Below are 1,083,305 nucleotides of genomic sequence, written 5' to 3' on the forward strand. Positions count from 1 at the left end.
CCCCGGCCCAGCATGTCTGTGCCCAGCCTAAAGGGAACAAGGCCCTTCCGGCTCTGATGGATTCACCCTCTCCCCTGGGGGCCACAGCTGGGTCAGCCCCATTGTGGACAGCAATGGATTCCCAGGCTGAGCTGTCCAGACTTGAGGGCTCACACAGCAGAGCCAGGGACTGAACCCACATTCCTGGAGCCCCGCTCTGGTACCATAACCCTGCAGCGACCATCTCCCCCCCCCCACCCCCTTCGGTGCATGGCACAGACCCCTCTGCCGCCAGGCGCTGGCACAGAAATACCCACAGTAAACACAGACCTGCGCAGCCCCCAGGGCGTGTGTGGAGCCCTGGCTGGAACACAGACCCCCGTGGTTCCTAGTGGGTTTGGTCAGTGCCGGGTCCAACACCCCTCTCCCCCCAGAAGGGGCAGCTCCCCCCTCCCAGCCCGCTCCTCCGGCTGGCACCAAGCCCAGCACACGGCACCCACCTCACTCTACATCTGGCTTGGCCACAGGCTTCTCCCAGTCTCAGGCTGAGTCACTTGGACTAATGGGTCTTGTGACCAGCCCAGTGCGGGGAGGGGCCGATGGCTGCCCAGCCTGCCACACTGAGGAGATACTTGGGTCAGACAGGGCAGCGCCTCCTGCCCAGGGGCTGTGACCAAGGCCAGTCTCCGCAACTGGCCCATGAAGGGCCAGATGAGGCACCTGGGTCCCAGCCTCAGCGCCCGCCTTCTGATGCCTACGCCCACGCTTGGCCCCCAGGGATCATGCTGCATGGGCAGGAGGAAATCAGCACCTCCGGGTGCTCCAGCGCCAGCATGAGCCCTGCCAGGCATACGGACCCACGGCCGAGCTGCTCCTGGTCGGGAAACGGCCCCTCTGTTCAGACACCAACTCCCGGAGCCCGGGGACGCACTCGCTGCCTGCAGCGGAAGAACAAAGCTGCTCGGACCGAGCCGTGAAAGTGGGCATGGGGCAGGGGCAGGGGCTGGGAGTCAGGACTCCTAGGTTTTATCTCTAGCTCTGGGAGGGCAGTGGGGTCTAGTGGGCTAGAGCCAGTGGGGACCCACGCTCCTGAGGTTCTATTCCTGGCTGTAGGAGAGGAAGGGAGTCTAGTGGGATAGAGCAGGAGAACAGAAGTCCTGACTTTGCCCATCACTGAGTGACCTGTATCAGGGCTCAAGGCATGCCTCAGTTTCCCCTTTGCATCCTGCAGCCGCCCCTGTGAGAGAAGGATCAATATTGCACAGCCCCGGACATGGGGGACAGGCCCCTGTCATGCGCTGCTTGGCTAGAACCACCCCGATCACCCGGCGTGCTCCCCGCCCATGCTAGAAGGTTGTCTCCGCTGGCTGCTTTCCTGTTCCACGAGCAGGAACAGAGCACGACTGCTGCGGCCCCAAGACGGGGCTGCCTGGGAGCACAAGCGGGGCCTTGTGTCTGCTCCTCATGCAGGCAGAGAGACGCACACGGCTCCTGGGCCTGCCCGCAGCAGCTGCCCTACCACCCCCAGGAGAGGGACTGGACAAATACAGGCCAGGCCCTGGGAACCTGAGAAGGGAGACCCAGCACGTCACCTCCCCTCCCTCCACCAACTGGACTGTGACAGTGCACAGGAGAATCCAGGCTCTAGGGAAGGGGGTGTCTGCCCACGCTCAGAGGGAGCCCATTTCCCTGGGGGCTAAAGGCAAGGGGGGCCCCCATCCTCTCGAGGTGGAGTCATCAGCCTGTCACTAGGACAGCTGGGCAAATGGGGCAGCTCAGCACTCGCCAGAGGGCAGGGCTCCAGGGCAGCTGTTCTGCCCCCTGCTTCGAGTCCCAGCCCCCGAGCGTCTCCTCCTCCCCCGCAGGATCCAGACACGATGTTTTCAGCTCCGAATACTGAGCTTGCAGAGGGAATACAAACCTGGGAGGGATTTGGTGGCTGCAGACTCACTAGAGCATTTCACAAGCGTGCAGTGCAGCAAAGCCCAGAGAGATTTTGTACAGGCCAGAGTCCAGGTCCCCTAGTCTGACCCCCCCCCCCGTATAGCACGGCCCCAAAACAACTCCCAGAGCCCATCTGTAGGAAAACATCCAACCTCTTCTCTGACCCCCTCTCCAATTTATCCACATCCTTCTTGAAGCCCCAGCACAGGACACAGGATCCCAGCAGCCATTGCACCGGGCCAATAACCTCACAGCTCCTATGCGAGGAGTCCCCTGGTCATGCCCCCTCCCCTTGGGAGAGCAGCTTTGGTTTGGGCCGGAGCGTCACAGCCCTTGAGAGGCTGGGCACTGGCCAATGCCGAGCAGAGAACTGGCCGTGCTGCCCATGGCTCCCAGCGTGGGGCAGAGCTGAGGAAACAGGTGGGCTTTGCCGGGGGTCCCGTTCCCCTGCCAACCCCGCCCATGCCACCCTCGCCAGTGCATCACCCACTCTCGAGGACAGCACCTATCCTGTGCTGCTAGGGAACAGCAGGGCAGCAAGAAAAATCCAGGTCAAGCACATTCCCGCTGGAGGCTGCTCAGCAATGGCAGGAGCGTGGAGCGCATCAGCTGAAGAAAGGCTGCCTCAGAGGCCAGGGGCTAGAGCTGGTGCCAGGTCAGCACCAAGGAGCAGGGCGAGAAGGAAGGAGAACAATCTTCCCAGAGCTCCCAGCGAGGTGGCAGAGGGCAGACCAGTGTCACACGGGCAAGGAGCAGTGAGACCGGGAGCTGGAGTACGAGCTAATCCTGAGAAGCCCTAGGTGAAACAGGCATTTCCAAGGAGTTACTAGGAGCTGGAGGGGGCAGGTGGGGCTGGGAATTTGCCCACGACCCGAACTCTCCCACTCACTGAACACCCAGGCTCTTTCCTCCCTGCAAGCTTTGGCATAGGTAGCTGGGAGTGTTGGCTGCCAACATGCCTGCCTGCATCCCAGCAGTAATGCAATGCACTGCTCCCCATGCATGTCCTATTCCTTCTCCTCTGTGCTTTGGCAGGTCTCAGTATTTCCATGGCTGGGGGGTGGGAGAAGAGCCGTCATGTCTCTCTCTGGGGCACAGTGCCCTCCTACAGCTGCCCTGCAAGATGTTGCAGCCTTCTGGCTCCTAGAGATCCTCTAGGTCAGTGGTTTTCAAACCATGGTTTGCAACCCGGGTTACGGAATGGAAGGCACTGGGTTGTGGCGGCTCTGGTCAGCACCGCTGACCAAGCTGTTAAAAGACCCCTCGGTGGTGCTGCCCGGCTAAGGCAGGCTAGTCCCTACCTGTTCTGACACCATGCTGCAACCCAGAAGCGGCCAGCAGCAGGTCCGGCTCCTAGGCAAGAGGCCACAGGGCTCCACACGCTGCCCCCACCCTTACCACCAGCTCCTAACTCCCATTGGCTGGGAACTGGCCAATGGGAGCTGGGGGGGGTGCCTTAAGGTGAGAGCCGCACAGAGCCACTCAAGTACATCTGCCTAAGAGCCGGACCTGCTACTAACCACTTCTGGGGCACAGCGTGGTCCGCGGTGCCAGGAGAGGCAGGAAGCCTGCCTTAGCACCGCTGCTGTCCCACTGACCGGGGACCACTCGAGCTAAGCCCACAGCGCAATTCCCTGCCCCCGTCCTGAGCCCCGCCCAAACCCAGAGCCCCTTCCTGCACCCCAAACCCCTCATCTGTGGCCCCACCCCAGAGCCATGACCACCTCCTGCACCCCAACCCCTTGCCCGAGCCCAGAGCCCCTTCCCACACCCTGAACGCCCCACCCTGCAACCCTCTGCCCCAGCCCTGAGCCCCTCCAACACCCCAAACCCCTCTGCTCCACTGGGTCACAGGCATCAACAATTTTCTTCAGCTGGGTTGCCAGAAAAAAAGTGAAAACCACTGGTCTGGGAGGAGCCCTCGCTCTGCCCTCAGGGAAAGGGAGAGGATTGGCCCCAGCCGAACACGCTCCAGGGAAAAGGAAGTGACCCACCACTCCTGCCGTGGCTGTTCCGCTTTAGAGCCCTGCTGGGAAGGAGACAGACAAGAGACTGGAGCACCACCGTGACTTGGCCTCCCGGCCAGTCCCCTTAAACACCAGCGGTTCTGAATCATTTACATCTGTGACCAAGGCGGAGACATTTATAAAAAGCAAAGAGGAGATTTCCCACCCCAGAGCCCTCTGACTGCACAAGCCTGTCATCTCCGCCATAGGCCACTGCCCTGCATTAGGGTACTGACCATCCCTCCAGCCTCTGCAGGACCCACTCTCCAGGCGGAGTGTGGCACAAACACAGCTCCCCGACACAGGCTCTGGGACCGGCGGAATCCTGCCCCTGCCTTTGCACAGGGCCGGGGCGTGCAGCCAGTCCAGCAAGCCCGAGACAGCTTAGTTAGTGGTCTTCGGACAGAAAACTCCAGATCAAGGCAGACCTGCTGCCAGGCCCCTTGGCTTTGTTGGAAGCAGAGAAACGTTCAGCTGCTTCGCGGCTCTCGAGGTCCTGATCTCTCTCCTCAGTGCCATTCAGATCTCCGCAGCTCAGTAAGTATCCGAGCGCGTGCGTGTGTGTTTGCTGGGAGGGCAGTGTGAGAGCCTGAGCGAGTGTCTGATTGGCTGGTAGCCTGCAGGGGGCGGGCCTTGGGGCTGTCTGCTTGTTTGTTTCAGGGAAGCCTGGCTGTTTAAAAATAGCCAGAGCTTCGCGAACCAGCTGAGCGGCGGCGAACCAGCAGAGCAGCACACAGCAGGAGTTTGCCTGGGAGTTCGCCCAGTGAGGCTTACATCTTGTCAACTTCTCTGAGGAAGCTCATAGTAGGAAAGTGATATCGAAGGGGGGGGTTCAGCTGTTGTGACCTGCACTGGATGTGCCATGTTTGTCTTTCTTCCACAGGACAGAAGCGACTTTGTCTGTACAAAGTGCAAGCTGGTCTCCATATTGGAAGAGAAGGTTCAAGGTCTGGAGAAACAGATAACGACCCTGCGTTGCATACGAGAATCTGAGGATTTTCTGGACAAACGTCAGGATATGCTTCTACGGGCACAAAGCTCTAAAGATTTAGAGCAGGTTGCACAGCGGAGCCAAGAGGCCAGTGAAGAAGCTTGGCAACATGTGACCTCCAGAAGAAGAAGGGGGAATGTCCAGGTTCCAGCAACGCAGACACAGGTAACTAACCGCTTTCATGTTCTCTCCACAGGTACCATTGCGGAGAGTGGACCAGACGATACGTCTGGGGGGAGAAAGCAGAAGGAGACTCCGCTGGTTGGAAGGCATGAGATGCGATGTCCTGAGGTTGGGGGTTCCACAACCACCACTCCCAAGAGAAGGAGGCGGGTGGTGGTGGTCGGGGACTCTCTCCTCCGGGGGACTGAGTCATCTATCTGCCGCCCTGACCGGGAAAACCGAGAAGTCTGCTGCTTGCCAGGGGCTAAGATTCGCGATGTGACGGAGAGACTGCCGAGACTCATCAAGCCCTCGGATCGCTACCCCTTCCTGCTTCTCCACGTGGGCACCAATGATACTGCCAAGAATGACCTTGAGCGGATCACTGCGGACTACGTGGCTCTGGGAAGAAGGATAAAGGAGTTGGAGGCGCAAGTGGTGTTCTCGTCCATCCTCCCCATGGAAGGAAAAGGCCAGGGCAGGGACCGTCGAATCGTGGAAGTCAACAAATGGCTACGCAGGTGGTGTCGGAGAGAAGGCTTTGGATTCTTTGACCATGGGATGGTGTTCCATGAAGGAGGAGTGCTGGGCAGAGACGGGCTCCATCTTACGAAGAGAGGGCAGAGCATCTTTGCGAGCAGGCTGGCTAACCTAGTAAGGAGGGCTTTAAACTAGGTTCACCGGGGGAAGGAGACCAAAGCCCTGAGGTAAGTGGGAAAACGGGATACCGGGAGGAAGCACAGGCAGGAACGTCTGTGAGGGGAGGGCTCCTGCCTCATACTGAGAACAAGGGGTGATCAGCAGGTTCTCTCAAGTGCTTATATACGAATGCACAAAGCCTTGGAAACAAGCAGGGAGAACTGGAGGTCCTGGTGATGTCAGGGAATTATGACGTGATTGGAATAACAGAGACTTGGTGGGATAACTCACATGACTGGAGTACTGTCATGGATGGTTATAAACTGTTCAGGAAGGACAGGCAGGGCAGAAAAGGTGGGGGAGTAGCACTGTATGTAAGGGAGCAGTATGACTGCTCAGAGCTCCGGTACGAAACTGCAGAAAAACCTGAAAGTCTCTGGATTAAGTTTAGAAGTGTGAGCAACAAGGGTGATGTCGTGGTGGGAGTCTGCTATAGACCACCGGAGCAGGGGGATGAGGTGGACGAGGCTTTCTTCCAGCAACTAACATAAGTTACTAGATCACAGGCCCTGATTCTCATGGAGACTTCAATCACCCCGATATCTGCTGGGAGAGCAATACAGCGGTGCATAGACAATCCAGGAAGTTTTTGGAAAGCGTAGGGGACAATTTCCTGGTGCAAGTGCTAGATGAGCCAACTAGGGGGGGAGCTTTTCTTGACCTCCTGCTCACAAACAGGGAAGAATTAGTGGGGGAAGCAAAAGTGGATGGGAATCTGGGAGGCAGTGACCATGAGATGGTCGAGTTCAGGATCCTGACACAGGGAAGAAAGGTAAACAGCAGGATACGGACCCTGGACTTCAGGAAAGCAGACTTTGACTCCCTCAGGGAGCAGATGGGTAAGATCCCCTGGGGGACTAACATGAAGGGGAAAGGAGTCCAGGAGAGCTGGCTGTATTTCAAGGAATCCCTGTTGAGGTTACAGGGACAAACCATCCCGATGAGTCGAAAGAATAGTAAATATGGCAGGCAACCAGCTCGGCTTAATGGTGAAATCCTAGCGGATCTTAAACATAAAAAAGAAGCTTACAAGAAGTGGAAGGTTGGACATATGACCAGGGAAGAGTATAAAAATATTGCTCGGGCATGTAGGAATGAAATCAGGAGGGCCAAATCGCACCTGGAGCTGCAGCTAGCAAGAGATGTCAAGAGTAACAAGAAGGGTTTCTTCAGGTATGTTGGCAACAAGAAGAAAGCCAAGGAAAGTGTGGGCCCCTTACTGAATGAGAGAGGCAACCTAGTGACAGAGAATGTGGAAAAAGCTAATGTACTCAATGCTTTTTTTGCCTCTGTCTTCACTAACAAGGACAGCTCCCAGACTGCTGCGCTGGGCATCGCAACATGGGGAGTAGATGGCCAGCCCTCTGTGGACAAAGAGGTGGTTAGGGACTATTTAGAAAAGCTGGACGTGCACAAGTCCATGGGGCCGGACGAGTTGCATCCGAGAGTGCTAAAGGAATTGGCGGATGTGATTGCAGAGCCATTGGCCATTATCTTTGAAAACTCGTGGCGAACGGGGGAAGTCCCGGATGACTGGAAAAAGGCTAATGTAGTGCCAATCTTTAAAAAAGGGAAGGAGGATGATCCTGGGAACTACAGGCCGGTCAGCCTCACCTCAGTCCCCGGAAAAATCATGGAGCAGGTCCTCAAGGAATCAATCCTGAAGCACTTAGACGAGAGTAAAGTGATCAGGAACAGTCAGCATGGATTCACCAAGGGTAGGTCATGCCTGACTAATCTAATCGCCTTCTATGATGAGATAACTGGCTCTGTGGATGAAGGGAAAGCAGTGGATGTATTGTTTCTTGACTTTAGCAAAGCTTTTGACACTGTCTCCCACAGTATTCTTGTCAGCAAGTTAAAGTAGTATGGGCTGGATGAATGTACTATAAGGTGGGTAGAAAGTTGGCTAGATTGTCGGGCTCAACGGGTAGTGATCAATGGCTCCATGTCTAGTTGGCAGCCGGTGTCAAGTGGAGTGCCCCAGGGGTCGGTCCTGGGGCCGGTTTTGTTCAATATCTTCATAAATGATCTGGAGGATGGTGTGGATTGCGCTCTTAGCAAATTTGCGGATGATACTAAACTGGGAGGAGTGGTAGATACGTTGGAGGGCAGAGATAGGATACAGAGGGACCTGGACAAATTGGAGGATTGGGCCAAAAGAAACCTGATGAGGTTCAATAAGGATAAGTGCAGGGTCCTGCACTTAGGACGGAAGAACCCAATGCACAGCTACAGACTAGGGACCGAATGGCTAGGCAGCAGTTCTGCGGAAAAGGACCTAGGGGTTACAGTGGACGAGAAGCTGGATATGAGTCAGCAGTGTGCCCTTGTTGCCAAGAAGGCCAATGGCATTTTGGGATGTATAAGTAGGGGCATAGCGAGCAGATCGAGGGACGTGATCGTTCCCCTCTATTCGACATTGGTGAGGCCTCATCTGGAGTACTGTGTCCAGTTTTGGGCCCCACACTACAAGAAGGATGTGGATAAATTGGAGAGAGTCCAGCGAAGGGCAACAAAAATGATTAGGGGTCTGGAACACATGACTTATGAGGAGAGGCTGAGGGAACTGGGATTGTTTAGTCTGCGGAAGAGAAGAATGAGGGGGGATTTGATAGCTGCTTTCAACTACCTGAGAGGTGGTTCCAGAGAGGATGGTTCTAGACTATTCTCAGTGGTAGAAGAGGACAGGAGAAGGAGTAATGGTCTCAAGTTGCAGTGGGGGAGGTTTAGGTTGGATATTAGGAAAAACTTTTTCACTAGGAGGGTGGTGAAACACTGGAATGCGTTACCTAGGGAGGTGGTGGAATCTCCTTCCTTAGAAGTTTTTAAGGTCAGGCTTGACAAAGCCCTGGCTGGGATGATTTAATTGGGGATTGGTCCTGCTTTGAGCAGGGGGTTGGACTAGATGACCTCCTGAGGTCCCTTCCAACCCTGATATTCTATGATTCTATGATTCAGGTGCGACACAGCTCCACTCCCCCACTCTCTAACCAGAAGCAAATTGAGCTAAGGACCAACGTGGTCAGCAGCCTTCTTCCTGCCAGCCCCAGGCAGCACTGGGCTGCCACAGGCCAGATACACAGCGCAATGGTGGACAGTTAAGCCTTTCTGGTCCCACCTTCTCTTTGCAGATTCACTGGTTCTCCCTAGCTCAGAGCTGCTAGAGATGGATAGCAAAACACTGTAGTCATGCCCATCACCACAGCATCTACACACTTCGCCACAGCATCCAAGACAGGCTGCAGGAGTCCCGCCTGCTCCGGCTCAAGGCAGGTGTTTGAACAGCAGTTTGGCCAAGTTGCAGCGCAGTGGCTACAAACGACACGTCCAGCTATTCCACGGCCCTCACCCCTGAAAGGAAGTTGCTGAGGAACCAAGCGAGACAGGAGCAGTGAAGTGACTGATCCTGCTGGAGGAATAAATGTTGCAAAAAGAGCCAGTTTGAAAGTAAACCATTAATGACAGGGCCAATCGGCTAGCGGAGCGGCAAGGTTGAAGACAGAACCAGGCGATTCAAAGACTATGCAAGAGACAGACATTTGTAAGTCCAGAAAGCTCAGTGAAGATCAAACCCCTGTAAGTCTGTCCCTCAGGACCCTGCACACCTGGTGTGAAGCTACAGCCAGCTAAGGGAGTTAGCATGGAACTATGCCCCAGCACGAGCTAGAAAGTCAAATAAGTAGACTTCTTTACATTCTGAAGCTGTTCGCAGATGCGGCCCGTGAAGAAGGGGGCAAATGTTTAATCTCTCCACACTGGAATAGCCTGGCAGTTAAGGTGTCATGAAACTCATGGGGATTTGCCCAGTACCAGAGAGGGAGAACCAAGCATTAAGTTCGCAGATGTGGCAAAGGTTGGTGCATCTGGACTGCAGCTTTCTAAGGCTCATTTCACCCTGGTGTAAATATTGTACCTGCGTGTACACAGCAGATCACACAATGCATCCACCATTACTGAACAACCAACCAGAGAGACTTGACAAGGTGTTAAAGTTCTCTACCTTGCGGCAGCACCAGTCTTCTGTGGGGAGGACTTGAACCCCAGCATGATCTGTGGCACCGCAGGAGTTTGCCTTTCCCTGGTGCATGGAGGTAGAAGCAGTGTAGGCCATTCTGAATTTTGGGTGGTGTGCAGGCAAAGGCTGAGGACAAAATTGTGTCTCGGAGTGACTCTGGTGAGGCGTTTCCCTACTTTTGTTTCTCTTGGTGATCAGTTAGTAAGAAACAATGAGATTTTTTGACACCCGTGCCCCTGTGAGGTGGCACTCCATATGAGTTTATGAAAATATGCTACAGAGCGTGAATATAATGTAACTGGAATATGCTTCATGCAAAAGGTCTCTTGTAAGATATCATTACAAAGCTTATAATCTACTGAGTGTGGTCATCCTATTTGTATGAATGTACCTGAAACTAGAAATATGAAATACAACTCTGAGGGCCTATTTTAGTTATGCAAAGTGTGGACCATTAATGGTGGTTTGGAATCTTGATGGCTCCCATCAACTAGGACAATTGGCTGTAAATGGCTGCTTACTTGCAAGCCTTCCTGTGAGTCAGGCCAGGAAGAATGAAGGCTTGGGATCCATCTTAAACCTGGTGCTTTTCCATTTAGAAGGAGGGATGGGGACCCAGAGAGACAAAAGATTCCCACCTTGTGCCAAAGCTATATAAGGGGGTGGAACAGAACAAAGGAGGTTTCAGTCATGAGAAATCCCCTAGCTACCACCTGAGCTGGAGCTAACAAGAACTGTACTGGAGAAAGGATTGGGCCCAGACTAGGAAGGAGTCCAGTCTGTGAAAGAAGCTTATTGGAACTTCTCTGAGGGTGAGATTTTATCTGTAATCAGTTTCTTAATGTATTAGGCTTAGACTTGCATGTTTTGTTTTATTTTGCTTGGTAATTTACTTTGTTCTGTCTGTCATTACTTGGAACCATTTAAATCCTACTATTTATATTTAATAAAATCTCTTTTGCTTATTAATTAACCCAGGGTAATTAATACATACCTGGGGGAGCAAACAGCTGTGCATATCTCTCTATCAGTGTTATTGAGGGCAGACAATTTATGAGTTTACCCTGTATAATGAGTTTACTTCATACAGAGTAAAACAGATTTATTTGGGGTTTGCATCCCATTGGGAGTTGGGTGTCTGGAATTCACAGGAGCTCATATTGACTCAGTAGTAGCGAGAGCCTCCCTCCCAATGCACAGATTTATGTCCCTATCCAACTTGGTCAGTATGATTTAGATCAGCCCTCAAACCCCAGGCAGGGACTGTCTTCAGCTACTAGGGTGCAAGGTGGCAGGCACTTTTGTTCTAGATCACACACGACTGTAAAAGTGATGCCTTTAAGAGTGGCTCAGGATGGTTTATTCACCAAGCAGACACAGTTTAAACACACAGTGCTTTCCACATCCACTTCTGTAAAGGAATCTCTCAATTGGTGGAAAGAGCCTCACAACGTGTGCGCCAGGGTCCCCTTCACTCTCCCTCCCGCAACAGTTGTCATAACGACAGATGCTTCTGGTTAGGAAGGGGAGTGCATCTAGACAGCCACACAGCTCAGGACAGGTGGATGCCCCAAGAAACCACTCTGCACATCAGCTTCCTGGAACTCAGACCAGTCACATGTGTCTGTCTCCAGTTTCTGCCACTAATCAGAGGCAAACAAGTAAAGGTTACGATGGACAATACATCATGAATGTTTTATATAAACCAGCAAGGGGGAGCAAGATCCCTCTCCCTCTGAGCCGAGGCTATAAAGCTTTGGAATTGGAGTATGCACAGATGGTTATCACAACAGCTTACCTTCCAGGAGTTCAGAACATGACCACAAACATACTCAGCAGGCATGTCTCTCGAGACCCGGTGTGGGAGGTAGATTCCACCATACTTCACCACATATTCCTTTTTAGATAGGCCTCTTTTCCATGACGATAAACAGGAAATGCACCCAGTTTTGCTCAAGAACCAGGACGGGGCACCGATCCTTGGGGGATGCCTTTCACCACCAGGTCTTGTGTATATGTCCCTCCAACTCCTCTGATACCTAAAGTTCTACTCAAAATAAGAAAGGACAGGGCCAGAGTTATTCTGATTGTTCTGACGTGGCCCAGATAAACATGGTTTCCTTACCAGATACAACTGGCTGTGTTCTCTCTGATCACTCTCCACACTGCTTTTCCTCTCATCTCCCAGGAGAGCAGAAAGATCCTTCACTCCAATCTCAGAATCCTTTGCCTCAAAGCATGGCTGGTCGATGGCTCATGGGCATAGAAACGGCCTGTTCACAGCAAGTAAAAAGAGTGCTTCTACACAGCAGAAAACAGTCCACATGCAGAACACACTCACAAAAATGGACAAGATGTGCCAACTGGTGTGATCTCGAACTTGTTACACCAACAACCTCATCAGTGCAAGACACACTGGACTACATTCTAGAACTAAGGAGCTTGGGTTTATTAGCTGAGCTCCATTCAAGTTCATCTGACAGCCATCAGGGCCTTCCATTCTCCACTAGAGGGTTACTGTATTTGCCTGCCCAATGACAATGAGGGTCTCTATGCTTACCAGAGCTCTCGCTACCTGAGGAACCAGCAACCTTCTGGTTACCATATTGGAGACTAATGGGATCCAGGGGAGCTAACAACTTGGACTTCTTCAAGGTAGATTCCCTACCTGAAAAACTCAGGGCAAGGACTTTGGAAGATTTATGAGAGGAATCTTGGGGCTTCCTCTGAGATGCCCTTGATGAGTGTGGCTCAGAGAGAGGAGAGGCAGCTGACTTACTCAGAGACCAACGTACCAGGGGCACTCCTGGCTTGGGACAGAGGCTGGATACAGCAAGCTCTCCACCATAAGGCGTCAAAGTTTTATCTCCCGGTTCTTTCTGGCTCTAGATTTTAGACTCCAGACAGAAGTTGCACTTTTGGAAAATACGAGATTCCCCAAGGCAAAAGATGCAGCAGGACCATCCATCACTAAAGTTTACCTCCAAGCACAACAGACAATGCTCGAATCCAGGAGAACCAGGCATACCCTTTGGGATGTGGGGAAGTACCATCTAAAAGTTATATTATATATAAAAACGAATACAGCTAACTATAACTACTAGAATATACAAACTACAAAAGCTAAGAGAACACAGTTGAGGCAAAATTCAATTTGGAAAACTAGCTAAGGTCCATCTCAAGCCAGTGCAATTGAGAAGGAACTGAGGATGGTTGGCTCACACAGTTCAGTGTAGCAACGGCATGGGGCTGAGCAACACACATGCATGGGCTGAACGGACACTGCTCTGAGAAATCTCCGATCAAAGGTGCCGTGGAGCACCCGTAGGGACACTACTCGAAGTAGAACTGGTGACATTTTCGGTGGTCTTTGTTGCAAACAGGTCCACTTGGGGAGTCCCCCACAGCTGGAAGATGGACCTGATCACGTCCAGCTGCGGCAACCACTTGTGGTGAGTGGAGAAAGACATGCTTAGGTGATCTGCCAGCATGTTCTGCACTCCTGGGAGGTAAGCAGCTTTGAGGTGGAGTTGGCTCTGCAAAACTCCCAGAGGAGAATTGCCTTCTGGCACAGTGGGGACAAACACACCCCTCCCTCTCTGTTTACATAAAACATTGTAGCTGTGTTGTCTGTTAACACTAGGGCTTGGCTACACTTGCAAGTTAGAGTGCATTAACTCAACCCCAGGCGCCCCAACTCCAGAGCCGTCCACACCGGCAAGGCACGTAGAGCACCTGGACTCTGCAGGAGGAGCGCTCCTGGTAATCCCCCTCCACGAGACGCACAACGCTTGCTGCGTCCCGGCTGGCATGCCCGGGTGTCATGTGGATGACGTGTTGCATTACTGCACTGCGATTGGCCTCCGGAAACCTCCCATAATCCCCTGAAGTCAAGTGGCCACGAATGTTACTGTTTTGAACTTGGCTGCAGGCATGCAGATATTCCCTTTCAAAGCTCCGTTTCTGACAGTCGGCTGCTTCTCTGCTCCAGGACAAAGCAACCACCACTGTGGAATGCTGCTGCCGCCAAGACAGGCATTTGTGCGTGTGAGAGAGAGGCGGGGGTGGGGGCTGATGTCGGGGTTTCCCCCTTCCCTCTGCTGCTGTCTGAACTTACAAGACAGCATGCTGACACCCTCTCACCCCCCACATACACACAACACACTCCCTGTCACACTCCACCCTCACATTTGAAAAGCACGCTGCAGCCACTTGCACACTGGGATAGCTACCACAATGCACTGCTCTTTGTGGCATTGCAAGAGCGGCTAATGTGGGCATGCCCCTGCACTTGCAGCTGACAGTGTGAACACACGACAGCACTTAACCAGCTCTCAGAGGCAGCAGCAGGGAAACTCCCGGCACGCTACATCTGCAAGTGTAGCCATAGCCTAGCAGGCTCCCCCCCAGAATACTTGGACGGAAGGCTGAATAGGCTAGATGGATATCATGTAGTTCCCCGAGTCCTCATATCCTGCAAGGACCACAACCCGTGAGTCTGCAGCGTTCTGAAGTATGCCTCCCCATCCCAGGGACAAGGCATCCGTGACCAACACGAGCATTGGCTGCGGCAAAATGAAGGGAACTCCTGCACAAACGTTCTGAAGGTCTGTCCACCTGTCCAGGGAGGACAAAATTACCTCAGTCTACACCATGTTGACAAGAGGGATACACCAAGGTAGCCACCCCTAAAGCCTCCTGAAATGTAGTTTGGCATGTTGTACCATGTAGGTACATGCTGCCATGTGCACCAGAAGTCTGAGGGAAGTGAGCAGTGTAGTAAGGGAATATGCTTTTAGATCCAGTACAAGTCTCAGAGCATTTGGAATCTTGACTGGGGCAGAAACGCTCTGGTTTGTGTAGCATCCAGGAGTGCTCTGAAACTATTCTTCGCTCAGGATTCAGAATTGATTTTCCACATTGAATAAAAGCCCCAGTGCGTTGATAGTGGATTGAATGACAGCCATACAGGACAGCACTTGAGACGGGGATGGACCTTTCACCAACTAGTCATCCAGGTAGGGGAACACATTTGTCAAGGTTCCTCCCCCCACTCTGAACTCTAGGGTACAGATGTGGGGACCTGCATGAAAACCTCCTAAGCTTACTTTCAGCAGCTTAGGTTAAAACTTCTCCAAGGTACAAATTAATTTTATCCTTTGTCCCTGGATCTCCACTGCCACCAAACTAACTGGGTTTACTGGGAAACCCAGTTTGAACACGTCTTTCCCCCCAAAATCCTCCCAACCCTTGCACCCCACTTCCTGGGAAAGGTTTGGTAAAAATCCTCACCAATTTGCATAGGTGACCACAGGCCCAAACCCTTGGATCTGAGAACAATGAAAAAGCATTCAGTTTTCTTACAAGACGACTTTTAATAGAAGTAAATAAATCCCCTCTGTAAAATCAGGATGGTAGATACCTTACAGGGTAATTAGATTCAAAACATAGAGAACCCTTCTAGGCAAAACCTTAAGTTACAAAAAAAGACACACAGACAGGAATAGTCATTCTATTCAGCACAGTTCCTTTCTCAGCCATTTAAAGGAATCATAATCTAACACATACCTAGCTAGATTACTTACTAAAAGTTCTAAGACTCCATTCCTGTTCTATCCCTGGCAAAAGCAGCATACAGACACAGACCCTTTGTTTCTCTCCCTCCTCCCAGCTTTTGAAAGTATCTTGTCCCCCCATTGGTCATTTTGGTCAGGTGCCAGCGAGGTTACCTTTAGCTTCTTAACCCTTTACAGGTGAGAGGATTTTTTCCTCTGACCAGGAGGGATTTTAAAGGGGTTTACCCTTCCCTTTATATTTATGACAACATTGATTTTCAGTTCCCTCAGATATAGAGTCATCAAGGCCATGTACTTTGCTGATAAAGCAAATGGAAATACTGTGAATTGGTAAGGAATTCCATTCACTATGAACCTGAGAAACCTGCAGTGGAGTCTGGATGGATCACTACATGGACGTAACTATCCTTTACAATTATGATTCTAAATCCTATCTATAAATCTATCCTTTATGATTCTAAATCATAGAATCATATTCTATGATTCTATGATTTAAGTCAAGGGCAGCAAACCAGACACCCTGTTCCAGAGAAGGAATGAAGAAAGTTAGGATAACCATGTGGAATTGTGTTTACTTCAGATATTTAATTCTTAGATCCAAAAATAGGTCTGAAACTGCCTTTTGCTTTCATAGAATATCAGGGTTGGAAGGGACCTCAGGAGGTCATCTAGTCCAACCCCCTGCTCAAAGCAGGACCAATCCCCAACTAAATCATCCCAGCCAGGGCTTTGTCAAGCCTGACCTTAAAAACTTCTAGGGAAGGAGATTCCACCACCTCCCTAGGTAATGCATTCCAGTGTTTCACCACCCTCCTAGTGAAAAAGTTTTTCCTAATATCCAACCTAAATCTCCCCCACTGCAACTTGAGACCATTACTCCTTGTTCTGTCATCTGCTACCACTGAGAACAGTCTAGATCCATCCTCTTTGGAACTCCCTTTCAGGTAGTTGAATCAGCTATCAAATCCCCCCTCATTCTTCTCTTCTGAAGACTAAACATCCCCAGTTCCCTCAGCCTCTCCTCATAAGTCATGTGTTCCAGTCCCCTAATCATTTTTGTTGCCCTCCGCTGGACTCTTTCCAATTTTTCCACATCCTTCTTGTAGTGTGGGGCCAAAACTGGACACAGTACTCCAGATGAGGCCTCACCAGTGTCGACTAGAGGGGAACGATCACGTCCCTCGATCTGCTGGCAATGCCCCTACTTATACATCCCAAAATTTGGGAATAAGGAAATAGCAGGAATAAAAGCCTTTCCCCCCCGAGGTAGAGGAATTTCCTCTATGGCTCCTGCCAGGAGAGACTGGATCTCCTGCTGAAGAATGGGGAAGAGGGTGAGAAGGGGGGATAGAAACAAATGAAAGGGAATGTCCCATATCCACCATGCTTTGGACCCAGGGATCTGATGTGATGCAAATCCAAGCACAGGGGAGGCGGGACAATCAGTTGGCAAAAATACGGGTAGGAACAAGGTGTTCTGCAAGTATGGGCATACTGCCCTTGACAAACCTGTCAAAATGCAAGTTTTTAGACCGGGACGCTGGGTGAAAGGAACCTGCTGTCGCAGATGAGTGGTCCCCTCATGTAATTCCTGCCCCTTCTTTGCAGGTCTTGGGACAGAAAAATAAAGCTCCGATATTTGTGAGCCTGCTAAGGCCAAAATTGCTTCCTCTGTCACCAATGTGTAAATTCCAAGCAAATTCAGTACTACCTTTCAGGCTATGTAGCCTGACATCCGTCTTTTCTGAAAAGGACAGTCCCTGAAATGGCAAGCCCTGAAATGGATGTCTGCTGTACTTCAGGAAGGAGATTGGAAGATTGCAGCCACGAACACCTCATCATAGATATGGTGGATGCCATGGATCGAGCTGCTGAGTCAGCCACAGCCAAACTATCCTGAAGAGCTGTCCTTGCCACCAGCTTGCCCTCCTCTACCATGAAAGCTTATTCCTTCCTGAAGTCCTCCGGTAGCCTTTCAACTTCACGATGTTTTCTCAGAGTACTAAGTTTTAGCAACTTAGGAGAGCTTGTTAGCAATTCTTAGCTGTAGGCCTCCTGTCAAATAGTTTATGGCCAAACAAGTCCAGTCTCTGATTCGTTACTCTTTGGTGTCAATGCTTGGTGTCCATGCCTCTCCCACTCATTTGCTATCACCAACAAAGAGCATGGAGGTGGGGGAGTAGAAGTGTTCAAAGCCTTTAGAAGGGACATAGTATGCCCTCTGCCCATTTAGCCATGGGTGAGAAGGAAGAAGGGGCTTACCAGCGTTTTAACCGACTCCAGAAATTCTTTGTTATTTGGAAGTGCCTCTCGGGAGGGTCCTACAAATGCTAAAATGTCCACTAGGTCGTGGCATTTCCTACAGACCTCTTCCACTTTAACATCTAAAACTGAGGCCACCCTCTTAAGCAATTCTTGGTGAGTCTTGTAATCCTCTGGTGGTGGTGAAGAATCACTCATCAATTCTACAGCCTTGTCCGGTGAGGAGGAAGATGATGCACCAGGATGCTGAGGCAATGGCTGGTCTGCCTCTTGCCATGGAGGAGCTGTCTGAGCAACTTCCAGTGACTAGGTCCTGGTACTGGATGTTAGAGAACATGGTGCGTGGTGCTGATCTCAGTGCACCTTTAAGGAAGTCATCTCAGACAGGTAAGATGTCCTCGCAGGGGACGGGACACCCCACAGGACCCAGAAAGGCCACTGGTGTGGTGGTGCGGGGTCCCCTGGTTGCACAGGCCATTGCCTTTTGTGATGTGCCAACTGCTGTGACATCCATGGACCCCCCCCCCCCCCCGGCTCAGATGGAGGAGAAGCTTCCCATCTGCTACAAGACACAAATCCTCTGACACATCCAATGAAGTGGATCAGTCTCCTGGCGGAGCAGAACTAGTGTGGACAGGAGATAGGTTAGCTGAACCCGGAGATGGTGGTACTGGGGATGTTAATGGTGGCTTGCGCCTGGAACGTACTGGCCTCCTAGGTCCAGGAACCGGCATCGGTGCTGCATGCTCTTGCAGAGCTGGCGTGGGGACCACAGTTGCCAGTACCAAGAGCAACCCTTCCTACGCTGCCAGGGAAACGTGCCCGTGTCTGTCAGGGGTATCGACTTGCCTGTGGAGGGAGCTACCCCGGTCTCCAAGCAGTTGTCTGTGACCAGCCCTGTGTGCTGGGACCAGGGGAATGAGATCCCAAGCTGTGTGTCCGGGAAAGGAGAAAGTGTCTCCGGCTCTTTGTCTGTGGAGCAGACGGAAGGGGCCTTTCAGCCTGTGATGGTCGAGGGTCGTGCAGGTGTCTCAGAGTTGGTTCTGGATTCAGCTAAAGCCCAGGAAGGGAAGGGTCCTAAGTTTGTGTCTGCTCGGGAGAATGGCGCTGTAACTAGGTCGCATCCAGTTCGTGTCTATGTAAAATCCCAGAGCCCAGACAATTCTGGTGCTTGTATTTTGCCTGTTGCTAGTGTGTGGTTGGGAAAGGGTGTCGCAACTCTGTCTAATCAGAGTGAGATCCTAGCCAGGGCACAAGGAGAGCATGAAGGTGATTTGATTGTGTTGCCTACTGAGGGTGTGGAAGCCTGTAGCAAGAAGGAAAAGATTTCTGAACTTGTGTGTGGCGAAGGGAAGGAGAATGCTTCTGACCTTTTATCTAGGAAGTCTGTAAGTTTGCCTGAAAGGAGATTGTGTAGGAATCCGCCAGATGGGCCAGAGGTAATTCTGGATGTAAATGAGACCCAGAAAGTCTGTTGTTGCTCAGGAAAGTGTTTCTCTAGAGCAAGCCCTAGGTAAAAAGGATAAGAGCAGAATTTCTGTGAGGGGTGATTTGTTGCATAGAAAAGCCCCTAGGGAAAGGAATCCTCATGGAGTCTTTGCAAGCAGTTTACTGCAGCTGAAAGGTGTGAAAGTGATTTAAGCAAGAAAGCTTCAGTTCCTAACAGCCAGAAATTTTCAGTTGTGAATGGATCCACTGACTCTCCTGTTGAAAGATCCAGTGTGGGTAGCTTTGAGAAGGTCTCAGATGGAGTGAAAGCTGTTAAGAAAGTTGAACAGTCCTATAACCAAGTGGCTGTGTTTGGCCAGCTTGTTGGGGAGACAAGGTTGCTGAGAAAGGGATGTCTCCATGCTAGTTCTGTAAGTGAACAGTATGTGGCCCAGGTCAAGAGGGGGCTCTTAACCAAGAGAGCCCGAATTGCAGCCCTCCAGACTGGAGCGCTGGGAGAAGACCCGATCCCAGTTTGACCCCCGGGGGTTTTGGGGTGGCAAAAGGGCACGGGCCGCATAAACCTTCCAACATACGGCATGCGAGTGCTATCGACCACCCCGACCTAAGGGAGGGCATGAAACTGGAAGGGCCTGGTGTAACTCCCACCAAGGAATGGGAGAGATGCTGGGGCATCCATGGGAATGTTGGTGGCTTCGAACTTCCCCAGGCCACCGACTAAAGTGACCCCCTCAGTTCGGTCTCAACAGGGTGAGAGATGTGACGAAACTGTTCTTAATGTTTCCTCTGAATAGTGTGGGGGTGCCTCAGTTTCCCTATGCAGTTCTTAAGTCTCTAGGTGGTGGGATAAGGGTGTATGATCATTGCAGAGCCCTAGAGGGCAGGTGTGTGCAGGGGTCTGGACACAGAGAATGGCCAACACCTTATTTCCTGGCAACTGACGGCCTGGGCCCTTCCCCGCTGCAAGGTGAGAGCTAAAGGGTTGGAGAACAAAGGAATCCGGTGCCCTCCTGGCCCAGGAAAGGGACAAAGCCCAGAGGAAGAGAGGCTGGAGGGGGAGTCAGTTTGGGGTTGGCTGGGGACATTGAGTGAAGGGCAGATGTGGTTGTCTGGCTCACTGCCCCCCAAAATGGACCCGGCTGAAGGGTCCTGTTCTCTTCACCGACAAGCTCTGTGTTAGACCATGTTCCTGTTGTCTAATAAACCTTCTGTTTTACTGGCTGTCTGAGAGTCACGTCTGACTGCGGAGTTGGGGTGCAGGACCCTCTGGCTTCCCCAGGAGCCCGCCTGGGCGGACTCGCTGGGGGAAGCGCATGGAGGGGCAGAGGAGGCTGAATGCTCCGAGGTCAGACCCAGGAAGGTGGAAGCTGGGTGAGCTGTGTGTCCTGCAGACAGGCTGCTCACAGAGAGGAGACTTCCCCAGAGTCCTGACTGGCTTCGTAGGGAGCAGTTCCAGAGCATCGCCCGGGGACGCCAGGACACAGTGCCAGAGACGTCTCAGGAGGCATACTCTGTACTCATGATGCCTTGCTTGGAGCCCACTCTGAGCCCAACAGCACTGATGGAGAGCAAGGAAATACAAGTCTCCTTGCTCCATCTTTTTTAGAGCAAGGCTTAAACCAGAGGTGGACAAACTATCACCCTGATATCTGCTGGGAGAGCAATACAGCAGTGCACAGACAATCCAGGAAGTTTTTGGAAAGGGTAGGGGACAATTTCCTGGTGCAAGTGCTGGAGGAACCAACTAGGGGCAGAGCTCTTCTTGACCTGCTGCTCACAAACAGGGAAGAATTAGTAGGGGAAGCTAAAGTGGATGGGAACCTGGGAGGCAGTGACCATGAGATGGTCGAGTTCAGGATCCTGACACAGGGAAGAAAGGAGAGCAGCAGAATACGGACCCTGGACTTCAGAAAAGCAGACTTCGACTCCCTCAGGGAACTGATGGGCAGGATCCCCTGGGAGACCAACATGAGGGGGAAAGGAGTCCAGGAGAGCTGGCTGTATTTTAAAGAATCCTTATTGAGGTTACAGGGACAAACCATCCCAATGTGTAGAAAGAATAGTAAATATGGCAGGCGACCAGCTTGGCTTACCAGTGAAGTCCTTGCTGATCTTAAACACAAAAAGGAAGCTTACAAGAAGTGGAAGATTGGACAAATGACCAGGGAAGAGTATAAAAATATTGCACAGGCATGCAGGAGTGAAATCAGGAAGGCCAAATCACACCTGGAGTTGCAGCTAGCAAGCGATGTTAAGAGTAACAAGAAGGGTTTCTTCTGGTATGTTAGCAAGAAGAAGAAAGTCAAGGAAAGTTGTGGGACCCTTATTGAATGAGGGAGGCAACCTAGTGACAGAGGATGTGGAAGAAGCTAATGTGCTCAATGCTTTTTTTGCCTCTGTCTTCACGAACAAGCTCAGCTCCCAGACTACTGCGCTGGGCAGCACAGCATGGGGAGGAGGTGACCAGCCCTCTGTGGAGAAAGAGGTGGTTCAGGACTATTTAGAAAAGCTGAACGAGCACAAGTCCATGGGGCCGGACGCGTTGCATCTGAGAGTGGTAAAGGAGTTGGCGGATGTGATTGCAGAGCCATTGGCCATTATCTTTGAAAACTCATGGCGATCAGGGGAAGTCCCGGACGACTGGAAAAAGGCTAATGTAGTGCCCATCTTTAAAAAAGGGAAGAAGGAGGATCCGGGGAACTACAGGCCAGTCAGCCTCACCTCAGTCCCTGGAAAACTCATGGAGCAGGTCCTCAAGGAATCAATTCTGAAGCACTTGAGGAGAGGAAAGTGATCAGGAACAGTTAGCATGGATTCACCAAGGGCAAGTCAAGCCTGACTAATCTAATTGCCTTCTATGATGAGATAACTGGCTCTGTGAATGAGGGGAAAGCAGTAGATGTGTTATCCCTTGACTTTAGCAAAGCTTTTGACACAGTCTTCCACAGTATTCTTGCCAGCAAGTTAAAGAAGTATGGGCTGGATGAATGGATGATAAGATGGATAGAAAGCTGGCTAGATTGTCAGGCTCAACAGGTAGTGATCAATGGCTCCATGTCTAGTTGGCAGCCGGTATCAAGTGGAGTGCCCCAAGGGTCGGTCCTCGGGCCGGTTTTGATCAATATCTTCATTAATGATCTGGAGGATGGCGTGGATTGCACCCTCAGCAAGTTTGCAGACGACACTAAACTGGGAGGAGAGGTAGATACACTGGAGAGTAGGGATAGGATACAGAGGGACCTAGACAAATTAGAGGATTGGGCCAAAAGTGTAGAGTCCTGCACTTAGGACGGAAGAATCCCATGCACCGCTACACACTAGGGACCAAATGGCTAGGCAGCAGTTCTGCAGAAAAGGACCTAGGGGTTACAGTGGACAAGAAGCTGGATATGAGTCAACAGTGTGCCCTTGTTGCCAAGAAGGCCAATGGCATTTTGGGATGTATAAGTAGGAGCATTGCCAGCAGATCGAGGAAGGTGATCATTCCCCTCTAGTCGACATTGGTGAGGCCTCATCTGGAGTACTGTGTCTAGTTTTGGGCCCCACACTACAAGAAGGATGTGGAGAAATTGGAGAGAGTCCAGCGGAGGGCAACAAAAATGATTAGGGGACTGGAACACGACTTATGAGGAGAGGCTGAGGGAACTGGGATTGTTTAGTCTGCGGAAGAGAAGAACGAGGAGCGATTTGATAGCTGCTTTCAGCTACCTGAAAGGGGGTTCCAAAGAGGATGGATCTAGACTGTTCTCAGTGGTAGCAGATGACAGAATGAGGAGTAATGGTCTCAAGTTGCAGTGGGGGAGGTTTAGGTTGATATTAGGAAAAACTTTTTCACTAGGAGTGTGGTGAAACACTGGAATGCGTTACCTAGGGAGGTGGTGGAATCTCCTTCCTTTGAGGTTTTCAAGGTCAGGCCTGACAAAGCCCTGGCTGGGATGATTTAGTTGGGGATTGGTCCTGCTTTGAGCAGGGGGTTGGACTAGATGACCTCCTGAGGTCCCTTCCAACCCTGATAGTCTATGATTCTATGACAAGGAGCAGGGGGGTTTGGATGGGTGGGGAGTTCTGAAGGGGGCAGGTGCCAGGCTGTTTGGGGAGGCAGAGCCTTCCCTACCCAGACCTCCGTACAGTTTTGCAACCCCAGTGTGGCCCTCGGGTCAAAAAGTTTGCCCACCCCTGGCTTAAACCGTCTACAAACATGATACTTGTCCTGGATGTGGGCTCTTCCAAACATTTTAGGCAGCTGGGGTGTAGGTCACTGACCAATATCGGTCTGGCACACAACTGACAGGATTTGATCCCAGGAGATCAAGGCATGACTCCAGTCCTGAGAATTAAATTTGGTCCAAATAGGATGTAAAAACTAGAACTAAAACCTAGAGATGCACTCTATCTAACAATGAAAAAAGAACCTGATTGTACACTGAACGAGGACCACTAGCTTGCGATAACAAGACTGGAAGTACTTCAACAACCGTCACTGTTGTTAAGAAGGAACTAAGAGGGGGTTGGGGCACCTCCACCCTCATACTAGCATGTCGGGGTATGTGGTGACAGAGCACTCGAGCCACCCCAATAGGTACCACGCAGGGGGAGTTCTCTAACAACTGTGCATGAGGTGTGCACACATCGCCAGTGGAAGAGACATGGACAATCACTCAAAGAACTGGGTTGTTCGTTCCAGCATTCGGAGGGCCTTTCCTGCTGGCTGCCCAGCACGGTGCTTAGGCACACAGCAGTCTCCTTCCTCAGGAGCAGAACAGCTTGGGCTGAGTGACTGGTTCCCTTTTGCTGAGGGGTGGAAATGGCAGGTAAGAAAAGAGGCTTTGGAGACCACAATAAATTACTCATATGTTAAATAAAACTAAGCATTTTACCAGCATATTGGATTCTGAACTGGTTACAACTGCGGCAGAATGAATCTCGTCTCATTGTATTATTCTTCCAGGAAAAACAAAAAAAACCCAACCGGACAATGGTGAACTGTTAAGGGTACACAGCTTTTGTCCCTACCTTTAGCTTCTTTGATCATAGTGCAGTTTGAATGAACCCTGGAATGGCAGCAACCACCACCCATTCTTACTGAAGGTTCCCAAGTTGTCATGTGACCACTGGACAGACATGCAAGGAGAGGGTGTAATGGAGGATTAGGAGGAGGTTAATAGGTAGTAAGACTAGACAAATTAAAAGCCTTGTGAGAATTTCCAAGTAAAATTGTTAAAGATTTAAAATCAGTCCAGAGATTGTCTGTTTTGAAGTTAATTATGTTTATTACTAGATCAAATTAAAAATACAGAGGCTGCTGGAGTCTTATTTCTCCCCATGTTCGCATTAAAAAAAAACAAAGCACAGCTGTAGATAGGTCAGACAACAGGAGCCCAAGTGGCGCATGGGAACTGTAGGTACATATGGAAGCCTCAGGCTGGGTGGCCAGAGAAGGGTGAGACCCCTCTCATCCCAGGCATCCCTGATCACGCCAATACAGAACTCATTTAACCCCAGATCGGAGCTCTGTCTCATTCAGAAATTGGGACGGATGATCTTAGAAAATGGGTGTAACCATTGAAACTACTTTCCCTGCCTGTCAGAAGGCCCTGCTTGTGGATCAGGAGTTCTCCTAGAAGTCTGGAGACAAAGAGGGATCTACAATAAGTAGTTCGCAAAACAGGACACTTGCTTCCCAGTTCTGAAAAGGAAAACTGATTTGCCCGTCTTGCCCAGGATTACATGCAGATAGCTCCATTCTACAGTTTGCAAAGACTCCAACCTGAACCAAAAATCAGACTTAGCATGAGGGGAGGCAGCCCATGATCTGCAATGCCACACCAAATGGAGCGAATGAATAGCTCTCACCCAGAGCTTCCCTGCGGGGTGGGTTAGCATCACCATTTGTGTTTTGAACACTTTTCTAGAAGTAACATCCTATTTTAAATATATTCCAAAAGCATCTGCCCAACTGACATCCTAATGGCACTTGTCCTGAGATTGGAAGGACTCCAGAGGAAGGGAATTTTCTGCCCCTTATATTTTAAGCACATTAATGGATGTGCCTACAGAATCGGTCTAAAAATTTTAAGATTTTACTTGGAGTCAAAAAATTATATGGACTCCCTGAAATGAGATTTACATCTATATATGTTTATTTAACTACATTTAACAATGTAGTTTATGAGAAATGGGACAATCTTCCTTTAACCAATGATGAAGGAAACTCAGCAAGGATGGCAGTGGTTTCCAAGACAGTGCAGACAGCCGACAAGACCCTCAGTCTGAAGTCTGTTTACAGAGAACACTTTGGGTCACATCAAGTCAGAGCTCCCTGACCAGAACTAACACCAAGCATGGAAACTCTCCTGAAAGTCACTCAGTCCTGGGAGCGGCAGGTGACAAAGCATGGCGTAACTGAACTGGAACACTTGCAGGGCACAAGCCCAGCTGCCTTGCACTACGTTGTCATTTTAGGGTGGGAGCCTTCTTTGTAGATAGGCATTTATACCAGACATGTAGTATCACCCCCTAGAATGGAAACTCAGTCCATGCAGGTAATATAGCAGATTGGGTAGGAAGCCTGTACATCATCCAGACAGCTAAACTGGTACCTAAAGGGGGTGGGGAAGCAGAACAGAGAATAGATTTTCCAATGATGAACAGGACAGCATTCAGTCTAGAGGGAATTAAAGTGAACCCCAGGTACATTAGAAGACTAGAGGGCAGATTCAGAGAGATGCTGGCAGTTTCCCCTCCTTTCGTTAGCCACAAGAAATGGCATCAAAAGGAGTTGCCTACTTGCAGCTCTAACAGATTTTCGTTTCATAACCCTGCACGCTTGCAGATACTATGACAATTTCACAACGTCCCAGTTCTACATGTTAGCAATTCCAATGCTCACCAGAATGATTCATCATTTGAAACCGACCATAATGAATTAAGTTACTGGGTAGTGAAGGCCCTGTTCCTTTCAGGAATCTGTCCAAATGCTGATTAACAAGGGCTTCTCCCACACATTGTAAGAGAAGGACACAAGAGCAAGCCTGAGCACTAGAAATTTGTATTGTCACTAGTCACATCAGCATCCTTATCCCAGACGAGTTTTGGTATAAACAGAGGATCACTTTTCAAAAAAGCTTGTTGTTTGACTCTTAATCAGCAAAGTAATAAAAAGTCACTGCACAACACTACATTTTATTGCTAATCACAAATTGATGCACCAGATTTCAAAATAATTTGGTTTATAGTGTTCTTTTTTAAACAAAGAGGAAACTGCTATAAATCAGGGTCTTGTGTATACAAGGTCCCTTTACTACAGCAATGGGTCTATGTCAGTGAAGAGGATTAAAAGAAAATAACTGAGTACATTTGTACGATGTTTTTCTCAACAAAGGGAAACTACCCAAGTCACTCCATTCAGCTGGAAGGCAGCCAGTCTGCCCACAATCTAAAATCCCTTTCCCAGGGGGTGGGAAAGCCCCACATCCTTATACAATTGCTGCTTTAACTTGTTAATGCTTTACTAGGAGCATGTCAGAACATCTTCAGGATACACGCAATGCATGGCTCCTGAACTGACAGCTTTCCATTGTTGGGATAGTCAAGTCTCTCCGATACAACTAAGAGTGTGGCCAATTAATGCTCTACACAGGATTTAAAAACAGATGCTCTACCAGCTGTGGCCAGACAGAACAATGTGGCAGCACTTCAGCTTCTGAGTGGCACTACACAACCATTCATTAACAAGTACAGTTCAGTGCATCTTGTAACTGGATCCTATGCTCAGATCTAATTATCCTAGGTAAGAGCCTGTGGCAGCATGGCCACAGACAAGCTGCTGGATTGCTACAAATACTGCTGCCCTGTCGTCTCCAATACTGTGGTGTTTGGCTCTCCAGGAGGACCCTTTGGACTTTATTGCCTTAGTGAAGTGTACGCTCAAGTACTCTTTGGGGGCTGAATGAACATTCTTGTTAGAGGGCTGCACTGCAGGAGGCTCCAGACAGATTCCTATTTATACATAGGCACAGACCATTACAGTTAAACACGAGTAAGTCTCAAAATATCAAAATCAGAACAAAAAACTAAATAGAGAGTTAAATAGCTCATCCAATAGGATTTGATTTTCACATTTCATCTCTTCACACAAACGCCTCCAATCCACTTGGCTCTGCATAGCCTGAGGCTCCACCCTCAGAGGGGAGATGCTGAGAAAGAAGAAACTGAAGCTGCTCCAGACAAGACACACAGATATAAATATAAAAAGAGGTTCAATGTCAAGCACCAGTAATACTGCCTGCTCGGTGCAGGTGTGGCCATTGGGGAGAGACTCCCAGAATCAGGAACATTATTCAACAAAAACGACACACTTTGTATCCTCCTGCAGCTGCCAAGATTCCTGGGTGAAGTTCCCAGAAGAGTTTGCCACCTGTCAATTTTGGCTCAGACAAGAAGAAACAAAAAGACTGTTTGAGGAGATAAGCTGCGGAAGGCAGAACTCCCAAGCTGGCCTGCTGGATCTTTGTTCGGTGCAGACAACTTCAGGTGAGGCGCCTGCAGGCAGGCATCCACTGTTGCAACACCGAACGGTTCCACCATCCAACCATCTCCTTTCAGCTACTGCAGGGTACAGTATTATAGCTTCCTTTTTTTAAAAAAACCCATGGATTTGAAATGTCCAAGTTTGGCCTCTGTTGTACTGGAGTGTTAGAATCCACTGGGAGGCTGGCACCTCTCCTTCTCTACCATAGGCAGTGCTTACTCCATGATGGCCCGGTACAGTGCAGGTTCAATGTAATCCTCCCGATAGCGTGAGTTGATCACTCTTTGTCTCTTCCGCTCTTGTTTGACCTCCTTCTCTGTGAAGATTTCTGTGAAGCGCATATCTGAAGCTACTGACTGCAAGAGTAAAGCAGGGTTAGACACCCACAGCGCCATTCAGATTAACTCATTACCCCTCACCTACAAGCGGTCCCACATGGCAGAGAAATCACTTGGGGCATGGGGCGCTGGGACTGTTATGTACAAGCCCAAGTGACACTGCAGCATGGAGAGAGAAACAGCTTAACAAACCTGCAGTCACTAGACCCACTGAAATTATTAATGGGCAAACATTGAGGGCCAAAGGATTCTAGCTCAATGCCAAGCGTGAAGGAGACTTAAAGGGGTCAGTTCAATGATCAAACTAAACACCCGATACGTCTGCAGCACGCTCTGCTCTGTTGAGACAGGCAGATTTACACACCCACTCTGCATGAATGCCCCACCCCTACCCTTCCTGGACTCAGACACACTGCGTGCTTATTAACGAGTGTTGCAACTGAGCTAGGTCAGATGGGTGCACAGGACCTGCCTCTCAGATCAGCAATGCACCTGGGTTGTGAATGGTCGTGGAGCTAATGCCTTACTATGCGAGGCCTACTGGAGCGATACAGGCCAAGGACACCAAGGCACTTCCCGGTGTACCTCACTATTTCAGAGAGGCAGGATTTCACTATTTAAGTCCCATAAATTGTCAGTTAGCAAGCAATGAAGGGCTACAGACCTCAGCTAGAGGTGAGCTGAAGTAATGTATCTACAGAAAGAGAGAGATCAGCCAAGGAACAGACAGCAAACAAACTCCCAGAGCAAGTAGTGTTATGTAGTGGACATTTAGTACGTATGCACATCCCCACTACTTACCAGCCTTGATTTGACTCTCTTTGGAAGCTCCTCATCAAGGGTGTACACATCATCTCTCTTCGCCATCAGCTGGGATCCATCTTCAAATTCCACCTAACACACAAATCATACTGTACTGCCTGAAGTCACAAGAGCCAGACCCCCACACTACTACAGAGTCTCCCTGTTCAGTTCCCGGCTAAGTGAGCTTCCATAATGAAAGCTTTCAATATACATGTACTTTCTGGCATAGCATGGGGTCATGTGTAAATGAGGGGGGGGATCGCAGCAGCTAGTTTATATCTAGTACTGGGAACAGACTTTATACAAGCAATAATCCTGAGAGGAGCAGGAAGTTGCATGGCCCAATCTGCCTAGGGTCAAGGGAATGACCATTTTTAGGAATATTCTCAGAACACTTTGCAATAAGCCAGCCCCTCACTGGGGATTTTTACTCATCAGGCAAACTGGGTCCTTCAGTGCCACTCCGGATATTACCTGAGCAGCAGGGTTGGGAGACGAGGACAAGGTGTACACAAGTACTCTAAAATTCAACGGTTTTTTGGTAAATAAAACTTTGCTTCAGCCAGATTCAGTTACAGGAGCTTAAATATTGGGGCCCATTTTCAAATACGGGCGCCTACCACGGTTCTAAGCTGTGCACGCACACACACGGATCTTAAACCCCGCGAAACATCGTGTGCGCTCCGGCTTTTTTTTTGGGGGGGGGGGGGGGCGCGCTTTGGCAGTGGCACAGAAGAAAGAGTTTGCGCGCACGGCCTGTTAAAAATTAGAGGGAACATTGGTGCCTACAGCTAGGCAGCCAGATAGAAGCAGCCTGAGTTTCAGAGGCGATGAGCCACCCCTAATGCTGCTGATTTCAGTGGGCGCTGCTGGTGCTCCCCACCTCCGAAAACGAGGCTCTTTTCACACCCGAGTCTGAACCTGCCCATATTGTGCAGGCTCAGCATGACCCCCAGGACGTCTGGAAGCTCAGTCGCACTCACAGGACTCACTGCTGAGGGGGGTGGCAGAAGGGCTTAGCTCACGGTGCAGACACTGACTAGATGCCACTGTTTCCTACAACCTGCTGCATGGAATCACTTCTCTGCATATCCTATGGATCTGTATTTCTAGTGCAGAAGGGAAGGGATGAATAGCCCACACCTCTGTACCTGGCTATAAAACGGTGGGTCACCAAGGACATCTAGGCTAGAGCAGGGTCCTCAGCACCCAGTTATTCAGCATTTATGCTCCATCCAGACTAAAGGCTTAGATTTTTACTGCCATAAAAATATAATCTCTTCTCTATGCAGCTTTCCTTCCAATATACCAGGAACAAACCCCATAACCGCCCCCAACCCTTCCAGAGTGGATTTAATTGCAGGAGTTAAAGAGGGTCCTAGGACTTGGTTTGCCAGTAGTACCACAGTTCTACAAAAGGTCTTCTAAAATAGACAGTGGGGAGTTGTCTAGAGACTACTGTGATGAGCATTTTATCTAAATAGTGAGAGGTGGAGGGCAGCGGTAAGGAATAGGAGCTCGGTACCTGGTACATCTGGATGGCATGTGATGCTACAAATTTGGCTCCATAGACTTGCCCATCTGTCCATCTGACTTGCACGACCTCTCCTTCAGCAGGAGGACCCAGCTGAAGACAGTCTCGACTCTGATGGGACAAGAAAGAAAGTCGGGAGATGTGGAGAAGTGAGCAGTAACAACTTCTTTATATTTGCATAAAGATTCAGCAGGCCCAGAGAGATCCATCCAATTTTTAGAGGGCTTTCCATCAGAGTACCAAAGCACCTTATAAACAGCCCTTGAGATAGGTGGATATTACCACCTAGAGACAGGAAAATTGAGCCACAGGGTTCCACAGCTAAACCATTAGTTCACAAACACAGGGTGTTTCCTGCTCCCAGCTATTTCAAATGGTCTGCAATTTCAAAGTCAAGCTTCTTGGATCCTTTCCTTCTCCTGGCTCATCTCGTTACAGAGACCCTGAACACAATCTGCACCCTTAGTGACAACTGTGCAAATGCATTGCCTTGTCAATTGCCCTTCACTACCCCACCACCCAGCCCTGCGTATTAGCCACATGGCTTGAATTAATATGCAACTAGATACCATTAACTTGGGTTTGAATGCATCCAATGAAGTGAGCTGTAGCTCACGAAAGCTTATGCTCTAATAAATTTGTTAGTCTCTAAGGTGCCACAAGTCCTCCTGTTCTTTTTTGGGGTTTGAATAGAGACTGGAGCGTCTGGGTCACGACACATATTGAATCTATTTCCCCATGTTAAGTACCCTCACACCTTCTTGTCAACTGTCTAAATGGGCCATCTTGATTATCACTACAAAAGTTTTTTTCTCCTGCTGATAATAACTCATCTTAACCAATTAGCCTCTCACAGTTTGTATGGCAACTTCCAACTTATCTGTATGTATATATATTTCTTCTTATTATATGTTCCATTCTATGCATCCGATGAAGTTGGCTGTAGCCCACAAAAGCTAATGCTCTAATAAATTTGTTAGTCTCTAAGGTGCCACAAGTACTCCTGTTCTTTTTAATGAATACAACTGTTCATAAGTCAGAAAGAAGATCAATACAGGCACTTTGCATCCAAAGCATTAAATTAGACAATAACAGGTTTTTAAGTGGGAAGAAATCTAAAAAGCTGTAAAATTCTCCGCTCAGATGAGAGTACCTCCCTCCTTATGAGCTGTCATTAACCCCCTAGAGATGTTAGCAGACAGACACAGACACATTTGCTCCCACAATGGTGATGCAATTTCCTTGTACCACATGCCCTCTAGTGGAGTAGCTCCCTTATTTCACAACATACCACAATGTCCTCTGGGTAGAGGTTGTCGCTGAAGGAGCCATCATCAAAGTTGACTTCATAGAAGGTTTCCTTTGTAAGACTGACCACTTCGCACTGATAGAAACGACCATTCTTGTGCTTGCTGATTACCATTTGCCCAGCTGAGAGATCTTGAAGAGCAGCTTTAGCTCGCTGAGACGAGAAGAACTCTTGTTAGACAGCTAAAATGAAGGTCAGTATACTGGTACTGAGCATGGGCCTTGGCAGATAAGAAGAGACAACTACATTGCTGCCAAGAGTTCGTAATTGAACGTAGGATCCACCAGTGATCTGAAGTCAATCTTTAAAAGAGTTTTCCCCCAGAGTGCTTTAAATGCTTGAAAACCAAACCAGTCAGTGGCAGCAACCAAGACAGTGCAGTGCATAGCTCAGGCCACCTAGGGATTTACAAGCGTTCCGTCTTTAGAGTAGGTTCCTCAAGACAATTTGAGGACTTTGCAGCAAGCCCTCTACAGGCCCATCTCGAGCAGAATGCTGCAGTTCATTTGGCAGAAGGGCTACATGGGAACATTACCCACTGGTTGGTCAACAGAACAGGACATTCCACTGGGATCCCAGTACTAACTCTGCACATTAGTATCACTTACTTCACACACACGTTAGCTATTCCTTCTCACAACAGCTCCAGGGGAGAGGTGGTTCTCAGTCACTTTACAGACAAAACTGAAACTAGGGAAAAGTGACTGGCTGAAGGTCATATGAAGTCAGCAGCAGGACTAAGATCAGGGCTCAGTTCTTGGCATGGGATGGGAGCCAAGGTCATTAGACTATGCTGGCCAAAATGCACAGGGAATTCTTTTATTGGTATTAATCTGTCCAAGACATTAACTCATCCACCTTATCTCTCTAGCACAGCCAAAAGCTTTTCCAGTTTCCCTTGATACTCTGGCCTATTCCAGAACAAATCCTAGTTGTGTTCCAAATACTCACCTCTGCCTGGGATGGAATCTTATGCCTAAAGCAGGTAATGAAGACAACGAATGGCCAGTCATCAGGCTGCATCATGACTCCAGCTGCTTGAGCACAGCTGACATGAAAGGACGTAGGACAGCGACCATGAGAGCACTGCACACAGCAACCTGCAATTCTCTTCCTCCGCTTCTTACAGAAGATGCATTTCTGCAGACAGGAAACTACAGATTACTGCTCAGCACTGGCTTTCCCCAAGTACAGAAGACTGACAGGCTCCCCAGGTGTTACTAGAAATACCTTTTTTTATTACTACATTATTCCAATTACTCTTTATCCCAGAAAGGCACCATGCTTTATCAAAGTCTAGAGAGAGAAGGGCACTTGTTTTATTTCATAACTGGGCAGGAATCTCAGGAGTTACAAACAGGGACACAGGCAAAAAAAAGTAAGTGTTCATAATATACCAATCCAACAAGCTTAACAGCAAAACATGTGAACTGAAATGTCTGCAAGGGAAGGTGACCTGGACACGCATTCTACCACATTCTACCACATTTCAGCAATGACAAAAGTCAATGGCCCACTGCAACTCCTGGCTGTAGTTATACAAGGACAGAAACAGGCCAGAGGGCTAGAGTAACATTATACCCCAAAGGGTTTCATAGAACCAGAGACAGAACTTCAGAAGGGAGGAGAACTGAGTAGAATTTGTACAGATGCAGATTCCATAACCTTACCCTAAAGGCAGAAAGCTAGATTTGGGCCAGCAGATTTGGCGTAACTGATGGATGTCACAAACACTGGTTTATATCCTTAGAGCAGGACTGAGCAAACGGAGGAAAAGGCTCTAAAATGTAAGTATTTCTAAAAATTAGTCGTGCCAGCCAGGAAGTCCCATATCGTACAGCTAAAGTCAACATACAGCTTTTTATTTAATAGTTCTCACCTTGTTCGCCCCGAAATACTGAAGGTTTTTTTTAACAACAAAGTGGTTCAGTCCATTGTCATATTTTTAGGTACAGAGGTTTTGAGAATAAATTAAATGATTGTGAAGCACTTTGAGATCAGCTGATGAAAATATATAAGGAATAGGCATTAAGTATTTACACCTTCTCCTACTTCCATCAGTCTGAGACTCATGGAGTGGCTAGACTGTAGAAATCCTTAAAAGGAGAGAACACTAAAAATGATAAAGCCGCCCAGGACTCAGGCCAGTTAGCAAGGACTCGTGCAGAATAGGCTTCCTCAGATAGGACAGATCTACCTTTCATACCCGTGCAGAGGAGCTTTAGGGGCTACGTTCATGATCCAATCTCATCGCTGTCACCTCAGACTCTTCAATGACTGAGAATGCTCTTGGCAGTGGTCTCCCCTCTATTATGCTGCTTTTCCAGAGGCTCCAAGTCCACTGGTCAAATCCCACCCCACTTCTGCTAGTGCTGCACTGGACTGCAGGCTTGACTAGTTAATAGCAAGGTATGATGCGATATAACCATACAAAGCTCAGTTCTCTCCTTCTGGATTGCGGGAAACTCACTCCTTTAGATAGAGGAGGAAGGGGGAGTCTAACATTCTTTAAACTGAGTTTGTAGACAAGCTAAACAGACCCAGCTTTTATTTTATTTAAAGTGCCTAGAGATTCCTGCATAAGATACCAACGTACTACTGTATTATGCAATTCAAATCACTAGCTAAACTATAACAAGACTCCATACTGACCCCTTTGTTAATTCTAACTTCAAGTAATTATCGTGCTCTGTGTTAATACCCAAGAACAAAGCTAGGCTTCGGAGAGTAGGGAGTACTCTAACTGGATTTATTTAACAAACCACCTCCCAACCAGAGTTCAGATTTTCTCAGACCTCTATTTAATAGAGGGAAGTTGTCTCCTTCAGGAGGAGCTAGAAGACCCCACAGATAGGACTTCAATGAAACCAATAAGCCTAACAGTGAATCCCAGATGTCTCTTACCAGTCTGAAGCGCTGCAGAGGGATTTTGCCAACATCCACTGGACTGCGCTCTGCAATATTCACAAATTTTGCCTCCAGTACAGCTACAGCACACATCACATGGACCCACCTGCCAGAATTGGAGAGGAGAAAAAAAAAAAAGTCAGTACACACTGGAGAAAAAGACAGTTGAGAATTTAAGTCAGTTTAGTGCTAACGAAGCGTAGCAGGTTGGCAATCCCTCCAGCCCTAAGAATGAAGTCCTTTGTTGAACCATACAGCAGACTGGAGCTCAAGTAGTGCAAGCCTCCCTCACACTAGCCCTGATAATGGAGACATCTAGGAGCAAAACTAGACTTCATCCCATTTAGTTCTTGGCCTTTCCCCTGAAGTGAACAAGGGAGCGATTGAGTGAGACTTGTGCTGCTGGTATTTATGCTGCAGGCACATGTGCCCTACAAGCTTGTTTCACTCAGGCCACAGACCTGTCAGATAATAACTATTTACAGTCACTACTGACCTGGTTTTGAAACAGTGACCTAGAGGTTAAAGGCCACTCCCAGAGTCTTCAGGCCAAGTTCCCACAGTTTATGCCTTGGCATTGCAAGTTAAGGTTTGGATACTAAATACCAATGTATTTTGCATCCAAGAACTTTAGACATACCAGCCAAGTTAATCTGTGTCCTTTTCCATTAACAGTCGCACATGCTACAGCTGCCCAAGTCAGCCTTGAGCCAGAACATGCTGCACTGCAGGAGGGCCCCATCTCCCCAAGTCAGTGAAGTGTTGTTTGGGAAAAGTAAAGGAAGCTTTGTGGCTGTCCTGTGATGCAGACGCCTCCAGCTAAGCCCCAAGCTGAAGACACTAGCAGTGTAGATTTAGACAGTCTACTGGCAGAGATGAGATATGTGGAGCCTTTGGTTGCTGTATGGGGCATGATCTCTCTGTACCCTGGTATTCAGAGTTCCTGACCCCCCACGTGGCTCTGGGAACCAAAGACAATTTTACTTAATAAGAAACTTCGCAGTTAATAGCTATCACCACCTTGGAAGTCAGTGACTGGCTGTGGGTTTCTGTGATACTGCACCACTCACCCAAGTCCTGGTGCATGAGGCACCATGTGGTCACATCCTGAACTAAGTTATATATGTTTACAACCCTCTGCATCCATCCTGTCAATCCATCTGGCAGATGCCCTTGGTCACGACATCATCCCTGCAGCACGCTCACACTAAGCAATGCACTTTTAACAACCTTACAAGTGCTCATGTGCTAAGCTGCTCCACAGAGAATGAAAAAGCTGGAATACTCACTTGTCATCATTGGCTCTCTGCAGTGCGCCTCCTCGTAATGAACACAAGCAGCAGTCCTGCCACAAAGAAGAAAATGAGGAACCATGTTATCTGTCAATGAACCAGTAAGCTTGCGCCAGAGAGCCTCACTGTGACAACACATATTCAGAGGAATAGCTCTTTGTTGCCAATTAGCCCCACGGATACAATCACTTTGCAGAGGACAGCCTAATTAAGAGTTATCAACCGGCTTCTGCTTTTGAGAAATGGACCCACCTCATAGTTCTCTAGATACTCACAGAGGTGGAGTAAACTAAGGACAGCTACTCTGAAGACGGGTGGGAAAAATACTGAGAGCCAATGTTGTGAGCTCAGACCAGAGAAACAAAATCCTTTCCCAACTCGGCATAGCTGAAGCTGTGAACAAACCAGCTGGTGGACGCAATTCAAGGGGCTGGCCCCTGGAAGAGATGTAGTGGTCCATTCTATTGGTGGAGAGCCCATGACACTTTCTGAAAGAACCCCTCTACTCTGGGCCACCTTCCTCCTCAATGAGTTAGATTTCAGTATCCTCTCCCACTGCAGCCACAGCTAAGCAACAAGTTAGCTGCATTTTGTAGAGCAGAAGGCGTCATATACAAGGAGAGACCACCACATTCCTGCAGAACTTCCCTTCTCCATTTCTGACCGCCACAACAGCCCGAATCACTGCACTGGGCAGCTGGTTCTTTAAGCCAGAAGACATTAAATCAAAAGCCCAAATGGAAGAGAATTACACTCTGGAGGTGTTCTCTAAATTACAGCCTTATCACAAAACGGGAGCAGACATGGCACAACGCAAGGTTTCAGGAAGAGCTCTGTAACTAGCCTTCATCTCACCTTTCCCCCCACCCTCCCATGGGCTCCCCACAGCTTGGATACCTGACTAACAGGATCCTCCTGAGTCCTTAAAGTGAAGTGAGAGGCTTGTACAAGCAATTTTCTTACCTCTTCTAAAGCATTGGCTGTACACCTGGAGCACATCCAGTCTTCAGTGACCTTGTCAGGGGACACACCATAACAACCTATAACGGAAACAGCACTGGCCTAATCTTACAGATCTCTCACCTTGGAGGTCAAAGAGGGAATATGAAAATTACAGCCCTTGGCTCCACTTCACAATCCCCATGTGAGGGTTCCGTACACCACCCTCGCCCCACCATTCACAAGGCTGTCTCCATGATCCAGTTGAGGAATGGACTCAGTTCTTTATTACAGCTAATAGGGGTTGGTAGGTGGAATTGTTACAATGTACAAGATCAGACTGCAGGACAAGTTAGTGCCTAGGAGTGGGGTCTGGCTGTACTCACTAGCATGAACACAGACACTGCAGTTTTTGCAGGTGATCAGGACACTAGTTCCATCTTCCTCCAGGTAAGGGGTTGAGAGATTGAGGTCAGTGCTGCAGCCAGTTGCAGTGAAGCACATCTCAGGAATCAGAGGTTTGGTTCGTACCTTCCTGGTGGCAGTACTTGGAGCAACTCCAGAGCTCTGACCATGGCCTCCACATTCTACCTATGAAAGGGAGATGGGGAGCATAGGTATATTTTACTGGGAATATTGAAAACCTCAGATTTCCCCTCTCACATTATTATTCTTACCACCAGCTTCATCAGGCAAGGATAACTACTACACAACAGCAAGCTAATGACCAGATAAACTTTAGTTCCTGCGTCATTCAGAACATGATCCCATCTTTAAAGAGAAGTACAAGCCATAAGAACGGCCATACTGGGTCAGACCAATGGTCCATCTAGCCCAGAATCCTGTCTTCCAACAGCAGCCAATGCCAGGTACTTCAGAGGGAATGAACAGAACAGGAAATCATCAAGTGATCCATCCCCTGTCGTCCAGGCCCAGTTTCTGGCGAACAGAGGCTAGGGACACTCAGAACATAGTGTTGGATCCCTGACCATCCTGGCTAATAGCCACTGATGGACCTATCCTCCATGAACTTATCTAGTTCTGTTTTGAACTCTGTCAGCGTCTTGGCCTTCACAACATCCCTGGCAAAGAGTTCCACAGGTCGACTGTGCCTTGTGTGAAGTAGAACTTCCTTTTGTTTGTTTTAAACCTGCTGCCTGTTAATCTCATTTGTGGCCCCATGTTCTTGTGTTATGAGAAGGAGTAAATGACATTTCCTTATTCACTTTCTCCCCACCAGACAAGATTTTATAGACCGCTACCATACCCGCCAATTAGTCGTCTCTTTTTCAAGCTGAAAAGTCCCAGTCTTTTTAATCTCTCCTCATATGGAAGCTGTTCCGTACGCCTAAGTATTTTAGTTGCCCTTCTCTGTACTTTTCCCATATATCTTTTCTGAGATGGGGTGACCAGATTTGCACACAGTATTCAAGGTGTGAGCAGGTCATGGATTTATATAGTGGCATTATGATTTTTTCTGTCTTATCTATCCTTCCCTGATAGTTCCTAACATTCTGTTAACTTTGACTGCTGCTACACATTGAGCAGATGTGTTCAGAGAACTATCCACGACTCCAAGATCTTTCTTGATTTTAAGACACCATCAGTTTGTATGCATAGTTGGGATGTTGTTTTCCAATGTGCATTACTTTGCATTTTTCAATACTGAATTTCATTTGCCATTTTGTTGCCCAATCACCCAGTTTTGTGAGATCCTTTTGTAACTCTTCGCAGTCTGCTTTGGAATGACCTATCTTGAGTAGTTTTGTATTATCTGCAAATTTTGCCACCTCACTCTTGACTCCTTTTTCCAGATCATATATGAATATGTTGAATGAATATATCTCTCTCCATTCTGAAAACTAACCATTTATTCCTACTCTTTGTTTCCTATCTTTTAGCCAGTTACCAACCCATGAGAGGACCTTCCCTCTTAACCCATGACCACTTACTTCACTTAAGAGCCTTTGGTGAGGGACCTTGTCAAAGGCTTTCTGAAAGTCTAAGTACACTATATCCAGTGGATCACTCTTGCCCACGTTTGATGACCCCCTTAAAGAATTCTAATAGATTGGTGAGGCATGATTTCCCTTTACAAAAACCACGTTGACTCTTCCCCACCAAATCGTGTTCATCCATGCGTCTGATAATTCTGTTCTTTACTATAGTTTCAACCTATTTGCCTGGTACTGAAGTTAGGCTTACCGGCCTGTAATTAATGAGATCACCCTGGAGCCTTTTTTTAAAAATTGGTGTCAGCTGGGACTTCATGCTTCTGAAAAACCAAGTCACATTTGTGTGAAGAAACAAAATTCACTAAACTCTCTACTAGTGTTCCATACTCTCCCAGGGCCCACAGAATTCTCAGCGAGAGCAGCTTCAAATCCAGAGGTATTTCCATTCTATCTAGAGTAAGAGTGAAGGTGTTTGAAACACATTGTTCTGTGACAAGCAGCAAGAGACCTCATCTGGAATACTGTGTGCAGTTCCAGTCTCCCATGTTTAAGAGGGATGAATTCAAACTTGAACAGGTACAGAGAAGGGCTACTAGGATGATTCGAGGAATGGAAAACCTGTCTTATGAAAGGAGACTCAAGGAGCTTGGTTTGTTTAGCCTAACCAAAAGAAGGTTGAGGGGAGATATGATTGCTCTATAAATATATCAGAGGGATAAATACCGGAGAGGGAGAGGAAATATTTAAGCTCAGTAGCAATGTGGACACAAGAACAAATGGATATAAATTGGCCATCGGGAAGTTTAGACTTGAAATTAGACGAAGGTTTCTAACCATCTGAGGAGTGAAGTTCTGGAATAGCCTTCCAAGGGAAGCAGTGGGGACAAAAGACGTATCTGGCTTCAAGATTAAACTTGATTAAGTTTATGGAGGAGATGGTATAACATGATTTTGGCAATTATTGATCTTTAACTATTCATGGTAAATAGGCCCAATGGCCTGTGATGGGATGGGATCCGAGTTACTACAGAGAATTCTTTCCTGGGTATCTGGCTGGTGAATCTTGCCCACGTGCTCAGGGTTCAGCTGATCGCCATATCTGGGGTTGGGAAGGAATTTTCCTCCAGGGCAGATTGGGGCACAGGTCACTTGCTGGAGGATTCTCTGCACCTCGAAGTCTTTAAACCACGATTTGAGGACATCAATAGCTCAGACATAGGTGAGAGGTTTTTCGCAGGAGTGGGTGGGTGAGATTCTGTGGCCTGCATTGTGCAGGAGGTCAGACTAGATGATCATAATGGTCCCTTCTGACCTTAATATCTATGAGTCTATGAGATATATTTGTCTGTATGTGCCCCCTGGAATCACAAGGCCTGTCCCTTCCCCAAGAAGGGTATCTGTGGCACACCTTTACAGTGCTTAGACTTTTACAGATGCAGAGTCACAGACGACTGCAGTGCTACTATATGAGTACTGTTCATTTAGTTATATCCTCCGATCTCTTAGGCTATGTCTACACTGGCAATTGAACAACAAAAATTTTGTCATTCAGAGGTGTTAACTTCCTGCCATCCCCCCGAAAGACAAAAGTTTTGCCACAAGTACCAGTGTGAACAGCGCACTGTTGGCAGAAGTGCTCTCCTGCTGACAACGCAAATGCCACTCGTTGCGGGTAGAAGTCTTTTGTCAGCAGGAGAGCTGGCAAACAGTGGCTACACTGCATTACTTTTACCAGCATGGCTGTGGTGACACAGCCATGTCGCTAAAAGCTGTGTAGTGTAGACATAGCCTATGATTCTAAAGACTTATACAAACATGTTTAAACATCCCCATAGCTGTTTCATACTCTAGGGCCTTGTCTACACTCGCAACAGTGTGTAGGGTACATGCAGTGATATGCTGCAGTGAAAACTAGGCTGTGTCCACACAGCAGCGTGTAGCTACACAGCAGTGACAGGCTCTGGCAGTGGAGGAAGCAGGGGAAGGCTGCTAGAACCCTTCCCTTCTACCTCCCCCCCGCCGGAGCTTTTCATGGTGGCTGGGAAAGGCTGCGGCAGCAGGGTGGCAGCGAGACACTACACTGCTAAAAAGAGCACTGTAGACATGGGAGGCACTGCTTGGACATATACAGAGCTGCGCAGGGTACATATCTTAAGGTTCTGGTGTGTCCGCATTCTATTCGCCGAAGCAGTGTCTCATCATTTACACGGCTATTTATACCCATGCTAGCTAGATGTGCAGCGTCTGTATTCGACAAGCCATTTAGCCTAGTTGTGAACAAGACTACTGTCTCAAACAGATATTTGTTGTTAGGCAGGTAGACCTGGAAATGCATCTCTCCATTGAAAAACCAAGAGACTTTATAAACTCAATGTCAAATTAGACTCCAATTAAAATTTAAAGGGACAAGATGGGTGAGGTAATCTCTTTTATTGGACCAAGTTCTGTTGGTGAAAGGCAAGATTCCAAGCTACATAGAGCTCTTCTTCAGGCTGCAACATTACAAATTAAAATTTAATGCAGTTCTAATGGACTATGACTCCAATTTCTGGAGGACTAGGTAACTGAAGTCAAGCACTGATAACTCAGGCATTCGCAACTCCCACTGTCAGGTTCAGTCCTCTGGAAAAACTTCGCTGCCTAGGGTAAACAGACACCTCTAGCTGCTCCTTTGCTCAACTATTTTTGCCCAAGTATCTGTTTATGCCATTTACAAATCAAGATGAGATGACAATAACTGGCGTTATCTGCGCAAATGGGTGACTGTATGTGTTGCATGAGTTAAAATCCCTGTGCATTTTGTTGTCCACAGTTTTCAAAACGAGTACAAGAGCCAAACATGAACAGTCTCCTCGCACCCGACCTGGGGCAACCAACTTCTTCAAGGCCGAATTTAGAGATGCCTGTTTGAGATTGTTTATTTTTTCCTTTACATTTTAACCCTCTGAATGCACTGCTCTATATGCTTCTCAAAAAAAACTCAGAGTGATCATCCTAGGATGCATAACCTCAATAAGTACCTGCCCAAAACATCTAATTTTCTTTTCCAATACAGAAGTGAACATATTAGTTTCTAGATCTAACACAATCATGGTGGTCCCAAAAACCATTATAGGTTTAGCCCATCAGTCCTCCTTCACCGTAGATGCCTGAGAGAAGAAAGCTTCTGCTTTTGCACGTACTTAGACAGCCATCGGGTTATATCCAGTCCTCTCCTTTTATTTTAAACTATGGGAATGTTCTTTCCCGATCCCTGCCATCAGGAAGCAGATTAAGGTGGGTCTCTAAAATTTAGTTTTCAGGAAAGAATTAATCTGAAAGCGAGGTGCTATGCACATAACTTTGATAGGAATTTAACAAGTTTGAGCTCAGCCAGAGCTAAGGAGGGAAGTTTCAAAATATATGCAGCTGTGAAACAAATAAGGAAGTTTGATGCAACCTGAGGTGGTAAAGGGAAGAGCAATACTATTTACTGGATCACACAGGTCTGCAGGCTTATTTAGCAACAGACTGAAACAACATTATTCTAAAATAAATTTACAACCTACTAGTTTACAAAATCCTGAGGAATGTGGCAGCTACCTTCTCTCTCAGCTTCTGCCATACAAAGAACAGCTCTGGGAGAAGTCCAGGATGCTTACCTGGTATGTCTGGAAGAGCATGCATACAGCACAGTGAGGGGGCTGTTGAGCCATGGTCTGATTATATTCTTTTTCTGCCTCAAAATTCTGAGGACGATTTTGCCACAGCTGGCTAAGTGGTTTGGCCCAAGCCTCTGTCTCCTCAGCCTCTTCTTCAGGAGTTAGTTGCTCTGACATCTCTGCAACAAGAAATGGTTTCATTAGTGTTAGCGATATGTCCTGCTGCTGCCACTGTGTTGCAAGGAGAGCTTATGATAATCACCAAGATGAAGAATGGTAAGGAGAGGGGCTTCAATCTCTGACAGTGGGAAGTATGCACATGCCAGGAATGGTGAGAAATTGTTTATTTCCTTCTGAAGAAACAAGGGAATTTAGCAGAAACATGAGCTGAGTACACCATAAAGAAATTCATACAAATGAAAAGTATAGGCATGCATGATCCTGTTCCTGCTTACAATGGGGTGACCAGCTCACACAAGCTCTGAACAGGGGCTGGAAGGGGCCAATTAACCTTATATGCTGCATCTGGAGGGTAACCAAGGACTGGTTGGAATGGCAAATGAAATTCATATGGGGAAGGAGCTGGGACAGGATTATAAGCCAGGAAGTGAGAGCAGGAAGGGACTGCAGGGAAGAGGTCTGCAGTCACTCCCTGGAGGGAAAGGAAGTTAGCTAGGGGCAAAAAGGGATCCAGGGGGATAGTAAACCTGGGTTCCTGCCCTAGGGTGGGGAGTCCAACAAGAGGCAGAGAATGGAGAAGTAGCAACAGGGAGCAGAGGAATCTCTAGTGGCAAGCCAGAGATCAGCAAGGAGATAGAGGTGGGATAGGAAGAAGCCCAGGGAAACAGCAGCAAGGAGTGGGACTGCAGAGACCTGGGCTGCTGGTTACAGGGTCCCTGTGGTGGAACCCAGTGTAGAGGGAGGGCCTGGGTTCCCCTACTAGCCATCTGAAAGTGGTACAGGACCTGCAGACTTGGAAAGGAAGACTGTCTGTGATAGTGTCTGGACAGCTTGTCTAGTGGGACTCTTATCCCAGAAGGTAGGACGGACTATACAGTGACTTAGCTGGAGGGCCAAGTCACAAAGAGGGACCACATTGAGTCTGGGGGGGGGGGGGGGGGGGGGGGGGAGCTCACAGTGCAAGCAACCGATGAAGTGAAAGCTAATTCTCAGACCCAAATTACAAGGAGCACTTGTAGCGAGGTGAACCCCTTCATACTGCTTCAAGGAGCCTACAATTTAATCAGATCCAAAGCATATACAGGCTAAATGGTCAGGCAAGAATGTGCATATTTTAAAAAATATGGATATTTAGTGGATTATTGGAAAGCGCCAAGGAAACATCAACTGTGGAATACAGAAATGAAGTTCAGCTACATTTAGAATTTGACTGGTATGCACAGTTGTGACTTTCTGTGACTGGAAAAAATATTCAGATTCCAAAGAAAGTAGTGGGAAAGGGTAAACACCTGGGGATGAAACAATTCCACTGCCAAGGCCGTGCACTGGAGAATGAAGCAAGAATTCCAAGCAGAACTAAGAACCTCTCCTAGGCTGGAGAGAAGTCACGTGCCTAGATGCCTCCCATATATCTTCAGTTACCTCATGGAACGTACCATATTGCCCTCATACATCTGGAGCACCCTCCACCTTCCCATCCAAGGCCTCCCCAGATAGCTGAATCCCACCCGACTAAAGTATGTAGAACTTACCATCATCACTGATGCAGTCTTTAACCACAAGAGGATGATGACGAGGAAGTTTGCTCAAGGGCTGGCGACGACCCTTTGACTTTTTACTCTCTTTCATTGATCTCAGGTACTCCGCCGCCACCTGGACAAGGCAAAGCAGCAACTCAGCAATCATGTTACAGCCAGTCAGATCCATTTTGGCCCAAAACAAGTTTAAAAAGAGGGCATTTTTACAAGACACTAAAACAAAGAAATATTTCCGTAAGGTATATTAAACTTTGGATTTATGCTTCTGAAAGTATTGGAAACCCAAGTATTTTAGCATTGTACTGCTATAGGATAGCCAGACAGCAAAAGTGACCGTTTTCATTGTTCAAGCTGAGTGAAATGCACAAAGTTAAACAGTCACCAGTTAATGGTGAAAAGTAAGTTAGATCTGTTGTGTAATCTACGCTGGACAAGTCCTAACTCAGCCCATTATATAAGTTTGTTTACATAAGGCAAGCTAAAGCTGAAGACACACTTGCAAACTGGATTGTTTAAGTTAAAAACAGTGATAAGGGGTCTTCAGGGTTCCAGGTAAAGTCCTGGGTTGATATGAAGACATGCTGAAAGATTCTAGAAATGGGAGAAAACATTTACAGTTGAAGTCACTTAAGTGTGTTTTGATGAGGTAAAGGCTGAGGCTGCCACGATCTTCTGGATATTGCTTATCTGGGGGGATAAGTGCATGACACTGAAAAAGTCAGCAGGATGCATGGACTGGAAGGAATGAGCGTTGCTATTAGAACTGGTGCTGCCCCCGCACTGCTGCCATATTGATCCTAAAAGACGTCCTGATTAGATCAAACCAGAGAGAAGTAACCAGATGACCTCACTACATCACTTCTAGCTTTGGCTAAAATCCTGAACTTCTGAAGTATAACCCCAATGTTCCTACTGTCATCCACCTTCTTCCGTCTTTCTTCTTGCCCACCTTATTGCTCCTTTTCCCCTCCTGACAAGAATTTGGCTTAGCTTGCTCAGATAAGTCCAACTTTTGCAACATTACTACGAGCCTGGGATCAGAAAGGGAGCTAAAAGCAATGCCTTAAACAACCTGACACTGGTGAAAGTTTGCCAAATCTCTATGTGGCTGATAAGCCCACATGCGAGGTCTGTAATTTCTCTGCAGCTAGGATGCAAACAGAAGATTTTTCTCCCCTTTCCGAAGTTTCATGGATTATAAAGCCAGAAGATCCACTGTAATCCTCCAGTTTGACTTCCTGTATAACAGACAGTAGTACTTTCCTGAATTAATTCCTGTTTGAACTAGAGAATCTGTTTTAGAAAAAAACATTAAATCTTGATTTAAAGATTTCCAGTAATGGAGGATCCACCACAACCCTTGGAAAATGGTTCCAATTGTTAATTGCCTCAACTGTTAAAAATATGAGCCTTATTTCTGTCTGAATTTGGCTAGCTTCAACTTCCAGTCATTGGATCTTCTTGTAACTTTCTCTGTGAGACTGAAGAGCCCTCTATCATCAAATTTCTGTTCCCCACATAGGTACTTATATACTGATCAAATCACACCTTAACCTTCTCTTGGTTAAACTGAAGAGACTGAGCTCCTTGACTCTCTCATTATAAAGCATATTTCCAATCCTTTAATCATTCTCATGGCTCTTCTGTGAACCCTCTCTGATTTATCATCATCCTTGAATTGTGGCCACCAGAACAGGACACAGTATTCCAGTAGTAGTCACACCAGGTCCAAACACAAATATAACTATTCCTATTCAAGATTCCACTTTATACATCCAAGGGTTGAACTAGCCCTTCAGGCCACAGCATCATACAGGGTTGAACATATGTTTAACCAACTATCAACCATAACCCACGTTCTTTTCAGAGTCATTGCTTCCCAGAATAGAGTCCGCCATCCTCTAAGTATGACCTTACATTAGCTGTACTGAATCACATATTATTTGCCTGCACCCAGTTTAAGAGAAATCTAGACAGCTCTGTATCAGTGCCCTGTCCTATTATTTATCACTCTCCCAATCTTTACAAATTACAAATAAAGTTTTGCATATGAATGCATATTTTCTTCCAGACCACTGATAAATGTATTAAATAGTATAGGGCCAAGAATTGATCTCTGCAGAACCCCACTAGAAATACAACTGCTTAATGATTCCCCATTTACAATTACATTTTGAGACCTGTCAATTAACCAGTTCTCAATCTACATAATTTGTGTCATGTTGATTTTGTACTGTTCTAGTTTTATTCAAACTGTCATGTGGTACTAAATCAAATGCCTTACCAAAGCCTATGTATATTACATCCACACTATTATCTTTACCAAATGTACTCTCCTTAAAAAAAAAAAGTTTGACAATTTATTTTCCATAAACCCTTGTTAACTGGCATTACTCTCCTTTAATTCTTCATTAATCAAGTCCTGTATCAGAAGTTACATTTTTGTGACCAGGGTCAATATCAGACCGATAGACCTATAATTATCACGGTCATCCCATTTACCTAGTTTTCCTCCAGTCCTCCGGCACTTCCCAAGTATTCCAAGGGTTACTGACCAATCAACATTAATGGTCCAGAACGCTCCTTGGCCAGCTCTTTTAATAAACTCAGAAGCAAGTTATCTGGAACTGCTGATTTAAAGAGGTCTACCTTTAGTAGCTGCTGTTTAACATCCTCCTGAGTTATTACTGGAATGAGAAGTATTTCATTGTGATGTACGCACACATCTGACTCCCCTGCTCCACCCCAAATACAGAACAGAAATATTTAAATGAACACTTCAGCACTACTGACAATTCCACCATTTCCATCTAGTAATGGACCAATTTCATTTATACAGTTCCTGCCTGGATTCATAACTTTTTAGTTTTGTAAATCTGGCCCTTTAAAGACAGCAAAGTATATGTATTACCCGTTTGGATTTTATATTTTTTGGGTTCACACAGACTGAGCAAGTCATGCTCTCTTGATCAATCTGTGATATTTTGTTTTAAAGGGAGATTGAGCCTGTTTCAGCACCACCACCTCAAAGCTACCTGAGCTAAAAATCTCCCCCCTAAAATACAACCAGTAAAACCATTTAGGAAGACTAAAGAAAGGGTTTCTTACTATAAAAGACTATCCAACAAAAGGGAAGTGGAACAAGAGAAGCTGAACGGCTTTCATTTTAATTTCAATTTTTTATAGAACGTAAGAACAGCCATACTGGGTCAGACCAAAGGTCCATCTAGCCCAGTCTTCTGACGCTAGCCAATGCCAGGTGCCCCGGAGGGAATGAACAGAACAGGTAATCAAGTGATCCATCTCCTGTCACCCATTCCCAGCTTCTGACAAACAGAGCCTAGGGACACCAATCCTGCCCATCCTGGCTAACAGCCATTGATGGACCTATCCTCCATGAATTTATCTAGTTCTTTTTTGAACCCTGTTATAGTCTTGGCCTTCACAACATCCTGTGGCAAAGAGTTTCACAGACTGACTGTATTATGTGAAGAAATACTTCCTTTTGTTTTAAATCTGCTGCCTATTAATTTTATTTGGTGACCCCCTACTTCTTGTGTTAGAAGGAGTAAACGCTTCCTTATTTACTTTCTCCACACCAGTCATGATTTTATAGACCTCCATCGTATCCCCCCTTAGTTTATTTTCCAAGCTAAAAAGTTGCAGTCTTATTAATCTCTCTTCATACAAAAGCTGTTCCATACCCCTAATCATTTATGTTGCCCTTTTCTGAACCTTTTCCGATTCCAATATATCACTTTTGAGATGGGGTGACCACATCTGGACGAAGTATTCAAGATGTGGGTGTACCATGGATTGATATGGAGGCAATGTGATATTTTCTATGCTATTATCTATCCCTTTCTTAATGATTCCCAACATTGTTAGCTTTTTTGACTGCCGGTGCACACCGAGTGGATGTTTTCAGAGATCTATCCACAAACACTCAAAGATCTTTCTTGAGTGGTAACAGCTAATTTAGACCTTATTGTTATATTTATTTATATATATTCTGTGAGTTTAGTAAAAATGTAACAAGTTTTAATGTAAGCCAGCAATAACTTGACATGAATAAAACAAGGTTTTAACTAATATCTTGTATGTTGTTGGTCCCAAGACACCTTTTATCAACCTGACAAATTTTTGAAATGTTTACTTTTAGAGATTTGAGGTGATAAAGAAATTTGTTTTTCAAAATGTGTGACTTTTTGACTTGTGTCCCTGGTAGTATTATACTTCCAAACGAAAAAGGTTTCTCTCGATCCAGTTTGTGAGGTGACAGTACCGAAACATTGATGGTCTGAATGATAATTTAAATTAAAATTACAGTCAGGTCCCATTGTAAAGATTAAATGACAGAGAAATTACCAAGTAAGGAGATCTGTTGTACTGACACCAGTAGAATCGAAAGCATGAGTGCAATAGATGACGGACACTTACAATTAACAAACCCACCAAATTCACCACAGCATAATGCAGTTCTGAACTTTCCCCATCAACAGCTGCCATTCATACCTCTGCAAGTTCCTGTTCATTCACACTGGCTGTAATGCTGGCTTTCTTCCCTGAGGCATGTTCACTGTCAGCCCCATTGGCATCTCCTTTAGCATAGCTATGGACAGTAAGAACCCCAGCTTGGCCAAGAGTTCTTCTGGGCAAGAGTTCAGCTGACTCAGAGTCTGAAGTAGAAGAATATGCTGGAGAGCTGGACTGAAGGCTGAAAGCTGAACTCGGCTTAGAAGCAGTGAGGGCTGAGGTGGAACTGACTGAATGAGGAATGGAAAGATCCAGTGCAGCTGCCTCTTGCTCTTCCTCGTCCTCCTCCTCCTCTTCCAGTTTCACATTTTTCAGTTCTTCAAATTTGACTTCTGAAGAATCCACATAATCTGAAACAAAGACAGATTGTTGATGAAGTCAGGGCAGCTTGGAGACTGCCTTGAATTAGGCACCATGAAATGATGGAGAAGACAACCACTAGATAGGAGGCTCCTGGCTGTGCAGAAGAAACGGAATGCACAATCAGGAAACAGTAGCTGATTTGTTCAAACATCCTGTCAGGTAGTTCACACACTGCTTAGCAGGAAGGATCCTACGGTAAGATATGCACGTGCTTTACTGAGCGACTGACCCTTGCCCTTTTCCTCTCTGTCTAGTCACTTGTCTAATGTCATAGAAGCTCTCTGGCCAGGACTGTTGAAGCATCCAATATGTTTCTAGACAGAGGGAAATGATGAAGTGGAAAGACTAGAAAATTCTAGAAGCTGGAAGGGCCAGCCTTTACACAGAAATCTTAAACACTTCCTCTTTCCTTTGAGGCTCCTTGGAAATAAGAAGCTCCAAGGACATTTTCAATCATCCAAGCAGCCACAAGACAGTTGTCTGCACCCTTGTTCTTCCCCTCCCTTCACCCTGCTCATATTGGTCTCCTCCTCCTCCTGTTCTTAACTAGAAGTGCCACCTACATGTTGGGTGCTAACAAAGTCATTTAGGCAAGCAGTGGTCTCCATATGAACCAGCAGTGGAGTCAAAAATGCCACACACCCAGGAGCAGAGGGCAATAAATTGAAAGCCTCCTAAAGAGGGACTCTGGAGAAGGAAACCCCAAGGCACATGAATATTCCAAACACTCTGCTTGTCAAGGTTCAAACAGGCCTTTGTGACACGCTGTCAAACTCAAATGGCCTCTTATTTAAGAGGGGATGACCTGGATTCAGCACTAGTGCCTCTGGTCTGACCTTTAAAACACAAAACTTATCATACTATACAGTAAGATAGAACTTGAGAAGCAATTACCTGAAACTGGGAGTCCATCTTCAGCCTGCTGCACAAGCTCACTAGTGGGTCTGACAGGAGGCTCTGCCAATTCCACCTCATACTGCACAGAGCTCAGCTCCTCCTTAGGAAAGGCTTCACTCTGACTCACCTCTTGGGGCACCTCGAGGCAGACCCTGTGCCTCTTGGTTCCTATGCGATGCTTGGGCAGACTGCAAAAAACAAACCCACAAGTGGTTGATCACACAGAATTACTTAGGTGAAATGTCAGGTCAGTACCCTCAAGAAATGCCTGGTTTGGGTCATATGCCAGATGCCAGGAATTTTAGAAACCAGCACTGGGCAAGCCATTCGCTCTTGGCTATTTCAAAATAGCCTCGTGTAGTACCACTCATCCTTAGGTTCCCTCAGCCCCACAATGTATGATTAAAAGATGCCAGAGTACATTGCCTCCCCTTATGTAAAATTCAAGACCACCAGCTTAGACATCACTGTTAAACTATTCCTTAAGCAACAATGAATAGGAATTGTGTACTATCAGGGCAACTCCAGCATTGATGCTGCTGGAATTTGGCCATGGAGAATGTTTCCACAATCCCAACAAAATGCTTCTTTGTTCTGGTCTCCAACACACAGCACTCCTCCCCAACTTCAGGCTTTGGACAGCAATGACCTAAGTAGGCAAACCATGGTGGACCAAGCTAGTGCTGTTGTATGGCTCCCTGCCATTTCTCCCCTGACAGATACACATCAGCTTGGACCTAACCACTTTAGTGAAGAGCAAATCCTCTTCCTGAGACAGGAACCAGCCCAATCCCAGCTGCTTATGTTCCACTGGAATGTAAAGCATTCCAATGCAGCACGTTACACTGGCTTGTCATTGAACAGGGAAGCATTCACCACTATGTGACATACCTCTTCTTCTCGTCCATGTCTACATCCTCTTTACATGCCTCCCCAGTTTCTATTTCCTCACTGCACTGCTTCCCATTCTTGACTTTCTGGAAGAGCTCCCCCTTGAAGAACTCTGCTGCCTCTGGTGTGGGAAGGGTGTGGTCAATGGCAGTCACATCTTTCCCAGCTTTCCAGAGCTTGTAGCGATCTGGCTGGTATTTCCTCACAAAAACATCCATGGAGATCTTCACCATATCCTTCCGACATGAGCACTGCAGTTACACAGAAGACACTAGGCCAATTACATAAGCATTTTATTTTCCAACCCAATACCACTTTGTTCTTTTGTATCTCAACTGATCCAAAATACCTCCAAGTGGTGAGACTCATACATCTAAAATCTCCCTTGTCAGGATTATCCACCTATTATAACTGGGGAATCAGTGAGGACAAAGATCAAATGGCTTGTACAAGATCACGTAAGGAAGTCAGCATAAATGACAGAACAGAAACAAGGAGAGCGAGCAGGTTGCTAGCCAAAAAGAAAAGCCACACCAGAGTGCATCGACCTATTGGCGGAGTTATCCACATAGTTAAGAGCACCAACCCATTTGCACGTTGTTTGAACTCCTCCCCATTTACAGAAATTTCTGATCTGGGCCCTCTGATCTTTACATTGCAGAAATGAAGCTTAAATAATATCTGCAGCTTAGATGACAATGCAGTTGGGTCCAGGGACAGGTCTTTAGCTTCTAAAGTTCTCTGCTTACTGGCAGCAAGTTGACTCCTCTTGCCCAGAGTTACGCTTCCAGGCCTAGCAAATCTTAATGTGTGTGTCCAGGGTGGGAAAGTAAGGATGGCCTTGCACGGTGGTGAGAGGGAGCGATCATTTGGACTGAACAGGCTCTAGCACTTCATAAATAGACTTTTAGTTGAGTTCTCTGGCAAACAGCAGTCTGTTGCTTGTGGGCTTGTCTACACACAAAAGTTGTATCGCTTTAACTATCCTAGCAGAGGTAGGGCTGTACCACCAGTTATATCGGTATAAAGGTGTTATACCAGTGTAGCCTATTCCCTTAAGGAAAGCAGAATAAGTTATACTAGTATAAGGCACCTTTGTAATGAGATAACTATGTCCCACTAGGGGTTGTGCCAATTTAATTACCTCAGGACAAAAACATCTCTAAGCGAAACAGCTACAGTTGGTACAAAACCTGTTTAGACTTGGCCTAAGACCCTGCCATAACGTGCAACCTTCCAGTACCTGCTCAGTCTTACCCAGCAGTTACAGTCTAATCTCTTATGCTCTAAACCCTTAACATGATCCCATCTGAGATATCCAGAGGAAGAGATCGGTGTTCCATCATTTGCTGCCCAGAGTCTAAATGGGCACCAAACCCCTAGATAAGAGGCTCATTTGACTCTGCTGCCTGTAGTTATAGGAGATAGGAACAATGGTTTGTTCTAGAGGATCAGTCAAAGAACCAGACGTCAAAAATACACCAAAGCAGATTTTTTTTCATATGCAATAAAAAAAGGACAGTAGACCACTTACTAACACAGACTGCTTTCCATATTCAATCCACCGAAGCGTAGCAAAGTTGGTAGATTCAGCACAATTAAACCCATGATTAAAGCCAGCATGATAACCATAAGGGAATGTTATCATGAATTCTCCAGCTTCCTGTGTCACCTAAAAGAAAGGAAGTCCACAAAGACTGTTAACTGGTTCATAAAACAGTTCTCATTCTCCTGGATTTGACATATAAGCTGCCTTTGCTCTCCTCTTATGCAAGAATTTTCACTGTTTCCTTACCATGCTGGAGACACTCACTCAGCAGTAGCTGGTAAATTGCAGTGAAGACAAAATGACTTAGAATGTTTATTTCAAGCTATGCTGGCCAGGCAAGCAAATAGATTCATGCCCTACTCAGGTCCCCTACTGCAGTGCAATGAACTACAGTCCAAAACTCAAGATAGTGCAGTATTAAATATACAGCAGAAAACTGTTGGCAAAACTCAGGTCCTCAGCAATTCACCTGCATAAACAGACGTGGTCAGACACTCCAAGACCACAGAAGATACAGGTTAGAGTGCATGCTTCTAGAAGAATTTACATTTTAAACATTTTCTTTTGCTGATTAGCTTAAAAAAAATCCCTTCCCATCTGCCCTCCTCAGAAATCCCCACCGTCTCTCCAAGCGGACATTCTGGGAACCCTTTGACTGGACTTGCTATACTTAAAAGTATCCCAGGCCTTTTCCCTTCACCTTATCAAATGGGATGCCATATTTCTTCAATATCAATGGAGAGATGAGGGTCATCTTGTGACGGAGAAAAGCTTCACAACTCTGGGCACTTCCTGGAAAGAAGCCTGTTTAAAGAAGGGTATGGAGAGATGTTGAATGCTCTGCTGCTGAAACCAGGAAAGAATAAGTTAATTAATCAGTACTCTACTAGGAAAGTTACTGCCCACACAAAGTAACTCCCCTCTGGCCTAGAATAGGTGTATTCCATTCTGGACTGTACAAACCTGTACTATGTAAGGAAAACATGGTCAGAAATCAGACTGGTGACCTAAGCAGATATAGCTGCAGGCCTTAAAGAGGCCTTCTCTACAATATAGGGGATGGGGTGCAGTTACCTTCCCCAAGTCAACAGAAACCTTTATCAAAAGAGCAAAGACCATCTGCATATTCTTTTCTTGCCTTTTAAGCAAATTCAAGTGACAGCAACAGATGGGTAACTTCTTATTTTGGAAAATTAAGTTTTTAATACATGGCAACCAAGTAGTTTATGTTCAAAATGCAGCCTTTTAAAGAAGTTCTACAAAACCACTACGAACAGAACAGGTGTTGTAATTTTAGTAAGAGTCAAAGAAGACAGCTCATGGGGCTTTAATGATAATCTTGTATTATTAAAACCCATAAGCAACAGCACAGTTGTGCATCAGGCAGAATACAAGATTAACAAGTCTAATTCCATAGTCCAAGCTAAACTAAGGGCAAAAACTTGAAGAATAGTGGAGTGAGTAGTTTTTATAGCCTTAGTTTTAATTTATAAAACATTTTTGTCTTGAGTGTTCCCCTTATAGCAAGAAACACAAAAATAACCTCATATTATCAAGTGACAAGTTATGAAAACAATTGTACCACCACATACAGAACTATGGTCCACACCCACGTGAACACGTAAGCATGTTACAGTCTGACAGAGACCTGAAGCCTATCATAATTATCCCCCTACCCCATGTAAGAGGCAGAATAGAGGATCAGGACAGAGAAGGGTTGAATGATTACCTTTGGCAAGTCGTTCCAGTCGCTTCCCATGCTCTGGAGGGATGGAATACCTGCAGTCACAAGAGCAAACCAGTAAAAAAAAAGGGGACAAGAAAGTTTGGTTCTTTTAAAAAAAATCCATTTACAACTTCAAATATAGAACAGTCAGCAAGATGTAGATTGCCTATTTATCCCACTAACATATATTAGCTCACTCAATTTTCTCTTTTCTCCAAGGATGGACAAGAGAACTACTGGTGAAATGATTGGTTAGGCCAGCGATACAGTATTGATTTGACCCTGTTACATACAGGAAAATTCCATCTATTTCTCTCTCTTCAACAGCCTGGAAGCTCAAACAACTGCTTTCCAGCATGAACAAGTTGGGAAATGCACCTGTTAGTTCAAACTGGCATTTGAGCCTCCTGTTAGTTGCAGACAGATTGCTGGGAGAACATTGTTTGAAACACTGGTCATACAAGGGAGCCCATGAGTCTCCCAGAGGACCTCCCCGTATAGACTATTCTCCCCATTGGAAAAGCCAGTTTCCCACCTGGATTCACACTAAGCAGAGAAAAAGAGCAATGTTTAATTTCACCTCTGCTATAGGTGCCCTTCCTGGCAGATATCTATCACTGAAAAGTATCCAACTTCAATGCTGTCTCTGCACTGCAGAAAATGCCATGCTTGACAAGGGTACCAAACTGCAACCCTAAGGACTCCATTATTTCTAAGGCATTCGGAACCATTCACTCTAAGCACTCTTATCAAGAAGTACTACCCATCTCTCCCGTAGCCTTGTACCGGAAACGCACAGTTCCTCCAGTGTGAGAGGGCTCCCCATTGCGAGGCACTGGAAACTTCCAAATGCAGAAGAAAAGCATTTAGGTCAGGATGACCCGCCACCCTTCTAAATTACAATAATTTAAAATCCCCCTCACTGTTGAGGATTATAATACGCTGACCAGTTTAACTGTCTGTCCATCACGCTTCGCTTTATTTAAATCTTCTCACTACACATTTGCTTAGTTTGATAAAATACTCTTACTACAATTTTTATCAAGCAAGTGTTGCTATTGCATTCTACCTAAAATAATCTAATAATTGGTCATCACTTCCACTAAAATATTAAATCTCTTGTTTGCTTAGGCAAGAGTCTGGGGAGCAGTCTCTGAAGTACTCGAAATCACGGCACGTTTGTGCAGCCAAAGGCATAACAAAAAGGGAGAAGTCTGAACTACATTAGCGAACATAGTACTAGTGTGGAAGGGGTTAAGAAGATAAAAGCACTCCTACAAGCTTTGCACTTTAAGGATTGGGGGTGTCTCTACATATTCCTTTCATGTACTCTACACTTTCTATTTCCCCCCCCCAAAAACCGTTTCCAACCCTTCTAACCACAGTAATTAATTGCCCCAGACTGAAACAATAGCACTAAGCAGCTAGAATTTCCACCATTCATTGGTTCACCTAACAGCCAATTGCAATCAAGTTCTAAGGTGCAACACAATTAACTCCTTCCATTGATGACCTTAAAAATACCTAGGTGAGAGGCTTTTCTCATAGGACTAGTATAATTTAGCTCAACAGTTCTCATCCTTTTGTTCCCACACTACTGGTGCTACGTGTCTCTCCACACTAGGTGCACCGAGATACAAGCAAGAGGGACAGAGTCTCACACGCATGCCCAGCTCTGGCCCCCGATCCAGGTGTGGGGTGGGCAGGCTCCTCCTGGCAGGATCCAAGTGCAGAGGGGCTTACTGGGGGGGGGGGGGGGGGGGGAGGGAGGAGATCCGGTGTGGGGTAAGAGGATTCTGTTGGGGCAATCTGGATGCACAGGGGCTCGGTGAGCAGTCTCGGGAATCTGGATGCACAGGGGCTCATGTTGGGGGGGGGGGGGGTGCAGGGGAATGGGACTCTGTAGGGGGGTCCAGGTGAAGGTGGTTGGGACTTGGCTGGGTGAGTCTGGGTGGTGGGGGAGTGGGGCTCGGTGGGATAGGAGTCTGGGTGCAGCTGGGTTGGGGTTCAGTAGGATGGGGAGTTCAAGCACAGGGGGCTTAGCAGGGGTCTGGATGCAAGGGAGGGGTGGGGCTCCATGGGGAGTCTGGGTGCAGGAGGGCTCCAGATGCAAGGGGTGAGGCTCAGTGAGGGGGGTCTGGGGATGGGTCGTCTGGATGCATGGGGGTTGGGCAGCCAGGGGAGTTCCCTGTATAGTGACCCCTCCCTCCGTGACTGAGGAGGGATAGCAGCAGGAAGCGGGAGGATACAAAGCTTCTTGCAGCTGTGGGAAGTTTCTGGGGGTGGGTGTGGCCCAGCCCTGGCTACTCCTTGCAGCTCATCCTCCCCTGTCCCCACCCAAGCCGGAATTAGAGCTGAGCCTGGCGCAGGGTACGAGCCACTGAATCACAGAATCATAGAATATCAGGGTTGGAAGGGACCTCAGGAGGTCATCTAGTCCAAACCCCCTGCTCAAAGCAGGACCAATCCCCAATTTTTGCCCTGATCCCTAAATGGCCCCCTCAAGGATTGAACTCACAACCCTGGGTTTAGCAGGCCAATGCTCAAACTACTGAGCTGGCCAGGGTGTCCGAAGCCCTGTACCCCCTGGGGGTGATTTACCGCTCCACCTGTGCTACCGGGGAGGGATACATGATCACTCTTGCAGCTTCCCTTGGCTTCCCTGCCAGAAGTAATCTTTCTGCGGGGAAGCAAAAATAAATAAATCTGTGGGGGATATGAATTATGCGCACATGCAGTGGCACAGAACTCCCGGGGAGCAAAGGAGCAGTAGCCTGAGGAGATGGAGTTAAAAAAAAACAACACACTATTTTCCTAGTAATCGCTATCCCTTGTTTGCCCATCTGTCCCTCCCCATTTATCGAGGGACTCCAATAGTTTATGGTATTCTCTCTCTAGTGAATCTTGGAGGCTACTCCAGCAAACCTTACCATGACTTGGGTTCTCCAAAGTGCAAGTAATTAATACTATAGAGGTCCATGTCCTCAGTATGCCAGGCAAAGGAGGTTTTCCACATGCCGAAGTAGAGGTAAGGAGTATTCACTCCCTCGATGGTTATGCCACTTTCATTCTCCACTACGTCCAGGATTGTGTTCAACTTGCCAATATTCCACTCATGTACATGCTGCAAAACACGGAGCTCAGATTAAGCAAGAAAAGCAACATGTTAGCAAGACATCAGTTATATAACACTCACCCCTACATCACTCTGTACTTTGGGTCACAGAGATTTGTTTTTCAATTTTGCTGAGCAATCTGAAGTCTTCATCTGCTCATGACTCCCCTCCCCCCACCTTTTAAATACAAGTCTCATTTTCTATTAGCCTGTATTTAACTGCTACTAATCACACCCCTCATTAACATCTCAGCATAAAGGCCGAAATCAGAGAGGGACGTCCGTGACATGAGTCTGAAATCCCCTAGCCTCTAGAGCAGGGGTGGGCAAACTTTTTGGCCCAAGGGCCACATCTGGGTGGGGAAACTGCATGCAGGGCCATGAATGTAGGGCTGAGGCAGGTGGTTGGGGTGCAGGCTCCAGCAGCTCCGGGGTGGCAGTGGAGCGCAGTGGGGCTCAGGCAGGCTGCCTGCCTGCCTGCCCTGGCCCTGTGCCGCTCCCAGAAGCTGCTGGCACCACATCCCTGTGGCCCCCCCCCGGGGGGAGGAGAGGGAAGCAGCAGCAGAGGGGAGAGGCAGGGGGCTGCGCGTGCTGCCCTCACCTGCAGTTACCTCCCCCGAAGCTTCCATTGGCAGCGGTTCCCCGTTCCCGGCCAATGGGAGCTTCGGGGGAGGTAGCCGCAGAGGAGAGCGGCGCACTGAGCCCTCTGCCCCTGCCACCCTCTCCCCAAGGGCCTTAGGGACGTGGTGCCGGCCGCTTCCGGGAGCAGCACGGGGCCCACGGTGCCGGCAATCCCGCTGGCCGGATCCAAAGCCCTGATGGGCCAGATCCGGCCCACGGTCCATAGTTTGCTCACCCCTGCTCTAGAGACAAACACTTCAGGGTGAGCCACACAGATGGGCAGCACAGGCGTAGAAAGCATGCACCACCACCCACTACACTGGTCCTGTCCAATGGGAAGAGGACTTCAGCATCCAGAACTGTCATGTTTTTCTTCCTACCACTGTGTTTCCTTCCAAACCTCCTGTTAAAAGATTGGAATAGACCCCTACAAATTTTTGAATGGAGGTGCGCACCTCTTTGGAAATCTCAGACAGAGGTCCACAGACCACAGTTTGAAAACTACTGTTCTAGTCTAACAAACTCTTACCGGCAAAACGTTGCCGCATGATTATGCGCTCAGTTCTGATGGTTATCAGCATGTCACAGCTATCAGGGTGAGTCACACCACAATTAAGTTATCAAACTACAAAGTCCCCCACGGAATTGTGTACAGCAGCAGGATACACAGGCGATACGTGTTCCCTGCTAGTCTTCATTTCAGGCTCCTTTGTATTCGTAAGTACATTAGCACCATTAAGTCAGCTTTGTGCCTTACCTATATTTATATTTTTAATTAATTTTGGCTCCCAGGAGTTTCCAACTGTATTACAATAAAGCACTAATGAATGGATACACATAAATACTCTCAGTGTCTTCTAGTCAGCCTCAATAATTTTGATTTAGTTACAAATATGTTAGAGGTACAACTGATGCATCTCCCACGTAATATATTTCAGAAGACAGAAGTCTGCTATGAACTCCATTAAACACTTCTGAAACTTTGCAAAGCTGAATTCCAGGGCAGAGAGTTTACATGATAAACCCTATCAAGATTCACAAGGATGATTATGCCACTAGAAGACAAAGTATTTTCCTTCACCTTCTCATAGAGCGTGCCATTAACATCAGCACCATAGATGGGGGCATTGAAAGTGAGGTTCTTCCAGTATTTCCGCTCAAGGTCCTCAAAGTCGGTATATCGGGGTGTGCAGTACCTTAAAAAAAAAAAAGAGCTGTTTCATCAACTCATTTAAGCAATAAAAATTTTGCAATTCAATACACTAGAGTTTAGAGCAACAGCCCAGAATTAAGAAAGCAGCCAGAAGGTTATATTCAAAAAGTTAATGAAAGAATAAAGAGGCACATTTAGCGTATCTGAGTAGCTAGGGCACTGGACTGGGAGCCAGGGGACCCAGGCTCTATTTTCCGCTCTGCCATAACCTGTTGTGTGACAGTGGGCAGGTCACTTCACTTCTCACCCGCTTTTTGTACAGTGTCTGGCAAAATGAGACCCCTACCTTAGTTGGGATCCGTAGGTACTACTGAAATACTAATCCCCAGCATAACTCCCCCAGCAAGTTACAAGTTTGCAAAGCATACAGTTTATCCTTTACTGTTTAAACGAACAACCCACACTGAACAAAATGGAATAATGAGCATTTAATTAGTTTCTTCTTTAATCCTCAAGCCACATCTTGTCGAGGAAATAATATCTTTTTAAGAAGTTAATTTACTAACAATTACATTTATTTCATAAAGTAGCATGTAAGTCTAGTTTACATTTCAATTTCTCTCAGCTAGAACAATGGAAACTAATGAAAATTTCACTTTCTGGATCTCAGAAACTAGCGTAGTAATGCAACTTTTGGGGTTTCAAACACAGCAATAAAATAGCTAAAACTCAGTTTTATGAGTGACTATAAAAATAACATTGTTGGGTTCCAAATTTGTGGTCTTTCAATACCTCAAGGTCAAGGGTGCTCAGTTAATCATGAAAAACCATTTGTTTCTAATTTCCAGCCCTGTAAACTACTTGTAATTTCAGTTGTTAGGTTCGGTGAGCAAGTGCTGGGTGATGTTGGTATCGTATTAGATGATCTGGTGCTCTCTTCTGGTCTTAAACTATGTAGCGCCTGCGGGTCAATTTCCATCCTTTCCTTCTTGTACAACAGTTTAAAAAAAAAAAACAAAAACAAACAAAAAAACCCCCAGAACACCAAAAAATGCCACCACAGCTAAACAGAGTAAAACAGGCAGTTATAGGCAAAAAAGCATCCTTTAAAAACTGGAAATCAAATCCTACTGAAGAAAAGTAGAAAGGAGCATAAGCTATGGAATAGAATTGGGCAGGTCAAAAAAGAATTTGACGAGCAACTAGCAAAAAAGGGTTAAAAAAAACTATACATTCATGGAGGATAGTTCCATCAATGGCTATTAGCTAGGATGGGCAGGGTTGGTGTCCCTAGCCTCTGTCTGCCAGAAGTTGAGAATGGGCGACACGGAAATGGATCACACATGGGAATGGATCACCTGATGATGACCTGTTCTGTTCATTCCCTCTGAAGCACCTGGCATTGGCCACTGTCAGAAGACAGGATACTGGGCTAGATGGACCTTTGGGCTGATCCAGTATGGCCGTTCTTATGTTAAAAGACACAACAACTAACAGCAAAACACAAAAAGTATTAAGTGCATCAGAAGCAGGAAGCCTGCCAAACCATCACTGAGGCCATTGGACAATCAAGGTGCTACAGCAGCACTCAAGACAGACAAGGCAGTTGAAGAGAAACTACATGAATTCTCTGCATTAATTTCACGGCACAGGATGTGAAGGAGATGCCCACACCTGAGCCATTCTTTTTAGGTGTCAACTCTGAGGAACTGTCCTAGATTGAGATGTCAGCAGAGAAGGTTTTGGAACAAACTGATAAATTAAACAGTAATAGGTCACCAGGACCAGATGACATTCACCAAAGAGTTCTGAAGGAACTCATATGAAATTGCAGAACTATTTACTGTGGTATGTAACCTATTACTTAAATCAGCTTCTGTACCAGATGACTGGCAGAGACCTAATGTAATGTCAATTTTTTTAAAAGGGTCCAGAGGAGATCCTGGCAGTTACAGGCTACTAAATCTAACTTCAGTACCAGGCAAATTGGTAGAAATTATAACAAAGAACAGAATTATCAGACACATAGATGAACGCAATATGTCAGGGAAGAGTCAACACAAATTTTGTAGAGGCAAATCATGCCTCACCAGTCTATTAGAATTATCTGGGGGGGGGGGGGGAGGGAAGCAACAAACATGTGGACAAGGGTGATCTAGTAGGTATAATACAGTTGGACTTTCAGAAAGCCTTTGACAAGGTCTCACTTCAAAGGTTCATAAGCAAACTCAACAATCATGGGATAAGAGGGAAGGCCCTTTCATGGATCAGTAACTGGATAAAAGACAGGAAACAAAGGGCAGGAATAAATGGTCAGTTTTCAGAATGGAGAGGTAAATAGCAGGGTCCCCCAAGGATCTGTACTGGGACCAGTGCTGTTCAACATATTCATAAATGACCTGGAAAAGGGAGCAAACAAACAATCAGGTGGCAAAGTTTGCAGCCAACACAGAAATCAGTCAGGATAGTTAAGTTGAAAGCAGACTGCAGAGTGTTACCAAGGGATTTCACAAATCTGGGCAACAAGATGGCAGATGAAATTCAAAGTTGATAAAGGCAAAGTAATGCACATGGGAAAACATAATCCTAACTATACATACAGGACTAACAGAAGTAAAGTGTAGCAGAACAGATCTGTTAATTAATATACCATTTTTGCATTGTCATTTTAAAGAAAATTTTGTTATCGCTAAAATGTTCTTTAACAGTTAACCAGCTAAATACCTCTACCCAAGAGAATCCATTTAACTATACACTAAATAGAGAAAAAGCTTGTGTGATGGTAACTGATGCATAAGCCCCACAGATGTTAAACTGCAGGCACAAACACTCTTACTTGTCACTATTTGCAATTCTTCTAAATTCCCGGACAGTCATAGCCTTCTTCTGGATGTTGTACTGTGTGAAGAGGCCAGACTGTCCAGTCACCACCTGCTGAATTGGAGCTGGGATGACCAGTTCATCAATATCATCGTAGCATGTTCGCGGTTTCCATTCCTTTGGGGGAATTACCTGATGGTTCACAGAATAAAAGGCAAAGATCAGAAAACATAGCAATTCAACCTATGAGCTAAGTTCCCTTTAAGCTGCATGGCCCCACAGCTGCCTATTAAGCCCTGTGCAAGGGCTCAGGGTTGCAGCAGGGAGAGGCATCCCTCCCCACCGTGGACCTGCCCCAGATTTGCCGTGGCCAGCCAGGGAGGAGCCCCTCCCTCAGCCCGGCCCAGCCCAGCCCAGCTGGAGCCGCCACAGCCAGGGAAAGGCACCTCTCCCCCAGCCCTGAGCTGCTGTGGCTAGAGAGGGCTGGGGTGAGTCCTCTCTCCCCACTGCAGCCCTGGGGCAGCCTGCACCCCAAACCCCTCATCCCCCGGCCCCACCCCAGAGCCCACACTCCCCAACCCTCTGCCCTAGCCCTGAGCCCCCTCTTGTACCCTTCATCCCCAGCCCCACCCAGAAGCCTTGACTTTTAGCTGGGGACCTCACCCCCTGCACCCAACCCTCTGCCCCAGCCCTAAGTCCCCTCCCACACCCCAAACCTCTCATCCCTGGCCCCACCCCAGAGACCACACCCCCATCCAAAGCCCTCATCCCCCCACACCCCAAGCCTCTGCCCCAGCCCCGAGTCCCCCACAAACTCCAAACCCCTCGGCCCCCCCCACCGCATTAATTCGGTTATCTGCACCAGTATGAAGGTGATGTGTCACACATCACTTCCACAGCGGTGCACATACCAAAATTCGTTCTGCACATGGATGTAACGAATTAGAGGGAACACCGCCTAGGAGAGAAGCTTTATCTGGAGGACAAGGACTATCCAGTCAGCCACGTTCAGTAAGGAACGAAGGCAGCAGGAGCAGAACGATGTCAAACTTCTTAGGATTGCTTTTAATCGTGGTTTGTGAGCAAGAACGAGAAGGTCAGTTCGTCAAACGCCACGACCCTCCGGCAATCAGCGCGGATGCCGGCGTGCCCACCCCAGGACCCTAGAGAGACGAGGTGGGGGAGGCCGCATCTCCTACCGGACCCGCTTCTGCGGGCGAGAGGCGGGCTGGGGACGCCCCCGGCGCGAGGGAGAGCAGCGGGAGCGCCCTGCGCCAGCGCGGGGGCTCGTCTCTCGCCCGCAGAAGCGGGTCCAGCGGAAGCTGCGGCCCCCCCGCCCCGCCGCTGGCCGCGGCCGCTCCCCCAGCGCCGGTCGGCAGCGCAGCCCGCGGCCCCCGCAACGCGGCCGGCGGGTTTCGGGGCCGGCGGGAGCCGCGCGCGGGCCTGGCCGGTCTCGCGGCTCCTTGACCCGCCCGCAGCCGGCGGGGGAGGCCGGGGCGCGACCCCCCCCGCCCCCAGGGTTAGCGGGGCCGCTTTACACCCCCGCGAGGGGGCAGCGTCCCCGCACCCGGCCCCGGGCCCCGCACCCACCTTGGCGAGCCCGGCCCGGTGGGCGCCGCGGGCCTCGATGTAGGCGACGTAGCGGCCGAAGTCGCGGAACTGCGCGGCGGTGGGGCGGAAGGTCAGGATGCGGGCGCCGGGGTTCAGGCTCTCCAGCTCGGCGGCCATGGTCCGGCCCGCGCGGGCCCCGCGCCCCCTGGGCGGAGAGCTGAAGCCAGTGAGCCCGCGACGGCAGCCGAGCCCCGCGAGCCCGCCCCGCGCCCCGCCCCGCCCGCGGCTTCGCTTCCGGGGCCCGGCGCCTCAGGGGCGAGACGGGCCGGGCGGAGCCGGAGGAGACCGGGACCGGCGGCCCCCGCGCGCGCCCCGCGGCCTCACCTCAGTCGGCGCTCGCGGCTGCCTCCGCCAGGGGCCCGCCACGATACGCCTCGGAAGAAGGAAAGAGAAAACAGCCCGCCCCCCGCGTACCAACCTCCGCTCCCATTGGTGAGGCAGCACCGCGGCGAGCCAATCGTCACAGGGTCCGCATCAGCCGCGCCTTCTCATTGGCTGAGCGCACCTGCCACTCACTTTCCTCTTCTTCCCCCAGTGTCGCCCCCACCGCAAACGAATCTCTCCTGCATCCCGAAATCAGTTCCGGCGCGGATGGATATACGGCTGCGCGCGACGATGTTACGTCAAGTGAAGTGACAGCGACGTGAGCTGTATCCCTCCCTCGGCGTGCCGACTAAAGAATCCACCAGAGGGCTTCCACTGGACAAGCTCCTCCCACCCTCTCAATCGGGCTAAGCCAATCACAGCGCTGCCTGGGATTCCAACCAATAAGAATTAGCGTCTCTCCCAGCCGGGGCGGTGGGAGTTGGCCAATCAGAAAGGAGAATATGTTGTTGCCAGGCAGATGACAGAGTCCCCTGCTGGGGGCGGTGCAGTTGCTAGGGCACTGCCGGCCCGAAGAGACTCCCCCCTGCGGAAGGTCCCATGCGAGAAGGGGCGTGCTGGGGGGGGCCCTGGGGACGGGGAGCCCCGCCCCCTAGTGCTGGGGGGGGCCCTGCGGAGCTCCGCCCCCCTCGTGCTGGGGGGGGCCCTGGGGAGGGGGAGCCCCGCCCCCTAGTGCTGGGGGGGCCCTGCGGAGCTCCGCCCCCCTCGTGCTGGGGGGGGGCTCTGGGGAGGGGGAGCCCCGCCCCCTAGTGCTGGGGGGACCCTGGGGAGGGGGATGGGGAGCCCTGCCCCCCTGGTGCTGGGGGGGAGGCCCAGGGGAGGAGGAGCTCTGCCCCCCTAGTGCTGGGGGGACCCTGGGGAAGGGGATGGGGAGCCCTGCCCCCCTGGTGCTGGGGGGGAGGCCCAGGGGAGGAGGAGCTCTGCCCCCCTAGTGCTGGGGGGACCCTGGGGAAGGGGATGGGGAGCCCTGTCCCCCTGGTGCTGGGGGGGAGGCCCAGGGGAGGAGGAGCTCTGCCCCCCTGGTGCTGGAGGGACCCTGGGGAGGGGGAGGGGGAGCCCTGCCCCCCTGGTGCTGGGGGGGAGGCCCAGGGGAGGAGGAGCTCTGCCCCCCTGGTGCTGGAGGGACCCTGGGGAGGGGGATGGGGAGCCCTGCCCCCCTGGTGCTGGGGGGGAGGCCCAGGGGAGGAGGAGCTCTGCCCCCCTGGTGCTGGAGGGACCCTGGGGAGGGGGATGGGGAGCCCTGCCCCCCTGGTGCTAGGGGGGAGGCCCAGGGGAGGAGGAGCCCTGCCCCCCTAGTGCTGGAGGGACCCTGGGGAGGGGGATGGGGAGCCCTGCCCCCCTGGTGCTGGGGGGGGAGGCCCAGGGGAGGAGGAGCCCTGCCCCCCTGGTGCTGGGGGGACCCTGGGGAGGGGGATGGGGAGCCCTGCCCCCCTGGTGCTGGGGGGAGGCCCAGGGGAGGAGGAGCCCTGCCCCCTAGTGCTGGGGGGACCCTGGGGAGGGGGAGGGGGAGCCTTGCCCCCCTAGTGCTGGGGGGACCCTGGGGAGGGGGATGGGGAGCCCTGCCCCTCAGGTGCTGGGGGGATCCAGGGAGCACATGAGATGGATAAAAATGAGGCCAACAGGGGACCCAAAATCTTCCACAGATATGGTTTGAAAAACTTTTCTTATATTGTGGGAGGGTGCAAGATAGCAGAAAAGTAGAACTGTGTGTTCCAGTGTGTGTGTCATTTGGGCAGGGACACTCTGTTTCATTTCTAGAATCCTGGAAAAACTTGTCAATATTAGGAGGATGCAAGCCATTTTTCCATGGTAAATGGTATGGAGTCACCATGAGCCTAAATGTGAAGGTAGAGAAATCTGAGGACACATTTATTGTTCCCAGGGCTGATACTTGGGTGGAGATTGCTTATTAAAACTAGCAAGAGGGCAGTAGGCAGCTTTAGTTGAAGGGACCAGAATGTTTCCTGCTCCCAAAGGTGAGCTGGATCAGAACAGGCAAAAGAAAGTTCCTATCAGGGGAACGTTTACAAATGAAAATGTTTATGCAAGCAGCTGAGCACAAGAAAAACCCTGGGATTGGGCGGGAAGGAGCTGCCAAACGTCCACCTGGACCAAACAGAGAGATTACTTGCTAAATGTTGCAACCATTTCTTTTCTTATTAAACAAATTTACCAGTAAAAACAACCTTTAAATCAAATGAATCCCAAAGGACCAGCGTTTGGGCAGCATGTGCTTACTGTTGCTGGGAGACATATAAAGTGAGGACAGGGCCCTCACAAGCCATTGTCCTCCAGAGGGCAAAATGTGACAAAAAATTGGTACAGGACCTATGCTCACTCCTCACAAGTCATACAGTCATAGAATATGAGGGTTGGAAGGGACCTCAGGCGGTCATCTAGTCCAACCCCCTGCTCAAAGCAGGACCAATCCCCAACTAAATCATCCCAGCCAGGCCTTTGTCAACCCTGACCTTAAAAATATCTAAGGAAGGAGATTCCACCACCTGCCTAGGTATTGCATTCCAGTGTTTCACCACCCTCCTAGTGAAAAAGTTTTTCCTAATATCCAACCTAAACCTCCCCCACTGCAACTTGAGACCATTACTCCTTGTTCTGTCATCAGCTACCACTGAGAACAGTCTATATCCATCCTCTTTGGAACCGTTGAAAGCAGCTATCAAATCCCCGCTCATTCTTCTCTTCCGCAGACTAAACAATCCCAGTTCCCTCAGCCTCTCCTCATAAGTCATGTGTTCCAGACCCCTAATCATTTTTGTTGCCCTCCACTGGACATTTTCCAATTTTTCCACATCCTTCTTGTAGTGTGGGGCCAAAACTGGACACAGTACTCCAGATGAGGCCTCACCACTGTCAAATAGAGGGGAATGATCACGTCCCTCGATCTGCTGGCAATGCCCCTATGTATACATCCTAAAATGCCATTGGCCTTCTTGGCAACAAGGGCACACTGTTGACTCGTATCCAGCTTCTCGTCCACTGTCACCCCTAGGTCCTTTTCTGCAGAACTGCTGCCTAGCCATTCGGTCCCTAGTCTGTAGCGGTGCATTGGATTCTTCCGTCCTAAGTGCAGGACTCTGCACTTGTCCTTGTTGAACCTCATCAGATTTCTTTTGGCCCAATCCTCTAATTTGTCTAGGTCCCTCTGTATCCTATCCCTACCCTCCGGCGTATCTACCTCTCCTCCCAGTTTAGTGTCATCTGCAAATTTACTGAGGGTGCAATCCACACCATCCTCCAGATTATTTATGAAGATATTGAACAAAACCGGCCCCAGGACCGACCCTTGGGGCACTCCACTTGATACCGGCTGCCAACTAGACATCTCCACCTTTGTTGGCACCTCATCTGCTCGCCTCCCTCCTGTTTGGTGGCTACTGAACCCGTCTCAAACCTCTTCTGATAAGTGAGATCCCTTTCTCCTTTTCCTGGTGGCTCACCTAGAATCTTGGATTAGGAGTATTGAGATGAAATTAAGATGTTTTGTTTTTTAAACAGGCGAAACTTTGGAGTGAGTTGCACTGGAGTGCGGACTAGACTACAAAGGGCAGTACCCCAGTGCTTCACTGTGTGGAAGTGAAATATTTAAAAATAGACTGGAAGATCCCATCAGAGAACAGGGTTATGGGTTGGTGGCTCTTAATGCTCTGCTCAGCTGTGGTGCTGAATAAACCATCGTCTGATTATCCAGCCCCCTCAGATGAACACATTCGCTAAGCATTGCTCTTAACAATCATAAATGAATAACCTTTGCCTTGTCATGATCAGACTTTGGCATTAACACCCCATTGCAAGGGATGGGGTAGCGCACGTCTCTGCTGAGAACTATCATTTCAGAGTCTCTCTTCCCGCCCATGGGGCAGGGAATGCATATAGAATGCAAACCATGACATCCTGTTCCGTAGGACCAGTTGCAGATAGGCTCTGTGATGGGCATTACATGCTGAGGATCTAAAAAAGAAGGTCAAGCAAGCAGGGAGTAATTTGGGGAATGACATTATAGTGGGGCAGGGTCACCACCACATGCACATTCAGATTGTCTTGTAATCTGCTGCAGTTTGTGAGGGATGGGGGTAGAGATCCAAATTTGGGGTTGTTTGAACAAGTGGGTCCCACAATACAGCCCCCCCAATGAGCTTTTTATACAATTTACCAGGACTTTTTGTCTCTCCTGGCAGTTCACATGGCTCAGTTCTCCATCTGGGTCAGTGTCAGTGTCCAGTCTCATTTCAGGGTTACCCAGATCCAAAGAAACAGAAAGGCTCCTCTTCCGCCTGCCCTCCAGGCAGCGTTCCCAGTCCCTTCTGGGCTACCGTCATCTCTGGCTCTGGGATAGAGCGTTGACTCCCAGACTGCTTCCCTCTCACACTCAGCCCCTCTGGGCTACCGTTAAGTCTCTCTGTGCTGGAATAGAGCTCTGGCCCCCAGGCTCCTCCCCTGGAGTTAGGCCCTTCTGCAGAAGCCCAGGTTGCTCCCTGTCATCTCTCTTCCAAACGGAGTTTTATGAGGCCCAGGTGTTTCAGGGTGCCCCCTTAGGCTAGGAGGCAGCGAATTATGGCACAGGCAGGCCTGATTGAACAGGGAGGGCTAGCTGCAGCCACCTGGTCCGTAAGGCTATGCATACACAGCCCATGGCAGGGAGCCTCCCAGCCCAGGTCCATGGCTCTGCGTTCATGTTAGTGCTCTAAAAATACCTGCATAGACAGCACTTTTGAGTTGTGGCTTGGTTCCTGAGGCCCAGGAACAGGGGTGGGCCTCAGACCCCAAGCCAAAGTCCAATTTCAAAGTGCTGGTTACGCAGCTGTTTTTAGAGTGATAATGTGAGTGCAGCTAGTGAGAGTCCCTCAAGCTGGGGAAGCCAGGCATACCCTGTTACAGTAGGACTGTGAGCAGGGTATGAAGCCCGGTCCGGTGGTGTTGGGCTAGGCTAAAATGTGAGGGATTGGCTACCACACTGACAATGACATCAGAGAGGCTGGTGCAAGATTCCCAGTCAGTTCTGGGCCAGGAGTGTATGAGGACATAAAGAAAAGGAGGACTTGTGGCACCCTAGAGACTAACCACTTTATTTGAGCATGAGCTTTCATGAGCTACAGCTCACTTCATCGGATGCATTCCTACACTGGGATATGAGTGCTTAGACCCCTTTCCAGCCAGGAATACGCTATACCAGCATAAACTCTTTTACAGCAGTACATTTCCATCCACACTAGGTGGCTGTACCATGTTAACGAGGCTGGTAAAGCAGTACATCTTCTGTGTGTGGACAAGCAGGGATAGGGGGACGAGAACGTCTGTTGGGCTGAATGGAGCAAGTCACAGGTCTCAAGCTATTGTTTCAGGCCATGTCTACACTAGCAGTTTTGCCCGTCTCCTGTGTGCTGCTCAGCATAGGTGCTGGAACTAGAGGTGCTCAGGGACGCATTCCCGCCGCTCGTTGGGGGTAGTTTAATTATGTCTCTCCCGCCAGCACAGAGCAGCTACAAGAGCGATGTTACCGCGGCACAGCTGCATGGGTACAGCTGTGAGCTCGCTAGTGTAAATGTGGCCTCAGGTTTCACTCATCCCCGTTCATCTGTGAAAGTCCCATTACGATGAACGGGCCACTTCACATCTCTGCCAGCCTCCTGTGCTGCTGATGGTGTGCAGCGCCCTGTCCCCTCCATTACACCCAGACGTGGGGGAGGGACTCAAGCGTTATCCACGCTCCTCCCGCCAGCTGATGGATATGCAGTCCTCACCGCTCCACGCCGCCCCCCGCCCCCCATTTTTAAGCAGTGCCCCCGCCTGCTTCTGACAGACATCGTAGTGCGTTCCCCTTCCAGCTAAGACAGAGTGCTGCAGCGTGTGGGGACAGCAGGACGCACGGCCAGATAGTGGCCTCACAAGTTGCAATTAAGACACTTGAGGATGTTCTACACGTGGCCGTAGCCCATAACAGCCAAGGCGCACTAGCTTCCCTGGTGGACGCTCTTATTCCACCACGGGTGCCTTTATGCTGTTTAGCTTAATCCAGTTTGCTCAATTAATTAATGTTTCTACCCAAATTTCCATGTGTGTCTGCCTAAGCTAGAATTAGGTACAGTCCCCATCTCTGTAGTTCCTATACCTTCTCAAGTAACTTAGGTATGCATGGGGATTTGCTGGACTTCATGGGCCAGTCACCTCTTACACCAGTTTTACTTGAGCATGATGACTTCAGATAAATTATCCCAGATTTATATCAGTGCACGTGGGCTCAGAATTGTGCTCCTTCCTGTGGCGAGACGGTGGTCTGCTTGGCATATCCTATACCTGGGTGGTTTTATTTTTCCCTGCTCCCCCATTGATTTGGCTGTGGTGAGCTAGCTTTGTCAAAAAGAGGGTCTTGCAGCAGTTCCCTGCGAAGATAAAATGCAGCCCAAAGACAGAGGCACCCTCTGGTGCTCAGAGCAGGAACGTTGGCTCGCTGCAGCCTTTGCACCGCTCAGTTCAGAAGAGGTGACTGGGCGGGGAGCTCGGCAATGTGAGGGAGCGCAGCACAGAGGATACACTCTTGCCTTACACTGCCATGTCCTGCACAGCAGCCCCTTCTACAGCAGTTGAGGGAATGTGATTGGGGGAGGGAGTGGGGGTGGGAGGGACAGATGAGGTGGAGGGGGGAGGTTAAGACTCTAATAAGTGCTACTTATAGTGGGGGGTTTTTTGCAGTTGGGATATCCGTCCATCAGCTGGTCTGAGACTCCTCAGTCCCAATTAATTTCACAAAGGCCACCAAACAGCCCTCAAAAGCTGACAGCATTTGGTCCCTACCATCCTGGACTTGGTTTGAACTGGTGACCTAGAAGTAAAAGGCTCCATAACTCATTCCCAAAACCCTGCGCTAACCAGTCCTGAGAATGGTACATCAGCTCTGGTGCTGCAAGTGATCTTGGGGCAGGGACTGGGCCTTTATTTCCTCCACAAAGCACTCTGCTCATTGATGGCATCCCACACACATGTTAAATGGTAATGAGCTAGCCCTGGGAAGCAAATGAGTGCAGAAGACCATTATCCCCAGCAGAAGGAGTGGTGGGTTGGCTGAGCATCCTTAGCCCCTGAAATCAGCTGCAGATACCGGGATAAAATGCCAGCTCCTAGACTGGGAGCCTCCCCTGCCCCCAGGGGCTCGGGCTGTTCTTTGCTGCTGAGGCAGGCATGTGCCCTGCACACACCATCGGCACTGAAAAGCAGCGGGGAGCTTTGTATTGCCAGGCTTTGAAAGCCAATGGGTTTTTTCCTCTCCCGGAAAGGGATGCAGGAGCATCGCAAACTACAAGTCCCTTCCAACAGCCTTCACTGATGTTCACTGCCCAAAATCGTGGCTGACGCCGCATTAAGGTTGACCAGCTGTGTCTTGCACCCTTCCAGACTGTAAAATGTGCCTTACCTAAACCTCTGAAACGCAGCAAATACAGAATTACAGTACCCAGCAGCCCTGCCCCCTTAACTCTGCCCCAGGAAGCCGGAGAATGAACTGAGAGTCTATCCAGAGCTGCCCTGGTATGAGTGATAGGAGGAGTTAACCAGTAAATGGGCCGTTTTATGTGGTGTGGTGTGTCCTGCACAAATACATTCTCTCATTCATCGGCCTGCACCCGACGGCCTGGCCCTGTGTTTGGGACAGCCACCCGGACTGGGGTGGGTAGTGCATGCAGCGGGTCACCCCTGCTCACATGGATACGAGGAGTGCGGGACATGGCCCTTTGCTTCTGTTCGGAGCTGTGCCGGCAGATGCGGGCAACAGGCTGCTCTTGGCATGAGGAAGTGCAGCAGTCCGGCCTCCTACGTGGCGGAGCACTGCAGAGCAGAGATGAGCGCAGGGGATGTTCACAAGGAATCCGTAGGGCTGGGGTCCAGGGGCAGGGACAGCTCCCATTTCCGAACAGGTGAGATGGTAAGCTTAGGCCAGATGTGGCCAGCTGGTGTTCGCTATACACCTGTCTATACAGGGAAACTATTGAAAAAGCATCTAAGATGCGAATTGAAAGCCCAGTAGCTATTCCTCACAAGCTCCCTGGGTGGAGGCTGAAAACTTACTTTGGTAGGGCTCCGGCTCTTGGGCAAGCCCCACCGCCTGAGACACAGAGCTATGCTGACCGAACCCCGAGCTCGCCAGCGCCGCTCAGGGAGGTGGTTTAACTACAGTGCTGGGAGAACCCCTCCCAAGGCTGCAGGGAGTAGCTGTGCTGGAACGCTACAGTGGCATAGCCGCAGTCTTCTCTGAGCATGCCTTCCTATGTGGTTAGCTTAACCCACTTCCAGGAAACGCATGGAGACATAAGAAGTTAAGAGAATCAGGGGGGAAAATATCACATCTGGGCAACGTGAAAGGGAAAATCACCCTGGACATGTTACAGGAAAATTCTTCTGAAAGAAACAGACTGAAAACAAGGTGGAGCCGGAGAGGGTTGTAAAAGTGAAATGAAGGCAGTAGCTACACCCAGAGGCCCCCAGCTGACAGCAGGGCCCCTGTTACGCTAGGTGCTGCACAGACCCATGGTGAGATAGGCCTAAGCTCTCCAGGGCAGGGACTGAGCTACACTTAAAAGTTAGGTTGTCATAGCTTCGTAAGTCACGGGTGTGAAGAATACACACCATCGCTGTGGCCTCCCCCCCCAACCCCCCCAGCATGGATGTCGGTGGGAGGACGCTTTCATTGATGGAGCTGCCATTGTCCAGGGCGGTGACGTTCCTACCACGATGGAACAACCCCTTTCTTGGTGGAGGCTGCATCTCCACGCTGGGCTTACTCTGGCACGGCTCTGCCCGTGGGGCTCTGGAGCGTAGCCCTCTCTTCGGCCATGGCTACACTACGAACTTCAGGCGACGCAAACATATGGAACCGTACAGCCGCTGAAGTTCGTAGGTCACTGGGGCACGTGCATGTCGTCTGATTTATTGGCGCTGGGTGTAATCCCCCGGAGTGGGTGCGCTGAAGTAAGGAGCGGTGCGCTACAGGTAGGTGCCCCAGCGTAGCACGCTCCGCCGTCTGCCGCAATGCCTCTTTGGACATCTTTGCAGCGCTTTGTGGGCTAGTAACAATTCACCCCGGATTTCTGGGCGCTAGGGGGTCAAGTACCCTGCATACAACTTTCTCCATCCCTGAATACATTCCAGAGCCCATAATTCTCACACTGTTCGAAAATCCCCTAAACCCACACAGCGCTTTTCAGTCTCGGCCATCACCCCCAGAGCTCAGCACTATCCTCACGAACTTCGCAAATGCAGGACATACCCTCCTCCTGTGCTTGCCGACCTCCAGGGCGCACTGCAGCAACAGGGATCACAACGAGGATGATGAGGATCTCTCCAAGGGGACTTAGCTGATGGACATAGCAAAGAAAACGTGCAGCTTCCTGGTGGCTTTCATGGAGCAGCTGCAGAAGGTGGAGCACTGCTTCTGGGCCCAAGAAGTGAGCACTGACTGGTGGATCCCATTGTAATGCAGGTGTGGGCTGGTGAGCAGGGGCTGCAGACCTTTCCGATCCGAAAGGCCACATTCCTGGATCTGTGCGCCAAGCTTGCCCCAACCCCCCAGCACAGGGACACCAGAATGAGAAACGTCTGGACGGGGAGAAGTGAGTGGTGATCACGCTGGAAACTTGTGACATTAGATTGCTGCTGGTCAGTGGGAAATTATCTTGGAGTTGGGAAATTCCAAAGTGGGGCCGTTGTCATGCAAGTTTGTAGTGCCATGAATTGTCTCCGACTATGCAGAACGATGATTCTCGGCAACGTGCAAGAAATAGTGGCTGGATTTGTGGCAATGGGGTTCCTGACCGGTGGTGGGGCAACAGATGGAACAAATATCCCTATTTTGGCATTAGCCCACCTGGTACCGCAAGAGAAAGGGCAAGCACGGGCGGATCACTGGGGACCCTTTGCTGCTCTCGGTGTGGGCTGGTCAGGGAATGTGCATGACATTCCCATCTTTAAGATTATACCAGAGCCCCTAGCAGCTCAATCATGCCCTAGTGGTGCCAGTGCAGCTCCGTCTCTGGTCTCACGGCTCCGTGCGGCGCAGCGTCCCGCAATCCCTGGGGGGAGGCAGCAGGGGCAGAAAGAGGCAGTGAGAGATGCATTATATCAAAAAGGGGTTCCTGGCCTGCAATGCCCCCCATCCACATCCCACTGGCCTGGAGCATCTGTACTGAGGGGAGGGGGGTGGTGGGGAACAGGAACCTGCCAGGGGATGCACAGTGGGGAGCCCAGCTGGGACCCACCACTGGTGCCAGGGGCTGTGTTCTGCAGGGAGGTGGGGCACCCCCTCCCTGCCAGGTACCAGCTGCCGCTGGCAGTGCCCATCCCCCGTACTTTGCTCCACAGAGGAAGGGGAGCTGAGCCCCACCAAGCCCAGGAGAGGGAGCTCCCCCTCCATGGTTAGCAGAGCTGCCCCCTTTCCCCATCGCCCCTGGAAGGAGCGTCTGTTACAGTCAGTCAGCCCCGCAGAGCCCAGCGAGCTGGGTTGAGCTTCTCCTTTCTCCAGGAGAGGAAGCTGAGCAGTGTCAGCCCCAGAGAGCTGTGGCACTGGGACAAGAGTGGCGCTGCGGCTCTTCACACCTTTCTGCTGACTGCAGCGGGCAAGGTCTGTCCCCTGCGACAGGGTCAGAGCATGAGCAATGCAGGTGCTCAGCTGCCAAGCCTCTGGCAGGGCCTGTGCCCCCTTCTCCCTGTGCTGCACGTGGCCATGGCAGAAGATGGGGAGGGGTCATTCTGAAGAGGCCACAGCCCCATTTCCCCTGCTCATCTGTTCTCAGCCAGGCTGGGCTCCACGACTTCCGCTGTAGGCCCAGCCAGCTGCCGGGAATGCTGCAAGGGAGAGGCCCTGAGGGCTCCGTCCCTGCAAGCAGCACCCCAGCCCTGGTCCCTTGCAGCCCGGGGAGCTTGCCTGCTCCGTAAGGGTGGGAGCTGACGAGGGCCCACTGTAGAAAGGCCCCTGGCTTCTGTTTATTGCTGAACAAAGAAGGCAGCAAGACCAGCTTGTATGAAACCTGATTATTCAAATTTATTAACATCAAGAATTATGCAATGATGCTGTAGATTTGTTTTTTTATTAACAAATAGAAAACAGACTGTATACACCAGTGACCCCTACGGCACTATGCACCCACACCGTAAAAATGAACGTGTCCTCCAATATCCCCACCCTGGGTTGCTGATTTCACCATCGCTCAGATTCTTAGCATTCAGAATACATTTGATAATACAATTAGCTACCCTTCCACCACCTTTATTGAGAACTCTGTGCACTCGAGAGAGGGCGGCTCTCCCCATCTTTAGTGCAAGCGTGACAGAATAAGGAGTAGTAAGATATAGTACCATTAAATTAAGTCCAGTAGACTTGCCACATTGGTTCATTAGAACGTCCTGAAGTAGCAGAAAGTACAATATTCTAATGACTTTAAACATTTGCAGGATAGCAGAAATTATAGATACATCCAACCTCTGAAAACGTCCCCCCTCCCCCGCTGCCCCTTCCCTGAAGTACCCCATTTTCCAAAAATAGCCCACGCAGCCCCCTTGCGGGAGCGGCTAGAAATTGTGCTCCTTCCCTTGGGAAGTGCGGCGATGCATTCATTGGTGAGAGTTCCCTGCACACGCACAACCGCATCACGAGACGCGTTGCGCGGTCGGCTTCTGCTGTGGCCCCGCCCCCTCCCCAGTGAGACACCCCCCAGCCAGGAGTCCGGGATGTCGGGTCTCTCACAACCGCAGCAGTGCCGACAAGTCACGTCAGGTCGGGATCTGCCAACGCACATGGGCACCGAACAGGTTAACGCGCACTTTAATAGGACTGACCAGTTTCGAGCTTGCGCTGGAGTCGTCTCTCCCGCGACCCAAAGTCCCTTCCCCCCCACAGGAAACAAGGGGAAAACAGATACAAAAAGACTCAGTAGCTTAGCTCCAGTTCGGTGAAGTTTTCTAGTCTACAGAGGATGAAAAGCAGCCTATGGGGAATGGAGAGGGTCTGGAACTGTGAGCCAGTTACTGCTGGGGGTCTCCAAGGGGGCTGCACTAAAATGGGCAGCACCAAAGGCAGGGGCGGATCCGAACACGGGAGAAGGGAAGAAAGAAAAGCCAAAGGAAAGGAACCCCCAGAAGGCCTGACGGACCCAGCTCTGCCCCAGCCAGATGGTCAGACTAGCAAACAAAGAAAGGGTCATAAAAACACGAGTAACTATTTTACAGATAAAAAAAGATCCCGTTCCATCCACCTAAAGCCTGGCTGTGAAATGCAGTCGCACAAGGGGGGCGAGAGGGAGACGAGTGAGCAGAAATTGGACGGGACACTGGAAATGCTGTTGGAGTCGGACGCCTGTGCTCAGCAGGGGGCGATGCTCCCGAATGCAGGGGTCAGATTTGGTTGGTCGTGAGAGGTCTGCTGCCTCAGCAGCAGCAGGATCTGTACAGGACTGAAGAATGGCAGCTGTGGCTCAGAAGGACCCTCTCCGCTCCCAGACATTCCCACTGCGACGAGGGGAAGCGCTAGTTACGTTGCATAGTGGTCAAAGCTGCCGAGATACTCCAGCGCCGCTCTGTAGCACAGCTGGTACTGGTCCTGCAAGGAGAGAGGGCAGGCGTGTGAAGGGAGGTGCCCTGTGCAGAAGGCAGGGGCGCTGCGCGGCACAGGGGACTCACCACGGGGACAGCTTGAGCAAATAGAAGGTGCCGTCCCCAGCCCAGGTCTCTGCACACGGCCAAGCTCTAGGAGGCAGGGCGGCCCAGTGGTTAGAGCACTACCCTGGGACTCGGGAGACCTGCTCTGCCCCAGACGCCCTGTGCCATCTTGGCCCCTGCGTCTCTCTGGCCCCGTCGCCCTCTGCGCAGTGAGAACAGCCTGCAAGGCGGGGGCCAGGTGGGGCCCTTGGATGGGGTCTGGGGTGCTGCCCGAAGCGGTTCTGCCCAGCCCAGCTCAGGCTGGTACGTTAGCATGGAGGCTGCACTTCACCCAAGCCCCAGGGAGAGTGGCATGCGCTGGGCTGTCCTGCAGGATCTGGCCGGGAGCCATCCCTCCCTGGGGGGTTGAAGGGTCAGAGGTTAAGGTGCCCCCCGGGGCCCTGGCCACCCCGCTTGACACAGTCGGGGCCTGCTGCTGGTTCCCCGCTCTGGTTGTCCCTAGAGCAGCGCCAGGCCCGGCCCTGGAGAGGGGCTCTCCATGCAGCTGGCAGCCCTCCTGCCGCAGACAGGCTGTTCCCAGCTCAGAGCGAGATCTCCAAGCACAGCCAGGGTCACGACAGGCCGGTGGCTCAGAACTAACCCCAGTGAGGCTGCAGCTGCTGCCTCCCTGCCCAGGCCCAAGCAGCAAGACGCCAGACATTAACCAGTGGCCTGGCCGTGACCTGCAGAGCTGGACAGACACACCTGTGCCTGCAAACCCGCCTGGCTGCTCCAGGTGGGGGCAGGTTGGGGGTAGAGTGTGGGGCACAGCATAGAGCAGAGAGCGGGATTCCAGTTCCCACCCCCCGCCCCAGCCCAGCCCAAGAACCCTCCTCCCACCGGGGCTGTGAACTATGCGCAGACGGGGCTTCCTGATCCAGCCTGGAGCCCAGGGCTGGCCAGAGATTGGGACCTGCTGCCAGATTCAGCTCTGTTGAAACGAGACCATTCAAACAGATGTAGGGCAGCACCGGGCCCCTGGCTGTCTCCCTTTTCCGGGCACACCCCAGCAAGGGCTGGAGGGGAGCCAGCTCCCATCCTGGGGGAGCTCCTGCCCTCAGTCAGCGGGCACCTACCTCTGTCTGCACCATGGCTGGTCGCTGCGTTCGCAAGGTCTTCACCGTCTGGAACATGTCAACCACCCCTTCATAGCGCATGCGCTCCAGGACTATGCTGAGCGTGATGAACACTCCCGTGCGCCCGACCCCGGCACTGTGCAGCACAAGGAGCAGAGGGACTGTCAGCAGAGATCCCTGGCCCCAGGGACGCAGGTCCCCAGGATGGTGGCTTTGGGGCCCCGCCCCCCCACAGCCCTGCCCCGTCACTGAGCCACCTGGGCCCCCGAGGCCCATTCTGCCCAGTGCAGGACATGTTGGATGGGAAGGGGCTTGCAGAGACTCTCGGGGGCCTCTGCTTCCTGTTGCCCGGCCCTGTGGGCACCACCCGGCCTCCCTGCAGCTCCCCATGCGCCTTCCCCAGCACACTGGCTCTGCTGGAGGTGCTGAGCCTGCAGAGCCATGGGGCCTGCTGAGGGTCCAGGCTCCACGCAGTGTCCTGTGTGGCAGCCTGCAGTTCCCCCTGCCGGTCCCAGCTCTGCCCCACGGAGGGCGCCAGGGAGCACTGCTGAGCAGGACCCCTCATGGCTCTGTGGAGGACAGCGTCTCCGGGGGGTGCTCTGCTCTCCAGGAATCCTCCTGCACCAGCCCGGCCAGCACTCACCTGCAGTGCACCGTGATGGGCCCGTCCTGGCCAAACTGCTCCTTGGTTTTGTGCACCTGCCCTATGAAGTCAATGAAGCCCTCACCAGTCTTCGGCACTCCCTGCTCGGGCCAGTCTGTGAACTGGAACTGGCGGATGGTCCGTGATTGCCCATCCTGCAGGGAAGGAGGCATCTGTCTAGGCCCTGCTCACGTGCCAGCCCACAGAGCCCCAGGGGTGGGTTCCTGGGCCGGCGACTGGCTGTGCCTCGGGGGGGCCGGGCTCCGCAGAGCCCCAGGGGTGGGCTCCTGGGCCGGGGACTGACTGTGCCTCGGTGGGGCCCGGCTCCGCAGAGCCCCAGGGGTGGGCTCCTGGGCCGGGGACTGGCTGTGCCTCACAGGGGCCGGGCTCAGCAGAGCCCCAGGGGTGGGCTCCTGGGCCGGGGACTGGCTGTGCCTCGGGGGGGCTGGGCTCCGCAGAGCCCCAGGGGTGGGCTCCTGGGCCAGGAACTGGCTGTGCCTCGGGGGGGCCGGGCTCCGCAGAGCCCCAGGGTGGGCTCCTGGGCCGGGGACTGGCTGTGCCTCGCAGGGGCCGGGCTCCGCAGAGCCCCAGGGGTGGGCTCCTGGGCCGGGGACGGGCTGTGCCTCGGGGGGGCCGGGCTCTCACTGTGCCTTCAGGGGCCGGGCTCCGCAGAGCTGGAGAGGCGACCTGGGCAGGTTTCGTTCCCCTCTGCTGTTCTGGGCCTGACTCTCCTCTCGCACTGGGTGCGCCTGACTGACCCCAATGTAACCGAGCGCTGCCCAGTGGGCACACCAGGGCGAAGGGGGCAAGGCAGGTCTCCACTGGCTCTGCCCAGCCACGCCTGACTCAGATGAAGGCGCAGCCCCAGCCCAGGAGCCTGGCAGCCTCTGTCACTGCTGGGGTGCTGGGATGGGGCTAGGGCCAGCACAGACACGCAGCCAGGCCGCCGGCTCCTGCCCCTAGAGACGAGAACCGCTCCAGGAGTGACAGCCTGCTGGGCCCTCGAGGCGATCCCGGCCCCGACGAGTGGCTCCCATGGGAGGGACATGCCCGAGAGCACCGCCGGCCCCACTCACCCTGGCATCAGTGACCTTGAACTCGCGGAGGATGTACTGGGGCATGTTGTACTCTGCCATGGGGTCCACCACAAAATACTGGTAGCGGGCGGAGCGCTCCGCTGGCCAGTACTGGTGGCACTTTTCCTGCAAGCAAGAGGAGACGCGTGAGCAGCAAAGCCCGGTCCTCGCCCCGGGGGTCTGCGTATCCCCAGCCCTGCCCCCTCCCCAATCCCCCGCACAAGACGCTCTCCAGGGCAGGGTCCCCTCCTGGTCACCGCCGGTTATGGGGAGGTAATTCTGAACACTGCGGGATCCGGGCCTGGAATTGGGCCAAGTTCCCAAGACCAGCGAGGGCAGCTGGCCTGGCTAGGGGCTGGGCCATCACCCTGTGCAGTGGGGAGTGTACCCGGGATGCCATTGCTAACCCGCTGTCTGCCAGCCCCCGTGCAGCCTCGGCCAGCTGGCTCCACCTGGGACAGCCCTGGCCCTGAAGCAGTCGCGGCCAGCCAGGGCTGGGAGCCTTCGCTGACGTAGGGCTGCAGCAGCAGTCGGGGACAGAGAACCATGTCCCCATAGGGCATCTCCACCCCTCGGGCAGCGACCCAACGGATTGCTCCCAAGCTGCTGGGCCCAGGCTAGCCTTGCCCTCCGGGACCCTAGCGCGGGGCCAGCCGGGCTGGGACGCTCTGCTGCTGAGTGCACAGGCCCCGCAGCAACAGCTCAGGGGACAGGGGAAGGAAAGAGCCAGCAGCGGCAGGAAACGGCCCAGGTCATTGGCAGCACGGCTCTTCCGTGGGCCTTCACCCGGCCCCCTTCCCCGGCCCGCCCCCCAGCCTCACCCCCCCGCCCTTACGTACCCGGCCCATTTCGCGCAGCTTGGTCAGCATCACCACGATGGTGGAATTATGCTCCCACAGCATGCGCCAGAAATCCTCCGTGGTCTCCGCCAGGGGCCCCTGCGTGGCAATGTAGGCTTTCTGCTGCCTGCAACACGAACAAGCCACCCTCAGAACAGCCGGCGAGGGGTCCCCAGGCAGCCCACCCCCCCGAGGGGCTCAGGCATCCGTCCCACATGGGGCAGAGCACTGGGCCCTGAGCATTCACCGAGCTGGGCACGGGGCTCTGCGCCAGCTGGGAGGAGGGACTGGCAGCCAGATCAGTGACCAGTGTGGGGGGCAAGAGAGCCGGTGGGAGGGTGTCCCGGTGGGAGGGTGTCCCCGTGGGCAGTGCCCACGGGGTGGAGGGGGGGCATGCCGGATGCAGCTCTGTGTGCTGGACTCTCTGGGGGTTGGGGAGGGAGAGGAGTCCCTGAGCCACCAAGAACCTGTTGTCCCCTTGACAACCACCCTTTGCACACTGCTCCCCAGCATCCCCAGGGCGTCGCACGGCCACGCCTGGGCTCGGCTGCTGATTCTGCCACCAACAGCATTGGCATCCAGCCTTCCTAGCCCTGCAGCTGGGCACTGGCCCCCGAGATGCCTCTTGATCACCCCAGACGTCGCCACAAGGGAAGCAGCTGGGCAGGCCCAGGCGCTGCTCTCCGGTGGCACTACACGGGCGAGCTGTTGTGCCAGGATAACCCCAGTGGCCGCCATGCCCCGCGCTCAGTGAGTGCAGGGGAAATCCACAGCAATCAGCAAGACCGAGGAGACTCCTGAGCCCTGGGCGTCGGTAACCAGGAGCGGTTCATGTTTCCACCACTAAGGGGCACTGGAGAGCTCAGAATAGGGGCCTGTGGCACTTCCCATCATCGAATCTCTCTATCATTTAGTCTCTCCACTGGGGCTACAAACCAGTGACCGTTCGGCTGCTGCTTCCGGCGGGTTTAGACAACACCAGAAGCATGAAGAGTAAGGGGGCAGGAAGAAACAGAGGAGCTAATAAAGACGCAGCTTTCGCGATGCCTGCAGGAGCTGGGGCCCATTGATCGTGTTAGATCAACCTTGGAAAGATCGCTCCGTTCCGAGGAATGGGCAGGGGAGAACAGAGCCCTTCAGGGAGGCGACAGGTCGGCCCTGAAACGGTGCCACCTGCTGCCCTGGCACTCGTACCTCCATGCAACAAACAGCCTCGCTCGCTGGGGGGGGGCAGGGCACCGGGGCGCCGCACACCGAGGCCTGGCGCTGGAAGGCAGCCCGGGGCAGAGCCCTCCCCAGGCGCCCACCCCACAAGTGGCCCGGTTTGCAGCTGGCGTTTGCACTGGTGCCAGGGCACGAGAGAGGGAGGCGGCCAGCTCTGCCCGCTGCCACCTGGCTCCATGCAGCTCTAAGCGGCCTGTCCTCTCCCTCAGAGCACTCCAGGACTGACTGTATTCACTGCCCTGGGCCCAGGTTGTTCTCGGGCCAGCAGCCAGCCAAGAGGCTGCAGTGCTGGGAGCACGCTGACCCCGCCTGCCCATTCCCTGAGAGCAGTGCCTGGGCCGGGCTGGGGGGACCCCCTGGTCCCTGGCATCCTACGTGGCAGGGTTTCACTCATTCCCACTCCTGCAGTCTCTGGCTCGGGTGTCGAGCAGCCGGGACCCAAGGCAGGAACCTGCTGGCCCAGTTTCTGGTGGGTAAGTGGCACGTTAGTTTGTGCTGAATGCCAAGGGAAAGGGTTGGGGGAGGTTTTGTGCCTGGGCCGGTGGCTGGGTGAGGCTGTTGCTCGGTGCAGCTGGCACAGCCGCTGCCCTGCCTTGCCTTCACCGGTGCCCAGGAGCCGGGAAGACGCTGTATGGAACCACAGGGACGTGTCACGCAGGACACCGATTGCCTGCTCATGCTACGTACAGAGCGTCCCCAAGAGCTGGCTGCTGCGAGGCTCTCACTGGTGCCTGGCTCCAGCCCTGCCTGTCCCGAGCTTTCGCCTGCATCCTCCCAGAGCTCCGCTGGCAGACCGGCCGCTGCTGACTGCCAAGCGGCCCCTTCTCGCAGAGGCTGCTCTGGCTACTGCCGAGCTTAAACTGGGCTTCCCGGGAGGCCAGATACCGAGCGGGGGCTCTCAGCAGAGGGGCCCGTGCTGAGCTTTTATAGAGGGTGGGAACAGTTACCCCAGGAAGTGCCTGTCAGCACGGGGCAAAGAGTGCACACGTTGGGAGCTAGAAAGGGGGGCGCTCTGGCTAACGCTTGTTTGTCATGCAGTACCTGACCCCAGCCCGGATCCCGACGCAATGAAGAGAAACAGGATCGGACTCAAATCCAACCCACTCCATTCCCATCCAGCACCAGAAGGCAACGTCTGGCAGACGGGAGAGCCCATCGCCCACAATGGGCAGTCCCAGCTGCTCCTAGGCACGAGGGGATGGGCCCATGCGTCCTGGTGACTCTTACCTGTAGCCATCTATGAAGCTGGCGTTGACGTAATCGGAGCCCTCGACCCCACGGATGGGCTGCAGGCAGACTCTGGTCAGCTCGTACGGCATGATGTTCACCAGGCGGTTCTTAAATTTGTTGCATGGAAGGTTGGCACTGATGAACCGCGAGGTATGTGCTTTGGAATTGGCCAAGAGCTGGAAGGAGAGGAGGAGGGTCAGGAGTATGCGGGAGCCTGGGGGTTTAGTCACGCCTGCATGAGCAGCTCCATGTGCAGAGCAGCCAGGGGGTGGGGGACGGAGAGAATCCTAGAACATCAGGGTTGGAAGGGACCTCAGGAGGTCATCTAGTCCAACCCCCTGCTCAAAGCAGGACCAATCCCCGACTAAATCATCCCAGCCAGGGCTTTGTCAAGCCGGGCCTTAAAAACCTCTAAGGATGGAGATTCCACCACCTCCCTAGGTAACCCATTCCAGTGCTTCACCACCCTCCTAGTGAAATAGTGTTTCCTAATATCCAACCTAAACCTCCCCCACTGCAACGTGAGACCATTACTCCTCGTTCTGTCATCTGCCACCACTGAGAACAGCTGAGCTCCATCCTCTTTGGAACCCCCCTTCAGGTAGTTGAAGGCTGCTGTCAAATCCCCCCTCACTCTTCTCTTCTGCGGACTAAATAGCCCCAGTTCCCTCAGCCTCCCCTCCTAAGTCATGTGCCCCACCCCCTAATCATTTTCGTTGCCCTCCGCTGGACTCTCTCCAATTTGTTCACATCCTTTCTGTAGTGGGGGGCCCAAAACCGGACACAGTACTCCAGATGTGGCCTCACCAGTGCCAAATAGAGGGGAATAATCACTTCACTTGATCTGCTGGCAATGCTCCTACTAATGCAGCCCAACATGCCGTTAGCCTTCTTGGCAACAAGGGCACACTGCTGACTCATATCCAGCTTCTCATCCACTGTAACCCCAGGTACTTTTCTGCAGAACTGCTGCCGAGCCATTCGGTCCCTAGTCTGTAGCGGTGCATGGGATTCTTCCGTCCCAAGTGCAGGACTCTGCAATTGTCCTTGTTGAACCTCATCAGATTTCTTTTGGCCCAATCCTCCAATTTGTCTAGGTCCCTCTGTATCCTATCCCTGCCCTCCAGCGTATCTACCTCTCCCCCCAGCTTAGTGTCATCCGCGAACTTGCTGAGGGTGCAATCCACACCATCCTCCAGACCATTAATGCAAACGTTGAACACAGCCCCACACACGCAGAGCAGCTGGGCCGGGGGGTGGCACATAGCTGCCATCTAAAGGCTTTTGCTGCCTGCGCCCTGGCACCGGGAACTGGGACATTGGTTCAAAAAATCAACCTCTCCCAATTCCCAGCCCGTGGCCGGTCCTGCCCTCAGATGCTGTCCCCTGAGAGGGGGATCCCTGGGGCTGGCTGCCCTCCCTGGAGACAGGGAACGTTTCCATTCAAGAACCGAGTACTGCCCTGCAGCATGGGCCAAGCTGGCCCTACTCATTCCCCGTGTCTAATGCCAGCTCCATCCCATTGGAGCACCAGTGGCTATCGCTGAGCCATGTGAAACGCTGGCTGCAGAGAATGCTCCTCCAGACTGCGCTAGCTGCTCTGTGCAGACTGCCAAGCACCCCGCCTCCACAGCGCCTGCTTCCCTCGAGCTCGGGGGCTTTGCCTTGTACTCAGCCCAAGGCGGCTGCAAACTAGAGCCCAGCGGAGCTGTTACTCTGCAGCCACAATACCTGGCGCGTGTGCACTGTTTCCCTGCATCGGGGGAGGAGGGATCTTCCTTGGTCGTTAATGGCCTTGCCTGCCCTCCGCCCACTCACCCCCTCCCTGTTCTCATGTTCACACCCTGGGAGCATGACGATGGAATGTAAAATCGGTGACATTTTCAGGTCACGTCTTGGGGCTGCCTTCACACCCAGCAGTGGCTGTGGTCAGTGCGGTACCTGGGTTTACAGGCAAGGACCACAAACCACTCTCTCTCTGGCCCCAGTAACAAATGGCTCAGGGGCCAGCAAGGGGGACCTGGGAGTAACACAGTCCCCCCACCCATGCTGATGAACACTCTCTTGCACCCACATGGACACAGGAAGGGTGTCGACGAGACCACCCTTAGCAGGCAGCTCTCTCCTGGTGCTGCCCTAAGGCTTCCTTCCAAAGGGAGTCCGATTTTGGGCCACCTTTCTTAGAAGAGCTCCTCTGTTCAGAAACCAGTTTGTGTGGGTCCCCGAGTGGTCTCTTTGGCAGGGCTCACTGTGCACAAATACGGGGCATCTGGCCGCAGCACTGGTTGTCTACACTGTGAGTGGAGGTGTGACCCCCAGCTGGAAGAGCTGCACCAGCGAGCACCAACAAAGCCTCGGGCAGACTAGCCCGCCTGAGAGCCTAGGCACATCCTCGGGGCAGCTAGCCCCTCCCGCAGCTCTCCCCACCACGGCTACACTGTCGTTTTAGTGCCCTAGCTCCCTGGCAGTGCAAGTACATCCCCTGGGGCAGGGAGTCGCCCCCGTGCCAGTGTAGACGCACCCGTGAACAGGGATGGAGGGTTAAAATCTCTCTCAGATACAAAATCCTCCCAGAAGGGAGAGGTTTTCTAAAGAGCCTCACTTCACAATCCAGAGCGAGGGAATCTCCTTCTAAACATGTGAGACCTGGCAGATGTGCAAATACCCCCTCTCTTCCTCCCCACGTGCCCCAGCCCTGAACGGATGGACTTAGTTGGACAGAAACTCCTGCTTATTGGCTCAGTGGAGACTGAGCTAATGCCCAAGGCATTGTCAGTTGCTTTGGTGACCGCAGGATGAAGCTGCTTTGCCTTTCCCTGTGTTCACAGAAGTCAATGTCTGGCCTCTCCAGCCCTGTCTGCACTTGGAGGAGATTCCCAGGGCGAAGCAGAACTCCAGCAGCTCGTTTCACAGCCTGCATGGTCTGCTGCTTCCCTGCATGAGCTGTATTCCCCTGCATGCGTCTGCTGGACTAATGCCCATCATAGGAGTACATGGGCACTTATCAGAGCTGGTTTCCATCACCACGGCTGTAGTAAATATCTGTGCTAGGCAGTCACACACACACACTCTCAGCAGCAGGTGGGCTGTTTTTAAAAACCCTACTCCTGTGTTCCTTCGGATGCTGCTGTCACCACGGCCTGACGCCCTAACTGGAGGTTAAATGATAACCGAGCTCAGCAGCACGAAGACGGGACTATAAATGTCTCTGATAGTTACACTGGAGCTGTTTCCAGACAAGTTGTTCACAGTCACATCAATTATCCTGAACACACAATCTCCATCTGGTTTCAGATGCAGCTCCAGCCGCACTGTGAACCAAGAGCAGAATGTGCTGCTGAGACTCTTGCATCTGCCTTCTAGATCCTCCCTGCCAAGCCGGGGAGGAAGTGTGGGCAGCCCCAAACGCCACAATTCAAATGGATTTTAACAGCTGCTACCTGGTTTGGAAATGAACAAAAGAACCATTATACCCAGCACAATCAGATTCCCTCCCTCCATGCCCAGAGCTAGCTGCTGGCTGCTCTCAGGGGTGCGGGACAGACGGACAGCCTGGCACCAACAGGGCGCAAGCCAGGGGATTTCGGGGGGGGGGGGCACGGATGTTTGCTCGCTTACCTTGAATTCCAGCTCCATTGCAGTGACGCTCTCGCCCAGGGGCACCTGGCTCAGCTTCTGGAGGTGAGCAAAGAGGTTGCGTGCGGGTACCTCGGTGTTGCCGCAGGTGGCTGCCTCCAGCAAGGCCTCGTGGATGAAGATGTATTGGTCCTCGGTCTGCACCATGTAGTTACGCTGAGATCTCATGCACGTCACGTGGCCATAGATGTCGACCGTCTTCTCATGCTTCATCCTCTCCAGCATGGCATCGATGACAATGAAGCAGCCCGTCCTGCCCACGCCAGCGCTGCAGGAGCACCGCACAGTGCAGGAGTTAGCACTGCCCTGCCAGAGAGCTCTCCCACCTCAGCCCTGCTCCCTGGGCTCCCTTTCCCTCCAGGGAGCAGCCAGCAGAGACACCACGAGGGTTTAAACGCCAGGCAGGGGAGTCAGGAGACCTGGATTCTAATCCCGGCCATGACCCGAAGTCACTGCATGGCCCCGGGCAAGCCCTTTCCCTCATTTGTGTCTACACTTCTCCCTCCGCACAATGAGAGCCCGACCAGGGCAGAGAAGGGGGTTGTGCACTTTTGTGTTTAATACTCTGCACCTGGGCTCAGAACACACCTGGCTGGCGCTTTGGGAAATGGAAACCCAGACCGAAAATCTCTATGTCTGGCCGCTGCATGCGGGAGGGCGTTAGCCAGGGGTGATCTCTGCTGGGCTCACCCTGACAGGCTGCAGCCATGGGCCCTGACACAGGAACGCAAGGCAGAGATACGGAGCCAGGGCACTTCCTCGCTATTGTCCAGTCAGATCTGTAACTGGGTTTTATGTGGCATGTATGGGTTTTAACTATACCCCACTCTGAAACTGGGCACGAAGGAAGAGCTTTAAATCCTGTCTCCAAGGCATCTGCAAGTGCAGTGGTGATGGAGTGGTTTGGGAGTAACACAGCCCCCCCCTCGCTGATCGTCCCCACTCTGCTGGGGGAGATAAATCTCAGGCCAGATAAGATGCGGATTCTTAGTGGACTAATAGTTCCAGCAAATACAGCCCTTCTCACCCCTCGTGGAGACCTACAATAAGTGCTCTGTGCGGGGGCATGCGCATCGGTGTGTGGAATCCCCTTGGCTGGGCAGCTCTGGGCATGCTGCAATTCTAAACTGGGTTTGCTGTTTCTCATGGAGAATTGTGGCTTCTGCACCTCTGATCAGAACTGCAAAGCTGTTTCATTTGACCGTGGAGCCACAAGGCAAACTCCACCAGTAGCGAAGACACTGGCCCTGGGGTCCCCAGGGGATGCATCCCATCACCACAGCCCAGTCTGCAGCGAAAGCACGTTACCATTAAGCAGGAAAAAGCCAAATCGGTTTTATTACAGCAGCTCAAGGATCTCGCAGCTAAAACACGCACCCCCCTGCAGCCTTTAGAACACAGCAGCTCCTCCCGCAATGACTCTTACCTGCAATGGACAACCATGGGCCCAGCGTCAGGGGGGTTACAGGCTTTCACCCGGCGCAGGAAGGCGAGGATGGGGGTGGGGTACTCCGGCACGCCATGATCCGGCCACGCCATGAACTGGAACTGGCGTAACTCTCGCTTCTCGCTGGAGCCATTCTGCCAAGAAACCCAAAGAGACATGCCGGGGCTGGGAACGAGCTGGTCTCTGCGGGGACTCAGCCATGGAACAATGCGCTATGTGTCACTGTGGGCGTTCAACACCCGCACAAATGCCAAAGGGCCAAATGCCCCCTCAGCACAGTGACCCCAGCCATGCCCCTGAGTCCAGGGGATGGAGGCCCCCGAGCACAGACAGCTGATCTGGGGAAAGGGCCGTGTGCGCTGTATGGATCTGGATCACACTGAAGAGAAGGGGAACAGCTCTCGGCACCGCACAAGGATGGGCCAGTGTCCATACCCCAGGTGGGTAAACTGAGACACAAAGGAACGAGAAGGCAGGACTTTCCCTGCTCTAATCGCTCCACTGATGTGTGGTTGGTTAAGCATGGGGACAGTGGGAGCTGGAGCCTCGCAGATGGGGTAATCTGGCCTGCGATGGACCAGGCACACACGCAGTTCCCTGGGGAGCCAGCTGGGCAGCCAAAGGTGGCCATCTCCTGGAGAGCAACCCCCCACAGCCTCCTGCCTGGGGGAGTGAGTGAGCCCCCTGTGTAGCAGTGCCGTCAGCCTCTGCATGGGGACCCTCAACCTGCTGGGTGCAGGGCCCTGCAGAGCCAGACTCAGCCGGCTGCAAAGCCTGCCTCTTCGGGGGGTTTCCACTGGCATGGCTAAGGAATGCAGCAGGCTGGAGAGGAGCAGTTGGCGGGGCGGGCAGCTCCAGCTTCACGCTCTGCCAGGTGGAGAGAAGCTCAGGGCTAGCACACCCCATCGTCCTGCACCAGGGAGCGAACATGCACAGCCCAGGGGCAGGTGTTCTGGCCAAAATCCTGCATAGGCTGGGTGTGAGCTCTGTGGGTGCGAGCCAGTCTCTGCCCAAACAGCCCAGCTGTGTGATCAGCCAGGGACCTGGTAATGGGCCTCTGTGGGGCTGGCTAACCCCAGGGCCAGGCGTGCCGGGCACAGCCACATCCAGGCCAGAGGCAGAGCAGCCACAGCCCCCCATTACCTTGTAGAGTGCAAACGTCCGGACGGTGTAGGTAGCCAGCTCGACTGTGTCCAGCAGCGTCACCTGAATCAGCCCGTAGGTCTCTGTGCCCCGGCCTGGCCAGTACTGGTCACACTTCACCTGCAGCATGACAGAAACAGATGGGTCACGACTTGGCCAGGGCTCAGGACTGGGAGCAGGCTCTTGCAGGAGGCTTCTCCAGGACGCGGGACCTCCCGTTAGTGCCTTGCCCTGGGTCAGGGCTGAACAGCCTCCCTGAATGTAACATGCAGTTTGCGGTGTAGGGAACTCAAAGCGCCCTGAGGCGCACTGTCCTGGGTCCCCCCACTGCAGCTCTGAGTCCTGGCGGTGCCAGCATGCGCTCCCCTGGGCCCACATTCAAAGGGGGGTTTACTTTGGGAAGAGCTCGCTGGTGCAGGAATGATCAGGGTGGCCAGGTGCCTGGTGCACAGAATGCAGGGACAGCAGCAAGGATGCTAATGAGTGCAGAGGAGAGGCACTGATGCAAAAGCAATTTCTCTCCCCTATAATTTCCTGTTCTCTACCTGCTCTTTGGGAAGACTGGGGTCTGCAGAGGAGCGCACTTGCGGCCTCCCCATCTGCAGGCACCTACCCAGAGCCTATAATCGTCTGCTCCAGACCCTGCTGTGGCATGGCATGATCGGGGGCCACCAGCCCTGCCCCACAGGGACGCTGCAGGCGTGGAGCTGGGCCCCGCAGGGCACCACTCTTCTGGGCTTGGAAGCCATTTTCTTTGCTAACCAGCGAAGTGTCAGGAGGCGAGGAGAGAGGCCGGAGAGTACGCCCTTGAAAGGGCAGCGGGAGTGAGAGACAGACACAGCCAGTGACCCAGCAATCTGCAACCAGCCCAGAGGCCTTCTCCCCCACGCTGGGAGAGAAGAAACAGGAGTCTCCTGCAGCTCTGAGGCTGGAGTTGGGGTGAGCGCACAGCCCTCCAGCAGCTCCGCAGCCTGCTCCCTCAAGTGCCCCCATGCCAGCGTCACTGTACCCACCTTTGGTAGGTGGCGAGGCCCTGTGGGAGTGACAGGTCCCAGCACGCACCGCTCCACGCCCGGCTGCTCTGCGTGCTAGGCCCGGTACTCTCTGCACTGCAAGGAAGGCTGCCACGGGCACCTGCTCCCCTCCCTCATCTCACCAGCCCGGGGCACCAGCTTCACTCCCCCTACTCAGCTATTCAGACTGTTTGGTTTTTACAAGCTGCCTCTTGTTCTTGATTGTCTCCAAACCTTGGCTCCTATTAATTCTGCACATGAGTCCAACACCCAGCTGAGCCAGCAGCTGCCTGGCTGACAACAGGAACTTCATTCCCACTCCTGTGAGCCGCACGGGACCCGGGTGCCTGCCCTAGGAGAGGGGAATGAATGGAAGCTCACTGGGGCTTGTCAAACGTAATTATTAGCTGTGTGTTTACAAGGGCCGTGTGGGAAGGGGAACAGGATGTATTAGAATCAGTGGAATGGCACTGTAAGCCCAGTGAGCTTTGGGACAGGCGAAAGGACAGAGGGATGGCACTGGGGATGCTGGCATCCTGCCTCTTTCAGTTCAACTGAGCCACTTCTGTCTCTGGCGAGGTCCTGGCACGCAGGGTTTGTTCCTGCCCCATCTCCCTCCAAGCCTGCACTGCCCCTAAAAGAAGATGTGGAGGGGGCTGCATGCCTAGAGAGTGGGTGCTGAGATTCCAGCCTCTCTCAGGATGCCCCAGTGGAGAGTGTGTGGAGAGACCCAGGCTGCGTGTACAGCTGAGCGCGCGGATCTCTCCCCCTCGCCGGGCATGGAGTAGAACGTTGTTTTATGGTGACTGGCTGTAGAACGAACGCTGAGGTCATGACTAAACTAATCCTATCCTCACGGGTCAGTGGCAGCTGCAGCCAGCACAGAGCCACTCAGCTTGGCTCCAGGAGGAAGTGAACCCTGGCTAATCTGAGCCAGGTTCTCAGCGTCTCTAGAGTGTAAACTTCAGGGCCAGAGATCTGCTGCCCGCCCTCCCCACCAGCCAGCGGTCTCTCTCACAGCGACAGACTGGAAAGCCTCGTGAGACAGCTTCTCTTCCCGACACGTGGAAACCACGGAGCTGGGATTGCACAAACACAAACCCAACTTTTGAAGCACCCTGTGTCTGGCTCATAGCAGCGCTGGGGCTGGTAATTGAAAATTATTTATTCATGACCAGATAAGAGTCAGTCACATTTTCTGCCAAATTTACCCATAATGTTTATGCCCCATTTTCAAGCTCTGTAAATTTTATGCAGAAGCCGATACACTGTGGCACTAAAGCCGATAAGAGACGGTTTCTTCTGGCAGCGCTCGCTTCTCATTAAGACAAGGAACATGCAAATATCCTGAACAGACATTTACTGCCAGCTTTGCTGAGTGGCCCCTCCTGCCTCAGTGAGCCCAACAGCCACGGAAGGCAACCCGGCCCCGTCTGCCCACAGAGCAGGTGACAAGCCTGTGCCCGCGCAGCAAGGGTCGCTGGTGAGGAGCGCATCAGGCCCCATCTTCCCTCCCTGCTCCGGTGCTACTGTCGGCAAAGTGGGAGGGGGAGCCCCACAGCAGCCGCCGGGGTGTGCTCTCAGGGTATTTGACGGGCATGCAGGAGCCAGTGGTAACATCTCTCGGCAGCTGGTGGGAAGTGCCAGGGCTCAGCACCCTGGGAAAGCTAAACGACGGCATGTGTTTCTGAACCACCACCACCACCAAACGATTCAGAAACTGACTGTAAAGCTTTGAAGGCAGTTAAATTGCCCGAGCCAGACGCTTCGGTCCTTTATGTGGCTCTTGCTTTGTGCGAACATGAAAAGGGAGGATGATTTGGACCATCAAGCTGGCTCAGATTGCTGACATAAAAGCTGATGGTCTTTAAAGATTTTTTTCTGCAGCTCATGCCCCCCTTTCCAGAGCCCATGAGCCCTTTAAAGCACTCTCACCCCGCAGGGCTGCGAAGCGGCGGCTGGCCTCAGGTCAGCTTATCTCCACATGGCATTACTGGCGGGATGTGCGCTCTCGGCTCAGAAATCAGGCAAAGCCCGCTCCGCATCGTGCGCCCGGCTCCACAGCCCCAGCGCCTGGCCCACAGGCTACACAGCTGGAGCCGCGGTCTTGTGCTGAGCCTCCAGTCTCTAGCGGTGCCTAGCAAAGGGAACCAGCCGGCTGAGGCTGTCCAGACTCCCAGCGGAGTCCAAGAAGAGCTCCAGGCAAGCTGTTTCCGAAGGCAATGGGGCAGGACGGGGAAAGCGAGAAGGAGAAGACGACAAGGGAAGAGGCTGAATGGGAGTGACTGAATCCCAAATCGAGGGGGTCGGGAGATCTCTCACCAGGGAACACTGGGAAAGGAAATACAATCCAGAGAATCTTCATGGGAAAGCGATTCCTTGACCCCCATCCTTCCGCCAGTCTCCCCATCCCCTCCCACTCCCTCCCGCATGCCCTGTTTCCTTCTCTCTCAGCCCCCCGGGTCAGCAGGGAAGTACCACTCCTCCTGTCCAGCACAGGGCTGCTGTAGGGTAGTCACAGTACTGTTGTGGGTAACCGGTTTCAGGTGTACCCCAATACCTTCCCCACTTCCTGCCCCTGGATTCTGTCTCGCTGGGGATGATGGGAAAGGCGGTCTCTGGCTGGCAGGACGGTCTCTCTCGTGGTGTGAGGGGCAGTGCTGCATGGACTTGGCAGAGTGGCAGCCAGCGCCCAGGGCTCCCCACGGCATTTCGTCCTGGCTCTGGTGGTGGAGGTTTCACAGGCCCAGCGCAGGGCCTGCCCCGTGCCCTGCATCCAGGACGGGAGGCAAGGCCAGTGTGTGTGTTAGGGGGCGATAAGGCACGTCTCAGTAGCAGGGAAGCAGGGGGCAGACAGGTGCTGGCAGGGTCCAAAGACACCTGTTATAGAGAAGCATGCACCCTGCAGTGCCTTTTGATAAGCAGCCAGCCTAAAAGTGAAATGACAGTGATTTAGTCAGCCACCAAACAGGGCTTTTCTCACACCTCAAATGTACCTTAAAAAAAAAAAAAATTTAAAGGGCCACTCAGGTGTTTTTAGCCACTGGCCCTGCTCAGAGGTGCCCTTAGCAGCTGCGGCTCCTTCTCCTCTCAGGATGCGCCTCTGCCCACACAGCAACCGCTGGATGGAGCTGGAGCAGAAATCCCAGGGCTCCAGTCTGTTTGCTTCCCTCGGTGTGCACAGTCCTGGGGGGCTCAGCCCAGAGTCCGGCAGAGCGTTGGGGCAGGTGCCGTAGGGCCCGCAGGGGGCACAAAGCTGCACCTGTGTGCACGTCTGTCTCTAGCGAGGGACTGGCAATTGCCCAGCGAGGAGCTGGCCTGGTCTCAGCAGCCGGGGGAAGCCTGAAGCCAGGCCCGCTTGGGCCCCGGGGGAAAGCAGTTTGTTTGCCAGCCTCTGGGCCCCTCCCAGCCCAGCCGTGCGCAGGGGCTCTGGACGGGGAGAGCGCCGCAGAGCTTGGCTTTTAGCTGAACCCAACCCCCCCGCTCTCCCCTCCTGCAGCCCCAGCTCACAGCCTGAGCACCGGCCCGCTGCCTGCGGTTGGCATGGCAACGCAAAGGCTCAGGTTTCGCCGCTGGGAGAAAACGGGGTCAGGAGAGAGACGGGCAGGGAGGTGCCATTCGCAGGGCAGGGCAGCCACACGCCCATCTCCAAAGGAGGCCCTGTTCCTTCCTTTCTGGCTCCGCAGGGGGCTCTGCATTGCAGCCCCAGGAGCCGAGCCCAGTGAGATGGGACCATCCCTGCAGCTCTCTTGCGTTGGCCATCAGCCTGGTCGTTGCAAGGAGATTCCACCAGCAGCTCCGCAGCATGGGGATGCCGCGGCCCTAGCAGTCTGCCCAATGCTTACAATGCTCCTTACCAGCCTCACCACCCTGCTTCTGCGGGGACATGGCGCCCAGGGGTAGGGGGCCTAGGGACCAGCCCCAACACTCCTATTGCAAAGCTTCGCATTCTTCTCCTGGCAGGCGGGGGTGGGGGTGGCACCTGAGTGTGGAGAGGGAGGGCGGAGGCTAGTGCGTGCATGTGAGTGGGATGGGGAGACAGGGGAGGCCAGCGGGGGTGAGGGGTGGGGTGGGGGGCTATTACTCAGAGCAGTTTGGATCCAGGCCTGCTGCTCCCTCCCATGCAGTCTCTCACTGAAAACCTGAGGTCACCCCCAGCCCCGAGAGAAGCTTGTTCCTACTCTGCGCCTGCAACAGTGACCCGTGTTTCACTGGGGTCAGAAACGTCCCACCCCAAGCTCCCTGTACCCTGGATTTCTCCTCCAGCCGGGTCATCATGACTATGGTCGCTGTCCTCTGCTCCCACACCATCCTCCAGAAGTCGCTGAGCGTCTCTGGCAGGGGCCCCTGAGTAGCAATGTAAGCATTCTGCTTCCGGTACCCATCGATGTAGTTAGCATTGATGTAGTCACTTCCGGGCACCCCTGTGGAGACAAGGGGAGCCGGGTTACTGCTGCTGGGCCAGCGCGACTGCAATGCTCCTGACAAACCTGGGAGACGCTGAGCCAGGCCTCCCCAGAGGTCCGGGGAGGGCTGCGCGCGAATGGAGAGCGGGTTCCTGGAACAATCGAACTAACGTTACCAGAGCAATCAGGCAACACGGAAGCAGAGGCAGCTGCCACCTCACACACGAAGGGAAGTCACGGGCAGCACGGGCAGCCCCAGGCAACAGATTGAAATAATCGTCTCACATTGGCCTGCTGTTCGCTAGGCCTTTCAGCACCTCGGGACCGGCTTTGCTGCTCTGGTACTTTCACGCTCTCTCGTGTCTGTTTGCAAAGGAGAACATGCAAAAAGCTCCCCGTCCCCTGGCCTCCGCACGCAGCCCCCCGCATGCAGCCCCCCACGACGCTCCCCCTCCTCTGGCCTCCGCACGCTGCCCCCCGCGACGCTCCCCGTCCCCTGGCCTCCGCACGCAGCCCCCCGCACGCAGCCCCCCGCGACGCTCCCCTGCAGCCCACCCTCCTCTGGCCTCCGCACGCTGCCCCCCCCCGCACGCTGCCCCCCCCCCACATGCAGCCCCCCGCGATGCTCCCCTGCAGCCCCCCTCCTCTGGCCTCCGCACGCAGCCCCCCGCATGCAGCCCCCCGCGACGCTCCCCCTCCTCTGGCCTCCGCACGCTGCCCCCCGCATGCAGCCCTCCGCGACGCTCCCCTGCAGCCACCCTCCTCTGGCCTCCGCACGCTGCCCCCCGCGACGCTCCCCCTCCTCTGGCCTCCGCACGCTGCCCCCCGCATGCAGCCCCCCGCAACGCTCCCCTGCAGCCACCCTCCTCTGGCCTCCGCACGCTGCCCCCCGCATGCAGCCCCCCGCGACGCTCCCCCTCCTCTGGCCTCCGCACGCTGCCCCCCGCATGCAGCCCTCCGCGACGCTCCCCTGCAGCCACCCTCCTCTGGCCTCCGCACGCTGCCCCCCGCGACGCTCCCCCTCCTCTGGCCTCCGCACGCTGCCCCCCGCGACGCTCCCCCTCCTCTGGCCTCCGCACGCTCCCCCTCCTCTGGCCTCCGCACGCTGCCCCCCGCATGCAGCCCCCCGCGACGCTCCCCTGCAGCCACCCTCCTCTGGCCTCCGCACGCTGTCCCCCGCATGCAGCCCCCCGCGACGCTCCCCCTCCTCTGGCCTCCGCACGCTGCCCCCCGCATGCAGCCCCCCGCAACGCTCCCCTGCAGCCCACCCTCCTCTGGCCTCCGCACGCTGCCCCCCCCCGCACGCTGCCCCCCCCCACATGCAGCCCCCCGCGATGCTCCCCTGCAGCCCCCCTCCTCTGGCCTCCGCACGCAGCCCCCCGCATGCAGCCCCCCGCGACGCTCCCCCTCCTCTGGCCTCCGCACGCTGCCCCCCGCATGCAGCCTCCCCACCATGCACGTAAAGCTCACCCTCCTCTGGCCTCCGAAGGCTGCCACCAGCATATAGCGCCCCCTGCAAGCGGTGTCCCCCATGTGTAAAGCTCGCCCTCCTCTGGCCGCAGTGTGCTGGCCCCCGCCTGTACCACACCCCCCACAAGCTTGCCCTCCTCTATGTTCTGCCAGCTGCCCCCAGCACAGTGCCCCCCCCTGCAGCACCCACCGTATGCCCCCCCCGCACATGCCCCTCCAGTGGAAAGCTCTTGCCTGGAAAGGCCCTTAAAACACAAACCCCCAGTTACTAAGTCAAATGTAATACAGTTCTGCCCCGGAGTTCCATGTGAGCACCTGGCTTGGCGGGGGCTGCGGCAGCCCCTCAGCACCAGGTCTAGGACCCAGCAGGGATCCCCAAGTTCCCACGGAGGGCGTGCTCACATTTTCCTTTAAAGGAGGCTTAGGATTAGTTCCACCTGGCACAGGGCTCTGCAGAATCTCGTGCAGATTCCCAGCAGCCTTAAGCAGAATCAGTGGAAGAGAAGCGGGGATGGGGGGAGGAGAAGCACCCTGGCAATCTGGAGCCTGGAGACCAGATCAGCCGGAGTTCTGTGCTGGCTCCCCCTTGGCCCAGCCGCGCTAACACATGGGGGACTCTTCTTCCTGGCTGCCGCGTCCTGCAGTGAAGGAGAGGGAGCTGGCAGGGCACTTTGGGAATGGCTTGGTCACAGGACCAGCTTACAGGACCAGGGTCACTCCAAGAAAGCGGGTTCCCAGTGCAGAGCTCAGCCCCTTGGTATAGGGGAGCCCCACACTGCTACGGGGAAGAGGATGAATCTCCTGCAAAGGAAGAGCAGCCCAGTGGCATTAGAGAGATGTTCCTTCTTGGGATGAAGAGAGACCAGGCTGCATGGCCACCTGCATCCCAAGTGAGCTCCAGCCTCACCACCACATGGGCCCGCATATAATTAGCTGGGATCCCCTCACGCGTTCAGCCAGCAGGCTGTGCCACGTGCTCGGGTGCTGGAGTGTTTCTGTGTGTGCGACAGACAAGAGTGAGTGGGTGTTGTAATGCAACGCGCGCTGTGCATCCAGGACCTGCAAAGCAAACATTAGCGCAGGTCAGAGAGCTCAGCAGCCTCCTATGCACAGAGCGGGAGGCGGATGGGTCAGCGTTTGGTCTCGCTGCGCAATACACACATCAGCACTCAGGTGCTTGCCTCTCACACCAGAGCTCTTGGGCTTCGCTGGGCCTTGCAGCAGGGGCTGGAAATGCAGCACTCCCATGCCTGGTTAGCTGAAGCCACCGCTTGGGCACCCAAACCTAGATGGGACAAAACCTTGAGGAAGGTCCAGCAGGGAGGAGTCCTGCCCTGGCACCTGGACCGGGATGGACTAGATGGGGCCTAGGAGGACTTTCTAACCTCTGTGATTTGCCACCCTGAGCTGACCTGTTTTTCCTGGTCCCTAGACACCGGGCACAGAGCCAGCATACCTGGCCAGCTGGGTGCGTGGCTGAAAGAGGCACATGGGTGCGCTGCCCGTTCTGGGAGGGGCCAGCCAGGGGAACAGTCCAGCAGGCAGCACAAAGGGACGGCTCGCTCTGAGGCTCCTGGGGGCGCAGGGGGAGGGCAGGGCAGGCCACGGGCTGCCTGCTCCACTCCCCCATAGGGGCAGGCGCAGCCCCTTGGCAGCAGGTGTGGGCTCACTATGGGCGGAGCTGTGACAACAAGCTCCTGTGGCCAGCATCCTTCTGTCTCCAGGGCTGACAAGCCAGCTCCTCTCACCCCCAACACAACGAGCAGAGTCACCGTCCGGCCACGTGGCTTTGAGCTCATGCAGTTGGGGCTCCAGAGGTCCCAGGTATGATCCCGCCCGAGGATGACTGGGGTCTGCTGCCGTTACACCACGGCTGGGAGAGCTGGGCCTGGGCGTGGCAGGGCAGGGCCTGGGCGAGGAGGGCAGCTGTAGCACCGCTGGGGAAGGGGCCAGCAGAATTCTGCTGCTGTTTCTTATCCTTCGGCCTGAAAGATACATTTGCAGGGTCTGGAGCCAAAGTGCACCTCTGGGCTGTCTGCAGCCCCTGCCTGGCTACGAGACCCTCCTCAGGCAGCCTGGGGCGCAGCATGGACACGCCCCCCCCTCCCCTGGCTGTTTGCCCTGCTACACTCAGGGAGTAACCTACTCCACTGCCTGTTACAATGATCCCCAACAGGGGGCTTTCCATGCCACTCCCTCAGACACCGCTTGGAACCGGCCCCGAGCCCCATGCTTACCATCGACAGAGGTCAGGATGACACGTGAGTGGTCATAGGCGATCACGTTTGCATAGCGGTTTTTTGGTTTATTCACTTCCAGGTTGGAGTTCTCCCAGGTGAACTGCTGCCCTGGATCGATGGACTGCAGGAGAGAGGACAGGCGGTTACAGCACGCTGGGCCGTCTGGAGGAGACGCACCTTTCCTGGGAGTTGCGGGATTGCCACGCCACAGCCTGCCACCCAGCCACACCCGGCTGCGACTCCGCTAGGTTGGGGCAGCAAGGCATTCTCTGGGCTGGTGCTCAGTCGATGCCAATCCCAATGCCCTGCTAGGAAATCAAACCTGCCCTGGAGCAATCTGACAGTCACTGAAACAGCCTCTCTGCTGCAGCGCATGCAGGCTGGCTGGTGTGATGGGGCGGGGGGGGGGGCTCCTCTTCCCAGCCAATGCTCCCTAGTCCAAGCTTTCCCCCCCAAGCAGAAACTCCTCTACCTCAATTACTGCATCAGGGACTGGCTCCTGCTGGGCCGTGCACACACTTACTGACCCCAGAGGTTTTATCAGTCAGCAAACTGCAAGCCCTGGAAACCGAGCAGCCTCTGGAGCCTTGTGCAGCCCAGGGGATTTGGATATTAAAGAACAAAAGCGAACAAGGCTCCTGCTGGGAGACGTCATGAAACTGGATGGGTCACTAGCTGCTGCATCAGCAGCTTCCGCAGTGGGAGCATCTCTCCTTTCAGTTCATGGCGTGACAAGAAACTGCAGACCTGGGGACAGGGCCATAAACATGTGTAGGGCCCAGATGCTAGGGACTGGCTGGGAATCAAACGTGCGACTCGTCTGCGTCCCTGACGAAGGATTCCCCCCACGTACTCAACACTCTGCTGTGGGGCCAGCTGGGCCCGTGACACACCTGACATGGCTGATGGGACCCGCCCCACATACTGAACGCAGCCTGTCTGCTGTGGGGCTGAAACCTCCTGCCCGGCATAACCGCCACAGCCCCTCCGGGATCATTCCCCTGCGTCCCTGCCTTGGCTCATCCAGGACCCCCGCATGTACCCACCACAGCCTCCGGAACCCTTCCCCCGCATACCTGCCGTGACCCATCCGAAATCCTGGGCCACCCTGCACTCAACACAGCCCATCCAGAACACACACACGCTGTGTACCTGACATGGCCCGTCCATCACAGGGCTGCCTGGCCACTGTATTCCCAAAATCATCATCCTCGTAGTCACATTTCTCACGTGCAGAAGAGAAGAAAATGTGAAGGCCTGTCCCAAACATGTCTCTCTGAGCTGGGAGGGACCCTCCTCATCAAAGCCTCCCTCATTCCCACACCTGGTCTGGGTGCGCACGCAAAAAGGCAGCTATAATCATGCCATGAAACGCTGGGAGCTGCATTACCAGCCTTGTCAGCGCCTTCTCAAAACCACACGCTAGCTCAACCACAAGATATGGGCTGGCTGCAGGACCCACTATGGCCTGTGTGATGCATGAGGCAGGCAGATGAACGTAATGGTCCTTCACCACTATGAAAGCCCGGAAGGGCGTCAGGCTAGAGACCAGCAGTTTCTGTTGATCACCCAGGGAAACACAAAGTGCAAACACCAGCCCATGTGATTACTCCCTGTACCGCCCCCTCTGGTGTTTGCTGCAGCTGCCCTTCGATCAATAGCACGGTTAAGGGCACCACGTGCCTGCTCTGATATCGGCACCTAAGTAAAGGATAGCCCGTGTCTCATGTGGGGTATTGGCATCCTGAAGAGGGGCTGCCCTGAGGCCGTCACCCAGCACAGGCCCTTCCGCAGCTCTCCGAACGAACACGATCCTGCGCCATGCCCACCATTGGCACAGCACACATCACTCCCACCCAGGGGCCCTGGCGGCAGCGCGCTCCCCCCGCAGGGCCTGGCAGGGAGACGTGGCATCACAGTGGAGCTAATAGGGGGTTTGGGCAATGCAGAATGTAATCAGATGTTTCTGACAGAAACCCTGTAATCTTCTATCATCAGAGTAATAAGCAGCCCCAGCGGCGGCAAGCAGGGGCGCTGTGGCTGGGGGAGCAGAGGACGCCAGCACCTGGCTCCTGGCTGAACGTTTAGCCGGGTATTCCACTGGGTGTCCACACATCTCTGTGCTAACGCTGGCCACTGGCTTGTTCCACAGCTCCCGACTGGGGCTGCTCGTGTCTCACATCATCGGATTTCACGTTGCACAATGGAGAATTTCATCACGTTTCCTTTTGAAATGTTCTTTGCCCTCTGCTGTGGCATGCGGGTCGAGGCTGCTCGCTGCGGGTCGAGGCTGCTCGCTGCAGCTCAGGTCTGGCAATCTGAGAGCCAAGCCAGGCTCCGAAGCCCCGAGAGCCAAACTGAAGGCCATGTTACTGAAAGGGCCCCATAGGGCAGAGGACAAGGAGATCATAGAATCATAGAATATCAGGGTTGGAAGGGACCTCAGGAGGTCATCTAGTCCAACCCCCTGCTCAAAGAAGGACCAATCCCCAATTAAATCATCCCAGCCAGGGCTTTGTCAAGCCTGACCTTAAAAACCTCTAAGGAAGGAGATTCTACCACCTCCCTAGGTAACGCATTCCAGTGTTTCACCACCCTCTTAGTGAAAAAGTTTTTCCTAATATCCAATCTAAACCTCCCCCACTGCAACTTGAGACCATTACTCCTTGTCTGTCATCCGCTACCACTGAGAACAGTCTAGATCCATCCTCTTTGGAACCACCTCTCAGGTAGTTGAAAGCAGCTATCAAATCCCCCCTCATTCTTCTCTTCTGCAGACTAAACAATCCCAGTTCCCTCAGCCTCTCCTCATAAGTCATGTGTTCCAGACCCCTAATCATTTTTGTTGCCCTTCGCTGGACTCTCTCCAATTTATCCACATCCTTCTTGTAGTGTGGGGCCCAAAACTCGACACAGTACTCCAGATGAGGCCTCACCAGTGTCGAATAGAGGGGAACGATCACGTCCCTCGATCTGCTCGCTATGCCCCTACTTATACATCCCAAAATGCCATTGGCCTTCTTGGCAACAAGGGCACACTGCTGACTCATATCCAGCTTCTCGTCCACTGTAACCCCTAGGTCCTTTTCCGCAGAACTGCTGCCTAGCCATTTGGTCCCTAGTCTGTAGCTGTGCATTGGGTTCTTCTGTCCTAAGTGCAGGACCCTGCATTTATCCTTATTGAACCTCATCAGGTTTCTTTTGGCCCAATCCTCCAATTTGTCCAGGTCCCTCTGTATCCTATCTCTGCCCTCCAACGTATCTACCACTCCTCCCAGTTTAGTATCATCCGCAAATTTGCTAAGAGCGCAATCCACACCATCCTCCAGATCATTTATGAAGATATTGAACAAAACCGGCCCCAGGACCGACCCCTGGGGCACTCCACTTGACACCGGCTGCCAACTAGACATGGAGCCATTGATCACTACCCGTTGAGCCCGACAATCTAGCCAACTTTCTACCCACCTTATAGTACATTCATCCAGCCCATACTTCTTTAACTTGCTGACAAGAATACTGTGGGAGACAGTGTCAAAAGCTTTGCTAAAGTCAAGCAAAAGCAGGGCAGGGCAGGAGAGGGCCTGGGGCGGGGCAAGGCAGGGGGTGGGACAGGACATGTACTGTTGTGATAATTGGGACTACAGATTTACCCTAATTACAAGTTTAACGCTAAGAAGTGAGCAAAAATTCATAGAAGGGTCATGATAACCAGCAAAAGCAAACGTTGATGGGAAAAGATGGGAAAGGGAGACAACGGCTGAATTAGACTAAACAAAACAGCCTCCTGACAGAACTCAAGCACTGTGTTAAGATCATGCTGGGTAGCAAGACCAGCATGAAAGGAGAATCAGTGAACCAAAATTGGTGCGTCAGAAACTAGGCCTAATTGGTGGAAAAAATACAGACAGGATGAGCCGGTGCACCCACCCCTGCTTTCTGTGGTCCTTCGCGAAGAAAAACTGGCTACTAGAATGAGGTTCACCATCACAGCTGTCACCCCACCATCTGCTGGGACCCTGGGCCTCCTTCACCCTAATCCTGAGTGATGTCCTGGCCAGCCCAGGCCAGAGAGAAGGAGCCAGACGATACAGTTACCTCCACTGGCTCCAGCCACATCCCGAATACTACCTGGGACTGTGTCACCACCCCTCTCTCCCACATGTGCCTTTTCCGGGTTCCTTCTGTCGAACACGAGTCTGGCTTAGCCGTCCAAGGCTGTGCATTGTGCACCACGGCTATGAGCCCGCAGCCAGCCAGAGGCAGCTAGAAGCAGTGCCCTGAACAGCCCAGAGCTGGTACGAGTCTGCCAGGTCTTGGAGTGGCTGGGCCTGTGTTTCTCCACCTTGGGGTGGGGGTGGGGGTGGGCGCAAGTGAGGGACAGATGCTGCAGCCTCTCTCTCTGCTGCTCTTTTCTCTCCCCCCTTGGGTGTGTTCGCCTGGTTCTGCCGGCGAGGAAACGGGATCCAACTTCAGCCGCAGCAGCAGCAGCAGCTTCTGCCCGTGCCTTTGCTCCAAAGGCCCGTGACTCCCGCAGAGACTGTCCAGCCGTCTCTAAAACCTCTCTCCAGCGAAACTGCCAGGGACCAAGGGACGCTGTTACAAGGCCAGCCTCACTTAGCACTGTCCCAGGGTGAGGATGCCCAGCAGGGTGGGGCAGGGCGGGGTGAGGATGCCGGGCGGAGGGGAGGGCCCAGCAGGAGGGGGGCAGGGCGGGGCGAGGATGCCGGGCGGAGGGGAGGGCGGGGCAAGGATGCCGGGCGGAGGGGAGGGCCCAGCAGGAGGGGGGCAGGGCGGGGCAAGTGGGGCGAGGATGCCGGGCGGAGGGGCCAGCAGGGTGGGGCAGCACACCCCTCATAGGACCGTGGCCTATCCTCCAGGTGAAGAAGCCCCGCATCCATCGGGGCTGACACAGGCACTGGCCAGGTGTAGTCCAGCTACGGCCTGCTCTGCAGGGCCCGGAGAGGGGCGGAGCGGGGCGGGCTGTCCCCTCCCTGCCCAACCCCAGGCGCCAGCTGCGTCCTGGAGGGCACTTCCAGATCAGCTGGACCGTTCTGGCTCTGCAGGGTCCCAGCCAAGCTTGCTGCTGAGGGCTGATCGCTAGCCCAAGCCACGAGCCCCGCTGTAGGAAGGGAGGGGGCACGTGTCAGGATGCAGAGAGAGCAGACCAGCGTTCCAGTCCGCGGGGAAAGGGGTACAGGTGCCACGGGGCCTGCACAGGCCAGTTGGGAGTTTACAGCCCTAGGTCACCAGCCTCCTGGCTAGAGGCTAGAGCAGTGCTACTCGAAGTGGTAGTCCGTGGACCGGTGCCGGTCCGTGAGCCATCGGCTGCCAGTCTGCGCGCACATTGGAAAATAAAATGGCCGGTCCCCCACATCAGATAGCTTGAGAAGCGCTGGGCTAAAGGATTCACGGGCAGCTCAGCTGCCACGAGGAGGGTGTGGGAGAAGGAAGGAGGGAGGCCAGGCAGATGGTAAATAGATCTGTCAGTAAGGGGGCCTGATCTCAGCACTGACCCTGCCCCCCCGCCCCCCGGGTCAGCCAACCAATGTTACATACACATCATTAGCAGAAAGTCAGCCAGCGTTTCTAGCCATGAGGGCGATCAGCCACTGGAACAAACTCCCTCCCGACAGCTTCAGATCCAGACTGGCCGCCTTTGGCCAACGGCAAGTTACCTGGATCAGGGGTCACTGGGTAACGTTTAATGACCCATGTCTACAGGTCAGACTGGGTGATCTGGTCCCTTTGGGCCTGGCACCCTATGGGCTATGAATGCCCGGGCACTGCCCTTACCACACAGCCAAGAGGGCTGGCGCCGGCCCCTGCCATGTGGGCAGCAGGGTGGGAGAACTGCAGGACAGACAGGCCCAGGCCTGGTGTGATGGCACCACAGGAGGGCCCTTTTCAGCCTTGGTGTCTCCCTCACGCGTGTCCCCAGATCGATCCCTTGCTCAGCACAAGCAGCACCTCAGTGTCCAGACTGCAGGGGTCCCACTGGCAGCTGCTAGCCACCGAGCCGTACAGCTAGCCGTGGAAGGGCTAACGGCATTGCTCGGGGCACTAGCCAGCGAATCCTGGTGTGCAACGGTGTTACAGCTTCACCGCAGCTAACTGAATGTCTTCATCTTGGGGCAGTCCAGCAGACACACACATCTCCCGGCTTCCTGTGCTCACACCAACACAGCTCTGTCCTTCCCCTCCGGCAGCTGGGCCCGGCCTTCCCGTGCTCATGGCAGAGGAGACAGCATTCCCTGTCCTGAACTTTAGCCTCCCTCCTGGCTCTGCACAGCCACTTTCTCCTTGCAGAGCTGGTAACTGTCTGGGCAGGCGAGGCCGGCCACGCAGGTGCCCCGACGGCAGAGCACAGAGCTGGCAACGCAGCGCTTTCCACCAGGGAGAAGCATCCCAAACCTTCACCCCTCCCAGCTGCAGGCGAGCGCTTGCCTCATGGCAGGGGCTGGGGGTCACAAACCCCTCCCAGCGCAGGAGAGTGCTTGCCCCACAGCAGGGGCAGGGCCCCACAAACCTGCATCCCTCCCAGCCCCGGGCGAGCATGCACCCCACAGCGGGGGTTGCGGGTCACAGGCTCCTGCTGGAGTTGCGCTCTCAGGAAGGAAGATGATCCACGGCTGCCCGGCTCCACGGTGGGATGGGAGCAGTTCGCAGGCCGAGTCTGAATGCAGCGAGGGGAAGGATCATTTCTCCAGATGGACTTGGCTGCAAAGCGCCCCAGTTGTGAAGAGCGGCTCTGAGGCACTCCCATTAGGGTAATTGTTTTGCTGTGCAGCGAGAATGTGCAAAAACAGTCTAATCACCAGCAGCCCCTCGGTGGGCGAACAGGTGAGAAGGCAGGAGTAATGGAGCACCTGGGTGTGAAGAGGCTCTAATTAAATACTCCTGCAAATGAGTGACTCATTTAGAAGTAAAATGATTTAATTTGAGCTCTGGTGATGAATTAATGTGCACCTGGCCCCCCTGGAAGGCAAGCAAAGGAGTAAACAAACGGGCAGTTGCTGGGAACACAGCTGAAGCCCATTCCACAGAGCTCTGGGCTGGCCAGCCCCACCCGGGAGGGGCCACACAGGTCCAGTATGCGGTAGTAATACGGCTTCATTCCTGCCTGGCGGCCTGCTCCTAGTCCTGGGGAGGGGACCCCCCTCTTCACGCAGCAGCTCAATGAAGCCAGTGGGTCCCCACCACCATACAAACTCCACAACGCTTCTCTTCCCTCTGCTCCTTCACCAAGTAAAGCCGAGTGGTGTCAAGCGATGGGAGGGTCCAAAACTTAACGACTCCAGGAAAAGCTTGAAACTGTCCCAGGTTTTTAAACTACCAGTGAACGAGCCTCTAGTCGCTCCCAGCCCGAAGTAAGCAGCAGCACATCAGACAAGCTCCTCGTTATGAGCATATGGGTTATTACAGCCTCAGGACTCGGCACATGGGAAGGAGGGCGGGAGCCTGCAGAGATAATGTGCAGACGCAGAGGCTGTTCCAGGCAGCAGAAGCTCCAGTGGGAAACGTGTCTTCCTCAGCAGAACCAAAAGCACTTCACAAATGTGGCTAATGCGCCCAAGTTTTCTTTACAGTGCGGGGAACTGGAAAGCCGGGAGCAGAACATCCTGCCGCAGGTCCCTGAAGGAATCAATGGTAGGTGCCTGGACCACAGTCTACACGTCTTAGCCAGGGAGATCAGTCGCTGCCTGTCCCCTCTGCTCATACACGAGTTGAGGAGCTGAGCCCATTCCCCTGAGGGCTGTAGGAGCAATGATCACAAAGCTCCTTAGCAGATGATTACGGTCCTCCCTGCTCATCAGCAGCCATGTACAAAATCAGGGGAAAGCAGACCTGCCCTGACGAGAACCTGGGTGCTGCACGGCACCTGGGCGCACACACAAGAACCAGCAGAGTCACCTACCAGCTCTTTAAGCCTTGCAGGTTCATACCAGAGAAGCCACTTGGGAGCTTGCTTTGTTAGAGACAGGCCTGGCCCCGGGGATCTCATGGACCTGCCCAGCCCTGCCACCAGCCATCAGCACTTCCAAGCCTCCTGTGACAGCAGCCAGATTAGCGCAGCCATTGACCGCTGTCAATCTACACGATGTCTTAAATGGGGAGATAACGTGCTCCTGAATCAATCGCTGGCAAAGCTTTCACCTTATTAGTCACATTCCTGGAATGCACGCGCCGAATGCCTGCCAGCAACTGCACATTAGTACAAGCAAATTAAACCCAGGACAAGGTTTACCCTGCACCGCTCTGGGACCCAAGGGTCACAGCTCATTACTTACCCTGCTGGGGCAGCCCCTAGCCATACTGCCAGAGGAGTGATGCGGAGCGAGGCCTGGGGCCCGGGTGCAGACAAGCGGCCAGGGCTGCCTGTACTGGGATGGGGGATCAGGGTGCAGAGCCTGTTGTGCTGAAGGTCTCCCTCAACCCTACTTCTCCCTCCAGCTCTTGGTGCCTGCCCTCCCCTTTCCCCCTCGGGGGGGGGTGGAGGGGGCAGGACCCCGCAGTTCACAGGACAGCGTGTTAACACTCCTGTTGAGGGGGGAATTAGAAGGAGCCGGGGGTCTGGGGCCCAATGACACAGCTCCCAGGCTTCAGCACTCTCCGGGCACTCCGCGGCACAGCTGTTGGATAACATTTCACAGGGCAGGGCCGGCCTGAGAGCCAGGATTCCTGGGCCTGGTCCCAGCTCTGCTACTGGCCTGCTGGGTGACCTGGGATGGGCCTGGCACCTCCTCAAGGCGGATGAACGCTCGAGAAGTCGGCTGCTCGGCTGGAAATGGCATCTGAAGGAGCTTTACTTCGGGGTGCACGAGATGCTGACCCCTCCACTCACCCGTAGAGCTCAGCTGGGGAGAACATGCCCAGTCTCCAGCCCAGTCTAGCAGCCCTCGTGCACTGCCGTCAGCCCGACTTCGGAGGTGGCCATGGCTGCTATGACTCCAGTGCGTCCCCGCGGCAGCGCTCGCTGTCCCTCCCGCGAGCACAGGGCTGGCACCTCCGGGGAACCCGCGCGTCTCTTGCCTGGGCAGTTGGGCCTTCCAGGAGAAGAGGTGGTTGAGTAGAGGCCCTACAGACGGAGCTGCCTGGACATACTAACGGAGCCAACCTACCAGCGTAGAGCCGACTGGCCGGGGAGACTCGAGAGCATCCCCAGCAGGACACTCCAGAGCCCTGGGAACCTAACACTACCCCTGCCCGCAAGAAGCCTCCCGCCAGCACGGGCTACAGAAACACCCTCAACAGCCCCAAGGGCTGCAAGTGACAGGGGACAGCCACAGCAGAAACCACCGCTCCCTTGCGCTAGGCCACGAAGGGCCCGTCATGTACGGACCCACTCACTTTCCAAGGCTGTTTCCTCTCAGTAACTGGCCCTTCCGCCATATTCCTGCAGCTCTCCTGCCCCTCAGCCCCAGCTCTCCAGCACAGGCAGAGTCACACGGACAGCGGGGACCGGGCCAGGGGTGGGACCGGGCCAGGGCGCAGCTCCCTAGCCAGAGGGCGGGGCGGGACCGGGCCAGCGCCGGGCTCCCTAGCCAGAGGGGCGGGGCGGGACCGGGCCAGCGCCGGGCACTCTAGCCAGAGGGGCGGGGCGGGACCGGGCCAGCGCCGGGCTCCCTCGCCAGAGGGGCGGGGCGGGACCGGGCTCCCTAGCCAGAGGGGCGGGGCGGGACCGGGCCAGCGCCGGGCTCCCTCGCCAGAGGGGCGGGGCGGGACCGGGCTCCCTAGCCAGAGGGGCAGGGCGGGACTGGGCCAGCGCCGGGCTCTCTAGCCAGAAGGGCAGGGCAGGGCGGGACCGGGCCAGCGCCGGGCTCCCAAGCTAGAGGGGTCAGGCGGGGCGGGACCTGACTAAGGCTGTTCTCTAGAATGGGGAAGGTGGCCTCTGCCTGCTCTCCTGTCACCTTGGTACATGGTGCAGCCGTGGTGCCAGGCCCCTGCCCATCTTAAGATCTCCGTGTGACACAGCCCAGAACTGGGGAGAACAAAAGGCCCGAGTGGCTCCATCTGGGCAGGCCTCGTGCCCGTCAGTGAGGGGGGCAGCAATGCCCAACGCCCCGGTGTCTGAGCAGTGTGTGCCACACAGCACCAGGGGCGGGAACCACGCGACACAATGATCCCCATCGGGGCTGGAGCCGGCCCGGAGTAACACACTGACGGGCACCTCGTGGCTGCAGTGCAGACAGGTGTCCAACAGGGGGAGCTCTAACACAGCCTCAGCACAAACCCATCCAGCCTGAGATAAATAATTAACCGGCTGAGCCTCCCTTGCCCTTGTTTAATTCCATTAACCCCAGGCCGTAAATCACTCGGACTCTCACTGGACGCTGCCAATGACACGCTGGGGAGAGCTGCTGCCAGGCCCTGAGTGCTCTGCTTGCCCCACCGGCCCCGGCCGCAGGCTGCTCCGGCTCCGGCTGTACATTAACCCTGCCCGCTCCGGTTCCAGGGTGAACCCTTCTGGCTCCGACCTGGCTGCAGCCTCTGGGAGCGAGCTCCTCCCCCGCGCCCAGGGCAGGCGCTGGGGTTCCCGGATTTGTCCTGGAGCCCCATGCCCAGGCCCCGAGCACGCCCAGGTTACTGCCCCCTCCAACACAGCTCACTCCGGGCAGTTCTGCTCAGGGGCTGACGGGCTGTGAAAGATCTGCTCTGCGTCTGGGCTGCTTGTTGTGCCTGGAATACGCTCCCTTTACGAGAGCCCCGCACGCCACACAGAGACGTGAGGCTGTTGGCTTTCTATGGGAAAACACAAACTATGGCTCTTCCTAAAACAGACAGTAGAAGGGCCTCCGGTTCACCCCGCTGCACTGCTCCCCAGGCCGGGCCAGTGGCACTGGCCTGCACCCAGCCCCGGGCGCAGAGATTAAGCGCTTGAGTCTGCTCTCTCACTGAGCTGAGTCCCCAGGAAAAGGGGCGGCTGGCGGAGCTGGACGAAGTCGGGGCAGCGGGCACTGGAGGCCAGTGCTTACGACTCTACAGAGAGCAGCATTGTGCACAAGCTCATCCAGGCTGCAGCACACTGCCCCAGCGCTCCCTGTACTATTTCCACACCCACTGGGCAGTTCCCTTCCGAGCGCCCCAGGACGACCAGCCCGGAGCGCCAGGCTCCCTGGCTAATTCCACTCCTAGATCCCGACCCAGGAGTGTGTGACCATCAGCCAAACCCCATTTTCACTAGTGACCCTGGGCACCTGGTGCACACCTACTCCAGCCCACCCTAGCATCGTTGCCTTATGAGCGTGCTGCGGTCAGTCATTCCACCCGAATCTGGAGTCCAATGTGGCGGAGTCCATGGGAAGGCATTACACGCAACAATCAGCTATTTAATAGCTATTCAGCATGGAAAAAGAAAAGGAGGACTTGTGGCACCTTAGAGACTAACCAATTTATTTGAGCATAAGCTTTCGTGAGCTACAGCTCACTTCATTGGATGCTCACGAAAGCTTATGCTCAAATAAATGTGTTAGTCTCTAAGGTGCCACAAGTCCTCCTGTTCTTTTTGCGAATACAGACTAACACGGCTGCTACTCTGAAACCTGTCAGCGTGGAAAGTACAACTGATTGGTGCTCTCAACCAGCCATGATATTCTACAAAGGGAGAATGAGAAGAGAGCAGCACAGGGAAATGGTTAAGGGAATGTACTTAATGCTAATTTTCTGAACCAGTTCAAGAGCTTGCTATTGTGTGGCAGGCTCTGAATGGCAAAGACAACTCTCACAGGCAGCTACCCAGAGCACTCACAGGCCTCTCCTGGGATACAGAAAAGATAGAATCAGGTTACAGCAGATCCGAGAGTTTTGCTTTAAATTTCAATTGGATTCATACAAAAGAATGAGGCAGGCAGGTTGGAGCGTGCACAGGGTCGCCGTGCTCACGGCACACACAGACGCACAAAATGGGGGTATGGCATTTCAGCGCACGCTCACTGCACTGCAAGCTAGCGGCATTAACAAGGCCTCTCCCTGGATCAGGAGAGCTGTGCGTGGAGTGGCAGCTACTCGGCCGATATGCCCAGTCTCCTCAGAGTCCTCCATCACACAACCCTCTCCAGCGGGCTGCCACTTGTCCCTCACCTTGCTCACTTCCTTTCCAGCATGTATCATCGTATCTTGTGGGGAAACGTCCTGATCCCATCGCATAAGTCCATGGAGATAGACTCCAGCAGGGGGAGGCCCCAGGCAGAGGCAGATAACAATTCCAACAGCAGCAATCACACATGCACAGGACTCGTTCCCAATCTAGCCCCACTTAAAACTGGGAGGGAGGATAATTTATGAGTTATGCCTCACACAGCGGAAGTTGCTCCTCTAGGGATGCATGCAAGCCGAGGAAAACATTTCGACTGCCACTGCGGCTCTAATGGCTGCGTGGGAACTTCTCCCCAAATGAGAACTTTTCAGACTGATCGGCCAGTCTGGCCAATGGCTTCAGCGGGAGCAGGGCTGGAGCATGCCAGGGACAGACGCAGCAACTCGAGTGCTCACTAACCCCCCGACACCCGGCTTGGCAGGCTCCTCAGGAAACAGGGGAGAGGTGGCAGGGGAGCCCAACCACGAGTGAGAACAGTTTGGGTTCTGGAGCAGCAGCAGCGGTCTGGGATGTGGTGCGGGAAGGACTGCAGGAATTAAACAGTGGGGAGAAGGTTGCAGGTCGGGACCAAGGGGTATCCGCAGAGTGGGGATTGGGGGGGGGCCCAGGGCGAGACCTAAGAGTATCTGCAGAGCAGTGGATGGGGACCCAGGGCAGGACCGAGGGGTATCCACAGAGCAGGAAGGGTGGGGGGCCCAGGGAGGGTATCAGCAGAGCGGGGGGTGGGGCGGGGCAGGACCGAAGTGAATCAGAAGAGTGGGGGGGACTGAGGGGGGGTAACAGCACAGTGGGGGGCCAGAGCGGTATCCACAGAGTGGGGGGATGGGGGCAGTGGTGAGCTGGAGCCGGTTCGCACCGGTTTGCTAGAATCGCTTGTTAAATTTAGAAGCCCTTTTGTGGGACAACCGGTTCTAACAGGGCTTCTAAATTTAACAACCGGCCTAAAGTGGCGCCTTAGGCGCCGACTCTGTGGGGGCTCCGGGACTGGAGCACCCATGAGGAAAATTTGATGGGTGCAGAGCACCCACCGGCAGCTCCCTGCCCTGCCCTGGCCCCGGCCCCAGCTCATCTCCACTCCGCCTCCACCCCTGAATGCACCGCCCTGCTCTGCTTCTCCGCCCCCTGCCCCGGCTTCCCGCAAATCAGCTGTTTGCGCGGGAAGCCGGGGAGGGCTGAGCAGCAGGGGGCGGCTTCGCACTCAGGCCGAGGGAGGTGGAGGCGGAGCGGAGGGGAGCTGGGGGGCGCGAGGAGGGCCGCCCGCGCCGCAGCAGGTAACCCGGGCGGGGACGGGGGGACGCCTGCTTCTCAGCCCTCCCCGGCTTCCCGCCTGAACAGCTGATGCCTGGGAAGCCGGGGGAGGGGGCGGAGAAGCAGAGTGCTGGGTGGGTGTGTGCGGGGGGAGAAGCAGAGCGGGGCAGCACGTTCAGGGGAGGAGGCGGAGCGGAGGTGAGCTGGGGCCGGGTGCGGGGTGGGGAGCTGCTGTTGGGGGCTCTGCACCCACCAAATTTTCCCCGTGGGTGCTCCAGCCCTGGAGCACCCCCGGAGTTGGAGCCTGAGGTGCCACTTTTGATGTGATCAGTGGGGGGACCAGCTGCTCCTCCTGCTCCCCCCCCCAGCTACGCTCCCCCGCCCCTAGGAGCCGGACAGACCTGCCAGATGCTTCCTGGGAGCTGTCCCAGGTAAGCACCACCGGGACTCCGCACCTCGCCCCCCAGCAGGTCCCTCTGGCTCTTAGGGGCGGGGTGGGCACCCACTATGGTGGCCCACGAGACCCTCCTGCCCGGTTCTGGGGGCAGTCAGGGGACAGGGGAGGGGGGTGGATGGGGCGGGGGGGCGGGCGTCAAGGAATGCAGGGGGTTGGATGGGGCAGGAGTCCCTGGGGGGGCGGGGGTGGGCCACGACCCCCTCATGGGGTGAGGAGGGAACCGGTTGTTAAGATTTTGGCAGCTCATCACTGGGTGGGGGGGCATGGAGACTTAGGGAGGGACCAAGGGGTATCAGCAGAGCAGGGTGTTTAGTGTCGTGACAGATGTGGGACACCGGGGTGCTGCAGATCAGGCCTGGGCGCTTCGGGACAGCTACGCCGTGTGACGAGGGAAGCAGCCGGGGAGCTGAAGATGAGGTGCGTGGCGGGGGGAGGGGGGGGACCTAGTCTGGAAAGGGGGTGCACAGGGAAGCTGTGAGCGTGGAGGGAGCCGGAGGTTTGGCCTGACGTGCCTTGGCAGAGCTGCAGGGCGCAGCTTGCAGAGCGAGTGCCCAGGATAGGCCTGGATCAAACAGAACAAACAAGCTCAGCGCAAGCCCAGCACCGGGCGAGGTGCTGAGAGCCAGGAACCGCTCTGCTCTCGCACTCCCTGTGTACGTAACTGGGCTGAGCCAGATTACGCTCCTGGCACCACCAGGGCCAGCAAGCGCTCTGCTGCCCAAGGCCACCTCCCCAGGGGTAGGGCCCCATCATTACAGCCCAGTCACCCATGGGAGCAGCATAGAGAGCCGCCAAGCTCAATGCTGCCTCCTCTGGGGGATGCTGCCCACGGACCGGCCCCTCCCTGCTGCGCACGGCTCTCGGGTCGGTCTCCCAGGAACACATGCACGCCTGTCTCCCTCTCTGCAGCTCACCTCGTACTCCTGGGAGAACCTCAGCCCGTCGTTGGCCTTCAGCCTGTCGATGTTGTCAGCGAGATCCGTCACCGGGATCGGCGGGTGGTCTCGCATACCTGGCAGGCCGAAGAGAGGGGGAGGGCAGAGTTACTGCTCCGCGCCAGGCAGGAGCGCGCGACGGCAGCACACCGGAGGCGGGCAGTGACTATGGGACGCGCTGGGCGGGATGGATGGCCCGCGGCATGCTGTGCGGGGGACAGAACAGACGGGATGTGCAGGATGGTCATGGCCAGGTGAGCATGCTCAGACGTGGGCACAGGGCCTGGCCGTGCAGAGGGGAAGCCCCGCTCCGCTCACAGGCCGAGGAGGGTGGTAATGCTCTGCCGGGGCTCCCGCACAGGCTGAGGTTGAACACACTGATTCTCAAGAGCGCTAGCTTCCCCTGGGGGAGGGGTGGTCTCAGGACTTACCCCTAACGATTGAGCCCCTGCTTTGGCTAGTCTTCGTGGCAGCCGAAGGGGCATGCACACCAGTTGCTATTTACCCACCGATGCTCCCAGGGGCCCGAGCAGGGCAGCACGATTCCCGGCCCCAGGCCTGCGCCCTCACATTTCAAACCAGCAGCTGTGAGTGAGAGCTCTGGGTGTATCGCAGGCACCTCCTCTGCATAGCTGGGTGCCAGGCCTGGGCCCCTACGGACCTCAGGGCTCCCACTCACTGGCCTGACTGCCTCCACCGCGTTGCGGCTGTGCCAGGCAGGCTGGCAGGAGCTGGAGGCCCTGTAGGGAGCTGGCCTGTGTCTCTCAAGTCCCCATGGCCAGTGTGTTTGAGCGTTGATGGCACATGGCCCTGCTGGGAGGTCCGGCTGGCTGGCGCCTGTCCCTGGTGAGGAGCGCAGAGCCCCAGGAGGGATGGGCTGTATCACACGGGGTCAGGACAGAGATCAGAGGAGAGAGCCTTATTACAGCATTTGGGGTTTACCGCCCAGGCCCCGAAGGACCCTTTGCCCTGATCCTGAACTGACAAACTGGCAGGAACGTGGCTGGAAAACAGCTCAGCCAAGTTCTCAGGGCTTGTGGCACCGCGGGCTGCTCTGTGGGTTTCCCAGAAACCCCACGTGGTTAACGATGATTAATGGGCGATGCTGTTGGTACGCAAGCAGGGAGGCGGGCTGGAGCCCAGCCAGGAGCCTTCCGACGGAGCTCGGCAGCCTCGGGGCACCCTGGCTGGCAGCGACGGGCTACTGCAGCAGCCCAGCAGGAGCATCCGTCCAGCAGCGCCAAGCCACCAGGTGACAACGCGCAAGCGTCACTGCACATTGCAACGCAGCCACTGGGGAAACCACCAACTCTCCCAGCCACGAGGGCCTGTCACCACCGTAGAAAGGGAATTGCACAGTGCTCGGAGTCCACCCCACACGTGCGCCCTCCCTCCACCGAGTGCCGCGAGCACCACCCCCGCCATGGCACAGAGCACTGCCCGACAACCGACCTGGGGCAAGGTAGGTCCCTCTGCCGTGGCATTAGGGTCATCTCACCAGTGACTTGCTGTTGGTCTCCACACTGAGGCCACTGCCCCACCCGGCAGAGGGCACAGATCAGTGCTCCGTAGCCCCGAGCCGTCCATGCGCTGCGCCAGGGCACCAGGGAGCAGCTGTGCGAGTAATGGGCATGTAGGAGAGCTGGCAGGGAGGGGGACACAGGCTGGAAGATGTGTGCTGTGTGTCAATCCAGTGCAGTACCTGCCTCAGCATGGCAGAGCCATGGGACCACAGCTCACACCACAGCTGCAGCTGCTCCCTGCCGTGTGGGATTCCCCGTTAGCTGGTCAGGGCCATGCTGCAGCAGGCTGGGAGCACTTGAGCTCCAGGAGCAGCCCTGGGGGAGGGGCGCAACACCTTCCCCAGCACAGTGGCTCCCGAACAGCACCCACATATGCCAGGGGGAGGGGTCTGGAGAGCTCTGCTCTGCACAGCTCCTTGACTTCAACATGCGTTTCCAGGAAGGCCTCTGTAGAGGCAGAGTGGAGACCAGAGAAGTGCTGAGAACGCTCCGGCAGGCCCTTGATGGGGGAGGCCAGAGATCCCCACTAATCCCGACAGGACCGCAGGCTGCAAAGCCCTTAGTACTGGCCAGGGGGTGCCATTCCCAGCTCTTGCTCACGTACTTGGCTCCCCAGCACCAGTGAGACAGACCTTTACAGTTATTTGGGGGTGAACTCAGTCTGAGGCTCACAAGAGACAGAGACTCCTAGCTACTCACACAGCTCTGCTCCTACACTGCTCTGCGCTTGCTTCTTGGCCAGGCCCTGTGGTCTGGGCCAGCTGTGTGGTGATTTGAAGGCTGAGGGCTGTGTACGCACCCAAGTTATTCTGGATTAATGCAGGGTGTGGATTTAAAGTGGAGCAACTATTCCGGAATAACTCCATGTGTAGACAAGCCCTGACAACAGTCCCTCAGCATGCAGAGAACCTGTCCCCTCTGCTGTATTTCACCGGTGGCCAGAGGCACACTGGAAGCTGGTCCATCCAAGGCGAAAGGAGAGTGTGTTCAACCCCTGGGCCACAGAAGGCCCTTCAATTTGTCCTTTTAGGGGGTTTAACTGGCCGCCTCTAAGGAAATGTCTGTTGTCCTGCCCACACCTGAGACTGAACTTCACAGCTGCAGAGCGCCCCATGCCCAGCTGTGCCCAGCAATCTGCCAAGGGACACAGCAGATTGGGCTGCATGAGCTGGACTGGAATGCAGCTCTGAAGAGAAACAGTTGTTTGCTAATCAGCTGGGATTATTTTAGTGAGATCCTCAAGGCCAAAAGCCTTGTAGCCCCCAGACTGCTTTTGTGCTGTGCTGAACTGCTGGAGTATGACGCAAATAGCACCAGAACCTGGCCTGTGTGGGAGGTCTTGGCCCATTAATCATGTTAGAAAGTGAAATTACTGCCACTCTAATCTGCTGTGAGTGAGGGTGACCTTCAATGACATCATAACAAAAATTACAGAGATGAGAGAAAGGGGAAGAGAAAGAAAAGCAAAGTGTCAAGATAAATACAGGAGGGTGAAAACTAACTTGAGATATTCGGGCAACTGGGGACACTGGAACCTGCAAAGAAAAAAAACGGGGCAAGAACAGAAATCCCATTAGCCGTCAGACAATCATCGCAGAGGTTCGGAGAGGGAAAGGCAGAGAGATGAGGATGCAAAGGAAAGAGCAGAGTTTGCTGCAGAAAAGCAAGGACAAGCTGGAGGCTCCCTCCTGCACTAAGCCAAGCCACACGGGCGCGCTGCCTGGCTGGGGAGCTGTGATAACCTAGCAGTGGAAGAGTCAGTTTTTAACCCCAACCAGCACACTTTACTGCCGCTGGGGTACAAATGAATGTGCTGCTCTGAGTATGTGAAAAGAACACACATCCCACCCTGACCCTCCATCATCCAGCTGCAAACCCTACGACTGCCCATGCCTCCGGGGGAGGCAGGCGTGAGGTTAAGGAGCGGACGTGCACTGGGGAGGGGGATAGAATCACATTCTTCCTGGTGGACAGAGAACACGGCACCGCCCAACCTAGCTGCCGCTGCAGGGTCAGGCCTTCGGAATTCCAGCTGGCCGCTGTCCTCTCCAGCAGCTGGGCTCAGCCAGAGGCCCCACTGCAACACATTCTATCGCTTAGCAGAGACACAGCCTGGCCAAATGGCACATTAGTACAAAGAGGCTGACAATTCGTGAAATAACCTGGGTCTAGAGCAAGAACCATTAAAGCGATAAGGCTTAATATTTAATAATGGAAGGTGGATTAATTATGCATTAAACAAGGTTTTCCCAGCCTCTGTGGTCTCCAGAAGGGACTATCAGCCACCAGCCCGTGCAGGTCTGATTCCAACATGTCTCGTTTGTATCATGCCCATACAGCGCTGGGGATGCATCTCGGATGGTGGACAGCAAAGGTGCCGTTTGTGCCCCCTGGGCTCAGAGCCCGTCAACGCCCCTTCATTCATCAGCACAGTCCCCTCATTTCTAGCCATGAGACCCCCCTTCCCACCTGCCGAGACTCAGCAGAAGCATTAGAGGGACAGGAAGTGAGAGAGAAACTTTGCTTGGGAGGGAAGCGCCAGATCGCCGGAGACGTGGGCTCAGCAGCCAAGGGAACAGAGCCATCTCTGGGGAACTGGGCTTTCCTTCCCTTTCGCCTACCATCTGTGCTCCATTTGTCCTGATGCATGGGGGATGGGAGGCAGGGGGTGGCCTGCACCCCTCTGCCCACCAAATGTGTTTCTCGTGCAGATCTGTGTAGGGTCTTGCCCCTTTGTGCAGCATGTGACAGAAGCACATCTGACATCCTCTGCCCAAGGGTAGGGCCTATGAATGCATCCAGGGCCCCTGCGGGGACAGGATCCTACACAAAATCCCAACCAGCCCCAGTGCTCCAAATAATTGCAAGCAACCATGGCTGCTTCTCGCTGGGGAGTGTGGCCGGTGCATGGAAACCAGATTTGGAAAGCACGTGCCCGGCACACAAGCAGTCTGAGCAAACCCCCAGGTACTGTCACCCTAAGGCCCTGTTGCTGCACCTCACCCGTCCCCAGCTCCAGCCTCAGCCCTGCACTCTGTGCACTGGCAAAGCCCTGGTTGTGAGCTCTCAGCTCCTCCTTTAGCTGACTGCTCCTCCCTCTCCCAAGACAGTAACAAACAATCTTCTCCAAAGTTGCTGCATAATATTTGCTTTATTTCATACCCTGATGAGACCCACAGCCCGCTATTTATGGCAGAGTTGTCACTGCATCCTTCCCCTCCATGTGGAACACGAGCCTGGCATGAGTACTGCCTAGCAGCTACATAAGCCTGAACCTCCTGCAGCCCCCCAGCCCTGGCCCTGTCCAACCTCCCCTCTCGGCAGAGGAAGGGGAGAGCTGGGAAGTGGGGCTGACTCAAAGAGCTGTGAGCCAGCGGTAAGAAGAAAGCTCTCGCTCACCCTCCCTGCCCAGACCTAGCAGGGTTCCCTCAGGACACACTCCCTTCAAAAGCCTCCCATTAGACAAAAGCTTGTAGCCAGAGGAGCAGCAGGAAGAAAGGGGAAGTAGGTTCCGTCCTAGGAAAAGTCACAGGCTGGAAGGCAGCAGGGACCGGGGCGTGCCCTCATTTACTGCTAACTGCCCCCACCACTCAGACAACCCAGTGGCCCTTCTGCTGCATCGAGGACTTGGGCTATTCTGAAAGGGGCTCAATTAGCTTGGGCGTGCCGGTCTCTGATCACGCTAATGACAGACCTGGTGCTTTCAGAGCCTTCAGAGACACACGGGCTACGAAGCAGCAGCATGAGACGTCTCTGCACGGGAAAGTGCAGCTGCCTCCAGTGGCTGGTAGACTGTCTACGGATGCCAGGCACCTCAGGACAGCGCAGGCACGTGGTGACGCTCCACAGCAAACGCCTGCACGCAAAGCTCCCTGGGTGTGACCGAACCCTCGTCCTCTGGGCTGCCAGCACGGCGCCCAGCAGCATCCCCCTCTGTGCTGGGGAGGAGCTGTGCTCACAGCTCCCTCGCTTCCCCACCCAGGAGCAGAGCAGGAGTAACCTCCTCTGGAGCCATTTTTCAGATCTCAGTGTGGGAAGGGGCCTGCCCTGCCCAGACGCAGCTGCTGTCTGACAGCACAGCATCTTCGGCAGGCCAGCATCCTCCCTTGTTTTGCTTGTTAGCAAGGCTGAGACTCCTCGGACATGGTCAGCGCCCGCACAAACCAACATCCCTCGGGCAGGTCAGAATGGAAAATCCTCAGAGCTTCCCTGAGCCCTGAAGTCTCCCTGCCAGAGCCTCAGCATGGACACTGCAGCAATTCCCCCGATCAGCCGCCGTGCAGCCTCGTCCTGCAGTGTACAAGCCTCGCTAACCAGCAGGGCGTGGGAGGGCCTGACACACACCAGGCTTCTGCCTCCCGGGCCCCTCCAGGCCCTGTGCGGCCGGGGGAGCAGCATGTCAACTCACGGAGCAGAGATGTGGGAACTCTGCACAAAGACCACTGGCCTTATCCCTATGGCTGGGAAGGGGCAGAACATTTCAGAGAGTGTCGGGAGCGAAATCCCCTCAGCCCAGTGTCTGGAGGCGGGAGGGAGCTCCGGAACACCCCAGCGAGGGCAGGCACTGCCAGCAGCATCCTACCTGGGGTCTGGTAATTGAGGCGTCTCATCTCGACAGGGTCAGAGGAGTGAGCCAGCAGGGAGTCCTTGAGGCCGATGGAGTGCTCGTCCTTTGACGAGGGGGAATTGGCTCTTTTCCTAGGGAAGGAAAACACACAATTGAGGGGCACAGTGAGGAAGTGCAAGTCCCACAGAGCAGCATGGCGACCATGCACACAGCTGGTGCTCAGGCAGCTGCCTGCCAGCAGGGCAGACACGGGGGGCTGAATATACTGATGGGTGCCTCTGCCCATGAGCTCGGCTGCTGCACTCCCGGGGCAGGGAGCGCCACTCCCTGAGCAGCTAAATCAGCTGCCCAGTCACTGTCACAAGGGAAAGCAAAACCACTTAAGAGCCTTCCCTGCCTGGCCCAGGGCTGCAGCCGGGGGCCATGCTGGATGTGTGTGTGGGGGGACGGAGCGAGGGCTGCGCAAAAGAGTGGCAGTCAGGACTCCTGGGCTCTCTCCAGTTCTGGGAGGGACTGGCAGGAAGTGCTCAGAGCAGGGGGCCAGGAGGAGTCAGGACTCCTGCATCTGAGACCCAGCTGTGCCACCACCTCTCTGTGGGACCATGTCGCTGGCCTAAGGTTCTCCACCTACAGAGCGCGGATGAGCACTCTGACGTCACACTGCAGGACGACAGGGGCTTACCCAGCAAGTGTGTGGGAAGCCCTTAGGAGATGCCATATTCCGTACAATGTATTTATCAGAAGCAAAGAAGAGGAAGCAAAACCCCATTACCTCTTACTCTCCCTAGGAACTATTTCCTGAAGCGGAAGGATATAGTCAATTTTTTTTCCCAAGTATTAAAAGAAATGAAATGTCAAGAACCATAGTGTAATGGCATAAAGACTCTTCAGGGTATGTTTTATTGGGCCATTAATACATGTCTGGAATGGCTGAAGGCACCCAAGGCGCGTATTAACGGGACAATAAAACACACTGTTGTCTCTTAATGCTGTATTTATGTCACTACCTTGGGCGCTGATCTTGGTGTAATTCACTAGCTATGGAAGGACAGACCAGATTGGTAATTGGATGGGAGACCTTTAAGGCAAACTTGGCACTGCAAGAAGTGCTATGGATGTTTCAGATGGCACCGCTCTTCCCCTTGGGTTACAACTAAAGGGAATGCCCCCGTGGGGTGCTGGGGGGCACTGTGCTGTGTGGAGGGGGGACATTTCTCTGGGTCAGTGCTGACCCAAATGCCTCAGCGTAGAACTAGAGGGTGCTGCTGGGATACTGGAAGCTTTGTCTTTTGGACAAAACATAAACCCAGGGGGCTGCCCCACTGGTGAATGTCAAAGGCCCCACAGCTTTCTGTAGGAGACGAGCATATTGTCACCAATATCCCAGGCCAATTTTAGCTTGTGTCCCCATCTAAATTCACCAGCTTTCCTCCCCTTTCTAATCTGTTCTGAGGAGTTGCTGGGCATTTTTAACAGCTGCCATGTTCCGCCCAGCAGTAGCTGCATTTCGGACGGGTGGGTGGCCGGAGTCTCTCGTACCTGACAGGAAAGGTGCTGTTCCAGGGCAGGGTATTGCTACGTACACACTGAGCCAGGGCTGTGCACATGGGTTTCCGCATCAGTGCCGGCTGGGGGAGCGGCAGGACGTCACTCACTGTTTGCTGATTCTAGGCAGCAGAATTTCCCTTCACTCGGGGGCACCCAGCCATGACTGAAGTTCAGTCTGCAGCCACAGCGTGTGGTTACTGGGACTACAAGACACTGGGGGCGATCGGCAGGGGAGGAGCAGTGTGTGATCCTCACACCATGTGGAGTCATCCAAGCATCTACCAAGTCCTCTGACTCTTTGAGAGCCAGACAGGAGAGTTCCCGGACTTAACAGCATCCATGGAAGGAGAGGGACAAGTGCACACGAAAGCACTGTCTCTCCCGCTCTCAGACACCATGGTGAGACACGGCATATGCTATCGTACTTTGGTCCCCAAGTCCTTGGACAATGTGACTTGGGTCTCTGTGGGGAAGGAGGCAAAAGAGGTGTTTGATATTAGTCAGTTTCAAAAGCCCACACAGGGCTTCTGTGAAACCAACAAATCCAGGCTGTCCAGACTTTCATACAAAGTACCAATAGTTGGATTCAAACCATTTGCATTTGAGATTTAGAACTCCAGGGAGAAAACCCCTCAGAAAAGAAGCTAGAGAGCGAAACCAGCCGGACTCAGCACCTGGAGGAGAGCTGAGAGGCACTGTGTGCCGGGTGCTGCAGTCTCACAATGCCAAGTGAAGAGCACAATGGAACCAAGTAATTTAATTTCTGAAGAGTCCATCTCACAATAGGGCTGGGGAGCACAAATAAAACAAAACAAAACTAAGCCAAGCTGGGCCCAGTACCCAAAGGGACCTACAGACAGACAGAGGGAAACCCAGATGAGGGAATATCTGCCCTGGGCTTCCACAAAACATTCCTTGCGTGGCTCAGGAACCATCTGTGTGTGTCAACTTCCTTAAAAAAACCCTTCCTGGCAACAGGTGAATTGCCACACAGGGCCATCTGGGCATGGGCTAATGCGTCAAGGCAGGGGTTGAATTATGGAGCCCAGCTCAGATGACACTTTCCCAAGCAGCACAAGTCCCTTGTCAAAGCAATGGCCACAAGCTGGCATCGCACCCGTGGCAAGGTCAGGGTAAACTTTACCAGCTGCAGGAGACACCATGTTACAGACACCTAAGTCCTCAGCTGAAAGACCAGCTATTCTGGGAGTGCAAAGAAACCCCTATAATCACTTACAATCTACTCTGAAACATTTCTAGATTTGTAACCCATTTGCAAAAGATTCTGGCACAAATCTTGTGACCCGTGATTGTCGGCCACGTGAATCGCTAAAGGCTGAGGGGTAGGATGTGGCCACTGCCTTCAACCCTTGGCTTTCACCACGCCTGCACACAGGGAAGCAGGGACACACCAGACAGTAGGTTCTTAAAGGGGGAAGTAGATTTTAAACTTTGAACGAAGACGGAAGAGAAAACGAATTCCTACCTTTCTTGTTTACTAGATCCAGAGAAGAGCAGAAACAGAAGAAAGGAGGTGATCACTGACTGCACATGCACAGAGCTCCATTTAATCAGAGAACAAAGCCAGCTCCCTTCCCCCAGCACAAAATACACATAGAAAGAGAGAATCCAGGAGGTGAGCTGATAGACTCTAACCGATTACAATTGAGTGGGCTATAGAAACTCATGTAAATGAACCAACAGCTCATCACAGAGACTTACAATACAGGGTCACACTACAGAGCTTACGGCCCAGGTATGGGGACTAACCCAGGGAGCTTGGAGGGCTGGTCCTTCAGCAGGGAGCCCGCAGCGCCAGTGGGGCGCTCAGCCAGAGCTGTGAGGGGCATCAGGAGGAGCAGCAGCATTTCTGTCTGGGTTTAGCCCCGAGTGTCCTTGGCCTGCAGAGGAGCGGAGTGAAGCAGGCAGGCTCCTCAGGAGGGGCACCTGAGAGGGGCCGATCAGGCGCCCACATCTTCAACTTCACCAGGACACTCAGGCTCTGGAAACCAACCTGGGGCAGCTAACCCGAGAGTAGGGGGACTCCTCCTGGCATGCCACCAAGGACAGATAGCTTCCCCTTCCCCCGGGGCCCTGGACCTCCAGCCTCCCTCTTCTTTCTGTACCTGGGGATTCACATTCATGCCCCCAGCCAGCCTTCTACTGCCTTTACAAACCAGCCCTATATGCAGCTTCGCACGCCCTCCACCATGCCTGTAGGCCCTGAACTGGGAGGGGCAGCGTCAGATGGGGAACGTGGGTCTGATGGAGGGAGGGAGGGAGGTCACTGGGTGCTGACATGCTGTGTGGGGAGCAGGCCTGGCTCTCACCTTTTGAAGAGCAGGATAGCAATGACGATGATGATGATTAATATAACGGCCAGCACCGGTCCCATCACCCACAGCATCTCGGGCTCGTCCTGCTGCTTTGCTGAAGACACTTCCATCACGATCTCATCCGAGTAGGGGCTGGCTGCGTACCTCTTCTGCAGAGCACGGTGCGGGGGGGAGGAATGCAAACATCTGTTAGGCTGAAGGAAACGACCACCTTCCATCCTATTGTATGGCCCCCTGCCTCTGCCCAGTGTGGGGGGGTCTGGCTCCCACACCCAGGGCTCCCTGTGCGCCCGGGCATCATGCCAGCAAGCCAGGACACAGCACACATGGATATCCGCCTTGTCCCCCTCCTGCTCCTGGGAAATGGCACAATCCAACTTAGAGCAATTGTCCAGCCAGCCAGCCAGCCGAGCTCCCTAGGTGCCGAAATGGAACAGCCCAGCTAAGAGCAACTCCCCACACTAGCAGCCCTGTTAGTCTGTATCTGCAAAAAGAACAGGAGGACTTGTGGCACCTTAGAGACTCACTTCATCGGATGCATGCAGTGGAAAATACAGCGGGGAGATTTATATACACAGAGAACATGAAGCAATGGGTGTGACCATACACACTGTAACCAGAGTGATCAGGTAAGGTGAGCTATTACCAGCAGGAGAGAGAAAAAACCTTTTAGCAAATTACAGGCTTTGAAATCCCAGGCACCGGCCGGCTGATGAGCGCTAAGTGGTTTATAACACCTATTATGCTGATATAAACGCATCTCCCCAGGATGGGGCTCTAGTAGGAGAACCCCTGCCAGGCTAGACACTTCTCTTGAGGGAACAAAAGGACAAGAGACGTCTCTGTGTCTCAGCTCTGTGAGCAGAAATCTTGGTGCAGGGGTCTCTCGCTAGCAGGGTCCTTCCAAAGAACTAGTGTGGTGGCACAGTGACCTACGGCCTCGAAGAGGCTGCTTCTTAGAGCGAGTACAGCAGGGCAGGATTAACAGACCCAACGCCCAGCTGCAGGCTTGTTATGCTGCCGTTGCTAAGGCTTATGTCGCCGTGGCATCGCTTCACAGCTCAGCCTTACTGGGTCAGAGGGGTTAAATACTGCAAAAAGCAATCCCTTCCGCCTGGAGAGAAAGCTGGAGCTGCTCAGAGTAGCACCTGCTGCCCTATGCTCAGGAACTAGAAACTGTCCAGCCTTGCCACAGACAGAAAGTTCTGGTGACAGAAAAGGTGCCCGTGGATCTATACATTGCCTGCTTTATGGTCAAGTTCAGACACACACTTCACCTGGGTGCAGGTGCGAAGGGGCGGGTGGGAAAAGCAAGCGAGCCTCACATAAATGCACACCTTGATCTCCTCTCCTGGGCATCCCGGATACAAACAGGAGTAGCATACAGACAGGCCTGCTATCTACGACCCCATTCCGGCAATGCACAGGTTCAACCCTCGGGTGCATCTAGTCAGATTTATCAGCAGCCTGCAGCGGCCCTGGCAGCAGGTTCTGCTGGGGCAATGCGCCCTTGCACGCCCCACATAGGCTTCTGCAGACTTCAGGCTCTTCTCCTTTCCTGGCCAATGTCTGCGTGTGGCCATTAGGGGCACTAGGGAGATAGCTCGGGCCCCCCAGGTGTCTGGCGCTCTCCCGGACCCTGACACAGGGGTGAGGAGGGGGACGAGCTAACTCCATCTCCGTCTCTGCCAGACGAGGCTGGGGAGGGGAGTGGGCAGCGGGAGGGAGGGGCTCATTGCTGAGGAAGGCGCACAGGTCCCACAGAAGACAGGGCTAAACGCCACTATCACCTGGAGCCTCCTTCCCAGCTCCAGCCAGCAGCGCTTCAGAGCGTTTGCCCTGCTTGGCTTGCAAAGGGGCCTGGGACTCCAGCGTCCCCTGGACTCCCCCAAAGCAAGGAAGGAGCCCCAGCGAGGATGAGGTTTCCAAGGGCACCCACTAGTGCCTGGCCCTTTCCAGATGGAGCAGGTGCCCCCGATGAGCCATGCTCCCAGCGCCTGACTGGTGACGAGCCACGCTCGCCCCGACTCTTGGGACACAGCATGCAATGCAGGAGTGGTGTGGGGACAGACTGCCTTGTGCTTTGCGGGTGAATGGGCCCCATGTACCAGGGTGACGCAGTACAGAGTCCTGGGGCAGTAAAGCTACTAGCCGGCTGCCTTGCAGGAGGGCTGCACCAGGTCTGCATTATGCTTGGAATCCATCCCCATCCCCGCCGAGGTGGAAGCTGGCAGTGACCCCTCAGGGCTGCGCCTCCCAGCGCACAGGCCTCAGTTAGCTACCCGAGTGGGGCGTTTCTCGTAGGGCACGGTGCCTGGCCAGTGTGATCTGAGACCTCTGCATTGTGAGCCGGGACTCTTCCCCTCCTCCCTGGGTCTGCACCTTGCCACACGCACCGTGAGTAACAGAGAGTTTGACCAGTGCTAATGAGCCATTACAAGTAAATGAGGCTGAAGAAGTGAGCCCCAGTGTGGGAGCTGAGTGGAGGGTCCGGAGCATCTTTATTATCTCCCGTTATTTACACACTGCCGCTGCCACCTCTCTCCTACCCTCCCCCACAAGCAATTTACAGGAGGGTCTCACTGCACAGGTCTTGCTCTGCTATTTCATGCTTACTGAGGCAGCCATCCTCTTCCTCCCGTAGACCCCTGCGTGCTGGGCCAGCTGATCCAGGTATGCGCCCTTTCCCCTTCGCAAGGAGAGGCACCAGGGCTGGGAACACTCACGCTTTCACGGCTTCGCCCAGCAGAGACCCTGTTACTGTGGGAACAGGTGAATGTAGTCCCTTACACGCCCCTTTCAAGGGAGATTCTGATCAGGGAAGTGAATCTCCAAGCTCCCCTCCAAGTCTCTTCTGAGTCAGCCCTGTTCAGCCAGGCAGAGTCCAGGGCAGCTGGAGTGCGCAGGACTCCGCCCCGCCTCCTGCATCAGGGCTGACTCCAGAATCGACAGGGTCACAAAGCGGAGTGCAAAATTGCTCTGCAGATCCCAGTGGCATCTCAGCACTCCTGGAGCTCCGACTTGTCCCGGGGCAGATAGGGTTGGAGCGTTACTGCCAGGAGACTGGAGAAAAAGGTGGGGGTACTCAGACAATGCTGATGTCTAACCTATTGTTACAGGGCACCGGAGCTACCCTGCACCAGGGTGCACGGAGCAGCCCTCCTCCACCCACCCAGTGCTGGCGGGCTCCTCTCCGCATGCCAGTTTAGAGGTTTCTCCGCAGCCACCAGCTGAGAGTCTGGTGAGCACAGCAGCAGTTTAGGAAGGGTGGGTGAGGCTGCTGGATGCCTACGGGCTGTCTCCGAGCCCTGGTCCCTGTGAGTGCAAAGGCCTGGATTCACGAGGCTGCTCCACAGTCACTTTTGTGAGCAAAAATGTGTCTCAGAGCCAGCCCCCATCACAGCGGAGTCTGGAGTTCTGCAGTGGCCCGGCTCAACTCCCATTGCTGCCCTCAGCTGTCATCTGGCATGTCAAAGACACCTGCTCTTTCCCTCTGAAAACACCATTCATCAAGTCAGTTCCAATGGACGCCTCCTCTCCCTGACACCAGCTACCTGCCTGGCTCGCCTCACTTTGCAGGGAACTCCACTGAACAGGCTGCCAGCTCCCTGCACTGAGCCCCTCGGGTGCCCCTTGGCTGGGGGCGAGGGGGATGCCCCTTCTAGCAAGAAGCCCTTACCGTCTCGCCATCCTCCAGCGACGCCAGCACGAAGCAGCGATAGCTCAGATCCTCGGAGAGCGGCTTGTTGTAGAAGCCCTTGTAGGTCTTCTCGTCTCCCAAGGTGAAGGTCTCCGGCAACACGTCCACTTGAGCAGCAATATAGGGCTTCAGCCTGTCTGCTTGACGGCGCTGGCGCCTGCCCTGGCTGATGGCCTCCAGTAACTGAGAACAAAGAACTTGGGTCATTACCTCCCTCTCCCCAGCGTTGGAGAGGTGCACGCTGCCCTGACCGACAGCAGGGGACCTGCACGTGGATTGGGCCACGCCTAGCCAGGAACAGGAGTTTCAGAACTATCCTCCCCACTTATTTCACTAAAAGAAAAGGAGGACTTGTGGCACCTTAGAGACTAACCAACTTATTTGAGCATGAGCTTTCGTAAGCTACAGCTCACTTCATCGGATGCATTAGTCTCTAAGGTGCCACAAGTCCTCCTTTTCTTTTTGCAAATACAGACTAACACGGCTGCTACTCTGAAACTTATTTCACTAACTCCCATTTCATTGACCCCCGGCAGCCCCTCCCACTCCTCAAGTCAGAGGGCTGGACTGGCAACCTCATGCTCATTTCCATAACAACAGGCTGAGGTCAACGGATGAGGCTGGGCTGGGGAAGGGGAGGAAAGGCTCCTGGCTGAGTACAGTTAACATGCAGCAAAGCAACTGGGGGGCTGGAGGGTGTGACTGAAGCTCCAGCCGTTGAAGGCATTGCTGGGGCCCCCATCACCGTGGGATCTGCTGCAAGCGCCTTCGCACCTAGGCTGGTGTCAGCAAGAGGTCTGGGCCTGGGGACTCGGCCGCTGTGACTCTCACGCTGTTACTTCACGGGAGGGGCATTGTTTGGACCCCAGGAGCACTGGGTTAATGGATTCCAGCTGGCTGCAAGGGAAGCAGGCCATGGTCTGTGCTCTCTGTTGGCATGGAGAGCCGCTTGGCTCTGCACAGACAGTGGGTGTGAACTGCAGTCGCAGCTGCTGTAGAGAAAAAGAAGTGACATTTGTGCATCTCTCCCCTGTCTGAGCTCCGCTATTTCCCCGTGCTGGGCTGCGGCAGGGCTGCGTGTGGCCACAGCAGATTTCATGGGATGCTCAGAACAAAAATGGCAAATTTCATAGTTGGCCACAAATTCCTGAAAAAGGCATAAACACCCCAACATTCAATTACGCCGCTAAGGACGACTCTCCGGTGTCTGAAGAAGCTTTTCTAGTGAATAAAAATGAATGCCAGGCTCCGAACAGACATTTTAATTTCAAATGGAGGAGGAGGCATGAAATACATTTCACAGCCCAACGTGTCACTGCTGCATTGTCAGAGCAGACAGGGCCCGAGAGTGACCTGGGGCTGGAAACACGGGTACTTACGCAGAGGTGCTGGCAGGCCGTCAAAGCGCCCCAGCCTCTCCCCCCTGGCAGCTGGGCCCCTGTTGCAGTGAGCCAGGGAGGCTCACTAATACCCTGGGAACCATGAGGAGCAGGAGAACGCCAATGGACTGTGATGTTTGCACAAGGCAGGGACGAATGAGAGCTGCAGGGGTGGGGAATTACAGCCAGCACGTCTGCACCGCAGCCATTTGCTGCCCATTGTCACCCGTCAGTCCCTTTCAGCCGAGGGTGACACCAGGCCGCGCCTGCTCTGTGCTTGTTTGGCACCACCGCAGGACCTCGCTGCCCGTTCACCATGCAGCAGTGCAGACTTGGGCTCGTGCACAAGGGGCTGGCATTAGTGAAAGCCCCTTCTAGTGTCTACTGAAAAAACCAAACCTCTGCGTGCTTCAGAACCACCCTGTTACGGTCACCACGAGCCCCCGTGCTGCACTGCCTCCTCTTCGGCTGTATTAGCCCACACTGCTGGAAGTCCGAGTATGGAGGATACAGACTGGCCTGTGTCTAACTCTGGGCTGCAGCGAGAGCGTGCGGCTCTGTGAGCGAAGTCAAGCACTCTAATGCAGGAAAGGCCAGAATGCACGTTGCCCCACAGCTTTCAGTCGGCCCCCTGGTGTCTATGCATTATGAGAGAGTTTTGAATCACACGATCACACACTATGCTGTCCACAGGACCCTGCCTCATTCAGCGCACCGGAAGCAATGATCAGCTGTTCAATATTTTGTTTTCTCCTCGTTCAATGTGTGGCCCCTGGGCCATATTTACTGCGCATCATTCAAATCCTACTCCGAAGACAGACAGGGAGCTGTGACGGTTAAACCATGAAAAGCATTCTGACAGTGCAACGTGGAAGGGGCTAGGGCACTGGATGGGGGGTTGAGAGTTTTGGGTGCTGAGTTTTAGCTCTGTACCTGACATTCGGAGACACCCTGGGTAAATGATCTGGCTTCTCAGCTTCCCCACTTGTAAAATGGGGACAGTACTACTCTCCTGCCTAATGCTGGGGTCTGACTCAATGTTTGCCAAGGGCTGAGGGAGTCTCCCAGGGAAGAATCTAGAAGGCGAAGGATCATCGTTAGGAATCAAACCCTTGGGCAGGCTGTGGGAGCGCCAAGCATGAGGATTGTTATCAGACCCTGCACAGGCAGGAAGGAAAAGGTGAGCTCTGGGGGCTTCTCTGCAATCCTGTCCCCTGGCAGGCCTGGCTGTGCCCCTTACCTCACACAAGCCGGAGCACTAAGCCACCTTTCCCAGGGCCCAGGCAGCGTGGGCGAAGCACAAAAGGAAGCCTTAGAAGATCATACTTAAACCAGGTCTCATTGACTCCTACCTGGTCCAGCTCCATCTCATCAGGCGTCCGCCACCGGGCCGTGCGGCTGCTGGTGGTTTGATCTACTGGCACAACCACAATATAGTACCACCTGGGGAGGAAAGAGGGGTCAGGGGAGGTGGCTGGTGCTAGCAGGAGATATCAGGACATTTCTTTAGCAGGCGATTGACTAGAAACAGGTTCAAGATGCCTCCCATCAAAACCCCTTCCCCAAATCTCCTCTTTCTCCCCTTCTGTAATGGGCAAAAAGCTTCACTGAGTCAGAGGCCAGTTTTCCTGCTGTGCTGAGGATCGGAACACTCCCTGCTAGCGATCATTAGGTTAATGAAGATACACAGACCACGCGCTAGAGGATGGTAGAAGGAGCTGGGGTAAGGACATTTAGATAAACTGGCTGTAGCAGGAGCCCTGGGGGAATTGGGTTTCAGCACGAGGCTATCACAGTTACAAATGAGACTTCTATGAACTGGCGTGTTTTAATCTCCTGGAGGCTTTAAAGATACAATTTATTCAAAAGCTGTTGCACAGTGACAGAGAAAGCACCTCCGGCCCCTCAGCTGGCTTTACCGGGAGGGTCTCAGTCCCGCCTCTAGAAGGGATGGGGAGCTGTGTTGCCCTATCTCACAAAAACATCAGCTCAGAACATGCCAGCAATACACTGTTATGTGGTGAAGGGAAAACCTGGCTCCAGCATTTGCGGGCTGCTCTGGCATTCATCCCACAATGTTACCGAATCAATGGGTTAGAATGGGTTACACTCAGTGGGTACATAAAGAGAACAATCCAGCCTCCTACCTCCCCTTGCCCTCTGGTCCATTAGCAGGGAGCACCTACCTAACTGGCGCTGAGGTCTGGACTTTGGGAAGGGTGAGGGTGAACTTTCCTTCCTGCATGTATTTGTTTGTGGAGATGGGTTTGTTCTGCAAGACATCAGGAGCCGTGTGGATAGATACCCGGTGCTGGAGCCCACCAGCGCTGCTGCCGCGGTTCATTAGCACAAAGGAATACTCTGTATCCGGCTGAAGGTCACTTATGAGCTTCTTCATCGAATGGCCGTCCACCTCCACACTCTGGCTGTTGTACAGGATCTGAAACAGGAAAGGACACATCATGCAGCAGGGCAGCTGCTGACAAAACATGCTCAGAACAGAAGGCAGCATTAGAGCTGATAATCTGGCTCTGGGCCCTACCTCAGGCGGTTCCCATCCTGTGCATTCCATAAAGAGCCAGACAGCTTGAGGTCCGGCAGAGTAACCCACAGCCGCCGGCAGAGCAGCACTCACCGCTCCTTACAGCCACAGTGCGGCATCTCGAAAACCAGCTGGGTGGTTAGAATCCTAAACTGCAAAGACTCCACCAGACGCGTCCCTGGCGATGCCCCCCCCTTCAGCGCATAGGTAGGACGACCATACAGATGGGTTTATATTAATGGGTCTTTGTTTCCTTGTGGGGACATGACATACAATGGACTTTTGGCATAAAACCCCATTTGCTCTAAAGTGGTTTCATCCCTAATCTAACAGTAAATGCAGGCTCAAAGGTTAACGCAGAACTGCCCCTTCCCAGAAAGGGAACTACAGGGATCATTTGTTTCCTAGAATAATGCCTCTGACCAATCAGTAATGCATCTCACACATCCACAAGCACGACCTCACTGGTGTGACACCAGGGCACCAGCACAATGGCTGCTGGCGCGCTGCAATCCAAGCACAGCGCTTGGGGCTCAAACCTTACCTCTGCCTGGGGTGGGCTTCCAAAGAACTGCACCCAGCATCACTGCTGGAGAGAATGGGGAACTGACATTAGCATAGAGCACTCTCCTGTTGGCATGGAGCAGGGCATTGCCACGTGGTATCACGAGGAAACAAGAGGGAAACAGGCCCCTGTGGCTGCCTTCTCAACCCACCCTAGTTGGCTGACCGAGAGCTGCTCTCCTGGACGCGTGGTGCTGTGGGCTCTCCTTGGTGGTTGCTGCTGCCCCACGTGCTCAGTATGAATTTGCTCCAGCTGCTGTTCTGCATCAGCAGAGCGGCACCTGCTGGGCTCCGTTGGTTTCAGGCTGAAAATCTGGATCTGAGCCCTGGTTCAAACTCTCAGTGGAAGAGCCAGCGGCACGGGGACACCTCCCCACCCCAGCTGTAACAGCAACGCGTGGCAGAGTCAGAAACACAAGCAACCCCCCCACACAGGCGGTGCTGGTGAGAGGACTGGAGGGCCTGAAGCGACCTTCGGCTGCAGCAGAAGGCTGGCTCCTTTCTGCTAGGCAATCCCCAGCACTCTGTGGGGTGTTCCTGAATCTAGCGGAGGCTGCTTGAGCAATTAACGCGCATAAAGCGCTCTGAAGATACCATATACTGAGAGCTGCTGTCAAGAACCAGGGAGGGGGTGAGCCTAGAGCACCCAGGTGGAGACAGCTGGCTCACGCCAACAAACATGCTCTGCCTTTGGGCTCTCCAGAGAAGGGACCCAGCAATCTTTCTCCCCTCTGGGTGCAGCTGAGCCTGGCGAAGCAGCACAAGAGGGAGGTGGGACACTTCTGCCAGCCCACACTGCAAGCAGCCAGCAGAGCCCTGAAGAAGCTGCTGTCTCATTGGGGCAGGTGCCGCTCACTAACTCCTCAGGGGAGCTGGCCTCTCCAGAGAGAAGTGGAGCAGCAGGCCCTGCAGAACCCCAAGGGGCAGCCAGGCACAGGGAGTAGAGTGAGGCGTACAGTGCTGCTCTGGGTTATCCAAGTAGCCACGTGCCAGAAGGCTTTGGCCACTGCACTCTGCTGAGGTTGGTCCATTCACATACAGACTCTTCTCCAGCATCCCAGAGGAGATGGTCAGCTGGGAACCAAGCACAAGGGGAGGGCTCAGTAGGAGAGGGACACGATCAACGTTCTCATTGACTTGTAATAGGCAAAAAGATTTAGGGATGGGCCTCTGCTGCTAAATTAACAAGGATGCCTGCAGCGATGAGAGCCCTGCTGGCTCCCCAGTCCAGAGGCGATGCAGAGGGAGTGTTCTCTGCTGTGACTCCTGCGAGACTATTTCTTCCGAGGCTTTAATCCCCGTCTCTGCAGAGAGACACATCAGACAGGCGCTAGAGTGAGTGCAAAGAATCCAGACCCAGAAATGCCTCTTAAAGCCTCTGGAATCTCAGATGTGTAATTGGCAGGTTTCCTCCTGCTCAGTCACACCAGACTCAGCCAAGCGAGAAGAAACAGCTGGTTATTTTACAGCTCTGCAGTCTGTCCTTGCATCAACTCCTTCAAACACTAACAGAACATTGCAGCAGTGGGCAACATATTCCAGACAAGAACAGGGCTGGGCTGCAGGCAGATTCCTACCTGACTCCCTGCCTCAGCTCAGGAAACCTGCTCAGACTCAAACAAGAACAAAGTTGAAACATGAAGGTCACACAAACCCAGCTCTAACTCTGCTCCCCATCCCAGACTCTGCAGGTGGGATCTCCCATCACACAGTCTCCCACAACTAAGTGATTCCAAAGGGCTTCCACATGTGCTTTAGGAAGGTATATTGTCTATAAAATGCACATGTGTGAAGGTTATAGGCCTTGCTGGAGCCCTAGGCATGGTTAAAAGTATGAGCCAAGGTCAGCTGTGAACCAAAGTGGGCATTGTTAGAGTAGTAACACTAGGAATCAGCTGACCAAGCAAACACAAGACGCAGACCTCTCAAGTAACCACCTAATGCTCTCCTCAGAGGGTGGGGTGGGACCCCGTGTAAGATCCGGAGGGGAGGTCAGGATAACGGATGAGGAGGTTTTATCTGAACTATTAGGTGTGAGGCACAAGGACGGTAACTAGTAACATCTGGAGAGTATTTCAGAGTAACAGCCGTGTTAGTCTGTATTCGCAAAAAGAAAAGGAGGACTTGTGGCACCTTAGAGACTAACCAATTTATTTGAGCATAAGCTTTCGTGAGCTACAGCTCACTTCATCGGATGCATACTGTGGAAAATACAGTGGGGAGATTTATATACACAGAGAACATGAAACAATACCTCCTCCCACCCCACTCTCCTGCTGGTAATAGCTTATCTAAAGTGATCATCAAGATGGGCCATTTCCAGCGGGTTGGGGGGTGAGAAAACCTGTATTTGTGCTGGAAATGGCCCACCTTGATTTTCATGCACGTTGTAAGGAGAGTTTGTGTGTGTGGTTTTTGGAGGGGGGTGAGAGAACCTGGATTCCTGCAGGAAATGGCCCACCTTGATTATCATACACATTGTGAAGAGAGTGCTCACTTTGGATGGGCCATTACCAGCAAGAGAGTGAGTTTGTCTGTGGGGGGGCGGAGGGTGAGAAAACCTGGATTTGTGCTGGAAATGGCCCATCTTGATGATCACTTTAGATAAGCTATTACCAGCAGGAGAGTGGGGTGGGAGGAGGTATTGTTTCATGCTGTCTGTGTATATAATAATGTATTCTGCAGTTTCCACAGTATGCATCCGATGAAGTGAGCTGTAGCTCACGAAAGCTCATGCGCAAATAAATTGGTTAGTCTCTAAGGTGCCACAAGTCCTCCTTTTCTATCTGGAGAGTAGCACGTAATTTGTTTGTATCGCTGTATAAGAGGAGGGGCAGCTTTGTATTGGCCTACGGGACACCTCATCACAGGCGTACACACGTTAGTGTGCCGATACCCAGCGAGCTGGGCACTGACACCGAGCTTTGCTGACAATGAACCTGGCCGCGCTTTCGCCACCAAGTCAAGCCTGCGTCCGTCCTCTCTGAGCGACATCGCGGTCTGCTGAGTCAGCAACCAGCCATCTCTGCTGGTGCAGAAACGCGGCAGCTCCAGGAACAGGAACAAGGGTGCGGTGTTTCCCTGGGGGTGGGGGCAGGAAGGCCCACGAGTGCTGCAGACTGGATGGACAGTCTGGGGCTTTCAGCCAGAGTCTCCTTGCTTGCTCTGGGTTTGGTTGAAAAGCTACAAAAACTTGCATTGCATGGTCTCCTGCTGACATCCGAAGATGACGTTCATTGCCTTGCCCAGACACGTGTGCCCAAGGACAGCGGAACAGCGCTCCCAGCCCCTCTCCCCACAACGGCTCCGTGCTGCTTTACCTGCCAATCTGCATTACCTTCTCCAACGCTCTGCACCACCAGTCAGTGCCTCTCCATGAGCCGTACGATGGTGTAAGGGCACAGGGATAAAGTCACTGCTGCGTGGGAGCCCAGGGGCCTGAAGCAGAACGGCTCAGTGACGCCGACTTTAGTCAGCAGTGAAATGTGGCCACAGGGCTTTAAACTGCTGAACGCTGGGCTGACCCACGCCTGGCCTGCTATAAAATCCCTGTTAGAGCTGCTCTAGCTCACGGAGACCGGCTTGCAAAGCTAGGTGGGCCCGAATGCCCCTGCTGAAGGCTGGAGTCTTGGCTAGCGCAGCCGAGGCTAGCTGCCACCCAGGCGGCTGTTTCTAAGCTCACCTGAAATGTGCCGAACTGACTCATGCAACGACTGAAACAGAGCAGCTTGAGAGGGAATCTCAGGAAAACCTTCCCGACTGTCCAAGCAGTAGGACAATGGAACAGACGCCTCGGCGTCCTGGAAGCTCCTTCAAATAGAGGCTGGATAGCATCCGTCTTGGATGGCGCAGACACAGAAAATCCTGCACTTTGGCAGGGAGTTAGAATCTTTTTCTCCCCTGTAAAATACCTAACAATACTGCCCACAACCCACACAGCCTCTGTCCTAGGCAAGGCCAGGGAGGTGTGTCAAGGAAACGAAAAAACCACCACCAAGGCTGGCCTTACACTTGACGTGAAAGCACCGGAAGTGCCCAAACCAGCTCCTAGCTCAAAATGGTGAGAATCCAGCAATTGTCAAATTTCACCTTTACTTGGAAAATATGCAAGGAGGAAAATCCCTGGGACCTAAGAACAGTGTCCAAGGCGTATGGCCAGGAGGGCTGGAATGTAACATCTCCTGTAAAATACCCCACCAAAGCCAGGCAGCGCTTTTCAGGGAGTTTATCCCGGGCCCAGATGAAGCTGTGAAGTTCCCTGAAGAGAACTGACACCTGCTTTACTTATTTGAGAGGAGTGAAAATTCCAGAGGTCTCCAATTCACCCCTCCACCCAAAAAAAAAAAAAACCCCCCACAAGGTTGTGCCAGTACTCACAATCAGAACAAAATCCCTATTAATTAAATCGGTTAACATGGAATGTGACACCCTTTGGGATGTAGATTTAGTGTGAGACTGTTTATCAAGTGCAGATAATACTAATTGTTCCCAGGGAGATTTATCTGCTGTGGTTATTAGGCTCTGTCCTCTGCCTCTCATGTGCCCGCATTAAGCAGAGAGTAAAGAGGTGAACCTTGTTTGTAAAACAAACTCCTGAAGGTTGAGACTTCTATCAGTGCAGTCAAAGCCCAGGGGCTGTTCCTCTAAGCCCACATGCACCTGCATTTCTGGGAGTATTAACAGAAGAAAGATACTACTGGAGAAATATCTTTAACCACCCTCCCATGTGCATGGTTGCTCTCAGCTGACAGGTAACTAACACCACCTGCTCCTGGGTCACAGCAGGGGCAGACACGGAATGAATCACTGCTCGTGTTTGGCTACAAGGCAGAGACAAGGCATCAGCACTATTCCTTCTGGCACCTGACCTGCTCTACCCACCCCCAAAAGTTGCAGCACCCCACCCAGAGCACTAGGAGGGGAAACCACTGTGGCTAGGATAAGGAAACCAAACTGGCCATTTAACGCACTGCACAAACTGGGAGCTGGGCTATTCCCTCCGTCCCAATGAGACTCCTGTCTGTCCAAACATGGCCGGCCCCTGGGAAGCTGTGAGTGCCATGCCCTCTCTGATTCCCTGTCTCTTTCCAGCTAAACTCTGCAAATTCAAAGTGATTCCGACTCAGCGTTCTAACTGAGAGGCAGGATTGAAATGGGGCGTGATTAGCAGCAAGCAGGGGAGAGACAGGCAGCCATTCCAGACGCTTCTCCCACTTGCTGTGGAGAGACTGCCCTGTGGTGTGGTCATATCCCTTGGCATTCAACTCATCCATTCCATGCGCTTCCTACACATGCAGCATGGATGGGCAATGCACCTTGCACCGCACCCCCTGCCCACACACAGGTGAGCACAGAACTCCCCTTGGAGACATGTTCACTCTCACCACAGGAAACTGGTGACCTTGATTTCACTGCTAGGCAGGGAGATGTTCAGGTTGTGGAGAAGGAAGCTCTGCACTCAGACTCAAGAGACTGGGGTTTCGTCTCTGGCTCTACTCAGGCTCCCTGTGTGTCTCTGGGCCTAGTGCCCATCTGTGAAATGGGGGTAATGTTTTCCTGCCTCTTGGGGGTGGGTGGGCGTAAATTCATCAGTGCTTGTGAGCTGCTCCAGCACTACAGCGATGGGGGGGCACAGAGAACTCACGTTTCAGAATTCAAGGTGGCGCAATGCCCAGAAGTCTTAGTGATCACCTCTGTACGGGTTCAGCGAGTCAGCCTGCATGCCCATCAGCGCCCTTCGGCACAGCAAACTCTGAGCAGAGATACAGTGCTTCTGTCTGCAAGATTCTCCCCCCACAGTCCGGACCACCTCTGCAGAAATCCGCCACCCTGTGTGCCTCGGCTGCGCCCTACACCCGGCTGGGGCTGTTGAAGGGACACAGGCAGCTTGGGCCCATGTGAATAAGCCATTGTGGGCCCGGAGGCTGATATAACACCCAGCGCTGGGCCGGACAAGTGAGAGCAGCAGCCATTTGTGCAGGGTCTGCCCAGGTAGCTGTCAGAGAGGGGACTATGTACTGCTAAAATGGAACCACCGCTCGGGATTGTGCCCCTGCTCTGATAGCTCTGTGGTGAGCAGGCGATCTGGTTAGCCAGGGCCGGGGCAAAGGGAGCCACTCTAAGGTCGAGTTGCTGCCTGGTTTTCAGGCTGTTCTGCCTTGTTCAGGTCCTGTGATGAGATCACATTTCCAGCTGTCTCATGGATGCTCTGCAGCCTTGGGATTTCCCCTTATGTCCAGAGAGCATCTCCCACTCCCCCTCTCTGAGGGCACAAAGCTGTCAGACATCACCAGCTCTGCTGTGCCGCAGGGCCAGCCTGGATTACAAACAAATGCAGAGCCTGCTAGGACACTGAGAACAGGAGCGCCTCACGCAGGCATTGCCAGGGGGCTGTCCTGGCCAGCTGGAAGTGGGATCTTTGTCCAGCCAGATTCCAGACACCTAGTGGGGCTGGCACTGGCAGACTGTATAAGCCCCTACCAAAGCTGAGCAGGGGAAAGGTATTAACAACAGCCTTGGGAGGACTGCACAAGTCTCCCTCTTCCCCAGGTGGTAAGAGCAGAGCAGGGGGATGCTTTGGAGAATATACCGTGGAAAGGAACCAGTGGGCCCACACCAGGAAGGGTGGAGGCTTAGCACCTGGAGTAAATGTTCCTCTGCTCAGGTCTATAGCTGGATGGTGAGCTCGCTCAGTGTCTGCAACCTGGGCCTGTCACTATTAGCAACCCTCTAGGGCCACCTAATGACCTACCTAGAAGGAACCTCCCAGCACTTACGCACATTCTAAAGAACATGACCTAACATGGCACACGCCCCCTTGACTTAGCACATGACACAGGCCTGTCCCATTTGGCTTTTCCTGCTGGCCTCAGAGCAATCATTTTCACTGTTTGACTCAACACTGCTGACCCCCTTCACTGGCATGGCTCTGGCTTGCAACCTTGCCAGAGACCAGGAAGGCAGGAGTAAACCAAGCAGCTGCAGGATGCCAGGAAGGAGGGTGAGAAACCAGCAGCACCTCTGGCTTAGTATCTTTGCTTTCCAAAGCATCAGCAGTTCCTTATTTCTGTGCTCGGAGGCCTCCACAGAACCACCCCCGAGATGATGAGCAATGGGACCTTGCTCAGCCAACCGTTTGCCTGGCAGCCTGGCGCTGCCATGTGACAGGCCGTCAGTAGAGGTGCTGCTGCCCTCCCATGGGGGCATCCCGTGCAGTTGGTCCTTACCTTGAAAGGCACCACCGACTTGTAGGAATCAGGCACTTCCCAGCTCAGCAACACTGACGTTTTCATCACGGCGTTGACGCGGAAGTTTTTAGCAAACACTGAAATTAAAAACAACACCTGTGAGCTGCCTGCACGGCCCAGCAGGAACTCAGCAGCACGGGGTACTGAACTCAGCGGCAGCAGGAAAGGAGACAAGCAGAGGAGCGCAGCAGCCTTTCCCCCAGCCGAGTTTCTGATGGTGACTACATTCTCCAACATCAGAGAACGGCAGCTCTAGACTGAACTGTAGCTTTCCTCTCCCCCCAACAACTCTCTTGGCCCTTTGCCAGGATCAAAAGCCAGCAGCTCTCAGGAGCTGGACCTTGCAGTCTATACCAGAGCCAGCAGAGACCCTTTCATGTACAGATGCAATGGGAGTGTGCGTGTGAAGTGAGAGAGGCAATTATGTTCCCACCAAAAATCCTCCTCCTAGTAACAGGCAATGTGAGGGAAGCCTTCAGCGAGGCTCCCTGTGCTGAGCCAGTTTTACTAGAGGAAACCAGACAACGTACAGCCTCGTTAGCCAGAGCCAAGGGGAATCCAGCCTGCCACACCAAAGGGAGGGTCACCGGCTGGAGATGAGGCTGGACTGTAAGGCTTGTTACCTTGCTCAACAGGCATGGTCCGGGACTGGATGCTAGGGCTGAGCGGCCCCACCCCCTTGCTGGTGCTGGCCCTCACTTTGATGTCATAGGTGGTGTCAGGTCTGAGGTTGGTCAGCATGATGCTCGTGTCCTTGGTGACGTTGGTCAGCTCCTGCTGGCTGTTGATGTCTCTGTACATAACCGTGTAGTTGGTAATTCGCCCATTTCGCTCTGCCAGCACTGGGGGGTCCCAGGCCACCTCTGTGGTGGAGGTGGTGAGCCCAACCACACGCAGGTTCTGCGGGAAGCCACTGGGCAAGTCCTCTGTCGTGGTGATCTCCTTCTCGAACTCCTCCCCTGGACCGGCTCTGTTCTTGGCAGACAGCTTGAAGACGTAGGTGGCACCTTTGTGCAGCCTGGTCACAGTGTAGTGATGGTCGTTTTTCCCGAAGTCCATGATGTTCATCTTCTCCTCGTCGGTGCGTTTGTACTGCAGCCGGTACCCCAGCAGCTCCCCGACCATCTCCTTGGGGGGGTGCCACTGGATGAGAGCGGTGTTCATGGCTGTTGTGCTAATCATCATGGTGGGCTTGCCCGGGACTGGAACAGAAAGACACTGTGACCACCCACAAACCCATCCTGCTGCCGGAAAGAGAGGAGAGAAAACTCAGGTCTACCGGGTCCAGGATTGGTGTAACTTTGTGCTCAGATAACACAGTGGTGAGTGCAGCATACAACCTAGATGGATAGACACAGATGGACCCAAATCCAAGTGCTGATAAAAGCTGGATCCAGCAAATTCTGGGTTTAGATTCCCCAAATTTTACTGTCTAAATGGGCAATGAATGCAGCAGCTGACATTAGAACATAAAAATCCAGACCCAGACGTACAATGGCTTAATTGCACCTCAAAACCCGTATCTGTCTCACAGATCATTCTGGATTATGTGGACCTCTCCAAACGATACCCTCTCTGCAGACGAGTGCCACAGCACCAGGAAAACCTGGACCCTGAGGTACTGTGTTGCCACAGATGCCCAAAACCCCATACCCAGCATCCTGATCTATCTGGATGCGGAAAAATGTCACCCCCAAACCTTGTAATTTTACCATCTGCAGAGGCTGTAAGTGGTGCGGAGTGGGCTGTTAGCAATCAGAATATATTTTGCTTTAGCTGATGAACCAAATCATGATGTGAATGTCGATGTGACTGGGGAGCAGCAACAGTCAAGCCACTGAAATTCTGCTCATGCTGCACAAGTGAAGGGCTGCTGCCTTCACAGGTTAAGAACCGTTAGTTTGGAATTGAGGATTTAATACCTGGATTCCTCACTCCTTACACAAAGGGCGTCACCATTCCGAAGCAGATCAGATTTGTATACAATCCAACTGATATGGAAAACACTCCTAATCAGTGGGATAATGTCCTGGTAGTAATAAACCAGACACTGTATTTGATGGTGTTCTGGCCCATTCTGCCCTCAGAAGCCCATAACACTGTTCCCTTCTGAGGTCCCTAGGAGCTGGACAAATCTGTAGGAGGGGACTCTGTTACTATTTAAGTACATCTAATTCAATATGCATTGCTAATGTTGCTCTCTCCATTACTCGAACTCACAACACAATTGCTAACAGCAGCCAGGAGTTAGGGACAGATGATTTTTCAAAGTTGATTCAACATATCGTTATCTTTAAATGTGCATCACGAGGTGGGACAATCTGCTGCAGTTTACTGTGTAGCACTGGGATGTTTAGGAAGCTTCTCCTGTTTGCAGGACAGCTGTGTTAACTCAACAGAATGTACGTCCTGGTGAGGCCTGCGGGATAGAGCAGCTGAGATGCTGACAATGGAAATGACCTCTGGAGTTATCCTGGTGCCATCTGGAGCAGCATGGAGAGTGAGCTGTTCCTGGGTTAAATGCTCCAGGAACTCAGATTTCCAGTTCATGCAAAATGCATTCCCATTATAATGAGCAATAAACACTATGCCTGGGGTTAGTCTGCCGATCAGCAGGACTACCACGTGTAGGTCAGGGCTAGTGATCCAAAAATGAATGACTAGGCAATGCTGGCTAGCTGGTCCTCTCTCCCAACAACCACCCAAATCTGCTCCCATCATGTTTCCAGAGAAAAGCCAAATGCCTGATGTGTTCTTGTGATGTCCCTGAACCAGGGCCTGGGCTCCTCTGGGCACTAGCACTGGATACACTTGTCTGTTTAGACAGTAGAACCTTGGAAACAAACTATGGCTGGATTCAGCAGGATCCGGAGACTGCATATGGCATTTTGCTGCACTTCTGCAGCAGCAGGTGTTGGTTTAAGCTGGGCTTGTCTAGTGACATGTAGAGGCTGGATCCACTTCTAACTGCCTCTCAAAAACCCTTCAGTGCAATGAAGGCTGTTGCAGGAGGCTCTACAGCCACCGTGGCTAATCCCTCCAACCGCCCCAAACCAGGTGTCAGGGCACCAGAAAGCTGTGTGAGGAGGACTTCATTTCAGAGTCGGGTGAGATCTGGTGTCTAGGACCTGGCTTTCCCTTCCCTACTCCCAGCACTGAGTGGGTACGTTAAGGCTGAAAGGTTTTCATAGATCTCTTCTAAAGGGCAGCTGCTTTTTCTCCCCTTTTGCCCACTCAGTGTCTATCCATTTCCTACCTGCACCCCTGCTGTGTGTGAACCCTGCACAACTGATCCACATGAAAAGCCTGTGCGTAAGGGATGCAGATTGCACTCTTATCCTTTGCCCCCACTGCAGAAGTACAAATCCCCATGACATTCCCCATCCTGCCCACTCCTTTCAAAGGTGCGCCCTCAGCAGTATCAGGTGTGCCAGGTCCCAAGGAATTTCATAAACCCACCCAGCAGCACCACACACTCACCTGCCCCTGTCGTAGTGACGACTTTGGGTTTGCTGCGTGCCCCATCTCCCTTGGTGGTATAGGCTGCGACAGTGACGGAATAGGTGGTTTCAGGTAGAAGGCCTCCTATGATGGTTTCCTGCGGGACCGTTCATAAGGTGAGCAGAAAATAAGCAACAAGAAACAAATCTGGTTACTGCTTGGGATACAGGAAGGAGGCCCGGCATCTGAAGGGTTTCAGTCAGAGACGCACTGATGATGGCTGGTTTCGTTGCGTGCATCAGACCCCCTGCAGGTCTCTAACCTCACGCCCGTGCGGCGTTAACGGCACAATGACGACATTTATTCCAGTGGCTCCATTTCTAACATCTCACTCGCCCTCTCTCACAAAGATGTCACCTCTCCGACACTCAGGGTTTTGTGCCTGTATCCAAAGCTGTCACCAGACCTGTGCAAACTTGCCTAGAAACAGAGGCTGAGAGGGCACGAGGGCCATCCCTAACCGGCTCTGAGTAACTCCTCTGAGCCTCGTCCCCACTCTTGCCTCCACAGCTGCTGTTTCCAGGAAGTTTTGGTTGGAAAATGCATTCTAGGCAAAGCCCTCAGGGACAGCCAGGACCCAGCAAGTGGATCATAACAAATCAAAGCCACCAACAAAAGCAGAAGGGAAGCTCAGGGTACATCAGTGCAACCCTCACTGGGGCTGATTTTGGAATTTGAAGGTGCCTGGAATCCTGCTGGGAACTCCTGGGAGACAACCTAGGGTGGGGGAGCCGCTGCGCTCCAAGAGACGGGCTTGTCAGGGCATTGCTGCTCAGGCCCCCCCAGGCTGAAACTCCGCTGCAGCATCGCTGCCAGGGAGGGTCCATGTATACACAAGGTGGGGCAAGTTCTCAGAGGTGGGCTTGGCCAGGGGGCAGTAACTTGGGATCACTCCAGCTCAGCCCAACAGCTGCCCCAAGGCACAGCCGCGGAAGCACTATGCTGCTGGCGGTGGAGGAAAGGCCCTGCTAGCAGTGAAGTAACTGAGGCTTGGAGAGGACGACGTGCTCAGAACGTGTCGGCTCCTGCTGAGAGTGCCTCGCGGCCGTGCAGCACCACCCCCAGCTTCCCCCTTCCCGGGGCACCAGGAGGGCATGAGCCCCCTCGGCACATTGAAATCAAAGAACCGAGCATGACCACCTGCCATTTTCTATCGGAGGTGACTCCGTGTGAGCTGAGGGGCTCCACCTGCGAAGGGCCCTGGGACTGGCAGCCAAGCGGTTCACAGACTCTGCGGACAGGCTGAGGAAAACGACCCCTAGGACTTCTCTGTCACTGATGTTACGAATGGGATCTGCCTTGGTAAGCATAGCCCCCAGAAGACAGGGAAAGCTGCCTAGGCCAGGGCAAGGCTGTAACACCCCGCTGAGCTCCCCCCAAGCTGTCCTGGCTAACCGGCGAGCAGTGACATTGGGCAGGGGACGGGACTGGACACCCCAGTGCACACTAATTATCTCTGTAGGACAGAACCTGGCCTCTGGTGCGTTCCCTCTGCATCCCCGCTCCACAGGGGCCACTGATTTACCTCCACCAAAGCCTATCAAACCTTCCACTGTGGAGCCCCCCACAGCCTCTCCCACTTTTCATCCATATTGCCTAATGGACAACATAGGGACGTTCTTGGAAAGGCAAAATCCCACTTGACTCCCCAGCTGAGCAGGGCCATGCAGGACAGACCCCACTCTCTGCCATGCCACAGGCTCAGCTGTTCAGACTCAACCACGGTAAAGCTACTGGCCAGGGTATGAAAGATGCACTACTACCAGATGAAAACAAACACAAGGAATAACATGGGACAGGGTGACAAGAGAGGGTGAATCATGTGTGAAGGGGCCAGGGGAGGACTGGTGCTGCGGGGGTGGGGAGATGGGATGCCTCCTGGGACTTGTGTCTACTTTCCAGGGATTCCTTAAAGGCCTTTCAAAGGATCTTTTGTTTGTTCGTTCTGGAATCATTGCTGCTCTCCCATTAATTGGTCTCCCAAACACCAGCAGCATCAGGCCCCCGATTCCATCCAGACCCACCTGCGAGGTGCCTGCCCAGCCTTACTTCGCCCAAGCCACCGGATTGTCATTGTGGAACCAGCAAAGCCAGAGATACAAATCAACAAGCACCAATAAGAACGACATCAAAATCAGAGCATGAGCGAAATTCCACCTCTCCACTCCACACCCGGCGTCTGTGAGAGCGAGCAAGTGTGCAGGACAACTGGTACCCACAGAGCCACCCCACAAAGAACCTGCAGACTCGGAACCTCCCAAAAGGATTAACTTCTCCCAAATCCATGCAAAGAGAAATTCTCATGCAAGAGCATACCATGGGGAGCAGACGAGGGGGAAGTAAGATGAGGATGGATCAAGGAAGAGATGATTGCACAATGGAAACATAGGGCTGTCATCACAAAACCACTCCTAGCAAAACTCCTCAGTTTAAACAGCGGGAGAAATGGACTGGGCCTGGAAAGCCCACAGTGGGGTGTGTAATTGAATTGCTGACTCTAAAAAGGTCATTTTCTAGTTTGTTCCTCCAAATTTATATTTCAAAATTATTTGGGAAAAACTGGATTTAACTATTTAAATGTGATTGTTTTCCTATTACAGTCTCTGTTTCAGCCAAAGGTCACGGTTGAGCGTGCAGATTATTTTTCATGACTCGGATCAATGAGGTTTAAAGATTATATATCTGATTTTACCATACAACTAGCTGAGCCAACTACTGCAGAGAGGAGGATGCACCTCCTGAGTCGATCACTTGAGTCTGCCTAAAATTGCATTGCAACAAGCTGGAAACACAGATTATAGAAAATGTCAATTGCTTTTCTGCATTTAGCAGCAATCTAAATGCCAATTTTCTCTGGATTTGCTGCTTGTGGAAGTCTTCACAGTGCAACTCTCCAACCTCATTAAGGGAGTGAAAGGGATGTTTTGACAGCACTATGTCTACAAAATTCATACATCGATTTGCCAGACCCCTCTGATCCAAACTAGAACACACACGAGTGGTACTTACATGGTCGATGGAGTCCTCAGCCCTCCACTGATGGGGGAGAAAGGAAGGAGGAGAGAAAAATGAAGACAGAATTTTAAGGGAGGACTTCTAGGAAGGGGTGAGAATGACAACAGCCTGGGTTAGCAGGACAGGGTGTGGGTTATAACACGTACACACAAGAGGATCACTCAGTGCAGGCTGTACCCAAGGCCAGACATGGGATACAGTGCAATCCCCGACATGCAGCCAGCCTGTGCAGCGGGGCTGAGAAAACAGACAAAGCAGGGCCAAGCAGCTTCCCTCTCACAAAGATGGAGAGGTGACCACTTGCTAACTCTGCAGACAGGGTCTCTGGGTCCCTCCCTCTCTTCAGCCTTGCCTACAGCTTGTCTTTTCTGCTAGCTCCACTGGTGCTAGCAATCAGGGGAGCACTGGCATAGACAAGGTCTGAACGTTACACTCCCTGGGTCACCTAGCTCTGCTCCGGACAATGATGGCTGCCTAGAGAGCTATCTTCACTAGGGCTTCCCCTATTGCCACCACCCAGGGGACTAAGAGAGATTATTGGCCCAGAAGCCAATCACAGATTTGCTCTCTGCTCCAGAGTGTTGTATATGGTGACTTTCCAGCCATTGTCTCTCATTGGAAACCAGTGCTATTAACACAGTATATAATGGAGGGGTTCACTGTAGAGGAAGTGCTGATGCAACGTTCAAAAGGCTTTTGATACTATATCATCTGCAAGAAGGTGGATCTGGAGAAGGGGGTGAACAATGAGGTGGCAAAACTTGCAGACGATACAAAATTACTCAAGATAGTTAAGTCCAAAGCAGATTGCGAAGAGTTACAAAGAGTTCTCACTAAACTACTGGACAACAAAATGGCTGATGAAATTCAATGCTGATAAATGCAAAGTAATGCACACTGGAAAACATAATCCCATCTATGCATACAAACTGATGGGATCTAAATTAGCTGTTACCACTCAAGAAAGATCTCGGAGTCATTGTGAATAGTTCTTTGTAAACATCTGCTCAATGTGCAGCGGCCGTCAAAAAAGCGAACAGAATGTTGGGAATCATTAAGAAAGGGAGAGATAATAAGACAAAAAAAATCATATTGCTTCTATATAAATCCATGGTTCGCCCACACCTTGAATACTGCGTGCAGATGTGGTCGCCACATCTCAAAAAAGATCTGTTGGAATTGGAAAACGTTCAGAAACGGGCAACAAAAATGAGGAGAGGTCTGGAACAGCTTCCGTATGAGGAGAGATTAATAAGATTGGGACTGTTCAGCTTGGAAAAGGAACGACTAAGGGGGGATACGATACAGATCTATAAAATCTTGACTGGTGGGGAGAAAATGAATAAGGAAATGTCATTTACTCCTCCATATAGCACAAGGAGTAGGGGTCACCCAATGAAATTAATGGGCATCAGGTTTAAAACAAGAGGAAGTGTTTCTTCACATAACACACAGTCAGTCTGTGGAACTCTTTGCCAGAGGATGTTGTGAAGGCCATGACTATAACGGGGTTCAAAAAAGAACTAGAGAAATTCATGGAGGACAGGTCCATCGATGGCTGTTAGCCAGGATGGGCAGGGATGGTGTCCCTAGCCTCTGTTTGCCAGGAGCTGGGAATGGGCGACAGGGGATGGATCCCTGGGCGATGCCCTGTTCTGTTCGTTCCCTCTGGGGCACCTGGCACTGGCTGCTGTCGGTAGACAGGGGACTGGGCTAGCTGGACCATTGGTCTGACCCAGTCTGGCCGTTCTGATGTTGTTGAGGCACTCTGGGGCGGGCCCATACAAAGCTGAGCTGCGGCCCCACCTCACGTACACACAGTACAAAGGAGGCCTCCAGCTCATACAAAATCGCAGGCTGAGCAAGCCTGGAAACGAGAGCATCAAACCTGCTGAACATTTAGATGAGAAATCCCGATGTTATCAACGCCCCCTACTGTGTAACAAACGAATGGCAAGTGGTAAAAGCACATGTGGCAGGAAGAAGAGCTCCCCGCAGGCACGGCTACAAAACTTTTCCTGGAGAGAGTGCTTCTCTGCCATCCTAGGGAGGCAGCACACAGATTTCTGATAACCGCTACAAACGGACTCGAGCTTGCAAGGCATCCAATGGCATCTCGGTCACTAAACCTCACGCAGGGCTAGGCTACCACTGTACATGCTGGCAGCTAGGTTCTTGTAGGCTGCACACAGAGGGAATGGCCACCGAGATCATGGCAAGGTTCCTTTGGCTAAGGCAGTGCATTAAGTTACGTGAGCTATGGCGTCTGCCCAGAGGAAGCATTGTCTAGTGGTTAATGCACAGGAACTAGAGTCAGGAATCAGAGTTCTGCTCTTAGCTCTGCTGCTGATTTGTGGTGAGGTCCTGGGAAAGTCACTTCCCCGTTCTGTGCCGCACCCCCAGCCCTCAGTGATAGGTAGGGTTCACACCCCAAAGCCCCATGCATGTTTGCAAAGGGCCTGGAGAGCCGCAGAGGCTCTAGAAGAGCTAATGTTAGCAGAGCCACGAGGTGCTCTCACAGACCGGGCCATGTCTGAATGACGGGGGCTCTTGTAAACTCGCAGAGTATTAAAATGCATGGCACGTCTTCAACGTTTTACTGTTTTAATCTCTAAATTCAGTGGGAACCAGCTATTGGCTAAACTGCTCTTCTGAATTTCTATTACACTGCACCTACAGAATGGCATTATATGGCAACTAAAATTGTGCCCGTAAACCATCTTAAAAGTCTCTTTCAAGGAAGAGGTCAGGTCATCCCCAGAGATGTCATATAAAACCAAGGTCCTGACCAAATGCCATCATTAAAGATCCTCTTTCACAAGGTCTGGGTGTTATCGCCAGTGTTCTGTCTTCAGTCCAACTCGAGTAATTACATTCTGCCTGGCTCAAGTTCTACCTGTACTAACCACCCTAAGCTGGGTGAAGTGCGCTGTGTGCAGGTGAACAGCCTTTGTCGGTCACTCCACTGGCCTACAGCTTGACTAAAGTCTTGCTAGAGAAAGGATCAAAGGACCGGCAGCTTTTCCTTTCAGGAATCCATTCCTGCTCCAAGCACTGCGCCTCTGGCAGGAGGGGAGAACACGCATGTTATGACGCTTGATTAAAGCACTATCCCAAAGACTACCTGGGAGTTTGTCCAGACTCCGAATGAGAACACCTGCAGCAGCACCACTGAGCCGCCAACCCCATGCCTATGTGCTGAACAATGGAGGAGATGCAGGTTCTGAAGGCTGGTGCCCCCACTAACCTCCTCACGCCACATGGAGGGGGGTGTAATAAGCCAACAATGTACGTGCAATAGCTGTATACAGGAGATTTGAGGATGAATTTTTAAAATAATGGAGCCATTTAAATTTACATCTTCTGCATATTGTAATTTTCTTTCAGATGAGAGTGGGGCTAGATCCTGTAGGAACATGTTTGAGATGCCATGCCTGGCCACAGACTCAGTTATAAATTCAGTTTCATTACGAAAATATCACCTGCAGATAAAAACATTTCCCTCCTAAACCAGCTCAATTACCTCATAAGTGTTTAAGGGTGCTGAGTAAGACAAATTGATCTTGAGAACGCAGAAGCCTTGATAAACGGGATTCAGACGGTGCTGCATGCAGGAGGCAAGATGGCACAGAGAAGTGCTAAAGCTAACAGCCTGTATTTATGGCCGCTGCAATGCATTTACGACATTTCATTTTGCACTTCAGTACAGTGCGCCGCAGTTATGTCCCTCTCCAAGGAAACGGATGCCTCCCCTGACCATGGCTCTGGCAAAAGCACGGATTTAGGGCCCTTCTCAACTAGCTTGCCTGTGCAAGGCAGATTTTTGACCCTCTTTGTCCACTGAACACAGTGGCGACAGTGAGATCTCTGTTACGTGCAGCGCTTGCTCAGAATTCGGGCTGAAGAGAGGCCCCAGTGGTCTACCTCATCATATTACCTCCTGCTCCAGAGTTCTCTGCAAATCGCCCTCCGGGCAGAGCAGGAGGGGCTCGGTACAAGCCTTCTTGTTGATGCTTGTGCAGGGTGGCCGGAGAGGAGGGCACAGGGAAATGGGGCTCGCTAATTTCCCAGGCACGCTACTCAGAGAGAACTTGTTTTCACTCCGCTGCTATTTTTGAGACGCTTGGCAGGACATGAGACGGTCTGTGAATGCCGGACAGATGGACAGAGCATGGCTGTTCGTGCCACCCCCGCTCAGCCTCACCATGAACATCTCCCTTGGGACTGTACGTGCTCCACGGCTGAAGCACAGAACGGAGCAGCTGAAGCAGCAGCCACGATGCTCTGCCATACAGCCAGTTCTCTTCACTCCCAGCGTGGCCAGCTGGTTCCCAGAACCAGAAGCTCTCTGGGGAAGCCCTCCCCGATTAGCAGAGGGTCAACACAAGGTGAGATTAATGCATTGCTTCCAAAGCTGCCAGAGGAGCATGTCTGGCGAGGGCTCACGGAAAGCGGAGGGCCAGAGACATTGGAAGCGCCCCAGTGACGGAGATGGCCCATCTCCACGGCTGGGCGAGCACCAAAGGAAACACAGCAGCCGACCATACAGGCCCACAAGGACACATGACTTTTCCAGAGCTGAGCGCGAGTCCCACGGAAAGCTGTCTGGGGGAAGGGTCACTTTCCAAGACACCCAGCTCCCCATCTTCCACAGGTTTTCTGCTGCATGTCTGTAAGAAGCAGGTATCAGAGCTCAGTCTGATCTGAATGTCCACCCAGTCCCCTGGACTGGCAGCTTACGTCCTCCATGCCAGATGTTCCAAAATCACCGGTCACTTACCTGGCATTGGAATCTAGGGCATGTACGTTCACAGCTGCTCCCTCTCTCTGTGCTGAATCTGAGCCCATAGATGGGGGCAGAGGACAAAACAACAAGCTGATGTCCAGTCACCTTCTGGGAGTGACCTGCTTGGTCCCACCTTGGCTCACTATGTGGATTTGCAGCATAACGGGTCGGTTACTGGCAACTGGGGAGGTGAGGAAGGGTCACAGATCCTGCTCCTCTCTCCTGGAGACACCCACAAGTCCAGGATTGCCCAGGAGGAAGGGAAGAACGGGGTTACTGCTCACGGAGCACATAACATGCTGCCTGGGGGCAGGGTACCCCATGAATGTGGGTGGGGCTCCCCATTTGCTCTGGAAGCTAGAGTCACCGATCTCCAGCAGCCACAGGACTCCGAACTCCATGGGGGAAGGATCACACTCTCTCACACTGTGCGTGGAACCCACGAAGACTCAGGAGCCACAGACCCAGCACAAGTGAAAGGAACGGTTCTGCTTCAAGTCACTTGCTCTCCTTCCATGCTCTCGTGGGTTCTCCCAAAGCCAGCCCAGAGACAGGGAGCCTCCATTCACAAGAACAGAACGGGAGATGAGAGCAGCCCCACACAAACTAGAACCCTGCCAGCATCCGGCCTTGGCTTTATCTCCTGCACCACCAGCAGAGCCCATGTGGGAGATGCAGCCCCGCCATGTGGTTGTGCTCAGGCCAAAGTCTGCAATACCGCAGCACCTGCTGCTGTCTTCGAGGTCTTCCCCACGGCCAGACGTGGACGCTGCCTGCTGTCTGTCCGCCGGATGTGAGGGCACAGACTAAACATTTACTTAAATATAAAGAACTTCGATGGGAAAATCAGTCCTAGCATAGCCATGGCAGAAGAGAGGCCTCGACTTCACCACAGGACCTTTCGAACAACCGATTACAGTCCCTACGAAGGCGGCTGGCAAAGGAAAACAATCACTCTGTGGCACCAAGATTGCTGCCTCACTGCTGGCTTCCTGCCCAGCTCCAATGGTTCTGGATCACTGGGGCTCTCTATTGTCTGAACAACTAACATCTCCATCCCCCTGTATTCTGCCTTTTGTCTCCAGTTACTCTCTCTGTGTTTCTCTGCTTCAAACAGGGACCAATTTGGAGTCAGCTTTAGCAGCAATGACTTATACCACTGCAGGACCTCGACTGGGTAGGCTATTCCCACTCACAATCAGCAGATCATCCAGGAAGGGCCCTGCCCAGATGCCCGGAAGAAAATTTCCTCTCTGACCCCAGATATGCAATCAGTTTAATTCTCTTCTTGTGCTCAGGAATAAATCTTCTATGTGTGCTGAACAGCACCAATGTGATGGATTCCAACTGCCTTTGTGTCTTGGCCTTCCTAATAGGGGTCCCAGTGAATTGTTTTGATTGCACTTATAAAAACGTTACTTTCCCCAAACTCCACATGCTCAAGTTTGAGTGGGCGGCCTCTGCTTAGCAAAGGCTTCATCCCTGTCCTGTCCACCTGGAAGAGCCTAACATTTCTGCAGTAACTCAGTAACTCCTCCTTGCTGGCACCTCACGCTGTGCTGGGAAAGTTCTCTCCTAATCACTCACGGAAGACCTCTCCTTGCAAGGTTATCAGCTCATTTCTGCAGCCACTTGGTTCCTGGAGAGCAATACTCCTCCTGACAATTACCAGCTTGCCATTAGCTTCCCTTCTAATTTCACTCCATGGGACTTCCCTGAAATGGAGGGGACTGGCATGATCTGTAGCTCGGAGAAGTACCTGGGAGAATCCACAGCTAGCAATGAACTTTCCACATAATGCCAAAGACTGACAAGCGCTCCACAGGGCCAAAAAACCCCAAGCAACTTGCTGGCTTGACCACAACTTCTGTGTGAAAAACAAACAAACCAAAAACCTGGGACAAACCAACACCGTCCCAGTGTGTCCAAGGCCTAGGATGGGAAAGTCTTTCAGCAAGACAAGATGACAGTTAATTAACAAGGACTGCCTACCCCCTTTGTACATCTTTGGCTACGGAACAGCTGCTCAGGTGCTGTGAAATACCAACATGGTCTCAGACACACACACAGCAGGGCTTACCCCTCCTATAGGGACACGGACACATCCCTGCAAAAGGGAGCTTAGGGAACCTTTGACAGGAGTTGGATACTCATGGGAAAGTTTCTATAGCCTTGGAATCTACCCTCATTGCAGTGAGCTAGCAGGGGGCTCCAGAGACCAGAACCGCTCTCTCTAAAACTCCCCATTGTCTAGGAAATGAGGAAGAAATGAAAACGAGATTGACTGGCTGAAGAGGAAAGGTTCTGAAGGCGACTACAAGCGCAATAGTGCTCGCTTTGACCTAAAACTGGGATTAACCCATTAGCCCCAAACTAAACAGGAAGGCGATAAACTGTTCAAGCTACAGCAGAAAGATGATGCTTTCGTGGGAAAAGAAAAGGCCATTAGGCAGCTTTTCTACGTATTCAAATAAAGAAGCATGTGAAACCCCAGCAATGTGCTCCATCCAGCCCTTTAGTGAGCTCTCAGACCATTTCCTCTCCTTTACATTGTCCTTTTCCACACTGCTACTGGGTTTAATCCTTCAGAATCTGAATGGGAAAAACCCTGCTCTGAGCACTGTGCTCCCTGCTGAGAAATGTGTAAATGATTCATAGCTGCATTTAGGAGATGGATCAATTAATAGCTGCAGCTCTCCAGTGTTTATATTGGGTATGATTCAAGCAGGCCAGGTCTGAATCGGCCACTTGTCACTTGCAGCAGCGGATTTGTACAATTCTCTTTGTAGAGAATGGCTCAAGTCCATCCTGTGTCGGGCTTGGAGCTCTCCAGAGGAATTTTATTCTATCTGCGGCTATGACATAAGCGAGGCTCTGAAGACTTCCCTGGCCCCCGGAAAGTTACTCCCAGAGAGCAGCCATTGCTTTTTCTTGTGCTGGAAGTCTAGACTGACCAGGGTGAGGGCCCGCACATGGAATACACTGCAGGAGTCGAGGCAGACCACAGAGCCTGCTGGCAGCCCAAAGCATGGAGTGAGTGTGAACACAGGGAGGGAAATCCATTCCCAAGCTCCGTCTCACCTCTTCACTCCTGCCCAGCCCTCTCAGACCTGCCTGCTCTGTTTACCTTTGTGTTTCAAAAGGTAAATCGAGGTTGAGTCTCACCTTACAAAAGCAGAGCTGTAAATGGGCATGGCTGGCTGGAGTCCTCTGGGCAGAGCCTGGCAATGGGGAATTTCATGGCTCTCAGTGCAATGTGCCAATAGGCGGGGCTGAGTTTGATGATGGGCAAATATGAAGAAAGTCCTGCCTAGGGAGCTGTACCTTAAAGTGGCTCTGCCCCTTGCTGAACACTGGCAATGCAAAAGGAAGCAGACAGGAAAGACTTATTTAAACCTCTCTGAAGGATTACTCCCTGCTTGGCAAGATGCAGCCACTACGTGCCAGCTCCCCACGTCCCTCTCACAGGCAGGGATGGAGCTATAAGGAAATAAATCCCTGCCAGTTGAGCTCTCCCCTCTCACCCAGAATCCACAGGACAGTGCAATCATCATCTCATTAACTGTGTCACCAGCTCATGAGCTCTGTAAACACCGGTTCCAAGGGGGCAAGCCACACGTCTCCTCTGGGAATCAGCTTTGTCTGTCCCTGGGTCTAGCCAGTGACTTAGTGGCCTCTGGCTGCATCCCGTGTCCTGCACATCGCAGTGTACATCTGTCCCTGGAACCTCAGTGTCGCTGCAAACGGGAGGCTTTTGTGCAGAGCTTTACTCAAGACACCGTCTGTGTGACACAGCAATAGTGACTGTCCCATGCCCACCAGCCCCATGCTGTACCTGGGCCTCTGCTAACATGACATCTTTGATAACAGGCTGCCCTCGCGGTTCATTGTTCTCCAGCTTCACGTAAGTGACCTGGTATCCCCGGATCTGTCCATGCTGCTTGTTGGAGAGCGGCAGTTTCCAGCTGACCCGGATGGCTGTTGAATTCACAGACTCCACCTCCACCTTTCGCGGTGGGGCGCTGGGCACTAGAACGCACATGGGACAGGCAGCGTTAATGGCACAGGTCACACTATTCCCACCGCCACGGAGCGTTCCTTCCCCCACCTCCTCCCACACCCATGGCCACACACACCTCCCTGCACAGCTACAGTCCCATCACCCGGATCCCCCCTGGTGGCCAGACAGAGCCCTCTGGCCCCAGTGGGAATGGCTCGGGCTGTGAGCTACAGGAGCACACCTTGCCTAGGGCTCCAGGATGCCACCTGCAGTCTGCTGTTTACTCTCCCCAGGGCAGACGCCCCGCTCAAATACAGACACACAGCTCTAGGCAGATGTAACATGGGCCCTGAAACTGACACATGTCCCCACATGCCCCATCACCGCCCAGATCCTGCATGGCACTGCCAGAATGACAACAAAAGGTTAATGGGAAGAGGAAAAACAGCAGAGAGCGCGGTCACTGAGCCCACCCAGAGAGAGGGGCCGGCACTTCATGCCTGGCTCGCTGAACGCTTTTGGAGAATAAAGTGAAAATGTATGGTGCCCTGAAAATATCAATTTCCTTGCCAGGTGAGGCACATTTAAAGATATATTTACACCCTGTCCACCCTTTGGAAACATGACGTCCTTCTGCCTTTTTGGTCCCGTGCTGAGTGAACACTGTCAGTGCTGAAAAAGCCACTTCTCCCTTGCTCTTGGAAAGCTCCCTTGGACTGAACCAGCTGGGAGCAGAGTCACATTCCCTTCGGAGGGTGTCGCTGCCATGCGAGCACTGAGGAGCTAGTTGCAGGACACAGCTCAAGTCCTTTGTCCCACTGCTGAGAGGCCCCTACCCACTCTTCCTTCCCCGGAAGGATCCAGGGCCTGTAAAAGGCCCATATGCCCCAACTCCCAGCACAGCAAGAAATCATCCCAATTAGGTAATTAGGGATGGACAGCTGACATGCAGAAATAATGAATGTTGCTATTCCAACCAACTAGATGGGAAGAAACAGCTACCGAGCAGGAAAGCATGACTTTGAAGCCTCAGGGCAATTCATTCTTTTCCCCAGATGTCTCTCTTAATTGTAGATAATTAAATAAATCGGAGAAGGGAAGCAGTGAGTATTTCAGCACTGCTAGGCCAGCAAAGGTGACAGAGTGGAGGGGGCTGTGGTCAAGTGGTTACCACAAGCCTGGTGCACCCTGTGTTGTCATCCAACCCACTCAGTGACCTTGGGTGAGTCTTACGGCTTCCTTCCCTGGGCGAATGAGCCGAACCCCGCCCGCCCACTCCTCTCAGCTGGGAACTGGGGCGAAAAGCAAGATGCTCCTGAGCTGAGCTCGTTGGGTAACAGATCATCAGCCCTGGCAGCGGCAGGAACAGCTCCTGGGGCGGGAGGACAGTGTTTGCTAGGAATCCGGTCCTGGGGGACCAGGTGGGTTCCCCCATTCGGGGTGTCTGCTGCGCTGCCTGTACCAGTGATGTGAGCAAGGGATGGGTCTGAGATCGGAGAGGGAAAGTTCAATTTGTTCTCATCTCACTCAGAGTTCTGTATTTCACATTCCTTCCTTGGGGACATCTCCTGAGCATCAGCATGTTGGAGAAATCTGAAATCATTTCTGACAGCTGAACTGGGATGTCCAACCACGGTGCCCTAAAACTAACTAGGAGAGCTTGTTGTGACATTTCTAGGGTAGCAGCTTCCCTTGGGCTGTGACTCGGCTGGATGAGAACTGAAGCAAACAATACAGGCAGCAGTACACACAGACGTATTCGTCGAGCCGGGCAAACAGTCCGTGAACATTTCCATACACCACATCCCACAGCTGAAGAGGCATAAGGGACAGTGGCAGCACATTTAGTGAAACTGCAAAATGTCTGGTCTCAATTTGTGAAGCTGGCTGGGCAATGGAGAGATACTCCTCCGCTCGCCTCTCTGCCGCTTCCCTCCCGCTGCCACGCACAGCCTCTGAGGTCAGCATAAACCACGGAAGTTCCTCCCGTCACTCCGAGCATCGGCACTTTCAAAGGGAATGGCTTAAGCCCTGGTGACATAACTGACAGACTTGCTAATGCAATGCAATTTCTGTTTAAGGCCGTCCCAGCCAGGAATGCATTCTGGACATGGGATATTCTGGTGCTGGAGAGGAAGAACAGATTTATGTAAGCTGTGGCCCGCCTGGGAGCAGCTTTCCAACAATAGCCACGAGCTTCAAATGGACTTTGTTTCCTCTCTCTGATTTTCTGCATTTCTAGCCAACAAGCTAACTTTAAATCCTGATCCGACAATGCAGGAGGGAACAGCCGCTGCCGGGGGGGACCCACCCCACAGCCTTTGCCTAGGGGGGTGGCACCCTACAGCCTTTCCCTGGGGGGCCCTCCCTACAGTGCTTCCATTACAGGGGAGCTTTGCTCTCACACAAGCCTGGAAGGCCAGGGCAGGGGAGCTGCGCTCTGAGTGCAGGCAAGTGGCTGCCTCATTCTCCCAGCAGGCCCAGGGTTGTGTGGTGGGGATCAAATGGGGGAAGTGCAATGGACCAGCTCACCACTGGCATCCAGGACTCTGCCTCTCCAGTCACTTGGTGCCTGCCGTGAGCTCCCCACGCAAGGCACACAAAGGCCAGCGAAGAGACCAGCAGCAGGAGAGGGGCACGTGGCAGAGGCTGCAAGGCTGGAGCGTGGTGTGAGAGAAGGAAACGCTCCCCAAGAGAATGCAGCCATCTGTCCCCGCTATGGCCGGCCGGCAGTGAGCACGTTCCGGGCACTGGCAACAGACTGAGGAGCGCCTGGCTGAACAGCAAGGAGCCATCCTGGATACCTGCAGGGAAGTGGCTAAAGGAGCAGCTCAGTAACACCTACCGTCCTCATCAGTGCGCACATGCACCGGGGAGCTCTCCGGTCCAGGCCCCACATCTGTGTGGGCCCGCACCCACACCTTGTATTCTGTCCATTTCTCCAGGTCCTTGATCTCCCAGCTGGAGCGTTCCCGTCCAATTCCATCCACTACGTGCTTGGCGCTGTCCTCTGCGTCCACCGCCTGGTATGCAATGGAGTACTGCGTGATGACCCCATTGCGGCTCTGAGCAGGCGGTGGCACCCAACTTACCCGGATGGTAGTGGAGCTGGTGCTTACACACTCGACTTCTTGGGGTGGGGCGGAAGGGGCTAGGGATAGTGGGGAGATGAAGGGAAATGAGCGGAAGGAAAAACAAAATGTAGAGGGAACTCTTACCCAGCCAACGGAGCACTGCGTAGCAGCAAAGAAATGCAGCCGAGAGCTTTGCAGACTCTCCCACTCCTCCTTTACAGGTAATCTGAGAAGTCGTTGGGGGCAAGCTGTATCTGAATATCTGACAGGCAGCGCTGCAACACCAGACTGCCTCCCCAGCTGTCTGGGGTTTAATGCAGTGACAGCGTGGAGAGGGGGAGAGAGACATGGGGCCAGGGAGAAGAGAGACGTTTTCAGCCGAGATGTGAAACAAACAGAGCTGAAGAGGCGGCAAAATCCCAGAAGGCTGGAGCGACAGAGGAGACGGCTCCTGCACCAGACGTGGGGAGATGGCGTGAAGGGCAGAGAGGAGCCTGGGGCTAGCTGAGGGCAGATGCAGCAGGAGAACAGAGAGAAGACACTTGGAAGACTGGCTAGAGCAAAATCCAGACAGGGAACTGGGCACTGTATCCTGAAATGGGGCGGGAGCCTGCGGATCTTTCGAGGCTGGCAGGGAAGGTGGCTGTGCTTGTGCATGTGAGAAGGGATGCCTGGAAATGGGTCCAGCTTGTTCATTACCTGTCAACGGGCTTCAGACCCCACCCCAGCCTCAGCCCCAGCCCAGGGGGGGATGGGACAGGCAAAGTTTTGCTTCAAAGCAGACGTGAAAATCATCTGCCTCTAACACCAAGTTCTGAGCCACGCCAGCAGGAACCATAGCTCTGGGCTGGGGACAGAAGATGGTGTCCTGTTGGGTGGGCTGTTATGAAGGTGACCAATACACGGATGCTACCCAGCCCACCACTCCTGGCCCTGCTGGGAACGAGGAAGAGAATATGGGGCAGGAGGGGAATTAGCAAAGGACAACGACCTGCAGGAGGTGCTGACCGGTTACCCGCAGCCTGCAGTGAGGACAGGCCCCCTCTGTAGTGCTCAGGAACGGAGGAAACGGGCAGGGAGAGAGCAAAGGCACAGATACAGCACACACACCTGAGCATCAGCAGCCCAGACGACAGTCAGAGGGAGGACAGAGAAGGCGGACTGGAGAGAATGGAGTCTTGGGGGACACCTAAGAGGAGGCGCCTGCGAAGTGAGGAGCCATGAGACTCCGGGAAGCCCTTCCCTTCCACTACCAGCTGCAAAGGCCAAGCAGGCAGGCCAGCGTTCGCTCGGCCATTTGCTCTGCACCGCGTCTCCCGGGACCTAACGCGAGGAGCTGCTGTCATAAGGGCCCTCTCTGCAGGGCAGCACAGGTAGGCGTCTCGCTGGCCCTTTCCATCCTGCCTGTTGGCTGGGTAAGAGTCACACAGACAATGCGCAAAACACACAAGCAGTCGCTTAACACTTAAGGGAAATAAAATAAAAGGCAGTAACATAAGCAGGGTCAACTTAAACCACCCCCGGCATGGAAATGTCCATCCCCCGCCCCGGGCAGGCAGCAGGGCCAGCGTGCGCATCCATGCACACACACACGCACGCACACACACCCCGCCCCCGGCAGACATGCTGCTGTCTCCACGTCACAGCAGGCCGAGGGCCAGGAGAGTGTGTACTGCTGCCCGGCTTTGGGCATGAGCGGGCCTGCGCCCCTACCCAGCTCAGAGGCTCCTTACCGGGGGAAAATCTGCCTCGAGCACCCTGGTAAATCTCGAGGGCGAGCAGCATTTGAATTGGGGAGGGACCTGCGGGATAGGAGATCTGAAGGTCCTTACACCCTCCACCTCCCACACCTGCTTGGGGGACCATCAGCCCCTTTTCACTTCCAGATCCCTTTGCAGAACCCCAGCAGGTGAATTTAAACTAGTTTCCTAACTAGCTTCTCACCAAGCATAGGGTGGGCCGCGCCCCTGCTTCTGCAGACACTGTGTGTCCCCCTGCCTGGGCAGCCTCAGGTTGGCAGGCGACTCGTTACTATTCAGCGGCACACAGACTACTTCCAAAACAGGTCCCCCTTCAGCATCCAACATCCCGCTCACCCCTGCCCTCCGCCCCTGGTGCCCCTGCCAGGCACAGCTCAGGGGCTCCTCTGCTAAATTACGCACCTTGTATGGTGCTGCTGTGGACTCCTGCATTGATTGCTGCGCCTCTGGGACCCTCAGGAGAATGAGGTGTCCAAGGAAAACTCAACTCAGCCAAGCCCTTAGGAACGGGAACCTCTTTGCCCAGACCCCTCAGGAGCCGAGGGCCCTCTCTGTGCTGCCGGAGGCTAAGTCAAGAGGCCCTCCTCTGCTTCCTGCGCAGACAGTGCAGCTGCGGAAGGCGACCCCGGCCCCAGCCCCTGGTCTATCAACGAATGCCAGACCAACTTGGTTCCGGCAGGGCAAAGCCCAGCTAACAACCCAGAACGGTCTCATTAAGGGCATGCCTCTTGCTTGTCCGTGCCAGGAATATCACCTGAAACAGGCTCTTCGGATCGTGCAAGCCTGACTGCTGCTGCTTGCCATTCTCTGTGATCTAAACGCCTTTTCCAGGGCACCCAGATGGGATGGCACAGGGGACAATCACTTGAAGTGTGGACAAATGATACCCATCTTAAGGTCAGAGGGAACCCATCTGACCTGCACAGCAGGCCTGAGCATTTCACCCAGTGATTCCAGCACCAAGCCCATAACTTCAGGCTGAGCTAAAGCAGGCCTCTTTGACGGAAGTCCAAGGCTGCCTTAAAGACTCCAGGTGACAGAGAGCCCACTACACCCTTACGTTTCTAGGCATCAGCAGCCCTTGGGGCTTTTTTCTGAGCCCTTTCCAATTTGTCAGCACCCCTTGTGTGGTGTGGACACCCGAACTGGGTAACTTTGTTATGTTACTGCTGTGGTCTTTGCTGAGAAAGCCAAATCTCTAACAGGGTGACTTTGGAAGTGCTGGTGAGGGGACAGTGTGTGCAGAGTAGGCTAGGAGCCCAGTGAGCAGGTAGGGCTATCTCCAAAGAGTGGCTTCTCCTAGTCTGACTATGGCAGGGCTCCTCAGGGCTTGTCTACACTTGGAGTGCTCTTGATGAATGGACTGTGTGGGGACAGAATGCCTTGCTCCTGGTTAGCTAAATCCCATTGACACAGCACTTGGTGCCTGCATCCGTTGCCTGTCTGGCTTTGTTATTTGAGTGGTGGAAGAGGTGCCCAACCCTTTGTCTATCAATGACAAAGTGGCATCAAAACCAGCAAAAAAATAAAATGACAAATCCCCATATTCAGAGCATGTTCTCCAGCGCTCAAATATTTATAATGGCTTGAGCAGAGACTCCCTCCATATTTTATGTCCAATCTATTGCACAGGCACTGAGATTCCATTAGCCAAAGTACCAGTTTAACTGGGCTGCTGGGACCCTGGTGATTGATATGCTAATGGGGGGAAGGAAAAAACAAGGCTGCAGCCTTTTCCTTGAAGGGAAGGTCATTGTAATCATGAGTGGCGCTGCTGCTCTCCTTCTCTGAGGGCCACCTCAGCCTAGCCAACGCAGCAGGAACAGCAGACTCTCTCCCTGCAGAGAAAGCCGGCTGCCTTCACCAACTGCTCACCCCACATGGTCACCAAATCCTGGACAGACGCTCCTTCCGCCCCTTTTAATGCTCTTTGCATGATAGCAAGCCCAGAACTGGTTAGTGAAAACGAGCTTATCGAGAGAGCCCTTTGATAGCCCTAATCTGTTTACGAGCAGCACTTTGAGCTGCCAATCACAGCCAAGGGAACTCTGCTCTGCGATCACATGGGGCAGAGAGTGGATGAAAGTGATATCGCCAGGGTTACCTCAGAATCTGGCCTCTTTATTAATTCCCTGCTGCTTGTGGTTGTTTCCCTCATGCCTGCAGTTCCTGAAGCAGCAGCCTCATTCACTCACACACAGCACCACGTTCCTCCGTCTGGTCTCCCAGCCGCCAGTCAGCACAGGGGAGCCCCACCTTGCAAATGTGTCCAATGCAGTCCTGCGACTGGCACCCTCAGCAGACAGGCAGCTGGGCAGGGGGTTGGGAAGGGGAGGGGGAGGAATGAGAGTGTCCCATGGCCTGGGAGACAGGCGCTCTCAAGCTGCCGGAGTCTAGCAATCTGAGCCTGGCCTGCCCATCTGAATGGCATGACGGCGTGTAAGTAAACTCACAGAGACGCATTTCCCTGCCCAGCAGCCTCTCCCAGGCACTTTGCCAGCCCACCTTCCTCCCTCCTCAGTGTCTCTGTGAATCTACCTGCGGGGAAGGACGGCATGGCTGAACAATACAGACAGGACTTACCATATCACCTTCTGCCAATCAGGCCGAGACGGGAGTGCAGGCTGGCCTTCCCTAACCCCACACCGGGTTGCTATTTGTCAGTGGCTGGTCTGACAATACAAGGGCAGGAGCACTGAGGCCTGATGCTCCCCGTGCCTAGGGGGAAGCCAGGCTGCCTTTGCTCTGTCCTCACCAACAGCCCTGTGGACACTTACTGGATTGGGCAGTTCTGGCTTCTATGACTGGGGTGTACACCCCCAGCCCCAGCTCCGAACGGGCTCCCAGCTGGAACTTGTACAGCGTGTCAGGCTTGAGACTTTCCACTGCGTACGACGAGCTTGGGTCAAAGTCCACCTTGTGCTGGAGAACAGATGGGAGACGCCAGTTATTTTACAAAGTTAGAGAAGAGCAGATAAACATTTCTCCCCGGGGATCAGCTCCCAAGGCCAGGGGAGCCAGTGACCACGCTCCCAGAACTGCCCTGAGCTCCTGAGCCACGGAGCCCAGACACAGCGTCCCCCCTGCTGCCCAACACACTCGCGATAGACACTCCTCCGGTGTCTCGGGTTACTGAGCGTCTTGAATTCAACGGCCGCGACTCCACCATGGAGCAGCTTAGCTCTACAGTGCTGCCCACGCTGCATGGCTGTACAGACACCGCTAATTCCCTGCGCCAGGTTTGGGGGCAAGCATGACCTAGTCATTAAATATGCACCTGAGCCACAGAGCAGCTGGGGTCTGTTCCTTGCCCTGTCTCAGACTTGCACTGAGCCCTGGGGAGTCCCTGCCCAGCTGCGACGTGGGGAGAAAGTCCCACCTCGTGGACTCGTTCGTGTTTGTAGCAGGCCTGCAGATGCCCATGCAGAAGGCAGGGCCCCTGGAACGCTCTATCAACACCTGTCCTGCAGGAAGGGCGAGTGGCTTGCTTATAGGAACTCACTGTTGTTCAGTGGAGTTCAACCTGCAAAGTGACTGGTATTGTTTCTGGCACCAACGTACAGGGAATTGGACCATGCACCCCCACAGCAATGGGACACTAGGGCTTTGGGTCTGTATTATCGCTACGATGCTGCACTGCACCAGGGATAAATCTGAGATGGCTGCTTTGGGTTGGTCTTGATTGTTCCAGGCACCCAACATGGATTCTGGAGGGACTCTCCCCACATCCTTCTCCTGGGCTGCGTGGCCATTCCTGAAGATCCAGCTCCCAAGGCCGCCCGGCCTCCAAAGCAGTTCTGGTCTTGGAGCTGTGCAGCCACATTTTGTAGTCAAGCTTTATTTTCATTACCCTGCACACGTCCCCTGCCAGCCCAGCACTAGGAATGCCTTGCTGAAACCCAGAGATCATTGCACTGTGCTTTCTCGAGGAACTAGAGCTTCCGATCACAGGCCCCAGACTAACTCGATGGGAATCAACTCACGGGTTGGAGCAGCAGTGTAGTTGAGAGACAGGTGGAGATTAGGTTTCACACCACCATAGGCTAAAGACCCAAGAGTCCACTGATTTAGGGAGAAAACACCTCTGTTACCGTCCTGCGATGCTGCAGCCCCAGATACTGCAGCTAAGGTTGTGGTGGCCTTTTCCCAGCTGCGGGATCATGATACTCTGACCTTATTAGTCACTGGCTGAAGCCAAGGTAGACTCCTCACCTGACTCCCATCCTCTCCTTCCCAGTACAGCAGCTCGTATTTTGTAATGCGTTCCTGTGAGGCCGGGAGCCACGTCAGCAGGATCCGGGTATCAGACTCTGCCTCTGCCTGGAAATCAGCTGGCTGGGCTGGAACTGGGGACCAATAAAATACAGTTAGTGATGGCCTGGGTGCTACGAAGGTGGCAGAAACTCTGCTACAATAGGCTGAACCTGGTCCTGGAAAGGATCTTCTGTATTTAACCTTGGCCCTCTCTTCCTACTCCCCAGCTTCAGGCCAGGCAACAAGTCCTTGCGGCCAGGCCGGTGACAGAGGGTGTGTGGGCGGTGGAGCTGTAAAATCCAACTTGAGCAGACAGACCTACCTGCTTGAGCTCTCACTGAGCTAGCACACTAAAAATAGTCGTGTAGCCACTGCGACGGGAGGGGCTAGCAACCCCAGTACGATCCCGTCCACCCAGGTATAGGCTCAGGTGGCCAGCCCCTCCCGGGGCTCCTGCCACTGCAGCTGCACGGCTATTTTTAGCGCACTAGCTCGATCAGAGCTCGTGTGGGTCTCTCTGTCTGAGCTGGGAATCACTTCATCCAGCTCCAGCACAGACCCACCAGAGCCTACTCAGGCATTGCTCGTTTCTAGTCACAGATTCAATCAGCAGCCTAGGCCTCTTCCATTGCACACAGAGTCATACCCCTCCCAGAGAAAGCCCAGCACTGCTGCAGGGGTGAGTTACTCAGCCTCCACGGGCTCCAGCCAGAGTCCAACACAAGTCGTTATGGTTATTTTTGCTGAAATTGACACAGATTCCACCCAACACGCACTAACGGTGTGAAGCTGCTGTCTCTGGCACCAAGCTGTCACTCTGGCATGTGACCGGTAAAGCACCCAGCCTGGCTCGGAAGCCCGGTAAACAGAAGGTGCCCTGCACAACAGCATGCAGGGGGCAGAGGGAAAGGGACACACAGCACCGGGAGCAGGATGACAGCACTAAGAAAAAAGGTTTCACACATACCCCCCTGCTGCGTTTTGACCTGGATGATGTCTGAGGGAGGCCCATCTCCCACGGAGGTGAAGGCCAAGACACGGATGCTGTAGGTGGTCCCTGTGATCAGGCTGCCCACAGTGGTGAGGTGACTGTCGTCTGTGTTGTGTTTCTGCCACATGCTCAGAGGCAGATGCGGGTCCGTAGTGTAGTAAACCCGGTATCCTCGGATCTGTCCGTTGGGCTCCTCTGGCTGCTCCCACTGAACAAGCATGGTGCTGGCACTCAGCATCCGTGCCTGGACCTTCAGGGGTGGGCTGGAAGGAGCCTGCTCTCCGGTCCGTGCCTCCACCGGTTCGCTCGGAGGCCCCCTTCCGATATTATTGACAGCAACGATGCGGAACTCGTACTCCGAGAAGGGGCTGAGGCCACCAATGCTATAGCGGGTTGTCGCTACGCCGTCCACCTCCTGAAACTGGCCCTCCCAGGACTTGGGCTTGTACTGGATGACATAGTAAGAGATGGGGTCTGAGTTGCCAGAGTCCCAGGTGAGGGTCACGCTGGTGGCTGTTGTCTCAGTCACCAGTGGCTCCGTCGGTGGCTTCGGCAGCGCTGGGATTGGAAGGAGAGAGAAGCATGTTAAATAATTCAGTCAGCTCAACTCCTGCAATGTGCAGAGGGATAAAAATGGAGCTGCCACCTCCCATTAACACTCTTCTTTAAAAGGCAGAAATCATCTCATGCTCTGGAACATGCATTTTTATCTCATCATATAGGGCACGAAGCGGTTCTTAATGGAAGGATAAACAGAGCAATCGTATTTTTAGACGTGCTTGAAGCACTTGCCAGCAGCAGGCTAAATAAAGGTGATTTAACAGGGATGCTTGTTGTCGGGGTGTTGAGCTGGTAGTTGAAAGGTGCTCACCTGGGCTAGGCTACACCTCTGGGAGCAAGCTTCACAAAGGGACACAGGAAAACAGCCTCAGCACCACACACTATCTGGGGCCACGCCACCAGCTCCACAGAGACAACATCCTAGGCTGCGGGGAGCTCATGGCAAGTGCAGTTAGATGCGCTGAGGCTAAGAATGCCTTGTAAGTATCACAGGACATGCAGACAGGATGCAGCCAGAGAAATTACCAGCTTTTACAGCCATTATTTCACAGGGTGGCGTGTCAAACCGTAACCAGACAATATATTGGTCCACAGGAATTCTGACACTGAGATCGCTGAAGTGTTTACATAAAAATGGCCAAACTGGGTCAGACAAAGGTCCATCTAGCCCAGCATCCTGTCTTTTGACAGTGGCCAATACCAGGTGTCCCAGAGGGAATGAACAGAACAGGCAATCCTCAAATGATCCATCCCATCACCCATTCCCAGCTTCTGGCAAACAGAGCCTAGGGACACCAACCCTGCCCATCCTGGCTAACAGCCATCAATGGACCTATCCTCCATGAATTTATCTAGTTCTTTTTTGAACCCTGTTATAGTCTTGGCCTTCACAACATCCTCTGGCAAAGGTTAATGAGGTCTGCAGTTGCTGCAGCAAAAAATGTCCAGATTTGCCATTTTACCAGAAGAACAAAGTGAGGGAAATCTGCAGAGCATCAAGCTAATAAGTGAATTAAAGTGTCCAGTAATGAAGTCTCCTATGTACTGGCCCAGGTAACTGGTTATTAATTATTCGTGCTGCAGTAATGCCCAACTCTGAGTTAAAAGGAACTGATACTCTGTCCCAAAATGAGTGCCCAACTATCTTGATTTGAAGAAAAGCAATCCAGTTCTAAGTCAGACATCTGGATGTTCGATCAGGCTTTCCTCCCACACACTATAGAAAGCCCTCCTGGAATGTACAGCTGAATAATGTCTGCTCTTCAGGACAGAACCATGTCTTTGTGGGTTTGTACACCACTGAGCACCCTGGGAACTGGAGTCTGACTGTGGCCTTAGGGTGCTACTGCAACGTAATGTTAAATCACTGTTGATGCTGACTCGATCCTGGGCATGCTGGTAGCAGGGACAGGCTCTCCCGCAACGAGTCACAGAACATGGGAGTATTTTGAGAGGGTAAAGCATTCCTCCAGGGGGACAGGTGAGTACTGATTTCCAGAGGCAGAGACGGGACACGTGATATATACTTTAGATGGCCCCAAGAGCAAATCTAGTTAATGCATTAGCATGCAGGCCAGTGTTTGGGAGCACTGAAGTTTAGGACACACTGTATGGAACCACATAGTCTGCTAATTTATAATGGCTTTTCACCAGCACTGACCATGTGCGTCTTCTCCTCTGCCCAGTGACAGACCTGCTCTTCTGCAGGCACCAGATGCAATGACCCTGTGGCGCCTAGAACACACAGCCCAAGAGGGGGGTGGAGAAACAGAGTGGAAGAGGCTTAAAGATCTTTGCTCCTAATGAGAACTGAGCAGAAAGCCTTAGGCCCCTTCAGAGTGCATGTGAGGGCTTGAGTTTCTGTTCCAGATGCAGCCCTGTGTTAAACAGCAGGTGTCACCTTCTACCACCCAGATGTGGGGAGAGCGGACAGGGACTAAGGAGTTAATACAAAGAGCAGTCAGTGCTGTGGGGCTGTGCCTCCCACCCCCTCTATGCTCTCCTTTTCCATCTGACTCTCAGCGGTGGACATTGTATAGGCAAGGAGAAACGGTCAAACCCAGGGATGGGACAGGAACCAAGTGACGGGTAATGCAAGTAAAAGCTGAGGGTTAAAAGGCTTTTGCAAACAGTATCTGGAGAAGAAGAATTTGTGTTGAACTCCCAGGCCAAAGGGGACCAAGTCTCAATTCTGGGGCACTGTCTGAGCAAGGCCTTGGTGCTAAAAGGGGACCGTGAGACAGTAGGGGCTTGTGAGGACAGACCGATTTAAAAGAACGATGCGCCTGTGGAAATGAGAGTTACAGCCTGCCTGCTGGGGGAGGAGGGCTGAGCTGTTCTGGGCCTGCCTGGGCTCTAGCTGGAGATGCAGAGCCAGAATCTCAGGCCGAACGCAGGCGTAGGGCTCTGCATCCACAGGAATCGATAGTGATGTGAAGCCCATGCTGGGGCCAAGTAAACAAAATGCCTGTCAGTGTCACAGCAGGAACCACACCTTAGAGACAGTGCAGGATGGGAGGAGGGAGGCAGAGAGGGGGTGGAGGCTGAGGGTATAGCAGGCAGTTGAAAGAGTCCATTTAAGACCCTCCATGTCGTGGGTGGGGACAGGGAGCTCACCATTAAGTCCCTATGCACACAGCCCAAGGGCATAGCACCGGGTTTATCCCTGTTTAAAATGGGTCTCTTGACAAGGAGGGGGGTTGGGTCACGGGGCCTCAGGGTACCTGTGCTAAGGTGCAGCTGCAACCTGCCAGGGGCTGAGCCAGGACTCACTGGCTGGAGACTTGGGTCAGAATTCCTCAGGAGAAACAGACCCTGTAGCCCCAGTGATGCCTCTTGGCACATCAGGGCCTGCCCACAGGCAAGCAGCCTCCCACGCTCTCCCTTGCCAAGGGCGGCGTGGGCTCCACGCACAGGGGGAGGAGACAGGCTGCTGGCGTGAACAGTCAAATCTAAGCTGGAAAACAAATGGGAAAATCAGGTGGCGGGCTGTGAACTTCCTTCCCGAGACAGCAGGGCCATGAGGCTGCTATGGCCTGCAGTGCACAGAGTGCACCCAACAGGAGCCCATGGAAGGGCCCTTCAGGTCCAGACCCCACTGAGAAGCAGCAGAGCTTGCTCACGAAGGGGTGCGGGGGCTGTGCTGTGTTTTACCTTTGACAGTGATCTGGGCCGTGGCTTCGATCATGCCGAGAGAGGAGATGGCCACGCAGGTGTAGTTGGCAGACTGCACAATGTTGTTCAACTCCAGGACATTCCTGCCGACAGGCATCTCATCTTCTTTGGTCAGTTCCTCCACACCAGCCATCCACTTCACGTAGGGCATTGGTGCACCCACAGCCACACATGTGAGGTTCACGCTCCCCCCAGGCATCACCTCGTGGTTGCTCGGAGGGATCGAGAATCGAGGTGCGACACGCCGCACTGTAACAAGGAGGAGACCGTTAGTAGTGTCACTGGATCTGCACGTGGCACTCAGCTACATCAAGGGGGTTTGACACTTTCACGGACAGGGCGTATATCTATCCATAGAGATAGATATAACGAAGCACAAAAGCTGTTTGCTGCTTTGTCAAATTGCACACACACTGCTCTCCTTCCTTAGCTCCTGGCATCTTATTAGAACCACTCATTAGGGGCTGGCACATCCACTCCCCCCAAACGGAGGCTATTACTAACATGAACCATTCCCCCATTTAAATTACATCCCTCTAATTGGAAAGCATACACAAATGCCACTCACACTCTTTCTTCGTACAGGGCCCACTGAAGCTCTGCAAAATGGAATTACCTGATCAATTTATTAGCTTAGAGCAAAGCCACTCGCTCCCTACACCTCACAGGGTATGGGCAGGGGGTGCGGGAGGTTTTTTTTCCTGAATTAGCACTGGGTTACTGCTAGATAAAATACAATTGCCTTGAAAATGGACCTCGGGATCAGGTTCAGAAAAAGAAACCGTTGCCAGAGCTGCATGACAACGTCACAGCCTGATCTGATCACCTTGCTGGGCAGGAGACACTAATCCTGACAGCCGTGAGATCCCACCCACTTCGACAGGAGAGTGCTGGGCTGCCAGAACCCGACCCACCTTTGTGGCAGCACTTTGGGAGACCTATTTCTCCTTATTTCATCACAAAGCATCTCTCCGCAGCCATCTCTCGCAGGGCATTTCATTCAAGACTTATTTGTAAGCAACTCTCAGCTACAATAAAGCTCTAAAGCTGCCAGCCGTATGCATTCCAGTCAGAGAAATGACACTGAGAAACGAGGCCCCTTCTGCGGGGTTAGTGTTATGGGCCTATTTAAGAAGGGGTAGAGAAACACAACTGTGTTCCGTAAATCTTTGTCTGCTCTGGGCTAATGCAGTTTGGTCTGTAGTTAAAAAGGGAAACTGCCTGAACGTGTCTTGCCTGGAACTCTCGCTCTCCCCTGCCTTCTCCACTGGAAAGGAAATGTCAAAGCCCAGGGAAGGTTCACGACTGACTCACTCACACGGAGCTGTCCATTCCCAACGACTCTCGCTCAGCGCAATCACGGCTGGCAGAGCAGCGAACAGTCACAGAGCGGGATCTGAAAGGGAATCCCAGTGGCTCCAGGTCCCAGAACTTTGCCCGTGGAGTTGGAAGGACTCTCTGATGCAGGGCCTGTGGGCAGCACGGTGGCACTGGGCATCCTCCCACATCAGCCCTGGTACTGCCTCAGCAGTGTCAGCTCAGTCTGACGGGCTGATTCTGCCTAACCACATTTCACTAGCACGGCTCTTTGATGATTCACTCCCAAATCCACAGACTTGCAGACACAGACTGAACACAGAAGCCCCCACGCTAGCTGTTCAACAGAGCTATGACTTGGTGATAAATTAGACAATGCTGTCAACAATGTGTGTGTACTACACATCTTCTTGGAGACAAAACAGGGCTCATTAGCTCCTTCCCAGCCAGGGGGAAGGATAACGTGTGCTTTTTAAGATGTCTAAATCCAAAGTCTTGCTGGATGTTTCTTTTAATCAATTATTAAATCCCAAATCAATAGCTACATGTGTGATCGCCAGGAGGCGTTACCTGCCTGACAGGGGAGTGCTCCCCAAACCAGACAGAAATGAAACTCGCCTCGAGCGCTACACAGTCATGAGAATACCGCGCGGACTCAATGGACATGGCGATGGGTTTAACATGATGGTGTGTATTTTCAGTCAAAGCACCCCAGCACCGTCCCTTAGGAGGCAGCTTTCATTTTCCAATAAACATGGCGCTGAATTCTTTCAGACAGCCGCTGTTTGGACTGGGTCCCAGTCCAGGGACAGCAACCTCCCCGCACCTCCCACATTTTCAAAAGGAAGAAAAATTAGAGAGAAAAACTGTAGGTCTGCACAGAGCATTTGTTCATGCACTTGACATGCACCAGGCAGGCAAGAGAGGCTGGGATGGTGTCACAAAGCAAAGGGAACGAGTTAAGGGAGATGCACACTGACTCAGGTATGCAGACACTGGACAATGGAAAACATCGAGTGTGACTTCTCCCCAAGAGGCCATGCAGGAGGATTGGAGTCTCAGAAAAACCAGCATGCAGAAACAGCCCTCAAAGCCCAACCCTGTGAGAACAGGGCTAGAATGGCCTCTGTTGCCCCCCATAGACAGGGCTCCTGTTGCAGACACAGCTGCTCCCCAACCTATCCCATGCCATTCACTTCAGGCTCAGAGACCCTTGGGCCCAACTGACACGTATCCCTCGGTCTTGAGTCCCTGGGTCTCCTTTGTGAGAGCACGGAATGCTGTAACCCCTTGCTCGGAAGGAACACAGCTTGTGAATCTGCCGATAAACGCCTCCGTTCATTCTGCAGCGCGCTACTGAGAGAACCTCTGGTCCCTTTTCAAAGCTGCTGTTTACTATGCTGTTGGCAGGGGAAGAGAAAAGGCTGCTAGACAATATACTGAGCTGGGGGTCTGCGTGCCTAGGGATGGGATGAATGGCAAAGAAAATACTCTCTCCTCCCCTCTCCAAAGCGGATCAATACAAGGAAAAGGTTTCTAGGCAAACCCTTGTCCTTGAGTGACAGTCGCATAGGCTGGTGGGGCAGGGAGATCATCCCAGGAGGCCTCTTGGTTAAATCTTAGCACAATTTCTCCTTTTCTTAAAGGACTGTTCCCCCCATGTGTGCATTGCTTGAATGTTCCTCTATCCTAGGTGGGAACAGCTCCGCACCCCTCCTGAGGGCTCTGCAGCTGACTGCAGATGCCCTGTTACTCTGGGTCAGCCCAATCACCAAGCTGAGTGTTGCCAGGCCATTCCCACCAACGCTAGACATGGTTCTAGCTGCTGACAGAGCACCAGCCACTACTCGACAGCCGGGAAGATGGGTGGAAAAACAGCATTGCCTTTGTTCTTCCACACTCAGCTTCCCTTGAGGCAGGGGCCCTAAGGACCCTCTCTGCCTGTGGCCTCACTCCACAGAGGGATTGTGCTGGTCTCACCACGACAAAGAGGCCAAAATGGCATGGGCCCCCTACCTGTGCAGAATTTGCACCAGGTTAAAACTACTGCAAAGAGAAGCAACAGGAATTGACAGAACATCCTGGGGCACTAGGGAAACTGGCCACCGAACCAGGGAAAGGCCGGGCCCACGAAGGCCCTGCAGTGTGCCCTGGAGGTGAACAAGCCAGGGCTCTGCAGACCAGTGGGCAAACGAGGGCCTCTGTTCCCCCCAACCCCCTACTGCACCCTCCGCCAGGCCTCAGTGTCCAGGCACGTCTAGCTGGAGCTCCCAGGGAAAGCTGAGCCGTTCACACCTCATGGTGGTACCGAGAGCAGCCAGAGGCCACTGCTGGCAAGGAGGCTCCATTGTGCCTCACACAGCCTCGGCTCTGACACCTAGAACGTGAGGAAATTAACCTGCCTTCCTAAGGTTACTCGCGAGAGACTGCTTCAGACTTGCTGGTGATGCGCTGCGCAAATGCCACAAAGCTGGCCCCCTCCCTCACCAGAGCGGGACTGGGAAATCAACGGTGGGCTCAGACAGGCTCCCTGCTAAGTGGAGCGAGGGGCCGCGTCCCTTCAGTTACACCTTCTCCGCTAGTAACAATGGATACCACAGCCAGGGCTGAGCTTTTACTTACGGGCGGTGGGAGAAGAGAGAGGGGCAGGCTCAGAGATGCCTTTAGTTACAAATCTGGCCATGATTATAATCTCGCCAGACCGTCGGTAAGGGAAATACAGGAGGTGAACTCTCACACAAACCAGCACATCATCTGGGGATAATTGGCAGCTGTTTTTAGTGCCTGGTCCGGTGGGACAAGCAGAGCTGCTATCAGGTAGCATTAGAGAGAGTAGGTAGAGCTCTCACAGAAGCTTACATAGCACCCACATATACTGTTCTGGTTCAAGCCAGCTCTGTAAATCTCTTGCTTCCCCTAGCATAAGAACCCACTAATAATTTAAACCAGCATAACTCCCTCAAAGAGCAGTTCTCCAGAAACGTTCTCCAATTTACAAGTCAAATTACAACAGCTAGTGCAGCCCGTGATGTCACCTAAACGCACTGGAAATTTTTGTTACTCTCCATGTCTTGCAGTAATTTCCTCCCTTTTTTATTACAATTTTCTTGACAAGAATTTGCAATTTTTTTTTTAAATCTTCTTTTCGGATCAAGATCAAAGAAGGTGGTTTGGAGGTTTTGCAAGAACAGCACGGGGGAAACTGCTGTGCATATTAAAATGATTTCAACGGACAATAGTATAATTCAGAGGTTCATTTAAACCAGCAGACGGTCGAAAATGAGATTCATTGCCATTCATCCCAGGCCTGGCCACCATGAAAGGCTGTGTAATGCAGCACAATTCAGCAAGCTTCCCCCCTTGGAGCACCCTGCCTGGGAGGGAAAGTGAAACCCCAAAGTGGTAAGCCACCCAATGCAACCTGAGCCATTGCTCTGGATCACACAGGGAAGGGTGAAAGGAAAGTGCAGCACAGTCTCTGAGGAGCTGTGGGAGAAACAAGCAACATCACAGCGCAGATGGAAGAGACTGAGGAGTGTTAATAATTTAGCATGCATTAGCGTGCACATTCCCTGCATTTGGCGCAAAGAGCATGGGTCAATTGCCCTGCTCCTTTCACACTGGAGCGGCTGTTCCATCAGAGAGTGACCTCACCCCACGAAGAGCCCGCAGGTCTACCCTCCTCTCTGCTCTCCATTCAGCCTGGGAGACTCTGGGCATGAACCAAGGGCTTCACACACTCATGGGTTAATCAAGAGCTTTAGAGCCATCACATCTCTCATGTGCTGGAGCAGAGCAGGAAGTGTGTGTGTGTGTGTGTGTGTGTGTGTGTGTGTGTGTGTGTGTGTGTGTGTGTGTGTGTGTGTGTGTGTGTGTGTGTGTGTGTGTGTGTGTGTGTGTGTGTGTGTGTGTGTGTGTGTGTGTGTGTGTGTGTGTGTGTTGGGGGGGAAGGACTGGGTAAAGACTTCCAAAGTGAAACAAGAGCAGCAGCACTGGGGAGGGGGAAGCGAAGCTGTCTTTTCCCATGCGCTATCTTGGCGACAGCAGCCCCCAAAATACAGAGTCCCTCTCTCTAGCTCCCACAGCCCCTCCACCCCAAAACTCAGTGCTCCTCCCCCCACTAACCTGTACTCCATGCACCCGTTCCCTGGTCTCCCTCCCTACCGATTCCTGCTCTCACTGCTCCGGCCATGCTGGCACCTGTCCGACCCCCAGCTCCCACCCCCCTGGCCAATCACACGCAGTGGCAGGTGAGGGATGGGCAGGCAGATTCCCCCCAAGCCAATCAGTGCTGCCTCCCCATATATGTTCACAGGAGCCTCTGTTGGTCTCTGGGCATGAAGGGACCGCCCAATCTCCCAGCTACTCCTCCTGCACCCAAACCCTCTGCTCCTGGCTTCCCCTCCACCTGGGAAAAGAGCAGCTGCTCCGCACCCACCCTCCCCAGAGAAGGAGCAGTGCTAGGAATGTCCTGGGTTTGGGGAGGTGACCAGATGTCTCTGGGGCGACAGACTCCCCCTTTCATTACATTTGAGCGGGAGAGCAAGAGAATCCCAGGGAAGCGGAAATGTCTTGGCACCCCAACTCCAAGCCTACTGCCTGCAAGTCCCTCTCTTTCTCCAAGCCCCTTGCTTGAGGTTGGGAAGGAGTGAACTTAGGAAACAACCATCTAGAAACAGGATCATTGGGCTGCACGGTTTACGCAGCTGCAGACACCTTTCATCTCTCTCTTTTAAGCCAGGTCTCCAAATGGAAAGGTAGTTACCGGAGCCTCACAATCTATTGTCAGAATCAACAGCAGGAGAGGAAAAATTGGAACCAGAAAAATGCATTTACAGTCTAATCTTGTGCTCAAACAATGCTGTACTATTTATGTTCCCAATGCATCCTTGAATGCTGACATTTTATAGACAATTTCCAAAACAGGGCCTTGCCATTTTTGGATTATATTTCAGCTATAACTTTTAGGTGTAATTATTTGCGCTGACAACCACATATAAAAGAGGATAGATCATTACAGTGCTGCAGCACTGGAGACATCAGCATTCAGCATAGTGACATACTAATAGCAAAGTATGGGAGCCGGAGATTGTGGAGCTATGCAATTTGCATTCACTCTCTGAAATTTCTCTGATGAAAATAACACAACATTAAGGAGGGGAATAAGAGAAAAGATCCACTGTATCAAGATAAAATAACTCTTTAATAAATAACCTTGTAGCAGTCGCAGAGCAGTAATTAAATGCATGGGTGAGCAGTACATAGGTTTAAGTAAAGCTAGAAAAACGTAAGATGTAATTATCAGTGCCAAACAAATTATAAGCACTGCAAATCCCATTGGAATATTTAGAAACTATTTTCTGCCATCACATTAAATATTTGTGTACGTGTGGATTTTTGGTAGGGTGAGAGGGAGAGGCCAATGGAGAGCGGAGAAAAGGAGAAATTATCTGCTCCTCTTGGCTGATAGCCATTTTCTCACTTGTTCAGTTCCCGGCCATTAAAGTGTGTGACTGAAATGCAGAAGCACCGAGACAGAGCCCGAGATTCACTGTTCCTGTGATCTCTGAGCCTTCTCCGCAGCCTTCCAATTCAGTGACATCCTGCAGGCTCTGGGGCTCGGCTTTGGGTCTTTCTTTCTTTTCATTGTTCTCATTTTCCATTGTTGTCTTAGGTTCAGGTCATTCTGAACTCCAAGAATTCTTTTTTTAGAGGGAAAACAAGAGCCTCTGCCTCAGTACAACTGAAACGAGAGCATGCTGCAGGGAGGGAAATGGGAAGTAAGTAAATACTGCACTGGAACAACTGCTAGGAGGACTCGTTCAACACGTTCTCCTTCTTGTTAAAATCAAATTAACTCAGATGGCTGCTTGGTGGCTTGTGTGAAACAAGCTGGGGTCCCACCAGCTCCTGGGGGCAGGGCTGCACATCACAATACCAGCAACCTAACTGGATCTAGGGCTGAATGGGTCACAGAGAATGACCCCGCATTAGAGGTGGTGACTCCAGTTCAGAGGGTGCAGGGAGAACCTGCAAAGCGCCTGCCCATGAGGGATCTGTTCTGGGAATTAAACCAGTCACCAGGGCTGTCAAAGCCAGCACTTTCATCAGTGCTAAATGTGTCACAGATCTCAAAGGCCTCGCATCAGCCTAGACCTGGCATTCCGTGTACAGATTTGACCTGCCTATGCCCTTTCCCTGTGCGATTGTTCTTTGGTCCCACTCTGCTCTCAGGGCAATGGAGCTGCATCAGGACAGAGAGGAGGGTAAAGCAACGTTCCCTCGTGACCCAGAGCTCCTGGTAGGACAGCAGCTGGGCTTGTCAAGGGGTCACCAGAGCAAGGCTGAGGTCACTGGGGCTCTTCAAATTCTGCTGCTAGCAAGGCAAAGACCCAGCGCAAGTGAGGAAGGCGAAGGCAAACCCTGCCACCCGGACATGCAAGGGGGTTCAGAGGCCTGGAGATCCCAGCACGCCAAGGGAGTGAGAACCACAGAAGAGCAGGAAGCTGCATGTAACACAAAGGCACCAGAGCACTGGGCCAGTGTCCTCAGCTCCTCTTTCTATACAGGTGCAGGGGAGAGGAGCACTCGAGCCTTTGCCTACAGCCGTGATCAAAAGGGAGTTTAGCAATCTAAAATAACTGAAACAATGAAGCAAAAGGAGAAAGTGCAGCTCCTGCTCTCCACCAGCAGCTCACAGAGCGAGAGGGGGAGATCAGTCACATCAAAGCTTCCAACTAGTGCTCCTGATCTCCTACCAGGAAAGAGAAGCAGTTCAGATGTATTAGCGCAGAGCCTGGTACAGGTAATGGGTGAAGGCAAAACCCCGCATGCACTTCTTTCCCCTTAAACACAGAACCCTTAGCTTGTGTTTTGCATGCAAATATATTCTGTGCATTTTAACTCTCAAGCAACAAAGGCATGCAAGCAGTGTATCAATGCCATCACCAAAGTCATAGCAAACAGTAAGCAGATTTCATCAGGCGCACTGTGGCCGTGCCTGGCAGGGAGCCAAGGTCTGTAGGGGCCCGCCCCTTTCAGGGCCGGCTCTCCTTTCCCTACTGGAAAAGTCCCATCTGACGTGGCGTACTGTAGATGGATAAGAAGTGAAAAGGACCAACCTTCTCGCTGATCTGAGAGATGAAAGTTTGTTTTGTTTGATGGCAGAGTGCGATGAAGATGAGGAGGGAATAAAAAAAAGACAAGGAAAAACACAGAGAGTAAAAACAGGCCAAGCTTCATCTGTCCGCACACCACTGAAACAACAAGACAAGACTGCAGAAGTCAGTCAGGATTCCCCACAACGCACGCACACAGCTTCACACTCGCAAAAGACACAGAGCCTTCCACATGCATTGCTCTGACCAGGGACAAGCACCCACTGACCAACTCGAGACACATGGAGACATGGCAGACAGGAGTGCACATCACACCCAACAGCTGCAGTGCATTTCAGTGGGCAGCCCCTCTCCTGGCCAGTATTCGAAGCACAGACATGTAAATACATGCAACACACACACACGCACGCCTTTAGTCACCGCATGGATTTGCTTCAAACACGCGCGTGCTCCCATTCCAAGCATAGAGATGATGGTAAAGGCACTTTGAACCCACTGACCACACACTGGGAAGAGCATAGACATGTAGATCATAACGTTAAAATATGGAGGAAATGTTCCTGGTGGTAAATGGAAAGTCTTCTACCATGAAGAGCTGCTCCCCCTCTCCAACCAAAGAGCTAATTGTGGCAGAAAGGTATTAGACAATTGACAGGCATGTGCAGTCTCAGCTGAGCTCAGTGTCGGGAGGGCCTTACTGGTGCATTGTGCTGGCGTGAAAGACAGACAAGAAATCAAAGCAACAAGAACACCCAGAATGAATGTGGAGGTCCCAGTTTTTGTTCCTGCAGGAGAGACAGTAAAAGGTTAGTTACATTTTCCTTACGGATAAAGGACATCTTATTTCTTTAGCCAGAACGACATCACTCCAGCTAGAGATCTGTGGCATAGCGGCTGTCACTGAACCCTCGCTGAGAGAACACAAAGACGAGGGTTGATGGTTAAAGACTGCTTACGAATCACATTCTTTTGTGGCGAGGGAGGCTGTGGGGGGAGAAACCTGCTTTTCAGAAGAAACATTGCAAATTAAAACCCAGCATGTGGTACAGTGTGTACAGCAGTCAGTCAGCCATTTCCAGTGATCAAAGAGGAGAGGATTTTAACGCACACTGACATGATGTAGAACAGGCAATGAACTGCTAATATGGGCTACAGCAGAGGCCTAAAAAGTGCAGTGGAGCTTGGAGGAGAACAGCACAAGCCTTGCTTTTATTTCTTTGAGTACCTGACACTAGGGGACTAGAGCCAGAAGGCTGGGAACTCAGGAGCAAGACCAGAGATCACACCTCTTGAATGTCTGTTATCAACACAGCCCTGATTCCAGGGCCAGATTTCCTTCAGTCCCTTTCAAAGCTGGTATTCTCCCTCTGCCAATTATTCGTATCAGAACTGCTTCACCCTGTACAGACACAGAGCACAAACCCACATATGGTAGCAGGAGGGAAACAAGCTGGAGGGACGCTCTCATCCCCTGAAGAAACACATCCCACCTTTTGCTGGGGGCTCAGCAGGTCGAGAGGGTTTGAGATTCAGCTTAGCTCATCTCAAGAAAGAGGTCACGCTTCCTAGCAGCCCTTGCATTGAGAGGCAAGGCGGCGCCCCAGGCCAGTCCACTGTGCGAGGCAATACAGGGAAACAATCCTGCAGCCCATATGTTAGCACACTGTGTACTAACGCTGGCGGCAGCATCGTGAGACGGGGGTACCAGGGAGCTGTGATAAAGGTGAGGAAACAAGTAGGTTTAATTGAACCCTGTGACTGAACAGGGCAGGACAGCCCAGGGCAGTAAGAAGAGGGTACAAAGGCCACAATCCTAGTTTAATGGCTAGGTCCAGTAACACAGCAGCTGTGGCAGCCGTAGTCCGTCAGTGGGTCATGGCATGCCTTAGCGGTGGGTGCATTAGATATCTACAGTCCCCAAGGAATCACAGTTGTATATGACCTGGCCTTTAGGATGGGCAGGCAGACTGAAGCCTGCTGGTTCTACCGGAGGATCAACAGGTTTCCCCTTTGAAATCTCAGGTCGGCACAATGTTTGCTGCACTCGTGTAGCTGGAGGGGATCGGGAGCTTGTCAGCATGTCTGGAGGGCTGGCTGCTCTGGCAATGGCTTTCCGAAAAGTATTTACACTTCAGATTACAGTTACAGAGGTGAAGGGACACATGTGATACAAGTTCAAACAGATTATTTTCTAGCGTGCCAGACAAGATCAAGTTTCGAGGCTGTTGCTCATCACTAATTGCTGGATTATCTCTTAATCTCTTACTATATTAATGGACTATAGGAAATAAACAGCAGGCTGCTTCCCAAAGACTAGCAAAAGAGAAAGCCCCAGACAGAAAGCTCTCTCTTCTTTCTTTGGCTAATATTTAAATTTCTGCTGTTGTTACTTTGTCTGTAAAAAGGCTGAGACACACTGAATTGAAAGTTTATTCTCCTTCCAGCTCCCATTCCGATTCTCCCTTATCTGCAGGTCTCTATCCCTCTCACTCCTAGGCTGCGGCAGTATGTTTTACCAACAGGCCTGTCACCTTTCTCCAGTGCACTGGACACCGAACAGTGACAGTGAAAACCGCAGGGGAATTTGTGCCATGAGGGCACAGAGGATTTAGAGATGTGGTGCATGTCACGTGTCCACAGTGTCTCATGATCAGGGCCGGCTCTAGGCACCAGCAAAACAAGCAGGTGCTTGGGCAGCACATTTCGAGGGGCGGCATTCCAGCGCCGGCCATGCTGCCCCTAGAAATGTGCCCCCGCCACCCCGCCTCCGCCTGCTCCCCTGAGCATGCCGTCGCTGCGCCACTTCTCCCCCCTCCCTCCCAGGCTTGCCGCACGCGAAACAGCTGTTTGGCGTGGCAAGCCTGGGAGGGAGAAGCCCGTTGGCGGAGCGCTCGGGGGAGGCGGCAGTGGTGGAGCGCAGGTGAGCTGGGGCGGGGAGCGGTTCCTCTAACCCCCCCCCCCCGGTTACTTCCTGCGCTCCCCCCACCCTCGCTCCCCTCCGCTCCGCCCGCTCCCCTGAACACGCTGCCTCTCCCTCGCCTGAGAGGGAGGGGGGAGAAGTGGAGCAGCGGCGTGTTCAGGGGAGCAGGCGGAGCGGAGGTGAGCGAGGGCAGGTGGTTGCGGGGGGGAGCTGCAGAAAGCAATGGGGGGGGGGGATATGCGACACGCCCGGGAGAGGAGGCGGGGCCAGGGATTTGGGGAAGGGGTGGAGCCGGGGGTGGGCACGAAAAAAAGCAGGGGCGGCCAAAAATTTTGTTTTGCTTGGGGCGGCAAAAATCCTAGAGCTGGCCCTGCTCATGAACCCTGAGTATCCTGACAAGATTCAAACTCATCTGCCTTTCTGGGAACTCTGATGTAAATAAAATCACAATGGGAATGACAAGGGGGCAGCCAATCACACACAGACGGAAAAAAATCCCAACCCAGGGAAAGACAGCGAGGAAGCCTAAAGATCAAGGCCACGTCAGAGACATGCCTGCCAGCACAGACCATCAGGTGGCTCCAGCATGCCGAACCCTGAAATTCCCATGCTGACTGAATCTGGTGCAGACTCTTCCAAGACAGGATCATTTTATGCAGCAGCCGCAATATTCTTACTGCAGCAGCTTGCTGCAGACAGAGGGACTGTAGGGCTGTAAGAATCTTTGCTTTTGGATATTTTAGCCGAGAGCGTAGGCTCTTGCAGTAGGGATGGGGCCTGTGCCTAGGATATGTCCATACAGGGCTGAGAACAACGATCACAAGCTTAACAAAATACCGGTAGGTTTCCAAGGCTCCGCAGAGTGGGCAGCAAACAGTTTCTAACCCCCATGAGAGCTCAAGTCCAACTGGCACTGCCATTCCTCAGGGAATTCTCTGCTTTTGCTGAGCACCCATAGTGCATTCAGTGCTGTACACGATAAAATACAGAACAATAATACCTAGCTCTTACCGAGCACTTCCCATCAGCAGATCTCAAAGCGCTTTACGTCAACAGGCCCTGCCTAAAGACCTTACAGTCTAAAGACAGAAACCACCAAGACTAGGAAAGCCCAGAGGGAATTAACCTGTTCCTGCTCATTCACATAACTGTATTTTGAGCCCCAGGGACGCCACGATTTGTACTCTGACTTTCATTTTTCACACTTCTCAGCAGTGGAGAACTACACAAGGAGAAATTGGCTGTTTTATCCCAGATAAACTGAGAATAAGACCCTCCTCCCCCCACAAATACAGGATGTCCAGAAGCCACAATGCTGGGTGCATTAGAGACAGCTGAGAGATACAAATAGGATTCTCAAGACACCAAACTGTACCTTCCCACTTGTAGTGAACACACACTCACGCACACAATCAGTGGCACAAGCTCAGGGATCCATTGCGTGTGGCATGGGAAACAAGAGGATCCCTTTGTGCATGGGAAATGAGAGGATCTGGGATGTTTAGCGAGTACAGTGATATGATACTTTATACCAAATATTGTATGAGGGAGGGAAAATAACTAACAAGTCCTACCCAAGCAGTTGTATCACATCCTTGGACATCAACCAATTCGATTCCCTGTTTCATAAAGCACATTTTATAAATAATCAGACATGGTCCCTATATTGCACTGTTCACCTGCAAAGGGCTTCGCAAGGAAACATCAGTTGTGAAGTTTATTTATTTAACATCTGTACAGTGCTTTGAGAAAAGGGCGGAGAATGACTGTTTATTGAACAACAATTATTATTAGGGACACAGAAAAACTCTCATATGAGGAGAGACTGAAAAGATGGTTTGCCTTAAAGACGAGATGAATAAGAGGGGGCATGATAAAAATATTCAAAATAATGAATAGGACAGAGAAAGTACATCAGAAACGGCTGTTCTCCCTGTCTCACCACAAGAGCCAGGGGACATTTGAGGACAATGATATTGAAAGGTGGCAAATTTCAAACTGATCAAAGGGAAAGCTGTAAATACTTTTCCCCATGAAGCCCAGCTGGCCTATGGAACTTATTGCCACACTATTGTTGGGACCATAAGCTTAGCAGGCTGGAAGGAGAGACTGGCTGTTTATATGGTTAACAAGAATATCCGGAGTTGTTGTAGTGCATTCAAAAACCAAAAAGCCACCAAGAGTTTTGAAAGGCAGTGGTTTTCAGACTGTGGGTCGTGACCCAGTAAAGGAACTGGGTCGCGGTGGCTCTGGTCAGCACCATGGACCGGGTCGTTAAAAGTCCCATCAGTGGTGCTGCCTGGCTAAGGCAGGCTAGTCCCTACCTATTCCGACACCATGCTGCGCCCTGGAAGCAACCAGCAGCAGGTCTGGCTCCTAGTCCCGGGGGGCCATAGGGCTCCGCATGCTGCCCCTGCCCTGAGAACCGGCTCCGCACTCCCGTTGGCCAGGAACCGGCCAATAGGAGCTGGGGGGGGGCGGTGCTAGCTCACCTCCGCCTAGGAGCATGACCTGCTCCGGGGCGCAGCGCGGTCCGCGGTGCCAGGACAGGTGGGAAGCCTGCCTCTGCACCCCCGCTGCACCGCTGACCAGGAGCTGCCTGAGGTAAGCCCACACCCCAACCCCCAGCTCCAGCCCTGAGCCCCCCAAAACCAGGGCCCCTTCCTGCAGCCCAACCCCCTCATCCCCAGCCCCACCCCATATCCTTCACACTCAGCCCAGAGCCCTGACCCCTCTCACACCCCAATCCTCTGCTACAGCCCTGAGCCCCCCCCACCCCTCATCCCCAGCCCCACCCCAGAGCCTGCACCCTCAGCCCAGAGCCCTGACCCCGCCCGCACCCCAACCCCCTGCCCCAGCCCAGAGCCCCTTCCCACACCCCGGTACCCTTCATCCCCAGCTCCGTTGGGTCGCAGGCACCAACAATTTTCTTCAACTGGGTCCCCAGAAGCAAAGTTTGAAAACCACCATTCAAAGGGATGTAACCAGCTCTTCTGTCTCATGGTTCAGGCAACACTCCAACTACCTGGGGGGAGCAAGGAATTTTCCCTGCAGACAGGTCATTCCATAGCTGCTACTGCAGGGCTTCCTGCTCCTTCCTCTGAACATCTGGGGCTGGACACTGCCACAGACCACCAGTCCGGTCCAACATGGCAATTCACAGATTTCTATCAGTAATACATTCTCTCCTGGCCAAGCTAACCAGGCCTCACCTTTGCAACATCTCTTTGTATGTGACCACTGCCAGGGCCCTTCTCTGGATTTGTACAGTTCCGCCGGATCAGATAGGCACTGACACGGCACACGTGCTGTAGGTGTGGGGGTAGTATTTTATCACCCTTTCTCAAGAACCCTCTTCTTTGATCACTGATCATTTGATCAATGCCCTCAGCTTTGACTGTCCCATCAGCAATGCCCTCAGCTTTGATTGTTGTTGCTACTTCAGCTGGTTTTAATTTTAGATAAGCAAAACATTTCCATTTGAAATACTTCAAATCCTGCTGCCATTGCTGCAGGCCAGCCTTTGTCATCCAGCATCATTATTGTGATGTGCACAGCGCCCGTGATGTGCTCAGCACTTCACAGACACGCAAATCATGGGCTCAGGCTGGCAGCCAGTTGGGTTGGTTAGGTGACTTGGCCCCAGGGAGGGCTCCAAAGACCCCCGTCACGTGCCTGGAGACGCTAGCTGCGCTCTCATTGGAGTACTGTTGCCAGGACCAGAGCAATTTGCAATCCTAATTTTATTTTGGTTTAATTTGGTTCCGGGGTGAAACTCGGCAGATCAAATCTCAGCCCCCAAGCAAATTCTACCCCCTCCAAATTAAATACCAGCCTGGCCTTTTAAAAGACAAAGCAGGAAAATATAGAGGTATCATCATAATACTATTTATACTGACTGTGATCTTGTTTAATTTACTGATGTATAATTCTGCAGCAGGGCCCTTATTTATAGCTGTCTTTTTGAAAGCCAGTTTTGCGGGTTCCTGCTCTGTAATGTACAGTATGTGTCAGACTCTCTTTGTAGTAGAGAATTTTCTGTGTCTGCCTCACCTACCCAGTCACCAACAACTTGCTCTAGCCATACCCTGAAGGTCCAAAAAGTGGCATCTATAACAAAGGCCATTTGCTGGACAATGGGTATTTTTGTTTTACCCAGAACACGATGTCTGAATATGGAATCTCCTAATCAAACATGAGGGTACCCTACAGTTACACTATCGCGAGCAGCAGCACGGGGTCAAGTCTAGAGAATACTGTCGCGCTCTAAGAGGACATTATCCCATGCAGCCTCCCCATCCAGTGGCTTTGTATAAATTAGGCTAAAGCCAATTTCATCTGCAGGACAGACCGAGGCTGAGGCCAGAGGGAAGGGCCTATTCATGCAGAATCAGATGTTTAGACTGTATCCCAAAGCTAGGAGAGCCATGGGGAGCCTGCCCAATGCTGCCGGCATGGCAGTGCAAAGCCCTTTGCTGACTCACAAGCCTCTGTGTGCAGCTGAAGGCAACCGGAGGCCAAGTGGAGGATGGAAGAAATTTATTTCTTCTGGGAACTGGAGCCATTATGCTGGACACACAGCTCACTGATGTACTAACATGGTCATACTACTGGTATGCCCATCTTTGCTCCTGCTGTTACACTGATGTACTGTGTCTTGTCTAAAATTAGACTGTAAGAAACATGACTTCGTATGTGTTTGCACAGCTCTCAGCACCATGGGGTGCCCTGACCCTGGAGAGGACTCCGGGGCCTTACTGTAATAACAGCACACAAACCACAGCCATTGGACTCCCGAGCTGTTCTGACAGACTAGGCAAGGGATCGAATCAGAGGGTCGGAAAGTGCACCTGGACCGAAGGATGTGCAGTTCTAAAATGGCCAGGTGAGGCTGTCCTCCACTGAGAGCACTATAAATTCTCCCTCTCTGACCTGCAATCCCCCTCTCTTTGGCATGGTCTTCAATGCTTTTGCTTCTCCCGAGAGTGCAAAACATCTCCTGCCAACCATTCTGGGTCAAAGCCAGCCATTCAGAGTGAAGCGCTCTGTCAGGCTTACAGCACAGGGCTGCGCTGTGTGGCGTTGTCAGAGCGCACTCTTTACAGACAGATAGACCTGTCAGTTTAGAAGCAAAACACTTTTGAGGGCTGCTTTTCAGCACACTTATTACAATGAAAATAATAGCTTGAAGGAAAATGCATCCACTTTCCTTTACAAATCCCTTGTGTGGAAATGTTTTAACTTTTAATGAAGTCCATCTGTGCTGAAGTGCTGGCTCTGAAGGATTCAGAGGCAAGACACTGCGGAGTAGCCAGCTCCATCCTCCTCCTGTTCTTTTAGTGATATGGGAAGCCCTGAGCAGTGCCTGGATACTCACTCTCAGCACCCAGGAACTTCCTCTGTTAGTGTGAGGGTCAGGATGTAACAAAGATGCTAATGAGCTTGTGCTTTGTAACCCAGGGTTCCCACAAAGGATTTCCTGGGGGGCTGTGAAAGGGGAGGAAATGATCAAAAACTAGAAACCCCAGGAGTCAAGTGACAAACAAACATTTGAACTATTAAAAAAACAATAGGCTGTAAATGAAAGCAGACACAAGCACTCCTGAGAATTACCACTGGATGGAAATTAATACCTCTGCTCACAAAGCTACAACAGAAGCAATACTCAGCCACTTTCCAGTGAGTAGCTAATTCCTTGGGTATTCATTGTAATAAGGTCAATCATTATGAAACCATCATGTGGCAGTGGTGTAGCTAGAACACTTAATTCCACTGTAATTTAGCATTAATTAATGTCTTCTCTAGCAAATATGTAGGCACTTTCCAAGGACCCCATTGAAAGTTACCAATTCTTCTAACTAACCACAACATAGCACAATAACCACATGGGCAGAAACAAGGGATTCTTTTTATTCTGCAATGCAGACATGAGAGACAAGGGGGAAAAAAATTTCAGTTTGATAAAGGTATAAACTATGGTTCTTGGTTTGGCTGACTTGTCGAAGCCACTAACTGACGTATTCATGATGAACATTTTGTTTTTTAAAACAGTAGATATCAGATACCTCATGCATAAATATTATCTAGGAACCAGGATATATGGGGAATTTCATCTGTGGACGATTTATGGAGTAACCGGTCTTCTCTATACTGCAGGGCTTTATCAGGATCATGCAGGCTGGAGATTCACATTGTAAAGATGATGTGCAATAAAAGGAGGCTTGGTCCAAAATGCACACAAAAGGAAAGCACTGGTAAACAGACAATGAACTGAGCACAGATCTGGAGCACTCTCTTCATGGAGCATCTGGATCCTCCCATCCACGTGTAAACCCATTCTCAACCCCAAGCACATGCAGGCCAGGCAACCCCTTCTGTGTGACAAGCCAAGTGCTGTAGCTTCCTGTATTTCTTAAAGTCTTAAGGGATTCTCTTGGTAAATAAAGAATGAACATCCATGAATGGGAAACCAGGAAGATTTAAGCCAAGGTTTCTCCGTCCCTAAAAGCTGCCGCATTCAGCTGAAATACTAGCCTCCTAGCAATATTTTCCGTAGCATTTCTATGATCGATGGGGTACGTTTCATGGATTGATCCTATGTACAGGAAGGAAAACACTCAGCTATTGTGGCACGAAGGCTAAATACCCCCAAAGTCAGTGCAACAACATCCAGTGTGATACACTCAAATGAACACACTCTCCTTCAGGGTGTGAAGGGACAACCTGGGGATGAATTTTACTAAAGCTGGCCTGAAAAATGAATGTACAAGAATACAGGGAGTTTAAAATCACCCATAATTATACTGCACGAGTCAAACGAGTGGGTCCACTGCACAGAGAAAGCTCTAATCTTCTGAGCATGTTTAATCTGATACTTTAGTTTGCCAAAGATTTTTACAATCCAAATGATGCTGCAAAATGAGCCCCCTGGCAAATAAGTGAAGAATCCAATGCAAGACGCGGCACCTAGAAGCAAACAAAAAAAGCACAAGGCACGAAGCGGAACCTAGAAGCAAACGCATAGCATGTGACGTTTTATCATCATCCTCTCCTCTCTCCACACTGACCGAAGCATTTGTAGCTTCCAAGGGTGGCTTTGGGGGTTGTGCTCAAAGGAGAGAGAGAGAGGAAGAAATGAAGATGAGATTTCATTTACCAACAGTTGTCAGTGTCTTGAGTTACTATGTGGAAATAAAGTTGGGTTCGAAACACCTTCCGAAAAAGCATTAGGTAGCATCACACCCCTTGGGCAAATCCCAAACCAGTTTTCAAGGGTTTCTGACCTGGTTGCTCTGGCGATACCAGATCCCAACCAGGGAAGAATTTTTTTTTTCCCTTGATGAACAGAACAGAGTTAATCAACGATTTAAAGACGCCCCTCTCTCCTTCCAAACTTGTAATTCAGATTTATTTAATGTAGAAAAATAAATTAGGCCAGAGGTCCATCAGCCATAAAGTCTGGTCATTTTTGTATTCTGAAAACAACAATTTAGAAAAGGCAAGACAATAACTATTAGAAAGTGGCTTCTTCGCATGAATAGCAACTGATTTTCAGCATGGTTCTTAGTGTGTATCTTTAATACCCATAGGATCTACCTTCAATGCAGATACAAGATGGACCGAGAAAACTTCTAAAAGCTGTTCTGGTCTCTAGTTTTTAAGGCTCAACACCCCAAAGCAGGTGGCTAAAGACCTGCTCATCCACAATTGACAAGCTTTGGCTTAGCGGGTAAATGGGACTTTATTTTAGACTTCTCCACTGAAGCTTTGTCTTTAAACAAGAGAGATTGAAACACCTCTCCTCCCCTTAAGTAATTGTGCCACAAAGTGAAGAAATTCAAAGGAATTAAAATTCTGGCCTTAGCTCAGCTCTTTTGACAACAGAAGCATCCCACAAGCTTGGTGAAGATGGATTTCCAGATCTTGCTAATTTGAGTCAAGCCTGGTGTTATTCAAACATGCGTTTGGATTTAATTTGTCAAATCTTGAGCAAATGGCCACTCAAGTCACACAATCCACAAAGCGTTATCGATGCACAAAGACAGGACCACATACTTGTTCATTGCAAAGCCACACAGTTCATTAAACAGGGAGAGAGTGACCCTGGGAGAGAAGCTGCTCTTACCTCGAACGTAAAGGTTAGCTGGAGCAGAGTAGCGGGTTCCTGCACTGTTGGTTGCAACACATTCATATTTGCCTTGGTCAGACTCCTCACTGTTCTCTATTTGCAGAGCTCCTGTGCACAAACAAGAAGACACAGACAACCCAGGTTATGGCAAGTCCAGACATGGCAACGGAACAGTTTCACCACATGAGGAACACAGGCTCTACTTGAAAAGTAACTTTCCTGGGTAAGTGTACCACAAACTGCGGCCCTCAGACTCTCAGTGGTACCTATCTGTAGCCCCAGGGTGTCCATGCTGTTGTGGGTGAGTTGTTTTTAATTGCATGCGAAAACCAGTTATTGATGCCTTTCCAATGGACACAGGTACTTAAATGCACTGCTTAAATAAAGAAAACACACAGCTCCATGTTAATTACAGTGTTAGATGGAAAGGATTCCTGTCTAATAAAACGACCTTTACCAGACTTTAAAATTAGATTTTTCTAATCAAAGCAGCTGAACAAAAAGTAGCCTAACCATGGCTGTTTGGTTCCTACTCCTCCACAGTCATGGCCTCTGCTGAACAGAACCAGGGCTCTGCCGCCTGCTCAGCCTCCCTCCTCTCCACCAAATCCCTCCTCAAAAGCCACATCTTTAGACTTGCCGTTAATCAGCTCTCTCCAGGCCAGTCCTTTCCTCACTCTCTCACCTGATTACAGACAGTATCAAATAGCAAAAACAAACAATCTGCGGAACAAAGAACATCACAGAGTTCCCCTTGCCTTTGTTCCCACTCCCCACCCGGGGAATATCTCACTCAGGCTGTACGCGTCTCAGGGTCCAGAAGTTATCTCGTCACATGTCTAGCGTGCCAGGCGCACCAAGGGTACAAATGATAACAGCCCCCAGAACATAGCGAGAGTCGCGCTAAGCACATGAGACCAAGGCTATGGCTACTCTGCGCCTGAACACTTCGTATGTAATTTCCAACCATCTCAGGTGAACTGTGGTCAACCCACATCCGCGCTGGCTGTCCCACCCACGTTCAGCACCCGGTTGGCTGGATGCCATTTAACATTTCAAAGCCTGCTCTCCACCTTGTATGGATGGGACCTAAATCTGGCTGAACCTGAACTCTGCTAACTGAGCTGCAGGTGGAACCTAGAAGGAAAGAGGTGAGAAAATGACAGAGACCCAGAATACACCTGGTGACAAGAATAAAAAGTAACCCCCCACTGTTACGGGCAAATGCCCAGACCTGGCTCTCTCGGCTGCTCTGCCTGCTTTCCCACGGCAACAAGGAAATCATTTTTAAAGCACCTCCAAGAGCTCAGATTTTTCTGGCTCCAGCAGCTTGTCGGCGGGGAACTCTGCTCACGAACCACACACTTGAACTAGAAGAAAACATTAACCCCTTTGCTTGTTAGAATTTGAACCCATTTCCATCTGCCACGGTTCAGAATAACTGTGAAGAGCAGCACTGTGAATAGCTGCAGAAATTGCCATCTCCCTTCTTCTCAGTTCAAGTGGAGGAGGTCAAACTCGGGTTTTCATATCATTAGAAGAGAAGAGAAAGTGATGTGAATCAACCACCACCCACCTGCATTATTTAGAAGGATAAACTGAGACTGTAGCAGAAGTCTGTGTGTCATGGAGAAAAAAATGAACTTCCTGGAGTTCTGCCACATAATACAAATGATGCACAAAGCCCTTGCTGTTGTTGCATTAGGGCTGAAAATGAGGCTTCAGCAAGACAGAGAAAACACGCTACTGCATTCACTCAATATGCTCGTTTCCCCAAACCACAGAGAATTCTGGACCCCTTCGAAATGCCGGGCCAGCCCAACATCTCTCGTGCATTATTGCTGAATTCAGGGGAAATGTTGGATTTCCACATGCTCTCAGTGAAAAACATCTTCAAACAGACAGCAGCATGACAGGCAGCAGGGAAGGAAGCTTCCCGGCCCTGACAAGCTGGAGAGAAGAATAAAATCTAGAGATGGAGAACACCTATTAGGTTATCTAGTGCATGCCCAGGGGCCCGTGCAGGATGGCTCCCGATTGTAATGTATTAGTGTTCTGTCCAATTCAGTTGTAAATGTGCCAAATTATAGGGCTTCCACCACTTCCCCAGGGACTGTGTGCCACAACCTAGCAGCCTCACTGGCGGGACAATCTCTCTGATATTTAGCCTATTTTACCCCCCCTCTTAATTTCCTCCTATTACTCGCTAGGGTGTCTTCACTGCGGAGTTAACTCAGGTGCTGAGCACCCAGGTTAGCTTACCCCAGGCGAGAGCCCCACACTGCAAAGCTGTAGCTAGAATGCTGTGTCGTGGCTGGAACAGCACTCTCCTACGTGCGTCACTAGGACTTCAAGGAGCGTATCCCATGGTTCTCTGCGCTGCAGGAAGCGGAGCTGCTCTAGGATTCCTTCCCAGTGAATTACAGGAGAATGGTTCTGTCCTTCTGGGCGCATGGAGTGGGGGGGAGGGGAGGAGGGATCGTGGGAAGGCCCTGGGGGACTATCAGCAGCCATTTATCCTGCATCCTCACCGCAAAGTGGGCAGGTTAAAAGAATAGGAGAACGGCCAGACTGGATCAGACCAAAGGTCCACCCAGCCCAGTCTCCTGTCTGCCGACAGGGGCCACCACCAGAGGCCCCAGGGGGACCGAACCGAACAGGGCAGTGTATCAAGTGATTTATTTTTTCAAGGGGTCAGTGTGTGTGTGGGAGGTCCTCTATTTTTTTTTAAATTGGGGTTGCATTTAATTTCAGCCTCTTTATGGGGTTTTTAAAAAGTTTTCCTGCAGCTTGAAGGCAGTTCATTCGTTCTTGTGACTGTTCCTTTTAATTTCCATTTAACTAGCTTCCTTATTTTTGTGTAGTTCCTCCTTCTGAAGTTAAACAATACAGTGGCGGGTTTCTTTAGTATTTTTCCCCCTATAAGGATGTTAAATTTAATTATATTGTGGTCGCTATTACTGAGCAATTCCATTATAGTCACCTCGAGGACCAAATCCTTTGCTCAACTTATAACTAAATCAAGAATTGCCTCTCCCCTTGAGGTTCCAGGACTAAGGTTAGCAAGTCCAGCTGAAAGTCTCTCACTCTCTTTTTAGGGTTCAGAGGAGCAGCCGTGTTAGTCTGTATTCGCAAAAAGACAAGGAGGACTTGTGGCACCTTAGAGGCTAACCAATTTATTTGAGCATAAGCTTTCGTGAGCTCCAGCTCAGTTCATCGGATGCATGCAGTGGAAAATACACCTCTCTTTTCAGACTACACCCAGAGAAGCCAGCTGGCTTGGGTTGAAAGACCAGTAAACACGGGTGAGAGGGTTTTGTGTGTGGACAGGAGGGGGGTTAGGGGCAACACAAGACGACATCCTCTTTGTTATTTAGCCTGGTAAGTAAACTTCACTGGGGCTTACATGCAAATGCAGACTTATGACCTTCCCACTTTCCTTAACCATTACTTAGCCAATCTATAGGTGCTTAATCTCAAGACACTCAAATGTCATAGCTCTGGTGGGGGAAGGAGAGAAAAGCAAAGGAGGGATGAAGGAAGTGACTTGCAAAGAGGACTGTTGCAGATGAAACTCTATCGCAGTGTGGCCAGTGGCGTGGTTCTGAGAACACCACTTTCAGCGTGTGCTTCAGCACAAATCTACAGACTCCTCCGGCCACTGTACAACCAACTCGAGATGTGTCCAGTATAGCTACGGGCATGCGGAGCCAACAGTGACCAGGGCCACAGAGCACTGCATGGAGAATGCTTGAGAGGTCCCAGGAGACAAAGGAGGTAAAAGGAAACCTCCAGTCTGTGCCAGAGAAGAGTTTCTGACCGCTACAAAAACAAAATCGCCACTAAACAAATGTAAAAAGTCTGCAATATAATTAACAATAACAGGAATCTGCCCCATCGTGATACTGTGATGGCAACCAGCAGGGCTGCCAGCGTTGTTTTTCTAGTGGGAAAACAAATGGTGAAGTGATAGACACAGGGAGATGTACATGTTTCCAAATATCTGCAGGGTGTGCATGCCACAGAGGAGTTAGTTATCTGAAGAGGGGGCCAGGCCATAGCTGGGGAAAGGGGAACAATGTAGGCTGAGGAGGAAGAAAATCCCCAGGCAGTGGGAGCTTCATCACTTGAGAAATTCACATTTAGTTTGCATCAGGCACTAGAAAACCTACGACAGGGAACAATCCGGGCGGGGCTGAAGGACTGAATGGGTCCTGACCAGCCCTCATCTGCAGAGCTGATGGAAGTTGCTGAGATGAGGGAGTTTCCAAGCACTGATAAATTCTATCCATTCTTTGCAACTACTCTGATTGACAGTTGTCAAATCAACAATTAACCATTTACTCACCTGCTGGGGCTTTCCGTCTGTCGTTTCCTCTATGCTCTGCTACCCTATAGCAAGGGCACAGGGCTGGGAATCTGGAGACCTTTGCCATTGACGCTCTGAGTGACCTTGGACAAGTCTCTTCCCCTTTCTCCACCTCAACAGCTCTCTCTGTACACCTGGAAAAATGACACCGACCTTGACCCGCCTTCAGAGCATGTTTTGAAATCTAGGGGGCTAACAGCTGCCCAATAAGCGTTAATCATTACCATCACTGTCACCCATTGGTGCTCCGGCTAGGCAGGTTTTAGAGGGCAGACGCCCGGCCCCACCTCCCAGTGAGATGACAGCCACACTGCTGATTAGACAAAGAAAATGTGACCGGATTTAAAAAAAATGCTTATTAAAAAAATGATGCTGAAACACGTCTCAGGGCCCAATCCTGCAAACACTCCCTCCTGGGCAGCACTTGCTACATGGAGGACTCTGGCTGAGATCACTGACATACATGGGGCTACCTGCCCTAGCAAGCACCACACCTGGAGGTAAGCCCTAAAACACGAACAACAAACACGGCATCACTGAAGGAATGAGGGAGCACATTGCTACGCCTTCCAGCTTTTCCACTGGCAAGAGAGACTCCCAGCCAGAGGGTCTGAGCTGAGTAGGGAGGAGTGGCAAGCAGCTTACACTAGAAATGGGTGTCAGGCTATGCTGCTCTACACTGACATGGAAGCAAAGCCTCTTCCCGCAGGCACTGCCCCTCTCAGCCTGCCTCCCAAGCAGGGCTCTGTCTCCAGCCCCTCTCCACCATGGGCAGGAGGAGCACAGGTTGCTAGGAGAGGCACTGGTTGTGATAAGCTGATCTTGATCACAGCTCAGGCCCATTACAGCACAGCAGAGAGCTGTAAGCTCTGAGAAGAGCCCCTGGCTGCTCTCCGGGGCCAGGGATGAGGCTAGACTTTCTGGAGCTGAGGGAAGAAATGGCTGCTGCTGATTGACAAGCAGCTCTTTCTTCTGCACTTAGGCCCCCGTGCCAATCACGTCTTCATTTTGGAGTTTTCTTTTTTTCTCCTTCAACATGGGCGCAGACGACAGCCCCGCAGCCGCTCTCCGAGATTCCTATCTATTCAAATACAGTCGTGCTGCTTAGGGAACATCATTAGCTGGAATGATAGTGCTTAAAAGTGGCATTTAAAAAGCGCATTGTGAGAACATGGGGAAGGAAGATCCTGATAAGGCCATCAGGCTGGCAGATACAAGGGGGCAGGCTGGGCTCCACTCCCTCCACCGTCGGTACCGCTCTGTAAAAAGCTCTCTAGCTCCAAGACAAGTTTAACTCTCTGAAACCCTAACGCTGAAACAGACAGGAGGAGAGGCTGTGCTGCTCCACCGGGACCCCTGCGCAGCTTCTCTAGGGGCTACTTTTCTGCAGACGTTGAACATGGAGCTCTCCCAGGCACACGTGCACCCCAGTTTTAGTAGCAGGGGAACTCCTGGACTCAGCCACGAGGGCTCAAAGACAAGAAGAATTTTATCTTTTCCCTGGACTACGAGGATGAACACAAGTGAAATGCCCAGGAGTCAGAGAACTCACCGCTGAATGTATGTAAGAAAGAGCGTCACAATGCTGGTGCTAATCGATCCCAGCTACTGACACAGACACTGTCCTTTCTCAGCCAGCGGCTCTAGAGGAGATGGAATTTCACCCACCTGGCATCCCTGGGCACCTAGTTACCCCACTCCTCCCCATCCACGTCCTCCATAAGAGACAAATCCAATGTGTGGCTTCCTCCGCAGTTGCTTTCCATGTCAGCCATTTGGTGAGCAGAACAATCCATAGTGCTGAGGCCTGATGCCCTACATTTCCCCTCACTACAAGGAACCACATAGAGAGAGGAATTCCTGGGAAACAAGCAGGGAGAACTGGAAGTCCTGGCACAGTCAAGGAATTAAGATGTGACTGGAATAACAGAGACTTGGTGGGATAACTCACATGACTGGAGTACTGTCATGGATGGATATAAACTGTTCAGGAAGGACAGGCAGGGCAGAAAAGGTGGGGGAGTTGCATTGTGTGTAAGGGAGCAGTATGACCGCTCAGAGCTCTGGTATGAAACTGCAGAAAAACCTGAGAGTCTCTGGATTAAGTTTAGAAGTGTGAGCAACAAGGGTGATGTTGTGGTGGGAGTCTGCTATAGACCACCGGACCAGGGGGATGAGGTGGACGAGGCTTTCTTCCGGAAACTAACGGAAGTTACTAGATCGCAGGCCCTGGTTCTCCTGGGAGACTTCAATCACCCTGGTATCTGCTGGGAGAGCAATACAGTGGTGCACAGACAATCCAGGAAGTTTTTGGAAAGGGTAGGGGACAACTTCCTGGTGCAAGTGCTGAAGGAACCACCTAGGGGCAGAGCTCTTCTTGACCTGCTGCTCACAAACAGGGAAGAATTAGTAGGGGAAGCAAAAGTGGATAGGAACCTGGGAGGCAGTGACCATGAGATGGTGGAGTTCAGGATCCTGACACAAGGAGGAAAGGAAAGCAGCAGAATACGGACCCTGGACTTCAGAAAAGCAGACTTTGACTCCCTCAGGGAACTGATGGGCAAGATCCCCTGGGAGAATAACATGAGGGGGAAAGGAGTCCAGGAGAGCTGGCTGTATTTTAAAGAATCCTTATTGAGGTTACAGGGACAAACCATCCCGATGTGTAGAAAGAATAGTAAATATGGCGGCGACCAGCTTGGCTTAACAGTGAAATCCTTGCTGATCTTAAACACAAAAAAGAAGCTTACAAGAAGTGGAAGATTGGACAAATGACCAGGGAAGAGTATAAAAATATTGCTCGGGCATGCAAGAGTGAAATCAGGAAGGCCAAATCACACCTGGAGTTGCAGCTAGCAAGCGATGTTAAGAGTAACAAGAAGGGTTTCTTCTGGTATGTTAGCAAGAAGAAGAAAGTCAAGGAAAGTGTGGGCCCCTTACTGAATGAGGGAGGCAACCTAGTGACAGAGGATGTGGAAAAAGCTAATGTACTCAATGCTTTTTTTGCCTGTGACTTCACGAACAAGATTAGCTCCCAGACTGCTGCACTGGACAGCACAGCATGGGGAGGAGGTGACCAGCCCTCTGTGGAGAAAGAAGTGATTCTGGACTATTTAGAAAAGCTGGATGAGTACAAGTCCATGGGGCCGGATGCGCTGCATCCGAGAGTGCTAAAGGAGTTGGCGGATGTGATTGCAGAGCCATTGGCCATTATCTTTGAAAACTCATGGCGATCCGGGGAAGTCCCGGATGACTGGAAAAAGGCTAATGTAGTGCCCATCTTTAAAAAAGGGAAGAAGGAGGATCCTGGGAACTACAGACCAGTCAGCCTCACCTCAGTCCCTGGAAAAATCATGGAGCAGGTCCTCAAGGAATCAATTCTGAAGCACTTAGAGGGGAGGAAAGTGATCAGGAATAGTCAGCATGGATTCACCAAGGGCAAGTCATGCCTGACTAATCTAATTGCCTTCTATGACGAGATAACTGGCTCTGTGGATGAGGGGAAAGCAGTGGACGTGTTGTTCCTTGACTTTAGCAAAGCTTTTGACACGGTCTCCCACCAGTATTCTTGCCAGTAAATTAAAGAAGTATGGGCTGGATGAATGGACGAAAAGGTGGATAGAAAGCTGGCTAGACTGTCAGGCTCAATGGGTAGTGCTCAATGGCTCCATGTCTAGTTGGCAGCCGGTATCAAGTGGAGTGCCCCAAGGGTTAGTCCTGGGGCCGGTTTTGTTCAATATCTTCATTTATGATCTGGAGGACGGTGTGGATTGCACCCTCAGCAAGTTTGCAGATGACACTAAACTGGGAGGAGAGGTAGATATGCTGGAGGGTAGGGATAGGATACAGAGGGACCTAGACAAATTAGAGGATTGAGCCAAAAGAAATTTGATGAAGTTCAACAAGGACAAGTGCAGAGTCCTGCACTTAGGACGGAAGAATCCCATGCACCGCTACAGGGACCGAATGGCTAGGCAGCAGTTCTGCAGAAAAGGACCTAGGGGTTACAGTGGACGAGAAGCTGGAGAGGAGTCAACAGTGTGCCCTTGTTGCCAAGAAGGCCAATGGCATTTTGGGATGTATAGGTAGGGGCATTGCCAGCAGATCGAGGGACGTGATCGTTCCCCTCTAGTCGACATTGGTGAGGCCTCATCTGGAGTACTGTGTCCCGTTTTGGGTCCCACACTACAAGAAGGATGTGGAAAAATTGTAAAGTGTCCAGCAGAGGGCAACAAAAATGATTAGGGGACTGGAACACATGACTTATGAGGAGAGGCTGAGGGAACTGGGATTGTTTAGTCTGCGGAAGAGAAGAATGAGGGGGGATTTGATAGCTGCTTTCAACTAGCTGAAAGGGGGTTCCAAAGAGGATGGATCTAGACTGTTCTCAGTGGTAGCAGATGACAGAACAAGGAGTAATGGTCTCAAGTTGTAGTGGGGGAGGTTTAGGTTGGATATTAGGAAAAACTTTTTCACTAGGAGGGTGGTGAAACACTGGACTTTGGTAAATCCAGGACTTTGTCTAAAGTAATTTAAAGACCCTGTTTCTGTGGATCACTTCTTGCTGACAACCGGCGCTTTGGCTGGAGCATCTCCAATGGAAATCAGTGAAATGGAGCCACGCTGGCTTCTGCTCCATTCAAACAGAAACCCTCTTGCTGGCAGCAAATGAAAAATAGCTGCCCCCTGTGCTTTATACACAGCAATACAAAGAGAGGAGAGAACAAATTCTAACTCTGGGCTAAGGGTCAACTGCAGAAACGGCTCCAGGATGTGAAAGAGAGATGTGACATAAACCCACCCACTCCATTATGGCTCTAAAACTTGCCTTAGACACTGACACTTACTATGTTTTGGCCTTGACAGACCTGGTAGTCTGATCATGTCAATAATGCTAATGAAAACGGAATGAAGTAACAGAGTAAAAAGCTATGTATAAAACAAGTATGGGAAAAAATCTGATCAGTGTCTGGACTGTGGTCTCCAGTTCGCTTCAGTCACTTTTTGGATGTGGGAAAACAGTTCTCATCAAGTGAAAGCTGCACGGGGAGTTTTACAGCGCAGCTATCAGGGGATCCTACTGGGCTTGTGATAATCCTTACCGATCCATCAGAGTGCACCTTTCCAAAGGACAGAAGGCATTGCAGATATGCCAGCCCCATGCGGAGCGCTGTCTCTGGGGCTGGGGAGAGCACTCCACCCACGACCCTCCAGAAGCACTAGAGACGGATTTTTAAGGGCTGGCCTGGAGGAGTGGGGACAGCAGGATGTGGACTGAGAATCTGACCTGAGGAGATGGCAAGAGTTTGATGCTGTGGTAAATTCCCCTAAAGAATCTGTGCTCACAAAGGAACATTGGGATGGACTCAGACTCCAAACACTTTTTAAAAAGTCTCTGACAAGCGAATAATTAAAAGCAACATTTCTAGTATTCTTTGGCTCATGCAGTACTACGGACTTTGTACTTTATAATGCAGTCAAATTCCAGCTATTGTAGACAAATACACCCAGCCCATCAGTGGCGCCAATTATGCAAACACGATAACTACAAACATAATTTCCTTGTCCGTGCTCGTTATGTTCATTCCATCCCAGACCCTGATGACTGGCTTGTTAGGGACCTGTTTTGGATGCCTGTGTGCTCTGATATACACCGAAGAGACAGCTGGCGATGTCACTGGACCTGAATGTGGGCAAACAGGAGAAAAGGGAGGTATGGAGTACACGCAGTGGCTCTTTTGGGCTCCTGGTACATTAGCGGGTCTTGGATGGCTCTGAGCTCTCCGGGCCAGCTATTGGAAAGGATCCCACAAATCTTCAGTATCAGCTGTGAACTACAATACTAACCAGGAGGAATACTGATTTGTGTAGTTCTGAAGGGACAGAGTCCACCTGAAGTCCAGTCAGTCTACTCGTGCGCAATGAGTGACAAACTATTCCAATAGTTACCCACCTGTGTCTCCCTGCCAACGTCTGGGGTTTTACAATCACATCCTACATTTTAAAAAATATTTGTTTCCCCCCTTTTTGAGAGTGAAAACCCCAGAGAACCAACAAGGAAAACAGCAAAGAAGACCATACACAAAGCACCGTCAAAAGCACAAACACACACCAAAAGAACGAAGGAAAATACTTCCCTTCCCTGTACTCTCCCTCACGTATAGGAATCTTAGGTGTTACCTGTGACAGTAGTGTGGTAACAAAGACAGGTTAATGAAGGGGAATGCTAAAGCTGATCGTGTCTCTTTATCATTTCTGGTGCTACCCATGGCCCTGGTACATCACCTATGAAGTGCTAATGTCCCCATGAAACTCTGCATGTCCTGCTCCACACATCTACCATGGCAGGAGAGAACAGCCAAAAGACTCTCTGAGAGATTGATTAAGCTCGACTCCAGAGCAATACAGAAAACTAACATCATGTTTTATACTTTGAAAACAGAGGGCAAGGCATCATTTCCTCAGACTTAGAGTGGTTGTCATTCCTTGTCCACCTGTTGTCTAAGATGCCAATCACTCGCTGGTTCCATGTCTCTCTGAACAGTGTAACAGAACTCTGGGACTGGCCCATCAGCCAGGGCTTCTCCTGAAGGGCGGAGAGATAACATCTGGAGCTAAGAATACTGGAGAACTAATAGAATCGTCTCTCTGTGGCTGAGTAATTACGGCAGGCATGGACAGAAAGGACAAGTTTTGTAGTAGCAGGACCAAAAGAAAAGGTTAGTCACAGAAATAAATCGCATCCAGGCTCAGTGAGGACTGATTAGGAGTTTCTTATCTTAATCTCCTGTTGATCATGCACTGATTCCTACAATTGGGTCTTCCAGTGGTCTAGGCCTGTCCTCATAAGGTATTGGGCTAATGCTTGAAATTCCCAAGCTACTTCACACACCAAAAACCTCTCAACAGAGAATCATACAGATAGTTAGATCAGCGGTCACCCAAACTGATTGTTCTAACTGAGTCAATTTTCCTTTCGGACCAGGCTCATGGATTCTAGAGAAGCTCAAGCAGCGAACTTACCGTAACGAGGAACAAGAGCGCCGCTGGGTACAGAACATGGCAGAACAGTCACATCTAAGTGGACATAACCTCTCCTTTAGAAAAGTGGTTTCATCTAATCAGTTGTTATCTTTAGAAATTCAACGACCTCTGCTTTAAACAAAAGGCGTTAGGCTAGCAGAAATCCTCCAGAGAAAGGCAGAAAGGGGCACATGGCTTCGGTTTGCACTCACAAAAATGTTGTCTTTGACATTCAAACAGGACACATACATTTTAAATAATGTCAAGCACATTCTTAAAATACCTTGTCAGGATTCGAATGGGAGGGATTTATGTTTTATGAGATGGATGATTCTTATTACAGAGATATGTTCAGTTCCCAAGCAGGAGGTATGGAACATCCACACGGTTCTGATGCTGAGTCACTAATGTCATCAGACAGCTGTGCAAGGAAAGGCCCAAGAAATGCAATGTGTTGTGTATGCAACGCTGGAAGCTTGGTGCACTCAGCTAGTTAGTATTCAATCTGTCCCTTCGTTTTAGGATTTGTAATAGGAATAGAGATGAAGAAATAGTTTAAGTAGCTTGTAACATCACAGCTGTCTATCTTGAAGCATTCCAAAGGTAGGAATGACACATACATAAACCCATTCATTTTTTATAAATAAATAAAATAGTTTCAATCTTTTCCCCTGACCCAGATTTGCTACACAGGCAACTTGATGCAAATACACATGGAACAGCAATCCTCATTGGCTCTAAAATCACTTTACAGGAGCTGAAAACATTAATCCACAGCAACAGAACCAGTTCCAAAGAGTCAAATTATTAACTTCCAGCAGTGATTCAGTGGCGGGTGGGGAGGAGAGAAGGAGCAGCATTGGACAAATGAGATTGTATCGATTTGGAGGGGTAATAATTCTATCCAGAAATGTAGGGGTCAGTCAACAGTGGTAACAGAAATCACAAGAGAACTCAAAGGGTCTTACCATGTAACACAGATTAACATATTAAAGTTAATATAAAAGGACAACTGTGAGTATTAGGCTAGAAAAACAACACTCCAATTGGTAAGTCATTACTGGTGCATACAGGCTGTGAAAAACTAGCCAAAGTCTGTGCATGCTGGGCTGTCAAACTGTAGGTGGGTTTAAGTAATGAAGGCTTAAAGCAGCCAGATCTGTTTCAGATTCATTTGCTCAGAACAAATCTCTATGCTACAATTCAGTGCCAACTGGCTCCAGTGGGATGGGGCAGGCTTTTGGGTCTCCTCAGGAGTGGCTGATTCCTCACTCTCAGGACAGTACTTGAAAGGCAAACACATAGCTCTCAAACCAAGGGGCTGCTTATCTCACAGCCAGATTTGCCTGAACTCTCTAGAATTTACCTTCATCTGATTAGATTTTCATGCCTGACAGCAGCAGAGTGACAAAAGGTTTGATTGTTCTCTTGTGAAAATGTTACAGTCTTAAACCTACACCACAGCGACTGATCAAAACTCCCTGTGCATCGACACCCAGCAGGTGACTGCTGTCCCATGCTGTACGGAAGTTCAGAGAGTTCGTGAAGCTGCAGGAGGAGCCGGCCCCTCTGGGGCACATGGGAGAAGCGTTTCCAGTTTTCAAACTTTCCGTTGAATAACCCCCTTTCAACAGTGCAACACTGCAATGGATGACTCTGCAAGGAGTCACACTAAAAATAAACCAAAATCAACACGCTAGTGGGAGAGTGCAGATGAGCAAGAGCACTGGCAGAGTCAGGGCTGAGAGAAAAAGCTGGAGATGAGAAACACTGGTGGAGAAGGAGCAGGGCAGACAGGAAATGAAGTGATGTGACACATTTCAGCATTCTTACCTCTGATTGGTGTACCACCTGGTGAGGTAATTTGAATGCAAATAAGATTAGAGAGAAGCGTTAGTACAAAGAGGAAAGGAAGAAAATTATAACTAAAAAGCAGAAAGTTTTTAAAGCTAGAATTTGTATTAGCGCGACAGGAATAAATAAAAAGAAACTGAAAGTCAGAGTGACACTCTTAGGTTAGTAAAGCTCATTGCTCCCAGGAGTGCAGCATCCACCTGGTGTTTGCCATTCCGCTCCTAGCTGCCCACTACGCTGCAGAGGAGGTGCTGGTGACTGGCCTACTCACTTGCATTCATTATTATTCAAGCAGTTGAGATGGAAGAGACATTGGAAAAATGGTGCGGTGCCCTTTGTTCGGTAGCAAGGGGTGAGGTAGTGGAGACTGAGTGGTGTGTGAGCCTGAGTGTGCTGGGAGGGTCGCGGTGTTAAGCACATGGTCGCTGGCATGGGGCACATTCTGGCTTTCAGGTTAGAATGACCAGTGGGACAAAATCTGCTGATTTAAAGAAATGAAATTAAGGGGAGAGGAGAGCAAAGCCAGCCTCCATGAGAGCCCATTTGTACAAACCCAGTCTTAGTTTCCTCTGGCATGGAGATTAGTGTCATGTAGAACTAAATTTATATAGAAAATACTTTCAAACAAAACTACAAAGAATTTCTACTAATCCCAGTGATGAAACAATGGCACACCAGCCACACCTCCCTCATTTCTGCCTAATTTGGACAGTAGCTAGAGGAAAGAATCCTTACCCTCTTTATAAGGGAGCTGAAGATCATTTTTACATGCTGTAATGCAGTGCATCTTATAAGGAGGGCTTTTTGGTAATGAGGTCCAGTTGACTTGATGCAACAGTCAGCAAAAATTTGTATTATCATTGGGTTTAAGATTAGCATGTGGAGCATCAACTATGAGTTTACTATGTGGTTAATAAACAATACATAGTTTCAAGTGTGTGGAAATCCAGGTAGGCAAATTGACAGTGAACCCCTCTAATCCCCAGTTTTGTCCCCTTGGTCTTATTTTGCACATATGAAGGCTGTTAGTACAAGGGAGAGATTCATGCATATCTAATCTGTAGGCAGTTCATGGTAGGTGTTGGTTTTACGCAGATTTGTAAGATCTGAATACCAAGCACTTACCAAAGAAAACTGAGGAATTTAAACAGACAGAAAAACAGGGTTAAACAGGACACAGAGTGTCAAATCATGTTCAGTGTATTGATTAATAAATACCAGTATGCATACACGAGTGCTGTGTATCTCAGATTTACAGCTCCCCATTCCATTATCCACAACAATGCTCACCCAATGGGAAACAAAGAAAGACACTCAAAGAGTTTCTGTAAATACAAAGAAGGCAGATTTTAAGCATGTTTAACTTGCCTCTTAAAAAGTAATTAAAATATTTACACTTATTATCTCTCTCTCCTAACTACTGTTCATTTAGGCAGAAGCCTTGTTCAAATCAGAAATAGCAATTCTGACCGCTCCTTTTAGCATTCTCCTCAGCCAAGATGACATTACTCCATTTTATTTAACTTTATGGCTGGTTATATTCTTTGATGTTTTTGTCCACAGATGAGTGAAGCATCAGGGAAGATCTTGCTGTCGCTGAAGTTGTGGGTAATCTCTCCTTTGCCATAGTGAATCTGCTGCCTATTTATCTATCTTGGTAACTATGGCTTGACAGAACAGTGACAGCCAGAGATACGTGCACAGCACTGATGCTGCACAGACAGGGAGCAGAGGGTTATTTTTCGTTGCCCAGGTGGAAAGTTTGGTAAGTGCTCAGCTTTCTCTGAAGCCGCTGGTTTTCTCTGCCTATTCCACCCCATGTAAAAAGCCTCAGCACAGAAGGTCACTCCCCCACACAGGCATGGAAACGACACAGAGAAAACATCCCTGGAGCAGAATCCAGGAATTCCTTCCATGCTCTTGGCCGGCTGAAGTGGGGTTTATAGTTTTACGCTAACACCATGGTGATTTGAAGCCAGTCGTTAAATCTACCCACCACAGTAGTTAGGCCCTTTTCTCTAATACGCAATTGTCTACACAGAGCTCCAGGAGCAAGTGCGCACTTGAAACAGATTCCCTCAAGCTAAGTGTGATGGGCTCATCTTCTCCCCGCACTACAGCTCAATCCCTCTGGCCTAGTAGCCTAAGCCAGCTCTTGCAGGAGGCTCACGGTGCAGAAGAACAATATTCATTCAGGGGCCTAGTCACCCTGCCAGGCTTGGGACATTTTCATTCTCCACTCAGAGGAACACTGATGTGGGGATGTTTGTGGAAAACATGGCATTCGAGGAGCTCCTATAACACTTTCCTGTGGGATGCTCAGCGTGACAGAAAGAACACAGGCAACGATTCCTCAAAAATCACAGGACAAGACCGATTCCCCCTCATACCCCAAAATGCTTAATTACAGAACAGACCATGAAGCTGGCAGCATGACAAACACTTGGACAGATTAATAACTGAGCCCAGCTTGTGTCCTGTGATGGCTAGGCAAGCTTATGACAAAGGGCATCCCAAGCTTTCAGCCTAGTCCTTTGTTTGCACTGAAGGGCTGAAGTGCTCATCGTAAGTGAGAGAACTTAACAGTTCACAACCTCAGTAACTGGCATTAAATTAGCCTGGGCCCTCTCCCTCACTGGAGGTGCAGGTTGATGCACATTGGCAGGAGAGTATATAGGGGAAGCTGGCACTGCCACTGTCTGTGATGGACCCATTCTCTAGATAAGTGTAGACTTCAGTCTCTGTGGCCTTGCCTGACCCATAATTCCCACTGGTGCAGCTGCAGCCACCATAGTGATGATGGAAGCATTAGTACGGACAGGGCTTGAGTATTTTTACTGGTGGGACTGATAGCTCCACCCAGAGCAGGTCTAGAAACACCAGCGGCTGCGTGGCCCTAGCCCTTTCCACTGGTGGAGAGTGAGGGGCTGATTTCTGCTGGACACAGACTCGCCTTAAGGCTGTCAATCCAGTACCTCTTCACAGACACATAGTTCACCCCCCTAATCCCAGTTTCCGAGTATCTCACACTGAACATAGCAGGAAGCTGGGTTTAGTAATACCCCCATCCCAGAAAGCTCAGTTCAGCTGGTATCAGCTAGTTTCAAATGAAGCCCTATTTAAGGCAAGCCATTGTTAGGGAATGTGACAACAAGAGAGAAGGTTACTTACCTTGCACAGTAACTGTGGTCCTTCAGAGCTTTACCGGTGTGGACCCCCTTATTGGTGTGTGCATACATCTCATGCACTGACAGCCACATGGACAAACATTCAAAGAATGACAAATTCTTACTCTGTAGTTCATCTCTCTAAACGTTTTGTCTGGGCCATCTGTCTGCTCAGCCCACTCCTGAGAGAGCTCACACCCTTCACATGGGGAACTGTATCCTTTTGGACCATGCTATTATGCAGTTCTTCTTTTCAGCCAGATGCCCATATGCTTTCTGGATTTACAACCTGATCTTGACAGGAGGCAAGAGCCTCCTACCAGACTCTGAGCACCTTCCACACTCGATGAAATAAACAATTTTAATGTTCTTGGATTCGGTAAGCTGTTTGGGACAGGGACTATCTCCTCCTGTGCGTCCATGCAGTGCCCAACGCAAAAGAGCCCCAAGCCTGACTGGGGCTTTTGGGCACAACTGTAATGGAAGCGGGAGAAGCAGAAGGTGCTCAGCTTCTTGCAGGATCACTTTCTCAGATGGCTGAGCACCCCAGTGATCTGACAACAGCGATAGCCTCTAGGCTGTCAACCACAAGTAACAGATCTGAAGAGCAGGCATCTAAGTGAAGCAGCATAACTGGAGAGAACATGTTTGCTAACAACTCAGAGTGCGCAACTACCCAGGGATAATCTAGGTAGGCAGCCGCGCACACGGCCACCATGGAATGAGGCATCACACTTGCACTGAGAACGATTGGGGGTCTTCTGCAGAGCCATGTTTCGTGACTTGAATATCAAATGAGCTGCCTGTTAGCAATCGCCAGGTCCAGGACACAGTTCTAGTCGCTATGAATTAAAATACATCATGAACAGGATGACTCTTGTTAAACAAAGCTGTTTAACAGATGCAGAATTTTTGGCCTCACAAAACAGTGTTAGTGAAACATTTCCTCTTCTAACCTCAGTGGGGGTGGGGGCAGAAAGACTTTGTTTGTCTAACCTGTTTTAAACACCTGTCAGGGATGTTCTAGATAATACTTAGTCCTGCCTCAGTGCCGGGGACTGGACTAGAGGACGTACTCAGTTCCCTTCCAGTCCGACACATATGAGTCTTTGTTAGCATTCAGGATAAATGGAACATCTGGTTCCAACATTACTTTCTTACAATTTTTTTTTTAAAAATTTTATCAAACAATTTTCTCATGAGCAAGGCAGAAACGCTTCCTTGAATATGAATCCTGAACCCATGTGTTGGAAGTGACCAACAGGTTGAAAGGTCTGAATACCATAAACTTTGCAAGAGGGTCCTTCAGAGAGCTGTACTGAATTAAAGGTTCTCTGCTCAAGACCCTAAAATTCAAAGTGAGCTCCTGAGCATCAACAGAAACGCTTAGACCTGGTCTACACTGGGAAAATTGTCTCCAGATCACTAACTAGTTTGAAAACAAATTCCCCTAAATCTATTTTAAAACCAGTTGGAGCCATAATGTAAACTAGACTCCTGGTTGCCAGAACCCGTTTTAAAATCACTTAGTATACTACATCTCCAGCTGTTTTAAAATCGGTTTAGCAGAGCCAGTTTTAAAATGGTTAGCAGTCAGGGTAAATTTCTCCAATGCAGACTAGGCCTTACATCCTGTGACCTTTGTTGATGATTATGAGGCACTGACAGGAAGTTGTACTTCCAGGACAGAATCACTTGGGTCTTTCCGAGTAATTGGTTTGTGGCAAAGCCTACTTACCACAAGAGGAAGGAGATACTGGTAAGTTTAGTACCGGAAATGTTTAATACAGCCAGGTAGGATCGGATCCTGGATTGTCTATCTGACAAGCTAGAGAAGATCTTGTACCTACTGCTGTGTTGAACTCTGTAGAAGAACTGTGTGTATGTGGAATAGCCCCACCCCAATTTGCAATAATACACAAGACTTGACATTAAGGAACAGAAAGATTTTGTTCCTGGGTGGGGATACATTCCTTTTATAAAAAGAAACTAAGGAGCCAGCTAACTATAAGAAAGTTTACTAAAAAATGCATATACGCATGTATATAAATAACAGACAAGTGGCAGGAATGACACCCAGGACATACATGAATAGGAGTTTTCTTTCTGACAAAGACTCCAGCTGGTAGTGTTATGGAACTAAACCTGCCTAAGGCTAAGTTGCGGGACCTCCTGGTCAACCTCCTCTTGGCCCTGGCTAAAGTGGCCATCTATAAAACCAGGGTGAGGAGGTTGGCCGATGGAGTCTCCTGCGACTGTGGGGCCTATTTCCGATCCTCTGTCCGTTCACACCTCCGGGCAGAGTTCCTCTGGGCGGCGTCCACTGACTCCCTTGACACCTTTGAGGAGCAGTGGGTGCTGTCCGAGGTTCTCTGCTCGGTGTCCCCGTCAGGTTCCCTTCGTTTGACCCTTTGACTGCACTCCTGTCCCTGTTGTTCATTAGTTGTCCCCCGTAATTATTTGGTTTCCCAGGTCCTGTGGAAACCCCCCTTAGGCTGGGGGGGGATCCTTTAGCAGTGGGCGGGCTTTGCCCGCCCACTTCCTGGATCCCAATAAGGCTACAACTGGTCTTCCTCGCAATGCACATGCTCTCCAGGACCCCTGTCAGAGGAAGACTAGACCTCTAGAAAGTTCTGGGCAGAGCCCATCTTGAGTATACATGGTCTGACTGCACATTATTTCAAAGCTTCTGTCTGAAGCCCCCTAGAGCCAGCCCATGTAAATCGGGGTGTCAAAGGAGAGCACCTTTTCTAACTATCTGACTTATTATCTATCTAGCTGTTCATACTGCACCAGGAGCCTGAAGAAATAAAGGGGAAAAAACTCTCTCTCACAAGGGAGAATGTAGATTTCCAAAGCGGCTTTGGCATTTTCAGACTGACATTCAATATGTCTGAGGTAGAACTCTGGCCCTTTTGGAAAATAATATATAGCAAACGACTGTGTGCTGGGTGAAGACTTTGTTAGGAAATCACGTATATGAAATGGCTAGACGTTACTCTTTATATGCAACTATTTTAACTACATTCCATCGGTCTGGGTCTTATTAGTTTTAATTAAATTAAATGAAATGAGTTTGTGCTCAGACCGCGACAGTCTGAGCTGAAACCAGGCTGGCTGGGAGATACTGTTGTATCAGATGATTTTGCTCTAAATGGAGCAGAGACCCCTTTTTTGTGGGAAGATGAATACTTCATAATGAAATGCTTGTTTACATTTATTTTCTTCTGAAAAACAACTTTCCTTCATTATCAAATTCTGCTGGAGTCTCTAATAGCAGCTGGTGGATTGGATCAGGGACTGCCTGATCTATTACACTGGTACAAACAGGACAACTGCAGAGGGGAAGGAAGGATCCATATTCCACACCCAGTTCTAGCTCAAATTGTACTTACAGGAATGACCATAAGCTGGCAGCTGCTAAATTCTAACCCAGGAGAAGCCAGAGTCTCATGGTGTAAATTACTTGATTCCCACTTTTGTTAGGAGGTGGGAGAATCTTCATCCTAACATTGGCTTTGCATCCTCCTTCCCCACCCCTAAAAACAAAACCCTCACCCACACTTGGAAGTCTGCTGTGCTGAAACTACACTAAAGTCTAATCAATTTCCGTCACAGGACTGAGGATGTGTGTTGCTCATTGATTTCTAAAAGGTTCCCTTGATACCTCCCTTGGTAATTACAGTCTCTTCAACAAGCAGTCAAATTCTAGAGTTTGAATCCCCAGTGAAATTCAATTGACACGTGTCTTGAGAACAGGAAAAAGGAAACAAAACTTGGACACTATGGCAGGGCTTATTGTTTTTACACTCTAGCTGTCTCTCCAAGCTCGCCCAGCAGACAGGAGATGGACAAGTGCCCATAAAGAGGATGCAGAGAGCAAGTGCATCAGAGCTGGCTCTCTTATTTACAGTTTTACCTGCGGATGCTGATTTAGTCAGTTATGAAAAACAAAATATCCATAGCACTTTCCTACTGCTGCTTACCTAATGCCTCCAGGAATAATTAATGAGTGTGATATTTTCTTTCAGGACAAACATACCAAGATTAAACCAGGTTTGTTGGGGAGAAAAGCTAAAGGTCACTGTGAAATTTCCTAAGCTGGAAATGTATTAGTGTAATTAGTGCTCACTAGCATATCTAGGTGAAACCAGAATGCCAGGCTAAGTTCTAATGTAGGTGACAGAGGTTGCTAATTACCCACTCTCCCCGTTAAAGGCTGTTCCATGCTAGGACAAGAGACAGAGCACCACAGTCAGGTTGCACAAGAAGGGCACACATTAAATGTCCATGTTATAAGGAGAGAATATAGGAATGCCCTGGCAGCTCTGGACAAGGCAAATTATGCCTTTTGGGTGCCAGTAGATACCGCAGCCAGGCAACACAGGCTGCATTATCTTATTTCTAGTCAGGAGGCACCATATCAACTCCCTTCTGCGCTTTCAACTGACTACCACAGGATTCCTTACTTCCAGCCCTGTGGGGTAGTGCTGCTATGCATTGTTAAACAGCTGCTGTGTTTCACCCCAGATGTGGCTGTATCTGAGCAATACATTAAGCAATCCTTTTATGTAGTTTAATTTTGTAAAGGGCTTTGAGATCCTGCAGGATGGAAAGACATGACAGAAATGCAAGAGAGCATTATTAAGAGGCCCAAGTGCATTTCCATCCATTGGAGCAGACTAGTTTGTGCCAGAGTGTTAGAGAGAAGTCTGCAGCATGTATTGCACATTCTTGTATTTAACTCGTTAAATAAGAAATAAGAAAGTGCAGCCTGGTAACCACGTTTCTGTTCTTGAAATCTACAGACCAGTCATTTATTTGCTACTCGACTTCTTGGTTTTTCTTTATCCTTGTTCTGCCAAATGTGGAGACTGGTGAAGACTTCAAGAGAAAAAAGGGTGTTGTCTTGACGGCTCTGGGCCATAACGTAGCAGCCTCTGGTCCTTGACATCCTGTGTGCTGTATTCTCTATTCTGTTCTAGAGAGGTTCTTACACTGCGCTCATCACCGTAGGATCTGAGCGCCTGCTGAGCTGTGGTGAAGTGTCTGACCTTGCCCTGAATCTGAGGCAGTCTCATTATGAGCTAGCCTCCTCAGCCAACACCCCGACTGACAGAGGAATCTGTGTGATGTTCCCAAAGGCATGTCCGTGCTAATCTCTCTCTCTAGCAGGCCATGATATCCTGCCAGAGGAAACTGGCCCCCAAAGGTTGGTTTTCATATCACAATGGGGACAAAGTTAACGTCTGGGTTTAGGTGCATAGCTGCACCTCAGAATAATATGCAAAAAGCTATAATGGCAACAGGTTGGGAGGGAAGAGCGAAGGAGAAGGGAAGCCTTACTTGCTTTGCGGCCTTACCTGAACGGAGCTGCTTGATGCGCCCATTGCTAGTTCCTGTATCCACAGGAAGGAAGTCCTTGAACCAAGAGATTTCAGGATCGGGGTTGCCACTGGCAGCGCAGAGCATTGTGGCTGTGCGGGCCTTTTCTACCACCTTCAGCTGCGGGCCCATGTCAATGGTTGGAAAGCCAGATGGGAGGTGATCTTCTGCAATAGGAAACAACACACACCAGACTGATGAGTTACAGGTTGCACAGTAATGGGATCCAGTGCCATGCTGCAGCATCTGTGCCTCTGCTGGAGAGCATCAGCCCAACTCCCCCACTGTGGTTATGTCCACACTACGGCCGACGGCAGCTCAGGGGTGTGAGTATTCCACCCCCTGAGCACCAGGTGTTACACCGACATAAGCGCTCGTGTGCACAGCGCTATGTTGGCGGGGGAGCTTCTCCCGCTCGTGGAGGTGGGTTTTTTATGCTGACAGGAGAGCTCTTTACGTATAGACATGGCCTGAGAAGCTTGCAAACCCCCAAAGCGCTCTAGCCTCTATAATGAGCACTCACTGCAGCAACAGGGGCCGCTGCTAAATTGAACTCTGTTTGAATCAGCTGCCGTGGGACATGCCCACGATTTTCACCGATGCATAAGCTCTATCTATTGTTGTTAATAAACTCTCAGAGCAGGTGTCTGTCTTTATGCAAGAAGAGAGAGGTGTTCTGGATGCTACACAGACATGCAGCCAACCATCAGGTCAAATAAGCCAAGGCACCTTGCAAACAAACAAACAAACAAACATACTAAACAATACAAATTGTCAAGAGAGCATGAGTCTTCCCAACGGAAAGATCCATTACAAATCTCTCCCTGCCCCAAAAACTGGTGTTAAAGAGGTTATTAGAAACAAACGAATGTAAACTTTACATCTAACCACGAAGAGCAATGCCAGGCTGTGCATTAGGAAGCTCCCGATGGACTTCCTAGGCAGCTGAAAGCATCGGAGGTGTGCAAGAGATGACTAATGCACACGCTGGTGTGGCTTACTGCTATATTATAAATGAAAGCATCCCCATGCTGAACTGTGAAAAGCACAGATAGAACGGCTTGGAAAGGAAAGGCCAATTCCGTGTGCTGCTGCTGTACGTGCACAGGTAGGCTTGGCTGAATGTGTTAAGTAGCCTGTGCTGAAAAACGGAGGAAGCTTCAGAACAGCCATTCAGCAAAGAAGGGCAGGACAGAGCTCATTTACTCACTTCTGTGGCAAGATGTACTGTACTCTACTAAGCCTGAATGGCAATGAAAAAGGACACACTTCCACGCAAAGAGAGAGCCAGGAGAACATTAAGGATCCTGAAAAGCACTAAAAATTCAATTATTTTCAGCAGGCTCCTGTTTTCTCTAGTTTGAGAGCAGAACTTAAGCAACCCCTCTCCTTGCCTGCTAATCTGCCCCTTCCGCTCACTGGAACATTTCAAACCTACCAGGCCCGACGGTTCCCCCAAAGTCCAACAAGATTGTGACCCCACCATACCTCGATTTTTACATTCCTTTCCCTGGGATCCTACCGTCCCCATATTTTACCCACCCTCAGAGAAGCACGAACAAGAAGATACTTTGGTTGTGTCTTTTATTTTAAAGTTCCACATTTGCAGCACAAACTAGGAACATTTGGTGACTAATCTTAAACATCCTTTCCTAAGATCTCGGGAGAATCCCCAAGACACTTCCCACTTGTTTGTGCATCAGGATTCTACAGCACAAGGCAACATCTGCTGTAAACAAAACAATGCACTAGAATGTTGCTTCTGTGTTTGGATGTGAGGGGCAGCCAGGGTTTTCTAAAGGGAAAAAGCTACTGAGGCTTATTAAGAGCATAAGCCATATTTTGTCTCCCAGTCTGGCCTCCCTAGAAACCTCCCCCATACCAGCAAACACAGGAGGTTTTTTTGAAAGGTACCACTGAAAACTAGTTCCTTTTTTTATTTGCACTCCACTGATTTTCAAAGACAAAAGGCACACAGCGCTTAAACAGAAAGACACCAGAGCCAGCATTCAGTAACCAGCAACAACAGCACTGACACAACCACAACACATATTGCGCCTTAGTTCACAGGAGAGACACCACAGTATAGAGTGGCATAGACTAAACTGTGAAGGGAGATACACAAACAGTGGTAAACAATTAATTTCCTTCGGCGCACAGCCAGGTGTCCTTGAAGCCCAGCACCTTGCTATCTGCGATGTGAAAGCAGATGTTCAGTCTGGGGAGGCTGAAACCCCAAAGTGCTTTTTAATTTAATACCACGCTGAATATTTACACAGTCTTTTCTGGCTTGCTTAAGAGTTTACACAGAACACGTGAAGCAAAGTATCAAGTAATTAACTTGATCCAAATCATGCATGGAGATTTAGCATTAAACTATCACTAAGGCTGCAAGTTTGTCACGGAAGTCACAGATTCCGTGACTTTCTGTGACCGCTGTGACTTCTGCAGTGGCCAGTGCGCCTGGCCTGGGGACAGCTCAGGCAGCCCCTGGGCCAGTCGCACCGGCAGCTGCTGGGGCAGTCTCGGGCCACGCCTCCGCCTAGGAGCTGAGCGAGGGGGATATCGCCACTTCCGGGGAGCCCCCCAGGTAAGCGCCACCCAGAGCCCACCTCTCCCCATCCCGTGCCCCAACCCACAGCCAAACTCTGCTGCTGCTGGGGTGGAAGAGATGCAGAGCCAGGTAGGGAGCCTGCCGGCTCCACCAACCCTCCCTCCCCCCGCAGCATCAACTGCTGTGCACCGCTGCCCACCCGCCCCATCTCCAGCACCAACGGGGGGTCCTGGGCCGTTGCCGTCCCCGTCCAGCACCAGCGGGGGTCCTGGGCCATGCCCCCCACCAGCACCTGGGCTGTCCCCCCATGCACCCATGGCACCCCAGGGCAACTGCTCCCTGCCCCCAAAGATTTAGTCAGGGGTATATAGTAGAAGTTATGGACAGGTCATGGGCCGTGAATTTTTGTTTACTGCCCCTGACCTGCCTGTGACTTTTACTTTTACACCCATGACTAAAACGTAGCCTTAACTATCACCAAATCAAAACCAAGCATTTGTGCAAGAGATTCCCTTGTTATCTACAAAGATCCTGGCCCATAGGCACTTCAGACAAAGGAATCTTCCACACAAGTTCAATATTGATTCCAGTTGCCGGAGTCAGACCTCCACGTGGGGCACTGACCTGTGTATCTTTCGTGCATGACTAAATCAAAGACGAGGAAAGAATTTTGTGATGAAGCACAGACAGATGTTAGGCTCCACCCTTAACTTCATAGGGTACAAGAGAGCAATCTAGGACCATGCTATAGGAGTGGGAGACGGTGATCTGGGGGAGAGCCCCACAGCATCGCGCTCTTAGCATCCACCACACAACAATACAGGATCCAGGGATCGCGCTTTCTGCCCGCTGGAGGGAATGCTGGACACTCCAATGCCCAATGTGCAGGAAGGCACAAAAGGCACGCCCCTCACCACCACAAGCTTTTCCAGGGCTGGGACGGGAGGGTACTGGAAAAGTCCCCAGGGCTGGGAGTTCCACACAGGGTGCGCTTGCGCTCTCAATGCCATGTACACCACTGGAGAGAGACAAGGCTTCCAGGACACTCACAGTAACGGTCAGTATCAACAAGGTGATGAGTCCAAACCCACACGGGATTAGCCTGGTCCTTGTCAATCAGACGCAGAGATGGTGTAAGTGTATATATGCGCAGGAGCATGTCTTCAGGGAGCCAAAATCCCATATCCGAGCTGAGTGGTAAAATGCCCAGGGACATCTAAGGATAGGCCCCTTGGGCCCCTCCAGGAGAACGCAGTACCTCCTGCACACCTCCATGTATCGGTGGGATTGTGGTAGCCCCCAAAGGGCCACACTGTATGGGGCTTGAATACAAGGGGCAGCTTCTGCAGCGGTGGCGGATGGTCTTAGGGCTTCAGCAGCACATATCAACCTCCCAGAGGGTGAGGGAGGTATTCTCGCCTCTCTCATAGCCTCAGAGCCTGTCAGATGCTCTGCTGGGTCCGTTTTCTAGCCGCATGCTATCCCCTCCCTTACCCGTCGAGAGGAGCTGCTGCTGGGTGAATCTGGGTGGCACAGCAGGGCAGAGCACTAGCACTGACTCAAGCTTACCCACTAAACAACACACAGCGAAAGCTGGGCTCATTCCTCCCTGCTGACTGTACCACAATAGTGAGGGGGATTTTGAAATACCCCCTGCTCAAAGCTCTATAAACAGAGATAGTAGCTCACAGCTGCTCCCGCCTTGGGGGACCATCTAACCTAGGTTTAATTACTAAACCCAGCCATAGCTGGGCTCCTTTTAACTCTCACTATCTGCACTGACCACTCTGAGGGCTTGTCTACATATGCAGTTACTCCGGAATAGCTGTTGCTCTTTAAATTCACACCTTACTTTAATCTGAATTAATCTTCAAGTGTGGACAAGCCCTAAATCGCTCTCCTTTCCTTGGGATTCAGATGTTTTAAAACAGAGAAGGTGGGAGCTATAGGGCAAGTTGCCACCAGGCTGGGAGCCCGTGTCAGGGCCACAGCAAGCCTAGCCCTGGCACCACTGCCCTTTTTAACACACACTTGGCAGCTAAAGCACGACTTAACTTTCACCTCCCATTCCACAAGGAACAGCAGGAAGAAGGGAGGGAGAATCAAAGCCAGGTGGTTTCCCAGTTAAGAGGCAAAACTTCAACCAGCATTGAAGCAGGCCAAGCTCTTGCTGACAGCAGGAATTCCAGCCCCTAGGAGAGAACTGGGAGTGCCATGCTTGCATGCAGAGGGCCAGAGAGTATGCCCTGGGGATGGCTGCAGGCTCACTTTTGGCAGCTCCCCTTTCTGAGGTTCAGCCAGTGAAACGTCGCCCCCCTTCTGGAACCCTCTTTCCCTACATATTGTACTTCCTCTTTCGGGGGGAAAGGCTTCCCCTTTTCCCCAAGCAGGAGGAACGAAGCAGGCTCTTGCCCCTTGCTCCTACCCTTTGTCCAAAGCAGCTGTTCTGCCCTTTCTTCTCAGCACCTGCCATCACTGTTCTCGTTCACCAGCTTGGGTGACAATGACTTTTCTAGAGGACACTGGCACCGGACACATGCCCCCTTCTCCCATCTGCCGCACTGCTCCAAGCACCAGCTGGAGTGAAGGCATGGGACATGTAGTCAATCCCAAACTTCAGTCTTACACGACCACAGGGATCAGCTCCAAAGTGCAGCTGTAAACACATGGATAACAGCCACTTCCATGGAAGGACAGCAGGAGTCCCTGGTGAATACAGCAGTTGGCAGGAGAATCCTGAGGAGTCGGCCTGGTGAGCTCTCCAGGGTCAACGCTATCTATCACAGAGAACAGACACTTTGAGGCCTGCTCTCTTGTTGGATGAGATTTATATGCCTAAGACCCAATGATATTACTGGCCGTCCTTAGCTGCATGCATATCTGTTAGGGAGAAGAAATACCCTATGGTGTGGTGAGAGCCGTTTATTTGCTACGAGCCTGGTCACGGTACATGCAGGTTGTAAAGCCACGAGTCTGCTTTGCAGGTCATCACAAACAGGCACCAATAAAACCTTTACTCCACAACAGTTGGGAGTTAGTTTGTGTCAACGTATTTCTCAGAAAGACTAGTTTAGACGAAATGATAGCGAAAACTGTAAACATTTTTACGGGCACTATTCTTCATATACCTCAGCCTGTAAAGTCAGGCCCCCTTAGTACCATAAGTCCAATTGCTCAGACTGCAGAGGGAGAGCAAAAATGATGCCCAATATATTTTGAAAATAACAAAAAATTGTCTAAAGTACCTTTTCTATATGTTCCATTATAACTGTAATGTTAAATCTCACACAATCCATCAAAAGCTTTATACCACTGGAAAGGCACGTTCTCAGCTCATTCCCAGTGAGATACTGGGCCATAAACCTGTCACTGAGCTAGAAATATCCTATCTAGCCACTGGTTTGCTAGAGTGCCCCTCATCTCGGTCTCTCTCAGTCCAGTGTAACTCTTAGGGGCTCAGTAAGAACAAGTAACATCCAAAGCTGCTTTGTGCTTTCACATCTGGCAGCTGTTTGAAGTTGCTCAGAGGTCTGGAGAGCTAGACACAGGCTTGGTGGAAATGGAATTACGGGCAGAATGCAGGTGGAGTGAGGGCTGTGGTGCATTTTTGACCCCCTGGGTATCAGCACGGCACAGAGAGGGCGGTACATATGCAGAATGTGACCATTCAGTGAATGGGCCAGAGCTCTCTCCAAGCTGAAATCATTTATTCTTAAAGGGATCCTGAGGTGAGGCCTGTGCTATCCTGGGTACGTCACTCTGTTCTCTCGTGGCATCTCAGAGACATACAGAAGGGTATGTTAGGAGTGAGCACGCTCTACTGATGAACCTTTACGATAGTTCTATACTTGATAGATGATCAGGATTACTTTATACATTTCACAAGCCTCCTAACCGCCCTCAGAGGCATTGAAATGCAGTCGCAAATGAAAAATATCAGTGACAGTGAGCTGGTCATTTACAAAGCCGTGAGTGGCAGGCAATATTAACGAATGGAAGCAGCAGAGTAACAAGGGCCCAATGCACAATCCACTCTGGTGCCGCTGCTTGCTGAACAAACAGCCCCCACTCTTCTGGCACAGGCTACCCAGAGCTGCTGCTCAATTAACGCAAGACAATCAAAAGCAACCAAGCAATTTCGGGGCCCAGCAGAGGGGCATCATTTTCTGTGACAAGAAGCAGCACTGAGGTGGGTGTGTTCAGCCTGAACAAATCTACACCAAAAGCTTGTTATTAATAGCTCTGAGAAGAGAGTCTTCCTTTATGGGCTTGTATTTTCACAGACGTCCATGTCAGCGCACAGCAGAGAAGTGCAATTTAAAGCCAAACTCTCTGAAAGCTCCCATTGCCCGCGTTAAAGCCTGTGTGGGGAGTGGCTGGGAGGAAGGAAAGTGACCAGTGCCAAGTCTCGTGCAGCTTTAGGAACGTCCCAAAACACTGGCACAATCTCGCTACCTGCCCAAGGAAAAGGTGGTGCAGTGAAAGTAACGTACTTTAAAGACAACAAAGTATTAATGACTGGGATGGCAAAGTATAAACAGCTTCACGCAGCTTATGCAATTACAAAAAAATCTAGTCATCGATGGGTTTCAATGACAAACCCACCAACGTCCTGTGGTGTCACTCCGAAAATGACATGCTGAGACGGCTCTTTAAAAACTTCATTTTAACCGAAAAAACCCAAACCCAAACCAAGCCCTTGAGAGATCTTCTCCGAGCGAAGCCCATGAACTACCACGCAACAGCTGAAAGTAAACAAAGCAGTTGGTACCTCTTCAAAAGACCACACAGCAGCAGCGAAATGTTCATAAAAGAAAGAGTCTGAGTCATGCGAAGCAAAGGAGGAGGAAATTTAAGGGAAATCTAAGGGAATACTAGACTGGCCACATGATAGAAGAAAATAATCTCTTAGGAAGAGCCCAGCCTTAGATGTGCTGTGGGTGGGATCTCACATGGTTCTCTCACTCGGCTAGAGATGATGATTCAATGAAACAGCAAATAAAAGAGCAGTCCTTAAAGTGCCAGGAAAGGAAGCTGCTATTAACCTTGCCCTTTAATTACTGCGTGTCAATTATCTCAATTTACAAGCCATCAATATTTTCTCACCAACACAGCTCGACATTCCTGCCAGGGTCTGTTTACCACAGGGGTGAGCAAACTTTTTGGCCCAAGGGCCACATCTGGGTATAGAAATTGTATGGCGGGCCATGAACGCCCACGAAATTGGGGTTGGCGAGCGGGAGGAGGTGAGGGCTCTGGGATGGGGCCAGAAATGCAGGGTGCGGGCTGGGGCAGTGGGGTGTGGGCTCTGGCTGGCGGTGCGGGCTCTGGAGTGGGGCTGGGGATGAGGGGTTTGGGGTGTAGGAGGGCACTCTGGGCTGGGACCGAGCGGTTGGGAGGGTGGAAGGGCGATCAGGGCTGGGGCAGGGGTTTGGGGCACGGGGGGGAGGGTGCAGGCTCTGGGGTGGGGCTGGGGATGAGGGATTTGGGGTGCAGAAGGGTGCTCTGGGCTGGGACCAAGGGGTTCGGAGAGCGAGAGGAGGATCAGGGCTGGGGCAGGGTGGCTGGGGTGCCAGGGGGGTGGCTCAGGGGTGCAGGCTCCAGGCAGCACTTACCTCAAGCAGCTCCCGGAAGCAACAGCACGTTCCCTACTCCAGCTCCTACGCGGAGGTGCGGCCAGGTGGCTCTGCTGTTCGCTGTCCCTAAGCATAGGAGTTGAAGGGGAGACATGTCGCTGCTTCTGGGAACCGTGCGGAGCAGCCCCCCGACCCTGCTCCCTGGCTGGAGCTCTGGAGTGGGGCAAGCCTCAGACCTGCTCCCCAGCAGGAGCTTGAGGGCCAGATTAAAACAGCTGGTGGGCTGGATCCGGCCCACAGGCCGTAGTTTGCCCACCCCTGGTTTATCATAAAAGGAAGCAACACCTGCCCTACAGCGAAGCAGGAGCTCTAGTGGATGAACATAGTAGGTAGGAACACCTCCATTCTAACCCCAGCTCTGTCACAGTTTCAATGTGTGACCTTCAGCAAGTGAAATCATCATTTTGTGCCTCAGTTTCCCCAACTGCATAATGGCTGCCTAGAAAACAGGGGTGCTGTAAGGGTTAATGTTGGCATAGCACTCTCCAAAGGTAACACACTACATAAATGCTATGAAATATTACTAAGCCAAAGAGGAAGTTCCCCTATCCAAACAAACTGGGATAGACCAGAGTACGCTAGCCTTGACAACTGACAACGTGGCCCCCATGCAGTTCCTCTTTCCCCACTGCCCATGGAAATCTCCTTGCGTTTCTAACACCCTGCACCAGATGAAGAGAGAGGGCCAGAAACTCACGCACTGATGGCAGAAAACAAAGGCTGAAACAGACAGGTTGAAGTATAAAGAATTGCTCCAAGACTATGCTGAGGCTGTATTACAAGCCAGGAGAACTTTCCTATCAGCCTCAGCTGAAGTTGCCAAATCTCACCCCAAGGAGACATCCAAGGTAGTAAACTACTTAATCAATGCTGGAAAGACCACATGCATTCAGGAAGCCTCTCAAACAGCTGAGATCTGCTCTGCCTATACACACCAGCATTCCCATAGTTCACCGCATTCACTTGTCAAAAGGAGTCTTTATGCAAGACTTGTGAATCCAACCCAGGCCCTTCCTGACTTGTGAAAGAATCATGCAATTGGTGCCATTCCTGACTGAAATAGCCAGAGCAAGAATCTTCCCTTCCTCCTTCAAACATACTATCGTACAACTGACACTAAAGAAACCCACCATCGATACATCTGTTCTAGCCATCTATTGCCCAGCGTCAAACCCCCATTCCTGAGCAAGTCCCCAGAGAACTAGACTCAGCACAAACTGGATTCAGCCCAGGACACGAGGTAGAATCAGTTTTAGTGCTACTGATGGAAGATCTCCTTTGGTCAAGGACAGAGAACCATTCTCAACCTCCTGGACTACCTCCAAGATGGACCAGTACTTGGATGAGATCTGCTCGTGGATGAAGAACAGCTGACACTGACCGTGAGCAAAACAGAGATGGTGCTTGTGGGTAGAGGAAAGTATTTTGAAGAATTTGCAACCATGGTGAAGTTTCCTTTCGTTGAAAGTTCACATCCACAGTTGTTCAACTCAGACCACAGTATAGGTGCACTCTTGAATTCCTCACTGACACTGAGCTCTCACATAGCAGTATCTGTGAGTAATGCTTCTGTCATCTCCAGTTGGCCAGGAGACTCCATTCCATCCTGACAGATAATGACCTGGACTCATTTATTCATGCCTTCGTCACCTCTCAGTTGGACTACAGCAACACAATACACTTTGGAATGAAGTCTTCAGCACTTAGAACACTCCAACTATTACAGAATACTGCTGCACATTTCCTCAGCAACATGGGCTCCTACAATGACACCTAACCTATTTTCCACTCTCTGCACTGGCTTCTCATAGACTATCAAATCAAGTTCAAGGTCTCAGGCCTTATCTTCAAGGTACTCAGCAGCCTGGGACCAGAGTATTAAAAGAGAGAAATTCCAGGATGAAGAGAGTGGTCGGCAGCTCTGCTCCCCGGGCACAATAAGACTTTCTATCACAGGGGTAAAGCTCGTCTGTGCAGGAAACAGAGCTTTCTTGGGGGCCAATTTGAGAGTGTAGAGCAAATTCTTCCAGGAACTAAGGATGACCTCAAACCTCCCCACCATCTGCCCAAGTGCCAGGTGCACCTCTCTGACCTCCCTTCTCTAAAACAAGCAAAGAGCAGTGTTTACATTTGAAAAAAAAAAAACAACTCAAAAGCAAGGCCCTACAAAAACAAACCACTGCACTGCACACACACCTCCTCCTCTGGGAAATGGAGAAGAGAAAGAATACACCACACGTTTTAGATGCTAGGTGTGTCATTTAATGCAGTTCTGGAAAGTACTCTGATATGGTGATGAGGGTAGCATAAGAATTAGTGTCAACACTGGATAAGCTATAAAACAGTGAAAAATTGTAAGAGTGGATGAGGAGAGGCTCAAACAAAAGTAAAACAGAAATGCTTTAAAATTCCCTGCAATGGCTACCGAACAGGATTGAGAAAGACTCCTCCCTCCTCATTCAGGGGGAAGCAGCCAGGGAGTGGAGATCTTTTTTCTGCTAAAAGAAAAGGAGTACTTGTGGCACCTTAGAGACTAACCAATTTATTTGAGCATAAGCTTTCGTGAGCTACAGCTCACTTCATCGGATGCATACTGTGGAAAATACAGAAGATGTTTGTTTTTATACACACAAAGCATGAAAAAATGGGTGTTTACCACTACAAAAGGTTTTCTCTCCTCCCACCCCACTCTCCCGCTGGTAATAGCTCATCTAAAGTGATGACTCTCCTTACAATGTGTATGATAATCAAGGTGGGCACCTGCACATCCATCAATGTGATATATGCCATCATGTGCCAGCAATGCCCCTCTGCCATGTACATTGGTCAAACTGGACAGTCTTTATGTAAAAGAATAAATGGACACAAATCAGATGTCAAGAATTATAACATTTATAAACCAGTCGGAGAACACTTCAGTCTCTCTGGTCACGCAATTACAGACATGAAAGTTGCGATATTACAACAGAAAAACTTCAAATCCAGACTCCAGTGAGAGACTGTTGAATTGGAATTCATTTGCAAATTGGATACAATTAACTTAGGCTTGAATAGAGACTGGGAGTGGCTAAGTCATTATGCAAGGTAACCTATTTCCCCTTGTTTTTTCCTACCGCGCCCCCCCCTCCCCCCCAGACGTTCTTGTTAAACCCTGGATTTGTGCTGGAAATGGCCCAACTTGATTATCATACACATTGTAAGGAGAGTGATCACCTTAGATAAGCTATTACCAGCAGGAGAGTGAGGTGGGGGGATAGAAAACCTTTTGTAGTGGTAAACACCCATTTTTTCATGCTTTGTGTGTATACAAAGATCTTCTATACTTTCCACAGTATGCATCTGATGAAGTGAGCTGTAGCTCACGAAAGTTTATGCTCAAATAAATTGGTTAGTCTCTAAGGCGTCACAAGTCCTCCTTTTCTTTTTGCGAATACAGACTAACACGGCTGTTACTCTGAAACCTTTTTTCTGCTGAAATCCTTACAACTCATAACCAGGTAGAGATACAGTTTTCCTGACCACAACCAGCAGCTGATTAAAAATATTACTTAGAAAAGGCTTGTGACCACCGGGAGTTATTTGCATTTTTAAACATAATACACCCCTCCCTTGGTAGGGGGTTTTCAATGGGTAAGGGAACAATGAAGGAACCCAAAGTTGCTCTTTCAGGCAGGTCCACTGGGCTCCAGTAAATTTGTTGGTACCAACAGAATTCTCCCTGGAATTATTCTCAATCCATGGTTTTTTTTAAATGTTTTGTATCGAGAACCTCAATACAAGTATTGTCATGTCCTTCATTTCCCTGTATTATTGTAATAACGCGACAAAGCACATACACCACACGCCCATGTAGGGGAAAAAACCTCCATGCTTTTCAAAGAAAATACTATACCTGGCCCTTACTCCTGTTTTCAGCAATCCATTAACCCGTTACATTTTCCATACTTCTTCGCATGCACTGATGGGATATGCTATTAGCGCAGAGATTTTTATTTTTAGCTACATAATCAATAAAGCATTTCCATATATCATTAAGTGCAACCTAATGTTAAAATTAATGGGGCATTTGACTTGTGATCCATTTGAGTATGGTTGCAGCTCAATGCAGAAGAAAATGCACAGGAACTGAGTTAATGGGACAGAGTAACTCTCCCATGCTTACTAACGTTCAGACTCAGATTAATGTGAAGGATTCCGGCTGTCACTCAGCTGAAATACAAAGTTCATTCGCTTCCATTTCACACCCCAGGATGCAAGATTTTGGATTACCTGAAAGGTCAGACTTTACTAAAATCTGGTTTCCGTTTGGCTTCTGCAGCCCATCTGCATCATTGTTAACCCACTGGCATCTCTTCCTCTGGTGGAAAGTCATGCCCATCAGAGAGAACAGTCAAGAAACCAAGAATAGAATTTTCAGACAAAATCTTTGTTAAGATGGAACACGTTTGTAAATATCAACAGTAGTCACCTTTAAAAAGTCATATCAGCAAATGTGACATTATGGCATCTTAGATAGCACCACCTTATGTCTAAACTAGCTAATAATGGGGGCGTCTCCAGATACCATAGTGTACTAATTACCGGGAAATGTTGATTTTTAAATGGCACTCACTGCAGCAATTACTTAAGGGAAAAAACCTTGAGAATATTATAGTTTTCCTCCCAAAACACCAAGACTTGCAAGACCTTTGAGGCAGTTAGGCTGGTTCTGTATTTTACTGGTGGGAAAGGGACTTGCACAAAGAGGTGGGAACACAGTGAGTTTGTGGCAGAGCCAGGGATAGAAATATACCTCCCTACTATCCATCCTATGCCTTTACTATTAGACTATTCCGATGAAGTGAGCTGTAGCTCACGAAAGCTTATGCTCAAATAAATTGGTTAGTCTCTCAGGTGCCACAAGTCCTCCTTTTGTTTTTGCGAATACAGACTAACACGGCTGCTTCTCTGAAACCTACTATTAGACTGTGGTTTTGAGAAGAAACATTAATTGCCCTGACAGCAATTGGGTGCAGGATTCTGGCTACATGAACCGTCTTTCAGAGATCATACACAGCAGAAGCAGAGAGGCTCTGAGTCTCAGGCCAGCAGCAAGTCAATGATCTGGATACAAACAAATAAAATATTGGCTTTTGACAAGAGATGTTTTTTAATGTTGGGCTGATGTAGTTGATCGGAGTTTAATGGGAGGACATCAAATTTTTTACATAGGCACCAAGTGTTATAGAAGCTCAACCCTCTATTTACTGCTCTTAAACAATACCCATCTTTTCAGGAACATGTACAGCAAAAGCGGTGGCTCCCAATTTCAACCAGGGCTTTAAACAAATCCCCTGTGTAGGCCCTCATGAATTAAAGAGCACATTAGAAACAAATGGCAAGTTGGCTGTGGAACAAGATCAGGGCCATATGGATAAAAACGGTGCCTTTCACACTTTCATTTTAATACAAACCAATTCAGCAGATCAATTAAAATTCCTCTTGATTACGTGGTAAAATGTATTTCTGAACATTATACTCATTTGCACATGCTCCAGTGTCTCAATTTGTCAAATGACTGATAAGAAAAGTGGCTGGGGTTCGCTCTCATTTTCACAGGCACACAAGGAGCGCGATTGTTTTCGCCCTGGGAAAGTGTTCAGCTCAGCAGCAAGCTTGTGGCAGAGGGGCATTTCCCACCTTTGCATGCAGGAAGGGTACACTGCCCTTGAATCCTGTCCTCTCCACTCTCCAAGTACATTATATATGATGGCTGAAGAGTGAGAATAAGAAACCGCCCCCTGACTTCATTCACTAAGTGTTTTAATGCAGCATGCAGGCTTCAGAGTTCCTAGACTTAGAGTTTAATTCAAGCTAGACATTTAAGATGATCCTTTTCCCTTGAAAGGAGACAATACTTTACCCCAAACTTTTAAAGACAGCTTGCTGCTTTGCCACCCCACTACAGTTGCTGTGTTCATGAAGAAGGGCTCCGTCTCTGTATGGACCGCACCTAGATATGTCTACATGAGAGGAGAAACCCCAGAGCTTCCTTCATTTCTTGAAGGATTTCTTTTCCATTTTTTTAAATCAGAGAAAAGGGAAAACATGGCAGGCTGTGTACAGTTCCCTTATCTCAGTTATGCAACACATCTTAACATCAAAGTGAGAGATACACGAGTAACTGTCCTTAGATCTGTTTAACTTCTTCATTCAACTACTGCAGATAAGTTCATTTCTATCTCTTACTGAACTGCAATCAGCATGCACCAGACCAGGATTAAAACACAGCAATTATGGTGTCTCTCTGAGGAAACTATTGCAAGGATATAGATTGCATGAAATGGTTTGTTACTTGTTCCTGGATGGCAGCAGGGGACAGAGAGAGGCACTGACAGAGAGAGGCACACACAGACAGACAGATTTTCTTACACCACCATTCTGGCACCTCTACACACAGCACATCTTACAACAATGGTTGTATCAATACACACTGGGACTTCTGAATCAACATATCCCAGATCTTCCGCATTCCGCATCAAGACATGCTGCACTGGGGGGGTGGAGTCAGGAGGACTGGGTGAGCCAGGTCATCTGCAGTGAATGTGACTTCCAATGTACACTGAGGAGAAACCAGCGGAGTGGGTACCAGGTCAGATGGAGCTCAGCTAAACCCAGGCCCGCTTAATGGGATCTACAGGTACAGCCAGTGCTCGAAAGCCGTGGGGACAGGTGTGTGGATATGAGACATTGCACTGGTGCTGCAAGCTCAAAGTGGCCCAACCAGTGTATTGTGAGGTTTTTTACTTCGTGTATTTGGATAGAACAGGAGAAGAAAAAAGGTGAGTTTCCCAAAATGGGAGATGCCCACATGGCCCTCCCTTCTCCTAGAAGACTTAAGTGTTTATGCTGCCAGCTTCAAACAAGGGACGATGTTACTCCTATCTCTGTTTTCCATTTCCTGGTGCTTATTAACTAGCCAGCAGAGCTGCTAGACCGGAAACCACTGCCCATCACTCTGTCTATATGTGCAAGAAATGTTGAAAGGGCATTGTAATGCATTCCACATTCTTTCCCACATTGCAATCACTGGGTTGCTCTACTTTGTAAGCCATAAGGACGTCGCTACCATTGTCAGAATACAAAAGGCACAATGCCTTCTTTATTCTATCAGGTCCAGCTTAGACGAGGCTTTCTGGGAAAGAGCTGCCGTAACTGCAAGGTTACATTTCAAATGGCTGAAGAAAACCTGCATAGAAAGGGACTCTTCCTCTTCTGGAGTAGATGAACTGCATGTAAAGGCAACAGCAGCCACCACCACCTGACCTGGCCAGCCACTCTGTTTTCATGGACTGTCTCACAAGGTCAGGTGTGTGGAGCTGCTCATTACAGGACGCCAGTGACAATGAACTGTAACCAAGTGATGACGGAACGTGATTTACCATCAGCTAAGCTGCCATCTGATAGTGACCATACAAGAGGTCAGACAGCACTATCCTTTATTAACACACCAACAATCAGTGGCATAAACCATGCTCCCAGATTAGACTCCTGAAGCTGGACGTGAGCACATTCTTTCTAATTAGAAAATGGCCCTGAATTTCTAATAAGCAAAGTTAGAATTTTTGGGATTTATGCCAAATTAAAGACAATTAATTTTCCTATCTTGAGTATTACATACCTTAATAGCTCTGTCCTTGAGTCAGTCTCACCCTTCATGAGCACAGCTATTTAGCTCAGTCTCTAAAATTTGATGTGCGTGAAGAACAGCTAATAAGAAAGTTCTGAAACAAACCTGAGTTACCACATCAAAATTTCTCATGTTTTACAACACTGCAAAAGCAACTGGATTCCAAGACTATCTCAGATCCTAGATTAGAGGCATTTACTGCAAAGCCTCTGCTCTCTGGTCTTTAGAGGCATTAAACAATTCCATGTTTCCCTTTAAGATGCTCTTTTAATATACAGCGTGACAATACATACAGATAATCAGAGTAGTTTTCATCAAGTGATCTGAGTGAAGCTCATTGGCTTTATTTGATATTACAAAAGACTATTTAACCTGCTCCCAAGTTACTTCACCGATGTAATTAGGAGCCAGGGACTAGGGAAGGCTCTCCAGAGCTGTAACTATCAGCATGGGAGAGAACTTTCTACTGTGCAGCACTGTTGTAGCTGTGTTGGACCCTGGATATTAGAGAGAAAAGAAATTGGGCCAATAAAAGATATTACATCACTCACCTTGTCCCTCTAACTTTCTACTAAGCAGACACTGATTAAAGTCTGTCTGTTTCTGTAGGCAGTGCTGTGGAGGGGGCAACCTGTAACTGTTTAGCTCTGGAAGATTAGACCATGGTGGTTAAATTTTTATATTCTCATCCCAGTAAACGTGTGTTGCTGTTCGGGGTCCAACACAACTGAATGAGAGAGACACACTCTAGCAGCTAACCCAAGCTTCCCAGGTGTCTTCCAGTGAACGGAGTGTGGCAGCAGTCTCCCTCCTGAGCTCTCTCAGCAAACACTGCAGGGTCACCCCTCGCTATTACCAGCAGGAGAGTGGGGTGGGGGGAGGTATTTTTTCATGCTTTATGTGTATAAAAAGATCTTCTACACTTTCCACAGTATGCATCCGATGAAGTGAGCTGTAGCTCACGAAAGCTTATGCTCAAATAAATTGGTTAGTCTCTAAGGTGCCACAAGTCCTCCTTTTCTTTTTGCAAATACAGACTAACACGGCTGTTACTCTGAAACCCTCGCTAACCAGCACTCTCCTCTGCGGCAGCACTGAACACGCCGGTTGTGAGTTTCAAAGGTGGGGAGGGGGTAGGATTCAGTACACAGGAGATGTGTAGCTAACTCTCCTAGCCAGCTTGAGAATCTCAGCCATTCGCTTTACTGAACCAGGGATTGATACAAATGCCAGAGAGAAAAAAACCTGCCTAATGAGTCTTCACGATTTAGACTGACCACAGCAGCCTTGAACAGAATTGCCCCCACACAAAAAGGTGCGCCCACACAAACTAAGGAGAAGGCCTAAGAGCAGATGAATCAGCGATCTGCTTGAGGGGACCAAGTGCAGGTCCAGACGAGTTCTGTAATCAATGGATCTCTTATATCCTCAACACAGACACAGCCCTGATGGTCTCCAGGCAATGGCCAGACCCCACTGCGACCGGTTGTCTCTCATCTAAGAAGTGAGAGGGAGCTCTTGTGAATTTCTTTAGACAAGGAGATGACTCTGGAAAGATCTTTGTTACTAATAAACCCATCTGATCCGTCAGTCCTATTTCTAAGGATTACCAGCAATGTGCAAAGGCCCTTGAGCCAACAAAAGATTAAGCGCTCTGACTGTCACCCCACCACACATGGGCTGGCACAGCCATACATCCCACATCACCTCATCTCCTTCAGATCCAGGACACTCACGGATCTTTTCAGTACATGTGCAATGAAAACCATTCCCCCTGGATTGTAGGGAAGGGTGGAGGACTACCTACATAATGCCTGGAAAGTTTCCCCACAAGAGGGGGAAGGCTGAGAGTTGGAAATTGCTTAATTTGATACTATCTTAAATGAAATCATGAATCTCTGACACAGGGCTGGGGAATCGGGCTCTTTGGGGCTCTGCGTTTTTCCTTTGCCTTCTTCCCTTCTCCTCCTCTTTCTCCCACACTCTTGCCATTTTCAGCTGTGCTGCCTTCTCCTCCTACTGTCCTATCTTCCAAACCCAGGAGCAACTGCCTGGAGCTTGGTGAACCGCCAGGATGGAGAGCACTGGGAAAAGATAAATGCAGGGGAATGCATCTGGGAAAGGGAAAGCTTCTGGGAGAGACTTGAGAAGGAGGCAGGGTGGTCTTGTGGGGAGGACACTGGCCTGAGACTCGGGAGGCCAGGGTTCTTAACCCAACTCTGCCACTGATATGCTGTGTAACTCTGAGTGTGTCACTTCACCTTCTAGGCCTGTTTCGCCTCCCTCTCTGTAAGGAGGAAGGACAGTCTAGTGGCTAAGTCACAGGAGTGGGGCTCTGGATTCCTGGGTTGAATTCCTGGCTCTGCCACTCAGTTTCTGGGTGACCTTGGTCTAGTTGTTTAATCCATCCTGTGCCTCAGCTCCCCACCTATACAATGGGGATAGCTCTTCTCCACCTGGCAGGGGTGTTGCGAGGCACTCATGCCATGGTAATGGATGGCTGTGAGGCTGGACCGCAGCTTTGGGGTCAGACCCTGTCACACTTACTCTGGGAACAAAGCAAAAGACTGATTCACTAGATAATGGAGAAAAGCAACATCTTAAATTTACATTGAGAAGAGAAATTAAATTAGCAAGTGCATTTTGATCATGATGTGACCTTTAGAAATGATTGAGAGAGGAAAACATTAGCCACCATTATGTTCTCCTGCACAGATCACTCCCAAATGCGGCTCACTGTTCAAAATATTATTGCTAAATTTATTCCCTGTTTTCAGGGTGAATTTAAGAATTTCAGATGACTTTGTTATTTCCTCATTTCTTCAGAGACAGCCTTTGCTTCTCTCTTTATGTGCTGGCAAATTGGGACAAATACTGTGGCTGGACTTAAAAGGACTGGACAATTTTATGACATTTAATAACATTTGTACCTATAAAAGCTGAGAACAATAGGGGTAATGAAATCTCATGCTGCACGGCACAAGGAATTTTTTTTCTCCTGTCCCAAATACAGAATTTATGCAACTGGCCAATGATATTATGGGAATAAGGAAGTTTATCCTCCTCTTAGGCATCATCATGTGTTGGCCACTTCTGGAGGCCAGGAACCTGACTAGAAAGACCAATGATTGGATAGATCTCAAAAAATGAAAGCTCCCATATCCCTCCCTATGCTGCTCCATTTCCGACCTCCGTCGGCTCATTAGCAACGACAGAGTTTGGTGCACAAATCTTCCCACTAAAACAGGCCTTTGCTTTCTCCCCAGCTTGGCCAGTCTCACGGAAAAGATGCCAACTGTTTTGACTAATATTATGGTTTCAAGGTGCATTCAAGGTCTTCTCCTGTGCTTGTACAAGACACGCTAGGAATTATAGACCAGTCAGCCTAACTTCAATACCTGCAAAGATACTGGAACAAATTATTAAACAATCAATTTGTCAGCACCTAGAAGATAATAGGATTATAAGGCATAGCCAGCATAGATTTGTCAAGAACAAATCCTGCCAGACCAACCTAATTTATCCTTCTCTGACAGTATTACTAGCTTATCAGATGGGAGGAAGCTGTAGATGTGACATACTTTGGTTTTATTAAGACTTTTAACACACTCCCACATGACATTCTCATAAGCAAACTAGGGAAATGTGGTCTACATTAAATTATTATGAAGTGGGTGCAAAACTGATTGAAAGACCATACTCAGAGTAGTTATTAGTGGTTTGCAGTCCAACTGGGGGGACATCTCTAATGGTGTCCTGCAGAGATCTGTCTTAGGTCTGGTACTATTCAATATTTTCATTAATGACTTGGAAGGATAATGGAGTGGAGTGTGTGTTTATAAAATCTGTGGATGACCCCAAGCTGAGAGGATCTGTGATTACTTTGGAGGACAGGATTAGAATTCAAAACGACCCTGACATATTGGAGAACTGGTCTGAAATCAACAAGATGAAATTCAGTAAAGACAAGTGCAAAGTACTACAGTTAGGAAAGAAAAATCAAATGCACAACAACAAAATGGGGACTAACTTGCTAGGCCCGGGTGGGCAAACTTTCTGGGCTGAGGGCCACATCTGGGCGGGGAAATTGTATGCAGGGCTGGGGTGGGGGGTTGGGGTGCAGGAGGGAGTGCAGCGGCAGGCACCAGGGCCAGGGCAGGCTCCCTACATGCCTGCCCTGGCCCCACGCTGCACCGGGAAGTGGCCGGCACCATGTCCCTGCGCGGCCCCTTGGGGAAAGGGGGGTACAGGGCTCCGCGCATTGCCCTTGCCACACCTCCAGGTACCTCCCCTGAAGCTCCCATTGGCCACAGTTCCCCATTCCTGGCCAATGGGAGCTGCGGGGGGCGGTGCCTGGAGACAAGGGCAACGCACAGAGCCCTCTGCCCTGCCCCGCCCCCCCCCCAGGGCCGCAGGGCTGCGGTGCCGGCTGCTTCTGAGAGCGGTGCGGGGCCTGCGGCACCAGAGGGGGCAATCCCGCGGGCCGTAGTTTGCCCACCCCTGTGCTAGGCTGTAGTACAGCAGGAAAGGATCTAGGGGTTAGAGTGAATCACAAACTGAATATGAGTTAACAATGGGATGCAATTGCAAAACAGGCTGATCTCATTCTGGGATGTATTAACAACTGTATGTAAGACATGGAAGGTCATTGTCCCACTCTACTTGGCACTGGTGAAGCCTCAGCTGGAGTCCTGTGTCCAATTCTGGGCACTGCACTTTAGGAAAAAGTTGGACAAATTGAAGAGAGTCCAGAGCAGAGTGACAGAAACGATAAAAGGTTTAGAAACCCTGACCTATGAGGGCAGGTTGAAAAAACCTGGGCATGTTACTCTTCAGAGAAGACGACTGAGGGGAGACCTGATAACAGTCTTCAAATATGTTAACAGCTGTTATAAAGAGAACAGCAATCAATTGTTCTCCATGTTCACTGATGAATGGGCTTTATCTGACGCAAGGGTGATTTAGATATTAGGAAAAACTTTCTAACTCTATGAGTAAAGTTCTGGGACAGGCTTCCAAGGGAGGTTGGGGAATCCCCATCATTGGAGGTTTTTAAGAACATGTTGGATGACCACCTGTTTGGGATGGTCTTAGCCAGAGGTGGGCAAACTACTGCCCACGGGCAACATCCGGCCAGCGGGACCCTCCTGCCTGGCCCCTGAGCTCCTGGCCTTGGAGGCTTGCCCCCGGCCCCTCCCTTGCAGCCTCAGCTCACTACGCTGCCGGCGCCATGCTCTGGGCGGGGGGCTGGGAGCTCCTGGGGCCTGACCCGGTGCTCTGGGCTGCATGGTGCGTGGCTGGCTCCAGCAGGGCGGGGCGGCTGCCTGTCCTGGGGCTCTGGGCAGCACAGCTGTAGCGCTGCCAGCCACCGGTGCTCCAGGCAGCGCGGTAAGGGGGCAGGGAGCAGGGGGGTTTGGATAGAGGGCAGGGGAGTTCAGGATGGTGGTCAGGGGGTGGGGGTGTGAATAGGGGTGAGGGCGGTCAGAGGGCAGGGGGGTTGAATGGGGGCAGGGATCCCAGGGGGGTAGTCAGGAAAGAGAGGGGGGGTTGAATGGGGCGGCAGGGGACAGTCAGGGGACAGGGAGGGATGGATGGGGCAAGGGTTCCAGGGGGGCTGTCTGATAGGGGGCAGGTGCCGGGCCACGCCTGACTGTTTGGGAAGGCACAGCCTCCCCTAACTGGCCCTCCATGCAATTTCAGAAACACAATGTGGCCCTCAGGCCAAAAAGTTTGCCCGCCCCGGTCTTAGGCATACTTGGTCTTGCCTCAGCATAGGGGGCTGGACTGGATGACTTCTTGAGATTCCTTCCAGCCCTACATTTCTGTGTGTTTATCATGCTCCTTCCATCTGCTGTCCAAAACTGAGAAGATGCAGAATGAGCGTTTGAGCCAAGACAGGCTTTTCTGAGGGTCAGCTCCGTTTATAACCCTTTTCGACCTTTCACTGCAACAGAAACGATACCACATAGAATTCCATCCTGCAAATAAGTTCCCCTGTTAATTCCTGTCTTCTGCACTATGTATGACAAAGGTTTGCTTTGTCTAATGCCCTCCCTGTCTCAGACCAGATTTGCTTTACATCCAAATCAGAGGGGACCATATCTTCCAAAATCTGCTTGCCCAATAAATTTCTATAATTGCCATAATTTTTTAAAGGTTGAAGCCCTGGAGGTGGACTGCTCCCTGGAGCTCGGCAGTGAATGTTCCAGGGCTACAGGGGTCATGCCGTACGCTTCAGCTGGGAACATGGACAGGAAGCATCACAGCAGCAGTGAGGAAGAAAAGAAGGTCCTATCGCACAACAGAGCGTAAGTTCTTCACAGTTTCCCCACACTTCACATGTAGCAAATTCCAGCTCCTCATCGGTACTTACTGCTCTGCAAAACTTAACCCCACCCGCACTTCTTTCCACCACTCTTCTACCCACTCACTGCAGCTTTCCCTCCTCCATCCACTCCCTACTTTGAACTCTCTCCCAAGCCACTCCCCATGCTTGGAACAGCTTTCCCATTACCACTCACCAACCCAGACCCACTTGTTTTGTGAAGCTTTTCCGCTATAAAGCACACCCAGCACCTTGCCCTGCATTGCCCCTTCCAGGCCTTTTACTCCAAGCACATTCTACCCACTTGTACCGTGCTCTATGCATCTTTGTTCCTTGACTACATAAACAGCAGCAGCAGCATTGGATGTAAAATGATATCCTGCATCAACAATCTGTTTCTGTAAATGAATAACCCTACAATTAGCTGCCTATTTGAATCCCATTAAAATACAGACCCTAGCCAACAGGTTGGAATTGCATTTATACTGAAACCTGTCATTTATACTTTGTCATTCACTCCCCCTGGCAAGAAAGGTAAAGCTAACACAGGCTGTGCACAGAGGAAGAGGCGGTAGGCAGGGCTACTTCAAGGAGATCTGGGGCTTCCTACAGAGCCATTCAGTTGGGCTTGCTGGCTGCAAGGGCGAGGGGTATGTCTGAATTGGAATTAAAAGCCTGTGTCTGGCCCGTGCCAGCTGATTCAGGCTCATGACGCTGAAGCTAAGGGGCTGTTTAACTGTGCTGCAAACATTTGGGCTCAGGCTGTAGCCTGGGCTCTAGGTCCCTGCAAGGTGGGAGGGTCCCAGAGCTCAGGCTGCAACCTGAGCCCAAACCTCTACACCGCAATCAAACAGCTTCACAGCCCAAGCCCATACGGGTTTTTAATTGCAGTGTAGATGTACCCTAAGAGTCCCTGTGCAATCTTGTTTCCCAGCCTGCCTCAATCTCAGGCCAGGCCAACTTTGGGTAGGGATGGAGATGGAAGCCAGTTTTATGAAGGGCAGGGGGAGAATCAGCAGAACTGGTGTGAGAGTGTAGGTGGAGAGCGCTAGGGATGCAGCAGATAGAGATTTTCTGTCAAGCAAGAGAAGGACTTTCTCATGCCTCATGACTAATCTTAAGCTTGTTGTAAGTGGAATGACACTACAGAGATATAATATTGACAGGGGTCCACTGCTTATTAGTTTTGAACTCGCCAGGGGGCAAGTAGGTAAACATAAGTGGGTTATAAGTCTTGCTAAGATTAAGGCCTGTTGTATTAGTGTGAGGCCTTGTGGGAGTAGTTATGCTAAAGGCTGGGTTTTAGCTGAAATGTTACAGGCCTAAGGAAATAACCTCACGTCATAAATTCTGTGCACGCAAGTCTGAGAGATCAATGAATAACCATTAAGGATACAGTACAGCCCAGTTTAGCAAGAAAGGAAGGGGGGGAGGGGTTTAGCAATCTGGTTACTAGGTAGTAATTAGGCAGATGGACCTCATTTACATATAGGAATTATTCAGAAATGTGATGTACTTTATTAATATTAATAATTAAAGGGGTAGTTGTAGAGACCTGGAAGGCCACATATGGATAGTAGGTAGGTATTAATCTTGTTATGGTCACAGACTTTAGTCATGAAGTTACATAAAACTGGGGTATAAAGGACCCAACCTACTTCCTCATTTTCTGGGTTCTCTTGAACTAGCCTTAACTAGATCCATGGTCTTCTGAGGGACTTCACTAACTTTGTATTCCTCTATTTCTTCCTCGTGTGCGTAAGTATGCTCTGATACCTTTTGGCTTGGAGGTATTTATTTGATATATCACCTGGTAGAGTTCAATGATAAATATCCTTGTTTGGTATTTAAATAAAGCAAGCATTCAAGGCGCATCTCATTATCGCAAACTGCCTCAATCCCTTAAAGAAAGGAAAATTTGTAAGATAAACTTCTGTGTAGCCTACTTTGGGAAAGAGCCTTTGCTGAACAAAACAATAATACGAGTGTCTGAGTGTTTGATTATTAATAAACATCGTAAGTGTGGAAAATTTATAGTCTTGTTTGACTAGGCTACAAGACCAAAGGGTCCCATCTTGATTTCCCATGGGACTCCAGGTATTGTCCCCATGGAGCTCTCAGTCAGATTGAAGCTACTTGTGCTCTGCAGCACATGGTGCAGGCATGGCAAACACCATGGTATTGTGAGCAGGTCATGATAAGGTGGGGCCCCTGAGGCCACAGGTTTGGCAGCACTCTCAGAACTGGCTTGGGTAGCTGGCTACCCCCATATTGAACTCCCAAAGGGTTTCATTCCAAAATCAAATCAATTCACAGAGGAAGCCACTAATGCCTGGGCAAAAGGGCAGTCTTCCCACATGCACGTGGCAGTGCCAGTGCCAGTGCAGCAGAGGCAGAAAATATCCGAGTGAAGCCAAGAAGCCTCAGCACACAGAGTCCTGGGAGAGCTCTGAGACTTTGTCTTACTCAGGTTGGTATTAAAAATGGACTAGCCAAGATGGCAGATTAGGAGAACTATCTGTCAAGCTGCCCTGCTAAGCATGCCCCTGTTCCCCCCTCTTGGTATCATGTGAACATGTCAGAACCTTTCTTTGCAAGGAACTAGCCGTCAGCCTCGCCTGCTGTCAGTTTGCGAAGAGCCTCTAATAAACTTGCCCACTTGCGAGCCCCATGCAGCACAAGGCATCACTGCAAACTCATAATTAAATTCATTACTCCATACAATTTTAAGCCATTCTTCAAATAATTACAGTAATTTGATAAGCAGAAATCACATAAACCTGCTGCAGCTTTATCACTCCCATTTGCTGTCTGAAGGAAAATGTGTGAGTAATTAGTCAGATGATAACAGTCCAGGTTATGCAAGCAAAACAAAATTAAAATGATCCTTACTCCAAAAAATAAAATAAAATGGAATAAATGACACCTCAGGCAGCAGTGGAGAGGGAGCAAGGGAAGCAGCGGCAGCTGGATGGAAAGAAAGGAAGGTGAAGCCCCTCGCTGAGTGGCATTTGCCGGCGCAATCAGGAGGAGGCAGGTGCGCTAGACCAACCAACCTGCAGCTACGTCTCTCAGGAAAGTCATGTCAGGTAACCTTGGTAACTCGGAGGCCCAGGAAGGCAGGAGAAGAATGCTTCTTGAAATATTCACAGGACCATGACAGAACATTCATTAGGGCTCTAATGCCAAAAAGAATCAGCTGCCTGAACTGCTACTCTGCATTTCCCCACTCCTCAGCTCCCCTTGCTTATGAGGTTCCTGACCTTTCCTGCTATGAGGCGGTGAAAGTCAGCAAAACGGCAGCTTACGGTGCAATGAGGAATGGTGAAGAAATGGCAATGAAAAATTCACACCTGCTGGCTTCTCCAGTGGGCTTGAACAGATGGGGTCAGAGCTCAGGGACTACAGAGCACACACACAGCCCTTCCTACAAGCTCTAGCTCAGTGGTGACGGGTGACCAGACAGCAAATGTGAAAAATCAGGATGGGGGGTGGGGGGTAATAAGAGTCTATATAAGAAAAAGATCCAAAAATCGGGACTGTCCCTATAAAATCGGGAGATCTGGTCACCCTAGGGTGACCCCTTTCACACAACAAGCTTCTGAGTGTGACCCCCCTCTAAATTAAAAACACTTTTTTTTTTATGTTTAACACTATGATAAATGCTGGCAAAGCGAGATTTGGGGGTGGAAGCTGACAGCTCGCGACCCCCACGTAATAACCACGCGACCTCCTGTCTGAAGCTGTTCTGGTTCCTCACCTCCTCCTTGGATTGTCTGGTTCCAGGCTTTTCAGCAAACACAAACCAATAATAAATAGTACACTGGAAGCACTCAGAGCACTTTTCCGGCAGTCAGTCTCAAAGCACTTGCCACTGTATTGTTAGCCCCCTTTCGCAGATGCGGAAAAGGAGGGAAGAAGAGGTGAAAGCCAAGGTCCACGTCACTCAGTGAGTCGCTGTCAGTGTGGAGTAGAACCCAAGTCTCCTGACTCACAGCAGCATGCTCACTCCACTAGATCACAGCTGGCCTTTCAATTACACACTTTAAAGCAGAGTTGGTGAGAGTGGCCACCTCCAATCCTTTGAGTGTGTTTTATATCTGCCTGGGAAAGTCTCCAATTCCACCCAGAAAACACTGCACCAGTAAAGAAGCTAATAGAACAAAGGGTCCTTGGCTGCCTTTTGTCAGAAAACACTGAGTGTGATGGGCTGCAATAAAAACCTGGCCCAGAAACAAGATGAGTAAAGAGGAGAAGGCCAGAATGGTGGTTTATGTGGTGCCCAGATTAAGAGCCTCATCAGGTTTCTGCAATCAGATCTGATAGTGCCACAGAAGGAACAAAGAAAAGGCTCCAGACCCTCGTTTCACAGAAAAGTGAGCAGTCCTCAGTTTCCTCAAAGTGACATCATACCTCATTAAAACTCATCTAAATTCCATACAAGATGACTTGAAAGAAACAGAAAGAATGAAACCGCAGATAGCCCTTTTCCTACTTGAAGACACATCTTCAACCAGCCTGACCCCCAAACACTAGTTTTAGGGAGAGAAATTCCCTTTGCTACAAAGACACACGTAAAAAAAACCTGAACATTTCATTTCAACTCAACTGCACCTTTCCTCCCCTAGAGCAGTGGTCTCCAAAGATTTTGGATCGCGTACCCCCACGGTGCCACCGAAGAAAGAAGGAGGGAAGACCTGCCGCAGGCGTGCAGAGCTGCCGCCAAAGAAAAAAAACGGCAGAGTGCAGTCCGGTGGCGCTCCTCCTGGGGTGCGCGCACCCCACTTTGGAGACCACTGCCCTAGAGTATGGCGCTCTGGCCATTAGAAGCAATCCATGTCCTAAGCACCACACAAATTCAGTCAACTTTAACTTTAAATGCGACACTTTCCAGAGGAATCAACCTCTGTGCTGCAGCTCTTTAGCTATTCTGTTTTTTAAGATCCTAAAGTGAAGAAAATTTCACATCCTTAATCCAGAAACAAAACAGAAGCTGCAGAGTAAGCAAGCGCAACACAACATAGAAACAGGAGGGTCAGCAGTACTAGATACGCTAGAAAAGATGGTTTTTCAAGCTTATATTTTACCAGCCATTAAAATCTGAGTTAATTACATGCCCAGGAAAGTGAGAGATTGATCACATTGGCTATACCCCATTACATTATACACTGCTAGACACAAACTCCTGTGTCCAATCAATGGTCTCAGAATCATAGAAATGTCGGGCTGGAAGGGACCCCCAGAGATCATCAAGTCCTGCACTCTATGCTGAGGCAGGACCAAATAAACCTAGACCTTCCCTGACAGGTGTTTGTCCAACCTGTTCTTAACCTTTAATGACAGGGATTTCACAACCTCCCTTGGAAGCCTATTCCAGACCTTGATTACCCTTAGAGTTCGAATGTTTTTCCTAATCTCTAACCTGAATCTCCCTTGCTGCAGATTACGCCCATTAATTCTTTAGTGGCCATGGAGAACAGTTGATCATTGTCCTCTTTCTGACAGCCCGCAGCATATTTGAAGACGGATGTCAGGCTCCCCCTCAGTCTTCTTTTCTCAAACCTACACATGCCCCATTATTTTTTTTAACCTTTCCTCATAGGTCAGGTTTTCTAAACCTTTTAGCATTCTGGTTGCTGTGCTCTGGACTCTCTCCAGTTTGTGTGTGTGGTGCCCAGATCTGGACAATGTGCTCCGGCTGAGGTCTCACCAGGGCCAAGTAGAGCAGGACAACTGCCTCCCGTATTTTACCTACACCACTCCTTTAATAACGCATAGAATGAGATTGGCCTTTTTTGCAACAGCATCGTACTGTTGACTCATATGCAATTTGTGATCAACTATAAACCCGAGATTCTTTTCAGCAGTACTATGGCCTATCAGGCTAGTCCCCATTTTGTAGTTGTACATTTGGTGTTTTTCTTCTTAAAGTGTAGTACTATGCACTTGTCTTTACTGAATTTCACCTAATTGATTTCAGACCAGTTCTCCAATTTGTCAAGGTTGTTTTGAATTCTAATCCTGTCCTCCAGAGTGCTAGCAACCCCTCCCAGCTTGGTCCATCCATATGTTCTCTTGGCATATTCTCCACTCCATTATCCAAGCCACCAATGAAAATATCGTATAAAATCAGACCCATGACAGACTCCTGTGGGACTCCATTAGAGATGTCCCCCTGGTTTGACAGCAAATGATTAATAACTACTTTGAGTTCAGGTTTCAGAGTAACAGCTGTGTTAGTCTGTATTCGCAAAAAGAAAAGGAGTACTTGTGGCACCTTAGAGACTAACCAATTTATTTGAGCATGAGCTTTCGTGAGCTACAGCTCATGCTCAAATAAATTGGTTAGTCTCTAAGGTGCCACAAGTACTCCTTTTCTTTTTACTTTGAGTTCAGTCTTTCAAACACTTTTGCATCCACCGCGTAGCCATTTAATTTAGACCAATTTCCCTAGCTTCCTTACGAGAACCTCATGTAGGACTGTGTCAAAAGCCTTACTAAAATTAAGATGCATCACATCTACAGCTTCCCCCTTACCTACTAGGCCAGTAACCCTGTCAGAGAAGAAAATTAGGTTAATTTGGCATGATTTGTTCTTGACAAATCCATGTTGGCTATTATTTATAACCCTATAATCCTCTAGGATGGTGTTCACAAAGTGACTGTTTAATGATTTGTTCCAGTATCTTTCCAGGTGTCTAAGTTAAGCTGTAACTGGTCTATAATTCCTTGGCTCCTCTTTCTTCTTCTACCATTACCTAGAGCTCATCCCCCTTCTTCCTACAATTGTTTTCTCACACGGCTCTGACAATGGCCCTCAATTTCAACCTGCAGCTCCCCTGCTATTCTAGCCTAATCTTCCCTCACAGAGCTCTGCCGATGCTGCTGAAAACCTCACCTGCAGCAAACACTATGATTTCCACTGTGGCTTTTCCCAGTACAGAAATTGCCATTGCTGCAGCTGTTTAATCATGTGAACACATCAGGGAGTAGGATGTGACCACCAAACTCATGTCAGCTGCTTCAGCTAGATCTGAGCCCAGATTCCAGCTGGAAAGAGTTAAAGCCTGAACTTGCATGGATCACCTCGCCTTTTTGAACGCAGCATCTCTCAGCCTAACACACAGAAAATAATCCCTTCCGAAATGGACACATGCACAAAGTGTGATATGGCAGCTGTGGTAGCTGCCAGGCTGGCGTGGCAGCTGGCACAGCACTGGCCCGTGACACTGAGTGTTTGTTACAATTATTGGGGATTTATGAAGATAGGGAGCCTGTCAGTTATCACTGATTTCACTCTGGGAGGCACTCTCTGAATCAAACCCTCTTGGAGGGAGAGGAGCAGCATTCTTCTCAGGGAGGGGGGAGTGTTTTTAACTCGAACAACCCTTTGACAGATAGTCTGTTTAACCAAGCTCAGCTGCACAACTCCCCTGGGGTCTGCCAACGGCCTTTGATTAAAAGTTAGTGTCTTCTACAACGGACCCAGCAGGAAATGATGCTGCCGCCCTGCTGGCCGGAGATAAAGAAAACAGAGCCAAGTTTAGCCCAAGCTAAACCCACTAGGGTCTCTTCTACGCTCTGGATATACACTGGTGTAAAGGAACTGAGAGAAGCTGGAAGGATGCAGCACATCCACACAAGCTGACCTCAGGCCATGGCTGGTGGCTGCAGCTAGCAGAAACGTACAAATCTCACTGCCAGAAAAAGTGACTCCCCAGAAACATACAAGATAGGGCAATGGTGAAGTGAAGGGGAAGGGAAACCAAGAATAACGGCCACATGTGATTGAAATACAGGCAGCAGCCCTCCCAGATGTACACATTCAAACGCGTGCTGCCCGGATTAAGTGTGAAGGTTTCTAATACCAGCTCCATATTATAGAAACCCAACAGGCACTTTGCTCCCTTTTCTGATTGCGAAGACTTCAGCGCTACGGAATCTGATCTGTGCTAACACAACTGCACATCTTTCCTGTCTCTAAAACCCTGCAGGAGGGGTGAACAGAAGACGGGGACTACATAATGCAGAGGAAGGTATGCTGGGCTTCTTTCTATAAAGCTATAATCGTAAGACTTCATAGCTCCATTTATTCCACTATTCAGGAACTTCATGTACTAGCAGATACACTGTGCAATGTGCTTTGCAATTATCAAAAGTCTCTAAAAAGTTTTTAACAGTTGCACTAGATTTTCTGTTGTACACATTACACATGGTAATTCTTTCTGCAGATTTATGTACTGAAAAACAAAATAGTGCGACTGTGGCAGCTCTTTGGGCCATCAATCTTTTATACCTCAGAACAGCAATTTCCTGCTAATGTGTGTTTAATTTCACTCACATAGATATAAGGTCGTTCTCAGTCCTAAATGTCAAAAGGACAAACTTCACTACAACTAATTATAGGATAATCCTTTTGGGGGAATGTTTATCTCGATGCTTCCAGTGGTACAAAAGACAACAGGAAATATTTCAAAGTCCAGTTAGGTGTATATCCAGACTAAGGCATCTTGGCAGTGCCTGTACAGTTATGATTGTAATTAGGTTCCCAGTTTTCAAGAGCAGGAAGTCTCATGTACAGACTGCTGGCAAGGGAGGAATTTTGAGGGAAGTCTTCAGTTAATTGAACAAGGTGTTTGAGAGACAGTCTGGGAGGGCTTGAAAAAACAAATCCCGTCCTCCCTCTTTGTGAAAACTCTTCAAATGTTTTTGGAATGTCATATCTCAAAGAGCCTAAAGCAGACACTCCTCAATTTGGTTTATTAACCTGCCTTGGACTACCTCTGGAAGGTAGCTGGTTATGTCTGGGGATACTCACGGCACGGTTTTGAAGCTGCAAGAACGCGGGTGTGGCTAGCGGGGTCCTGCAGGGCTCAGTAGTACGCCTGATGCTATTTAGTATTTTTATCCATGATCTGGAAGTAAATATAAACTGACTGCTGATCAGCTCTGTGAATGGCACAAAGACTGGAGTGCGAAATAACAATGAGGACGGGCTGGGCAGTCAGACAGCTATCCGGATCACTTGATAAGCTTGGCCCATTCAAACAGAATGCAGTTTAATACAGCCAAGTGCAATGTCATACAGCTCAAAAGGAGGAGTGTAGGCCACACCTACAGAACGAGGGACTGAGCAGTGACTCTGAAAGTGAGTTAGCGTCCTGGGTACATCTACACAGCAAAACCAAAACAAAACCCCCGCTGTGGTGAGCCTGGGTCTACAGACTTGGGCTTCTGATGCTTGCAGTCCACTAAAAATAAGGTGTAGACATTTGGGCTTGGGCTCTGACACCCACCTCCTGTCCAAGCTCCAGTCTGAGCCCAAATGTCTGTACAGCTATTTTTAGCACCATCGTGTGAGCCCAAGTCTGTTGACCCAGGATCGGAGGATTTTTTCTGGTATGTAGGCATATCCCTAGTGGACAAGCAACTCCATGTGAGCTCCCAGTGGGATGTGAGTTGGAGAAGAAACGTGATTCTACCTCTGTGTAAGCCATTAGTAAGAGCCATACTGGAATAATGTGTCCAGTTCTGGTGTCCTTATTTTTAAAAAGTACAGCAGAACCTCAGAATTACAAACTCCAGAGTTATGAACTGACCAGTCAACGACACACCTCGTTTGGAGCCGGAAGTACGCAATCAGGCAGCAGCAGAGACCAAAAAAAAAAAGCTAGCAAATACAGTACAGTCCTGTGTTAAATGTACACTACTAAAAAAATAAAGGGAAAGTTTAAAAAAACGATTTGACAAGGGAAGGAAACTGTTCCTGTGCTTGTTTCATTTAAACTAAGACGGGTAAAAGCAGCATTTTTCTTCAGCATAATAAAGTTTCAAAGCTGTATTAAGTCAACAGTCAGTTGTAAACTATTGAAAGAACAACCCATATGTTCTGTTCAGACTTATGAACAACCTCCATTCCTGAGGTGTGTGTAACTGGGGGTCTACTGTACGCTGAAACGCTGGAGAGGCCGACACACATTATTGGGGAGCTGGAGAAAAATGCCATAGAGTGAGAGGCCTAGGTCATGTCTTCACTAGCAGCGTTTGCGGTAGCACTTTAAAGCGGCTGTGTAGTCGCGGAACCTGTGTAGTCACAGCACCGTTTTTATCCAAAAGAAGATGGAGAGGTGACTTGCTTAGGGTGTATACGTATCTTTTACATCGGTTCTGGGGCTTATGGGAATGGGATGACTTCACCATCTGGGCACATCTTAAAAACAGATCTCTGGAGTGGAAGAGTCTGACTAGGAACCAGAAAGAAGTGATACACAAGCTATATCAACTCAATGATTATATGCACATGAGGTACTGGCAAGCAGTGATGTAAGGAATTTGGGAAGAGGTTTCAATACAAAAGCTTGATAAAAACAATCATGGCTATTAAGTGGGAAGACAGGAAAGGGAAACAAGGAGACAAAGGCATTAAGTAACAGGAATCTCCACCAGCTGACAGGGTCATTTCATCAGTATGGAAAGGCAGCAGCTCACAACAAAGCAAAATAGCTAGAGGGAATTTGGTCTGCTTCATCAAACAGGCTCTCTGGGAATGGCTGGCAGGAGATGGAAGTGAAGAATAGGCTGGAAGATGAAGTTAGACAAATTCAGACTGGAAACAAGGTGTACATTTACAACGGTGAGAGTAATTAACCACTGGAACAATTTACCAGGGGCCTTGGTGGATTCTCCATCACTGGCAATTTTTCCACTCAAGATTCGACGTTTCTCTAGCAGATCTGCCCTAGGAATTATTTTGGGGCAGTTCTCTGCCATGTGCTGTACAGGGGGTCAGCCTAGATGATCACAATGGTCCCTTCTGGCCTTGGAATTTAGGAATCTATGGATGTGCCCCATGCCGCACCAGAAGAGACACCGATGCTGATGACAGGAGGATGAATATTTGTGCTTCCCATCTTTGAGTGCTCCATTTATTCTGAACTAATCATCCCCTGCTTCACTGTGGCCATTATGGCTCCTGCCTAGAGCAGAGCTTGCCCCAAACCGTAGTTTGTTCTGAGTCTTGGTGCCTGTGAGTGTGAAGTGCTGCTCACATGAACTTTTGGCCATATCTTCTTTCTGCAGGAATAGTTTTCCAGCTGCAACTAGCACAGACACTTAGATACCTTATTGTGCCAAGGCATCTCAAAATACTCTATAAAGCCTAGCACACCAGCATCAGGGGACCTGAGAATGGCCTTGGTGATGTAGACATAGCTAGCCCAGAACAAGACTCCTAAAGGCTTTACAGTGCAAATGAAAAGCCCTTTCATTAAGGGAATTTGACTTGCAGTGGCAACCAATATAACTAAGTTACATGCTCACACCATCTGTTACATGTTGCCCGTTCTATGAAGTTTGTTCTTGGCTAATGGGTAACTGGCCAGTCTGGAGGACAGCTGCTCACCTTTAATTTATGCCAGATGTGCTAGCAGTTCTGTACTAGATTTTCTTCTCGTCCTAACTGACAATTGTAGAAATGTGACAGCACTTTCTGTCAGCTGGCGTGTTCAGCCACGTCCTTTCCTGCTTTTGGGCTTGCCAATTTCTCTCTGACAACCTTAGAAAGATTTCTATTTTGGAAGTCTGACGACATGAGAGCCAACGACTACATACAATGCCCATCCTTATTCTGGTTTTTTGTGAGACTTCCATTTTCTGTTCCACACCGTGTGTAAATGGGCTGAGCATTGGTGGTTATCATTAATGCTCTGCCACCAACAGACGACATGGTCCCAGAGTCAACGTCCAAAACTCACCCCTTCCCTTGTTGTCTGACTTGTTAAGTCAGAAACAAGAACACAACATAAACCTCAGCGTGAGCATCTTCTGAGTTGGGCTGTTCCTACAGCTTCCTCACAGGACTTCACTGCACTAGCTCTGTAGTTCCCTTTGGCCAAAGAGAGACTACCACCACTTCTATGTCCTGGTGCTAACGGCTCACCAGCCACCTTGATTCAGCAGTAATTACCCTGAACCTCAAAGCATCTAGAGCCTTCAAGTGACCCATCAGAACAGTGCTGCTTTTCCCTGTGCAGGGGCTCAGTCTGCCATCCTGTTCACAGAAGCAAAACAGGAATTTACGATCCAGTTAGTTAATTTTTGGAAACTATCTACAAAGGTTGAGATGATGATTTGCTATTAATGTATGTAAATGACTCTGGTTTGCGCCACAGTCACCGATCAGGCATTACTCGCCTACAGGATGCAGACTGAGGTTCAACGGTGTGCAGTAGTTTCACTTGTCCATATTTCAGAATAAACAAGCTGCAAACTAAGTATCCGCAAGGCAACACTAAGGGGCTTAATTAAGCTATGAACAGTAGATTGCCATCTTGTGAGAGTAGCTTTGGTGGCACGTGACAGAAGGGTCCAAGGCACCCGTTATCTCTCAAACAATCCGCATCCACATGGAGAATGGCAGACCCATCTTCTCTTTAACAGCCACCCCAGTTCTCTAGCACCAGAGGAGTTTTTGGGAGTGTCGTCTCCTATGGTCCATATATAGTGCTCAGACACTTACCTCACATATACGCAAAGCTAGTTTGAAGAACAGGGTGGAGAGCAGCGTGTGTAGGAAAAATTAATTATAAATCTGAGAGTCTGTTTTAGTCTTTTAAAGAAAATGTTTAATGAGGCCATTTTTATTAAATGTAACAATGTAATTCTTACTACAGCCATTTTCAGATGTATATTCTCGCTATTGGCAAGGTTTCTGAAGGAGGTAACCATAGCCTGGGGTGCCAGCTTTTTGTCCTTGAGGTAAGAAATAGCTTGTTCTCACTTTGCATTTTAAGAGCATTGTGTAAAATCTGCACAGGTAGCCTGAGAGGAGATCAGTGTTGATCATTAGTGCCCATTAGATCGCTATTGCTCCTGCACACAGACGGAATCAATCTTGGGGCAGAGCTTCGGTGAATCGGGTGAGAGAACAGCCTGCCTGTCTCCATGTCGGTAATGCTGTGCGGGCTGGGAAGGAACAAAGTGCACGAGAGCAGAATCCTGAATGGAGGAGAGAGATAAGCAGTAAAATTCTTCAAAGGTCACCCTCACTGAGAGGGGGAGGAGATGGACCAAGAGAAATGAAAGGCAGTCCTGACAGTAACAGGAGGCATGGAGAGTCACACTGCTATTGAGAACATGGGTTTTCCTGTTCAGAGGGGAGTTTCATGCACACACAGTTTGTTTGAAATGTCTCTTCATTCTCACCAGTTTACATGACCAGAAACCAACTGCAGTGTCTGAAGAGGATATTAGATTATTATTAACATTGTCCTCAATGCTGTACAAAAACACAGAGACAGGCTCCCAGCCCTGAGGAGTATCCCAAGTAAAACATGCTGATGACACAGCATGCTGGCAGACCCGGAGAATGGTGCCAACTTAGAGGGGTTTTAACTGACACATGTTGGCACTTGTGGACCTCAGAGAGAACTTTTAATGAAGAATTGCTGGATGCCTGGAGCACTGCAATAAGGAGGGAGCTCCATGCACAGGGACAGCATGCAAGCAGACAAAGGGAGAAGAAAATACAGGGAATAGTGAGGCTGGCATTACTGGCCAAGCTAAAGGATGACCAAAAAAAACAAGAGCGGAGATCTTGGTGAGGAAAAGTTGTGCAAGAGCGTTGAAGGCAAGAACAAGAACCTTGATGTGGAAGGTGAGAGGGAACCAGCAGAGGGATCTGATGTGGTCCAAACAGCAGGTAAGGAAGATTATACTCCATGGATACCTTGATTACAATGATAATCTTGCTGTGACTCAAGGAGACCCTCTCACTCATGTTTAGTATTTCAGGGAAACAGTGATTGCAGAAAGACTGAATTTTTTAAAAAAATATGTTCTATTGCAACAAACCCACGGACATCAAAGAACTCCCCAGCAATCACCGTGCCAGTACAGTGCTTGAGACACCGCGTGTGCTTGTGACATTGGGAAAGAAGGAAGGAAGAATGTGAGAACTAATCCAGTAATCAGGATTATCATGATAATTCCAGCTAGTAATTAGTAAATGAAAAGTTAATTATCACGCCTTCCTCTCCCCTCCCCCACAATGTCTCACCCAGCTGTTCACAAGCGGATAACCATAGAAACAAGTGTGAGCGGAGCTTGGGTGGTTTTGTATTCATGCAGTATCAAAAGAACGCATTTGCATTCTTTGCCACAAGACTCAATTTACCTTGACTGATGATTGAATTTCAATAAGTTCTTTAATATTTTGGTCATTAACCATGATGCCATAACTGTATCACTGGAGTGCTATTGTATTTCATACGCTGGCTCTTAGTAGCTGCATTCTGTAATGTTTGAACTTCTAATTGAACCTGTTTAAAGACTGATGACCAACATATTTTAAACATGATTCATTGAAATGAGGAGACATGCCTCAAGGTTTACACACACAGCACCGTGCTGTTCACTAGGATTGGGAAGTCCCAAAAATCCAGTCATGTGGCATAGTAAGTTCCTGAAAATCTCCTTTTCTAGATCTGTCCTTGGTTCCCTCTTTCCTCCCCAACAATGTTTAGACATTGTTTACAACTCCAACCACCGATCAGGACTTCAAAATATCTGGGGGTAACTTCACTTTTATTGCTAGCAACAATCTCAATTAGTTCACTAGCAACACTTCTCCTCATACAGTTATGTTCCTAGAAATAAATGAAGATAGAGCCAAGACAAACTTCCCCACCACAGATATAATGTTAAGGTTCAAGTGCCATGGAGACTTATAGTGCTATAAAAAGAAATAATATATTTTAAAACAACATTGTTACTATGTTGCAGCTTAAGAAAATGGAAAGTCAGGAAACAATAGGCATACCTCCGTGCTCATCTTCCACTTAATGGTGGAAGAACTCTATGATTTACTTGCCAGATGAGAACTTTAAAGTTGCCCCTTGTTGCATATATGAATTACAATGACGTGGTCCCTGCTACGGGGAGTACCAATGAGAAGTGCGTTTGGGAAAGTAACTGAAATACTTCCCTGATGGATTTTATTTTCTAAATGGACAACCTACCCTAAGTGCTCAATTACTGAGGGACAATCTACAGGTTAATATATTTGCTTTCTACCTCCAACACTCTGTATAACTTCTCATCAGTGATGTACCCGAGTATTCGGATTCTAATATCTAAACCAGGGGTGGGCAAACTTCTTGGCCTGAGGGCCACATCTGGGTATGGAAATTGTATGGCGGGCCATGAATGCTCACGGAATTGGGGTTGGGGTGCAGGAGGGGGTGAGGGCTCTGGCTGGGGCTCTGGGGTGGGGCAAGAAATGAGGAGTTCAGGGTGTGGGAGAGGGCTACGGGCTGGTGCAGGAAGGGTGAGGTGCAGGGAGGGGTGAGGGGCTCTGGGGTGGGGCTGGAATGAGAGGTTTGGGGTGCAGGAGGGTGCTCCGGGCTGGGACCGAGGGCTTCAGAGGGCAGGAGGGGTAGGGCTCTGCTGCATGCCGCCCCGTCTGCAGGTGCCGCCCCTAAAGGACCCATTGGCCACGATTCCTGGCCAATGGGAGCTGTGGGGAGGCACTTGCGGTGGGGGCACATGTCGCTCCTTTTGGGAGTCATGCGGCGTTGCCCCCAACCCTGCTCCCTGTCTGGAGCGCCAGTGTGAGGCAAGCCCCAGACCCAGCTCCCCAGCGGGAGCTTGAGAGCTGGATTAAAACGGCTGGTGGGCCGGACGCGACTCACGGGCCATAGTTTGCCCACCCCAATCTAAACTGTATTCTTAAATTTATTCACCTTAATTTGGGTTATTGCTGATTATGCATTATATGTATCTTCTGACTTTTAAAACAAACTTTGTATTTGTGGCTAATCTAAGCACTATACCCAGACGTACAGACTCTATTTTCTTAACCTGTGTATTATATAATTTTTTTAACATTAGCTTTAATAACATTTTTAAATTTATTATTTATATTGCAGAAGCACTCAGATTCCAATCGAAATCAGGGCCCATTTTACACAACAGAATAAGAGAAAGTCCCTGGTCTAAAGAGCTCACAGTTAGTTGTGCGACGATAGAACCTGAACCAGCCCTCCTCTGCAGCGGCACCTGGCCATGGTAAGAATATGAAACAGCCCGTAAGAGGCTGATAACATTTTAATACTGTGTTTAGAGGTGAGGCAATTAATGAAACTGTGATAGCAGTGAATCTATTAAACCAAGGGGACAGTGGAAATCTGCACTCTGCTCCTGTCGCACTGCCTGCCGCCGAGTGGCTGGCAAGAATTAAAATTGTGCTGTCAACAGTGTATGTTTCGCATGATTACACACCTTTAAAGTTGATCAGGAAGAAAATAAATTCAGACGCGTATGTCAGGAGCTGAATAGGAAAGATTCTGTAACAAATCTCAGACACCTCAGAAGAGCTGCTCAGACACGAACAACTAGAAAATGTCTTGGGGAAGCCACTTGTAGGGTTCACTTTTCCATCACTGTTGGATTGTAAATGGCACGCTGGAACCAGAGGGCTGTTCTGTCTAGGAGGGGTCGTACTGTAGAAGGGTTGTTTTCCTCATCCCCCAGCAGTATGATAGGAGAGACTTCACGGTCTTTGGCTTGAATAACTCTAGTGCGTATGGATCTGCAACCTCCCTTTGCAACAGGTCTCATCACCCAGACTGTTCGCACAGGGCTTTTGCTAATGTAATACTTAATCTGAATTTTCCCCAATGCTGTTTATGCCCATTCTTGCCCTTCTGTCTGCACAGCCTGCAGAGAATAGTTGTTCCCTGTCCCCATTTCTGAAGTAGCAGGCGCTTTGCCTGCCTCCCCCAACTCATCTTTTCTCCCTACTGAAAGGCCTAGCTCTCTTTTTATCCAAAGGTCCCAGCAAGTGTCCCACCCCCACCAATTTGTTATTTGTCTTTGATACCCAGAGGAGAAAGAGCAAATGCAAAGGAATTCTTTTGTCTGCATCTCTTTGTTCTCACATCTCTGCATAGTAACAGAATATTCAATGAAGTCATTTAACATTTCTCAGTGATCTACAAATAATCCTTTGTGTTTTTAAAGAGCGACTATGGACAGAAAAAGGACTGTAAAAAAATGGCATATTTTACTTGGCAGATCTGATCCTTGTGTGTACTCAGCCACATCTGCCCACTTTATTAACAAAAATACACCTGAACAAGTCTTTCTTCTGTTAGTTTGCAAATCAATGTAGTTCTGGGAGAGAGAGCTGCAACATTCAGAATTTTGCATATAATTATGTTAATTACTATTCTGCTGACTTAACACCCCATAGGTCTCTGCTCGCTCCTCCACAGAGTATAGGATTCAAATCTATGGGAGAAATGATGCAGACACACCCTTGTAAACAAAAACTCTCCTTTTGGTGTCGAATGACATTCTTCTTTACTGTCTGGAGGCAATCAGGCCAGGACCAACAAGGAACATACAACAACTTCAAAGTAAGGTGAGCATTATAAAAAACAAGGCATAAAAAAGCACGCATTTCCAACTGATGAAATACCTCTTGTGAACACGTTAAAGGGTTTACCTAACATCCATCAAGAGCCTGTTAGTGGATTTGGGAGATTAAATCCTGGATCCAGTGCACTCTTCTCTGAGCATGGTTGACACGACAGTTTCTCTAACGCAACCGCCTACCAAACGGGCACATTTTGAGGGTGCTCTAAGGGGTAAACACAGAGCCCAGACATAATTTACTGTAGAAGGCACTCGGGGCTCATCCAAAGTACTTTCTTCTAGGTGTTGCTTGTTTAGTTGTATTAGGAATCTATCACTGAAGTTAAATGTAGAGACTCAGCTCTGAAAGAGAGCCAACTGATCATACTGGGTTAGACCAGTGGTCCATCTAGCCCAGAATCCTGTCTTCCTACAGTGGCTAGTGCCAGATCCTGCAGAGGGATGGAACAGAAAAGGGCAATTACTGAGTGATCCATTCCCTGTCATCCAGTCCAAGCTTCTGGCAGTTAGAGATTTAGGGACACTCAAAGCATGGGATTGTATTGATAGCCATTGATGGACCTATCCTCCATGAACTTATCTATTTCTTTTTTGAACCCAGTTATACTTTTGGCCTCCACAACAGTCTCTGGAAAGAAGTTCTATGGGTTGAGTGCACGTTGTGTGAAGAAATATCTCCTTACGTTTGTTTTAAACCTGCTGCCGAATAACTCCATAGGGTGACCCCTGGTTTGTGTTATGTGAAGGGATAAATAATACTTCCTTATTTACTTTCTCAACACCATGACTTTATAAACCTCTATCACATCCACCCCCACCCTCTCTTTTCCAAGTTTAACAGTCCCAGTCGTTTTAATCTCTCCTCATACGGAAGCTGTTCCATACCTCCATTCATTTTTGTTGCCCTTCTCTGTACTTTTCCCAATTCTAATATATATTTTGTGAAATGGGGAGACCAGAACTGCTTGCAGTATTCTAGGTGTGGGCATACCATGGATTTATATAGTGGCACTGTGATATTTTCTCTTATTAACTATCCCTTTCCTAACGGTTCCTTACATCATTAGCTTTTTTGACTGCTGCTAAATATTGAGTAAATGTTTTCAGAGAACTATCTCTGATGACTCCATGATCTCTTTCTTGAGTGCTAACAGCTAATTTAGACCCCATCATTTTGTATGTACAGCTGGTATTATGCTTTCCATTGTGCATTACTTTGCATTTATCTACATTGAATTTCATCTGCCATTTTGAGCCCAGTCACCCAGTTTTGTGAGATCCCTATGTAGCTCTTCGCAGTCTGCTCTGGACTTAAATATGCAGAGTAATTTAGTATCATCTGCAAACTTTACCATGTCTCAGTTCACCCCTTTTCCAGATCATTTATGAATACATTGAACTTCACCGGTCCTAGTACAAATCTTTGGTGGACCCTTCTATTTATCTCTCTCTGCTGTGAAAACTAACCATTTACTCCTAGACTTTGTTTCCTATCTTTTAACCACCCTAACACAACTAAGATTTTTTGTATATGTTTCACTTTTTAACCACCAAAGAAAGAAGTGCTCCTATGCATCTACTATTAAGGTATCTGCGGTTTCCTATAACCGTTTCACCCCTGGTCATCCAAATCAGCTGGTGTCTCCCTGCTAGTTCTGTACCTGTCCATTGAGATTGTACAGTGTATTTGGTGTGATATAGGGCCCATGCTTCCACTGTCTGAACACTAGCCCTGCCAGATTTGCCTCCTAACACTTCAATTTATTACCCCACAACCTCTCTCGAGCTCTAAGATACATTCCACCCTCTAGGCACATTCCTTTCTGTGTTGTTTAATGCTCTCCTAAGCAGCCCTGGGAGCCTGCCTACCACGGGTGTATTAGTATTTCAGTGTTGGCAGGATGCAGCATTGACCAGGGTCACACATACAAACAGTGCTAGAGATTGGTCTCACCCCATATTACAGTAGTCCCCAAACATTTTACCTCGCACTCCACCTTACCCTTCTCCACCCCCCACACTGGCCAGGGCTGGGAGCGTGGGGACATGGACAGGAATAAGGGGACCGAGGCTGGGGCCACAGCTGGAGGCGGGAGTGGAGCGGAGGCCAGCAGCTGGGGTCCTGGGGCCAGGAGTGGAGCTGGGCGGCGCTGGTTGGGGCTCCAGCTGTGCCTCCCCGAATGTTCCTCCGCATCCTCCTAGGGAGCTGAGCCCCAGTTTGAGGACCTCTGCCATAGTAGCTTAAACTAACTCTACAGACAGAACAGATCAGATGCACAGAGTGGCTCAGGATTGCTCCTAGCGCCCTACAAGATTTTCTGTTTCTAATGACTGAGGTGTGACAGCATGTCCTACTTGAGGAGATACACAGAGACATGCCTGGAAGAAGCTCCAAGTTGTCAGGAGGCATCGCAATGACTCGAAGGAATCCATCCCAACACAGAACCACAGTTTACCTGCCAGGTCTGAAGCAATATTCTGCTTTTGGCCAAGGGAGCTCAGACCTCTGTACAGGTTTTACTTGAGGATACTAGGAGAAAACCTTTCCCTGGAAAACAAGCTGGTTGAGACAGACTGTGGAGGAATGAATTTCTATGCCCGTATGTGGCAAAGAGAGAGGGAGGGAGGGAGTTAGTCTCACACTGAAGCTTTTATCTTTGATTTCTTCAGCTGGAAACTGCCACAACCACTTATTCTCTACTTTGATTACATCAAACTCGGCATTTTAAAAGCTTGTTTTGTTTTTTTAATTCAGGTGCTGTTTTGAATTTGTTTTAAGATGAATGCTGCTTTTGCTTCCATCACTGGTTTCCAGCCTGCACTGTAGAGCTTCTGCTGCATTTTCACCATATATAGCACTTCTTAGACCATTATCACTGAGTCAGGAAGAATGGTGGCATTTTTGCAGTTCAAGTACACTGCTCTGTATTTGCAGTAGCTGATTTTTAAACTCGTTAAAATGTAAATAGCATCACCTATTTGCACAGATCAGAATGTCATCAGCTAATTCTTCTGCTTTCAAACCGATTTGTTTGTCAGCTGTTCTGTCACCTTATGTATCAATAACAGGATATATTTTTGATCACCATTATGAATGTAATGTCAGAACTCCTTTTGTTCTCATTCCCAGGTGTTCGTGTCTTGGCTGTTTCAAATCTCATCAGGGTGCCATGTCTTGCACAAGCTGAATCCGAATGTACGTGTGTTGCATCACAGGGCGAGCTAACTTTGCTGCAATCCCTCGTTTTTAAAATGACCAGTGCAGGATTATTAGAGCTCTCAGGGGAAAGTGACTTCCAGGCGAGTGCACTTCCCTCCTGTATTTCAACACAAAACATTTCAGAACCTCCACAATATCTATGCATGTTTGATCATGGCAATGTGTGTGGAACAGGGATTTAATAAATGGAATGCCCAAATTTTCCTTGTAATTCTTTGAAATGAAATTCACCCCTTAAAAATCACCTTACTATTTTTCAATACAACCCTAACTCCATTACACTAGCATTATTGTGGAAGAAACTATTTCCACAGAAGCGTCTGAAGAGGACCTTAGACATCCAAATATGCTGCTGTAACATGAAGTGATGAGGGGAAATTATTCCCAAAGACATCCATTATTATCCATTATGACACCCAAATAAAAGAGCAAATGCCATTGACATTACGGAGAAGAAAAGGGAAATTAAAGTTCGTTCCATTACTGTGCAGATTCTGACACAGATACCTCAAGAATGGGATTCAGGCTCAGGCTGCCTCCATCTCAGAATCCTGCTTGCTTTGTTGCCATTTATCATTATTAAGTTTGTGATATGTCCCTGCTCTATGTGGCAGGAGGCCTGCCGCCGCTCCTCTAGCCAGCCAGTCTTGTGAGAATGGGGACAGTTATTTCTTTCCCCCATACTTCTGCTGACCACTAATCTTCTTTCTTTGCTCTGTTTACCCCAGCCCCTTCCCCTTTAGCTCTCAGGATTCCTCTGAGAGAGAGAATATCCCCTCTTCCCCCCAACTGTAATGCATTTTCTAAAGCTCCAAGCCTTTTATAAGGAGTTCAAAGCTCAATGTCAAGTGCAGGGCTGTGACCCAGGACATAATTTAACAGAACACAGATTGAACGTGGGGTCAGCAGGAAAAGGCTGTTAAGATTTCCCAGAAGGCCTGTTTAGGAATTAGGACCCCTAGGAATATGGCACTATGAAAAAAGTCTGAGGAATCTCAAGATACAATGTTTAGCTCTCACACCACTCTCCTGTGCCGAGGTACAACACTGGGAGTCTGTGGCTGCTGGGAGCGAGGAGTGGGTTAGGACACTGCTACTCAAAGTGGTGGTCCGCGGACCAGCACCGGTCCGCGAGCCATTGGCTGCTGGTCTGCGCGCACATTGGAAAATAAAATGGCCGGTCCCCCATATCAGATAGCTTGAGAAGCACTGGGTTAGGACACTTTGGCAGAGTGAGTCCTCATGCACGCCGCACCTTCTGTCCCATCCTCTCCACACATGAAAACAACAGGAGGAAGGCAGGTCAGTAGCAGCTCCCTTAAAATGGATGGGGAGAATGAGGCTTGCTGCCAGCCAAGAATGGGTGCCCACTCCTGGCACTTCTTGCCAGACCCTCTGCCACATGAGATATAGGAAAGCCCTTGTTCCAGGGAGTGGAGGACGGGTCTGCTGGCAAAGTGGAGAAGAGAAGAGAAGAGAAGAGAGTAGTTGAGTTTTCCTGTCTTTGCCCTTTGCCTAAGAGTTCTAAGAATGAATAGATTGCCCTAAAGATGAGGATGCAAACAAATCAGTTATGCTGGAAAGGAAGAATACAAGGGGAGGCCAGCACAGCTTTTTAAGAAGCTGGGGGTTAAAATAAAAAATCCAGCCTAGAAATGTAGACAGGGAATGATACAAAGCAAAAAAAAAAAAGAAAGATCCAGAGCCAATCAAGGAGCACAGGAGAGAGAAAGACAGCGGAAAAGCAGAATGAATTAATGTGCCAAAGGGGTTAACAGGGAAGAAGAGGAGATTTTAGAGCTAAAGCAGGGGAAATAAGGCAGAGGGGGGATGAGATTGAGGATTCTGAAGAGTCTGAGGCAATGAACGATTTTTAAAAGAAAAATAAGGGGAAAAGTGATGCTGAATAGTTTAATCCCAGGCTGTTAAAGAATTAGCTAACGAATTTACTAAGCCAACAGCAATTATTTTTGAAAGGCCCTAGAGGGGCCTGAGGCATCAGAAGATTGGAAAAGGCAGGCAAACCTTTATGCAAAAAAGACAAAAGGAGTGATCCTGGCAATTATTGCATGCTAAGCCTAACGCCATCACAAAACAAATGTGAACACAAAAATCCATACATACTTCAATGTTAGCAGAAACTCTAAAATAAGCAGCTTCATTGGGGATGTGCAAAGAACAAAAGATGTCAAACAAACCTGAGTGTTTTTGATAGAATTGATAGAAAGCGAATGGGCAAATGGAAGAGTCAATGTGATATATCTGGTCTGGAGGAAAGCATGTACTATAGCCTTTCACAGAAATGGAATGCGCTGATGTTAGAACACTGTTGGGGGACTGAATGCTTACTGAATGTCCGTAGCTAAAGGGAAGGATAAATGACAGCGTGTCACCACTGGGGACTGGCGTCAGGACAGTTTTTATTTAACAGTTTAATTAATCTAGAAGAAGGGGGTAAAGGTGCACATTAATGCAATCTGCAGGTGATACGAAACTGGGCTACTAATATCAGCAAGGACAGACATAACATGAAGGGACTGAGACACACTAGAAGTACTGTCCCCAAGGAGACTCAAGCTTAGTAAAAATCAGTGAGGGAGCAGTTACACTATGGAAGACCTGACAGTCCCAGCTGGAGGCACATTGGGTATTGGTGAAATGGGACAAAGACACCAAAGTATGTGATGTGGAGACTTCACACCAAAGATCCTGAAGGTAAACTGTAGCCCCTTTCTACAGTTACCAGTGAGATTCACTGAGGACCAAGCATTCTGCTCTCAGCACCGGAAAGGTATCAGTGACTTATCAAAGGAGTTCAGAGAAAAGAAAAGGAGTACTTGTGGCACCTTAGAGACTAAGAAATTTATTTGAGCATAAGCTTTCGTGAGCTACAGCTCACTTCATCGGATGCATGCAGTGGAAAATACAGTGGGGAGATTTTATATACACAGAGAACATGAAACAATGGGTGTGACCATACACACTGTAATGAGAGTGATCAGGAAAGGTGAGCTATTACCAGCAGGAGAGAAAAAAACCTTTTGTAGTAATAATTAAGGTGGGCCATTCCCAGCAGTTGAGAATTCAGAGTCCAGGAGTTCAGAGAGGAGACAACACGAGTGATTAAGGGGAAGAATTTTTCAAAGACACAAATGGCACCTAGGTACATAATTCCTGTTGACTTTCAGTGGGAATTAGTCACCTAACTTGAAAATTTCCCCTATGGATTATAGAGACTGACAAATAAGAAAAGGTTAACAGAATTAAAAACAATTATGTTTGGCACAGCAATGCCATAATGAGGTACAATATCTTACATGTACTAAGTGCCTTTCATCTAAATAGAGCTCAAAGTCTTCAGAAGCTCCACCCAGAAATCACAGCCACATCTGGGTTGAAATGAAGCAGCTGTTGAGGACATGAGCAAAATATACTCTACTTAATTCCTCCCTGATTTTTTTTTATTTTATATATATATTACACACACACACCTATCTATAGATATATACACATTTAATTTCAAAATATTCCAGCTACAAAAGTCATAATATCCTAGACTGTCCCATTGGTCTCTCAGATGAGACTGACTGTGGCATACAGTATAGCATTATGGCATCAGTGTGTAACTATGCAGAAGGAAATGAGAGGTGAGATAACTGCACTTCTGGTCTGAAGAACCCATTGTTTTAGTTCATGCAATGTGAGAAGATGAATGTGTCTGTCTGTGTGCTGGACTCAGTAAAATAATCTCATCTAGAAAAAATCCAAAGCAAGTCTTGACTGATGCTATTGAGGACGTGAATACAGTTTCAAAAACTTACACAGCAATAGTGAAGGGTGGAAAGACCGACGAGATCTATTAGAAAAGGGGATCTGTGTTTCGGACAATGTTCCTCTTCTCCCTCTGCCATCTCACTCATCACCATCTTGTTCACAGTCCCAACTGAGCCCATTCTTGCTACTGAGGCAAATGCTTCTTCATTGTCCTAAAGCCTTCAAGAGCTTTTTGTCACCCATTCTTTGGTCCAGAAGATGTTCCTTATCAGAACATTTTTATTAAAGTGAATCTAGTCCTGAACCAACAACCTTGCAGACTGAACACATGAAAGAGGTTGAGAATCTCCAGCAAACTAACTCCACACTGCACTGCCCTGCCTTGCCTTGGAAGGACTCTCACTAGATAGGAGAGAGGAGGTCAGTGTTTATGCCACAGTTAGTCCCTGTGCCTCTCTGCTGAGGCTGCAACAAATAGGACAATTGTGACAGTGGCTCTTTTGTCGCAAACAGCTGTCTGATAGAAATAATACGGAGGTAACATTCACGTCAAGTAGTTCACTGAATAACTAGTAGATGGTAACTTTCAATCACTAGCAAGTTAAGACAAATTGGAACCCATGAGCTAGACGACAGGCTCTGCAAATCCCATTGCCAATCTTCTGAGCCACGCCACTCCCTCAGTACACAGGCTTGACAAACGTGTCGTTTTACTAGGTGTCTCTGCATAATCTGTTTTCTTCCTTTACATTAACCACTGCTGCAGGGGTCTCTTTCCTAGAGAAGCTCTTTAAGTTAGGTCCAAAACTTTGTCTTGTTTTCAAGCACAAGCTGACAGTGAAAGCCTGAAGTCTAAGAGTTCTAGTCTTCCGAGGCTTTTTCTGTGGAAAGTATTGTGAATTATTCCTTAGCTTTTGCCCCCATTGCCTGTTACGATGCCTCCTCCCTAAAGCACAATTCTGAATTCTCTCAATACTTTTCTTCCGTTCACAGTGAAACGGGCACACAAATGATGAGTTAGTTTAAGTTACACACTGATCCTTCTTCTGAGTTAACATTTATGGCCTGACCAGACAGGCTAAACCCCAAGTAATCTATTCACTTTCCACCATGCCATGGAAGAAGCAAAGGAATAACTCCCAGCACTTTTACTGAAAAGGGCCCAAGATGTAAAGAACCCAAGATGTAAAGTCTGAATCTGCCCTCTAACAGGAACATCTGTTCTTCTAGCCTTACCAAACGGGATTTGTGTAATCAATGAGCACTGTCAGAGGTGTTTGTGCAGATGCTAGCCTGCGCCCACATATGCTTTCCAATACCACTATTAATATAGTTGCATCATCTTGTTGCGTCTAGACTTGCAATGTTTTTCTTTGATTGTGAATTTCCTTGATTTTGGCAGCGTGTCTCTTAACTCTGAAGGCCTTTCCTAAATGTAGTTTTCAAATGTTTATATTTCCTTTGCCCCCCCTTCACCCCCCACAGTAATTTTCGGTGCTTTGAACATTTCAGGAATTTAACTACATAAATAGCTACCCTAATCTTGTAACAGCATACTAAATTACATAATTGCCATTAGGATGGGTAATTACACAGTGAACATATGAAACAGACAGCTTTCTGCATTCCATATCACAGCCATGTCAAAATATTTTATTTACAGAACACAAGTAGTAATAATTCCACAGACCGTATACAATTTTATTTTAAAACATAAAATTGTTTTTGAGATACAGCTGTATAAAAATAGCATTGGAAAAAACCCTTCCTATGTTTGTATGTCCTTATTTATTTTGCAAAGAAATAATACAATTCCAGGCTCTGGCCTTTGGGAGACGGTTTCAGCACATAGCTAATGTTTACAGCCCTGAAAATGGCTGTGCTGTCTTACAGCAGATATATTATTGGGCTTCACTAAAATGTTTTCCTGAAGTAGAGCTCACAGACTAAGTCAAAAACTTAGTCATGATTGAGATTTTTGCTCTGTTAATGACCTGTTAATTGCAGAACTACAAGTGTTCTCATTGAGTGAATCTTAACTATCTCATAAAGCCATAGCTTATTCATCACAGTTATGAAAATAGCTCTGAATATAATGAAAGTTTTATTTTTGTTTTCAGCCAGAACCTCAGATTTATAACCTTTAATGTCAGAAAACAGTTCAGTGCGCTGAAAAACACAGGGAGCCTAGCAGTCAATTACTGAAAAAAGGATAGATACTTCTCTAGAATTTGGGGGGAAATGGATAAAGTTTTTATTAGCTGTTGGTTACACAGCCAGCTTGAAATGGAAAGAGACAGTAAGCTGAAATAAAAGTTTAAGCACCACTGTACAGATTTGCATAAATATCACCTGAGGTTACTCCAATGCTGAGACGTGGACTTAAACTCGGGTTCAGTGCTTGCTGACCCAAATCTGGTAATGACCCAGAACTGGAGACTGATTGGCACAAGCCTAATTACATGTTTACAGCACAAGCAAAATTGCGCAGATGAATTTCTTCAGCGTGGCTAAAATGAGACTCTGTTAAACAAGGGTGGAGCTGAATCAATCCAGATACAACAGTAACTGAAACACTGTCGAACACTAATGTATCAAATAAGTGTTGAAAATCATTAAAAATGTAATTTAGTGGCTCTAGTACAACTGAACTGCTGTTTCTATTAAAAAAAACAGTTTTGCAGAGGTTTTACACAGTTTAATTTGCAGCAGGATTAAACCTGACATAAGCGCTGGCATTTGATTCAATACTATTCACTGCTCTATACTAATGCATCTGCAAAGTGTAATATACTTGCAGGATTATACACACCATGTCTCAACAGATGAGCTCATGAACAGCTGATAATGTGCGTACACACACACACACACACACACACACACACACACACAGTCTCTCGATACCATCATCTCAAAGACAGGATGCTACACTTGAAACCACCACATTTTAGATGAAGCAAAAACAATGCCCAATCACACTTACAAGAGAGTACTATAGATTTCAACCATTTTCATCTAGGAAATTCTGGCCCTTCTCAGAAGCAAAATGGCTTTTCAGATTTGAATGGAATCACTACAGAATCATTCCTCCTCTTTGATACAATCCTACACTAGCCTGGCCCTGCATTACTGGCAGGGAGAGGGCTGTCTGTTTAGAAGATTCCTGTGGGAGCAGCACTGGAACAAGCCAGGAGACAGGCTGTGATTCCAGGTTTTCCCTAAGCCCACCTCCACAAGCAACTTACCTTTTCTTATCATCATCATCTGTATTGTGGTCCCACAACAGGATTCAGGCCACACTGTGCTGAGCACTGGGCAACAAAAGATAACAACAGGATCCCTACCCCAAAGGGCTTACAAGCGAAAAATAGAGGGTAGCTATTAGCGAGCTGCCAGCAGAGTAAAATGGAGCCTGCACCAGCCACAGTATTGAAGCAAGAGAGGAGGACATGAATTGGAGGAAGCCAGTATGGTGGCAAATTTAAACAGAGGCTGCTCTAAGTTGGCAGCCACCAGGAAAGGCTGCAGTTGAGGGGAAGGAGAAGGTTGTAAGCACAGTGGACAAAACTCACTCTTCCCCTCATTCTAGCTAATTTTACGTTTTTTCCAACTGGAACAAAGCACTCCTTAAATTGTGGCAGCAATGACTGGAGCAGTTAGAAAGGAGTCAAAGTGCCACCATCTTGGAAAACAGCAGCACCCTCCTCCAAGTTCTTCTTCAGCACTCGTCTCTCTCCAGGCAGCCTACACCCCTACGCTTCCCCTTTAAGAAATGGTACCAGACACACACACAAAAATTTTCAGAACCACCATGACATGTCCGGCACCAGCAAGAGAAGCTGCAGTCATCTCTTGTCCTCCTCCTTGTAAGCATCACTACCCAGGTCACCTCTTCACCTAGACTGTGGATGGAAGTGCCCTATTAGGTCTGATCCTGCAGTACGAAAGAGTTTAATGGAAGGTTTTCACTGCCAGATCATCAATACCAAAGAGATCAGCAGGTGGGAGAATTGCAGGTTTTTTCAAGTAACTTGCTAAGATTACGCAAAAAGAAAAGGACGACTTGTGGCACCTTAGAGACTAACAAATTTATTTGAGCATAAGCTTTCGTGAGCTACAGCTCACTTATCGGATGCAAGATTGTGGGTCTTTTGCTCTTTAGTTTACATTTTTAACTGGGTCTTTCTTTGTTCTCCACCCCACCAGATCCCAAGAGGGCAGCTCAGAATCTCCACCAGGCAGCGGGAGGAAGTGTCACAGCCCTGTAGAGTCCTAATCAGGAGTTACTGGTTACAAGAGAGACAAGAGGGCACAGAGCACAAGTACAGTGAAGTAGATAATGCAATGCAATGTGCAAAGTAGATAATGCAATGTGGATATTTGGCTTCTGCATTTCAGAGCATAGACAGATTGCTCTGGGAGAAACTGCCTTTCTTATTGTCTTGTTTTCACCTGTATGGGTTCAGTCCTGCTCCCAGACCTATCTAGCATCTTTCCATCCAACCCTAGTCAGAACAAACCTCAATATCTCATTTCTTGACCTTTTAGGCAATGGGGACTTCTCCAGTAGGCTCAGGGCAGGGAATCATTTTAAACGGTTATTCCATGATTGATGAGAACTTGAGTTAACATTTGAGAAAAATATTTTTAAAAGCTGAATTCTTACATAACACTTCAAAGTGTGGTTGACGGGCCAGAAATGCCTCCACTCCATTTATTTTCTGAGCCACCACTAAGCCTCCCGACAAAGCTAATTAAATCGTAAGGAAAGGCACCTGACAAGGTCCAGCAGACTCAAACGCAGTCTTAATCGTGGCCTCTGGCAGAAAGTTCACATTCTACTGGGGAGCAACTTTATGTTAAATCTCCTTGAAATCTCGTGCCCTTGACTGACTCCTTTCCAACAGCTCCAGTTACCCTTGCCTAGACTGAAAGAGTGCTTTGTTCCAGCTGGCAGAAAGTTTAAAGTTAGCTGAAATGGAAGAAGGAGTAAATCTCCATGCTCCAACTAAACAAGATGACATCCATTCCATCCTCCACTTTAAATAGAGGCCAGAAAAAGGGCATCTTCTCAGCAGCATCAGAATCAACCATTCTACTGGAAAACCACTATTAGCTGGGATTATACCACCTTGCACTTGTCAAGGGTTGACCCATTGCAATGTATTATTGTGTGAGTAGAGACTGCTGAAGTCCACAGCTCAATAGTCTCATGTACTATAGTGCAACCCTGACAGCAAAATGAGCTAGCTTTATGGCCAGAGATGAAGGTGGAAATTCCACCAAAGGCCATGAAGGGTAAAATCCATACAAAAATATCAAGATAAAAACGTAACTGTTCTTGAGAGCTGGATTCACAGGCACAAGGCTGGCTTGCAGGTCTCTAAAGGAAGAAGACTGGAAGAAGTCCAACATATATACAAAGGCAACGCCATGTAAAGATCCAAAGCACAACACTGATATAAAGTACAGGATAAGATAACAGGGGATAAGGCATAGATTGTAAAGGCGTAGAATAAATATTTTGTGATAGCTAGCACTGGGTTTGATCCATAACGTCCCAAGGCTGCTTGTCATTATTATTACCAGATTATTATGTGCCTTGATCTAAAGGAAACTGATGAAAGATTACTGTTAAAACTATTTCCAATAACTAATTACACAGCCTGTATTTACAGTGCTAGTTCAGTCTCAATTTTGATCAGCTTTTGTTGATTTATAGCACTGTCACCCACTTTAAAAGCCTGCAGTCAACTGTATCATACGGTAGGTAATGAATGGACTCACTATTTCAAATCAAAGGATGAAGCTCCATTAGACAACAATTGCATGAAGTGGCGCTTAAAAAAATATAGTTATTAATCCTCTGTCTCCCTGAGAGCTGTTGACTGGGATTCCTACTTTCTTAGCTACTGGCAGAGTAAAGTTTGCTGTAAGCCAGTCTGAATAAACACGTAAAACCCAACACATTATCTCACACAAGTTTCAAGGAGGAAAGGGTTCTGCTCCACTCAGAGAGCCACATTCTGTTCCACAGCTGGACTGAAAGAGAAAAGACGACTCTAGTCGGGCAGCCTAAGAGAGTTATTACTACATGAATAAACCAGTGGCTGCGCTAAATGCCAGTGAACCAGTGGGGGCTACAGAACAGGGGTGTGCACAACAGGGGGTTAAGTAGGGGCTCGGGTCCCCCCAATAATCATCAGGTGCACAGAACTCCTCCAGCCCCAGGGCTGTGGCTGGGGGGAGGGTGAGCTCCTCCTGGCTCCAGGGTTATGACCGGGGATGGGGGGGGGGAACTCCTCTGGCACTGGGCCTCAGTGAGGGCACAGAACCGTGCCTCTCCAAAAGAGGTCAAATTTAAATTTCTGCACACATCCCTGCTGCAGAACCATAGCAAGGTCGCTATCCCACTGTGGTCTACCTACAGTACAGGATGTAAACCAAACAAAGTAATTGGGCAGACAAACAAGAACGTGTGTCTTTAGTGTTCACTCTTCTTCCGTAACATCCATGGGAAGAGAGTCAACAGTAATATAAATAAAAGATGTCCATGTTATTCCCTCCTCTGGGGTTTCCCTGGGCATCTCTAATCCAGTAAATTATAAATTTTCCCAGAAGAAATGCTCCCCTTTTGTGCCATATACAAGGCCAAGCATATTGTTGGTGCTTAATGAACAGTAATAATTGATGATTACATATGGACATAGCACCAGCTGAGAATAAAAGTCAAGTTAAAATGATATTTGAATTTTAGAAAGAACTTTATTTCATGACAGCTGAGGAATAAAAATGGTGGGGAAGAGCAGTTACAGCAAAAGATTCTGGAAGGAATGGAGTGTGTACCCTTAAGGCGGCGGCGGGGGGGGGGGGGAACAGGGAAAGAAGGGTTAATCACAAATGGGTATGAGCAAGCCCAGCATGTTCTGATAATCATGATGGCTGGTTGGTGTGTGCCAGTTAAGAGGGTTCTACTGTAATGTGTAGCCTCAAACTGTTTTTCAGAGCAAAACCATTACCACTGAAATGCTGTTCAGGTTTTAAACGAAGCACTGACCAGCAGCTGTGGGATTCACTTTGCTCTTTGTACTTTTGCTTTTTGTATAAAAAAAATGCCTGGTGCTGCATGCAGATCAGGTACAATGTGTGCAGCGAAGTCTTCTCAGAATAGACAAGGAAATGAGAACATATGGCAATTTAGCTCAAGCTCTTGCAATCAGCCCCCCTCATTGTCAGGGACAAAAGACACTAACGTTGTTTTAAAGAAAGAAATTATCTCTTTTGATCAAGGGTTTTTGTGGCTCTCAACGAGGCAATATTTGACTTTCCATGCCAGCAAGCCTTCCTCTGTTAATTCCAGCTGGTGCTGAATCATGTGTTCTAAAGGTGGTGCTTCTGCCCCACTGGGAATCCTGGAGGCAGACGTAGGCTGAACACCTTTGTTCATATTAACTTTAGATTAATGTATGGGTTTCTTTCAACGTGTGTTATGGTAGAGCCCGGGGCTCCAATCAGGATCGGAGCTCCACTATGCCGAGCACTGTACAAACCTAGTAAAGGACAGTCCCAGCCCTAAAGAGCTTACGTTACTGTATCTGTATGTATTTCCCACCCCACCCCCCTTATTTCCCACAGCACTCACACAAGCAGTGCTGTGTAAGTCATGGCAGCTTTATAATAAAGTGTTACAGGTTTCACGATGTCATTTATGGACTGAACTTGTTATATCCAACTTCAGTTAGATGTGAAATGAATCAACAGACAGATTATTGCTCTTCGCCTAGCTCACCTTTCCCTTTTGGATTCAGGATTTACCTATCAGTCTGTCACTTGACTGGAGTGGTAGCCAAGGTTACTGGCATAGCATTCTTTTCATCACTAGCCCTTTTGTTTCCCATAACTGTGGTGTAAACAGATTACTATAGCTTGAGACCCTTACTGACGGAGAACCACCTACTGGTGCATAATTTTGCATCATATTTAATATGCTGTAGTACCAGCTGCAGGCCTACAGTCAGGATCTGGGCTCACTGGGTTAGGTGCTCTGCGTACACAGAAGAAGAGCTGAAGCGCTTACAGTCTGAACTCATGAGAAATGTACCTAGCACGTACAGTAGGTGAGTCCCTACTCCCTACTTCTATTCACCACTCCCTGTTCACACATCCATGGATAATATTAGACCTTTGGGCCACAGCATCACACCGGGAGCTCAGGTCAAGGTGTTTATCCACCATGACCACAAAATCCTTTTCAGAGTCACTGCTTTCCACGATATAGTCCCCCATCATGTAGATGCGACCTCCCACTCCTTGTTTCAAACTGTGGGTTGGGACTCCAAAGTGAGTTGTGACCCCATTTCAGTGGGGTCACCAGGGCTGGTGCTAGACTTGCTGAGGCTTGGGACCAAAGCCCAAAGCTTCAGCTCTGGGTGGTGGGGCTCAGGTTACAGGCCCCCCCTCCTAGGGCTGAAGCCCTTGGGCTTTGGCTTTGCCTCCTTCCATTCTGGGGCGATGGGGCTGTGGCTTTGGCCGCCCCGCCCCCAGGCCAGGGCGGTGGGACTCAGGTGTGCTCAGGCTTTGGTCCCCCCTCCTGGGATCGTGTAGTAATTTTTGTTGTCAGAAGAGGGTTGTAATGCAATGAAGCGTGAGAACCCCTGCTCTAGCTGTATCACTTTGCATTTGGCTGTGTTAAAATGCATTTTGTTTGGAAATGCACAGCTTACCACGTGATCTAGACTGCCCTGTATGACTGTCCCGTCCTCACGGCTATTTACCACTCCATTGATATTTGCATCATCTGTAAATCTGATCAGCAGTGATTTTCTATTTACTTCCAGGTCACTGATAAAGTTACTGTTGAATAGGATCAGGCCCATAACTGATCCCTATGGAAACACCTCCATTTTGGGATGAATCCCCACTGACAGCTACTTTTTGAGATCTGCCAATTTCTTAACGTATCTAACATGTCTTATTGATATTTTATAGTGCAGCTTTTTAAAATCAAACTTTTGTAAGGCATTTGAATTATACCACGACCTTCCATAAGAATAGCCATGTTAGGTCAGACCAATAGTTCACTTAGCCCAGTATCCTGCCTTCTGACAGTGGCTGGCGCCAGATGCCTCAGAGGGAATATACTGAACAGGGCAATTTTGCGTACTCGATCCCCTATTGTCCAGTCCCAGCTTCTGGCAGTCAGAGGTGTAGAGACACCCAGAGCATGGGGTTGCTTCTGTGACCATCCTGGCTAATAGTTACAGTAACTCCTCACATAAAGTCGTCCCAGTTAACATTGTTTCGTTATTAGGACGCTGATCTATTAGAGAACATACTCGTTTAAAGTCAAGCAATATTTCATTATAACGTTGTTTGGCTCGTCCTGCTCCGCCCGCCTGGCGCTCCTGACAGGGAGCGGGGTCGGGACGCGAGGGCTTGCCCCATTCTGCCCGGCACTCCTGCCAGGGAGTGGGGTTGGAGCGTGGGGGTTTGCCCCAATTCCACCTGTCCGGCATTTCAGCTGGGGAGCGGGCAAGGACCCGACCCCGCTCCCTGGCAGGAGCACCAGGAGGGAAGAACATGGCAACCCCCCATGCCTGACCCCACTCCCCGGCTGGAACGTCGGGTATGCAGAGTGGGGCAAGTCCCCAACCCCGGTACGCCCCTGTCTCAACCAAGCTTCACAATCATCATTGGTGAGTACAGTATTAAATTGTTTGTTTTAAACTATTTAAAAACTTATACTGTGTATGTGTATAATGTCTTTTGTCTGGTGAAAAATAATTCCCACTTACATTAATTCTTATGGGGAAATCGGATTCGCTTAACATCATTTTGCTTAAAGTAGCATTTTTCAGGAACATAACGACAACATTAAGTGAGGAGTTACTGTATTGATGGACCTATCTTCCATAAACTTATCTAATTCTTTTTTGAACTAAGTTATAGTTTTGGCCTTCACCACATTCCACGGCAAGCAGTTCCACCATGGGTTAACTGTGCACTGTGTGAAGAGGTATTTCCTTTTGTTTGTTTTAAACCTGCTGCCTATTAATTTCTAAGCACATTATATCTACACAGTTACCTTAATCAACCAAATTTGTATTCTTACATCAAAAAAAGGTTTCAGGTTTGTTTGACATACCTATTTTCCATAAACCTAACTGGTCTGTAATACCCAGGTACACAACTTCTCCTTTTAAAATATTGGCACAATATTACCACTCTTCCAGTCTCATGCAATTTTCCCAGGATTCCAAGATTCATTAAAAGTTAACAGCAGACCAGAGATCTCAGCCAGCTCTTTTAGGACATCTGGACACGTTATCCAGCCTGCTGATATAAAAATGTTTCTCCCTTGTGGATACTGTTTAACATCCTCTTTAGTCATTAATGGACTGGAAAGCTTTATCATCCTCATGTGAAATGAGTACATCATCCTACTTCTTTCCAAATGCAGAACAGAAATAGCTACTGAGCATTTCTGCCTTTTCTGCATCATTAACAATTTTACCACCTTCATATATACCATTCCTGGGGTTTCAATGATACCATAAGGCAGATTATTCCTGGCAGTGTAGTGAGTGATATAGAAAAGGTATAGTCATGGGTAGAAGAGGACAACAAAGGCAGCTTTAGGGAAAGAGAACTTGCTGGGGATGGGATCTGAAGGTAGTGAAGAGATCCAAGTGGACGGTGAGGTGACAACTGGTCAGTGAGATGGGAGAGGATGTGTTTATTAATATATTGTGCAGGATTTAACAAACATTCTGTCTCAATCTATTTGTCCTGTGCTGCTGCTCCTTGTGCTTTGCACTCCCCTCTCCTTCCTTTATTTCTGCTCTTCCCAGAAGTAAACCATGATGCCAAGCCAATGAACTGCACACAGGCCACTCCTGGATCTGTGGTTTGCATGTTAAACCTGTTTGGAACAGAGGCTGCTCCAGCCTTCCACAGCACTTTCTCCAAAGCCCAGCCACCTGCAAGCTTCATTTTTATGCCTATTTGTGCAACAAGTGCCTCACTTTATTGGCTATTTTTGGTGATGCCATCAGAAAGCTACTGTGCCAAGCCACCTCACTCGCCTCAGAGTTTCTCCCTCAGGCGGGGGGGGGGGGGGGGGGGGAGAGCCCAGAGTAAATCAACCCTACTCTGTCGGGTTTTATTTTTCACGCTGGTTGATTGTTCAATATATTTACAAGGTGGCCTCAGGGTAGGCCGAGTCATTCTCCTAAGCAAAACAACAAACCCCCCAAACTCAGCACAAAAAGGAATACCTTTCCCTGCCTCCTTCCGGGGTTTTGTCTTATTATGCTGGCTTCTGGTGGCCAGTCCTTTACCAACTAACAGTTAACTTCCTATAAGGAGAACAGACAGCCTTCCACCAAGGAGTAGCCGTCTCTCCCTGCTGCAGCTTGCCTCTCCTCCCTTCTCTTTCTCTCACCAGAAGAGGGGTTTTAAAGATCACTAGCAGCCCTTAATTAGCCTCAGGTGTCTCTAATTAATTTGAGGTGGCCTCTTTTCAGTTTATAGGGAAAAGGGTCTTCCCCATTCTGGGGCTGATGTATCTGCCTTCTCCCACTCTCTTAGATCTGTCACACACCTCTGGAGACCACAGGTAATGGCTTCTAATTTTCCCCAAGGGTACTCAACCCCTACTCAGCCCCAAGCCCCGCCCCTACTCCACCCCTTCCCCCAAGGCCCCACCACTTCCCATCCCTCTCCCGAGCACGCCCTATCCCCACTCCTCCCCCTCCCTCACAGTGCCTCCTGCACACCATGGAACAGCTGTTCCAAGACGTGCAGGAGGCACTGGGAGGGAGAGGGAGGAGTTGATCGGCAGGGGGGAGCTGGCTGCAAGTGGGTGCCAAGCAACCGCTAATTTGGAGCACCCACGGAGGTGACGCCTATGCTAGAAATTGATCTGAATCACCATATTCCAGGCGGTTTTCTCTCCAGTAATAAACATTTGGACCAGCATCCATATTAACCTGACTGGCAACAGCTGCAAATCTAACACAGACCCACAAAATGTGACCCCAGCAATCCAGATGTCTTCTGTTCACGGGGCAGTCCACCTACAAAAGAAACCAAATGGGGACTAGGAGGCCAAGTGCAGCCGGGCTCCAAAGGAGTCAGACGTGTTTCTCTCCCTCCCTGGTTATGGAAGAAGTTTCTCTTTAGCTCCCTATCCTCATGTTCACATCAGACTGCGTTGGATCACTCTTAATTGCCAGTCCGGAGATCAGACTTTAAAAGCAGAAAGACGCCTCAATGCAGCAATGGCAGGGTGCAGGCACCACACCTCTCCCTACCCTACACAGGCTCTGACTCTCTCAGTCACCACACACCTGAATGGACTCTTAAAACTCTTCCTCCCACCCCGCCCCCCGAAATTACAAGCAAATCTGCTGCTATTCCACTTTAACCAGGCAATTCCTATATTTCCCTCCTGGCTTTGGGAATATGCTGAGTCACAAGAGACAGTAATGGAAAAGCTGCTCTGAGGGGCAAAGCCACTAGGTTGCGATCGCTTTGCTTTTGCAGGATGATTTTATTCTCGCTGCTGCCCTCAGTGTACGGGGGAGGGGAATGTCTGAGTTCTGTGTTTGAAAGGAAGGGATCAGTGAACTGGGACCATTCCCTTGATGTATCAGAAAGTCTATTAGGTTTCTGTCACTTCTGAAGCTACTTCTATGTGATGAGGTGTTCACCCAACACCAGCCTAGAAGGGATTAATGAGGCTGGGAGGGGCCAATTAACCAAATGGGCCACATCTGAGGGGAATCAGGTGGCCCACAACTCATGAGTGATGATGGAGCCCAGCAGAGAAGGAGCAGGCGGGGCTGGATGAAGCCAGGAAGCTGGCAGAAGAAAGGGGCTGCAATGAGGGAGCCTGTAGCCATTTTCTGGACATTAGAGAAGGAAGGAAACATGGGGGAGAGGGTGTAGGAAAAAGCTAGGAGAAATGGCAGCAAGGTTTAGGATGGTGCAAACTTTGGCTGCTAATTACAGGATCCCTGAGCTGGAACCTGGAGTAGAGGGCAGGTCTGGGTTCCCCTACCAGCCACTGAGGAAAGTGGCTCAGTCTGGGCAGTGAATGGAAAGACTGCCGGAGACAGTATGTACGGTGAGACTGAGACATCCGGGAAGGGGAGGACTACAGTGACCTGGCCAGAGGGCCAAGCCGAGAAGAGAAGCACCCCAAGTTGCGCAGAGAGAGGCGCTGAGGCATGTAAATAAGTGGCAGAAGAGGGCGCTGCACCTGGAAGGAGCTAATCCCCAGAGCAGCCAGAAGGAGGCATCTTAGCAGTAAGTGGACCCTGTTGCAGTCTATGCTGCAAGCTAAGGGTGTGGGTCTCCTGCTCGCATAAACCTGCTGGCGCTCGCACAAATATCAATAGTAGCGTAGCCGAGGTAGCACGGGCAGCAGCAGCAGCAAACGCATGGCTGAGCCCACACCTGCCTGGAACAGTAGGTAGGTATTTGGCATGGCTAAGCCAGACCTCCCTGCCGCTACCCAGTCTACCATGGCTACACTGCTATTTACAGCCACACCGCAAATGCTTGGGGCGGCGCTATGTCCTCCAGGACACGGGTGCAAGCAGATTAGATCAAGAACTCACCAAGGAGGACACAGCTGCTGCTATGCTGTTTCTGGTGAGAGGTAACCCTAAGCGGATCACCCCGCAGGTGAGAAGGGAAAACCACGATGAAGTCCTTCATCTCCCCAGACGTACACCCTGAGATATTCAGCTAAGTGCAGGCTCATGTGGATGTGGTGGTCTCTGAAGCGGGTGGACGCAGAATACTGAACTAGATGGACCTATAGCCTGATCTGACATGGCAGCTGGGAATAAAGAGTAACAAAAACAGTATGAACCCACCGGGAGAAAAGCACTTGCTGTGAATGTTTGGGAAGGAAGACGAGTAGAAGTCCACGCAAATCACGTAATCCTGGTTTTCAAGGACATGTTTTGCTGAATTGTGATATGAAGACAGGGCTAAAATGATCCCATGCAAAATTTTGAACTCCATAACATACAGATACCTTAGTTACCAAGCACAGAAAGAGCACAAGGTCCTCACCATCAGCTTATCCCTCTCTCAGTATATTTTTGCTTCATCATTGCTGAAATTTTTTTTTTAGTAATTGTTATACAGTCAGCATGAAGGAATCACACTGAGTGCACATGCATTCACAAAGTAACCATCAGAACACAAAAAGAACAGGAGTACTTGTGGCACCTTAGAGACTAACAAATTTGTTAGAGCATAAGCTTTCGGGGGCTACAGCCCACTTCACTGGATGCATAGAATGGAACATATAGTAAGATGTATACATACACACACACACACACACACACACAGATAAGTTGGAAGTTACCATACAAACTGTGAGAGGCTAATTAGTTAAGATGAGCTATTAACTAATTAGCCTCTCACAGTTTGTATGGTAACTTCCAATTTACCTGTATGTGTATCTATATCTATCTAACTATATGTTCCATTCAATGCATCCAATAAAGTGGGCTGTAGCCCATGAAAGCTTATGCTCTAATAAATTTGTTAGTCTCTAAGGTGCCACAAGTACTCCTGTTCTTTTTGCGGATACAGATTAACACGGCTGCTACTCTGAAACCTGTCATAAGAACACAAGAATATCCAAACTGGGTCAGACCAATGGTCCACCTAGCCCAGTATCCTGTCTTCTGAAAGTGCCTGGTGCCACATGCATCAGAGGGAGTGAACAGAACAGGGCAATTTATCAAGTAAACCATCCCCAGTCATCCAGTCCTAAGTTCTGGCAGTCCGAGGCTTAGGGACACTCAGAGCATGGGGTTGCGTCTCTGACCATCTTGGCTAATAGCCATTGATGGACCTATCCTCCATGAATTTATCTGCTTCTTTTTTGAGTCCTGTTATACTTTTGGCCTCCACAACATCCTCTGGCAACAAGTTCCACAGACTGACTGGGCCTTGTGTGAAGTAGAACTTCATGTTTGTTTTAAACCTGCTGCCTAGTAATTTCATTGGGTTCACACAGTATGTGAAGGGGTAAATATTCCAGGCGTGGCGTTATCTTATTATCTATCCCTTTCCTAATAGTTTCTAACATGCTGTTAGCTTTTTTTTTTTTTGGACTGTCGCCGCACATTGAGCCTATGTTTTCAGAGAACTATCCATGACGACACCAAGATCGTTCTTGAGTGGTAACAGCTAATTTAGACCCCATAATTTTGTATGCATAGTTGGGATGATGTTTTCCAATGTGCATTACTTTGCATTTATCAACATTGAATTTCATCTGCTATTTTGTTGCCCAGTCATCCAGTCTGCAGGTCCCCTTTCACTGAGGTTCTCTCTTGTATCAAATGAAGAGAATACCCTATTTTACCTTCAGCATATCCAAACATTGCTGAAAAAGCTATTACAAACACTCTGATTCTGTATATAATCTGAAGGAGGGACTCGAAATTGCACACTCTTATTGATTATGCTGGTACTAGTTGCACTGTCACACATCCATTAATTTACCAAATTTAATTCCCATAGATGCCAAAGGTCTAAGAATTATTACAACAGTGCTGCGTGCACATCCACTGCAGCACTAGGACAGTGTCAGGACTATACAGAGGAACACAAATGTTGTTCTAAAAGAGAGACACTACTTTCAGCCACATTTTCCAATAAAAACCAATTTAATCTCCAAATATAACACAACAGCACCAGCAAGGAATCAGACCTGACCTTTGGGGACTTTGTAGCTCATTGCCAACTTCTCTACATTGTGGCCTGGAGATGTCAGAGATCAACTCAAGTTTCATTTTTTAAGTTCCTACCACTTTGCTTTGTGAGAATGTAACTGATATAAGCCAGTAACGGGGGTCAGAAGTTTGGCCCTGATTTGTGGTTAAGAGAATACATAATTCACAGCTTCACTGCAGCTGCTCAGGTCTGACCTTTGGGGTTTAGAAACGAGCTCACTGGCCTCCTGCGTTTTGAAAGGACCCCTGACCAATTTGTGGCTATGAAGACAGCACGCTCAAAAGCTCCCTTCCCACTCCCAGCCGGCTGAGCTGGATCCTTTGTCGAATAGTCAGCAGGACCTGTGGCCAGTAGAAAGGGCAGCTCACACAAATCCCAAGCCCTCCAAAATCATGAGATTTTTTTAAAATATAAATGTGGGGGTATCAGTATTTGACTTCTGGATTTTGAATCTCTAGGGACACTTGGGTCACCTTTTCAAGCTTTTCTCTGTAACCAGTATGGTTAGAAATTTCCTTTTATTTTAAATGGGAGCTGAGATGCTCACGTAGTCACTTGACTCTAGGAACTGGGGCTTTAAATGAGGTCCTAGATATTGCGAGACTCACAATAAAATCATGAGAGATGGCAACACTGAGCTCCACAGCAGGAGAGAAGTGTGGTTCGGTGTACTGAGCAGATTGTCGTCACCAAGGGACTCCTGCTTTCCAACCCTCGCTCTAGCAATGCAATGAAAAGAACAGAAAAGAAAGCTGAAAGACCAGACTAGAGCAAGGATGGGTGACTGTTATGGCTCAATTCAATCAGAACATTTAAAACTCAACGAGCAAAAAAAGAAGTGGGGAATCACCTGTTTTGGAGGGCATATCTTCAGTAGAAAAGATTCCTGGGTCCAAACCAAGCAGAAATGTTGTTCATATCTTAGCTGCATATAACTTCCAGCAGATGGAAAACAGCGGAACTGGAAAGCACCTGCTATAAGCAGCAACTTGGCCATTCACGTTTCCGTTCACACAAAAGCTTTGTCTACACAGTTTTTCCTCGGTGCGTGCCTACACTGCAGCCTGTGTCGGCATAACCTAAGTCGCTCACAGGTGTGGGCCCTCCCAGCGACGTAAGTTACACCAGCACAGCGCTATGTCATTGGGGGAGCGTCTCCCGCTGACACAGCTTCTGCCGCTCGTGGAGGTGGGCTTTTATGCCTCCCGTCAGCACAGAATGTCCTCACCAGACACGCTGCCGTGGAGCAGCTGTATCGGTCCAGCCGCACCACTGCAGCGCTGTACGTACAGACATGGCCTTAGATGTTGTTGCCTCTTTATTTGCTTGTGTTCACAAGCTTAACTCCTATAAGGAAGAGAAACAAGATGAACTAAAGAGGAGCTACAATGCAGGAAAATAACAGCTATTTACCTTTACAAAAAGAGCTTCAACTGATTATTTTGTTTACAGTAGCACAGGAGTTTTACTTCTTACAGCCCATTAAACCTGTTTCCACACTCCCATCCCCTGCTCCAGGCCCCTAACAAACCACATGAATACAGACTGGAAAACACAAAACCTCTTTGCTGATGAACTGCTGAGAAAAGGTTTCAAAAGGGCTGGTATTAACAGTGCAAATTTCCAACCTTCTTCTATTTATATCAGGGATAATTGGTGACTAGAAATATTTGCATTGCTAATTTTCCTCCATTTAGAACAAACACCAGGTCCCAGTAATATGGTTTAATAGCTGCAGTTAAGTTGCTGCCCCCTCTCTTGTCTTCTTAAGGAGTTTTCTCTCTCCATTTATTAATAAGTTCCAAAACAAAGAGCCCATTGTATCATAGCTCCACTATTACAAAGTTTGCTGCACTAACAACAACATAAACGTGACATTCGCCAACCTAACCAGGAGCCAAAACAGAAAATGCAGAGCGGGGCTAGGAAGAACGGTAATTAAAAACCTGTTACTCTGTGTGTGACTGTCACCTTATTATGAATTAATGGAAAAATGTGTGACCATTTCCACTGCGGACAATGCTGTGCAGATCTTAATTAGTGTGTAAGGCACTTCCATTGTTCAGCAATAGGTGCCCTAGAAATACCTCAGGAAGATCTGAACTGGATGGCTAAACTATGCTTTCATTGCCATTAACAAGGGACATTACACCCCTTTAATTGGAGTTCCCTGAAGGTAAACATTCTGTTATAGATTCCCATTCTTCATCTGTCTTAGGTCACCCATGAGGCTTTGGGAACTGATTAGCAGGCTCATAGAGTAGAGTTTAGAGCCCTCCAAAGAGGCAATCATTGTACGTGCCTCAAGGGAACAAAAAAATACATAGAGTGCATTTGACTTCAACCAGCAGATCCTTTTCACATAACAAACGAGACACTGTCAAGTCCCTTCAGAATCACTTTAAAATAGATGAGGCAGATTTGGGGCCTAAAAAGAAAGCTTGCTTTTCTGGTCCACTGGATTTGCATGCAGTGCCCATTGAAAGCATTTGTGTTGCATACCAAATTAATTGTGTCTTTGCCAAGATAGTAGCTGATAATATTTAATCACCGTCACCTCATGAAGTCACTCAACCCATAAGCAAAATCCTTTAACTGGCATTTAAACAGGAAGTTCCCAGCAAGTATTCACAACATGTACCTAATTAATCCCATCACATATCAAAGTCAGCAAGGAACGTCACGGCCACATAATAGAGAAACGTGCTCTGTTATAGGGTTGTGTCATTCAGCTGAGCTGTCACCTGACATCACAGTGCCAGAAGTGAATTTGCCTAGGGGAAAGGAAGTTGCATAGCTTCTGGGTACTGTGGTGATTCACTAAATAAGAACGTTGCTGATTTACTTCAGCTTATACTGTCTAATGGCCAACTGTGTCACGTCTGAAATGAAGGACGCTACTCCCTGAAGCAGCACAGAACAGGAAGAGCACAACAATTCAAAGCAGCAGCAACGGACTTGCAAAGGACGCAGCCTGAGGCTGCATTACTACCTATAATTATCACCCTACAAAAGTGACTTTTTCAGTGACTTTGGCCTGGTCTACACTATGCAGTGCTGTTGAAGCATCTTCGTTAAAAATCTGGCTCCCACCAATGTAAGTGCCTCTCAACACCAATTTAGTACCACTACCTCCGTGAGTGGTGTAGAGTTGATGTAATTTGGTCGACACAGTGTCAGTGTAGACATTGCACTGCTCCATCCCACAATGCTCCACATTGACAATACAATCCCTCCTGGTGAGGTCACACACTGCCAACACAAGGAGCCACGTGCGCACACACACAAGCAATTTAATAACTGCAGTGGCTGTATGCTGATGTAGGTAAACATAATTTTGTAGTGTAGACGTGGCCTGGGAAAAAGATTTGGGGATCATGGAGGATAATGAGCTGAACATGAGCTCCCAGTGTGATGCTGTGGCCAAAAGAGCTAATGCGATCCTGGGATGTATAAACAGGGGACTCTCGAGTAGGAGTAGAGAGTTTATTTTACCTGTGTATTTGGCACAGGTGTGACCGCTGTTTTAAGATTGTGTCTAGTTTTGGTGCCCACAATTCAAGAAGGATGTTGATAAATTGGAGAGATTTCAGAGAAGAGCCACGAGACTGATTAAAGGATTAGAAAACATGGGGGGCTTACTGATAGACTCAAAGAGCTCAATCTATTTAGTTTAACAAAGAGAAGGTTAAGGGGTGACTTGATTACAGTCTGTAAATACCCACATGGGGAACAAATATTTAACAGTGGCTTCTTAAATTTAGCACAGAAAAGTCTACCGCGATCCAACAGCTGGAAGCTGAAGCTAGACCAATACAGACTGGAAATAAGGTGTAAAGTTTTAGTCGTGAGAGTAATTAACCATTGGAACAATTTACCATGGGTTCTGGTGCAGTTTCCATCACTGGCAATTTTTAACTCTAGATTGGATGTTCTTCTAGAAGCTCTGCTCTAGGAATTATTTGGGGCCAGTTCTCTGGCCTGTGCTATGCAGGAGGTCAGACTGGATGATCGTAACAGTCCCTAATGGCCTTGCAATCTATGAAAACGGTGAACACAGCCTGGTAATGTAGTAAGCCAAGTGCATAATCATTCTCTCTGACAGGTGGGTGTGACGTATCTAATACTAATCCCCAAAGCTAGAAGCCCAGGAATCCTTTGAGTAAAACTTCCTTTTTTATGATAACTGAATCCACATGGGTAGCTCCAACAGAGTTAGAGATTGCAGGAGGACAGATACCTAAAAGGATATCACCAAGCTAAAGCCATGGAGGCTCTAAAAAGAGACAAATGGTTGTTTTTCTGTCCTTTGCCCCAACACCATATTTCCCGCCACACTTATAGAAATATCATAATCTCCTGAAGAAATCTGTTATTTTAACAGATTTTATTAATCCCTGAAATTATATCCTTACTCTGATATAGTCAGCAATATGATTCAGGTAACTTAAAAGAAAGATATAGACATTTTTCTCAGCACAGTAACTAAAACTTCTTGAGATTGTTCAAGATAAAAAATTAATCTGAGATAAAGTTTATTATTCAAATTCTATGTCTCCTGTTCTCAGAAACCATTGCATCTTGCTAAAGAGCAGATTCTGTGATCTCACAGCTCAGTGTCAGTTTCCATATTATCCTAATCAGAAAAATAACCTCATGAATTTAAAAAAAATATATTCCAAAACAAGATGGTCCAGTAAGTTCATCCCCTCCAGCAGGAAAGGATGGATTTCATTATTTAGGTACAACTTTCATAATTTGCTTCCAAGGAGATATAACAGAAAACAGTCTTCCAGCACTGTGTCTGCAGAACTAGTTTTAGAAAGGAGTAGTAGGATCTCTTCTACTATGTACAAAACAGTCACTCATAACCTCAACTCTGACTTATTAAATTTGTTATTTCATCACAAAACATATTTTGGCTACACACAATACAACCCAGGTCTACATCTCATTAACATCTGTATATGGTTTAATTTAGTAATGGGTACTGGATAGCTGACCTAATTTTTTGAAAGATATAACGTGTGTATGTAAAAGTTGGTGTCCTGATAAGGTCAGACGTTTTGAGTATGTAATAAACAGTGTGTACTCCCTGTGTGTAGTGGTATATGTCACATGAGAATGCAAAGATTGCAATTGTCTTTAAATCATCAAATAATGCTGTGTTGGAAGCCTGGAGTTAAAGCTGTGCATTGCAGTGTGATTGTCATTTTTTGATGTGTGCCTGTATTGAAATTAGAGAGGGTATTAAGGTGATGGTGTGTGTCATGCCAGCAGTACTGATTCTTAAGAGACTGATGCTGTGAATGTAGCCTTAATTTATGCTTGCCTTGCTTTTCCAGTGTTGTGCTGAGAGGAAATACACTTGATCAACCTAAATTCTAAGGGCATGGTTACGCTGGGGAAATCTTCCAACCCATCAACCAATTTTAAAACTGGTTACAGCTATAGCATACACCCATTTTCAGCTGGTCTTTAAACCTGTTTGGTAAACACAGGCAGGATACCTTAAACCACCTACTACAAGGTGTATACTTTTGTTTTTAACTGATTTAAAGTTGATTTAACTGGGTCAGTTTTTAAACTGTGTTAGAAAATTTCCCAAGTACAGACATGTCCTAAGCTATCAACAGTTTTTGTGTGGGAACAGAGAAAGCGGTTTGATGCATTCTTTTCCAGTACATGTTGCAGCAACTCCAGCACTTATTCAGTGGAGTTTACAAGAGGTACGATTTATAGCATGTGCACATTCCAGCCAAGAGGATGTGGGATGGTGACTTCAAAAAATTCAGGAATCATTGTGATAGGGTGTGTATGTGTCTAGGGGGAGAGTGCGCTAGGGGAAAATTCCCTTGTCTATTAACTCATTTTTCTGTCCTCTGAAGGTAAAGGGCATTGTAGGAAGAAGTCTCATTTAAACATGCTCCATCCACAATCTCAAGGACTTCTGGGCACCCTGTTCCTTCTACTGGAGGACAGACTCTGGTTGACTAATATGACTTCTCAGCAAGGAATATCAGTCTGCACGAGAGCTTTCTAAATGACGACAGGATGTTTGGTCAGTGGAAGTGAGCTGTAGCTCACGAAAGCTCATGCTCAAATAAATTGGTCCGTCTCTAAGGTGCCACAAGTCCTCCTTTTCTTTTTGCGAATACAGACTAACACAGCTGTTACTCTGAAACAGTATTTCAGAACAGCTATTGAGACAGCAATGCACTGAAGGAGAATTTGTCAATTTTGTAGAGCTATTGTAACTGGTCTTTTCTCTCTGGAGTTGAAGTAATTTGAATTGAATTAAACTGGGTGTTTGTATTCTAACCACAAGGAGAGGGAAGTGCTGCAGCTCTATGCACAGCCTCTCCTGGCATGCTCCCCTCTGGATGCTGGCTTTTTAACTCAGAGGCAGCTCTCAAATGGCCACTTTACTTGCATTCTTGCATGTTGTCACTCCCTTCCACCCTCCCGGCCTGCAAGATTTGGGCTTGTTTCCCCTACTCATCTCTCACGTGTTTACTGAATACTTTAATTGCATCACCAAGACTGGCTCGTAACCAGTAAGGCCCATATGTATACAAGTCTTTAGGTGTTGCTGTGCTCATTGTTACAATGCCTAACTGATTTAGGACTCTACATCTCACAGACACCTAGGAGCCAAACTCCCATGGACTGTTGATGAGGTTTAGATTCCTAAGGGCCTACATCACTTTTGAAAATGAGACCTCAGCTCCTCAATCAGTTCAGCACCGCAACACTGAGTGCTGCAGCGCCAACGTGCCTTGACAAATCGGGACCTACCTGCACAGGCTCTCCTGGCACCTTCACCACGCGGGTGGAAGAAAACACAGACTAGCATTTTGGGGGGGCTTAGAAGAAAATGAAAGAAGAGTCTCTTCGTTTGCTTCAGTAAGAATCTCCCAGCACTTCACTGTCAAGGGGCTATACCGAGCTCAGCCAAGACGGGTTATTTGCTTCCCGGGGGGAAGAGGTTGAAGGAAAGCAGTCTGAGCATGCTTCTCACCTTCTGGAGGAGCAAGACCACCTCAGGTAATGCAGGATGATTTATAACATAATTCCAAAGCATACTGCATGTTTGTGTAAGTAAAACAGTCCAGCCCTGAAATAAAGGAAAAACTGGGTGAAAGGTAAAAAGCAGAGGCAAGAAGAAAAGATGGTAGGGAGCAATCAAGGCCCTGGAAGCAGAGAAACCTTTTCCTAGGCACAAGCATATATAGATGACACCTCCCAGCAGGTTCAAGAGAAAAGGAACAGACTATTCGAGGCATGTAATGCCCTCAGTGGACCAGTTTATCACAGCTGGTTCTAAACCTTACCTGATAAGGCTATTAGCTTCTGAAGTTAAGTCAGGGAAGGAAACCCAGGAGTAGGAACCTAGAGAGCATACTCCATTTCAAGAGCAGTACCGATTTCTCTCTTGATTACCAAAAGGTCATCTGACAAACAGCAGTGAGCTCTTTCATACTGCATCTAGTCAACCTTTTCTCCAGCAGAAGCTGCTGTATTAGATTATTTAAAAATATTTATGTTTCTCGAGGACAACCTCTGCTCAGCAGTGCCTGCCAACTTCTCCAGTTTATTATATTGATGGCAAATGTTTTAGTGTTGACATCTTCTGAAATTTCAGTGAAGATAAATTGCATTAAACACTAAAACATTACTTACAGGTGGAAAATAGACTAACTTCATAGACACCAGCAAGCAGGGCATCTCCAGTTCCAGAGTGGCAGGGACTGCAGCAGAGAGCTCTGTTTAATAAGGAAAAATCAACTGGCATTAACAGAAAAAGCCACCTTTACTTTCATTCTCTGTTACAGAAGTGCTGTTAGACATGCTACACCGAGACACGGTACTAGACAGAATCCGCACTTCTTGCACAGGCAAATGAGCTCTGCTTCGAGCCACTCCATGTAGAACTAGAGCGCCTGTTAATATCCTCTGCAGGGCCCTGACCTAGGCAAACAAATCCTGCTCGTTTCTCACTTTGTTAGCAAACGTGCATAAGACAAATACTGCCAACTCCTTCTACTCCCCTCACAAATTTGCATCCAACTATGCAGCTTGGAACCATGAGCAGGAACTCTCTGTCCTGTTCCTCTCACTTTACTCCCTGGCCCTCTTTCCTGCTCCCTTAGATACAGAGGTTCATGATACGTATGTAATTGCTCTAATTCACATCCCTTAGGGAGAGAGAATATTTCTCCTTTTAAAGGATATTAGTAACCCTCTGGCAATTCCATTTATCTCGTCAGCACAGTGAGTCTGAAAGTATTAGCGCTTGCTCGCTCGCTCTCACACACACACACTCACAACCCTCCCCCCAAGCACCTGCAGAGACAATGGGAGCTGCGAGTGTATATTATACACAAACACTGTTACAGCAATTGAGACAAGGCCAGCACAAACCAACAGACGACAATTTCATAACTACTACAGAGCAGATACTCCGTCATATTGCAAGATTAACACCGTGCATATTTTACTTATTGAACAGACAGTGGAGATATGCTGATTGATTTGCCAGAGCTAAAAGGTTTCAAGATGCTACGGGTGCAGCAGAGCAAGAAATGGGTTAAAGCTACATTTTAAACTGAAATCAATCCCATATAAACCCTTTCTCTGTTTGCGTATGTCTGTCTGTCTCTCTCTCTCTCTTCCTCCCTCTCAACACAGAGAGAAGATAAATGAATGGTAAGAGCACTATCATTCTAACAACTACGTATTCATTTCAAAATTAGCAACCATAGAATCATTGAATATCAGGATTGGAAGAGACCCCAGGAGATCATCTAGTCCAACCCCTTGCTCAAAGCAGGACCAACCCCAGCTAAATCATCCCAGCCAGGCCTTTGTCAAGCCGGGCCTTAAAAACCTCTAAGGAAGGAGATTCCACCACCTCCCTAGGTAACCCATTCCAGTGTTTCACCACCCTCCTAGTGAAAAAGTTTTTCCTAATATCCAACCTAGACCTCCCCACTGCAACTTGAGACCATTACTCCTTGTTCTGTCATCAGCTACCACTGAGAACAGTCTAGATCCATCCTCTTTGGAACACCCCTTTCAGGTAGTTGGGGTTTTCCAAGAGTAAATGGAAAAAATAATCTCCCTCCCACTCTCTACCCCCACCCCCATATCACGGTTTAACTTTCTTAGGGTACGTCTACACTAGAAATTTAAGTTGACTGCAGTGGTGCATGTCCACGCTACCCTCCTCGGGTCGGTGGTGCACATCCTCATCAGAAGTGTGTCCATCGACCTATGAGGGGCAGTGTGGAGAGCTGAAAGCTGGTCTCTCCGCTCTGCTGGCAGCTCCCTGCCAGAAGCCCGGCTGCACCACAGGCTCCCGAGGTCCCAGTGGGCTGCCCCTCCCTCTCAGCACCCTGTTTCCCACTTGGAGTCGGGGGGAAGCCACCCGGGGTTTCTCGCCTCCCCGTTCCCCGCTGGGAGCTATGGGAAGCCCCCCGGGGTTTTGTGTGTCCTCGTTCCATGCTGGGAGCAGGAGGAACCTGCCGCCCAGGGCTTCTTGCCTCCCTGTTCTCCACCAGGAGCAGGGGGAAGCTTCTCATAGCATCTTGCCCCCAGGAAGCGGGGTTCAGATGCCCCAGCTTCTCGGACCCGCCCCCCACCTCCTCCCTGCAGGGAGCTGGGCAGCCTTGTCAATGCTGGAGCCATGAAATTGAAAAGACAGACAGCATTCCCAGCCAGGAGCAGGGTCCAGCTGCCTGGGCTTCTTGCCACCACTCCCAGCTGGAAGCAGGGTCCAGCCGCCCAGCTCTCCGGGAGAGTGGGAGAGGAGAGGGGGCTGGGCTCTAGCTGCCTGGCTGTCTTGTCAATTTCATTGCCCCTCTGCGAAACTGACAAGATGGCCAACAGATGTAAGTAACACAGTGTCTACACAGACACTGTGTCGCCATAACTACACCAACATATGCCCTATGCCTCTGGTGAAGGTGGAGCTATGTCGGTGTAGTAGGGCACCTACATCAGGGGGAGCAAGGCTGTAGTGTAGACACTGACAGAACTGGGTCAACGTAAGTTGCCTTACATTGACCTAACTCTGCAGTGTTGACCCGGCCTTAGATTATGAACAAAATAACCCCCATGAAACAACCAGGATGAGTGCTGCTTTATTACAATATACAGTCTTCCCTAGACTGAATATTTGTCTTAGAATTATTCTCCTTTTGTTCCTGCCCCTCACATTCAGACACATTCTCATAATACCTTACACAGTCCTCCTGCCTGCTTCTGTAGCCAGAGACGCTGCAATCATTCTTCTGGGTTGGGAAAGCAAGGCAAACCCTCCTTTACTCCAGGCACTAGAACATGGGTTGGGACTCCCACCTCTGTCGAGCTTCACATGGACACAAAATTCATAGCTTATGGGGACAGGAAACAGCATCACCAATCCCAAGCATTCAAAAGTCACATGTCAGGCCCTGCAAAACCCACAAGACTGGCTTAAAAATAATTCAACTTTTAAAATAATAAATTCTGGGTCTTTTTCTTTGCCATCTGGTTTTTGACTTCAAGCTTTTCTCCACAACCATGAGGCCAGAAGGTGAGATTCTCAGGTACTCGCATGGTTTGAGGAAGTGGGGCTGTTAAGAAAACACCAAATACTGCAAGACTTGAGATAAAATAATGAGAGTCGGTAGCACAGAGGAAAGTGCCTGGTTTTTCCTCTCTTTAGAGGTGGGTGGGGATCGTCAGCTTTGGACCCTGTTTCCTCCAGCTTTCATTACACCTAGTTTCCAGCTGCAAGGACAATTTTATTTTCTCCTGCCTAATCTCAGAAGCTAGTCTCAACCGGGAAGCTATTCTCAGCACTGCTTCCTCCCACTTATTTCTAGTGTCCTAACCAAACTCCCCCCACCATAGATATGAACCCTTCACAGAGTAGGAGAAAGAGTATCTTAAGGTGGTCCAACGCTGGCTGAAGCTGCTGGGTGTGCTAACCAGATGCCAGTGGCTCCATGTATCCCCATTTCCTCCTTCCAGTTTTCCGAATTTCACCAAAATCAGTAGGGTCCTGCCTACTGATTCCTAGAATATTCCCTGGAATTTTGGAATTGATCTCAGGTGGTGTTCAAAAGTTATCACATTATGGCAAAACAGAGAAATGCCATCAAATTGAAGAAAAGGCCTCACAAGTTCAGCCAATTATCTATTTCAAAACCTTAATTTGATTCCCAAATTTCAATTTACATTGGTCTTTCCACTGTATAGTCCACTCAGAGGCAGATGGAAAAGGTTAAAGAGCTAGTGGTTCTACATAAAGGTCAAATACCCTGATTCTAATGGTTTTACAATCCTTGAATAACAGGCCACCCAGTTCATCTTTCAGAGGGGGTTAGCAGGTACCACTTCCATACTGACACTTCCCCATACGTGTATGATTTTATATGAGCTCAATTTTATTTACACAAGTTCTGTTCCACCAATGACATTTTTAAAGAGTGTAGGTGATTTAAAGAGGACTCAAGCTGATGAGAACTAAAATTAAGCTTTCCAGCTGTAGGGCAGGTGCACAATGTGCATGCATCACCTGTTGCCTCTTCCTCTCCAGCCTGCATTCTTGTGAGCAGCTGGGTCTCAGCAGGGTTCTTGTATATTTAAATATCCTGCCCTCATTAGAATTGAGTGGACAGGACAAGTGATGGGCGCCCATATAGCAACCTGGACAGCTACAGATAGATGCTAGTACCCTGGGCTTGCAGGACTCAGACATACTTTGTTTACAGGCCCTGTTTGAGAAATGGATTTCATAGCACTAGCAGGACAGGGTGAATACAAAGTAATATGATGGTTTTTAAGGTAAGGTAAATGGGTCTCAAAACCCTGCTCCTCCCTCCTCTTCCTCTACAGAGAGCCAATGTTACATTCATTTAGCATAAAGATTGCAACTGATAAAAAAAAATGCTTGAAATTAGTCCAAGTTCTTTCCTGAAAGCCCTATTTTCTCAACTGACACCTGCCCCTGGCGTATCCCGAATGGCAGAGAAAGGCACAGTGCTGTCTGGAAAGGAGGAAGACTCTTCAGGTTCTCAGATACTACGTTCTTATTCCCCCCTCCCTTCCCCCCAAAATGCTTACTGTCCACTAGCCCGTGGCTCTTAATCCCAGCTATCCTAAATGGAAACTGACACCTAAAGCCAGCAGGGGAAACGCTGCAGCAGCCATGAAACCCCTAGATACAAAGCTAGGTACTGGGCTGTCCAGCGAACCACGTTCTGAGCATCATCTCCAGTGTTTGGCTTGGAACCTTAGGGGCCTCCATGTTGAATCATCTCTTTGCCTGCCTGATTGGGTCAAGGATGCTTGTTTGCGATGCTCTTTCCCATGCAGGAATGACTTCCTGTAGATCTCATATGCCACTCCCAGCAGGTGCTGACCCCAAACATTTGCTCCTGAGAGTATGTATTTTACATCACAATACACACTATGGCATGGCTTGGCCACAGTCTAGAGGACAAGACGACGAAGCGATATCTAGTGGGAACAGCTTCCCTGTCACTATGTCTCCTGTGGAGCACAATGGGCTCTGAGAAAAAGGGTGACTGAATGACCAAAAAGCATCTGCCTTGTGTAATGATCACAGAGAGCAGAGCTGCAGAAGCGCTGCATGGTGTCTAATCAGACAGGAAATCATCTTCTTCAGCAGGTGAGAGAGACACCTATGGTACCAGACACAGATCCACAACTTCCCCCTTCGGCCTCCCTATTCCTCTTTGGCCTGCAGCATCCTACCAAAGAAAAGTTAATTCCTGGAGATGCTTTCACCTATGTATAAATTTACTGAGCTCTGAGACTCGGCAGGGAGAGGAGGGGAGGGGAGGGCTCAGGTCCCAAAAGCAATTCGCGGAATAGAACACAGGAAGGCAGGGCTGGTCTGAATCATATTTGTGTATACAATATGCACAAAATGAAAAAAGGGACCAGCTTGAAACCATTCTTGGCTAATACACCTTGCAAGCCATTCTGAGAGGGTACCAGAATCAGAATTAAAATGCCTCAATAAGGACTTGCTTTCAGAAAGGATGGATCAATAAGGCTGTAAAGGTTTTAATTCCTTTTTACCAAAGCTCTCTGCAGACTAAGAATCGGGCTCTCTTATTTACAGCAGTTTGGGATTTTGTCTGCTACAAGCTGCTGCCCTGCTGTCTGATGAACCCACCTTCAGGTCACCCAGGGCTTTGAGAGTCTGAGCTGGTGCCTACCATTTGTCTGTGTAGATTGTAAGCTGCTTGGGCAAGGCCTTTGTCTGTCTCTTCCATGTTCCTTCTGTGGTCAAGCACCCTACAGGCACTCAAACAACAACATGCTTCTCTCCAACACCAGACAACACCCGTCTCGAAGTACCCTCATTGGGGCAGCAAGCCGGAGACATCCCAAAGTGGGCTCTGCACCACAATGTCAATTCCAGACAGCCAGTGCCAACAGAGCCACCTTCTGCTCATGGTAATGACTCAGGATGTTTTGCCCGTTAAGTCATTGCAATATCCAGCGAGGAACCCAGCCAGCCAATTGTCAGTACTTCTGGTTCAGATACAACCCACATGGGAAGCTGAACTCAGCAGCTGCTATACAGTGGTGGATTAGCCAGTGGGCCAATGGGGCCCGTGCCCAGGGGCCCCAGCCAATTGGGGGACCCCAGAAAAATGGGCACCCCCATGCCCCGACCCACTGTGCCTGCCTGGTGCTCCTGCCGGGGAGCAGGGGAAATCCCCATGCCTCAACCCTGCTCCCCGGCAGGAGCTCTGAGCCGGCAGAACGGGGCAAGCCCCCGTGCCCTGACCCCACTCCCTAGCAGTAGCAAGAGGCAGGTGGGGGAAGCCCCCATGCCCCAACCCCGCACCCGGCAGGAGAGGGGAGATGCGGAAGGGTTGGGGAGGGGCCTCCACTTGCTGTGGCCCAGGGACCCACAAAAGCTTAATCCGCCTCTGCTGCTATGAGCGTACCCTGTCTCCAGGTAAACATCACTGTTTGACAAGTACGCTTTTCCTCCCCTGCTGATGGTCTCCACTTGGGAAGCACTGGAAACACTCTGCTTTCCCCGCCTCCTTTGTTTTCAAACACAGCTGAAACGAAGATGGTGTTTTGTTTATTTTCTTGTTTGCGTCCCTACACCATACCCAGCTTTGAAAACAGCGTTAGACAACGGCTGCAGCACGAGCCTGGAGAGTTCATAGTCTGCGTTCATGACTCTCTGAGAGCAGCGGCTCTTGAAATGTATTTCCATTAGAAGAAACACCAATCTGTGACAACGGGATGATTTCAATATCCCGCCTCCTGCCACAGGTGCGCTCACAGTCCCAGATGCATGATTTTACAGCTGGCAGGTCACCTCAGGGCAGTAAAGCTTGTAACTGATGGTAATTTCTTCTTGTGGAGCAAACCTTAGGCTCCATGCTCCAATCGCAGGCTGTGGCAGGTGTCTAACCACAGGTTCAGCTAGTCAATGGACGGCACTGTTCGTTACAACCAGGGCCACTGTGAACTGTGACAAACCCCTTTCATCCAAGGCCCTCAACACACACACAAGCAGTCCCTACAGAATAGGGAAAGTCATGATTCTTCTCTAATATGAGGCAGATCCTCCATTGATCTAAATTGTCATAGCTCTATTTATTACTTCATCCATCCCTGTGCACAGACAAACTGTCCCTCTGGGCAGCTCCTCGTGCCCAATGTAATTTCATGTGATAATGTAAGTTAATGTGTTAACCATTCATCCTCATCCTCACACCCTCTTCCCACTTAGGTACTGCTTGTTGATCATCCTCAGTGGAATACAGTAGGGATCATCTCTTGAAGAAGAAGTAGAAGAAGCAGTAGAGGAGGGAGTAGGAGGAGGTTACTCACCTGTAACTGGAAGTTCTTCGAGATGCGTGGTCCCTATTTCTATTACACTGAGGGTTTACCCATGCACACCATGTGCCCGGAGGCAAAGATTTTGAAAACAGTAGTGTCCGTTGGTCCATCCATGCACTCGATTCACCTCATGGTTTCATCCACGGAGATAAAGGGCAGGACGGAGTGACTGCGTCTCCAGTGCCTTCTCCACAGTAAATACAAGAGATCTGCAGGAGAGGGGGAAGAGGGAGGGCAGTGCAATACAGATAGGGACCACACATTTCCAAGACCCTCCAGTTACAGGAAAGTAACCTCCTCCTCTTCTTCAAGAGATGGTCCCTACTGTATTCCACTGAGGGTGATTAACAAGCTGTACCTAAGTCGGAGGATTTTGCGAGAAGAGGATGGAACAGTTGAGCAGAGGACAGCCACACCAAATGAGGCATCCATCATACAGTCCTGCATCAAGGCATAATGCATAGCAAAAGTATGTACTAAACTCCACGTGGCCACTAGGCATAAGTCCCGAAGTGGCACATCATGGAGGGTGGCTGGGGTCGAAGCCTGGGCTCTCATGGAATAGGCCCTTATGCCAGGGGGTGGAGGCAGTCCCGCCAACTGATAGCATAGTGTAATGCACCCTGAAATCCACTTGGTGGTTCTCTGTGTGGAGATCACCTGTCCCATGACTCTCTCAGCTATTGCAATAACCAATCTAGGGGATTTCCTGATTGGGCTCGTCCTCCGTAGTAGAAGCCCAAGGCCCAGCAGATGTCAAGGGAGTGAAGTCATCATTCCACTTCCGAGACATGAGGATTCAGGAAGAAAGCAGGTAAGTGGATAGGTTGGTTGAGGTGTAACTGGGATATAACCTTTGGCAGCAACTTGGGACGTAGACACAGGGAGACTTTATCCTTACGGAAAGTGCTGAATGGAGGGCCTGCCATCATGGCCCCAAGTTCACCTACCCTTCCCGTTGAAGTGAAAGACACAAGGAAGGCAACTTTCATGGAAAGGAGGGTCATAGAACACTAAGCCAGAGGTTCAAAGGGGTGTTTCATTATTGCTGATAGAACTAGGTTGAGTTCTCGCTGCGGAGTGATAGGTTGTACGGGTGGGAAGGTTCTGAAGAGGCCCTTCCAAAACCTAGCAATCAACGGGTGTGTACATACCGACTGTCCTTATATGGGTTGGTGGAAGGTGCTAATTGCTGCAAGTTGGACCTTGAAAGAGTTGAGGGCGAGACCAGATGCTTTCAAGGATAGGAGGTAATCCAAAGAAGAGGAACCTCCACCTCTTCTGGGGAAAGCCCTTTCTGTTGGGCCCAGGATGTGAAGTGCTTCCACTTGGCCTGGTAAGAGCACCTGGTGGACTCTTCCATGCTGCTTGAGAGGATGTTTTGCACTTTGGATGAACACGCCCATTCTAGAGAAGATTCCCATCCAAATACCATGCTTTGAGGTGACGTGTTTGCAGATTAGGATGTCTGATCCTGCCATTGTGTTGCATTTGTATCCGGGGGAAGGTGGAAATGAGAAGTGGGGGACTGGCTGACATGTGGAGAAGGTTGGGAAACCAGAACTGTCTGGGCCAGAATGGGGCAATCAGGATGACCATTGCTCTTTCCTGCCTGACTTGTGAAGTACTCGTGGCAGAAGGGGGAAGGTGTAGTTTATCTGGTCCAACTTGCGGAGCATGAGAGCATAGCCCTGAGAGTGGAGACCAATACACCCCCTGAAGCAGTACCTGCTGCATTTGTTGTTGGCAGGGGAGGTGAAGTCGTCTCTGGTCAGAGTCCCCCATTCATGATCAGTGATGATTCTGCTGCTGAGGGAGTCCGCAATCATGTTCCGAGTCTTCGGAAGATAGGCTGCAGACACAGGGTCTTGTGGGAGATGCATCAGTTCCATAGACTGACTGCCTCTGCACATAGAGCCGTTGACTTCATGCTTCCTTGTTCGTTGATGTAATAAACAGTGGTGGTGTTGTCTGACATGATAAGAACACGACGGGAGCAGATGGATGGAAGAAATGCTTGGCATGCCTTCCATACAGCCCGGAGTTCCAGCAAGTTGACATGCACCCTGGATTCCCGAGGGGTCCATGTTCCCCGTGTCATGTTGCGCCCCATGTGTGCTCCCCATCTACCCACGATTAGCGATAATCATCCTTGCCGAGGAGGACAGGAGAAAGGGGACCCCCATGCATACCTGTCGCGGGTCCATCTATCACTGGAGACAGGAGAGTACCTCAGGGGACACTCAGCATAAGGTCCATGGCATGGCGCATAGGTGAGGAAACTCTCTGGAGCCACATTTGGAGGCAGTGAAGGTAGAGACAAGCAAAGGTGGTGACGTATGTGCACGAGGCCATGTGGCCAAGGAGGGACAGGCAAGTCCTGGCTGGGACAGAGGGACTGTTGACTACACTGGCTATGAGTTCCTGCAGAGTCTGGAATCTGTCTCTTGGTAAGGACGCTCGTGCTGTGACTGGAATTGTTGGTGGTCCCTATGAAGCCTAGGCACTGTGTGGGATATTAAGTTGATATTTCAACACTGATGATGACTTTGAGGGAGGAAAGGAGTCTGAGCAACATGGAGGTTGAGATCCAGACTGTGTCTCTGGACCGCGCTGCTATGAGCCAGTCAACAAGATAGGGGAATACAGGGACCCCATAATGCCTGAGATAGGCCACCATGACAGGGAAAATTTTGGTGAAGCCCTGGGGAGTAGTGATGAATCTGAATGGCAGGATGCTGTACAGAAAATGCTAAGGGCCTACCGTGAACCTCAGGATCTGTCTGTGGGCCAGATGTATGTCTATATGAAAATAAACATCCTGCATATTGAGAGCTATACTCCATTCACCTTCTTCTAATGATAGGATGATGGCTGCTAAGGTGACCATACGAAACTTGGGTTTGGGGATTTAACCATTGAGACAGCAGAGATCCAGGATCGGTCTCCATCTGCCCTTCTTTTTGGGTATCTGGAAGTAGGCTGAATAGAACCCCTTGATAGTCCGGAGGGACCTGCTTTATGACCCCTCTTAGTAGTAAGGAGTTCACCTCTAGAGAGAGAACGCTGTGGTAAGAGTGGTATCTGAGGAGGGATCAGGAAGGGAGATGTGGGTGAGGTAGTGAGATGAACTTGATCGTATAGCCATGGTGGATGACATTTAACACCCACTTGTCCATCGTTAGAGTGCTAAACAACTCCCAAAGGGGATTGGGTTGGCAGCTGGCAAGGAGGTTGGCGGCTCTCTAAAGTTTCTCAGAAATACCTCTTCTGTGGGGGGTTGCATCTGGAAGGAGGAAAACTGTGAGGATGGTCCTTGAGAACGAGATCTTTGAGTCTTTTGATGCTTCCTTGGTGGTTTTTAAGGAATCTGGTGGCAAAATTCGGAGGTTCTGTAACATGCGGACTGCGGGCGATAGAACTTAAATTTTGGTGCAGGTGTGTAAATACCCAAGGAATGGAGTGTAGCTCTCAAATCCTTGCACGTATGGAGGGAATCGTCAGTTTTTTGGTTAAAAAGATGTGATTCATCGAAAGGGAAGTCTTCTCTGGTATTTTGTGCCTCCCTGGAAAAACCGGAGGAGTGGAGCCACAACTCCCTCCTCATTACGATTCCTGTGGCCATTGAACATGATGCGATACCTGCTGCATCTACCACTGATTGGAAAGAGGTCCTCGCTACTAGCTTCCGCTTATCAATTATTACCTGAAATCAGGCCTGGTCTTGCAGTGGTAGATTGTCGGCAAAGTCCTCCAATTTGCTGTAATTCAGGAAATCATATATGGCAAGCAATGCCTGGTAATTCAAAATCCGAAATTAAAGGCTGGCGGAAGAGAAGATATTGCAGCTCAAAGGCCCTGTCACTTGCCCTCCCCCTTGGATGGGCTTAAGTGTGGATGCTGTTGTCTAGTCCATTCTGTCACGGCCTGTACTACAAGTGAGTCGGGAGGTGGGTGTGAGAACAGAAACTCAAATCTCTTGTCTGGTACACAGTATCTTTTTTCTGCCCCTTTTGTGGTAAGCATACACATACATGTGGCCGGCATATGCCAGACTGTCTTAGCTGGCTCAAGGATAACATCACTGATGGATAGAGTGATGCTGCTTGGCCACTGCTCAGTGAAATATATCCAACAGCTCAACTTCCATTACTGGTTCAGAGCGTCAACTCAAAAGCACCCAAGACAGTGAAACAGGCGACTCCTCCCTGACGGAACAGACAAGTTCTGAAGGTGGGTATTGGGGCCAAGATCCTCCATAGAGCCAGCATGATGGATCTGGAGGCTGTTGTGGAGGGCCCCCGGGGCAAAGGGAACCAGTGATTCTGTGTTGGCTGGAGCGGAGATTACTGCCATGATGTAGAAGGCCACTGTTGGTACTTGTAGTGGCGGGAAGGGGATGGACAGTCCCTGACCCCCAACTGATTCCTCTGAAGATGAAAACTCAGAGACCAGTTCCATCGGCACTACTGTCGGAGCCCGTGGAATGTGAACACCATCAGAGTGGGGGGTGAGGAGTGCCTCACATGCACATCTCACGCTAGAGAGAGTGTCTCCTTTGAAGTTGAGGGCCCCAGAAGGCATAGGGATCTTGGCTCTCCCTGGGCAAGCACTTGCTGGGGCTTTTCCCAACTTTCACGGAGTGACAGGCACTTTTTCAGTCCCCGTAACTGGTACGAAGCAATCGTCTTCCACCAAGAGGATGGCGCTTTAGCTCTGAGGGGCACTGATGTTAATTCTGTGTGTCTGGGCCTCATTCAGTACTGACGGATCCGTCACTTTACGTGGCTTCTTCTTGCGCCTGTGTGCTTTACAGCGTGTTCCGGCCCCATGACTGGAACTCATGGAATGAGTCTCTCCCTTCTTAGGTTAGGGGAAGATTTACTGCTATGTCTATGTGCATGTTTCCTACTCCTGACTAGGCCCCGGTGCGGGGTCTATTCTGGTGGTACCCCTGCAACTGTCCTCTGACTCTGTAGTTGGAGGCACTCTCCTGGCAGCCGATATACAGGGGGGTTGCCCGACCAGTATCTGAATGAGATCTCATGGTCCTTCCAAAGGCCTTCTCAGGTACGGCTTGAGAAGGACGGCAGATACTGCATCTGGATGAAACGTGGGCTTCCTCCAAGCAGTAGGAGCAGTGTTGATGTTAGTTGTGGACTGAGAAGGAATGCAGGTAGGGGGAGCAGATTTTAAAGTCAGGGGCTTTCGGCATAGTTCAGTTCCCGCATGTGGGCGCGGGGGTTCATAAGGAATCAAAATCCCCCAAAAAGGACGCCCAAACTTCTTCCTAAAACTGGAAACTACTAAAAACGACTATATAAAGCACTTAGAGGAGAGGAAAGTGATCAGGAACAGTCAGCATGGATTCACCAAGGGCAAGTCATGCCTGACTAATCTAATTGCCTTCTATGACAAGATAACTGGCTCTGTGGATGAAGGGAAAGCAGTGGACGTGTCGTTCCTTGACTTTAGCAAAGCTTTTGACACAGTCTCCCACAGTATTCTTGCCAGCAAGTTAAAGAAGTATGGGCTGGATGAATGGACGATGAGGTGGACAGAAAGCCGGCTAGACTGTCAGGCTCAACGGGTAGTGATCAATGGCTCAATGTCTAGTTGGCAGCCGGTATCAAGTGGAGTGCCCCAAGGGTCAGTCCTGGGGCCGGTTTTGTTCAATATCTTCATTCATGATCTGGAGGATGGTGTGGATTGCACCCTCAGCAAGTTTGCAGATGACACTAAATTGGGAGGAGAGGTAGATACGGTGGAGGGTAGACAAATTAGAGGATTGGGCCAAAAGAAATCTGATGAGGTTCAACAAGGACAAGTGCAGAGTCCTGCACTTTGGACGGAAGAACCCCATGCACCGCTATAGACTAGGGACCGAATGGCTCGGCAGCAGTTCTGCAGAAAAGGACCTGGGGGTTACAGTGGATGAGAAGCTGGATAGGAGTCAACAGTGTGCCCTTGTTGCCAAGAAGGCCAATGGCATTTTGGGATGTATAAGTAGGGGCATTGCCAGCAGATCGAGGGACGTGATCGTTCCCCTCTATTCGACATTGGTGAGGCCTTATCTCGAGTACTGTGTCCAGTTTTGGGCCCCACACTACAAGAAGGATGCGAAAAAATTGGAAAGAGTCCAGCGGAGGGCAACAAAAACGATTAGGGGACTGGAACACATGACTTATGAGGAGAGGCTGAGGGAACTGGGATTGTTTGGTCTGCGGAAGAGAAGAATGAGGGGGGATTTGATAGCTGCTTTCAACTACCCGAAAGGGGGTTCCAAAGAGGATGGATCTAGAGTGTTCTCAGTGGTAGCAGATGACAGAACGAGGAGTAATGGTCTCAAGTTGCAGCGGGGGAGGTTTAGGTTGGATATTAGGAAAAACTTTTTCACTAGGAGGGTCGTGAAGCACTGGAATGCGTTACCTAGGGAGGTGGTGGAATCTCCTTCTTTAGAAGTTTTTAAGGTCAGGCTTGACAAAGCCCTGGCTGGCATGATTTAGTTGGGGATTGGTCCTGCTTTGAGCAGGGGGTTGGACTAGATGACCTCCTGAGGTCCCTTGCAACTCTGATATTCTATGTTTCTAAAATCTAACTGCATAACTGTAAATTTTTTCAAGTGCGACACACGCAAGAGGACATAATAGTTCTGACCCAGACTATGCAGCAGTGAGAAGGAACTGAGATGCAGTTTATGAAATCTGTGACCCTTCCAACAAATGTTATTTCTCACTGTTTGGTAAAAATATATATAAATAAGAGACACTGTTAACCTCTGCACCACTGAAATGGTGTTTTAAATACCCTCCTTCAGATAAACACTGCCAAAACCATTAGTAAGCTTATTTTCCCACTTAAAACCCTTAATAACCTCAGGTTTCAGAGTAACAGCCATGTTAGTCTGTATTCGCAAAAAGAAAAGGAGTACTTGTGGCACCTTAGAGACTAACCAATTTATTTGAGCATGAGCTTTCGTGAGCTACAGCTCGCTTCATCAGATGCATCGGTTGCATCCAATGAAGTGAGCTGTAGCTCACGAAAGCTTATGCTCAAATAAATTGGTTAGTCTCTAAGGTGCCACAAGTACTCCTTTTCTTTTTGCTTAATAACCTCAATACTTACAAGATGCACGAAGCTGAAGTTACTTATTTCATTACCTACTAACCTCCAGATTAATTTCCATTCTGTGCTGCACAATGGCAGGGTCACAGTGGGGTTTCTATGCTACGGGAGCTGCACAGGTAAAGGTGTGGCCTGTAAACAACAAAATGGGTGAAGTCTTTATTCCATCGCTTCCTAAAGCAATGGGTTTAATTACCTTTCCTTTGAAATATTAAAGACCCACCCATTTTCTCAGATCTAATTAATGCCAAATTTAACACAGGAAAGTTTTTTACTGTATTTCAAAATGTCTAGCACTAGCAGTTCCAGCTTTTCGACTTATGCTCCATGGTAGATGGGCCAGGGAAGGGCCATGACGACTACTGCAGTAGTCCAGGTCTCCTCCTTATGGGCTGCCTCCCTTTTGCACTATTAGAAGAAAGAAAAGGAGGACTTGTGGCACCTTAGAGTAACAAATTTATTTGAGCATAAGCTTTCGTGAGCTACAGCTCACTTCATGCTCAAATAAATTTCGTAGTCTCTAAGGTGCCACAAGTCCTCCTTTTCTTTTTGCGAATACAGACTAACACGGCTGCTACTCTGAACGCTGTCACTATTAGAAGAGTTTACTTTCTCTTAAACTCTGTTGCAGGTCGTCCAGCTTCTCCCCTTTCCCCACACAGACTCACTGGTAAGCAGGCAAGCTGTCCACTTACAAATCTTCATGAGATAGGAGGAAATAATGAAGGGAAGAGCAAGAGTAGTCAGTAGAGGCAGATAGCACCAAAGAAAGATGTGTTGGTTTGAATACATAACACACATCTGCCCTGGCACTCTTCCCTTTCCCCAGGGGTTTATAATGAACACCCTGTCTCACCTTCTCTGACCACCATGGAGAAAAAATCAAGAGCCTTCAAGAGAAAAAGTCAGAGATCTTTCAAATCCACATCAGCAGTGAAAATAGTCTTCTGACCTGGCCCAAGTAAAATATTCCATCTGCTCAGTCTCTCGCTCATTAGAGAGAGAAGTCACGGATGTTTTCACTTTAATATGTCTACATTTATCAGCATCAGGAAAAAAATCAACACCGATGGAAGTGTGAAGCATCCCTGTTTTGATTTCCAGGGCAGCAGCGAAAGGGCTTGAACAGGCACATCTCCACAGGCAATCAGTGACCTGCTGACCACCGCATCTTTTGTATACATTGTGGCATTTACAGTTTTGTACAGAGGTTAAAATCAGAAATTGCCAATCATTCTAGACCACAAAGTTGGTAATATAAAGCATTTCCACGGGCTTCCTTCTGGAAACAGAACAAAATTCTCATTACTGAGTCCCCCTTTTTTGTTTTACAATTTGAATAAACCCATGTGACACTTCAGACTGCACCCCGGATCCTAGCCAGAGTGTGGAGGGGAGCTCCCGCACCAATCTACAAATTCCTCCATGTGATCTCTGGTTTTCAAGCACTAAAGGCAACAAACCAGAATCCTAATATGAGAATTCTCCGCCTGTTTGCTCCTGCACTAAAAGCCAGTATTAAACAAACTAGTTCATTACCTTTTTCCTACAGTATATAAATATTCAACACCCCCTGACAGGGTTCAAAAACGTGAAAACTAGTTACATTTTCAATGCAGCATTTGTTCTTTCCTAAACTAAATCTACATATTCACATTATTTACACATTTTCAAAGCCAATATTGATGTTCCCAAAGAAAGTGTACGAGGGCATGCTAGCCTACACCTGTTTCTGAAGAGCGAATCACCGTGACTATGATAAAGAGTCTCTCTTTGTTTATTTACTTACAGGGGAACAATGTTCTGGGCAATTCAAAAATTCATGTTACCGTATAGACAAGTTAAGGTTAGAATCTCAGGGGGGCTTTGGAGTCTAACTTTTCATTTATCCATCCAAGAAGCCCAATCTTCCAGAAGGTGGTTTCTGTAATTGACGTTTCTGAGATATTTTTGCAGCCTGCCTTCCCTTCTGCAGATTTCCAAAGGCCTCCGTGAAATCATGAAGAGAATTCATAGCAGAATGCCTTGTATTCATGGAAACCAAAGGACAACAAAGGCAACTGAGGGAGGGAGATCTTTCCTCAGTTCACAGACACCAGGACATACCCTTAAACGCAATTAACAGCCATTTACAATATCCCAGGGAATCTTAAGGGAATGGGTGCAGGATGATGCTCTTATTAAGACAGAAATTCCCACACACCCATTATCACCGATATTCTATTTCCTCCTTCATTAATATCTGCAAAGCAGTCAGAAAATAGCCACAGGAGATCACAAAAAACTAACCAAGAGGTAAAAGAACTTTTCTGTGTGGTTGTTCTATGCATATTAGTTCCCATTTTAAAAGGAGACTTTTAGGCTATTTTGCCAGCAAGTTGGGTAAAAGCTGGCTCAGCACTTCCCAAGGCAAGGAGCATGGAAATCTTGCTGAAGAAGGAATATTATGATCTGCTAAGCTTAATGGGAACTTGGTGAGAGGAGTCTTACCATTAGACTATCAATACAGCTCAGTAAAATCTACAGAGAGGGAGAGGAAGGGATAGAGTCAGTCCAAAGTACTTATGCCAGAGAGCTACAATTCCACAAAAAAAGTGTGCGCTTCTCTGGATTATAACCAAAGGAACGAAAAAGAAAGGAGAAACCAAAGAGGTCATCAACTCTGAAGGTAACAGGCTGCGGGATATCATGCTCTGGAGGGATTCTGACTATCCAGATACTGGTTGGGGAAAAAATACAAACAGAGCAAACATGTATCAAACATTACTGAGTAAGATTTATGGTCAAACAAGAGAAGAAACTGCAGCCCAAAGAGATCAACTTCTCATGAACAGAGAAGAACCAACTCAGAGTTTGAACACAAAAGGGCAGCTTGAAACTAGGGAGCACAAGCTACCTGGGTAACAGAATAGCGAGGGCTGGAGGGAGCTCTACAAATGCAGCACCATCAGGGTGTTAGATTTCAGGAAAGCAAGTTTTGGGGGGAATTCAGGCTGAAGCCTGTGCATGTAGCCCTACCATCATTGAGAGGAGTCTTGGCGAAATCCTGCTTGTCTCATTCATGCAACTACTGAATAATGTGCAATCAAAGCCACAAAAGTATGGCATAAAGCAAGGGGACCCTAAAAGACACCAAAATTAAGGTACAGTAGACTATGATTCCTTTGACAAAAGGAATGTGAGGAACAAGCAGCAGTCAATGAGGCTTCACAAGGGGCTATTGAAGCAGCACCAGCAGTAACTGGAGGAGGAGACATCTGATGGAAGCTATTTATGCATGAAATGTCACCTGACAGAGCTCATGGCAGAGACGTTCCAAGGATGAAAAATGCAGCTGGAGATAAGGATGAAATTCAGATGAGGATATGAAGATATAATGAAGGAGGAGGAGACAGGAGATAGAACACACAACTCAAGATTTGTGCACACCTACTGAACAAAAAGACTTGGAGGGTGGACTGCCAGAAGAGGAGAGTGATCCATGGAAGAACGTGACCACGAGGACAAGGCAGAGGAAGAGATCAGACAGTGGTGGTGAAATTGAGTTGAGTAACAGGTTTGCTGCACTGGGGAATGAAGAGAAAAAGGCAGAAGACGGAGTGGCGAGGAAAAAAAGAAGAGAAGCCAGTCCCTGTAGATGAGAGAAAGAGATGCTGGACATAGCCAGGGCATGGAGCCTAAGGAAAAGTGAGTAAGATGTACAAGGATCTGCAAGAGAGATCGTAAGACAGATTCAGACCAACATTAGGAACAGATAGGTCTATGTGACTGGGAACTCCATACTCAGAAGAATCAACAGACTTGTCACCAGACCAGACCCAGAGAACAGAAGAGTGCACAGTTTGCCAGGAGCAAGTATAGGACAGATGGACATTAGGCTGAAAAGGATCTTGATGGGATCAGGAAAAAATCCACTGATTGTCCTGCATGTTAGGATGAATGATGTTGCTAGATTCTCCATGGAATGGATCCAGGACAATGGCGCTCAACTGAGTAAGATGCTGAAAGAAGTGGAAGATCATATGATGTTCAGGGAATACTTACAGCCCCTAAAGAAGAAGGGCAAAAGCATGAAAAGATTAAGATCAAATGATGGCTCAAGGATTGGTGCTATGACAAAGGTTTTGAGATGACTGACCATAGGGAGGCATTCACAGAAAGAAGACCCTTCTCGACTGATGGACTCCACTTGAGCACCTGTGGTATTAACCTTCTGGGATCAAGGGTGGCATGACAGAGAAGGGCGGCTTTAAACTAGGAAGAGATGTGGGGAGAAGGTTGGGAGAGACTCATGAAACCTCCACTCCTGGCTGCAACAGACAGGATGACGAAAATCAGCTAAAGGAAGACATAGTAAGGACTAATGGAACACCACAAGTTAAGAGTATAGACAGCAAAGAAAAAAAGTATAAAACATTGATTGGAGTAGTCATCAGATATTATAGTTAGTAAGAGGACTGGATACTATCTGGCTAGAAAGCTGGGCCAGGTCTGAGGGAAACAACTGAAATGCTTGTACATGAATACAAGGAGTCTGGGCAATGAACTGGAACCACTGGTGCAGGAAGTCAAACTGGTTATTATAGTGATTACAAAAACATGGTGGTATAGCACTCAGGAGGGCATGTGCTGTTTAGGAGCAATAGGAATAAAGGTAAAGGTGGTGAGGTAGCATTGCACATCAACAAATCAGTCAACTGTAAAGAAATAAGAAGTGATAGTGTGCACAAACAGGAATCTGTCTGGGTCAAAATCACTTTGGGGAAGGATTGTAAGAGAGGTTGCCTTAGAATAGTATTAGAGATCTGATACAGAATCAGACTCAGCTATGGACAGGGATCTCATTATTATTATTACTATGAGAGAGATAAATGCTTCTGGAATTGTGTCATAATGGGAGACTATCTTCCTGGATACAGGTTTCAGAGTAACAGCCGTGTTAGTCTGTAATTGCACAAAGAAAAGGAGTACTTGTGGCACCTTAGAGACTAACCAATTTATTTGAGCATAAGCTTTTGTGCGCTACAGCTCACTTCATCGGATGCATACTGTGGAAAGTGTAGAAGATCTTATTATATACACACAAAGCATGAAAAAATACCTCCTCCCACCCCATTCTCCTGCTGGTAATAGCTTATCTAAAGCGATCACTCTCCTTACAATGTGTATGATAATCAAGTTGGGCCATTTCCAGCACAAATCCAGGTTCCCCTCCCCCCCCCACACACACACACTCACTCCTGCTGGTAATAGCTTATCTAAAGTGACCACTCTCCTTACATTGTGTATGATAATCAAGGTGGGCCATTTCCAACACAAATCCAGGTTTTCTGACCCTCCCCCCACACAAACTCACTCTCCTGCTGGTAATAGCTTATCCAAAGTGACCACTCTCCTTACATTGTGTATGATAATCAAGGTGGGCCATTTCCAGCACAAATCCAGGGTTTAACAAGAACGTCTGAGTGTGTGTGTGTGGGGGGGGGGGGTAGGAAAAAACAAGGGGAAATAGGCTACCTTGCATAATGACTAAGCCACTCCCAGTGTGTGGGGGGGGGTGAGAAAACCTGGATTTGTGCTGGAAATGGCCCAACTTGATTATCATACACATTGTAAGGAGAGTGATCGCTTTAGATAAGCTATTACCAGCAGGAGAGTGGGGTGGGAGGAGGTATTTTTTCATGCTTTGTGTGTATATAATAAGATCTTCTACACTTTCCACAATATGCATCCGATGAAGCGAGCTGTAGCGCACGAAAGCTTATGCTCAAATAAATTGGTTAGTCTCTAAGGTGCCACAAGTCCTCCTTTTCTTTGTCCTGGATACAGATTGGAAGATAAATGCTACTGATACTGGTATGGCCCAGTTATTCCTGGATATGACAGATGAGTTTTCTTCATCAAATTGTTACTGAACCAACAAGAGGTGATGCAATTTAGACTTGATTTTGGTAAGTAGCAAGGACATCACAGAAGAGCTGGCTGTAGGAGATAAGCTTGGATTGAGTGATCACGAGCTGATTCAGCTTAAATTAAAGGGAAGGATAATCAAAATCAGGTAATCAACTTTTTTTTATTTCAAAAGAGCAGACTTTGGGAAATTAAGGGAGTTAGTTAACGAAATCAACTCGACTGAAGAACTCAAGGATTTAAATGTGGAGAAGGCTTGGAATTTCTTCAGATCAGCTCTACAAAAGCTACCTGAAAGTTGCACCCCAAGTAAGAGGGGGGAAAATTTGTAGGGAAAGTCTCCAGACCAAGCTGGATGAATAACTACCTCAAAAAGTTAATTACGAATACGCAGAAAGTCTACAGGGAATGGAAAATGGGGTTAATCAGCAAAGAAAGATACATTGTAGAGGTCAAAAAATATCAAAATAAAGTGAGAACTGCTAAAAGACAAACTGAATTACCTTTGCCAGGGAGATTAAAATATAACAGGCTTTTTAGTTATATAATTAAAAATAGAACATGAAAATTTAAGACTGGGCCACTATGCAATGTGGATGGGAAGGAGATTAAAGATAATCTAGGTATGGCCCAATAACTAAATGAATATTTTGCCTCAGTTTTCAATATTGATGACATTATGGAACATGGGCATGACGGTGGGACAGCTGATGGAAATGACTTTTTACAAATGGAAATTACCACATCTGAGCAGACATGCCAAACCTGTGGGCAAAAAACACAGATATTGGGCTTATTTTTGGCAAATTGGTTTATGAATTGTTTGTTCGCTAGTTTTTGGCTTGTAGATTGTTGCTTCTTTTTTTTTTTGATTGGCTCCCAGCAAGCAGGGGCAAGCAGAGGCAAGGGAGGGGGGAGGGAGAAGAGAGAGAGTCAGAGGTGCAGAGCGGGCCCACCACAGTCCCAGACTGCACGCCAGGGGGATCTAGTCACATAGAGTGTTGGGGTTCTTAGGGATTGGCTTGTTTTGGCCTTGTTTTGAAATGGGATTAGCTTGATTTTTGGCTTATTGTGAAAGTCGGGGTGCTTATTTACCATGTGAAAGTTGGCAACTGTGCATCTGAGGTGAAAGAAAAACTTAAAGATCTTAATGTGCTCCAATCCGAGAGAATAGATAATTTCCATTGCAGAATACTGAAAGACCTGGAACATGAGATTGCTAGTCCAGTACCAAGAATTTTTAATAATTCTGTGTAAACAGAGATTGTACCCATATGACTAGAGAATAGCTAACATCATACCTATATTTAAGAAAAGGGAAAAAATTGATATGGATAATAACAGACCTGTTAGTCTGACCTCAATAGTATGCAAGGCTTTAGAACAAATTGTGAGGGAAAGACTAATTAAATTAATAGAGGTAAACTGTGAACAGGATGTAATACGACATGGGTTTATCAAACGTAGATCATGCCAGACTATCCTAGAATCACAGAACTGTAGGTTCTGAAGGGACCGCAAGGCCCATCTAGTCTAACCCTCTGCCAAGATGCAGGATTTGTTGTATCTAAGCTACCCAAGACAGATGGCTATCCAGCCTCCTTTTGAAAACCTCCAGTGAAGAAGCTTCCACAGCCTCCCGTGGCAGACTGTTCCACTGTCCTACTGTTCTTACAGTTAGGAAGTTTTTCCTGAGGTTTAATCTGAATTGGCTATGCTGTAGTTTGAACCCTTTGCCTCTTGTCCTGCCTGCTGTGGCAAGACACAAGAAGTACTGCTCTGGGCTGATTAGGCCTCAGCTGGAGCACTGGGTCCAGTTCTGGGTGCCACATTTCAGAAAAAATGTGGACAAAATGGAAAAAGTCCAGAGAAGAGCAACAAAAATGATTAAAGGTCTAGAAAACACAACCTATGAGGGAAGACTGAAAAAAACTGGGTTTGTTTAGTCTGGAGAAGAGAAGACTGAGAGGGGCCATCATAACAGTTTTCAAGTACATAAAAGGTTGTTACAAGGAGGAGGGAGAAGCATTGTTCTTCTTAACCTCTGAGGATAGGACAAAAAGCAACGGATGTACAGTAAGGGACGTTTAGCTTGGACATTAGGAAATAATTCCTAACTGTCAAAGCAGTTAAGCACTGGAATAAATTGCCTAAAGAGGTTGCGGAATCTCCATCATTGGAGATTTTTAAGAGCAGGTTAGACAAACACCTGTCATGGATGGTCTAGATAATACTTAGTCCTGCCATGAGTGCAGGGGATTGGACTAGATGACCTGTTGAGGTCCCTTCCACTCCTATGATTCTATGATGGGCTGTTTGTGATGCCAGAGGCAGGGCTCAGCAGTCCTGGGACTCACTTCCAGTTTATGTCTTACATTCCTAAAAGCTTATGCTTCGGATCTTCAGCCAGCCACCTACAGGGATCAGGAAGGATACTCCAAGTGTATTCTGTGCAGGGAGGGTTGGCGTCCTTCCTCTGAAGCATCAGAGATGGCCACAGTTAGAGAGATGGGACACTGCTCTGAGATGACACCAAGCATTCTCTGTCTCAGGTGCTTGGCTGGCTGATTCTTGCTCACATGCTCAGGGTCTAACTGATGGAGTCAGGAAGGAATTTTCCCCATGTCAGATTGACAGTGACCTTGTGGGGTTTTTGCCTTCCTCTACAGAGTGTGAATGTGGGTCACTTGCCATGATTATCAGGAATATTTCTCTTAATCATTCGCTTGCCATTGCAGGGGCCTTGGGCACTGGTGCACCTCAGTCCCTTCAGTCCTCTGTATGTAGTACATAATAGTCCAGTCTACTGCAAGCTCTAATACTTCGGTCTAATTTTGGTTGTTGGGTTGAGTGGTCAAGTGCTGGATGGGGTTGGTGGCCTGTGATATACAGGAGGTCAGACTAGATTGTCTGGTGGCACCTTCTGGCCTTAAACTCTATGACTCTATCTTGTAATGTTTCTTAATTTTACACCAGATGTCTGGCAGCCACATTTCCCTCAAACCCTTCTGTATTATCCACCTGCTCTGAAAATAACTGTGGCTTTTTCAATTATCTTGAACTTGATTTGTTGCTTTAAAAACAACACCTGCCCCTCTAAGCCTTTCCTTTTCATTGTGCTGCAAGCGTACGCAATATGTTTATGATAGGAAACAGCAGGAGTGTTGAGGAGTTTCACCATCTCTAATTAAGGCAAGGTTCATCCTACAATTTTATCCATGTAGAACACTGCTCGTTTATTTGTTTAAGTGTATGGGCTTAGCTTGCAACTGCCAAAATACAGGTGTCAGTATATGACAACCATAAGCTGCTGAGGTGGGAGCTTTCTGCTAATCCTTTTAGGCAGATGTGATGCTGTAGATCAAAGAACACAAGCTCCCATAGCCTGGATTAGAACACATACTAGAAAACTGGTAGGGAAATGCTCAACTGGTGTGTTTCCTTGTAACAGGGACAAACACACACAGTTGTGCTGAATGCACCATATCACAGTAACATGGATCCTGTCTACATCAGCCAGTGAAACCATGATGATAACCTATGCATAATTCACTACGAGGTTGCCAACACAGAGCCAGACCCTGAGGGCTCACAGATTACTATGACTGCAATGAAAAGACACTACTGTGGGAAGCGAAGCAAAGGGAGGGAGGGAGAGGCGATTAAACAGCAAACCAATATCCTCTCCTGCTTTGCCCCTATGTTTGATGGGCTCTAGAACAGCAGCAATGGTCACCTCTGTTCAGGTGAACCACACGGTCACACAATGCAGTGCTAGAAGTTCACTAGTTCAGTCTTCTGTCTGGCCTTTGGTATGCAGACTACTTTACAGAAACACTGTGTGGTCACTACAAACTTATTCTCCAAGGCAGGCCACCTAGCCAGCAAGATCCCAAGAGTGAATCATTAGAGTCAAATACTTCCCCGCTTCCAGCAACACCTAGCACAAACTTCCAGCAACACTACTCCCCATCCCACCAAATGTGCTTCTGAGAAGGTAGATTCTTCTGAAATGCACAGTCAAAGACAGAAAGCTTTAAAAAAATGGACCACACACAGACAGATACACATCCACCCACATGTCCTGCTTTGAGCAGGGGCTGGACTACAACCTCCTGAGGTCCCTTCCAATCTGGATATCCTAGGATTCTGCGTGTGTCAAAAACTACCAATAAGCAGCAGCAGCCAAAGCCTCAACACAGCCCTTCCTATGTTAATCAAGGACTCCCTGCTCAGTTCCTTCCACAGATGAGCCTTCCTTTCAGTATTGCTGATGAACAAGGTGTTCCAGACAGGCCAATTCCTCCTCATGTTAACACACTGGTTTAGCCTAGGGCAAGACTTCTATATAGAGTTCCTTGAAGACTCAGCAGCCAGCAGTTGGGGAAGGGATTTCTGGAGAGATGGCCAGCTGTCCTAAAGTATTGTCTTAAATCATACAGTGTATGACATATTCCAAATATCATGTGGCGGAGTGTCTGGGCATTCTGGCTGCAGGTCTCTCTCTAAAGGAAACAGGATACAAGTTCGTAGTGCATTATCCTCTCATTCTAGACTAAGTAAGAGTCAGATGATTTGTCCTGCACATGATTACTAGGTTTGTTCTGAAGAATAATGAAAAGGACTGATTGACACGTTTGTTTATTCCAGTTCTACAGTATCAAGTGCATTAGTAGTTCAGCAACTCAAGAGACTGCTCAGACTAGCCAAGTATATTTGATGCATTTCCCCTCACCAGCCAATTCTGCTCCTGCTATTTAAGGTCTTCCATACCTGTCCCAAGCAACCAGTTTCTCTCAGCAGGTTGCTAATCTTTAACTTCTTCTCTGCAGGACAGAAGGTCTAGACCCCAATAACCCTCCTTTTATTGTCTTGTATATTCCCTACAGCAGAGCTCTGCTGAGGTATAGTGAGAGCGTCAGACAAAGACTGCAGCCACTGAAATGATAACTGAATGACACTCTGAAAGAGATGACAGTTATCTAGAGTTGTGGGTGTAAACATCAGTGCTGTCACCTGGTGATCACAGGCAACATAACTGGTCTTGCAGCATCATTAGATAAGACAGACTAAGTTAGCCAGGGCGGCCAACTGCTGAAGTCTAACACACATTCAACAAGGTGGCAAAGCCGGCAGCAACTGAGCGGAACAGAGAAGACTGGGCATTCTTAGCCATGAGACTAACACAGCATGGTTGATATGCTAGACAAGGAGAGTCCCTGTTTGGTAGAAAGAGGCCAGCACTGGGAATTAACCCTCTCCTGTGGGCGCTGACTCTGCAATCTGGGGATCTTCTGTCTTTTATTCTGCCCTCAGAATGTCACTTCCTGCATGAAGTGGCAGAGTAAGATTTGTAACTGCCCTTGGGGGGTCTGTCTATTTAGTACGTCTTGTGGCTATGGATTTTTCTTTATGAATACTATGAACATCAGCCATAACTATACAAACCCTTCCTAAGTCAAATATTGACAAAAGAGTTGTGATCTATAACATCATTAGAATTTATGTCCAGTCCAGAGACTTCCCTTGTTTTATAGACACAAGGCTAACAGATTGGTTAGAGGCCAAAAATGAAGAAACAATATTCATCATTCTTGATTAACTTTGAGGGATTCCGAAGCAGATGGAAGTCGCTCAACCATTCAGCAGCTTGTGTTACAAACATTTCACTTTGAAAAGGCTCTGGCATCCTGAACGGACTGGGATTCAAACCAGTGTATTTCTTTCCATTTAAACCTCCTTTATTAAAAAATTTGACAAGCCAATGTCAGTCAACAGCGGAGAGTTCTTTGTGAAAACAAAAACACAAAAGCAGCCCTATAAAGTTGAAAGGGACCTTGTTTTACACACCAGAATGGAAAGCCTCCGAGATGTCTCACTTTTTAATGCAGAATTAAGCCTGCTGGATGTTTGTGTATCACTGACTAAAAGAATTCCTTTTCAACCAGCCCCATTCACTCCTGGCCTTGGCTGGGTGCAATGAAAGCTCATTACATCTATTTGCCCCCAAATCAATGACCAGCTTCAGTGCAGAGGCAGTTTACAACAAGTTCCATCTCTCAAGTCAGAACTACAACAGATCCTCAGCCTAGCTGGTTTGCAAAGACGCTTACCCAGGGCAACCAGCTCACATCACAACAGACCTTCAGTAGCAAATGGAAGCCTTACCCTATTCAGAAAGGCATAGTCAAGCCTTTCTAAATTTATCTAATCAAGTAACCTAGCAACAGTCAAGATTTGAAGTTTTTAAAGTTCACTGTTTCAAGGGAGAAAAAGGTTTCATCAATTAGTCTTTCCCCCCAAACCACAGAAATAACCACAGTTGCACAGAGGGGATCAGGAATAGAGTGCAGCAGAGGTGACGTTGCACAGGCTTCCCAAGAAAAGGTGACATCTCTTTCTGCCGGTCACTCCATCCCCTGGCTCTGGCAGACACACACGTGCATGGGCATGCACTGCAGCTTTACCGAGGGGGAGAAACTGCTGCTGGCAAAAACAAAAATCAAATTTCAAAGGAAAAGTTAATTTTGTACAGCATTAACTATGAGGTCCTAGTCCAAACCTTCTCATTAGTTGCGGCACACAAAATAGTCACTGTTTTGTTTTGACCTTAGGCTAGTGCAGAATACAAATCTCCTTGCTGACATGACTGCATGTTTCTTCTGCAAGCTCAGTGCAAGAGACAGTACACCCAAAGACGGGCAATGGAAATTCTTCAGGTCATTTCAACCCAACATAAATACAAGTCTACAGAATCTGAGCAGCAATCACACTGAATTCTGTTACAACCAGCTAACTCTTCCTCTCCCCTCACACACACACACAGAATAGCTAGCTGGTATAGTCTCTGCTCTGGCTTATGCAGATCACACTGCAGAACACAGGAGTGCTCAGAATATTAAAACACCGGAGTCTAATTTTTTTTAAATCAATGGACGTTGTAAAGGATAAGGGGTTTGGTGGTTGTTATTCTGCTGTTTTATTCCAGGCTCCCTGGCATGTGCGTGCATGTGTACCCCCAAAGTATGGAGAGAATGAGGCAGCTGCATCCTAGACTGCTCCTTCCTGGCCCACAGAGTAGTTACATATTCAGAGCTCATGCATTCCAATTACCTGCCCCCAGGAACAAAACTACAAAGGATTTCAGGCCCTTGAGGTGGCGCACAGAACCCAACTTTCTCAAACACAGCTCTGAAACACTGGGAATTTGTTACAGATTTTAAAACACTCTTCCCTTGGATTTCACACAGATGGACCCTCTCCTGCTCCTCTTCAGTTTGATCTCCGTAAGCCTGGAAGTTATGTCTTTATCTGCTGTGAAAATATTTTATCAGTGTAATCTGGTTACGAATATTTACACAATTTGCCCAAAATTCCCTCATTACAGCTGTCATTCTCAATTATTCACAGGTAGTGGTACATGCAGTTTCCGTGGAAACCAGCAGCTCACAGCCAACAGATGCGCAGTCAATTGCAGGCAATGGCCACTCAAGCAGAACTGGTCGACCTGATAATTATGTTGATGTTTGACCATCTCAAATCTACAGATAACAAAAGTCTGGTTTACATTTCAGCCTCTTATTTGCAAATCTTTCCTATGCTGCGAGGCAACCAAGTCCCAGTTTCATTCCATTTGCTGGGTACCTCAGAAACATATAATAAATGTAATGAGGAGGCCGTATCTTTTATGACACATCACATTTTCCACATCTCACTACCACTTTCTGTATTTACAACTGAATATAAATGTCAGATGACACCAACTGTAAAGCCAGTCATAAGTGATTCACTCCACAACATTTCAAGAGTTTGCCTACTATTAACTAGTGAAAATGACTGTGCTAATGGCTTCAATCATTGCTCAAGAAAAGAATTTAGAGCTGCCACTTGTTTCCCTGGTATCTGGTGTCTTATTCAGCTGAAAAAGTTAGTATTCAAATGATCATACTTCCCTATTCCTCTAAGCTTTATTCACTATTTAATGCTGTGTGTGTCTCGGGCACATAGAGCAGAATCCAGAGAAAGGGATGAATAGCCCCATGGAAATGCTCTTTAGCTGGCCTTGATGCACAGAAAAATTAGAGTATGTGGGGGCAAACTGGGGTCACAAACCTATGTGATGTAAATTAATTACTGTAGCCAGACCATGTAAGTAGAACTGTATGGCTATCACCTGTGTACTTGAAGGGTTAGCATCCTTGTGGGACTGTCAGTGCCAGGGAGCCTGAGTTTCTGTGCAGATACCTGGTAAGCAGAACTTTAGAAGGAAATCTAGATTAGACAGGACATTTTCCCCAACGGTCCTTGGAGCTGCTCAGCCTTCATTAAAGTTTGAGGTAACACACTTTGTCCGTTCCCCATGCTTACAGAACGTGATAAAACGGAACATTCACTAGCATCCCCCGCCATTTGACAATTGGCATCATCTTGCCAAGGAGTTTGTCCGGGGGAGAGTATCTTGCCAGCTAACCACACAGAGTCTAGAATGTAGAGATATCGGCCTGCATTACAAATAAATGACATTTCAATTTGTGTTCAGTTAAAATGGACTAATACATCATGAGGAATGAACAGAGGATGTGGAAAAAGCTAATGTGCTCAATGCTTTTTTTGCCTCTGTCTTCACTAACAAGGACAGCTCCCAGACTGCTGCTCTGGGCATCGCAACATGGGGAGTAGATGGCCAGCCCTCTGTGGAGAAAGAGGTGGTTAGGGACTATTTAGAAAAGCTGGACGTGCACAAGTCCATGGGGCCGGACGAGTTGCATCCGAGAGTGCTAAAGGAATTGGCGGATGTGATTGCAGAGCCATTGGCCATTATCTTTGAAAACTCGTGGCGAACGGGGGAAGTCCCAGATGACTGGAAAAAGGCTAATGTAGTGCCAATCTTTAAAAAAGGGAAGAAGGAGGATCCTGGGAACTACAGGCCAGTCAGCCTCACCTCAGTCCCCGGAAAAATCATGGAGCAGGTCCTCAAGGAATCAATTCTGAAGCACTTAGAGGAGAGGAAAGTGATCAGGAACAGTTAGCATGGATTCACCAAGGGCAAGTCAAGCCTGACTAATCTAATCGCCTTCTATGATGAGATTACTGATTCTGTGGATGAAGGGAAAGCAGTGGATGTATTGTTTCTTGACTTTAGCAAAGTTTTTGACACGGTCTCCCACAGTATTCTTGTCAGCAAGTTAAAGAAGTATGGGCTGGATGAATGTACTATAAGGTGGGTAGAAAGTTGGCTAGATTGTCGGGCTCAACGGGTAGTGATCAATGGCTCCATGTCTAGTTGGCAGCCGGTGTCAAGTGGAGTGCCCCAAGGGTCGGTCCTGGGGCTGGTTTTGTTCAATATCTTCATAAATGATCTGGAGGATGGTGTGGATTGCACTCTCAGCAAATTTGCGGATGATACTAAACTGGGAGGAGTGGTAGATACGTTGGAGGGCAGAGATAGGATACAGAGGGACCTAGACAAATTGGAGGATTGGGCCAAAAGAAACCTGATGAGGTTCAATAAGGATAAGTGCAGGGTCCTGCACTTAGGACGGAAGAACCCCATGCACAGCTACAGACTAGGGACCGAATGGCTAGGCAGCAGTTCTGCGGAAAAGGACCTAGGGGTGACAGTGGACGAGAAGCTGGATATGAGTCAGCAGTGTGCCCTTGTTGCCAAGAAGGCCAATGGCATTTTGGGATGTATAAGTAGGGGCATAGCGAGCAGATCGAGGGACGTGATCGTTCCCCTCTATTCGACATTGGTGAGGCCTCATCTGGAGTACTGTGTCCAGTTTTGGGCCCCACACTACAAGAAGGATGTGGATAAATTGGAGAGAGTCCAGCGAAGGGCAACAAAAATGATTAGGGGTCTGGAACACATGACTTATGAGGAGAGGCTGAGGGAACTGGGATTGTTTAGTCTGCAGAAGAGAAGAATGAGGGGGGATTTGATAGCTGCTTTCAACTACCTGAGAGGTGGTTCCAAAGAGGATGGTTCTAGACTATTCTCAGTGGTAGAAGATGACAGGACAAGGAGTAATGGTCTCAAGTTGCAGTGGGGGAGGTTTAGGTTGGATATTAGGAAAAACTTTTTCACTAGGAGGGTGGTGAAACACTTGAATGCGTTACCTAGGGAGGTGGTAGAATCTCCTTCCTTAGAAGTTTTTAAGGTCAGGCTTGACAAAGCCCTGGCTGGGATGATTTAATTGGGGATTGGTCCTGCTTTGAGCAGGGGGTTGGACTAGATGACCTCCTGAGGTCCCTTCCAACCCTGATATTCTATGAACACCAAGCTGTCTTGCCAATCCAAGTCAATCATACTATGCAGCAGAGACTTCAGCAGTGTGACCCACTGGACTCCAGGAGAAAGGCCTCATTTGTTCTCATCTCACAAGTCATCGACAGTAAAATGGCCAATAGCTCTCCTTCCTGCGGAGACGGACTTGTCACTTGACAGATTGAACAAAACCGGTTACCGACCTCTCGTAACTGTTGTTCTTCGAGAGGTGTTGCTCATGACCACTCCAATTAGGTGTGCGTGCACCACGGGTACAATTGTCGGAGAGTTTTTCCTCTAGTGGTACTCATCGGGTCAGCTGTGGAGCCCCCTGGACTGGCTCCTTTATGGTGATGTATATAGGTCCTTGCCAACCTGCTGCCTGCTCAGTTCCTTGCTGACTACTCCGACAGAGGGGAGGCAGGCGAGATTTGAAATGGACATGAGCAAGACATCTCAAACAACAACAGTTACAAGAGGTAGATAACCATTTTTCTTCTTCGAGTGCTTACTCATGTCCATTCCAATTAGGTGACTCCCAAGCCGTACTCTTGGTGGAGTGGTCCAAGTTCATCTGGTTGCAGATTGCAGCACTGCCCTGCCAAACGCTGTTTCATCTCTGGACTGTTGCGAAATTGCGTAATGTGAGGTGAAGGTGTGGCTAGAGGACCATGTGGCTGCCCTGCATATATCCTGAATGGGCACTTGAACTAGGAAAGCAGCAGATCGAGCTCTTGTAAAGTGTGCTGTCAATGTTGGGGCTGGAGTCGTGGCCAAGACGTGATCCAGAATGATATGCGTTGGGAGGAGATGGGACGCCCTTTCATCCTCTCTGTGACAGCGATGAAGAGCTGTGGGGACTTCTGAAACAGCTTTGTGCACTCGATACAGAAAGCCAGGGCGCATCTCACATCCAAGGAATGCAATCTCTGTTATTGGCACGTGGCTTGGGAAAAAACACAAGTAGGAAAATGTCCTGATTTATATGGAATTGAAAGTCTACCTAAGGAAGAAATGCAGGGTGTGGGCATAGTCGCACCTTGTCTTTATAAAAGACAGTGTAAGGGGGCTCAGATGTCAGCGCCTTTAGTTCGGAGACCCTTCTGGTTTAGGTGATGGCCACAAGGAAAACTACCTTCCAAGATAGGAAGAGCAAGGAACATGTCGCTATGGGCTCAAAGGGGAGGGCCAAAGCCTGGGAGGACTATATTGAGGTCCCAAGGAAGAAGAGGCTGCCTAACCTGAGGATACAGTCTATACAGCCTCTTGAGAAAGCTGCCTGCCATTGAGTTTCCAAAGACCGACCTACCCTCCACCCCTGGGTGAAAGGCAGAGATGGCGGCCAAGTGAACCCTGATCGAAGAGGTTGCCAACTCCTGTCGTTTCAAGTCGAACAGGTAGTCCAAAATGAACAGGATCGAGGCTCGTGGTGCAGGAGTACCCTTATGCATAGACCAAATCGAGAACCGTTTCCACTTGGCAAGGTAAGTGGCGGAGTAGAGGGCTTCCTGCTTCCGAGAAGTACCTCCTGAACTGAGTCGGAGCATTGAAATTCAGACTGGTTTAACATGGAGCTTCCTGTGAGGTGAAGGGACTATCGTAACCTGCTGTGGTCTTCTGTGATGAGGTCCGGGAACAGGGGAAGGGCTACGGGCCTGTCCACTGATAGGTTTAATAGCGTGGTGAACCAGTGTTGGCGGGGCCATGCTGGTGCTATGAGGATCAACAGGTGGACTTTGAGGAGGCCCCTGTGTATGAGAGAGAAGGGCGGAAACCCGCAGAGCAGGTGATTTGCCCTTGACAGGTGAAATGTGTCCGCGATGGAACCTGGGCTGTGATTCAGGAAGGAGCAGAAGCGCTGACACTTCCTGTTGCTCTGTGTCGCGAATAGGTCCAGGAGGGGAAAGCCCTACCTCTGGAAGATGTCCAGGGCGATATTCGCTCTGAGGGACCATTCGTGCCTGTCAAATGAGCAGCTGAGCCGGTCTGCTAGCTCGTTCTGATCTCCTGGCAGATATGATGCCTCCAGGTGGATGGAATGGGCGACGCAGAAGTCCCACAGGTTGAGGGCTTCCCAGCACAGGGGAGAGGAGTGAGCATCACCCTGTTTGCTCATATAGAACATCCCTGTGGTGTTGTCCATCAGTACCAACACACAGTTGCCTTGAAGATGAGCTGAAACGCATGGCATGCCAGACGGACCGCCCTCAACTCTCTGACATTGATATGCAGCGATAGTTCTGCCTGGGAGCACATGCCCTGTGTCCTGATACTGCCTAAGTGTGTTCCCCATCTGAGCGCCGAGGCGTCCATGACTAACTGTAGCGAGGACTGCGGTTTGGCAAAGGGTAGTCCCCCGCAGATCACCTGAGCCTGCAACCACCAACCAAGGGACTCTAGAACCTGATGCGGGAGCATGACTATTCTTTCCAGAGAGCCCTGACTGAGCTTGTATACCTGCGCCAGCGATATTTGTAGGGGATGGAGACGCAACCTGGCATGCTGGACCACATAAGTGCAGGACGCCATACGCCCCAGCAGTTTCATGCAGTTTCTGGCAGTGGTTGTGAGGAATTGGCAGAGGTTCTCAATAATGTCCCTGACAGATTGGAAGAGGGCCTCAGGCAGGGATGCCCTGGCTTGCGTGGAGTCCAGAAGAGCCCCAATGAATTATATCTTCTGCACTGGGGTCAGTGTGGACTTGGGCACGTTCAACATGAGGCCCAACCTGAGAACTGTGGCATGGAGGTGCTCCTCCACTTGTGCTTGTGACCTGGCCTTGATGAGCCAGTCGTCCAGGTACGCGAAGACTTGGACTCGATGTTTGTGGAGGAAGGCCACCACGACAGTCATGCACTTTGTGAATACCTGAGAGGCCGCCAAGAGCCTGAATGGGAGCACCCTGAACTAGTAGTGCTGGGCATTAACCACAAACCGGAGAAATCATCTGTTGGCCGGGATGATGGAGATGTGGAAGTAAGAGTCCTTCAACTTGAGGGCAGCGTACCAGTCCCGCGGATCCAGGGAAGGAATGATGGAGGCCAGGGAGACCATGAGAAACTTCACTTTCTTTATGAATATGTTGAGGTCTTGCAGATCTAGGATAGGTCTGAGCCTTGGCCTTCGGGTTGAAGACGTATCAGGGGTAGAACCCTTTCCCCATGAACTCCTGAGGAACCTCCTCTATCGCCCCGGGAGCGAGGAGCGATTGCACCTCCTGTAAAAGGAGTTGCTCGTGAGAGGGGTCCCTGAAGAGGGACAGGGAAGGGGGATGGGAGTGCAGGAGGGAACAGAATTGGATAGAATATCCCACCTCTACCGTGCTCAGTACTGAGCAGCTGAGGTAATCTGGGCCCAGGAAAGGCAGAAGTGGGACAGACGGTTCACAAAGGGGGGAGAAAAATCCAGGAGATGGACTGGTGCTCCGTCCTCAGGCACACCTTCAAAAATGAGGCTTCAGGAGAGGAGGCTGTTTGGACAAACCATGGCCCTGGTTGGAGGAGGATCTCGATGGCCTCCTCCAGTTGTTCCTACCCCTCCTTCTACTGAAACCCTGCCTTGTGCTCCCTGAGTAGCAGCATCGGGGAGGCTGAGGCTTGAAGGGCTTCCTCTGCCGAGCAGGGGGGTGGATTCCCAGGGACTTACAGGTTGCCCTAGAATCCTTCAGATTGTGCAGCCGTGAGTCTGTCTGCACTCCAAAAAGACCAGCACAGTCAAAGGGGAGGTCCTGGATGGCTATTCTGGACCTCCGCTGGAAGGCCCGACAACTGAAGCCATGAGCTTCTGCACATAGTAATTGCAGTGGCCATAGTCTGCATAGCAGAGTCCGCAGAGTCCAGGACTGCTTGAAGGAAGGTCCAGACCACCACTTTACCCTCCTCGAGTATCCTGGTGAACTCCAAACGGGAGTCCACGGGCAACAACTCCTGGAACTTGGACAGGAGGGCCCAGGAGTTGTAAGCGTACCGGCTAAGCACTGCATGCTGATTGGTGATGTGAAGCTGGAGCCCCCCGGTTGAATATACCTTGCGATCGATGAGGTCCAGCTTCTTGGCCTCCTTGGCCTTTGGAGTCGGACCTGGCTGTCTTTGCCGCTCCTTGTGATTGGTGGCGTCCACCACCAATGTGCCCAGCTGGGGATGGGTGAAGAGGTGCTCATACCCCTTCTGTGGAACAGAATATCGGCATTCTACCCCTCTAGTTGCTGGTAGGATAGAGGCCAGAGTCTGCCAGAGCACCTTAGTTGTATTTAAAATAGTTTTAATAAGAGGAAGGACCACCCTAGAGGGCTCCTCAGGAGCCAGGATATCAACCACTGGGTCTAAGTGCTCTGTGACCTCCTCAGCCTGTAGGTTCAAGTTTTGCCACACCCGGCGAAGGAGGTCCTGATGGGCCTGGTGTCCATTGCTGGCAGAGAGGTAGTCGTCCCTGCTACTGCCTCATCAGGTGGAGGAGGAGGAAGATAACTGGGGAGGGATTGGGTCCTATTCCCCTTCCAGGCAGTTTCAGTTGCATCCACTACAGGTGCCCTTCCTTGCACTGAGGATGGAGCGATAACAGCTCCCGTCTAAGGGTCGGATTGCCCCAGGCCTTCCTCTCGGGATGCAGCCCACATTCCTGGATCCCTTGAGACCGATGCGGCTGATAGGGTCTCGCAGTGTCCCAAGGCCACTGAAGTCACCCTCAAGCCTGGCCCCTGGGCCTAATGGTAGGCCCACAGGGTCCAGAAGGGCCACTGCACTGGCCCCTGCATCTGGGGAGGCCATGACACTGTTGGTGCCAGTTGCGGTGCATTGCTTCTCAAGCTGTGATAGCAGTGGTGCCGGGATCTAGAGTGGTACCAGCTCCGCCTGGAGGTGTAGGATTCCACCTCTGACTCAGAGGAGTACTCAGATGCGGACCAAGACGGAATGGTGCCGATGCTCCTTACCAGAGTCTTTTCTTGGTGCCAAGGGTTCCTGCACTGATGCCGGCGCGCTGCGCACCAAGGCTGCCGGAGCCGGCTCTGGCGCAGGCTGTGTGTGAAGTGCAGATTCCATTAGGAGGAGCTTCAGAGGAGAGTCTCTCTCCTTCTTTGTTCTGGGCTTAAAGCCCCTGCAAATCTTGCACCTATCCGCCTGATGATTGTACCCAAGGCACTTGAGGCAGGAGTTGTGTAGATCGCCATGTGGCCTAGGCTTCAGACACTTCTCACAGGGCCTAAAGCCCTGGGACCGAGGCATGCCCCAGTCTGGGGGAAAGGGAATCAGGGAAGACCCCCCAGCTAAGTATTATTCAACTGATTAACACTAATGGGTAACTATTTACAACAAGAAAAGAAGTACTTGTGGCACCTTAGAGACTAACAAATTTATTTGAGCATAAGCTTTCGTGAGCTACAGCTCACTCAAATAAATTTGTTAGTCTCTAAGGTGCCACAAGTACTCCTTTTCTTTTTGAAAATACAGACTAACATGGCTGCTACTCTGAAACCTATTTACAAGAACTATTTGAAGAAAGACCGCTAAATAGGCACTTGCAATATGCAAGACCGAGCTGCTCCAACAACTGTCACTTGCGGTAAGAACTGAGCAGGCAGCGGGTCGGCAAGGACTTATATACACTGCCATAAAGGCGCCACTCCCAGGGGCTCCACAGCCAACCTGATGGGTACCTCTAGAGGAAAAGCCTTCCGACAATCATGCACGCGGCATGCGCACACCTTATTGGAATGGGCATGAGCAAGTACCCAAAGAAGAACTGGAAGCTACCCAAATAAACATCCCTAAAACTTGATGCCAAAATCATAAGATTGGCCATACTGGCTCAGTCCAATGGTTCATCTACACCAGTATCCTGTCTTCCAACGGCAGCCAATGCCAGAGAGGGAATGAACATAACAGAGCAACCATCAAGGGCCCCGTTGCCCATTCTATGCTTCTGGCAAACAGAGGCTAGGGACACCATCCCTGCCCATCCTTGCTAATAACCATTGATGGACGTATCCTCCATGAACTTATCTAGATCTTTTTTGAACCCTGTTATAGTCTTGAAATGAGTCCAGTGCTCTAACTAAATTGTATAAAGAGGGGTGAAACAATGCTTAGGAACCATATGTCGGCTAAAATAAATGCCTTTCATTTGCTAATGATTTAGATATCAACAGAGGCATTTATACTGGTGTCAATAACCATAGTATCCAAGTACCTCCTTCCACTCAAACTAAAATCTCAGCCTCTCTTTCTGACATCTCCTTGTGGACGTCCAGTCATCAGTTTAAACTCAACAAAAGAGCTCCTAAACCCCACCGCCAATCCTCATAGCTTCCTTTCACGATCACAAGGGAGAACACCATTCCGCTTATTACTCAGGCCTGTAACCTGGGCATCATCTTCAACTGAGACCTCTCTCTAGGTGCTTATATCCAGACTATATATAAATCTTGCAAATTCTGCCTGAACAACAGCTCTAAAATATGGCCTTTCCTCTGTACACTCAGCCAAAACTCTCTTTACATATAACTATACATATACAATGATGGAGTCTAAATTAGCTGTTACCATTCAAGAAAGAGATCTTGGAGTCACTGTGGATAGTTCTCTGAAATCATCCACTCAATGTGCAGTGGCAGTCAAAAAAGCAAACAATGTTGGGAATCATTTAGAAAGGGATAGATAATAAGACAGAAAATATCATATTGCTTCTATATAAATCCATGGTACGCCCACATCTTGAATACTGCGTGCAGATGTGGTCGCCCCATCTCAAAAAAGATATATTGGAATTGGAAAAGGTTCAGAAAAGGGCAACAAAAATGCTTAGGGGTATAGAACAGCTTCCATATGAGGAGAGATTAATAAGACTGGGACTTTTCAACTTGGAAAAGGGGTGACTAAGTGGGGATATGATAGAGATCTATAAAATCATGAGTGGTATAGAGAAAGTAAATAAGGAAGTGTTATTTACTCCTTCTCATAATACAAGAACAAGGGGCCACCAAATGAAATTAATAGGTAGCAGGTTTAAAACAAACACAAGAAAGTATTTTTTCACACAACACATCTGTCAACCTCTGGAACTCCTTGCCAGAGGGTGTTGTGAAGGCCAATACTATAAGGAGGTTCAAAAGGAGCTAGATAGATTCATGGAAGATAGGTCCATTAATTGCTATTAGCCAGGATGAGCAGGAATGGTGTCCCTAGCCTCTGTTTGCCAGAAGCTGGGATTGGGTGACAGGGAGTGGATCACTTGATGATAACCTGTCTGTTCATTCCCTTTGGGGCACCTGCCATTGGCCACTGTCAGAGGACAAGATACTGGGCTTGATGGACCTTTGGTCTGACCCAGTCTGGCCGTTATGTGTTTACGTTCTTTCAGGCCTTCACCATTTCACATCCCAACTACTGCACCCACCTCCTCTCCAATCTTGACCAATTCCATCTTGCCCCAATTATACCCATTCAAACCACTGCTGCAAAGATCATTTTCCTGAATGGTCACTTCATCTCCACCACCCCTCTCTCTGCATCCCTCCACTGCATCAAACAAACTATTTGTCTTCCCTTTTAGGACCCTTCCTGGCCTAACATCTGTCACAAACCATGGAGACACTGAGGGCTTGTCTACACTGGCAATTTAATGAGCTGCAACTTTCTCGCTCAGGGGTGTGAAAAAACACCCCCCCTGAGCGCAGCAAGTTGCAGCGCTATAAAGCGCCAATGTAGAGTGTGCACCAGCACTGGGAGCTATGCCCCTCGTGGAGGTGGGTTTTTTAGGCACTTTTTCATTACTTTATATATCAAAAGAAATAAAACACTCATAAAGCATCCTTAGCATATAAACAGTTCTTTCACACACAAAAAGGCTGCACATTGGCTCTCTTGTTCTACTTCACAAAAGAGGTGATAAGACCAAACATACTGAAACAAATGAAATTGTCAGACAAATGAAACCTTCCCTCCTTGAAAAACATCAGCTTCAAAACATTAGGGACAGCTTTCCTTTAAAAAGATAGTATGGATTTCTAAAAACCTAAATAATACGTTATATGGCCTCTGCTTTTGCTCTTTTAGTACAGAGGGAAGTCAGCTACGACAGTTGGTCTGTGGACTGAAAATAAAAACTGTGAATGGACAAAACTTAGTGTTTGATTTTAAACAAACACTAAATTATCTTCAAATTTGCTAACTTAGATAGTACTCAGAGAAAAGATAGGAACAGCTGCTAGACTGGAAGCCACATTCATTATTGTTCTCCTCCCTTGTGTTTCCCATGTTTAAAACTAACCCAGAGGTTAAAACCCAAGACTTTGTTTTGTTTAATTCAGCCATAACGCAATTCAAGCCTGCAGTTAACCATTCAGTCTCGTCTCCAAAGATCAGTCTTTCAGATACATCTGTCACCTACAACTTTAAGATAAAAAAGTTAACTACAATAAATGTCAAAATAACCTTTAAAAAGCTGAAAGCCTCATATTGGCAGGTAGCACTATGGAGACGTTCTTACTAGCACATCTATGAAGCTTTGGGTAGCTCCTGCTGGTGGATCAGACACACGGATATTTGGGTAGGCCAGACTACCACCTTTTCCCCAATAGTTTTAAGTCTTAGACTCTAAGATCAGCAGTTAATGTGACAAGAGGACAACTTTATTTTATTTGGCACTGAGGTCCAGTTTCCATGCAACCTGGTGCTTCATGTCTGGATAAACAACAGGCACAAGATAATGAATCACATGTGTTGTTCAGCTTTTGCAGATTCATTTTTCAGCTACAGAAAAACATCACTTGTCAGTCTTAGAATAGCAGCGTAGATCTAATGTACATTGCTGCTTGCAATTTTTTAAAAACATATACCAAAAAAGAAAAGGTTAAGTGATAAGAGAAGGTATTTTGATTCCATGCTTCAGTGAGTATTAGTGACACAGTTGTTAGGAAAGTGGGGAGGATGAGTTGTCAAGTTTTGTGACTTATGTTCCAGAGAGATTTGTTAAAAACTTAGTGCTTTTCTTTTTAGCGCCCCATCTTTTTAATATTTTTTTAATAGTAATTGAATATACAACTCTGCACATAACAAGGAGGAGGACACATGTACAAGTAGTAATTCGAGATGGGCAAAAGAACCAGCTTTCCCTGCGAAATATTGACTCGGCTCCAGTTCCTTCTTGCACCAACACGGATGTTACTTATAGTATGGCAGCATGTGTAATTTCAAGGGGCAAGTTAATGACTGATTAATAAAAATCTACAGAATCATAAATGCAGTGGTGTCACCCTCTGCCCCTGGCGGAGGGCTCCCTATCCCCTAGGCTCCCAACTCCAGGTCCTGCAGCTCAAGGAAATGTTGTTAATACATTGTCATTGGAAATGGGTCAAGTTGGGTATCATTCGAAAGCCCTTTCTTTCACAAACACAATGGTACCAAACATGACAAGCCTGGGACAATTATACAGATATCTATTTAAGAAAATGTTAAAAATCAGTGTTAACACAGATGTCAAACATGCAAACCTCACAAAGTTAAATAGTGGCCCTCGACTGACAATACTGTGTGATCAGTTACTGCTCAGAACAGAACACCGGATTTTTTTAATGTTACAGATTACTGTAAATGAAAGGAGTGCTGCACGTTGATCTGCCAACATAAGCAAAAACTAAGCCATTCAGTGGCACTGATTATCGGCTTTGTTTATTACGCCAAAAGATTTCTAAAGAGGCACTGGTTCAGATAGCAGAATCCAGCCAGAAATCACTGCAATCCATCCGCAAATGGCACGCCCATTGTTATACAATGGGCATCAAATAACATAATTAACTACAATCCAAAAAGAACAAGGAGTACTTGTGGCACCTTAGAGACTAACAAATTTATTTGAGCATGAAAGCTCATGCTCAAATAAATTTGTTAGTCTCTAAGGTGCCACAAGTACTCCTTGTTCTTTTTGCTGATACAGACTAACACGGCTACCCCTCTGATACAATCCAAAAGTAATTTATTACAAAATCCTTGTTTTTACTTTGGTCTTGATAATGTTTAGGCATCTGTGGCAGGGTGTATCAGGCCCTCTGAGGCCTCACATCCCATAAAGGAGCAGTGGCAGGGAGGCTTCCAAGTGGCCTCAAGAGGCTGCATGGGACACAGCCAGCCAGCTACGGGCTGCAGGGAGCAGCAGGGAGCAGCCAGGAGCCTCAGTGCAGAGCAGAGAGTAGCTGTTGCCTGGAGCCAGAGGAGTGAAGATGAGATATCAAAGGAGCGGAAGGCTGCAGACCTACTTCACAACCTGATAGCAGATGCCTCAATAGTGCAAGATGTTACAGAGATGGTGCATACTTCAAAGCACCTCCCTTCATCCTACTAGGATCATTTCCATCTTATCTGGGTTCAGCATTAGCCGGCTGGCAGCTGAAGCTGGGGAATGATGCTGTTACTGTTTGATGTAAATGAGATGTAGAACTATGTACTACTGGCATTTCAACCCATGTTGTCTCATCAGCTCTCCCAGAGGCATCATCAGATGTGACCAACACAGGGGAGAGGATGGAGTTCGTGGATTTGATCAATGAGGGTTCTGGATGGAAGATGATTTGCCCATAAAACCCCAGGTCTGAGAAGGACCTGAACCATATTAGGGTATTTCTGCTCAACCCTGCTGCATCTTTGAGACAAGAGAGGATAATTACTTGTACCACAGATCACTAAAGGGTCTCAATGAGGGCTGATGGTCCTATAGTGCTAGGTGTTGTCCAAACACATACGAAAACATTGGCCTTAACTTCCAAAGAATTTGCCATATCAATGTACAGGACAGACACTAACAGAGTGAAATGTCAATGGCACACATCTTGCTCTATTTTTATTATTTTGCTATTTGCTGATCAACTGTATCAAACCCCATAGAGAGGTACTGCAGAAGGAGCATGGATGTACAGCCACATATGGACAGGAAGTGGCAATTCACCAGAGAAACTTTCTGTACGGTGCCCTGACAGGTGGCATTGGAGACCTGTTTTTACTGGAGTCTTGATTACCTTGCTTCGAAAAGGAAGATGACACACTTGGTTTGTGTCTAGCAATGATCACCATTCCTTTAGGCTGTTGCATGTTTGAAAGTGAGTGGCAGATTCCACTCATTATGAAGTGTCGACAACCTCAGTTAGCAGGGCCCAAGCATTCTCTGCTCTCTTTTAGCAGACAAAGGGCCAAAATTCACAGTATGCAACCCTGAGGGCCATCAGTGCTTCCATGACTGCTTGTGCGAAAGATAAGATGTATGTTAGCTCTAGCTCCTGGATAACTCATCAAACTGAGGTCCTGTCTGTTTGTGATCACTAAAGATCTGTTTCAGAGTAACAGCTGTGTAGTCTGTATTCGCAAAAAGAAAAGGAGTACTTGTGGCACCTTAGAGACTAACCAATTTATTTGAGCATAAGCTTTCGTGAGCTACAGCTCACTTCATCGGATGTATACCGTGGAAAATACAGAAGATGTTTTTATACACACAGACCATGAAAAAATGGGTGTTTATTTTTAACAGAAGAGTGGGGTTGGGGAGGGGCGGGGGGGGGGGGGGAAGAAAACCTGGATTTGTGCTGGAAATGGCCCACCTTGATTATCATACACATTTGTAAGGAGAGTGATCACTTTAGATAAGCTATTACCAGCAGGAGAGTGGGGTGGGGGGAGAGAAAACCTTTTGTAGTGATAAACACCCATTTTTTCATGGTCTGTGTGTATAAAAACATCTTCTGTATTTTCCACGGTATGCATCCGATGAAGTGAGCTGTAGCTCACGAAAGCTTATGCTCAAATAAATTGGTTAGTCTCTAAGGTGCCACAAGTACTCCTTTTCTTTTTACTAAAGATCTGGTGCACTTTCCCCAAAGGGCAGGATGTTAACTCCAAATATTTGGCCATATTACAATTTGAGTTATTACTGTACTGCCTCCTGAAAAGCTCCCTACAATTTCAACAGGCAGCTGTTAAGCACTGAAAACGTATTTGGTACGTTACAAAACACGGAAAGAGGCTCCCTGCCCCAAGGTACTTGAAATATGAAAGACAAGACACAAAGACAGCAAGCCACAGTAGGTGGTACTCATTTAAACTGTCATACTATGCACTCCCCTTTGGGTTTCAGAGTAGCAGCTGTGTTAGTCTGTATCCGCAAAAAGAAAAGGAGTACTTGTGGCACCTTAGAGACTAACACATTTATTTGAGCATAAGCTTTTGTGAGCTACAGCTCACTCCATCGGATGCATAAAAAGCTTATGCTCAAATAAATTGGTTAGTCTCTAAGGTGCCACAAGTCCTCCTTTTCTTTTTCCCCTTTTAGTGTGTGCAGGACATGAGGGAGAGAGGGAGTCTGTAAGGGCTTGTCCTCACTAGAAAGTTACACTGAACTAGAACATGATCATGAAGAGCTGTGTTGACTAACGCAATACTGACCACGACTTAGTAGTCGTATGACCAGCATTTACCCATGACCATCTGGCACATTGCTGGACTTGACTTGTTCCTGTCTATGTTGTCTGAAAAGTCGTGCTCAGCATGGTGTTAGCAGATGCAACTCTTCAGGGTAGAATTCTAACTCAATGCAGTTTTCTAGAGAAGACTAGCCCAAAGAGAGATCTGAAGTAAGAAAGGGCGGAGTGTGCACTGTTTAACTATCAAACTATGGAGCAATGTTGCTGGATTCTGTAAGAATCTTAAATGAACCAAATTGTACCACAGAATCTTTATGGATAGTAATTCCATGCTTGAATAATAAGAATATAGCAGTAGGGATATCTTACTGACCATCTGATCAGGATGGTAATAGCAACTGTGAAATCTTCAGGGAGATCAGAGAAGCTATAAAAATAAAAAACACAATAATAATGGGGAATTTCAACTATCCCCATATTGAAATGTCACCTCAGGACAGGATGCAGAGATAAAGTTTCTTGACACCTTAAATGACTGCTTCTTGGAGCAGCTAGCCCTGGAACCCACAAGAGGAGAGGCAATTCTTGATTTAGTCCCAAGTGGAGCACAGGATCATGGTCCAAGAGGTGAATATATGAACCAGTTGGTAACAGTGACCATAACATTATAAAATTTAACATCCGCGGGGAGGGCGCAGTGAGAGAAGACACCACAGCAGGCCACCACAGTAGCATTTAATTTCAGAAAGGGGTACTACATAAAAGGGAGGAAATTAGCTAAACAGAAACCAAAGGGTACAGAGCCAAAAGTGAAATCCCTGCAAGCTGCTTGGAAATTTTTTAAAGACACAATAATAGAGGCTCAACTTAAATGTATACCCCAAATTAAAAAACATAGTAAGAGAACCAGAAAAGTGCCACTGAGGCTAAACAACAAAGTAAAAGAAGCAGTGAGAGGCAAAAAGGCATCCTCTAAAAAGTGGAAGTTAAATCCTATTTAGGAAAATAGAAAGGAGCAAAAAACTCTGGCAAGTCAAGTGTAAAAATATAATTAGGAAGGCCAAAGAAGAATCTGAAGAATACCTAGCTAAAGACTCAAAAAGTAACAGCAAAAAAATTAAATACATCAGAAGCAGGAAGCCTGTTAAACAACCAGTGGGGCCACTGGACGATCGAGATGCTAAAGCAGCACTCAAGGACAATTAAGGCCATTGCAGGGAAACAAAATGAATTCTTTGCATCAGTCTTCATGGCTGAGGTCGTGAGGGGAGATTCCCAAACCCGAGCCACTCTTTTAAGATGACAAATCTGAGGAACTATCCCAGTTTGAGTTGGTTTTGGAAAATTGATAAACAGTAATAAGTCACCAGGACCAGGTGGTATTCACCCAAGAGTTCTGAAGGAACTCAAATGTGAAATTGCAGAACTACTAATTCTGGTACGCAACCTATCACTTAGATCAGCTTCTGTACCAGATGACTGAAGGATAAATAATGTGATGCCAATTTTTAAAAAAGGCTCCAGAGGCAGTGCTGCCAATTACAGACCAGGCAAATGGGTTGAAACTATAGTAAAGAACAGAATTATCAGACACCAAGATAAACTTGATTTGTAGGGGAAGAGTCAACATGGTTTTTGTAAAGGGAAATCGTGCCTCACCAATCCACTAGAATTTGATGAGGGGGTCAACAAGTATGTGGACAAGGGTGATCCAGTGGATACAGTGTACAGCAGAACCTCAGAGTTACGAACACCGCAGGAAAGGAGGTTGTTTGTAACTTTGAAAAAACTTTAGGGCTGTTCTTTCAAAAGTTTACAACTGCACAGTGACTTAATACAGCATTGAAACTTTACTATGCAGAAGCTAACCATTTTAATTTAAATGAAACAAGCACAGAAATAGTTTCATTTCCTTGTCAAATCTTTTTTTTTTAGTAGTTTACATTTAACACAGTACTGTGCTGTATAGTATTTGCTTTCTTTTTTGGGGTGGGTGGGAGTGGAGGGGGGTCTCTGCTGCCTGACTGTGTACTTCCAGTTCCAGATGAGGTGTGTAGCTGACCAGTCAGTTCATAACGCTGGGGTTCATAACTCTGAAGTTCTACTGTACTTAGATTTTTATATTGTACTTTGACAAGGTCCCTCGCCAAAGGCTCTTAAGCAAAGTAAGCTAACATGGAATAAGAAGGAAGGTCCTCTTAGTAACTGGCTAAAAGACAGGAAACAAAGGGTAGGAATAAACTGTCAGTTTTCAGAATGGAGAGGGGTAAATAGTGGGGTCCCCAGGGGTCTGTACTGGGCCCAGTCCTATTTAACATATTCATAAATGATCTGGAAAAAAGGGTGAGCAGTGAGGTGGCAAAATTTGCAGAAGACTACTCAAAACTACTCAAGACAGTTAAAAAAAAGCAGACTGTGAAGAGCTACAAAACGATCTCACAAAACTGGGTGACTGGGCAACAAAATGGCAGATGAAATTCAGTGTTGATAAATGCAAAGTAATGCACATTGGAAAACATAATTCCAACTATACCTATAAAATGATGGGATCTAAATTAGCTGTTACCACTCACGAAAGGTGGATAGTTCTCTGAAAACATCCACTCAATGTGCAGTAGCAGTCAAAAAAGCAAACAGAATTTTGGGAATCATTAAGAAAGGGATAGATAATAAGACAGAAAATATCATATTGCCTCTACATAAATCCATGGTACGCCCACATCTTGAATACTGCGTGCAGATGTGGTCGCCCCATCTCAAAGAAGATATATTGGAATTGGAAAAGTTACAGAAAAGGACGACAAAAAATGATATGGGGTATGGAATGGCTGCAATATGATGAGAGATTAATAAGACTGGGACTTTTTAGCTTGGAAAAGAGACAACTAAGGGGGGATATGATAGAGGTCTATAAAATCATGACTGGTGGGGAGAAAGTGAATAAGGAAATGTTATTTACTCCTCCTCATAACACAAGAACTAGGGATCACCTAATGAAATTAACGGGCAGCAGGTTTAAAACAAACAAAAGGAAGTACTACTTCACACAATGCACAGTCAACCTGTGGAACTCGTTGCCGGGGATGTTGTGAGGGCCAAGACTATAACAGTGTTCAAAAAGCACTAGATAAGTTCATGGAGGATAGGTCCCTCAATGGCTATTAGCCAGGATGCGCAGGGATGGTGTCCCTAGCCTCTGTTTGCCAGAAGCTGGGAATGGATGACAGGGGATGGATCACTTGATAATTCCCTGTTCTGTTCATTCCCTCTGGGCACGTGGCATTAGCCATTGTCGGCAGACAGAAGACTGGGCTCGATGGACCACTGTTCTGACCCAATATGGCCATTTGTACGTGAACGGCTGCTTTGACAGTTTGTAAAGTGTTCTGGAATTCTTTGAGACAAAAAGTGCTGCATAATGTGAGTTATCATCATTATGTTATTACCTAAAGCTATGACAATCATTTAAATCTTAATACCCAAGAGTCCAGAAGGTCACCCCTACGAACCTATCACACTTTACATGACTCAGTGCAGGAAAGAAGCCTCTCTCCCCCTACAGGCAAAGACACAGAAGATACGCTGCAGATGAAAATTCAGGTAGCATAGGAAAGGAGTTACAAGCCCCATCATTTTCCTTCCTGCAAGGATAAAGGCTGCACTGACAACCAAATCCCACTGTTTAAAATGTGGAAAAAAGAGACCAAGTAGTATCACAGGAATAAAAAGGCCAGGTCTCTGCCATCTCAGCAAATTACTCGATAATATGAAATGGCACTTGGAATGCACTGAACGGCCAGCTGCAGAGTATTTTTTAAATAATTAACACATTGGGATCACCCAGATGTGCAGTTCAGATTCATCTGCTCATTGTAATTGCTACAGTAGTCACAACTTAATGAATCATCGATTGTGACAGGATCAATGAGCCAAACTGAACAACAAACTAAAGTTCGTAAAATTCATGCCTGGGGCACTCTCTCTCTCTCTCTTTACACTTCCATCACTTTTAGGGTCTGATTGGTAAAGACAAGACTCTTTCTGCACCCTTCTCCTCTCTTGTTTTTGTGAAAGACACACTCTGAAGGTGAAAGTTCAGGCTTACTGCACCGGAGCCTGGGCACTAGTCCTCTGATCAGCTACAAAGCCTTCAACAAGCACACGAAGGAGGGAAGCTGCAATGTAACAATTACGTTGCGTGCTAGAGAATTTTCCATGCGATGTCATTGCTCCTGCAGATAAATTTAAACCAATCGAGTCACTAGGCCCTCTAGTGTGCTACTTTACTGGACACAGTCAGTATAGGAAGACCAGGGTACCCAAGAGCTTTCCTGTGAAGGACAGGATGCAGGAAGTGGCAAATGCACTGTGGATCCTCCCCATAGCCTGTATCCACACAGCCAGCTTGAGAGGGATTTTCCCCTCATTAGCATCTGATGAGTGTTGACAACAAGCTGAGTTGTGAATCTAACTGCCCCTGTAATGCCAGTGAAGACATTCACTTCACATTCACAGGAAGACTCTGCCTGGTGCTACTTTGCCTTGCCCATTGGGAAGAAAGAGACCAATGTATCTTTGAATATGGGTGTGTGAATTAAGAAAGCATCTCCCTTATCTTCTCACTGTCAAAGATGAAGAAACATCTGGTTGAGGCTAACATGAAATCTTCTCAATGTACATGGCATGCTCCAGAGATTCTGGATGGTTACCATGCATTAGCTACAGACAGACTGTGCCACCCTCTTCCTGCACTCCTGGAACAGAGAGCAATCTCTTGGCATTGCCTGGAGTGTTTTCTGGGTGGAGCACTATGTGGTAGGTAAATCCTGTTTGAGATGGTGCAGGCAGAAGATGCTGTGCTGTGCATGTCCAGGCCACGAGAAGTTGTGAATCAGGAAGTGGGAGGATATGAGGCCTGTTTCTTCTCTCTCGCTCTTCAACAGACTCAGCCTTTTCCTCCTTTGCTCTTGTTCTCCATATTGAATATTCTCTGATCCTGGGCTGTGCATCCTCCAGACATATACCTTTCCCCACAACACTATTTAACATCACCAGCTGAAAAGTTGTACCTCAATTTATCATCAACACTTTCACTACCCTTCTCTCCTCTCCAAGGTGGCCAGTGAGATGACAAAGGTACTACTAAAATCAGAGACATGGAAAGATGAATTTTAACCTTGCTTGGCTGGTAAGGGTGATATACAAACTGTGGATTGTGAAGCAAAAAGCAAGGCTTTGGATTCTAAGTTGGAGGGAGTACTCCACAGGTTAAATGCTTCCAGTCATCACCACCGAGCAAGAAAAGTGGTTGAAAGATCATTAGTGTGGGAATATAACTGCATTAAGTTACAACTCTAAATCAGCATTTGCATGTCTCCATTGAACTCTCAGATCTAGCATTTGGAGAGATTTCATTTGGGCTGGATCCATGTGATAAAGGGACTGAAGCAACAGAGCAAAGGATTAGCATGACAGATGAACACACTGCAGTTTTTCCCCCTGGCATCATCCATCCTGGATCAAGGATCTTGAAAAGAGGGCTCTTATAATGCCTCACGCCCACTGGTTTTCTTTGGGAGAAAGGATTTTTAAAGAGCTCTAAGCAGAAGGAAACTGAGCAGGTCAGAGGTACCAATAAGAATGACTGCTGTATTATTAGACTTTGAAATTTCTGAGAAGACAATCAAGAGTTTGCAACTGCTATGGGGAAGAAGCTGCCTGAGTACCATAAGATTAATGTTAGATTAACATTCAGGTGAGCTTCTTAAAGAGCCTATGGAGGGCAAATATTTTAACCCTCAGTGCACCAATTGTGCTAGGTGCAGAAACAGAGTACAATTAATGAATCAACAACAACATGACGACTTTTTGAGGCAATGCTATTTATCCGTAATCTCTAGCACCAACTTCCTGGGAGACAGGGCTCAATGGTTTTTCCCGATCAGTAACTGGTACTGTATTTTAACAGGTGCCTTAACCATAGACTCTCCCCTACTCCAAACAGTATTTACAAAAAAAAAAAGACAAAAGACACAAGATAAAGTAGGAGCTGAGTCTTGTGTCTGAGCTCAATGGATTGAAACCAACTGTTAAAATAATCACGACTGGCAGGTCTTTGTTACAAGCCAACTTCATTTTGCACTGTCAACGCCTCAGGCTTAGATCAAGAGGTGGTCAATCGATAATAATGGTTTGATTATACTTCTTCAAGAGGGGAAGGAAAGGGAAAAGTATAAATGAAATTTTCTCCTCTGCACGTATTGTAGGTGATATATGAACGACAAATTCCTTTATCATACTTCTCCCAGCATGGAGGTCTGGCTTTTGAAGCACTGTGGTTGCTTCAGCTATTTGAGTTCATTAGCACACTGTGTCGTTTCAAACTTACCGTTTGCTGGGTGTCTCATTAGGATTCAGGTTCCCATCTTGAGGACGGTTTATTTGGTGCTGTGATTTTTAGTGGGAATGTAGAGAAGAAAAGGTGGATCTCTAACCAGAGAGGGTTATGTAAGAAGCTTCTCATAAGCGTAAGATTTAATGATGTTTTGTAGGTATTTGCACTGAATTCTCTGCAACTGGATGGGTACTATAATGTTTTGTTCTCTCAATTTTTACTGACTGGAAGTGTGCTTCCCTCATTTCTGTATAGGGAGTTACTGAAGATCACTGTGATCCATGTATATATGGAAGATCCATATATATATGGAAACACTTAGCACCACAGTGATCTTCAGTATATATATATGAGAGACAGCGTGTGTGTACACAAGTTACCTTGTAATAAATGACAATATACATGCCACAATAAATTTAAGCACAAACGAGTTTGTGCTATTACGAGTTAATTCAAAAGTTAATTTCTGCCATAGAAGTTAAGGAATGGAAAAGACCTGTCAGGCCATCTTGTCTGTCCCCATTCTCCTTTCCCTAGGGTCCATTGACATTTTCAGGAGAATTTTCCAGTTTCGTTTCCAAAGATCCATGTGATGCGTTCTTCAAACTCTCTTGGAGGACTATTCTACAGCCTAGCAGACTTCAAAAGCTCTGAACACACAATATGACTAACTTTAGCAGTCAGCAGAAGATATCAGGCAGGGTTGACATATGTACTACAGAGAACACAGCTGTCAGTAATAGGTTGCTACGCTTCTCCATATAAGCTCTCAGAACGGGATATCTTGAAGGAGATCCAGCAGTAAGAAAGAAAGATCCAGTATGTTTGAGCTTGAAACATACGGTAAGTAAGGAGCTGTTATTCTTTAACTTCTGAGGGACACTAGTAGAGCTGAAATGTATGTGATGTTTGTCTTCTTTTCATATGAGTAGCGTGTATGGATGCAACTACTCACGTCTTCCAAAGTTACAAATTAATTAGATCTCTGTGTCTCTCTTCTACTAGAATTAACTCAGTCTCCATCCAAGTGCATCTTATGCTTAGAAACAACAGGGAGTCCGGTGGCACCTTAAAGACTAACAGGTTTGTTTGGGCATAAGCTTTCGTGGATCTGAAGAAGTGGGTTTTTTACCCACGAAAGCTTATGCCCAAATAAATCTGTTCTTTAAGGTGCCACTGGACTCCCTGTTGTTTTTGTGGATACAGACTTCGTTTTTACCCATGAAAAACCCTCTTCTTCAGATCTGAAGAAGTAGGTTTTTTACCCACAAAAGCTTATGCCCAAATAAATCTGTTCAATAAAATAGCAGCTAAAGGAGAACTGGTCAACATAATTTATTTGGACTTTGTCAAAAACCTTCATAAGAGACTATTCATGGGGTGAGGATCATAGGACTAGAAAGGACATTGAGAGGTCATCTAATCCAGTACCCTGCACTCATGGCAGGACTAAGTATTATCTAGACCAGGGGTGGGCAAACTACAGCCAGCGGGCCGAGATGTTTTAAGCCAGCCCGCAAGTTCCTACTGGGGAGCGGGGTCTGGGGCTTGCCCCGCTCCAGTGCTCCAGGCGGGGCGCTGAGTCGGGGGCCGCACCACATGGCTCGGCCCTGCTCCAGCCAGGGTGCTGGTTCGGGGGCCGCTCTGGAACTCCAGCTGGGATGCAAGGTTGGAAGCTGCACCACGTGGCTCCCGGAAGCCGTGGCATGGCCCCGTTCTAGAGCTCCAGCTGGGAAGCAGCGTCGGGGGACACACCATGAGACTCCTGGAAGCCGCAGCATGGCCCCATTCCAGCACTGTAGCCAGGGCGCAGGGTTACGGGCCACTCTGGCTCCTACGTGCTCCAATGGCCCCCTCTGTCACTCCAGTGGGAGCTGCATGGGTGGTGCCTGTGGACGGGGCAGCGTGCAGAGCCGCCTGATTGTGCTTCTGCGAAGGAGCTAGAGAAGGGACATGCCACTGCTTCTGGGAGCTGCTTGAGGTAAGCACCGCTCAGCTCCTGCACCCCTGAGCCTCTCCCCACACTCCAACCCCCTGCCCCAGCCCTGATCCCCCTCCTGCCCTCGGAACCCTTTGGTCGCAGCCCAGAGCTCCCTCCTACACCCCAAACCTCTCATCCCCAGTCCCACCCCAGAGCCCGCCATACAATTTCTATTCCCAGATGTGGCTCTCAGGCCAAAAAGTTTGCCCACCCCTGATCTAGACCATCCCTGACAGGTATTTGTCTAACCTGATCTTAAAAATCTCCAATGATGGAGATTCCACAACCTCCCTAGGCAATTTATTCCCATGCTTAACCACCCTGACAGTTAGGAAGATTTTCCTAATGTTCAGCTTAAATCTCCCTTGCTTCAATTTAAGCCCATTGTTTCTTGTCCTATCCCCAGAGGTTAAGGAGAACAATTCTTCTCCTTCTTCCTTGTAATAACCTTTTATGTACTTGAAAACTGTTATGTCCCCTCTCAGTCTTCTCTTTTCCAGATGAAATAAACCCAATTTTTTCAATCTTCCCACATAGGTCACGTGTTCTAGACCTTTAACCATTTTTGTTGCTGTTCTCTGGACTTTCTCCAATTTGTCCACATCTTTCCTGAAATGTGGCATCCAGAATTGGACATAATACTCCAGCTGAGGCCTAATCAGCGCAGAGTAGAGTGGAAGAATTACTTCTCGTGTCTTACTTACAACACTCCTGCTAATAATCCAAGAATGATGTTTGCTTTTTTTGTGACAGTGTTACACTGTTGACTCATATTTAGCTTGTGGTCCACCATGACCCCCAGATCCCTTTCCGCAGTACTCCTTCCTACGCAGTCATTTCCCAGTTTGTGTATGTGCAACTGATTGTTCTTTCCTAAATGGAGTACTTTGCATTTATCCTTATTTAATTTCATCCTGTTTACTTCAGATCATTTCTCCAGTTTGTCCAGATCATTTTGAATTATAATTCTATCCTCCAAAGCACTTGCAGCCCCTCCCAGCTTGGTATCATCCACAAACTTTATAAGTGTACTCTCTGCCATTATCTAAAGCATTGATGAAAATATTGAACAGAACCAGACCCAGAACTGATCCCTGTGGGACTGCACTCGTTATGCCCTTCCAGCATGACTGTGAACCACTTATAACTACTCTCTGGGAATGGTTTTCCAACCAGTTATGCACCCACCTTATAGTAGGTCCATCTAGGTTGCATTTCCCTAGTTTGTTTATGAGAAGGTCATGTGAGACAGTATCAAAAGCTTTACTAAAGTCAAGATATACCACGTCTATTACTTCCCCCCATCCACAAGGCTTGTTATCCTGTCAAAGAAAGCTATCCGGTTGGTTTGACACGATTTGTTCTTGACAAGAAGTCACAAGAACGCCAGGCAGGATATGACAACTCTCTGGACCAATCCTGACCCAATCTCAGGAGATCTGATTTGGGAAACAAGAAAGAGAACAGTTGTTTCTGAATCAGAAATATACTCAAGTTTAAGAAGTCAGTGTCTTCTCAGACTCCAGGTTTTGACCTCAGGGTACAATTCCCAAGGGTTCCACTGTGTATTGGTTTCAGAGTAGCAGCTGTGTTAGTCTGTATTCACAAAAAGAAAAGGAGTACTTGTGGCACCTTAGAGACTAACCAATTTATTTGAGCATAAGCTTTTGTGAGCTACAGCTCACTTCATCGGATGCATTGTGTATTGGTTATGTGAGATTCCATTCAAAACTTTTCAAAGGATGTATTTCTTGCTTCATAAACTAAGTGGAATGAACCTGACTGATAATGTCAGTACATGGCAGTCTTCTGATGGAGTTGGTCATTGTGGATACATTATATGGTCATGTACCATTAGTTAAACATTTAAACAGAGATGAGAGATGGAAATGATGGTATTTGGGTCAAATGAGTTCTACAGATCTGCTGACTCTCCTGTTTGGAGAAGAGATTGACAACACTAAGCTTTCTAAACTAAACTAACAGCAAAAAATAAATTTAAGTACATTAGAAGCAGGAAGCCTGCCAAAGAATTAATGGGGACACTGAATGATCGAGGTGCTAAAGGAGCACTCAAGAAAGACAAGGCCATTGTAGTGAGGCTAAATGAATTCTTTGCATCGGTCTTCACTGCAGAGTTTGTGAGGAAGATTACCACACCTGTGCCATTCTTTTTAGATGACAAACCTGAGGAACTGTCCCAGATTGCATTGTCAATAGAGGAGGTTTTAGAAGAAATTGATAAACTAAAAAGTAATAATTCAACAGGACTAGATGGCATTCACCCAAGAGTTCTGAAGGAATCAAATACAAAATTGTAGAACTACTAACTGTGGTATGTAACCCATTGTTTATATCAACTTCTGTACCAGATGACTGGAGGATAGCTAATGTAACATTGATTTTTTTTTTACAAAGGCTCCAGAGGCGAGGATCACAATTACAGGCCAGTAAGCCTAACTTCACTACCAGGCAAATTGGTTGAAACTATATTAAAGAACAGAATTATCGGACACATGGATGAACATGATTTGTTGGGGAAGAGTCAACATGGCTTTTGTAAAGGGAAATCATACCTCACCAATTTATCACAATGCTTTAAGGTTGTCAACAAACATGTGGACAAGGGTGATCCAGGGATACAGTGTACACGGACATTCAGAAAGCCTTTTACAAGGTCCCTCACCAAAAGCTCTTAAGCTAAATAAGGAGCCATGGGATAAGGGGAAGGTCCACTCATGGATCAGTAACTGGTTATAAGATAAAAGAAAAGGAGGACTTGTGGCACCTTAAAGACTAACCAATTTATTTGAGCATGAGCTTTCGTGAGCTACAGCTCACTTCATCGGATGCATACTGTGGAAACTGTGGTTATAAGATAGGAAACAAAGGGTAAGAATAAATGGCCAGTTTTCACAATGGAGAGAGGTAGGATCTGCTCTGGGACCAGTGCTGTTCAACATATACATAAATGATCTGGAAAAGGGGGTAAACAGAGAGGTGGCAAAATTTGCAGATGATACAAAATTACTCAAGATAGTTACATCCAAAGCTGACTGCAAAGAATTACCGACATTTCACTAAACGGTGACTGGGCAACAAAATGGCAGATGAAATTCAATGTTGATAAACGCAAAGTAATGCACACTGGAAAACATAATCCTGATTATATATAATATACATAATATACAAATATATAGGGGTCAAAATTAACTGTTACCACTCAAGAAAGAGATCTTGAATAGTGGATAGTTTTCCAAAAACACCTGCTCAATGTGCAGTCAAAAAACGAGAATGTTCGGAATCATTACGAAAGGTACAGGAAAATAAGACCGAAAATATCATATTACTAATATAAATCCACAATACCGCCACACCTTGAATACTGGTCACCTCATCTCAAAAAAGATATTAGAATTGAAAAAAGTACAGAAAATGGCAACAAAAATTATTAGGGCTTTCGAACAGCTTCCATACGAGGAGAGATTTCTAAACTGAAGAGTCCCAGGGTTTTTAAAGAGACAGTTAACGGGGGAATATGACAGAGGTCTATAAAATGTGAATGCTGTGGAGAAAGTGAATATGGAAGTGTTGCATCCCTTCACATAACATGCACGCCCAATAAATTATTAGGCAGCAGCTTAAAAAAGAATTAGGTAAGTTCCTGGAGGACAGATCCATCTATGGCTATTAGCCAGGATGGTCAGAGATGCAACCCCATGCTCTGGGTGTCCCTAGCCTCTGAATGCTAGAAGCTGGGAGTGGATGACTGGGGAGGATCACTCAATAATTGCCCTGCTTGGTTCATTCCCTCTGAAGCACCTGGCATTGGCTGCTGTCGGAAGACCAGATTCTGGGCTAGATGGACCGTTGGTCTGACCGAGTATGGTCATTCCTGTATTCTTTGGCTGACAAAATTACTTCTCAATTGTCTCGTTTGCAGCCAGGAAAGCCACTTTCTTTAACTAAATTAAAAAACATTAAAGTAATGCTACATTTCTCGTTTAATCTGACATAAATAAGGAAATTTAGAAATCTAGACTCTGAGGTGATGGGTGATTTGTAGGTATCAAAGATAGAACAGCTGCACCACAGTCATTTAGGATACCGTGGCATGTCTAGGTATTAGGAGCACACAGGATACAATGCATGTAACAACTGTTATTACTCAGGCAATACAAGGTGAGTTAAACAGTGATTGTGAATGCTCTTGGCCCTAGTTAAAGTTAAGTCCTTAATGCTCACCTCTATCCCTATGATTCCTGGGGTGTCAGAACCTCAAGAAACCTCCTATTTCCCCCCTATCCTCAAGGTCTCATTTTGCAGTCACCACCTTAGCAGCTGAGAAACGAACAAAACTTTGAGCCAGTCAACACGGCTGCCAGAGCAATATAAGGGCACCTGCTGTTGCGCAGTGCAAGGCATTCTTTCCTTACGAGTAGAACGCGCACCTTGCCATCATGGGGCTTGAGTCTGAACAGTGAACGAGGCTCTCCAGCAGGGCAGGGCAGGGCATCACACATAGGTCATCCACAAATGATTGGCTTAATTTTAATTTTGTTAAAAACGTGGTACACCACCAGCTAAGGGGAAAAAAACAGCCTTCTAGGCAGCTCTGTTTCTATGCATGTCACAGTGCTATTTGGAAGTTTCCCAATGCAGGACAACATGCAGAGACTCTCTGTACTGCAGCACTCAGGAATGCAATGTTTACAGAGGGCATTTAACCCAGTATCACACCAGTCTCTTCTATACCGTTAGACCAACTTCAGTGGAAAAGAACAGTGGGATTCGAATTTGTGGCACAGTCTCCCAAGGGAGACTATAGAAGACCTATTACTTAGGCCATATAAAACTAGACTCCTTGAGCATATACAAGGGAGAACAGCCATGTATTGGCCAGGAGAATGGACAAGACATTTCTAATATCTTCTTCTACAGAAAGGGAACATTTCATCACTCTTAAGATGAGCTACAGTGCACATTTGGGGTTGCAGCATTCAACTTTGCATACAGACATACTGCATCTAAACCGAATCAAGCTCTCCTCCCTCATCACTCTAATTTTATAACAGTTACTGAAAGTTTTTTCCTGGCAAGAAGATGTGAAAGAAAACGAGAGACACATTAGCCAAAAGGGGATGTTCCTACTGATCCTTTTGTAACTAACCAAGCATAAATAAGGATTAAACGCAGCTAACTTTTGTTTACCATAGCTATGCTGAAACCGCTGTTAGACGAGTGTTTACAACAGGACATATTGTTTCAGGCCTTTGGAGATCCAGCTCTCTGCAGAAATCATTTGTAACTGTCAAGTGTTTATCATTTGCAGTGTTTCAAACTGGGTAACTCCAGGAACTGGGATGGAGCCAGCAGATGGTGAGAGAAATTAAGCTCATGACATGGTTCAGTAATCAGTGAGCCACAATCTGATGGAGGTGCTTCCCACCCCGATACAATGTACTCTGGAGTTTTACTAGATTCTGGGGCTCCATTAAAATGCACCAGAACTTCCCTGACTTCTGGCAGGGAAAGTCCATCAAGTAAAACTCACCTGGTGGGTTACCTTGAAACTAAAGCGTACAGTGTAAGTAGTCCCTCTGCTGCTATTTTGCTTCTCCTCAACAGGAGTTACTTCATGGCAGGGTCTGGCAGCACACTCAAGATGAATGCACTGGGGCTCAAAACAAGCTCAGTTATGCAGCAGATAATAAGTCTAGGATACAAGGCATGAGGGATTTGTGTAAACGAATGCTGGAAATGGAAATTAGAGATAATATTTTAGCATTCATTAAACTTAAAACCAAGGAGAATTAAGCTCTAAATGTGTTTCTTCAGTGTTGCCTTGATATGACACAACATGCTCTGGGCAGCAGAGGGCTGAAAAGTCTGTTCACAGAGCATCAAGGTTCACCAAGGTTGAGATCATTTCTCACCACTGTTTATTAAGGCTACAAACTGAAGATAACAATGCCTATGTTCCAAACTGTTGGGAGAAAGCACAGTACTTCACAGCTAAGCAAGCTCACTACACTGGCCAGGGCGAAGGTAAACCCTGGTGAAAGATCCTGCACTACTTTTTCCCTATGCCTGCCAATTGGAATTTGCAAATCAATGCTGACAGAATGCAGATTACAAGAGACCAGTGGAGAACATAATTACCTCTGCCTTTCTTAATATAGTGACGAAGCTGAAGACGCAAGGCATTTTGTTAAAGAGCAGTACGTGGAGACTCTTGTAATCAGGTTTGTTCAGGGTAGGAAATATTGCCAAATTCTTGCCACACTGCTCATCCTTCTCTATTTACATTTCATATAATCACCCTACTTAAAAAGCTCTATAATGCTAGACGTAATCCTGCACACTGCAACTGAATAATATATTTATTAATTTGTTACATGGACTGTCCACTAACTGTCCCTGAAGGTTTCCTTGGGAATGTATGTCAATTTATTGATTCTAACCCTCCCCTGTTTGCTTTGCTTTCACCCTGCTGCTAGGCATGCAAGAGTGTACTTGTATGCTGCTTCAGGTCATAATTGAAAAAGACAGAAATGTTCAATATGACTCATACATAATTCAGCTTATCAGCTGCCCAGGAGAAAAAGAGAAGAGGGGGTGTTCACATGTCTACCTCACCCGCTATCAACAGGAGAAATAATTTTCAATTATGTTAAGTATATGCAGCTCTGCTCCCAAACAGGATTTGAAGTTAGACAGAAAAAAACAGGGAGATGCAAGCAGCTGATTAAGGATGTGGCAGGGAATCAAACTCTTAACAGAACATTCACATGTGTTTGAGCTCCTGGCTCCTACAGGAAGAAATGAGACTCCAGCTTGTCTCTTAATATACTGAATAGAGTAAGTTAGCAATCAGAAAAGACAATGTGCCACTGATGCACAAAACACAGCAGAAATCTAAATCAAATAAAGCTCCAGATTAATCTGCAACGAGGACAACAGAGAAGTCAGCTAAACCCTGAGTGTTTGTGAACTTCTGGCTTCAGTGCTAAAGTCTGTGCTCTAAAGATCAAATTGTGAAGAATTCAAAGGGTTGTACTGTAAAATCAATATGTGCTGTGTCTTTAGCAGCATGTACCCCTGAGAATGTCTGTGATGAGCAGAGCTCTGCCGCGCACCTGGGATCTTTGCACTGGTCAGGCTCTTGAAAGACAGCAGGTTTGCACCATTTCAATTTCCACCTGACAGCAATTACAAAAACTATAGGTTTCAGAGTAGCAGCCGCGTTAGTCTGTAATCGCAAAAAGAAAAGGAGGACTTGTGGCACCTTAGAGACTAACAAATTTATTTGAGCATAAGCTTTCGTGAGCTACAGCTCACTTCAATCCGATGAAGTGAGCTGTAGCTCACGAAAGCTTATGCTCAAATAAATTTGTTAGTCTCTAAGGTGCCACAAGTCCTCCTTTTCTTTTTACAAAAATTATGTTAACCACACGATCAGCAAGAAAAGCCAAACCCCACTAAGATCCCTGAGGATTTCACCCTCCTATTTAATTTTCTCATTTGCAAAACATGCCGTTTCCAGACAGCTTGGTGGAATTCTTGTTGGGGAAGAAAATCAAGAGGAAGAGGAGCCTGGGCTAAAATGTATTCCCTGAGTGCCAGAGAGCGCCCTGCAGGATCAGCTGGCCAGGCCTAGTATCCATGCTGGTGTTACCTGAGCAAAGAGAGAAGTGGTTTCAGGTATAGCCACAATGCAGGAGAAGCGTCACAAACCCCCATGCTCATGCATAGCAGACATCAGGTGCAATATGGAAATGGGCACAATAAAGAGGGGCATTGAGAAGAGAAGGCAAAGATTTGGCTAAAAAAATAAGAACTTATCTGTAAAAATCCTCAAAGGAAAAAAAAGGATAAAACATTGCGCTCAAGTCTAATTAGCTCTACACCGTATTTTAACGAATGGAGCTCATCTTCTCCCTCAGCCCCAGGAAATGCGAGTGGGAGATTCCCTGATTCCCGCGCCAGAACAAGTAAGCTCACAACTGCGTGTGTGTGCATGCACCCAACAAACTCACACATATCAGACACCTTCCATTTTAAACCACATTTCCACTCCCTCAGAACTTTCAAAAACATTTTCCTTTTGGGGTGAAATTCCCTGCTTAATCTCAGCCATAGCACACATTTATTATTTTGACACTGTGGTAATGCCCACCATGGACTTGGTGCACCTCTAAAGCAGAGGTAGGGCAGTGCCACTACCCCCACATTACAGATAGGGAACGGAGGCTCTGAGACTGTGAGAGTTACAAAGAGTCCTGTGGCACCTTATAGACTAACGGACATACTGGAGCAGGAGCTTTCGTGGGTGAACACCCACTTCGTCAGATGCATGTAGTGGAAATTTCCAGAGGCAGGTATAAATATGCAAGCAAGAATCAGGCTAGGGATAATGAGGTCAGTCCAATCAGGGAGGATGAGGCCCTCTTCCAGCAGCTGAGGTGTGAACCCCAAGGGAGGAGAAACTGCTTTTGTAGTTGGCGAGCCATTCCCGGTCTTTGCTTAATCCTGAGCTGATGGTATCAAATCTGCAAATGAACTGAAGCTCATCAGTTTCTCTTTGAAGTCTGGTCCTGAAGTTTTTTTGCTGTAGGATGGCTACCTTTAAATCTGCTATTGTGCGTCCAGGGAGGTTGAAGTGTTCTCCTACAGGTTTTTGTATATTGCCATTCCTAATGTGTGATTCGTGTCCATTTATCCTTTTATGTAGGGACCAACCTAAGTCGTGCAGAACGCAATGCCATCCACAGCCTCAGAAACAATCCTGACATTATAATCAAAGAGGCTGATAAAGGAGTTGCTGTTGTCATCATGAAGAGGTCTGACTACCAAAAGGAGGCTGCCAGACAACTCTCCAATATCGAATTCTACAGGCCACTTTCCTCATATCCCACTGAGGAATACACCAAGAAACTGCACCATCTACTCAGGACACTCCCTACACTAACATAGGAACAAATCAACATACCCTGAGCCCCGACCGGGGCTACTCTATCTACTACGCAAGATCCACAAACCCTGAAATCCTGGACGCCCCATCATCTCGGGCATTGGCACTCTCACTGAAGGACTGTCCAGATATGTGGACTCTCTACTCAGACCCTACGCCACCAGCACTCCCAGCTATCTCCGTGACACCACTGATTTCCTGAGAAAACGACAATGCATTGGTGATCTTCCAGAAAACACCATCCTGGCCACCATGGATGTAGAGGCTCTCTACACAAACATCCCACACACAAATGGAATACAAGTGGTCAGGAACAGTATCCCTGATGATGCCACAGCACAACTGGTTGCTGAGCTCTGTGACTTTATCCTCACGCACAATTATTTCAAATTTGGTCACAATATATACCTCCAGACCAGGGGCACCGGTCTGTGCACCCGCTATGCGCATGGCCCCACAGTATGCCGACATTTTTATGGCTGACCTGGAACAACGCTTCCTCAGCTCTCGTCCACTCACGCCTTCTCTACCTATGCTACATTGATGACATCTTCATCATCTGGACCCATGGGAAGGAAACCCTGGAAGAATTCCACCACGATTTCAACAGCTTCCACCCCACCATCAACCATAGCCTGGACCAATATACACGGGAGGTCCACTTCCTAGACACCACGGTGCAAATAAGTGATGGTCACGTTAACACCACCCTATACCGAAAACCCACCAACCACTATACCTACCTTCATACCTCCAGCTTCCATCCCAGATACACCACACAATCCACTGTCTACAGCCAAGTGCTGAGGTACAACCGCATTTGCTCCAACCCCTCAGACACAGACCAACACCTACAAGATCTTCATCAAGCATTCTCAAAACTATGATACCCGCACGAGGAAATAAGGAAACATATCAACAGAGCCAGACATGTACCCAGAAGCCACCTGCTGTGAGACAAGCCCAAGAAAGAAACCAACAGAACTCCACTGGCCATCACATACAGTCCTCAGCTAAAACCTCTCCAACACATCATCAGTGATCTACAACCCATCCTGGACAACGATCACTCACTTTCACAGGCCTTGGGAGGCAGGCCAGTCCTCGCCCACAGACAACCCGCCAACCTGAAGCATATTCTCACCAGCAACTACACACCGCACCACAGTAACTCTAACTCAGGAACCAATCCATGCAACAAACCTCGATGCCAACTCTGCCCACATATCTACACCAGTGACACCATCACAGGACCTAACCAGATCAGCCACACCATCACCGGTTCATTCACGTCCACCAATGTAATATATGCCATGTGCCAGCAATGCCCCTCTGCTATGTACATCGGCCAAACTGGACAGTCCCTACGTAAAAGGATAAATGGACACAAATCAGATATTAGGAATGGCAATATACAAAAACCTGTAGGAGAACACTTCAACCTCCCTGGACGCACAATAGCAGATTTAAAGGTAGCCATCCTACAGCAAAAAAAACTTCAGGACCAGACTTCAAAGAGAAACTGATGAGCTTCAGTTCATTTGCAAATTTGACACCATCAGCTCAGGATTAAGCAAAGACCGGGAATGGCTCGCCAACTACAAAAGCAGTTTCTCCTCCCTTGGGGTTCACACCTCAGCTGCTGGAAGAGGGCCTCATCCTCCCTGATTGGACTAACCTCGTTATCCCTAGCCTGATTCTTGCTTGCATATTTATACCTGCCTCTGGAAATTTCCACTACATGCATCTGACGAAGTCAGCGTTCACTCACGAAAGCTCCTGCTCCAATATGTCTGTTAGTCTATAAGGTGCACTCTTTGCCGCTTTTATATAAACAAATACTCTCATCTCCATGTATATTAAAATAAGTACCTTTATCTTAGTCAAAAGTGGAAAATAATTATTATAATCTATAAAACAATTACATGAAAAAAAGCAATGGTCTCTAAAGACACTATCCCTTTATACAAAATACATACTAAAGCCATTTAGAAGCAGGACCAGCACAAGAACTAAAATAAAGTCATATTATACCGTAGGCAAGTATGAAGATCTTTATATCAAACATAGTGCTTTATGTAGCCACTACAGTCCTCCGTAAAGAGAGGAAACAGAATGGAAAGTTGTTACTATAACAAAAAGTAAATACAGCTAAATTCCACACCAGCTGCAAAAGCTGAAGAGCGACTTGCAAACCCATACACAACAAACTGTAGCAATTTAGTCCAGATGGGGTAGAAATATAGCTTAAGTTTTTCACATTTCAAAGTGCAGGTTCTTAGATACCATGGAGAGGGCCACTGTAGGATGACCGTGACAGACAAGAAAGACCATAAACGTGTATCTCTGGCTAGATCCCAAAAGCTGGTAATGGGCATGGCACACCTCAGTTCCATAATTCATCTGATTCACTTCAAAGCAAAGCTCACAATCTACAACTCCTTCCTGCTCACAAACATTAACGGACAAAGACTTCTGTCATTGAAGGAAACAACGGCAAATAGTACTGGAGGCCTACAGCCTTCCAGAACTAATTCAGAATACCTCAGTATTATCTGGAGTCACTAAGAAAACCTGCAGATATCGAAGCCAAAAAACATACCACCAGCCACTCTGCCAACATGAGAAATTCCCACCTACCTTCTAACACTGTTAATTTGGCACTGGTGTTTATCTCCCCAACACTGTTGGTTGCTGTGCACTCATAGATTGCTTCATCTCGATGAACACGCAGGGGTTGAATCCGGAGAACTGATCCTGACCCATCATCGAACTCAATAACCTTGACAAGAAAAAGAAAAGGGTTTTTTATTGGCTCCTACTGAAATGGAGACTGAAAGTGAGATTGAATTCAGGAACAGAATCCATAAACACAAATATACCACCTGACAAAAGAGATGTTCCTTATCCAGTGAAGCAAGAAAATTCAGGGTTAGGAATATATTTGCCCTTTGTGGAGCCCCAGAACAAAAGGAGATCCAATGCTGTTCTTTATGAAACAATTAAAATTTGAAAAAATATCAACCTGCTAATACAGATGTGGATCCTCTGACTTAAAACATCTGAACCATATCTACACTGGTGATTTTACTGATCACACTGATGGATTTTCGTGTCAACTTTAACCTCGATTCAATATAAAAGAACAGAGCTCTAAGATCCTGTGGGCTATAAGAGAAATATCGTTAAGTGTGGGACAATATGCTGAGCCACTTCAGCAATCGCTAACTTCAATAGGAGCTGAGGATGCTTAGCACCTTCCAGGATCAGGCCCTTCACAACAGTGGCACGATCAACAGTGACGTAATTACAGTTCCTTTCCTAGTATAACAGCCACTCATCGTTCCATCATGCTAAGGTGGGAGAAGTATTACTCGAACTCTTCTACATGGCAGAGAAGAGGGGAATGTGTTACACTACAGGACCATTATAAACGACTCTTTAATGGCAGATTGCAAAGCCACAGCCTCAGGCCACAGCTAACTTTAAACTCATCCTGTTTCATTTCCTGAAAGAAGCAAAACAATGCAAACATGAGAAACTGAACTATGTTAGCGGTACTACAGGAAGCAGGGCTACGCCCTGGGGCACAGACCTCACCTCATCATTTTATCACTCAGGTCATATATGAAGCGGCTCAGCAATACTGAGCACTAGGACGGCCTGCTTCAAGTCCAGACCCTGTGCTACCTCCTCTCCTGCACGTAGTGCCATGTCCCGTGAAACACTGTTAATGCTGCACAGCCAAAGGATAAAGAAGAAATAACTGACAAGAGTGGTCAGCAGAAACCACTGAAGATGAAAGAAGTGGCAGGAAACAAGAGAAACAGGCAGAAGGTGAAAGATAAGTAGGGGCACTGAAACGCCTCTGGTGAGAAGTCTCCTGTGCCCAAGGTAGAAAACTGACACAAGAAAACACACTTCAGGTGCCAGGGTGGGGCAGATGGGTCGGGGAGGCTGCGCCAATAAAAAAAGCAAAAATATCCAAGAGATGGAAACACAGAGGAAGGGTTACATTCCCAAGGGTGGAGCGGAAGAAAAGGGCATAACCCAAACGGAAGATAGGAGGAGAGGTGGGGAGAGGAACTCAAATTGCTTTTCCCATTAAAAATCTTAGAACAATGTAGGTTGGGAAGCCCTGTTTCCCCATCCCTGTTACTCTAAAGAAAAATCAGATTCTCCCTTTGGCATCTCCTCCCTATTCCTATTCTGAATCTCAAATCAGACCGAGAGATGGCAGCAGTTCTGCCTGGAAAGCTTCCTGCTAGAGCTTGAGCACCCCATTTCGGTCTGCTTGGGGCTGGGAGGCTAAGCAGGCTTCCATGCCCACTCCCCTCCCCCACTCTAATACACACAAAACCTACATAAATCGACCGTTTATGACCCAGCTCTGACATCTCAGTTAGTGCTTCTACCGGTTCTGGGGTGACCAAGGCTAGACCAGATTCCTATCAGAACAAGCATTCAGTATATTTAGTCAAATTCTGGCTCACCATTGCAATGTCTGACCTAAGGCAGGGCTCACCGAAGGAAGGAAAAATTTCCCTTGCAGCAGTTCTCAGCCTTTTCTCCTGTAGCAACTGACAGAAATTCAGGCTCTGACCCTGGTTACTGTGCAGCTAAGATTGGCAAGTGACAGATTTGGTTCCAGATCTCTGCAGTTACCTCAAACCGCTGGGAGCTGACCTTCTTCCCTTTCTTCATCCATGTGATGCGAGGCTTGGGCTCTCCTGTCGCCTGGCACACAAACGAGGCCACTCCTCCAGAAATCCCAATCTGATCTTCGGGAGCTTTCATAAAGCTTGGCTTGCCTGGAAGACAACCACACGATCAGTGGTGAGCCACCTCAGGTAAACAAGGGATAGATCAGGATAGACCCTGGGTACCCTGTTATCCCAAGTGAAAGGACCCCCAGCGTCACTACTTTAAAACCCAATGGTAATGACTGTCCTCACACCAGCTCAGTGTAGGCTGCAGCATAACAAGCATGGTTTCAGCTCAGAAACATTTTTTTCTTCTATAAAACAGTTCACCTGATTGCGTGGAAATAACGACAATGCAGACTCCCGCTCACACTGACTCCGGCCAATGACACCGGGACAGGGTTTTTCTGCTCTAATTTAAAACCTCTTCATTTTGTAAACATAAAATTTTGCAGGTGAATAATGCAATCACGTCACTGGAAATTACAGAACAGCTGAGACGTTGAGGTGTATTGAGTGCATGCTGCACGTGGGCACTAATTACCTTTCCTGAGAGCTTTCAGAATCTAGTCCGAACCAATGGGTATTATTATTAATGCACAATTGAGTCTAATTCAAACTTAGGCTCCGATCTACCTAAAGATCCAAGGATCCCTACATCTGTCCAGCCTGGCATGTGACCGGTAAAAGACTATTAACTAAAACTGGGAGTGAGCAGAAAAACTGGAGAGACATTCAGGCCTGAGTGACTCAGCAAAAAAGGAAATTTAGTGACCAATTTAGTGATCAATAGAAGACATTTCATGAAATATGGCCTTGTTTCCTGAACGTATATGACTCTGTTCCAGCTCAATACAATTATTCGGTTTGAATACAGTGTTCATATTTTTCTTAGGCAGAGTCAGTCCCACAGAATACTGCAGCTCTTGGTCAAGTAGGTATTTTTGCAAGATTTATACTGCTTTGCCTGGTTAGGAGCGTGAGGCACACATGCTGTCATTTCTATAAAACAATAAAGCCTCTCTCTCTCCCATCACCCACTCTCAGACACACACAGTTAAAACCAGCTCATGATGACGCCAATCACCTATCACCACTTGTGAGTTAAAAATCACAGGTGGTTAGGGAGGGAGCCATTCTCCTGCAGAGCTCAGGAGCAGCTCTGGGGGATGAGGAAGAAGAGGGAGCCTTCCTCCTGTGAAGCTCAGTAGCTGTGCAAAAAGAAGGGAATAACCATCTCCTTCCCTGCTAACAAACAACATAAAAATCCGGGTGGAGCTCTTCTGGCATTGTAGGAGAAGTCTTCCGTGGAGTGACCTACCGAACAACTTGTGAAGGGCTGGCTAAAACAGTCACAGCACGTCTATCCTGAGTACTGCACTGGCCTCCATATACTTATCGTTAAGAATGAGTCAAATTTTAATACATAAACCCATTTTTCCCCCACATGCCAGAACATCTGAAGAGAAATTTTTCATTGGCTGGGTTGAAAGCTGTGAGACGCTAGCCCCACCTAAAATCAAAATTCTCTTTCTACTTTACCATGTGCTAACTGGTCACATTAAATCCTAGTCTCTCCCCAGACTTAAGCTCAACGAGTTAGCACATGGAAACAACCTGCCCCGGCCTGAGCAGAGTTCTAGTCAGCTCAAACCACCTAGCACCATTTAACAACACAACTTTTAATGCTAGTCTAGACAAAGTCAAAGAGGACCAAACCCTGTTCTCTGCCTCTCCCACCAAGTGCCTAGAGAAGCAGCAGCAGGTTAAGGGCAATGCCACCCACATTCTATTTGCCACACAATGTGCTACTCCCCTTTATTTTGCTTGGGATCAACACAACTTGCTTGTCAGTAACTACAGTGGACTCAGGCAATGCCTGAATACCATGGGTGGGGGAATTGCCCTGGATCTAGAAGGAAAGGATATACAATATTTTCTATAGGCCAATGCCATTAACGAGGACAATGGCAAATAGGAGCATCTGCAATTCAACAAGCATCTGAAAAGCCTTTGCGAGCATGAGACAAGGCCATATTCCAGCCTGATTCAGAAACATGCAATCATCACCTCACCAGACACCTGGATTACCCAGGTACCTGATTCAACAATCTTGTAAAGAATCTGTAAAAGGGATAAGCAGAGGCCTGAGGAATCAAATGGAGTAAAACAAGGGTCAGAGGAGAGGTGACTCATCTTGCCATGCAGTCGGTGGAACCATCAATGCCGAGGGGAGAGAGATGCCCAATCTCGGTAACTAGAGACACAAGGTGGGTGAGGTCAGATCTTTTATTGGACCAATTTCTGTTGGTGAGAGATGTCTCTCTCACCAACAGAAGCTGGTCTTATAAAAGATCTGACCTCACCCACCTTGTGTCTCTAACAGCCTGGAACCGACATGGTTACAACACCACTGCATGTACCAATGGAAGACACTGAATTTTGCTGTCTGAAATGGAAACTCCACAGCAGGCTCTTCCGCCTTGTATTTAGTGGCGACACTCCAGTTAAGTGTCCCAGACGTGAAGAAGAGTTCTGTGTAAACTAAAAACCTGTCTCTCTCACCAACAGAAGTTGGTCCAATAAAAGATATAACCTCACCCACCTTTTCCCTCTAATAGCCTGGGACTGATATCACAACAACACTGTATACAACAGTGGTAACTAGAGACAGTCTTACAACATACGAAGCTGCTGAAACGTGACTATGAAGTTCTGTAGATGACAGAGAACAACAGAGCCTAGTGAGGTGGGGAAGCCTTTCAAGACTGGCAACATCATACGCTCATATGCAGAAAAGGACCTGGGGATTACAGTGGATGAGAAGCTGGATATGAGTCAGCAGTGTGCCCTCACTGCGAAGAAGGCCAACAGCATATTGGTTTGTATTAGTAGGAGCACTGCCAGCAGATCGAGGGACGTGATCGTTCCCCTCTATTCGGCACTGGTGAGGCCACATCTGGAGTACTGTGTCCAGTTTTGGGCCCCCCCACTACAGAAGGGATGTGGACAAATTGGAGAGAGTCCAGCGGAGGGCAACGAAAATGATCAGGGGGCTGGGGCACATGACTTATGACGAGAGGCTTATTTACTCTGCAAAAGAGAAGAACAAGGGGGGGATTTGATAGCAGCCTTCAACTACCTGAAGGGGGAGGTCCCAAAGAGGATGGATCTAGACTATTCTCAGTGGTGGCAGATGACAGAACAAGGAGCAATGGTCTCAAGTTGCAGTGGGGGAGGTCTAGGTTGGATATTAGGAAACACTATTTCACGAGGAGGGTGGTGAAGCACTGGAATGGGTTCCCTAGGGAGGTGGTGGAATCTCCATCCTTAGAGGTTTTTAAGGCCTGGCTTGACAAAGCCCTGGCTGGGATGATTTAGTTGGGGTTGGTCCTGCTTTGAGCAAGGGGTTGGACTAGAGGACCTCCTGAGGTCTCTTCCAACCCTAATATTTTATGATTCTATGACTCAATGAAGCCTGGAAACTTGTGCTATTCAACCCAGTGGCAGAGAGCTGATTGGCCCAACCATACAGGAAACAAGCTGTTACATATTCATGGATCAGTAAGGCACCTCACAAAAGATGAGAGCTTACTAACTGACTAAGGACCAAGTGTGGACCACCATTATTGTTTGCTTGTTCTGCAGCAGCATCCAAAAGGCACAAAGAGAAACAGGTATACGTGGTATACGTGGTCCTTTCCCCATAAAGCATGTGAACCGTAAAAAGCAAGACAAACCTGACCCAACCATAGAAATGAGACAGGGGTAGTCTTCCAGAGAATGGTTTCTAAGGGTTATGTCAGTATAACTTTCGTGGCGCACCCCCTGAGCGATACAAGTGACACTGACCGGTGCGGATAGTGCTATGTTGGCGAGAGAAGCGGTGGTTTTATTATGCCAGCAGGAGAGCTCTCTCCCGTTGGCACAGAGCTTCTTCACCAGCTGCTGCATCAATGCAGCTGCGCCACTGTAGCGCTTCTCGTGTAGACACCTAACACACTGACAGGTTTCAGAGTAACAGCCGTGTTAGTCTGTATTCGCAAAAAGAAAATGATGCTTTGTGTGTATATAATAAGATCTTCTACACTTTCCACAGTATGCATCCGATGAAGTGAGCTGTAGCTCACGAAAGCTTATGCTCAAATAAATTGGTTAGTCTCTAAGGTGCCACAAGTCCTCCTTTTCTTTTTACCTAACACACTGGAACTTGATGGCTCCCTGTCGTGCAGAGTCCTGACACTAAAGACCAGTAATTATTAGTTGTGGTTGCCTGATTTACATTGATTTCACACATTTACTTTTCTGTAATCACATCTCTGTAGAAATAGTTTATATTCACAAATATTTGTATTTATTCCCCTCTACCATTGCTCCCAGTGAAATACTGATTTACTGTTCATGTTGATTGTGGTGTGATTGACTGGTTTGAAACGCAGCGTGTTGAGCTGATATGTCTTGTATTGAATTTCTGCAGTTGATTTTTTCTTTTGATTTTGTTATTTACTTTGTGATGCTAGTAAACTAGTGTAAATTTATTAAATGACAAATACTACAGAATCCAAACCGTCTGTCCTTGAAGAACACAGGTCAAATATAGATCGCGTTATACACCTGTTCCCCAGACTGCGCATGCTGAGAACTTACTGGTTTTTTTTTTTTAAAACACACAAAAATAAAACTTTTTTTAAAAAGGAACAAAGGGAAATTGGGCTTAAACAGGAATAAAACCTGGGAAACTCATAGCCGTGTTCAGCTTACAGTTACACCATTGGAATGAATCTCTTACTCCCTACACATTTCATTAAGCAACACCAATTTCTGGCAACCATCTAAATATACAGGGAGTGTATTAGTTACAAAGGTATATCTGTATATAAAAAAATTCTCAGACAACATGTTTTGAGACAGTAAAAAACATAATTAATTAATTTTGAGTGTCCCAAAGAAGAAGAAAAACCCTGAAGTTTTGAAAGCCAGGAAACTCCGAGTTAAGATTATACAAACAACAAAGACTCAGATTTCATGTCCTGGCCCCCCGACCACATATTGGGATAGGGATATGTGTGACCCACTGTACCTTCAAACAACACCCTGTACCCCCATATTCGCCACTTGCATATGGGTACGATATGTTTTATACAAAGTATGCCTTTACCATTTGAAAAGTTATAATCTGTTGAACATCACTATCCTGTCAAAATGTGTGCATCATCATTGTATGTGAAGTTAAGAAATTTTGCTATGTTTGTTACTGAACCATGTTGATAGTCTGGGTAACGCCCACAGACTAGCTCTTCAGTGTCAACAAAGGAGTGACCAACACCCAGCCAGGTGTTAAGCAACCATCTGGACCATTCACCAGCAGGAAAAATGTAAACAAGAGCGTTACCATTCACATGAGAGAGTGCTGCTTGAGTACCTACACCATGTGCCTGCCTAACCCCCACCACACAACATGGGTCTTTCCAGCTCCTGGAGGCGAGTATCCAATAAGGGACAGTGACAACATCAGACCACCTCTCCTCCCCCCCACAGTGAAGGCAACAAGATCATTTGGAAGACAAAGAAACATTTAAATGGGGAGCGGGGACTAACTGACAAAGCTTTCCAGTTAGCACAGATTGCTGTAGGGTTTTGGTTAAGAGAAAGCTTATTGCTTCAAACTTGACTTAGCCTGACAAAGTTTATTAAATAGCTTGCAGTTTTTATCTTTTATTTCCTTTTGTAACCAATTTTGAACTGCTATGCTTATATCACTTAAAAATATATATCTTTCTGTAGTTAATAAACTTACTTCTATGTTTTATCTAAGCCAGTGTGTTTTTGATTGAAGTTTGGAGAATCTACTCAGGTTACAAAGGCTGGTGCATATTTGTACCCTTTGATGGTCTGACGAACTAATTAATGAGTTTACTCTGATCAAGGGTGTCTTGAGCAGTGTAAGATGCACATTTCCGAGGCTCGGGCCGGGGAAATTTGCAGGTGTCTCCCTGTATACAGTTCATACATGGCTGCGAGAGCCTTCATATAACTTTGGGAGTGCCTCCACCTGCTAATGGCTATGTGAGAGCAAAGCCCAAAGGGGCTACTTCTCACTAGCAGAGCAGTAAGAGAGAGACCCTGAGCTAGCAATTTAAGGGGGCACAGCAATTTCACAGTCCAGGTTGTACCCCAAGGCATGTCACCGTACAAACAACCAAGACTCAGTTCTTATGTCCTGGCCTTCTGGCCACATACAGGGATTAGGGGTATGTCAACAACTCTTGAAACTTATGTTAGTGACGATTAAGGCTAAGATTTTGTCATGGATATTTTTAGTAAAAGTCACGGACAGGTCATGGGCAATAAAGAAAAATTCACAGAAGCCTGTGACCTGTCCCTGACTTTAACTAAAAATATCCGTGATAAAATGGGGAACTCACCTGCAGGGGTCCCCACACCGCTCACAGCGGCTAGGCAGCTGCGGGGGCCCGCTCGGAGGTCCAGGCCGCTGCAGGCTGAAGTCACAGAGGTCGCTGGAAGTCTCAGATTCCATGACATCCGCGAAAAAAATCATAGCCTTAGTGACGATTAATGAACAGGTCATAGTCCACACAGTCCTCAGTCAGGGTATCACGGAATGTGGGACTCTAAGCCACTGTGTAGAATGTGTGTCACATGGACTGCGTAAAAGGTGCCTAGCTGACTTCTTTCCAGAGTAAACAGATTAGAGTTCAACCACTAAAATATGTTATGGGGAGAGGGACAAGAAGCAGGGATGGGCCAGGGAAAGGCCCGAGCAATCCATTTAACCTGTTTCTTAATCCTGTTTTGAATGCTTCTCTCTCCAGTTAGCCACTGGAGACACAGCAAGAAAATTGTATACTGCAAATATTCAACATTCAATTTTTTAAATCACACACAATTCTTCCCTCCCCCACTTTAAATTGGGCAAAGTGACTAGTCCCTATGGAGACGGACGTACATGTCAGCTCAGAAATTCTAAATTCAAGTCACCTGTTTTTTGAACAAATTGCAAATGTAAAAAAATAAAACATTTTTTCAAGGGAACAACATGCACTTTCATGCTCAGGGTCCAGAAATAGTTTTTACAAAATCAAAGCAGATTTTACTCAGAAAGCACATTTCTCAGAAAGATTTAGCTTTGGAATGAGACCAAGCTTGCAAAATTTCAGTCCGAGAGAGAAACTTCTGGGAAAGTTCTCAGTGACTGAAGGGAGTGGTACAGGATGGCTGAATGCCCATCACAGCCTGACCTCACCTGCCACCAGTGCAACACTCTTCAGATCTCTTCAGACCTCTGTTTCCCTCTATGGGCTCATTCTTCAAAGTGGCAGATCCCCAGAATGTGCTCGATCCACACCCTTAAAGAAACTCTTATTCCACTCTTCACCCAAATAATGTTTTCTTGTCTATAGTGGGAGTGGCAGCAACTGCTACAGTTAAAGCTACTTAAATATTTCTATTTACTTACAACTTTATTAAATTTTCCATGCTAGGTCTTTGCCTAAAGGTGAATTATTCCAGAAAACTGAAGGGAAAACAGTTCAGCATGTGAGTACAAAGAGAGTGAAAATGACACTCTTCTCACACAAAAAAACATTGCAACATAAAAAACAAACAAACCAACAAGACTGTGCTCCAGGTGAGGTTGAAGGGTGACACTCTGCAAGGTGACAGCCCTCACTGAACGCAGTGCTCTCTTCTGTTCCAAAGGGATTTTTATTTCACAGTTAATAGTGACTGATAGTTACCCACTGAGCATACTCAGATTTTTGGCTAAGTTTATAAAGTACACAGCCAAGGAAGGATTTGCTGTCAAAGAGGGCTAATTTAGTTTCATTGTCACAGAAGAGTCTACGCCAATATACTGGTACAAATCAGTAGGGACACCCAGAAGCAGTCAGATGGGATCTGGCAGACTTTAAGGGGCTTGGGAAGGGTGCTAAGGTGCCCAGGAGAAGGGATTCCTTCCTCACACTTGATGAGATCTAGAAGAATGACGCTGTCCATAAGTAGTTAACACATATTTCTATGGACCATTCAAGGTGAAGGGGCCCATTAACACTCCTCCAGTCATAGGGAGGAAAGGAAGGGGGAGGGGGATATTTGTGGGTTACAGATTGTTGTAATAAGCCATTAAACCAGTGCCTCTATTCATGCCATAATTTTTAGTGACTAACAAAGTTATGAATTTAAGCTCCCAGGCCCATCTTCTGAATGTGTTGTGCCCGTTTCCTTTCAGAATGAGGACTGATTATAGAGTGATAGCTTTGTGAAAAGTGTTCACCCACAGGTGATATGGAAATGACAAAAGACAAAAACACTCTATCACCTATTACCTGTGTAAACTCGAAAGCTTGTCTCTCTCACCAACAGAAGTTAGTCCAATAAAAGATATTACCTCACCCACCTTGGCTCTCTACAACAGTTCAATGTCACCTGAACTCAACGCATCTTCTGTAGACTCGACAGTTCCTGTCTGAAACCTAGAACATGCTCTGGGGCCTTTCCTACAGCCTCCCTGTGTGAAGGATTCAACCCCTGCTCTCTGAGGGGATCTCCTACCCAACCTTCCCCTGACTTGTGCACAGAGCCCCTCTCACAGGTCCTTTCCCTGACCCCTGGCATCTCCCATTTGACTGAGCAGGATCTCTCTTACAGGAAACACTACCATTGAGCTGTTACTTGTTACCCTTGTCACGAAAGCTTATGCTCAAATAAATTGGTTAGTCTCTAAGGTGCCACAAGTCCTCCTTTTCTTTTTGCGAATACAGACTAACACAGCTGCTACTCTGAAACTTGTTACCCTTGGTCACCTGACTCATCTGGTCAATCAGCCTTCACATTGGGTCTGAGGCATGTGCATACCCCCCCAGGTGCAGACTCCGGTTACAAGTTTACTCTGCACTGGTTATATAAGGAACACTCTCTTCCTATTAACTTTGTAATGTCCAGGGTATGAGAAGGAGCTCTAACTTGACACATGCCTATACAAACAGATCTACAGACTTGCTGGTACAGGCTAATATTTATCCTATGGATTTATGTCAAATCAGACATGGCTAGAAGGTTCCTTTTTATACCTTTTTAGATGAAAATCAAATCCTGATGCTTTTCAACATTTTGTATCTGAATCAAAGTTCAAAGTTGATGTATTCTGAGACTCATACCATTACTTCCATTCTCAGGGATTGTTTTAAGTAGGGGAGACAACCAAGGTCTGTGAAAAAAATTAATTATTAAACACAGCTCTGTAATTAGACAGATGAATATTCATTCACCTGTTAAAAAGAAAAAAATCATTCTATCATAACTCTACAGGTTATGGGGACTGGCCATGTTTCTGAACAAAACAGAAGAGCAGACAATCAACAGACTTCACACAGAGGGAGCTGGCACTTTATATGATGGTTGTCACTGTGACGGAGTAGGGAGTGGGGAGGGGAGTTTTAGTGGGACTGTCTGCATTGGTGATGGGATACCAGGGTGTGACTTCACTTGAGGGACAGTACCTGAGCATGTAACCTGAACCCAGGAGGAGGGTTGGGGCCAGGTGACACCTTTTGCCCAGGAAACTGGACAAAGGCTGGAAGAGGAGCTGGGGGAGGCTGGGTGAGACTGCTAGGGAGAGTTTCAGCTTGGAGCTGGCTGGGGAAATGGAGGGAGGCCCAGATGGGGCTCTGGCTCCCTGCCCCCCAAGACGGACCTGACTGAGGGGTCCTGTTGCCTGTACCTACAAGCTCTGTTTTGGACTGTGTTTCTGTCATCTAATAAACGTTCTGTTTTACTGGCTGGCTGAGAGTCACGGTGAATCGCAGGAAGTGGGGAGTGCAGGGCCCTGACTCCCCCACGCTCCGTGACAGTCACCACTTGGATTAAACAGAGATTCTAATTTACATTCTTTTTGAGAAAAAAAAATGTACTGGATGAGATTAACTAACCCCCTCCAATCTGCAAATATGTATGCACTGGGTAGCATTACTAATGTGAATAGCCTGCCTGAAGTCAATGGGTGCCTGAATGAGACAGGAAGGATGGTTGAGTAGTTAGCTCTCTAGCCTGGGATTTAGAAGACCCCTGTTCAATTCCCTGCTCTACCACAGACTCCAAGTCACTGTGCTGCAGGTCCCTATCTGTAACTCATACTTCCCTTCCTCGCGGGAGTGCTGTGAAGACAAATACCTTAAAGGATGGGGAGGTGCTCAGATACCACAGGAAGGGGGACCATGCAAGTACCTTAGGTAGACAACAGCTTTACTCTGTGCATGGCTGGTCCTAGAACAGCAATGTCCAGAACAGAGGCGCTGTGGTTACTGCACAAAAAGGAAGAATACCACAATTTCTCTTCATCCCTTATCACCTTTGACATAAATATGTATGAAGGATTGGTGTTTTTTCTTCCTCCCCGATTTATTCCACTGTTGAACCATGATTCCTCAATTAGCACATTATCCGCCTTTGTGAGCATTAGCGTAAGTTGGATATTTTGAGTCACCATACTAGGAATACTATCTGACTGAATGTCTTTTGATTCAAAGGTTGTGGTCTCGATTAATTTTAAAGTATGAATGATCCTGTTTAGTCCTTTTAATATAACGGGATGGTGTCCCTAGCCCAGGGGTGGGCAAACTACGGCCCGCGGGCCAGTTCCGGGGCCGCACCATGCAGTCCCCAGAAGCCACGGCATGGCCCCGCTCCAAGGTTCGGGGGCCGCTCCAGGCCTAGGAGCCAGAGAAGGGACATGCCACTGCTTCCAGGAGCCTGCACCCCTGAGCCTCTCCCCACTCCCCGCCCTGATCCCCCTCCTGCTCTCCAGACCCCTCGATCCCAGCACAGAGCACCCTCCTGCACCCCAAACCTCTCATCCCCATCCCAGAGCCTGCACCCCCTTTCCTGCACCCCTGCCCCAGCCCTGATCCCCCTCTGAACCCATAGGTCCTAGCCCAGAGCACCCTCCTACACCCCAACTCCTCATCCTCAGCCCCACTCGAGAACCTGCACCCCCGACCAGAGCTCTCCCACCCCAATTTTGTGAGCCATACAATATCTATTCCCCAATGTGGCCCTCAGGCCAAAAGGTTTGCCCACCCCGCTCTACCCTCAGTTTGTCAGAAGCTGGGAATGGGTGACAGGATGGATCACTTGAGGATTCCCTGTTCTGTTCATTCCCTCTGGGACACCTGGCTCAGGCCACTGTCAGCAGACAGGACACTGGGCTAGAGGGACCTTTGGTCTGACCCAGTATGGCTGTTCTTATGATAATGGGTTACTGATATCAGCTGGTATCAGTGATCGTGCTGTTAGTTCATTTTCTATGTTCTCTGCAGAAAGTTTCTTCGGCTCTGATGAAGACACTTGTGGTGTGTGTGTTCATTCCTTTTTTAATTGAAGGGTCATAGCCCATTCTTTTGTAATGTACACACGCCCCATTTTCACAACATGGTACCCAAAGTGTGCTACAGTCCTCAGCTTGTATTTAAGCATAAAAGGTTACCTAAAGCTACCTCTGGATTACACTATCCTAATTGTAGTCTTAATGTTGCTTAGGCTTTCATGTCTACAACATGCCCAATAGCTAGTATAAACTGTTATGGTATTTCAATTCAATTTTAATGGCAGTGTTTTTTCCAGTTTGAAGTGTACTTGTCCATGGCAATCAATATCTCAAAACAAGATGCATTTCTCTTTACCTGCCATTTCTACTGCTTTTTCTAAAGTTCCCAAGTGTAAATATTTACACAAATTCACATAAAGTGAAGTGAGTAATTGATAAAGAATTCATTTCAGTACCAGACCCTTTAACATGCTCAGGCAAATCTTCAATGATTTTTCAAATGTTCAGAATCATATAATCCTTCACCTGTCTATTTAACAAACAAAAAAAATCAACATTCTGTTCAATGAAAACTGATAAAACTTGGTCAACTTGGTCAGACAGAGGAGGCTGCTGTTTTGTCTATGTACTGACAGGAAACACGATGAACTAAGAACCAGCTCAGTGTGGCTCGAAAGCTTGTCTCTCATCAACAGAATCTGGTCCAATAAAAGATATTACCTCACCCACCTTGTCTCCCTACTGTCCTGGGACCGACACAGCCACAACTACCCTGCATATAAGATCCAAAGTGTTGATGTCAATGGGAAGAGTGCTGTACTGTGTTCATGTATGTTAGAACACACTTAAGTCAGAGAGTGGGGGCATACCCATTATTAGCGTAGATGTCATTTTACAGGTACACAAATACCTCAAAAGACCCACACTCTTCTGTAATCATTGTCTCCACTCCCACCAAAATGATACGGCTACTTTCTGCCAGTTCTCCTTCCACAGTTCCACTTATCCAATACTGGACCCTTTCACGGGGGCATGGCTGCCTCTAAGAGCTCACAGGCACCCAGTGGCAGAGAAACGGTGAAACTTTCACTGGCATTCCTTGAAGTGGTTTGATTTTTTACTGATTTTATATATGATTTAAAGGTTCGTAGTTTCAAAAGCCAGAAGGGAACACTGTGATCATCTAGTCTGACCTCCTGTATAACAGAGGCCATAGAACGTCCCAAAATAATTCTGAGCATATATTTTCAAAAAACATCCAATCTTGATTTAAAAATTGTGAGTGATGGAGAATCCACTACGATATAAAGTCTGAAAGCACCTAAGATTACTATTTTTAAAATTCCCTCTTTTATTAAAGCATCAATATAATACTGCTGGTATAAATCCATTTCTGATTAGCCACCTGTCTTTGTTTATTTCTATGAAAACCATCACCGTACATTGATGACACTGAGTAAGTAAGAAAAAATAGGTATTTATGTTAAGTACTGATCATGAGAGAAATTCCCTTTTGTTCCATCGAAGTGTAATGTGAATGAGGTTAATGCTTTTAAATGTTAAGGCCATGATTGCTGGGTATTAATAAACGATAGCAATAGCCAGCCATAGTATTTTAGCACTTCAGCAGACTTCTAATACTGTCTCGCTGAATCACAGACATTGCTCACAAGAGATTAAATGCCGAACATTAACTAGCATCATACTGAAATGGAATGGTTTCAACCAATCAGATTGCAGTGATGCTGTACTGTTCGGGTATGTCTACACTAGAGCCCTGCACAGGACTATCTTTTTATCCCTGCTCCTGCCCTGCCCCGCAATACCTGCTCCAGCATCGTTTCTTGCGTTTTTATCCCACTCCCACCCTCAAAAACCTTAGATCCTGCAAACCCCACAAGAGAGAGAGAGACCCCCCCAGGCTGCTAAAACAAAACAAAAACCACCATAGTCGGTTAATATATTTTCATGCCTATAAACGGAATTCAGACACAATTTTTATGTAGTTAACTGAGGAGAGGTTAAGTGGTTTCCCACAAATTCCCAGAGTCTGTTTTTTTTGCCCACCCAATCCCACTCACAACATTTGCCCACTCCTGCTATTATGGCAGCAGGTCCTGCAAGACCCCGGGACGCCAGTCCCGCCGTAGGGCTGTAGTCTACACTACAGTGACACAGCTACAGCGATGGAACGGGTTTTTCTCTTGCTGTAGTAGAGACATGGTAGGTAGGTTGACAGAAGAATTCTTCGTTGACCTAGTGGTGTGTATACCAGGGCTTAGGTCGGCTTAACTATGTGTAACCCCTTTGGGGTTTAGAGAGCATGGCCCCTTTAAATCTTTTTCCTGAGCGGGGAAGTGTTGGCTGTTCCTGGAGGAAGTAATGTGGGGGGAGGAGGAGCAGAGAGAGGGGGGACAGGAGAGCAACAGGGTGTGTGTGTCTGGAGCTCCAGACACAAGGGCTACAGAAAGCAGGCCCACACACAGTGAAGGAGCCAAGAACCTGCCTGAAGCCTGGGAGGAACAGATCGGGGACATCCCAGGACAGGAGTCAGGAGGGGCACTGTGCCAGACAGGAATCACCCAAGAAGGACAAACGAGGGCTGGACCAAGTATCACTGCTGCCCAGAGCTGTATGTGGCTGTGAGTACTGGGGCTTGTGACTTTGCATTGGGAATAAGGAGGGAGGCTGTTAGCGAGTTAAGTGGGGAGGTTGTTCCTCTGTGTGGCTTTGCAAAGACCGGCAGAAGAGGGCATCAGAGGGGTTTGTTAGGAAAGGTTTACTGGCACCAAAGATGACCAGGAGCACCCAAGACTCACCACTGGTCTGGAACTCTGCCCAGGACTCCTGAACTCTGTGTGCAGACACATTCATAATGGCATGGAGAGCGCACTTACAAATGGCATAGAGAGTACACTTATAAAGTTTGTGGACGATACCAAGCTGGGAGGGGTTCAAGTGCTTTGGAGGATAGGATTAAAATTCAAAATGATCTGGACAAACTGGAGAAATGGTTTGAAGTAATGCAAATCCGTTCAGGATCCTGACGCAGGGAAGAAAGGTAAGCAGCAGGATACGGACCCTGGACTTCAGGAAAGCAGACTTCGACTCCCTCAGGGAACAGATGGCCAGGATCCCCTGGGGGACTAACATGAAGGGGAAAGGAGTCCAGGAGAGCTGGCTGTATTTCAAGGAATCCCTGTTGAGGTTACAGGGACAAACCATCCCGATGAGTCGAAAGAATAGTAAATATGGCAGGCGACCAGCTTGGCTTAATGGTGAAATCCTAGCGGATCTTAAACATAAAAAAGAAGCTTACAAGAAGTGGAAGGTTGGACATATGACCAGGGAAGAGTATAAAAATATTGCTCGGGCATGTAGGAAAGATATCAGGAGGGCCAAATCGCACCTGGAGCTGCAGCTAGCAAGAGATGTCAAGAGTAACAAGAAGGGTTTCTTCAGGTATGTTGGCAACAAGAAGAAAGCCAAGGAAAGTGTGGGCCCCTTACTGAATGAGGGAGGCAACCTAGTGACAGAGGATGTGGAAAAAGCTAATGTACTCAATGCTTTTTTTGCCTCTGTTTTCACTAACAAGGTCAGCTCCCAGACTGCTGCGCTGGGCATCACAAAATGGGGAAGAGATGGCCAGCCCTCTGTGGAGATAGAGTTGGTTAGGGACTATTTAGAAAAGCTGGACGTGCACAAGTCCATGGGGCCGGACGAGTTGCATCCGAGAGTGCTGAAGGAATTGGCGGCTGTGATTGCAGAGCCCTTGGCCATTATCTTTGAAAACTCGTGGCGAACGGGGGAAGTCCCGGATGACTGGAAAAAGGCTAATGTAGTGCCAATCTTTAAAAAAGGGAAGAAGGAGGATCCTGGGAACTACAGGCCAGTCAGCCTCACCTCAGTCCCTGGAAAAATCATGGAGCAGGTCCTCAAAGAATCAATCCTGAAGCACTTACATGAGAGGAAAGTGATCAGGAACAGTCAGCATGGATTCACCAAGGGAAGGTCATGCCTGACTAATCTAATCGCCTTTTATGATGAGATTACTGGTTCTGTGGATGAAGGGAAAGCAGTGGATGTATTGTTTCTTGACTTTAGCAAAGCTTTTGACACGGTCTCCCACAGTATTCTTGTCAGCAAGTTAAGGAAGTATGGGCTGGATGAATGCACTATAAGGTGGGTAGAAAGCTGGCTAGATTGTCGGGCTCAACGGGTAGTGATCAATGGCTCCATGTCTAGTTGGCAGCCGGTGTCAAGTGGAGTGCCCCAGGGGTCGGTCCTGGGGCCGGTTTTGTTCAATAGCTTCATAAATGATCTGGAGGATGGTGTGGATTGCACTCTCAGCAAATTTGCGGATGATACTAAACTGGGAGGAGTGGTAGATACGCTGGAGGGGAGGGATAGGATACAGAAGGACCTAGACAAATTGGAGGATTGGGCCAAAAAGAAATCTGATGAGGTTCAATAAGGATAAGTGCAGGGTCCTGCACTTAGGATGGAAGAATCCAATGCACCGCTACAGACTAGGGACCGAATGGCTAGGCAGCAGTTCTGCGGAAAAGGACCTAGGGGTGACAGTGGACGAGAAGCTGGATATGAGTCAGCAGTGTGCCCTTGTTGCCAAGAAGGCCAATGGCATTTTGGGATGTATAAGTAGGGGCATAGCGAGCAGATCGAGGGACGTGATCGTTCCCCTCTATTCAACACTGGTGAGGCCTCATCTGGAGTACTGTGTCCAGTTTTGGGCCCCACACTACAAGAAGGATGTGGATAAATTGGAGAGAGTCCAGCGAAGGGCAACAAAAATGATTAGGGGTCTAGAGCACATGACTTATGAGGAGAGGCTGAGGGAGCTGGGATTGTTTAGTCTGCAGAAGAGAAGAATGAGGGGGGATTTGATAGCTGCTTTCAACTACCTGAAAGGGGGTTCCAAAGAGGATGGCTCTAGACTGTTCTCAATGGTAGCAGATGACAGAACGAGGAGTAATGGTCTCAAGTTGCAATGGGGGAGGTTTAGATTGGATATTAGGAAAAACTTTTTCACTAAGAGGGTGGTGAAACACTGGAATGCGTTACCTAGGGAGGTGGTAGAATCTCCTTCCTTAGAGGTTTTTAAGGTCAGGCTTGACAAAGCCCTGGCTGGGATGATTTAACTGGGAATTGGTCCTGCTTCGAGCAGGGGGTTGGACTAGATGACCTTCTGGGGTCCCTTCCAACCCTGATATTCTATGATTCTATGATTCTATGAAAGTACTCCACTTAGGAAGGAACAATCAGTTGCACACATACAAAATGGGAAATGACTGCCTAGGAAGGAGTACTGAGGAAAGGGATCTGGGGGTCATGGTGGACCAGAAGCTAAATATGAGTCAACAGTGTAATGCTGTTGCAAAAAAAGCAAACATCATTCTGGGATGTATTAGTAGGAGTATTGTAAGCAAGACACAAGAAATAATTCTTCCACTCTACTCCGTGCTGATTAGGCCTCAACTGGAGTATTGTGTCCAGTTCTGGGCGCCACATTTCAGGAAAGATGTGGACAAACTGGAGAAAGTCCAGAGAAGAGCAACAAACAGGATTAAAGGTCTAGAAAACATGACCTATGAGGGAAGACTGAAAAAACTGGGCTTGTTTAGTCTGAAGAAGAGAAGACTGGGAGGGGACATGATACCAGTTTTCAAGTACATAAAAGGTTGTTATACGGAGGAGGGAGAAAAATTGTTCTCCTTAACATCTGAGGACAGGACAAGAAGCAATGGGCTTAAATTGAAGCAAGGGAGGTTTACGTTGGACATTAGTAAAAACTTCCTGTCAGGGTGGTTAAGCACTGGAATAAATTGCCGAGGGAGGCTGTGGAATCTCCATCATTGGGGATTTTTAAGAGCAGGTTGGACAAACACCTGTCAGGGATGGTCTAGATCAGGGGTGGCCAACCTGTGGCTCTAGAGCCACATGCGGCTCTTCAGAAGTTAATATGCGGCTCCTTGTCTAGGCATCGACTCCGGGGCTGGAGCTACAGGCGCAAATTTTCCAATGTGCTGGGGGGTGCTCACTGCTCAACCCCTGGCTCTGCACCCACTCCACGCCTTCCCACCCCCTCCCCTGAGCCTGCAGTGCCCTCACTCCTTCCCCTTCCCCCCCGCCCCTGCCCAGAGCCTCCTGCACGCCACAAAACAGCTGATTGGGAGGTGCGGGGATGGAGGGGGAGCCGCTGACTGGTGGGGCTGCTGGTGGGTGGGAGACACTGGGAGCGGGTACGGGGAGCTGCTGACGTATTACTGGTTTCAGAGTAGCAGCCGTGTTAGTTTGTATTCGCAAAAAGAAAAGGAGTACTTGTGGCACCTTAGAGACTAGCAAATTTATTTGAGCATAAGCTTTCGTGAGCTATAGCTCCCTTCATTGGATGCATCTGATGAAGTGAGCTGTAGTTCACGAAAGCTTATGCTCAGATAAATTTGTTAGTCTCTAAGGTGCCACAAGTACTCCTTTTCTTTTGACGTATTACTGTGGCTCTTTGGCAATGTACATTGGTAAATTCTGACTCCTTCTCAGGTTCAGATTGGCCACCCCTGATCTAGATAATACTTAGACCTGCCTTGAGCGCAGGGGACTGGACTAGATGACCTCTCGAGGTCCCTTCCAGTCCTGTGATTGCTCAGTGTCTGCCCTTTCAGTCTATGGTACCACTGGGCCTGTGGGACCTTGAATTGAATGCAACCCTGCGTTACTGATCCCTCTATTTTTTACCCTGTTGCTTTTCTCCTTTTATCCCTCTGTGAATAAATATTTCTCTTTCCTTTATTCATTGTATTCTTCCCGTGTGTGGGGGCGTGTTTTCACTCTGGGGAGTTCTGAAGAGGTGCCCCCGGGGTTAAAGGGACTTTCCCTGCTGCATTCCTGCGCACACCTTCTCTTGGCTGGAGCTGCCTGCAGAGCAGACTCCATCTTGGCCATGAGGGCACTAAAGTTATCTCTCTCTCAGGAGGGTTGAATTTTTCACACTCCTGAGCAACTTAGCTTGGTCACATCACAACCAAGGGCTTAGTCAGCAACCTTGAAAATTTCCACTTGCCCATTCCCCTGGGGCTAGTGATGATTTTGATAGGCAGCTAAAATTTCAGGGGGGTGGGGTTCAGTCTGATCCTCCTCAGCCTGAGGAGAGTGGATGAGCAGATTTAATGGGAAGGGTGCTAACCTGTCATCACAATTTCGCAAGGCTGATGAAATTGCAGCTTGTCTCCTATGCAATTCCATGCACGCTGGTTGGCTGTGGGTGCAGAGGTGCATATTCACTGTGTGGATACTCCTCAACATCTACTGTGAACATGGCATTCTCTCTATTCCGAAAACATGTCAAAAGGTAAGAAAATGGGGCTCAAGCTGCTCAATGGGGACATTTTTAAAAAGAAAGACTTATAGAAACTGAAAAAAATTCTTCACTCCCACCCAACTTCCATTTGCGCTCCTTCAACCCCAGCAAGGCTCTTGCACCCAGGAAACAACTGTGATCTTTGTGTTCCCATTGCTGGCTACACTGCAAGAGTCCAGGACTGCCAACTGGAGTCAGTCCTGAAGCACAATTGAATACGAGCTGTACTGCACTTATTCTGGGGAGACATGAAAGGGTGTGCATGTGCACAAAGCAAGAGGTAAGGGGAGGAAGAAAAGGAGAAGGTGGCAGAAAGAAGCAACAGTTTGCTGTTTCCAAACCATGCACCTCTCAGCACCTTACCGCAACCCAGGCTGCAGCTTTCCAGTTTTAGTTTAGCTTAAAATTTGAAAATTGACCCAAAACTTCCATGTATTTATAGCTTAGGGGCACTTCCTGTTATCTTAGTAATATATATCCCCTTGGCTAATAAACTCTTATTTATTAAACTCTGTGTTTATAAGCCCATTTAGACCCGGACTTTATTCATCTCAGGATAGGATTAGGAGGTTGCTTCCTATTTATTATCATGTAAACAACATTCTTTTGAGAGCTTTCAGCTGTTTACCTAAATAACTTTACCTTAATGTCTAAATATGGCCTTTTTCATCTTCATAGATTACATACAATGGGCTGGAGATTAGCAGTGCTGGTTGCTGGGCATTAAACAACTCAGTAATTATAGCACTGCCTCAAACAGTCTGCACAGCTGTGGCTGCTCCTAGTCACATTTGTGATTTTTCTCCTAATCTACAGTTTATTATTTGCAACTTTCTCCAAAACTTCAAAGTTTTACTTTGTACTGGAAAGTGCAAAGGGCCCCTAGCACATGCAGAGGTAGGAAACAAAGGCAGAGCAAGAACAAGCAGGACTGGAATCTCGTGCTTGAAAATTAATTTAGTGAGCATGCCTGCCACATTAAACACAATATTCTTTTGCACAAAGGGATTAAAAGGTTTTAATCCCTTTTTGCAAGCAGCTAATTCTTGAATTGGTAGTTCAAAGGGCCTTGCCAGGCTCAGGTTTTTCCTGGTTTTAAGGCTTAAAAGTGAATGTTGCCTTATTTTGTAAATATAGGACCTTTACTCTGACTCCCAGCTCCATTAAAATCCATTGTAAGCAATCATAGAATAGCGAACAAATTCCTTAGCTCCTAAAAAGGCCTTTTGCTAGGGAAACTGCATTTCATTTTAATTATACTGTATATTGTTCTGTCCTTCCCCTAGCAGTGAATTGGACCTTTGCCTCATCTACCTGGTGAGGAAGAAAGCATCCTGCTTAATGATGAATTCACTCTGGCATTCCCATTATACAAGCCATTTCTCCCCATTTGTAGAAACTACTTTCACATTCATTCAGAGTCCACAAACAGTGCGTGCAGGCAAACAAAAATTCATGTATACGTTTAAATGGTTACTACAATATAAAGTTTCAGAATGTGACTAGGCACCTCACAAAAATTCTCTAACACTCTCTCACACACAGAGACTCTTGGATTTGCCTCAAGAAAGGGGGGTTTCAAAGAACTTTAAGAACTTTCCTCCAGCTCAGGTTCTGAAAGAGAATCTATGAGACGGAGAGATTCCTCAGTGTTCTCAGAGATACTGAAGAATGGCCATTCCCCCAACTGTATGTTTCGTGGATTTATAGGTTTTTAAGAGCAAAGGGAACATGGAGGAGCCCAGTAAATTATCCTCACATGCTTCTGACTGGTGAATCCTAATCTTCATAGGCAATCTTGGTCTTTGATATACTCAAAATGTGCATCAAAGGGAAGGGAGCGGAACGTGTCTGGATGAACAGGCTCAAGAGCTGTAAGGAATCACCAGCACAGATGTTATGGGTAGTAGTGATGCTGGCACTGAGGAGAGTAATGACGCCATGCACCCACTGCATGCGTTAGTGTCACACTCCATGACAAAGCCTCCCTGAAGACAGGGGTGCTGGAACAATTTGTATAGTGGGGGTGCTGAGAGCCTCTGAACCAAACTGTAAACACTATATGTGATGGAAACCACTTCAAGCCTGGGGGTGCAGCAGCACGACCAGCATCCCTCGTTCCAACACCTATGCCTGAAGGGACTGAGCCTGTCCAAGAGAGGCCCTTCTTCAATGTCAAGGGTTATTTTTTTTCCAACTCCTCTAACAATATCTGTATCACTACGTGAGACTATCCAGGCATGGTAACAACTGAAGCAGACATCACGGAGGTGGTAAGGCCAAAAGACTGCACTTAAGCGCTACCAAGTAGGAGGTGTTTGAGCTAATGCTTTCTAACCTAGCGCAAGAACTGAACGAGGAGTAGAGCCTATTAGCCAAGGAATAAGCATCCCAGTCCCAAACACAGAAGGCCCAAATCAGTCTAGGTCTGGGAGGGTGGGAGAAGGGTTCCCATACAATTTACATCCTGATGTTAAGTCAGTATCATCCACTTCAGCAAACATTTCAGAAGTCTGTAGAGGATGAAATTAAAACAGCCTTTACATCAACATGGAAAACCTCAGTTGAAAGAAAAGCTTGCTGTGGTACATGGGGAGGCGTAAGCAGCTCTAGGTTCAACAGCCAGTGGAAAAAAATAAGTCATCTCCCCTTTCACAGAAACCATCTCAGCCCCCTAGACCAGGGGTCAGCAACCTTTCAGAAGTGGTGTGCTGAGTCTTCATTTAGTCATTTTAATTTAAGGTTTCGCGTGCCAGCCATACATTTTAATGTTTTTTAGAAGGTCTCTTTCTATAAGTCTATATATTATATAACTAAACTATTGTCATATGTAAAGCAAACAAGGTTTTCAAAATGTTTAAGAAGCTTCATTTAAAATTAAATTAAAATGCTGATCTGACACCGCCGGCCCACTCAGCCCGCTGCCAGCCTGGGGTTCGTTCACCTAGGGCGGCAGCAGGCTGAGCGGGGCCTGCGGCCGGGACCCCGGCTGGCAAGGGGCCGGCAGCCAGAACCCAAGACCGGCAGTGGGCTGAGCGGCTCAGCCCGCTGCCGGTCCGGGGTTCCATCCGCTGGCTCCTGCCAGCCAGGGTCCCGGCTGCCGGCCCCTCTCAGCCCGCTGCCAGTCTGGGATCCCAGCCCTGCCCACACAGAGTGGGTACCTACCTTCTCCCCGGTTCTAGCCCATTCTCTGCCTCTCTCTCTGCACTGAGCTGAGGGTGGGAGTGCACTGAGCACAGGGCTGGGGGTGAAGGTGCAGGGTCTGGCCAGGAGCTAGAATGAGGGAGGGGGCTCAGGGTTGGGGCAGGAGGTTTGGGTGTGGAGTGCTTACCTGGGCAGCTCCCATTTGGTGCAAGAGGTGCAGGTGGGAATGTGTGTGTGGGGGGGGATGCAGGAGCTCCCGTTTGGAGCTCAGGGTGGGGGTGGGAATGTGGGTGGTGCAAGAGTCAGGGCATGGGGTGTGGGGGGTGCAGGAGTCAGGGCAGGGGGCTGCGGGTGTGTGAGGAGGGTGCAGGAGTCAGGGCAGAGGGCTGGGGGCATGTGAGGAGGGTGCAGGAGTCAGGGCAGAGGGCTGGGGGCATGTGAGGGGGGTGCAGGAGTCAGGCATGGGGTGTGGGGGGGCTGGGTATTTGTAGGGGGTGCTGGAGTCAGGGCTGGAGTGGGGGGGTGCAGGAGTCAGGGCAGAGGGCTGGGAGTGTGTGTGGGGGGGGTGCAGGGGTCAGCGCAAGGGGCTGGGGTGTGTGTGGGGGAGTGTAGGGGTCAGGGCAGAGGGCTGGGGATGTGGGCTAGGGTTGTGGGGGTACTCCCAGCCCCCTCTGAGCAGGGGGCTGGAGGGGATATGCCCTGATTCCAGCCCCCTTCCCCAAGACCCCGTCCCCACCTCTTCTCCGCCTCCTCCCTGGAGCAGTCAGCCTGCTGTGGCTCCGCTTCTTCCCCTCCCTCGCAAGGGCCATCAGCTGATCGGGGGCAGGGAGGGAGAGGAGGGGCAGGAACCCCGCATGCTGGGGGAAGAGGAGGGGGAGGGGGAGTTCGCCTGCCCTGCAGCAGCAGCCCTTAACCCTGCCCCCGGGGCGGGGGGGGGGGGAGGGGGGGAGAAGAGCAGGCCAGGGCAGGCAGGATTTTTAATGGCACGCAGCTGCCTGCCGGGGTCCCGGCCTGGGTTCGGCAGTGGGCTGAGTGGGACCGGCGGCTGGGGCCTGGCAGGCAGCACACCCCTGAGGGCTGCAAGTTTCAGCGCTGTAAAGTGCGAGTGTAGACAGTGCACCAGTGCTGGGAGCCGCGCTCACAGCCCAGTACACTTCATTAAGGACCTAAACTAGAATTTTGAATCTGATTTTCCATGTGGTGAAAAGCTGAGATTTAACAGTGGGAACCTTCCTGATCTAATTCAAGTCAATACACATACACACTGGCTGTGTAAACCATCACATAATCTGGCATAAGGAGGAGAAAGCGGCAAGACACCTTGCTCAATTAAGCCTGACTCAAGCAAATGTTAGTCCCTCAATTCACTCATATTAGTAACTTGGCAACTGGGTCTTGTTTGAGAATGATCAATGCAAGAACTCCCTGTCTACCAGAAAGCCTGGCTATTTAAACTGGCTGAGAAGTAGATGGCTGCCAACTGCAGTTACACCCCCCAGGAACAAACACCTACCAAAAGAAACTCTTTGTCCTTTGCTGAGCAGGAACTGATTACATAAGCATGATGCTGATTGGATTGTTGAGTCTAGGTTTTCTGTACCAAGCAGCAGTGGGGGCAGCAGTATTTCTAAAAGCAGAAATTTTGCATAGTAATAACTGAACACCAGGAGAACCCTGGAGTTTGTCAAAGAGAAAAGAGATGGGGCACTCGAAACAGTTTAAAAAAACTTTCACTTGTGCTTTATAACAAGTCTCCATTTTCACTGAGACTGTGGAGCATGTCTGTTGACCAGCCAGAGGTCTCAGAAGGGACATGCATTTTGTGACCGTGTCAGGATGATGTACAGTTAATGGACAAACATGCACACTTCAGCTGGCATAATAGTATTTCAACATGCATTTTCTCAGTCTTTTAAAAAATGATCATAACGTAACAAAACACAAATTTAAACTGGGGAAACAAGCCTTATTTACAGCAAAGAAACGGCTTCCTAAGCTCCCAATACTTCCAGTTTAAAATGATGGCCCACAAAATGATTTGTCATGTGCTGGCATTCACTCACTGGACCACTCATCATTTTAGATACAAATTTATTTCAGCCAGGCATTCTCCTGCTATTTATTATTGATCACACAGGCTGGTGCATGATTTTAAGGTTAGAGAAAATACGTTACAGACTTCAGTCCCACATTATTTCAAAGGTCCCACCTCTTTCCTTTTTGTGTTATGCATGTCTCATTATGAGACCATCCAACTTTTACGTATTGGAGGATGAAGAGACTCTAAGCCATTAACTAGTGAAATGCAGCCTCTGCACAAGTGACAGAGTTTTAAAAATTCTTGTATTCACATAGTAGCATCAACCCATATTTAAGGAGACAGTATTTAAGATTCTAGCTGAGAGACATCCTCATCCAGTGTACTATGAATTCAAAGGCCACCCTGCAGCAGCAGGCAGGGATTTATCTTTCAGACTGCTGCAATCATTAACAACAACATTACCAGCCACTTCGGTTTTGCTGATTTGGTGCTTCACCTGTGAGTAAGTGAACTTCACAAAATAAATTACATACAGCACTATTAGTGATACCTGTACTATATTTACAGGCATCCATGTAGGTTATTTGCCCACTGCGGTTTCTGAGTATATCTACATTGCACATAATTCCATTAGACATTGATGGGTTGGCTTGCAACCAAGCACACTGTTAATGGACTCCTCCTGGGCAGGAGGGTAGTGGAGCTCACTCAGACACTTAGTGCATAAAGACTGCTGTTCTCAAATACAGACCCAAGAACGCTACAGCATGGCAACTATAAGGCATAATGCTTTTGATAATCTCATGTCTTTTTTTGTGTTTGGGTCAAAAATCTTTAACAGGAGAGCTGGAAAATTAATTACTAAAATATTAAAGTTAAAATCATATCTTCTTTAACTTGAATTCCGGACTCTGTGGTTCCCCTTAAACGGGTCATAATGTCAAGCACCCTAAAGAGAGCAGAGTGTGTCTTCTTCTTAGTTTCAGAGTAGCAGCCGTGTTAGTCTGTATCCGCAAAAAGAAAAGGAGGACTTGTGGCACCTTAGAGACTAACACATTTATCTGAGCATAAGCTTTCGCGAGCTACAGCTCACTAAAGCTTATGCTCAAATAAATTTGTTAGTCTGTAAGGTGCCACAAGTCCTCCTGTTCTTCTTCTTAGCGTATGTGCAAGTGCCTCAAGTGGCATGTGACCAGGATTCATCACTGAATTTGGTCTTCTGGTTAGATGAGTAACTTCCCCAGCCCAGGCTGGGCCCTGATGGGGAGTGCGACATGAACGTTGATCCATGTCCCACAGAAGAGTGTGCAGAAAAATGCTTCCTGCCCTATTTGAGTTTGAGTGAGTTTATTTGCTGTGGCTGGAGGAAAAAAACCTGAACTCTGGCGTTGGAGTGTAGGAGGAGCGAGAACTTATTTTTTAATTTCATTCTGCAAATACTGTGCTCATGATTTCACTGGGAGTTGGTGGGTACGTATGTTTGTGTGAGAATTTCTTTTACAGAACCTTGAACTTAGCTTTAAAATCCAAAACTACTGCCACCTTGGCAGAATTTAAATAGTATCCAAGCGACTCAGCAGCACCATTCACATTTAGTTGTGCAAGACCTTATAGCTTTTGGCATCAAGAAACCCATCATGTTTATCAGGTGAATAAGGAAAAAACTGCATTATGAAGTTTTAAAAGGATCGTTACCTGTAGGAAGTCATATCAAAGTAGTAAAGTAAAATAAAGTAAAGTAAAGTAGCAATAATTGCTCCCTAAAACCTGTTCTCCTCCTCTTATTAACCTTAAATAAATCTTAAATCAGAGAAAAGTATCACTAACTTCTCAGCCAGTGAACTCCAAGTAAGGATCTTGTTTGTACATTTACTGTTAGCTCTAAAAAGTCTTAACTCTTTGAATCTTCTTCGGAATTTAAGAGGAGGAAACACTGATTTCTGTGTGTTTTGGTTTTTAAGTCTCCTGTTAATTACTGGAGACTTGAGTCAGCCACATCCATTCAGCTGAGAGACTAGTTCTCTGATGCCTGGTCTACATGGGGGTGGTGGTGGGGATCAACCTGAGATATGACAATAACATAGCTGAAGTCAACATATCTTAGGTCGATTTACCTCATGTCCTCATGGCGCAGAGTCGACGGCCATCGCTCCCCCGTCGACTCCGCTTCTGCCTCTCGTTGCGGTGGAGTACAGGCATCGACGGCAGAGCGATCGGGGATCGATTTATCACATCTACACTAGACGCGATAAATCAATCCCTGATAGATCGATCACTACCCGCCATACCCTGAAGCATACGTTAAGATGTCCACTGCTCCAAAGGCCATATAAACTTGCCTTTCACACACTGAATGACCATAATGTGTTCACCTTGCCATCTGGAGATACTGAAATCTGATCTCCAGTGGTACAGGCCAAACTGAAAAGTACAACAGACACTAGCAACAAGTTAGATCAGATCTCTTCTAATCTTGCCACACTAAACAGTCAGTTCTCTAAAGTACCCTTACCCTGAGGATTTAAGGAAAACAAAGAATTTTCAGAAGATTTCTGACTAAAGCATGCAAAAACAAGGGATACCATTAGAACCTTATACTGGTGTTACAGAAGTGTCATCATGGGCCCAAGCGTTACATCTGCTATATAGTACATCAGAAAAGAGGGAGGAAACTATGTTCCTTTCAATTTTATGAAAAGGATTTCACTTGATAGTGCTGGAGCTCAGTGAGGCCATCCCATTTCTGCCTTCTAATACCTCCAGAAAACCCACATCTACCGTGACGTATACGAGAAAGTGGATAACTAATGATGGCAGAGTCTACACACATTTTATATACGCATATAACACACACACCGTGTGTGTATGTTACAGAAAAGCAACTATTTTCAAGACATGGCCAATCATGACATCGACCAACTAATAAATGACAAGTTAAAGGGAAGTTGAATATAGAAGATATTTCTATTTTTTTAAAATCAACAATTTACATAAAGAGGCATTAAATGGCTATGAAAATTGTACATATTCAGACTGTATCCTTCTCCTTCAGCATTTTCAAGTTGTTCGTCCTCTTTGAGCCCAAGTTCTTCTGGGCAGGGATCATCTTAACAGGTGTTTGTGTCGCATCCAATGTGCCTGGGCCCTGGTTCTAATTGAGAGCTCTTGGCATTAGCCAAACAGAAACAATAGTCACTGTCCACTTCATTGTGCACCATATTCCTCTTCTCTGCCCTTTAGATGCAACTTGATTTTTCATACTGAGCTCTTCAGGGCAGGGAGCATGTCTCCCTGTATATTTGTACAGTGCCTAGCACATGGTAGACTCTACCAGAAACAATATAAAATAAAAATATCTTGTTGTATTAAGTAGATCTAGATTCTGTGTTACGTTCACTTTTCCCTCTAAGTCCATCCTGAGCTAGCATCCCAACATGGCGGTGCACTATGCTATGAGAGATGCACTCTTTCTATCTTCGGCGGGCACATGTTAAAAGTTCATTCTAGTTTTAGAAGCATTTCTAGTTCAAATGATATTCCTTATACTTAAGGTGGAGAATGCTGCTGGAAGAGGTAATACCTCTACAGCTGTAACCACCTTTTTAAGCACACTCAACCATAGGTGCCTATAGACCCCAATCACTGCAGCATCTGGGCGTCTTACACTCTTTAATTCATACATTCCAAGGCCAGAACAGATCATTGTGAACATCTAGTCTGATCTCTGGAATAACACAGGTCAGAAAACTGCCCCAAAATAATTCCTAGAGCAGAGCTTTCAGAAAAATATCCAATCTTGAGTAAAAATTTTCAGTTATGGAGAATCCACCATGACCCTTGGTAAATTGTTCCAATGGTTAATTACACTCACTCAAAAAATTATGCCTTATTTTCAATCTGAATTTGTCTATCTTCAACTTAGAATCATAGAGTTGGAAGGGACCTCTGGAGGTCATCTAGTCCAACCCCCTGACCAGAGCAGGACCAATCCCAACTAAATCATCCCAGCCAGGGCTTTGTCAAGCCTGACCTTAAAAACTTCTAAGGAAGGGGATTCCACCACCTCCCTAGGTAACGCATTCCAGTGTTTCATCACCCTCCTAGTGAAAAAGTTTTTCCTAATATCCAACCGAAATCTCCCCCACTGCAACTTGAGACCATTACTCCTTGTCCTATCATCTGCTATCACTGAGAATAGTCTAGATCCATCCTCTTTGGATCCACCTTTCAGGTAGTTAAAAGCAGCTATCAAATCCCCCCTCATTCTTCTCTTCCGTAGACTAAACAATCCCAGTTCCCTCAGCCTCTCCTCATAAGTCATGTGTTCCAGACCCCTAATCATTTTTGTTGCCCTTCGCTGGACCCTCTCCAATTTCTCCACATCCTTCTTGTAGTGTGGGGCCCAAAACTGGACACAGTACTCCAGATGAGGCCTCACCAGTGTCGAATAGAGGGGAACGATCACGTCCCTCGATCTGCTGGCAATGCCCCTACTTATACATCCCAAAATGCCATTGGCCTTCTTGGCAACAAGGGCACATTGTTGACTCATATCCAGCTTTTCGTCCACTGTCACCCATAGGTCCTTCTCTGCAGAACTGCTGCCTAGCCATTCGGTCCCTAGTCTGTAGCGGTGCATTGGATTCTTCCGTCCTAAGTGCAGGACTCTCCACTTGTCCTTGTTGAACCTCATCAGATTTCTTTTGGCCCAATCCTCCAATTTGTCTAGGTCCCTCTGTATCCTATCCCTACCCTCCAGCGTATCTACCACTCCTCCCAGTTTAGTGTCATCCGCAAACTTGCCGAGGGTGCAATCCACACCATCCTCCAGATCATTAATGATCTTCCGCCCATTGGATTGTACTGAACCTTTCTCTGCTACATTAAAGAGCCCACTATTAAACATTTGTTCCCTGTGTAGATACTTCTACACTGTAAACAAGTGACCCCTTAACCTCTTTGTTAAGCTAAACAGATAGACTCAGAGCTCAATCAATATACGGCAGGTTTTCTAATCCTTTCATCATTCTCATGGCTCTACTCTGAACCCTCTCCACTTTATCAACCTCCTTCTTGAATTGTGGGCACCAGCCCTGGACACGGGATTCCAGCTGCGGTCGCACCAGTCTCCGGTAAGGAGGTAAAATAGCCTCTCTGCTCCTACTCCGGATTTTCCTGTTCATGCCTCCCAGGATCCCATTAGTTCTTTCTGGCCACAGCCTCACCCTGGGAGCTCATGTTCAGCTGATTATCCACCCTGACTCCCAAAGCTTTTTCAGAGTCACTGCTTCCCAGGATAAAGACCCCCATTCTGTAGGTATGGCCTACGTTCCTAGATGTAAACATTTACATTTAGCCATATTAAAATGCATATTGTCTTCCTGAGCCCAATTTACCATGAGATCCAGATTGCTCTGAATCAGTGACCTGTTCTCTTCATCAGTTATGTATTAATGCATTTCTCCTGACACATCCTGGTGAGACAGGGCAGAGCTGCTGTCCACACTTTACAGAGAGGAAACTGAGGCAGAGAGACTGACTTGCCTATGTTCACACAGGAAATCTGCAGCAAAGCAAGAACTGAAACCAGATCTCTCCTGAGCCCCCGGCCAGTGCCTTTACCACAAGACCATCTTTCCTTTTGGAAGATCTAAACCCAAATCCTGACCAATTGTGGTGATTTTTAGTAAGTGAATAGAAAGAAGTGTAAAATCTCATGTCCTGGCCACATCCCAGCATATGACCCTGCACTCTGTTCCCTATATACCTGGATGCATTGTTCTTCACTTCCTGCCCTGAGCTGCCGTGCAGAGTTGTTTTTAAACAGCTGTTGTGACCCATCTCAGTGGTAGCTGCATTTCAGCTGTCAGGAGAGAGATCTCTGTATAGCTCCCTTAACTACTTCACGAGTGTGTTTGTAAGGCACTTTGAGATCTTCGCTGAAAGTGCAAAATGTTATTACTGTTAAAAGCTGCTTCTTACACTATATCCCTTTGAGACCACATGAGCTGCGCAGGAAATTATCCTACAAATTTTTGATGTCTTTTGCAGCAATGTCACTTGACTGGCACCCACATCTCATTCACATTAACATCCTTGTTATGAAATTTCATATTCTGTGACACTCACATCTGGGATGGCAGGGGGCCCTTAATGCCAATATTTAAGGTTACTTGGTGTTTGTTACCTGCCCTACTGGTTAGTCCAACCAAGTCAGACCACTTCATGCCAACATGAAATGGCCCCTGCTCCTACTAAGTGCATCTTCACGAGATTTCTACTTTAATTTTCTCAGGAAAAAACAAGCAACTCCTCTTCTACACTAACGTCCCCTTTCTGGACCACATTATGAAACCAGGACACACCAGTATTATCCAAGAATCCTAACACAGATTAGGAAAAGCTCCTGCTACACAGGCCCATTGCTTACATAAAAACAGCTTAAGAGAATGATTTCTGACACGTCTTTCAACAGGCTGTCTCCATTTAAGTTTATCTCCTATACAAGTCTACGTACCAAACTGATATTCCAGTTGAAAGCTGTAGCTAAATTACAAAGCCACTGATCACTGCAGAGCCACACACAAAGAATTTTGCCTTTTCTGGCTGTCCTAGAAGCTCTGCAGTTGCCCTTTCCACTCTAGAAAGAGACAGTCTTGACACATGTGAGATGTGAAATGCTCAGAAGAAGGTTGCTTCAAGTTTACCAAAAGACAGTGATGATCACAAGGCAAAAGCAAGTGTCAAGTGTCATCAGTTCTGATATGGCACAATCAGGTGGAGACCATCACCTACCTACAGAATCAACACTTTGTGAACTCCTTCTAGTCTTAACCCTTTCCCATCTGGTTTTCGGTTGCCTTCAGGCTGCTGACAGCGATAAAGCTGTACAGGGAAAATAGGCAGAGTCCCCTGGCTGTAACCCACTGCAGAGAAATCAAAGCTATTAACGACCCCAGAGTCAACCTAAAGGGCTGCAGAATTAGGGGGAACAGATTCCCCTGCCAGTGACCATAAAAAAAGTGATAAGATGCTCTTCTCTTTAGAATTATAGCAATCCTGTCTGTAAGAAATGAAATACCGTTGCTATTTAGTCACAAAAAGAAAAGGAGTACTTGTGGCACCTTAGAGACTAACCAATTTAGTCACAGGCAGCATTGCAAGAACTTTCCCACATCAGCGCGAAGGAGGCAAACAGCATTCCAAAAACGGATCTCTTGGCTAGTCTCCTCGTAGCATGCGGTTCTATGGATGTTCCTGTTTCACATTCATGTGTGCGCTCACGAATGCATGGACACACTGGGCTGATCAATTGCTGAGGCCCTCGTTGCTGCCAGATCATTTGGCATCAACACAGGAGACCAGAATTGAGAATCAGCTTCTGGTTGCTCACTCAATATATATTATGTGTGTGATTTGCTTGCATCCCTATGGGTTGGTCCATGGAGTAGCGCTGTCCTTGGCCTCAGCAGGACGGGGCTCTTGGTCAAGGGGTTAGGAGAGAGAAACTATGTTCTCACGGAGGCACCATGAAAGTAGTAACAACCTCCTACAATACTCAGATAAGAAACCAAAACGCATCAGACATACTGATCAGAAACTTGCACCATTGCAATTCTTCCCTTTTGCAATTCACCCCTCAATCAAAGAAATTGCATGTAACGTTTAATGCCATACATCTAGGTATTAATGCTAGCTCTCTCCCGTCTAGTTACAAACAAGCTGTGTCACACATGGCAACCCTAAAAAAACCAAAATCATCTTTAACCTCACCTGCCTCACCAACTACTACCCATCCCCCCTTCCTCCTTACACCTTTAGGTTGATTGACTGTGTTGTTTATAACTTATGCTCCAGCTCAGCCAGAAGTTACAGCCTTGACGCAGGAATCATTGGGTGAAGTTCTCTGGCCTCTGGTATGCAGGAAGTCAGACAGGATGATCTTAATGGTTCTTTCTGGTCTCAACATCCATCAGTCTATGAACATCACTTCAAGTGCCTTTTCTCCAATTCCATCCTTGAATTCCTCCAATACAGCCTCCATCCCTTGTGCTCTGCTGGATCTGCTTTCACCAAAATCTCCAACCACCTCTTCCTAGCAAAATCTTGAGGTCTCTACTCTATCCTTATCCTTGCCCCATCTTTCCTTTTGACACTGGGTAAAATTGCCTAAGTGACTTAGAACCCTAAATCCCCCCCCCTTTTTTTTTTGTAAGTAACCTTCTCCATCGGCCACTCGCCCATGGCTCTCACCACACCCCTCCTCTACATCATAGCTTCCATCCTCCTTCCTTTGCCCTTCCCCACACTGGGTCCCCATCTTGTTACAATCACCCCTTTACAGTTCCCACCAGCACTACCAGTTCCTCTTCCCATCTCCATTCCAATCTCCGCCTCCCCTCCCCAACACAAATCCAGATCCCACAGGCACACCATTCTCTTCCACCTCCTCCTCCTCCTCAACTCTAGTAATATTTGCCCCAACCCTCCCACTCCACCAAAACTCTCCCCACCTCCCAGACCCATCCCTGCCATCACCTTCACCCCTCTCTCTCTCTCTTCCACCAGCTCCTGGTTCTCCCAGAGACCTTTGTCTGACACGGCCTCTGAAGCTGCCCTCTCTTATTGAGGCCTCTCCTTCTATCACACCCTCCACCCTCGATCAGACCATGGTGGCAGAGCTGGACTTTCTCCCATTCTGCCACTTCCAATCCCTCCCACTTCCCCTTCTTTTGAACAGCACTGCATCCTCCATCCACTCAACTCCTCCACATCAGGGGCCAGGGGAAGTAGTGGGTGTGTTAAATGCAGGGTGAATAAGCAAGAGAGCTAGGGGGTGTTGGATGGGTAACATGGGGATGGGCAGGGGGGCAAAAAGGCGGGCAGGGGTGTAAAGGGTCGTGGCAGGCAGAAGGGATGCTGTGGTGAGCATACGGGGAAGGAGGCAGGGTGTAATGGTGAGGGGAGGAGGGGGCACATGGGGTGGGAGAGGAGGTAGGGCAGAAAGTGGGAATAATGAGCAGTTAAGGGTGGGGGAGGAGGCAAAGGAAAAGATGCAGCGGGGTTAGGGCAGAGGGAACTAGGCAGTCTGCTGCAACATGGCTCAGCAGCACTGTGGATGCCAGCACAGGAGCTGGCCAAGGGGTACTCTGTCACCTTGCTACATGCCGACTCTAGGGCCATCTGCATTCATTAAGGGCCCCCACTATTTTCTTTGCTTATAATCCAAGCACTAAGATACCTCCCCTCTGTGTTCCGCAGTGGAGGAAGAAAATGAGCACTCCTCCTTTAAAGGTGGGGCTACCCCTCTATGGAGTGTCAAGGCGGAGTGTCCCTCACTGCTGCAGCTGAAGAGCCAACAGATACTGCAGCAGTGCTGGTAATCAGTACCAAGGTAAAGGGTACTCTCCTAGCTGAGGACAATAATGGTGACTCAGGCTGTACAATCACCACAAGATCACTTGGTGCTGAGAATAATGTCAGTGCTGAGAAAGTTGTGCTGGAAGCATCTGTACCACAGCGGCCATCCCCAGCGTCATGGCGCCAGGCTCGCTGCCACGACGTGTGCTGATGTCAGCACAGAGAGGTGGTCACCGGATGAAGTGCAGCCTGCTCTCTCAGACGACACCATGTGTATTCGGAGACTGGATTTTGTCAAGGTGTCAGAGGGACCCAGTTTGGGCTCTGAACGGTCTTTTGCAGAACAATCTGAGCTGACCTAGGTCTGCACTCACGGTGGGAATGACATTCCTTCTCACCTCTTTCTAACTGCTGGGTAGAGAAGGACTTAGCTGCTCTGCTGGTCTCAGTTGATGAAGGTTTTGGTTCTTCTTGGATTAGAGCCCCAGCTCAGAGGAGCACTATGGAAGAAGCCTGTTCACACCGGTAGCCCCGTTTGTCTACAGTTCTGGGGTGGCTCTCATTAAGAGCTCCAGTAAAAAGTTTAAGATTAGCATCTCTCTCACCTTCTGCATCCTCTTAAGACACTGTTGGCCAAAAGAATCCAATCACACATGCATGAGGAACATGTAGGAAGAAGTGGAATCCATGTGGACAACTGCTTGAAAAATAATCATCTTTTTTCCCCGCACAGGCAAGCTTCCCTATCAGGTTATGCTCTGAGATCTACATCAAGGAGAGGGCACTAGATCTCAGATAGTAGATAACAATGGTTTTACTTCTCTTTTTTCCTCCACAAAGTGGCAGAAAAACATCAGCAGACTTTTGGAACAGCATTCAAGACCTCTCTCTAGATCACCATTCAAGAACTCCTGGACGGTTCACTTCAAAATTGCAGAAACATTTGACCACGGCCTCAGTTGTAACTGCTGTGCTCCATAATGAATCCAAAATCTTGTGGGGAAAAAAGAAAAAACAAGGATCTCAGGGTTCCTGCATTGTAACCTTCTCAGGAAGCCTCATATTCTGTGCGCTGTATGTATATGAAAGTACCAAAGACTAAGATCCATCCTATTGCAAAATTTTCTTTTAACGTATACACCTTCGGTATCTGCTCTGAGAATTTTTGAAGGATAACAGTCCACAAGAGAGTGAGAGCATGAAGACAGCTGCAGAAAGCACACAAAGCTGACCGGTGCATGCATGCCACCGCATGTTGCAAGCCCTTGTTTATTGAACTGCAAAGAATGCTGTGCCCCTCCTTGCAGAATCTACCTGCTGACATGGACACAATATTGCATATTTAAGGAGCTATGCCAATTATTCAGTGTGCTCAACAGCTGCAGCGTCACACAACAAAACTATAGGAACAGTGTATGAATTCACAGCATCACACTGCTAAAACCTGTAAGCTATGCAGGTAAAAATTCTGATGTACAGAAGAGATTATTTTGCTAGAGGAAAAAATTAATCTTTAATACAAGAAATCATGTTATGGCTTCCTGGTATTTACAATACAGTTTTAAATCCACATATTTAAATGTTCAGTACTAACTCAATTCTTTACCTGGGATCTTAATTCTAAAGCATTTATCATCCTTTCTTAAAACAGCATTAGCTTAACCCTTCCATATCTGGAGTGCGGAATTTCCTCAAGATTACCACTACTATTTTGTGATTACTCCTCATATACTGAGCAGAGTACAAACAAAGAAGGACACAATCCCTGATTTCAAGAAGTTTACAATCTAATTCAGGCAAAGGCAGGGTGGTTCAGGTGCCAATTACGTATATTGAGGTACTCTTACTGGTACAGGTATTTGAGGTTTTTTGTTTGTTTGTTAAATACTATCTGGATTAGATATCAAACCAGCAGACCAAGGGGATGCCATCATAGCGCTCAACTATGATGATTACATTAATGAGGCCAACTGACAACTCTCTGTCACCATCTACTATAAAGAACTCAAAGAAAACCCCACACCACAATTTACCTGGGAGTTTAAACAGCTCCGAGAGAAACTCTATCACCTCATCCCCCATGCCAGGGACCTTCTACATGCTTCCCAAAACATATAAACAAGGGAACTCAGGCAGACCCATCATATCTGGCCACATGCTGAAGGAATATCGGGACCCACAGAAACCATCCTCAAATCACTCAGCACCCAAACAATACTACTGACTTCAGGATACTACTGACTTCCTCGAGAAACTCTGCATCACCAACAACTTCCCTCAAAACACCGTCCTTGCCACCACTGATGTCAACTCCCAGTACACCATTGTCCCTCACAATGACGGCATTGCTGCCTATTCCAATATTTATAAGATAACGGACAGCTCTCAGATATCCACCCCAAACACATCGCCAAACTCATCCATTTCACCCTTAACCACAACAAATTACATTCAACAACAAACACTTTCTCCAAACCATGCGAACAGCCATGGGTACTAAGATAGTTCCCCAATATACCAACCTCTTATTGGGACATTTTGAAGAACAATTCCTAGACAAATGTACCACAAAACCAATGATATACCTGAGATACACCGATGATATTTTCATCCTCCAGACAGACCACCTAAACGCCCTCATAGAGAGCCACCACAACTTCCACCAGCATCACCTATCCATCAAACTCTCTCTAGAACACACTCATACTAGCATCGATTTCCTGAACACCTCCATCAGCTTCAACAATGGAACCCTAAAGACAACTATATAAAAAAAAAAAAAAAACCCAGATCACCACGTTTACTGTCAAAGATCATGAAGCTACCCCAAACACACCAAGAAATCTGTTATCTACAGCCGGGCATTCAGATATCACAGAGTATGCTCCAAGGAGACAGTCCATGATATACACCTTAACACACTTAAAACCGCCTTCACTGAACAAGGACACTCCCCCAGAGAAGTAGATTGCATCATAGAATAGGCCACCCAAATATCCCAAGATAACCTGCTTCAATACAGAAATAAACCCCTCTCCAACAACACTCGCCTAACCGTCATTTACCACCACGCACTGGAACACATACAGGGTTACAACCTATAATATTTGGGGGCCATGTCCTGAAAGAAATATTTCCCCTCTTCCAGCCTTCAAATAATCCCCCAACCTCACCAAGCGCATTATAGGAAGCAAGCTCCTCACAGACCAGGACACATCAACTCAAAGTAGCACCAGACCTGCCAGAACACAGATGAAAAACCTGTAGACATCTCTCCACTGCTACAATGATCAACACCCCCCACAACACACTTTTCAAGATCCATGCCTATCACAACATGTGGTATACTTCATTTCAATGTTCCAATAACAACTATGTGAATGAAATGAGACAATCACTACACACTCTACACTCTGAACTCACGCAGAAAAATGGTAACAAATAAAAACACCATAACATTGTGGGTGAACACTTTTCACAAAGCAATTTCTCCATATCTGACCTCTCAGTCCTCTTCCTCAAAGGGAACCTGCACAAAACCTTCCTAAAATGAGCTTGGGAGCTTAAATTCATAACTTTGTTAGACCTAAAAATCATGGACTGAATAGATACACTAGATTTATGACTTATTACGAAGGCTGTGAATCTGTCACAGATTCCGTGACTTTCCATGACCTCTGTGACTTCTGCAGCAGCTGGTACAGGTTCAGGGGCTGCCCGAGCCGGGCAGCCCCTAGGCCAGCAGCAGCAGTTTGGGTGTGTGGGAGGGGGCTCAGGGCTGGAGGATGTAGGGGGCTCCCTGGCTCCCATGGGCATGGCCCTGCAGCTCCTAGGCAGCAGAGGGGCCGGGAGGGGGTCTCCACGCAGTACGCTGCCTGCAGACCCCATCCCCACATCTCCCATTGGCTGCGGTTCCCAGCCAATGAGGGCTGTGGCAGCTGGCACTTCTAGTGGAGCCCCTGCCCTGGCCCCTCCGCCGCCCAGGAGCTGCTAGTTCCTGCCTTTCTCTGCTAGATTAAAGGGATTTTTAGTACCCAGTATATTCTCCTTATCTCATCCATGTCGTCTCTCTAAGATCCTGGGACTGACACAGCTACAGAAACACTACATATGAGCAGTTACATTGGGCAAGAATGAGTGTAGGGAGTCAGAGACCACCCTTACTCACAAGCTTCTATTTTTCACTACAATGAAAAACGCAGAATTAAATTAAATTACAAGAAAAGGCAGTAAAGAAGATTCTGGGCCTCAGTGAAACCCAGAAAAAGCAAGAAACCATTTGCTCTCCCAACCACCTTCTGTGCCTGCTGAGGATTGTGGTGCTTTCTAAGCAGTGTCAGTGAAAACCTGGGTGTGTTTTCCACCAATCACCTGAATCTCAGATTTTCCCCAAGGGGTTCTGATGAGCTGGTTTGGTACAAGACTTGTAATGAGAGATCTGAGGACTGTTATGTGGATGCATGAGTCTCCTTTTAAGGATTCATTCATCTCCGACACGTCCCCCAAAGTGGAGTGCATGTTCTGCATATGGCTGCACGTTTATTTCACAATTCCAGTTATTTTACCATTTAGTTTTCACAGGAACTCCATGGTGCAGGTGCACTAATGTTTGTTCCATTATCTCTCAGTATTGGCACCTTTAGCACGTCACTACTGTATAGCTGTCACTCTTGGACCTGGTGGTCTGATCTGTGCGTTTCTGAACTTCTGTGGATTTGGGTCAGATTTTTTGTGTTGGTTATAAACCTGTTTCCAGTGATGATCTTATGCTCCTGTGCTGGCTACATATGCAGCAGCCCTTCCCTGAGAAACCTGTTTAATGACCTGGAGAGGTAGTTCAGAAAAAATGGTGTGTGTGTTGGAAAGGCGTTTTCTCTGTGCTCCTTCCCTGCACCCTAATCAACTGCATCCAGTGACTAAAGGTTGCCATCGGTTAGAGAGCTTGCATGTGATTTTTTCCAGGCAGGCTGCTGTGGGATTGCAATTTATCTATACTTTCTGTGAAATTTAGCCTTTTAATTCCCAGGATTATTGCTTAGGGTAACAGATGCTCGGAGTGCAGAAATACCATAGCCTGTTCAGTTCCATAGACTAGTCATTAAGTAGTTTTACTGGACTCGTGTCCTCCTGCCTGTATAAAACAGGTATTCTCTTAGGCGGAGAGAATGGCAGCTAAGCCTATAGATCTGGTGCCAGATGGAAGCTAACATTTCAACCACCATACCATTTTTCTTTTGACATTTACCTGTCAACTGCATAGTTATTATCTAAGGACAAAGGTTTTGCTGCCTTAGCTATAATTCTGTTCCAGGCAGGGACTGCATTTTATCTATGCACGTGGGAGATGCTACCAGTTCTGGGTAAAAGTGCTAGATTTCCATATAGACATTTACAGCCCCTCATTCTCTTTTGTGCTGTGCATGAGGGTAAAGGTGAATATGCAGAGCCAAGACTTTCCACAACATATCACATCTTGATACAAAGAGTATTCACACTCTCTCCTGAGTATATAGGAAAGTTCTTAGATTGAACTGAGTTAGGATTTCTTGAACAGTGCCGCGCATATAGGGATCAATTTAGATGGAGAGCTTTAATTTAAATTGCACACTGTTCAGGGCAGGGATCATAGATTTCTGTTTGTTTCTGTAAAGCACTTTGTGTGCTGTAAGAATAGTAATAAAGTAGCAAAATATGCACTGTTTCAGCCCCTGATCTTACAAAAGGGTCCTCTGGTGTGGCACTTACTGCCTGCACGAAGCCCCTTTCAAGTCATTCCATGCAGGTTTATGGCCATATTTCTTAAAAGATGAAGTTCTCAGCTTCTTCCTGAAAGGTCATGGAGGAATAGGAGCAGCTGTGTGTGTCTTTATGTTGCTTTGGCAAGGGGGGTGTGTGTGTGTGTGTGTGTAAAAAAATAAGCTGGGATTAAACAGAAATGCCTTTATTAAATTTTTTATCAGGATGTGTAAAACCAGACTTTAGTTTTAACATACATACCCCATTCCAATAGCAACCCTAAGCACAGAACAGTGTTTGGTAAAGAAATGGACTGGACATGTTAGTGTCTCTGCCGTACAAAAAGTGGTCAGCTGGAAATGAATGTATTTATAGTGCCTGATATGGGGGGGGGGGGGGGGGGAGAGATGATCTTGTCATTAAAGAACAGGACTGGGAATCCGGAGATCTGGCTTCATCCCCTTCTGCGGCTTTCTTTCATCATCTGTAACATGTACATATTACTGACCTACATCACAAGGAGTTATGAGGCTTAGTTCATGTGTAGCTTTTTGAAATTGCTTTTAGATCCTCAAATGGGTGGTCTAGAGAAGGCACAATACAAAGTATAGGACTGAGAAATATCCTCTTTGACCCACTTTTTCTCTTTTTTTTTTTTTGATTCTTTGACAATCTTTCAGTATATTTTATTGCCAACTCTAGTATCCCAATTTATATGATGCATCCGATGAAGTGGGTTTTAGCCCACGAAAGCTTATGCCCAAATAAATTTCTTAGTCTCTAAGAAAAGGAGTACTTGTGGCACCTTAGAGATTAACCAATTTATCTGAGCATAAGCTTTCGTGAGCTACAGCTCACTTCAATCCGTTGAAGTGAGCTGTAGCTCACGAAACCTTATGCTCAAATAAATTGGTTAGTCTCTAAGGTGCCACAAGTACTCCTTTTCTTTTTGCGAATACAGACTAACACGGCTGCTACTCTGAAACCTGTCATTAGTCTCTAAGGTGCCACAAGGACTCCTCGTTGTTTTTGCCAATTTATACGGTTATCCCCAATTCATGGTAATAAAACATTTACACCATCATATTCCCTATATTATGGTGTATAAAGATCTTCACAATATCTTTTATTAGACCAGCTTCTGTAGGTGAGAGAGAGAAACTTTCCAGCTACATAGAGGTCTTCCTCTGGTCTGGGGAAGGTGCTAAGAGCATCACAGCTAAACACAAGATGGAACAGATAGCTTAGAACTTTAGCATAAGCAATTAGCACATGTTCTAAGGGACCATTCAAGGTGAAGTGGCCCATTAACCCCCCTGCAGTCATTGAGACCATGATTTTAAATGTTTAGCAAAGTGTGATAAGCATATGTAGAATCCATGAATCTGGTGGTCTGACAGGGTCCAGTGCCGCAAAACCTCCAGACACATCTCCACTGCTACAATGATCTACACCCCCACGACACACCTTTCAAGATCCACAGGTCCTGCCCATGCCTATCACAACATGTGGTGTACCGCATCCAGTGCACTAAGTGCCCCGATAACAAGGATGTGGGTGAAACCAGACAATCACTGTGCTCTCAAATGAACTCATACAGAAAAATGATAAAAGACAAAAACACCTTATCACTTGTGGGTGAACACTTTTCATAAAGCAATCACTCTATATCTGACCTCTCAGTCCTCATCCTTCAAGGAAATCTGCACAGCACTTTCAAAAGACGAACCTGGGAGCTTAAGTTCATAACTCTGCTAGACACTAAGGCTGTGTCTACACTGCCACTTTCAGCACTAAAACTTTTGTTATTCACGGGGAGTGGAAAAAACACACCCCTGAGCGACAAAAGTTTTAGTGCTGAAAAGCGCCAGTATAGACACTGCTTTATCGCCGGGAGCCACGTGCCAGCGATAAAGCTATCACCACTCGTTCGGGGTGGGGTTTTTTTTTTTAATCACCGGGAGAGGTCTCCCCCGGCCATAAAGCGTGACTACACTGCCCATGTCACAGCGCTGCTGCGACTGCGCTGTAATGTGGGTAGTGTAGACATACCCTAAAAATCATGCTCTCAATAGAGACACTGGATTCATGGTTTATTACAACAATCTGTAACCCACTAACCTCTCTTTTTTTCTATGACTACAGAGGTGTTAATGGGCCACTTCACCTTGAATGGTCCTTTAGAATAGGTGCTAACTACTTATGCTAAACTATCTTGTACTTAGCTGTGACAGGATGAGTCCCTTTCCCAGACCTGAGGAAGAGCCCTGTGTACCTCGAAAGAGCCTCTCCCTCGCCAACAGAAATTGGTCCACCCAAAGATATCGTCTCACCCGCCTTGTCTCTCGTCTCTCTCTCTCTCTAATAACTTCTCCTCTATGCAAACACCAAGGGAACTGGCATCTTCTCAGCTGAGACAGGGATGGAGAAAAATTGTTCTTGTTAACCACTGAGGATAGGACAAGAAGCAATGGGCTTAAATTGCAGCAAGGGAGGTTTAGATTGGACATTAGGAAAAAAATTCCTAACTATGAGGGTGGTTAAGCACTGGAATAAATTGCCTAGGGACATTGTGGAATCTCCATCATTGGAGGTTTTCAAGAGTAGGTAAGAATTAGACAAATATCTGTCAGGGATGGTCTACTCCCTAGATAATATGTTGTCCTTCCTTGAGTGCAAGGACTAGACTAGAAGACCTCTAGAGGTCCCTTCCAGACCTATGCCTCTAAGATTAGGTGTGGCTCCCTCATCAACATTGCTTCTGAATGGGGTGCTACAAAGCAAGAGAAGACATGAGCTACCCCCAAAGGGTTGTTAATGCTGCCTTGGTGCAAGCGCTGCTCCCAAAGGATACAGTATGAGTCTGAAACTTGGTTCTGCACAGGAGTCCAGCTAAACACCACACAAGCACAGGAATCCCTCCTTCGGGTGGACGACATGTTTTAGATTCTGCCTATTGAACTACTGCAGCTATATTGTAAAATGAAGCTCTGCTGACACTGAATAATCCCCAGTGGGTGCTAACGTTTTAGGGTTCTAGCTGCAAATTTAGATATGTGAACCCACACTTCTACTGTGATGAATACATCTAAAGAACTCTAAGGCACCATTGAAATGAAGGGCCTATTTGAACACTTAGAATCAACGTGAGATTGGCAGCATTTTAGCCAGATAAGAAGGGGCGGGAAGCTTGTTTCCACAGCCTACGGGAGGAAAATACCCATGGTTTATGTGAATCAGAGTCAGAGTTCAAGGTAAGAAGGGACCACCAGGTGATCTAGTGTGACCTGTATATCACAGGCCATCAACACCACCCAGCCCCCACACACTAAACCCAACAACCGAAATGACACTAAAGTATTACACCTTACATGAGACTAAACTAGGATATGCCACAGGCAGAGAATTGGCGGGGGGGGGGGCGGCGCGCGCGGAGAGGTGCACCAGTGTCCGAGGTCCCCGCAATGGCAGGGAAATGATTAAAAGGCAGGTCGTGTGCAGTAGCCACTTTTCTACACCCCAACAGCCCACTTTCTTTATGTTACCCATGTATTTCTAACATACATCTCTACCCCGATATAACGCAACCGGATAAAACACGAATTCAGATATAACGCGGTAAAGCAGCGCTCCGGGGGGGCAGGGCTGCGCGCTCCGGTGGATCAAAGCAAGTTCGATATAACGCGGTTTCACCTACAACACAGTAAGATTTTTTGGCTCCCAAGAACCATGTTATATCGGGGTAGAGGTATACTTAGCACTGTGCTAGATACACAGAGCATTTACAAAAGGCAGGCAGGACACAAGTAAGGGCCATCAAACGTAGGAAACAATAGGCTGCCTCCTTCGTTCTTGCAATGGTTCAGTGCTTCTCACATACGACAGCATTTTCTGGGAGTGCCCAGTGTGGCAAGTCTCATGAGATGGTTGCACCATGGCATTGAGGGACTCCTTAGACAGTATGACGACATGCTGAACCCTTGCATCTGCAATTCGTGCAAGCTGGCATCCACAGAGGGGAGAAACCGCTGCAGAACTGACTGACTGAGCCAGACCATCAATAAAACACTCACCCCAAGCAGTACTACCAATACTTCAATAGCTAGTGGTTTATTGGACAGAGCTTTGTGTACGGTTGTTGGAACTTTCGAAAACTGTGTATATTCAACTGTTGCAGCCCTAGATCTCCTGTAATAATGTTTCACCTAGTATAGATGCGATGGACACTTGCCTACATTAAAATTAATAGCATGGAATATTTTAGTTTAAAAAATCCAAATATCTTTAAGTAACATATATCTAGAAAATACATTTACAAACATTAATCACATTGTGTTCTTAAACACTTTAAAGTTAAAAATCCTGCCAAACTGACTTTCATAAGTTACTAAATAATTTGACCCCAGGCTTAGGTATTTTATGCCAAGTTGAAACCCAGAGGAGAATTTTTACAGGCAAGTTATAAACTCTCTGAAGTCAGACTTATACAGGAAAACACCAACAGTCTTATTTTCCTACGCTTTCCAAACTTTCTCCCTCACCCTCAAACTTACTCTCCTTTCACCTTGTCTCCATGACTAATGATCTATAGGCTCTATGTCGGGGTAGGCAAACTTTTTGGCCCAAGGGCCACATCTGGGTGGGGAAATTGCATGCAGGGCCATGAATGTAGGGCTGGGGTGCAGGAGGGAGTGGGGGTGTGTGGGAGGGGGTGTGATGCACAGGAAGGGGCTCAGGGCAAGGGGTTGGGGCGCAAGAGGGGTGCAGGGTGTACGAGGGGGCTCAGGGCAGGGGGTTGGGGTGCAGAGAGGGGTGCAGCATGGGCTGGGGTGCAGCAGAGGCTCAAGGCAAGGGGTTGGGGTGTAGGAGGTGTGTGGCAGGGGGCTCAGGGCAGGGGGTTGGGGTGCAGGCTTTGGCCTGGCGCTGCTTACCTTGAGTGGCTCCAGCGTGACAGTGGCGCACAGCGGGGCTAAGGCAGGCTCCCTGTCTGCCTTGGCCCTGTGCTGCTCCCGGAAGCGGCCAGCACACGTCCCTGCGGCCCTTGGGCAGGGGTGGGGTGGGGGGCGCAGAGGGTTCCACGCACTGCCCTCGCCTGCGGGTACCTCCCCTGAAGTTTCCATTGGCCGCGGTTCCCCAAGGGGCAGCAGGGACATGGTGCCGGCTGCTTCCGGGAGCGGCACGTGACCAGGGCAGGCAGGGAGCCTGCCTTAGCACTGCGGCACCACGGGGGTGGCAATCCCGTGGGCTGGATCCAAAGCCCTGACAGGCTGGAGCCAGCCCACGGGCCGTAGTTTGCCTACCCCTGCTCTATATGCCTCCGCTCTCACGCCTCCTCCTCTGGATGTATGTATCTGGTGTCTATACAATTTGTATGGCAAGAATCATAAGCACAATACTTGTGTTCTGAAAAGGAAAGAGCGTACCTTTGATGCTATAAAAGTAACTAAATCCATTCTAGTGGGCACTACCATAATTTCTCTATGACAAAGGATGGTGGCAGTGCTGTAACCTACATGATCAACTCCTGAACCACCCACAGTTTCACAATTAAACAACAGTGACTTGGGTTGAAGAAAAGATAGTGCAAGGATTTAAAAAGTGGAGGTAACTCCTCTAGAGAAACATGTAATAGAGACCATGATATGAACTGTAATTCCTTTTAACTGACATTAACTTATCCTCAAGCTTTTCACGGATTCAGGTAGGACATATAAAAGTCATAGTAGAAAGTTGCAATGACTAGGTTACAACTCTGAATTTAGCCTATGACTCGGGATTCCCCTGAGGCAACAGTGGCCATTTCTCAGTGATCTCACTAACATCCCACGTTTTAGCAATGATAAAGACTAGAAAAGCCCACGCCCCCTGGACTCAGAGGGGAATCCAATCTTTAGCAAGATAATGCTATCTTCTAATCTGATTAGCCCCAGAGACTGCAGATAAACATAACAAAGAACAGCCGGACACCAGCTGTAAAACCAATCCAGTCAAGTAAATAATGCAGCTGGCCCAGAGAAGCTCAGCATCTGGGACCTGTCGCTTGCAATGCTTTTAGGGAAATGACAGACTCAGTTCTCACGTCAGACATGGGAAAACGTGTTAATCTGTTTACTTTAAATGGATTTACCTCAATCTCAGTTAGAGAGGATTGATATAGAAAAGCACAGCCAAGACGACCAGGCAGACAAAGCACCACTCATGGAAGACAGCATTTCATGACACCAATCACATAGGCTCCAAGGATCAGACATGGCACAGGTCAAATAGGAAACATTACGAGATTAAACAAATGCATTTACAATTAGGTGCAATGTGCATCAGCCTGAGCGTCAGCTGCTAGACTCCACAGTGACTATGGCTAACACCTCTCCAGCAGAGGGAAAAAACAGTTACTTACTGTCATGGAGTCACTGGGCCAATGCTCTGGAACTACTCCATACAAAGCCAGCTAGGACTCTGGGGAGCCTCCTCTCTCTGAGCATATTGTCACCAGGGCAAGAAGTTTACACAGCTTCGACCTTCCTGGGTCTGACCTTGGAGCATTCAGCATCCCTTTCCTCCCCGTATGCTTCCCGCAGCGGGTCTGCCCAGGCGGGAAGCCAGAGGGCCCTGTACCCCAACTCTGCAGTCAGACATGACTCTCAGCCAGCCAGAAGGTTTATTAGTTGACAGGTACACAGCATAGAACAGAGCTTGCTATTACAGAAATCAATGACTTTCAGCCAAGTCCACCTTGGGAAGTCCTGGGCCAGACGGCCTGGACTCCCCCCTCTTCCAGTCCGCCAAACAGACTGCCCAGCCTCCAGCAACCAGACCTCCAACACCCACCATTGCTCCTCCTCTTCCTCCTCCTCTTTGTCCTGCTTCCTGGGCAAAAGGTGTCACCTGGTCACATCCCCCTCCTGGGTCTCAGGTTACATAGGTGCAGATAGCTGGGCAGCCTCCCCTGCCCCGAGGGCCTCAGCAAAAATCACACACCCAATTCCCACCACCAAAATATTGGTGCAGCACACAGGGAAACGGAGGTACACACAGTATTAGTACAGGACAGCAAGACATAAGAATCGGGGGCGGGAGGGTAACGAGTCTGTCCCGAGGGTCCCGGCTGGGTCCGTATACCTTCACCAACCAAGCCTGGAGGGGACAAAGGCGCAATCTGGCGTGTTTTACTACATACATGCAGGCCGCCATGTACCCCAGACGCTTCATGAAGTTTCTGGCCGTAGTTGTAGGAAACCGGCGGAGGCGCTTGATGATGCCCTGATGCTTTGGAACCGGGACTTGGGCAGGGAAGCTCTGGCTCAAGTGGAGTCCAGGAGAGCCCCAATACATTTTTGGGTTGGGCTTGGGCCCATTCAGAATGAGCCCCAGCCTGCAAGTGGCACGTGCCAACGCCACATGCTCTTGCACTTGTACTCGAGAATCGCCCTTGATGAGCCAGTCGTCCAAGTACAGGAAAACCTGTACCCTGCTTTTATGGAGGAAGGCTGCCATAACTGCCATGCACGTTGTGAACATATGATGGGCCGCTGAAAGCCCAAACGGGAGTACAGTGAACTGGTAGTGTCAGCTGCTAACCATGAATCTCAGGAATCATCTGTGCGCCAGAATATTCAATATATAGAAGTATGCTTCCTTCAAGTCGAAGGTGGCGTACCAGTCCCCCGGATCCAGGGAAGGAACAATACTGGCCAGAAAGACCATACGAAACTTTAGTTTTCTTATAAGCGTGTTGAGGTTTCGCAAATCCAGAATAGGCCTGAGCCCCCCTTTGGCCTTGGAGATGAGGAAATATTGGGAGTAAAATCCCCTGCCCCTGAACTCCTGAGGAACCTTCTCTATTGTCCCTAGAGCGAGGAGTGATTGCACCTCCTGTAGAAGGAGTTGCTCGTGAGGGGGGTCCCTGAAGAGGGACGGGGAAGGTGGGTGGGAGGGCACAGAACTGGATAGAATATCCCACCCCCACCATGCTCAGGACTCAACGATCTGAAGTAATCTGGCACAGGCACGGTAGAAGTTGGACAGATGATTCAAAAAGGGAGGAAAAGGATCTGAGACTTGGGCTGGTGCTCCATCCTCGGGCGCTGTCAAGGTTCCTCCCCACTCTGAACTCTAGGGTACAGATGTGGGGACCTGCATGAAAACCTCCTAAGCTTACTTTTACCAGCTTAGGTTAAAACTTCCCCAAGATACAAATTAATTTTATCCTTTGTCCTTGGAATAACCACTGACACCACCAAACTCTAACTGGGTTTACTGGGAAATGCAGTTTGGACACTTCTTTCCCCCCAAAATCCTCCCAACCCTTGCACCCCACTTCCTGGGAAAGGTTTGGTACAAATCCTCACCAATTTGCATAGGTGACCACAGACCCAAACCCTTGGATCTGAGAACAATGAAAAAGCATTCAGTTTTCTTACAAGAAGACTTTTAATAGAAACAGAAGTAGATAGAAGTAAAGGAATCACCCCTGTAAAATCAGGATGGTAGATACCTTACAGGGTAATTAGATTCAAAACATAGAGAATCCCTCTAGGCAAAACCTTAAGTTACAAAAAAGACACACAGACAGAAATAGTCATTCTATTCAGCACAATTCTTTTCTCAGCCATTTAAAGAAATCATAATCTAACGCATACCTAGCTAGATTACTTACGAAAACTTCTAAGACTCCATTCCTGTTCTATCCCCGGCAAAAGCAGCATACCGACAGAGAGACACAGACCCTTTGTTTCTCTCCCTCCTCCCAGGGAAAGTATCTCGTCTCCTCATTGGTCATTTTGGTCAGGTGCCAGCGAAGTTACCTTTAGCTTCTTAACCCTTTACAGGTGAGAGGATTTTTCCTCTGGCCAGGAGGGATTTTAAAGGGGTTTACCCTTCCCTTTATATTTATGACAGGCGCACTTTCAAAAGTTCGGCTTCGAGCTGGGAGACTGCTTGGAAGAGCCCTGCCCCTGGCCAGAGGACGGCGGAGGACGCCTCCTGTTGTTTCTGTTCCTCTGTCGACTATAGTCGTGCCTAGGGGGCCCTGGATAGAAGCGTGAGGGGGGCTGGGGCATGAAGGGCTTTCTCTGGGTGCTGGCGTGTGCATTCCCTGAGATTTGAGGATTGCTTTAGAGTCCTTGAGACCATGCAGTCTCGAGTCCATCTTGTCAGCGAACAGCCCTGCAGCGTCAAGTAGAAGGTCCTGTATTGTATTCTGGACCTCCGCCAGGAGTCCCGAGACTTGTAGCCATGAGCTACACCTCATTGTAATGGCGTAGCCATAGTCCGCACTGCCGAGTCAGCAGAGTCCAAAGCAGGTTGGAGGGAGGTTCTAGCCACCACTCTGCCCTCCTCTAGGACTGCAGCAAATTCCTGTCATGACTCCAATGGGAGCAGTTGCTGAAACTTGGAGAGGGCATTCCAAGAACTGTATGTGTAGTGGCTAAGTACCACCTGCTGGTTGGAAATTTGAAGCTGGAGACCCTCCGGTCAAGTATACCTTTTGATCGAAGAGGTCCAGCTTCTTGGCGTCCTTGTTTTTTGGGGTAGGCCCCGGTTGCCCCTGCTGCTTCCCCATGGTTTGCTGCATCTACCACCAGGGTCTCCAGTGGGGGATGGGTGAAGAGATGCTCATACCCCTTTTGTGGGATGAAGTAACTCCTCTCTACAACCCCTAGCTGTAGGTGGTATAGAGGCCGGGATCTGCCAGAGCACCTTTGTGGTGTTTTGTATAATTTTTATAAGTGGCAGTGCCACCCTGGACGGACCCTCCGGGGAGAGTATGTCGACCATCAGGTCCGAGTCCTCCACAATCACCTCAGTTTGCACATTGAGGTTCTGGGCCACCCTCTTAAGGAGGTCCTGGTGGGCTTTCGTGTCCATCACTGGAAGGGACATGGTTGTGACCGCTACTGCCTCGTCCAGCAAGGAAGAAGAGGAGGCTCAAGGTGGGACAGGGTCTTCCTGCCCCTCTGGTTCTCTGGTGATGTGCTCATGGACATCCACCGCCGCTACGACTGGTGGTGTGGGAGCCACGGATATTGATGGCTCTGACAACGCACCCGATCTGGGAGGCCCAGGATCTGAACCCCGTTGTGGGTCCTCGGGAGCCCCGGACACGTCGGTGGTGACCGACGTTGCATAGGGCAGGGCACGGGCAGCGGAAACTACTGATGCTGCCCTGGAACTATGCCCTTGGGCCTGATGATAGGCCCAAGACATCAAAAAGGGCAATTGTGCTGGGCCCTGATACTGGGGTGGCCAGGATACCATTGGTACCGAGGAGTTCTCCATTCTACAGTGCTGAGAACGATGCTGGGATGTTGAGGGGTACTGGCTGTGTTGGGACACGAACAACTCCACCTCTGACGCAGAGGAATAGTCCAAGCCTGATCAGGGTTCCAGGGAGTGCTGCATCATGGTGGGATTGCCCCGGTGCTAGATAGCTGGTGCAGCAGACGGTGCCTGAAGTGGTGTCTGCACCCGAACCGGTGCCTGGGAATGTGAGGTGCGGGACTTGCCGTCATGGCAATCAAGTCCCACATGGCCAAGAAAGATTCTAGCGTGGAGGGAAGGTCAAAGTCCTCCTTCAACACCTCCCGGACCAGGGAGTCCACCGACACCGGGCTCCACAGACCTCCTCTCGAGGCCGGAGTCAACAGTGTCAGGACCAATGGATCTGCCTTCAGGTGTCCCGGCATGGGAAGCACCACACTGGTGTTCTGTGTGCTCTTCTTGACGGGGGAAGAGCCCTTCTCCGCCTTTTTCTTCTTATGTGGCACCGGGGACTATGATTGGTGTCACACTGATGAGCCGGCCTTCCACGCCGGAGAGTGGTGCTGATGCTCCGTATGCGAGTCCTTCCTCAGTGCCGAGGTGTCCTGCACCAGGGCCGGTGCGCTGTGCACTGAGGGGGCTGGTGCCACCTCGTGTGTCAGTTGAGGCTGGAGAGTGGACTCCATTAAAAGGAGTTTCAGCCGACAGTCTCCCTCTCTTTTGGTTCTGGGCTTGAAGCCTCTGCAAATACTTCACTTGTCCTGAAAATGTCCCTCTCCCAAGCCCCTTAGACAAGCAGCGTGCGGATCCCCTCTGGGTGTAGGCTTACTACACCTATCACACAGCTTGAACCTCTGGGGCCACGGCATGCCCTGGCAACAGGAAAAACTTAGTGGGGGGGGGGACCCCAACTTAAACTTACTCATTAACTAACTAAGAAACTCACTAACTACTTATGATAACAATTAACAACTATGTGCGGGGGAAAAAAACACTAGGAAAGTACTTGCTAAAGCAAGAGACAAGTTGCTCCAACAACCGTCACTGGCGGTAAGAAAGAACTGAGCAGGCGGCGGGTCTATATACACCGCGATGAAGGCGCCACTCTAAGGGGTTCCACAGCCAACCCAATGGGTACTGCTAGGGTAAAACCTTCTGACTATCGTGCACGTGGCGCACGCACATCTATTGGAATGGACATGAGTAAGCACTCGAAGAAAAACACATAGTTTTGTTTCAGAGTAGCAGCCGTGTTAATCTGTATCCACAAAAAGAAAAGGAGTACTTCTGGCACCTTAGAGACTAACAAATAAATTTGTTAGTCTCTAAGGTGCCACAAGTACACTCTTTCTTTTTACATAGTTTTGTGTTGGGGATATTTGGCTGGGGGGAAATTTAAAAAATCTAAATGAAGATAGCTGCCCTGCCATTTCTATTTCACAGGAATTGGGATGCTAAAATGCAAGTAAGATGAATTACACCAGAACCATAGTAACCAGAAACAGGTTGTTACTTTTGCCTGAATTTACCAGAAAGTAATAGATATGAGTGATAAATACCTTCTTTATTTTATAAATTTAGAGGGTGACGTGGGGAGTACTTTTGTTGGTTACAAAAATAAAAAGCGGTGCCTATCCAAAACTCTAGGCATCCCTGCCATTAACTTCAAAAACAATAAAATTAAACACAAAATCCCTCTCCATGCCAAGTCTGATTGCCCTCAAAAGCCCACCTCTGCAGCAGCCCTCACAAACAGAGCTGTCTTGAAGCATGCCCTGAAAGTCAACAGATTTCATAAACACCTAAGACAGATATACCTTTTATTGGACCAACTTCTGTTGGTGAGAAAGAAAAGCTTTTGAGCTACACAGAGCTCTGTCCAATAAAACATATGACCTCACCCACCACGTCTCTCCAATATCCTGGGACCGACATGGCTACAACATTGCATAAGACAGATATATATACACAGACTGGTCCGGTTTACAAAAAAGTACTCCGTTTTTCCTACCAACAAAGTACAATATTGCACCCCAACAGCACAACCACCACCTCCACTGGTACTTTCTCAGTTGCATAAGCGTATGACAAATATGTCACAAAATAACTTCTTTTAAAAATTCCCCTCTAAGACTTTCTAACTTGAAGGTGCGTGTATATCATGCCTACACTAAACCGTGGTGAGGAGCTCCTTTGTCTCTGCTGGCTGATTAAGAATGAACTTATGAAGCCTTTACATTAGGGTGACCCCAGGATAGCACAGCAATAGTTGAGCCAAGCAATTCCATGGGTAGCCACTCTAAAATTAAACATATGAAGAGTCCAATCAGTGTTATATACCACCTGTCCCCTGGCATTCCTATAGGAATGCCTATGGTATGTGTATATGAGGCCCTCAGGAACGCAAATGAATGAGCCTCCCAGGCACAATGAGAATATGAAGTGATTAGGAGAACCCAAAGCGTTATACAAGAAACACCAGATAAGAACAACTGAAATAGATAATGCTGTGCTATCTGTCTTTAAAAAATACAAACTTTCTATTTTTATGGAAACCATGACTAGTTATAGTTGTAGTTATATTGCTACAAATAATGCAGACCCCAAACAGGACAAATCGGTTCCTTATTACAGCACGTTACATGATCTAGTAAATAACCTTATGTACCAAGCTCCAGCACTTTCTAAAAACAAAAGCCACAATACGGACACCAAAAAAGGAAAACAGTACAAAAGCAGAGAAGGGAAAAGAAATCAAACATAGAGGCAAGACAACTAAAACAGTAGAAGAGATAAGACAGCTATCTGCAAAGGAGATACAGACCAAAATGCACCAGCTCTCCACTTGCTAGCCTTCTTGCATTCTTCAAATGCATCTGTTTCCTGAAGCTGCTTATGAGATGCCAGGAAAGCATATCTTTCATCATCAGTCTATTATCCTTCAGCCCAATGTACTCTGTGAACAGATGTCATATCGAGGCATATTGACCTGGGTTATGTAATCAACAAAATGCTATTTTCTCAAACTGCCCTGCTTCTGAAAGCTCTTAGTCCAGTGAACAATGATACAAATGCCAACCATTTCCCACAGTACTGTTACTAACTTCTTGATTGTAACTACTGTATTCTAAGATCATTTTTGTAATTTAAAAAAATAGTAATATATTAATCTAAAATCCTTACAGTGCCTGCAGCCTCCCACACAACCTCTTTGTGCAATCAGATTTGTGCCATTTACATTGAAAATTAAGATGTTTTTCCTTGCTTCTAGCTCAGTTACCTTTGTCACAATGTAGCTTGGAAAATTACATTAACAGAGGGGAACAGGGATTGTTTTCATTAGTATGTTGGCTTCTGGATGGGGAAAATAAGGAGAGAAATAATGATAAAATTAATATGTTATAATTTAATAGCACAAGAAGCTTGTCTATAATTTAACAACATTTATCTTTTATTGAACATGTGACGCTGAAAAACCAAATGCCAGTTCTGGCCAAGGCAATAGAAACTAGCTAAAAATTGAGGAACTCATAGCTGGAAACCAAACCAGCTCACCTGTATGTTAGTTTTGTTTAAAATGGGGGTTAGTCTTATAAGAATGTATTCAGTGTTTAAACTCTGTAAAATGCTTGTAAATTCCTGCATGCATTAATCTCACTTGTAATGTCTGTATTCCACGCTATAGGGAAATATGTAAGTTTTGCTTTATAACTTTGAAAATGCTTGTTCTGAACTTGTGAACCCAAGCAAGGCCTGTATCTGTACTTTTCAGTCCATGCATCTGAAGAAGTGGGGGTTTTTTACCCATGAAAGCTTATGCCCAAATAAATCTGTTAGGGCATGGCTACCCTGGAAACTTCACAGCGCTGTCGCAGGAGCGCTCCCACAGCAGCGCTTTGAAGTGCGAGTGTGGTTGCGCGCGAGCGCTGGGAGACAGGTCTCCCAGCACTCCTGGTAATCCACCTCCATGAGGGGATTAGCTCCCTGTTTACACTAGCGCTTTAAAGTGCTCTGACTTGCTGCGCTCAGGGGGGTGATTTTTCACACTTCTGAGCCAGCAAGGTAGAGCGTTATAAAATGTAAGTGTAGCCAAGCCCTTAGTCTTTAAGGTGCCACCAGACTCCAGGCAAAGGAATCATTCTCCTCTCTTCCCCCTCTCACCCCGCCCATCCAGGAGGACTATCAACAATTAATAAATTTGTTAGTCTCTAAGGTGCCACAAGTCCTCCTTTTCTTTTTGAGGATACAGACTAACAGGGTTGCTACTCTGAAACCTATCAACAATTAAGTGGCCCATTATAAGACAAAAGCTCTGTTAATTGCCCGATCCATCTTTGAAGAAGTTCGTGCAGAAGGCCTCCTCCCATCAGTCTCAATGCTGGAAGAGGGAAATAAAAACAGCTGACATGAAGATTTTTCATCTCTTTGCTGTTTAATGTCTCTGGCCCTGTGAGAGTTCAAAATCAGGCAGAGATCCCTAAGGGTGACCCCCAGGTCTACTTGGACACACTAGCTCAAAGTAGCACCTTGGAACCCTCATATTCACCAAGTTCAAACTGTGTTCCAGATTAGAAAATTCTAGTGCATTATTAAGTATGCAAACTTTATGATATAAAGCATCAGAGCTGAGAAAAGAACAGTGATTGCCTGTATAGGACCCTGGCTTGACTCAATACATTTCCATTTGCTGTAGGGGTGAAAGAATTGCTAGGACTGAAATCTCAGACTCTTTCTGGGTTCAAGAGAGCTTTAATCTGGATCACCTATCACAGTAACAGCAAAACAATCTCACTTTAAAGTTTGATGGAAATACAGTACATGGAATCACAATTCATCTGCCAGATAATGAGGTAGTATTAGTGAGCTGTATCTCGTTACAAAGTATTAACACAGCAGTGGTACTTAAAGTTTACCTTTGCAAAGACATCCACAAATACGCAACAGCAAAATTGATAAGTCTTAAAGAACATACTGCTAGACTTTTCACAGGAACCATCTGAGGAGAGGATTACATTTTCTTCTTCTCTAAGAGGCTTCTGTACTTACAAGTTTGTTTTATTTCTGCAAGAGTTTTCTATGGGGACTGAAAAAACATCTGTGAGATTAGATTTAACAAATCAATACATTTAAACAGAAGTTTTCCCAGGAAAGTACTCTGATCCAAGTTCATTTGTGGAGTTTGAACAAGAACATCACCAGTCAAACTGAAAACACAGAGCTCAGTAATGGGCAGTGATTGTTGGGACTTTGAAGCACTAGGCTCAGGTCATACCAAGAGACTGAGAATCTGGTTTCATAGGTTCTGTGTGGGGCAGCTCACAGAAATATCTTGGGTAATTCACTAAAATGCACTGCTATGAAAGTCCTTCATTATACTTTGTAAAATAGGCTCTTATTGTCCTTTAATCATTTAAAGAAAGATGAGATTCCCTGACTGATCGTCAGCATTTTAGGCTCGCATACAGCAGACAAAATATAATGTGTCAAAAGGGACTAAAATCAAGTTTGTATACATCAAGACTGTAGTAATCTAGTAACAAAATTCACAGTTTGGACCATATGATATAATGAAATAGGCCCTATGCATAAAACTAGCACCAATGCAAAGCTAATGGTGAGAGAACTCAAGCATTCAAAAGTCAGGAAAGGCAGAGGTAAAAGATCTGAAGCTTAACTTTTAAACACTGCTTCCTTGGTCTGTTGTTCTAAAATAGGGCTTCTCTTTGTACCATAATTATTCGTCAGTTAATACAATATACAGTATAGTACAACTAGAATTTCTTTTACATCTTTATCTACAGAAAGTTAACTATAGTGTTCAGAGTCTTGGTTTGGTTTTAAAGTGTCAAGTGAGATCTTTAAAAAAGCCAATTCTGAAGAAAATCAATTCAGTAGTTTTAATGTTCCAAATTTTTAAATATCAGCTAGTTAAAACTTTTTCATATATTTTTATGATCAACTCAAACCTAGAGTGGGCTAGAACATGTGAGGGTTCTGATGCCCTTTAGCTCTGTTTGGATTCCACCTGGAGATGCTGCAGAACTTTATCTCAGATTTAAAGGGGATAAAATCTGGTTATAAATACCTCCAAATGGTGTTTCCATAAATTTTACTATGTTTGCCTTTTCTTACGTTTCCTCCCATTCTCTTCTAGTTATGGCCCCTTGAATTATTCCTTGCCCTCCTTGGATTTTAACATCTTTTCATCAGACCAACAGTACTTGTAGGTTTTTGATCCACCTAGCCTTTTAGGGCCCAATTCTGCCACCCATATTAATGATGAGTAGCCCCTTACTGAGTTACTCCACTGAAACCAATGAGATAATTCATGAAGTTAAATGCTACTACACATTAGCAGGTTGGCAGAATAGGGCTTTCAATCATTCCTTGGCCAAGACAGACTATGCTCATAATCTTTTGTTTCTCCAATACACTGATCATTTTCACCGTACTCCCTCAAAATTGTAAACACCTCCCTAGTAACATGGTACCCAAAATTAGTGCACAAGGATCTTCTTATGGACTGAAAAAACTCATAGTTCACACCACTCTAATCCCATGTGCTCATCACCATCGAGGAAATGCAGCTGCTCAGCCCAGACTGAAAACACAAAAACTTTACACTAAATTTTAAATTTTCACAGCACACACATGAAGTTCGACCCAAAATTTTGAATATATTTTAAAAATATTTTATTTAAACAGCTCACACTCATTCGCATGGCAACATTTGTTTTATCGGAGCACCCTGCTTGTACTGTTCCCTCTGTAGCCATCTGTCAGCTTTCGCCACTGAAGCTGCTTCTACAGAAAACATCACTGCAATATCGGAACAGCATGAATTTAGGCAGACAGCCACCTCCTTAAAAGGGTAGTGTTTGCATTATTTTAAAGCACTTTTTGCTCTAAAAGTCTTTGCTATTCTGGACAAATACAGATACTGAAATCAGCATTATCTAGGCCCAGATGGTGCCAGCACTTCAATACCACATTTTATTATTCCCCTCCAAATAATCAATGACCTGCTCATTTTCACTTGCCGCCAGCTGTCAGCCCAGAATTATTGAGCTAAAGCAAGAACGTGCAACTCACCCTATAAGATCAGCTAGATTAGCCACATGTTAAAAATGGAGCCCCCTCAGTATTCACGTACAGCTTCTAAAATGATCCCTGCCTCTCACTTATTTCACACACATGTTAAAACTTTACCAAACTTTGCCACGCACTTCCTGGGCTGGTTGAATTTCTGTTCAATACCGAAAGTTTGAATCTTTGTTTGATTAACTTGATTTCATTTTCATATTGAGTTTAGTGTTACAAAGACTAATTTAAAACAAAGTAATCAAAGTGGCTACAAATTTTAATAGATGACACATTAAAACAGGCTCTCAGCACTTCCTGTCTTTTAGAATGGAAGCTTTTGGGGGACACATGTGGTCTCCATTTTGCGATCTGTACAGTGCTTAGCACTTCGTTGGTGCATAATGAATCAAGCAATACCAAAAGAAACACCTTGTCATAATCAAGCAATGAAGAAAATTAAACATAAATATCCTAACCAAAGAATATATTGGGAGTGGAATATAGAGCATGCAAGGTCCACGCCCCAGAAGAGCTGTTTATCCATAGTTTTAATTTTAAAACAAGATTTGAGGATGAGTGCATAAAGCCCAAAAGAACTGAAATAATACTGAAGAGCATTGACTGTTAATGGCTGGGGGGCAGGAAGGAGGAAGGGAAAAGATGTAAAGGTTTTGAGAAAAGACATTTAAAGTCTTCTCGTATAGATTTGCCTATTTCCTCCCATTCATGGTTTTCCAGCCTGTTTATCCTAGACCTCTGAGCATTTTCACCAAGTCTCAAAGCAGTCAGTGACTTCATTATGTTTCTGTTAAAAGGGATTTGCAATACAAGCCTGACCACTAACATTCCCAAAATGTTACACACAGGAAATAATTTGAGACTTCCTATAGGCTGAGAAAATGTGTAGTTTTGTCTGGGTGATAAATTCTGCCATGACATTATAGGGGGAGCGGCAAAGACTCATATTTAGGTTGCCTAACACTGTCCCTTATAAAAATTCTTCCAACTTTATTTTATCCCCTTTAAAAGATCACTAGTACCTCCTCCATTGTTAGCAGAACCCTGTTCTCCTAGGTAATATTCAACTGCCTTTATCATGAGATCATGCTTTCGCTACCTGCAATCCCCTGTCTTGTTCACTACATAAATTCCAACTTCTGCAACAAATGAAGCAGGGGTCCTACAAAAAAAACACTTAATTCACTACATGACCCTGATCAGGTCTGAAAGCAGGACCATCCTGTGCACCAAATGAGGCAGGGGTCCTGTGGGAAAAATAGTGTGTGATCGATCACATAACTAAAGATTGTATCATAATACGTACACACATGGATGCAGAACTAAGGTTGCATGGAGCCACCTTAAGTCTGGTATTTTCTAATTTTTGAGTGTTTGACTTTGCACCTTCATAACATTCTTAATGTAATTTAAAAAAATATAATTATATTAATAGGGCTATTTCAGAAAACAAGCAACAAATGGCAAACAAATGGATGGCTCAACTCCATATCACAGACAGGTTTCAGAGTAACAGCCGTGTTAGTCTGTATTTGCAAAAAGAAAAGGAGTACTTGTGGCACCTTAGAGACTAACCAATTTATTTGAGCATAAGCTTTCGTGAGCTACAGCTGGTAGGAGGAGAGTGGGGTGGGAGGAGGTATTGTTTCATGGTCTCTGTGTATATAATGTCCTCTGCAGTTTCCACAGTATGCATCCGATGAAGTGAGCTGTAGCTCACGAAAGCTTATGCTCAAATAAATTGGTTAGTCTCTAAGGTGCCACAAATACTCCTTTTCTTTTTGCATATCACAGACAGTGAGTCTCCAGCAAATACTGAAGTGATTGAAACATGTCTCTTCTATGGTGCAGATACATAAACTGAAAAGGGTTCAAGAACTTTTATTAGTCACAATTAAGGCTATGTTTTAGTCACAGGTATTCTTAGTAAACGTCATGGACCGGTCACAGGTAGTAAACAAAAATTCATGGCCCGTGACCTGTCCATGACTTCTACTATATACCCCTGACTAAATTTTGGGGAGGGAGGAGGGGTGCCGTGGGTGCTGGCAGGGGCGGCCCAGGGCCCAGGACCCCCGCTGGTGTTTGGGGGGAAGGGGGTTGGCGGGGCTGACATGCTTCCTACCTGGCTCCACGCCTCCCCAGAAGCAGGGACACCCCCCTCGCTCAGCTCCTCAGCGGAGGCGCTGCCCCTGCCCCAAGCACCAGCTTCGCAGCTCACATTGGTCAGGAACCATGGCCAATGGGAGCTGTGGAGGCAGCGTGCAGAGCTGCCTGGCCATTTCTCTGCCTAGAAGTTAAGCGAGGGGATGTCGCCGCTTCTGGGGAGCGCCACCCAGAGCCTGCCTCACCATGTCCCATACCCAAACTCCTGCTGCTGTTGCAGGAAAGGAGGCGCAGTAGCCCGAGACTGCCCCAGCAGCAGCCCGTGTGATTGGCACCTGAGCTGTCCTTGGGCCAGGTGCACCGGCTGCTGCAGACGTCACAGAATCCTTGACTTCTGTGACAAACTCGCAGCCTTATTCATAATCTTCCAAATAAGTGACAAAATAGCCTCATGCAATGTCCATGATGGGAATTGATGAAATTATCCAGTTGCAATTTATACCAGCTGATGAGTTTGCTAAATGTGAGAGAGAGTAAGGAAAAATATGCTATAATTTCACATCTTTGTCATTTCTCCATAATTCTTACAGGTACTGCATCTTCTCAGTATATGAAAGGAATTGTACAAAAAAGGGATCTTACAACTGAAGTGCACACAACTATAAAGCATTCAGAAACAGTTTGGTTTCATTAAAATCTGCTACTCTATATACATGTATCTCCATATCACCCAACCATTGCCAATCCCACAAAATCTAATCAATTGGTTCTCAAACCACTTATCTTTCTAATTACTCTTGTCAAAGTGAACATAATTACATGAAAAAGGCCTTGCCTATACTCTTCTCTAGTAAACAATTTTTGTTATTGCCACTGAGCAGAGATGCAATACAAACCCCCAGAAACAGCAGTAGACAAAACCAAGGAAGAAATCTGCTACCATGAAGGAAGATATTCCAACAGGTAACACATGCTAGCGAGATTTCATTGTTTTTCAAAAATGGATATGCACAGTAGTAAAGGAAAAGGCTGACCAAATTAAAACTATCACATGCTAAATGCAACGTTAGTTATCCGGACACCGATATTACCCTCTGACCTGAAGGTCCTCCTATTCTTTGTACAGGTGAGGAAAACACCATCTGCATTCAGGGCTGAGTGTTTTATGGTAAAAGCCAACTACTCAGCCTCCCTGCTAAGGGAGGGCATAGCAAGGGAAAGGATATAGCAAAGTTTCTTCTGTAGGCTGTATAAGAGCCTGATTAGTGTTCATTCCGTGACCTATATCTCAACTCCTTGGGCAAAATTATCTCTCTCAACAGTTTCTCACTAAACTAATCCAGGCATTTAAAAATAAACAAACGAGGCACCATCTACACAGAATTCACATCTAGCAAAGTGGAGCAGTTGGAATCTGATGAATGAATCTCATTTAACAACCACACATACATTTATGACTCCCCTCAAGGAAGTATCATCCAAGAGGGTCATTGTCAAACAACTCCACCCGTTTTGCTATTTCACAAAGTCCATTAAGTTCCCACTGGAAGGCAGTGCAGGGGATTGGTAATGTGATATGGAACTTATCACATCATCCATCAATCACTGGAACCAGTGCAACTTAGGCAGCCGTGACCAAAAATTACAGCCACATGATAGATGTTTACTGCTCTGCTGCTCGTGAAATGAGTTGATGTCCTCAGTTCTATGCCTAAGGAAGAGCTCTGTGTAGCTCAAAAGCTTGTCTCTCTCACCAACAGAAGCTGGTCCAATCAAAGATATTACCTCACCCACTTATCTCTCTTAATGTCCTCAATTCAGTTACAAGCTGACTGGGGTTTATACATCACCACTGGCCATCTCAGTAGTCGCAACATGAAGGCCAAAGATTTAGTGGGCCATGGAAAATGAACTCTCCTCCATTCCTATTGTTCCATGTCAGGAACTGAGGCATACTGGCAGAAGTCCATGTGAAGGAAAGCTTGCACTGCTATGATCCATGATGTAGCTATTGCTCAGTGCTATAAATTATCGATTTTCACCAGAATAACCTTTACTTTGGAATTAAAGAAGTAGAGTTTGTACAGTTTAAATTTACTGTTATGTTTTAAAGGATGGGTTGATAGAAAGATCCTATACCAGCTACTGAGAAAATTCCGTCATCAGAAAAACAATATCAATGTTTTAGACTAGCTACTCATCAATTTTTTCTATTCTGTTTTCCTAGATTTGGAAATGTCTGAAGCAGAGACTCTGGGACTCATAATTTTAATGTAGTTATTTCTTGTATCAGTACAGGGTTTTGGAGTCACTTCAAACAAATCTTTATTTGTAGCCAGGTTTTAAAACTACATATAACATGATACTTGAAGATAATTTTTAACATTAGTCGGGGGGGGGGGAGGAGGAGAGAATACTCGTTTGCTCAAACACGCCTAAACCATTTATTCAGCTGCCTCTTAGCACCAAGTGCATCTGATTTATGCAACTAGAAAAATAAACCACTTATTTAGGGCAATGAATAACAAGGAAAATTTCTCCAAGATTAAAATATCTTTACAAGGCTCAGTCCAGGACCACACACAGAGAAAAATTTTCTTTACTTCAATAGAAGATTGGTGCCAATCCCAACAGACCTTTTCTAATCTTGCAACCAAGAGAAGAGCAAAGGGCTTAGAAGTCAAAGAAATCTTTTTAATGCCTCTGGAAGAGTCAGCAGGTTGACTTTTGACTTTCGGAGTTAATAGCTTGGGGCAGCAGAATGAGGTGTAAGATATTATTCCCGACCATATGTAGCATATGGCCTGGATGGAGATATAGTCCAGGGATAGTCATACTGAAATGACCATCTTACTTATAGAACTGGAAGCCTGAGGTTATGTACTAATTGGAGTTGGCATGTTTACCAACTCTCTTAGACGGAGTGAAATAGTTCCACTGTGATGAGGACTGGGGGAAAATAAGGACAGAAAATGTTTGCAGAAAGCCACCTTCTTCCCCTTTACTTTTACTCAGAAGCACAGAATGTACAACTGAAAATTGGCAATCAAATCTATAGGGCATAAAGTTAAGAGAACCTTGAAACTATTGCAAGTGAGAAACCTCATCTAACACAGGAAGGATGAAAGTATAGTCATGCAGAAGACTGATCTTCCAATGACACCCAAGGACCAAACAGGTTTCAACACTTTTGGAACTCAAGGTTGCCTGATTCCTTGTCAGCAAATCCCTACAGATACAGGTCATTCATAGGCAGAGGTGATGAGGATGTGTCCTGTCCTATCTTATACACCGCAGTCAGTGATAGCAAATAAGAAAAGTTTAAAGGGTGGAACTGTATGTGTGACCATACTGGTACAATAGCTAGTGACAAAACTAAGTGTAAATATCTTGCACTAGGATGCTGCATTTGGCCCAGAGCCTCAAGAAACTGCTGCTGTGTTTGGCACAGTAATTCCACAGGTGACCTAACCTAATTCTGCATATTAAACACCAGGTATTTTAAAGATAGCTGAAGGTGTACATAAGCAGCAGGAAAAAGTTTGTTTATACAAAGTTGTCTGCTGAAGGTGACAACATAAGGGGTTTTCACATTCACAAATGTGATCATTTAAATGACAAATTTAACAAATGAAACGCCACTTGTAAGCTATTAATTACATGCAATGAGTTCCATGCTGAAGGACCTGGAAATTTTAACCAATTACTTTCTGACATCTCTCCGACATCTCAGTAGCACCATTCTGCATCTCCTTCCGCCTCGCCTTGTTTATAGCTCTACTCAGTAACAGTTTTTACTTGTTTCCTTGATGTCTTAATTTCCTGCAATAATACATCTGCCATGAATAATTAAGCAATGCATTTGCTGCTTGCTGAAAGCTGAGTAAGTGCTATAAATCAGCTCTGGGACCCACTGCCAGTACAGAAACAATCAGTGAACTGCTAACATTTGTCTCTCTTTTTGCAGGTTAGAGAGGGGGAACCAGCAAGCAGCACTTCAACACTGACCAACTGTATCTGGTTTCCTGCACCCCAGCATCTCTAGTTAGCTCTGTTACCTGTTTCTAGCATTTAACAGCAAGATTCTGTCATCAACTCTTGCATTTCCTATGATGATGAAGGGAAACTTCCTGGGTGTATTATGATTTTCATATTTATTTCTTCAAGAAAGCTCAGCTCACTGTCATTTCCACAGAGGTTTCTGCTGATTTCCTTGCTCTACAGGTGGGATAAGGGAGGCAATGGTACATCAGTTCACTAGCCTGAGGGCATGAGTCTGTCTCCCTATCAGGATTAGATCCAGAGGTGATCCTAGATTCTTTACTCCCACCCTTGAGCGTTTTTTTTTTTTCCATAGTCGAAACAAGATTCAATATATCAGTCAGGTTACAGAGTAGCTAATAAAACCCTTTAGGAGCAGAAAAGCACCTTCTGCACCCCAGCTGTGCCCTTTGTAAGGCCATGTTTGCACCACCACTTATGTCAGTAAAACTTGTGTCACCCAAGCAGTGTTCCCTCCAATTTTTTATGTCCATGTGCGGAATGAATTTTGTTATGTGCACCAATATGGAGGTGATGTGTGGTGTGGGGCTGAGGAATGGGGCAGAGGGTTGGGCTGTGGGGGAGGTGGGGGGTGAGGGCTCTGGCTGGAGGTGCCAGTTCAAGGGTGGGGCCAGAGATGAAGGGCTCAGAGTGCAGGAGGGGGCTCAGGGCTAGGGCACAGAGTTGGGGTGCAGGGGGGTGAAAGCTCTGAGGTGGGGCCAGGGATGAGGGGTTTGGTGTGCAGGCTGCCCCATGGCTGTGGTGGGGAGAGAGAATTCCCCCCAGCCCTCTCTCGCTGCAGCAGCTCGGGGCCAGGGGAGAGATTCCTCTCCCCAGTCGAGGCACCTCCAGATGGGCTGGGCCAAGGGAGGGGCCCCTCTCCATGGCCAGGGCAGCTCCAGCAGGTCTGGGCTGGGCTGGGGGAGGGGGGTGTCTCCCCGGCTTCAGCAGTTCCAGCAGGGTGGGTGGGACTGAGGGAGGGGTGCCTATCCCCACCTGCACAGCCCTTGATAGTCTGCTGCGCGGCCATGCAACGCAGAGGGAACTTAGCTCAGGGGTGTGGAAAAAAACACACCCCTTAACGACATAAGTTACACTGAAAAAAGCACCAGTGTGCACAATGCTATGTCAGCAGAAGAGCTTCTCCTACCGACAGCTCCCACTACTCACCGAGGTGCTTTTATTAGGTTGCCAGGAGAGCTCTCTCCCATCAGCACAGAGCAGCTACCTGAGCGATCTTACAACAGCGCATCGGTACAGTTGTGCCACTTTAAGCTCACTAGTGTAGACATGGCCTAAGTGTCACCTTATCCATATTCACCGTCAGCCAGCCAGCCACACAGATTTTTTACTTTTCTGTATATAGAGATCTGCAGTAGAGAACAAAGAACTACAAAAAACCCAGCGATAACACTTTCCTACAGTCTTTCTACTTGCATGCATATCAGGGGACAGGAAAAATAAAGCAACTTTCCATTACCAGAATAGCATCACCTTTCAACTGGAAAGAGGTTTACAGTGCAACCACTTTGAAGGAAACTAAACTAAACAGAATGCAAGTGTCTCAGGCTTGGCGGAGCAAACACATTAGAAAACTAATCAAGCACAGGTATCCAGCCAGGTCTAGCAAAATGTCAGAATAACCATTAAGATTCTGCACGTCTAAATTTCAAAATCTCACCAATTCACTGGAAGATGCAAGAGCTCAGAAAATTTAAAAAGGTCAAAATGCAGAACAGTTTATCATTAAATTTCCTTACAAAATACCCTCATGCAGAAACAAACCATGTAACGTTCCTGTTTTTAATTCTGTTGACAAAAGATTGTACATATTTTAAAAAACACTTAGCGGCTGTGCTGTCAGCCTGCAGAGTTTCTGTGTATGTTGCTGTAATATTCCCATATTCTATTATTCATAACAGGCTGCAGATTTGATTCTCACTGTTTTAAAAAAAATTTAACTATTTAAAACCACGGAAAGACTGGAGAGAACATCCTGACAGAACAGTTGGAGTTTGCAGGACTCTGCAACTCACTGAGCAGACAATATCTTTATTTGCTTTTCACAAGTGTTTTCTTCCTATTAAAAGGAAATACAAGTGCATTTTTATGTGAACTGGCTAGTTAAGAGAGCTTTCAGAATAGCATGTGAGAATATAGGATACGCATACAGTAAGCCCTGATTCATACTACAAACTTATGTCAGTATCACTATTTCGCTCAGGGGCATGGACAATCCACACTTGTAAGCAACGTCGTTAGACCAAACTAATCCCTAGCGTAGACAGGGTCTGTCGATGGGAGGATTGCTCCCATCGACATAGGTACCGAATGGCTCGGCAGCAGTTCTGCAGAAAAGGACCTAGGGGTTACAGTGGATGAGAAGCTGGATACGAGTCAACAGTGTGCCCTTGCTGCCAAGAAGGCCAATGGCATTTTGGAATGTATATGTAGGGGCATGGCCAGCAGATCGAGGGACGTGATCTTTCCCCTCTAGTCAACATTGGTGAGGCCTCATCTGGAGTACTGTGTCCAGTTTTGGGCCCCACACTACAAGAAGGATGCGGAAAAATTGGAAAGAGTCCAGCGGAGGGCAACAAAAACGATTAGGGGACTGGAACACATGACTTATGAGGAGAGGCTGAGGGAACTGGGAATGTTTAGTCTGCAGAAGAGAAGAATGAGGGGGGATTTGATAGCTGCTTTCAACTACCTGAAACGGGGTTCTAAAGAGGATGGCTCTAGACTGTTCTCAGTGATAGCTGATGACAGAACAAGGAGTAATGGTCTCAAGTTGCAGCGGGGGAGGTTTAGGTTGGATATTAGGAAAAACCTTTTCACGAGGAGGGTGGTGAAACACTGGAATGCGTTACCTAGGGAGGTGGTGGAATCTCCTTCCTTAGATATTTTTAAGGTCAGGCTTGACAAAGGCCTGGCTGGGATGATTTAGTTGGGGATCGGTCCTGCTTGGAGCAGGGGGTTGGACTAGATGACCTTCTGAGGTCCCTTCCAACCCTGATATTCTATGATTCCACTTCCCCAAGAGGTGGTGGCTATCACAGGTGCAGACTTTCTCATTTCCTTGGGGGTGCTTGAGCCTGGCTCCGCCCCAGGCCCAGCCCCGACTCCACCCCTTCCCCCAAGGCCCCACCCCATTCCGCCAAGCGCACCCTGCCCTTGCTCCTCCCTCTCTCCCGCCCCCCAGCGACTGTTGCCCACTGATCAGTGGCAGATAGGAGGCGCTGGGGAGGAGGGTGCCGGTGGGTGCTGAGAACCCATTATTTCTCCCCCCCTGTGAGTGCTCCAGCCCTGGAGCACCCACGGAGTCAGGGCCCGATACCTATTCCAAAGGGAGATGCTCTCCCATCAGTGTAGGTAGTGTCTTCTTTAAGTCCTACAGCAGTGCAGCAGCACCGCTGTGTCACTATCAGTGTAGACAAGCCCTAAGACTTTAAATAGTAAACAGTTTCTTACATGAAACAAAGAGGAAAGGAACCTTGTGTAGATTGGAATGGCACTGTCATTCTTAGCCAATGAGTGAAATCTGACACAAAACGGAAACAGGATGACTACACCCCATGGCTACTCTTCCAAAACAGGTACAACTTCAAGCAAATGGTTGGTTGGGCTTTTTCAATATCAACCATGCAGCAGCTTCCAACAGAGTAGACCGGGGACCATCTCACCAAACAACAATTCATGCAGCCATGATGCTGAATGGGTGAAGGGCAAAATTAATATAAGGAAAAGAAAAATACTTATCTTATTGACTTTCTTTCCAATATTTCTTGACTTTTTAAATCAATATAGCTTTTGGCTACAAAGGCATCCAAAGTGAATAATCCCCTTTTCCTCCCACCATAGGTAGATAGGGACTTTAAGTTAAAAAATGGGAAATTCAAAACCAATTCTAGGAAATACTTTTTCACAAAACATGTCATTACATTATGGAACTCTCTGCCACAGGAAGTCAGAGACCAACAAGATTAAAAAAGGGACTGTACATTTTAACAGAATATCCAAAGTTATCAATATTAATTATACATTTTGTGGATGAGATATTAAACCTCCTGTTTTAGGGCTTACCCCAACCTCTAATTATTAGAGATCAAAAGGAGACCTAATATAGGAGCAAGTTATCCCACATCTGCTACTGCACCTTCTTCTACAGCATCTGGCACTGCCACTGTCAGAGACAGGAGCCTGGATGAAATGGACCTTGGGTCTGATGTAGTCTGGAATCTCTTATCATCCTACTACAATATCATAGAATCATAGGGTTTGAAGGGACTGCAAGGGTCATCTAGTCTAACCCTCTGCCAAGATGCAAGATTTGTTGTATCTAAACTATCTAAGAAAGATGGCTATCCAGCCTCCTTTTGAAAACCTCCAGTGAAGAAGCTTCCACAGCCTCCCGTGGCAGTCTGTTCCACTGTCCTACTGTTCTTACAGTTTAGGAAGTTTTTCCTGAGATTTAATCTGAATTGGCTATGCTGTAGTTTGAACCCTTTGCTTCTTGTCCTGTCCGCTGTGGCAAAAAACAACTTTTCTCCATCTTTTTTGTGGCAGCCTTTCAAGTATCTGAAGACCGCTATCAGATCGCCTTAATCTACTCTCTTCCCAACATACCCAGTTTCTTCAGCCTTTATCCATATGGCTTGCATTCCATTCCTTTGATCATCTTTGTCCCCCACCTCTGGATACTTTTAAGTTTTTTCCCATTCTATATTTGTGCATTTGGTTTTTCTTCCCTAAGGATAGCATCTTACATTTATCTTTGTTGAATTTCCATTGTGTTGTCTATAGCCCAGTTCTCCAGTTTATCAAGATCCCTTTGAATTTTAGCTCTATTCTCCAGAGCTTTGTGCCACCTGCAAACTTGGTCAAAAAGCTCCATATCTACATTCAGGTCATTAATAAAGATGTTAAACAACACTGGACCCAGAACAGATCCCTGTGGAACGCCACTCAAGACCTCCTTCCAATCCGACATCATTCCACTAATAGTTACTCTTTGTTTGTAGATGTTTAGCCAATTATGTATCCACTTCATGGTAGTTCCACCCAACCTGCATTTCTCCAGCTTGTTTATTAGAATGTCACGTGAGACTGTCAAAAGCCTTGCTCAAGTCCAGGTATATTATGTTCACCGCATTCGCCCCATCCACCAAATCAGTTACCCTGTCAAAGAAGGAAATCAAGCTGGTTTGGCCTGATTTGTTCTTGGTAAATCCATGCTGGCTGCTAGTGATCACTTCTACATCCTTCAGATACTCTCAAATTGAATGTTTTATACATCGCTCTGGTAGCTTCCCAGTCAGGCTGACTGGTCTACAGTTTCCCAGTTCCTGCTTTTCCTCCTTTTTAAAGATGGGCACCACGTTAGTTCTTCCCCAGTCTTTTGGGACCTCTTCTGTCATCCATGAAAAGAAAAGGAGTACTTGTGGCACCTTAGAGACTAACCAATTTATTTGAGCATGCTCGGGGGTCGCATAACTAGCATGCTCAAATAAATTGGTTAGTCTCTAAGGTGCCACAAGTACTCCTTTTCTTTTTGCGAATACAGACTAACACGGCTGTTACTCTGAAACCTGTCATCCATGAGTTTATCAATACGGTTGCCAGTGGCTCCGAGATTTCTTCAGCTAATTCCTTCATTACCCTTGAGTGAATAGCATCTTGCCCCGCTGATCTTAACTCATTCAAATTGGTCAGAAGATCTCTGATGCGTTCTTTACTTATCCCAATCTGCATCCTTTCCCCTTTTATTGTCTATAGTAACATCGCTAGTCATCCAGTCACATTATTTTTTGTGAGAAGATTGACACAAAACAGGCATTGAGCAGCGATGCCTTCCGATAATCTACCATTACAAGCTCACCTTCTCCACTTAGCAGCAGACCTACACCATCCTTGATCTTTCTGTCTGACATATTTGAAGAACCCCTTCCTGTTGTCTCTAATATTCCTTGCCAGATGTAACTCATTCCTTGTCTTGGCTTTCCTGATTTTGCCCCTACATGCTCATGCTAGTCCCATGTATGCTTCCTTGGTGACGTTCCCCTCCTTCCATAAGAATTAATGTAAATGGGGGGGGGGGGGCGGCGCGCGGGAGTTAGGTTCCAGGGATTTTTTTTTCTTTTTGCCAGACAAAAGGCACTATATACATTTTAAATAATTTTAAACAAGCAATTTAATACAGGTATAAGTTTTAAACAATTTTAAAGAAACAATTTAATACTACAATCATCATTGCTGAGTATGAAGCTTGGTTGAGGTGGTGGAGTCAAAGAGTGGAAGAGGATGGATTGTCCGGCTGCTCCTCTTGCTGTTCTTGCAAGCAACAGGCACTGACTTTGCCGGGGGCTCAACCCTTGGCCCATCCAGTCCACCCCTTCCCCCAAGCCCCCACCCTTGCCCTGCCTCTTCTCCCCCCTCACCTCCTCCCCCTTTACTTCACATGCTGCGTCCTCACTCCTCCCCCTCCCTTCTGAATGCTGCAAGCCAGCTGATTACCATGGGCAGGAGGCAGGGGAAGGAGCGGGGAGGCACGCCGAGTCCTCGCTCCCACCCCCCCACCCCGCCCGGGGCAATCAGCTGGCTTGCGGGGCAGGAGGGAGGGGGGAGGAGTGAGGACTTGGCACACAGGCTCCCCCTCCCTCCCCTGCCTCCTGCCCAGGGCAATCAGTTTGTTTGCGTTGTTCAGGAGGCAGGGGATGGAGGAGGAGCCTGCGCGCCGAGTCCTCGCTCCTCCCCCATCCCTCCTAAACACCGCAAGCCAGCTGATTGCCGCGGGCAGGAGGTGGGGGGGGAGTGGGGGGGAAGGCGCTGATCCGCGGGGTCTGCTGGGGGGCAGGAGGCACTGTGGGGATGGGGGGGGCGTAGGGAGGCTGCCAGCTGTGGAGAAAGCAGGCAGCCAAACAACATAAGAGTGGAGCATTGCACGACTTTAAATGAGCATGTTCCCTAATTGATCAGCAATGAAACAACGTTAACCGGGATGACTTTAAGTGAGGAGTTACTGTATGTAACCCTTTTGGTTTATAGAGAGCTAAAAAGATCCTTGTGCAGCCACATTGGCTTCCTATGGCTCTTCTTATCTTTCCTCAGAATAGCTTGATGTTGAGTCTCTACTATTACGTCTTTTAAGAACTGCCAGTGCCCTTTGATTCCTTTTCTTCCTAACTGGTCTTTCCATGGGACCTTGCCTACTATTTATCAGAGTTGGTTGAAATTCACCTTTCTGAAGTCCAGTGTCCTGGTTTTGCTGTTCTCATGTCCTCCTTTCCATAGGATCTTGAAGTCTATTAGATCATGATCACTTCCTCCCAAGTTCCCAACCATCTTCACGTTCACAACTAATTCATCCATGTCGGTCAAAATCAGATCCAAAATGGACGCTCCCCTAATTGTTTCCTCAATTTTCTGAATCAGACAGCTGTCCCCTACACATGCTAAGAATTTGCAGGATGTATTATGTTTTGCTGCAATAGTTTTCCAACAGATATCAGGGAAGTTAAAATCCCCCATTAATACTAGCTCGTGTGCTGGCTAATTTTGTTACCTGCTTATGGAATGACTCATCCACTTCCTCTTCTTGATTTGGTGGTCTATAATAGACCACCACTCTAACATTGCTCCTGTTCTTTTCCCTTGTTATCCTCACCCAGAGACTCTCAGTAGGTCTGTCACTCACTTCCTCTTGGACCTCGGAGCAAGTATATATATTCTTGACGTACAGTGCAACACCTCCCCCTTTTTTAATACCTATCCTTTTGGAACAAAGTATATCACTTAATGCTGGTACTCCAATCATGGAAGCTGTCCCACCAAATCTCTGTGATGCCAGTTAAGTTAATTTTCTTCATATACCATGACTTCCAGTTCATCCTCATATTCCTTGCATTTATATACAGGCATAGAAGATATTTTGCAGACTGCCCTGTTGCTTTTCTTTTTGCCTTTTTAATCCAGTTGTGATTTCTAGGCCCTTTCCCAGAAATTAGTCCTTCCCCTTGTCTTCGTTACTTGAGTCCAGATGCATATTGGCTAGATTTTGTTCAGCATGCCCCACAGGACCTAGATTAAAGCTCTCTATCAGGTTAGCCGGGTGATGTTCAAAGATGCTCTTGCCAGTATTTGATAGATGGAACCCATCCCAGCACAGTAATCCTCTTTATATAATGTCATATAGATTTTTCTATAGCGTTACGCACATAGGAAATATATTATGATATACTGCTCTATGTTTGCCAAGTAAATAGAGTTCCTCGTGTCTTCAAAAGTACAGTAAGCTGTTCTAACACAACATATTACAGAGTAAGTTAAATGCCACAAATTTAAACTAAATTAGCTTCACAGTAAATGCCTGACCCCCTACAGAAGGCTGTGCTGCTGGCTGAAAAGAAATTCAATAGCACATGTTCGTTGACTAAATCAAATACAAAAAAAGAACTTATCATAAAAACGTCCAAGCCAATAAACACATTCTGGACCCCTATAACAATGAAAAAGATATTGCAAGATGCTATGCATATAACTCTAGGGTTATAGAAAAAGTATGAGATTATATAGTATTTGAGAAATGATGTACTCACATTATTAGAGGCCATGTTGTGATCCTATATACCCACAAAGGGACAGAGTTAAGGTTGAGCAGACAGCCTCAGGGGAGACATTTTGTTACTTGTGTGTCCTGTGGCGTAACCATAATGTTCCTTTAACAATGGGAATTATATACATATTCACACGATTAAGAAATAGAGAGGGAAATATTTCATAACACGGAACCATTTGAGTAGACACCACCTGAATGCCCTACACAATGCAGATAATAAGATGTAGAGTGGTGAATTCCTTCTGCAACTTTTACCTTATAGAGACCTTTGTTTCATTCACTGCACAGTTTACCTAAATTTTCAAGTATACAGCTAATTCAATCGTGCACAAGCTAAGGATGGCATCCTTTGGTTAGCGAGTTGGATGATTTCACAAGAAAACTTAGTGCAAAATATACCATGCATCTATCTATCTATATGGTATATTTTTCAGCGTGTTATATCTTGGTCAAGTCAAACTCCATTTTCACTGGACCACTGAAAGGCATTTCCAGTGAGGGCTATTCCACGTCAAATTTACAACTTTCTAACCTCAGCCATTTCAGCAGTAGAGTATTTTTAATAATGTTGCATGATTTTTTTTAAAATTTAATCTATAAACATGCAAAGTGTTTTTCCCCACTCTCCTCATTCTCAAAAATGGTCAAAACCATTTTTGCTCAAACTTTCAAAAACAAACAAACAAAACCTTTTACCTTTAGCCAAAGGCCAAGATGGGAAATTTTCACCCAAAAGTGTAAGCTTCAAAAAGTTACAAGTAACTGAAACAATGAGTGGAAACATTTGTGCAAAACTTGTACCATGCCTGCTGCAATACATATTATACCGTGTTGGAAGCGTGTTGAGATCAACATAAAGCACAAGCAAATGACAGACAACAAGCAGGACCTCTCACTGATGAGAAGATAAGAAATAATTTTTTGTAGCTCAGCACTTCTTATGTAAAACACTGTATTGGAACATAGTAATTGCCATACCCAAGACTGGATACCTTTCTGGAAGATGCTTATAGTCAAACAAGTTAATGGGGCTCAATACAGGAGTAACAGAATGAAATTCTATGACCTGTGTGATAGGTCAGACACGATGATCTAATGATTCCTTCTGGACTTAAAATCTATGGATGACAGATCAGACCAGTGGTCCATCCTGACTAGTAAACCCTGTCTAATTACCATCGGTACCAGATGCTTCCAAGAAAGGTGCAAAAAAGCTGACACTAATGGACCATTACTGAATAACCTTCCCACAGGGAATCCCAGTTTCTTCCTGTCCCCAGACAGTGAGTAACTGGGCCTGTGCCTCAGCACATGGGGATACATAGATCTTTCATCCTATCTAGTGTAGCCAGAATATTCTCACCATACACATAAATACCTTAGGGCAACAAGTTCACTACGTAGGTATTCTGTTTTTCTGGGATTATTAATATCATAGAATCATAGAATATCAGGGTTGGAAGGGACCTCAGGAGGTCATCTAGTCCAACCCCCTGCTCAAAGCAGGACCAATCCCCAATCAAATCATCCCAGCCAGGGCTTTGTCAAGCCTGACCTTAAAAACTTCTAAGGAAGGAGATTCTACCACCTCCCTAGGTAACGCATTCCAGTGTTTCACCACCCTCCTAGTGAAAAAGTTTTTCCTAATATCCAACCTAAACCTCCCCCACTGCAACTTGAGACCATTACTCCTTGTCCTGTTCTCTTCTACCACTGAGAATAGTCTAGAACCATCCTCTCTGGAACCACCTCTCAGGTAGTTGAAAGCAGCTATCAAATCCCCCCTCATTCTTCTCTTCTGCAGACTAAACATTCCCAGTTCCCTCAGCCTCTCCTCATAAGTCATGTGTTCCAGACCCCTAATCATTTTTGTTGCCCTTCGCTGGACTCTCTCCAATTTTTCCACATCCTTCTTGTAGTGTGGGGCCCAAAACTGGACACAGTACTCCAGATGAGGCCTCACCAATGTCGAATAGAGGGGAACGATCACGTCCCTCGATCTGCTCGCTATGCCCCTACTTATACATCCCAAAATGCCATTGGCCTTCTTGGCAACAAGGGCACACTGCTGACTCATATCCACCATTTGGGGGGTTTACTTGTAGCCATTTTTATTCAAAAATGGGGGAGAGGGTTCAAGTATTTGTCTTTGCATATATGGTAATGAGCAATGCATATTATCACAACCCTGTAAGCGCACATTATAGCACTGTGTAGACAAGCCCTTCGATACGCATAACCATTTCCAGTGTTTTCCCAGTGTTTATTGGATAAACACGGATTTCTTTTTCTTTTCTTTTTTTTTTGTAACAAAGTAGTTTTATTTGTGCTTATCAGTTAAAATGTAAAATCAGAAGCCCTGCCAAAGCATAATTGTGTGTGTGTGTATGTGTGTGTAAAAAAAGTACTTTTTAATCAGAAGTGTCTATTCCAGACCATTCATTATTTTGTATACCTCTATCTTCTCCCTCTCTAAACTAATCAATCCCAATCTTTTCAAATTCTCTTTGCAAGGAAGGCTTTCCAACCTCTAATAATTGTCACCACACTCCTGAAACCCTCTCTATTTCTACTAAATCCTTTTTGAGAAAGCATGAATGCAGTATTTCAGGTAGGGGCATCCTGTTGCTTCATATAATTGCATTTGAATATTTTCATATTATTTCTAACCTATTCTTCATGCATTCAAACCTTTCTTTGTTTTCTGACCACCACTGGCCAAGACACACTAACCCCATCTGTGATTACCATATTATAAAGTTCACTTTGCTTTACAAGTGATCTGTCAATCTGACATTACAGAAAGACACACTGTTCCACATTAAATAATTAGATACTGAAACATATACCCAGTTGTTTACATCAATATTTTGATTAAGTATCTTTCTCAGCCTCATAATCCTTGGCAACATCCGACTTTCACCGTCCACAGTTCACTCTTTCTGATGCATCTTTCTTCAGACAGAAAGCAGGCTCCTGGCCAGTAGACAAAGACCATAGCCTTCTCATTTCTAAAACAAATTTTTTCAAACACATCAGAGGCACAAGTCCTTGATGAAACTCAGGTTTATGCCAACTTGTGAAGCATGCTCTCACTCTCTTTAAAATCCGTTTAATTCGCCAAGCAAAACAAAAGCATTTGAAAAATTCCATGACACATTAAAACATTTTGCATGCTTTCAGAACTCAGAAAACTTCTCTGCTCTCTCTCGCTGTCCCCTAATATATTTCCTTTAGAGCTGAGACCTGTAAGAATTTCCAAAAGCCCAAAACGTAGTATACGCAGAAAGCCAGAATTTGAAAACAGAGCCTTCAGTACAGCCATAAGTACAATTCTACCGTGAAGCAACAGTTTAGCAACAAATTACTCACAAGCCGGTTTTATTTCTACTATGGTCCACTTCAATGGCCTAGTAAAAGCAGGTGGTATGTCATTAACACAGAGCCTGAGTTTCATGAACAAAAACTGCCAAATTCGGCTAATAGAGGATTTTTTTAGTATTTCCTTCTCAAAAAATTTCAACTGCCTGTACATTTACAAACATACTTATTACTTTTTTAGCTGGATGAGATGTGGACAAACAAATGAAACTGGCCTACAGCTAGTTCTGGAAATGAGAAAAGAATCCTGTAAGAGCAATGGGTTTATTGCTGATAAAGTCTTCAGGTGACACAAACATCTGTGGGATGGTAAATAATTACATGGACAGATCACTGACACAGAGAGATCTGAATCAGTTGGTGAGTTGGGCACAAACAAAACGTATTTTAATAGAAATAATTGCAAGATCATACATCTAGGAACAAAGAATGTAGGTCACACTCCAAGTATTAGAGGCTGCATACTGGAAAGCAGTGACTCAGAAAAGGACTTAAGGGTCATTATAGATAATCAGCTGAACATGGGCCCTTAGTGTGATCCTGTGGCAAAAAAAGCTTAACATAATACCTAGATGTGCTAACAGAGAATAGCAAATAAGTGTAAGATGGTGGTGGTATTATCTCTCTAAATGGCATTTGTGAGACCACCACTGAATAGTGTGTCCCGTTCCGGTGTCCACACTTCAGAAAATGTATGTTGGGAAATTTGACAGGTTCAGACGAGCCACAAGAATGATCTGTAGTCTGAAAAACATGCCTTAAAATGAGAAAGGTAAGGAGCTCGATCTATTTTATAGAAAAGAAAAGAAGGTTAAAGAGATGATTTGAAAAGTCTATAAAGTACCTTGTATGCAGTGTTGCTGTAGCCATGTTGGTCCCAGGACATTATACACTGGATTTATGGCTTATTACAACAATCTATAACCACTAACAAGCCCCCCAACTGCCACACATACACACACACCCCGGCTTCCAAAAGCTTGATATCTCTCTCACCTCCAGAAGTTGGTCCAATAAGAGATAATACCTCCCCCACCTTGTCTCTATAAAGTACCTTCACAGGAAGAAGATATCCAATACTAGATACTGATACAATCTGGCAGACAAACGAGTTACAAGACCCAACAGCTAAAAGCTGAAAATCAGCAATGATCAAATTGGAAATAAGATGAAAATTTTTAATAGTAAGGATGGTAATCAACCATTGTAACAGACCACCAAGAGATGTAGGTAAGATATCCATCACTTGAAGCCTTTAAATCAACACCAGACATCTTTCTAAAAGATATGCTCTAGCTCAGCAGTTCTCAAACTCACTAACCCATTGTAATGGAGTTGCCAGGGCTGGCTTAGACTTGCTGAGGCCCAGTGCTGAAGCCAAAGCCCAAGCTCCACCATCTGAAGCTGAAGGCAAAGCCTGAGGGTTTCAGCCCTGTGTTTTGGGACTCAGGTTACAGCCCCCGCCACCGCCCACAGCCAGGGCAGTTGGGCTTTGGCGGGCTCAGGCTTCAGTCCCAGCTCCTGGGGTCATGTAGTAATTTTTATTGTAAGAAAAGGGTGGCAGTGTAACAAAATTTGAGAACCCCTGCATCTAACTCAACCCCAAATTGTTAAACTAGATGCAGAAATTATTGGGTGAAATTATACAGCCTGTGTTATGCAGGAGGTCAGGCTTAGAAGATTATAATGGTCCCTTTGGGGCTTAAAATGTAGGACTCTATGCTGAAGATAAAATTTTAAAGAGAAGCTTTACCGATCTCTTTCAAAAGCAGCCCAGTCAAGAAGGACACAACTGACCCTCTCAAAAAATATAAAACATTAACTCTGGCTCAGCACGTCTCCATATGCTGGGTGATCAATACCAGAATTTCAGTACAGCAACTTCCTTGCAAAGGCAGGACGCAATTCTGGCTACACAAATTAGTCCCAGTTTTCATGTCATCATAAACTGACACTGACAGAAAATGAGAGAATCCTGCACATTTCAGCAGCAATGCCTGGGTTAATGAGGACTTTAAGCCTCCACTCCTTTTCCTGAAAAGGCAAGGTAGAGACAGGTCCCATACCACATTCATCACTGAAATCACTGTACCCCTGTTATTATTTATTAATTGCTGCTGATATGCTCAGAGTTGTATGGGACACAAAATACAGAGTCCCTGTACAAGGAGCTTCGCGTCTCAGTCAGAAACTGAGAAGACAGATGCACTGGGAAGCCCAGAGGAAGGAACAGCTTATGACTTGGTTTTGGTATTTTTTTTTAATGTTTGGGTTGGCTCTCCTGTGAACATTAGTAAACATGCGTGTCTATAGGAGGACCCTGAACACTTGGAGGTTGGCGGTTTGACAAACCAGGATGAAAAGGGTTTGACACAAAATACAGTGAATGATGTTGTAAATGGGTTTATGAGAAAAAAACAAAGGAAAGATTAATTGAACTGTGGACTGCTGCTTTAGAAGCCACAGTAGCTACCCAAACAAGCTGTCACAGGAGACTGTGTACATGACAGAGCAATAAGAGGCTTGGTTATCAATGGCTGTCCAGTCTCCAGGTAGTGTCCATCTTCTTAGGGCAACCCAAGGATATCATGGGTCACTGGAATTGAAGGGACAAATGTGGGAGGTTTAATGTTTTAATTGTGCTAGCCCCAAATGATCCAGGTCACATTGCATTTGGTGTAACTCAAAGACAGTTTATTCCCCTAAAGAATATTTTAAAGTTTTGCTTCCGACCTTTATTGGTGAAGATGGTTAACCTACCCAAACATAACACAGTTAATAGCTGTAGAAAAGTACCTGAACATTTACTTAACTACTTGCAAGACAAAACACACTGGTATCTGGATCATACCTTATAAAACCCACACAAAACAGTCACACACATCATTTTAGGGACATCATAAAAAAACAAAGAATAAGGAAACAGGAAGAGGTAAAGGATAAGTCTCGGGTTCAGAACTTCATCTTTGGGTCTCTCCACTTGGCTCTGCAAGTGCCTTTCTTTCATAGACTTTAAAGACTTTAAGGTCTGAAGCGACCATTATGATTGTCTAGTCTGACCTCCTGCACAACGCAGGCCACAGAATCTCACACACCCGCTCCTGTAACAAACCCCTGACCTATGTCTGAGCGATTGAAGTCCTCAACATGTGGTTTAAAGACTTCAAGGCACAGAGAATCCTCCAGCAAGTGACCCATGCCCCATGCTGCAGAGGAAAGTGAAAAACTACCAGGGCCTCTGCCATTCTGCCCTGGAGGAAAATTCCTTCCTGACCTCAAATATAGCAATCAGCTAAACCCCTGAGCGTGTGGGCAAGACTCACCAGCCAGACACCCAGGAAAGAATTCTCTGTAGTAACTCAGATCCCACCCTATCCAGCGTCCCATCACAGGCCATTGGGCATATTTACCGCTAATAGTCAAAGATCAATTAATTGCCAAAATTAGGCTATCCCATCATATCATATCCTCCATAAACTTATCAAGCTTAGTCTTGAAGCCAGATATGTCTTTTGCCTCCACTGCTCCCCTTGGAAGGCTATTCCAGAAATTCACTCCTCTGATGGTTACAAACCTTCATCTAATTTCAAGTCTAAACTTCCCGATGGCCAGTTTATATCCATTTGTTCTTGTGTCCACATTGGTACTGAGCTTAAATAATTCCTCCCCCTCCCTGGTATTTATCCCTCTGATATATTTATAGAGAGCAATCAGATCTCCCCTCAGCCTTCTTTTGAGTCAAGCCAAGCTCTTTGAGTCTCTTTTCATAAGACAGGTTTTCCATTCCTCGGATCATCCTAGTAGCCCTTCTCTGTACCTGTTCCAGTTTGAATTCATCCTTCTTAAACATGGGAGACCAGAACTGCACACAATATTCCAGGTGAGGTCTCACCAGTGTCTTGTATAACGGTACTAACACCTCCTTATCTCTATTGGAAATACCTCGCCTGATGCATCCCAAGACAGCATTAGCTTTTTTCACAGCCATATCACATTGGCGGCTCGTAGTCATCCTGTGATCAACCAATATTCCGAGGTCCTTCTCCTCCTCTGTTACTTCCAAGTGATGAGTCCCCAGTTTATAACAGAAATTCTTGTTATTAATCCCTAAATGGATGACCTTGCACTTTTCACTATTAAAAATTGCATCCTATTACTATTACTCCAATTTACAAGGTCATCCAGATCTTCCTATATGATATCCCGGTCCCTCTCTGTATTGGCAATACCTCCGAGCTTCGTGTCATCCACAAACTTTATTAGCACATTCCCACTTTTTGTGCCAAGGTCAGTAACAAAAAGATTAAATAAGACTGGACCCAAAACCGATCCCTGAGGAACTCCACTAGTAACCTCCTTCCAGTCTAACAGTTCACCTTTCAGTATGACCCTTTAACCAGTTCCTTATTCGCCTTTCAATTTTCATATTGATCCCCATCTTTTCCGATTTAGCTAATAATTCTCCATGGAGAACCATATCAAATGCCTTACTGAAATCAAGGTAAATTAGATCCACTGCGTTCCCTTTGTCTAAAAAATCTGTTACCTTCTCGAAGAAGGAGATCAGGTTGGTTTGATATGATCTACTTTTTGTAAAACCATGTTGTATTTTGTCCCAATTACCATTTACCTCAATGTCCTTAACTACTTTCTCCTTTAAAATTTTTTCCAAGACCTTGCATACTACAGATGGTAACTACAGGCCTGTAGTTACTCAGATCACTTTTTTTTTCCTTTCTTAAAAATAGGAACTATGTTAGCAATTCACCAGTCATACGGTACAACACGAGTTTACAGACTCATTAAAAATTCTTGCTAATGGGCTTGCAATTTCATGTGCCAGTTCCCTTAATATTCTTGGATGAAGGTTATCTGGGCCTCCCGATTTAGTCCCATTAAGCTGTTCGAGTTTGGCTTCTACCTCGGATGTGGTAATATCTACCTCCATATCCTCATTCCCATTTGTCATCCTACCATTATCCCTCAGCTCCTCATTCGCCTCATTAAAGACTGAGGCAAAATATAGATATTGGGCCATGCCTAAATTATCCTTAACCTCCACTCCATCCTCAGTCTTTAGCGGTCCCACTTCTTTCTTTGTTTTCTTCTTGTTTATATGGCTACAGAACCTTTTACTATTGGTTTTAATTCCCTTTGCAAGGTCCAACTCTACATGGCTTTTGGCCTTTCTCACTTTATCCCTACGTGTTCTGACCTCAATAAGGTAGCTTTCCTTGATGATCCCTCCCATCTTCCACTCCTTGTAGGCTTTCTGCTTTTTCTTATTCACCTCTGAGATGCTTACTCATCCAGCTTGGTCTACAACTCCTGCCGATGAGCTTTTTCCCCTTTCTTGGGATGCAGGCTTCTGCACCTTGACTTGAAGTAATTCCAGGCCTCCTCTGCCTTTAGATCCACAAGTTCTTCAGTCCAACCCACTTCCCTAACTAATTTCCTTAATTTTTTAAAGTTAGCTTTTTTGAAATCAAAAACCCTACTCACAGATCTATTTTTGTTTATCCTTCCAGTTAGTGTGAACGGAATTAGCTCATGATCGCTCGAACCAAGGTTGTTCCCCTACAGCTGTCCCTCACAGGTGGCCTGCACCGGTTATCTCTGTGGCTGATCAGTTCATAGAATCATAGAATATCAGGGTTGGAAGGGACCCCAGAAGGTCATCTAGTCCAACCCCCTGCTCGAAGCAGGACCAATTCCCAGTTGCAGAGTCACCACCAGTCAAGCAGGTTGAAAGTCTAAGAAGGCCCAGTTGAATCAAGGAGTCAAGATCAGTCAGGTTCAATTGTTGGGTCCCAGGAAGTTAGAGCAAGGAGGGCAAAAAGGCAGCACTCAAGTGAAAGTTTAAGGGGATACAGTACTAAGATTCCAGTTTTCTTCCCTGCCAAAGCTTCCTGACATGGTATTTAAAATCCCAATGTAAAATCTCCTCAGCAAAACAGAGCTCACTTTGTGTCAAATGTCTACAAATGGCAGCAGTACTTTTTCATTTCTCAGGCTTTAGCAATACTAACAATTCTTTATCATCTTCCCATAATCTTTGGTTTCCTGTTCTTGACCCAAGTTAGGATCCAAATAACGTGGCCACTGGTAAAAGCCCACATTTGATATGTGTGTCCGTCCATTGCTGTATAGACAGATCCTCACAGGGACAGAGGCCTGTTGACATAAGAAGTCAGCACCTATTTTCACAGTCCATTCTCAGATTTCACTGCTGCGATGCCGAACGCTATGCCATTATTAGCACAAGCTCACAATCGGCCAATTACTTACCCTGTCCTCCCCATAAATAAATAAAGTTGAAGTTCATCCAAAATCTTTAGAAATCAAAATAGTTAATTGGATATTTGCCACATATCACATTCACACCTCAGTTGACATATGCCCTGCTGTAGCTCTTCCACCCTACAAGGTCACTTTGGAAGAAGCTTTCTTCTTTAAATCCTTTGAAATTCTGCCTGAGATAATCCAAGACACACATGGTTAGAAAAGACCTCTGCTGGGTCACTTCGTCCGCCCCTCGGTTAATGGAAGCCATGCCCAGGATGTCAAACACAAAGCCTAATTTAAAGAAAGAGTGATGATGGCCTCCGCCTAAAGTATTGATTTCTTTTCCTGAGACTCCACATATTTTGGTTGAAAAGATTTTTTTTTATTAAAGCAAGAAGCATATTCCAAAGGCCTGAAAAGAGCATCTTTTCCTTGACAATTGAACTGAACATTAAATGAAATCTGCAAAGCCATTTTCCCGTGGTATAGTTGAGAGCTAGCAGAAGGGGAAGCAGAGAGCGTGCATAAAAGAAAAACATGAGCAAGCTGAGGAAGAAAGTGTAAAACAATCACCCTGAATCAGCTCCAAGCTGCTCTAATGGAATTAGGGTCACCCTGACAGAAACACAGTCAGATCACAGATAAAATTTCATAATTTCTCCACAGCAGTCTGCAAAAGCAATAGGAGGGTTTTGAAAGTACTATCTGCCAAACTAGCACTATAGATATGTATATATAAAATACATATATCTAATATCCACCCACCCACCCTTATGCTCACCTATCCCTGGTGGTAACTCACCAGAAAGGTTTGTGATGCTGTTGACTCTGTTCCCTTACAGTGTGGAACCCACAATCTAACCCAGGGTGGGCAAACTACGGCCAGCGGGCTGGATCTGGCCCCTCAGGGCTTTGGATCCGGCCCGTGGGATTGCCACCCCGCGCTGGTCCTGGAAGCAGATGGCACCACGTCCCTGCAGCCCCTAGGGGACAGGGAGGCAGACACCTCCGTGCGCTGACCTCATCTGCAGGCACCGCCTTCCGCAGCTCCCATTGGCCACGAACGGGGAACCGCGGCCAATGGGAGCTTCAGGGGAGGTACCCACAGGCGAGGGCAGCGCATTGAGTCCTCTGCCCCCGCAGGGGCCACAGGGACATGTGCTGGCCACTTCTCGGACCGGCGCTGGGCCAGGGCAGGCAGGGAGCCTATCTTAGCCCTTATGTGCGCCCCTGCCATCCCGGAGCTGCTCCAGGTAAGTGACGCTGGGCCGGAGCCCGGAGCCCAAACTCCTTCTCCACCCTGCACCCCAACCCCCTGCCCGTAGCCCCCTTGTACATCCCACAGCCCTCCTGCACCCCAACCCCTTGCCCATAACCCCTTCCTGCACACCACCCCCCCACCCCCTCCCACACCCCAACCTCCTGCCCCAGCCCTACATTCATGCATGCAATTTCCCCAACCTGATGTGGCCCTCGGGCCAAAAAGTTTGCCCACCCTGATCTAACCTCTTTTCTGAAACAGTGACATATGGTCAACCTTTGTATTACCCTCCAATTCTTCAGCACTACCATTATTTGCAGCTTCTGTGAACTCAATTCCAAGCAAGTCAATGTAGTAAATTCCCTGCACTACGATGTACTACATATTCAATCTGTTTTATCTCACCCTTCCACGTCTCGCTATATGACAGTTGCCTAACTGTCAAAAAGCTACACCAGCAGCACTAAAATCTGTTGTGACAACAACAACAGACTTAGCAAGTAGGGAAACCCAGGTTATGTGTGGGCTCCTGAGCACAAAGCAGGGCAACAGCCTATTGTTAGATACACAACACAGCTGATCCACACATACTGCCCCCTTTACCCTCAATTATTTACCAGGTCTAGGGGATCTAGAAACAATGAGAGTCATATTTTCCCTGTTCTGTCACCTTTTATCAGAGGAACTTAGAGCACTCAACAGATATTAAATTGATCCTGACACCTCTGTAGCACCCTCCAAAATGGCTTTCCAACAGGGAGAATGAACAGCCACAGTGATCTAGAGGTCACTTCTCACTATGTATCAGCCCAGCTCCAAATCCTATGGCAGGCGTTCTCATTCTTTACCTCAAGCTCCAGCTGTCTCCTTTGGAACAAGGATATCACAAGGTTATACACACCAATGTATTCTGCCTTGGCTGCAATGTCCTTTTCTACAAAACACAATTTCCATCTCCAGATAAGTCATCCCTTAATTGGAAGTCTAATTGCTCCCAACCTGCCTGTCCCTCGGACAGAAAGGAAAAATGAAATTGTCACTTTTTTTTTCTCCTGCCACTGGCAGCTGAGGCACTTCCTTCCTTTCTGTTTCTCAGATGCTGCGATCCAGACCAATTTGTTTTGAACAGTTTCACCCTGTTATTCAAAAGAGAGTCAGTGGGGAAGGATAAAGGAAGAATAGGAATTTAGAGCCACTACTGGGGTCAAACTGCACCTCCACAGAAGCTCTTGGTTAATCTGTGCCAATTGTGGAGGGTGCAGGATCATCCAGGTCACAGCTCTACATATTTGCCTTCCATGTCAGGAAGAAGCAATTCAATCACTCAGAGCCTGAGAAAAAGACTTGCCTGCCTCCTAAGAGGCAGCGCTTCACACCCCAAACATCAATATTTGGAACTGGGGCTGTGAAGCAAGGCCAATTTTGGTAAATTTAAACATGGGGAAGTGTAACATTCCATGGAATTAGCAACATGTAAACAACACAGAGTATCACTAGAATCAGAAAAGTCCTGAGATACCTTGGACGACTCCTGCTTTTGTATCTGATGGAGCAAAGCTCTTTCTAGGAGAAGAGCAGGGATAATTATCCATTAGGAACCTTCATACCTTAGAGCATAAAGCTTGCACCCTCTTGTTCTCTCCTGACTCCAAAACAGGCTAGGAACTATTTATATCAGGTGAGGTGAATTAAAAGTTTACAGTCAACACCACTCAGGAGAACATGAGGAAAGGGATAGCTGTGGCATAATGACCATTCTTTCCCCCAGCTGTAGTCGTGACCCACTCAGAGAGGCTCTGAAAGAGATTCCATTAACCCACCAGCTGTGCAGAAGTGCTATTGCTGGTAAATATTAATTACTCATCTTTCCTCCTATTCCCCCACGTCCCTCATCTTACTTCCATCACCTCGGAGCCCACTGTCTCCCCTTCACTCAAGCTTAAAAGCTTTTGATCCCTTCCCTTCCTCCTCACAATCAGGCTCTCATCAAGATCCACAGTGACTTTCTCTAGTGTTTGTAAAATTGTAGCTTAACTACAAATCTGATGACAAAGTAAACATTGTGTGAGAAGCAGCTAACTGTTATAACAAGCTGCACTGGAAGCACATCTCAGCCATCTACTGCCAAACTTGACTTTCTAATTTCCAAGAAAAACTGAGAATCCGCCTGATTTTCAAAAAGTACTAATCACCTGCGGCTCCCATGGACTTCAGTGAGATTTCTGGTTGCTGAGCCTTTCTGAAAAAAATCAACCCTCTGACAGGTATCAGTGGCAGCCAGGAGCTACGTGGAGAGACAGGATCCCACTCATGTCATGCACACACATACAGCTGCCAGCCAGAGTACTACTCCTATTCCCCATCAGCTATCCCATCCAAGGCTGGTGCCAGACAGCTGTATCAGAGACTGAACACCAATTATCCATATCTCCCCTGCTCAGAAACCTGTGTTCTGACTTCTCCTTTCTGCTTCATGTGCAGGATAATATCAGCAGTCTTGAAGTTTCACCACAAAAATGTGTGAGAGGGAAAGTCACACCAGTCCAGAAAAAGCAGCAGACAGGAAGGTGGTGACTTGGCACCTGCCATGCGTACAGGGAGATGAGGGGGAAGGGAACCTGTGTCATAGGTACAGAGGGAGCTGTCTTACCTTAGACATGGCCCCACAAATACCTAAGGATAGGCCTAGCTAGTACAGATGGCTGCCCATGCTGAGGAATGAAAAGCAAGGCTGAAAAACGAGCCTGAGGAGCTTTCTGCATTATGTGTAACGCGTTCACTAGAGCACTCCTGGAACGCATTTTCAGCAGCTCAGTTAGCTAAGTTTCTCCTCTCCTCTCCCTCCGCTCCACAAACTCTCTTTTCATAGCTTTTTTCTAGGGGTGTCAAGCGATTCAAAAAATTAATTGCAATTAATTGTGTGATGAATCACACTATTATTAATAGAATAGTATTTATTTAAATATTTTGGATGTTTTCTACATTTTCAAATATATTAATTTCAATTACAACCCACAATACAAAGTGTACAGTGCTCACTTTGTATTTATTTTTATTACAAATATTTGTGCTGTAAAGTACAAAAGAAATAGTATTTTTCAATTCACCTCATACAAGTACTGTACTGCAATCTCTTTATTATGAAAGTTGAACTTACAAATGTAGAATTATGCAAAAAAAAATTGCATTCAAAAATAAAACAATGTAAAACTTTAGAGCCTAAAAGTGCAGTCAGTCCTACTTCTTGTTCAGCCAGTCACTCAGACAAACAAGTTTGTTTACATTTGCGGGAGATAATGCTGCCTGCTTCTTGTTTACAATGTCACCTGAAAGTGAGAACGGGCATTCGCATAGCACTGTTGTTGCCAGCGCTGCAAAATAATTACATGCCAGATGTGTGAAACGTTCATATGTCTCTTCATCCTCAACCACCATTCCAGAAGACATGCGTCCATGCTTGTGACTGTAGTATTAGGATTTTGTGCTTTTATTTTGTATAATTTAAAAAGAAGGATAAAGAATTTTGTGTAGCCTGTATTAAATGCATTGATGTATGATTTGATTATATTTTGCCAGCCACCCTTTCTGAAAGCAGAAAGGAATGGCCTAGTGTGCCATTGGTAAAGATGCATTAGCCAGAATTTTGTGTCTGAATTTTGTGATTTCAAGGCAGTGACAGACATTTTAGGGTCACCACTTTGTTGTAGGTTTAGCATTTTAAAATAAATAAAAGAATGCAATGATTGTTTTTTCTTGCATTGCAATTTGATGTTCCTGTTCAAATGCTTCGTGTAAATCAACCCTGTTTTGTGTGTGAATGAGGAATGTGCGTGTTCAAAAATAAGTGTGAAGGCCATCACCGGACCAGATGTTCTAGGAAGGAATGGAGGATGGACGTAAAAGTGCCAGAAGGAGATTGCAACATGCCCCTGTTGAGATGTCAGAGGAGGACAGATTGATGACTCTGGAAGATGTGGCAGGCACCCATCAATGGGGACAAAACAGCTGTAATCAAAACCCGCATGGGGTAACTCCCTAAAAAACTAATAAAAGAACAAAATAAAGGATGAGAAGGACAATTTAAGAAAACAAGCACTCGTCAAACAACAATTGATTACAGCTTGATGATGCAAAACTCACTGGTCCCAATAAAGGAAAATCTCTATATAAACGGGGCTTTGCCATGAGACTTTGGGTTCGTCCTGCCAAGATTTCCCCGAAGCATCGCATCACAACTGACAGAACCCGGCTCCTCCCTACCCGTGATCAACCTAGCTGGCCACTAGATTGATCCAGTCTCTGGACTGGTAACTATAACATCAACTTCTGGACAGTGTGTATGTGTGTGATTGATTGCACATGCTAATCGTTGTATTTCCAAGAAATGCGGCATATTGCCTTTTCCCCTGAAAAAGATCTTGTGTGCTTCTTATAAACATAACATGACGGGTACTGCTTGATAATGATTCAAAGCATTGCAGACCGACGGCTGTTCACTTTTATCATCTGAGTCAGATGCCACCAGAAGAAGGTTGATTTTCTTTTTTGGTGGTTCGGGTTCTGTAGTTTCCACATCAGAATGTTGCTCTTTTAAGACTTCTGAAAGCATGTTCCACACTTCATCCCTCTCAGATTTTGGAAGGCACTTCAAATTCTTAATCCTTGGGTCAAGTGCTGTAGCTATCCTTAGAAATCTCACATTGGTTCCTTCTTTGTGTTTTGTCAAATCTGCAGTGAAAGTGTTCTTAAAATGAACATGTGCTGGCTCATCATCCCAGACTGATATAAAATATATGGCAGAATGCGGGTAAAACAGAGAAGGAGACATACTATTCTCCCCCAAGGAGTTCAGTCAAAATGTAATTAACACATTATTATTTTAACGAGCGTCATCAGCATGGAAGCATGTCCTCTGGAATGGTAGCCGAAGCATGAAGGGGCATACGAATGTTTAGCATATCTGGCACATAGATACCTTGCAATGCCGGCTACAAAAGTGCCATGCAAACGCCTCTTCTCACTTTCAGGTGACATTGTAAATAAGAAGCCAGCAGCATTATCTCCCGTAAATGTAAACAAACTTGTTTGTCTTAGCAATTGGCTGCACAAAAAGTAGGACTGAGTGGACTGGTAGGAGCTAAAGTTTTACATTGTTTAGTTTGAATGCAGCTATGTAACCGAAAAAAAAAAATCTACTTTTGTAAGTTGCACTTTCACAATAAAGAGACTGCATTACGGTACTTGTATGAGGTGAATTGAAAACTACTATTTCTTTAGTTGATCATTTTTACAGTACAAATATTTGTAATAAAAGTAGTAATATAAAGTGAGCACTGTACACTTTGTATTCTCTGTTGTAACTGAAATCAATATATTTGAAAATGTAGACAAGCATCCAAAAATATTTAATACATTTCAGATGGAATTCTATTGTTTAACAGTGTGATTAAAACTACAATTAATCGTGATTAACTTTTTTAAGTTAATCATGTGAGTTAACTGCGATTAATCGACAGCCCTACTTTTTTCATTTCTCTCCTGGACTGGGCTAATCACGGCCGGAATGAGGGCTCCAGAACGTTTTGAGCATCGTGTTGGTTGATACAGGTTAAAAACAAGGCAGCACCATACTAAAATATTTTACCTTCATTCTACTGACATGCGAATCTAGAAGCTCTACAGCAGGGCCACCTGCTCAATCTTCAGCAGCTCCCACCCATTCAAAAATTCCAAGGCCAGAAGGGACCATTGTGATCATTGAGTCTGACACCATATAACACAGGCTGGAGAACTGCCTCCAAAAAATTCCTTTTGAACTAGAGCAGATCTTTTTTCTTAAAAAAAAAAATCCGATCTTGATTTAAAAATTGTCAGTGCTGGAGAAACCACCATGACCCTTGGTACTTTGTTCCAGTGTACAATTATCCCCACTGTTAAAAATGTATACCTTTTGTCCAGTCTGAATTTGTCTAGCTTCAACTTCCAGCCACTGGATCACGTTAGACCTGTCTCTGCTACACTGACGAGCCCCCTATTAAATTTCTACTCCCCCTGTAGGTACCTGAAGGGCCAAAATCCATGTGCTGTTTATGTAAAAACCTGATATAGGCTGTGTCAGCTCTTTTTACAGGCCCAAAGTCCAGAGTTTGGTCAAGAGGCCCAGTAAACAGTGAACAATATAAGCTAAGAGAAGGAGAACAAATAAAAGACAACCTTGCTTTTTACTAAGATACGCTTGGTTACCAAAACGCCAGATGGGGAGCAGTAACTGGAGCTCTTATCTGAAGCTGCAAACAGACCAAAGGAATGAAAGCAGCCCATGATGTTTGTGTCTTCTCCTCTGCCAGAGGAGGTAGCCATGCTCTCCCCACACACCAACCTTGAGTTTATGGAAGAGGTTCAAGCATGTCAGTATGAAATATGGCATCCTCCTCCCCTCCCCAGATACCAGTGTCTGCCTTTGGAAGTGCAAATGAGCAACTCAAAGACAATTCCTACTGCCCCATCCTTTTCAATGTTTTTCTGCTTTAACCCCCAAGTATGTACCTGTTGGACAATCAGAGAAGCTACTTCATTCCTATGGACCCCAAATCAGAATTCAACAGATATATTTTATACTAATACACTTTACACATTGTTTAAAGTACAAATTGTATGTTACTTGTTAACCTGAAACCATGGGCAGAGACCTTATGTAATCTTTGACTATTGGCTACTGTGTTTATCTTTCAGAGTAGCAGCCGTGTTAGTCTGTATTCGCAAAAAGAAAAGGAGTACTTGTGGCACCTTAGAGACTAACAAATGTATTTGTTAGTCTCTAAGGTGCCACAAGTACTCTTTTTCCTTTTGTGTTTATCTTGTCCTGCTGTTAGACCTATCAAGGGGCTTGGGACTACCTACCTTGTCATTTCCCTCTGCCCATGGAAAATCCATATAATCCAGTGTAATCAATTATTTGGCAGTGTCTCTGAGCCTAATAAGCAAGGTGACACTCCGCCAGCGCTGTGCGTAATAAACCCACGTGCTTGATTCTACGTGGTGTCCATTTTGTTCCTTCAGTACTAATGAACTGTGATCAAGTCACCTCTTAACCTTCTCTTTGTTAACTAGATTGAACTTCTGAGTCTCTCACCATAAGGCATGTTTTCCAATCCTTCTCATAGGTCTTTTCAGAAACCTCTCCAATTTATCAATATCCATGCAACCATCTGACTGGTAGGCTTCAGCAGAAGCATGGAGGTTTTGAGGGTCAATCAAATTAATAAAAGAATGGGGAAAATAAAGTAATGGAAATTCCCTGTGCACTGTAGCACCTCCTCCTCCCAGTACAAAGCTGTGTTAGTCCATTATAGCCGATCAGAATCAAATCTAAGGTTTCAAACTCACAGTCATTAGACATATTGCTCCCCCAATGCCACACGACTCTTACTGACAGTTTGTTTTTCAAAGTCACAGAAAAGGACAAGATTTTATTTTGTCCTTCCCAGGCATGTACTATTTAATCGCACTGGAAACAAGAGACCATTAGAGTTACTTTTCCATTTCTCTCTCAGCACATACCTTAGCCAAGCAGGTGAATATTTGATGGAAGAAAATATTTAATGTTTATGAGGTTTTAGAAAGTTACAGTTTGAATGTTACTTACTGTCTGCCTCCGTTGAAGGCATCAAGCAGCACAGAACTACTGCTGGCACAATGAATACTGGGACACAGAAGTTAGGCACCATATTCCAAAGCAGAGCCAGTCCTCCTTAATCTGAAGCAAGTGGCCAGTACATCCAGCATTAAGAAATGCAGACTTATTCCTACAAACAAAGAGAATAGGAGAAAATGGATCAAATCTAAAGGACAAGACAGTAAAATTAGACCATGGTGCCCCAGTATCTCACCCCGAATCGCAAAAAATATATACATATCATAAACTCAGATTTTTTTAAACATCGGTTTAACCATCTTTCCTACTTTAACAATGCTGTGCCAATGATGCCCCCGTGGCATAAGACATGTCCTGGTTACACACCTGGTTAGTATGTTCCTGGGCCCTGGTTTGAAGCATTGCATGTAGATTATGAGCATTCTGGAAGGAAAGTGGAGCACTAGGGAGATCACTTATCGCACACGACACTACTCATAGCACTCTTGCTGTTCACGAGCATTTCAGAGAAGGGCTCAAGTCCTAGCTCTGGGGACAAAGATTTTGGCTGTTCTTCCTTTTGGGGTTTTTTGTTTTGTTTTTGTTTGTTTTTTAACCTTTTTCTGAGATTCACAGATATCATAAAAACTTTTGACGGTGATGATAAGCATTGCATTTTAGGAACATTACCTTCTGACAAAAACACAAAGTGTTCAGACAATGGCAGCAACAATGGTGCCCAGCAAAATGTCAGGAAAATCCACCAAGACAAATATTTACATCCTATCATACTATCTAACAGTCAATGATGTTTCTTCTTCCCTCTATCACTGTATTATACAGTAAATCTCTTCACATGTTATATCATACAATACAAAGATAATTTTATATATGTAGTGCCTTCTACAGCCAAGACATCCGAAGGTACTTTACACAATAACCTAGTTCTGAACTAGGTACGGAGAAAATACTGATTATTCCATCCCTGCTTCTATTATCTCAATACAAAAATAAACCCCAGTATGCTCAGAAGCAGGATTCTGCACACTGAAAGAAATGCCCTTCGTAACAGCCTGACACCCCATTCTCTTCTTGCTGGTATCTAACCCCTAAATCCTCATTTGGCTCCCGCGAAAGAGTTACTGAAAACCCCATTAAGATGTCCTGCTCTGCAGAGACAGATAGCTGTATCCTTACCAGCAGCATCAACTTTATTTCAACAGGAAACTCAATTCAAGCCCCAGTTGGTTTGCCCAATGTTAAACAGCTCTGTAAATATGAATAGCACAAGGGAATGAGAATGAGTGCCTGGGCTAACAGTGAAGATTATGCCTCTAACTTCTGCAGGTGCTGTTAACTTATTCAACCTGATAAAGCAAGAAAAATTCTGCAGCACGCTTTCAGCAGCACTATTACATCTGACTCATCAGCAACAGAACTGTAAGAGGGCTACTCTCCTCACAAAAGGCGCTAAGTATTCAAAATTACTGTGCCAAAACTAATGTTTTGTGTCAAATTCCACCTCTGATCAGGGCAGAAAATGTGAGAGGTTTACAACTAGCTTAGAAGGCAGCTTGGATATTTACCAGCCTAACTTTTGAAGGAGTCATTTTTAAGAGTATTGGCTCAGGTCTGTCTACCAGACAATGCTCAGAAGTCACGTGAACAGCAGCATGATTTCTCATGTTCCTCATTCAGAGAAAACTTACAGAGAAACTCCAACTAAGAGAATAGATCTGTCTCCTCATTCCTGTCTCTCTTCAGAAAATGAATTCAAATTTGCTCTAGTCTCAGGTTTGACAGAAATATGACTTTTCAGGCCCATGAGCTGGACATAAATTGCAACATAAGAAATTGATGAATTTATCAGTTGTCCCATAAGGTATTTTATAGACTTGCTCTTTTTGCAACCGTTCACTCCCTTAAACTAATTTACCATCTTGGTTAAGAGAAACCAAATTTCTTAGGCAAAATTGTTCTTACCCACCCCAATCCCCATTGCCCCATGGCTAATAAAGCCCCATAGTCTTTCTTTGCCCCTCAATAGGAAGAATCCTCCTCCTCCCCCCTTCCATTGTTGCAGTGTATGTGGAAAAACTGTCTACATACAATATTTAAAACCCTCTAAATTGGAATGCTTTAATTTTTTATAAATCTAAGTAACTGTCATTCTGTTTGGAAACTGAAAACATGAAACGGGCCTCTATTTATATGGTTCAGCTCTCCCATTTTTAGAAGCAAACAGCTCTCCCCAGCCAGACAACTGAGCATTTGATGCAACGTGACAGAAAGTCAGGTGAAGCACAATGAACCCTTAGGAGGCAGATGTTACCCATAGCCGAACAGCTGGCAGGGGGAAAATCCTGAACCAAGACGGCTGGAGGAGCTCTTCCCTTTGCTGCAGGAGTGGTGTCAGAAGAAAATTATCTACAAACAAGTGAGGTAAGTTTGACAATGAACTAAGCATGCATCCGATGAAGCGAGCTGTAGCTCACGAAAGCTTATGCTCAAATAAATGCGTTAGTCTCTAAGGTGCCACAAGTCCTCCTGTTCTTTTTAAGAGTATCAGTGGTTCATATAGTGCTGGGCAATACAGGGAGCAGCCAGCTCTGTTGGGAGAAGAGCCAGCTCTGTTTCTCTCTAAAACATTGAGAGAAATCATAACCAGCACTGAGTAGCTCAAGTCCTCCATGAACTTCTAATAAATGAAATAAGTGGGTCATCAGCAATGAGCAGCACACCGAAGAGCTGGATGAGAAGTCTCAAAGAAACTAGGTGAGGAACAAGAGACTCTCACAAAAACACACATTAAAATTAAGCTACTTAGGAAGGGATGCTTGGAACAACTTGAAAATCAAGTGAGGACCAGGGATATTTGAATCAAAGATTTGAATCAAATTCATCAAGGGGAAGAACTGCCAGATCCAGTTTTGCTTATGATCACAAGATAAAAATAATCCCATCTTTGTTGAGAAATGTGATGGGTTTCCCTCCAGAAACTTTTCTGAGCAAGAAGATAACTCCAGCACATCAATTGTATCACTATCTGACATAGGAGACAAGGAACAATTTTTCATAAAGAAAGCCACAACAAAAGGGAGCTGCTTTTTAATGGTGGAAAGGTATAAAATGCTCTGAAACTGGAGCCCAGATATGCAGATCGGGAGATGTGAACTAAACACTGTCCAGTCCCAAGAGAGGCTGCAGATCTCCCTGCTCTTTCCAGACATGTGCAGTATAATGGGACCCCCTTTACATTGTACATATAATGTCCTGGAGTAGACTCTGCACGGCCTAAGGATCCTGAGGAAGACACTGACTGGTCAGTATGGAGAGAAGTGTCCACAGCACTTTGGGGTACTGAACAACATAAAACTGACCAAGCAAAGCACGTGCAAAAGTAGCGTGGTGAGCAGCATACTGCATACTGAAGGAGGAATGGAAAACGTATGGAACCAGGTTAATTAAAGACTATCATAATGCACACACTCAAAGTAGCAGAAGTAGAGTTGTGTAGGCAGTTCCTGACTTGTCTTGTGAATGTTTCACTTTGAAGCCTTAACATATTTTTAGCACAGTGTGTTTTTGTTTTGTTTTATGAGGGGGTAAGGAATAGAATACAAAGACAGTAGTGTAGCAATATGAACAAGACTCAGTCTGGTGATACTGCAAGATGCAAACTATAGGGCAAATCTGAAAGATATGAAAAAGGAGATCTATTTGGGAGGCGATGATACCAAGAGAGATTTAGGGTGAAACTGGATGGGAGCTTGCAGTACAACAGAGAGGTAAAAAAGCTGCTGCACGTGCAGAGATATCACTTCACAGACCAAGGTGAGACCATGCCTAGAACATCAGTTCCCAACTATAAATATAAAACAACCTAGAGAGAACTGACCAGCAAAATGTTTAAGGGGCTGAAGGGACTGACATACAAGACAAGCGGCAAGTATCATAGAGATTGGCTAAAGAAGGAATCCGATAACAATCTGTAAATATGTGAAGTGTATAGACACCAGGGCGGGAAAGGAAGTTTATGGCTACTCATGGCTGCACACCTTTGGCTAACGGAATGAACAGAGCAAAGGGAAGTTTTGGCTGAATATCCCGATAAACTCCCTGCAGGTCAGATGTGGGAGACCGCAGTGCATTAAAGCACATAAAGAACATTTAGTGAGCACCAACAGGGCCCATGGACCAATTAATGTGCACTTTAGAATTCACACCCCTGTAGTGTGCATTACCCACTGCGTACACAAGTCTTAAACTGAAATGAAGAAAATATTCCCTCGGCACCTGCAGAAGAAGTTACAGCTGCCAAAAGCTGGTTTAGCACTTGAACGAACTATCATTTATTTGTATCCATCCTGTTCAGCAATGAGCATAACTTCTGAGACTCTATTACTGTTTTCATGACACCTCCAAGGATTTTATTCTCTTTACTTTTAATTTTAGAGCTTTTTGACTAACCTCATTTTATTTAAATTGCCCTTTCTGAAGTTTAGTGTCACATTTTGATACCCAATCTGGCCAGTGGAATTTAATTATATTGTAGTTAATAATACTTAGTAGCCTCAGCTACAGTCACTTCCTAAATTAGCTCCTGTATATACTTAAAAATATACTGATTGGTCCTTATATTGCTGTGATGTTATTGACAAACTGTGGCCGTATAGATCATTGTTGCAACCACTGTTCTATATTTGCAGCAAATATTGTACAAAGGTTGTCGTGTGAGGTGTCTATGACAACGTTATGATTTGCTGGTTATGATAATGCTATCTGTATGCATGTATCATTTTTCTATTTAAAGTGGTAAGTATTGGCTCTATACTGTCTGTATTTCAAACTTGTGCTATGCTTCTGGGTGACACCCCAGACAATGTGGCATCAGCTCTGCCTAGTCTGCTCGATGGCCCATTAAGGACCATCAGCTATACAACTGACCCATTGAGAGAAGGCAGACACACCTTGTGACTCAGCAAGGTATGCAGGGACAGGCCTATGGACAGAACTCTGAGGTTTTCCAGGCCATATGCTGGGTGGCTTGTGGTTGGAACAAAGAAAGCACAAACCACATGTCAAAAGAACTATAAAAGGCAGCAGCAGCATCTCCATTTTGTCTTTAATCCTGCTTCTAACCTCTGGAGGAACTTTGCTACAAACTGAAGCTCTGAACAAAGGACTGAATGACCCATCCCAGCTGTTGATGTACTCCAGAGACTTGATTTGTGCCTGCAGTTTATTCCATCACTGCTACAAGCCTGAACCAAGAATTTTGCCATTACGGTATGTAATTGATTCCATTTAACCCATTCTAGCTCTCATCTATATTTCTTTGTTTTTATGAATAAACCTTTAGATTCTAAAGGATTGGCAACAGCGTGATTTGTGGGTAAGATCTGAATTGTATATTGACCTGTGTCTGGGGCTTGGTCCTTTGGGATCGAGAAAACCTTTTTTCTTTTATTGGGTTATTGGTTTTCATAACAATTCACCCCCATAATGAGTGGCACTGGTGGTGATACTGAGAAACTGGAGTGTCTAAGGCAGAGGTGGGCAAACTGTGGTTCGCGGGACCGTCCTGCCCAGCCCCTGAGCTCCTGGCCGGGGAGGCTAGTCCATGTCCCCCCTTCCCCGCAGCCTCAGCGCGCCGCCAGCTTTCTGGTCTGCCGCTCCTGCCGGGCAGCGCGTCGGCGTGGCTGGCTCCAGCTGGGCTGCGAGCTCCTCCTGCTCTGAGCAGCATGGTAAGGGGGCAGAGGGAGGGGTTGGATAAGGGGCAGGAGATCCCAGGGGGGCAGTCAGGGGACAGGGAGTGGTTGGATAGGCGTGGGAGTCCCAGAGGGGGGCCTGTCATGGGGCTGGGAGTGTGGATAGGGGTCGGGGGGGGCAGTCAGGGGGCGGGGGGTTGGATAGGGGATGGGATCCCGGGGGGCAGTCAGGGGACAAGGAGCAGGAGGGTTGGATGGGTCGTAGGTTCTGAAGGGGGAAGTCAGGAGGCGGGAAGTGGGAGGGGACCAGGCGTTCGGGGAGGCACAGCCTTCCCTACCCGGCCCTCCATACAGTTTCTCAATGCCGATGTGGCCCTTGGGCCAAAAAGTTTGCCCACCGCTGGTCTAAGGGAATTGCTTGGATGACTTATGGTTAGCCAGTGGCGAGAGACCCAAGTCCTCTCTGTTTGGCTGGTTCGGTGTGCCTTAATGGTAAAGGAAACCCAGCTGTAACTGCCCTGCTCTAAGCAATTCGTCCTGAATTGATACTCTCAGTTGTGTCCTGCCAGAGGCCGCATCGTTACAATTGCAACTGCAGACAGACACATAGGAATTGTGGCATTGTCTCCTCCTCCCTCTCCCAACAGGCTCTCATGAAGCTTCCATGGCACTAAAAGTGACATTTGTGTTGGCATCCTTTCGTCTGCAAGAGATGATGGGAATTGCAGCCTATGATGTAGATGGTTTGCAATGTGTCATGTGACTGAATTATCCAATCCGAGATGTACATGATCTCTAGCAGTTATTGCAAATGTATCTATCTTGGTTGGGAGCTGCTTGCTTCCTGTGGGCTCTTTTCTCTTCAAGCTGTAGGAGACAGCTTCTGTCATGGCCTTTGATACCCTAATGGAGACGATGGCACCACTTTTTACGATCACTTGCCAAGATTTCCCATCAGTCAGGATCAATTCCAAATTCCTTCATATCTCGCTTGCATGCGTCTTTATAGCGAAGCTTGGGACGCCCTGTTGTTCTTGTTCCCTCTGATAGCTCCCCGTATAGCATGTCCTTGGGTAGGCGTCCGTCTTTCAACCTATTCAGATGGTCCAGCCAGCGCGGTCGTCTTTGCTTGACCAGGGCTGGCACACTTGGTAAATTTGCCCTTTGAAGAACCTCTGCATTGGTGACTTTATCCTGCCATTTGGTGTTGAGTATACGGTGTAAACAATGTAGGTGGAAACTCCACGTTTCCCCAACATACATGAGAGTGCTGAGGATGCAGGCTTGGTACACTAGCATTTTGGTCTTGATGGCAAGCTCTGAGTTGTTCCATGATATTTTAGTTAGTCTGCTAAAGGTGGTGGCAGCCTTTCCAATGTGAACATTTAGTTCTTCATCCAGTGAGAGGTTGGTGGTCACTGTAGAACTTAAATAGCTGAACTTCTGGACCACTTCTAGCTGGTTTGCATTTAAGGTAATTGAAGGATCTTGTGGAAACCCTGTCCTCCTAATACAACCATTTTCTTGCTGATGGTGACAGGGAATGCCTGACAGGCACTTGAAAGGCAGTCCATGAGTTCTTGTAGTAGATCACAAAAAGAAAAGGAGGACTTGTGGCACCTTAGAGACTAACCAATTTATTTGAGCATAAGCTTTCGTGAGCTACAGTTCACTTCATTGGATGCATGCAGTGGAAAATAGAGTGGGGAGATTTTATATACACATAGAACATGAAATAATGGGTGTTACCATTCTCTGTGTATATAAAATCTCCCCACTGTATTTTCCACTGAATGCATCAGATGAAGTGAGCTGTAGCCCACAAAAGCTTATACTCAAATAAATTTGTTAGTCTCTAAGGTGCCACAAGTCCTCCTTTTCTTTTTGCGGATACAGACTAACACGGCTGCTACTCTGAAACCTGTAGTAGATCGTCATTGTGGGCTATGAGGGCATCAGCAGCAAATAGGAAGTTCCCTGAATAGCACCTTTTGGACTTTGGTCTTTGACTTAAGCTGGGACTGGTTGAAGAGTTTCCCATCTGATCTTGCGTGGAGATGCACTCCATCTTTCATGTCCTTAAAGCACAATTTAAGAGTACCGAGAAGATTCCATGGAGTGTAGGGGCAAGAACACACCATTGCTTCAAAGCTGTCCGAAGTGGACCCGTCAAACTGGACTGTTGCTCTCATGTTATTGTGGAACGAATGTATAAGACTTAACAAGGTTGGTGGGCATCCTATCTTTTCTAGTACTGCAAATAGACCTGCTCTGCTGACTGCTCTGCTGTGTTGAATGCTTTGGTTAGGTCCACAAGGGCGATGTACAATGGCCGGTTTTGCTCTCTGCACTTTTCTTGGAGTTGACGCAGAGAAAATATCATGTCTATAGATGACATGATACATTACATACATTAACGCAGTCTATAATGGTACCCTCTACTTTTCTTTCTACATATGTTTTTCACCAGGACATCTGAGTGCCTATGGAAGTGGGAACTGTTCCCATCTAACTAATCCAGTAATCCTGTCTGACAGTGGGCCATACCAGATGCTTCAAAAGAATGTGAAAGAGTCACTCTACAAAGGACAATTACAGAGTAGCCTGCCCATAACAGATCATTTAGTGTATGACCTATGCCATGATGGAAGGTTTATAATATCTCTAATTTAAAAAAATTAATCTAATCTAATGTAACTGTGAATGTTCTCAACGGTAGATTTTGGTATTACTCCTCCTGAAGGATGTTGAACTTCGTTATACTGTGTCATTACTAATGGTTCAACTACAGTTACTTCTTGAACCTAACTACTGTGGATTGCAAAAGGCTAAGCTCAGAACAGCCTCTTCTCTTGTGTGCTCTAGAACTAGTTTTTCCAAGAATCAATAGTTAACGGTGTTGAGAAATTGCTTCTCTAACCTGTGCTCTGACATGATATAATGATCAGCTTATACGCAGGTAGTTATCACCCATAATTACTGCTTTATTAGATTTAATTTCCTTTTTGATCTCCATCAACATTGCACACGATCCTTTTCCGAATCAGGAGGCTCTCAGATAAAATAGTGAGGAGGGTCAAATAAGCAAGCAGGTAGATGGAATATATCTGCACAACTCTATTTGTATTCATAACTAAGGGACTGTGAAAAGACAAGTTTTTCATGTAAACATTCTTCACCCTGAACTAAAGCAAAAAATGTTCTCCATCTCCTGTAAGATACTCAAGACATGGCAAGCCAATGATAAAATAATAATGTCAAGGGAAAAAGTCTGATTCTCATTTACACTAGGCCCCCGTTATATTGGTCTGCAGAATACAAATATAATATATTCACCCTGAGCAGTGTAAAGGAGCCTCAAAGTAACTGAGAATCCGCCCCTAGAATTAATGCACATTTAAGGTTGAGATATCAGGCACTCAAATGAGGAAATTCAGTGTTGATGTTGAGAACTCATCCTTAACTCTGTTTCTTATGGTTTACAATGAATCTCTCTCTCAAATTGTTGCTGCATACATACAGAAAACTAAACCTGAATTTCTTATACAACAGTCTGTATAGTAAGTTATGTAACACTACCACAGTCTTCATACCCTGCTAGGCTTAAGTCTATCACCCTCTTTCATGTGCTCAAAACAATCTGTTTTTGAAGAAAATCGATTAATACATATTACAACTCTTCTTTATTTGGCAGATTAATATGGTAGGCTTCAGAGTAACTTCCTGCTTGAAAGGCCCAGACAGCTGCATTGACACTGCAGCAAATCAAACACTTCGGGATGAACAGACTGTCGTCCAACACATCCACCTTTCACACCACATGGCAAGTCCCCAGATCTCTGTCCAGCAGAAAAAGGCCAAGATTTGTTCCAGGGCTGTCTTTCTGCTCATATTTTCCTGAAGACATGTTTGCAATATTACCATATGAGTGTGCGCACTGCAGAATCTGCCTCATGTGAGCACTGAAAGCTCACAGTAGAGGAAGAGGCAACACTCCTGGGTGGCTATTGTTCCATGCTGCCTGCTAGTCTTCAAGAAAACGCAGCCTCATCCATTTCAGATTGGGAAATGCAAAGAGGAAGGGAGAGGGCAAGAACACACTATCCATCCTAATTGCATCAGTCTGTACAATTGCCCCCATGACCTATGACAGTGAAGTACAGAGGCTGCTGCAATAAAGTTAAAAAATAACTACGTGCAGCACTGATACAGGAAGAGCTCCTAATTATCCCTCCATATTTCTCACTGTGCCTCGTTCTTTGACTGTTTCAGTCCCTGTTAAGATCTTCGTTTTCCATAAGGCTCACGACAAACTTACTCAGCTTGTGCCTTGGTACCTGGATGACACCGATTACTATAAAAACTACGTGACCAGCAGTCAAAACTGTGAGTATATGATGGTCGCCTATCAGTTTATGGTGGGCTTTTACCTCTGTACTACAGGGATAACAAACATGGTAGAACAGTAGTCATGACTGGAGTACAGGTATTGAAGGTATGTGCTGTTCAGGGAAGACAGAAATAAAGGCAGTACAATAGCATTGTGTATTAATAAGGAGGTAGACTAAATAAATTAGAAGTGATGGAACATCACATGCATCCGACAGATGAGATAATCTTCACTTTCCAGGATAACCCCACCCATGATCTGAAAACACCTGTTTATTTGCTCATTTTTAACCAAAAAGTGAGGAGGAGGAAGTCTGTTTTACAGGAGAGGACCAGGTTTGACTTTTTATTTACTCTAGAACTTCCTACTATCACAATTACAAGGATGTTTTCTTTATATCTCAATTACACCTCACAAATTTTATATATCCTCTTTACCAAGGGAATTGTCCCATACTAATACGGCAATTCAAGATAAACCTGGATCTTAAGAAAAGATCCACCTGAGAAAGTGATGTACCTCACAAAGAAGTGCCCTTTTGTAATGAAGATTTTTGCTGATAGCAAATGGAAAGACCTTTGTAAAAAGGCTCACTCCATCTATCATCTGTAGAAGCTTCACCACATTGCTATTGAAGTTATTCACTCTTTCCTTCCAGGCTACAGCCTTTAAGTGACCTTGTGTAAGACATAAAGGGGATATATAACGTGCAGCCTCCTGGGATACCATTCAGTAACATTTTACAAGGAAAGAAATTACTGCTAGTTGGTTTTTCAATCCATTCATGCATTAATGTGCCGAAATATACACTTGGAGTCATTAGGATCGGATTCAACACACACACACTTTACAGCACTTAGGAGGAAAGCCATTTTAATTCTGTTAGTTGCCAAAACTTAAATTCCTGAAGGCAAAAGCTTTATGTAGAAAGGAACAAAGCAAATTTTAATGGAAAAAAATGTTAGCCTGATTAAGGAGAAACAAAGGAAACCCTCATGCGGCATTCAGCATCTAAAATTCCAAGGAAAGGTAATAGATAATCTATGCTCTTAAACAGAGCTAATGCTAAAGTTCACCCACTGACAGAAGACATAGCATCTTATTAATCAAATCCAAGCATATCAAATTAACAGAAGTATGGAATACATCTCTTCAGCTGTGGCACCCCTTAGCAGATATTGTTCTGGTGTTTGAGACATTTACCTAAGGCCATGGGACCTCACCAGCTATCCAGGCCTTTGTCACCTGCTGATTGGATACAGCAACGAACTCCATTATGTGCAACCCCTGAACACCACTCCGAAATTTCACTTCATGTGCAAATCAGCTGCCTGCTTTGCTTAGATGTTTGTCATATTAAACTTGCAAATTCAAGGTGCTGAGCTTCGAGGTATACAACTCTATATGACTTGCACCCCACCTATCTAAGACACTGTCCCCCCATACTTCATGAACAGAGCTGAGGCTCTGACTAACCGCCTCTAAAGATGTGTCTGGGAGCCAGACACAGAACCTTCACTGTGAAAGAACCTTCACTGACTTACGTGCATCCTCTATTGGTCCAAAAGTCAGAGGTTTTTTTTACCCTTAGCCCTCTAGCAAGGACCACGTATTTACTCAGCCTTTCCCCTGAAGGCATGGTACAAAGGGCAAAGTTCCTTTTACGGGTCTGTTCTGAACGAGCTCTCTTAGCTCTGTTTTAATCCAGTGGCTTTCAATAATAATAGATCTGCACCAAGAGGTAAAAACCAGCACATTTTATAGATTGAATAAATACAAAAATTAATTCAAATATTAAAACCACAAAAAAGTTTATTACATTTTAATTGTTGCCTGGTGGTGCCTGGCTGTATTTCTAAAGAAGCTGCCATTAACAAGGCTATCTCATTATGCCTATGCACAAAGTAATCAAGGTCAGGACTGCTCTGGTAATAGATAAACTGCTGCTGCACCGCCAGGTGAGGGAGCACCACGCACTTTAAGTGTCCATTCACCCCACCCTTCCGTGTATTTGCATTACTGTAGCACTAGCAGACTTAGTCACGGACCAGGAACCCGTTGCACTAGGCAGTGTACAAACATGGAACAAAAAGGTGATCCCTGCACCAGGGCACTTATAATTAGGGCTCCTTGTCAGTCTCGGGGGTCACGGAAGTCATGGATTCCATGTCTTTCTGCGACCTTTGTGATTTCTGCAGCGGCTGGTGTGGACTGATCCTAGGGCTGCCCAGGCAGCCGCGGGGAAAGCCACACTGGCCGCTGCTGGAGTGGCTCTGCAGCCAGCTGCTCGGGCGGCCCTGCAGCCAGCCGCTCGGGCGGCCCTGCAGCCAGCCGCTCGGGCGGCCCTGCAGCCAGCCACACTGGCCGCTGCTTGGGCAGACCCGGGCAGCTGTCCCTGGGGACCGCCTGAGCAGCAGCCAGTGCGGCTGCTCCTGGGACCACCTGCAGCTCAGTGGTCCCTGGGGCAGGTGGGCAGCCCCACAGCCAGCCACATCAGGACAGCTGAAGCAACTCTGGACAGCTGGCCCTGGAGACCACCTGAGCAGCAGCGGGTGGGCAGCCCCAGGGGCGGCCAGAGCAGCCGCTGCTCGTGGCCCCTGGCAGCTGGGGCCACTGGCCCCCAGGACCCTCTCCAGCAGCAGCAGCCCCCCCCCCTTCACATCACCCCCAGAGCAGTGCCTCCCTGCCCCAGAGCTAAGATGTAGTCAGGGGTATATAGTACAAGTCACGGTCACGGGCTGTGAATTTTTGTTTATTGCCCATGACCTGTGCATGACTTTTACTAAAAATCGTCGACTAAATCGTAGCCTTACTTATCATCGAAGGTGTATATCTATACTGGCCTTTTGTCCGTATAACTGTACCACACCCCTCTGAGTGACATAAGTTATACCAACAAACGTTGGTGTGGACAGTGCTATGTCAGCAGGAGATGTTCTTCCACCGACATAGCTACCGCCGCTCCTTGGAGGTTTGAGCTAGAGGTGTAGCTCAAAACCTTGTTGCTTTCACCAATAGAAGTTGGTCCATAAAAAGCATTACCTCACCCACTTTGTCTCTCTAATATCCTGGGACCAACCTGTCCACAATAACACTGCAAAAGAGCATTCTAGGGGTAAATATACAAGAGAACACCCCAGGGGTCCCACTTTGCTTTAGTATGTAGCTTTAGCATGGGGCATCTCAGGGCTATAACCTTCCACTTGTGTCTTTGACACTTGTACTCTTAAGAGCTTTGTGGGACTGAAACCTGTGAGGAAGAAAATCTCCATCCAACTCTCGTGCACTGTGAGAGCTATTTTTCCTTCAAAGGGTACTCTTGAGAAGAGCTTTGAATCAACTGCAAATATTTATCATCCGGTTTTTATTTTATTCCCTCTCGCTGCCTTTTAGAAAAGCTGAATCTTAATGTAGGCCCTGGGAGGGAAAAAGGTAGGTGTGGAGAAACATGGCGCACACTCCATTACAGGAAACAGGGAGAGCACACACTGGCGTTTGCCTGATGCAGCTGGTATCCTCTCTGCCTGCATTCACAACACATTACGTTTCTGAACTAGCATTGAAGACATGAAAACATTTGGAAAAACATCAATAACCAGCTCATTAAGTGGAAGAACTGAATACCCAAGCACTGTCAGAGCTGGATTAGTGATCCAACTCTTCTTGGAAGATCTTGGCACTACAGAACATATTTTACACAAAACAGGTGGTTTATGAGAAGTGGTTTGTTTTTTGCCCTTCTAAGAGATTCTGTAAAGGGGTTTAAATAGCTATCCACTGAAACTCACTTGATCGAACCCCATTAGAATATTGCAATGAAATCCAATTAATGATAAAAGAAAAAGACTAATCTATCAGTTCCATTTGTTACAGAATCCATTACAAAACAGATCCCACAGGAAGTAAAAAAAAGTGGTGTGATCAAAAATATCATTCACTCTAACCTCAGCTGTTGAAGATATACCACCCCAAACACCTTGCAACAGAATCAGGGACATACCTAGGGTTGCCAGGTGTCCAGTTTTCGACCAGAACGCCCGGTCGAAAAGGGACCATGGCTGCTCCAGTCAACACCGCTGACCGGGCCGATAAAAGTCCAGTCGGAGGCGCAGCGGGGCTAAGGCAGACTCCCTACCTGCTGTGGCTCTGTACGGCTCCCAGAACCAGCAGCGTGTCCCGCCCCCCCCCGGCTCCTACAAGTAGGAGCAGCCAGCTCTGCAGCTCCCGTTGTCCGGGAACCGCAGCCAATGGGAGCTGCACGAGCAGCACCTGCAGATGGGGCAGTGCGCAGAACTGCCTGGCCATGTCTCCGCATAGCAGCCGGAGGGGGCACATGCCGCTGCTTCCGAGAGCTGCTTGAGGTAAGCACCGCCTGGAGCTTACACCCCTAACCCGCTCCTGCGCCTCAACCCCCTGCCCAGCCCTGATCCCCCTCGATCCCAGCCTGCACCACCCTCCTGCACCTCAAACCCCTCATCCCTGCACCCCAACCCCCTGTCCCAGCCCTGACCCCCTCTGAACCCTTTGGTCCCAGCCCAGAGCCCCCTTCCACACCCTGAACTCCTCATTTCTGGCCCCACCCCAGAGCTCACACCCCCAGCTGGAGCTCGCACCCCCTCCCGCACCCCAACCCCTGGATCCAGCTCGGTAAAAATGAGCGAGTAAGGGTGGGGAGAGCGAGCGACAGAGGGAGAGGGGGATGCAGCGAGGGGGGGCAGGACCTCGGAGAAGGGGCGGGAGGGGGTGGGTCCTCAAAAGAGGGGTGGGGCAGGGCAAGGGTGTTTGGTTTTGTGCAAGTGGAAAGTTGGCAACTCAAGACTAAACACCCAGTCTTTTTAACCTTTCCTCAAAGGTCAGATTTTCTCAAGATTTTTATCATTATTGTTACTCTCCTCTCCCTCTCGTGTCCACATCTTTCCTGAAGTCTGGTGCTCAGAATTGGACACAGTGCCTCATCAGTGCCAAGTCATGTCTTACAGAAGATACCTGTTAATACACCCCAGAATAACATCAGACTTTTTCACAGCCACATCACACTTGACTCATATTCAATTTGTGAGCCACTATAACCCCCAGTTCCTTTTCAGCACTACCACCACCTAGCCAGTTAGTCCCCATTTTGCAGTTGTGCATTTGAGTTTCCATTCCTATGTGAAGTACTTTGCACTTCTCTTTATTGAATTTAATCCTGTTGATTTCAGACCAATTCTCCAATTTGTCAAGGTCCTTTTGAATTCTAGTCCTGTCCTCTAAAGTGCATGCAACATTTCCCAGCTTCATGCCCTCGGCAAATTTTATAAGCATACTCTCCACTCCGTTATTCAAGTCATTAATGAAAATATTGACTAGTACCAGACCCAGGACTGGCTCCTGTGGGACCCCACTAGATACGCACTCTCAGTTTCATAGTGAACAATTCATAAGTACTCTGAGCATGGTCTTTCAGCCAGCTGTGCACCCACCTTATAGTAATTTCATCTAGACTGCATTTCCCTACTTTGCATATGAGACTGTAATGTGGGACTGTATCAAAAGCCTTACTAAAATCAAGATATATCACATCTACTGATTCCCCTCTATCCACTAAGCCGGTAACCCTGTCAAAGAAGGAAATTAGGTTGGTTTGGCATGGTTTGTTCTTGACAAATCCAGGCTCACCATTCCTTATAAATCTATTATCCGTCCATGTGCTTACAAATTGATTGTCAGATATCAAAGTTAGGCTGACTGGTGAATAATTCCACAGTCCTCTTTGTTCCCCTTTTAAAAAGTGGGTACTAAGTGTGCCCTTCTCCAGTCTTCCGGGAGCTCACCCATTCTCCAGAAGTTCTCAAAGATAATTGCTAATGGTTCCAAGATTGCTTCAGATACTTCCTTAAGTACCCTAGAATGAATTTCATCAGGCCCTGCTGACTTGAGTAGATCTAGTTTAACCTGTTGTATCTGGTTGCCATTATCCGTTTAAGTGACGACTGAAGACATGAAATCTTACTGAATAAAAAACAGCACGCTCAGGCTTAGTAAGATGGAGGTGATGTGGGAAAGAAGAAGGAAACACTTCCGAGAACTGGCGGAGACCACAACCATGCCTGAAAGGGTCAGCCCTTTGATCCATAGACACAGGAAGTAGAAGTGCGGGGGGTGCTGGATCACCCCTGTTTTCATGTGGGGCCACTGGCCCTGCAACCAGGGCTCCACTCCCTAGCTTAGGTTCTGGGGGCTGGCGCTGCACCTGGGGCCCTGCACCCAGGACTACACTCCGCGGCTCTGCACCCGGGGCTCGGGTCATGGCCACTTGCCCCACTCCCCAGCCACTGGTCCCGGGCCCCACACCTCAACCCTGCACTTGGGGCTCAGGTTCCAGCAGCCAGCCCCACTACCCGGCCGCTGGCCCTGTACCCAGGGCCCACACCAAGGGCTCCACTCCCAGCCACTGACCTCGTTCCCAGCGCTCCATGCCTGGCCCCACTCCCAGGCCTCTGCTCCTGGCCCCACATGTGGGGTTCTGGCTGCCAGCCCCTGCCCAGGGCTCTGCTCCTGGCCCCACGCCCAACCCCAGCTGTGGCCACAGCCTCGGCCCCCTTACACCTGTCCAGGTCCACCCCTCCCGGGGAGACAGCCCCGCTCCCAGTCTCAGCTTGGGGGTGGGGGAAGGGGACAGGGGTAAAGGCTGCGGGTTGGCTTTTAGAACCTCCTCTACTAAAAATGTTCCAGTGCCACTGCTCTGATCTTATTTACTGAACTCCTCACTAGTCAGCACCCACATTCCAAGAGAAGCCAGAAGTATTTTCTTCCATCTATTCGGGAGAGGTAGACGAGAGAGACTTGATCATAACAAGTTCTGGCTCTGCAGGGAGGGTTCATAAAGAAAGTCAGTCAGTTATTCAGATAGCACTCACAGTGGGGTTGACTGCTACTAAAACATTTTTTTAAACTGAAAGTTGCTAGCTGAGGGACTACTGTATGATCCGTAGGACTAAACCTTTTACAGTTGGATGCTACCCCTGTTTTGTTGGGAACACACCACAAAACCCTGCTCTCAACCAGCTGTACTAAAAGATTTCTAACGTGTCACTGATGGCTGAGAACCACATTCACTTGGTCCATTGTTTAAAAAAAAAGTTCCACTTTAATTTATCACAATACCTGCAAGTCAGACGTCCTCCAGCTGAATCAGAATCTCAAACCCCCTTTCATCACTGGGGAGTGAGAAGAGCTAGCAGAGCTGCCTGCTTGCTCTACTGAAGATGTTACATTAAACCCAAAAGCAGTGTCACTTTACCTTGAAAGGCCTTTTAAAAGAGCTTGAAGCAATTCGGCTGTAACAGCATTTGTAGGTTTTGGATTAACTACAAGCCTTTTTTAACCCCTTAGAGACTCTATATGCGCATATTCCCATCTTTGTATGTATTCTGTCACACGCTGGTGAGTTAAGCATTAAATAGTACTGCATATAATTACTGTAACTTGCAAAGAAGCTCAAATTACAGAGGTCCAAATATTTTCCCCCCCACAAGAAATGGCCTGCAGACTTTAGTAAATTAGCCCAAGCCTTCCACTCATATCATTTGCAATTTCCCTTGTTAACATCCTGAGCTCAGAGGGGCAATGAAAAGGTCAAAATTCTACTAAGACAGTGCTAAAATATTTATTAAACCATTACCTTAAAACATTTCCAGTTAACACGAATACAGAAAGATGTCTACCTCTTGGGACTTTGTAAATTCATGATTCATATCATAGAATTTTTCAAGCCCTTTTTAACAGGTTTCAAGCTGTTAATTGCCAATACAGTGCATTAGAAACCGCAAAAATAAAAATTGATTTGAATTCTTTTGAAATGAAATATTAGCAAAAAATGCTTTGCCACCAATAACTGCTTTTGTTTGTCATTTTTCTGAACAGCTGAAAGCCTGAGGGAACAGTACAGGGAAAAACAGCAAACCAGCTCTTTAGTCTTTTGTTTATTAGAGTCCTGAATTTATTCAAGTGAGTTTGAATCTTGAACTGCACAAGACAATCTTTTGAATCATTCTATACTCAGTTACTGATAAGGAAGGACCGAGGAGTGGGGGGGTTTGGAGAATCAAAAATGTCCTTTAAATGTAGATACAGTACTTCGAAAGAAAACATTACCTAACACAAGCACAACCATCACAGCTCTCAGATCACAATGGTGAGAATATGTATTTACCAGAATCAGATTAAGTCCTGCAGGCATGTCAGCCAATCTTCAATAGAAACAAAGTTAACATACATGAGTACTGAAGAAATTCAGAAGTGGGAGGAAGGCAGAGCAGCAGAGCAGTTTTAGCAATAATTCAAAAAACACAAGCTTGTAGTATCCTATTAAAAACCGGGCAGACTGAGTTATAAATGGCTAACATTACTAACTAGGCCAGCTAGTATACGACTGGTCAAGTGATTGATGTCTATATGCCAAATTAGCTGTGCTATTTTTACAAGCCTCTTCTTGAAAGTTTAAGGTGACTAATTGGTCTCACAATTCACCAAATACTGAAAAAGAGTGAAATTTCTCCATGCGACTAATTCCACCCAGCATGAAACAGGTAGATCTGTTAATTGATTTCATGGACTCTTCTCTTCAGTGAGCTTAACAGCGAAGTGCTGAGGAAGGAGAGAGGGAGAGAGAGAGAGAGAATTACTGAATGACTGTGTGGTATTTCATTACTAAATGACTGCTGACAGCTGGGCAGCCCCATTCTTTGCTCAGTACATTCAGCCAGAAGGCCCAAGAGCATTTTATAGCAGGGACAATTGAGACATTTTTTACTGCATTACTTTATTACTTTTCTCCCCCAGGAACTCTTAATAGATGGAATAGGTACTGCATACCATTACAGTCTTTCATATAACAGTGATGCTGCACAAAGCTATAGGATGGCTTGAAGTTAATATCTGACCCAATGATCACTAATGTGGTAAAATACATCACAGGCTTCCTTACACTATCTGCGGGACACGCTCACCCTTTACAAGAACAATGAGGTACTGATTTAAAATACACTTTTGAGCATTCCTCTCATTGTGTTATTTTTTCAGCAGAACACATACATTTCAGGACAACATGTACACATTCTATAAATTATATATGGTGTACGAAACAGTCCCAAGCAACATCCAGAAGTAGAAGATACAACTCCTGTCACTCATATTAAACAGGGGGAAACAGTTTCTACACGTAAAAATTAATATAAAAATAAGCAATCATGGGGCCACTATCCTATTATTTGTTTTCATATTAAATCCAATAAAGACCTCCATTCAATATTTAAAATAAAGCTTGCTGTAGACTTTATGATGGATTATATAAGAACTTGTTCACAGGATACCACTTCCTCACCATGTTCTAGGCAATAAATAAAGTTATAAAGCTTACATATAATTTAATTGGCAGTAGACCCTGCTCTAGAACTCCTTAAGTTCAGCCTCTTACATTTGCATTACCCCTCCCCTCTCAACCCCCTTTTTCATATTCCCTAGAGTTTGTTCTGCAAGAAGCTCCTGGGAAAAGTTGGAGTTTGCATCACAGATGGATTCCAAGTACATTGCTTGCAATCTGAATCTAGACTCCACACCTTGTAGTTTAAATCTGTATGCTAGCAGAGGAGAACTGGCTCGATCTATTTTACTTCATCTTTTCAACAATAAATTACTTGTATAGTGCTCACAAAAGTCAGTCCAATCTAAGAACACAAGCAGCACAGGAAACTGGGGAAGAGGGATATAGTCAAAATATACATGCTTTTTATATAATGTATACATTTTTGTTAAATAAATTAGCTTCAACTATACCTGACTGTTTCTTAGCCAATTCATTATTATTTGGTCAACAACAAGAAAAGTACAGGCTTTCCTCCCATTAAGCAATGCATTAATCTACAACTTTACAAGCAGGATCAATCTATCACAGGTCTATCATACCATATAAAATGAAAATGGCTCTAAAATGCGCCTGTATATACCAATTAATTATTAAAGACACATTAGCTGAAGCTTTTCACCTGTCATTTAAAAAGTTAGGAATAAAATGACATGCCATTCATTCAACTAATGGAGCACAGTTTACCCATATTCATCAGTTCACACTAACAAGAAGATCCTAATATTATCCATCTTGCTGCTGCTGAATACTCCAAGTAGATCCTAACAGAACGCACCTTCTGTGTGGCTAGAGGTGCCAGTTCAAACAACTTCAGAGTAGGGAAAACCAGCAGGTGCAGTGAATGCAGCAATAAGCAGCATGTGTACCTCCAAGCTATGAAAAGCAATTCCGCTGCATTAATCTTCAACAGGAAAACAAAGAAGAAAAGCATGAAACTATGAGACAAGGGACCTCACAAATGGTGGATCCAGCATCCCCAGAAACCACATGACTGATGTTTTCAGCTGTGCTTTCCTTGGTTTAATCAAATGAAGTGGTTGGTAGTGATGAGAACGGAGGAGCTGGGAGAAGCCAATCTGCTTGACAGGTAAGCTTCTCCCAATCCAACCAAAGAAGTGAGTCTGTTGCCTCCACACCTGGAGTCAAAGCACTGACAAAACAGAAGTTTAATTAGTTGGAGGCATATAACTCTAGGTTTCAGAAATAAACTAAAGCTATTTCTAAATGCACCCAAGCCAATAGCACCAGGAACAGATAACAAAACAGCGACTTCAGAGAATATCGTATTGCTACCACTTGTGGCCTGAGCTTTATTCTAATGGCACAAATCAAAGAATGATTATCAGTTGTGTAGACAGTAAATGGCCTGATGAGGTAACCAAAATAGATTTGCTTCATCCAGAATGGTCACTTAAGGCCATAACTGTAAAACTGGAATGATTCAAAATAAAAACATTCATTAAAATCATCACATCAGAAGTGGGAGGAAGGCAGAACAATCTTCAAAATATAATCTTCAAAAATAATTCAAAAACCACAAGCTTTTAGTATTAGACTTTCTAGAAATGGAGAAGCAGGAACCCCACCCCCACCCCCAATATAATACCATAAACCTGTAACAGTTTGTATTTCGTCTTTTACAGTCTCTGAAAATGTACTTTTTATGAATACAAATGCTAACAAAATTCATTCCATCTATTTTAACATCAGGCATCCATATAAAAATCTATATCCAATTTCATGAAAGATTCATATTTTTATTGGAAATGTTCTAAACAGTTTAAGGTTAGTAGTAGTGGTGAGTCAAGGTAAAGGCATATTCCATCAGGCCTCTAAGGGGAATACCAGGTGTAACCATAATAAATACATTTCTATTGCCTGGGCTTTTATAACTTTTACAGGCAATAACCTTTCTAATAAAACTACCAAATGAGCCCTAGTGTACATATGAAATATCTCAACACTAAAAAATGAGACTAATGTTTAAATGTTTTGTTTAATCTAACCTACATCTCTTCCACAGAAGCTCAATTTCTCAGCCCATCCCCACTGCCATGAATTAAATAGTGCCCCACAGAAGAGACTGACTGGCCACTCTTCCAGTCTATCATCCAAACATTTTTAGGCTGATGATTTCCCATCCCACCATCAACCTCAACCTAGACCAATCCACACAAGTGGTCCATTTCCTAGACACTAATGTGCTAATAAGAGATGGTCACATTAACACCACTATACCGGAAACCTACAAACCGCTATATTTACCTACATGCGTCCAGCTTCCATCCAGGACACACCACACAATCCATCGTCTACAGCCAAGCTCTACGATACAACCGCATTTGCTCCAATCCCTCAGACAGAGACAAACACCTACAAGATCTCTATCAAGCATTCTTAAAACTACAATACCCACCTGCTGAAGTGAAAAAACAGATTGACAGAGCCAGAAGAGCACCCAGAAGTCACCTACTACAGGACAGGCCCAACAAAGAAAACAACAGAATGCCACTAGCTGTCACCTTCAGCCCCCAACTAAAACCTCTCCAGAGCATCAAAGATTTACAACCTATCCTGAAAAATGATCCCTCACTCTCTCAGATCTTGAAAGACAGACCAGTCCTCGCTTACAGACAGCCCCTGCAACCTGAAGCAAATACTCTCCAGCAACCACACACCACACAACAAAAACAGTAACTCAGGAACCTATCCTTGCAACAGACCCAGTTGCCAACTCTGTCCACATATCTATTCAAGAGACACCATCATAGGACCGAATCACATCAGCCACACCATCAGGGGCTCGTTCACCTGCACATCTACTAATGTGATATATGCCATTATATGCCCCTCTGCCATGTACATTGGCCAAACCCGACAGTCTCTACGCAAAAGAATAAATGGACACAAATCTGACATCAGGAATCATAACATTCAAAAACCGGTAGGAGAACATTTCAACCTCTCTGGCCACTCAGTAAAAGACTTAAGGGTGGCAATTTTGCAACAGAAAAGCTTCAAAAACAGACTCCAACGAGAAACTGCTGAGCTTGATATGCAAGCTAGATACCATTAACTGGAGTTTGAATAGAGACTGGGAGTGGCTGGGTCATTACACATATTCAATCTATTTCCCCATATTAAGTATTTTCACACCTTCTTGTCAACTGTCTAAATGGGCCATCGTGATTATCACTACAAAAGTTTTTTTTCTCCTGCTGATAATAGCTCATTTTAATTAACTAGCCTCTTATGGTTTGTATGGCAACGTCCACCTCGTGTGTGTGTGTGTGTGTGTGTGCATATATATATTCACATATATTCTTACTATATGTTCCATTCTATGCATCCGATGAAGTGGGCTGTAGCCCACGAAAGCTTATGCTCTAACAAATTTGTTAGTCTCTAAGGTGCCACAAGTACTCCTGTTATTTTTAGGCTGCTTCACCATTGCTCACGCACATATTCGATTTACTTAGCTTTCCAGCTCTGAACTAAATTTGGCTTCAAAGTGACTAAACTGAAGAGGACTAACTCTGTATTTCATAAAAACGCTGTGGGAGATTACATAGCACGTCATTCTTAAGGCTCACATACTAAAAAGGCAACTCCCATCAGGTATAGAGGTCACCATTAAAAAGATACCATATACTTAGCCACAATTATGCCCTACTCTGTATGTAAGAAAAATTGTGGTACCTCCAATACCAATATTGGATACAAGTGTCAGATGCTGCTGTTTTAGTGGCAGCCACAGTATAAAATGCAGGTTGGATGTGGAAATAGTTTTTATCTAAATTCACGTTTCTGATTCATTTCTCAACAGCGTGACCCTAATTTTAATCTATATTGTTCAAGGAAAAGTTTTGAGTTTCAGTTGCCAAATACATGGCATCTACTAAGGAACTGTACATTTTAAAGCTGATGGAACAAATCAATCTATTGTATTTAAAACGTCCCTCAGGAGCTCTCATGTCTCATGCCACTTTAAAAAGATTTCTTGTACTTGTGCCATCTCTAAATTAGATCTCCCAGTGCTGGTGAATTCTTCATGCCCTATGAGACAGTGTCAAACAGAAAACCCTGGAATGAGGTTTTCCTGAAGCCAGGGAATGTTCAGAAGAGACCACCTAGTTAGGTACTTTCACCTTCCTTGTGATTTGCAAGTGCCACAAACCAAGATAACTTCTGCTCTTCAGACCCTTACTTTACTAATGTCTCCTGGCTATTTGACTTCATTGTAAATACTCTAAAGCTTTGTTTCTAAAGAACATAGTATAAACAACACATTTCAAATTTCAATCATGAACAGGAGAACCTGCCACAATCTATAATATTTCATCTGCAGCTGATTTCCCCTTAGATTTTTATGTCCTTTTACCTCCAAAATATACATCTTGAGGGTCACCCCTCATTACTACTTGAAGGATGTCAGGAAGAGAGAAAGTATCAGTTATTCAAAGCTGTACTGAACTTCTGTGCACTAAGATAGAGAGGGAGAAGGAAGAGTGGCATAGAGCTGTGCTTTCAACGTGGATCCGGAGATCATGTAGCCCAAAGCCCTAATCCGAGCTCTGAAATGGACTCCTCCCATGACCTTGGCAAGTCACTTCACTTCTCTGCAGGACACTCTTGTCACAAGATTTACTATTCACTGCGGGGGGGTGCTGCCTCCTGGCTCATTTGCGGATTAGCTCTCAACCATTCTCACGCCCCCTCATTCAGTTGCTTGCCCTGTTGTTCCCTCCTCCCCCCAATCTCTGGATTCATGTTACTTCTTTATGGCTTGGCCCTCCAGACAGGTCAATAAAGTTTTCCCCTTCCACGGTTACCAAGTGCCACTGGACAATCCACCTCAGGCAGTCTTCTGGTTCACTGCCCAGACCGTGCCAGTGCTATGATGGCTGATAGGGGAACCCAGGCCCACTCAGTACTCCAGGTTCCAGCCCAGGGACCCTATGCCCAGCAACCAAGGTCTGTTCAAGCTCCAACCTTGTTACCAATTCCCTGGGCTCTTTCCTGCCTTTCCTCCCTATCTTCCACCTGCCCTAGGTAACCACTGGAGCTTGCTCTGCTCCCTGCAGCTAACCTCCCCCACTACGGCAGAGTCAGTATTCCCCAGGCAGGATACCAGGGTTTCCTCCCCCCAGGATTCTTCCTTTTCTCTTCGTAACTCCCCTACTCTCTAGGGAATGACGGCAGTGTTCCTTCCTGCAGCCCCTTCTTGCTCTTCACCTCTGGTTTTATGCCTGCACCTGCCCAGCTGGGCTTCATTATCGGTGAGGCCTGATCAGCTCTGACTCTCCTCCATGTGCAGCCTGTCACAGGGTTAACTGGCCCGTTTTACATATTCAGGCCTTTTGCGGGGTGGACACCCCATCACAGCTCCTCATCAGGGAAATAGAGAATACTTATTCAGAACTTTTATAAACATCAATTTAAGTGGTCTGACCATGAAGAACACTATAAAGCTGTCAAGTATTATTACTATTATTCTGAAGATTTCAGAAAGTTCTTGGTATAATTCTAGTTATTGGGGTTTTAGAAGCATTGGAGATTATTTAAGTTTCTAAACGTTTTCTAGTTTAACTTGTTTTCACTCCTTAAAACTCCCCCAAAACTGTCATTTTTCTGGCTGAGTCAATAGTCAGCTGGTGATTTTTTTGGTGAAAACTGAAGCAAAAATGGATCAGCCATTTTTAAGATGAAAGAGTACAAAAATAAATACACCTTTTTAGAAAAACAATTCCAGCACAAAAATTGCTGAGAGGTAAAAAAATTATATTTAATATAACAGTCATCTACTTAAGCCCTGATCACAGTATCAGTCTTTATTAGCATTTTCACACAGTGCTTTTAGAATAAACTCCTTTATGTAACAGTAATAATGAGAAATAATCATTTCAGAAATATTACTAGCCAAATCCCAAAGATCAAAAGAGCTCAAATGATATTCCTTTGAGTAATCCACCTTCCTTGTATCTTCACAGGCATTTAAAATTAGACACACAAGTGGAACAGTCTAGCCAGCAGGATACATTTCAGTATTCAAAGTAAAAGCAGATCACATGACTCCAGACATGTGATCTGTACCCAGAGTAAAAGTTAACACCTCCTATCTTCTGTGCCTTGCAATAGTTTTACCAAGCTGCAGTCCAGTATCTGGTCAGCATTCATCTTTAATTGTACACTGACACATTAGCTGGAGTCTTGGGGGGGATGCATATTTCACCTTTTAACAGAATGCACTGAAAAAAGGCTCAAACTAGACATGGCAGATGGAGCTGTATAGTCCGCCCATCTCCAGAGAGCAGATTTGTAATGCAAAACACTGAACTGAAGATGCGATCCATGGATACAAGGAAGCAATCAGAACCAAACTGATTAAACAAGACCCAGGCCTCAGTATGGTACACAGAATACTAAATAGAAACAAGGATACCTTAGAGAGAAACAAATGGCACGCTGAACACAGGACAGCAAGATTTTCATTACCAATATTACTGTCTTCTTTAGAAATAACAGACAACGCTTCTAGAAATGCAAAATATATTTGCATCTAAGGAGAAATCACTTGGTCAAACTCACCTGAATACGCTCAAATGAAAATCAATGCTTAAGGTTTGTTTTTAAAATGTACAAACCTTGCAAGTTTCTAACCAACAGAGCGAGGTTCTGAAACAGCCTCCCAATAGCTATGGTGGGGGGCAAACATCCTAATTCGTTTTCAGAAAGATCTTAAGACATTTATGAGTAGGATTATACCACAGGGTTGCTGGGGTTAGTGGGGGCTTGGCTAGGCTCAACTGCTTTGGAGGTCTATTCTGGTTCTGTCATATGTTCCTAAAAATCTCATGCTTCCAGTCTTCAGCTAGTCACCTGCAAATATCAAAACCCCAGTGCTGTGTTGAGATGTATTCTGAGTTTGTTTGGTGTCCCCTCCTTCAAAGCATCAAAGATGGCCAGGGTTAGAGATGGGACACCTGACGGGATGGGATAGAGCTCTGAGGTGGTTCTGAGAATACTATCTCTCAGGGGCTTGGCTGGTGGGTCTTGCTCACATGCTCAGGGTCTAATTGATCACCATATTCAGAATCAGGAAGGAATTTTCACCCAGCTCAGATTGGCAGGGAACCTGGGGTTTTTTGCCTTCCCCTGCGAATAGGTGCAGGTTGCTTCCTGGGATCAATGGAGTAGAGCTCACTTAATCCCCTGCCATTGCAGGGGCCTGGAGAGTTGGTGCATCTTGGTCACTCCTATTTGCCACCTGTGGAACATAGCAGTTTAGACTTCTGTGGGCTTTAATTTTTTGGTATAATTTTGGCTGTTAGACTTGGCGTAAGGTTGACTGGGTAGTGTTAGTGACATGTGACCTACAGGAGTTCAGACGCAATGATCTGATGGTCCTTACTGGCGCTCCTGTGATGCTGGGACCAATACTATCGAAAATATCTGCATTTAGTGAGCCGGTTTCTCAGACTCAGATTAATTGAGTCTGAGGCCAGAAGAGGCCACTAAGTGTCACCCAGTTATCGTTACACTGAGCCAAATAGCTTGTGTTTGACTAAACCATCTTCCAGAAAGGCAACCAGTCTTGATTTGAAGACTTCATGAGATGAAGAATCCACAACTTCCTCTGGGAGTTTGTTCTGGTGGTTAATCGCCCGCACCGTTAGAAATGTGCGCCTGGTTTCTAATTTGAATTTGTCTGGCTTCAGATTCCAGCCACTGGTTCCTGTTCTGTCTTTCTCTGCTAAAAGAGCCCGTTAGTACCCCATATTTTCTCCCTGTGATGAGCAATCTGCTTTCCTGTACTGAGCCTGAACAGACTTTACAGACCTCCCACTGGTTCTGCTTCATCAGCTAATGGAAACTTTTAATTTTTTTGAACCACCATCTGAGAGTTCCAACAACTGCTCTGCCAGTAACACCCCCACCCACATACTTTTAGTCGCCCTTGCTCAAATAGCCTTCAGAAAATCTATAATTTAGACTTCCCAACAGCTCCTCTGGAGAAGCACAGAAACCACCCCTCATAAAGCTGGTTTTGTTTTACTCCTACTCAGCACAAAGCCCAGCTCCCAAACTACTGGAATCAGCTTGGTATTTTATTTTGCAGTCGTACAACTGTCTGCAAAGTGGATGGTATCACAGGTTCTGCTAGAATAGATGCCCTCTGACTCTCAACAGAGAAAATGAAGTGAGATCTACTCATCCAAGAACTATGTGAATTTATACGTTCTATGTCCTATCAGCATTTAGATTTCATACTGAAAGGAAGTTAACTTTTTCGTTCAAAGTTAAAAAGTAAAAAAAATCTTTTGTCTGTCTGTAAGGTAGGTACATTTTATAACTACCGGACTCACCCACTGAGCTATTGAATGTACATACCGCTGAGCTGCTGCAGATTCTACATGCCTCGCTGTCTAGGTGCTGCTGGAAAATTCCTGTCACCTGCAAAAAGGGCAACTAATGGCCAAAATAGAGCCCAAGATACTTAAGTAGAGTATTTTGTGCACCTCAATTTTGATGAATTAGCTTTAGATTAAAAAGGATGCTGCGGCAAATCATTAGTTGGGTTTTTTGTTTGTTTACTTTTCTGCTCACTATAAGCAATACCAGCTCAGAAACTTGACAATAAGCATCCCTTCTCCAAACTGATTTAATTCTCTTTCATTTGTCCAATATTTTTTCCGTGTTTCAAATAGAACAGACTCCAGCCTCTTTTAACACAAAACTTGCACAGCATCTTATCATACCAAACAACCTCCAGCTTCAATTATATCAGCCCTGCTCTGCAAATAAGATGTATTATTAGTTAACTGTTGCAGTTGAGCCACGAGAGGAAGCATAACATTCTTGTTGCTCCACAGTAAATGGGGAAGGGATCAGTCGATCTACCTTCTGTGATCTGCACTGGTTCCATAAATTTTAAGGCAAGAAGGAATCATTATATGATCATCCAGTCTGATGTCCTGCATAACAGAAGGTACTGAATTCCTAGATCAAGTCCATAACTTCTGACTGATGCATGTAAAATCCTCCTCATAAAGCCTTTAATAATTGAGGTCTAAGGTAACTGTGTGATAGTCTCTCCCTAGTAAACGGGAAACCATCTCTGCACATTGACAATCTTACTGCTGACCTGTGTACAATCTTCTGTTTTGGGGAGAGGGGGGATAGCTCAGTGGTTTGAGCACTGGCCTGCTAAACCCAGGGTTGAGAGTTCAATCCTTGAGGGGGCCATTTAGGGATCTGGGGCAAAAATTGGGGATTTGTCCTGCTTTGAGCAGCGGGTTGGACTAGATGACCTCCTGAGGTCCCTTCCACCCCTGATATTCTATGATTCTACGATTGGCAAGAAGGTTGCACAGAGTAATTCTGACATCACCTCTAGTCCCCAGGCTTTCTTGATGCCAGTCAAGTAGGCCTCATGCCTGGTATAGGACAGATACTGTGTCAGAACCTCCTTCTAGCAATTTACAAGGTTGCTGATTTCTTTTTCCTTATACTGAGGACTGGAGAGATCCACAATGAATACTGCAAATTCAGACAGCTCATTTTGAAGGTACTGTATATTTATTGAAAGGTTCAATATGTATCCAGAGCCTCTTAAAAATTTGGGCACAATAAATCTAGAACTTAATAAAGGAAGGGGGGTATTCTGAGGCCTGCCCGGCCCCTCTCTCTTTCCCAGACCTAGCACAGGCTGCCTTTGAGAGTGAGACCAACAACCTGCCCTCCCACTTTCCATATGGAGGCCCTACGTCAGTGAGGAAGAGCCACAAGGAGGCCTATGTAAGACCTCATTCTCTGGTGCCCACTCTCCTCTTAGCAGCAACTCCAGAAAAGACCAGGCAGAAAGACTAGGGTCTCCCAGGCTCCTCCCCGTGATCATCCTCACGGCCTGGTAGACCCTTGGTGCCACAGGAATCATTCAGTTTTGAAATCTCAAACCTGGATTCTACATTTCATTCCCTGATCTGTGTCTCCCTTACCCACCAAAACTACTTGAATACACAACCTCCTTCTCCATGTTCACCCACATTCCTCAGTCCTTTCCTTCCCGTTTACAAAATACACCAGCTTTGAATTCCCAGGCTACGGAGGGGCCATTTTCAAGAATGGGATGGAGGAGTGGGTCTTCAGTTTTCAAACAAGTATCCCCAGCTGGGATGGCAAAGCTGATTTAGAAAGGAGGAGGAGATTTTGAACTGCACTCATATCTACCAAAGAATTTTATACTGCTGCCTATCACCTTTGTATGAGCATCTTCTTTATAAAATCAATAGAATAGTGAAGTTCCTAGTAGACTTCACAGTCTCCCTGCCGCTCCTCCCTTTTAGGGGTAAAAACTCTGCCTTTTTCCTCATAAGAGGATTTTTAAACCATCTACATCATAGACTGCAAGTTCCACTGTCTTTTGCAGATGGAAGGATGCCAATATCAGTGATTTCTTTTGATCTGCCAGCTGCCTTCAATACTGTTGGACAGATTGCTTCACCTCTCTGTTCCTAACTTTCCAAATCTGTAAAGTGGAGTAATATTGACCGACCTACCTACCTACCTACTACACCGGGATAAGGCGAGGCTAAACTCATCCCGCTTTGAAAAGTGCTCTGAGATCTGCATATGGGAGATGCTAGATAAAAAGATAAATAATATTACAGACTGCAGCAAGCTACCTTTGTTATGGAAAGCATTTAAAAAATGATCCTTTAAAAGGTAAATTTTTCCTTTGGAAGTGTCAAACACAGGGTGCTGGCCTGAAAGGGGTTAAGATTTTAATGACCATATTCAAGTGCTTGTATGTGATGTAAGATTTCACCCATTTGAGATGCAGTAAAGATCTGAACTCCTCTATTCTTTTTGAAACTAGAAAGAACAGAGAGCACCTCTACACACCCTTCAAGACTAGAGAATGGACAACAAATTTTAATTTCATATAAATGACTAAGTGAATCCAACATTATTTGCTTATTGCAGCTTTTGAAGCTACTAAATGGAATAAAATGAAAGACAAAATAGTCCTCCAACTATAAAGAACACTGAATAATGGAAATATCCATTTGTCCTTCATTACGTATTTTCCTGCTCTCTGGAAATAACCCATCCTGTCCATTGAAGGGGTCAATAGAAGAGAGTAGATCCATTACATCTAGCCTTCTTTCAGGTTTGAACATATAGGTGGGTTCTAAGACAATCCCTTGTCCTCAATCAGGATAAAAGCACTGAAAGTGAGACCCAAATCTAGATTCCAGAATGTAGTTCCTGATGAAAGAACAGTCTAGTCTGCTGAGGGGGAAACCGAGGACCTTATTCAAGCTACCAAATCTTTTTGACCTTAGTCAAATTTTGTCTCCAAAAAGATGATGGCCCTTAAATAGAGTCATTAAACATTTTGAAGAAAAATTCCTTGACCAGAGGCTTACCCATAAAGCTTTACAACTGATGACATGGGTACTAAGCAGAGAAACGCTCTGCATTATAGAAAGAAAAAAGAAAAGGAGTACTTGTGGCACCTTAGAGACTAACCAGTTTATCTGAGCATGAGCTTTCGTGAGCTACAGCTCACTTCATCGGATGCATAGCATATCGTGGAAACTGCAGAAGACATTATATACACACAGAGACCATGAAACAAAACTTCCTCCCACCCCACTGTCCTGCTGCTAACAGCTTATCTAAAGTGATCATCAAGGAAGGCCATTTCCAGCACAAATCCAGGTTTTCTCACCCTTCCCCCCCCACACACACACACACAGACACACATACAAACTCACTCTCCTGCTGGTAATAGCCCATCCCTCTTTGAAACCTCTCTTTATAATGCGCATGATAATCAAGGTGGGTCATTTCCAGCACTAATCCAGGTTTTCTCACCACCCCCCCACCCCCACACACACACACCCCCCTCCAAAAACCACACACACAAACTCACTCTCCTGCTGGCAATAGCTCATCTTACAATGTGCACAGCAATAATCCAAGTTTAACCAGAACGTCTTGGGGGGGGGGGGGGTTTGTAGGAAAAAAACAAGGGGAGATAGGCTACCTTGCATAATGACTTAGCCACTCCCAGTCTCTATTCAATCCCAAATTAATAGTATCCAATTTGCAAATGAATTCCAATTCAGCAGTTTCTCGCTGGAGTCTGGATTTGAAGTTTTTTTGCTTTAAGATAGCGACCCTCATGTCTGTGATTGCGTGACCAGAGAGATTGAAGTGTTCTCCGACTGGTTTATGAATGTTATAATTCTTAACATCTGATTTGTGTCCATTTATTCTTTTACGTAGAGACTGTCCAGTTTGACCAATGTACATGGCAGAGGGGCATTGCTGGCACATGATGGCATATATCACATTGGTGGATGTGCAGGTGAACGAGCCTCTGATAGTGTGGCTGATGTTGTTAGGCCCTATGATGGTGTTCCCTGAATAGATATGTGGGCACAGTTGGCAACGGGCTTTGTTGCAAGGATAGGTTCCTGGGTTAGTGGTTCTGTTGTGTGGTATGTGGTTGTTGGAGTGGTTCTGTTGTGTGGTATGTGGTTGTTGGACTCACCAACAACCACATACCACACAACAGAACCACTAACCCAGGAACCTATCCTTGCAACAAAGCCCGTTGCCAACTGTGCCCACATATCTATTCAGGGAACACCATCATAGGGCCTAACAACATCAGCCACACTATCAGAGGCTCGTTCACCTGCACATCCACCAATGTGATATATGCCATCATGTGCCAGCACTGCCCCTCTGCCATGTACATTGGTCAAACTGGACAGTCTCTACGTAAAAGAATAAATGGACACAAATCAGATGTTAAGAATTATAACATTCATAAACCAGTCGGAGAACACTTCAATCTCTCTGGTCACGCAATCACAGACATGAGGGTCGCTATCTTAAAGCAAAAAAACTTCAAATCCAGACTCCAGCGAGAAACTGCTGAATTGGAATTCATTTGCAAATTGGATACTATTAATTTGGGATTGAATAGAGACTGGGAGTGGCTAAGTCATTATGCAAGGTAGCCTATCTCCCCTTGTTTTTTTCCTACAAACCCCCTCCCCCCCAAGACGTTCTGGTTAAACTTGGATTATTGCTGTGCACATTGTAAGATGAGCTATTGCCAGCAGGAGAGTGAGTTTGTGTGTGTGGTTTTTGGAGGGGGGTGTGTGTGGGGGGGGGGGGTGAGAAAACCTGGATTAGTGCTGGAAATGACCCACCTTGATTATCATGCGCATTATAAAGAGAGGTTTCAAAGAGGGATGGGCTATTACCAGCAGGAGAGTGAGTTTGTATGTGTGTCTGTGGGGGGGGGGGGGGGGGGGAAGGGTGAGAAAACCTGGATTTGTGCTGGAAATGGCCTTCCATGATGATCACTTTAGATAAGCTGTTAGCAGCAGGACAGTGGGGTGGGAGGAAGTTTTGTTTCATGGTCTCTGTGTGTATATAATGTCTTCTGCAGTTTCCACGATATGCTATGCATCCGATGAAGTGAGCTGTAGCTCACGAAAGCTCATGCTCAAATAAACTGGTTAGTCTCTAAGGTGCCACAAGTACTCCTTTTCTTTTTTCTTTTTACGAATACAGACTAACACGGCTGTTACTCTGAAATCTGCATTATAGATTAGTCTCCAGTCTGACATCTTTTTCTGTTTTGTAGGTAACTCAAATGAGGACTCGTTTCAATTCCATATTCTATAATCCCAAAGCTTTTAAATAAAACAGGGCAATGCTAATATTAATAGTGTAATCTTGTGCTTTGTGGAAGACAGCGTCTAATTTTCTTTGGCTTCAATCATTTAAAAATAACATATTCCCTTAAATGAGAAGAAGAGACTTGCAAATCTACAGGAACTAGCGCTAGCCATGGTGCAGAGCCTGGATTTTCATATACTCTTTAGCTGTACAATATAATATATGCCATCCCTGGTAACAAAGACTCAATATCAAATGCATGTTCCAGTCCTTACTATCCTCTAACGAAGAATTTAGGGGACTATTCAGATTGATTTTCTCTTTTACAAAATAGAAGTTTTCTGAGGAACTACTCTACTTGTCAGTGATAACACTTGACAACAATTTGTTAAAGTCTAAATCCTCTGGAGGCAAGAACCCACAAGAGGAAGCACTAGCAATGGTGGACTTTAAACAGAAAGACTGCTCTGCCCCCCTCTTCAGAATTAACAGAAGATAAATTCTTCTCTGTACGTTCAGGAATATCACACCTTCCAACAAGTGTAGGTTTTTTTGCCGAAGACTTGTGGGTTGTCTAACCAAATTTTATGTCAAAGTAACTGCCACATGCATCACACCCTTAATGACAGATGTTCTGATTAGGAGACTAAAGAGTTGCAGATTTACTACTCCCCTAGACTGAGAGATCTAGATCTTGATAATGACCAATTCATATGGGGAGATCCTGTTTGGAAATGTACTATCAGGTATTTATCTCCTTCCTGGGCCAACTGAAGATTTTGTGTCCCTTTCTCAGGAATTGCTCAGGGAATCCAACCAACTGATTGAAGTATGGAAACGTGATAGCACCTGAAAGTTCGTAACAGTTGGATAAAAGACTTAGTAGGTAGAAAAGAGAAAAGGAGTACTTGTGGCACCTTAGAGACTAACCAATTTATTTGAGCATAAGCTTTCATGAGCTACAACTCATTTCATCAGATGCATACTGTGGAAAATACAGAAGATGTTTGTTTTTATACACACAAATCATGAAAAAATGGGTGTTTATCACTACAAAAGGTTTTCTCTCCACCCACCCCACTCTCCTGCTGGTAATAGCTTATCTAAAGTGATCACTATCCTTACAATGTGTATGATAATCAAGGTGGGCCATTTCCAGCACAAATCCACGGTTTAACAAGAACGTCTAAGGAAGGGGGGGGGGTAGGAAAAAACAAGGGGAAATAGGTTACCTTGCATAATGACTTAGCCACTCCCAGTCTCTATTCAAGCCTAAGTTAATTGTATCCAATTTGCAAATGAATTCCAATTCAGCAGTCTCTTGCTGGAGTCTGGATTTGAAGTTTTTCTGTTGTAATATCGCAACTTTCATGTCTGTAATCGCGTGACCAGAGAGATTGAAGTGTTCTCCGACTGGTTTATGAATGTTATAATTCTTGACATCTGATTTGTGTCCATTTATTCTTTTACGTAGAGACTGTCCAGTTTGACCAATGTACATGGCAGAGGGGCATTGCTGGCACATGATGGCATATATCACATTGGTAGATGTGCAGGTGAACGAGCCTCTGATAGTGTGGCTGATGTTATCAGGCCCTGTGATGATGTCCCCTGAATAGATATGTGGGCACAGTTGGCAACGGGCTTTGTTGCAAGGATAGGTTCCTGGGTTAGTGGTTCTGTTGTGTGGTATGTGGTTGCTGGTGAGTATTCACTTCAGGTTGGGGGCTGTCTGTAGGCAAGGACTGGCCTGTCTCCCAAGATTTGTGAGAGTGTTGGGTCATCCTTCAGGATACGCTGTAGATCCATGATAATGCGTTGGAGGGGTTTTAGTTGGGGGCTGAACGTGATGGCTAGTGGCGTTCTGTTATTTTCTTTGTTGGGCCTGTCCTGTAGTAGGTGACTTCTGGGAACTCTTCTGGCTCTATCAATCTGTTTCTTCACTTCCACAGGTGGGTATTGTAGTTGTAAGAATGCTTGATAGAGATCTTGTAGGTGTTTGTCTCTGTCTGAGGGGTTGGAGCAAATGCGGTTGTATCTTAGAGCTTGGCTGTAGACAATGGATCGTGTGGTGTGGTCAGAGTGAAAGCTGGAGGCATGTAGGTAGGAATAGCGGTCAGTAGATTTCCGATATAGGGTGGTGTTTATGTGACCATCGTTTATTAGCACTGTAGTGTCCAGGAAGTGGATCTCTTGTGTGGACTGGACCAGGCTGAGGTTGATGGTGGGATGGAAATTGTTGAAATCATGGTGGAATTCCTCAAGAGCTTCTTTTCCATGAGTCCAGATGATGAAGATGTCATCAATATAGCACAAGTAGAGTAGGGGCGTTAGGGGACGAGAGCTGAGGAAGCGTTGTTCTAAGTCAGCCATAAAAATGTTGGCATACTGTGGGGCCATGCGGGTACCCATAGCAGTGCCGCTGATTTGAAGGTATACATTGTCCCCAAATGTAAAATAGTTATGGGTAAGGACAAAGTCACAAAGTTCAGCCACCAGGTTAGCCGTGACATTATCAGGGATAGTGTTCTTGATGGCTTGTAGTCCATCTTTGTGTGGAATGTTGGTGTAGAGGGCTTCTACATCCATAGTGGCCAGGATGGTGTTATCAGGAAGATCACCGATGGACTGTAGTTTCCTCAGGAAGTCAGTGGTGTCTCGAAGGTAGCTGGGAGTGCTGGTAGCGTAGGGCCTGAGGAGGGAGTCTACATAGCCAGACAATCCTGCTGTCAGGGTGCTAATGCCTGAGATGATGCGGTGCCCAGGATTTCCAGGTTTATGGATCTTGGGTAGTAGATAGAATATCCCAGGTCAGGGTTCCAGGGGTGTGTCTGTGCGGATTTGATCTTGTGCTTTTTCAGGGAGTTTCTTGAGCAAATGCTGTAGTTTCTTTTGGTAACTCTCAGTGGGATCAGAGGGTAATGGCTTGTAGAAAGTGGTGTTGGAGAGCTGCCGAGCAGCCTCTTGTTCATATTCCGACCTATTCATGATGAGGACAGCACCTCCTTTGTCAGCCTTTTTGATTATGATGTCAGAGTTGTTTCTGAGGCTGTGGATGACATTGTGTTCTGCACGGCTGAGGTTGTGGGGCAAGTGATGCTGCTTTTCCACAATTTCAGCCCGTGCACGTCGGCGGAAGCACTCTATGTAGAAGTCCAGTCTGCTGTCTCGACCTTCAGGAGGAGTCCACCTAGAATCGTTCTTTTTGTAGTGTTGGTAGGGAGGTCTCTGTAGATTAGTATGTTGTTCAGAGGTGTGTTGGAAATATTCCTTGGGTCGGAGACATCGAAAATAGGATTCTAGGTCACCACAGAACTGTATCATGTTCGTGGGGGTGGAGGGGCAGAAGGAGAGGCCCAGAGATAGGACAGCTGCTTCTGCTGGCCTAAGAGTATAGTTGGATAGGTACCAGCAGGAGAGTGGGGTGGGGGGAGAGAAAACCTTTTGTAGTGATAAACACCCATTTTTTCATGATTTGTGTGTATAAAAACAAACATCTTCTGTATTTTCCACAGTATGCATCCGATGAAGTGAGCTGTAGCTCACGAAAGCTTATGCTCAAATAAATTGGTTAGTCTCTAAGGTGCCACAAGTCCTCCTTTTCTATTTGCGAATACAGACTAACACGGCTGTTACTCTGAAACCTGTCATTATGCAAAGTAGAAAAGCAAAACCAGCCTATGGATAGAGAGCTGAATTCTCTGAACATCTTCGCTCCTTTGCAATTTCTGTCAGGAAAAGTTATCAAAGTGAAGAAATCAGTCTGAGACAGAGTCATACAACACTGGACTCAGACTAGAACTGCAGCTGGTGGCAGATGCTTAGCATCCAAGTACTTGGAGGACATTTACTTGAAGATGCAGCAGTAGCACCCAAGTATTCCAGTCTGGTTAGCAACTAGGACTCACCTGATTTACCAGAAGACAATTTATATAATACACACTATATTCTAGGTACTTTAAAAAACCCAGTAAGACTGCAGTCTGGCTCCAAAAAGCACAAATAACGTGGCCACCGTACAGAAGAATGATGAGATATAACAATGGAACAATAAATAGCATAGCTGAGTGGGAATGTTTAGCATGTGTCATGCTATTCTACCATTTTGGTTTCATTTTCTTTGTTAAAATATTTTTCTCTCATCTATTTGTACACTTTCCTGGCGTACAGGGATTAGGACTTCCAGGCCTCAGGAAAGAAATGTTTTTTAGGAGGGGCTCTCACCATTTGAACTAGTTAGTAACCTTGGCCCTTCTATACAGCAGCCTTTTGGTCAAAATAGGGAAATGTATCCATATTACATGACAATATCCTGTCTTTGTTTGAAGGAGAATATGGTCTTTACTTGTTAGACATTTATTCAGTTTAATATCACAAATAAGTTAGATCTACAGCACTGGCTCTGGAGCATCTCTCTAAACTGACACCCTTTGGCATTCTGTGTGACTGTTCAGTCTGGCCTTCCTCATATGGTCAGAGCTGGCTGAAGATCCCTTCTTTAGAAACTACAGACCTTCTTACCTAGAGAAATTCTAAATACCTTACCTTAAAAATTAGCTCAGCATATATTTAGAAGGAATACAAGAGAACTAAATTGATACTGCACTATATGACTTCTAAAATATTTATATCAAGAATAAATGTAAAGAATTTGAAAACTTGTACATTTAATAATTTACTCCTGCTATTTAGGCTACATGTTACCAGAAATACCACAATAAATTTTTCATCATTTGTCTTAACTAAGTACAAAATTTTGACCGCTGTCCTGTGTGTGTAAGGGCTACCGGGTTTTTTTGTTTTGTTTTGTTTTTAAGTTTAGAAGGTAGTATTTCTTGGACTAGCTTCTTACTCCTCTCCCTCCCCCCAATTCATCTAATTATTTGTTTTCACAATCCCCAGGGAGAGGTAAATTGTCTAAAGATCTATTCTCCTCAACTTTCCAGATCTTGGAAACACACATTGAAATGGCTGATCTAGTAATTTTGCCCAAGGTACTACTTCAATGGCAGCTTCCATCTGGCCCAAGAGAACAGTTCTCATTCAAAGCAGCAAAACATGACTAAAAACACAATCCAAATTTACTACTGAAAATCGAATGCAAGGAAGGAATAGGTTATGATGGTATCAGATGGCTCTTTTGTAACAAATAAAGATGTGATTCAAATATTTCACACGTTCTGACAGCAGGCACTATTAGATGTAAAATAAACCATTGAGATATGGATGTACATACATTCCATTCTGTCTCAGTTTAGCTGCTGCAGCCTCCATTATGGCCATAAATACAGTAATGGCTGACAAGGAGTTCAATGCAAGGGAGAGAGATTCTCCCTAACTCCAAATATGAAGAAATGCTCATGACACCTACCTGGGGGACTAGGAAACAAGGCTGCTTAAGCATCAGGTGTTGCTGTTGATATTGTAGTGCCTGCTGCTCTCCGCTTAGTACTTTTACATTTATCAAGGCAGAAAACAGAGCATCCCACCCAGAACTGGGATTGGACATATACTGTTCCTTCAAGAAGAGTATTATGCACATGTTGTATCAGCACACCAGAAGAGAGGGGTTTGGCCCTCTAATCATTACAATTGATGTCACTTAATAAATAAGCATGAATGGAATGCTCAGAGCTGCAGAAACACAAAGCATTCCCTGTCCCGTGCATCTTGTGAACTACTATAGGCAAAGACAAAGCAGGTCAGAGAATATCAAGTGCCTATATGAAGCGATGATAGAATCTCACAAAAGTCAGTGGTGAACGTCCTCACTGAAGAATAAGATTTTGCTTGTATGCCATTTACTGTTCCTTTCTTACAGATACGTATTTTTCTCTCATTTACTCTAACTCCATCTTGGCAAACTGGAGCACTGGGGAAGTTCCAGAAGACTGGAAGAAAGCTACGGTTGTGCCAATTTATAAAAGGGGTAAAGGGATGACCGGGGTATATATGTCAGCCTGAAATCGATCCTGGGCAAGATAATGGATTTGCTGATACAGGACTCAGTTAATAAAAAATTAAAGGAAGGTAATGTAATTAATGCAAATCAACATGGGTTTATAGAAAATAAATCTTGCCAAACTAACTTGATATCTTTTTCTGGTGAGATTACAAATTTGGTTGATAAAGAGAATAGTGTTGATGTCATATATTTAGACTTTGGTAAGGTATTTGACTCGGTTCCACATGACATTTTGATTTAAAAAACTAAAATATAAAATTAACATGGAACACATTAAATGGATTAAAAATTATCTAACTGATAGATCTCAAAATGTAACTATAAATGAGGAATCATTGAGAGGGTATGTTTCCAGTGGGATCCCACAGAGACTGGTTCTTGGCCCTATGCTATTTAACGTATCAATCAGTGACCTGGAAGAAAACATAAAATCATCACAGATAAAGTTTGCAGATGACACAGAAATGGGGGGAGAGGTAAATAATGAAGAGAACAGATCTCTGATTCAGAGCAATCTCAATCGCTTGATAAACGGGGCACAAACAAACAATAACTGGTTTAATGTGAATATTGTAAATGTACACATCTGGGAACAAAGATTGTTGGTCATACTTACATGATAGGGGACTCTATCCCAGGAAGCAGTGACTCTGAAAACGATTTGGGGGTTATGGTGGATAATCAGCTGAACAAGAGCTCCCAATATGATACTGTGGCCAAAAGAGCTAATGCAATCCTGGAATGTTTAACCAGGTGCATCTCGAGTAAAAGTAGAGAGATTATTTTAAATCTGTATTTGGCACTGGTGTGATCACTGCTGGAATACTGGGTCCAGTTCTGGTATCCACATTTCAAGAAGGATGATGACAAATTGGAGAAGGTTCAGAGAAGAGCCGTGAGAATGGTTCAAGGGATTAGAAAACCTGCCTAAGTGAAGGGGTTCTCAAATTTCATTGCACCATGACCCCCTTTTGACAACAAAAATAACTACACGACCCCCGGAGGGGGGACCAAAGCCTGAGCCCCACTGCCCTGGCGGGAGGGCCAAAGCCTGAGCCATGTCGCCCCAGGTTGGGGTGGGTCCCCAAAGCCGAAGGGCTTCAGCCCTAGGAGGGGGGGGCCTGTAACCTGGGCCCCGCCACACAGAGCTGAAGCTGTTGGGCTTTGGTCCCAGGTCCCAGCATGTCGAACACCAGCCTTGGCGACCCCATTAAAATGGGGTCATGACCCACTTTGGGGTCCCAACCCACAGTTTGAGAACCCCTGCATGAGACTCAAAGAGCTAAATCTACTTCATTTAACAAAGAAAAGGTTAAGGGATTATTTGATCACAGTCTGTATGTACCTCATAGGTAAAGCTACGTTTTAGTCATGAGTATTTTAAGTAAAAGTCATGGTCAGGTCACTGGCAGTAAATAAAAATTCACAGCCCGTGACCTGTCCTATATACTCCTGACTAAATCTTGGGTGCTTTGGGGTAGGGGTTTGGCAGGTGACCGAGGGGGGAGGTGGGGGGCGGCCCAGTGGTGCCATGAGTGCTCGGGGGGGGGGGGGGGGAAGCCCAGGACCCCCACTATTGTGGGGAGGGGGAGGGTGCGCTGCCCAAGACCCGAGGCCAATGGGAGCTGCTCGGGTGGCGCCTGCAGGTGGTGGCAGCACACGGAGCCACCTGGCCGTGCCTCCGCCTAGGAGCTGAGGAAAGGACATGTCGCCACTTCCAGGGAGCCACCCCAAGGTAAGCGCCACCAGGAGCCCTCACCCTCCCTGCACCCCAACCCCCTACCCTGAGCCCCCTGCCAAACCCAAACTCCTGCTGCTGGGGGGGAAAGGAGGGGCAGTGGCCTGTGCAGCTGACCCAGGGGCTGCTCAAGCTGACCCTGGGCCAGCCACACCGGCCACTGCAGAAGTCACGAAGGTCCCGGAATCCGTGACCTCCATGACAAGCTCATGGTCTTAATCATGGGGAACAAATATTTAATAATGAGCTCTTCAATGTAGCAGAGAAAGAGGTATAACATGATCCAACAGATGGAAAATGAAGCTAGACAAATTCAGACTGGAAATAATGTGTAAATTTTTAACAGTGAGAATAATTAATTATTGGAACAATGAACCAACTACCATGGTGGATTCTCCATCATTGACAATTTTTAACTCAAGATTGGGCGGTCTTCTAAAACAGTGGTTCCCAAACTAGGGGCGCCGCTTGTTCAAGGAAAGCCCCTGGCGGGCCGGGCCAGTTTGTTTACCTGCTGCATCCGCAGGTTTGGCCGATCGTGGCTCCCACTGGCTGCGGTTCGCCGTTCTCGGCTAATGGGGGCTGTGGGAAATGGTGCGGGCCGAGGGACATGCTGGCCGTCCTTCCCGCAGCCCCCATTGACCTGGAGCAGTGAACCACAGCCGGTGGGAGCCACGATCAGCCGAACCTGCTGACACGGCAGGTAAACAAACCGGTCCCGCCAGCCAGGGGCTTTCCCTGAACAAGCGGAGCCCCTAGTTTGAGAATTACTGCTCTAAAAGATCTGCTCTAGGAACTATTTTGGGGACGTTTTCTGGGCAGCGTTACACAGGAGGTCAGACTAGATGATCACAATGGTCCCTTCTGGCCTTGGAATCTATCAATCCATGAGATTTTCCTTTTCTCCCCATGAGAGAGTTGCTACATCCGGGTGTATATAGGATTCCTCACTTTTCTTGCCCCACTACTCCAAGACTAGTTCCCTGATTTCAGCACCTCTTTCTCACCATTAACAGGCACATTAACTTTCAAGAGTATCCTTTATACCAAAAAAAAAAAAAAAAAATTTACTCAAGCTAGAAGGAGATTTTCAGAAGTGCCTGTGGGAGATAGGAGCACAAGTCCCATCTGGTAAACACAGAATCACATACAATACAGATTTCTATTGTTCAGGTCTTGTAGAAAAAGATTTCAAGTAGTTTAAATGAAATAATTGCCAAAATTAAACAACTGCAAAAAAGTGTGCATCATATATTGTATTTGAGAAACTGTATGTTATCAAAGATTAAAGCCCGTATCATAATGCACAGGCACAAGGGGGGCAGCATGCCAATTGTTAGAACAGTTTTAATATTAATATGTCCTCGCTTTTAGGCATTGAAATCTGAAGTCATAACATTACAGTGAGATACAGTTTCAATTTAATATGTAAACAATCCTATTCCAAATCATCTTGAAAGTTTTCAAAGATAAGTTCATACAAAACTATTAGTCCTTTTCCCTTACACTTTCTTACCATTCAGTAAGATCACAATGTATACTTCTGAAGTCAATCTGTCAACAAAGCAACAACTTGGATGCCAAATGCAGGATTTTGACTTCATTGTATAGGGTAACAGGAAGAGAAGGGTGATTACAATGCCTCTGCTGTAGTCTTGATCTTTCAATGGTGAACTACAAATCGATTATGCACCAAATCTTAGATGAATAATTGGAAAAGAAACAGAACATTAGAGAAATGCGACTGTTTGCTTGTAACTTTTGTTCTGTGTTCTAATGGCCTTTTAAATTTGTTTTCACCAATCCTGGGCAATAACAAGTGAGTCCCAAAACAGCTGGATTTTAATCCCTCTTCAAGCAGGTGTGACAGGGTCGGGCCAGATGGCTACAGGAGAGTAACTTTTTTTTTTTAAATAGCACTGTGCAGCTTTATTAAGTCACTCAGTTACAGTAGTATCTTATAAGACTGGGACAGTCAGATTTTGAAGTGTAACAGATATTCAGCATGGAATAGTATACTACATATTCCTTTCACAAACTTGTCTTACAGAGCAATAGAAGGCAGATATATTAGCCCCAGGTTAAGTAGGTCCCTTTTCCCTGGTAAGGTAACAGAGAAGGTTCCTGATTGTTCTGGAGACAATTAAGACAGGCTGATTAGAACACCTGCAGCCAATCAAGAAGCTGCTAGAATCAATTAATGCAGGCTAATCAGGGTACCTGGGTTTAAAAAAGGAGCTCACTTCAGTTTATGGTGCGCATGTAAGGAGCTGGGAGCAAGAGGCACTAGGAGCTGAGAGTGAGAACGTGGACTGTTGGAGGACTGAGGTGTACAAGCATTATCAGACACCAGGAGGAAGGTCCTATGGTGAGGATAAAGAAGGTGTTGGGAGGAGGCCATGGGGAAGTAGCCCAGGGAGTTGTAGCTGTCACACAGCTGTTCCAGGAGGCACTCTAGACAGCTGCATTCCACAGGGCCCTGTGCTGGAACCCGGAGTAGAGGGCGGACTCGGGTTCCCTCCAAACCTCCCAACTCCTGGTCAGACAGAGGAGGAGTTGACTTGGACTGTGGGTTCATGAAAACGGCCAAACTGAGGGCTGCCGTGAAGCTCCATGGACAGCAAATCAGCCAATAAGCACAAGACCCACTAAGGTAGAGGAGGAACTTTGTCACACAGATTAGAACACAATATATATGTTAAAGGAAATCATCTTTTTGTAAACTGGTGTCCTTTTGAAGCTGTCAGTATCATCCTGTTACTAGCGTTAAAACAAAGCCTTGGAAAGGACGGTTAGAGGTGTGGTTAGAGCATACTATTGGAAGTAGAACTAAGATCTACACAGGGTTTTGAGGTCTCTGGTAAGTCACTACTTACTCAGCGGGGATACATTCCTTACTGTTTGTAAGTTGCTTTGAGATCCTCATATGGAAGATGTCAGAGAAGGACATATGTACCAAAGCAAGACTCCACAGCATGCTACTAGCCAAGTGCTCTGGGGACAATTATAAAAATATGCTCACTTGGAAGCCCGGTGTGAGCAGACACCAGCTAACTGTGCTCAGGAGGGGCAGTGTTTTCCCTCAAATATTGGTCATTATTTTTTAACCCAATTTCTTGCATAGAAAGCTGTGGTTTCTTTCCAGCTAGCCTTGTATTTGCTTTGGTGAGAGAGTACATGTGCTTGTGTTTATACTTTTCCCGCCATGTTGTGACATCTTTTACCCATACAGTATGGCAGGACAGGTTATTTACCAAGTATCAGTGCTCTAGCCACTGTTTTCTAAACAAAAAGAAAAGGAGGACTTGTGGCACCTTAGAGACTAACCAATTTATTTGAGCATAAGCTTTCGTGAGCTACAGCTCACTTCATCGGATGCATACTGTGGAAATTGCAGAATACATTATTATATACACAGACAGCATGAAACAATACCTCCTCCCACCCCACTCTCCTGCTGGTAATAGCTTATCTAAAGTGATCATCAAGATGGGCCATTTCCAGCACAAATCCAGGTTTTCTCACCCTCCGCCCCCCCACAGACAAACTCACTCTCTTGCTGGTAATAGCCCATCCAAAGTGAGCACTCTCTTCACAATGTGTATGATAATCAAGGTGGGCCATTTCCTGCAGGAATCCAGGTTCCCTCACCCCCTCACCCCCCTCCAAAAACCACACACACAAACTCTCCTTACAACGTGCATGAAAATCAAGGTGGGCCATTTCCAGCACAAATCCAGGTTTTTTAAAAAAAAAAAACCCCCACACACAGACTCACTCTCCTGCTGGCAATAGCTCATCCAAACTGACCACTCTCCCCACAATGTGCATGACAATCAAGGTGGGCCACTTCCAGCATAAATCCAAGTTTAACCAGAAGGCCGGGGGGGGAGGTAGGAAAAAACAAGGGGAAATAGGCTACCTTGCATAATGATTTAGCCACTCCCAGTCTCTATTTAAGCCTAAATTAATAGTATCCAATTTGCAAATGAATTCCAATTCAGCAGTTTCTCGCTGGACTCTGGATTTGAAGTTTTTTTGTTGTAAGATAGTGACCTTCATGTCTCTGATTGCGTGACCAGAGAGACTGAAGTGTTCTCCGACTGGCTTATGAATGTTATAATTCTTGACATCTGATTTGTGTCCATTTATTCTTTTACGTAGAGACTGTCCAGTTTGACCAATGTACATGGCAGAGGGGCATTGCTGGCACATGATGGCATATATCACATTGGTGGATGTGCAGGTGAACGAGCCTCTGATAGTGTGGCTGATGTGATTAGGCCCTGTGATGGTGTCCCCTGAATAGATATGTGGACAGAGTTGGCAACGGGCTTTGTTGCAAGGATAGGTTCCTGGGTTAGTGGTTCTGTGGTGTGGTGTGTGGTTGCTGGTGAGTATTTGCTTCAGGTTGGGGGGCTGTCTGTAGGCAAGGACTGGCCTGTCTCCCAAGATTTGTGAGAGAGTTGGGTCATCCTTCAGAATAGGTTGTAGATCCTTAATAATGTGTTGGAGGGGTTTTAGTTGGGGGCTGAAGGTGATGGCTAGTGGCGTTCTGTTATTTTCTTTGTTAGGCCTGTCCTGTAGTAAATGCTCTGCGATACAACTGCATTTGCTCCAACCCCTCAGACAGAGACAAACACCTACAAGATCTCTATCAAGCATTCTTACAACTACAATACCCACCTGCGGAAGTGAAGAAACAGATTGATAGAGCCAGAAGAGTTCCCAGAAGTCACCTACTACAGGACAGGCCTAACAAACTGTGCCCACATATCTATTCAGGGGACACCATCACAGGGCCTAATAACATCAGCCACACTATCAGAGGCTCATTCACCTGCACATCCACCAATGTGATATATGCCATCATGTGCCAGCAATGCCCCTCTGCCATGTACATTGGTCAAACTGGACAGTCACTACGTAAAAGAATAAATGGACACAAATCAGATGTCAAGAATTATAACATTCATAAGCCAGTCGGAGAACACTTCAATCTCTCTGGTCACGCAATCAGAGACATGAAGGTTGCTATCTTACAACAAAAAAAACTTCAAATCCAGAGTCCAGCGAGAAACTGCTGAATTGGAATTCATTTGCAAATTGGATACTATTAATTTAGGCTTAAATAGAGACTGGGAGTGGCTAAGTCATTATGCAAGGTAGCCTATTTCCCCTTGTTTTTTCCTACCCCCCACCCCCCCGGCCTTCTGGTTAAACTTGGGTTTATGCTGGAAGTGGCCCACCTTGATTGTCATGCACATTGTGGGGAGAGTGGTCAGTTTGGATGAGCTATTGCCAGCAGGAGAGTGAGTGTGTGTGTGGGGGGCGGGGGGGGAGAAAACCTGGATTTGTGCTGGAAATGGCCCACCTTGATTTTCATGCACGTTGTAAGGAGAGTGGTCACTTTGGATAGGCTATTACCAGCAGGAGAGTGAGTTTGTGTGTGTATGGGGGTGGGGGGGTGAGAAAACCTGGATTTGTGCTGGAAATGGCCCACCTTGATTTTCATGCACGTTGTAAGGAGAGTTTGTGTGTGTGGTTTTTGGAGGGGGGTGAGGGGGTGAGAGAACCTGGATTCCTGCAGGAAATGGCCCACCTTGATTATCATACACATTGTGAAGAGAGTGCTCACTTTGGATGGGCTATTACCAGCAAGAGAGTGAGTTTGTCTGTGGGGGGGCGGAGGGTGAGAAAACCTGGATTTGTGCTGGAAATGGCCCATCTTGATGATCACTTTAGATAAGCTATTACCAGCAGGAGAGTGGGGTGGGAGGAGGTATTGTTTCATGCTGTCTGTGTATATAATAATGTATTCTGCAATTTCCACAATATGCATCCGATGAAGTGAGCTGTAGCTCACGAAAGCTCATACTCAAATAAATTGGTTAGTCTCTAAGGTGCCACAAGTACTCCTTTTCTTTTTGCGAATACAGACTAACACGGCTGTTACTCTGAAACCTGTTTTCTAAACGGCGCCCTTGTTCTGTTTGGAGGTACATTTTTCTTGCTTACTTTCTTCTCTTTAAAAGCACTGCATTATTCTACTTGCAGTTTATGGCTCAAACACTGCAACTGTAAGAAAAAGGTGGGATACGATTATTTTTATAAAATTCAACCATAGTGAATAAATGATAAATTGGCTGCAGAAGAAATTCAGAACTACAGTTCAGAAGTTCTTGCACTTTAGAGCAGACTGGAATAGCACTGCAATTGACATAGGAATTGGCTATGCATTGGCAGCATTCATTTCCCCACCATTATTGTGCCTTGGCTTAGTCTTCTGCGATCTAAACATTTACACAGCACTCATAGTATCTGAGCACTTGTGAGGGTCAATCTCCCTCAGATTGACCTATCTATACATTTATCATACCTGCATCACCGTGGAATCAATAGTAATGAAGACAAGGATTGTTAGTTTCGAGTAAGGACCAAGATGCCCTCTTCAGCAGGTGCCTCCTGCTAGGAGAGCAATCCAGTGCAACATGCAATAATAGCAGGGGATGAGTAGGAACAAAAAAGCAAGGACACGTGAACACAACTTTCCAGCAGTTTTAATGTTTGATTTATACTGAATTAGATTGTGTTACTTTCAGGAATGCTTTGGGAGCCCTGGCATACAGTACAGCATTGCAAAATGGCATGAAGAATATGGATAGAAGTGAAACCCATATTATACACTCTCTATTTATCACGTACCTTTGACCACCTCTGCATCACTCTGCCTTCAAATGCATCTCCATGGAACTACTTCTGACATTCAAAACTTCTGAGCAGCTCCCCACGGCTTCCTTTCAAAAACCAACTGCCACCATCACCACCACCAGACAGCAAAATCTCTTCCTTTCCCCTCAAGAATAAAAATCCCCTTTAAAAATGCACTGCCTTCAAGACTGATGGACAATATTCAATCCTGGACCAGTGACAGGTATAAGTGCCAATATCTGAAACCATCAAGCCCAGAAGCAGAGGATATAGATGACCTCCTGAGGTCTCTTCCAAGCCTAATCTTCTATGATTCTACAATATGTGCTACTGGAAAGCAGAAGTTCCCCAGCAGCACACAACACTTATGTGTAGCCCTGGCAGATCCAGAGATATGAGTCCGCAGGAATCATGTTATTGTGAACAGAGGATCTATTTCAGAAGGTCAGAAAAATGGACTGTTTAATACTTCTCTCTCCTCTGAGCTCTGGCTTTACAGTGGGAGGTATATGAAAGTCTCTAATAAAAAATTTGTAAAATGTGGTATCCTATACAGAGAATACACCATGAAGTAGTCTGGAATGAATGTTTTATGAGCACTTTTTTGGGATCATCTGAAAAACCAGTGTAAGTAATATGCATATTAAAAAGTTATGTCAATACAATCTTTATACCACCCCATCATATATAATCTATCTATTCGTTGTATGTATTTAGGTGCTCAGATACCACCAGGATAAAAAAAAGAAAAAGGAACAAGAGAGTTTGGTCTTACCTACACTGGCCAAAAAAACAAGGCAGCATCTTGCTCGCTAAAATCATGTTTACATAGGGATCTCGCGAATATTATTATTAGAACTGTACCAGAAAAATATTTGATGAGGTCCTTAAATAAAGACTGGAAACATGGTATTTTCTTAAGAAAAGGTACATTGGTTAAAATACAAATGTTTCATTTGTACCTGCCACTCACTATAATGTAATCAGTGCATGACGTCGTTTTATTGTTTTTTGAACACAGTGGCATGTATTCCTTAATTACACTTTAAACTAAGAATAAAGGGCAGCTATACATAATTAGCAATGGAAAGCAATAGTCACTGTATGATTTGTAAACAATTCCCATAACTTAGTCAATTACTTTAGACTTAAATATCTCATAGCCCCTTTCACACAGGGAAAACATCATTAAAACAGATTAAAACTGCTATTTTAGTCAAACTGATTATTTAATGGATGAGAAAAATGTGGACCTGTAATGCCCTTCTTCAGAACAAATGATGAAATCAACTGTTGCCCTCAGAGTCTTAATCTAGCAAAAAGAACATTCTTCCTAATCAGTTTCCAAAATCTATTCTCCCCTCTGTTAAAACAATGTATTTGCATAATCACAGAACTATTTCAAAGGAACATTTTTATGGTGGATAACCACAGAAGTTGTATGTGTTCAGATACACTGAATTAGACTAAATTCTTTAATGAGAAAAAAATATATAAGTGGAATCCAGATTTACAATTAACATTTGATTTATCTTTATCCAAGATTGCATTTAAGCTATATGCATGTATGAGAGCACTTTATCTCACAATGCCACTTTCCCTGGAGTACCCATGTCTCACTTCAATATCAGTGCACAAGGACTTGAAACAGGCTTTACCTGCAGCAGAGAGAGAATTCTTAGACTATCCGTTTCTAACAGCATCAGAAAAGCAGCAGAGAGTAATACTGACAGATGGCCTCACTCACCCTCCATGTAAAAGACTTAACTCTGGCAACACTTTTCCCCACAAATTAATCTTTGGGGAGCTGGTAGATAACTATCCACTTCAATCTTTCCACCAACAAATAATACATATATTTAAAATAATTAAGCCCTGAAGAAAATTTCCCGGAGAATACAAACTTCCCTACAAACCATTAGTTCAACTAATTTCTGTCTTTGGAACTACAACCATCTTTGGGGTTTAGGCTAGCCAGATTTTTGATCCATTTGTTCAATGTCTGGAGCCTCATTTTCAGAAGTTCTGAGCATCCACAACTCCAAGTGAAACCAAAGAAAGTTGCTCAACACTTCTGAAAAATCAGCCTATGATATTTATACATTAAGCGATAATGTTGCCAACTTTCTAATCACACAAGACCGAACACCCCTGTCCTGCCCCCTACCCCGCCCCTTCTCTGAGGCCCTGCCCCCACTCGCTCCATCCCCCTTCCCTCCGTCACTCACTCTTCCCCACCCTCACTCACTTTCACCAGGCTGGGACAGGGGGTTGGGGGTTCAGGAGGGGGTATGAGCTCTGGGCTGGGGATGAGGGGTTTGGGGTGAAGAAGGGGGCTCTGGGCTGGGACAGGGGGTTGGGGTGTGGGGGCTCTGGCTGGTGGTGTGGGCTCTGGGGTGCGGCCAGGGCTGAGGGGTTTCGGGTACGGGAGGGGACTCCGGGCTGCGGCAAGGGTTGAGGTGCAGGAGAGGGTGCGGGATGCCGGTGGTGCTTACCGTGGCTCCAAGGAAGCAACTGCCAGGTCCCTGCGGCCTCTAGGCGCACGGGCAGCCTGCATGCTGCCTTCATACCCACAGGCACCACCCCCTGCAGCTCTCATTGGTTGTGGTTTCTGCCCAATGGGGGCTGCGGAGCCAGCACTGGGGGCACGGGCAGCACGCAGAGCCTCTCAGTCCCTGGCCATCCCAGCACCTCGGGGCCCCAGGGACCTGGTGGCCGCTTCCAGGGGCAGCGCGGAGCCAGAGCAGGTAGGGAGCCTCCCTTAGCCCTGGGCTCCCACTGTGCCGCTAACCAGACTTTTAATGGCCCGGTCGGCACTGCCAACCAGAGCCACCAGGGTCCCTTTTCGACTGGGCGTCCTGGTCGAAAACTGGACACCTGGCAACCCTATTAAGTGGTAGGAGAAGGGGGGTCTTCAAATCAATGGTGTTAATAGCAGCAGGTTGCTGGCCACTGAAAGGGTGGCTAATAAGAATGCTATGGTGCTGCTTCCTGCAGCCTGCCTCTCTCCTTATCAAGTTACCTAGCATTTATTCTGAAAACACATTTTTTCCACAATGCATAAAATGAGTGAGTCAATTACTTTCACTATTTTTTGAATTTGATCCATTTTATTTTTACATACATTAAAAAAATATAGGAACATGCATGTGCCTTAAACAAAGCAACCACATTATTATTACCTATCCCCTCTGCTCTTTTGTGTCTGTCACCCTTCACCATTAAATCAAGTCTAAATTTAGATTATAAGCTTTTTGGTGCAGGGATTTTCTATGCCTTTTGTGAGATGCCTAGCACAGCTCTGGAAACTATATAATAAAAAAGGAAACAAAAACAGGCGTTGTCACAGGTTCTCGGAGCAGGGAACCCCAGATATGTAGCTGGGCTATGTAAATGCTCTGCTTCTATCTGCGCAGTTTTACATGATTAAAAAACTCATTTTAAAATTGGAGAGAATAAAATTAAACGTTATTACTGAAGTATAAGCACACACCATGCTTCCTAACAACATCCACTAAGTAGCAACAGACACCAGGCTATAGCTGAATAAACTGGGACAGTACCCATCCCCCCAAATATAGGCTGCAGATTATTCAACCATATTAGTACTCAAACCCTTCAAATCTACTATGAAATGTTTGCAGCACCGGGCACTTTGAACATAAACTCTTCGGGGTAAGGGCCTCGCCCCTGCATCTCCCTGCAAAGCATCCACCACATTGTTAGGAATACAAAAATAATAAAAAGAAATAAAAAAACAAGAGTCTCAGTCCAATAGGAAAACACTGACAGCCCAAACTCTATTCACCAAGAGGAAGCCAAGAATGTATCTAGTAGGGAAATAAGAGATCTACTCCCACATCATTTATGGATGGATTTTACCCTTCAGTCTGAATTTCAATGGAGGGCTAGTGTACAAATGTAATGGGAGTTCTCAATTCAAGAAATCAGCATCTATGGCAGAATGTGTATCAGTGTTGGGATGTCATTACCAGGTGCGTTTAATTATTGCTTTTACAGTGATCAGGAAATGGCTGCAAGGCACTTGCTCTTCAAAGAGTCAAATCATCACAGGACAATGCAGAGTGTTTTAACAACTGTAAATACTTCACCATCTGCAAAGTCACCTGATTTAAACAGCAACCCCAAAAAATATTCATTATTCCATTCTTCCCTTTCCAAACCATAGGTATATATCTACACAAGTACTTGTATCAACACTGACAGCATGGTATCCACGTGCCTATATATGCATGGTTTAATATATGTTTAGCACATAAAGAAATACATCAAAAGAAATCTGCACAGAAAGGTTCTCTTATGGGTACAATATGTAGCACATATGTGAGTAAGCACACACAATACTTCAACTGACATTTAGTTCTATCTGAACTGTAAACAATATATCACACCCAGGAAAGTAAATCTACTGTACTCCTTTCACTTTAAGGTGAATACAAGCCCATTGTTTTCATACAGATACAACATCTGTAAGGAAAATAAATCTTAGTGTCCAGTAGAAGAGTTGAAGCCTACATGGAATTTAGGATCAAACAAATTAAAAGTCAGTTACTCAGACATTCAGAGGACTCCGGCAGACATGAAGCTTTCAGATTAACAAGTCCATCAAACAATAGATGCAGCTCCTAATATCTGCTCTTATGCCAAGAAACAGAGGTGGCTTTCGAATCAGCACTGAAGAGTTCTAGGTAGTGCTTGCACTAGAAATCTGAAATGTGGCCATAAGGGTAAGATTTTTAAAAGCTCTCAAAACTGGCCTAACTCTGGGAGCTTTACCACTGACTTCAATGGGAGCTGAGGTAGGCCAACACTGAATGCTTTTGAAAAGCTCACCATAAAGCCACTGTCAAAACAAAACAACTAACCCATTTTACACGGTTTTCATGAAACCTTGGCACGAGCCACATACTCAGGTAGCAGATTGCTTGGTCCCTAAGAGGAGGTATAGCAAGCAGAGAGAGCATCCAAACACTCATTCAGTGAATCCAGGACCAAGGTAAGGGAGTGAGCCATTTGCAGCCCTCCCTGGACAGAATAAAAGGCAGACCTCTCATTTCAGGCCTTGAAGAGTAGGATGAAATGGATGTTGAGGAGCCCCAAAGCAGAAATAAATTAAGAGATGAGTTACAGAGGAACCACTTTTAACGCCTCAAAAATTTTTAGCTTTTCCATGGGGATTCAGGCTTCTAAATCACTTTGATGCTGTTGAAAATTTTACACACAGAATCATAGAATATCAGCGTTGGAAGGGACCTCAGCAGGTCATCTAGTCTGCTCAAAGCAGGACCAATCCCCAACTAAATCATCCCAGCCAGGGCTTTGTCAAGCCTGACCTTAAAAACTTCTAAGGAAGGAGATCCACCACATCTCTAATTTGTTACTAACATCTCAAAAACGTACAACTCCAGTGCAAACAAACGGAACCTTTCACACAAACATGCACAAAGTGACTTATTTCAGAACAGTAAAAGTCACTTCTCCATTTCACTACCAAATTTCTATTTTTTTAATGGGAAAAGTTTCTCTTTTTGCCATTCTTCTTACTCTCAAAACTGCTTAAGCGATTTTGATCTATGTTTAAAAAAATACATTAAAAATGGAAAAATTTGGCCTTCAATGCTCCAGAAACACTTGGTGGCTGAAAACAGGAGGTTACACTAGAAAGAGTTATGCAACCTTGACTATTGTGGTCATTGCCAATTTTACACAGAGCATGTGTATATACACACACACACATTATGTTAATAAATTTAATCCCATTGCTTTCAGTGCCACTGGCATAAAGAAAATGCTTTAACCCTGTCTGGGTACTGCCGTGACAAGAACGTCTCTAAAGGGACAGTGAAGAGAACTTGTGTCTTTACCTGAAAGCAGCCATAATTAGGAAGTGATGGATGCCACTAGTAAAAATGAGTGACGCTTTTCTGGAGCTCTCTTATCTGTAACTCTGCTGTTTTCAGATAAAGTAACCCTTTCTGTCAGATGATGTCAGGAACATCTACAGCCAATCAGTCACTCTGCTATTGAGGAAAAAATGTAACATACGTGTCATAACATCTATATACTGGTTTTACCAGCCCTTCTTCCTTGCTCGTTTCATCAGTTAGACTCCTTGATTCAGACAGTGCCGATGGGTAGTACTCTCTGGGCAAGTTAAAACATCCAAAAAAACCCTCTCCAATGTTCCTTCTTTCACACACTCTGTACCAATGTTCCCTCCTATTTTTTACATCTATGTGCAGAATGAATTTTGTTATGTGCACCAATATGAAGGTGATGTGTGGTGGGGCAGAGGGGTTTGGGAGGGGGTTCAGGGCTAGGGCAGAGGGTTGGGGTGCGTGCTCTGGAGTGGGGCCGGGGTTGAGGGGTTTGGGGTGTGGGAGGGGGCTCAGGGCTGGGACAGAGGGCTCCAACTGGGGGTGAGGGTTCTGCGGAGGGGATGAGGGGTTCATGGTGTGGGAGGGGGCTCAGGGCTCGGGCAGAGGGCTCTGGCAATGATGGGTTTGGGGTGCAGGCTGCCCCAGGGCTGCAGTGGGGAGAGAGGACTCCCCCCATCCCTCTCTTGCCGCAGCAACCCAGGGCTGGGAGAAAGCACCTCTCCCCTGGCCCCAGCGCTGCTGCAGCCAGAGGAGAGGTGCCTCTCCCTGCTTGCGCGGCCCTTGATAGCCTGTTGTACAGATGTGCAGCTTAGAGGCAATTCAGCTCAGTACCAATAGCACACCCCTTTACACAGCAGACAAAAGTACTTGCCATTTGGAGGCAATTATGCTAAAGCAAAAATCAAGAGGAAATCTTTTTCCTTGGCCCTGTGTGGTGGATGACAAAGTGGAACCACTGCAAGGAAACATTTGCAAAGAAAATGTGGAAGATTATAAACAAGAATCAATTTAGAATTCATGAGATACCCAAAAAAGGATTCAAACTCTTACACCCTTAATTTTAAGGCTTTTAAAATATTATAAAGTGGAAAGGAATATATTATATAATGCAATTTAACCCAGACTACACAGATGGTCTCCAGTCTCTAGACCACCATATAGATACCATCTCTCTGGATGCAAAGCACTGTGCTCCAATGGACAAGCAGGGTCAGCTCCCTAATCACTAACTGAAGAAATTAGACCCTGCAGACTGCTAACGGCTATCAAGAAAGGTAATCTGAAATCGGCCACACCTCTGAATGAGGTGGCCTCATTAATTTAATGGAACTGCTTGAAAAAGGGCACCGGCATGATGAACAAAATGGGGAAAAACGGGCAGGGCGGGCAGGAAAGTCTTTCAGAGCAAGGAGTCCAGTTCTTTGTCAAGCAGCCTACCTACATTTTTAAGCGACTAGATCAGACCTTGAAAGACACATGAGTCTAAATTCTTCAATACTCTAAATCGGCGAAACCTTTTCAAGACAAGCAATTCCACTTAACTGTTGATCAAGTTCATGAAACAGTGACTTCCTTTCATAAGGCAAAGCTTAAATCTCTATGATCTTCTTATGAAATTTCAGAGAGGCAACAATCAGACTTCATAGGTTTCATTTTTGATCTTTAGGCACAGTCTATGACTATTAATACTTAACCATTGCATGTTATGGATTGCATATAACTAACAAGCTCGTGACTATTCTTTGGCAGGGTTGTTTTGAAGAATCAGGTATTGGCAGTCACTGATCACATGCTTTCTTAGTAGTTTAGAGTAACAGAAGATGATGAGCCACTCTGATCAGGCACGTGTTTTATCCTGTACTGCAAAGCAAAGATCGCCACTGAATATTCAGTACAGTACAATGCAGGTTAGTGTGTAGTTTCATTTGCACAAAAATATCACAGAGTACTTCACTAGCAATTACAGGGTACACATGCAACTGTACTTTAACAAGGAGGTTAAATGACAGTATGGTAAGTAGCATATGTTGATTTAGGAAGAAAGGAGAGCACGCTGACAAAATAAACAGAGGACTATAATAGTAGACTAAAGTACTTACTTAGGGGGTCAAATATTCTTTTGCAAAATATGCACCATCAGTTCTTTCAGGAGTAAATACTGTTCTAAAGGCTATCTGGAGTATTTCTTTCTCTCTCTCTCTTTTTTTTTTTTTTTTTTTTTTTTTTTAGAAACAGAGTCATGTCTGCAGCAGAACTGGTATCGTACTGCAGCACAGCAGCATGGGTAGGATCTGGGAAGGCGAGGTAAGGATGGGTTTGAGCATTGGCCTGCTAAACCCAGGGTTGTGAGTTCAATCATTGAGGGGACCATTTAGTTATCTGGGGCAAAAATTGGGGATTGATCCTGCTTTGAGCAGGGGGTGGGACTAGATGACCTCCTGAGGTCCCTTCCAACCCTGATATTCTATGATTCTATGATGTATACATGCGAGCTGAGCAAGGACTCTGTGCATCTCCTCAGTAGGGACTTCTGGGTAGGACAGACTGCAAGAAGGCTAAGTCTAGTGGATCTGTGGCTATGCACAACTATCAGCCATTTCCCCCATGGAGAGGAAGCATGGGTGGAATGGGGGCTATTCCAGCTCTGAAGCTGGAACACAAGCCAGTCGCAGCTGTGTTGTCTCCTCAAAAATCCCTCCAAGGGACCTCCAGCACACCAGCCTGCTGCACAGCCGATACACTAAGGAGAGTAATTTGGGGTAAAATGTTAAGTTTCCAAACTGTGTGTATACAAGTAAACATCTCACCATTTACCAACACCATACATTTCTGTTTACTTTATTAATAATTTATATTAATTGTTAGCACAAAAAGGCCCCAATCAGGATCTGGTCTCCCTTTGATCTATGCTCTGTACAAACAGTGCCTTTCAAAAACTATTAACGGTTTACATCTTCACATACAAGGGTTCATCAGAAACAACAGAGGAGGAGAAGGACCTGGATGTATTACTCTATCAAATGACAATTACTAGCTACCAATGTGATGCAGCCCTGAGAAGGGAGGGTGGGCAGGCAAATGTGATCCTAGGATGTATCAGGTGAGGAATTTGCAGCAGAAATAGGGAAGTATTTACTGCCATAGAATAAGACACTGGTAAAACCTCATCTAGAATACTGGGTACCATTATGGTTGTAACAGATACAGCAATTCCCTGCAATATCCTTGCAAGACCTTATTGGAAAAAGTGCATGATCATGGGGAACTTCAGTCTGAGTGACACATGCTGCCAGTACTCAAATATCCTTGGAATTTTTAAACATTATAGATGACTAATTAGATGTGCTAATAGAGTTTGCAGATGATACACAGCTGGGAGGTATTGCCAATTTAGAGAAGGACAGGGGTATCATACAGGAGGATCTGGATGACCTTGTAAACTGGAGTAATAGTAATAGGATGAAATTTAATAGTGAGAAGTGTAAGGTCATGCATTTAGGGATTAATAACAAGAATTTTAGTTATAAGCTGGGGACGCATCAATTAGAAATAACGGAGGAGGAGAAGGACCTTGGAGTATTGGTTGATCAAAGGATGACTATGAGCGACCAATGTGATATGGCTGTGAAAAAAGCTAATGCGGTCTTGGGATGCATCAGGAGAGGTATTTCCAGTAGGGATAAGGAGGTTTTAGTACCGTTATACAAGGCACTGGTGAGACCTCACCTGGAATACTGTGTGCAGTTCTGGTCTCCCATGTTTAAGAAGGATGAATTCAAACTGGAACAGGTACAGAGAATGGCTACTAGGATGATCCGAGGAATGGAAAACTTGTCTTATGAAAGGAGACTCAAGGAGCTTCGCTTGTTTAGCCTAACTAAAAGAAGGTTGAGGGGAGATACGATTGCTCTCTATAAATATATCAGAGGGATAAATACCGGAGAGGGAGAGGAATTATTTAAGCTCAGTACCAATGTGGACACAAGAACAAATGGATATAAACTGGCCACCGGGAAATTTAGACTAGAAATTAGACGAAGGTTTCTAACCATCAGAGGAGTGAAGTTTTGGAATAGCCTTCCAAGGGAAGCAGTGGGGGGAAAGATCTATCTGGCTTTAAGATTAAACTTGGTAAGTTTATGGAGGAGATGGTATGATGGGATAACATGGTTTTGGTAATTAAATATTCATGGTAAATGGGCCCAATGGCCTGTGATGGGATATTAGATGGGGTGGGATATGAGTTACCCAGGAAAGAATTTTCTGTAGTACCTGGCTGGTGAATCTTGCCCATATGCTCAGGGTTTAGCTGATCGCCATATTTGGGGTCGGGAAGGAATTTTCCTCCAGGGCAGATTGGAAGAGGCCCTGGAGGTTTTTTGCCTTCCTCTATAGCATGGGGCACGGGTCACTTGCTGGAGGATTCTCTGCTCCTTGGAGTCTTTAAACCACGATTTGAGGACTTCAATAGCTCAGACATAGGTGAGAGGTTTTTCGCAGGAGTGGGTGGGTGAAATTCTGTGGCCTGCGTTGTGCAGGAGGTCAGACTAGATGATCATAATGGTCCCTTCTGACCTTAGTATCTATGAATCTATGACAATTTCCTAATTCAAAAAGTGTTGCAGCCAACACAGGGGATTCTTTATTAGACTTTGACTTAACAGATAAAGAGGAACTGATCACAGAACTAAAAAAATAAAAGGTATCTTAGATATAAATGATCATGACTTGATCACACTTATAATGCGTGAGCAGAATAAAGTCCAGACCAGTGATATGTATTTGCTTTAATAGGGCCAATTTCACAAAGCTGAAACAAATATGAGCCAAATCAACAGGGAGGAAGAATTTAAACAGAAAAATGTGAATGATAACTGAGAATCATTTAAGAACACCTTCCAAGATGCCCCAAAAGCCACAATCCCACAACAGAGGAAGAAAGCCATGTCGATTCAAAAACTGATCTTGGGGGGAGTGAAGGCAGCCATTAAAAAAAAAATGTAACAAATGGAAGGAAAATGGACGTTGGTTTTAATGCACAAAGTTAACATTGTGCCAATTTTTAAAAAGGGTAAACGGGATGACCCAGGTAAATATAGGTCTGGCAATTTAACATCGATCGATCCCAGGCAAGATAATGGAGCGGCTGATATGGGAGTCAATTAATAAAGAACTGAAGGAAGGTAATGTAATTAATGCAAATCAACATGGGTTTATGGAAAATAGATTCTGTCAAACTAACTTGATATCTTTTTTTATGAGATTACAACTTTGATAAGGAAATAGCGTTGACGTCATATATTTAGACTTCTGTAAGGCATTTCACTCGGTATCACATGACATGTTGTTTAAAAAACTAGAATGATATAAAATTAGCATGTCATATATTAAATGGATTAAAAACTGGCTGAGAGGACTCAAAATGTAATTGTACATGAGGGATCGTCACCAAGAGGGTGTGTTTCCAGTTGAGTCCTGTAGGGATCAGTTCTGGGCCCCATGCTATTTAATATTTTTATCAATGATCTGGAAGAAAGCATAAATGATCATGGATAAAGTGTGCAGATGACACAAAAACTGGGGGAATGGTAAAATAATGAAGAGGACGGGTTAATGATCCAGAGCAATCTGGACTGCTTGGTAAACTGGGCACAAACCACATGCATTTAAGTTCAGCTAAGGTAAATATATACAGCTAAGAACAAAAAATGTCAGCCATACTTACAGGATGGGGGACTCTGTCCTGGGAAGCAGTGACTCTGAAAACAATTTGGGGGTTGTGATGGATAATCAGCTGAACATGACTAAGGCTAAGATTTTGTCATGGTTATTTTTAGTAGAAGTCATGGACAGGTCACGGGCAATAAACAAAAATTAACGGAAGCTGTGATCTCTCTGTGACTTTTGCTGCTGCGCCTCCGTGGTTTCCCCCACCACCGTGGTGGCTGGGAGCTGTGAGGTTCCCCTTCCGCCCATGGCGGCTGGGAGCTGCAGGGTGACCATATTTCCCAAACAGAAAATGGGACACGCCCAAGGTGTCCCTGTTGCCCATTGCTGGAACCTCAGTAGTCGCTGGAACTTTGCAGGGGGCCCCCTGTCGCTTGTCGTTGCTGTCGCCTGTTGCTGGAATCCTGCCAGGGCCCCACTGGCTGTCAGCTCCAGAGTCCTGAAGCCCCTGGGAAGCAGAGAATGTCATGGAGGTCTCGGAAGTCACGGATTCCATGAGCTCTGTGACAAACATAGCCTTAAACATGAGCTCCCAGCATGATGCTAAAAGAACAGGAGTACTTGTGGCACCTTAGAGACTAACAAATTTATTGGAGCATAAGCTTTTGTGGGCTACAGCCACTTCATGATGCTGTGGCCAAAAGAGCTAATGCGATCCTGGGATGCACAAACAGGGGATTCTTGTGTAGAAGTAGAGAGGCTATTTTACTTCTAGATTTACCACTGGTGAGACAGCTGTGGGAATACTGGGTACAGTTCTAGTGCCCACAATTCAAACAGGATGTTGATCAATTGGAGAGGGCTTAGAGAAGAGCCATGAGAATGATTAAAGGATTAGAAAGCCTGCCTTATAGTAATGAACTCAAAGAGCTCAATCTACTTAGCTTAACAAAGAGAAGGTTAAGGCCGGGGTGAAAGTAAGTCAGAGGAGTCCTGAGCAGGGGGTGTGGCCTCAACCAAAAGAGGCAGGGCCTTAAATCCCTGGGCCCTTTAAATCTTGATTTAAAGGGCCAGGGCTCCAGCTGCGATAGTGGCGGCTGGGAGCCCCAGGGCTCTTTAAATCACTGAAGAGCCCTGGGGGCTCCCAGCTGCCACTGCTACCCCGGGGCTCTGGACTCTGACAGAGCTTTAAAGGGCCTGGGGCTCCGCTGTGGTAGCAGCTGCCAGAGCCCGAGCCCTTTAAATCCCCACCTGAGCCCCACCGCTGCTACCCCAGGGCTTCAGCAGCAAGGCTCCAGCGGGGATTTAAAGGGCCGGGGCAGTAGCAGTGGCTGGAGCTCCGGGGCTCTTTAAATCCCCGCCAGAGCTCCCCCCCACCCCTACCCCAGGGCTCAGGCAGGGATTTAAATGGCTTGGGGCTCCTGCCGCCTCTACCGCCCCTTTAAAACCCGTCCGGAGCCCCGCCACTGCTACCCCACGGCTCGGGCAGCAGGGCTCAGGCAGGGATTTAAACGGCCCTGGGGCAGTAGCGGCAGCTGGAGCTCCAGGTCCCTTTAAATCCCCACCAGACCCCCACCGCCACTACCCCAGGGCTCGGGCAGCAGGGCTCAGGCCGGGATTTAAAGGGCCCCGGGGGGGTAGCAGCAACTGGAGCTCTGGGGCCCTTTAAATCCCTGGCACAGCCCTGCCGCTGCTACCCCAGGGCTTTAAATTGCCCTCTGGGAAAGCTGGTCCTGGTACGGCGCACCGGCTTACTTTCACCTCTGGTTAAGGGATGACTTGATTATAGTCTATAAGTATCTATGTGGAAATAGTATCTAGCAGAGAAAGGTCTAACACGATCCAATGGCTGGAAGCTGAAGCTAGGAATAAGGCTTTAATTTATAATGGTGAGAGTAATTAACCATTGGAACAATTTACCAAGGGTCATAGTGGATTCTTCATCACAGACCATTTTTAACTCAAAATTGGAAGTTTTTCTAAAAGATATGATCTTCTAGGAATTATGTGGGGGACGTTCTCTGTCCTGTGTTATACAGGAGGCCAGACTACATGGTCAAAGTGGTTCCTTCTAGTCTTGGAATCTATAAATTAAGTTTAGTATCTTTGGGGTCCATTGTATTAATTTAATGGTTTATGTATTTTTATGGGGAGGGGAGGGGAGAGTCGTGGTGGTTTAAAGAACCGTACTGAACAATGTGCTAGACAAAAATGGACTCTTGGAACAAAACATGTTAAGTGATTTTCATTTACTATAGTACACTGGACCCTCGCTAGAACGCGCATCTATATAAAGCAAATTCGGATATAACGCGGTCGCGGCCATGGATCCCAAATTTAAGTACAGTACAATTTTTTCGAATTTTAAGTGACCTTAGTGTTCATTACCTTATCATTCATGCAAGATCGCTGGAGGAAAGACACATACTGTATCACAGTCCGACGAGGAATTCGACTTTGAGGGATTCACAGAGGAGGAAGTAGGAAGAACAGACACGGAGTGGATGGCAAGAGCTGTCCCAGCAACTGTCCGGGCTCGGGGTAACTGTTCTGCCACAAACTAACGAGTCCACGATTGTGTACTTTACCGAGTTAGCCGGTTATAAAGCATCGACATCATATTTCTATAAGATTTTCACCCAGGCAGAACTCTCCAAGGTATGTACGAGTTTTTTGTTCTACCATCATCATCACCATGCATTTGCGTAGTTGCGTCGCTGAAATAATTTAGTCAAGTCCCTAAGACGATTGCTGTAGGCCTAGAACGCCATACAAATGTAATGTAATAAAAATGTGTTTATCTTTAGAAAGATGTCAAAAATGTTGGGCAAAAGGAAGGCTTACTCGGTGCAGGAGAAATTGGACACTATCGAACGACTTAGAAATGGCGAAACCCAGACAAAGATTAGCTGCGATGTTGCCATTAACAAGTCCACCTTTCGTGGAAGGCTAAAGAATGCTGACAAGCTTGGAACTTACATGCATAACCTGGATGAAGAGCATGGCCTTCAAAGAAAAAGAGCCCGTTTAGCGAATGATGCCGATCTTGATTCTGTGGCATACACGTGGTTTGTGCAAGAACAGCAGAAAGGCATTCCGATCTCTGGTCGCTTATAGCCATGAAAGCGGAAAAATTCAACCGGGAACTTAATGGCAAATTCAGGTTGGCTATGGCAATTTCAGAAAAGACATGGAATCTCTCAGATTGCAGTTTCGGGAGAAAAACGCTCTGCTGATGACAACACCATGCAATCATACCCTGCGAAGCTGAGGGGAATTTTACAGGCATAGAGTTACTCGAAGGAACAGGTTTACAATGCAGATGCAAGAGGAATTTATTATAAAATGTTGCCCGATAAAACCGTGGCTGTCAGAACAGATGAACGTAAGAAAGAAGGATATAAACAGGCAAAAGATCGCCTTACTTTATTGTTTTGTGTGAATGCAACAGCCAAGCATAAATTAAAACCATTGTGCCTTGGAAAGTCTCGCATGCCTCGGTGCTTTCATCACGTAAATGTGAATTGCCTGCCGTTTTCGTACAAGAACTCCAAAAATTCCTGGATGACAAGTGAGATTTTTGAACAATTGTTCTTCACAGAATTTGTCCCTTCTGTGCGAAAGCATTTGCAGGCAAAATGCTTAGAAGAAAAGGCCATTCTTTTGCTAGACAACTGTCCAGCGCAACCTCCAGCCGAAAGACTCAGAACCTGTGACGATAAAATACGGGTTGAATGCTTACCTAAAAACATGACTTCCAAAATCCAGCTGCTTGATCAAGGTGTTAACGCCATTTTTAAGCAGCACTATCGACGGAACTTGGTATGACCAATGATAGAAAGAGAGTTGTCTGTCACCGATTTTTTTTAAGAAGTTGACTATAAAAGACATTTTACATTGGTGGCGATTCCTGGAATTTATTGCACGCTGTAATGATAAACCGCTGTTGGATGGTGGGACTGAGAAAGTCGTTTGGCCACCCGCTCCTCGAAGAAAATGAAGAAAGCCAATCACAGTCTGATGAAGAATTCGACTTTGAGTGATTTACAGAGGAGGAAGTTGGAAGAACAGACATGGAGTGGATGCAGGAGTTGTCCCAGCAACTGTCTGGGCTTGGGGTAACTGTCACAAAATATCGAGTCCTAGATAAGAGGCGACGATGAAGCAGAAGAATTATATCCCATTGCTGAAAGTCTAACGGATGACCAAATTCTTCAGGCAGTATGACCAAACAACATTCCAGAAGCTGAAGAATTGGCCTTTGCCGTGGAAGAAGAAGAGGAAGATGAAGCGGACATCATTCCAACATCAACTGCAACCATAGCCGGCTTAGAGACTGCTTTGAGATGGTTTGAGACGCAAGACGTTGAGCCTATAAAAATTATGCAGCTTCGTAGTCTTTTGCAGTTTGCTAAGCGGAAGCAGCACAGCAGCAAGAAGCAAAAGGAACTCACCGACTTTTTTAAGAAAAACTAGACTAGTTTATTGTAATGTCTACTTTAAATCTCTAATAAAGCAACACTTTTTGTCTCGTTTATTGTTTCCTTTACATAGGAATTTATTTTCTAAGGATTTCTATACTTTATGGATGTAAAGGTAATTAGTGCTACAAAAATTTCTATATAATATTTATATATACAGGGTATATAAATTTCTCTATGGCATTCCATATGCGAAGACGGAAGTTTCTCTATGGCCTTCCATACGCAAAGATGGAAGTTCATGGCGCCTGAAAGTGGACAATCAAAACAAAGCACACAAAGCACTTAACTGAATTCATTAAAATCGCTTCCATTTTAAAACGCAATTTCCACTGATGCCCATGGTGATTACTGTATCTTATAGACTCGTTTTTTGCTATTGTTCTGAGTTTTGATGCTATTGTTAGCACACTATAAACTGCAAATACACAACTACATACACCTGTACTGAAATTTCGGTCACAAAAATATAATTTCATTTGAACGCGGTCCCCGCCATAACGCAGTACATGGCACGGATCCCAAATCCCGCGTTCTAGCAAGGGTCCGGTGTACTATATATTCATATTTAAACAGTATGACAGGGAAATATTTAGTTTTATTTATTTATTTTTTCCTCACCGCGAAATGACTGGCCAAGTATTATTATTTTATCAACTACAATTGGTTAATAACATAGTAAAAGCATCCTGATTGGTTCATAACTTAGATTGGTTAATAATTAAATCACACAGTGTTACGTTAAAGAGCCACTTGCAGGTCATAGCCTCAGCCAGAATATCACTACCCTAGACTATTTGAGACATTTTAAAAGACAAAGAAATTTAAAGAGCATCTACTGCAGTGTTTCTCAAACTAGGGGTTCTGACTCAAAAGGGGTCCCAAGCCCGTTATGGGGAATCATGGTATTGTCACCCTTACTTCTGCCCTGCCTTCAGAGGCTGGAGAACAATTGCTGCTGGCCAAGCACCCAGCTCTGAAGGCAGCGCCGCCGCCAGCACCAGCCAGAAGTAAGGGTTGCATGGTATGGGGGGGGTGTCATAAATATAAAGGGAAGGGTAACCACCTTTCTGTATACAGAACTATAAAATCCCTCCTGGCCAGAAGCAAAACCCTTTCACCTGTAAAGGGTTAAGAAGCTAAGATAACCTCGCTGGCACCCGACCAAAATGACCAATGAGACAAGATACTTTCGGGGGGGGGGACGGACGACAAAGGGTCTGTCTATCTATGTGATGCTTTTGCCGGGAACAGATCAGGAATGGTCTTCAGAACTTCTGTTAAGTTAGTAAGTAATCTAGCTAGAAATGTGTTAGATTTCCTTTTGTTTAAATGGCTGGTAAATAAGCTGTGCTGAATGGAATGGATATTCCTGTTTTTCTCTCTTTTTGTAACTTAAGGTTTTGCCTAGAGGGATTCTCTATGTTTTGAATCTGATTACCCTGTAAGGTATTTACCATCCTGATTTTACAGAGGTGATCCTTTTACTTTTTCTTTAATTAAAATTCTTCTTTTAAGATCCTGATTGCTTTTTCATTGTTCTTAAGATCCAAGGGTTTGGGTCTGTGTTCACCTATGCAAATTGGTGAGGATTTTTATCAAGCCTTCCCCAGGAAAGGGGGTGTAGGGCTTGGGGGGATATTTTGTGGGGAAGACGTCTCCAAGTGGGCTCTTTCCCTGTTCTTTGTTTAACACGCTTGGTGGTGGCAGCATAGGGTTCAAGGACAAGGCAAAGTTTGTACCTTGAGGAAGTTTTTAACCTAAGCTGGTAAGAATAAGCTTAGGGGGTCTTTCATGCAGGTCCCCACATCTGTACCCTAGAGTTCAGAGTGGGGAAGGAATCTTGATGGGGGTTTGTCACTTTTTGAGGAGGGGCGGGGGGAGGGTTGTCATCTAAATTCCCTGTAAGCTGCACAGCCATGCAGCAGCCTTCTTAGCACTGCGCAGGTGCTCAGGGAACCCGTCCGGGGACCTGCTGGGGGAGTGGCGACCTCCCCCGGCCCCAACCTAGCCTGGCCCCCAACCTGCTGTGGCCAGTGCGGCCCAGATCCACTGCGGCGCTCCTCCCCCAGCCCCAGAGCTGCCACGGCAGGGAGAGGCTCCTCTGCCCCCCAGTCCTTTCTCCCCACCGTAGCCCCAAAGTACTCTCCTGCACCCCAAACCCCTCATCCCTGGCCCCACATCCCCAGCCAGAGCCCCCTCACCCCTGCACCCCAACCCTATGCCCCAGCCCTGAGCCCTGTCCCACACACCGAACCCCTTGACCCCACCCCCACCACATGAATTTTGTTATATGCACCAATATGGGTGGGAAAAATTAGAGGGAACACTGGTTGTCACAACCTGAAATATTTTCAAAGCGGAACTCCCTTCAAAAAAAAGTTGGAGAACTTTTCTCTGAGAAGTGACAGAACGAGGAGCAATGGTCTCAAGTTGCAGTGGGGGAGGTCTAGGCTGGATATTAGGAAAAACTATTTCAGTAGGAGGGTGGTGAAGCACTTAAAGAGGTGGTGGTGGAATCTTCATCCTTAGAGGTTTTTAAGGCCCAGTTTGAAAAAGCCCTGGCTGGGATGATGTAATTGGGGTTGGTCCTGCTTTGAGCAGGGGGTTGAACTAGATGACCTCCTGAGGTCTCTTCCAACCCTAATCTTCTATGAACCACTGATCTACTGTAATAGTAAGGATTAAATATTTTAAAACTTGAGTTTTGAACAGGATATAAACCTTCAAAGCATAAACCAACCATTAATAGATGGGAGTGAGAAAGAAGCTTCCCCTGTGGGCAGGTTATTCAGTAATTACTTACTGCAGGGTTTCTTGCACCTTCCACTGAATAGTTATCTGGTACTAAACACTGCTGGAGAAAGGATAGTGAATTAGACGGACCACTGGCCTGCTCTAGTAGGGCAATTCCTACTAGGTTATGTTCCTATAAATTGAAGGTGCAGCCTGATTGGAGATTCTGGCAAAGATTTTCAAAAGTGTTTGGTGATTTGAGTGCCTCATTTCCTGTGCTCGATTTGAAATACTATAAAGGGGATGATTTTGAGACAGTGCTGAGCCCTCAAAAATCAGTAATAATTTTAAAAAATTGGTTTTTATCTTTAATTGAGCTCTCCCTTTCTGTAGCAATGCAACCTTAATATTAGTAAAACAAAGATACATTATGTTGCCCCCTGTAAAAACCCAATATAACAATTACATTATCTTCTTTACAATATCTTCATGAATTATTTAGATAATGGCATGGAGAGTACATTTATAAAGTTTGCGGACGATACCAAGCTGGGAGAGGTTGGAAGTGCTTTGGAGGATAGGATTAAAATTCAAAATGGTCTGGACTTACTGGAGAAATGATCTGAAGTATACAGGATTAAATTCAATAAGGACAAATGCAAAGTACTCCTCTGAGGACAGTACAGTCAACTGCACATACAAAATGGGAAATGACTGCCTAGGAAGGAGTACTGTGAAAAGGGATCTGGGTCTTATAGTTGATCACAAGATAAATGTGAGCCAACAGTATGGTATCAAGGCCTAGTGCAAGCCCTCTGTACAGGGGTGAATTTCATCCTAAATTCACAACACTATTCACCATGAATATCTCAGCCAGAATGTCAGAATATCAGAATATACTTCTTCTCAGCCGTCTCTGTTTGCCCTTCCAGATTCAGCAACCGGATGGCGTGAGCATCAACTTTTCTCTCCACGGCTTGAATCGCAGCCACTAGAGTCAGGGAGATCTCCGCAGTTTGCAGCGGGGTTTCTCTCACAGAAGTCCATCTGGGGACAGTATGGACAAACTGGAGAAAGTCCAGAGGAGAGCAACAAAAATAATTAAAGATCTAGAAAACATGACCCATGAGGGAAGACTGAAAAACATGGGTTTGTTTAGTCTGGAGAAGAGACGACTGAGAGGGGACACAAGATTGTTACAAGGAGGAGGGTGAAAAATTGTTCTTGTTAAACTCTGAGGATAGCACAAGAAACAGTGGGCTTAAATTGCAGCAAGGAAGGTTTAGGTTGTACATTAGGAAAAACTTCCTAACTGTCAGGATAGATAAGCACTGGAACAAATTGCCTATGGAGGATGCGGAATCTCTGTCACAGGGGGTTTTTAAGAACAGGTTAGCCAAGTGGTTTTCAGCTCACAGTCCTCTTGCAGCAAAACCAGCACACAGCTGCGGCCCATGTGACATCCTCAGGGCCGCACAGGCAGTATATATATTGTGTGGATGTGGCCCACATAATACAGAGAATTGCATATGTGGCTCACAATGCTAAATTGATTGAGAACCACTGGGTTAGACAAACACCTGTCAGGAATGGTGCAGTTATTACTTAGTCCTGCCTTGAATGCAGGGGACTAGACTAGATCACCTTCCAGTCCTACACTTCTGTGATTGTTCCAGTATTACAAGACAATATTGTAACAGTCTACTCCAAAATATGAATCTGTATGAGGATATTTACCTCTAGGATAGTTGCTAACAGTCATACCCTTGCCTCACAAAGTACTGAAGTCTGCTTTCAGTGTAGTTAGTTTTTAGAAAACATTAAAAACAAGCTTGGTTTCCTACATCACTATACCAAAAGATTTTTCTACAACCCATACACATCTTAACTATTCATGTGTCAGATATTACCGTCAATAAGACCTTTCCCTGCTGACTGTCTCTAATGAAAAACTGTTCATAATTTGAACAGCCCTTTAACTATGATCTTTGTGCTATAATGGATAGATACCACAGGCGTCAGAAGGACTGCCAAAGACCCCCTACTCCCCAAACGGCCTGACCCTCCTAGAGCCCTAGCCCTACCGCCCCCCAATCCCACCACCCCACCCCACACACATTCTCCTTACCTTTCTCTCCCTGCTGACCAACCCAAAGTCCTCAGGTGGCAGGTCCCCGGCACCAATAGGACCCTCCACTGCAGTTTTGGTAGCTGACAGGTAAGGACCCAGCTACCAGCGTGTGGCTCAATGCAAAGCAGGACCTGGGTGCCAGCCAACCAGGCTAGGTCATGGCTCACTCCTTCCCAGCCAGGTGGGGGGACAGGGGGAGAACAATGGCCCTAAAAACTTTGTAAAAGTGGGGGAGAGGGGCAAGGTCAAAGTGGTGGATGAATTAATACTTAAATATCCCAGAGTGTGTATGGTTCTTTTGTTAAAATGCTGGGGGGGGGCGGCGGCCATTTCCGGCGTTGGTGGTAGATACATAAAAGAAGAACACAGAACAAAGCCAGATCCAATGAAATACCAGTAATTTTCTACTCTTACTGTTCCAGTTTACTATTGTAAAAATTCAGGGGCTGTTTGAATTGGGTCAGAAGAGTCTGGTAACCATGTAATTGTTAACTACTGTATGGCAAACCCAATTATTTCAGGCAGCTTTAGGTCTCCACAGTTTTGCCTAAGAATGTAATGTGATACACATCCACTCTGTGTGGAACTTTTTATCCAGAAACTCTACAGCTAGATGCTACTGTCTGCATAAAGATTCCCAGCTGTTGTCACCAAATGTGATTAAAGAACCTCAAATGGCAACTTATGGTCCATTCCTCCCTACCACAAAAAATACCCATATACTTTTTAACTACACCGTCCTTTCTCATTTGAAACCCCATCCTATATTATTCCAATACTAACATCTGAGTCAGTCTGGCACCAGTTAACCAAACTTCAAGATTACCCTGATACTGGATAGAACATAACCAATTTAATTAGCATTAAACGTATCCTCAAAGGAGAGCTTGGCACCAAAACTCCTTATATGCATAGACATGTGTATCTTGTATTTTTAATGAGTTCAGCAGTTGTCTCGGGTTTAAAAGCACGCACATAGTGTGGCAGCTATTCAAACCCATTGCTTCAGAGTGCTAGCAATTGCTGACTATGTGTTATGACAAAGCTAAATTGTCAATTATGATGATTCTACTATCACCTTTATTATATAACCTTCAGGTACCAAAATTAATTTAGTAGATAATATGACAAAACAAAAGCCACCAACAAGTTGCCTAGGGAGGTTGTGGAATCTGTACCATTGGGGATTTTTTAAGAGTAGGTTAGACAAACACCTGTCAGGGATGATCTAGATAAGACTTAGTACTGCCATGAGTGCAGGGGACTGGACTAGATGACCTCTCGAGCTCCCTTCCAGTCCTATGATTCTATGAAATGTACTGATGAAACAAATGAAAACTTAAAAGAACCAGAGGGCTAGTGCTTATGTTCAATTTTGCAAATGTGATTACATTTTGCACCATCTTCAGCTACCTGTTAATACTGTTTTTTAAGATATTCAGTTTTGCAAAGAAGCCCCCAATGTAGGATAACTAAGCATTCAGCTTCAGCCAAAGATGAACTTCACCATCAGTATACACTAGTTTAAAAATTTGCATCTTTAAAACACACACACAACTAATGGTAACACCAACAGCCAACCCCTTGAGGCATCAATATACTCAAGGACTCGAAACTCGACTCATTTGTTAGGTAAAATGAACTGTAACATGTCTTAAGTCCAAAGTACCCTACATAGTGATATGCAGAAATGCTGGGATAGGCCCACAAGGTCAAGGTCCTGTTCATTATATTAGAGACACAAGGTAGGTGAGATATCATCTTTTATTGGACCAACATTGTCTCTCTAATATCCTGGGACCAACACAGTTACAACAACACTGCAAACAACTGTTCATTATATAGCAGATAAAAGTAACCAGAACTTTACTGTTTTAAATTAAGTTTAAGATGCTCTGGCCAATAAAACATGTTAGTGGTATATATATAATTGAGTCATTCGGAACTGATTATATTTTGTAACAGTGCTATCTAGGTATATAAATACGAAACTAACATTTATAGTAGAAGCCTTCAGGTGAAAAAAACGTTATCAAAACACATCTTACAAAGTGCGCACGAAAGCTCATGCTCAAATAAATTGGTTAGTCTCTAAGGTGCCACAAGTACTCCTTTTCTTTTTGTTAAAAACAGAAGTACTCAAAGAATTAGATGACATCAATTATCATTTTGTAATTTGGGATTAGAATGGTGGTTGCAGAGAGAAAGCTCAATTTAAAGTGTGTGTTCCATATTAACTTGGAACCTTCCAAACTGCAATGGTGGCAGCTTCAGTGTTAAAAAAACAAAAACAAAAAGCATCTCCACCCCCTTAAATCTCTGCCAAGGGATGCATATTTCTAAAGAAAATTCTTGTAAACTGCACTTTTAAAATAGTTTGTATGGAGCAGCTTTTCACTTCAGGGAGTTTGTTAACTTCATGATTACAATATTCAAAAGCAAATTTTGCATATTATGTTAAATTCCTGAAAGAGCACTTACACAATAATTTGTGATTAAAACACTTTGTAGAGCATGCTTCAGGAAGTAACACAGTTACCAAGTTCTACAAAACAATCTGAATTCTGCTAATCTAGATTACAATTTATCTTCAGGGTCTCTCTTGTAAAATCATTCCTTTCTGACTTAGACCCAGCCTGATGTGACTGAAAAGGCAACTCTGAAAACTCTCTCCTTTTCTTTTTTACTCCCATTCATCATCTGAATAGCAGGAAGAGGGCGAGGGATGGGGGTTAGGGCTTGTTTGTGTTGGATTTTTTTTCATTGATTTTACTATGGAAATTATTTTAAAGAAACCCCCCCAAGTTAAACTGTGACCTCGATCTGTAAGAACCTGCCCAATTTAACTGGTAAAACAAAAAAGTTACTTTAAAAGATTTTACTGTATGTCACTCAAACCTCACTTTCAGCTATATATTGCATGGGCAAGACTTGCCTGTCTTAAATCATTATTTTTCTTAGATTTGCAGAAAAGCTAGGCTCATATTAGGAACCATGGAATGACTTAACTCCTCAAGGCCAGCTGAAAACTTTCAGAACTGTGTGTTTCCAAATTGTATATATAGCACACAAAAGCTACTCTGAAACTTATGCTAAATTGGGAAACACTTGAAGATTCATCTAAACTGATGCTTCTCTGAATAACAATAACATCAAGTCTGAATAACCAATGCAAATTTAGACAGAGCAAAGACAGTCAATCATTACCACAGTGCACTGATTCAGTATGTCACCACTTAGGTAACCCTCCTTTAAGGGTGCTGACAATCTTCTATACACTCTCCCTTAGGTAGTCAGAGAATGCTCATGTCTACGGGAACACACGTAAACAGACAATTATGGAATGTTCTCTCATGTGTTACAGAAATTTCCCATAATTCTCATGATTTCTGGGCTCGCCTCCTTGCTCACACAGTATAATCCCCAGCACAGTCACTGATGTTTCCTCTTGTCAGACAGGTTTTAACCACTTTGCTGATGTACTTGGGGCTATTATGCTGAAAAATCAACAGAGGGCCAATTAAACACCTACTGAGGATAATCCATGGTGAATAAGATTTAGCTGTACTTTTTCAGCATTAACGGCCCCTCAGTTTTGCATTTCCCAACCTGCTTGCGAGGCAGACCCAAACTCTAACAATGCATAGCAATAGTGTGCAAACATGTGCAAGTGTTCCTCACCCACTCTGTTGAATAATCCAGCATGTGCTGGACCCAAAACTTGTCATCTGTAAACAAAACAAGGATTCCAATCATACTTGCCAACAACTTCCACTCCATCATATTTTCCTTTTGAAGCACAAGGACTTTGGCACCCACTTTCCCATTCATACCATCTTCACCTAACACTATTTCTGACCTGACTTGCACATATCATTTTCCCAGTACTCTCTCTGATATCAGTTGCCATTTGAACATTATCTGTTCTTGGCAGAGTATACCCTAAAATACTTAGATCCTGAAAGTTTTTGTTCTCTTCCAGCTTTGTCGTCAGACTTCATTTCCCCTCACCCTCCCCAGCAGCATTGGGGAGACCCTTTCAAGAATACTTAACACAACAAGATCTTCCTCCTCTAAGTCTTTGCTTAGATATTATGACCAATTTCCTGGTTTACAAACTTCCTAATTGTTTCAAACAACAGCATCCTATTTAATGAGCTTTAGCTTCCTTTCTGCACCCTCCTCCCCCCAATACCAGCTAAATAATATATAGCCTAATTGACTGTTAAGGTCAATGGCCAACACTTTAATCTTATTTAGTATATTCTCAGACAGTTCCATGAGTCATTATAATTTTTATTCTTACTGACAGGAAGCAACATAATATATGGGGGGGTGGGGGGTGGGGGGGAATAACAGAAAATTTGGAAATGGCAGAGATGCTTAACTTCTTCATTTCAGTTTCCAACAAGAAGGTTGGTGGTGATTGGACGTCTAACAGTGAATGCCAGTGAAAATGAGGTAGGATAAAAGGCTAAAATAGGGAAAGAACAAGTTAAAAATTACTTAGACAAATTAGATGTCTTCAAGTCACCAGGGCCTGATGAAGTGCATCCTAGAATACTCAAGGAGCTGACTGAGGAGATATCTGAGCCATTAGCAATTATCTCTGAAAAGTCATGGAAGACGGGAGAGATTCCAGAAGACTGAAAAAGGGCAAATATAGTGCCCATATCTATAAAAAGGGAAATAAGGACAACCTGGAGAATTACAGACCAGTCAGCTTAATGTCTGTACCCGGATCAAAGTTAATGGAGCAAGTAATTAAGCAATCAATTTGCAAACATCTAGAAGATAATAAGGTGATAAGTAACAGTCAGCATGGATTTGTCAAGAACAAACGAGTCAAACCAACCTGATAGGTTTTTTTGACAGGGTAACAAACCTTGTGGATAGCGGGAAAGCGGTAGACTGGTATATCTTGACTTTAGTAAAGCTTTTGATACGGTCTCACATGACCTTCTCATAGGCAAACTAGGGAAATGCAACCTAGCTGGAGCTACAATAAGGTGAGTGCAAAACTGGTTGGAAAACCATTCCCAAAGAGTAGTTATCAGTGGTTTCCAGTCATGCTGGAAGGGCATAACGAGTGGGGTCCTGCAGGGATCAGTTCTGGGTCCAGTTCTGTTCAATATCTTCATCAATTATTCAGATAATGGCATATAAAGTTTGTGGACGATACCAAGCTGGGAGGGGTTGCAAGTGCTTTGGAGGATAGGATTATAATTCAAAATGATCTGCACAAACTGGAGAAATGGTCTGAAGTAAACAAGATGAAATTCAATAAGGACAAATGCAAAGTACTCCATTTAGGAAGGAACAATCAGTTGCACATACACAAAATGGGAAATGACAGTCTAGGAAGGAGTACTGTGGAAAGGGATCTGGAGGCCACAGTGGACCACAAGCTAAATATGAGTCAACCGTGTAACACTGTTGCAAAAAAAGCAAACATCATTCTGGGATTATTAGCAGGAGTGTTGTAAGTAAGACATGAGAAGTAATTCTTCTGCTCTACTTTGTGCTGAGTAGGCCTTAACTGGAATATTGTGTCCAGTTCTGGGCACCACATTTCTGGAAAGATGTGGACAAATTGGAGAAAGTCCAGAGAAGAGCAACAAAAATGATTAAAGGTCTAGAACACATGACCTATGAGGGAAGACTGAAAAAACTGGGTTTGTTAAGTCTGGAAAAGAGAAGACTGAGAGGGGACATGATAACAGTTTTCAAGTACATAAAAGGTTGTTACAAGGAGGAGGGAAAAGAATTGTTCTTAACCTCTGGGGATAGGACAAGAAATAATAGCCTTAAATTACCACAAAGGAGGTTGAGGTTGGACATTAGGAAAAACTTCCTGTCATGGTGGTTAAGCACTGGAATAAATTGCCCAGGGAGGTTGTGGAATCTATGTCATTGGCTATTCTAAGAGAAAGTTAGATATCTGTCAGGAATGGTCTAGATAATACTTAGTCCTGCCATGAGCGCAGGGGACTGGACTAGGTGACCTCTTGAAATCCCTTCCAGTCCTATGATTTATGTTGTTAAAAAGCATAAATCGTGTGAAATGTGTATATTTTACAGAGTGCTAAATTAGAAAGATGGCATGAAATATTCCCTTTTCCATGTTATCATATGTAATCCCGTTGCTTACTTTAATAGACAATAAAATATTAAACTGCAGGATTCTGCTGGTGCCTCCACAATTTGTAACTCTCAGAACATTTCTAATACAGTAAATGTCATACTTTAAATACCAATTTATTACAGTGAAGGAAAACCTTGAGGGGAACCTACCCAAAACTTCTCTACTTTAAAAAAAAGACATGTTCCAAGCTGCTATTCGTGATCCTTGATTTTACAATGTCAATCTGAGCTCAATGTACACAAATATTGCAGGGTTCCTGATATACTTGCTTGAAAAGCAACACCATCACTAATCAGACACTGAAACGTCACTTGTGGGAGAATTTAGGAATGCAATACTGAACATTCTAGGAGGACTGGAGTGACCTTTGAAAAATGATGTAAGTGAAACAGTAACATACATAAATGTGAGTGAGAAATTCTACACCTGCCCAGACATGAATTCAGGGCTCTGCATTGATGACAACGCCCAAAATACGCCAGGAAGCAGCATGCTCTGCATTGCTTTAGGTGATAGATATGGCATCAGCTGACACAGAGTATAGCTGAACACTAACCTCAAGTCTAGGCAGGTAGATAAAAGAGGAATTAAGAGAAAAAACATTTTTACAAGTTATCTGTAGAAAGTCAACATGTTAATGATTTAACATCATCAACAGTTCTGATATTTTTAAAAGGTATTTCAGTTCATTTCTAACAAAACTTTAAAAGGACATTAGAACCCTAGCCATATTTTTCATAGGGTCTTTCACCAGCCCCAATGGCCAAGATTACTTCTAGTAAAGCTTAGAAGAGGAAAAAACACAAAAGCAGGTATGTGGGCAAGGCAAAAGATAGTGGAAAACAAATTTCAATTTCTGGCTGTGCCTCAAACTTCTTGTCTCACCTTAATCTTACTGTACCTCAGTTCCCAGTCTGTAAAATGGAAATAATAATGCTTCCCTACCTCACAGAGATGTTCGGAGGATAAATCCATAAATGCCTGGGAGCCGCTCAAATACTAGCGTGACAGTGGCCATAAAAGTACCTAGAAAAATAAAATATATAAAAATAAATCTCCTGCATAAGCATAGTAGCAAAGGAATTTGCAGAATGAAAGGGTTAAAACCTCACATTGTGGCATAAATCCCCTACCAGGGCCAAGTCTGTGTATCTGGAGTGGGGGTGGGAGTAACAGATTCCCATTCAGCCACCATGAAAACTGTGAGAGAGGGGGACAATTACCTATGGATCCACCAGCCCCATGCTCCGTTCAGCACTGCCCCAAGCTCAAAACGCACAGTGGTGGGGCAGAGTGCCCCAGTGGGACTGGGCTCCATGATACTCAGTGGTTGCGGATCCAGTAGATGGATTCCCCAGATCTACACCCTACAAGAAGAACATCAGTTCTGCTATGTTTGGGCCAGTCTGAGCTTGAATTAGCTGTTAACTGTTAGTTAAAACAAGGCAAACGAGTACATCTATTAAAAAAGGGAAATTATTTACGATTAAACAAAGGTGTAAATCTGTTATTAAAAAAGACTGCAAAAAACTAACATATTTCCTGAAGAGTTTTGGGACCATTTTGAAGACTGAACAGTAGTCTCCTTAAACCTGGATATTAATCATTTCTTATTTTCTGTTAAGCACAGACTGCAGGCTTAAAAAAATGTACACATTGTGTAATATTATAGTACACATAGATATACACAGATGCACTTGCGCACACGTGCACACAGTCTGAATGCACTGTTACGACATTCAGATTGTGTTCATGTTCCTACGCTAAACCCGGGTGTTTAGAGGTTTCAATATCACCCTAAATATATTTTATATCATTCACAGGATTTAGACCTGTTATAATCTAGTGGGTGAAATATGCCTTAAAAAAACCCTCTAGTACCAGCGTGATGACGGATTGCATACTGGCCCTTTTCACCCCCTCCTTCATCAGCTAGTCCTTGATGCAAGTGTGGCAGTCACATCACAATGGAAGCTTTCCAACAATATTTCAGTCAGTAAGTGGCTTGTTAAATGCTGGGATGTATTATCTATGGAGAACGATACTTAAGCTGTTTATCTTGAGACATGGCAACCCTTTATTAAATCTATAGAAAATGCCTGAAGTTTATGTAAGCCAGCAATTCATATTAATTTCCCATGTTTCTAGTATCAATTTCTAATGCAAACTATGATGTTGCTTTTTATATCTCTTTTTAATTTATTCTCTGGACACCCTATGTAATTTGCTATAACCCTAACATATATAATTGCAATCTCCTATTGTATACCTGTACTTATTTACGCATTAAAATTTCTTTTTTAGACACTTAAATTTATAGAACGGGCAGTTCAAATCAGAAACTCTCCTACACAATGGCTTTTCTCTCCATTATACCATAAAAAAAGGAAATGTGCTACCAAAACACCCTTCTGTTTTGGAAATATTAAGACAGAGACAAACAGAGAGGCAAGGAAATTCAAGGTTAAAGTTGGAACTCACTCTCAGTCATGCCCAGATCTTGCAGAAGACAATTTCAGGCCACTGAAAAACCCAACCACAGTAAGATCAGTCAAAGCTGTATGCTCCCATTAGCTCTGAATGTCTTTGGTTTTGTTAGTTTGAGTCACAAACCTAATATTATGTAATTCGTCAGCTGCAAATGTTCGACTCTGATTCAGTTTTGTATGGCGTATCGAGATTTACAGAGCAAATATTTTCAGCTTCACACAGAGACCAGTATAAACACTGCACATTTACTAGTTAGGTTTAAATATTAAAAAAGTTCAACCAGCAGTGATGAATTTTTCCATGCAGTACGCTGCATCCTCTATGATGGAGGCTCAGGGCATTAGAATCTACAGTGCTTGGGGAGAGGTTATATTGACACAAATTTTATACCATGGAGAATGGCAGTACAAAGTTCTCCACAAAGATGAGGGGACCACACACATTATATCCTTGGCCCTTCTACCCAATGGGACTCAGTGCTCAGTGTAGAAGAGGACATCAGAGATGATTAGTTTTGCAGTTCTCAAACTGTGGATGTGTGTCTCCAGAGATAACATGCTTGCTAACAGCAAAAATGTATGTTTGTTTGTTTATTTAGTTATTTATAAATAAATATATAGAGGTGAGAAATAACAGACCTCAACCCTATTGTCCCTCCGCAAATTTGTGTACATACAATCAATCCCTTACCTCTCTCTAAAAGTGCAAAGTTTCAAAAAATTCAATGAATAGAAGATTGTTGCGGGTGGAATGGATCTGGACAAGGAACATAAGAAGAACATAAGAATGGCCATACTGGGTCAGACTAAAGGTCCATCCAGCCCAATATCCTGTCTACCAACTGTGGCTAATGCCAGGTGCCCCAGAGGGAGTGAACCTAACAGTAATGATCAAGTGATCTCTCGCCTGCCATCCATCTCCACCCTCTGACAAACTGAGGCTAGGGACACCATTCCTTACCCATCCCGGCTAACAGCCATTAATGGACTTAACCTCCATGGATTTATCCAGTTCTCTTTTAAACCCTGTTATAGTCCTAGCCTTCACAACCCCCTCAGGCAAGGAGTTCCACAGGTTGACTGTGCGCTGAGTGCAGAAGAACTTCCTTTGATTTGTTTTAAACCTGCTGCCCATTAATTTCATTTGGTGGCCCCTAGTTTTTATATTATGGGAACAAGTAAATAACTTTTCCTTATTCACTTTCTCCACACCACTCATGATTTTATAGACCTCTATCATATCCCCCCATTAGTCTCCTCTTTTCCAAGCTGAAAAATCCTAGCCTCTTTAATCTCTCGTCATATGGCCCCTGTTCCAAACCCCTAATCATTTTAGTTGCCCCTTTTCTGAACCTTTTCTAATGCCAGTATATCTTTTTTGAGATGAGGGGACCACATCTGTATGCAGTATTCAAGATGTGGGCGTACCAGGGATTTATATAACAGCAATAAGATATTCTCCGTCTTATTCTCTGACCCTTTTTTAATGATTCCTAACATCCCATTTGCTTTTTTGACTGCCGCTGCCCACTGCGTGGACATCTTCAGAGAACTATTCACAATGACTCCAAGATCTTTCTCCTGATTAGCTGTAGCTAAATTAGCCCCCATCATATTGTATGTATAGTTGGGGTTATTTTTTCCAATGTGCATTACTTTACATTTATCGACATTAAATGTCATTTGCCATTTTGTTGCCCAATCACTTCAGAAGGAGAAGAAGTCTGGAGATAAATGTGAGAAGGGAGGGACAGGCAGTAGAAACAAAAGTGAAACTGGTTGAGCAGCATATTCCAGAAGTCTTGAGGTCTTTCTGAGTATAGCCTTCGTTGATCTGACATCTATCATACCATTCTCTCACTAAAAGGGAAAAACCTATAATGGCAGCAGTCGGTAAGAGAGACCCAGTTTGGGAATATTTTAATGAAGTTCCTCTACCTGTGGGTAACATAGGCATGCGTGCAAAATGCAAATACTGCAACAAAGAAACGCAAAAGGCCTGGTTGCCCGAATGAAACAACATCATGAGAAGTGTTCCTTCTCAGGAGGAAGCTGCATTGAAGATGATGAAAGGAACATGTCTGAACATGCAGGATCTTCAGGTTGGTAAACTTTTTTATTTCATACTTCTTTCTTAAGGACTGCCTGCCCTCCTTCTGGACTATTCTCAAATTCTCATGTTTGAGCTAAAAATATAGTTGGTTACTCTATGGTCCTGTCATTTCAGATGCAGTTGTGATAAAAAATGAATAGCTGAAATAGGCAGATCGTCCTTTTACAATTTCACCTTTAAAGTGCATTCACTGACACTCCGTACTAATGAGTAATACTAAATGAGCAGTATGGTAATAATAATTAAATAACAGCATTGACTTATTTTGTTTAGGAGAATCCATCCTCAACATACAGGATTCTGAAGGCTATCCACCTTCAAGATCACCATCATTTTCTATAGTTTCAGAGTTATCTGCCAATGATAGTGTTTCAGTCACATCACGTATGTCACATAGCCACAGTGTATCACCTATAGCAAAAAGAAAAAAAATCTCCATCATCCAGAAACAACCATATATAAAGTTTGTGCTAAGAACCAGCAGATTACAAAACAAGAGAATAGATGAAAAACTTGTCCCGTTTGTTTATGCAACAAACTCTCCTTTCCGTATGACTGAGAACCCACACTTCAGTAACATGGTTCAGTCATTAAGACCAGGATACAGTCCACCCAACAGAGCAGATGTCTCAGGCAAATTGCCGGATAAAGTGTATGAAAGAGAAATTGAGCAGTGTGCAAAAAGGTCTAGAGGATAAAATTGTTAAGGTCTTCCTTACAGAAACAACTGATACATCAGGAAATGCACACACAGCAGAATACTTACAAGAAGTAGCAGTAAAAGCTGTAACAAACTCGAAAAAAATTCAAAAGTCTAGTACGCAGTTTGGTCACAGACAATGCTGCAAATATATCCAAGATGAGAAGAAATTATTTAGAAGAGAGTCCCAAGCTAATAACATATGGTTGCAGTGGTCATTTGATGCACCTCCTAACCGAAGACTTCGGTGTTCAAGAAATAAAGGCTAATGTTATTGAAATTGCAAAATACTTCCGTAACAACCACTTTGCAGCAGCTGCTCTGAAAAAAGTGGGAGGAACCAAGCTAACTCTCCCACAGACATGCGATGGAACTCAGCAGTGCACTGTTTTGAGCACTATCTCAAGAACTGGCCTAATCTGATGACAGTTTGTGAAAAAATCGATGCAAAGAGTCCTGTGGCACCTTATAGACTAACAGATGTATTGGAGCAGGAGCTTTTGTGGGTGAATACCCACTTCATCGGATGCATGTAGTGGAAACTTCCAGAGGCAGGTATAAATATGTAAGCAAAAATCAGGCTAGGGATAACGAGGTTAGTTCAATCAGGGGGGATGAGGCCCTTTTCTAACAGTTGAGGTGTGAACCCCAAGGGAGGAGAAACTGCTTTTGTAGTTGGCGAGCCATTCACAGTCTTTGTTTAATCCTGAGCTGATGGTGTCAAATTTGCAAATGAACTGAAGCTCATCAGTTTCTCTTTGAAGTCTGGTCCTGAAGTTTTTTTGCTGCAGGATGGCTACCTTTAAATCTGTTATTGTGTGTCCAGGGAGGTTGCAGATTCTTGCTTGCATATTTATACCTGCCTCTGGAAATTTCCACTACATGCATCCGATGAAGTGGGTGTTCACCCACAAAAGCTTGTGCTCCAGTATGTCTGTTAGTCTATAAGGTGCCACAGGACTCTCTGCCGCTTTTACAGATCCAGACTAACACGCCTACCCCTCTGAAAAAATAGATGGCACTGTCACAGCCAAAGTTCTCAACATGGGCTGAGGAGAAACGCTGAACACAGGCTGAGTACCCTGAAGCGTATTTCTGTAGCCTTGAACAAATGCAGGGAAAATCGCTGTTTTACTGCTGACACTGTTGAAATTTGGGAGGAACTGAGTGAGAGCTTAAAGAGAGAAATATGTAACGACAGAGTTAAATTACAAGCATTAAAAAAAAGGAATGGGACAAGCACTATCTCCAGGTTATTTTCTTGCAAATATTCTTAGTACTCGGTACCAGGGTCAAACCTTAATTGCTGATGAAGAGGAACTGGCTATGACATGGACATCCAGCTATCATCCCATTACTAAAATAAACTTCAGAGCTAAGGGTGAACCATTCAAGAAATATATATTTGCTAATGATGTTTTAAAGGAAGTCACACTAGTGAACTGGTAGAAATCACTTGGATTCAGAGACTGTTGACGTGATAATCTCACTTTTAACAGCAGTAACTTCTTCTGTCAGTGTAGAAAGAATATTTTCTTCCTTTGGCCTAATTCATTCCGAATTGAGAAATCGTTTGGGACCTGAAAAAGCAGGAAAGCTTGTTTTTCTTTTCCAGATTATGAACAAACAGGAAAATGGAGGTGAAGACGACTGAGTTAGCTGCAAAAGTCAAAATTTTAAGTTTCTCATGTTGACCTGCCTAACATAGTCAATTTAATTTTTATTGGTTTCTTTTAAATATTTCATTTAACTCTTTTAGTTAAAAACAATTTTAACAAAAACAAACCTGATTTTAAAAAACTTTAATGTTTAAGTAAATTCAAAAATTCATATTTTTTTGTTAAAATATTATATGTTTGCTGTTGAAGAAAAAAAATCCAGAATACATAACGTTGTTGTTTTAGTTAAATAAAACAATTGAAATGTCCGTCTGGTGATGGTCTCCTCCTAATGCAGCATGACAAGAAAATCCTCCAAAAATGAATGATTAACCTGTTGAATTGGAGACAGTTCACCTCCCAATTACTTCACAAATATCCGCTTCAACTACCGTTGGTAAATGAAATAACCAAACAATCATTCGTTTTTCTGATATAGCTGTAAAACTAATCTGAAAAGTTTTCAAAATAAATCACTTAAAAAATGTATAGTGTGTACCTTCTAAAAATGAAATCTACATCTATCTCTGAGTTGTGAAGAATATGTATGAAGGTTTTAACAACCAAAAATAATGCACTTTTATGCCCAAAGTATCAAAGGGGTAGTCGTGTTAGTCTGTATCACAAAAAACAATGAGGAGTCTGGTGGCATCTTAAAGACTAAGATTTATTTGGGCATAAGCTTTTTTTATGTAGAAATCCAAGATTAAATCGAATCTTCCTGACTAGTGACTGAAATCAAATCCACCCTGCACTGAAGAGTGGGTTACACACACACACTGAAGTTAATTAGCTTTGAGAACTTCTGGAAGGCAGGTGAGGTCCCAGAAGACTGGAGAAGGGCAAAGATAATACCTATCTTAAAAGGGAAACAAAGAGGACCCGGAGAACTATAGACCAGTCAGCCTAACTTCAATAACTGGAAAGATACTGGAACAAATCATTAAACAATTAAGTTGTAAGCACTTGGAGGATAATGGGGTTATAAGGAACAGCCAGCATGGATTTGTCAAGAACAAATCATGCCAAACCAACCTAATGTCCTTCTTTGACAGGTTTACTAGCCTAGTAAATATGGGGGAAGCAGTAGATGTGATATATCTTGATTTTGGTAAGGCTTTTGATATAGTCCCACATGACATTACTATAAGGTGAGTGCATAACTGGTTGAAAGACCGTACTCAAACAGTACTTATCAATGGTTTGCTCTCAGACTGGAAGGGCATCTCTAGTGGGGTCCCGCCGGGGTCAGTCCTGGGTCCAGGAATATTCAATATATTCATTAATGACTTGAATAATTGAGTGGAGAGTACGCTTATAAAATTTTCAGTTGACATCAAGCTGGGAGGTGTTGCTAGTAATTTGGAGGACAGGATTCCAATTCAAAATGACCCTGACAAATTGGAGAATTGGTCTAAAATCAAGATGAAATTCAATAAAGACAAGTACTTCACATAAGAAGGAAAAATCAAAAGCACAATTACAAAATGGGGAATAACTGGCTAGGTGGCAGTACCACTGAAAAGGATCTGGGGGTAATAGTGGATTACAAATTGAATATGAGTCACCAATGTGAAGTAGCTGCAAAAAAGGCTACTATTATGGGGTGTACAGGAGTGTCATATGTAAGACATGGGAAGTAACTGTCCTGCTTTACTTGGCACTGGTGAGGCCTCAGCTGGAGTACTGAGTCCAACTCTGGGCACTGCACTTTAGGAAAGATGCAGACAAACTGGAGAGAGTCCAGAAAAGAGTCCTGAGCTGCAGCCCGAGCCCAAATGTACACTGCAGTTAAACAGCCGCTTAGCCTGTACTCTGTGAGCCCCAGTCAGCTGGCCCGGGCCAGCTGCAGGTTTTAATTGCAGTTTAGATATACCCAAAGAGTACCGAAACACCTGGATAGCAAGTTTAGCTCTCTGTGCAAAACTATAATACAGGGATGGCCGACCTGTGGCTCCGGAGCTGCATGCGGCTCTTCAGAAGTTAATATGCAGCTCCTTGTATAGGCATCGACTCCAGGGCTGGAACTACAGGCACTAACTTTCCAGTGTGCCGTGGTGCTCACTGCTCAACCCGTGTCTGCCACAGGCCCTGCTTCTTCCCCCCCCCCCCGCCGAGCCTGCCATGCCCTTGCTCCTTCCCCCTGAGCCTCCTGCACACCAGGAAACAGCTGATCCAGAGGTACAGGGAGGGAGGGGGAGGCGCTGATCGGCGGGGCTGCTGGTGGGCGGGTGGCGCCGGGTCACGGGGGCGGAGTTGCTGACGTATTACTGTGGCTCTTTGGCAATGTACGTTGGTAAATTCTGGCTCCTTCTCATGCTGGCCACCCCTGCTATAAGAAATACAGCAGAACCCCATGAGCACAAATACAGCAATCTAACATTCACAGAGGTTAAAAAGCTATTATCCTTTTCAAATGGCAAAGTGAACATGTGTGAAATAGAACCCCCCCCCCCCCCCACCAGGAAACAAAGATTCTTCTCTTTCAGTTCCACAAACACAAACTACAGGGAGCAATTCAAATGAAAGTATTATGAAGATTACATTAGGCAAGTTTGATCTATTGTAAAAGACTTGCATACAACATTAAGAGACAGAACAATCCTTAACACCTTCTTTCACTTCAAACATAGTATTATCTATGTGCAAGGCTTGGCTCTTAATGGGACGGAATCTCAAACTAAATTGCATGGCTTACTGTACCGGCAAAGAATATTTAAAATGTTTGGGACCTGGTGGCCCATTAATACCCAGCTATCAAGAACATTCTGCTCAAAACTTGCACTCAGCTAATCTGCTCAACTGGCTGGCTCCCAACAACATGGCTCCACACCGTAGAAGGCTTTCACCTTTCTGTGAAATGTTATGACATGAGAGGAGACACGGCAGCTGGAAAAGGATTGTGTGATCCAAGCAGCACTGAAAATCATCATAAATATTCACATACAAGCTGATTTGTTTTCTTACCAGTAACACACTGTTATTCACAAATATTAATTAGTTTCTAAATACCACCTGTTACTCAGCTCTCCCCTTCCCTGCATATTACAAAGCCACAAGAATTTTTCACTTCAGAGGTTTATAACCACTATGCTGCTGCTCTGAAATTTAATTATGTTCCTAGTCCCATGACTTCCATAGCTCATTCTATTTGGGGAGAAGAGGCAGGGAGCAATAACTGCCTTGTGTCACTCAGTAGCAATCCCCTTCTGGGGGATTAAAGGAGCAGTGTTAATGGACTCTGAAGGATGTCTGGTTCAATCCTTCTCAGAAGGATGTAGTATGGCTGTAACATCAGGTCTCTAGAGTGGAGAATAGTTTTTAAAGCAGGGAAAGCTAGGAACCTCAAGGTCCTAAGGATGGGGGAACCCCTAGACAAAAACACTTTCCATCCTTGGCTTTAGGGTTTCCAGTGAAGCAGCTAAAAGCCACATTTCAGAGAGGAGCTAATGCATATGGGATTCCATGTCACATACCTATGGCATTATAAATAAACCTCAGACTGCAAAAAGGAAAGTTTTTATAACATAAAACATTTCCTTTAGATTTCTATAGTAATCCTCCTAGGGATTATCATTACAAACAAAAGCACACAGGTGAATGTAACTAGCTCAACGGATATTGGATTCCTCTTCCATGGCAGTAACAGAGACTATGCTCTTTCCCATCCCCTTGCCCTTCCAACCCCAAGATACAATGATCAGCATCCAATAATAGGAGTAAGTTGGACTGAGTGTTAATTTCTCAGCATGTAAACTGATAATAAATTAAGGTTGAAGAACTCACCAACTGTTGAATGATGAAATATTCATAGATATTTAGGTCAGAAGGGACCATTATGATCATCTAGTCTGACCTCCTGCACAACGCAGGCCGCAGAATTTCACCCACCCACTGCTGCGAAAAACCTCTCACCTATGTCTGAGCTAGTGAAGTCCTCAAATCGTGGTTTAAAGACTTCAAGGAGCAGAGAATCCTCCAGCAAGTGACCCGTGCCCCATGCTACAGAGGAAGGCAAAAAACCTCCAGGGCCTCTTCCAATCTGCCCTGGAGGAAAATTCCTTCCCGACCCCATATGTGGCGATCAGCTAAACCCTGAGCATATGGGCAAAATTCACCAGCCAGATACTACAGAAAATTCTTTCCTGGGTAACTCATATCCCACCCCATCTAATATCCCATCACAGGCCATTGGGCCCATTTACCATGAATATTTAATTACCAAAACCATGTTATCCCATCATACCATCTCCTCCATAAACTTATCGAGTTTAATCTTAAAGCCAGATAGATCTTTTGTCCCCACTGCTTCCCTTGGAAGGCTGTTTCAAAACCTCACTCCTCTGATGGTTAGAAACCTTCATCTAATTTCTAGTCTAAATTTCCTGGTGGCCAGTTTATAGCCATTTGTTCTTGTGTCCACATTGGTACTGAGCTTAAATAATTCCTCTCCCTCTCCGGTATTTATCCCTCTGATATATTTATAGAGAGCAATCGTATCCCCCCTCAACCTTCTTTTAGTTAGGCTAAACAAGCGAAGCTCCTTGAGTCTCCTTTCATAAGACAAGTTTTCCATTCCTCAGATCATCCTCTTAGCCCTTCTCTGTACCTGTTCCAGTTTGAATTCATCCTTCTTAAACATGGGAGACCAGAACTGCACACAGTATTCCAGGTGAGGTCTCACCAGTGCCTTGTATAACGGTACTAAAACCTCCTTATCCCTACTGGAAATACCTCGCCTGATGCATCCCAAGACCGCATTAGCTTTTTTCACAGCCATATCACATTGGCCGTTATTGTCATCCTATGATCAACCCATACTCCAAGGCCCTTCTCCTCCTCCGTTACTTCTAATTGATGCATCCCCAGTTTATAACTAAAATTCTTGTTATTAATCCCTAAATGCATGACCTTAAACTCTCACTATTAAATTTCATCCTATTACTATTACTCCAGTTTACAAGGTCATCCAGATCCTCCTGTAGCATACCCCTGTCCTTCTCTAAATTGGCAATACCTCCCAGCTTTGTATCATCCGCAAACTTTATTAGCACACTCCCACTTTTTATTGCACTCTGCTTTTTCAGAAAAGTGTAACCCTTTAATCCCAAAGGACTCTCCCTCGCTATCCTTTAAGAACTGCATTCCCAGTTCCGGTCTAGCAATATGCTTGAACTTTCCAACCAGGCTTTTCAAACTTTTTGACTACCTCTATTCCTCATCTCTGTCTGCCCATTTGCTCCCATAAACTTAATATTTTAGCCTCCCATTCACCAGTTACATTGTGTGTACCTCAGCCTGCTAATGACCTCTCCCCTAATCCTGGTTCTCCCCACATTCCCCCACTCCCTGTAATCTAGTTCTTATCCATCAACACACTTTTAAAAGTGTAAAATAAAAAACATGCACACGTTGTCTCTATATCCCTCTGCTTCCCTCTTTATATATAACTTTTTTTTTTTTTAAAACAAAATAGTACGTAGAGCCAAATCAGCTCAGAGGAAAAATTTAATCAGAAAAATGTGAATGATAATTGGGAATCATTTAAGAACACTTTCCAAACGTCCAAAAAGTCCCAATCCCACAACTGAAGAAGGAGACCATGCTGGGTAAAGAAATGACCTGGTTTAGAGGGGATGTGAAGGCAGCTATAAAGAAATAATATATGACATATAGAAGGAAAGGGGAAGTTGGCAATAATGGAAATCAGAAATTAGGAATTGTAGAAAATTGATAAGGAAGGTGAAGGGACACAAGGAGAAATCTAAGGCCAACAGAGTTAAGGAAAATAAAGAGGTGTTTTTAAAATATATTAGGAATAAAATGAATCCTGACAATGGGATTGGTCCCTTACTAGGTCAAAATAGTACAATTATCAATAATAATGCAGAAAAGCCAGAAACTTTAAATAAATATTTCTGCTCTGTATTTGGGGAAAAACAGATGATATAGTTTCATCAAATGGTGACAACACTTTTTCCATTCCACTAGTATCTCTGGAGAATGTTAAACAGAAGCTTCTAAAGCTGGACATTTTAAAATCAGCAAATCCAGATAACTTGCACCCAAGAGTATTTAAAGAGCTGGCTGAGGAGCTTACTAAACTATTAATGTTTATTTTCTATAAGTCTTGGAGCACTGCGGAAGTTCCAGAAGACTGGAGGAAAGCTTATGTTGTGCCAATTTTTAAAAAGTGTAAATGGGACGACCTAGGTAATTATAGACCTGGCAGCCTGACATTGATCCTGGACAAGATAATGGAGTGGCTAACATTGGATTTGATTTATAAAGAATTAAAGGACAGTAATATAATTAATGCAAATCCTGTCAAACTAACTTGATATCTTTTCGATGAGATTATAAGTTTGGTTGATAAAGGTAATAGTATTGATGAAATACACATAGAACTCTGTAAGGTCATATTAAATGAATTAAAAATTGGCTGATAGATCTCAAAATGTAATTGTAAACAGGGAATCAAGCTAGATCTAATGGGTACATTTTCAATGCTACCGGGAAGACTGATATAAGAATGGCCATACTGGGTCAGACTAAAGGTCCATCCAGTCCAGTATCCTATCTACCGACAGTGCCCAATGCCAGGTGCCCCAGAGGAAGTGAACAGAACAGGTAATGATCAAGTAATCTCTCGCCTGCCATCCATCTCCACCCTCTGACAAACTGAGACTAGGGACACCATTCCTTACCCATCCTGGCTAATAGCCATTAATGGACTTAACCTCCATGGATTTATCCAGTTCTCTTTTAAACCCTGTTATAGTCCTAGCCTTCACAACCCCCTCAGGCAAGGAGTTCCACAGGTTGACTGTGTACTGAGTGAAGAACAACTTCCTTTTGTTTGTTTTAAACCTGCTGCCCATTAATTTCATTTGGTGGCCCCTAGTTCTTATATTATGGGAACAAGTAAATAACTTTTCCTTATTCACTTTCTCCACACCACTCATGATTTTACAGACCTCTATCATATCCCCCCATTAGTCTCCTCTTTTCCAAGCTGAAAAATCCTAGCCTCTTTAATCTCTCGTCATATGGCCCCTGTTCCAAACCCCTAATCATTTTAGTTGCCCCTTTTCTGAATCTTTTCTAATACCAGTATATCATTTTGAGATGAGGAGACCACATCTGTACGCAGTATTCAAGATGTGGGTGTACCATGGATTTATATAAGGGCAATAAGATATTCTCCATCTTATTTTCTATCCCCTTTTTTAATCATTCCTAACATCCTGTTTGCTTTTTTGACTGCTGCTGCACACTGCGTGGACGTCTTCGGAAAACTATCCACAATGACTCCAAGATCTTTCTCCTGATTAGCTGTAGCTAAATTAGCCCCCATCATATTGTATGTATAGTTGGGGTTATTTTTTCCAATGTGCATTACTTTACATTTATCCACATTAAATTTCATTTGCCATTTTGTTGCCTAATCACTTAGTTTTCAGAGATCTTTATGAAGTTCTTCACAGTCTGCTTGGGTCTTAACTATTTTGAGCAGTTTAGTGTCGTCTGCAAAGTTGGCCACTTCACTGTTTACCCCTTTTCTCCGGATCATTTATGAATAAGTTGAATAGGATTGGTCCTAGGACTGACCCTGGGGGAACACCACTAGTTACCCCTCTCCATTCTGACCATTTATTCCTACCCTCTGTTCCCTGTCTTTTAACCAGTTCTCAATCCATGAAAGGATCTTCCCTCTTATCCCATGATAACTTAATTTATGTATGAGCCTTTGGTGAGGGACCTTGTGAAAGGCTTTCTGGAAATCTAAGTACACTATGTCTACTGGATCCCCCTTGTCCACATGTTTGTTGACCCCCTTCAAAGAACTCTAATAGATTAGGAAAACGTGATCCCCCTTTACAGAAACCATGTTGACTTTTGCCCAACAATTTAGGTTCTTCTATGTGTGTCTGATAATTTTATTCTTTACTATTGTTTCAACTAGTTTTCCCGGTACTGACGGTAGACTTACCGGTCTGTAATTGCCAGGATCACCTCTAGAGCCCTTCTTAAATATTGGCTTTACATTAGCTATCTTCCAGTCATTGGGTACAGAAGCTGATTAAAGGACAGGTTACAAACCATAGTTAATAGTTCTGCAATTTCACATTTGAGTTCTTTCAGAACTCTTACGTGAATGCCATCAGGCCCCGGTGACTTGATACTGTTAAGTTTCTCAATTAATTCCAAAACCACCTCTAGTGACACTTCAATCTGTGACAATTCCTCAGATTTGTCACCTACAAAAGATGGCTCAGGTTTGGGAATCTCCCTAACATCCTCAGCCATGAAGACTGAAGTAAATAATTCATTTAGTTTCTCTGTGATAAAGTTATCGTCTTTAAGTGCTCCTTTTGTATCTCGATCGTCCAGGGGCCCCACTGGTTGTTTAGCAGGCTTCCTGCTTCTGATGTACTTAAAAAAACATTTTGTTATTACCTTTTGAGTTTTTGGCTAGCTGTTCTTCAAACTCCTTTTTGGCTTTTCTTATTGCATTTTTACATTTAAATTTGGCAGTGTTTATGCTCCTTTCTATTTACCTCACTAGGATTTGACTTCCACTTTTTAAAAGATGCCTTTTTATTTCTCACTGCTTCTTTTACATGGTTAAGCCAAGCCACGGTGGCTCTTTTTTAGTTCTTTTACTGTGTTTTTTAATTTGGGGTATATATTTAAGTTGAGCCTCTATTATGGTGTCTTTGAAAAGTGTCCATGCAGTTTGCAGGGATTTCACTCTTGTCACTGTACCTTTTAATTTCTGTTTAACTAACCTCCTCATTTTTGAAATTAAATACCACAGTGTTGGGCTGTTGAGGTGTTCTTCCCACCACAGGAATGTTAAATGTTATTATATTATGGTCACTATTTCCAAGCAGTGCTGTTAGACTTCAGCTACACACTTTGTATTCACATTAATGGAAGTTACATGCCTAAATCCTCATAAAACTATGTTAAAACATATCCCAAATATTTGTGGTATCACTGGACATGGTGAAAATATATTGGGAGCTGGGGAGAAAGGAGGAGCTCCATGATATAAAGAGGGCACCTTGTTATCAACTGTGAAATCCCATATCAACCTATTCACATAACAGAATAATCTTCAAAGAGCTGGTATTAACATTTGCTAGCATCTAAATCCATGACAGGCCCAAAATAGCATGTTGGAAAATTTCAGAGCAACTTCTAGATCACATTCACACTGAAGTATGTCCCCCATCAGTTGATGTAAATCTGTCTCTCTATATAACTATTGACACAAGACCCCAAGATGGGTCCTGGGAGCAAATTAACCCTCAGAGAATTAGCTCATGCCTGACTAATCTAATTGCCTTCTATCACGAGATAACTGGCTCTGTGGACGAGGGGAAAGCGGTGGACGTGTTGTTCCTTGACTTTAGCAAAGCTTTTGACACGGTCTCCCACAGTATTCTTGCCAGCAAGTTAAAAAAGTATGGGCTGGATGAATGGACTATAAGGTGGATAGAAAGCTGGCTAGATTGTCAGGCTCAACGGGTAGTGATCAACGGCTCCATGTCTAGTTGGCAGCTGGTATCAAGTGGAGTGCCCCAAGGGTCGGTCCTCGGGCCGGTTTTGTACAATATCTTCATAAATGATCTGGAGGATGGTGTGGATTGCACCCTCAGCAAGTTTGCAGATGACACTAAACTGGGAGGAGAGGTAGATACGCTGGAGGGTAGGGATAGGATACAGAGGGACCTAGACAAATTAGAGGACTGGGCCAAAAGAAATCTGATGAGGTTCAACAAGGACAAGTGCAGAGTCCTGCACTTAGGACGGAAGAATCCCATGCACCGCTACAGACTAGGGACCGAATGGCTCGGCAGCAGTTCTGCAGAAAAGGACCTAGGGGTTACAGTGGACGAGAAGCTGGATATGAGTCAGCAGTGTGCCCTTGTTGCCAAGAAGGCCAATGGCATTTTGGGATGTATAAGTAGGGGCATAGCGAGCAGATCGAGGGACGTGATCGTTCCCCTCTATTCGACATTGGTGAGGCCTCATCTGGAGTACTGTGTCCAGTTTTGGGCCCCACACTACAAGAAGGATGTGGATAAATTGGAGAGAGTCCAGCGAAGGGCAACAAAAATGATTAGGGGTCTGGAACACATGACTTGTGAGGAGAGGCTGAGGGAACTGGGATTGTTTAGTCTGCAGAAGAGAAGAATGAGGGGGGATTTGATAGCTGCTTTCAACTACCTGAGAGGTGGTTCCAAAGAGGATGGTTCTAGACTATTCTCAGTGGTAGAAGATGACAGGACAAGGAGTAATGGTCTCAAGTTGCAGTGGGGGAGGTTTAGGTTGGATATTAGGAAAAACTTTTTCACTAGGAGGGTGGTGAAACACTGGAATGCGTTACCTAGGGAGGTAGTGGAATCTCCTTCCTTAGAAGTTTTTAAGGTCAGGCTTGACAAAGCCCTGGCTGGGAGGATTTAGTTGGGGATTGGTCCCGGTTTGAGCAGGGGGTTGGACTAGATGACCTCCTGAGGTCCCTTCCAACCCTGATATTCTATGATTCTATGCTATAGTTCAGGGATTCTCAAACTGTGAGTTGGGACCCCAAATTGGGTCATGACCAGTGTTCCCTCTAATTTTTCCCACCTATGTGCACCAATATGGAGGCCACGTGTGACATATCACCTTCATATTGGTGCACATAAAAAAAATTCATGTGGTGGGGGTAGGTCCGAGGGGTTCGGAGTGTGGGAGGAGGCTCAGGTCTGGGGCAGAGGATTGGGTTGCAGGGGTGTCAGGGCTCCAGCTGGGGATATGGGCTCTGGGGTGGGGCCGAGGCTATGGGGCTGAGGCAGAGGGCTGGGGTGCAGGCTCTGGGGTGGGACTGTAGATGAGGGGCACAGGGCTAGGGTTGGGTGCAGAGATGTGAGGGTCTGGCTGGAGGTGCAGGATCTGGGGTGAGGCCAGGGATACAGGGCTCAGGGCTGGAGCCGAGGGTTGGGTGCAGGGGGTGAGGGCTCTGGCTGGGGGTGCAGGCTCTGGGGTGGGGTCAGGGATGAGGGGTTTGGGGGTGCAGGAGGGTACTCTGGGACTACAGTGGGGAGAGAGGACTCCCCCCAGCTCTCTCTCCCCACAACAGCACCTGGGCTGGGGGGGTAAATGGACCTCTCCCCGCCATGGCAGCTCCAGGGTTGGGGCTGCAGGATCGGTGCTTTTCCCCCAGCCCAGCAGGTCTGGGCCAGGGGAGGGGCACCCCAGTCGCAGCTAGGTCCAGGCTGCGCTGCCCCAGGGTGGGTCTGGGTCCAGGCCACCCCATGCCGCAGCAAGGTATGGGCCAGGGGAGGGGTGCCCTGGCTGCAGCGGGTTGGGGACCAGGCTAGGTTGGGGCCAAAGCGCCTCACCCCCAGCCCCGGGCGGGTTCCCTATGCGCCTGCACAGCACTAAACAGGCTGCTGCGCGGCCGCACAGCTTACAGGGAACTTAGGTCGCAACCCCATTTTAATGGGGTCATCAGGGCTGGTGTTAGACTTGCTGGAGCCAAAGCCCACTGGCTTCAGCTCTGGGTGGCGGGGCTCAGGGTATGGGCTCCCTTCCTGGGGCTGAAGCCCTTAGGAGGGTGGCTGGGCTTGGATTTTGCCCCCCACCCTCTCGACCCGGGGCAGTGGGGCTCAGGCTTTGGTCTTCCCTCCTGGGGTTGTCTAGCAATTTTTGTTGACAAAAGGGGGTCGCGGTGCAATGAACTTTGAGAACCCCTGGTATAGTCAAAGCCAAAATGGCCATTCAATTCTAAAACCAAACTGAGAAACTGAAAGCAACAAGCATCTTTCAGGCTGGAATGTCTGATCCTATTCTGAAGTTTAAGGGCAGGAGGGTGATTTTGAGAGCTCTGTGTGTGTGTGCATGTGTGAGTGAATCATATTTTGCCAAAAATATGCTTTTTAAATTCAACAAGTCAAAACCAGCTTCACTATAAACACTTCAAGATTGTCGTGGATATAATCCCCAATGAGTGCTCTGCTAAAACTGAAATAACAAAATTAAGAGCAATTAAAAGTTATATACTGTACATACACTGTATATTTTATTTTGCAAAATAGATCTGCTACACATATATCATTTCTGACGCACTGAGTTTATAAAAGTACGCTGATGAGCGTGAATATAATGTAACTGGAATATTGTTCATGCAAAAGGTCTCTTGTAAGGTATCATTACAAGGCTTATAATCTACTGGGTGTGGTCATCCTATTTGTGTAAATGTATCACTTGTATCTGAAACTAGAAATATGAAATATAACTCTGAGGGCCTATTGTAGTTATGCAAAGTGTGGACCATTAATGGTGGTTTGGAATCTTGATGGCTCCCATCAATCAGGATAATTGACTGTGGTCAGCTCTGTTTGCAGGCAGGCCTTCCTGTGAGTCAGGCTAGGAGGAATGAAGGGCTTGGGGTCTCACAGGAAATGTGATCATGTCACCTGAACTGGAACCCATCTTTAACCTGGTGCTTTTCCATTGAGAAGGATGGGTGGGAACCCAGAGGGACAAGAGATTTCCACCTTATGCAAAAGATATATAAGTGGGTGCAGTGATGAGCTGCCAGAAGCTGAAGAACCGGTTCCTTCAGTCACTTTGGGTCTTTGGTGGCACTGAAGGACCCGCCGCCGAAGGCCCGGAGTGAGTGAAGGACCCACCGCCGAAGTGCCACCAAAGGCTCGGAGTGAGTAAAAATTCACAGGGGAGCCTCCCCAGCTGAAAGCTCAGGCAGGACGGACAGGACAGTCCCATGGGCCGGAATTTGCCCACCCCTTTAACAACCAGTTCTAAACCAGCTTCAAAATTTAACAACCGGTTCACGCAAACTGGTGCGAACCGGCTCCAGCTCACTATTGAGTGGGTGGAACAGAACAAATGTGGCAGCCATCATGAGAAATCCCCTAGCTACCACCTGAGCTGGAACAAGGGCTGTACCAGGGGAAAGGATTGTGCCCAGACTAGAAAGGTGTCCTGTCTGTGAAAGAAACTTATTGAAACATCTCTGAGGGTGAGATTTTATCTGTATTCAGTTTTTATTACTGTACTAGACTTAGACTTGCCTGTTTTATTTTGTTTTGCTTGGTAATTCACTTTGTTCTGTCTGTTACTACTTGGAACCACTTAAATCCTACTTTCTGTATTTAATAAAATCACTTTTTACTTATTAATTAACCCAGAGTATGTATTAATACCGGGGGGGGAGGGGGGAGAGAACAGCTGTGCGTTTCTCTGTCAGTGTTATAGAGGGCAAACAATTTATGAGTTTACCCTGTATAAGCTTTACACAAGGCAAAACAGATTATTTAGGGTTTGGACCTCATTGGGAGTTGGGCATCTGAGTGTTAAAGGCAGGAACACTTCTGTAAGCTGCTTTCAGTTAAGCCTACAGCTGTTAGGGGACATGGTTCAGACCTGGGTCTGGGTTTGCAGCAGTCTAGCAGGTCTAGCTCAAACCAGGCAGGGCACTAAAGTCCTAAGCTGACAGGGCAGGAAAGCAGGAGCAGAAGTAGTCTGGGCACATCTGGTGGCAGCTCCCAGGGGGTTTCTGTTATCCCACCCATCACACCATTATCTGGACCATGTTACTGCATTTATTTTAATAGTTACACATTCAAATAATAAGCTAATGTCCAGTTGCATACATGTGTAAGAACAGTGAAATAAATGCAATACATGCTTCATATTTAACTCATTAATTCCACATCTCAATTTCTTTCAAACTTTCCTGTCTTTTTAAAAGCTCCAGGAAATTCAATTCCACATTAAAACTGAGAAAGTAAACATCAGACAATAAAATTAAGGTTCCCACAATAACGTTAAAGACCACATTAAAGATAGTATTAAAGAGTAAATGTAACAGTATAAAACAGTAAACTTTTCACACAATGGCCAATTTAACATTGCAAGAGGAATAAAAAATTAGGAAAAAGAAAAAGGAGTACTTGTGCATCTTAGAGACTAACCAATTTATTTGAGCATGAGCTAAATTGGTTAGTCTCTAAGGTGCCACAAGTACTCCTTTTCTTTTTGCGAATACAGACTAACACGGCTGTTACTCTGAAAAAAATTAGGAATATCTTAACTTTTGTACTGTACCTACATGGTTTGCATTGAGTAAGCTTCGCCCTCAAAAACCTGAGTTTCCTTCTTTCCACATTGCTGTTGTGGGTTTTTGTTTTTGAAGCGGGGGTGGGGGTGGAGGGGTTGATTTTTAGGAATATGGGAGATGTGGCAAAAAATGTTAGACTTTTTGAACTCTGGTGATCAGCTCTGTTTGTATCATAAGTCAGGAGCTCTTTGTCCAATTCACTTGAAGTTTTGTAGAAAAATTCTACTTCGGCCCTACACCTAATCTACCAATTTTGTGGCTGATATTCTCTGGTTTCAGGATTTTAGATGGGGCCAAAAATCAGGCTTCCAACTAGAACTCATTTGCAGGGCTTTGTAGCAGAGCCCGGAGCTGGAGCGCAGAGCAGCTCCGGAGCAGTGGAGCTGCAGGTTTTTGCCTGGAGCTGGAGCAGATCCGGAGCACAGCTCCAAAGCCCTGCTCATTTGGAACCTTAACTTAAAGCACAGCTACCACCACCCTCATAAAGTGATTGCAATATTACAATAGTAAGTGAGATACACAAAGAATATTAACCTCCAGGTTCTGCACTGCAGAAAACCCCCCCCTTATTTAGTGTTCCACCAAAATAACGGCACACATCTGCCTGTCATATACTGGATTTACTCCTTTGGTATCACAGCAGGTGATTTGCTCCTACTTGATCGGATGCTTAAAAGGTAAGCACCAGAAACTTGTGTTTACACAGTTGCATTTGGAGGATCAAGGTGCACATTTAATACAAAGAGAGAGCTCGGGTTTTGGGGGGTTGGTTTGTTTTAATGGGAAAGAGCCTTTTGAAAATTGTTAAGAAGTTGAAAACACTCAGTTGTCCCAGGTCACTATAATAAACTCACGACTGTGCTGAGAATCAAGCTTTTGCTAGTGGGTGAAGACCCACATCTTTCCTATTAATGCAGACCAATGTATTTTTTTATCTTCTAGTATTTTAATTAAACTCTTTTGTTATGTCTGCCAAGCACGTGCAAAGTGCTGCGATGCACCAGCAATGAGAACACAGAAGTCTTGTTCTGCTCGGAGAAAAATGTTTTCAACTTTCACCAAATCAGCCATTTTAATTACTACAGGAATAAATCAAATTTATAGCAGGCAACACAAAGCATAATCATTTTTGTGCAGCAGTAAATCAGTTTATTTTTGTGGTAATACAATAAAAGTTTAACATTTTCTACATGTTAGACAGAATATTCTGATAGTATTCTTTACATTTCCTCCCTATTAATTAGATGAAATAATTACTAGTAAAATATGCAAGTCATCTCAATCCATCTTGCTACTGGATAAGATTCAACAAGACCTAGAAGTACTTTCCACAAACACATCCACGAAACTGGGGCTATAACAATAGACAACATTCTAGTCTTTCAAAATATGAATAGCTGAAATCCAACAGCCTAGTAATTTGGTTAGTTTTTCAATTCTGTTCCGAATGCTGCTATGTTGACGACAAAGACAGTCCTAATTCTCATTTATTTTCCACAGTTTTTTTCAGTTTAACTGAATGTGGGGAAAATTTGCTGTTTACCAATGCCGAAGACTGCGGTTTGTTTTTAAAAAGAACTTTCACACTTCCCCCTCCCACTCCCCCATTGAGCCTTTCTAGATGAGGAACAATTTCTGATTACCTAGCAATTTATCATTTGCTGGCCTCTGTCCACAACAATGAAGCATGTGAAATGGCAGATGTAGGGAATTACTACGTAGCTTGAATAATTTGCATTCATATAACTGATGATGGTTCTGCAAAACCTAAATGTAATGTTGTCAAAATGTGTGAACACTTGTATATAAAATGTATGGCTAACTGCAGAACAGCAGTGTATGTTTAAAGCACTCTTTTCAGTTCAGTTATTCGGTACTTTTTTATGGGCACAAATCACTTGTTTCTGGTTTGGATGCCTATTTTTATATACATACTTACAAGTCCACCTGTAATCAAATCAACCTTATAGTCCCTGTCCGAGAAAGGTATTTTTGTGCGATAATGTGCTTGGAACCAGCAGAGTAGTATGGAGTGAGTTAATTCAAGAATTCTCATACTTAAAATATTCAGTTTCTCCTTGACTTGTTCTGGGAAATTACTGTTACGAATTATACCTGACAGGTCAAGCACACAAACTGTTACGAATTATACCTGATAGGTTACGCACAAACCAAAATGGAGTCACATATGCTAACTTTTCCTTAACATTACCCCAGGAATGTACAGCAGAAAACACTTCAGGTAGACAGCCACCCTCTTCTGCTGAGAGAGACAGATGAGCATGATAAAGGAGTGGGAAGGATGACTCTGGGAACATTTCTGCAAGATCGTTGCAGAAAGAGCTTCACCAGGTAATGAGAAATTTACTTTTCACAAAGGAATCTTCTGGAATAATATCCATAGAAAGGACGTAAAAAGCAATTAGTTTAACAAAACAAAACGACTCCGAAGGCGGCAGAAGGCAACATATTTTGCTGAAATATGTAGACTGGCCACCTAGATCTTAGTGTATGCTATCATCAGACACTACAAAGTGAGTGTAGTGGCATCAGTTGATATTTGCTATGGAGAATATCTCCAAATCGTATTCCATTCATAAACAAGGTATCAAAACATCTGCCTTTCCCTCCAAAAAGAAGAGGTAATTGTGCTCTTGGGGCCACAGCATTTCATTATTTGCGAGACTGCAAATGAAACTTATTTGGCAGATTACAACTAAGTTAAAACAATGTTGCCCATCTTTAGTTCTATCAGCATATGTTAGCCATAATTACATCTAGCACAGCGTTTCTCAGCAACCAGTCCGCAGATTGGCGCTGGTCCCTGAGATCTCCCGACACAGTTTAGGAAGACAGCAAGCCAATCCCTGATTCAAAAAAGTTGAGAAACACTGATCTAGAAGACTACTGCTGACTATGAGAATTAGTTTCTCTGATTTCATCCTATTGGGGGGTGTGGGGGGGTGGAAGATGATGTTGGTGACAGGTTTTTTGTTTGTTTTTTTAAAGTGGTGGTTAACAGGTTAAAATACCCACAGAATCTCTATTACTGATACAAACACACATGCCACGAAGAATCCAGCTTCACTCTCAAGACACCAAGTCACCTGTTTTTCAATCAGAACAATCAAGCAAACACAAGTTATTGAGAAAATAAATATGGGTCCTTAGGATAACATTCTACAAAGTCACTTTTTCCTTTCCTGTTGTTTGTAAATTGTCTCAATTAACTTGCAAGCTCTCAACCACCTACACCCAATAAACTTTTTAACTCATCCACGTGGCATGGAAACCTGAATATACCCCAATACCATCCCTTCATATATTCATGCTGACTTCAATGGGAGTTGCCCAGATTTATGGGCAGACAAAACTGGGTCCAGTATGTTCAATATTGTTGGGTTTAACTCACTGAGAATTGGTATACCATTGGTATATACTGTAATAATAAAATTACAAAGATTAAACAGAACAGAAAAATACTGTAATGCACAAACTCTTGCCCGAGTGAATTTATCATCTTACGTTACTGGGATGTTAAAGACACAGTTTAAAAACACTCAAAAGTCAGGTTTCAGAGTGGTAGTCGTGTTAGTCTGTCTCAGCAAAAACAACGAGGAGTCCTTGTAGCACCTTAGAGACTAACAAATTTATTTGGGCATAAGCTTTCGTGGGCTAGAAGCCACTTCATCAGATGCATGGAGTGGAAAATACAGTAGCAGGTATAAATACACAGCACATGAAAAAATGGGAGCTTTTTTCCTGCAACTGTATTTTCCACTCCATGCATCTGATGAAGTGGCTTCTAGCCCACGAAAGCTTATGCCCAAATAAATTTGTTAGTCTCTAAGGCGCCACAAGGACTCCTCGTTGTTTTTACTCAAAAGTCAGGCTTTTTTTTTTTTTGTTAAAACTGTATCTTTAGCATCCTATTAACATAAGTTTATACATTTACTAGAATAAGTTTGTGCTTTAACAACATTCTCTATTTAATTTTGATAGTTCAATTTTTAAAATATATGCCAATTGCCAAAGCCTCTGGGTGTATTTACATTAAACAAACACAATGAAACCAAATGAAAATCCTTTGTACTCTTTTAAGGAGGGGACCATTAAGAATTTCTTTCAATATAATTGAAATCTGTAGGATACATCCCTAGAGTAACTCAGCCCAAGGTAACAGTTGGGCCAAGGGAAATTTGTCTGCATTGTGGAGAAAAATACTCAACAGAAATTATTTAATATTTGTATTGTAGTTGCACACAGAAACCCCAGTCAGAATCAAGACCCTAAAGTGCTTGATGGTTCTCTTGCTTTCAGCTTGTATACACAGAGCCGCAAAGTGCACTGCGGGAGTGTGATTTCTAAAGCGCACTAATGTGTTGCACAATAGTTGGTCCAGGTAGACCTTGCTGATGTGCACTAAAGGTTCCCTAGTGTGCTCTACTGTAGTACAGTTTGAAACGCCACTATGTTAAAGTGTACTAGGGAATCATAGAATATCAGGGTTGGAACCTGGGACCTCAGGAGGTCATCTAGTCCAACCCCCTGCTCAAAGCAGGACCAATCCCCAACTAAATCATCCCAGCCAGGGCTTTAGTGTGCACCAGCATGGTCTATCCAGACCAATTAATGCATATGTTAGTGTGTTTTAGAAATCAGACCTAGAACACACCCTCCCCCAAAATAGTTTACAACCGTCACTTGTTTTGGCAGAAACAATAAGATACCAAGATGCTGATTTACTAACATCAGACTAAAACTTTGTTCTTGCCTGTGAGAGGATCTCCACAGGACTCTACCTTTTCTCATTTACTTTTTTATATCAGTCTCAGCAATGTAGAAAGTAGAAACTGCCGTTCAACCCATGAGAAACCAAAGACAAGTATATGAAAGACTTTCTTCCCATATCTATCCAGACACACACCCTCTCTCAGTATTTCTGCTGTGTCTTTCAATGCACTGATTTAGAGTTGCAGTCCTCATGAGAGGAGGACATTGATGTGAGGCTCTAATGCTGCATTAAGATACAATAGCCTTCAAAAACCTTTCAGTTATAGCAGGCAACACATTGCTAAACCCTGTAGAAATGCACGGGAGTGGCACATGAAGAACACAACAGCATCTAAGCAAGGGAAAGTTATAAATTTAGGAAATGACAATTCTAAAATTATCTGTCTTCAAGCTACCACTCTGCTAATACAGGGATCAGACCTTCTCTGCACATTTATCCCACAAGTTTGGTACTGCTTCAGAACGTTATTTCACTGCATTATTAATTATATTGGATAGAAAACGAATATAATCTACAGGATCTCCATATTTAACCAAGATTAGCTTATTTTTCTTATTGAAACTTTTAGGTGTCAGTGAAAAGTTTATTGGCAGTATATCAACTTGCATCTGTCTTTTAGATAAAATGGTAAATTTAATCAAGATATGTGATTTTTTTTGTCTATGTTTTTCTTTACAGACATAGTTAGGTCCATTCTATTGAAAACAATTGGAAGTGTGGCAACTACAGTAGTGAACAAACAATTTTCCAATAGTCAAACTTTCCCGTATTTCTGGAAAAAAAACTGAACATACTCTACACTATAGAAGGCAACTATAACTGATGTAATCAAGCCAACTACACTAAGTGTTGTCAAACAGTCCCCACTATACCACATGCTTGGAGGCAAACGTCAATGCTCTAAGCACTAGGCTCTACAGATGGTAGCCCTCTGTGGGTTCCTTCGCTTAAACATTCACACATTTTCAATAACTGAGGATTCATTTTACTTGGGTTAACAGAATTAAAACATGCCTGGGGTATTTACACAAATTCTTTAAGTTACAATAAAAGATCAACCCAACAGTTCCTAACCAAGCCACTTGGGGCAGCCCAATATAGGGAAAATAAAGCATGTCTTCTTGGGGTCCCCTCCAAAATGTCTTCCTGATATGCATGTGCAGTTGCCCCCAAGCTTCCTGCTTGCAGACCACTGTACTGAATCCTCCAGATGCAGCTAGTACTGGCCCCATGCCAGCAATAGGCTGCTTTTCTACCCTGCCCTCAGCTTTCCGCAACCAGGATCCCTGCTACCTGGCCTTCCTTCTGGTAGCCATCTCCCAGGCTCCTTCTCATGCAGCCTTTGACACTCTCCAGAGCCCTCCCTCCACTGGCTAGAACCTTTCCCTCTAGCTCAGCCAGGGTGGGAGTGAAAAAACCCAATACTGAGCCAGCAGGTGCATTAAAGTACCAGTAATGGAGAATGTGAACACATTGACATATTATATTGATACGTGAGGCTCTTTGTTACGAGACACTGTTGGAGCACAATGAAATGTTTTGCCTTTAAATCTAGGGCTAACTATTTTTTTTTTTTTTTTTTTTTTTTTAAGAAAGAAGGTTTTCTTTAAATGTATTACTCATGTGCTTGCAAAAGAGCCGTTCAGAGGATTAAGATTCAGTATAAACGGAGTTCAGGTTGTGTTAACTTTTTGGCTTGAATTGATTAGTTACATAAATTTGGTAAGATATTCACAAGCATGATCCACTTAACACTAGAAGAGAATACCAGTGAGAAAGGCCCAAGCTAGTCAGAACCAAGCCAGAGGTAACTTGCTCATCCCTGTGAGTTCTCTCAACTCATGTCTCTGCCTCGCTACCACCCACCATCCTGCTATGTTAGCGCTTTGGAAGTCATGATTTCAATTCGTGGTCAGCAAAGTAAACAAAGAAATAGGACCTAATACAAGAGTATGCTTCAGGAAAGCAGACTGACTCCCTCAGGGAGCGGATGGGTAAGATCCCCTGGGGGACTAACATGAAGGGGAAAGGAGTCCAGGAGAGCTGGCTGTATTTCAAGGAATCCCTGTTGAGGTTACAGGGACAAACCATCCCGATGAGTCGAAAGAATAGTAAATATGGCAGGCAACCAGCTTGGCTTAATGGTGAAATCCTAGCGGATCTTAAACATAAAAAAGAAGTTTACAAAAAGTGGAAGGTTGGACATATGACCAGGGAAGAGTATAAAAATATTGCTCGGGCATGTAGGAATGAAATCAGGAGGGCCAAATCGCACCTGGAGCTGCAGCTAGCAAGAGATGTCAAGAGTAACAAGAAGGGTTTCTTCAGGTATGTTGGCAACAAGAAGAAAGCCAAGGAAAGTGTGGGCCCCTTACTGAATGAGGGAGGCAACCTAGTGACAGAGGATGTGGAAAAAGCTAATGTGCTCAATGCTTTTTTTGCCTCTGTCTTCACTAACAAGGACAGCTCCCAGACTGCTGCGCTGGGCATCGCAACATGGGGAGTAGATGGCCAGCCCTCTGTGGAGAAAGAGGTGGTTAGGGACTATTTAGAAAAGCTGGACGTGCACAAGTCCATGGGGCCGGACGAGTTGCATCCGAGAGTGCTAAAGGAATTGGCGGATGTGATTGCAGAGCCATTGGCCATTATCTTTGAAAACTCGTGGCGAACGGGGGAAGTCCCGGATGACTGGAAAAAGGCTAATGTAGTGCCAATCTTTAAAAAAGGGAAGGAGGAGGATCCTGGGAACTACAGGCCGGTCAGCCTCACCTCAGTCCCCAGAAAAATCATGGAGCAGGTCCTCAAGGAATCAATCCTGAAGCACTTACAAGAGAGGAAAGTGATCAGGAACAGTCAGCATGGATTCACCAAGGGAAGGTCATGCCTGACTAATCTAATCGCCTTCTATGATGAGATTACTGATTCTGTGGATGAAGGGAAAGCAGTGGATGTATTGTTTCTTGACTTCAGCAAAGCTTTTGACACGGTCTCCCACAGTATTCTTGTCAGCAAGTTAAAGAAGTATGGGCTGGATGAATGTACTGTAAGGTGGGTAGAAAGTTGGCTAGATTGTCGGGCTCAACGGGTAGTGATCAATGGCTCCATGTCTAGTTGGCAGCCGGTGTCAAGTGGAGTGCCCCAGGGGTCGGTCCTGGGGCCGGTTTTGTTCAATATCTTCAAAAATGATCTGGAGGATGGTGTGGATTGCACTCTTAGCAAATTTGCGGATGATACTAAACTGGGAGGAGTGGTAGATACGTTGGAGGGCAGAGATAGGATACAGAGGGACCTAGACAAATTGGAGGATTGGGCCAAAAGAAACCTGATGAGGTTCAATAAGGATAAGTGCAGGGTCCTGCACTTAGGACGGAAGAACCCAATGCATAGCTACAGACTAGGGACCAAATGGCTAGGCAGCAGTTCTGCGGAAAAGGACCTAGGGGTTACAGTGGACGAGAAGCTGGATATGAGTCAGCAGTGTGCCCTTGTTGCCAAGAAGGCCAATGGCATTTTGGGATGTATAAGTAGGGGCATAGCGAGCAGATCGAGGGACGTGATCGTTCCCCTCTATTCGACATTGGTGAGGCCTCATCTGGAGTACTGTGTCCAGTTTTGGGCCCCACATTACAAGAAGGATGTGGATAAATTGGAGAGAGTCCAGCGAAGGGCAACAAAAATGATTAGGGGTCTGGAACACATGACTTATGAGGAGAGGCTGAGGGAACTGGTTGTTTAGTCTGCAGAAGAGAAGAATGAGGGGGGATTTGATAGCTGCTTTCAACTACCTGAGAGGTGGTTCCAAAGAGGATGGTTCTAGACTATTCTCAGTGGTAGAAGATGACAGGACAAGGAGTAATGGTCTCAAGTTGCAGTGGGGGAGGTTTAGGTTGGATATTAGGAAAAACTTTTTCACTAGGAGGGTGGTGAAACACTGGAATGCGTTACTTAGGGAGGTAGTGGAATCTCCTTCCTTAGAAGTTTTTAAGGTCAGGCTTGACAAAGCCCTGGCTGGGATGATTTAATTGGGGATTGGTCCTGCTTTGAGCAGGGGGTTGGACTAGATGACCTCCTGAGGTCCCTTCCAACCCTGATATTCTATGATTCTATGAGTACACTTGGGAGGGGATTCCACAAGGAAATATGCCATAAACATTCACGTTAGAAAACTCCCACTGCCTCCTGCTTCTCTCCCCAATGTGATCTGTGAGTCCTCTGCCTTTTTAAATAAAAATTAAATCCACAGTTTGCCTAAAATAATACCTTCTCTAAAATTAGATAAACTTAAGTTCTGTTGATATGGCAGTTCATGATCAATTGTACAACTCTAGTCCCTTGCTCATTCCACATACCTGCATTCAAAGTTAATATACATGAATCACATTTAGAAAATAATTATACGTATGGCATTATACTCCTTCTAGCAATTTTTTAAATATACTCCATTTTACCTTTAAATAAAATTAAAAGTTTCTATAGAACCATTTGAAAATTTAAACCAGGGAGAGGAGTCTGAAATAAATGTCAAGGAAACAGCCTGATTGCTCAGAAGAATATCCTAGGCACTGTAAACTCCTTCTTCATTAGCGGAACATTCCACCTCCCTTTACACTTGGGTCTCCAAAACCACCCAAATGATACAAAAATAAAAATCTTTAAGGCCACCTTATTCTTGTAGAGTCCTATCTAATGTCTGGAGAATTTATACATTTACTCCCTCCCTTCCCACCCCTCCATTATCATTTGGCATGTTTACACCTTCCCCCAAAAGACTGACTTTTAATGAACACTGAATTACATTGAAGTGAGGGGAAGAGGAAAAAAACCCATGAAACAGCAGCAATCAGTAACTGAAGGAGGGAAACCAAATGCAGGAAAAGATTATTAGTCACTCTTCACGGCATAGATTCATTGCAAAGCCTGAAGGGCCCACTGTGATAATTTAATCTGACCTCTTGCGTAATACAGGCCACAGGACTTCCCAGAATTAATTCCTATGCGAACTAGAGCATAGAGCTTTTAGAAAAAGATCCAATCTTGATTTTAAAGTTTCCAGTTGCTACACACCAAGTCATTAGCGTTAGACACTGCTGCTAAAACATATACACTAGCAACAATTCTGTGTTCTTCCTATGGTTGCCAACTGTCTAATCACACAAACCCAAACACCCTTGCCCTGCCCCGAGGGTCCACCCCTCCCCAATCCTTCTCCAAGGCCCCACCCCGCTCACTCCACCTCCCCATCACTCGCTCTCCCCACCCTCACTCACTTTCACCAGGCTGGGGCAAGGGGTTGAGGTGCAGGAGGGGGTGTGGGCTCTGAATTGGGGGATGGAGCCGGGGGGGGGGGTTCAGAGTGTGGGAGGGGGCTCCTGGCTGAGCCTGGGGCAGAGGGTTGGGGTACAAGAGGAGGTGCGGAGTGCAAGCTCTGGGAGGGAGTTTGGGTGCTGGAGGGGGCTCAGGGCTGGGGCAGGGGATTGGTTTGCAGGAGGGGCTGCGGGGTGCAGGCTCTGGGAGGGACTTTGGGTGCAAGAGGCACTCCTGGGGTATGGGGTTGTGGTGCAGGACAGGGTGCAGGCTCCAGCTGGGAGGTGCTTACCTTGGGGGGTGGGGGGCCTGCAAGCGCCACCCCTGCAGTTCCCAGCCAATGGCAGCTGCAGAGTTGGCACTGGGACAGCACTTGGAGCTGCCTGTCCCCTCCCCCCAGGGGCCACAGGGATGTGCCAGCCGTTTCTGGGAGTGGCGCAGGGCCAGGGCAGGCAGAGAGCCTGCCCTAGTCCCGCTGCGCCGCTGTACTTTCAGGGCCTAAAATCTCCTGGTTTGGCCTCAGTAGCCTCTGGGAGACTCCCGGCCAATCCGGGAGAGCTGGCAACCCTAGTTCTTCCCCAAAATTAAAATTCACCATTTATTACAAGTTTCAGAGTAACAGCCGTGTTAGTCTGTATTCGCAAAAAGAAAAGGAGGACTTGTGGCACCTTAGAGACTAACCAATTTATTTGAGCATAAGCTTTCGTGAGCTACAGCTCCCGTGAGCAGTAGCTCACGAAAGCTTATGCTCAAATAAATTGGTTAGTCTCTAAGGTGCCACAAGTCCTCCTTTTCTTTTTGCATTTATTACAAGTCACACTTGCAGTAAAGCTACAAGAACAAACTGCTTTTAAGACACACTGTCCATTTTACACAGGTTTACATTAATACAGTGTAGATTTCACATAAAATTCAGGAAATTCACTTTAAATTCACAATCTCTTGTTTACAATTTCTCGCAAAATTCTGGGAAATATATGATCCTATTTTTCAAATATATGAGAACTTTGTTAATTCCTCTGTTCCACTTCCTCCAGTGCAGACTAGCAAGGACATCCTCTTAGGCCTGATCCACACTTAAAAGTTAGGTGCTACAGCGCTATGGTGTAGGACACCCTCACACCCCGAGACTGTAGTTAAACTGACCTAACTCCCTGTGTACCAGCAGCTAGGCTGACAGAAGAATTCTTCCATTGACCTCGCTACCTGCCACTCGGAGAGGTGGGTTACTTAAGGCAACAAAAAGCCCCTTCCATCATTGTAGGAAGCGTCTACACTGCAGCAATATAGCTGCAGCGGCACAGCTGTGCCACTGTAGCACTCGTACTGGAGACGTGGCCTTAGACACTGGCATAAGCAGAGAGTCAGCCAACAGAATGCTCGAGTTTACACATTTTTGCAGTTAATCTCAAGAGTCATTCTTCCTCTACTCTCCAGTCAGCCAACTTCCAGAGCTGAAAAATGTAATTCCTGATAAACCAACCTTTCAACTACTAGAAAATTGATTTTGCCTAAGTAAAGACAAGTGTCTGGATCAGTTTGGTTCTATTTAGGTTTTTTTCACTGTACTCATCACTATATTATCAGAGGACACAGAAATGAATTAAGAGGTACAACAATCTATTCTGTGTCTTTGTCCACAGGCACAATCTAGCAGAATCTGTTTAGCATTCCCCATAAAGACAGATCAAAGAGGGGAGACAAAAGCTGCCATAGCTACACAAATCCCCACCAGAGATATTTTACTCAAACACAAGTGTTAAATATCAGAAACACAAAGCTCTGCCCCTGTCCAAGAAACTGATGGGGTAAACATTTAACATACAACTAGCCCCCAGAAGGGGAAAGGTAACCGTTGATCACGAATCAGAGAACACACTCCCCCCATAGGAGGCATCTACTGTTGCACACACAGCAAGTCTAATGAGGTGAAAAGTTGTGTGGGTAGGGCCAGAACATCTTTATTGACTTAGAATTTTTATTGGGTAACTTCCCTTTTACCTCTATGCTCTACACCCAGTTACTACACGATCTCTTTTCAGTTATCAGCACAGCTTTCCTTATGTATGAAATTCCACAGACGAAGCAATTATGAAATTAATTTACCTGCACATACATGCAGACTGAATCCTTCCTTAAGAGCAATTTAGCAGAGGAGGTATTTATTACAAAGCTAATGTTAGCTGCAAATTTGCCTGAGTTATATACAGCAGTAAATTTTCACGATTACAATACTGTACGATGGTAAACAATCTGTAGTATGTTGTACAAGTACATTTTATCGTGCACTTTTAGATGGTTTTCACAAATTTTGTTTGAATGGCATGCACAGAGTAGTACACAATACTAGCAGGTACTACACAAGTTGCAGGGAAAAATTACATTAGCTCGTATTCAAGAAATAGCCTATGATAGCTATGATATTCAAGAAATAGCCTATGATATCGAAGTTGCAGCCAGGCCTGTATACAACTGAAGCCTGTAAACAAGGTCTTGTAAGTACCCGTGGCCACATGGCCCAACAATGCAGGTAGAATTGTATGGACATTATGGGGCTCAAATAGATTTGCTATATGAGCCCAGTATGCAAGGGAAGCTGTCCTCTGATAAGTAAGCCCTGGCTGTAACAGTGTCTAGCCTTGTCCCTGATGAATTCTGTCAACTGTGAAGATACCAGGGTGGACTTCACCAGATTCACTATGAGGCCAAGCCTCTCAAATAAATGCAGAAGCAGAGATTGCTTCCTGATAAGATAGTCCCTTCAAGGAAAGCCATCACCCTCTGCTGATGAAAGCGAGCTGCTACCAACACTACCTTGGTAAACACTCTCAGTGCCAAAAAGAGCCCAAAGGACAGAACTCCGTACTGGTATGGTTTCGTGAGTAGCTCACGAAAGCTCATGCTCAAATAAATTGGTTAGTCTCTAAGGTGCCACAAGTACTCCTTTTCTTTTTGCGAATACAGACTAACACGGCTGTTACTCTGAAACCTGTCTGAATCTAGTGATGGGATAATAGATAACAGAGTTATTATTCTGAATTTTAAGCAGTGGATGAATTTGCTCAGTTCCCAGAGGTCCACCTCAATTAGAACCTCTTTCCCCTTCCTGTAGAAGGTACTAGTTCCAACATCCCCAGGTCGAGGAGTGACTACCCACTGAACAAGGGGTGCCTGAAAGAGGATGGGGTAGAGAGAGTGAGAAAGGAAAGAAAACTGGGTGGTGATCCCTGAGGAGACAACCTCTAGTGCCCATCTGTCCTCTGTAATTCCTGTCCAGGCAGATAGGTAGCGGGAAAGTGAACCTCCTAAGGGTGGGGAAACAACAAAGGGGTTGTGCAGCTCTGGAGGAACAGCTGATGCACAGCTCTCAAAAGGTCCCATCCCAAACCCAGTTTTGAGGGTGGCAGTGGAAGATGGTTAACTGTGGGCACCCTTTCTGTGTGTTCTCAGATGCTCATGTGCTAGTTCATACCGCTGCTGGTGATAAAAGGCCGGGGGGGGGGGGGGTTCATCTAAACTTGGTTTGCTGAGATTTTGTTTGATTGTAAGTGTGTAAATACCCCGCGATCACCATGTGGCTCCAAGTCCTCCAAGGAGTGGAGAGAGAGATCTGTCTTTTTAGCACTGAATTGCATCAAACAGATCTTCTACCGTTGTTTGAAGCTCATCCTCAGAATTCCTGAGGAGAGCAAGAATGAGCACATCAGATCTCGCCACCATGCCTGCTGCATCCAGAACAGTCTGAAGCACCAGCCTCACTACCAGCTTTCCTTTGTCACTTTGGGCCTAGGACAGGTCACTAATGTCCTGAGGCACTTATCGACGAAGGTGACCAGCTCGTTGTGATGGTAAAATCATACTTGGCCATCAGAACTTGGCAGTTTGAGACTCAGAACTGCAGAGAGGCTGAAGAATACACCTTCCTGCCAAGGACGTATCAAGCCTCTTCACTTCTCTCTCATGCAGTTTAGATCTGGGTTATCCTTAGCCGCACACCACCCCTATTAGGGAAATGGTTGAGAAAATAAGCACTCTCACCCTTTTGCAGGTATGAAATATCTATTTTCATCCCACTTGGACACTGGTGGAATTGTGACACGTCTCCGAGAGAGCCCTGGCAGGTTTGAGGATGGCCTCATTAACAGGAATTGTCACTCTGCTTGGGCTCAAACTATGCACGATGTCCAGTAATGTGTGTGGTGCCTCCTAGACATATTCCAAGGGAATTTTAAGCGACTCTGCCACTCTTTTGACTAAGTCCTGGAAGGCTTTAGGGTCACCAGGGCCTGATGGGAAGCTGGAAGCACTGCCTTGTCTGGGACATAGACTCCTCCTACTCCTGTTGCTCTTCTTCCTCATGGGGATGGAGCTATGTTTCCTGACAAGGCTGAGAAAGCTCCTCTTCCATGCTGGGAACCCTAAGTTTGCTTGGCTACCCTATGCCACCAAGTGTATTCTGGATAGTAATCCAGTGGATGTTCTGTGACCCAGTACTGCCCCTACAGGATCTTCTAGCCAGTCAGCACCAGGGGTAGAGTACCAATAGGGGGGGAAGTCTCTCAGATAGGCATGGTAAGAAATCCTGGAGACTCCCAATATTCTATCTAGGCTCCATCCTCTCAAGAGATCCCTTGGGGCATAGTCTAAGGCTTGGTGCCTTCCACCTCTGGGGATTCTGAAAAAACTTGTTAAAACTATTTACAGCAAGAAGTTGAAGAAGTCAGCATGCATACTGAAGCTTTGTCCCCTAGACCACAAGTGTTCCAACAGGCCCCAATATTCCCTCAGTGCAGAGCACAAAGAGAGCAGGGATGCTCTATGTCTAGTTGGCAACCGGTATCAAGTGGAGTGCCCCAAGGGTTGGACCTGGGGCCGGTTGTGTTCAATATCTTCATTAATGATCTGGAGGATGGTGTGGATTGCACCCTCAGCAACTTTGCAGATGACACTAAACTGGGAGGAGAGGTAGATACGCTGGAGGGTAGGGATAAGCTACAGAGAGACCTAGACAAATTAGAGGATTGGGCCAAAAGAAATCTGATGAGGTTCAACAAGCACAAGTGCAGAGTCCTCCACTTAGGACAGAAGAATCCAATGCACCGCTACACACTAGGGACCGAATGGCTAGGCAGCAGTTCTGCAGAAAAGGACCTAGGGGTTACAGTGGACGAGAAGCTGGAGAGGAGTCAACAGTGTGCCCTTGTTGCCAAGAAGGCCAATGGCATTTTGGGGTGTATAAGTAGGGGCATTGCCAGCAGATCGAGGGACGTGATCGTTCCCCTCTAGTCGACACTGGTGAGGCCTCATCTGGAGTACTGTGTACAGTTTTGGGCCCCACACTATAAGAAGGATGTGGAAAAATTGGAAAACGTCCAGCAGAGGGCAACAAAAATGATTAGGGGACTGGAACACAGGACTTATGAGGAGAGGCTGAGGGAACTGGGATTGTTTAGTCTGCGGAAGAGAAGAATGAAGGGGATTTGATAGCTGCTTTCAACTACCTGAAAGGGGGTTCCAAAGAGGATGGATCTAGACTGTTCTCAGTGATAGCAGATGACAGAACAAGGAGCAATGGTCTCAAGTTGCAGTGGGGGAGGTTTAGGTTGGATATTAGGAAAAACTTTTTCACTAGGAGGGTGGTGAAACACTGGAATGCGTTACCTAGGGAGGTGGTGGAATCTCCTTAGAATCATAGAATCATAGAATATCAGGGTTGGAAGGGACCCCAGAAGGTCATCTAGTCCAACCCCCTGCTCGAAGCAGGACCAATTCCCAGTTAAATCATCCCAGCCAGGGCTTTGTCAAGCCTGACCTTAAAAACCTCTAAGGAAGGAGATCCACACACACTCCTTCCTATTGTATTTTCCACTCCATGCATCTGATGAAGTGGGTTTTAGCCCATGAAAGCTTGTGCCCAAATAAATTTGTTAGTCTCTAAGGTGCCACAAGTACTCCTTGTTGTTTATACTAAAGTAATTTACATGGAATCATTATGAGCGACCAGCTGGCAAGAACTCACATACATTTCAAAACAAACTGACTCAATTTCCTCAATTCAATGAGACTTCATTGGCATGATAAGCTATACAAATGTTGGCAAAGTATAAAACAGAAACAGATCCTCAGGTACCTGCATAGATAGGCAAGATCCACTACGAACAGCGATACATACTGTGTTTGGGGGTTTTATCCACTATGTCTATTTCTGATCCAATGGCAAGTTGCTATGTATTCAATAGAAATAGATTTAATAGGCTAAATAAAAACTAGGTTTCTCACAAGTATCAAACTGTATTTGTTTTATATATCTAAAATTTGACTCAAGGCTATTGGGTCATTCATGGTACCAAGTATCAGAGGAGGAGCCATGTTAGTCTGTATCCACAAAAACAACAAGGAGTCTGGTGGCACCTTAAAGACTAAAAGATTTATTTGGGCAGAAACTTTTGTGGGTAAAAAACCCAGTTCTTCAGATGCATAGAGTGAAAGTTACAGATACAGGTATAAAATATATATTGGCACATGAAGAGAAGGGAGTTACCTTACAAGAGGAGAACCAATGTTGAAGGCCAATTTAGTCAGGGTGGATGTGGTCCACTCCCAATAATTGATGAGGGAGTGTCAATACCAAGAGAAGGAAAATTGCTTTTGTAGTGAGCCAGCGACTCCCAGTCCCTATTCAAGCCCAAATTGATGGTGTTAAGTTTGCAAATGAATTGTAGCTCTGCAGTTTCTCTTTAAAGTCTGTTTTTGAAGATTTTTCGTTGAAGGATGGCTACTTTTAAATCTGTTATTGAGTGCTCAGGGAGACTGAAGTGTTCTCCTACTGGCTTTTGTATGTTACCATTCCTGATGTGTGTCCATTTATCCTTTTAAGGTAAGGATAAGATCCTTGTAAGGTAACGCCCTTCTCTTCATGTGCCAATATATATTTTATGCCTGTATCTGTAATTTTCACTCCATGCATCTGAAGAACTGGGTTTTTTACCCACAAAAGCTTAGGCCCAAATAAATCTGTTAGTCTTTAAGGTGCCACCAGACTCCTCGTTGTTTTGTGGGTCAGATACCCAATCTAAGTAACCATGTTTTCCTGTCAATGTTACCTCCCCCATTCCTGAATTTATTTTGTTATATCCATTTGTTCCATCTTCTCTTAAATTAGATTGTAAATTCTTGGGACAGAGACTGTATCTTAATACGTTTGTAAAGCACCCAGAACAAATGGGACCCCCGATGAGCCTTTCTGGGTGCTAACACAATCCTTCTAGGTGCTAATAAATTTTGCATTTGCATTTCAGATTTTCATTTCAAATAGGCACTTCTCAATTTACTGTACAATACACAGAGTATACAAAACAGTCCTAAAAAGACTGGAGTTGCGGTCATAAAAAACAAGTATTTCCCTCAAAGCCATGCTTCATCATGACTGATTTGTCCTTCCTGTATAAAAAAGATTTTGTTTAAAGGCTAGTAATGTCATTTGCCACATGTCATGGCAGGAAAAAAAAACAAATCCATGCTGAAAGCTTGTTCAAGGCTCATTCTGGAGTTTAAAAACCTTTGTCTACTGGACAGGTAACCCACTAAAAATGACCAGCAACAACAAACCTTGACATTCAGATATTACAGATAGTAGAGAGAGGAAAACACAAGTTATTAAGCTCCATTAACAAGTGGTCCTGGCTAAGAGAGGGCATTGATTATTGTCTTTATTTATTATTATTAATATTAATGAATTTACCCTCACCTTCAAAAAGTAGAATTTGCAATACATTAAAGCACAACATGTATGCAAAACATGCATGCTTGCGAGTTATCCTGAATACTGCTGCTTACATCATTGTCTCAAACAGCTACTGGTGAGATATGGAACTTTCACTCTTTATGAAAAGTAAATTAAGCTGTTATCTTTCATTTATCTGTGGAGTTACCAAATGTTTATTTCTACAATTAGGAGAAAACAGCTTCCTGAGGTCCTTCATTCCCCACTGAGTCAATATTAATAGGGATAGGAATATAAAAGGATTTAAAAAGAGGAAAAGATAACATTAAAAAAAAACACGACTATCAATATTTGAATAATGAAGCAGCTTTATCTTAATCCAAATCAGTAAATCAATACATTCACAAACAGCTACAAGAACATATTAAATTCCAATGTTCTGAAGTTAAGCCATTAAGTTGCTTGGACAACTTGTTAACCTGAGCTCTCAGCAACTAAGACACATTTTCGCTGGATGACTCCATGCTTTAAAGTTCCAATTTGCAATAACAGCCTATCAACAAGAGACATCCCTAGCTTGCGCCTTGGGAGTCCATGGCAGTCTGCTGGACTAGCATGATGCTCTACAAGCATCATCAATATTCAGCTCATTTTGTGGATACATTTAATTGTTTTAATTTTCTCATTCAAGAACAAAATTTAAGGCTCAAAGAGAAGCTTCTCTTAGACTAACCTTAATGTTTCTACTCAGACAGATAACTCATTTGAGAACTAACAGATAAAGTCACTCAGATTGGTAATGACTGATGTATAAACTACATCAATATTACCCTGCGCAGAGAGATTGTTCATACCTCATTTTTATTTATTATTCTCTCAAATCAATCCTCCCCTTTGACCAAAATGACTTAAGCTTTAGACCCAGGAAGGTTTTGTATTGGGTGGGTGTGGGGGGTTTTTTGGTTGTGGTGGTGGTACTGAGTGAGTTTTTGGTTTTGGTAAATAATGAAAATCCTTTCAGTTTTTCACTTAGAATTATAAAAATACAAGTAGTGTTTAATGAGCATGACAATTTTTCCATTACTTTTTTGTACACAGATAACTCTAAAACAAATCTATTTTAACACTTCATACTTCACATATACAGTCAGGTACTTCAAGGTTAATATTCTGGGGGTATAGTAAGAAAAATGTCATATGTAAGACCCAGGAGGTAATTCTTCTGCTCTATTCGGCACTGGTGAGAATTCAGCTGGAGTAGTGTCCAGTGCTGAGCACCACACTAAGAAAGATGTGGACAAACTGAAAAAAGTCCAGAGAAGTGCAACAACAACGATAATAGGTTTAGAAAACCTGACCTATGAGGAAAGGTTAAAAAACATTCTTGAGAAAAGAAGACTGAGGAGGAACCTGATAATAGTCTTCAAATATGTTAAGGGCTGTTATGCAGAGGACAGTGATCAATTGTCCAGGTCTACTGAAGGTAAGACAAGAAGTAATGATCTTAAGTAATGAGATCTAGGTTAGCTAACTATAAGAACAGTTAAATACTGGAATGGGTTACCAGGGAAGACAGTAGAACACCCTTCAATGGAGGTTTTTAAGAACAGGTTAGACAAATATCTGTCAGGGATCATCTAGGTTTACTTGATCCTACCTCAGTACTGAGGGATGAACTAGATGACCTGTGAGGGTTCCTTCCAGGCCTACATTTGTATGATCCCGTAAAACGATCCTACTTCAGTCAGGTACCATGGTGATAAGAGTGCTAAAATCCTATATAGGTAAGTCGCTTGTAATATCTGACTAGATCTAAACAGGAACAGGCCTGATCAATACTTTGGACAGAAAACCTACAAAAAACCCAAGGGTTTTTGATAGGTTGGGGGTGGGGGAGGGGTTTGGTATCAGGATATGTAAATAAATTTAGATTCTTAACTATTTGCTTGGAAATATAGTAGAGATTATAGTGCTGCCTACTGCTGCGATGAACACAGAATTCAAAAAATTGAGGACTTTTTGTCCCCATTTTCTCTTAATGGAACTGCTTGTACAGCCACTGAAACCAAGAGCAAATATATGTGGGGAGCTACAGGGGAATGAAAACTCCAGTGATGCCTATCCCTGTTAGGTGGGGCATGGGCGAGGGGGGGCGGAAGAAATTGTCAAAAGCAGGTAATTGAGTTAGTAGCTCTGCTGCCAGTAGCTGAAGGAGATTCGGGCAAGAACACAGCTGGTGTAGATGGTCAGAGGATGGATAGGCAGGCTGGCTGTGATTTTTCCTAATTTTTTTCCCCAGGAAAACTATTGAGAGGCATACATAGCTACCAGTTACATTTTTAAGACTACATTTTGAAAAGAGAGGGGGTTTCTTTTCAGGTGAATGATTAGGTCCTCAGTGACCTGGTGCCATTAAAAAATAACCAGTGACCTAGAAACAATTTTAGCAATCCTAATACACCAGTGAACACTTTCCTAAATAAGCCTTTTTTCAATTAAAATCTAGTCTTGTGCAGCTCTCACCAAGATCTTCAAACTAACCTTTCAAATAGGTGCTCAGGTAGCATGGTGGTAAAGGCCAGACAGATGGTTCATCTAATTTTGTGTATAAATGTAATTGTTTTAATTTTGTCATTCAGTAGCAAAATTTAAGGCCTGCAGAAAAGCTTCTCTTAGACTAACCTTAACATTTCTACTCAAACAGATAACTGATTTGAAAACTAATAGATAAAGTCACATCTGATTACTCAGATTGGTAATGATTCCTAATTAACAACACAGCCAAATATTTCTCTCCATGAATAAAAACCAGAAGGGAATCATTCTTGGCAGCTAAGACAATGTATCTTGCAGGATGACATTCAACACAACTTCATTACTAGTTTGGTCTAGTTTTGTTTTAGAGTTTAATTGCAAATATTTTAGAAAATTGTAATACTCTCAATCTACTTCCCACTATAACATGGATTTAACAAAACTCCACTAAAGGAAGATAATTAAGAACATAAGAATGATCATACTGGGTCAGACCAATGGTACACCTAGCTCAGTCAGTATCCTGTTTTCCAACAGCGGCCAGTGCCAGAGGGAATGAATAGAAAAGGACAATTATTAGTGACCCATCTCCTGTTGTCCAGACCCAGCTTCTACCAGTCAGAGGCTTAGGGACACCTAGAGCACGGAGCTGCATCCCTGACCATCTTGGCTAATAGCCAGTGATGGACCTGTCCTCCATGAACTTACCAAACTCTTTTTTGAACCCAGTCACACTTTTGGCCTTCACAACATCCTTTGGCAATGAGCTCCACAGGCTGACTGTGTATTGTGTGAAGAAGTACTTCCTTATGTTTGTTTTACACCTGCTGCTTATTAATTTCATTAGGTACCCATGGTTCTTGTGTTATGTGAAGGGGTAAATCACACGTCCTGATTCACTCTCTCCAAACCAGTCGTGATTTTACAGACCTCCATCGTATCCCCCCTTTAGTCGTCTCTTTTCCAAGCTGAACAGTTCCAGTCTTTTTAACCTCTCTCTTCATATGGAAGCTGTTCCAGACCATGAATTGTTTTTTGGTTGGGGTTTGGAGTTTTTTTTGGCCCTTCTCTGTACCTTTTACAAGATGGGGCAATCAGAACTGCACGTAGTATTCAAGGTGTGGATGTACCATGGATTTTATATAGTGGTATTATGATATTTACTGTTTATTATCTGTCCCTTTCCCAATGGTTCCTAACATTCTTTCGCTTTTTTGGGTGCTGCTGCACACTGAGTGGATGTTTTCAGAGAACTCTCCACAGTGACCCCAAGATCTCTTTCTTGAGTGGTAACAGCTAATTTAGACTCCATCATTTTGTACGTATAGGTGGGATTATGTTTTCCCGTGTGAATTATTTTGCATTTATCAACTTTGCGTTTGAATTTCATCTGCCATTTTCTTGCCCGGTCACTCAGTTTTCTGAAAAAAGAACAGTAGGACTTGTGGCACCTTAGAGACTAACACATTTATTTGAGCATAAGCTTTCGTGAGCTACAGCTCCCTTCATTGGATGCATACTGTGGAAAATACAGTGGGGAGATTTATAAACATAGAGAACATGAAACAATGGGTGTTACCATACATACTGTAAGGAGAGTTATCACTTAAGGTGAGCTATTACCAGCAGGAGAGCGGGCGGGGGGGGGGGGGGAATCTTTTGTAGTGATAATCAAGGTGGGCCATTTCCAGCAGTTGACAAGAACGTCTGAGGAATGGGGGGCGAGGGGGGGGGAACAAACATGGGGAAATAGTTTTACTTTGTGTAATGACCCATCCATTCCCAGTCTCTATTCAAGCCTAAGTTAATTGTATCCAGTTTGCAAATTAATTCCGATTCAGCAGTCTCCCATACTATCAGAGGCTCGTTCACCTGCACATCTACCAATGTGATATATGCCATCATGTGCCAGCAATGCCCCTCTGCCATGTACATTGGTCAAACTGGACAGTCTCTATGTAAAAGAATAAATGGACACAAATCAGACGTCAAGAATTATAACATTCAAAAACCAGTGGAACACTACAATCTCTTTGGTCACTCGATTACAGACCTAAAAGTTGCAATTCTTCAACAAAAAAACTTCAAAAACAGACTCCAACAAGAGACTGCTGAACTGGAATACAGACTAACATGGCTGCTACTCTGAAATCAGTTTTCTGAGATCCCTTTATAACTCTTTGCAGTCAGCTCTGGACTTAACTATCTTGAGTAATTTTGTATTGTCTGGAAACTTTGCCACCGCACTGTTTAACCTTTTTCCAGATCATTTATGAGTATGCTGAATAACACTGGCCCCAGTACAGATCCCCAGGGAACACTACTGTTTACCTCTAACTATTCTGAAAACTGATCATTTATTCCAACCTTTTGTTTCTAGTCTTTTAACCAGATACTAATCCGTGACACTTTTCCGATGACACTTACTTTGCTTAAGAGTCTTTGGTGAGGGACCTTGTCAAAGGCTTTCTGAAAGTCCATGTACACTATATCCACTGGATCACCCTTGTCCATGTGCTTGTTGACACCCTCAAAGCATTATAATAGATTGGTGAGCCATGGTGACTCTTCCTCAATTTGATATCACGCTCGTCTATAGGTCTGATAATTCTGTTCTTTATTGTAGTTTCAACCAATTTGCCCGGTACTGAAGTTAGGTTTACTGGTCTGTAATTGCCAAGATCACCTCTGGAGCCTTTTTTAAAATCAGTTTTATATTAGCTACCCTCCAGTCATCCGGTACAGAGGCTGATTTAAGTGATATGTTACATACCACAGTTAATAGTTCTGCAATTTCAGATCCCAGGTCTTTTAGAACTCTTGGATGAATACTATCTGGTGCTGGTGACTTATTATTGTTTAATTATCAGTTGGTTCCAAAACCACCTCTACTGACACTTCATTCGGGAACAGTTCCTCAGATTTGTCACCTGAAAGAGTGGCTCAGGAGTGGGAATCTCCTCATATCATCTGCAATAAAGACTGATGCAGAGAATTCATTTAGCTTCTCTGAAATTCAGAGTCAGAATTGAACAGTAGTCTTAACTTGTACTGCTGTACTTAGGAATTGCAGGGAAGAGTAACCCACCTGGGTTCTGCATTACATTCAATTTGCTATAGTGACTGAGACCATTTAGTCTGGTATCCTACCTCAAGCAATGGTCACTACAGTACCTCATACTTCAGAGGAGGGTTAAAAAAAACAACGGTGCACCTCAGCTATACTATGTTAGACAGTGGAAAGGTGTGAAGAATCCCTTTCTAATCCCTAAAGACCTTTAGCTCTGTAATCTGAAGCAAGAGTTGGTCAGAGTTATTATCTTAGCTTGAGAAGTACTGATCACTTCTCACTAGGCTCCTCCAAATTTTCAGCCGCACAATCCATTTCCCTTTAACCATAAATGGGATATCCCAAGTATTGTAAATGATATCCTAAATGTCCTAAATATGATCCAAGATGAGAAATTTTGTATTAATGGCTACAGTGACAATTATTGCACTGATGGCACAAGTTAACAGAAATAAAGTAATTAAACAATAAATCTCTCAGAAGAAAACAGAATAGTTTTGCTTGTTTTTATTACCCCAGTGACCTTCCCAGAGTTAGATTTGCTGTCTACATAAGGAGCAGCAAGGGTGGAGACAGGAATGGGAGAGGAGGTTTGAATTAGACTGTTCAAGGTGAGGTTGCTTCATATACAGACTTACACAAACATTTCCACAAAGCCTCCTATAAACTGCAGACACCATGATAAAAGCTTTTCATTTTGTAAACATTATTTTACTTTTCTGGAGTGCTTCCTTGTAACAAAAGCAAATACATACTGCCAGAAATACTAAATGAGATTGGTACTGCAGGAACCAGCACATTCCATCACAAACCTCCAAATGAAAGAGCTGTTGAATGGCAACAAACACACAGAAAAGCTCTAATATTTCAGTCCCTCTTCTACAGGCCGATACAAATAGAAAAATTCACACAACCCTACTAAATATGTGAACAGCAAACACACCAAATGGAATGCTGAATAACTTTTATACAATGGTTATCAAAAGCAAAAATTACAGATAGGGGAAAAATAAGTCAGGACATCCAATGTCCAAAATGCAACACTAACTAGAACGTCAGAACAGGTTGGAGTAAAGAACTCAGACACCACTTTCCTTTCACCACTAATAAATAATAAAATCACCAATAAATAATCTTGAAATTCTCGATTCTCAATCCCAAATGTTACCTTGGTTTCTCTCGTCTTTATAGCGAATGAGTATTTTTAGATTCAACACGCTATAGGCAGAAATAACAAAGAATACACTGAACAAGCTGAATCATAAAATCATAGAAGATTAGGGTTGGAAGAGACCTCAGGAGGTCATCTAGTCCAATCCCCTGCTCAAGGCAGGACCAACCTCAACTAAATCATCCCAGCCAGGGCTTTGTCAAGCCGGGCGTTAAAATCCTCTAAGGATGGAGATTCCACCACCTCCCTAAGTAACCCATTCAAGTCCTTCACCACCCTCCTAGTGAAATAGCGTTTCCTAATATCCAACCTAGACCTCCCCCACTGCAACTTGAGACCATTGCTCCTTGTTCCATCATCTGCCACCACTGAGAACAGCCGAGCTCCATCCTCTTTGGAACCCCACTTCAGGTAGTTGAAGGCTGCTATCAAATCCCCCCCTCACTCTTCTCTTCTGCAGACTAAACAAGCCCAGTTCCCTCAGCCTCTCCTCGTAAGTCATGTGCACCAGCCCCCTGATCATTTTCACTGCCCTCCACTGGACTCTCTCCAATTTGTCCACAGCCTTTCTGTAGTGGGGGGCCCAAAACTGGACACAATACTCCAGATGTGGCCACACCAGTGCCTCTAGTCTCTGGCCTCTTCATTATCTTGTCATATTACACAAGATTTACATGTGCTCAGAAGATTCTATTCATCACGTTAAATATTTTCACTCAAATAAGATCACATGCTGTAGATCCTGAAATTGGAGTACAATACACAAAGGAAAAACTATATGTTCTTTATTCACTACTTCAACAAGCTTTCCGCAGAAGTGTGCCCTACCATCTCCCAAAGTGTTGTATCAATTTAGATATTACACGTTTAATTAGATATATTAAGAAACAGATTTAAAGATGAATTCATTTGTCAGAAACAACAAAATAAAAGCAGGGATGGGATTACCTCAGAAGACACTAACCACATGAAGGTCTGACCAAGACTACAAACAACCCTAATGAGAAAACAAAACCTTAAGTCACTGAATTGGTAAATATCACTTCTAAACCTTTTTCAGAAACCAGGAAAATTAAGTGAATCCAGTTCACTGCAACAAGACATAAGGCAGCCCTTAAAAATTATTAGTTCTTCTTTGAGTATCCTCTGCTTATTCCCACTCTTGTACAGCCCCTGCCTATGACATAACTGTTCTGAGAACTCAGTGCAGTTTTATATTAGACTAGTTTTATATTTGAAATATGGCACCATTCATAAGACATTTTTAAAGAATTATAGACCATTATTTACAGTACTACAGCTATTTTAGTCTCATTGTTTAAACATTTCCTCTAATGGCTTTCCAGAAGAGACTAAAAGTACCCATCCACAGTCATTGCTATAAGCATGCTACATCAAAATTAATCTGGCGCTTGTGTAAGATTTGGCAGTCATACTCAATAAGCTGTTTCAGCCATGATGAAGCAATGGCTGACAATTCTAACAGACAGACCTGGGCATAAAGCTTCCTATGCCTCATTACAGCACTATACTAGTCAATATACTGTATACTGGCTGGCTATCATCACTAGTCCCATCACGCATTACAACAGTCTGCAAATAAGACTAACTGCCCTCTGGAATCATCTCCAAGAGCTTATTTGCATGAAAAATTCTTCAAAGCAGAAATTCTTAAATTATTGGGAGAACATTTAGAAAAAACAAACCAGAGTTATAAGTGATACTAATGCATCCGATGAAGTGAGCTGTAGCTCACGAAAGCTTATGCTCAAATAAATTGGTTAGTCTCTAAGGTGCCACAAGTACTCCTTTTCTTTTTAATGAGTTACGAGTTTCAAAGAAATCAGGGAAAAACCATATGTATAGACGAGTTTAACTTAGCCAATTTAGATTCTGTTAATGGGCACATCCCTCACGAAAGCACCACTGTGTAACCCATGAAATCTCATACTGACATTTCATTGCTTTTTTAAATTCTTGATTTCATCGTGCTCCTCAAATCATCATCTTGCCAACAATGATTATCAAAAACTCGAGAGCCACTGGAGAATACTCTTTGCTTTGCCCCTCTATTGGAATTCTGTAGACAGCAGTCTCGAATTACCCAGATAGGATCCATTTTTGTAACTCATTTATTCTTGGTTTGTATTGTACTGCATTTAACAAGGTTGCGCATAATCATTTGAAGACATGCAAATCATTTTTATTTTGTGTTTTACCTAGGAAATTAAGTGCTGCCTTCTTCTTTATCTTGTTAGTAGAAGTCATTACATCTTTTTTCATAAGCCAAGATAAATTTAACACACATTCATTGGTTTCTAAGAAAAAAATCACTGGGATCAAATTATACCTAAAAGCACATTTAATTCCCTCTGTTCTCCAAATCGTATTCAAAGAGCCTTACTTCACCCCGATAAAGACTTCAGCTTTCCCTGACTGATTGCTAAAATGACTGCTTTTCTTGATCATTACTTATCTTCTCTTTCACAAGCTACCTTAAAAGAACACTGCCTTTTTATTTGTTTGTTATTCTGGAGTTACTACTCCATCACTGTTAGTAAAGCCTTATTAGACCCTTGAAAATAAGAGACCTTCCTCATCCTTTTCTATCTAACAAATCAAGGCTTTTCCTCCCATGCTTTTAACACACTTTATGTGTGTGTATCTCTTCCTTTGTGTGCACACACACCAGCTCAGCTTGGGAAATAAACTTTATTAGTAAACAGCTGCAGCAGGGCCAGCAGAGGGAGTACAAGACATTTTGCCTGAAATTATGACTGTCTGATGGTGTGTTTTGCTTTGTTTTGATTGGAAGGCGGGGGGAACCAAAAAGTGGTTATTAAAATTACTTAGAATCAAAAGAACATTTTCCATCAGATTATAAGCCCAAACACAACAGCACTACTTAATTTTACAGTCACAGAATTCGGAACAACCGTAAATGCTTAAGTTCTATGGATCCATAGTAATTCTCTGGAGTGACAGCATATTGCCAGCATAATAAAATGCTTTGTATATAATCCATTCCCCACAGCTATGCCTTTTAGTGATGCTTTTTGCTTAATGGTTATTGCCAGAGGCTTTAAACTACAAGGTAGTGGACAGCATAGTCTAGGGTCTCTTTACAGCATGAAAACTGTGTGTGTGGAAAATTACACATTTTAGATATCACTGGTATAAAAAAGCACAATACTTTTTGTAAAATTAGGTCCAACTCCAAATGGCCTCAGGATATAGAACAAAGAGTGCCACTCCCCCCTGTCAAAAGCCTTTGCTGCATCTAGCAACAGAGTATGAAAAGGGGAAACAAATCTTTGACCTTCCACCTCAAATGGAAAAGTATCCTTGCATTTCTGCCAGATTTAGTAATAAATTCTCAATAATTCTGCTTAACACTGTACAACGGATCTTAAGCTCCAGGCTGAGAAGAGAAAATAGGTTATTTTCTCAGTGTTAGGGGTCTTTATCTTTTTGGTCATCCACTGAATGCATCCAATGAAGTGAGCTGTAGCTCACAAAAGCTTATGCTCAAATAAATTTGTTAGTCTCTCAGGTGCCACAAGTACTCCTTTTCTTTTTGCAAATACAGACTAACACGGCTGCTACTCTGAAAGAAATGGTAGTCTGTCTATTACAAAGTATGTTTTTTCCTTTGCCTCCACAAACACTGCATGTAAAGTTAAACACACATATTCCCGTTAGCACACACATTTAAGAACTTCAGTAATTTATTTTGTGAAATCCTCTAAAACAATGGTCCTTAGACATTCATATTGCGGACCATTACTTAAAATACAGATTCTCTCAGACACCTAATCTAAATCCTACACCCTCCCTGAAGTAATTAGAGTACCTGAATTTATGAAAAAGTGGTAATACGATGAAATTAAGACAACATGGTGAAAATAAGTTAATTAAGACAATTGGTGCATCTGCTTGGTTGTAAAACTTCCATTTCATTTTGTGCTCTTCATTTCCTTTCTCAGTCTGTAGAGCTTCACGTTTGTTCATAGTTTCCCTTGTTATCAGCAATCCCCACTGCTTTAATCCCTTCAAACTTTCTAAAGCTTGGTTTTGTCCTCCAGTGTTTATTGCCCATCATATTTTAGTTTCCTCTGCATATTTGATCACGGTTGAATTTATACGTGAAAAACCCTTGTAGGAAGCAGTTTTGCAGGGAAATATTTGGATTTTTCTTCTTCCTGTGACTTTAGTTGATCACAAAACCTTCAGAAATCCTGACACACCCTAAAGCAGGCTACAAGTTATTTTGAAGGCTGATGGATGACTTACAATTGTGACAAAAGCAGCTCCACATATCTCCCAGAATGCAGCTTGATGAACCACCCACAGTGCTCCCACAGACCACCAGTGGTCAAGACACCAGAGTTAGAGAACAATTCATCTAAATGTCTTTGCTCTTCACTGGTAATAGATGGTATGACAAGCCCATTAAAATGTGCTAGTAAATTAGCCTTATTACAACTAGACATGTATGAGTTCTTATAAAAATTGCATATCTAATTTGCTATATCAGTTGTGTAAAGATCTCATTTAATGATGTAAATATAGTTTTCTTGTCTGGTACATTATGAACTGAAGAGTCAATCACTTGCCATTCTGCTGCTCAGTAATACAGGATGTCTCATTAATATGGAACACTATATGCCTTTTTTATTGTAGTTTGAATCCATAAGTTGGCCAATTGCCATTAAATTAGCCAACCGAAAGCCACACCCCAGCTCTCCTTAACAGACAACCTCAATAGATGGGCTTTGTAATGGCCTTTAACAGCAAACAATGTCAGGTTATTCAGAGCAAGGAGTGAGTGGATTCTGAAGTGGAGAGAACACCCTGTCATCAACTACAGTTCTTGTATACTAAGGGAGCTCCAGCTCAGACATCCCCCGAGACCTCAGCGATGGCAAAGCTGGACAGAAGGAGAGAGAGTCTCTCTCTCTGTCGGGTAGACCGTTTCTCAAGTGACTGAATATGCTCTTTTCCATTTCAATTGTAAATCGCTTTCTATGCAATTAAACTCCTAATGCATACTTAGCATGATTTTAATACTGTTTTAAAAGATAGCAGAATTTACATTATGAGGCAAATTTCCTCCTCCTGTTTTGATGTAATCTTCAACATGTTTGTTCTGATCTTAAGCCCAATATAAGCAGTAGCAAAAGCGGATTCAGGATTTCTGGAATCAAGCTCCCATAGTTAGACAAAATTTACCAACTGTGTTAATTGTAGGGAAAATAGCTTATGGCCTGACATGCTAGCAACACCTCTAAAGGAAGCAGTCCCCAGTGACAAAGCTGCTGGTCACAGAGGAGAGTTGACCTTGTGCAGGGAGGATTTACTCCAGCCAACAATTGGATTAAAGATCTGCTTCATTCTATTACTGTGCTGGGCAGAGCTCTCATTTTGCCATATCTTCTACTTCCCTTTACCTCCCAAAGGAAACACCATCACAACAGGTTCACCACAGACCCCAGATAGCACGCAATGAACAGAACACGCACACAAGAAAAGATCGGCAAAAACTGCTATTCTTTCAGGGCTAAGATTTGTCAGACACGATCATAGGATTTTATTCTGCATAAGGAGCTTCAGCTCTTCATATTATTGATTTAATTTTTAAGGCTGATAAATTCAAGTTTAAGATTCAGCCTCCCAATTTCGGCAAAGCTTAATGTTTCAGGAGAGAGTGAATTAACCATAGAAAGCTGGGTTAGGTCTATGAAAGCCAAAGGGAAATGACACTTTCACAAACAGCACTATTATGTTTCCAACATCTAAGGTGTACAAGTACTGGCATTTTGCACTTAAACATGCACAGCTGGCAGCACAACTGTGGAGACACGAACAGTCTTCTTTCTACATAAAAGCACAGACAACATTTAAAATTAGATAATGCATGGACACTCCACTCAGAAATTCTGTTCCAAGTCAATGCAAATCTGCACAAAGTCTAAGATGCTAACATAGATCCCCCCCAGAACAGCAAGCAACAGACACCCTCTTCAATTACATTCACTATTTAAGTACCAGTTCAACAAGCAAAATGGAAGATTATCTTCTTTGCTACCTCAACTCTGCGCTGAATTTTACTAAGTAATGTTTTTAAAAGTCCCTGCTAGAGGGCTGATGTTCATTCAAACTGTGTAAACTGCATCTGACATGTTAGCGTTGGTGTGCACAGCAACTCAAGCAAAAATCAACCAATGCCCAGAGCTATCTTAGAGTGAGGTTAGTGTCTAATACATCTTAGTAACTAAAGAAGTGACAACAGGATACCAAAAGCTCACCAGGCAATGCAGAGAGAACCTTGAAACATTACTGACTGAGAATTATTCTCCCATTATCTGTACTCAAGATGGTCCCCAAGGGGGTGGGGGAGAAAAGATAGTAAGTTTAAATAGAAATTTCTAATAAGGGTCATTTTACATTGAGGATAGCATAAAAAAATACATTCATGTGCCCTTTCAGGCATGCAGTCCTTGAGTACTCTTCTCCCACTTTCAGTCCTCACCTAAAACTGTAATTATCACTACAAACTTTATTCTTCCATTCTATGCTATTGGCTGGCTTCTCCTTAGCTGCTCATTAAAAGCTTGTAAACAAACCTTTTTGACTGAACTGCTCGCTAGCAGTATTCATTAGTATCAATTCACAACTATGTATTGGCAAAATATATGTATAGACAAGATATATTTGGTTTGAAAGAATTGACCCCATTTTGCTCATATTAAATTGCATATAGCAAATGGCACTCAGCACCTAAAAGAATAATTAAATCCCGGCGTTCCAGACTAACAAGTCAGATACTTGCCCACAGATCATAATTTTTATTTTAGAAGCCAATAACAGATTCAGAATTAATTTCTGCTTCCTTCCATACACAAAGAATTCTCTATAAATATTGACTCCAAGATTGTGAGCAAAGTACTGCCCCACCCTTGATAATCACACAAAGTCCAATTCCATGGATTAAGTTTCTTGGGTCTCATCTACACTACAGAATTTTGCCATGCCAAACAATACTATGTTTTGTACAACTAATCTTAGCCCTGCTGCAAAAAAACATTAATACTTCACTAAGCTAGCCCGTAACACTATAGCGCTAGAATAGTCCAGAAGGATGGTCAAATTAGCTTGCACATTACAACTAGTCCTGCACCACTGTCCTTTGCATTGCTTTACTATGAATGTGGAGATATATACAAAATAATATGATTGATAGTGCCAGTTAAACATAAGCCAATACTAACTTAACTATACCCAGTTAAACTCTCCATTATAGGCAAGGCCCGAGCAGGATACCAAATATAAGAAAAATCTCCACCTTAATGAATTACTAGACAGAAAGATTCATGTGTGACCTTAAGTAAGGCTGACTATTCTTTCCAAAAGTCGCAGTCTGGAGTACATACATCCAAAAACTAACAGATAAATATTTAGACCATTACAAAGGAGGAATCTCTCACATAATTATTGCAAGATTATAGAGGATTCTCAGGGCTGGAAGTGAAAATACAAAAGCTATCAGGAAAACTGAACATCCACTTGATTATGGCTACAGAAAAATTAAGGCCTTGATTCCAGAGTAAGAGGCTACAGCCTGGTCTACCGTAAAGAAAAGCCCTCACCCATAACTATTTCACATTTGGGGAGAATGTATACCTTAAAATCAGCGGCACTGCTATGGGTACCCGTATGGCCCCACAGTATGCCAACGTTTTTATGGCTGATTTAGAACAACGCTTCCTTAGCTCTCGTCCCCTAATGCCCCTACTCTACTTGCGCTACACTGATGACATCATCATCTGGACCCATGGCAAAGAAGCCCTTGAGGAATTCCACCTGGATTTCAACAATTTCCACCCCACCATCAACCTCAGCCTGGACCAGTCCACACAAGAAATCCACTTCCTGGACACTACGGTGCTAATAAGCAATGGTCACAAACACCACCCTATCCCGGAAACCTACTGACAGCTATGCTTACCTACATGCCTCCAGCTTTCATCCAGACCACACCACACGATCCATTGTCTACAGCCAAGCTCTATGATACAACCGCATTTCCTCCAACCCCTCAGACAGAGACAGACACCCCTACAAGATCTCTATCAAGCGTCCTTACAACTATAATACCCACCTGCTGAAGTGAAGAAACAGATTGACAGAGCCAGAAGATTACCCAGAAGTTACCTACCACAGGACAGGTCAAACAAAGAAAATAACAGAACGCCACTAGCCATCGCCTTCGGCCCCCAACTAAAACCTCTCCAACGCATCATCAAGGACCTACAACCTATCCTGAAGGACGACCCATCACTCTCACAAATCTTGGGAGACTGGCCAGCCCTTGCCTACAGACAGCCCCCCAACCTGAAGCAAATACTCACCAGCAACCACACACACCACACGACAAAGACACTAACCCAGGAACCTATCCTTGCAACAAAGCCCATTGCCAACTGCGTCCACATATCTATTCAAGGGAAAACCATCATAAGGCCTAATCACATCAGCCACGCTATCAGAGGCTCGTTCACCTGCACATCTACCAATGTGATCTATGCCATCATGTACCAGCAATGCCCCTCTGCCATGTACATTGACCAAACTGGACAGTCTCTACGTAAAAAGAATAAATGGACACAAATCAGATGTCAAGAATTATAACATTCAAAAACCAGTCGGAGAACACTTCAATCTCTCTGGTCACTCGATTACAGACCTAAAAGTGGCAATTCTTCAACAACAAAACTTCAAAAACAGACTCCAACGAGAGACTGCTGAATTGGAATTAATTTGCAAACTGGACACCATTACATTAGGCTTGAATAAAGACTGGGAGTGGATGGGTCATTACACAAAGTAAAACTATTTCCCCATGTTTATTCCCCCGTCCTCCACACACTACTGTTCCTCACATGTTCTTGTCAACTGCTGGAAATGGCCCACCTTGATTATCACTACAAAAGGTCTCCTTCCCCTCCCCCCCGCTCTCCTGCTGGTAATAGCTCACCTTACCTGATCACTCTTGTTACAGTGTGTATGGTAACACCCATTGTTTCATGTTCTCTGCGTGTATAAAATCTCCCCACTGTATTTTCATAGAATCATAGAATATCAGGGTTGGAAGGGACCTCAGGAGGTCATCTAGTCCAACCCCCTGCTCAAAGCAGGACCAATCCCCAATTTTTGCCCCAGATCCCTAAATGGCCCCCTCAAGGATTGAACTCAACCCTGGGTTTAGCAGGCCAATGCTCAAACCACTGAGCTATCCCTCCCCCCACTGAATGCATCCAATGAAGTGAGCTGAAGTTCACAGAAGTTTAATGCTCAAATAAATTTGTTAGTCTCTAAGGTGCCACAAGTACTCCTTTTCTTTTAGCAGATGCAGACTAACATGGCTGCTACTCTGAAACCTGTCATTATGTTGCTCAGGGGAGTGAAAAAGCCACACACCTGAGCAACGTAGTTAAACTGATCTAACCCCCCAGGTAGACAGTGCTATCTTGGCCGGAGAGCTTCTCCTGTTGACATAGCTACCGCCTCCCAGAGAGGTGGCTCACCTATGCCGATGGGAGAGCTCTCTCCTGTCAGATGAGAGCATCTTCATTAAAGTGCTACAGTGACACCGCAGCACTTCCACCTTAACTGAATTGGCTCATTAGCACTAACCCCCCACTTGGTAAGGCAACTCCCATCTTTTCATGTGCTGTGTATTTATACTTGCCTACTGTATTTTCCACTCCATGCATCTGATGAAGTAGATTTTAGCCCACAAAAGCTTATGCCTAAATAAATTTGATACATTCTATAGACAGTTGCAGAGGTACTTGAGGCTGAGGCTGTGACTGGTAGGATCTTTCATATGTCCTCCATTTTTTCCCTTTTCAGTTTTCTGGTTTCCCCAAAAATCAGAGCTCTGTCCACTGATGCCTAAAACTTGTGTCTGAAATTTTGGAATTGATAGAATTCAAAAGTTATCACCTTATATACAGACAGACAGACACACAGAGAAATGCCCCTGAGTAAAGAATAAGGCTTTCGGAAGTTTGGTCAATGATTGAGGTAGCAGGACAGATGTTTAACCCCTAACCTGCATTGATAAAAATCCCAGTTTTTTGTACTTGGATTGACAGAGCATATTATTCTCCATGGCAACCTAATTCTCTCTGAAGTGATTGTGCAAACAGACCCTCTCCCAAAATTAAGAAATTTCAAATACCTTTTCCTTTTCATTATTTCCTCATTAAATTTGGCATGTTCCTTTCATATTAATGTAATCAAACTTTGTTAAGTCACTTTGTATGGAAATAATCTCTGCGTGAATTGTATTTAAAACAGAATATGCCATTCCATGGAAAGAAAGTTTCAAGTCAAAATCCAAATGCAATTTTTCTATGAACTACAGACTGACAAATTCCAGTGTCTGTATAGTTTCTTGTGCTTAGATTATACACTGTATCTTGATTAGAGGGGAGAACAAGAGAAATCTTCAAAGCATCGTGATATTATTTCACATTAATATATAATCAGAAAGGGTTTATATTCACATATTACCCCACAATGAGTATACAAAACACTTGCCTAGTGTATTTGTCCTGAAATATATCAAGGTTAAACCACTGCTTAATATAATACAAAACGTTCACTTAAAGTATGCATCATTTACAAGAATAAGTGCCACACTTCACAATTTCAGGTTAAATTTTAGCTGGGTACTACTAAGCTGTTCCAACTGCATTAATAGTATGTACTTTGTGCTAACCCACAAAAATAATCTTCCAGAAACATTTTTCTAAACATAGCTTCTTTTTTTTTTTAAATAAAAACACAGTCATACCAAAAAAAATGCAGTCTGTGCTGTTGAGGCAGTAAAAAAAAATTCAAAGCCTGTATTTGAATGAATCTTCTATACGTCGTATATAAAAATTCTCCTGCCTCTGAAGCACAGAGAAAAATTCTCTGAATTAGGTATTGCCTGGATATTTTTTTTTTTTAAACAGAAGGGGATTTTACAATAAATCTCTTTATTCTCTGCTACTGTCTGGCAATTCTGAACTACTTTGAATTTTGCAAAATAATATGTTTTTCAAAAGCTACAGTGTGGGAAGAAATATTGCTAACTTGACAGTCAGCTCTTTTAGCATGGGGTATATAGAGAGAAACAAACAGCAGAATATTGTTGTAAACTGCCAGATCACTACAAATCATCATCCCTTCACCTGCCTACAAATCAAATTGTAATCTGAACTAATTAAAAAGATAAACCTAGCGCCCAGATCAAGAGGAGAGTTTTCAACAGAGCATTCTCATTAACCTGTCCCTAATACATCCAATCAACTTTTCACGGTGCAGAATTAATTCTGTGCAACTGGAAAAACTCTGTGCAGTTATTTATGATACTGCATCTTGGTCTTACCCAGAAAGTAATTTCCTAATTGCAGCGAATTAGCCATGTCTTGATTCTTGGCCAAAAGACTCTCATAACTTGTGGGTTATGCATGACATCATTACCCACGTTCAGAGCAGACATTTAATTGGAGTTTCTGACAATCCATCTCCAGCTGTGCTCTCAAGCCCTAATGATTTGTGCCTGCTGATGAAATACATGTAATGACTTTTGTGTGCCCTATGAAAACATTACCATTAAATTCCGCGGCTACAGTTATGTGAATTAGGCTTTTATCCTTTTCCAGTAAATACTCTAAATGCATTGAACTGATTTAAAGATGTACTGTTTTTTTTACCCAGTATCACATTGCTTCTCCATACAGCAGAAATAGGTTTCAAGTTAAACTCTAGAACTTATAGCAAGTTAGTATATCTAGAAACATTCAGCTGGAGTGTTCATTCACAATAATTTACTTTCTGTTTTAGTGCGGCATAACAACAGCGTCAGGGTCAAATTCAGAGTGTAGGTTCATGTACATTACAACTTTCTTCGGACTCCCTCACCATGAACATGAATTTCAGGCTTGTCTACACATAAAAATTACATTGATTTAACTAAGTCAGTTTCTAAATTGATTGTAATAAATCAGCATAATCCTCTTCAGCAAGCACTCTTAAAATTGTTTTAAGTGCAGTTAAAATAGATGTCGTGTAATTCAGTTACTTTAATATCATGGAAATCACAGCAAGATGTCTGGGCTTCAATGCCCTCAAAAAGTAATTAAAATTATCCTTCTATGAAAACACATCTGAAACAAGTGGCTTTCCTTCACAATCAAACATCTGTGTTTCCCTTTTCTAAATAAATAAATACTTCTTAATATTTATATAAATGCAAACAAAACTCCTCCATATCAGGGTACCAATGCTGGCATATAAATTCATGTCAGGGCTCCTTGCTGGTAAGTAAATCAACATGTATTCAAATAACTAAGTCAGTATATCATATTAAAAAAATGTAACCACTTTCTAGATGTTTGGTATTTTCTGGGTTCAAGTTTCAGCAGAGAGTTTGGGCTATCCCAAAGGCTGACACTGTAGTACATTACTGGCGGGAGGGGGGGCTAGAGACATGAAGGTGTTCTTGTCTCAAGGGTCATCAAGCAAAGACCTCTTCTGCCAATCTCTGGTGGTTGTTCTAGTCTACGTTAACATTTGCTCTATTTGTGCTGCTACTTTTCCCTCCCTGCAACTAAACTTAAATAGGCTTCCCAGTGAAGAATCTGACATGTCAATATACAGATACCAAATGTTAGATCCCCATTTGCTGCAAATTCATAAAGGTTTTACTTTGAGATCACACTAACTACAGTTTAATGATTTTACTTCCTAATGCTCACGTATTTGAGCCAAGTAGGAATTACCCCTTTCCACTAATCATCACTACCAGCTCATACAGCCAGTCCCACTCTGCTACTCTACTACTTATTTGAAGAGGCTAACATTATGGGAAGAAATTTAATATTTTACACTTCAGTCCAACTCCTAAAAATCTGAGTGAAAGTGCCAAGTTACATCTGAGAATGAAAAGCCTTCAATATTTAGCAAGTCTGGGGAACATAGGAAGCTGAGAGATGTAAGGAACCCAGGGAACGCAGATAACTAAACAAGAATGTGAAGAAAATACAGCTATTTACTTATAATACAACTGTAATGCCAGTCAACTTCTTCCTACGGAGACTAATGCCTTAGGAAGTGTCAGAGAGCATGGAACAAGATGGTGGCTTAAGCAAAAAGCTCCAAGACTTCACAATTGCATTACATAAAAATTGCATAAGGTATGTGTGTTTGTTTTGGGGAGGGAGGTTTACATTATGTTCCTTACATTGCAAGTGCTTTTTCTCTTGATCACACAGTCTCCCTCATTAAGACTTACTAGAGGCACTACTGTCTTCTAGTATCAAGGACAGCAGATGAAGGAGTAAAGACTAAGAACCCAATAAGCTCAGGAAATATATAAGATGGCCATGAGATTTGTACCTACTTCAACATGAAACAAATAGAACAAACATCAGGTTTGCAACGTTCTCTCCACCAAGGCTTCAAAAATGGACAAAGAAAATACCTAGACAAATTAGAGGATTGGGCCAAAAGAAATCTGATGAGGTTCAACAAGGACAAATGCAGAGTCCTGCACTTAGGACAGAAGAATCCCATGCACCGCTACACACTAGGGACCGAGTGGCTAGGCAGCAGTTCTGCAGAAAAGGACCTAGGGGTTACAGTGGACGAGAAGCTGGATAGGAGTCAACAGTGTGCCCTTGTTGCCAAGAAGGCCAATGGCATTTTGGGCAGTATAAGTAGGAGCATTGCCAGCAGATCGAGGGACATGATCATTCCCCTCTATTCGGCATTGGTGAGGCCCCATCTGGAGTACTGTGTACAGTTTTGGGCTCAACACTACAAGAAGGATGTGGAAAAATTGGAAAGAGTCCAGCAGAGGGCAACAAAAATTAATAGGGGACTAGAACACATGACTTATGAGGAGAGGCTGAGGGAACTGGAATTGTTTAGTCTGCGGAAGAGAAGAGTGAGGGGGGGATTTGATAGCTGCTTTCAACTACCTGAAGGGGGGTTCCAAAGAGGATGGATCTAGACTGTTCTCAGTGGTGGCAGATGACAGAACAAGGAGTAATGGTCTCAAGTTGCAGTGGGGGAGGTTTAGGTTGGATATTAGGAAAAACTTTTTCACTAGGAGGGTGGTGAAGCACTGGAATGGGTTACCTAGGGAGGTGGTGGAATCTCCTTCCTTAGAGGTTTTTAAGGTCAGGCTTGAGAAAGCCCTGGCTGGGATGATTCAGCTGGGGATTGGTCCTGCTTTCAGCAGGGGGTTGGACTAGATGACCTCCTAAGGTCCCTTCCAACCCTGATATTCTATGATTCATTGCACAGGTTATGTCCCATATATTACTCAACGTGGGAGATTTTTCCATAAAAGATGGCTCTAAAATCACCAACTGCCTCATTGGATAGAAGATTTGGAAAACTAAGCACATTACTACAATCTCACATTCATCTGTTTCCCAGTAGCTAGTGAGAGATTATCACTGCTTTCCCACAAGCCTAAAAAAGATGCTTTAGCTCAAGGCAGGTTTTCCCGCAGGTAGTAATTGAATTGTTCCCTATTTCGTCAAGTTCCAAATCTGAGGAGAGACAGTGGGCTGGATCACCTCTTGAGATGTGTGTTCTATGTTCAGTTTTAACATTATACTCTCCTGTTTATGATTTGGCAAACTATTCTGGGTTACATGGAGACCTATGGAGCTAGGTAAATCGGTCAGGCTTAATATGTTTTATCTATTATGTCTAAGGATAAGGAAGTACTCAGCTACAAATATCATGGAGACAAAAATCAGAAAAAGAAGAAAAAGATCAGAAAACATTTTAATTTTTTTCTTTTTTTACTTCAAAGAAGCCTGAGACTTAACTGGATAAAACTGAGTCAGATTTTAAGGCCAGTTATCCTGAAACTTAAACAAAGAGCTCCAAAAATATCACAAACTTTCCACTTCTGCTTTTATCATCTTTATACTCTACTCTAACCAGCCTTTTCAATCTTCCTTTGTACCTTAAACTAAAAATAGTCAAAGGAGTAACATCAAATAAAGTGTACATATTTTCTGTCTCCACGACAAAAAAAACACCACAGATGCCATTTATGAAAGTATAAAGCAACTCAAGGATGGTAAGGCAAATATAAAATATGCATTTACACAAATATTTTTACACGGGTGAGATAAGACCTTTATAGTCAAACTGGGGGTGTTTTCAGGCATAATTTATTACACTTCATGCAACTTACAGAAGGTTTTCTATTTCACATAAATCCCTGATGTACAATCTTTATGTATACAAGCAAAACATGTCCCTTCGTGCTGATTTTATTTGCTTTAAATTCTCTTTTTGGACACTTTCAAGTCAAAAATCAATCCTACAGATAATATGTGCTACAAAAAGCAGATCTTCCTTTATAACTGTTAACAGTAACTTTTATAAACTTTGGAAATAAACTGATTTAATAAATAGTCTTGTAATTAATTTTTATGATTGAAAGTAAGATGCTCAAGTATGCATTCAATTGTTTGAGTTTTCCTGGAGAAGATTCTGTCTACCTTTGTTCAGTAAGGGCAGACACAGTGCAAGCTGCCTCCATAAATTACATCAAAAAGGAACGTTAGCGAATCTTTTAAAAAGTAGGGTTTTTTCCCTCTGAGAGGGCTGCCAGTGCAGCACTAACCATCACTTCCCCCTTTATGGTGTGCTGGGAAATTTGTAGGAAGTCTTTTTAGGATCATGATTCCATAGTCTGTGACTCAATGGCTACACTGACCTCAGCCAATAACTAGGATTTTCTACCACAATAAAGTGCCCCCTCCCTCTTGCACTTGCTGCTTTGGTTTCTTTTATTGAACTTAAACATTTTAGAGTCTCAAATCACCAAGTTTACAGCATGTTATTTGTCAGACTGTACAAACACAAATGAAATAACCATATCAGTAAAGATGTTAACAGAGTTTGACTGAACTCTCACGCATTGCGATGAAGATTCTTTTCGTGGAAATGATGGCAGCAGAGGAGAGCATGCCCTGCATACCAAGTTCACACGGCATACATTTACAAAGCTACCAGAAAAAGTGAATACTGGGTCACAAAGCAGGTCACCTGAAAACTCTGCATTATACAAAATATGAACTGCATGCACTCAAAAGTCATCCAAATTACGTAAAGCCTCATACCAGAGTAACCTCACTGGGGTGCAAATCACTTTGTTTAAATTATGCAGGCAGCCCAAAACACTTCAATGCATTTTAGGTACTGTACAAAATGAATTAGATGCCTTGATTTAAATACATGTTCATGGGTCTCAGGCCACACAGGCATGTGGAAATCCCTGGTACAGTTAAGGGGTACAGAGGCCAAATATTCAACTATAATACAATGAATACACCAAGAGACTACCGAACTTCTATGAATCAAAGGCACCTGGGTCCAAAAAGCAGGATACAAAACACGTGAACACATACCCTATTTACAAGTTGAGCAGGAAGGAATCATTAGGTCTCATCTACACTAGAAAATGTAACGGTTTTTCCAGCTGCAATGTAACTGTTTGGCATCATGGAAACCTGCTCTGAACAGGATTAGATAAGGACACCTAGCACCGTCTACACTAGCACTTACACATCATTATTACCACCATTGCAGCTTCACCATTTCTGGACAATAGATACATTTTCTAGTGTACATGTACTTAGTCTGAACTGGCAAACTTCATAGCCACAATTCACAGCTGGTGCAACTCCAGTGGTATAGCAAAGATAGAAGCTACAGTAAACATAGGACTTGGGTGTTTTTGAACCAGTGTGTCATCTAATCCTGGGCAGAGTAGGGTTGAAGGACATGATAGTAAGAACGCCAGCGGATGCACGTGCCTTGTCCACACTGCAGTCCCACTGGTGGAACTGCACAAGCGTTTTCCTCATAACCAGCTCTCTCTCCTATAGGATAGTTTGGAATCAGGCTTGATCCTGCTGGAGAAGTTTGTCTGTGAAGTCCACCAACTTGGTGTAGGCAAGAAAGTCATACTTCACAAACAGCGCCAGGTAATTTGAAATACGAAACTGAAAACTTGCAGAGGAAAAAACCTTGCAACTTAGAATGTCCAGGCATTTGCCCTCTTGATCCACCGGGATGGAAAGTAGGTGTTGCTGACGGGCCCGTTCCATCGATGCCTGAATGAAGAGGGAATTGGGTGGGGGGGTAAGAAAACAAACTCAGACCCCTTTGGAGGCACGCAGTACCTCTTTTTCACCCCTTTAGGAGTGGGTTTACTGGTGGCTGGGGTGTGGCAGACAGTCCAGGCTGGATGAAGGATGGCCTCATTGATTGGTAGGGCAACTCTGGCCAGTACCCAGACATGCAAGATGTCAAGTAGCTGGTGTCATTTATTTTGCACTTCCTCCAGTGGGATGTCGAGAGCACCAGCCACCCTACACAGCAGTTCTTGGAATTGTCAGTCATCACTAAGGGGTAAGAAGGGAGTCGAAGACACTGCAGCATCTGGGGATAACGAGGGGAAACAATCCAGTTCCGGCAGTACCACTGGAGTGAGGCTAAGTGGTGCATCTTCTAACAGCAGTTAGGAAGGCCTATTCAATGATGGCCAAAGGGGGGAGGATTGGAGACTCTTCACAAGTAAAGTGGGAAGGTTCTGACGGTGAATACTCTAGCCAGGATTGCCAGTACAGCCGTTCCAGTGGATGCTGAAAAGGGTCCCATGGAGCAGGGTACCAATGACCCCGCTACTGGGTAAAGGGAGGATATTGCCATTGAGCCGGCAGGGCCTTGGGGTAGTCACACTGTCAGTACAGGAGGGGTGGACCCTGTGCCCCATCCAAGTGCTCTGACCCTAAAAAATCAGAGGCCGGTTCGACTGATGGTGCTAGCAGAACTGCAGGAGCCTCAGAGGAGCGGGCTGGAATACAGCTTGAAGGAGGCAAGTCTAGTGTAGGGGAACACATCCTCAGAAGAGGTGATGGTTTATGAGGGCATGGAGACCTCACCCAGCTAACACAAACAGTTCATGAAGCACGGGGATGACTCTAGTCTCCCCAGTGTCAGCAGTACATGCTCCTCAGTTGGAACCAACTGGAACTGGAAGGGAGGACTGCCTTGAAACCAAAGATTACTTGACCTCAACAGAGCCAACCCAGAAGGAGTACAATGTTCAGTGGACGAAACTGATGGTCTGTGCAGCTTTTCATCATCCTTGTGCACCTTGGAATGTGCCACTTCTCCATGGCTGGAACTTGTGGATGGAGCAGTATCCTTCTTGGGCCTGAAAGGAAGACTTACTGCCATGCTTATGTGCAAGCTTCCTTGCTTCACAGCTAGGCCCCAACATGGGGTCCATAGTGCTGGTACCAGCGGAACTGGTCTGAAGCTCTGCAAGAGGAGGCATGCTCTTAGATTGCTCAGACCTATGTACAGGGGGTTTCTCCAACCTGAATCTAACTGCGGCCTCATGGCAACCTCCATGAGGTGCTTCTTGAGGCAGAGAGCCTGGCCTTCTTGGGCACGGGCTGGGAAGGAAAGGCAGATACTTCACTTGGATGCAACATGGACCTCTCCCATGGAGTAAAGGCAGCATTGGTGCTCATCACTGACTAAGAATGAGCAAGGGCAGAAAGCGCAGATCTCAAACCCCGGCATCTTCAGCATAAGCCATTACTCAGGCATGGGGAGACCTGTGAAAATGGAGTCCCAAAGTCCTTCAAACCCTAAAAACTACTACTAACACTAAAAATACTATAAAAACAACAAAATACTAACAGGAATGAAACAAACAAACAAACAAACAAACAAACAGTCTTTTTTCAGATTGTAGAAGTGCGTCACGAGGACGAGAGAACAGAAGAGGCTCCAACTCAGACCACGTGGCGATGAGAAGGAACCAAGGGCACAGCTGGTCCGCCCTGCCCCTTATTGCCTCAAACAAAACCATGAGGAGGAGCAAGGGCACATGCACAGACCAACGGACGCTACTACTTTTAAAACCTTTGGCTCCAGGCACATGCTTTTAACCCTCAGGTGGAATGCAGCAGGGCCCATCACTCCAAGGAGAATCTGAAAAATAAAGGAGTGCCTGCTAGTTGGCCCCTGGCAGCCACATTGGAGCCTATGTACTCCCAACACCTTACTACTTCTCCAGCAGAAACAGGAGTAGCTGTTCTGACAAAGATAAAGATACACCATGTTACTGCACACCACTACTTCAACTCCCTGAGAAGTACAGCAAAAATTTTTATTAATTATTATTATTATTATTGTGGGTGGCAGCCTGGTCCAGAACCCAGAGATCTGGGTAAGAGCCTGGAGTTCTCAAGGTCCATTCTTTGGCTGTGCCACGAATTCACTGTGTGGCATTGGGCAAGTCACTTCCCCTCTCTATCCCTTAGTTCCTCATACTGTAAAATGGCTTGAATGATACTGCCTTTTCTTCATCCCAGAGTTATGAACATAGTTGCTTTTACAGTGCTGAGTACTATACTATTTATTACAGATCTAATGATTGTATGTAAATGTAAAAATACTGGACTCATGAATTCACAACACAATTTTAGGAATTTACTTGAATCATAGACACTCATCATCTCCTAACAATCTAATTAGCCAATGTTTGTACAATGCTATGAACATATAAACAATTATGTAAGGTCAGTTATTAATTTTCCATTAGTATGGATATTTCAAAATAGTGACAGCAAATGTTTCCCTCTCAAGCCAGGAAATGTTAGTTCATGTTGAAACCACTGAAAACTCCTCTATGCCAGTCAAAACTGACCCCCAAACAAGCATCCTAACCCAGCATGCTAAACTCAGTGAAATACTGAAATCCACAGCTGTGTACAGCAGTAGTGTTATGCATCTGACAGTTTTATTTGTGTAACAGTTTATGCTTTCATTATGTTCTGTCACTTGCTACATGGAATTTGAATTTAAGAGGATTCCACTGTATCATATCTAAGAGGTTTACAACAAAATCCAAATAGCTAAACTCTAAGATGCACTGCATTACTAGATTTAAGGGTTCACAGTAACATGTTGTAGCAATGCTACCTACATTAACCATCTTTTCACAAGGAGTTTCACCGATAAACTATATAAATTGCACCTGAAAAGTTATCTTAAGCATGGATAAACCAAAACAGCAGAGAGGAAAGGTTCAATTGTGGTAGGAGCCAACCTAGTCGTTTGCATCAGATATTGAAAGAAATGTGTCAAATTACTACTTGTTTTTTTACATCCAAGTAATGAAATGTCAAATAATTAACTAAAATAACAATATTCTAATATTCACAAGATCTCAAGCATTTCATTTTCTATTTTCGGTCACAGACAAAATAAGGCTAAACTGGCGACGTATTATTTTGAAAACAGTAAGGGATGATGGGATACAGTAAGACTTTCTTTACTCTAACAAACCTAGTGACAGATTTTAAAGCCAGAAGAGATCATTGCCATCACCTAGTGTGACCTCCTGTGTATCACAGGCCACAGAACGTCACCCACAAGTATCTGCATCAAGCCCAAAACTACTGTTTGAGTTGGAGCAGATCTTCAGAAATCTGAAGACTTTGAACCCAGGAAAATCCACCACAATGCTCAGTAATTTGTTTCAATGACAAATTTCCCTCATGCTTTAAAAAACAAAAACAAAAACAAAAAAAACCCTAATTTCCAGTTTTATTTTTCTGGCTTCAACTGCCAGCCACTGGATCTTCTTACACGTCTGTCTTACTAAGTTAAAGAACACTATGGGAAATTCTCTTCCTTGTAGGTACCTTTAGACTTAAGGTAATTACATCGCATCTTAACCTTCTCATGGTTAAGCCACAAAGATTTACAGCTTCTTTAGTCTCTCATTATAAGGAAGTTTCCAAGAACTCAAATAATTCTCATGGCTTTCTTTGAGCCCTTTCCCAATTTTATAAATGTATATTTTGAAGTTTGGCTATCAGGACTGGTCACAATATTCCAGTCGTACTGTCACTGATGCTGTAGATTGAGGTAATAATATCATCACAGATTCATAGATTCCAAGGCCAGAAGGGACCATTGTGACCACAGAGCAGGGGTGATTAAATTTACAGATCCTCCAAGCCACATACGATAATCTTCAGAAGTCTGAGAGCCGGGTGCACCTATGGCAGGGTGGTGGAGCTCAGGGCTTCAGCCGCGTGGGAGGTGCCTGTTGGTGCTCAGGGCTTCAGCAAGAGTGAGGCTGAAGTCTGAAGCCCCGGCAGGCACCTCCTGTGGGGCAGAAACCCTGAACTCACCCCTCCTCCCCAATCTGGTAGGTGGAGAGTGGCGGGCATGGTGGGCTCCAAGAGCCACACTAACTGTAAAAGATCCGCATGTGGCTCGCAAGCCCCAGTTTGGCCACCCTTGTCATGTAGTCCGACCTCCCGTATATAACACTGGCCAGAGAACAGCCACAAAATAATTCCTAGGGCAGAGCTTTAAAAAAAAATCAAAATCCTGATTTAAAAATTGCCAGCGATGGAGAATCCAATGTGAACCTTTGTACACTGGTCCAATGGTTAATTATTCTCACCATTAAAAGTTTACACCTTATTTCCAGTCTGAATTTCTCTAGCTTCAACTTCCAGCCATTGGACCATGCTATACCTTTCTCTCCTAGACTGAATAGCAATCATCAAATAATTATTCCCCAAATAGCTACTTATAAATTGTAATCAAGTCATCCCTGAACCTTCTCTTTGTTAAGCTAAATAGACTGAGCTCTTTAAAGCTCTCTCTCTCTAAGGCAAATTTTCTAATCCTTTAACCATTCTCATGGCTCTTCTCTGAACCCTCTCCAGATCATCATCATCATCCTTCTTGAACTGTGAAGACCAGAACTTGAACTGTGAAGACACAGTATTCCAGCAGCGGTGACACTAGTGCCAAATACAGAGGTAATATTACCTCTCTCATTCCTACCTGTGATTCCCATTTATGCATCCAAGAATCACATTAGCCGTTTTGGCCACAGCGCCACACGGGGAGCTCATGCTCAGCTGATTATCCACTATCATCTCCAAATCTTTTTCAGACTCACTACTTCCCAGGATGGAATCCCCCATCATGTAAATATGGCCTACATAATATTATCCTAAGTGTATACATTTACATTTAGCTGTATTAAAATGCATGTTGTTTGCTTGCGCCCTGTTTCAAGTGATCCAGATTGTTCTGTATTGGTGACCTATCCTCTTCATTATTTACCACTCCCCCGCAATTTTTGTGTCAACTGCTAACTATTTGGGATGATTTTACATTTTCTGCCAGGTCACTGATTAAAAAATGTTAAATAGTATAGACCCAAGAACCAATTCCTGCGGTACCACACTCCCACACACTGATGATTCCTCGTTTACCATTCTGTTTTAAGACCTATCAGTTAACCAGCTTTTAATCCACTTAATGTGTGCCAATCAACATGTTAAGCAGGATCTGGACCAACTAAAACCAGGAAATTCAGAGTAGAACCCTGTCTATTCCACACACAAAATCCATATGACCAAAAAGTATTATAAACATGCTTTATTCTTGCAGCATAGTCAGAAAAATTATATCACTACATTACAGCACCATATTATAACCTTAATAGGCCTTTTCTACACTAACCTTTCTTCCTCAAAAATATACCAGCGATACTATCACTAGTGCAGCTTCATAGGTTACAGAGACAATGGGAGCACCAGTGTAGACAAGGTGCCATGGCCATCAACTTTTTAACCACCTTGTCATCTAGAAATTCTCTAAATTAGGTTAGATGATACAGGAGTCAGAATTCCAGAAACTGGTATATAATATCGTTGTCACTAGTAGTAGCAATGGCATGAAATTTTAGGGAGAAAAAGCCAAGGCAGACTTTTAAATATAAGCTAAAATGTGGTTCTGTAACTTGGCTATAAAATGCGTATTTTCTGTCCACACAGCTAACTCTACTCCTACACAATGTTACTCTGTTTTTAATCCAAGGATAGCCCTTTTATCCACAGATGTCACACTGGAAGCTCATATTCAGTTGGTTATCCATCATGAGTTCAAGTCCTTTTCAGTCACTGCTTTCCAAAACAAAGTCTCCCATCCTGTAAGTGTGATCCAGACCTTGGTGGAACCATTTGATAGGAAGCTTTCTTACCTCTGAAAGGTATTTCCTTCAGAGCTGTCTCATTATCTACCTTCAAAATTCTCCTCAAAACTCTCCTTTACCAGAATGCCTACATAAACCTTGACAAGGGTTATGCTGCTGGCATACTGCAACACTGCCTATCATGCTGACCAATATTGTGTCATTGTTTACTTGTACTCCCTTGTCTACACCCATCTGTTCTCTCGTCTTATACTTTGATGGTACGCCATCAGGGCCAGGACTCTGTTTTTGTTCTATTTGTAGTGTCTAGCACAATGTCGTCCTGGTCCATGACTGGGGCTCTCAGGTACTACAGTAATACAAACAAACAATATATAAATGCTCTGTCATGAGTCATGATGACAGGAGAATCAATCTAGGACGTGTCCTCTCTCTTCTTACTTCTACAGCTGCGAATTGCAATGTATTTGCCATAAAGAGATATTTACAAGCTGAGAAATGATACATCTGGATGGAATGAAGCTGGCTGATGAACCAAGAAAATGTCCACTCTCAAACTTAGAATAAATAGCTTTCCTCCAGAAACTTCAAACTACAAGCCACTAATAGAGACTATCCTCAAATAGACATATTTCAGAAGCAGGACAGGAGAAATAGAATATTGGTGATACAACTAGCATTAAACCAGAAAACAAGTTAAGGGTAAAGCATTAAAGACTGCACTTCTCTATCAGAGAAACATTATTTAGTTATATATAGATAAGAAAAGCGTTCTTTTTCTATTTAAGCAGGAAGGGCACTCTCTAGCTAGAGGGGATCAGCACAGCATTCCTGGCATATAGCAGGTTGGGATTACTTCAAGAATAGAGGTTTGAACAGGTGACATGTTTGGTTTGGCAGGAGCAGAGGAGAGATTCTTCCAGAATCATTTTGGCTGTCCCAAAGACCTTCACTATCAAAGAAATCTGTAAAGAAGAAGAGGAGGAGGAAATTAACCATGTCTGCAAGAGCAAGTTCCTTTTTCGCATGTGAGTCTAAGGTGGATTGGTTGTTGAAGACTGCTCATCACTGGCTTCAAGTTGAGGTTGAGGAGAACCTAGAGATGAGTCTGGCATGAGAGCCAATGACCTCTAGTCAAAGCAAGATGAAAACCTTCATCACAAAGGAAGGACAGATTAGTTTTTCTGTTCATAGAATCATAAAATCACACAAGTTTAGGGTTGGAAGAGACCTCAGGAGGTCATCTAATCCAACCCCCTGCTCAAAACAGGACCAATACCAAATAAATCATCCCAACTAGGGCTTTGTCAAGCCGGGCCTTAAAAATCTCTTAAGGATAGAGATTCCACCACCTCCCTAACTAACCCATTCAAGTCCCTCACCACCCTCCTAGTGAAATAGTGTTTCCTAATATCCAACCTAGACCTCCCCCACTGCAACTTGAAACCATTGCTTCTTGTTCTGTCATCTGCCACCACTGAGAACAGCCAAGCTCCAACCTCTTTGGAACCCCCCTTTAGGTAGTTGAAGGTTGCTATCAAATCCCCCCGACTCTTCTCTTCCGCAGACTAAACAAACCCAGTTCCCTCAGCCTCTCCTCAACAGTCATGTGCCCCAGCCCCTGATCATTTTCATTGCCCTCCTCTGGACTCTCTCCAATTTGTCCACATCCTTTCTGTAGTGGGGTGCCCAAAATTGGACACAATACTCCAGATGTGGCTTCACTAGTACCAAATAGAGGGGAATAATCAATTCCCTCGACCTACTGGCAATGTTCCTATTCATGCAGCCCAATATGCTATTAGCCTTCTTGGCAATAAGGGCACACTGCTGACTCATATCCAGCTTCTCATCCACTGTAATCCCCAGGTCCTTTTCAGCAGAACTGCTGCTTAGCCATTCAGTCCGCAGCCAGTAGCGGTGCATGGGATTCTTCCTGCCTAAGTGCAAAACTCTGCACTTGTCCTCCTTAAACCTCATCAGATTTCTTTTGGTCCAATTCTCCAATTTGTCTAGGTCACTCTGGACCCTATCCCTACTCTCCAGGGTATCTACCTCTTCCCCCAGCTTAGTGTCATCTGCGAACTTGCTGAGGGTGCAATGCATCCCATCATCCAGATCATTAATAAAGATGTTGAACAAAACCGGCCCCCGGACCGACCCCTGGAGTACTCCGCTTGATTCTGGCTGCCAACTAGACATCAAGCTGTTGATCACTACCCATTGAGCCCGACAATCTAGCCAGTTTTCTATCTACCTTATAGTCCATTAATCCAATCCATGCTTTTTTAACTTGCTGGCAAGAATACTGTGGGAGACAAAAGCTTTGCTAAAATCAAGGTATATCAAGTCCACCGCTTTCCTCATATCCACAGAGCCAGTTATCTCATCACAGAAGGCAATCAGGTTGGTCAAGCGTGACTTGCCCTTGGGGAATCCATGTTGACTGTTCCTGATCATCTTCCTCTCCTCCAAGTGCTTCAAAATCGTTTCCTTCAGGACCTGCTCCATGATTTTTCCAGGGACTGAAGTGAGGCTGACCAGTCTGTAGTTCCCCAGGTTCTCCTTCTTCCCTTTTTTAAAGATAGGCACTGTATCTGCTCTTTTTCAATTGTCCGGGACCTCCCCCGATTGCCACGAGTTTTCAAAGATAATGGCCAGGGGCTCTGCAATTACATCAGTCAATTCCCTGAGCACCCTCGGATGCATTAGAACTGGACCAATGGACCTGTGCATGTCCAGCTTTTCTAAATAGTCCTTAACCTGTTCTTTCACCACTGAGGGCTGGTCACCTCCTCCCCATACTGTGTTGCCCAGGACAGCAGTGTGGGAGCTGATCTTGTCTGTGAAGTCTGAGGCAAAAAAAGTATTCAGTACTTCAGCTTTTCCCACATCATCTGTCACTAGGTTGCCTCCCCCTTTCAGTAAGGGTCCCATACTTTCCCTGACCCTTTTCTTGTTGCTAACATACCTGAAGAAACCCTTCTTGTTACCCTTCACATCCCTTGCTAGCTGCAGCTCCAAGTGTGATTTGGCCTTCCTGATTACACCCCTGCATGCCTGAGCAATATCTTTACACTCCTCCCTAGTCATCTGTCCAAGTTTCCATTTCTTTTAAGCTTCCTTTTTGTGTTTAAGCTCACCGAAGATTTCACTGTTAAGCCAAGCTGGTCTCCTTCCATATTTGCTATTCTTTCTGCACATCAGGATGGTTTGTTCCTGCACCCTCAATAAGGCTTCTTTAAAATACAGCTCTCCTTGTTAATCTTCATCTTTTCAGATATTTTCTTATGACGTGGCTGGACTAGCTGAACCATGGGAATACCCCTAATTCAAGAAAAATGTTGAAACAAGAGACAGCCAATCACTCATGTTGTTCTCTCTGTGTGAGGCAGAACATAACCAAGGAAACTAACAGGTGTTTTGAGACAACCTAGGTGCATGCTCAAAGTTCTGCAAATTCACTGGATAGCTTGTGCCTGTTCCAGTGAGACCATAAATGAAAATCCCACTATTTCAAGGCTGTTCTCTTTGAGCATTTCATTGGATAAAATATGCACATCATTCAGGATGATAATGCCAGTTAAATCATTTGATTGTACCCAGCTGAGGTAGGTAGGATTTAGAGTACAAAGGATTGATTTAATCACTGGCTGTACGTCCAAGGAGTAAATACAGCTTTTCTGTTAACTAGTGAGGATATGAGTAATAGCTAACTGTTGCCCACCTTTAACTGCAAGAGCATGCATTACAAAAACAAAATATTATTGAAATAGATGCAAGGTTTGTAAAATCAGCTATCAGAATTGTATTAGATGCTCAGAAATCAAGCAGCAGCCATAGGGAGGTCTGGTTTATTTACCTCAAGCGTACAACACACACATCAAAGGCAAGATTTTTCAAAGGCATAGATGGGAATTGGATGTCTAACTGCCATTTGTGCATTTGAAAATATCCTGAAACTCTCACGAGGAAGTCCCATAACCCTAAATTGTCCACTAAACAATACAGCAATCAAGCTGGACACAACAAGCGTAGTTAAACCTGCAACGCAGTTTCCATTCTAACCCTGCTTTAACATGCTCAGATCTTAACAACACATTTACCCGTTCTCCATCCTTGCTTCACAGCTCAAAAGGTATTTTTTTTAAGTTTGAACCCCAGACTCATCTTTGGCAAATTTGGAACAAAGATGGAGATTTAGATATACACTTGAATGATTTAGTAAAAAAATCTGACACCTTTTTGTAGGTAAGATGACTGAAAAATTATTGGACTGTTAAACTGTAAAACTGGTAGGTAAATAACGTAACCATATGTTCACTTCATTTATGTCTGGGCAGGAGGGCTGGGGTGCAGGGGGGGTGAGGGCTCCAACTGGGGATGTGGGCTCTGGGGTGGGGCCAGGGATGAAAAGTTTGGGGTGCAGGCTGCCAGTGCTGTGATGGGGAGAGAGAACGCCTCCCCGCTTTCTCTCTCCGCAGCAGCACCTGGGTTGGAGGAGGAGGAGGGGCATCTTTCCCCGCCGCAGCAGCTCCGGCGCTGGGGCCGTGGGATAGGAGCCTCCCCTACAGTTGCGGCAGGTCCAGGCCAGGGCTGGGTTGGGGCTGCGGGAGGGGTGCCTCTCCCGCCGCAGCAGCAGGTCTGGGCCAGGCTAGGTTAGGACCAGGGGAGGGGTGCGTCTCCCGATGGAGAGGCAGGTCCATGACTGGGCTGGGTTAGGGCTGCAGCGGGGAGAGATTCCTCTCCTCCAGCCCCGGACCCAAGTGCCTGTGCAGCATTTAATAGGCGGCCGCACAGCTTAGAGGGAATTTAGGCGACAGGGGATGGACCACTTGATGATGACCTGTTCTGTTCACTCCCTCTGAAGCACCTGGCATGGGCTACTGTCAGAAGACAGGATACTGGGCTAGATAGACCTTTGGTCTGACTCATTATGGCCGTTCTTATACCATGTCACAGCTCTCCTGGGCCCAGCAAGCCTCCCCATAGCACCCTGATGGGGAGGAATTGCAACTCCTTTTCACACCAAATGCTCAAGTCCACTCATGTGGCACCCCTAAAACACAAAGGGAGCTACCATTAGAGAGCCATCTAAATATATACATTAAACTGCCTCTTTAGCTCATATATATAGTTTCAACTGCTTGTATTGTATTAAAAATGTCCGCTGCAATTACTATACTTTGTTTCTCTACCTTGGATGGCTAATACCACTCTACCAAACAGCCTAATCACACTGTGCCTTTTATGGATAAATTTGCCAACCTCCCTCTCAAAGGACTCCTGAATGCAAGGATTACAAAGATGAGGAGAGACTCAAGGCTTCACAGATTAGAAATTAGCCTCACTAATTTGTACCAACAAGACTGTCTCATTTTAGCAACCACTGGAGGATATAAAAGTAACCTTCCTGGTGATTAACCAGTCTTAATAGTGAGTTTTTCGGGGGGGAGGGTTAACACCATACTGAAAGGTACCAGCCTTATTATACTATGCTTTGGAATGTTGTATCCTTATGCTCACCCTGACTTGAAAGCTTTCCCCACCTTTTATTTAAAGCAACACAAAGTTATACAGTTTAGCTTCCACCTCTTCCCCTCCCCTCCCATGCTGTTATGCCAACAGAGATATTTTAACAGCTTGGACTTTTCCCTCTCCTGAAATCTTGTGGCAATCTCAACACTAATTTCATTCGCATTACTGACACTTAGCTGCCAAATGGCATGCCATCTTCTCCTCCCATTTCACCACAATTATTTTTTTAAGCATTTCAATTTAAGATTTTTTCAAATAAAGATTTACTATTCTGCTTCACTCAGGTTGATTTAATTGATGAGATGCATCTACTTCTACCCTTATGGTGCTTTATACAAATAAAAGGCATCACCAAACCTCATCCCAACAATGACAACTGATGCCAGGGAGAGTGAAATGCAAAGTTCCACTGAAAGGCCTGCCCCTGCTTATATACACATTATGGATTGTGAGCTCAAACCTCCCAGCTGACCTCCTCTAATAAAACGAAACACAGGGAGAAGGGTTCATTCTCTGAGCCTCTGGAGAAGCCTCTTCTCTACTCTCTTCATGATTATGGGTTGCATACATCAATCCCAAAATCAGGTCATCTGAAAGAATTTGCTGAGCACCGTTGTGGAAAGTGTTTTCATGGGTAACTTTAAAATCCTGCCAATTCATAGCATTTCAACAATTAACTTTCAGTTTTATGAAAGATTTTACACACATGCTTGCCTACTTTGGATCAAGCCATTTTCTTTCTCTATTCTCAATTAAGTAATCCAGCAGTGTTTACCTACAGAACAGTGGATGTAATAAGAGCTGGCAACTTATAGTTAACTTCCTCCTGCTTTCATTGTACCTTTCCTAACTTCAGTTCATGATTTGGTGTAACTTGATGGTGTGTGGGGTGGGGAGAGCCAGGGTTGCATTTGAAGCATTAGCTGAGCTTTCCTTTCCTTTTCACTCTCCCACCAGCTTTTTAAAAGATAAACAAGACAAAGGAGTCTCAAGAATAAGGACAGAACTGAATTCCCAAAGCATAACATTTCTCAACAACTTTTTAAAATAAAAGCCTAGCATTGTAAGACAGTTTTGCAAAATATTTCCTGGTTTATGTCTCCTCCAAAAAGGGAGATACAAGTTAATGTCATAATTTCATTCAATATCCAGATCTAGCACTGATGTGTTACAGTGAAGCCAACTTCTTAACTGTGTATACTTGCTGTCACTAGAGGAGATTACAGTTAGACCTGGGTACCTTCTCCAATAATGCCAAGTTTTTCCTGACTTGTCCTTTTCACTAGGGCAGATACTCTGTGTTCTGATGCAGATTTTGGTCTAGATGGCTCAAAGTTTTCAGAGACTAATTTAAAACATACTTCTGATGGTGCAGTTGAAATATTTAAGAAAGGTCAGATTTTCCTCCTACAAAATTCTGTCTAGTACAATACGATGGCAGCTCCAACAGAAATCTGGGAGTGATCATGCACCTTTAGTTGACATTTGAGAATCACCTGGTGGCTGACAGTAAAATGCCGATTTATGATCTGTAGACAACATTATTTGAGGGCAACGCTCCCCATAGGCAGGCACTGAGACAGCACAGCATACCTGTAATTCTCTGAAGTTCACTCTAATCCAGTGCATTCTGGAGGCTTCAGATGCAGTCTTTATGTGAGCAGGGCAATCTTCCATTCCATTTACTTTTTAAAAGAATTTTCAAATTTTTTTTAATCAGTTTGAAAACGTTCCTGCTTCCTCTAACAGAGTAGATGGTCTCATTTACAGAAACTGACTGCATCTTCATGGTAATTCCAAAACAAAGACTAAGAATAAGTGTTTATAGATTTCCCCATCTCTCACTGTTTAGAAAACTGGGTCATTCACAAGACAGGATTTAGAGTGGGATACACACTTTTAGGAGGCTCAGCTAGACTTTTAAGTAAACTACTAATTTCTTGTCTTTTCATTGTAATAAAAGCTTGAGGTGTGAATTGTTAAGAAGCCACTGTGAATCAAGCTGTATAAATCTCTCAGCTATCTACAGAAAACCCCAATTATTAAATCCTTCCTTTGGAAACTGAGCATATAGTTTGGTCTACAAATGGAGAAAAATTCTCAGCAGTAGTGATTTTATAGTTCAGAGTAAAGACAATTTAAATCTGCAAAAGATATCATTTTCTTTTCTTCAGAAGGAAAAATAATCTACCACTTGTAAAAGTTATTGATTTCATGCAGGCTAGCTAAACTGCACATTAATTAAAGTAATATGCCTGTTAAAGAGAGATAAAAGAATAAAAACTGCCTTTCACAATTTTAAATCCGCTCAGCTGGCATTGGGATGGCAGAGTTCAGTTTAGTTTTGCTGGATTTTTTTTTCCTTACTTCAAAACTAAAACTGGACTCATCTACCTTTATATGTACTATTGAAGAGATTCAAGCAAGTTGTATGGGGTTGGGAGCAAGTTGCATTTAAGAAATCATAACTGAGCTTAATATTAAACATCCCAATTAAAGTCAAGTGTTGGAAATGTGTACCTCTATTGGCCCTGATGTTTCAACCTCTTTGGCTGCAACCAAACGAACACTGATATACAATGGCTTGATGAAATACTGCATTAGTATCATTTGTAATGATTTTCATTCCACTCTTACATAACTTTCATTCACACAATAATCCAAAATATCTTTAGTCACTCCAAAATTGAGGGGGTGCAGCAGCACTCATTAAAAGTTAATCACAACACTCACACATGCTCAGATGTTGATAATATTATTCTCCAAAGATTCCATCCACACTGAGCACAGTCCATCATTACAAAGCTGTGTGCCAGCGAGACCGCACGTGCTCCACCACAGGGCTCAGCAGGATTTTTCCTGCAATTACTCCTCTCAGTTGTCAGGGGACACTGCAGTGCAAGAACTGAGACATTCTTTCCTGTGCTCTCAATTCCGCCCCCATTCTCTCTCCACCCCTCACTAGTGCCAAGCAAGCATGGAGGAGGAAGCAACTCGACTCTAATGCAAAGGGGTGAGGAATGCGAGGGATGGGACAGGAGCTGATGACAGACCATGATAGGGGCAGACGTGGGTGGGAAGAGATTAGGAGAAGATGGCAGGGACATGCTGTTAGGACAGTGGCAGAAGAATCTAACCACTACAACACATGCCCCTCCACAACCTGGCACTGAACCCATGACTGATTAACCTCAACGTTCCTCTGCTGTCTAAAAGCCAGCTGTGAATCCCACCAGCAAAAATGCATTCTCCATTCCTTTCCAGAGGCTGGTCCACACTAGCTGCCACTTACTCTATTAGCTCAAGTGGTAGAGGTCTGTTCTGGGGGAATGAAAGGTCCCAGGCCTGATGATGAACCATATGGGGATCAATGTGTTCCACATGATGGAATTTTTATTTTATTTTTACTTTGTTTTCTGTTATTTCATACCAAAAACTACATAGTGCTGTGCTGCATATTACAACAAAAAGCTACATTAACACTATAGTAACATTACAAAGCCAAGCATTTAAAAGTTCAGAAATGCCAGAATTGCAGTTGTCCATGCAACTCAAATTCAGTCCTTTGTGCAAATGCATTATGATAGTCTAATTACACAGTTACATACTATTTCTTCCACAGCAACCTGCCATAGTCAATGCATGGAATGGACGATATTCATTTCCTAACTTCTGAGTGCTTGAATTTGCAACCTTCATGTTCTTTTACCAGGTTTTTTTTAATGTAATAATATGTAGCACAGCACTGCATTCTCTAGACAAAAATGACTGAAGCAAGTTAAGATACAATTCTCTAAAGCTAACCAGCAGCTTCAAATCAATAACAACTTAATTATTTGACAAAGATTATTAAATGATGCCGTGCAAATTACCAGCAGCATTCTTCTTCCAAATTCAATGAAGTGATAATGGCATGATGTTATACTGATAGATGCCAAGTGCTTTACACTGAAACACTGGCACACGCAATGTGGCCTTCAACTCTTGTTAAAGTAGCACATATTTTAAACTGAAGGCAGAAGAATTTACACATCTATTAGCCTCCTTTGATACTAAACTTTGAGAGAGGATAAGATAAGGTAAAAATGACAGTAGTCAGAGAACATTAAGACAAAAGAATCAAACAGTAATCTAAAAAACTAACTGGATGCAACTTCAGCGAAGGGTTTGTATATATGGAGCAGCAACGCACACTAGAGAAAGAACACTGCATTAAAGGGCACTGTGGAACCTTTAGTTCACGCCAGCAGTTTCTACACAGACCAGTTAGTGCACAGCATGGTGGTGCACTCCGTGCAGACATACTTTTATTTACTTTCTAGCTGCAGAACATTTTGTATATTAGGATTCATTTTAGAGTCACTTTAAAAAACGTGATCTCAGAAACAAAAGAAACAATTCACTCCCTACCTGTTGATTCTGTTTCCATGCTTAGAATCCACCCTTATAGGCAAGATATTCCCTCATCACACCAATATGAGCAAAAGGATTTTATGCACACACCACTCTTCTCTCCATGAGCTTCCCAGAGCAGTCCACAGAGAAGGCCTTTGTGTAATATGTGGAATCTATGTTGGCAGATCCCAGACACACAGTACAAAAATGGTTGGCTGTTTCCCTGTAACTAAAATCTCAAAATGTTATCACTACAGATTTTGAATGTTGAATTAGACAGGTGAAGTACCTATGATAAGATTTATAGAGCTGCTTGCTGCTCTTGATAATATGGCTGTAGATCTGGTTATAGTCTTAAACTTCATATTGTCTATAAAGTGGTATGGGGTCTTCAAAAAGCTAAATCAAGTGCCTTATATTCTGGATAAGTTCTGAGGATTTTTTTTTAAAGATACACTCTTGGGGACAACAACTGCCAGGTACAAATACAGCTGAGTAAGAATAAAAGATGATCTTAAATTGTATGCAGACAAATTCAAAAGTCAGAAAGTAGAAAATCTGACCAGAGGGGAAGCTACATTGGATCTCCACTGGAAACCTGAGTTAAAGAAGGTACTCTGATACACAAGCGCCAGCTTTCTCCTTTCCCTGGGGGTGCTCGACCTCCGTTCAGCCCCAGGCCCCACCCCACCTCTTCACACTCTGGCCCCACCTCTTCCCATCCAGTTCCGTCCCCTCCCCCGAGCATGACCCATCCCTGCTCCTCTCCACTCCACCCCCAGCACCTCCTGTGTGCCGCAGAACGGTGGGCAGGAGGAAGGGGGAGGAGTTGATCGACAGGGCCGCTGGCAGGTGGGACGTTCAATGGGGCAGGGGTGGAGATAGCTGCTAGTAGGTGCTAAGGACCCACTCATTTTTTTCAGTGGGTGCTCCAACCATGCACACTACACTGGACATTCAGACCAGGTCTGTGGGACCCAGTAGGGTTGCCAACCCTCCAGGATTGTCCGGGAGTCTCCAGGAATTAAAGATAAATCTTTAATTAAAAATTATGTCATCCGATGAAACCTCAAGGAATATGTCCCAAAAAAATTGGCAACTCTAGGACCCAAGCTTGTGGACTTGGTGTTTCCAAGCCTGTACTTGAGCATCCACACTGCACTGTAAACCTGGGTATACAATTATTGGAACCAAGTCTCCCAGCTATGCTAATGCATCCATACTGTACTACTGCCTCAGGTCTGAGGCCTGATGTACGTCTACACTACAAAGTGACAGGGCTTGGACTCAAATCATAGTGGGACTCAGGCTCTGATCCACCCCCCCAGAAGGGTCCTAGAACCCAGATTTGAGCATTTGCTGACCCAAGTCAGACTAATTTGTGCACAGACAAAAGGGGACTTGGATTCAAACAGGAGTCAGAGCCCCAGCTTAGTGTACAGTGTAGACAGTCAGACATACCCACCCAGAGAGATTTGAAACCTTGGTTCCAGCTATCATAAGTTAAAGCTATTTGAATGCAACAGAGTAAAGAAGGCATTCACAGAACAAAGTAGCAAGAAACTCATAGTGGTCAAGAAACAGACTGAAAACTGAAAGGACATACATGTCACCATATTGAGTTGAGGTGGGACATAGTGGAGTGTCTCAAGAGTCAGTCTTTGACTTATTCCTATTTATTAGTGATCTAGAAAATAAGAGAAAATTAGCCACATGTGCAGATACTGGGAGGTGTGGCAAGGACTGAAATATGTAATCAATTTAAGAAAAGTGTATAAAATTGAATAATGGATTAGAAGAGATAACCTATAAAGAAGGACTACAGGAAGTATAATTATTTGGCCTAACAGTAAATATAGGGTAAGTATGATAACCATCTAATCAGTATCTGCAAGGTGTAAACACCAAGGAGGGTAAATGAATATTATATAGTGGTCAAGAAGAAATGTGATGAAATTAAGCAAAGAAAAATGTAGGTTAGCTATCAAGAGAGAGTTCCTAACAATGAGATCTATTTCTGTAGGCTGTGGAACAGGCTGTCAAGTGAAGACATGGAAGTCCCATCACTTTAGTCAATTAAACTGGGTCTGACAAAGCACTGGAGAATACATCATCATATGGAACATTCTTTAACTGGGCCAAGTAATGAACTCAAGAATCTTCTTTAGCTCTACGTTTGTTATAAAAGTCTTGCTCCAAGTAGAAACAATTTTAGTGATGTTATCAAGTCTAAGTTGTGCTAGACTAACAATCTGAAGCATGCTGGGGAAAATCTGGAGATGGACCCCAACTTTTGGATAACATAGAAGGATTCAAAACTCAAGACTTGTGGCATTAGTAAAATATAAAAGGGGAGTGCTAATGCATGCATGTATCGAGACAAGGCAAAGCAGAGAGACTGCACCTGGAGCAGAGAGGACTGGATTGAAGACAGGGCAATTCCAAACCTTTATACTGTGGTTGCACTTTCCTTGATCAAGCATGGCAAAGCTCAGTTTGTCTGAACTGGATATCAGATTCAGCACTACCACCAATGCGTCCAGAACACAAGATTATAAATGACCAGTTCTGATTTTCAAGTGTATTTTAAATTAAGAAAGGTAATTTAGAAACCTCTCAACATACTTAGCTTTAAATCTCTCACCACAGTCTGGGGGGGTCACTTGAGGACATTGAGCACATTCTAACTGGCTCCCTCTGTGTACTTGGAAAATACTATCACTAAGGCTACATTTTAGTCACCGGTATTTTTAGTAAAAGTCATGGTCAGGTCACAAGCTATAAACAAAAATTCACGGCCTGTGACCTGTCCATGACTTGTACTATATATTCGACTAAATCTTGGGTGCTCCTGCTGGGGTGGGGCACGGTGGCCCGTGACTGCCCCAGCAGCAGCCAGCACGGGTGACCCAGGGACTACCCAAGCTGCTCAAGTGGCTCCCAGACCAGCAGCACTGGCCGCTGCAGAAGTCACGGAGGTCCCAGAAAGTCATGGAATCTGTGACCTCCGTGAGAAACTCGCAGCCTTAACTATCACACATGGTTCCTGAATACCAACCCTACTAAGACATAAGTGTGCACCTTCCAAACCAAACAAACAAACCAACCAAACAAAAACCAGATATCTGGAGATGTTACAATATTTAAGTACTATGAATTTCCAGTGTACCCTGGGGTCCCATTAGACTGAAAGCTGACATTTAAAGAGCACACATTAAGAAGCTGAAAAAGAAAGTGAACTCCAGGAATTGTGTACTCCATAACAGGGCCGTCAGAAAATGGGGAGCTGACCCCAAAACATTGTGAGCAGTCTCACCCTGTGTTACTCAGCTGAGGAGTACAGTGCCCCAGTATGGTCATGCTTGAACTATGCACACGAAGTTGATACCAAACTTAATCAATCCTGTAGGGTCATCACAGAGATCTTCACCCGCAATCCCACACTGTCACTGTACTGCTTTGTAGGGATTACACTTCATCAGTGAGGTGGGATGCCTTCAGTAAAATGGAGAGACAAAAAACAGAGCATAAGCCAAGACACCCCCTTCATGGACACTTTCCACACCCAAGAGGTTGAAGGGCAGAAAGCTTTGCTTCCGAAAATCCCTTACCCAAAAAATACCAGTGTGCAAGGCTATGGAGTAACGAAATGCCAGGAAATAACTATCTTGGAGAACCTGGTTCTTTCAAAACTCCTCCCTCCAGGCACTGACCTCAAAGGAAAACACTGGGGTACTCTAAATCAAGGGAGAGCTGGGGTGGCAAAGACTGGTGACAATACAACCAAGCAGAAGCTGAGGAACGATCCCAAATGTGAGTGTGGAAAGCCCAGGTGGACATTTGAACACTGCTTGATGTAGTGCGTTCTGTTCACATCCTGTGCTCCCAAGGAGTACTGGATTTTGGCAGCACTTTTGGAGTGATAAGCTATGATAACCACAGTCTAGATAATAACATTGAAATATTCCTCCATTTTTCCCATCGCTATGAGAACTGTAGCTATGGGATTTCTTTAATCTTAAAAAAAGTTTAACTGTTTGTTTGGTTTTTTGGGGGGGGAGGGCATTGCGGGGGGGATTCACACTTTTCTCCTACATGTCTGGTGCTGGACTGGAAGTCCTGAAGACTGACATCCTCAGGACACAGAGCATGAAGAAGCAATGAGATTATTCCACACTGTCCCACCAATGATGGGGTGTGGAGCTACTGAAATGGTTGACAGAAAAGTTTTTTCTTTGTGGCCTACTCAGTTCTTCACTTCTTTTCACTGCCAATCTGAAGGGAGGAGGCAAGTCACTACCAACTGTGTTGGTAATCTGGTTTATTTTATTTTATTTTTAAATATGAAAGGAAGTTGGAGAGTTCTGAGTCCAATTCCTGGGATGTGTCTACACTGCTACTTTAGTCATTCAGGGGTGTGAAAAAACACCCCCAGAGCGATAAAACTTTTAGTGCTGAAAAGCACCAGTATAGACAGCACTTTATCGTCACTCATTCAGGGTGGGGTTGTTGTTTTTTGTTTGTTTGTTTTTATAGCCAGGAGAGCTCTTCCCCGACAATAAAGCATGACTACACTGCCCACATCACAGTGCTGCCGTGACCACGCTGTAACGTTGGCAATGTAGACATAATCTTAGTCTGCAGAGTAGTTATCAGATGGTAATAAACTGCCTTTTTGAATTAAAGAACAGCCTCAGGTCCAGAAGTTTCCTTGTACTGACCTAAAACATCCCAAGGAATAGTCTTAGTTTCTAATTTCTTCCCCCTTCAATCCTTGCCCTTTTGTATGTCCCCTCATGACTAGATTTCCCAGCTGCACACTCACTGTTTAATTTCCATCTTCCCATGCCAACTGAAAAAATAAGCTTATTTCTTTTCATTCCCTATTACTAAACCACCCAGAAGCAAGGTCAGAATAGAAAACTAAACATCTGTTCATAGAGAATACCATACAAAGAACAGTAACATGCTTTGCAAACAGCACAATGAGCCTTCTAAAAATTCCTCAATTGTCACTTTATCTCAAAACAAAGGGAGAAATATAAGGGATTCGAAGACAGTTGACAAAAATTATTAGAAGCCCAGAGAGACTTGCATGAGCGAAGACTGGGACTCTTTGGTTTAGAATAAAGATGGAAAAGAGAAGATGTAATAGATGTTTGCAATGTTGCTGTAGCTTTGTTTGTTCCAGGCAATGAGAAAGACAAGGTGGGTTAGGCAATACTTTTTATTGGACCACTTTCTGCAGTGAAAGAGATGCTTTCAAGCTCCACAGAGCTCTTCTTCGGGTAGCCTTTCACCAGTAGAAGTTGATCCAATAAAAGGCATTACCTCAACCACCTTGTACCTCTCGAGACATGACAGAGACATAGATGATAATCTGTGGTTCAGAGAAGGTAAGTCAGGTGCTCTCATTTATCTCTTTTTATTATACAAAAACAGAGGGATTTTCTAGAAAGGGAAGTCTTGTTGGCATCCTTTCTACTTATCCTGCCTCGTTTACTCTGAGGAGGAGACAGAGAATGATCTTAGACACCACATGGCCCCTATTCCTAGTTGGTGGCACTGCCTTGTGGTTGTGAGACCAACTTGTGAGGTGCACCTTTAAGTCATGCATCATAATCCCTAAGCCCCTTGGCCTACCTCACGGAAGCATTGTTGCTTGAGAAAATCAGCTGCCCTCTTGCTGCAGCCACAATGGTGGGGATGGAGGAGCTGGAACCAGTTCTCCGGGGGTCCATTACATGCTTCCCAGAGGTGTGTGAGCAAGGGCTACAACATATCTTCTCTCACTCTATGAGGGAGAAGCAAGTATACTGTTTCATCTCTCTTCCTCTTCTCATCCTCTGGAAGATTTGCAGGCCAGACACCTAGAGGCATGAGCATGAAGAAAGGACATGTTGCTTGGTGCACTCCTCCAGAAGTAGTTCTTTCCATGGCCTACTCTTCAAGAGTACCTCTTGCTCCCAGCCTCACTTAACTGTTGCGGGGGTGCACTGAATCCAGCTCTCTTCTGAATGGTGCAAGTAGAAGGCCTCGCTCTGCTTGGCTGCAAAGGGGTCTGGCAGCAAGCAACTTCTTGGCTAGAACTGGGCAAATAACTTTTGCCAGGGTCAGCCATGCTGAACACTGATAAAGGTGCCTGTTGCACATGGGACTGAGTGCCCAAAGGTTGTCCATGCCTCACGCACAGCTGTGGAGGCAGCCATGCACAGTAGTGTTGGTGGAAAACTTCCTGATCTCAGAGGCCTGCTTCTCTTTTCTCCAGTGTTCAGTCAACGAACCTAGGACGGTTACTGTTCCTCCACCTGCTGGAGCCACTAGAGTCTGATGGAGAGTGCGAGAATTATATGTAGCTGGGTTGACATACTGAAAAGACTATGATCTGTCCCTGACCATTGGGAGGAATTGACACTAAAATACCTGGACTTGTTGAGAAGACAGAAAAGAGAAATGGTACTAAAACAATACCTCTGTGGTAATTTACCAGTGGTTTGTATATGATGTCTTGTGCACTCCAGTTCTCATCTAACAGGGAGGGAGCCATTCATGCCACACACTGCCAACTCTTACAGTTTGCTTAAGTCGCCCACACTTCTCGAATACACAGCTGCTAAATCTTGAGTGCCAACTCCACTGAAAATTCTGAACTCCTTCTTGATAGCATTGCAGGTCAATAATAACCACTCTTTGATCTAAGAACCATCTTATAAAGAAGAAATTGAAAATAATTTGATGTTTTGCCATTCACATTTATTTTCCCATTTTTGTGGCAATCCTTCTTCAATTTTCTTAAAGTATACGGTAATTTTTAACTACTGGTTTGGACAACAAGAAAGCAGAATGAATCATTCTGTGTATTTAAAGCCTACAATCAGACAGCTTGAATCTCCTAGCATTTTGCTACAATTCTCAACCCAGAATTCTATTTTTTACATAACAGGGTGCAATAATTCATTTAGAGAAGCAATATGTTTCAGAGTTTAGGGAGTTTTAATATATATATCTACCAAGTTTTATATCATTTTCCCCCTTTTAAAACTGCACACCCAGAATCAGTTGACTTGACTTTAGAGTTAAAATGGGGTGGCAGCACATGTGTATAAACATACGATATAAAAATAAAACTGGGCAGATGCATCAGAAACTCCCTGCAGCATACATTATCCTTGTTTTCCTCATCACTGCGTAGGCAGCACATCTACTAATACAGTATTTCAGGAGCCAGTACTGCTCTTAGGGATAGAGAGGCCACACTGTTGGGTAGAAGCCGCCCTTGGCAAGAAGCCAACTCTTCCTTTGTGGGTATGTCTACACAGCTGGGCTGTGCCAACTGACTTGGGCTTATGGGGTTCAGGCTGTGGAGTTGTTTCACGGCTGTGAAGACATTCCGGCTCAGACTGCAGCCTGAGCTTTGAGACCCTCCCACCTCGCAAGGTCCTAGAGCCCACACTGCAGTCTGAGACCAGAAGTCTACACAGCAACGAAACAGTCCCTCAGCCTGAGCCCCATGGGACCGAGTCAGCTGGCATGGATCAGCCACCGGTGGTTCTTTGCCATTGGTCATTATCTTTGAAAACTCATGGCAATCGGGGGAAGTCCCGGACGACTGGAAAAAGGCTAATGTAGTGCCCATCTTTAAAAAAGGGAAGGAGGAGGATCTGGGGAACTACAGGCCAGTCAGTCTCACCTCAGTCCCTGGAAAAATAATGAAGCAGGTCCTCAAGGAATCAATTCTGAACAACTTAGAGGAGAGGAAAGTGATCAGGTACAGTCAGCATGGATTCACCAAGGGCAAGTCATGCCTGACTAATTAATTGCCTTCTATGACGAGATAACTGGCTCTGTGGATGAGGGGAAAGCAGTGGACGTGTTGTTCCTTGACTTTAGCAAAGCCTTTGACACGGTCTCCCACAGTATTCTTGCCAGCAAGTTAAAGAAGTATGGGCTGGATGAATGGACTATAAGGTGGATAGAAAGCTGGCTAGATTGTCAGGCTCAACGGGTAGTGATCAATGGCTCCATGTCTAGTTGGCAGCCGGTATCAAGTGGAGTGCCCCAACGGTCGGTCCTCGGGCCGGTTTTGTTCAATATCTTCATTCATGATCTGGAGGATCGCGTGGATTGCACCCTCAGCAAGTTTGCAGATGACACTAAACTGGGAGGAGAGGTAGATATGCTGGAGGGTAGGGATAAGATACAGAGGGCCCTAGACAAATTGGAGGATTGGGCCAAAAGAAATCTGATGAGGTTCAACAAGGACAAGTGCAGTGTCCTGCACTTAGGACGCAAGAATCCCATGCACCGCTACAGACTAGGGACCGAATCGCTAGGCGGCAGTTCTGAAGAAAAGGACCTAGGGGTTACAGTGGACGAGAAGCTGGATAGGAATCAACAGTGTGCTCTTGTTGCCAAGAAGGCTAACGGCATTTTAGGCTGCATAAGTAGGGGCATTCCCAGCAGATTGAGGGACGTGATCGTTCCCCTCTATTTGACATTGGTGAGGCCTCATCTGGAGTACTGTGTACAGTTTTGGACCCCACACTACAAGGAGGATGTGGAAAAACTGGAAAGCATCTGGTAGAGAGCAACAAAAATGATTAGGGGACTGGAACACATGAGTTATGAGGAGAGGCTGAGGGAACTGGGATTGTTTAGTCTGAGGAAGAGAAGAATGAGGGGGGATTTGATAGCTGATTCAACTACCTGAAAGGGGGTTCCAAAGAGGATGGATCTAGACTGTTCTCAGTGGTAGCAGATGACAGAACAAGGAGTAATGGTCTCAAGTTGCAGTGGGGGAGGTTTAGGTTGGATATTAGGAAAAACTTTTCCACTAGGAGGGTGGTGAAACACTGGAATGCGTTACCCAGGGAGGTGGTAGAATCTCCTTCCTTAGAAGTTTTTAAGGTCAAGCTTGACAAAGCCCTGGCTGGGATGATTTAGTTGGGGATTGGTCCTGCTTTGAGCAGGGGGTTGGACTAGATGACTTCCTGAGGTCCCTTCCAACCCTGATATTTTATGATTCTATGGACATACCCTGTGTATGCAGTTCATTAAATCACCAGCTGAGCTGAATGCTGAAATAACTCAATGAAAATCAGTTTTAATTTGTAGTCTGTATTTTAAAATATGATACTGCTATAATAAACTCAATTAGTAACGACTGCTAACAGTCTGTAAAGATCAAGCAAAGCTTGCTGAAGACTTCTCAGATTGAATATATCTACTTAATGGATCCTTTATAGCACAACAGCAATCCATGTTCCCTGCTGCTTGTTGTTTCTTTTTTAAACTTACCTTTGAAATATATTGTAACAGTAGCAAATCTGTGTCAGACGAGAGTCTAGCAACACTTTTTTGTTTTCACAAACACACTATTCTTCTATTGTTACTCAACATGGATTTTAAAGTATTTTTATTATGCATCACAAAAATCAGCAACAACCTAGAGAATCTGAGGAAACTGACAATATCAATTTATTGTGAAACAGGACAGCTACCAGACCAGCATCACGTCAGAGCAGAATTTTAATTAGGTCATGCAACATGTAGTGCACGAACAACATCGCCTGACTATCATATGTCAACACGCAGGTTTTACATGGCAGTGATAAACTGGCCTTGGTTCAAGTGATACAATAACTGTGCACCTTTATAATTTATCCCTGCATTTATATAACACCTTATTTCATCCTGCAGGATTCCAAAATGCTTTACCCCTTTGCAGTCACATTATTGGGATTCCCCTTTACTCCCTCCTCATGGAAGAGTGGAAATTTCTCTTCTTCCTCCTTTCTGCAACCAGAGCAGGTGATAATCCCCTTTGAAAGCAGTATTTAACACCTATCTGGCAGATGACAAGTGCTACAATCCAAGAGGATTAGCACAGTGAAGTCCTTTACTGTGGAGTGAAATTTGCTATAAGCAAAGTGAAGCATCTATGGCCCTGTCTATGCTATTCAAAGCATTTAACAGACACAAACAGAAGGCATGTCTACACTACCACTGTTACAGTGGCACTGCAGCTATGTCACTACAGCACTGCAGTGTAGACATTTCCTACACTGAAGGAAGGGGGTTTTTCCATCGATATAGTTAATCCATCTCTACAAGAGGTAGTAGCTAGGTTGATGGAAGAATTCTTCCATTCACCTAGCTGCATGTACACCAGGGACTAGGTCAATCTAACTACAGTGCTCAGGGAGCGAAATTGTTCACAGTCATGAGCAATGTAGCTTGGTCAATCTACTTTTTAAGTGCAGACCAGACCACAGAGTAGTTATAGTGCGTGCTTGACTACAACCATCTTCTGCTGCCACCCCAAGATTTCTGTGCAGATGTTGCCTCCCTAACACATGGAAATCAACTAATGTATCAAGATGAAGATAACACATTTGGTCTGCAACTCTTTGCTCATTAAGATGCATAACACAGAATGAGGGGTCAGAAGAATCTCTTATTGCATTTCCTATTAATAAGATTGTGGACGGGAGGAAGACGAAGACGTTGGAAACAGGCCTCAGTAAATTTCACATATCTGTTAACCTTGGGGCATCTATTTGCATTGTACTTTCTGAACTAATGCCTACAAAATACCTTTTGAAAAAGAGGCCCATTCATTTAAATGAAAATAACAGAAATTTAAAAAAAAAAAGAGAGAGAGAGACACCACTATTTAACATTCTAATCCATTTCTGATCTCCCCTGTCATTTGGGGCGACCTCCCTAATCACCCATCAACTTTTACAGTCATGTTTATACACTCATTCCCCTAATTCTCTCATCATTTCCCCCATGAAATGAACCTTTTCAGGGACACTGCCCCATAGGGTGATCACTTGTCCTTTATTTCAAGGGATTGTCTCTTATTTCATAGATTTTGTCCCTTAGGGTAACCACCCATTCTTTATTTTAAAACTGATAAGTTTAGTATCATTTTAAACATTAAATTGAAGCTTATGATAATTGCATTGTACACGTGAGGGAGGCAGAAATATACACCTGAGAGAAAAATACATGATATGCTAAAGGAAATGATGTTTCCTTAAATGTCTATTAAAATAAAGCATTTTTCTTTAATTTTCATGTGGTTTTCCCTTATTTCCATCCAACAAAGGTGGTCACTCTACCATCCCATCATCCTCTCACCTCTTCAGAATTCATTTTTCCATGTTCATACCCTGGATACATGAGCCCTTCCATCAAGATGTTTCTTCATTTGAGCTTTCGGCTTCTCTCCAATATTTACAGTAGAACCTCAGAGTTACACACACCTTGGAAATGGAGGTTCTTCATAACTCTGAAACATTCATAACTTTGAACAAAACATTAGGGTTGTTCTTTCAACAGTTTACAGCTGAACACTGACTTGATACAGGTTTGAAACTTTACTACGCAGAAGAAAAATGTGGCTTTTAACCTTCAATTTAAATAAAATAAGCACAGAAACAATTTCCTTATCTTGTCAAACCTTTTTTTTTAAATTTCTCTTTTTTTTAGTAGTTTATGTTTAACAAAGTACTGTACTGTATTTGCTTTTTTTGGGGTCTCTGATGCCTGATTGCGTACTTCCGGTTCCAAATGAGGTGTGGTTCACCAGTCAGTTCGTAATGCTGGGGTTCATAACTCAGATTCTACTGTACTTAGTTTCACTATGCGCCCATACTTTGTATGTGTCTGAAAGACATTACATACGACAAAGTTGCACAGTATTATCTTGGAAGCTTCTGCTCACAAATACACTAAATGCAGCCCCAAAAATATACGAGTAAACCAAATATGAGTAAAATTAGTAAAAAATATTTTTAGACAATGCGTAACAGTGACATGCCCTCTCCACTGAACAAAACAGTCCCTACCCATAAGGACTATGAGCAAAGAACAACACTTCCCGTTCAACAGCTTGCATGATCTCTGCTTACAGTAAAGGCTAATCTACAGGGGGACGCAAACCAGAACAGCTATTCTGGAATAGCTCCACCTGTGGACACTACTCCAGAAAAACAATGATTTTTTCCAGAATAAGTATTCCACTTTGGAAGCGCACCAATTATTCCAGAATCAGTTATTTTTATTTGGGAATAGTGTGTCCAGATACAGCGCTTGACCAGAATTGCTATTCCACAATATTTCCCCATGTAGGAAAATCCTAAATCATTCTGCACCTACTTAAATCACAAATGGAAAGTAAGTGCCACAAACCACTTCAATCATCCTGATATCTGCTGGGAGAGCAATACAGCGGTGCACAGACAATCCAGAAAGTTTTTGGGAAGTGTAGGGGACAATTTCCTGGTGCAAGGGCTGGAGGACCCAACTAGGGGCAGAGCTCTTCTTGACCTGCTGCTCACAAACCAAGAAGAATTAGTAGGGGAAGAAAAACTGGATGGGAACCTGGGAGGCAGTGACCATGAGACGGTCGAATTCAGGATCTGACACAAGGAAGAAAGGAGAGCATCAGAATACAGACCCTGGACTTCAGAAAAGCAGACTTTGACTCCCGCAGGGAACTGATGGGCAGGACCCGCTGGGAGAATAACATGAGGGGGAAAGGAGTCCAGGAGAGCTGGCTGTATTTTAAAGAATCCTTATTGAGGTTACAGAGACAAACCATCCCGATATGTAGAAAGAATAGTAAATATGGCAGGCGACCAGCTTGGCTTAACAGTGAAATCCTTGCTGATCTTAAAACACAAAAAAAGAAGCTTAAAAGAAGCTTACAAGAAGAGGAAGCTTGGACAAATGACCAGGGAGGAGTATAAAAATATTACTCAGGCATGCAGGAGTGAAATCAGGAAGGCCAAATCACACTTGGAGTTGCAGCTAGCAAGAGATGTTCAGAATAACAAGAAGGATTTCTACAGGTATGCTAGCAACAAGAAGAAAGTCAAGGAAAGGGTGGGCCCTTTACTGAATGAGGGAGGCAACCTAGTGTACTCAACGCTTTTTTTGCCTCTGTTTTCAAGAACAAGGTCAGCTCCCAGACTACTGCACTGGGCAGCACAGAATGGGGAGGAGGTGACCAGCCCTCTGTGGAGAAAGAAGTGGTTCGGGACTATTTAGAAAAGCTGGACGAACACAAGTTCATGGGGCCAGATGCGCTGCATCCAAGTGTGCTACAGGAGTCGGTGGATGTGACTGCAGAGCCATTGGCCATTATCTTTGAAAACTCATGGCGATCAGGGGAGGTCCCGGATGACTGGAAAAAGGCTAATGTAGTGCCCATCTTTAAAAAAGGGAAGGAGGAGGATCTGGGGAACTACAGGCCAGTCAGTCTCACCTCAGTCCCTGGAAAAATCATGGAGCAGGTCCTCAAGAAATCAATTCTGAACAACTTAGGGGAGAGGAAAGTGATCAGGTACAATCAGCATGGATTCACCAAGGGCAAGTCATGCCTGACGAATCTAATTGCCTTCTATGACGAGATAACTGGCTCTGTGGATGAGGGGAAAGCAGTGGACGTGTTATTCCTTGACTTTAGCAAAGCTTTTGACATGGTCTCCCACAGTATTCTTACCAGCAAGTTAAAGAAGTATGGGCTGGATGAATGGACTATAAGGTGGATAGAAAGCTGGCTAGATTGTCGGGCTCAACGGGTAGTGATCAATGGCTCCATGTCTAGTTGGCAGCTGGTATCAAGTGGAATACCCCAACGGTCGGTCCTCAGGCCGGTTTTGTTCAATATCTTCATTCATGATCTGGAGGATCGCGTGGACTGCACCCTCAGCAAGTTTGCAGATGACACTAAACTGGGAGGAGTGGTAGATATACTGGAGGGTAGGGATAGGATACAGAGGGCCCTAGACAAATTAGAGTATTGGGCCAAAAGAAATCCGAGGAGGTTCAACAAGGACAAGTGCACAGTCCTGCATTTAGGACGCAAGAATCCCATGCACCGCTACAGACTAGGGACTGAATCGCTAGGCGGCAGTTCTGAAGAAAAGGACCTAGGGGTTACAGTGGATGAGAAGCTGGATAGGAGTCAACAGTGTGTCCTTGTTGCCAAGAAGGCTAACGGCATTTTGGGCTGCATAAGTAGGGGCATTCCCAGCAGATTGAGGGACGTGATCGTTCCCCTCTATTTGACATTGGTGAGGCCTCATCTAGAGTACTGTGTCCAGTTTTGGGCCCCACACTACAAGGAGGATGTGGAAAAATTGGAAAGCGTCCAGCAGAGGGCAACAAAAATGATTAGGGGACTGGAACACATGACTTACGAGGAGAGGCTGAGGGAACTGGGCTTGTTTAGTCTGAGGAAGAGAAGAATGAGGGGGGATTTGATAGCTGCTTTCAACTACCTGAAGGGGGGTTCCAAAGAGGATGGATCTAGACTTTTCTCAGTGGTAGCTGATGACAGAACAAGGAGTAATAGTCTCACGTTGCAGTGGGGGAGGTTTAGGTTGGATATTAGGAAAAACTTTTTCACTAGGAGGGTGGTGAAACACTGGAATGCGTTACCTAGGGAGGCGGTGGAATCTCCTTCCTTAGAAGTTTTTAAGGTCAGGCTTGACAAAGCCCTGGCTGGGATGATTTAGTTGGGGATTGGTCCTTCTTTGACCAGGGGGTTGGACTAGATCACCTCCTGAGGTCCCTTCCAACCCTGATATTCTATGATTCTATTAAATGTTCTTGGGAACAGAGAGAAAATCTATTACTTGCCAACTCCTTGTTTAGTTAAAAGAGCCAACATGACTTTACAATGTTCAAGAGATCTAAATCCTTGACTGTGTTGTTTTAAGAAATCAAGGATAACACACTCAAAACAAGGTTTTTTAAGAAGTTACTGACACTCAATGATATACTTATAAAACAGTGAAACATCTGAATTTCACCAAGAGACACACCAACATTCCAGATACAAGGAAGGGCACACTAGTAAGACTGAGTAAGTCTGAATAAGACTTAAGCAAAGAAAAGACGGTTACTCACCTTTGTAACTGTTGTTCTTCGACATGTGTTGCTCGTATCCATTCCAATTAGGTGTGTGCGCACCGCGTGCACAGCCGGAGAATTTTTACTCTACCAATACCCAGTGAGTCGGCTGTGGAGCCCCCCGGAGTGGCGCCTTCATGACACTGGATATATGCCCCGCCGACCCAGCGCCCCCTCAGTTCCTTCTTGCCGGCTACTCTGACAGAGAGGAAAGAGGACGGGTTTGGAACGGATATGATCAACACATCTTGAAGAACAAGTTACAAAGACGAGTAACCGTCTTTTTTTCTTTGAGTGCTTGCTCATACAGATTCCAATTAGGTGACTCCCAAGCCTTACCTAGGTGGTGGGGTCAAAGTGAAGTACTGTGGATTGTAGGACCGCTCTACCAAACGCTGCATCATCTCTGGCTTGTCAGATGGCATAGTGTGAAGCAAAAGTATGTACTGAAGACCAAGTAGCGGCTCTGCAGATCTCCTGGATTGGCACCTGGGCCAGGAAAGTAGCCCATGAGGCCTGAGCCCTTGTGGAGTGAGCAATGAGGGGCGGGGTCGGAACACCGGTCAGATCATAGCAAGCACCAATACAGGACATGATCCAAAATGAGATCCGCTGAGAGGAGACCGGAAGGCCCTTCATCCAGTCCGCCACCGCGACGAAGAGCTGGGTCGTTTACCTGAACAGCTTTGTATGCTCAGTGTAGAAGGCAAGGGCCCTAAGTACATCGAGGGAGTGTAGCCGCTGCTCCTGACTACTGGCGTTCTGTTTTGGATAAAAAACCGGGAGGAAAATGTCCTGGTTGATATAGAAGGTCGATACCACCTTGGGAAGAAAGGCAGGGTGACGTCGCAGCTGCACCTTATCCTTATGGAAGATCATGTAGGGTGGTTCAGAGGTAAGAGCCCTGAGTTTGGAGACACGCCTCACCGACGTAACCGCAATGAGGAAAGTCATGTTCCAAGGGAGGTATATAGGAGGGAACAGGTGGCCAACGGCTCAAACGGGGGCCCCACAAGCCTGGAGAGGACCAGGTTAAGGTCCCACTCCATGGCGAATGGCTGCCGTAGAGACAGTCCAGTCCCTTAAGGAACCTACCGACCATGAGGTTGGCAAAGACAGATCAGCCATTCGCTCCCGAGTGGAAAGCAGAGATGGCCACCAGGTGAACTCTGATGGATGATATCACCAGGCCCTGCTGTTTCAGGCTCAGGAGATAGTCCAAAATGAGAGACACGAACGCTTCAGAGGGGTCGGGGGGGCCATGCCACGGTGAGTGCACTAGCGTGAGAATCGCTTCCACTTAGCCATATATGTGGCCTGAGTGGAAGGTTTCCTGCTACCCTACAGAACCTGCTGCACCAAATGAGAACAGAGGAGTTCTGAATGGCTCAGCCATGCAGCATCCACGCCGTGAGGTGGAGGGATCGTAGGTCGGGATGACAGAGGAGACCGTGATTCTGAGCGATCAAGTCTGGAAAAAGGGGCAGCGGCACAGAGATCTCCAACAGTTTGGTGTACCAATGTTGCCTGGGCCACGCCGGGCCAACCAGAATCAGGGGAGTCCTGTCCCTGTGCACCTTGAGCAAGACCTTGTGTACCAGGGGAAAGGGCAGGAAGGCGTAAAACAATCAGCTCATCCACAGGAGTAGGAAGGTGTCTGTGGGAGAGCCCGGGGAGTGGGCTTGGAGGGAGCAGAAAGCCAGGCATTTCAGGTTGCTGCGGGAGGCAAACAGGTCGACCTGGGGAAACCCCCACCTTCGTAAGATGGGGGGATGACATCCGGTCAAAGCGACCACTCGTGGGAGTGCAAGGACCTGATGAGGTGGTCCGCCAACATGTTCTAGACCTCTGGGAGAAAAGAAGCCACCAGGTGAATGGAGTAGGCTATGCAGAACTCCCACAGTCGGATGGCCTCCTGAGAAAGGGGGGAGGAATAAGCGCCCCCTTGTTTGTTGGTGTAGAACATGGCTGTGGCCTTGTCTGTGAGGACCGCTACACAACGACCATGCAGCCACTCCTGAAAGGCTTGACAAGCCAGACTTACCGCCATCAGCTCCTGTACGTTGATATGTAGAGAGAGCTCGGACAGGTCCCATAGACCCGGCATCTGGATGTCCTCAAGATGGGCGCCCCATCCCAGGGCTGGCGCATCCGTGACAAGGGACAAGGAGGTCTGAGGGATGTGGAAGGGGACTCCTTCGCATACCGCTCTGGGCTCTAGCCACCAGTGGAGGAAGGCCAGGACCCTCTCTGGGACAGTGACTCCCAGGTTCAGGCTGTCTCGACCTGGGCAATAGACTGATGACAGCCAGGCTTGAAGCGGGCGGAGCCGTAGTCTGACATGCCTGGTCACACATGTGCAGGAAGCCATGTGTCCTAGAAGACTCAAGCACGTTCTTGCCGTCGAGGTTGGGAAGCTTTGAAGGCTCCGGATGAGGCTCACCAAAGCTTGGAAATAAGCGTCCGGCAGGAGGGCTCGAGCACGCACAGAGTCCAGGACTGCCCTGATGAATTCTATTCTCGGGGTCGGTTCTAGCATCTACTTCGCCACGTTGAGAAGGAGGCCTAATTGACAAAACATGTCTGTGACCAACTGAAGGTGGGACTGCACCTGTTCTTTGGTGCGACCTCTGATGAGCCAGTCGTTGAAATACGGGTATACCTGTATCCGTCATCAATGAAGGAAGGCTGCCACGACTGCCATACATTTGGTGAACAGCAGGGAGGCCATAGAGAGGCCGAACAGAAGGACCGTGAACTGATAGTGTTGGCAGTTGACCACAAAGTGGAGGAAGCATCTGTGCGCCGGGTGGATCGCTATGTGGAAATATGCGTCCTTCATGTCGAGGGAGGTGTACCAGTCTCCAGGGAAGGTATAATTGTGCCCAAGGAGACCATGCGGAACTTCAACTTTACCATGAATTTGTTGAGTCTGCGCAGGTCCAGGATAGGTTGAAGCCCGCCCTTTGCCTTGGAGATTAGGAAGTAATGGGAGTAAAACCCCCTGCCCCTTAGCTCCCTTGGAACCTCCTCGATCGTCCCCATGGCAAGGAGCATCTGAACCTCCTGAATGAGGAGTTGCTCATGAGAGGGGTCCCTGAAGAGGGACAGGGAGGGAGGGTGGGGAGAAAGAAAATTGGAGAGAGTATCCCCTTTCCACTGTGTGAAGACCACAACGGTCCATGGTTATGAGGGACCAAGTATGGTGGAAATGGGATAAACAATTAAAAAAGGGTGGGGTAGGATCCGGAATGAGGTCCGGCACATCATCCTCGGGCGTCCCTTCAAAAGTTTTGTTTAGAACCTGCCGAGGGCTTGGAAGGGCCCTGGCCCTGCCCGGATTGGTGGTTGGACGGAGTCCCCCTGCCATTACGCCCCCGTCTCCTATAAAAATCCTGCCTCGGCCGAGGACGGGGATAGGAGCGTTGAGGCTGAGGTTTAAAGGGCTTCCACTAGGTAGCCGGTGTGTGCATGCCCAGCGACCTCATTATGGCCCTTGAGTCTTTGAGGCTCTGAAGCCTTGAGTCAGTCTTGTCTGAAAACAGGCCCTTCTCCATCAAAGGGGAGATCCTGCAACGTTTGCTGAAGCTCCGGTGGTAGGCCGGAAGCTTGCAGCCAAGAGATACGCCTCATTGCGATCCCTGAAGAGAGGGTCCAAGCGGCGGAGTCTGCAGTGTCCAAGGAGGCCTGCAATGAGGTCCACGCCACCGTTTTTCCCTCTTTCACCAGGGCCCCAAACTCTTCTCTGGACTCTGGAGGTACCAGCTCCTTGAACTTCATCATGGAGTTCCAAGAATTAAAATTGTATCAGCTCAGTAGCGCCTGCTGGTTCGCAATCCGGAGCTGAAGTCCCCCCCGAATAATAGACTTTGTGCCCAAATATATTGAGGCGCTTGGCCTCTTTTGACTTGGGCGCCAGGGCTTGCTGACCATGCCGCTCCTTCTCGTTCATTGAGGCCACCACCAGTGAACAGGGCTGTGGATGAGTGTATAGGTAGCCATATCCCTAGGAGGGAATGAAATACTTCTGCTCCAGGCCTCTAGCAGTCGGGGGAATGGACACGGGCATTTGCCAGATTGTTCTGGCTCTGGTCTGAATGGTCCGGATGGGTGGTAGGGTCACCCTTGATGGAGCCTCTGCAGACAAAATGTCAACCAGAGGGTCCTCCATCTCTGTAACCTCCTCTGCTTGCAGGTTCATGTTCCGCGCCACTCTGCGTAAAAGATCCTGGTGGGCACGGAGGCCTATTGGAGGGGGACCCGATATAGCAATTCCTGCCACCGACTCATTGGGTGAGGATAAGGAGGCGGCCACGGGAGGAGAGGATCATCTGGAACCTCTTGCTGAGCTGGGCCCCGTTGCCCTGAGCCTGTGACCTCGGTGTCCAGACCAGGAACTGGAGTTGGAGGAGGGCCTGGAGCCGGGAAGGATGACATCACAGTCTCCATGCCTCCAGGAGCAGGACAGCTGGCGGTGGCCTCTGGCACTCATGGCTCGGACAGGGTTGAACGAGAAGCCCCAGACAGAGCACCCTGGGCCTGGTGGTACGCCCAGGGCGTCCAAAAGGACCACTGAGTGGACACTTGAGCGGGACCTTGCTACTGTGCCTGCCAGTGTCCAGTCCCTGAGTCCAGGTGGCCGTGATCCAAGTGGCAGTGGTCTGTCAGAGGGCAGAGTGCGACCCTCCCTCCGACTCTGACGAACGAGAGGTGGAACGCGATGACCATGGTGGTGCCGAGTGGGTCTGCGCCAAGTAACGCAACGAGACAATGGAGAGCGGTACCGCGAAGCTGGAGATCGGTGTTGCGACGGTGGAGAGTGGTGCCGTGACGCTGGGGAGCGGTGCCTGGATCTAGACCTAGGCCGCGATGATGACTAGTGTTGGAAGTGGCATCTGGATCTGGATCTACTCCTAGATGGCAACCAGCATAGGGAGCAGTGTCAAGAACGGTGCCAGGAATCAGAGCGGCACCACGAGTATGACCGGCGCCACGATGGAGAGCGGTGCTGGGACTGTGAACGGTACCAGGACTGCGAGCGATGTTGGGAGCGGGAACAGTGCCGAGAACGGGATTGGTGCTGCAGCTCAACTGACAGTGCTAGCGGGTGAATAAGAGCTGGCTTGCCCCGGGATGGTGCCACACGAACAGGTGCCGGTGCCTTGGTCTGCTGAGGGGATGCGACACTGTCATGGCAATCAGATCCCTTGCAGCCGCAAAGGGTATCTGGAGTAGATGGTAACTGGACCTCAACCATGCTGTGAGTTGGGGAGTCCAGTCGCACCGGACTCAATGGATCCACTCTCAGTGCCGGAGTCAATGGTGCTGAAGCCGCCACTTGTGCCACGGGCGCTCCGCTGCGGGACGCAGCTCTGTGGGCAGATCCAGGGAGGGTGGCACCTGCTGAGGTGGGCCAGCCTTTTCCGGTTTGCGGTGCAGCTTCTGGCCAGGCGAGTAGAAGTGGTGCCGGACCGATGATGTTGGTTGCAGTGCCAGGGAACGTCGGTGCCACAGGTCTCTATCAGAGTCCAACTGCGGTGTCGTTCCTACCGCTGTCGCCGGGTCTTGGCGAGCCGCTGGAGGCTGAGGACTAAGAGCCGCCTCCATGAGGAGCTGTCTTAAGCGAAAGTCCCACTCCTTCTTAGTCCGGGGATGAAACCCCCTGCAGATCCTGCACTTATCGCCTTGATGAGACTCCCCCAGACACTTCAGGCAAGAGTCATGGGGGTCGCCTGTTGGCATGGGCTTAGAGCAGGAACCACAGGGCTTAAAGCCCGGAGCCTTGGGCATGGTCCCAGGCAAAAGGTGGGGAGGAGGGAAACCCCTTCCAACCCCACTAATACAAATAAACTATAATTATAACTACAATTATAACAACTATAAACTATTAACAAACTGTGTAGGAAAAACGCTAGGGAGAGTGGAGAGCAGCAAAGCCGAGCACCACAGTTCCAACTACCATCACAGGCAGTAAGAAGGAACTGAGGGGAAGCTGGGTTGGCTGGGGCATATATCAAGCGCCATGAAGGCGCCACTCCAGGGGGCTCCACAGCCGACCCACCAGGTGTTGCTAGGGTAAAAATTCTCCGACAGCCGTGCACACAGCGCGCGCACACCTAATTGGAATCAATATGAGCAAGCACTCGAAGAACAAGAAGTTATCACATACTCGGAAATACTCCTATGTAAATAAAGTCATTGCTCATGCTACACAAGCACTTCAAAAATCTGCAAACATATTTTAAATAGTGCCCGTTGCTATGCAATAGTTTTTAGTGATATTTAAGGATACAACTTAGTCACAGAAGTCATGGATTCCTCCATGACTTCTTCAGCTTCAGTGCCCCCCACCTCCATCTGTGGTGGGGCCTGGAGCTGTTAGCCCCCGCAGCTGCAGCAGGGGCTGGAACCCCCACCCCGGGCAGCAGGGCTTGGGCTGTCAGTCCCCCACCCTCTACAGGGCTCGGGCTTCAGTCCCCCGCAGTGGTCTCCCCCCACACACACACACCTTATTTTTAGTACAAGTCAGAGACAGGTCGCAGGCTTCCTTGAATTTTTGTTCATTGACCATGACAAAATCTTAACCTTTGTGATATTTTACAATATAATGTTTATAAGGGCTCCTCTACCAGCTGTTTTCTGATACAGTAAAGTGATCTCATGACCAGCTTAAGTAACACTAAGTACTGAAGACTAAGTGAGCGGATCCTGAATTGAACAAGCAGCCCCCATTTCAGAAAAGAGAAGCAGGAGATTCCCTAGTGTACTGTATGAATAAGAATATAGAACATTTTCCCCCAAAGGACCTCAAATTAATTAAAAACAATCAAGTCTCAAAAAATTCTTCCTATGAGGTATTACGTCCATTATACAGATGGGTAGATGAAGGCACAGATTAAGACCATGTTGCTCACACCTAGTCTACTCTACAAAGTTAGGTCGGCATAAATTGCCTTGCATCAACCTATTTGTGCATGTGTCTAACACTCTCATTTATCTTTGGCCCCATTATGGTGCCATAGTAAAACCACCTCCCAGAACAGAGCAGAGCCATGGTCAACCTACTAAAGTCGACAAACCGCGAGTGTAGGCAGCTGTCCCACAATACCCCATTCCCTGAGTGACTGACCTGTTCTGGTGACAGCAATAAACCGCAGTAGCCCGGGGTCATTGAGACCAAAAGCCACTGCCCCACCCCACCCATCTACTTCTGAAAGGCCTTTTCCTGATTGTTCACCTTGGTGAGCACACCTAGGTGCTCTCCTTTATAGTGTGCAACTGACTCTTGTCAGCTCCACATATCAGATGCACTCCTGCCTGGAACAGACATGAGGCGTAGGATATTTTGGGCCTGGGAGGAAAAAAGGCTGTGCAAACAGAGCTATGGACGAGCCATAGTAGCAAGGGCATCACTCAAAAGATTGTACGGGGGATGCCCGCAAAGGGGTATAACAGGGATTAGCAGCAGGGCAACATGAAAGCAAAGAAACTTTGCAAGGATACCACAAGGCTTGCAAGGGAGGCTAACCATCAATCTGGTGCTGAGTCACAGACCTGCTGCTTTTACAACAAGCTGCATGCCATCCTTGGCAGAGACCCACCAGCACCTCGCAGACCACCATAGATCTGTCAGAGGAGACCAAGACATGGAATAGGGGGGTGGGAGTGAAATGCAACAAGGGGATGAGTCCTGCCACGCTAGTCAAGCACAGGCAAGCTCGATGAAGGGGAAGGGACCTCAGTCAAATATATGCATTCATTTTTCCTTACAATCTTTAAATTTGAAGATGGCACCCACCCCATCTCCAAGTTAACAAGACACAAGTATTGACTTTTCATTGTTTTACTCCTATGAAAAGAGGCAGCAGTACAGCAGAGGTAGAGTTGGCATCTGCTTTTCATTCCCCTCTTGGGTTCGGAAGATGGGGGGGAAGGGGGAAGAAATGAGGAGCAGTTTGTTTATGTACACTGGGATGTCCCTTCTATCCCCCAAAGAGATCTTGATGAAATTTTCATGAAGATCTCTGCAATCCTCACTTTAAGGTTTCTAGGGATGGCTGACTTATTTCTTCCTCCGCAGTAGGACCCTTTCCCACACCACTCTGCAATGACTTCAGCTGGCGTCATTGCAGTAAACAGGCTAGATGCATATGGGCCTGTGTGGCTTCAGGCTGCCAGTAGCTGCTGTGACTTCTGTGCCTTTTTTACCCTCTGGAGTGAGATATTAGCAAAAACCACCACGGCCTGTGGAAAACTTTGCCAATAATCAGTGCCACTGCCCTATCCTCGTACTCATGGAATAGGGATGAAAATATTATTGTTCCATGCAACCAAAATCCCCCCCACTCCTCAGGCATACTCAACATGGCTGCAGCTGGAGAGCAGTGCTGTGCAGATGCACTTAGGGTGACCAGATGTCCCAATTTTATAGGGACAGTCCAGATATTTGGGTCTTTTTCTTATATAGTCTCCAATTACTCCCCACCCCATCCGGTTTTTCACATTTGCTGTCTGGTCACCCGAGATGCACCCCAAAGCTGAAGTGTCAATAACCATGTCTTATTAGAAGCTTTTATGGGAATAAGAGAAGGGAGTTTTGAAACTTAGCTTTCCCTTTTGGTTTTGACTGTAAATCCAATGATATCTCTGCCTTTATCAGCAGCTGCTGCCATCACAGCCTTGAGGGGCACCCCCTACAAACCTGCAAAATGCCTGACCCCTAATGAGGCAGAGAAAGACTGTGACTAGGGAGGACATGTTCAGCAAGATCCAGAAAGCAACTGCTTCATCAGACTGTGAACAAAGGGCCTGGTGGGCCAACGTGGCAGACAGCATGGATAGGAGAAAGGACCAGGAGGTCCAGCAAGCAAACAAGAGGGAGACGCACTGAGACATAATGGATCTTTCTCAGGCAGCAAACCCAAATGCTGCCAACCCTGGATGACCTACAGGTCCCAAAATTCCAGACTTCCCCCACTTTACGAACCCCTGAGAACTCCATGGTAGCAGTTCTTTACACCTCTCACCATATCACATACACCATGCAACACAGGCTGCAACCTTATGCTTACCACTCCACGCTGGGAGACAGCAAGGAAAACCACAGCTTCACTTGTACACAAGCCATGGTTCTCACAGGTCAGTGTATGTCCACAACAAACTACATGTGTACACTGAAATGGACAGAAATGTTTGCTGTCTTTCCCATTTTAAACTTCCATTCCACTAATTTATGTTAAAAGTTCATATGGCATTGCATGTTGACTTTTTACACATTGTTTTTCTGCACTGGCTTTGCCATTCCATAATTTTATTCTCCAAAGATAGAAATTTATCTTTATTAGTTCAGAACACATATTGCGGAATCCATAGTAGTATGCAAAGGACATTATTGTAAATGTACAGCAAGCACCAGAGAGCACATAGGTCCCATCCCCCTCCAAAAAAACAGTCTAATATTTATAACTGTACATCAAGTGATGCACAATTCCTACAACCACCAAAAGCTTCAGACCAAGAGAACAGTCCAGCACAGAGTACTACTGTGGCTGACCATTAAAGTGCTCACTCAAAGCCTCCCTCAGCTGTACAGCTCCATGCTGAGCCCTTCTAGGGGCCCTTATGTCAAACGATTCAAAGTCAGCAGATCTCTCCATGTCCACAGATATTGTGCAGGATAAAACAGGCAGCTATAACCATTCGGATATTTTTCCCACTGAGATCCAATCTAGTGAGTAAAAACTGCCAGTGTACTCTCAATCAAGCAAAACACATTCAAGTCATTCTGCACCTGCTAAGCCAGCAGCTGAATCTTTCCTTGGTGCTCCTGAGTGTACAGCTTCATGAGCCAGTAGAGCAAGGGGTAGGCTGGGTCCCCGGAATCACTATTGGCATTTCAGGACCACCCATGGCAATCTGCCAGTTAGTAAAGAAAGTTCCTGCGTGCAGCTTTCTGAATAGTCCTGTGTTCTTAAAGACATGAGCAATCATGCACCTTCCTTAACCAGCCCACACTGCTATCAGTGAAGCATCCCTGATGATCCACCAACGTTTGCATAACCATAGAAAAGCAGCCCTTTCCAAGGTGGGATGGTGCTAAAATAGGAATATGCATGCCATCTATCACTCCACCACGTCAGCAACCCCACAGCTGTGACAACATCTACTCTATCCTGCACAATGCCAAGAGTAACCGTTCTGCATAACAGGAGTACTTGTGGCACTTTAGAGACTAACAAATTTATTTGAGCACAAGCTTTCGTGGGCTAAAACCCACTTCATCGGATGCATGCAGTGGAAAATACAACAGGAAGAGAGATATACACACACACAGAGAGCGTGCGCATGAAACAATGGGTGTTATCCTACACACCATAACGAGAGTGATCAGTTAAGGTGAACTATTACCAGCAAAGGGGGTGGGGGGGGATAATCAAGATGGGCCATTTCCAGCAGTTGACAAAAACATGTGAGGAACAGTAGAGGGAAAATAAAAATGGGTAAATAGTTTTACTTTGTGTAATGACACATCCACTCCCAGTCTTTATTCAAGCCTAATTTAACGGTGTCCAAGTTTTTTTGCTGTCATATTGCGACTTTTAGGTCTGTAATCAAGTGACCGGGGAGACTGAAGTGTTCTCTGACTGGTTTGACCATTCCCAGTTCCATGACAATAGCCCCCCATTGTATATTTTACAGCTCCAAAATGATTTCTCACTAACAGGTAGTAAACCAGCAATTCAAGTTTCTCAAGTTCCACTTGCTTTTCCACTGTCAATGCAGTTCTCATTCTGGTGCCCCCGAGCTGGGGGGCTGAGACAAGATCAGCGCACAGATCCAGAAATAAAAGGAGTACTACTGGCACCTTAGAGACTAACCAATTTATTTGAGCATCCAGAAATGTGACCTTTCCAATCCAAAAGTTCGGCAGTCGTAGCTTGTCACCCCAAACCTACATTTCAACTCCACAACAGATTATGAAACGTTCCTAAAAGGCATTGCATGAGACAATAGCGTGTGGTACACTGGGAATGGCTACCTGTGGTGCACCACACTTTGTATTGACATAAGCACTCCTGGAGAGTGCAAGCAACGCCGACACAAGCAGCCGCATATGCACGTGGCCAAGCAACATACAAACTTTGGTGGCTGTATGCTGACATAACCAGCATCAACCAAAGCTTGTAGTGTAAGACAGTCTCAGACACTATTGCACAGAGCTCCACATAAATATGTACATTTAAATTTTCTTTCAAATTCATGTGAACTTGTGAATTTGAGAGGCACCAAACAGCCCATTGCTCTCCCTTTCCCGATTTGATTCTTTTCAGGTCTGCTACAAGCCTCTCAGAGAAAACCATTGCAAGAGGAAAGCCTGTTTTAAACCCTATAGATATTTTTGGAACATTTTTAGTTTCTTGTGGAAGGCTGCTGAAGATAGTGGTAAAAAGCTAGTGCTGATTTTATTTACTTTATTTTTTTAAGCAGACTTATGCCAACTCACACAGAGGATAATGTGTCCCTTCCGTCAGGAGGTAGGCACACCTTTTTAGGACTGGTCTACACGTCAAATAAATCCAGCCCTCCCATGTGAGACACACAAACCAGAGTCCTGCACTTAGGACGGAAAAATCCCATGCACCACTACAGGCTGGGGACTGACTGGCTAAGCAGCAGTTCTGCAGAAAAGGACCTGGGGATTACAGTGGATAAGAAGCTGGATATGAGTCAACAGTGTGCCCTTGTTGCCAAGAAGGCCAAAGGCATTTTGGGATGTATAAGTAGGGGCATTGCCAGCAGATCAAGGGAAGTGATTATTCCCCTCTGTTCGGCACTGGTGAGGCCACACCTGGAGTATTGCGTCCAGTTTTGGGCACCCCACTACAGAAGGGATGTGAATAAATTGGAGAGAGTCCAGCAGAGGGCAACGAACATGATTAGGGGGCTGGGGCACATGACTTACGAGGAGAGGCTGAGGAACTGGGGTTATTTAGTCTGCAGAAGAGAAGAGTGAGGGGGGATTTGATAGCAGCCTTCAACTACCTAAAGGGGGGGTTCCAAAGAGGATGGAGCTCGGCTGTTCTCAGTGGTAGCAGATGACAGAACAAGGAGTAATGGTCTCAAGTTGCAGTGGGGAAGGTCTAGGTTGGATATTAGGAAACACTATTTCACTAGGAGGGTGGTGAAACACTGGAATGGGTTACCTAGCGAGGTGGTGGAATCTTCATCCTTAGAGCTTTTTAAGGCCCAGCTTGACAAAGCCCTGGCTGGGATGATTTAGTTGGGGATTGGTCCTGCTTTGAGCAGGGGGTTGGACTAGATGACCTCCTGAGGTGTCTTCCAACCTTAATATTCTATTATTATAATACAGAGGTGGGCAAACTAGGGCCCATGGGCCACATCCGGCCTGCAGGACCATCCTGCCCGGCCCCTGAGCTCCTGGCCTGAGAGACTAGCCCCCGGCCCCTCCCCTGCTGTTCCACCTCCCCCACAGCCTCAGCTCACTGTGCGATGCTCTGGGCAGCAGGGCTGCGAGCTCCTGGGGCAACGCAGCTGCACAGCCGCAGCCTGACCTGGTGCTCTGTGCTGCACGGCATGGCTGACTGTCCTGGGGGGCCTTGGATAGAAGGCTGGGGAGTTCGGGGGTGGTCAGGGCAGAGGGTATGGACAGGAGTCGGGGCGGTCAGCGGACAGGGAACAGGGGGGTTGAAGGGGGGCAGTCAGGAATGAGAGGAGGGGTTGGATGGGGTGGCAGGGGGCAGTCAGGGGCAGGGGTTCTGGGGAAGGTCAGGGGACAGGGAGCAGGGGGGGTGGATGGGGCAGTCAGTCAGGAGGGGAGGTTGGATGGGGCGGTGGGGGGCAGTTAGGGGTGGGGAGGTCTGGGGGCAGTCAGGGAGAAGGGGTGGTTGGATGGTGCAGGGGTTCCGGGGCGGGGGGAGCACAGTCAGGAAGGAGGGGGGGGTTGGATGGGGTGGCGGGGGGCAGTCTGGAGCAGGGGTCCCTGGGGAGCCATCAGGGAACGGGGGGGGGGGGTTGGATGGGGCAGGAGTCCCGGGGGGGGGGGGTCTCGATGGGGCAGGAGTCCTGGGGGGGGGGGTCTGATAGGGGGCGGGGGCCGGGCCACACCTGACTGTTTGGGAAGGCACAGCCTCCCCTAACCAGCTCTCCATACAATTTCAGAAACCCGATGTGGCCCTCAGGCCAAAAAGTTTGCTCGCCCCTGTTCTAATATCTTTTATTGAGCTACCTTTGGTTAGGGAAAGAGACATGCCCTCGCAGAACTGATTGAATAGACCTGAAGAAGAGCTCAGTGTAAGTCTCTTTCACCAACTGTGTACCTAGTCCAGTAAAAGATATCACCTCACCCATCTTGTCTCTCTAATATCATGGGACCAACACAGCTACAACAACTCTGCAAACACCATTTGGTGTGCACACTTATTTCAGATTAAGAGTGCCTTACTTTGATTCTGCTTAAATTGGCTTCCTCACCAACTTCAGCAAAATTGGAATACAGTTCTCAATACAAAATAGTGTCCACATCAGGTGGTCACATTGATTCAATTGAATTGGTGATGTTTCACTGTGGTGGAATTTGGAATTAGAAAAGGGGAAGCATCTCAATATAGCTGAGAAAGTTGAGTTCACTTTCTTTGAAAAAGTAATTGAGTTGACGACAACCCTCCTTCAGAAATCCAAACATTTATATTAAGAAGTATTAACAGAAGACTTTAATAAGAACACTGGCTAGGCTCAAGTCCTCATAAAGGACATTTCCTTCCACTATGAATCCTAACTAGTCACATTTCTTGTTTCTGCATTTATTTTTTTTAAAAGCTAAAGAAATTAAAGACTATCACAGTGTCCCTTTAACTCATTCTCCACAGTGAACCCCACACAGTACATACTGAAACACCCAGCTTTCCAAGACCTTCTCATAATAAATGACCAGGGCTATATATTCTGAAAAAGCTTGGTACAGCAACAGGGTGAATTAAGGCAGTTATGACTATAACTCAATGTCTTATCTTTTATTGTTTTAATTCAAATTACTTTGATCTACATATTTATCTTACTGTATAAATACACATGGTTTCCTCAAAAAAATCGTAATGCCATATTTGTACAAGAGCTCTATGTTCTGGCCAACAGAATTTTCACAGATATCACTTGTCACATAGATTAATGATTCCTATATATTCACCTACCTTAGCAGTAGTATATCAAGGCCATCACTACTGTAAATGATCAGTAGCAGCCCTTGTATTTCGGCTTTAATTATGCATATCACCCATTTTATAAAATTTTATTTAAAAATAAAAGTAATGAAAGTTTGTTCCCATTTCTGCCAGAAACAAATTAAATAAAGTGAAGATTTTGTGGAGGAAAGGGATTTTTAACAAAATAGCTGATTTGCTGCTGGAGGGTGTCTTTGGTTATATTTAAAATTTACCATGTTTTGCTAACACCTCCCTGCAAAGTTGACAGTATAAAGCCCAGCCACAGGGTGACTATGGCAACAGCAATGGGAAAAAAAAAAGAGAATGACGCTGAGCTACTTAACCTGATACTCAGGGTTTTCTTTATTTGTTTTCATTCTTAAGGGGACATATAAGCATTTCTAGACAGGCTGGGGTGGGAGCAGTCATTTCTACATGATGGAAATATTCAAAGAGGAGACACTTAGATTTATATATAGACGAACACACAAAAATACTTCATTTTGTAGCCAATAAAGAAACCCACAAACCTGTTTGTAGAGATCCCATAATGTGGCTAGTATTTCAGCTCTTAACTGTCAGCATGGCAGGCACTTTATTTTCCATATTCCCTTCTGCAAAAGGGGGTTAAACCTACAGTTTACCTCTAGTACTATGGTCTCACCTAACAAAAGGCAAGCATGCTATTTTTAGACAGAACCATCCCAACCTTTCACCATCTGGTCCCCCTCCCCCAACACAAAATACGCAAAAGTATTTCCAGACAGCAAATTAAATACTACAAACTGAGCTGAAGTTATTTCTGGTATTAATTTCTCTCTGCACACAAACCCAGGTAGGTGATGCAGGAAATCTGAAATGACAACAAAGGCTTCTCCTCACACCAGTAGAGAATGCTCAGCTAGAGGGGAAAAATGGAAGAGAGCAGAAGGCTCATACAGTATTAAGCTTATGTACACTAGACAGGGTATGTGTTGAGTCCAGCAACCAAAAAAAATGTAGCAGACTCACTACAGTATTAATAAATATTAATCCTTTTACCTCCGGGTTATTCATGAGCAATATGCAAAGCTGTTCTCATAACATCACGTTTGCAAAGCTGTGGTTATGCCAGCATCAGCATTCCCATTATGAGCTTCTGTTTTCAGAAGTTTATCACTTTGCCAAGTTTTAGTCTGGAACAATTTTACTGTGAGCCTATGCAATCTTAGTCCAGGATTTCATTTTAAGGCTGGTGAGGAAAAATTTGGATAAAATTTGCTTGGCTACGATATTAATTAGCATGCAAAACTGATCCTCCTCAACTGCTGGACAGGAAAACCCAACAATAAAATACTTTATTTTCCAGCTAAGGAAAGAATACTCTGCCCCGTATTTCCTTGCATTACCAAATCACTGCAATGGCATCCTGAATTGAGCATTTAGATTGGAACACTTGGTCAGCTGGAACAAAAATATTTTTCTGAAGAAATACCTTCTCCAAAAATATTTAAAACATTTTTCACAGCCCACTAAAGACAAGTAACAGCCTACAACTTTGGAGATGCACTGCAACAGTTTGTAATTGGTCCTCATCATGAACCAGCTTGCTTCCTAGCTAGCACAAACAGGTGAACGAACACCATATCACGCTGGTGCTGTACACTTTAACCAGCTGTAGAACTGCTTCAAGGTCATGCTGATTTTTAAAGAATTCAGTGAGAGGGGGGCCCAATTCTGACCAACATCTCCCAACTGCTACTTAAATTTATAATAATAAAAGACCCCATTATCTCAGAGACTGCTTTGAACTCCATAATTCACCTCAACAACAACTGTTATACCCAGGGACGCTCTGGCTAACTAAAACCACTGTCAAGGTTCCTTCCCCACTCTGAATGCTAGGATACAGATGTGGGGACCTGCATGAAAGACCCCCTAAGCTTATTTTTACCAGCTTAGGTTAAAAACTTCCCCAAGGTACAAACTTTGCCTTGTCCTTGAACAGTATGCTGCCACCACCAAGCAATTTAAACAAAGAACAGGGAAAGAGACCACTTGGAGACATCTTTCCCCAAAATATCCCCCTAAGCCCTACACCCCTTTCCTGGGGAAGGCTTGAAAATAAACAAGATGAGCACAAATCCCTTGGATTTCTTAGGACCCTAAGAACCCAGTCAGATTCTTAAAAAACAGAACTTTATTAGAAGAACAAAACAAAGATAAAAGAAACACACTGTAAGATTAGAATGGAAGATAATCTCACAGGCAGGCAGATTCAAAACAGAGAATCCCTCTAGGCAAAACCTTAAGTTACAAAAAGACACAAAAACAGAAATACACATTCCTCCAGCACAGCGAATTTTACAAGCCATTAAACAAAAGAAAATCTAACGCACTTTCTAGCTAGATTACTTAATAACTTTACAGGAGTTTGAAAGCTTGCATCCTTGATCTGTTCCCGGCAAAGGTATCACACAGACAGACAAAACCCTTTCTCGTCCCCCGCCTCCAGATTTGAAAGTATCTTGTCCCCTCATTGGTCATTTTGGGTCAGGTGCCAGCAAGGTTACCTTAGCTTCTTAACCCTTTACAGGTGAAAGGATTTAGCCTCTGGCCAGGAGGTATTTTATAGCACTGTATACAGAAAGGTGGTTACCCTTCCCTTTATATTTAGGACAACCACGATGAAACTTTCAGGAGTTGAGTACTTTCAGTGGCAGCCCCCATCCCAACTGTTAAATGCCACACCGCCACCATGAGATTAAGCCCACTTCCAGAGAGCAGTGTACAATACAAAAAGCCTTTCCTCGAATAACCCATCTCCTAAATAAAGGCAGAGGAAGAAAATCACACTTAAAGTGACAAAATCCTGAGGAGATGATAGTTTGGATCCTTTTGGAACAAAATAGATTCTTCTTTATTTATCTATATAGCAACCAACTGCCAACGTCTTGGGTGCATTAAAAATACATAATGTTCAATAGACAGATGAGTGTTGATAATTAATGCAGCTTTCCTGTCAAGGCCTATTAGACCATTTATATTTACCCCTATGAAAATCAATTCTCCATGAAACGGATTAAATCCTCTGAACAGGCAAGGACAAAGTCACAAAGTTTATCCACACTAAAGTTCTGATGAATTACAGCTAAAAATTACTCTTAATCCAATTTTAAAAAAAAATCTGTTGCACGAGATCTACTCAAAAATCTACCTACCGATTTTTGTGTTGACAGATGTTGTTTTTGATGGATATTTAAAATAACATCGTTTTGTTCATTGTAAAGATTAATTCTTGGTTTTCCTATAAGTAAAACAAAAACAGATGAAGTTCCCATACTAGACCTCTCAAGTACATGACTTTGCTCTGCTTTTGTATCTTTGTACCTGTATATTTTCAACACAGTTAATTCAAAAACTACACACTTTTCTAAAAACCAAGTTTTGTTACCTCATCTCTCTCGGTCTATCATGTGCCAATTTAGATTAATTTCTTATTAAAATTATATGCCATTGTGTTGAACAAAAAATGTCATTGGTCAGAGATGATAATTTTGTATCAGTTCAGAGGTACTGTTTATTTATAGCATGCAAAGTCTGTGAGCATGTCCACCTGGCTGTACTTTAGACCATAATATACATTTCATGCCAACTTAACTAGTTTAATTGTATACTAAATTTGCAGCCCCTAGCTAAAAAACATATATTTAAAGTTTCACACAAGAATCAGTATTAAGACAGACTATATTGGACTTTAGACATCGGGTACAGCACCAAAAAGAATTTTTTTAATGTGTGTTATTTTTCTTTGAAGGGAACAAAAAAATTCAGGAGACAAACAGTTCCTGAAAAATTAATTTCAAACAAGTGTGACAAAGTTCCTGCTCTACCTTGGTGGGTCTTGCGCTTATTGGCGGATTTCCTCACCTTGGAGCTTCACGGCAGCCCTCAGCTTGGCCGTTTTTCTGAACCCACAGTCCAGGTCAACTCCTCCTGTGTCTGACCAGGAGTTGGGAGGTTTGGGGGGAAACCGGACCCGCCCTCTATTCCGGGTTCCAGCCCAGGGCCCTGTGGAATGCAGCTGTCTAGAGTGCCTCCTGGAACAGCTCTGCGACAGCTACAACTCCCTGGGCTACTTCCCCATGGCCTCCTCCCAACACCTTCTTTATCCTTATCATAGGACCTTCCTCCTGGTGTCTGATAATGCTTGTACTCCTCAGTCCTCCAACAATCCACGTTCTCACTCTCTGTGGATGAGGGGAAAGCAGTGGACGTGTTGTTCCTTGACTTTAGCAAAACTTTTGACACTATCTCCTACAGTATTCTTGTCAGCAAGTTAAAGAAGTATGGGCTGGATGAATGGACTATAAGGTGAATAGAAAGCTGGCTAGATTGTCGGGCTCAACGGGTAGTGATCAATGGCTCCATGTCTAGTTGGCAGCCGGTATCAAGCGGAGTACCCCAAGGGTCGGTCCTGGAGCCAGTTTTGTTCAATATCTTCATTCATGATCTGGAGGATGGTGTGGATTGCACCCTCAACAACTTTGCAGATGACACTAAACTGGGAGGAGAGGTAGATACGCTGGAGGGTAGGGATAGGATACAGAGGGACCTAGACAAATTAGAGAACTGGGCCAGAAGAAATCTGATGAGGTAGGACAAGTGCACAGTGCTGCACTTAGGATGCAAGAATCCCGTGCACCGCTACACACTAGGGACCGAATGGCTAGGCAGCAGTTCTGAAGAAAAGGACCTAGAGGTTACAGTGGACGAGAAGCTGGATATGAGTCAGCAGTGTGCCCTTGTTGCCAAGAAGGCTAACGGCATTTTGGGCTGTATAAGTAGGGGCATTCCCAGCAGATTGAGAGACGTGACCGTTCCCCTTTAGTCGACATTGGTGAGGCCTCATCTGGAGTACTGTGTCCAGTTTTGGGCCCCACACTACAAGAAGGATGTGGAAAAATTGGAAAGCATCCAGCGGAGGGCAACAAAAATGATTAGGGGATTGGAACACGTGACTTATGAGGAGAGGCTGAGGGAACTGGGATTGTTTAGTCTGCGGAAGAGAAGAATGAGGGTGGATTTGATAGCTGCTTTCAACTACCTGAAAGGGAGTTCCAAAGAGGATGGATCTAGACTGTTCTCAGTGGTAGCAGATGACAGAACAAGGAGTAACGGTCTCAAGTTGCAGTGGGGGAGGTTTAGGTTGGATATTAGGAAAAACTTTTTCACTCAGGGGGTGGTGAAGCACTGCAATGCATTACCTAGGGAGGTAGTGGAATCTCCTTCCTTTGAGGTTTTTAAGGTCAGGCCTGACGAAGCCCTGACTGGGATGATTTAGTTGGGGATTGGTCCTGCTTTGAGCAGGCGATTGGACTAGATGACCTTCTGAGGTCCCTTCCAACCCTGATATTCTATGATTCTAAGGTTAAGGATTCCCTCTCGGACTCCTCTCTTGGAGACCATGGAGGAGCTATACCTCGTTCCGCCTCTGGGCGGTGCTGGGGAATCTGTGATCGATACCAGATAAGGGACCACTGCGGCTGGGTCATGGAAGGCTTCCCTTTGGAAGGTGCTGCTACTCTTGGTGCCACAAAGTAGCCCTCTGCCCCTTGAGCTCTCCTGTCCCCGGTAGCCCTGGCTGGCAAGGGACCTTAGGGCGGTGGGCGGTATCAAGAGGCCATCCAGTCCTTTGCAGCCTGGAAAGCCTCCAGAGTCAAGGGGCCCACAGACACAAGGTGCCATGACCACTCCCTGGAGTCAGAGGTGGGTCCCGAATCAGTCTCAGTACACTAGGCACAGTCGCTGGAGCCGTGGCTCTGAGGAGGATGACTGCCCTAGTGCAGTCTCACTGCATCCCCGCTTGTCCCTCTTCGGTACTGGAGGGCACCCTCTTTTAGTGTGCTGTTTCTTGTGCTTCTTCCTCGGCACCAGGGATGGAGATTGGTGCCAGGAAGAACACAGTGCCGATTGAGCATTTCACACAGAGGCCCAAGTGCTCGGCGACAATTTGGAGTGACATGCCTCCGAGGACAGTCTGAGGGCTGCCTCAATTAGCACACTTCAGGCGAATGTCTCTGTCTTTTTGACTCCGCGATCTGAAGCCCCTACAGATCTTACACTTTTGCTTAACATGAGCTTCCCCAAGGTAAAAATAACCCCAACTATACATACAATATGATAAGGGCTAATTTAGCTACAACTAATCAGGAAAAGAGAACTTCGAGTCATTGGGGATAGTTCTCTGAAGACGTCCATGCAGTGTGCAGCAGCAGTCAAAAAAAACAAACGGGATGTTAGGAATCATTAAAAAAGGGATAGAAAATAAGACGGAGAATATCTTATTGCCCTTATATAAATCCATGGTACACCCACATCTTGAGTACTGCTTACAGATGTGGTCTCCTCATCTCAAAAAAGATACACTGGCATTAGAAAAGTTTCAGAGAAGGGCAAGTAAAATCATTAGGGGTTTGGAACAGGTGCCATATGAGGACAGATTAAAGAGGATAGGATTTTTCAGCTTGGAAAAGAGGAGACTAATGGAGGATATGGTAGAGGTCTATCAAATCATGAGTGGTGTGGAGAAAGTGAATAAGGAAAAGTTATTTATTTGTTCCCAGAAGAACTAGGGGCCACCAAATGAAATTAATGGACAGCAGGTTTAAAACAAATCAAAGGAAGTTCTTCTGCACTTAGCGCACAGTCCACCTGTGGAACTCCTTGCCTGAGGAGGCTGTGAAGGCTAGGACTATAACAAGGTTTAAAAGAGAACTAGATAAATCCATGGAGTTAAGTCCATTAATGGCTATTAGTCAGGATGGGTAAGGAATTGTGTCCCTAGCCTTTGTTTGTCAGACGGTGGAGATGGATGGCAGGAGAGAGATCACTTGATCATTACCTGTTCGGTTCACTCCCTCTGGGGCACCTGGCATTGGCCACTGTCAGACAGGACACTGGGCTGGATGAACCTTTAGTCTGACCCAGTATGGCCATTCTTATGTTCTTAAGGTACTTTAGACAGGCTGAAAGCAGGTGGCTTACTGGCATGGGCTTGCTGTAGGAGGTGCACACCTTGAAGTCCGGAGCATGCCCAGTCCCTGGGAGAACATCCCTTGATGACTGGGACTGCTATTTATAATAAATACACTAAGACAAACTGTAACTAAATCTGCTCACCACAAAAACTATATACAATCAAGTTCAGACCACTGGGAAAGCCTTGCAAGAGCAAGAAGGTCCTTCCAAGCAACCATCACAGGCAATAAGAAGGAACTGAGAGGGTGCGGAGCCAGCAGCGCCCCTTCTACCTGTGCATGTGGCTGGGGGCGGCGTTAGGGCTAGTCTTACGGATACCACTGAGGGGAAAATCTCCAGCAACTGTGCATGGGGCGCACACACACCTGACATTGAATGGACATGAGCAAGCACTCGAAGAAGAAACATTATTAATCATGTTTATTGCAGTAGTACTAAGGGCCAACCAAGAACAGGATCCCATTTTGCTAGGGCAGTGGTCCCCAAACTTTTTGGGTTGTGCCCCACCCTTACCCCTGTCCCTCCCCAAGCTGGGCTGGGAGCGGGGTCACAACTCCCCAGAGGAGAGGGGGGATGCGGACAGGGTTAAGTGAGCTGAGACTGGGGCCGCAGCTGGGGGTGGGTCTGGGGCCAGGAGCAGAACCATGCCAATGCTAGGGCAGAGGCCAGGCCTGGGGTTGGGGGCCAGAGCACAGCTGGGTGACTATCCCTCCCTGCTCCCCCATGGGGGCTGGCCAAGGCCTGCCGCACCCCCCCGGAACGTTCCTTCACACCCCCCACAATTTGGGGACCTCCACGCTAGGCACTGTACAAACATTGATGGTCCCTGGCCTGAAGAGCTTTACAAACTAAATAGACAAGACGCAGACAGGGTCAGGGAAGCAGTATAACACACAAGCAAAGTGAACAACGTAATGGTCAATGTAGAGGTCAACACAGATTCCGGGGAGACTGCTCAAAAATCAGAGGTTTAACAAACCAGTATTGGAAATGGCAAGAGGGAGGGCAAACAAACAAAAGTTACCAAAATTATTCTTTGCAGTATAAAACAAGTGTAACATACAAGCCAAATTAGATAATGCTGCAGGGGCCATTCATGAGAACACTAAACTATTAATAAATGACGAAAGGGGAGAAATTAAAGACTCAAAGAGGCTACCATACTGACCCTTTTAACATCTAACAAGAAAAATAAGGAAATACTAGACAATCAAGAATATAATTAAGAATTTATAAAAATTATTTACATAGTGCCACAGGCACACATGGTGGTTTACAGGAAAATAAAGCTTACAATCTCAATTAGTTAAGATCAAAATTATGACAGGCAACTATTCTCAGGGAGCATTACTGATATTACGTAGTGTGGCAGTTTCATGATTTTTCTTTTTTTTTGTTTTCATTATAGATATAAGGCAAGAATTTATAGCTATTGCAAATGTCTCTGAATAAGTACATCTAAAAAAAGACTTGGAAAACGTAGAGATCTACAAATCATCTGATCCAGACGATCATTCATCCTAGGGTGTTAAAGGAATTAGCAAACAAATTTAACATACTACCAATAATTATTTTTTAGATGTCATGGAAAACTGGAGAGGTACCCATAGATTAAAGACACTTATAGACCCAAACTTCAGAAAAGGGACGAGTAGAAATCCTGGCAATTACTACCCTGTAAGTCTAACTTCCAACTCCAACTAAAAGAATCTGTATTAAGAGGGTAAAAAACCCACTAAACTTCTAGAAGATCATTATCTTCTTCCAACCAGAAGCAATAAATGGCACTGAGGTTTATAAAAATAACATTGTGCCTGACAAAATGGATTGCTTTTTTTGAGAATTGTAATTAGTGGATAAAAGGAATGCGGTAGATGTTAATATACTCTGATTTTAGTAAGCCATCTGATACTGTCTTATGACATCTTACTATCAAAATCCACTCAAATTGGCTTGGATGTGGACCGAACACTGACTAAAAGACAGAAGAAAACAAAGAAAATGAGAATCAAATAGTAAGCTGGAGAAGATGCCTACTGAGTACTGCTGGAACCTGTGTTAGGTTTGGCCTTATTAATATCTTTGTTAATGATACAGAACAAGTAGTAAAATATATGTTCCTGAAATTCAAAAATGATACTAAAGTTGGAGGAGTTGCAAACACCAGTGAGAACAGAAAAACACAAATGGACAAAGAAAAATGAGAAACGTGCAATTAAATAATGAGATTTTCCTTGGTAGAATGCAGCAAATTCATTTGAGGGGAAACACTCAGACACAAATACTCCAGGGGAAGAAGCAATGCAAGGAGATCTACAGGACCTGGCGGCAAGACAGGCTGATCAAAGGTTGGGCTGCATGTGCAGAAATACCATGTCAAGGAAGAGGGAAAGAGAGATCACTAATCTTGTGCAGTAACTGCACTCTATGCATCCTCATGCCCCGTACCAAGGATATATAGAGCTGCACAGGTAAACCACCCACACAGTTCCTTCTGTACCTCCAAAATCCCACAGAGGAAACTGAAGCAAGAGGGAGGAGGGCAGGTAGTGGAGCACCAATAGGGACACACACTTTGAAGAACTCCTCTAGTTACTCTCATCTCCTCCTTGTGCCTATGGATGCTCCATTTCAGGCGACTATCAAGCAGTATTCCCATGGGGGCGGGAAAGGCGCTTGAGGGCAGAGCCTAACACTGAAGACAAAAATGCATTTCCAACAGCATTATCTGATCTAGAAGCACGAACCAAGTATAGTGTTTGCAAGAAGTAAGTACTGAAATCCAGGTTGCAGCCTTGCAAATTTCAGCAACTGGAATGAGCAATGCCACAGAAGTAGATTGAGACCTTGTAGAATGAGCTAGAGCTCTAGGAGGATGAATGTTATCAGACTTATAACACAAGAGAATACACCCAGAGATCTACCTTCACCAGTCTTTGGGTGGAGACTGTGGATCCTTACAATTGAAACTAAGAGTCTGGGAGATTTTCTAAATGGTTTGATTCTGTCCTGATAGAAGGCTAACGCCCATGTGACATCCAATGTATGACAGACCTCCTCCCCATCCTGATGTGGTTTTAGGGGGGAAAATGAAAGATGAATGGTCTGATTAATATGAAATTCATAAGGCATCTTAGGTAGAATCTTAAGATGTGGTTGTAATGAGATTTTTCCCTTGAAAAACACTGTTGGGGGTGGGGAATCTGCCATTAAAAGCCCTAGTCCTTCGACCCTCTGCACAGAAGTGATGGCCACCAAGAAAGCTGTATTCTTTGACAGGTGAAGCAACCAACATGTAGCTAATAGCTCAAAGGGGTGTTTTATAAGGCAAGTAAGGATGAAGTTAAAGTCCCATGCTGGGGTAGGTTCACTAATCTGTGGGAAGAGATTTATCAGTCCTCTGAGGAATCTTGACTTTGCAGGGTGATCAAAAATCGAAAAAACTTCCACAGGTGAAAAAACTTCCACTTGGCTGTAACAGCTGCCAAGTGAACTCTGATGGAACTGAAAATAAGACCTGACCTTTTAAATTCCAACAGGTAGTCTAGGACAGTGGAAAGAGAAGAATGAACAAAAGGAACTTGTTACCAGTTAAACCAATCATGAAATCTCTTCCATTTCTGAATATATTTCCCATATACTGCCTGACCTGAATCCTGAGGACAGCAGACTGACTGGAAATCTCAGAGGTGGATGAGAAGCAAGCCAAACCAGGTAACGATACCAAACCTGTCTCAGTCAAGTCGATGCAATTAAAATGACCTTGGCCTTATCCTGCTTGACTTTTATTCAGTATTTTTGAGAGCAATGGTGTTGGTGAGTATGCATAAAGAAGGCCCTTCATCCACGAAATAAGGAAGGCATCCCATAGTGACTGAGAATCAAGTCCCTCTCAAGGAAATTTTTTTGTACTGTGGTTGATTAGTTGTGGCAAAGAAGTCCATTTCTGGAAACTTCCAGGTTAGAAATATGCTGTAGAGGACTTGTGAGAACAACTCTCATTCATAATTCTGGGAGAAGAGCCTGCTGAGGTCGTCACCCATGCTGTTCTGTATACCCAGGAGGTAAGAAGCTGAGATGACTATCTTGCTGGCTATGCACCCCAGATCCCAAGTCTTACTGCTTCGCCACAAAGAGAGGGAGAATGCACCCCCCTCCCACACACACACACACCCTGATAATTGATGTAGAACATGCAGACATCGTTGTCTGTCATGATCTTGACAGATTTGGCTCTGATCATGGAAAGAAAAGTGTGCAAGCATTTCTGACTGCTCTGAATTGTAGAAGGTTGACGTGAAGACGACACTCTTGGAAGACCCCTTGCCCTAGATGGTAAGAGACCCTAGATGCACTCCCCATTCCCAAAAGAGATGCATCTGATGTTGTCGCGGTACTAGGATAAGGTTGAATGCAAGGGCCTCACGCATAGGCTTCGGAGAGGTCTTGCAACTGAGTGAATCCAGAAGCTGACATGGATCACTCATGGCTTGTCCAGACTATGCTTGCCCTAAGCCATCCCCGGAAGACCAAAGATGTACCCTGCCAACATTAAGGTACAAGCTGCCATAAGTCCTAATAGGTGGAAACAATTTCTTGCTGATGTTTGAAGACTTATCTGATTCTTAGAAATGAGATATTTTTAGGTTCACGGACTTGTCCACAGATTGGTTCACCTTGGCAGGCACAGCGTCCAGAGAAGCTCCTATGAAACCTATCCGCTGTACTGGAGCGGTCAAGACAGACTTTGAGACTGAGTCAAAGACCTAAACTGGGGAACAGAGACCTTGTTGTTTATACTGCCAAGAGAACCTCTTGGTAAGATCGGCCCCTCAGCAGCTAAATCACTAATATAAGGAAAGATAATTATTCCCTGTCAACGTAGGTGGGCAGCTATGGCCACTATGACCTTCGAGAATACCCTTGGGGAAGATGAGAGGCTGAAATGGGAGCACACTGTACTGGAGGTGATCATAGTTGACTGTAAAATGAAGAAAATGAGTAAGACCATGGAGGGCCACACAGAGCATGGAGGCGGCCCACTGTTCGTCATACCAACTAGATGGAGGTAGAGATAAACTGTTCCCAACAGTCTCTCTCTCAGGATAGGTAAGACAGTAGTGTCTCATAGCAGACAGGAGATCCCTGAACCAAAAACAGAGTCAGAAGAATCATCCTCAACATATTCCAGGGCAGGTGATAACTGTTCACCCTGGGTGGTCAATGTCAGTTAAGCAGGAGGTCTCAATGACCCAGAAGATCTTGGTGAAAATAACTATGTTACCAGTAAGTAGCGGAGACTCTGGCTCATCCAAGACAAAAAGAGCCCTTGAATATCTATACTCCTGTGGTACTGATGATACATGAGCAGGAGTTGACACAGGTACCAAGATAGGGACTTGTCTATAATGCATCGGGGCTGTGGGCACCAAATGCTTTGACCGAATACATCCAAACATGCATTCCGGTGTTGCCAACATGGGGGTCTGGGACATCACTATAGGTATCGAAGATACAGAAGAGTCTTATGGTGCAGACTTCTTTGAAGTGGAATGTCTACTAGAATGGACATGACCACCCAACACCAAAGAAGTCTTCGGTATTGAATCCAGTTTAGTGGTAGAGTGGCTTTTAGAGGAAGCCTTAGATGATCTCATATTACCAGGACCACCTAGAGCCTCAACAGTACTCCTTCTGGGACCTGAGTCTCCAGAACATTCTTCCTAATAGGTGACTGACACTTCTTAGTAGGAGACCTAACACTCCCCTATATCCAGAGTCTTACTGTACGAAGCTCTCAGTACCATGGATGCAGATGCAGGAGCTGTATCCCTCACAGTGTTTGGTGACCAAGACCTGGAGTTAATTGGGGCACCTGAAGCTATATCCCTTGAGGATCTTGGTCACCAGAATCCAGAGACAGACAAGGCACTAAGTATGTTCAAAGACTGGTGTACAATTCTTGTAGCTGCGTCAGAGGTTGGTCTTCGGGCTTGCTCCATCATTAGCAATTTAAATTTTACTTCTCTATTTTTAAGAGATCTGCTCTCACACTTGGTCAGTATATAGGTGTCTCCCAAACAATGAAGCCACCAGGAGTGTCTGTCACTAACCAGGATAGCTTCCCAGCAGGAAAGACAATACTTAAAACTTGCAGATCCCAACATATCCCAGAAGCATCAAAGTCCAAAATAATCCCCCAGGCATGGAAAGAAAAAAAAAAGGGGGGGGGGGAACAGACCCCCAACTAAATACTACAACTAAATTAAGAAACAGAAAAAACTATATTTAACTAAGTACATCTAAGTGAAGCAGGAGCGATTGATGTTCCATCTCACACCGAAGGCAGTTGGGAGGAAACTGAGGTCTGTTCGCCTGCACTGCTCTCTGTATATTCTGTACAGAACATGAACTTGCATATAGCACATGTGGAGGCTGAACGAGCACTTCTACTGAAAATCTCCAATCAAAGGTGTATGCGCACCTGGAGTGGAACACCCATAGGGACACTACTTGAAGAAGCACAATAGCTAAATATATCTAGCTTGGCTAACAGACAACACTACAGTCCCCAAATATTAAAAGGATGTAAACACAACTGAGGGGGGAGGAATTATTCAGAGTTATACATGGGAGTACATGGATAAAATTAAGAAGTGGAAATATTTAAGATGAGTATCTGGAAGGTTCCTCCCAATGTGGCCCCTTCTCAGGCCACAGTCCTACACTCTGACCATTACTAGATATGGGGGTCCACACACAGAAGTCAGACTGAAAGACCAGGGCTGTATGGTAGAGAGAAGATTTTCATAGGATGTAGTGGAAACCCCACCACATAGGGCACTTCAAGCTGGATTGGACAAGACGTGAATAAATGTACAAGAGGAAACAATTCTGAATTGGGGCCAGAGAGATGGACTGTGTAATTCTAAAATTGGCAGAAAGCAATACAATTTTCAGTGAGGAATGAAAAGCATATTTATCTTCTTCCAGAAACAAAAACACAACCATTTTCACACCAGAAACACAGCAAGTACCATAAAGAGAGTCTATTTTCATACATTCACATATTCCAGGGCCAGAAGGGACCACTGAGATTGTTTAGACTGATCTCCTATTTAGGATAGGCCAGAGAACTTCTTCAAAATAATGCCTAGAGCAGATCTTTTAGAAAAACATCCAATCATACCTATAGACTGTACTCTATCACCCCTTAACCGTCTCTTTGTAAGATAAATAGATTGAGCTCCTTGAGTCTATCACTACAAAGCATGTTTTCTAATCGTTTAATCAATCAATCATTCTTATGGCTATTCTCTGTACCCTCTCCAATTTATTAACATCCTCCTTGAATTGTGGGCACCAGAACTGGATAAAATATTCCAGCAGCAGTTGCACCAATGCAAAATACAGAGGAAAAATCATCTCTCTACCACAGTTGTCAACTTTCACGTGGTAAATAAGCACCCTGACTTTCACAAGAAGCCAAAAATCAAGCTAATCCCATTTCAAAACAAGGCCAAAACAAGCCAATTCCTAATAACCCCAACACTCTGTGAGACTAGATCCCCCCAGTGTGCAGTCTGATACTGTGGTGGGCCTGCTGTGCACCCCTCTTTCCCCCGCCTTGCCCCTGCTTGCCAGAAGCTGATCAAAAAAAGAAGCAACAAGCTTCAACAAGCAACTCACAAGCCAATTAAGCCAAAAACAAGCCCAGTTTCTGCTTTTTTTCCTGTGGGTTTGGCACGTCTGTCTGCTCTCTACTCCTACTCAAGATTCTCCTGTTTATGCATCCAAGGATTGCATTAGCTGTTTCGGCCACAGAATCACATTGGAACCTCATGTTCAGCCGATTATCCACCACCACCCCCAAACCGTTTTCAGAGTCACTGCTTCCCAGGATAGAGTCCCCCATCCTGTAAATATGGCCTACGTTCTTTGTTCCTAGTTATATAAATTTACATTTAACTGAATTAAAAAACACATTATATGCTTGCGCCCAGTTTACCAAGCAATCCAGATCACTCTAAATCAGTGAGCTGTGCTCCTCAATCTTTACCAGTTTCTCTCCTAATTTCCGTCATCTGCAAATTTTATCAATGATGATTTTATGTTTTCTTCCACATTATTGATAAAAATGTGAAACAGCATACAGCCAAAAACCGACCCCTGCGTACCCCACTGGAAACACACCCACTTAATAACAATCCCCTGTTCACAATTACACTGACACCTGTTAGCCAGTTTTTAATCCATTTAATACGTGCCATGTTAATTTTATACCGTTCTAGTTTCTTAATCAAACTGTTATGCAGTACCAAGTCAGACACCTTTCAGAAGTCTAAGTATATTATATATACACCACTTTAATCAACAAAACTTGTACTCCCACACAAAAAAAATCAAGTTAGTTTAACAGGATCTATTTTCCATAAACCCAGGTTGATTTCCATTAATTACTATATCCTCCTTTAATTCTTGATTAATCAAGTCCCATAACAGCCATTCCGTTATCTTGCCAGGGATCCATGTCAGGTTGACAGGCCTATGATTACCTGGGTACCTTTTTAAAAATTTGCACAACATTAGCTTTCTTCCAGTCTTCTGCAACTTCCCCACTGCTACAAAATTTATTGAAAAAAAATCAACATTAATGGTCCAGGGAGCTCCTAGGCAACTCTTTTAAAACTCTTGGATGCAAGTTATCTGAACTTGCTGATTTAAAAATGTCTAACTTTAGTAGACTCTGTTTAACATCCTCCAGAGATACTAATGGAATGGAAAATGTCTTCCATATGATAAGACTATCATGTTTTCCCCCCCAAATATAAAACAAATATTTATTAAAAACAGTTCTGCCTTTTCTATCTTATTGATAATTCTACTATTTCCATCTAATAATGGACCAATACCATTGTCAGGATTCTTTTTATTCCTAATACATTCTAAAATCTCCTCCTTATTGTCCTGAACTCTGCTGGCCATAGATTTCTCCTTGTGTCCCTTAGCTTCCCTTGTCAATTTTCTACAATTCCTAACTTCTGATTTAGATTCTTTACTGTCAACTTTCCCTCTCTACCACTGGTTATATTATTATTTTGTTCTACAAAGATTTAACCTGTAACCAAGAAAAAGAAAACACTACACAAGTGCAATGGGACCAAGTGAACATTGCTATGAAGACTTCATATTTCCTGATTTTTTGTAAGTTTAACTGTTCCATCTGAATATTGCATTAGCAGCACTTTGTATTTTCTTTCCTTGCTTTTATAAAAGAAAGCAAGAAACAATAAATTTCCAGTTTCGCTTAGCATTTCGATAGTTCCAACTAGGTTTGAAGTTCATACCTCACTGGAATGAACAGGCTGGAGGTGGAGGAGTAACTCATGGGACCATCCTCTTTATCCAAAACCTTCCCTAAAGCCCACTTTCTTCGATGAAGCCCACAAATCCTGATCCACATCAGTAACAAACAAACAAACAAAAAGGGGGGGGGGGGAGATCTCAAACCACTGCTAACACAAAAAAATTTACACTCCAAATTAGCACCATCCTCTGAGTCTCCTAATGCACTTCTGTGTCCAGTCTTTACCTATTTAAATTGTAAACTCATAAAGGGAAGGGATTATCTCTTCCCTTTTATCTTGTACAGCATCAAGCACACTAAGTGCATAAACAAAGGTAAATAAACAAAGTGAATTCCAGCCTTTACTTCAGCTATTGCGTGCCTGCTTCTTTTTCCCATTCCCTTTCTGGAGCATTTGACTAGCCAGCCTATGTATAAAACTTACTTGAGTCTCTGCAGTAACAGTTGTTTTTACTAGCATGCATTATTCAGAGAACATGTTGTTTCAAGCATGCCTGAAAAGTACAATTTCAGAACTCCATAAAGATAAATATTAATATCAACATTTTTAAATAAATCTGGAACTGGGGATTACAGTGGACTAGAAGCTGGATATGAATCAACAGCGTGCCCTTGTTGCCAAAGCTAACGGCATACTGGGCTGCATTAGTAGAAGCACTGCCAGCAAATTGAGGGAAGTGATTATTCCCCTCTATTTGGCACTGGTGATGCCGCATCTGGAGTAGTGTGTCCAGTTTTGGGTCCCCCACTACAGAAAGGATGTGGACAAATTGGAGAGAGTCCAGCGGAGGGCAACTAAAATGATTAGGGGCCTGAGGGAACTGGGCTTATTTAGACTGCAGAAGAGAAGAGCAAGGGGGGATTTGATAGCAGCCTTCAACTATCTGAAGGGGGGTTCCAAAGAGAATGGAGCTCGGCTGTTCTCAGTGGTGGCAGATGACAGAACAAGAAGCAATGGTCTCAAGTTGCAGTGCATGAGGTCTAGGTTGGATATTAGGAAACACCATTTCAGTAGGAGGGTGGTGAAGCACTGGAATGGGTTCCCTAGGGAGGTGGTGGAATCTCCATCCTTAGACGTTTTTAAGGCCCGGCTTGACAAAGTCCTGGCTGGGATGATTTAGTTGGGGTTGGACTAGATGACCTCCTGAGGTCTCTTCCAAGTCTAATGTTCTATGATTCTATGGTTTGTTGACTCATTCTTTATTTTGTATTCTTACTATAACAAGATTTACCAATTATAATATATTAATGGTATCATTTTGGCATATGCTGCACCAAAATCCAGATAAGCATTTGCTACAGAATCTTCTCTGACACAAGATGATTTTCTGTTAACGTCTATGATGTGGCCCTGGTGTGGCGGCGCGACAAGGGGCACCAAGGGAAGAAATGTAATTCACTAGGAAGATTCTACTTTCCATTGAAAACAAGTTTAAACAAGGTTCTAAATGCAGACTATTGAACTTCATGTCTGTGGGTAAGGCTGGCAAAATGAAAAGTGTTTTCACTGAGAGACTGGTGTGGTACAGTAGTTCAAGCATAGATCCAGGAAACAGTAAGCCATGAAACCTCTGTGCCTCAATTTTTTCATTTGTGGACCAAGGAGACTGCCTGCCTGCGAGGGTGCTATGAAGACTGATGTGTAGGTGACGACATCTGACACCTTTCACGATCACTGGACTCTCCCTATATTCCTCTGACAATTTTGGGAGGGAGATCATGACTCCTGCTCTGCCTGGCACTTTGACCTTAAACTGCTGCATACCCCGGCTCTGCATTACAGGAGATTCAAAGTGTTGCTGTAGCCCCAGAATATTAGAGATACAAGGTCGATAAGTTAATATCTTTTATTAGACCAACTTCTGTTAGTGAGAGAGACAAGCTTTCAAGCTTACACAGGGACCTGAAGAAGAGCTCTGTGTAAGCTCAAAAGCTTCTCTCCCTCTTTCACCAACAAAAGCTGGTTCAATCAAAGATGTTACCTCACCCACCTTGTGTCTCAGGAGATTTAAAGACAGTTTCTCTGAGTTGCCCTTCAGGGACTGCCCCAGTTTTGACACTCTATTCAAATTGCATCAAACAAAAGAACTTTTACTAGCAAATTAGAGAGAAACAGTAGTTGAATGGCATGCTTTAGAGTAGGGGTGGGCAAACTATGGCCCATGGGCTGTGTCTGGCCCATCAGAACTTTTAATCCGGTCCTCGAGCTCCCGCTGGCAAGTGGGGTCGGGGGCTTGTCCTGCTCCAGCACCCAAGCCGGGTCGGGGGCTTTCCACGCAGCTCTCGGAAGCAGCAGCATGTCCCCCCTCCGGCTTCTACATGTAGGGGCAGCCAGGGGGTTCCCGGCCAATGGGAGCTGCGGGGGCGTGCCCTGCGGACGGAGCAGTCCACAGAGCCACCTGGCTGCTTGACAAACACTGCCCAGAGCCTGCACCTCTGAGCACCCCCCTAACCCCCCCGCCCCCAGTGCCCCAACCCTGATCCTCCACACACACTCCGAACCCCTTGGTCCCAGCCTCCTACACCCTCCTACACCCCAAACCTCTCACCCCCTAGCCCCATCCCAGAGCCTGCACCCCCAGCTGGAACCCTCACCCCCCTCTACACCCCAACCCGCAATTTCGTGAGCATTCATGGCCCGCCATACAATTTCTATACCCAGATGTGGCCCTCAGGCCAAAAAGTTTGCCAACCCCTGCTTTAGAGACTAAGACTGCTAAAAATATTGCTATCTGGGTAATACTTTGGGGGCAGGCTTTTGGCAACATATGAATAGGGTAATTCCTCCCAGGGTAATAGTACACAAAGTTCTTGCTTACAGTCAATTAAAACTTTCCCTGATCAGTATTTCATTGCCAAGCAAAGGGAGATCAGTCCTGCACGTCATAAAACACAAGCATAACAGTATGGTCTGCTCCTTTCAGGGCCCAGGCAGCCCTCTCCAATTTTCAGACACAGCTGGAAAGGGCCAGGTGATCCCTATAAAGGCCTAAGAGAACTCATTTGGAGGAGAGGTTCAGAAGGGCTGATGACAGGCCCTGGAGCAGAGAAAGTATCAAGTGAAATGCCTCTGGGCCCCTGTAGTCTGTGTTGGGCAGGGGGATAATTTGTTTTGTGTTACTTTGTGAGTTTTTGTTTGAATTAATAAACCATGCCCTGAGGGAAGACATGAGAGGATACTGGGGCAGAGAAGGCAGCACCCTCTGACAGGATACAGGAATTTCTCTTAAGAGACCTAACCCAATGTCCACTGAAGTCAACGGGAGCCCCTCCATGACTCCAATGGGCACTGGATAAGACACAAGAAGAAGAAGAGCATTAAACTAATTATTAAACTCTTTAATAATTACCCCACAGGTAAAAATCCAATTACAGCGGTTCTCAAACTGTGGGATGGGACCCCAAAGTGGGTCGGGACCCCATTTTAATGGGGTTGCCAGGGCTGGCTTAGACTTACTGGGACTGAAACCGAATCCCAAGCCCCACTGCCTGAAGCCCTTGCCCTTCAGGCTTCAGCTCTGGACAGCAGGGCTCATGTTACAGGCCCCCTGTCTGGGGCTGAAGCCCTTGCCCTTCGGCTTTGTGTCTCCCCCCATCCACCAGGATGGAGGGCTTGGGCAGGCCCAGGCTTCAGTTCCCCCCTCCGGGGGTCATGTAGTAATTTTTGTTGTCAGAAGGGAATCACAGTGCAATGAAGTTTGAGAACCCCGGCCCTATTACATAGTCTAGCGTAGTGAGGGGGCATGTCCTCCCTCAGAGACTGACAGGGAGAAACCTCTCTTCACCCCGTTAGGCGGAGCCAGGCAAGCCATGCCCCCTCCCGCCGAAAGCATAGGGGCGGGAAAAGAAAGTTAAAAGGCAGGCCCTGCAGCTGACTTGTGCGAGAGCTGGAGAAGGAAACATGTGTCTCTCGCCCACTGCCATGCCCTGCGCCCGAGATCTACAGTGCTGAGGACCCAGACGAGATGCCAGGACTGCCAACTGACCAGTTCCTGGAGGAGCTACTGGGACTATCACTGGCCATTATCCCGGGGAGATGGAGGAACCCCAGGAAATGGTGGTACACCCAGGAGGGGTAGTAGGAAATAAACCAGGGACACTAGACATTAGTCCCGTTCTTTTGCCAGAATCTAGGTCAGCATATTTCCGTGGGATCCCCACTAACCCACTGTCAGGGCCTTGGGCTGGGATCCAGTGGAGTAGTGTGGGCCCAGGTCCCCAGGGGAGGCATCCTCCCCACCTTAGGCCAGACAGCCTGCATTCGCTAGTGCCTGGCCCTGCCCAGAGGGCCAGAGCCCCTTTAACTGCGGATTGCTCTGCCCTGCCCAGCGCCCCATGAAAAGACTGTTACCTACCTTTTCATAACTGTTGCTCTTTGAGATGTGTTGTTCACGTCCATTCCAACTAGGTGTGCGTGTGCCGGTTCCTGAAGAGGGACGGGGAAGGTGGGTGGGAGGGAGGGAGGAGGATAACTGGAGAGAGTATCCCACCTGTACCGTGCGTAGGACGCATCAGTCAGATGTTATATGGGACCACGCACAGTAGAAGTGGGATAATCGGTTTAAAAACTGTGGGGCTGGATCCAGGAACTGGGTTGGTACACTGTCCTCGGGCGCACCTTCAAAACCCTTGCTTGTTTCCGGGTTGGGGCTTATTCTGGCCTTGGTTAGGCGCGTTGTTCCGTCTGCGCCTGTTATTTATGCCCCGCCTGTGATACGGCTCCTGCCTGGGCCTGGGTTGATACTGCCTCTGCTGTGGAGGCTGAGGCGTGAAGGGCTTTCGCTGGGTTGCCAGCGTATGCATCCCTAGCGACTTCAGGGTGGCCCTAGAATCCTTAAGGCCATGCAGCCTGGAGTCTCTTTGCTTGAAGAAAAGGCCCGAACCCTCAAAAGTAAGGTCTTGGAGGGTATTCTGGACCTCTGGAGGGAGGCCCGACTCCTGGAGCAACACTGAGCGTCGCATGACTACCCCCGAGGCAATGGTTCTGGCCGCAGAGTCCACTGAATCGAGGGAGACTTGTAATGAAGCCTTAGCCACTGCCTTCCCTTCCTCGATTATAGCCGCAAACCCAGAGTGAGAGTCCTGGGGCAGGCGATCCTTAAACTTGGACACTGCCATCCAAGAGTTGAAGTTGTGTTTATTGAGGATCACCTGCTGGTTGGCTATACGTAGCTGGAGGTCCCCGGAAGAGTAGACCTTTCTACCGAAGAGATCCAAACACTTAGCTTCCTTGGCCTTTGGGGCCGAGGCTCGTTGGCTGTGTCGTTCCCTTTCACTGACTGCTGAAACGACTAGGGAACAGGGAGTCGGATGGCAGAACCAGAACTCGTAACCCTTAGAAGGGGCAAAGTATTTCCTTTCTACCCCCCTAGCCGTCGGCGTCATGGAGGCCAGGGACTGCCATTTAGTGTTGAAATTCGACTGTATGGTCTTTATGAGAAGAAGCGTGACTCTGGAGGGACCCTCGGGAGCCAGGATGTCCACCATAGGATCCTCGTGCTCGACTGTTTCTTCGGCCTGAAGGCCCATATTGAGGGTGATTCTGCTGAGCAGCTCCTGGTGAGCCCTGTGGTCTACTGGTGGCAGTCCAGAGACTGACGTACCCTCCACAGCCTCATCCGGGAACAGGAGGAAGTGAGGTGCTGCTGGTTCTCCTCATCTAGACCCTCCTACGTGTCCCCATAGACCTGGGTCACTTCAGAACCCTGAGGGGCTGACACCTCTCGAGGTGTCGCAGAGCTTGGCACCACCTCAGGTATTAGACCTGGGGGCGCCGGTTGCTCATAAGTCTGGGGGCGGACTAGAGAGAGTGGACTCCCTTGTCCTTGATGGGTGCCTGTGTGGCGACCTGGATTGGCATCATGGAGCAAGTCCTCAAGGAATCAATTCTGAAGCACTTAGAGGAGAGGAAAGTGATCAGGAACAGTCAGCATGGATTCACCAAGGGCAAGTCATGCCTGACGAATCTAATTGCCTTCTATGACGAGATAACTGGCTCTGTGGATGAGGGGAAAGCAGTGGACATGTTGTTCCTTGACTTTAGCAAAGCTTTTGACACCGTCTCCCACAGTATTCTTGCCAGCAAGTTAAAGAAGTATGGGCTGGATGAATGGACGATAAGGTGGACAGAAATCTGGCTAGATTGTCGGGCTCAATGAGTAGTGATCAATGGCTCCATGTCTAGTTGGCAGCCGGTATCAAGTGGAGTGCCCCAACGGTTGGTCCTGGAGCCAGTTTTGTTCAATATCTTCATTCATGATCTGGAGGATGGTGTGGATTGCACCCTCAGCAAGTTTGCAGATCACACTAAACTGGGAGGAGAGGTAGATACGCTGGAGGGTAGGGATAGGATACAGAGGGACCTAGACAAATTGGAGGATTGGGCCAAAAGAAATCTGATGAGGTTCAACAAGAACAAGTGCACAGTCCTACACTTAGCACGGAAGAATCCCATGCACCGCTACACACTAGGGACCGAATGGCTCGGCAGCAGTTCTGCAGAAAAGGACCTAGGGGTTACAGTGGACGAGAAGCTGGAGAGGAGTCAACAGTGTGCCCTTGTTGCCAAGAAGGCCAATATCATTTTGGGATGTATAAGTAGGGGCATTGCCAGCAGATCGAGGGACGTGATCGTTCCCCTCTAGTCGACATTGGTGAGGCCTCATCTGAACTACTATGTCCAGTTTTGGGTCCCACACTACAAGAAGGATGTGGAAAAACTGGAAAGAGTCCAGCGGAGGGCAACAAAAATGACTAGGGGACTGGAATACATGACTTATGAGGAGAGGCTGAGGGAACTGGGATTGTTTAGTCTGTGGAAGAGAAGAATGAGAGGGGATTTGATAGCTGCTTTCAACTACCTGAAAGGGGGTTCCAAAGAGGATGGATCTAGACTGTTCTCAGTGGTAGCAGATGACAGAATGAGGAGTAATGGTCTCAAGTTGCAGTGGGGCAGGTTTAGGTTGGATATTGGGAAAAACTTTTTCACTACGGGGTGGTGAAGCACTGGAATGGGTTACCTAGGGAAGTGGTGGAATCTGCTTCCTTAGAAGTTTTTAAGGTCAGGCTTGACAAAGGCCTGGCTGGGATGATTTAGTTGGGGATTGGTCCTGCTTTGACCAGGGGTTTGGACTAGATGACCTCCTGAGGTCCCTTCCAACCCTGATATTCTATGATTCTATGATAGATTGTCCGGACCTACAGGCTCTGGAGGAGATGCCCTGTTGCTGGTGGTGGGCCCATGCGGTCCAGAAGGGCCACTGACCCGGAGGGGCCCATTGCGGCTGCCAGGCTGGTTGGGATTCTCTGCTAGCTATTGCTCTATGTCTACTATAGCTAGAGCGACCGAAGTCAGCCTCGGATCCGGAGGATGCCAACAGAGGACCAGGGTCACGGGGAGCGGTGCCTGACTGACCGGGACCGCAAACAGCACTGGGAGTCTCTGGACCGGGATCGGTGTCTTGCGATTGGTGCCGGTGACATTAGTTGTGGGCGCCGGGGAATAATAGGATGCCGAACTCGACCATGAGCGGTGCCGAGACGGTGACCTCGAGCGGCACACCATTGCCAGCTTCCTGCTGGACGGCACCCTTCTAGGTGGTGCTGGAGGGGGCTTGGCGCCAACAACTCAATGAGGGCTTTTGCTGCCTCAAAAGTGTCGGATGTGGAGGGGTGTTCAAGGACCTCCTCCAGCCCTTCGTTGGCACTGAATCCGCTGGATACCGGACTCAATGGGGCCTGTGGCACGGGAGTCGGTTCTTTGCTCAGGCCCGCAATGTGTCTTTGCGTGCTGGGAGCATCTTTGAGCAGCTTAATAGCTCTATGGGGAGAGCGCCCTCTTTCCCCTTGCTTGTGCCGGTTAGTCGTTGCCAGAGAAGTGGACCGGTGCCAAAGTTGGTCATCCTGTCTCGGTGCCAATGATTTGCGGTGCCAGGTCACGCACGGACGCCGGGGAACTTCACAACGAGGAAGCTGAGGCCGGTGCCAGTCGGTCAGAGGCTAGTGATTGTAACACGGCCTCCATGAGCAACAGCTTAAGGCGAAAGTCTCTTTCTTTCTTTCTTTCTTGGTGCGTGGCTTAAAGGCCTTGCAGATCTTGCAGCGCTCTGCCTGATGAGACTCTCCCAGACACCAGAGACAGGAGTCGTGGGGGTCGCTGTTGGGCATAGACTTGCGGCACGTGGCACCACCTTTGTAACCCTGGGCTTGCGGCATGCCCTGCAGCACAAGGCGGGTGCTGGAACTAGCTTCCAGACACATGAAACAATGGATTTCTAACTAACTGATAACTATCTATGAAAAACTAAGGGATCACTCGCAACTGAGAGAGAGAGAGAAAGATTCCAACGCCGCCACGGATGGTAAGAAGGAACTGAAGGGGGGTCGGGCCGGCAGGGTAATATATACACCACCATGAAGGCGCCACTCTAGGGGGCTCCCCTGCTGTCCCAAAGGGAGCTGCTAAGGGAAAAAGTTTCCGATGTCTGTACATGCGGCGCGCATGCACATCTAATTGGAATGGATGTGAACAATCACTCGAAGAAGAACTGTTAATTCCCCTACTAAGCGTGGTATTTATAGGTACAAAGTAGTCAGGGGGCTTGGCCTCCCTCTGAGCCTGAGGGGGAAGGATGGCCACAAGTCTCTACACGTGGTGGAGAACACAGGCAGCAACCCACCCCCGAGAAAAGGGGTTTTGTTGCACTACCAACCCAGCTCCGGGTCCAAGCTGCCAGAATGGAGCTGGATAAGCTAACGAAGTGGTGGGCAGAGAACCAGCAACAGCAGCAGCACCTGGTGAAGCAACGAGGAGCCCAGCAGCAGCAACTGATCCAGAAGCTGGGGGCCCAACAGCAGGAACAGCAGTGGCAGTGCATTCAGCAGCTTGCAGCCCTGCTGCCCAGCCTTACTGACTGCCTCTGCAATACCCATGCAGTTTTCGAAGATGGGGTGCGAGGACAACCTGGAAGTCTTCTTGGTGTCTTTCAAACAGGTCATCTCAGTGGCTAGATGGCTCCCAAACCAATGGGCCACCCTCCTAGCCCCGTACCTGATGGGGACGGCCCACACAGCTATCATGGGTTAATCTATGGGCATGTAAAGGCAGCCATACCTGCCTCTGGAAATTTCCACTACATGCATCTGACGAAGTGGGTATTCACCCACGAAAGCTTATGCTCCAATACGTCTGTTAGTCTATAAGGTGCCACAGGACTCTTTGCCGCTTTTGCATTTATAGGTGCACCATAGTGAAGAGGCATGGCCTCCCTCCAAAACTGACAGGAAGCAATGGCCACGAGCCTCTACACCTAAATATGTCAATCTGCAGCGCATTAAATAAGTGCTAAAGTCTCCCACTTCATATGATTCCTACTTGTGTGGCAGACTATGACATGCACTTTCCTCTCCACACACAGAGGCACAAACTGACCATGCTCACAGATAGAAATAAACGATATGAACAGCCATAATGGATCAGCCCTGAGACCCATAGAGTCAAGTACCCTATTTCTGACAGCAACTGCACGTGATATTTCTGAGGAAGGTACAAGAACCCCACAGCAAGGAGATGTGGGATAATCTGCCCCACACATCAGGTTTCATTCTACTCTAGTAGTTAGAGACTGGTTAAAACCACAAATCATGGGGTTTCATTTCTTCCAAAATTGTTGTTTGTAGTAACTATCAACTCTTGATATCCAATGACGAATCTCTGAATTTTGCTAAATTCTTGGCCTCAACAACTTTGTGCATAAATAAATTCTACACTCTAATTACACATTGTGTGAAAAGGCATTTCCTTTTACCACTTTTGAATTTGCCATCTTTAATTTTGCTGAATGTCCCCTTGTTTTTGTATTGTGGACAGGGAGGACAGCAGGTCCTGATCTACATTCTCTAGACAAGTTTTTATTGTATATACTATTATGTTCCCTCTGATTCCTCGCCTTTCCAAGGGAACAATCCCACTCTTTTCAATCTGTCTCCATATAAGAGTTTTTCTAGGCCCTTATTCGTGTTTCCCTTCTCTTAATTCTCTGCTTTATCTATTTCTCCTAATCAATAAAACATTGTTGTAAAAATATGTTAGGGTCTGAGATCAGAACTTTTTTTTTTAACTGAGTTATTTTGATTCAGCATGAAAATGTATTAAATGAAATAAAGGTATTTTGGTTACTTCAAAAATTAGTCACAAATTACTACTTGACTGAGCTACTTGGTTATTTGCAAACTATTCCACACTGACAGCATCCAAAAATTACCCAGAGAGCAAATGTAAATAAATGCAACCTTTGAAACAGTTTAAAAGCATAATGATAGCAGAGAAAGATATTGCTTATATCCTTCGTTGCAATGCACAGTTCGCAGGCATTTGAAGAAGCTATCCATGGTTTGCATCATGCTGTGAATGTGCTTAGTCAAATGATGTTTTGTACAGAAATGAACTACATGATCAGGCAAGAGTTCTCTTTTAGGAGTAACCCTTGTAACTAGTTATTAAGGGACTGCAGCGAATCTTGCAGAATCAAGCAATAGGAGTGGAAATGGTGGAGTTGGTAGCTGTACTCCCAGTAGCACGCAAAGTTACTTAAAAGCAGGGGTTCTCAACCTTTTTCGCTCTGAGGCCCCCCTCAACATGCTATAAAAACTCCAGGGCCCAGCAGGGAGGGAGGGGGCCCTCAGGAAAGAGGCCTTGGGCATACGTGTAGTTTGACTTCTATTTGGGGGGAGGGGGAGCACAGAGGCCAGCGGGGCTCAAGCCACCTCCGCATGGTGGGGTCCAGGGAGGGAGCTCCACCTCCACCCCCTGACTCACCTCAGCAGCCACCCAGACTGTCTGGGTTGGAGGAAGAGGTACGCAACCAAAAATTATAACTCAAAGGTGGGGGGATTAGCTCAAAAAGATTGAAAACAGCACTGAGTGCAGACAGGGGGTAGCTGGGGGCTGTGTGAGGGCAGGGGGATAGCTCAGGGTGCAGGAAGGACATAGCTAGGGCTGTTTGCAGGCAGGGAGGGCATAGCTCAGGGTGCAGGGAGAGGGATACTGCAGGCTGGTGGTAGCTCAGGGTGCACGGAGAGGGGTATTAGGGTCTGTGTGCTGGGAGGACTCCCCTGCCGTCCCTGTTCCCGGAGGGGTCTGGCAGCCACGGAGCCGGGTCTCCCCACCCGGGGGGCTCTTACCGGCTGCCTCTGCGGGAGCTAAGGGGGCTGGGAGCTGAGAAGCAGCTTCAACCTGGGGCACCAGCAGTAGAGGAGGGAATTCTGCTGCTGCCTGCTCCATGGCACCAGCTGCCCCTCTTCCCACCTCCAACCTGGCCAGGGGGTGGAAAGACATGAGGGGGGAAGTGTGGCACAGTCCCCGGGACTGGCTGCTCTTGCGCTGCTGTTTGGGGGGGGAGGGGAGGGTTTAAATGCCCTCCATGTCCCCAGCTCTGCCAATGGGCTCAGGGCTTCTGCCCCACAGGGAGCACCAGGGCTCAGGGCTTCATTCCCGCACCGCCCGGCTTCAGCCCTGCAGGGGGGCTCCAGGGATCAGGGCTCTAGCCCATAAGCTCCCCAGGGATCAGGGCTTCAGCCCAGCGCCTCCCAGCTTCAGCCCAGCGGGGTGCACCGGGGATCAGGGCTTCAGCCACAGCGCCCCACGGGGGCTGCGGACACCCTGTTGAGAACCACTGCCTTACAGAAAACACTGCAGTTCTAACTCCATGGATTTGGAAAAGGAATATGTCTGCCTAGAGCCAGGAACAGTCAGTCACTTTGTAACCTGCTGTAGAAACCCAGCTGAAGTCCTGCCAAAACATGAATGCTGGTTAGAATCAGTGGTTCTCAAACTTATTTGATCACACACACCCCTTCTTTGTGTCCCCCGCCACACAAGTACACAAACCAATACAAAAAACAAACATGCAACTCTCACTAAATGTTAACAGTAAAGCATTGATTCAAACAGAGCCAACGATCCATTGTAATAAGAGCAAAAGCAAAACTGAGACTGTGGCATGCTTACAATTAAATGTGCACACCGTATCATAGCAAAAGGATTAAAGTACAGATGGCAACGACTTTGTATAATGCTATGCAAGCTTTAACAGAAATCTGTCAAAACGCACAGCGCCACCTAGAGTGAAATGTACAGTGCCATTTGAGGACAGGATATGTCTGGAGGAATCAGCTTTGCTAGCTATTCATTGCTGTGGGTAAAATGTGGGCAGTACGGTTTTTCGTTCCTAAAACATCTCTCACCCTCCCAACCCCACCCCCAATACATTCCACACACACACACACCCAGGGAGGCACGCCCCCAAGTTTGAGAACCTCTGGTTCAAATCATTATCTTCCTTTCAGCACCTACTACCCTCTGGCTGCACTACCCTCTGGCTGCCCTGCCCTTGTTCCACAAAAGAACTGCAGCATGATTTCTGAAGTGACTAACTCCACAAGGAGTTTTAAGGAGTACATTTTTCTTGCTTATGGGTTTTCCCACAAAATGATATCCCTTAATCATTAAAAGAAGTTATGATTTGACCCTTCCTTTTTATTAAATGGAAGAAATCCAGGTAATTGAAGTTTAAATTTTGAGAGGCCTTCTTGACTATGCTGATCAATGTCATTTAACACGCGCACACACACACACACTTGATATATATATAGATATATATATAGATATATATATATCCTGGAGATAAAACTTACTTTGCACCACTGAAACTATATTTCTATTTGCATTGCCCTCAAGATTTTCTTCATCCCAAAATTAAATGTCCAATGTCCAGTTTACCAATCTATACACGAAGCTTAGAATCCATAATCCTAAAGCACCTGCATCAAAATCTAACCAAAAATCTCCTTTTCTACAACCACATTATACTCACCAGTGTTGTTAAACCAATTTCCATATTGGTGTTTCAACATCCACCATTTTCCTAACATTTTGTGTGTAATATCTGTCCCTCTCCAAAAAGGGTCATTTTTCTCCATGAACAATACATTTTTGGAATAAATCTGAGGACAATATTTTAAGGAAGCAATAAGATTTGGAATTCAAAACAAAAATGAAGATTAAATAAACCCAGAACATGAGAGAGAGAGAAATATAAGTCAGGTAGTTAATCGCATTGTCTAGAATAAGTTTACTAACCCACTTGTAGTTTCCTTCTTGCCACTTAATTTCTGTTAAATAAAACTATACTGCATAAACTTGACTGAATAGATGAAGCTGCTAAAATGTTCTCTAGCTAGTTAATTAGAAAAACTGATTTAGCTACACTTTAAAGACAAACTGCAAAGCTCTCTGAAAAACAAAAAGTAGTCTGTAAGATTCCAAGTACCATACGACAGTTGTAAAGTAGGTCATAGAAATGCCCACAAAAAAATTAAAATATCAACACAGCCCTGAAAAATCATGAAAATGTACCAGCCCCAGTGCAAAAATCTTTTCACCCAACCTTACTGAAGTCATGATGAAAAATCTAAATACTTTATTTTGTACTGCCCTGTCCAAAAAATATATATATATATATATATATATATATATTTATATTTATTCATTGCAGGCTAGTGGGTGAACAGAGTTTTGCAAGGCTGATTAGTAGTACTGTATCTTAAAGGTTTCAGAGTAACAGCCATGTTAGTCTGTATTCGCAAAAAGAAAAAAAGAGTACTTGTGGCACCTTAGAGATTAACAAATGTATTTGAGCATAAGCTTTCGTGAGCTACAGCTCACTTCATCGGTGCACCAAAATGTATTTGAAAACACTTAAGGTGAAAAGACTGTTGGATCTTATATCATTAACAAAATACAGGGACAGCTACAGTATTCTAATGCATGTTAAGAGTAAACAAAGTTATGTTTCCTTCCAAGACCTGAGTGTTAGGAGGTTCTTCTACAAGAGCTGAACACCTAATAAACATTGTCCCTTCCATCTTCCATCATGTGTATGTCTCAAATATGTCTACAGTAGCTACAGTGGAAGATGCCTGGGCTAGGAACACATCCTCCTTCACATCTTGCACAGTAGCATTTGCTGGTGCTTAACAATTAAATAAATAAATGTAAAGAACTACCATGGGGTCTGTAATGTCATGAGAAAGACTGTGCCATGAAGTCAAGGCCTTTTGTTTCAAATGCAAATATACTTATACAAATTTTATGTTCATACACATTTTGTTAATGGGACCTTACGCAGCATTTTGTATACAAAAGTATCTCTTAAAAATGTACAATTAGCCCTCTCAAAAACATAAGAATTAGAGTTGCGGATTTCCTGGGTCCCCTGACACAGCAAACATCATCACAACCCTCCCCCAGCCCCGCCCCCCCCACACACACAGGCTGGACAAGACTTCCATTGTAGCTCTGAATTTCTATCTGACCTTTTCTAAATGTTTGCCTTTTGGGACATACATTCTTATCTCAGCCCAAAGGTTAATAAACATTTTCTACAACGTTGGTGTTATGAGAATGTGACTAAAGTGTCTTTGAGGTGTTTCTTCACAGGATTCACATTCACTTTCAGCACTAGGCAGGACCAACCCTAGAACAAATGGCACCCTAGGCGAGGAGAGCCTTTGGTGCCCCTCCCGCATTTGTTAAACTTTTGAATACCCCTTTTTTTTTTTTTTTTGCGCGCATTGGTAGCCCTTTGCACGATTTTGAAGCACAATTTGCACGCATGATTTATCCCTGTCATATAAAACGATAAATCTGCAAGCAAGCTCTGTAAATCTGTATTTATTCAAGCCATATACAAGCAAATACAGAATACCTGAAACATGTTACTTCAAATGTTCTATTTTCCCTTTTGTCGCTAACAAAAACAGCACCTGGAGCCCGGCGCCCCCCAAACTCAGCACCCCGCCTGCCCCCAAATCCGGCCATTGCACAAGGTATAGAGCACTGCAGAAGTCAAGTCTGAAGGTTGCAAACACTTGGATCACTATGGTCATAACTGCATTCAACAAGGAGGACAGAGTCTTTTGACCAGCTAAAAATAGTATAAGGCATTTCTCTTTACTAAAGCTGTTTGTGTGACCAAGGACACAAGTTCAGAAGACACTGTGGATCATCTTGATTATCAGAAAACAAATGCCCTCATATGATGGCAACATTATGGTTTTGACCAGTTCTTCAAAGCGTTTCTCTCTGTCCACCTACAGTACATCTCTCTTACTTGCATTCAGTTGTAGCTAGCTATTCATCCAGAAATGAGGCTTTGAAACCAAGAAGGCCACGCCCCTGACCCAATCCAGACAACCAAAGGACAGTGATCACAACTCAGTAATCTCAGGTTTCAGAGTAGCAGCTGTTTAGTCTGTATCCACAAAAAGAACAGGAGGACTTGTGGCACCTTAGAGACTAACCAATTTATTTGAGCATAAGCTTTCGTGAACTACAGCTCACTTCATCGGATGCATGCAGTGGAAAATACAGTGGCGAGATTTTATATACACAGAGAACATGAACCAATGAACCAGCAGGAGAGCAGGGGGGACGGGGGATGCCCTTTGGTAGTGATAACTGCTGTCAACGGCTGGAAATGGCCCACCTTGATTATCACTACAAAAGGTTCTCTCTCCACCACCACCCCCCCGCCACTCTCCTGCTGGTGATAGCTCACCTTACCTGATCACTCTTGTTACAGTGTGTATGGTAACACCCATTGTTTCATGTTCTCTGTGTACATAAAATCTACCCCACTTTATTTTCCACTGCATGAATCCGATGAAGTGAGCTGTAGCTCACAAAAGCTTATGCTCAAATAAATGTCAGTCTCTAAGGTGCCACAAGTACTCCTTTTCTTTTTGCGAATACAGACTAACACGGCTGTTATTCTGAAACCTGACAGTATGTAGCATAGATTGTTATTTCTAATGGAAAAGTGCATGAACTGCTTTTTCTTTGATCTTTCAAAGATGTGGAACTTCGCAAAAGTTGAATGAAAAAAGGACAAGATCCCAGAGGAATCAGATTCCCTGCTTCTTTCAGTGAATTTCTAAAGTTAGAATCATAGAATATCAGGGTTGGAAGGGACCCCAGAAGGTCATCTAGTCCAACCCCCTGCTCGAAGCAGGACCAATTCCCAGTTAAATCATCCCAGCCAGGGCTTTGTCAAGCCTGACCTTAAAAACCTCTAAGGAAGGAGATTCTACCACCTCCCTAGGTAACGCATTCCAGTGTTTCACCACCCTCTTAGTGAAAAAGTTTTTCCTAATATCCAATCTCTCTTTATGACCAAAAAAGATCACTTCCAAGTGAAAAATGTAAACTGAAGCATTTCCACTCAATCCCTTTCATGTCTTTCCACTGCCTAGTTTGAGATCATGTGACCATTTCTGACCTTTAAAAATTCTCCTCTCTGCCTTGCTATCCTGTGTTATTCAGACTATCAACCTCATTTAGTGAAACTGTCCTGTTCTTTCACACTTGACTCTTTTTACAGACAAGCAGTTCATTTTCAGGCAAACCCACTTTCAGCTTCAAAAGGTTTCTTTGCCTCTCAGTCTCTCAGGTCCCTTGTTAAAAACACTTTCAAATAAGGATCTAAAAAAAAATGTGGTAGGCTGGGAACTCTCAACCCTAAAAAGGAAACGTTCCCACTCTTAACCAAAGCCAGAGGGCAAGCGTCCACACCGGATTTCATGCAACTCCTCCGGACCACACCTAGCTCTTCTGTGCACAATCAAGGTCACAAGAATTGCTCTGAAACCTGAACCTACTGCTACAAGGACAGGTTGGGCTCCTGTAGTTACTTTCATGATGACACGTGCCTTTATGATATATACCTTCTGTGAATTCATTCGTTTCCAGTTAACTGCTCACAGGCGCTCTCAAGAGGAGTATCTAATTTAAACCAAAATATAACAGAATCTAAAACGTATGTGACAAATGACCAAAAACTTAAGGGTGTCTTACATGTGGCAATTACATATTTTGACAAGTGAAATGACCCTGAGCCACTGTAAAAATGAGAACAGTCATTTATTCACTTGTTTAAACCTGACCATCACAATAGTATCTCATGCACCATAATACTGAACAAATGAACAATATTACTTACTTCAACAAATCAAACTAAATTTCATTCCCCTTTCTGTATCCTAATAAAGCCTCGTCTCCAAACCAGTACACAGCCATACATAATTGTGCTCCTCTCAGTGAATCAACATTTTGAAAAACACACTGCACAAATGCTTCCACCATAACTGTGAACTTGTCCATTTTAAAAGCTTGTATTTCAAGCACTGAATCACCTAAATCTGTTAGTCTGCCCAAAAAGCATCTAATACCTATTCAGAAATGCTTTAGCAAGTATGCAAAGCCAGTTTAATTAACAAGATTATACAGAGGTGTGCAGAGTGGTTTAGTTGAGAACACAAGCTAAAGAAAAACTGCAACACTTTCTGAAATTTAAACCCAGCCAAAAAATGTTTATTTTGCAGTAAACTCTATTAAAAACATTGCAATAGTACTGATCATACAATCATAGAAATGTAGAAGTGGAAGGCACCTTGGTAGGTCATTTAGTTCAGCTCCTTGCACTGAGGCAGTACTCAGACCATCCCTGAGAGGTGTTTGTCTAACCTGTTCTTAAAAACCTCCAGTGATGGAGATTCCACAACTTCCCTAGGTTTGTTCCAGTGCTTAACAACCCTTACAGTTTGGAAGTTTTTCCTAATGTCTAACCTAAATCTCCTTTGCAGCAATTTAAGCTGATTACTTCTTGTCCTGTCCTCAGTGCATCAGGAGAGCAATTTCTCGCCCTCCCCTTTATAGAATCATAGGACTGAAAGGGACCTCAAGAGGTCATCTAGTCCAGTCTCCTGCACTCATGGCAGGACTAAGTATTATCTTCCAGACCATCCCTGACAGATGTTTGTCTAAATCCGCTCTTAAAATCGCCGATGATGGAGATTCCATAACCTCCTCCAATGCTTAACCACCCCGACAGATAGGAAGTTTTTCCTAATGTCCAATCTAAACCGCCCTTGCTGCAATTTAAGCCCATTGCTTCATGTCCTATCCTCAGAGGTTAAGGAGAACAATTTTTCTCCCTCCTCCTTGTAACAACATTTTATGTCCCCGAAAACTTTTATGTCCCCTCTCAGTCTTCTCTTCTCCAGACCAAACAAATCAGTTTTTTCAATCTTCCCTCATAGGTCATGATTTCTAGACCTTGAATTATTTTCGTTGCTCTTCTCTAGACTTTCTCCAATTTGTCCACAGCTTTCCTGAAATATAGTGCCCAGAAGTGGATACAGTACTCCAGTTGAGGTATAATCAGCACGGAATAAGCAGGAAGAACTTCCAATGCTAGTTAATAAATGCTAGTTATAACAACTTTATGTCCTTGAAGACAGTTATGTCCCCGCTAAGTAATCTCTTCCCCGATTAAAAAACACAAATTTTCCAAATCTTTCCTTGTGGGTCATGTTTTCTAGACCACCAGTTCTCAATCGGGGATCCGAGGCCCCTGGGAGGCTGTGAGCAGGTTTCAGGGGGTCCGCCAAGCAGGGTTCATATTGGACTCTATGGGACCTAGGGCAGAAAGCCGAAGCCTGAGCCCCGCCGTGTGGGGCTGAAGCCCAAGTCCGAGCAACTTAGCTTCACAAGGCACCCTGTGGAATGGGGTCCCAGGCAACTGCCCTGCTTGCTACCCCCTAATGCCAGTCCGGGTTTTCATATGCAGAAAAACCTTTGTTGTGGCACAGGGGGGTTATGGTTTTTATAGCATATGCGGGGGAGGGGGGAAGCACCTCAAAGAAAAAGGTTGAGAACCCCTGTTCTAGACCTTTAACCATTTTTGTTGCTCTTCTCTGGACTTTTCCCCCAGTTTGTCCACATCTTTCCTAAAATGTTGTGCCCAGAACCAGACATAGTACTCCAGTTGAGGCCTTATCAGTGCTGAGAAGAGTAGAAGAATTATTTCTCGTGTCTTGCTTATATATCCCAGAATATTCACGGGCGGGTGGGGTGGGGGGGGGGGCAGAAGCATTACATTGTTGATTCATATTTAATTTATGATCCACTATAACCCCCAGATTCTCTTCTGCAGTACTCCTCCTAGGCAGTCATTTCCCATTTTGTATTTGTGCAACTGATTATTCCTTCCTAAGGGTAGTACTTTGCATTTGTCCTTATTGAATTTCATCCTATTTGTTTCAGACCATTTCTCCAGTTTGTCAAAATCATTCTGAATTCTAATCATGTCCTCCAAAGCATTTGCAAACCCTCCCAGCTTGATATTGTCAGCAAACTTTATAAGTGTACTCTCTAAGCCATTATCCAAATAATTTATGAAGATATTGAATAGAACCAACCCAGGACAGATACCTGTGAGACTCCACTCAATATTGCCTTTCAGCTTATCATAGAATCATAGAATATCAGGGTTGGAAAGGACCTCAGGAGGTCATCTAGTCCAACCCCCTGCTCAAAGCAGGACCAATCCCCAACTAAATCATCCCACTATAGCTTGACTGTGAATGACAACTACCCTCCGAGTTAGACTTTTCAACCAGCTGTGCAACCACCTTATAGGAGGTTCATCTAAGCTATATTTCTCTAGTTTGTTTGTGAGACGGTCATGTGAGACAGTATCAAAAGCCTTACTCAAGTCAAGGTATATCACATCTACTGCTTCCCCCTTACCCACAAGGCTTGTTTCTCCATCAAAGAAGGATATTAGGTTGATTTGACATGATTTGTTCTTGACAAATCCATGTTGACCGTTACTTATCTTATCATCATGTAGGTGTTTACAAACTGATTGATTACTTGTTCCATTATCTATCCGGGTACCAAAGTTAAGCTGACTGGTCTATAATTCCCCAGGTTTGTCCTTACTCCCATTTTTATAGATAGGTACTATGTTTGTCCTTTTCCAGTCCTCTGGGATCACCCCATTCCTCCATGAGTCCTCAAAGATAACTGCTAATGGCTTAGAGACCTCTTCAGCTATTCCAGAATGTATTCTGTCAGACCCTACCGACTTGAAGATATGTAACTTGTCTAAGTAAGGCTATGTCTACACTAGAGACCTTACAGCAGCACAGCTGTACCGATGCACCATGGTTCAGAGGAAAATCAAAGGCAGCTATAAACAATAATACAGTACATTAATCTGAAGCCTGAAGAGTGAAGACTGGAACCGACTAGGTGAAGGACATGGGAAGGGAGGGGTGGGGCAGAGACAGGACTGGTCAGGGACAGGTTAGAGGAGATGAGAAAGAAGAGGTCAAGTTTGGGGGAATGGACAGAAGAGTCTGTACTCATACTCCCCTCCAGAATCTGGAATGGAACCCAAGATTCCTGAGTCTCACCGTTTCTCTGTCAGCATATATCCATGAAATCCACTGATAATGCACCCCATCCCCCTCTAGTGCTGGTCCACATAGATAACCTACTATTGCTATCAGTTACTCTGTTAGCTCTAATGGCAAAGGTCTTTGTGGTGGATCTAAAGTTTCCCAACCCTGATGATGAATCATGTGGGTATCAATATGATACCATGTGATGGAATTTCTGTTTTTTCAGTTTGCTTTTCTAAAAAACATGAGATTACATACAAGAAAACTATGTTAAAAGAACATTAAGGTTACAAAGTCAGGCACCGAAAGTGAGGAAATGCCATAATTAAGGCAGTCTGTGCAACCTTAATTTTACCCCTGTGTGTGTATGCATTAATATCATCTTTAATATATAGACTTATAGATTCTAAATTCATAAGGGACCATTGAGATCATCTACTCTTACCACCTGTATAACACAGGCCAAAGATCTGTCCCAAAATCATTCCTAGGTCATATCTATTTTTTTTTAAAAAAAAAATCAATTTTGATTTAAAAATTGCAGTGAAGAATCCATCACAAACCTTGGCACATAGTTAACCAATCCAATGGTTAAAAATTTATATCTTATTTCCAGTCTGAATTTGTCTAGCTTCAACTTCCAGCCGTTGGACTATGTTATACCTTTCCCTGCTAGACTGCAGGGCCTATCATCAAACAATTGTTCCTCATGTATATACCTACAGATTGTAATCAAGTCTATCTTTAGCCTGCTCTTTGTTAAGCAAAATTTGAACTCTTGGAAACTATCACTATAAAGCATGTTTTCTAATCCTTTAAACAATCATTTTTGTGGCTCTTTTCTGAACCCTCTGCAGTTTATCATCCTCCTTCTTGAACTGTCAACACAAGAACTAGACACAGAATTCCAGCAGTGATCACACTAGTGCCAGATACAGAGGTAAAATAACCTCTCTCATTCCTACTTGAGATTCCTATCTATACATCCAAGGATCGCATTAAGCCCTTTTCACCGAAGCATCACACTGGGAGCTCATGATCAGCTGATTATCCACTATCACCCCAAATCTTTTTCAGTCACTGCTTCCCAGAATATAGTCCTCCATCCTGTAAGTATGGCCTACATTATTTGTTCCTAGATGTATACATTTACATTTAGTCATATTAAAACACGTTTGCTTGCACCCAGTTTATCAAGCAATCCAGATCGCTCTGTATCAGCGACATGTCCTATTCATTATATAACACTGCCCAAATTTGTGTGTCATCTGCAAACTCTATCTGTGATGATTTTATGTTCTCCTCCAGGTTGCTGATAAAAGTGTTAAATCCCTGTGGGACCCCACTAGAAATGCACGCACAGAATGATGTTTCCCTTTTTACCATTACATTTTGAGACCTAGCAGTTAGCCAACTTTTAATGCATTTTATGTGTGCCAATCAATGTGTTAAGCAGGGCTTGGGTCAACTAAAATCAGGAAATTCAGAGTAGAACCCTGTCTATGCCACACAAAATCCACACAACCGAACCATATTATAAACCTGCTTTTTTTCTTGCCGGCATAGACAGAAAAGTGTTACCACCATATTACAGAAGCATATTATAACCCCAATTGTCCTTTTCTATATGAGCCTTTCCTCCCCTAAAATTTACCCGTAATACTACCAGCATTGCAACTCCACAGGTAATAGCAACGATGGGAGTCCCAGTGTAGACAAGGGGCCTTGACCATCAACTTTTTAACCACCCTGACCTCTAGGTTAGATGATATAGGAGTCATAACACCAGCAGCTCGTCTACATTAGCATTTTCACTAGTAATCGCAATGGCATGAAATTTTAGGGGGGGGGGGGAAAAGCCTAGCACAGACAGTTTTAAACAAACATACGCTAAAATTTGGTTCTGTAATATGGTTATAAAAGGACTACTTTCTGTTCACAAAGGTAAGCAAAAATGTTATAGAAGGGTTTAGCTGTAACAATATTTCACGGCTATGCTTAAACATGGTTAGATTTGCAGCATAAACAGCATGCAGCATCTTTACCTAGGCACAATACAGTGAGTTACTGAAGTAGTTCAGAGTAGGGAATAAGACAGTACAATATATCCTGCAAACATACTGTGTTGTGTCTAGGGTTTAAGTAGCTAATATCTCTTTGATATTTATCACTATTTGCCAAATAATGGATACAAAGAGAGACAAAAAGGTTTGGCAGGTGGATAGTACAGTGCTTCCAGTGATATGGAACGCATGGGTTTCAAAGATACAAGAGTTCTGTGTTGTGATCATAGAAGATATAGGTTGGAAGAGACTTCAGGAGGTCATCTAGTCCAACCCCCTGCTCAAAACAGGACCAACACCAACTAAATCATCCCAGCCAGGGCTTTGTCAAGCCGGGCCTTAAAAACCTCTAAGGATGGAGGTTCCACCACCTCCCTAGGTAACCCATTTCAGTGCTTCACGATCCTCCTTGTGAAATAGTGTTTCCTAATATCCAACTTAAACCTCCCCCACTGCAACTTGAGACCATTGCTCCTTGTTCTGTCATCTGCCACCACTGAGAACAGCCAAGCTCCATCCTCTTTGGAAGCCCCCTTCAGGTAGTGGAAGGCTGTTATCAAATCCCCCCCTCACTCTTCTCTTCTGCAGACTAAACAAGCCCAGTTCCCTCAGCCTCTCCTCAACAGTCATGTGCCCCAGCCCCCTAATCATTTTTGTTGCCCTCCGCTGGACTCTCTTCAATTTGTCTACATCCCTTCCATAGTGGGCGGCCCAAAACTGGACACAATACTCCAGATGTGGCCTCACCAGTGCCGAATAAAGGGGAATAATCACTTCCCTCGATCTGCTAGCAAAGCTCCTACTAATACAGCCCAATATGCCGTTGGCCTTCTTGGCAATGAGGGCACGCTGCTGACTCATATCCAGCTTCTCATCCACTATAATCCCCAGGTCGTTTTCTGCAAAACTGCTGCTTAGCCAGGCGGCTCCCAGCCTGTAGAGGTGCATGGGATTCTTCCGTCCTAAGTGCAGGACTCTGCACTTGTCCTTGTTGAACCTCATCAGATTTCTTTTGGCCCAATCCTCCAATTTGTCTTGGTCACTCTGGACCCCATCTGTACCCTCCAGCGTACCTACCTCTTCCCCCAGTTTAGTATCATCTGTGAACTTGCTGAGGGTGCAATCCATCCCATCATCCAGATCATTAATAAAGATGTTGAACAAAACCAGCCCTAGGACCGACCTCTGGGGCACTCCGCTTGATACTGGCTGCCAACTAGTAGCCAACTAATGCTGATAAATCAGTAACAAAGATTATTGTATTGTTTTCCCACCAACAATAGTCTTGAAATATGAATTCTCAATGGAAGGTTCGGAAACATTTTCGATTTACTCTCACATATATGGCCATGATTTGCTCAGTAATGCTGTCAATGTTTAGATAGGTTTCTTTGGCACCATAACAGGTGGTATCAAACTAAAATGAGGTCATGTGAAACATGGATCTTATACGGATTTCCACCTTCTTGAAGCTGCTATTGCAATTGAGCTGCAAACTGAATGCTAAAAATGGCCAACTTTCTAGCTGACTGCAATGACTGCTACAAAACTCTGGGTTAGCAGAATATAACAGCAACTTTCCTGTTGAAATATTGGTCAAACCAATGGTAAGTAGACTAAAGAGACGTAAAATAAATATTTGCTGGCAATAAAATTGGCTGTTCAGCAGGAAATTTTGGCAACAGAATTATGTATTTTCACAGCAGTTGTTCAGTTTGTTGGACACATTTCTTTCTGAGAAGTTATTTAAATTAGAACATTTTGGCATGCTAGAATTTCACTTAGTTCATCATTCTGGTTGTTGTGTAGCCTACAGTTGTATTACCCCAAGAGATTAGGTAATAAGATTACCCACGGCTTTTTCTACATATTTCAGGGCAGCCCTGCAAAAATTTTCATATCAATTTACCAGACTAAATAAAGTCTATTTGCCCAGACTTGATCGTGGTGAAAATTACAACTAAAAATAATAATTTATTGGTCTGCAACCACCAGAAATTTACTTATCCTGGCAAGTAGGTGAATAAAGTTGTGCAAGGCTGTTTTAGAAAATGAGGATGTTGTTTAATATTCCCACGGTCTTCTTCCATTGATATCTGTGACATGGAATCAGTTTTTGCGTAAGTAGTCAGTGCAAAATATGCATTGTGAAGTTCCAGTATTCACAACATGAGACTTCACAATAAAAGCAAAATTTGACAAAAAAACCTAAAACTTGGCCTCCTACCAAATGAAGCATGACCAGCTGTACTGAAATGCTGACTGTCCACACATTGCATTGACACATCTGCAAATAGCACTCAAAAACAATCAACTTAACTGCCACATCACCAAGAACTGTTCATTATTTCTGCTTTTTCCTTGGATCACTATTTACTAAATTAAAATACCAGGAAATGACGACTGTTCATATATAAAGCAAACAGGAATGGAGTATGTGTCACATTCCTACTTTTCCCAATAGTATTAGGAAAAAAAAAACTGTTTACATCAATATGAATGAACCATTCTTCAACATGTAATAAAATACTGAACACTGAGATATTAAGTATTGACAATCAGACTCCCACTGATGTCGATGGGATTTTTGATAGAACCCTTGATATGGAATGTAAGTATGTATGGTAAGAGAAACGTAAATGGACAATAGCTGCTGTTCACAGTAAAACCCAAGCATTTAAAATGTCTTAAACAAAAATACACCAGTCTACACTAGGACTGAGTGCAGAAATTGGTTTTTAAGAAGTATATCTGAAAATGGAAATAAATCTATCATTAACATACAGCTTAATTTAACCCATTTCTACCAGTGTTTGCCTCTATTCCCCAAGAATTTATGTGCTGTTTTTCAGCCTGATAAGAACTTAAGTCAGGTAATAAAGCCTTCAAAAATTAATTTTTAAAAATAATAAAATGCCCCCATTACTCCCTCACCTCTGCAACAACAGATCTTAACTGAGGAAGTATGCAGAGGCACAACTATAAAAGCAGAACTAGCAAGCGACCCTTAGATACAGTGGTGCTAGCAAGCTGCTACAATAAATCAATATTCATTCTACACAATTTCATTATAAAAATAAAACTATGAAATTCCCTAATGCCCAGCTGCCCAGTCAAATCTCAGACCAAGACTGCTGGTGGAGTTTTTTTAAAACATCTTTCTAAAGGTATGTAATGGATTTCAAGAATAAACTTGTGTTGAATGTTCACTGAATCAGATAAAATCTCCTTTCAGGAATCTATTAAAAATTATGTTTTTATATCATTTGGAGATCTTGGAATAACAATCCGATTCAACAGAAAACGTTTTTCTGTTTTGAGCCAAGTTTCCCTGTTTTAAGAAAAGCAGTTATGCCCACAAGATCTTTTTTCTGATATATTTTACCTGACTCTTCTAATTATCTCTATATAATCCAAGAATTATCTTAATTTCTTCAAGGGTTTTTTTTATACATACCAAGCAAATTTGAAAGCTTCTTGCCATAGAAGCAGTATATAAACATCTTAGAAGTAGAGAGAACTTTAACCTAGGCCACGTCTATACATACAGCACTGTGGAACATTCACACCCCTGAGCGACATACGTTTTGCCAACGTAGGCGGTAGTGTAGACATAGCCCTAGTGTAAGAAAGAGGAGGGAAAAATCACCTTAATTAACATCAAGACTAAACAGCCCCATCATTATGGTTATCTACGTCAACTCTGGCCTAGATGATGCAGTGCAGTGGCTCTCAACTTTTCCAGACGACTGTACCCCTTTCAGGAGTCTGATTTGTCTTGCATATCCCAAGTGCTACCTCACTTAAAACCTATTTGCTTACAAAATGAGACCTAAAAATACAAAAATGTCACATTTCAGCGTATAGTATATAGAGCAGTATAAACAAGTCATTGACATTTTAGTTTGTACTGACTTTGCTAGTGCTTTTTATGTAGCCTGTTGTAAAACGAGGCAAATATCTAGATGAGCTGACCCCCGGAACACCTCTGTGTACCCCAGGGCTACACGTACCCCTGTTTGAGAACGATTGATGCAGCGGATTAACAAACTACAGCTCTCCATATGCAGATTCAAAACTCAATTGTGTCATAAATTAGATTAGTATTGAGATTTCTAATCCTAATCGGTTTGTCATGTCACAATAACTGCTGTATAATTCACTAAAATACAGTCTAAAGCAGAGGTGGGCAAACTACGGCCCAGGGGCCACATCCAGCCCTCGGGACCCTCCTGCTTGGCCCTTGAGCTCCGGGCCCCTCCCCTGCTGTCCCCCCTGTCCCGGAGCCTTGAGCTCACCATGCCACCAGCGCTCTGGGTGGCAGGGCTGCAAGCTCCTGCCGGGCACCACGGCTCCCAGTCCTGCTTCTCTGAGCAGCACAGTAAGGGGGCAGGAAGCGGGGCGTTGGATAAGGGGCAGGGGGTTCCGGGGGCAGTCAGGGGGTGGAGGTGTCAGAGGACAGGGAACGTGGGGGTTGGATAGGCGTGGGAGTCCCGGGGGACCTGTCAGGCGGCGGGGGGTGTGGATAGGGGTCGGGGCAGTCAGGGGACAGGGAGCGAGAGGGGGGAGGTTGGATGGGGGTGGGGTCCCGGGAGGGGGCAGTCAGGGGACAAGGAGCGGGGGGGGGGTTGGATGGGTCGGGGGTTCTGAGGGAGGCAGGAAGTGGGAGGGGGCCAGGCTGTTTGGGGAGGCACAGCCTTCCCTACCCGGCCCTCCATACAGTTTCAGAACCCCAATGTGGTCCTCAGGTCAAAAAGTTTGCCCACCCTTGGTCTAAACCACGCTGTCCAAAAGCATACTAGCAACAACTGTGTGACCTCGTTGTTTCCCTGGTAAAGGAACTTTCTCTCAACTGTGTTATTAAAATATTCCTGCCTATATCTTTCTGGAAAATTGTACTATGACCCTTAAACACTGTTGTTACTTCCATAGTAGGCAAGGTCTTATTTCAGGACAAGGCTAGGACAGCAGAACCTTTACAGGTTAGGACTTGAGCAGAACTTTAGCAGCACTAGCTAATCATTCACTTGCATAAATTCCCAACTACACATCACTATCAGTCAATATCTTATGAAAAACAGCATACCTATTTAAATTACATAAACTAAAAAGATCATTTAACAGAGGCTCTCAGACTCTGACCCAGGAACCATCTATACCCCATAGATCCCTTACTAGTTACCCACAGAATGAAGCACTTTTAGAAGCAAGAGGAGACTGGAAGGGGCGTTAGTCCATTGAACTCTCTCATGAAGTGGTCTGCTGAACAGAACAGTTCGAGAAGTGCTGCACTAACAAGCAAGAGAAACTACACAGACAGGAGCCGAACTCCGTGCAAACACTCCTCCATGCAAAAGAGACCTTGAACTGCAGTCGTTAGGAAAAACATCTGGTATGTTGCTTTGATTTTCAACACCAGTCATTGGACAGAAACAAAATATCATTTTTCCCTCAAAGAAGTAAATAATTGCAAATTTACATCTATATATAACTTGTCATTTATTCATTTCATCAGTGACTGCTTGAGTCTAATGGAATTAAACGCTCAAGTGTGGCAGTTTTTCTTAAAAGCAATAATAACTTTATTTCTAGAATATACTGTTAGGTAATAAAAACAAAAATGAGTCTGTCTAGCAATATTTTATCCACAATCACAGAAATACTACTGGACTGGAAACAGGCAGCCTAATAAAGAAACAAAATAAAATAATATTAAAACTACTTTCACCAAAAGTATAGCAGTTTCTAATTTAAAACTTCAGCCAAAGGCAAAAACATATAAATGATTACCATTATAGTGTTTATTTTAATTACACTGTGCAATTAGAATCTAGCGGTCTGTCAACTCACTTAAGATACACAGAAAACCAATAATTTCACAACAGGCTCTAGTCAGAACACTTGCCCCTCAGTTGCTACATTACATACTTATTTGGCCAGTTCCAGCACCAAGCTGTCACGACAATATACCAACCCAAACTGAAATGTTAATGCTTCTGATCACATCTAAAAACAGCATGCATATCTTTAGCGATAAAGAGGAAAGAAAAAGAAAAAGAAAAACAGGGAAAGGCAGTACAGCCCTGACCTACTTGCTAAAGGAGACATACTTTAATGACAAGAAGCCATTAATCTCTAAAATACAACTAAAATTTAATAAATTAAGAATAATCCACCTCTAACTCAGATTTATATTTACAGACAACGTATTTTTCAACTACTAGAACAAATTCATATTTAATATTTTACAGCACTAACATGTTCAGCATCACACAGTACAGATGAAGTGCACATGGTCCCATCCCCTGCACAACTTGCAAATTAACCAACAGAGCAAAACATATAATTTGTTGTGTATTTAAAAGCCCTTGTTCTTATTGTCACTGTGGGCAGACTGTTGATTCTTGTGATTTTGGGCAGGTTATTTTTCAAAAAGTAGACAATGGTCTGTTCTGTATCTAGCTACTTTCATGGCCCCAATCACCATCATATCCGAGCTCCTGTAGAAACCCCTTACTGGCTTTTTTAGAAAAATTCTACAGCTTTAAAAAGTACCAAACATTATAATGTCTGGAAATCAATAGAAAGCCATGCAGCCTGTAGCTCACTAACATACAATGCCACAGAATTTACTCTTACTCCAGTTAGTTTATACCATCCAACCTCCCTTTGCTCCCTAACATTAGCAAAGATATATGCAGAGATTATACAGGTGTATGAGTTAATGTAATAACACAATTTTGTCACCGAGGTCCGTAAGAGCTTTAAAAATATAGTAAGAGCTAAACATAATTATTAATACTTTACACATATAAAATTTTTACAATTTTGTCACAAGGCATGTGTCATGCTCTTATATAGCACTGTACACAAGTGAAAACAGCTCTGAGCGTGACCCAGGCTGTAGTAGCCCAAGGTAACAAAGAAGAGTGCAGGAAACAAGGAAAAATAGAAACAAAACACTACTTTAAACTGATTAGAGGTATTTTACTTTGTGCAGACCATTTCTCCAGCTTATTACAGGCAAAAAGATGCTTTCACCAAGCTATACCGGCAAAAGCACTTTTATGCCGATGTAATTGTAATATTTCCATACCAGCAAAGACCCTAGCACAGATGCAATATCAGGAAAAAAAAATAGTAGTAACCCTGTTTTTGCCAGTATATTTTATTTTACTCAGGAAATTGGTGTAAGCCAGCATTTCTCAAACTCGGGCCCACGGACCCCTGGGGGTCTGCAAGGGTACTCCAGGGGGTCTGCTGGTCCTGCTGATGAACTCCTCCCCCTCCCTCCAGTGCCTCCTGCACACCAGGGAACAGCTTTTCAGCGGTGTGCAGGAGGCGCTGGGAGGGAGGAGAAGGAGGAGCAGGAACAGGGCACACTCAGGGGAGGGGACGGAGTCATGTCTGGGGCTTCCGGCCCCACTGATCAACTCATCCCCCTCCCTCCCAGTGCCTCCTGAACGCCACAAAAAGAAGCGGGGAAGAGGAGGGGCAGGGGTGGAATGGGGGTGAAAATATTTAAATCAAAATGGGGGTCCTTGGGTTGCTAAAGTTCAAGAACTGGTGGTGTAAGCTATAACAGATAAAGCACTTTTTTGCCAGTATAAATTGCATCTACACCAGGACGGTTTGCCTGTGTAGTTATACCACTAAATCTTTTCTAGTGCAAACCTGGCCTTAGTAAGAGATATCACAAGCTGGTTTTATTATACACCTTGTAATGCTGAAGAACACCCTCCACCCCAAATTATTAAAAGGCAAATTTCATCATGGCCCAAAAAAAATATTTTGAGCCCTTCTGGAGGTATTAAGAACCCCCAAAAAAGTTTTTAAATAAGTTTAAAAGTGAAATTTAGGGAAATGTTCAAAATTCCCAGAAAAACTTACAAGGTGTGGAATGTAAAATTTCAGGAAAATAATTTTATTTTATTCTAAGCAGTATTAGTTATGTTATGATCCTGCCAAAAAGCCCCTATCAGGATTGCAGTGCTATTAACACTTTCTCAGGGTGTTCCGGATTGAGTATCACCATGTTACCCTTCTGCCTCCAGCAAGGAGGAGTATTACTTGTGATAGCTGGATGTCATTCACCTCCCTCACACTCTTAAGCCCTTCAGCCACTCAAGCACTCCCCTCAGGACTCTGCTAGCCCCTGCTTTGCCTTGCAGGTTAACAGTTGATGTATTCCAGCCCCAATCTCCGCAGAAGCACACCCATGGAGTATCCAGCGAATCACTCAACACTCACCGTAATTATCGGTAAGCTCTCCCCAAAGAGACAGCGTATACATAGCTTGAATGGCACAATTCAGAATCAGCTCCCTATATAACACAGCACTGGAATCTACTTATAGTGAAAACAAATATAAGTTTATTTACAAAGATTAAGATTTAAGAGACAGTGAGCAAGGATAATAAGATCACATGTAAAACAAAAAGGATGCTTCCTCAACTTAAAGTTAACAGTCTAAAATCCTTGCCTAAAACATTTTCTCACCTAAAGCAACCTCCCAGCATCATTAGCGCTTCATGGTCAGGATCCAACTTTCATGAATACAAAAAGCACTGTCCTTTTTGCTTCCCAATGTCTTTTTGCTTCTCCTTGTATTTCCCAAACACATTTTTTTCTCCCCCAAAGATGGGATAACCTCTGTGATTCTCTTCTTGGGGTGCCGGCTCCAACTTGTCTTCCCAGACTCCTGTTTGTTTCACATTCCCCAGTTGACCAGTTTTTCCTGTTGACTTTCACGTGTAAATGGATCTTCCATTGTGTTGGCTTTACAATGCTTAATCTACACATCTGAAAATACCTCCCTTTGTCTGGCAAAACCAGTTTTTCACCTCTACTGGGGAATAAAACCTGAATACAAACTAGAAGGATATATTTTCAGTATACAGGCATAGCTTTTTAAATATAATCTGTACATACATTTCATAATGATATTAATGACCAGCATAATCCTGGCTTTCATTTAAGATCTCACATTACATTCTTTATAGATGATTACTATGACAGCAAAGTGTTAGGTGTAGTGAGTTTGTCAGGCATGATAAAAAGAGTTACTGTTACAGAACAGTGAACTCTGCCAGTTAGCATCAAGGGGGGTCTTAGGATCACAGTCCCATTGTGCTAGGTGCTATAAAAACACAAAAAAAGAGAGAGAATCCCAAACCTGAAGGGCTTACAGCCTAAAGACCTGGACAGATGAAGAGCAGGGGATGAGGATACAGCATAAAATCAAGTAAAATTGTGAAGACCTTTCACAGCTTCATAAATGACATAGATTGTAAAATGTGGTGGGGAAGGAGGTTAAACTTAGGGCAGGGGGATTTTTAAAATTCGTTTTACAATGGGATAGGAAGCAACTACAACCACTCTGGAATATCCTATTTTAAATTTGCCTGATTGTAGGAAGAATTTGCTTCCAAGCACCAAAATAAATAAATAAATAAATAAATAGTAAGAACCATGCAAATTAATAAAACCAGTGGGAAAAGTAACAATTTTAGAAAGAGAAACTTCACTCTCTGATGGCCACAGGAAACAATCAGGTTTTTGCAAAAGTTTACCATTTTTATCTTAATAGCAAGAGATGTCAGAAAACTAAATCCATAACCTTACGATCTGCTGAAATACTTGTTTCCATGCACTTATTCTTTTTCATATCTAACACTGCAGTAATTGAAAGTTACCCAGAAACAAGATTAGCACAAGGAAACAGAACCTCAGCAATCAAATTCTCCACAGAGGGAGAAAAATTAATGTACCTTAAAGAGAGAAATGTCTCAACTCAGCAACCAACATTTGGCCAACTCACCTTTAGAACAGATAGCTAAAATGTGGTCAAAAATGCAGACTTCAAACAGACAAGTTAAAAAAAAATTTTTAAATGGGTTCACTTACCTTATATTAATACAAAAGTTTTATTAAAAATATAATTAAGACCCTAATCATGTAAGCAGTCCCAAACTCAACAGAACTATATACATGCATGAAATTATTTCCTGCTTACAGGTTGATAGCTTTAGTACCCTAATTTTTACTATTTATGCTATTTACTTTTTGCATTTCTTTCTGCTTGGACAATGAAAAGTGATTACTGAATTTCTTAGGTTTGTTCACTGTCAGCTTCTAATCATTTTCACTTTCAAGTTCTATGCATGATACAAGTTACAGATTTTCCTTTGCAATCTTTGTATTTTATAAAACTTTCCTTTGGATTTTTTTTTTTAATTGAAACATTTCTATCTTTTTTATATTTTGCAAAACCTCAACTTTTGCCCTGATGATAGTCCTTTAACAAAATATAAGCAAACATAACTATTTCACATTTGAAGTAATACGCACCTTAGTAAAAAGTTCTCTCAGAGAGCATATCATCAGGTTTTCCTCCTTAGAGATATGTCATATCTTGATAAATATTAGACAAAATAAATATACAGTTTCTTTGTAACACATTTAATCTGACAGGTTTCATGTGGTATACAACCAGCACCATTCCCACAGGGCACGTCTTCACTGGCAATGTTAAAGCGCTGCCACGGCAGCACTTTAACGTGGCTTAGTCACGGCATAGAATTCTCTCCCAGTGCTCTAAAAAACCACCCCCACGAGGGGAATAGCTCCCAGAGCTGGCAGTGTGGCTACCAGCACTGGTGCACTGTCTACACTGGCACTTTACAGTGCTGAAACTTGCAGTGCTCATGGGGGTGTATTTTCACACCCGAGTGAGAAAGTTGTAGCACTGTAAAGTGCCAGTGTAGACAAGCCCATAGTGTTTTTTCAACTCAAAGGATCCCAAAGTGCTTTACAAACTACATATTTAAACACACATCATAAAATATATACACATAACAGCATCAAAGATAAGGACAACATTATCCCTTCACTTTATACCTCCTCTCAGACTCATTTACTCTCTAGTTTATATAGTGAACCTATCAAAACATCTCTAGGCACAGGCAGAATTTAAAAATATATATATATTTTACAAACTGACATACCAACAGTTCCAAAAACTACCCCACACAAATGAGAAATATAAACTTCCTCAGACAACCACCCCCTTTTCCACCCTCATCCCAAGAAAACGTGGGCAGAGTGGTCTTCCAGGCACACCACAAGGTCTAACTTTGGTTCTCTCAAGCCAAACATGAGGAAATCTAACTCAAGAATCAAGTGTCCTATGTTAATAACTTCCTGTTGCACAAAGGTACAAAACTCAAGGATCCCAGTTGATTTCATCTGTTAAAATGAAACACAAAGAAGCCAAACACTGAAAAAAAAAACCTCAAGCAGCTGCCCTATATGGAAACTCATGAAGTTCAATGCGGAACACTCCAAGGAATTTTAGAAGTTATAAATGGTAGCGGCCTATTACCCAATACAGGATTCTTCTCCATAGTAAATATAACAGTGTTTTGCTTAAATAAGTGATAGTGTTCTACCACTGCCCTTGAGACATGAAGCCACATATTCGACCTTACATTTTTCCTCTGCTCAATTTCATCCCGCAACTCCCAATTATAGCCCCCTTGTGCCAATCTAAATAATTCCTCTCCTCACAGGTAAGGCCTGAAGAAAGTACCTACCTACATGTCAGCTGCAACTGTGAGTTTAGTGCTGAAAAATAAATAGCTTTCGGAAAGGCTGTATCCTAGAAGTTTATATGCTTACTGAAGGACAAGGATCAGAAGACTACTCTGCATGCATTCTGACCCTTTGCTGAGAATACTCCTTCCATGCTTTTGCCATACAGAGGATTGCACTGGGTGACAGAATTCAAGGAGAGATGTCCTTGCTAGTTGCCTTACCTGGTCCTCTGGGGTGCTTCTCCAGTTCTGCTGCCAACCAGGATTTTCTATGTATATTACTCCCATTCTCCTCTCCAAAGCAATGGAGAACCTCACAGCCCAGCACCCAAAATCCCAACAATACCCTAAGATCAGGAAAAGAGAAGGTTCCCCAACTGTAAGCCCCTTGAATGGGCAGGGAGTGTCTTTCTGTAAAGCACAATGTGCATCCACACACTGTATACAAATATAAAACAATAGCAAATGTTCAGGCTCCCCACCCTGGGTCTCTAATAAGAGTCACAGAAGATCTCAGATCTTCCACAGACTGCAGAAGAACTTTCTGGCACTTGCCAATCACATGTCCCAGAAGAGATGGGACGTGAAGACTCATACTAGTGAATTATGCACTCCCCATAATGGAGAAAGGAGGAAAACAGAGAGAGTGACGGAGGAGTGGGATGAGTAATGAGGATGGTTCAAGGATATTTTAGAAAAGAATGGAAAGAAGCGATGGGGGTGGGGGGGGGGTGCCTTTCAAAATTTGCCACCTGTTAGATACGGTGGTTAAACAGGGGTAGTCTTTCCAGCATGATGCACTAATACACACCACTCTCCAAGAAGCCATTCATTAGCTTCTCACACAGGCATTGCCCATGGACACTGTTGGCCTCCACTCTACCAGTCTTTCCTATTAGCCTCCAAATCAGTAGGATTTGCTTTCCGACTAGAAAAATTTACCATAGTTTAGATGTTCTACACATTTAGACGTAATCTCAGCAGAGCCATAGAGAGGGGGACTATTATCTTATTGGTACAAGACTTTCTTCCTCTCTCTCCACAGCCCAAAGTCAGTCATGTCGGCATCCATACTCCAACTGCAGTGATATGTAATTTTCTGTCCACTAATGACCACTATGTCTTTTTCTAAAACTTTTTTCATGTGTGTCCTAGACTAACCACAAAACTTGGAGGATAGCAGTCAATTTCACTAGAGTTCTGTGGAATTTCCAACAATATATCATGAGCACAATACGTGAAAGATACGTAAATATGAAAGATCTACAATTAAAACTCACACTACTCCAATGGGAGAGTAGTTCCCTCCCCTTTAATCTGCAATTACTGCACCTTAACCCTGTTGAATAGTGTTAGGTATTCACTTTGATAACATTGCTTGAAATGAATTCACAAAGAGTTTGGCAAGATTCTAGGCTTGATTTCTTGGTTAATATTCCAAACAATGAAAGACGTTTATGTAGATGATAGAAAGAAAATGAAGCATGTATACTTATACAAGATGGTAATAGAAAAGAGAAAGTATTATTGATATACTGAAGAAGTCACCATTTTATATAATAAACTGAATGAATGAACTAAGACATCCACAACACTGTGGACCAAGTTCCAAATGCAAAGAGAAGATACCACTCCATCACCACCACAAATTGCAGAACCAAGTAGCACTTAGTTCCTGTTCTCATTAAGGCTCTTCCAGTGATGCCTCATGAATGTCCACATGTACCATTTCATTAAGTTCACACGACATCAGATGAGAAAAGAAAACAAGGGAATTTCATATTATTTGCCTGAAGTACACATTCCATTTAAAGTGTATGTATAGATAAGATAAAAATTAATGAGCAGCAGGTTTAAAACAAATAAAAGGAAGTTCTTCTGCACTCAGCGCACAGTCAACCTGTGGAACTCCTTGCCTGAGGAGGTGAAGGCTAGGACTACAACAGGGTTTAAAAGAGAACTGGATAAATCCATGGAGGTTAAGTCCATTGATGGCTATTAGCCAGGATGAGTAAGGAATGGTGTCCCTAGCATCTGTTGGTCAGAGGGTGGAGATGGATGGCAGGAGAGAGATCACTTGATCATTGCCTGTTAGGTTCACTCCCTCTTGGGCACCTGGCATTGGCCATGGTCAGTAGACAGGATACTGGGCTGGATGGACCTTTGGTCTGACCATGTATGGCCATTCTTATGTTCTTAAAGCATTGATGTCATGGTTCGTTCTTAAATTTTAGGATTTGTAGTCTCCATGCTCTTGACAGTTTTTGTACATAAATTACATAATACTTTCCAAGACAAGAAATTTCAGTTAGCAACCTCACCACAAAATTACAAGTTTCCACTGGAGAAGAAATGTATATTTTGCATTTGAACACTGTACAAAAGTTTGTGGATATGAAACTTACTTTTGCAAACAAAGTGTGCTAATATGTCCAAAATGAAAAGTATTTTAGACGTCCCCACAGATCACCTCAATGTATATCAGAAAGACCGGTGTGCATAACAAGTAAGTTCTTATTAAGAACTGCATCCAAATCATCAAAATTAATGACAACTATAAGAAACCTTCTTAACATATAGTTAAGCTGTGCATGAATGAAATTTTAACTTACAAACTACTACACAAATTACCTAATACACAGTAATGTGTTGATAGTGTCTTATATAAAGTGGATAGTTTATTTTTACAGTCTTCTGTATTGTCTTAGCATAACATCAGCATTTTCCCCTGCCATCTTGGGGGGGGTGTGTGTGTGTGTGTGTGTGTGTGTGTGTGTGTGTGTGTAAGTGTAAGTTGCATAATGGAACGAAGTAGTTTAACTCTTAAGCCTAGATTCTAAAAGGCACTTTAAAACCCACTGTAAAACTAAAATGCAAAGGTTTGCCCTTTATAATGTACTAACAAGACCAGATAAAACTGCTGCCTAGTGGCATTTAGCTGATCCAACAAATGCCTGATAGGTTTGTTATTGTACAATCCTATTGTGAAATACATGTCTCAACTTTTCATTCATAATCATGGAAACCAAATTACAAAAACTGTAGCTGCATATTATGTCATATGAATAAACATATGAATCATGTTTTTGTTTAAACTGGCTACTAAACTTCCTCCTACTGGCTACTAGTAGTCTCTGAACATCAAATAAAATTCCTGCTGAACTGCAGATCTTCTGAATCTGTTAAATCTCTACAATCTGAATCTGTTCTACAGTCTACAGTCTCCCTAAGACAGAGCGGAGAGAAAGAAAAACCTGTTTTTAATTAGAAAGTTAGTGAAGATTCAAGAAAGTAAGGCTGAAACAGGCCACAACAAATGTTTTTTTAAACTACATATACAGCAACTGCTATAAGAAACATTTGCTGGTAAAAGTAATACTTAAATTGAGATCTATGGCTGCATGTTATCACAAGGATTGCACTCACTTGACAGTCTGCTATTAGCCGGCTCCATTATTGCTATTTGCAGTGTTTAAATGTACAGATTCAGAAGTAACTGTACAAAGCCTCCATTACAAGTGGATTTATAGAAAGCCACAGACATAGCAATAATCATCCTCATTAAGCATCTCTTCCCACAGCCCTGCATTATGTGGACACAAAGAGGAAAACATTTCTTCTCCATTACCCACAAGATCTTTCTGCTTATAATCACAAGCTCAGGCAACTGGCATTGGAAGAAGCACAAAACCTAGTCCAAATATACCCCAAAACAGTCCCATAAGCAAAAAATAAGTTAAAAATACCTGAACACCTCTCAATCCACAACCACTTTGATTTCCCAACAACTTACATTTTCAGTAGCAGAATGCATCAGAATAAAACCTTAACTAAGGCTTTATTATTTTGCTAAGAACCACAACAGTACATCTATCCAAGACAAATTTATGTTCATGCACATAGAAAGAAAATGACAGATGGCAATATTTGTAACTAAGCTGAATTATAAAAACCTTTTGAGCTGAAGTGATGCATTAACTCTTCAGCCATAAGCTGTTTTAACTCCTTAGTATGAATGTTCATGGTGCATCCTATTCCAGCAATAGGACGGATACATGTCAAGAAAACCACACTTCAAGCCAATGGGTTAAAAGCACATTAGAACCTGAGACTACTATCTACCACACTTTCAGGTCAGAGATTGGCTGTTGTGATATGCAGCTTTTATTTCTTGATTACAAAGTTCAGTTTGCTGATTGTACCCTTTAACATATGGATATATCACTAATAAGTTCTCAGACCCATAAAAGGCCACCCTGGAAGAAGTAATAAAAATTAGGATTAAAGTACACTGACACCCGTCATAATACTGTTCTTGTGAGCCAAGCATTTCCCACATTATCATAAGGAGCTGTTTTTAAAACCAGTCGGCAGATTTGGAACAATCACCCCAGTGACCAGTCACAAAGCAAAGTAATTTTCAGTGTGGGACTTTGGTAATCTGAAATTAAATTTGTCATATCTCTGACATTTACTTTGAAAAATTAACAAAGGTGGTTATACAAGCAATATAAAGAGAATGTATTTGCTCGCCTTCCCTGCTCAAGTTAACTGTCTTTGGAGAGTTCCAAACCAGCAAATATTCAACAAAATGCACATCTCCAGAATAAATCATTCTTTATAACTCAATTCTATATGTGACAAAAGAGCATTTTATTTGATATTGACAGTACAACTTAATTTAGTTACATCTGTGATAGTTGAAATAAATATGGATCTTCAAAATGCTTTAAAACAGTTGCCACAATCAGTGTCCTGGAAATAGAATCCATCTTCTTCTACATGACTATATCTTGGTTTAATAGTGTGGAAATACTTTTTATAAATTTAAATTTGTGCTAAGCATTTAAACTTCAACTGAAATGCCGAGTTAGAGTGTAAAAACGGTTTAAAGATACTGGAAATTTCAGAACGTTAAATGCATTAATTTGCAGCATAAGTTTTTCCTCTTCCACATTAATATTCCTCTAGCTACATTTTTTATGTCTAAATTGAACTCTGATTCAATACTGTGACTTCATGGTTTACACTTTTGCACTGCCATATAGCCCGCCACGAGAAGATTAAAAACTACAAGAAGCTAAACACCAAAAATTCTACTTTAGATCCTGATAACTCAGAGGTTTGGGGATTTCATACAATCTGCTTCTCTCTGCTCTGTTAACAAAACAAATCAACAGGTTGAGTGGGAGACTGCTCACAAAGTACCTACACCATTTGCATTTTAAAAAGGGGCCTTTTTCTTCTGATCTAGAGATCACTTCACCAGTCCAATAGGGGGCAAAAGTTGGAATCTTAGGCATTTTACTTTAGAGCCCCTTTGAGAATAAATTGTGAGAAAAAGGAGGGGATATAGTTGGGAGTTTAAAGAGATTTTTTCCAGTTTCAAATTATCATATAGACAACTATCGTTTAATATCTCATCTCTAACTCTGAGGGGAATTTTTTCATTATTTTTCCACTCCTTTGTTAAAGGCCTTTGAGAATTACTATCAAAACCATTTTGTTCTTAGCACCCATAAGAACCTACTGAATACTTAAGAATCACCATCACCACTATTCGTAACATTAAGAGAGAGAGCATACCATTTTTCTCTTTATCATCCATTAATATTATTCTAGGAGCAGAAAGTGATCACCACTGACCCTCATCACAGAAAAAAATATGCAAATAGCATGAGTATGAGGCTCACAACTCATTTTAATGCACTTCTTTCTTTGAAGGAAAAATGATAAATGCTAATAAACCAACTGTCACTGCAAAAATGTGTTTTAGGTAGTTTTCTAATTACCCCATATATAGCTTAAATCACTAATCATATACTTTGAAACAAGAAGGCACTTTTCTAAAGCTATCTGAAAGCATAAAACCGCAAACCAAAGTCAGGAAACCCATTGTATTTCTATCTTTTCTCTCAATCCATCTGCAGTTGAAAGAACAAAGCTTTGAAGATAAAAAGCCCAACACTTTTCCTTGCCATTTGAAAGGGTGAAGAAGCCATTCTGAAAGTATCTGGTTTTTGAGGGTTACAACTAGAGTGGTGTCGGTCTTTTCCAGACTGCTTGGTAGTAGACCTAGTTGAAATTCAAAATTTTGTTTCTGAACATTTGTCTCCAAGTGGAGGAGAAGGAAAGGCAACATTTCTATGAAATTTCCTATCATAGGCACCCCAGGTAAAGTCAGTCAGATGTGTACGTCTTACCTGTCAAAAGTGTCAATGGAAGAAAATTTTATATGAAACTGGAAAAGATGAACTTTTCAAAACCATGACGACTTAGGTACATTCTTCCACAGAGAAAGGTCACTCAGCATTTTCATTAATAACTGAAGATTCATTACACCAATACACTTTCCTCTCTTGTAAGGTAATTTGTACCTGGAATGTTTCATTTGTTGTCCTTCCAAGTAAATTAGTTTTCAAAAGGGTAAAAAATACAAAGACTAAAACTGAAGAAGATTTTTTACAGCCATCTAACTGTGTGCCTGTTAAAGTGCCTGCTCCTTCTGCTGCAAATCAGCCAACGCCACCATTTGATAAAAAAGAGTTTTGTACTTGCCAAAAAACCCAACAGTATTTAAAATACACAGGTGAAAAAAATATACAACAGTTACAATCAGGTACAACTAAGTCCACAAGAGCCATTTAATCATAAATAACCAACGAAAGCAAACAGAATAACCTTAGAAAGGGGTGCTGATTTGCTGGACGGTCTCAGTGTCCACATACAGTATATATTTCAACAATGAAATACAAAAACATGTAAGAGGAGGCTGTGAAGAGCCAACCAAAGCCACAGTACTGACAAAGCTAAACTCCAGTCCTAGATCCTGGCTTCACAGTAATCCTTTTCCCAGAGACCCGAGTTCAGGATGGAGTTTCCATTGTGATTAAAGAGCTTTTTGTATTTTGTTTCTTCGGGTTAAGAGAAATTTACGCGTTCCAGTAAAAGGTAAAACGGGGTTTCGAGGCAGCGGCTCGGCTGCGAGCCGGGCGGGCAGGCTCGGCTCCCGGGCTCCGGGAGACAGCGCGGCCCAGGGCCGGGCCCTGCCAGGGGGCAGCTGGGGCGCGGGAGCCCCGCTCGCCTCCGCGGGCCCTGGGAGCCGGGCGCGGCGCGGGGCTCGAGACCCGGGTCCGAGCCCTGCCCAGAACCGGACCGGACCGCACCGGGGCTCCCGCCGTAAACGTGAGCCGGGGCGAAGGGGGGCGAGCCCCCGGGGGGGGAGGAACTGGACCGAACCCGCACCGAGCCCCCGGGGGGGAGGAGGAAGGGGGGGCGGCGAAGGGGGCCGAGCCCCCGGGGAGAAGGAGAAAAGGGGGGCGGCGAAGCGGACCGAGCCCCCCGGGCGGGGGGGGCGGCGAAGCGGACCGAGCCCCCCGGGCGGGGGGGGCGGCGAAGCGGACCGAGCCCCCCGGGCGGGGGGGGCGGCGAAGCGGACCGAGCCCCCCGGGCGGGGGAGGAACTGGACCGAACCCGCACCGAGCCCCCGGGGGGGGAGGAGGAAGGGGGGGCGGCGAAGCGGACCGAGCCCCCGGGGGGCGGGAGGAGGAAGGGGGCCGGGAACAGACCCACCCACCCGCAGGGCTCTGGGCCCCCGCGGCAGGTCGGGCTCCCCAGGGCAGGGCGGGGGTCGCCCCCCGGGCAGGGGCTCCGGAGCCGGCTCAACAGGCGGCGGCGCAGGCGGCTCGCAGAGCTGAGCCCGCCGGCTCGGGCCGGGACCGGGCGCACGAGCGGCTCTCTCTCGCTCGCTCTCTCTCACTCACCGCGGGGCTGCTGCTGCTGCTGCTGCCGGGGTCGCCGCCCGCCCGCATGCTGCCACCCGCCCGCCGCTCCGGCTGCGCGACTGCCCGCCCGGCTCCGGTTCCGGCTCCGCCGCCTCAGCCGCGCGCGCCCGCCCCGCGCGCCGCCGCCTGCAGCCCGCCCGCGCGCCCGCCCCGGCGCGAGCCGCGCGTGCCCGAGCCCGGGCTCAACTCCACAGCGGCGCTGCGCGAGGCGGCCCCCCTCGTCCCCGCCCTGCCCGGCCCCCAGCGCCAGCCCCTCGCCCACCCGGTCTCCCTAGTCCCCTCGCTTCCCCCTCCCTCGCCCCACCCCCCTCAGCCCCCTCGCTCCCGCCCCCTCCGCCTCCCCCCCAGCCCCCTCGCTCCTGCCCCCCTCCGCCTCCCCCCCAGCCCCCTCGCTTCCCCCTCCCTCACCTCAGCCCCCTCGCTCCTGCCCCCCTCCGCCTCCCCCCCAGCCCCCTCGCTCCTGCCCCCCTCCGCCTCCCCCCCAGCCCCCTCGCTTCCCCCTCCCTCACCTCAGCCCCCTCGCTCCCGCCCCCTCCGCCTCCCCCCCAGCCCCCTCGCTTCCCCCTCCCTCACCTCAGCCCCCTCGCTCCTGCCCCCCTCCGCCTCCCCCCCAGCCCCCTCGCTTCCCCCTCCCTCACCTCAGCCCCCTCGCTCCCGCCCCCTCCGCCTCCCCCCCAGCCCTTAGTCCCCTCGCTTCCCCCTCCCTCACCCCCGGTCCCCCTCAGCCCCCTCGCTTCCCCCTCCCTCACCCCCGGTCCCCCTCAGCCCCTAGCCCCCTCGCTTCCCCCTCCCTCAACCCCGCCCCCCTCAGCCCCTAGCCCCCTCGCTTCCCCCTCCCTCAACCCCGCCCCCCTCTGCCCCAGCCCCCTTGCTTCCCCCTCCCTCACCCCACCCCCCTCAGCCCCCTCGCTTCTCCCCCAGCCCCCTCGGTCCTGCCCCCTCCGCCTCCCCCCCAGCCCCTAGCCCCCTCGCTCCCGCCCCCCTCCGACTCCCCCCAGTCCCCTCGCTTCCCCCTCCCTCACACCATCCCCCTCCCCCCTCACTTCCCCCTCCCTCACCCCACCCCCCTCAGCCCCCTCGCTTCCCCCTCCCTCACCCCCGTCCCCCTCAGCCCCCTCGCTTCCCCCTCAGCCCCTAGCCCCCTCGCTTCCCCCTCAGCCCCTAGCCCCCTCGCTTCCCCCTCCCTCAACCCCGCCCCCCTCTGCCCCAGCCCCCTTGCTTCCCCCTCCCTCACCCCACCCCCCTCAGCCCCCTCGCTTCTCCCCCAGCCCCCTCGGTCCTGCCCCCTCCGCCTCCCCCCCAGCCCCTAGCCCCCTCGCTCCCGCCCCCCTCCGACTCCCCCCAGTCCCCTCGCTTCCCCCTCCCTCACACCATCCCCCTCCCCCCTCACTTCCCCCTCCCTCACCCCACCCCCCTCAGCCCCCTCGCTTCCCCCTCCCTCACCCCCCGTCCCCCTCAGCCCCCTCGCTTCCCCCTCAGCCCCTAGCCCCCTCGCTTCCCCCTCCCTCAACCCCGCCCCCCTCTGCCCCAGCCCTCTTGCTTCCCCGTCCCTCACCCCACCCCCCTCAGCCCCCTCGCTTCTCCCCCAGCCCCCTCGGTCCCGCCCCCTCCGCCTCCCCCCCAGCCCCTAGCCCCCTCGCTCCCGCCCCCCTCCGACTCCCCCCAGTCCCCTCGCTTCCCCCTCCCTCACCCCATCCCCCTCACCCCCCTCACTTCCCCCTCCCTCACCCCCGTCCCCCTCCTCCTCAGCCCCTAGGCCCCTCCCTCACCCCCGCCCCCTCAGCTCCCAGCCCCCTCGCTTCCCCCTCCCTCACCACGCCCCCCTCAGCCCCCTTGCATCCCCCTCCCTCACCCTGTCACCCTCACATCCCCCTCCCTCACCCCTGCCCCCTCAGAGCTCAGCCTCCTGCTACCCCTCCCTTGCCTCGGCCCCCCTCAGCGCCCAGACCCCTGTTCCGTCCTCCTCTCAGCACTGGCCCCCACCTATCCTGCTCCCCACTCAGTGTCCAGCCCCCCACAGCATCCTTACCCCACCCCCCTTGGGCTGGGCCCTCCCTGGGCTCAGCCTCTGCCTGCCCTCCAGCTGTTTCCCCGCAGGTGTTCCCAGCCAGGCTTTTCACCCCAAGGCTCCCCCACCCTGCTTTGTCCCCTTCACCCTGCGCTGCCTCCTGGAGCCTGCCCTTCTCACACTCTCTGCCCTGGGGCAGGCCTGGCCTGGGCACCCCGCTGGGTAGCAGTGATCTCACCTGCAGGGAAGAGTTAAACTGTTGCTTGCTCTGGTGCTTTGGGTTCACAGGTATGTGTGAGCAGTCCCCATGCTCATCTCAGCTGCCGCCACAGACAGACTGCCTGCGGCTCTCCCCTCCCCCTGTGCTCCACAGTTGTTTCAGGTGGTGCTCATAGCCTGCAGGACACCCCCACCCCACAGTGGAGGCAGGTGACGTCTGACAGGAAGCAGACAAACCTGCTATCCCTCTTCTGTGAGGGGCCTGTGGGGGAGGGGTGCTCCTCCTAACATGTGTGCACAACATTGCATCAACCTGGCACCCGGTGCACCTCACATATTCCTGGGGCTTTATTAATAATTATAAAAATCATTAATAAGAATCGCAACGTTGTGCATTTTCAACCAAGATTTGAATCCAGGTACCTCTTAATGGTGTTATATGAGTTTATGCTTGTTGGGGCAGGCTTGGCCTTAGGGCCATGATTTGCCAGGCATACACGAAAGATCTATATCTGAGCCACCTTTGGAGAGAAAGCGATGGAGACAAAAAGAAGAAACGAGACAGATGGAGACAGGCAGAAGCAGCAAAAAGGAGGTGCTGCTGGAGACAGAAAAAAGTAGCAATAATCCTGATTGTCCAAACCATTGCCCCTGCCATTTGTAAAATAAAAATCCAATAAAATAAATAATATTCACTTTCCCATCTTTTTTCTCCTGTACATTTTTAAATCCCTTATAGATTTGTTTTCATAGTTCCCGTCTCTCTCTTTCTTTTTTTCCTCCATCCCTCTGATGGATTTATTCCTTGCGTTCTTTCAGTCACAGCTCTTCTTCCTATATTCAAGCTCTTTCTGTTCTCATTCCCCTTCTCAAGTCAGCCCACGTCTTCCTTTGCCAGACTTGCCAGATCAGAACCCACTTTTTTCCTCCGTTGCAGCTCCCCTCCAGTTTAGAGTCTTCTTCCTTGGCCCCCATCCCAGCTCATTCCTCCCCAGCTTCCAGAACTCCTGTCTTATTACCACATCTATCCAGCATGATTGAGGGGTGCCATAAATATAAAGGGAAGGGTAAACACCTTTAAAATCCCTCCTGGCCAGAGGCAAAACCCTTTCACCTGTAAAGGGTTAAGAAACTAAGGTAACCTCACTGGCACCTGACCCAAAATGACCAATGAGGGGACAAGATACTTTCAAATCTAGAGGGGGGGAAACAAAGGGTTTGGCCTGTCTGTGTGATGCTTTTGCCGGGAACAGATCAGAAATGCAAGCCTTCCAACTCCTGTTAAGTTATTAAGTAATCTAGCTAGAAAATGCGTTAGATTTTCTTTTGTTTAACGGCTGGTAAAATAAGCTGTGCTGGAGGGAATGTAGATTCCTGTTTTTGTGTCTTTTTGTAACTTAAGGTTTTGCCTAGAGGGATTCTCTGTGTTTTGAATCTGATTACCCTGTAAGGTATTTACCATCCTGATTTTACAGATCAGATCAGATCTTTTACCTTTTCTTCAATTAAAATTCTTCTTTTAAGAACAAAGAAAAGGAGTACTTGTGGCACCTTAGAGACTAACCAGTTTATTTGAGCATGAGCTTTCGTGAGCTACAGCTCACTTCATCGGATGCATAGCATATTGTGGAAACTGCAGAAAGTTTCCACAATATGCTATGCATCCGATGAAGTGAGCTGTAGCTCACGAAAGCTCATGCTCAAATAAACTGGTTAGTCTCTAAGGTGCCACAAGTACTCCTTTTCTTTTTTCTTTTTACGAATACAGACTAACACGGCTGTTACTCTGAAACCTGTCTTTTAAGAACCTGATTGATTTTTCATTGTTCTTAAGATCCAAGGGTTTGGGTCTGTGTTCAGCCGTACCAATTGGTGAGGATTATTATCAAGCCTTCCCCAGGAAAGGGGGTGTAGGGCTTGAGGGGATATTTTGGGGGAAGACATCCCCAAGTGGTTTCTTTCCCTGTTCTTTGTTTAAAACGGTGGTGGCAGCATACTGTTCAAGGACAAGGCAAAGTTTGTACCTTGGGGAAGTTTTTAACCTAAGATGGTAAGAATAAGCTTGGGGGTCTTTCATGCAGGTCCCCACATCTGTAACCTAGAGTTCAGAGTGGGGAAGGAACCTTGACAAGGGGTTCATCCACATAGCTTGCTGGTAAGTGCAAGTGGCTTTGAAGCTGGCATCCTCCAGTGCTAAGGGGTAGAATAGGCAGGGGACGGGGATTGAAGTGGGACTGGAGTTAGTGAGATATCTGCAGAGCAGAGCAGATAAGGTTGAATGAGGTCCTCATCAGGTATTGGACCACCTTTCATAGCTCAGCAACCCTTGAGAAAGAACAGAGCTGCACCAGGGGGACATGTGTGTAGAGGAAAGGTATTGTTATGCTACACAGCCACACTGGGCCAATACAAGCGCTGTTCATCTGTAAAAGACTCATAATCCTGCCTCTGTGGGGGTTTGTGATGCTCCATTACCTAATGTTTGTAAAGCACTCCCAGGTCCTTGCATCAAACAATACAGTAGTGCAGAGTTATTGTTTCTATCCTCCTCCTTTCTCTCTCATCCACCCAGTTACATCATTCCACTCCTTCGCTCATCCCCAATCACTGCTCTCTTCCCTAGATTCTTATCACCCCCATCCTTGCTGAAAAAGTAACATTTGGGTGGGTTCTGCCCAATCTCAGCAGGGAAGGGCAGAGATTCCCCAGTATACCGTGGGGATGCTACGTATATGACAGCTTAAGATCTCTTGAGAGCCTTGCAATGGCAGCCACAGGAGCAATTAGAGAATTAAACAGATTGTGGCAACTGGATGTTACCTTTCCATCAAAGATGCAATGGCACCGATCTTGTAAAGAGACACGTTGGGTGGGGTGGAAGGGGATGGTTCAGAGAAGCCAAGGAGGCAATTGCCCCATTAGAATGAGGCTTCTCCTACTTCATTCAAGCTGGGAATAGCAGAGTTCTTGCAATGCCTTTGTTCTTCTTCCCCACACTTCACAGGAAGAGAAAGGGAAAGGAAGTGATTTTCTGTTAATCCCGAATTTATTTTAATTTGTTTTTTAGCAAGTGGTGCACTTCATCTACATATTATCTACAATGTAAATCCTATTCATTTTGTCATTGATCCATAACATGGAACCATCACAACACTAATATGAATACATTAATACCAGAAGAGCTTTAGTGCATGCTCAGTAGTCAGCTTTTACCTATTAATGGTTTCACTATTTTAACATAGACAAAGAGATGGCTTTGGGGAACTGGCTTGAATCTGGCCCAGGTCAGCAAGTGAGCATGGGGCCATCTTGGCTAATAGTGATTAATGGACCTATCCTTCATGAAGTTATCTAGTTCTTTTTTTAACCCTGTTATAGTTTTGGTCTTCACAACAAATTCTTCTGGCAACAAATTCCACCGGTTAACTGCGCGTTGTTGTGTGAAGAAGTACTTCCTTTTGTTTGTTTTAAACCTGCTTCCAGAGGCGACACATAACTGTGGATAGCTGAGGCCCAGGGGCACGTTTGAAAGGTTCTGGGAGGGTTCATGACCACCCCATGTATTGCCACTGCTTCATCTCAGCAGTCTGCGAAGCAGGCAACAGGAAGAGCTGGAACTCCAGCAGCAGAGAAGGAGAAGCAGCCCCATGGTCAGCCAGCCATCCTGCTGCTTCCTCTGTCCCTGCACTGCAAGGACATAAGGTGAGTGCCACCACCAGGAGGAGACACTGCCTCCTCACTGCTGGTCATCCTGGCAAGAGGTGACCCAAGAAATTGGGGGCGGGAGTGACCCTGCATGCCCCACACACACGTCATCTCTGCCCCTTGGCTATCAATTTAATTGGGTGACCCTTAGACAGGGGTGGGCAAACTACATCCTGCGGGCTGGATCTGGCCTGCCAGCCATTTTAATCTGGCCCTCTGATATTGTGGCTGATGTGATTAGGCCCTATGATGGTGTCCCGTGAATAGATATGTGGACACAGTTGGCAACGGGCTTTGCTGCAAGGATAGGTTCCTGGGTTAGTGGTTCTGTTGTGTGGTGTGTGTGGTTGCTGGTGAGTATTTGCTTCAGGTTGGGGGGCTATCTGTAAGTGAGGACTGGCCTGTCTCCCAAGATCTGTGAGAGTGAGGGATCGTTTTCCAGGATAGGATGTAGATCGTTGATGATGTGCTGGAGAGGTTTTAGTTGGGTGCTGAAGATGATGGCTAGTGGCGTTCTATTATTTTCTTTGTTGGGCCTGTCCTGTAGTAGGTGACTTCTGGGTACTCTTCTGGCTCTGTCAATCTGTTTCTTCACTTCAGCAGGTGGGTATTGTAGTTGTAAGAATGCTTAACAGAGATCTTGTAGGTGTTTGTCTCTGTCTGAGGGGTTGGAGCAAATGTGGTTGTATCATAGAGCTTGGCTGTAGACAATGGATCTTGTGGTGTGGTCTGGATGAAAGCTGGAGGCATGTAGGTAGGAATAGCAGTCAGTAGGTTTCCGGTATAGAGTGGTGTTTATGTGACCATCGCTTATTAGCACCATAGTGTCCAGGAAGTGGATCTCTTGTGCGGACTGGTCCAGGCTCAGGTTGATGGTGGGGTGGAAATTGTTGAAATCCAGGTGGAATTCCTCAAGGGCTTCTTTTCCATGGGTCCAGATGATGAAGATGTCATCAATGTAGCGCAGGGGCATTAGGGGACGAGAGCTGAGGAAGCGTTGTTCTAAGTCAGTCATAAAAATGTTGGCATACTCTGGGGCCATGCGGGTACCCATGGCAGTGCCGCTGATTTGAAGGTATACATTGTCCCCAAATATGAAATAGTTATGGGTGAGGACAAAGTCACAAAGTTCAGCCACCAGGTTTGCCGTGACATTATCGGGGATACTGTTCCTGACGCCTTCTACATCCGTACTGGCTAGGATGGTGTTTTCAGGAAGATCACCGATGGATTGTAGTTTCCTCAGGAAGTCAGTGGTGTCTCAAAGATAGCTGGGAGTGCTGGTAGCGTAGGGCCTGAGGAGGGAGTCTACAAAGCCAGACAATCCTGCTGTCAGGGTGCCAATGCCTGAGATGACGGGGCATCCAGGATTTCCAGGTTTATGGATCTTGGGTAGCAGACAGAATACCCCTGGTCGGAGTTCCAGGGGTGTGTCTGTGCAGATTTGTTCTTGTGCTTTTTCAGGGAGTTTCTTGAGCAAATGCTGTCTGATCCTCAATGGGATCAGAGGGTAATGGCTTGTAAAAAGTGGTGTTGGAGAGCTGCCGAGCAGCCTCTTGTTCATATTCCAACCTATTCATGATGACGACAGCACCTCCTTTGTCAGCCTTTTTGATTATGATGTCAGAGTTGTTTCTGAGGCTGGGAGACAGGCCAGTCCTTGCTTACAGACAGCCCCCCAACCTGAAGCAAATACTCACCAGCAACCACACACCACACCACAGAACCACTAACCCAGGAACCTATCCTTGCAACAAAGCCCGTTGCCAACTGTGTCCACATATCTATTAAGGGGACACCATCATAGGGCCTAATCACATCAGCCACGCTATCAGAGGCTCGTTCACCTGCACATCTACCAATGTGATATATGCCATCATGTGCCAGCAATGCCCCTCTGCCATGTACATTGGTCAAACTGGACAGTCTCTACGTAAAAGAATAAATGGACACAAATCAGACGTCAAGAATTATCACATTCAAAAACCAGTCGGAGAACACTTCAATCTCTTTGGTCACTCGATTACAGACCTAAAAGTCGCAATATTACAATAAAAAGACTTCAAAAACAGACTCCAACGAGAGACTGCTGAATTGTAATTAATTTGCAAACTGGTTACAAAACTTAGGCTTGAATAAAGACTGGGAGTGGATGGGTCATTACACAAAGTAAAACTATTTCCCCATGTTTATTCTCTCTCCCCCCCCACCCCCCCGCTGTTCCTCAGACGTTCTTGTCAACTGCTGGAAATGGCCCACCTTGATTATCACTACAAAAGGTTCCTCCCCCACCCCCCTGCTCTCCTGCTGGTAATAGCTCACCTTACCTGATCACTCTTGTTACAGAATGTATGGTCACACCCATTGTTTCATGTTCTCTGTGTATATAAATCTCCCCACTGTATTTTCCACTGAATGCATCTGATGAAGTGAGCTGTAGCTCACGAAAGCTTATGCTCAAATAAATTTGTTAGTCTCTAAGGTGCCACAAGTCCTCCTTTTCTTTTTGTCCACATGTTTATTGAGCCCTCAAAGAATTCTAGTAGATTGGAGAGGCACGATTTCCCTTTACAAAAACCATGTTGACTCTTCCCCAACAAATTGTGTTCACCTATATGTTTGATAATTCTGTTCTTTACGATAGTTTCAACCAATTTCCCTGGTCTTCATAGCAGAGAGGGAGATGATGGAATGGGCCATGGAAACTGATCTGTGCTGACACCTATCAATAGTTCCATCAGAAGGAGGTTGAGGCACATTGCTAGGACAGTGTGATAAAACTGACATTCTCTAATGATGCCATGTTGACTGGATCCCCACTTTTGGGTGTCTCAGCTCCTTCCTGGGTGATAAACCAGAGATCCTCGAGCACCCAAGCAGTTTTGTCCCTTTGAGGCACTGGCAGATGAGCTCCATTCTGAATCCCGCTGTTATTTCAGGACCATTCTGACCAGGCTTAACTAGAGAGCTGTGCCTGTTAAGGGTTACTCCAGGCTTTGGATTCAGTTATGGTATTTATAAATCTTTTTATTGATTTTTCTCTGGTTTCCCTTTAGTCCCCTGGGCCTCAAAGCAATTCCTTGTAGCTCTAGCATCTCCTTTTGTGCTTTAACCTGCACAGGTGAGGTCTCCATGCCTTTGAGATGATGAGGGTTTTTTGGCTGCTGTGGCTCACAGGCATTGATGATTTTGGTGCTCTGCCTTGTCTCCCTTAGTTGTTGATGTTCTTTTGGTGCAGAGTGCAGCAGAAGCCTTGGCAAACTGTCAACAGTCTTGATGTCTCTTCTGCACACTGGACTTAGATATCCTCAGTGTTTATCATGGTGTGTTGAGTTTCCTATCTACGTTATTGTTTCCAGTACTTTTTCTTGGTGCATGGAGACTGTCTTTCTAGTTTTTGGGGTGTCTTCACATCTCATTTCAATGGAAATGATGTTAAGAGGTGAAGAATAGGAAAGGCAATGGTGTAGTTCAGGGGTGGGCAAACTATGGTCCTTGGGCCAGATCTGGCCCACCAGCCATTTTAATCCAGTCCTCGAGCTCCCGCTGGGGAGCGGGGTCTGGGGTTTGCCCTGCTCTGGCACTCCAGCCGGGGAGCAGTCAGGAACCGCTCCACACAGCTCCCAGAAGCAGCAGCTCCAGTCCTCAAGCCTGGGAGCAGGGTTGGGGGCCACTCAACCCTGCTCCCAGAAGCAGCGGCATGTCCCCGCTCTGGCTCCTATGCGTAGGGGCAGCCAGGGGGCTCTGCTCTGCACTCTGCTTCCACCCCAAGGACCGCCCCTGCAGCTCCCGTTGGCCAGGAACTGCAGCCAATGGAAGCTGCAGGGGTGGCGCCTGTGGACGGGGCAGCGTGCAGAGCCTCCTGGCTGCACCTCCACATAGGAGCCGGAGAAGGGGCATGCCGTTGCTTTCAGGAGTCACTTGAGGGAAGCGCCGCCTGGAGCCTGCACCCCTGAGCTTCTCTCTGCACCCCCAACCCCCTGCCTCAGCCCTGAACCCACTCCTGCCCTCCAAACCCCTCATTCCCAGCACCACCCCAGAGCCTGAGCCGGAGCCTGCACCCCTTCCCGCACCCCAACCTCCTGGCCCAGCCCTGATCCCTGCCCTCCAAACCCCTCAGTCCCACCCCAGAGCCTGCACCCCTAGCCAGAGTCCTCATCCTCCCCTGCACCCCACTCCATCGCCCCCCAGTCCAGAACCCCCTCCCGCACCCTGAACTCCTCATTTCTGGCCCCACCCTGGAGCCCGCACCCCCAACCAGGGCCCTCACCCCCTCCTGCACCCCAGCCCCAAGTTTGTGAGCATTTATGGCTGGCCATACAATTTCTATTCCCAGTTGTGGCCCTCGGGACAAAAAGTTTGCCAACCCCTGGTGTAGTTACATTCAATATGTCAGCCCTATGACTTGAAGCCATAGAAAGAAGGGAGCTCACTATTGACACCTATTGGTGAATAGAGAGAAGTTCAGCCCAGAGCTGTGTGGAAGCTGCAGGTGGATGGGCTTCGTAGAGGAGGGAGCTCTCTGCCAGGATCTGTGGGAGAGCGGCGGGAACTGACTGAATGGTCCAGGCTTCATTTGCCTTCTCTTGCGTAACCGTTTGGGGCATTTTGATTAAAGTGCAATTAAGTTTTGATCTTGGGGGCAACAAAATGCTACTGACCATGTTGGAAGATGAAAGCAGAAGACAGTTACACCAAATGCACCTGTGGTCACTCAGTCAGGCGCAGCTAGATACAGTCTCCAGGACATGGCTACAGTGAAGGAAAAAGAGAGTGTTGTTTTCTGCTGAGGGCCTCTGCCTGGTTGTCAGGACTCCGTTCAGGGGCGTAGATACCAGGGATTTCTTTTGGAAGAGCAGAGGTGGTTCTGAGGCAATGGACAGCACATAACAGAGCGTTGGCTTGAAGCTGCAGAGAGGAGCAGCAGCCCACTGAAGGGAGTCAGGTGTGGTCTCCCTATTCAGCAATTAAAGCTGAAATCAGCTGGGCTGGGGCAGGTGCTAGACCCCTGGAGTAGATCCGGCAGCATGGTCCTTGCAGAATCTTTAGATACCACCAGCTCAGGACAGCAAACTGTGAGTGGGGAGCTCCGCTAGGGAGGAGGCAAGTGGCTCGAACGCACCTGCCACTCACTCACAGGGGAGGACTGAGATTGGGACTATTGTTAAAACATCACGGGGGCATTACTTAATATTAATTGTTGGTTTTCCTAAGTGTTTTCTCTTGTCTCCCTCCTTCTTTGTTTTAAATTCCTGGACTCGCTGCTTGCAAGTGGGAAAGTATTGCCTATCCAGGGTGCCCAGGGTAGTGTAAGTAGCTTCCCATGTTTTTGGGTGTGGTCTTGAACCACTGTTAAGTCTGCAACATTGAACCTGTCTGTTTTTGCTGCTGACAGCACCTGGAAGATGGGTTACAAATTCAGGGATGCCTCAGAGCATTCTCAGCACAGGCCTCAGACATATTTTCATGCTTGGGTTGGAGGCACAGGGTCCTGGGTGTCGCAAAGGCACAGTCTGAAGACAGTCTCAGCCTGTGTTTTATTGAAGCAGGTGTTTGCGTGGTCTCCTCTAGATGGGATTCAGCCACAGATGCTGGCAGGGGCGGCGAGTTCTATCTCCACGGGTGCCTTAGCACCAGCGCTATTCAGAGCCCAGGGTCCCGGCTCCACCCATATTTGGGGCCGGGTGTCCCCCGCGGCCCCACCTGCTGCCTCCCCATGCCTCCCCCCAGTGTCCCTCGGCCCCCTCTTGCTGCCCCCCTGGCTGCACACCTCCCCAGGCCCTGGAGCAGAGCATCCCTGCCTCTGCCTCTTCCGTGCAGCTCCATGCTGCCTCCCTGCAGCAACCACTGCCGCACAGTCCTAGTGCCCCATCTCCACGGCCAGGGCAGACTGACTGAGCCTGCCCTTCCCCCTCAGACCCTTCCCTTTTCCGGCGGGACCCTCCACCAGCACAGGGGGCCCCCCCGCCCGCAGTCACCACTCCTGCCCCACGCTGGACAAGGAGGCTGCCCCATCCCCCACCCGCAGTGAGGCTATAGTCAGGGGCAAGAGCAGGGGAGGAGGTGCATGCAGCTCCCCCGGCACCCACCATGGGGGAGGAGAGGGAGATTCCAGGACCTGAGAGGGGCCCTCGGAGCACATGCAGTGACAGTGGTGGGGGTGAGTATGCTGCTGGGGGGGCAGGAAAGGGGGGCTTCTCCCCCAGAGCTCGCTGCCGGCAGAGAAAGGGCTGGGGGAGTCCTCCTCTCTGGCCCCTGGCCTGAAGCAGCCTGCCTGCCCCCAAAACTTATCCCCAGCCCTGCCCCACCCCAGAGCCCACACCCCCAGCCAGAGCTTTCACCCCCCGACTGCACCCTCAACCCTCTACCCTCGCCCTGAGCCCCTCCAGCACCCCAAACACCTTATCACCAGTCCCAGCCAGAGCCCTCATCCCCCTGCACCCTAACCCTCTGCCCCAGCCCTGAGCCCCTCCCACACCCCAAACACCTCATCTCCAGCCTCAGCCAGAGCTCTCATCCCCCCCACACCCAACCCTCTGCCCCAGCCCTGAGCCCCTCCAACACCCCAAACACCTCATCCCCAGTCCCAGCCAGAGCCCTCATCCCCCTGCACTCCAACCCTCTGCCCCCAGCCCTAGAATCATAGAATCATAGAATCATAGAATATCAGGGTTGGAAGGGACCCCAGAAGGTCATCTAGTCCAACCCCCTGCTCGAAGCAGGACCAATTCCCAGTTAAATCATCCCAGCCAGGGCTTTGTCAAGCCTGACCTTAAAAACCTCTAAGGAAGGAGATTCTACCACCTCCCTAGGTAACGCATTCCAGTGTTTCACCACCCTCTTAGTGAAAAAGTTTTTCCTAATATCCAATCTAAACCTCCCCCATTGCAACTTGAGACCATTACTCCTCGTTCTGTCATCTGCTACCATTGAGAACAGTCTAGAGCCATCCTCTTTGGAACCCCCTTTCAGGTAGTTGAAAGCAGCTATCAAATCCCCCCTCATTCTTCTCTTCTGCAGACTAAACAATCCCAGCTCCCTCAGCCTCTCTTCATAAGTCATGTGCTCTAGACCCCTAATCATTTTTGTTGCCCTTCGCTGGACTCTCTCCAATTTATCCACATCCTTCTTGTAGCGTGGGGCCCAAAACTGGACACAGTACTCCAGATGAGGCCTCACCAGTGTCGAATAGAGGGGAACGATCACATCCCTCGATCTGCTCGCTATGCCCCTACTTATACATCCCAAAATGCCATTGGCCTTCTTGGCAACAAGGGCACACTGTTGACTCATATCCAGCTTCTCGTCCACTGTCACCCCTAGGTCCTTTTCCGCAGAACTGCTGCCTAGCCATTCGGTCCCTAGTCTGTAGCGGTGCATTGGATTCTTCCATCCTAAGTGCAGGACCCTGCACTTATCCTTATTGAACCTCATCAGATTTCTTTTGGCCCAATCCTCCAATTTGTCTAGGTCCTTCTGTATCCTATCCCTCCCCTCCAGCGTATCTACCACTCCTCCCAGTTTAGTATCATCTGCAAATTTGCTGAGAGTGCAATCCACACCATCCTCCAGATCATTTATGAAGATATTGAACAAAACCGGCCCCAGGACCGACCCCTGGGGCACTCCACTTGACACCGGCTGCCAACTAGACATGGAGCCATTTATCACTACCCGTTGAGCCCGACAATCTAGCCAGCTTTCTACCCACCTTATAGTGCATTCATCTAGCCCATACTTCCTTAACTTGCTGACAAGAATACTGTGGGAGACCGTGTCAAAAGCTTTGCTAAAGTCAAGAAACAATACATCCACTGCTTTCCCTTCATCCACAGAACCAGTAATCTCATCATAAAAGGCGATTAGATTAGTCAGGCATGACCTTCCCTTGGTGAATCCATGCTGACTGTTCCTGATCACTTTCCTCTCATGTAAGTGCTTCAGGATTGATTCTTTGAGGACCTGCTCCATGATTTTTCCAGGGACTGAGGTGAGGCTGACTGGCCTGTAGTTCCCAGGATCCTCCTTCTTCCCTTTTTTAAAGATTGGCACTACATTAGCCTTTTTCCAGTCATCCGGGACTTCCCCCGTTCGCCACGAGTTTTCAAAGATAATGGCCAAGGGCTCTGCAATCACAGCCGCCAATTCCTTCAGCACTCTCGGATGTAACTCGTCCGGCCCCATGGACTTGTGCACGTCCAGCTTTTCTAAATAGTCCCTAACCACCTCTATCTCCACAGAGGGCTGGCCATCTCTTCCCCATTCTGTGATGCCCAGCGCAGCAGTCTGGGAGCTGACCTTGTTAGTGAAAACAGAGGCAAAAAAAGCATTGAGTACATTAGCTTTTTCCACATCCTCTGTCACTAGGTTGCCTCCCTCATTCAGTAAGGGGCCCACACTTTCCTTGGCTTTCTTCTTGTTGCCAACATACCTGAAGAAACCCTTCTTGTTACTCTTGACATCTCTTGCTAGCTGCAGCTCCAGGTGCGATTTGGCCCTCCTTATATCTTTCCTACATGCCCGAGCAATATTTTTATACTCTTCCCTGGTCATATGTCCAACCTTCCACTTCTTGTAAGCTTCTTTTTTATGTTTAAGATCCGCTAGGATTTCACCATTAAGCCAAGCTGGTCGCCAAGCTGGAGAGCCCTTAGCCTCTCTAACCCCCCCAAGCCCCCCTGCCCCAGACAGAGCCTTCCCCCCTACACCCCTACTCTTGCCCTGAGCCCCTGCCATACCCCAAACCCCTCATCTGCAGCCACACCCCACAGCCCTCACCCCGTACCCCCTCCCTCTGCACTCCTTCCCATCCCCAAACTCCCTCCAAGAGCCTGCAACCCAATCCTCTGCCCCAGCCTAGGGCCTGCATCCCAGACCTCCTCCCCCACCCAAACTCCCTCCCAGAGCCTTGGGCAGGTGGGGGGCAGAGTTTGCGGGGGGCAGAGTTTGGGCGGGGGTGGGTTCTGGGCACCACCAAAATTTCTACAAATCTGTCACCCCGGGGGATTGGATGACAGTGGATAGATCACCTGACGTGACGATCACCCTGGTCTGTTCATTCCTTCTGTAGCACCTGGCATTGTCCACTGTTGGAAGACTCAGCATGGCTGCTGTTATGTTCTGTGCCCCTGTTTCCCTTCCCACCCTTTGTCTGTCTTAGGGCCTTATTGAAATTAACTAAAGGCCCTTCCCACAATCTTTGGGGAGGAGCCACTGGACCTGGGACTCCACTGAAGATGGGGGACAACTACCGAAAAACAGGGCTGGGAGTGGGGGTCATGGGTTAAAAACTAGGGATCCAGAGGGGGACACCAAGCAGAGAACCTAGACAGCGCCCGCTGCTCCTCAAAGCTGTCCAGGGAGCCAGCGAACCCCGCCCAGTAGAAATCTGCTCGGGTGCATGAGACAAGGGAGGAACGGAAATAGGCCCCACAGTCACAGAGCACCTCCCCTTCCTGGTTTATATAGGGCCACTTGGGCCAGGGCCAGGAGCAGGTTGACTTTGTGGGGCCACAGACAGGGTGTGCATATATGAAAGGGTGTGGGGAAAAGTGCAGCCAGAACCTCAACAGGAGGTTCTTGAGGAGCCTGAAGAAGGGCTGCAACCTGGTGCATTCCAGATAGGCATGTGCCAGGGTCTCCCTCACGCCACAAAATGGACAGGCGGTGGGGATGGGGGTGAACCATGCCAGGTAGGCGCCCATGCTCAAGGCTTCATGAAGGAGCTGCCAACCGATGTCCAGGCAGGCCATGGGACCAGGGTGGACTACAGGCTGGCCCACTGGGATTCCTCACCTTCTGCAGGTGGTAGTAGGTCCCGTCACTTGGTATTGGGGCTGGACACGAGGGTGAGGAAGTGAAATGTGTGCAGCATGAGCGTGTAAAATTGTTCCCGTGGCGTGGTTCGGAAGTAAACTGGCTGCAGAGTGTGCAGCCGGCTTGGACTGTGGAAGGGAGGGGTCCTGCAGGGCTTGTAGGACAGGGCCCTGATGGAAAAAGTCCGGAGGGCCTGGAGTGAGGGGTGGGCAGGGAGCACCGTCTCCCAGGACCTGCTCAAGAAAAACCCAAGAGGTGGGCAATAAAGCTGCCCTCACCTCCTGGAGTACCCACAGTGGGGTCTGAAGGGTGGAGAGCCCCATGTACCGGCTGTGCGCTCGGGGATCCATCCAGTCCTGCTGGTCATAGTCCAGGAGGTCTCCGATACTGGTGGCTTCTGGTGGTGTCTGTCTTAGAGACTCTCTCTTACTGTGTGTCTGTGCAGTGCTTAGCACCATGGGGCCCTGATCTCAGCTGGAGCTTCGAGGCACCATTCCACTATAAATAATATTTAATTGAGAAGCTTCCTTTATTCACACAGGTCCAAAGTTGCAGATTTGGAAATGTAGTAATCTCCTTATAAAAACTCATAAGCTTGCCTTTTCCAAATCTCATTATATTGCCTGTTAGGGTTCAGAGTCTTTCCAACATTCCTCCCCACCCTTCTTAGGTCTCTGAGGACCTACAAGTTCTTTCTGATTTTGTTATCATGGCCTCTGTGCCAAATGAGAACTAGCTAGGACTTCTTCTGGAGCCCTGCAACACTGGTCCGCTCCAGTTTGGTGGGCACCAGGGTTCCATGCTGAACACTTTCTGAGAGGCGCTGAGCACCTTCAACCCCGCTCACCTCCAGAGCACTCAAACTGACAGACCACAGCAATCCAGAGAAGGCACTGAGATTTTAAATCAAACTCAAGGCTTTGTTGTGGGAGAATCATTGGCCTGGGCCAGTGATGGGGATTTTGATATTTCCCTTGGGGAAGGAAGGTGTCTTTTCCACAGGTCAATACATCTCACTATCAAGAAGCTTTCCCGGATATTCTGCCAAAATTCCTGTATCCTGTTAACTTTAACTTTGCCATAAAATTTCTCTTTAGGGCTGAAAGATCCCCTGCTTGGTGTCAAGTTAAGAAAGTCAATCTTTTCTGTCAACTATAATTTCAGGCTATTTGGCTTGTTATTCTGTTTGTTTCTTTGTTACCAGAACGTGTTTAAAAACATTAAAAAAGCAGGTATGAAAAGTTAATATGGTGGAGACTTTTATGCTGAAATATCTTAGAGACAATGTTGTTTTAAAACTTCAAACTTGGCTTGTACGTACTGGATGAGGAATGCTGCTATCATACATTCTATCTACTATGTACAAGTGTGGATTTTTGATTAAGTGCTTATCCTGATAAGCATATAGAAGGGAAAGGGAGTGACATACCTTAGTCTTACAGCAAATTTATAGACCTTGTTACAGGGTTTGGTACTTTTATACTGAGGGAACTCTCAACACCTTCTTCCTGCAGTAAAAATACTCCTGAAAGTTTCAAATCGTGACCCATGTAGCAGATGTAGTAATACAAAGCACTGCATACCAGTGCAAGAAAAATATCTTAAAATGCAATTCTGATCTCAAAAAATGATTCTGTAAGAATAGCAGCTGTTCATTCAAATAGCTCTGCTCCCTGCCTCTATCAGAGCAATAGCTGCCAACTTTAGTAACAGGAAAATGCTTTTTATACTTTGTATTCTTTTTAGCACTACAGAAGGAATTCTGTTCTTTCTCATGCCCCTGAGTTCTGACTGCAGGGCCAAGTTCTGTCCTCACTGCACGTGTGCAACCTCCCTGAAGATACTGGTGCAACTGAGAGTGTAATTAGAAGATTGTACAAGTGTAACTGAGGCATGGGGTGGCCTTGCAGCAGCTTTCCTGCTGAGGATGACAAGCAAACAGGAAAGACCCAAGACGAGTTTGGAAGGCTGCTACTTAAAACACCATCTATTTATTTATTTATTTATTTGTAAACTGGGTAAATTTGATCCTGAGGTTGCAGGGACACAATAAGCAGGGAGATCTGTTTTGACAGAGTCCCTTTTCAGAGCAGACCTACGCTGTAGTTAGATTTGTAATCCTGAAAAAGTGAAGCAATTAATGTATTGTTCTTGCGGCAGCTAATCCCAGATCTCTTGTATGTGAGTATTCTCTCTTCCTGTATCCAGCAACTGCTGTGTCAATTCTTCCTGGGCCTGGAATGCTCACAGGAGCCCCACCCTCACCCCAGTATAATCCACAAAGAGAGGCAGTGTATGGAGAAGCCAGGTGGGGGAATTTGGATATAGCAATCCTCTGCAGTGGGTCCACGGAGGAGAGCGGAGGGCCTGTTCAGTGGATACATGAAAGTCTGGATCCCCAGGCCAAAACTCATGTCTAGGAGCCAGAGCTAGCCATGCATACTACAGCAGCCTTGAGACTATGGATGCTGCTTATGCCCTGCTGCAGGCTTGGGAGAAGAAGGGTTATGCCCCACTGTAACTACCTATGTCGCTGTGGTCAGCTTTCTGCAAAGACCAGAATTAATACAGATGCACAGCATAGCTAGGTCCCCTCCCAGCTGCTGTGGAAAACCATAATGTTGCCTATCCTGACCTTAGTACAATTAATATCTCTGCCTTAATGTTACACAAACACAGGGTGATGTCCTCCCTCTGGTCTGTGTGTAGAATTCCCATTATTCTCAGTGAGTGATCGTCTCCCTTGGGCAGAGGGCCAGCACAATGGCTCTGTATTATTTAATCCCTATGAATCTGAGCAGGACACGGGGCTTTCGCTGCCCCTCTGCATGGGGCTGAATTTTAGCTGGGGAGACTTGTGAGCATGGGATCAGGATGAGGCTATCCCCTGTTGAGTTTTTTTGCATTTAATGCCGCCTTGACAGATCATTTTAAAAAATGCTTTGGTACTAGCAGATACATATTTCATAGCTTGATATTGTAGAGGCTGGTGACTGGTTAGAATCCTTTCAGTACATGCAGCTCTTGCTGTGGGTTCCTGCCTTCAAATGAGTCCGTGGTTGTCATGATTTATTGTATCTGATATAGGAGGAGTACACAGTTTTGCCAAGGAAAGACATTTGGGTGCTATCTGGGGAGATACTGGGAGATTTACTTAGATCGGTGTTTACGTAGAATAGTTTTCTTGTTTCTGAAGTCACCTGTGCTAGAAGGAACAACAGGTATTGCCTTATGAGCAGTCGAGTCATCTGCTGCGAGGCCACAAATAGTTCTGTACAAGTGCCAGGGCTGTGAGGGAGGGTTACAAGTTTAACATGGAAAAACTACCAAGGGACTCGGAAATTCAGAATATCAGTTTTGTTTGAATTTAACAACCCCCCATCTCAATTCCAGCAGAATGGTACAGTCCTGTGAATATCAGAACAGCAGCTAAGGTGGAGATAATAATTAATGTTGTTTATAAATATCCCCCTGTCAAGATGCTCAGGGTGGTTTTACATCAGTATGGAAACCAGTTAACATACATTTCCAAGCCTTAGAGGTTACACATTTAAACTACAGATTTAAACATATAAGACCAATAAATCAGGGAGGGTCAGGTAATAAATGTGAGGCAGACATTGATCAAACTTTGGAATAAAGATCATTTAAAGGTATCACTTAACGGGGGGGGGGGGGAGAGATGGCTTACATGTACTATAGGAATGGGCCCTCCGCTCTGCAAATACTGCAGAGTGAGTGGTGGTTGTTTTTGTTCATCTCAGCAGCTTGGGGACACCTCTCTCCAAAACTGAAGGGTTAGGCATTCTAAACAAATGACATAATCTGACTAGCTGAACACTTCTTAGTTCCTTATCTCCCCAGCCTCTTCTTTGTGGAGAGCTGCAAGGTTCCATCCTTTGCCCTCCTCAAACTGGAAAGTCTTACTCAGCCTTGTATGTCTTTCTATTCAGATAACCCCTAACTGTTCAACTCCCTGACCTATCCAGGTTCCCCACACTTAATGCTTCAAGGACTGAAGTTATGCCTCTGGGAACTAGCTGTTCTTTCCGTATCAGATCTATCTCTGACTCCTCCTGACAAACTCCCAAGACTAGAAATTTTTAAGCCATCCTTGATCTTGTACTTTCTTTTCCCTCCCACATTTTCCTGTCTACAAGTCACCACTTGCTATGTGTGCAGCATTGCCACATCTGTTCTGCCTGGGTTTCTATCCTGCTCTCATTGCTATAGTATCTGAGCACCTTCCTGCCATGCATTAAGCGTTTGCCTAGCATCTGCTGTGTGCAGGTCATATTCTCTCTCTCTCTCTCATCCTTTCCCAAGGGGGAAGAATCCTGCGTGGAGTGGAATGTCCTGCTTTGGTAGTGTGCTGTTTTGGGATATTTTTGTTTTTAAATGTACACACTTATGTGTTTATGGTGGAGAAGGCAGTTTGGAGAAGTGCACCTGGCCCTTCGAGCAGAAGGTGGAGAGATTTGTGATGGTCTTTAGTGCCAGTGGAAGTTTGCTCCACAGTTTAAGAGCAGCCTCTGAGAAATCTGTCATCCACCCAGCTGAGCTTTAACTTTGTGGTAAAAAGTTCCATTGTGCTGGAGGAGCAGAGTTGTTGACCACAGCCTTCATCCAAGAGCTTTATGCTCTTTTAGATAGTGGCTGGGCTGCAAGTCAATCTTTACCTTATCCATGCACTGTATTCATATGGCTATCAAAAATATTCAGAGTTGTCAATTAATGTCAAGAAAAAAATTGGAAGGGATATTAAACCACATGCTTTAGGGCTTAAGATAATCGCTAGCTGTTAGAGACCAGGGTGGGAATTAATGGGGGGGAGGGGGGGAAGGAGATTATCCCACATTTGCCTGTTGCAAGGTTCTTACATCTTTGCAGCATCTGATGATGCCATTGTCAGAGACAAGATACTGGGTTAGATGGACATGGGATTGCTCTAATCTGGCAATTCTTATATTCCTATATCCTGAAATCTTTATTCGTGTCCTTCAAGGCAGCTGGAAAAGGCCTCACAAAAGCAGAAAGACATTCTGTACTACACTTTCTCTTTACTGTTCTGCCCACATTTTTATTACAATGGATATTCACAAGACAACAGCTTCTTCGAGTTTTTCTCTGCAAGCTTTGTGTTTTTAATTACATTAAGAATTCTACTATCTAAAAGATGCTAAAAGGAAAATAATGCAATGATCAGATCCACCATCGGTTTAAAATGTCTAAATGGTCCCTGCCCAGCAGTCTTCAGCTGAAAAGAAAGGGAGCAATAATGTTCCATAAAGAGGGAAGAAAAAAAATATACTTGCAAAAAGGGTGGAGGAAGGTGATTTGGAAAGAACTCCCAGCTATACACTACTTTTATTTTTTCCAACTTTTCCACATTTGTGTTTATTAAAAATTGACACTAAACAAAACTTGTACAAAAAACATCAGGCTGCTTAGAATTTTGTAACCTGTATCTGTGGGGCGAGAGAAGTTATTGGCTAGGTCTCCCTTGTCCTCTGCCACGGCCTCTTCCTGCAACTGCTTCCCTTTTCTTGGATTCGACTTTTGGTTCAACATCCACTAGCAAGGTATCCAGAGGTAGACGGTCTGGCAGAATGAAGTCTCTAATGTTGTTTCCTCAAATACTCAATGTCTCCAACTGTCCAGGCTCTCTGTTCTTCAGTGTCATTTTCACAGATTTAAGATGCTTATTCATACGGACATCCACTCCTGTGATGGTTCCATTCTTCAGTTCAGTGGTCACAGTCTCAGGATTCAATTTCATTAGAAACCTCATGAGCTTCATGGCGGCAGAGCAGGGGCATCAGGCCAGCCGGCTGGGACCACAGAGCGGCAACCCCGGCAGCGGAGAGGGGAAAAAATTGAGCTCAGTGCAGAAGCCTCAGACCAGGCCGCTTGGTAGGCAAGAAACCAAACCTTCACTGAAAATTTAACTCTAATGAAATACTAAATAATCTTTTAAAAATAATACAGATAAGCTTTGCTGAGTGCATGGCATTTCTGTAGATCATCAGAACGCCCTGGCACTGTCTTAGGAGTCAATTTAGAGCACTCTAAACTGATAAAAGCCTGAAACTGCAAAGAGTGAGTCACAAAGCAAGCTCCAGGCTGCCTCAGCTCTTCCATGATTTTACTACAGGCACTTGAGGGGGAATGATATCCTTCTCTCCCACACATTCCCCTTCCCCCAGGGCTGCTTTCCAGAGAGCCAGGCACAAGGCAGGGCAGTGTAGCTGAGACTACTCCTGGAATACAGTCCTCACCCAAATTTCCCCAAAGTTCAGGGTGTTTAGGTGCCATGTTCAGATCTGACCCGTTTTAGAAAGATCTTTGAGCTGCAAACCCAGAACGTAGCCTCCCAAGGCTGGCCTAAAAGGGAACCAGAGAAACCCAGTTACTGACTCCAAGGACAAGTTTATCTGGTGTTACAGACTCTGTGCATAGCTCCAACCTGACTCGTTGATCTCCTGTTCATGATGCTCCTCTCTGCCCCTCCCCCATGACTCTCCTTGGGTAAGGAAAGTCTCCCTTCCCACACCTACATGACGTACACTCTAAGCTGTTTCCTCTCTCCAAGAGTCACCCGCAAGCTTTATTTGCCTCGTTCTCTCGCTCATGATGAATTCTCTCTGAAGCATTTTGAGACACTCAGTCTGAAGGATGCTCTATAATGAAGAATGTTGTACTGCACTGCTTTAAAATGCCAACTGCATTGGTCTTTCAAATGGTGTTTAGCGTTGCCAGTTGTGATGCTGTAGATAAAGCTTTGTCAGTGTTCCCATTATGGACTTCAACTGCCAGCTTTTGCCACCAGGTGAAACTTGGCAAACGGCCTCTCGGACGGGAGCGAGTAATTCTTTCAAAAGGTGAAGATACAAAACCCTCCTGAAAATAATTTCTGAAAAAACAAACTGTTAGTGGGATTTGTTGCTTGTATAACCCAGGAACAGGTTTAATTAAACAATAAATCTGAGACGCAATTAGGCAGAAAGTAGTTGAAGCAGAGATGGTGTTTTGAAAGAGCCGATCTATTGCGGTTTAAAAATCCGCTCTGTTGTGTGCGCGCAGCAAGATTCTGCTACAGCGCCTGTGGGCGAGCGGCACGTGCACTGCGCCAAGGGGTCGTTCAGAGGCAGCTGCCGACCAGGCAAGAGGGCCTCATGGGTAGCTATGGAATGACGCAGCTCTCCACCGGTGACGCGTCACCGTAGATATGGGGGTGGGCACAGTGTGGAGCGAACCCTGGCAGCATAGCCTCAGTCACTTCCTGCACCTCCTTCAGTACAACGTGGAGCAGCTTCCCTGCTCACAGCCAGCTCCTGGCCCCCCAGCCAGCCCCACCTTTGGCCACAGGCTCCCGGTCCCACCCGGCCTTTGGCTGCATGGTCCCAGCCCCCGAGGCTCTATTTCTGGCTCTCTGATGCCCAGCCGAATTAACCTTGTGTGGGCCCTGGCGCCCAGACCGTGGTCCCACCCTGCTGCTCCACCCCAAGGCCCCGCCTGCTGCTCGCACGAGGGGAGGGGGCAGAGTGCAGGAGTGGTGCCCTTCAGAGTGTGGGCCCGGAGCCGTGGCACCATTGTAAACCTGGTACTGCCATGATGGACACTGAACTTGGACCAGGCAGCTGGGCCAAGGTCTCAGGGCTGCAGGGGCACAGCTATAGGTGGTTAAATGTGAAGCCTCCCCCACTCTGTGCTGTGGGACCCTACTAGACTCCCAGCGGTGCCCTGCAGCTGCTTGTAAAGCACTTGGAGACCCTCGGAGAGATACCATCAGAGCAGGGCAAGCCACGTGCTGCTCTAGGGAGACACACTCTGAGCCAGCCTCGGAGACCTGCCACGCTGCACTGAGCCCTCCTGGATTTCTGCCAGGCAGAGGGGATGCTTAACTGTTAATAGTGTGTGTGTGTGGAGGACACCACAATTTATAGGTTCTGATGGGAACCCTGAAGAAATCTGGGGGGGACTTTTGACCCCCCCCCCCACATTGCTTCTGCAACTTTTTAAAAGCAGAATATTTATACCGCAGCCTGGATTGGCTTCAGTCATGTGCATAATAAATGTATTTGGAAACATCCTAATTATGTGTTTACCTGAGAGAGGGAGCCACTAATAGTCACCTTGGCTCATAGACAAACACGTTTGAGAAATCTGCCTGCTTTTGCTTTTACTCAAGAAATGTAAAGTGCACGTTTTATGATCTCTTTAAAAAAAATCCACAAAACATAAGGTTTTCAAAGGGTGTTAAAGGCTTTTCAATCATATTTTTCTTCTCACTATAGCTTGGAGTAAACTTTGTCTGAGTTGGACTCTGAGCTCTTCAGTGCAAGGACCTTGCCTTTTGTGTGTCTGGTGGAACAATCTCTGCACTCTAGAAATAACACTCCCCTGAAAGCCGGATACTATCCCTCTTCCCTGAGCAAGCATCTTTCCCTTCAGCGAGCAGGTGCGTGTTGTGATGTTGGATTTGCTCATGAACCTCAGCATGCATAGGGGTGTGTGCGCACGCATTAGGTTCTAGGGTTTCTCCTGAGCGCTGAAAATATGCCCCCGAGTTTGCTCTTGTAGCGAGTTCCAGGCTGCACACGCTAGTTTGTTACTGGCACTTTGTTCCTGGGTCTTTGGGTGTGCATACTAGACTTGTTAAAGGACTGCTCATTAGGACTCAGCTATGTAGTCTCAGTTATTTCAGGGTCACTCACGACTGCTGGAGCTAGAGGAGATTTAGTTCTATAATAAACAAACAAAACTAAGCATTGAAGCCTCTGCTAGAAAGAAAAGCAAATACAGAGAATTCCAAGAACTTTGCAAACAGCCATGGGAGGAAAAGTATGGCAAATGTGGGGCTTTGCAACCTTGACAATCTCTTTAAATAATAGTTACCTGATATAGTGGCAGAAGTAAAGTACATTAAAATTTACGGATGACTCCATCCGTAATGCACAGGATTCTGGTTTAGGAAGAAGAAGGATTATACCAGCATGATTTAAGGGTGGCAGTGGCAGCCTGAACTGCCCATTCTTTCATTCTCATTTTAACTTAAACTCTAAACTAATTTAACCAACTCACTCTGGATTTAAAGGAATACTCTTCAACTTGACATTTTCTTTAACACAGCTTCATCATTAATAACTTAGATATTTTTAACTAAATGTTCAAATTGGTTTTGCCTATTAGAAATATTTTTTAAACTAAATAACGAAAAAGGGGTTGTGGTTGCCCTTCCTGGTTGGCATGGCCTGCCAGCATGGTTATACAACCATTGCATTCGTGCTGGGCTCTGCAGACTGTAAGAGCTGCTGTTCTACTGTCTAACATGGCTCCAATTGCTATGGGTGAAACCCTGTCCCATTGAAGTCAATAGCAAAATTCTTATGGACTTTGGTAGATCCAGGATTTCATAGTCTCTCTTCAGAAGTCTGAATGTCAATAAATTATTGACCTCACTAATTCCATGCCAAAGAAAACCAAACCCACCATTAATGCTACATTCAGGCTGATTGACACTTGAGTACTTTCTTTACTTGAAAAGTCAAAATCTCTATGGCATATGCATTATAAAAAATAGACCCTCAACTTCAAAACAACTAAACAAAATTTCCTTCAAACATGGGCTTGTTTTTAGATCTCATTGAGGTCTATGGAGCAAGCTAAGTTTGAACAAAATTTGTTCGGATGTTGTTTTACCATATGATATTTCTGATTAGAAGTTACAGGACACATTCTAGTTGGCTTTTTGTACCTAAAGGTAGAATTCAGAATGGATTTACTGACAGGTTCAAAAAAAAAAAAAAAAAAAAAAATCAGTGCCGTCTGGGATAAGATTTCAGCCCCAAAGGAATTTGTATGTGAACGTTATGAGCTATCAGAATGGGGATTACAATCCAATTTCGTTTACATTCTACAGAACGCCTCCAGAAGCGGGGCTTGAAAACCCACCGGATAGTGCGGGAACTGGCAGAACTGTATTAGTAACGCCTTCATGCCACAGATTTCCCCCCCCCCCCCACCTCCTGTGAAAGAAGGCGGCTGGCAGGCCATTTCCCCTAAAGGAGATGGTAGAACCTTGCTGGAGACATTGTCCTGGAGAATATGTTGGAGGGAACAATTTAAGCTGGCTGGGGATCAGCTGATGCCCTAGCAGATTTCCTTCATCTCTGTTTAATATGCACTCCTGCTTGTTAGCTTGCTCAAAAGATCCTTTGGGGTCTGAACAGGCTCCAACCCCTTTCTGCTGCCTCAGGCTCCCATCAAAGGTGTTTTAATAGGAGACTTTGCAGATCCTGCCTTCTGAAATGCCACTTCACCACTGAGTGGCAGCACTGGATACTGGAATTGTGCTCACTGGCAGGCCATCAGGCAGAGTGCGCTTTCAGGGGACTCATGGCTCAAGGGTTGCTAGTGGAACCTAGAGCATCCAGGGCACTGCTTTAATTCAGCTGAGCTTGGCAGTGGGTGTCAGTGTTTGCCCCTTGGTGGCAGTTTGGGGGAGTTAGTTCTGCTCCCAGAGCAGGGCAGCCACAGAGTGGAAGCCCCAAATGCAGCTGGCACATTCTAGATACAAGGTGGGTGAGGTAATATATCTTATTGGACCAACTTCTGCAGGTGAGCGAGACAAGCTTACACAGAGTCTTCTTCAGGCCTGGGAAAGGTGCACAGGGCTTGTCTACGCACACAGCACTGCTGTAGCACTTAGTGAAGACGCTCCCTACACCGATGGGAGAGCTTCTCCTGTCTACGTAGGTACTGCACCTCCCTGAGAGGCGGTGTTGGTGGGAGAAGGCCTCCTGTCAACATAGCGCTGTCTGCATTGGCGATTAGGGTGGTTTAACTGCATTGCTCGGGGGGTTTCCCACACCTCTGAGCGCTGTAGTTACACTGATGTAAGGTTTCAGAGTAGCAGCCGTGTTAGTCTGTATTCGCAAAAAGAAAAGGAGTACTTGTGGCACCTTAGAGACTAACCAATTTATTTGAGCATGAGCTTTCGTGAGCTACAGCTCACTTCATCGGATGCATACTGTGGAAACTGCAGAAGACATTATATACCCAGAGACCATGAAACAATACCTCCTCCCACCCCACTCTCCTGCTGGTAATAGCTTATCTAAAGTGATCATCAAGGTGGGCCATTTCCTGCACAAATCCAGGTTCTCTCACCCCCCCCACCCCCATACACACACAAACTCACTCTCCTGCTGGTAATAGCTCATCCAAAGTGACCACTCTCCCTACAATGTAAGGCTGTAGTGTAGGCCAAGCCTCAGTGTTGGAGCTAAATACAAGGTGGAACAACTTATTTAGAGCAAGTAGTTAACAGGCATTGTAAGAGCCCGTTCAAGGGGAAGTGGCCAGTTAACACCTCTCCAGTCATAGGACAAAAAGGGGGGGTTAAGGAGTTACACACTGTAACAAGCCATAAATCTAGCATCTTTACTGAGGCCATGATTTTTAGTGTCTAGCAAAGTTATGAATTGAAGCTCCCAGGCTTGTCTTTTGAAAGTGTTGTGCTGGTTTCCTTTGAGGCCCCAAGCAGACTGCAAAGAGCTACAAAAGGATCGTGCAAAACTGGGTGACCAGGCAACAAAATGGCAGATGAAATTCAATGTTGATAAATGCAAAGTAATGAACATCGGAAAACATAATCCCAACTGTACATATAAAATGATGGGGTCTAAATTAGCTGTTAGCACTAAAGAAAGAGCTTGGAGTCATTGTGGAGAGTTCTCTGAAAACATCCACTCAATGTGCAGCAAAAGTTAAAAAAAGCAAACAATGTTAGGAATCATTAAGAAAGGGATAGATAAGACAGAAAGTATCATGTTGCCTCTCTATAAATCCATGGTACTCCCACATCTTGAATACTGCGTGCAGATGTAGTTGCCCCATCTCAAAAAAGATATTAGAATTGGAAAAGGTTCAGAAAAGGGCAACAGAAAATGACTAGGGTTATGGAATGGCTGCCATATGAGGAGAGATTAGGAACACTGGGACTTTTCAGCTTGGAAAAGAGATGACTAAGGGGGGCATGTCATGGGGTAGGTACCCCCTGCCACAGGGTATCAGGTCACATGTGGTCCAAAAGAAGGGAAAAGGATATACCACAGCCCATTAGTTCTTATATTAATAACCATTACTATGGCTGGGATATGGCTGTTACTATGGCCTAGTGGCTGGCATCAATAAGGTGGCCCTTTCAGCCAGGGCAGCATGGCCCAATGGCCAGAGTCAGACAGCCCTTCTGTACAGGGCAGTGTGTCCTAATAGCCAGAGTCAGCCTAGTAGCCCACCTCTGTGAGATTGCCTGGCCTGTTGCCTCACTGGGGGAGTGGGGTGCCACTCAGGGGGTGTGGCACCCCACATAAGGGGACTCAGGCCCTCACTGCTCCTCTGAGCCCCAGCCCAGTGCCCTGGCAGTGGTGGGGGTGCTCACCACCAAGTCAACAGAGGGATCCTCCCAAAACACAATGACTGGTTCCCCCATTCACTCACCATTGAAAAGTTTAAGTCCCCTGGGCTGCTTCTTTCCCTTTACCCCTCATTGAAGCTCCCTAGTTCCTCTGGGGTCCTCAATGGCCAGGCTCCCATGAGTGCAGCCCCCTTCTTGGGGCTCATCAGGCAGCCTGGGGTCTGTCTGGCACTCTGTGAGCCATGATCCTGCAGTTGGGGCCTGTAGCAACTCCCCAGAGAGAGCTCACAGCCTGCATCCTTCCCCTCCAACAACCTGCCCAGACTGAGCTGGGTTGCTACCTTTTATATGCTGCCTCCAGGCTGAGCGTGCCCAGCAGGGTCGGAGGGCGGGGCTTCCTCAGCCTGCAAAGCAGCGTTAAGCCTCTCGGGGCTGGTGCGGGGTGGGTACGCCCCATCACAGGAGGATACGATGGAGGTCTATAAAATCATGACTGGTGTGGAGAAAGGAAATAAGCAAATGTTATTTACTCCTTCTCATAACACAAGAACTAGGGGTCACCAAATGAAATTAATAGGCAGCAGATTTAAAACAAACAAACAGCAAGTATTTCTTCACACAACACACAGTCAACCTGTGGAACTCCTTGCCAGAGGATGTTGTGAAGGCCAAGACTATAACGTGGTTCAAAAAGCACTAGATAAATTCATGGAGGATAGGTCCATCAATGGCTATTAGCCAGGATGGGCAGGGATGATGTCCCTGGCCTGTGTTTCCAGAAGCTGGGAATGGGCGACAGGGGATGGATCGCTTGATGATTCCCTGTTCTGTTCATTCCCTCTGGGGCACCTGGCATTGGCCACTGTTGGAAGACAGGACACTGGGCTAGATGGACCTTTGGTCTGACCCAGTATGGCCGGTCTTATGTTCTTATGAGGATAAGGACGGATAAGTCAGATATAGAGTGATCATTTTGTGAAAAGCGTTCACCCACAGGTGATAGGGGTTTTTTGTCTTCTATAATTTTTCTGTGCGAGTTCATTCGAGACCGTAGTGATTATCAGGTTTCACCTACATAATTGTTACTGGGGCATTTAGTGCACTGGATGTGGTACATCACATGTTGTGATAGGCGTGCGTAAGATCTGCGGATCTCGAAAGGTGTGTTTGGGAGAGGGGTGTTGATCATTGCAGACACATCTCCACTGCTATAGGATTTGCATCTGTTGTTCTGGCAGGGTGTAGTGCCACTTTAAGTTGGTGTGTCGTGGTGTGAGGGGAGCTTGCTCTTGATGAGATGAGCTTGGCGAGATTGGAGGTTGTTTGAAGGCCAGAAGAGGGGACTCGGGAAAGATTTCTTTCAGGATGGGGTCCCCAAAAAGTTTGGGTTGTAATCGTTTAATGCTATGCCCCATGGACTGCAGTGTGGGTTACTAGGTGACAACGAGGGGTGTGCGATTGGAAGATTTCTCCCCCTCTCCCTATGGAAGCAGGTTTCGTGGGGTATCTGGGAGGCCCGTTCCATGATGTGATCTACTTCTCTGGAGGAGTGTCCTTCTTTGGTAAAGGGGATTTTAACTGTGTTTTGGTGGGTATCCTGGGCTTCGTCCTGGGATCATGTTGGGTGGTGTCTGGGCGCCTTGCTGTAGATCAGGTTTCTGGGTTATAGGATCGGTGACGGTAGGGAGTTTCTTGGCACATTCTAGCAGTATCAGCAGAGAGGACAAGCTGCACATGGCCACAAAGATTGAATCTTCTCTCCCTAGTGGGGCTGGGGCAGTGCGGGGAGCTTTGCACTGCCGCTGCTGCCCACGCTAGGCCTGCTCTGGGGAAGGGGGAGGATTCGGTTTTCCAGGGTTGCCAAGCCAGCCCCCATCAGCGGCAATAAATGAACAAATCCTTCCGCTCCCAGCAGCCCCTCTGAGCTCTGGGAACATGGCATTGGCTACATCCTGAATCTGCTGCTGACAAACCAGAACTTTGGAAGGTTTCCCTGACACCTCCCTCTTCCGCCCCCCTCCCCACCCTGCACCCTCTTAGATGCCAGCAAGTTTTGCTAGCCCAGCTGCCCCCATCACAGCTGGCTCACAGGCTCCAGGTTAGCATTCTGTAGGACTGGGCCTTAGCCGTCTCACCAAAACTTCCTCTAACCTGTTCTCAGTCCCTGCTGGGATGGGGCCTCCCCACCTTCTTACTGTAGGGTTGCCAACTTTCGAATCGCATAAAACCGAACACCCCTGTCCCATCCCTGCCCTGCCCCTTCTCCAAGGCCCCATCCCCGCTTGCTCCATCCCCCACCTCCATCACTCGCTCTCCCCCACCCTCATTCACTGTCACCGGGCTGGGGCAGGGGTTGGGGTAGGGGAGAAGGTTTGTGAATCACATTCACTGAATGGTTGTGTGGTGGGGGGGCTGAGGGCTCGGGCTGGGGGTGCGGGCTCTGGGGTGGGGCCAGGGATGAGGGGTTTGGAGTGAAGGAGGGGGTTGGGGCAGGGTGTTGGGAGGGTGTGGGTTCTGGGAGGGAGTTTGGGTGCGGGAGAGGACTTCGGGCTGGGGCAGGGGGTTGGGGTAGGAGAGAGGGTTTAGGGTGCGGGGTCCTGGTGGTGCTTACCGCGGCTCCCGGGAAGTGGCTGCCAGGTCCCTGCAGCCTCTAGAAACACGGGCAGCCAGGGAGGCTCCGCACGCTGCCCCTGCCCTGAAGGCTGGCTCCGCAGCGCCTAATGGCCGGGAACCGTGATCAATGGCAGCTGTGGAGGTGGCCAGGAAGGTTCTGTGCGCTGCCCTAGTTCCTGGCCAATGGGAGCTGCGGACTGGGGCAGTGTGCAGAGCCTCGCTGACCACCCATGCTTCTTGGGGCTGCAAGGGCCTGGTGGCCACTTCTGGGAGCCGCACGGAGCTAGGGCAGGCAGGGAGCCTGCCTTCGCCCCGGACCCCCACTATGCCACCGACTAGACTTTTAACGGCCTGGTCGGCACTGCAGACTGGAGCTGCTGGGGTCCCTTTTCGACTGGGCGCTCCGGTCAAAAACCAGACGCCTGGCAACCTTATCTTACTGCCCAATTGCCCTTACTGGAAAGAACCAAATATCTAGCCTATGCTTTCCCCATTTTAACTCCAGGCTGTTGCTCTGTGTCCTACTATCTTCTGAGACTGTGAATTAATTCCCTTCCTTCCATTATGTTGTTACCTGGAAGAGATTGTGTCCCCTTGACTCTTCCATTTGCTAAATTGTAAAATTTCAGCTCCTACAGTCTCTGTGCTGTATGCGTCAATCCTGAGTCATTTTTGGAGTTTTCTCTATATTTCCAAAACTTTTGGGATCTTTCTACCATAAACGCAGAGCAGCATGTACACTCTTCCAACCAACCAAAGCCCTACCAAAACAGAACACCCTGCTGCGCTCACATATCTCCCCCCGAGAGAGAGAACAAACAATGCCTGATGGATGTTAGTCATGTTGCTTAATGCATGGTGGGAAGGCGCTCAGACACTACGGTGAGGAGAACCTGGACAGAATAGAATAAACCAGAAAGGTCCCCCACATTCCAGATGAGGTCATACAAAGGCATGTGAACAAGAGGCTGCTTGGCAGCTCTCCAACACCACTTTCTACAAGCCATTACCCTCTGATCCCACTGAGAGTTACCAAAAGAAACTACAGCATTTGCTCAAGAAACTCCCTGAAAAAGCACAAGAACAAATCCGCACAGACACACCCCTGGAACCCCGACCTGGGATATTCTATCTGCTACCCAAGATCCATAAACCTGGAAATCCTGGACGCCCCATCATCTCAGGCATCGGCACCCTGACAGCAGGATTGTCTGGCTACGAAGACTCCCTCCTCAGGCCCTACGCTACCAGCACTCCCAGCTACCTTCGAGACACCACTGACTTCCTGAGGAAACTACAATCCATTGGTGATCTTCCTGATAACACCATCCTGGCCACTATGGATGTAGAAGCCCTCTACACCAACATTCCACACAAAGATGGACTACAAGCCGTCAGGAACAGCATCCCCGATAATGTCACGGCTAACCTGGTGGCTGAACTTTGTGACTTTGTCCTTACCCATAACTATTTCACATTTGGGGACAATGTATACCTTCAAATCAGCGGCACTGCTATGGTACCCGCATGGCCCCACAGTATGCCAACATTTTTATGGCTGACTTAGAACAACGCTTCCTCAGCTCTCGTCCCCTAATGCCCCTACTCTACTTGTGCTACATTGATGACATCTTCATCATCTGGACCCATGGAAAAGAAGCCCTTGAGGAATTCCACCTGGATTTCAACAATTTCCACCCCACCATCAACCTAAGCCTGGACCAGTCCGCACAAGAGATCCACTTCCTGGACACTATGGTGCTAATAAGCGATGGTCACATAAACACCACCCTATACTGGAAACCTACTGACCATTATTCCTACCTACATTCCTCCAGCTTTCACCCAGACCACACCGCACGATCCATCATCTACAGCCAAGCTCTACGATACAACCGCATTTGCTCCAACCCTTCAGACAGAGACAAACACCTACAAGATCTCTATCAAGCATTCTTACAACTACAGTACCCACCTGCTGAAGTGAAGAAACAGATTGACAGAGCCAGAAGAGTTCCCAGAAGTCACCTACTACAGGACAGGCCCAACAAAGAAAATAACAGAACGCCACTAGCCGTCACCTTCAGCCCCCAACTAAAACCTCTCCAGCGCATCATCAAGGATCTACAACCTATCCTGAAGGACGACCCATCACTCTCACAAATCTTGGGAGACAGGCCAGTCCTTGCTTACCGACAGCCCCCCAACCTGAAGCAAATACTCACCAGCAACACACACCACACCACAGAACCACTAACCCAGGAACCTATCCTTGCAATAAAGCCCGTTGCCAACTGTGTCCACATATCTATTCAGGGGACACCATCATAGGGCCTAATCACATCAGCCATACTATCAGAGGCTCGTTCACCTGCACATCTACCAATGTGATATATGCCATCATGTGCCAGCAATGCCCCTCTGCCATGTACATTGGTCAAACTGGACAGTCTCTACGTAAAAGAGTAAATGGACACAAATCAGATGTCAAGAATTATCACATTCAAAAACCAGTCGGAGAACACTTCAATCTCTCTGGTCACTCGATCTCTGACCTAAAAGTCGCAATATTACAATAAAAAGACTTCAAAAACAGACTCCAATGAGAGACTGCTGAATTGGACTTAATTTGCAAACTGGATACAATTAACTTAGGCTTGAATAGAGACTGGGAGTGGTTGAATCATTACACAAAGTAAAACTATTTCCCCATGTTTCCCCCCCACCCCCCCACTGTTCCTCAGACCTTCTTGTTAACTGCTAGAAATGGCCCACCTTGATTATCACTACAAAAGGTTCTCCCCCCCACCCCCTCGCTCTCCTGCTGGTAATAGCTCCTCTTAAGTGATCGCTCTCCTTACAGTGTGTATGATAACACCCATTTTTTCATGTTCTGTGTGTATATAAATCTTCTCACTGTATTTTCCACTGAATGCATCCAATGAAGTGAGCTGTAGCTCACGAAAGCTTATGCTCAAATAAATTGGTTAGTCTCTAAGGTGCCACAAGTCCTCCTTTTCTTTTTGGACATGCATTATCTCTCCTCCTCACCCCCCTACAGACACACTAGAAAAGATCTTGTCTTTGTTCATAACTGCATTATATTTCAGGATTGTACAATAGTAGCTTTATCACCTGTTAGCCTCAGTCTCTCAGACTTGCTGTTATTTATTTCTTCTCCCTAGGTTTATGGATTTATATTTATTGGCACGGAATCTCATCTCGTTTCATGCAGTCCATGGCCTTAATGTCTCTGGGTCACTTTGGATGCCTTCTGCTGTGTGTTTGCTGTCCATCTGGTTAAAATCAATCACAGATGATATTACATCTTTCTCTGCTTAATGAAATTTTAAATACAGGTCCCAGTGTTGACTCCTTCAGTGGCCTATTCAAAGCTGTTACCCCTTTGGAGGTTTTACCTTGCATGGTTACTCTTTGATCCTGACTCATCAGCCAATTCCTAGCCCACACTAAAATATTTGTATCTAGTTGGAATTTAACCAGTTTATTTTGTGGCTGCAACAAAAACAGAAGTGAGGGGACTGAGCAGTCAGTTACTTAATGAGGATGGTCTTTTAGTAAAGGGAGAGCAAAGCTGTTCTAATCAAATGGGGAGTGGGTCAGGGCTGGAGGTTTCACGGCTACACAGGCCACTGGCCGTTCCTTTGGGCAGGATGGGGTCCAGAGCTGGGTGTGCTGCAGCAATGCTGAGGCTCCAGAACTGGCCACAAAGCAGCTGGGGGCGGAAGATTCCTCCCCTGCTACTGCAGACCCCACAAACACACAAACTGGTTACTGGGTCTGGACTTACTATACTGACTCCCTGACTTTACAGTTGACTTCTCCCCCCTCCGCCTGCCAAAAAAATCCTATAACTTTAGTTTGAGGAATGATTCCAGGTGCGGTAGCAAAGGTCAAATGCAAACAGATTCCCTCCTGATGTACTGGGAGGATTAAAACAAAGCCATATAGAGAGAGAAGAAATGAATGCAACAAGCAAGCTGCCTTACCTGAATGTTTTGATTACTGCAGTTTAGTGGGGTCCGTTGGCAAGCACTTGGAGGTTCAGCACGAGAGTAACAAAAAGAAAGGGAAGAGATGAGAGGGGCCCAGGAAGAGAGAGAGAGAGAGAAGTGGTTGAATATTTTGCTTGCAAAAGAGGTGTGGTGAGTTGGCTGGTAGAGTCCTCCTGTCCTTCCTTCCCACTCTTTCTGAAGACAGGAGCCACATTTGGTCTTTCCCAGGCACCAGGTCCCTCTTCTGAGTCCCATGATAAATGGAAGATTATCTTTCAGAGCTTCTCTTCAGTGACTTCTTTTACAATTCTCAGGCAAACTACATCTGGACAGGCCAGTTTACAACATACAGGTGTTGTTTTGTCAGATACTCTTACCTTTGGTCTTGGCCTCTCAAGCTGCTCCCTAATAAATTCTCTGCTTCCTGCACAAGGTTCCCTGATTTTCCCAATTTGTTCAATTTTTGGAAACATACTTTGGAGAGAGTCCAGAGCAGAGCAACAAAAGTGATAAAATGTTTAGAAAACCTGACCTATGAGGAAAAGTTAACTACACTGGGCATGTTTCTTCTTCAGAAAAGAAGACTGATTGGAGACCTGATAACAGTCTTCAAATATGTCAAGGGCTGCTCTAAGGAGGACAATGACCAATTGTTTTCCATGTCCACTGAAGATAGGACAAGAAGTAATGGGCATAATCTGCAGCAAGGGAGATTCGGATTTGATATTAGGAAATTTTTTTAACTCCCAGGATTGTTAAGCTCTGGAACAGGCTTCCAAGGGAGGTTGTGGAATCCCCATGACTGGAGATGTTTAAGAACAGGTTGGACAAATGCCTGTCAGGGATGGTCTAGGGTTACTTGGTCCTGCCACGGTGCCGGGGCTGGACTTGATGAGTTCTCGAGCTCCTTCCAGCCCCACGTGTCTATGATTAGTGAAGAGTGATGAAAAATAGTTCTGTGAAATCTGTGCTGTTGCGGAGGCTCCCCAGCTCTCTCCTCTTCTGTTGCACAGCTCTCCTTCTGTCCTTCGTTCTCCTTTTCTATGCTTGTGTTCAAACTGCAGTATCCCTTGCTAACTGCTGCAAGGTGAGCAGGAGCAAAGCTGTTAAAGTGAAGGGTGTTTAATGTACACAATTTGAGCATGTTACAGGTAAGACTTTGTATCATGAGTACAAAGTTACGCTGTCACCTCCTGATCTTTATGCTGATTCTGTGTCCTGTTGTTCTTGGTGCATTGAACCCACAGGTCACGGCTCTACTGGTCTTTATAGACTCTTTGCTTATTTCCGGTGACTCGCCTCACTTTTGTGTAATTTCATTTGGCTTTTTTCAGCCTTTCGAAGTCTGTATTTCTTGTTGGCTGTCTTATACCTCTGGGTCAGCTGTGAACTCTTAACATGAAAGCCACCCAGTTATCCTGTAAAATGGGGTTTGGCCCCTTTATCCGTCCCCCCCAGTCATACTTTGGCATTAGTAACGAAGATCTAACTATCAGCCAGTCTCATCTTAATGGGCAGGAGGCAATGGGCACTGCACCCATTGGCCACCGCTGACGGAGCACAGCAGATGGATGATGGTAGTGTGCACACCGGCCCCAGGTGGCTGGTGTTCCTGCAGAAACAAACATGTGTCCGTGCAGAGTGCTCGCTGGGCACCCCCACTTGCTCTCTGTGACCATATGGAGAAACAAAGTGGTGCCCCGGGAGCTGAAGGATGCTAATGGTGGTGCCATTTACAAACCAAATGACTTGTGAAAACTGCCACTGTGCCCGCGTGACACCTGCTTCCCCAAATGTTTTCCTGCCACAGACACAACATGGAGAGTGTCTGAGCTCAGAGCAGCATCTCAGACAGGGTTTCTGCCTTGGCGCCAGAAAAATACCTTGAACCGCAAAATGACCCATACTCTGTCCTCAACTAAAGCCTCCAACGCCGAAGGATCACCTAGATGATGGAAACTGCTTTCAGGCTCCGAGTGCTCCCAAAGGTGTGTGAGTGTTATGCACTACCTGTAGGATGACCTGCAAGATCAGAGGGTATTGATGGGACGGCGTGCGCACCTCAGTGTTCACTGGTATAACATGACTGCAAGGAAAGCTAGAAGAGGTCGGACTGACCTTCTAGCTCAGTTCTGGCAGCACTATCAGTGCCCGTGAGATACACATTTTAAAATATTTTAAGCTAAGTTTCTAGCTCGGCTGGTTGCAAAGAGAACTTTCCAAATACTACCTGATGGCAGTGCTGACTTCCTGAGTCTGCAGGAAGAACCAGCCTAAAATAATAGCTCTAAGAGAGGGATGAACATCTTGCGCTCTCTTCAACCGGATGTTGATAATTCAGCAGTATTAACAATTTACTGCTGCTCATTGTGGGCTTGATCCTGCAAGATGCTGAGTAACAGGACTGTGATCCAGCAAGGCACCTCCTTTAACGTTAAGCATATGGATAATTGAGGAGTACTGATGTGTTTTGCTGGACCGAGAATCATAGAATCATAGAATATCAGGGTTGAAAGGGACCTCAGGAGGTCATCTAGTCCAACCCCCTGCTCAAAGGAGGACCAATCCCCAACTTTTGCCCCAGATCCCAAATGGCCCCCTCAAGGATTGAACTCACAACCCTGGGTTTAGTAGGCCAATGCTCAAACCACTGAGCTATCCCTCCCCCCCCCGGGGGGTTTGGTGCTCAGCAGTTTCAAGGGTTGAGTCCTTTAACTGAAACATGCAGATTACGTGCTTGTCCAGGGTGGTTTGATGACAACAGAAGTTAGAAATGGAGAAAAATAAATTAAAATCTCAAGCAACCTGGAAGATCTCTATGGTTAGGGTTATAGTGGAAAGTTACAAGAAGTCCCAGGTAATGTTTGAATCAGGTGACAAGGCCACCTGACCTAGCAGTGTCTCAGTTACATGCCCTGCTGCCTCCCAGGAGGGAGAGAGATAAGTATCTTCATGGTTTTGTTGTTCCTTCATGATGGCTCATCAAATTTGATGACCTGTGGTCTGGTGGGTGTCCTCCCAATACACACCCAGTTGTAATTGTTACATAGTCCATATTTCTAACTTTAGATACAGAAATGATACATGCACGCAAATGGGATAATCACATTCAGTAAAGCATAACCTTTCCAATGATACCTTACAAGAGCCATCTTGCATAAAGTATATCTGTTTTATCATATCCATATTATAAGCGTATTATCATAAAGAATATGGAGTGTAACGTCACAGTGATAATCTCAGATAAAAACCTAGCAGGAACACAGAGGATGTTGTTAGAATTTATATGGAATAAGTAAGGATCAAGAGAGAATGCAGACTCTTTGTACATAGCCATTAAACAGGGTGGACTAGCTTTTACAAAAGGTCTATGATACCATCAAGCCAGCCAGGTCAAAGCAGTAGTGGATTGGGGTTGCTCTAACCAACCAAACACTGGGTCTTTATTGAACAAGAAAATGGCAGCAGTGTAAACATCACTAGGCTACCGTGGGATTAATAAAAAAAAAAAAATCACGCCCTCCAGAACTGTATACAACATCCTTTAGAGCAGACTGCTCCTCAGGCCTTGAGACCAAACCAGAGATGATAAAAGTTCTTTTCCCTCACCATTGCCAACAATCCAGATACTAACCCAAACCACAGACCAGAGAGCTTTAAAGATTGGAAGAGCCATGGAATACATATGGTTAGCCAGCTATTCAGCAAAGAAACTTTTCTAATTTATTTAGAGATCAAAACTACCTTTAACTTGCTCCCTCTCCCCTGGTACCAGTACTTTCAAGTGACGCATTGTGTTTCTTGACTTTCTGGCTATGCAGTTTTATACAGAAAACTAACTTTAATAGGTTCCAAGACGAAAAGGGGCCATTGTGATCACCTAGTCTGACCGTCTGTACAGCACAAGCCAAGTATCAGGGGGTAGCCGGGTTAGTCTGCATCCACAAAAACAATGAGGAGTCCGATGGCACTTTAAAGACTAACAGATTTATTTGGGCATAAGCTTTCGTGGGTATACATCTGAAGAAGTGGGCTTTTTACCCACAAAAGCTTATGCCCAAATAAATCTATTAGTCTTTAAGGTGCCACCGGACTCCTTGTTGTTTTAGCACAGGCCAGAGACCTGCCCCAACATAATTCTCAGAGGATGTCTTTTAGAAAAACATCCAGTCTTGATTGACAAATTGTCAGCGATGTAGAATCTACCACAACCGTTGGCAAATTGCTCCAATGATTAATTACTCTCACTGTTAAAAAATGTGCGCCTTGTTTCAAATCTGAATTTGTCTAGAAACAATGGCATCTGGTCAATAAGGAAACAAACTAACAAAACTATAACTACTTTATATCAAACTTTGCAGACAGCTTTCCTAACTAAAAAAAGGCCATATATGACACACTGGGAAAAGGACCTGGACAGACACATTACCCCAGAGGAATGGGGTTTGATCTGGAGAAGAGGACCAGTAACCTCAGTTTGCAGCACAGTAAAAGACAATGTCTTTAAGATACTGTTTCAATGGTACCTCTCTGTATAAAATGAGGATAAATTTTGGAGAAATTGTGGTGAAAGAAGAAAAGGAGTACTTGTGGCACCTTAGAGACTAACCAATTTATTTGAGCATGAGCTTTCGTGAGCTACAGCTCACTTCATCGGATGCTCATGAAAGCTGATGCTCAAATAAATTGGTTAGTCTCTAAGGTGCCACAAGTCGTCCTGTTCTTTTTGCGGATACAGACTAACACGGCTGCTACTCTGAAACCTGTGGTGAAAGAGGAGAGTTTATGCATATATGGTGGACATGTGCAGTCATTAAAGCGTATCGGGATGCAATTCAGAACCAAATATCATAAAATGTTTGATATGTATTACCACATGATCTTTTAGTAATTTTCCTGCGGCTTCCTAGCAGAAATAGTCCCACAAAGGGAAATGAAGAATTAAGCTCTCCTCTGCTAGGCTACTGATAGCCTTCTTTGGAAAAAGAAAAATAGTTCAGCTCTCGCGGAATGGCTCAAAAAAGAGAGGAAGTGGCTGTTTATGGAAAAATGAACTCACCAATTACTTACCCAGCAAAACAGACAGAAGACAAATAGATACTTAGCTGTTCAGTTACCACTTATTCAATACTCAGAAAACGTACGTTCTCCTGCAAAAAACACCCTAGTACACCTGTTCATTTATTTTTTAAATATGAACATTTGATAGCTGCGCCTCATTTGTTAAATATGAGTAATCAGAGAATTTATATTTATATTATAATTTATAAAATCGCTACAAGCACCGTGTCATGAGTAGTGCAAAGGTGCTCACTCTGTCGCACTGTCACACCCTGTAAAATAGAGACCAGTAATTACATTACTGAATAAGGCTCACTGTTGTAACGATTATGGATTAGTCTCTAATATGCACATGGATAGGATTTGTAAACCCGTTAAAACTTCCAGAATAAAGACATAATGTGGTTTATTTTTTTGTTCTTTTTTTTTAGAAATGGAAAATACAAGAGTTTGGTATTGGTGATATTGTTATTATTTATTAGTGCTTTTCAGCCCTAGAGCTCCGAGTGCTCCACACAGGAGAAGAGACCAGGCAGTTTAACTCCTACTTTCACTGGGGTGAGAGCAGGACTGTTCTCTGGGGGACATCATCCAGTGATTGGACCATTTTAGGCTTAAACAATTCAAGGGATTCTCTTGGGAGAGTAATCCTCAGCCTGCTGTTTGTTTGTCTTGTGGAAGTGCCTAGAGCCAGGGCTGCATTGTGCTAGGTACTGTACAAACACCTGTCAGACAGAGTCCCTGCCAGAAGAGCTTATAGTCTTAGTACTATGCCTGACAAGCAGCACAGATAGTAAAATTGGAACGATACAGAGAAGATTAGCATGGCCCCTGCACAAGGATGACACGCAAATTCGTGAAGCATTCCATAATTTGAAAAACTCTCCCTGGCAGGTCACGTTTCCCTTGATATTCAGGCCTCACTTGCTGTTTTTAGCATCCCCTCATTACTCTTAGTTAAACCACCAGGGGGGAATCCTGGCCCCATTGGAGTCAATATGAGTTTTGACATTGACTTCAGTGGGACTAGGTTTTCACCGTGGGGCTCGGAATGAGCCACCAGGGATGGGAAGCTTTTGCCTTTGAGAAAACGTGACGTGTACTGAAGCTGGCCAATAGATATTTTTTAAAATACTTTTCAAAGGCTCTTGGGTAACTGGTCAGCTGTAATCTATTTCTGCACTCAGTGGCTGACTGGTTTTCTCGGGACAGGGCCACTAACAGCTTGCACCAGGCTTGTTGTTCCGTGCTGTCAACCTGGTCCCCCTGGGATTTGGCAGCCTTTGGGAGGCTAGTGACCGCAATGATTCTGGATACAGGATTTTTAATGACCAGAGTTTTTCCAATGCCCATTCATCTGTCTGCTCAATGCCAGGCAATTTCAGTTGCCAGCTATTCTGGTAAGGGAATATTGACTTTTCAAGTTGATTCTGAAGTGTCTTTTTTGCTCTCTGTAAAATTTACGTTAAGTCTTCAGTTGTGCTTTTTAAGAGTCCCAGCCCAATTTAAAATAGCAGTCATCAAAACTTCAACACCTCAAGCCTCAAAGATCTGTGCAATTACTGTTCGAAATACGTCAGGAGCAGGACTAATGCTAAAGGGCATTCACTTACATTTATAACATCCAAAGGATACATTAGAGATGGTGTAGGAGATAGCTATGAGCTTGGTTTTTTTTCTTTTGAGAGCTTAGCTGCCATGCTAGTTGTTGTCCTAGGGTAATGTTAGTTTCATAGTGTTATTTAAATGAGGTAAATTACTGGGAGGAAGGATGGTCCAGTGGCTAGGGCCCTGGCCCAGGATGCGGGAGACCCAGGTTCAATTGCTTGCTCCACCATGGACTTCATGTGTGACCTTGGGCAAGTCCCAGAGCCTCTCTGTGCCTCAGTTCCCAATCGGAGTCCTACCCTGCTTCCCAGGGCTGCTGTGAGGATAAGTACATTAAAAGATTGTGAAGGGCATTATTATTCATTAAAGCGTCTCTCTGCTGCACTTGGCTCTTCAATTACAGACGCAGAGTGAACTCGAACCCCCCGATTTTCCATATTCTGTTACGTTTTTGCTTTATCTATTCAGGGTAATGGGTTTTTTCTTTGTGATGGGATCCTGGAGCACGGATCTGTCTTAGCATGGTATTCTCTTTCCTAACAACCTGAGCCTTACCAGACATCTGGGAATTCTCCTAGGCAGGGCCTAGGACAGCAAATGTTGAGCCTGTTTTTGAGAACCAGTGCGGCTACACAGCTGCTGAAAAACCGGCACTAAGTTTGCTCATGTAGATGAACTTGGGCTGGCCCACTGCACGGGTGAATATCCTGTATGCAGTTCTGTGGCATTTACAGCAAACCTCTCTAATTAATTTCACCGCGGGGAGAGGCTCTTAGTTCTAACTAAGGTGATGCACTGGGATTTATTATTTGGGAAGTTGTTACGTGATGCTATTTTTTAAAACAAGTACCAGCTGTTGTGCTGGTATTTTGTATGTCCAAACTATGACACAAGCATTGCTTTAGGCTTCTGACTAGTTTCCTTAGCTGCACTATTCTGTGTTGCCCTTAAGGTAATGTTGTTCCCATAATATTAGAACTAGGGGCCACCAAATGAAATTAATGGGCAGCAGGTTTAAAACAAATCAAAGGAAGTTCTTCTGCACTCAGCGCACAGTCAACCTGTGGAACTCCTTGCCTGAGGGGGCTGTGAAGGCTAGGACTATAACAGGGTTTAAAAGAGAACTGGATAAATCCATGGAGTTAAGTCCATTAATGGCTGTTAGCCGGGATGGGCAAGGAATGGTGTCCCTAGCCTCTATTTGTCAGAGGGTGGAGATGGATGGCAGGAGAGAGATCACTTGATGATTCCCTGTTCTGTTCACTCCCTCTGGGGCACCTGGCATTGGGCACTGTCGGCAGACAGGACACTGGGCTGGATGGTCCTTTGGTCTGACCCAGTATGGCCATTCTTATGTTCTTATGTTCAGTGCTTTCCATGCTGGAGCAGTGGCTCTGCAGTCACTCTCTGCCCCTGCAATGGGGGAGATCTGTCGCACTGTTCTCCACACTGCCGGGCACCCTGGGACAACTGTGCAACGTACTGTTGAAAATGGCTTTCTATTGCATTTATAGCAAATTTTATGAAATTTGAAGCAAGTCCTTGGCCTGCGTTCTCAGCGAGTCCTTGCATGCAGGGATTATTACCTGTCAGTACACTTCTTTCCTCTTTGCTTTCCTTCATTTCTAGCTTCTTGTCTTTGAATGATATGCTAATGTTCATTTAAAGCCCTAATTTGCATTTATCTCTGCAAGGCCTATTTGCCCCCACCTCCGCTAGAGATGGAGCGGTGCATAGCCCTGCTGCTGGCCCTCCTTCGCACAGGGTGAACTTCACCCCAGATGTCTCTGGCTCAGGGTCGGGTTCAGTCAGTTTCCCACCGCACTCTGTGCTTCACTGCTTAATTATATTCTACACATGCGCCTATCTGTTCTTAATGAGTCACTCAGCTTCCCAAGATCCTGTGTTTGAACTTTAAGGTTTAAGTCAGTCACGTGTGCATCAATTAATTTGCAGTGCCCTTAATTATGAATAAAAATGAGTCCCTCTTCCAAATAACACTTTCTTTGGGAGTTAGAGATCCGCTCAGAAGTCTCCATAATCTGTGGCAAAGCCTTGTTCTCCTGGGGAAGTATCATGAACCTACAATATAACTTATTACACCAGCCGGACTTGAGCCCACAGTCTTTGGCCCCGCACCACAGGCACTAGACCTGAGCCACGAAGCCGGCTGGTTCAGTTCACGGTGTGGGCAGATATCCCGCTGGTTCTGTACCTGCTTCATCAGCAGACTCGGGAGTGATGAGAAATGTTTCAAACTGTTGCTTAAACTAATTCTCTCTCTGGAAGTTTGCCTTGCAAGTTGAGTGGGTTTGGTGGGGGTGGCTGTTTGAAACCGCTTCCGTTTCCATACGGTACTAGTGAGCGTGCAGGAGCCAAGCTTGCCAGGAGAGAATGCCCTGCACTTCTCATTGGCTGCATGAAGCTCCGTATGACTCTGCTCCAGCATCTGGAAACATCTCAACTAGCACTGGGCACGCTCAAGGGCTGAGCACAATTGCATCCACATTAACATTACATCATCTCATTTGCATGATGTCTCACGTACTAATGGCTTGGTGCTTAGCCTTACACAATGCTTTTGGCTTCCTTTATCATCATCCATAGGCTTTCACTATCTCCCCCTCCCTCCCATGCATGTCTGCACTCCAAGGCTTTTATGTACATTTTGATATATGGTGCTACATCCTTTATTTCCCCCTAATGATGCACTTCCCTGCGTAGTTCCCTGTTGGCATTCCAGTCATGTGTCACACCATCGGGTCTCTGTAATACCAGCGAAATCACAATTGTGTTCATGCATGAGAACCTCTCATTCCTCCTGCTTATTCCCCTGGTTCCCAGAGTCAGTGCAGAGATGGCTCTGACATATTTTGCCTACTCCCTCCTTAATTCTCTCTCAGCATTTCCTATACTAGTCACATGGATGCATTTTTTTGCCCTGTGCAGACCCCAGGCTGCTGAGTCCTAACATGGAGAAACGCATCCTTAGAGCTGCACACCTGGCCTGGTTAAACTATGTTCCTGTTCCGCAGCTGCTTTGCGCTGGAGCTGCGGATAGGATTTCTTCAGAAAAGTGAGATGCTCATTTGCATGCTGTCATTACCCAGAATGCTCTTCCAGACAGCTGATTTTCTTCACTTCTCGACTCCAGACTAGAAAAAATAGAAAAACAATTTAATGATAAAAATTCAAACACGTTTCCATTTTGTGGGGTTCAAAACACAATAATCTATTCAGGATTTTTTATTTTTTTTTAATTTAAATTTTCATCCTCTCTCTCCCCGTTTTCCTCTTGTCACTGAGTACTATAAAGTCGATGATTATCCAGGAGTTCTTCCTTCATGTCCCATGTTCTCTTTTTGCTATTGTTGCTTTCCAGGACTTTCCTAGCTTTGGTGGTGGTCCAGAGTGATAGTTTTGTTTTTCCTTTTGCCATTTTGTCCCTTCTCCAAAGTTGAGGAAGCTTGGATGAGTTCTAAGATGGCAAAAGAACAAATGGAAAAGGTCAGGAGAAAACACCGCTAGACATCTCCTTTAATCTTACCTGTTCTTAAAATAACTCCAATGGTGGGGATTCCACAACCTCCCTTGGTAGCCTGTTCCACTGCTTAACTAGCCTTAGATTTTCCTAATATCTCACCTAAATCTCCCTTGCTGCAGAGTAAACACATTACCTCTAGTCCTCCCTTCAGTGGAGGTGGAGAACAATTGATCGCAGTCCTCTTTATAACATGTGAAAACCCATGTGAAAACTGCCATCAGTTCCCCCCGCCACCGTCTTTTCTGAAGACTAAACACGCCCAGTGTTTTTAACCTTTCCTCATCGGTCAGGTATTCTCAACCTTTGATCATTTTCATTGCTCCCCTCTGGACTCTCTTCAGTTTGTCCACATCTTTCCTAAAGTGCGGTGCCCAGAACTGGACACAGTGCTCCAGCTGAGGCCTCACCAGTGTCGAGTAGAATTACCTCCCATGTCTTCCACACAACACTCCTGTTAATACACCCCAGGAGATTCACCTTTTTCACAACTGCATCACAGTGTTGAGTCATATTCGATTTGTGACCCGCTGTAACCCCAGGTCCTTTGCCGCAGCACTGCCGCCTAGCCAATTCTTCCCATGTGGTAGTTGGACTTTTGATTTTTTCCTTCCTACGTGAAGTTCTTTTCACTTGTCTTAATTGAATTCCATCTTGTTGATTTCAGATCAATTCTCCTAATTTAATCATGGTTTTTTTTTAATTCTAACCCTGACCTCGAAAGTGTTTGCAACCCCTCCCAGCTTGGTGTCCTCGGCAAATTTTATAAGCATACTCTCCACTCCGTTATCCAAGTCATTAATGAAAATATTACAGAACCCAGGACATGATGAGATCATGGATGATAAAGGACTTCCAGAGCAGAGCCCTGGCACTGATCAGCTGGAGCCTCAGAGTCTGGTGTGTGTCTTTGCTGGTTGTAAACTCGTGTGAAGCAGCTGTTGCATTGTTGCATTTGATTGGCTGCTGTGCTCCGGATGCTACTTTGCACGTGCTGTGGATGTTTCTTACAGACGAGGCGTGGATTGGGAAGAAGCATTGGGTGCGGAGCTGCAGTGGCTGCTCTAGATCAGATCTGAGCTGTGTGCTTGACCTCACTGGGCACCGTACTGTGGCAAAGCCATGGGCAGAAGGAAGGCTGCTGATACCTGGCTCCAGAGTAGAGAGGAGTGGGAGGCAATGGAGGTGCAGGTTCTAGGCTCTTTTGGGAGTTGGGGTGAGGAGGGCTGCAGCCCATAGCCTGGTCTAGTGCTGGGACGTGGCATCGAGGTGGGTCGCACTGCCCTTTTGGTTGGGAAGGGGAGAGTGAGGAGCTGGTTGATCCCGGGGGCCTGCTTCTGCTGTGGTGAATCAAAGACATGCAGCTGACCTGCTCTGCGCCCTGACTCACAGCCGCTGGGCCGTCTGCCTGGTGCTTGCGCTGAGGCCAAGGTGCCAGGAATAATACAAATAGTGATGTAACCCCAGGGCGGTGACATCGTCTCAGGCTGGACAGCGAAGAGCCATTACCATCTAAACAGCACTGGGCCTGGCTGGCAGGCTGGGAGCAGCTCTCTGGGGAGGCAGAGAGAAGGGGCGGCTATTTAAATTTAGAGAGAAAATCCTCCGATGTTCAAAAACCAAATGAAAGCGTTTTGTGTGAGATTCGTTGGGGAAACTATTAAACAGGAGCTGGGGCCTTGAGCGTGCTCCCTGGGTGGAAGCCCTGTCTCTGTGTTTGTCCAAGTCCCTTCTTCTATCCCCCCCTCACTTTCAAAGGCGTCTCCCTGATTTCACATCAGGCTCAGCTCCTTGGCACCTTCCCTGGTGCTGCGGAATCTCTCTCGGCTGCACCAGGGGCCAGCGCAGGCAGGACTGCACAGCCGCGGGAACTGGAATTGGGCAAGGCCGGCTCTCAAAGGGAGCAGCCGCACCCTGGGCTCATGGGAACTCTCAGGCCAAGGAGGTGCGTCCCTGCCCTGCTCTGACCTTTTCTAAAACAACAAACTTTTAGTGTTTCACTGGAACAAAGGAGGGGAGTGCAAGGGAGGAACGGACAGACCCTGTGGGGAGGGAGGAGTTATTGTCAGCCTCTGGCTGGGGCTGCTTTGCCAGTTTTCCTTTGGCTGTATAGTTCTACAAGGGACACAAGTCAAACATTCACACATTTTGAAAACCAAATTTCTTTATCATCTCAAATCTCTAAAAATGAACATTTCAAAAATTTATCAGGTTGATATTAATTAAACACTTGTTTTATTCATGTCAAGTTCTTGCTGGTTTACACCCAGCGTAATAGCCATCATTAAAACTTGTTAAATTTTTACTAAACTCACAGGAAAAAAAAACATATAAAATGATGGGGTCTAAATTAGCTGGTACCACTTAAGAAAGATCTTGGAGTCATTGTGGAGAGTTCTCTGAAAACATCCACTCAATGTGCAGCAGCCGTCAAAAAAGCGAACGGAATGTTGGGAATCATTAAGAAAGGGAGAGATAACGGGACAGAAAATATCCTGTTGCCTCTACATAAATCCATGGTACGCCCACACCTTGAATACTGTGTGCAGATGTGGTCGCCCCATCTCAAAAAAGATCTGTTGGAATTGGAAAAGGTACAAAAAAGGGCGACAAAAATGATTAGGGGTTTAAACAAGTTTAAAACAAACAAGAGGAAGTGTTTCTTCACACAACGCAGAGTCAACCTGTGGAACTCCTTGCCAGAGGATGCTGTGAAGGCCAAGACTATAACAGGCTTCAAAATGCACTAAATAAACTCATAGAGGATAGGTCCATCGATGGCTGTTAGCCAGGATGGGCAGGGATGGTGTCCCTAGCCTCTGTCTACCAGAAGCTGGGAATGGGCGACGGGATGGATCACTTGAGGATTCCCTGTTCTGTTCATTCCCTCTGGGGCACCTGGCACTGGCCACTGTCGGAAGACAGGATACTGGGCTAGATAGACCATTGTTCTGACCCAGTATGGCCATTCTTATGTTCTCCCTCCTGCCCTGTCCTCTCCCCATCTGCAGGGTGTCTCCTTGTGCATTGCCTGGGTCCGCCTGATGCGGAGTGCTGGGCGACTGTTCCAGGCTAGTGGGCTGTTCTGGGAATGGCTTTGTCCCAGGGGAAAGCTCGCTGCTCACAATAATCACAGTGTGGAGCAGGCTTGGAACAATAACCCATTAACAATTAACTTGGCACAGAAGGGCGCTTGTAATAGCATCCTGGCTCCCTTCCCCAGACTCTTCCCCAAGCGTGGTGGTAAGCTGACGGAGGCTGTGATTGGCATGGCTTCCATGGGTAATTGCTGTGGTCCTGTTACTAACACCTGCTCGCTATCTGGATCTGGCTGCGCCTCCACCTCGTGTGTGACCTCCCATCGGGCTCAGGTGAGTGCGAACAGGGGTGCTGCAGGGGACAACGCACCAGCCAGCCGGGGTACACATTTCGCTCCCCCGTCTCCGATTCGTGGGGAATCTCTCTCCGCCCCAGCTGTCCCAGGCTGTGGCAGCCAGGCGCTCGTGTCCCGTAAATGAAATGTCCTTTTTTCACCGTGGCAGCCCTCACCTGTGCTCTACCCAGAGCCGATCCTGGGAGGGGAGCTGGCTGGGGGAATGCCAGGCCAGAAGGGACGGGGTAAACCCCCAAACAAAGAGCTCCTGTGCCCCTTGCCAGTGTGGTGCCCTCCCGCTATCTTCTCTGAGTGCGAGCTTTTCAGGGCTGGGGCTGGCCCCTGGTCCAGGGCCTCAGCCGTTGGTGGAGGGGCTGGGAGCTGGAGGAGCCTTTAAGATGAAAGGATTCCTATGGCATTGTGAGTCAGGAGCGGCAGAAGGTCCCTAAAAGTTGGGGGGCCACTGGCGCCTGAACTGTGGCCCCAGCCCCCCATGCTGCCTCTTCCCCCCCAAGACCCTGCCCCCGCTCATTCCTCTCCACCCTCTCTGCCCCGTAGCTCACTCTTATGGCTGGTAAAAAGTGGGGGGGGTCATGCCCCACCCCTATTCTGGTGCCCCTGGTCTGAGTGCGCCCGCCAGGTGGCTTTCCCCGCTGACCAGCGCGTGAACCGCGGAGGGGGGTGTTTCCTGTGTGTGCCTTACTCAGCAGTCTCTGGATCAATCACAGGCCTGGTGTCTGTGTAATGCCCTTGGGGAGTATGTTCCTCTCTGCCTGCTGCCGTGAGCTCTCTGTTGCCAAGCTGCAAAAACAACCCAGCAGGGGGAAAGGAGCAAACCAGGAATGCCAGGTCCCAGTGGGGTGAGAACCATCACAGGCAGGAACCTCCCCCATCCGTCCGGGGCAGGGCATCTGCAGCCCCCAGAGCTTCATAAGGAGCAGCTGGATGAGCAGAGGAAACCTTTCAGCACAGAGTGGCGATGGAGACCCTCTGAAAGAGCTGTCAGTGTTGGGCTCTGCACCACTCCCCCAGCAGCCCCAGACTCTGAGACAGCAGGGCTGAGCTGGCAGGGTGCCAGGGGCCCAGAGACCCCCCTTCCCTGTCATGCGATGGGGCAGACTGCTCCCACCCAGAGGTTAGTGAGGAGACTGCGGCCCCTGGACCCCCACCTCCCCTCTTCCTCAGCAGACTCGCGTGCAGGAGAGCCCCGGGGGAAGCTACCTGCAGGGAACAAGGTAGGTGGCAAACATCATGGGACTTAGGAGAGAGGAGCCGTCCTGCCCCCCAGCGTGACCTCCTGTGTGGCCCCAGCCAGGGACCCTCTCCAGCGATTACTGCATCCAGCCAGAGCCTGGGTGCAGCTGGAGGGCATTTCATTATTTGCTCTTCTTTGGTGAATCCTGCATGCTGGAGAGAGGTCTCTGGACCACGGCCCATGGAGCCCGCGGAGACTGAGCCCTGCTGCGGGCCTGGGGCCCTGACTCCCTCCTGGACCAACGTTTGAGGAAGGGGGCTAGGAAGCGTGCTCTCCCCAGTGCTCCTGGGTCAATCACACCTAGCACACGCTGTTCCCTGCGCTAACCCACGCTTGTTACAACTAAAGCACTCCCGGCACCTTCGTCACATGGTGGCCCCTGTGCTAGGATTGGGAATGTGCGATGGAGACAGAGAGTGGCAGGGCAGCGCCCCATCTCTGGGGCCGTAACTTCCTCAGCGGCGGCTGGGAGTGGCTTGCGGCATCACTGCAGACTTTTCTGGGCCATTCCAGAGTGGCCTGACTGCTGGGGAAAGGGGCGATTGTACAGTGGTGGCCGGAGTCAGGCGCTGAATTAACTTTCCCACAGTCACCGAGTTTTCACGCTCGTGTGGCCAGGGGCAGCCAGCGCTTTGCCCAGCTCGTGTAACTGCTAAGGTGCTGGGGCTCCAGCCAGGGCCTTGCCCAGGGGTCAGAGCATTTGGGGGGAGTGTTGGCAAGCAGGGGGGCTGAGCACCCCAAATCCCTTTTCTAATGCCCCCAAATATCCACGAGCAGTTTCCTCACTCGTCACCCGGCTGTGATGGGGCCGGAGCAGCTGCCACCTGCCGGCGGGCTCGGAAGACCCACAGCCCAGCTGAGGAGCTCCCTCTGTGGTGAAGGGAGGTGTCTCTGAGGGCCCGTGAGGTGGGTCCCAGCCCTTGAAGCCCTGTGCAGGAAGGACTCCCCACTCCTCTCAGGCAGGTCACTAAGGAGAGCGGTTCCTCCTTCGCTGAAACAAGTTCCTGTACCCCCTGCCCCCCCCGGGACCTCCCCGCTCAGTCGCTCTGATGTCATCGTGTGTTTCCATGGGGACAGCCATGAGGTCACAGTGTAGGAGTTGGGGGATGGGTGTGAGGCTGGGGAGAGACTCCCAGGCCCCCGTTCATTTAGAAATGCAGAGAAATGTAATTCATCAATCAAAATTCTTTCATCAGCGAAGAGAATTAATTTTAAGCACCATTTGATTTTAAAGAGCTGGAGTCTGCAGCCACCAGAGACTCCGAATTGAGTGCAAATGCAGCTTTTAAAAAGCAATGATTGAGTGTTAAGAGTCTGTTATGAAGCTGCCTTCCCCAGCTCTCCTCTCCCGCCTCTTCTCCCTCCCTGCTTCTTCCAGGCTACAGACTACTGGGGCGGGTGCTGCCGGGGATGGCTGAACTGGCCTGGAGCATAAGCTGTGCACTTTTCCCAGGCACAAGGTTACACCTGCAGGCGTAGTAGTAGGATTTTATGTGCACAGGAGCGATCTCTGTTGCTGATTCCTGAGAAGGAAGCTTACGTGACACCTCAAGGCCATGGAGCTCAAGCCTCCGGCACTGGGGTAGAGCAAATGAAAGATAAAATGTCAGCTCCAGGCAGCTCGGCCCAGCCACATGGGACATCTGTGGTTACATGCAAAAGGCCTGTTCTTTACAGGCCAATGTGAACTGGTGCTTCCTGGCAATCCCAACACCAATGTTCCCCTCCACTTCTGCGCGTCGGCCGGCCAAAATAGCAAATTTTCCCTTCTCAGCCGCGTGTGCCTGGATTTCATGGGCTGCGCCCCAGTGCTACATCACCCGATGTTCGCTGGTTGTTTCTTTAACAAGTTGTGAATGTTCCAACACAATTGTGCGGAGTCCCTGCACGCTGGCTCCCAGAGCATTCAAGAAATTGCCGGCAGCTTGTGCAGAATGGAAAAGTCGGGCCTTCCCTCCAAGCCCCCGAAGCATCTGTGGTGCAGATGTGTGTAAAGCTTAGTGGTTTGGACAGTGCTGCCAGCCCAGAAGCTCTAGGATTTCAGATTCACAGGAGCTGTGAGTTCTGACTTTCCTCTGACAGTAGCAAAACAGAGGCCAGCTAGTATTGCAAGGGACAGACACTGCCTGCGAGTGCCCGTGTCCTGTCTGACTGCTCTGCACAGGTCTGCCTGGCCTGATTAGCAGATGGAAAAATACCCCTTCTACTCCAGAGAGCTGTTTATGCAGGGTCCCGCTTTATGGCATTCCCCAAGAACTATCGGGGAAACTCCCCACCCTGCCCAGTCACCTGTGACGTGGCTGGGGCCCAACTGGAGAAGTGAACAGGAGCTGAGAGCTTGGGCTCCTGCACAGGGTTGCCATATCAACCGGGTCCTTCAGCAGAGAGCCGAGTTCTGGGTTATCTTTGTGCATGCACTACACGCAGGCTGCGTGTATTATAGCTCCACAGAGCCCCCAGACCGCCCCGGCCAGGCTCCAGCCCTGAAGCACCATGCTCTTGTTCCAGTTTGACCAGGTTCAGGCTTTGAGCCCCTGTCCCCAGACCTAGCAACCAGCGCTCCCAAGTCTGGCCAGTTGGAACAGGGAATAATTAGCCGTCAGTATGATGGCTGGGCCCCAGCGTGCCCCTGACCTGCGGGTGGCCCTCTGATGGTTAGACCTCTGAGCCTCCGGGGCTCTGCTCAGCTCTTGCCCCTCTGGGCAGCCGTTAACGTGGCCAGGCCAGGCCGAGCAGATGGTTGGAGCGATGAGGAGGCGAGCTGCACAGGAGTGCTGGCCAGAGGCTGAGCTCTATTTCCTGGCCCCACATGTGATGTTGGTCAGGGAGCTGAAGGGTTAACGCCCCTGACCCAGGGCAGGGCCAACAGTGCCAGTGGCCTCAGACAAGCGCAGGTTGGGGATCCCAGTGTGCAGGACGGCTGCCGGGGGGCAGGCTGCCATTTGCCTTGGCAAGCGCCCCTCAGAGCCTCATAGAGCCCTTTTTGAGGGTGCTGGAGCAGCATGCCCAAAACACCGCTCCCAGTCAGCTGGGAAAGGGTTAAGTGGGTGCTGCTGACTCATTGAGGCAGGTGGCTCCTTACCCCACCTGGACATGTGGGAGGGGAGAGAGGACCCAGGGTGTGGGCTGAGCAAGCCTGAGGGAGGAGCCCTGGGAGCAGCCCAGCCTGGGGAAAGGTCTGAGTGTGACACCCTTATTCACCACTAACATGTAATCAGGATATGTTTTGCACAAAGTGTGCCTTGTGAGGTATCATTCTAAAAGTCTTGATCTGCTAGACATTAATATCTCATTGGATTGTATGTTGCTATCATCGCTATGTGAAGTTACGAAGTTTGGCTATGTCTGTGTTACTGAAACATTTTGTGAGGTTGAAAACACCCACAAGCAGCCTTTCAGGTACAACAGTAAAAAGGCCAAACAATGTTAATGGCTCATGGAGGAAATGCACACATGCACCAGGATTACCCCAGGAACTGTGTACAATAGAAACCTCTCAGAGATAGCACTGCACAGTGGGAACTGTTTGACCCAGGTCACAGCAAAAGAGCTTTCCAGCAAGTGGGAATAAGATATAAAAGGGGGAAAATTATACCATGATGGTACCTCACTCTCCCTACAACACCTCACCTGGAAACACCTGAGGAACAAAGACTGAACGGGGGGAAGTGATGGTCCTGGGCTAGAGGGATTTCTAGCCTGTGTATGAAAACCTGGGAAACCCAAGCTGCAAAGCAAAGGCAGCTTGTGCCTTAAGAATCTGCCAGCCTGTTTATCACTCAGGATATGAATTAGCAAATTCTCACCCTACCTATTTAGTGTGTTAAGATCAGTTTGCATTTTTGTTTATTTACTAGGTAATTGGCTTTGTTCTGTTTGCTATAGAATCATAGAAGATTAGGGTTGGAAGAGATCTCAGGAGGTCATCTAGTCCAACCCCCTGCTCAAAGCAGGACCAACACCAGCTAAATCATCCCAGCCAGGGCTTTGTCAATCTGGGCCTTAAAAACCTTGAAGGAGGTTTATCACTTATAATCGCTTCAAATCTATCTTTTTTAGTTAATAAACTTATTTTATGTTTTAATCCAAACCAGTGTGCGTTTGACTAAGGTGCCTGGGGAAAATCTCATCTTGGTTACCACAAGTGTGCATGGTCCGCTTCACATTGAGGGAGAGACGGACCGGGTGTTAAACCCATATACTGTCCAGATTTGACCAGGGCAGGACGGTCCTGCTCTGGGGTCCTAGGCTGGGATGCTGGTGGTTAAAGAGCCTGCGTGTAACTGCAGCTGGGTGTGTCCCTACCTCTGTGAATGCTGGTGAAAGTGCAGGCTGGGGGCTTTGCAGCTTGTCACAGCAGCACAGTGTGAGAGGGAGCCCAGGCTGGTGGGTCAGAGGGCTCAGGGGTAGCACAGTTCTAGATGGCACTCCGGGGGGAATCCGTCACACTGCGGTGGAGTTTATTTCCCTGTACTGTTCTTTTCTGTGTTGTTAAACCCAGGCCCCAGGGAGCAGGCCGTGTCTGAGCACAGGCCCTGTTCCCAGGGCACTGTACAGGATGGGGTGCTGGAGCAGCTGCCTAGCGCCATCATGGCAGAGCCAATCAGTCACATGAACAGCGGTGAATTCTGGCTAGCAACGAGCTGGAGGGGAAACCAAACTCTCCAAAACCAATGAAAAGCCCAGGGCTGGGAACCCACCCTCTGCGGGCCGTGCCCACAGGCCTGTCTGCTTCGTGCTATGCTGCACGCTCTGGCTGCCTCTTCAAAGGGTCCTCCAGTGCTGACGTTCCCGTCCCCTTGTTCCTGAAATCAGCGCTGAACAACCCCTGGCTGCTCTCCGGCAATTCCATAACAGACGTTCTTTGTCTGACAAGAACAGCCTGAGTAGGAGAAGGACACATTTCAACCTTGGGCAGGGGGTAGCATAGGCAGGGGAAGGCTGTGCCTCCCCAAACAGCCTGGCATGGACCCGCTCAACTCCACCCCCAGACCCTTTTTCCTGCTTCCAGTTCCCTTCCCACTCGTCTGTGGCTGAGAGGCTGGGGCAGATGTCTGGGGCCGGTGCGCACAAGGGCTGGGGTTGGGGCCACGCCACGCCACCCGTCTGTCTGTCTGGCACTGGGGGTGCTCCGGCTGAGCTGCCCGCCCAGCACTGGGGCTGGGGGCCAGCGGCTGTGCGGGTGTGTGTGCTCCGGGCTCCAGCAGGGGAGGGGGGCGAGGTCTCGGGCAGAGGAGGAGGGACGAGGAGCTGGCTAGCCTCCCCCCACAGCACGTTCACCCACCGCCTGTTGGCACTCAACACCACACCGTGTGCTGTCGGAACCGCCCCAGGGATCCCCCCAGCTGAAGGTGATGGAGGGAGCGGGAGAGACGCTAGCAGAGGGAGAGGAAAGGGCTGGGTGCAGGCTCGGACGGGGTGAGAGACAAATAAGCATTTGAGGGTGAATGAAAACAGAAGAGCAACAGAGAAGCTACTTGCTCATTTCACTGCCCCTTGCGGGGGAACGTCCCTCCAGCCCGAGCTGCACCTGGGGGCTCGCTATGCGTGACCTGTCGCTGCCAGGCCCTGCCCCACTCCGCGCCAGGCACCTGGCTGCTACAGCCTTCCAACGGGCAGCCAGGAGAGGTGCCCCGCGACGCCGTCAGGGGCCTGGGGCTCTCCCGTCAGCGCAGGTACAATGGCAGGAATTCGCTCCGGAGGCCTCGCTCGCTCGCTGCTTCGGATGCTTCGGATGCCTCAGTGCAGAGGCTGTTTACATTTCTCACAGCTTATCAGTGCCCTGCCCCTGCAAGCCATGGACGCACCTGGGGGGCTGCTCCCTGCTGCACCACAGGGGCCTGGCCGTGTGCCTGCAGCCTGGCCCCGTGCGGCTTGTCTCCCCTGCCTGTGGCTGTGTGACCCAGGGGCTTCACCCGCAGCCCGCGCCAGCCTGGTGGGCCAGGATCAGTGCGGCAGGGGAGAAGTACAAAGGAGAGCCAGCCAGCCATGGTTTGGGTGTCTCTGCCTTGGCTTGGGAGGGCCAGGCCCCCTGGACAGGGCAATGCCCAGGGCTTCCCCAAAGCCCCCAGAGTTTTTCTTTCACACACTGCTCCTCCCACTGGCAGTGCCACTTTCTCGCACTGGTCCAGGGCCAGGGAAGGGGGTTACAGTGCAGGAGAGTCCAACGGGGTGGTGCTGGGAGGCCCTGGAACTGGCAAGAGTTGTCCTCTAACTTCCCGACGTCCTGTCCCAATCCTGACTGGCACTAGGCAGCCCAAGGGTCGTAGCTGCTTTTCACACCCTGCAGGCTCCGAGGTGGTGCCATGGCCAGGTGGAAGGAGGGGCCCCAGGGGGCCTTGCCCCAGAGAGCAGCTGGCAGCATGCGATCCCGTGGATGCAAATGGTGCTGTCCTCAGGCCTAGGCTGCCAGTCGTCTGCAGCGTGGTTGGGAGTGGCTGTCCCAGCCTGGGCTGAGCCCCATGTGGCTTCAGGCCCTGCCTTCTCTAGCTGTGGGTGCAGGCGGGAGCTAGTGCTGCTCCGAGCACCCCACCTTGCTGAGCCCCCTCTGCCGGAGGCTGGGGAGCAAGCCCATGGGTGTGACTGAGCTCAGGGCGGGTGCAGGAGTTACAGCATCACAACACCCCCTTTGTGCTAGGCTCAGCCTGTGTCTGGGAAATCCCCCCTGGTGCCCACGCAGCCCCAGCACGACCTGCCTCTGGCACAGACACTGGCTGCGCTCCGTACTGATTGGCACCTGGAAAGGTGGGTTGGCAGGGCTGTGTGTGTCAGATCCTGGGAAGCTCCAGCCAGTCTCCCCAGGGCCCTGCAGGATTCCTCCTTGCTGGGCACTGTGTGGTGGGGGACCCCAGCCGCTGGCTGGGCTGTGGTTGTCCTGGTGCAGTTAGGAGCCCTGGGCGGGGCGGGGGACTGACAACACAGATTGCAGGTGCCAGCTCGGTTCAGCGGGACAGCCCCACGGGAAAGCCCAGAGCCGAAGGGGGAGGCCTGCGTGCTGCAGAGCCAGGCAGCCATGGCTAGAGCTGGGGAGCCGGAGCTGGCTGGCCCCGGGGATCTGCAGTGGGGTGGCACTGAAGACAGCAAGGCGTGTGTGACAATCAGGGCTGTGTGTCTTCCCGCAGAGTGGGGGTCAGGGGGCCGGGGACCTGCCGGGCTGCCCTCGTGGGGCCCTCACTGGGGCTCATCACCATGATATAAGTGGAACCAGGGCGCCGAGCAGCTGCCGGAAGAGGGAGGGGCCCTTTCTCCATCGAAGCCCAGTCTGAGGCAGCTGTGAGAGCGATGGCAGCTCCCAGCACCGGGGGAATGCAGCTTGCTCTGCTGAGGCCTGTGTAACCCTGGGAACCAAGAAATCCCGGCCTGCTGCAGCTGTGCACACGCCCCTCTTCGGCCCCCCTGCCACCTGCCTGGCCTGAGCCGGGGCGTGCGACGCACGTTGGCTCTTCACGTGTGTTCCACGCTGGGGTCTCGCGGGGCTCGGCAGCGTCCTGGCAGCCCCACGGGCCCAGCTGCCCTGCACAGCCCAGCAGCGAGCCGGGCTCTGATTCGCAGGGCGCCGGCACATGGCTGCAGTGGCCCTGCTATGGGCAGGGCAGCCTGCTGGGGCCCCGTTAACACGTGTGCCGTGGGGCGCCCGGAGGAGGCACTGAGCGTGTTCGGAGATGCCTGGACCGAAGGCACCTGCTCTGTGCAACCCAGCCTTGGTACAGGACACCTGCTGTGGTCCTGGGAGGCTTGCCCAGCACTGTGCAGCACCCTCAGAAAGCAGGGCCAGGACACCAGCCCCCACCGGCACCCGCTGCCTGGGACTCACCCGCTGCCTGCCCCGACCACCAGGCACATGCCTGCTGACGCTGATCAGCCGTATTGCAAAACAGCTGTTCAGTGGCCGTACGCGTCCCGTTCCGCTAACAGCCCCGCCCGGGGGCGCCGGGCTGCCCCGTACGTGTCCCGTTCCGCTAACAGCCCCTCCCGGGGGCGCCGGGCTGCCCCGTACGCGTCCCGTTCCGCTAACAGCCCCTCCCGAGGGCGCCGGGCTGCCCTGTACATGTCCCGTTCCGCTAACAGCCCCTCCCGAGGGCGCCGGGCTGCCCCGTACGCGTCCCGTTCCGCTAACAGCCCCTCCCGAGGGCGCCGGGCTGCCCTGTACGTGTCCCGTTCCGCTAACTGCCCCTCCCGGGGGCGCCGGGCTGCCCCGTACGCGTCCCGTTCCGCTAACAGCCCCGCCCGGGGGCGCCGGGCTGCCCCGTACGCGTCCCGTTCCGCTAACAGCCCCGCCCGGGGGCGCCGGGCCGCCCCGTGCGCGTCCCGTTCCGCTAACACCCCCTCCCGGGGGCGCCGGGCTGCCCCGTACGCGTCCCGTTCCACTAACGGCCCCTCCCGGGGGCGCCGGGCTGCCCCGTACGTGTCCCGTTCCGCTAACGGCCCCGCCCGGGGGCGCCGGGCCGCCCCGTGCGCGTCCCGTTCCGCTAACGGCCCCTCCCGGGGGCGCCGGGCTGCCCCGTACGTGTCCCGTTCCGCTAACAGCCCCTCCCGAGGGCGCCGGGCCGCCCCGTGCGCGTCCCGTTCCGCTAACGGCCCCTCCCGGGGGCGCCGGGCCGCCCCGTGCGCGTCCCGTTCCGCTAACGGCCCCTCCCGGGGGCGCCGGGCCGCCCCGTGCGCGTCCCGTTCCGCTAACGGCCCCTCCCGGGGGCGCCGGGCCGCCCCGTACGCGTCCCATTCCGCTAACGGCCCCTCCCGGGGGCGCCGGGCCGCCCCGTACGCGTCCCGTTCCGCTAACGGCCCCTCCCGAGGGCGCCGGGCCGCCCCGTGCGCGTCCCGTTCCTCTAACGGCCCCTCCCGGGGGCGCCGGGCTGCCCCGTGCGCGTCCCGTTCCGCTAACAGCCCCTCCCGGGGGCGCCAGGCCGCCCCGTACGCGTCCCGTTCCGCTAACACCCCCTCCCGGGGGCGCCGGGCTGCCCCGTACGCGTCCCGTTCCACTAACGGCCCCTCCCGGGGGCGCCGGACCGCCCCGTAAGTGTCCCGTTCCGCTAACAGCCCCGCCCGGGGGCGCCGGGCCGCCCCGTGCGCGTCCCGTTCCGCTAACGGCCCCTCCCGGGGGCGCCGGACCGCCCCGTACGTGTCCCGTTCCGCTAACAGCCCCGCCTGGGGGCGCCGGGCCGCCCCGTACGCGTCCCGTTCCGCTAACGGCCCCGCCCGGGGGCGCCGGGCTGCCCCGTACGCGTCCCGTTCCGCTAACACCCCCTCCCGGGGGTGCCGGACCGCCCCGTACGTGTCCCGTTCCGCTAACAGCCCCGCCCGTGGGCGCCGGGCCGCCCCGTGCGCGTCCCGTTCCTCTAACGGCCCCTCCCGGGGGCGCCGGGCCGCCCCGTACGCGTCCCATTCCGGTAACAGCCCCGCCCGGGGGCGCCGGGCCGCCCCGTACGCGTCCCGTTCCGCTAACGGCCCCTCCCGGGGGCGCCGGACCGCCCCGTACGTGTCCCGTTCCGCTAACAGCCCCGCCCGGGGGCGCCGGGCCGCCCCGTGCGCGTCCCGTTCCTCTAACGGCCCCTCCCGGGGGCGCCGGGCCGCCCTGTGCGCGTCCCGTTCCGCTAACGGCCCCTCCTGGGGGCGCCGGGCCGCCCCGTACGCGTCCCATTCCGCTAACGGCCCCTCCCGGGGGCGCCGGGCCGCCCCGTACGCGTCCCGTTCCGCTAACGGCCCCTCCCGGGGGCGCCGGGCCGCCCCGTACGCGTCCCGTTCCTCTAACGGCTCCTCCCGGGGGCGCCAGGCCGCCCCGTACGCGTCCCGTTCCGCTAACGGCCCCTCCCGGGGGCGCCGGGCCGCCCCGTACGCGTCCCGTTCCTCTAACGGCCCCTCCCGGGGGTGCCGGGCCGCCCCGTGCGCGTCCCTTTCCGCTAACGGCCCTGCCCGGGGGCGCCGGGCCGCCCCGTACGCGTCCCGTTCCGCTAACGGCCCCTCCCGGGGGCGCCGGGCCGCCCCGTACGCGTCCCGTTCCGCTAACGGCCCCGCCCGGGGGCGCCGGGCTGCCCCGTGCACATCCCGTTCCGCTAACGGCCCCGCCCAGGGGCGCCGGGCCGCCCCGTACGCGTCCCGTTCCGCTAATGGCCCCTCCCGGGGGCGCCGGGCCGCCCCGTACGCGTCCCGTTCCTCTAACGGCCCCTCCCGGGGGCGCCAGGCCGCCCCGTACGCGTCCCGTTCCGCTAACGGCCCCTCCCGGGGGCGCCGGGCTGCCCCGTACGCGTCCCGTTCCTCTAACAGCCCCGCCCGGGGGCGCCGGACCGCCCCGTACGCGTCCCGTTCCGCTAACAGCCCCGCCCGGGGGCGCCGGGCTGCCCCGTACGCGTTCCGTTCCTCTAACGGCCCCGCCCGGGGGCGCCGGGCTGCCCCGTACGCGTCCCGTTCCGCTAACGGCCCCGCCCGGGGGCGCCGGGCCGCCCCGTACGCGTCCCGTTCCTCTAACGGCCCTGCCCGGGGGCGCCGGGCTGCCCCGTACGCGTCCCGTTCCTCTAACGGCCCCGCCCGGGGGCGCCGGGCCGCCCCGTGCGCGTCCCGTTCCGCTAACACCCCCTCCCGGGGGCGCCGGGCTGCCCCGTACGCGTCCCGTTCCCCTAACGGCCCCTCCCGGGGGCGCCGGACCGCCCCGTACGTGTCCCGTTCCGCTAACAGCCCCGCCCGGGGGCGCCGGGCCGCCCCGTGCGCGTCCCGTTCCGCTAACGGCCCCTCCCGGGGGCGCCGGACCGCCCCGTACGTGTCCCGTTCCGCTAACAGCCCCGCCTGGGGGCGCCGGGCCGCCCCGTACGCGTCCCGTTCCGCTAACGGCCCCGCCCGGGGGCGCCGGGCTGCCCCGTACGCGTCCCGTTCCGCTAACACCCCCTCCCGGGGGTGCCGGACCGCCCCGTACGTGTCCCGTTCCGCTAACAGCCCCGCCCGGGGGCGCCGGGCCGCCCCGTGCGCGTCCCGTTCCTCTAACGGCCCCTCCCGGGGGCGCCGGGCCGCCCCGTACGCGTCCCATTCCGCTAACGGCCCCTCCCGGGGGCGCCGGGCCGCCCCGTACGCGTCCCATTCCGCTAACAGCCCCGCCCGGGGGCGCCGGGCCGCCCCGTACGCGTCCCGTTCCGCTAACGGCCCCTCCCGGGGGCGCCGGACCGCCCCGTACGTGTCCCGTTCCGCTAACAGCCCCGCCCGGGGGCGCCGGGCCGCCCCGTGCGCTTCCCGTTCCTCTAACGGCCCCTCCCGGGGGCGCCGGGCCGCCCCGTGCGCGTCCCGTTCCGCTAACGGCCCCTCCCGGGGGCGCCGGGCCGCCCCGTACGCGTCCCATTCCGCTAACGGCCCCTCCCGGGGGCGCCGGGCCGCCCCGTACGCGTCCCGTTCCGCTAACGGCCCCGCCTGGGGGCGCCGGGCCGCCCCGTACGCGTCCCGTTCCGCTAACGGCCCCTCCCGGGGGCGCCGGGCCGCCCCGTACGCGTCCCGTTCCTCTAACGGCTCCTCCCGGGGGCGCCAGGCCGCCCCGTACGCGTCCCGTTCCGCTAACGGCCCCTCCCGGCGGCGCCGGGCTGCCCCGTACGCGTCCCGTTCCTCTAACGGCCCCTCCCGGGGGTGCCGGGCCGCCCCGTGCGCGTCCCTTTCCGCTAACGGCCCCGCCCGGGGGCGCCGGGCCGCCCCGTACGCGTCCCGTTCCGCTAACGGCCCCTCCCGGGGGCGCCGGGCCGCCCCGTACGCGTCCCGTTCCTCTAACGGCCCCTCCCGGGGGCGCCAGGCCGCCCCGTACGCGTCCCGTTCCGCTAACGGCCCCTCCCGGGGGCGCCGGGCTGCCCCGTACGCGTCCCGTTCCTCTAACGGCCCCTCCCGGGGGTGCCAGGCTGCCCCGTGCGCGTCCCGTTCCGCTAACGGCCCTGCCTGGGGGCGCCGAGCTGCCCCGTACGCGTCCCGTTCCGCTAACGGCCCCTCCCGGGGGCGCCGGGCCGCCCCATACGCGTCCCGTTCCGCTAACGGCCCCGCCCGGGGGCGCCGGGCTGCCCCGTGCGCGTCCCGTTCCGCTAACGGCCCCTCCCGGGGGCGCCGGGCCGCCCCGTACGCGTCCCGTTCCGCTAACGGCCCCGCCCGGGGGCGCCGGGCCGCCCCGTACGCGTCCCGTTCCGCTAACGGCCCCGCCCGGGGGCGCCGGGCTGCCCCGTACGCGTCCCGTTCCTCTAACGGCCCTGCCCGGGGGCGCCGGGCCGCCCCGTACGCGTCCCGTTCCGCTAACGGCCCCTCCCGGGGGCGCCGGGCTGCCCCGTACGTGTCCCGTTCCGCTAACAGCCCCTCCCGAGGGCGCCGGGCCGCCCCGTGCGCGTCCCGTTCCGCTAACGGCCCCTCCCGGGGGCGCGGGCCGCCCCGTACGCGTCCCGTTCCGCTAACAGCCCCGCCCGGGGGCGCCGGGCCGCCCCGTACGTGTCCCATTCCGCTAACGGCCCCTCCCGGGGGCGCCGGGCCGCCCCGTGCGCGTCCCGTTCCGCTAACAGCCCCGCCCGGGGGCGCCGGGCCGCCCCGTGCGCGTCCCGTTCCGCTAACGGCCCCGCCCGGGGGCGCCGGGCCGCCCCGTACGCGTCCCGTTCCGCTAACGGCCCCGCCCGGGGGCGCCGGGCCGCCCCGTACGCGTCCCGTTCCGCTAACGGCCCCTCCCGGGGGCGCCGGGCCGCCCCGTACGCGTCCCGTTCCGCTAACGGCCCCTCCCGAGGGCGCCGGGCCGCCCCGTGCACGTCCCGTTCCGCTAACGGCCCCTCCCGGGGGCGCCGGGCTGCTCCGTACGCGTCCCGTTCCGCTAACGGCCCCGCCCGGGGGCGCCGGGCCGCCCCGTACGCGTCCCATTCCGCTAACACCCCCTCCCGGGGGCGCCGGGCCGCCCCGTACGCGTCCCATTCCGCTAACGGCCCCTCCCAGGGGCTTCGGGCTGCCCCGTACGCGTCCCGTTCCTCTAACGGCCCCTCCCGGGGGCGCCAGGCCGCCCCGTACGCGTCCCGTTCCGCTAACGGCCCCTCCCGGGGGCGCCGGGCCGCCCCGTACGCGTCCCGTTCCGCTAACAGCCCCTCCCGGGGGTGCCGGGGGCTGCTCCCGACGGGTCCCCTCCAGCACCGCAGCACCAGGAGTGATGGGCTACACATGGGCACTGAGAAGCCACGTGGCTCATGCCCCACATGGGTGCTGTACCCCTTGGCTTGTACCGTCCAGGGCGGGGTGTGAGACGAGCGGCCGGAAGGGACAGGACTGGGAGTCAGGAGCGTGCGTGAAACTGGGCAGTAACAATCATTCTCGTTAGTGCCTGGCCCCGTTGTGCTGGTGCCGGGGCGGGGCGGGGCAGGCTCTGCCCGAGGGAGCTCACAATCAAAACAGAGGCCACATACAACATGCTGGTGAATGCACCAGGAGGGAGCAGCAAGGCAGCCGTGACAGGGCCCTGTGATTACCCCGATTACCCCGAGCACAGCGAGGTGGTTCCCAGCTGTCCCCACCTTCCAGCCCCCGCCCTCGGGGGTCTCCTGCCCTACACCTCATGGCATCATTTACAGCCGTGCAAAGTGAGGGCAAGACCAGGGGGCAGGGGCAGCTCAGCCCGGGTGTGGGTGAGAGCCCCTGGGGGCAGGCGGGATAGGCACGGTGGCCTGCCCTGGGTCAAGGCACGAAGTCCTGGCGATGCTCAGACAGCCCAGGGAAGGGCTATAGAAATGTCTGTAACTCCACGAGCGAGGCTGTATCCGCCCCCAGGCTGGGGCACTGAGCGCTGTAATGTCGCCCCAGCGCCGACCTGGGAGCGTGGCTCTGTGCAGCCTGTGCCAGCCACGCCGTGTGCCCTGTTTGTTTTAGGCTGGCAGAGGCTTGTAGCAGATCCATCCATATGCCCTGGCTTGGAGGTCGTGCGTGAAGGGGATTAACTGAAGCGGCTGCGGTGCTGGCACTGGCAGGGGTCTGCAGTGCAAACAGCAGTAGGTGACCGTGCTCAGACGGCTAATGCAGGGACAGATCTGTCGCTGAGTCGCATGGAGTCGAGCCCCTGGCACAGCGGGACAGGTCAGGAATTGCTTTCTAGTGATGCTATTCCCCGCATTCTCCATGGGGCCAGGCGGGCTCATTAAACCTTCCCGGCCCTGGACTGGGCTGCTCACAGTGCTGGGTCCCTTTATTCTGTGATTTACTGTGCGCTGGGCTCTTCGCCGGACACTGCAGGCCCTCCCTGGAAAGAGAAAGGAATTGTTAGGAAGACAGAGGAGTGGCTGGCCTGCCACAGTCAGAGAAGATGGGAGAGGGCTGAAGACGGAGAGCAGCAGACAGAGATGCCTGCTGGTTCTCTGAGCAGGAGAGCTAACGCCAGCGGGGCAGAGAGGGCAGGAGGCAGGGGCGAGGTGTAGTGCCAGGCGCTGGAGCCATACCTGGGAGATGAGCGTGGTGAGAAATGCTTGGTGTGTGGACTGGCTGTTGGGACGTGAAGACAGACTGTACTGTTTGTAGTGTGCCGGGGAAGTCTGGATGATGGTTGTGCTGTATGTAGATGGAGTTTTCTTTTGTAATATTAACCCCATGCGGGCTCTACATACTTGGAAAACCTTTGTGGACTATTTCTGGACCATGGGAAGGGAAACTGAGGCAGGCACACCTGTTGTGCTTTGACCTGTCAGAGGAGGGAACCCCAGGAGGGGCTGCCTTACGATCCCGTCCATCCATGAGTCAACTGACCAGCAGTCTGGAGGGGACAGATGGGGCCCAGGTTGGGCTAGGAGAAAGGAGGCCTCCTGTTCTGAGTTTTCCAGGGACTGAGGTGAGGGACATGATTTTTCCAGGGACTGAGGTGAGGCTGACTGGCCTGTAGTTCCCAGGATCCTCCTTCTTCCCTTTTGAAGATTGGCACTACATTCGCCTTTTTCCAGTCGTCCGGGACTTCCCCCGATCGCCATGAGTTTTCAAAGATAATGGCCAATGGCTCTGCAATCGCATCCGCCAACTCCTTTACCACTCTCGGATGCAGCGCATCCGGCCCCATGGACTTGTGCTCGTCCAGCTTTTCTAAATAGTCCTGAACCACTTCTTTCTCCACAGAGGGCTGGTCACCTCCTCCCCATGCTGTGATGCCCAGTGCAGCAGTCTGGGAGCTGACCTTGTTCTTGAAGACAGAGGCAAAAAAAGCGTTGAGTACATTAGCTTCTTCCACATCCTCTGTCACTAGGTTGCCTCCCTCATTCAGTAAGGGACCCACACTTTCCTTGACTTTTTTCTTCTTGCTAACATACCTGAAGAAACCCTTTTTGTTACTCTTAACATCTCTTGCTAGCTGCAACTCCAAGTGTGATTTGGCCTTCCTGATTTCACTCCTGCATGCCTGAGTAATATTTTTATACTCTTCCCTGGTCATTTGTCCAATCTTCCACTTCTTGTAAGCTTCTTTTTTGTACTTAAGATCAGCAAGGATTTCACTGTTAAGCCAAGCTGGTTGCCTGCCATATTTACTATTCTTTCTACACATCAGGATGGTTTGTCCCTGTAACCTCAATAAGGATTCTTTAAAATAAAGCCAGCTCTCCTGGACTCCTTTCCCCCTCATGTTATTCTCCCAGGGGATCCTGCCCATCAGTTCCCTGAGGGAGTCAAAGTCTGCTTTTCTGAAGTCCAGGGTCTGTATTCTGATGCTCTCCTTTCTTCCCTGTGTCAGGATCCTGAACTCGACCATCTCATGGTCACTGCCTCCCAGGTTCCCATCCACTTTTGCTTCCCCTACTAATTCTTCCCTGTTTGTGAGCAGCAGGTCAAGAAGAGCTCTGCCCCTAGTTGGTTCCTCCAGCACTTGCACCAGGAAATTGTCCCCTATACGTTCCAAAAACTTCCTGGATTGTCTGTGCACCACTGTATTGCTCTCCCAGCAGATATCGGGGTGATTGAAGTCTCCATGAGAATCAGGGCCTGTGATCTAGTAACTTATGTTAGTTGCTGGAAGAAAGCCTCGTCCACCTCATCCCCCTGCTCCGGTGGTCTATAGCAGACTCCCACCACGACATCACCCTTGTTGCTCACACTTCTAAACTTAATCCAGAGACTTTCAGGTTTTTCTGCAGTTTCGTACCGGAGCTCTGAGCAGTCATACTGCTCCCTTATATACAGTGCAACTCCCCCACCTTTTCTGCCCTGCCTGTCCTTCCTGAACAGTTTATATCCATCCATGACAGTACTCCAGTCATGTGAGTTATCCCACCAAGTCTCTGTTATTCCAGTCACATCATAATTCCTTGACTGTGCCAGGACTTCCAGTTCTCCCTGCTTGTTTCCCAGGCTTCTTGCATTTGTGTATAGGCACTTGAGATAACTTGCTGTTTGTCCTGCTTTCTTAGTATGAGGCAGGAGCCCTCCCCTTTCACGCTCTCCTGCTCGTGCTTCCTCCTGGTATCCCACGTCCCCACTTACCTCAGGGCTTTGGTCTCCTTCCCTCGGTGAACCTAGTTTAAAGCCCTCCTCACTAGGTTAGCCAGCCTGCTTGCGAAGATGCTCTTCCCTCTCTTCGTTAGGTGAAGCCCGTCTCTGCCTAGCACTCCTCCTTCTTGGAACACCATCCCATGGTCAAAGAATCCAAAGCTGCCTCTCTGACACCACCTGCGTAGCCATTCGTTGACTTCCACGATTCGACGGTCTCTTCCTGGGCCTTTTCCTTCCACGAAGAGGACGGACGAGAACACCACTTGCGCCTCAAACTCCTTTATCCTTCTTCCCAGAGTCACGTAGTCTGCACTCAGGGTCATTTCTTGGCAGTATCATTGGTGCCCACGTGGAGAAGCAGGAAGGGGTAGTGATCCGAGGGCTTGATGAGTCTCGGCAGTCTCTCCATCACATCGTGAATCCTAGCTCCTGGCAAGCAGCAGCAGAGTTCTCGGTTGATTGATCAGTTCTGAATTTGCCATCTTTTCATTTAACTGACTGTTTATCCTTGTACTATGGGACACCGTGCACTGGTGTGCCTAGTTTCCCTTCTCTAGACCAGTCAGGATTTTACATATGTTTATCTTGTCCCCTCTTATTCATCTCCAATCCCAGTCATTTCAATATCTCTTCCTAAGAGAATTTCCCAGCCCTGGGATCATTCTTGGTACTCTGTGCTGAGTCCCCTGAGTTCTGCGTCATCCTCTGTGAGGTGCAGAGAGCAGTGCTGCACCCGCATCCGACAAGCTGTGTGAACATTCTGTGTTATTCCCCGTCCCGCTCCTGATGCCATCTAATGTCACATTTGCCTAGTAGGACCTCAAGGACTCTGCTGTTCACCTTCATCCAGGATGAGAATCGACCATTGACTCCAACTTTTTGTTTTCTGCCTTTTGTGGCAGTTTCTGAGTCATGATAACACTTTCCCGCTCATCCCCTTGGTGACTTAGCTCCTTAGTAACCTGTCGAGCAGGAACTTACCAAAAGGCCTTATGGAAAGCTAAATAAACTATGTCAGCTGGTTTTTCTTTATCAGCCCATTTATGGACATGTGTGAAGAATTCTAATAGATCAGTGAGACAAGATTTTTTTGGCAGAATCCATGTTAGTTAGAGCCTGGTATATTCTGATCTTCCAGATGTTTATTATTCTATTTTTAATTATTGTTTCAACCCCCAGTTTCCCAGGCAGAGATGTAAGGCTGACTGGTCTCCATTTCCACAGATTATCCCAAAGCCTCTTTAAAATACAAGTACAACATTTGCTATCCTCCATCTCAGGTAGAGGAGCTCTTTTTACTGAGAGTTTGCACATGTTTTATACCTGCTCTGGCACTTCATACTTGAGTCCTTTCAGAACTCTTGCATGTACCATCCAGGGCTGGTCGACCCAGCAGTGCTAATGCTCCCTGGTACTTGAGTTCCTCCAGCCCTGTGCACTGCAAAGACCTTCCCATCAGATGTTATGGCAGAGGCTGAGGAAGGCAAGGAATCGAGATCTTACTGGAGCTGGCGAAGCCGGAGTGGGAGGAGGATGGGCGGATGGGTTCATCTCTTACACAGAGAGGTGATCGTTGACTGTAGATATAGGAACTTGTTGGCCTAAAACAAAGCTTCTCTTGCTGTTAAGAATGCTAATTGTAAAGGGGCATACAAGGTCAGACTCTCGGGTGAGGATAGATACGGGTGGCCATAGGCGCTGACTTACTCAGATCTCGGGGGGTGCTCGACCTCTGTTCCACCCCAGACCCTGCCCACACTCCGCCCCTTCCTCCAAGCCCCCACCCCACCCCACCCCGGCTCTTCCTGCCCTGCTCCTCCCCCCAGTGCCTCCTACATGCTGCTGAACAGCTGATTACGGCAGGCAGGCGGGAGGTGCTGGGAGGAAGCGGGAGGAGCTGATTGGTGGGGCTGCTGGCGGGTGGGACACGCTGCGGGGGGAGGTGCTGATTTGCGGGGCTGCCGGTGGGAACTTCTTTTTCTTCTTCAGTGCTTAGCCAGACAATCGGCCATAGTGATCGTTCGCCATTTGGTCCGTTCCTGCGCAACCGCAAAGGCTTGACGGCCTGAGAGTCCAACTTCGGAACAGACTTGATGAACCCATGTCATAGGGAGTCTGCCTCTGGGCCACCTCCACCCTCGGTTGGTGGAATTTTATCCCAGATGTTACAAGCGACCCGGAGAACGGCGTTCACCGGAACGTCTTGTGGCATCCTTGTGACGTGTCCAAAAAGCGCAAGGTGCCGCCTGTGGACAGTGGCCCCAGCAATCTGTAGACCTGAGCGACCATAAACATCTGCATTACACATGAAGTCATTCCACTTTATGCCCATTATACGATGTTGACATTTTGTGTGGAAAGCCTCCAGCTTTATCTGAGCGGCGTAGTGTCCATGTTTCGCAGCCGTACAACAGCATGGGAAGGATACAGCTCGAATAAATCCTGAACTTGGTTGTCATACTAAGATGATGTTGATTCCGTATCCATTGTAAACGGCCCATGGCAGATGTTGCGATGCCAATCCGAGGGAGAACCTCCGTGTGAGAGCTGGAGGAGCTGGTACGTATAGAACCCAGACAGCAAAAGCTGGAAACTGATTTGACAGTTAGGTCAAGTGAGATTGGAGTCGCGGGTGGACCTGGTCCTGGATTTTGCAGTTTTGCCTTTGACCATGAAACATGGAGACCAGTCTTAGCTGACTCCTCCGTATGCTGGAGAGCCGCACGAAACCACTATTTTTTTTCTGTGGGTGCTTCAGCCTCGGAGCACCCACGGAGTCAACGCCTAGGCAGGGGCCCAGAAATCTGTCTAGCTGCCCAGGCACTGGCTGGGAGACTTTGCTGTGGGCCTCCAGAAATTGCTCTTTATTTTATTTGCACTGAATATTGTGTGTGCATCAGTCCCGCCCATGCATGTGGCTGTGGGGCCAATTCATCAGGCCGACCACAGACGTTTCCGGACCTTGTAAAATGAAAATCTGCTCTGTGGTGCTGATAGGAGACCCTGCCAGCCTCGAGGATGAAGAGGAAGCCTGGATTTTCTGTCATTGCCTCATTGCTGCTTCTCCCCGGGTGCAGTTACTCGGGGATCTGCAGCCCGGGGTGGGCAGGGCACTGGCTGGGTTTGGATCAGGCTCCGTTTTGAGCTGGAGGTAGAGATGTTGCTCCCTGGGGAGACATGGGCAGAATGCCCTGGGATTAGGGATGACAGCAGACCCCTCCAACTCCTCCCGCGCTGGGCTGGAGGCAGAAATGAATTCATGGAGCTGACCGAGTGCTGGTGCTGACACCCCTTCCCGGGCATCTCCGGAAACCCTCCTGTAAAGTTTCAGACCTGGTGAGTGTGCTCAATCCTGGCTCTGAGTAAGATGGGGCTCTAACGCGGAGTTCCTGGTTCCAGTGCACACAGGCCCAACCCCATTTAACTCTCAGCCACCCCACACCTCCCCGGGCTGTTCCTTCGAGCAGAGCCCCAGCTCCCTGGCTAGCACCTTGCCTTGCTCGCTGACAGCTCAGCCTGCCGGGCCAGCGCGTGCTGCTCGGCACGCTCCACTCCCACAGACCTGACTGCTAGTCACGCCGGCCCCTGGTGGCAATGAGCAGGGTAAATGCTTGTCAGCGCCAGAGCTCCGGGCCCCGCTGGAAGGACCCTCGCAATCTGAATCAACATCTCCAGACTTGCTTCATTGCAACCCCAGGGATAAACTCCAGCCCCCTTCCCCCAGGCGAGTCTCGGACTGATTGGTGTGGACAGGGCGGCCTGCCAGCTGCTCCCCACCCCTCTGCTTCGCTGGCTGATCAAAGTGCAGCTGGGTAGATCCTGGCGGGAGTCCTGATGCCATTTAGATTTGCGCTGAGTCTCTCTTACATTCCCCAGCTGCTGGGTGCTGCTACAGGACGAGCGTGAGCCTCTCTTTGGTGGGCCTGGGGCTGCTCAGCCGAGCCATCCGAGGGCAGGGGAGAGGACACCACACCCCTGCAAAAATTAAATTGACTGGAGCCAGGCCAGGAAACCCCACTTCACTGAGTGCAGGAGAGAGCCGGACAGCCCCAGCGTGCAGAGCAGGCACTGAGCTTTCCTGCATCATTTATTTATCTGTGCTGGCCAGCAGGCTCCAGGGGATTAGCGCTTCCTGCCCACGCTGCTCCTCTTCGTGCTCTTCACAGGAGATTAAAGGCTCAAAAGCATCTTCCAGATCTTTCGCAGGTCGTGCAATGCTTCCATCAAGTCTGCTGCAGCCCCACCTGTCCTGCCAGGAGAAACCTTTCCCAGCTGGGAGCTGCTGCCTGACAGCACCAGGACCATGAAATTCAGCGAGGGGAGAACTGCAGAACCCAGCAGAGGACAAAGACTGGGCCAAAGGACTGACAGACCCTCGTGAGTCTTGAGCAGGGTCTGCAGGGACCTGCGGGCTGCGCAGCAGTGCATGGCTGTCATGACAGACCAGAGAGGACACACTCCTGTGCCTGCTCAGAGCAGCCCGAGGCCCAGCGATTGCCACCTGCACGTGGCTCACAGCCAGGCTGTCTCTGCCACAAGCTCCTCTGTTTGAACTGGGTGGGCACAAATCACTCAACACCCATCCCAGGAGCTTCCCACTGTTCTGCTGTTCCCCAGCTCCGGGCCTAGTCCCTCCCTCCCTGACTGCCTCCCCGGTGCCTGCCTTTCGGGCCTCAGAGATCGCACCGTCAGCAGCGACAGGGCCCTGCCCTAGGTCCGATCTCCACATGATGGGCCTGTCGCTGCGTGGGGTGCCTGGCCCTGTGTTTGAGCCCAGGAGTTGCTCCAATGAGGGTATCTGCCGGGGCTTAAATTCACACATAGTTTTTCCTGGAGCCCTAGGGGTCGGGGCTTCAGCCCTGCGGGGCATGCTGGGGCTCCTGCAGGTTTGCAAATATTTACTGGAGCTCCACTCTGGCTGGCTTCAGCTGAATTTACACACTGGTATCTGCTCACACTGCCCTGAGCGGAGAAGCTGCCTCTAAAGCTTCCCATTTTGCTCTCTTGGGGGAACAGGAGCTGTCCATGGCAGCTTCCCCCTTCCATTTGACAATCCCCAGAAACCCAACAGCTGAGAAATAACCTCCAAGCGCAGAGTCAGTGACTGCTGTTGCCAGAGGTACGAGGCACATGCCTCTGCTCAGCAGAGCCCCCACCCTGCTATGATGCCCGTCACTTGCCATGCAGGGGAAGCCAGAGACCTGTCCTTTGCTAAGCCTGGCAACCCAGGCAAGAGGCGGTGGTCACGCACGGAGCCTCGTTATGCCAACAGCATTGGAGCTGATGCTCAGAGCGCGAGGGTTTCTAGTGAACCCAGCAGGTGGGTTGTTTTTCCCTCTGCACAGCACAGAAGCCTGCTCTATGCCTGGCCACGCAGCCAAGCTACATGGACGCGCTGCTGCTGAGGGGTGTGCTCAAATCCTGCCTCAAAGGCCAGCACAGACTGGGACAGCCCACGTTGCTTCTTGTTCTGTTAGTGTGAAATTCATCCCTCTGCCTAGGCACCCTGTCGTTCCCGGGGTCAGTTTCACCCCTTCCACTTAGCTCTTGTGCACACTGAGGCCGGCCCTGGATGGCAGCCTGTGGTATGATGCACGCCCCTCGTGCAGGTCATTGGAGCTCGCACGCGGCTTTACACTGGGTGATGGGCATCAGTGCATGTTGCAGCGTGGCACTGTTCACCCCCCACCATCTGCACTGGTGAAATTCCCAGCTCGAGGGAGCCCTAGGCACAGATAGACACAGCCAGGCTGAGTTATGGCTGTTCGATGTCGGTGTTAGGTCAGCGGTCCCAGGACTTGTCAACGTTCTGCGGCATGAATGTCTTTTGTTCTGTTTAGACAGTGCCTAACACACTGGAGTCCTGGTGCAGGACTGATGCTCCTGGTGCTACCACAGTACAACTCATAATAACTGTACCAGGCGGTGCACCGACACCCAGTGAGAGACAGACCCTGCCCCGAAAGCTTACAATGGAGACAGACCAAACGTGGGAGGGGAAACTGAGGCACAGAGCTGGGAAAGTGACTGTTCAAGCTCGGATAGCAGGTCAGCAATGGAGACCGGATTAAAGCCCATGTTTTCTGAGTTCCAGTCCCAGGCCATTGTCCTATCCATTAGACCATGAGGTTTCACCTTAGGCAGGCAGATTCTAGCACCATCGCCCGCTGCTGCATGCAGGGTTCCTTTGGAGAAGGGCGTGGGACTGGATCTCAGTCCAGCAGAGAGAGGAAATGCTGGTAACTGTTAGTGTGTTACAAAACTGTAATTAATATCAGAAAATTTCCTATCTGCAAATAACTCAGCCCTTATGAAATCCCGATAAAACCATTTGTCACAACCGGTTCTTGCATGCTGCTGGCAGAGTGCCCAGACACGTGGGCAGTAATTGATGGCCTAATAGAATTTTAAATTAAGGTTTGTGTTATTAATTTGAGTCCCTCCAAGCCCCTCTTTGCTGGGAATAAATCCAGCATTTCCTGCCAGTCCCCAGGGAGCTGGGTGACTCCTACTGGGACCTGTTGGCCCTGGAATTCATTCCATGGCATCAAATGTGGCAGACATTTCACCTCCAGGAGGCCAAGCCCAGCCCTTGTCCCACAGCTGCTCTGAGATGGTTACCGCCCAACTCCCCGGGCGGCTCCTTCCCCAGCTTCCCAACACTGTACTTGTGACATCACAGTCGTTGCCGTAGTCACCAGCAGATGCCCTGAGCCCAGAGTTGTGATGTCACTGTGGGATACAGGTGGACAGGGCCAGCCCACAACATTTTGGCACCTGAGGCGGGGAGCTCAAATGATGCCCCCATGCCCCCTTGCTTGGGCCAAAACTTTGAAAGGTTTCAATTCTGCCTTCTTCCTGTTCTACTCCTCTCAGGGTGCTGCTCTGCTACCTACCCCAATAAAGGAGAATGAACAACTTAAAATGCCTTGTTCAAAAATTTTAAGTAACACTTAACTTTCAAACTCCTGAACAGCAAATAGAAAAGGAGGACTTGTGGCACCTTAGAGACTAGCCAATTTATTTGAGCATAAGCTTTCGTGAGCTACAGCTCACTTCATCTGATGTATTCAGTGGAAAATACAGTGGGGAGATTTATATACACAGAGAACATGAAACAATGGGTGTTACCATACAGACTGTAACGAGAGTGATCAGGAAAGGTGAGCTATTACCAGCAGGAGAGCGGGGGGTAGGGGCGGGAACCTTTTGTCGTGATAATCAAGGTGGGCCATTTCCAGCAGTTGACAAGAACGTCTGAGGAACAGTGCGGGGTGGGGGGGAAATAAACATGGGGAAATAGGCTTGAATAGAGACTGGGAGTGGATGTGTCATTACACAAAGTAACTAAGTTAATGGTGTCCAGTTTGCAAATTAATTCCAATTCAGCAGTCTCTCGTCAGAGTCTGTTTTTGAAGTTTTTTTGTTGAAGAATTGCGACTTTTAGGTCTGTAATCGAGGGACCAGAGAGATTGAAGTGTTCTCCGACTGGTTTTTGAATGTTATAATTCTTGACGTCTGATTTGTGTCCATTTATTCTTTTACGTAGAGACTGTCCGGTTTGGCCAATGTACATGGCAGAGGGGCATTGCTGGCACATGATGGCATAGATCACATTGGTAGATGTGCAGGTGAACGAGCCTCTGATAGTGTGGCTGATGTGATTAGGCCCTATGATGGTGTCCCCTGAATAGATATGTGGACGCAGTTGGCAATGGGCTTTGTTGCAAGGATAGGTTCCTGGGTTAGTGGTTCTGTGGTGTGGTGTGTGGTTGCTGGTGAGTATTTGCTTCAGTTGGGGGGCTGTCTGTAGGCAAGGACTGGCCTGTCTCCCAAGATCTGCGAGAGTGATGGGTCGTCCTTCAGGATAGGTTGTAGATCCTTGATGATGCGCTGGAGAGGTTTTAGTTGGGGGCTGAAGGTGACGGCTAGTGGCGTTCTGTTATTTTCTTTGTTGGGCCTGTCCTGTGGTAGGTAACTTCTGGGTACTCTTCTGGATCTGTCAATCTGTTTCTTCACTTCAGCAGGTGGGTATTGTAGTTGTAAGAACGCTTGATAGAGATCTTGTAGGTGTTTTTCTCTGTCTGAGGGGTTGTAACTTTTCTTGTCTGCATAGTAAACACTGGCATTTTTATCTGTTTGAATAATCAAAGTGGTGCTTTCCGTGCCTTCTTGGTTCAAAGATTTGAACTGCTTCCTGAAGGTCTACAGTCTGGGCCAGCTCATGCTCTACTGAGATGGTTGCAAGGCCAACCAGCCTCTCCTGTGTCATTGTGGAGCATAGATGTGTTTTTATTAACTTCAGCTTGGAGAAGATGCTTTCTCCACTGTTACAGGAAGTGTTAGAAGTATGCGCAGAGCAACAAAAGCATTTGGAAAAAGGGTGGTCGTCTTATTTGTGCACATATATTCCAGAACTGCCTTTGGAGTTGATCCTGCTGAAATGCATCTTGAAAGGGCTTTCAGTTCATCACCTAAATCACTCACATCAATATCGCGCATGTCATCATGTGTCAACACTGTCTCTAGTGCCCTGCATTGCTGGTGTAGCTCTTCTTCAGGTATAGTGTGGAGTTTTGGAATATCCTACAACATCCCAAATATACTGCTGTGTTCCTTGAGCCGCATGAAACGTTCTTCAACTGACTGTATTGCACAATCTAGCACCTGGTTAAAGAATTCAACTTTGAATTGTTGTTTGGGGTCTCTCATGGGATTATCCCCTGCCTCGTAACCAAAATGTCATAGTCTTCGGTGCCTCTTGTATTCTTGAAGGGGTGGGAAAATCGCTTCAGTGTGAAGTTCCTCTGCCAACTTCTGTGCACTCTTCAGAACGTTTTGAAACCCCCCATCTGACCGGTAAGATGGTAGGTCTGACTTTGCTTTGTCCAGTTGTTCCATTGCTCCAGATGTATCAAGGTCAACACCTTGGAGTCTCTTGCTTACAACATTTATTTCAAACAGTATGTCAGGCCACAACACTAAGCCACACAGAAATTTGAAGTGATGTATGTTTCCGGTGGTTCCATTTCCCTCTGACACTGTTCTCCCACGAACAGTTCCTGTCATAGCATTATCCTCCATAATGGCCACTATGGCACCATCTATCTTCCCAGTTTGGTGTTTGATAGACTTTATCGCTTCCACTCGACTTTCCCATCGTGTGGCACTCAGTGGTTTCAGTGTCAGGGACGATGTTCCCAGATGTCGCTTCAAAATTTGCCATCGATGAGTTGATGCAGAGAAAAAACCATAGATGCTTTGAATTACATTCAAAAATTCAGCAGCCTCACTAGAAGCTGATGCTGCATCACCGACCACCAAGTTCAAGGAATGAGAACTGCATGGGACAAAAAAAGCTCGAGGGTTTAACTCTCGGATCCGTGTCTGCACTGCTCTGTTCTTTCCTCTCATGTTGGCACCATCATCGTAGCCCTGACCTCTCCTGTCAGCTATCGCAAGTCCCGTCTCTTCCAGCTTTGTAAGAAGCACATTTGTCACACCAGCTCCTGTAGTACGATCAATGTCAATGAATTCTAGAAAATGCTCTCTGACCGTCACCATGGCAGGGACATTGTCACTAGGTTCTGCTGTTGTTACAAAACGCACCATTAAAGTCATTTGTTCCTTATGGCTGATGGCAGGTGGGCAGTCCAGAATACAGAGTAATATCTTGCTGACTTCAGCTCTGCCACAATCTTCTGTTTGACGTTTGTTGCCAGTAACTGGATGATCTCATTTTGAATGGTTTTCCCAAGGTAGTGGTGTGTGTACATTTCTTGGGTGGTGACTCTTCTTAGGCTATGTCTACACTACAAAATTAGGTTGAATTTATAGAAGTCGGTTTTGTAGAAAGCGTTTTTATACAGTCGATTGTGTGTGTCACAAGTGCTCTAAGTGCATTTAGTCGGTGGAGTGTGTCCACAGTACCGAGGCAACCGTCGACTTCCGGATTATTGCACTGTGAGTGGCTATCCCACAGTTCCCGCAGTCTCTGCCGCCCATTTGAATTCTGGGTAGAAATCTCAGTGCCTGATGGGGCAAAAACATTCTCGCGGGTGGTTCTGGGTACATATCATCAGGCCCCCCCCTTCCCTCCCTCCCTCCGTGAAAGCAAGGGCAGACAATTGTTTCGCGCCTTTTTTCCTGGGTTACCCATGCAGACGCCATACCACGACAAGCATGGAGCCCGCTCAGCTCACTGTCACCGTGTGTCTCCTGGGTGCCGGCAGACGTGGTCCTGCATTGCTACACAGCAGCAGCTCATTGCCTTTTGGCAGCAGACAGTGCAGTATGCCTGGTAGCCATCATCGCCGTACTCCAGGGTGCTCGTTTAGCCGACCTCGGTGAGGTCAATCAGGGCGCCTGGGCAAACATGGGAGTGACTCAGCCAGGTCATTTCCCTTTTAAATTTCGTCTCATGGTGATTCAGTCCTGCTGGCAGTCGTACTGCACCGTCTTCTAATGAGCAGCCAGGAGACGACGATGTCCAGCAGTCTTACTGCACTGTCTTCTGCCGAGCACCCAGGAGATGACAATGGGCAGCAGTCTTACTGCACTGTCTGCTGCCAACAAGATGTATAAAGATAGATGAAGTGGATCAAAACAAGAAATAGACCAGATTTGTTTTGTATTCATTTTCTCCTCCCTCCCTCCTTTGCTCTGTGAAATCAACGGCCTGCTAAACCCAGGTTTTGAGTTCTATCCTTGAGGGGGCCATTCTGTTTCTCCTTGATGCAAAGCCACCCCCTTTGTTGATTTTAATTCCCTGTAAATCAACCCTGTAAGCCATGTTGTCAGTTGCCCCTCCCTCCATCAGAGCAATGGCAGACAATCGTTTCGTGCCTTTTTTCAGCGCAGATGCCATAGCACTGGGAACATGGAGCCCGCTCAGATCACTGCGGCAATTATGAGCACAATAAACACCGTGCGCGTTATCCAGCAGGGTATGCAGAACCATAACCTGCAACAAAAAGTGAAACCAGGTGAGGAGGAGGCGACTGCAGCGCGGTGACAAGAGTGATGAGGACATGGACATAGACTTCTCACAAAGTACGGGCTCCTGCAATGTGCACATCATGGTGTCAAATGGGCAGGTTCATGGTGTGGAACGCCAATTCTGGGCCCAGGAAACAAGCACAGACTGGTGGGACCACATAGTGTTGAGGATCTGGGATGATTCCCAGTGGCTGCGAAACTTTTGCATGAATAAGGCCACTTTATGGAACTTTGTGACTTGCTTTCCCCTGCCCTGAAGTGCAACAATACCAAGATGAGAGCAGCCCTCACAGTTCACAAGTGAGTGGCGATAGCCCTGTGGAAGCTTGCAACGCCAGACAACTGGTCAGTCGGGAATCAATTTGGAGTGGGCAAATCTACTATCGGGGCTGCTGTGATGCAAGTAGCCAACGCTATCACTGAGCTGCTGCTATCAAGGGTAGTGACCCTGGGAAATGTGCAGGTCATAGTGGATGGTTTTGCTGCAATGGGATTCCCTAAGTGTGGTGGGGCAATAGACAGAACCCATATCCCTATCTTGGCACCAGAGCACCAAGGCAGCGAGCACATAAACCGCAAAGAGTACTTTTCAATGGTACTGCAAGCACTGGTGGATCACAAGGGACGTTTCACCAACATCAACATGGGATGGCTGGGAAAGGTACATGACGCTCACATCTTCAGGAACTCTGGTCTGTTTCAACAGCTGCAGCAAGGGACTTACTTTCCAGACCAGAAAATAACCGTTGGGGATGTTGAAATGCCTATAGTTATTCTTGGGGACCTAGCCTACCCATTAATGCCATGGCTCATGAAGCCATACACAGGCAGCCTGGACAGTAGTCAGGAGCTGTTCAGCTACAGGCTGAGCAAGTGTAGAATGGTGGTTGAATGTGCATTTGGACGTTTAAAAGCGCGCTAGCGCAGTTTACTGACTCAGTTAGACCTCAGCGAAACCAATATTCCCATTGTTATTACTGCTTGTTGTGCACTCCATAATATCTGTGAGAGTAAGGGGGAGACATTTATGGCGGGGTGGGAGGTTGAGGCAAATTGCCTGGCCGCTGATTACGTGTAGCCAGAGACCAGGGTGGTTAGAAGAGTACAGGAAGGCGTGGTGTGCATCAGAGAAGCTTTGAAAACCAGTTTCAGGAATGGCCAGGCTACGGTGTGAAAGTTCTGTTTGTTTCTCCTTGATGAAACCCCCCCGCCCCTTGGTTCACTCTACTTCCCTGTAAGCTAACCACCCTCCCCTCCCCACTTCGATCACCACTTGCAGAGGCAATAAAGTCATTGTTGCTTCACATTCATGCATTCTTTATTAATTCATCACACAAATAGGGGGATAACTGCCAAGGTAGCCCGGGAGGGGTGGTGGAAGAGGGAAACACTGGGGGGGTGGTGGAGGAGGGAAGGACAAGGCCATAAAGCACTTTAAAACTTATTGAATGCCAGCCTTCTGTTGCTTGGACAATCCTCTGGGGTGGAGTGGCTGGGTGGCCGGAGGCCCCCCCACCGCGTTCTTGGGCGCCTGGGTGAGGAGGCTATGGAACTTGGGGAGGAGGGTGGTTGGTTACACAGGGGCTGTAGTGGCATCTGTGGTCCTGCTGCCTTTCCTGTAGCTCAACCACACTCTGGAGCATATGAGTTTGATCCTCCAGCAGCCTGAGCACTGACTCCTGCCTTCTTTCAGCAAGCTGACACCACTACCATCTTCAGCCTGCCACCTCTCCTCACGGTCGTATTGTGTTTTCCTGCACTCTGAGATTGTCTGCCTCTACGTATTTTGCTGTGCTCTGTCAGTGTGGGAGGACAGCATGAGGTCAGAGAACATTTCATCGCGAGTGCCTTTTTTTCGCCTTCTAATCTTCACTAGCCTCTGGGAAGGAGAAATATATGCAGCTAGTGGAGGAAAAAAAAGGGAGAGTGGTAGTTAAAAAGACACATTTTATAGAACAATGGGTACACTCTTTCACGGTAAACTTTCCTGTTTACATTACACAGCACATGTGCTTTCATTACAAGGTCGCATTTTGCCTCTTATTGAGGGTATGCCGGTTTGGTGTGAGAGATCACTCATTCAGGGCCAGGCAACAGAATTCGGCTTGCAGGCAGCCATGGTAAGCCACAGTCTTTTGGCTTCTTTAACCTTTGTAACATGTGGGAATGGTTTCAGACAGCAGCGCCCTCATTTCCCATACGAAGCAGCCGTTGGGTTGGCCATTAAAAATGGGTTGGCAATTGAAAAGGAGGGGCTGCGGTTTCCGGGTTAATGTGCAGCAGAAACCCAACTAACACCCCCCCCAATTCTCTGGGATGATGGCTTCACCCCTCCCACCATGGCATGGCTAACAGCGGGGAAGATTTCTGTTCAGCCACAGGCAAACAGCCCAGCAGGAACGGGCACCTCTGAATGTCCGCTTACTAAAACCACCCTATTTCAACCAGGTGACCATGAATGATATCACTCTCCTGAGGGTAACACAGAGAGATAAAGAACGGATGTTGTTTGAATGCCAGCAAACACCAGGACCATTCGCTGCAATACTTTGTTCTGCAATGGTTCCCGACTACGTGCTACTGGCCTGGTGTGGTAAAGTGTCCTACCATGGAGGACGGAATAAGGCTGCCCTCCCCAGAAACCTTTTGCAAAGGCTTTGGGAGTACATCCAGGAGAGCTTTATGGAGATGTCCTTGGAGGATTTCCGCTCCGTCCCCAGACACGTTAACAGACTTTTCCAGTAGCTGTACTGGCCGCGAATGCCAGGGCAAATTAATCATTAAACACGCTTGCTTTTAAACCAGGTATAATATTTACAAAGGTACACTCACCAGAGGTCCCTTCTGCGCCTTCAGGGTCCGGGAGCCCGCCTTGGGTGGGTTCGGGGGGTACTGGCTCCAGGTCCAGGGTGATAAACAGATCCTGGCTGTTGGGGAAACCGGTTTCTCCACTTCCTTGCTGTGAGCTATCTACAACCTCCTCCTCATCATCATCTTCCTCGCCCCCAAAACCTGCTTCCGTGTTGCCACCCACTCCTTGGACGGAGTCAAAGCACAGGGTTGGGGTAGTGGTGGCTGCACCCCCTAGAATGGCGTGCAGCTCATCATAGAAGCAGCATGTCTGGGGCTCTGAACCGGAGCGGCCGTTTGCCTCTCTGGTTTTTTGGTAGGCTTACCTGAGCTCCTTAATTTTCACGCGGCACTGCTGCGGGTCCCTGTTATAGCCTCTGTCCTTCATGCCACTGGAGATTTTTTTCAAATGTTCTGGTATTTTGTTTTTTCGAATGGAGTTCTGCCAGCACGGATTCATCTCCCCTTACAGCGATCAGATCCTGTACCTCCAGTTCAGTCCATGCTGGAGCTCTTCGGCGATTCTAGGCCTGCATGGTCTCCTGTGCTGACGAGCTCTGCATGGTGACCTGTGCAGGTGAACTTGCCTCACTGGCCAAACAGGAAATGAGATTCAAAAGTTCGCGGGCCTTTTCCTGTCTACCTGGCCAGTGCATCTGAGTTGAGAGTGCTGTCCAGAGCGGTCACAATGGAGCACTCTGGGATAGCTCCCGGAGGCCAATACCGTCAAATTGTGTCCACAGTACCCCAAATTCGACCTGGCAAGGCCGATTTCAGCGCTAATCCCCTCATTGGGGGTGGAGTAAAGAAATCGATTTTAAGAGTCCTTTAAGTCAACAAAAAGGGCTTCATCATGTGGACGGGTGCAGGAGGTAAATCGAGATAATGCTGCTAAATTCGACCTAAACTCGTAGTGTAGACCAGGCCTTAGATGCTCCTGGAGCACAGCATCAAACTCAGCCATCAGCTCCACAATTTTAAGGAAGTTTCCATTGTCTGGCACATACAGCTGATCTGAAGTGCCATGCAGTGCTAGGTTTTGGATGGCAAGCATTCTCACAATGGCAACGAGCCTTTTCAGAACATTTTGCCAGTAAAGAGAATCTGACTCAATCTTCTCTTGATGCTGATCATCTATGGTGGCCTTTAACCTTAGTCTCATCTCAAGCTCTTTCCACCTATGAAATGCTCTCTGGTGATTTGCTGCCTTCTCCTGGCATGCCAGATTTTTAGCCAGATTTTTCCAGTCCTTTGTTCCTGTAGAACCCAGTGTGTCTGGAACATTAGACTGGAAGAGTTTGCAACAAAAACAGTATGCAGCATTCTGGGTTTTTGAGTACATAAGCCATGGCCTCTCCACTTTGTCACCATTGGGGATTTCACGCCAGTAATGTGCTGGATGGAAACTTCTATTTTCATTGTCTTTGGGGAACATGAAGTTTTTCACTTGCTGTGGCCCATGCAGTACAAGGAAGTCCCTCAGGTTACTGCTCAAGTGGGTCCACAGTCCCAGATCATCTAGACTTAAGGAACTAAACTTGGCAGCAGCTGTTTCTTGCGCCTCCACCACACTCTTCTCTGATCTACACTTTTCTCCAGCAATGTGCAGGGCTACATCCATTTGCAGTGGAGATATGGATGCTGCAGTAGCTGCCAGGTCACCTGCACTCTGACTACCTGGAAGATCAGGCCTCTCCTCACCACTCACATCCTCACTGGGGCCGGAAGGCTCATCGAGAACATTTGTGTCTACGTATCTCAGGAGAGCTCCTTCCTGCTTCGATAGAAAAGCTTTCTTTGCTTTCTTTCTTTTTCTGAATGCTGCCCCAGAGGGGCGTTTTCTTCTTTCACTCATGGCTGCTGTTCTGGACCAGCTATAGTGGCTCCCAGCACTCAGTTGAAGGGGACAAATAAGCAGACTGGTAGCAGGGCCTGAGTGAGGGAAGATGTCAGCGTCTTAAGGGACTAACTGGCTCCTACTACTTCAGCTGACTGCCTGCTCTCCTCAGTGGGTTCAGGGAAGCAGGAGGAAAGAGGAAGCTCCCCGAGAAGCTGGTGTTAATCAGTCCAGGCTCCTGGAGTGCTAGCGAGGTACATAAGAGGCTCCTCCTCCTCCTCTCTCTCCCTGCAGCTCCTGCTGCTTTCTGTGATTCCCCCTCACCTTGTCTCCTGCCTGCCTGTTCTGTCTCTTGTGCCCTCCTCCCTCCAGCCCAGCTCTCCCCCCTCTCTGTGCATCCAGAGCAGAGAGAATCTAGATGCACCAGCAGCAGACACCATTTTCTACACTCTGGGTCCTCGTGGAGCTCCCCCCATTCCCCCAGTCTGGCACCTGAGGCAGCTGCCTCAGTTTGCCTCATGGTAAGACCAGCCCTGTGGGTGGAGCTGATCGGGGAGGAGAAAAGCCCTTCTCCAGCCAGGCCCCGGGTTGGTGCTGGGTTGCCAGTGAGGAGCAGCTGGGGCGCTGACTTCCACAGGGCCAGCGGTTCTCCACTCCCTCCTGGCCTAAAGAACTGGACGTGAGCTGAGCCCGGAGCCTGACCAGCTGTGTGCTGGCCGTACACCGCTACCAGGCTGGCTGGGCTCGGGGCACCCTGCCTGAAGGGCCGAGGGAGGCTGGCAGCTCCATCCAGCCTGTTGGGGGACCTGCTTTGGGGCTGAAATACTGGGCTGAAATGGGGCTGGCACAGGGAGGATCCGCTGTATTGCACAAGACCTCAGCTCTTCTCCCCGGCCGCGCGGTGCGAGGTGCCCTGGTGCGCCCAGCCTGGGGAGGCTGAAGGGGAGCTGTTTCCTCTGGCGGCTCTGGGTCCAGCAGGTCAGCACCTCCTCCGGGAGTGGTGTATCTGAGGCCTGCAGCCCTCTCCAAGGAGCCCGTAGTCGCCAGGCTGGGCAGAGCAGAGCCATGGCCTCTGCACAATGGTGCTCACCATGGGCGGCGCATTAGCCCCTCCTTTGGGGAGGCTAGCCACTCAGCCCCGCCCCTTGCGCCCAAGGCCCTGCCCCATCTCCAGTCCGCTGGAGCCCCGAGTGCCCACTCCCTTTTCACAGCCAGAGGAGCCCCAGCCGAACTGTCCCAGTCCCCTGGCCAGCACCAGCACTGGGCTGCCAAGCCACCCCATGCCAGCTGCCAGTGCCGGGCCGCCAGCCTCAATGCTGGGCTGCCGGCCTCAGCACCAGTCCCCGTGCCGGGCTGGCCTCAGCGCTGGCCCCCAGTGCCTGGGCCACCCCAGTGCCAGCCTCCAGTGCCGGGCCACCAGCCGGAGTGCCAGGCTGCCAGCCTCAGCACTGGCCCCAGCACCGGGCTGGCCTAAGCGCTGGCCCCCAGTGCCGGGCCACCCAAGTGCCCGGGTCACCCCAGGGCCAGGTCACCGGGCCACCCCTAACACCAGGCCCCCCAGACAGCAGCGGAGCTGAGTTCCTGCTTGCTTGGGCACCAGCATGGGGGAGAGGGCACAGCGTGGGCAGGGCCAGGGCTTGGCCCAGGGGAGGGGTGCTGAGGACTTTCGCTGATGGTGGTGAAGTGCCCATTTGGGGCTGAGTCTGGTGGCTCTGACAGGCTGGGCTCCCGGCCAGGCTGAGGGGCTGCCACAGCAGCACAAGTGTGTTTTGAGGACAGTGGGTGTGTGCAGACCCCACAGCACACAGGGCTCCTGTCCCAGGGCATGGAAATGTTCGCACGCTTTGTGCCTGGCTGGAGCCCGGTGGAGATTCCCCATGACGAGGAGCCCACAACCCAGGGTTTGAGAGTGCTGGAGAGCGGGAAGGAGATGAGCAGTGATAAAGTGCAGGGCCGCTGGGTGCACTGAATGTGTTAGTGGGAGCAGCCCTTGGCAAACGGGAGGCCTGGATGCCTCCAACCAAAGGGAGCGTTGTTGGCCACATGCCTCAGAGATCTGCCCCGCGCAGGACTCGGGAGAGTGTATGGGGTGAGTCAGAGGGGGTGTGAACACCCCGGGTCACCCCCGAGGGCCTGTCGGAAGCCCCGGCGGCTCAGGAAGAATGGGGGTTGCCCTGTTCTCTCACTGATGACAGCCCCCCATCCTGCCTCCCTGACACCCAGTCCTGGCACCTGGGCGTCCTCTTCAACACCCCTCCCCGCGTCCCGCCCCCACCCCTGCCGCGCCATGTCTGGCTCCCCTCCATCGTTTCACCAGCCAGGCAGCAAAACGCTCGTCCATCTGTCTCTCCTCTGGCCTTGCCGACACCCACGTCACCCCTCCATCCATTCCAGACTCAGCCTCTGGCCATGTCGCCCCCTCCTAGTGGTGGGCATCCCTGCGGATTGCCCCTCGTCCCTTCTCGGGTCACTCTCTTCCGCCAGCGGCACCAGCCTGGCCCTGTTTCCCCCACGTGCAGAACTCCAGCTCGGAAAGCTGCTATCCGCCTGAGCAGCCTCGCCCCACCTGCGGTGTCGGGGTCAGGCCAGCCTCTGCCCTGCTCCCCTACCAGGCTCAGTTGCGCTGCCCGGGGGCCACCGGAGTAACGCCAGGATCTGCGTGGCTGCAGGCTCAGCAGGCTGATTTACAAGCCCAGCAGCAGAGCACACACCTGCAGAGTCTCTGCCTTCCTGCGTGTGCCTCACTCCTGCCTGGCTTCTGCCCTGCCCCAGCCCAGACCCCGCCCTTGCTCTGGTCCTGTCCCACCCTCGCTCCTGCTGGGACCCTCGGCCAAGGCTCCTGGTTCTGACTCTGTCTTGACTCTTGGTTCTGGCATTGGGACTCTGGCTCGGACCTCCTGCTCTGACCACTAGGCCTGACTCCTGCTCTGACCGCACCTGCTACAGTCCAGTCCCTGACACACGGTGCCCTCAAGGATCCAGCTGGTCAAGCCCTGTTTCAGCGCCAAAGTGAACTACTCCCCTGCCTGGAGGAGGGAGCTGGGGGGTATGCCAGACCACTGGGACTGGAGTGGGAGAAAAGCAGGAGGGTGGTAGGGAGTGGGGAGAATTGAGTGTGTTGACGACAGCCAAACAAACCTGTGGCCAACAAGCTGCTCCCCCCATCCTGTTGGTTGGCCGTGATGTCTGTTTCCTTTACCCCCGTCCGTCTCTCCCCTTTGGAGGGTTTGGAACATGCCTGGCAGGTTTGGCACTGCCGCAGCACGGGCCTGGGCTGTGGCGTTCATGGCCACGTGGTGCCTCTGACCGCCTGGTGGGACACCAGCGACGTCAGGGCACCACAGCTGGGAGCCAGCAGAGCAATCAGGTGTCTCTTGCAAGGCCCCAATGGGCCCCCAGGATCTCACAGCCTGACTGGAGTGCGGCAGTGAGCATGGTAGAGGCAGGAGGGATTTGTTAATAGAAACAATGGGTCAATTTTCAATTGAGGACATGGGTGGCTTTCCTGATACAACCGTGACCTTATTGTACCCTTCCTCCAGAACCCAGCACACCTGGCGTTTCTCTACCCGGGTGTGGGCCTGGCTGGTGGCTGCCGACTGCTGAAACCAAGGGGAGGTGGCAGGTGAGCTGCACGCAGGAAAGCCTCAAATGCTGCCTTAGGATGGGAGGTGAGTTGTTCTTATAAGCCAGGCAGGGCCAGACCTGGTCGTGCCTCATCAGTACTTGGATGGGACATGCTAAGGGGCACTCAGTGTCTTGCTGTGCTGGGCATGTGGGGCAGGGGCGCTCACTCCCTGAGTCAGTGCTGACCCAAACTCCCCAGCACAGTGCTACCTGGCTGGAAGGCAGAAAAGACCCCAGGCTGCGTCTGCAGACAGACTGCGGCATTATACCACCTGAGGCCCACCAAGCCCAGCAGCCTGCCTCAGGCAGAGGCTAGCACCAGCTGCTTCAGTGGAAGGTGCAGAAGCCCTGCAATAGCAGTGGAATAATCTGCCCCCCACATTCGTTCTCCTCCTGGTCCCTAATAGCCAGAGATGGGTTAAGCCCCACAGCAGTAGGTTTACTCTCCCTGCCACAAAATCTGTTACCACTAATACTGATACCTCTGGAGACAGTCTTGCCATAGAAATATCCAGTCCCCTTTTGAATCTTACTAAGGTCTTGACTTCGACAATTTCCTGTGGCCATGAATTCCACCAGCTAAGTACTCACTGTATGAAAAACTATTTCCTTTTATTGGTTTTCAGTTTCCCCCTTTAATCTCATTCCTCCTGCTTGTGTGTTGTGAGACAGGAAGAAAAAAGTTTCTGATCGCTTGTCTCTAGAACATACATTTTTATAGGCATTTATCATGGGCCCTCTTAGCCCTGGTCTACGCTAGGAGTTTAGGTCAAATTTAGCAGCGTTAAATCGATGTAAACCTGCACCCGTCCACACGATGAAGCCCTTTTTTTCGACTTAAAGGGCTCTTAAAATCGATTTCCTTAATCCACCTCTGACAAGTGGATTAGCGCTTAAATCAGCCTTGCCGGGTCGAATTTGGGGTACTGTGGACGCAATTAGACGGTATTGGCCTCCGGGAACTATCCCAGAGTGCTCTATTGTGACCGCTCTGGACAGCACTCTCAACTCAGATGCACTGGCCAGGTAGACAGGAGAAGGCCCGCAAACTTTTGAATTTCAATTTCCTGTTTGCATGGTCACCTGAAGCTTGCCACGCTGGCCAGAGCTCATCAGCAGAGGTGACCATGATGGAGTCCCAGAATCGCAAAAGAGCTCCAGCATGGACTGAACGGGAGGTACAGGATCTGATTGCTGTATGGGGAGAGGAATCCGTGCTATCAGAACTCCATTCCAGTTTTAGAAATGCCAAAACATTTGTCAAAATCTCCCAGGGCATGAAGGACAGAGGCCATAACAGGGACCCGAAGCAGTGCTGTGTGAAACTTAAGGAGCTGAGGCAAGCCTACCAGAAAACCAGAGAGGCAAACGCCTGCTCCGGGTCAGAGCCCCAAACATGCCGCTTCTATGATGAGCTGCATGCCATTTTAGGGGGTTCAGCCACCACTACCCCAGCCGTGTTGTTTGACTCCTTCAATGGAGATGGCGGCAACACAGAAGCAGGTTTTGGGGACGAGGAAGATGATGATGATGTTGTAGATAGCTCACAGCAAGCAAGCAGAGAAACCGGTTTTCCCGACAGCCAGGAACTGTTTCTCACCGTGGACCTGGAGGCAGTCCCCCCCGGACCCACCCAAGGCTGCCTCCTGGACCCGCCAGGCGGAGAAGGGACCTCTGGTGAGTGTACCTTTTAAAATACTATACATGGTTAAAAGCAAGCATGTTTAATGATTAATTTGCCCTGGCATTTGAGGCTCTCCTGGATGTACTCCCAAAGCCTTTGCAAAAGGTTTCTGGGGAGGGCAGCCTTATTCCACCCACCATGGTAGGACATTTTACCACACCAGGCCAGTAGCACGTACTCGGGAATCATTGTAGAACAAAGCATTGCAGTGTATGTTTGCTGGCATTCAAACAACATCCGTTCTTTATCTCTCTGTGTTATCCTCAGGAGAGTGATATCATTCATGGTCACCTGGTTGAAATAGGGTGCTTTTCTTAAGGGGACATGCAGAGGTGCCCGTTCCTGCTGGGCTGTTTGCCTGTGGCTGAACAGAAATGTTCCCTGCTGTTAGCTGCGGGGCGGGGGGGTGAGGGGCTAGCCACATGGTGGGGGGAGGCAAAATGCGACCTTGGAACGAAAGCACATGTGCTGTGTATGTAATGTTAACAGCAAGGTTTACCGTGAAAGAGTGTAGCCATTCTTCTAGAAAATGTGTCCTTTTAAATACCACTGTCTCTTTTTTTTTCTCCACCAGCTGCGTGTGTTTCAATGATCACAGGATCTTCTCCTTCCCAGAGGCTAGTGAAGATTAGAACGCGAAAAAAACGCACTCGTGATGAAATGTTCTCTGAGCTCATGGTGTCCTCCCACACTGACAGAGCACAGACAAATGCGTGGAGGCAGACAATGTCAGAGTGCAGGAAAGTACAATATGACCGGGAGGAGAGGTGGCGGGCTGAAGAGAGTAAGTGGTGGGCTGAAGAGAGTAAGAGGCGGGCTGAAGAGAGGGCTGAAGCTGAAAGGTGGCAGCAGCGTGATGAGAGGAGGCAGGATTCAATGCTGAGGCTGCTGGAGGATCAAACCAATATGCTCCAGCGTATGGTTGAGCTGCAGGAAAGGCAGCAGGAGCACAGACCGCCGCTACAGCCCCTGTGTAACCAACTGCCCTCCTCCCCAAGTTCCATAGCCTCCTTACCCAGACGCCCAAGAACGCGGTGGGGGGGCCTCCGGCCACCCAGCCACGCCACCCGAGGATTGCCCAAGCAACTGAAGGCTGGCATTCAATAAGTTTTAAAGTTTTAAACTTTTAAAGTGCTGTGTGGCCTTGTCCTTCCCTCCTCCACCTCCCCTCCTGGTGCTTCTCTCCTCCACCACCCCTCCTGGGCTACCTTGGTAGTTATCCCCCTATTTGTGTGATGAATGAATAAAGACTGCATGAATGTGAAGCAACAATGACTTTATTGCCTCTGCAAGCGGTGATCAAAGGGGGGAGGGGAGGGTGGTTAGCTTACAGGGAAGTAGAGTGAACCAAGGAGTGGGGGGTTTCATCATGGAGAAACAAACAGAAGTTTCACACCGTAGCCTGTCCAGTCATGAAACTGGTTTTCAAAGCTTCTCTGATGCGCACCATGCCCTCCTGTGCTCTTCTAACCGCCCTGGTATCTCGCTGTGTGAAACCAGCAGCCAGGCGATTTGCCTCAACCTCCCACCCCGCCATAAACGTCTCCCCCTTACTCTCACAGATATTATGGAGTGCACAACAAGCAGTAATAACAATGGGAATATTGGTTTCGCTGAGGTCTAAGCGAGTCAGTAAACTGCGCCAGCGACCCTTTAAATGTCCAAATACACATTCTACCACCATTCTACACTTGCTCAGCCTGTAGCTGAACAGCTCCTGACTACTGTCCAGGCTGCCTGTGTATGGCTTCATGAGCCTTGGCATTAAGGGGTAGGCTGGGTCCCCAAGGATAACTATAGGCATTTCAATGTCCCCAACGGTTATTTTCTGGTCTGGGAATAAAGTCCCTTCTTGCAGCTTTTGAAACAGACCAGAGTTCCTGAAGATGTGAGCGTCATGTACCTTTCCCAGCCATCCCACGCTGATGTTGGTGAAACATCCCTTGTGATCTACCAGTGCTTGCAGCACTATTGAAAAGACCCCTTGCGGTTTATGTACTCGCCGGCTTGGTGCTCCGGTGCCAAGATAGGGATATGGGTTCCGTCTACGGCCCCACCACAGTTAGGGAATCCCATTGCAGCAAAGCCATCCACTATGACCTGCACATTTCCCAGGGTCACTACCCTTGATATCAGCAGATCTTTGATTGCGTTGGCTACTTGCATCACAGCAGCCCCCACAGTAAATTTGCCCACTCCAAATTGATTCCCGACTGACCGGTAGCTGCCTGGCATTGCAAGCTTCCACAGGGCTATTGCCACTCACTTCTCAACTGTGAGGGCTGCTCTCATCTTGGTATTCTTGTGCCTCAGGGCAGGGGAAAGCAAGTCACAAAGTTCCATGAAAGTGCCCTTACGCATGTGAAAGTTTCGCAACCACTGGGAATCGTCCCAGACCTGCAACACTATGCGGGTCCCACCAGTCTGTGCTTGTTTCCCGAACCCAGAATCGGCGTTCCACAGCATGAACGTGCCCCATTAGCACCATGATGCCCACATTGCCAGGGCCCCTGCTTTGAGAGAAGTCTGTGTCCATGTCCTCATCACTCTCGTCCCCGCGCTGACGTCGCCTACTCGCCCGGTATCGCTTTGCCAGGTTCTGGTGCTGCATATACTTCTGGATAATGCGCATGGTGTTTAATGTGCTCCTGATTGCCAAAGTGAGCTGAGCTGGCTCCATGCTTGCCGTGGTATGGCGTCTGCACAGAAAAAAAGGCGCGGAACGATTGTCTGCCATTGCTCTGACGGAGGGAGGGGCGACTGATGACATGGCTTACAGGGTTGGCTTACAGGGAATTAAAATCAATAAAGGGGGTGGCTTTGCGAGAAATTGAATGGCCCCCTCAAGGATAGAACTCAAAACTGGGTTTAGCAGGCCGGTGATTTCACAGAGGGAAGAGGGAGGGAGGAGAAAATGAATATAAAACAAATCTGGTCTATTTCTTGTTTTGAGCCACTTCATCTATCTTTATACATCTTGCTGGCAGCAGACTGTGCAGTACGACCGCTAGCCATCGTCATCTCCTAGGTGCTCGGCAGAAGACGGTGCAGCATGACGACTAGCCATCCTCTTCTGCTGGCTGGAGGTTAAAAGACAGCGCACTGCCGGTAGGACTGAATCGCCACGAGATGAAACTTAAAAGGGAAATGACCTGGCTGAGTCACGCCCATGTTTGCCCAGGCGCCTGGTTAAAAGAGCACCCAGGACTATGTCGATGACGGCTACCAGGCATACTGCACTGTCTGCTGCCAAAAGGCAATAAACTGCTGCTGTGTAGCAATGCAGTACCGCGTCTGCCAGCACCCAGGAGACATACGGTGACGGTGAGCTGAGCGGGCTCCATGCTTGCCGTGGTATGGCGTCTGCACGGGTAACCCAGGAAAAAAGGTGCAAAATGATTGTCTGCCCTGGCTTTCACGGAGGGAGGGAGGGAAGGGGGGCCTGACGATATGTACCCAGAACCACCCGCGACAATGTTTTAGCCCCATCAGGCACTGGGATTTCTACCCAGAATTCAAATGGGCGGCAGAGACTGCGGGAACTGTGGGATAGCCACTCACAGTGCAACGCTCCAGAAGTCGACAGTTGCCTCGGTACTGTGGACACACTCCGCCGACTACATGCACTTAGAGCACTTGTGTGGGGACACACACAATCAACTGTATAAAACCACTTTCTACAAAACCGACTTCTATAAATTCGACCTAATTTCGTAGTGTAGACATACCCTTATTCATGCATTACTTTGATTTGATGTTGGAGTCCATTTGCTATCATGTTGCTCATTCACATGGCTTGTTCAGCTCTCTCTGAAGTTCTCCCAGGCCCCTCTGGTCCTGACTCATCTAAATAATTCTGTGTCAGCTGCAGATTTTGCTCCCCTGCTCCCCAGGTCGTTAATAAACATATCAAACAGCACGGGACCTGGTACGGAGCCTTGAGGCCCTGCTGTTCTCCTTCTGCTGGGATGAGAATTGACCATTTACTCCTATGCTGTTTCCTGTCTCTTTAGCCAATTTTTGATCCATGACAGTACTTTGCATCTCACCCAGTGATGACTTGGCTTCCTTAGCAGCCTCTTGTGCAGGGCCCAGTGAAAGGCCTTTTGGAATTGAAATAAAGCATGTCAGCCATTTCTTTATCCATTACGTAACTGATACGTTTAAAGAATTCCAAGCGATTCGAGAGACACAAGTTTCCTTTGCAGAACCCATGCTGGCTAGACCTTGCCAGATCATGATCTTCCAGGTGTTGCTATTCTGTTTTAAATGATTGTTTCTACCAATTTGTCAGATCCAGATCACCCTGAGACCTTTTTTAAAATATAGGTACAACATTTGCAGCCCTCCAGTCCTCTGGAACAGTGTCTGGTTTTAATGAAAGATTGCAGAGTTTTGTTAGCAGATCAGCTACTTCGTACTTAAACTCCTTCACAAACTCCTTGATTTATATCGTCTGGGCCTGGGGACTGGTTTTTAAATGATCAATTTGCTCCAGAACTCCTACTTCTTGCATCTCAGTCTCAGAGAGAACCTCATATTTGGTCCCAGAATACAGCAAAAATGGGGTCAGATCTCCCCAACATCCTTGGTGTTGAAGATTGAAGCAAATAAATTATTTAGCTTCTCAGCAATGTCCAGCGCTTCCTTTACTGCTCCTTTAACCGATGGTGATCCAGTGGACCCACCAGTTCTTTCCCAGACTTCTTGAGTCTGATAGACTTAAAGAAACTTTTGTTTTTACACCGTTAGATCCTGGTTCTTCGAACTCCATTTTGGCCATTCTGATTTTCCTCTTCCTTATCACCTGTTGTGAGTTCTGCTCCTGTGTATTGCTTTGCAATGGTTAGATTTCCACTTTGAAGGATTTCTGTTTGGCTTGACTATTCTGGGGAACCTGCTGTTTACTCCTTGCCTTCCTGCTTCCCTTGTTTTGCAAGATGAGGGGCAGCAGAATTTGTCACCTGAGTGTCACGGAGTCCCCGGGCGATGCTCTGGAACTGCTCCCCATGAAGCCAGGCAGGACTCTGGGGAAGTCTCCTCTCGGGGAGCAGCCTGTCTGCAGGACACACAGCTCACCTGGCTCCACCTTCCTGGGTCTGACCTCGGAGCATTCAGCATCCTCTGCCCCTTCATGCGCTTCCCACAGCGAGTCCACCCAGGCAGAGTCCTGGGGAAGCCAGAGGGTCCTGCCCCCCAACTCCGCAGTCAGACGGGACTCTCAGCCAGCCAGTAAAACAGAAGGTTTATTAAACGACAGGAACATGGTCTAAACCAGAGCTTGTAGGTGCAGAGAACAGGACCCCTCAGTCGGGTCCATTTTGGGGGTCAGTGAGCCAGACAACCCCGTCTGCCCTTCACTCCATGTCCCCAGCCAGCCCCAAACTGAAACTTTCTCCAGCCCCTCCTCCTCTGGGCTTTGTCCCTTTCTTGGGCCAGGAGGTCACCTGATTCCTTTGTTCTCCAACCCTTTAGCTCTCACCTTGCAGGGGGGAAGGGCCCAGGCCATCAGTTGCCAGGAAACAGGGTGTTGGCCAGTCTCTGTGTCCAGACCCCTGCACACACCTGCCCTCTAGGGCTCTGCAACGATCATACACCCTTACCCCACCACCTAGATACTTAAGAACTGCATAGGGGAAATTGAGGCACCCCCACAATATTCAGAGCAAACATTAAGAACAGTCCCACTTTATCACACTGAGTAACTGCAATTTACTCATCCTTTAGCAGGATTCCTGTCCGCCTGTCCCCACAGTGCTGCATAACCTTGTTAAACAGCTATTGCATCCCACTCCAGAAGCAGCTGCATTTCAGTGGTGGGTGAAGTGAAGTGATCCCTGTACTCACGTGGTTTATAGTTTTGTAGTGTGCTCTGAAGCTTGCAAAAGATTCGCAGAAATGAATATATAATGATACCTGAAATGTGACAGTTTCACAATCCCAGAGATAAAATATTCACTCGTAATTCAACCAACAATCAAAATAGAAAGGAACCAAAGCCCACGGCTAAGCATTCTGTGTTTGGTGGGATGAGTCACCGCCATTAAATGTGTTCAGATAAAGACAGAGGAGAAGGGACTGATTGATTCACTCGCAGTGAATGGCAAGAGAGAGATGTCACTGAAATGCGTGCAGATCCCACGGGGCACAGGAAGGTGCGTTGTAATAATTGGGCGTACAAATTTCCCCTAATTGTGAGCTCAACTGTCAAATGTGAATGTAAATTGCTGAGATGTCACAATAACTGATAACAACCAGTGTTGGTGGGGAAAGGTGCAAAAGGGAGACGCGCTGAATTAGTCCCAACAAAAAGGCCTCCCGATAGAACTCGAGGACTCCGCCAAGATCATGCTGGGGGAACAAGAACAGGGTGGGACCAGAAATCAATGGGCCAAAATTGGTTTCTCAGAAACTAGGCCTAGTAGGTGGACGAAATAATGAGGCCATGGGCTGTTCCTGCCACCACTGCCTTCTGGGTCCTTAAAGAAAGAAACTTTGGGGAGAAAAATTGGCTATTGAAGCAAGCTGCACCATCCCGGATGCCACCCCCGTCTCTTGGTACCCTGGGCCTTCGTCCCCCTGATCCTGAGAGCTGTCCTGGCCAGACTGGGCGGGAGAGAAGGACCCAGATCACAGCGCCACCTCCCTGGCTCCAGCTGAATCCCAACGTCCCCTGGGACGTGAGACTGTCATACGCCCCCCCGCCCCACACACACACCTGGTGTGACCTTTTCCTTCCCCTCTTTGTTCTTTTCTGCCCCCCTCCTTTGCCTTCTGTCGAACACGAGTCTGGCTTAGCCGGCCAAGGCTGTGTATTGTGCACCACGGCTATGAGCCCGCAGCCAGACAGCGGCAGCTAGAAGCAGTGCCCTGAACAGCCCAGAGCTGGTACGAGTCTGCCAGGTCTCGGAGTAGCTGGGCCTGTGTTTCTCCAGCTTGGGGTGGGGGGGGCAAGTGAGGGACAGACGCTGCAGCCTCTCTCTCTGCTGCTCTTTTCTCTCCCCTCTTGGGTGTGTTCGCCTGGTTCTGTCGGCGAGGAAACGGGATCCAACTTCAGCCGCAGCAGCAGCTCCAGCCCATCTCCACTAACCTCTTCTCTTGGCCCGAAAGACCAGTGGTCCTGTCTTTAATACCCGCTAACAGACTGTCCAGCAAGGAGGTTTTTCCTTCTAAAAACTGTCTCCAGCTATAGGGAATGGGACCCAGGCATGTTGTTACACTGACAGCCTCACTCGATACTCCACCTGTCGAGTGCTTTAACTCCCCCCTTCTGCACCGGTGGGAAGAAGAGAAGAGGCTGTTTCGTGGTGTGTTTTGCATGGCTGAGGTCTCTGCATCCCAAACCCTCAGCCTGGCCTGAGGCTATTTAATGTCACAGTGGCTGGGAGAGAGGTGCCTGTCCCCGCTGCCTCAGGTCTGGGGCTGGGCTGGGTTGGGGGAAGGGCGCCTGTCCCCTGGCTGTGGCAGTTTCGGGGCTGGGCTCAGTTGGGGGAGGGGGGCCTGTTCCCCGGCTGCAGCAGGTTCGGGGCTGGGCTGGGTTGGGGGAGGGGGGCCTGTTCCCCGGCTGCAGCAGGTTCGGGGCTGGGCTGGGTTGGGGGAAGGGTGCCTGTCATAGAATCATAGATCTATGACCTGTCCCCCGGCTGTGGCAGGTTCGGGGCTGGGCTTGGTTGGGGGAGGGGCGCCTGTCCCCTGGCTGCGGCAGGTTCGGGGCTGGGTTGGGGGAGGGGCGCCCGTCCCCCGGCTGCGGCAGGTTCGGGGCTGGGCTGGGTTGGGGCCAGGCACGGCCCCTCCCAAGCAAGGGCCGGGATGGGGCCCTCGCTGCTGGTGCCACGGCAATGGGCTCTCCAGGAATGAGAGAAACCAGCACAAGCCTCCCCGCGTGCAGTCCAGGGCAGTGTCTCTCCTCTGCCTTCTCCGGCAGACGCTGTGCCGGCTGGAGCCGCTGCTGCTCCGCCCCAGTCTTTGCGGCCTGCAAAGGGACCCTGCACCCAGGGCCAGGCCAGTGCTCCAGTCAGCCAGGCGACAGAGACAACAGATGCATGGGGGATTGTACACCAGGCGCCGGGGAGGACGGGGTGCACCTTGGCCCCCCAGCTGGCCACCTTCTCCCCCGAGACAGAAAGCCGAGTGCTGGTAGCCTCACTGCTCTGAGCGCTGGTGTCCGCAGGCCTGTCGGGCCGACAGGGCGTGTGGGAATCGGAGGTCGGGGCTGGGCAGTGCTCTGGAGGATGGTGTGGACTGCACCCTCAGCAAGTTTGCAGATGACACTAAACTGGGAGGAGAGGTAGATACGCCGGAGGGTAGGGATAGGATACAGAGGGACCTAGACAAATTGGAGGATTGGGCCAAAAGAAATCTGATGAAGTTCAACAAGGACAAGTGCAGAGTCCTGCACTTAGGACGGAAGAATCCCATGCACCGCTACAGACTATGGACCGAATGGCTAGGCAGCAGTTCTGCAGAAAAGGACCTAGGGGTTACAGTGGACGAGAAGCTGGAGAGGAGTCAACAGTGTGCCCTTGTTGCCAAGAAGGCTAACGGCATTTTGGGCTGTATAAGTAGGGGCATTGCCAGCAGATCAAGGGACGTGATCGTTCCCCTCTATTCGACATTGGTGAGGCCTCATCTGGAGTACTGTGTCCAGTTTTGGGCCCCACACTACAAAAAGGATGTGGAAAAATTGGAGAGAGTCCAGCGAAGGGCAACAAAAATGATTAGGGGACTGGAACACAGGACTTATGAGGAGAGGCTGAGGGAACTGGGATTGTTTAGTCTGCGGAAGAGAAGAATGAGGGGGGATTTGATAGCTGCTTTCAACTACCTGAAAGGGGGTTCCAAAGAGGATGGATCTAGACTGTTCTCAGTGGTAGAAGATGACAGAACAAGGAGTAATGGTCTCAAGTTGTAGTGGGGGAGGTTTAGGTTGGATATTAGGAAAAACTTTTTCACTAGGAGGGTGGTGAAACACTGGAATGCGTTACCTAGGGAGGTGGTAGAATCTCCTTCCCTAGAAGTTTTTAAGGTCAGGCTTGACAAAGCCCTGGCTGGGATGATTTAATTGGGGATCGGTCCTGCTTTGAGCAGGGGGTTGGACTAGATGACCTCCTGAGGTCCCTTCCAACCCTGATATTCTATGATCTCTCGTCCCCAGGAGAGTTTCTCCATGCAGCATTTGGCTGCCCCAGGGGCCTGGTGTGGCTGGACTCACTGGAGGGCAGTAATTCCCCTGAATGGCTGTGACATGCTAGTGCCCATGAGGGGAGATCCCCTCATGCAGCCATAACGGTGCCCACGGCCCGGGCAGACACACTGCATGCCTGGTCCTGGCAGTGCCTGCGCCAGAGCGACTCCCCACTCTCCAGCCCCCCAGGAGCACGCACAGCCTGCCTGGCCAGTGGGTCATGCCGGGCACCCCATCAGCCCCGGCAGGCACTGCCAGGCAGCGGTACTAGACATGCCACCCAGCTGCCTGGCAGTGAAGGGGCTGCAGCCCCAGCGCTTCAGCCAGCAGCTGCCCCTGGGCTGGCATCTCCTGCTGCACTCCCAGCCCTGGCATTTGCTGGGAAGACCCCAAAGGAGGCTCCTTCCAGAGCAACGTGTGAATCACAGGAACCTCACTGGCTGGTGCATGATAAACTCCCCTCTCCTCCCTGTGCCGTGTCTGCGTGGCACCCGCATGCCGGGCCCCAGGCTGGCTCCTGCCAACGCTGACCTGGCAGGGGTGCCGGGGGGGGAGTGGTGTTGTGTTGGGTGCTGCATAGACACAGACCTGGTTCTGGCTCCAGAGAGCTCACAGCCGAAACGAGCATCGTCGTCAACCCCCCTGGCCCCGGGAGATGGGTCAGGATCGTTGTCTCCGTACCAGAGGGGAACCGGTGGGGGGGGGGTGACTCCTGGCCTGTCCTTGCACAGGGCAGGCTGTTTTTCAGCCTAGCACTGGCGGCCCCAAGCCTTTGCCCTGGTTAGTGCACCCCGCCATTTGTCAGTGTCAGACCCCCTCCCCCCTTAGTGGGGGGAGGAGTGAGGGGGCAGAGCAGGCGCTGCTTGTGGGGCTGGATTGCTCCAAGAGGAATGCTGAGCTGCAACTGTCTGCCAGGAAGGACATGGCGTGTGTGTCCCCCCGGCCCCCATGCAACGCTGGGGGCAGGGCAAGAGCGGAGCTGCCCTGCATGGTGCACAGCCAGAATTCTGCCCCACGCCGCCCCCCACGCCCTCGTGCACCTTCCCTGCCCCACGCCACCCCGCCATGCCCTCGTGCGCCATCCCTGCCCTACACTGCCCCCACGCCCTCATGCGCCTTTCCTGCCCCCGGCTCCCCTGCTGCTCCAGGGTGCAGCCTGCAGGGAGGTCTGGGCTGTGTGTGTGTGCGGGGGGGGCAGCTGGGCCAGCGTCCGTCAGCCTGATGCAGGGCTGGGTGACAGGCTGGGCCACCTTGCTCCTCGTGCAGAGCCTGGCAGATTGTTTCTTGGGTGAGTTATGACTTTGTCTCCCCCGGTGTAAATTGCCTGGCAGAGCAGCTAATGTTCTATGCACAGCCGAGGCAATTAGAGTGCTTAGCAAGGCAGCGCTGGCCCCCAGCCCCAGCATGCAAGTCAGGCCTGGGCCCGTCCCCACCCCTGCCACACACACCGCGTAAAGAGCGGCCTGCAAAACCAACAGCGTCAACCAAGCCTGGTGCTCCCTGCGGCCCTGCCTGTGCCCCGGGAGCCTGCCGCCCAGTCCCCCGAGCCTGCCACAGGCCCAGCCACTGGGCCGTCGCCAGCTCTTCCCGTGGGCTGACGGAGATGCCCCGTGCCGACACCGCCCAGCAAACCGGGGGGACAGGCCCCCCGGCAGCCCTGCCCGGGGACAAGGTGCTGGCGGCTCCGTTACTGAGAGGACCGGGAGTGCGGCTGCTCCCAGCCACGCACTGCACGCCTGTCGGCGCGACGGAGCTGGGGGGCGCCGGGAGCATTCCACGCCAGCAGGGCACGGCGGGCCCCCGGCAGGCCCTCGGCAGGCGGCAGCGTCTGTGTGAGCTGGGGCCCCACGGGACAGACGGCCCTGAACCAGCCTCATTAAGAGCCACTGATTTGTTTGCTGCTTAATATATTTTTCATTTCCAAATGTGTATTTCCAGGCTCCACAGCATGTGCAGCTTGTACCAATTAAGGCAGCCGCACACAGTGAGCACTGCAGCCCATTAATTAAACGTATAGGGAGAGACTAAGGGTCCACTCCATTCTCCCTGGCAGCTCTCGCTGGCCAAGAGACACGCTGGGTACTGCAGGTCAGGCAGAGAGCGGTCTCGTACTGCTGCACCCCCACATGTGCACGTAGACACCCCACAGCTCCCCCCATGCCCCACAAACACCCCCAAGAAACTCACCCACACCCCCAAAATCTCACGCACACCCAGAAACACCCCCTTTCACTCACCCACACCCCACAAACAGCCCCCAATAAACTCACCCAGACCCACAGACACCCCAATAAACTCATCCGTGCCCCACGAACACCCCCAATAAACTCACCCACACCTATAAACACCCATTTACGCTCACCCACACCCATAAACACCCCAATAAACTCACCCACACCCCAAAAATTTCACCCACACCCAGAAATACCTCCTTACACTCACCCACACCCCCAATAAACTTACCAACACCCACAGACACCCCCTTATGCTCACCCACACCCCACAAACACACCTACACCCACAAACACGCCAATAAATTTACCCATACACTGAAAACACCCCCTTATGCTCACCCACATCCACACCCCACAATTACACTCACTCCCACAAATACCCCTTTACGCTCACCCACACCCCACAAACACCCCCCTATAAACTCATCCACATCCCAGAAACAACCCCTTACGCTCACCCACACCCTCAAATGCCCCCAATAAACTCACCCACACCCACGAACACACCCACACCCACAAACATCTCCCAATAAACTTGCCCACACCCACAAACACCCCCCACAAATACCCCCCAATAAACTCACCCCCACACACCCCTTTATGCTCACTCCACATACACGCACAAACACCCCCCAATAAACTCACCCACACCCACAGACACCCCCCTTATGCTCACCCACACCCCACAAAGACACCCCTCCACACCCCGCACATCAGAAACACCTCCTCACACAACTCTCTCTGTCTCGCTCACACACACACAGTTTCTCTCTCGCACACCCACTCCAAACTCGATTCCATGGGACAGGGCTGGCATGGCAGGCTGGGTAAATGTGGCCCAAGGGTCTGACCCAGCAGATGCAGGGGTCTGTCCCAGGAAGGTGGGGCCCGCCCCAGACAGGGTTACGCTCTGTGTTTCAGGTTGGCCCTGCGTCCCTTTGTCATCGATGCCCATTCCCAGTCCTGGGGCAGGTGGTTCTGGGTACAGGCCAAGCCCCCTTGCCACTGATCAGAGCAGCCCTGCGGGGCTGGCCCTGACCCGGAGGCCTGGCTTGCTGGGGACTCCCCACCGCGCAGAGAGCCCTGGCTGGCTGGAGCTGCCAGAAAATCCTGCCCCATGCCCTGGCCGAAGCAGCGGCCCTGTGCGGAGGGAGCAGGCAGGCTGCAGAAGGGACGCAGCCCTCGGCCGCCCGCCCGGGGGAAACAAGAACCAAGCGTGTCCGACATCCCAAACCCGCCACAGGCCAGACACTTCCAGAGCAGCCCAAAGGGCCGGCTGTGCCCTGTGCTAAAGGGCTGATTACCCGCGGGGCATGCACGCCTGTGGTAATCTGGACCGGCCTGGCCACAGGGGCGGGTGGCTGCCATGGGTCAGCGGGGGGCAGTCTGGCTGTGCCCCCAGCAGGGAGCTGGGCTTCCCCGTCCCACTCTGTTGCCATGGAAATGACTGTGATGTCACAACTGCAGCATCCTAGAGAGGGGAGGGGCTGGGACATGAGGGACCCTCCCCACCGCAGGTGAGGGGCTGGAGCTTGCCGCATGCCCAGACGCTGGTCCCAGGCAGGGGGCCCTGCCCCACTGAGCAGTGTTATGTGTCTGTGGGCTCTGGGGGCAGGGCTGTGCATTAATGATTGGGGGGTGCTTTGGGGGTGCCAGGCACAGCTGGAGGCCATCGCTCCAGCCAGCCTTACCTGGCCTCTGTGCCCGTGGTGCCATCTGTGCCCAGTGAGTGCATTGCATTGGACAGCTTAGTGCCAGGAAGGGGATGCACCCTGTGGCCCCCAGGCTCTCCTGGGGCTCTGGGACCCTTTTCTACCTGGACACCCCAAGAGAGAACCCTCCCTCCTTCAGGGTCACCCTGGTGGGGGGTGGAGGACGCAACGGGTAGTTCTGTGTGGTGTGCAGAGCAGGGGGTGCCCTGAGGGGGACGGGAGGGGGTCACTTTGTTGGGGTTGGACTGTGCATAACCCACCTCCTTGGGCCTTAGCGATCCTGGCCAGCCCCGTACCAGGGGGCTGGAGGGGAAAGGGGAGCTGATTCCTACACAGCTCTGTGGGTGTGGGAGGTTGGGTCTTGGACAGGGCTCTGGGGGGCTTGGTATGGGGCAGCCTGGATCTGGGGCCTGCCTTGGGGCTGGCATTGTGCTGTGGCAGCTGCATCGCTCTGAGGACGTGCTGAGCTGGGGACCCAGGCATGGGTGGCGTGTGAACCGCCCGCAGGGGGAAGCTAGACCCCAGCCCCGCTCCTTCCGTCCAAGGCTCCACCCCTTCTGCCCGCCCTGCCAGAGCCCAGAGCCCCCGCCCCAGGCTAGTAACCCCCGCCCCGGAGCGCTGGGAGGGAGGGCAGCACAGCCCCAGCCCCTGGAGCTGGGCTGCAGAGCGGAAGCAGGGGCCCTTGGGGTGCAGCAGGGCCACACCTGGCTGTTTGGGGAGGCACAGCCGCCCCCAGCCTATGGTACCTGCCGCCCGTGGACCCAGGGGCAGCCCTTCGGAGCCAGGGTGGCAGGGAGCACTGAGGGGCAGGCAGAGCGGGAGGGGATGTCAGGCTTTCTGGGCACGCAGCGTCTCGGCCTGCAGGGACCCGGCTCTGAATTCATGCTGCTCAGGGCAAGGAGAGCAGCTCAACACCCCTGTGCCCCCAGCTAGCTGCTTTCTGGGTGGCCTCAGGTGCGTGTGCGGGGCAGGAGCCTGAGTGGGTGACCCCAGCCTAGTGCTCAGGCCAGCCCGATGCACGGCAGGGCTGGGGGTGCCCAGTTTGCAGCTGCCCCCCAGGTCTCCTGGTCCAGAGTGGGTCTGCCAGAGCGGGTGCGGCGGGGCTAACCTGGGCCTGGTGTTGCGGTAATGACCCTGCTGAACTGCGTGGGCCCTGCCCGCACCGACGCCAGCCCCTTCTGGTTGTGGTGGGGCTCCTGCTCCGTGGCCACGCTGCAGCCCAGGTTATTTCTGGCCTGCTTGGCCCACTGGCCAGTCCCTGCGCTGGGAGCGGGCAGAGGTGATGCCTGTCATGCCCCAGCCATGCCCCCCATTCTGCTGGGGTGAAGGGCCCATAATGGGCTCCCTGACCCGGGACCACTCAGACAGAGCAGCTTCCAGGCACCACGGCCTCATCCTCATGCTGGCTGATCTGGGGGCTGCTGCTTGTGCGGGAAGCCCTGACCCGTGGCACTGCTTCCAGGGGAGAGCAGCCTGGACCGGCATTTCCATGGCAGCCTGGAGCTGGACGGTCCTCACCGGGAGTTGGCTCTTCTGCAGATACGTTGCCTCCGATCTGGAGCCAGCGGGGCTGGGAGGGGACCAATGCAGCTGCTCCGCTGTGTGTCCGGGGTGCTGCTCAGCAGAGACAGATGGCCGGACCCGCCAATGGGGGGGCAGAGTGAGGGCAGCGGCTTCAGCCGATGTTACTGAGCATGCTCAGGACAAGCGAAGCAGCAGCTCTGGGGAGCTGTCAAGGTTCCTTCCCCACTCTGAACTCTAGGGTACAGATGTGGGGACCTGCATGAAAACCCCCTAAGCTTATTCTTACCAGCTTAGGTTAAAACTTCCCCAAGGTACAAACTATTTTACCTTTTGTCCCTGGACCTTATTGCTGCCACCACCAAGCGTCTAACACATATATAACAGCGAAAGAGCCCGCTTGGAAACGTCTTTTCCCCCCAAATCCCCCCAAGCCCTACACCCCCTTTCCTGGGGAAGGCTTGATAAAAATCCTCACCAATTTGCATAGGTGAACATAGACCCAAAACCCTTGGATCTTAAGAACAATGAAAAAGCAATCAGGTTCTTAAAAGAAGAATTTTAATTGAAGAAAAGGTAAAAGATCTGATCTGAGCTGTAAAATCAGGATGGTAAATACCTTACAGGGTAATCAGATTCAAAACACAGAGAATCCCTCTCGGCAAAACCCTAAGTTACAAAAAGACACAAAAACAGGAATATCCATTCCCTCCAGCACAACTTAATTTCTCAGCCATTTAGAGAAATCATAATCTAACTCATATCTAGCTAGATTTCTTACTAAGTTCTAAGACTCCATTCCTGTTCTGTCCCCGGCAAAAGCATCACACAGGCAGAGAGAACCTTTGTTTCTCCCCCCTCCAGCTTTGAAAGCATCTTGTCTCCTCATTGGTCATTTTGGTCAGGTGCCAGCGAGGTTATCCTAGCTTCTTAACCCTTTACAGGTGAAAGGGTTTTTCCTCTGGCCAGGAGGGATTTTACAGGTGTTTACCCTTCCCTTTATATTTATGACAGATCCTGACAGCTGCACCCGCCATGAGCGTGTAAATAACAGCCCCGGAGGAGCCTGGTGCATGCTAAGGGCTGGCTGCAGTGCCCTGGCCTCTGCATTCAGTCCAGCCGGACAGGCGGGAATCTCCAGCATCGGGAATGGCCGTGCCTCTCACCGGCTTTGGCAGGGTCTCTCAGGAGCCTGCAGCCAGCCTGTTTCTGCACCAGCATATGCTCCCCACATAAGCATCGACTGTGGGCTTTGCTCCTGAGTGCTGGGCATCACAGGCAGGTTGTCAGTGCCAGGGGGGCTGTGCTGGTCCAGTTAGCGCTGAGCTGGCTAGGTCAGCGCCCCCTTCGCCCTGCCTGGCCTGTGCCCTCCCTCCCACTCCACACATGGGGGCAGGGTCTCCGCCTTTGGCGAGCAGCACGGCTCATTCCTTTCGCAAGAGCTGCCTAGGCTGCTGGTAACATCTCATCCGGCTCTTCTGCTGGCTGCGTGTTCCTGGCCCTACGTCATTCCCAGCTGCAGCCACCTATCCCTCCCTGGCCTGCTCCCGCTGGAGCAGTGCATGCTTCCCCCATTGCAGCTCCTGTGCAGTGGATCATATGCTGCCTAGCCACCCCCCACCCCATCTGAGCCCCCGAGCCGTACACTGCCACCGGCACCATCTGCCCCTCGGGGCTGCCCGGGCCATACACTGTCACTAGCGCTAACTCCTCCCTCTGTCTGGGCCCCCTGGCCAGGCCATATACTGCCAGTGACGGTAACTCATCCCCTCCTGCCCCATCTGGGCCCCCCCATGCCATATGCTGCCACTGGCACTAACCTGCCCCCACCCTCCACCCCACCTGGGCCCCAGGCCATGCGCTGCTGCACGCCAACAGGGTTTGCTGAGGGGTTTGGTGGAGCCCCGTGGGCAGCTCTGTGTTGGTTTCAGGACCTGTCATTCTTCAGGCGCAGCCGTGGGGGCACCAGGACCCACGGACTCAGGCACATTCGGGAGGGAGGCTGGCTCAGCTGGGTGCTAGCCTAGCTCTGGGAATTCCCTTCTGTGCCGCAGGCGCCCTGGGTGACGCGGGGACTCACGCCCGCTGGCTGGTACATCCACGCTGCAACTGGGGGCTCGCCTCCCAGCCCGGGCCCACTGGCTTGTGCGGGCACTGTGCGCTGGGTGCTCAGCTGAGCCATGCGGATGCTCTCGAGCCCCGGGGCGGTGGGAGAGGGAGGGGATGGTGGAGCTCCAGCCTGATGCTCCTCTGAGAGTCTAGTGTGGGCCCTGCCAGGCCTGCCCGTGGGCCCAGGCTGGGAGGCTCGTGGCCAGCTGCAGTGTAGACATAACCTGTGGGTCTCCGTGCTGTGTGTAATGAGGGACAACTGCCCTGCCCAGCTCGCGGGGGACGGGGGATAGGTCTCAGAGAGAGGGGCTGTGTCGTCTCTCCTCTGCAGGCAGCAGTAGGCACCAGCAGGGCATGCTTCCCCCATTGCGGGGCACCACAGGCTGCATGTTGGCTGGATGCCCCGGGGATGCCCCAGCAACTAGCTTGTATGTGGGAGAGGAGTGCCCAGCGCGGCCTCCTGCAGGGTCCTCCGTGCCCCAGTGGGAGCGACTGCCCTGCGCTCCTGTGCCCCTGTGCCCGGGTCCCGGGGGGCTGCTGCTGCAGTGCTCCATGCCCCAGGCTGTGCCCGCTGCAGGCCAGCTGGCGCCGGGGCGTGTGAACCAGCCCTGCGGGTGGCTTGGGCAGCTCAGCCTCCGCTGTTGACGCGACAGCTCTCTGCGCAGGGCCCAGCTTTTACTGTCTTGTTGCTTTTGATTTAGCCCCTGTGCCGTAAACTAGAAGCTACAGTTTCGGGAGCATCTGCATTTTAATTAGTAATTACCGAGGCAGCAGTGCCGGCTCCTGCCCAGCTGCTGCCTCCTTCCTCCGGCTCCGGGGCCACCCCAGCTGCGCGGGAGAGCGGGGCGAGGGCAGGGTTTGGGTCCAGCCCGCAGGGCAGGCAGCTCGGCCCGTGCCCTGGGCACCCCAGCCACGGTGCTCCCTCTCCCGCGGGGGGGCCCTGGCAGAGGGCAGCCCAGCTCCTGGCGTGCCAGGCCCTGGAGACACAGAGGCTGTTTGGTAGCCCCCCCTTCCCCACTCCCAACCTGACTGCTGCTGCGGGGGGGGGCAGAGACTGGGCCTGAGGGAGACAATCTGCCCGTGAGCTCTCAAAGGCTCCTGGGTGTGGGGCGGGAGGCCGAGAGATTCAGGGGGTGAGGCAGAGACAGTTCTGTATTCAACCCCCCAGAATACAGCCTTCAGATGGGTTTGTGGGGGGAGCCATGTCACCTTCCCCAGCCCCGTGCCCCCAGGGTCTGTGGGAGGAGCCATGTCACCTTCCCCGCTTCCCAGAGCCCTTCCCCCCACTCACTACATTCCCCCTCCCTCGGTGGCTCGCTCTCCCCCACCCTCACTCACTTTCATTGGGCTGGGGCAGGGGGTTGGGGTGCGGGAGGGGATGAGGGCTCTAAATGGGGGTGTGGGCTCTGGGGTGGGGCCAGAAATGAGGGGTTCAGGGTGCGGGTGGGGGCTCTGGGCTGGGGCAGAGAGTTGGGATGTAGGAGGGGGTGAGGGCTGTGGGGTGGGGCCAGGAATGAGGGGTTTGGGGTGCAGCAGGCTGGGGGTGGGGCTGAGGGATTTGGAGTGTGGGAAGGGGCTGCGGGTTGAGGCAGGGGGTTGAGGTGCAGGAGGGGATGGGGGCTCTGGGCTGGGGGTGCAGGTGGGGGCTCTGGGTTTGGGGGGGCTCAGGGCTGGGGTGCAGGAGGGGATGGGGGCTCTGGGCTGGGGGTGCAGGTGGGGGCTCTGGGTTTGGAGGGGCTCAGGGCTGGGGTGCAGGCGGGGATGGGGGCTCTGGGCTGGGGGTGCAGGCTCTGGGATGGGGCCAGGGATGAGGGGTTTGGGCTGCAGGAGGGGGCTCTGGGTTTGGAGGGGCTCAGGGCTGGGCTTGGGGGTTGGGGCATGGGCTTAGCTTGGTCAGCGGCGCAGTGGGGCTAAGGCAGGCTGCCTGCCTGTCCTGGCTCTGTGCTGCACTCCGGAAATGCCCAGCAGGTCCGGCTCCTAGGTGCGGCGGGGGCAGGAGGCTTCACAGTGCACACTGCTCTCACCTGCAGGCACCGCCCACGCAGCTCAGCCAATGGGAGTGTGGAGCTGGTGCTCTGGCAGGGGCAGCGTGCGGAGCCTCATGGCCCCCCTGCCTAGGAGCCGGACCTGCTGGCCGCTTCCGGGGCGCAGCGCGGTGCCCCAGGACAGGTAGGAACTCGCCTGCCTTAGCCCCGCAGCACTGCTGACCGAGCTTGTAACGGGGGCTGGTATCATAGCTGTGTACAGGCTAATGACTCTAGCTGGCGAAGGTCCGTATCTCCAGCAGCGCTCGCTGGCGGGTGGTTACAGATTGCAGTGCTGTGTGTCCCCTGCGGTGCAGGCTGCATGGAGCCACTGCAGGAAGCTGCCACAGGCTCTTAGCTCCTTTGCAGCAGACGGTGAGGTGCTGAGACCTGCTGGTGGGATGTTTGGAGACCTCCCTCGTGCCTGTGGCTTTTTGGGGGTCCTGGCTCTGGGTGATAAATGCATCTGCTTCCCACAGCAGAGTCAGCCCTGGAAACGCTCAACCTGCCTATGCTACCCCTCTGGCTGCCAGCTGGGAGCGCTCCACCTCTGCGGGCTCCAGGTGGGTCCCCAGTGGCTGCTGCACGAGCTTCAGGGTGACTCCCAGGAAACCAGAACCCACCCAAGGGTGCCGTGGCAGGAGGAGCCAGCTTAGCACCTGGGGCCCCCCATCCCCTCCAAACAGAGGCTGCTGTCGCGTCGCTGTGGGGGCCAGGAGGCTGCTGAGCCCCTCTGCAGTGGGACGGCATCCCAGCAGCCCTGAGCGCCCTCCTGGGGCGACACCTGGGATGCTGTGATCAAACCACACCCCTGCAGGCGGCCTCTGTGCTCCTGCGATGGCGTGCTCCTTCCTGCAGCGCAGGGCCAGGCTGCTCACAAGGGCCGCAGTGTGCTGGGGGCCGTTGGGTGGCGCTCACCGAGTGGAGTCCTGCCCTCAGTGCGTCTTCGCCTCCTGGCTCTCGGTGGGGTCTGCCTGGGGCCTAGAGCGGCCGTCCTGATCCAGAGCTCCTGCCCCCTGGAAAGGCCGATTCGCTGCCAACCAGCAAGAAAGCGACTTCCATGCGGCACTTCAGCCGCACAGAAACCTGGAGAGCAAAGCAGCTCCTGGGAGCAGGGATCTGCCCCACAGCCAGCGCTCCTGCCCCACTCCCCACAGCGCCCCCTGCTGGGAGCGGCTGGGGCTGGAGTAGTGGGATCTGCCCCACAGCCAGTGCTCCTGCCCCACTCCCCACAGCGCCCCCTGCTGGGACTGAAGTAGCCAGGATCTGCCCCATAGCCAGCACTCCTGCCCCACTCCCCACAGTGCCCCCTGCTGGGACTGAAGTAGCCAGGATCTGCCCCATAGCCAGCACTCCTGCCCCACTCCCCACAGCGCCCCCTGCTGGGACTGAAGTAGCCAGGATCTGCCCCATAGCCAGCACTCCTGCCCCACTCCCCACAGTGCCCCCTGCTGGGACTGGAGTAGTGCGGATCTGCCCTACAGCCAGCACTCCTGCCCCTTTCTCTGCGGGTGCTGCCATTACCCCTGAGCGCCCGCTGCTCTCCTTCACTCTGCCCCCAGGCCAAGGGGCGCTGAGTGTGAATTCTTGGTCTCTCTGTTCTGGTGTCTTTCTCCTCAGCCTCCCTGCTTCCTTCGCTCTGCGCCAGCCAGAGGCCCTGCCCATGGGGCCAGTGGGAGACCAGCTCAGCTCAGTCCTCATGGGCCTTGCTGCAGCCCCTGCCAGGCTCTGGCCCGTCCCCACGGCGAGGCGGGGCAGCCCCAGCTATGGAAGCCCCTGTGGTTAGCCGAGCGCAGACACAGTCAATCGAAGAGGAATGTGGAGCCGCGGCTGAGGCCCAGCTGGGAGGGGCTGCAGGGCTCACTGAGATGCCGAGAGCCCGGAACGGGTCTCTGAGCGTCTCCTGCAGCCTGCGCTGGGGACCGCGGGGGTGTGCTGCAGGCGTGGGGCTGCACAGCCGTGTGCAGGGCATTGCTGCCGGTGCCTGCCTGGGAGCGCTCGCTGTGCGCAGGGTGTGTCCCCACCGGCGGGTGCACGCTCAGTCCAGCCCTGCCTGCCTGGCGGGGCCCCTTTGCTGGCTCTCGGGCCCGTGTCTGAGGTCAGGGGAGGCCAGCCAAGCAGCGTGGCAAGGGGCGCTTGGCTCTCCAAACTGCCCGGCCCTGCAGCCCAAGCCCAGCAGGGCCTCTGGCTCGACCCTCGCCAGCAAGGAGGGGAGGGGAGGGGGCTGCGCCCGCAGGATCCCTTAGGTAGACAGAGGTGCTGGGTGGAGGGGCCATGAGGTGCTGTGAGAATGCAAACCCTGGGGGGAGGGGCGCTGCATGGGGCTGGCCTGCGAGCTAGTGAGGGGGGTGAGGGACGGCTGCCAAGAGAGCCGTGCAGGGGCAGCTTCCCTGCGATTCCTGCTGCAGCCAGCCAGGAGCCCTGCCATGCCGGCCGAGGGAGCTGCGCTTAGCAAGTCCCCGTGTGCCCCTAGAGCTGCCACCGCCCTCTGCCACACCCTTGGCACCTCTGGGCCAGCCCAGCCCTCAGGGCTCCCGGCCTCATGCCAGAACCCACATCCTGCAATTGCCACACGGTGGGGCAGACATGCCCTTGGGGAGCCCCCCTGGTTCCTCACCCAGGGGCTCTGGGACTGCCGCCGTCCGGACTCCAGGCTGCACCCTGGCTTGGTCCCTGCTGGGAGAGTGGAGTGGGCAGGAGCTCGCCTTCTGGGCCTGTGTGACGAAGTGGGAATGTTCTTCATGTTCTCTCTGAATACTGTGCGGGTGCCTCAGTTTCCCCTATGCATTTCTTCAGTCTCTAGGTGGTGGGATAAGGGGGTGTGATTGTGGCAGAGCCCTAGAGGGCCAGTGTGATGGTGTCTGCACAGAGAATGGCCGACTCCCTGTCTCCTGGCAACTGATGACCTGGGCCCCTCCTCTGCAAGGTGCCAACAAAAGGGGCTGGAGAACAAAGGGATCGGGTGGCCTCCTGACCGGGGAAAGAGACAAAGGCCAGAGGAGGGGCGGGAGAGTTTCAGTTTGGAGCTGGCTGGGGAAATGGAGGGAGGTCCAGATGGGGCTCTGGCCTCCCTGCCCCCCAAGATGGACCTGACTGAGGGGTCCTGTTCTCTGTACCTACAAGCTCTGTGTTAGACCGTGTTCCTGTTGTCTAATAAACCTTCTGTTTTACTGGCTGGCTGAGAGTCACGTCTGACTATGGAATAGAATCATAGAATCATAGAATCATAGAATATCAGGGTTGGAAGGGACCCCAGAAGGTCATCTAGTCCAACCCCCTGCTCGAAGCAGGACCAATTCCCAGTTAAATCATCCCAGCCAGGGCTTTGTCAAGCCTGACCTTAAAAACCTCTAAGGAAGGAGATTCTACCACCTCCCTAGGTAACGCATTCCAGTGTTTCACCACCCTCTTAGTGAAAAAGTTTTTCCTAATATCCAATCTAAACCTCCCCCATTGCAACTTGAGACCATTACTCCTTGTTCTGTCATCTGCTACCATTGAGAACAGTCTAGAGCCATCCTCTTTGGAACCCCCTTTCAGGTAGTTGAAAGCAGCTTTCAAATCCCCCCTCATTCTTCTCTTCTGCAGACTAAACAATCCCAGCTCCCTCAGCCTCTCTTCATAAGTCATGTGCTCTAGACCCCTAATCATTTTTGTTGCCCTTCGCTGGACTCTCTCCAATTTATCCACATCCTTCTTGTAGTGTGGGGCCCAAAACTGGACACAGTACTCCAGATGAGGCCTCACCAGTGTCGAATAGAGGGGAACGATCACATCCCTCGATCTGCTGGCTATGCCCCTACTTATACATCCCAAAATGCCATTGGCCTTCTTGGCAACAAGGGCACACTGTTGACTCATATCCAGCTTCTCGTCCACTGTCACCCCTAGGTCCTTTTCCGCAGAACTGCTGCCTAGCCATTCGGTCCCTAGTCTGTAGCGGTGCATTGGATTCTTCCATCCTAAGTGCAGGACCCTGCACTTATCCTTATTGAACCTCATCAGATTTCTTTTGGCCCAATCCTCCAATTTGTCTAGGTCCTTCTGTATCCTATCCCTCCCCTCCAGCGTATCTACCACTCCTCCCAGTTTAGTATCATCTGCAAATTTGCTGAGAGTGCAATCCACACCATCCTCCAGATCATTTATGAAGATATTGAACAAAACCGGCCCCAGGACCGACCCCTGGGGCACTCCACTTGACACCGGCTGCCAACTAGACATGGAGCCATTGATCACTACCCGTTGAGCCCGACAATCTAGCCAGCTTTCTACCCACCTTATAGTGCATTCATCCAGCCCATACTTCTTTAACTTGCTGACAAGAATACTGTGGGAGACCGTGTCAAAAGCTTTGCTAAAGTCAAGAAACAATACATCCACTGCTTTCCCTTCATCCACAGAACCAGTAATCTCATCATAAAAGGCGATTAGATTAGTCAGGCATGACCTTCCCTTGGTGAATCCATGCTGACTGTTCCTGATCACTTTCCTCTCATGTAAGTGCTTCAGGATTGATTCTTTGAGGACCTGCTCCATGATTTTTCCAGGGACTGAGGTGAGGCTGACCGGCCTGTAGTTCCCAGGATCCTCCTTCTTCCCTTTTTTAAAGATTGGCACTACATTAGCCTTTTTCCAGTCATCCGGGACTTCCCCTGTTCGCCACGAGTTTTCAAAGATAATGGCCAAGGGCTCTGCAATCACAGCCGCCAATTCCTTCAGCACTCTCGGATGTAACTCGTCCGGCCCCATGGACTTGTGCACGTCCAGCTTTTCTAAATAGTCCCTAACCACCTCTATCTCCACAGAGGGCTGGCCATCTCTTCCCCATTCTGTGATGCCCAGCGCAGCAGTCTGGGAGCTGACCTTGTTAGTGAAAACAGAGGCAAAAAAAGCATTGAGTACATTAGCTTTTTCCACATCCTCTGTCACTAGGTTGCCTCCCTCATTCAGTAAGGGGCCCACACTTTCCTTGGCTTTCTTCTTGTTGCCAACATACCTGAAGAAACCCTTCTTGTTACTCTTGACATCTCTTGCTAGCTGCAGCTCCAGGTGCGATTTGGCCCTCCTTATATCTTTCCTACATGCCCGAGCAATATTTTTATACTCTTCCCTGGTCATATGTCCAACCTTCCACTTCTTGTAAGCTTCTTTTTTATGTTTAAGATCCGCTAGGATTTCACCATTAAGCCAAGCTGGTCGCTTGCCATGTTTACTATTCTTTCGACTCATCGGGATGGTTTGTCCCATCCCGATGAGTTTGTCGACTCATCGGGATGGAATTGGGGGGCAGGACCCACTGGCTTCCCCAGGATCCCCCCTGTGCGGACTCACTGTGGGAAGCGCACGGTGTGGATGGGGATGCTGAATGCCCCAAGGTCAGCCCTAGGAAGGTCGAAGTTGTGTGAGCTTCTTGCCCGGGGGAGAGGAGACTTCCCCAGAGTCCTGCCTGGCTTCGTAGGGAGCAGTTCCAGAGCATCGCCCGGTGACCCAGTGACAGCCTGGCATCAGGGCCAGCCTGCTCCTCAGGCCACAGAGCTGGCAGGGGCCTACAGAAGGGGCCTCTGGGCTGGGGGAAGCTGGCACAGTCTCCCTGGATGGTACCTTTGACTGCACTGCTGTCCTAGGCTCAGCTGCGCCGTGTCTCACTGCAAGACACCTGCTGAGCTCGCAGCTTCTCAGCCGCTGCTCCTGCGGCCCCATGTCCTAAGACTGATGCTGTGGACCGTAGCGGCCGAGACCCTCGGCTTCTTTCCCACCGTCCCCAGGGCACAGCTCCATTTAACGAGGCTTTTAGGCCTAAGTGCTGCTTGGCTCGACTGGGAGAAATTGATATTTTGAGCGTGTGATTGCAGGGCCTCATGAATAATTCACACCCAGGGCGGTTCCATTCCCAAGACCAGGCTGCTGAAAAATCTCTCTTAACAAGGAAACAAATTCTCCTTGTGCGAAGCCCTGGCCCCAGTGCTGCTGCCAGTGAAGCTTTAGTCTCTGTGAATTGATTCCTGTAAGGCAGGGGCAGCTTTGGGGGTGGTGTCTCTAGTCTCTTAACTGGGATTTCCCATCTTCTGCGCTGCCCGGTTTGCCAGGCCGGGGTGAGAAACACAGCAGCTGCTCAGGGGTGGCTTACCTGAGAAAAATGCCTTTCGGAATGGAGGCGTCGAAACCTGCAGATCGGAGGTGGGTGTGAACGGGCAGGCCCACGGGAGCGAATGGTGCTGGGCAGGCGCCCCTGCGTGGGGCTGAGATGGGCACAGCCACACAGCGTCTGAGGACGGGAGCATGCCCAGCCGGGCGGGTGCAGTTCAGGATGGCACGTGAATCCCTGTATCCAGGGGCCAAGCCCACCTGCCAGCAGCCTTAGCACGAAGGAATCAGGCCTCCAATCTTTACCCAGCGCCTGGGGATCTGGGCCCTGTGGTGGGGAACCCAATGCAGGGATCTGCCCCCGTCGCAGGGGGAATTTGTCCTCCACTGGGGGGAACCTACTGTGGGGGAATCTGTCCCCTGTGGGGTGGGGAACCCTGTGCGGGGGAATCCAGCCCCTGTTGGCGGGGAGGGGGGGGGCAGCATGCGGGATCTAGTCCTGAGATCTTCGGCAGATTTGACCCTAAAGGCCCCTTCGCTGTGGGGACGTCATCACGCCTGAGGCTGCAGCAAAGACTGGGGCCCTGACTGCTCCCAGTGATGCAGGTGTAAACCTCTAGGAGCACGAACTTGTGGATGGCCAGGCCCCGGTCCAGCCCTGTCCCCACAGCCGTCTCAGCAGCTCCCTCCGTATGGAGAGCTGGGCTGGACGATCTGGGGCTAGAACCCAGGGCCAGGAGCTGCTGTCAAGTGTGAGCCCTGGGGCCTGCAGCCCAGGGGAGCAGGGAGCTCACTACTGACACCTGCTGGTGGACAGGAAGAAGCGCCACCCAGAGCTGCTTGAGAACCCTAGGGGGACAGGGGCTCCCCACAGGGGAGGGGGCTCTCTGCCAGCATCTGTGGGTGAGCAAGGGGACGCAGCTGAACGGCCAGGCCTCACTTGCATTTCTAGCGTTGGCCGCTTTGGGGTGTTGGGTTAAACTCCAGCTGAGTGTGGGGGCGATGAACTGTTCTGATCCTGGGTGGGAAATGAAAGAGCAAGAGACTGGCACCCAATGTGCCTGGCATGAGGGGTCACCCTGACCCAGCCACAGCCTGGCATGGCTGAGTAGCGGTGCAGGACGAGGCCGCACTGGGGCCTGGACTGAGGGCAGCCAGGGCAGCACCAACCCTGGGGTTTGGCACCAGGTCCTGGCCTGTGAGCCCTGGCTCAGGGCAGGAGTCTGCCCTGCTTGACAGCTGAGTCTGGAGTCTCAGCCAGCAAGACCGTAGCCCAGGGGCCCACCATCCTGCGTCCTGCCCTGCTGGGAGCCGGCTGTGGGAGGGTCTCTGAGCCTGGCAGCCCCATGGAGCCATGTCCAGAGACTGACGCCAGGAAAGCATCAAGGCCACTGTTCAGTCCCCCCTTGCAATGGGGGTGGGGCCTAAGCCAGCCCTGGGGGAGAGGCAGGAAGTGCTGAGAGTCCCCTGGGAAAGCCCGTAAGGGGGCAGAGGGTATTCCCCAGACTGGGTTCTTGCCCCAGGCATAGCTGCACTCTCGCTGGGGCTGAGGTTTTCTCTGTCCCCATTGATACTGGTCTCGTTCTTGGCCTGTTGCGCTCTCTCCGTCAGTTTGTCTTTGATCCACAGAGCCTGAGAGTGGGGCAGGGACGGCATCTCATCCTGCCTCTCCGCGCCCTGACCCTCTAATCGCTCCCTGTGAGCTGCCTGGCTGGGATTGCTTGGCCTGGCTGTCAGCAGCTTGCGCTCTTCGCTCGGCTCCTTGCTCCCTGTGCCCACCCACTGCCAAGGGGCTCACTAGGTCCTGGCTCCCTGTGGCACAGAGTGCGCTGCAGAAATCTAAAGAGCCGGGCTGAGAATCCTGCATCCGGGCACAGACCCTGGCTGCTCCCCGGCAGCCCTTCTGCAAGGCGGGTGACGGGGTGGGCAGCGGCCTCTGGAGCCAGACTGTTCGGCTTCTGCTCACTGAGCCCCCTGGGCCTGCAGTGGGGGCTGCTAGGAGCCAAGTACATTGTCGCAGTGCCACCTGGGGGTCCCAGCCCCACGGTGCCAGGTGCAGGACACAGCACAGGGCCAGGCCTGGCCTTGAAGAGCCCGAAACCTGCATTTAAGGCAAGAGCCAAAGGGCGGCTCCCGAGAGCTCCAGGGAACCGGGGCTGTTGAGCAGGGGTTAGAGTGACTAGAGTGTTAATTAGCGCTCGGTAGATGCACATGGGCTCAGCTGGGGCTGTGCGCGGTGCTCTACTTCTATTGGCTACAAGCACTTGGGAGCCGTGAAACCCCAAAGAGCACGCCCTTGGGAGCCCAGAGTCCTGGGTGCTCTCCCTGGCTCTGCCGCGAATCGCTGAGTGCCCTTCCCCGCTCTGGGCCTGATGGCCTGGCTGCTGAGTGCTGGGTGCCTCGCACAGAGCGGGGTGGAGGACAGGAATGTGCTGTCGTAACATGTCACTGCTCCTGTTCTAACCGCCAGCTGCAGGGAACAGCGCTGTGCTGAGCAGGGACGTGAGCTGCGTGGATAAGGAACGCCAGGTGGGTGCTTTGTCTTCTCGGTGCTGGACCCCCACGCTGCATTCCTGCTGCATGGCTGGGCCCGTCCCAGAGCCCAGACACCGTGCTGATGGGAGCCCTGAGAGCAAGCCCACGTCTGCCTGCACCTGCTCCCTGTGAATCCCCTAGGGTGCGGCAGGCTGGAGAATGGGGTGCTTGCTTGGCCTAGCTCTGCCCCGGCACTAGGCCCATTGGCTGGGGAGGGTTGTAGGGCTGTCAGCGTGGCTGGAGCCAGGCACATGCCTGCACAGCAGCCTGGGCTGGTTCAGGGACCTCTTCCTCCTGGCATTTCCCTCCCCTTCCCCTCCCACCCCCGGCCCCTGGGGCAGAAGCAGGAGGCCCAGCCCTTCCTGTGGGTGGGTTGTCCAGCCGGTTTAGCCAGCTCAGGGTGGGGTGCGGCAGCCTCCCTATGGAGGAGCGGGAAGCCCAGCCAGCTAGGTGGGGGTTGGACCCAGCTCCAGAGCAGAGCTCTGAGCTGCAGAGCTCAACTCAGGGCAAACTGGGGCTAAAGCCCCATCAGCCAGCCCTGGGGGTGCTCAGCTGGGGTGGAGACCCCCCCCAGGACACAAGCAGGCATAGGGGTCGTTAGGGCTAGACAGGAGGGGTCCCACCATACAGATCAGGGCATGGCGAAGGTCCAGAGCCCTGGTCTAGCGCCTGTCCCGGCCCGGCCACGCTGAGCGCACGGGGATTGGTGTGCCGTGGGAGGGGACATTACCATGCGTTACCCAGGGAGGTGGTGGAATCTCCTTCCTTAGAAGTTTTTAAGGCTTGGCTTGACAAAGCCCTGGCTGGGATGATTTAGTTGGGGATTGGTCCTGCTTTGAGCAGGGGGTTGGACTAGATGACCTCCTGAGGGCCCTTCCAACCCTGATATTCTGTGATTGTGTGACATGGCCCCCCTCTGGGGTTCTCCTGTGCTCACCCCAGGCAGGGCTGTCAGACTCCCTGGGCGCTGGGGAGAAGGGCAGAGAGAGTAGACAGCAGCGTGGCTCCCCCAGCACGGGGGAGCTCGGGCCAGCGCCCCTCCGAGTGCAGCCCCTGGCTGCTCCCGCCCTGCAGCACCCGTCAGCAGGGAAATCGCTACCCCACAGCCTGTCTCCCTGCCTCTGGCGCAGGCCCGGCTGTCTCCACTCGCTGCTGCGGAGTGCTGGGGGCTCCCGGGCTCTCCTGCTCCAGGCCAGTTCCCAAAGGGAATCCAGGTTTGGGATCCTATTCACAGGGTCTGGTTCCTGCTGCCCCCAGGGCCTCCCAGCCCCACAATCAGAGTTTCGGTCACGGGGCAAGCTCCTCCTCTGCCGCGTGGGCTTTGTGCCACCTGCACCCACCCTCCTCCCTGCTGGGAGCTCAGTGCCTTTTGGAGCCCCTGGCCGTGGGGTCCGGCTCCTCGTGCGGCATGGGGAGCAGGCTGGACCTGAGGCGGGTGGGAGATGTCTGTGGAGGCCCTGGCAGGAACTGGGCATGGTGCTCTGCTCAGGCTCTCGGCGCTTGGAGCCGCACAGCCATCGGGGAGCAGCCGGGCACGGCTCTGCCCACGGGATCGAGACACCCAGAGCAGCCGCAGGCCCAGAGCGGCGAAGCGACTTGCTGGGGCTCCTTGGCAGAACTAGGGCTCGGGAGCCAGCTGTGCCCATCAAGATGGGGAGATCTGGTGACTGCCCCCCTGCACCAGGGTAGGGAGAGCAGCAGGGAGCCAAGCTGGTGTGCCCGGCCAGAGACCATCAGGCAAGATCCGTTTGCACCAGCAACCCCCGAAGGCCCGTTTCTGAGTCCATCGCTTCCAGAGCTGCCCAGCACCTGCCAAGTTGGCAGCTCCAAGAGCTGCTGGAGTCCTTGCTGCTGCCACAGCAGAGTCTGCTCGCGGCTAGTGTCTCTTCCTCTCTGGCGGCTCGTTACTGGATGTCTTCCAAGCGACAAGGCTCAACGAAACTCGTCTGGCTGGTTTCCTAACACCCGGGCAGGCTTGCTTCAGAGAAGGGCTCAGTGGCTGCACCAGTGCAGCTGGGGCAAGAGACAGGGCCCTGGAGACATGGAGACAGACCCGCTTTGCCCAGGGTCTCCCCACTGGTGGCAAGCTAAGATGAGTTAAATTGGGCCAATCCTCAGACGGGGGCAGCCCATCCGATTCTGCAGTGGGGGTGTGGGTCCCTCAGAGTCGGTGCTCATCCCAGTGCTGTAGCATGATGCTAAGGTGTGTCTTTGGACACAAGGCTGACCCCAGCTGACCTGCAGGGAGCGGGGTGGGGCACCCAGCAGGGGTGCTGGGCAGCAGGGAGCAGGGTGGGGTGGGGAACCCACCAGGGGGCGCCGGGCGGGGTGGGGAACCTAGTGGGGGCGCCAGACGGCAGGGAGTGGGGCGGGGTGGGGAACCCAGCAGGGGGCGCTGGGCGGCAGGGAGTGGAGCAGGGTGGGGGACCCAGCGGGGGTGCCAGGTGGGGTGGGGAACCCAGCGGGGGCATCGGGTGGTAGGGAGCGGAGTGGGGGACCCAGCGGGGGTGCCAGGCGGCAGGGAGCGGGGCGGGGTGGGGGACACAGTGGGGGTGCTGGGCGGCAGGCAGGGGGCAGATGAATCAGCAGGGGGTGCTGTGCTGCAAGGCGTGGGGCAGGGGCTTGCCGGGGGTAACTGTGCTGCAGGGAGCAGAGTGGGGGCTCGCTGTGGGGGGCGGAGGGGGAGCTATGCCTCCAGGAGCAGGCTCACTGGGGGGCTCCCCTGTGCTGCAGAAGGTGCCATTTTTGGAATGAGCCATAAAGCTGAGGCCCTTGCCGCTCTCTGTCATTACTAGTTACCTGGCTGGCCTGTTAACCTGCCAGCTTGGCTCCTTAAATCCTGTTGCCCTGCCGGGGCTGTGGCCGGGGCGATAGTGCTGGCCAGAGGGGTTAGCTGGGTGCACGCCCCGGAGCGGTCCCAGGCACGCTCTGGGAGGAGCCAGGGTGGGCAGGAGACCCCTGGTGCAGCGGGGAGTTACGCATCTCCTGGGCTCTGGCTCGTTGCTGGAGAGGTGAGAGGGTGGAGGATGCAGGCTGTGCCCGCCCCTGAGGTTGGCAGAGGGGAGGCTGTGCCCCCCTCCGCCCCGGCCAGCCTCCCTGCCAGCTCGCACCTTGCTTATGTCGAGAGGGGGGCTGCCCTGCTCCCCCACGGAAGTCAGGGTCTCTGGGGTTGCCTGGGCTGAGGCTGTGGCCAGTGCAGCATGGGGAAAGCAGCGCTGGGAGGGGGAACAGGTTACGGGAGAGGGAGGGCTCTAGCTTTGCGGGCAGTGGTGCCCTGGGGGGCGGGGGGGCAGGCGGAAGGAGCCCGGGCTAAGTGCACAGTGTGGCCTGGAGCCTGCCAGGGGCTGGGTGTGGACCTGGCACATGAACTGCTCCCTTTCCTGGCTCCGGCTGCCATTGATTTCCCACTAATGGGCTTGTTGTGTGGGGTGGGGCTCTCCCGGCCCCCTCCCGCTTCCCGCAGAGCTGTGGAGCCGCTGCTGGGCCTGCTGCAGCCTGAGAGGGGTGGGGGGAAAGGCATCCTCCCCCTGCACGGGCCACAGTGGGTCCCCCACCTCACTGCCCTCCTCGGCCACCATGCAGGTGGACTCTGGGCTCGCCCCGGGTGCCTGAGCCCGGCCAGGCCGCACGAGGGCCTCGCTGTGTGTGGGGCATGCGGGGCCCAGCCCAGGGGTGGCCATACCTGTACCGGGAGGGGGCATCTGACCCTCCCAGAGTGCAGGTGTAACCCCGGTCGTCAGCGGGTGGGATCGAACCTGGGACCTCTGGAGCTTGGTGCACAAGCCTCTACTGCATGAGCTCAAAGCCACCTGGCCCTTAGCTAAGGCTGCAGCAGACTCATGAACCGCGCAGGGGGCTGAAGGGGACAGAGCCCCACACCCAGGTGTGTGGGTTACACAGGCAGGGCGTTCGGCTGCCCCGTGGTGCGCAGCGTGTGCTGTGCACCCCGTGGGGCCGTGGGGTTCGCGGGGTGGGGGCGGGTGCTCTCGGTGCAGGGTGCAGGGCCTGGGCGGGGGGGGAAGAGGTGCGTGTGTGTGCGTGTGTGTGTGGGCACGCGCACTGTCCGCTCCCTCCCTGGATTGCTCTGGCAGCAGCTCCCAGGTCTCCTTCATTGGGATGCTGGGGGTGTCTCATCCCAGACGTTGCCAGGCCCTGGCCCAGGTTCCCGCCCGCCTGCTGCCCCCGTGGCCTAGCGGGGTTGCCTGGGGCCGAGGGGATGTTCAAGGGGAATCCCAGCGTTAGCATTCCCCAGTGCGCCGCCGGCTCCTCCCCGGGGCTCCCCCTGCCGCAGCTTCGCCTGCTGCCCCGGCCCGGAGGCTGGGCCCGGGGGACGGATTCCGTCAGTGGCAGCTGCCTTGCCCGGTGCCTGCCAGCCCCTGGGCTGCGAGGCCGGAGCTGTCTCATGCCGCCCTCTCCGCTGTCTCGGCTCCTGGCCCTGCAGCAGCTCCAGGAGCATCTGCCCTGCCCGCCAAAGCAGCGCCCTGCCCCCTTCGCCCCTTCCTGCCCCCAGGCCCTCACGCAGCAGGCTCAGCCCTGGCCCTGGGAGCTCCCCACCCAGACTAGGGGGAGGAAACCCCATTGCACGTCTGCGCCCTTTACTGCGGCAAGCATCAGCCCCCACTTCATGCAGCAGCCTTGGGGAGCCAGGGTAACGGAGAGCGTGGGGCTGGGCAGGGTCCTGGTGCTTGACAAGGAATCCTGGGGGGCCCTGGGTAACAGAGGGGGGCACTGGCCCCTAGGGGGCTCTGAGAACAAGATGGCAGTGCAGAAAGCTGCCCTGGGGGGAGAAGAGGGGCACTGGGGCTGGGCACTGGGGGGCTCTGGGAACAGGGTGGCAGTGCAGAGAGCTGCCCTGGGGGAGAAGGGGGGCGCTGGGGCTGGGCACTGGGGGGCTCTGGGAGCAGGGTGGCAATGCAGAGAGCTTCCCTGGGGTGAGAAGGGGGGCGCTGGGGCTGGGCACTGGGGGGCTCTGGGAGCAGGGTGGCAATGCAGAGAGCTTCCCTGGGGTGAGAAGGGGGGCGCTGGGGCTGGGCACTGGGGGGCTCTGGGAGCAGGGTGGCAGTGCAGAGAGCTGCCCTGGGGTGAGAAGGGGGGCACTGGGGCTGGGCCCTGGGGGGCTCTGGGAACAGGGTGGCAGTGCAGAGAGCTGCCCTGGGGGTGGGGGTATGAACCTGGAGCTGCTGCCCTGGCTGTGGATCCTGCGGCGCCGTGGGGTGGGAGCGAGGGTGCTGGGTTGTGACGCGGGCTGTGCTCAGCGACTGGGAGCGTCTCCTTGGGAGCAGCGGGGGGCCGGTGCACTCTGCTCTGTGGCTGTTTCAATTTCAGCATCATTCATGCAGGGCAGGATGAGCATCTCTGACAGGCTTGATCTTCGCGGGATGTAATTAAACCCACTCTCTGAGAGGGAACTGAGCGGCCCCAAGCCGGGCTGCCTAGACCGAGCGGCAGGAAATCGGCCCTGACCTGTGGGCCACGCCTGCCGCCTGGGCTTCGGTGCCGTCAGCATCTTGCCCTGCTGCGCTCCAGCAGCCTGCCCGCTGCCTGGAGACCTCTGCTAGCCTGGGCGTGTGGGGAGGGGCGCTCCCTGCTCCCAACCCCACCTGGGCCTGGGGGAAGGGGCAATTGCTACAGTCACCAGGAGACCCCCAGGAAATGCCTCCTATCTCTGGGGGCGGCAAGGGGAGTCCGATTCCCATGGTCAGTGGCATCCCACCCCCCGCTCCCCTTTGGGCTGTGCAGCCCAGTGACAGGAACCGCGCTGCCTGGGGCTGGCATTGTGCCTGGGGTAGCAGGCCCCAGGATGCAGCTCCTCTTCAGCGCTCAGCCCTGGGTAATTGCCCAGGCTCCTGGCTGCCAGGACCCTTCACCAGTTTCCCATGGCAGATGTCCTGGCTGAGCCTCCCGCACTTCCCCTGGTCCCAACCCCTGTAGTCTCAATGGTGATGCCTCCCTGCTCTTGCTAGCTTGTACCCAGCGCACACCCGCTTGGCTCCCTTCCGTTCAGAGAGCTGGTTTTAATTACATCCACTAGACTAGAGGACCATGCCTGTCAGAGATGATTGTTCCTGCCCGGCATGAGCGAGCCAGATTTGGATGAGATGAAGGGGCAGGAGTGAGCATCCAGCAGTTCAGGGGTAAGAGTTGGAAGAGTGCATTGGGGGGGGAGGAGGGGAGCGTGCATGGAGGGGGCAGGTGCATGGAGGGGGCATGGGGGGAGTGTGCATGGCAGGGGCATGGGGTATGGAGGGGGTGGGTGCATAGAGAGCACCACAGAGTGGGACATTCCTCTAGGCTCAGGGAAGCTGCAGGGGCTGGTGCCCACGGGGCTGTCTGCTGGCATGGGGAGGTCTGGAGAAATTCATAGAATATCAGGGTTGGAAAGGACCTCAGGAGGTCATCTAGTCCAACCCCCTGCTCAAAGCAGGACTGTCACGGAGTGTGGAGGAGTCCAGGCCCTGCACCCCTCTTCCTGAGATTCACCGTGACTCTCAGCCAGCCAGTAAAATGGAAGGTTTATTGGACAACAGGAACACAGTCCAAAACAGAGCTTGTGGGTACCCCCAGGACCCCTCAGTCAAGTCCTTCTGGGGGAGCAGGGAGCTCAGACCCCAGCCCTGGGGTTCCCTGCGTTCCTCCACCCAGCACCAAACTGAAACTAACCCCCCCCAGCAGGCTCCCTCCTGCAGCCTCTGTCCACATTCCCGGGCAGAGGTGTTACCTCCCCCTCCCGGCTCAGGCGACAGGCTCTCAGGTCTCCCATCCTCAGTGAAACTCCCCTGCCACATTCCCAGGTCCACACTCCCCCCTCCCTGCTGCATCACAAGGACCAATCCCCAATTTTTGCCCCAGATCCCTAAATGGCGTCCTCAAGGATTGAACTCAACCCTGGGTTTAGCAGGCCAATGCTCAAACCACTGAGCTATGCCGCCCCCCTAGAAGGCAACACTGCAGCGTCCATCCCTGAGATCAGAGTAAAAGCAGTGCCTGGTGGAGACAATCCAGAGTGAATGGGGCCATAAACCCCCCTGGGCACCAGTAATTCCCTCCTACCCCATCACGTTCTGGCCCCAAACAGCCAGGGTCTGAGAGCTGGGCAGCCCCCAGGGGGCACCAGCAGGGCAAGGCCGCTCTGCCAGGCCAGGGAGAAACATGTGAAGGAAGATCAATGAGGAGAGCAAGGTTAGGCTGGGCCTCACAGGCGGGAGGGCTTCAAGGCACAAACCATTCCCAGCCCCCCAGGGCCTGGTGTGTTTAGATGGAATAAAGGGGCCCAAAGAGTCAGAGGTTTGAACATGACCCAGTCATCTCCCAGCTCTGAACAGTGTTAAACAAGGGTCGGGGTTTGGGGTCCAGAGACCCCCGCCTGCTCTGTCCCAAGCAGCGACACCATGAACAGCCCTTCACCCTTTCCCCACAGATACAGACTTGGGGGGCGGGGACAGTGCTAAGTGAGGCTGGCCTTGTAACAGCGTCCCTTGGTCCCTGGCAGTTTCGCTGGAGAGAGGTTTTAGAGACGGCTGGACAGTCTCTGCGGGAGTCACGGGCCTTTGGAGCAAAGGCACGGGCAGAAGCTGCTGCTGCTGCTGCGGCTGAAGTTGGATCCCGTTTCCTCGCCGGCAGAACCAGGCGAACACACCCAAGGGGGGAGAGAAAAGAGCAGCAGAGAGAGAGGCTGCAGCATCTGTCCCTCACTTGCGCCCACCCCCACCCCCACCCCAAGCTGGAGAAACACAGGCCCAGCCACTCCGAGACCTGGCAGACTCGTACCGGCTCTGGGCTGTTCAGGGCACTGCTTCTAGCTGCCTCTGGCTGGCTGCGGGCTCATAGCCGTGGTGCACAATGCACAGCCTTGGACGGCTAAGCCAGACTCGTGTTCGACAGAAGGAACAAGTAGGGGGGTAGGAAAGAGAAGGACTAACGTGGAGAAGGAAAAGGACACACCAGGTGTGATGATGTGGGAATTTTCAGTAATATTTGTATGGATTGTATGTGTGCCTCAGTTCCCCTCTATAATTGCTACCCAGGGGGGCGGGGGTGACACATCTCCTGGAAGAGCACAAGAGACATTGGGGGGGGGGTCACCTCACTGCCTGGGGGGTGTGAATAGGGTGGCTGAGGAGCTGGTTGACACCAACCCAGATCAAAGCGGGGTCCATAGAGACAATGCAAACTCCAGCAACTCAACAGTCAACACTCAGCTGTGGAAAGCTCTGGCAAGGGGGGTTGTGAACTCAGCATGGAGAACAAGGGACTGGGAGGTGACCAGCAGGGAATTAAGTCTGGGCTCCTGGTAAGCTGGCTGCTCTCGCCTGGGCCTGCCTGAAGAATTCAGAGAGACAGAGCCTGAGGTGGAATCTGCGGCAGCTTGGCCGGGGGTTTGCGCTGGCTTGACCAGGGTGGGCCACGCTTTAGCCTTTATTTCTTGGTGCTGAATAAGGACGTTCAGTGCTGAGTTCCAGCTCTGTGTCCACGAACGAAGAGTGCACAAGTCTCTGCCAGGAGTCATGGTGTGAAATGGGTGTTGGAGCTGTGACAAAGTGGGAATGTTCTTGATGTTTTCTCTGAATACTGTGGGGTGCCTCAGTTTCCCCTATGCAGTTCTTAAGTATCTAGGTGGTGGGATAAGGGTGTGTGATTGTTGCAGAGCCCTAGAGGGGCTGCACAGAGAATGGCCGACACCCTGTCTCCTGGCAACTGATGGCCTGGGCCCCTCTCCTCTGCCAAGGTGCCAACTGAAGGAATTGGAGAACAAAGAGATCAGGTGACCCAGGAAATTCACAAAGGCTGGAGAAGGAGCCGGAGGGAGCCTGGGGAAGACAGCTGGAGAGAGTTTCAGTTTTGGAGCCGGCTGGGGAAATGGAGGGAGGGCCAGATAGGGTTCTGGCCTCCCTGCCCCCCGAAGATGGACCTGACTGAGGGGTCCTGGTCTCTGCACCTGCAAGCTCTGTTTTAGACCATGTTCCTGTCGTCTAATAAACCTTCTGTGTTACTGGCTGGCTGAGAGTCCCGTCTGACTGCGGAGTTGGGGGGCAGGACCCTCTGGCTTCCCCAGGACCCCGCCTGGGCGGACTCGCTGTGGGAAACACACGGAGGGGCAGAGGAGGCTGAAGGCTCCGAGGTCAGACCCAGGAAGATGGAAGCCGGGTGAGCTGTGTGTCCTGCAGACAGGCTGCTCCCCGAGAGGAGACTTCCCCAGAGTCCTGACTGGCTTCATAGGGAGCAGGTCCAGAGCATCGCCCGGGGACTCCGTGACAGAACCCAGGTCCTGTTCCAGGAGGGGGTGAGGCTGTATGGCCTACCCTGATGGACGAGTGGGACCCCTTGGGGGGCTCCCACACTGAGGGGGCTTTGCCAAGAGGCTGTGGAAAAGCTGGGGTGTAGCTCCAATTCTGAGGCTCTGTGACAGTGTGAGCGGGGCACAGACGAAATCTCACATCTAGGGTTGCCAACTTTCTATTGCACAAAACCGAACCCCCTAGCCCCGCCCCTTCTGTGAGGCCCTGCCCCTGTCCCACCCCTTCCCAGAGGCCCCTCCCCCTGCTCACTACATTCCCCCTCCCTCGGTGGCTCGCTCTCCCCCACCCTCACTCACTTTCACTGGGCTGGGGCAGGGGGTTGGGGTGCGGGAGGGGGTGAGGGTCTAAATGGGGGTGTGGGCTCTGGGGTGGGGCCAGAAATGAGGGGTTCAGAGTGCGGGAGGGGGCTCTGGGCTGGGGCAGGGAGTTGGGGTGGGGAACACGTGAGGGCTCCGGCTGGGGGTGCGGGGCTCTGGGGGCGGGGGTCTGAGGATGAGGGGTTTGGGATGCAGGAGGGGGCTCCAGGCTGGGGGGTGGGGCTGAGGGATTTGGAATGTGGGAAGGGGCGGCGGATTGACGCAGGGGGTTGTGGTACAGGAGGGGGTGCAAGCTCTGGGGTGGGGCCAGGGATGAGGGGTTCAGGGTGTGGGAGGGGGCTCTGGGCTGGGGGTGCAGGCTCTGGGGTGCAGGAGGGGGCTCTGGGTTTGGGGGGGCTCAGGGCTGGGCCGGGGGGTTGGGGCTCAGGGTTGGGGCATGGGCTTGACTTGGGCAGCTCCTGGTCAGCAGTGCAGCAGGGCTAAGGCTAGTCCCTGCTTGTCCTGACTCCGTGTTGCACCCCAGAATCAGCCAGCAGGTCCGGCTCCTGGGAGGGGGGACAGGAGGCTTTGCAGCGCTCACCTGCAGGCACCGCCCCCTGCCCAGCTCCCATTGGCCATGTGCGGAGCTGGTGCTCGGGGCGGGGGCAGTGCGCCGAGCCCCGTGGCCCCCCCGCCTAGGAGCTGGACCATCTGGCCGCTTCCAGGGCGCAGCGTGGTGCCCCAGGACAGGTAGGGACGAGCCTTAGCCCTGCTGCACTGCTGACCAGGAGCTGCCCGTGGTAAGCCCATGCCCCAACCCTGAATCCCAATCTCCTGTCTCAGCCCTGAGCCCCTCCAAACCCGGAGCCCGCTCCTGCACCCCAGAGCCTGCCTTAGCTCCGCACCACCAACGACCGGGCTTTTAACAGCCTGGTCGGTGGTGCTGACCGGAACTGCCAGGGTCCCTTTTCAACCAGGTATTCTGGTCGAAAACCGGACCCCTGATCCCCCTACCCACATCCCAGGTGGTAGGCAGGATTCAGCGGGGGCCAGTGGCGGTGGCACTGCCAGGGCAGCACCGAGTCTGGGGGCAGCAGACCCTGCTGGGCCGAGGGCCCAGGTCGCTGGCACTGAAGCAGGGCGGGGGGTTGCCAGGAGGGCAGGAGTCCCAACGGGGGTGACTGTTTAGGATAGCGAGCAATGACAGGAAGGCCCTTTCCAGAATCTGACCTCTTACAGCTACCCCAGCCCACTGGATCCCTGCAGCCTGTCTCTACACCCCACCCGTCCCCCCGTGGGGCAGGAGAGTGACTGTCCCTTCCCTACTTGGAGACACAGGCTGAGGGGCTGGGTGGAGGAGATGAGCCAGGCAGGCTTGATACCAGCTTCCAGGGCACAGCATTGGTCCTGGCCAATAAAGCCACCCCATCCTATCCCCCTGCTGTCAGGGCTTTCAGCACCTACCCACATGCTGCTGTGGGTCTGGCGGCCAGGATGGTGGGAGGTTGGCCCGACTGAGAGCCTGTCTGAGCTGGAGAAGGTCGGAGCCAGCGGCTCTAGGTCCCTGCTTGTTACAGGCAACATCCTGGGCTCGGAACCTGTTCTGCTGTGAGCCCCCGGCAGGACGAGCCCAGCAGCCCTGGAACAGGAGCCTGCAGCCTGCTCAGAGCCGTGGGGAGCACTGGCCAGCGCAGGTCCCCCCACCCAGCGAAGTGCAGCTCCGGCCCGGCTGGGAGCTCTGCCAGCATCCCCCGCGTGCCGCGGCCAGGTCTGATTGCACGTCCTGCACGGAACGTGGGCCCCAGCGCCAAACTGCCTCCACCCACATCTGGAGGAGGGTGAGGGAAGACAGGAGTCAAATAGGTCTCCCTGCATGGGGCAGGCAGGGCCTTGGGCTGGGTTCCCCCGTGCTTGGGGCCTGGGGTCAGGGCCTGGTCCCCCCGCTTCGGGCCTGGGGCTGGAGTGTGGGGCTGCAGCTGGCCTTTATGGCTCCCTACAGGAGGACCTGGGGCCCTCCCCCTTTCCTCCCCAGCAAGCCACAATGTGGCAGGGACAGAGCAGCGAAGGTGAGTCCTCCAGGCCTGCCTAGAGGGGCCAGGTGAAGCAGCCAATTGGAGCCCAGCAGAGCCCCCGCCCCACCCCAGGGAGAACCAGAGTTGGGTTCTGGCTGCGCTTGCTGGGCTGGGAGGAGGTCCTGGCACTTTAGCCCTGAGCTCGGGTGACGCGAAGGGGCCAGGGGGAGCGAGGCCCTGGGAGGGGGCAGCAGCGGGTGCAGGGAGCTGTACATGGCTGGGTCCCCAGGCTGGAGCCCGGAGCAGCGGCAAAGTGCCCTAAACCCCGAGAAGGGGACAAGGTTCGTTTGGAAGCCCAAGTGAAGGGCTGAATTTAAAAGTCTGAGCAGGGGCCCATGCCCCTGGTGAGGGCAGGCAGACCATTTCTGGTGGGCTTTGCTCCCCTGGAAGGGATTCGTTTTGACTGTGTGACCTGGCCGGAGGGCAAGCCACAGAGGACCCACCGAGGACAGCGGGCAGTGTGCTGGGGAGCCGGGGCGAGGACTGCAGTACCGCACCCAGCTGCTAGGAGGTGCTCAAGGGGTGAGTGTCCCTGTTACAGCCAGGTTCCCCCATCACTGGGCCTGCGGTGAGAGCCGGGTTCCCCCACGTTTGTGGCCCACATTATGGCCGGGTCCCCCCATGCTCGGGGCTGGGTTTCCTTGTGTTTGGCACCCGGTGTGCTGATCGCAGAAGCCTGCCGTGTATTGGGGTGCCTAATGGGGACTGAGCTCTTGGGAAGGTCTGGCCTTTGGACTCTGCTGGGCTCAGAGAGACGGAAATTCAAGGCAAGGAGACCAGCTCCCGATAACGTGCAGAGGCAGGGAGTGTCCTGCAGCCCTCAGCTCCCAGCTGCATCCTGGCCTGGGGACTCCCGTCCCCTGTCTCTTCAGCCCGAACAGCTCCCCGGCAGCCCCACACGGGCTCTGGGGGTGAGGTAGGGGCTGAGGACGGCTTGGTGATGTAGCTCCTGTGCGCTCAATGGCAGGTGTTATCCCAAGAACCCCGCAGACTTGTGGCCTTAATTGGGATCCATGTGCCCGGGGTGCTTGGCCCCTGGGCCCAGCTGGCATCCATGGACTGGGACAGATCAGTGACTCCTGTGGGTTGCTGGGAGTCCTTCTAATTCCTTGTCTGGATGGACTGAGGTGACTTGGAGGCCTTGGAGGCTGAGTTGAAATCGCTTTGGATCAAGATGTCCAATGGGTATGGGCCTCCTGTCCCCATGGGGCTGAGAACATGCTGGGCTGGACCCCTCTGTCCATAGGGGCTCAGGCCAGGCAGGGTCCCCAGTGGGGCCGAGGGCTCTGGTGGCAGCTCTGTCCCAGTCCCATTCGCTCTCTGGGAATTGTGGAGCAAAGCGCCTGGCTATTCAGAGCACGGCAGAAGCCTGTGGCAAGGCCTCGGCTCGCTGCCATTGTGCAGGGAGAATTGGCTGTAATAAGTCATGATCATCCCTGATGACGGACACTTAATGCGCGCCAGTTCTTCTATCCAAGTGCTCTTACAGCCCAATCACCTTGTCGATAGCAATGGCAGAGGCTGATGGATCCCCGGCCGCCCGCCCGCATGGCCACTCCCAGCATGCCCCGGGTAAGGCCATCGATTTCCCACAACTGCCAAAAGGCGAATATTTGAAGAGTGATAAATAAGGGGGGCTGCCACGTGTCAGCACCTGGGATTAAAGCAGCGGGGTGAGACTAGCCAATTAAATCCCAATAAAAATGGCTGCAAATTCAATTTTCCCCTCATCCGTATCCATTGTCTGTGCCGAGAGGGAGGGGGCGCGGAACACGGGCTCATCGATTGCTGCTGCCAGGAAGAAATCTCTCTGAATGTAATTAGATTAGAAAATACACAAGGCCTTGCAGGGAGAGCGATTAGCTGAGGGTGTTATCTCCATCAGCAGGGCACTGCCACAAACACTCAGCTGGCGCTGGCTCTGCACCTGCAATTGCCGTCTCCGAGCTGGCACAGCCATGCGGTGCTCACATGCCCCGTGGCCTCTGTGCCCTACAGTGCCCCTGCCAGGACTGGAGTAGCTGGGAGCCACCGCTCCTGCCCGGCTCCCTGCTGCACGTCCTGGGCGGAGAGGACAGGACTGAAGTAACCAGGGGTTCCCTGCACTGCTACAGGCTGGGGACCAACTGGCTAGGCAGCAGTTCTGCAGAGAAGGACCTGGGGTGACAGTGGACAAGAAGCTGGATATGAGTCAGCAGTGCGCCCTCGTTGCCAAGAAGGCCAATGGCATATTGGGCTGCATTAGTAGGAGCATTGCCAGCAGATCGAGGGAAGTGATTATTCCCCTCTATTCGGCACTGGTGAGGCCACACCTGGAGTATTGCGTCCAGTTTTGGTCCCCCCACTACAGAAGGGATGCGGACAAATTGGAGAGTGTCCAGTGGAGGGCAACGAAAATGATTAGGGGGCTGGGGCACATGACTTACGAGGAGAGGTCAGGGAAATGGGCTTGTTTAGTCTGCGGAAGAGAAGAATGAGGGGGGATTTGATAGCTGCTTTCAACTTCCTGAAGGGGGGTTCCAAAGAGGATGGAGCTCAGCTGTTCTCAGTGGTGGCAGATGACAGAACAAGGAGTAATGGTCTCAAGTTGCAGTGGGGGAGGTTTAGGTTGGATATTAGGAAAAACTTTTTCACTGGGAGGGTGGTGAAACACTGGAATGCGTTACCTCGGGAGGTGGTGGAATCTCCTTCCTTAGAGGTTTTTAAGGTCAGGCTTGACAAAGCCCCATCTGGGATGATTTAGTCGGGGATTGGTCCTGCTTTGAGCAGGGGGTTGGACGAGATGACCTCCTGAAGTCCCTTCCAACCCTGATATTCTATGATTCCCCTCACAACCAGCGCTCCTGCCCTGCAGGAGTCTGCATTCTACGCCCCGTGGAGCTGGTCCCAGATCTTTTCCAGAAGGGCTCAGATTCTATGCTCTTCTCCTGCCCACTGCGGGGAGAGGCTGCGGGAGACCCATTCCTGCCCCTTCTCTATGTTCTGGCTGCTTCTTTTGGTGACTGCAGGGGCTTGCTACAGCCCCCTTCATGGATGGTAGCTGGCTGCACAAGACATAGATTCATAGGTTTTTAGGCCGGGGTGGCCAACCTGGGGCTCCGGAGCCACATGCGGCTCGTCAGACGTTAATATGCGGCTCCTTGTATAGGCACCGACTCCGTGACTGGAGCTACAGGCACTAACTTTCCAGTGTGCCGGGGGGCGCTCACTGCTCAGCCCCTGGCTCTGCCCCAGGACCTGCCCCCACTCCACCCCTTCCCGCCCCCTCCCCTGAGCTGGCCGTGCCCTCGCTTCTCCCCCTCGCTCCCAGAGCCTCCTGCATGCCATGAAACAGCTGATCGGGAGGTGTGGGGAGTTAGGGGCAGGTGCTGATCTGCGGGGCTGCTGGTGGGTGGGAGGCGCTGGGAGCCGTAGGCGGGTTGGGGGGAGCTGATGGGGGCTGCTGACGTATTACTGCGGCTCTTTGGCAATGTACATTGGTAAACTCTGGCTCCTTCTCAGGCTCAGGTTGGCCACCCCTGGTCTAGTCTGACCTGTATAGCACAGGCCAGAGAACTGCCCCAAAATAACACCCAGAACAGATGTCAGACAAAAATGCAACCCTGATTTTAAAATTGCCAGTGATGGAGAACCCACCGTGCCCCTTGGTACATTGTTCGAGTGGTTAATTACTCTCACTGGTAAAAATATACACCTTATTTCCAGTTTAGCTTCAACTTCCAGCCATTGGATCCTGTTATAGATCTTTCTCTGCTAAATTGAAGAACCCATTATTAAATCTGTGTTCCCAATTTAGGTACTTATAGACTGTAATCAGGTCATCTCTTAACCTTCTCTTTGTTAAGCTAAATAGATTGAGCTCTTTGAGTCAATCATTATAAGGCAGGTTTTCTAACCTTTTAATCATTCTTGTGGCTCTTCTCTGAACCCTCCCCAATTTATCAACATCCTTCTTGAATTGTGGGCACCAGAACTGGACACAGGATTCCAGCAGTGGTCGCACCAGTGCCAAAGACAGAGGTAAAATAACCTCTCTATTACTCTATTCCCCAGTTTATGCATCCAAGGATCCCATTAGCCCTTTTGGCCACAGCATCATACTGGGAGCTCATGTTCAGCTGATTATCCACCATGACCTTATTTATTTTTCAGAGTCACGGCTTCCCAGGATAGAGTCCCCCATCCTTTAAGTATCGCTTATATTCTTTTTTCCTCGATGTGTACATTCACATTTAGCTGTATTAAAATGCATATTGTTTGCTTGTTCCCAGTTTACCAAGCGATCCAGATTGCTCTGAATCAGTGACCTATCCTCTTCATTATTGTCCACTCGCTCAATTTTTGTGCCATCTGCAAACTTAATCAGTGATTTTATGTTTCTTCCAAGTCATTGATAAAAATAGGAAATAGTGTAGGAAAGTGTTCCCTCTAATTTTTTACGTCCATGTGCAGAATGAATTTTGTTACATGCACCAATACGGAGGTGATGTGTGGTGGGGGTTGGGGTCGAGGGGTTCGGAGTGTGAGGGAGCTCGGGGCTGGGGCAGAGGGTTGGAGCGTGGGGGTGAGGGCTCTGGCTGGGGGTGTGGGCTCAGGGGTGGGCCCAGGGATGAGGGCATTGGGGTGCAGGAGGGGGCTCAAGGCTAGGGCAGAGGGTTGGGGTACAGGGGGGTGCAGGCTCTGGGGTGGGGCCAGGGATGAGGGGTTTGTGGTGCAGGGTGCCCCGGGGCTGCGGCAGGGAGAGAGGACTCCCCCCAGCCCTCTCTCGCCGCAGCAGCTCGGGGCTGGGTGAGAGGGGCCTCTCCATGGCCGTGGCAGTTCCGGCGGGTTGGGGCTGGACTGGGCAGGGGCTCCTCTAACTGGCAGCTGCAGCGGGCCTGGGCTGGGCTGGGGGAGGGGCGCCTCTCCCTGCCTGCGTGGCCCTTGATAGCCTGCTAGGCAGCCGGGCAGCTTACAGGGAACCTAAATGTAGGACCAAGAACCGATCCCTGCGGGCCCTCACTGGAAACACACCCACTCAGTGCTGATTCCCTATTTACAGTTACATGTTGAGACCTATCAGTTAGCCAGTTTATAATGCATTTAATGTGTGCCATGATCATTTTAAATCCTTCTAGTTTTTTAATCAAAATGTCATGCAGCACTAAGTCAAACACCTTAGAGAAGTCTGTCTGTATTACCTCAACACTATTGCTGTTATCAATCAAACTTGTACTCTCATCAAAAAAGCTATCAAGTTAGTGTGACAAGATCTAGTTTCCGTAAACCCATTTTGATTTGCATTAATTACATTGTCCTCTTTCAGTTCTTTGTTAACCGAGACCTGTAGCAGCTGCTTCATTGTCTTGCCTGGGACTGATGTCAAGCTGACAGGCTTATAATTACCCTATCACCCCGTTTACCGTTTTTAAAAACTGGCACAATGTGAACTTTCTTCCGGTTTTCTGGAACTTCCCCGGGGCTCCAAGACTTACAGAAAATCAACACTAATGGTCCAGGAAGCTCCTCAGCGAGCTCTTTTAAAACCCTGGGGTGCATGCTATCTGGCGTGCTGATTTAAACATGTAGTAGCTTTGGTTTAACATCCTCCAGAGATACCAGTGGAATGGAAAGTATTGCAAAGTATAGCACCTCCTGTGAGAGGAGGTGGGGGCTCCCCTCAGACCCCCTCCTGGGCTGTGCAGGCTGGATGGGACAGGAGGTCACTGCTGCGCTCTGGCAGATGGGCACTGAGCCCAGAGACTCTGCAGCCTTTGGCCTCTCCTGAGCACATGGTGCCGGGCTGCATGTACAGCTCAGTCCAGGAACCTCTGCAGAACAGGGCACACAGGCTAAGAAGTGGCTAGAGCAGACAGCCTCTCCTCTCAGCTGGTTTGGTACCCAGTTGAACATTACGTGGGTCAGCCTGATCCATGTCGGAGTCCACATGGACTCGGACGAGCTGACATGTTTCAATTAGCCCAGCTGCCGTGGCCCTGAAATCTCCCAGAATGCTCTGCTTCTGGAGCTGAGCCAGGAATTCTGGGGCAGGTAGGCAGAGGACATTGCTACCCAGCCAGGTTTAGAGCAATGCGAGCGTGGACGCCTGGCACAACCTATCCTGCCTCTGCTGGTCCAGCCTGGCCGGTGGCACTGGCCCCTTTGCCCTGGGCCCAGCTGGGCTCCAGTGTCCCAGCCAGGCTGGTGCACAGCAGCAGCATTTAGGCAGGCGTCAGGGCTCCTCGGTGATCTTCCTGCCCCTGCGCCCTGCTGTGGAATGGGGTGATGGGCCCGACCCCCTTCCCAGGGGAGGGTGGAGAGGAGCAAGACTCAGGAGGCGGATTCCTGGGGCTCCAGAAAGGCTGAGTGCTGAGTGCCCCTCCTTCCCAGGTGGCACTGCTCAACTCCGTGGGGCTGTCCAGGGGTGGGAGGTGGTGGGCTGGGCTGGAAGGGAGGGGTGCAGACACAGGGCTCTGGCTCGCTGGGAAGCAGCCCCTCCATGCACCAGCTGCCCTGGTCTCCTCACCCCGTACATGGGGCTGACCTTGCAGCTGTCTGCTAATACATCTTCTGCCTCAGCGCATCCATGCTGCCAGGCCTGGGCTCTCTGTGCCGTGGCCTGTGGATCAGAGCATGCGCTGGGCATTTCGGCTGGAGACTCGGTCCTCGCGATGCCACGCGAGGAGTGCAGCAGCCCCTGGCCATCCTGCGTGCAGCACTGGCCCCTGCTCGCTGAGACAGCACCGAGCCGGTGTCCAGTGACTGCCTCCAGCCGCAGCCCCTCCAGCCCGGGGTGTCACAGCGCTGTGTGCATGGCGGCCAGGGACGGGAGGCCGACAACTCTGTGCAGCCATTCCCTGGAGCACTGGGTGATGGGGTGAGCGTGGGCGAGGCCAAGGAGACTGGCCACGACACAACCCTCAGCACCCGCTTCAGGGAGCCCATGGCCCCCTCCCCGGGCAGGGCAGGGTGCCCATGGTCCACACTGTCTTCCCCCCACCCCGGGCAGGGTGCCTATGGCCCCCACTGCCCGCCCACTCCAGGCAGGGCACCGTGCCCGTGATGTTCACTTTCCCCCTCCTTGAGGAGTTCAGCTGCAGAGTAATGAACCTGTCAGGCTGAAGAGCCATTAAGTACAGTCACCATAGAAACAGAAAGGACAGTTCCTTCTGAAGCTGCTTCCCCCCTTCCCCAAGTTACTGGGAGACCCTCCTCCCCCACCCCCCTTATGCCACCCAGGGGAGCTAGGCCCCACCACACACTGGGGAAGTGGGCCCCTCCCCACACTCCTGAGATGTGGTTGGATTTGGCTTAGTTCCCCTTTCCCCGTAGACCATCCCTGTGGTTCCAGGCTCCCAGGGCTCTGACTGCAGCCACCTGCAGGGGACCAGGAGGTTCTATGCTCATTTCCCAGAGCCAGAAGTGTGTGTACAGCTCGGGGTGTGGGTGGGGGCTGAGTGTGGATGCCCCAGGTGCCCTATGAAGCTCCCGTGCCTGTGAGCTGCTTGACTGGCTTGGCATGCTGGGGCGGGCGCAGAGATCCAGGGCAGAGAATCACAGAATATCAGGCTTGGAAGGGACCTCAGGAGGTCATCTAGTCCAACCCCCTGCTCAAAGCAGGACCAATCCCCAACTAAATCATCCCAGCCAGGCCTTTGTCAAGCCTGACCTTAAAAATATCTAAGGAAGGAGATTCCACCACCTCCCTAGGTAACGCATTAAAGTGCTTCACCACCCTCCTCGTGAAAAAGTTTTTCCTAACATCCAACCTAAACCTCCCCCACTGCAACTTGAGACCATTACTCCTTGTTCTGTCATCTGCCACCACTGAGAACAGTCTAGAGCCATCCTCTTTGGAACCCCCCTTTCAGGTAGTTGAAAGCAGCTATCAAATCCCCCCTCATTCTTCTCTTCCGCAGACTAAACAATCCCAGTTCCCTCAGCCTCTCCTCATAAGTCATGTGTTCCAGTCCCCTAATCATTTTTGTTGCCCTCCGCTGGACTCTCTCCAATTTTTCCACATCCTTCTTGTAGTGTGGGGCCCAAAACTGGACACAGTACTCCAGATGAGGCCTCACCAATGTCGAATAGAGGAAAACGAATACGTCCCTTGATCTGCTGGCAATGCCCCTACTTATACATCCCAAAATGCCATTGGCCTTCTTGGCAACAAGGGCACACTGTTGACTCGTATCCAGCTTCTCATCCACTGTAACCCCTAGGTCCTTCTCTGCAGAACTGCTGCCGAGCCATTCGGTCCCTAGTCTGTAGCGGTGCATGGGATTCTTCCGTCCTAAGTGCAGGACTCTGCACTTGTCTTTGTTGAACCTCATCAGATTTCTTTTGGCCCAATCCTCTAATTTGTCTCGGTCCCTCTGTATCCTATCCCTACCCTCCAGCGTATCTACCACTCCTCCCAGTTTAGTGTCATCTGCAAACTTGCTGAGGGTGCAATCCACACCATCCTCCAGATCGTTAATGAAGATATTGAACAAAACTGGCCCAAGGACCGACCCTTGGGGCACTCCGCTTGATACCGGCTGCCAATTAGACATAGTGTCATTGATCACTATCCATTGAGCCCGACAATCTAGCCAGCTTTCTATCCACCTTATAGTCCATCCATCCAGCCCATACTTCTTTAACTTGCTGGCAAGAATACTGTGGGAGACTGTGTCAAAAGCTTTGCTAAAGTCAAGGAATAACACGTCCACTGCTTTCCCCTCATCCACAGAGCCAGTTGTCTCGTCATAGAAGGCAATTACATTAGTTAGGCATGACTTGCCCTTGGTGAAGGGAGGAATTGGAGGAGGATTTACAGTAACGCCTCCGAGGTGGGTTTGCGGGGTCGTCCCCGCATGGTAGGGTCCCTCTGAGAGAGCAGGGCCGTGAAGAGGCAGGGCATAGCGCACTGCGATCCCCACCCTTGCGGGCTGCTGGGGAGAGGGTTAGGGTTAGGGTTAGGGTGCTGGGAAGCAGGCTGGATCTCACGTGGGTCATCATGGCAAGAAGGGGCAGCTCAGCCTGGCTGGATCCCAGCTCAGCCCACCCTGCCGGCTGGCCCCTGCCTCTCAGATCCCAACAACAGACAAGATCCAGAAGCTGTGCCCTCAAGTGGCTGAGACATTGACATGGGCCCCAGACCCTGGCGACGTGGGGATGCTTTCCCTGGGCAGTGCCTGGTTCGGTCGTCCGCAGCCACGTGACACAGCAGGGACCGGGGGGGGTCTGACGGGGAGCAGGACATTCAGCCAGAGGGGCCGATCTCCCGCAAGGGGCAGCTCCCTCCCGTCTGCCCTCAACACTCAGAACGCAGGCCGCGCTGCCTGTTCTCCCCTGGGGGCAGAGCTGGGGGGCAGCTACCCTAGGCCATCACCCCTTGGCTGAATAAGGTCGGGTTTGCGGCTTCTCCTACTTCCTCCCAGTGCTCTCTGTCACGGCGTCCCCGGGTGATGCTCTGGAACTGCTCCCTACGAAGCCAGGCAGGACTCTGGGGCAGTCTCCTTTCTGTGAGCAGCCTGTCTGCAGGACACACAGCTCACACAGCTTCCACCTTCCTGGGTCTGACCTCGGAGCATTCAGCATCCTCTGCCCCTCCGTGCACTTCCCCCACCGTGAGTCCGCCCAGGCGGGGTCCTGGGGAAGCCAGAGGGTCCTGACCCCCAACTCTGCAGTCACACGTGACTCTCAGCCAGCCAGTAACACAGAAGATTTATTAGACGACAGGAACATGGTCTAACACAGAGCTTGTAGGTGCAGAGAACAGGACCCCTCAGCTGGGTCCATTCTGGGGGGCAGTGAGCCAGACAACCCCGTCTGCACTTCACTCCATGTCCCCAGCCAGCCCCAAACTGAAAATTCTCTCCAGCCCCCCCTCCCCTGGGCTTTGTCCCTTTCCCGGGCCAGGAGGGCACCGGATTCCTTTGTTCTCCAACCCTTTAGCTCTCATCTTGCAGGGGGGAAGGGCCCAGGCCATCAGTGGCCAGGAAACAGGGTGTCGGCCATTCTCTGTGTCCAGACCCCTGCACACACCTGCCCTCTAGGGCTCTGCAACAATCATACACCCTTACCCCACCACCTAGATACTTAAGAACTCCATAGGGGAAACTGAGGCACCCCCACACTATTCAGAGGAAACATTAAGAACAGTTCCACTTCGTCACACTCTCCTTATGACATCAGCCTGTGGCCATGGTAACGTTGGTGATGTCACTGCAGTGACCTCATGGCTGGCATCAGCAGGGCCACGAGGGAGGCGGTGGAGGAGGATGTACAGTGACACCTCCGAGGTGGGTTTGCGGGGTCGTCCCCGTGTGCCAGGGTCCCTCCGCAAAGGCAGCGTTTCCCCGGCGTTTCTTGGCGGCAGCACCCCTTGTGCGGCGGGTTCCCCTGACCTGATCTGAGGGCAGACAAGCAGGCCAAGGCCAGAGGAAGGGCAGTGAGTTATCCAGAGACACCCTGGTTGTCTGGAGGCAGCAGGGAGAGGTGAGCCTGCAAAGTGGCCGGGGTGGTGTGAACTTGGGGAGGAAGCACCGCGCACAGGCAGCTGCCTGGGAGACTCCCTGGGGCGACGCTGCCAGGGTCTGACACGGGCCCGTGGCCAACAAGGAGCCTTGCAGGGAGGGCCATGGAGCTGACAGTCGATGCAATCGTAGATGGGGCGGCCCAGGGAACCTGCCCGCATTCAGCACGGAGTGGGGGAGGTGTGGGGGGCAGGGCATAAGCACAGTTTAACTTCTATATTTGGGGAGGCAGCTCTGGTCAGGCCAATGGGGCCATGCTTGGGGGCGGGGGGCAATTCTGCACCTGCCTGAGGCTTGCAGTTTTGGGGGGAGGGCAGCGCCCCCTGTGCCCCACAAACTAAACCCATGGGGCAGGGTTTGGTGTTAAAGAGACAGGCCGGGTGGGATGGGAGGACTTTGCAGGATAGAATGGGGCAGGAACAAGAGGTTTGGCGGTGGGCATGGGGAGGAGAGACGGATCTTAGGGGAACCCTCCCTTTCTCTTGGCTAATTATCCCTGTGCCGTGTCGGCATCTCTCACCCGATCAGATGCATGGCTCATGGCTGGATTGCCTCACGGGGAGCTTTATCTCCCTGGGCTCAGGTGCTGAGTGTGGATGGGAGCAGCGGGAGCTGTCAGTGGGGATGCAGGGAGCAAATTGCAGGATATGGGCGATCTCTGCTGATCGTGTCTGGGTGGGCTCTCTCTAGCCTGCGGCGACTGCAGAGACTTGGCCTCTGTGACAGCCGCTCGCTCGCAGGCCCCGGTGAGCTGACAGGGGCCCCAGGGCCAGTCCTTGGCTTTGCAGGACAGCACCCTCCTGCTTGTGGTGCTAGGTCCCTGTACGGGGAGGGGTGGCTTGCAGGTCCTTTGCCACCTCCTCCTTAGCCCTGGTGAGAGGTTCCTTCTGGAAGCAACCATTCAGCCTCTGCTGCCCTGCTGGCAGCCTCCGAGCTGTCCCAGTCCCCCAGGCAGAGCCAGCCTCTCAGGGACGTCTGGGACGAGCTGAGCCCATGCAGCTAGCAGCCTGCACTGAGCCCCATGGATTTCCCAGCTCACCTACCTCAGCCACGCAATGGCAGCGTGGGGTGGGATCCGCTGGCAGCCTGGTACCAGGGAAGACTGCAAGGTCTAAGGGAATAAGCCCAGCAGAGAGGCAGGAGGCCTGGCACTGTTGCACGGCACTGTATGGGGACAGCTTGGACCCTCCGTGGCTCAGTTTCCCAGCTTTACAGATGGTGCTGAGCAGGGCCCAGTGAATCCCATGGGACAGTGCAGTCTGGCCATGGCACAACAAGCCGCCGTGATGCACGTGAGCTACCAAAACACGCCCAGTCCCGGTCCCATTGGCCGCGTCCCACAGGTGGCAGAGGCCTCGGCTGGCTGGGCCCCGTGCAGCAGGGCAGGCCGGGGAGACGCAGCTGTTCTGCAGACGCTGGGAAGGAGCTATGTACTGGGCACCGTCCAGACACGTAAAGAGACCCAGGCCCTGTCCCAATGGCTGCGAAATGGAGGCAGAGCCGCCAGGGTGCTCTGGGTCCTGCAGCAGGCGGGGCCTGGGCTGGTCCCTCCATTCCGATCGCAGCTGGGTTTAGGGTTCAGTCTGTAGGTGTCCGAGTGGCGAGAGGCAGTGGCGCCAGTTAGCCGGACCTGGGGGTGGCCCGGGGTCGGGGGGAGACGACTTGCCTCCCTCCCAGGTTTTTACACTTGCTCAAAGTTTCCCAGGCAGTGCAGCTGGGGGCGATGGCCCGCCTGCTTTCAAGCCGGGGTCCCATATCAGATCAGACCGGCTGCTGCTGGAACGGTCCGGAGTGCCACCCTGGGTGCAATGTCACTGAAATTGGACCCAGCCGCCCCTCTGTCCAGGGGGAGGGCCAGCCAGGCCACATGGCGCTGCGACCGGGGGCGTCAGTTCCTGTATGGCAGAGTGCAGGGGAGTCTCCCAAGACCTGATTCCTGGCAGCACCGACCCCCGTGCTGTGTGGGTAAGAGAGGCCCGGCCCAAGGGAGACCAGAGATGCCTGCCGAGGGGTCAGGGGAACGAACGGCTCACTGCTGGGCAGGGACCAGACTTTGCTCCCCCCGAGAAGTACCTGAATCGGTGCCCCGGGAGAGAGGGTGGCACCTGGGTCTGGTCAGGGACCGCGGTGGTTTGGGGAACCTCGGTACGGCTAATGCCTTGTGGTTGATGGTATGAAGTCGCTAAGCGGACCTTGCTGTGAAAGTTGCTATGTCAGGGATGCCCTCTCTGTCTCTGGGCACCCAGCCCAGGGCCCATGGCGGGTCATTAGAGCCAACAGCTGCCCAGCCAGCATCCAGCACCTGGGGACAAGGGGTTTGCTGGAGATGGGAGAAGAAATCCCCCCTCCTGTGTGAAGGGAACGGGAGGGTGGAGAGTGGCAATCCCCTGGCAGGAGAACAACGGAGGGCCCGGGCAGGTGGTTATGAGAGGGCTCCTGGGATGCTCCGTGTGTGGCCAGGAGAGGGGCAGAGGTTGGACAGGTCAGAGCAGGTCAGCTGCGGGGGGTGGGCAGGCTGCATGTGTCAGAACCCCAGAAAGCATGCGCGGCAGCAGGACCCTGGGTGGCCCCGGGTGACCACGTGCCCAGCTCAGAGTGCTCTGGAGTGGCGAGGAAACTGAGGCAGGGAACGGCGCGTGGGGTTGTGCAGACCTGTATATTTCTCGGGTGAGTAACGAGAGCAACAGTGGTTTAGAGCCCAGTGCAAAGCATGTGGCTGTGCTACGCCTGTGCCCTCCCACGCGCCCCCCTTTGGGTGGACCCGTGGGAGAGAGGGGGTGTGAGCCCCGGGGGAGCCTGGGGGTCGGACGGTTCCAGGGCCAGGCAGGGGGTGCCCAGAGGCTGCGAGACAGTGGCAGTGCCTGGACTCTGTTCAGGCTCCGGGGGCTCAAGCGAATGGGGACTGAATGGCGAAAGAGCCTCGGCTGTTTCTAGACTGGCAGCTCCTTGGGGCAGGGACTGTGTCTCCCTGGGACTCCGTGCGGTGTCCGGCCCAGCACAGCCCCATCCTGACCAGTGGTAGGGCACCCCCCGCACCCCCCCCACCCATGGTGCAGGGCTACAACTCCCCCCCACACACGCACCCCATGGTGCAGGGCTACAACCCCCCGCCCCCCCCCGCCCATAGTGCAGGGCTACAACCCCCCCCCCCACACACGCACCCCATGGTGCAGGGCTACAACTCCCCCCCCCCACACGCACCCCATAGTGCAGGGCTACAACTCCCCGCACCCCCCCCACCCATAGTGCAGGGCTACAACCCCCCCACACACACACACGCACCCCATGGTGCAGGGCTACAACCCCCCCACACACACACACGCACCCCATGGTGCAGGGCTACAACTCCCCCCCCCACACACGCACCCCATAGTGCAGGGCTACAACCCCCCGCCCCCCCCCGCCCATAGTGCAGGGCTACAACCCCCCCCCACACACGCACCCCATGGTGCAGGGCTACAACTCCCCCCCCCCACACGCACCCCATGGTGCAGGGCTACAACTCCCCCCCCCCCACACGCACCCCATGGTGCAGGGCTACAACTCCCCCCCCCACACACGCACCCCATAGTGCAGGGCTACAACTCCCCGCACCCCCCCCACCCATAGTGCAGGGCTACAACCCCCCCCCCCACGCACCCCATGGTGCAGGGCTACAACTCCCCCCCCCCACGCACCCCATGGTGCAGGGCTACAACCCCCCCCACACACACACGCACCCCATGGTGCAGGGCTACAACCCCCCCCCCACCTCTCCCCGGCTACACACTCACACTCCTGGCGCAGAGCTGTGCTATCAGGTGCAGGAACACTAGGTTGGTGGTGTGCCAGTCATTTGACACCCCACTGCTGTGTTTATCCTCTCGATCCCTCCCCCCTGAGGTGCGAGGAGAAGGTGCTAATTAAAAGCAGATTACACTCACATTAAAGCCAGCAGTGCTGGGGATCCCACACAGCGCGTATGAGCTGCAGCGCCCGGGGAATCCTGTTCCCCAGCGAGTCCCGCGGGAACCCGAATGGAGCAGCAGCTGGGGTGCTGGGCCAGCTGTGAGCTCACCGCACAGAGGAGTGGAGCCGGAGGGCCCCACTGGCCCATGCCGCTAGCCAAGGCCAGGACTGGCCCCTGCAGCCTGGTCACGGGGCTCTGTGTGGCATAGTGCTGCTGTCCCGGGCAGTGCAGCGCCACCCCTTGCCTGGGGAGACGATCCTGGTGTAACTCTGCTGGGAGACATCGCCTCAGCTTCAGCCTAAATCTTCCTCCTCCTCGCTCTGTGCCAGCCCGGTCTGGGCCGCGGTGCCAGCTCTCCCAAATGCAGTGCGTTTGTGGCCCCTGCTGCAGGACGGCTTGTGATGGCACGGAAAGCTGAGGCCGCTCTGTGACCTGGGGGCGACAGATTTCAGAGGCCACAGCAGAGAACTTGCCCAGAGTGATTTTCAGCAGAGCTGGAAGGAGCCCTGGAGGGGTACCACACCCAGGCCAGGTCTCCTCCGCTTTGCCTCCGTCTTTCAGCAGGAAGAGGTCAGATTTGGAGCTTGTGACTCGAGGAACCGACATTAGCACCGTGTTGTGTCACTCTAGTGCCAGAACGGTGGTCTCTCGCTGTCACTGCTTTCCTGCTCTGCTCCCAAAGCCAAGAACGCTGCTGCCCAGGGCCCAGTGCTGGTGGGAAGCCGCTGGCGGCATGTGAATTGCCCACATACAGCGTAAGAGCCTGCTCCCCACGCCCCGGTCCTTCCTGGAGCTGAAGCAGGAGGGGGCTGGGCTGTGGATCTGAAGGATGTGGGTGCAGACGCTGCCCCAGGCGGGGGAAGCAAATCCCCAGACCTGTGTGTCGAAAAGTTAGTGTCAGGCCTGGCATGCCGGTTGGATGCTCTGCTTTGCGCCATGGTGTGCGCAGAGGTGGGTTTGGCTATTGCACCAATACTTGTGTACTGTTGCTCTGGTGAGTGGGAGCTGCCCGTTACAAACCAGGTGTGGCAGCCTAGAGCCAGCGTGAGTGCCAGGCGGGTGACCACACCATCCCAGGAATTCAGCCTTCCACAGCCTGGTTCTTCCAGGCACAACTTCGGGGCTTACAGGGATTGCTGCCCCAGGGTGGCGCTAATGAGCCTTTCACTGGGGGTCCCCCTCTGGTTCCTGCCCAGCCCAGCAGGGGTTAACAGCTGAGCGGTGGTCCCTACAGGTGGTGAGTTTGGTGGCCCCAGTTTCCGCATCACAAACTCGCCACCGCTTTCCATTGGACTCTAAGCTCCTGGGGGCAGGGACTGTCGTGCTCCATGTGGCTATGGGGCCTAGCACGATGCGGCCCCAGTTTCAGCTGGTGCCTCTAGCCCGTGCTCCTGGAGCAGGGTCCGAGGGCATGAGTCAGGAGCAGAGCTGTTTGCCAGAGTGCCGGGGGCAGGAGGCGGGGACCCAAACGCTCCATTCCATCCTTGCAAAAATTGGTCTGGGGGCCAGCGTTGTGGGTTTGGGGTCTGGTGTCTGATTTCTGAAGAGGTGGGGCTGGCACTACCATGTGGGGCGATGTGTGTCCAGGCATGTGCACGAGGCGAGGGGACATGCCGGGTGTCTGGGCTGGCCTGGCGTCACTCTGGCTCCACACCACATGCCGGCACTGTGGAGTCATGCACAGGACCAGCCACTGATGCCATGGGGCAGATCCTGGCACTGGGGTTGCAGAGCCCTGGGAATAGGACCCTGCAATCTCATGGGTGCAGCGACCAGCACACAATCGCTCCCCCGTGGAGCACGGTCAAGGAGAGGTGGCTGTGGGGGCTTTGCCATCGCAGGGGAAGGTGCCTTTGCCAGGCGCACAGGGGCGGGGGTGCAGTCGCTCTGCCCATGGCAGGACCAGCTGCTGAGGGAGCGAGCGAGTGGTTGTAGCTACCCCTGGGCTGGTGAAGCCCTCTGTGTGTCCCTGCATGATGGTGTCGGTGCAGTGGTGCAGGAAAGAGAACAAGCTCCTGAGGTGCCAGCCCCGGGGGCCTGCAGCCCCGAATGACACCAGCTCGCTGGCGCGAGCGCATGCCCACTGCAGCCTTTCCTTGGCATGACATTCTGCAGCATGGGCTGTGGGAGTGGCCCAGCCCAGCTCCTGCAGGCACCCAGAGAGAGCACGGGGGGCTGAGAGCGTAGGGGAGGGGACCCAGCACAGTCTCCCAGGTGGCGCATCCCTGAGCAGGCAAAGGGCCTGGGTACCTGGGCTAGGGACAGAGCTGCCTGCTGGGCCAGGGCGTGGTTCCATGGCTCATCTGGGTGGGGTCCTGTCTGTCTTGCATCCAGCCACCGTGCTCTCTTGTTTGAGCTTAATGGAGAAGCTGCAGCCAGCCTGGAAATGCTGAGCTTACTGGGGTGTCCCCTACTCTGCCCTGCGCCCCAGTCCAGCACCTGGCAGGAGGCCAGAAATCTCGCTGTGTGGGGTGCGGAGGCTGATGGCATCGGTCCCCCACTTTCTGTGAATATCCAGCAAGGAAGTTGTCCCAGGCTGGGGAGCTCTCACTGGAAAGTCTCTGGCACCCAGGCAGGGAGCCACAATCTGACCTGCAGCCTCTGCCCCCAGGGATGGCATTGGGGCTGCTCAAGTCCCTGTGCTGGGCTTGAATCGGAAAGGGTGAAGGATGGTTGCTGTCACTGAGCGAAAATGATCCCCTTCTCTTGTCCTGCCAGGTGCCAGCAAGCCTGGGAAAGGCTCTCGGGCGGTGCTGGGCGGCGGGGCAGCTCCGTGGAGACCCGGGTGACGCTGTCTCCCGCAACGTTCTGTCACCGCAAATGTAACTGTTAAAAAACCAACGTGTCTGTTCCCCACCAAGCTGGAGCTCTGTAACTCCCAGCCCTCTCCACCCGCCGTCCTGCTCCCCGCCAGTTCAGGGAGGAGGGGGTGCATGGCTGCTGGGGGCTGGGCTACCTGGAACGCTCGCCCATGCAGACGAGCTCTCTCAGGACAACGCTCTGGGGTGAAGGCGGAATATCTGCAAATGTGCTCCACACCTGTTCCAATGGCTGCATCGGGCGGAGACATGCCCTGCTGGGCCGGCAGGGGACAGTGGGCAGGCTACCCCGGTTCTGCTAGGACAGAGCATGTTCCTTGTGCTTTCCCTGCACTTGGAGGAAATCTCTCCCTCTGCAATGGCCAAGGTCGCTCAGCCTGGGACATGCCCTCAGTGGGACACGGTCCCTGCCAGGAGGAGCTGCCAGCCCTGGGGGTGGATACAGCCCACTCAGGAGTGCAGGCTCTCCCCTCCACATCCAACTGCAGCTCCCATTGGGGCGTAATAGCACCTGCCAGAACAGCCTGGGCTTGCCTGGGTCGGGGCCAGTTGGCGTCTCCCCTCCTGGTGGGGTGCAGGCTGGGCCTGGCAGCTGCCTGGGTGCAGGGAATGTGGGTGTGACTGGTGCACCCCTGAGAGCAGGAGGTTCCTGGCTACAGGGCTGATCAGTGTCCTACCACACCTGTCTCAGGAAAGGAGCAGAAGAGAAGTCCTCCAAGTTGCCTAGATGGTTGTGAGGAAGCAACTGACAAAGTGGGACTGTTCTTAATGTTTCCTCTGAATATGGTGGGGGTGCCTCAGTTTCCCCTATGCAGTTCTTAAGTATCTAGGTGGTGAGATAAGGCGGTCTGGTTGTTGCAGAGCCCTAGAGGGCAGGTGTGTGCACGGGTCTGGACACAGAGAATGGCCAACACCCTCTTTCCTGGCAACTGATGGCCTGGGCCCTTCCCCCTGCAAGGTGAGAGCTAAAGGGTTGGAGAACAAAGGAATCAGGAAAAATTTCTCCTGGCCCGGGAAAGGGACAAAGCCCAGAGGAGGAGGGGCTGGAGGGAGTTTCAGTTTGGGGTTGGCTGGGGACATGGAGTGAAGTGCAGATGGGGTTGTCTGGCTCACTGCCCCCCAAAATGGACCCAGCCGAGGGGTCCTGTTCTCTGCACCTGCAAGCTCTGTGTTAGACCATGTTCCTGTCGTCTAATAAACCTTCTGTTTTCCTGGCTGGCTGAGAGTCCCGTCTGACTGCGGAGTTGGGGGGCAGGACTCTCTGGCTTCCCCAGGACCCCGCCTGAGTGGACTCGCTGGGGGAAGCGCACGGAGGGGCAGAGGATGCTGAATGCTCCGAGGTCAGACCCAGGAAGGTGGAAGCTGTGTGTCCTGAAGACAGGCTGCTCCCAGAGAGGAGACTTCCCCAGAGTCCTGCCTGGCTTCGTAGGGAGCAGTTCCAGAGCATCACACAGGGACGCCGTGACAGCAACCAATGAGTGACTCTGACCCTACAGCCTCCATCAGTTGCTGCCTGGAGCTGGAGGAGAGAGAACCATGTTCCTGGCTGGCTGAAAGAGCAGCCGGACCCTGGACCTGGAGGGGGCGGGTTGTGCCAGCATGGGGCACCATGTGGGTGGGTTACAGATACTGTCCTAATGTGCAGCTGGGGTCTGGTCATGGTATAGGCCCCCGTGCAGGCTGCACGGCTGCGTGTGTCCAAGATGCGGGTAGGGAGAGGGGGGTCCGGACAGATCTCTAACCGTGGGTTGTTTTCACTGCTAACTCAGTGTCACTCTAATACCGTTGCTTCCTTAGTTGCCTAGTTACTCAATTCCCCAAATGCAGCAGAGCCAAGCTGCTGCTGCTGATAGGAGCCACTCGTGGGCTCCCTCCTAACGATTAATTGGGATGGAGATGGATGATTACGTTGCTAGGGGGTGTTTCAGCCCACACTGCAGAGAGCTCTTGGCCCAGCGCTGAAATGTAGCTGCCTCGAGCACGGGCTGCAGTGCTTGCCCAGCAAGGGGAATCTCATAGCCAAAATACTACAGGGAAAACGTGGGGGAGGCAGAACCTGAGCTCCCCAATGAGGAACTTACTTTATTATGGTAGCCCCAGAGTCCTCATCATGCCGGGCGCTGCAGAGACACAGGGACCGAGATCAGGGTCTTGGTGCGCCGGGCACCACACAGACACACACAGTGACTGACATCGGGGTCTGGTGCGCCGGGCCCTGCATAGACACACGGTGACTGACATTGGGGTCTGGTGCGCCGGGCGCTGCATAGAAACACGGTGACTGCGATCAGGGTCCTGGTGCACAGGGCGCTGCAGAGACACTGTGACAAAGTGGGACTGTCCTTAATGTTTCCTCTGAATACTGTAGGGGTGCCTCAGTTTCCCCTATGCATTTCTTAAGTCTCTAGGTGGTGGGATAAGGGGGTGTAATTGTTGCAGAGCAAAGGGCCAATGTACATAAATGGCCGACACTCTGTCTCCTGGCAACTGACGGCCTGGACCCTTCCCCGCTGCAAGGTGAGAGCTAAAGGGTTGGAGAACAAAGGAACCAGGTGACCTCCTGGCCCGGGAAAGGGACAAAGCCCGGAGGAGGAGGGGCTGGAGGGAGTTTCAGTTTGGGGCTGGCTGGGACATGGAGTGAAGTGCAGACGGGGTTGTCTGGCTCACTGCCCGCCCAAAATGGACCCAGCTGAGGGGTCCTGTTCTCTGCACCTACAAGCTCCGTGTTAGACCATGTTCCTGTCGTCTAATAAACCTTCTGTGTTACTGGCTGGCTGAGAGTCACGTCTGACTGCGGAGCTGGGGTGCAGGACCCTCTGGCTTCCCCAAGACCCCGCCTGGGCGGACTGGCTGTGGGAAGCGCACGGAGGGGCAGAGGAGGCTGAATGCTCCAAGGTCAGACCCAGGAAGGTGGAAGCTGTGTGAGCTGTGTGTCCTGCAGACAGGCTGCTCCCAGAGAGGAGACTTCCCCAGAGTCCTGCCTGGCTTCGTAGGTAGCAGGTCCAGAGCATCGCCTGGGGACTCTGTGACAGACACACAGTGACCGAGATCAGGGTCTGGGTCAGAGGCGTGCACAGGAATAAAAATTTGGCTGCTTTTGGAGGGGCACTTTCTGTGTCCCCCCACAGCCAGTGGAGCTGGCTCTCCCCCTGCAGCAGGGATTTGAACCCAGGGCTTCTGCAGCCAAACCCCCACAGCCTTACACACAAGCCCATCCTTGCTATAGGCCTGAATATGCCATTCCTGGGCCTCCTCGGGTGCTCTGCAAACACCACAGCGTCTGCTCTGGAAGATGCCTCTAGCCCAGGGGTGGACAAACTTTTTGGCCTGAGGGCCACATCTGGGTATGAAAATTGTATGGCGGGCCATGAATGCTCACGAAATTGGGGTTGGGGCTGGGGATGTGGGCTCTGGGGTGGGGCCAGAAATGAGGAGTTCAGGGTGCAGGAGGGGTCTCTGGGCTGGGGCAGGGGGTTGGAGTGCAGGGGGAGGTCTCTGGCTGGGGGTCCAGGCTCTGGGCTGGGTCTGGGGATGAGGGGTTTGGGGTGCAGGAGGGTGCTCCGGGCTGGGACCGAGAAGTTTGGAGGGCAGGAGGGGGATAAGGGGAGCGGGAGGGGCTCAGGGGTTCAGGCTCCGGGTAGCACTTACCTCAGGCAGCTCCTGGAAGCGGCGGCATGTCCCCTCTCCGGCTCCTACGTGGAGGTGCGGCCAGGCGACTCTCCGTGCTGCCCTGTCCGCAGGTGCCATTGGCTGCAGTTCCTGGCCAATGGGAGCTGTGGGGGCAGTGCTTGGGGTGGGACCAGTGCATGGAGCCCCCTGGTTGCCCCCAAAATAGGAGCTGGAGGGGGGACATGCTGCTGCTTCCAGGAGCCGCGCAGAGCCGTGGCACATATGCGCGGAGCAGCCGCTGGCCCTGGTCCCCGGCTGGAGCGGGGGAGCAGGGCAAGCCCCAGACCCTGCTCCCCAGCGGGAGCTCGAGGGCTGGATTAAATTGTCTGGTGGGCCAGATGTGGCCCGTGGGCTGTAGTTTGCCCACCCCTGCTCTAGCCACACATTGCTGCTAACGGTTATGCTGGGGCCACGGGTTCAGTGCTCACCCTGGGGCCGGGTTCTGGTGGTCACCATCTCCGTAAGCCCAGCCCCGCTCTCTGCCACTTGGGAGACCTCAGCTTCCAGTGGCCTGGCTGCAGCCAGGCCATGCTGGGAGCCACCCCAGGCAGCCCAGTGGGCTGGGGCTCCGCCAAGCGCTCGGCTCATCCGCTCTGCAGCCTGCTCCCCTTTGTGTGCGTCCGGCATGTCTCCTGAGGGCAGGAGCCGTGCTGCCCTGCGTGGCCGTGCCGTGCCAAGGCCCTACCTGACGGGGAGGTCTCTGGGGGGGCAGTGCCACACTAGTGATGCTGCCACCTGGGCCAAGCCCGGCCGGGGGCCAGTCTAGGAAATGCCCTTTTCGCAGCGGGGCTCCTTGCACCCTGGCAGCTGCCTGTGCCATGTGGGTGCGTGGGGGGCAGAGGTGCTCGGGGAGGGCTGGCCTGCAGCCAGTCAGTCAGCTGAGCCGCTGGCATTAGCTTGCAGCAGGCTCAGCCTTTCTAATAAGCCGTGTTTAGCTTCTGCCTCTCGCAGGGAAAACACTAATTACACAGCGCTAAGTAAAATATTTTATGCTACGCAGCAAGGGGCACACGTGCTGGCGCCTCCGAGGAGCAGCTGTGCCCAGGCAGAGCCCACAGCGCCACGGGGCTCGGGGCAGGATGCAGCGGGGGGAGGGGAGGGATGGAGGAGGACTCGGGCCGACACCAGCGTGAGGCCTGCAGGGCCAGAGCCACCTGCGGACAGTTCTGGAGATGCTGGAGTCACCCTGCGTGCTGCGCAGAGCTGCCAGCAGGGGGCGCTGCCCTGCCATCCTGCCTAGCTGCCCCCATAGGCTGCGGGGGGTGGGTAGTGCCCGGGCAGGGTGAGCCCTGGGCCCCTCCCCGCGTCTGGTGCTGCGTTCACCCAGGCAAACGGCACCCCTGGGTCGCTCGTGAGCATTCTGGGTCTGGGCTGCGATCGACTACCTGAGTCTGTTCCCTGATTGGCCAGCCTGGCTGCTGAGCCGATGCTGGCTCACATGGCCACGAGGTGTGGCCCAGGGTGGGAGCCAGCCGTGTCCCTGGGGAGGCGACCCCGAGGCCAATGGAAACCCCACACTTCGCAGGCACCAGTGCCAGTGCCAGCCATGCTCCGGGGGGCTGGGCAGTCCCTCCTGGGAAGGGGTTCAGCCTCTCCTGCCCCATTGTCCCAGAGACGTGGCCCTGGGCCTCTCCCAGGAGCCGGGATGTGCTGTGACGCTCGGGACCACAGGGTGCTAGAAGGCTCTCCGGCGATTTAAAGGGCTACAGCCCAGATCCTCACTGTCCCTTGGTACTGCTCCTGCACCCCTCCCCACGGTGTCTGATCGCCCCGTGCTCTGGGGTGGCGTTCTCCCCACACCTCCTGGGGCAGGGCAGGGCTGTTGGCCCCCAGGGAGCCTGGCCATCACCCTAGCCTCTTGGAGCGTGTTGCCACCTGGCTTTCAGCTGCTGCCTGAGTAGCGTCCAGCTACTTTAGGCTCCCCAGAGCCACAGGTCACGTCCCTGGGTCAGCCTGAGACCAGCCAAACCCAGCCAGCCCGCCCAGCATATTCCCGGCCCCGCGCTGCCCGCGGTCCCAGGCCTGAGCAGGGGCTGCCTGAGCTGTGACGGGAAAGCTGAGTCGCCAAGGTTTCTCCAGCACGAGCAGCCTGCGAGGCAGGAGCTCCCAGCTGCCAGGCTGTGTGGGTCTCTGCATGGCTCGGGCTGGCTCTGTGCGTCTGTCGGTCTCTGTACGTGTGTGCGCGTGGCTCGGTGCGGCTGCCTGGGCACATCCGTCAGTCTGTGCGTGCGCACACGTCCCCGTGCCTGTCTGCATGCGCAGTGTGTCTCGGCGTGTGCACGGTGGGGTGCTTACGCACGTGTGTGCCCGTGGCTCCGTGCCGACGCGTGTGCATTTGCACAGACAGGCTGAGCCCTGGGGGAGGGGGATGTGCCTGCGAGCGGCTCAGAACCCTGGGGCGGGGCTGGGGACAGGTGCTGAGCCCAGTAGCCCCCATGGCAGCTATGAAACCGGCAGGAGACTCCAGCCAATGCGTACGCAGGGGATGAAGCTTCCCCTTGGGGCATGATGCTCTCCTGGGCCCCTCCGGCCCCAGGGCTGGCCCCCTGACCCGACAGGGCTGGCATGAAGCCAGGTGGCCAACTGCTCCCCCTTCCCAACCCGCTCCCCAGAGCGCACCTTCAAGGGCTTCCTGAGCTGCCCGGCTACAATCCCTCCCAGCCCTTTCTCTGCACTTCCCTGTCTCCTTCTGGAGTGAGAGCTGCCGGCTGCCCAAGACCACTTGGCATGGAGTCTCCTGCCCACGTTGGCCAGGGCACCTCGCCACCTCCTTCCCAGCGGGGGAGGGCCAGTTGCAGGAACAGCAGCCTGCTCGCCCTGCTGCCCAGGCTGGCTGTGCTCACTCACGCGGGTCACACCTCACTGGCTCGCAGGGTCGGGCTCCTGAGCAGCGGGACGCTGGGCCCACGTCGGTGGCACTGCTCCCTTCCCCTTGGCAAACCTTGTAGGGGTTACAGTGGACGAGAAGCTGGATATGAGTCAGCAGTGTGCCCTTGTTGCCAAGAAGGCCAATGGCATTTTGGGATGTATAAGTAGGGGCATAGCGAGCAGATCGAAGGACGTGATCGTTCCCCTCTATTCGACATTGGTGAGGCCTCATCTGGAGTACTGTGTCCAGTTTTGGGCCCCACACTACAAGAAGGATGTGGAAAAATTGGAAAGCGTCCAGCGGAGGGCAGCAAAAATGATTAGGGGACTGGAACACGTGACTTATGAGGAGAGGCTGAGGGAGCTGGGATTGTTTAGTCTGCGGAAGAGAAGAATGAGGGGGGATTTGATAGCTGCTTTCAACTACCTGAAAGGGGGTTCCAAAGAGGATGGATCTAGACTATTCTCAGTGGTAGTGGATGACAGGACAAGGAGTAATGGTCTCAAGTTGCAGTGGGGGAGGTTTAGGTTGGATATTAGGAAAAACTTTTTCACTAGGAGGGTGGTGAAACACTGGAATGCGTTACCTAGGGAGGTGGTGGAATCTCCTTCCTTAGATATTTTTAAGGTCAGGCCTGACAAAGCCCTGGCTGGGATGATTTAATTGGGGATTGGTCCTGCTTCGAGCAGGGGGTTGGACTAGATGACCTCCTGAGGTCCCTTCCAACCCTGATATTCTATGATTCTATGAAAGGGAACCCGGCTCCATGGAGCATGGAGGTGATGGGTGAGCCTGGCCAGGAGCTTGCTGCGTGGCTCAGAAACACGGCCCATTGCGTGTGGCCGGGGGGCAGCCCCAGCTCAATGCAGAGGAGACGCTTCCAAAGAGATTTTGTTTTGCCTCAGATGCAGAATCATCCCTTCCCCCTCCCGCAATCGCCAGCCAGGCCCCCCATCTGCATCCCTGCCTCTGCTGTGTCCTCACTCCGCACCGGGCACAAGCAACTGGCCCGTGCTGGAAACAGGCTTTGATGGAGGGGTTGCTGATTACATACTTACATAAACAATTGCTGGGAGGAGCGTGTGGGGCAGGGCCCTGCCCCCGGCCTGCGCTGGCCAGCATCAGGGCGGCCAGGCCAGGCCACGGCCTGGCACAGCAAGTTGAGAAGAAACAGAAGCTTCTTCCTCTGTGATGGGGGGGTGCAGTTGCCTGCCCTGCCATCAGTGTGTGTCCCCCTCCGTGGCACCGGCTCCCCTGGCCCTGCCACACAGGCCTGAGTGAGAAGACCCCCCAGCCCCCACCTCCCAGCTCCACTGCCCATCCCGGGAGCACCCCTTGCCCTGGTGCCGGGTGGTGAGGTGGGTGTTGTTGGGGCCCTGCAGCGGGTGGCAGCGCCTCCTTTCCCAGGTGCCTTGACCCCACCAAAACCCTCCCAGCAGGGATGCCTCATGGCCGTCGTGCTGAGGAGACCCACAGCAGTGTGGGGCTGGCAGCCAGGACTCCTGGGTTCGCTTCTGCTCCTCAGACTCGGTGCACGGCCTCAGGCAAGTCACTTCTCTGTGCTCCTTGCTCCCTTCTCTGAGAGCTCACCCCAGAGTCCTGTCTTCACGCCCCCCGCAGGCCAAGCCCATCTCCCGCGCTCGGGCCCCTTGCAGCCGGCGCCCAATGGCTGGGCCAGGTGCTGGAGCTGCTCCGGGCCCCCTATGCCATGTGCCAACCTGGCAGCTCCAGGGCCAAGACTGTGATGCATCATCCTGCCTGCTCCCCTGCACACACGCTGGCAATTAGATAATAATTGTAATATTTGCATATTCATAACAGCTGAAATTAATCACATTTGCATAATGGTAATGAAAGGGACTTCATTAATTACTGCTTTTTCCTGGAGATTTTGCATATAAATGGGCTCCATTAAGCTGCTGTGATGAGTGTGGCTGGCACTGGAGGGGCCGCGGCGTGTGCTGTTCCCTGGGTGCAGATGGCACTGCCATGCGGCGGGGGAGCTGGGGGGCGTGGCGACAGCAGGGGGAGCTGCTGTCCACACCCCAGCGGGGCCAAGTGAACCCCAACAAACCCAGAGCTGGAGCTTTGATCCTTGCCCTAGGATCAGCCTTGGCAGGTCGGGGCCGTCTGAACCTCTCCCCTGTGGGCTGATTGTCGCAAGCCCCTGCCCCTGAGCCGCCCAGGGAGGGAGCCAGGCTTCTGCTCCCTGGCTGCCCGGCTGGGACTCCTGGGGGAGAGGGGGGGCAGCCGGAGATCCCCTTCCCCAATGCCGGTGGGTTGGGGCTCAGGGCTGACACAGAGCAGCCAGCCATGTGGGGCCGGTGGTCACGGAGTGGGGGAAGGGGAGGCCCGGCCCAGCCATCACTCTTCGCCTGCAAAGCATGCTGGGAAAGGGGAGGAGTCTGGGGCCTTTAAAATATGGGCTCGCCCCACCCCCCTCACTTGTGATGAGCTCTCCTGCTTGGGGAGTGTGGGGCCTGGCCCATGGCCCAGTCCCTGGGGGTCTGCATGGCTGGTACTGGGAGCTGAAGAAGTTTAGTAATTACGAGACTGTATCAGACCCATAGTTCACCTTGCCCAGGATCCTGTCTCTGGATAACTGCCTCCCTGCCCCTTCCTTTCCCCCTGTGAATGGTCCCTTGAAATATGCAGAGAGCCAAGGTGGGTAAGAGCTTTTATTGGACCAACTTCTGTAGGTGAGAGAGAAGCTTACACAGAGTTCTTCCTCAGGGCTGGGAAACATGTCCCTGCTCAACACAAGGTGGAACAGATTGTTTAACATAAGGAGTTAACATGTATTTCAAGAGACCATTCAAGGTGAAGGTGCCTGTTAGTACCGCTCCAGTCATACGGGGCGGGGGAGGGAGGAAGAGGGGGAACTGCTGGGGGGGGCGCGGTTGTTAGTGGGTTACAGATTGTTACCAGATCAGCCACACCATCATCGGTTCATTCACGTCCACCAATGTAATATATGCCATGTGCCAGCAATGCCCCTCTGCTATGTACATCGGCCAAACTGGACAGTCCCTACGTAAAAGGATAAATGGACACAAATCAGACATTAGGAATGGCAATATACAAAAACCTGTAGGAGAACACTTCAACCTTCCTGGACACACAATAGCAGATTTAAAGGTAGCCATCCTACAGCAAAAAAGACTTCAGGACCAGACTTCAAAGAGAAACTGATGAGCTTCAGTTCATTTGCAGATTTGACACCATCAGCTCAGGATTAAGCAAAGACCGGGAATGGCTCGCCAACTACAAAAGCAGTTTCTCCTCCCTTGGGGTTCACACCTCAGCTGCTAGAAAAGGGCCTCATCCTCCCTGATTGGACTGACCTCGTTATCCCTAGCCTGATTCTTGCTTGCATATTTATAACTGTCTCTGGAAGTTTCCACTACATGCGTCTGACGAAGTGGGTGTTCACCCACAAAAGCTCCTGCTCCAGTACGTCTGTTAGTCTATAAGGTGCCACAGGACTCTTTGCCCCTTTTACAGATTGTTGTAGTAAGCCACGAGTCCAGTGTCTCCATTCAGTCCATGATTTTTAGTATCTAGCAAAGTTATGAACTTAAGCTCCCAGGCTCGTCTTTAGAAGGTTTTGTGCAGGTTTCCATTGAGATGAGGCCTGATGGGGTCTGGCGGATTATCCAATGGGTCAACGAGGCCTGTGCCCAGGAGCCCCAGCCAACTGGGGGGGCCCTGGAAAAATGGGCGCCCCAGCAGAAATCTGCCAGAGAGTGGCGGGAGCCTGGAGTCCTGGCAGAAGCCTCAGAGCAGGCAGGGAACACCCCAGCATCTCAAGCTGGGGTCCTGGCAGCGCCAGGCTGGAGGGTCAGGGGAAGTCCCAGTGCCTGGACCCTGGCTTCGGCCCTGGAATTGGAGGAGCTTTCACTCCCCACCATGGCCTTAGGGCCACAGTGTGGGGACAGAGCTTCTCTGGCCTCGGGGCCGCAGTGTGGGCAGGGGGCAGAAAGGAGCAAACGAGTTGTGGGCCGCAGTGGGGGAGGGGCAGAATGGGGCAGGACCATGGGCAAAACAGGGGCAGGGCCACGGGGAAGGGACAGAATGGGGTGATGCTGTGGGCAGAAGGGATGGAATGAGGGAGGGACTGCAGGCAGAAGAGGAGGGGAGGGGGTCCCCATTTGATGTGGCCCAGGGCCCCAGGAAAGCTTAATCCACTTCTGCTGATAGGTCAGATACAGAGTGATCATTTTATGAAAAGCGTTCACCCACAGGTGACAGAGTGTTCTGTCTTTTATCGTTTTCATGTGTGAGTTCATCTGAGAGCTCAGTGATTTTCTAGTTTCACCCAAATAGTTGTTATTGGGGCATTTAGTGCACTGGATGCAGTACACCACATGTTGTGACAGGCAGGTGTAGGATCCAGTGGAGATATGTCTGTCCGTTTTGGATCTGCCGTTCTGGCAGGGTCTAGTGCCACTTTGAGTTGGTGTGTCCTGGTCTGTAGGGACATACGTGTTAACTGCTTGTGCTAAACAATCTGTTCCACCTTGTAGGTAGCTGTGACACTCTCAGTACGTTTCTCATACCTGAAGAAGAGCTCTGTGTAAGTGTGAAAAGTTGTCTCTCTCACCAACAAAAGTTGGTCCAATAAAAGATATGACCTCACTAACCTTGTAGTCCTGGACAGCAATATGTACAACCTGGTGCTTTAAAAGGGCCCTTTTGTCAAAGCTGAAAACTATCATAAGCAAAACTGAGGGGAAGGAAATATTTAAACATGAAAATGTGAAAATTTGGAGTTGTTTAGGAATGCTTTATTAGACTTTCAAAAAACACAATTCTGCAAACATAAGGGTAATGAGGGGTAGTGGCAGAAGCAATTAAAAATAAATATTTAGCAAATAGAAAAGCTGATACCAATGAGTACCAATACAAATTAGCACCTAAGAAACATCTTTAGCTTCCCTTATCAATTGTCTGTATCAGTGAAGGATTAAGGATAATAAGAATGAATTCTTTTAAATATATCAGAAACAAACCAAATCCTAACAATGGTTTGCATCTGATTCTAGACAAGGATGGTAAGATTGTCAATCATGATAAAGAAAAAGCAAAAGTTTTCGGTATATATTTCTGTTCTGTATTTGGAAAGAAGCAGAATGATGTATTCATATCTTAGAGTGATAATTGCATACGTTCTATTCCATCAGTTACTAGAGAGAATGTTAAACAGGAGCTAGTAAAGGGACACAATCAGTAAAGAATTAAAGGATGGTAGCATAATTAATGCCAATCAACATAGTTTTATGGGAAATATGTCTCGTCAAATAGATTTGATATTTTTTAAAAGAGCTCATAAGTGTGGTTGCTCATGATAATACTGACAGAACAGAGTGTTAGGCGGGAAGGTGTTTTAATGGCTTCCCTCAAGCATGTCTTTGATCTGTAGAACAATCAGAAATTAGGACACCCATGGACTGTAACCAACCACCTTTCATTCAGGCTCACTGGAAGGAGCAATTAAATGACCCTTTGTGTCCTGCGACAAGGCGGGTTGGCGGGGGTTAAGATCTCTTATTGGACCAACTCCTGCTTTTGAGCTACACAGAGCTCATCTTCAGGTCTTTGTGTCGTGGTAGCTGAAGCAACAGGGAGCTGCTGCCCGGCCCAAGGCGCTGAATCACATGGCAAGGTGGGCCGAGGCTATCCCAAGGCTATCCCAAACAGGAGCTGGGAGCAGCTGCGTGCCTCAGGGTGGGAAAGGGAGAAAGCGAGCACCTAGCAGGAGCAGTGGTGTGCATGGCCCAGGGGGATGCAGGGTTAGAGCTCCTGGGGGCATGGGAATGCAGGCTTGGCGTTCTGAGCAAGGGAACTGCCTGCCCTGTTCAGGGAACAGGGCTGTGTAGATTCTGTGTCCACGAACATCACTGCACCAAAGCACTACCTGGCTCCATCGCTCCTTTCCGCTTCTACGGCAAGCAGCCCACAAGGCCAGGAACGTTGGCTCGCCCCTCTGGCCAAAAAGGGGTAATACTTAGGACTGAGTCAAAGGCTCCATAACAGTCTGCGTGACAGGCTGACTTAAATAACCAGCACTCTACAACATCAGTGTAGCCCATATCAAATGGATTAAAAACTGTGTAACTGATCGATCTCAAAGAGAGACCAGGTGGTGGTGGTGGTGGTGGCGGGGGGTGATATCTTTTATTGCCCCAACTTCTGTTGGGGAGAGACAAGCTTGTGAGCTCCACAGAGCTCTTCTTCAGGCCTCAAAAAGTAACTGAAAATGGGGAACCATCCTGCAGGGGTGGATCTGGTGAGGGGCCACAGGGCCCTGGTCTCGGCCCAGGGCTATGCCACGTCTTTACCAATGATCTGGAGGAAATGATGCAATCATTGCTGGTAAAACTGCAGCTGGCTAACTTCCTTTTGGAGCGGCAAATGATGAAGTCAGGGCAGGTCTACCGGGTAGTCGCTTGGAAAAGGGGCTCATTTGAACAGCATGCATGTTAATGGAGCCACATGCAAGGTCGGGGGTCTAGAAACAAAGACACCGATAAGATGGAGGGCTGCATGTGAGAATGTGAGGACGTGGAAAGGACACAGAGGTCAGAGTAGCAAACCAGGTGAACATGAGCTCCCAGTATAATGCTTTAGGTCATGGCTTGTCTGCTCAGGGAGATTACCGGCATAGCTATACTGGTGTGACTGGGCTGGAAGATTTCCCTGGATCGACAAGCCCTAAGAGGTTGACTGCAATCCTTGCACTATTAAGCAGGGGAATCTCGAGGGTTATCACTGCCATATACAGCACTCGGGAGACTGTTACTGGACACTGTGTCCCCTTCACAGAGAGCTGCGAGAAGGGTCTAAGGTCTGGAAACCCTAAGTTTTGCTGCAAGTCTAAAGGAGCTCAGTGTCCTGAGTCATCCAAGTGACCCTCAAGGTCCAACAGCAGAAAGTGCCCACATGGGACGAGATTTTTTTTTTTTTAACAAATGGGTTTCAATCTAGCAAACACAGGACACATGAGATCCAAAGTTGGAAAGGAGCTGGAATGTTTCCACAGTGAGTGTGAATGAATGGCACATCGTCTAGGAGGTTTGTGGTGGATTCTCCAACGGTGGCAATTCTTAAATCAAGAGTGGATTTTTTTTAAAAGAGCGGGCCTAGACGCAAAGGAGTTATTGCTTGCTGCGGGAGCAGGCCCAGTGCTGCTGGGACGGAGGCTGGAGAGCTGGCACCTGCCTGGTGCAAAGCAGAAGCAAGTCCCCCTTAAGCGATTTCTCCCCGTCCCATCCCACCTCCCCAGCTTGCCCTGCTAATACGGGGGCGGGAGGGGGGAAGACGACTTTTCTGCTAAGCAGAGGGTAATGGAATGGGGGTTTTGGTTACCTCCGTAGTGCCTCTGATGTCCCCCAACCTGCCACCCTGCCCTGGGCCAATCCACCCCTGTCAGTGGGCACCGCCCTCGTGGAGATGCACACACAGGCTGCAATGCCCTTCTCTGAATTCCCCACCTGGCCCCAGGCTGCTCTGTCCGGTGGAGATTCCACAGCAGGAGCCAGAGACCCCCTTTCCTTTTTATTATGCTGCCTTCCCTTCTGGCAGCTCCAGCCTGCAGAGCAAATCCATGGGAGAGGCGGCTCAGGGCAGCTAAAGACTCTCAATGAGACGATAATTGCTCTGGTAATGACAGCAAAGCCCTGATGCTGCAGATAAGGAAACAGCTCAGCTTTTACTCCCTCTGCATCTTGCTGGGATCATTTGTCCTGCCTGGCCACACGCTGCCCTGCAACCCCGAGTGCCAGGCCCAGTGTGGGGCGGGCCCAAGCCCTCTGATGTCCTGGGTTTCGCCAGCAGTGGGGAGCTACAGGGTCTCCGCCCCTAGGCCTGGGGGGAGCTCTGGGCACAGTTCGAGGGAGCAGGGGCGGCGGTGCCAGTCCTGGCAGCAGGGGAATGGGGTCAGGCCTCTCCCCAGCAGCAGCCAGTGTCAGTTTAGCACCCCTGGGGGCCACAGGGGCTGCTGGGCTGTTCCCAGGCTGCACAAATAGCAAGCGAAGGCGACAAGTGCAGGGTATTTATAGAGCGGTGTGGGTGGGCACTTCCCTCCACCAGCGTGGCAGCAGCCGCTCCCCGCCCCACAGAGCCAGAGATGCTGCAAAGCTGAAAGGAGCCTGGACTCCACACCCACCCAGCCTGACCTGCGTCCATGGCTCCCACCCAGCGATTCCTGGCGCCGTCTCGTCATCCCTGCACCATTCAGCCGCCAGAACAGCCGCGGCCAGGGACAGGGTGGGTATCAGTGAGCTGCACCAAGCCTGCTGTCAGGCTAGAACCCGGAGCCTCCTGCCCCGGCTGCTGGAGCCAAGGGAGACTCTCCGCTCCCTGCCACAGTGTGGGGCTGAGGAGCAGACGCAGTGAGCGGGCTGGGGAGGTGTGCGTGTGCACGCACACACACACACATGCACACAGACATGCACACAACACACACACACACATGCACACAAACCCCTCTACAGAGAGCGAGCGAGGAGCTGTTGTCATTATTCAAACTCTGATTTTTAAATTTCCCAGCTACCCCTGATCTCTGGGGCGGCATGTGCTGGAGGCTAAGGTACAGGGTGACCAGATGTCCTGATTTGTAGATGTCCCAGGAGGATCCTGGGAACTACAGGCCGGTCAGCCTCACCTCAGTCCCTGGAAAAATCATGGAGCAGGTCCTCAAAGAATCAATCCTGAAGCACTTGCATGAGAGGAAAGTGATCAGGAACAGTCAGCATGGATTCACCAAGGGAAGGTCATGCCTGACTAATCTAATCGCCTTTTATGATGAGATTACTGGTTCTGTGGATGAAGGGAAAGCAGTGGATGTATTGTTTCTTGACTTTAGCAAAGCTTTTGACACGGTCTCCCACAATATTCTTGTCAGCAAGTTAAGGAAGTATGGGCTAGATGAATGCACTATAAGGTGGGTAGAAAGCTGGCTAGATTGTCGGGCTCAACGGGTAGTGATCAATGGCTCCATGTCTAGTTGGCAGCCGGTGTCAAGTGGAGTGCCCCAGGGGTCGGTCCTGGGGCCGGTTTTGTTCAATATCTTCATAAATGATCTGGAGGATGGTGTGGATTGCACTCTCAGCAAATTTGCAGATGATACTAAACTGGGAGGAGTGGTAGATACGCTGGAGGGGAGGGATAGGATACAGAAGGACCTAGACAAATTGGAGGATTGGGCCAAAAGAAATCTGATGAGGTTCAATAAGGATAAGTGCAGGGTCCTGCACCTAGGATGGAAGAATCCAATGCACCGCTACAGACTAGGGACCGAATGGCTAGGCAGCAGTTCTGCGGAAAAGGACCTAGGGGTGACAGTGGACGAGAAGCTGGATATGAGTCAACAGTGTGCCCTTGTTGCCAAGAAGGCCAATGGCATTTTGGGATGTATAAGTAGGGGCATAGCGAGCAGATCGAGGGATGTGATCGTTCCCCTCTATTCGACACTGGTGAGGCCTCATCTGGAGTACTGTGTCCAGTTTTGGGCCCCACACTACAAGAAGGATGTGGATAAATTGGAGAGAGTCCAGCGAAGGGCAACAAAAATGATTAGGGGTCTAGAGCACATGACTTATGAAGAGAGGCTGAGGGAGCTGGGATTGTTTAGTCTGCGGAAGAGAAGAATGAGGGGGGATTTGATAGCTGCTTTCAACTACCTGAAAGGGGGTTCCAAAGAGGATGGCTCTAGACTGTTCTCAATGGTAGCAGATGACAGAACGAGGAGTAATGGTCTCAAGTTGCAATGGGGGAGGTTTAGATTGGATATTAGGAAAAACTTTTTCACTAAGAGGGTGGTGAAACACTGGAATGCGTTACCTCGGGAGGTGGTAGAATCTCCTTCCTTAGAGGTTTTTAAGGTCAGGCTTGACAAAGCCCTGGCTGGGATGATTTAACTGGGAATTGGTCCTGCTTCGAGCAGGAGGTTGGACTAGATGACCTTCTGGGGTCCCTTCCAACCCTGATATTCTATGATTCTATGATTCTATGATTTTATAGGGACAGTCCTGATATTTGGGGCTTTTTCTTATATAGGTGCCTATTACCCCCCACCCCGTTCTGATTTTTCACACGTGCTATCTGCTCACCCGGCTAAGGTGCCAGGAAGAGCCCTGGCTAGGCCTTGCTCGTTACCAGGCTGCTGCCATGAACTGCCCCCAGCCAAATGTGACTGCCCAGCGAGCAGGGGCCCGGATGGCACAATTCAGCCTCTGCCCGTGTGTGTGTGTGTGTGGGGGGGTGGTTACCAGAGACAGAGCCCAGAGCTGCGCCCCCTAGCCGAGGGACCGGTTCGCAGGGCCCCGTCCTGTACAGGGGGAGCTGCAAGGCGTTCGCAGCCCAGCCCCAGAGCCTGCTGCACCAGGACTGGAGGAGCCGACGAGACACCGGAACCCCCGTGGCTGGGCCAGGCGTGCCCAGGGCCCACCGGCCAAGAGGAGGCGAGGCCCCCACCCGTGTACGAGCAGAGCAGCCCCCACCCCCCGCCACGGGGCACAGGCTGCAGCAGCACTGGGGCCCTGGCGTCAGGCAGGGCCAGGCCACGGCCATGTCAGGGTGGCAGGACGGTGCCCCGCCGTGAGCTGGCAGCCCACCACGCTGCTCCCCACTCCAGCGTGCCCCATTAATGAGGCACTGATTGAGTCAGGGATTAATTAATTCAAGGCATCATTAATTATGAAAGCCCCTGGAGCCTGCAGGTGGGAGGCTGCGATAAGGCCCCAGTGCCTTGCAGCCAGGGGCACGGCTGTAGGGTTGCCAACTTTCTGACTGCAGAAAACCAAACACCCTTGCCCTGCCCCCTGCCCTGAGGCCCTGTCCCTGCCCCGCCCCTTCTACGAGGTCCCGCCCTCTCATTCCCTCTCCCCCTCCCTCTGTCGCTTGCTCTCCCCCATCCTCGCTCACTCGCTCATTTTCACCGGGCTGAGGCAGTGGGTTGGGATGTGTTGTGGGGGGAGGGCTCCGGCTGGGGGTGCTGATTCTGGGGTAGGGCTGGGGATGAGGGGTTTGATGTGCAGGAGGGGGCTCTGGGCTGGGACAGGAGGTTGGGGTGAGGGCTCCAGGGTGGGACCAGAAATGAGGTGTTCGGGGGTGCAGGAGATGGCTCAGGTCTAGGGCAGGGGGTTGGGGCATGGGTAGGGGTGTGCGCTCCAGATGGTGCCGACCTCAGGTAGCTCCCGGAAGCAACTGGCACGTCTCTCTGGCTCCTAGGCACGGGGCGGCCACGAAGTGGGACTGTTCTTAATGTTTCCTCTGAATAGTGTGGGGGTGCCTCAGTTTCCCCTAGGCAGTTCTTAAGTATCTAGGTGGTGCGATAAGGGTGTATGATCATTGCAGAGCCCTAGAGGGCATGTGTGTGCAGGAGTCTGGACACAGAGAATGGCCGACACCCTGTTTCCTGGCCACTGATGGCCTGGGCCCTTCCCCCCTGCAAGGTGAGAGCTAAAGGGTTGGAGAACAAAGGAATCAGGTGACCTCCTGGCCCGGGAAAGGAACAAAGCCCAGAGGAGGAGGGGCTGGAGGGAGTTTCAGTTTGGGGCTGGCTGGGACATGGAGTGAAGGGCAGACGTGGTTGTCTGGCTCACTGCCGCCCAGAATGGACCCAGCTGAGGGGTCTTGTTCTCTGCACCTGCAAGCTCTGTTTTAGACCATGTTCCTGTCGTCTAATAAACCTCTGTTTTACTGGCTGGCTGAGAGTCCCGTCTGACTGTGGAGTTGGGGGGCAGGACCCTCTGGCTTCCCCAGGACCCCGCCTGGGCGGACTTGCTGTGGGAAGCGCACGGAGGGGCAGAGGAGGCTGAATGCTCCGAGGTCAGACCCAGGAAGGTGGAAGCTGTGTGAGCTGTGTGTCCTGCAGACAGGCTGCTCACGGAAAGGCGACTGCCCCAGAGTCCTGACTGGCTTCATGGGGAGCAGTTCCAGAGCATCGCCCAGGGACTCCGTGACAACTGGTGGCAGCGGTGGGATGTACTGCACCCCATGGACGGCGCTTCCTGCAGTAAGTGACTGGGGAGCAGTAAAACAAAGGGGGATTGATGGGGACTAGGCGTGCTGAAGATTCAGAGAGAGACGGTTTCAGGGGGCGGTTAACCCCTAGGATTGTGTGACCAGAGAAAAGGACTTTTGCAGTAACAGGGTCCCCCGGGGGACTGCAGCGAGCGGTCCCAGGGGCGGAGGAGTCTGCAGCTCGACCCTGGCAAAGAGGTGGTGACCTCGAGAAGGGCTGGCACACTAGGGGTTCTCCCTGGAAACCGTGGGGAGCTGCGAGCACACAGGCCTGTGAGTCCACAACAACTTGGGAAGAGTGGAGTGATGGCCTGTCACCGTCTTCTTAAGAAGGACATTGTAACCCTGTGCAGAAAGAGAGGGTTGAGCATTGGAAAGTTCACCAAAGCACAGTTAATCGTGCAGCTGGAGGAGGATGACCGCTCTAAGGGACAGATTCCTGACCCCAAATGGGGCTATAGCAGGATCTGGGAGCAGCTGGAGTAGTAGCCAGGCATCGCCAAGACTCCTGTCCCCGACCAGACGAGGGTCTTCACGATCGGGTTCCCCATCCGGGGATCGGAGATGGATGGGATTGGAGCTGAGTCTGAGAGAGCAAGAGGACTGTGAGAGACAGCGAGAGCCCGAGAAAGAGCTGCAGAAGCAGCAGCAGCATGAACTGGCGGTGGGGGAGCGGAGAGGCCTAGGGGACCTCCCCGGGGTGAGTGGGGATAGACCCCGGGGGGCCAGTTCCGCAGGGAACCTCGAGACTAAATTGCTGCCCCTGGTTAAGGAGGGGGGGGATGTGGATGCCCACCTCACTGCCTTTGAGCAGGCTGGAGATTTGAACCAGGGGGACCCTGCGGAAAAGCCCCGGTGTCTAGCTCCCTTGCTGGGTCCCAAGGCCATAGACTCCGTCAGCCAGATGGGTGGGGAGGTGGACAGGCTCCCACTCCTGACCCCAACCTATATGTCTGTGTGGAGAGCTTTGAGAAGGTCTCAGATGGAGGGAAAGCTGTTAAGAAAGTTAAACAGTCCTATAACCAAGTGGCTGTGTTTGGCCAGCTTGTTGGGGAGAAGACCCAATCCCAGTTTGACCCCCTGGGGTTTTGGGGTGGCCAAAGGGCACGGGCCACATAAACCTTCCCACATGCGGCCTGCGAGTGCTATCGACCACCCCCGACCTAAGGGAGTGCGTGACACTGGAAGGGCCTGGTGTAACTCCTACCAAGGAATGGGAGAGATGCTGGGGCATCCATGGGAACGTTGGTGGCTTCGAACTTCCCCAGGTCACCAGCTAAAGTGACCCCGCTCAGTTCGATCTCGAAGGGGGGAGAGATGTGACGAAGTGGGACTGTTCTTAATGTTTCCTCTGAATAGTGTGGGGGTGCCTCAGTTTCCCCTAGGCAGTTCTTAAGTATCTAGGTGGTGCGATAAGGGTGTATGATCATTGCAGAGCCCTAGAGGGCATGTGTGTGCAGGAGTCTGGACACAGAGAATGGCCGACACCCTGTTTCCTGGCCACTGATGGCCTGGGCCCTTCCCCCCTGCAAGGTGAGAGCTAAAGGGTTGGAGAACAAAGGAATCAGGTGACCTCCTGGCCCGGGAAAGGAACAAAGCCCAGAGGAGGAGGGGCTGGAGGGAGTTTCAGTTTGGGGCTGGCTGGGACATGGAGTGAAGGGCAGACGTGGTTGTCTGGCTCACTGCCGCCCAGAATGGACCCAGCTGAGGGGTCTTGTTCTCTGCACCTGCAAGCTCTGTTTTAGACCATGTTCCTGTCGTCTAATAAACCTCTGTTTTACTGGCTGGCTGAGAGTCCCGTCTGACTGTGGAGTTGGGGGGCAGGACCCTCTGGCTTCCCCAGGACCCCGCCTGGGTGGACTCGCTGTGGGAAGCGCACGGAGGGGCAGAGGAGGCTGAATGCTCCGAGGTCAGACCCAGGAAGGTGGAAGCTGTGTGAGCTGTGTGTCCTGCAGACAGGCTGCTCACAGAAAGGAGACTCCCCCAGAGTCCTGCCTGGCTTCATGGGGAGCAGTTCCAGAGCATCGCCGGGGACTCCGTGACAGCGCTCCAGATGGTGCCGACCTCAGGTAGCTCCCGGAAGCAACTGGCACGTCTCTCTGGCTCCTAGGCACGGGGCGGCCAGGGGGCTCTGTGCGCTGCCCGCGCCAACAGGCGCCTCCCCCACAGGTCCCATTGGCTGCCATTCCTGGCCAATGGGAGCTGCGGAAAGGGTGCTGGGGGCGGGAATACTGCGTAGAACCCCCTGGCTGCCCCTATGCCTAGGAGCCAGAGAGACGTGCCAGCCGCTTCCAGGAGCCATTCGGAGCCGGGCAGGGAGCCTGCCAGCCCCGCAACAACTGGACTTTTAATGGCCCTGTCAGGGGTGCTGACCGGAGCTGTCAGGGTCCCTTTTTGACTGGACGTTCCAGTCGAAAACCGGACGCCTGGCAACCCTAAGCACAGGGAAGGCCTCGTGTGAGGGGCTCGGGCCAGGGCCTCATGGGGGCAATGGGGCACCCAGAAGGTGATGGAGAGTCAGTGGAGGGAAGGGGCAGGGGTGTCTGTGGGGGAGGGAGCAGCTGGGACGATGGGGTTCTGGGGGTGCGTAGCAGTAGAGGGTCAGGGAGGGGGCATCGGGGTTGATGGGGTGTCTGGGGGGAGGGGCAGCGGGGGGACTGACATTGGCAGGTGGCCGAGGTGCTCACTTGGGGTTGGGGTGTGTAATCACCGCTGGCCCCATGGGCCCTGCCTCCCATCTCTGGGTTTGCAGCAGGGAGTTGGGTTTTGCTTCTCTGGAGAGCAGGCTGGAACACCGCTGCCCCTCGCCCCCCTTCCTGCAGGAAGGCCCTGGGCGTGGGGCTGTGCCAGTCACTGGGCTCCAGGCATGGGGTGCGTGGTGTGGGGCGAGAGTGCCCTCTGGTGGCTCAAGTGGTGCATCCCACAGCGCATGCCCCGATGATTCCCTGCCGCTGAGCCTTCCGGGCTCTGGCTGGGACCTGCCGGCCCCTGTTGTCACAGCTGGGGGCTGGCAGGCCTACCCCCTGTTACCTGCGCACATGAGGGCACCCCACTTTTTCCCAGTCCATAGGGCTCCAGGCGAAAAGCACCTACCCTTACCCAATCTGTAGGGCTCAGGGCCACCCATACCCAATACATAGGGCTCCGGGTGTATACTACTTCTGCAGGTTTGCAGGACCTTTCACCAGTGAAAGAGCCTTACACAGTAATATCCGACATAACCCCTATTTATTAACAATCACCAAAAACAGACAGGTTTCAGAGTAGCAGCCGTGTTAGTCTGTATCCGCAAAAAGAAAAGGAGGACTTCTGGCACCTTAGAGACTAACAAATTTATTTGAGCATAAGCTTTCGTGAGCTACAGCTCACTTCAGACTGCACACGCTGCACATACAGCGCTCACCACTCCCAATAAGACAGATGAACTTTTCTTGATGGCCAGTCAGGATCAGTCCACCTGGGGACTCCAGTTTCTGCACGGTGTCACTGGCAGAGTGTTGAGGTCTGACAGCTCTGATCTTTGGGGCTGTGTCCTGGAGCTGGTTCCCAAAGAACTTCCTTTTGGACCCCAGTTTATATAGGAAAATTGGAGTCCTTTTTAGCTATACCTTAACCAATCATTATACTAAAATTTTACGAACCAATCCTAACATTGTAACAAAATTCTCTAACCAATCCTACCCCATCACTTTAATTAATTTACATCTCGCAAAATTTATTAAGTAACAGATAGAAACAATTAAAGAACCAGACAGAGACCATACAGATAAACAATAGAGAAGTGGCGACCATAATGACAGAACAATAAAGAAAGGAGGATTTCACAAGCACAACTGTTGAGAAGTGATTTCTTGACAGACAGGATGGTATCAAACTAAGTTTTCTTTAACCATCTTAAGATCTGTTTCTTTATCTGGTGATAGTGGGGCCATTAGGACGGGGTCTCCTTCTTACCAGCCGGATCTGACATTGTTTTAATGTAATTTAGATGGAACGTGAGGATGTGACTTCCTGCTTCTCAGCTAATGGCTGCTGCGTGGCTGCTCTTTTAATCTGGCTGCAGACGAAGTCCTTATCCTTACACCGCGGTGTGCACCTCACTGGGGGAAAGCTGGGGAAGGGTGTAAGATGGTGCCACCCCCTATCGGTGCCTGGCAAAGGGCACAAGCGACGAGTCAGCCAGACGAGTTAGTCTAACCCGTGAGGCCATCAGGCCACTGCACCACTCCAGGGATTTCGGCCTTTGCCCAGGAGCCCTCCCGAACGTCACGGCCTCAGAGCAGTCCAGACCTCAGCACAGCAGCAGGGCCACCTGACCCGTCCTGCCGCGCCAGCAAACACGGGGGCTCCGGCTCCCCTGCCCTGGTGTGTCCCTTTCTGCCCCCCCGCCCTGTTCCTACTGTCCTGTCTCTGTCGCTCTCCACTTTCCCTTTGCACCTGAGGGCAGCTGTACCACACGGCCGCAGCGCAATGAGCCGGGCCAGCCCTTCCAGCTGTGCCCCGCCTGAGAGCATGCAGGAGAGGGATGCGATCAGCCAGACGCTGCCCCAGACCCCAACCCGTGACATGAACTGGCACCTGGGGCAACTGTTGTCGCGACGAGCCAGCCAACCCAGAGCATCCATCTGTGCCTGACCTGCTGCCTGCAATCCTGAGAACAACACAAGCCGCATTTCCCTCCTTTATGCGGGTCTCTTCTGTCAAAAGCAGTGCAAGTGTCCATCCTCCGCAGCTCAGAGCCGAGCAACCAGACTAACACTTCCAGCCCACCAAGAAAGGTGGCCCACAAAACCAGACTGACTGGGCTCCTCCCAGGGGTTTGGTTCCGTTGTTTTATAATCATTCCGTTTCCATTACGTGCCCTGTCACTTGGGTTAGCTCCTTCCCCTTGCATGCCCTACCTGTAAATCTCCAAACTCGAGGGTGCTTTTCTTCGGGTCTCTGCCTTGGGCCAGGCGGAGGTCTCTGGACACCAAACCCCGACTCTTGTGTAGCATTGGACCATGTCAGGGTCCCATTAATCCCTTTGACGCTGGGCCCCTTCGTTCCATCTGACTTAGAGCAGCAGCACCTGGGACGCAGAGCCGCCCCCTTGGGACGCTCAGCCCGTCTCAGGCACCCCGCTCTCACCGGTCGGGCAGTAGTGGGCCCCGTGCAGCATGGTGCCGGCAATCCAGCCTCACCATCATCCAGGACTAAATTTGCCAGACACTTTTAGCCTCTTTCCAAGGGTGACCATATTCCCTCTGCCGAATACGGGGGCTGCGCTGACGGACCAGCAGGGGGAGCGGCCAGCCCCACGCACTGCATCTTTGCCCTGTCACCAGCCTTGCACACCCACCCTCATCAGCGGCCACTGGACCCCCCACTCACCACTGGTGGGCAGGCAGCTGGTGAGCAGCGATCTGGCCAGCAGCAGGACCCGCCAGTACTGATGGGAGGGAGACAGAAAATACGGGACAATTTGCCCATTTTTAAGAAAAAGTCGGGACACCTTCAGGAGGGCTTAAATACAGGACTGTCCCTTTAAAAACAGGACGTCTGTCATCCTACTCTTTCCCAGGCACCCAGAACAAAGCAGGGCAACGGTGTTGGATCATATTAAAGAAGTTCTGTATTAAAATCACAAATGAGTTTGATTCCCCATAGTTTAAATTCCAGGGTATTACTAATTAAGAGGTCTCTTGGGTTTTGGTACTGTTTCTCTCCCTCTATGTGTGAAACTTGCAAGCTGCTAATTGTGTTAGTACATTCTAAGACAGAATCTGTTCTCAAAGCAATTCACAGAGACTCAAAGCAATACTCTAACAACAGAAACAGCACCCAGAGACTCCCCGCCCTTTTGTTGTATTAACAATTGTGATTAAAATAGAGATAGAGGATGTATGTGGACGGATGCTTGGTGTGGATAACAACTGAATGATCAGGGAGGTGCCAGCCTAAGAATCCAGTGTCCATCGGCTGAAGAAGGCGTCAAGTGGAAATAACCAGAGGACCCCCGGAGGGCAGACTGGAATCCACCCAACAGCCTCAAGAATGGGAGAACCAAAGAACAAGATAACTTCTTGGAGCCGTCAGGAATGTGCTATCTGCTGATTGATTCAGCAACAGCATGATGAAGCAATTCCCATAGACTGGCATAGGAAGAAATTCCTATAAAAATAGACTCTTAAAAGGTGAGAACTTTGGGGTCTGATTCTGCAAACCAACTTCCAGGAGCATCAGATGAGCATCTGACAAGGCCCTGCTCCCTCCTCATGTCCAGGCCACCTGGCCAGTGGCTTGGCATGAGCAACTCTAAGGCTGGTAACTATGATGACAACCTTGCAGAACCTCTGTGTGTGTGTGTGTGTGTGTGTGTGAATAAATATGAGATTGAATGGAATGTTATAGCTATAACTAACTGCTTACTATGATAACAACCTTGCAGAACCTGTGTGTGTGTGTGTTTGTATGAATGAATGAGTGAATAAAGATGAGATTGAATGGAATGTTACAGCTGTAACTAACTGCTTACTATGATTCTTTCTGTATTCACAATAAATGTGGTATTTTGCCTTTTTCCCTTTAATAAGATCCTGCTGGTTTTTAATTTATTGGTACAACAACGGGGCAGCAGCCCACCTGTGGGTCGCATCATTCACAGAGTGGGGCGGGAGGAAGGCCAGGCCTTGTCCCTTCTCCCAAGCAGCACCCCACCCAGGCTTGGGGCAACCTGCCAGAGCTCACCAAGAAGTTCCCTCCTCAGCCACGGCTAGGTCCCTCTGGCCCCCTGCTGCCCCCAGCAAGGCTGAGTGACAGAAACGCTCCTGCACTTGTTCCCCTTCGCCTCCTCCCCAGCCCAGCGGGGTGCTGCCGTGACCCAGCCCTAAACACCAGTGGCAATGGGTTGCAGCTGAGCGGGGCCTGCCATGTCCATCCTGAGCAACACAAACGGCCCCTTTCAGGAGCAGCCCCAAAGCTGGCACCCCTCCGGCCCCTGAGCAGGGTGCTCTCCCGCTACCTGCCAGCAGGTATCTGATGCGCTCAGTGAGTACTGATTACACTGATTTCCAGTTAGTCACTGATTACAGTTCCTGAGAGCTGGCCAAGCTGCTAGGCCCAGAATGAGGCACAAGAGATTGAAGTCCAATAGTGGGTTGGGGACCCCGGCGTGCACGGCTGAGGGCGAAGCTGTCATTAGTTTTATTACCATGAGACGTAAAAACACAAATGTTCCAACCCACAAGACAATAGAGCTGCAGAGCCAGGACTGAAGCAGACTGATGGAGCACGTTAGGCATGTCAGTATTGAGTGAGAGTCCTAGGCTTCTGCAAAAACTTGTGCAAAAAAATCCAGTGTGGACTGAAGGCCATTTTCAGTGTGCACAAGGATGGCACAAACATCAAAAATATGGAAGGCCTCATGCATTTGCGTGTCGTCCTTTTGCAGGGGCCGTGCTAATCTTCTCTGCAGGGTTCCAATTTTAGTATCTGTGCTGCCACCACAAATCACCATCGAGGGTCAGACTTCGGAGACAGCCGAGCACTTCTGCTACCTCGGTAGCCAACTCTCTCAAAACACCGACAGTGAGATCCAGCACAGGACCCAGTGTGCAAGAGCTTCCTTTGGGAAATTGCTCCGAAGCATTTTCACGGCCCGTGACAGGACACCAAGACCCAGGTCTATAAGACAACTGTTATTCCTACACTCCTCTATGGATGTGAAAGAACTCAAATGAGAAATTGCGGAACTATTAACTATGGTTTGTAACCTATGCTTTAAATCAGCTTCTGGTACCCAATGACTGGAAGATAGCGAATGTAACGCCAATATTAAAGAAGGGCTCTGGAGGTGATCCTGGCAATTACAGACCGGTAAGTCTACCGTCAGTACCGGGCAAATCAGTTGAAACAATAGTAAAGAATAAAATTGTCAGACACATAGAAGAACCTAAATTGTTGGGCAAAAGTCAACATGGTTTCTGTAAAGGGAGATCATGTCTTACTAATCTATTAGAGTTCTTTGAGGGGGTCAACAGCCATGTGGACAAGGGGGATCCAGTGGACATACTGTACTTAGATTTCCAGAAAGCCTTTCACAAGGTCCCTCACCAAAGGCTCTTACGTAAATTAAGTTGTCATGGGATAAGAGGGAAGATCCTTTCATAGATTCAGAACTGGTTAAAAGACAGGGAACAAAGGGTAGGAATAAATGGTAAATTTTCAGAATGGAGAGGGGTAACTAGTGGTGTTCCCCAAGGGTCAGTCCTAGGACCAATCCTATTCAACTTATTCATAAATGATCTGGAGAAAAGGGGTAAATAGTGAGGTGGCAAAGTTTGCAGACGACACTAAACTGCTCAAGATAGTTAAGACCAAAGCAGACTGTGAAGAAATTCAAAAAGATCTCACAAAACTAAGTGATTGGGCAACAAAATGGCAAATGAAATTTAATGTGGATAAATGTAAAGTAATGCACATTGGAAAAAATTACCCCAACTATACATACAATATGATGGGGCTAATTTAGCTACAACTGATCAGGAGAAAGATCTTGGAGTCATTGTGGATAGTTCTCTAAAGATGTCCACGCAGTGTGCAGTGGCAGTCAAAAAAGCAAACGGGATGTTAGGAATCATTAAAAAAGGGATAGAGAATAAGACGGAGAATATCTTATTGCCCTTATATAAATCCTTATATAAATCCATCTTGAATACTGCGTACAGATGTGGTCTCCTTATCTCAAAAAAGATACACTGGCATTAGAAAAGGTTCAGAAAAGGGCAACTAAAATGATTAGGGGTTTGGAACGGGTCCCATATGAGGAGAGATTAAAGAGGCTAGGACTTTTCAGCTTGGAAAAGAGGAGACTAAGGGGGGATAGGTAGAGGTGTATAAAATCATGAGTGGTGTGGAGAAAGTGAATAAGGAAAAGTTATTTACTGGTTCCCATAATATAAGAACTAGGGGCCACCAAATGAAATTAATGGGCAGCAGGTTTAAAACAAACAAAAGGAAGTTGTTCTTCACTCAGCGCACAGTCCACCTGTGGAACTCCTTGCCTGAGGGGGCTGTGAAGGCTAGGACTATAACAGGGTTTAAAAGAGAACTGGATAAATCCATGGAGGTTAAGTCCATTAATGGCTATTAGCCAGGATGGGTAAGGAATGGTGTCCCTAGCCTCTGTCTGTCAGAGGGTGGAGATGGATGGCAGGAGAGAGATCACTTGATGATTCCCTGTTCTGTTCACTCCCTCTGGGGCACCTGGCATTGGGCACTGTCGGCAGACAGGACACTGGGCTGGATGGACCTTTGGTCTGACCCAGTTTGGCCGTTCCTATGTTCTTGTGTTCTAACCTGGGTGACCTATCGACAGCACTTCAAGAATCTGGAGAGGTGTCACCAACAATGTCTTAGGAAGATCCTTCACGTCAAGTGGTCGGCCGTGGGCTCTGTTCCGCTGGCCCTCATGATCCGCATCCCCTGCGTCTGAGGGAGGCTGGCAGGCCTGGGTCCGGCCTGCCCTGGGCCAGGAGCAGGCGCCGTGCAGAGACTGAGAGGCCTGGCTTGGCCCAGCCCTGCCCCCCCATGGCTGACGTGACGCTGGACACAGCCAGAGATGGGCTAACGTGGTGTAACCCTTCGGCCCAGCGTAGTCAGCAGCAACAAGGGCCGGTTCCGTGTCCTGGGGTTCCCCTTCACAACACAAAACAGAGCCAGCTCGAGCCCCCACCCCGTAGTTAAGATAATGTAACACAGCCCCAGGCACCCCAAGAGGTCATACGTCCCCTCTCGCACGCTCCCGATCTGTGCACAACAAAAGGGTCCTTTTATTCACAGGGAGCCAGAGCCCAGCCTGATGGGGAGCCTGTGAGCCTCAAAGCTGACTGGTTCTCCACAGTAGGGGCTGAGCTGACACAGGTGCTGCTCATCGCTCTACCACAGCCACTTGCCCCCCAGCTCTTTCCATCCCCAGAGGACCCCCAGCCCCCCTTCCTGCAGCCATGGCCTCTCAGGATCTGCTGTTTCCAGCCCTGACTTTGGCTGAGCCTGTCTGTTCCAGCACCCAGGCAGGGGGTGCGTCCCGCAGCCATGCCGGTGTGGGTACAGGGCACAGCTGAGGGCCAGCGCGAGAATGCCTTGCTGCTGTGAGCCGTGCTGGCTCCTCCGAGGCGTGGAGTCAGGCACGGGCCTGGGATCCAGACGTCTGGCCGCGTGTGGCTGGAATGTGCCAGGCCTGTTGACTACAGTCGTTCGTCTGGGGCATCTGCCTGGCAGCATGGCAGCTCTAATTAGCCAAAGTGCTCTGTTCCTTGCAAGCCCAGTTCTGCACATGAACTGCAAAGCCCTAAACCTGCTTTGCAATCATCATCCCTGCCCGGCCCTCCCAGCTCTGTGCTTCCTGCCAGTGCAGAGCAGCCGTGGCCTAGGGCCCCTTGGGATGCAGCTGCCTCATCAGAGCTGCTCAATGGGGGCCCAGCTGTGGGCTCAGTCGGCGGGCAACTGGGGCGGGTCTCGGGCCCCTGGGCGTGAGCTGAATGCTCCAGCGAGGTGCTCACGGGGCTCAGGCCAAGGACAGGGGTGAGGTGGGCACAGCCTGGGGAGGAGAGCTGTGATCAGAGACAGCTCCTCAGTCGGCAGCTGGACGAGGTCAATGGCTGGAAGGTGAACAAGACAATTCAGATTGGGACTGTCACAAATTACACCGGGATTAACAATTGGACCAACTCTCCCAGGGACACAGTGCCTCTCCAGCATGCAGGGCCAGATTCCCGAAGGGCGCCGGTGCACGGCTCCCGCTGTAGGCGTGCTCAGAGCTCCCCTGGGCCGAGGCCCCGTAGGCTCCCTTACACTAGGTGGGGCGAGGAGGGGGACCATGGCTGCCCCCATCACTCCCTGGGAGATGCCCCTCGGCCTGAGGGGAGACGGGCTTTGACCAGGGCTCCGCTACCTCTCGGCTAGTGTCCTCGCCCGGGGCTATGGGGCTCCCTCAGGCTCTCTGTTGACGCTGCTCCCTGGCACTGACGCAGGGGGCGTCTCTCAGGGCCAGGGCCGGGGCCAGGAAGGCCCAGGGGTGCCACAGAGGATCCCAGGCCAGGACATGGCCAGGCTGGCAGCCATGTTCCTCCCCCCTCTAGCATCTTTCAGTCTCCAGGACTGTCAGTGACCCCAGGACTCTTTGAGAGGACCCCAAAAGGGGAGTGGGGGGTGGGTGCAGCAGCTCAGCCTCTTGTTATTTTCGTCCACTCCTTAGGCCTGATTTCCAGCACCCTAGTTCTGGTCCATGAGTTCCCAGTCCCCAGGCACGTTGTACCACACGTCAGTGTGAGTGTCACTCACTCGCCCAATTACGTTTTCCGGGCCCAGCATCACACCATCGCCTGCCGGGGGCGCTACAGCTTCCGCTCATGCCGGGGAGCTTGCATGCTCTGGCCCAGCGGCTCTTTCATTGTGTGTCCACAGGGAAACAGCTTCCCTGGGAGCCTGGGGGAGTCCCCGTCTGATTAGCCTCTAGCCCAGGGCTTGGGGCACGCTGTTCAAATCCCTTCTCCCCGCGGGCAGCACCATAGGGACAAACCGGCCGCCCGCCTCCCAGGCGATGCCCTAACCGCTCTGAGCCGGGGTGTGTGTGTGTGTCCTGGGCCCCAGGCAGCAAGAAAGGAGCCCGCAAATCCTGGCCCCAGGGATGCCCGGGGCCTGCCGCTGCCTCCCTGGGCTGCTCCCTGGGCCCAGCCCCAAATGGAGTGTCAGAATGCAGACTCACCCATCCGCCTCGGGGCCTGGTGCAGGGCCGGTTCCAGCTCCGCCCGGTGTGTGCTCCTGCGACGCCAGCCCGTCTGCCCCAGGCTCTGTGCCACTGCGGGCTCTTGCCGGTCGGGGAGGGATGCCGCGCTAGCTCAGGTTACGGTCACGCAGGGCTCTGTGTTGGGGCAGTTGTGAGCACCCAGCTGAGCTCCTCACAGGAGGGGCAGGGAGCTGGGGAACTGCCGTCCCACCCTTCATCTTCTGGTGCTTGAGGCACCCCCTGCATGGGACAGCGGCCCGGTTAACGCCCACCTTCCGGAGACCTCATCATAGAACTGCAGCTTTGCCAAAATCCTGGGCCTTGCATGCCTCGAACACAGCTCAAACTGAACCCTGGCATGGGCCGGTGGCCGCCTAGCTGCATGCTGAGCCGAACGTCGGCACAGGCCACGGGCCATGACGGGTTAAAACGCAGGCGGCTGGAGCATCACCAGCAGGTGGCTTGTGGCTGTCCTGGGATGCAGAAGGGTCGGCTCATGCAGGCCCTGGGAACTGTGGGCTAGCACTGGTGACTACCAACGTGTGCACGAGCTGTGGTGTCAGGCACCCCGGGGGCGGGGGGGGGGCGGGGGCTCCCTGGGGGCATGCACAGCTGTGGTGTCTGGCTCCCTGGGGGCCGGGCGGGGGGTCCCTGGGGGCATGCACAGCTGTGGTGTCCGGGGGCCGGGTGGGGGCTCCCTGGGGACAGGCACAGCTGTGGTGTCTGGCGCCCTAGGGCCGGGCGGGGGGTCCCTGGGGGCATGCACAGCTGTGGTGTCTGGCGCCCTAGGGCCGGGCAGGGGGTCCCTGGGGGCATGCACAGCTGTGGTGTCTGGCGCCCTAGGGCCGGGCGGGGGGTCCCTGGGGGCATGCACAGCTGTGGTGTCTGGTGCCCTAGGGCTGGGCGGGGGGTCCCTGGGGGCATGCACAGCTGTGGTGTCTGGCTCCCTGGGGGCCAGGCGGGGGGTGTCACGGAGTGTGGGGGAGTCCAGGCCCTGCACCCCTCTTCCTGGGATTCACTGAGACTCTCAGCCAGCCAGTAAAACAGAAGGTTTATTGGACAACAGGAACACAGTCCAAAACAGAGCTTGTGGGTACACCCAGGACCCCTCAGTGAAGTCCTTCTGGGGGAGCAGGGAGCTTAGACCCCAGCCCTGGGGTTCCCTGTGTTCCTCCACCCAGCCCCAAACTGAAACTAAACCCACCGAGCAGGTTCCCTGCTGCAGCCTCCGTCCACATTCCTGGGCAGAGGTGTCACCTCCCCCTCCCCCTCCTGGCTCAGGTGACAGGCTCTCAGGTCTCCCGTCCCCAGGGCACATTCCCAGGTCAACACTCCCCCCTCCCTGCTGCGTCACATCGTCACAGGGGGGTCCCTGGGGGCATGCACAGCTGTGGTGTCTGGCGCCCTGGGGGCCGGGTGGGGGGTCCCTGGGGGCATGCACAGCTGTGGTGTCCGGGGGCCGGGTGGGGGCTCCCTGGGGACAGGCACAGCTGTGGTGTCTGGCGCCCTAGGGCCGGGCGGGGGGTCCCTGGGGGCATGCACAGCTGTGGTGTCTGGCGCCCTAGGGCCGGGCAGGGGGTCCCTGGGGGCATGCACAGCTGTGGTGTCTGGCGCCCTAGGGCTGGGCGGGGATCCCTGGGGGGCATGCACAGCTGTGGTGTCTGGCGCCCTAGGGCCGGGCGGGGGGTCCCTGGGGGCATGCACAGCTGTGGTGTCTGGCGCCCTAGGGCTGGGCGGGGGGTCCCTGGGGGCATGCACAGCTGTGGTGTCGGGCTCCCCGGCGGTGGGCGGGGGGTCCCTGGGGGCATGCACAGCTGTGGTGTCGGGCTCCCCGGCGGTGGGCAGGGGGTCCCTGGGGGCATGCACAGCTGTGGTGTCTGGCACCCTAGGGCCGGGCGGGGGGTCCCTGGGGGCATGCACAGCTGTGGTGTCTGGCTCCCTGGGGGCCAGGCGGGGGGGTCCCTGGGGGCATGCACAGCTGTGGTGTCTGGCGCCCTGGGGGCCGGGTGGGGGGTCCCTGGGGGCATGCACAGCTGTGGTGTCTGACCCCCTGGGAGCCATGGGTTCACAGCAGCCAGGCAGGAGTCCGGGCCGAAGTTCAGAGCCTCAGCATTGGTGCCACTGGCAGGAAGCCCCCGTGGAGCAGGGCTCTGGATGTTGCTTGTTTGTGGCAAGGAGCTGAGGCTGGGAGGTTCCTGTTAATTTGTCTCTGCACTAACCCCCCCGGGATGTGCAGCCAGAGTCGCTACATGCTGCCACGGCCCGCGATCAATCTCTGCTCCTGCTCGATGAGCCAGCACGGCTTGCTGCTTTTCTTACTGTGCCGCACAGACACTGGCTCGTGTTTTACACCTGCCACTTCTCAGCGTGGCCTCGCCAGCCCACCTGGTTGGCTGAAAAATGAAGCAGTCACGTGGGTGGATGTCTCTGCTATTAACCGGAGCCTCTGGCCCTGACTCAAGCCGCTGCCTGCGTTTAGTGCCCCAGCTGGGAGTGCGAGACGCGTCAGGACCTGGCTCACTTCTCGGAGGAATTTTGCCTTATTTGAAGTTGGAAAATTTTCTGAGACCCTGCACAAGGCTCCTGGATGCCTCAATTACGCAGCCTCATTCTGGTCGGCTCCGGTTCTCCAGGGCCAGGCCCACGCCCCCAGCATGGGGCCCTGGCTGACGTGGGACGAGCCAGCCAGGGAGTACAGACAAACCCACACAGTGTAGGGAGCTAACCCAGCCGACGCTGGTGTGGATTGAACGTTGCACTCAGCCTGTGGTCGGGCACTGGCGCGCAGGGTCAGCTCTCCCCCAACCCCGCACTGATGACTATTCAAACTGGCCAAAGGAAATACTTCTCCATTTACTGCATAATCAGACTGTGGAACTCACTGCCTCAGGAAGTCAAGGCCAAGCACTTAGATTTGAGGATGGACTGGAAGAATTCATCTTCCTCTGCAACTTCTGTTGGAGGCAGGACGTGGGCTAGCCAGGTCTCCAGTCTGCCAGTAACTACGTTCCTCTGCCACTCACTGGGGAATTCAAAGCAGCCTTTGGGGGAAGATTGTCCTGTGTTTGTTCAGTGTTGCTGCTCCCTCCTGGAGCCTGAGCCTCACTCCACCCCCCCAAGACACGCAGGCCCCTCGCCTGCTGCTTCAGGCAGCCACAGACTTTGTGAGCTGCCAGGACCTCCCACAGGCAACAGTGTTTTGCTTGGCATCTTTCTAAGGACGCCCTCTGCTCCATGCCCTTCATTCTCCCCTCAGACCTTCCTGTAGCTGCCACACCTGGGAGGGGGAACACATCAAACGCCACCCAGGGAACGAGTTCTTGTCCGACTTGCTTTGCCCCATTGATCCAGCCCCACTGAGCACATGGGAAATGGCAGTGGTGGCAATGGGCCATAACAGAGGTGGGCTCTCCTGGCTTGGCCCAGAGGGCTGCTGTGCCCATGCCCTTGCAGAGGGCGGGATGGGAGCAGTTGCCCCAGACCCAGAGCAGGTTCTGGTTCTGGAGGGGGCAGGCCCCTGGGCAGAGCTCTGCCTCCCTCTCTGTGGCACCACGAAGCAGCTGGGCTGTGCAGCGCGGCGGGCCAAGCACACAGGTGGGAGGGATCTGCTGACAGCATGATTATAGCGTCTGATTAAATATTTGTGCCGAGTGACAAAGCCCTGGGCTGGCTGGGAAATCACTTCCCACCAAGGTAGCTGTTAAGGGGCTGACTGGCACCCAGATTATAGGGGTGCACGGGAATTGCTCAGAGCTGACAAACCTGTTGTGACAAACACACACTTTGAGTGTAAGGGATGCAGCTCTGCTGCCGCCTGGCGAGGACAACGTCTGAGTGTCAGCGTTGCCTGGGAAGTGCAATATCCCGCTCCCGGACAGCCCCTCCCAGCAGAACTGCTGTGCCATGCACGGCCGGGGCAGCCAGTGCTGGGGTTCCCACACGGCCCACATGGGACCTCAGCAGGGAGCAGGACAGTCCAGCAGAGGAGCCTAACCCACCCAGTGGGCTGCGCCTACGGAGTGGCAGGCAGCAGGCATTGCCTATGGACAAACCCTTCCCAGACAGTGGCTTCACCCAGGCTGGCGGGACCCTGCACCCCCACTGAGTGCCTTGTAGGCCAGGTGCGCCTCCTGGGGCCGGTGGGGAGCATGGGGCCAGGGCAGGGCACAGAGCTCTGCAGGAACATGCTGTCCCCAGCCCACTCCAGAGATGGCAGCTGCATCACGACCAGCTGCAACTCCCTCCTGAGCCCTCAGGCCAGGCCAGGCCAGGCCAGGCCAGGGAGTCGTCCCGCCCCACATCTCTCCTGGGTGCTGCAGGCTCCATTCTCCTCCCCATGTGGAGCAAATGGGAGATGGACGGCTGCACAGAGAGCCGTGACCAGCCGAGCACATCTGAGCTCCATGACAGGAGTGGGGCGAGCCCAGGGGTGGCTCTCAAGGCCTGCTGGAAAGGAGGGGTCTGACCAGTGCAATTCCTGCAGAGAGGGGCCAGCACAGGAGGATAGGGCAGAGACATCTGATGGCGTCTGTATCGAGCAGAGTCTTCACCAGCGCAGCCAGGGCAGTTTCGTGCCGTGCTGTGCCAGGTCCTGGGGTCACACTGGCCGGGGCCAGGATCCCGGCAGAGGCCAGTGACATGGAGCCAGTTTGCTTCTCAATAACCTTGCCAAGGCAGGGCTGGCGTGAGCCAATCTGGGACCTGATGCTTCATGGCTCTGCCCCGTGACCCACGCTCTGTTGGATTGGCAGGGCCAGAATTCCCTCAGAACAGTGGGTCTTGGAGATCACACCCCATGAAGACACGTGTGGCTGCCGGTCTCAGAGCAACCGTCGCGGGCTCCCTTGCAGACCCAGGCAGACGTCACAGCACAGGTTACAAAGGGAGCAGCTCCCACTCTCAGAGCGACCATCACAGGCTCTCTGCAGACCCAGGCAGACTTCGCAGTGTGCGCTACAACAGGGGTGGCTCCCGCTGTCTGAGCGACTGTCGCAGGCTCTCTGCAAACCCAGGTAGACGTTGCAGCACAGGTAATGACGGGGGCAGCTCCCGCTCTCAGAACGACCATCGCAGGCTCTCTGGAGACACACGCAGACATCGCATTGCAAGTATTGATGGGGGCGGCTTCCGCTCTCAGAGCGACCGTTGCAGGCTCCCTGCAGACCCAGACAGGCATTGCAACACGGGTAATGACGGGGGAGGCTCCCACTCTCAGAGCGACTGTTGCAGGCTCCCTGCAGACCCAGGCAGGCATTGCAACATGGGTAATGACAGGGGCTGCTCCTGCTCTCAGAGCGACCGTTGCAGGCTCCCTGCAGACCCAGGCAGATGCTGCAGGTAACGACAGGGGCAGGTTTTTCAAGATTTAATCACAACCATGAGGGCCAGAAAAGGACTTTTTGGGACACGAAAGCTGTGATGACGCCAGGCGCTGGGCCCTTGCTGCAGACCAGCAGTGCCTGTCCCTCAGGCTGGCCCCATGCCCAGCACTGGGTGGTCGGGAGTGACCGCCGTTCAGGAAAGCCACTGGTGCTGTGGGCTGGAGTCTGGGAGCAGCTGGCTCCTGTGTGTGGCAGGGCCTGAGGCTGCCGTCTCTGCAGGGATGATGGTGATTCCCTCTGGCCAGCCAGGAGGGGCTCACTATGCTGCAGGCAGCGGTGCAGGTCCCATACAGCATCTCCAGGCCCTGCTCTGTGCCCATGGCTGGTGTGCGCTTGCCACGCTGCTCTGGCCTGGCGTGGTCCTGATTTCCCTGAGCTCCGTGTTAGCAACTTGGGAAGAGCCAACATGGGGAGGATGGAAGCCATCAGGCTTCATAAGGGTCTCGTGGGTGCAAGGACGAGGCTGGGCCTTTCCAGGGCGAAAGGGGGGCTGCTGTTCATCTGGGCCCAGCCCAGCCGCAGAGCCCAGAATGTCACCCCAGGGGTGCCACAGGGCCCGCCCCACCCACAGGGCCCAGCCCCAGCACGCTGCCCTGGGCAGCCGCACAGCGCAGCCTCATGCCCCAGGCTGTGCTAAGACGGACGAATACCCCTGATGGCCAGGCCAGGTGGGTCGAGTTGCGGGTCCCCTGCTCAGAGAAGCGAAGGGGCCCCCGGGGCCCGCGGCAGAAGGACACCGCAGGGGAGATGGAGACGCGTGGCAGAGAGATGGAGACAGACTGGGACGACGGACGGACGGCGAGTCAGCCCAGTGCCCGCCCGCACAGCGTGCCTGGCCAGCGGTGCTGCAGGCTTGTCTATGCTAAGCGGCTAATTGAGGGCTTTGGAAGTGCAGCCGGGGGCCGGAAGGGCATTCAGCTGCAGGAAGATTCTTCATTAATATGCCGGTGGGTTGGCTGATCAGCCGGCAGTTTAATGAAGGCCTAGCCAGGGCCACAGCTGCCTCACTGGCCCCAAAAGCAGCTAATGAGTCCCTGTGTCTGCAGCCGCCGTGGACATCCGAAGGCTCGTTAGTGCTCTCTGGGGGGACTGTGTGAGCTGGTGTCGCGGCCTGAGGGGGAGTCAGGGTCCTGCATCCCCACTTCCTGCGATTCACTGTGATTCTCAGCCAGCTGGTAAAACAGGTTTATTAGAGACAACAGGAACACAGTTCAAACCAGAGCTTGCAGGCATAAACAGGATCCCTTAGTCAGGCCCTTCTGGGGGGCAGGGAGATTAGACCCCAGCCTTGGGGCTCCCTCCTCTTCCCCAGCCAACTTGCCAAAACTAGAAACCCCTCCAGCCGTCTCCCCCAGCCTCCCCCCAGCTCCTCCTCCAGCCTTTGTCCAGTTTCCCAAGGCAGAAGGTGTCACCTGGCCCCAACCCCCTTCCTGGCTCAGGTTACAGGCTCAGGTATCTTCCCTCGGGTGAAGTCTCCCATCCCCAGTGAAACTCCCCTGCAACATCCCCAGGTCAAATCCGCCCCCCGCCCTGCTGCGTCACAGATGGGCAGAGGAGACATGGCCAGGGCAGAGCACACACCCGCTCAGCCTGGCTGCTGCAGCGGCCCACCTCCCATGGGCACCAGCGCAGGGCACATGCCCCCAGTGGCTGAGAGCTGCTGGCCCCATACCGCTCCCAGAGAGCGAGCCAGGGCGGCATACGCCTGCTCTGTCAGCCCATCTCTACCCATGCTGCTGGGGTCCTCTCAGCTCGCGGAAGCCAGGAGGTGAGACCCAGTGAGCAACCCAAGCTTTGCTGTGACATCCCTCCTGCAGCCGGCCCTCGGCGAGCAGCCAGGGGGGCACAGGCAGCCCGGGGCCAAGGAAACAGGCCAGCGCTCCCTGGACTGCCAGGGGCTGGGCAGAGCCTGCGCTACTGTTTGCCTAGTGAGGGCTGAGGACACACCGGACAGAGACTGGGACCTCAAGCTGAGTGGAGCCCAGACCCCTCCCCATCCAGGGACCACAGAGATGGATGAGAGAGGAACACTGCCTCTCTCAAACCCTGCAATGCTGCCCTCCAGCCCAGGGCCCCACACAGACCCCATTACCCCACGCCACTCTAGGCTCCCTTCCCTTCCCTTCCCCTCCCCTCCCCTCCATTTCCCCCATGCCCTGCTTCAGCCCACATACCTGCCACATGCCATACCTGGACCCCCTCCCCTCCCCTCCCCTCCCTTTGCCTCTCAACCATTCTCCCCCCATGCCATGCTGGGGCTCCCCTCCCTCATCCCATGCCAGGGCTCCCCTCCACCCCCCCTCATTCCCTCTCCATTCCCCCCATGCCATGCTCCAGACCCCATTCCCCCCATGCCATGCCTTTGGCTTATGCTTCGACTGGCAGCTCTCTGGGGCAGGGCGGTCTTTCTGCTCTGTGTCCATACAGCACAGCGGGGGCCTGGCACCTAGGTGCGCTGGGATGAGACAAATAACAGGAGCCAACCACAGACAATACGGCTGCTCTGCGAGTTGCCTCCTATGCCCTGATGGCTCTGCCCCACCTGTAGCAGGGCCTTTGCTTCACAGAGACCCCAGTGGAGCTGGCAGGACCTGACCCACTGGCAGCCCGTCCGTGTAATGGGGAGAGGGAAGCCCCAAGGTTACGTCCCAGCCATTCCAGCAGATGAATGGAACACAAAAAAGAAGCTTACAAGAAGTGGAAGCTTGGACAAATGACCACGGAGGAGTATAAAAATATTGCTCGGGCATGCAGGAGTGAAATCAGGAAGGCCAGATCACACCTGGAGTTGCAGCTAGCAAGAGATGTTAAGAGTAACAAGAAGGGTTTCTTCTGGTATGTTAGCAACAAGAAGAAAGTCAAGGGAAGTCTGGGCCCCTTACTGAATGAGGGAGGCAACCTAGTGACAGAGGATGTGGAAGAAGCTAATGTACTCAATGCTTTTTTTGCCTCTGTCTTCACAAACAAGGTCAGCTCCCAGACTGCTGCACTGGGCAGCACAGCATGGGGAGGAGGTGACCAGCCCTCTGTGAAGGAAGAAGTGGTTCAGGGCTATTTAGAAAAGCTGGACGAGCACAAGTCCATGGGGCCAGATGCGTTGCATCCGAGTGTGCTAAAGGAGTTGGCGGGTGGGATCGCAGAGCCATTGGCCATTATCTTTGAAAACTCATGGCGATTGGGGAGGTCACGGACGACTGGAAAAAGGCTAACGTAGTGCCCATCTTTAAAAAAGGGAAGGAGGAGGATCCTGGGAACTACAGGCCAGTCAGCCTCACCTCAGTCCCTGGAAAAATCATGGAGGAGGTCCTCAAGAAATCAATTCTGAAGCACTTAGAGGAGAGGAAAGTGATCCAGAACAGTCAGCATGGATTCATCAAGGGCAAGTCATGCCTGACTAATCTAATTGCCTTCTATGACAAGATAACTGGCTCTGTGGATGAGGGGAAAGCAGTGGACGTGTTGTTCCTTGACTTTAGCAAAGCTTTTGATACGGTCTCCCACAGTATTCTTGCCAGCAAGTTAAAGAAGTATGGGCTGGATGAATGGACGATAAGGTGGATAGAAAGCTGGCTACATCGTTGGGCTCAACGGGTAGTGATCAATGGCTCCATGTCTAGTTGGCAGCCGGTATCAAGTGGAGTGCCCCAAGGGTCAGTCCTCGGGCCGGTTTTGTTCAATATCTTCATTAATGATCTGGAGGATGGCGTGGATTGCACCCTCAGCAAGTTTGCAGATGACACTAAACTGGAAGGAGAGGTAGATACGCTGGAGGGTAGGGATAGGAAACAGAGGGACCTAGACAAATTAGAGGATTGGGCCAAAAGAAATCTGATGAGGTTCAACAAGGACAAGTGCAGAGTCCTGCATTTAGGACGGAAGAATCCCATGCACTGCTACAGACTCGGGACCGAGTGGCTCGGCAGCAGTTCTGCAGAAAAGGACCTGGGGTTAGAGTGGATGAGAAGCTGGATATGAGTCAACGGTGTACCCTTGTTGCCAAGAAGGCTAACAGCATTTTGGGCTGTGTAAGTAGGGGCATTGCCAGCAGATCGAGGGACGTGATCGTTCCCCTCTATTCGACATTGGTGAGGCCTCATCTGGAGTACTGTGTCCAGTTTTGGGCCCCACACTACAAGAAGGATGTGGAAAAATTGGATAGCGTCCAGCGGAGGGCAACAAAAATGATTAGGGGACTGGAACACAGGACTTATGAGGAGAGGCTGAGGGAACTGGGATTGTTTAGTCTGCGGAAGAGAAGAATGAGGGGGGATTTGATAGCTGCTTTCAACTACCTGAAAGGGGGTTCCAAAGAGGATGGATCTAGACTGTTCTCAGTGGTACCAGATGACAGAACAAGGAGCAATGGTCTCAAGTTGCAGTGGGGGAGGTTTAGGTTGGATGTTAGGAAAAACTTTTTCACTAGGAGGGTAGTGAAACACTGGAATGGGTTACCTAGGGAGGTGGTGGAATCTCCTTCCTTAGATATTTTTAAGGTCAGGCTTGACAAAGCCCCATCTGGGATGATTTAGTTGGGGATTGGTCCTGCTCTGAGCAGGGGGTTGGACTAGATGGCCTCCTGAGGTTCCTTCCACCCCTGATATTCTATGATCATTAACCCTCTGGTTAATGGATCATTAACCCATTTCCAGCAGCTCCCCCTGGAGCCTCAGGCCAAGCCCAGCAGAGGTGGGTCCCGTCACTCAGCGGGTTCCATCAGGCCAGTGCCCCAGCTTGGGGTCTGACAGACACTATCACTGGGCGCTGGCTGGGCACAGTACTGGGCACCCCACTCCCGCAGGGGGTCGCAGCTCCCAGCAGCCCTGACGCTGGTGCTGACACTGCTGCCCCACCACCCCGGTCCGCTCTCTCCCATGGTGTAGTGCAGCCGCGAGGCCTCGTGGCTCAGAGGAGGCAGATGGACCGAGCACGAAGCGTGCTCCAGTTAGTTAAGGAAAATAGCAAATTGCCCTAATTTGGCTGCCGGCCGTGCTCTGATTGACAAACGGTGGCCATCTGCTGAGCAGCCTGCGCGGGGAGGCAGCACGTGGCTCGGAGCTGCGGCAGCAGGAGAGTTGTGGCCGTGGCGCTTGTCTGGGAAGCTGGGCGGATCTGCATGCGTAACAGAGCCAGGGCTGCAGGCCCCCGCGAGCCAGGCGGGGTGAGAGGGAGCGTGGCAGGCAGGCTGCCCAGGAGAGAGCACCAGGCACGAGTGGGCCTGGCTCCTCTGACCCCAGCCTGTGTGTTTGCCCTGTCAGTGAGGCCGAGGAGCCAGGGAAGGAGAGAACAGAGAGAGAGAGAGTGCACGGCGACCATCGCGCGCATGTGTGTGTGTGTGTGTGTGGACGCGTGCACACACGTGTGAATATGGCAACCAGCCAGGGTACGTGTGTGTGCACCTCTGTGTGAGCATGGCCACCATTCAGGATGTGTGCACACGCATGTGTGTGTGTCAGAGAGAGATCTCAGGGCTGTCATCCAGTGTGTGTGCATGCTCGCTCACATGTGTACATGTGAGTGTGAGCTCAGCTACTAGGGTTGCCACCTTTCGAATTCCTAGTAACCGGACCTCGAGGCCTGCCTCCGCCCCACCTGTTCCCCCAAGACCCCGCCCCATTGCTCTCTCCTCCCCTCGCTCACTGGACCATCTCCAGGCGCCTGCCTGCACGTGGGAGGTGGCCTGGCTGAGCCAGGGCTGGTGCCGCCCCGTGCCATGTGCTAACCAAGGATTTCCTTCAGGTGCCATTGAGGGTTGCCAGGTTCCCAAAAGCCAGGCATCTGGTATCTGGACACAGAAGCCAAAAACTGGATGGGTGGCAACCCTACTACCATCGATTGTGTGCACACACAGGGGGCGAGTATCCAGTGCATGAGTGTGCAGGTGTGTGTGTGAGAGCATGGCTACTGTCCTTTGTGTGTGTGTGTGTGCGCGCGCGCACGCACGCACGCACGCACGCATGTCCATGGGGGGGGTGTGACTATCCCGTGTGTGTCTGCCTGGGGTGGGGGGGCCTGCATGGGTGTATGTGTGTGTGAACATGGCTACACTCCTGTGTGGGTGCAACCATCCCATATGTGTGCATGTGTCTGCATGGGTGGGCCTGCATGGGTGTGTGTGTAGGAGACCAAGTGCATGGCTACTATCCAGTGTGTGCACACGCGCAGTCCCCATCCATCATGCCAAGGAGTGGAGGGATTTCTGTCCAAGCATAGTTCTAGGTGAGCAGAACCATCTCCCGGGGCCTTTGCAGAGTCAGTGAGCTGTGAAAATCTGGCTTGCAACAGGGCGTGAACCTGTTAACTACCCAAGACTCTCCCCCATCCCCCACAGCTTGAGTGCTTCATGACAGAGCTTCAAACTTTCCAAAAAACCAACGCCCCAAAAACCTGTGTGATGCTGGCAGACCAGGGGCCAGCTCATGCCAAGGTCCCCAGGTCTCAACTTTAAACACTGGAAATCAAATCCTACTAAGACAAACAGAAAGGAGCATCAATTCTGGCAAGTCAAGTGTAAAAGTATAATTGCTCTTCAAATTCTTTTGTGGCCAATGTAACTATCAAAAGACACAAAAATTAAGAGAAAATTGTTTTAAAGTACACCCGCAGCAGGAAGCCTGCCAAACGAATGATCAGTGGGGCCACTGGATGATTGAGTTGCTAAAAGGTGCACTCGAGGAAGACAAGGCCATTGCAGAGAAGCTAAATTAATTCTTTGCATTGATCTTCACTGCAGACGATGAGAGGGAAATTCCCACACCTAAGCCATTCTTTTTAGGTGTCAAATCTGAGGAACTGTCCCAGACTGAGGTGTCATTAGAGGAGGTTTTGGAACAAAATCAATACATTAAACAGTAATAAGTCACCAGGACCAGATGGTATTCATCCAAGAGTTCTGAACAACCCGAGATATGAAATTGCAGAACTATTAACTGTGGTATGTAACTTACCACTTAAATCAGCCTCTGTACCAGATGAGTGGAAGATCACTAACATGACAGCGATGTCTAAAAAAAGGCTCCCCCGAGACAATCCTGGCAATTACAAGCCAGAAAGCCTAACTTCAGTACCTGGCAAACTGGTAGAAACTCTAGTAAAGACCAGAATTATCAGACACATAGATAAACATGCTATGTTGGGGAAGAGCCTACATGGCTATTGTAAAGGGAAATCAGGCCTCACCAATCTATTAGAATTGTTTTAGGGGTTTAACAAGCATGCGGACAAGGGGGATCCAGTGGATATACTGTACTTAGATTTTCAGAAAGCCTTTGACAAAGTCCCTCACCAAAGACTCTTCTGCAAAGTGAGCTGTCATGGGATAAGAGGGAAGGTCCTTTCATGGATCAGTAACTGGTTAAAAGACAGAAAACAAAGAGTAAGAATAAACGGTCAATTTTCACAAGGGAGAGGGCTAAATAGTGGGGTCCCCCAGGGGTCTGTACTGGGACCAGTGCGGTTCAACATATTCATAAATGATCTGGAAAAAGGGGCAAAACAGTGAGCTGACAACATTTGTAGACAATACAAAACTATTCAAGATAATTAAATCCAAAGCTGAGTGGCTGGGCAACAAAATGGCAGATGAAATTCAATGTTGATAAATGCAAAGGAATGCACTTTGGAAAACATAACCCCAAGCATACATACAAAATTATGAGGTCTAAATTAGCTGTTACCATTCAAGAAAGATCTTGGAGTCATTGTGGATAGTTCTCTGAAAACATCCACTCAATGTGCAGCAACAGTCAAAAAAAGGGAACAGAATGTTAAGAACCATTGGGTAAGGGATAGGTAATATAACAGTAAATATCATAATACCACTATATAAATCCACGATACACCCACATCTTGAATACTCTGTGCAGTTCTGGTTGCCTCATCTCAAGAAAGATACATTAGAATTGGAAAAGGTACAGAAAGAGCAACAGAAGTGATCAGGGTATGAAACAGCTTCCAGACGAGGAGAGATTGAAAAGACTGCGGCTGTTCAGCTTGGAAAAGAGATGACTGAGGGGGGAGATGGAGGTCTGTAAAATCATGACTGGTGGGGAGAAAGTGAATAAGGACGTGTTATTTTCTCCTTCTCATAACACAAGAGCCAGGGGTCACTCAATGAAATTACTAGGCTGCAGGTTTAAAACAAACATAAGAAAGTATTTCTACATACAACCTGTGGAACTCATTGCTGGGGGATGTTGTGAATGCCCAAACTACAACTGGATTCAAAAACGAATTAGATAAGTTCATGGCTATTAGCCAAGATGGTCAGGGATGCAACCTCATGCTCTGGATGTCCCTAAAACTCTGACTGCCAGAAGCTGGGACTGGACGATAGGGGGATCACTCGATGATTGCCCTGTTCTGTTCATTACATAAGAACATAATAATGGCCATACTGGGTCAGACTAAAGGTCCATCCAGCCCAGTATCCTGTCTGCCAACAGTGGGCAATGCCAGGTACCCCAGAGGGAGTGAACCTAACAGGTAATGATCAAGTGATCTCTCTCCTGCCATCCATCTCCACCCTCCGACAAACAGAGGCTAGGGACACCATTCCTTACCCATCCTGGCTAATAGCCATTAATGGACTTAACCTCCATGGATTTATCCAGTTCTCTTTTAAACCCTGTTATAGTCCTAGCCTTCACAACCTCCTCAGGCAAGGAGTTCCACAGGTTGACTGTGCGCTGAGTGCAGAAGAACTTCCTTTGATTTGTTTTAAACCTGCTACCCATTAATTTCATTTGGTGGCCCCTCGTTCTTCTATTGTGGGAACAAGTCAATAACTTTTCCTCCTTCACTTTCTCCACACCACTCATGATTTTATAGACCTCGATCATATCCCCCCTTAGTCTCCTCTTTTCCAAGCTGAAAAGTCTTAGCCTCTTTAATCTCTCCTCATATGGGACCCATTCCAAACCCCGAATCATTTTAGTTGCCCTTCTCTGAACCTTTTCTAATGCCAGTATATCTTTTTTGAGATGAGGGGACCACATCTGTATGCAGTATTCAAGATGGAGGCATATCATAGATTCATATAAGGGCAATAAGATATTCTCTGTCTTATTCGCTATCCCTTTTTTAATGATTCCTAACATCCCGTTTGCTTTTTTGACTTCCTTCTGAAGCACCTGTCACTGGCCAATGTTGGCAGACAGGATACTGGGCTAGATGGACTTTTGGTCTGACCCAGTCTGGCCGGTCTTATGTGACTGAATGCTGATAAATATATAACTGGAAACAGCCTGGCTCTCCTGCGTGCAAGTATGGCTAAAACAGGTATTCGAATGTTAAGAATGTGTTCAGTGTTTAGACTGTAGGGAATGTTTGTGATTTGCTGCATCCATTCTCACTTATAACATCTGTATCCCACATTGTAAGGGAATATGTGAGCAGCTGTATTGTGAGCCTCTGTGACTGTGAAAGTCACCAGACAGGAGAGAGACACGGTGACATTCTATACCTGGGGGGAGTGCCCTTCAACCCCCATATTCCTCATTTATATATAATTGTGATCTTTCATATAAAGCAGACCATGTGAGGTATCAGGGAAAAGGTTACGATCTGCTGAAAGTCACTGTTCTATCAAAATATGTATATCATTAATGCATATGAAGTTATGAGAATTGTGTTGTATGGTTGTCACTAAAATATGCTCTGGGTTTGGGAAGCACCCAGATACTAGCTCTCCAAAGACAATGCCAAGGAAAGTAACCAACGCCTAGGTGGGTGTCAAACAACCGTTAACATCCATTGTCCAGCAAGGGAACTGCAATTCAATGACTCACCTGCATAAGGCCACACCAGGGGACCTGCTCAACCTTGCCTGGTGACTCAGCAATGCCCCCAGACATGCCTGGACTTGTGTTCTCCAAGCACATGGGACTGAGGGTATAAAATAGAACACAGAGGCCCCATGCGTGGCCTTTTCTCCTGCCCCAGCCTACGCTGCAAACAACAAAGACACTCAGAAGACTGAAGACTCCAACAAAGGAGACTGGCCCAGGTTTAAAGGGATAAACCTGTATATTAAGGACTGTAATATCCAGTAGGGTGAGAAAAACTGCTTAATCTAGATGTTTCCCAGTCTAATTGGGTTGAGAGTTTAGACTGCATGCTTATATTTTCTTTTGGTAACTATCACTTATAATCATTTAAAATCTCTCTTTTGTGGTCAATACATTTGATTAACTGTTTATCTTTACCAGTGAATTTGCTTGAAGTGTGTTTGGTAAATCTGCTCAGGTTTACAAAGTATAACCACATTCCATTGATGAAGTGGTGAACCAATTCATAAATTTGCACTCCCCACCTTGAGCAGTGCAAGACGGTATGTTCCTGAGGTACAAGGCTGGGAGCTGGGGAGACTCAGGCGGTGCCTTTCTGTGTGTGATTCAGGAGTGGCTCTGGGAGCATTCATGCGATCTAGCTGGGTGTGGGGCTCCACATGTGGTTGTGCCGAGTGATCACAGCGCCTGGAGGGGCTTGCTGATTGTCACTAGCAAAGCATTGTGAGAGACAGCCCAGACTGGAGAGTTCAGGGGGCACAGTGGTCCCATAGTCCCCGGCTGCACCCTGGGCATCCTGTCACAGACACTAACTAGTGTGAAGGGCTGATCTTTAACAGAAGGTTTTACACCCTTGCTGAAGGGAAAGGTCCATCAATACCAGATAGACTGTTGTGGAGCATTAAAGAGGACAAAAGACTTTTGTTACTCTGCTCTTCACCCCCTGCCCCATGAAGATGAGTCATGCAAGCGGACTCCTTCCATCAACTGAGTTTGCAGTTCAGAGCACATGGGCGGGGGTGGGGGGGAATATACAACCCTCTAACAAGACAGAACTGGCTCTCTATGCTGCTTGGATTCTGGGGGTGTGACGCAGTAGGGAGAGGGGTGGATTGACAGGGGAATGTCGTCTAGTTTTACTGGGACTGTCTGCATTGGGGATGGGATAGCAGGGGATGAGCCTGTAACCTGAGCCAGGAAGGGGGTGGGGCCAGGTGACACCTTTGCCCAGGAAACAGGACAAAGGCTAGAGGAGAGAGCCTGCTGGAGGGATTTCAGTTTTGTACTGGGTGGTAGAATGTAAGGAACCCCATGGCTGGGGTCTAAGCTCCCTGCCTCCCCAGGAGGACTTGACTGAGGGGTCCTGGTTGTACCTACAAGCTCTGTTTTAGACTGTGTTCCTATTGTCCAATATACCTTCCATTTTACTGGCTGGCTGAGAGTCACGGTGAATCCCAGGAAGAGGGGTGCAGGGCCCTGACTCCCCCACACTCCGTGACAAGGAGGACAAGGTTTTTTAGGCATAAGCAAAAGATCCCCAGAATTTAGCCTGGCTTAGCCCTAAAGGACATATAGAGCTTGCTTATTATAGAAGTTTCTATTACTTTTTGAAACATAAGATTGGAACGTGTGTGTGTATATATATATATATATATATATATATATATATTGTTACCTGCTTTAGTCTTGTAAATCACTCACTTGGTTCCTTTTCCTATTTAATACATCTCTGGAGAATTTATGCCTGTGGTGGGAGATCTAAGGTGAAATTGACCTGGGGTAGGTGATAGGTCCCTTGGGATGGAGAGTGACCTGAATGCTGCTGTGATCCTTGGTGTAAGGGACCATCTATCACAAAGGCAGGCTCACCAGCTGGCGAGGCAGGTCAGAGCACCCCAGGGGCCTGTCAGTGATTCCATGGTGAGGATGTTACAGAGCCTGGGCAGGTCACACTCCATAATTAGTTTGTGAAATCCAAGTACAGAGCTCACAGCCGGTTTGGGGTTTGTGCCCTGGTTCCTACCAGTGCCCTGAGGTTGGTACCCGCACTCTAGAGTCACTGCAGGACAGCAGGAGAAACTGCTTTTCTGCACCAGCCCCAGGCTGCCTACTGCCCCTGCCTGGTGCTGTGGGAATGCAGGAGTGCTGCTGGATTCTCTGTGTGGGCACCTTGCCAAGAGCATGGAAGTCCCACGGTCCCCTCTGGGGTCCAGATGCTAAGCCCTCGGGAAAGGAAGGGCTCATCCAACCCGTGTCCCAGGCTGCTTGACAGCCCCGCAGTTACATGGGGATGAGGCCCTGGGGCATCTTTCCTTGCTGGCTTGAAGCGGACCCTCAGCAGCGCCCGCTTGGAGATGCCCCGAACTGGCTCCATCTGCGGAGGACGTTCTGCGAGCTGCCAGCCCAGCCACATGCAGTGGCCCTGCAGCCTCCCTGGCTGCAGCGAGAACAGCTTTGCCCAGCCTCCATTGTGGGGCTGCAGAGTCCTAAGGCCGCGACCTGGGTGAGGAAGGGAAGTCTCCATTGCGAGGAAGCAGAGTTCACTTATGGCACTTACCTGGTAGATGCTTCATTGAGCCTGTAGCCAGTGGAGCACAAATGCACAAGGCACTTGGCGCAGAGGAGCCGGGCACAGAGCCTCTGATGGGGACCAGCAGCGTCTGGAGGGAGATCAGTGTTCACTGCCGAGTGGGATCCCTGGGGAATCAATCAGCACACATGGTGTGACATTATTGACTTGAACTGGGACCATATAGAACATTGTTGCAACCAAGGTCCTGTAGTGGCACCAAATCTTGTATAAAGGGGGTCAAATAAGGTATCTAAGACAAGATTCTTGTTTGCTTGTTAGGATTATGTTGTCTGTTTGCATGTATCATTTTTTGTATTTAAAGTTATAAGTATTGGCTCTATACTGTCTGTATTCCAAACATGCTCTGCTTCTGGGTGACACCCCAGACAAGTTGGTGTCAGCTCTGCCTAGCCTGCTTGATGGCCCATTAAGGGCCATCAGCTATACAAGTGACCCATTGAGAGAAGGCAGACACGCCTGGGGACTCAGCCAGGTGTGCAGGGACCTGCCTATGGACAGAACTCTGAGGTGTTTCCAGGCCATGGGATGGGCAGCTTGTCCTTGGGACAAAGAAAGAGACCACATGGCAAGAGACTATAAAAACCTGCTGCAGCTCCTCCATCTGGTCTTCAGTCCTGCTTCTGACCTCTGGAGGGACTTTGCTACACTGAAGCTTTGAACCAAGGACTGAAAGACCCATCCCAGCTGGGGATGTTCTCCAGAGACTTGATTTGAACCTGCTGTTTATTTTGACACTGCTGCAAGCCTGAACCAAGAACTTTGCCATCACTGTGTGTCATGGATTCCATTGAACCCATTCTAGCTCTTGTCTCTATCTTTTCTTTTTATAATAAACCTTTAGATTTTGGATTCGAAAGGATTGGCAACAGTGTGATTGGTGGGTAAGATCTGATTTGTATATTGACCTGGGTCTGGGGCTTGGTCCTTTGGGATCGAGGGAGCCTTTTTTCTTTTACTGGGGTGTTGGTTTTCATAACCATTTGTCCCCATAACGAGTGGCCCTGGTGGGGCTACTGGGAAACTGGAGCGTCTAAGGGAATTGCTTGTGTGACTTGTGGTTAGCCAATGGGGTAAAACCAAAGTCCTCTCTGTCTGGCTGGTTTGGTTTGCCTTGGTGTGCAAAGGACCCCAGCCTTGGGCTGTAACTGCCCTGCTCTGAGCAATTTGTCCTGAATTGGCGCTCTCCATGGGGTCCCGCCAGAACCAGCCTCGTTACACATGGAAAGGGATGCATTTAGTGCTATAGATTGCAATGTGACTTCCATACTGCTGACTCGCTGGGTAACGGACGAGGCGCAGGAGCTGCAGCCGGACAGGGACACGGCTTGTGCATACAGACAGAGAAGGAAAGTTTAAACTGCATTACCCTGTTTAGCCATTAGGAGGCCCTGTGAGGACCCCACGGCAGCACATCTTTACGGTGTGCTGGAGGCAGTCTAGGTTATTTTTTGCAATAAAGGTTGCCGGTGGCAGTGTCCATTGTGCCTCCGTCACTAACCCAACAACAACAGACCTGCAGAATTTCGTTCCAATGCCACAGTTGGGTGCCTCAGAGAGAATCCGCGTCGACAGCCCCAGCTGGAGGGAACGGTTGGCACGTTTTCACAGGGCAGCCATACACCTGTGAAAACGTGCCAACCGTTCCCTCCAGCCGGGGCTGGAGATACGTTCCTCGTCTAGGCCGTGGGCGGGGAAGCTGAACGCCTCTTTCAATCCTTTGCGAGGAGCCCTGAGAACAGTTACACGGTGGTGCTGGCGACGTGAGAGGAGCATTTTATACCTCAGCAGTGTAACGTGGTGTGAGGTGTGTGCGCCTACCAGTGCGTCCAAATACCTGGGCAGCCTGCAGAATCTCTGCTGTGAGGCTTGTGCGGCAGCGCAGAAATTGTGATTTTGAAGACAAAAGGGAAGAGCGCACTCGAGACAGAGTCGTGACTGGCACCAGACAAGGGCCTGTCAGAGAAACTGAATGGAGGGAGATTTAACCCTTCACACAGCCACCAAAACGGCAAGGCAATCAGCGGTGATTAAAAATCAAAACCGAGACCACTGGCTGCCAGAAAGAAGCCCTGAGGAAGTGACTTACATGATAGGAATCACAGCACATCTGCAAAAAGCAACTGTAGTAAATCCTCAAAGGCAATGTGGTGTCAGCCCCAGGCAAAATGTCGCCCTTTTCAGAGCAGGAGCTCAAGATGTGGGAACGGTGGGGGGGTAGGGGGGAACTCAATCAAGTGTGATTACACAGAGCCAGCCTGGAGGGGGGAGCTGAGTATCTGTAGAAAGACTGTTAATTTTAAAATAGATGTAAATATGTGTGGATGCAAATGTAATAGTTGTATCAGAAGGGATTTATAAGCGCCTTCCACCCCTGTCCAAGCTGCAACCAGCAGACCCTGTCCTCAGTAGCCCAGGAGGTATTTTGAACAGTGTTGGACAATTTTTCCACAGAAACAACCTACAAATACAAAATTTTAATTATAATGTTCATTTGATTAGAGGACCAGAGGCTGCCAGGCTCCATAGTCGCAGTATGGTTGCCATGATGGGTCTAGTGAGCAAGGTGAAAGAAGTTGATGGAATATTTAGTGATATTTGTGTGATGGGATCCCTGGGGTGCAGCCTGGGACCGTGGGACCACCATGCCCCTTTATCTCTCCACCCTGGGTTGTCTCTCACAATGCCTTGCTAGTGACAAGCAGCAAACCCCTCCAGGTTGTGATCACTCAGCACAACCACAGGTGGAGCCCCACAGCCAGCTAGATTGCACGAATGCTCCCAAAGCCACTAATGAATCACACCGAGAAAGGCACCAGCCAAATCCCCCCAACTCCCGGCCTTGTACCTCAGGAATATACCGTCTTGCACTGGTCTATAGTATGTCACAATTGGCCTTTTAAAAGGAGACACAGTAGAAATAATCTTGAAAGACTATGCTGACCCACACAGAGTACATAAACCACACAGAATTCCTGTCCTGTTCATTGATAAAGCAGTGACAGAGTTAAACAGAATGTCTCAATTATGCCATTCTTTTCCAATCTCTGAGACAGCTGCATGGTGTGCACTGAAGGTACCTGTTATAAAGAGAACAGGGAAGATACAAATCTGTATGGATCTTAAAAGACTAAATGAAGCATTTATGGAAGAGAAATATATCCTCCCAGCACTAGACAAATTCCTACCTAAAGCGGCAGGAGTTACTGTGTTTCTCCAAGCTAGATGCCTCAAGTAGTTTTTGGCAAATTCCTTTAGCCAAAGAGAGTGCTAAACTGACTATACTCATCACACCATTTGGGAGATTGTGCTTTCAGAAATTACCTTTCAGGATTAGCAGCTTTTCTGAAATTTCCCAAAGAATGACAGCAGAGCTGCTAAAGGACACAAATGAGATTGTCGTTTTTGCTGCTGAACTCCTGCTCCCCATCCCATAGGGGGACCTCAATTGCGGGTCTAACATGTGGTGGAGAATGCGGGCATTGATCCCACTACCTCTCGCATTAAAACAATAGAAACAATTTTAAAAAATTAATTAATAAAAGAAAAAAATATCAGGCTATGTGCAAAAAATGTACCTAAGTCTTCTCAGCTAAACAAACAAAAACATTTTAATCCACAATGGTCAAATATTAAAATTAAAAAAAAAAAAAAAAAAGGCAATTTCTCATTGGTATAATGTTTTAAAAAATGGTCTCCCAGTGTCACAGCTCTTCTAAATTTAATACTACATCCTATTGTCATAATATTTGCATTAATAATTTTGTTAACCTTTATTATGCTATGTTTATCCTGCCAAATAAAAAAACAAAAAGTTTTAAAGCAAGTAATATATAAAATTAAATTGCTTGCAAAATTATAAAGTGATACAATAATTAATGGCATTAATCATGTATCAAGTGGGGGGGAATGTTGGGGTATGTAGAATATACATTGAGATTCATATAATATATTATAGGTCATTGAGACCTGGTATGAATGATGCGTGCTTAACATAAATACGTGCACTGCAAGTTGGCAACTGAAGCAAGAACTTAAGGTCAAGGACTATTAAAACTATTTGTGCAAAAACAATCTTGTTATGTTCGAAGAAAAATATGGAAAGAACAACAACACCACCAGCTAGACTGATATATAATTGTATAAAAATTGAAAAAAATTGCACACCTTACATCATGGTGGCTTGCTCAGGATTTTCTCTTTGGAATTGTGTGGGTAGAAGGCCTAGTAAACGGAAGCAAAGAACTGATAATGCGATGGAAAGAACTATAAATGTTGCCTAACATTTCTGCAAATCGGAGTCGTTTATTGATCCAGAGTCCCGTGTGGATATAGATGCGGTTTTCGCCGGCTCCCCACATCTTATGATCAGAAAGAATCTCGACTGGCCATCAGGACCATTCTGACCTTTGGACTCTGGTATAGTATGTTTGGGGTGTGAATGCGGAGCGAGTAAGATTTGTTTTGTAATCAATAAAAAAGTATTATATACCAACACTGTCCTGTATCTGCCTGCTCCCCATCTCGTAGGGAGACTTCTATTGTGGGTCTAACAAGTCATCAACGGAAGAACATGACAAAACCCTCAATGAAGTTCTGAGCTTAATCCCTGGGGCCAGACTCAAGCTAAATAAAGTGTATTTTCTGCCTACATCAAATTGAATTTTTGGGACAGATAAACAGATGGAATTAGTCCTAGCCTGGAAAAAGTAAAAGCAATTAGAGCATTGAATGCACCAGCAAGTGTACCAGTCCTGAGATACTTGCTGGGGATGGTAAATTATCTTGGCGAATACCAGCAAGCCTTTTCTACAGTGACAAAACCCCTGAAGGAACCAGTAAGGTCCAATGCACCCTGGCTCTGTAGCCAAACCAGGAGACTCTCTTCAAAAGGGTAAAAGAAAAGATCTCAGCTGCTCCAGTTTTAAACAAACTCCCAAGAGTCAGTGCTGATGCCAGCAGCGATGGCCTTTACTGTTACCGTTGGTGGTGTACTGTTACAGCGATATGGAGCTGAGTGGAAGCCAGTTCCTTCTACCCTTGTGCACTTAGAGAAGCAGAAAAACAACATGCCCCAACTGAAGAGATGTGTCAGGCAAGAGTATGGGCAGGGGAGAACTTCTATAGCTAGCTGGGTGGGTTGGGTTCCTTTAAGCTGATAAAGGTTCCAAAAGGATTATGGTTGGTTATCAATAGAAAGGACCTGGATCAAGTAAAGCTGAGATGCCAGCGTCTTTTGATTAGGCTAATGTGATTTAACCGAGTCACTGAATATATTCTTGGTGAAAATCTGACAATAGCAGACCTGCTGTCATGGAGACCAGCGTCACTCAAACACCTGTGAGCCAGATGAACATGGAGAGGCTTACCAGGATCCTGTGGAAGCCTACAGTCCAGTGTCAAGTCGGAGACTATTCCTACTACAAAAGCCATGTCACGAAGTGTTAGCTACATTTGGGCAGGGTAGCCCGAGTATTTAAGAACTCTATGGCTGTGGCAAGAGAACACTTTGCTGTGTGCGGACCATTAAGCAAGTTCAATGGGCTAATGATTAAAGGTGATCACATTGTCCTCCCAAGTGCTTTGAGAGGAGAGATTCTAGACCTCATCCATGAAGGACATCAAGGTCTAACTAAATGCCGTGAACGGACCAGTCAGAGTGGTGGCCTGTAATCAGTAAGGACATGAAGAATAAAGTATCTTCATGCAAACATTGCAGAATTAACAGACCAACACAGTGCAAAGAGCCTCTAATAACACCACCTCTCCCGGACAGACCCTGGAAGAGGCCAGCAGCAGATTGATGCAAATTCAGAGGACAGCATTATCTAGTTGTAGTGGATTATTTTTCTAGCTATGTTGAAATAATATATTTGAAAGATACAACATGTAGCAGTGTTATCAAGAAATTAAAGAGCACATTCTCCCATTTCAGTACTCCAAAACTATTGACAGAAAATGGACCACAAGTCACTGCAGCTGAATTTACGTCATTCCAAACAAAATATGATTTTGAACACATCAGCAGCAGCAGCCCATGTTACCCATGAGCAAATGGAGAGACTGAGAGGGTTATACAGACAGCCAAAAAAATATTGAAGCCGGAAGATCTAGTCCCTGCTCTTCTGATCTACAGAGCAACATTATTAGCAGCTACCAGCCGAACCCCAGCCCAACTCCTGATGGGAAGGCAACTTCTGTTCCAACCCTGCAGCAGTGCCGCCATGCACTCTCCCTCCCGGCGTGCTCTCCCTCAGGTGGAAGGGGTGGGGCTAGCCCCCCCAGCCAGCAGTTCATGCGCCACCTAATCGCGCCGGCCCCCGCAAAGCACGGGGCCCAGCGCAGCCGCCCCGATTTGCCATACCCTAGGGACGGCTCTGGTTCCTGTAATGACCTCCCCTTTGCATGTCATCCCCGAGCACGCTGCACTCCTGAATGCAGCCACCCGTGGAGCACAGCACAGCCGCTGTCCTGTTGCCGCACAGACGACCAGTGAGGACGGACGGGATAGACCTTCGGGCTGGAAAAGCCCGGTCTGTTCCCTGAGGCCACACCCCACCCTGCTGCACATTTCCATGGGGCAAGGAGCCTGCAGCCAGGCAATCCCAGCGCTCAGGGGAGAAGGAGCACGGCCCCGCATGGGTGGTGCCTAGCCACACACTGGTGAGTCCGGCCCCGCAGAGCCAAGTGTCTACGTCATGGTTGGTGGAACGGGAGTCAACGGCCCACGCTGCCTGGAAGGGCTGCTGCTGAGGGGACCCCAAGGAACGGGGATCGGGTGGGGTTCAGCTCAGCCACATGGACAGAGCAGCGACTAGGGTTTGATAAACTTCCACTTGCCAAACTTCACCTGCACCCAGCTTCGCCCTGCAGATGACATGGGGTGCCAGTGTCACAGGTGCCAGCTTCCTCAGGGCCCCGGGGTGCTCGACGACCTCCTCCTCTGCCCCACCCCTTCTCTCAAGCCCCACCCTGCCCCTAGCCCCACCCATTCCTCCAAGCCCCTGCCCCACCCAGTTCTGCCCCCTTCCCTGAGTGCACCCCGTCCCCCGCTTCGCCCCCTCCCCCCAGCACCTCCTGCTGCTGAACAGCTGATCCGGGGTGGGTGGGAGGCTGAGAGGGAGGGGCAGGAGTTGACTGGCGGGGCCGCCTGGGGGTGGGAGGTGCTGGGGGGCAGGGGGAAGCTGGTTGCTGGTGGGTGCTAAGCACTGGCTAATTTTTTCCTGTGGGAACCACCGGAGTCGGGGCCTATGGCCAATGAGCGGTGATTCCCATGCAGTGCAGGAGCCGGGGAACTCAGTCGGAAGCCCCCCAGAGCCCAGGGGTTTGCAGACACAGAGCCAGCCCAGCGATGGACCCAGACGAAGCGGGAGTTGGAGCTGAACGCGGCCCAGGCTGGGCAGGAGGACGACGACGACGACGACAGCCGCCAAGTAAAACGGTTACCTCACCCCACTGGGAAATGAGGGAGAGAGGTCGGCGTCACACTGAGCTCCCCTCTGCCTCCAGCCGCTTACGAGCCCAACCAACACTGGCCTCCCCCCGGGCCCTGGCAGCTGTCCGGGAATGAATGCACAACTCTGCTCTTCGACAGAAGGCCGTCACACCCGCCGGCCGTGCAAGAACCGCAGCAGGAAGAGCCTGTTCCCAGCTGACCATGGGAGAAGGTGGAGTGGGCTTATTCACCTCCCAGGAAAAGCCGCACTTGATTACAGGGAACTGCTGTTTGAGCTTTGGGAGGCCCATGCCTTGCCTGACACAAGAAGCAAGGCAGTGATTGGCAAACCGGCGGCCCACCTTGTGAGCTGTGGCACATGGGCACTATTCGCCAGCAGTGGGCCCCGTATGCCTGGGCAGAATTCAGGGAATTTGCACATGAATGGGAATTTGCCCTGCACACCTGGTCCCCAGCATGCCCCCAGGGTGCTGGTGAGGCTGCCCCCTTGGTTCGGATGACTTGCCAAAACCCTGCCACCAATGAGGGGAGACCTGCTGCAGCCAGAGGGCTGGAGGTACTGCCGAGAGATGGCCGACAGCCAGAGACGCTGGCTCCAGAGTACAATGGGTCAGCCAGGATCTATCGGCCCTGGAGCACTCCGGCGAGGATCCAGCCATGAGAGAGAGACCGGCAGCAATGGACTAAAGGAGTCGGGAGGGGTGCAATGGCACCAAGGTCATTTGAAGCGGCTACGCAAGAGGGACAAGGGTCCCGGCGGAGCAGGAGGCCCTGACAAGCCGGCAGACTCAGCACCCAGAGAGCCCACGAGATACCAACGTCAGCACAGAACAGAGATGGAACCGTCTGGAGGCCAAGCCCGGGGGGGGGAGAGGGAGATGCTAGCGAGCACTTGCTAGACTCGGAAATGGGCAGGGAGACAGAGATGGGTCACCCGGTGAGGAGACTGAAGCATGTAGCTAGAAACAGGGAAATGTCAGTGGAAATTAAAAACCGATTTCAGAGAAGAGCTCTCTTTGAAGGGAGCGAGCCGTGGATTTATGGGCCAGCGAAGCAGCCTGGTGACTGGCACGTCAAGATTAATGCCACTTGCTGGCCGCGTTTACCGTTTATTCCCTCACAAGCTAATACTTGCTCTGAATTTTCAGACCCAGCGCTCCTGCTGGCTGCTGTCCAGATGCTGGGGGAGGGCTGAGGGGAGGGGGTCTCCCTAGCCCCCTACTGGGGGCAGAGCCGGGGCTGAGCTCTTTGGCAGCCCGGCTGTCAGCGAGCGGCTGGGAATGCAGACACTTGGCCAGTCGTTTTCCTTCCAATTACTCCTCAAAGACCAGAGCTAGGTCTGCACCGAAACGTCCCCCTGCTAGTCAAACCAGCCAGCTCCACGGGGCCACAAGAGCCTCTACAAGACAGCCACCTGCCGCTCCCCTGGCCTGGGGCCGAGGCTGCCGCCCACGGACAAGCCGAAGGGGCTAGCAGGGACGCTGGAACATCCCCCTGCTTGTAGGTGCTCTCAGCAGCACCAGGCAGCGTCCCAGAAACGCTGCCAGGTCACGACCTGCAGCAGGAACGTCCCTGGGCCGACTCCACGCCGAGTCTGGGGCTTCTGGCCTGTGGGTGGCCTCGCTGCTGCAGCTCCCCCGAGTCCCCGTCTCCCCAGCGCTGAAAGCACCTGGACACCCCCAGAGCCCAGACCCACCCAGCGGGGGCGGGAGCCTCCCTGGCAGGGTAGGGCTGCACCTGGGTTCTCACCCCACTGCCTTCACCCCGCTGCTTGGGCACTGCCCACAGCGCCATGTGGCAGGAACCAGGTGCTGGTGCTCACAGGAGCCCCTCTTGCCCCCTCTCCCCGGGGAAAGTCACGGGACGGCAACCCCTGCCACGGCCGCTGGGCTGCGTGCGCAGCTCCCGCCCTGCCCGTTCCGCGCACGCCACGCTGTATTGGCGGCTCAGAGCAGCGTGCCGGGCTCTGGGAGCGGAAGATCGTGGCATCGGCTGCAGGTGGTGTCACGGAGTCCCTGGGCGATGCTCTGGAACTGCTCCCCAGGAAGCCAGGCAGGACTCTGGGGAAGTCTCCTCTCTGGGAGCAGCCTGTCTGCAGGACACACAGCTCACCCGGCTTCCCCCTTCCTGGGTCTGACCTCGGAGCATTCAGCCTCCTCTGCCCCTCTGTGCGCTTCCCACAGCGAGTCTGCCCAGGCGGGGTCCTGGGGGGGCCAGAGGGTCCTGCCCCCCAACTCCGCAGTCAGATGGGACTCTCAGCCAGCCAGTAAAACAGAAGGTTTATTAGGCGACAGGAACATGGTCTAACACAGAGCTTGTAGGTGCAGAGAACAGGACCCCTCAGCCGGGTCCATTTTGGGGGGCAGTGAGCCAGACAACCCCGTCTGCACTTCACTCCATGTCCCCAGCCAGCCCCAAACTGAAAATTCTCTCCAGCCCCACCTCCTCTGGGCTTTGTCCCTTTCCTGGGCCAGGAGGGCACCGGATTCCTTTGTTCTCCAACCCTTTAGCTCTCACCTTGCAGGGGGGAAGGGCCCAGGCCATCAGTTGCCAGGAAAGAGGGTGTCAGCCATTCTCTGTGTCCAGACCCCTGCACACACCTGCCCTCTAGAGCTCTGCAATGATCATACCCCCTTATCCCACCCCCTAGGTACTTAAGAACTGCATAGGGGAAACTGAGGCACCCCCCACACTATTCAGAGGAAACATTAAGAACAGTCCCACTTTGTCACAGGTGGTTTTTAGACTAGCCTGCTGAGCACCCCTCCCTGTAGAGCGTCTCCGCGTGGCTGATGTAGAGGGACCGCAGCAGCTATCATCCCACACGCGATGGTTAAGCCAAGACCCGCGTCTGGAGCGGTGGGGTGGAGCGCTCAGATGCCGCCTGCATATTTGTGAATGGGGCACGGAGCTGTTCTGTGCTCCTGGGTCTGTCCGGGCGACCCCTCGAGAGTCTCTAATGTTCTATCTGTGCAGCACGTATCCGCGTCTGCCCAGGTTTGTGCGGCTGCGGTTTCAGGCCAGCCCAAGAGCGTGGTGGGAGATTGAAGCCAGGGATCTTCTGCGTGGGGCCTTTCACGGGGGGTTTCTTTGAGACTTCTTGTGAACTCCACTCGGCTTGCCAAGCTTCACCAGGGTGAAGTCGCTGTTGAAGGTGAACCACGTGGGTCCATACAGGCTCAGGCAGTGGTGAGGGACGCTGCGAAGGTCCCGGTGGATGGGGAGATGTTCCTTTTCCATGATCCTCTGGAATTCCCAAAGGGCTTCGGCGTCGCGCTGCATGGATGGGGAGCAACGTGTGACAGGTGCTGGGCTCGCCTGGAGGGGTGCCGTGACGCGCTGCACTGCACTGCAGTGTCCAGCTGGACGTCGACAGGTCGCGTGTGGCTGCTCCTGGTCCCTCCTGGTGCACAGCGCTCGGCTCCAGCATACACAGCGTTTGTGACCTGCTGCTCACAAACCGGGAAGAATTAGTAGGGGAAGCTAAAGTGGATGGGAACCTGGGAGGCAGTGACCATGAGATGGTTGAGTTCAGGATCCTGACACAAGGAGGAAAGGAAAGCAGCAGAATACGGACCCTGGACTTCAGAAAAGCAGACTTTGACTCCCTCAGGGAACTGATGGGCAAGATCCCCTGGGAGAATAACATGAGGGGGAAAGGAGTCCAGGAGAGCTGGCTTTATTTTAAAGAATCCTTATTGAGGTTACAGGGACAAAACATCCTGATGTGTAGAAAGAATAGTAAACATGGCAAGCGACTAGCTTGGCTTAACAGTGAAATCCTTGCTGATCTTAAATACAAAAAAAGAAGCTTTCAAGAAGTGGAAGATTGGACAAATGACCAGGGAAGAGTATAAAAATATTGCTCGGGCATGCAGGAGTGAAATCAGGAAGGCCAAATCACACCTGGAGTTGCAGCTAGCAAGCGATGTTAAGGGTAACAAGAAGGGTTTCTTCAGATATGCTAGCAACAAGAAGAACGTCAAGGAAAGTGTGGGCCCCTTACTGAATGAGGGAGGCAACCTAGTGACAGAGGATGTGGAAAAAGCTAATGTGCTCAATGCTTTTTTTGCCTCTGTCTTCATGAACAAGGTCAGCTCCCAGACTGCTGCACTGGGCAGCACAGCATGGGGAGGAGGTGGCCAGCCCTCTGTGGAGAAAGAGGTGGTTAGGGACTATTTAGAAAAGCTGGACGTGCACAAGTCCATGGGGCCGGACGCGTTGCATCCGAGAGCGCTAAAGGAGTTGGCGGATGTGATTGCAGAGCCATTGGCCATTATCTTTGAAAACTCATGGCAATCGGGGGAGGTCCCAGATGACTGGAAAAAGGCTAATGTAGTGCCCATCTTTAAAAAAGGGAAGGAGGAGGATCCTGGGAACTACAGGCCAGTCAGCCTCACCTCAGTCCCTGGAAAAATCATGGAGCAGGTCCTCAAGGAATCAATTCTGAAGTACTTAGAGGAGAGGAAAGTGATAAGGAACAGTCAGCATGGATTCACCAAGGGCAAGTCATGCCTGACTAATTAATTGCCTTCTATGACGAGATAACTGGCTCTGTGGATGAAGGGAAAGCAGTGGACGTGTTGTTCCTTGACTTTAGCAAAGCTTTTGACACTGTCTCCCACAGTATTCTTGCCAGCAAGTTAAAGAAGTATGGGCTGGATGAATGGACTATAAGATAGATAGAAAGCTGGCTACATCGTTGGGCTCAGCGGGTAGTGATCAATGGCTCCATGTCTAGTTGGCAGCTGGTATCAAGTGGAGTGCCCCAAGGGTTGGTCCTGGGGCCGGTTTTGTTCAATATCTTCATAAGTGATCTGGAGGATGGTGTGGATTGCACCCTCAGCAAGTTTGCAGATGACACTAAAGTGGGAGGAGAGGTAGATATGCTGGAGGGTAGGGATAGGATACAGAGGGCCCTAGACAAATTGGAGGATTGGGCCAAAAGAAGTCTGATGAGGTTCAACAAGGACAAGTGCAGAGTCCTGCACTTAGGACGGAAGAATCCCATGCACCGCTACAGACTAGGGACCGAATGGCTCGGCAGCAGTTCTGCAGAAAAAGGACCTAGGGGTTATAGTGGACGAGAAGCTGGATAGGAGTCAACAGTGTGCCCTTGTTGCCAAGAAGGCCAATGGCATTTTGGGATGTATACTGTCACGGAGTGTGGGGGAGTCCAGGCCCTGCACCCCTCTTCCTGGGATTCACTGAGACTCTCAGCCAGCCAGTAAAACAGAAGGTTTATTGGACAACAGGAACACAGTCCAAAACAGAGCTTGTGGGTACACCCAGGACCCCTCAGTGAAGTCCTTCTGGGGGAGCAGGGAGCTTAGACCCCAGCCCTGGGGTTCCCTGTGTTCCTCCACCCAGCCCCAAACTGAAACTAAACCCACCCAGCAGGTTCCCTGCTGCAGCCTCCGTCCACATTCCTGGGCAGAGGTGTTATCTCCCCCTCCCCCTCCTGGCTCAGGTGACAGGCTCTCAGGTCTCCCGTCCCCAGGGCACATTCCCAGGTCAACACTCCCCCCTCCCTGCTGCGTCACATCGTCACATCTACGTAGGGGCATTGCCAGCAGATTGAGGGACGTGATCGTTCCCCTCTATTCGACACTGGTGAGGCCTCATCTGGAGTACTGTGTCCAGTTTTGGGCCCCACACTACAAGAAGGATGTGAAAAAATTGGAAAACGTCCAGCGGAGGACAACAAAAATGATTAGGGGACTGGAACACATGACTTATGAGGAGAGGCTGAGGGAACTGGGATTGTTTAGTCTGCGGAAGAGAAGAATGAGGGGGGATTTGATAGCTGCTTTCAACTACCTGAAGGGGGGTTCCAAAGAGGATGGATCTAGACTGTTCTCAGTGGTAGCGGATGACAGACAAGGAGCAATGGTCTCAAGTTGCAGTGGGAGAGGTTTAGGTTGGATATTAGGAAAAACTTTTTCACTAGGAGGGTGGTGAAACACTGGAATGCATTACCTAGGGAGGTGGTGGAATCGCCTTCCTTAGAAGTTTAAGGTCAGGCTTGACAAAGCCCTGGCTGGGATGATTTAATTGGGGGTTGGTCCTGCTTTGAGCAGGGGGTTAGACTAGATGACCTCCTGAGGTCCCTTCCAACCCTGATATTCTATGATTCTAAGGGCCATCGCCGATGCTCCCAGCTTGTGCCTACCAGTTTCTGGACCAGGTTGACCCTTGTCTTCATCTTGGCAGCGACCTTCATCAGAGGGAGACGAGCTCCCATGGCAGTTGGCATGAAAGGCAGCTGCAGCCCCAGAGCCTCCTCCTCTCTGGTCAGTGGGGACAAGTCCTTCCCATGCCAGCGCACCACAGCAGAGGGGCCAGGACTTGCAGCGAGAGGAGACTAGAGCCTGGGTCCTGAGCGCAGAGGGAGACACCCACAGAGGTGACGGGGATGCAGGTGCTCCACACCTTGGCAAGCAGACCCTGCAGTAAGGTGCTCAAGCACAGGGTCACAGGCCGGGTTTGAGGCCACAACTTTGGGAACTCCTGGCCCATACGTAAACTCCTTGCCCAGCCTGAGCAGCCCAGCCAGCCCCCAGCTCTGGCTGACGGTCACTCCGTCCTTGTTATTTATGACCCATCAGGGTGCTGATCAGGGCGATCCAATCACAGCCAGTGCTGGGCGTTAGCAGGGGGCTGTCCTCTGCCAGGCAGTGGCCGAGGGGACCGTGCTCCCGCTCACACCTCCAGTGCTCACCTCGTGGGCTGTACAGATGGAGCCTGTTCCCCTGGCCAGCCATGGGCTGGGCACATCCACCTCTGCCCCAGCAGGGTGCTTCCGCCTGGGCTCGGGGGCAGCTCAAGCCATGATAAGAGCCCTTCTCGGCTCTGACCCCCGCCTGAGCTCTGCATGGCTGCACCCCGAGGCAGATGTCTCGTGACCCACACAGACCCACGCTGGAAAGGCCGTGGCTTGAAACCCCACCACACCTGGCTCTCAGGAGCTGTTCCAGAGCTTAGGGGAGGACCCACAAAGGGCCACACAGCCCTAAACGGCGGCATTAGAGCCGTAATACAGGACACTCTTGTTTCCCTTTGAAGGGTTCCCTCTGGCGCAGAGCCAGGCTGCCGGCAGCACACGCTCACCTGCACCTGGGACCCCACCAGCACAGCCGGCTTACGCTGTTGATTAGCCGAGAAATCCCTCTCAACGCTCCAGGGCAGTCTATCCCTGTATCTGTAAAGCCCTGCTCTGCTCCAGGCCTGGCAACTCCTGGACAACCTGCAGCCGGCCACGGCTTGTGGCCTAGGGGCACGCGCAGGGGCCAGGAGACCAGCCCGGTGAGGCACAATGGGGAGCGGGTATTCGCGGTCCCATCACTAAAGGGAGGCAGCATTCCCCCGCGCGTGTCTCAGCCCAGGCTGCAGCGGCCAGTCAAACGGCTCCTCATGTTGCCAGCCTGCTTGGGAGAGGAGCAGAACCGAGCTCCATGTGCACAGGGGCTGAGGGCGCCTGGCTTGTTAGCTGGGCCAGGAGCTGGCTTTGCAGCACAGCCGTAAGCCTGCTCCCACTGAGAGATTGTGCGGGGTCCAGGGCCAGGCCTCAGCCCTGTCCTCAGCAATGGAAGGGAACAGCCCGTTAGCAGAACCACATGCAACCCTCGGTCCTTCTGCTGCAATTCCACCAGCCCTTCCACCTTCCCTGCAATAGCCCCGAGTGCTGCCGTGACTCCACCGCAACAGAGACGGGGAGCACGATACACACGCATTCCTGTACCTGGCAGGTCAAGTCCAGTCGCTGCCCAGCCCCACAGTGAGAGCGTCCCTGCCCTGCAGCGTTACAGCCCAGGGAGGATCGCCTCCCCCCAGCCCATGTGTTACAGCTTCAAACACTTCCCGTGCTGCCCCCGTTTCTCCCGTGCTGCCCCAAGGCTTGGGAGACGCTGCTGTGCACAGCTCCAAGCAGCCTCTTTACCCCCCTGGCTCTTTGTTCCGTTTGTCCAGCGCCTGACACCGTGGGCTCCTGGCCCCTGCCTAGGCACTGCTGGGATACAAATACCGACAGGAAAGGGGGCGGGGGTGACCCATTGCCCAGCTGAGGGGCAGGGAGACTGGCTTGGCCAACGTCACACCAGGAGTCTGGCAGGGGTGGGAATGGAACCCAAGAGTCCTGAGCCCCAGGCCAGTGCTCTGGCCATGAGGTCACCCTTCCATAGTTACTCCAATCCACCGCTGAGTGGGGCCAGCATCAGCTGCCTCCCAGGACAGCATGAGAGCCCTGCTTTGAATTGTGCTGAGCCTGGGGCCCCTGTGACATCTTGTGGTAGTGAGTGCCCCAGGCCAGCTGCACCCAGTGTAAAACAAGTGGGCAAAGGATCTCCTTTGACAGGCTGAATTCTTCTGCCTTTAACGTGTTGTGGTTCATCCCCTTGTTCTTCTGTAACAGGAGCAGAGCAGGCGCACCACCCACAGACCTTCCAGCTGGCCCTTGCGAATAGCTGACATTCGCATCATAAATGCTGCTGTCTTGGGGGCTGGAACATTTCTGGGAAAAGACTGAGGTGCTGAAACCCTGTGGTGCCAAATGGGGGTGGGGGGGGATTTCCCCCCGGCACAGGGAGCCAGCACTCGGCCTGGGCACCGGAATGGTCCCCGGCGTGCAAACCAAATGGCCCAATGAAATTCCCGGCATGGGCTGAAAAACCCGCTTCCATTTTTGTGATGCACAGCTGCTCATCACCAGACGGGGATTTTGATCATTGCTGAAAAACGGAGTCAAGCTCGTACCGATTAATCAATACCCTTAATTGAGTTGAAACTGTTTGATGGATAGTGTCACTGACCCTTCCCTACCACCGCCACCTGCACTGACCAGAACCGCTTGTCCCATTCCTAGGGCTCAGGCCCCAGGCTGCTGAGCCCTCCAGCCCTGGAGCGGCCGATCCAATGACCCCCGTAGCACAGTGTTAAACACCGGACAGAAAGGCAGAAAAGCTGCCAGCCTCAGCACAGAATGCAACAAGGTCCTACTGATGCTGGGGAACAGGCAAGGGTGCCGTGTGCGCATGGGCAGGGAGTGTCCCGTAACATTGCTAGGGGGCTCTGTGGGTGGACGAGAGGATCTGCCTGGCTGTTTGGCCCCCCAATCAACATACAGATCAGAACACTCCGTTTACGGTGCCACCTCAGCCAAAATCCGCAAACCTTCCCCTGCAGCCCAGGAGGGAAGATTCATCCCCTGACCTGCAGGCAGCCCTGGGGAAGGTCTCTGCGCAGGGCTATGCGGGATGTGACTGGGCGATGAGGACAGTCCCTTCTGGCCTCAACACCCATGTCCTAGTGTGATGCTGCAGCCAAAAGGGCTAATGGGATCCTGAGATGCATGACCAGGGGAATCCAGAGTAGGAGCGGAGAGGTTATTTCACCTCCGTATCTGGCACTGGTGCGACCACAGCTGGAATCCCGTGTCCAGTTCTGCTGCCCACCATTCAAGACAGAGGTTGATAAATTGAAGAGGGGTCAGAGAAGAGCCACGAGACTGATTAAAAGCTCAGAAAACATGATGCACAGTGATAGACTCAAAGAGCTCCAGCTGTTTAGCTTAACATAGAGAAGGTGACGGGTGACTTCATCACAGTCTATCGATACCTACATGGGGACACATTATGGGCTCTTCAGCCTCGCAGGGACAGGTCTGTCATGGTCCAAGGGCTGGGAGCTGAAGCTAGGAATAAGACGTACATTGTTGACAGTGAAGGTAATTAACCATTGGACCAATTTCCCAAGGGTCATGGTGGATTCTCCATCCTGGACGATGTTTAAATCGCGGTTGGATGTTTGTCTAACAGCTCTGCTCTCGGAGTTTTGTGGGGCAGGTTTCTGGCCTGTGTTACACAGGAGGTCAGACTAGTTGATCACAGTGGACTCTTCTGGCCTGGGAATCTGGATCCTCAGGGTAACAGCTCTAACCCCCTGGCCAGCGGGACAAAAGCCAAGTCACTCTCCGCACGGTAAACCAGCAGCAAGCCGCCAATATGTGCGGAATTCAGCTATAAGCTCCTTTGGACTCTGAACCTCTCAGCACTAGCCCAGAGCCCCTCTCACACCCCAACCCCCTGCCCCAGCCTGGAGCCTCCTTCCACAACCTGAACCCCCTCATTTCTGGCCCCATCCCAGAGCCCACACCCCCAGCCAGAGCCCACACCCCCTCCTGCACCCCAACCCCCTGTTCCAGCCCAGTAAAAGTGAGTGAGGGTGGGGGAGAGTGAGCGACAGAGGGAGGGGGGATGGCGTGAGCGGGGATGGGGCCTTAGGGAAGGGGCCAGGCCACAGGGAAGGGGAGGGACAAGGGTGTTCGGTTTTCTGTGATCAGAAAACCGGCAACCCTACTTGATGCAGAAGGGCAGAGGTGTTCAACAGCAATTGCTGTTCTGTACTGGGGGGGACAGATGAGGTAATTCTGTCATCTGATGATGATCATGGCTCTTCCCAGTCCACTGGTGTCTCAGGAGGATGTTAAACAGTGGGACACGGTTAAATCAGAAGGGCCAGGGAACTGGAATCTGAGAGTTGTCCAACACGGCCTGGGCGAGGAGCTTGCTGGACGGTTGATTCGCAGTAAGTCGTGGAGCCCTGGGGAAGTTCCAGATGACTGGAAGAAAGCTCACATTGTGCCGATATTTAAGAAGGGTCAATGGGGTGATCCAGGTGATTATTGGCCTCCCAGCCGGACGTTGATCCAAAGCAAAATAATGGAATGGCTGATACAGAGACGCTTAATAGAGATTCTGAGGTCAGGCCAGGCCTGTACAGCGTACCCCTGGCCCCAGAGTTCAGGTGCTCATTGACAAAACCCAACACTGAATGGTGGGGGTTATGCCCAGTGATACTCATTGGGCTGAAAACCAATATCCACAAATGAGCCATTCCATCTGGTACTGCTGCCTGGAGCTAGCTCCTGGCTGAGCAAAGGCTAGGGGAGAAAACCCAGAACTAAATCCACTGCAGAGAAAGTGTCAGCCAGTCACCAGTGCAATTCAGCTCTGCCCTATGGCAGCTCCTGCAGCTGTAGTGGCTTCCAGATATCTTGGTCTTCCAAGCTTTTGGGCTGGTAAGTACCGCCAAGACAGGGGGCTTTGGTCCAAAGACCAGACTCTGCCTCCTTAGTCTTTCTGCCAAGGGGTGTGCACCAAACATTTGAATTCAACGGTCACCCTCAAACAGAATAAAGAATTAAGGGAGGGGAATGGATGGGTTTTAGAAACTAGAACTTGTCAAACTGACTTGATGTCTGCAGTGTTGCTGTGGCTGTCCCAGGCTATGAGAGAGACAAGGTGGGTGAGATCATATTTTTTATTGGACTGGCTTCTGTTGGTAGAAGGAAGGGAGAAGCTTTTGCACTACACAGAGCAGTTCCTCGGGTCTGGGGAAGGATGCAGAATGTCTGAGCTGAATGCAGGCTGGGACAGACTGTTAAGCAGAAGGGGTGACACGGGAGAGGCAATCACTTGAAAGGAAGGTGGCAACTGGGGTTAGAAGGTTCTGCATAAAGGCTTTGAACCTGGCTGTTAAGTGTAGCAGGCAGCTGTGGATAGTTAAAAATCGTTGTAATGAACCATAAAACCAGGGTCCCTGTTAAGTCTATGGTTTTTGGTGTCTAGGAGAGTTATGGATTTAAGTTCCCAGGCCTGCCTTTTGAACTAACTTGACATCTTTATTTGATAAGATTACATGTTTGGTGGATGCAGGTAACAGTGTTGATGTAATATCCTTGGACTGCTGTAAGGCGTTTGACTTGGTATCACAAGATACAAAATCAACGTGGCACACATTCAATGGATTAAAAACTGGCTAACGGATATGTCTCAAAGTAATTGTAAATGGGCGACCATCATCAAGCGGGTGTGCATCCAGGGGAGTCCTGCAGAGACCAGTTCTTGGCCATGGGCTAATTTTTTAAATGACCCAGATGAAAACATAAAATCATTCAAGGTTTGCAGCTGACCCCCAAAATGGCAGGGTAATAAATAGCACCAGGACAGGTCACTGGCCCAGAGCAGTTTGGAACAGTTGGAAAGCAGGGGGCAAGCAAACACTGAGTTTTAATATGACTGTAAGTCAGTGGTTGGGGTTCTCGAGCAAGGGAGCCCTCTGCACTGACTAGTGGTGAACCAGAGGAAGGGTCCTTGTGAGCAGAGCTCATTTGCTCAGGTGGTATCTACTGTGCCTGGGGGATCTCTGTTAGCAACGCTGGGTTAAAATGCACCTGTTTTGGATGTAGGGGTGTGAAGGTGTTTGCTCTCCCCTAGGGTGGCCTTTGTGGCCAGGCGTGGTGTAGTAACCAAGTCACAACTTAGTCCACCCCTTCCAGGGTAATAGTGTCCCAACTCAAAGGAGCAAAAAACTCTATCCTTCCCAGAGTCAGTCCTCTGCAGGCTCTTCACTCCATGCCTGAGCTCTGGAGAACTCCTCACTGTTACTAAGGGCCTGCTCCCCGAAGGCCCAGCTTCCCCCAAGCCGCTGACCCTAGGGCTTCTGTGGGAGGCGGGGGGATTCATTGTTTGCGTTCCCTTTAGTACAAGTGGTCTGTTAGAGACAGGCCCAGAGGCATTTAGTTTTCCCCAAGTTTCTGGTGGGGGCTTGACCCAATTTTCTTTTGTAGTTTTAAGAGAAACCCCTAGAGATTGAAACCAGCCCTTGTTGCTGCCGACAACACGTAAGAACATCAGAATGGCCACACTGGGTCAGAGCAGGGATCCATCTAGCCCAGTGTCCTGTCTGCCAACAGCGGCCAATGCCAGGTGAGGGGTTACATGGCTAAATGTAAAGTCAAGCAGCTAGGAACAAAGAATGCAGGCCAAACCTACAGGATGTGGGCCTCTATCCTGGGAAGCCGAGATTCTGAAAAATAAATAGGGTCACGGTGGAGTATCAGCTGAACATGAGCTCCCAGCGCGATGATGTGTCCAAAAAAGCTAAAGGGATTCTGGGAGGCATAAACAAGGGCATCTCAGCTAGGAGCAGAGAGGTTGTTTTACCTCTGGATTTGTCACTGGTGTGTCTGTTCTGGTGCCCACAATTCATGGAGGATGTGGATAAATTGGAGAGGGGTCAGAGAATCGCCATGAGAATGATGAAAGGGTTGGAAAACCTGCCTTATTCTAGTGAGAGACTCCAGGAGTTCAACTGGTGGAGTTTCACAAAGAGACGGTTAAGGGGTGACCTGATCAGCCTGTAAATACCCACCTGGGCAACAGAGCATCTAGCAGAGGAAGGTCTAACACAGTCCAAAGGCTGGAAGCTGGACAAATGCAGACTGGGAATGGCTGTACAGGAGGTCAGACTAGATAAATCACAAAGGTCTCTTCTGGCTTTATAATCTAGGAATCTGTGAGCAGACTCTGAACAACCTCTCCCCTGACTTGGGGGAAAGCAGGCCAGGAGCAGCCTGTATTTGCTGGTCTGCTTAGGTGACCACCGACAGAGCTGCACAGAAAATCATGGTTCCTGCCCCAAAGAGCTTACAGTCTGGGAGTGGGGGATGCTGACTGACCAGGCCAGGGGGGCTGAGCCTTGAAGCAGCAGCCGCCGCCCCTGGAGTGAGAGAGGAGCTGCAGACTGCGAGAAGGCGCAAAGCAGGACGGGGCATTGGCCATGTGGAGCTAATCCCATCCTGCAGTGATTACAGCAGCCTGTCACAGTGCCCAGCCCCTGCAGGGGCCAGAGGGGCTGGAACAATTTGTATTGTGTGGGTGCTGAGAACCATTGAACCAAACAGTGAACCCTGGACATAATGGAAACAGCTGTAAGTCAGTTTTTACATAAAACCCCAGTGAGTTGCAGGGTAAATAGCTGCTCTCCAAGCAATGGGATCAGGCTCTCTGCAGATACAGGAAGCATCACTGTGTCGGTCACACTCAGGACAGTTCCCTTCTCCAAACAATGGGGTCAGGCTCTCTGCAGACTCAGGCAGACGTTGCTGCATTGGTTACACTTGGGGCACATTCTCAAGTTTTTCTTCACAGGCATAAGGGCCAGAAGCAATCCAGTTTAACTCAAAGCTGACATTCTTTCATGGTCACATGACTCCCAGTGCCTGGCCGAGGGCATGGAGCCATTGGGCCTGTGCCTTAATCCAGCTCCAGCACATATATTCACACCCACAAGGATACCAGAGCTGCACAGAGACTGCGTCAGTTCACGGCAAACTGGCTGAAGCATAGCGCGGTCAGAGCCGTGCGGTCAGAGTCCTGCGCTCGGTGTCGAGGGTGCGGCCTGCCCAGGCCAGTGCTGCATGCTGTGCTGGGGGGCAGATCTCTGGGCCCATTCGGACGTGGCAGCAGGCGGCTCCATAGCCCAGGGCTGTCCCTCTCCTTTCCCTGGGGCCAGGCACAGCATTTCCTCCGCTCCCTGATAAAGCATCTCTGATGGTTCCAAGAGTCTGAGGAAAACGTCTCTGATATGGGGACACGGCCGTAGACAGGGCCCCTGTCTGTCGCTCTGTCCCCTGCCCTCCTGGATCTCTCCTCCCAGGGCCAGTGTTTCATGCACCCCAATCGCCAGCTCTCCCCATCACAGCCTCTCTTGCTGGCTGTGATGGGGACAGCCTTAGCCTTGCACCTCTCACCACGGGGAGGCCTCAGTGGGAATCAGCAGCAGGTGGCTGCTTGTCTGCATTTCTTCGGCTTCTCCTAGCAGTGGTTATTCCCTGCTTTATGTCGCTGTAATGTAAAGGCACGATCCCTGCCCACTCCCTTTCTTTTACCTATGCAGGGAGGCTTCTTTTTAACCCTTTACAGGTAAAACAAGCAGAGAACAGCCACCAAGAGGGACTTTATATCTAACTGGCTGGCTGGCTGGCTGCCCATAAGAGGGAGCTCCCCCGACCTGCGCTTCATTTGTCACCGTACCCAACACCAGCCAAAGCTGATCCTTTGACACAGCTGTAAATGATGAATATGTAAACAGAGCAGGAGCAAACACACCCAGAGTCTCTTCCCCTCCCAGCTAGCTGTCAGGGAAGCATTCAGGCAGACCCTGCTTCCACATGTTTAATACATTAGGAGGAAGGAAAGGTGCTGGCTTGAGACCAGCCCAGGAGCCAGATATGTAAGTAGATCAGAAAATGTGTAGAAAGACATGATTAGGTTTATTTCTTATGGCTTGTGGATTCCTCTGTGTTAACCCCAGATGCTTTTGTTGCTTGTAACCTTTACACTGAACCCCCAGAAAACTATTTTGGGTGCTTAATTTTTGGAATTGCTCTTTTAAAAATCTAGCAATAGCCTGAGTTTTCAGATGTATTTTCTTTCTTTTGTTTTAAATAAAATTTACCTTTAAGAACAGGATTTGGATCTGTATCTTAAGAGGTTTGTGCACCTAGCTGGTGGCAACAGCTGATTTCTTTGTTCTCCTTTCTGAGCTCCTCCTTGGAGGGGGGTGAAAAGGCTTGAGAGTACCCCACAGGAAGGAATTCCCTAGTGCGCCTTCCTGGGTTCCAAGGGGTTTTGCATTTGGGTGGTGGCAGCATCTACCCATCCAAGGTCAGAGAGAAGTTGTAACCTTGGGAGTTTAATACAAGCCTGGAGTGACCAGTATTAATTTTTAGAACCCTTGTGGGTCCCCACCTTCTGCACTAGAAGTGCCAGAGTGGAGAATCATCCTTGACAGGTACAAATGACCTTAGTACTGAATGCAGGGGTAGTGAAATATGATTACCAATGTTGTAATTATTGTAGGAATACAGGAAAGCAGGACTTGCTTATCCTCTCCCAAATGAGGGGGGCGCCCTCAGTTGAAAGAGCCTGGTTAAGCCAGGGGCTCAAATGCCAGAGCCCTGTGAAAGTAAGAGGGGTGGGGATAGGAGTTCTGGTCAGGAGGCTGTACAACTCCTCCAGGGATTCTCTCTAGACTGGCTTAACGTGTTCTTCCCTACTGTTCAAAGAATAGAGCTAAATAGGCTTCATTAGGAGCCTCTTTTGTTATTTTAGTTGCTCAATCAAAGCTGAAATCAGTTGTGGTAGGAGTGAGTTTCTGTCCAGCCTGCAAGAGAGCTGAAATCACTGAGAGAATGATGTGCAGAGGTCACAGCAGAGAGGCAGACAGTGACTGACAGTCAGCTGCTGAATGAGTGACCAGCAGGGAGGCGGCAGAGAGGTGCGATGAGCGGCCAGCAGGGCAGCTGGTGGAGGGGTCCGGCGAGAGCAGTGAGCAGGTGGCCAGAGGAGTAAGATGCCTCTTTGTCCTCCCACCCTGGGTGTGAGGACGACTCTGCATATGCATCTTTGAGCTCTGGGTCTGCACTGACCAAGGACAGCAACGGTCCTGAAGGAGTGCAGAGAAGGGACGGGCAAGTGAAAGGGACATTTGGGTTGCTGGACTTAAGAACCTGAGGGGAAAATGGCACTGCCCAACCTACTTGGGGGTGGGTTTTTACTCATGGTTTATGTTTATGAACCCTGTTTGCAGGGTTTTCCCCAAATTAACTCGGAGTTATTGCCCTCCTCTTATTAAAAATTTATTTTCTACACTCAGACTCTGTGCTTGCGAAAGGGGAAGTATTGCCTCTCAGAGGCGCCTGGGGTGGTGTGTAATTTTCCCAGGTTACTGGGTGGGGCCTCGAGCTGGTTCTGTGTTGCATCAATGGAAAGGAACCCCTAGATATGGAACCTGGCCCTGGTTGCTGCTCGCTCCACCTGACAGAAGGGTTACACATACTTCCTGAACTCTGCTGGGTATGGATTTCACCTTGTGGCCTTTTGCTTATTTTGTCAATTTTCTATAATGCCTAGCTTCCAATTCTTATCTAGAATACGTATAGTGAGGGCTAGCAATGTCCCCTGGCTTCCATTTATTACAGATTAGTTTTGCTATCTTTCAATTTAATTATCCCCTTGTTCTCACGTTATAAGACGCTGCATTTCTCAACACCGATTCCTGGCTGCCAGCGTGTTACCTGTTCACCCGTCTGAATTTGGTTCTTTTGAAGTTCCTTTCAGCGTTTACTAAATTATTTTATGTCATTGGCAAATTTAGCCACTTGCTCAGCCTGTTTCCAGGTTGTTAATTAATGTGGTTCTGCCTGTAGCTGGGTGGCTCCCCGCACTGTGTCTTTGATCTGTGAGCAGTCACAAACCCCACTGGGCATGCTAGCTGCCTTCCATTCAAGCTAAATCAGGAAACAACTAAATGACTCTGTTTGGTGGGAGGTGAAACTAGAGCCCAAAGACTAGACTGGATGCAAACACAGGGGCCGGAGGCGGATTTCACTGCAGCTGTGTGGGTATCTGTGCGAGTCGAAGCAGCCAGAGAAAGAAGCAGAAAGCCAAGGACAGCAAAAAATGTCCATGTAGCCTGGACCTGAGAGAGAGAGAGAGAGCCCAAAGAGAGAACTTTTTGGGCAGAATGCTGACTGGAAAGAGGCTTGGAATTGTAAGGAAGGAAACTGTCTGTGTTCAGGGGAAATCAGAATTTATGGATATTCCTTGTGTATGTAACCTTTCTGCCAAGCCGAGTTGATAGCAGCAAGGGCCGGGTTCAGTACACAGGGGTTCCCTCTCATCAAAGCAAATGCAAAACTGGCTCGAGCCCCCACCCAGTGACCTGGGAAAATCTTACACAAACCTCTGGGCGCCTCAAAGACAAAATGATTAGGGGTCTAGAGCACATGACTTATGAGGAGAGGCTGAGGGAACTGGGGATGTTTAGTCTGCAGAAGAGAAGAATGAGGGGGGATTTGATAGCTGCTTTCAACTACCTGAAAGGGGGTTCCAAAGAGGATGGCTCTAGACTGTTCTCAATGGTAGCAGATGACAGAACGAGGAGTAATGGTCTCAAGTTGCAATGGGGGAGGTTTAGATTGGATATTAGGAAAAACTTTTTCACTAAGAGGGTGGTGAAACACTGGAATGCGTTACCTAGGGAGGTGGTAGAATCTCCTTCCTTAGAGGTTTTTAAGGTCAGGCTTGACAAAGCCCTGGCTGGGATGATTTAATTGGGAATTGGTCCTGCTTCGAGCAGGGGGTTGGACTAGATGACCTTCTGGGGTCCCTTCCAACCCTGATATTCTATGATACTTCCCCTCTCGCAAGCACAGAGTCTCGGTGTAGCAGAGACTCTTTAATAATATGAGGTAAACGACATCAGCATTAAATTGGGAAACCACCACAACTAGGGTTCATCGACCAAACCATGAGCAAAGACCCACTCCAGCAAATTGGGCCATGTCCTTTCCCTCAGGTTCTTGAGTCCCACAACCCAAACGTCTTGAGTCCAGCAATCCAAAAATCACCCAAAGTCCAAAAAGGTCCAACAACTCCAAAAGTCCAGCCCCAGAGTTCAAAAGCTCATCTGCAGAGTGTTATTCCCCAGTTTGGGTAAAAATGTGCTTGGGAGGAGTGGGGAGGGGGGGAAGAGGTAAGGGGCACCTTATGTGACCTGAAGCTGACTGCTCCGCAGGGCTTCACTCTGATCCACTCCACAAGCCACTCTGCTCCATGTCACACAAGCAGCTCCCACCTTCCTGTGAACTTCTCCACCAACCCATCCACGAACGCTCCGCTGCACTCTAGATCTTCAGGCTCCCCACTACTTGACACAGTGCTCAGTGATTTTAGCTCTTTAGTGATTTCAGCTTGTAGTAGTGGGAGCCTTACTTAGTGCTAGTGCACCATAAGGCCAAAGTGAATTCAGCACAGTACCTGTAGCTAGACTCTTAATAGACCCAAAATTAGCTCTGACATTCCATGGTGGGGAGAGACAGAGGTGCAATTGATGTTTCAGGCCCTCACAAAGGCACCCACACCACCAGGTACTAATACCTGTCTCCAGCCTCTCTCTCAATTCACAGAGTTTTGGAACCCATGTCCCTTGCCTAGCGAGTGCTACTTAGTTGATGGCGAGTCCCTCCATCATAACAAAAGGCCAAGTACAGTTCCACTGTCCTCGATTCCCATAATCAGGGTAATAACCATTTATTCTTCCTGCCCCAACAACAGAGACACTGGGGATCCCACAGCAGCCAAAGTGACCATTTGGGCAGTTATGGCCTCATTCTAGGCTGGGTGGGTGTGCCTATGCAAATGAGATCAGCCCCTGACGTTCTTTTCCACAACTTGCCACACCTCAGCACCAGAGGTCAGGGTGGAGCTCATCCTGACTCTGCTCACATGTATAAACAGGATTGCATCAAAGAAATACCAGATTACATCATCAATAGCTCCTCCTCATAGAAACCATCCCAAAAGCCCCAAACATTGGCTAACCACTGAGGGGTAACAATATATTAAACAACATTGGTCCTAGTCTACAGCCTCATGTCAGCCTTCTGCCAGGCTGAAAACTGATCATTTATTCCTCCTGTTTCCTGTCCCTTTGGCAGACTGATCTGTGGCACTATCATACCTTTCGCCCATGGCCTCTTAGTTTCTTTAACAGTCTCTTGTGAGGGACTTGGACAAAGGCTTTTTGAAAATCTAAATACATGATGTCATGCAATTCCCTGGTCTGGTGGCTACAGTGCCACCTTGCTGAAGTTCTCTCAGAACACTCCGGGACTTTGGAGAGAAGGTTCCCACAGCAACGTCATTCAGCCCCTGATGCCTGCGTTTGCAACAGGGTCATTCATTACGCAATCATGGAACAAAGACGCTGGAACACACAGTGCTGTGCAGGTTCCTCCACCACCAGACAAAGCTACACTCTTGCAGCCGGACAGCCAGATGTGAAACGCAGCCCGAAGGGGAGAGACACAAATATTAACCCTTACGCAGACAGCCCCTAGCAGCTGAGAGCTGATCAACAGAGGGTTAGCACGGTAAGTCAGTAAAAAGCGAGGGCCCTGGCCCCTTGGGACAGGGCAATTGGCTGCCTTTAGCCCAGCCCCCTCGCTGGGATGGGCCGGCAGCCAGGCCCCAGGGCAGGACAGAACAATACAGCAGAATCCCAAAGATGCAAACACCAGAGTTATGGACTGACTGGTCAACCGGATGCCACGTGAAACCAGAAGTAACCAATCAGGCAGCAGCAAAGACAAAAACAACCAACCAAAACACACCACACTAATACTGTACCATGCCTGTATTGCATCTTAAAGGTAGGCAAGTCTGGGATGCCTCTCCCCACCCCACCCCCATTCCCATCCACAGGGCAGCCACTTACAGGAAGATGCCAGGGCCACCAGCCCAAGACAGCCAGACCCAGCGGAGCAGGAGCAGCACTGGGGTCTACTCCATTGTTTTTACCCCCCCTCCCCCAGGAAGGGGACTCACTATTTTCACCCCCCGCCCCCCACAGGAGGGGACAAGGTTGCAAACTCATGCCAGGGCTGAGCAGGGCTCAGCTGCTCCAGCTGCTGGGCCTGGAGCTCCAGCTGCCGGGCCTGGAGCTCCAGCTTGTGCTTTGTTCAGAGTTATGAACATTTCAGGGTTACAGAACAACCTCCCTTCCCAAAGTGTCCATACCTCTGAGGTTCTCCTGTAGCAGTCTATAGCCCAGCTCTCCAGGCTGCAGACAAATGCAGGCCATCTGGCCTAACATGGGCAGGCAGCCACCCCAGGAATGGGGCTGGCAGCAGGGGGTAGGAGGACCTGGACTCACTGCACTCCACCAGGTCCCAGCCCAGGGCCTTGACAGTGGCAGCAAATCCCACCCATGGGTCAGAGGGGTTCCCACTGAAACACGCTGACCTAGACTCTGGCAACCAACCAGACTGTCTGATGTCCCTAGGCTATATCCTACCTGCACCGGTTCATAGGGCTTCATCACTCACAGGCCTCCAGGTTCCTTGGGGTCCTCAGACACCAGCAGCTCCTTGGGGTATCCCACTGGGGACAGGGGTAGTACTCACTCAGGGACCCACAACAGCATCCAACTCCTTCCCTGGCTCCCTCCCAGGTGAACTGGAGGCCCCCGCCTTTTATACTTCCTGTCCCGCCCCCCCACTTCCAGCATGGGGGGATGCCTGGCCTGGCTCCACCCACCAGAGGGCGGGGAGCGGCTCCTCCCTGTCAGCCCACGCCAGCTCGCTACACCGACACTTCCATAAAACCGTTCATCCGAAAGCAACCCACAGCCCAAGCCCTGCACATGCACCTCAGAGTGAGAGGTGGGGTTGGTGAAAGCCACGTAACACCATCGCACAACTGTTCAGGGCAGGAAGTGAAAAGTACCGCATCCGAGTGAGACTGCAGGGAGTGTAGACTGGCAGAATGAAATGAGCCAAGCTGGAATGGGGCTAACCCTCACGCCTGTGGCCCTTTTCTGACTGGTCAGTGGGAGTGATCAGATCGGAGAATGCTGGTATTAAATGGAGAGTTGTCAGGGGATGCGTGGAGTTTGATACATGAGCCAGTCACACTGGTATCAATAAACTCTAACCGTAGGCTGGCGGTATTTAATCATCAGCACAGATTATTTTATCACGTCAAAACAAATGTTCGCTGTGCATCACCCCTCTGCTGCGGGGCTGTGTGCCAAGCGCGAACCCCAGGGGGCATCAGCAAGGCAGGCCAGTGGGACGGGCCCGACTGCACACAGGACATCCCGGATGGGTTGGTTTGTGACAGGCCCAATTCTGCACGGTGCAGAACACGCTTTGCCCTCATTGCTAGGCCTGGAGAGTGCGCAGCACCCACAGGATCTGGCTCTTCAGTCAGATATCGGCACAGCTGAGCTCATGCAGAAAGAGAAATCAGCAGAGCAGCGGCAGGTGCTGGGTGGGGCAGCTGTGGGTGTTGTGCAGGGATCTGGAGGGGAGGGGGCTGCAGAGACCGACGGTGGGGCTCTGGGTGCAGGGAGCACAGCCTGGCTGGAGCTGACAGCCAGCTCTCAGTGCTGTGTCCTGCAAAGGTAGAGACAAGGGTGATGCCTTAGAACCCCCAACGTGTCATTCACGCCTGCGGAAAAGAGCCCGCGAGCCCTGCAGGCAGGGGCTAGGCCGCGGCTCACTCTGTAAACTGCCCAGCAGGCTGCAGGCGCTGGCTCAATAAGTGACAAGAGCAAGAACCGACCTAATGAGCCATAAGCCCAGCCAAGGGGTAAGGATGCAGCTGTCCCATTAGGTCAGCCATAGTGCACGGGGAGGTCAGACGTAGTGCGCGGGGGGGTCGGGCCGGTGCGCGGGGAGGTCAGACGTAGTACGCGGGGAGGTCGGGGCGGTGCGCGGGGAGGTCAGACGTAGTGCGCGGGGAGGGCAGGGTGGTGCACGGGAGGTCAGGCCGGTGCGCGGTGAGGTCGGGGCGGTGCGCGGGGAGGTCGGGGCGGTGCGCGGGGAGGTCAGACGTAGTGCGCGGGGAGGTCGGGGCGGTGCGCGGGGAGGGCAGGGTGGTGCACGGGAGGTCAGGCCGGTGCGCGGTGAGGTCGGGGCGGTGCGCGGGGAGGTCGGGGCGGTGCGCGGGGAGGTCGGGGCGGTGCGCGGGGAGGTCAGACGTAGTGCGCGGGGAGGTCGGGGCGGTGCGCGGGGAGGGCAGGGTGGTGCACGGGAGGTCAGGCCGGTGTGAGGGGAGGTCAGGGCGGTGCACGGGGAGGTCGGGGCGGTGCGCGGGGAGGTCAGATGTACTGCGCGGGGGGGTCGGGGCGGTGCGCGGGGGGGTCAGGCCAGTGCACGGGGAGGTCAGACGTAGTGCACGGGGAGGTCAGACGTAGTGCGCGGGGAGGGCAGGGTGGTGCACGGGAGGTCAGGCCGGTGTGAGGGGAGGTCAGGGCGGTGCACGGGGAGGTCAGACGTAATGCGTGGGGGGGTCAGGGGGGTGCGCGGGGAGGTCAGGCCGGTGCGCGGGGAGGTCGGGGCGGTGTGCGGGGGGGCAGGCCGGTGCGAGGGGAGGTCAGGCCGGTGCGCGGGGGGGTCGGGGCGCTGCGCGGGGGGGTCGGGCTGGTGCGCGGGGGGGTCAGGGCGGTGCCAGGGGAGGTCGGGGCGGTGCCAGGGGAGGTCGGGGCGGTGCCAGGGGAGGTCGGGGCGGTGCCAGGGGAGGTCACGGGGGTGCGCGGGGGGGTCGGGCCGGTGCGCGGTGAGGTCGGGGCGGTGCGCGGGGAGGTCAGATGTACTGCGCGGGGGGGTCAGGCCAGTGCACGGGGAGGTCAGACGTAGTGCACGGGGAGGTCAGACGTAGTGCGCGGGGAGGGCAGGGTGGTGCACGGGAGGTCAGGCCGGTGTGAGGGGAGGTCAGGGCGGTGCACGGGGAGGTCAGACGTAAGGCGCGGGGGGGTCAGGGGGGTGCGCGGGGAGGTCAGGCCGGTGCGCGGGGAGGTCGGGGCGGTGAGCGGGGGGGTCAGGCCGGTGCGCGGGGGGGGCAGGCCGGTGCGAGGGGAGGTCAGGCCGGTGCGAGGGGAGGTCAGACGTAATGCGCGGGGGGGTCAGGGGGGTGCGCGGGGGGGTCGGGGCGCTGCGCGGGGGGGTCGGGCCAGTGCGCGGGGGGGTCAGGGCGGTGCCAGGGGAGGTCGGGGCGGTGAGGTCGGGGCGGTGCCAGGGGAGGTCGGGGCGGGGAGGTCACGGGGGTGCGCGGGGGGGTCGGGCCGGTGCGCGGTGAGGTCGGGGCGGTGAGGTCGGGGCAGTGCGCGGGGGGTGGGAGCGGTGCCAGGGGAGGTCGGGGCGGTGCACGGGGGGGGGGGAGCGGTGCCAGGGGAGGTCGGGGCGGTGCACGGGGGGGGTGGGAGCGGTGCCAGGGGAGGTCGGGGCGGTGCACGGGGGGGGTGGGAGCGGTGCCAGGGGAGGTCAGGCCGGTGCCAGGGGAGGTCGGGGCGGTGAGGTCGGGGCGGTGCGCGGGGGGGTCGGGGCGGTGAGGTCGGGGCGGTGCCAGGGGAGGTCAGGCCGGTGCCAGGTGAGGTCGGGGCAGTGCCAGGGGAGGTCGGGGCGGTGCGCGGGGGGGTCGGGGCGGTGAGGTCAGGCCGGTGCCAGGGGAGGTCAGGCCGGTGAGGTCGGGGTGGTGCGCGGGGGGGTCAGGCCGGTGCGCGGGGGGGGCAGGCCGGTGCGAGGGGAGGTCAGGCCGGTGCGAGGGGAGGTCAGACGTAATGCGCGGGGGGATCAGGGGGGTGCGCGGGGAGGTCAGGCCGGTGCGCGGGGGGGTCGGGCCGGTGCGCGGGGGGGTCGGGCCGGTGTGCGGGGGGGTCAGGGCGGTGCCAGGGGAGGTCGGGGCGGTGCCAGGGGGGGTCGGGGCGGTGAGGTCGGGCCGGTGCGCGGGGAGGTCGGGGCGGTGAGGTCGGGGCGGTGCCAGGGGAGGTCGGGGCAGTGCCAGGGGAGGTCGGGGCAGTGCCAGGGGGGGTCGGGGCGGTGAGGTCAGGCCGGTGCGCGGTGAGGTCGGGGCGGTGAGGTCGGGGCGGTGCGCGGGGGGGTCGGGGCGGTGAGGTCGGGGCGGTGCCAGGGGAGGTCAGGCCGGTGCCAGGTGAGGTCGGGGCAGTGCCAGGGGAGGTCGGGGCGGTGCGCGGGGGGGTCGGGGCGGGGAGGTCAGGCCGGTGCCAGGGGAGGTCAGGCTGGTGAGGTCGGGGCGGTGCGCGGGGGGGTCGGGGCGGTGCGCGGGGGGGTCGGGGCGGTGAGGTCAGGCCGGTGCCAGGGGAGGTCAGGCCGGTGCCAGGGGAGGTCAGGCCGGTGAGGTCGGGGTGGTGCGCGGGGGGGTCGGGGCGGTGAGGTCAGGCCGGTGCCAGGGGAGGTCAGGCCGGTGCCAGGGGAGGTCGGGGCAGTGCCAGGGGAGGTCGGGGCAGTGCCAGGGGAGGTCGGGGCGGTGAGGTCAGGCCGGTGCCAGGGGAGGTCAGGCCGGTGAGGTCGGGGTGGTGCGCGGGGGGGTCGGGGCGGTGAGGTCGGGGCGGTGCCAGGGGAGGTCAGGCCGGTGCCAGGTGAGGTCGGGGCAGTGCCAGGGGAGGTGGGGGCGGTGCGCGGGGGGGTCGGGGCGGGGAGGTCAGGCCGGTGCCAGGGGAGGTCAGGCCAGTGAGGTCGGGGTGGTGCGCGGGGGGGTCGGGGCGGTGCGCGGGGGGGTCGGGGCGGTGAGGTCAGGCCGGTGCCAGGGGAGGTCAGGCCGGTGAGGTCGGGGTGGTGCGCGGGGGGGTCGGGGCGGTGCGCGGGGGGGTCGGGGCGGTGAGGTCAGGCCGGTGCCAGGGGAGGTCAGGCCGGTGCCAGGGGAGGTCAGGCCGGTGCCAGGTGAGGTCGGGGCAGTGCCAGGGGAGGTCGGGGCGGTGCGCGGGGGGGTCGGGGCGGGGAGGTCAGGCTGGTGCCAGGGGAGGTCAGGCCAGTGAGGTCGGGGTGGTGCGCGGGGGGGTCGGGGCGGTGCGCGGGGGGGTCGGGGCGGTGAGGTCAGGCCGGTGCCAGGGGAGGTCAGGCCGGTGCCAGGGGAGGTCAGGCCGGTGCCAGGGGAGGTCGGGGCAGTGCCAGGGGAGGTCGGGGCGGTGCGCGGGGGGGTCGGGGCGGGGAGGTCAGGCTGGTGCCAGGGGAGGTCAGGCCAGTGAGGTCGGGGTGGTGCGCGGGGGGGTCGGGGCGGTGCGCGGGGGGGTCGGGGCGGTGAGGTCAGGCCGGTGCCAGGGGAGGTCAGGCCGGTGAGGTCGGGGTGGTGCGCGGGGGGGTCGGGGCGGTGCGCGGGGAGACACAGTGGCTCCTGGACACAGTGATGTGAAGGGCCCAGGAGGAAGAGGAAGGGGAAGGCGCGCGGGAATCCAGCAGCGACCCCCACTCACAGGACTGGGGATCAGGGAACGAGGGGAGCAGGGGGCAGGGACTAGGAAGGGGGTTCCCTGGGGCGAGTGAGGGCAGGACAGCGGGGGGTGGGCGGGAGCCCCTGGGCAGCGCTGGGCTCTGTCTGACGGGGAATGGATGGGCCGGGGTTGGAGGCCTCCTGCTTCCTCTGGCCTGGGGCCCGCAGAGAAGCCCCTGCCCCGCACGAAGGGAGTGAGGCTGAGCAGACCCCGCCTCCCTGTGCCGTGCTCGGGGTCCCAACACCCGCGTCCGGCCCCCCGCAGCCCTCCCGGGCGGGACAGACCAGGCCCCGCTCTGCCCGGCGCTGGCACAGCTGGGCAGGGGCGATGGGCCCGCCGCGGTCTCCCGAGGGACCGGCTGCGCCAGGCGGGGTAGGGGCTGGCCGAGCACCGGGGCCGGGGTTCGCGGACACGCGGGTGGCTCTGCCCAGCTGGCCGGGGCGGGGGCCGGGCCGGGGTTCGCGGACACGCGGGTGGCGCAGGGCGAGGCCCCCGGGCTGGCGCTGGGGTCCGGGCGCCGCGGGCAGCAGCCAGGGGATTGCTCCGGGGGGGGCAGGCGGGATGGCAGCACGTGGCCGGGCTCCCCCCGCTCTGCCCCAGCCCCCGGGACCCAGGACCCACGCAGGCCCCGCCCCCAGCGCTTCCCCACGGCCCCGCCCCCGGCAAGGCCCCGCCCACAGGCTCGCCATGGCTCCGCTGCGCTTCTCCGCGAACCTGGACTGGCTCTTCACCGAGCGGCCGGCGCTGCCCGAGCGGCTGGAGGCGGCGGCCCGGGCCGGGTTCCGCGCCGCCGAGGTGCCCGAGCCCTACGCCTGGGACCCGGCGCTGCTGCGCGGGGCTGCGGACCGGGCCGGGCTGGCTCTGGTGCTGATCAACACCCCGCCAGGTACCGACCCGGCTCCGGACCCGAACCCCCCGCCCGACCCGGACCCCGACCCGGCTCCGGACCCGAACCCCGCCCCCCGACCCCGACCCGGGTGCGGACCCGAACCCCGAACCTCCCCCGGCCGACCCCGACCCGGGTGCGGACCCGAACCCCGAACCCCCCGGCCGACCCCGACCCGGGTGCTGACCCGAACCCCCCGGCCGACCCCGACCCGGGTGCTGACCCGAACCCCCCCCCCCGACCCCGACCCGGCTCCGGACCCGAACCCCCCCCCGACCCCGGTGCTGACCCGAACCCCCCCCCACCCGACCCCGACCCTGACCCGGCTCCGGACCCGAACCCCCCCCCCGACCCCGACCCCGGTGCTGACCCGAACACCCCCCCCCGCCTGACCCCGACCTGGGTGCGGACCCGAACCCCCCGACCCGGCTCCGGACCCGAACCCCGAACCCCCCCTCTCCCGACCCCTACCCGGGTCCGAACCCCGAACCCACCCCGCCCGACCCCGACCCCCCCGCCCGACACTGGATGATTGGACTATAAGGTGGATAGACCCCCTCCCCACCCGGGTCCGGACCCCCCCCCCCCGCCCGACCCTGACCCAGGTCCAGACACTAATCCGGACCCGGGTCGGTGGCGGGGGGTCGGGGTTCGGGTCCAGACCCCCCCGCCGCAAGCTACCGACCCGGGTCTGGGCCCGAACCCCGAACTCGCCCGACCCCAACCCGGGTCCGGGCCCGAACTCGCCCGACCCGGGTCCGGGCCCGATTCCCGAACCCCCCCGCCGGCCGACCCCAACCTGGGTCTGGACCCGATTCCCGAACCCCCCCGCCGGCTGACCCCATCCCGGGTCCGGACCCGAACCCCCCCCCCCCCCAGCAAGCTACCGACCCGGGTCCAGACCCGAACCCCCCCGCCACCAGACACCGACCCGGGTCCGGACCCGAAACCCCCCCCCCCCCCCAGCAAGGTACCGACCCGTGTCCGGGCCCCCAGGTAGCAAACTGGACCTGGGTCCCCCCGAAGTCGGCTACTGCCTAGCACCAGCTCTGTTTAGGAGCCAACTTCCCCGGCCTGTCCCTGAGCCCAGCCCCTGGATGAAGTCATGGGGCCTGGGGGGCTGCAGCCCCCAGTGTATGGGCAGATGGGGGCACTGACTGCCCAGGTGCGGGGCCCTGGAGCGAGCCCCTCCCATGTGGCTGCAGGGGTCCCCATCCCTGGCCAGGGCTCGGTCTCTCCTGCCTCTAACCCGGGGCTGTCCTGGCTGCTTTCTCCTTAGGGGACCAGGACAAGGGCGAGAAGGGGCTCGGCGCTGTGCCTGGCCGCCAGGCTGCCTTCCGGGAAGGCCTGGCCCTGGCCGTGAAGTACGCAAAGGCCCTGGGTTGCCCCAGGTAGGGAACCAGCCCAGCCCTCCTGCCGGGGCCAGGGGAAAGGAGCCGGGCCTTGGTGACAGACAGGGAGGCTGAGATCACAGGTGTCATTTTACTCGTGGTGGGAGCTGGCATTCTCCAGCCAGGGGCACTGTAGGCCAGCAGAGAGAGGCAGGCTGCCACGGCCAGGCACGCTGGGGCCCCACACCCCTGGTCCTGCGCCTCGGTCCCTACCCACCACACCCAGCCTGGGCTCTTCCCATGCCCACAGCTCAGCCGAGGCTCCACTCCCACCCCCTGGCCATTGCCCCAGGGGCTGGGCGGGGTAGACAAGTTAGTGCCAAGCGTGGTCAGTTACAGCCAAGTCCCTGGATGGGGGCAGGCAGCTCCCAGCCCAACTCCCTGGGGCGGCGTTACACCTGGCAGAGCACGGGGATCACCTGGTGCACGGGTCACAAGCACCCAGAGTGGGTTTTAATACGGCTCAGTGTAACGGTACTCTTAGGAACCAAAACCCTTGCCATACCTACAGGATGGGGGGCACTGCCCAGGGAAACAGCGACTCAAACAGATTTGGGGCCTGTGGTGGGTAATCAGCCGAACATGAGCTCCCAGCGGGATGCTGTGGCCCAAAGAGCTGGAGGGATCCTGGGATGTGTAAATGGGAACCTTACCTAGGAGTCGAGAGGTTATTTTACCTCTGGGTTTGGCACTGGTGCGACGGCTGCTGGGATCCCATGTCCAGGGCTGGTGCCCACGATTCAAGCAGGATTTGATGAATGGGGGAGGGTTGAGAGAAGAGACCTGATGAAAGGATTAGAAACCAGGCTCTCTCATGAGCAGGTCCAGCCGTTCAGTCTGGTTAACCAAGAGAAGGTTTGGGGTAATTTGATTACAGAACCTACCACAGGAAATTGATAACAGACTTTATCAGAGAAAGGGGGAGCTGAAGCTAGACACACACAGGTAATTTTTGAGTAATTAACCAGTTAACCACGGGAGCAATCTACCGAGGTTCGTGGCGGATTCTCACTTTGTAACGCCGGGCTGGATGGTTTCTAAGAGCTCTGCCCTAGGAGCTACTGGGGGCAGGTCTCTGGCCTGTGCTGTGCAGGGGTCAGACGATCGCAACGGGCCCTGTTTGTTGCTGTATGACAATACAGCACCGTGGGAGAGCACCACACCACAGCTCTCTCCCCCGGAGTTTGGCTGCCTCCTCCAGCACCTGGTTCTCGGGGCTGGGCTGGGCGGGCCAAGGCGGGGGGCTGTCCGGGGGAAATCCCTGGGTTGGGGTCCGTGGTTGCTCTAAATTGCAGAACCCTGTGTTGGGGTTCAGTGCTGGCCTCCATTGCACAAGTCTGTTCCAGCAGCTTGTAGGAAGGACATTTCTGGAGCACCTGTTCTCGGCCCTGCGTGATTGTAGCTCCTTTGTGGGTGTGGCAGCCCTGGGCCGTGTCCTTCCCAGCATTTGCTCTGCCAGCCACTTGTAGATCCTGGCAATCCTGGGACTCTTGCTCACAGCGGCCTGACTGCTCCTCTTCCATGAGGGCCCCATGGTGAGTCACACACCCACAGCCATGTACCCAGTGATGAGCTGCCAAAATCTTAACAACTGGGTCCCTCCTCACCCCATGAGGGGGTCGTGGCCCATCCCCGCCCCCCGGGGACTCCTGCCCCATCGAACCCCCTGAGTTCCTTGATGACCCCCTCCGGGACCCCTGCCCCATCCACCCCCTCCCCTGTCCCCTGACTGCCCCCAGAACCGGGCAGGAGGGTCTCATGGGCCACCATAGTGGGTGCCCACCCCGCCCCTAAGAGCCAGAGGGACCTGCCGGCGGGGCTTACCTGGGGCAGCTCTCAGGAAGCATCTGGCAGGTCTCTCCGGCTCCTAGGGGCAGGGGAGCATAGCTGGGGGGGGAGCAGCCGCTCCCCCCACTGATCACATCAAAAGTGGCGCCTTAGACGCCGACTCCCTGGGTGCTCCGGGGCTGGAGCACCCACGGGGAAAATTTGGTGGGTGCAGAGCCCCCAACGGCAGCTCCCCACCCCGCACCCGGCCCCAGCTCACCTCCGCTCCGCCTCCTCCCCTGAACGTGCTGCCCCGCTCTGCTTCTCCCCCCGCCCCCCCAGCTTCCCAGGAATCAGCTGTTCAGGCGGGAAGCCGGGGAGGGCTGAGAAGCAGGCGGCGGCTTCGCGCTCAGGCTCAGGGAGGCGGAGGGGAGCTGGGGCGAGGAGCGGTTCCCCTGCGCCCCCCCCCCCCCGGGTTACCTGCTGCGGTGCGGGCAGCCCTCCTCGTGCCCCCCCGCCCCAGCTCCCCTCCGCTCTGCCTCCACCTCCCTGGGCCTGAGCGCGAAGCCGCCCCCTGCTGTAACAGCCGGCTCCAGCTCGCCACTGCTTGTACCCCCGGCATCAGGAGGGTCTGGGCTAGGGCACGTGGCTGCGGGTGTGCGAATCACCAAGGGGCACACCTGGCTGCACACCAGCGTTGAAACTGGGAAATGATTCTGGCCAAGGTGAGCTTGGGGCAGGGAGGGTGCCCAGAGAAACAGAGAGGCCCAAGCAGGTGTGCAGCGATGCAGCGTGGGATAGCGGTGGGAGGACTGCCAGAAGTACAATAGTTCATTCAAAACAGGGGTGCATTCCTGTGACCCTTATTCAGTGGGATGCCCCCCTCCCCTGGAGGCGGCCTCTGCTTGGGAGGCTCCAGGGGCTGGGAGTGCAGGCCTGTGGGGGGCATGCTGAGACCCCTCCCAAGGGGTGAGTGCTGCCTGTGGGCCCCATGCCGGGGGGGGGGGGGGGTGAATCACAGCCCACCTCCTCCTGCCCAACCTGAGGCAATGCTGCTGAACCCCCCGGACCCCTCCTCACGGCACAGCTAGTGCTGCCCCCCAGAGGGCTCCCCAGCTCCCTCCGTGCGCCGTGGCCTGGGCCGGCGCCCCAGCTGCTGCCGGAGGGCGTGTGCCCTAGAGCTGTGCCCTGGCTGGTGCTGCAGCTGCTGTTCCCTTCACCCCTCGTGCACTGGGCACCTGGAGCTGTTTGCTTCATCCTCTGTCTCTGCACCCATCCCACTCGCAATCAGGCTTATGCTAGGCCCTGTGGGTGGCTCAGCTCCTGCCCGCAGGCTCTGACCCAGGTCTGTCTGCAGGATCCATCTCATGGCCGGGCGGGTCCCTGTGGGCACCGAGCGGACAGCGATGGCTCCGGAAATGGAAGCCACCTTCATCGAGAACCTCAGATATGCTGCTGATATCCTGGCCCAGGTACGAGGGGACACCAGGAGTCACTGTGCCCCCCGTGGGACTTTCCTGCACGCAGGAGAGGGATAGGCAGAGGAGACTCCCCCAGTGGGGCCGCACTCCTGGGGGCATGGGGCTACACAGTCCCTGAGATGACTATGCCTCTGCACTGAGGGACAGCCCCTGCGTGAGACACTAATACCAGCTGGAGGAGAAGGGGTGGGTCACAGCCCCTGCCTGGCCAGAAGCTCATTCTTGTTGGGGAGGGAGGTGAGAGTGCAGGGATCTATGGCCGCCCTGCCCCATTGAGGGGACAAACGCTCAGGGGCTCAATGTGGTTTTGCAGGAGGACATGATGGGCCTGCTGGAGCCTATGAACAGCCGCATCACCGACCCACGCTACTTCCTGACCACCCCTCACCAAGGTAAGGGGGCCCTGCCGTGCTCCAACTGCCCCGTCCCGAGCTGAGGGGAGCTGGGTGCTCGCCCTGGGGGGCCCCTGCTTTGACTGACTTGCCTCTTCCCCCCACAGCTGCAGCCATTCTGGAGAAGGTGGGGAGGCCCAACCTCTGGCTGCAGCTGGTGAGTTTCTGTAGTGCCCAGACCCGTTTCCTTTACAGTTAAGTAAGTTCCCAGCCCCTGGTGCCAGGAGAAGCAGGAGGCGGGTGCCAGCCCCTGGGTGCAGCAGGTGGGTAAACCCGACCCAGCGGTTGTCTAGAGGAGCCTGCTTGCATGGGCAGCACCGGGGCAGTGATGATGCCATCCCCCAGGTGGGGCCGAGCTACCCTGGCCATGCCCCCACCATTCCCCAGCCTGCAGGAGGCGGCGTGGGCCCTGGGGAGCGTTGCGCTGTGCGCAGCGAGTGGCGGGGGAGAGGGTCTCAGACATCCCAGGCACTAGGTCTCCGCTGCCAGCCAGCTGCAGGACAGGAGGTGCAGTCATTCCCTGCACCCCCAGCTCTTGCCCCAGGCCCTGAATTGCGGCTCTGATTCCTGCAGGACATTTTCCACTGCCAGATCATGGATGGGAACCTGACACAGACCCTGAAGACTTACTTCCCGCTCATTGGTGAGGGTTGGGGCTCTGCTCCAAGTGTGGTGGGGAAGGCACTGGGCCTAAGCTACGGGGTGGGAGGTTTGAGTCAAGGCAGAGCCCTCCAGGGGCAGGGCTAGCAGGGGTGGTGCATGCCTGTCCCCGGGAGGGAAGGGCTGCTCATAGCAAGGGTGTGGTGGGAGGACTCATGGGTTAGGGGCTGTGCCCCCATGGATCAGAGCCCAGGGCCATGCTCACTACAGCAATGCCCCGGACACCCTGAGGAGATGCTGGTTCCACCCCCAGGTCACATCCAGATCGGGCAGGTGCCCGGTCGGCATGAGCCTGACAGCCCAGGCGAGGTGAACTTCCCCTACCTCTTCCAGCTGCTGGAGTCACTCGGCTACGAGAGCTACGTGGGCTGCGAGTACACCCCGCAAGGTGAGCGGGGCTGGAGCACAGGGACCCCACCAGCATTTGGGGAGGGGGGGCTGGCTCACAGTAGGGTGGAGCCAGGGCCTGGGAGCTGAGAGATATGCCTCTGCCTGGTCCCTGCCCCTGCTGGGAACGGGGCAGGGCGGGGGGGCACACGCAATGCCAAGCTGGGAGGGGGGTGCCCACTGTGGCTCAGACAGCAGGTGCTGGAGCAGGGCTCCTGGGGGAGGAACGTGTTCGGAAAGGGAGTGTTGCAGAACTCACCTGGTGGGAGCTGGCCTGTAGCTGCTGCTTGCTCACACAGGGTCGGGGGTACCTGGCCTGCCCTAAGGCAGGGGAAGCTGCTCAGGGCCTGCTCTCACAGTCCCCGGCTCTTGTTGCAGGAGACACACTGGAAGGACTGGGCTGGTTGCACGCGTACTGGGAGAGCCGAGGCCGGCAGCAGCGCCGGTGCTAGCCCAGCGGGGGCCCTACGCAGGAATATTTTTAACCCTCCCACTCACTCAAACAGACAAGTTCTTTAATAAAAAGCGAACAGGGGCCCTCCAGCCACTCAGGGCCCCAAGCAATTGCTTAGTTTGCTTCTGCCAGCACCGGCTGTGCCCACCAACCGGGGGGAGCTGAGAGGTGGAGGCCGTAGCAGTGGGGATCAAGAGCCATCAGTGGCTGAGACGCTGAGGGAGCAGCTGTCCCGTGTGCTGGCTCCTGTCCGTTCGTTTGGGGGTTCACACACACGTGCCCCTCCCGTCACACTGCCTGCTTACGCAGGAGGCTGCCTTGATTCTCCTGTGTGCTGGCCCCAGCAGCCAGGCCAGGCCAAGCAGCACACGCATCTGCTCCCTGAGGCCTGCTGGGACAGGAGAGCAGGGCTGCCTGCAGTGGGAGGAGTGCCATGCCCCACACAGAGCAGGGGTAAGTGGCTGCAGGGGGGGCAGCCATGGAGCAGGTCTGGTTCCAGGGCTCTGCTCTTCCTTGGAGAGGCCCCAAAACTGCCTCCTTGCAGCTCTGGGTAAGGGCAGTCACTTGGCAGAACCTGCCCCGGCCAGGCTGGGAGCGTCTTATCTCCACCTGGTAATGCTCTGGGCCCTTGGTCCCTGCTGGGGGTGGGAGGCGATGGCAAAGAGCAGGTAACCGGCACTGTCCCACGCCAGCCCTGCAGCTGGCACGAGGTAGTCTCTGGCTTGCAGACGGGGGAGCAGCACTGAGCCCAGGCCCCCCATCCCTCCACTGCTGCTCCACAGCTTGGCTAAGGCTGTCACTCCTGCCCCGGTCGACCTAGCGAGAGGGCAGGGCTGCAGGCCCAGCGCCACGCTGAGCTACTCCCTGAGACAAGCTGCCAGCCCTTCTGGGTGTGGCTACAGCCCTTTAAAGGCCCCAGGAATAAGCAGGCCAGCCCTTGGGCAGGGGACTCCCAGCAGCAGCACTGCAAAGTCAGCACTGTTAACTTTCCCTGCCGAGCACCGGGGTTCAGAGCAGGGGCAGGGAGCGGGTGCTCCCTGGATGGCACCCGGGAGACCCTCCCCCCCAGTCAGACCAACGGGCTCGAAGGCTGGTGGGGCAAAGGGAAGCTAACCCTGCAGAATGCCCAGAGCCAAGCAGATGGAAGGACAGTGTGGTGACTGTCAAGGGCCCCCCCCAGAGTCCTTCACAATGTGCTCTGCCCTCCCCCCTGCCCTGCTCATCCGGTGAGCTGCCCCCACGCAGCCCCACCACCACAGGGCTCCCAATGCTTCACCTTGCCATTCCCAGCTGCTCCCTGCGCTCATCAGCCAGGCTGCGGGGCCAGGCCGAGGAAGTTGCCCTGGAGGGCCTTAGTTCTGCCTCCCCGCTGTGCTTGGGGGGAGAGGGTAGGGGGCTCTGTGGGCACTGCCCAGCTCCTTGGGAAGGCCATGGGCAAGGCCCGGAACACCCTGCCCCATGCAGCGCCAAGCTGAGAGCCAGGCAACAGCAGGCCGGTCTGAGGCAGTTTATTTGACAGTGACATCCTTTAGTACATCCTCATAAAACTCCCTGCCGCCCCGCGGCTGGCCCACCACTGAAATCCCACCCATCCAAGTGACAGGCCGCAACAGCCGCACTCGGTGCCCTCAGGACTGGGCCTGGCTCCGGCCCAGCATGCCAGGCAGCTCCGTTGCCAGGCCCAGCGGGCTGTGCATACGTGGGTGCCAGGTTTCTGGGCCCAGAGATGGCAGCTGTTTCGCTATGGCATGTGCGCCAAGCTCCTGCTGCCGGGGCCGCCGGGACCCTCCCTGGGTCTCCATTTCAAATCCATTCAGTGTCAAACACACGTGAGTGTCCTTAACAGCAGCTCCTCTACCTGAGAGGGGGGGACCCCTCCTGCCCTGCCCCTTCTGGGGAGTCTGAGCTAGCTGGAGGTCCAGGGGAGCCGCCAAGCCCCATGCACCCTCCACTCTGTCCATTACTCATGCATCACGTGACCCCCATGCTGCCAGCAGCGCTGGGGGAATCCTGCTGGAGGTTAGCTCCTTGGTGCAGACTGGGGTGGCGCGGTGTGTCGGGCTGGAAGGTGCTGGCGCCTGGCTAGAGCAGCCCCGTCCAGAGGTTGAAGCAGGCCGTGTTGATGACGGATTCCAGGTGATGGTAGGTGGACACTAGCTGCGGCAGGGGGCTCTCGCTGTTCTGGGGCTGCACAGGGAAAGGCTCCCGGAAAACCACTGTCAGGCTCTGCAGAGAGAAACAAGCTGCTCACAGCAGAGCAACTGCCCCCCAGCCCCTTCCCAACTTGGGTCCAGCTCAGTGCCTGTATCTGCTCTTGGCGAGGATCCCTGCACCTGCCAGCACAGGCTCCCAGAGGGGGACATAGGCTCCCAGAGGGACAGATACAGCGGGGGGAGGGGGGGAGCACTGGACAGCACAGGCTCCTGGATGGGATGAGACCCCCAGTTGGGGGGCAGGGCACCAGCAGGCCCTTGGATACCTGGGCTCCAGGCTGCTGCCTCATTGAAATGCTGCAAGTCGGGGCTCCTGGACTTTCCGTAGCGTGGATCGTTTGTTAGATATGGCCCCTGCTGCCCCCAAATCGCCCCTGCCTGGCCCCCCATTCGGGAGCTGACACCTCTCCGGGGAGAGCATAGCAGGAAAGGGATGGTGGAGCTCTAACTCTAAGTTCTGGGCAGAGCCCAGCCCAATGGTGAACGCTGAATCCCCGCCGGGCTCTGCCTGGGCACTGGAAGCCCACTCCCTCCTGCTGCCCCCGGCCGGGCACACCTGCAGAGCCAGGTACCTGCCCAGGCCCCCGCAGGGAGCAGCTCTTACCGTCTTCCCTGAGTGGGAATCCAGAAACACGAGAACAAAACAGTCTGTGAACTTCTGATTGAGCACGACCTGCAGAGAGCACGACAGGCTGTCAGGGCGTGCAGTGACAACGGCTGGGGGGGATCCCTGATGTGCTCGGGGGCACAGTGCCAGAACCATAGGGGGCGGGCTCCCCAGCATCCCACAGGGGCACAGCGCCCGAACTGTGGGGCATGCTGTGGGGCACAGTGCAGTCGGGGCAATGCTACTACTGCTGTGCCCTCGTGACATCACACCTCCGGGCAGCCTCACTAAAGCCAACACAGAGGCGTCACATCCAGCCCTGGCGCAGGCAGGAGCCCAGGGGCGTGTCTGGGAAAGAAGAGAGTCCTGGGGCAGGGGAGCTGTCTCTGGCTGCAGGGCAGGAGGTGGGTCTGGCCATAGGCGCGGGGGCAGCATGTCCGGGGGCAGCGGCAGGAGCCCTAGTCCTTACCAGATACTGGGTGCCAGTTTCGACGTTGTGGAAGTGGCAGCAGCTCTGGGGGAAGCGGCTCAGCAGCACTTTGATGAGGCTCTGGTACCAGGGCACAGTCATGGTGAGGAAGCAGCCCTGCAAGGACGGAGAGAGGGTGAGGCCAGGTCCCCTGAACAGCAGCGAGAGACCACCGTGCCAGAAGAACACCACAACCCAGAAGCTCCAAAACTCATGAGATGTGCGCTCAAACCCGGTTCCCTGCCAGCCCACTGGACCAAGCCCCGCAGCTACATCCCCAGCAGTGCCCAGCCCTACCCCTCACCAGCGTGGGGGACAATGGTCCCAATGATTCCCACACGCCCTGCGTGTCTCCACTCCCACCCTCACCAGCTGGGACTGTGCCTGCCCCCACAGATGGGGATGATGGGTCCTGGGGGTGTGTATACACACACGTGTATCTCCCGCCCCTCTCCAGCCTGGGACGATGGGTCCTCGGGGGGGGACGGGGAAGGAAAGGGGAGACACGACGTGTACACGCGTGCGCGCCCCCTGCCCCTCACCAGCTGGGGGTCGATGTCGGCGATGGATTTCCCATGCACTGCGTTCAGCAGCTCCTCCAGCTCCCCCAGCGACAGCTTGCCCAGCTTGAGCTTGTCCGAGGCCAGCGGCTCCAGCAGGAAGAGGCGCTTCCAGAGGGTGTCCCTGCGGCAGTGGCATTTGGCCAGCTGCACCATGCTGCTCAGCTGTTTCTGGGCCACGGCCACCTCGGAGGCCAGCAGGGGGAAGAGCGGCGAGGTGTAGAACAGTCCAGGGCCCAGCTTGACTTGGGCACCACCCGCGTAGAATTCGCTGCTGTCCTCTACCTCCTGCCACAGGTCCCGCTCTGCCTGCTGCTGGCAGCCCTGACCGGGCTCCGGCGCCTCCCACGCTGCCCGGCCCACCACCGGCTCCAGCGTGCTCTCCCGCTGCAAGCGCGGCTGCTTCTTGAAGCGCCGCATGTCGGCTGTCAGCCGGGGGAACAGCTCCCGTTGGCTCGTCATGATGACGTAGAAACGCAGCCTGCAGAGGAGACGCCTGTGAGGAGGGGGCACCCCTGCCAGCCAGGCTATGTGCCCCCAGGGCTTCCTGAAACGCTCCTTCCCCATGTGGACGTGCCAGCCAGTGCCCACTCAACCCAGGCCCTCACTCCCCCGCCAGCCAACGCTCACTACCTTGGGACTGCACTGGCACCACACCCCCCAGGGCCACCCTGTTTGTGCCCCCAGGAACCTAGCCAAGCAAGCAGCCCTGGCCTGCACAGCACCCCGCATCCAGTCCCAGGCACTTCCCCGCCCAAGCCCAGTCAAGTCCCCCTGGGCCTCCCCACCCAGCCCTGACTGAGGACCCTGGTTCTCACCGGAGGACGTGCCTCTCCGCCTCGCTCTGCTCCTCGAACGGCGCCGCGCTGTGACACACCAGCAGGGACACGTCGAAGTCGTCATGGTGCCGCAGCCCCTCCGAGTCCTTGTAGGAGCCTGAGCTACAAGCACAAGCAGAGCGTTGGGGGCCCAGGCGGTGCCACCCCCCACCACAGCTGGAATCACCGGGGGCAGCAGGGCCTCACAGGAGGTGTCCGGGGAGGGGCGAGGAGAACCAGCTGCAGCACCCACCCACCATCCAGAGCCCAAGGCCAGCAGTTGGCGTGACAGCGTCTCCCAGCCCATCCTGCTTGGCTGTGACCAGGCAATGCCCTAAGCGGGGCGGGCACTTGGGGTTCCCGGAGCCATTGGGGCAGTGCCGGGTGCTCACCTGTTCCAGATGGAGACCAGCGCATATTCGTTCTGCTCCATGCCCGGGGTCCCCTTCCTGCCGTCGCTGCCCGCAGCCAGCCGGGCCATGCGCAGGGGCTTCATGTGGTAGGTGTTGGCATGGTCTGCCACGTAGTTGTAGAGCTGGTGGGCTGTTATCATGTTGGTGGGCATGGCCAGCGTGCCTAGCAGAGGAGGAGTCACTGTTTGCCAGGGTGTCCCCTTGTCTTTAGGGGCTGGTCGGGGCCCCCAGAGCCAGACACTAGGACAGCAAGATTCTGCTTCCCAGCCCCCAGAGCGCACTCACGAGGCAACGACGCCTGCCCCGAAGTCCCTGGGCAGGGCCCTCTGCACAGCCCCAGCTGAATGCAGCCTGGCTGGGGTCGCTCAGTCCCAGACAACCATGCCCTGGAACCGTGCAGGCCAGGGGGGTGGCACAGCATGCCACAGGCGGAGCTATGGAGCAGCTCCACCTAGGTTGGCCAAGGAACGGACGGGGCTGGATGACACTGAATTTGGGAAAGGTGTCTCCAGCCGGTGCGTGGCCCCAGCCCTGAGGGAAGGGCCTGGGCCCAGCACTCCTGGATGCGGAAGTGGATTCAGCCAGGAGCATAAGGGCTCGCAGGGCCATGGGCAGCGCCCCTCCCCAGCTCACCTTGGAAGACATGATTGCGGCCGAATTTGGGGATGTCGGGGTGGTGGGCAATGAAGTCCTCCAGGAAGCTGGTGAGGTGGTAGCCCTGGCGCAGGGTCATGTGGGAGCCCAACAGGTACTGGTGCACGATGCGCAGGTGGAAATCATAGCTGAACGAGTGCACGTGCATGAGGTCCCGCACCTTGTCACACTCCTCCGTGAAGAGCATGGAGAGCTGGGGAGGGGCACAGGGTCAGGACACAGGGCAGGGGAGCCCCAGATGCCTGGCGCCCTGCTGGTAGCAGAGTGAGAGACACCAGCAGCCTCCTGGCAAAGGCACAGGGCCTGGCAGTGCGGGGAGCTGCCCATTCACCCCTCTCTGCCCAGGCTGTGCCCAGCCCGAGGCAGCTGTCGCTTCAATTCCAAGCCCTGGTGCAGAGGTGCTGCGGACACCTGGCTGCTAGGAACCAGACGGACCCACAGCTGGCTTTGAGTGACAGGGCCCCAACCCGACAGCCTGCAGCAGCTCTGCTCTCCCACCTTTAGCCTAGTTCTTCGCCATGCTGCACTGACTTCCAGCCAGCCAGGATCCCACCGGCTGGCATTATGCAGTCAGGCCACGGGCAGGCAGCACAGCACTCGGCAAGGACTGCAGCAGGCTGAGGGCAGAGATTGAGCTGCCCCCAGAGCAGAGAGCTAAGGCCTGCTTCAGTCTCCACGCTTCCTGCCCAGCCACCCCCTCCGCCCTTCCCCACACGCCCCGGATGCGACACGCCCTGCTGAGCTCAGCCACTGGCAGCCCCAGCAGGACGCAGCACAGCTGCTGGGATCCCGCTGCGGATGGCTCACCTGGGCCAGCTCTGACCACAGACACCCCCCCAACAGAGCACAGCTGACACACAAGGCCAGTCCCCAGAAGGCCTGAGGAGGGGAGGCAGAGGTGGCTTTCCCCATCCAGATCCTGGGGCAGCCACAGGCCAACTGGGCTAGAGCTAGAGCTAGAGCAGCCTCAGGGGCACTCTCATGTGTGCCGCAGTACCTGCCCCGGCCCAGGATCACCAGAGCACAGTATGCTCCGGTCACACCACCCACGAGGTACTGGCATTACTGGGCTGGCTCCAGCACCTTCATTCCTCACAGGGATGCCCTCTGGGTTGCACCAAGGGGACAGAGCTGGCCCTGAGCGTTCGAGAAATGGGGGTGAACAAGCAGCCAAGGGGACTGGGCAGCACTACTCACTGCACCCAAACACAGCACCCTCACCCCATGCCAGCATCAGAGAGGACACCAAGCGGATCTAAGAAGTGAGCCCAGCAAGAGGCGCCTTTGCCCCAGCCTGGGAGAGAGAAGCAAGACGAGCGAGGCTGTTTTCAAGCCCTCTCCTGAGGGCCCAGCTGCCTGCTGGGATGTCTCCCCCACGGGAACCACCTAGCAAGAGGCCCAGCATCAGCCAGCACCCAGGGCAGGAAGGGGCTGTGGGTACAGAGCACCCAGCATGCCTGGCAGGGCGAGGCCCAGCCCTGCACAGGGAGATGCTGCAGTGCCACGGCAGGAGTGGAAGGAGAGGACGTACCGCAGACTCAGAGATGGAGCTGGGTCCCATGCAGCTCTTGCTACGAGCTCTGGCCGTGAGAGCACCCTGATGGAGAGAGGAGACGCGCAGCCAGTGGGAAAGGGGACACTGCCTTGCACTGCCCAGGCCTGCCCCTGTGCCCTGCCCGCCCTCCACAGGCCGCAGGGAGGAGACAGCACTCCAGCCCTGTGGAAGAGGGGCTGGCACTGCAGTCCCAGCCCCCGGGGGAGGAAAGGCCCTGCCTCTGCAATGAGCCCCATGCTAACCAGCCCTGCCCAGCGCTGCAGAGGGAGGCCAAGCACCAGTGAAGAACTGGGCAGTATCTCCTCATCAGATGCCCCAGCAGAGGTGGGACACCTGACACCCACTGCAGAACCCTGGGTGACCTGCCGGCGCCTAGAGGGATCTATGGTGACAGGAGCTCAGCTCACCACATGAAGGCTCCCCTGAAAGCAGGCTCCATGCGCCCTCAGCAGCTGCTTCAAGGGCCTGGCAGACTTCAGCCCAGGGGAACAGCCCCACCAGCCAGCCAGGGTGATCAGCTCCTGGTAGGACCGGGTGCCCTGCCCCTCGCCCTGCTGGAACTTCTAGGGCGCTCACTCCCTGGGGAAGGAGGATGTGTGCCCCATTCCCAGAGGCCTCCTGCACCCAGCCCAGACTGCTAGGGCAGCAGGCAATGGATGGCTGGCCCCTCTGACAGCAGCCCACTCCTTACGAGAGACCAGGAAAGCTGGCACGCTCCACACTCTACCACTGCTCCACTGGGGCTCCACGGGGAGCAGGGCAGACCCAAGGCACTGCAGTGGGCATAGCAATGCATGGTGCTGGAGGGGCCTCTCCCAGCCCAGGGTGGTCCATGTGCGCTCTTGGCCCTGCTTCCCCCTTGTTCAAGTGAAGCAGAAGAGTTATTGCTTTTACTGTAGGAAGTCAGCCCCAGAGCAGCCGCCCCAGGCCAGGGGCCTAGGGAAAGGAGGATGTGTTACCCGGAGCCCTTGCAGTTCTGCCCTCCTGTCCCGGCAGGTAGCAAGCTGGAGATTCCAGCCCTGCCTGCCCAGGCCCAGAGCATCCAGGACAGAACAAGCACCCGCAGGCCAGCTGTTACCTGCGAGTTGACGGACTGGCCCATGGGGATCCGCGAGCACTCCAGCGCATACTGCTTCACGCAGAAGTAACAGCCCTGGGGAGAGAGCGCACTAAGCACATGGCCCTGCTGCCAACAGCCTCCCACAGGGCCAGCAAGATCCTGTGCACATAGCCAGACCACACCCCAATCGTTCCTCAGCTCCCCTGGGCCAGGCATCAGATCTCCCGGCCTGGGCCCTCCCCCATCTCTGGCCTCACCACTCTAGTCCCAACGAGCCACGAAAACACTTTCCCTAAGGTGTGGCTGAGCACCCTCATGGCCCGGGCTCTACCCTCTCGCTGCCTCTTGGGCATTCCAGGCCCTTCCTGGGCTGATCTGTGAGGAAGTGCGCTGGGCAGGGCCAGACGAGGGACAGCTCTGTCTAGACAGCGTCTCCACTCCCACCTGCCATGTGGGGCTCGTCTCCTTCAGCAGCTAGTTCTTCAGGGCAGGGACAGTGCCCAGCACAGCGTGAGCATGGCTGGCAGAAGCTCCATGAGGGCCCTAAGTGAGCTGGACACAGAGAACCCGGCTAGGGACGACAGACCTCTGCCCGCTCACCTGGAAGCCCAGCTCCATGAGCACGATGCCGCCCGGGAGGGCTCTCTGCAGGTGGTAGGTGGTGACTGGGGGGCTTGTGCTCTGGAGAGAAGAGGAAGAGAGCTGATCAGAAGGCAGGTGGGCACTGGTGCCCAGCAGCAGCCACCATCCATGCCAAGAGCCAGGCAGCAGAAGCTAGGAGAGGCAGCTGGCGTGGGCGTCCCTCCCTCTGGAGCCAGCTTGTTCCCCACACTGTTGGAGTTCGGAGTGGGACCCAGGGCCACCCAGGGCTTGGTCTGTTTATCTGAGAGAAGGGGAAGAGGAGACTTGTCTGGAGACGCCCACCTTGGGAGGTGGTTTCTGATCAAGGGTCCGTTAACCTGCATTACAACAAACCTAGGGACATGGTGGATTCACTGGCACTTGGAGACTAAGCCTGACTGGACACCAGAGGGGCTGCTCTCTCCCCCAGCCCGGCACAGAGACCCTCCCCACCAATTCCTGCCCAAAACCTCTCACTGAGGCCTGGGCGACACTAGAAAATTTACTCTGCTTAACTGGGTCACTCGGTGTGTGAAAAATCCATCCCTCTGAACAACATAGTTAGGCCGACCTAACCCTGCCATGTAAACAATGCTAGGTTGATGGAGGAATTCTTCTCTCAACCTAGCTGCCGCCTCTCGGGGAAGTGGACTGCCCGCAGATTTCCTCCCACTGGCATAGGTAGCACCTACACTGACATGCTACAACTGCACAGCTGTGCCACTGTAGCATTTTAAGTGTAGACACACCCTGAGCTAGAGCAGATCTTGTAGAAAGACACTCCCGGTCTGGGCGAAGAGACTGTGCTGGAGACTCCACCCACATCCCTGGGTGAGTTGTTCTGATGGTTAACCAACCTCACAGCTTCATTTGCACCTTATTTCTAGTCTGGGTGGTCTTGCTTCAGCTCCCAGCCACCAGAAGGGCCCTCTGCTGTGGAGCTCTCCTCCCCAGATGGAACTGCAACCACGACCAACCCTCTCACTACCACAGACTGGGCTCCTTCAGTCACCTACAGGCAGGTTTTCCTCGTGCGACAAGCAGAGCATCACACTGCATTGTGTGTTACACAATTCACGTACCCAGTGAGAGGCACCTGGGCCCAGAACACCCCTGGCTGGAGCTCTGGGAGAGGGGCTGAATAAGCTGTGGAAGGAACCTGAAGGGTCAGCACTGGGTCCAGGGGCTGGGCAGGGTCTGTTGGGTTGCAGCTGTCAGAAGAGGTGCTAGATACTGGATGGACGTGCCAAGAGCATGCCCAGGGGCCCCAGGAGAGGGATGCGTAGAACCTCCAGGATCCCATGATTGGCTCTGCTCCCAGCAGCCTGGTAAATAGCCAAGAGCAGGCATGTGAGTGGAGCAGTGACCCATGCCCGCCTTAACACTCGGCTCTCACCTTCGGACTCCCGTCTGCTTTGGGCTTGTAGGAGAAGGAGCCTCTCCCCTCAGTGCCCAGGAATGCCAGAGCTCGGATCCGACTAGTGCTACTGCAAAGCAGACAGAACAAAGTCATCTGACCAGGGAGTCCAGCCAGAGTCACCCTACAAGTATGCCCTGCCTGCCCGGGCATCACTCTGCACGGGGGGGAGGCAGTCTCTGAGTCACACTGACCTGCGGGCAGGCGAGGAAGGCCGCACCTGCACCAGGATGAAACCCATGCTCTGCAGGTACTGGATGTACTGCTGCAGGAAGGCGTTGCACATTTCCTGCAGCCAGGGCTCCTCCTTCAGCTTGCAGGGCAGCACCTCTGCCGAGTCGCAACTGTGGCTCCGGTCCCGCCCCGACGCTGTCGAGTCACTCGAGCGATGGCGTTTCTGAAAGACAAGGGAGCCGGGGCAGCTAGCACCTGCGGTAGAGAACGGCCAGCAGGCGCTGCCCCGCCTGAGAAGAGAGGGACCGGCTGGCTGACGATAGCCACTCAGCTGCTGCCCCCGAGTGCTGGAACACAGGAATTGTCCGGCTGGACGGCTCAGTGGGCCTTCTGGCCCAGTGGCCTGACCCTGCACAGCTGGGGCAGAGCCCCTCCTCCAGCTCTGGGGAAGCTGGCTCCCTCCCTGGGACAAGGCTGCAGCTCAGGCAGGATGGGCCCCATCACAGCACAACCCCCACTTGGTGAGTTGCTCACCTTCCCCTCCAGCTTCGCCTGTTGGTCGGCCTGGATCTGCTGCCGGAAAGCTGAGTCGAAGAGCAGTGGTGTGGCACAATAGTGAACCAGGCGAGAGGACTGCTTCAGGGTCTCCAGGTCTGCCAGCTGCACAGTACAAGGGGCACAGCTGCAGGGGGTGGCCCATAGGAGCCTGCTTCTCCCCCAGGCCCATGCAGGGCCAACCAGCCTGCTCACCTGCCCAGGGGGACCACTGGCTCTTCAACCCTCCCCCGCACTAGTCCCATTGCAGGACTCCCCACCCCTGGGGCAACACCTCCCCCCCCCCCATGTCCCTATGCCCCCAGCCGAGGCTCCACCTGCCCCTGGGGGCAGTGACCATATCCGAGCGGGGCGAGATGGACATGCTGATGGGCAGCACTTACTCCGATGGGCATGTTGGACTGCGCTGATCTCTGCTGCCACGTCACAAAGAGATTCTCAATCTTCATCTGCTTCTCCAGCTCTGACAGGGAAAGGAGCAGCCATGGGATCCGGAGCCAGAGCCAGGCCCCTCCCACCCTACAGGCTCCCACCATCCCCCCACATAGAGTAAAGCCTCCAACCCCCCTTGAGCTGCGGGCCAGGCTTCCCACACTCCTGCTGGGAGAGGCCAGGGCTGGAAAGCAGGGGAGGCTGAAATGCTGTGGCTGTGAGCACCCCCATCCCCAGAAACCAGTGCCCGGGGCTGGACAAGTTGGGGGTTTCCCCCTTTACCTTTCCTCTCCAGGCTCTTGATTTCCAGGAACTGGGCACCATGCCAGGACACCGGGTCACGTGGCCCCAACTCTGGGCCGAGGGGGACGCCCTTCAGGGTGGTGACATCTCGCAGAGCCTCGTCAAAGGGCATCATGTCGGGGGGGAAGTGCAGGGACGGCAGACTGCGCGTGGAGCTGCTGAGCCGCCCTTGCTCCTTGCTGGGGGGAGGGCTCGAGCTCCGGATCAGGGCATCCACCTCCAGGGTGGAGTTCAGGAAGGGGTTTGGTTCCTACATAAGCAAGAGACAGCCCTGAGACCCCCCCTCACCATGAGCCTGGGAATGGGAATCAGAGAGCTAGGAAAGCCCCTGAAACCCCTAGACCTTGCCCAACAGGGACAGGTCCCCACAGCGTAGCCCCAGGGCTCTGCGCAGTCCTACTTCTAATGTGGCCCCTGCCATAGGCAGCAGATTCCCCAGCCTGGCATGGCCTACCCCTCCCAGTTCATGCCCTTGGCCCCTGTTGCTGTGATAATTGTACCCGAACCGCAAGCTCAGCCATATGAAGTGAGAGAAAGCTCATAAGAACCAGCTGGAGGGAAAAGGTGCAAAAGGGAGACGCGCTGAATTAGTCCCAACAAAAGGGCCTCCTGATAGAACTCGAGGACTGCGTTAAGATCACGGTTAGTGAACAAGAACAGGGTGGGATCAGAAATCAATGGACCAAAATTGGTATGTTGGATGTTAGGTCTAATTGTTGAACAAAACAATGAGGAAATGAACTATTCCACCCATCGCTCCCTTCAGAGGGGTCTTAAAAAGAAAAAAAAAAAAGTGTGATGGAATGCACCCTGGATTCACACCCTCCACGCTCGTGTAGTCATCCATGTACAGAGCATGCCTGGTGAGGGGTCACTTGAAAACTAACAACTTTCTGGTCAGTAGTATCATGGTGAAATGCATGTAGCAACTTTACACGTAAAGGTATGAACATGAGTTGGAATCATGACTGACATGCATTTACCAGACAAGTCTGAAGAACGGGTAAACTGGTTTCTCAAACACAACGGACAAGTTTACACCTCTAGCCAGGTGTCAACAAAGCTGATGGGCCATCACTAAAGCTGCGAGTTTGTCATGGAAATCACAGAATCCATGACTTCCCGGGACCCCCGGGACCCGTGCAGCGGTCAGTACAGCTGATCCGGGAGCAGCTCTGGCAGCCCCTGGGTCAGCCGTACCGGCCGCTGCTGGGGCAGTCTCGGGCCACCGCACCCCACCCCAGCAGGAGTTTGGGTGCGGGAGGGGGCTCAGGGCTGGGGCAGGAGGTTGGGGCGTGGGAGGGGTGAGGGCTCTGGCTGGCACTTACCTCGGGGGGCTCCCTGGAAGCGGTGATGGGGCCCTCCCGCAGCCACTCGGAGCTGAGGCGAGGCCAGGTGGCTCCATGCGCTGCCTGCGTTTGCAGGTGCTGCTCCTGCAGCTGCCACTGGCCGCAGTTTCCGGCTAATGGGAGCCGCAAAGCCAGTGCGCAGAGACCCCTGGCGGCGCCTCCGCATAGGAGCCAAGGAGCATGTCGCCGCTTCCAGAGAGCCGCGCGGAGCCAGCCATGAAGGCTGCCAGCCCCGCCAACGTCCCACAGCAGCAGCAGGGATCCCCGCCCCGAGCTCCCAAGATTTAGTCATGGGTATATTAGTACAAGTCATGGAAAGGTCACAGGCTGTGAATTTTTCTTTACTGCCAGTAACCTGACCATGACTTTTACTAAAAATACCAGTGACTAAAACGTAGCCTTAGCCATCACCTCTCAAGCAGTCATTCTTTGTTCCTGATCCCGTTCCTAGCCAAACAGATTCTGCATCTTAGCAAACAACAGCATGAAACCTCTTTCCCACCAGACTCTGTCTCCTTTCTCTGAGCCAGAAAGATCTTCATCTAGGGGTCACGCTCCGGAAAATGCACTTCAACGGGGGACTGACCTATAAAGGTGAGGGGCAAAACCACCCCAAGTTCTCTCTCTCTTTTCACAAGAGAGCAGAAAGAGCCGCAGACCTTAGGAGCAGAGCCTGACCTGAAACTTGGTCAGCATTGCTACTGAAAACCTGTGGTAAGAATTTCACCTTGAACTAAGGCTAGTTTAAGTTTAGAACGTGTTTTATCTTTATTTCTCTTGTAACTGGTACTGACTTCAAATCCTAGCTTCTGCTGTTAAACAAACTGGTTTTATTCTTTAATCAAAATTATTCCCATGCTGTGAGGGTAGCTCCATTTAGGTGGCAAGTTGCTGTACGTTGTTCCCTTACAGGAACAAGGGACTGAACGGTATCTGGACTGCCCAGAAGAGGGCTGGACAGAATAGCACACACATTTCTGAGGGGGAATTTGAGACTGGGAGTGGGTTGGGGTCACCTGGCAAGCAGTAGCCAAGGCTGTTGGGAGCCAGTGTGTCCTGGCGTTTGCGGACAGGCTCTGGGTTAGAATTGCCGAAGCACAGCTGTGGCTGTGCAGACACTCGTGGTGTCCTGTGAGCGGCCAGGTGGGAGCTACAGCAGGAAAGCCTTCTGGGGCTGGCAGTGCCATTACCTGCTTGCTGTCCTCATGCCAGGGCGTGTCCAGGTAGCAGTAGTGGTGGAAAAGCCCCAGTTTCTGGCTGAGGAGGCAATGCACGATGTGGGAGCGGGCGTTCTGCCACTGCAGCAGACGGGTGAGCGAGCTGTTCAAGGAGCTGCCCAGGTCCGGGGACCAGTTGTAGGTGTAGAGCATCAGCTAGGCGGGAAGGGAGATGGTGAGAGCTCTGCTGGAGGAGGGCCCGCACCAGCTGAGCCCTGGCCAGGCCGCTGTCACCCAAGAGCCCGTGGGCTGCTGCTGCTTGGTGGGTCCCTGCTGCACCACCAGCTGGCTTCCACTACAGGACGTGGGGTGGGGGGCACAGCTGGGAGGCCACAGCACCAACTCAGCGCCCAGCCCATCACCACGGTGACGTGTCCTGGTGTTCACACCTGCTCTGCAGCACGAGGGCCCAGAGCTGCTGACGGCAAAGCACCTGGGAGCACAGGCTGGCCATGGGCCCTTGGGAGCCACCAAGCCTTTGGGACCAACAGCTATCATCAGCATGCCCGGTCGGAGAGCATGGCAGTGCCAGGCCACAGGGAGACCACTGGGTTTGCCGTGCAAGAGCAGACAGAGAGGCAGCTGCACAGCACTGCCCTGGCACAGCTGCCTGCTCCACCCCACCTCACTGTTATGCAGGGCCCCGTGAGGAGCCAGGCCAGGCTGTCCTCACCCACGGCCCCCGCTTGGATGGGCTCCGGGCCAGGCTGGATTTGTACCCACCTTCTTGTCAAGGATCTCCAGGAGAAGGAATCTCTGTCGCGGGGCCAGCAAGGGGCTGGAGTTGGAGCCCTTCTCCGCCAAGCTCAGCTCCATGGCCTCGAAGTGCTGGAGCCCCTTGTGGGCTGAAAGAGACCAGAGAGAACCACAATGTGCCTTCCTGCTGCTCACTGCCCGTACCTTGCAGGGAGGCGTTGGCAGGAACCTGGGCGCCACAGACCCCCTGTCCTGGGGAAGGAGGCCCAGGACAGCAACTAGCTGGGAACCAGCTGGAGTGTATCAGTGCTGGAGCCTGCCAAGACCCAGCTGGCCAGGAGGGCTGCACCGCAAGTTCCAGACTAATCCCCAACCACGCATGCCAATATTTGCTCCGGGCAGGCTGGCCATGCAGCGGCAAGAGCCCACGCCCCACCCTCAGCACTGAAGATCCCAGAGCGACTTGGCAAAGTTGCCCCAGACCCATGCTGGGCTGCAGTGTTCTATGTCCATGTCTGATACCAATTCCCGCCCCCAGAGGTGGGTGCATTTCAGTGGGTATGTAGGGAAGGACCAAACATTGAGGGCCACCAAGCTGTAGGGAGCACTCCCCTTGTGCTCCCCAGCCCTGTCTGAACGAAGGGCCCCTGTGATGCTGCCATGCCAGGTCTGGGGTGGAGCCAAGGCCCCCTCCTCCCATCCAGTCCTGAGCTAAGGGCATCCTAACCATACCCTTCTCTCAGGCCACGCCCCCTCCCTGTGCTTACATCACAGGGAAAGGGAGCTGGCCCTACCCGCCATGCTGTGGTGACCCCAGGCCATGCTGCACCAGAGACCCTGCCTCAGTCTGTAAAGCACAGGGAAGCAGCTATTCCTGGCTTCCCCACTTCCTAGGCAACAGTCACCCCCAGATCCCTGCCTCTCCCGGGGAGGACAAGTGCTCAGGGCACTAGTGTTAGAGCCACACGGACACACTTGCAAACCACAGCAGCACAGAGCCCAGCCCCTCTGCTGGCTGCAGGTCTCCTGTGTCTGCAGCCCCTGGGATAGGGACAGCCCCGTGGCTGAACTTGGTCAGATTAGCCCTAATCAGCAGCACGTGCAGTATTCCCTGCCGTGGCATGAGCACTTGCACAGCCGCTCGCTTCCACTCCAGCACAGAGGCCGTGCAGCTGCCCTTCCACTGGGTGGCACAAGGATTTGGGTAGCAGTGGCCCAAGCGCTGGCTCATCACTCCAGTGAGAGACTTACATTTTAACCTACTGACACCTGCTCCTGCTGCGTCTCACTGCAGGTGAAGACAACGTCAGCTCCCCGAGCCTGGGCAGGCCCCAGCCCGACCAGCACTACCTGCTCTGGGGTCTAGTCAGGACACGGGCGGGAAGGGACCATGACAGCGCGGGCGAACGGGAGCACCCCCAGCCAAAGATGGGCCCAGGGGCACATCCCCGACTCCAGGCAGGGCTAAGGCGGAGAGCTCAGGCAAGACAGGAGCAGGGCTCAGGTCAGGCTGGTACCATGCAGTGCCACATCTCCCAAGCTGCTCTCACAGGCCACTCTCAGCTCGTAGGAAAACCTCAACGCGGGGACGCCTGCGCAGCTGCTGCGGAAAGGGGTGAAGGGACTGCCCCGTGCACCCCGGTGGGCTCAGCGCCTCTGCCTGGATGATTGCTGAGACATCAGCTTTGCTCATTATTTCATCCCCCTACGCGAGAGGCCGGGAGGGTCACAGACTTGTGCAATTTACTGCAGATGGCCACGTTCTGGAGCCACGAGTGGATGGCGCTGGGAAGACGTTTTATTTTTCCCCAGCCAAGGTGCCAGGCCCAGGGGCACATACACACCCCACCATGGGGAACGCAGGGCAGCTTCGGGCGCTGCGCATTCCTGTGTGGGACATCTGCCATGAGCAGCATCACGCTGGTGGACACTCATGGTGGGTGGCGCTTATTTTGTGGGCGTGGCTTGGAAGAGTGCCCTGCAAGTGTGAAGGTGCCCAGTTGCAAAAAGTGCCCAGCCTGTGCTTGGAGCCCACCCAAAGGACTAGAGGGGAGCTGATGGCAAAACCTGCTCAGGCCACCGTACGGACACTCGGCATGGCCCTTCTTGGGAAGCAGAGGTGGTTTCTAGTCAGGAACATCGTCTGCCCTGGCTCCATCAGGGTCTTGAGCACAGGATGGGAGGATCAAACCCTTCCCGAAGAGCTTTCCTGCAGAGTGCATGCGCTGAACACCAGTGTTGGCAGCCTCACCCCGGGTGCTGGTACGGTCAGAGCCCCAGAGCTCTGCAGCCACCCAGAGACCAGGTCTGAATTTTAATGGGAAGGACCGGACCCCGGGTACACATACACCCACCCATTCACCGAGCAGCAGCCCCCCGTGATTCTCCTCAGCAGAGGATGAAGTTTTGATAGAGCTGATGCTGGAGGAGTTCCTCTTGTTGCTCTCCACATTCTCCCGAGCACCAGCTCTGAGCCTGTTTCGCTGAGACCTCACTCCCCTCCCTTTGCCCCACATGGGCAATAAGTGTTGCCCAAGGGGGCGGGGGACTAAGGGCAGAACCCCTGCAGGAAGCCAGCCAGGGTGGGCATTGTCCAAGCCATCTAACCACTCTGATGAAGGAGCAGCACGTCTGGGGACAGCACAGTGTGTTCCCCAGGGGCGCCAGCTTGTCCCTCCCTGCAGCCCCTGTAGGGCCTGGCCTTCCCTTGTCCATACGGCGCGCCACCTGCAGGAAAAAAAGCCCCCCGCTCACTGCGCTGCGAGATTCCGGCAAAGCAGAGATAGGTTAAAACTCCCGGGGGGCCCTGGCCCAGGAGAGTTACCCTCTGCTCAGCCACCGTACATTGCTCTGGGCTGGAGCAGCCACCCGGTGCCGGCCTGAGGGGTGCATGGCACATTGCTGGAGCGTCTCTCAGAGCAATGGCTCCTCCTGGAGGATGTGCCATGTGGGGTGTTCACTATGACACAGGCGGACTGGGAGAGGGGGAACTTGGGGTAGAACAAGCCTGGCAACTTGGCCTACAGGCCCAAGCCTGAGTCCCAGCTGGGGGAACCCCCTGGGGTGAGACAAGCCAGACAGGGGCCACGAGAGAGTCTGAGAACAAATGCCTTGTGGGTACAGAGCTGGGCATGGGAAGTTTCCACCTGGGTGCCTGCCCTCTCCCAACACTGCTTGCTTGGGGCCCCCGGGCTGCTCCCCCAGACCCACAGAGTGCCTGCACCCGGGCCCCCACTCACCCTGCTCCGTGTTGTAGCGCCATTGGTGGAAGTTGCGTCCCAGCAGGATGAAATGTCTGATGGCCGCAGGCCGGGGACTGGAGCGCTGACTGGGGTTATATGGAAGGAAGGTGGCGCCCCGAGGGCAGCTGCAGAGGAGATCACCACACAGAGCATTGGCCGCCAGGAGCCACCCCACCCAATCCCTGCCAGCTGCAACAGGGAGCCTGTCAGCAACCCCCCCCCGCCCACCTCCCAGCTGAGCTCAGGGCAGCCGACTCCTTGGGCCCTTCTCCCAACCCCACAGCCGATCCCCCCAGCATGACACTCACCAGTGCTGCTGGAACACCTTGACAGCGGTGTCGCTCGCCAGGGCCGTGACCAGGCTCACCACCTCCTCCAGGATGGAGGAGAGCAGGAAGCGGGAGACGATCTCCACCGAGCACTGCTGCACCGAAGGACACCCTGCCCCGCACAGGAGAAGCGGCATGAGCCACAAACATACCCAGTCACAAAAGCGGCCTGCTGGGAGCAGAGGGAGCTGGCCTCCTGCCGGGTTCTCAGAGTGCTCGTGAGTACCCTAGTGGGGACGTGCTTGGCAGAGCATGGACTGGGAGGAGCTGCAAGGATCTCAGCCTGGTATTCCGAAGGCACAGTTCTCCTCTGCAGAGCTGGACAGTGTCCGACTCAAAGCGCACTGCGTGGGGCTGGGCTCTGGCCTGTCTCCTCTGGCAGGAGCCCACTGGCTGCACACGCCTAGCAGGCTCTCCCACATCGAGCCCTCCTGATGGGTTGGGGAGTATGACCAGGTCTCCCAGGCTTCCATGTGCCAGACCGCAAGCCTTGGCCTCTGTGTGGGCATGTGCAACACTGGACACTGGCTGGCCAGTGCAGGCCCATCTGTCAGAGGCCGGGTTACTGCTGAAGCCACACCCCGGGCACATGGTGCCTTTAAGGAAACAAACAGCACTTACAAGCTGGGCTAGAGGCACAGAGTGGGGTCAGCATGGGCCAGAGGAAGGAATGGTTACACGGGGACCCACAGACAAAGCTCTGGGAAGAAGATCCCCATTCCAGCCCCATCCTGCAAGGCAGGGGAGATGGGCCCGTAGTACATACCCAGCCGACTCATGAACGCCATCCACTGCCGGCAGGTCTGGCTGAAGAGCGGGTGCATGGTGCCCACCTCCCCTTCCTCCAGCTGGCAGACTTGGCGCCTGTGGGGGCAGGGCACTGGTTATGCAGCCAAGGCCAGAGACAGACATGAGGGGCAGTGCAAAGCAGAAGCTAGAGGGATGAGTGGATGGTGGCTTCCCCACTGGGCACATGTGATGTCTGGCCACTCTCCATCCCTCCCTGTCCACACGCAATGCCCTGTGTGGGTCGCCACAAGCCTCGGGCCCAGCGGGCCAAAGCCCCTCTTGCTCAGAGTCCTGCCACGCACACAGCAGCAAGGGCAGCCAGACACAGCGTGAGGCCTGCTGTGGCCATCGCAGCACCACACCGTGCGCCTTCCCGGGCTGCTGTGGGTACAGCTGGCTGGCCGCGCGGGGGGCACTTGCCTCTGGGCCTGCTCCAGCTCGGCCGTGGCGGAAGCACGCTCCTGGCTCAGGTGCTGCTTGACGCTCTCTGTCTTGTGGCGGCGGCGGGTGCGACTCTCCTCTGGCCGCTCCAGCACGATGTCATCAGTGGTTTTGGGGCTGCCCAGCTCCGAGGAGTCGGCCTTACTCTGGGGGGCGGGGCACGAGAGGGGGTGAAGAGTGGAGAGAAGCAAAGCTCTGACCTCCCCTTGCCCGCCCACCCCAGCTGGCTCCCAGCTGTAGGCCTGTCCCCACCACTGCCATCCCAGCACAGCCGGCTCCTCCCCTCCCAGGCCCCACTGTGACCCCAGCCCCGGGGGCCGGGCTCAGTCTGAGCACCCTGCCCACGTCCCTCTGAGTGTACCAGCATGTCCCAGAAGCTCCGGCGTCCCATCTTGTTCGTGGGCGTGACTGGCTCGCCAGAGCCAGAGCTGGGGGCTGAGGCGAAGTGCAGAGGGGGCGGGGGCACTCTACTGGCACCAGCACTGCCCGCAGGAAGAGCCAGCCCCTTGGTCTCCGACATGGTCCTCCTGAGGCCTCCTGCAGACAGAGTACACATCAGAACCTGGGCAGAGTCCGTGAACCCAGCACCAGAGCAGCACGGCGGGGAGCGCTCAGCCAGAGCAGCCTCCCCACGGAACCAGGTCTCCCTGGCTCCAAGACACAGCTGGCTGGGGGTCCTGGCCCCACAGCTGCCCGTGGTGAGAAGACCCAGAAGAGACCCTGCAGCTTACCGCCACTGCCTTGCTCCTCCGGCGGGCAGGCAGCCTCCATGCAGAGTGGGGCCGGCAGCACTCGGAACTCCATGACTGCGTCGCACAGGGCATGGCGCACGGCGCTGCGCAGCTTCTCCGACAGCTGCAGGGGGCTGATGTTCCCTTTCTCCCAGACATCCAAGCGCACCAGGGTGCAGGCAGCTGCGGGAAGAGGGTAGTCACCAGAGCTGCACGGCCCCTGCAGAGGGATGATCCCCCACAAGGCTCAGAGACACCTACAGCCACATGATGCCCTCTCCCCTGGGCACAACAGGCCCTCCCCAGCTCCAGCGAGCCATCCTGGGGACACGGCTGGAGGGGCCCCCCCCAGAGCCCTGAGCCCACTGTCTATGGTGCCCAGAGCTCGCCCGTCAGGCTGAAGCTCCTGCCCGGGCATAGGGTCAAGGTAGCTGCTCAGCGGCTGGGACTGGCTTCAGTACAGAACATGCACACTCCTACCTGGCTGGAGGGCGCCGGGCTCAGCATGGTGCCTGCTGACTGCAGTGAGGCTCTCAAAGTCTGCGTCCTGCAGCAGGTCTGTGCCAGGTGGGGACGGGGGCAGCTCCAGGGGACTAGACCGTTCCCAGCGCGCCAATGAGAGGGGGCTGCCACGCTCATCCACGAATGACAGAGCAATGCACGCAATTCCTGCAGGAGAGGACAGCCCGAGTCACTGTGTGTCCGCCCTGCACTGGACACCCCCAGCCCACAGGGACTCTGGGCCCATGGTCCCTGGCCGGGGGAGCAGAGGGGATGGGTTGCAGATGCCCACATGATGTCTGGAGGAGGGTGCATGGGGGTCCTGAATTCATCATGCTGCGTTTGTATTGTTGGCTTGGTGCCAGGAGTCCAGCTATGCTGCCCTTGATCCCCCACCCCCCAGAATGCTGCCCTCCTCCGCCCCCCATGGATGTCCCCGCAGCACCCTGGCTAGGACATGCCCTCCCCACTCCCGGGACAGGGCTCTGGTGTCCTTGCTCCTCTCCAGGCCAGCAGCCAACACTCTTCAGAAGCTCCCTCTGGGCCAGGACAGTGGTGCAGGACCTGTAGCTCCTGGTGGTGATGCTGGGGAAGGCCCCAGGCCTGCACTGGGGTTATTACCCCCTCTGGGACTCACCCTGCAGGGACAGACAGAGTGAGGGGATCTGGGCGCAGGGCATAAAGCAGTTAGTTATTTGTATGGCAGGAGCCAGACCCTCGATTGGCCCCACTGTGCCACACACAGCCAGAGGCCTTGTCCCCAGGGGTCCGCAATCTCCATCGGGGCATGGGGCACCAGCAGGAGGGGAAGGGAGGCAGCAGCAGTGACAGGAGCAGGTGACACAGCCCAGCCCTGGGACCATAACTCAGCCACCCAACTCCTGCTAGCCCTACCCAGCCACACACAGTGCTTCTTAGTGCAGCTCTCCGAACAGCCACAGAACGGCAGCACCACGCTGATTTTGCAGACAGCAGCCCATGCAGGAAAGGCCTGTGCAGGAAAGGAGGCTAAGAGCAACGTGTCCACTGCACATTGTCCTGTGTGGGGTCCCCGCACTGCTGTGTCTCTGGAGACAGAGCTGGCTCCCCATGGGCCACCAGGAGGGCCCTGGCAACTGGGAGGGGGTGCGGGGAAGTTGGCGGGGTAAGGGCGAGATCCCTCCTAGGGGCAGTATGCGCAAGGCGGCCCAGGAACCGACACTTAAGGGCACGGAGACAGGCAAGTAGCTGCACAGCGGCTGGCACACGAACGCACGCAGGACCCATGCGCTATGTGCGTCAGTTACATGCCAGCAACAGTGGCCATCACAGGGACCGCCAAGGCCCTGCCCCAATCCATCTCACGGGAGGGCAACCCCCTCCCCTGCAGAGGGCAGTAAGTCATTCTCACGGGTGCCAGCGACCCAGCTGGGAGAGTGGGTCACCAGGGCTGCCCACCACACAGGGAGGGCAACAGCTGGCCATGGCCTGCCCCGACTCAGCACCGGAAGCAGCGACCCCTTTTCCAGGGGGTGGAGGGAAGCTTCCAGCGGAGCAGGAGTCAGAAGAACGGCAGGCTTTTATCTTAGTGCCGCACCTCAGACGGTGCTGGGCCACTTCCCCTGCGGGGAGGGGGCACAAAGGAAAGTGAAGAGAAGCAAGTGATGCCCCCTGCTACACACACTCCAGAGCGCAGCGCCCACCTTGGCAGCCCAGAGAGGTGCTGAGGTGGTGCCTTTTCCTGGCGCCCACGTGTCAGAGCTCTGCAGTCTGGGATGGCAGCAGAGCGCTCAGATAGGTTCCCTGCAGCCTGCCCTTCTCCCAGGACATGCCCTGAAGTGTCGGTGGCAGATTCCCAGCAAGGTGGGTGCTGAGAGACGTTCATTGAGGACTATGATCATCATCCAGTTTGACCAGGCACATAGCAGGCCAGAGAGAATCTCTCCCAGGATTCCTGGATCCAGCCTAGAACTTCCGTCTGAGCTAGAGCAATGGCTAATTACGTCCAAAGTTTAATTTGTTTATAGTCTGAATTGCCTAGTTCAGCATCCCGCCCCAGATCCCGTTCGGCCTCAGTCTGCCAGCCCGAAGAGCCCTCTGCTAGCCGAACACGAGGCTCCGCCCCACGGGTAGGTGCTCAGACGTGCTCCAACCACCCCTTCTCTCTCTCTTGCCAACACACTGAGCTCCTTTAGTCTCTCCTGACCAGGCAGGCTTTCCAGCTCACGTGTCCTCCTTGGGACTCCTGAACCTTCCACCCCCTGACGCACGCACACCTGAATGGGACACAGTAGCCAGGGCTGGTCCCTGTCTGCCTGCAGCAGGAGGGCTGCTACCCCCTCCCTAGCAGTGCAGCTTTGTGACTTGCCTGACTCCCCAGGCCCGCTCTGTGAGTGCCTGCCCTAGACAGATGGCTGGTTCCCATGGGCTGCCCCAGCACGAGGGGCCAGCCAGGATCTAGGCACAATGCTCTGGAGCAGGGGAACAGGCTGGGGTCCACCAGAGCAGACCCACTGTTGCGCCTGCAGGGGGCTCGCTCCTCCTCCAGATGCCAACGCTGCCAGTCCCATTATGAGAGCAGAGGGGAGCTCAGCTGCGGGGTCCCCACGCTGGGCATGGTGGCTGGGAGCTGCGGGGGCCCCCGCTGTGGCTGGGCCTGATGCCTGCAGCAGCTCAGAGCTGCCACTGCCACCCGCAGCAGCTGGAAGCTTCGGGGTTCCCCTGCTGCCTCATGCCGCGGGGGGAACTGAGGCTCCCAGCTGCCACAGGCTGAAGTCATGGAGGTCTCGTGAAGTCAGGGACTCCGTGACTTCCGTAAGAAAATTGTAGCCTTAACCATTGCTGGTGTGATGGTGTCTAAGGACCAGCTGAAACTGCAAACCTACTCTCCCACTCTCGGACACAGCCTAGACGGGCAGCAACCGAGATCATGGTCCTCCCACTTCCTGCCAGGATTCCCACCCAGACCCACACTGATGGAGATTGGGGCTTTGTCCCCTCCTTTGTCCCCGTTCCCACTGGAAGTGCTGGCCAGACTGCAGCAATCACCCAGCCCCATCACAACAGGGGTGCTGGCCACTATAAACCCCCAATGCAGCCACCTGGGTCTTGGGGTGCAGGGTGACCCACACGGCCTTATGGACACAGCCATGGAGGGAGCCTGTACCCTGTGGGCACTGCCTGCAGCATGCCCTGGTGGCAGGAGACATGTTCCCATTGCACAGAGCCCTGGAGCTCCCTGGGCTGAGCTAGGGGGCGGGGGGAGCCAGGAGCAGAACACTCTCTCCAGGGGATTTGGGGGTCATGGCCCCAGGCAGCAGCAGCCTCCTGCTCACTGACCCCACAGGCAGCTGGGAAGAGGGAGCCTGGAGTCACAGACAGCCACACAACGAGCCAGCGCTGAAGCCACAATACAACCCAACCAGTCCATGGCAGGAACCAAAGAGGGGCCAGGTGGGGGGAGGGGAAGAGGTTCAGTGCAACACGAACCACAGGTGCTACCTTGAAAGTGGGAGAGCGGAAACAGGTGCTGCACAAGGTCCGACATGGTTCCTACACAACAGAAGAGCATTCAGAGGGCACCGCGGGCCATGCCAGCCTCACCACAGTCAGACACAGAAGGGACATCACCACCCAGCACAGGAGGGGCACAAGGGACCAGCTCCAAGCACAGGACGAGCAAGCTCTCCTCCAACAGCCCACAAGAGGGGGCAGGGCACTGCACCCATAACAAATCCTCAGGAGCAGGTACCTACGGTGCTCAAGGGACCCCACTGCCAGGCGCCTGCACCCAGCGGACCTGCCCTTCCCCACCCAGGACCCTGAATCCTGAGGGTTACCACACCCTCCTACCTGTTGGAACCCAGCTGCATCTCACCCCAGAGCTGGCTGAACAGTGACCAGGGCACTCTGGGGCCCTCGGGGAACAGCGCCGCAGGAGCTCGGCCATGTCCAAGGAGCCTCCAGCCAGCCCCAGAGCTGCACTGCAGCAACACTGCTCCAATGGAAGGAATGGGGCAGGGGATCCTCTCCAAGCTGTGCTGGGCCCCAACGGCCACGGCGGGGCTTTTCCCTGGGGGGACTCCCCAGGGAACAGATGATCCCCACGGCCTTACATCCACACTCTGCGCACAGGGCACGTGCTGCCTTCCTTTCCCTGTGGGACGCTCAGCACGAGGAAGCAGCTCCCTGCTGCTCAGCCCCTCACCCGATGCCAGAGAGCCCAGCGCCCCAGTACCTTTGCCGCCCGTGCCTTGGCCACCGGGCTTGTTGTACAGGTAGAGATCGAGGTCGGGACTGCCACTCTGCTGGACATAGTGCTGGGGAGCAGAGACGGAGTGGAGTGAAGGGCGTGCCAGGGTAAGCACCCCGCTGAGCAATGGGAGGCGGCCCCAGCCACATCAGCAGGAGAGCAGAGCCTTGTCCCCAGGGACGGGCGCGTGCCAGCCCAGCGTGGCTTCACCCACTGTAAGCGCTCTGCCTCCAGCCAAATGAGCAGGTCCCTTGCTAACCCTGAGCCTGCCCCACATGGCATCTGCTTCAGCCCTGCCCTCCGTGCTCGACCCTCGTCATCTACCAGCCTCTGGGACTTGATGGGCCCTGGGCCGGTGCATAGCAACCTGCCTTGCTTGCTGGTGGCATCACCCCCTCAGCCACAAGTCCAGAAAGGCTGCCTGGGACACTGAGCTGCCTAAGATGGCTGTCAACCTGCCAGGCCCCACAGCTGGAGGAGAGGGGAGCAGACAGCCTGCCAGCCAAGCAGCACACTGCTGGGGGTCAGCGGGCACCGAACTCTCCACCACCGGCCAGCCCCACCTCCACGCTCTGCTGTGGAGTGGGTGGGACTAGAGGCTGGGCTCCGGAGTCTGAGCCTTCCTTAAGGGCATGAAGCCCTTGGAGCCACATGGCAGCACACCCAGGAAGCCGGAGCCCAGCAGACCCAGGGGCAGGCTCAGCACCCACATGGAGGCTGGCACAGCAGCCCTGCTCATTCTGTAGGTGAGGCATGGCTGGCCGGAAGCGCTGGCTCAGTGGGGCCAGGAGACAGAGCCACGGGGCATTGTCAGAATGGAAAGACACAGACGTGGCAGGGGTGTCTCCATGGCAACTGCCAGGAACAGGACCATCAGCTTAGCTACACACAGATGAGTGCTGCAGCTGGGCCCCTCCTACTCCCCACCCTCCTTGTCCTCTGGGTCACACCCCCCCACCCCAGGGCCTCAACCCCCTCCCCACCCACGTCGGCCCTTGGCTGTGCAGAGCGCTAGCTCTGTGGGGCATCAGCCTGTGCGTGGGGACAGTGCCCAGTGCAGTGCAGTAGGGAAGTGGGGGGTGACTGCAGGGTAAGGAACCAGCACCCGGCAGTGCTGCCTGCACCCACCGCTCCCGGAGGGCTCTTCTCCTTGGGTGGGAATTCACTCTCCTCAGGATCCAGAGCGGAGGGTCAGCCTTGACCACTCCACCACTGCCCACAAGCGCAGCCAGGCAGCCACAGACTGCACGCTCTGCAGCAGGTGGCACCTACCCAGTCTGAGCCCTGCTCTCATGCCACCCCCCAGCCCACTGTGGGAACATGGCCGCACGCAGGGCCCCAGCCCCTCACCTTGAAGTGGTGCTCAACGTTGCTGTCCGTGTACTTGGGGGTGTGCAGGAAGATGAGCAGGTTCTGGCGCAGGTAACAGGCCACAGCATGGAGCCAGGGCAGAGAGGCAGAGGGCAGAGTGAACTGGAGGACTTCTGTGGGCGGAGAGCCCGGGGGCTGGATGAACTGTGAAGAGGAAACCTGCTAATCCCTGGGCACAGCACTCCTGGGAAAGGCAGCGTCAGACAGGCCCCTCCGAGCGCTGCTGCACACAGAACCCCTGGGGGCCCAGCAGACGTACAAGGGGTGCTCATGGGCACCCTGTTCCAGAGATGGCCTGAAATAGGGGGTCTGCACTCAGACACCTGGCAGGGGGCCTGCGCCACCCCAGCGCCTGACACCCTGGCCATGGAGACAGCCTAAGGCAGTGGATGCTGATTTTCAGCTGTTCCCTGCAGAGGCAGGCCCAGGGGTGGGGGACAGCAGAGGCGCAGCTGGACTGGGGGCTCCTGGCCTCTAGCAGGGCTATGGATCTGGCTCCGGGCTCTGAACTGCACAGGGCAGCTGGCTGCAGGCCCTGGGGAAGCGTTACCTCCACGTCGGCCGGGGTCAGCTTGCAGTTCCGCACCAGCATGACAGTGATGATGTCCAAAGTGGCTTCATCCAGACGCCTGCGCAGAACCTTCACCAGCTCGTCTGTGATCTCGGGCCCTGGGGAGAAGCAGAGGTGAGAGCAGCCCCCAGGACAACATGCTCATCGGGGCACCACCACCGGAGGTCCTGCCCCGCCCCTCAAGCAGGGCACCCGCCTGTCACAGCAAACCCCGAGAGGCCACGTGCCAGAGCAAGCTGCTCCCATCGGTGGAGCAGCCCTGGCACCAACCAGGGGAGACATGGCACTGTCTGGGCCACACATGGCATGTGGGGTTTGACCCTGGGGCCATCTGGCATCAATGCCCAGGACAGCTAGGGGGCAAGGGGAGAACAGGGCCCAGCCAAGGGAGAACTGTTCCCCCTGCAGCGAGACATGCCCCATGCCACACTGAGCTGCTGACTCCAAGCTCCAGCACCTGGCATCACTCAGACAACAGCCAGGGCAGAGAACCTTGCACCCCAGCCCACCCCCCCCCACTGCCCCGGGGGCGATCCTACCCCCAGCCCACCCCCCCCCCCCCCACTGCCCAGGGCGCACCCCAGCCCAACCCTGCCACTCCCACACCACTGCCCAGGGTAGGGGGTGATCGATCCTGTGCCTCCCCTCCCCTCCCAGGAGGTCATGACTCACCTGCTGGGGCAACACCATGCACCGTGAGCTGGATGTGTCTGTCCACCTGGCCCACAGGGCGGGCAGAGTCCGCGCTGCGGCAGGAGGCTGTGTCTAGGGAGGAGCGCAAGCCCTGGGGGGAACAAAGGGGCTACACTAGACACACCTTCTTCCACAGCCCCACCCAGAACTGCTGGGGAGTCACTGAGCTCTGGCAAGGTCCTGCACCTGCCACTGCTCAGACGACCCCCCTACCCCACCCTGTCTGCAATTCCCCCCACATACCTCCCTGCCCTACCCCACATTGCCCCCTGCCCTGCCTGTAATTCCCCCACCTGTACCCCCCGACCCTCCCGTGCCCCACATGCACCCCCTCACAAACCCATGACTGCCTACCACAGAGGAAATGGGGCTGCTCCCTTTATCCCAGGACTTCGGCGCCCACCACCACTGCGTGCCCATGCTGGGCTCACTGACCCGCCCCCCACAACCCTGAGGAGTTGCCCCAGATCCCGCATGGACAGAGAGCACTGCAGACTTACTGTCTGATCCTCCGTGTAAATGGGCTCCTGACTGCGCGTCAGAGCCAGCGAGCGGCACGCACAGCCCTGGATGCTCTCCCCTTCCCACGCCTTCCCGCTGTGGGTGGTTTCAGAGAGTCTGGGCACAGGGAGAGAGGGACAGGAGAAGTGTGGGGCAGCAGCCTCGGCCCTGGGGGGTGGGGCCTGGGGCATTAAGGTGTCAATGAAAAGGAGCAAGAGTTCAGTGGGGTTTTTACTACAGGCTCAACGGGTCTCCGTGTGGAGGGCCAGGCAGCAGCGGGCAGGAGGGAACCAGTTTGCCTGGCACCCCGGTGGAATGGTGCAGTCACTGCGGATGCTGCCCAGACACTGACCGTCCCTGCCCCAAGGAGCCCAGAAATCCAGGGCAATAGCCCGGGACGGGGGCACGGCCTAGGGACAAGGCGACCAGGGGCAGGGTTGGGGAAGGGGGCTCCTTACCGGAGGTAGAAGACTGACTTGGTGGATCGCTCCTGGTAGACAAACATGTTCTTCCTGTTCACCACGCAGAAAGCATTGAGCACCGAGCGCAGCGCCTGGATAGCTGCAGAGACACAGGACACTGAGCTCTGTTCTGCAGCCCGCTGCCCAACTGAGCGCTCTGCCCCCCGGCGCAGACCTGGGGCCTCCGCAGGCACCGCTCAGACTCCCGCCTGCCAGATGCCTGGGAAAGGCAGGGCCCGCCCGCCTGTGTCAGCAGGGCAGTCGGTCCCTATGGCAGCGAGGGGACCCCGATGGTACGCACCTCGCGAGACCCCCATGTTGGGCCCCATCTTGAGACGGGAGTGCACATGGATGAGGGTGCTCCACACCACGGGGCAGGCAAAGTGACCTGGCATGAACTGCATGGTGGCTGCCAGGTAGTCACGGGGCTGGTAGCTCTCCTCGGTGGAGTAATCTGCAGGGCAGAGAGTAGGGCACTCTGGTCATGCCGGGGCTGCAGGCCACTCCCCGCCTGGCAGCCGGGGAGGAGAGTGGCTTACCATCGGGGGGCTGGGTGCGCTGCCGGTAGGAGTTGTAGGGAGTCTCGCTCTTCCAGATGTCCTCCTCGCTCTCCGCCACCAGCAGCGTGTTGCAGACGTGGCTGTCGTGCAGGTCCTGCAGCAGCAAGCGCTGCAACAGACATGGGGGGCTCAGGCCGGCTCACCACGGCCCGGGCCCCAGGGCAAGCAACGCTGGAACCCAGGGCCCAGGCGGAACAAGGGCTGCAGAGCCCTCCTTGCACTGGTGCTACAGAAGGGAACTGGGGGCTGGGCCGAGCCCAGGAACCCCTGTTCATTCGAGAGCCAGGCTGCGCCTCAAAGCGCCAGAGCCTCCCCAGGAGCCATGTTACCTGGTTAACAACCCTGCAGATCTCGCCAATCTTCCTCACCACGGTCTGGTGGAGACGCAGACACTCCTCGGCCGGCTCCTTCCCGGCCTCAGCCATCGCCACCTGCTCCGCACTCGGGCTGCTTCGTGGGGATAAGAGAGGGAGGTCAGCAGGCCTATGGGGTACAGGCTACGGGGCCCAGCGATGGGCACAGTGCCTGGGAGCCCCAGCTGCACTGGGGAGGTCCTTGGCAGCTGGCAGGGACGGGGGAAAGCTGGCAGAAAGGGCTGGTCTCCCAGTGGGCAGGAGGGATAGAGAGGAGTGGTGTGATGCATGGAAGGGGAGGACAGCCAGTCAGGACCCCAAGCCTGGACAATGGAGAGAGCAACAGCCAGAGTAGCTGGCAGGACAACATAGGGAGAGACAATGAATCACTCCTTGGCAGGGAGATGTGAACTGGGGCTGTGAGAGCAGAGACCCAGGACTGGGGCGCAGGGCTGGGAGTGAGAGCAGTCACATGGGGGTCCTGGAGAGAAGGGCAGACAAGGGGCTCTCAGACCCTGTGGGAGCAGGCTTGGGGCAGGCATACTGGGGCAGGACGGAGGACTCGCACCCCGTGACCCAGACTGCAGGCGAAGGTGCAGGGGGACTCCGTCTGCTGTGGGAAGGATCAGCAGAGGGGAGCGAGTGGGATCCAGTGGGGAGGGGCTGGGAGCAGCAGAGGCCGCAGAGTCCTGCTGAGTGGGGTGTGCGGCCATTACAGGCTCCAGACAGGGAGCAGCAGAGTTGCTAGCAAGGAAGGCAGCTTCTCCCATGAGTGGCTAGGTGCCTGCCCCAATCCCCCTGGCCACGGCCATGGCTGGGGGGGCAGAGCGACAGGAAGCCCCAGCTAGCTCAGGTCACAGAGATTGGCAGCATTAGCCCAGCTTGCCCTGCCACACCAGAGAAAGAACCACCCAGCTGTTTGTCCGAGATCGTGAGCATTGTGACAGGGGCTGTTGTGTCCTGGGCCCCATGTGACATGGCTGGTACCCGAACACCCCAGTGCTGGGCTGGGGGCAACCAGGGTGCCCCAGAGACAGACAGCAGATGCAAGGAGCGAGCAAGGCTGGGAGCAGGTGACAGGGGAGCAAAGGCACTGGGGGCAGAGAGCAGGAGAAGTCTGCGGGCCAATGCGAGTGACAGGAAGAGGGTGTGGAGATGGGAGCTGGCACAGCACCTTCATTACCGTGTGTGAGAATACACCTCTACCCGGTCCTGCTGGATCTTTACAATGAGCCAGAAATCTGGCATCAGGGGGCACTTGGGGTCATGGTCGCTCATCAGGGCTTCCTCGCACTCTGAGTCACTGCTCCCTCCATCGTAACCTGCCACAGAAACACGGGCCCTGTGAACACAGCCCTCCCCCGGTTCCTTCCAGAGTGGTAGCCAGCACCTTGGAGCCCAGCGCCCCAGCAAGTCCTGTGCCCCACGCTGCCTGCCCTTGCTGAGGAGAATCTCACCTAAGTGATCCGAGTCCATGCTGCCCTGGCTTGACACTAGACTCTGCACTCGGCTGGGACGCTGCTTACTGGTGCCTGCGGGAGAAGAGGGAGCACTTAGCAGAGCACTTGTTGCAGCTCCCAGACCTGCACTCCCAGACTCCACAGGGTGGGACATCACACCACCCGACGAGCAGCACAGGCCCAGGGTTCCGGGAGGTACAGTGACAGGCCCGGGACTGACTCTGGAGCGGCCTGTGTGCCTAGAGACACCCAGCACAGCCCAGTTCATGAACCTCCGTGTGCCAACAAGCAGAACCAACCCCCCAGGCTGGCACGGAAAGGAGGAGGCAGACGGCCTTGAGAGACCCCATTCCCAGGAGCAGGGCTCCCCCGATGCAGAACACCCGTGTCAAGCAGGGACCATGAGGCAGCACCCAGGAAGCTGCTCTCATGCCGTGGGCTCCAGCCCAGCACATGCTGCCCAGCCCCATGCAGGGCTCCTACCTTCCCTGCCCTGGGTCCCTGAGTCAGACAGGATCGCTGTAGATGGCGATTTCTCACCACTCCCCTTCTCCAAGGACAAGGGCAGGAACCGAGAGTGGGGAGGAGTCAGGGGGGTCATCTCCCGGGCTGCCTCCTCCAGCGAGCTGTGCCCCACAGCTCCACTTTGCTCCACCACTCCACTTTGCTCCAGCCTCAGCACCTCCTCTGGCTCCTGCACCCAAACCAGGGACTGCGTTACTGACCCGCCCCCGGGGCTGGTTGCCAAAGCTCAGCTCCCCCATGCCATCCAGACAGCATCCATCCTTCTCACCTCATCCTGCGTCTGGTCGCTCTCACCCAGTGCATTTCCCACATCTGGCCCAAACTGGCTCTCACCCACTGGCCAGGCCCAGAGGCCCCCAGTTCCCTGCGGCACGGAGGGCATTGGATGGTTTGGCTGGAGGCCTTCAGCATCTGCTTCGCTACTCCCCTCCTGCCCAACATGGCTCTGGGCTGCTCCAGGGCTTCCTCCTGGTGCGGGCCGCTGCAGGCTGGGGACAGCACTGGTGGGGGTCTCTAGGGGGCTCGGCCACGCCTGTGGGGGCTGCTGCAGGCTGTGGACAGTACTGGCGAGGGTCTCCACGGGGCGCAAGCGGCTGACGGAGATGTAGTGGTAATCGCAGCCCTCTGCATTGAGCACGTAGCCCGTCAGGGTCATTCTCCGGAACTCCTGCAACACAGAGCCCAGGAGAGTGCACTGGAAGGGGGGCTCGGCACTGCCGAGGGCAGAGCAGAGAGCATGCTGGGCATGCACATGGGGGGTGGGGCGGGACACATCGGCAGGGGCCGTGGGGCTCTCACCTCTCTGAACTTCTCCAAGGAGCGCTCGGGCCCGAAGACAAACTGCAGTGGCACCACCTCACTGTGGCAGCTGGGCCTCCCCTGGGAGCTGTAGACATGGGTGGCGACCCGTTCCAGGACAGAGGTACTGACTGCCTGCGAATGGCGCAGCGCAGACACCATCTCATCATCCAGAAGCCAGCGGATCTAAGGGCCAAGGACACGACCTGGATGACCTGTACCCACACTCCCCGCCATGCATCCTGGGTCTCTATCTCCCTCCCCAGCCATGCCCACTGGTGGCCGGAGACCCTCCTGCACCAACCCCAGGCCTTGGCTGGATTCAGACAGATTTGCCCCAGCAGCTGGGCAGCACACAGCCAGTATGCAGCCTGCTGCAGGCAGCATTGTTCCCCGTGCTGGGACACGCTTGGTTGGGCGAGAAGGCGGCTCTGCAGTGACCCAGGCAGGGCAGCCAGGGCTCACCTCATTCATGGTGGCTTCGACAGCTTGTCTGTGTACCCCTGGGAGGTTGGAGAGCGCTGGGTGCCTATGAGAGAGGGAAGAGTAGGGTTCATTCTCCCGCGCCCCTTACACTGCAGCCTAGCATGGTGTCCAGCGTACCAGCCCAGCTGCCAGGCCAAGGGGTGCAGTACCTCTCGCCTCCCGTAGACGGCAGCCGTTCCAGGTTGTGCATGAGCTCCTCGTCCGAGCGAAAGGAGGAGGGCTGCCCGGGTGAGCGGGCGAAGGAGATGCTGCTCTCAGACGTGTACCTGCCATGGGAAGAGAGCGCAGGTTGGGACGGCAGCCCCAGAGCCCCAGGCAGGAGCCACACAGAGGTGGCTCCAGTGGAGTGCAGGGGCCCCAGGCAAGGGCTGGGCAGTTGTGGAACAGAGGGCTGTTTCTTCCATAGCCAGGGACCCTGGTGCCACATCACGGGGAATTAGGGCAGTCTGGCTCTACAGGAGGGTCCAGGATGTGAGGGGGGAATTCCACCTTCCTTGTCTGGAGGGGTCACAGTTCAGGAGAGTCAGGCCAGCTGGGTGCCTGGTCTGAAGGTCTGCCGGTCGACAGGGCTAGGGGAGCCAGACACCTGGTCTGTAGATCGGCAGGGCTGGGGAAGCCAGCTCCTGGTCTGGAGGGGTCAGTTCAGGGGAGCCAGCCCGGCCCCACACCCACCTGTTGTGGTGAAGGTCAGCGTTTACACCTTCTATCTCCAGCGGCAAAGTCAGCACGAAGATGTCCAGGGTCACACAGAGGTCGCTGAGATCAATGCTGGCCATAGCCTGGCAGCTCTCCAGGCAGCTCAGCACTTCCCCTGAGGAAGGACACCAGGAGGTCAGGAGAAGGGGCTGGCATGGGGGTCCTGTGCCGAACTCCGCCCTGCTCAGACAGGTGGAAGAGGCCCCTGAGGGGTGCAGGGGAAGCCCAGGTTCTGCAGTTCCTGTGGAGCACCCTGGAGCCACTTTCCCAGGGACCAGGAGGGCTGGCTGGCTGATGGCACCAGCATGGTACTGGGAGAGCTCTGGCCTCCAGCCTGGGTGGGAACCTGCCTCAAGCGAGCAGCCTCTGGGGCAGAGGGAGAAACGAGCGCGCTGTGCTCCAAGGGGCTCCGCTCACCCAGCCAGCAGCCTGGCATCGACCCAGGCTCCCCGCTGGAACCCTTCAGCTCAGGCTGCAGCCAAGGCCCTAGCCCTGGCCGCCTGCGGGCACGCTCTTACCCAGGCAGGTGGGCAGCGACCGCACGGGCATAGAGCTGTGCTGGCTGCGCAACTTCACAGAGCAGGTCAGGTGCATGAAGAGCGGTGGCATCTCCTGCTCCAGGAGCTCCTGCTCATTCAGCGAGTCCCCACCCAGGACGCTGAACGAGTCGTCGTCCTGGTTGACGGTGTTCGAGTCCGAGAGGGAGCCCACGTCCGGGAATTCGTTCTCCAGCTTCTCCCGATACTCCACCTCCAGCTCTGGGTCACTCTCCGTGGCAATGCCGCAGCCGGACACGGTCCCTGCGCACACACAGGGCTGCTCCAGTCTAGCACAGCGTAACCGCACCATTACCCTGCTAGGGGAGACGCAGCTCACAGCAGCAGTGCCAGCATGGCCAGGACTGGCCCCCCGACGAGCTGCCCTTATAACTGCAGCTACACTAGGGCTTCTGCCCGTACAGCTACGGCAGTTGTGTGTGTGTGTGTGTGTGTGTGTGGGCCGGGGGGGGAAGAGGAGAGAGATCTTCACACTGCTCCCAGACCTACGCTGGAACACTAAGTGCAGTCCAGCCGAGCTCCCCCGGCCGTGAAGTGTGGTGGAGTCCAGCCCCCCCGGCACTACTGCCAGGCACATGCACTCTGTAGGGAGGACAAAGAGTTACCTTCTTCAGCTGCCAGTTCAGCCTCCGACCCCTCCATGTCCTCGCTGCCCTTCCTGTCTGCCTGGTCCCGGGAGGCCTCCTCCTGAGCAGGGGGAACAAGCTCGTGTCAGTCAAAAGGCTGGGCAGCAGGGCAGGCTGCTCCAGCGCCCCGGGGGCTCAGTGGATGCCCAAAGGGTAGACCTGGGGAAAGACAAATGGCACTTCCCTCCTTGGCAGAGCCTAGTTCACTTGTCCCGCCACCAGGGCACTGGGACCATGCCAGGCACAGGGACCCAAGCCCCCGCCCCACACACACACACACCTCTTTCTTGGCACAGGGCGGACAGTAGAAGAAATAATGAGGATTCGACAGCACTGGCTTAAAATGCAAACTCCCAATTTCCAGGAACTTCTCCTGCCGAGAGAGAAAGGAGATTGTGAATGTGAGACTGACCCCCTCTGGCCTCAGCTCACTGCATGCTTGCTCCCCTCCCTCACCTGGATGATTTTATGCAGGTCGGGGTGCACCTGGCAGGGCTGGCCACTCTCCAGCAGGGATAGGGGGAACTCCGGGCAGCAGCTGGCGCTGATCTTGGGCTCCTCAGTGGGGCATGAGAAACCTCCGTGGTCCTGCTCGCTGTAGTCCTCCATCTCCGCACTGACAAGGCCATATGCATACAAGCCAGATGGGCACAGTACGAACCATGAACAGAGTCAGTGTCACCTCCAGGTACAATGCCCCCATCCCTAGCCAGTAACAGACCTATAACCCACTCAGCCCAAGGTGCCGGAAAACACCTCTGCCCATGGCAGCCAACTCCACTAGGTACCCAGACTGCCACGCAGGCCCTGCTGGGTACCGTGCCCCTCTGCTAAGCCCGGGGGGGTAGGACCCAGGAAGAAGAGTAGAGAGACAGCAGCTTGGTATCAGGCCTTGGACTCTATACACGGGCTGGGGGGCAGCTGTGTCTATACCAGGCCTTTGCCAGGCTTTCAGGAGAGGAGCAGAGGGAGTCAGATTGGGGTCTGGGTACAGACACTGAGAGTCCAGGCACACGGGGGAGGGCTGGTGCCTCTGGAGAAGTGGGCAGAGTGCAACAATGTCCCTGCTCAGTGCTGACTGGGGCTGGTCTCTCTGCACATCGCGGGTATTAACCAGCTGATCCTGTGGGATTCAGGGCCCTGCTGCCATGCCGCAGACCTTGGCTCAGCACGAAGTCCACCAGCCACAGAACTCGTCATGCAGACATCTCGTGCCATTCTGTGCCTAGGCACCGTACCCCTTGCTAGCACCAGGGAGAGGGAACCTGGTAGTACACACTGCAGCCCCCAACCCAATGCGGCCTTACTTTCTTAGCCCTCCTGCTCCATGATGCTGTGTCTCCTCTGCGTGAAAATGACCCATGAAGGGCCAGGAGCTCACAGCTCTTCCCTGAATCAATGCGAAGGGTGGCAGATGGCTCCTACCTAGACTCTGAGACGAGGACGCCCCTCTCCCTGGAGGGCGGCTCTTCCTCCTGCTCCAGGCTGGCTGCCCTGGGGTGAGTATGGAAGTGCCGGTGGCTCTCGCGGAAGGCCCGCACGTGGCTGCAAAGGGTCAGCAGGAAGTTGGTGATGTCGATCTCCTGCAGCAGCTCCTCGCAGTAGTCCATGGCTGTGAGAAGGTCCTGGGAGCTGATGCTATGCGACTGCTGCAGGCTCTTGAACAGCCCTGTGGGTGTAACACCAGGCTGAGTGCATGGCTGTGCCCAGCGGGCCAGGAGGCGGGAAGGGAGTCCATGGCCAAGGTTACTCAGGCAGCTCAGAAAGCCCACAATGAGAGGACTTAGCAAGCAGTGCCCACTCTGTGCTGAGCTCCCCACGGCTGTGGCCACAGACCTGGGCCCCAAGGGGCCATGTGGGAACAGCTTTAAGCCAACTCTGACAAGAAACTAGTTTCCTGCAGAGAGTGCACCCCTCCCCTCGCCCACCAGAGAGTGGCGTCTAGGAGGGCCCTGGTTCAGCCCCCCTCCATGCCAGGGCACAGCACCTTGCCATGCCCCTCCCCTTACCTTTCACGTAGCACTGGTGCGAGTGCTCCTGCAGCAGCGTGCAGTAACTCACCAGCTCCTTGTGCTTGTGGTCTAGCCAGGTGGCATTTGTGGGGCGCTCCAGAAACTGGGACCTGGAAAAGAGCAGCAGCATCACCACTCAGCCCTGCTGGAGCGTCACATCCCTGGAGGAAGAGGTAATCTGTGCAGGGCCAGGCCGGGCCATGGCCAGCCTACAAGCTCTTGCAGGTGGACAGGCACCACTGTGAGTGAGAAGGACTATGCCAGCAGACCAGGGCAAGGCTGGAGCCAGCACCCCGCACAGGAAAGACTCAACTGTGCAGCCCTGAGCTCCCTGCACTTGCACCCCAAGGAGCATGCGCTCCTAGCCCAGAGCCAGGGAAGCTGGCTTTACCTGAAAAAGATGTCCCGCGGAGGCCGGTGTGTCCGGGGGCTGACCATCTGCTCCCGCAGCAGCTCCATGGAGCAGCTATAGACGTAGATGGGGCAGCGGACCCGGTGGCACTCACTCAGCTCGGGCTGTGAGGCCTGGCGGCTGAAGGAGATGCGTACATCCTTCCGCAGGGCAGCGCCTGGCTCTCTTGCGTCCTGGCCTGCTTCTGCAGAAGAGAGATGCCCTGAAGGAGCGTTTCCCACTGACAGCCCGAGACACCAGCCACTATGTCTGGGCCTGCCCTTTCCTCACAAGATTGCCCATTCCGCTCAGTATGCCAGTATCCCCAAGAGCACCGCTCCCCCATCTTGCTCCCATGCCCCCCAGCCCTTCTTCGGGCCCACGGGGAGCATGAGGCCGGTTTGTAACTTCCCTTAGTCTCTCCCCACCAGACCATACTGGGCTGAGCTCCTTGGGAGCTGGCCCAGGGCTTTCCCGCTCCTGTCCCCTGCCACGGCTCTGTACAGCAGCATGGGCCCTCCGCTCCTCAGACACCAGCCAGCCAACTGACTCCCCCTCCCCTTTTCAATATCAAGGGCTCTGCATGGGGCTTGAACACCCCCCGCTTGCAGTGCTGTGTCTTCCCCTGCCCTGCGATCTCCAGCAAGGAGCAGTGGCTCCGCTCCACGCTACCAGAGCGACACAGCACACTCTGTCGGGACAGGGTCTGGGTGAGATCCAGGGGCCTCCATGGCAGAAGGGCTGGTGTCTGTCTGGCACCAGCGCTGCACTCTGTTGCTTTGCTGGAGGCAGAGTCACCTGGTCTGCAGCCTGTGAGCCAGATTAGCAGACATCCCTTTCCCAAGGAGCAGCCCCTCTGGAGGGGTGCTGACTGCATACATAGCTATGCTGCCTGGGGACTCCTCAGCCCTTCCCCATGCCCTTATCAGGGGATGGGCGTACCGCACAGCCACGCCGGGCTGAGCCAGGAGCAGCACCTGGTACACAAGCCTCTGGCCTGCCAAGCACTCTGAGTGGGAGAGGAGGACTCTCCTGGGCTCAGGAATGGCCCCTGCCCACAGAACACATGGGGTGGGGAGCCAGGGGTCAGTACCATTGGCCGGCGTTACATTGAGAGTAGGTAGGAATGCCGCAGCCGCTGCCTCCTCGAGTCCCATTCTGCCAGGCTCCCCATAGGGAGGGTCCAGGCTCTCTCCTGCTGAGCTGTCCTCCTTCAGGGCTTTCTCCAGAGTGCAAGCCATCAGCTTCTGTACGTCTAGAGAAGGAAAGGAGAGGTCAGGCCCTTCCCGCATATCCCGACAGGCGGTGGCTGCTGCCAGCCCAGCACCCCAAGGGCAGCTTGGAGGCCCAGCCAACTCAGTAGCTCACCCTGGGTAACTGGTATCAACCCTTTAAATACCCACCTCCTGTGAGAGGCAAGGGCCCTCAGAGAACGCCCTGCCAACCACCCCAGCCTCCACCCCTGGTAGCCCCAGGGGGCTTCACTCGGGTCCCCCACCCCCATGGCGGGGCGGGGAGCTCAAGGCATGCCCCAAACTAGGTTGCAATAAATTGGGGAAAGCCAAAGCTCCACACGGGAGCCAAGCAACAGCCAGGCTGGTCCCAGAGCACTGCAAGAGGCCCATTGATAAGCCCCTCAGCCTCGAGCTCTGCCCATCTCCACACAGCTGGAAGGCTGTCCCCCCCCCCAGAGAGTCACTCAGCATTCCCGCTGCTGCCCGACTCAGCTCCCTGGCTCAGGGGGGGCAGACTCACCAGGGAAGGTGGCTGGCAGGAAGGTGAGGAAGAGGTGCTGTGGACTGACCAGCTTGGCATAGCATCGCCACTGCAGGAGAAGCCCAGCAGCATCGGCCGGGGACACATCGGCCTCCGGCAGCTCTGCGTTGCACAGGCTCTGAGGAGAGAGCACAGCGGGGGTAAGACTGCAGGGACGCCCCCAGGGCAAGACAGGGGTGATGCAGAGCAGAAACACCCCAGGGGGGCTGCTTGGCCCTCGGGTGCAGCAGCCTCTGCGTCCACGCGCTTGACCTGCTGACAGAGCAGCTGGCTCAGACCCGCGCTGCTGCATGCTGCATAGGCTGGGCCTCCCCCCCTCACTGCAGGTACAGCACAGGTGGCCATGGGGCCAGCTTCCCCAGGCCCTCCTCAGCCTCGATCCAGTCCTGGATCATCCCCAGCCCTTTCTTTCGCTGCCCTCTCCATGGGCAGTGCCAGCTGGGGCAGTTCTGCCAGCTGTGTGCCTGCCCCCGAGCGGGGCCCTCGCTTCTCCCAGCCCCTGGGCAGCCAAGAGACGCTGGTGGGTCATCACAGACAGGGGCTGGATTTTCAGCGCTCCGTCCCCAGCCCCTGTCACAGGGCTCGGGCCCATGCCCCAGCAGCTCCCCTTCGGGCAGCGTTCAGGAGCTTTCGGGGCAGGGGGCCCACGGCCCCCGCAGCACGAGGGATACAGAGCCGAGGGAGGTACCTGCAGGGTGCTTGTGGAGCCACTCACGTCCCTGGTAGCGCTACTGCCAATGGGGTGAGCACCCAGAGAGGGACCCTGCTGTCCCAGGGGCGCAGGGGCCTCCAGGGGCTCTTCTGGAACTGAAGAGACAGGTTGTGAGGAGGGGAGCCCAGGTGCAGGGCACCAAAGGCCCCCTTGCTCACATCTCCGGCTGCCAGGCTCTCAGCCCCTTACCTCGGATCACCGGGAGTGCGAATGGGGGTAGGTGGCCATCGCGGTCCCGCTGCAAGACCTGCTCCACGAAGGCTGTGTGGTCCGAGTCCACCAAGGGGACCTCCCGGTCGCTGAGGTAGTGCTGCAGGCAGCCATGGAAGAAGTCTAGCAGCACTTCATTGGGTGCAAACGAAGAGTCCTTGGCCGTCGCATCATCCTCTGCTCCAGAAAAGAACCACCAGCATCAGAGACCCCCTCCAGCCAGCTACTGTTCCAGCACCCCTCCCGACAGGCAGGTCATAGCAAGGAGCCAGCTGCACGTGACTGGTGAGGTTTTCCCTTTACGTTTACACAAGGCTGAGAGGGAGCCCTCTACTATCAGCCACACAAACCTCTCTGCACCCACCCACACCAGGTACTGGAACCATGCTGAAGACAAGGTCCAAGAGGTAGGAAGCCACAAGACAGCACAGAGACCCAGGCCTGGCAGTAGCAAACAGACCCACTGCCAAGCTGACCCCAGCACAGGAGCAGCAGCAACCCCCCAACATCTCCGCCAGTGACCCTGGGGCTGCAGGAGCCACCCCGCATGCCCCAGCTGGGAGACGTGAGGTGGCACTGCTGCAGGGAGGTGAGGAGGCAGCTCCCCCACACTGCTGTAATAACTGGGGCCCGGGGGGCCTCCCCGAGCTGTGAGGTCAATGGTGCAGAAACAGATGAAAGTTTATAAAACATTCCAATCACCTACATCAATGTTAATAGAAATGTTACAGAAGGGAGACAGACCACATCCTAGGCAGCCTGCTGATACCACCCCCAGACCGTCGGGATCATTGCTGGAGGACTGTGGGACAGAAATCGATGGAACAGAACTGGTGTGTCGTAAATTAGACCTAACTCGTGAACAAAATGACGACCGGCTGGGGTACTGCACCCATCACCTCGCTTTGGGGTCCTGAGAGCACTGGCTGAAAGACCCCCCCATCCCACTCTGGGATGCCAGGAGCCACTGCGATACTGATGGGCCTTCACCGGCCTGATTCCAAGAGCTGCCCTGGCCAGACTGGGCCAGAGAGGGGGACCCAGATCACCTCACATCTCCCTGGCTCCAGCTAGATCCCAACCACCACCTGGGACATGAGGCATTAGTTTCTGCTGTTGCCCCTTCTCCCTCCTTTTCATCCCCCACCTTATTTCCTCTTTCCTGTGCCTGGCCCTTGGCCCTTTGCCCTTCGTCTAAAGAGAGTCCGGCTTAGCCGGCCAAGACTGAACGTTTTGCAACACTGTGGGAGCCTGAAAGACAAGAAAAAGCAATTCCCTGAACGGCCTGAGGGTGGCACCAGTTTGCCAGTGCTTGGGGTGCTGATTAGTCTCTGTGCTGTGCTTGTGTTGCTCCAGCAGTGAGACTGCAAGCGAGCCAACATGAGAGACAGCAGCTTTGCTCTTCCTTTCTCTCCCCTTTGTAGGTGCACGTCTGGCTTCGTTTTCAAGGAAGCAAACTAACTAAGCAGCAGCAAATCCAGCCCTCCTCTCTTCCCCAAAAGCAGGGTTACCACAGTCAATACTGTGGAAAGGAGTGTCAAACAAGGAAGGCTTCCCTGCTAACAACTCTGCAGCAAAAGGAGTGTCGTTACAATGAATGACTGACGCAGCAGTCACATTCCCTAGGCTTTCACTCTTCTCCCTGTCTCCAACAAACGTCAGTGCTCACCTCCCGTCAGCATGAGGAAGAACATTTCGATCTGCTGGCATTTGGGTAGCAGCTTCAGGAGGCTGAACTGGAATGGGATCTCATGCACATGGGAGCCAGCCCCCATGTCAGGGCCTGCAAGGAGAACAAGGGAGATGAGGCACTTGCTCCCTGCCCATCTGAGCAGGGGAGGGGCACAGGAGCTACAACAGCATCAGGTGGCTGGAAGCAGCACAAGCTGGGAGACATGCACACAACACTGAAGGCGCCTTTGTGGCTCACTTTTCAGAGTAGCAGCCGTGTTAGTCTGTATTCGCAAAAAGACAAGGAGGACTTGTGGCACCTTAGAGACTAACCAATTTATTTGAGCATGAGCTTTAGTCTCTAAGGTGCCACAAGTACTCCTTTTCTTTTTGTGGCTCACTGTGTAGTGGCACCTAAAGCCAAGGAGGGGGAGGAATCACACAGGATTTATTATTAATTATTTCTATTATCGTAGCATCTAGGAGTGCTAGTCATTGAGTAGGACACTAGGCATTGGACAAACCCACAACAAAGAGACAGCCCCTTTCCCACAGAGCTGCCGATCTAAGGGCAAGAGATGGCCACAGAGACATGGCATTGGTCAGCAAGACGGGCAGCGGTCTCATCACACAATTGGCTGTAGACGGCAGAGCAGAGCAGATTTTGCAGGAGGCTAATGGTTCCTTTAGGGACCGTTTACAGGGATCTCCACCCAAGCGTGAGGGGCAGCAGGGGACAAACCACAAAAGAGCTGGAGGGTGGCACCTAGGGCCAAATGGAGGTGGGAGCTGGCTTTTCTGCACTGAGGGAGACAATGCACGGGGTGGGGATAAGAGGGGATGGAGAGATCAGGAGGCGGGATGAGCAGCAGGCAGCGAGGTTAGGGAGAGAGAAATGCAGATGTTTCTTGTCTGCTGTGGCCTGGAGGAAGGAAAGTTGTTACAGAGGAAGGGGACAGCATGACGCACTTTTTCAATTATCTCTTGAAAGAAAATCAGTGAGACCCTGTCGAGCAGCGATGCTCAGACCTCAGCAACTCAGGAGCCAAAGTAGCAGCCAGCATTACCCAAAAGAGCCACAGCCATGTGAAGTCATTGTTTCATTTACTATAGTGCTGTAGTGTCATATTTAAACAGTATGACTGGGAAATACTTTACATTTTGTATATATTCTCCTCCTTGTGCGTCGTGGGCCTATTCTGTCCCCGTGTTCCTCCTGCATGGCGTAAGAGGGGACTAAAAGGGGGCTGCCTGAGAGGGATGGGCTCCGCCAGGTTAGAAATTTGCCCAAGACACATCGTATGATGAGCAAGTCAACCATGTCCATACCAGATTGATCGCAGCCCGTCTTAATAATGACCACGCCATCCGTCTCCCACCAGGGCAGATGCGACAAGTATACTACTGGTGTAATCCCAACAAAGAGGATCCATGGAAGAGATATCACCACCACAGCCACATGGAGTGTAACGACATTGAAACAAATAGGGAGGTTTAAAGAACTCACGTACGAAATGGAACAATACACCTGGCACCTCCTAGGAATCTGAGGTCAGATGGAAGAACTTTGGAGAGGCACTAACGGAAGAAGGCCATGTACTCTATTATAGTGGAGAGGACAAACATGTCAACAGCGTAGGATTTCCTGTGCATAAAGATATCAAGAATGCTGCCCAATGTCCAGCAGGTTTATTTCCATCCATCTTAATATCACAATGGTACAAGTCTACGGCCCTACAACAGACTATGATGATGAGCAAATTGTAAAAATCTTCAATCAGCTCCAAGACATCATCGATAAGGTACACAAGAAAGATATCCTGATTGTACACGGAGATTGGAATGCTAACGTGGGTACTGACACACAGGCAGATTGGCGAGATTATTGTGGCCCTTTCTGTAATGCAGTAACCAATGAGAGAGGATTAAGACTTTTGGAGTTTGCCAGCTATAACAATCTGGTTCTTGCAAACACATTAGGAGCACATAAAGCATCCAAACGATCAATGTGGCATGCACCTAATGGTCTACATCACAGCCAGATCAACTACATCATGGTTCAAAACTGATTTCGTTCTGGGATTAACAGAGCTAAAACAAGGAGCTTTCCTGGTGCTGATATTGGAAGCAATCATAACCTTGTGATGCTAAATTTTTGGCTGTGGCTAAGGAAAATTGTCGGGCCAAAGTTCACCAGAACTAAAAGCGGCAGAGTGTGCTGTGGCACCTTATAGACTAACAGACGTATTGGAGTTCCACTCCACATGGCTAAATGCAGTGCCTTGCATGGTGTCAAGTATCAAACGGGTAGCCGTGTTAGTCTGGATCTGTAAAAGCAGATCCAGAACTAAGTTTGACTTAGAATGACTCAGAGACCGAAACACTGCAGAGTCATTCCAAGCAATAATCGGCGGAAAATTTGTCCCACTGCTTGCTGTAGAGGATGACGTAGAAACAACGACCAACCATTTCAATGCTGTAATGAATGAGGCAGCAATGGACATCCTTGGGAAACATCGTAAGACGACAAAACCACGGGTCACAAATGAAATACTACAAATGTGTGACATCAGAAGAGAACTTGAGAGACAAGAACAGCACTGAAGGAGCTGATAAATACAAAGCAATTGGCAGAAAGATCAAGAAAGGAATGAAGGTGGCCAAGGAGATATGGATTGAAAAACAATGCCCTAAAATTGAAGAGTGTATCAATAATAAAAATAGCAAACGAGCCTTTCAGAACCACCAGACAAATGAAGATCCTAGTGTCTTAGACAGCCCAGATTCAACAGAGGAGGATGACTTTCCAATACTACATGAAGAAGTGGAGACAGCTGCGAAATCACTCAAGAACAGAAAGGCTACAGGTATTGACAACATCCCAGCTGAACTGATGAAATTCGGAGGAGAAATAGCAATAGATGTACTCACCAAGATCTGCAACAAGATCTGGCAGACTGGTGAGTGGCCCTCCATGTGGACACAGTCACTAATCACCACTCTGCCAAAAAAAGGCAACCTGCAATTGTGTTAAAATTACTGGACCATAAGCTTAATTAGCCATCCTAACAAAGTGATGTTGAAAGTCATATTGAACAGATTGAAGCCGCAAGCAGAGAATATCATCGCTGAAGAACAGGCTGGCTTTTGTGCTGGAAGAAGTACCACAGAACAGATTTTCAACCCTCTTGTTCTATGTGAGAAGCTCTTACAACACCAGCAGGACATCTGCCACGTCTTTGTTGACTTCAAGAAGGCATTTGACAGAGTATGGCACGAAGCTCTCTGGGCAACCATGAAGAAGTTGGTCATAAGCTTATTCTTACCATTAAACAACTGTATGTCGAGGCCAACAGTGCAGTTCTCGTCAATGGCACAATAGGAGAGTGGTTTCGCACCACTGCTGGAGTCCGGCAAGGCTGCCTTCTTTCGCCCACAATGTTCAACATCTACTTGGAGCACATGATGATTGATGCCCTAGAAGATCATACACGCAGAGTCAGCATTGGGGGGCGAACAACCTCAAATCTTCGGTTCGCTGATGACATTGATGGCCTGGTAGGCAGCGAAGATGAACTTGCCAACTTTGTGAAACATTTGGATGAAAGCCTCCACAAAATATGGCAGGGAAATCAGTGCAGAGAAAACCAAGCCGATGACAAATAAACATGACGGGATCAGCTCACGTATCACTGTCTGTGGACAAGAGCTGGAGACAGTGAAACCGTTCAAGTATTTGGGGGCAATCACCACTGATGAAGGATCCAAGGCAGAAATTGGGGCAAGAACTGCGCAAACAGCAGCAACAGTGGCAAAGCTAAAGCCAATTTGGAGGAATAAAAACATCTCCCTGGAATCCAAACAAACTGCTGCACGCATTGGTCATCTCCATTTTTCTATGCGTGCAAGACATGGATCCTTCCAGCAGAACTTGAACGGAAAATACAGGTAGTAGAGATGAGATACTTCCGTAAAATCCCAAGCATCTCCTACTTCGACCACATCACTAATGAAGAGGTCCGCAACATCATCACCCAATGCGTTGTGTCATATGAAGACCTCCTGACGACTGTGAAGAAGCGCAAGCTGAAGTGGTACGGCCATGTAACAAGATCATCTGGCCTATCCAAGATCATCCTCCAAGGGACGGTACGGGGAAGAGAAGAAGAGGTAGCGAGAAGAAGAGATGGATTGACAACATAAGAGAGTGGACAGGAAGGGACTTCGCAGAGACTCAAGCGCTGACACACGATCGTCAGGGATGGAGACAATTGGTTGATTGCTCATCAGTGATGGTGCCCCAACGACCAATGCAGTTATGGGAGTGATGATGATGATGATATTATTCTCACAGCAAAGTGACTGACCTAGTATGTTATTTTACCAATTACAATTGGTTAATAACATAGGAAAAGCAGCTTGATTTATTTATTAACCAATCACACATGTTCTAATATCATGTGTTGCGAAGAGTAGACACATTAAAGCGCACTTGTGGCTCGAGCACCACAGCCCGAGCATCGCTGCGTTGAGAGGGGGAAACCCTTCTGCTGCCACCACTCTTCGGGAGCGAGCCAAAGGTGGCAAAAAGCGAGCTGGGACTCAGGACTGAATTAAGCTGGAGAAGAAGAGCTGTTTAGTTAGGAAGAGTATAACCTGGAGGGACAGGACAGAATAGGCTGAATACCAGGAAATCTTAACCGGGCAGGGACCACATTAAGCTGTGAATCCATCCTACAGGGAAGTAGGGGCTGCATTCATGGGCACCCAGTACAAGAGGAACCCCTGGCCCAGCCTTGTGGGGGAGAGGGGCCTGAACGGGGCTTCCCCAGCTCTCATTCCCACCTTCACTGACTGGTGGGTAGATCCCGCTGCCCAATGGTGCCAGGCTTACCTTGCCACACAACACAGAGCCAGTGGCTCCAGAGTGGGCAGGGCTTTCAGAACAGCTGAGCTCCCACAGGCTTGCTTCAGAACAGTGGAGATGCTGGAACTGAGCTTGCCTGAAAGCCTGGCCCTCTGCTGTACAAAGGAGAGCTGGCTGTGGGAACCTTGCTGACAGAGAGCCTCCAGGACTGTTCTAGTTCCCTTACCACCCCCCAGCCACTGGTGGACCATCGCTAGCTGCAGTGCCAACATGAAACTGCACAAACGGAATGCGTCCCCTTGCTGTGCTGCCCTCCAAGACCACCTCTACTCCCTTTTGCTTCCGGAGGGATGGTCACCCAGGTTAAATGAGTCAAGGTTCCTGGGCTGCTAGTGCACCAGATCAGGAGGTGCCAAGGGAACATGACTCGCAGACAGGTAGCTGCAATCTCTAGCTAAGGGATTTAGTGCTCAAAGAGGTTCAGAAGGGTCCTGAGAGCAGACCTCCTGGAGCATCAAGGGAGCTCCCCATGGTTTGGTCTGTAACCCTTCCTACATTCAGCTGTCCATCTAGGTGTTCAGCCCACCCTCAGGACCACAGAAGCTGAGCACCTGCTCCTAAGAGGGATTCTCTTTGCAAAGAAGTTGAGACACCCATGATGCCCAGTCAAGGAAAAGGTAATGGAGACAGACAGCAGCTCTTCCCCACCCAGAACTGCTCCGCAAGCCAGAGAAAAAGATTTCTTCCCCCTCCCCAAGACCTCAGGATTTCATAAGCCCAGCCCGCCTCTTCGCCAGCTGAGCCACAGGCTGGGTGACCTGTGGGAGCAGCGCAGGAGGCTGTCAGACAGTAAGAGCGAGCTGTCAGAGCTCCAGAACGAGCTGCTGAGAACTTCGTCTTGCTGGCAGTAGGCTCTGCCCCGGTTCTGTCCATCACGCCAGAGCAGAAATAGATTCTTGACTCACCTTCAGCAGCCTTGGTGTCCAAAGCCAGGGACACCCACTCCTTGTTCTGGCATAGCTGGCTGATGTACTCGAAAGTTAGCATGGTGCTAACGCAGGCCAGATCCCTGGGGTACAGCTGCAACAGGGACACAGGCTCAGTCTCGAACAAGCCTCAAGCGGAAGATGACCCAGAGCAGAGGAAGTCTGAAGACAGGAGACTTCACCCCAACCCTCCTGATCTCCCTTGTATCCACTCTCATCCCCTCCTTAACCTCTCTCTCCCCTCTGGCTCTTTCACTTACAATACTGTCATGTTTTAGTCTCTCTCATCTTGGAAGTCCACCTTTGACTCCACTTGCCACTCCAACTATTACCCCATCTTCCTTCCATCGCTGAAGGCACTATCTATAAATCGCTGACTGAGTTCCTCTCCTCCAATTCCACCCTAGACCCTCCAGTACAGCTTCTGCCCTTTGCACTCCAGGAAACCGCTTTTGATGAAGACTCCGTGACCTCTCCCTAACCAAAGCTTAGAACGAGTGCTCCGTCCTCACCCTCCTTGACCTATCAGCCACGCTCCTCTTGAACCGTTGGCCTCCCTTGGCTTCAGTGACCTCTCCTAACTCTCTAATCTCACCATCAGCATGTCCTTACGAGTCCTGCACCTTCCGGGGGGGGGCGGTACGGGGGGGTGTCCACAGGGCTCTGTCCTTGGTCCCCTTCTCTTCGCCCTCGACACCTTATCTCTGGGTAATTTCATCCACCTACACAAATTCAACAGCCATCTCTATGCTGATGACTCTCAGATCTATTTCTGCTCCAGACCGGTCTCCTTCTCTGTTGACCAGTATGTGCTGGCTAGCATATACACACACCCCTATCTCATATTATTACTAGGTATTATCCACACCATATATATATTAGTATCCATTAAACACAAATATTATAGCAATTGCATAGCGTAAATTGGCCTAATCTTAACTAGAATCCTGTTCACTTACATTAAGAATTCAACCGTGATTTCAACAATTTCCACCCCACAATCAACCTCAGCCTGGACCAGTCCACACAAGAGATCCACTTCCTGGACACTACAGTGCTAATAAGCAATGGTCACATAACCATCACCCTATACCGGAAACCTACTGACCGCTATACTTACCTACTTGCCTCCAGCTTTCATCCAGACCACACCACACGATCCATTGTCTACAACCAAGCTCTACGATACAACCGCATTTGCTCCAACCCCTCAGACAGAGGCAAACACCTACAAGATCTCTATCAAGCATTCTTACAACTACAATACCCACCTGCTGAAGCAAAGAAACAGATTGACAGAGCCAGAAGTCACCTACTACAGGATAGGCCCAACAAAGAAAATAACAGAACGCCACTAGCCGTCACCTTCAGCCCCCAACTAAAACCTCTCCAACGCATCATCAAGGATCTACAACCTATCCTGAAGGACGACCCATCACTCTCACAAATCTTGGGAGACTGGCCAGTCCTTGCCTACAGACAGCCCCCCAACCTGAAGCAAATACTCAATAGCAACCACACAACAAAAACACTAACCCAGGAACCTATCCTTGCAACAAAGCCCATTGCCAACTCTGTCCACATATCTATTCAGGGGACACCATCATAGGGCCTAATCACATCAGCCACACTATCAGAGGCTCGTTCACCTGCTCATCTACCAATGTGATATATGCCATCATGTGCCAGCAATGCCCCTCTGCCATGTACATTGGCCAAACTGGACAGTCTCTATGTAAAAGAATAAATGGACACAAATCAGATGTCAAGAATTATAACATTCAAAAACCAGTCGGAGAACACTTCAATCTCTCTGGTCACTCGATTACAGACCTAAAAGCGGCAATTCTTCAACAACAAAACTTCAAAAACAGACTCCAATGAGAGAATGCTGAATTGGAATTAATTTGCAAACTGGACACCATTATATTAGGCTTGAATAAAGACTGGGAGTGGATGGGTCATTACACAAAGTAAAACTATTTCCCCATGTTTCCCCCACTGTTCCTCAGACGTTCTTGTCAACTGCTGGAAATGGCCCACCTTGATCATCACGACAGAAGGTTTTTTTTTCCCTCTCCTGCTGGTAATTTTTTCCCTCACCTCACCTGATCACTCTCGTTACAGCGTGTATGGTAACACCCACTGTTTCATGCTCTCTGTGTATATAAAATCTCCCCACTGTATTTTCCACTGCATGCATCCGATGCAGTGAGCTGTAGCTCACAAAAGTTTATGCTCAAAAAAATTTGTTAGTCTCTAAGGTGCCACAAGTATTCCTTTTCTTATTAAGGATCCCATGACACCTTGCATTAGCTGAAGTAGATAGGAAGACTGTCAGGATCAAGACATAGGGGTGTTTTACCACAGCAACAGATAGGGAGTTACTCTCACAGGCTAGTACTGGAATGTCCCAAAGGAAGAGGACCAAATATCGGATTGTTCTTCCGTGGTACAAGCCTAGGAAGGTACCTTCAGGACCAGGACCTGGATTGCTAGGTTCCAGAATAACGATAAGGAAAGGACTTACAAACAGGGACAAACTGATGGGTGCATTACAGTGACATAAGCAAACGAGTAACTTGGAAAGTCACCCTATGAACACTACCAGCTGAAGTGCAGTTTTGGGAGCACACCTTCTGCATAAAGTGAACGTAAATGGCTCCTGAAGACTGGTATTGCATAGAACCTTTCCCCTTGTATATTATTACTGGCTCATAGCTAAGGCTAAGTTTTTGTCACGGATATTTTTAGTACAAGTCACGGACAGGTCATGGGCAATAATGAAAAATTTACGGAACCCCGTGACCTGTCCCTGACCTTTAGTAAAACGACCCATGATAAAATGGGTAGCCTGAGCAGCTCGGGGGGAGGTGGGCGGAGGGGGAGGAGGAGGGCTGGGATCTCCAGGGTCCCCCTCTGGTGACAGCTCCAAGTTGCGGTTGCCCAGAGCTCTGGGGTCCCCCCTGCCAGCCAGCGCTGGCTGATGCCACAGAGGTCTTTGGAAGTCACAGATTCCATGACCTCCGTGACTAAGCCTTACTCATAGCAATAAACCTGAATGACATTGGCTATTTGGTCTCTGAGTATCTTTCATAGTGAACCAAAGTGTGGTCAAGCAATTGTCCATACAATTTATCAACACGTCCAAACTAAAATCTTGGCCTGCCTCTCTGACATCTCATGGATGACTAGCCATCAGCTTCAGCTCAACCTGTCTAAAAAGCAGAGCTCTTAATCGCCCTCCTGCATCTCCTTTCTCAGTCACTGCGTACACCACCACCATCCTGCCCGTCACTCGGGCGTCGTCACCTTTGACTAAGACTCTCTTTAGGTCCTCACATCCGGCTATCTGTCTCTCCAATTCTTTCTCCACAGCATCTGTAAAATAGGGCCTTTCCTAGACACTCATGCAGCTAAAACACTCATCCAGGTGCTACTCACTTCACATCTTAATCACGGCAACATTCTCCTCCTGGCCATAACCAATGCAGCCTTCCCCGCTCGTACCCATTCAGAGTGCTGCCATAGAGATCATTTTCTTACCCTGTTTTGACCAAACTTCTTTCTTTGCAACCCTTCACCAGCTGCCCTTGCTCTACTGCATCAAATGTAAGCTACTTGCTTTCACTTTCTCTCTCTCGTTCATGATTATGGTGTCCACTCCTGCCTCTCACCATCCCGTGAGGCCAGCCTCCCTCACCCACTTGGCACATGTTCAAACAAACACCTTTGTGCCTTTCTCCCATGCTGCCCCTCACACTTGGGAGGAGCATCCCATAAACATCTGCAAAGCTGCCTCACTACCCTCCTTCAAATCTCCCTTGATGATTTATCCTCACGCCTAGGAGCCCTAGTTATGGGCTGTGCTAAGCAGTGCACAGGCAGAACAAAGACAGCCCCTGTGCCAGAAAGCTTTTAGTCGGAGCATGAGAGAGATGGGTACAGGCAGACTGGGGAGCACACAGAGAAAGTGAAACCCTATTGGTCACCATGATGGGCAGTGAGTTCAGCACACCAGCAGTCAGTTGTCATAGTTCTGTGGGTATCCCAGCAAAGGAGAGTTTTGAAAAGGACCACCAGGTAGCTTTGACCTCCCCAGGTCTCCTTGGCCATGATGCCCAGAAAAGACCTGACAACAGCAAGGCCGCGGGTGTGCTGAGACCGGAGCCCATCCTGCTGAGCAATACTGTCCCATTGTTTCCCTGCACTTCGCTGTCAGTCTGACTCATCTAAGGTCCCACACTTAGAAGATTTTGGTCTGTATTTGCATGGGGCCTGGCCCAATGGGGGCCTGGCACGTGACTGGGCTCACCATCCCCACCCGCCCTTGGAGACTCACGGCTTTGGGGATCTTCTGGTAGGGCAGCCCTTGGAGATACCTCCAGTTCTCAGCAGTGCTGCAGATGTGGCCACTCTGTGGTTCCACCCAGCACTCAGTGACCAGGTTCAGCTCGGTATCCACTTCAATGGCCTCCACCTCTGTGTCATTGTCGTCATCTGTAGAGAAGCTGGAGAACAGCGTACGTGGGGTGAGCGTCCTGCACAACCAGGTGTTTGCTCAGGCCTCTCCACCGTACTGCACCAAGGGCTGCCTGGGCTCCAGACACCCCCCCCGGGCAGCACCACTCGCCTACCCCTGCAGCACCTCCCGCCTCCAGAGAGTGGGCATCAATGGCTAGCCCACCCCCGCAGCAGGCCATGCCCAGCGAGGCACAAGGGCACTGCAGCTCCAAGCAGTCAGAGCCCAACAGCTGCCAAGGGTGCGCTAGGTATGGCCCTCCCCATACCCACACGCTGCTGGACAGGCCCGAGGCCAGGAGCCAGAGGGCTGGCTCTCAGTGCTACCTGGGAGGCTGACCCCCGACCTCACCTGTCCTTGGTGGAGGTGGAGTGCGGCGGGAAGAGGACATACTGGACGATGCAAGTGTGCTTCTCTCTGCTGATGCTGTCACCACTGGAGGAGTCACTCTGTGGCCAAGATGCTGCATGAGCCTGACTGGCACCAACAGCACCAATGCGTGCCTACCCCCTGCCTCCACCAAACCCTTCTGCCCCGTCACCGTGCCCCCCAAAACACAGCCCACTGCTGGACCAGCACCAACAGCACCAATGCGTGCCTACCCCCTCCTCCACTAAATCCCTCTGCCCCGTCACTGTGCTCCCAAAACACAGCCCACTGCTGGACCAGCACCAACAGCACCAATGCGTGCCTACCCCCTGCCTCCACTAAATCCCTCTGCCCCGTCACTGTGCCCCCAAAACACAGCCCACTGCTGGACCGGCACCAACAGCACCAATGCGTGCCTACCGCCTGCCTCCACCAAACCCTTCTGCCCCATCACCGTGCCCCCAAAACACAGCCCACTGCTGGACCGGCACCAACAGCACCAACGCGTGCCTACCCCCTGCCTCCACTAAATCCCTCTGCCCCGTCACTGTGCCCCCAAAACACAGCCCACTGCCATATCAGTCTCCTGTCACCACTCCCCAAATCCTTCTGACCCACTTCCTCATGCCCCCTGCAACAGCTCACCCACAAGTCCCTCTGCTCCCAACCCCATACCCCCAAATCCCCTGCGACACAGCCTACCACACCCCTATGCCCCCATCCCCACACTTCCCCCAACACAGCACACCCCCAAATTCCCCCACCTCCCCCAACACACCTCACCCTCCCATGGCAGGGAAGTGGAGAGGGAGCCTGCACCTTTACAGCAGAGAGCCCCCCAGGGCTCCATGGGACCTTTCAGCCCCAGGGCTGGGGATATGACAGAAGCCGCTGAGCCCCAGAGAAGTGAATGGGTCTCCCCACACTCGTTCCCATGGTGTCTCAGAGAGTGTCCCCCCCTTGGAGGGGCTGGGTGGGGCAGGGACAGGACTCACCCGTATGGGCAGCTCCAGCACCATATTGATAATTCCGTCTCCACTGGATGCAAAATGGAAGCCCTCTGACAAACGGATCCTGGGCAGCACCAGAGAAAAGCCCTGGGAGATGAGCAACTCCTCCACTCCGCTCTCCCCCCGACCACCACCACAGGAGCCCCTCAGCCACAGGAACTCCCCAGGGCACCCCCACAGGGACTGGGTCTGAGCCAGTCCCGACACACCGGGAGTAGCTTGGCATGTTACACAGACACGGCCCAGACAGAAGCAGAGGCCAGGCCATGGTGCCATGCTCCAGGAGACGCCTCCTGCGCCCTCACGCCAGGGAACTCACTCTCCCTTAGCTGGTGGCAGCAGGACTCGGTGAACCCTCCAGGCCCAGTGGTTCTGGCAGCTGCTCACAGAATCAGAGCCGTGCTGAGATGGGTTATGGGAGCCCAGACCAGCCTCAGACCATCCGGCCCTGCCCTGGGGTCTGCACCTTCGGAAAGGGCAGCTCCCCACCAGCCAGCTCCCTGCCCCGCTCAGTCATGACACTTACTCGGTGAGCGTGGACAGGAGCTGGGCTACAGCTGTGATGGGCACGGCTGGGACGAGCCCCGACTGGATGCACCAGATCCAGCGCTGGTGGTAGAAGTAGCGGGAGAGCGAAGCCAGAGTGGAGGAGGCAGTACGGTTGGCCACCATGGTGAGGGGGCCAGACACAGGGGGGTGCTCCAGGGTGAGGATGAAGGGAGCCCGGTAGTCGGAAGGCAGCTTCTCATACCTAGAAGGGTGGAAGGGAGAACGACCAGCCAAGAGGGAAGGGTCCCCAGACAAGGCCTGCACTTCTGGCTGACTGGCCTGATCCTGGATCTAACTCCCCAGGGGCAACAGCAGGAAGGCTAGGACCTGCTCCACTTCGGTGATCCTCTCTTCCCCTGTGCTCTGGCCAGGTTCGAATTCTCCAGCGCAGCACTGATTCCGAGCCCTGCGACTCGCAGCCACTCCTAGGCCATGGCCACAGCTCTGTCAGGGAACATGCCCGCTGAACCTACCCCAACGGCACAGGCTCTCCAGCCGCACCAGCCTTCCACGGGCCCCTCCTCGGGTGCAGGGCTAATCCTCAGCGCTTCCCCTCCCGCTCGACTACTAAGCGAGAGGAGCCCTGGAAGCCTGTTGCCCCTCTGCCCCACCAGCCCACCACCACTACCTGATCAGGAGCTTCTCCAGCGGCTTGTGCAGCACGACAAGGCAGGGCCTGTCCGAGAGGGCTGGTGGGGCCCCAGCCACGGGTGGGGACTTCGAGGGAGAGCTGCTGCCAAAAGTTTTCCTCTTCACTTTGGGAGTCGCCTCTTTGCTCTGGACCCTGTGGGGGAAGCGCAGCTGCAGGATCCGATCCTGTAACTCCTCCACTATCTGCAGGACAGAGGCAAAAGGAACCCTGAGCAGCTCTATTTAGGGATCACAGGGGGTCTACAGTGCAGACTACACCCAGGTTCCGACTGCCATTCGAGCCCAAGCCCCCTTTCCATCCACGAACAGATCAGGCGGACCCAGGTTGGCAGGCACTCGGAGCCTGGGGCCTAGGACCTGCGAGGGGAGAGAGTCAGACCTGGAGTCAGCCACAGCGCGGGCTGAAGCCCACGTGTTCTGCAGCACGGCTGCAAGTCAAGCCACAATCAGAAGGGCTGCGCAGCACGGTGTGGATGTGTTCGCCCACCTGAGGGAGCCAGGCCCAGCCAGGGCAAACCCAGAGGTACAATGAAGCATGGACGCTCAAGCAGGGCTTGGAAACCCAGGGCTTGGGCTTAGCTACGTCCTTGCTGCCTGTTGCAGAGACAAGCAACCCGAGGTGAGCAGCTAGTGCAGGGCCTTGCCAGAGGGCGAACGTGACCCTGGGATGCACAGACAGGAGCAGCGAACAGGGAGGTGACATTACTTCTGCATGTGAAATTGGTGGGGCTTATACTGGAATACAGAATCCTGTTCTGGGTCCACATTTTAAAATGGACATTGAAGATTGGAGAGGGGGCAGAAAAGAGCCACAAATTGCTCTTAGGGCTGGAGAAATGCTTTATAGTGACAGGCTTAAAGAGCTCAAGCTGTTCAACTATCAAAGAGGAGACTGCAAGGTGACTGGATTGCAGTGACAAGTACTTCCCAGGAGAGAAAACACCCAGTACCAAACGGCTCTTTAACTTGGGACAGGAACCACCAATGGCTGGTGGCTGAAGCCAGACAAATAAGGCAGAATTGTTTTTCGATCCATGAGGGTGACTAACCCCTGGAACAGTCTGCTGAGGGAGGAGATGGACTCTCCAGCTGGAGGCCTTTCTGCAAGAGATGCTTTAGCCAAACAAGTTACTGGGCTCAGCACAGGGGTGGCTGGATGAAGTGTAATGGTCTGTGTCACACAAGATGAGCACAATGGTCCTTTCTGGCCTTAAACTCTATGAATCAACCGCCCCTTCCCCACTCCTGATCAACAAACAGCTCTGCTCTGTGGAGAGAGGCAGCAGGGGAACTACTCCCTACTCTTGCCCCATTCTGGATCTGCAGGAACCTCATTACACAGGCACTGCCAGATGGGTCCAGACCAAAGATCTGCCTAGCTCAGTGTCCTGGCTCCAACAGCTGCAGACAAGGTACAAAAACCCCGCTGCAGCATGTGGATAGTCTGCCCCCATACTAGTCTCCTCCTGATTTCTAATAGTTACAGGTTGGGTTAAGCCCCAAAGAGCAAGGTTTTCATCCCTTCCGATATTCTTTTTTAGGGTATTCTGTACCCATGTAAAGGCCCTACCCCACTTTGAATCTTGTTAAGTTCTCACCTCAGAAACTTGCTGTGACTTCCACAGTCAAATTTCCTTTTATGTTTTCAATTTGCCACTTTTCATCCTCATTGAATGTGCCTTATCCTGGTGTTAGCAGACTAAACAGCACTCCCAACTGCTCTTCTCTAGTCCACTCCTTTCAGAGACTTTTATTAAGTCACCTGCTGCGCTGTCTGGTCTGCCACATCTGCAGGGAGTTTCACTTCTCTCTGCCTCCTTTCCTTTCCAGACCACTAAAGGACACAGGACCTATTACAGATCCTGGGGTGCCACGATGAAAACTGAACATATCATCCCACTGTTTCCTGTCTCCTTCACAGATCCTGATCCCCCACTTTGCCTCTCAGCCCATGACATCTTAGCTTCTTAGTAGCCTCTTGCCAGGGACTTTGTCAAAATCTAAATTATGTTAACTAGTTTGCTCTTCTATCCACTACTTTATTAACACTCGAATTCTAATAGCGCAGTGAGTCATGGTTTTCCTCTGCACAAATCAAGCTAGTTAGAGCAAATCATATAATCTTCAGGTGTTTTATTATACTATTTTTAATCATCATTTTGACTTGTTTAGCAGGCACAGATGTGAGGCTTACTGGTCTGCAATTCCCTGGATCACCCTTGGAGCCTCTTTAAAATACAGATGCAATATCTTGCCACCTTCCAAATCTCTGCTACAGCAGCTGCATTTTAAATTCATTTGTCCCAAATCCCAAAAAGCTGCCTGGTCAAGGTGTCAGCTCTGTAAATACGTCCACCTGCTTCTTCTCCATGCCTGCCCCACACGCCTCGCAGGCTGCTCACTTTGTTCCCACTGCCCCACAGCGTTCTCCCTCAGACTCACCTGGTTCCTGGCCTGGGCAGGCGTCCCAATGGGGAACCCTAGCCGGAGAACCATGCAGGGAGCTTTGGAGATGATCCGCACCACATAGAATGAGGAAGGAGCTGGATCCTCAGAGCTGGAAGAGGAGTTAGTCACTGACTGGGCAGCAGGGAGAATGGTCTAACCAGGCAGCATGGCCTTGGCAGAGCTCTTGCTGCTCTGGAGCCCAATGCAGAGTGGATGCTCCTTCCCCAGCTGCGAGGTCAGAGAGTTTCCTGCTTTGGGCGAGCTGCAAGCTGGGTTTGGAGTCATTCAGTGATTTCCACTGCAAATGGGCAGCAGAGACAGAACCAGCGCTGGGGTCAGCCAGGAGGAGCCAAGCAGGCCCTGCTAGCAGGGATCAGCCTGGACTATTTCCATTGCACAGCACAAGAGGAGTGCAGACAGCTGCTGAGTCAGATGCACTCCAGGCCCCCAACAAGAGAGGACAGAGTACTGCCGTGGGGGTTACAGCTGAAAGGCTTCCTGGCAAGAGGAGGGGCTGTCTTATGCAGATGGGGCAGAAAGGGGGCCAGGAGCAGAGAGGGGAAGAGGGCTCTGGCAGCGCACAGAAGGGGGGGAATGTGGCACACCTGAATGGCAGTTCCAATAGCCCATCAGCCATGGTGTTAGTGTGCAAAAGGAACCCTGACTCCTTCCCCACCCCTGCCAGGCTCTCTATGGAGCACAGCGGAAGCAGCACCCTGCAGTACAAGGAGCCTCTCACCTGGGCATCAGTTTGACATAGGAGTAGCCTTCCACCAGCACAAAGCTGCTCCAGTCCCGCAGCAGGGAGGTGAGCGCTGAGTGGGAGATGCGGCACTGGATGGTGCTGTACCGGCCATTGTTGCCTGGTGTGTGCAGGTGCTTTGGGACGGGTCTGTGGAACACACCAGCGAGTCACTAGCCCAGCCCTCCTGTCTGCTCCCAGCATGGCCCAAGAAGGGCCCCTGCAGAGCCCCTGGCCCACTCACCCTCCCTCACGAGCCTGGGCAGGATCAACCTGCCCCCACCCCATACACACACACACAAAACGGCTGCCACCAACTCCTCTCCTGCTGTGCTGTCTGGCTCTGCCACCTCTACAGGGAGTTCCACTGTCACAGGAATCCTGCTCTCCCCCTAGGCTGATCTGCTACCTCCCCTTCTGTACAACAGAGACAGCATTACCTACCTGCTTCCCAGGGACCTAAGGGGTAAGCCTTTGATCAGGGCTGGGGATTAGCCACACTGATCCTAACAGGGCGCCCTCCGCTCCTTGGCTTCAGATGATGTCAGGGTGGGCAGCAAGCCAGCTGCTGACTGCACTGTGTCCATATGAGCCAATGGAGCTTCGCAGTCGCCTGCCATAATGTCAGGACATCCGGAGTGAGATTCCCAACTGGCCCCGCTCCTGGAGGCTCCGGCTCTCCAGAGGTTCCTGGCCCTGGGCTCTGCCTGAGGCGGGAATCAGAGCAGACTCCTGCAGTGTTTTACGGAAATGAGGGCCATTGTGAACTGGCAGCCCCTTTCTCAGCAGGGCACAACAGGCTGTACCTGTCCTTTGATACCCCTGGAAGAGGCCACAGCCCCACTATACTGAGCCCTGGGCTACACCAGAGTTAGGCTGACGTAAGGCAGCTTATGCTGCCCTATGTAAGCATCTACACTAAAATGTCGCTCCCGCTGACGTAACTCGCCCACTACGTGACTTAACTCCACCTCCGCAAGAGGCTTAGGTCAGCGTAGTTAGGTCGACCCAGTGTCAGCGTAGACACTGCCTTGCTTACATCAACCATTGCCGCCTTTCAGAAGCCGTCCCATGATGCCCCACACTGACTGTACAATCGGTGCAAGTGCTCCTGGGCAGGAGACGCACCACTGACACACGGCGCGTAGCGTGGACATGCACAAGTGATTCAATTCCTGCGGCGCTGTACATCCATATAACTTAGGGTGACCTAATTTTGTCGTGTAGACACACCCAGAGCTTCCCCAGCCCGCAGGGAGGCCTACTGAGCCACAGGGTGAAATTCCAACTGGGAGGCCCACAGGAGACCCTGCAATCAGATTCTCCAGCAGAGACAAACCCCGAGGGCACCCAACACTCCCAGGAGCTGCCTCTCTTCCCCCCTCCCGCTCCAGCCGGGATGCCTTCCCAGCCTGCAGAGGGTTAATGCACAAACAGCAGGGTCTCCTCCGGCTGATAGGCCTTCCCATACCTGAGAGCCAAGCCTATTGCCACCTGCGCTGTGCAGAAGCAGCCACCTTCCCAGGGCCCTGCTGTGCACTGAGTAATCCTGCATAGCCCCCTTCCGTCAGCGAGGCAGCTCCTGCAGACTCTGGCTGCAAGGCCAGGCTCCCGCTGTCCCTAGGGCTGCTTTCCTACCCCCTGCGACTCACCCAGGTCATGGCTGCCCTAGCCCCACCATGGACGTACGTGTCATGCTCCAGCATGAGGACAATCCGATGCATGTGCAGCCACCGCTGCCAGAAATTAGCATCCATGGAGAGAATGGGCTTCCAGTAGGAGGCAAACTGTGAATGGCTGCAGTCAGAGCCACTGTGCTGCAGGGACAGCACCTGAGAAACAGAGAGAAAGAGCGGGGGTTACAGAGGTCAGCAGCAAGCTGTTGGTTTCCCCAAGGAGAAGGTCCAAGCCTCCCTGGAGTCTGAGCCACGCAGGCACCTGGCAGGCGGGCTGAAGAGCATTACATTGTCTCTGGGGAGAAATAATGCTTTGAGCAGCGTAACTGAGCGATGCAGCCCCTGACAGCCAGTATGGGCTTCCACACAGATGGGAAGGTATCCCTAGACGCACCACGGCAGGCTGAGCCTGCGACACTCCTGCCCTCTCTAGTTGGAGTGCACCTGGCGCACACACTGCATGCTTGCTGGAGAACACTCTGCACATTGCCTAGAATGGGAAACCTGCTATTCACCCCAGGGACTTTCCAGGAGCAGCTGCTGGAGCAGACACCCTAAGCTGGCACCCTGGAGTGCATAATGCTCGGGAAAGGACATCAGGGAAGGGCCGGTTCACACAGCATCACGCGGAAGTGGAGCCGTGCAACTGTTAGCAAGGAGAACAGCCTGTGGGCCGTCCCTGTGAGGCACAGTTACCACAGCAGCCACCCGCATGGATCAGCCATCTGACACCAGGATTCAGAACAGAAGGGCACCTGCTCCCAGGGCTCTCAGGAAAGGGGGAGGTGGCATACCGGGGTGGTGGAGCCTGGTGGGATGTAGAAAAGTGGCACTCCGTTCTTAGTGCTCTCAGGGATGGTGAAGTGCTCTGGAACGGTGTCAAAAGACTGCAGGTGAACTAGCATCTGATCGGTCTGGTTGATGCTGCAAGACAAAAGCTACTGTTAACTCTCCAGGGCGCTCCCAGCCAATCGAGCATTCAGAGCTGTGCTGTAAGGCCAGCTGGGGGCATGTCCTTGGGGGAAGGAGGATTTCCCCATGCCCGGCAAAGGACACACTAGAGGGAACCCGAAAGCAGCAGCCCACCCCCCAGGCGAGAGAGCTCAGCAACAGCAAGGAAAGTTAGGAAAGGGCTCGGCCAAGTCCTTCCCTCACAGGTACAGCAGGCAGGGAACAACTGCGCAGAACAGGGGTAGATGCCTCTGCAGAGCTCGGGAACACTGGGCAGATGCCCACAAGTCATCTGGGATCGGCCACACACCCCACCTACCTGAGAATCACCCACAACTCTGACCTTCAGAGCAAGGCAGCATTGCAGGGTGGTGCCAACCTCACTGGGCACACATCCCCTGCTCACTGCCCAGCTCCTCCCAATGCCTGGGGTCTGGTTAGAGACAGCAAACAGACCGGGGAACGCAGCACTGTCAGCCCTGGGAATCCTACTGCCTAGGACACAAAAGTCAGTTCAAGTCCCTCTTCCCAATCGTGTCACCACAACTGGTGTTCCTCTTCAGGCCACCCCCACTGGGGGGCTCAGGTGAGCAGGGAAAGGGGGTGCAGAGGCATCCTGGAGCCAGCAGGTACTGGAGTCAGACTATGAGAGCGGCAGGGAATGGCCAGGCTCACCTCTGCAGCGTGTTCCAGAAGCGACGGATCACTGTAGTGCGGTACAGGCTGGTGATAGGCTTCCTCATGGTGCAGCTGATATCATGCAGGATGTCATAGCTGCCCTCCATTGTCACCTCCACCCAGGTACTGCGCTTGGAGGGGTCCAGGGGCCATCCCGCCACAGCCAGGTATTCTATCCGCATGTTGTGTTTCCACAGCAAGACCAGCTTCACCTCCAGCTGGGAGCCGCCTGCGTGGGGGGAGAGCAGGGCAGTGAGGGGCTGCGGTCAAGCTCATCCCCCACGCCATGACCCAGCAGCATCACCTCTTGCCCCCAGACGCAAGCGTCACCTGACATGGGGCCCCTGAACAGGTACGATGATTCCCAGAATCCTTTGGGTGGGATGGTCCCTCTGCTCCATGGGGTCAGGGCTGAACTCAGCACCCCCAACCTGCCCTAAGCACAATGCACCCAGGCTCTGCTCTGACTCCCCAGTGATGGGGACTCCACAACACCCCCCAGCAACTTGTTCTGGCAGCTGGGTGGGCCATCCAGCTAAATGAGCCCCCTCCTACTTACCCCGGCCTTTCCCTTCAGCCACCACGGCCTGTTCTGGACCCCACAGCACGGGAGCACAAGTGGGCCCAGGCCCACTCAAATACCACTCTGAACTGGCAGAGGCCACTCTGCCCTGTACACGTGTCTTCCTACCCCCAAACTGGGGAACTGTTTTGAAAGGCACACACTGCTGTGTGCGTGTCACAGACATGCACCTGGCCTTTGTAATGAGAGGCCAGTTCCTAGGGCAGGCTCAGACCTGCCAAGCAGAGCTCTGTCTCCTGCACAAATGAGCTTTCCCCTTGTGAAGGAAGTTCCATGGTGCCAGAGGAGCAGAGTGGTCAGCCAGAGGCTTCATCCTGGAGCTTTGGGCTCTCAGACATGCTGGGCTAGGCCATGGAGCACTATGCACACTAGGACCAAGACCCTGCCCCTAACTCAGCAGTCTATAGGCAGCCAATGCAGAGTGTACGACAGATGTGGTTTGCTCACGGTATCCCGTCATGGTGAGGAGACACGCTGCGGCACTCGGTACCAGCTGGAGTTCCCTGAGGGCTGACAGCCTTCATGTCACTCTGGTCCCATCTCTCCCCAGACATGCCTGCCCCAAAGTGAACAAGCCAGCCTGCCCCATGGGCTGTTCTCCAAAGTCCTTCAGCTCTTTGGGGCCTGCTCCAAGCGCTCCATTCCCTCACTTGCCAGAGTGATGGCAGCGCCCAAGGCGGGCCTAGCTGGGCCAGGGGAGCAGAACACCCATCCCACACATTAGCCTATGGATGCAGCCCAATCGAACGGGTCATCGCACTGCCGACTCATTCGCTCACTCCCCCGCTAGGTCCTCCGTGCTGCACTGCTAGCAGGGCTTCTCAAACCTTTCCTCGGCGAGTGGCTGGAGATGCTAAGCCACCGGTCAGAAGCCAATCATCTCAACCAGACCTGATGCAGTGCTGCCTGCCTGAGTCTGCAGCCAGCCTCAGTTTCCTCCGCACAGAGCTACCCAGAGCAAGAGTGACATTAACTAGACTCTGGTCAGCAGCAGAGCAGCTGCCCAGAACCACACCCACAGCAGTGACACCAATGAGAAAGAGTCTGGTCAGCTGCATTCTGCTGCTGCCTAATAGTGAGGCATCCTTCTCCTTTGCGGAGCCTGTGCTGATTACACCGTCAGGTCCAATTTTCCAACCATTTTATAATTCTATTTTAAAAATTGTTGTTCCAACTAATTTACATAGTGCTAGTTTACATGCCAGAATTCCCAGGAACATCCTACGGGATGCAGATACATTTGCTGCCCTCTGAGCCTCTGGTATAGGTGTAGATTTTAAATAATAGATTGCAATTTTTTGTTAGCTCATATACTTCATTCTGAAGCTCTTTCAGTACACCGTCTGGCCCAGGTGACTTGTCTACTTTTGATACTTCAGGCCCTGACAGTGCTTCATCTTTACTGTCCAAGAAGAGCAGGTATCTCCCCAACATCTTCTGAGCTGAAGACTGATGCAAAGAAATAATTCAACTTTTCTGCTATGTCCTTATCCTCCTCAACTGCTCCCTTGACACCCGACTAGGCAAGCAGACACAATGATTCTCCTGCAGGCATCCTGTCTCTGCATATGCAAACGATTTCTTGCTATTTGTGTTTGGCAGTCTGCTCTTCAAAAGTCCTGTTCTCACCCTAGTTTCCGCTGTACATTTCTCCTGCTGGAATTTATGCTTCTTTACTTAGCTTCACTAAAGCAAGATTTCCATTTTCTCTTTCTCTCTCTCTCTCTAGGTAGCACCAGGTACATTTATGGTGCTACTGAAATCCTGCCCATGTTATCATTTCTGCAGCCACTCACCTGGCTCTGCTGCAGCCACTGCTGTGCTGGCAGGAGTGCAGGCAGCTTAGGTAACGTAAATACAGCGCTACCTGCTGGCAGCCACTCTCTTTGCATCAAGTGCTACTATTTGCACCTTCCTAGTCTGCAGCCTTGGTTCAGTACTTGTGCCCATATCAGACCTTGCACCGATGTCACCTATGGGGCACCCCCTCACCCTGTAGCTGCTCCCCATCTCTGAACTGTGGGTACCTCCATACTGTGAGACAGGATTTGCCTAGCAGGCACACAAGCACCATGCAACTGCACAGGGCAATCCTGTGCATGTGCCATGGAGAACAAGGTTCTTCCTCAAGGCCATGGTTTCCTGTCCTCACCCCACCGAGGCTGGCCAGACTAAGGCTGTGTAACTGGGAATGGAGCCCCAAGTCACAGAACGGCATGGCGCAGGCAGGTCACCTTTGGTGATGTTGACCTCCCGGATGCTGTAGCCCTCACGCAGCCGGACAGAGACTATGCTCACGAGGTCTGCATGCACCTCCTTCTCAGTGTGCTTCTTCCTCCTCATGGCCAGAGCCGGGTTGCTGCTCGCGGACACCAGGTGCTCGTTGAACAGTCTGTGCTGGGACACTGCAAACAACAACAGGCACATGGGTCACGCAGCTCCTCCACTCCCCAGCCTGCAGCAGGAGCCCAAGGCACTTGGGGAGTGGAGCTGTGGGACCCCTCCCTCCCAGTGAGCAGTACATCCCTCCAGGCTCGCTCAGGAAGGGGCAGGAGAGGCCTGCTGGTGCAGAGGAGCTATGTAACAGGGTGGGGGCCCAGCTTGAGCACATGATGTGACAGGCGTGATAATCAGGAGCAGCACAGCAGGGTTATGCATTTAATCAGACAGGAATGGCAAGGCCGCTGCACTAATCCAGCTGCAAGCTTCTCAGGCAGGGATCCATTTCCCCTTGTCCCTAGGGAGTCTCATGCCTACCCCAGGTGCTGTATAATGACCAGTTAGCAGGGCCCTGACAGCCTTCGCTGCAAGGTTTAACAACTAACAGCTTTTAAACAGCATCAGATGCCCACAGCACCTCTCCCTGCTTCCTTCAGGCCACACCCCCTCTGAACCAGCATGAGGAATCTCAACCACCCCCACAGACAGCAGGCACTTTCCAAGAACTGCTGATGCTTCCGAGCCTTAAGGCCAATTTTCAGTAGACGCAAACTGTCATGCCTCCCCCCGGCATCCTCAGTGGCAGCACCCACATGCTGGCATTGTGGCCATTTCTCTGGGGACCATAACCTTGTAAGCCAAGTTCCCATGTGCAGACATGGTCTGGATGTGCTCTGCAGAGCGCAGCCAACCAGGTCAGCGTTCAGAGAGCCTCCATGTGCAAAGGGGCCAGTAAGCGTTTCCTCACCCTCACTGTACTCCCGTGGCAGGAGGGATTGTGCTCAGGCTTCCACACACAATCCCCTTTGGGCACAGATCAAGTCTGGCTGGGTAAGCAAGCTGAGAGCAGGGGGCAGAAAGGCACGCTAGCACCCAACTCCCCAGCTAATGCTCCCTAAAGCACCATGCCCCAGGAAGGGAGCCACAGAGATTCCGCTCCAGCATCCAGTAGCGTTCAGAGCCTCGAGGCGGCCTAGAATTCTGCGGGCCTTGACCACATGCTCTGATCCACTGAGCAGCATGCTTGTTAAGCTGTCCTCCCCAGACCCGAGCTCTCAGGGCTGCTGGAGAAAAGAGGACCACTCCCTTGCCTAGTGTGCACTTCAGTAGGTAGGAGGGGCTGGAAAAAGGCTCTCCCCACTGCCTCCCTCACCCACTGCTATTGGCAACAACCAGGAAAGGGAAGGGGACATTGATGTATCCAGTCCCCACTGCACGAAGGAATTCCAGGCCCCCCATCCGACAGAGCAGGACATACATGCTCTCCTCACCACAGTAATACTCTGGGTTCAGGGACTCCCCAGTGCGCAGAAAGGAGTACAGCAGGAAGGCCTTGTGATACACATTCAGGTCGAGGCTTAAGGGATCCAGCTCAGGGCAGGTGGACAGGTACGCACCAAAAGTTGCCATGGCAATAAATTTCATCAGTTCCACGTTGGGGACGTGGCCGAAGCTGCAGTCATATGAGTAGACTCCGCCCACCTGAGAAGGAGCAGGAAAGAGATCCATGTGAGACAGAGCAAAGGAGGGGAGAGGAGAGAGACAAGCACAGGTAAGCTCCACTCCATCCTGCTAGGGGTGAGTGAGTATCAAACCCATTGACCCCAAACAGGGAGAGCGCATACCAGCACACACAGCACGGTGCCCCCGCTGGGGGTCAGCGCCCCTGTCCTGGATTGGCATCCCCATCCCCACTCCCCACCAGAGGTTAGCATCTCTCCATCCCCACCCCTAGCCCCAGACTGGCATACCTACAGACATAGTGCAGCACCCCACCCCCACCCTCCGCCTCAGATTGGCATACCAGCATACACGGTGCAGTCTGCAGTGCCCTCGCCGCCCCCACCCCAGGCATACCTGCACAAAGGAGCAGGCCACAGTGCTATTCCGCAGCTGGTTGAGCAGAGTCTCACACACAGCCACATCCGGGACGCTGGTCACACCATCTGTGATTATGATGATACCTGGGGGTAACAAGGCACCATTTCAGAGCACCATCCCCCATTTGTGATCAGACTCCCCACCCTACGCCCCCAGGGCACTCGCTGACTATTTGCATTACCACACCACAATGGGATCATGAAATGCTGCAACCCAGAGCTGCTGCCCTGAAGCCTTGCCCTTCCTCCATCTGAAGGGCCCAACATGACTCCTTGAGCATGCCCACCCTGAGTCCAGGGCTAGAGGGATACAGACTTCCAGGCCAGGCTCCCTGAAGCCCAGGAGGTGGAACTAACCTGCACTGGAGTTGGAAGGCAACAGCTGCAGTGCTAAGATCCCCTGTCGGATCATGCTGACAAGGCCAATGTCAGCAGTGACCATGGAGACACCCGGCTTCCTTCCAGAGGGTTCCTGTGTGGCACAAGAACTCTCCTGGCTGAGGAGTGACAAATCTACCTAGCAACAAGAAACCAACGAGATGCCATCAGCCACACTCTGACCCTGTTCCACTCACCCTGGAGTCTAACAGCCCCATACATTACCCCAGCCCTATGATTTACCCGGTCCTATGCTAACCTTTAATCTTCCAGCCCTTCTCAATCCCCTTAATGTGGCATTCCCCTGAGCTCTCACTCCTACTGGCCCCTGAGAATAAGGTTTCCATCTTATGGAGTTATATACCCAATATTCTGTCTGAGCAGAGCCTAGGCTTACTAGATCTCCCCATGGGGTGAGCAGAGGAGGTGATGCTGGGGCCACTAGACGTCTGCAGTCAGCACTAGGAGATGTATGGCTACACTGCAATTAGACCTGACAGCTGACTTGGTCTAGTGGGGCTCAGGCTGTGGGGCTGTTTCATTGCAGTGTACACTTCTGGATTCGGGCTGCAGCCCAAATAGGGTCCCAGAGCTCGGACTGACAACCCAGCCGGGAAGTCTACACTGCAAGGAAACAGCTGCACAGCCCAAACGCCAGTCAGCTGGCACAGGCCAGCCGCGGGTGTCTAACTGCAATGTGGACAGACCCTAACTCCTTCAATCTAGTGCAAGCTGCAGCTGTGCGACATCGCTCACCGCGCAGACCGAGGTCTCTCTTGCCGGGCATCTAAGAAAGGTAGGTCTCTTTTGCTCTGTCTCGGGCACTGATCCTGGAGGCGCTCTGAGGACTTGGGTCGTAAACAAATGTGTACCTATGTGCTTAGATCTGTACAAGCAGAACAAGTCCTGTTACAAAGACTGATACAAATGCTGTCCAGTCTTTCCCGTCATTTGCCCAAAGGCTATTGTGGGTGAAAGAGGGTGTGTGGTCCTGGGGTACATAAATATTCGTCATGTAAAACCAAGAGCAGCCCTGGGCCCTTCTGGTCTGGGATGGTGTGGGACAGCTCTGCCAGCCTCATCCCATATAACTATTATTTTGTACTCTAGAACCAGGTAAGGGTAAAAATCCTCCCCAGGCACAATCAAAGGGCTGCTCTTGGCTGGGGAAAGATACACGATCAGCAAAAATTAAAATCCCTCAGTGCGCATCAATACCCCTTTAATTCATTGAATCCAATACAGTCATCAGTGTTTGCTGGCAAGGACACAGTCAACTGAAAATCTAGGCAACTTCAAAAAATAAAAAAAAAAATTCCAATTCTAGCATATCCTCTGCTCCAGATCCTCCTGCCCAAGGCCACTGCCAGTTTCCGTGGTTTTACAACCAGTCAAATAAATCCAGCTGCTTAACTGTATAACCCCAAGCTAGGGTAAATATTTCCCACATGACCCCTCCCAAATACCTCTTGGTCCTGCTTACCTACTTTGGAAACCCCCTCAGTCCACTTATCTCTGCAGCCATGTGCTGTTCTCTCAGCCACTGAATGAGGCTGTTCCTCAAAAAGGACAGACTCCCAGCTGAGGCTTATACAGCATGCCCATCTTAGTACAAGCCAGCATCCTATGAGCCCCTCCCAGAGGAGTGGCAGGGCAGGAAAGCAGCCCCAGAGAGCCTAGATCTCTCCTCCAGTCCATCCATCACCTCTGCCTGCCTCACCTGGGGCTTGAGTTCATACTGTTGTTGGAGCATCTCAGCCACTTTATTCTCAAAGGCACACAGCTGTGTGTAAATTTGCTGCAGGAAGGTCTCTCTCTTGGTCTCATCCAGCTGACAGCCTTGGAATAGCACCTGAGCCAGAGACACATGGGAAAGACATTACCTTAGGGTTTTAAACAGCTACCCATCACAGTGGTATCTGACCCACTGATCCAGACACACACATGCACTACCCTAAGGAAATGCAGGGGGAACACAAGAGATGGCAGGTAATTAAGTCATGACAAGAAAGGCCTCACACGAGCCACCTCTGTGTAGCGATCCTGGGAGCCACCACAACATGCACCTGTCAACCTAATTCGGGGGCAAGAGGTTCCTGCTGCCCTAGGAGTCAGGCAGAGGGAAAGGCACTGAACAGGAGGAAGTAGGGCTCCTTGTCCAAGCTCCTAGATGCCTCTAACTTCAGCCTAACATTCTTCAAGGCGGCACATTTGTTCTACTCTAACTCACATGCAGCCTGATCCAACTACCTGTTGATAATTGGCAGGATAAAGGAACAGCAGCCTGAAGCAAAAGAAAAAAAAATTAGGGTAGAGACTAGGGAAAAAGCCTGAGCAATTGGACAGTGAAGTCCACTGGTCAGGGAGGTGGGAGCCCAATCACAGCAGATAATCCACACCAGGTCAGAGATGATGCTCTTACCATTTATATTACAGCAGTACCCACAGGCCCCAGCCAGGATGAGGGCTCCATCATGCTGAGTGCTGCACAGACCCAGAGTAAGAGACAGTCCCTGCCCCAAAGAATTTGCAGGAAGACAGGGAGGGGAACATGATGCAACACACATGCAGAGAGTTCAGGAGATGATCGGCACACAACTTGCTAGCTCCATTCTCCCCCCGGAGATAAGTAACAGATTGGGGGAGAGGGAAACAACTAGAATATGGACAATTTTATTTAGATGAGTTGCACATATATATACACCCTTCTCCTCCCCACCATATGCCCATCTGCCCCTCAGCCCAGGGCTAGTTTCTTGAAGGCCTCATGGAAGAAGTGGGTCTTGAGAAAGGATCTCAAGGAGGCCTTGCAGATCAATTCAATGTCACTACAGGAGATGCACTAGAACAAAGCACACAGACGGTTATGGGAGAACTGGACAAGCAAGCAGTCCAGGATGACATCAGTGACAGAGGGCTAATGGGAAGGACAGAGGGAGGCATCCTCCTTATGTTTATTACGGTCGTGCCTAGAGACTAACCAGGAGTGGGGCCCCGTTGTGCAAGTACTGTATAGACAGAGTAATAAGCAGTCCCTGCCCCAAGCAGCTGACATTCCAAACACACAGACAGAAGACAGAGGAAAGGGATAGAACACATCAGCAGGATGAGCAGAGCGATGGTCTGCAAATGGCATGGTAGCACCATGATTTTTGAGGGTTAAGGTTTTGCTGGGAAGTGATGAGCTACATGGGTGCCTTCTGGCCGCACCAACCAGAATTCAGTTGTTTAAATGGGAACTGCCCTTGCATGTGTGGTTTACAGAGCACCTGAGCTATGGTCCAATCTCACTAGGAAGCCACCCAAAAAAGTGAACTGAAGAGAGTTCAAGTCACATTGGGGCAAAAGATATCCTAGATGTACTTCCCTTAATTAATGGCAGGCTGCTGCCCACAGATCCCCTTCTTTGCTTGGCATTGCCCACATATGCCAAATCTCAGCCTCCTGTCCACAGATACACAATGAAGCTGTGCCCACACAAGAGGAGTTGCTCCTTTATGGTCTAGCATTGCACCAGACTACAGGCTCTCATGAAGCAAGACTACATCATCATATAGCAGTGCTCAGACAACTCCTGTCTCCGCTTCCCTAGGATCTCACCAGCAACCAGGGCAACAAAAAGTGCTCTCACACAAAGATGCGGGGAGGGGAAGGAGGTAGAACTTTACCTGGTGGGACTGCAGGCCAATGATGGAGGAATATGCTTGGATGGTGACAAAGATCTCTGGCTGGTAGGTAATTTCTGAACCAGGAATTCGGAAGGGTTTTAACAATCCCACTAGGCATCGGGAAAGGGCATGAAACACCTCATCAAAAATGATCTCCCCCGTTGAGTCATCCTGCAGAAGTACAAACAGGAAATTTTAGCTGTTCCCCCTGATGTAATTGACAAGGGTCCCTAGCACAGAGTTACACCATACAGCCTTCTAGAAATACTCTGCAGAGCCCCAGCACGGAGCGGAGAACACTCCTGGGCCAGCTCCTAGCAGGCAAAGCCCATGCACAGATAATCCCTGCAAAAGGGGCAGGATTTTCCTGTAGGGATTATCTGTGCATGGGTTTTGCCGGCTAGGAGCTGGCCCAGGAGTGGCAGCTGGCCAAGTGGCAGCCGCTGGCACACACTGCTTCTACTGGGAGCCAACCTCTCCTGGCACACAGAAGGGAGATGCATGCTGGGAGTAAGTGCACAGGAGGAAGCCCTTCCAGAACAGAGATGGCAGCAGGAGCTCCTTGTGGGCAGAGCCATGGGGTATACAGGAAGAGGCAGGGACGCATACACTTACCACGATGCCTGTGGACGGGCTCAGGTCGAGCTCAATCACAAAGCGGTACTGTCGTGCCAGGAAGGTGACCTGTGTGGAGGGCACTAGGAGATAGGGCCTAGGCCGGACAGACTCATGTGGCTGCCACCCATTTGGCAGGATGCTGAGAACATCCAGTTCATTATCTGACTTCACCTACAGGAGAAAAGAAACAGCAAGTGAGGGAAAGCCAGGCTTGCAGGGGAGCAAGAAAAAGAGGAGGAAAAAAAAAAAAAGAATTGGGCTAAAGCCTTTCACAGGTTCCCAAGGAGCAGTAGTGGCCAAAAGTCCTACAGCTTCTCTCCTACTTGGCCAAACTGCCAATGCCAGAGGGCACTGACCAGCACACAGTGCCACCCTGCCTTCAAGCCTGGGCACGTGTACTCACCAGCTCTGACTCAGGCACAGCCCAAATGACTTGATGCAGGTGATTGAGGAACCAGGCTAGGCGCACGTTGCGGGAGATTCGATAGTCTTTCTTCATCAGGAGGAAGACCTGCCCTGCGTCTTCCACCTGCAGCAAAGGGGAACAAGTCACCATATCACTAGGGAGGAGACGACCAGAGAACACAACAGCTAAGCTGCTTATTTTTCTCCATTAACTAAAACCCTTCTACAGCTAAAAGTGCATATTTCTCATCTCTGCAGATACATACTGCTTCTCCATCCTCACCCACCCACCATGCCTCATCCTGAGCCAAAGCTGTAGGGTCTGGGTCAGGGACTGTGCTTTGGTAGACGTCCGTGCAGCTCCTTGCACAACAGGCCAAGCCTTTGGCGCCACTGTAACCCTGAACAGCGACAGTCACTGCAGGGCACCAACACCGTTCACTAGGGAGCCTGCACAGTTCAGGCAGACGCTGCAGCCAGCACAGGCTGTCCCCGCCAATCCTGCAACCAGACCCAGGACCAACCCCTCCCCCTCCACAGCATCAGGCTCAGACCTCAGGCCCCAGCCCACCTCCCCCTGACCAAGCTTCCCGCCCAGCACCACGCCCGGCCCGGCCCGGCCCGGCCCAGCCCAGCCCCTTCCCCCCGCCCAGCGCCAGGCCCGGCCCCTTCCCCTGCCCCCTGCCCAGCGCCAGGCCCGGCCCGGCCCCTTCCCCTGCCCCCCGCCCAGCCCAGCCCAGCCCAGTGCCAGGCCCGGCCCGGCCCGGCCGCTGCCCCCCGCCCAGCGCCGGGCCCCCCCCATGGCCCGCAGGGGCGCGGCGGGCGGGGAGTACCTCAGAGGCCCCTCGCTCGGCGGCCGCCATGTCCGCCCCGCCCGTGACCCCCCCGTGACCCGGAAGCGGAAGGGAGCCGAGCCAGGCCCCCCGCGCGGAGCGAGGAGCCGCCGGCGCCGCCATGCAGGTGCGCGGGGCGCTGGGGGCGGGTCTCAGGCGGGGGCTGGTGCCCGCCCCAGGCGGCCGCGGGCCCGGAGTCCGCGGGGGGCAGCCCGGCCGCGGGGGGCGGGGCGTGGCTGGGGGGCCGTGTGATGCGGGGGCGGGGCATGGCTGGGGGGCTGTGTGAGATGGGGGGAGTGGCTGGGGGGTCTCTGTGAGATGGGGGCGTGGCTGGGGGGCCGTGTGATGCGGGGGCGGGGCATGGCTGGGGGGTTGTGTGGGGCGGGGAGTGGCTGGGGGGCTGTGTGAGACGGGGGGGTCTCTGTGAGATGGGGCGGGGCGGGGGGCCGTGGGATGCGGGGGCGGGGCATGGCTGGGGGGCTGTGTGAGACGGGGGGGCGGGGAGTGGCTGGGGGGCTGTGTGAGATGGGGCGGGGTGGGGGGCCGTGTGAGACGGGGGTGAGGAGTGGCTGGGGGGCTGCGTGAGACGGGGGGAATGGCGGGGGGGCTGTGTGTGATGTGGGGGCGGGGCATGGCGGGGGGGCTGTGATAGGAGCAGAGTGGTTACTTCACCTCTATCCAGCCTTGGGGCCCTGCTGCCAGCAGCCCCTGCCCCATCTGGGGCCTGCAGCTCGAGAAGGGATCTGATAAATCCAGGAGGGTTTAGAGAAGACCCATGAAGAAGATCAGCAAACATCCTTCCAGCGGTAGCAAACATAGTGTATGGACGGTGACTTAGCCTTCGGCCACTGTGCAAACCATAAAACTTCAAACTACATCCTACATTATAAAATATTGTAACTGCAGATTAAAAAGAACACACCCTGTTAATCCGCTTGCCTTTTCCTTATTTTAGTGCCTGACCATGCAAATAGGGCAACTGCTTTGAATCACACACGCACGTTGTCAGCTCCCAACAAATATTCTGGTTTTTGAGAGGCCATAGAAAAAGGCCCCCAGGACAAAAACACAGAAAGCCATTTTGACCTAAAATGGCAGTATAAATGACAGCATAATAAATAATGGAGTAGGTCTTCTGCATGTCCTAAACCGCATGGACAGAGGCGATTATATTTTTCAGTTCTTTCGAAGTAAGCAGTCTGCATGGATTAGAAACCAAGAGCTGTAAAGGCACTCCTTAGTGTGTTGTTACAAAGGTTGTCTAAATACGTGGCATACCCATATGTCTTTTTAACAAGGGGAAACTAGGGTGACATATTTGAAATCAAAACAATGGCCGTATCCAGTTGATGCCTTGTAGTGATAGACTCGAGGGTCTATCTGTTTAGCCTAATAAAGAGAAGATTAAGGCGTGACTGGGTTACAGTCTATAAGTACCTATGTGGAGAACAGATGTTTAATAATTGGCCGTTTGTCTAGCAGAGAAAGTTATATCATGATCCAATGTCTGGAAGATGAAGCTAGACAAATTCAGACTGGCTATAAGGTGTAAATAGTGAAAGTAACTAACCATTAGAACAACTTGTGAAGGGTTGTGGTGGATTTTCCATCGCTTCAGTTTTTACTTCAAGGTTGGATGTTTTTCTAGAAGGTATTCTCTAGACATTATTTTGGAGCAGTTCTCTGACCTGTGTTATGCACAAAGTCAGACTAGAAGATCACAATTATCCATTCTGGTCTTAGAATCTATGAAACTACTTTGAACTTTGTATAACTGCAGAGGTACCGGGAACTGGGGCTGTGCTGAAGAGTAGGCTGGGGCTTCCTGTGTCTCCCATTTTCACCATTTTCCAGTTTTCCCCAAATCAATAAGGTTCTGACCCTTAATGCCTAGAACATTCCCTGAAATTTCGGAATTGATTGAATGTGGTGTTCAAGAGATATAATGTGACAGAGGGAGAAATACTATCGAGTTGAGTGTGAAACCTTCTTGAATATAGCCATTTAAAATACAGTCTTGTCATGTTGGCATGAACATTGAAGATCCCTGTCAAGGTCTTCACTGAAATCCCTGATCATTTAAAAAAGCAAAAACCTATCACAAAATATGGGATAGGTCAAACAGACTGCTTTATTTATTTATTATTCCCTGCGGGGGATGGCATAGCTCATGGTTTGAGCATTGGCCTGCTAAACCCAGGGTTGTGAGTTCAATCCTTGAGGGGGCCATTTAGGGATCTGGGGCAAAAATTGGGGATTGGTCCTGCTTTGAGCAGGGGGTTGGACTAGATGATCTTCTGAGGTCCCTTCGAACCCTGATATTCTATGATTACTGTATTGCCTAGGAGGTCTAGTTATGGGCCAGGACCCCACTGTGCAAGATGCTGTACTGACACAGAACAAAAAGACAATCCCTGCTGCAAATAGTTTACATTATAAATACAAGACAACAGACACGTGGGGGAGCACAATGAGACAGTGCTGGTCGGTATGCTGGTGCTGGGCAATGGTCTCTGCGCGCCAACAGCATAAGTGTTGTCTAGTGTTTTGTAGGCCTTATGGAAAAGGATAGTTTGAAAAAGGGTAATGAGTTTTACATATGTTTACAGGGAGCTTCTTCATAAGAACGGCCATACTAGGTTAGACCAAAGGTCCATTTAGCCCGGTATCTTGTCTTCCAACAGTGGCCAATGCCAGGTGCCCCAGAGGGAATGAACAGAGCAAGGAATCATCAAGTGATCCATCCCCTGTTACCCATTTCCAACTTCTGGCAAACAGAAGCTAGGGACACCATCCCTGCCCATCCTGGCTAATAGCCATTGATGGACCTGTCCTCCATGAACTTATCTAGTGCTTTTTGAATCTGTTATAGTCTTGGCCTTCACAACATCCTCCGGCAAAGAGTTCCACAGATAGGCAAGGTGCGGACAGACCACAAAGGGCCTTGAAAGTGAAGACAAGCAGCTTATGTTTGATGGAATAGAGAAGAGGGAGCCAGGAGAGAGATGCGAAGAGGGGGGTGATATGGTCAAACAACTGGCTACAAAAATGATCTTTGCAGCAGCATTTTGAATGAATGTGAGCAGGGCAAGATTGCATTTGTCACAGCCAGAGAGAAGGATGCTACAGTAATCGTGATGTGAAATGGTGATAGCCTGGATGAGAATGTTACTTGTGTGGAGGGATACGACAGTCCATCTCTGACAGATGTTAAGCAAAAAGACTCTGCAAGATTTAGAAAGAGCTTGGATGTAAGGACCTAGAGAGTGGTCCGAGTGGAAGATGAGACCCAGGTTTCCAGGCCCAAGTGGCAGGCAGGATGGTGGCGTTGTCCACAGGGTGATCCATAGTGATCAAGAAGAGATGGGGGAGAAAGAGGAAGAGCTCTGTTTTAGCCATGCTGACCTTAAGCTGACCGCTAAACATCCACAAGGAGATATGAGAGAGACAGATTTTGACAAGGATAGAGCAGACAGGTAGATCTGTGAGTCATCTGCATAGAGATGGTGGTTGAATTTCAGTTTGCAGATGAGATTACCCAAAGCTAATGTGAGAAGAAAAGTGGATCCAAGACAGAGCCCTGTGAAAAATGGCAGAAGTTTGGAGAGCAGATGAGGTCACACTGAAGGTGTGATTAGAGACTTAGAAGGAGAACCAGAAGAGGGCCAAATCATGGAAACCAAGGGAGAACAAGATTTCAAGGAGAAGGGTATGGTTGACTGTGTCATAGGCAGTTGTCAGGTCAAGGAGGATGAGGATGGAGACTGATTCTGAGCTTTGACTAGGAAGAGATTGTTAGAGACTTGGTGAGAGTGATTTCAGTGGAGCGCAAGGGGTGGAAGCCAGATCAGAGAGGGTCTAAAATGGAATTGGAGGAGAAGAGCTCAGACAGTGACTGTAGACAGCATGTTCAATAAGCTAGGAGATGGGGAAGTAGTTGGAGAGGCAAGTGAGGTTATAGGTGGTTTGGTTTTTTTAAGATGGGAGGGACTAAAGCTTGCTTGTATTGTGAGAGAGGAAAGAGCCTGAGAATAATGAGAGGTTAAGGAGAAAAGTAAGGGTGGGGATCAGAGTGGACAGTGAGGGAGATCAGGAGATTGGTTCACTGGAGCAAGTGGAGGGGTTCGAGGAAGAGAGCAGATGAGACACTTCTGCATGTGTGACAGTGCAGAAGGAGAGATGTTGGAGGGGGAGGGTGAAGGGAAAGGCAAGCCGAGGGGAGGGGAAATGTTACGTCGTATTTTGTCAACCAAATCGGTGAGATCCCATGGCAGGAGAAGGGATGTGTTTGGAGAGTAGGGCCACGTCTGCACTACGGACCTTCCAGCGGCACAGCTAGACCGCTGCAGCTGTGCCAGTGTGAGAACTCCTGTGCAGCCGCTCTACGCCGGCAGGAGACTGCTGGCAGAGTTAAGCCACCCCCAACGAGCAGCGGTAGCTATGTCAGCGGGAGAGTGTCTCCTGCCAGCGTAGTGCTGTCCACACTGGTGCTTTTGTCCGTAAAACTTATGTCAGTCAGGGGGGTGTTTTTTCATATCCCGACCCACAAAAGTTTTGTCAACAGAAGTGCTAGTGTAGACAAAGCCTGAGTCAGAGAAGGTGAAAAGGCAGTTGGCATTGCAGCCATAGGAATCAGGGACATTGAAGAAGTAGTGTTGTTTAGCTAGGAAGCTGGCAGAACTGAAACGGGTGAGAACAGATTTGTAATGGAGGAAGTCAGCCTGCTCGTCCATAAGAGATGCTCTGCAGTGTGAGAGCGGACACAGAGGAAACAGATGTTGGGGGTGAGCCAAGGCGGGGGATTGGCAAGGTGGACCTTGTGATGAGAGAGAGGGTCAAAAGAATCAAGGGTGGAGGTGAGTGAAGCCTGGAATGAATCAACAATCCTAGAAATGGGGGGAGAGGGCTGAGAGCAGAGAAGCGCTGATGGGCTGGAGGCAAACAGAAAAGGCGAGTTCCAGGGCAGGGGCTGATGGGTGGTGCTGTAAGAGGGCAGGTGATGGTGAGAGAGAGGGAACGCAGCAATTAGAGAGAGCAGTGCTTGGTGAAGTCCGAGTCAAGTGCAAGAGTTGAGCCAAGGCTGCAGGTCGAATGAAGGGTAAGAAAATGTGCAGCTGAGAGGTTGGATGGGTTATCAACGTGGACGTTGAAGTCATTGAGGATGAATGTGGGAGATTGCGAGGAGAGGAAGGAGAGCCAGTCGTCGAGATCTGAGAGGAAGGCTGATGGGGAGGAGCTAAGTGGATGGTAGATGAGAGCAACGTGGAGTGGGAGAGGAGAGAAGAGTCAGATACAGTGCTGTTCAAGGTAGGGGAAGAGGGAGAGGGTGGAAGCAGTAGGAGCAGGAGAGGAGACATCCAACGCTTCCACTATGGTCTGTTCCAGGGTGGGAAATGTAAGAGAAGGAGGGGCCTCAGTAAGAGGGGAGCTGCAAAGGCTGGATGAGGCAAAGGGATCCCGGTCTCGGTGAGAACCAGGAGCTGGTAGGACGGAGATATGAAGAGTCTGTGGATGGCTGTGATCTTTTTAGAAATGGCGTGGTGTTCCAAAGAGACACAGGGAAGGGCATGGGGGTGGAGGAGAATGGGTGTCAGGTTGGGAATAGTGCCATGAGGGGGCAGAGGTGATGGTGGGCATGTGTGTGGCAGGTGGAGCGAGTAGGGATGGAGGGAGGACCAGGGCTGGTGCAAATGTCAGCAGAGGTGAGGAGGTGGCAGAGAAGGATGTGGATGTGGGATCTGGATTTGTGGTGGTGGGAGGAGTGGTAGATTGGAATGGGAAGAGGAGTGAGTAGAGCTGGTTGGAACCGTACAGGGGTGATGGTAACCAGGATGGGGAGATGGACCCAGTGTGGGGAAGGGTTGAGGATGGAGAAGGATGGTTGCTCTGAAACAGGAAGGGTGTGGTGAGAGCCATGGGTGGATGCCTGTAAAATGACTGTGTCATGATCTGCTTTCCCAATCAGCATTCCCTTCCCATTGTTTGGTTGCTCTCTCCCACCCTCCTTGGCGTATTATTATTCTCTTTGTGGTTTACACTGGTAAATTAGTGGGGCAGGGACTTAGTCCAACTGTGTTTCATAAAGAATTTTGTGCAACTCTGCTACTGTGTAAGTAACATAGTAGCCAAGAACCTAGAGTACTTTTCGTAAGAGTCTAGGGTTTGACCCAGCTTCCTAGGCTGCAGATACCCACCCATCTGTTAGGTGGCATGCTGTGCCCCAGTTGACTGCCACCCTCCATCCCAGAGGATGTCAGTGAGATGGCTCTATGTAGGTATGAAACAATTTGAGATGAAAGGCAGTAATCAACTCTGTTTGTGGGTCTAGGTGTTATATGACACTAATCACCACAGTGTCAGAGCACCAGCCGCAAATTAAAAATGGCAGATGAAACATGGGAGCCTACAGGTTCCGTGGCAGCTGGAAATGACATGTGGTCAGTGAGAGACCAAAGGCAGAGGGTGAGGGAAAGAGGCTGGTACCTGAGTCTCAGGTGGGTATGGGGGTCGGGTCTAGTGGTGCTTAGGAAATGCAGGAAACCAGCTGCCTTGTGAGCTGCACGAGACTGAGTTCCTGGCCAAAGGGAAATGGGACTGTGACAGAAGAAACCCCAAGCGTTTTATCTCAAGCATGTTTCTCTCCTGGAAGAGTGGTCTTGTTCTATCTGCTAAGGGGGAGTGGGGCAATGCATATGAGTTTGTGTCTGGTGACTTCTGTGCATTTCTGGGGCTGAGGAGAGCACTAGGCCTTGTCCTAACCCTTCTCTTTCCCGCTTTCTGCAGAGGGAGGAGAAGCAGCTCGAATTGTCCCTGGAGGCGCTTATTAGCCAGGTGGCTGACCTGAAGAATTCCTTGGTCAGCTTCATCTATAAGCTAGAGAATGAGTATGACCGGCTCACCTGGTAAGAGGGTGTGCATGTTTGTGAGTGCGGGGTGTCATGGCTAATCTGTCCTGTTGTGCAAGATGTGCTCTACATTCTGCTTGCTGGGGTTCACAGAGGCCTGACTGCACTCGTGGCCCTTATTTCCAGCTGCTAAATACCATGAAAAGAATCCCCACCCAAAAAATCTTTTCTTAATATTAACTTTTCATGTTAGCAATTGCAGGTGTTGCCACATGGCGGTCAAGTGATTTTGGAGGGGAGGTGCCCACACACTGGGTTTGGCAGATGATCTTCTGAACAAAGAAGCAGCCACAAGCCTTGTAGAAGAAGTGCAAGCTACAGAGGTGCCTGCTCCTTGTGTTGGCTCCTGAGCAAACTGTGCTTCAGGACCAGTCATGAATGGAGTAAGCGGGGACCCTCCCTTGGTCTGTATAGATTCTAAGGCCAGAAGGAACCACTGTGATCATCTAGTCAGACCTCTTGTATAGCACAGGCCAGAGAACTTCTGGGGAATGTAGGGATAGTTGTGCATGATATTCTTCACTCTAGAAATGGTCTGGTTCTGTTATCTGATCTAATGTGGGTGGTTTCCTTGCTTGTTAGTCCAGGGTTGCAATTGATTTCTAAATCTCGGTTTGGGTCTTTGTTCTAGGGTTTTTATGCAGCGCCTATCACCGTAGCATTGAAGTACTTGAGGGACACACATCTCTCCCTATATGCTGTCATGACTTTTCAGCTGTGAAAATTCAACTTCGGGATTGAAATTTTCAAGATTTGGTCTTTGCCCAGAGATTAACTTCATAGGAGAGTTTGACCACAATCCTCGCTGGTGTTTCTGAGTTCGGGGGGGGGGGGGTGAACTCCCCACTTTTCCCACTTCTAAAAATGGCCACATTTTACACATTCCGTTGCCATGGTGATGGACACAGTGTAAGACCCTAGAAAGAATAGAATTACCCTACACAGCTCAGTGCTGCATGTGTTCTGAAATGTGACCTTGTCTTGTGAGTGAGTCCTTATGGAAAGGAATGTCCACCCCCAAGGAAAGGAAGGAGCATTTCCAGGACATCAATCATGGGCGGGATAATGGAACAGCTGATATAGGACTTGATTGATAAAGAATTAAAGGAAGGCAGTGTAACTGATCCCAATGAACATGGGTTTATGGAAAACAGATCCTGGCAAACTAACTTAATATCTCTATTTGATGAGATTGCAAGTTTGGTTGATAAAGGGATGCGTGTTGATATAATGTAGATAGACTTCTGTGAGGTGTTTGACTTGGTACTGCATACCATTTTGCCTGAAAAAAAACCAAAAACTAGAAGGATATAAAATTAACATGGCATACATTAAATGGATTAAAAACTGGCTAGCTGATAGGTCTCAAAATGTAATAATAAATCATCATCAAGTGGATGTGTTTCCAGTGGTGTCTCGCAGGGATTAGTTTTTGGCCATATGCTATTTAACATTTGTATCAGTGAGCTGGAGGAAAACACAACATTACTGATAAAGTTTGCATATAACACAAAAATTAGGGGAAGTTGTAAATAATGAAGAGGACAGGTCACTGATTCAGAGTGATTTGGATCTCCCGGTTAAGCTGGGCACAAACAAATACTGTGTGTTTTAATACAGCTAAATGGATACATCTGGGAATGGAATGTAGGTCATACTTACAGGATGGGGGACTCTATCCTGGGAAGCCGTGACTCTGAAAAAAATGTGGATGTCGTGGTGGATAAGCATTTGAACATGAGCTCCCAGTACTGTGGCCAAAAGAGCTAATGTTATCCTGGGATGAATAAACAGGGGAATCTCGAATAGGAGTAAAAGAGTTTATTTTTCCTCAGTATTTTTCAATGTTGTGACTGCTGCTGGAATATTATGTCTAGTTCTAGTGCCCACAATTCAAGAAAGATGTTGATAAATTGGAGAGGGGTCAGAGAAGAGCCACAAGAATGAATAAAGGATTAGAAAACCTGCCTTATAGTGATAGACTAAAATAGCTCAATCTATTTATCTTAACAAAGAGGTGGTTAAGGGCTGATTTACAGACTATAAGTACGTACGTGGGAAAAAAATATTTTAATAATGGGCTCTTCAGTCTAGCTGAGAAAGGTTAAATATGATCCAATGGCTGGAAGTTGAATCTAGCCAAATTCAGACAGGAAATAAGGTGTAAATTTTTGACAGTGAGAGTATTTAATCATTGAAAAAATTTACCAAATGTCTTGGTCAATTCTCTGTCACTGGCAATTTTTAAATCGAGATTGGATATTTATCTAGAAGACGTGTTCTAGGAATTATTTTGGGGAAGTTCTCTGGCCTGTGCTATACAGGAGGTCAGACTAGATGATCACAATGGTCCCTTCTGGCCTTGGAATTTATGAATCTATGAATGACTATGCAAAGGCACAGACAGGTGGATCTGGTCAGGCCTCAGTGCAGCCAGCTTTCTCAGCATTCTCAGATTTTGAGAGTTCACTGAAAGGAAAGATCCAGTTGGATTTTATCCCTGCCTAGAGATGGCCTTCAGATCTGTCTGCCCACACTACCAGGAGTCATCCTCCATAGGGGTTCTAGCAGTGGGGATGTATAAGGATTTGTATGATCTATCCTCAGTTCTGAGCTCCATCCTTGGTTCAGCACTGGCCTGCAACTCCTTGATACCAAATCTTTGTTAAATCGGGAACTTCAACAGAGCACCTTAATCCTCTTGAGCTCCTTAATCCCAGCCAGGGACAGAATTGCACTGAGATCTGAGAGAGACCAGATCCATCTCATTCTTTTGTTGCTCCTGATTAGGGCCACTATATCTTTCTCCCTGACTGCACTGCTTACCCAGGCCATCACTCCCAGCTCCACCCTGTGTGTGGCAGTAAAACTCATAGTTGTTGCTTTGAATCTTTGTCCATGTGGATCTTACTCAAGATGCACTTGGGCCTCATGCATGAAACTGTGTGCATGGCTCCTTGAGTGGGACCCACGTGGAGAAGACATCTTGAAAACCCACATTTACTATACGATAAGTAAATTGTTTGTTCCACGTTTCTTGGGGTACGTCTACAGTATGAAATTATTTCGAAATTATTCTATTCGAATTTTCAGAAGCTATTTTATACATTCGGTCTTCTGTGTCCCCACTAAAGAGCGTGAATTCGGTGGAGTGCGTCCACAGTACCAAGGCTAGCATCGAATGTCGGAGTGGTGCACTGTGGGTAGCTATCCCACAGTTCCCACAGTCCCCGCCTCCCATTGGAATTCTGGTGGTGTGGGCAGACAGATCTGAAGGCCATCTTGTCATAGCATGTAATTTAAAACCTACAGGCACCTCCTCCCCCTTTTCCCTTCCAGCAGTGCTGGGAATGGTGCCACCCATGGCATCATACAGGGGGAGGTGGAGTTATTAGTTCCTGCTTTGAGCCTTTGAGGTAGGCTTCTTTCACAAATACCAGAGACCACCCTCCAGCCTGCTCTGCCCCTGGGTCTGAGGGTTTTGCAGAGACGAGCGGATGACGAGCTGAGGCTGAGCTGTGAGAGAGCTCTTTCTGTCTCCTGCATCCATTCCCAGGTCTCACTCATCCCCTTTCCCTTCCCAGGCCCTCAGTACTGGACAGCTTTGCACTGCTCTCAGGCCAGTTGAACACGCTGAACAAAGTGCTGAAGCATGAGAAGACACCCCTAATGCGCAACCAGGTTATCATCCCCCTGGTGCTATCTCCAGACCGTGATGAGGAGATCATGGTAAGAACCTGGCAGCTCTGCTCTGCTGAGAGATGCCCATGGAGCGCTGGAATGTTCTTCAGGCAATAGCTCCAACTCACCTACAACCTCCTAATGCTTAACACGCACGGCCTTTCCACAGAAGGAAGAGGGGGATGAACTGTTTGGGGGAGGGGTGGCTCATCCCAGAGCTGCTGTGTGGAATCGTTTCACCTGCGAACTTGCACTTTGGTACAGTCTGTATTCCTTGCTCCACTTTGTGAAAATGCAGTCACTGTGCAGCCAAGGCCCCTAGAGAGAGCATCCCCTGTACTGACAGGCCTCCCCACTGGCTATCCAGGAACTTCGCTTCAGCCATGCTCTCTCCAGAAGAAGTCTGCATCTTGCATCATGTCCTCAGCTAACTGACCAACAGGGAAGTAAATTCCACAGTCCAAGACACGCAACTAAGAACTCCCAGGCCCCCCGATATTGAAATGTGGGGGCTGTTAGCACAAGCATCCCAGCTAAATGTGACTGTCATGGCAGGCATTGCCTTGGGAGAGAAGAGGGATCTCGGGTAGTCCCTAGAATGTTTGGATACTATGAGGACAGGCGTAGTGTAAGAACCTAGTTAGATAGGACCCAAACCATTTAATGCTTTGTAGATCAAAATCGCTCAACAGCAAATTGTTAGCCAGAGCTCTAGCTTCCTAGCCTATGTTCTTTGCTCCAGTTGTGTGACTGCTCTGCTGGAGGGTTGGGCTCTAAGCGTGGATTCTCTGATTGTTCCAGCGACAGACAGAAGGGCGTGTGCCAGTCTTCAGCCATGAGGTGGTGCCGGACCACCTCCGTACCAAGCCCGACCCTGAGGTGGAGGAGCAGGAGAAGCAGCTGATCACAGATGCAACTCGAATCAGCTCTGATGTGGCACAGGTAGGGGAGGAACAGCTAGGTGCTGCACCCACCTTCAACCCAGAGAACAGGCGCAGGCTCCCCATTTCTCTGTCTCGCTCCTGAGTTGCTACACCCTGCCATTCTGTCCTTGTTGTAATTTGCTTTTCTTCTAGGCCCTTCTCCCTTTTCCCTTCTGTGATTTCTCCAGCTGCCCCAGACCATTGGGCTCCACCTCCTCCTAAAGTGCATCGCATTCTGTAGGGATTGCTGTTTGATCAGCAGAGATGAAGAATACACAGTCATTCACATGGCTGTTCCCTGCCAATCTTTTATTGGACCCAGGCCCCCTAAATGCCTGCATTCAGTCACACAGCCGCTGAGAAAGGTTTTATACACTCACCTTGCTGTCTTGTACCATGCTGGAGATGTCCGTGCATTTTCTCATTATTTTCACTTTGCAGAAACAGATCCAGAGCTTGAACAAAATGTGCTCAAATCTGCTGGAGAAAATCAGCAAGGAGGAGCGAGAGTCTGAGAGTGGAGGTATGGCACTGGGGTGGAGATGGGGTACAGAGTCCAAGGGGAAGGCTTGAGAGGCCAAGTAGAACACAAACCATAGGGCCTGAGGAGAGCAGAAGGGCCTTATGGGAGAAGAGTTCGGGGTGGGTGGTGGGAGGAGAGGCTGAGCCAGGAGAGCCATTTTTTAGAAAGGAATCCAGACTGTTTGAGATGGGTTTCCTGTGTGCCAGGCATTAGGTATTCTGTGCTGTAGGGAAATCTAATTGATCCAAACTAGCATCATTCAGGTGAGTTCTGATCCCATCAGGAATGTCATTCTGGCCATTCTGGCACCACTCCATGCAGGTTGCTATTTCTTGTTTTTTCCTTGCTGATGCTGTGAGTGGTGCTGTCCAAGATCCAAAATATAGGTTTTCTCTGCCTCAGATGGCTTACCATCTAACCAAGGCAGATGTGTAGCAGCGATCTGACTCCAGCAGCCCACCTACAGCGCAGCAGCCCACACCCTGGTCTTCCCCGGCCTTGGTTACTACTTGCAGGGTGACCTCAAACCCCACCACCACCACCGCCCCAAAGCACCTCAAAACCGTCTGGTCTGAACTGCCCAGCCCTCTCCGGGGACAAGTTTGTTGCTCCTCTAAAGAGACAAAATTGCAGTTTGCTACTTTAACTGGAGTTAACAATCACTTCAATTCAAACACAGCACTAGGTTGGTTTAGATAAAAGGGAAACAAAAATATTAGCACAAAGAGACAGCACCACCCAGCCATCTCATTTCCTTCCAAATGCAGCACTGGGATGGATATGGACCTTCTCCAGATTTTGTGGATCTGTAATAGCTTTGATAAGTGCTTTTATTCTCTTAGGATAGTCAGTCAGTTTAGTAAGTTTAGTTTGTTAGCCAGTAGTTCATATGTAAATAGCATTAATCTAGGTTTTAGTATCTAATGAGAGTACTGGTGTCTATGGTGGGGCCGAAGATTAAGAAGCACGGCTTTGAAAGATGTGCGTTATGTTCCGTGGTCTTCCCAGCTTCGGATGCCCACACCAGGGGCTTCAAATGCCTAGAGAAAAGGCCTCGTTCTTCGTGTTATGCTGTCTGTTGCACATTTACTCCCCATGTCCTGCAGGAGAGACAAAAGATTTCAAGCCCTCTTATTACAAGAAGTTTTGACTGTTACCCCTTTGGGATTGGGGGTATCAAAATCATCTGAGGGAAAGAACAGGTGGTCTGAATCAGCCCCAGGAATTTCCAGAGTGAGGAAGTTGATTACGCCAAAGGCATCAACCTCTGCACTGAGCTCTAGTTCCAAGGCAACCAAGCATTCAGTAGCTAAACCTTCAGACCCCGTTGCAAGAAAGGTACAGCCCTCTACTGAGACCATTCAGGATAGAGGACTTAAACCCCCTGACATCATGTTGGACCTGAGGACATTAGTTCAAAGAAACAGAAAGCCAAGATGAAACATATCTTGGAGTTGGAAAAGATTTCCCATTTCAGGTTATTCATCAGATTCCTTGGATTGTGAATTCAGTGTGGGTCCAAAGTTAGCTAAGGAACCGCAGCCTAAAAACATAATAGCCAATTGTAGGGTTTTCTTGGCCTGCAGACAAAGTTTTGTTTAATAGTTATAAAGGCTTGTTCCTCCTCCTGAGACCAATGCAAAGTAGCCAAAGAATCCAAAGTATCCATCAAAATCGAGCACTTCATCTCTTCCGGTTCTTTCTATCATGGTTTAGTCCTAAGTGGAGCACAGGATCTGGTCCAAGAGGTGAATATAGCTGGGCCGCTTGGTAATAGTGACCATAATAGAATTAAATTTAACATCCCTGTGGTGGGGAAAACATCACAGCAGCCCAACACTGTAGCATTTAATTTAAGAAAGGGGGACAACACAAAAATGGAGAAGTTAGTTAAACAGAAATTAAAAGGTACAGTGCTAAAAGTGAAATCCCTGCCAGCTGCATGGAAACTTTTTAAAGACACCATAATAGAGGCTCAACTTAAGTGTGTACCCCAAATTAAAAAACCTAGTAAGAGAACAAAAAAACTGCCACTGTGGCTAAACAACAAAGTAAAAGGATGATAAGACCATTGCAGAGAAACTAAATTAATTCTTTGCATCAGTCTTCACGAAGATCATCTGACTTCTTGGCTCTACCTTCGAAGACACCTACATGGTCTCCAAGAAAGACTAATTTAATCTGTATCTCTGCTGCAGATTCCGACCTCAGTTGTATCTCACACAGTCTTTGTCATGCTGTGTGGAGTGGCTCACAACCTAAGTTCCCTGTAAGCTGTGCAGCCATGCAGCAGGTTATTTAGGGAGGTGCAGATCCCCCAGCCCAGCCCCTCCAGAGCTGCTGGAGAAAGGAGCCCTTCACCCGGCCCAGGCCCACCGGAAGTGCCGCAGCTGGGGAGAGGTGCCCCTCCCCTGGTCCAGTCCTGCCCCGCCAGAGTGGCTGTGGAGAGGAGTCCCTCCCCCGCCCAATCCAGCCCCTTCCCCAGCCCAGCCCCACGCTGCCGGAGCTTTCAGGGAGAGGAGCCCCTCCTCCGGCTTGGCCCAGCCCCTCCGGAGCTGCCACAGCTGGGGAGAGGTGCTCTTCACCCAACCCAGCCCAGCTCTGCTGGAGCTGCCGCGGCGGGGAGAGGCACCCCTCTCCCCCATCCCAGGTGCTGCTGTGGGGAGAGAGCTGGGGCGGGGGGGGGTCCTCTCTGTTCGCCACAGTCCCGAGGCAGCCTGCACCCCAAACCCCTCATCCCTGGCCCCACCCCAGAGCCCGCACCCCCCACACCCCAACCTTTTGCCCAGCCCTGAGCTGCCTCCTGCACTCCAATCCCCTCATCCCCAGCCCCACGCCAGAGCCCATGGCCCCAGCTGGAACCCTCACCCACCCCATACCGCAACCCTGTGCCCCAGCCCTGAGCCCCCTCCCACATACTGAATCCCTCGGCCCCACCCCACCACATGAATTTTGTTATGGGCACCAATATGGCGGTGATGTGTCACATGTCACCTCCATATTGGTGCACATAACAAAATTCATTCCTCACATGGGTGGGAAAAATTAGAGGGAACACTGTTCACAGCTATGAGTGCCTACTGCTTACCTCAGGGCAGACTATCAAAGGGAGGGCAGGCATCCCAAACTGGTGAAGCCTGTCTGAGCTTCTTCCCTGAGCAGGGTCTGTCAGAGGATTGTAGCATGTGTGCTGTGGTTTAGCAGGTATGTACCCAAGTGGAAACAAATGTTGGCTTCACTCAGCTGCATTCTGTGTTTTAGCTCTGGTATAATTTCCACTGATCTAAGAAATTGAAGCTCTTAGGATAAGCAGTTCCCAGATGGCAGCACCTTTGTTGTCTGGTTTCCTCTTAACACTGCAAATTTCAATAACCTTTGTAGTTTCCTAAAAACAATATATAAAATTGACTAAATTGGCTAGCCTTTTCAATAAAGAGCTAGCCGTGCCCCAGATCACTCAACATATCCCATGAGTGGGAATATGCAGAGTTCATCCTGAAGAACTCCAGTTACAAGTGAGTAACCTTCATTTCTACAAGAGCTCAAGCAGCATCAGCTGCATTCCTTAGGTAAGGTACCCATCAGTGACATTTGCAGGGCTGCAACTTGGACATGTGAAAATATGTACCCAAGTCATATTATTTTCCACGCGTCAAGGGAAGATGCCAGATCTGGACGAGTTGTATTGTAGTTCTTGTTCAGATAGACTCTGAAACCCTCCTCCTTGCTGCACTGCACCTGAAGTGGAATGGACGTGAGCAATCACTTAAAGAAGAAAAAAAAAACAGTTACTCACCTCTTTCTGTAACTGTTGTTCTTTGAGCTGTATTGACACATCTATTCCATGACCCACCCTCCTCCCCTCTATCTTAGACTCCAACTTCCTGTTTCCGGTAAGAAGGAACTGAGGGAAGGTCAGGACAGCTCTGCCCCTCTATACCATTGGCTAACACCACAAGCACGCAGACAGTGCATGCGGTGCTTGATGGGTACTGGTATGGGGGAAAGAGCTCTGGCTTTGGTGCACTTGAACACACATGCTCACCCTGAAGGGGAATGGACATGTGCAACACATCTTGAAGGGCAGCAGTTACTGAACAGGCAAATAACCATTTTGTATGCCATAAGGAGTCTCAATTCTAAAGTTCTGTGCTCTATCTGTACAGGAAACCTCCTGTTTTTAAAAACAGATCTTAGGTATTTCTGGTATCCATGGCCAACATGGACTAGCATGGTCCTGTTACCTGAAACCATGTATGTTCAGTTCTGGAAAGTAGGTTTGATTTTCCAACAGTCTGGGAAGGCTGGGGCATCTTATTCCATTGCTATCTGCCAGTCCACAGCATGGCATCTCGGAGAAAGGGGCCTTCATGGAGCCTCACGGATGTATCGTAGGTGTCCCATAGTGTCTGAGCACCTCACGGTCTTTAGTGAACTTACCATCATGCACCCCGGTGAGGCAGGGCAGGGTTTTTGTCCCCATTTTACAGATTGGGAACTGAGGCACAGAGACTGACTTGCGCGAGGTCACACAAGGAGTCCTTGAGGGGGAATTGAGCCCCGGTCTCCTGAGTGCCACTAGCATGCTGGCCCATCCTTATTCTATTTCATCTACTGGTATCCACGCCAAGTTCATTGTTACGGACGCAGGACAGTAGTGAGCCCAGGTTGCCTCCTGGGAACTGTCCAATGGACTTGGCTGTTGAAATGCTCCAGAAATCTTCTCTTTCCCTGCAGGTTTACGGCAGAACAAGCAGACTTTCAACCCTGCTGATACCAATGCACTGGTGGCAGCTGTGGCGTTTGGAAAAGGGCTGTCGAACCGAAGGCCTCCAGGCTCAGGGGGACCTGTCCAAGCAAGTCAGCCAGGTGCCAGTGCCATCATAGCAGGGGCTTCAGGCATCCAGCAGGTCCAGATGTCAGGTGCTTCCAGCCAACAGCAGCCAATGCTTGGAGGAGTGCAGATGTCACAGGCAGGCCAGCCAGGTAAATAAGAAGAATGCCTAAGAGTGCTTGGTGTATGGGGGGGAAGAGAGAGACATCAAGGCCAGCAGTCCTACCCCAAGCACCATGCTCACCGTGCTGCCGGGGAGAGCGGGCTCTGAGAGCAGAGGGATACGCAGTATGGAGCTGGGGAGAGAGAGACTGACTTTGAGAGAGACATCTTTGGGGCAAGATGGGGGCTGAGGGCAGGGAGAGCAGAGCATATGTGGCATGGAGCTGGAGAGACCTGGCTTTGAGGGAGACCTCTCATGGAGTTGTGGGGGACACCAGGGTGTAGCTGAGTAGACTGCGGTATCTTGGGGATCTAGGTTAACCCACAATATGATCCAAACTGCCATTAAACGACAACTCAGAGCTGGAGTCAACAAAGGGACACAAACGGTGAAATGAACCCATATTCTCCTAGTACAAGGGAAATCTAGACATGAGGCTTCACCTCAGTGCAACTGAGCTTATTCCCACACCTCAGCACAAGCCACACTAATCTCTGTGGATCTTTAACATGGGTAGCCCACTCCTGGACCACGCTCATCCACTCTGCTGGGAATGACCGAGAATCCTGTTTTAATAAAGACATTTCCCAGCATGTTGCAACCAGGCATGTCAGAATGCACAGCATCCTGTTGGGGACCATGCATGCAGTCTGCAGGCTAGTGTCTTCTGTCTCTATTTGCTCCCCAGCAGAGAGTGAGCGCCCTGGGGGTGTGGCCCTACCCCCTGCCCTCTGCACCTTCCTAACTCCCACCTCAGAGAAGTTAAGCTCTCTCAGTGATGGATTTGTTTTTACTTGAAAAGTCTGTGATCTGTTGTGAGGTTTTGGGGACCACCCAGATGGGTATGTCTCCACCTGCCCTGTAACCTTGGGGTCCTTAATGCTGTGCAGCTACCGTTCAGATGGCTGAACATCAGTGGATTTCCGAGAAAAGCCAGAGATTCAGAGATGAACTAGTCAGGGAATCCAGCACGAACAAGTTACACAGAAACTAAACATAAAGACGCAAACTTGATTTACATTTCCATGTTCGATAAAATCCCTTTGCTAATAGAAGCTGCCTGTTGTCTCTGAACAGTTGCCCAGTGTGCGCCCTGCTGTGGGTGGAATCTGGCATTCACTGACAGCTTCCTGCCTAGAGGTGTCCCTCAGTTTCTGGATGAAAGCCTCCTTTTTAAAGGGGTCCCCCCAAAACTATGGTGACGTGTGGTTATTCAGATTGGGGAAATTCCATCTTGAGGTGATAGCTGGGGATGTCTCAGTGTCTCCCTGTTAACTCTCATCATTCATCATTATCTGTTCCTGGGTTGGACAATGGATGATTACATGGAGCCACTTGCCTTAGGAGGTGCCCCTCCCTGCTGTGAGGTGGAGTTGAAGTTGTAGTACCAGTTATTAGCACAGTTTTCTATATATAAAAATACTTAGATTCATAACCAGTCTGTACACCTACTTCATTATGGACATCACATTCAGAACATGACAAGCTGCGATACAAGATCTTACTCAATATACTTTGCATACTGTATTCTTGTTCTGTAAATCAGTGGCTCACTGCCATTCTCTCCGGGGGGTGTCTGGACCGCGATTGTCATGTCGGTTACTAGCCAGAAATGCTGAAGTCAGCGGTAAGGCACGCCATGGGCATGACTCCTGAGTAATGGTCTCAAGTTGCAGTGGGGGAGGTTTAGATTGGATATTAGGAAAAACTTTTTCACTAAGAGGGTGGTGAAGCACTGGAATGCGTTACCTATGGAGGTGGTAGAATCTCCTTCCTTAGAGGTTTTTAAGGTCAGGCTTGACAAAGCCCTGGCTGGGATGATTTAACTGGGAATTGGTCCTGCTTCGAGCAGGGGGTTGGACTAGATGACCTTCTGGGGTCCCTTCCAACCCTGATATTCTATGATTCTATGATTCAATAGAATATGAGTGCTGTGGATGCTCAAAGCAGAAGGGAGTTACGTAGATGCAGGCTCTGGCTAAGTTTGGTGTTAGGATCCAGGCCCATGGATTTGCGATGCGTAAGTGTCCTCCAGAAACTCAGCTTTATTCAAAACACACATTTCTAGCCCTTACAGTTGTGAAGGAATCCTTTGAAATACAACCCAGCATAACCAGTGCAGTGGTGTCTGCTGGTGTTAGCAAACATCCTGAAACAATGGCCCAGAGAGGTAGAATGGCCTCATTTATCTCAGTGGGGTGATAATTATGAACCATGACAATGTAAATGTCAGCACTGTTAGCGATTTCATGGTTGGTCCTGTTAGCAGAAACCTCCAGTTAATGTGTTTCTCCAAATGCTCCCACTCCTAGGGTGTGGGAGGCCCAGCTGCCACTTCCCCCCACAGCTTCTGCAATGAAATGACAATGTAGTGTCAATACAGAATTCTGTAGCACACAACACTGAATTTAGGGCAGCCCAGAAACAACTGAATTAAAATCATAAGGAAAGCTGAGCTGATTGAATTACTCATGCTCCTATTTAATTCACTAAAAATCTCAAATTTCTAAATTATTCTTGAAGCTGCCACAGAATCCAGGGGTGGTGGGTATGATGTTTGGGGAAGGAGGTGTTAATTGAGGGTAGTGTGGATATAACTCTGCCTACTGGTGAGTTCCTGGATGTGCAATGATAGTATTGATGGAAAACACCTTTGAGCAGCAGCCTTAACTCTAAATTAACATTGAGGAAGACAGTGTTTAGTGTTAGTCATTAATGCTCTGAGATCCTTGTGAAATGGAAAGTGCTATAGCAGAGCAAATTATAATGTATGGCTTGGCCAAAATAATGAGCAATGGTAGCAAATCTACCTGCCTGCAAACATGTGATGGAGGGTGTAACCAGGAAGAAGAGGGGAAGGATTTATTTAGGATGGGACAGAAGTTGGAACTGGATGACAGGAGAGGATCACCTGATAATTGCCCTGTTCTGTTCATTCCCTCTGAAGCACCTGGCATTCGCCACTGTTGGAAGACAGCATACTGAGCTAGATAGATCATTGGTCTGACCTGGTGTGGCTGTTCTTATGTTCTAACCATCCTGCCCTGGAGCCTGGGGTTGGGACTGGATGGCTCCCAATAGGGCTGTTTCTGCACTGATGTTTTGGTGGTGCTCTCCTGTACAGATAATTTCTCTTACCAAGTGACTTCACAACTCCTTTTTCTTCTCTAGGTAAGATACCCAGTGGCATAAAAACCAACATCAAATCTGCCTCAATGCATCCATACCAGAGATGAGCAGGGAGGAGCCTCGTCCTGGCTGACCACACAACACCAGCATTCTTCCTGCCAATTGCCACTCCAGGATTTCCTTCCATGCCTGTCAAATCCCCACAAGCGTCCTCTCATAATCCCCAGCAGGGAGATTTCTGGGTGGGCTCTCCCATCCTGTGAGCTCCAGGCTGTCTCCTCCCTCTGGTTTTATTCAATGCTGGAGGGTTTGTGCAGAGCTGCTGGTGGCCACATGCTTGGGGTAGGAGCTCCCCAGACAAGGGAAAGCCTGTCTCCCGCCTGGTCTGGCCTGGAGGGGTCCATACGCTTCATTCATCCGAATGCAGAACCTGAACGGCTTCAGAGAAATCTCTTCTCCTGGCTTTTGTGTAAGGAGGTCCATGAAGGTTGCACTGCCTCCTCCCTTTCCCCTGCCTCCCATTATTGAATAAAGACCATGTACTATGCCATGCGTGACCACTGCTGTCTATGTGTCAGGTCCCAAGGAGCCTCGCAGCCTGAGTCTCATTTCGCTTTGGGAATGGCTGTAGAACAGTTCTGCCTGTAAACATGGCATGGAGCTGGCCATTTATATGGCATCTTGTTCTCTATTGAATACTGATACGGAGGTTGAATCCAGGAGTTGCTGTTGGGTTTCACCTGGACACAGCACTCCCTGCCATGAGCAGAAGAATTTTTGTTTACTGTAAAACTCACAATAGCTATTCCCCAGGCACCAGTGCTGGGATGAAAAAATCCATCCAAGGGGAAAATGAGTAACCCTGTACCACCCTTCGAGATTCCATGTTGTGACCGTCATAGCAGAGGGAGCTGCAGGAACAGAAGCACAGATGCTCTGTTTCTTATCTACGCTCCTCTAATGCCTCTACTTGCCCTGATCCCGTCCCATCTCCTGATCTCCTTCGCACCCATTTTTGCTCTTCTCTGTAATTTCTCACTCTCCTCGTGCTCTTTCCTCTCACAATACAAACATGCTTTAGTCTTTCCTATATTAAAAAACCCTCGTTTGACCCCACTTGCCTCTCCAACTACTGCCCCATCTCCCTCCCATCTATAAAGTTCATTGAATGCACTGTCTAAAATAATAGATTATCGAGGCCAGCAGGGACCACTGTTGATCATCTCATCTGTCCTCCTGCCTAACACAAAGTGTAGAACTTGCTGTCTGGAGTTCCATCCCAGGCCCTCTCCAGTTTGGCTTCCACCCTTACACTCCACTGAAAGCACTCTTGCCATAGTCTCTAATAACCTGTTCTTCTTTTGGAAATCCTGTCCTCCCTGGGCTTTGGTGATTTTGTCCCCTCCTGGTTCTCCTCCTACATCTTTAGTCACACATTCAACATGTCCTTTGGAGGGGGATCTTCATCCGCACTCCCAGTGTTATATGGTGGCTCCATAGGGGTCTGTCCTTGGTCCTCTTCTCTCTCTACACACCTGTACAGGGTAATCTCATCCACAAATACAAGTTCAACTACCAGCTGGATGCTGATGACTCTCAGATCTACCTTTTCTCCAGGCATGTCTCCTTCTGTCCAGACTAAAATCTTGGCCTGTCTCTGACAGCTCCTCATGAATGTCTAGCCATCAGTTCAAGCTCAACATGGCTAAAACAGCTCCTGACCTTCCCCCCGTATCCTCCTCACTACCTGCTTACTTGATCACTGTGGACAACACCATGTGCCCACCTGTCACTTGGGCCCATTACCTGGGCATCATCTTCGACTCAAACCTCTATCTAAGTCCTTGCATCTGGACTATGTTTTAATCTTGCCAAGTCTTTCTGCATAACATCTCTAAGATAAGGCCTTTTTCTGTCCACCCAGAGAGCTAAAACTGTCATCCACGTCCTCATAGTCTTCTGGATTATTGCCACATCCTTCTGTCTGGCCTTGACAAATGCCGTCGTTCCCTGCTTATATCCATTCTGATCGCTGCTCCAAAGATCATTTTCCTAGCCTGTTGCTTTGACCATGTCACCCTTCTCTTTGCATCTCTACACTGGCTCCCGCTTCTCTATCACATAAACATAAGCTGCTTGTCTTCTCTTTCCAGGCCTTTCATGGCCTATCCCTACTCTGCCTATCTCATTCATTCTCGTAATGTCAACTCCCTGCTCTTATCAGCCAATGATGTCAGCCTACATCTTCTCCTTGTTAAATTTTCAAACAAGCATATTCATGCTTTCTCCTGTGCTGTCCCTCAGGCTTAAGAGGAGCTCCCCGTAAACATCTGCAAAGCTACCTCATTATCTTCTGTGACAAAGTTCCTGCTCTACCTTGGTGGGTTTTGTGCTTATTGGTGGATTTGCTCGCCTTGGAGCTTCACGGCAGCCCTCAGCTTGGCTGTTTTTCTGAACCCACAGTCCAGGTCGACTCCTCCTGTGTCTGACCAGGAGTTGGGAGGATTTGGAGGGAACCCGGGCCCGCCCTCTACTCCGGATTCCAGCCCAGGGCCCTGTGGAATTCAGCTATCTAGAGTGCCTCCTGGAACAGCTGTGCGACAGCTACAGCTCCCTGGGCTACTTCCCCATGGCCTCCTCCCAACACCTTCTTTATCCTCACCATAGGACCTTCCTCCTGGTATCTGATAATGCTTGTACTCCTCAGTTCTCCAACAGTCCACATTCTCACTCTCAGCTCCTACTGCCTCTTGCTCCCAGCTCCTCACACGCACACCACAAACTGAAGTGAGCTCCTTTTTAAAACCCAGGTGCCCTGATTAGCCTGCCTTAATTGATTCTAGCAGCTTCTTGATTGGCTGCAGGTGTTCTAATCAGCCTGTCTGTCTTAATTGTCTCCAGAAGGTTCTTGATTGTTCTGGAACCTTCCCTGTTACCTTACCCAGAGAAAAGGGACCTACTTAGCCTGGGGCTAATATATCTGCCTTCTATTACTCTCCTATAGCCATCTAGCCCGACTCTGTCACACTTCCTTCAAATTCCTCCTTAAGACTCTCCTTTACCATGATGCCTACAAAAAAATTGACTAAAGTTAGGCTGTTGGTGTGCTGAGACCACTGTCCAGGGTACTGACTGGTGGTGTCCCATTGTTTGCTTGTACTCTTCCATCCAGTAACAGAGATTCTTCTTCAAGTGCTGGCCCTTCTGTGTATTCCACTACAGGTACACATGTTTTCCATGCACCCAGAGTTGGAGAATTTTGAAGGCAGTGTCTGCCAGCCTAATATCAACACATACTTTAGACTTTGTCAGGGTGTCCCTAAATTCAGTCATGGCAAGGGCTTACCTGCCAATGGACATGTTCCAAACAATGACTTTATAGATCAGGTCATGAACAACCCTTGAACATCAACCAAAATTTCTCTCTCTCGGCACATACGGCTTCATGCACTCGCATCACATCGTTTGATAGACTCCATCTTCGTTGCCTACAGGCATGGCTTCAGACAGTGTACTCATCAAACAAACAGTCCATGAACACAAAAGTAACAGTTCCCACCACAGTAATCATCTCTACTATGGTGGAAGGATCCCCACCAAATATGCATAAGTGTTCCCTTTCTTTCCCCATCACCAGGCACAGTGATCATTACAGATGTCTCCCTCTTAGGCTGGGGAGCCCAGATGGACAGTCATACAGCACAGGGCACTTGGACATCCCAAGAGACCGGGATGTATATGAACATTCTGGAATTGTGGACAATCTGAGAGGCTTGCAAAGCCTTTCTCCTATTCATATAACGTCACCATGTCTTGGTAATGTCGAACAATATGACAACCATCTTTTACATCAACAAGCAGGGAGCAGTGAGATCCATCCCCGTGTGCAGAAGCATTCAATCCATGGAATTGGTGCATCAGCAGTCAGATCAGGCTTTTGGCAGCTTACCTTGCAGGGAATCAAAATGAGTTGATGGTCACACTCAGCCGACGCTTTGCTATCAACCAGGAGTGGGAGCTACATGACTCCATGATAAACAGTATTTTTGCTAAAAGAAAAGGAGTACTTGTGGCACCTTAGAGACTAACCAATTTATTTGAGCATAAGCTTTCGTGAGCTACAGCTCACTTCATTTTATTTGCGCATAAGCTTTCATGGGTAAAAACCCCACTTTTTCAGAAGTGGGGTTTTTACCCATAAAAGCTTATGCGCAAATAAATCTGTTAGTCTTTAAGGTGCCACCGGACTCCTTGTTGTTTTTGTGGATACAGACTAACCCGACTACCCCCAGATACTTGACAGTATTTTTGCTCTATGGAGAACCCCCACCACGGACCTGTTCACCTCTCAAACAACCAGGAAGTGTAACATATAGTGCTCCAGAGGCGCCCTAGGGCTTCATTCATAGGATGACACTCTCCTTCTGTGGTCAGATCATCTGAACTAGGCCTTCCCTCCCTTACTACTCCTATCTTAAAAAGAAAAGGAGGACTTGTGGCACCTTAGAGACTAACAAATTTATTTGAGCATCAGCTTTCGTGAGCTACAGCTCACTTCATCGGCTGCAGCTTAGTCGCTAAGGTGCCACAAGTACTCCTTTTCTTTTTGCGAATACAGACTAACACGGCTGCTACTCTACTCCTATCTTGAGTCTTGCAGAAGATTCATTGGGACAAGACACGAGTCATCATCACCACCCCCAACTGGACCAGACAGTTTTGATTCCAGAGACTTGTACTCCTGTCATCTTACTCATCGATCAGTATTCAACCCTTTTCCAATAGCCTGACCCGGGGAAGGGCAGAATCAAGCATTCCAACCCCCAAGCACTCCATCTCAGGCATGGGTTTTTGGACGGGCATCAACTCTAAAACATTTCTGCTCTGAAGCCATGCAAAGCATCCTTACTAATAGTTGAAAAGATTCCACTCGGAAAGGCTACTTAGCCAAGGGGAAGTGTTTCTCTGTCTGGGCACAAAAAAAAACTTATATCCCCAGAAGCTGCAGGTATTCTCCTTATTCTGAACTATCTTCTTTCCCTCAAAGTAGCTCGTCTTTCCATCAGCTCTTTATGAATCGACCTGGCACCGATCAGTGTGTACCACCCACCTTCATATGGGAACTCAATTTTTGCTCACCTGCTGACTGCCTGGTTCTGGAAGGGCCAAGTTAGAACCTTTCTGCCAGTAAGGAACCCTGCTCCTCAGTGGCACCTACGCCTTGTTCTTTCGGTGCTCACAAAGCCACCCTTGAAACCACTGTCTTACATGTTCCGTGTCTCGCCTATCTATGAAGGTTGCATTCCTGGTAGCCATAATCTCAGCCAGGAGGTGGGTGTAGGATAAGTACAAAATTAAAGAATTAAAGTTAGCTTAAGTTAAATGATAAGGCCAGAAGGAATAAAGTAGGGAGGACGTCTGGTTCAAAGAACAACTAGTGAGATAAAGGGAAGTTTCTAAACAGAAGGCCTCTGACCAATAGGAGAAACTGTAGATGGTTTTAAATAAAACAAAGAGAATCTGTCTTTAAATGAGCCAACATGACCCTTCCCCAGCCCACACACCAGTAACACCTGTGTGAGCCCAGGTGCAATGGGAAACCTGTTGGACAGCAGGAAGGAGGGAGGAAAGGCCTTGGGAAGAAAAGAGGTTGTAAATCTTACCTGGATTAAGGCTGGAAATAAGGAATAACTGTCTCCAGTTGTCTTTTGCTGTAGTCAGTAATTGGCAGTGACATCACTTGTTTGTTAAAGATATAAATAGTAAACTCTTAAAGGGTTCATTGATCATACCTGCCTGACCAAGCTAGAGCCGACCAATATGGGTCTAAGCACCCCTTGCTTTTAGCCCATTTGTAAGTATCTTGATCAAATGCTTATACAGGTTTTGTTACTGTTTGGATGCATTGCTTATTATTCAGGCTTTTTAGGCATGTTTAGAGTAATTGTATAAGTTTGTCTTTGGATTTAATAAAGGAATTTATGGTTGTAATGGGGTACACACGGCACCCCTCTGGATTCGGCCCCTTGGCCCCTTCTCCTCCGTGAATCAGGGACACTTTAGTCTGGTGCAATACCCGTGTTCTTTATTTGTGATCAGTTTCCCACCACCAGTTTCCAGCTATATACAGGCTTTACAGCTGCTTGGCCTACCACAGGCCTGGCCAGCAACAGACTAAGAGGCTCCTACTCCCTCTGCTACACAACCCCCAGCTCTATGTGCAGGTGGCGGAGTCCCACTCGGTGCAACAGAGGCTGGTCCTCACAGAAGTCACCAGAATCAGAGACCTCCTGGACTACGACCGGGGAGACTGGCTGGATCCCCTGATGCTCGCTCAGTGCATGGGGCTCTCCGGCCCTCGTACTCCCCAGCACGTACTTCAGGAGGCAAGGGCCACTTTACCACCCACTGCTCGGGCCTACCTTGACCGGGTCCTGCGGGAGGTTGCCCACCCTACACCCCAGGCCCTCTGGACATTTTCATCGGGCCTCTGCCCCGTGGCCCCACCCGGCCATGCCACCCCTTCACTGTGAGCCGGCTGCACGAATTGCATCCAGTTCATTTCCGGACCATGCCAAGGAAACATCTGTACACGCTCGTGCTCCACACCCTTCACGTCCTCACCCCCTGCCCCATCACGAAGTGGTGGGACCTCCTACCGCCTCTGGAGGGTGAGGCACCCCGGTGGGCCAGCCTATACTCCACCCTGGTCCCGAAGCCCGCCGGGGATAACAGTTGGCGGCTCCTTCATGGGGCCACGAGCACGGGCATGTTCTTGGCACGGTTCACCCCCATCCTGGCCACCTGCCCCTTCTGCGGCGTGAGGGAGACCCTGGCACATGTGTATCTGGAGTGCGCCATGTTGCAGCCCCTATTCCGACTCCTACAGAACCTCCTGCTGCAGTTCTGGTTGCACTTCTCCCCACACTTGTTTATATTTGCACACCCTGTCCATGGCCCCACTAAATTGCGAGACCTCCCCATCAACCTCCTCCTGGCACTAGCCAAAGTAGCCATCTACACCACCAGGAAGAGGATGCTAGACAAGGGGGTGCTCTGCAACTGTGAGGCCTATTTCCACTCCTCCCTGGTCTCACTCATCTGGGCAGAGTTCCTCTGGGCGGCATCTGCTGGCTCCCTTGACGCCTTTGAGGAGCAGTGGGCGCTGTCCAGGGTTCTCTGCTCGGTGTCCCCGTCAGGTTCCCTTCGTTTAGCCCTGTGACCTCACCCCTGTCCCTGTTATGTCTTTAGTTGTCCCCCGTACTTAATTGAGATCCCGGACCTTGTGGATCCTCCCCTTAGGCTGGGGGAGGTCCTTTAGGAGGCCGCCCATTTCCAGGATCCCAACAGGCTGAGCCTGACCTCCTAGTCTCCACCCCCCTACTTTTTCTGACTTCCTTCCAGCCTTATAGCTCCTGCTAATGAGGCTGGTAGGTGTGGTCAGTTACCAGGCAAACATAGGGCAGTTCACCCAGCCCCAGTCTATTCTCTCTGATTGGGGCTGGAGTGGCAGGAGCTGATTAAGGGCTTCTCTTTCAGCGCCTGCCACAGTGGTTAAATTAGTGTTTGGTGGTTTCCCATTTTAATAATTTCAAAGATTATTAATCATTCCAGCAGTGGGTGATCTTGGAGCACTGATGGTGGATCCACCTTACATCACATTCCAGAGAGACAAAGTTTCGTAGCATTTGCATCCCAAGTCTCCCCCCACTCCCATCGCCCTCTCCCTGCACACGCACGCACGCACGCGCACACACACACACAATTGTTTCAGAGTGTCACCTGAACCAGTCAATCCACTTACCTGTGTTTTTTCCAAAACCACACACATCTGAAGAGGAGAGGTGACTTCATTCCCTTGATGTGAGTCTGAGCCTTTTACCTACAAAGGAGAAAGCCAGTCAGGAAATCTCCCAGACTGTTCATTTCCATGGCGGAAAGAGTCTGAGGCCATGCTGTTAAATGCATCTCGAACTGTGCCTCACACTGCTCCCAGCTGTGTCATTCCCGGCCCCCTTTATAACAACCTTTTGCATAGTTGAAGATGGTTATAAATTCTCCTCCTCAGTCTTCTCTTGACTAAAATATGCCTGTTTCTTTCAATCTTTCCTCATAGGTCTTGTTTTCTAAACTTCTTACCATTTGTGTTGCTCTCCTCTGGACGCTCTGCAGTTTGTCCACATCTTTCTCAAAGTGTGGTTCCCAAAACTGGACATGACACTCCAGCTAAAGCCTTCCCAGCGCCAAGTAGAGTGGAACAATTACCTCCTGTGGTCTTGCATACAACACTCCTACTAGGACATTCCAGAAGGACATTTGCCGTTGCAGCATTGGCTTTTTGTAACCTAATGTTAGCCGGTTTTTCATCCATTTGAGTGCCATGTTAGTTTTGCATCGTTCTAGTTCAAAATGTTGTACCATACATTTGCTTTACAGAAGTCTAATTATGTTACATCAACACCGTTACCTTTATCAGACAAACCTGTAATCTCATTAAAAAAAAAAACGGGTTATTCTGACCAGCGCTATTTTCCATAAATCTGTGTTGACTGGCATTAATTATATTACCCTCCTTAATTGAGTCCCCTATCATCCATTCCATTATTTTGCCCAGGCTCGATGCCAGTCTGTCAGATCTATACTTACCTGTTTATCCTGGCACAACATTCGCTTTCTTCCAATCTTGTGGAACTTCCCCAGTGTTTCAAAACTTATTGAAAATCATCATTAACAGACCAGTGAGCTGGGCAGCCAGCTCTCTCAAAACTCTTGGATGCAAGTTATCTGGACCTGCTGATGTATAGATTTGTAGATTCCAAGGCCAGAAGGAACCACTGTGATCCTCCAGTCTGACCTTCTGTATAGCACAGGCCAGAGAATTACAACACACATTCTCTGTACTCTGACTACATAGGTTCTGCTCAGGTTCAGTGGCCAAATCATGTCACTTTGAGCCACCCACTTTAAATGTCTAAATTTAGTAGCTGTTTAATACCCTCCCGAGTTCCTATTGGAATGGAAAGTTTCGTGATCGTACGATAGGACTACGTTATTGGCTTTTTCCCCAATTCAGAACAGAATTGTTTATTAATTGCTTCTGCCTTTTTCACATCTGTATTGACCATTCTACCATTTCCATCTAGTGATGGATTTTCAACTATCTGCATGTGCTAACCCAGCCCGGAGCTCTCTACAGCAGGGGAGCTTAGCAGACTGTTCATATACGGGGAGGGAGAAGCCTGAAGGAAGGAACCTGTTAGGGAGTATATGTTTTCTGTACCTAACCAAAGCCATGACTTGAGGCTTGCTGGCTCAGTCTGTGCCACTGACTTGTATTCAAACAGTAGTCATGACTGGAGGTACTTACTTTAATGACATGACTTTTCTGACTGATGTGTCCCATGTATGCTCTGGGTCCAAAGGCAGATGTGCCCTGGGGTTTGGACTGAGGTTGTGCTGAGAGTAAGCTCTGCTCACACTTTATAGAAATGTTGAGATTGGTTTTGCATTCAGATCACTCCCAAAGCCGCTGGACCTGAACTTAGTGCTCATGAAGAACAAGCTTCTTGTCGATCTGGAAAGAGTTCGCCTTAGACATTTTAGAGTGAAGTGCTCAAAAACTTCAGGTAGGGTAAGTGAGGGACATGGAGAGGCAGAAGGGCCCAGTGGTTGGAGTGCTAGCCTGGGACTTGGGGGACCTGGGTTCAGTTCCCTGCTATGCACAGACTTGCTGTGAGACTTTGGCAAGTCATCTAGCTACAGGTTTTTAAAGGTATCTGGTTCGCTAAAGATGCAGAGAGGCACCTGGCTGCTTCTGAAAATTCCACTGGGTACCTATCTGCATCCCTAGGCAAATCGATACCTGTAAAAATCTGGCACTGAGCCTCTCTCTGCCTCAGTTATCTGTAAAAAGGGGATAAAGGCACTTCCATATCTCACACGAGTGTTGAAAGAGCAAATAGAATAATAGAAATGTAGGACTGGAAGGGATCTCAGTAGGTCATGTGGTTAGGGTTGCCAACTTTCTAATCTCACAAAACTGAACACCCTAGCCCTGCACCTTCCCCAAGGCCACGCCCCTTCCCCAAGACTCTGCCCCCTCCTTGGTGGCTCACTCTCCCACACCCTCACTCATTTTCAGTGGGCTGGGGCAGGGGCTTGGGGTGCAGGAGGGGGTGTGGGCTCCGGGGTGGGGCCAGAAATGAGGGGTTCAGGGTGTGGGAGGGGGCTCCAGGCTGGGGTAGGGGGTTGGGGTGCGGGAGGGGGTGAGGGCTCTGACTGGGGGTGCATTCTCTGGGGTGGGGCTGGGGATGAGGGGTCAGGATGCAGGAGGGGACTGTGGGTTGAGGCAGGGGGTTGGGATGCAGGGAGGGTGAGGGCTTCATCTGGGGGTATGGGCTCTGGGGTGGGGCCAGGGATGAGGGATTCGGGGTGCAGGAGGGGGCTCCAGGGTGGGAGGTGGGGCAGAGGGGTTCAGGATGTGGGAGGGGGCTCTGGGCTGGGGCAGGGGGTGAGAGCTCCATCTGGGGGTGCAGGCTGTGGGGTGCAGGAGGGGGTTCCGGGTTTGGGGGGCCTCAGGGCTGGGGCAGTTGGGGCATGGGCTTACCTCCGGCGGCTCCCAGTCGACAGCACGGTGCGGGGGCTAAGGCAAGCTTCCTGCCTGTCCTGCACCATGGACCACACTGTGCCCCAGAAGCAGCCAGCAGGTTCAGGTCCTAGGTGGAGGCATGGCTGGCAGCTCTGCGCACTGCTCTCACCCGCAGACACTGCCCCCGCAGCTCCTGTTGGCCGTGGTTCCCGGCCAATGGGGGTGCGGAGCCAATGCTCAGGGCCGGGGCAGCACACGGAGCCCCCTGGCCCCCCTGCCTAGGAACTGAACCTGCTGGCCACTTCCGGGGTGCAGCACGGAGCCAGGACAGGTAGGGACTAGCCTGCCTTAGCTCTGCAGCGCTGCCGACTGGACTTTTAACGGCCTGGTCAGCAGTGCTGACCAGAGCCACCAGGGTCCCTTTTCACCAGACACCTGGTCACCCTACATGTGGTCCAGTCCCCTTCAGTGGGGCAGGACTAAGTATTATCTGACCATCCCTCACCAGCGTTTGTCTAACCTGCTCTTAAAAACCTCCAATGAACAGGGATTCCACACCCTCCCTAGGTAATTCGTTCCAGTGCTTAACTACCCTTGCAATTAGGAATTTTTTCCTAATGTCTAACCTAAATCTCCCTTACTTCCTATATCACATCTACTGCTTCCGTCCTAGCCACAAGGTTTGTTACCCAGTCAAAGAAGGATATTAGGTTGGTTTGACATGATTTGTTTTTGACAAATCCATGTTGAATGTTACTTATTATCTTCAAGGTGCTTACAACCTGATTGTTTATTTGCTCCCTTATCTTTCTGGGTATCAAAGTTAAGATGACTGGTCTGTAATTCCCTGGGTTACTTTTATTCCTCTTTCTATAGATGGGTACTATATTGCTCTTTGCCAGTCCTCTGGGGTCTCTCCCATCCTCCATGAGGTCTCAAAGATAATTGCTAATGGCTCAGAGATCTTTTCAACCAGTTCCTTAAGTATTCTAGGTTGTATTTTGTCAGGGCGTGCCCATTTGAAGACATCTAACTTGTCTAAGTAATTCTTAACTCATTCTTTCCCTATTTTGACCTCAGATCCTACCCCAGTTACATTGATGTTCACTACATTAGTCATCTATCACTGTTCATCTTTTTGGTGAAAACTGAAACAAAAAGGGTATTTAACACTTCCACCATTGCTGCATTTTCTGTTGTCTTTCCTTCCTCATTGAGTAACAGGCCTACCCTGTCCTGGGTCTTCCTTTTGCCTCTCATGTATTTGTAAAATGTTTTCTTGTTACCTTTTATGACCCTGGCTAGTGCAATCTCGTGTTGTGCCTTGGCCTTTCTAATATTGTCCCTACATGCTTGTGTTGGGTTTTTTTTATATTGCCTTTGTAATTTGACCTAGTTTCCACTTTTTGTACAACATTTTTTTCAGTTTCAGGTCATTGAAGATCTCCTGGTTAAACCAGAATGGTCACATACCTGACTTCCTATCTTTCCTATGCAGTGGAATAGTTTGCTCTCGTGCCCTTAATAATGTCTCTTTAAAAAAAAACTGGCAAGTTTCCGAAACACTTTTTCCCCTTAGACTTGCTTTCCCACAGGATCTTGCCTTCCAATTCTCTGAGTTTGCTAAAGTCGCTTTCTTGAAGTCTGTTGTCTTTATTCTGTTTGTTTTCTGTCCTACCATTTCTTAGGATCATGAACTCTGTCATTTCACAAAAAGAAAAGGAGTACTTGTGGCACCTTAGAGACTAACAAATTTATTTGAGCATAAGCTTTTGTGAGCTACAACTCACTTCATCGGATCCATGCAGTGGAAAATACAGTGGTGAGATTTATATACACAGAGAACATGAAACAATGGGTGTTACCATACACACTTTCCACAGTATGCATCCGATGAAGTGAGCTGTAGCTCATGAAAGCTTATGCTCAAATAAATTGGTTAGTCTCTAAGGTGCCACAAGTACTCCTTTTCTTTTCACCATACACACTGAAATGCGAATGATCAGGTAAGGTGAGCTATTACCAGCAGGAGAGCGGGGGTGGGGGGGAAAACCTTTTGTAGTGATAATCAAGGTGGGCCATTTCCAGCAGTTAACAAGAACGTCTGAGGAACAGCAGGGGGAATAAACATGGGGAAATAGTTTTACTTTGTGTAATGACCTATCCACTCCCAGTCTTTATTCAAGCCTAAATTAATTGTATCCAGTTTTCAAATTAATTCCAATTCAGCAGTCTCTCCTTGAAGTCTGTTTCTGAAGTTTTTTTGTTGAAGAATTGCCACTTTTAGGTCTGTAATCGAGTGACCAAAGAGATTGAAGTGTTCTCCGACTGGTTTTTGAATGTTATAATTCTTGACGTCTGATTTGTGTCCATTTATTCTTTTACGTAGAGACTGTCCAGTTTGACCAATGTACATGGCAGAGGGGCATTGCTGGCACATGATGGCATATATCACATTGGTAGGTGTGCAGGTGAACGAGCCTCTGATAGTGTGGCTGATGTGATTAGGCCCTATGATGGTGTCCCCTGAATAGATATGTGGACACAGTTGGCAACGGGCTTTGTTGCAAGGATAGGTTCCTGGGTTAGTGTTTTTGTTGTGTGGTTGCTATTGAGTATTTGCTTCAGGTTGGGGGGCTGTCTGTAGGCAAGGACTGACCTGTCTCCCAAGATCTGTGAGAGTGATGGATCGTCCTTCAAGATAGGTAGATCCCTGATGATGCGTTGGAGAGGTTTTAGTTGGGGGCTGAAGGTGACGGCTAGTGGCGTTCTGTTATTTTCTTTGTTGGGCCTGTCCTGTAGTAGGTGACTTCTGGGTACTCTTCTGGCTCTGTCAATCTGTTTCTTCACTTCAGCAGGTGGGTATTGTAGTTGTAAGAATGCTTGACAGAGATCTTGTAGGTGTTTGTCTCTGTCTGAGGGGTTGGAGCAAATGCGGTTGTATCGTAGAGCTTGGCTGTAGACAATGGATCGTGTGGTGTGATCAGGGTGAAAGCTGGAGGCATGTAGGTAGGAATAGCGGTCAGTAGGTTTCCGGTATAGGGTGGTGTTTATGTGACCATCGCTTATTAGCACCGTAGTGTCCAGGAAGTGGATCTCTTGTGTGGACTGGTCCAGGCTGAGGTTGATGTTGGGATGGAAATTGTTGAAATCATGGTGGAATTCCTCACGGGCTTCTTTTCCATGGGTCCAGATGATGAAGATGTCATCAATATAGCGCAAGTAGAGTAGGGGCATTAGAGGACGAGAGCTGAGGAAGCGTTGTTCTAAGTCAGCCATAAAAATGTTGGCATACTGTGGGGCCATGCGGGTACCATAGCAGTGCCGCTGATTTGAAGGTATACATTGTCCCCAAATGTGAAATAGTTATGGGTGAGGACAAAGTCACAAAGTTCAGCCACCAGGTTAGCCGTGACATTATCGGGAATACTGTTCCTGATGGCTTGTAGTCCATCTTTGTGTGGAATGTTGGTGTAGAGGGCTTCTACATCCATAGTGGCCAGGATGGTGTTATCAGGAAGATCACCGATGGATTGTAGTTTCCTCAGGAAGTCAGTGGTGTCTCGAAGGTAGCTGGGAGTGCTGGTAGCGTAGGGCCTGAGGAGGGAGTCTTCATAGCCAGACAATCCTGCTGTCAGGGTGCCAATGCCTGAGATGATGGGGCGTCCAGGATTTCCAGGTTTATGAATCTTGGGTAGCAGATAGAATACCCTTGGTCGGGGTTCTAGGGGTGTGTCTGCACAGATTTGTTCTTGTGCTTTTTCAGGGAGTTTCTTGAGCAGATGGTGTAGTTTCTTTTGGTAACCCTCAGTGGGATCAGAGGGTAATGGCTTGTAGAAAGTGGTGTTGGAGAGCTGCCGAGCAGCCTCTTGTTCATAGTCCGACCTATTCATGATGACAACAGCACCTTCTTTGTCAGCCTTTTTGATTATGATGTCAGAGTTGTTTCTGAGGCTGTGGATGGCATTGTGTTCTGCACGGCTGAGGTTATGGGCCAAGTGATGCTGCTTTTCTACCACTTCAGCCCATGCACGTTGGCGGAAGCACTCTATGTAGAAGTCCAGTCTGTTGTTTCGACCTTCAGGAGGAGTCCACCCAGAATTCTTCTTTTTGTAGTCTTGGTAGGAAGCTCTCTGTGGGTTAGTATGTTGTTCAGAGGTGTGTTGGAAATATTCCTTGAGTCAGAGACGTCGAAAATAGGATTCTAGGTCACCACAGAACTGTGTCATGTTCGTGGGGGTGGAGGGGCAGAAGGAGAGGCCCCGAGATAGGACAGTTTCTTCTGCTGGGCTAAGAGTATAGTTGGATAGATTAACAATATTGCTGGGTGGGTTAAGGGAACCATTGCTGTGGCCCCTTGTGGCATGCAGTAGTTGAGATAGTTTAGTGTCCTTTTTCTTTTGTAGAGAAGCAAAGTGCCTTCCACCTTCAAATGCTCAACCAGTTTCCTCCCTATTTTTCAGACTCAAATCGAAAACAGCCTCTCTGTTCATCACTTTCTCCACCTTCTATAATAAAAAGTTGTCTCCAGTACGTTCCAGGCACTGGCTGGGTACTCTGTGCCCTGCTGTTTTATTTACCCAGCAGATGTCTGGGTAAGTTGAAGTCCCCTATCACTACTTCTTTGGATGATTTTGTTAGTTGTTTAAAAAAAGCTTCATCCACCTCTTCTTCCTGCTCAGGTGGGTCCGTAACAGACTCCCATCGCGACATCACCCCTGGGGTTTTATCCCTTCTGTCCTTCCCAGAGACTTTCAACAGGGCTGCCTCCCACTTCTGTTTCAACCTTAGTCCAAGTGAAGACATCTTTGCTATACAAGGCAACACTGCCTCTGTTTTCCCCTTGCCTGTTCTTCCTGAACAGCTGTACCCTCAATAGTCTAGTCACGTGAACTATCCCATCCCGTCTCTGTGATGCCAGTTATGTTGTAATTGTGACTCTTAACAGGAAGAACTAGAAATACTAGTGAATTCCCCGAACTTCTTGCATTAGTATACAGACAGCTAAGATATTCATTGGATTTCCCATCTACATTCCTTCCCGTCTCTCCTTTGACCCTGGTAGGATTGTCCACGTGCCCCCCAGATTTCGACCGTTCACGCAGGTCATCATGTTTTGGACTTATCTGTGGGCTTTTGTCTCCTTCCCCCATCAAACTAAGGGCAAGTCTACGCCACAGAATTAAGTCGACTTAAGTCTACATACAGCCACTGGAGTAATTAATTTGATTTTTAATGGCCACACTATGCCGCTTCTGTCAGCGTCCTCACCCAGAGCCCCGCCGCCCAGGCTCTGGCTCGCCTTCCCTCCTCCACCACCCCCAATCCCTCACCTGGAGGCAGCCTGGGCTCGGACTCTTCCCCCCCAGCCCCTTATTCCCTCACCGGGCAGTGGCAGCAAGGCTCTGGGTGTCAGTGGAACGTGGGGGGGGCTCCGGCTGTCAGCCCTGCCTGGCAACAGGCGATGTAGGTAGTGCAGTGTCTACACGGGCGACTTACACCGGTGGGAGTAGTGTAGACACTTACAGAGCTAGATTGACCTAAGCTGCCTTAACATCACCTAACTCTGTAGTGTAGACCAGGCCTTAGTTCAAAGGCTGCCGCACTGGGTTAGCCAGTCTGTATCCAGATATTCTTCCCATTCCTTGATAGGCGGACCCCGTCTCTGCTCAGCAGTCCTTCTCAGAACAGCCTCTCATGGTTGGGGAAGCCGAAGCCCTGGCAACACCAGCCATGTGTTCACCTCCAGGATGTGTCTGGCTCTGCCTGGGCCGCTACTCTTGATCAGAAGGATTGATGACAATGCTACCTGCACCACCAGCTCCCTCACTCCCAGAGCCCTGTAGTCATCATAGAATCATAGAATATCAGGGTTGGAAAGGACCTCAGGAGGTCATCTAGTCCAACCCCCTGCTCAAAGCAGGACCAATCCCCAATCAAATCATCCCAGCCAGGGCTTTGTCAAGCCTGACCTTAAAAATATCTAAGGAAGGAGATTCTACCACCTCCCTAGGTAACGCATTCCAGTGTTTCACCACCCACCTAGTGAAAAAGTTTTTCCTAATATCCAACCTAAACCTCCCCCACTGCAACTTGAGACCATTACTCCTTGTTCTGTCATCAGCTACCACTGAGAACAGTCTCGATCCATCCTCTTTGGAACCCCCTTTCAAGTAGTTGAAAGCAGCTATCAAATCCCCCCTCATTCTTCTCTTCTTCAGACTAAACAATCCCAGTTCCCTCAGCCTCTCCTCATATGTCATGTGTTCCAGTCCCCTAACCATTTTTGTTGCCCTCCGCTGGACGTTTTCCAATTTTTCCACATCCTTCTTGTAGTCCCTTCTGATCTGTTCAGGGTCACACCTTGCAGTACTTTTAGTGCCCACGTGAAGGAGCAGCATGGTAGTCAGAGGGCCGGACGATCCTCAGCAGTCCTTCTGGAATGTCTCAGATATGGGCCATTCCAGGATATGTCGTGTCAGGCTGGCAATTGAATGCCTCACTTCCCCCTTAGAAGGGAGTCACCAACCACCACCACCCTTTGTTTCCTCCTGGGCGTAGTGGCCGCGATCCTCCCAGCCTTGGGGGTACACAGCTTCTCCTCCTCTACCTTTGGGGGAAGTTCCTCACACCTGGATGCCAGGGGAGCATATGGTTTTATCTCTAGGGACGGTGGGTTGGGAGCAGAGGTGCAGCACTGCTTGCTGCCAGAAATAACCTGCAGCCAGATTCCTCAGGGGTGAGAAAAATCCACTTCCAAGCAGCGGAGTTAAACTGACCTAATCCCCACTGAAGACAGTGCTAGGTGTGGAGGCCTGCAGGAGCACCACCAGGGCAGGAGGAAACGGCTCCAGCACAGAGAGATGAAACGCCTCTCCCAGGATCACACAGAGAGTCTGGGTCAGAGCTAGGAATTGAACTCAGGATCTTCTGAGTCCCAGTCCAATGCCTTGCACAAGACAATCCTTCCATTCTTGTAAAAACTCAGATATCTATCAGCATCTTCCGGAAACGACTTTAAAGCACAGTACAAACGGCTAATGCCAGCAGCTAATTAACACAGGATTACAGAGTGTTGCCATGCGAAGTATGTCCTACTTAATGTTGCTGAGGAACCACAACTCTGATTATTTTGAATTTGTACGCTTAATTTTTTTCTAGGCATTGCTGTAATAACAGCAGTAGTGTAGTTTGGGGGGTTTGCAATGAATAACACAGTGACTATTATCAGGACTCCATTTCACATGCAATGAACATAAAGTACAATCCCTGGCCCAAAGACTGTCTGGGCTCAACAGGGATGTTAGCTGACCACAGAGGAGTGTAGGCCACGGTGGCAGAGGGGAGCTGCCCGGAACACAAGTTTGTAATACAAGCCTGTGGAGGAGCGGAGAGGTGGGTTAGTGCTGATGAGATGGGGGCTGTTAGTTATTCATTGACAGCTCTTGTTCATTCATTTACTTAAATAAAGAAAATAATTGACTCTGCAGCCTCCAACAGAGACACCAGCTCCTATCTACAGCTGTGTGTTCCTGGTGCCATCGCTCTGTCCTCCCCCTGCTCCCTCTGTTGGGCCCTGCACTCCCCCGTATTTAGACGGTAAGCTCAAGGACAGGTGTTTGTCCAGCCTGTTCTTAAACACCTCCAGTGATGGGGATTCCGCAACCTCCCTTGCACACCTGTTCCAGAGCTTAACAACCCTAATCTCTAATCTAAATCTCCCTTGCTGCAGATGAAGCCCATTACTTCTTGTCCTGCCTTCAGTGGACATGGAAAACAATTGGTCACTCTCCTCTAACAGCCCTTAGCACATTTGACAACTGTTATCAGGTCCCCCCTCAGTCTCCAAAGATTAAACATGCCCAGTTTGTAACTCCTTTCCTCATAGGACAGGTTTTCTAAACCTTGTATTAGTTTTGTTGCTCTCCTCTGGACTTCCTTGAGGTTGTCCACATCTTCCCCAATGGGACTTCAATCTAGTCCTTTCCAGGCTTATCAGTCCTCCGTTCGAGCCTCTACCCTCTTGCTCTCTCTCGCACCTGTCGTGGAAGGTCGCATTCCCTGTAGCTATTACATTGGTGAGGCGAGTCTCCAAGATAAAAGCTCTTACATCGGATCCCCCATACATGGTGTTCTACAGAGATAAAGTCCAGCTGCGTCACCTTCCTGCCAAAGGTGGTGTCGCACTTCCATGTCAGCCAGGACATCTTCCTCCTGGCGTTCTGTCCAAAGCCGCATGCGTCTATTGAGGAGCGGCATCTGCACACCCTAGATGTTAGGTGTGCCCTGGCTTTCTGCCTGGAGCGCACCTAGCCTTTCCGCAGTTAGACTCAACTTTTCATTGTGGGGGCTGACAAAATGAAGGGCCTTCCAGTGTCGTCCCAGAGGATTTCATCCTGGATCACTACCTGCATCCATACCTGTTACGAATTCGCACAGGTGACACCCCTGCCAATAGTAACTGCTCACTCCACGAGAGCTCAGGCATTGGCGGCCACATTTCTGGCCCTTGTCCCCATCCAGGACATCTGCAGAGCCGCAACATGGTTGTTGGTACACACCTTCACCATGCATTACGCCATCACCCAGCAAGCCAGGGATGGAGCTGGATTTGGCAGAGCTGTGTTGCAATCGACACATCCATGAACTCCTACCCACCTCAGGAGGTACTGCTTGGGAGTCACCTACAGTGGAATGGACATGAGCAAGCACTCGAAGAATTAAAAACAAACAGTTACTCACCTTTCATAATTGGTGTTCTTCGAGATGTGTTGCTCATGTCCATTCCATGACCCACCCTCCTTCCCCCTCTGTTGGAGTTCCAGCAAGGACGAGCTGAGGGAGCGGGGAGCCGGCGGTGCCCCTTATACCAACGCATACACATGCTACTCCAGGTGGCGCTAGAGCCAGTCCCCTACAGATACCGCTGAGGAAAAAACTTCTGGCACCGGTGCATGTGACAAGCACACACACCTACAATGGAATGGATATGAGCAACACATCTCGAAGAACAACAGATACAAAAGGCGAATAACCGTTTTTTCTTCTCATACATTCTAGGAAGCTGTTTGAGGGTCTCTTCCTCCCCACTCACCCCAACAGCTCGGGGCTGGTCTCTGCTGCTGATTGGGCTTTCGAAGGATCACAGAAGAGGACGTGTGTGCTGGGGCGATGGCCAGAATGCCCTTGGAAAGGCGCTGGCCCTTAACAAGTGTAACTGGTGGAAGTTGTAACAGTCACTTCAGCAATGCTCCAGGCCGTTTCTATGCTCAGCATTCAGAAATGCAAGGAGGCCAAAGCCCAGACCAGCTGGGGGCTGAGAAACAATTCCAGATTTGTGTGGCCTCTCTGCCAGCACAGAACTCTGCTGTGACAATGGGTCCCTCTGTCCCGCAGAGAACAGCAGCTTCTTCAGCCAGACTCCAGTGAATTCCCCTGCCCCTCTCTGGATGCCAGCACCTGATGACCAAGGTCCCTGTGCCCCACGGCAGCTGGGGCCTAGGTTCTGCATCAGGGCTCCTACGTTCTGCTGGATCCATGGAAATTCTGTAGCAGCTTCAGATACAGTGGACATCTTTGCTCCCCGCAGAGCAGCCCTCAAAGGAGCTGGGGGTGCTGGTCTGCTCCCCAAAGTGTGTCTGCTTTTGGTCCCAGCACTGACCCCACATGACTGCACCGTGAGGAGTGGGCTGGGCAGCTGGGGAGATGATTTCAGATCAAGGGGTAAACACACTAGTTTGGTGTTCACCCGGATATTAGCAACTGTGGTTGCAATTTTAACACCCCATTGGAATGATTGGGGAGTTTCCCTTCTCAGAGCTGCTCCTGGCTGTTTTCAGCCTCAGGCCTGGACCACATTAGAAGGTTTTACTAGCAAAACTTGCCTTTTCTGGGTAATCGCTGTGGGCATGAGCGCCCTGTGCTAGGTCCTGGCGGTAAAACTCTGACTTTCTGGCAGTGGCTGAAAACCCCCTCGCCGAATGACATACACCGCTGCTGGCACGGATTGACTGGTATGATGTCAGTGTGGACACTGCACTACCTGAACCAGTAAAAACAGGCCTTCAGGAACAGTCCTGCAGTGTCCCTGTCCCTGCAGTGGTGACCTCTCTGCTGCGCTGCGGTCACAGTGACCAGAAGCCCATCCCCCTTTAAAATCCCCAGCGTGCTTTTGAAGTGCATATCTTCCTGCTAGCCTGCCTTGGTGAGCAGGCACACAGGCCTGGCTCCACACAAAGCTACAGCTAAACCTCATGCTGCTGCCTGGTCCCAGAAGGAAGTCCTGGATCTCCTTGGCCTGTGGGAAGAAGGAGCAGTGCAAACACAGCTGCATAAAAACCCAGCTGCCAAAATAAATCTGTCTTCAGACATTGCAGAGGGCGTGCAGCAGTTGGAGGATGAGCAGCAATGCTGGGTGCAAGGGAGGAACCGCGCCAGTCCTACCAAAAGCCAAAGGAGACCAACACAAGCCGACGCTGACCCCAGACCTGCGGCTTCTATGCGGAGCTGAATGCCACCCTTGAAGGGGATCCCACCACCCCCCTGCAAGTGACAGTGGACACCTCAAAAGCCCCGAAGGCAGGAACCTCCACAGGCCCCCCGATGATGAGCTCATTTGGGGAAGGGGATGCAGGGCCTGTGGACTGCCAGGAACTCTTTGAGACCCAGCAGGACCTGACCTAGACAAGCCTCAAGACAGAACACATTAACACGTGTATTAATGCACGCTGCTTTTTTCCTTATGCTCTCTGCACGGGCCCTGAAACTACCTCCCCCTTCTCCACCCTCCCTCCCTTTTCAAAATGGTGGCCAAGAGCGCATGTGCGGAGAACAAATAAATTGCCTTTTGAAGAAGAAATTTTATTTCAAAAATGTGCCCTGGCAGTAAAGCTAAAGACTACTGTAAAGATTACCAGAATATAAACCTTGCTAGATTTTCGCAGGCCTCCAGATTGGATTTTTACCAACAAAAATCAATGCATTCATTGCAAACACTGAGACAGATACTGGACCATTCAAATCAAAAATGGAAAAATTCAAATAAACCTCGCAAGCAGCCCAGTAACTGGCCATTCAGATGACCTGATTCTTATGAATAAACTTGAAAACTGAACATGCAACATCACCATTGCAAAAGGCAGGGCTTTGGTTTTTCAGTCCCAGAGCACAAGTCCGAAATAAATCACTCCCACTGTGTGCGTGGATTCAGGGATACAAAGAGGTAGAGATGGTCGGTTGCTGGCGCAGGGGGCTTGGCTTTGTACTGGCTTGAAGAGCTAAGTACCTGCAGCCGCAGAGTTCTGCGTTTGTGAAGTTATCTTGCATATGTCCCTTCTTGTCCTCTCGCACAATCCCAGTAACGTTCTGAAGAAGATGCTCTTTAATCTGACGGAACATGCCTGGGAAGGACCGCCTTGGCTCATTCACCGTGGACGGCCACTGTGACTCTTCCCAGGAATAGCCAGGGTGGAGGCACCTCGCTACCACCTGCCCTTACCAAGAGGAAGCCTGTTCCGTGCATCCCACTTTTGCTTCTTTGGTAGCATCTCTGTTTACTGGACTCTTTCCTTTATTTCCAGTTTTCTCATCTCTAGTTTGGCCACTTCCAACTGCATTGCTATTCACTGGGACTTGTGCCAGGCTGGTATCCAAAGCCCACACCCCTCTTGGCCACAGGCACTTTGAATAGTCGGTTCCGCCTGATGTCTGTCATCTTCCAGGAGCATGGCTCTCATCCCCTATGCACGAGTTGTATTGGCCGGTGGTACCCAGGCTCCAGCAATGTTCAGGGCCCGGGGGCCTGGCTCCACCAATGTTTGGGGACGGGTCTCTCCCCTGGCCCCGCCTGCCACCCCCATGCGCCTTCCCGAGTGTCCCCCAGCCCCACTTGCTGCCCCCGCACGCCTCCCACACCCCCCTCCCCCCCGGGTCCGGAGCCTGCAGCTCCCCCTGACTCTGCTCTACCGGCTCCCCGCATCAACTGGTGCCGCAGGGTCCTAGTGCCCCCCAAGCGGAGCCCTCATCCCCCCACACCCTAACCCTCTGCCCCAGCCCTGAGCCCCTCCCACACTCTAAACCCCTCATCCCCAGCCAGAGCCCTCAACCCCCCCCTAACCCTCTGCCCCAGCCCTGAGCCCCTCCCACACTCTAAACCCCTCATCCCCAGCCCCAGACAGAGCCCTCATCCCCCCCACACCCTAACCCTCTGCCCCAGCCCTGAGCCCTTCCCACACCCCAAACCGCTCATCCCCAGCCCGAGCCCTCATCCCCCCCACGCCCAACCCTCTGCCCCAGCCCTGAGCCCCCCCCACACCTCAAACCCCTCATCCCCAGCCCCAGCCAGAGCCCTCATCCCCCCCACACCCAACCCTTTGCCCCAGCCCTGAGCTCCTCCCACACCTCAAACCCCTCATCCCCAGCCCCAGACAGAGCCCTCATCCCCCCGTACCCTAACCCTCTGCCCCAGCCCTGAGCCCCTCCCACACCCCAAGCCCCTCATCTCCCTGCACCCTAAGCCTCTGCCCTAGTCCTCAGCCCCTCCCACACCCCAAACCCCTCATCCCCAGCCCCAGACAGAGCCCTCATCCCCCCGCACCCTAACACTCTGACCCAGCCCTGAGCTCCCTCCTGCATCATGAACCCCTCATCCCCAGCCCCACCACACAGCCCTCACCCCTGCACCCCCTCCTATCCCCAAACTCCCTCCCCCTTCCCACACACTCCCTCCCCTCCCACATCCCCCCTCCCAAAGCCTGCACCCCTCCCTCTGCACCCCTCCCACCCTCAAACTCCCTCCCAGAGCCTGCACCGCTCACCCCCTTCTGCATGCCCACCCCCTGCCCCAGCCTGGAGCCTGCATCCAGCACCCAAACTTCATCCCAGAACCTGCACCCCAGACCCCATCCCCCACCCAAACTTCCTCCCAGAGCCTGCACCCTGCACCGCTCCTGCACCCTAATCCCCAGCCCAGGGCCTGCACCCCAGACCTCCTCCCCCACCCAGACTCCCTCCTAGAGCTTTAGGCAGGTGGAGGGCGGAGTTGTGGGGGGGCAGGTTCTGGGCACCACTAACATTTCTACAAACCTGCCACCCTTTACTGGACCTCCTGGGCCATGCTCGACACTGAGCTTTTCCCGCTGCAGTGTGGTATGTTTAGCAGATGTCTCTGGCTTACTCACCTTGTCCTTCCCTTTGTTCTGTTTCCCTTACCCAAAATAAATGGAAACTAACAAACTGTAACCTTTTTTCTTTACCTGTTTTCAACCTGCTCACCTTTGAATCTCTCAATATCTGTATTATCTGGTGTATAAGTGTCTGGAGCGTGACCCCTGGCTTATGAGCAGGCAGGCTGTAGATCATGGGGGGTACCCAGGGCTTGGAAGCACCTTGCTACCACCTGCTGTAAGCATGCGGAAGCCTTGCCGATGCGTGCTGGGGGTCAGTTCCCCGACTTCGCCAGCCACAGGCCACACAAGCACTCCCCGCTCAGCCTCTCTCTTCGGGTTAGTGATAGGCACACTCTAACCTCTGAACCCTCCCACCATCTCCCTGCAGTGTCCAACCCGTTTTCCACGGGGCACTCGCAGTATTCACAGAGTCACTGCTACCAAAGGGACAGTGCCCCCGGCTCACCAGATCACTTAGATCACTGCTCTGCTTCACACAGGGCACTTAGATAAGTTTACAGGGTAAACAAGTAAAAGTTGATTTAACAAAGTCCAGAGATTCTAGTGATAGCAGGTAGACGTATTAGGAACAAATGGTTACAAATAAAATAAAATCATAACACAGTCTAGAGTCTAGACTTAATTAATGAGAATCTCTCACATCTAATAAAGTACTGCTCAACAGTGCTTTCCAGGCAGATAGGCAGGCTGTGACTAGGGTGACCAGATGTCCCGATTTTATAGGGACAGTCCCGATTTTTGGGTGTTTTTCTTATATGGGCTCCTATTACCCCCCACGCCCTGTCCCGATTTTTCACATTTGCTGTCTGATCACCCTAGCTGTGATGCCTTTTTCGTAAGACAGGCTATGCTGTCAGCTTGCGTCCTGGGTGAAGAATGCTGTGTGTTTCCTGGAGTTACCTGATGTACCAGTCTAATCCTTTGATCTTAGTAATAAACAAGACATCTCCCTGCTGATTACTCTTTTCCTGTAGATTTTCTCTTATAGGTTTCAAAATCTTGCCTTACCTTCAACCCGGGGCTAAAATTCAGTTTGGACACATATATTCTATGTCCAAGCCAGAGTTTGCAGTTTCAAGACAGTGCATCCAGGAAAACCTAGAAAAAAATGTATCCACTCCTCTACCTCCCCTGCAGGCGCTCTGGTACTCTTTGTTAAAAGAAAGCTCTCGGAGACTGTGTGGACTACAGGGCACTTAACCAAATAACTGTAGGCTATCGGTACCCACTGCTGTTAATTCCAGGGCTTTTGGATCAAGTACGGTCAGCCTGGGTGTTCACCAAATTGGATCTTAGGGAACCATATAACCTAGTTCACACCAGGAAAGGGAATGAGTGGAAGACAGCCTTTAGAACTAGCTATGGGCATTTTGAATATTAAGTAATGCCCTTCAGCCTTATTAATGCCCCTGCCACCTTTCAGCACCTAATTAACAATATCCTTTGAGACATCCTCAACCAATATGTGATCACATATCTGGATGATCTCTTAATGTACTCCTTTGACCAAGCGAGCCATGACCACCACATCCGTGAGGGTCTCGCAAGATTACACCAGCACGGATTGTACACAGAGCTAGAGAAGTGTGCATTCAATCAGTCATCCATTGAATTTTTGGCATTTACCCTGTCAGTGGGAGGGCTATGAATAGATCCTCAGAAGGTATCCGCAGTTCAGTCTGGGCAGAGCCCCAGAGTATTTGAGACATTCAGAAATTCAGGGGGGTTGCCAACTGCTATAGGAGATCTATTCCCAACTTTTCAAAAAATCACATCTACCATAACCACTATCCTTCATGAACCTGCAAAGTTTCCCTGTGCCCCAGAGGCCCATCAAACATTTGAACATCTGAAGGTAGCCTTCATCTCAGCCCCAGTGCTGGCCCACCCAGATCTGGACCAAGCTTTTATCCTTGAAACCGACAGCTCCCATGTAGCTGGTGGGGCAGTTGTGCCCAAAAGAATGGCACACCCAACTAGATGTGCTTTTTCCCCTCAAAAACTTACTTCAGCTGAATGCAATTATGAAGCAGCCAATTACTGGCAATCAAGGTGGGGCTTGAGACATGGGGACACTACCCCGAGGGGGCTAAGCACTCCATGCTCATCTTAACAGACCACAAAATCTGGAGTGTATATAATCTGCCTAGGGGCTGAATCTACAGCAGTTACGTTGGGCCTTGTCCTTTTCAAGGTTTGACTTCATGCTCACGTACCATCCAGGCCACAAGACCAGTACACACTTCCACAGAAGGGGGAATGCTATACAGAGCTTGTGAACCCCAAAGAACCACCCCCGACATACTGAAACCACACCGTTTCCTTGGTGGATCTGCATCGTCAGATTTCCTTACCTCCCTACCAATCCTTTAGTAAAACTTATAATGTCATCCAAGGAGGGCCTCCCTGGCACCGGGCTACACAGTTACTCCTGGGCTGACACTCTCGTCTATGTTAATGGCCATCTCTATGTCCCCAAGGGTCCCCCATGACTGGAGATGCTGCACATGCACCATCACAGCTCCCGTGTCTCTTTGGATAATCCAAGACTTGGCATGCAGTATATCGCTCATTCAGGTGGCTGCAGATGCAGGATGATGTCCCAGCCTACGTCAGGTCCTGCGACACTTGTGCTCTGACTAAGATCTCCCAAAGCAAGCCTTTTGGCCTCGTGATACTGTCCGGACCCTCTTCCTGGTCACCTATGACCCTTGATTTCGTAGTAGAACTACCAGAATTATAAGTGGATCAGCTCACCAAATTGGTCCATTTTATACCATGTGTACACTTCCCAACTGTAGAAATTACTGCATGAGTCCAGATTTTGCATGTTTTTCGCCGCCGCAGCCTCCCCAATCTTCTTACCACAGATCAAGGTTCTCAGTTTCCATCCAGGTTTGGAAGGAAGTGTTTATCCTCCTGGATGTATGTTCTCATGCATCCACCTCCTGATGGATGGCCAGTTACCAGACAGGAAGCATATGTCCGACAAGCCCTATAAGATCTGATGGGTCTCGTACAGCAGTAAGGGATCTTTTGTCAGAGAGGGAACTACTGGAATTTCAGAAGTCGGCTCCAGACTCTGGAGGGATGACATGTCCAGATAAAAGTGTGGGGGACAAGTTGGCCTCGTCACCATTGGAAGATGCAGTGGCATTCTATGAGCTGATGGATTGCATGGCAAAGACTTTAGATATTCCTTCAGGTTCGTTGAAGGAATCATTTCAAAATCAGTTTTTAATATACTGGGAGCAGCTACCTGACAAGGGGTTATACTCCCCTCACTGGAAGGATTGTTCCAGTGAAGGAGAGAGTCCAGCGAAGGGCAACAAAAATGATTAGGGTTCTGGAACACATGACTTATGAGGAGAGGCTGAGGGAACTGGGATTGTTTAGTCTGCAGAAGAGAAGAATGAGGGGGAATTTGATAGCTGCTTTCAACTACCTGAGAGGTGGTTCCAAAGAGGATGGTTCTAGACTATTCTCAGTGGTAGAAGATGACAGGACAAGGAGTAATGGTCTCAAGTTGCAGTGGGGGAGGTTTAGGTTGGATATTAGGAAAAACTTTTTCACTAGGAGGGTGGTGAAACACTGGAATGCGTTACCTAGGGAGGTGGTAGAATCTCCTTCCTTAGAAGTTTTTAAGGTCAGGCTTGACAAAGCCCTGGCTGGGATGATTTAATTGGGGATTGGTCCTGCTTTGAGCAGGGGGTTGGACTAGATGACCTCCTGAGGTCCCTTCCAATCCTGATATTCTATGATTCTATGATTCTGTGATTCCAACCAGCAAAAGCAGTATGGAATACTCCATCATCTCAGCCTTTAGTGAAGAGGGCAGACAAATTGTATCAGTTTCCACAGGAAGCTCTGGCTATGTTTCACACCCACCCATCTCCCAATTCATTAGTTGTAGAGGCACCATTACAAAGATCAAAAGGTACTCAGGTGGACTCCACTCCCTCTGATGAAGAAGGGAAAACACTGGATGCTATTGTGAGAAAAATGTTTTCTTCAACCGCTTTAGTCATGTGGATTTTGAATTATGAAGCTGATATGGTGAGATACCAGTACGGTACCATCTATGGGGGGAAATGCTATCATTCCTCAATACTTTACCTGAATAACATATGAGGTTAGCAGATGCTCTTCTCCCGGAGGGGCAGGATGTTGCCAACATCAGCTGTGAGCGCATTTGATTCTTCAGATACTTTGGCAATGGCAGTAGCTTCAGCCATCACTCTAAGAAGGCACGCATGGCTTAGGTCAATAGGTCTGCCTCATGAGACAAAGAGGAGGATTGAAAACCTTCCTTCTGAAAGAGAAGGTCTATTTAGTGTACCGAGGGATTAAGTGTTAGAAAAGGTTAAAAATGTGAGATCTACAGCTAGATCTCTGGGTTTCTTTACTAAGGAGAAGAGACCCTCTGCAACTCCATTATTCAGATACCAACAACAATGTGCGACGTCCTCTGCATCGATTCCTTACCATTATCACAGAAGAAATTATTATCACCAACCTCAGTATCATCTCTCTCCGCAGCAACATCAAAGGAAGGCGTCGTATAAGCCTCATAATAATAAAGGGAAAATTTCCACTTCTTCATCTGCTGCAATTCCTGTAGGGTCTCAGGTTTGACATGAGGACGTGGGGTTGGACATCATTTATCCACAGTTTGGGGGCCGTTTGTCCCATTTTTATTAGCAATGGGAATTAATAACATCTGACAGGAGGATCCTGGAAGTTTTTGCAAGCAGTTATACAATTCAGTTCAAGACCCTTCCGCCCGAACAACCCACCCCTTTCTTCCCACGTCAGGGATCAGGTTTGCTTTCATTTGCTAGGGAAAGAGGCTCAATCTCTACTGTAGTCAGGAGTGATCGAGACAGTACTGCAAGATCAGAGAGGGATGGGATTTTATTCATGCTATTTTCTAATTTAAAACAGGTGAGGCCTTTGCCCTATCTTGGATTTAAGAAAACTAAACACCTATATAAAGAAATTTTGTTTCCTCATGTTACCTCTTACCTCTTTAATCCCTTCTTTTTTCCTTCATGTTTGGTTTGCTGCTCTTTTTGGGTTGTCCAGAGATCCTGGAGTGTTTATAGAATGCCTCCCTGTAGTCGTAAGAGTGAACCTAAGAAGGCAGGGGATGTGTGTATACCTCTACCTACATCCTATCACGTGTAAAACAAATACGGTCCTTCTTTGCCACTAAACTGGGAAAAGTTGTTCCTAAGCCCAATTCAGAGGATGCCTTTTAGAGGGGCCATACTAGATTCAGCTGTGTCAAGAACTTTTCTCCTAAAGGAGAGATTTATAAAAACGTCTACATAGCTCCTTCTCCAGTCCCCACAACAATCAATTCTCTTTTGTTCTCCGGTTGCTGAATCTGTTGGCATCGCTCATCTCAATTACACCATATGCTCATCTTCAGATGAGAGATCTGCAACACTAGTTAGCAGTAAGTTACTGGCCAGGTTTAAACAACATGCATCGCAAACTAGTAATTCCACAGCAGGTGATAACATCCTTAATGTGGTGGACAAATCCTCAACATGTAATGAAGGGTGTGCTTTTTAATTTCCCTCTGCCATTAGTAATACTTACCTCTGACACATCTACACTGGTATGGGGAGCTCATTTCATTAAAAGAGATTACCTCACCTACCTTGTCTCTAACAATTTGTTAGTCAGAGCTCATTAGTCACCAAAATAAAAGAATCTACGTATTAATATATTAGAGCTGAGAACAATCAGACTGGCCCTATAGTCATTTCTACCTCAGGTCAAACACAGGGTAGTTGCGGGTAACAGAGAATATGACAGTGTTATATTCATCTGGACAAGCAAGGTGTGAGGGGCTCATTCCCTACAGTTATGCCTGGAGGCAAAGAGCCTTTGGAACTGGTTTGTAAAATATGATGTTCACCCAATAGCAATCTATGTATCTGGGGAGCAAAAGACCCTTGCAGATCATCTGGGCAGGTCAAATGCACAAGTGGTCTCTGAAGGACAAAATAGTAGCACACCTCTTCCAATTCTGGAGGAATCCAATAAAAGATCTGTTTCCATCCAGCAGCAACAAGAACTATCAGAACTTTTCCTCAAGATGCAGCAGAGACAGGGACCCAATGTCGGGCACCTCTCTAAAACACTGGGGTCAGGGCTTAACATATGCATGTCCCCTATTTCCCCTCATTCAGAGAGTGATAAACAAGATAAGACAAGACAAAGCCAGGATCATTTTAATAGCATCAGCATGGGCCAGACAACAATGGTACCCAGACTTAATTCATCAGTCGAGAGGACTAATGGAGCCTCTACCATTAGTACCGAACTTGTCTCAAAAACACAGGATGGTTTATCACCCAGCTCTTCATCTAACAGCAAGGGGCACAGGAGTCTGGGATTGTTAGAAAAATGTTATTCATTACATTCCAGGAAAGAGTGCACAGAAAAATGTTAGAGTCATAAGTGGAAAAGGTTGCTATTCTGGATTTCTGTGTGTGATGTATACAGCACCAATTAGCTATATATTAGAATACTTATTGACTCCTAAGACAACAACTCTTTCGCTATCTTCTGAAAGTTCACCTTTCAGCCATAGCACCATGTTTCTGCAGGTGGTCAATCAATTTTTCCTAATGATATAGTCAAAACATTCTTAAAAGGCCTTAATAATGTATATCTTCCAATAAGACATCCGGTGCCATCTTGGGGTCTGAACTTCGTGCTATTGCAATTGATGAAACCTCCCTTTGAACCTTTGGGAAGTTGCACTTTGTTTCAGCTGTCTATTAAGACAGTGTTTTGTATAGTGAATACATCTGCAAGGCACATAAGTAAATTACAGGCACTAATGCCTGATCCACCATTCACTGTCTTTTGTAAAAATAAAGTAATTCTTCGTAAATTTTTACCAAAGGTACTCTCAGACTTTCACATAAATCAATTTATAATTTTACTGTTCTTTCCCAACCCTTGTGCTCAGGAAGAGGAAGCTAAATAACATATGCTAAATATTAGAAGAGCTTTAGCCTTTTGTTCAGACAGGACTAAGCAATTTAGACAGACTCCAAGATTGTTTATTGCCTATGAAAAGAGAGAGAGGGTTAAAGTTATTTCTGTACAAATACTTGTAAGCTGAGTTAGATTTTGTATTAACAAAGTGTGGCAAAATACCTTGTTTGCCTCCGTAGGCTCAGTACTTTTTAGCCTTGGAGACTCAGGTTTGGGGCAAGGCGAATCCTTATAGGTGGCACAGGGTCCGGCTACTCCTCTCCTCAGTCAGTCCCTTGGACTTGTTTTCCTTCCCTTCTGGGGAGCAAGTGCAGCCTCCCTACTGGGAAGGTCTGGTGTCTTGCCGCAAACAGCCTACTGGCAGCTTCCCTGCTCCTCTCACTCCCTCACTCCCCCTCCTATCACCCAGGGGAGGGTTTAAAAAGGTCCCAAGTAGTTGGAGTCAGCTGAACCTAATTGGTTCCCTAGCAACCCCTTTTCCAGCTGAACCTTATTGCCCCATGGTTCCCTCTCCTCAGTGGATAGGGAGGGGCCTTTTAAACCCCTGGGAATAATTACTACCCCCCTTTTGTAGCTGTTTGTCCTGGGTTTACCACATATCCCCCCCGCTCAACCCTACAGGGTTGGGCTACTTGGGTCGGCAAACTGTGCACTCTCGACAGGCCATCCGCATTGCCATGTTGGATTCCAGACCTATGTTGCACTCTGAAGTGGAAGGGTTGAAGCGACAGGAACCATCTCGTCACTCTGGCATTTTTGTCTTTATTTTGGTGCATCCACTGCAGAGGGGCATGGTCCGTGACAAGGGTAAACCTCCGTCCCAGTAGATAGTAGCAGAGGCTTTCTACGGCCCATTTTACTGCCAGGCATTCTTTTTTGACAACGGTGTATTTCCGTTCCCTAGGCAGGAGCTTCCCACTGAGGAAGAGGACGGGGTGTTCGTCATCCCCGACCATTCGTGAAAGTACCACCCCCAACCCTACATCAGAGGCATCGGTTTGTAGGATAAACTCCTTCCCCCAGTCTGGGGCCACGAGTATGGGGTCAGTGCAGAGGGCCATCCGTAGATCTGAAAAAGCGTCTTCAGCTGCGGTCGTCCATCTTACTATGTCTGGGCCCTGAGCTTTCATTAGGTCCGTTAATGGGCATGCCCTGGTGGCAAAGTGGGGAGTGAACTGTCTATAGTACCCCACTAGTCCCAGGAATGCCCTGACCTGTTTTTTTCGGAGTGGTGGGGGCCACTTCTGTATAGCTTCTAACTTATTGAGTTGGGGCCTCACCATGCCCCTCCTCACTATATACCCGAGGTATTTGGCTTCAGCTAGCCCGAGTGAACATTTGGAGGGGTTTGCCGTCAGCCCCGCCTTCCTCAGGGTATCCAGCACTGCCTCCACCTTCTCCAAGTGTCTCCCCCAGTCGGGGCCATATATGATAACGTCGTCGAGATCAGCTGCCGCGTACTTGCCATGTGGTCGCAACAGTTTGTCCATGAGCCTTTGGAAAGTAGCGGGCGCCCCATGCAACCCAAAGGGGAGGACGGTGTACTGATATAGTCCCTCTGGAGTTGCAAAGGCCGTCTTCTCTTTGTCGGCCTTGGCCAGGGGGATCTGCCAATAGCCCTTGGTCAGGCCAAGGGTAGACATAAACCGTGCTTTTCCCAATCTGTCAATTAGCTCATCTATCTGGGGTATAGGGTACGCATCAAACTGGGACACCTCATTCAGCTTTGGGAAGTCGTTGCAGAACCTCACGCTGCCATCTGGCTTAGGCATTAAAACCACTGGGCTTGACCATTGGCTCTGAGATTCTTCAATGACTCCTAAGGCCAGCATTTTCCTGACCTCTGTCCTAATCTCCTCTCTTTTGGCCTCCGGGATCCGGTATGGCTTGACATTCACCTTCACTCCAGGCCTTGTGAGGATGTGATGGTGAACCTCAGTCGTCCTGCCTGGCTTTTCTGAGAACACATCCTGGTTGCGTTTAAGCAGGCTGATCACTTCAGATCGTTGCTCCGGAGTCAACTCCGGGGACATTCCCACTCGGTCGGGTTGGTCGCTTTTAGGGGATGGTGCCCCTAGTGCAACCACATGCGCTTCTCTATCCTGCCATGGTTTCAGCAGGTTTATTCAGTAGATCTGCTCCAGCTGCCGGCAACCCGGCTGTTGGACCTTATAGTCGACTTCTCCTATGGCTTCTATTATCTCATATGGCCCTGCCACCTGGCCAGGAGCTTGCTCTCTGCCGTGGGTATGAGCACCATTACCCGGTCTCCCACCTGGAACTTCCGGGTTGTTGCTTGGCGATTGTAGTATGCCCGTTGGGCCCCTTGGGCCTTCTCCAGGTGTTCGCGCACAAGGGGGGTGACTTGGGCTATCCTGTCTTTCATTTGCAATACATGTTCAACGATAAGGAGTACTTGTGGCACCTTAGAGACTAACCAATTTATTTGAGCATAAGCTTGCGTGAGCTACAGCTCACTTCATCGGATGCATACTGTGGAAAGTGTAGAAGATCTTTTTATACACACAAAGCATGAAAAAATACCTCCTCCCACCCCACTCTCCTGCTGGTAATAGCTTATCTAAAGTGATCACTCTCCTTACAATGTGTATGATAATCAAGGTGGGCCATTTCCAGCACCAATCCAGGGTTTAACAAGAACGTCTGAGGAGGGGGGGATAGGAAAAAACAAGGGGAAATAGGTTACCTTGCATAATGACTTAGCCACTCCCAGTCTCTATTCAAGCCTAAGTTAATTGTATCAAATTTGCAAATGAATTCCAATTCAACAGTTTCTCGCTGGAGTCTGGATTTGAAGTTTTTTTGTTGTAATATCACAACTTTCATGTCTGTAATCACGTGACCAGAACCCTGGATTGGTGCTGGAAATGGCCCACCTTGATTATCATACACATTGTAAGGAGAGTGGTCACTTTAGATAAGCTATTACCAGCAGGAGAGTGCGGGGGGAGGAGGTATTTTTTCATGCTTTGTGTGTATATAAAAAGATCTTCTACACTTTCCACAGTATGCATCTGATGAAGTGAGCTGTAGCTCACGAAAGCTTATGCTCAAATAAATTTGTTAGTCTCTAAGGTGCCACAAGTACTCCTTTTCTTTTTGCGAATACAGACTAACACGGCTGTTACTCTGAAACATGTTCAACGATGTTTCTCCCGGGGTTCAGCTGTTCTTCCCAGCCCTCTTTGGCCATGTCCAATATGCCCCTGGGGTGGCGACCATACAACAGCCCGAATGGGGAGAATCCAGTGGAAGCTTGGGGAACCTCCCGTACAGCAAACAGCAAGTAAGGCAGCAGGGCGTCCCAGTCTTTCCCGTTGCGACTAACCACTTTCCGTAGCATGTTCTTCAATGTTCTAGTGAAGCCATTGGTCTGGGGGTGATAGACTGATGTCCTGAGGGTCCGTATATGGAGCATTATACATAGGTCCTTCATTAACTTAGATACAAAGGGGGTCCCTTGGTCCGTCAGGATCTCTTTAGGTATCCTTACTCTGCAAAAAATCCATACTAATTCTTTGGCTATGGTCTTGGACATGGTGTTCCATAGGGGTGCAGCCTCAGGATATCAGGTTGCATAATCTAATACAACCAGAATGTACTGATGACCCCGGGCTGACTTCTCCAGTGGCCCTACTAGATCCATAGCTATTCGCTCGAATGGGATTTCAATAATTGGTAGAGGTACCAAAGGGGCCCTTAGGTGTGGTCGGGGCCCATGTAACTGACATTCCAGACAGGAGGTACAATATTGCCGGACAGCCGCATAAATGCCGGACCAAAAAAACCTTTGCAGAATCCGATCAAGGATCTTATCTACCCCTAGATGGCCCCCTAACAGATGGCTGTGGGCCAGATCCATCACGCCCCTCTGATGCTTCTGTGAGACCAAGAGTTGTTCTACAGCTTGCTCTTGGACCTGGACTACTCTGTATAGCAGATCACCCTTAATCACATAATACGGCCCTGGGCCCTTGACTCTCCCCTCCATGGGGACCCCATTTACCTCGACTACTTCTTTATGACTATTGCTATATATTGGATCATTGGCCTGATCCTGACCAAAATTCCCAAGTGAGGTCCCCATTTGTCCAAACTCAGGGGGATCTACCTCTGTCTCCCCCTCGGGGAAAACCCCCAGGGAACAAGGTCCGGCTATTGGGTCGTTGATCTCCTGCCCCACCCCGCTGTCCGTTGATCCGCCTCTTTCCCCTACAAGCGTAGATTTCTGGTACTGGGTCAAGATCCTCGTTCCCCTCCTTTTATGCACCCTCCGTTCCCTCCGAGTCTTCTGGGGATTTCCCGGCGGGGAGAACAAATCCTGGCCAAATTCATGGAAGGCCAGGGGGGTTATCTATCTGGGCCACCCCCTGGGTCCTGGGTTCATTATTTTCTTCCACCTTCTCCCCAGGGAGTAGGCTATCAAATCCCGGGAAGTCTCGTCCGATAAGGACTGGGTAGGGGAGTTTCTGAAATACTCCCACTGTCACCTGAGTGGGGTTTCTGAGAACTTCTATTTTTATGGGGATGGTCAGGTAGTAACTGACATCCCCATGCACACAGGATATTCCTGAGCGTTTGGCCCGGGATAGTTGGTCCTGCCCGACCAGCTTTCCCAAGACCAGCATGATTGCACTTCCCGAGTCTACTAACGCGGTGGTCTCTATACCATTCATCTTAACGGGTCTAGTGTATCTATGAGGGATCATCGCAACCCCTACTAGACTTATTAGATCACATGGTCCCCCTATATCTCCCAGTTTGCATTGCACGGGCTCTTCTAGATTTGGGCATTGGGCAGCGATATGCCCCAATTCGCCACATGCATAACATTGTTACCCTGCTCGGGGCAGCCCCCGATTTTTCGGGCTACTGGGCTTTATCCCCTGAGCCTTTCTTCCCCAGTCCTCAAGTCTCTCTGGGACCTCTGGCTGCTCTTTGGCCTCCTTCCTCCCCTCCATAATCCGGCCTGGTGCTAGGGCAAACCGGGGCCTCGGTGCAGAGACTTGTCTCCGATTCTGGCACCTTCCTTCCCCGATGGTCTGCTAAAGTTCTTGGGCTGCCAGGTGTCTCTCTACGAGGGCAACTAGTTCATCATAGGAGGAGGGATCGTTTTGCCGGACCCACCCCCATATGTCCGGCGGCAACCCCCTCATGTACCTGTCCAACACGAGGATTTCCACTATCTTCTTTGGCCCATGGGTCTCAGGACGGAGCCACTTCCGGGCGAGGTGGATTAAATCAAATAGCTGGGACCTCGGCGGTTTGCTGTCCCAGTATTTCCACTCATGGAAGCACTGGGCCCGTATGGCTGACATCACACCTGACCTTGCCAGGATTTCCGCGTTCAGCTGGGGGTAATCCATAGCTGTCTCTATGGTCATGTCGAAATAGGCGTTCTGGGGCTCCCCACACAGAAATGGAGCTAGGATACCTGCCCACTGGTCTTGGGGCCAGGCCTCCCGCAGTGCCGTCCTCTCAAAGGAGAGGAGATATGCCTCTATATCGTCGTCCCTAGTCATCTTCTGTAAATAGTTGCTTGCCCGCAGCGGCCGGATCCCCTGGGGCCCGTGCGTCAGAGTGGTCAGGGCTTTTAACTGGTTCACTACTTCATTCAGGGTGGCTCAATCTTGGGCCACCTGGTTCATCAGTAATTGGTTTGTCTCCTGTTGGATGCGTACTGACATCTTGCTGGGCAGCCATCTGCACGCTGGTAGCCTCTTGTTGGGCCGCAGTGGCCTGTACCAACGCCTTCACTACATCCTCCATTTTTATTTTTTTTGGGTGTGATTTACCCTGCCCTGAGATGGCTTGCCACAGAGCTTTACTCACTCACCACATCCCACTGCTGACACCAAGTGTGGCAAAATTCCTTGTTCGCCTCAGTAGGCTCAGTCCTTTTTAGCCTTGAAGACTCAAGTTTAGGGCAAGGCAAATCCTTATAGGTGGCACAGGGTCCAGCTACTCCTCTCCTCAGTCAGTCCCTTGGGCTTGTTTTCTTTCCCTTCTGGGGAGCGAGTGCAGGCTCCCTACTGGGAAGGTCTGGTGTCTTGCCGCAAACAGCCTACTGGCAGCTTCCCTGCTCCTCTCACTCCCTCACTCCCCCTCCTACCACCCAGGGGAGGGTTTAAAAAGGTCCCAAGTAGTTGGAGTCAGCTGAACCTAATTGGTTCCCTAGCAACCCCTTTCCCAGCTGAACCCCCGTAGTTGCCCCGTAGTTCTCTCTCCTCAGTGGATAGGGAGGGGCCTTTTAATCCCCTGGGACTAATTACTACCACGCTTTTGTAGCTGTTTGTCCTGGGTTTACCACAAAAGCTTATAAATATAAACGTTTTTCTGTTCCCCAGGGAATTAGAACACATTCTACTAGGTCAAAGGTAGCCTTTATAATTTTTTCTAGACATACATCTCTAATAGAGCTATGCAGAGTAGCAATGTGGAGTTCTGCTCACACCTTTACTAAACACTGTTCCTTAGATTTAGAATCTAGAGCTGATGTGAGATTTACTACAGACATCCTGCTGTCCTCCTTCAGTGAGGACTCAATGGTCCCACTGGCCTGGAACAGAGAACTGCTTATTAATCTGCCCCAAGAAGTGAAGGTGACTTACCTGTAACGGAGATGCTTCAAGATGGACTCTGCACATTGACACTCCCCGCCCGCCTCCTACTTACCAAAGATATTGGGGCCACCGGGGAAGGGACTGAGGCGGCTGGAGCGACATGTCCCTTTTATACCCTTGCCCTGCAATGTTCAGCATTCACGGTGGGGGTGGTGGGGAGGGTGAGATGCTCCAGTGGCTACTGCTAGCTAGAGTTCTACCGTTCAGGCTGCACGGGTTGGGGTATCCCATGAGTGTGAATATGTGAGATCCTCGGTTACATGTAAGTAACCTTCATTTTCCTGGTTTTCAGACATTTGAATTTGCTCAGCTCAGCGTTCTACAAGGGAATGACAGGCCACCAAGCAACCTTGGCTCTGCATTAATGTCGGGTTTTGCCGTTGAATGTCCTAGTTGGCTTGAACAGAAAAAGATATGATGGTGGTGAGAGTTAGCAGTCATTTTGCCGGTTGTAGGTATCATGTCCCATACTTTCCATATCAAGCCAGCCAGTCCCCACTCCCATGAGCTGGGCCCCTCCCACCAGCCCTGCTTCAGCATACCACCCAAACCATGCCCCAATCCGTCTGCTGCCTTCCCCTTCCAACCTGGCCCCCTTCACACCACTGTACCCAGCCCCCTCCCCCCACAAGCAGGGAACACGTCTCCTGAAGTCTTCACTCCCTGGTATACAAACGTTTCTAGCTCATGCCCCCCACCCCCGGCCCCTTCCCTGCCCCTAACCCCGCCCCCGTTCCAACCCCTTCCCCAAAGTCTCCGGCCCCTCCATGCCCCTATTGGACCCCTCCCCAAATCCCCGCCCCAGCCCCACCTCCTACCCCGAGCGTGCCGCGCTCCCCTTCCTTCCCCCTCCCTCCCAGCGGGGCGCAAGCGCTGGGAGCCAGGGGGAGAAGCAGGACACGGCGGCACGCTCAGGGGAGGAGGCGGAGCAGAGGTGGAGGTGAGCTGGGGGGGGGGCGGGGAGCTGCCGGTGGGGGCTCTGCACCCACCAATTTTTCCCGGTGGGTGCTCCAGCCCCAGAGCACCCATGGAGTCGGGGCCTATGATTTCTATAGCCAGTACTTCCCCTGCCCCCCAGAACCCCACTTGCATGCATTGCCGAGAGCAAAGGACAGCTACGTTACAATGGCATGGTTTTTCTGTTAGGGTGGCCACTCACCCATTTCTGGACTACCGACTATCCCGGTACTTCCTGGGACCGTGTGGGCCGCCCCATGGGCATGACCCTGCCTCCAGTGGTGGAGCGGCACACACCTGAAAATGGTGTCCCCCATCTAACATCAGACAAAACCATGTGCACTTTTGTCCCAAATGGGGGACAAACCACCCCAAAAGGGGACTGTCAAGATTACAACCTCTGTGCTCTCAAATGAACTCCTACAGGAAAATTATAAAAGACAAAGACACCTGGCACTTGTGGGTGAACACTTTTCACAAAGCGATCACTCTATATCTGCCTCTCAGTCCTCATCCTCCAAGGAAACCTGCACAGCTCTTTTCAAAGATGGGCCTGGGAGTTTAAATTCATAACTTTGCTAGACACTAAAAATCGCGGACTGAATAGAGACACTGGATTTATGGCTTATTACAACAATCTGTAACCCACTCACCCCAGTTTGTCCTATGACTGCAGGGGCGTTAATGGGCCACTTCACCTTGAATGGTCCCTTAGAACATGTGCTAATTGCTTATGCTAAAGTTCTAAGCTATCTGTTCCATCTTGTGTTTAGCTGTGATGCTCTTAGCACCTTCCCCAGACCAGAGGAAGACCTCTATGTAGCTGGAAAGTTTCTCTCTCTCACCTACAGAAGCTGGTCGAATAAAAGCTGCTACCTCCCCCACGTTGTCTCTCTAACCCTCTGACCGGCAGGGCTACAATGGCACCACAAACATAAGATCAAAACCAGACGAGTGGCCTCTCTAGTGCCTGGTCGTGTTTCAGAATGGTTGGAGGGGGCAGTTTGTGGTAGGGCTGGCGAGAGACATTACAGACTGGGTTTCTGTTCCAAAACACTGACAGTTTTATGTCTGAGAGATCCTCCGACCCCTGATCAATAGGCGTAGGCCCTCTCTGAGAACCAGCGAGGTGTCAGAGCTCCTCATGTGTCTGTGCCACCCTGTACATTTTCTGATCAGCCACAAACCCTCCGCATTCCTGATTAATGCGTTTCCAACATTGATTAACAGCTTTCATGTCATTACTGAATCAACTATTCAGATGCTCAGCCAACCCAGAGAAAACTATTACAGCTCCTGGACACAAAGCTCTGATGTGGTCCAAATCTGCCCTCATACCTTTTGTGAGGTGTGCACCAGGACTAAAGCCTAGATCATTTCGCCCTGAGTGAATCACCACAACGTCCAGTAGCTCACAACCTCATAAGTCACCGGTTAGAGGCTGCAGAGTGGGCAAAACAAGATGCCAGCTCAGACCACCTCTCTCTGCACCCCAATCAGCCCGTAGTCAGCAACCCCCATGTCATGGTGTACTCCAGCTGCTGACTGTTCTGCCGTGTTCACAGTAAACCTCTCCATAAAATAAAACGTGTTATATTACAACAGAGATAAGATGTAACAAGCAACATGAGTTACTAAATCTTTACAATCTGCACAGGTTTACAAAGCTTGGGGCTCAAATGTCAGCCAAGGGGCGTTCCCCAGAGGAAATAGTGTCAGCGCATTCCTTCGAGCTACCCAGGCAAGTGCAAAGTGGCTCCATAGAAACCCTCTCACTTGTTTTTTTAAATTGGTGCATGCGCAGTGGAAGCCTTCCAGGCTGCACATCTCTGCAAGTGCAGAAATAAACATGTTCTTAAACAGCGTTCTCAGATTGGGTCTCCCAAAAGTTAAGTGGGTGCCATGCACTGCCTTGGTCAAACCTGACAGACTGAGACCATTTTAACAAGGTCACATCAGTAATTTGATCTCTAGCTCTGCACAAAATAACCCCCAAAAACAAAACAAAAAACCCACCACCTAAAGAGTTTTCAAAAATGGCTATTTTTTCCAGGGCTTATTTCACCTCAACTCCTAGCTCAAATGGCCCCAAATTTGGATCTCTAATACTACCCTGCACCGTCCTGTGGCATACCAAATTTCAAGGGAATCCGAGTAAGCATGCCAATTTTAGAAAGGTCAATCTTTGCAGAGAAGTCGTGACAGAACCTTAACTGCAATAGAACAGGAGCACCACTATAATGAAGAACTTCATGGGTAAATTGTAGGGCGTTCTGACATTCGTATCTTTCCCTGCTCGCTAAGCCTTTAAATCTAACAATGTCTTTGTCCTGGTCATGAGTGACCTCAGTGTCCTCAGGTGACCCCCTCCAACACCCCCCCAACACACACACTCTTCCACACCTGCTGAAAGGCTGACATTGGTGAGGAAAGAGAAGAAACACACAAGGCAGGACATTTTTCAGATCTTCTTATGACCTCTGAGGCCAGTTTACAAGAAGCAAGGGATTGGAAAGAGCACATGCTGGAGGAAAGGCAAAAAAGCTGAGAGATGCAATGAGAAGTGCACCAAGACATAATGCAGCTCCTCAGATGGCAAACTCAGATGCTTCATTAGTAGGAGTGTTGCCAGCAGATCGAGGGAAGTGATCATTCCCCTCTATTCAGCCCTGGTGAGGCCACACCTGGAGTATTGCGTCCAGTTTTGGGCCCCCCTACTACAGAAAGGATATGGACAAATTGGAGAGAGTCCAGCAGAGCACAAGGAAAATTATTAGGGGGCTGGGGCACATGACTTATGAGGGAACTGGACTTATTTAGTCTGCAGAAGAGAAGCGTGAGGGGGGGATTTGATAGCAGCCTTCAACTACCTGAAGGGGGGTTCCAAAGAGGATGGAGTTAGGCTGTTACCAGTGGTGGCAAATGACAGAACAAGGAGCAATGGTCTCAAGTTGCAGTGGGGGAGGTCTAGGTTGGATATTAGGAAAAACTATTTCACTAGGAGGGTGGTGAGGGACTCGAATGGGTTACCTAGTGAGGTGGCGGAATCTCCATCCTTAGAGGTTTTTAAGGCCCGGCTTGACAAAGCCCTGGCTGGGATGATTTAGTTGGGGATTGGTCCTGCTTTGAGCAGGGGATTGGACTAGATGACCTCCTGAGGTCCCTTCCAACCCTGATATTCTCTAAATCTATTATTCAAGGAGAACTGCTACAACTGTCCATAGGCTGACCTGTGATTCATGCAGGAGCAGTGAGCACCTTGGACTTTGCTTTCAAGCTATTTTTAATGTTTTAAAGTATTTAAGTTGGTTGTTTGGTAAAAATCATGATTTATTTACTATCTGACAAAGCAGACATGTAGTGCAGTTGTAGCTGTGTTGGTCCCAGGGTATTAGAGAGACAAGTTGGGTGAGGTGATATCTTTTATTGGACCAACTTCTGTAAGTGAGAGAAACAAACTTTTGAGAACATAAGAACAGCCATACTGGGCCAAACCAAAGGCCCACCTAGCCCAGTATCCTGTCTTCCGACCGTGGCCAATGCCAGGTGCCCCAGAGGGAATGAACAGAACAGGGAATCATCAAGTGATCCATTCGGTCGCCCATTCCCAGCTTCTGACAAACAGAGGCTAGGGATACCATCCCTGCCCATCCTGGCTAACAGCCATCGATGGACCTGTCCTCCATAAATGTATCTAGAGTTTACACAAAGCTCTTCTTCAGGTCTGGGAAAGGTACTCTGAGTGTCTCGGCTAAATGCAAGATGGAACAGGTTGTTTAGCAGAAGTAGTTATGCAAATCTCATGCTAAAGAATCTGATCCACCTTGCATTTAGCTGTGGTGCTTGGAGTACCTTTCCCAAACCTGAAGAAGAGATCTGTGTGAGCTCAATATCTTGTCTGTCTCTCTCACCAGCAGAAGTTGGTCCAATCAAAGATATTACCTCTCCCCCCGGTCCCTCTAAAGCAGACATGTGAGAGCCCAAATCAGAGCCCCTCCCACCAGACTCATAACAGATGTTAACAAATTGTTTAAAATTCATATAGAAGCTAAGCACACCAAACCAATACACTCCAGGACCAAGGCACACTGTTAAAGTGATCTTGTAAGGTGTCAAGGTTCCTTCCGCACTCTGAACTCTGGGATACAGATGTGGGGACCCACATGAAAGACCCCCTAAGCTTATTTCTACCAGCTTAGATTAAAAACTTCCCCAAGGCACAAAATCTTTGCCTGTGGACTAGGGTATGCTGCCACCACCAAGCGCTTTAACAAAGAACCACGGAAAAGGACCGCTTGGAGTTCCTCTTCCCCCAGCTATCCCCCCAAGCCCTCACACCCCCTTTCCTGGGGAGGCTTGAGAGTAAACAAGTTGAGCACAGACCAGCTGGGGTTTCAGCTTTAGGACCCTAAAAAAACAATCAGATTCTTAAAAAAACAGAACTTTATTGGAAGAACAAAACAAAGATAAAAGAAACACTCTAAGATTAGAATGGAAGATAATCTCACAGGCTGTCAGATTCAAAACACAGAGAATCCCTCTAGGCAAAACCTTAAGTTACAAAAAGACACAAAAACAGGAATACACATTCCCTCCAGCACAGCAAATTTACAAGCCAAACAAAGAAAACGTAACACATTTTCTAGCTAAATTACTTACTAACTTTACAGGAGTTGAAGGGCTTGCATCCTTGATCTGTTCCCAGCAAAGGTATCACACAGACAGACAAAAGCCTTTTTCCCCCCCTCCAGATTTGAAAGTATCTTGTCCCCTCATTGGTCATTTTGGGTCAGGTGCCAGCGAGGTTACCTTAGCTTCTTAACCCTTTACAGGTGAAAGGATTTTGCCTCTGACCAGGAGGGATTTTATAGCGCTGTATACAGAAAGGTGGTTACCCTTCCCTTTATATTTGTGACATAAGGCTTCCTTCAGCAGTACAGCTTCTTGATGTGCTCTTGCTGAGGTCCTTGAGTCTGCTGATTATGAACAGCCAGAGAGTTTTTCCACTTCCCCTGCAGGGATTTCTCCTATGGGGGTAGCCCCCCTGAATTTCCCCAAACCCCGCCCCCAGTTTTGTGAACTAGTTACATACAGTGTTGCCAATTTAGTGATTGTTTGGAAATTTGAATTGAAATTGAAACATTAATACACACTTTAAAAGCATATAAAGTGTATGATAAAATATGTGTATCTGAAAAAGTATAATAGATTTGAAAATTATGAACATAGACTAGCTTCCTTATACAGCTATTGTTTTTTATGACAATGTCAGTGCATTCATTTCGGTGATGTTGGCCAACCTAATAATTTCAGATTATGATTTATAAGCAAAGTCTAAATGAGCTCTCCCTGACAGCTAGTGATGAGCTGGGGGCTGGGGGGGAAAAGCTTCAGGACCAGATTGTATTTACATTCACACCTGATCTACCTAGGTATCCAGCAAACAGAGTTGCCTTGCCCAAGTGATAGATTTTGGCTGGGGTTGGGTTACAAATCACTTGAATGCGGGGGGAAGGGGGGGGAAGGGGGGTAATGAAATGTTGTTGTTCTTATTGCAGGAGTAAAGGGCAGTAGAACTGCACTTAGCCTGTGCTGACTGAGGGCGTCGAGAGAGAGGGTGGGGACAGGTGTTTTGCTTGATGGTCTGCCTGAGTCACAAGTACTATTTGACCTGCCCCTCTTCACTGTTTAAAGACAGAGCTGATTAGGCTCCATAGAGAGTCTTTTGTTCTGTTAAGTGATCACTACAGCTGAAATCACTGATAATCAGGTCTAAGTGCTTAGACCTACTGTGGGACGGGGTTTCTGTGGAAGAGACGGCCCAGTCTGCACTAGCAGCGAGGTTCCCGCACTGACAGCTCAGCTGAAATCACTGAGAGCTGGTGGACCCACTCGCAGAGGTCACAGTAGCAGGTGGTAGCAGAAGGTGATGGCGCAGGGCCATTGGCAACAGAGCGATGGAGTGAACAGTGGCACAATGAACAACAGTGGCCAGATTTCAGAGTAGCAGCCGTGTTAGTCTGTATTCACAAAAAGAAAAGGAGGACTTGTGGCACCTTAGAGACTAACAAAGTGAGCTGTAGCTCACGAAAGCTTATGCTCCAATAAATTTGCTAGTCTCTAAGGTGCCACAAGTCCTCCTTTTCTTTTAACAGGGGCCAGAGCGAACAGTGAGCAGCTGGAGGAACAAGCAAGGTGCCTTCTTCCCCCACTGGGAGGTGAACTCATGGGAAAGCACCTCTGAACTTTGAGTCTCCACTGAACAAGGACAACACCAGTGAGTGTTAATGAGGCTGTTAAGAATGCTGGAGACACAACACAGTTCATGCAAACAAACATGGCTGTGGCATCCTACTTTCTATTTAGGCAAGAGATACCACACACTATGAACTGGAGGCCAATGTTAAGTGCATTGTCACTTGTTCATCCTGAAGTTGAACACCGGTTCCGAACAAGACCAGCAAATGCTCACTATCTTTCTGCAAGAAACTCAACTGACTGGCTAGACGCATGTGGTACAACAGTGAAAGACTCAACAGTTGAAAAAGTGAAGAACTCTCTCACCACATTCAAAAAATTTGCATACGTGGCTGATGAATGCACCGATGCAAATGGGCATCAAGTATTAAGTCATTGTGTACGTTATCTTGATGTCAGTGGTAGGCCAGTAGATGCATTTCTAGATGTTCAAGTTATAGAAGACAGATTGGCTGCATCTGTGACAACCCACATCTTAGAAGAGTTAAATGCATGTCAATGGAACCCCAAACAGATGGCTGCTTGTGCATTTGATGGAGCTGCAAACTTCTCTGGAAGACATGGGGGAGCATAAGCTTTGCTCAGAGGAAAGTGTAGCCCTAATCTCTCCTATACACACTGCAGAGGCCATCTACTCCAACTAGCGCTAGTACGAGCTGCAGACTCTTCAAAAGACATATAAAAAGCTATAAATTTAATGTCTTCATTATATTCTTTTTTCAGCAAGAGTCCAAAAAGACTGAATTTCTTGGAAAATATAGAAGATACACTGGGACTGAAGTTCAAATTAGTCCTACCTGGGAAAACCCTCTGGCTTTCTCATGAGTGATCCTTGGCTGTTGTCTTAAAATTACTCCAGCCATTATTACTGGCTTTGGAAAGTATCTACCAAGATGGGATGGATCTAAGTAGCGAGGCTGGTGGATTACTTTTGCTACTACATTCAGAGAAGACTATTGCCATTCTGTCTCTTGTAAGTCTACTGTTGAAACCACTTGGGTCATTAAGCAATGCCATCCAGGCATCCGCTACAAGAGTAGCAGATCTTTGTCCAGCAACAGAAGCTACATTTGGATCAATCAGAGAGCTATCCATTGAAAAAGTACTGGAAGAAGCAAAGACTTCAGTCCAGAAGTTGACTAATGAAGGAATTTATATTGAATCCTTAAGTGAAGAGGACAAGAAGTGTTTGGTAAGACAACTGAAAAAGTACACAGCTTGATTCTTAAAAATCTACAACAGCGACTTCTAGATTCTACTCAACCTCTATGTAGCTTTTACAGATCCCTGTCCTATAAAACACCGACAGCTGAGTGGAGTGAGGCACTACCAGCAATGGGGCTGCCATGTGCTCAGGACAGAATAGAGAATTTTAACACAGAGTGGAATATCATACGATGAATGAATGAAGATTTGACTTCAACTTCTTTTTTATCATCACTAGTGGCTCGACCCAATCTTTATGCTCCGTTTCCTGGGCTGAAAGAAGTAGGAATTCATCTCTTGCTACTCCCAGTCACAACAGCTACAGTTGAGCATTCTTTTTCATCATTGAATAGAATTTTGTGTTTTGAAAGAAGTCGCCTTCTGCCTGATCATGTGAATGAATTAATGAGCATATCAGTTGAAGGAATGGAAGTACCGGACACATGAGAAGCCACCAAAGATGAATGCATTGCATTCAAGAAGTTCATTAACAGAATAGTTCAAAATTATAACAAGAAACCAAGAAGGATGTAGATGTAGTGCTTCATCGAAGGCTTGAGTAGCCAACTTTAATTTGTGTGATGATTTTAAAATCTAATAAAATGGTCATGAAACATTTTTCAGTTTTTACTATGGTGCCATACAGCCCACCTTCACCCTCACGGTCTCACCCCTCATCGGCCCTGTCAAGGTTCCTTCCCCACTCTGAACTCTAGGGTACAGATGTGGGGACCTGCATGAAAACCCCCTAAGCTTATTTTTACCAGCTTAGGTTAAAACTTCCCCAAGGTGCAAACTATTTTACCTTTTGCCCTTGGACTTTATTGCTGCCACCACCAAGCATCTAACAAATATATAACAGGGAAAGAGCCCGCTTGGAAACGTCTTTCCCCCCAAAATCCTCCCCAACCCTACACCCGCTTTCCTGGGGAAGGCTTGATAAAAATCCTCACCAATTTGCATAAGTGAACACAGACCCAAAACCCTTGGATCTTAAGAACAATGAAAAAGCAAACAGGTTCTCAGAAGAAGAATTTTAATTGAAGAAAAAGTAAAAGAATCACCTATGTAAAATCAGGATGGTAAATACCTTACAGGGTAATCAGAGTCAAAACATAGAGAATCCCTCTAGGCAAAACCTTAAGTTACAAAAAGACACGAAAACAAAACAGGAATATACATTCCATTCAGCACAGCTTATTTTATCAGCCATTTAAACAAAACAGAATCTAACGCATATCTAGCTAGATTACTTACTAAGTTCTAAGACTCCATTCCTTTCTGCTCCCAGCAAAAGCATCACACAGACAGAGAGAACCTTTGTTTCTCCCACCTCCAGCTTTGAAAGCATCTTGTCTCCTCATTGGTCATTTTGGTCAGGTGCCAGCGAGGTTATCCTAGCTTCTTAACCCTTTACAGGTGAAAGGGTTTTTCCTCTGGCGAGGAGGGATTTTAAAGGTGTTTACCCTTCCCTTTATATTTATGACAGGCCCTGACCCCCACCCCTGTAAATCTGAACACCCCCACTAATTTCAATTCCTGGGGAAAAAACTGTTCCCCTGTCACTCTGCTGGTCACTTCCCCACCCCGCTTTGCTCTGCAAATATTAGGTAAAACACAACAGGAAGCAATAACAGTGGGAATATTTGGATCACTGAGATCCAGACTAGCCAGGAGGCAGCACCAGCATCCTTTCAATCTGCCAAATGCATTCAACTGTCATTTGGCACCTGTTCAAGCAGCAGTCGTTGCTGCTTTCCAGGTGCCCAGTGTATAGCTTCATGAGCCGGGGAAGCAAGGCATAGCCTGGTCTCCAAAGGTCACTATCTATGATGCAGCCCCACCGATATGAATCTGCCAGCCTGAGAAAAATGTCCCTGCTTGCACCTTTTCAGACAATCCAGGAGTAAAGCTGCGAGCTTCATGCACCTTCCCCACTGATCTGTTCAGGATCCACACTTCTGACAGAGAGATGGCAAGAATTTGGAAAGTGCTTATGGGCTGTAAGAGAGGAACTGTGGGGATTGTTTTGAAAGCCACAAAAATAGCAGATGATGGGTTGGAGCAAAGGCAATTGGGAGAACATGACCTCAAGCTCCTAGTGTTATTCTACACACACTGCAAAAATGCCCCACAAGGCAGTGTGCCATGTGGTGGTGCAGGGGACACTGGGACCTCTACCCACAGGGCAGCACATCTTTTGCCAGGACAGCTTCTCACCGTAAGGACATATGGCACTGGCCAAGGCAAACAAGTGTGAACACACTCTGGGGACATAGTAAGGTCAGTAGCTGTATGCTGGCAACTGGTAAAGCTTTCTAATGTAGACATGGCATTGGGTGTCTTGCTGCTTTGGTTACACTCATGGTGTGAAGGCTTTCTTCATAATTAGAGCTAGAAACAATTGTTTTTAAATTAAAATTGAGGTTGTGGGGCTGTGTCACACGGGTCTCTGCCTATAATTTGGGGTGCATGTGTCATGCACTTTCTCCCTGTGACAGAGAAGAGTGTCTCCAATCAATGAAACCCCAAACCCAGCTTGCTCTGAAAGGTCCGTCTCCAGGTCCCTGTGTGAAGCAATACGTTTCAGACTGTTGAGCGCTGTCACCTCTGCTGGGATGCTGCGTGCTCCTCCTGCTTCTGCTCTTGTGGGTTTGTGTTTTCCAGCAGTGCCTGAGAGCTCCCCGTGGGCTCAGCACTGAACAAACATGTGTTAAGAGGACAATCCCTGCCTCAAGCACTTACAGTTTATAGGGCACCAAAGGTAGGTGGAGCAGAGCGTGGTGGGTGTGGTCATAGAGGAAGGAGGTTAACTGCTCAAGCACACTGCATTTTAGCATAATGATTTATGGCTCCCCTCTTCTTGGCCAATATCAGCTGGCAGCGGCCTGCAGGCATCATGCCCCAGATAAGTTTTCAGAGGAATATGATGGCCGTGGCAAAGCAGATTTACTCAGAAGTTTCCACAGGGGGACCAGGCAGTGTGGGAGGAAGCATGAAAGTGGCTGTGGGAAAAGCTGTCAGCATGAAGGTGATGGTCAATGTCACCATGAGCCATTACAGCATCTAGGTATGGTGCCTGCCCTTCTCTCAATGTGCTGTCTCTGGCACCATGGACAGAAATGGAGGGCACTGTGCTTGGCTTAAGGCAGGGGTTCTCAAACTGGGGGTTGGGACTCCTCGGGGGTCGTGATGTTATTACATGGGGGGTTGCAAGCTGTCAGCCTCCACCCCAAACCCTGCTTTGCATCCAGCATTTATAATGATGTTAAATATATTTAAAGGTGTTTTTAATTTATAAGGGGGGGGTCGCACTCAGAGACTTGCTATGTGAAAGGGGTCACCAATACATTGCTGATTTAATGACAAATGTCTGGTCACCACACAGCAGGACCCTCCCACATGGGAACCTATGAGGGGATGGTCGGTATGCTGCTACTGCCTGTGTGTTGCTTGGAGCATGTCTACATGCAGATGAAGGTGTGGATTTAAACTGATTTAGCTGATCTGCTGGAAAGAGGCAGTGTGGACACTTTAATTTCAGTTTAAACTGCATTGGTTTCAGTTTGGTTTAAACTGATTAAGAGCAGGTTTAAATTACACTGCAGTAAGAACATCCACACCCAGGTTTGCACCAGTTTGACTACACTGATATCGGTGAAAATTTGTGTGGAGACAAGGCCTTGCAGACATCTGAACGTGACCTCCTTTGATTCATAAGCCTAAAGCCAGAATGGACCATTAGATTAGCTAGAGTGGGGTGGGGGGAGGTATTTTTTCATGCTCTGTGTGTATAAAAAGATCTTCTACACTTTCCACAGTATGCATCCGATGAAGTGAGCTGTAGCTCACGAAAGCTTATGCTCAAATAAATTGGTGAGTCTCTAAGGTGCCACAAGTACTCCTTTTCTTTTTGCAAATACAGACTAACACGGCTGTTACTCTGAAACCTTACTCCCAATATATCACAGCCAGAGAATTACCCTGTACTGAATCAAATTTATTGTGTTTGACTGATGTCTTGTCAGGACAGGGAAACTGACTGGCACTAGCTTTAACCCTTACAATAATAAGCTATTAATAATAATATTCTGGAATAGCTCCCTGTCATTGTATTCACTTTAGTCTTTAAATCGCTCTATTCAGGCATAATCAATGCACTCCCCTAGTGGAGTAAAATCACTTTTATTCCAAAATAGCACCCACAGGGGAGCTTTCCTGCAACAACCATCCTGGTCTACAAAGAGAAATGACTAACCCTAAAGCATAACTTGTGTTTGATAAGTTTCAGAGTAGCAGCTGTGTTAGTCTGTATTCTCAAAAAGAAAAGGAGTACTTGTGGCACCTTAGAGACTAACAAATTTATTTGAGCATAAGCTTTCGTGAGCTACAGCTCACTTCATCACTGAATGCATCTGAGCTGCTCTGTTCGGGTATCTGCTCTCTCTCACACGTGTGATAGTGCTGGAGTGATGGGAGGAGGGTGGGGGGCAGTTATAAAGAAATTTAGTTTGGACTCACCCCACCAAACAGTACAGTGCAATACTTGGATAGTGAGCTTGTGACCAAAAGCAAGAGAGAGAGCAATAGCTAAGAGGCACATGGATCCTGGAGCATGCTCTGATGGGCCATCAGAGGACTGGTACTAAGGACTCCTGGGGTTTATTACTGGTGCTGGAAGTGGGGTACTGGCCAGTAGCCAGAGCAGGAGTGTGTGATCAGGACTCCAAGCTTCTGTTCCCAGCTCTGACCCTGAATTGCTGGGTGACTATGGGGAAGTTTCTCTGCTGTTCTTCCCAGCTGCACACAGGGGTTAATCTGCCAGCCGCCCCACAGGGGTTGAGAGAGCAATAATGTTTGGTGGCTCTGATGAAAGATGTTCGGTTTAAATGCACAGTTGTGTTATTAGATTCTTGGTAGCACCCCTGGAGCTAGAGAAGTGCGGAGATGTGCTGTGGGGGTACAAGCAGGGGGTGTGGCCCTACCGAACTCTGGAAGTGAGGTCAGTGCTCCCAGTTCTTGGACAGGACGGAATGGTAAGCAGGCTAGACCAGGCTCCAGGACTGGCTGGGGAAGGTGATTAACCTCATGAAATCCCCACGGGCTGGGTGGCCCTGAGAGCTGCAAACTGGAGTGTGAAATCAAAGGAAGCACCCAGTCCTGCCCCCTCACCTACTTTGGGGGTGACTCTGTGTTTCCTACTTCCGCAGTTTAGGGGAATGACTCAGGGTGGAGTGACAGTTCTGCCAGCAGCCAAATCCTCCTCCCCCCCAGCACCTCCTGCCTGCTGGCGGCCCTGCCGATCGGCTCCTCCCCTTACCCCCCAGCACCTCCTGCTGATCAGCTGTTCAGCGGTGGGCAGGAGGCGCTGTGGGGGAGGGGGAGGAGCAGGGGCTGGAAGAGGTGGAGTGAGGATGGGGCATGCTTGGGGGAGGGGGCAGAATGGGTGGGAAGGGGGGGAGGAGCAGAATGGAGGCAGGAAGAGGCAGAATGGGGGTGGGGAGTCGAGCACCCCAGGGGAAATCAGAAAGCCGGCGCCTGTGGTGTCCCATCCTGGCAGACGATGACCTGGCCTCACTTTCACTTGTCATCCCTCGACTGGGCTACTGGCAGGTATGAAAGCACTAGCCCCGAGGACACTACAAGGGGTACAGAACGCTGCAGTGCCCGCTCAGTAACTCATGCCACGCCAGCACTTCAAAGGCCGGGCCAGTGCAACTAATCCTCCTGGGGACTAATCTGAGCCCAAAAACTCAATGGGAAGAAGAAATGCAGGGAACAGGAAGAAATGAGAGAGCCCAAGCGGGGAGAAGGTAACAAGACAAAGTTGCAATGGAATATGGCTAGAAACAGGCCACTGCTATTTGGGGCCGTAGGGGCAGAGGCATCAGGGAAGGAAGGCCATTGTCTCTCTATACAAAGCCCTCTCAGGTAGATAGGCACAAAGTGGAGGCAGTTCAGAGAATAGCAAGAAAGTGAGAGGCTGACGGACATATTGAACGGGTGAGAAAACGCAGAGCTTGGCTGTGCGGCCATGAAGGGAAGCATCAGGAGTGTAAGGACCGAGGGGAGAGACGAATTCTGCTGGGTGGGAAAAGGAGTTAATGGGCGAAATTAAGAGAGGGACAATTTAGGCGGCGCATCACAGGCAAACTCCCTGATGGGAAGCTGTACCAGGCTGGGGATTTAGCACCTCAGGGAGCCCCTGCACTCGGGTCTTTTAAAACGGGGCTGCCCCAAGCCCAAGGAAACGGGCAAAGAGGAAAAGGCCCTGCCTTGGCAATGGAGATAGACTCAGCTGGTCTTTTGTTGTTCTTTGTTCGGTGTTTGTACAGCGCCTAGCACCGCCGCTGGCTCGGGCTCCTAGATGCCCTGGTACCACAGGTCACAGGCCTAAATCATCAGGAAGCTCTGGAGGGTCTCAGACCCGACCGTACGAAGTGGGGGCTCTGCGCCACGGGGCGGCCGGCCGGGGCACTGGCTCGCACTAACACTGGGCCGGGCCGAGCCAGGCGAACGCCGGGCAGGCGGCGGAGCTCCAGGCTCGGCCCCGCCAGGGCTCGGCCCCGGGCCCCTGCGAGCAGCACGCCCAGGCGGGCGGGGCCGCGGCCGCAGCCCGGGCCCGCAGCGGGCCGAGCCCGGCTTGCAGCAGGCGGGCCAGGCTCCGCCCGCGCCGTGCGCCCCCGTGCCGCGAGGGGGCGCTGAGGGGCGGCTCGCTCCGCCCCGCCCGCCCCGCCCCGGCCGCCGGGCCAATCAGCGGCTGCCGAGCGCCGGGGGCGGCCCCTGAGCGCTGGGGTGACGGCGCGAGGCTGCCGCGTCTCCAGGGCAGGAAGCGCCGCGAGCTCCGGGCAGCGCCAGGCGGGTGAGTCCCGCTGCGGGCAGCGCCGGGCCCGGCCTCCGTCATGCCGCGGCTCCCGGGGGCGCAGGACCGGGCCGGGGCGGGACTCGGCATTACCTGGGGGGGGACAGGGCAGGGTACTCTGCATTACCGGGGGGGAGGGCAGGGGGATGGGGCACAGGACCGGGGCGGGGGACTCAGCATTACCTGGGGGGGGCACAGGGCAGGGTACTCTGCATTACCGGGGGGGAGGGCAGGACAGAGGGATGGGGCACAGGGCCGGTCCCCGGCAGGGTACTCGGCATTACCTGGGGGGGGAAGGGTATAGAGCTGGTCCCCAGCAGGGTGCTCTCTGCATTACCTGGGGAGGGGGGGCACAGGGGAGGGGGATGGGGCACAGGGCCGGTCCCCGGCAGGGTACTCGGCATTACCTGGGGGGGGGATGAAGGGGGGGAAGGGTATAGAGCTGGTCCCCAGCAGGGTGCTCTCTGCATTACCTGGGGGGGGGGGCACAGGGCAGGGGGATGGGGCACAGGGCCGGTCCCCGGCAGGGTACTCGGCATTACCTGGGGGGGGGGGGGGGATGAAGGGGGGGAAGGGTATAGAGCTGGTCCCCAGCAGGGTGCTCTCTGCATTACCTGGGGGGGGGGGCACAGGGCAGGGTACTCTGCATTACCGGGGGGGGGGGGTAGGGCAGGGCAGGGGGATGGGGCACAGGGCCGGTCCCTGGCAGGGCAGGGTACTCAGCATTACCTGGGGGGGAAATGATTGGGGGGGGGAAGGGCATAGAACTGGTCCCCAGCAGGGTACTCTCTGCATTACCTGGGGGGTGCAGGGAAGGGGCACAGGGCTGATCCCTGGCTGGGTGCTCTCTGCATTACATGGGGGGTGGGCGTTGCAGGGCTGGTTCCCAGCAGGGCAGTGAGGGGGTTGCGTGGGGAGGGTACTCTCTGCACTGCCAAGGTTGGGGAGGGGCTATGCAAGGCCAGTCCCCAGTGCGGTCTGAGCACAGCTATGCAAGAGCATAGCTGGGGATCTGATTCCCAGCACTGATCTCTTGCTGGAAGCCCTTGTGCTGAGCTCTTGGGGGAAGAGCAGGGTGGCTCCTAATGGGTGAGATGCTGCCCCCGTCACTTGCTGGGGAAGGGGATGTGGGTCTGGTCCATTTCCCTCCAGCGCTGCACATGGTGCCCCTGTGGTTGGCAGTAATAGTGTAGTGGTCTGAGTCATCAGGGATTGGAATTGGCCAGGGAAGAGCTTCAAGACTTCAGTTGATTCAGCCAGCCTCACAGAGACTTCTATGATCATCCACTCTGACCTCCTGCATAACACAGGCCAGAGAATCCCACCTACTGATTCCTGCACCAACCCCATAGCTCTGCTCTGGGCTATGGCCTAGCTTTTTGAAAGCCCTCCAATCTTCAGTTGGCATCAACTTTACCCACTGCCTGGAGGAGACCCTTTCTCTCACTTGCAAAACTTTCCCAGGGCCAGGTCTGTGGCCAGGCTGAGACCAGCTATCCCTCTCTGTTCCTTGGAGAGTGGTTTCAGGTGTGATAACCCCTGCCCAGCAATACTCAGACTGAGGCTTGTGAGCCCCAAGTGGCTCTTTGATGTGTCTCCTGTGGCTCTTTGCAGCCCATGATATCAAACCAGTGGTTAATAATTAGATCACAGTCCGGATGCTTTTACTGTGTTGTTAGTGAACTGTAGTTGATAACACTTGGTCAGTCACTTTGCTCTGTGTGTGTGTGTGTGTGTGTGTGTGTATGTGTGTGTGTATATATATATATATATATATATATATTATATTATATTATATTATAATAATGCTTCAGTATGACTATATAGTACTATAGTAAAGGGAGGGAAATGAATTCACACCACTGTGGCTCTTTTGGGTACTGTTGACTGCTAATCTGGCTCCTGAACCACTGAGGTCTGAGTATCATTGCTCGCGGGCCATGTCTACACCATGGGGACTATAGTAGTACAGCTATCACACTGTAGCTGTGTCATCATAAGCCTGTAGTGTAGACACAGCCTACAGTGACAAAAGGGGTTTTTCCCATCACTGTAGGAGTTGCACCTGCCTGAGTGGCGGGAGCTGGGTAAACAGAAGTGTTCTTCCGTCAGCCTAGCAGCAGCTTCCCCCAGGGGGTAAGTCAGCATTGCTGGGGTGCACCCTGCACACTGTAGCTAGATCAATTTAAATTTAAAGTGTAGACCAGGCCTAGGTTAATGACAAGTCACCACAGGTGGAGTCAAGTGGGTGGTTGTGTGGGAGGAAATGGGACCAATAATCAGAGTAAGTTTATACATAGGTTAGTTGTGTGCCTGCTGCAACAAGTACCTGCTATTAGCTGACGGGCCCTGGAGGCCTCTTGACACAGAGGACTCTGGGTGGGATAAGGTGATGACTCTGAGTTTGTGCCAGAGCCAGCAGTGAAAAAGCGGGGAGGGATATGCTTGTGGGAAACAGCGAAGGATGGACATTGGCAGACCAGAGGCAGGAGACAATGATGCAATAAGATGATAGATGCAATAAGTGGGGCTGGGATAAGTCATGAGGGGTGTTCAAGGTGAGGAGGAGATGCTTGTGTCTGAGGAAATAAGGAAGTGGAAGCCAGTGGAGGGACTTAAAGAGGGACTGGGAAAGGGTAGACAGAATTGTGACACACTGAAGTGATGCGCCTGGAAACTGATTTTTTGGCAGCAGTGTTGTGATTGGGGTCGGTAGCTGAGATGTGAGGTGAGGAGCAACTGGACAGAGGAAAAAGATAAAGATTTTTCGTGCACCCTCAAAGTGTGGCTCTCTGGGGGTGGGGGTGCTAGCTTAGCTCCCCAGTGCTGCTGCAGCTTGGGAGCAGGGGGGCTTGTAACATCTGAGACAATCTCTTCCCCTCCCCTTTGCTTTACATAGCTGTAGTAACACTGACACCTTACACTTACTCTGCACAGCATGGGAATCCTCCTCTTGCCAAACTCAGGGCTCTGCAGAGAGTTCATGGCAGGGAGGCAAGGATGGTGTCCCAGTTAACCTGCAGGAAGTGGAGGACCTCACACTGGGAGATGTCTGAGATCCTGCAGCAAACATCCCTGCACTTGTGAAAGGTGTTATGGGATTCTCAGGCCGTCTACACTAGCACTTTTGTTGGTATAACTTATTTTGCTCAGGGGTGTGAAAAAAAAATCACACCCCTGACTGACACAAGTTTCACTGACAAAAGCTCTGGTGTGCACAGTGCTATGTCAGAGGGAGACGCTCTCCTGCCGATATAGCTACCACTGCTCATTGGGAGTGGTTTAATTATGCTGGCGGGAGAGCTCTCTCCCATCGGCGTAGAGCGGCTACGCTGGAGACCCTACAGTGGCACAGCTGCAGTGGTGTAGTTGATCAATATGTTCATTATTAATCTGGAGGATGGCGTGGACTGCACCCTCCGCAAGTTTGCAGATGACACTAAACTGGGAGGAGTGGTAGATACGCTGGAGGGCAGGGATAGGATACAGAGGGACCTAGACAAATTGGAGGATTGGGCCAAAAGAAATCTGATGAGGTTCAACAAGGACAATTGCAGAGTCCTGCACTTGGGACGGAAGAATCCCATGCACCGCTACAGACTAGGGACCGAATGGCTCGGCAGCAGTTCTGCAGAGAAGGACCTAGGGGTGACAGTGGATGAGAAGCTGGATATGAGTCAGCAGTGTGCCCTTGTTGCCAACAAGGCCAATGGCATTTTGGGCTGTATAAGTAGGGGCATTGCCAGCAGATCGAGGGACGTGATCGTTCCCCTCTATTTGACATTGGTGAGGCCTCATCTGGAGTACTGTGTCCAGTTTTGGGCCCCACACTACAAGAAGGATGTGGAAAAATTGGAGAGAGTCCAGCGGAGGGCAACAAAAATGATTAGGGGGCTGGAACACATGACTTATGAGGAGAGGCTGAGGGAACTGGGATTGTTTAGTCTGCAGAAGAGAAGAATGAGGGGGGATTTGGTAGCTGCTTTCAACTACCTGAAAGGGGGTTCCAAAGAGGATGGCTCTAGACTGTTCTCAATGGTAGCAGATGACAGAACGAGGAGTAATGGTCTCAAGTTGCAATGGGGGAGGTTTAGATTGGATATTAGGAAAAACTTTTTCACTAAGAGGGTGGTGAAACACTGGAATGCGTTCCCTAGGGAGGTGGTAGAATCTCCTTCCTTAGAGGTTTTGAAGGTCAGGCTTGACAAAGCCCTGGCTGGGATGATTTAGTTGGGGATTGGTCCTGCTTTGAGCAGGGGGTTGGACTGGATGACCTCCTGAGGTCCCTTCCAACCCTGATATTCTATGATTGATTCTACACACAAGGGATTGGAGGGCTGGAGAAAATGCCTTAAGTGAGAGACTTAAAGAACTCCAATCTGTTTAGTTTATTTAAAAAAAATCAAGAGGTGACTTGATTAGCATGTAAGTACCTTCATAGGAAGAAAACAGCAGGTACTAAAAGGCTCTCTAATCTAATGGAGAGAGGCACGCAAGGACCAATGGCTGGAAGCTGAAGCCAGACAATCAAATTAGTAATTAGGCACAAATGTTTCCTATTGAGGGTGACCTACTACTAGGACAAACTCCCAAGGAAGTGGAGGCCTTTCTGGAAGAGATGCTTTAGTCAAGCACAAGCTATTGGTCGCAATAGCGGGGTAAATGAATAAAATTATCTGGCCAGTGGTAGACAGGAGATCAGACTAGCGGTATGTCTACACTGCAATTAAAACCCACAGCTGGGCCATGCCAGCTGACTCGGGCTCATCGGGCTGTGGGGCTGTTTAATTCCACTGTAGGCTTCCGGGCTTAGGCTGGAGGCTGAGCACTAGGACCATGTGAGGTGAGAGGGTTCCAGAGATTAGGCTGGAGCCTGAGCCAGAATGTCTACAGCCCAATTAAAGAGCCCTGCAGTCTGAGTCAACAGGATGCCAAATTGCATAGATGACCTAATGGTTCCCTTTGGCCTAAAAAAACATCTGACTAAATAAAGCTACTGAAGTATCACAGGAAAGATGGCAGTTTCAGGAGCCCACGGCCAGTACACTGGGATCTGGACTCATTGAGGCCTTCTCTAGAAGAGGATTTAAAAGTGTAATGTATGCCTGTAAGATGTGTTGTCCTGGCTGGTGTTTGTAATGCGGGCTAGCATCACGCTTTTAAATATTAGTCTAGACAATACACTGGGGGGAGAGGGTCCCCTGATGAGTCCCCACCCTACTCCTGCAGCACTGTACTTCCTAATACCACACTGAGGCATTGGGGTCAATTTGGTTTTGTTACCATATCACACTATGAACTCATGTGTTCATTATCACACTCATGGTTTCTGCTTTCAAAGTTTCTACTTCCCATTAAATATTGGCTTGGCAGTGCCTAAACTTTCCCATCCCTCCAAGGGTCTCTTTCTAATTTAGGTAATCTATTTGGCTCCAGTCATTGCAGTATCTGGTGCTGCTGAGGAGACAGAGTGGAAATCAAGGCCCACCAAAGGGAGGCTCACAGGAAGGGTTAGAAGCCTCCACAGAGTCATGCAAGGATCTCTTTGTGGATACCTATCTGAACTCTGAACCTTTGTATTCTCCCATCTCTGATTTGAACTGTAACTTTGCTCTGTTGATTGTGGAGTTTGTGGCTCTTAACTGAGTTTGGCAACAGTGCCTCATAATGATGCAATATCATGGGATGATATGTGAAACAGAAGAGAGGATGGGGAGTGTTGGGTCTGAGAAGATCTTCCAGATTAACCTAGAGGTGGTGCCCTGAGAATTAAATATTTATGCTACCCTCCCGGGACTGAGCATGCACCCTCCAGCAAGCAGCGCTAGCAGCCCCTTGTTATCTGGAAAGTTGTCCCTGTGTGTGGCGCCAGTTCCACTTGAAACCCTCTTGACCCAATAAGTCTCAGGTGTGTTCACAGAATCATAGAATATCAGGGTTGGAAGGGATCTCAGGAGGTCATCTAGTCCAACCCCCTGCTCAAAGCAGGACCAATCCCCAATCAAATCATCCCAGCCAAGGCTTTGTCAAGCCTGACCGTAAAAACTTCCAAGGAAGGAGATTCTACCACCTCCCTAGGTAACGCATTCCAGTGTTTCACCACCCTCCTAGTGAAAAAGTTTTTCCTAATATCCAACCTAAACCTCCCCCACTGCAACTTGAGACCATTACTCCTTGTCCTGTCCTCTTCTACCACTGAGAATAGTCTAGAACCATCCTCTCTGGAACCACCTCTCAGGTAGTTGAAAGTAGCTATCAAATCCCCCCTCATTCTTCTCTTCCGCAGACTAAACAATCCCAGTTCCCTCAGCCTCTCCTCATAAGTCATGTGTTCCAGACCCCTAATCATTTTTGTTGCCCTTTGCTGGACTCTCTCCAATTTATCCACATCCTTCTTGTAGTGTGGGGCCCAAAACTGGACACAATACTCCAGATGAGGCCTCACCAATGTCGAATAGAGGGGAACGATCACGTCCCTCGATCTGCTCGCTATGCCCCTACTTATACATCCCAAAATGCCATTGGCCTTCTTGGCAACAAGGGCACACTGCTGACTCATATCCAGCTTCTCGTCCACTGTAACCCCTAGGTCCTTTTCCGCAGAACTGCTGCCTAGCCATTCGGTCCCTAGTCTGTAGCTGTGCATTGGGTTCTTCCGTCCTAAGTGCAGGACCCTGCACTTATCCTTATTGAACCTCATCAGGTTTCTTTTGGCCCAATCCTCCAATTTGTCTAGGTCCCTCTGTATCCTATCCCTGCCCTCCAGCGTATCTACCACTCCTCCCAGTTTAGTATCATCTGCAAATTTGCTGAGAGTGCAATCCACACCATCCTCCAGATCATTTGTGAAGATATTGAACAAAACCGGCCCCAGGACCGACCCCTGGGGCACTCCACTTGACACCGGCTGCCAACTAGACATGGAGCCATTGATCACTACCCGTTGAGCCCGACAATCTAGCCAACTTTCTACCCACCTTATAGTACATTCATCCAGCCCATACTTCTTTAACTTGCTGACAAGAATACTGTGGGAAACCGTGTCAAAAGCTTTGCTAAAGTCAAGAAACAATACATCCACTGCTTTCCCTTCATCCACAGAATCAGTAATCTCATCATAGAAGGCGATTAGATTAGTCAGGCATGACCTTCCCTTGGTGAATCCATGCTGACTGTTCCTGATCACTTTCCTCTTGTGTAAGTGCTTCAGGATTGATTCCTTGAAGACCTGCTCCATGATTTTTCCGGGGACTGAGGTGAGGTGTTGGTGGCCAAGGGGAGGGGGCTTATAAAAGCTGGCACTTCCCCCTCAGCAAAGCTGGTAGATGGGGGCAGGGCACAATACGCACTTTGATGTATAGAATGCAAGAGTCAAGATGTGACCTGAAGCATCCCTAGAAAGCTCAGTCCTGTGGCCTGCCAGGACCCCTGGGAATAACTGACTATTGGGGAGGAGGGGGTCCTGCCCCACAAGAGAGGGACATGAGGGTGACAGCAACAGAAGTCACAACCCAAGGAAGGGGCAGAAGTGGGCTGTGCCGCATGGAGGCTGGGAAGGCAGCTGTGCCTCCTCCCACAGGCCCCTCCACCTGAGCTTGGGGAGGCTCCTAGCCCCTGCCCCCTCACAGCCCTGCCCTGTCAGAGCCCTCTCCTGCTCCCCGAAAGCCCTGCCCTGCCCCCTCTGCTCCTGCCCCTTCAGAGCCCTCTCCCACTCCCCAAAAGCCCTGCCCCCTCACAGTCCTGCCCCTTCAGAGCCCCCTCCCCCTGCCCCCTCTGCTCTGCCCCTGCCCTGCCCCCTCACAGCCCTGTCCCCCTGCCCCTTCAGAGCCCTCTCCTGCTCCCCAAAAGCCCTGCCCCCTCACAGTCCTGCCCCCTCCCCCTGCCCCCTCTGCTCTGCCCCCGCCCTGCCCCCTCACAGCCCTGTCCCCCTGCCCCTTCAGAGCCCTCTCCTGCTCCCTGAAAGCCCTGCCCTGCCCCCTCTGCTCCTGTCCCTTCAGAGCCCTCTCCCGCTCCCCGAAAGCCCTGCCCCCTCACAGTCCTGCCCCTTCAGAGCCCCCTGCCCCCTCTACTCCTGCCCCAGCCCTGCCCCCTCACAGTCCTGCCCCTTCAGAGCCCCCTCCCCTGCCCCCTCTGCTCTGCCCCCTCACAGCCCTGTCCCCCTGCCCCTTCAGAGCCCTCTCCCGCTCCCCGAAAGCCCTGCCCCAGCCCTGCCCCCACCCCCTTTAGAGCCCGCCTCCTGCCCCCTCACAGCCCTGCCCCTCCCCCTCTGCTCCTGCCCCCCCGTGGCCGGGCGGGGCCGCCGCTGTGATTGGCCCGGGCGGCCCCTGCCGTGGCGGTGCCCAGGGCCGAGTCGGGCCCTGCCCAGCGCCGGGGGCCGCCGCCCGCTCTCTGCTGCCGGCGGGAGGGAGGGAGGGAGGCAGGCGCGGCTCCGCGGCCGGTGAGTGGGGCCGGGGGGCGGATCGCGCCGGGCCCCGCGCTGGGGAAGGGCCCGATGCGCGGCCGGGGGCGCCGGGGCTGGGCCGGGCCGCCCCGGGCCGCGGGGCCCTGCCAGAGCCGGGGGGGGACAGGGCCGGGCTCGGTTCCCGAGGGCCCCCGGCCTGGCCCTTGGGGGGTCCCGGTGCCCGCCCGCCCGCCCGCCCGCCCCGCGGAGCCGGGCCCTGGGGGCTCGCTCTGTGCGGAGCCGGGCCCCGGACCCGCTGCCCCTCGGCCCCAGAGCCAGAGCCGGCCCCGCAGCGCGCCCGGCCCGGGGTGCGGGGCGCGGCCCAGCCCTGCTCGGGTCCGGTCGCGGCCGCGCGCAGCCCGGGGGCTGGCGCCCCGCTGCCGCCTGGCCCTGGCCGGAGGGGGGCGGGGGGCCGCCGGGGGGCCGCATTTGCCGTGCCTGCAGGTTGGGGTTGGAGGTCACGAGCGTGACCCCGAGTCCCTGCGGAGAGGGGCTCTGGCTGGCTTTGGAGGGAAGCCTGTTGGCCTCGGGTAGCCGGCTCAGCTGGGGAGGAGGTGTTGCTGTGGCTTCCTGGAGAGTGGCCATCCGTTGGGGAGGGGGCGGCTGGGTGGCTAAACTGGCCTGACTCAGTTGCTTGCTCCCACTTGGTGCAGGGACGGCACATACGTGTTGCCCTTGTGCAGAAGGCTTCACCGCCTGTGCCGGCCGCAGGCCCAGTTCTGACCAGCGCCCCTCCCTAGGTGCAGCCTCCAGCACACAGGGTGAAAACGCGTGTGTCCCAGGCGTGAGCTGGTGTCCTTTCAGTCTCCAGGCACGCATCCTGCCCTGCTGTAATACTGCATGCTTGCCTCAGGCCAGGTGCTCCAACAACAGGAGCTGCAAATGTCAAGTGGATGGCACAGATTCCTCTCCGGGCTTGCCCTCTGTTCTCTCCAAGGCAAAGGAGCCCAGTGCCATCTTGTTCTTCCACTTCGTTCACACCCTTGCTTGTCTCTGCTACTCCCAGTCCTCCCCTCTGAACTTTACTCTTGTCTCCCATCTCGTATACCTGGCCTTCTTTGGCAGCCTTGTCACATACCTGATGGCTGTACCCCTTCTGAGCACCTCGCTCTGCCTGCATCATCTCTCACCTGGGCTACTGAAGCTCTTCCTGAGGGCCACCCCAGTTCTTCAGTGCTGGACCATTCTCCTTGACCCCAACAGTTGCTACTGCTTCCCCCCCCCCCTTAGTGGGTGCCTTGGTTCTAAGGGAGTTCCTGTCCTGTTACAGCTAGCAACACATCTGTGACCCGGAGAAGAATTCAGGGGCCCGTTCCTAAGAGAGGCATCTTTGATTGGAGAGAAGGTAAAATTCAGCTGGGGCTGCACCAGTGGGGCCCCTGCCTTCTTGGTTTCAAATTCATGCCTCCTGCACTCTGAAGCCAAAGCTGGAGGGAAGCTGCATGTGCTGTATAAATAAGGCCCCTGGACCCAGGTGGATAGGTGGCTGAGGGCAATTGTTTGGGGACACAGAAGGTCGGATCTTCAATTGGGAACAGTCACATGTGACGGTGCCCACCTCTTGCTGCAGGGCAGCATGCTGTCCCTTTGCAGCTGAGCCTGCAGCAGGTGCCATGCACAGACCTCTGCATTGCAGGGCAAAGGCACTCTGACTCTTGTCATTGCCTGACTGCGTTGTAGCATGAGAGCTCCTTCTCCCTTCCAGGCCACTGCATCAATGTTCCATTGAGAGATTCCTCCTCCCCTCCCTGTTGTGCTGGATGGCAGTGCCAGGCCTTGTGCGCTGCCTGTAATAAAACATTGACTTTCATGAGCTCCAGCTCGCGTAGGTGCATGGCCTCTGTGTGGGTTTCTCTCCGGAACATCTGTGGGAAGGAGGCTCTTGGGACCCTTGCAGCACTAGCACTGGGAGGCCAGTGCCAGACTCTCGTGAGGCTTGTGGCTTTATCATGAACAGGGGATCTGTGCTGCTGCTTGTGTAGGGAGGGGGAGAAGAATTTCTAATCTGGACCACATAATTCAGTAGCTGTCAGCCCCCACTCCTGGGTGGGACTGCAGGAGACTCAGCAGCTTACTGTCCCGCTTCTTCCCCCTCTGCATGTGCTTGCCTTTCCTTAGAGCCTTCTTGGGATGTGGTCAGCATGTGTGGTGGGTGAAGTGGGGCTGTACACAGAGGCATTGTGGAGCTGGTGGGCAGTTCTTGTATGTGCACCTGGGCTTACTCCTGCTGCCTGGCAACAGGAGTGGCAGTCTTTCTGCCCTGCTCTGTACAGCTGCCCCTGGGATGACTTGCTTTGTTTTGGGTACCTTAATAACTAGCGAAATGGAGAGTTCAGAGACACTGGAGGCAGCAGCCTGGCAAAGAAGTGGCTGTGGTGGAGAGGGGTGAAATGAGAGAGGCAAGTGGCTGCAGGGGCAATAAGCAGACTGGGCTGATAGACGGGAAACTCCTCCCGTCAGGGAGCTAAGGAAACTTGCCTTGGGAAGGTCTCTGCCCCAGGCCTGAAGGGCAACAACCACTGTGTGGATGGCAGGCATGTATCCTGCTGCTGCGGGTTACAGGCTCTGGGCTGGGCCCTCTTCGCACCTTGCAGAATGTGGGCAGGGCAGATCGTGGGCTCGGCTGTGCTGACCTTCCAGCCAGACCTGCTAAACAGCTTCCCAGGTATAGAGGGCTCCCTGAATCAACTGCCTGCCTAGTGGCTAGGGGCTGGAGTGACACTGTTGGACACTGCCTCATGATCCTGGGTAGGCAGACAGGTGCTAGAGGAGCTCAGCTAGCATGCTGAAAATAGCTGTGTGGACATTGTGGCTCTGGCAGCAAGTCAGGCTAGCCATCTGAGCTCAAGCCTGGGCAGTTGTATGATCTTGAGCTTGGGTGGATAGCCTATGGGAGTATCTACACTAGAAATGCTGCAGTGTAGACACTATCGCAACAGAAGGGGTTTTCTGTCTCTGCAGTAAATCCACTTCTCCAGGAGCTGGTAGCTAGGTTGATGAAGAAAAGTCGAGTTATCAGTGTCTACACTGAAGCTTACGTTGGCTTAACTATGTCTCTCAGGGGAATGAACTTTTCCTACTCCCTGAGCAATGGAGCTAGGTCAACATAAGTTTGTAGTGAAGCTCTGCCCAAGGCACAGTGTCCGTACAGCCATTCTTAGCATACTAGCTTGAGCCCTGCTAGTGTGAGTCTGTCTGTCTCTGGGCTAGGAGGCTTGCTTCCTGATGCAGTGTAGACATGCCCCTAGAGCAGGGGTAGTCTATTTTTTTGTCACGGTCCAAATTTCTTGGTCAACATATAGTCAAGGTCCAGACTCTGGAGGAAAAATATAATTTTTCTCTGTCTCTCTCTCTCCCCCCCACCCCATGATAAGTAAATAAGATTTTGGGGTCTGCTCAAAATCATCTGGCAGTCTGGATTTGGCCCACGGTCCCCCTGTTGACTTCCCCTGCCTTAGAGGTTAGTGCATACCGGTCACCCTGCAATTCTTTGTTCCAATGACAGTGACCAGCCTTCAGAGTAACATACTGGCTCCAATCTGCTACATACTGCTTTCTCTACCACACCACATGGTGTGGAGCTTCCAGGCCCTGCAACGCACAAGCCAGGCCTCTGTTGGGTTCTGGTCTGTGCAGTTTCAGGGGGAATGAGGGGAGGGGTAATGCCACTAGGTATGGGAATTAGATGGTCCCCCAGGGCAGAGAGTTGCATGGGAGGAAGCACAAGACCCAATTCCCCACTCACTCCAGAGCAGGTAGGACAACTTGTGTGTTTGTGGGGGAGTGGGTAGCAAGCCTTGTGCTTCCTGAATCTCTGAGCCATGCTGAGTGAGTCTTCCTGGTGCTGTGCGAGTTGGGGGGAGGCCCAGGGTCTCTTTCAGGTTGCATTGTCTACTCCCCCCATGTTGGTCTGGATTCAGGGGAACCGCCTATATGCCCCACAGGACTAGTAGCAGGGAGAGAGCATTCTCTCCCTGTACCTGGCCTGCATACGGACTGAGCAGGGCAGGTACAGGCACTGATCCTCCTGCAGCGATGGGGAGGGATGAATGGTGTTCTGTGCTCTGCTCTTCCCCAGTGCTGCAGAGCCATGAGGAGCATAAACCCTCAGAGAGGCTCTGGAAGAAACCTCCACGTGTTCAATTAGATGGTGGCCTGCCTGAGCCCTGCCACTGCACAGCTGCTGGGGCAGAGGGAGCTCTCTGGCTGAAATGTCTTGCCCTTTCCTGTCAGACGGGTGGAGCAAGTTTAGATGCCTCTGGAAAAGAACCAATCCCTAAGAACAGGAACTTCTCCATGCCGGGAAGAGCAGAGATGCTAGGCTCTGGGAATGCAGTCATCCCTGCTGGCCCAGAGTGCTGGGGAAGCTGTCACGTTCTGATAACAGCAGTATGAGTTTGGATGCTATACTCTCCTGCCGCCTTGGAGCGTTCTCTAGCTCCAGTGGAGGAGCGGGGGCTAGAGAGTTTGTGGACATGCCTAGGGGCAGGGGATCTCATGGGTTCTTCATTTCCTGTCCTGTGCCCTGTGAAGGCATCATTATGGGAGTAAGTTCACTCTGATCCTCAGAATGGATCAGGGTGGGCACCTGTTTACTGGGAGTGAAACCTGAGAGCCTGCTGTAGGAAACTACCTTGCTTTGATGCCAGGTATGGTCAGCTAGCTTGCTCCCTGTGGCCTTATAGCATCACTTAGTCTATGATCCTGGTTGTTGCCTATAGGACACCTGGGATGGCTTATCTCATCCCAGCCTGTGATATGAAGGTCAGTCCCTGTCTCCTAGGCTCTTCCTGGGGCCCCTGGGAATCTGCAGTCAGGTTCTGGGCTGATCGGTGCATCCCCATGGGCATTGAATCCAAAGGTTACCCTGGATCATGCTTTTCTCTAGTGATCGGTGGGAAGAGTGGGGCTGCAGGGAGGGCAGGCCTTTCCTGTCCCTGTTGCACAGGGTCAGCCTGGGTGCTGATCCCAGCTCTGCCTCTGTGGCCTTGACCTGTCAGTCTCTCCATTGTTGAGGTAGGGGCTGGGGAGCCTGTGTGAAGATGCTCGTGTGCCTCGGGTTTATTGGGACACATGACTTCCCCATAGGATTGGAGCCCCACCTGAGTGTTATCAACACAAAATGCCCTTTGCCCTACATAAAGGGTGTGTGGGGAGGGGAGAGGAGAGATGCTGGCTATGGGGAAGTGACCTCTCAGAGCAGGGTGTGGGGGCCTGGGGTGTCAGATGTTGCAGAAGTGCATTCCATAGCCTAGTTCTGGCTCCTAGGTAAACTTTATTTCTCCCTTCTCCACGCTCCCTTTGTTGGCTGATAGCTGCATTCTGCTGGGAGGTAGATAGCCCTCAGGGGAGGTTGTGCTTGCAAAGGGAGAGGCATCTCTTGGGTAGTCAGGGCTGATCCCAGGGTGGGGTTTCAGTCCTCAGACAGAGCCCTCGAAGTCTTTCTCCTGGTTCTTGCTTTCCAGACCCTTTAGTGTGCCTGTGCCCTTCTTCAAGCTCTCTGTTCAGTCCCTGTCGAAGTATGATGCTGCGGCCAAGGCTGAGCCAGGCCAAGAGAGTGGAGTAGTAACTGCTAACTACAGGGGCTGTCCCAGCAATCAAATTGAAGCCTTGCAGCATGGAATTTGCACTTGTGTATGTTTTCAAATAACCGAGGTGGGTGCTGGTGAAGCCCTGTCTGTTCTCACCCAGTAGTGGGCTCCCCTGGGGCTTTGGGCCAGGGAATGGGACTTCCGGCTCTGCCTCTGGAAGCCTGTCCGCCTAACCCATGTACCTGTCAGGAAGCTGTTCCCCTTGGGACTTAACTGCACTCTTCCCTTTCTTGTAACACTGTTCCTCCACACACACTTCCCCTTCTACCCTAGCTAGTTTTGCTCTGCCTTGGCCTCTCCACTCTTTCAATATTTGTATAGAGCTGCTGGGATCCACCTTCTTAATCATCATTGGGCTGGGCTGCCTGTGGCTGTGTAGTCTAATCACCTGCCCACACAATTGTTGTTGATTACTAGCACAGTGTTGGAGATTCCACACACCCCATAGACTGCAGGCAGCTCAGGGCAGGAAGAGCTCTTGCTCTGATAACACTGATCTCATCCCTTCCTGCTCCCGATGCTCTGGCCAAGCCTCTCTGGTTGCTGCTCCCTTTTTTACCTTTGCTTGTTTCTGATTCTGTGCCACTGCTCGTGCAGGCTGTGTTCAGACGTATTAGTGCAGCTGCTCCTCTTGATTGCCTCACTGCTGTGAGGCAATGAGAATTGAAGGGTACGTCTACACTGCCAAAAAAGATCCGTGACAGGGAGTCTCAAGAGCCTGGGTCAATTGATTTGGGCTTGCAGGGCTCAAGCTAGAGGGATAAAAATAGCAATGCAGATGTTCCCGACCAGGCTCTGAGACCTGGCTGTGTGTGTGTGATTTCCCCCCCCCCCCCCCCCCCCCCCCCCCCCCCCCCCCCCCCACATACACACAGTGTCCGAGCTCAGGCTCCAGCCCAAGCAGGAATGCCTGTACTGCTATTTTTTATCCCCATAGCACAAGCCCTGCAAGTATGAGTGAGTGGACCTGGGCTCTGAGACTTGCTTCTGCTCTCTTCTCTCCACACCCCCTTTTGCTCTTTTCTAAGATTTCATTCAAGGTCCTTGAAGGGCTTTATAAACATTCCTGCAGCCCTCCCAAGTCCTTGAAAGGCAAGGAAGTGATATTGAAACACCACCCCCTTCACAGATGGCGAAACTGACTTGCAGAGATGGGAAGTGACTTGCCTAATGTCACTTGGTGATTCTGCAGTAGAGGCAGGAATAAAATCTAGACCAACTGACTCTAGGCCTGTGCTGTAACTGCACAGGCCCCTTCCTCTTAGCAATGGGGCTGGCTGCCAGTTGTGTTTTTTTGCAATCCCAGACCCTCCCTACCCGTATGGAGTTTATTAAACACTCCCTGTTAACACTTGTGCCTTGTGAACTTTTGAAATCCAGTACACTAGAGGAACAGATGCAGAGCATGCAGTCAGTTCACTAGTGTGATGCCACCAGCCCCGAGCTAGCTTAACATTCTTGCGTTCTAAAGAAGTGGGTTTTTTACCCACAAAAGCTTATGCCCAAATAAATCTGTTAGTCTTTAAGGTGCCACCGGACTCCTTGTTGTTTTTGTGTGATGTAGGAATCTGTTTGGTTAAGGGTGTTCTCCTGCAGAGATCTGTGTAGGGAACTCCCCCAGGAGTTCACTGACCTGGGGGTTTGAGTATTTTGGTCCAGCAGAACTCTTCAGTCTTTTTCAGACTTGCAAACCTGCACCAGGCATGTGGAATCAAATGGTAGGAAGAGAAAGCTCACCTTTGCCCTATTTTAAAGCTGCTGAACTTGTTCTGCCAGACTTGAATCCAAGAGGTTGGTGCCATGGTGCTGGAGTTTTTTGCTAGGTACAGGAGACTGCTGAGTTGTCTTCATGGCATCTCCGTAGCTACTCTGGGAGGCACAAGTCTAAGCATCTCTGGGTTGCACTCTGATTTTTTTCAGGAAATGACACTGCTGGAGGGTCTGCTCCTTGGGCAGACACTCCAAGCAGCCTGATCGGAGGCTGGAGTCCTTGGCTGCTTCCCGCCTTTCTGAGAGTTAGAAATCTCCTCATGTGTCAGGTGCTGCTGGGGCTGTAGGGAACAATGCTGAATTCAGTGCTTTTTCCTCACTTTGGTCTGTTGCTCCAACCCGCTAAGGGGTAGACGTTGAGTAAGGTTTTGCCCCGACCACACTGGGGGAAGAGATGGGCTTGGCTGTCCCATAATACTCAGCATGGCAACTTCTGAACGTAGTGTATCCTCAGCATGATGGTACTGCTTGGCCTTTGCTTATTCAGTCCCTCACCTGTATAGAAGTGCTTGGGCAGCATCCCATGGCTGCTTCTGTGAGCGACCTAATCGTCGGCCATGGCTGTTTGCCATTGTGACAAAGCAGGACTGTTCTTAATGTTTCCTCTGAATAGTGTGGGGGTGCCTCAGTTTCCCTTATGCAGTTCTTAAGTATCTAGGGGGTGGGATAAGGGTGTATGATCGTTGCAGAGCCCTAGAGGGCAGGTGTGTGCAGGGGTCTGGACACAGAGACTGGCCAACACCCTGTTTCCTGGCAACTGATGGCCTGGGCCCTTCCCCCTGCAAGGTGAGAGCTAAAGGGTTGGAGAAAAAGGAATCCGGTGACCTCCTGGCCCGGGAAAGGGACAAAGCCCGGAGGAGGAGGGGCTGGAGGGAGTTTCAGTTTGGGGTTGGCTGGGGACATGGAGTGAAGGGCAGACGGGGTTGTCTGGCTCACTGCCCCCCAAAATGGACCCAGCTGAGGGGTCCGGTTCTCTGTACCTACAAGCTCTGTTTTAGACCATGTTCCTATCGTCTAATAAACCTTCTGTTTTACTGGCTGGCTGAGAGTCACGTCTGACTGCGGAGTTGGGGTGCAGGACCCTCTGGCTTCCCCAAGACCCCGCCTGAGCAGACTCGCTGTGGGAAGCGCACGGAGGGGCAGAGGATGCTGAATGCTCCGAGGTCAGACCCAGGAAGGTGGAAGTTGTGTGTCCTGAAGACAGGCTGCTCCCAGAGAGGAGACTTCCCCAGAGTCCTGCCTGGCTTCGTAGGGAGCAGTTCCAGAGCATCGCCCAGGGACTCCGTGACAGCCGTGTACTAAGTCAGTCTCTGACTTCCCTCCAGCTCATCAGCCTCTCCAGTACTGAGGTGCCTGGAGTGCAGTGCACTACCCCAAGTGCAGTTGCACCAGTGCTATGCATACAGGGGTGACCGTTCTGATGTGTAGTATCCAGGTGTTGATCTTCCCTTCCCGGCTGGGACATGAGACCTCTGCCTATGTAACTCTTAACCCCATCTGCCTCTGTTGCTGCCATACTATAGTGCAACCCCCTGTCTAATCTCCTGTTGCCCTCTGCTGGGTATTCCTAAAGGTCCCATGACTGTGACCTGTGTGCTGTCAGCATTCCCACTTGTGGGCCCCTCCCTCCCTCTGATTTGCTTTGCTTTGGCTTGGTCTACATTAGCAACTTATGTCTGTGTACCTATGTCGCCCAGTGTAGGCAGCGCTATGTCAAGGGGAGGGCTTCCCGCTCAGCATAGCTGCTGCCTCTCGGGGAGGTGGAGTACTTAGATGTATGGGAGAAGCTCTCCTGTCAGTGTTGGAGTGTCTTTGCTTAGGTGCAACAGCTGTGCAGCTGCATCAATGCATTGTTAAATGCAGACCTGCCCACAGTGACAGGTCTGTCACTTTTCCAGTCAGGCTGCCCTGGTACAGTGTTTCAGTGGAGTTAATTGGGGGGGGGGGAGTAAGAAATCAATTCCCACCCCTTCAAGGCCCTATTTATAATGTTGGGGGGTGGGGGGGAGCAGGGCTCTTGAGCCTGGAATGGAGGAGGACAAGGTCAGCTGAGGTAGGGTTGCCTGCCCTTCAAAGTGGGATGTAAGGCAAGTTCTGTCACTTGGGTCGGGGGAAGACAAGGGGAAGTCCTGGCCCTTGACAGCATCCCTGTCTTCTCCTGGCTGCCACCTGCAGCCACATGGGGTCTAGATTCTCCTCCTCCAGTAGAACTGGCTCCTGCTGGCAACTGCTCCTACCGTTTTTTAAAGTGCTTGGCTGTTTTCAGTGCATTGCTCTTCCTCGGCAGCAGAATCTCTGTCCCTGCTCAGCCAGCACTAACTGTGTGTGAGATACTGTGCCTTACCTCTGGGCTGGCACCAGGTGCTACAGCACTCCTCATCAGGGCAGTGACTCATGAATGGCATGCTGAGAATGCACGTCTCAGGGAAAGAGATGCCCTGCTGATTTCTGGGGTGATAGGAAATGTGATGTGAGGCCTTTTGAGCTTCGTGCTGGGCTTACTCTGAGGGCAGGCAATTCAATAATTCCTAGAGCAGATCTGTTAGAAAACAATCCAATCTTGATTCAGAATTACAAATGATGGAGCATCTACCATGACCATTGGTACATTGTTCCACTGACAGAAATGTACACCTTATTCCTAGCTTCAACTTCCAGACACTAGATCGTGTTAGACCTTTCTCTGCTAGACTGGAGAGCCCATTATTAAATATTTGTTCCCTGTATGGATAGTTAGACGCTGTGATCAAGTCACCCCTTAACCTTCTCTTTGTTAAGCTAATGGCTTGAGCTCTGACTCTGTCACTATAAGGCAGGTTTTCTAATAGTTTAATCATTCTTGCGGGTGATAGCAATATAATCAAAGCCTTATTGCTGAGCTGGCAGGCAAGATGCCCTAAAGAGCTCTTGCTCTATGGATGTGTCTTCAGGGGAGTTAACTCACGTTCTCTGCACTTAGTTTAGGTAGAGGATTTTGCAAAGGTTTCTGGGGGCATATGCTGTAGTCCATAGCTGGCATGTTGCCCCTAAACTTCAGTGGTGTGTTTAATTCAAATTGGCTGGTTGGGGGTAGGGCTGGGAGTTGCAAGGACTAATGCAATCCTTGGATGTAGAAATGGGAATCTTGAGGAGTAGGTTATTCTCTCTCGTTGTTACACCAGTGCCAAATACACTGAGTAGAGTCTTGCTGTCCACAAGCCAAAAAAGATCTGGAAAAATTGGAGGGTGCTCAGAGAAGATCCCTGAGAAAGATTAAGGTGTTATTTTCCAATACTTTATATTGAGAGACTCAAGCTAAAGAGCCTGAGCTCCTTGTCATACTGCAGGTCGGGGGTAATTTGATTACATCTGTAAGTACCTCCACGGGGAACAGATGTTTGATAGTAGAGGGCTCTTCAGTTTGGCTAACCAGTCTATCACAGTGCAATGGGTGGAAGCTGAAGCTAGACAAATTCGGACTAGAAGTAAGGTGCCGAGCTGGAACAATCAGGGTCATTAACCATTGGGACAGCTGTGGTGGGTTCGCCATCCCTGGAAACGGTTCAGTGAAGTTTGGATGCTTTCAGAGGAGATGCTCTGGCTCAAGCACAGCTGTTGGAATTGAAGTAGGAATTAATACAGGGCAGGGCTCTGGCCTGCGTGATGCAGGAGGTTAGACTAGAGCAACCGTTGTCCCTTCTGGGCTTGGAAGCTATTCATGTGAGTCGTGCTAGCATGTGTCCAGAGCGCAGAATGGCCTCTTAGCACCACATGAATGCCCCTCGTCCTCCAGTGCCTTCCCACGATTCCCTTCTCCCCCATGCCCACCAGGACAGACCAACTCTTCCACAATTCGCTGGGCAGAATTCATAGTTCACCTTCCTGCAGCAAAGGAGCTTGGGTGAACTTTGTAGCAAAGACAAGCCCTCACGTAGGTGCTGTGGGGGTGGGGGGATTGAACAAGTTGCCCTCCCCGCACACCCTGGCCCCAGACAGCTCACCAGTGGTGGATGCTGAAGGGGGGCAGTGGCTATACAGATGGGTGGGGTGGGGTGGGGTCACTCTTGCTGTAACTGTGCCCCGTGGAGGAGGAGCTGCTGCCCGTGGGGTGGGCATTGTGAGCCGAGCAGTGATTCTCTAGGAGAGAGCTCAGTGCCATCTCTCCTATGTGCCAGTGTCCTCCCTGCCTGGTTGCTGGGGGCTGGCATCCCCCATCGTGTGGGGTCTGTCGGTGCCTTCACTGGGGCCCTTCACTGTGCCAGAGGCTGGGGCCTACCCTGCCCAGTGGCTGCAGAGAGGGGGGTTGTTGTCTGTAGAAGGTGGGTGGGTGGAGTGTGTCTTTTGGCAGGAGAGCTGTGGGAGCTCCCTCTCTGGGCTGGCTCTGACTGAGTGTGTCAGAGCTATGCCAGGCACACTCTCCCCTCCCTTCCTGTCCCACTCACCCCTCAGGCAGGTGGCGGAGGGCACTGCAGATGACTGTCTTCAGAGCTGTTCCACGCCTGCTGTCCCGTTTCCAGGAGAGCATCTGGCTTGCTGTGTGCTTGGTAGAGTGAGCTGTGTGGACGACTGTCTGGCAGTGCAGGAGCTTCACACCTGGAGATGGTCTTGTTCCTCCAGAAGGGAGCTGGAATGAGGTCAATAGGAGCGCTGTGGGCCGGGAAGTGCTGGGGCTGTGTGGCTAGCATCCTCCAAGGCCAGGGGTAGGTCCTGGGGAGCCATGCATGGGATTTGGACACCAGCAAGCTGATATCCGGTTGTCTGAGCTGGCAGCCTTCACCCAGCCCTGCTGCTCTTCTGCCTTGGGTGCTGCTGCCCGGGGGCTGTGTCCCTCCCTGGCTGGGGCCTGCAGAAGCTCAAAGCTTTATGCTCAGCGTTCTAGTGGCCATTGATGTCCCAGGACCCATGTGCTGTGGCCCCTCCCTTCTTTGCCCTTGTCCTGGCAGGAATAACTTCATTTTGCTCAGACCTCCGGCTGATGGGTACATGAGCAGCAGGGAGGGGTGGTGGTGCCATGGCACTGTTCTGGCTCTGTTGTGTGAGGGGTGGGATCACCCTGACTAGCTTTGGGTGAGTGCTTGAAGGAGTGGGGTGAGGGAATCGGGCTGAAGCCACATGGAGGGCTGAGGTCTCTCTTCAGGCGTGTGAAGGATTGGGTATGGCCAGGGTCTGGGAAGAAGCCCCTTTTGCATGGGGAGGGGGAAGGTAGCGCTGCGGGGTGCAGATGGCCCAGCTCTGGGGACTGGGTTGGCGCAAGTGGCTTCTCCACTGCAGCGAACAGAGTGAAGCTGTTAGGTGTGGCTGGCACTGAGCCCTGCCTGCGCAATGGCACAGAGGCCTGGGCCGCATATGGCTCAGTACTGCCACGGGCAGGGACTGAGCTGTGCAGCAAGGAGCAGGCTGAGAACAGCCTGATGGGGAGGAGCGGGTGGTGCTGCAGCTGGGCTCTTCCAGGGTCTTAAGTAGAGCCTGACGGCTCATCTAGGCTGACCTGTGTATCACAGACCACCAGCAGCCACACACTTGCCCAGCAACCAAAACGAGACCCACAAAAGACTAGCCTAGGATGTGCCACAGGCAGAGAATGGGGGGGATTGAGGCGCACCAGTGCTCGGGGGGGGGGGGGCCCTGCAATGGCAGGGAAACGATTCCGTGAGATACCCAAATAATCCTGGCAAGTGACCTCATCTGCATGATGCAGGGGAAGGTGTTAGCACGACCCTGGCACTGTTCAATTTTAAACAAGGTTTGGGGTTTGGCTAGAGAGCCCTCAGCCTGCATAAGACTATGGCGCAAACAGTATTAAAAATCTCTTTATTAAAGACACAGAAAAAGAGAAACAGCTAACGCATTAAGTGAGGCTTCTCTTTTAACCACCCCCTTTTTTTTTTCTTTTTCTTTCTTTCCCCTTGGGTTTTTAGCAATAGAATTTTTAAAAGGGAAAATTGGTGCTTGATCTCTTAGCCCTTCTGGGGGGAAAAGAGTAGAAGGTAGCTGAGTGGTGCTGATGCTGCTGTTTCTGGTAACATTTGTTCCTGCTTTCCAAAAGAAAAGACCAGACAAAACCAATGAAGGGAGAAGAAAACAGCAAAGATAGAAAATGCAGCTTCTGTCTTTGCTGTTGACTCACTTGCAGCCTTGCTGCTGGGGAAACATAGGCCTGGCACTTGACTCCATTAGCCATTCTGAGGCCTGGCAAACTTGTACCAGCATTGGGCTGTTTAGGACATTTGCTTTTGTTTGTCTCTTTGTTACAGGCTCACAGCCGTGTTGCAAAATCGACAGTCTGGCAGGTTAAGCCAGACGGATTAGAAAGGAGAGGAGAGAAGTAAGGTGAGGAAGGAAGGACACATGGATGGGAGGGAGGAGAGGGATGACATATTCTTACATCCCAGGTGACATTGGGGATATGGCCAAAGTTGGTGGAGGTGATGCTGTGATCTGGGTCCCTCTCCCTGGCCTGGTCTGGTCAGGACAGCTCTCAGGTGTAATAAGAGGAGGTCCTGAAACATAAATTCTTGTGTCTGAGGCCTGAAGCCTGAACCAAAGTACCTCCAGGCAGTGTTAAGCAAAGCTGGGCTGCGAGTCAGAGGCACGTCCCACTCACAGAAGTTGGCAAGAAAAGGTTGTTAAAAGCACGTGCGCACACATACACATAAGGGCTAATAAGAGGAACTTGCAGCAAAACGGCATCAAAACACTCCAGACATAAGAAGGAACAGGCAGGTGCATCTTAAAGACAGCGTCAAAAGGACAACATGATGGATAGATTCATTTGAAGTAGAGGAGTAATCTGTCCTGCAACGGTATAAAAGTAGGTCCAGGAGTGCACACCTTTGTCCAGCCTAGGGGGCAGTGGAGTGTCCTGCCCGACTGAGCTGTGTCCATTGCCAGGGGGCACATATTCATAGTATGCCCTGTAGAGTCTATAGGGAACTATCACTGTGCTTCGTCTGACAGTAAACCTGGCTCGTGTTCCTTCGTACCTTACTAGAGTCTGTGGTTTTGGGGGGTTCTCTCGGGGTCTGCTGTGTCAGCTATCTGCGCAGAGCTGGGGCAGCACACAGAGGGAACACGCACGCAGCCGACTGTTGTTACTATCATCAAACAAGAGCAGAGCACCACACCAGTAGCTACGAACATCATCAGGATCAGGACGATGAGGGCCCAGTGGTGGTGTGATGCCTCCTGGGATCCCAGTGGGGATGGCAGCTCTGATGGTGAAGCTTGCGTCTTCCTCTTTTCCGTCAGCCAGGGGTTTTGTCAGACAGCTTTTTCATTTCTTCCCCTTCCCCAAACAAAAAAAACCCCTTTTTATTTTAAGGACTCCAGAAGGGATGGTGGGTGGAATAGCCCGTCCCTCGTTATTTTGCCCATTGGTTAGGGCGAACTTCCAGTGCACCAACTTTGGTCCATTGAGTTCCAGTCCCACACTTCTCTTGTTTACATGGCATAATTTTAACTCCATTATTGAGATGTATTAGTGCAATGGTTCTCAACCAGGGGTACCCCCAGAGGTCTTGATGGGCAGGGATGGTGTCCCTAACCTCTGTTTGCCAGAAGCTGGGAATGGACGACAGGGGATGGATTCACCTGGTGATTACCTGTTCTGTTCATTCCCTGTGGGGCACCTGGCATTGGCCACTGTCAGAAGACAGGATACTGGGCTACATGTACTTTTGGTCTGACCCAGTATGGCCGTTCTTATATCTTCCAGGGGCACATCAGCTTATCTAGATATTTGCCTAGTTTTACAAAACGGGCTACATAAAAAGCACTAGCAAAGTCAGTACATATTAAAATATCATATAGACAATGACTTGTTTATACTGTTCTATGTACTATACACTGGAATATAACTATTGCCCTTACATTTCAATCAATTTATTTTATAATTACGTGATAAAAAGGAGAAAGTAAGCATTTTTCAGTAATGTGCTGAGACACTTCTGTATTTTAGGTCTGATTTTTGTAAGCAAGTAGATTTTAAGTGAGGTGAAACTTGGGGGTACACAAGACACATCAATATCCTGAAAGGGGTACAGTTGTCTGGAAAGATTGAGAGGCACCACGTTAATGGGCCTCAAACTGAATTCATTCAAACAAATCTCCCTTGTGTACCTTTTCCCATCACATTTATTATTGTAGGTTACTGTGGCACTTGGTGAACTTTCACTTTTTACGGTGAAGCTCGCACTCTGGGTAAATCGGCAGGCTCAGTGCTCACCACAGAGAGCTGGGGATCCTGAGCCCAGAAAACCTGACCCTTCCCTGACTCTCTGCAGAACTCCAGCTGCTATGGAAGCGATTGTAACAATGTACCGGGACTTCATGAAGGGAACAGGTGAGATCTTCCTTCCATGCCCAGCTGCTGGCCAGAGAGCTGGGTGCCATGGAAGCTGCCTGTCCCGTCCCACCCACCCACCCCAGGACTAGCCCTGCCTGCTGGCCATCACCACACCCACTGGAATCCAGTTCCACAGCTCTTGAATTCACGCTGGTACTGAGCCATGTTGTGGGACCCCTGCTCTGTGCTCTGATTGCCCTTGGGGTGCCCCCATTACTGAGCCATGCTGCGTCTGGGACCCCTGCTCTGTGATCCTGATGCCCTTGGGGTGCCCCCGTTACTGAGCCACACTGTGGGACCCCTGCTCTGCTTCGGGTGTCCTGGGCTGCTCCTGCTGTTAGTGCCTCCATGATATTGTGATGCCATCCGAGGGGCAGGGGAGAAGTCCTGGAGTGGAGCCTTCACCCAAAGTGGTTTGTGGCTACCATGGAGCCTGGTGTGCATTAGGAATTACTGGGGTTCATCAGGTGCTCCCAACCACCTCCCTCCCTGAGTGCCCCATGTAACCATGATTGCCCAGGAGGAGCAGGGGGTCTCCAAGGGCCACGCTGTGGGTCAGTGGCAGAGTCCAGGCTGCAGGGAAAGGGAAGCAGGCGCTCTGGCTGGGGGGTGGTCTCGTCCTTACCCGCATCCTTTGTGCCTCTCCCTGCAGACCCCCGCATAGCTGAGTATCCCCTGATGCAGTCGCCCTTCCTCATGATGGGGATCCTGCTGGGCTATGTCTACTTTGTGCTGTCCCTGGGCCCCTGGCTGATGGCGAACAGGAAGCCCTTAGACCTGAAGAAGTTCATGGTGGTCTACAACTTCTTCCTGGTGGGCCTCTCACTCTACATTGTCTATGAGGTGAGGTTCCAACGGCCGTGCAATCTGTGCCAGGCACCTGTGCCATCAGTCCTTGCCCCTGGAGAGCCTGAGCTGCTGGGCAGAGGGCACCTGGCTGCCCAGTGACTGAGGCACCCCCTTATGGTTGCCTTGGGAGCTTCAGCCTGCCGTCTCTCTGAGGGGGAGGGTGGGCATGGTGGGGTGGTGTGTGCTGAACCTGGTCTGGTGGTGTCCCCTTGCTGCAGTTCCTGATGGCAGGTTGGCTGACGGGATACACCTGGAGATGTGACCCTGTGGATTTTTCCCAGGACCCCAAGGCCCTTCGGGTAAGTTCTTCTCTCTTGCTGCAAGCAGAATGGGGCCCTTAATCACAGGCCCTGGGCAGCATGCAGCTGCTTCCTTCCTGTTACCATAGCCATTGGCCTTGGGGACCTCTGGCCCAAGATGGTGGCTGGGTGTCTCCTGTGGCTTATAACCCAGCAGCATGGAGCTGAATAAAGAGGCAGTGCCCTCCAGAGTTTGGGGGTATGTGTGCCAGGTATGGGATTGCAGAGCCCCAGGGGTCCATCTACTGAACCACAGAGGAAAGTCTCACCGCCCCGATGTTTGTTGGCCCTTGCTGTCTGCAGGAAACGAACCTGTCTGGGAGGGTTGGACTGCAGGTGAGTGGGGCACCCTGCCCAAGGGCAGAGCTGGGTGGGCATGGCTAAGTCTCTGACACACATGCACTCTTCGTGTTTCAGATGGTCCGTGTATCTTGGCTTTTTGTCTTCTCCAAGTTCATTGAGCTGATGGACACGGTAAGTGAAGGATCCTCGGGGAGTGGTAATCGGGCACTCTCCCCCCAGCACTCCAAATTTTCTAGAGTGTTTTGCAAATCCAAATGAGCCTGGCCAGACCCCCATGCAGGGCCTCAGCAGTGCCTGTGGGGGGAAAAATACAGAGACTGGGAATAATGAGCTTCATAAGAATGGCCACACTGGGTCAGACCAGTGACTTATCTAGTCCCGTACCCTGTCTTGCCAGGTGCTTCAGAGAGTGAATGGAGCAGGGCAATTTATTGAGTGATCCATCCCCTGGAATCTAGTCCCAGCTTCTGGCAGTCAAAGGTTTAGGGACATCCAGAACATGGGGTTGTGTCCCTGCCCATCCTGGCTGATAGCCACTGATGGAGCTTCCCTACACCTCATGCCAGGTCATTGCCCTGAAGCAGTGACGAGAGATTCCTCTCTTGGGCTTTGGAAATGAGTGTGAGGGAGCCAGGACCCATCCAAACAATAAGCCCAGCCCATGGGAGGTGAGCACTTCCTTTCATGCCAGTACCAGGCTCTCCCCTTCCTGAGTGGGGGCAGGTTGCAGTTTTTCCACCTTCCCTGATGGCTGCGCAGGTAGTCACTGATTACTGGGAATTGGCACCACCCAGGTAAGCCTGTCACCATCAGCCCTGGTGGCTGCTGAATCAGATGTTCTCAGGATGCAGGACAAGAAGTGCCTGGCAGTGGGTTCTCCCCAACATATCACCCTAGCTTTGGAAGGACCCTCCCTGCTGTTGGAGCCTCTGCATTCACTGTAGATTCCCGAGAGCCCTGGCGGAATCCTGCACTTTCAATAGCCATCCTGTCCCAGCTGCTCCAGCTTCTGCTGACTCGGCCACCCACCTGCTTCTCTGCTTCTAGGTGATCTTCGTCCTGCGCAAGAAGAATGAGCAGATCACCTTCCTGCACCTCTTCCACCATTCTGTCCTGCCTTGGAGCTGGTGGTGGGGGGCTAAATTTGGCCCAGGTGAGGGCTTGCACACTGAATTGCCCTGCAGTGAGGGGAGGGGAGGGGAGATCTGGTCCCAGTCTCCCAGTGAGAGGCTTACACCGCCCCGCTGGCTTCAGGGCTCTTCTTCCCTTGCAGGGCCCACGGGGAACAAGGACAGATCTTATCACTACTGTTGTAGGAGTGCATGCACAGTCTTCCCACACCTGGCTGCTGCCCCCATTCTCAGCCAGTGGCTGAGTCAAACCCCCTTCCCTACCCACTCCTCAGACCCATTATTCCCCATTTGTGGGGGCTGGGAGCCCTGCATGGGCATGGGGAGGGCTGTAGTGCAGTTTGGCTTGCTGCAGTAGGTCATCCATGAGCCATGGAGCCTGTGCCCCTGTTGGGTGGGGGGGCTCAGCACCACAGCGTGGGAGTGGCCCCCAGCACTAATTACCTCTTCTCTGCCCGGCAGGGGGAATGGGTTCCTTCCATGCCATGGTCAACTCCATGGTGCATGTTGTCATGTACTCCTACTATGGGCTCTCGGCAGCAGGGCCTGCCTTTCAGAAGTACCTGTGGTGGAAGAAGCACATCACAGCTGTCCAGCTGGTGAGTTGGGGCTGTGCGGCAGCCGCAAATGCCCCATGCACCCTGGGGCTGGGTGTTTCTGTGGGGGCACAGCATGGGGGCAGGGTCGCTCAGGAAATGATCCATGCCAGCCTCTGGCAGGGCCAGCACTCCTCACTATAGAGTTCAGATGGGGCTGTGTCCGTCCCACACGGAGAGCCTTAGCAGGCTGCGCCTGTCTGGGGGCTGTGGCCAGCTGTGGTCTGCAGCTCCATGCATTGCTTTGGGAAGGGCTGGGCCTTTGGGCTGGGCCTTTGCCCTGGCCAGGGGCACCCTGTTGGTGCCCTGTGTGAACCTGCGCTCTCCCACGGGCTTGGGGGAGGGGGCGTAGCTCGGGTGGAGATGCTCCCCCCGCCCCTCATGAGTAACCGGTCCCCTCTCTGCCTCCCTCTCCCCGCTGCACATACTCCACGCTGGCTGTCAGGCGCAGTTCGTGATCGTCTCCATCCACATCTCCCAATACTACTTCATGCCCAGCTGCCAGTACCAGTACCCCATCTTCATCCACCTCATCTGGATTTATGGGACCATCTTCTTCATCCTCTTCTCCAACTTCTGGTACCACTCCTACACCAAGGGCAAGCGGCTGCCCAAGGGGGCCCACTACCCAGCCCCGCTCCAGCACAACGGCAGCAGCCTGCACGAGAACAGCGCTGTCACCAACGGCAAAGTCAAAACCAACTAGAGGGCCAGGCCCTCCCAGAGCCAATGAGAGCCCCGGGGCAGAGGTAGCTGGGACTGTCCCCCTGCTCCTGGGCGTTACTAGCCAAATCAAGTGCCTACAGACTGTTGTACCCCAAGTGCCCAGCCCCGCTTCCTGCTGCCCTGTCTGTCTTCAGGCGTGGCCCTTCTGCTCTGGGCAGCTGCTCCCACCAGTGCAGGGGAGGCTCCTGCTGCTTCCTGCCACATGAGCAGGGGGGCAGCCACCTGCATCACCGGTAGAGGGGTTACAGCCCTGCTCCGTTGTCTCCAAAGGAACTTCCCCATAAGTGCCTGTCTGCCCCTTCTACCAGGGCCCCCTTCCTGCCCCAGGAGGCTGCTCCATGGTGAGTAGGACCAAACATGGAGCCCACCCCACCTTTGCCATGTATTGGGCCCTGTGTGACTGAAGGAAGTCGCTCTCTGTTTGACTCTAGGTGCTCCCTGTGCCCCTCTGCTCTCAGCACTGCTGCCAAGGAGTGTAAGGCCCTGGGCCTCACTCCCACCTCAAGGACCCTGGGTCCTCCCTATTCACCATCTGTCCTTGCCACTTCATTCCATTTCATTGCACTGCTCCCTCCCAGCTCCAGTACGCGTAGCGAGGGGATGCTGGGCCCTGCACTGAGAGCTCCGGCACTCCAGGACAGGTAGGCTGGGTGCAGGGCCAGGTACCCCTCTGGTTACTACTTGAATGTGAGGCTGAGCCTACTGCTCCTGTGCACTAGCTGACCCTTTTCACCCCGTGCCTTGCACACACATGGGCCATGCTGACACTTGGGAAAAGCCATTCCCAGAGCGCATGCTCCCAGCCTGCCTGCCTGCCTGCCTGCACCCTTCTTTCCTGGCTGGCTGTGGGGTGAGAATATATTCCAGCTGTGGCAGCCTATGCCTCTGCTGGCTGCTCGAGAGCTAGCCTCTTCAGGCTGTGGCTTGGTCCAGCATGGGAGCAGCTGTGCTTTGACTCCCTCTGCTTAATACATGTAAACTCAAGTCTGGAGCAATAATCTCCCCTGGAATTTGCTCCCTCACTGCTGTGGCATTGGGCACAGAAGCCCAGCAGCCATGTGCACAGTGGGAGGAGGTCAGAGCATGGCCCCAGTCCTCTTCCTGCCAGTGGCCCTGCTGTCACTTGTGCAGGTTCCCAGAGCAGTGCCCTTTGTGCCTTGTAAGCCTTTCCCCTTGGGGGGCATAGGGGCCTGTTTTTGCGCTCAGGAGTAGTGCAGCGGCTGCTCAGTGGGCATCTCCCACTTTGGCTGTAGTCAAAGCCTTGTTGGTATGCATCCTGTGGGGGAAGTAGAGGGCCTTGAGCACCCCTCCCCCCCACCATAAGCCAGGCTGCTTTTGTGTATCTCCAGAAATAAAGACAGAAGGAGAAGCGGCTCTACCCTCTTGTTTTCCAGGATCTCTTTTTAGTGTGAACTCAGTGACCCTTCCCAGCCTTGCCTGAGCTAGACTGAGATGGGGGGGGGGCTTGAAAGCTCCTGAGAGAAGTGCCTGGCCCTAGCAGAACACCAGGGAGCCAGCAGGCACCTGCAGTGAACTTGCTGCCTTGGGGCAGCTGCTTGTGGCTAGGAGGGAGTTAACAAGGCAGCAGATACTGGAATCGTTTGCAGCTGGACTCTCAGAGCACTCTGGGAAGAGCAATGGTAGGGACAGGAATAGGGTTGTCAACTGTCTAATGGCACAAACACAAACACGCTTGTCCTGCCTGAGGCCATACCCCTACCTTGCTCCTTCTCCAAGGCCCCACCCCCCACTCACTCCATTTTCCCCCCTCCCTCTGTCGCTCACTTTCCCCCACCCTTACTCACTTTCACCGGGTTGGGGTGCAGGATGGGGTGTGGGCTGGGGGTGGGGCCAAGAGGTTCAGAGTGTAGGGGGTTGGGGTGCGGGAGGGTATGAAGGGTGCAGGCTCTGGCTGCCCAGCATTTACCTCGGGCAGCTCCCAGAAGTGACTGGCGTGTCCAGTTCCTAGGCTCAGGGGCAGCTAGGTGGCTCTGCATGCTGCCCTTGCCCGCGGGTACCACCCCTGCGGTTCCCGGCCGCTGGGAGCTGTGGAGTTGGCACTTGTAGTGGGGGCAGCATGCAGAGCCCCCGACCGCCCCTGTGCCTAGAAGCCAGAAGGACATACCGGTTGCTTCTGGGAACCATGCGGTGACAAGGCAGGTAGGGAGCCTGCATTAGCCCTGTTGTGCAACTGGACTTTTAGCAGCCTATTAAAATCTCCCAGATTGGTTTCAGTAGCCTCCGGGAGACTGAGGCTGATTCTGGGAGACTCCTGGCCAATCCGGGAGAATTGACAACTCTAGGTGGGAACCACAGCTGAAAGCATCTCCACTCCCAAACACACACAGCCGTTGTCAGTAGGGAGCAAATACCAGACCTGTGGCTAAAGCCTAGGCACAGAGCAAAGCATTTGGGGTGGCAGGGTGCAGACCAGGTGCTGCTGCTCATGAGGGTCCTTCTGTGCAACTGCTGGGGCAGGAACCAAACCTCCGGCAGGAGAAGGGAATAGCTGCCAAGGCGTTCTGGCTTTTGCCCAAAGTTGGGCTGGTGTAGAGAGCCAGCAAGCTGCCTGCATGTGCTTCCCCTAGAGTCTGCACTCAGGAACGTCCTCCAGCTGCTGGCTGTGTGAGAGGAACCATTTCTGTTCCCAGGGGCAAGACGCCGGCTGGAAATCGGGCATGTGCCAGCTGCTGAGCTAGCAGCCATGTGCACTCCCAATGCCTGCAGACCAGGGGCTTTCTCCTCTCCCAGCTTTAGGCAAGGGTGGGATGAAGGGGGAGTGGTAAAGCAGGTCAGGTGGATAGTAAGAAAATCCTGGCCCAGGCTCCTACCAGCCACACAGCACCACGGAGTGGGGGTAAATGGAAGGAGCAGAATATGTAAGTAGACTGAGGACACTCACTGGCACAGGAAATTGTTGAGGCCAGGGATTTAATATGATTCAGAAAGGGATGGGATGCTTTGATGGCTATCGGGAATAGCTTACAGTAGCAGCAGTGGTACATTTTGGAAGGGATTAAAACCTGTTTAAGATAGTAGGGACTAGCATGGGACCTACTCTGGGAGGCAGGTTATTCCACACATGCTACTGTGGGGTTCTTACACCTTCCTCTGAAACCGCTGGCTGTAGTCACTGGGCTAGATGGACCTTGGGTTTAATAGACTCAGGGAACGCTGATGTTCCTAGGCTCTCTTCTCCCTCCCACCATGCACCCTATTGCCCATCCACCCTAGGCTAGCCAAAAAGGAATTAACAATCTGCCATGCCCAGCACTCTAGTTGTGTATCGTGACTGTGACAGAGACCAGTACCTGATAATGACAGAAGAAGGTGCTAGTTGGTGGGGCGGCCAGTGATGGACACACATTTCCCCTGCCCCCAGTGGAAGCAGGAGTGGTCAGTTCAGCCACTGAAGATGGGAGGGGTTGTCCTTATTTAATGCAACTCTGGATATCCTTATCTATTTAAGGCCTGGTTTGAGCTAAACTCTTTGCCTCAGTCTTTTGGCCGAGTGTCCCACCGCTTGTGGTTTTGTGGATTCTCGATGTGGTCTGTTTACTCCTGGGGGAATTCTGTGCCAATGCAGAATTTGCACAGAATTAATGTTCTGTGCAGAATTTCATTTTCCCCTGGAGAAATGGTGCTGCAGAGCTTCTGGCTGCCACTAGGGGCCACAGGACCCAGAAGAGCCCAGCTCTCAAATACAGTAACTCCTCACTTAACATTGTCGTTCTGTTCCTGAAAAATGCGACTTTAAGCAAAACGTTGTTAAGCGAATCCAATTTCCCCATAAGAATTAACGTAAATAGGGAGGGGTTAGGTTCAAGGGAATTTTTTTTGCCAGACAAAAGACATATAAATGTTTAATATACATTTTAAACAAGCATTTTAATACTACAATCATTGCTGAGTATGAAGCTTGGTTGAGGTGGTGGAGTCAGAGAGTGGAAGAGGGTAGATTGTCCAGTTGCTCCTCTTGCTGAACTTTCTGAACTCGAAAAAACACATCTAGAGATTGTTGTTTTGCTTTCCTTTTTTTTTTTTTTTTGGTACATTTCTTTATAGCAAGTCATTAGATGACCAACTCCCCTAATCGCTTTGGAGCTTTCAGGATCGTCATCACTCAGGATTTGCAAGCCAGCCTTAACCCGCCTCTTCTCTTCCTCCTTCCCCCCCTTTACTCCGCATGCTGTGTCCTCGCTCCTCAGCTGGCTTGTGGCATTCAGGAGGCAGGGGAGGGACGGGGAGCCTGCGCGCTGAGTCCTCACTCCTCCCTCCTGAACGTGGCAAACCAGCTGATTTCTGGGAGCAGGGGGAAGGTGCTGATCTGCAGGGTCTGCCAGGGGGCAGGAGGCGCTGTAGGGGAGCTGCCAGCTGTAGACAAAGCAGGCAGCCAAACAATGTTATAGTGGAGCATTGCACAACTTTAAACAGAGCATGTTCTGTAATGGAGTAGGGATGTAAGATCAAAACAACGTTA

General features: G+C 49.7%; 7 protein-coding genes, 1 long non-coding RNA gene and 2 other non-coding genes across 33 annotated transcripts; 6 read left to right on the forward strand and 4 right to left on the reverse strand.

The window, feature by feature from the left end:
- Positions 1-24,347: 24,347 nt before the first annotated feature.
- On the reverse strand, positions 24,348-63,677 carry KDM4A (lysine demethylase 4A). 2 transcript variants are annotated; one of them, XM_074961918.1, is made up of 21 exons: positions 63,315-63,470; positions 61,741-61,916; positions 58,833-58,947; positions 56,946-57,139; positions 54,019-54,068; positions 52,990-53,093; positions 52,275-52,412; positions 50,741-50,991; positions 49,847-50,037; positions 48,569-48,939; positions 44,048-44,168; positions 42,336-42,514; positions 37,126-37,330; positions 36,764-36,840; positions 35,798-35,853; positions 34,506-34,614; positions 32,553-32,741; positions 31,584-31,754; positions 30,284-30,403; positions 28,756-28,848; positions 24,348-27,972 (listed from the first exon to the last, which is right to left on the reverse strand). In XM_074961918.1, exons 1-21 carry the CDS (start codon positions 63,450-63,452, stop codon positions 27,832-27,834), a joined length of 3,189 nt encoding a protein of 1,062 aa, XP_074818019.1. In that variant the 5' UTR covers positions 63,453-63,470; the 3' UTR covers positions 24,348-27,831. The 2 variants fall into 2 exon arrangements, with proteins under 2 accessions (XP_074818019.1, XP_074818020.1); XM_074961919.1 differs by lacking the exon at positions 63,315-63,470 and adding an exon at positions 63,660-63,677 and having other exon boundaries at positions 24,349-27,972.
- An 11,097-nt stretch (positions 63,678-74,774) lies between these two features.
- Positions 74,775-673,941, reverse strand: PTPRF (protein tyrosine phosphatase receptor type F). 14 transcript variants are annotated; one of them, XM_074961920.1, is made up of 36 exons: positions 673,835-673,906; positions 508,745-508,825; positions 433,121-433,280; positions 343,389-343,534; positions 341,364-341,505; positions 208,377-208,565; positions 199,826-199,843; positions 186,598-186,708; positions 167,097-167,366; positions 163,359-163,940; positions 162,350-162,483; positions 160,915-161,059; positions 156,149-156,454; positions 153,139-153,332; positions 144,512-144,538; positions 141,482-141,599; positions 138,625-139,203; positions 137,981-138,078; positions 129,835-130,088; positions 129,001-129,091; positions 126,249-126,452; positions 122,564-122,718; positions 118,701-118,816; positions 115,621-115,653; positions 112,575-112,672; positions 97,856-97,979; positions 93,991-94,166; positions 88,730-88,849; positions 87,566-87,720; positions 86,122-86,407; positions 82,501-82,679; positions 80,050-80,176; positions 79,211-79,336; positions 78,135-78,289; positions 77,492-77,627; positions 74,775-76,317 (listed from the first exon to the last, which is right to left on the reverse strand). In XM_074961920.1, exons 3-36 carry the CDS (start codon positions 433,200-433,202, stop codon positions 76,249-76,251), a joined length of 5,745 nt encoding a protein of 1,914 aa, XP_074818021.1. In that variant the 5' UTR covers positions 433,203-433,280; positions 508,745-508,825; positions 673,835-673,906; the 3' UTR covers positions 74,775-76,248. The 14 variants fall into 14 exon arrangements, with proteins under 14 accessions (XP_074818021.1, XP_074818022.1, XP_074818023.1 ...); XM_074961921.1 differs by lacking the exon at positions 508,745-508,825 and having other exon boundaries at positions 673,835-673,941; XM_074961922.1 differs by lacking the exon at positions 199,826-199,843 and having other exon boundaries at positions 673,835-673,905.
- Positions 243,913-251,300, forward strand: LOC141993001 (uncharacterized). Of its 2 annotated transcripts, none has more exons than XR_012640722.1 (3): positions 243,913-244,281; positions 246,509-246,647; positions 251,149-251,300. It is a non-coding gene; the product is annotated as an uncharacterized LOC141993001 (long non-coding RNA). The 2 variants fall into 2 exon arrangements; XR_012640721.1 differs by lacking the exon at positions 251,149-251,300 and adding an exon at positions 247,834-247,881.
- Positions 673,942-714,479: 40,538 nt separating the features above from the next.
- On the forward strand, positions 714,480-714,590 carry LOC141993065 (U6 spliceosomal RNA). Its single transcript, XR_012640759.1, has one exon. It is a non-coding gene; the product is annotated as a U6 spliceosomal RNA (small nuclear RNA).
- A 44,614-nt stretch (positions 714,591-759,204) lies between these two features.
- On the forward strand, positions 759,205-762,028 carry LOC141993028 (uncharacterized). Its single transcript, XM_074962367.1, has 3 exons — positions 759,205-759,281; positions 760,327-760,914; positions 761,496-762,028. Exons 1-3 carry the CDS (start codon positions 759,275-759,277, stop codon positions 762,026-762,028), a joined length of 1,128 nt encoding a protein of 375 aa, XP_074818468.1. The 5' UTR covers positions 759,205-759,274.
- Positions 762,029-843,213: 81,185 nt separating this feature from the next.
- On the reverse strand, positions 843,214-843,321 carry LOC141993068 (U6 spliceosomal RNA). Its single transcript, XR_012640761.1, has one exon. It is a non-coding gene; the product is annotated as a U6 spliceosomal RNA (small nuclear RNA).
- Positions 843,322-899,127: 55,806 nt separating this feature from the next.
- Positions 899,128-905,935, forward strand: HYI (hydroxypyruvate isomerase (putative)). The gene is made up of 8 exons (XM_074962345.1): positions 899,128-899,326; positions 900,606-900,717; positions 903,842-903,956; positions 904,279-904,357; positions 904,465-904,514; positions 904,931-905,000; positions 905,271-905,405; positions 905,783-905,935. Exons 1-8 carry the CDS (start codon positions 899,128-899,130, stop codon positions 905,854-905,856), a joined length of 834 nt encoding a protein of 277 aa, XP_074818446.1. The 3' UTR covers positions 905,857-905,935.
- Positions 905,936-907,356: 1,421 nt separating this feature from the next.
- On the reverse strand, positions 907,357-977,961 carry SZT2 (SZT2 subunit of KICSTOR complex). Its single transcript, XM_074961936.1, has 73 exons — positions 977,919-977,961; positions 977,084-977,209; positions 976,678-976,851; positions 976,063-976,233; positions 974,115-974,246; positions 972,374-972,533; positions 971,994-972,100; positions 971,408-971,618; positions 969,932-970,102; positions 967,112-967,343; positions 966,280-966,409; positions 965,499-965,641; positions 963,807-963,959; positions 963,062-963,176; positions 960,597-960,802; positions 959,946-960,170; positions 959,405-959,483; positions 958,392-958,489; positions 957,861-958,029; positions 953,498-953,612; positions 947,664-947,777; positions 945,974-946,171; positions 945,761-945,879; positions 945,052-945,190; positions 944,390-944,551; positions 943,297-943,501; positions 942,903-943,015; positions 942,319-942,562; positions 941,350-941,509; positions 941,174-941,266; positions 940,873-940,954; positions 940,229-940,510; positions 939,687-939,825; positions 939,164-939,280; positions 938,994-939,057; positions 938,529-938,714; positions 937,999-938,397; positions 937,689-937,899; positions 937,203-937,277; positions 936,929-937,067; positions 935,722-935,842; positions 935,372-935,501; positions 935,134-935,286; positions 934,830-934,932; positions 934,371-934,488; positions 933,850-933,961; positions 933,157-933,275; positions 932,586-932,750; positions 931,221-931,302; positions 926,984-927,172; positions 926,504-926,686; positions 926,134-926,309; positions 925,752-925,918; positions 925,309-925,406; positions 924,522-924,654; positions 924,211-924,338; positions 920,999-921,120; positions 920,249-920,431; positions 917,689-917,959; positions 917,358-917,437; positions 916,954-917,079; positions 916,440-916,642; positions 916,225-916,315; positions 914,808-914,888; positions 914,226-914,300; positions 913,124-913,189; positions 911,572-911,785; positions 910,918-911,101; positions 910,526-910,648; positions 909,690-910,188; positions 909,148-909,264; positions 908,676-908,744; positions 907,357-908,084 (listed from the first exon to the last, which is right to left on the reverse strand). Exons 1-73 carry the CDS (start codon positions 977,946-977,948, stop codon positions 907,941-907,943), a joined length of 11,013 nt encoding a protein of 3,670 aa, XP_074818037.1. The 5' UTR covers positions 977,949-977,961; the 3' UTR covers positions 907,357-907,940.
- On the forward strand, positions 977,930-998,625 carry MED8 (mediator complex subunit 8). Of its 2 annotated transcripts, XM_074961937.1 has the most exons (7): positions 977,930-978,045; positions 984,702-984,820; positions 988,408-988,552; positions 989,306-989,446; positions 989,869-989,950; positions 994,688-994,936; positions 998,119-998,624. In XM_074961937.1, exons 1-7 carry the CDS (start codon positions 978,040-978,042, stop codon positions 998,181-998,183), a joined length of 807 nt encoding a protein of 268 aa, XP_074818038.1. In that variant the 5' UTR covers positions 977,930-978,039; the 3' UTR covers positions 998,184-998,624. The 2 variants fall into 2 exon arrangements, with proteins under 2 accessions (XP_074818038.1, XP_074818039.1); XM_074961938.1 differs by lacking the exon at positions 984,702-984,820 and having other exon boundaries at positions 977,981-978,045; positions 998,119-998,625.
- Positions 998,626-1,050,701: 52,076 nt separating this feature from the next.
- On the forward strand, positions 1,050,702-1,080,615 carry ELOVL1 (ELOVL fatty acid elongase 1). 8 transcript variants are annotated; one of them, XM_074961946.1, is made up of 10 exons: positions 1,050,746-1,050,798; positions 1,060,509-1,060,583; positions 1,072,833-1,072,908; positions 1,074,724-1,074,919; positions 1,075,575-1,075,765; positions 1,075,990-1,076,070; positions 1,076,488-1,076,544; positions 1,077,421-1,077,526; positions 1,077,966-1,078,102; positions 1,078,545-1,080,615. In XM_074961946.1, the coding sequence occupies exons 4-10, from the start codon at positions 1,074,874-1,074,876 to the stop codon at positions 1,078,803-1,078,805; spliced, it is 879 nt and encodes a 292-aa protein (XP_074818047.1). In that variant the 5' UTR covers positions 1,050,746-1,050,798; positions 1,060,509-1,060,583; positions 1,072,833-1,072,908; positions 1,074,724-1,074,873; the 3' UTR covers positions 1,078,806-1,080,615. The 8 variants fall into 8 exon arrangements, with proteins under 8 accessions (XP_074818044.1, XP_074818052.1, XP_074818047.1 ...); XM_074961945.1 differs by lacking the exon at positions 1,050,746-1,050,798 and adding an exon at positions 1,059,164-1,059,235; XM_074961947.1 differs by lacking the exon at positions 1,050,746-1,050,798 and adding an exon at positions 1,071,028-1,071,278 and having other exon boundaries at positions 1,060,549-1,060,583.
- The last annotated feature ends 2,690 nt before the right edge of the window (positions 1,080,616-1,083,305 follow it).

The sequence above is a fragment of the Natator depressus genome, chromosome 8, assembly GCF_965152275.1.
Source record: "Natator depressus isolate rNatDep1 chromosome 8, rNatDep2.hap1, whole genome shotgun sequence".
In the NCBI taxonomy this organism is placed as follows: Eukaryota; Metazoa; Chordata; order Testudines; family Cheloniidae; genus Natator; species Natator depressus.

What these genes read in the sequence shown, in the direction of transcription:
- KDM4A (XM_074961918.1), bottom strand. Translation starts at nt 63,452, where the DNA reads ATGGCCGCCGAGCTGGAGAGCCTGAACCCCGGCGCCCGCATCCTGACC. An exon ending in TGCTCTTCCAGACATACCAG is followed by an intron (nt 37,331 to 42,335) that starts GTAAGCATCCTG and finishes TCCCTTTCATAG; the next exon opens with GTAGAATGTGGAGGCCATGG. An exon ending in AGATTCCATCCCAGGCAGAG is followed by an intron (nt 31,755 to 32,552) that starts GTGAGTATTTGG and finishes TTCTCGTCTCAG; the next exon opens with CGAGCTAAAGCTGCTCTTCA.
- PTPRF (XM_074961921.1), bottom strand. Translation starts at nt 433,202, where the DNA reads ATGGTGCCTAACTTCTGTGTCCCAGTATTCATTGTGCCAGCAGTAGTT. An exon ending in TCATGTTAGCAGAGGCCCAG is followed by an intron (nt 144,539 to 153,138) that starts GTACAGCATGGG and finishes CTCCCCCATCAG; the next exon opens with TGGAGGGCTGAGGACTCCAT. An exon ending in TCAAGGTCACTGATGCCAGG is followed by an intron (nt 78,290 to 79,210) that starts GTGAGTGGGGCC and finishes CCTTCCCTGCAG; the next exon opens with GATGGGCAATCACGGACCAT.
- LOC141993028 (XM_074962367.1), top strand. An exon ending in AGGCGGAGAAGGGACCTCTG is followed by an intron (nt 760,915 to 761,495) that starts GTGAGTGTACCT and finishes TTTCTCCACCAG; the next exon opens with CTGCGTGTGTTTCAATGATC.
- HYI (XM_074962345.1), top strand. Translation starts at nt 899,128, where the DNA reads ATGGCTCCGCTGCGCTTCTCCGCGAACCTGGACTGGCTCTTCACCGAG. An exon ending in CTGCTGATATCCTGGCCCAG is followed by an intron (nt 903,957 to 904,278) that starts GTACGAGGGGAC and finishes GTGGTTTTGCAG; the next exon opens with GAGGACATGATGGGCCTGCT. An exon ending in GACTTACTTCCCGCTCATTG is followed by an intron (nt 905,001 to 905,270) that starts GTGAGGGTTGGG and finishes TTCCACCCCCAG; the next exon opens with GTCACATCCAGATCGGGCAG.
- SZT2 (XM_074961936.1), bottom strand. Translation starts at nt 977,948, where the DNA reads ATGGCGGCCGCCGAGCGAGGGGCCTCTGAG. An exon ending in GGAGGTCAACATCACCAAAG is followed by an intron (nt 967,344 to 969,931) that starts GTGACCTGCCTG and finishes CCCCCCACGCAG; the next exon opens with GCGGCTCCCAGCTGGAGGTG. An exon ending in GTCGCTGCCCACCTGCCTGG is followed by an intron (nt 939,826 to 940,228) that starts GTAAGAGCGTGC and finishes GTCCTTCCTCAG; the next exon opens with GGGAAGTGCTGAGCTGCCTG.
- MED8 (XM_074961937.1), top strand. An exon ending in GAGTATGACCGGCTCACCTG is followed by an intron (nt 984,821 to 988,407) that starts GTAAGAGGGTGT and finishes TTCCCTTCCCAG; the next exon opens with GCCCTCAGTACTGGACAGCT. An exon ending in GCGAGAGTCTGAGAGTGGAG is followed by an intron (nt 989,951 to 994,687) that starts GTATGGCACTGG and finishes CTTTCCCTGCAG; the next exon opens with GTTTACGGCAGAACAAGCAG.
- ELOVL1 (XM_074961943.1), top strand. Translation starts at nt 1,074,874, where the DNA reads ATGGAAGCGATTGTAACAATGTACCGGGACTTCATGAAGGGAACAG. An exon ending in TCATTGAGCTGATGGACACG is followed by an intron (nt 1,076,545 to 1,077,420) that starts GTAAGTGAAGGA and finishes CTCTGCTTCTAG; the next exon opens with GTGATCTTCGTCCTGCGCAA. An exon ending in GGGGGCTAAATTTGGCCCAG is followed by an intron (nt 1,077,527 to 1,077,965) that starts GTGAGGGCTTGC and finishes TCTGCCCGGCAG; the next exon opens with GGGGAATGGGTTCCTTCCAT.